The sequence below is a fragment of the Bos javanicus genome, chromosome 7 (genome assembly GCF_032452875.1).
Source record: "Bos javanicus breed banteng chromosome 7, ARS-OSU_banteng_1.0, whole genome shotgun sequence".
In the NCBI taxonomy this organism is placed as follows: domain Eukaryota; kingdom Metazoa; phylum Chordata; class Mammalia; order Artiodactyla; family Bovidae; genus Bos; species Bos javanicus.
This window is the reverse complement of record NC_083874.1, coordinates 34,764,898-35,918,330: the sequence shown is the minus strand read 5'-3', so window position 1 is coordinate 35,918,330 and position 1,153,433 is coordinate 34,764,898. Positions and strand designations below refer to the sequence as shown.

Here is a 1,153,433-nt window from a genome sequence, read left to right as displayed (position 1 = left end):
AGCTAGATACCCTTATTGTAAGATTTATTGTACTCTTTGGCAAAGGATATTGGATCACAAGCCAACAAGAATGTTAAAGGCAGCTAAAAGAAACATCATAATTATGCACTGTCTTGTGGTGAGGTGGGTTAAAGCAAGGGACAGTTTTATATTGTGAAGGAAAGTATGCAAACAGTTATAAAGACAGGTCATGACACAGGCTCATTCACATTTAAACAGGCCAGAAATAAAAGAATCAGGTTATTTCTGAAAGTTGTTGCGAGAACGAGGCTTCTCGTTTTATGAAATCAATACTTTGTCATTTCTGTACTACATCTTGATTTGTAATTCATACAATGTTATGAAATGTTATAAATCTCAAGGAAGAAAAAGGGCTCAAAGCTTAAGGAGTTCATGCAAGAGAAACTGAAGTTAGAGAAATTGATGACTATCCCAGATATAACACTTGTTTCCTCTCTTTTGCCTATTGAGTCTAACTTTAACCTAAAAAGCCTTGATATCTGTCAAAAGATATCACTGGAGGGAGGTCAAGGCAGATTTTTTTTCTCAGTCATTAAAGGTCTAGCATCCAAGATTGTCAATATATGAAACTGAGAAAAGTTTATATTTTTGAAGACTTAGTTTAATAATATAAATAGATATATCATTTTAAAACTTGTTGGAATTTTCTGTTTTGAACATTGTATTTCAGTTTATGGCCTACATGCTGAGCATAGAGGTATCATGAAGAAGACAGGAATGAGATATAATAGTTTCATTTAATAGATTAAATATTATATGATATTTTAATCTTAAATAAAAACTGCTTGACAAAGCTCCTAGAAATGATGTTAATCTCTGTGCTCTAGTATATAAAAGTATCATACAGTTATTCTTTAGGATACAAAAAGGTCATTTATTCTTTTCTTGGTGCCTCATTCCAAATTCTTGGTCTATACTTGATCTGTTTATTGTTGCTATATAATAATTAGGATCCTTAGTTTTTAGAAGAACAGGATTTGTTGTTGTTCAGTCACTAAATTGTGCCCAACTCTTTACAACCCCATGGACTACTGCATGCCAGGCCTCCCTGTCCCTGACTATCTCCCAGAGTTTTCCCAAGTTCATGTCCATTAAATCAGTTATGCCATCCAACCATCTCATCCTCTATTGCCCTCTTCTCTTCCTGCCTCAGTCTTTCCCAGTATCGGGGGCTTTTCCAATGAGTAAGCTGTTCACATCAGGTAGCCAAAGTATTGGAGCTTCAGCTTCAGCATCAGTCTTTCTGATGAGTATTCAGGCTTGGTTTCTTTTAAGATTGACTGGTTTGATCTCCTTGCAATCCAAGGGACTCTCAAGAGTCTTCTTCAGAAGAATAGGATAGTATCCTATATTTTTATCTTTCATACTGTTTAGAAGAATTTAGGCACATGTTAGGGGTCATGATAAATACATATAAAATAGTATAGCACAGCATAGTATGAAATAGAGTAGAAGAGAATGTTTTATGTATTGCTCAGTGAAATCTGTGTGTATAAAATAGAAAAATAGATGACCTTGCATTATTTTTGTAACAAAAAGAAATAAAAGGAAGAGAAACAATGTAAATACAGGTTAAAATATGGATGACAGGTCCTGATCAGTTTAGCACAAACCTTACATTGGCGACTAAATTTGACTCTCTTGGGAAGATGATAGATACTTTCCATTATCGAGGCCTGTCTTTATTCACCCTTTCATGTTTCGTTAGCATACCATAACAGATCTCCTCATCCAATAGGAGAAATACTACACTCCACAACATTCTCTGTTATAGAATCAACCAAGCCGCAGTATATTACGTAAGTATGTTCCAGCCATCTACCCACCCTGCTGTCTGCCACCCTGGCTTAGAAGAAATCCTGGCCACTAACAATAGATTGTTAGCTCTATTCAATGAGCAAATAGTATGGTTCTTTTGTGTTAGAGCCAGAGCTCATGGGAGCATGTTTTCTTTCACTCACTTGTGTTCATTGACATCATGATAGCAACATGATCACAAAAATAGACTACATACTTACACCATGGGAATTGGCACATACTATGAATCCAGCCCCTTTTTTTTTCTGATGGCATTTGTTAAAAATTTCCTAGAGTGCCACTGGTTTTTTTTTGTTTTGTTTTGTTTTTTTCTCTCTTTTCTTAAAGAGTATCTGTTTTAACCTAGCTTTCTCATTTCTTTTTTTTTTTTTTAACTATTGGCTTTTTAACTACAGCTGATCCTTGAACAACACAGATTTGAACTGTATGGGTTCACTTACACTTAGACTTTTTTTTTCAGTAATAAATACTATACTAATATATGATCCATGTTGATTGACATCACGGATAAACAGCCACACATAAGGACAAATCTGAAATACAGAGGGCTGACTGCATGTTATCTGTGGATTTTAAACAGTGCAGATGGCCAGTGCTGCTGTTCCCCAAGTTGTTTATAATCTAAGAACTGTAATTGAACATAATATCAGACAAGTCTATCAAAGTAGAAATTGATATATTTATTTTGAAAAAAAAGTCTTAGTTTCTAGTCATTTGTAGTAACTATAAGCAAAAGGAAAAACTGCTTTTTAATATTAGAAGTATATCTTTTGATCATTGTTCCTGTACCCAATGTCTGATGAACCTTAAAACCTCTGATAATTGAAAATTTAGAAGACATCCTTTCATATCTGGATCTGTTGGGGACTGAATTTTTCTATTATTGCCAATTTGCTACTTTATACTTTTGAAGTTTTCAGCAAACAGTGGCGGGTTGCAAAATATCATTGATCATCTTCTAGAATGAAAGTATTAACAAAAAACAAAAATATTATTGTTAAGTTATAACAGGTGTAATTAACTGTTTATGCTCTCTGACTATATTTAAATGGTATTTTTCTCCTTTACTTTTTTCTTGTAGGCCTAAAAATTATATAGCATTTTCTGTCTCATCTTTAATATAAATAGAACGATGAAATAAGTCTGGAATTCACACGGGATGCTTTCCATTTGTTCCATTACATATGTCAGAGAACATATAATTTATACTTTTCTCCTTAAGTCAGACAGCATTAGTTTTCTTTGAACATCTGGCTGGCATCTGGGAGATCTACTCCATGCACTATTAATCAGACTATCATTGTGAATTTTGGGTAATGATCTATGTGAGTAGAATATATTTATATGTGGTAAAGTTCACTTTATTGATTCACTACTACTCGGCATCCTGAAATGCTTTGGTTTTCAACACAATTTAAATACATTGCCAAAGGTTTATTTATTTAGTAAATTTGCTCAGCTTTCCATCCAAAGTGCTACATAGTAACAGCAGCTATCAGATCAGATCAGTCAAAGTACTGGAGTTTCAACTTTAGCATCATTCCTTCCAAAGAAATCCCAGGGCTGATCTCCTTCAGAATGGACTGGTTGGATCTCCTTGCAGTCCAAGGGACTCTCAAGAGTCTTCTCCAACACCACAGTTCAAAAGCATCAATTGTTCGGCGCTCAGCCTTCTTCACAGTCCAACTCTCATATCCATACATGACCACAGGAAAAACCATAGCCTTGACTAGACAAACCTTTGTTGGCAAAGGAATGACTCTGCTTTTGAATATGCTCTCTAGGTTGGTCATAACTTTCCTTCCAAGGAGTAAGCGTCTTTTAATTTCATGGCTGCAGTCACCATCTGTAGTGATTTTGGAGCCCAGAAAAATAAAGTCTGACACTGTTTCCACTGTTTCCCCATCTATTTCCCATGAAGTGATGGGACCAGATGCCATGATCTTCGTTTTCTGAATGTTGAGCTTTAAGCCAACTTTTTCACTCTGCACTTTCACTTTCATCAAGGGGCTTTTTAGTTCCTCTTCACTTTCTGCCGTAAGGGTGGTATCAGCTAGGCAAGATCCAAAAGGCACTTTGTCTTCCTTCTTCTGTTATTTTCACTGAGCACTTTTCTAAGAGCTAACCTAAGTATCCAGCAGCAGACTGGTTTAAGAGCAATGCACTCTTCTTTTTTTCCCCTTCCAAACTCTCCTGTCCAAATCTTGACATTTTAACTCATGTGTTTTGCCAACAGTCTTTTCACCCCACCCTCTTCCTTCCTGTATCTGTCTGTGTCTCCTATCATTAGGAACTCCAGTCTCTAATGATGAAAAGTAAAAACATAAGCATTAAATCACTTTTTAATGTATTGATATATCTTTTCATTTTTTTTTTCCTCTATTGAACTCATCACTCAGCTTTATTTTACTATTCTACTATCCCTCACAGTTTAGCAAATCCTAGACATATCATTTTATATCATTGCTTTTGTAAATATCTTAGTAAGTAGCTCTAACTGTAAGAACTTAAAATAACCATAATTCATGATCGCACTGAAGGAAATTAACAGTAACTCCTTACTATCTTATAAGACAGTCCAGGTTCAATTTTCCCTAATTGTCTCAAAAATTACTTTTCACACTGGTTTATTTAGATCAGGATCCAAACAAGGTCTACACAAGGAATTTAGCTGCTAAATCTCTTAAGCCTTTTTTAATCTGTAACCGTTACTCTTATTCCTCCTTTTTTTTAAATGCATTTTTGAAAAAATTTTAATTGGAGGCTAATTACTTTACAATATTGTGGTTTTTGAAATACATTTACATGAATCAGCCATGTGTGTACATGTGTTCCTCATCCTGTAATGCAGCTTTGCTTTCTCGCTTATGTGAAATATTTGCTTTTTTGTTGTTCTTCTAGAAGTTTCTCCTACTCTTATCTGAGTTTAAAGCCTGTATTATTCTGGGCTATAAACAAAAATAAATAGCCCAGGCTAATGGATGGACTGATGTTGAAGCTGAAACTCCAATACTTTGGCCACCTGATGCAGAGAGCTGACTCATTTGAAAATACCCTGATGCTGGAAAAGATTGAGAGCAGGAGGAGAAGGGGATGACAGAGGATGAGAGGGTTGGATGGCATCACCGACTCAATGGACATGGGTTTGGGTGGACACTGGGAGTTGGTGATGGACAGGGAGGCCTGGCATGCTGCAGTTCATGGGGTCACAAAGAGTCGGACATGACTGAGCAACTGAACTGAACTGAATACAGACTTTAAATTCAGGGACAGGGAAATGGCAACCCACTCCAGTATTCTTGCCTGGAGAATTTCATGGACAGAAGAGCCTGGCGGGCTACAGTCCATGGGGTTGCAAAGAGTCAAACATGATTGAGCACACACACTGTCAAGCTTACTACCTCAATTTAAGAAGGAAGAACGAAAGGAGATAAAAGAAAAATATGTAAAATGTGAATCAAAATTAACACAGCGCTAATAGCTTTTGGTGTTTAGATTGTTTTTAAAGTTTCCTTTAAACCCAAACTCCCAATTTTAAAAGTGAGTTCCATATTCAACACTTTCACCTTTTTTTCTTTTTCTTTTTCTTTTCTTTTCTTTTTTTTTTTGCCTCTTTATTTTTTAATTGAAGGATAATTGCTTTACAGAATTTTGTGGTTTTCTGTCATACATCAACAAGAATCAGCCATAGGTACACCCATGTCCCCTCCCTCCTGAACCTCCCTCCCATCTCCCTCTCCATCCCACCCTAGATTCTAGATTGTCACAGAGCTTTGTTTGAGTTCCCTGAGTCATATAGCAAATTCCCATTGGCTATCTATTTTACATATGGTATTGTAAATTTCCATGTTACTCTTGCCATACATCTCATCCTCTCCCTCCTCCCCTTCCCCGTGTCCATAGATCTGCTCTCTATGTCTGTTTCTCCATTTGCATTGCCCTGCAAATAAATTCATCAGAACCATTTTTCTAGATTCCATATATATGCGTCAGTATATGATATTTATATTTCTCTTTCTGACTTACTTCACTCTGTATAATAGGCTCTAGGTTCATCCATCTCACTAGAACTAACTCAAATTAATGTGTTTTTATGGCCGAGTAATATTCCATTGTATATATATATACCACAGCTTATCCATTCATCTGTTAATGGACATGTAGGTTGCTTCCCTGTTCTAGCTATTGTAAATAGTGTTGCAATGAACATTGTGGTACATGTGTCTTTTTTCAGTTTTGGTTGCCTCAGGGTATTGGCCTAGGAGTGGGATTGCTGGGTCATATGGTGGTTTTATTCCTAGCTTTTTAAAGAATTTCCATACCATCTTCCATAGTGGCTGTATCAATTTACATTCCCACCAGCAATGCAAGAATAACCCTTCTACTCTTGATTCCTACTGCTCTTGTGCTTTTGGGGATGTCCCTCTGTTCCTTAGTCATTAATCCTCTAAAAGTAGGGACTATGTTTAAATCAATGTTTAAAGAACATTATACCAAATAGACTTGATGATGTGTAATGAAAATAATCAAATGCTAAGTAACTTTACTGTCTTTTTCCTTGGCTTATGGTAATGAATGCTTAGCACACTGAGAGGCAGGAGGAAAGAATACTCTGAAGTTTTGTTTCCTTATGACATATCTCTAACAGTGGGACATTAATATGTCTGTAACTCTGAAATACTGATTCTGAAGGTAGAATTACAACTATGAAGGCAACAGGAGTGCCTCTTGAACATATTTCTAGACAAATTACCTCTGATAACCTGGAATCACTAGTGATCATGGCTCTCTTTTCATCAGATTTTTCTTTTTTTTGAGATACCAGAAATCGATGATTGATTCTTGATTGCCTGGGAAATAGGATGGAGACTAACCCTGGTTTTTAAACAGCGGTGTATCCTTTTAAAAATTTCTATGAAAATATGAAATCTGATCCATGTCTCTAGTTCCCATCCCAGTTTCCTAATGACTTTTCCCTGTGATGATTATGTGCTGTGAATGTCTGATTGAGGTCTTCCCCAGATGTGGCTGCATGAGTCACTGATTAAGGAATTCCTTTATAGATGTTTGGAGAGTGTATTGGGAGCTGGTGTAATGGAAGGTGTTTAGTTGTATGTGGCCTCAGTAAATCAGAGACTGCTATTTCCCATACAGGAAGCCTAATGAGCCAATGGTGACTGCAAACTAAAAAGCCAACAGGGTGTTGATCATCCCACACACAGCTATTAGGAAGAAGGCACACCAGCAGTAGATTATGCTGAGTAGGGCAACAGAACAGTCTATCTTACCATTTCCCTCCATTGCCCTAAAATCAAGTTTGGCATTTAAGAGGTCACAAAGCAGTTCTGTATCTGACTGTTGTCACATATTCAAAGCATTTAGACAGCTCTTATTTTATAAGCAGAAATAAGACATTTCATGTAAAGGATGTATCTAGCAGATAACAACCTGGAAAGGCCTCTAGACAGAGGAGAACAGAGCAAAGGCACAAAGAAGGAAACCTCTCATTTCCTCCATATTCTCACAGAAACCTCCTAAATCCCTTAGTAGCTACTTTCTGCTGCTTATGTGGGTCATGATAATGATGGGAGTGCTGTGAGGGTTAGTGGTTTAATTTTGTATTCCTCTTAGTATTTTGTATTTTGTATAGTATTTTGTAATACTAAGATGAGGTGCATCTTCTGTGTACAAATGCCCTTAGGAACACAGACACATAATCCTTCTCTCTTATATGGTTGTTCTGGAAGTTTTCACTTCTGGTATGAGAATACTAAGAGGAACTACTGAAATAGGAAAAGCAATGTGAAATTTAGGGGGAATTTCTTCTTGCTATATGCCAATGGCCTGAAACTCCAATACTCTTAGGGAGAGAGTGTTCCTGCTGATTGAACTGACTAAATTCATAAGCAAACTGTTGAGTGGGAGATCAGAGCAGACCCAAATAGGAGAGACAAAAGCTTAGCTCTGGTGATAATGTACTGCATGATTTTTAGAACAGAGAGTGAGATGTAAAAGTGAGGAGAAATACAAATATTTGAGGGGAAATGAAACCATTTCATTAAAAAAAAGCTGGGTTGAGCCCACATCGCTCATGCACGCTCTCTCTCTCTCTCCCCATCTCACTCTCAAGCCCAATAAGGGAGTGTTAGTCACATTTTTATACTTTCTCTCCCTGTCAAGAATCAAAACCATGGCTCTGAAAGAGACCTCGATGTCAAGATACTAGAAAAAAATGCAGAAATGATTCTTTTGCCAAATTGTGCATTCTTGTTCCAGGGTCACTAGTCCACTTAGAAATTCCCCATGAGAGCCATGGATTTGAAACTCAGTTTGTGGGAGCAAAGAAGTCTACCTTTCTTGATCCTCACTGTTCTGAGCTTATGGACAGTCATGAACTTTTCATTTTATGTGATATCATGGGTGAGAGAACTGCACATCTGCTTGGCTCACAATAAACTATGTAAAAAAAGTCTAAATATGTAACAGATGCACCAGAGGATTACATTCTGGGAGGAATTCACTTATACATTCAGACAATTCACACGTTCCTCCACAGTCACAATCCTATCCTGACAGTCATTATGGTGTAGATTGGGAAAGCTGGCATGTGTGTTCCTTGTGGAAATGAATACAATAGATTTTCCACATACTTGTTAGATATGCTCAGTAAAGCATACTGCACATGCATTTAAAATATGAGACAGTTTTATACATTTTATTGGAAATATAACCTAGTCAAATATTTCAAATGACAACAGTGGGCAGGTAGCATTCCATTTGCAAATCTTTCTAGAACATATCAGGGTCACCAAACCTGATGAAAAAAGTCAGAATGCTTTTGAAACCTACTTCCTCAAGGAAACTTCCCTCAACTAATTAAGGAGTGATATGTAATTTTGACAGTAACCTTTTTATACATTAAAAAAAAAATGTATAGCTCCATATGTAAAGTTCAAGACCCCTGCAATCAATGATGCTGAATCACAGTCATGGTTACTTTTGTGGGTTAATGCATGAGAAGGGCTACGAGAGAGACCTCTGGGGCTGGTAATCATCTTTATTGCAATCTAGGTGGTAGGTAGTTACATGAACACGCTTACTTTGTGACAGTACATTCAGCTGTACACGTAATATATATGCATTTCCCTGTTGTGTGGCATGCTTCAATAACACATTATTTAATACAATAATAATTGTGTGATTGCTTAAGAGAGTTCATAGGAAGGGTGCATCAGGGTAACTGGATTCCTGTGTTGTATTGTATCTGGCTTGAACTAACTTGTGAGAACCAGCAGCTAATTTTCAGGAATTTTGTGAGCTGGCTTTCAAACTCAGCTATTGTTTTTTGTTTGTTTGTTTGTTTAGCCACGCTATGTGGCTTGTGAGACCTTTGTTCCCCAACTAGGGATTGATCCTGGGCCACTGTAAAAACTAAAACCTAAATAAAGTATATTAAAATAAACATGATAATTACTCAAAATATATAGCTTGGTAATTATTTTACTATTATCTGTTCTCAAGCTTATTTCTATCTTTTGTAATTCTGCAGTGAAAATATTATATAATATTGTATTCCTAAGACTTTTGTTCAGTGACCTCAGATTATTATCTTGAACTGGCCATGGTATGAATATTTATACCACAAAGTCAGTAAACACTGTAAATCAAGACTTTCTTTACCCTGAAGGGCCAATCTTTATATATTTATAGCACAGAACTCCTAAATCCAGTTTCAACAATGATATTAAGGGTTAGATATTCATAATACATGTGGTTTACAAAGGACTAACTAATATCAGAATATAAAAAATCCCTACAGGAGTGTGAGAGTTAAAGAGAGGTTTGAAGATGGTGGAAGGGGCCTCACAGAGTATAGGTACCTCTCTCTAGAAGTTGGAAAAGGCAAAGAAACATTTCTTCCTGAAGCCTCCAGAAGGTTCACGGCCCTGCCAACACGTTGATTATAGCCCAGTGATAACCATTTTGTTCTTCTGACTTTCAAAATGAATTCAAGCCCTGAACCTTTGGAGTGGGAGCACCACCTCCAAGACCCTAGACTACCAGAGATCTAACCAGAGGGAGTATCAAAAAGTGAGAACTCAATCAAAATAAACCACTTGAATATAAAACCTGGCTTACCCAATGACCAGTAGCACCCTGTGCAGGACCCCTCATCTAAACAACAAACAAAGCAAACATACAAACCCAGTTATCAGGAGACAGGATTACCTACTCACTCAGCCTTGCCCATCAGAGGAAAAGCAAACAAAAACTCAGCACAAATCTAACCAGATATGAAGCTTACAAAAACCACTGAACTGACTTTAGGAGGGCAGAAATCAAAAGGAAGAAAGAATTCCACCTTGAAGACTGGGAAAAGGAGACCTCAAACACAAGTTAAAAAAAAATAATGAAAAAGTAGAGAAATACTACACAAATAAAGGAACAAATTAGAAACACACAAGTTGAAACAAATGAAGAGGAAATAGGCAAACTACCTAAAAAAGAATTCAGAATAATATACCAAAGGTGATCAAAACCTTAATGAGAAAATGCAAGAATCAATTAACAAAGACTTAGAAGAATTAAAGAATAAACATACAGAGAGAAACAACACAATACTGCAATTAAAAATACTCTGGAAGGAATCAATAACAGAATATCTGAAGCAGAAGAACCAATAAGTGAGCTAGAAGATAAATGGTGGAAATAACTGCTGAAGAGCAGAATAAAGTAGAAAAAATGAAAAGAACTGAGGATTGTCTCAGAGACCTCTGGGACAATATCAAAAGCACCAACATTCGAATTACAGGGGTCCCAGAAGAAGAAGAGAAAAAGAAAATGTATGAGAAAAATTTTAAAGAGATTATAGTTGAAAATTTCCCCAACATGGAAAAGGAAATAGTCATGTGGCACAAAGAGCCCCATACAGGGTAAACCCAATGAGAAACATGCCAAAACACACACTAATTAAATTAACAAATAGTAATCACAAAGAAAGAATATTAAAAGCAGCAAGAGAGAAGAAACAAGTAACATACAAAGGAAACCCCATACATTTAACAGCTGGCCTTTCAGCAGAAACTCTGAAGGTCAAAAGGGAATGGCAGGATATATTTAAAGTAATTAAAGGGAAAAATCTACAACCAAAACTATTATACCCAGCAAGGATCTCATTCAAAATTGACGGAGAAATAAAAAGCTTTTTAGATAAGCAAAAATTAAGAGAATTCAGTAGCACCAAACCAGCTTTACAACAAATGTTAAAGGGGCTTATATAGTCAAGAAACACAAGAGAAGGAAAAAGATCTACAAAATCAACTCCAAACAATTAAGACAATGGCAATAAGGACATACATATATCAATAATTATTGTAAATGTATTAAATGCTCCAGCTAAAAGACACAGACTGGCTGAATGGATATAAAAGCAAGACCCATATATGCTGTCTACAAAAAATCCACTTCAGACCTAAAGACACATATAGACTGAAAGTGAGAGGATGAAAAATATATCCCATGCAAATGGGAAGCAAAAGAAAGCTGGAGTAGCAATCCTCATATCAGACAAACAGACCTTAAAATAAAGAAGATTACAAGGGATAAGGAAGGACACTACAGAATGACCAGGAGATCAGTCCTAGAGGAAGACGTAACAAATGTAAATATCTATGCACCCAACATAGGAGCACCTCAATACATAAGACAAACACTAACAGACATAAAAGGAGAAATTGACAGTAACACCATAATAATAGGAGATGTTAACATCCCACTCACACCAATGGACAGATCATCAAAACAAAAAATTAATAAGGAACCACAAGTCTTAAACAATATATTAGATGAGGTGATCTCATTGATATCTTCAGGACATTCCATCCAAATGCGGAAGAATACACCTTCTTCTCAAGTGCACATGGAACATTCTCCAGGATAGACCACATCTTGGGTCATGAATCAAACCTCAGTAAATTTAAGAAAATTGAAATTGTATCCAGGATCTTCTCTGACCACAACACCATGAGACTAGATATCAATTTCAAGGAAAAAAAAAAAACTATAAGAAATATAGACACATGGAGATTAAACAATATGTTTCTAAATAATCAACAGGTTACTGAAGAAATCCAAAGGAAAATAAAAAAAATTCTAGAAACAAATGACAATGAAAACATGATAACTCGGAACCTATGGGATGTGGCAAAAGCAGTTCTAAAAGGGAAGTTTATAGCAATACAATCCTATCTCAAGAAACAAGAAAAACATCAAATAGACAACCTAACTTTACACCTAAAACAACTGGAAAAAGAAGAAGAAGAACAACAAAAACCCAAAAACCCAGAATTCGTAGAAGGAAAAAAATCATAAAGATCCAAGCAGAAATAAATGAAAAAGAAATGAAAGCAACAATAGTAAAAATTAATACAACTAAAAGCTGGTCCTCAGAAAGATAAACAAAATTGGCAAACCTTTTTCCAGACTCTTCAAGAGAAAAAGAGAGAAGAATCAAATCAACAAAATTAGAAATGAAAAAGGAGAGGTTACAACAGACAATGGAGAAATACAAAGGATTATAAGAGACTATTATGAACAACTATATGGCAATAAAATGGATAACCTGGAAGAAATGGGCAGATTCTTAGAAAAATTAATCTTCAAAGATGGAACCAGGAAGAAATAGAAATTATGAACAACTCAATTACAAGCCCTGAAATTGAAGCTGTGGTCAAAAATTTCCCAAAAAACAGAAGCCCAGGACCAGATGGCTTAACAGGAGAAATCTATCAAACAATTAGAGAAGAGCTAATGCCTATCCATCTAAAACTCTTTCAAAAAATTGCAGAGGAAAGAACACTTCCAAATTCATTCTACAAGGCCACCATCACCCTGATACCAAAACCAGACAAAGACAACACAAAAAAAGAAAAACTACAGGCCAATATCACTGATGAAGATAGACACAAAAATCGTCAACAAAATTTTAGTAAACATAATTCAGCAACAGATCACAAAGCTCATACACCATGATCAAGTTGGGTTTATTCCACGGGTGCAAGGATTCTTCAATATATGAAAATCAGTCGATGTGAAACACCATATTAACAAATTGAAAGATAAAAACCATATGATAATTGCAATAGATGCAGAAAAAGCCTTTGGAAAAAATTCAGCATCCATTTATTATTAAAACTCTTCAAAAATGGACATGGAAGGAACCTACCTCAACATAGCAAAAGGCAGATAAGATAAACCTACAGTACACATCATTCTCATTGGTGAAAAACTGAAAGCATTCCCACTAAGATCAGGAACAAGACAAGGGTGTCCACTTTCACCACTATTATTCAACATAGTTCTGGAAGTCCTAGCTTCAGCAATCAGAGAAGAAAAAGAAATAAAAGGAATCCAGATTGGAAAAGAAGAAATAAAGCTCTCATTGTTTGCAGATGAGATGATTCTGCACATAGAGTACCCTAAAGATAGTATCAGGAAAATACCAGAGCTAATCAGTGAATTTAGAAAAGTTGCAGGATACAAAATCAATACACAGAAATCACTTGCATTTCTATATACTAACAATGAAAATTCAGAAAGAGAAATTAAGGAATCAATCCCATTCACCATTGCAGCAAAAGGATTAAATATCTAGGAATACACTTACCTAAGGAGACAAAAGAATTGTACACAAAAAATTCTAAGACACTAATGAAAGAAATGAAATATGACATAAACAGATGGAGAGATATTCCATATTCTTGGGTAGGAAGAATCAATATTGTGAAAATGACTACACCAAACACAATCTACAGATTCAATGCAACCCCTATCAAATTACTAATGACATTTTTCACAGAACTAGAACAAACAACTTCACGATTCACATGGGACACGAAAGACCCCGAATAGCCAAAGCAGTCTGAGAAAGAATGGAGCTGGAGGAATCAACATTTCTAACTTCAGATTATACTACAGAGCTACAGTCATCAAGACAGTATGGCACTGGCACAAAAACAGAAATATAAACCAATGGAACAAGATAGAAAGCCCAGAAATAAACCCATCTACCTATGGGTACTTTACTTCTGACAAAGGAGGCAAGACTATACAACGGGGCAAAGACAGCCTCTTTAATAAATGATGCTTGGAAAACTGGACAGCTACATGTAAAAGAATGAAATTAGAACACTTCCTAACATCATACACAAAGATAAACTCAAAGTGGTTTAAACACCTACATGTAAGACCAGAAACTATAAAACTCTTAGAGGAAAGCATAGGCAGAACACTTGATGACATAAATCAAAGCAAAATCCTCTATGACCCACCTCCTAGAGTAATGGAAACAAAAACAAAAGTAAGCAATTGGGACCTGATTAAACTTAAAAGCTTTTGCACAGCAAAGGAAACACTAAGCAAGGTGAAAAGACAGCCCTCAGAATGGGAGAAAATAATAGCCAATGAAACAACTGACAAAGGATTAATTTCCAAAATATATGAGCAGCTAATACAATTCAATACCAGAAAAACAAACAACCCAAATTAAAAAGTGGAGAAAAGACCTAAACAGACATTTCTCCAAATAAGACATACAGATGGCCAACAAACACATGAAAAGATGCTCAACATTGCTCATTATTCAGTTCAGTCACTCAGTCATGTCCGACTCTTAGCAACCCCATAGACTGCAGCATACTAGGCCTCCCTGTCCATCACCAACTCCTGGAGTTTACTCAAACTCATGTGCATTGAGTTGGTGATGCCATCCAACCAACTCATCCTCTGTTGTCCCCTTCTCCTCCCGCTTTCAATCTTTCCTAGCATCAGGGTCTTTTCAAATGAGTCAGTTCTTTGCATCAGGTGGCGAAAGTATTGGAATTTCATCTTCAATATCAGTCCTTCCAATGAATATTCAGGACTGATTTCCTTTAGGATGGACTGGTTTGATTTCCTTGCAGTCCAACGGACTCTCAAGAGTCTTCTCCCATACCACAGTTCAAAACCATCAGTTCTTCAGTGCTCAGCTTTCTTTATAATCCAACTCTCACATCCATACAAGACTACTGGAAAAGCCATAGCTTTGACTAGATGGACCTTTATTGGCAAATCATGTCTCTGCTTTTTACTATGCAGTCTAGGTTGGCCATAGCTTTTCTTCCAAGGAGCAAGTGTCTTTTAATTTCATGACTGCAGTCACCATCTGCAGTGATTTTGGAGCCCCCCAATATAAAGTCTGCCACTGTTTCCCCATCTATTTGCCATGAAGTGATGGGAACAGATGCCGTGATTTTAGTTTCTGAATGTTGAGCTTTAAGCCAGCTTTTCACTCTCTTCTTTCACTTTATTCAAGAGGCTCTTTAGTTCTTCTTCACTTTCTGTCATAAGGGTGGTGTCATCTGCATATCTGAGGTTATTAATATTTCTCTCGGCAATCTTGATTCCAGCTTGTGCTTCTTACAGCCCAGCGTTTCTCATGATGTACTCTGCATATAAGTTAAATAAGCAGGATGACAATATACAACCTTGAGAAATGCAAATTAAAACTACAATGAGATATCACCTCACACTAGTCAGAATGGCTATCGTCAAAATTCTACAAACAATAAATGCTGGAGAGGGTGTGGACATAAGGGAACACTCGTGCACTGTTGGTGGGAATGTAAATTGATATAGCCCCTATGGAAGATGATATGGAGATTCCCTAAAAAACTAGGAATAAAGCTACCATGTGACCCAGCAATCCCACTCCTAGGCATATTCCCTGATGAAACCAAAAGTGAAAAAATACACATATCCCATTTTTCATTGCAACACTATTTACAATAGCTAGAACATGGAAGCAACCTAGATGTCCATCAACAGATGAATGGATATAGAAGTTGTGGTACATATACACAATGGAATATTACTCATCCATAAAAAGGAACACCTTTGAGTCAGTTCTGATGAGATGGTTGAACCTAGAATTTATTATACAGAGTGGAGTAAGTCAGAAAGAGAAAGAGAAAGATAAATACTGTATTCTAACACATATATACAGAATCTAGAAAAATGTTACTGAATAGTTTACTTACAGGGCAGCAGTGGAGAAACAGGCATAGAGAATAGACTTGTGGACATGGGAGAGGGGAGGAGAGGGTGGAATGTATGGAAAGAGTAACATGAAAACTTAATTACCATATGTAAAATAGATAGCCAATGGGAATTTGTATAAGTATACCTATGGTTGATCCATGTTGAGGTTTGACAGAAAACCAAAATTCTATAAAGCAATTATTCTTCAATAAAAAATAAACAAATTAAAAAATCCTTACAAATAAATAGGGAAAAATAGAAAATGAGATAATTAGGAAAATAGATGATTTGAACATTATAAAAGGGGGTTTGTGTGAACATATGAAATGTATTCTCCTTCAGTAGCCATTAGAAATGTGAATTAAATTAATGACTTACAAATATAAATCCATCAGAGGAGCTAAAATGGATGAATCCAAATGTCAGTGAGGATGCAGAACATTTGGAACTTTTAAAATCTGCTAGGAGAAACAAAAGTTTGTACCAACATTTTGAAAAACTATGTGGCAGTATTTAATGAAACTGAGCATATGGGGAGGGAGATGGGAGGGAAGTTCAAAAGGGAGGGGATATATGTATACCTATGGCTGATTCATGTTGAGGTTTGACAGAAAAGAGCAAAATTCTGTAAAGTAATTATACTTCAATAAAAAATTAATTTAAAAAAATTGAGCATATGAATACCCTACATATTACCTTCCTAAGTATATATTGAACCAAACTGCTTACATATATTCATCTCAGGATGGTCACAGAGCTAGTCATAGTAATCAGAAACTGAAAAACACAACAAATATCCATTAACAGTAGAAAGGAGTAAAATATAATTGCATATTACATAACAATGAAAAAGGTTGAACCATAACTACATACTAATCATAGATGCATCTTCCAAAAATAAAGTTGAGCAAAAGCAGCTTGGCACATAAGTGTACACAGAAGACCATTACAATTACAGTAAATTAGTGTAAGTCACTTTAAATTGGTGTAAATTAAATTAGGGTAAGAAGTTAGAGGGCATGATTTTTGTTGTTCAGTAACTCAACTTGTGTCTGATTCTGTGACCCCATGGACTGCAGCATGCCAGGCCTCTGTCCATCACCAACTTCCAGAGTCCACCCAAACCCACGTCTGTTGAGTTGGTGATGCCATCCAACCATGTCATCCTCTGTCATCCCCTTCCCCTCCTGCCCTCAATCTTTCCCAGCATCAGGGTCTTTTCAAATGAGTCAGCTCTTCACATCAGGTGGCCAAAGTACTGTTCAGCTTCAGCATGAGTCCTTCCAAAGAACACCCAGGACTGATTTCCTTTAGGATGGACTAGTTGGATCTCCTTGCAGTTCAAGGGACACTTAAGAGTTTTCTCCAACACCACAGTTCAAAAGCATCAATTCTTTGGCACTCAGCTTTCTTTATAGTCCAACTCTCACATCCATACATGACCACTGGACAAACCAGTCTTGACTAGACGGACATTTGTTGGCAAAGTAATGTCTCTGCTTTTTAATATGCTGTTTAGGTTGGTCATAACTTTCCTTCCAAGGAGTAAGCATCTTTTTATTTAATAACTGCAATCACTGTCTGCAGTGATTTTGGAGCCCAGAAAAATAAAGTCAGCCATTGTTTCCACTGTTTCCCCATCTATTTACCATGAAGTGATGGGACTGGATGCCATGATCTTAGTTTTCTGAATGTTGAGATTTAAGCCAACTTTTTCACTCTCCTCTTTCACTTTCATCAAGAGGCTCTTTAGTTCTTCACTTTCTGCCATAAGGGTGATGTCATCTGCATATCTGAGGTTATTGATATTTCTCCCAGCAATCTTGATTCCAGCTTGTTTCCTCCAGGCAGCATTTTCATGATGTACTCTGCATGTAAGTGAAATAAGCAGGGTGACAATATACAGCCTTGGTGCACTCCTTTTCCTATTTGAAACCAGTCTGTTGTTCCATGTCCAGTTCTAACTGTTGCTTCCTGACCTGCATACAGGTTTCTAAAACAGACCCCACCCCACTCCTCAAGGTGTGTGACTTTTTCTGGCTCAAGCCTGCAAACTGTGTGTGAGCACTGGTCCCTGTGTTTCATTATTAGAATGCAAAGGATTAACTATACTAGTTGGCATAATGATATAGCTGAATGCTTGCAAAGATTTCATAATAAATAAGGTTGTGTTTATAAAGAGGAAAATAATAACCAGAGTATTTTGACTGTTTTTAATATTTAACATTGCAATATGAGAACCACATAAGGGCATGACTATGTGAATGATTGTTGCAGACTAATAACATGTGACTTAAGTGATACTGGTAACTTTATTACCATAACCAGCAATATCTTGAGTGAAAAGATTTTTTAAATGGCAGGTAGCTCTTGGGAAATCTCTCAACAGAACAAATTTTAATCTTCTGTTTGAATTATCCAGAATGTGCATTTATGGAAAATTCAATATATATTTAAAAAAATCTTTCTGTTTATATGCAAAGCAGAGTTAGGTTTGAGTTTTGTAAAAATTATTAATAGATTGTTTTTTCTATGGTAATCTCTAGGGAAACTTTCAAATCACAGAATACACAAGTCATTTCTTTATTCTGTAAGATTGTCTTAATATTGCAGGCTGTCTAGACACTATCCTAGAACATCACCCATTAACTAAAATACCAACAATGACTCGTGATTCTCAAACATTTTGACAACCTAAACACATTTCCAAATTTCTAAAAACCTGTAGAATAATTAGCAATAGGGTTATTAAAATTCTCTTTAAAATGGAATGAACATGGATACTTGAGTTAGAGAGATCTGGTTTTAATCCCTTATCCTATTCCTCATTGCTTGTGTGGACTTGATAATGTTAACTCATGGTCTTCTTTTTCTCTTTGGCAAAAGATAAATAATTTTGCAACCTTGTTTTTAGGATTGATGCAGCTACTGGGCACAAAATAGTTGCTCAACAGAAGTTATTTTATTTATCTTTATCTTCTCTTCCTGTTTGTTTCTTTATATTGCTATAGTTACCCATTCCAGCCTCTTTATTTCCTCAAAGACTTTACCAAGGGAGGGTTTCCTTGGTGGCTCAGATGGTAAAGAATTTGCCTGTAATACAGAAGACTCAGGTTTGATCCCTGAGTTAGAAAGATCCCCTGGAGAAGTATACCATTCTAGTATACTTGCCTAGAGAATCCCACGGACAGAGGAGCCTGGTTGGCTACTGTCCATGGGGTTGCAATGAGTCAGACACACATAAATCAAACTGGACTACAATCCAGTGTAGGGGACTTTGGCAACCACATGGAAAAATATGAAAGGATGAAACTGATGATATTTAATTTTTTAAAAGCAGATAGTTGAAGGAGTCAATTTGGTCACTACAATAAGTATATTTTAACTCTTTCTTTAGTTCTTAAAAATTTTAAGTAAACTAAAACTTCACCTATGTTAATCTAAATTTTACACTGTACTTGAATCAAAGGTCCAGACCATGTAAATATCATTTCTTCACAAGACATAGATGATACCAATACAGCAAAAAATTTCAAATTAACAATCCCAAGAAAAATGGCTGAGATATATAGCCACACATAACCTGCAGTGGTTACATTAAGCTGCTTTAAAGTGTGTGTAAATGGTGAAATAGGAAAGGGGCATTTAAGCCAATTTTCTTTTGCTAACAATTTACAGATTTCAAAGGGAAAAATCACAAGTATTGTTGTTGTTCAGTTGCTAAGTTGTGTCCAATTCTTTTGACCCTACAAACTGCAGCATGCCAGACTTCCCTGTCCTTCACTATCTCCCAGAATTTGCTCAAACTCATGTCCATTGATTCAGTGATGCCATCCAGCCATCTCATTTCCTTTAGGATTGACTGGTTTGATCTCCTTGCTGTTTTGGCCACAGCAATCAGAGCAGAAAAAGAAATGAAAGGAATCCAAATTGGAAAAGTAGAAGTAAAACTCTCACTGTTTGCAGATGACATGATCCTCTACATAGAAAACCCTAAAGACTGCACCAGAAAATTACTAGAACTAATCAATGAATATAGTTAAGTTGCAGGATATAAAATCAACACACAGAAATCCCTTGCATTCCTATACACTAATAATGAGAAAATAGAAAGAGAAATTAAGGAAACAATTCCATTCACCATTGCAACGAAAAGTATAAAATATTTAGGAATATATCTACCTAAAGAAACTAAAGACCTATATATAGAAAACTATAAAACACTGGTGAAAGAAATCAAAGAGGACACTAATAGATGGAGAAATATACCATGTTCATGGATTGGAAGAATTAATATGGTGAAAATGAGTATACTACCCAAAGCAATTTATAGATTCAATGCAATCCCTATCAAGCTACCAACGGTATTCTTCACAGAGCTAGAACAAATAATTTCACAATTTATATGGAAATACAAGGGACTCTCAAGAGTCTTCTTCAGCACCACAATTCCAAAGTATCAATTCTTGGGCACTCGGCCTAATTTATGGCCCAATTCTTTACTGGGAAAACCATAACTTTGACTATATGGATCTTTGTAGGCAAAGTGATGTTTCTGCTTTTCAATATGCTGTACGGTCTCTAGGTTGGTCATAGCTTTCCTTCCAAGCAGCAAGCTTCTTGTAATTTCATGGCTGCAGTCACTGACCACGTGATTTTGGAGCCCCCCAAAATAAAATCTGTCGCTGATTCCAATATACACATTCTAATAGAATTTACATTACCAAATCAGTAATCTGACACTGATTCATAAGTATAATAATGACAGATTTTCCCCCAGTAGTTGATTAGGCAATTCTGATTGCTTACCTAAAATTTACTTCAGATTGTTCTTAGTAAGTTTTTCCATATTCTCAAGTGGTAAAAATGTCTTTTATTTCCAGTAGTTGGGATAGATATGTATGTCTTTAACATGGATGTCTGCATGCATTAGAAAGTTAGAAGAATGTGAGTATAATGTACTTACCCAAAAGTTACCATCAAACACAACATCTGTTGCCATAGGTATCAGCAGTATATACATCAAAAATTTTACTTCATCTGTTTCCTCCATCACTTTTAACTTCAGCAAGGTGCTCTATCAATAAGTATATTCCTAGAATCAAAATATAACAAATATATGAAATATATGTGGATACATATATATATGTATATATATATGTCTGGTGGTGGTTTAGTCACTAAGTCATGTCTGACTCTTGCAACCCCATGGACTATAGCCTGCCAGGCTCCTCTGTCCGTGGGATTCTCCAGGCAAGAATACTGGAGTGGGTTGCCATTTCCTTCTCCAGGGCATCTTCCTTATCTAGGAATTGAACCTGGGTCTCCTGCATTGCAGGGAGATTCTTTACCGACTGAGCTATGAGGGAAGATCCATATATATGTCTAGGTGTGTGTATATATGTGTGTGTGTGCACTAAATGCAACCGAGCTTCAAAAGATATTACATTTCTAAGGACAATGATATTAGTACAATCAAAATAATCTTTAAACATTTATATATTGAATACATTTAACATATTGTTTCTCAGTAACTCACATGCTCTCAATTTTGTCTCGTGTTGTAATAAAATCCTACCTTTATAATTAAGCAGCAGGCTTGATGCATTTATGGCTTGTTTTGTGTGACATACACAAATCAGTGTTTAAATCATGTTCAATATATAAGAGATATTCATACAATGAAAGGTATTACAAACTAAGTCTTACTGGAGACACAACAGATTTATGCTCTCTACAAATAAATTTTAAAAAGATAAGTAAAATTTTTATAGGAAAAAAAAGTATTATTTAAAAGATATAAAAATATGTCCTAAATTAAAGAAAAGCCATAGTATTTTCATTGGTGAGAAAATTCACCAGCTTGAAGTTATCATTATTCCAGTCAAAGCTCCAGCAAGTGTTTATAGAAGTTGACAAATTGATGATAGAACTTTACATAGAAGTATAAATGTAAAAAAATAGCCAAGAATATATTAAAAACAAACAAGGGAGAATTGATTTCCAGATATCAACTCTTTTTATAAAGCTGGATAATTAAAGTTGTGACATACTGAAAGAGAAAAGATGAATGGATCAGTGGTACAGAGAATTCAAAAATGTATACTTGTGTATCATGAAATCATGGAATAAAGCGGTGGTGGTTGACAGTTCTTTTCTTTTGTAACTTGACACATGTTGTGTACATCCTTCTGGGATTCGTGGTTTCAGATGAGAATTCTGTCATCCAAATTATCAATCTTCTATAAGCAATGCAAAGTGTTTTGGTTTTGTTTTGTTTTCTATTTTAGCAAAAGCAGAATGAGTTGATTAGATGAATTTCTCAGTTTGAATAGTTTTCAGAAGCATAGTATTTACATGAAAAGAAAATCTACTGTGGAACGATATACACATTCTAATAGAATTTACATGATACTTTTAAAATAGTCTAATAAATTGACTGTACTTATCTGTGGGCCCAAAATTATCAAAACAGTATAGAAGTTTTCATACCTAATTTTTGTTGTGCATGCCTCTCAAGGGGTGAGAGAGAATGGCACAGAGGAAAGGAGAAAAAACAGTGACATTATCTCTCACAATGCATTTCTTCTCTAAAATCAGATTTTGTGAAAATATAATGAGATATTCTTTTAGTCTGCACATAACACACATGAGTTTTTTTAGATAACTTTTTTTAATGTCTAAAAAGTAGAAGCTGCCATTAGTAAGAACCCTCATTTCAAACTGTTCTACTGGTGGTAATTTTGATAATATAATAAAAATTTTGAATTTAATACCACATATAAAATCTGCTAGAGAGAAATTGGAGAGGTTCACTGGATATATTTAGGAAAGTTGTGGTGCCAACAATGCAGGAGCTGGGACATGGACCCAATTACAGGTCACTTTATTGGTTAAAATATGGAGATTCTGACCGAGGGCTGTAATTAGGCTTAGCTCTCCCTGAACTATAATTCTGTCTTAGGTGTCTCGAGGAGGTACGCCTAGAATCAAATGGGGAAATCTAATATAGTAAGTCATTTTTTCTCTTACTATAAATTACGGAATTGACCTTCAAATATGTTATTTCTCCACATAAAGTATAGTAGGTGGTATTCTCTAAAAATTATATTCTGTGAAGCAATAAATTATAGGGCTCCTAAAACTACTACCCATCATAATTTTTTAAAACATAAAACTCTCTTCACTAATGCAACTGTAGTTACCCAAAGTTAAGATATATATTTAGGTGTTGAAAAATTTATCTGAATGCCTCTATGCCAGACTATAGCATTCATAGACCTTTGGGAAAGTGTTGACATTTTGATTTAGGCATATAAAAGTTTCTCTTTATTAGGTATTTCTAATAAAGTAAAGGGAAAAAAAATAACTTCCTGGAAGATAAAGTTACATTTTTGAGGATTCTAGTTGTAAATCTCAACAACGTTTACCTTGTAAATCTATGATGCATATGAAATTTCATTTGTCAAGTGGGGAAGGCTTTAATACCCTCACAGCAAATGTATGATGGTCTGTATAGATCAGATAGAAAGTTTGGTTTTGTAAAGGAATCCTTCCTCTTAACCTGTCATATTAACTGAATGTCAGGGACTTCTGAGTTCCCAGCTAAGCTTTTTCATGTTTTATCAGAAAAATCAGAGAAAGATACTGCAAGGGAAAGAAACATTCCGTATAAGGTGATGCTAGTGGTTGATGGTTTAGTCGCTAAGGGATGGACGCTGCAGGTTAACTGGTAGTAGGGAGACAGGATTCAAGGCCAGTGAAGTAGACCTGGGGATGAGCCTGAATAATCAGTGACATTGGATAAGGAAGGAAGAGAGTGAGAGAGTTTCTACAGGAGTTGGAGATTGTTGATTATATTAGTTTTCTATTGATACTGTAACAAATTACCACACACTTAGTGAATTAACGTACACTTACTATCTTATGGTTCTGGAGATCAAAGCCTGGAAGAATTTTACTGGGCTGAACACAAAGTGACAGAGGGCTCTGTTTTGTTTTGTTTTTCTCTGGAGACTCTAAGGGAGCATCTATTTTCTGCTTTCTCCAGTTTCTAGAGGACTCCTGCATCCATTGGTCCATGACCCCTTCCTCCATCATCAAAGCCAGCTACATAGCATCTTCAAAATCCTCTCTGACCTCCGCTTTATGACTCACTTCTGCTATTTAAAGACCCTTTGAGTACACTGCACCCACCAGGATAAACCACAATAATCTTACCTCAAAAAATTTTGCATAAATCACATCTTCAAGCTCTTTATTGCTGTGCATGGTAACAGTTTCACAGGTTCCAAAGATTAGGATGTGAACACTTTGGGGGGCCATTATTCTGTGCCCCACAATGATGCATTTTAGACTGATGTTCACATATTTGTCATGGAAGTATGGATAATTTGTGATGCTGTTCTCTGACACAAAGAATAAAAGGAAAGAATATTGATGGAAGAGCAAATTAGCCTATTCGTGGACTCAAATTTTGAATTTGAGATAACTCAATGTGGGACATCATATGGTTAACCTGTAGAGAATTGACCATATGTATTAAAAGAAGAGGGAATTAGAAGAGGGAATCTGGCCAAATACATTGATTTCAGAGCCATCACTATTTAAATGGATGGTTGCAATGCTCCTTCAGGCCATTAAGGAGTAACTGATTCTGAACCACTTCTCCTTCTGTAAACAGCTGTAAAACATGGCAATAAAGAAGGCAGTGGTTGGAGGGCATTGGGCAAATATTGAAAAAGTATTTGAATTTTGCCATTTAATAAAATGGAGAAGGCAATGGCAACTCACGGTGGTACTCTTGCCTGGAAAATCCCATGGACGAAGGGGCCTGGTGGGCTGCAGTCCATGGAGTCACTAGGAGTCGGACACGACTGAGCGACTTCACTTTCACTTTTCACTTTCATGCATTGGAGAAGGCAATGGCAACCCACTCCAGTGTTCTTGCCTGGAGAATCCCAGGGACAAGGGAGCCTGGTGGGCTGCTGTCTCCGGGGTTGCACAGAGTCGAACACGACTGAAGCGACTTAGCAGCAGCAGCATTTAATAAAATGCATTAATTTTGATATATAAGCAAGTTAGTGAGCACTTAGTAAGGTGAACAGAAAGAAAAGCACATTTTTTAAAAATTTTATTTTATTTAACTTTACAATATTGTATTGGGTTTGCCATATATCAAAATGAATCTGCCACAGGTATACATGTGTTCCCCATCCTGAACCCTCCTCCCTCCTCCCTCCTCGTACCATCCCTCTGGGTCATCCCAGTGCACCAGCCCCAAGAATCCAGTATCGTGCATCGAACGAAAAGCACATCTAGATACAACTCAGAATGGTGTGAAGAACTATTGTTAAAGCTTTTGCATCTGTTATGTATTTTTATCCTGACAAAACATAGGGATTCAAATCAGAGAGAATACCTATTATTTACTTTGAAAGCTTCTTAGGATAGGTTCCCCATACCCCAACTCCACATGAAGTGGTACACTGAGGGCAGATATCACCTGTACGTATGGAGGTGTCCATGACACAAGATAGGAGCTTAAAGATACAAATTTGAGGCTTATATGTTTGACACAACAGCTAATTCTCTTCTTTCTGGAAAGGCAGAATGAACTCACAAGAGTTAAGCAATTCCTGCTAGTGGAGAAGTGGGGAAGCTTCCTAGGTTCAATACACTTTGGAATGCAAACAAATGGCTAAAGGGGATGTAAGCATGTGAATGTCTCCGGAGACCTCTCTTACTTAGAAATAGCTGCCAAGGATTGTTTGCCTTTCACGGATCCTTTAACCCAGGTTGCCAGTAGATTTTTCTTCTGAAAGCCCTGATCATGTCAAAATATGAAAGGACCATTTGTTTCCCAAAAAGTTTATACCAATACATTTAATAAATAAATCAAAATTGGCAAATTTCTTAAGAATTACATTTAAAATTTACACACACAAATAAAAATTTGAATAGGCCTATGTGAAGTGAAAGTTGCTCAGTCGTGTCCAACTCTTTGCGACCCCATGGACTGTCCATGGAATTCTCCAGCTTAGAACAGTGGAGTGGGTAGCCTTTCCCTTCTCCAGGGGATTTTCCCAACCCAGGGATCAAACCCAGGTCTCCCCCATTGCAGGTGGATTCTTTACCAGCTGAGCCACCAGGGAAGCCAAAGAATACTGGAGTGGATAGCTTATCCCTTCTCCAGAAGAATAAGCCTATACTTAAATTTATAGTCATAATCGTTTTTACAGATTAATGGTTTAAGTGATGTATTCTTCTAGCATTTAAGATATATATGCCCTTACATAAACTCAGAATAAAGGACAAGAAACAATTTCTGAATTTTTCACTGGTATAACCTAACACCAAAACAAGGTAAAGAGATGATAAAAAACAAAAGTTATAGGTAAATATCTTTTTGAATATAGATATAAAAGCCTCCTGAAAATATCAGCAAATTTAAATAAGGACCATATGAAAAGAAAAAAGAAATGAAAACTATTACAAGTAAGCATGTATCCCAAATACAATTCAAAAATCAATCAGTGAAATTTATATAAAACAAAGATACAATTCATGTTATCATCTTAATAGATGCAGGAAAAAAACAACTTGGTAAAATTCACATCCATTTATGATGAGAAGACTCACAGTTAGAAGAGAACTTTCTAAACTTGATAAAAGATATTATTGTTATTCAGTCCCTAAGTTGCATGCTAGGCTTCCCTGTCCTTCACTATCTCCCAGAGTTTGCTCAGACTCATGTCCACTGAGTTGATGATGCCATCCATCCATCTGTTGCATCCTCTGTCACCCCTTCTCCTCCTGCCTTCAATATTTCCCAGCATCATGGTCTTTTCCAATGAGTCCACTCTTCACATCAGGTGGCCAAAGTATTTGAGCTTCAGCATCAGTCCTTCCAATGAATATTCAGGGTTGATTTTCTTTAAGCTTGACTGGTTTTATCTCCTTGCACTCCAAATTGATTCTCAAGAGTCTTCTTCAGCTCCACAGTTCGAAAGCATCCGTTCTTTGGCACTCAGCCTTCTTTATAGTTCAACTCACATATCTGTACATGACTACTGGAAAAACCATAGCTTTGACTATATGGACCTTTGTTGTCAAAGTGATGCCTTTGCTTTTCAATTCCCTGTCTAGATTTGTCATAGCTTTTCTTCCAAAGGAACAAGCATCTTTTACTTTCATGGCTGCAATCACTGTCTGCAGTGATTCTGGAGCCCAGGAAAATAAAATCTGTCACTGTTTCCACTCCCCCCCAGCCCATCTATTTGCTGTGATGTGATGGGACTGAATGCTATGATCTTAGTTTTTTGAATATTTTTTAAAGACAGCTTTTTCTCTCTTCTCTTTCACGTTCATCAAGAAGCTGTTTAGTTTCTCTTTGCTTTCTGCCATTAGGGTGGTATCATCTGCATATCTGAGGTTGTTGATATTTCTCCTTGCAATTTTGATAAAAGATGTGTGTGTGTGTGTGTGTGTGTGTGTGTGTGTATACATCTTTCATTATGCTTAATGGTGAAATGTTAAGAACTTTCTCCCTAAAACTTGGAATAAGACAATGCTCACTTTTACCATTTGGTTTTAATATTGTTCTTGCAGTAACATTTTTATTTCTAAATCTGGAATTATTTCCTCATTGCACCTGGAACCAATTGCCACAAATTTATCTGCTTAAAATAATAAAATATTATCTTCTACAGATTTGAAAGTCTGAAATCTAAAATCAAGGTGTCATAGGGCTGTATTGTTTTCTGGATACTTCAGAGGCTCTTTAGTCTTTTTCCATTTTCTAAGGACTGCCTGTATTCCTTAGCTTATGGTTCTTTCTTCCATTTTAAGACTGCATCACTTCCACCTCTGCTTCTGTCCCTGTATATTCTTTTCCTATCCTTGTTCCTTCCAGTTCCCTATTATGAAGACTCTTGTTTTTTGTATTGGGCCCCCTGGATAATCCAGGATGATCTACACATCTCAAAATCTTTACTTATATTTAGAATATCATTTACCGTGTAGATAATATATTTGCAGGTCACAGGAATTAGAATTTAAACATCTTGGCAAGGGGAGCCATCATCCATCCAAGCACAATAAACAACATATATGACAATCCTATATCTAGTATTATGCTATGGAAAAATATTGAACATTTTTACCCTAAAATTGGGAATAAGGTAAAGATGTCCAGCTGACTCTCCCAAAGTGATGAGACATACACCTTAGGTGGAAACTCAGGTATCAGGTAGAATTCATGGTATTTTTGTGACCCAACTACAGAAGTCACTGAGTCACTGCTTCTGTGTTCTATTGCTTATGCCAGCCCTAGATTAAAGGGGAGAAACTCTCTCTTAACAGGAGGAGTAGTAAAATTTTGTGGCTGTCTTTAATCTATCACACTGTCCTCTCTCCTCAAGTTGATAGTATTAGCACAGTTTCAACCAAAATCACAGAAAGATTTTTGGGTTTTTTTTTGGTAGAAATCATAAGATTGATTTTAAAGCTTCAGTTAGAAGTGCAAAGAACTTAGAATAGCCAGATAGATTTGAAAAATAAAAACATATTTGGAGGACACACACACGCTTTATTTCAGTACTTAAATGAAAACTACATTTCAAGGCAATATAATATTGGTATAAATACAGAGAATCAAAATATGAGCTCACATATATATGGCCAGTTGATTTTCAAAAGGGTACTACCATGCTGGAGGGAAATGGTGTTCTAACAACTAGTGCTATGAAAACTAGATTGTTTTATTATTTTTTTGAGTTTTTGAAAATGTACTTAGCAGAGATGATTTCAGGAGGTTTTTAAAAAATTAATTATTATAAGAGTACAGTTGATTTACAATGTTGTATTAGTTTCTGTTCTAAAGCAAAGTACATTAGTTATACATGTATCTACTCTTTTAAGAATCTTTTCCCATATAGATCACTACAGAGTATTGTGTAGAGTTCCCTGTGCTGTACATTAGGTTATTACTAGTTATCTACTTTATGTATGCTGCTGCTGCTGCTAAGTCGCTTCAGTCATGTCCAACTCTGTGCGACCCCATAGACGGCAGCTCTCCAGGCTCCCCCATCCCTGTGGATTCTCCAGGCAAGAACACTGGAGTGGGTTGCCATTTCCTTCTCCAATGCATGAAAGTGGAAAGTGAAAAGTGAAAGTGAAGTCGCTCAGTCGTGTCGGACTCCATAGGACCCCATGGACTGCAGCCCACCAGGCCCCTCTGTCCATGGGATTTTCCAGGCAAGAGTACTGGAGTGGGGTGCCATTGCCTTCTCCGACTTTATGTATAGTAGTGAGTATATGTGAATCCCAGTTTCCCAATTTATCCCCCACCTCCCACCCCCTTGATAACCATAAGTTGATTTTTTGTTTTGTTTTGTAAATGAGTTAGTTTATAAAACTAGATATTTTTTTGAAAAAAAAAAAAAAGAACGATGAAATCACTTGAAATGAAACATAAGACATTTATCATGAATCTAAATTGAATTCAATAAGTATAAAGCTTCTAGAAGGAAATATAGAAGATAGCTTCACAACCTAGAGACAGATAGAGATTGTTGGTATGACACAAAAAGCATTAAACTTAAAAGAAAAAGTGGTAAGTGTGACTCATCAAAACTTAAGATTTTTACTACCAAAAGACTTTAAGAAAATGAAATGTAAGCCATGTACAGCAAGACAATATTTGTAAGGCATGTTTTGACAAATTATCTATTTCTAGAATTCAATCAGTAATAATAAGAAAAATAACACAATCAAAATCAACTGGTGCAATATTTGATTTGACATTTCATAAAAAATGACTTATAAATGGCCAATAAATACATGAAATTATCTCCAGCACAATGTTCAGTTGGGATATGCAAATTAAAACTACATTGAGAACCTACTTCACAGACATTAAAATAGTAAAATTTAAAAAATATCAGTGAGGCCATTAATGAGTAACTGCTAGAGGAGATTTAAAATGTAAACACTTAGGGAAACTTTTTGGTTGTTTCTTATAAATATATAGTTACCATTTGATGCAGTGATTCCCCTCATAGGAACTTACCCCCAAAGAAATATCAACTTATATCCACCAAAAGACTTGTATATAAATGTACACAACATTTTATTAATAATTAAAATATTAGAAATAGCTGAACAGTCTTGTGGACACAGCAGGGGAAGAAGGAGGTGAGAAGAACTGAGAAGAGTATCATTGAAACATATACATTATCACATGTGAAATAGACAGCTAGTGGAAAGTTACTATAAACATAGGGAGCTCAGCCAGATGTTCTGTGATTACTTAGAGGGATAGGATTGGGAAGGGGTTTTGGGAGGGGGAGGTTCAAGAAGGAAGTAATATATGTATGCTGCTGCTGCTGCTAAGTCGCTTCAGTTGTGTCCGACTCTGTGCGACCCCATAGATGGCAGCCCACCAGGCTCCCCATCCCTGGAATTCTCCAGTCAAGAACAGTGGAGTGGGTTGCCATTTCCTTCTCCAATACATGAAAGTGAAAAGTGAAAGTGAAGTCACTCATTCATGTCTGACTCTTTGCCACCCCATGGACTGCAGCCTACCAGGCTCCTCCGTCCATGGGATATTCCAGGCAAGAGTACTGGAGTGGGTTGCCATTGCCTTCTCCTATGGCTGATTCACATTGTTGTAAGGCAAAACCAATGCAACATTGTAAAGTGTTTATCCTCCAATCAAAAATAAATTAAAAACAGCAACAATAAAAAAGGCATAGATGAGATGTCCATCAACATGAGAATGAATAAACTGTGTATATTCTTACAATTAACCTATAGATATAATACTGAGTGAATCAAAAAAAGAATGCCGAATAAAAATATGCCTTACACAAAAGGTACTCACTATATTATTTCATTTATGCAAAGTGTTAGAATAGATAAGATGAATTAAATTAGTGTTGGTTTCTGGAAATGGGTGGAGGCTAAGAATGACTTGATAGGGCTTGAGGGAAATGCTTAGGGCTATAGAAATGTTCTATAATAAAAGGGGTTTGGGTTGCACAGATTTATGCATCTATAAAAACTCAGGAAATGAATATTTATTTTCATATACCTCATTGTATGTAAATTTTATTTGAAAAACTCTTTATGAATACTAAACTCTCATTAATGATGTACAGGCTGAAATATTTGGGGAAAAGTAAACTGATATCTGCAATATACTTTGATGTCTGCAGTTTACTTTGTTTAGAAAAAAGGGATGATACATGAATAAATATGTCGCAAAATAAGTATAATAAAATGTTAATAGTAGAATGTAGGTGGTGTGTGTATGAGAATTCACTGCCCAATTCTTTCAACGAGGGTGTATATTTGAAATTTTTCACAATAAAATTAGACAAAAAATATACAAAGGGTACTCTAAATGCACATTGCTTGCATGTCAAAATATTATATGTTTGATAGAATTCATTCCTTTTTGCAACATATTCTGCAGCCATTCAGTGAACCTCCCTGAGAAAAGAGGATTTATTCCCAACCTGTTATATCCACATGTGGCTTTTTGACTCATAAGTATAAGTGTGAATATCTTTCTTAAGCTGGTGGCTTGAAAACCATAACATGATTTGCCTTTTGTTTTTGTCCTTCTGCTGTAAACCTAGAGATCATAGACTTCTCCGTGAGCCTGACACTTGTTTGATGATGTGGGGCAGAGCTGTCATTTGTCCAAAATGTGCATACATGAGAGAAGACAAAAAAACATATTCCTTTGGAGCCCCCGAGATGCTATTTGTTGTCACATCATCATCTAGTATAGTATATTCTGCTGTTTGACAAGAGGAGGGATTAGGAAATAGAAGACTGATAAATAGTAGATGGGTAGGTATGTTGATAGGTAGGTAAGTAGGTATATAGGTAGATTTAATGTTCTTTCACATTAAGTAACTAGAAGATTTTAGGGAAATGTTTAAGTATCCATGAAACATTAGCTTTGAAGTTCTCATGTCCCATCAGACAGCCAACATTAATAACATGAGAGAGTATCTTAGAGTTTAAATCTGCTACTCCTGAGTAAGCCAAGAGTAGTCAAAATATCTTCAGGAGTACAGTGCACTTTGAGTGGAGAGCATGCCTTTATCTCTTCATCTCTACAACACATAGCCACTCATGTGTTGCAGATATTCTTTAAGAAACTATGTTTGGTTTGATGATTATGTTAGCAGTTATATTAAAGGATGGGAGCTGGGGGTGCTAAATTTCTCTGATGCTAAATCAAACTACAAACAAAATGGAAACCAGTTAGAGTAAACAGGACAATTTATCACATAAGAATGCCTTACTCTATGCCAAAAGTCCTTCCCTAAATCTATATTGTTTTAACTTTGATCTCTTGCCATTGAATTCTTTGGCAAATTTCATGTTTTCACCATGAATAGCATACCATGAATATTGTCTGACCCAATAATATTTGCATTCATCCGGTCTTTTAGGGCGGCATGTTTATATCCTCCAATATGATGACCTTCAAAGAGAGAGAAAGAGGAAAAAGAGAAAATTTCTAAACTATATAGCACTCCTAATTCTAAAATCATAATTTCAGGGAGCATCTGGCATATTAAAAAGTTCAAACAAACGATACTGCAATACTGTATTACAAGGATTTTCTTCAACAATGATATTCATCCTTTTCACTTTAACAACATAACAGTTTCATTTCAGGCCTTGGCACTTGTGAGAAGATAAAAATCCAGAATGACAAGATTGAGAAAAAGAAGACAAACTGGTCAGAGGGAAAATGAAGAATCACAGGGTGTAAAGAAACAATATATATGCAGATGTGAGGTGATGAGAAGCCTTAAAAATGAAAATACGGACACAAAATAAAGTGCAGGGACAAATTTCCTTAAAAGCTGAATTCTGTACAATTTGGGTGACAGTCATATTATGGCAATACACAAAATAGTAATTATTTATAGTACTTTTATTAACCTTTTCCTAGATCCAATATTTGGTAGATGCCAATTTCATGGTATTCAAGCAGATTCAAAATACTGATTCAGCTTCAAAGGTAACAGATTCCTATATTGGAAAAAGAAAGAGTCATTCTAGTAAATGATTATCATAAGTAGGAAGTTATATAAAGAAAAATGACTTGAGCTATTTAAATGCATAAAAATATGAGGATGAAATATACAGTAATTTTCTGGTTCATGTTTCTAGGTTGCTAGCTTCAAAAAATTTGTAAGGCAAGTACATGTACAGTCTTTACAGTTGAAGTGTGAGAGTAGATAATCTTTGTCAGGTCAGCTGGGTCACAGAGCAAGACAAGCCATAATAGTCTACTAATGTTGGTAGATGCAAATTGCAGTGTGCTTTTTATAACTTCAGCTCTTATTATTTAAATTGTTACAAGACAAGCAGCCAGTTTTTCTCTATTGGGTCTTTGTCATAGTTCTCTTTATTTTGTTCCTCTTAAACTCATTCTTAGCTCTAGAATGTAGTGTTTCTGTCATTATCCTTGTCCACTTTTTCCATCACTTCTCATTATTATGGATTGGCACTAAAACAAAAACAACCAAAGCATATTACTTCTTGTCTACTGACTTGCACATATATGTGCTTCGATCTGAGTGTGTTTATATGTGAAGGAAACATGGAAGACGGTATCAAGAAAGAATGAGGTTATAAAGAAAATATCATGAAGACTTTGACAATTTTAATTAATACTTGGCGAGATAGTTATTAACAATGAAACAAGACAAAGAACAAACAATCACAAGAGAAAAAACTTAATGGTCTCACTTCTTCTTAGAGATATTGGATCACTAGTCATATTAAAATAACTCTTGGAAATGTTGGGTTACACTTTAGGAGGAGAACAATTATGGCTATGCAACACATGTAGAAAAGAGACTCCAAGAAAATATATTGAAATAAACATAGCACATTCTACCTATAGCTTTGTAGTAGAGGTGAGAATAATATGACCATGGCAGTTGCTAAAGGATGAATAAAGATGAGTGAACATTGAAATAGGATTCATATACAATAATGGGAGATTTGAGAAAGGATATTCTATTTGCTTCTGTTTAAAAAAAGGAGGGAGTTCAAATAAGTGGGAAGTTGAATCAAATTAAGTGTTGCCTAAGAGAAGGAAATGAAAAAACTCTCGGAAAAGAGATTGATTGAGCGAGTTTAGTGGATGAGTCTAGGGAACATTTATAAGTTCTCATTCTGATTGGATTTGAAGAGGAGAAAATCAGTGAAATGGTTAGAGGAAATAGTTGATTATTGGTCCATTCTGTGTAATCATGTAGTAGCCTGGCCTTAGGATGACCTTCCGAAGCTTGGAGAACCCTGAGATCAAAATTGTACCAGGGGGAGCTATAAAAGTTAGGAGAGAAAATTAGGCTTCACTAGTCTTAAGCTTCAGCATGAGAGTCAATTCTAGCAATTTTCAATAACTGTCATTCATAGAAAAACAGTCTTGGTGATAGAGCTCTGTTGAAGGTCAGCAAAAGAGAAGCAGGCATAAGATCTGGAAAAAAAGCAGAATCTGAGATGAGATGAAATGACTGATATTTCAGGGACACACTATAAAGAGGATTTGTTGTTGTTTTCTTTTTTAAACAAGGAAGGAATCTATTATTCTCAAAACCTTCAGGGAGAGGAAGTCAGATAAAGCAGGGCCTAATCATTCATGCAGGCAGGGCAGGAGGAAGTTGCTGATATAAATGAATGGTAATTGGATTGCTGCAAAGACTAAGATGATCATTTTTAGATTCAGCCAGGTCCACACCCCACTTTTAGTTACTTTAGTGATTTGTGTATGATCTAGTAAAAGATCTTCATTCTGAATTGTTCATTTTATTTTGCATAAACAATACTTTTTTCCCCAAGAGTATCTGCTTTGCTGAGAGTCACTAGTCGCTATAGGGGAAAGGAAAATACTGGTGTGGCTGGAGTTGAAGACTAACATTTTAATATAACACTCCATCCCATATTTATTCTCTCATTGTTGAAAAACAACACATCTCTCTCTCTCTCTTTTTTTTTTTTTAAATATCTAGACACAGAAACAAGAAAGTAAAATGACATCACTGGATATATATATGTCCTGGGTCAGTGATTAGCCATAGCAGTGAGCTTGAGGAACTGAGATATATCATAAAACTCATTTAAAATGACTATGTTCAAACTATGGATTAAGATATATAAGTCCTCAGGTTCCCATATAACGAGGCTGACAAAATTGTCAAAAATGCTCCGTCTTGAGCAGAGTGTCCGGCTGCACTATTCTAGGTTGTATAACTTACATTCTCTATTTTGTTGTAGACCATCGAGATCTGAAATGTGTATGATTACCATAATTCTAAAAATTATGTAATTAGAGTTCTGTAATTATTCAAAGCAAAGCAGGTAAATATACACACACTGATATATACCTATGAGTGTGTACATATATGTGTGTATATATGTGTGTGTGTGTGTGTACATATATGTATATACTCATGCATACATACATATGGAAAGTTTTAGAATTTTATAAAATGTGCATATAGAACATATATGTGGTATTCATAAATTCTTTAGATCTTCAAGTAACCTTATTAAAAATACTCACTTTTAAAGATAGACCTTTTTTAAAGTCGTTGGTATTAAAAGATGTGTCTCTTTTGCTTTTTAACTTGTGGGTCATGTTAATAATTAAACAGAGTCACTTGGTGTATAAAAAGTGGCAGTAGGGGATGAAGAGGAATAAATGTTGAGAGAAAAGAGAGGCAGAGATGAGGCAGAGGTGAATATAGATAAGAGTCAGAAATAAGCCAGAAAACAAGCAGGAAATGCAAAGTAAGGAATTTTAAGTTAACCTTTTTGGTTCAGAAGATTGTGTCTCCACAACATAATGCAGAGAAATCAATTTTTATTCTGTTTTGAAACCAGGATGTGACAGGTGGCTGAACTCCACCCTCTACTAAATCCCAAGGTTCAATTATGGATTGAATTCCTGTCATTCTTTATATTTTTTGTTTACTTTTCACAAGAACTAAAATGAATCAATGGCGAGGCAAGGAGAAGGAGTGAGGTAGAGAATGGAGAAGAGGAAATATTATATTGACTATAGACTACTTCACACAGATTTCTTACTGTTTTAAAAGTGCTTGTCCTCCAGTGTGAGTTCCTGTGTTCATTGTAATGAAGTTTCTTAGAGATAGCAAGCTGGGACTCCCACAGGAAGGAAGGTTGTTATTCTAAGCTCATCCCTGTCATGTACTGACTTGTGTATATTAAGTCCATTTTGAGGCAGACTCTGGGTTCAGAGATCTTGAAGGTCATGAAGCAGATTTCGAAAATAGGGTGTGGTGCATTTTTTGGATATTAACTTCTGACCTGGCTAAGAACTGTTTCTGATCCTCAGAACAACTGTCAAGGGGTTAGAGTTTTCTAATAAGCTGGTTACTGGCACAATAAATAAATGCATTTCCAAGGTAAATATGTCTGTCTCTCTCCAAGTGTATAAGATATTGCTGAAAAATTTGTGTATGCTTTCATTCCCTGCCTGCAATGCGGGAGACCCAGGTTCAATCCTTGGGTTGAGAATATTCCCTGGAAAAGGAAATGGCAACCCACTTCAGTATTCTTGCCTGGAAAATTCCATGGACAGAGAAGCCTGTTGGGTTACAATCCATGGGGTCACAAAGAGTTAGACATGGCTCAATGACTAATACCTTCACTTTTTCACTTTCATCTACATTGGCCCTTAAAATACAGAAATCTCTCAGTTCATCTTTGCCAAAAGAGGCTACTGATTGATAATTTTGGTACATATTTTATTTCCCTCAGGCAACCCTTTGAAAACTTTGGTGTGAAATGATGGCAGAACAGTTTTGTAGTTGTTTATTTCTGAGTTTACTCTAAAGATACGCAGGCCTGGCTGAAAGGCAGACACTCACATCCATAGAAGCAAGCCATCCAAATAGATTTTAAAATTATAGTTGTTTTTTTTTTTTTCTTTAAGCTTAAAAACCTCTTAGAAGAGTTCATGTTCAAAAACATGGTAGAGCTCAGTTTTCAGATAAAAAGGCATGTAAAAATTCCTTTGTGTTCTTTGCATTATCAAACATTACAAGTTTTGTACTCACCGTGTAGACAGGTGATCAAGCAAATGCAGAGCAGGAGTTGATTTCTTCAAGTCAGAGAAAAGTTGAGGGAATTTGTGGGCCCTGGTGGCTCAGACAGTAAAGCGTCTGCCTGCAATGCAGGAGACCCGGGTTCGATTCCTGGGTCAGGAAGATCCCCTGGAGAAGGAAATGGCAATCTACTTCAGCACTCTTGCCTGGAAAATCCCATGGACAGAGGAGCCTGATAGGCTACAGTCCATGGGGTTGCAAAGAGTTGTACATGACTGAGCGACTTCAGTTCAGTTCAGTTTGTGGGCCTAGTTTGGTGTGGAATTTTATATGTTCTGTGGTGACCACTTTCAACTTAACTTTCTTTTAGAACCTTTAGAAAAATCATTAAAAGTGGTTGTCTCATCTCTTCAGTGTTCGAACACGTCCCCCTGCCCTTTTGGCTCAAAATGGAAAATCTGAATCATTGAATCATATTTACATTGATAGACAATTCTTCATTTGCTGAGATAGACTTCATTTGTCAAGATGGGCAACTGAAGCCTTCTTCAATCTTGCCATCCTTATCATTCCTCACAAGTTCAACCACACTGAGGTTCACAAGGTCAATACATTTTAAAAGAAAACAATTGTTTCCCATAGTTACTTTTATGAAGCTCCTTCTAACTCCTATCTGGCCTGAGGTCAAGTGAGGGTCAGTTCAATTCAGTTCAGTTTCTCAGTTGTGTGGAAAATCCCATGGATAGCGGAGCCTGGTGGGCTGCAGTCCATGGGGTTGCTAAGAGTCAGACACGACTGAGCGACTTCACTTTCACTTTTCACTTCCATGCATTGGAGAAGGAAATGGCAACCCTCTCCAGTGTTCTTGCCTAGAGAATCCCAGGGACGGGGGAGCCTGGTGGGCTTCCATCTATGGGGTCACACAGAGTTGGACAGGACTGAAGCGACTTAGCAGCAGCAGCCGCAGTGGACTCTTTGGGACCCCATGAACTGCAGCATGCCAAGCTTCCCTGTCCATCACCCATTTCTGGAGCTTGCTCAAACTCATGTCCATCGAGTCAGTGATACCTTCCAACCATCTTATCCTCTGTTATCCCCTTCTCCTCCTGCCTTCAATCTTTCACAACATCAGAGTCTTTTCAAATGAGTCAGTTCTTCGCCTTAGGTGGCCAAAGTATTAGAGTTTCAGCTTCAGCATCAGTCCTCCAATGAATATGCAGGACTGATTTCCTTTAGGATTCACTGGTTTGATCTCCTCCAAGGAACTCTCAAGAGTCTTCTCTAACACCACAGTTCAAAAGCATCAATTCTTTGACGCTCAGCTTTCTTTATAATCCAACTCTCACATCCATAATTGACTACTGGAAAAGTGAGGGTTGTAGATACAATTAGCTGCTGACATTCAAAATTCCATATAGGAAAAGAACTCTGTGTACCGTGAGGCAAGACTATTCTACTGCTCCTTTCTACTTCTCAGCAACAATAGTAATACTAACATAGGTACCATATCACACAATGTCTATCAGTACCATAGGACTATACCTGACATTAGCGTTTGCAGATTTGTTACAAAACTTTATACTCAGTAAATAATTTTTGAACAAATGAATAAAATCTTAAAATACCTTACTGAGTGATATTTGAATTGTTCTGTAATCTCTTTAAGAAATATAGTATTAAGGTCCCTGTTTTACAGATGAGACAAGTGACACCCACATAATTTATATGACTGACTTAATTCCATATGGCTTAGTAAATGATAGAGGTGGAACCAAAATCAGTTCTGTATCCTTCTCCTGTACTGATTTCTTTGGCCCATGGTGTGTGGTAAATTAATTTTCAGTTGCCAGTTATTTCAAATCAAGTCTTCCCCTGAAGAATTAAAGTAGTCACCCTTATTTAGGCTGAGGATATTACACCACTTTACCTGTGTCCTTTGTTTGATTGTCCTTCCTCCCTATTTAAGCTTACCCAGTCCTCTGGGAATGTCCAGGCTTTGTCAGACAAATATTCTTGTGGGCTGGAAGAGAAGTCCACAATTATCCAGGTCAGAGTGCAAGGTGGTGAGTGTATTCACTTTATCTGCCCATATTTTAAGAAAGAAACTTCAAGGTGAAAGGTCAGATACATTTTCATTCTAACCATGCTAATGAGATTAACTTCCTGTTTTATGTCAGAGACAATGCAAATAATCTACTCAAAAAGAAATGTTAAGTCTCTGCCTCCCCTTTTGAGAAATGCTTTTGTTTATTTCCACAACCAAGTTTATGGAGCATGTAGTGTGTGATTAGAACATGTGAAGTTCTACTTGTATAAGGGTGAACAGACATGCCATCATGGATTTTCTACAGATAGATTTGGATTTGGATGGAGAGGAGAGCTTTGCATGCTTAAAATGATGATGCTCTCAGAGCCAGCCATGCATCATAGTACTGGCCTTGTTGCTTCTCAAAATCACAGTGCCTTAGGCTTTGTTTTTTGTTCCATCTTCTTGGATGGAATAGGTTGTATCCTCTTACAGAAAAATGAAAGGGAAAAAATGTTTTATTAGTCACCAGTAAAGAGGAGAAGTGCAAAAGCAAGATCCAACTTCTGTGCTACTGTGGAGTTTGCACCTTCCCAGATAGCTCCTGAGGCCCTCTGATTAGATCCCTAATCATTTGTGTTGATATGCTGGGTTACAGTTGCAGCCGCAGTAAGAGACTGGCCTGGAGGCTACATGCTGGATGACCCAGCACATTTTGGTCTCTTATATTGGAGGTTAGGAATTAATGTTCAGAAACTATTGTTCTTCAGTCATTAAGTCATGTTCAATTCTTTTTGTGATCCCAGGGACTATAGTCCACCAGGCTCCTCTGGATTTCCCAGGCAAGAATGCCAGAGTAGGTTGCCATTTCCTTCTCCACAGAGATCTGCCCAGTCAAGGGATCAAACCTGCATCTCTTACATGGGCAGGTGGATTCTTTACCACCAAGCCACCAGGGGAGTCCTCAGAATCCATGAGTGAGTGAAGTCACTCAGTTGTGTCCTACTCTTTGCAACCCCATGGACTGTAGCCTACCACGTTCCTCCATCCATGGGATTTTCCAGGCAACAGTACTGGAGTGGGTTGCCATTTCCTTCTCCAGAGGATCTACCTAACCCAGGGATACAACCCAGGTCTCCCTCATTATAGGCAGACGCTTTACCATCTGAGCCACCAGGGGAAGTCAGAATCCGTGACAGTCCTTAATCAAAAGTGGGATTCATAAGGCCCCAGTTTGAGGAAGAGGAGAAATGCTAGAAATGGCAAGCCAGCTGGCCTTGATTCTTCATAACACTAGCAACGATGGGCTGATGCTTCTGAAACTCACAGCTATCTCCCTGGAAAGAGGTAGGAAATTCTAGCTCTTCCTGTTGCTGTTGTGTGCCACAAGGATCCCCTCACACCAATATTGCTAGCGCATACTGACACTGAAATAACAAAGGAAATTCCTTAATTGGGTGAACCAAAACTTAGCTTTATTAAAATTCCAAGAGACTGATTATCATGGAAGATTAACAGATGACTGCTCATGCTGTTACTTTGAGCTCTAGGGTTTGATAGCTAAAGGCATACACTTTCAGATTGTAGATTACTATTTCTCTGCTCTATTCCTTCATGTCAGAGTATGGTGCTGCAGAGCAGCAATTTCAGTCCTATATGATTAACACAAAAGTGAATCTTTACTCACCCTCATCAGCTTAAGAATGTTTAGGTGTTTTTAAGAGTGAGTCCTGTGGGTAATTCTAGCTTTTTATGGATGACAGATCACATTTTAGGGTGAGTGATCTTTAGACATGTCTTCAACAAACACGTCTCATTACATCCTTCAAAAGGAAAAAACTAGATTTGAGTCACTAAGTCATGTTTGACTCTGATGCAATCCTATGGACTGTAGCACACCAGGTTCCTCTGTCCATGGGATTTCCTAGACAAGGATGCTGGTGTGGGTTGCCATTTCCTTCTACAGGGGAATCTTCCGGACCCAGGGATCAAACCAGCATCTCTTGTATTGGCGGGCAGATTTTTTAACACTAAGCCACCAGGGAAGCCTGAAAATCACCTGCAGATAGTCATAAAAAGGATAATATATTTGATGGTAGGCTGATAAACTGTATCTCTGAGCAGAAAAACACTCTAAAATGTCCAAGTTGCCAATTTTTGTAGTTTCATACTTCTTTCATATCAGTTTAACAATGGCTCCCAAAATTTCTGAATATTGAACAACTGGCTCTTGCAAGCCATTATCAGCTGGCTCCAGCAGAGGATTTATAACTGCCTATTTACCATGTGGGAAAAAAAAATTCACCTTGATATAACCTAGTGTACTGTTTTGGATCAATTGAAAATAATTACAGAGAGATCAGTTCTCTTTCACCATTAGAATGGAGATGGTGGAAGAAATGGACACTTCTGTTTAGGTCACCAGATCACTAAGGCATATTCCAAGGATTTGCTTACTCTGGACTGGGATACATTGTGCTGAGCTTATGGACTAGAGAGGTGTCAAAGTCAAATGCACAGATTGCAAACCTAAATCAAATTGCCCAGAAAGGAACCTGAGGAACTGATGATAAGAGAAAAAACTCATTTTTATATTTATTTTCATTTTTTCTACACTAACCAACAATTGCCCTTATCTATCATATATTCTTTTAGGGAATGTAGAAATCTATACAGAAGTACACAAAAGAAAAAAAAAAACTCATAAGACAACTAGAAAGAGCAATATATGCAATAAAGAAAATTAAATGAGCTAATAAAATTGAATGACATAGTTGGGGCTTAAATAAGGAATTCAGAGAAGATCATTCTGAAAAAGCAACGTTCGAACCAAGATCTGAGTGATAAGAAGGAGCCAGTAAAGATTCAGAGTCAGCCATCAGGAAGAAGGGACAAAAAGTATAAAGTACTCTAATCCAGGAAAATAGTCAGTAAACTCAAAGGACAGTTATATATCACTGGAGTTTGCTGAATGAACATGGAAAATATTCTTAAGGGATGCTGCTGCTGCTGCTGCTGCTAAGTCGCTTCCGTCGTGTCCGACTCTGTGCGACCCCATAGATGGCAGCCTACCAGGCTTCCCCATCCCTGGGATTCTCCAGGCAAGAACACTGGAGTGGATTGCCATTTCCTTCTCCAATGCATGAAAGTGAAAACTGAAAGTGAAGTCACTCAGTCATGTCCGACTCTAGCAACCTCATGGACTGCAGCCTACCAGGCTCCTCCGTCCATGGGATTTTCTAGGCAAAAGTACTGGAGTGGGGTGCCATTGCCTTCTCTGCTTAAGGGATGAGGCCAGTGAAATATGAATTATGTCATATGGGGTCTTGTATGCCATAAAAGGACTTAGTCTCTTATTCTAATTTTAATGAGAAGTCTTTGGAGGATTTATAGCAATGAGTGACTCTTGATTTGTATGTATTTTTTAAGATCACCCATTTTGTTACAAGGATGTGTGGGGATCAGAGAATAAAGGAGTAGATGGGCATGACCCAGAGGCAGATACCTATGATTGTTTATCACACAATCCTAGCACAGATATGCAGATAGACAGAGCTTGTAGAAGGAAAAATAAGATACAAAGACTTGACTTTAAAAGAAGCTGACAAATTTTAAAAAATAAAATAAACATAGAACAGATATAAAAGTAGGGAAAATAAAGAATTTTATCAGCCTCAGTAAAAAAAAATAATAATAAATAAAAGGAGCTGACAGTTTTGGTATTGAAGGAACATAGAATCACAAATTTCTATTGGTTTAACTGAATGGCATACTGCAGTCCAACTTTTGAAATCAAATGTTTAAATGGAATGGAGCCTACCTCAACTTTTATATTGATAGTTGCTTCTGCTAATGATTGGTTTAGTCAGCAAAATGCTAGCAGAAAAATGAGACTTGGAAACTTTTTAGCAAATAATGGCTGTGGTACAAACAATAAAATTCAGTGAATATCTCTTCCTCAAAGAAATAAATTAAGGAGGACCAATTCATTTTCCATTCAATTGGATAAAAATAAGGCCCTTCATGTGATGACTTGAATTCTGTATCTCATGTGTGCAGACAACATATTTCATGAATTAACCATGGATTTAGAAGGTAATAGACAACCAAAGTATTTCTTCTATTGTGTTTATTTATGGATTCTGTTTCAGTAATTATCCCAGAAATGGACCAAACCAGTTTTAATGAACCTAAAGATAAAACTTTATTGATTATGCCAAAGCCTTTGACTGTGTGGATTACAATAAACTGTGGAAAATTCTGAAAGAGATGGGAATACCAGGCCACCTGACCTGACTCTTGAGAAACCTGTATGCAGGTCAGGAAGTAACAGTTAGAACTGGACATGGAATAACAGACTGGTTCCAAATAGGAAAAGGAGTACATCAAGGCTGTATATTGTCACCGTGCTTATTTAACTTCTATGCAGAGTACATCATGAGAAATGCTTGGCTGGATGAAGCACAAGCTGGAATCAGGATTGCTGGGAGAAATATCAATAACCTCAGATATGCAGATGATACCACCCTTACGGAAGAAAGTGAAAAAGAACTAAAGAGCCTCTTGATGAAAGTGAAAGAGGAGAGTGAAAAAGTTGGCTTAAAGATCAACATTCAGAAAACTAAGATCATGGCATCCAGCCCCATCTCTTCATGGCAAATAGATAGGGAAACAGTGGAAACAGTGGCTGACTTTATTTGGGGGGGGGTTCCAAAATGACTGCAGGTGGTGATTGCAGCCATGACAGTTACTCCTTGGAAGAAAAGTTATGACCAACTTAGATAACTTATTAAAAAGCAGAGACATTATTTTGTCAACAAAGTTCCGTTTAGTCAAGGCTATGGTTTTTCCAGTAGTCATGTATGGATGTGAGAGTTGGACTGTAAAAAAAAGCTGAGTGCCAAAGAATTGATGCTTTTGCACTGTGGTGTTGGAGAAGACTCTTGAGGGTCCCTTGGACTGCAAGGAGATCCAACCAGTCCATTCTAAAGGAGATCAGTCCTGAGTGTTCATTGGAAGGACTGATGTTGAAGCTGAAACTCCAATACTTTGGCCACCTGATGCGAAGAGCTGACTCATTGGAAAGGACCCTGATGCTGGGAAAGATAGAGGACTGGAGGTGAAGGGGATGACAGAGGATGAGATGGTTGGATGGCATCAACGACTCAATGGACATGAGTTTGGGTAAACTCCGGGAGTTGCTGATGGACAGGGAAGCCTGGTGTCTGTGGTCCATGGGATCACAATGAGTCAGACATGACTGAGCAAATGAACTAAAAGATAAAACCTTTGAGTTTCATTTTTCTATAAAATTTTAAAATGATTAGGAATTAATTCTTTTCAATTACAGATAAATAAAATTCTGGATTGAATTTTGAGTCACATACTGTGGCTATTCATTCACTAAGTCATGTCCAAATCTTTGTGGCCCATGGACTGCAGCATGCCAGGCTTTGTTGTCCTTTACTGTCTCCCAGAGTTTCCTCAAACTTATGTCCATCGAATTGGTGATGCCATCCAATGATCTCATCCTGTGTCACTGCCTTCTCCTCCTGATCTCAGTCTTTCCCAGCATCAGGGTCTTTTCTAATGAGTCAGTCCTTCTCATCAGGTGGTCAAAATATTAGAAGTTCAGCTTCAGCATCAGTCATTCTGATGAATATTCAGGGTTGATTTCCTTTAAAATTGACTGGTTTGATCTCTTTGCAGTCCAAGGGACTTCAAGAGTCTTCTCCAGCTCCACAATTTGAAAGCATCAGTTGGTCAGTGTTCAGCTTTCTTTATGGTCCAAATCTTGCATTCATACATGACTAATGGAAAAACCGTACCTTTGACTAGACAGACCTTTGTGGGCAAACTTATGTCTCTGCTTTTTAGTATGCTGTCTATGCTTGTCATAACTTTCCTTCCAAGGAGCAAACATCTTTTTAATTTTATGGCTGCAGTCACCATGATTTTAGAGCCCAAGAAAATGAAGTCTATCACTGTCTCCATTCCCCACCACCCCCATCTATTTGCCATGAAGGAATAGGACCAGATACATTGATCTTTGTTTTTGAATTTTGAGTTTTAAGCCAGGTTTTTCACTCTCTTCTTTCATGTTCATCAAGAGGCTTTTCAGTTCCTCTTTGCTTTCTGCCATAAGGGTGGTGTCATCTGTATATCTGAGGTTATTGATACTTTTCCCAGCAATCTTGATTACTGCTTGTGCTTCATCCAGCCCAGCAGTTTGCATGATGTATTCTGCATATAAGTTAAATAAGCAGGGTGACAATATACAGTCCTGACGTACTCTTTTCCCAATTTGGAACCAGTCTGTCGCTCCATGTTCAGTTCTAACTGTTGCTTCTTCACCTACATACAGATTTCTCATGAGGCAGGTAAGGTGGTCTGGTATTTCCATCTCTTTTAAGAATTTTCCACAGTTTGTTGTGATCCACACAGTCAAAGACTTTAAAATTAATTTTTGTTATTTACCATTAAGAGATATACTTGCAAATTTTGTTTGTTGTGATGTTGCAATTATGTTGTTGTAATGATAACATAATACTGACAAAATACACAGATACAATAGCTATCATCTTGTCATATTTGAAGTATTTCTCTTTACACGTTTCTTATGCATGAGATGGGCTTCCCAGGTGGTACTAATGGTAAAGAACCTGCCTGCCAATGCAGGAGACAGAAAAGATGCAGGTTCAATCTCTGAGTCGGGAAGATACCCTGGAGAAGGAAATGGTGATCCACTCCAGTATTCTTGCTTGGAAAATCCCATGGACAGAGGAGTCTGGCAGGCTGTAGTTCATGAGATTGCAAAGAGTTGGACACTACTAAAGCAGCTCTATGCTCGAACCTGTAATGCTGAAGAAGCTGAAGTTGAAAGGTTCTATGAAGACCTACAAGACCTTTTAGAACTAACACCCAAAAAAGATGTCCTTTTCATTATAGGGGACTGGAATGCAAAAGTAGGAAGTCAAGAAACACCTGGAATAACAGGCAAATTTGGCCTTGGAATACTGAATGAAGCAGGGCAAAGACGAATAGAGTTTTGCCAAGAAAATGCACTGGTCATAACAAACACCCTCTTCCAACAACACAAGAGAAGACTCTATACATGGACATCACCAGATGGTCAACATGGAAATAAGATTGATTATATTCTTTGCAGCCAAAGATGGGCAAGCTCTATACAGTCAGCAAAAAGAGACCAGGAGCTAACTGTGGCTCAGATCATGAACTCCTTATTGCCAAATTCAGACTTACATTGAAGAAAGTAGGGAAAACCACTAGACCATTCAGGTATGACCTAAATCAAATCCCTTATGATTATACAGTGGAAGTGAGAAATAGATTTAAGGGCCTAGATCTGATAGATAGAGTGCCTGATGAACTATGGAATGAGGTTTGTGACATTGTACCCTGAGACAGGGATCAAGACCATCCCCATGGAAAAGAAATGCAAAAAAGCAAAATGGCTGTCTGGGGAAGCCTTACAAATAGCTGTGAAAAGAAGAGAAGTGAAAAACAAAGGAGAAAAGGAAAGATATAAACATCTGAATACAGAGTTCCAAAGAATAGAAAGAAGAGATAAGAAAGCCTTCCTCAGTGATCAATGCAAAGAAATCAAGGAAAATCATAGAATGGGAAAGACTAGGGATCTCTTCAAGAAAATCAGAGATACCAAAGGAACATTTCATGCAAAGATGGGCTCGATAAAGGACAGAAATGGGATGGACCTAACAGAAGCAGAAGATATTAAGAAGAGATGGCAAGAATACACAGAAGAACTGTACAAAAAAGATCTTCACAACCCAGATAATCACGATGGTGTGATCACTGACCTAGAGCCAGACATCCTGGAATGTGAAGTCAAGTGGGCCTCAGAAAGCATCACTATGAACAAAGCTAGTGGAGGTGATGGAATTCCAGTTGAGCTATTACAAATCCTGAAAGATGATGCTGTGAAAGTACTGCACTCAATATGCCAGCAAATTTGGAAAACTCAGCAGTGGCCACAGGACTGGAAAAGGTCAGTTTTCATTCCAATCCCAAAGAAAGGTAATGCCAAAGAATGCTCAAACTACCATACAATTGCACTCATCTCACACGCTAGTAAAGTAATGCTCAAAATCCTCCAAGCCAGGCTTCAGCAATATGTGAACCGTGAACTTCCTGATGTTCAAGCTAGTTTTAGAAAAGGCAGAGGAACCAGAGATCAAATTGCCAACATGCGCTGGATCATGGAAAAAGCAAGAGAGTTCCAGAAAAGCATCTATTTCTGCTTTATTGACTATGCCAAAGCCTTGGACTCTGTGGATCACAATAAACTGTGGAAAATTCTGAAAGAGATGGGAAAACCAGACCACCTGATCTGCCTCTTGAGAAATTTGTATGCAGGTTAGGAAGCAACAGTTAGAACTGGACATGGAACAACAGACTGGTTCCAAATAGGAAAAGGTGTATGTCAAGGCTGTATATTGTCACCCTGCTTATTTAACTTCTATGCAGAGTACATCATGAGAAACGCTGGACTGGAAGAAACACAAGCTGGAATCAAGATTGCCAGGAGAAATATCAATAACCTCAGATATGCAGATCACACCACCCTTATGGCAGAAAGTGAGGAGGAACTCAAAAGCATCTTGATGAAAGTGAAAGAGGAGAGTGAAAAAATTGGCTTAAAGCTCAACATTCAGAAAACGAAGATCATGGCATCCGGTCCCATCACTTCATGGGAAATAGATGGGGAAATAGTGGAAACACTGTCAGACTTTATTTTTATGGGCTCCAAAATCACTACAGATGGTGACTGCAGCCATGAAATTAAAAGACGCTTACTCCTTGGAAGGAAAGTTATGACCAACCTAGATAGCATGTTGAAAAGCAGAGACATTCCTTTGCCAACAAAGATTCGTCTAGTCAAGGCTATGGTTTTTCCTGAGGTCATGTATGGATGTGAGAGTTGGACTGTGCAGAAAGCTGAATGCCGAAGAATTGATGCTTTTGAACTGTGGTGTTGGAGAAGACTCTTGAGAGTCCCTTGGACTGCAAGGAGATCCAACCAGTCCATTCTGAAGGAGATTAGCCCTGGTATCTCTTTGGAAGGAATGATGCTAAAGCTGAAACTCCAGTACTTTGGCCACCTCATGCAAAGAGTTGACTCATTGGAAAAGACTCTGATGCTGGGAGGGATTGGGGGCTGGAGGAGAAGGGGACGACAGAGGATGAGATGGCTGGATGGCATCACTGACTCTGGTGAGTCTGAGTGAACTCCGGGAGTTGTTGATGGACAGGGAGGCCTGGCATGCTGTGATTCATGGGGTCGCAAAGAGTCGGACACGACTGAGCGACTGATCTGATCTGATCTCTGAAAGCAGCTGAGTACAGAAATCAGATACATGGTAACCGTCTTTGCAAGTAAGTTTATTGCATTCAATTCTGACCTACTACCAAAGACCAAAGGCACAATTGTTATAAATATTTATTTATTCTTTTCATTACCCTTATAATTAACATTCACTATTTAGCTATTGATGGTACATATAAGGACATATATGAAGCACACATATCCATTATACGCAGTCACTTTTCTGAATATTAAACGTCCTACAACAAATCTTGCATATAACACTTTGTTTACATCATCATTTTTTAGGTTAAATATTGGTACAAATAGAGCGGAAGATTCATAACACAGTAATACCGATCACTTATATTATTTGACTGAGAAAATAGTAACAGCACTCTGATAAGGTAGAATTTGAAAGGGTGAGCTAGAGGGAGAAGAGGAAGAAAAGATCAAAAACAAGTATGAGAAGAGAAGAGGAAGAGGAAGGGAAAGAAATAAAGAAAACAGCAGAAAAGAAAGTAGAAGGGCATTGGAGACTGCTATCCTTGGTTCATTGTTTGAATCTGGAAAGTGACATTTCACTTTCCCCATCATGAGATTAAGACTGGGTAGTGCCTTTCCCACCATACTGACAATCATCATCAAAACTTCGTTTAGAATACACACTGAGGAAACCAGAAGGGAAAGAGACACGTGTACCCCAATGTTCATCGCAGCACTGTTTATAATAGCCAGGACATGGAAGCAACCTAGATGTCCATCAGCAGATGAATGGATAAGAAAGCTGTGGTACATATACACAATGGAGTATTACTCAGCCATTAAAAAGAATACATTTGAATCAGTTCTAATAAGGTGGATGAAACTGGACCCTATTATACAGAGTGAAGTAAGCCAGAAAGAAAAACACCAATACAGTATACTAACGCATATATTTGGAATTTAGAATGATGGTAACGATAACCCTGTATGTGAGACAGCAAAAGAGACACTGATGTATAGAACAGTCTTTTGGACTCTGTGGGAGAGGGAGAGGGTGGGATGATTTGGGAGAATGGCATTGAAATACGTATAATATCATATATGAAACGAGTCACCAGTCCAGGTTCGATGCACGATACTGGATGCTTGGGGCTAGTGCACTGAGACGACCCAGAGGGATGGTATGGGGAGGGAGGAGGGTGCAGGGTTCAGGATGGGGAACACATGTATACCTGTGGCGGATTTATTTCGATATTTATCAAAACCAATACAATATTGTAAAGTTTAAAAAAAAAAAAAGAATATTGTTCTTTCCCATAAAGTCTAACAGGTCACTTTTCACATTCCAGCTACAGAAATAATTATTTTAAATCAAATGTAATGAGGGAGATTTATATTATTGAACTGGCCAAAAAGTTTGTTTGGGTTTTTGTGTAAGATATTGTGGGAAAAAAAAAAAAAATTGAATGAATCTTTTGGTCAACCCGATACTTGGGATTATAAGATGCTCTTCTTTTTATGAGAAACAGACTTATTCAGGTTGTTCCAATAGAAAGTTTACAGTAAGAACACATCAGAATTACACAGTTCAAGCCTTTGAGAAGGCTGGTGAAAGACAAACACTTGTGCCTCTGAGAAAGAGCAGGAGCTTCAGGAGAACTGTACCTCAAGATAGATTCCAAGTATCCTTGGAAGTTTTGCCGAAGGGATTAGTGTGTCAGCTTCTCAGCAGCAGAAAGTCATCGCTCTGCATCTTTTCCTGTCATTGTGAACTGGCTTATACTGTTTGCTGTTCCTTTTAAGCCAGGTAATCCATTTCTTTTGAACTTAATCACCATCTTCCTTATTTGGTATTTTGCCATTATATCACAGTGAAGGCCGCTGGCAGACCTATACATGAATTTCTTTTTGAGCTGTGTGATACATTTGTCCAACTGTGGTCAGGGGCCTGGGTCAAAAGTAGCAACAGATTCCCTTCCAAGTGAATCATGGGAACAGCTTCCATTCTGATGTTTGGCTTCTACAATCACTGAATATTTGAGAGGTGCCCCTGATTACATATCTGAAAGCCTCACCTTTCAGAATCTTATTATTCAAATAGGACATTTAATGGACATAAAACAGGAAAGGATCAAAAGGAGACAATGCCTGTATAAAGTTTTCAGGACACTGCCTTCATATTAGAAAGTGAAATATCTCTTTAAATAAGCAAGTCCTGCATTTCTGAAAGCAGCACGTTCATTTAGTCATTCAACCATTTATTTGTTTAATACATACTGATTTCCTACTATATTTCATGAACAAAACAAATAATGTCCCAGCCTCTACTCCCCATTCTCTAGTTTCAGTGAGTCTTAAATTAAATGATATACAATCAAACAAAATAAATGACAATGGAACTACAAATAATTTTATATTTGAGATTAAAAGGCGATGTCAGTTTTCTGAAACTGTATGGGAGAAACCACATCAGAGATTTTGCTTAAGGAGGTATCTCTGATGAGATGCTGATTGAGCTGAAACCTGAAAACGGAAAGAACCAGCCAAAAGTTATGTCATTCAACTTCAGTGTCGAATTTTTGCATTGCCTTATAGTGATGAAGATCAATAGGACAAACAGGTTTTTTAATACCAACTTTTGATCCAGTTCATTTAGTTCTTAGCCCTAAAATGAGTCCAATGGTAAATATATGTGGGGTGTTTTCTTCATGCAGTTTTTTAGTACCACAGAGGTACTTTTATAATAAACTATTCATTGGTTTGCTTGAAATGTTTTGGTAATTTGGGAATGAGAAGGGAAATTGCCACCTGGAAGAGAATATTTTCAAGAATGAAAGGACAGCACACACCATGAAATTATAGTAACAGCAGCTGAACACTGATCCATCTGGAAACTTTAAACAGTGCATCTGGCCATTTGCAGGTAATAACTTGCCACATTTGACAGAAAAGTTCATAAATATTTCTTAGTACCAAACATGACACCTGTGAGCTCAGAGTCAACACTTATAAATCCAGAGGCCATATTGACTGGCTGTCCTGAAGTCAACATAAAGTTAGCTAATCTTTCAAATGGGAAACTACCATAAACATACAAGTCACAAGTTTGGTAAATAAAAGTAAACTGTCTGATGGGAGGATGCTGTTGGATTTTAGATGTGAATCTTTGACAACATGACCATAGATCCCTCTTTTCCTGAGTCTCTCCTGATTTACGCCATTTGCCCAGTTGTGTTATTAAAGGTGTCTTCTTTCACTCTCAAAGAAGAGAGTGCTGTGTCCTTGTCCTTAGATGAAAGATAAATTACATCATCTCCTTAGTTTTAACACACCTAGGTCCCAGAGGACAAAAAGACTTAAGTGAGAAAGAACAGAAGAACTGAAACCTCCAATTATTAAAAGAACCAGATAATGAAACAGACATTAGCTTTGCTGAATCCATTACTGCCTTAGAGTCCCCTACCATGTTATGATACAGTCTGAAAAAATAGGGTTGGCTCTCAGGAAAGCAGACCAGCATTCTGATAAATGATTGATGGGCCAATTTCATTGACATATAGATCAATAGACAATAAATATTTAGATAGATAGATGTACACACACACACACACACACAAAACATATGTATGATCGACTAAACCCTGTGCTCACCTAATTGCATCTCCTCTGACATTCTTTCTGTGAAATAATGCTGAGCTACTAGCACTTTCTAGCTTCCCAGTGATGTAATTCTTTTATGTCAGTCAGTAAATAAATTTATCCATACTCTAAAAACTCAGCAAAAAAAAAATCTTTCATAGAAAATTTCAACTCAAGCCTACTTTTTAAAGATCAAGAATGACTATATAGAGTATAGAAATTCAAATTTCTTGCTAAAATAAATTAACAATATGATGAATTCAGGTAGATATGATTCTTATCACATCCTCAATAATTTGAAACATTGTATTTTTAAAAAAGACTTTTGAACTAATTGAACTTCATTATTATCTCTTTTGCACAAATGATTAAATTTTATTGCAATGAGCATGTTTCTTCCCATCAGAAACTAGTTTCTCTTCTCCTTTTTAATGGACCATCTTTTCTAAGTACTAAACTTCATATTTTATCTCAACTCATTCAATCCTTCCCTGGTAGCTCAGCTGGTAAAGAATCTGCCTGCAATGCAGGAGACCCCAGGTTGATTCCTGGGTTATGAAGATACCTTGAAGAAGTGATAGGCTACCCACTCCAGTATTCTTGGGCTTCCCTGGTGGCTCAGATGGTAAAGGGTAAAGAATCTGCCTGCAGAGCAGGAGACTTGGGTTCCATTCCTAGGTTGGGAAGATCCCCTGGAAGAGGGCATAGCAACACACTCCAGTATTCTTGCCTGGAGAATCCCCATGAATAGAGGAGCCTGGCAGGCTACAGTCCATGGGGTCGCAAAGAGTCGGACACAATTGAGTGACCAGCACAACACAACAACAACAACTCATTCAATGCTAGGAACTAGCATTTTCTACACAATGAAAAATTAAGTCATTTAAATCTTTGGATTTGCTGAGCAGACCAAACTGAATTAAACCAACAAAAGTAGGGATAGTTAGGGAGTGTACATACTACTATATTTAAAATGGATAACCAATAAGGACCTATTGGATAGCACAGAGAAATCTCAATATTATGTAACAACCTAAATGGGAAAATAATTTGAAAAAGAATAGATACACATGTGTGTGTGTGTATATATAAATATATATATACACATAACTGTATCACTTGCCTGTATACCTGACTAACACAATATTGTTCATCAACTGTACTCCAGTATGAAATAAAAAGTTAAAAAAATTAAAACAAGAGCTGGAAAACTTTCACTCTACAAGGTCATATTTAAAAAAACAAAGCAGGGTAGATATATTCAATCATACTTTCCCTGAAGCAACCTATGCACTTGCCCATGAAATCAGATCATGGTTGAGACTGTGAAGGAAGTTGGAGAAGTTTCAGTTCAGTACAGTTGCGGCTGACTCTTTGTGACCCCATGGACTGCATCACACCATGCTTCCCTGTCCTTCACCAACTCACGGAGCTTGCTCAAACACATGTCCATTGAGTCAGTGATGCCATCCAACCATCTCATCCTCTGTCATCCTCTTCTCCTCCTGTCTTCAGTCTTTCCCAGCATCAGGGTCTTTTCCAATGAGTCAGTTCTTCAGCTCAGGTGGCCAAAGTATTGGAGTTTCAGCTTCAGCATGAGTCCTTCCAATGAACACCCAGGACTGATCTCCTTTAGGATGGACTGGTTGGATCTCCTTGCAGTCCAAGGGACTCTTAAGAGTCTTCTCCAACACCACAGTTCAAAAGCATCAATTCTTGAGCACTCAGCTTTCTTTATAATTCAACTTTCACATCCATACATGGCTACTGAAAAAAACATAGCTTTGATTAGATGGACCTTTTTTTGTGAAAGTAATGTCTCTGCTTTTTAATATGCTGTCTAGGTTAGTCATAGCTTTCCTTCCAAGGAACAAGCATCTTTTAATTTCATGGCTGCAGTCACCATCTACAGTGATTTTGGAGTCCCCCCAAATAAAGTCTGTCATTGTTTTCATTGTTTCCCCATCTATTTGCAATGAAGTGATGGGACCAGATGCCATAATCTTAGTTTTCTGAATGTTGAGTTTTAAACCTACTTTTTCATTCTCCTCTTTCACTTTCATCAAGAGGCTCTATAGTTCTTAGCTTTCTGTCATAAGGGTGGTATCATCTGTATATCTGAGGTTATTTATAATTCTCCTGGCAATCTAAATTCCAGCTTGTGCTTCATCCAGTCTAGCGTTTTGCATGGTGTACTCTGCATATAAATTAAGTAAACAGGGTGACAGTATACAGCCTTGATGTACTTCTTTCCCAATTTGGAACCAGTCTGTTCTTCCATGTCCAATTCTGTCTGTTGCTTCTTGACCTGCATATAGATTTCTCAGTAGGTAGGTAAGGGGGTCTGTTGTTTCTATCTCTTTTAAGAATTTTCCACAGTTTTTTGTGATCCACACAGCTAAAGGCTTTGGTATATTCAATAAAGCAGAAGTAGATGCTTTTCTGGAATTCTCCTGCTTTTTTGATGATCCAAAAAATGATAGCAAGTTGATCTCCAGTTCCTCTGCCTTTTCTAAATCCAGCTTGAACATCTAGAAGTTCATTGTTCACATACTTTGAAGCCTGGCTTGGAGAATTTTGAGAATTACTTGCTAGCATGTGAGATGAGTGCAATTGTGCAGTAGCTTGAGCATTCTTTGTCATTGCCTTTCTTTGGGATTGGAATGAAAAGTGACCTTTTCTAGTCCTGTGGCCACTGCTGCATTTTCCAAATTTGCAGCACTTTAATAGCATCATCTTTTAGGATTTGAAATATGGAGAAGTTTAAAAACAATCTATAAGGAAGCTGAACTAGAATGTTTACAGGTATATAGTGCTTCTTAAACAGTGGCTCAATGCCATATAACCTTTATGTATATGCGTCTTGGCTATAATCCACCCAGGCTGTACAAGAAGGGAAGATGAATACAAATGATTAATTATCCTCTTGTCCCAATTAAAAATACTTGCTAATTAAGATGTCCTATTTCATTCTCATCTCCAAGACATTCATGTAATACTTGAATTTCACAAATTCTTTTATAAAAAAGAATTGCCTCCATTCATACAAAATTGAGCAATATATTAAGACACATAATTAAAATTAAGATATAGGGTATTTGCAAGGTTTAAATGGCTATCCTTCAAAAGAGAATCATAAATAAGGACTTAATTAGTGTACTTGAAAACATTGTTTTGCTTTTAGACACTACTTCCATTTATACTTATATCTTTTTAAGATCGTGTTTATCTCTGTATGTATCCTATGTAACTATGATGCTTTTATTGATGATGTGATTTGGATATGTTTTCATTCATCCAGTCTTACTGCATAGTGCTGCTTGAAGGTACCTTGAAGAAAGAATGAGCTAAGGAAACACTCAAAAGCCTTGAGGAGGTTGATGAAACTCTTAATCTTGCCTTGATTGGTGGCAATTCAAAGCAGTAGCTGTTTACTGTAATTTGAGAAATCTGTCCCCAGGCACAGGATCCCTTCACTCCTGTGTCTCCAGAGAATACCAGATCTGGGGATTACACCAGCCTGATGAACAGATGCCTCAGTCATGACCAGTGTGGTCAGGGGACCTCTGGTCAGTCTGACTCGAATATGTGTTCTCTCTCACCAGGGAACCTTTTGGCTCATTTTGATGACTCTGTGTTGCAAACCTTTCCTTTTTTTTTTTTTTTTCATTTTTCTCCTTTTGTCTTTCTTACACTCAGGAAGGATGAAGTTTCCCATTTCCAGGGAGATCAGGAAAGGGGGTTTAATGGTACCAATGTACCTAATTTTTTGTTGATGCAGTGAAGAGGATATTTATTCTCTCTGGATAATATTTTGCAATTGTGTAATGTGGAGTCCTAAGTATCTGCAAACCCTCACTTTCAGAGACTATATTCCTATCTTGTACAACTTCATTTGTCTGTTTTTTGATTTCCTATACCTTCTTATTGCCAAGCAATCAGCCCTAAAATATCAGCAGATATTATAGCAAATGTTCGCTTTGAGACACCAGCTAGTATAATTAATTTGAACTTGATGCACTTTTCTCCCGAGGAGAGAAGAGGGGTCCCAGATGAATCAAGCTACTTGTGAATTAAAATGCCTACTTTAATTTTGTATAATATTAGATATTTTATTTCACAATGTCAGTAAGTAAAAGATGTGAAATCATAGTAACCAATATAATTCTGAGTTAGTAAAAAAGTACCTTTGGCATTACCTCTTTACCCTATCACTTCCCCTCCAAGATTTGGTGGTTCTATGACTCATCTTGCTCCTCAACGGACCATCTTGCCAGAATTCCCCTGATATGCCAACTAAAATTACACTTCCCAGGCATTCCCACATATCTGAATGGAGAAAATGTGGATGATGTGGAAAATACATGAGTCAGGTTTAGTTTTTATCTCTTTTCTGCTACTTCTGGGACATCAAGCATGTTGTTTGGGGTCTTTTAGTATTAATTTTCTTATATGTAAGGGAGAAGACCAGCAACTATCTTTTAAATTTGTTGTGAAAGTTAAGTGAGATACAAATTTAAATCAGTTTTGTGTCTGGGACACACTCTGTGCTCAATATATAATTAGCTTTTCTATTTTTTCTACTCTGCTATTGAACACATCTAAAATAATAAATATGTGTTTATTCCATTGTACTGATGGCTTAAGTAGGTCCTTAATGCTTTGATTTTATTTTCTGGTAAACACAAGAATTAAAACTAAAACATCACAGAAGCTGAAATCTATTCATAGTTTTATAATTTCTAGACAGAATCTAGTTTTACTTCATTATTTTTATTATAATACTTGAATGTTTATAATTTTAAAGTATATATATATTATTTTAAAATTATTGCTTTCAGTAGTTATTCATGTTTTCACAGTTGTTGAATTTATAGTTGCATAATATTCTCATTAGCTGTCCTAAAACCCTGAATACTTCCTAAGTTTACCATGATAAATAATTTTGCTATAAACAGCTTGTTACATATATTTTTGTTTTTCAATAATTCTAAGAAGCAAAATCACTGAATCAGTCTGGATAACCACTATCTTCTAAGTGGCTCTTAATAGCAGTTTGTGAAAGAACAGTGAGTTTTAGAGTCAACAGCTCTGTCTTTATTCAAAGGAATGGTATTAATATTGGATTTCATTTAAAAGTGACTTCCTAATGGTGCACCTTTAGGAAATAGTTGAAGCAGTAAACATCTTTGACTCCTTGGATCTTTCACCAAAGTATATGATTATCTGTCTTACTCATGACCTTCCAAGTATGTATTACAGTAGAAACCTGGGATCACTCTACAAATAAGGATCTCTGTGTCTAGTGAAATATATTTACCAAAAATGGATCTCTGGTACAGTTAATGTTTTCACACATATAATCAACAATACTTATCTAGGAAACACGAAATTATGAAGAATTTCACAAGTAATTTTCCAGGTATAGGAAGTTTGTATTTATATGCACATTTACTCATTTATTAATCATTTTTCTATTTTTGTTCCCATTTTGATTATTCATAACATCTTCACTTTTATGTAAAACGTATGGCATATTCCTAATGCCAGTTTTTTGTTCACAATTTCAGAATTCAGAAGGTTCTTTCTGGAAGTAATAAACTGTCAATTTAGTGCATATTTCATTTCCTTGGTATGGCTTTCTGCGTTCATCCCTGTTAGGATATGTTTGACTTAATCTCTCTTGATTTATGCCACTTTCTTTTTCCTTCTCTGCACAGCCCGCTCACCTTCCAATCTTTCCCATTCATTTGAGAATATGAAGGTTTGATATAGGTGAATCGGCCTCCCTGAAGACAAGAAGTTTGACACAGATTGCAGAAACTTTCCTATAAAGTTGTATATCAGATAGAGAGCTGTTAAAAGAAATAGTTGCCTAAAGCATTTCATTTCATATTACCTGGAGAGGGAGGTTTTGTCAGAAGCCATCACACTGAATAGGTGAAAATGCGTTGCCCAGATATCCACCAACAACACATTGTGGACATTATTGCCATGAATAATTGAAATTGTTTCCCACAGAGTTTACATTATTAGCATCTGTTTGAGCAGCATGATAATAATGTCAGAGGGAAAAACACTCACTCTGAATATTTAATAATAATATTTTGCATTTTTATGATGTGTTATATTTTAGAAGTGAAGTTTAATGAATCATAATGAATAAGTGAATTCCACAGGAGATCCTTTGGAAGCAAGTCAAGCTCACTATGCCCATTTCACAGTTTAAAAAACAGAGTACCTGAGAGATTCAGGGATTTGTTCAGTGTATGTCCCTGAGCTGACATGAGAAGGAAATAACAAAAAATTGCTGAACCTTTTATTGAGCTCTGCAGTCAGAAGTTATTTTACTTATTCTGTTAAGAAAGGGGAAATTAAGGTAAAAATGTAATATATGGTGTTTTTAAATGAAATTTAAATCTCAGAATAGGACTGAAAATAGCTTTTTACTCAAAATGGTAAATGAAGCAAAGGAGGATGGCTTCTTGATCCTTGAAAACTCTTCAACACTGAAGATGTCCATAAGTAGGTATTAGGCATTTAAGAGAGCCATAGAGTAATGACAGTTTTTAGGTGAATTGCCCTGAAGATTCAGGTCATGAGTATTCTGTCAAGAAGCTTTCTGTTATTACAAACTAATGTGTGGGCTTGCTGAGATACATGCAATCAAGTATCATCCTAAGGGCCTTTTCGTCTTCATACTGATTTCCAATAATTTTGTAACTTGACATGAGAAATTCTGTACCAAAGATTCTGTACAAAGTAACCAGACATGTATGTGCATGGTAAGGCACTTCAGTTGTGCCTGACTCTTGGTGACCCTATAGACTGTAGCCCACCAGGCTCCTCTGTGCATGGGATTCTCCAGGCAAGAATATACTGGAGTGGGTTGCCATGCCCTCCTCCAGGGCATCTTCCCAACCCAGGGTCAACCTGAGCCTCTTATGTCTCCTGCATTGGCAGGCAGTTGCTTTACCACTAGTGCCCCCTGGGAAGATTAATCAGACACATTCAAGGTAATTAAAAACAACTCCTAATTTCTAAAAAGTAACCAAGTGAGAAAGACCATTTCTCAAATATTTTCAGTTTATCACTTCTAATCAATAAAAAGCATCTCAAGAAAAAGATTTCTGACATTGTTAAACATAACACAGTTGGCGGTTGAGAAGGGTTGTGGGATTAAAAGCACAGACTGCCATGCGGTCAGACATTTGCTTTTTAATTTTTGAATCCCTCAAAATTTACCTAAATCTCAGTTGGTAAAGAATCCGCCTTAAATGCTGGAGACCCCGGTTCGATTCCTGGGTTGGGAAGTTCCGCTGGAGAAGGGATAGGCTACCCAGTCCAGTATTCTTGGTCTTCCTTTGTGGCTCAGCTGGTAAAGAATCTGCCTGGAGAATTCCATAGCATCTCTAAGAGTCGTACATGACTGAGCAGCTTTTACTGACTAACGATAGTTTGTTGTTGTCTGGAAGCCTTACCAATAACATAAGTAGTCAGCTAACACATATTTTCTATGTTATATATATTATATACTATACTCTTACAATAAAATAAGCCAGAGAAAGTGTTAGGAAAATCCTAAGAGAAAAGCTCTTATAGTTCTGTACTGTAATTAATGACACCATAATTTTATTTTGTCTCTTTACAAGATGAATTCTCTTTCAGTACCTATATCAGTAGAATCTTATACAATAAAAAGCAATAGATACTATATGTATTACACTCGACATGAAAAAAGAAATTAAAAAATAAATTTATATTTATTTGTAGTTATAAAAATAAATGCATTTAAAACAAAGAATCAGCCATGTGGTTAGTTTATGGTAGCCTATTATAATTCATTTAATTACTTCATGGTAACTTAGCTTATACATGTATATATCACAACATTTTTATCACATACAGTGTTACTGTCATTGTAATTATTATAATGTTGTCTGAGGAGGCCTTACAAATAGCTGAGAAAAGATGAGAAGCTAAAGGCAAAGGAGAAAAGGAAAGATATACCCATTTGAATGCAGAGTTCCAAAGAATAGCAACGAGAGAAAAGAAAGCCTTCCTCAGTGATCAATGCAAAGAAATAGAGGAAAACAATAGAATGGGAAAGACTAGAGATCTCTTCAAGAAAAGTAGAGATACCAAGGGAACATTTCATGCAAGAATGGGCACAATAAAGGACAGAAATGGTATGGAACTAACAGAAGCAGAAGATATTAAGGAGAAGTGGCAAGAATACACAGGAGAACTATACAAAAAAGATGTTCTTGACCCAGATAACCACGATGGTGTGATCATTCACCTGGAGCCAGACATCCTGGAATGCAAAGTCAAGTGGGCCTTTGGAAGCACCATCACAAACAAAGGTAGTGGAGGTGATGTAATTCCAGTTGAGCTATTTAAAATCCTAAAAGATGATGCTTTTAAAGTGCTGTACTCAACATGCCAGGAAAGTTGGAAAATACAGTAGTGGCCACCGGACTTGAAAAGGTCAGTTTTCATGTCAATCTCAAAGAAAGGGAATGCCAAAGATGTTTAAACCACCACACAATTGCACTCCTCTCACATGCTAGCAAAGTAATGTTTAAAGATCTCCAAGGCAGACTTGAACAGTACATGAACTGTGAACTTCCAGATGTTCAAGCTGGATTTAGAAAAGGCAGAGGAACCAGAGATCAGATTGCCAACATTCATTGGATTATCAAAAAAGCAAGAGAGTTCCAGAAAAACATCTACTTCTGCTTTATTGACTATGCCAAAGTCTTTGACTGTGTGGATCACAACAAACTGGGGAAAATTCTTAGAGATGGGAGCATCAGACCACCTGACCTGCCTCCTGAGAAATCTGTATGCAGGTCAGGCAGCAACCCGTTAGAACTAGACATGGAACAACAGACTGGTTCCAAATTGCGAAAGGAGTACAACAAGGCTGTATATTGTCACCCTGCTTATTTAATTTATATGCAGAGTACATCATGTGGAATGCCGGGCTGGATGAAGTATAAGCTGGAATCAAGATTGCTGGAAGAAATATCAATAAACTCAGATATGCAGCTGATATCACCCTCATGGCAGAAAATGAAGAACTAAAGAATTATTGATGAAAGTGAAAGAGGAGAATAAAAAAGCTGGCTTAAAACCCAACATTCAGAAAACTAAGATCATGGCATCTGGTCCCATCACTTCATGGGAAATAGATGGGGAAACAATGGAAACAGTGAGAGACTTTATTTTTTGAGGGTCCAAAATCACAGCAGATGGTGACTACAGAAATGAATTTAAAAGATGTTTGCTCCTTGGAAGAAAAGCTGTGACCAACCTAGACAGCATATTAAAAAGCAGAGACATTATTTTGCTGACAGAGATCTTTCTGGTCAAGGTTATGGTTTTTCTAGTAGCCATGTATAGACGTGAGAATTGGACTATAAAGCAAGCTGAGCACTGAAGAATTAATGCTTTTGAACTGTGGTGTTGGAGAAGACTCTTGAGAGTCCCTTGGACTGCAAGAAGATCCAACCAGTCCATCCTAAATGAAATCATTCCTGGATATTCATCGGAAGGACTGATGCTGAAGCTGAAAGTCTAATACTTTGGCCACTTGATGTGAAGAACCGATTCGTTTGAAAAGATCCTGATGCTGGGAAAGACTGAAAGCAGATGGAGAAGGGGATGACAGAGGATGAGATGGTTGGATGGCATCACTAACTCGATGGACACGGGTTTGAGTAAGCCCCAGGAGTTGGTGATGGACAGGGAAGCCTGGCATGCTGCAGTCCATGGGATCTCAAAGAGTTGGACACGACTCAGTGACTGACCTGACTGACTGGTTACAATCATATTCATATACAGTATTGGAAACAATATTATGTTTTTTACACCTCTTCCCCTTTGGTGATAAGCTGATGGGCATTTTCTCCGATTACAAGAGAGAGACATGTTATATAGTAATATAACTATTTGAAAACAAAGATGTAAAACAGTGAGAAAACTAACATATCATTGATTTTATGTTACGCATCAGTCACCTTATATATGCATGAGAAGACTAGTATTTGCTTACATATATTTTATACATTCATGACATACTTATTCAGCCTGAGTTTTTTCATACTTTCACAATTTTTCTAATTTATTTATTGAAAAACTGTTCAAGGATCAGTTACATGTGTGTGTATATTTATTTATTTATTGTTTAGTTTTATTTTTTGTCATAGAAAGTCCATAGACAAAAAGTCCACTGTAACATTCTTCCAACACTGTAAACAAACTATATTTGCATAAATGAATGTATGTGAAGGCAAAAAATGTATATATGTTTATTAACATATACTTGTATAAAATTTTATTTTAAACAGCACTTTAAAATATCAGTCATTCAGTGCTTAGGGTATTGTTTAAGATTATCTGATTGTAAGCAGAGATATAAGATATATTGTTTAAAACTCCATCAATATGAACTAAACGGAATGTAAAAATAAGGATCCTAAAGTTTCTAGTTAACCTTGGCATATTTCACGATTTGTCTCAGAATTTCTACAGTAACTTTTGACAAATGTCAGAGTCAAAGCAAGAAGATGTTTTAAATTACGATAGAATTTTGAAAAAATGGGGGTTGTTGCTTAATCCCTTAATTTATAAGTTCTGTTTTGGGGTCCAGAGTGATTCTTTTCACTTATTCAGTGTCCCAGAACTGAGATTAAGTCAGAGTCCTGATCACTTAATTTTTAGTTGGCTTTTTTTTTTTCCCCTTCTTCTTTCTTCATCTTGCCTCTTTCTAGGAAAGGGCAGTGAATTGAGAGTTGCCTTGTACATATACACAATGGAGTATTACTCAGCCATTAAAAAGAATACATTTGAATCAGTTCCAATGAGGTGGATGAAACTGGACCCTATTATACAGAGTGAAGTAAGCCAGGAAAAAAAACACCAATACAGTATACTAACACACATATATGGAATTTAGAATGATGGTAACGATAACCCTGTATGCGAGACAGCAAAAGAGACACAGATGTATAGAACAGTCTTTTGGACTCTGTGGGAGAGGGAGAGGGTGGGATGATTTGGGAGAATGGCACTGAAACATGTATAATATCATATATGAAATGAGTTGCCAGTCCAGGTTCGATGGATGATACAGGATGCTTGGGGCTGGTGCACTGGGATGACCCAGAGGGATGGTACAGGGAGGGAGGTGGGAGGGGGGTTCAGGATGGGGAACACGTGTATACCCATGGCGGATTCATGTTGATGTATGGCAAAACCAATAAAATATTGTAAAGTAATTAGCCTCCAATTAAAATAAATAAATTTAGATTAAAACATAATAAAGTATTTTTTAAAGCTCAAAAAAATTTCATATTTCACAATTAGATGTTACAGCATTAAAATACCCCTTACTTAAAATATAAACCTCATAGCAATAGAAGCTAATTTTCTGTCATTCTCCGTCTATCCTCAACCCTCAAATTTTGAGTGTTCTCTGTTGATTACATAAGAAAATTCCATCCTTCAGTATAATGTGTAAGACATAATCTTATTTATCTGTGGATAAATATTTACCTTGACTTTATTTCTCTTGCTTCTCATGGCCTACCTGTGTTCTGGCCAAACTGAATTATTTATTTGGAATTTCTTTTCTATTCTTCCTGACTTCCCTGATTTTGTTCATGGTCTTCTCATTGCACAACATTCTATTTATTCTCTTTCTACATAGCCTGAATCTTGTCAACAGCAAAGGTAATCTTAAATTCTGATTCTTCCGTGAAGTCTTCTTTGAACCTCAGAACTCCAAGTGAGCTCTCTCTTCTCTGAACTTCCTGAGGTTTCTATCTAGAGCAAATCCAATTTTTAAAATTAATTTATTTTAATTGGAGGCTAATTACTTTACAATATTGTAGTGGTTTTTGCCATACATTGACATGAACCAGCCATAGGTGTTCACATCCAGTCTGCCAGACTATATAAACTCTGAAGGTTAGATTTCTGGCTGATTGATATTTGTCTTGTCATTAGCACACTCAAAGTAAAAAGCTTTCTTTTTGTTCATTCATTTATTTGATCACCATTCAGCAAATGTTGCTTTAGGACCCTTCAAGTGCTACTCACTGCCCTAATACTAAGTAGGTACTCAACAGCTTTTTTTTTTTTTGCATAGTTAAGAATGAGCTAAAAAGTGTCAGTTTGAAAGGACCTAGAGGCTGAGTAAGAAGGCTACCTGACAGAGATAAAATAGACTCTTGTTATTAAATTTCCATGAAGATTAGTACTGTTGTTGAATAAATCCTCTCTAAGGTGCTATAATGGCAATTTCTAGCAGATGTAGCAGTTGTAGCTAGGGAAAAAAATATATATATATGTGCTGCAGATTTTCTTCTTCTCTGTATTTGATATCCCATGATTTACCTAGCTTTTGTGGTTCAGAATTAACTTGAAAGTTACCATTTATCTAAGTTCTGAGGGGCTGATTTCTGCTCCCTCTGTGTACTTATCTCTTCTATATGTAAACTGGCTTCCTTTGAAGTTAATACGAATTCATATGTGGGAGAGATAAAACTATTAACAATCATTTCTTAAAACTCCTATCAGACACATACAAAAATACTTGAGGACTTAAGGAAATCTTTCTGCAAGACTAAAACAAGCAAAAGAGTAATTTCCAAGAATATAAGTCAGAAAAAATCACCTCAAGATTTTTAAGGCAGAATGTAAATAAATATATCTATTTATTTAAGCGCCAGTAATTAATTTTAAATGTATTGAAGTATAACACATGGATGTCTCTATGATAAGTGTCCCTACATATGCAAATTTTGCCTCATGTAAAATATAAAAGATATTTGATGAGATTTTCTAAGAAATATCTTCTCTAACATTAATTTTTTGCTTTGGAAAGACAGAAGTATGCCTGAAATTTAATACTTGATACGTCTCAAAACCTCTTTACAGGTTGGTAAGAATTCTTTATGGTACATATCTTATTAGCAAACCAGAACCCAAAATGTGAATTGTTAGGAAAAAAGATAATCTCTCACTAGTCAATTATTTTCTGGAGGGGAGAAGAACCTAGGGAATTGTACATCAGTCATGAAAATTAAAAAGGAATTACAAATATTATCTTAGTTACACAATTGTTGTCAGCTTAGATATAAACAAAACCCACACTATTTTTTTTTTAAATGAAGTGTTTGTTCTTATCCATTCCTTTCTATGAGCAGAATCATGTTAATTGAAGTTACAGTTTTCCAGGTAGAAGCTGGGCTATTGATTGTTTCTCTCCAGAGAGTTGATTGCAAGCCTTGACCATTGGCTTAAATTGTTCAGCCCTCTGGGGAATCAATATTATATGTATACATTTACATATATATACAACCTATACATATATAGGTTGTAAATAAGTTCATCATGAAATTTTCCTGTCTTTTAAGTTTTTTGCAATAGTAAGTTTAGCATTCAAATTCATTTCTGAAAACACAAAACTTGTACTTCTTAAAACTGAGTAAACTTGGTTATATTTTTCCTTGGAGATTTATTTTTCTTCTGCATATTACTCTAGTGTTAATATTTTGGTCCTTTATTCCGATATAGGTGAGACCAAAGGACCACAATATATGATTTTCACTTTTTTCTTCTGTATCAATCAATTTCTTAGCCTGTTTTCTTTTTTACCTACTAGATTGTGGTATTTTACTCCAGCATTTCCAAGTCTACTTGTAATCACTATGAACTATCTCACCCTACAACCAAGTATTTAAATGATTCCACTTACTTCAATTTAAACTGTATTTTCCATTAATTCTTATTTTTTATCTTGGAATTCATTATTATCCAAAAATTTGCAAGCCTGATTTGTAAACATTAACTAATCACATTCTTTATTTTCTTGATCAGTTTCACTATTTTAAAAAGTCATGCATGCAAATTATATTAATTTCTTTAGTGTCAGAGACAGTTATGTTTTCTAAAATATACCCTGGAATAAAATGAGAAAATTGAAAAAGAAAAATTCTTATTTACCTTTTTTTTAACCATACATTCTTTAAATACTTTTTTTTTTTTTTTTGATATACTATCAAGATCCAAACAGAGAAAGTAAGCCTCAACTACTCATTATTGATACAGCTCTACAGTTGCCATTTTAGTGTAGTGGAATCTTGAAAAGAAAGCTAATATGAGTAGTCCTCCACAAATTTGAAAGTAAAAATAATCATGAAAGATAGTGGTAGAATTCTGTTGAAAGGAGAAATAGAGATACAATTCTTTTTGAAATTAAATTATTTAAAAATCTCATAAGTCCAATGAAATATAAAAATATTTATCATGTTAATTAAACAAATTGTAATGTACCTATAAAAATACATAATTCATTAGTGTGTATATTGATAAATACTTACAAAGTGAATGCAAGCATTAAACCATCACCCAGGTAAAAAAATAGAGCAATGACAGTCCCCAGAAAACTTTTTGTATTATCAAAATATGGCAACCCCCCCCCAAAGTTTACCATGTGCTGTGCTAAGTCACTTCAGTTGTGTCTGAGTCTTTGTGACCCCCGTGGACTGTACCATGCCAGCCTCCTTTCCAAGAGATTCTCCAGGCGAGAATACTGGAGTGGGTTACCATTTCCCTCTCCAAATTTACCATATTGTGATTTTAATGATAATTTGATTAGTTTGGTGATTTTGAAACTTATATGGTTTTATTTTTTTTCACTCAGTATCATGTTTTTGATTCATCCACGTTGATGCCTATAAAAATAGTTAATTCTCATTGACATATATATATGAGATATATATATATATATATATATATATATATGTGTGTGTGTGTATATATATATATATATATATATATAGAGAGAGAGAGAGAGACTATTTTTTAGAACCTTTTTTTGGTTACACAGCAAAATTGAGAGAAAGAGATTTCTCATATACCCTCTGCCTCCACACATGCATAGTGTTCCCTATTATTGACATCTTCCACCAGAGTGGTGTAATTGTTTCAATTGGTGAACATACACTAACAAATTGTAATCATCCAAGGTCCATAGTATGCATTAGGGTTCCCTCTTGGTGTTGTAAATTCTTTGGCTTTGGAGAAATGTATAATTGCTTGTATTCATACTTGTAGAATCATGTAGAGTAGTTTCAATGTCTTAAAAAATGGTGATAATTTAAATTTATACAGCTACTATGGAGAACAGCATGGAGATTCCTTTTAAAAAGTAGAAATAGAACTATTATATGACCCAGCAATCCCACTACTGGCCATATACCCTGCTGCTGCTGCTGCTAAGTTGCTTCAGTCATGTCCAACTCTGTGCGACCCCATAGATGGCAGCCAACCCAGCATCCCATCCCTGGGATTCTCCAGGCAAGAACACTGGAGTGTGTTGCCATTTCCTTCTCCAGTGCATGAAGGTGAAAAGTCAAAGTCAAGTCTCTCAGTCGTGTCTGACTCTCTGCAACCCCATGGACTGCAGCCCACCAGGCTCCTCCATCCATGGGATTTTCCAGGCAAGAATACTGGAGTGGGGTGCCATTGCCTTCTCAGAGAACCATAATTCAAAAAAGCACATGTACCCCAGTGTTCATTGCAGAGCTATGTACAATAGTCAGAACATGGAAGCAACCTAGATTTCCATTATCAGATGAATTGATAATGTTGTGGTACATATATACAATGGAATATTACCCATAAACAGGAAGAAAATTGAGTCAGTTGCAGTGAGGTGGATGGCCCTAGAGTCTGTCATACAGGGTGAGGTAAGTCAGAAGGAGAAAAACAATTATCGTATAGTAACACACACACACACACATATGGATTCTGCATAAATGGTACTGATGAAACTAATTGCAGGGCAGAAATAGAGATGCAGATGTAGAGAATGTACTTGTGGACACACTGGAGGAAGGAGAGTGTGGGACGAAATGAAAGAGTAGCATTGACTTATAGACACTACCATGTGTAAAATAGCTAGCTAGCTAGTGGGAAGCTGCTGTATAGCATAGGGAGCTCAGTTCAGTTTGTACTGACCTAGAGTGGTAGGATGGAGGTGGTGGTGGGAGGGAGGCACAACAGAGAGGGGATACATGTCGCCTATAACTGATTCACATTGTTGTACAGCAGAAACCAACACAATATTTTAAAGCAATTATCCTACAATTAAAAACTTAAAAAAAAATCCCCAGTGTTCTACCTGTCTTCATACCAAAATTTTAGAAATGGTAAGTGAAAGTCGCTCAGTCGAGTCCAACTCTTTGCAACCCCATGGACTGTCCATGGAATTCTCCCGGCCAGAATACTGAAGTGGATAGCCTTTCCCTTCTCCAGGGTATCTTCCTAACCCAGAAATCGAATCCAGGTCTCCCACACTGCAAATGGATTCTTTACCAACTAAGCCACAAGGGAAACCCAAGAATACTGGAATGGGTCACCTGTCCTTTCTCCAGGGGATCTTCCCGACCCAGGAATCGAACAGGGGTCTCCTGCATGGCAGGTGAATTCTTTACCAACTGAGCTATAAGGCGAGTCTGATGTAAACAAAAGGATGTTTATTTGGGGTTTGATAGGACAGCAGCCTGGGAGGCACAGATTCAAGAAGCACTTGAATTGTCATCTATTGAACTATGAAATGGGAGAGGCCTGTAAAGGCAAATACAGCAAGGTTACAGTTGGTTACATGAGCTATTTGCCAAGAATTATGATTGGAACTTGCAAGAAGCAAGGGTGTTCAGTAAGTATTGATTGGATTCTGAAATGGTTACACAATTACAGAGGTAGTCCTTGAAGCCATAATGTAGCTTGCAGGTGTTATTCTGAATAGGGCTGGTAGTATCCTTGGATCTGGTCCAGTTCAAAGAAGGTTCAAGTTTTCAGTGGTGCAGAGACAGTTCTGAGACCAGAAACTAAATGGACATCCAACCGCAATTTTGTATGCCTGAACTGTGATTGCTTCATTGTTATTTCAGTTTGTCATCACCTCCCTCCTTCCTAACCACAGGCTGTCACTCAGCCTTTCACTGATTGCACATATTTGCCTTTCAGAATGTCATACAGGTGGAATCATACAGTATGTAGCCTTTTAAGATTATCTTCTTTCACTTAATCATACACATTTAAGTTTCCTTTATGTATTTTCATGGCTTGGTATCTCATTTCTAATTATAACAGAAAAATATTCACTTTTCTAGGTGAACTACAGTTTATTTATCTATTCACCTACTGAAAAACATTTTGGTTGCTTCCAATTTTCAGCAGTTAATGATAAAAGCAGTTGTAAACATCCATTTTTAAACATGCAAATTTTTGTGTGGACATCAGTTTCAGTTCCTCCGGATAAATCCAAAGAACATGATTGCTCGATTGTATGATACATGTTATAGGACACATAGTATCTTTTCATATGGCTGTTTGCCGTATTAACTTCATCTTTGGAGGAAATGTTAAGGTCTTTGACTCATTTTTTTTTTTTTAATCAAGTCATTTGTTTTCTTACTCTTGAGCTTTAAGAATTTCTGTATATTTTGGGTAACAGTCCTTTATCATATGTATATTTTTCAAATAGTTTTTCTCAGTCCATGGCTTGTCTTTTTATTCTCTTAGCAGTATCTTTCATAGAGGAGAAATGTTTAATTTTAAAGTCAAAGTTATTAATTATTTCTCTAATGGATTGTGCTTTTGGTGTTGTATCAAAAACGTAATGACCAAAATCAAAGTCATCTCATTTTCTTTTAAGTTATTTTCTAGAAGTTTTAGAATTTTACATTTTTTATTTAGGTCTGTGTTCTGTTTTGAGTTAATTTTTTTGAAGGGTATAAGGACTATGTTTAGATGTTTTGCATGTAAGTATCTAGTTGTTCCAGTGTTGTCTGTTGAAGAGACTCACTTTGTGCCATTGTATCACTTTTTTTTTGGTCAAAAATTGGTTGTCTGTATTTATGCAGGTCTATTTCTGGCCATTGATTTTTTTTTTTTTTTCCTGCCATTGATCTATTTGACTATTCTCTTGTTAGTACCACAATGTCTCAATTACTGTAGCTGTATAATGTCTTGAAGTTGGATTGTATTAATTCTCCAAATGTGTTCTTCCCTTTCAATGTTGTGTTGACTATTTTGAGGATTTTGATTCTTATGTAAACTTTTGAATCAGTTCATCAATATCTACAAAATAACTTCCTGGAATTTTGGTTGAGATTGTATTGAAGATCAACTTGGGAAGAACTGACATCTTGCCAATACTGAATCCTTTTATCTATGAATGTAGAATCCTATTTATTTAGTTCTTCATTGATACCTTTTATCAGAGTTTTGCAGTTTTTCCTCATGGATCTTGTTCACATTTTTAGACTTATACCTAAGTATTTCATTTTGGGGTGTGGTATTATAAATGACATTGTTTTTAACTTTAAAGGTCACTTGTTCCTTGCTGGTATATAAGGAAGTAATTGCTTTTTGTGTATGTTAACTTTGTTTCCTGCTGCATTGCTATGATTGTTTATTAATTCCAAGAGTTTTGTCAACTCTTTCAGATTTTCAACATATTGTATATAATCATGTCATCTGTGAACAAAGACAGTTTTATCTATTCCTTCTCAACCATTACATTTTTTATTTCCTTTTCTTGACTTGATGAATTACCTAGGATTTTGAGTATGATGTTGAAAGGGAATGGTGAAGGAGGGTATCTTTTTCTTTTTCCTCATCTGATAGAGAAAATTCATAGTTCTTCACCATTAATTATTGTGTTAGCTGTAGTTTTTTCATAAATATTTTTTATCAAGTTGAGTAAACTTCCCTCTAATACTAGTTTGATGAGAATTTTTATCATGAATGTGTATTTGATTTTGTCAGATACTTTTCCTATATGTCTTGATTAGATCATGTGGTATTTCTTCCTTAGTCTGTTGAAGTAATAATTGAAAGTTGAACCAGCCTTGCATTCGTAGAATAAATCCCTCTATGTCATGATATATAATTTTTTTTTAATATATCTTATTTTGTTGAGGATTTTTGTATCTGTGTTCATGAGAGAGATCAGTCTGTGGTTTTCTTTTCTTGTAATGTGTATGGTTTTGGTTGTCGGATGATACTGTCTTCATAGAATGCAGTAGAAAGTATGCCCTCTTCTAACTTCCAAAAGAGACTATAAATAATTGGTATAAATTCTTCCTTAAATGTTTGGTATAATTCGCCAGTCAATCTGTATGGGTTTGGTGCTTTCTGTTTTGAAATGCTATTAATTAATTATTCAATTTATTTCATAGATATAGGCCTATTTAGCTTGTATGTTTCTTGTGAGTTTTAGCAGATTGTGTCATTCAGAAAATTTGGCCATTTCATCTAAATTATCAAATCTGTGTACATACAATTGTCAATAGTATTCCTCAGTTATCCTTTTAATCATTCATAGAATCTATAGAGATTGTCCCTCTTTCATTTCTGATACTGTTGTATCAGAATTTGTATCCTCTCTTGTGTTTTCCTAGTTAGCCTGCTTAGAGGTTTTCATTAATTTAAATTTTATTTTTTTCAGAAAACCCATTTTGGGTTTTGTTGATTTTCTCTGTTAATTTCCTCTTTTTGATTCATTGATTTCTATTCTACTTTTGATTACTTATTTTATTTTATCTACTTTGGATTTATTAGCTCTTGCTTGTCTAGTTTCCTAAGGTGAGCTTAGATTTTTGACTTTGGATCTTACATTCTAGTATATACTTTCAGTGCTATAAATTTCCATCTAAGTATTGCTTTCCTGCTTCTGAGACATTTCAATAAGTTGTGTTTTTTTATCATTTAGTTCAAAGCATTTTAAAATTCCTCTCGCAATGTCTTCTTTGACTTATGAGTTACTTAGAAATGCATTGTTTAATCTATGCATTTTAGAGTTTTGCATCCATCTTTCTGTTATTGATGCCTAATTTAATTCATCGTCTCAGACCAGATTGTGATCTGAGAGCAGACATTGTGTGATTTCTATTCTTTGTTGTGTCTTATGGCCAGAATGTGCGGTCTATCTTGGTGAATATTCCACATGAGCTTTGGATAAATGTGTCTTTGGTAATGCTGGAAGTAGTTTCAGTGTCCTTTTTGTCCAGGTGATTGGTGGTATTGTTGAGGCCAACTATGTCTTTACTAATTTACTGCCTGCTGCTGCTGCTAAGTCACTTCAGTTGTGTCTGACTCTGTGCGATCCTATAGACAGCAGCCCACCAGGCTCCCCCGTCCCTGGGATTCTCTAGGCAAGAACATTGGAGTGGGTTGCCATTTCCTTCTCCAATGCATGAAAGTGAAAAGTGAAAGTGAAGTCACCCAGTAGTGTCCAACTCTTAGCAACCCCATGGACTGCAGCGTACCAGGCTCCTCCGTCCATGGGATTTTCCAGGCGAGAGTACTGGAGTGGGGTGCCGTTGCCATCATCATGGCTCCTCATAAATTGATAAAACACTGACGTTCCTGTAATTTTAGATCATAAACTCTTAAAGCAACATTTTAATAGATTCTAGTTATATTACAATTATATGAGCACACACACATATTGCCTTATTTCTCTTGGCCTGTAGTATTTAAAAATAGGTATGCCAACAACAAGCCTTCACTCCAGGGATAGTTCAGAAAGATTGCCTGGACATTGGAACTGTCAGGAAAGTCACTGCCTACTCTAAGCAAAAGTTTAAATTCTACTCACATGACACATGTACCACTCCAGGTAGGTGCAGATCAATCCAGTTGCATCTGAGCCACTGGAGAGCTAGTTCCAATCAGATCAGATCAGATCAGTCGCTCAGTCGTGTCCGACTCTTTACGACCCCATGAATTGCAGCACGCCAGGCCTCCCTGTCCATCACCAACTCCCAGAGTTCACTGAGACTCACGTCCATCGAGTCAGTGATGCCATCAAGCCATCTCATCCTCTGCCGTCCCCTTCTCCTCTTGCCCCCAATCCCTCCCAGCATAAGAGTCTTTTCCAATGAGTCCACTGATCTCCAGTAGCATATTGGGCACCTACTGACCTGGGGAGTTTCTCTTTCAGTGTCCTATCATTTTGCCTTTTCATACTGTTCATGGGGTTCCCAAGGCAAGAATACTGAAGTGCTTTGCCATTCCCTTCTCCAGTGGACCACATTCTGTCAGATCTCTCCACCATGACCCGCCCATCTTGGGTTGCCCCACGGGCATGGCTTAGTTTCATTGAGTTAGACAAGGCTGTGGTCCTAGTGTGGTTAGATTGACTAGTTTTCTGTGAGTGTGGTTTCAGTGTGTTTGCCCTCTGATGCCCTCTTGCAACACCTACCGTCTTACTTGGGTTACTCTTACCTTGGGTGTGGGGTATCTCTTCACAGCTGCTCCAGCAAAGCGCAGCCATTTCTCCTTACCTTGGACGAGGGGTATCTCCTCACCACCGCCCTTCCTGACCTTCAACGTGGGATAGCTCCTCTAGGCCCTCCTGCGCCCACGCAGCCAAATGGTAACAATTCCTAACTTCCCCTCTCCCATGTTGTAAATTGGTTCCTCCTAAACCAGGAAGGAATTTCAGAGACATTTCTGAGGTCTTTTCTGCCTGAAAGATGAGTTCATAGTAAGGGCAGCTGTTCTTTTGCTATGTGTGTTATAGAGAGCAAGCAGCTATTATTTGTTCTCCATTTTGTAATTAAATACTAAGAAAAAGATATCTAGAAATACTGATGTCCTTTTCCAGCCATGCTCTGTAATATTCAGAGGACTGTGCTATTTTATTCAAAAAGCAGAAGAGAAAAGAAGAAGCAGCCACCAGCTACTGTCCCTAAACTAATATCAGGCTACTTTACCTCAAGGTTGGTTTTAGGCTCCAGCACCTCTCATGGGTCAGGCACTAGGCAGGACCCCCCAAACCAGAAGCTGAATAAGACATAGTTCTATTTTGAGAGGCAGACTATCTACCAATGGCCTTCTTCAAGGATTCTATTTCTGGCACGGTATGGCTTTGAAACTTTAGTATGCTTTAAATGTTCAAAGATAAGTTTATGCTGTTTTTGATAGAACAAGATGGAATATTCTTGCATGTGTCTAATGTCAAATAGTTTGAGGTCTCTCTACCTGAAAATGTGTTTGGGCTTTTTTAAAAAAAAGGAACAGAGGAATGACTCCTCAGCATATTTTCTGGAAAACATATAAAATACAGTGTAAAAACTGATAGCCTCTGAGGCTAAATCCCTCATATATAGCAAGATTTGTCCCTATCAATCATGAAGATGCCATAATAAATCTATCTGTACTTTATAAATGACCATTGAGTCAGATAAGATGGAAAGAGAATTTTCATGCCAAGAATCTTCTTTATCTTTTATGTAGGAAGGAACCCAGGGCCTTGGTTTTTTGTTGTTGTTTGTTTAAATTATTTCATTGTCACAAAATAGTTGTATATTTATTGTAAAATTTCAACAACTCAACTATGCAAAATAGAAGTGGAAAGATTCTATTTTTCCTCAATTCAATGCTTAATATAGTAAAATCTATCTCATTAAAAAGAGTGATCCATTTGTAGGCAGCCGACAGGATTCCTAAATATAATTATTCCTGGGAAAGACTCAGAATGTCCAAAAAAGAGTAACAAGAAGGTTGAGGATACAAGAAAGCATAGGGACCCACCAAAGGAACTGTTGATTTACCTGAAGTAAAGAGAGACTTGCCTTGGAAAATGGTTTCTTCTTTTCAGCTTGTTGTAAGTTGGCAAACAGAAATCAAGGTAGACTTGTGGGAGGCGGCATAGGGCCAGATTACAGAGGATAACACTTCCACCCTTTCAGTTTCCTGACAGTTGGTGCTGCCCAGTTAAGAGACAGGCTGCCCCCTGAGATAAATAGAGCTGTCCACACAGGATGCACCTAAGAACCAGGTGGCTTTAACAAGAGCACTGCAGTAGGGCTTCCCATAGTAGTGGGAGATTGGTTCAGGGGACTTTTATTTGGGAGTGCATTTCTGTTTGATCTCCTTGGCTCTGCTCTCTATCTTTCACTCTCATTTCAAACATCTAAGTTCAGGCAGATAGATTCCCAATAAAGCCAAGAGAAATAAGTAGTTGTTTTCTGATAGATGGCCAAGAGAATGGTAAGAATTATTGTCAACACTTTATAAAGGAAGCCTTAACCCTCTTGATGTGAGAGCCCCAGGCACTCTATCCTCCCAGAACAGATAAATACTAGAGACACAGATGTGAGACTTCTTTTTGCTTTGGTTAAGAGAATTCACATCTTTTAGTATGCAGGGCCTAGCACCACTGTGCTCAGCTTAGAGCAGACACATTTTATTGCATCTATACTGCAGGGCAGTATCTAATTTCTCCCAGAAAAATTCACTGGACCTTGAATGTAAAACAGCAAATGTATATGAAGTGCTATTTATACCTCATATTACCTAAGTATTAAAAAATAATCAAAGCATATGAAATGCTGTTATATTCACTGATTACCTTTCCTTCCTCCTCCATTTCTACTTTCAGTTAAAGAGTTTCAAAAAGAAAAAGAAAAATAGCAGAACAGTATGAGGAGACAGATGGCTCAGCTGATGACAAAATTCATTTGACTTTTCCCATACTGAGAGATGGAGAGCTTGATTAATAGTTGGTCAGCCAGTGAGACAATATGAAAAGAAAAGCTACTTGGCAAAATATTTCTTAAACGAATACACCTTATAATTGCTTCCTTTAAATGTTCCTTGTGGAATCACCATTTTATATCAGTTCTCTTCAATATGTCTGGTTGAACCACTTCAAACCAATACAAAGATGTGCTTAGCACTACGTCTGGAACATGAGCCATTTTAAATATCTACTGATTAGGTAAAAAAAAAAAAAATGCAATTGCAAACTTAATGTCTTGCCCCAGATGGTATTATAATCTATTACAATTACCAAAGAGAAAAAGGATCAAAGAAAGTCTGCCTGTACAGATTATTCTTAGAATATGAGAACCTCAGAGTTGGAAAGAGCTGGAAACTTCTTTTGGCCAATCACCATGTTTTTCTTACAAGTGAAATTAATGAGGCTCAGAGGAATGAAGTGATTTTGCTGAGGCCACACAGCTTTCACATAAAATTTAAAAGCTAAACCCTTAGTATTATAGTCTTCTAGTTTAATATGCACTATCCTTTACTAAGTATATAGTCAGTATCTCATAAATGTTAAGATGATTGCTTCTTTTATTTTTAACATTGGAGGAGACATTCAAGGTTAAACTACATGTGTCTGTGTTGTAGATTTATGTGGAATTGGAAATAGTACATCTCCAAGTAAATTTATGTGAATGACATTATTTAAATATCTTAAAAAGAACATAATATCCTTATAAAAGCCTGGGGATATATTATGATATGTGTTAATTTTAACGATGTATTCTAAATACTGGTCTATCAGGGGAGAGAACTTTTAAGTCAATGATTCACTTGGGACCATTGGCCAGATTGTTGGTGACCCTGAGTTTTGTGAACCCAATTGTAATATGATGGGAAAGAGTGGTCAGTAAGGGCAAGGACTGTAGAGCAGGTGCTCCTTTGAGTTAAAACTTTTCCAGGGAAATAAATTACAAGGAAAAAAAATTACAGCAATTTTAAATTCAACATGAAAATTAATGCTCAAAGGGTTATGGCTGTGGTGGTTATTAAACAATGATATATTATGTAGATGATTTTCTAGGATGTCTTCTCTCTATTATTATTCTTTGAACACACTGGAGTATTTATAAAACTTTATACATGCTCTAACTCTTATTTCCTTGAGACTATGACTGTGGACACGCATGCATGCACAAACCCTCTCTCACAGTGTCTTAGACTGTAGCTGTATAATGTCAAGTAATAGCATTTGACACATGTATACTGCAAATCAATATATGTGGCATTTTTTTCCTTTGTGCATTTTGTATAACGTAGAGCTTCATGTATATGATATGTCAAATCGTGCTTTCTGTGTTATATCAGCTGAATAAGGAAAAGGCTGAGGTAATATAATTAGATTGTTTGTAAAGATTACTTTTGTCGCCACTTAAAAATATGTGTCTTATATTTTGAATTGAAAGTTATTTGTAAAATTGGATAAACAAATAATTACATTCCCAGAGGTCCATTTTAAAGACATTTTTACATTGTTCTAGTTTATTCTATATGAGAAAGTGCTGTTCATGTTTATAGTCCCGATTCTCTGAAAAAATACCCTCAACATATATTTTCCTTAATGTGTGTTGAATATTTGTGTGAATCAAAAATAGACATACCCCCAATAACTCACGGAATGGTATGCTTTAGATTTGTATATTTCATGGTATGTAAAGTTCAGTTCAATTCAGTTCAGTCACTCAGTCGTGTCCAACTCTTTGTTACCCCATGAATCGCAGCATGCCAGGCTTCCCTGTCCATCACCAACTCCCAGAGTTTACCCAAACTCATGTCCATCGAGTCAGTGATGCCATCCAGCCATCTCATCCTCTGTTGTCCCCTTCTCCTCCTGCCCCCAATCCCTCCCAGCATCAGGGTCTTTTCCAGTGAGTCAATTCTTCACATGAGGTCGCCACAGTATTGGAATTTCAGCTTCAGCATCAGTCTTTCCAGTGAACACCCAGAACTAATCTCCTTTAGAATGGACTGGTTGGATCTCCTTGTTACCTCCCCGCCCAAAAAATTCACATATAGTTATTGAACTCTGGTTGATGTTATGCATGCTAAAGCATTTAGAGGCAAAGTGTACATGTGTACAACTTGATTTCTGCAAGTTATTTTGAAATGCATCAAAATAAAGATAGATGTAGGTTTCCCTGGTGGCCCAGTGGTACAGAATCCACCTGCCAATGCAGGAGACTGTGGTTCAATCCCTGGGTCAGGAAGATCCCCTGGAGAAGGAAATGACAACCTACTCTACTGTTCTTGCCTGGAGAACCCCTTGGACAGAGGAGTCTGATGGGCTATAGTCCAAGGGGTCTCAAAAGACTTGGACATGACTCACTGAACTACACAAAGATAGATATAAATATAGATAATTGCAAAGACAGATATGTGATAAAGCAAATATAGTAAATTATTAATTATAGAATCTATGAGGTCAATATATGTGTGTTTACTGCACCATTCTTTCAATATTTTTGTGTATTTGAAATCTTTGTTGAAAAATTATTGGAAAAGCTTAAATATGCACAAATTGTGGCTACTAATTGAGATATTCCTTCAGATATCTCCAATCTCACCGATAATTTTACAATTTCAATAAAAGCAATCAAATCAAGTTTTATTAGAAGTAACTTGCGACACAAAATTTTTTTATTTTAATCATTCAGTTCAGTTGAGTCGCTCAGTTGTGTCCAACTCTTTGTGACCCTGTGGACTTAAACTTACAGCAAAATATTATTTTGGGCTAAATAGTAATAATAATAATCTCTGAAAATGTACTTATTTAGTTGATAAACATAAAGCAGTCCCACCCTCAAGTAAGTTTTACCTGGCTCATAGAATTTTTTCTTTATGATATTAAAATGTCCTCATTTCCCCCAAAGACCTTTTGGTTAAATATTTCATCACTGAAATAGTCCTTAAGAGTCTTGTATCTCAGAGAATGAAAGTCAATATAATGCCCCATTAAGTCTATATAAATAATAGATCTGTATTATCATTCAATTATAAATGACTTAATTTCATCTATGATTATTACTCTGGAAAATGTAGAGGTAGACAGAGTTCACTTGTTTTATTTCATATTTAATAAATTTCAGAAATGTAATAATCTTAGAATCACTAGCTCTATATACACAAGCATTGTATTATTTGTATCAATACAATATGGGTAAATAATCTTTGGCTCTAATACAGTAACAGATTTATTCTTAGCCACAATTGAAACCATCCAGTCCATCTCTGTTCACCAATTATTTCCTATAATGTAATTGTAATATTTGAAGGACCATCTTCATTTCAAATTGTTCTATTTAGTGTATTCAGCAAAGCACAGTATCAGGTGGTAATTACTGCCAAGTATAGTTCTCATGAATATTTAAATTATTTTATGATAGTTTTGTTAGAGAATGTGATATTTTCTTCAAGTTAAATAGTGAGATACACAGGAAGGGAGAATATATCTTGGCAATAGTAAAGCCCACTAAAATCTTTCAGAGTCCATACTTAATAGAAAACTGTTCTTTAAAAAGTTTTATTTTTTTTTTCTCTTGGTAAATCAATGATTAGTTTACAACAGACGGCAGCAAATGTGTCTAATGCATGAACTACATGCTAGGAACTATCTGTGTTTCATGTATTAACTCATTCTATTCCCACAATCTATTAGGTACTTGTTATTTCCATTTTACATATAAAGAAGCTGAGGCACAGAATGATTAAGTAACTTGGCCAATGTAATGACTAGTAAGAGGTCTAGCTAAAAATCATAACCTCTTGACATCCATGCTTGTAATGTCTTCCTAAAGGTCTTATCAGAAAACATGAATAAATAAACAGCAATCAGATCTCACAAAAGCAATTTCATAATTTCATTAATATCTTAGTGGTAGTATATTTTGACATATGTGTGTATACACACACACACACATAATATATATTATTTTCAGATTCTTTTCCATTAAAGGCTATTACAAGATATTGAATATAGTTCTCTGTGCCATGCAGTAGGTCTTTATTGTTTACTTTGTATAAACTATAAAAACATCTATTTCTGCTTTATTGACTATGCCAAAGCCTTTGACTGTGTGGATCACAATAAACTGTGGAAAATTCTCAAAGAGATGGGAATACCAGAGCACCTGATCTGCCTCTTGAGAAATTTGTATGCAGGTCAGGAAGTAACAGTTAGAACTGGACATGGAACAACAGACTGGTTCCAAATAGGAAAAGGAGTAGGTCAAGGCTGTATATTGTCACCCTGTTTATTTAACTTATATGCAGAGTACATCATGAGAAACATTGGACTGGAAGAAACACAAGCTGGAATTAACATTGCCGGGAGAAACATCAATAACCTCAGATATGCAGATAACACCACCCTTATGACAGAAAGTGAAGAGGAACTCAAAAGCCTCTTGATGAAAGTGAAAGTGGAGAGTGAAAAAATTGGCTTAAAGCTCAACATTCAGAAAACGAAGATCATGGCATCCGGTCCCACCACTTCATGGGAAGTAGATGGGGAAACAGTGGAAACAGTGTCAGACTTTATTTTTCTGGGCTCCAAAATCACTACAGATGGTGACTGCAGCCATGAAATTAAAAGACACTTACTCCTTGGAAGGAAAGTTATGACCAACCTAGATAGCATATTCAAAAGCAGAGACATTCCTTTGCCAACAAAGGTTCGTCTAGTCAAGGCTATGGTTTTTCCTGTGGTCATGTATGGATGTGAGAGTTGGACTGTGAAGAAGGCTGAGCGCCGAAGAATTGGTGCTTTTGAACTGTGGTGTTGGGGAAGACCCTTGAGAGTCCCTTGGACTGCAAGGAGATCCAACCAGTCCATTCTGAAGATCAGCCCTGGGATCTCTGGAAGAAATGATGCTAAAGCTGAAACTCCAGCACTTTGGCCACCTCATGCAAAGAATTGACTCATTGGAAAAGACTCTGATGCTGGGAGGGATTGGGGGCTGGAGGAGAAGGGGACGACAGAGAATGAGATGGCTGGATGGCATCACTGACTCGATGGATGTGAGTCTGAGTGAACTCCGGGAGTTGGTGATGGACAGGGAGGCCTGGCGTGCTGCGATTCATGGGGTCGCAAAGAGTCGGACATGACTGAACAACTGATCTGATGTGATCTGAGTGTGTATCTTTTAATCCCAAATTTCCAATATACCCCTCCCCACCTTTCCCCTTTGGTAATTTATTTGTTTTGTATGGTAATTTGTATGGTAATTTGTTTTCTACATCTGTGACTCTATTTCTGTTTTGTAAATAAGTTCATTTGTATCATTATTTTTAGCTTCTACACATAAGTGATATCATGTGGTACTTGTCTTTCTCTGTTTGACCTACTTCGCTTAGTGTGATGATCCTTAGGTCCATCCATGTTGCTAACATGGCATTATTTAATTATTTTTAATGGTTAAGTAGTATGCCGGTGTGTGTGTGTGTGTGTGTGTGTGTGTGTGTGTGTGTGCATGTGCACACAGCATCTTCTTTATCCATTCATCTGTCGGTGGACATTCAGGTCCACTTCCATGTCCTGGCTATTGTAAATAGCATAGCTTTGAACATTGGGGTGCATATATCTTTTCAAATTAGAGATTTCATCTTTTCCAGATATGTGTACCACAGCGAGATTGCTGGGTCATATGGTAACTCTATTTTTAGTCTTTTAAGAAACTTTCAACTGTTTAGTTTTTTAAGAAACCTCCATAGTGGCTGCACCAATCTACATTCCAACCAGCAGTGTAGGAAGGTTCCCTCTTTCCACACCCTCTCTAGCATTTATTATTGGTAGACTTTTTGATGATGGCCATTTTGACCAGTGTGAGGTGGTATCTCACTGTAGTTTTGATTTGCATTTCTTTGATATTCAGCCATGTTGAGCATCTTTTCATGTGCCTGCATGTGCTGTGAAGAAATGTCTTTAACAAGTGGTGCTGGGAAAACTGGTCAACCACTTGTAAAAGAATAAAACTAGAACACTTTCTAACACCATACACTAAAATAAACTCAAAATGGATTAAAGATCTCAACGTAAGACCAGAAACTATAAAACTCCTAGAGGAGAACATAGGCAAAACACTCTCCGACATACATCACAGCAGGATCCTCTATGACCCACCTCCCAGAATATTGGAAATAAAAGCAAAAATAAACAAATGGGACCTAATTAAACTTAAAAGCTTCTGCACAACAAATGAAACTATTAGCAAGGTGAAAAGGCAGCCTGCAGAATGGGAGAAAATAATAGCAAATGAAGCAACTGACAAACAACTAATCTCAAAAATATACAAGCAACTCCTACAGCTCAATTCCAGAAAAATAAATGACCCAATCAAAAAATGGTCCAAAGAACTAAATAGACATTTCTCCAAAGAAGACATACAGATGGCTAACAAACACATGAAAAGATGCTCAACATCATTCATTATCAGAGAAATGCAAATCAAAACCACTATGAGGTACCATTTCACGCCAGTCAGAATGGCTGCAATCCAAAAGTCTACAAGGAATAAATGCTGGAGAGGGTGTGGAGAAAAGGGAACTCTCTTACACTGTTGGTGGGAATGCAAACTAGGACAGCCACTATGGAGAACAGTGTGGAGATTCCTTAAAAAACTGGAAACAGAACTGCCTTATGAGCCAGCAATCCCACTGCTGGGCATACACACTGAGGAAACCAGAAGGGAAAGAGACACGTGTACCCCAATGTTCATCGCAGCACTGTTTATAATAGCCAGGACATGGAAGCAACCTAGATGCCCATCAGCAGATGAATGGATAAGAAAGCTGTGGTACATATACACAATGGAGTATTACTCAGCCATTAAAAAGAATACATTTGAATCAGTTCTAATGAGATGGATGAAACTGGAACCCATTATAAAGAGTGAAGTAAGCCAGAAAGAAGAACACCAATACAGTATACTAATGCATATATATGGAATTTAGAAAGATGGTAACAATAACCCTGTGTACGAGACAGCAAAAGAGACACTGATGTATGGAACAGTCTTATGGACTCTGTGGGAGAGGGAGAGGGTGGGGAGATTTGGGATAAAGGCATTGAAACATGTATAATATCATGTATGAAATGAGTTGCCAGTCCAGGTTCGATGCACGATACTGGATGCTTGGGGCTGGTGCACTGGGACGACCCAGAGGGAAGGTATGGGGAGGGAGGAGGGAGGAGGGTTCAGGATGGGGAACACAGGTATACCTGTGGCGGATTCATTTCGATATTTGGCAAAACTAATACAATATTATAAAGTTTAAAAATAAAATAATAAAAAAAGAAATGTTTTTATTTTATTCTTTTGCTTACTGCTCTTCAGTTTTCCCAGGACCACTTATTGGTGAAATGCTTTCCTATTTTATATTCTTACCTCCTTTGTCCTCCTTACATATTTGGCCATAAGTTTATGGAGTTATTTTGTGGCTCTCTATTCTATTCCATTGATATTAATGTTTGTTTTTATGCTGGCAACATGCTATTTTTATTAGTGTAGATTTGTGTTACAGTCTGAAATCAGGAAGTTTGATTCCTTCAGCAATTTTTTTTTCCCTCAAGATTTTGTTTGGCTATTTAGGATGTTTTGTGTTTCTATACAATGTTTAAAATTATTTGGTTTTGTTCTGTGAAAAATCCCCAGGGTATTTTGGTAGTGATTGCATTGAATTTGTAGTTTACCTTGGATAGTATGATCGTTTCAACAAATTGATTCTTCCAATCCAAGAACATGGTATATCTTTCCATCTCTTTAGTCCATTTACATATAAGGTAATTGTATGTGTTTATTGCCACTGGTTTAAAATAAATTCCTGCTGCTGCTGCTAAGTCACTTCAGTCCTGTCTGACTCTGTGCGACCCCATAGATGGCAGCCCACCAGGCTCCCCCATCCCTGGGATTCTCCAGGCAAGAACACTGGAGTGCGTTGCCATTTCCTTCTCCAATGCATGAAAGTGAAAAGTGAAAGTGAAGTCGCTCAGTTGTGTCTGACTCTCCGCGACCCCATGGACTACAGCCCACCAGGCTCCTCCATCCATGGGATTTTCCAGGCAAGAATACTGGAGTGCTGTGGTTCTTATTACTAAATTAGATAGCTGCATGATTTTCATAAATTTATACAAAATATTTTTAAAACTCATGTTTTAATAAATTCAGCTAAATTTGTACTCTATATAAAGACACCATTATCAGTAATTTTACTGACTCCAGGACAAAGAGCATAGTGTCTACTTTTGAAGAGATTTATAGTCTAGAGAGGGAGAAGATACATGAATCAAGAACTCTAGGAGTTAAATATATATTGTGAGCTCAGAACATAGAAGCAATTGCTCACAATAATGAGTGAAAATGAGTGAATGACCAAGGAAAAGGACACAATTTCATCACATAAATTGTAAATTATAAATAATAAATGAAAACAGACATTTAAATGTTTCACAGTGTGATTCTCAATACACTGCGACAGTCAGAAAGAGTGAGTGAAAGTTGCTCAGTCATGTGCAACTCTTTGGAACCCCATGGAGTATACAGTCCATGGAATTCTCCAGGCCAGAATACTGGAGTGGGTAGCCTTTCCCTTCTCCATTGGATTTTCCCAGCTCAGGGACTGAACCCAGGTCTCCCACATTGCAGGCAGATTCTTTACCAGTTGAGCCACAAGGGAAGCCCAAGAATACTAGAGCGGGTAGCCTATCCTTGCTCCAGTGGATCTTCCTGACCCACAAAAGGCAGGGAGAAAGAGTTAAGTGAAACACTGATAATATTCAGTAACATCTACCAATTACATAGAGAATTACATAGATACTTGGTATAAAGTGAGCTCTTGGATATCCACTTACCACGGGAGGATTTCAGAAGAGCAAACTAATTTGCAGTATCTTGAATCATGTTGGATGAAAAGTTCAGTTCAGTTCAGTTCAGTCACTTAGTCATTTCCTACTCTTTGAGATCCCATGGGCTGCAGCTGGCCAGGCTTCCCTGTCCATCACCAACTCCCGGAGCTTGCTCAAACTCATGTCAATCAAGCCAGTGATGCCATCCAACCATCTCATCCTCTATCTTCCCCTTCTCATTCTGCCTTCAATCTTTCCCAGCATCAGGGTCTTTTCAAATAAGTCAACTCTTCACATCCGGTGGCCAAAGTATTGGAGTTTCAGCCTCAGCATCAGTCCTTCCAGTGAATATCCAGGACTGATTTCCTTTAGGATGGACTGGTTGGATCTCCTTGCAGTCCAAGGGACTCTCAAGAGTCTTCTCCAACACCACAGTTCAAAAGCATCAATCTTTGGTGCTCATCTTTCTTTATAGTCCAACTCTCACAACCATACATGACTACAGGAAAGACCATAGCTTTGACCAGATGGACCTTTGTTGGCAAAGTAATGTCTCTGCTTTTTAATATGATTTCTTGGTTGGTCATAGTTTTTCTTCCAAAGAACAAGCATCTTTTAATTTCATGGCTGCAGTGACCATCTGCAGTGATTTTAGAGCCCATGCTAGTTCCAAAGGCTTTCACTGTTTCCATTGTTTCCCCATCTATTTGCCATGAAGTGATAGGACCAGATGCCATGATTTTAGTTTTCTGAATGCTGAGTTTTAAGCTAAATTTTTGACTCTCCTCTTTCACTTTCATCAAGAGGTTCTTTAGTTCTTCTACACTTTCTTCTGTAAGGGTGGTGTCATCTGCATATCTGAGGTTATTGGTATTTCTCCCAGCAAACAGGCTTCCCTGGTGGCTCAGACGGTAAAGCGTCTGCCTGCAATGCGTGAGACCTGGGTTCAATCCCTGGGTCAGAAAGATGCCCTGGAGAAGGAAATGGCAACCCACTCCAGTATTCTTGCCTGGAGAATTCCATGGACAGAGAAGCTTGGTACAGGCTACAGCCCATTGGTTGCAAATAGTTGGAAATGACTGAGAGACTTCAATCTTGATTCCAGCTTGTGCTTCATCCAGCCTGGCATTTTCCTTGATGTACTCTGCGTATAAGTTAAATAAGCAGGGTGACAATATACAGTCTTGACATACTCCCTTCCCTATTTGGAACCAGTCTGTTGTTCCATGTCTAGTTCTAACTGTTGCTTCTTGACCTGCATACAGATTTCTCAGCAGGCAGATCTGGTGATCTGTTGTTCCCATCTCCTGAAGAATTTTCCACAATTTATTGTGATTCACACAGTCAAAGGCTTTGGCATAGTCAATAGAGCAGAAGTAGATGTTTTTCTGGAACTCTCTTGATTTTTTCTCTGATCCAACAGATGTTGGCATTTGATCTCTGTTTCCTCTGCCTTTTCTAAATCCAGCTTAAACATCTGGAAGTTCATGGTTCACGCAGTGTTGAAGCTTGGCTTGGTGAATTTTGAGCATTACTTTGCTAGCATATGAGATGAGTGTGATTGTGCAGTAGTTTGAACATGCTTTGGTATTGCCTTTCTTTGGGATTGGAATGATAACTGACTTTTTCCAGTCCTGTGGCTACTGCTGAGTTTTCCAAATTTGCTGGCATATTAAATGCAGCACTTTAATAGTATCATCTTTTAGGATTTGAAATAGCTCAACTGGAGTTCCATCACCTCTACTAGCTTTGTTCATAGTGATGCTTCCAAAGGCCCACTTGACCTCTCATTCTAGGATGTCTAGCCCTAGGTGAGTGGTCACACCATTGTGGTTATCTGGGTCATGAAGATCTGTTTTGTATAGTTCTCCTCTGTACTCTTGCCACCTCTTAATATCTTCTGCCTCTATTAGGTCCATACCATTTTTGTCCTTTATTGTGTCCATCTTTCCATGAAATGTCCTCTTGGTATCTCTAATTTTCTTGAAGTGATCTCTAGTGTTTCCCATTCTATTGTTTTCTTCTATTTCTTTGCATTGATCACTGAGGAAGGCTTTCTTATCTCTCCTTGCTATTCTTTGGAACTCTCCATTCAAATGGGTATATCTTTTCTGTTCTCCTTTGCCTTTAGCTTCTATTATGTCTCAGCTATTTGTAAGGCCTCCTTAGACAACCATGTTGCCTTTTCTGCATTTCTTTTCCTTAGGGATAGTCTTTATCACTGCCCTCTGTACAAGGTCACAAACCTCTGTCCATAGTTCTTCGGGGATTCTATCTATCAGATCTAATGCCTTGAATCTGTTTATTATTTCCAATGTATAATTGTAAAGGATTTGATTTAGGTCTTTCCTGAATAATCTAGTGCTTTTCCCTACTTTTTTCAATTTAAGTCTGAATTTTTCAATAAGGAGTTCAAAATTCCTTATTGGGGAAGGGAATGGCAAATCACTTCAGTATTCTTGCCTTGAGAATCCCATGAACAGTATGAAAAGGCAAAAAGATAGGACACTGAAAGATGAACTCCCCAAGTCGGTAGGTGCCCAGTATGCTGCTGGATAAAAATGGAGAAATAACTCCAGAAAGAATGAAGATACAGAGCCAAAACAAATACAGTGCCCAGTTGTGGATGTGACTGGTGATGGAAGTAAAGTCCGATGTTGTAAACAGCAATATTGCATAGGAACCTGGAATGTCAGGTCCATGAATCAAGGCAAATTGGAAGTGGTCAAATAGGACATGGCAAGAGTAAACATCAACATTTTAGGAATCAGTGAACTGAAATGGACTGGAATGGGTGAATTTAACGCAGATGACCATTGTATCTACTACTCTCGGCAAGAATCCCTTAGAAGAAATGGAATAGCCCTCATAGTAAACAAAAGCATCTGAAATGTGGTTCTTGGGTGCAGTCTCAAAAAGACAGAATGATCTTTGTTTGTTTCCTAGGCAAACTGTTCAGTATCATAGTAATCCAAGTCTATGCCCCAACCAATAATGCTGAAGAAGCTGAAGTTGAACAGTTCTATGAAGACCTACAAGACCTTCCAGAACTAACACCCAAAAAAGATATCCTTTTCATCATAGGGGACTGGCATGCAAAAGTAGGAAGTCAAGAGATACCTGGAGTAGCAGGCAAATTTGGCCTTGGAATACAGAATTAAGCAGGGCAAAGGCTAACAGAGTTTTGCCAAGAGAATGCACTTGTCATAGCAAACACCCTCTTTTAACAATACAAGAGAAGATTCTACACATGGACATCGCCAGATGATCAATACCCAAATCAGACTGATTATATTCTTTGCAGCCAAAGATGGAGAAGCTCCGTTCAGTCAGCAAAAATAAGACCAGGAACTTACTGTGGCATGAACCCCTTATTGCCAAATTCAGACTTAAATAGAAGAAACTAGGGAAAACCACTAGACAGTCAAGATGAAGAGTTAAAATTAGAGAAAGAAGATTCTTCCCTGTGGGGATCAAGTTGTCTCAGGTGGCAGAGACTAAGATTAGAAAGCATGGTTCAGGACTCCAGCAACAGAGGACTGGAGCAGCAGCTCCAGTGCAGGACTTGAGCACCAGCCAAGCTCTTCTCTTCAACAACCCTTTATTATCTTACAACTTCAAAAAAGTTGACAGAATAAATAAAGGCTGTAGTGGAGGAAAGAGAAGTTTTAAAATGCAGAAAACGGGGCTGAAGAGTGTTGAACTGTATTATGTTAGACATTAAGAAGGTCTGGACATATCTGTTCATATATTATCAAAGAGATTAAAAAGCATAATATGGCAGTTGTGTTAAGCATACAAGCAAACAGATAATAAGAACAACAGAAAAGAACAAAATTCAAAAGTTAAAAAAAAAGTGAAAACAAACCAAAGAAAATTTAACACAAGGAGTGAAAAAAAAAACAAAAAACAAAAACTTCCTGTTCAGTATTCCTATGTACTTTACTCTTCAGAATATCTTAGTAAGAACATGAATTAAATAAGCCAAAAGTGGAAAATGAGATGATTAAACCATAGTCTGATCTGCTTAGTTAAGGAAAAAAAAAACTAATAAGCAAAATAGATTCATTATAGGACTAAAGGGTGAAAATGGAAGCCAGTTAGGAGAAGAATAAATACTATTGAAAATCAAGTTACTAACATAGTGAAAGGCTTCAATAAATCACAAGCAGAGAAAATATATCAGAGAGTTTAGTGATAGAGGGAAGATGATTGATATGGAAACAGTCAAAGATGATCCTAAATAAGGATAATTATGACCTTATTTGAAAAAAGGTAATTCATTATAATGAAATAGCAGATGATTTTCCTGTAATGAAGGATGGACTAAATATATATTTCAAAGGACCACACTTAATTGCAGGAATAATGATGCCGCAGTGGATGTCAAGCCATAGCCTGGTTAAGTTATTGAACATAAAAGATATAAACAATGAATTTTTAGAGGTATAAAGAGAGAAGAGTCAGTTACCTTCAGGCTGGCATCTGCAATATTCAGTTCCATAACACAGGAAAGCAATGTGTGTGAAGTGCTGAGGGAAAAACCTAAAATAAGCCTGAAATATCATGTTCAGCCAAGTTGTCATCCTGGCCACATACAGGCATTGGTTCATGGTCTATTAGGAACCAGGCCCCACAGCAGGAGGTGAGTACTGGGCGATACTGAAACCCTTCCTTGCCGCCACCCACCCCCCACCCCAGCCATCTTTCATGAAACTGATCCTTGGTGCCAAAAAGTTTGGAGACTGTTATGGTTAAGAACAGGGATTCCCTGGTGGCTCAGACGCGTAAAGTGTCTGCCCTTAATGTGGAAGACCCTGGTTCGATCCCCGGGTCAGGAAGATCCCCTGGAGAAGGAAATGGCAACCCACTCCAGTACTCTTGCCTAGAAAATTCCATGGACGGAGGAGCCTAGTGGGCTATAGTCCATGGGGTCGCAAAGAGTCGGACATGACTGAGCGACTTCACTTGCTTATGGTTAAGTACAACAAACATCATAAAACATAAATCTCAGCTGATTGCTATCTTCTTCTTAGTTGTTTGTCTGAGAGCCCATCAGACCCAAATACCTTACTGTGAAAAGAAGCTTTTGTCATTCCCATTGTCATGGAGATAGGAAACTAGCAATTAGGAATGCCAGAAAATTGTAGTTTTTAAAAATGTGATTTTTTTTTTTTCCATCAGCAGAATCAGAATCACCTAGTAACCAGAGCAAGATTTTGCATACCACCCAGACCTATTGAATCATAAACTTTGGGCATGGGACCCAGGAGTCTAGCTTTTAATGTGTTTTCCAGGTAATCCTGATATTCACCAAATTTTGAGAACCACAGTGCTAGTGTGGGGAGGTACTGATACTCATGGATCAAAGTCCATAGAGCAGTCTAGAGTGTGGAGGAATAGTATTTCTGCAGTGCCCCTCAGGCTAGGGGGCCAAATATAACACACATGGACTCTGGTGCCAAGGTTATGTGCTGAGTTCTGCATGCATTTCTCAAATACTGATTGAGTTGCTACTTGTGCATATGAAAAACTAAATGGGTAGAATGAAATTGGCCATCATAAAAAGTTTGTCATGGCTGGTTATGTCCAATGGTTTCATGAAAAGCAACTTAAAAAAAAAAAAAACTATATGAATTTGGAAATAGAAAATGTGTGTGTGTAGAAAAAATCACAAGCAAATGGCAAGCAAACACAGAACTGCACGGAAATGTCTGTGTGCACAGTAGCAGCTGCCTTTAAATGAGCTGACTTCCCAAAAGAAGCCCTTGTTACAGGTATGTAGCATGTAGGGGCTGGTCTCCAACATCAGAGACGCTCTTTCCTAGGAGACACAAAAGACAAGTACTCCATGTGTAGAAAGGAAATATTACTTTAATTTTCACGTTATCCTTTTAACATGTATTCTTTGAATTATAAAATATACACTAGTATATGAAGGCATAGATAAATATACATAAAAATAAAACCTTCAGAGGCTGTAAATGTGCAGATATTTCCTGAAGACATGTATGGATCATGAAATCTAGCCAACAGTAAAATGAATAAAAACAGTATTATTGAAACCATTTAAATAAAGAGCTAAGACCAAGGAACTGTGTTAGTTATGGTTACAAAACAGAAAGTGTTATTATCCTTGAGAAAGGAAATATTTACCATACAACCAACACACTTTGGAATGTGAGAAGAATCATGGTTGCTGTATTGCACAATTCCAAGGGGAGTCATTGCTGTAAAATGTGAATGGTATTCTCTGTAATTAAACAACACAGAAGCCCCAGGAAGAAGTGGGAGAACTCAGTCCCTTATCGGATTTCTTATCAGGAAGTCAACTGATAATATTTAAAATGGAAATATAAAATTGAAAGTAGGTCATAATTCTATACTCAGCAAGTTTGTATTCTTCTTTCAAATATTTCATTTTTATATACTACTATCTCTTGTATAGAAATAATTGAAGTGTATTTAAATTTGTTTAGTTTTTCATTGTTTCCTTTATCTACTGAATTCAAGTAAAAAGAAATTAATATTTCACTTAAGAATAGCATGCATTGTAAAATCCCTCTTTTAGATACATATTTATCTGTGAATACTTTCTTGTGTTCATTCTTATTTTGCTGGAATTTCTAATAATGAGCATTTACCAGAAAAGTTATTATTAGTTAAGAAAAAAAAAAAAAGCTAAGAATGTCCTTTTTAAGCACTGTGACCTGTTCTTCTCATGGCTCATGTTCTCACTTTTACAATGAAAGCATTTAGTTTTATTTTGCCAGTCAATGAATACTTTGTTATAGCGCCATGAAGTTAATCCTGTGCTCAGTTGTAAATACTAAATCTTGTTCTCAACACCTTCTCCCCAACATAAATTTTACAGAATTTCATATAACAAAAACAAAATGAGCAGTGAAAATAATCATTATAGTCTTCATTTGAATGGACCTCATTGAAGGAACAGGTTTTATGTATGCTCATATATTAAAACTTCTCCATCAGTCAGACTAATGAAGCAACACACACACACACATTCACACACACACACAAACATACAAATGCACACATATACTTTTATGACTGTGCTGATATTTTTGAAAAATATTATAAAATAAGAATATATGAATAAAATAAATTTGAGTACTTATGAGTGAAAAATGAAATGGTACTATAGTGAGTTTTAATTATCAGTTCTTAGTATATGCCACATCCCTTTGGGGAAAAGACCTTATCTCAGTGTATACATAGTATATAAACAAGATTGATTAAAAGCATGTGTACTGATGTGATGGCAGAAGTGCCACACTGAAATGGTTGTGTAGAAAAACAAGATAACCTAAATGTATCACAGTGGAACATGGAGATCTTTAGCTGTGCAGCCTAATGTGCCTAGCCAACACTTTCAATGGGACTTTTAAATTGTTTTTTCAAATTTAGAAATTAATAGTCATTGTAAAAATATTAAAGGAGAAAACAACTCAGTGAAAGAAGAAAAATAAATATAAATTTAATTATGTATCAATTATAAATTTGGCCAAAGAAGTGAAAACTTGAAGAAATTTAAATGTACTAAACATTTAATATGTGATACAGTCTTTTACTTGATCTGTTTTCATCTTTAAACAACTGTGTGTGTATAACCTTCTTTTTCAAGTTCAGTAAACTGAGACTCAGAGAGATGGCAGGATCTCAGGACAGGTTATGGAAAGAGCTGAAAGTCCAGCACTATCTTGGCATTTTCTAAAGCCCACCTTAAAACCTCTATGCTAATGGTCCTCAACCCTGGCTGCAAATTAAATTCTCATGAGAGGATTTTTAGAAGTTTTAATGGTCATAGCACACAAAGAAAGATTTATTTAGTCTGGAGTGTGGTTCAACTGTTGGAAAAAACCTCTTCTAGGATGTCTAATAGCATGTAGCCAGGTAAGGAGAGGGTCCTATACCCAGCTCCCTCACTCTTCCATGAAAAGTATCCCTCAGACCCCATCCCTTTGCCTGAGATCCAGATTATAAGTGGTTTGCCCTTGTTTAGTATTTTCAGTATTTCCCCGACAAATCTTAGTACAAGACATGGGATCATAAGAGAATATACTGAATTCCTGCTAACATACATCCTGACAGTTCTTATTCTAAACATACTTCCAGCATCAGAATACAGCTTTACCTCAGTCCTACTCCACATATTTTGAGGTAGGGAAGAGCTGCTAAAACAACAGTTACCAGATCGGCATTTTACTGAGATTTTTATGAAGTTCCAGGTTTGCTTTTATTCACATTATCAAAAACTAGATTAATTCAGTTGGAAAGGTTTTCACTCATACAAAAATCAGAATGAATAGAATGAAGGGAAACATCTGCTACAGACTGAAACAGCTTGTGGGTTGATTTTTGCCAGTAAAGCCAAACCTGCGGTTAATCAGCTCTGCCCTCACCAACAGATGTCACTGCAGACAAGAGGAATTAACTGGCTAGATTATCATGCTGTGGGCAGTGCATTCAGATCAAGGTGCTAATGTTTAGCAATGCAAAAACAAATGTTATTTTTCTTCTTCCTAGTACACCTACACACATATACTTGTGTATGAGTGATATATATATATATATATGAAATATATATATATATATATATTTGTGTATGTGTATTTGTGTATACACATATGTGGTGTATGGTTACAATTACAAACACAAAATTTTACTTACTATCTTTTATTTGCCAGTATTCTCCACTTCCCATTCTTTCCCCTTGAATTTTTTCTGAAGAGCCTAACTTTGGTATAAAAGAATGGTGGAATGTAAAATGGTGTTCATGTAATTGACAACTTGGATATATTTAGTATTGAATCTGTGTTTTGGTTTTTGATTTTTATACTGATGATTATTAGTGATGTGAATTTTTGTAGGTGAACAGATTTTACTGTCTCAAAACTATTAGTACTATAAGTGGTAAAGAACCCACCTGGCAATGCAGGAGACAGAAGTGATGCAAGTTTGATCCCTGTGTCAGGAAGATCCCCTGGAGGAGGGCATGGCAACCCACTCCAGTATGCTTGCCTGGAAAATCCCATGGACAGAGGAACCTGGAGCATTACAGTCCTTAGGGCTGTAAAGAGTCAGACACAACTGAAGCGACTTTAGCACACATTTCACCTTTGAAATTGTTATTTCACATACTTTTGAGCTTTCTGTTATGAATTGGTGAATAGAACTTTGTGCAGTACTACACTGAAAACTTGAAGTGAGGAATTTGTGAATATTTTTCATATGCCCACCCATACTATGCTTATTATTTACATTCATATACCTGTTATAGAATAAGACATACTATCTACTGCAGAGCCTATTGTGGTGTTTCAAACTTAACATTTTGGATTTGGCTTCTTAACAAAATTTACCAGTAGACTGGAGACAGCCAAATTTAATTGCCTTTGAAACAGAAGGAAACAAATATGCTTGATGCACTAGAGCAGAGAAAGTCTCAGACTTTTATGAGTTGATCCTTCTGTATGCTTCTCATTTGGATTCCTTCTGGAAATCATCTATATGCTATGCTTAGTCACTCAATCATGTGTGACTCTTTGCAAATCCATGGACTGTAGCCTGCCAGGCTTCTCAGTCCATGGGGATTCTCCAGGCAAGAATACTGGAGTGGGTTGCCATTCCCTTCTCCAGGGGATCTTCCCAATCCAGGAATCGAACCCAGGTCTCATGCATTGCAGGCAGATTCTTTACCATCTGAGCCACCAGGGAATCATCTAAATGGCAGCAAATCCAATCCGGTTCTTTCTTTGAAAATGGGTGCACATCTCAAGTGAGAATGAAATAAATTATTTCAGGAAATTCAGCACAACATGTTTACATGAAATTTTCTGTAGACAGGGAACTCATAAACCTGAAAGCCTAATTTTGAAACTTCCAGAAAAGCCGGATCCTGGAATGCAAGATTTAGACAGAGGAAAGCTGGGGAAAAAAATGAGAGGGTACAGGAAAAAGTGCCAGCTTGCATGGAAACTCACCACCAATTGGAGATGGGTCTGCATGGAGACTTGTGAAGCACACATCCTTAGTTAGTTCAGGGAGTCATGAGTGGGGAAAAGAAGAAACAGAAAAAAAGAGAGAACAAAGAATGAGACTTGAAGGAAAGAAAAGGAAATGAAGATCAGTTTGGTTTGACAGCACAAGCTAAGCCTAGCCTATGATATGAGCTAGTTGGTGCCTGGCAGTTCCGAAAGAGAATAGGAAATATCCTATGGACTGAAAACAGGGGGGCCTACAGAGCCAGGGTACTCATAGCTCAGGGAAACATCTACCTGGAAGGAGAGGTGACTGCTTTGCTTCCTGCCAGCACTGAGGCTTGTTCCATGAGGGTTTCAGCCTGGGAAAACCATGAAGGTCCATGAATATGAATCATATCCAGAAAATGTTGTTTCTTTATCTCTCAAGATGTGAAATAATTATTTATAGAAAAAATGATTTTCTTGGAATTCACGCTCTTTGGTTTTCCAACTGAAATGAACTATTTAGAAGTACTTCTCAAAGCCTTCAGATTTTACTGGAATCCATTTAATATTGAACAAGCATGTCTTTGGTCTATTGGGTTCCTTATATATTATTTTTCAGCAAAACTAATAACATAAACTATCTTGTTGCGGTTTTTGTAGTGCCCATAGGGTTCTATCCCTGAGTTGGGAAGATCCCTGAGAGAAGGAAATGGCAATCCATTCCAGTACTCTTGTCTGGAAAATCCCATGGACGGAGGAGCCTGGTAGGCTACAGTCCATGGGGTTGCAGAGAGTCAGACACGACTAAGTGGATTCAATTTAGGAAACAATAATGAACCAGAGCTAACACTTTACACATCCATTAAAAAGCAACAGAACAGCATTCAAAAATGTGTTCCTTTTAGTAAGTGGAAAAGTACTTTGTACCAAAGTATTTGTCAGTATACAAAACCCACAAATCACCATGCACATGCCACCATATGTGAGGTAGAATCAAGAGCTATTTTTCCATCTCAACAGGGATATTCAGCTTTGCTTCCATAACTTTCTTAAGAAAAGGAAACATTGAATAATGTTCATTTACCTCAGAAAGATTACTGTGACAGAAAACCTGAAGTAGATGATTCTGAAAGAAATGCTACACTGATAGTTATTGGAGATCATCATCATCATTAAAGGGCTGTTACTAGGCTAATGCAGTCTCCAATTGTATCTTTCATTCAATGAAGAGAACTCATCATTATGTTATAAATCAGGCATTTTAATACTTAGCTTCAGGGCATAGTAGTGTTTTCTTAACAAAGAAAATACACTTTTGGAACTACAGATGTATTCTGATGCCTTAGAAGCATAAGTGTCTATACATGCAAACACACCAATATACATACAGACAATTGACTAGAGGAATGAAAATTCTAAACTCACAGATCAATTTCAGATCATCTTTTACTGCTGTTTAGTGTAGTCTAATAATTTTCAAATTGTCTTACTACTTTTAAAGGAGAAACGAATCAGTAAATACACAGAAAATTGGTGTTTCAGTACTATGGTGAATGTCAAGATACTGGGAATATGAATGAATAAAGTAAAAAGCAATTATTGATTTATAGTACATCTGTGCAAAACTGGGAGAAAGAGCATTATATTTCAATGGGATGAGCTAAGAAATTATTGATCTGTATAAATCTCAATATATTTGGAGCCTAGAAAGTGCACTGTATGCAAGAAAAGGTCAAAACCCTTAAACAAATGAATGGATGAGTAAAATGCCATAGTATCATGTAATAAAACAATGAATATCAGTAATGAGATAAGCATAAATATACATTAAAGCAAGTTAGGCAGTTGTATCCTCTCCTTTTCAGTTCACTCCTTCCTACCCTGTGCCTGATGGTATAGTATATCAGTTCAGTTCAGTCCCTCAGTCATGTCCGACTCTTTGCGACCCCATGAATCGCAGCACGCCAGGCCTCCCTGTCCATCACCAACTCCCGGAGTTCACTCAAACTCACGTCCATCGAGTCAGTGATACCATTCAGCCATCTCATCCTCTGTCGTCCCCTTCTCCTCTTGCCCCCAATCCCTCCCAGCATCAGAGTCTTTTCCAGTGAGTCAACTCTTTGCATGAGGTGGCCAAAGTGCTGGAGTTTCAGCTTTAGCATCATTCCTTCCAAAGAACGCCCAGGGCTGATCTCCTTTAGATTGGACTGGTTGGATCTCCTTGCAGTCCAAGGGACTCTCAAGAGTCTTCTCCAACACCACAATTCAAAAGCATCAATTCTTCGGCGTTCAGCTTTCTTCACAGTCCAACTCTCACATCCATACATGACCAGTGGAAAAACCATAGCCTTGACTAGACGGACCTTTGTTGGCAAAGTAATATCTCTGCTTTTGAATATGCTATCTAGGTTGGTCATAACTTTCCTTCCAAGGAATAAGCGTCTTTTAATTTCATGGCTGCAGTCACCATCTGTAGTGATTTTGGAGCCCCCCCAAATAGAGTCAGCCACTGTTTCCACTGTTTCCCCATCTATTTGCAATGAAGTGATGGGACCAGATGCCATGATCTTCATTTTCTGAATGTTGAGCTTTAAGCCAACTTTTTCACTCTCCTCTTTCACTCTTATCAAGAAGGTTTTTAGTTCTTCTTCACTTTGTGCCATAAGGGTGGTGTCCTCTGCATATCTGAGGTTATTGATATTTCTCCCAGAAATCTTGATTCCAAATTATGCTTCTTCCAGCCCAGCATTTCTCATGATGTACTCTGCATAGAAGTTGAATAAGCAGGGTGACAATATACAGCCTTGATGTACTCCTTTTCCTATTTGGAACCAGTCTGTTGTTCCATGTCCGGTTCTAACTGTTGCTTCCTGAGCTGCATATAGGTTTCTCAAGAGGCAGGTCAGGTGGTCTGGTATTCCCATCTCTTTCAGAATTTTATAGTATATAAAAGATGGCTATTTAATTTTGACATCTTAGAGAGAGAACCATCAGTGGCATAGATATCGAAATTGGGAGGAAAAATAAAACAAGCAAAAATAATGAACCTTGGCATTTCTAGACCTGGTGTGGGTCCCGTTCTTCTCCTTCCTAACTGTATGAACCTGGGCAAGTCACTTACGTTCTCTCTCACATGGAGATAAGGGTATTTAACTGAATTGTTGAAATAAATAAAAATATCCATATGTGGGTGTATTTGCTGTGCCAAGGTCCTTGCAAATGTTGCATGATATTACCTAGGTTTAAGGTATACATTGTTTACTCTTAAAACCAACTTTTAGGGTGTAAATTTAAATTCTCTAAAAATGATTCCTGATCTATTTTAGTTCTTTTGTTATTTTGTAGATCTTCAGCTCTTCACTTGTACTGAATGAGTTCCATACTTGAATTTTCATAAGAGACAGTATAGAAACAGAAGCTGTGAACTTAAACTGCATGTGTTCTAACCCTGGCTCAGCCTAACTCCAAACTTTTTGACTCTGGATGGATTACATACTTTATCTAAGTACAGGTTTTTCAACTATAAAATACAGTTAATAACTGATATGGTTATTGTAAACATTTAGATATTCAATGAGGATTTGGGACCATGTCACACATGTGTATTCAGTAAATACTATTATTAGTATTAGTGGTTTCTGAAGATTCCCACAGAAAACTCACAAAGCTCATAGAATACCAACTATACAGCCAGATTAGCTATAGAAGGTTCAAGAAACAGTGCATTCTCAGACACAATGGGGGACTGAGGCAATTCCTTCAGCTTCCATATAATCAAAATCATATTTTTAACTGCTGTCATGGGTGGGAACTTGATAAAACTGTTTTGCCCAGAAATCTTTATAAGGGCATTATTTGGTTTCATAAGTGCAGTAGAAATGCAATTACCTGGGTCCAATTTAAAATAAATTTAAATTTCACTTTAAAACATTTTACCTGAAGCCCAGGCCATTCTCCATATATATATTTCTTAATTCTTCATTTTGTAAAGAAGATTTATTTATTCATGGTTGTGGCAGGTCTTGGTTGCTGCATGCAGACTTTGTCTAGTTGCAGCAAGTACAGGCTACTCTTGAGTGTGGCTCACGGGCTCTAGAGCACTGGCCCAGGAGTTATGTCACATTGACTTTAGTTGTCCCAGAGCATGTGGGATCATCCCAGGCCAGGGACCAAGCCTGAATCCCCTGCATTGGCAGGCAGATTCTTCATGACTGAGCCACCAGGAAACCCTTCCAAATATGTTTTTAAAATCACACAAGGGATTGTGTCACAAAGTTAGGTTTGAAAATAACTGATACATAGTGTGGGCTTCCCTAGTGGCTCAGTTGGTAAAGAATCTGTCTGCAAGGAGAGGATATATAGTACCTAAAACGTATAGGTTATGGTAAGTGATAGGAGACACAAATATATCCATACTCAATCTATTTGTTCAGGAAGCATAGGAGAAAAAAAGGTATAAAAAACAAAATAATAGCAGTCTTAGTAATATTACTGTTATTAAGAGCCATGCATACAATTCTATAAAAACTCTATGTAGGATACAACTAATTCATTTCAGAATCAGAAGAGGAAACTTTAAATACCTTGTGAATGTTAAATAATAGAGAACAATTGGGAAAGCAGATTGTGTTAAAGGGAGGATCTTCTAAACATGGGAAATGTGTCTGTAACGTATGAACACAGACAATCTGAAGACCTATTCAAGCAAAATCAAGTACTGTACAAAGGAGCTATATTCAATATCCTGTGATAAACCATAATGGAAATGAATATAAAAATGATTGTCTATATGTATATAACTGATTTACTTAGCTGTACAGCAGAGATTGGTGCAATATTGTAAATCAACTATGCTTCAATAAATAAAATTAAATTAAAAAATAAAGTGCATGAGAGAGGAGTTATCTGTGTGTGTAACAGACAATAGGTTTTAGACAGGTGAGTCACACAGTCATTGAGAAAACTATCTACAGAGTGGAGAATAAATTCAACTGAGAAAAGAATAGAGTAGATGAGTATTTAAGGAGCTGTTAAAACAACCTGCATAAGATCTGATTAAGAACTGACCTAAGATGCTAACATTCATCAGTAAGAACCATGAGTCCTAATTATTTAGGTATATCCTGTTTAGCAGACTTGGAGTTCCCTAGTGGCTAGATGCTAAAGAATATGCCTGCAATGTAGGACACCCAGGTTTGATCCTTGAGTCAGGAAGATCTGGACAAGGGAATGGCAACCCACTCCACTATTATTGCCTGGAGAATCCGATGGACAGAGGAACCTGGTGGGCTACTGTCCATGGGATCGCAAAGAGTTAGACATGACTAAGTGACTAAGTATGCATTTAACAACCAACTGGCCATATGATAGCAACACAATGGTTATTAGATAAAAGAAAGGGTAGAAAATACAGGAAGCATGGAAGAATGATTGTTGACTTATCTGGTGTAGGATCTGCCTGTTTTGTGTAAAGTCTACTGTCTTGATTGAAATGTAGACTTAAAAAAAGGGAAGTTCATTACTTTGTAATCTGCTGTAGGTTATTGGTGAAACAGCCAGGTTCAGTACTTGTTCAATCAATAGATACATTATGGATGAGTCCTTATGTTTTCCACAGTGAAGTTGTCACAGTAGTTTTTATCAATTCTCTCTTACTTAGTTTCTGCAGCTAATCTATATCAGCCAATACTGGTTTGATTTAAAGAGAGCTGATAGATAACACACCAATGGCTTTCACAAATGAAAATAAAAACGGAAGGCCACAACTTTGTCCTTGACTGGTAATGTTTGTTTTTGTTTTTTGTTTTTTTGTAAGAAAATAGAGGAAACTTAAATATATAACTCTGGATTAGCTCTTTTTTATTCTTTGCTCTTTTTCTGAGTTACATTTAAGTAAGCTAGAAAAAATTCACATAGGCACTTTCTCTGCATGTAGAAATCATAGATTTTTATATCTTTGCATCCATTTCTCTTTGATTTAATATGAATGTCCATGAAATTCAAGTGATGATCAATTCAGATATATTTATTATGAAAACAAATCTCCCTTAGTTAATGCTTATGTATGAATCTAGTTCTAATAGCTAATTTTATAAATTTAGTAGGAAGTTCAGAATATTTTTAATTTAAGTACTTCCTTTGCAGATCATGGATAATATCTTAAAAGGCCACATAAAATATCTGAACATAAATATGCCTCAACCAGAATATTAGAAAAGTCATATTTTATCTTGAATAGATTTACCATATTTTAAAATGTTGTGCAGCTTTGACCACTATTTAAACAAAACTAGTCAGACTATTGAAAAAAATCAAGAGCTATTATCATTATTATTTATCATAATCATAACTCATCATACAGTATTTTTTCACACCAAATTTTCATGGGTGTATAAGCAGTGCTGATCACCAGACAAAAATTTCTGTTTAAGATTTACTAATAGGAATAACTGAATATTAAGTGTGAGAATGTGTGGTGGCAAATATGTAAAAATGTATTCAATGTGGGTTTTCTGGTATGTCTTGGATAAGAAGATCTTAACCTTCAGGAGTTTTATGCTAATTCTTCTCAAATGTCACAATATGTACTTCTTAATACAATCACATCAAGCAGGTGTTTAAAACATGCAAAAAAACTCATACAGTTGGCAAATAGGGATACATAGATGCATGTGACATAATCCCTGGACGTGGAAAAGCTTCCTGATATTCTGGTATTTTGCATATATTTATGAATATATGGATCATCTTTCAGTAGTTGACACTTAACAGTATTTTAATTTTCTGTTTTAAATTGTGATGTAAAAACATAATCATGACTGAACAGAACTAAATCTAGATAACTCTAATCTGGAAGCTCGGGTTTATGAACTCTGTGAAAATGACTCACTGTTGGTTATCTAACATAATCTAAAACTACATCTCTATTATAAAGGCAGTTCCTGAAGATGTCTACACTTTGTATGCTAAAAATCTTCATTATATGGAGAATTAAGATGCATCTTCTCCATCAAAGCTAAAACTTTTCTACCATACTTGGGGTAGAGTTGATATGAAGAAAAGAATAGAAAAAGATGCACAAATGTCAGCTAAATAAGGGATGTCATTGAAAAATATTACATAGGAATGGAAGCTATAAATTTTGCATAGGAGGAATTACTGCAGTGAGCATGGGCAGCAGCGATCAACATGTCAGCAAATAATAAGCTCATGTTTGAGCAGCCCTTGTATATGATGATGCTATTGATCCTCCATCAGCCTGGCAGGTAACAGAGCTGTACGGGCTGCAGGGGATGATGGATCTGAGCTGGTCTGCCTGGACTTCATTATGAACAACAGTTTGCAGTTAAGAAACAGATTTTTCTTTCTAATTGAATCTACCTCACCTGAACTGGCCTGTCCCAAAGGACTGAACTTACAGGCCCTGATTTGTATGAATATACCTCTGCTGATCAGTGGCAACGTGATACAAAGTATGCTCACAGTTTTAGGTAGTATGTGTGTGTCTGTGCACTCAGTCGCATCAGACTCTTTGTGACCCCATGGACTGTAGCCCACCAGGGTCCTCTGTCTGTGGGATTTCTCAGGAAAGAATAGTGGAGTGGGTTGCTGTTTCCTACTCTAAGAGATCTTCCCCACCCAGGGATCAAATCGGTATCCCCTGCATCTCTTGCATTGGCAGGCGGATTCTTTACCACTGTGCCACTTGGGAAGTCCCTTTGGGTAGTATATACTAACTAAATTACAACTTATATTGGTGAAACCATTTGTTATTCAAAGGCAAAGCATTCAGTTGTGTTGATGGAACAGTGATCATTCAGACAACTTCAAAAGTGGTAAGTCACTCAGCCCCTTGCTCTCCTCACCTTGTGCAGGCTAACCATGTATATGTGCCCTGGGAATACTGACTGCCATTTTATTTAAAGGTTTGCATTTTTAATGTGGTTATGTAAAGCTTTCTGGAGAAGGCAATGGCAACCCACTCCAGTACTCTTGCCTGGAAAATCCCATGGATGGAGGAGCCTGGTAGGCTGCAGTCCATGGGGTCGCTAAGAGTCAGACATGACTGGGCGACTTCACTTTCACTTTTCACTTTCATGCATTGGAGGAGGAAATGGCAACCCACTCCAGTGTTCTTGCCTGGAGAATCCCAGGGACGGTGGGGCCTGGTGGGCTGCCGTCTATGGGGTCGCACAGAGTCGGACACGACTGAAGCGACTTAGCAGCAGCAGCAGCAGCAGCAGCAGCATGTAAAGCTTTCAGATGATGGAGTTGTGTAGACTTGGTTCTGAATCCCAATGTCATAATGTGTTCTCTTGAGCAAATTAGTAAAATCCTCTAGGCATGAGTTTTAATCATCAGTGAAATAAAAATATTAATAAAGAGTATCAATAAAACTAGAATACAATATTGTTGTGAGGATTAACTGATAATCTGAGTCAGAGTTGGCACCAGGAAGTTTCAGTTCGTGTATTCATACATCTAACAGTATGAATTGAATGGCTACTCTTTTTTAAGGCCTGAATCAGGAGCAGGGTTATTATGGTGAACAGTACAGATAGTCATTGGTATCTCCCAAAGCTTACATTATTGTTTCCTTCACCCAGGCTCTCCAGATTTTGTCTTTTCTACCCTTCAGGGTTTTTTTTTTTTTTTTTTAAATATATTTAAGTGTAGTTGACTTAGAATATATATATAAATTTCAGGCAAACAACAGTTATTCAATATTTTCATTGAGCGTATTCCACTTAAAATTATTGTGAAATATTGGCTATAGTTCCTGTACTGAACAATATAAACTTGTAGATTATTTACTTCATACCCTAGTAGTTTGTATCTCTTATCCCCTACCCCTATCTTGCTTCTTTCGTCTACCTCACCCCTGGTAACCACTAAGTTGTTTTCTATATCTTACAGTATTTTGTTTTGTTATATTCTTTTTTTCTTCTCTTTCTATTTTTTAGATTCCACATATAGGTGATTATATAGAGATTTGTCTTTCTCTAGCCACACTAAGCATAATAACCTCTATGCGCATTCATGTTTTTATACATGGCAGAATTTTTTTCTTTTTGTGCCTGAGTAAGATTCCATATTGTGTGTGTGTGTGTGTGTGTCTGTAGGTGTGTGTGTGTGCATGTATGCATCACATCTTCTTTATCCATTCAGTTGTTTAAAGACATTTAGTTTGCTTTTATATAATGGCTATTGTAAATGGTGTTGCTATGAACATTAGGGTGCATGCATCTTTTTGAATTAGTGTTTTTGTTTTCTTCAGCTATATACCACAGAGTGGAAATGCCAAATTATATGTAGTTCTATTTTTAGTTTTGAGGAATATTCAACTGTTCTTCCATAGTGCCTGCACTAATTTCTTTTCCTATTAACAGTGTTCAAGGGTTCACCTTTTTCTACATTCTTGCCAGTATTTTCTATTTTTGTTCTTTTTGGATAATGGCTGTTCTGCCCAGTATGAGGTGATATCTCATTGTGGTTTTGATTTACATTTCTCTAATGATTGGAGATGAGCATCTTTCTATGTGCTTGTTGGCCATATATATGTTTTGTTCTGAAAAATGTCAATTTAGGTAATCTGCTCAGTTTTAATCAAGTTTTTTTAAATGTATTGATTTGCATGAGCCGTTTATATATTTTAGATATTAACCCCTTATTGGTCATATCATTGCCAAATATTTGCTCCCATTCCATAGGTTGTCTTTTCATTTTATTGATGGTTTCCTCTCCTGTGCAAAAGCTTTTACATTTTATTAGGTTCCAGTTGTTTGTTTTGTTTCCTTTTCCTAAAGAAACAGATTCCCCCCAAATAGTGTTTCAGTATATATCAAAGAGTGTTTTGCTATTTTCTCTGTTAAGAGTTTTATGGTTTCCAGTCTTACACTTTAGTCTTTAATCCACTATATTTTTGTATATGGTGTGAGGAAATATTCTGATTCTGTATTATTTTACATGTAGCTGTCCAGCAACCACTTACAGAAGAGACTATCTTTTCTCCATTGTACATTCCTGCTTCCTTTACTATAGATTAAACATATGTGATTTTATTTCTGAGCTATTTTGTTCCATTGATCTATGTCTGTTTTTGTTCCAGTACCAGACTGTGTTTTGATTACTGTATCTTTGTGGTATAGTCTGAAGTCAGGAAGCCTGAAACTTCCAGTTTTGTTCTTTTTTCTCAAGATTGCTTTGGCTAGTTGGTATCTTTTGTGGTTTAATATAAACTTCAGGATCATTTGTTTTAGTTCTATCTGATAAGGATTGCATTAAATCTGTAGATTTCTTTGGTAGTATGGACATTTTAACAATATTAATTCTTCAAAGCCATGAACATGGCATGTCTTTCTATATCTTTGTATCCTCTTCAATTTTCTTCATCAGTGAATTAGAGATTTTAAAATGTAGGTCTTTCACCTGTTTGGTTAAATTTACTCCTATGTATTTTGCTCTTTTTAAAGAAATTTTTGTGCAATTTTAAATGTCATTGTTTTCTTCCTTTCTCTTTCTTATAGATCATTATTAGTATATGGATAAGCAGCAGGTTTATGTATGATAATCTTGTATGCTGAAACTTTCAGTTCAGTTCAGTTCAGTTCAGTCACTCAGCCCGGTCCAACTTTTTGCCATGGCCTGCAGCAAAACAGTCTTCCCTAACCATAACCAACTCCCAGAGCTTGGTCAGATTCATGTCCATACAGAAGGTGATGCCATACAACCATCTCACCCTCTGTCATCCCCTTGTTCTGCCTTCAATCTTTCCCAGCATCAGGGTCCTTTCCAATGAGTCAGTTCTTCACATCAGGTGGCCAAAGTATTGGAGTTTCAGCTTTACCATCAGTCCTTCCAATCAATATTCAGGACTGATTTCCTTTAGGATGGACTGGTTGGATATCCTTGCAGTCCAAGGGACTCTCAAGAGTCTTCTTCAACACCACAGTTGAAAAGTATCAATTCTACGGTGCTCATCTCTCCTTATAGTCCAACTCTCACATCCATACATGACCACTGGAAAAACCATAGCCTTGACTAGAAAGATCTTTGTCTGCAAAGTAATGTCTCTACTTTTTAATGTGCTGTCTAGGTTGGTCATAACTTTTCTTCCAAGGAGCAAACATCTTTTACTTTCATGGCTGCAGTCTCCATCTGCAGTGATTTTAGAGCCCAAGAAAATAAAGTCTGTCACTGTTTCCACTGTTTCCCCACCTATTTGCCATGAAGTGATGGGACCAGATGCATGACCTTAGTTTTCTGAATGTTGAGTTTTAAGCCAGCTTTTTCACTCTCCTCTTTTACTTTCTTTTTTTTTTTTTTTACATCTATAAAGTTCACTGTATTAAATTAAAAAAAAAAAGGCTTTATGGCTCCAAATTGATTTCATGCCCCACTCTTGGATTGCCAGACTTCCTATTATCAAACACCATGCTAGGTGGACTGTGGTGCTGGCTCACTGGTAGTTTGCACAAGCTCACAGGTCCCCGTGCGTTGCTTTTTTTTTTTTTTCAAATTTTAGTCTTTTATGTTTATAAAGAACACTTTTTTCAAACATGAGTTCCACAACTTTGAAATCTATAAAGTCTAACTCAAGAAGGGTATATTCCATTTGTCCAAATGGCCTCAGTTATTATTTTTCATGCTGACATCTTACACAACCATGGTACATTTTTCAAAACTATGAAATAAACTTTAGTGCATTACTCAAGAGGCACTTCACTTTCTCTTCACTTTCTGCCATAGGGTGGTGTCATTTGCATATCTGAGGTTATCGATATTTCTCCCAGCAATCTTGATTCCAGCTTGTGATTAATCCAGCGTGGCATTTCACATAATGTACTCTGCATACAAATTAAATAAGCAGGGTGACAATATACAGCCTTGACGTACTCCTTTCCCAATTTGGAACCAGTCTATTGTTCCATGTCTGGCTCTGTTATTTCTTGATCTGCATACAGATTTCTCTTGAGGCAGATAAGGTGGTCTGGTATTCCCATCTGTTGAATAATATTCCACAGTTTGTTGTGATCCAAACAGTCAAAGGCTTTGGGATAGTCAATAAAGCAGAAGTCGACGTTTTTCTGGAATTCTGTTGCTTTTTCTATGATCCAGTGAATGTTGACAATTTGATCATTTGATTTCTGGTCCTGAAACTTTACTGAAGTCATTTATTAGTTCTCATCATTTTTTTTTTTATTATTTTTTGGTGGAAACCTAAGGGTTTTGTACATAAAGTATCAGGTCATCTATAAATAGTGATGGTTTTATTTATTTCCTTACAGTTTGGTTGCATTTTATTCCTTTTTTTTTTTTGTCTGATTGCTATAGGTAGGACTACCAATGCTATGTTAATTAGAGGTGAAGAGTATGAACATCCTTCTCTTTTTCCTGAGAGGTAAGGTTAGAGAGTTCCCTTGTGGCTCAGATGGTAAAGAATCTGCCTGCAACACGGGAGTCCTTGGTTCATTCCCTGGTTTGGAAAGATCCCCTGGAGAAGGGAATGGCTACCCACTCCAGTATTTTGGCCTGGAGAATTCCATAGACTGTATTGGCCACAGGGTTGCAAAGAGTTGGACACCACCAAATTTTCACTTTGACTTTCAAGGTTAGAGACAGCCAGATGTGAGTTAGGGCTGTCCTAGGCTCAGTGGCCGATACCACTGGATTAGGGGCAGGGGTTGGTCCCTGGGCTCTGGAGGAAACTCTGAGTTTCTGGTCTGAACTGGTTCTCTTCCCTCTAAGTGTGTGATCTCTCCTCTGGCACCTTCACCCCAGAGGACAGCAATGCTAAAATAAAAGGTGCTAGAGTGGCACCCAGTATGGGCTGGGGTATGTGTTTTGGCAGTCTTGGCATGGCACCCCAGACTGCTCCCAGTCCTCTGCCTCCACAAGTGTGTCTAAGGGATGCTCTTGCACTGTTCAGTGTAGTGCTGGATCAAGCCTGCTCTGTCCCCATAGTTGCTCACGCTCCATGTCAATGCTGGCCTTCCCATTAGTGGCGGGGGGTGGGTGAGGGTCTCTGCCACAGAGCAGGATATGCCAGAGCTGTCCCTCACTGTGGATTGGGACAGATGCTGGGAAAGTCACAGGAAACTAGCAAGAGTCCTAGGCTGCCTCAGATTTTTCTCTGCCTTGTTTCAGCACGTGCATGCTCTTCACGAGTGCAGTTCCAGTTTCTCACATTGCCCCTGCGAATCCCACTGGTCTTCAGAGCAGTCAATGGGGACTTACCCAGTAGCAGACCCTATAGCTCTGGCCTGTGATTTCAACATCTCACTCCCCAGGGATTGCACTCAGTCTATGCAATCCTCTCTTTTGTGTGCCCTCATAGGAGTGCCTATCCCTACCTGATCTCTTCCCTTCTCTTCCTGTCTGATTCCTTGTATATCATTCTTACAGCCTTGGTTGTATAACAGTCTTTCTGTCAGATGCCAGTTTGTTTTCAGCAAGAGTTGCTCCAGATATAGATATATTTTTTTGATATGTTCGTGAGGGAAGGTCAGCTCAATGTCCTCCTATTCCCCCATCTTCATCTCCTCTTTGTGTCGATCTTCTATATGACAGCATAGAAGAAACTGTTCAGAAATATTTCCCCCAAAATACAACTCAATAAATTAATATAAAATGAATTAAGAAAATATTTCCTCTAGGGAATATTTTTTGGTACAGAATTTTTGTCACCCATAACTTAATGCCTGGATGTATTTTCTTAAGCATATTTTTTTTTTCAATTTTGACAACAGTCCAGTAACATGGCATTTGTGAATTTCATGAAAGACAAGTTAATATAAAATAATTATGAAAAGAGGAAAACCATTGAGAAATGCTAGCTAGAATGTGACACATGATACCTTTTTCTCTTTGTCTTGAAAATGTTAGTGTATTAAGTGTTATTCTCACTCTGGTGATGTGAGAACTGAAGAATCAAATGAAAAATTTTGCATGTACTTACTGTATATCAGACACCATTCTAGATGCTTTTAAATATTCTCTCTGTTAATGCTCATGCTGCTGCTGCTAAGTCACTTCAGTTGTGTCCGACTCTGTGCGACCCCATAGATGGCAGCCCACCAGGCTCCCCTGTCCCTGGGATTCTCCAGGCAAGAACACTGGAGTGGGTTGCCATCTCCTCCAATGCATGAAAGTGAAAAGTGAAAGTGAAGTCGCTCAGTTGTGTCCGACTTTTAGCAACCCCGTGGACTGCAGCCTACCAGGCTCCTCCTTCCATGGGATTTTCCAGGCAAAAGTACTGGAGTGGGGTGCCATTGCCTTCTCCGATTAGTGCTCATAGCAACTCTGTAAATCAGACATTAGTAACTTGACGTGTTCATAGATAAGAGATGAGGCACAAAGTTCAGGTGACTTCTTTCAGTCACAGATCTAGTAAGTGATGGAGCCAGAATTCATACGCAGGCTGTGGGACTTTCAGAAGCCATGTTGTTCTCTGTTAGTGAAGCATTAAAATAAACAGTAATGAAGTAATGCAATCAGCTACTGTATTCCATAATCTAAATACACATGCCTTTAATAATCTAATCTAAATCTATGCCTTTCAACACAGTGATACTTAGAAATGAAATTGGACAAGGGTTGTCATTCTTGACTTCAAGTTATCTAGGGAGATTTGACAACATCTTTCCCATTCTTTGTAGAGTCTTCTTTAAAATTCCTGATTTGAACTTTTTCTTTATATTATCTTTGGGAATTTTATTTTTTTCATACTAACTGTTGCCTTCTATTCCATGATATATTAGCTTCCTATGGCTGCTATACAAAATTACCACACACTTGGTGGCTTAAAACCACACATCTTTATTATCTTACAGTTTGGAGGGTCAGAATCATTTTAATATCATTTTAACTGGGCTAAGCATTCTAGCATCGCCTGTGCTGCATCCCTTCTGGAGGGTCACCAGGTATAATCCCTTTCCTTGTGTTTTCCATCTTGTCCAGCTGCCAGCATTCCTTGACTCATGGCTTTATTTTTCATTTTCAAAGCCAGCAGTGCAGCATATTCCCATTTTTCTCTCTGACTCTAGCCTTCCTGTTTCCCTCTCACAATGACCCATGTGAATATAATATTTTGGCCCACTGCTATAATTCAGGATCATCTATCCATTTCAAGATCCTAAGGTTTACTCATATCTGGAAAGTCTCTTCGGCTATATAGAGTGACTTATCACAGGTTATAGAGATAAAGAAGTTGACATCATAGGACCACTCAGCCCACCAGACCAAATGTTCCTGAGTTGTTTGACCTATTATTTGTTTGATCTGTGACATGACTGTTGTTTTCTGACACAAAGCTTGCTGAATGCAAAGTGGGCTTAGTTACTCCAGTAACTTCATTTCCAGTCACTGCTTCTTCAGGTCATTCTATTGACTTTAGCCTCCTTGGTAACTAAGACCCTTCTGGTTGGAAACAACAGGGTTTATAGTAATATATACATATATATATATATATGCTGCTGCTAAGTCACTTCAGTCGTGTCCGACTTTGTGCGACCCCATAGACGGCGGCCCACCAGGCTCCCCTGTCCCTGGGATTCTCCAGGCAAGAACACTGGAGTGGGTTGCCACTTCCTTCTCCGATGCATGAAAGGGAAAAGTGAAAGTGAAGTCGCTCAGTCATGTCCGACTCTTCACGACCCCATGGTCTGCAGCCTACCAGGCTCCTCTGTCCATGGGATTTTCCAGGCAAGAGTACTGGAGTGGGGTGCCATTGCCTTCTCCGATATATATATATATATATATATATATATATATATATATATATATAAAATATATATTTTATATTATATATATTTATATTTTATATATTTATATAATATATATTTATATATATTATATATAAATATATATATATTTTTTACTCTGTTGAAGAGAATATTCATTATAAAACCTTTCATTAGTCTCTTTACCAGCTTTACATAGAGTGATAAACCTGACACATTATTCAATTCATTATATCTGAGAGTTGTAGTTTCTCTAAGTCTTGACACCCCAGCTACAGAATTTGATTTATTTATGAAACCTAAACTTGGTTCTTTAGAATTCCCATGATATGCTTGTTATCAGATGAAATAACAACTCAAGATGACCTTTTGAGCTGGATGCTGTTGTATGCCAAAAGTCTTATAAATATTATCTGATTTAATCATCCAAACAGTTTTCTGAATAATATAAATTCTAGCATCTCCTGTGCCCCTACTTCCTAACACTTTTATCACTGTTTTCCTGAGTAGCAATGTCATAATCCTTACAAAATCATGTACTGTATCTTTTTTCACAACTATTTCCAAAATGTGGTTGACTCTTATTGCTTGAGTTCACTTTAATGTATGAGCACATCCTGAGTCAGATACAAACAAAGATACAATTGGTCTAAAATTTTCTCATAAACTTATGTGCCTGTTTCCAGAATATAAAGTATAAGTGAAGGCCTGGCTGCCTTAATAGCAATGCCTTCCATCTTGCTTCTTTCTGTTGAATGCTGCTATCTGGCCTTTGCCATGACAGGACTCGATTATTCCCCATACCAGCTAGCCCAATTCCATAGCAGCATCTCCTTTGAGCAAGTATGTGTAAAGAGAAACAGCTACCCCTCTACAGGAGCTTATTTCTTACTTCTTTAGTGAAGGGAGAGTTTCTCTGTGGAACAATCAGGTGGTGGAGTTGCCAATCAAATATCTTAAATTCATTTCAATATCCCCATCTACTTGAGTCTTCTGAACTTTATATCAATTCTTTTTCAAGTTCCAGTATCTTCTCCTTATTTACCTGAGGCCGTTGAGGAAACTTCCTGGGTCCTCCCAGTAGTGTATTAATGTTGCAGAAAGATTCTAGGATGCCCCCCAAATACCCTTGCTTCTTGGTCCTCTTGCTCTTGTGTAATCCCTTCCACTTCCACTGGGCAGAAACCGATTTGTTTCTACCCAGTAGATTATGCCTAAGGTGATAGAATACCATTTCTGTTATCATGTTAGTTAACATCATAGCACATTCTCCTAGGATACACTGTCTCTCCCTTGTTGACTGAAAGTGAGCAACTATACTGTGAGCTGCCCTATTGAGAGGCAATAATCAAGTAAAGTAAGGTGACAGACATGCTGGCTAATAGCCAACTGAGAACGGAGGCCCTCAGTCCAGTAGACCATAGGGAGTGAATTCTACCAACAATGGAATATGCTTGGGCGAGGACCCTTCTTCACTCTGAACTTCAGATTAAACTGCAGCCCAAGTTAATACCTTGAATGTAACCTTGTGAGACTCAGAAGCAAAGAGAAGCCCAGACTCCTAAACTGCAGAAACGAGGATTTTAAGAGTGTACCATTATATCCGTTAGGTTGACGGGAATCTGCTACATAGCAATGGTTGATTAACAATAGTTCCTTGCCAAAACACAACATCCTGTGTCCAGAATAGGGCTTCTATGTTAATGAATTCTCCCCTATCCATACTTATATTCCATACTTCCCCAGTCCAATGCCTTCAAGACCCACTCTGCTGGTTTCTGTCAGTACCAACAAGCCAAATATTACAGTTGTTTGTGGATGAATGCTATTTTCTCTCAGAGCAGAAGAGGCATTTGGTGCTTGATTTGAGCTGTAGTTTTTGGCCTGTAATCTGAGAGGGAATGTAGGAAGCATGTTGAAGAGACCAGGCTTCATTTTTGCATGGCCCCTTCCTCAGGTGAGGTCTTTGTAGTGTCTCTAGGCATTAGGAGGCTGCTTGCTTATAAACATGCAAAAGGACCTGCTTTTACTAGTCCAGATTGTATGGGAAAGTCTGGGGTATAAAAATATCAGGTATATCTAGTCAAATATCAAGGTCCCACCATCATCCTGTATGTGCAATCCCATATCCTATCTCATTTGATGTTCTATTGTACTACCTTTATGTGTAAATCTTGAGGCCTCCTCCATTTCACAGAATGCTTTGAGTTGACAGTTTTTATTTCCTTAAGGCTGTTAAAGCACTAGGCAAAATCCTTATCACTGACCCTGTAATGCCCAAGAGTTACAACAGCTGAATAGGCTAATGCTTCACTATCACCCATGCCTCATCCCGACCTGCCTGTCAATAATCCTGAATCTGCAGGATGTCACGGATTAACTACCTGCCTTGCATCAACAGTGGGGTTCTTAGCAATACCTCACTTGTGAATGATCTGGTTCCAGAATATCATTCCATGTTTGTTTTCTACCTTATTTGACACTTTTCTGGTATCAAGTGTTTCAGCCGGAGTTCCCCCTAAAAAGAACGGGAGGAAAGGGTCTTATATAAAGCAATTTATTATGACCAGTGATCCCACAGAATGGAGGCCTTGCAGAGGCTGAAACTGAGTCAGTCACTGGTGTGGTGTACTAGGATGGTTCCTCTGGGACTTCCTATGAGGCTCCTTAGAAAGTATTTCAGAAACCGTTCAGCTGAAGGATAAAAGAGAGTGAATCTTTCTATCAGCTTTCATTATTAATCAGTTGAAGGTAAACCCATAGAGTGTTACCATTTCCACATTTGTGAGTTGCCCACCTAACCTTTGAATGCCCAGCAGGCCCAGAGGTATTCCACCTCGTGGAGTTAGGAATCATGTGATAAAGGAAGTAAAAGTGATTCAGATCATGCTTGAGATGAGGTGCTTTCAGGGTGAAGCCAGGAATAAGATCTTTGGGTCAAAATGCTTCCATTTCAGAACTTTCTTGGCATCATTCCATTGCGTTTAGTGTCCTACTTGACTGTTGAGAAAGGAGAGTGTAGCCTAGTGTTTCAAGCCTCTATGTAACGCATTTTAGTATATAGATAATTCAAGGAGTCTCTGTCTTTCAATTTTAAATTTCACTACCTTTCCTGGAAGGTAATGAGCCATATTCATTTGCAATTTCTATTCTTTCTCTGTTTTAATTTTTTAAATCAAGCTGAGTTGTTTCTAGAGTTTTGATATTCTCCACTCTAGCCAACAAATTATCATGAAATTAAATTGTCCTCCTTATTTACCATCTACTCTCATTGCTGTAATGTTGTAAGATCATCTGCATCCATAGTAATTATATCAAGCTTTTATTTATGTCACTTTATGGTTTAGAGCCATGTCCATTTCCTAATTGGATTGTTTATTTTACTGTTGAGTTTTGAAAATACTTTGTATATTCTAGATAATCGTCCTTTGCCAGGCATGTGGTTTATAAGTATTTTGTCCTCATTATTAACTCTTTGTCCTTTTGATAGGTTCTTTTGAAGAGCAAAACATTTTTGTTGAAGTCCAGTTGATGGATTTTTCCCTTTTATGAACCATCTTAAGTTGATTTATAATTGTAGTTTTTAAATAAGCTGATATGTTTACAGATGAATTTCTATAATAGAAGATAATAAACATATAAGCGAGAGGGGACTATAGATGGATGAGCCACAGGGAAGAAAGTGAGTTCAGATCCAGAACATGGTTAGAGAGATTGACCACTGGCAGGTGAAATACAATAGGTGAAGAAGTCAGTATTAAGGAAGATACATTGATATTAATTGCAGGAAGAGACAAGCTGAGAGAATTGCAGCCTTATCACCATTGTTTTCTTTGAATTAAAATCTTTGATCTGGATGTGAAAAAGGCAAAAATGGGCACTTTTAAGTATAATACTGGCTTGAACTAAGAGAAATATGCAAGAGTCCTGCTTGTGAGCACTTGAGAGGCACAGACACTCTCCCTGAGGTCAGGGCTAGGCTTCTCAAAATTATCAGCAGACCTATTTTATTAGATTACTTTAGGAAATAAAACTAATGAGTTTACATATTTTAAAAGAGTCTTGAACTTGTCTATTCCTCCCAGCCCTTAATACTGCTTTGTCTTAAATCTTATACTGGAGTTGGAGACTCGTACTTCAGGCCATGGATATTTTGTGGCTCCACTGACTGGCAGTAATTGGGAACTTCTACTTTAGCTATTCTCTTTTCTTGACACTGCTGTGAACTGAAGTAAGCTTTCACTTAGCCAATTCATAAGGAAAGTGAAGTTTAGGTATCTTATTCAGACCCTGTTAGTTCTGACTGGCTACAAACACTATACTCTTTCTAATATTTCCATCCTACCAGCTGTTGTCCATAGAAGGCATTGCTATTTTCCTGGTTATTTTAAGAGAGTGCATTTGTGTTTAACAATTCAAGCTGTCATGCATGTATTTTTGTCACCAAATTTGTTCACTATCAATAGAACTTATAGGCTTTATTATAAAATAGGATACACATATTAACTGCGTGGACAAAGCAAATGTCCACATTCTTTGTTATATCCAAACTGTTGTGAAAATAGCAAAGTGGCAGATGGGGACTATTATAGACCTTATGATTGAAGAATGAATCAGGAAAGCATTTGTCAAAAGCCCATAGTGTTTGATGGGAAGGAGATTAACTGACAAAAACATATATGCAATATTACTCTGTAGCTTTGAAGAATGTCCTTTTTTCTAAAGCAATGAGTATGAATCCTAAAGATATCAAACATATTTCAGGATGTTACTCTTCTGAGTTACGTTTACAAAATATTTTTTGAAATATAAGAGGTCATTTATTTGTTGTAAATGCATCAAATGTTCCTACAAGTAACAACTAAGCATTGCTTGGCTATTTAGATAAATTCAAGGCAAGAATGTGAAGTATATTTCCAACTTCCAGTGGACAGTATCAGAAGTTTTAGTGTCTAGTATATGACCAAATTTAACTCTGAGAAATTCTTAAAATTTAAGGGTGGGCAAATTATATAAAAAAGACTGAAAGAGTTCCTGTTGCAAGTTAGAATTTGAATTGAATAAAATTTTAGCATTAATATCATTCCTTACATGCTTAACAGTACAGGGATTTTTTATGCTTAAAAACATACAGTGATGTTTGTATTTTAAGACACATGGAAAAGTACTTTAATTCTTTATACAGTTTCTAATCTAGATGTTCCTTATTATGTACTTTTATCTTCCTTGGAGATGTATGAGCAAAGATGTGTACCCATCAGGAGAAATGTCCTGATGTTACCTAGACAACTGTGATTGTTTATCATTGTGAATCAGAGGTTTCTACCCCATTATTAGTAGTCAGTGATAGAGAAATTTATTATCTTGGAAAGAGACATTTTATTTTTTAATAAAAGGTACTCAACCATACAATGATGAATTCAGCAAATACTCTGTGTTAAGCTGAAGAGAGTGTGTATCTATGTTATGTACATATGTGTATGTATTTATATATATATGTGTGTGTATATATGTGTATATATATATATATATATATATAGAGAGAGAGAGAGAGAGAGAGAGAGAGAGAGAGAGAGAGGAAGACAGAGAGAGAGAAAGAGAGAGAGAGAAAGAGAGAGAGAGCTTCCCTGGTAGCTCAGTAGTAAAGAATCTGCCTGCAATGCCAGAGATCCAGGTTTGATCCCTGGGTCAGAAAGATCCCCTGGAGAAGGAAATGGAAACCCACTCTAGTATTCTTGTCTGGAGAATTCCATGGGCAGAGGAGTCTGGTGGGCTACAGTCCATGGGGTCTCAAAGAGTTGGACATGACTGAGTGATTAACACTTTCACTTTCATACATATATAATATACAGTATACGAAAAGTACTTTGACAAGAATGGGAATTTTTTTTGAGCCATAGAATTTTGAGGAGCCTAAGTGACTTATCTTTAGAAAAACAGGTTATTATTTTCAGGATCTGAAAAAGATGGAAAAAGTAAAGTACAACAAATATGAAATGGGAACAGTATAACATAGGTACGTCTAAGACATGAGCAAAGACTCCACGGGTACTTCATGGACTCTTGTGTGCTCACATGTGTCTCTGAAACAAGTCCATTTTTTTTTTGTTTGTTTCATAAATGCAATCCAGGAAACCAGCAGATGGTAGAAGGACCAACACCCAAAATCACCTCATATTCCCCCATTATTTCTCTGTAGTTTATAAGCTGGCTTCACAGGACATAATAAAAAATAAAGCACTGTAATAAAAAATAATCCAAGGAAGACTATGAACTGGCAACACTCATTAATGGAAATCATACTCATTTGAAAATATGTATTAACATAAATTCAGATTAACAATTTTAGTTGAGAAAATCTAAATTGTAAGGCCTTATTGGAAAGTGAGATTTATGGCATGGGTTCTACATTTAAAAAATGGTAAATGAATGATTGATACATTTATCCAGCTCCTCTTGTCATGTTCATTTTTTAATTCATCATGTTTTCTCTATTTTTTTTTTTTTTTGCCACTGCATCTACCATCTTGTCTATTATGGTCTCCCTGCACCCTTTCTTTTATTTTTCATCCATTTATTTACTTTTCAAAACCCATTCAAATGGGTTAATTTTTAAGTAATTTAAAAATTACTTCAAAAATAATACCATCACCCTCATATCTACTTGGAGCTCATTATGTAAGTCAAAATCTCCAGCATTGTCTTTGATTCCTCATTCTCTCTTATGTTCCGTATTCAGCTGATTAGCAACTCATGACATGTATGCCTCCTAAATTTATCTCACATTTGTCCATTTCTCTCCGTCTGCACTGCCAACATATAAAGCTAAGCTCATCCATGTGATGACCTCCAGCAATAGTCTTCTACTCCTACTCTTGTTTCCCTCCAATCTGTTTTTCACAAGAGTCAGAGTAATCCTAAAAATAATGAACTAGCTCACATTAGCACTTTTTAAAACTCAGTGTGTGCTTCCCTCTATATTTCTGATAACATTAAATTCCTGTTCATGACATTCAAGATCTTGATCATCTGGTTTCTTCTGGTATCTTTCAGTTCAGTTCAGTTGCTCAGTCATGTCTGGCTCTTTGCGACCCTGTGAACTGAAGCACACTAGGCTTCCCTGTCCTTAACCAACTCCTGAAGCTTGCTCAAACTCACGTCCATCAAGTTGGTGATGTCACCCAACAGTCTCATCCTCTGTTGTCCCCTTCTCCTCCTGCCTTCAATTTTTCCCAGAATCAGGGTCTTTTCCAATGAGTCAGTTCTTTGCATCAGGTGACCAAAGTACTAGAGCTTCAGCTTCAGTATCAATCATTCCATTGAAAATTCAGGCCTGACTTCCTTTAGGATTGAGTGGTTTGATCTCCTTGCAGTCCAAGGGACTCTCAAGAGCCTTCTCCAACACCACAGTTCAAAAACATCAAGTCTTCAGTGCTCAGCCTTCTTTATGGTCCAACTCTCACATCCATACATGACCACTGGAAAAACTATAGCCTTGACCAGACAGACATGTTTTTCTGGAATTATCTTGCCTTTTTCTATTATCCAATGGATGTTGGCCATTTGATCTCTTGTTCCTCTGCCTTTTCTAAATCCAACTTGAACATCTGGAAGTTCTCGGTTCATGTACTATTGAAGCCTTGCTTGGAGAATTTTGAGCATTACTCTGCTAACATTTGAAATCAGTGCAATTGTACTGTAGTTTTAACAGTCTTTGGCATTGCCTTTCTTTGGGATTGTAATGAATCCTAAATCTGGCATCTCTAACAGATCTTATTTCATTTTCTTCTACTTCTATACATCAGGCACACATGCATCATTTTATTTCTATAGCTTATAAAGTTTCTAGAGGGAGGAGGCCTTGTTTAATTTCTGTCTTTATTTCCCACTGGGTTAAGGAAACTATCTTAAACCCTGGAGATAAAGATATAGTGTATACTGAGTGAATGAATGGCTGTTCCTAAGTCAGGGAAAACAGATGTTTGAACTTGAACCCTCTTTGACTATATTCTCTGTTGAGAACTAAAATTTGTACATAATAAAAACTGAGACTTATCTCAGAATACTGTCCAAAATAGTGTAGAAATAAAAGATGAGAAAACTTAGATAATAGTATAGATCCTGAATTTTTAACATCAGTATAATAGGAGTTTTAGAAGAAAATAGAGAATTTAAAAGAGAAAGAAATACAGCAATAAAATAGAGAAAGTGAGCTCTCAGATTTGAAGAAAAATAGAAGTCTTCAAACTGAGAGACTCACCAAAAGTCGTATAGGATGACTGTAGAAAGACAGGGTGAGTTACACCATCATGAAATTTTAGAAACCTGAGGATAAACAGAAAAATCCTAAATGCATTCACATAGGAAAAACACACAAGTAATCAAAATTTAAATCCAGATTTGTCCAAAAGATGGAACGCAGTATTTTAAATCAGAATTTTTGATAGCAATATTGATTTCAATAAAACATTGAAACATTATTGTCAAATTTCTGCTGAATAATGTTTTGAACCAGAATTGATATACTTGACCATATTATATTTCTGTGGAAAGACAAAAAAAAAAATTTAGACAAGCAATGGTTTGGTTTTACCCCCCTCAGTCTCTGAAAAATATGGCTGAGGATGTATTTCAGTAATGGTAGAAAAAAACCCAAGATACAGAAATGTGATTTAACAAACACAAGAAAACTAACTAAAATAATAAAACTTCTGTTTACTTCTAATTAATTTTTGATGCCTAAGGTAAAAAGGAAAAAAAGAAATAAAAGGCTCAGTTAATTTTAACATGAAATGGGGAGGGAGTTTCTTGTTTTGTTTTAGAAATAAAGTTAGGGGATATATCATAAGGTAAGAAATTATTTAAAATATTTGACTATCTTGAAATGCTTTAGATAGTGAAATATTGTGTGAATCTTTTTAATAATGAGATTGCATTTATTTATAATATGAGTAATTTTTAAAAAATCAATTATTTTGGAACTATAGAAAATATGAACTGGTGACAAGCAAAAAGACTACATGATCAGATAACATGGAGACATAGGGTGTGATCCTTCAACTTTCCAGAAAAATTATACCCAGTGAAATAATGCAAAGGTATCCAAGACATGAAGCTGTATTTTCTTAACCTTTGTTTTCATTATATTTAAACCTGATAGGCAGGAAGTAAAGGAGGGTGTGAGAATCACCTAGTACTTTAAGTAGGACTAGATGAATAATCCATGTATGACTTTATTAAAAACCCAGTTAAGCAAAATGCATAAAAAAGAAAAAAATAGCTAAGGTCTCAAAGAACTTCATATTAAACTTTCACCACTTGTGCTGAATCTTCCCAGTATTAGTTTTGAAGTATATTTAGTAAACATTGTATCATTGTGTTTCATAAATCATCCTCTCTGGTTGCATGGATTTTTTTTAAGATAAGGTAAAGAACACAAAATAGAATCAGCTTAAAGAAATTAGAATTTTGCAAAGCTCTTGAGGCCAAAAAAATTGATGGAGGATTTAACTTTTCATATTAATGATTCTACTGATCATCATGATATGAACTGATGAAGCAAAATTTTTCCCTTTGAAATGCAAATGATGATAAGAGCTTTAAAGTGTATAGCAATATGCTATTATGTCTCAATATGCAGTAAGACAAATTTGCTTTGGACCTTAGAATGCATTTATGAGAGAAGGAATGTGAAAACCAGCATGTTTTTCCATATTGTAGCATTTTGGGTGTATCCTACTTAATTCACAAAGATTTTCCAGTACTTTGAGTTTCCTTTGAAATGGGATTTCATAATGACAATTTATTTTAGATTTAATTATGTCCTAGATTCTCTATTTCTTTTTGAAAATGTTCCCTAAGGACCTACTGTGTGAGGTATTCTTTGCAGCTGCAGTAAGAAATATAAGCGTAGATAAATAATCTTCCTCTAAACTTAAATAGAAAACCAACCAACCAAATAAAAGCTTCCAACTTGAGGTAGGGTGAATATTATATTTTTGCTCCCTCCCTGTAGGATATGTTATTTCACAGAGAGACACATAGAATTCGAAACAGTCATTTCCTAGGCAGACCAACAATCTGCTCACTATAGTTTTAGTTTGAAACTCATCACTGAATGTTTGTGAAAATTATTGTGCTGTTGTTCAGTCAGTCATGGCTTACTCTTTGTGACCCCATGGACTGCAACACACCAGGCTTCCCTGTCCCTCTTCTTCCCTGTCCTTCACTATCTCCCATAGTTTGCTCAAACTCATGTCTATTAGGTCAGTGATACCACCCAACCATCTCATCCTCTATCACTCCCTTCTCCCTCAATCTTGCCAGCATCAAGGTCTTTCCCAATGAGTCGGCTCTTCACATCATTGTGAAAATACCTGTAATCTGATAGTCTGTGATTCATGTGTGCGTGCGTGGTAAGTCACTTCAGTCACGTCCCACTCTTTGCGACCCCATGGACTGTAGCCGGCCAAGCTCCTCTGTCCATGGGATTCTCCAGGCTAGAATACTGGAGTGCGTTGCCATTCCCTTCTCGAGGGAATTTTCCTGACCCAAGGACTGAACCCATGTCTCTTACATCTCCTGCATTGGCAGGCAGGTTCTTTACCACTAATGCCACCTATGATATATACAGGGAATCTTAACAAGAATTTAAAATAAGACATGGAGAAATGAAGTATCAAACCAAGAAATCATGAAAGAAGTTTCCAAGAATAATTAGATGCCTTTGGCCATCTTTTTTTAACTAGACAGAACAATTTAGTCGGTACTCAAACCTCCTGCATTTATTAATTTATCTGATATGTGAGCAAAATCTTGAGGGTGCCGTTAAAACAATCCTTGGCTGTATCCTTCTTCTGGATGGTCCTCCATAAGTGAATCTCAGTGTCCCATTCCACTGTCTCCCACTACACAGATTGAGGAGGTTAGGAATGGGATTTGACCCAAATTAGACTAAGATGGAGAAACTCTATACTGGGAGCTGACTGTGGCTTAGACCATGAACTCCTTGTTGCAAAATTCAGACTTACATTGAAGAAAGTATGGAAAAGCACTAGACCATTCAAGTATGACCTGAATCAAATCCCTTACAACTATACAGGAGAGGTGACAAATAGATTCCAAGGACTAGATCTGATAGACAGAGTGTCTGAAGAACTGTGGATGGAGGTTCAGGACACTGTACAGGAGGCAGGGATCGAGACCATCTCCAAGAAAAAGAATGAAAAAGGCAAAATGGTTGTCCTAGGAGGCCTTACAAATAGCTGAGAAAAGAAGAGAAGTGAAAGGCAAAGGAGAAAAGGAAAGATATACCATTTGAATGCAGAGTTCCAAAGAATAGCAAGGAGAGATAAGAAAGACTTCCTCAATAATCAATGCAAAGAAATAGAGGAAAATAATTGAATGGGAAAGACTAGAGATCTCTTCCAGAAAATTAGGGATACCAAAGGAACATTTCATGCAAAGATGGGTACCATAAAGGACAGAAACGGTATGGACCTAACAGAAGCAGAAGATACTAAGAACAGGGGGCAAGAATACACAGAAAAACTATACAAAAAAAAGATCTTCATGACCCAGATAATCACGATGGTGTGATCACTCATCTAGAGCCAGACATCCTGATGCGAAGTCAAGTGGGTCTTAGGAAGCATTACTATGAACAAAGCTAGTGGAGGTGATGGAATTCCTGTTGAGGTATTTCAAATCTTACAAGATGATGCTGTGAAAGTGCTGCACTCAATATGCCAGCAAATTTGGAAAACTGCAGTGGCCACCGGACTGGAAAAGGTCAGCTTTCATTCCAATCCGAAAAAAGGCAATGCCAGAGAATGTTCAAACTACTGCACAATTGCACACATCTCACACACTAGCAAATTAATGCTCAAAATTCTCCAAGCCAGGCTTCAACAGTACATAAGCCATGAACTTCTGGATGTTCAAGCTGGATTTAGAAAAGGCAGAGGAATGAGAGATCAAATTGCCAACATTCGTTGGATCATTGAAAAAGCAAGAGAGTTTCAGAAAAACATCCACTTCTGCTTTATTAACTACACCAAAGCCTTTGACTGTTTGCACTGTGCTGGAATAAGCACAAGCTGGAATCAAGACTGCTGGGAGAAATATCAATAACCTCAGATATGCAGATGATACCACTTTTATGGCAGAAAGCAAAGAAGAACTAAAGAGCCTCTTGATGAAAGTGAAAGAGGAGAGTGAAAAAGTTGGCTTAAAATTCAACATTCAGAAAACTGAGATCATGGCATCTGGTCCCATCACTTCATGGCAAATAGATGGGGAAACAATGGAAACAGTGACCGACTTTATTTTCTGGGGCTCCAAAATCACTGCAGATGGTGATTGCATCCATGAAATTAAAAGACGCTTGGTCCTTGGAAGAAAAGCTATGACCAAGCTAGACAGCATATTAAAAAGAACAGACATTACTGTCCCCACAAAGGTCCATCTAGTCAAGGTTATGTTTTTTCTAGTAGTCATATATGGATGGGAGAGTTAGACTATAAAGAAAGCTGAGTGCCAAAGAATTGATGCTTTTGAACTGTGGTGTTGGAGAAGACTCTTGAGTGTCCCTTGGACTACAAGGAGATGAAACCAGTCCATCCTAAAGGAAATCAGTCCTGAATATTCATTGGAAGGACTTATGATGAAACTGAAACTCCAATACTTTGGCCACCTGATGCAAAAACTGACTCAATGGAAAAGACCCTGATGCTGTGAAAGGTTGAAGGCAGGAAGAGAAGGGCATGACAGAAGATAAGATGGTTTGATTGCATCACCGACTCAATGAACATGAGTTTGAGCAAGCTTCAGGAGTTGATGTTGTACAGGGAAGCCTGGTGTGCTGCAGTCCATGGAGCTGCAAAGAGTTGGACATGACTGAGCAACTGAACTGAAATCAACTGATTTGAGACTAAGGAACTATCACATGGCTCAGGGAATGAGCTCTTCTATTCCTTTACACTCAGTAATAACTGGTTGAACTAATCAGATCATATCTTTCTTGGGGACTTTAAATGTGAAATATACAAGGTACTGAATTTAGTAAAATAGCATGTAGAGAGAATGCAATAAGCACAAGCCTTGAGAAATCAAGTATCACAATAAAGGAGAGAGTAAAATGTAGATTCACTAGGGAGATGGTGGCAGGCACAAAAGAAGGAATAGCTGAGTAACCACGTGCATTAAAAACTAAGGAATGAAGTGTCAGGAGATTCTCTTGGGGATTAAGTAGCTGCCGTTGAAGTTAGAGAGTTTACTCTCATATGTTCTAAATGCTGTGAGGGCCTCTTGCGAGACTGTTGATAGTCCCCACAGTCTTCCCTACTCCCTGTAAAATCTTGTAGTGTCTCCCCAAGATACAGCTTTACTAACTAAGGAAGCCTGAAAATCCTCTGTCCCTAACTACACAAAGGATTTTTCCCATGTAACATAGCTGGCCTGGAACAAGATAGGGAGAACTGACCCTATGGATTTCCACAGTCAAGTCACTCCAGGTCTCTTTTCTCTGCCAAATATGATAATTGAAGGATTTAGGGAGAGTTGCTTCACAGAGGGAATATTTTTATTAATAGAACCAAAGATATAACATTGGCACCAATAGCTCACATGTCATGTTTTCTACAGCATCATCCTATTAGCACTACCCTAGTGAAATGATGGGCTTCCCTAGTGGCTCAGACGGTAAAGCGTCTGCAGCCATGGGCACTACCATTCATGGTAGATGATGGTCATACTTCCATTCAAAGTTACTTTCTAGATCAATGTTGTATATAAAATCATATATACAACATCATAAATGATGTATATAAAATCAACCTATATGAAATGTTAAGGAACTAATAAAACAAATGTTTCCCACCAAGAAATAATGTTTTCCTTGGAAAAAAATGCTTGAAAAGCCATCCTTCGTGGTCTGCTTTACGCTTTGTTTCAAATTTCCCAGATGAAGCAATTCTGGTTTGTTTTTAATGAATCTATGTATTTTCTTATCTTTCACATTACTTAATACATCTCAAAAAAATCTCTTAGCATCTTTATGTACCAAGAAAATAAAAACACCTAACAGGTGAAATTTCATTCACTCAGGTCATTTCATTCTGAAACGATGCTGATTATTATTACCTGAAAAAGAGGGACAGAGACAATGCAGGAAATGCTGACCTAAAATTATGTAATAATTTGTCCATTCTCAACAGTAGTTTTGAAATAATTAGTAAGGAAATGTATTATCAGCTGGGAGAACATAAAGTGTACATTAAAAGCATGTTATAAAAGCAGGTCTTAGGACTTCTTTCAGATTAGGAAATTTTAAAACATGCTACATTACAAAATACATCAAAGTAGAAAGTTCAGTTCAGTTGCTCAGTCACGTCTGACACTTTGTGACCCCATGGACTACAGCATGCCAGCTTCCCTGTCCATCACCAACTCCCGGAGCCTACTCAAACTCATGTCCATAGAGCTGGTGATGCCATCCAACCATCTCATCCTCTGTCATCCCCTTCTCCTCCCACCTTCAAACGTTCCCAGCAACAGGGTCTTTTCCAATGAGTCAGTTCTTCGCATCAGGTGGCCAAAGTTTCAGTTTCAGCATCAGTTCTTCCAATGAATATTCAGGACTGATTTCCTTTAGGATTGACTGGTTTCATGCCCTTGTAGTCCAAGGGACTCTCAAGAGTTTTCTCCAACACCACAGTTCAAAGCATCAATCCTTTGGTACTCAGCTTTCTTTATAGTCCACAGTTCAAAGCATCAATTCTTTGGCACTCAGCTTTCTTTATAGTCCAACTCTCCCATCCATACATGACTACTGGAAAAATCATAGCTTTGACTAGATGGACCTTTGTTGGCAAAGTAGTGTCTGTTCTTTTTAATAAGCTGTCTAGCTTGGTCATAGCTTTTCTTCCGAGGAGCAAGCGTCTTTTAATTTCATGCCTGCAGTCAGAATCTACAGTGATTTTGAAGCACAAAAAATAATGTCCCTCACCTTTTCTATTGTTTCCAAAGTAGCAAAGTCATGATTATTTTAATGGATGCCAACAATTATTGATAATCATCGATGACAATATTTCTAGGAAAAAGGATTATAATAGTTATTTTTAAATGACACTAAATGTAAATCATAAGTAAAGAAAGCTTCCATATATGCTATATAAGAAAGCATTTTATAACTATGCTATAGTGGAAAATGTTATAATGGCACAGAAGAGAAAAATAAATTATAGAGTAAAGGTTACAGACGTAGATCCAAATGTATATGCAGTTATATATGACAAGTGTGCATGCTCAGTCACTAAGACATGTCTGACTCTTTGCAACCCCATGGACTTTAGCCCACCAGGCTCCTCTGTCCATGGGATTTTCAAGGCAAGAATACTAGAGTGGTTTGCCATTTCCTTCTCCAGGTAATCTTCCCAGTCCAGGGATCGAACCCCCATATCCTGTATCTCCTACATTGGCAGGCATATACTTTACCAGTGAGCCATCTGGAAAGCCTATTATGTATGACACAGATGTCACTAAAATAATTTAGATAATGATGGTAGTGGCATGATTTGTTATCCATATGGAAACCTCTGGACTCACACATTGATTAACTTGTAATAATGCATTGTAGATGGATTGGATCAAAATATAAAAATAAATGTAAATAAAAATGATTTAAAGCATATGTTTTGAGGAATGCTTTTTAAGAGAACATTCAGAAGACATAAAGCATAATATATGCATTCATTTGTTTTTTATTTATTCATCATTTAATTGAAGGATAATTGCTTTATAAAATTTTGCTGTTTCCTGCCAAATATCAGCATGAATCAACCATAGGTATATGCCCCTCCCTCTTGAAACTCCCTTCTATTTCCCTCCCTGATCCACCCCTCTGGGATGTTACAGAGTCCCTGTTTGAGTTCCCTGAGTCATAGAAGCAAATTCCCATTGGCTATCTATTTTGCATATGGTAGTGTAAGTTTCCATGTTACTCCGTCCATACATCTCACCTTAGCCTTCCTCCCTCCCCACCTGCGATGTTCCTAGTCTGTTCTCTGTTTCTCCATTGCTGCCCTACAAGTAAATTCATCAGTACCATCTTTCTAGATTCCATATATATGTGTTAGTCTGTGATATTTCTCTTTCTCTTTCTTATTTACTTCACTCTGTGACTAATAAGCTCTAGATTCATCCACTTCATTAGAACTGACTCAAATACATTCCTTTTTATGGCTGAGTAGTATTCCATTGTATATATGCACCACAGCTTCTTATCCATTCATCTGTCAATGGACATTTCGTTTGTGTCCATGTTCTAGCTATTGTAAATAGTGCTGCAGTGAATATTGGGGTACATATGTCTTTTTAAATTTTGATTTCCTCAGCATTTATGACTAGTAGTGAGTTGGCTGGGTCATTTGGTTTTATTCATAGTTTTTCAAGGAATTTCCATATCATTTTCCATAGCGGCTGTATCGATTTACATTCCCACCAACAGTGCAAGAGCATTCCCTTTTCTCCACACCATGTCCAGCATTTATTGTTTGTAGACTTTTTGATGATGGCCATTCTGACTGGTGTGAAGTGATATCTCATTTGTAGTTTTGATTTGCATTTCTCTAATAATGAGCCATGTTGAGCATCTTTTCATGTGTTTGTTAGCCATCTGTATGTCTTCTTTGGAGAAATGTCTGTTTAGATCTTTTCCCCACTTTTTAATCGGGTTGTTTGTTTTTCTGGTATAAGCTGTTTGTATATTTTAGAAATTAATCTTTTGTCAGTGTTTCATTTGTTTTTTAAAATAATTTTATTTACTTATTTTTGGCTGTACTGGGTCTTCATTGCTTTATGCAGACTGCCAGGCTCCTCAGTCCATGGAATTCTCTAGGCAAGAATACTAGAGTAGACTGCCATTCCCTTCTCCAGGGTGTCTTCCCAACCCAGGGATCGAACCTGGGTCTCTCACCTTGTAGGCAGATACTTTACCGTTTGAGCCACAAGAGAAGCCTGTTGCTGTGCAACCTTTCCTCTAGTTGCAACAAGCAGGGGCTACTCTCTAGTTGTGGAGCACAGGCTCTAGGGTGCGCCGACTTCAGTAGTTGATGCTCCAGTCTCTATACCAAAGGCTCAATAGTTATGCCTCATGAGCTTAGTTACTCTGCAGTGTGTGGGATCTTCCTGGATCAGGGATCAAACCCATGTCGCCTGCATTGGCAGGTGAATTTTTTTTTTTTTTCTTTTAGCCACTGAGCCACTAGGGAAGCCAAAACAAATAGAGTAATTTCAGTTAGTGGTGCCTGCTGAAAAAGATAGCAACGTTGGACTGTATTATAGGATAAGAATGGAATGAGCTGCTACTTTAGATAATATGGCCAGAGAAACCTCTCTATGGAGATGGCATTTGAGCATGAACCTAAGTAGTAAGGGAAAACCATAGAACATTCTATAAAAGGGCATTCCAGAAAGAGAAAATAAGGCTAAAGTCTCTGCAAATGCAATAAGCATGACATGTTAAATAACTGAAAGCCACCTAACATGCTAAGCAAGAATGTAGTGAGTGAGGAGGAAATTTGGTAAAAGAGCCAGGAGAGGTAGCCAAGGGTGACATCATTTAGGTTCTAATAGGTCTGGTAAGTGATTTGAATTTTATTTGAAGTGCAGTGGGAAGCTATCAGAATTGGTAGTCTAAATAAATTGTTCTAATTTTTATTTTAAAATGTTATTATATTACTCTGTTGTTTATAGGATGCATGCTGCTGCTAAGTCGCTTCAGTCGTGTACGACTCTGTGCGACCCCATAGACAGCAGCCCATCAGGCTCCCCCATCCCTGGGATTCTCCAGGCAAGAACACTGGAGTGGGTTGCCATTTCCTTCTCCAATGCATTTAAGTGAAAACTGAAAGTGAAGTCGTTCAGTTGTGTCTGACTCTTAGCGGCCCCATGGACTGCAGCCTACCAGGCTCCTCCGTCCATGGGATTTTCCAGGCAAGAGTACTGGACTAGGGTGCCACTGCCTTCTCCATGGTATGAGACAAAAATGGATAAAGGGAAGAAAATTTTATCGAATATTACACTAATAAGTAATAGCTGATGGTGCTTCAGGCCAAAAGAGTAATAACAGATACTGAGAGAAGAAGATAGACACAGGACATATTTTAGAGTTAGATTACCAGAATTGGCTGAAAGACTCAAGAGAGCCTTAAGGATGAAGGAAAAAGGAAAGAAAAATAATGCCTAGGTATTTTGGCTTGAGCAACTGAGTGACTAAGGATGCCTATAATCTACTGAGATGGGGAGGAATATAAGACTGGCAAGAATGGCAGCATATATTGCAGAATTCTCTTCTGGATATGCTATTTTCAAATGGTATTTGATCTCCACGTGAAGATGTTTAGCAAGCAGTAACATATAGTGGTCTGGAACTCAAGGTGGAGGTCAGGGCTAGAGACACTTGTGAAACATCTGCATAAAAATAACTAGAGCCACAAGACTAGATGAATTCACTAAGGAAGAATGCACAGATACAGAGGAGGTCATAGGATAAACGTCCTGAAAAAAAATTAAAGTGTGCATAGAAAACATGGAAATATTGAGGGCTGAAGGTTAACCGGAAAAATATGCTCAGTGTAATCAAGCCAAGGGTTAATATGTCCAATTTTTGAAGAGCTATTACAAATCAAAAAAGAAAAAAATTAACAGGCCAAAAACAAATGGATAAAGAATAAAAATGGATATTTCATAGAAGAGAAAAATAAAACTGGCCAGTAAATGCATGAACAGATGGTCAGCCTCACGAGCAATTAGGGAAATACAAGTTATAAAAATTGATAGCATTTTTATAATTCATAAGATATGAAAATTAAGGAGTATATTAAGTTCCTCACTGGTAAAGATTTCTTGAAATGGGTACTCATAGATTGCTACTGTGAAAATGAATTTTTATAAAATTTTGAAAAATAAAATTGGCCTCATCTAGAAATTAAATGTACATATACCCCAGCTTAGCAATTTTTAATTTTGAGAATCTGTTTTAAGTATTTAAGGACATGTTCATCAAGATACTGATTATATATTTTTATAGATTATATATTTTTTTAGATTGGAAAAATAAATTGAATGTTCATATAAGGGAGCAAAATATAGTATACTCCTACTGTGGAATAATATGCTCTTATACATTATGCATAGAGATATTCAAGAAATCTATTTTTGTAAAAAGAAATTGGAGTCTGTATATATGTGTGTGCTATATATATACACACACACATGTATGAGCATATAAATTTTGCTAAAAATACTGTCATCAAATAGTCACATTTATTTTAATCTGAAAAGTCTGGGGTTATAGGTAGGTAGGGTTATTTTATTTTTTATCTCATATTTTATATTTCTTAAAAATTTTCTATTGAAATATAGCTGTTTTACAATAATATATTAATGTATGCAAAATTATGGTTCAATTTTATAGACTGTACATCAAAGTTATTAAACAATAGTAGATCTATCTCTCTGTGCTATGCAATGTATTTTTGTTGCTTGTCCATTTTATACATAGCAGTTGGTATCTCTCAGTCTCCTACCCTTAACTTATCCCTCCCCCTTCCTTCTCCCTCTAGTAATAGCTGGTTTGTTTTTTATATCTTTGAGTCTATTCCTTTTTTGTTTTATTTACAAGTTTATTTTATTTTTAAGAATCCACATATAAGTGATATCATACAATAAATCTCTGACCTATTTCACTGAACATAATATTCTGTAGCTCCATCCAAATTGCAGCAAATGGCAGATTTTCATCTTTCATGACCAAGTAACATTCTATTGTCTGTGTGTGTGAATATATTGTATCTTCTTTATCCATTTGTCTGTTGATGGCCACTTGGGTTGCTTCCACGTCTTGGCTACTGTAAATTGTGCTGCTGTAAAAATTTGGGTTCATATATCTTTTCGAAATAGTGTTTGTTATTTGGCAATATATCCAGAAGTGGAATTGGTGGATCATTTGGTAGGTGTGATTTTAAGTTTTTGAAGAACCTCCTTACTGTTTTCCATAGTGGCTGTACCCACTGACATTTCCTTCAACAGTACACAAGGATCATCTTTTCTCCACATCCTCTCCAACATTTATTGTTTTTAGTATTTTTGATGATAGGCATCGTAACAGATGTGAGGGGATATCTCATAGTAGTTTTGATTTGCATTTCTCTGATGGTTAGAGATGATGAGCATCCTGCCACATGCCTGTTGGCCATCTGTATACCTTCTTTGGAAAAATGTCTACTCAGGTTTTCTGCTCCATTTTTAATTGGGTTGTTTGTTTTTTTGATATTGAATTGTCTGAGCTGTTTGTGTATCTTGAATATTAACCACTGTTGGTCATATAATTTAACAAGTGCATTTTCACAGCTGTTTGACATTCAGAAAATAGTCTTGATACTTGTGTGTAACCATAATGTGCACCTTCTGTTTAACTGTCTTGAGCATTGTTGAGGCACAAGAAAGGGTGCTAGGAAAGAGGGGGATAGAAGCGCTTTGAGTCTTTATAAGAATAGTCTGTTCACCAGCAGAATAGTTCATCTTTGTGAACACATGGGCCCTGTGAGAAAACTCTAGGCTGAACACTAGTATTTTAAAGTGCAATCTGTCCTAAAAGGAATGTGAAACAAATCTTGTAAAGAGTTAGGGCACTTGCTGCATAGACCCATGGGCCATCCTAATGGTAGTAACTTACAATGACATCAGATACTAATGAATTCTAATCAATCAGTCTATCAATGAATTCTTCCCAGACTTCAAAAGAACAATTCAACACAAATATCAGGCTCACTGCAAATATATTTAAATTTTTGAAAGTTTTATACAACTTATGGAGAAGAAATGTTTCCCAATTAAATGAGATACATATCAGAATAATAATAAGTAAGAGAGCTGATAATAATGACTAGTACATATTCAGAGAAAAAGATTAAAATGTGTTTTAATATTCCATTATACTAATAGAGTATTGAGAATGCTGGGGAAAATATAGCCATTAAAAATAAAAACCATATGCATTTCTAGGAAGAGTAATGGCATATGTATATTTGTTTAAATAGCAAATGTGACTGTTCATAGTGCTTTTAAAATAGAAGATATAATTATGGGCCTAGAGTCATAGCTATGCTTACCTGTCTGGAAATGTGCCTAGGAGGAGAGAGATGTATTTCCTTCCATTCATTTGGTCATTTGCAATTCCTTTAGTTCAGATCAGTTTAGTCGCTTAGTCGTGTCCAACTCTTTGTGACCCCATGAATCGCAGCACGCCACGCCTTCTTGTCCATCACCAACTCCCGGAGTTCACTCGGACTCACGTCCATCGAGACAGTGATGCCATCCAACCATCTCATCCTCTGTCGTCCCCTTCTCCTCCTGCCCCCAATCCCTCCCAGCATCAGAGTCTTTTCCAACGAGTCAACTCTTTGCATGAGGTGGCCAAAGTACTGGAGTTTCAGCTTTAGCATCATTCCTTCCAAAGAAATCCCAGGGCTGATCTCCTTCAGAATGGACTGGTTGGATCTCCTTGCAGTCCAAGGGACTCTCAAGAGTATTCTCCAACACCACAGTTCAAAAGCATCAATTCTTCGGCACTCAGCCTTCTTCACAGTCCAACTCTCACATCCATACATGACCACAGGAAAAACCATAGCCTTGACTAGATGAACCTTTGTTGGCAAAGTAATGTCTCTGCTTTTGAATATGCTATCTAGGTTGGTCATAACTTTCCTTCGAAGGAGTAAGCATCTTTAAATTTCATGGCTGCAGTCACCATCTGCAGTGATTTTGGAGCCCAGAAAAATAAAGTCTGACACTGTTTCCACTGTTTCCCCATCTATTTCCCATGAAGTGATGGGACCGGATGCCATGATCTTCGTTTTCTGAATGTTGAGCTTTAAGCCAACTGTTTCACTCTCCTCTTTCACTTTCATCAAGAGGCTTTTGAGTTCCTCTTCACTTTCTGCCATAAGGGTGGTGTCATCTGCATATCTGAGGTTATTGATATTTCTCCCGGCAATCTTGATTCCAGCTTGTGTTTCTTCTAGCCCAGCGATTCTCATGATGCAATTCCTTAGTTTGATACAAAGAATGTTTTACTACTCTCTACAGTGTTTGTAAACTGTGCAGAGGGAAAAAACGTGCTTAAGGAAATTTGGGGGTCATGTAATTGCATTTGATCTGGAAAAATGAAGGGGCAAAAAAAAAATAGAATGGAATAAAAAGAAATAGCATGGACTTCAGGATGGGGAACACATGTATAATTTTTTTTTAATTAAAATTGAATAAAAATTAAAAAAACAAAAAAAAACAAAAACAAAAAATAAAATCAGAGGGGAATTCTTGCCATGATATTTAGTGCTCTTCACCTTTAGAAGTAAAAGCAAAGAACTGAATTCATTGGAAATTTCTTTCCTTCTGTTCAAGGGAACCAGGCCACTGTCAGGAATCATCACTGTCAAAACATCACAGGATTAAACAGATTGGATACATTTGTTATTATAACAAAAGAGTTACTTTATAAACATTTTCCACCTCACACTGTCTTGTGTTTGAATTCTGGCGCTGCCATTTTGATGGCTCTGCCATTTCCTAGCTGTGTGACCCCAGGCGAGTTGTTGCATCACTCCTTCCCTCGTGAATTTGTCTCCAAAGATGGATAGTGATGCAACACCTAATTCGGATGAGAGATGACATACCTGGAATGTTATAATTTTAATAATAGGAATAGCTAACAGCAAGAGCAATGAAGTTACTGGGTATCTTTTACTGCTCTAAGTGCTTTATACTTATTGAATACGTTTATCTCCCAACCTAATGGTGTAAGTACTTATAAATTATTATTATGAAGTATTATTATCCTCATTTCAAAAATGATGCAATGTTCTCTCAAGTAGACATAGTAAAGTTATGCAGTTAACATGTAGTTAACAGAAGCCAGAATGCCAACCTAAGCACTATGACTCCAAATGTATTCATCTTTACAATTATCATTATGAAAAAGACCTCCAAAAAAAAAAGGATCTCCTCCTCTCTACATTGCTAATGTCTATGTGCATGTGGTATGAATTAAGCCCCAAATATCCCAAGTAAAGACGAGGAGCTGCCCATTCATAGTTTGCAAATATTGTCCAGAGTTTACATGTTATTATTAATCAATGCCTGTTTTTCTTTATTCATTCGTCCATGGCCAGTCTTTCATCTCCACAAGGACACAATAGCTTTCTTACAGCCACAGGTATTCCAAACTTCTTGTTTTGTTTTGTTGTTGTTGTTGTTTTTGCTAATATTGTGGGTAATAAAGAACTGACATATTCCATTTGTACTCCCTCTCTAATCATATAGTAAACAATCAATGCATATTGACTTATTGACTTGAACTTTGATTATATAGTAAATAATCAATCCATAGATATTGACCTCATTCTTAATAATGGTCATACTTTTCCAATCTGCCAAGTTGATTGGCATGCATTTCAGATGAGGTCAGCTTTCAGAAGCTTAGATGTCATTTACAAATCCCCACAGGCTATTTTTTGCCGCATGATTTTCCATGTTCCTGCAAATGTCTGTTTGCAATAGGAAAACTCAGCTCATGAGTTGAATACTGGCAAAGTATCACTTTAGTTAGAGAGTTCAGAGACCCACTGCACAACAGTTCACATAAGCACTGGGCTTATAAATAATCTTCACCCTGGCACAAATACAATCAGAAGGGATCCAAGGTAAATGGTGTTAAAATCTGGGAAAACACGGGCAGATGGACAGTTTGCACCAAATAGTCTCCTGGGCACAGACACAAGCACACACATGCACAAAAACTACGCGAATTGTTGAAAGAAAGTGCAAGTCTGTTCAAGTTGTAATTTTATAAGCTGATGAAGACCCAGACAAGAGAGGGTACATTGCACTGGGATTTTGAAGGTCCAGTTTGGCACTGCGTAATCATTTTTCTCTGCCTACTTTTAAAAACTGTCCATTTGCTACGGATATTCAACCTCTGCATGCCCTTGCTTCTCTGAGTTAAAATCTGTTGTTTTCTGACACAGTAAAGCAGGAATCTTGGAGTTTAGAGTACTGGAGTGAACTCCTTGCTAAATTGTCGCTTGTCTAGAAGGCAGCTATGCAGGCAAAGTGCTGACAGGTCAATTACTGTGAGGAGAGAAACTTCTGGGGAATGCACCAAATCTGCCTACCATGGAGCACATGCCTTAATCAAATGTATTCCAGTTCCTGTCTCCACAGTGGGGCTGATGTGGGGCCTGATTGGGTGTAATGATTTGACATATTGTTAGTGTAATTAAGCCCCCACACCTTAAAAGTCAATATAGCATCTCGAAGGTAGGCTTGTGCTCCTGCCAAAGGCCTCTCTTCACCTAATGCCTCTGTCCGTTTCTAACAATTGCTTGCAATTCATACACTCATTCCTTTATTCACCAAAGTTGTATTGAGAGTCAGCTCTGCACCAGGCATAATGCTAAGAACTAGGGATATAAGTGAAGAGAAAAAAGTGTTACTGCTGTTTTAGAGCTTATTTGTTTAATCTCTAAGTCATGTCTGACTCTTTATGACCATCTGGACGGTAGCCCATCAGGCTCCTCTGTCTATAGAATTCTCCAGGCAAGAATACTGGAGTGGGTTGCCGTTTCCTTCTCTGGGGGATCTTCTGGACCCCAGAATCAAACTCACATCTCCAGGGCTTATATTCAGTGTTAATAAAATACAATAAATATGTTAAATACATAAATTAGGTAATTTCAGTTGGTGATAGTTAATACAAAGAATAAAAACAGTGCTTTGAAATTAATTACTGTAATTCAGGCTATTTATGATTGGGTGGTTAGGAGGGTCTCCTCTGGGCAATTCACTTCTAATTTGAGATCAGAAAGTCAAGAAGAAGCCATGTATGTGATAATCTGTACAGAGGGGTATAGTTTGGATAGAATTAATAACCAGTGTAAATATCCCAAATAAGAAGTAAGACTGTCAAACTGGGCATGTTCAGGGAACAACGGCAAGGATGAATGGTGACGTGATGACTGGAACAGGAAGAATGGGGAAGTATAAGAGATGAACTCGAAAGGCATAGCCAGATCATGCTATTATCAGACATTGAGATTTTAGTCTAAGATGAAAAGCCACTAGAGATTTTTGAGCAAATGAATGATGACAATATAGTATATGTTTTGAAAAGATCATTTTTATAAACTAGATAGGGAATAGAATTTAAGAAGCAGAAATATTAAATAAAAGGCATACTTTTAGGTGAAAGATGATGGTGATTTGAAATGAAAACAAGAGATTTCCCTTCCAGAACTTACAGAATGAATTGTAACATATCCTCTCACAGATAATAGTTATAAACACTGGCAACATATTTTAAAATAAACACATACATACAGGTACTAGAGAATAATCAGAGAGTAACTTTCTATGAGCAAAGTAAAAACAGGATGAGAGTTGACTCTCTCTCTCTTCTGGAAAGAGAGGAGTCACTAGGTGAAGGAAAGCCCCAAATCTATCTATGAATTCTGATCAAATATTTGACTGATTATGGGGCCCAGAGAAAAGTAACAGAAGGCTGAATGAACCAAGACAAAATTTCACCAGCTGCTCATCTCAGAGAAGAGAGAACTTGGGGTTTGAATCCAATTTGATCCACTAGCTCTAGAATAAAACTGAATCATCTTCAGAGCAAAGTAAGAAAAATCCAGAATTTCTATAATGTGTCTTCCAAAATGTGTAGTGTAAAATGAAAAGAAGCCAGGCATAAAATGAAATAGAAAAAAAATGTGACCTGTTACCACCAACTTTTCTTGAACCATAGTCAAGAGGGGAAAAAAAAAATCAATTGAAACTAGCCTGGGGTGACATAAACATCTGAATTGTCAGACAAAGATTTTAAAGCAGTCATTCTAAATATGTTCAAGGGCTCAAAAGAATAGTTGTAGTAAATAATGAAACTTAGTAAGGAATTAAAATTGTATGTTAAAAACCTCAACCAAATAGAAATTTTAAAACGTAAAAGGTCAATGCTATAATAAAAAATCACCATATACACATGGAGTCAGATTGGAAATGGCAAAAATAAAAGTTAGTGAAACTGAAGATACATAAAATTATTGAATGTGAGAAGAGCAAAGAAAAATGATTAACCCATAAAACAATATAAAGTTGTCATACATGTGTATACTTTGAGTTTTAAATGGAAAGGAGGATGAAGCAGGAAAAATATGTAAAAATTAATTGTTGAAAATATTACAGATTCGGTGAAAAACATAATTTTATTAATTAAAAAGCTCTGTGGCCTCTATTTATTGTGAAGCTTTATGTTATAGATTTTTAAAAGTTAGTTAATTCAAGCAGGATAAAATGTAAAGAGAGTCATAGCCAGCCAGATCAAATTCAAGTAACTGAGAACTGGTGATAAAGAAACCAAATTTCATGGAAGGGAAAAACAGTAAAAATTCTGATCAGACTTGAGAGGCAAAAAGACAATATAATTGCATGTTTAAAGTGCCAAAAAGGAAAATCAGCCCAGAATTCTCTATTCAGCAAAAAATATCCTTCAAGAAGAAAAACAAACTAAAGATATTTTCAATAGATGACAACTGGCATAATCTGTCATTTGCAGACCTACAAAAAATGCTAAAGTGGTGAAGCTTTAGAATTCTACCAGATGCAAACTGAGAAGTGAAAAACTCTAGAAATGATAAATACTGGTGAAAGTAAAAGAGGATAGAATTTTCTTCTGTTAATTTCTTTAAAAATTAAATGACGTTTAAAATCAAAGCCTATAACAAGATATTGTAGAATTTGGTGAAGAATCCATCTGGCTATGCTGGAGACCTAGGAAATGTAGATTTGATCCCTGGGTTAGGAAGAGATGCAGAAAGAGGACATGGTAACCCACTCTAGTACTCTTGCCTAGAGAATCCCATGGACAGAGGAGCCTGGCAGGCTACAGTCCATAGGGTTGCAAAGAGTTGGACATGACTTGAGTGATGACACATGAATGTGATATATGACAGCAATAGCACTGTGTGAGGTACAATTCAGTTCAGTTTAGTTGCTCAGCCATGTCTGACTCTTTGCAACCCCATGGACTGCAGCATGCCAGGCCTCTCTGTCCATCACCAGTTCCTGGAGTTAACTCAAACACATGTTCATTGTGTTGGTGATGCCATCCAACCATCTCATCCTCTGTCATCCCCTTCTCCAAAAGAGCAAGGAAACAACATGTTAATAAGTAAGTTAAAATTGAAATTCTAACATAATATTCTAATAATCTAAGATGACAGAACAGAAAGGACACAGGAATAGCAAACAGGTGACAAAGACAGAAAATAGCAAAATGCCCAAATCAATTAATATCAATAATTTTTATCAAACACCAACAGAGTAAACATAGGAAAACAAGATGAGAAATATATCAGTGCCAAATGATGAACTTTGATATGAAGACACAGATAGCTTGAAGCAACATTACAGTTTAAAAATTTTGTCTTGCAAACAGCATGATAAAGTCATACTGCTTATATTATTATCAGGCAAAATAGATTTCAAAATAATTATTAGAAGAGATAATAATACAATGTGATTAAGAAAAAGTGCAATTCTAAAGAAAGACTCAAAGATCGTTGAAAGCACATGAACCTAAAAACAGGTCTAGGAAATGTAAGAAACAGAAATTGGAAGAACTAAAGGGGAAAAAAGACAAAAGTTGGAGATCTTAACATCCCGGATCAGTATTTGGAAGAAAATTAGACAGAAAGGTTAATAAAGATATAGAAGCCTTGCAAAAACTTTAAAATCCACCTTGACATTACCCCATCGCATTTCTGTATTAGTTCATGCAACACAGCAGGATAAAGTCTTTTCAAATAGACACGGACTGTTGGTCAAAAATGGACTGTATAATAAGCTATAAAGTACAAATGACTGAAGACCTTCACAATGCAATCTCTGATAGCAAGAGAAATCAGAAATCAATAGCAATAAGATATGATGAAAAGCTACCGGTATTTGAATACTGAGCATCACACATCTAAATAACTCATGAATCAAAGGAAAAAACACAAGGAAATTTAGAAAACATTTAAAAGTTATTTGAACCCATCATATCAAAATGTGTGAGACACACTTAAAGCAACATTTATAGTAAAATGTATAGAATTAGAAAAGAAGAAAAATCTACTTTTTTTTTTTCTTCTTCTCCTTTAACTTGGGGAAGGGGGAGTAAAGACATGTTCACTCTGCATCTGTGTTGAGGTAAAACATTTCCTTGGTCCTGGGTAGAAGAAAAATTAACTTGGTGGCAAAAACTAGACTGTATACTTCATAGAGATTTCTTCCATTTCCATGATTCTAAACCTATAAATATTTCCAGGAATCTGTTGGGATCTGATTTACTCAGCCTTCATATCAAAAGTTCTTGAAATCCCACCCCACTTGATTTGGTTGTCGTCAAGTTCCTGAGCCAGAAATTAAGGCAAGAATGTTTACCAGTTTCATCGTTCTAACAATCAAGTTTAGAATTCAGCATTATCATCAGTGGGCACAGTGCATGCTGGGCCAGAATGTTTCCTTGAATATCCAGATAATCTCCAAGCCACTCTATTCTACGTTGCCCTTAAAGATGAAATAGCCCTAGGATTGTACCTATCCTGTTTTTGTTTTTGTTTTCCCCTTATTAGAATGGAGGCCCTAAATCCAGTCCACTGCCTGTAGCAATTTGTCTTTAAATTGCGTCATGTCCTCCTTAAAGGTAGGGAGGTTAGAGCAAAAAGATGAAATTGTTGTTGGAAATGTATAGGAACATTGTGCACAGACTGTGCTTTGTGTCATGTTGGGATATATAGATCTATTCTGTTTTCTCTTTACTTGGCAGTCCTATAAATATCTATTGTATACTTTAATAGTATTCACAGAGTTATACCTGGCAGCCACATAGGGAAATTGTTACCATCTATTAACTGACAAGTAGGAACATTTTTTCTTTCTCACTATGCAGAGGAACTTTGAGCTTTCCTTCATGAACTTTTTTTCCTGGAAGAACTCTCTTGATTATTCAAGACATTCCAACCACTTTATGCAAGGTCAGGGACCCATGGTGAGAGCCCTAGCCTATTAACATGTAGGAACCTGTATATATTCCAGACTCTAATTCTTGTAGGCTCACAATGGGCTCTTAACTGATTTTTTTTTTTTTTTTACAGAACTTTACTTTCTTTAAATGAGATCTAGGTTGTATGGCATCTCTTCTGGGTTCTGCTGAGATGTAAAAGTGCTCAAGTACATGCTAGCTGTCATGATTACAGATACAATTTAATATCATTAGTCTCACTTCACAAAATTTCTCCCATCAAAGAACCAATTTCTGTGAAGAAATAGAGAAATATATTTACATTTACCCTCTTCGCAGCTCACTGCATGTTTTAAGTGTCAACCACACCATCCCCAAACTATTTTGGTAAGATATGTAGTGACAGCAAAGTCAGAGCTAAAGATTTTCCTTATTAAAAATTGCTGATTGCTTTTCCTTTCAGTGCAAAAATGTGCACCTTAGACACAAAGCCTGGCAATTCAAATGTAATTAAAACACATCCATTACCTCCCAAGAATCCAGTGACACACAAAACTAGTCTAAATGGGCAAACAGACCCCGAAAGAAGCCTCTCGAACACCAATGGGAAGTAATTTCCTGTAATTACTTGATAGTGATCAGGGCCAAGAAAATTTCATGAAATAGCTTCTCTTTCCATGATCAATAGGGTAATCTACCTTGATACATTAAAAATAGCTGGTAATCGGTAAAAACAACCCTTGACAGATGAGATAGGCAGTTTATACTTTGAAAGTGTTTGTTGTGTCATGTTAAAATTATTTTTTTCTATTCAGCTTCAAAAATCTTCTTCAAAGTGTGACACCAGCCACCACATGTCAATCTTAAGATCCCTTTATACCTAACTCTACATTGCAAGTACTGTTGGAGTTGTGGCTTTTTTGCCTGTTGCCATAGGTTCCCAGGACCTTTGGGTCTCAGAGGTTGCTTTACAGCTTGTGTCTGGAAATATGGCTTTTCCTTATTTTATTCACCCCCTCACTTGGCTATGATGTGGAAAAAGGCTTGCAGTGTGACCAGATTTATTATAGGGTGAAATATACAAAGCTGGTGGCTGTTGATTAAAAAACAAAACAAAACAAAACTTTGTTAAAGTCCCATATTGGGAGTGAAGTTAGAGGTAGAAAGCTAGTGATCAGAGGAGTCTACAGAATTTTTTTTCCAGATTTTTTTCCCATTTAAGTTTTTACAGAATATTGAGTAGAGTTACCTGTGCTATATAGGAGGTCCCTATTATCTGCTATATATATATATATATATATATATATATATATATATATATATATATATGCATATATTATTCCCAACTTACCCATTCCCCCCCACAGCTTTTCCCTTTGATAACCATAGTTTGTTTTCAAAGTCTGTGAGTCTATTTCTGTTTTGTAAGTAATTTCATTTGTATCATTTTTTTAGATTCCACATATAAGTGATATTGTATGATATTTTTCTTTGACTTACTTCACTTACTATGATAATCTCTAGGTTTATCCATGTTGCCAAATGTGGCATTATTTTATCCTTTTTTATGGCTAATAATATTGTGTTGTATATATGTACCATATTTTCTTTATCCATTCCTCTGTTGATGGACATTTATGTTGCTTCCATGTCCTGGCTATTGTGAATAGGGCTGCAATGAATGCTGGAGTGCCTCTGTCTTTTTGAATTATGGTGTTGTCTGGATATATACCCAGGAATGGGATTGTTAGATCTATAATAGCTCTATTTTTAGATTTTTAAGGAACCTCCATACTCTTCTGCATAGTGGCTACACCAATTAACATTCCCACCAATAGTGGAGGAGGGTTCCATTTTCTCCACATCCTCTCCAGCATTTATTGTTTGTAGACTTTGATGATGGCCATTCTGAAACGTGTGAGGTGATAACCTCATTGTAATTTTGAGTTGCATTTCTCTAATAATTAGTGATATGAATATCTTTTCAGGTGCTTTTTGGCAATCTGCAGCATGTCTCCTTTAGGGCTTCCCAGGTGGCTCAGTGGTAAAAAATCCACCAGCCAATGCCAGAGGCTCAGGAGACATGGGTTCATTCCCTGGGTCGAGAGGATCCCCTGGAGGAGGAAATGGCAACCCACTTTAGTATTCTTGCCTGGAAAATCCCATGGATTGAGGAGCTTGGTGGAATACTATCCATGAGGTTACAGAGTCAGACACAACTTAGTGACTGAGCACACACATGTATCCTTTGGAGAAATGTCTATTTAGATTCCATTTGTTTATTTTTGTTTTCATTACTCTAGGAGGTAAATCAAAAAAAGATATTTTGTGATTTATGTCAAAAAGAGTTTCTGCCTATATTTTCCTCCAAGAGTTTTAAAGTATTTGGTCTTATATTTAGGTCTTTAATCCATTTTGAGTTTATTGTTGTGTATGATGTTAATCTATTGTTGCAGATGGGGCTTCCCTCATAGCTCAGTTAGTAAAGAATCCACCTGCAATGCAGGAGACCCCAGTTTGATTCCTGGGTCAGAAAGATCCACTGGAGAAGGGAGAGGCTACCCACTCCAGTATTCTGGCCTGGAGAATTCCATGGACTGTATAGTCCCAGGGGATCGCAAAGAATCAGACGAGTCTGAGTGACTTTCACTTTCACAAGGGTTTCCCAGGTGGCCTAGTGGTAAAGAATCTGCCTGCCAATGCAGGAGATAGCAAGAGACATGACTTTGATCCCTGGGTTGGGAAGAACCCTAGAGGAGGAAATGGCAACCCACTCCAGTATTCTTGCCTGGGAGATCCTATGGACAGAGGAGCCTGGTGGGCTATAGCCCATAGGGTCACAAAGAGTTAGAAACAGCTGATCAACTGAACATGAACACATGGCATTAGAAGATGTTCTAGTTTCATTCTTTAACGTATAGCTGAACAATATCCCAGCACTACTTATTGAAGAGACCATCTTTTTTGCCATTGTATAGTCTTGTATCCTTTGTTGTAAATAAATTGACCACTGGTGTGTGGCTTTATCTCTGAGCTTTCTGTCTTGTTCCGTCAATCAATATTTCTGTTTTTGCCTATCGTGTACTGTCTTGATGACTGTAGCTTTGTAGTATAGTCTGAAATCAGGGAGCCTAATTCCTCCAGCTCTGTTTTTCTGTCTCAAGATCTCTTTGGCTATTTGGGGTCTTTTTTGTTTCCATACCCATTTTATACCTTTCTTATAGGAAGGTGAAACAGAAAAATACTGAGGTTGCTAACAACAATGGCTATGAAGCCAAAATACATTCACCATTCAAACCCAATTTAAAAGTGCCTGCTTTATGATTCTATGTATTCTCCCGCTACCTGCTTACTTTTCTAGAATATGAATGATACTTTCTTGAGCAGAGCTCCCAGAGAGAGACTTTTCTCTCTCCTATATTTGGTAAACTCTTCTTGATTCATCAGCAGAGAGCCTCAGGGAGCCATAGCAAGTGGGATTTAGAACTGTGTTATAAGCAGAGAGATTAGAATCCTGGGTTCAGTAGATCTGTTTCCCACCAGTGATAGGCTCATTCATCTTTCTACTGCTGGAGGACATAGTGCTATCTTTTCCACACTGATAATAAAACATACTTAAAGAGTGTGCTTGGCATATAGAAAGTGTCTAATAATTAAATAATGGTTCTCCTTATAATAATGAGACTAATCTTAGAGGATATGTCTATAAAACGTTTCCCAACTACTCCCAGGTGAAGCCTTTGTCTCAAATCTGCCCCTTTGTCCATCATATGAGCACACAAAAATAATATACACAGTGTGAGACATGACATATACTTGCTGCTTCCCCAGGATAAAATTGTAAACCCCTGAAAAGGGAACTTCAAACTTGGCAGCATGAAGTTACCTATTTTAACCTGTTTCTGACCACTTAACATATTAATTTGTATAAAAAGTTACCTGCAAGCCAACATTTATTACACAATATATCAAAAACCCAGGTTTTGGTGTTGTTAGACCTTAACATAGTGACATCATCAAGACGCTCTGGGTGCTTTCCACTTAGTAGAAGGGCCAATGAAAATATAGGGACATGCAAAGGAAAGTGAGCTTGTCAGCGTTATAGGATTTCTTCAGGAAGGGAAGTCACTGAGGCTGAAGCAGAAATAGGTGTCTTTACCCAAAGAAAAAAAAAAACAAAAACAAAAACAAAACTAGACAAGCTCTGAGATGGGCCTGTCAGGATGCATTGGGAAAATAGCTCTTTCTTTTCCTTCTAGGTTTATTGAACTATAATTTACAATCAAAAATTTTATGTATGTAAGGTATACAATGACATATATATTTTTAAATATAAATATATATGTATGTAAATATGACTTACATCTTAAATACATACAACTTTTGTTTGTAAATTATATGTATACAGTGAAATTGTTACCATGAACAAGTTAATTAACATATCTATCACCTCACATTGTTATCATATTTTTTGTTTGTAGTGAGAATACTTGAGAACTGCTCTCTTAGGAAGTGTCAAGTATCAGATATGGTATTATTAACTGTAGTCACCATGCTGTACATTAAAAATCTTGAAATCACTCTTCTTCCACAAATAAAACTTTGTGCCCTTTGACCAACATTTCTGCCTTTCCCTACCCTCTTGTCCCTGGCAACCACCATTCTGCTGTCTGCTTTTATGAATTTGATTTTTTTAAGATTTCACATATTGGTGAGATTACGCCCTTTCTAAAGGAAGCAGCCTGTTTGTCGTGATGGACAAACTTGAAGTGTGCTGATATCACTGCCTATAAAGAAAGAAAGAAGCAGGTATATGGAGACTAGAAGTATTAAGGCAAAGGGTGACAACCAGAGAAATAGAATGTGTAGGGAAATTGGAAAGGACCACAGAACTGGCTACAGAGGACAGCAAGTTTTACCCATTAAAATTATGACCAGTGCCTCCTCTTGTGAGTTTCATTGCCCTTTTATATATTTTCTTTCCACTAGTTTTCCTTCATCAACATAACTTCAAATCAATATGATTATTTTTCTTCTTTTACCTCACTACTGAACAGACTTTCCCTTGTGGTATCATTTCCTGCTGCTGAAAAATGGCAACACACTTACACACAGACCCATTTTTATATGATTTGACAATAACATTGCTTCCAATTTCTCCAATACTGCTATCTTAGCATCTGTAAGCATTTGGCATTGTCATTCTCATAAAAAGCACACTTCGCATCCTTCTAAATTATGCAGAGGTTATTGAGGTATAATAATGCTACATCTGCTTTGATTCTAATAAATTCCAAGCTAACAGTGTTAAATCCAAAATGTCTTTCTTCAGTAGTCCGTGCCATGTCTAGAGGAAACACTCATTGTTTTTGGTTCTCTTTACTACTTCCCAGATCCCCTCACAACCAAGTGGGTTTGAATGAAAAGAAAAGATGAAAGAACACTGTTCAGTAAGAGAGACAAGAGGCTGGGCTAGCAAGATATGGAAATGGGAAGTTGGCAGAGGGAACGATGACAGCTTGAGCTGAACATTTTCAGAATGTTTCCATGTTATATATATATACTTTTTCAGGACCTTGCATTTATAGTACCTAAGATAATTTTTGCTCCATGCCAGTGTTTCTAGTGACGACTATTCAATGATCTCCACTGGTCCACTCCATAAAGCATGAACTACCTTCTTCCTACGAGTACTTACAGGACATTTTAGATTAGGAAGCAGTTCCTATAAAGTCAAGCAATGTGATTTTTCGTAGGACTTTGACTTTTTATTTTTAATGTCAGATATGTTTTTTATAATTTGCCTTCATCTTTCCTTAGAACTTTATTTTGGGCACCTAAACCTTAGGAACTCATTGGAAAAGACTCTGATGCTGGGAGGGATTGGGGGCAAGAGGAGAAGGGGACGACAGAGGATGAGATGGCTGGATGGCATCACTGACTCGATGGATGTCAGTCTCAGTGAACTCCGGGAGTTGGTGATGGACAGGGAGGCCTGGCGTGCTGCGATTCATGGGGTCGCAAAGAGTCGGACATGACTGAGTGACTGATCCGATCTGATCTGATCTGAAACCTTAGGAGAATTATATGAGGGATAAATAATCCTTAGAAAAAGAAATGAGCTATCATGAAACTGAAACTGAGGATATAAGTATTTTCTGGCCAGCTTTGCTACATTAACTTAAAAATATATAAATTTCAGGACATATCACATTGCTTTGCTAAGTCTCAGCCAGAATGAAATAATTGGGATTGAACCAGATGAAAAGTAGCCCTTTTGTATTTGTGGTCTAGTAATTGCCACATTCTTTAATCTCTACAATAACATCCTGAGAGGTAGATTTTAGCAAATAAAGAAACTGAGGCTGAAACAGGCTGAGTGGTATGCTTAAGTTCACTCAAGACTAAAGAGTGGAGCAAGGATTTTCAGTGTGTTCTCTGGCTCTGGAAACCCTGGTAGTTTTACTAGACTGTGGTTATCAGCCCTTAGATGGGAGAGGAGGTAGCTAGCCAGCCCTAATATTCTATCAGTATATTCAGGTGAAGATTCTTGTCTCCCAAAAGAGCAATTCAGAAGCTTTAAAAATAAACATTTATTGAATGTTTGTTTTATACCAGTTGAAGGAACCATAGATAAAAATATATCTATTTTTTAAAGGATAGAGAAAGGTAACATTTTGTGGCATTTGAGGAACATAAGAGCATCTATTACAAAGACAAAAATAAATGTAAAGGTAATTACAATGCAATATGTTGATAATGATGTTATAAGGGCCCTTGCCATTCTATATTATGGTAACTGGCATTAAAAGCAACTTGAAGAAAAGAGATCCTCTCTTGCTCAAATATTGCATTTTCTATAGAACCTAGTGTCTGAATAAGCATTCCTCATATTGTTGAAGGAAAGTCCAGTTGTTGAAATAGCTGTTATGTAATTGTATCAACCATACTTCGAAGACATAAAATTGTTTAATTTTCAAAATGTTTAGATATTTAAAGTGAGTTAAAGTAAGAATTTCTGTGGGAAAAGACATACATGTGATGTACAAACTTTGCAGAGCTTCAAGAGTCGGACACCCGAAGCCATGGGAGCCAGTTTGTTTATTTTATATTTGGTAAAGGGCCTGGGAGTTTTGGAGGAAGTGGAAAAGGGCCTGTGAGGTAGGAGCCAGGTGATAGGCAATTCAGGAAAAGGTAGAAAAGAAGGATATTTTGTTTATGATTAATAAGAATTAATAGACTCTTAAGAGATAGAAATAGCAACTGTGAATAAGGAAGGTTAGGAATTCAAAACCTATGAAAACTTGAAAATAACTTTTTACTGATAGCCAAAAATATTCCCTGCAAAGGAGTCCTTGTGTTAAACTAAGTTGTTTAAAACAATTCATCCTTTGAGTGGAAGAGGATGAGGCTGTCAGGTCGCATTGAGAGGATTCTTGTATAAGTTGTTTAGCTAGAAGCAGGTGCCTGAGAATATCACAGAAAGAGATGCTATTTCTGCAAGGGATAATAGCAATATTTTATTGAAGTGCTACTCAAACCATTTATATTAAAGGACTATTTCTTAAAATTTCTAATTCATCATGTGAAAGTGAAAGCAGTCACTAATTCATCATAGAACAATGTAAAATTCAATAAAAGCCGAAAAAGTGAGATTAAAAAGACATATGAAACACAGGCTTAATTTTCTCCTCCTAATGGTGAAAATTAGGTATCTGATCACACATAGGCACAAGGGAGTCTGGGAAATATAATCACTGACTGGATAGCCACCTCCCAATAGTAACTCTGTTACAGAAGAGGAAACATGAGCTTTGGTGGACAGCCAGTTCACTCTGCCTTGCCTCTTCAAAAGCTGATCCCTGTCTTGGTTTCAGTCCATCTATTGTTATAAGAGTAATGACAACAATTATCAGAATGGCAGGAAAAAAGTCAATGTTTATTGAGTATATCCTACATACCAAGCTTAAAGCTAAGTATATTTTAGTCATGATTTTATTTTAAATAAATGAATACATTGGCATTTCAGTTTTTAGTAAGGAATTATCAAAAGTATTTGGGTCCAGTTGCCTCTATGTGAGGTAATAAAAGGGATTTCTGGAATTTTATGGCTAAAGGCTGGATTTTAGAAGAAAACCACTCATGAAAAAGCATGTATATATTCTTCTCTTGTTTAATGGCTTCCCACTGTGAATTTATCAATAGGGAAACAGGATTTTAAACATATGCCAAAGGTTGTAGAGGGAGATTCTCTGACTTGTATAGTATTGGGGATTGATGAGAGAATGAGTTAAAGCAGTGTTATTTTTCTTTCCATGTTGGCTGGGAAATTTATAAGACAATGAGAAGTCTCTCCTCATATGTTTTGACATACTTTCTCTATGATCATTTATCAACATCCCAGGCTGGATAAGGCATAAGGAAAATTTCCATAGTTAACACATCAAAAAGTCATTTGATCTGACTGGAAAAATAATATCACATGGTTTCCAAGGAGAATTTTAAAACATCTTCCCAAACATTGCCATTTTCCCATTCCTTCTTAAAAAAATATTTTAACTTGGGGTATTCTTAATTTGACAACAAAAAAGAAAACAAAAGTGTCTGGAATGAAATAGAAACTGGAAAAAGAAAATAAAATGAGTGAACTTATTTTTTTCCTGTATAGTCTTACTGTTCTGACCTTAATGTGGAGGGGAAAGTCCAGAGCTGTATTTTAGCTGCATTGATGTGCCAACGAAATCATTTAAAGAGGCATTCTGCTTCTCTGTTGTTCCATTTTAATGAAAAATCCAGATAATCTACAAAATCATGATTTACCATGAGACCATCAAAGATTAAAGGTCATAGGACACTCCACTCCAAGATCCAAATTAAATAAGTTGACATCAGGGCATTGCTGAAGTGTGATTCCCTGAAGTTAAATACAGCAACAATGACAACAAAAACCCCACAAGCTGTTTAATTATTTATCTGATCAATTTACTGACTTAGAGGCAATATTAAGCAATCTAACACAAGAATAATTGGAGCATTAAAGGGATGAGAGAAAGAAAACCAGGCAGAATGAATGTTTAAAGAGATTTGGGCAGATAATTTTTGTATGAATTCAAATAACACTTTACACAACATTCTGTATTCTTACACCTAGGCATACCTAAGAGAAATCAAAAAGTATTCCCACCCACAGATAAATACGTGAATGTTTATGACAGCTTTATTCACAGCATCCACAAACTAGAAACAACCAAAATGCCGATTGGTTGATAAATGGATATGCAAATTGTGTTTATCCATATAGTAGAATTACTCTCAGCAATAAAAAAGAGCAAACTATTGATACATGCAGCAAAATGTTTGAATCTCAAAAGCATTATGCTGAGTTAAAGAAACTAGCTACAAAAGCCTACATGATTCCATTCACATGACATTCTGGAAAAGACAATGCTAGAGAGCCAGTGTACCATCGCATCACTGGCTACCGGAGACTGAGTGGGACGAGGGGATTGTCTACAGAGGGTTCTAAGGAAACTTCTAGGAATGATGGAGATATTCTAAATCTTCCTGGTGGTGGCAGAAACATGGCTATTCAAATCTGGTTGAACTGGATGCTAAAAAGAGATCAATTTTATTAGAATTAAATGATACTTCAGTAAACTTGATTTAAATAATTTGGGAGACATTAAGGAATGAATGGAAGTCTCTGATGGAAATATTTTGATAGAATAAGGTCTCCCCAGCACAAATCTTCTAAAATTGTGAGGGATTCTTTCAGCTTAATTAAGAGAACTTCCTGGATGCATCAGTTCACTGACATTTTTGAAAATAGGCAAAGCAGGATGTCAGCTACAACTCCAAAGTATAGTTTTTGAAGAGCTGTCAATGAATAAGAAGTAATAAGGTAACAGACATGTAGGAAGAACCTCTGCAGTTTGATAACACATCTTACCTACCATCAGTTCAGTTCAGTTCAGTCGCTCAGTCGTGTCCGACTCTTTGCAACCTCATGAATTGCAGCACTCCAGGCCTCCCTGTCCATCACCAACTCCCAGAGTTTACCCACACTCATGTCCATCAAGTCAGTGATGCCATCCAGCCATCTCATCCTCTGTCATCCCCTTCTCCTCCTGCCCCCAATACCTCCCAGCATCAAAGTCTTTTCCAATGAGTCAACTCTTCACATGAGGTGGCCAAAGTACTGGTCTTTAAAATAATTGTGAGACCTTTATTTTTTTACATGGTCCCCTAGGAATTTTTTGAAAGACATAATCTTTTAGGTTATATTGTCACTTCAATGGGTTATGAAGAAAATATAAAGTTAAAGCTGGGGGGAAGTGGATTACTTTACTTCTTAAAACATGTTTTTGGGTAACAGCTCTTAAAAGAAGAGTTGTACATTTCTACCTAGAATTTCACTTTATAAATCTAAAATAAGGAAAAAATAAATAAGATTAAAAATATGTGAAATACATATAGCATTACTTAATGAGCAGAAAAGTTTTGAAATATCTTAATTTCATTATAATGTACAAAGAGAAATTATTATGAAAATTGTGAATAACATCAACGATTTATGTTGCTCTGTTTGAAATTATTAAGAAAGCTGTGCATTAACATGCAGATGCTTAATGTTAGTATATTTAGTACATATTCAGAAGAACACAAAGTTAGACATAAAATGTGATTATATCAAAAACAATCAAAAATACAGTCACAAAAATATGAAGATACTTTTAAATAAAATAATGTTGATTGTTCCAGAACTGATAATTAGTTAATGGATGTGTCCTTTCTTTTATTTCATTTTTTCATGTTACTAATTAATGGTAGGCCTTTCCAGATGGCTCACTGGTAAAGAATCTACGGGCCAATGCAGGAGACAATCGTTCCATCCCTGGGTCGGGAAAATCTGGAGAAGGAAATGGCAACCCACTCCAGTATTCTTGTCTGGGAAATCCCGTGGACAGGGGAGCCTGGCAGGCTAAAATCCTTGGAGTTGCAAGGAGCTGGACGTGACTTAGCAATTACAACAGCAGTGATTAATGTTAATTTTGTAAGAATTTTACAAATTGTGCAGTTCAAAGAGAAAGATCCCTAAGTTGACTTTAATTGGTGAGCTTTTGTTCTTGTGGTTTTTCCTCTGTTGCAGGCTGTGGTAATGCATATTAGATAATCATCAGTTGTTTGAGGCTCTCCAAGAAAGGCATAATGCTTGACTATTCATAGGGAGGCAATGGTTTAAGAAAAAAGGCAAGAGATAATGAGATAATTTGTATTGAGTACAGCAAAAGCAGTCATCATTATATAATAGACTGAAAAAATGTATCTTGATGACTAAATGCCTAAAAGTGTAAAGCATGTGCATAAACATAATCTAATCTAATGTGTAGACAACAGATCCTGTAGATAATCTTACCATTCCCAGATAATTCTTGTGACTAAAATAGAAATTTAGCAACATAACCAGAATCTAAGCTTAAACTCTATGGGGTTAAAAAATAACCCAGGGTTCAAATTAATTCCACAGTGTAAATACTGTAAGCTTACTACTCAAATAAGACTTTCTTAGATTATCTATGTGATCTATCAAAATAGAGCTCTGCAGATCTGCTCTGATTGATAGCTGTGGTTAAGCCTACAGTTGGCTCGTAGGTAGTCATTGTTTTGCCTTTTCCTTTCCTAAGGACCAAAGCCTTATTCTAAAAGAGCATGCTTTTTAATTTGTTGGATTTGTTCACTCATTCTCCACACTGTAATATTTAGTTCCTGAGAAAACTGCCATCTTCTAGATACACTCTCTTCTCTCAGCCAGTAAAGCATCCGCCTGCAATGCAGGAGACCAGTGTTCAATCCCTGGGTCAGGAAGATCCCCTGGAGAAGGAAATGGCAACCCACTCCAGTGTTCTTGCCTGGAGAATTCCGTGGACAGAGGACCATGGTGGACTATAGTCCATGGGGTCCAAAGAGTTGGACACAACTGAGCAACTAACACATACTTCTCTCAGCCACGTGAAGCCTGAACACCTGAATAGTGTTAAGATACAACTTGTGGTCCATTCTGTTGAACGTGGCCTTTCGTTTGGGACTGGGCACATGTAAGCCAATCACAGATTTTCTCTGTTGTATTTTGAATAAGTTAAAAATAGAAGCTCATTTTCCTCATGAGGTAAAGCTGATAAGATGAGAACCTTGGAGCTGCCTGTGGCTGTCTGTGTTCTGGAGGAGTGGAAAAGTTGGCCTGCTGAAGCCAACTAGCAGACAAGGGCCAGGGAGCACTCACAGGACCTTCCTTTCCCTAGTTATAGTTCTTTCTCATATCTGCTCCACCTGATCTTGCTCAGATTGAATCCATGGGTCAGTCACCTCTTTCACTTGGCCTCAGCATATTAACTTTGATTAATGTTACCAGATATCACAATCCCCATCTTAGCTCATGCAGAAATAGTCATACTTACCTATGACTAGGATGTAATAATATGAATGAAGCAAGGAGTGAAGAAAGTCAAATGGACAATGAATAAGTAGGAAAATGAAATAATATATTCAATGGGGTAACAATAAAAATGGTAGAATAAGAAAGAATGAGTGAGCCTGAAGAATAATAATACTAATTGTAAAATGAAAAGCAGAACTGGTTATAGTTTACTGAGAACTTATTACGTTCCAGACACTGAACCATGGCTTGGACATGTCTGGATACCTTTGTATATTATTACCTTAGTGAAGTTTTTAGTAATCCTGAGGTGAGAATCACTATTTTCATTTCACACATAGGGAGTCTAGGAGAGGTGCCTGCAACTATCTTCAGACCATCTAATAAATGCGGAGTCCAAATTTGAACTAAGATCCATCTGATTCCCAGTCTAGGAGGATGAGATGGTTAGATGGTATCACCAACCCAATGGACATGAGTTTGAGCAAACTCCAGGAGATTGTGAAGGACAGAGAAGCCTGGCATGCTGCAGTCGATGGGGTCACAAAGAGTTGGACACTCATTAGTGAGTGAACAGCAACAACATTTTTCCCTAGTGGCTCAGTAAAGAATCTGCTTGCAATGTGGGAGACCTAGGTTCGATCCCTGGGTTGGGAAGATCCCCTGGAGAAGGGAATGGCTACCCACTCCATTATTCTTGCCTGGAGAATCCCATGGACAAAGGAGCCTGGCGGGCCACAGTCCATGGGGTCGCAAAGAGTTGAACAAGACTGAGGAACTCACACTTCCACTTTCACACCAGACAAAGCAGATTAGTTTTGTTCTGTAGGCAGTAGAGGATGACTAATTTTATTTGCATGTGTGCATGTATATTTTTAAGATAGAACCCTCCTTTGTAAAAACTTTTATTTTTATAAGATGAATTTTCACAGTGATGTGCAGAAATTCATTAGAGAACGGCCAGATATATGTTATGAAGCCATTCAGGAAACTTAAGCAATGGTCTCTCTGTGAGATGATATTGGAAATTGTTTATGATAAATAAGATTGTAGTTCTGTAAGTGTTAGAAACCTTCCCACACTTCTAAAAATATTGGGCCAGATCTTGTATGTATGGTTCACTCTTCCCCAGGAAATATATATGATATGTCTGATTGTGAAGGTAAATGTATCAGATACTTACCTGATCAGCCCTTGCAGCAGCAAAATCATCTTTTCCTCATAGAACACTAAGCAAAAGAGGCAAAGGCTCCGGAACAGATTCAGTGATGCTGTGCTCCCAGATTGGAATTACATGTCATCACTGAGTTGATTGACAGTGCTGCTTCTCCCCATCCCCCAGTTCTCCCAGTAATCAGAAAAACTCTTCTTTGTGCAGACTACATCTCATCACTCCTCATTTCTTTCCACTTGCTTGTATTTTGAAGTCATCAGAAGACACGGAATTGATTAATACTTTATCATAGTGCTGGTGAAGATAACACCCTTTACTCTCTGATTTTTCCACATTTTCCCCCAAAGGAGTGTAATACAAAGACAGAGCAAAGAGAAGTTCAACTTTGAATCTTTAGCCAAGAGCTATGCCTGAAGAAATTATGTAATTTTCAACATATACTTATTAAATGTATAGCATATGTTTATATGCTATATAAACATATATATAGCATGTAGTAGGCATTGTGTTTAATTTTAGGGCACCCAGGGATCCTCAACCTCATTGAGCTTTCAGGTAGGTTAAGGGCAAGTCCAGTATACATGAGGTTAGTTGATGGATTAAGACAAAGGATAGTTTTATGCAATAAATTAAGAATGCAATGTTTTATTCAGACCCCATGAATTAAAGCCAGGATGGAGTCTCAGATGGGGCTTCCCTGATGGCTAACTAAGAACTTGGGGGGAATAATTATCATGGAAAGGTGGTCAGAGTCCACCCTGCCTCTGTGTGACACTTCTTCATTTATAGTGATGACTTTGCTTCTCTGTGGGCCATTCATAAATCAGCAGCGCATCAGATGGCCTCCCCAGTTCTGGGGATCCTCTCCGAATTAAGGGCATGGTAATATTTCTGTTCTCCAGCTCCAAGGAGGCAAAATACAGCCTCATCTGAATTTAAAGGAAGAAGCTTTACCTAGGAAAGGAAAGAGGATGAACTCAGTGAGGGGCTGACATCATGCTAGAGTATTCAAAGCAACTGATATTGATGCAGCTTTTGAATTCAATATATTAATACCTTTATTCACAGTAAAGAGTCTATGGCTCTCATAGTCAAACCTTGTGTACGGGTATAGAAATGTTCCTACTGACACCAGGGGTGTTAGTAGAATTTATTTACATTAGGGATCTAGGGATGGCAGTCTGCTTTTGAATGGAATAAAAGGGAGTGTTTCAAGAAAAATTGTTTAACACTTTATAAGTTTTTGAAAAAAATGATTGCTCATATTAAAAAATGGGAAGATGGTTCTGGAGCTGAGGAGGGTGTTTTGACCCTAATGGGGTCAGTGCCACAGCACTCCATGCTTTCTTCTCCAGCCACTTCTTGTTCCTCTCACTTAGTAATGTTATTGGCTACTTTAGGATGTCTTGCAAAGTCTGGATCCATTGTAGCTTTATTTTTCAGTCAGTTTTCAATGATTTTGTCTACCCAACAGCAAACAAACATTCTTAAATTTTCACAAAAATAACAGAGTCGGTCAACTGTGACACTAGATAATCATAGCCCAGAGCTACATTCAAAATAAGCAACCATATAAAAACTAAATATGCAATTTAATCCCTTGTAAAATTCAAAGCAAGTCATAGCAACTATTTCATAACTTATCTATAAATCTGTTAGTGGGAATTGTAAATATTCAAAAATGGCATTTTATCTGTATAAATGAATTTTAGTAAATTAATTTGGCATCTCTACAATAAACTCTGTACACTTTGAAAATTGCTTCTAAAATTATCAACAAATAAATTGTCATTTAGGCAATGAAAAGAGCTAATTTTACTGAGTACATACTGTAGACAAACTTTTAATGATAGCTCATATTTGCTGGGGACCTCACTGGGGGCTCAGTGGTAAAGATCTCGCCTGCAAATGCAAAAGACATAAGAGACATGGGTTTGATCCTTGGGTTAGGAAAATCCCATGGAGGAAGGCATGGTAACCCACTCAAGTATTCTTGCCTGAAGAATCCCATGGACAAAAGAACCTGGTGAGCTACAGTCCATGGAGTCACAGAGTCGGACACAACTGAGCAACTTACACTTTCACTTTTCAGCTTTTACATATCCTAAAAGCAAGGCAGTTTATAGCAACCCAATAACAACCCAACTAATTATTTTCCCTTTTATTAATCATCATATTTCTTTCTTCATCTATAGATGAATTCATGGGATATTTTACTTTCCTTCCTTAACAAGCAGAGTTGGTCTGAAGTATTTCTTCTGGCTGACAATGAGAATTTGGTGATGCCTTATTTGTATCCTAAAGATAAGCAGTTGGTCTTGTTCATGCCAACTGAGCAACCTTCTCCTCATTAATTACAGCTTTACCATCAGTTTCCTCAGAGTGAGAAAGGTGGGGCATAAGAAGTTAATACTAAGTTGACACATAGGACTTTTCAAAAGTTTCTCTTTAATGACTGTTCAGAGTTCCAACTTTATGACAGTTGTGATTCTAAAAGAACCGGCACAAAGTGACAGTAATCCTTTTCAGAAAAAAAAAATAATAATGAGGGTTTGCTAATTTTTGGAGAAAGTCCTACAATGTATGAAAATGCTAAATTCTGGTAAGGGATCACATCTGATCTCCAGTTGACTATATAAGACAGGCAGAGCTTGTTCAGATGCAGAGAATCTTGGCAGCTACTGCAGCCAAACCATGCAAGTGGCCACTAAGCTTCCATCTCCTAGTGACTGATTTTTACACAGATTTTTGCTTAAATATAGCATCATGAATGCACAGCTGCAGAGGATATGCAAAACAGCCGAAACTGTACACACTGCATTCTGTGAGGGGTTCTTTTTCTTTCTTTTTATGTCTGGGGCGTTGTTTCAAACAATCATGTGAATGCTGTCTTTGGCAACCGGCCATTTTTCTCACACTTTCATAAAGAAATTGGAATGGCAGTACCTGGGTGCTATTCACAGAGAGGCATACAATACAAAACAGCTGCTCTTCTGTTGAAATCATTATTGAGTGTTGGGCTGAGATACAAGTGGGCAATGCTTTGAGGACCATTGATGAAAAATGACAAAGTGGGTTTTCACAGAAACAATCGGAGCTTCCTCTTGCACTTTTGCACAGGAGCTGCAGGTGGGGAGCTCAGGAAGAAACTTACTTACATGTCACCTGGGTTTGCTGTCACATTGATTTGGCACAAAATAGAACAACCATGTCCTTGTTAAGGAGGATATTCTACAGTGACTTTGCAGAGTTTATGGTTCCTGAGGGATCTAGTGTATGGGATGTGTATGATTGGAAACAGGGAAATCAGAATTTCTGAAGATTCATGGATCAGAGTAAATGCTTGCTTTCCCAAAGATAAAAGTTATTAACTACAATCACTTGGAGACAGTTTTTCTGTGTGCATGTGTACACATGTGTGTATGTGTGACTCATGCCATTCTGTCTTTTATCAGTGGCATAGTTAGCAAATATTTTGGTAAACTTTCATTACACACCATCTCTGTATATTAGGCAGTGAACTAGAAAAGGAGCTACAAAAAGGATGAAGCGTGGCCATGCCTGCCATATGGAATTAGTTTTGAATGAGGGAGACAGAATTTCACGTGGTGATGTGAACAAGTTATGAGAAGTATGAACACAGTTTATTCTTCCTTTTAAGCTCCCCAAGTACCCACATTGCTCAGGAGATAGAAGAATAAAACAGCTTCAGAGGAAAATAGCATTTGAGCTGTTTCTTAAACAATAAGCAGGTTACCAAGTTGAGCAGATTGAGTAGATGGAGAAGTGAGTTTGGAATTTGGGGCGAGTGCTTTGAGGTCAATAATACCACTGGCAAACGTGAGGACAAAACTGCTAAGAATGTTATTGGAGAATAGCAGGTTTGGAGAGAGTATGAAGCCTAGAGAGATGAGATTTGAGAAGGGATTGCCAGCATATTTTGTGTATTAGTACTTAGAGGTTTGGACTTAACTACTGTTGAATAGCATGACCCTGTGTGTTCCTATGTAATAATTCCCTAAATCAATTGCTGTTTTAGAAAAGTTTTAGTGAGAATGCATTGGTAAAACTGTGACATATGTCTCTATCTTAGAGATTCATAATGCTTATTAGGAAATAAAAGGCTTGAAGGAGACTTACAATAAATAAGGCAGTTTAACTAGGCAAAAGGGAGCCAATCAAAATATTTAAAGGGAGGAAGTATGCTAATATGGTTAATATTTAGGACCAAGTTCTACCAGCATTGTGGAAAATGAACTAAAGGCATGAAGCCTTGAAGAAGGGAGTGGTATTAAAGAATTCATAGGACAGTGATGAGACTGAGAGAAAAAAAGTGACAACAGGAATGGAAAGAGTTGGAAATATTTCCCAGGAAATATAGGATCTGCTCAATGAGAACAAAGTGACGAGAAGTGAAGTCGTTCAGTCGTGTCCGACTCTTTGCGACCCCATGGACTGGAGCCTACCAGGCTCCTCTGTCCATGATATTTCCCAGGCAAGAATACTGCTGCTGCTGCTGCTAAGTCACTTCAGTCGTGTCTGACTCTGCATGACCTCATAGACAGCAGCCCACCAGGCTCCCCTGTCCCTGGGATTCTCCAGGCCAGAACACTGGAGTGGGTTGCCATTTCCTTCTCCAGGCAAGAATACTGGATGAACATAAATACAATATCATGTTTTCCCTTGAACCACAATAAGTTTATGGAAGCAGTGTGCTGCCAGAATGTTTATGGTAAAATGAGTTCCCATGAATTGAGTATCTCCATATTTCACATTGGGCTTGATATTTTTAAAAATCTTCTATCATTTTTTCTTCAACAACAACCTCAGAGATTCTGTGATTATAGCATTGGGCTCAGGAACACACACTGGGGAAAAACTTGTGAGTGAAATGTACAGATGGTGGCAAATTTCTATCCAGTAAGACCCCCTACCCTGCTTGGGGAAAAGGGTCTTTTAACCCTTATGTGGCCATGCTTTAAAGACTAGAAAGTCTTCTAATAGCAATGGGGAAAAATAAATGTTAGAAAACAGTCTGTAGTCAAATGTTTAGAATGCTGCCCAAGTCTGTTCTGCATGTCTACATCTCTATTGCTGCCCTTCAAATAAGTTCATCAGTATAATTTTCTGTAATAGACTTTCTATAATAGATTCCATATATACACACACACACACACACTATATGTTTTTCTCTTTCTGACTTACTTCACTCTGTATAACAGGCTCTAGGTTCATCCAGTTCAGCTCAGCTTATTCACATGCATTCCTTTTTATGGTTGAGTAATACTCCATTGTGTATTTGTACCACGACTTCTTTATCATTCACCCGTTAATGGACATCTAGGTTGCTTCCATGTCCTGACTATTGTAAATAGTACTGTAATGAACATTGAGATACATGTGTCTTTTAGAACTGTGGTTTTCTTGGAGCATATGCAGAGCCCTAAATTCATTCATTCTAGAACTAATCATCAAGTAAGTTATAGTCTAGTTCCTTGGACTTCGGTGACAGAATGCAGTCAGAGATGAGTAGTCATGTGCAGTGACTAGAGCTGGCGTAGGGAGAGAATTAAGCAATAAACACAAGAGGCAGACAGAGGCCACCTGGGGATACCTAGGACAAAGAATATCCATTTCTGGAAGAAAAGAAAGTATTTGAAGGAAGAGCACATGCTAAGTAGCAAGCTGAGGAAGAGCAGACACAAAGAACATAGTAAGAAAGAAATGTCAAGGACACTCTTATTCATATACTTATTCCTTGATATGCACTAGGCGTCTTTGAGGTGCCAGGCTCTGTGGGTGAACTGAAATATATGAAACATAAAATATATGGATGAAAATGCTGATCTAATATTTCCTACTGAGACTCTGCTGTAAAGGCTTAAAATATAGCCTATCCTTCTCACCAAGGGATCCTCTTCGATACCACACATGAAGGGCTCTTGAAAAGAGAGTGAGGATCCAAGTGTACTGTATTTGAGTGTTGCCACAATTCCAGAATATGATGGAGATCAGATTGCCCTATAGTTTAGGGCAATGGTTGAAACCACGTCTCCTGGATTGGTAGGCAGATTCTTTACCACTGAGCTACCAGGGAAGCCCCAACACAGACAATTTTTAAATTTTTATTTATTTTTCTAATTTTTATTTTATATTGGAGTATCACTGATTAACAATGTTTTAGTTTCAGGTGTACAGCAAGTTCATTCAGGTATGCATGTACATATGTCCAATCTTTAAAAAGAAATTCCCATTTAGGTTATTACAGAGTATTAAACAGAGTTTCCTGTGCTATATAATAGGTCCTTGTTTACTGTCAATTTCAAATATAGCAGTGTGTGCATAGCCATCCCAAACCACAACCACTGTCCCTGGTGACCATAAATTCTTTCTCTAAGTCTGTGAGTCTGCTTCTGTTTTGTAAAGAAATTCAGTTGTATCACCTTTTTAGGTTCTGCATATAAGTGATATCATATGACACTGTCTTTCTCAGACTTACTACACTAAGTATAATAATCTCCAGATCCACCATGTTGCAGCAAATGACATCGTTTTATTCTTTTTAATGGCAGAATAATATTGCATTGTGGGTAGGTACTGCATCCTCTTTATCCTTTCCTCTGTCATGGACATTTAGGTTTCTTCCATGTCCTGGCTATCATAAATAGTGCTGCAATGAATGTTGGAGTACATGTATCTTTTGAAATTATGATTTTCTCAGATATATGCCCAGGAGTGGCATTTCTGGCCACATATAGTATTTACATTATATGAGGTGGATGAAACTGGAGCCTATTATACAGAGTGAAGTAAGCCAGAAAGAAAAACACCAATACAGTATACTAACGCATATATATGGAATTTAGAAGGATGGTAACGACAACCCTGTATGCGAGACAGCAAAAGAGACACAGATGTATAGAACAGTCTTTTGGACTCTGTGGGAGAGGGAGAGAGTGGGATGATTTGGGAGAATGGCATTAAAACATGTATAATATCATAAGAAACGAATCACCAGTCCAGATTTGATGCAGGATACAGGAAGCTTGGGGCTGGTGCACTGGGATGACCCAGAGGGATGGTATGGGGAGGGAGGTGGGAGGGGGTTCAGGATGAGGAACACGTGTACACCCGTGGTGGATGCATGTTGATATATGGCAAAACCAATACAATATTGTAAAGTAAAAAAAAATAATAATAATTAAAAAAATAAAATAATCACTAAAAAAAAAGAATCTCCATAATGTTTTCCATAGTGGCTGCACCAGTTTACTTACATTCCTGCCAACAGTGTAGGAGGGTCCCTTTTCATCACATCCTCTCCAGTATTTATTGTTTGTAGATTTTTTGGTGAGGGCCATTCTAACTAGTGTGAGGTGATACCTTATTGTCATTTTGATTTGCTTTTCTCTAATAATTAGCAATGTTGAGCATCATTTCATTTGTTCTTGGTCCTCTGTATGTCTTCTTTGGAGAAATGTCTATTTAGGTCTTCCGCCCATTTTTTAATTGGGTTGTTTGTTTTTTTAGATATTGAGCCACATGAGATATGTGTAAATTTTGGAGATTAATGCCTTGTCATTCACATTGTTTGCAAATATTTTCTCCCATTTTGTGATTTGTCTTTTCTTTTTGTTTATGACTACTTTGCTGTGCAAAAGCTTTTAACTTTAATTAGGTCCCATTTGTTTATTTTTGTTTTTATTTCCATTTCTTTTTTGAGATGGATCAAAAAAGATACTGCGGCCATTTGTGTCAAAGAGTGTTCTGACTAAATTTTCCTCTAAGAGTTTTATAGTCTCCAGTCTTATATTTAGGTCTTTAATTCATTTAAGTCATTAATTCATTTTGAGTTTATTTTAAAACCTTAATGGACTGGCTCCTGTTATCCTGGAATCACTTATCATTCCCTTTGAGATCTGGAGTAGCATCTTCTGAAGTCTGCTTCTTTGTAAGGGTAAATACAGAAAGATATGGAAAGTGGAAGTGAATGGTCATTAACCTCTGGATTTGGTCATAGCCATGTGAATGTAGACAGATAGGAGACTCCTAGGTGTTTCCTGGAGAATTCCTGTTATTTCTTGATGACAAAATGTTAAAAAAATAATATTCTGCAACATATTCATTAAAGATAATGGTCTTAAAAACAGTTATCTCTAAAGAGTTGCTTATAAAATGGCTACACAGATGGCAAAACTATATTCTGTAAATTGAATTTAGGACATAATTTCTGTGGAAGGATTAACACAGAGATGAAAGTCAATGAATTTATGAGAACATATAGACAATGTTTCTTTCTCAGATTCCAACAGAGATCTAGTGAAGAAGATGAGCTCTGTAGTATGTACTTTTTTGATAGCAGGCCAATATACCCAATTCTGACAGAAATTAAGACAATTCTAGCCAAAGATAAGGAGCCTTTCCATGTTTACAATATAATGAAATAACTGATTGTAGTTTAAGGGGCCATTCATACTATTTATCCTAAAGGCCAGGAAGATATAAGCCAGGTGTTTATGCAGATGGGAGAGGTGGGGGAAGAAGAATGGAAATAATCAGAGGAGAAGCACCAAAGACAAACTTATTCTCTTCTTAATAGTGCAGAGTGGGCTGACCTAAACACCATTGTGATAACACGGTCACCAAGGGAAAAGACCTACCACTTCCCTATCACATCTAGGTCGACACCGTTAACTGATTTAAATGAACCCAACTCTAAAAGAGATGAAGTATTTCTACTCATGATGAATATATTGAAGGATTTATAATCACAAAATTTGAAAATAAGGATCATTTTAACATGGGCATATGTAAAAAAAGCAGGAAATAGATTTGTCACCCATTGTGAACTGTTTTCCTTGGGGCCATGGCATTAATGTCTTTGAACTGATTAATGATGATCTTCATGACAATCTTATATTTTAAAAATGTCAAAGTAGAATCAAGAGACTAACTGTCTTATTTGAGAGGCTCATTCATGGTAACATTTTATAACCTAAAGTTGAAATAGCTAACAAGCCCCTAATTGCAAGCTATGTGTATTTAAAGGCCATGCCAAAACACTAAACTTATGTTTAATGACAAATAAATATATGAAAACTTTCATACCTGGGTGTTCATGAAAAAAAGAAAACCCTCTTGTAGGACCTTGTCAGAGAAAATATATTTTATTCACATGTAGAAGATTTCTACGGCCATAGAACTGAATCAGAATTTTGAGTAATTCCAAAACACAAGTATTTTGTCCTCTTCTTTTCCATTTTCTACTCCACCTATGAATCAATTTATGTCAAAGCTTCAGAAAGATTTTAAATCACCCCCAAATCCCTAAATGCCCCATCTGAATTGACATCAGTGTTAGACATAGCACCTGATGTGAATTTTATCTAGCCTAGGATTTTCCCATAAATCTTATGTTTCCTTCAGTCACATTAGCCAAAGGAAAGTTGGCCCAGGTTCTTCTCTTCCCAACCACTAAAAGATAACATGAGTTTTAATACCATGAGATGTGTACCTTACCTCTTCTTTCTACCATGTAAGTCCTTGGCTCTTTCTTTCAAGGGTAAATCCTGAAGGATTTTGGGAGTTAATTGTCACAGCATTTACCAGTCTAATCACAATGATAAAGAGGGAGTGTTTGGCTTTTACAGTTTTCTAAAGTGCTTATACTGAAAGCATGAAATATTGTTTCATGAATGCCAAAGAGCAGATACTTGTTCTTTATACTTGATTCAAATGAGGTCTTTTGAGATCTAGTGCTTATTTTGAAAGATTAATGTAGGCTATAATCAATACAGTCAAACTTTAGTACTTTAGTGCATTTGAAACTGAAAGTCCAGAAGAGAAAAAGAATAATTGGATATTTAAAAATATAGAGTAGGTAATAATGCTTTTCGACAGTCATCGTGCTGATCACCAACTAAATGAATTGATAAAAAATAGGCCATTTTACTTGAAGTTTCAGATGATTCTCAGTTCCTATGAGACATATTGGCACACGGTGTACCCCCTCTACAGATAATGGGTAGCTGATGTGTTTACAGTTACCTATAAAGTGTAATCCCATGCACATATCTTATGTTTTTATTGTTGTGTTTTGCTGTCTCTATGATTGCCATCAACCTTTATGACTGTAGTAAAAACAATAGGTTACAATACAGAGGTGGACAGTGATCAGGAAACAGTAACAGCCAAGTTATAAATATACCAAACTTCAGACTTTTGACCAAAATGTTTATTAATTTAGAAATCTTATTTCACCAACATGTTACATAGAGACTGGATGGATGTATTAAACGAGAGAGATCTCCATCCACATGGCAAACACAAGTACATATTTTTAAAAATTAATTTTTATTGAAGTATATTTGCCTTACAATATTGTACTAGTTTCTACTGCATAGGTTCCCTGGTGACTTAGATGGTAAAGAATCTGCCTGCAATGCAGGAGACCTGGGTTCAATCGCTGGGTCAGTAAGATACCCTGGAGAAGGGAATGGCAACTCACTTCAGTATTCTTGACTGCTCTATCCCATGGACAGGAGCCTGGAAGGCTACAGTTCATGGGCTCGCAAAGAGTGGGACACCACTGAATAACTAACACTTACACTGTATGGCAAATTAAATCAGCTATACATTTGCATATACCCCCTCTTTTTTGTATTTCCTTTAAGTGTATCTTGAGTTTTTATACTCAAGGGTCTTGTATACTCTTGAGTCTTTGAGAAAGCTAAGACAGCAGCGCAGATCAGAGAAAGGGTCGCTGTTTGGAGCCTGGGATTGCAGCTTTGAACATGATTCAGTGTATACGTGATCTTGGGCAAGTTGTTCTTCATTAAGCATGTGTCTACATCTGTAAAATGAGACTATTAACATCTAAACTTTGATGACAGCTTGTAAGTATTCAGATAGGTGAAGAATAAAAAGCACCTGGCTTAATAAATGGTAGTTGATTAAAGTATTATAATTTTTCTATGAAAGTATTTTCTATGAAAATATAATTTTCTGTGAAACTTTTTCTAAATTTTAAGGAGAAAAATCTATTCTCTCCCTAACCTCATACATTCACTTCCCCCTACCTCTGACAAAAAGTTATCATATTAGAGGCAAAACTAGTGGCTCTCATAGGAATGGGTAGATTTATGCTTACTCCTGTGCTCTGTGTTAGAGTCTCTTATTTAGGACCCTAGCTGGTCATCCTCTAAAAACAGGAAATTCTCAGTGACAAATAAATTAGTCTAGTCCTCCACCGAGAGCAGCAAATTCCCTGCTTGAAAGATTTCCTTGGCTTCTAACAAAAATATGCATGCTGCTAGTTTCTTTCCACAGCACTCCCCCTACCCAAGAGAATATTTATCATCTTTAAAACTAAGTTGCTGTGAGTTGCTGTGTCCATCCTTCCAGCCTTGGAGAACACTCCAAAACTACTCGCAGATGCAGGGGTACACCACAGGCTTTTAACTAGCATTTTTAAGGCCACAAGTCAAGATCTAGATCTAGTTGCTATCAGGCAGTCTAAACAATTCCACATCAATATGCCCACCCTTTTGCTTCAATAATTATGTGAGATTTTCTTCATCTTAGCAATAACGGGGTTTTGCCAGGCTCTTGGCCCCAAACCATTCTTGTGTCATATCTCATATGTCAAATGACATTTCATCGTTCAATTTTTAATAAGACAATTGCAGAATGCAATTCAAGTATATTTTCCTGAACTGTTCCATAGCACTTATGTCTTACCCAGGCTTCTAGATAATTCTTCTCTTTCTCTCCACTTTTTAAAAATAGTTAAAACATTTTGGGGTTTATTTCCACTTTTATGTATACTCCGTATTTAAAATGTTCACAGGATATAAGCTTTAAAAACATTTTTAAATCATTTATCAGCTCAGTAATTGCATAGAACCTGAAATGCTCTAACACTTTGTGGTTCTATGTAACCCAAATTTAACTACAGGATTTCTTTTATTGAAAGAAGTTGTACATGTTTAGAGTTGATGTGGGTCTGCTACCCTGATCTAATAAGACCTTTCCAGTAGGAAAGTCATTGGAGTTTTGATTGACATAAGTTTCTAATAAGGCATCCTGGAAGGAATATTAATATTTAAAATAGCCCTGATTTCTGTGTTCAGGAAATTCCATCTGTGGCAATTAGCTGGGAATGATTGCACATATATTGGAATCACCCTGAATTGGCTTTCTCAATCACAAAATGACTACATGGGCCAACTTCAATTGGCTTTAACATTTTCCTATTAATATAAGTATAGGGGTTAAAAATGGTATGACCTATTTGTTCTTTAATGTCTTCAGTTGAACATAAAACCTTAATAATTTCTAGTGAAAAGCCTTTCAGTGTTATATAGCCAAGCAAATAAATAGCTCTGGGACCTTGGGAATTGACTTAAAACCATCATTATGTTTTAAGTAAAACCTACTTTTGCTATTGTCTTTAAAATTAACCAATCACTCCTTTATATTTTACCGAAGGTAAATGGTTTAAAATTATTCATTTTTCCCAATTAGCTTTAAAACACTTCAGTAACTATAAAAATCTTACTGTCAACCATAAAATATATATTTTGTAAAATGATTTCTTCCTCATCAATTCATAAAACATTTAAAATTTAGTGTTTCATCTAGTTTCAACAAATGAAATGAAATGTATGGAGAAGCAGGAAAGAACTACATATTGAAATTTCCAGAAAGGAAAACATACATCATTTTCTTCTGACCCAGTAAATGCAGTGCTCTGACAATGACTTAAGAAAACAATATTTTATAAGAGTGGGTGGGGAAGAGGGTTTGCAGTTGTTGGATTTAGAGTCAGGAAGTCATATATATGAATTATGTGTGTGTGTGTGTGTGTGTGTGTGTGTGTGTGTATAGAGGGGGCAGGGGAGGGAGAATGTTTGTCCTTATGGAGAATAATTATATATTTATTCACTAAGCTTTACATCTGTTACATGATCAGAGTTGCCATTAGTGAAGCAAGGAATGACCATGGAGCTGTGTTTACCATCTTGGGATGCAGCAGTTCAGTCATGAAACTAATTCTAGGTGACGCAAAGTATAACAAAACGGGCATGGATGAGCTATGAAGTTCAGAACACAGCATCAACAATTCAGAATAATTATAGAGGCTATCACCACACATATCTGACTTCAGATCTCTAGGTCTAACCTATTAAGAAAGGCCTATTCTGATTCTCAGTCTCACAAAAGCACAGTACGTTACCAACTATTTGACTTTAATGCATCTCTGTGCTCTTACATATAGGCAGCTTTTTAAGTAATGTTAATTGAGAAATACTAAATGACGCACTGTTGTTCTATCTTCAATAACAGTGTTTACTAACATTTGTTTCTAGTTGTTTCTGAGACTATACTGAAGTTTACATGTATTATTTTATCCACTATTCACTTATTTTTTTTAAAAATCTTGGAGTTAAGAGAGAGTTTGTAAGAGTAAGACCATATAAGTAGTTTGAAATGGTAGAGATAGAGAAAAAAAGCAAAATGCTTTTTAGAAAGAAAATGTTCATTTTTAAAAATTTATTTATTTTTTAACTGAAGGATAATTGTTTAACAGAATTTTGTTGTTTTCTGTCAAACCTCGACATGAATCAGCCATAGGTATACACATATCCCCTCCCTTTTGAACTTCCCTCCCATCTCCCTCCCCATCCCACCCCTCCAGGTTGATACAGAGCCCCTGTTTGAGTTTCCTGAGTCACACAGCAAATTCCCATTGGCTATCTACTTCATATACAGTAATGTAAGTTTCCATGTTACTCTTTCCATACATATCACCCTCTTCTCCCCTCTCCCCATGTCCATAAGTCTATTCTCTATGTCCATTTCTCCACTGCTACCCTGTAAATAAACTCTTCAGTACCATTTTTCTAGATTTTGTATATATGAGTTAGAAAACAGTATTTATCTCTTTTTGACTCACTTCACTCTGTATAATAGGTTCTTCTGCTGCTGCTGCTGCGTCGCTTCAGTCGTGTCCGACTCTGTGCGACCCCATAGACGGCAGCCAACCCGGCATCCCGTCCCTGGGATTCTCCAGGCAAGAACACTGGAGTGGGTTGCCATTTCCTTCTCCAATGCATGAAAGTGAAAAGCGAAAGTGAAGTTGCTCAGTCGTGTCCGACTCTTTGCCACCCCATGGACTGCAGCCTACCAGGCTCCTCCGTCCATGGGATTTTCTAGGCAAAAGTACTGGAGTGGGGTTCCATTGCCTTCTCGGATAATAGGTTCTAGGTTCATCCAACTCATTAGAACAGACTCACAAGCATTCCTTTTTATGGCTGAGTAATATTCCATTGTATATGTACCACAATTTCTTTACTCATTCATCTATCAATGGATATCTAGGTTGCTTCCATGTTCTAGCGATTGTAAATAATGCTGCAGTGAACAATGGGATACACATGTCTTTTTCAATTTTTGTTTCCTCAGGGTATAAGCCTAGGAGTGGGATTGCTGGATCATGTGGTGGTTTTATTCCTAGTTTTTAAGTAATCTCCATACCATCTTCCATAGTGGCTGTATCAATTTACATTCCCACCACAGTGAAAGAGCATTCTCTTTTTTCCATACCCTCTCCAGCATTTACTATTTGTAAACCTTTTGACGATGGCCATTCTGACTGGTGTGAGATGATATCTCATTGTAGTTTTGATTTACATTTCCCTAATAATGAGTGATATTGAGCATTGTTTTATGTGTTTGTTTTTGGAGAAATGACTGTTTAGGTCTTTTCTCCACTTTTTGATTGGGCTGTTTGGTATTGAGTTGTACGAGTTGTTTTTATATTTTGGAAATTGATCCTTTGTCAGTTGTTTCATTTGTTATTATTTTCTCCCATTCTGAGGGTTGTCTTTTTACCTTGCTTATGGTTGCCTTTGCTGTGCAAAAGCTTTTAAGTTTAACCAGGTCCCACTTCTTAGTTTTTGTTTTTATTTCCATTACTGTAGGAGGTGGTCATAGAGGATCTTGCTTTGATTTATGTCATTGAGTGTTCTGCCTGTTGTTCTCCCCTAAGAGTTTTATAGTTTCTGGTCTTGCATTTAGGTCTTTAATCCACTTTGAGTTTATATTTGTGTACAGTGTTAGGAAGTGTTCTAATTTCATTCTATTTCATATAGCTGCACAGTTTACCCAGAACTGTTTGTTGAAGAGGCTGTCTTTGCCCCATTGTATATTCTTGCCTCCTTTGTCAAAAATAAGTTACCCATAGGTGCATGGGTTTATCTCTGGGTTTTCTATCTTGTTCCATTGGTCTATGTCTCTGTTTTTGTGCCAGTACCATACTGTCTTGATGACTGTAACTTTGTAATATAATCTGAAGTCAGGAAGGTTGATTCCTCCAGCTCCATTCTTCTTTCTGACTGCTTTAGCTATTCAGGGTCTTTGTGTTTCCATATGAATTGTGAAATTTTTTGTTCTAGTTCTGTGAAAAATGCCATTGGTAATTTGATAGGGATAGCATGGAATCTGTAGACTGTTTGATAGTATAGTCACTTTCATAATATTGATTCATCCTACCCAGGAACATGGAATATCTCTCCATAAGTTTATGTCATCTTTGATTTCTTTCATTAGTGTCTTATAATTTTATGTGTACAGTTCTTTTGTCTCCTTAGGTAAGTTTATTCCTAGATATCTAACTCTTTTTGTTGCAGTGGTGAATGGGATTGATTCCTTAATTTCTCTTTCTGATTTTTCATTGTTAGTATGTAGAAATGCAAGTGATTTCTGTGTATTGATTTTGTATCCTGCAACTTTGCTAAATTCAGTGATTAGCTTTAGTAATTTTCTGATACTATCTTTAGGGTTTTCTATGTATAATATCATGTCATTGGCAAACAGTGAGAGTTTTACTTCTTCTTTTCCAGTCTAAATTCCTTTTATTTCTTTTTCTTCTCTGATTCCTGTAGGACTACCAGAACCATCATGAATAATAGTGGTGAAAGTGGGCACCTTGTCTTGTTCCTGATATTAGGGGAAATGCTTTCAGTTTTTCACCATGGAGAATAATGTTTGCTGTAGGCTTATTATAAATGGCCTTTACTATGTTAAGGTATATTCCTTCTATGCCCATTTTTTAAAGAGTTTTAATCATAAATGGGTGCTGAATTTTGTCAAAGGCATTTTCTGCATCTATTGAGATTATCATATTGTTTTTATCTTACAATTTGTTACATGGTGTATCACATTGATTGATTTGCCTATATTGAAGAATCCTTTCATCCCTGGAATAAACCCAACTTGATTATGGTGTATGAGCTTTTTGATGTATTGTTGAATTCTGTTTGCTAAAATTTTCTTGAGAATTTTTGCATCTATGTTCATCAGTGATATTGGCCTGTAGTTTTCTTTTTTATTTTGCCTTTGTTTGGTTTTGGTATCAGGGTAATAGTGGCTTTGTAGAATGAGTTTGGAAGTGTTCCTTTTTCTGTAATTTTTTAAAAAGAGTTTTAGAATTATAGGCATTAGATCTTTGAATGTTTGACAGAATTCTCCTGTGAAGTCATCTGGTCCTGGGCTTTTGTTTTTTAGGAGATTTTTGATCACAGCTTCAATTTTAGTTCCTGTAATTGGATTGTTCATAATTTATATTTCTCCCTGGTTCAATCTTTGAAGCTTGAACTTGTCTAAGAATCTGTCCATTTCTTCCAAGTTATCCATTTTATTGCCACATAGTTGTTCATAATAGTCTCTTATAATGCTTTTTATTTCCGCATTGTCTGTTGTAACCTGTCCTTTTTCATTTCTAATTTTGTTGATTTGATTCTTCTCTTTTTTTCTTGATGAGTCTGGCTAAAGGCTTGTCGATTTTGTTTATCTTCTCAAAGAACCAGCTTTTAGTTTTATTAATCTTTACTATTTTTTCTCTTTCTTTTTCATTTATTTCTGCTCTGATCTTTATGATCTCTTTCTTTCTAATTTTCTGTTGTTGTTGTTCTTTTTCTAGTTTTTTTTTTTTTTTAGGGTTAGGTTGTCTATTTGATGTTTTTCTTGTGTATTGAGGTAGAATTGTATTGCTATACACTTCCCTCTTAGAACTGCTTTTGCTGCATCCCATAGGTATTGAGTTGTCATGTTTTCATTGTCATTTGTTTCTAGAATTTTTTTTGATTTCCCTTTTGATTTCTTCAGTAACTTGTTGGTTATTTAGAAACATATTGTTTAATCTCCATTTTTTTTTTCTTGTAATTGATATCTAGTCTCATAGCATTGTGTTCGGAGTAGATACTTGATACGATTTCAATTTTCCTAAATTTACTGACGTTTGATTTGTGACCCAAGATGTGGTCTATCCTGGAGAATGTTCCATGTGCACTTCAAAAGAAGGTCTATTCTTCTGCTTGGATGGAATGTCCTGGAGATATCAATGAGATCCATCTCATCTAATGTATCCTTTAAGACTTGTGTTTTCTTATTAATTTTCTGTTTTGATGATCTGTCAATTGGTGTGAGTGTGGTGTTAAAGTCTCCTACTATTATTGTGTTACTGTCAATTTCTCCTTTTATGTCTGTTAGTTTTTATCTTATTTATTGAGGTACTCCTATGTTGGATGCATAGATATTTACAATTGTTATGTCTTCCTCTTGGATTTATCCCTTGATCATTGTTTAGTGCCCTTCCTTATCTCTTATAATCTTCTTTAAGGTCTATTTTTTTCTGATATGAAGATTGTTACTTCAGCTTTCTTTTGCTTCCCATTTGCGTGGAATATATTTTTCCATCCTCTCATTTTCAGTCTATATGTGTCTTGAGGTCTGAAGTGGGTTTCTTGTAGACAGCATATATATGGGTCTTGTTTTTGTATCCACTCAGCCAGTTGGTATCTTTTGATTGAAGCATTTAATCCATTTACATTTACAGTAATTATTTATATATATATATGTTCCTATTGCCATTTTCTTAATTGTTTGGGGTTGATTTTGTAGACCTTTTTCTTCTCTTGTATTTCTTGACTATATATAAGTCCCTTTAACATTTGTTGTAAAGCTGGTTTAGTGGTATTGAATTCTCTTAACTTTTGCTTGTCTGAAAAGCTTTTTATTTCTCTATCAATTTTGAATGAGATCCTTGCCATGTATAGTAATCTTGGTTGTAGATTTTTCCTTTCCAATACTTTAAATATATCCTGCCATTCCCTTTTGGCCTGCAGAGTTTCTGCTGAAAGACCAGCTGTTAAACATATGAGGTTTCCCTTGTATGTTACTTGTTGCTTTTCCCTTACTTCTTTTAATATTCTTTCTTTGTATTTATTCTTTGTTAATTTGATTAGTATGTGTCTTGGCATGTTCCTCCTTGCGTTTACCCTGTATGGGACTCTTTATGTCTCTTGGACTTGATTGACTATTTCCTTTTCCATGTTGGGGAAATTTTCAACTATAATCTCTTAAAAATTTTTCTCATACATTTACTTTTTATCTTCTTCTTCTGGGACCCCTGTAATTCGAATGTTTTTGCTTTTGATATTGTCCCAGAGGTCTCTGAGATTATCCTCAGTTATTTTCATTCTTTTTACTTTATTCTGCTCTTCAAAGGTTATTTCTACCATTTTATATTCAAGCTCACTGATTCGTTCTTCTGCCTCAGATATTCTGCTATTTATTCCTATTAGAGTATTTTTAATTTCAGTAATTGTTTTGTTTGTCTCTGTATGTTTATTCTTTAATTCTTCTAGGTCTTTGTTAATTGATTCTTGCATTTTCTCCATTTTGTTTTCAAGGTTTTGATCATCTTTACTATCATCATTCTGAATTGTTTTTCAGGTAGTTTACCTATTTCCTCTTCATTTATTTGGACTTCTGTGTTTCTAGTTTGTTCCTTCATTTGTGTAGTATTTCTCTGCCTTTTCATTGTTTTTTTTTTTTTTTTTTTAACTTATTGTGTTTGAGGTCTCCTTTTCCCAGTCTTCAAGGTTGAATTCTTTTTTCCTTTTGATTTCTGTCTTCCTAAGGTTGGTCCAGGGTGAGATTTGTGCTGAGCTTTTTTGTTTGTTTGTTTGTTTGTTTGTATGCTTGTTTTTCCTCTGATGGGCAAGGCTGAGTGAGATGATAATCCTGTTTGCTGATGACTGGGTGTGTGTTTTTGTTTTGTTTGTTGTTTAGATGAGGTGTCCTGCACAGGATGCTACTGGTGCTTGGGTGATGCTGGGTCTTGTATTCAAGTGGTTTCCTTTGTGTAAGTGCTCACTGTTTGATACTCCCTAGGATAAGTTCTGGAAAAGGCGATGGCACCCCACTCCAGTACTCTTGCCTGGAAAATCCCATGGACGGAGGAGCCCTGTAGGCTGCAGTCCATGGGGTCGCTCAGAGTCGGACAGGACTGAGCGACTTCACTTTCACTTTTCACCTTCATGCATTGGAGAAGGAAATGGCAACCCACTCCAGTATTCTTGCCTGGAGAATCCCAGGGACAGTGGGGCCTGGTGGGCTGCCGTCTATGGGGTCGCACAGAGTCGGACATGACTGAAGCGACTTAGCAGCAGGATAAGTTCTCTGGTAGTCTAGGGTCTTGGAATCAGAGCTCCCATTCCAAAGGCTCAGGGCTTGATCTCTCCCTAGGATGCCCTCCAACACTGTGCTGGTCTCTGGATCTGCTGTGGGCGCAGCTCAGATTCTAATCTGGTCCTACTCCTGTGTGTTCTTGCTTCCAATGTCTATAGTTATCAGAACTAGTGCGTTTTCTTTTGTGGGAGCTCTCAACATCCTTTTATATATCCTATAGACACAGAATATGCCTAGTTGATTGTGTGGATTTAATCTGCAGCTTGTGCAGCTGGTGGGAAGATTTTGGGTCTTCTTCCTTAGCCACACTGCCCCTGGGTTTCAATTGTGGTTTTATTTCCATTTCTGCATGTGGGTCATCCACTCGGGTTTGCTCCTGAGGCTGCTCTGGAGGACTTGGGTCTGCCCCAGTGAGGGCTAGGTGTGGAAATGGTGCAGCTGTTTAGGTTGCAGGGGTTCTGGCAGCACCAAGTTCTCAAGGGGAGTTGGTGGCTAGGGCAGCAGGAAATATTGTGCTCTAGAAGCATATGGAAACCAGTATTGGCCAATGTGCTCCAGTATTCTTGCCTGGAGAACCCCCCTGACAGAGAAGTCTGGCAGGCCACAGTCCACAGGGTCACAAACTTGGACACGACCTAAGCGATGATGTGTATATAGACTCAAGACTTTGGCTGTGGCAGCTCTGCCCCAGTGAGGGTTGAGTGTTAAGGTGGTACAGCTGCTTGGCTTGCTGGGACCCTAGAGGCTCCAAGTGTACAGGGACACGGACTGCGTCTGCTGCAGGAGTTATGGCCCTACCAGAGTCTTTTTTTGAGCCTCTTGTAGCTAGCAATCAGAAGGCCTCTTTGGCCAGTCTTTCTCTGTAGCTCTTCCTGTTCGGGCACTTAGATGGCTCCCTTACCAGGGTTCATTCTTTGTTGTTTGGCTCACCAGCACATAGAGGGCCCCCCCTGGGTGGGGTCCTACTCTGTAGATCAGTGCATCAGGCACTTAAAGAGGCACCCTGCGTGGGGTCATACTCTGTAGTTCAGTGCACCAGGTGTTTGATGGGCCAGCCTCTCTAATGTTCAGCGGCCGATGCTGGTGTGTGGGGGCAGAGAGGCTATGGTGATGGCTCCACCCCTATGTGTGACTCAGCAGTATCACCTTGCTTCTGTGGCTGCCTGGCTTTCCTCCACTGGCATTTCCCACCACAATCTCCTCCCTCACACCCCCTCCATCCATCTCTCCACAGTCAACAGCAGCCCTTGCCCTGGGATTGCTCCACAGTCCCTAAATTCCAACTCCCAGTCACTGTACCTTCTGGTGACCTGCATCCCTCTCTGGGGTATGTATGGCTGCAGCAAGGACTGTCTGATTCTCATTCCATTTAGGCTGCCAGAGATCAGCTGCTTCACTCTCAGCCTTAAATGTTTCTCCTCTGACTCAGACAATTGCCCCACTGTGAGAATCAGACCCCAGCTTCAGTTCCCTCACCCACTGAGGGCAGGTCCAGTCCTACTAACACTCCTGTTTTTCCCCCTAGGTCCTTCATCCTACCGAGTTTTGTGTGGTTCTATAAATTCTTTTCCTTTGGCCAGGTACTCCTGTCTGCTCTCAGCTGGTGTTCTGCATGCACTTCTGTGTCTGAAGGTGTATCCCTGATGTAACTGTGGAGAGAGAGGTACTCCACATCCACCTACTCCTCCACCATCTTGCTCTCTGAAAATGTTCATTTTTAATTGGTGTATTTAGATAAGAAAGGTGAACTTTCTCACTTGCCCAACAGTCTGAGAAGTGTTTCTGAGAGTCTGTAAGTACTGCTTACTTCCACACACAGAACACTGTAACCTAGATTTTTATCCAGACTGGAAGATCTAATGATGGAGGTGCTTTAATGAAATAGAGATATGAGGAAAAACAAAAGAGTCAAGTCCCACAAAAGCTCTGAAGCCTGGGGTGCAACTGAAGGCAAGTTGATCAAGAAATTCCCCAAGGCAGGGAACAGGGAGTAATTTTTTCAGGACAGTGATATCTGATAGTCTATTATAATCTAGTCTGTGTGTTGAGATATGGTCCTCTCTGCTAACTCTAACTTTGAGTAAAATCTATTACATACTTTTCCTTCCAGTGGCATTTCTGTAAAATGAATAGAGTGTAACAGATGGAATTTTTAAAATGATCCCTCAGTGATGCCCCAGCTTAATCTGTAGAACCTGCTTACACGTCTGGATATCACCCCTGTTCTTACGTTATATCATCTAGTGCCCTTGAGATGGGGAGATTATCCAGGTCAGTCTGATCTAATCACATGAGTCTATAAAAGAAGGGAGCTTCCTCTGGCTCATAGCAAAAAAGAAAGTCAGAGAAACATGGAACCTTAGAAGGACTTGCACCATTGTTTGTTTGAAGATGAATGGGGTGAAGTGAGATGGGTTGTGATGGCCCTCAGGAATTGAATGAGGCCCACGGCTAACCTCCAGCCAGGAAACTGGGACCTTCCTCCTATAGCCACAAAGCACTGAATTCTGCCAACATGAATGAACTTTTAAAGTGGATTCTTTCCTGGAGATCAAGGCCAGTGCCATGATTTTAGCCTTGAGCGTAAAACACAACCTAGCTCATGCAAGTATGCACATTTGTGAGCTAATAAATGGTACTGTGTTAAGCCACCAAGGTTGTGGTAATGTGGTACAAAGAAATAGAAAACTAACAGGACTCATAATAATGATGGGCGGAAAAAAATGGACATAGAAAAATAATCATAAGACAGAATGTAAAAGAGGAATAGAATAGAGAAGAGATGGAGAGAGAGAGGGTCAAGCTGCATTAGAAGGGTTCAAGGTTTCCCACAGTGGAATGATGCTTATCCATTTTATTTAACTATTAAATGAGTATGAGCATCTGACTAGTGTTCAGATTTGAGGGAATAGCCTGTGCCTGTGGGAAAGCATATAAAATTATAGACTCCGTTTTATGAGAGTATTGGAAAGTACAGAATTTTCGTGACCTGAGGCATGAAGGAAAGTAGAAATTCCCTAGCTGGGGTACATAAATAAAACTGTGTTTGTCCTGCCTCAAAGCAATCTTTTTTTTTTTTTTTTAAACTTGGGAAATTGTGGAATTTGTAAGAGTAAAAACTCTAAACCATAGTTTGCAATCTTGTATTCCAGAGATATGAAATATCTTTAAGATGGTATCAAGTACAGTATCAAGAAAACCTACATGTAAAAGTATGCTCTTGAGTATAATGGGATTACACCTGCAATTGGATAACATTTAGACCACAATATCAAAGTTCAGAATATCAAAATATCTATATGTGCTTTGTGAAGATTTCCTGTTAAACATGGAAAACTCATCACACATATCCACTGCTAATCCCATGAGAATCTCTACTAAAATGTCAGTTAAAGGATTTTGAAAAGTAAAAACCTGAAAGTTTTTTTTTTTTTTTCCCCCAAAAAGAATATAGGTGAGAAAGATACAGCAACACAGTGTTGGAAAGCAGACAACATTTAGATGGATAATTATTAAATTATGGGTGGTACTAAGGATCAGAGAAAACTTTAAGCCATCAGTGGGGGAGGCCAGCCTTAAGGCACATTCATGATATAGAGCCCTGGAAAAGCTCCAGATTGAAGGCACCAGGTACAGCTGGATAGCAGGGCAACAAGCGATGGTGAAAACAGTTTACTGTTGAAATGCCTCTGAGACTATATCCCATACTCTGTAGAGTTTCCTACTCCACCTCCCTTCACAGCCAAGGAGTGGAGATTTACCTTCTGGGGATTAGGAGAGACACTATAATCCTAAGAACACAAGTCACAGATGAGGATGGGATATCATATTGAAAACAGAAGGATTTATTAGAAAACCATATTAAGCGGCCATGTTTCATCCCTTTTTTTCACTAGATGTAATGCTGGAATTTGAATGTATAGCCCAAAGCAGGAGATTCAATGAAAACTGAATGGCCTGAAAACAATGGGACTGAAAACAATGGCCTGTTGACTATTTATAATGAAGTCTTTTTTCAACACAGAGACAACTTTCATGTTGTATTGTCTATATCTGCTTCTGTACTATCATGACAGAATGCAATAGTTACAGCAATGAGTATCTAACTGATCAAGTATAAAGTATTTGCTCTCTGGCCTTTTACATAAAAAGTTTGCTAATCTCTGAATTAAAGACATTTTAAGGAAACTGCCTGGGACAAGAGACAAAATCTATAGATGACAGCCGTTAGAGCTTTCAAATGAAATGAAATAGCTAAACAAGTTTATTCTACAATAAAACCACCAGTGGACAAAGCCAACTATGCAATTTGTAAAGATTTGTATGGAATTTGTAAAGATCTGTGTAGTGCTTCACTTACCATTAAAGAAACACACAAGGATTACAAGATATTTAAATAAGATTTTAATGTGAAATACAAAGATTAGGAAAAAGAGAAAAGGAAGAAATCAGAAAAGAGAGAGACATTGAAGATAGCAGAGGAAAACTACACCCCTCCAAAAAAGGAAAAAAAAAAAAAAAGGTAATAGTTTTAGGAAACAAACTATACTCATTAAACAGGAACAGGAGCTATACAAAACGGGTACTAAGATACGAAAAGTTTACTTGAAAATGAATACACAAAACAATACAACAACAACGAAGACCTGAAGAAATTCTAGAAGATAAAATTTATAAAAATCTAAGAACAACAAAGAAAGAAAATATCAAATAACTAATTCTAGAAGATAACTAAAAAAAGAAACACTATTTTTTCCAGATTGAGAGGAAAAACTGAGTGCTTACCGAAATATAAAAGAAAAAAAAACTCCATATTTTGCCTAGCACTCTGATACGATAGCCAATTAAACAGCAAGTCTCAGCTTTCCCAACTGAGCAAGTTTATATAACACAATTTGGAAGAAGCACTAAAATTAGGTCAATATGACCATTTTCTGTTGTAGTCATCTGATTATAGATGTTATCTGTTGCAAGCTCATATTCTTTTTCAAAATAGTTGCTTCACAACTACTCCAGTTACTCATCAATCCACATACTTTAGAATGTTCAATGATAGTGCTGTCTCTCTGAGGCATTCTGGCAGTTGCTTGGTCCCAGGTCTAAAGTTTCCAAAACTGATCCAGAGAAGTCCATTTGCCAAAAAATTAATTCCATGGGAATTATCTCAAAAGATCTATGACAAAATGAATATGAAAACTGATACTTTTCTTCTTTTGTATGCTACAAAGTTAATATTCAAAGCATAATGTTTAGTTAATTTTTAGGGGTCATATTTTACTAGACTTACCTACAATAATGGAGACCTTCTCAAAACCAAATTGGAAGTATGGGTTGTTTTTATAAGAGCTCATTTCTTGGTTCTTAAAAGGTAATCAATCAGAATTTTAAAATTCAATTCAATTGAAAACATGAATTGGATTTATATCTTTAAAAACAATAAGAAATAAAAGAAAATGGGTTCACATTATTTCCACCTCAGTTATGGCTTAAAACTTATTAGAAATATCTCCCCACTTAGTCTTTTGGACTTTGCAAATGCTGCCACTTGAACATGCTTAAAATTAATCCATAAGTATCTTTTCATATCAGCTCATAGTCTTTTGTCTTAACATAGTCTCTATGACTTCACAGGCAAAAAAAAAAAAAAAACAATAAGAAATTTGAGACTAAATCTTGACATCTTTTATTATAAACCTTTCATTATATCTATTCACTCTCAAGTCCTGCTCCATGACAGTATCTCTTCTGTCCATTTCTTCCTCTCTAATGCTATAGTTATGATTTCAGCTCGGCTGTAGCCACTTTATTACTAAGCTAGTACATTAGGAACCTGAGAGGTCTCTGTGTTTTGAGTCTCTAATCTGGTAAGTCTTACAAGGTAATTGTATTTTTATTTTATTTTATTTTATTTTTAAACTTTACATAATTGTATTAGTTTTGCCAAATATCAAAATGAATCCATCACAGGTATACATGTGCTCCCCATCCTGAACCCTCCTCCCTCCTCCCTCCCCATACCATCCCTCTGGGTCGTCCCAGTGCACTAGCCCCAAGCATCCAGTATCATGCATTGAACCTGGACTGGCATCTCGTTTCATACATGATATTTTACATGTTTCAATGCCATTCTCCCAAATCTTCCCACCCTCTCCCTCTCCCACAGAGTCCATAAGACTGTTCTATACATCAGTATCTCTTTTGCTGTCTCGTACACAGGGTCATTGTTATCATCTTTCTAAATTCCATATATATGCGTTAGTATACTGTATTGGTGTTTTTCTTTCTGGCTTACTTCACTCTGTATAATAGGCTCCAGTTTCATCCACCTCATTAGAACTGATTCAAATGTATTCTTTTTAATGGCTGAGTAATACTCCATTGTATATATGTACCACAGCTTTCTTATCCATTCATCTGCTGATGGACATCTAGGTTGCTTCCATGTCCTGGCTATTATAAACAGTGCTGCGATGAACATTGGGGTACACGTGTCTCTTTCCCTTCTGGTTTCCTCAGTGTGTATGCCCAGCAGTGGGATTGCTGGCTCATAAGGCAGTTCTATTTTCAGTTTTTTAAGGAATCTCCACACTGTTCTCCATAGTGGCTGTACTAGTTTGCATTCCCACCAACAGTGTAAGAGGGTTCCCTTTTCTCCACACCCTCTCCAACATTTATTATTTGTAGACTTTTGGATCGCAGCCATTCTGACTGGTGTGAAATGGTACCTCATAGTGGTCTTGATTTGCATTTCTCTGATAATGAGTGATGTGGAGCATCTTTTCATGTGTTAGCCATCTGTATGTCTTCTTTTTGGTAATTGTATTGAGTCACTCCTTTCTTGAAAACTTTTTGTCAGTTTCTAGGGCTTTTGCAAAAGTTCCAAGATCATTATTATGGTATTCAGTTCAGTTCAGTCACTCAGTCGTGTCCAACTCTCTGCGACCCCATGAACCACAGCATGCCAGGCCTCCCTGTCCATCACCAACTTCCAGAGGTTACTCAAACTCACATCCCTCGTGTCAGTGATGCCATCCTACCATATCTCATCCTCTGCCATCCGCTTCTCCTCCTGCCCTCAATCCTTCCCAGCATCAGGGTCTTTTCAAATGAGTCACCTCTTCACATCAGGTGGACAAAGTATTGGAGTTTCAGCTTCAACATCAGTACTTCCAATGAACACCCAGGACTGATCTCCTTTAGGATGGACTAGCTGGATCTCCTTGCAGTCCAAGGGACTCACAAGAGTCTTCTCCAACACCACAGTTCAAAGGTATCAATTCTTCTGCACTCAGCTTTCTTTATAGTCTAAATCTCACATCCTTACATGACCACTAGAAAAACCATAGCTTTGAATAGATGGACCTTTGTTGACAAAATAATGTCTCTGCTTTTTAATATGCTGTCTAGGTTGGTCATAACTTTCCTTCCAAGGAGTAAGCATCTTTTAATTTCATGGCTGCAATCACAATCTGCATTGATTTTGGAACCCCCCAAAATAAAGTCAGCCACTGTTTCAACTGTTTCCCCACCTATTTGCCATGAAGTGATGGGACCAGATGCTATGATCTTAGTTTTCTGAATGTTGAGCTTTAAGCCAAATTTTTCATTCTCCTCTTTCACTTTCATCAAGGGGCTCTTTAGTTCATCTTCACTTTCTGCCATAAGGGTGGTGTCATCTGCATATCTGAGGTTATTGATATTTCTCCCAGCAGTCTTGATTCCAGCTTGTACTTCATCCAGCCCAGCATTTCTCATGATGTACTCTGCATATAAGTTAGATAAGCAGGGTGACAATATACAGCCTTGATGTACTCCTTTTCCTATTTGGAACCAGTCTGTTGTTCCATGTCCAGTTCTAACTGTTGCTTCCTGACCTGCATACAGGTGTCTCCAGAGGCAGGTCAGATGGTCTGGTATTCCTATCCCTTTCAGAATTTTCCACAGTTTATTGTGATCCACACAGTCAAAGGCTTTGGCATAGTCAATAAAGCAGAAATAGATGGGTTTTTTTTGGAACTCTCTTGCTTTTTCAATGATTCAGCGGATGTTTGCAATTTGATCTCTGGTTCCTCATTAACCATATAATCTGCCATCAGTATTTGATTCTGGCTCAAACACAAACATGCACGCACGCGCACGCGCACACACACACACACACACACGCACACACACACACACACGCACAGTTTAGACCTCTTAATGTTAATTGACCTTTCTTTACTTTCTCCCGTATCGCTTTCTCTCCTAGAGAACTGTTTTTTCTCCATTTTCTTACATTTAGCCATCTTATCAAAGCAGTGATATAGCGTTGAGATTGAAGGTTGATTGTATGCAGCTCAAATATGGGCTTTAGGTATATTTTAAAAATTGATTGTATGTATATATGTACACACATAAACATGTGTGTTTATATAAATATTATAATCAGTTTGTATATTATATATAATTTTACAAATTACATATAACTATACATCATGTTTATGTATATATAATTTTTCAAAATTTGGAAGGATAGAGATTGTACCAAAAAGTCCAGATTTGTGGCTACTTGAGAAATCAGATGACTTTGCCACTTAGGGATTCTAACACATGGTTGCTGCTAAGTTGCTTCAGTCATGTCTGACTCTGTGCAACCCCATAGACAGCAGCCCACCAGGCTCCGCCGTCCCTGGGATTCTCCAGGCAAGAACACTGGAGTGGGTTGAGATTTCCTTCTCCAAATACATGGTTATGATTAACCAAAACTAAGGAAAGGTTTTTCCCTTTAAACAGAGCACACACTTTCCCTTTTGCCCTAGTCTCTACCACTCCCCTTCTTCTTATAAATGGCTCCCCAATTTGTTCCTTTATGTCACTCTCCTGTCACCCACAAACCTTTATGCTGGTAACCCCTGCTTCATGTGTGCATGCTACATGCTACGTTGCTTCAGTTATGTCTGACTCTTTGTGACCCCGTAGACTATAGCCCGCCAGGCTCCTCTGTCCATGGGAAACCTCCTAGCAAGAATACTGGAGTGGGTCATCATGCCCTCCTCCAGGGGATCTTCACAAACCAGGGATTGAACCTGTGTCTCTTATGTTTCTTGCATTGGCAGCTGGGTTCCTTACCACTGACGCCACCTGGAAAGCCTGGTTGATATGTACTCCTACTTCAAAACATCTCTGATCATGTCATTCATTTGAGATTGCTACTTTCTCTGCATTTCTGTAGATTAAAAAAATACTTCTCTTGCATCCTTTATAGTAACAACAAAACAAAGAAATAAATTCAGTCTATTAATACAACCCAAATCAACATTGGAAGTATTTCTCCACTAATGGCTCTTAAACTCTTTGAGAGTCAAATGAAGTCTCACTTGATATTTTTCCTTCCAAAGAAGTTAGCACAAAGCATGAGTATTTAACAATTGTTTTATCAAGAGAGTGAATGAGTAAATAGTTTCCCTAAAATACATTTTAAGTAAATTTCAGTACATTTCCATCAAAATGACAAATACATAAATATAGCTCAAAGGAGATTGACATGTAAATAATCATTTGGAATGGAATTGTCACTTATGAATATAATTGAATTTTTGTATTTTGCTTTTTGTAGCTAAATAAATTGCAAAATAAATTTGGTATTCTTCAAATTCTGGTAGTTTCATTTGCACATGTGTTTCCCTCATATTTCCTGCTATTATCTTAATAGAATTCTTGTTTGGACCCTCACAGATCTAGCCATATGGAAACCAGTTGTTATTTGATGTACTTTGTATCATTACTTCAGTGTCTCAAGACACTTTTGTATTCAGAGTGCAAAACCCAGCTCTCATTAGTGGTAGAGTGATTTGTTCAAGGACAGAGAGTCATTGAATCTCACAGAATCAGCCTATTAAACCCAGATTACTTAGAAGATCGTAAATCTGGGGGCATTGCTCTTCTTTTAAGCTGGATAAAACAGAGTTTAGTCTCATGGGCTTGTGGTCTCTGATTTGTTTGAGTGGTTTAAGCATCTGGCTCCAAAGAATTAGAAAGAACGGACTAATATTCAATAAATCGATGGGCTAAAATGTAGCTATTCAAACCATAAAAACTATTTAATGGATTACTTGAGAAGTGACAACATAACTCTTGATAGATTAGAAGCTCAACATTCTTCTTCATCATTTGATCCAGGAGAAGAGAAGCAGTCTTTCTAATCCTTACAGTTGTACCTTCATTTCACCTTCTAAATACTCTTGCTTTCGTTTAGCATTCCTCAGCTCTGGAAAAATGAATGATAAGCTCAAGAGAATTAAGTGAAGTTGTTGCATATTACTCTAATGGAATTGTCAGGTCTCATTAATAATAGGAATGTATCATTTACAATCAATCAGTTATTCATCGGTGGAAATAGCTAGGCTGTCTTCATTTTTTAAAAATACCATTTTAGTTAGACGGAGATTCTTACTACATGTTTTATAATTGTTTTACAAAACATTTAAAAATCACTGTCATTTTTCCTTTTTTTATAAGAGTTAATTTCTGTCATATCTATGTGATTGCAACAGAATCAGATTAAATTAAAATATTTAGTTTGGCTGATTTATTCACTACTAAGTGGTTTCTTCTTTTCCTTGAACCTTGGTAAATCAGACAGTAATGTCACAGTTTGAAGGCAGAGGAGTTTAGTATTACTCATTACATTCATGTGTGAAGAATTTAAAATGAGGCACATTGCTAACAATATGAGTATGGGCAGGCAAATATGTTAAATTAGGGGAGTGGGTAAAGTTTACTTTTTAAATCCCTTTGACTTCTGAAAATGTCTACTAAACCACCAAAATTATGATACTAATCTACTTTCCAATCCCAGTGACTTTCTAAGGATTCTGAGCCAAGAAAATATAATTTTGCTTCAATTTTCTCCATCCAGGATAGGAAAAACATACACGTTTCAAGAATGAAGTGAAAATAATTTTCTTCCAAAATGCTGAAAAATGTAAAATATAATTAGTTTTGGTATTTTGTGGCTATTGTTTACTTTACACATCACTTTAAAGATATTTAGTTACTAGTTTTATTCACTAGTTTTCTGTGTTTAAAAAATGTATGGCCTCAGTAAAATTATGCAAAACATTGTTTTTTTGTAATTTGCCGAGTTATCTGCTATTTTCAGTTAATGGACATGATTAGTAAATATCAAATTTCTTTTGTTTTATTTTAGGTATTTTTTACTGAAGTATACTATACCAATGGGAAAACACACAAACTGTAATTATACAGCTTGTTGTGTATAATTATGTGCAAAATGAGCCATCCATATAACCGGTACCTGGATCAAGCTGTACAATATGACAAGCAACCGAGTAATCCCCTTGTATCTTCTCCCAGGCACTATCTTCTGAAAGGTAACAATATCTGAATTCTAATACATTTGTTTGTTTGTTTCTGTTTCTCAAAGTACATTGTATACTTTTTCAGCTTTGGCTTTTCACCTCTCTGTTATACTTTTTAATTGACTCCTATGATTTCCTGAAGCAATAATCTGCTCATCCTAATGATGTATATAGCATTCCATCGTCCGAGCACAATATGTAGTGTCTGGTTCGCTTCTCCATAGACGCATTATAAATAGTATTGTCAGAACACGAGGAAATGTGTCTTTCTATTGGCCACGAGCTTAGGATTGAGATCATTGATCAGCTGGTTAAGTACATATTACCAAATGCTTTTCCAAGGTGATTTTTCCAATTTGTACTCCCACTCAGAGTGTACGACAATTCCAGCTGTTCTACAGTAGTGTCAGCACTTGCTATTGTCTGCTTCTTCATTTCAGCCATTCTCCTGGTGAATAGAGGTATGTGGCGATCTAACTTGTATTTTTCGAATGACTAAGCTAAGCACCTTTTCATATGTTTATTTACTATGCTGCTTGGTACTCTAGAAATTTGAACAAACACCTGTCTCTTACAGATGGATTCTTAACATTAGAGCTCAAACTGTCTTGGTCATGAGAATGAGGCTGTAGTAGTGGATCTGAAGCCTGCATGTCATGGAGAATAAAATCATTAAACAAAAGTATTCCTCCTGTCCTCCCCATTGTCATCATCTCATCCCCTGTCCTCAAACTCTTGTAAGAGTAGATTGGTTAAGGTAAAGGTGGATTGGGCAGATAGAAAAGAATAAAAGAAAAAAAAATGTCATGACATTCATAATTTTCCTATTGTGGAAAATATGTTTCACTTAAAAATTCTAATCAAACAAAAAAATAAACACTATCTGTCATTACACAGAGCCTCTGGAGTGGAGGCAGGGAAGGAGATGAGGCAGAATGCAATTCTTCCTTGCATTCTGTGGTCTATATTTAAGGAAACAAACTCTTACAGATATTAGCTAACAAAGACTGTGCTAAAGGAACTCAGATATAACATGAATATGAGTCCTTGGGAGTTCAAATAAAAAAAAAATTGCAAGGCCTTAAAACAATAAAACACCAAACCCAGAGATCAATAATGAGTAAAAATAGCAAGGGCCACACAGAAAAGGATGAGAAACTATTCTCTTGGCCACGCTAGTTTAAATGCCTTAGCAGATACTTAGCAAAGAGTCTTGAAAAATATATTACAGAAAAATTGTATAGGATTTGAAGAATACATACACACACACACACACACACACACACAACTGGAATGAATCAGATATCACAAAAAGAAAACTTGAAGTGATCGTGTTCTTTAGACAAATTATTTCTGAGCCCTTCTTTATTTCATTTATTTATTTCTGGCTGCCCTGGGTGTTCGGTACTTTGTGCAGCTTTCTCCAGTTGTGACATGTGGGGGCTACTCTCTAGCTGCGGTGCATAGGCTTCTCATTGCAGTGGCTTCTCTTGTTGTGGAGCACAGACTTGACGCAACTGGACTCCAGTAGTTGTGGTTGGGGGCCCCTAGAGGATGTGGGGTTCAGTAGTTTCAGCATGCAGGCTCAGTAGTTGTGGCTCCTGGGCTCCAGAACACAGGTTCAGTGGTTGGGGCACATGGGTTTAGTTGCTCCACGGCATATAGGATCTTCCAGACCAGGGACCAAACCTGTGTCCCCAGCAGGTGAATTCTTATCCATTGTTCCACCAGGGAAGTCCCTGCTGCTGCTGCTAAGTCACTTCAGTCATGTCCGACTCTGTGCGATCCCTTAGACGGCTGCCCACAAGGCTCCGCCGTCCCTGGGATTCTCCAGGCAAGAACACTGGAGTGGGTTGCCATTTCCTTCTCAAATGCTTGCAAGTGAAAAGTGAAAGCGAAGTTGCTCAGTCCTGTCAAACTCTTCGTGACCCCATTGACCGCAGTCTACCAGGCTCCTCCATCCATGGGGTTTTCCAGGCAAGAGCACTGGAGTGGGTTGTCATTGCCCCTGAGCTCTGATTAAATACACAGGTAAGCTCAAATGGCCTAAGTGAAGACTTATCCAAGGTGGAGTAAATTAAGAAAGAAGGAAAGGGAAAAGAGATAATTGGGCAGGTGATTTGGAAAGTGAAGGGGACAGAACTAATAAGCCAGCATGTGTTGAACATGATGTGGTTCAGAACTAGAGTGGAAGCACCTATTTGGAAGGAAGCATACAAGCCAGGGAAATCAAATAGGCAGCAATGATCCCACTCAGCAAATGCTGCATGGAGGCATCTGGTGCCCCATGAGGCCCCAGTGATGGCATCATGCAGATGTGGCCCCCGGGTCCCTTCTATTTCATCTTTGTCAAGAAATGTCAAGCATTTCCTATGGAGTCAGTATAAACAGATGCAAGGGGCCCATATAAACTCACCTTTCCTTTCCTTTTTCTCCTTCCCATCCTTTCCTTTCCCTCCCTTTCCCTTTTCTTTTCAAAATATGACTGTCTAAACAAAATCCGTGTCTTTTTGTCTTCTGAATGAATCTCCTGTTTGGCATTTTGACAGATGCATTATCTTTTGCCATGTCAGCCTTGCCTGTTCTCTTTGCCATGCCCTTCTCCATTCCTCTTTTAAATACATACTTCTCTCTATATATTTTATAGGGGAATCTGGATAGAAGGAAATCAGGGCTATTTTTCCCATTGGCATGAGTTTGGACATTTGTGGTTGCTGCAGTTGAGTCTGTGTCGATTATTGAATTGTATATCAGTCTCTTTTAATGTGATTTCCACATAAAACTGTCCACCCAAACATATACATTTATATATTTTATTTTATATGTAGGGAATAAAGGTCTTTCAGCTCTAAAGCAACAACTGGCAGGTTATGGTTGCTGCCTGCCTACTGAATAGTTTATTGAGAGCATAGTTAGATTAACACAAGCCTTGTCGTAACACTGTAATTTATCTTTGGAACAGGATTCATGATGTGCCTATCATTTCCCTCCTCCCACTATTAAACATATTTTCATTCTGTGAAGCTCAGTCTAGGCTTAATTCAATTAGTAACTTGGACATGACATCATACCTTTTTTTTTTTTTTTCATTTAAGAATTCTGGCTTGAGGTATAAACTTGCAGCTCCTATGAAATATTTCATGATGGTAAATTTGATAAGTCTCTCAACACATTACATAAAAGGGAAAGTTGCCATGATTGCAGTATTTGTGAGGAAGTCAGAATGGCAGGGCAGTCTGCCTGCCTTTATGAAATAGTGTAACTTCTATTCCTCCTCTCTGCCCCTGGGGACTCTGTAAACCCAATCTACCTTTAAAGATAAAAAATATAGATGGATAAAGAAAGAGTAACATTTAGGACATCAGAACAATATTGTATCAAAGGGCAGTTAGTACTTCCCAGCTTATTACCTGGGTTCCATTTTTCTCTACACTAAATAATGATCATGTTTATTTTGATCCATATAAATCACTTTTCTGTTAATAGTGTGATATTCTATAAGCATCTACCCAGAAGTTCTGCTCTCTGGGATCTTTGAGACAGGCACCTCATCTCCGCTCAACTCACTTCTCCCAAAAGAGTATAATCAAGCAGTAGCTTCTGGCCTACCATATCTGTTTAAAGACCTACAGATCAATGGACCACATCAAGGCAAAAAATCCAGGTTTCATGAATAAATTTCTCCAACCATGAAATTCAAATGGATTCATGTGGATGCCACATAGAAAGCTGGGGTATGAAGCTTCCCAAGTAGAATTGCAGGGAGCAGCTTCAGCATGGAAATAATGACCTGGCAGCAATCGCTCCCTATGAGGGGTAAGTGACAGCATCATGAAGCCAGAATCAGGACTCATTACAGGAAATTCTGAGCACTTGTCTCAGACACTACCACCCCAGGACCCCACGCTTCCTGAGGGAAGGAGTCCAAATGAATACATCTGGGACTTAATAAGCCAAACCACAGAGATTTTGTGCTGAAAAATAGAAAGCAGCAACACTGGAAGTGAGCCAAGGTTACACTAAGGCATGAGCATATCGTATAATACGGATGTCCAAGATGAAATATGGATGTGCCCATATGATGAATGGCATGTGGCCAAAACAGAAAACACACCTGCCCTTTGACATTAAGTTCCAGGCATCTACACATGGGAGACATTTCCATAAAGGCAAAAGTGCTCAAGAATGGAAAACAAAATCAATTGAGAAGTTGATTTTGATGGAAACATTAAATGAGTTAAATAGGCATAGGCTGCCTGTTACAGGCAGAAAGACAAACAGTTAAACAAGACCTTGAAGAATTTTTTCTTTATATTCCTAATATCTAGCAGAGTCCCTACACATAGCTAGTGTACAATAAATATCTGTAAATGAATGAAAAGCTTTCAAATATAGCCATTATTATATAAAAGGAGTCACTGTTCTTTACAGGAACATACAACCCCAAGTTATTTTTAGTTCCTTCTTTAGTGGGTTGATAAATAATTTAAAGAGAGCAAACTCTGTTATCTCTAAGCATGAGACAAAGCTTGTGTACTCTCGTAATGTACGGAAGGAAACTGACTTTCCTCCTGATGCTGCTTATAGCATCATCTGAGTTGTGGGACATTCCAGGCCTGTGCACAAGCCCTGACAGTTGTGCCAACATTCACAGACAGAAGCAGGAGCTTTTTAATATATTAAGATCATAGATTCTCCAGAAGAAATTGCCAACTACAAAATCTTGTACCCCCACCCACCACCCAGAACCCTATTGTACCTCATATTTGAAAGTCTAAATGAACCATAATAAATTACACTTTACAATATGTATTAGGAGTTTTGGCTTTGCTGTGACTTTGTCACGGATAACTTCAGCAATGGAATTATCCTGTAAATCTTGGCTGAGTTTTAAACAGCCAAAATGCGTTCACTATATGGCTGCAAACATTTAATGTGGCATGCATTTGATCAAAACTTTAAATCATTGCAAGAAAAGATATATGTTCCCCATATGGAAAGTTAGAAATGAAAGGGTAATGCTTATGACTCAATAATGCTGGGTTTATATCGTGGTACCTGGTAGAATTAATCTAGAATTCTAGCTCTGCAGAGAAGATCAAAGAGAAAACTGTGGAAACTGTTGCCATCCTTGATAGATCATCAGCAACTAAAATGAAAAATAACACCTTTTATCAAAAGATCAGGGTGTATGAGGACTGAGGGTTACGAAAAGGTCCATTCAGGTTTTCTTGTAATAGAGTTTGATTGGTTTCAGAATATGCATATTGTTCACAGAGCTTTGGGATATGGTGATGGTGTCTATTCTGTGACCACCTGGCTTTCTCTGGCTAGCATAAGGCAGATCCAAAATAAGAAATCAGTGGAAGAAGTTGTAAAGAAGGGCTTGGAAAATAAGCTACCAACATGTATGCATGGGCTGCCATGTCACTAGGCCACGTTTTGCTTCTAAGTAGTTGCTTAGAATCCTTCACAGTAAATGCTACTTTCCTATTATGAGTCTATCTTTTACATTTTTATTTATTTATTTATTTTTATATTTTATTTTATTTTTTCATTTTACAATATTGTATTGGTTTTGCCATATATCAAAATGAATCTGCCACAGGTATACATGTGTTCCCCATCCTGAACCCTCCTCCCTCCTCCCTCCCCATACCATCCCTCTGGGTCGTCCCAGTGCACCAGCCCCAAGCATCCAGTATCGTGCATCGAACCTGGACTGGGGACTCGTTTCATATATGATATTATACATGTTCCAATGCCATTCTCCCAAATCATCCCACCCTCTCCCTCTCCCACAGAGTCCAAAAGACTGTTCTATACATCAGTGTCTTTTTTGCTGTCTCGTATACAGGGTTATTGTTACTGTCTTTCTAAATTCCATATATATGCATTAGTATACTGTATTGGTGTTTTTCTTTCTGGCTTACTTCACTCTGTATAATAGGCTCCAGTTTCATCCACCTCATTAGAACTGATTCAAATGTATTCTTTTTAATGGCTGAGTAATACTCCATTGTGTATATGTACCACAGCTTTCTTTATCCATTCATCTGCTGATGGACATCTAGGTTGCTTCCCTGTCCTGGCTCTTATAAATAGTGCTGCAATGAACATTGGGGTACATATGTCTCTTTCCCTTCTGGTTTCCTCAGTGTGTATGCCCAGCAGTGGGATTGCTGGCTCATAAGGCAGTTCTATTTTCAGTTTTTTAAGGAATCTCCACACTGTTCTCCATAGTGGCTGTACTAGTTTGCATTCCCACCAACAGTGTAAGAGGGTTCCCTTTTCTCCACACCCTCTCCAGCATTTATTGCTTGTAGACTTTTGGATCGCAGCCATTCTGACTGGCCTGAAATGGATTAAAGATCTAAACTTAAGACCAGAAACTATAAAACTCCTAGAAGAGAACATAGGCAAAACACTCTCCAACATACATCACAGCAGGATCCTCTATGACCCACCTCCCAGAATATTGGAAATAAAAACAAAAATAAACAAATGGGACCTAATTAAACTTAAAAGCTTCTGCACAACAAAGGAAACTCTAAGCAAGGTGAAAAGACAGCCTTCAGAATGGGAGAAAATAATAGCAAATGAAGCAACTGACAAACAACTAATCTCAAAAATATACAAGCAACTCCTACAGCTCAATTCCAGAAAAATAAATGACCCAATCAAAAAATAGGCCAAAGAATTAAATAGACATTTCTCCAAAGAAGACATACAGATGGCTAACAAACACATGAAAAGATGCTCCATATCACTCATTATCAGAGAAATGCAAATCTTTTACATTTTTTACTGGAGTGTAGCTGCTTCACAATATTGTGTTAGTTTCTTCTAATAGCAAAGTGAATCAGCTATGCGTATACATACAGCCCCTCCTTTCTGAATCTCCTTCCTAGGTAGGTCACCACAGAGCACTGCGGAGGGTTCCCTGAGCTACAGAGTAGGTTCTCAGTAGTTGTGCATTTCACATATAGTATCAATAGTGTATATATTTCAACCCTAATCTCCCAATACATAACACCACCCTTCTCCCTTCCTTTGGTGTCCATACATTTTTTCTCTACATCTGTCTCTTTTTCAGTTTTGCAAAAGATCATCCATATCATTTTTTTAGATTCCACACTTATGTGTTAATATATGATATATTTTTTTCTGTTTCTGACTTACTTTAGTCTCTATGATAAGCTCTAGGTCCACCCACATCTCTACAGATGACCCAATTTAGTTCCTTTTCTATGACTGAGTAATATTTCATCACTCACACACACACACACACCCCACATCCTCTTTATCCATTCCTCCGTTGATGAACATTTAGGTTGCTATTGTTTAATCCAAATCCAAGATAAGTCATCAGATGCTTTCTTTCCAACACTGAAATCCTGCTCAATGAAAGGCAACTTTTTAAGTGTTAGGTCATCATTTAATGTGATTATTAGCTTATTGATACAATATGGCACATAAACATCCAAGAAGAACCACAGCATCAGATAGTTTAAAATTCTCACAGTAAGAGGGATGTACTGTGGGTCTACTACTGGTTCTTTAACTGCAGCTCCTTGTTCTACCCTAGGCAGGGCAGCTTTGAGCTACACCACTCTCCTATTGCTTTTCTCTTTCAGAATAGCAGTGACTACTTTGACACAAACCCTTGCTCTCTCTACAGCATATATCTAGTCGTTCACTTGTCCTTTTGCTGGATTCCAGGACACTGGATTATCCCCCCATCTCTCTGACTCCTCCTTTACCACCTCTTAGTCCTGTCCCTCATGTTTAATATCAATCACCCCTAAGATTTGCCTTCAAACCCCATTTCTTTCCTTTACTCTTTCCTTCAGCTAAAGAATCCTATGTCAGCAACCATGCATTTCACTCCTGCTTGCACGCAACCAAAAGAGCATCTTTCTGTGAATGTTCTGTCATCATCTTGAACTCGACATGCCTACAGCTAGTCATCTGCCTTCTCCTTGTATATGCTCCTATTTCTCACCATAATCCCCATTGACAGAAGCTGTTGTTCAAGTCAGACAGGCTCAAAACCTTAGCATTCTTCCTGTGGGAGGTCTGCATTATGGTGCTAAGTCTTGTAAATCATATGGAAGTAAATTACACTTCCTTGTTTCTTTTTCATGTACCCCTTTCCTTTCTATCATCAGTAATAAAAATTTTAGTTAAGAATTGTTCTTCTCTCTCTTGGAAACAATATCAGTAAGAGGACTTATTATAATTCTTTCTTTTAATCCACATTGTGTGCAAGAAGACTATCATTAAAGCCCTATTCTGGTCAGGCTGTCCCTAGTTGTATAACTCAGTTTCAAATGCTTGCTGAATAAAGTGCAGGAAACACAAGGAAGACTAAAATGACATTGGGTTGGATGACAGGAAGACTGGAGGAAGAATCAAAAGTAATAGATATCTTCCATGAATAAACTGAAGGTTTCTGAATAAATGGTAGGGTATCACCAAAGGTATCAAGGTATCATGATAAGGTCTCACTATGGTATATTAAAAATAAAAATAAAAATGTCCTTAACTAGGTCATAACTCTCCTGAACAGCTTCCTTTTCTGCTCTTTATCATTCCATAGATCTGTTTTTATAAAATGAATATACCATTCAAGTACATATTATGAAATTGAATCAATTTTATGGTTGTAGACATGAGGTTGGGAAAACAAGTGAGGAGTCTGTGGGATGATAAGACATGGAGTGCCTCTGAGAGGCTGAGAAGCTTCTGCATTGAGTCAAGTCATAAAGAATGGATGTTCTCATGCATCTCTAAATATCATCAGGTCTCTTTTGTGTCAATTACTAGCAACTACCTAGAATGGTGTGCTCAGTCACTTCAGTTGTATCTTCGTGACCTTGTGGACTGTAGCCCACAAGGCTCCTCTGTCCATGGGATTCTCCATGCAAGAATACTTGAGTGGGTTGCCATTTCCTCCTCCAGGGGATTTTTCCCAACCCAGGGATTGAACCTGTGTCTCTTATGTCTCCTGCATTGGCAGGAGCATCCTTTACCACTAGTGCCACATGGGAATCCCTACCTAGAATGTAAGGTACTACTATTAATGGTTAATAGCCCTTCCCAATCTGTATCAGTCAGCTTTATTTTTGAAGAAAGCCTTTGATGTTCCAAAAACTCTAGACCAAAAAATTACTCCTCTCTGCAAGGTCCCATCAGAGAAGGCAATGGAACCCCACTCCAGTACTCTTGCCTGGAAAATCCCATGGACGGAGGAGCCTGGTAGGCTGCAGTCCGTGGAGTCGCTAAGAGTCGGACACGACTAAGCGACTTCGCTTTATTTTTTCACTTTCATGCATTGGAGAAGGAAATGGCAACCCACTCCAGTGTTCTTGCCTGGAGAATCCCAGGGACGGGGGAGCCTGGTGGGCTGCCATCTATGGGGTTGCACAGAGTTGGACACAACTGAAGTGACTTAGCAGCAGCAGCAGAGGCAAGGTCCCATTATACCTAGCACTAAAAATCACAAATAATCCTTCAAATCCAGACAAAATGCCTTCTTTCCACAATGCCTTTCAAAACCTATAGAAACATTTTGTTCCTCTGTATTTTACAGTAATTTTTATGAACCTCTATTTAACTTCTTGTATTACGTCAGGTGTCAGTGTGACCTATATATTCTAGTGTATTCTATGTTCATCAATGGGTAGAATGGAACTCTTATGGGGAAGAGAAAGAACTACAGAATCAAAAGACTTGGGTTTGATAAACATAGCTGGCACATAGAAGCTCTGTGAAGGACTGAGGAGTGAGGCCTGCAATGTTTTTGAGGCCCACTCTGATCATCTGAAAAATAGCAATAATAATGATCTGTCCTCAAACAAGTGGTGGTGAGAACTTGGCTAATCTACCTGAAAATACTTTGCAAATGATAACATGCTCTGAAAATAATACTTGTTATGAATATTCCACACTGCACCTGACCAGTAACTTTTCACTTATGAGATACTTAATAAATACTTGTAGATTCAAATCAAATTGCATCTCAACCTTTCAAGGTGAGGAATATTTAATAAAATAAAATTTAGAAAATATGTTTTATATGCTAAAATTGTTTCCGTAGATAAATGATTTCCCAAATGAATACAGCTAATAGGAAATTGCTTAGGCAGTAGCTCAATATTTGGAATATTCTGGTTTAAGCCAAAATATATATTTATCATTTTTATTTGCAGTTTTCATGAAAATAGAACATAGGCTTGATAGTAGTGCCTTTGGCTCCAGAAGACAGAAAGAGCATGTTTATAAAAGAGAGACAAATAGAAAGTGAATGAGAAATTAATCACTGGGGAGTATGACAAAGAATATGTATCTTCAGCCTAATGAATATGATGATTGCACTTCCCTGCTTTCACATCAGTGGGACAAGTGAATATCCAGGATAACAAAGCATTGTTGTTTTGCTTTAGAGAAATGCTGATGTTGATGTAAAGCATAAATGGTTTCTGAATTCTCATCAGGCCTCAGTTCAGTTCAGTTCAGTCGCTCAGTCATGTCTGACTCTTTGCGACCCTGTGATCAGGCCTACTCATGCCTTAAGTTGTCTTTTTCTTAATTTAATTTAATTAATTTATAGCTGGCAGAGCTGGGTCTTTATTGTTGCATGGGCTTTCTCCAGTTGTAGCAAGTGGGGGCTACTCTCTATTTGCAATGCACAGGCTTCTTATCACGGTGGCATCTCTTGTTGCAGAGTACCAGCTCTAGGCCCATGGGCTCATATTTGGGTGCACAGGCTTAGTTGCCCCGTGGCATATATGCAGTCTTCCCAGACCAGGGATTGAACCTGCATTCCTACATTAGTAAGTGGATTCCCAACCATTGGACCACCAGGGAAAATCCATACTTTGAGAAGTGAGGTGGCTTTAGATACTAGATACTCCACATTTAATTTTTATGAAAGCCAGAGAATGCAGAGAGAGCTAGCAAAGGTGTGAAAGAATAGGGTAGGCAATAATAATAATGACTAGCATTTTCTGAATATTTACTATATACCAAGAAGTATTTCAATTCTTTACATCTATTTCTTTACTGAATCCGCACAACACCCTGTGAGGCAGGCGCTCTTATTGTCTTAATTTAACAAATTCAGAAGTGGAGGCAGAAATTAAATATCTTGTTGACAATTATGTAAATAGTCAGTTGGTTCCAAAGACTTTGCTCTTACCAATTGAAAACAATTCCTCTTTTTAACCCCAACATAAGAGGTAACTGAAACTGGTAGACTGTTCATGGACAGGGGTGCCAGATAATTGGGCTTCTCAGGTGCTGCTAGCGGTAAAGAAGCTGCCTGCCAATGCAGGAGACGTAGGAGACGCCAGTTCCATCCCTGGGTTGGGAAGATCCCCTGGAGGAGGGCACAGCAACTCACTCCAGTATTCTTGCTTGGAAAATCCCACGGACAGAGGAGCCTGTCAGGCTGCGGTCTGTAGGGTCACAAAGAGTCACAAAGACTGAAGTGACTTCACACACAAGCACACCAGATAATTAACCTTGACGTGCCTGTAAATAATTTGGGAGTTTGAGAAGGGAATTGAGGATCTATGTGAGTGGATGTGGAGATGAGTCTTAACAGACTTTGCATGCTAAAGAAACCAGCTTTTCTTAGGCCTCACTAGCCTCAAAATACAAATGGAGTTATGGTTCTCTGGGTATATGGAAGATGGAAAAACTGATTCAATTTCCAGATTCAGGTATAGAAGGCAAAATATTTCGTGGTTGCTATTTTATTCTAATTTCCGTGTTAGTGTCTCATTAATGCTACTCTCATGATTGTAAATCTTTTGGCTTAATCTTTACTGGTTTTGTTTTCTTCTACATTCCTATGTTGGAAGCATCAGAAGCTACAGAATAATCAAAGTAAGTATTAGGAGGAAGGGAAGGATAAACAAGGAAGCTGGAGTAAAAGTCTTATCTTACAGTGTGTGTCTGAGGTTTGTTTCCTCCTAATTTGGGGGGAGGGTCGCCCTTTCCTGTAGAAAATGTAAATGATGAAGTATACCACTCTGCCTTTTGATGACCCCAACTTCTCATAACCTTGCTCTCCATCCATGAATTTCCTCTGCTACCAGATGTGTGAAGTAGCCTCCTAACTGTGGAAATTGCTTCCAGATCCTTTCTTTGTACTGTGGAGCCAATGAATAACAATGATTTAAAGTCATGGTTCTTTAAATTTTTGTGCAATGGACCACTTCAACAGTGTAGTGGCTGCTTATGGAACCCCTTCTCAGAATGATGTTCTTAAATGCATGTTATTTAAAAATAATACTATAAAAGAAATAATTTACATTGAAATACAGTTGCTAAAATATTTTTAAAACTGCAATGTATAATATGGGCTTCCCTGGTGGCTCAGTGGTTAAAAAAAAAAAAAAAAATCCACCTTCCAATGCAGGAGATGCAGGTTCAATTCCTGGGTTGGAAGATGACCACTCCAATATTCTTACCTGGAGAATTCCTTGGATGGAGGAGCCTGGCAGTCTTTAGTCCATGGGGTCTCAAAAAGTATAGGACACAACTTTGCAACTAAACCACAGCAAGCAACATATAATATATGTGCTTTAAGCACACTAAGTAAAGTTCTGGCAGCAAATCTAATAATGAATGCAATTTCTAGGTCATAATGAAGGTAAACAATATTTTGCCATATTGGCAACAACCATAATATGGTATGAAAATACATGCAATTTCTATTGGTTACAAAGTGGCAGTTTCTGCTAATACTACTGTACATTTAGTATATATTAATAATAGAAAATAATACGAGATTTAGATAAAGGTTAGTGCAAATAAAGATGTAATATTTTTACACCTTGCTGTCCATTTGTAAAGTCTTGTGAACTCTGTAGACTCAAGGCTCAGGATACGGAATTAAGTGAAAACCTATACACTCTACTTCCAATGTTTAAACTTATAGATAACAAACTATTGAATTTTAAATATCAGGTGTTAGATGGGACAGAATTGGAAGAAACCATTGCCTTCTTCCCCTTTCTATAATCAGGCCATAAATTAGGGTACATGCTGTACATGCTGACATTCCTGAGATTCTCTTTTTTCTTATCATTTGCCATCAAAGGGGCAGTGAAATGTATAGTTGCTATTTGGGTGGGATAATCACATTGATGATTTTAATTCTTATTTATATAAGCATCCAGTTGGCTAGCTAGTCATAGGCCAATAAACTAAAGAAAGGTGACACAGGGGAAATAATTTTGGAGTAGAGATATCTGTGCATAGAATGACTTTTAAGGAGGGTCTCACAAAGTACACACATCTTGAAGAACCAGAGGGTAGCTTGATGTCCTGTACACTTAAAAGAATAGTGAATGTCACTCAAAATGGAAAACAGGCATATTGGAAAGTGAACAAGCAGTTTCTATCAATAAACTAATCCTAGGCATGGGCAATCAGTGGATAACCCAGAAATCATCTACTTCTAGACACAGAATTGTAAACTCTAAGAGCTAAAGTTTGGTTTATTTATTTTTTTTTAGTAAAAATCACCCTAAACAAAGATATCACAAATTATTTTAGTAACATTTCTAATACACAGATATACTCCTCTTGTAAAATCAACTATTATAGATATGACTAAAGTATTTATCACCATCCACAACCCAGTTCTTTCCCTCTATGTATCAATGGTGGTCCATACTTTTTCTATTACGTATATGTTTGGTTTCTGAGTTTCCCTTTATAGCATAGAAATGATATCATATATATATATATATATATATAATTTTCTTTTTTCACAACATGTAATTTAATGTCTTCCCATGTTAGCACACAGGTATTTATTCATCTTAGCCATTGCACACTTATTCCTATAATAATCCATTTGTTTTTTGCACACTTATTCCTATATAGTCCATTTGTTTTTTGGACACATTTTATTTTTAATATAATTTCTATGATAAGCAATGCAGTAGTAACATGTCTAGCAAACTTCCTTGAGCTCATGTGTTGTGTTTCTATAGCACATAAGCTGCAAGTAGACTTATTATGCCTCTGTGTGTGTGCTATAAGAGATACTGCCAAGTTCCTTTCCATAATGTAAAGACGTATACTCCCCTCAGCAGTGGATAAGAGCCCCAGCTTCCCACACCTTGCCAATATCCACCTTCATGATCGAAAAGGACACCAGGCCTTTACTTCTGTAGTCATTCACCACAGGAAGAGTTGCAGAGTAATGTTAAATTAATTCTTAGGAACTCCTGGGTCTTCAGGTCTTCTCTTTCCAGATGGACGGATTCTCTTATGTTCAGTAAATAACAGAAAAGTTAGATGTTCCTACCAATAGTAAATATAAGCCAAAATCTCAAATCTAATATCCTGATCTTTAGTTTTCAGTGTGAAAAGAGAGAGAGAAAGAGGAAGACCTTGAAAGAGAGTGATAAGAATGAATGAGGGAAACTAACATTCTTTAAAGAAGTGCAGGGAAACACCAGGCTGTGTGGTAGGCACTCTTTTTAGAGGCAGATAAAGAGCGTATACAAGGTGGTCCTTGCCCTAAAGAGACTCTTAATCTAGGGAGAGGGAACAATAAGTAATAAACATTCATGTTCAAGTATGATATGTGTTAGTATAGAGGTGCTGTGGGAATGTAAGAAAAGACACCTTACTCTCGCTAGGAATCCTGACGCCAGTATCCAATGAGGAAGGCAAAGAAGACGTGCCGGTTAAGAGAGATACCACACTTGCCTAGGCAGCTACCACCCTGAAATCCAGATATGGCATAAAAGAGGCTGTTCCTATAATCCATGCAATGAAATAGCCTTATTACTCTGACAACTTATTAGTGAGTGCTTTGGGGACTTGGATGGGATTCACCTAGGACTTGCCTTCTTATGAATTCTATACCTAAAAAGCCTTGGTTGGAGAAGGTCCTAATATCTTTGAAACATTGAGAGAGGAAAACAGTGGCTCCTAGAAAGAGTACTAAAGTGGAAAGAAAGAAAAAAAAAAAAAAAGGCAAACAAGAGTATTTGAAAGGTATTTCTTGCTTCCTTTCTTTCTTCCTTCCTTCTTTCCCCCATCCTTCCCCTCTTTCCTTCCTTCCTTTAATTTTCTTTCTTTCTTTCTTTCCATTATTATTTGGAGGGTTACTTCTTAGAAAATGCAAAATGTGTATTTAATTGCTATGGTAATGGAATGTGAGCTGAAAAAAAAGACACGAAGAGATGACAAGAGAGCAGAAGCATGGGTGTGTATGATTTCACGTCAACTAGTGTTTATGCAAAGCCTTTGCCCACTGCCAAAGCCTCTTGATATATTTGCATAATTAAAAACAGCAACATAATCAGCATGCTGGAAAAACAGCACTAACTAGATTGTGCCCCAAACTTAAACTCCTCTGAACATTTTCTAAGATATGCGTGTTGCTTGTAAATTCCATCAGTCAACAGGCTGATCAAATTATTGAGACATATCCAGTTTCCTGGAGGTCAGTGCAGTTTCTGCCATTTGAACCAGGGTAGATACAGTATTTCAGAGAGTGAAAGCTTTGGCTTGGAACATCTTTTCAAATATAAAACTTTCCTCTAGTGATCTCTAAATTCAGTAGATCTCTCAGAAAAGAAAGTGGCATCTTTGCTTGGTAGAATAATGCAATACTTTCCAATCATACTCAGAAGTACTCAGGAAGTGTGCCTTCTATTGTGTTTGTGAGACATCCATGGCTGTAGGAATTTCAAAGAACCAGCTGCTTGATAGAGAGCTGGAGTCAGCCATACCTCTGTTTTTCTCTCCCTGCACTTTGCTCTCTCAGTACCTTCTCATGGAGAGCTTGGGATTCCCTGGAAGATTCTTTCTCCTAGTTCCACCATGAGTATCTGTTAAAGTTTATTTTCATCTTAAATTCTGTTCAGTTCAGTTCAGTTGCTCAGTCGTGTCCGACTCTTTGCAACCCCATGAACCGTAGCATGCCAGGCCTCCCTGTCCATCACCAACAGCTGGAGTCCACCCAAATCCATGTCCATCGAGTTGGTGATGCCATCCAACCATCTCATCCTCTGTCATCCCCTTCTCCTCCTGCCCTCAATATTTCCCATCATCAGGGTCTTTTCAAATGAGTCACCTCTTCGCATCAGGTGGCCAAAGTACTGGAGTTTCACCTTCAACAACAGTACTTCAATGAATACCCAAGACTGATCTCCTTTAGGATGGACTGCCTGGATCTCCTTGCAGTCCAAGGGACTCTCAAGAGTCTTCTCCAACACCACAGTTCAAAAGCATCAATTCTTCAGTGCTCAGCTTTCTTTATAGTCCAACTCTCACATCCATAAATGACTACTGGAAAAACCGTAGCCTTGACTAGATGGACTTTGTTGACAAAGTAATGTCTCTGCTTTTGAATATGCTGTGTAGGTTGCTCATAACTTTCCTTCCTAGAAGTAAGTGTCTTTTAATTTCATGGCTGCAATCACCATCTGCAGTGATTTGGGAACCCCCCCCCAAATAAAGCCAGCCACTGTTTCCCTATCTATTTGCCATGAAGTGATGGGACTGGATGCTATGACCTTAGCTTTCTTAATGTTGAGCTTTAAGCCAACTTTTTCACTCTCCCCTTTAACTTTTGTCAAGAGGCTCTTTAGTTCTTCACTTTCTGCCATAAGGGTGGTATCATCTGCATATCTGAGGTTATTGGTATTTCTCCCGGCAATCTTGATTCCAGCTTGTGCTTCCTCCAGCCCAGCGTTTCTCATGATGTACTCTGCATATAAGTTAAATAAGCAGGGTGACAATATGCAGCCTTGATGTACTCCTTTTCCTATTTGGAACCAGTCTGTTGTCCCATGTCCAGTTCTAACTGTTGCTTCCTGACCTGCATACAGGTTTCTCAAGGGACAGGTCCGGTGTTCTGGTATTCCCATCTCCTTAAGAATTTTCCACAGTTTATTGTGATTCACACAGTCAAAGGCTTTGGCATAGTCAATAAAGCAGAAATAGATGTTTTTCTGGAACTCCCTTGCTTTTTCAATGACCCAGTGGATATTGGCAATTTGATCTCTGGTTCCACTGCCTTTTCTGAATCCAGCTTGAACATCTGGAAATTCACAGTTCACTTTTGCTGAAGCCTGGCTTGGAGCATTACTTTACTAGCGTGTGAGATGAGTGCAATTGTGCAGTAGTTTGAATTCTTTGGCATTGCCTTTCTTTGGGATTGGAATGAAAACTGACCATTGTGATTATCTGGGTCATGAAGATCTTTTTTGTACAGTTCTTCTGTGTATCCTTGCCACCTCTTCTTAATATCTTCTGCTTCTGTTAGGTCCCTACCATTTCTGTACTTTATTGAGCCTATCTTTGCATGAAATGTTCCCTTGGTATCTCTAATTTTCTTGAAGAGATCTCTTTTAAATTTTGTGGGCCTTACTAAAATTCAACCACAGCTCCCAGCCATGTTCAGAGTTTGAGTATCTTGGTGTTTGGTTTGTTTCATGGCTCTGCTCAAGCACAAGTGCTGGTAGAATTGATGAAATGATTGCTGATGGAGAAGAGGCAAAACAACACAGGATTTCCCATCAACTCCCACTTATGTACACTTGAGAGAAAGGTGCCCTGCTATGTTATCCTGGCTCATGCATTAGTTGAGTTGTCTGAGGCTATTATGACCTATGTGCTCTTTGTATGGGACCAGGGCTGATCTTGTGTCCATATTTGTTGTGGACACAATAAATAAGAAGACATAAATAATAAGACTTAAATCAGAAATCATATTCTCTTGCCACAAAAATGCATCATGTCACTTCCACTTTCTCTAATAGTTGTAAAACAGAATCTGGCACCTGCTGAGGCAGAGAGCAAGAATATTTAGATGCAAAATAATTAGCCTATCGAAGTCCCATCTTCATGAATTAACATGTAAAGGATCAAAATGTTTCAGCCTTAGTGGATGTGGATTGCTCATTTTTAATTAAAAACATCAATGGCCCCAGAAATATGATTAAGTGTCCAGAGGGACTTTTTCCCAGTTGCAGCCATGCAACTCAGACACATTTGTTGGTTTGGGGCTTTCAGTTTTCTTTCATTCTGCTTGCACCTCTCTGTAAAATATCCTACCTGATATGAAACCCCAAGATTGTACATCTGTGCTATAATTTGGTTCAATTACTCTTTCACCCAAGTTCAAATGGTATATGTAAAAATGGAAAAGGGCACTTCTCTTTTGCAGTTGTTCCCTAGGAAGTGATTGCGATTCCCATTCACTCCAGCTTCCATAACTTTGTTTTTTGTACCACCTTGGAGACTGTAAGATATTCATGGATAGAAATGGGAGGTCTCAAACATACAAACTTGAGCCCATTTACTGTCAAGTTCTGCTTCATCTTAGCACTTGTCCCAACTCCTCTTTTTCTCCTTTACATCATGTGTTTACAGGCCTCTACCTTCTATTAAATTTTAGAAACCTACACCATATTTTTATACATCTTTAGGTATCTAACTACTTAGCCCCTGACACAGTGTTTTATAATAAGTAATAGTTCAATAAATATTTGTTAGAGACAGAAATAGACAAGTGTTACCCAAAGTGAGATATGTAATATGATTACAGACTGTAACCAAATGAATTGCTTTATCTCAATAATAATGTAACTATTTATGCTCATTGCTAAATATCACCTCAGATGTATAACTTTCACAATGGCTTTATGACAAATTAAAAATGAGAGTAAGCATTCAAAGAACAAGTATCAACAATGTTAAATACATATTAAGATAGGATTTATATGAATATGACAAATATTGTGATACTGGTGTGTATCAGAAGCAATGATATGAGGAAACTAAGGGATATTCAATTCTCCAGTATTTATTATTATTATTAGGGAATTTTAATGGAAAAATTAAAATGCTGAAGTTGATTTTACAGTGAGGAGTAGAAGCTAGGAAACTTAAATGATGTTGGGAATTTGAGCCTGTAATGATTCTAGAACATGACTTTCTCATCTGGAGAAGCAGCTGGTTGGACTAACATGGATGGCCTCAGCTGTCCCTCTAAGCCCAAATGTAAGGGCCAAACAAGTGTATTCAGTGGAGTCCATGTGCATTTTCATGAGAAACGCTGGACTGGAAGAAACACAAGCTGGAATCAAGATTGCTGGGAGAAATATCAATAACCTCAGATATGCAGATGATACCACCCTTATGGCAGAAAGTGAAGAGGAACTAAAAGCCTCTTGATGAAAGTGAAAGTGGAGAGTGAAAAAGTTGGCTTAAAGCTCAACATTCAGAAAATGAAGATCATGGCATCCGGTCCCATCACTTCATGGGAAATAGATGGGGAAACAGTGGAAACAGTGTCAGACTTTATTTTTCTGGGCTCCAAAATCACTACAGATGGTGACTGCAGCCATGAAATTAAAAGACGCTTACTCCTTGGAAGGAAAGTTATGACCAACCTAGATAGCATATTCAAAAGCAGAGACATTACTTTGCCAACAAAGGTCCGTCTAGTCAAGACTATGGTTTTCCCTGTGGTCATGTATGGATGTGAGAGTTGGACTGTGAAGAAAGCTTAGCGCTGAAGAATTGATGCTTTTGAACTGTGGTGTTGGAGAAGACTCTTGTGGGTCCCTTGGACTGCAAGGAGATCCAACCAGTCCATTCTGAAGGAGATCAGCCCTGGGATTTCTTTGGAAGGAATGATGCTAAAGCTGAAACTGCAGTACTTTGGCCACCTCAGGCAAAGATTTGACTCATTGGAAAAGACTCTGATGCTGGGAGGGATTGCGGGCAGGAGGAGAAGGGGATGACAGAGGATGAGATGGCTGGATGGCATCACTGACTCGATGGACATGAGTCTGAGTGAACTCCGGGAGTTGGTGAGGGACAGGGAGGCCTGGTGTGCTGCGATTCATGGGGTCGCAAAGAGTCGGACACGACTGAGCGACTGATCTGATCTGATCTGATCTGACGTTCATTTTCAAGAACCATTTCTGGTTGCATTGTTGTTTCGCTTTTTCTCTAAGTAACTTCTCTCTGTTCACTCTCAATTTATACAGCATGGTTCTGCTCCAATTTGCTGCCAGCCATAGTCTGATTTGTCTCTTTATTATAGAGGCCAGAATGTGAGAACAAACTTCATTTTGACTCTGGCAAGCCAGATCTTGATATGCAGTGGCTCCCCTGGTAGTAATTCAAACATGTTTCAGTGTCCTTCCATAGTATGTGAATATAGGTGCTTTATACATATTTTTTTCACCTGTGGAAAGTAGAGTTTTAGATAATACTTTTCTCTTGGTAAATAACACATTTCATACGACCAGTTTATGCTCCCATATGTTATTCATGATGATGTCTTTCTATTAGGGACTTCCTGAGCAGTTACAGCCCTGCTTCATCAATAAACACAGATTTATATTGTTTTCATGAGCTCTAAAGTAGTAAATTTTCTCTAAACAAGGATTATGGTAAATATAATTGAATTATAGATTCAAAATACATATTTATAAAGGTCCTGTGTTCCTGGAAGCCCATGCAAAATGCAACTGATGATCACTAATAGAATATTTCCCATTAGGAACAGCCTCACCAGCCTATATTTCTGCCTGATCCTAATGGTGACACTCTCTGCTTTCCTGTATATAACTTCCAAAAAGTAAGACTTTAAAAATTAAATCTCATATATTTCTCCTTTATGTTTTAGCTCCTCCTTTGCCTTTTGCTTCAACATGCCACTCTGTGGGATCTGTTAATATGGAGGATTAGGAAAAGAGTCCCTGTTGATACATTTCAAGTCTGTTTAAACTATAAAACGAACAGACAGTTTTATTTCATTCCTTGTGTGAAGCTACACAGTCTAATATGAAATGTAATTCATATAATTACATTTATAAAAATATAGAACAGTCTAATATGAAATATAATTGCTCTAGTAATCCTTGAAACTGCCCTCTAAGGAATGGCATTTGAAGATCTCAGTGGGACATTAATTCAGTTGAAATTGTTGTATTTTTCAGGTCCGACCCTAACCTCCCAGTTTTCCTTTAGTGATATAGTATGACACTATGGAAGTATGTCCACAATCAAATTTCCTTTTCTAAGCAGATGATACAGCAAGTCTTTTTTTCTCATAGGTCAGCTGGCATGAGCTAAGCAAGATGCCTTATTAGATGAAATGTTCCAAATTACTCAGTGAATTAATACAAATCTGTTTATCTGAACCCACACCTGGTGTAAACTCTTTTCTGAGTTCATTGCTAACACTCTAAAAAGAAGGTCACATTGATGAAGAGGGAAAAAAGTCAGAAAAAGAATAAGAAATTCAGTTCTTTCAGATTAGTGGGGCATGCTTTTGTACAACCTGGCAAAACAATCAGCTAGAAACCTGATAGCCTAAAAAGGAGTGGAAGGGTCTTCCTAGGTACACAGTGACAACTAAAAAAGCATTAGGGGATCACTAGGAAATACCTCCTCGAGTATACAAAATATCACTTTCCAAATGAAGACCTAGAGACCTGCAAATCAGGTCCCCTAAACAGTCACTTTTCAGATTGCATTAATTACCTTACTTTGCTTTTCCTTTTGGCAGCCAAATCTCAGTCACAAGGATAAGACACACTAATGTGTGTGAACCAGTCATGATATTAGGCATGTGTGTGCATGATCAGTCATGTTTGATGTTTTGTGATCCCCATGGATTGTAGCCCTCTGAGCTCCTCTGTCCATGGAATTTTCCAGGCAGTGGGTTGCCATTTTCTCCCCCAGGGCATCTTCCCAACCCAGGGATTGAACCTTCATCTCTTGCCTATCTTGCATTAGTAGGCAGGTTATCAGTTGAGGCACCAGGGAAGCCCCACATTAGGCATAATCACATATATTTTCTTATTGAATCTATTCGATTATTTTATGAGTAAATAATTATCATCCGTATTTTCCAAGTGAGGCAACTGAAACTCAAGGAGACTAAATAATTTTTCCCAAGGTCATGGAACCAATAGGTAGAGAAACTGGGATTTTTATTTTTAACATAGACAGGCATGGCTCCAAGACCCATGTCCTTTGTACTTTAATATGCTTCTCAAAATGTAGGTTGAACCCTATAAAATTGCTGTTTTGAATTAGTCAGAAACAACAGAACATAGACAACTACATATGATTCACCCTAAGGAATTTGGAGTTGTTGTACTTTAATGATACATATATGACTTCATTTTATTCATGACAACAAAAGAGGGACTCTGAGTTGAAGGGACCATACAATTTCAGTTAGTAGCTTTGGGGAAATTTTGAGTATGTTTAGTAGAATGACTATATGCTTTAGACCAGAAAATAGACCAATGCTTTCCAAACTTTAATGTATACACAGTCCCCCAGGGATTCCGTTAACATGTAGAGTCTGACTCAATGTATCTGGAAGAGGACTTGCAATTCTGAATTTCTAGCAAACTCTCATATGATGTCAATGCTGATGGTCTGAGAACCATACTTTGAGAAGCAAGGGATTAGACAACTCTTCTTAAATTAACAATGAGCATCCATTCTTCGAGAATTATCTGGCACCTCTAGCAACTGTTTCTAGCCTGTTTTGTAGTCACTAAGTCATGTCCAGCTCTTTGTGACCCCACAGATTGTAGCTTGCCAGGCTCCTCCGTCTATGGGATATCCCAAGCAAGAATACTGGAGTGAGTTGCCATTTCCTTCTCCAGAGGATCTTCCCCACCTAGGGATCAAACCAGCATCTCCTGCATTGGCAGGCGGATTCTTTACCACTGAGCCACCTGAGAAGTTCCTAGCCAATAAAATCACTAAGGATAGTCTATGCTATGCCTTACTTTCCAAAGCCAAGAAATCCTTGTTTCAGAGCTAGGAACTAGGATCACTGGACTCTAAAAGAATCACCCTAGCACATGCTCTGGCTTTGCTCTTTGCTTCACTCTGCTCAGAATCTCTTCCAGGCCTGTGTAGGTAGGAAATATTTACAGAACTGTGTCCTTCATCTGAGACCAATACCACTAACTTTGTGACAAATCATTAGTTGTAAGCAGTGAAAAAGGTGAGTTTAAGAAGTTCCAATTACAGTTAAATTAGATAAGTGAACTAATTCTTTAGTAATATTGGGAAGCTATGTTATTAATTCAGTAGTAAGGGCACTGTGAATATTAAGAAAAAGTATAATTGTAATTGCTTTACACAGACTACAGATTATTACCTGTATTATTTATCTTTTGCTGAATAACAAACCACCCTAAATGTTAATGGCTTGAAATAGTCAATATTTAATATTGTTCAGAATTCTTTGGGCTGGGTCGCCCAGGGCTGAGTGGTCTCGGATGGCCTCACTCATAGCACAAGACCTTGGCTAAAAGTTTCTGTCATGACAGTGGCTGGGACCTCTCTCTTTATTGTCCCTCATCTTCAGAAGGCTATATTGGGATTCTTTGCATGGTAGTCCCAAGATTGCCAGCAGCAAAAGAGGGCGAGCCCTAGTATGCGATCCCACTGTAAACTTTTGTTTGTATCCTTTTAACATATATTCCATTGTCAAAGCAAGTCACAGCCAAACTGAAGTTCAAGGGATGGAAGTGTAGACTTGACAGCTTCCTGGGAGAGGCTCTGAAAGATCATCAGCATTTTTTTTTTTTTCAGTGTAGCATACTCTGCTTTTTGGCTACAATTAGTCAATATAGTAAGCTTCTACCCATCCCAGTGCCCTGAAAAGGCTCATCTGCAAGAAGAATTGAGTCAGTAGTTCTAGATTCAGATGAGGCTCCTTGGATGTAGTTCTTGATCCAGAAATCTGTAAATTAAAAAGACAAGTTATATGCATTATATACATCCATCATACAGTGTTGGCACACAGAGAAGTTAGCTACAATAGATACTACTGCTCAAAAGGTAGAGACCAGCATAGCAGTCATTGATTTGTACTAATTCTGAAATCCACCCTATCCTAAGAGCAGAATATGACTTCTAATTAGAGACCAATTTTGTCCTCAGGAGTACCCTGCAATCCTTGCAGTTCTATACTGCTTTGGGCTCCATCCTCTGGTTTCTTTTACTCTGCACTGTGAGATATTCTTTTTTTTTAATTTTATTTTTTAATATAAATTTATTTAATTGGCGATATTCTTTTATATGCAAAAGATCCATATTTGCAGCTGAGAGAACTTCTCACTTTGCTTCGTATGAGTAAAAAATTTAAGAGCCAAATGGCCTTTTTGTTTTCATTTTGAATTACGTCTGTGTGTTAAGCCTAAGATTGGTTTCTTGTGCATCTGATTCAGGTCCATTTCAAGCCCTGAAAGCTCTATTTTCATTTCTTTTCAGGACAAACCTCTTTCTGCTCTGGGCCAGGTGTCAAATTGGCATGGAGCAGACCTTAGATTCATGGACCTTTAATCTAGCTTAGTCTTTCAGAGGGCTTTAACAAGGGAATTTTTAGTGGCATCTTTGATTTTTGCCTTTGGCTCTCCATCTTGTGTCATGCTGAAAGTTATTTTTCCAAACTAAGGACACTGATTTGTTTTCCAACTATGCAAACACTGGCTCCTCTCCTCCAAGTTCTTCTTGCAGACTGAATAGTTCTTTCTTCAGCTCATACACAACAATGCATATCCACTGATACTTTCAACCTTCTGTTTGGAGATTTCCTTAGCCAAAATCCAAAAGTTGATTAGGTACACTTTCTGTCTTCCAAGTTATTATAGGCAATAGTTTTGCCGATTATTTTGCTGCTTTATAACATGGGTTGCTATTTTCCAGACTGTTGTAAATATTTCTGTGCCATTTTTCCAGACTTCACTAAGTGTTTCCTACCCATTGTTCTGTCTAGCTTTAACTAACAATATATTCACAGCTTTTCCAGCTTCCTCTGGGTTCCACATCTAAAGCCGCATGTCTTATATTTTGTTTGGCAATGCTGAGTTTCTAGTTATGGTTCTATCTTAGCTTTTGCTATATAGCAAGTTACCTTAAGACCTAGTAACTTTAAATAATATATATTTATATTTATTCTTTTTCAGCATTCTCTGACTTTCTGGGTAGTTCTTGTGGTTTGGCTTCTCAGCCGGATGGTTGGGAGAATGTGAATATCTGGGAGTTCTTTCCACTGACTCCTCCTCTACAGAGGGCTAGCCTGGGCTCCTGCCTGTCATAGTCCCAGGGTTCTTAGTAGCAAGAGTGGGAAAGCCCCAAGGTGATAGTATTTTTCAAAATATTGCTTGAATAACATTTGTGAATGTCAACTAACCAATTGAAATCACCTGGCCAAGCAGCAATTTTATAGGAAGAGATACAGACACCACACACTGATGGTTGGAGATGGGAAATACTATAGTTTTTTTCTAAACTGATACTCTCGTATCCAAAGAAACATCATCCTGATTTATTATAAAACCAGTCAGATGCATAAAAATCCATTTATTTAACTGGAATATGTTAGACTTGGCATTTCATGAACCACATACAAATATATGCATATTCATGTGCCTATTTAGGTAAGTGGATACAGATATACACATATATCCATACATATAACATACACACACACACACACATGTATACACACACCTATATAAAATGTAAGTGTATTCCTAAATTAGATGACTTCTTCTGAATAAAAAGCATGGAACTCATCTTTCTTTTATAAGTCCTATTACATATTTTTTCCTTCATTTTATTTTTACAACTAGAATAGTACTCTTTATATAAGTTCACTTTGTTTGGCTGAAGACCATTTAAGATAAGAGTTTATTTAGTCAAAATAATACTGTTTATTTATATATGTGATTTCATATCCATATTTTCATGCATCCTATAAGTCAAACTCTTTTTTTGCTTACATGGCTATATGATACATACCATCTTATTAAATAGTCTTTTAAGAACAAAGTTCTTATAATTGTCACAGTGTACACTTTCAGAATTTAAATTTAAATTAGGTTGAATGTTAACAAATGTAGAATTGAGTTGTTACCTTTAGTTACCTGAACTTTTTAGGGAATGTTCTTAAACATTTAAAATGTTCCAAGTAAAACAAATAATAATTTTATATAACTGGGATTTTTTTCAACCCAAGAAATTTTCAATTACTTCATTAGTAAAATAGTTTAATTCATCTTACAAAAATTAAAGTGAACATGTAATCATGAAGTTTATCCACGCTCTGTTAGAGCCTGGAATACTTGAGTATGGAGATATGTTGACAGTTTCTCTTATATAATAATGCTTTGAATAATCCAGAACTTGCTTATCTAAGTAACTATAGTTATATTAACATGATTGAAAAGTGGGTAATTAAAAGGGGGTTGTAAAATGATGTGTTATCAGACATTTCACCAAAGCCAATACATATTTTCACCAATATGCAATACATATTTGGATGTGTTTAACCAAATAATTTGGAGAATCATTGTGGAACACCAATTTACTTCAAAGAGATGCTTGGGATAAAATTATGATGAAGTCAGATGTGAATCCACCCTCCTTGCTCTTAGGGACAGATGATACAGACAAGGATAAATGGTTTTGATAAATAAAGCAGTATGGTTTTGATTAGAAGCACTGGGAGAAGAGTTCTTGCTAGCCCAGCGGCAGGAACTGTAAGCCAGGACTGAGGGACAGGAAACATAGTTACATGAAAAGCAGCTTCTAAGCTGAATCCTGGAAAACGGGTCAAAATACATCAGATGAAGACAGTGTGGAAGAAGGGCAGGAAAGAAAGGAGGTGATTCAGGTAGAGGCACAGAACATCATTTCAGTTCAGTTTCTCAGTCATGTCTGACTCTTTGCGACCCCATGAACCACAGCACGCCAGGCCTCCCTGTCCATCACCAACTCCCAGAGTCCACCCAAACCCATGTCCATTGAGTCGGTGATGCCATCCAACCATCTCATCCTCTGTTGTCCCCTTCTCCTGCCCTCAATCTTTCCCAGCATCAGGGTCTTTTCAAATGAGTCACCTCTTCGCTTCAGGTGGACAAAGTATTGAAGTTTCAGCTTCAACGTCAGTACTTCCAATGAACACCCAGGACTGATATCCTTTAGGATGGACTGGTTGGATCTCCTTGCAGTCCAAGGGACTCTCAAGAGTCTTCTCCAATGCCACCATTTAAAAGCATCAATTCTTCAGTGCTCAGCTTTCTTTATAGTCCAACTCTCACATCCATACATGACGCTGGATAAACCATAGCTTTGACTAGACGGACCTTTGTTGGCAAGTAATGTCTCTGCTTTTTAATATGCTGTCTAGGTTGGTCATAACTTTCCTTCCAAAGAGTAAGCATCTTTTAATTTCATGGCTCCAATCACCATCTGCAGTGATTTTGGAGCCCAGAAAAATAAAGTCAGCCACTGTTTCCCCATGTATTTGCCATGAAGTGATGAGACTAGATGCCATGATCTTAGTTTTCTGAATGCTGAGCTTTAAGCCAACTTTTTCACTCTCCTCTTTCACTTTCATCAAGAGGCTCTTTAGTTATTCTTCACTTTGTGCCATAAGGGTGGTGTCATCCGAATATCTGAGGTTATTGATATTTCTCCTGGCAATCTTGATTCCAGCTTGTGCTTCCTCTAGCCCAGTGTTTCTCATGATGTACTCAGCATATAAATTAAATAAGCAGAACCCAAAGGTGATAGAATGGCAACCCACTCCAGTGTTCTTGCCTGGAGAATCCCGGGGATGGCGGAGCCTGGTGGGCGGGCTGCCGTCTATGGTGTCGCACAGAGTCAGACACGACTGGAGTGACTTAGCAGCAGCAGCAACAGCAGCAGCAAAGGTGACAGAACATGGTTCTCTTGGTTCTCTCTCTCTCCCAGTCCTACCATTGGTCCAGACTTCAAACAAGATGGTTCTTCCATCTGGAATTTCTTCTCATCTCAGATCATTCCAATTTTCAAAATTCCTTTTCTCAGATCCCATATAAACCCACTTCTGCCCTAATCCTACATATCACGTCTTCAGAGAAAGAAGAGCCAATTAGGTTATTTTGCTTAGCTTCATTCCCTCATAGGACACTGTAGCTTTGTCATTGTAGTATTAATCACAGTTGATGCAAATAATTACAAGCTCTGTAGTGTCTGCTTTTTCTCAGAGATTCAAAGCTACACCGAAGCAAAGACTATACCTATTTTAATAGCCTTGCCTTATCTAGTATATTTCACAAAATAGACAGAGACTCTATCCTCTTTTTTAAATGAACGTATGAACAAATAAGAGAGCATTCAGTGTCAACTACTCTCTTACTGTTATACTTTGCATCTTGAGCACTGCTGAGCAACTGTAGTACAGGTATGGATGAAACTTCTTAAATTTATTGAATATTGGTGTTTTGTAAGGAGACTGTGATAAAAGAATGCTTTATAAGGAAATTATAAATATTGGAAATATTGATCAAGTGATATACCATACATTCTAAGGTGAAAAGGAAAGTTAGTAGAAGGAAGTAATAGAGAAAATGTACAAGGTTAATGGAACTAAAGACCTCAAACATGTCTTTAAAGGTCAGGAAAACCAAACAAAACAGAATTGGAGAATGGGTAACTGAGGGAATAATAGACATATTCCTCAGAATATGTGCCTATTAATATTTCCCTAGTAGAATGCCTTTTGGTTTTTAATTTTAAAATGTAAAAGAATATATCTTTCAATATAAAAGTTTCAAATAATGTACATAAAGGAAGGGCTTCCTTGGTGACTCAGTGGTAAAGAATTTGCTGCCAGTGCAGGGGATGCAGGTTCGCTCTCTGGTCTGGAAGGTCCTCTGGAGGAGACGGTATTCCCTATCCAGTATTCTTGCCTGGCAAATCCCTTGGATGGAGGAGCCTGGCAGGCTATAGTCCATGGGGTCAAAAAGAGTCAGACATGACTGAGCGATTTCACTTTAGTGAATTCTCCAGGCAAGAATACTGGAGTGGGTCGCCATTTCCTTCTCCAGGAGATCTTCCTGACCCAGGGATTGAACCCAGGTCTCCTGCATTGTAGGCAGACCCTTTACCATCTGAGCTATAAAGGAAAATTTTCATTTATGCCCTTTTAATTCAGTATAATGTTTACAAGCTATTAATCTTTATCTATTCCAGTTCCTATTTTCATCATCTTTGCATGCAAGTGGTGTAAAGAGTCAAATAGTTAAACAAGGCTTATTTTAAATAACAGTGCACATATCACCCTTCATTTCCTACTTTTACTAACTGGAATTTAAATAACATGCTCAGAATATATTGGTTTTCAATGTTAAACATTATATTTTGATTGCTCACTGTGGATGAGACTGTAGTTCTTTTTTACCCCTTATTCATCATCACTGTACTTGTCTGTTTTCATTCTCTCATGTTCCTTAATATTTTAATTTAGGTTAGATCAATGTCCAGTACATATATAAAGTTATATTATTATTACTCCTACTTAGGATCTCTTTTCACCATCATCCTGGGGAAATGTCTTTTGACTCTGTCCTGTCTTACGTCCTTTGTTTCTTATCTCCCAAATCTTTCTCCTTACTTGTTTTATTATCTAATTATGAGATCACAGGTGCCAATAACTTCCTGAGAAAATACCCATGAGATCATGAGAGGTTTTCTTACATGACGATATTTTATCTAGGTAAATGATGCTGTACTGGAAATAATTTGTCTCAGAATTTGAAAGGAACTGACCCCCTGTTTTCTGTTTCTGACTTTGTTGCTGAAAAGGACCCAGCCATTCTGATATCCTGCTTCCAAGGGATTTTATGCCCTCTCCCCTCCCCCACCAGCATGGAAGCCTGTAAGGTCTTCTGTCCATCTCCAGTATTCTGAAGCCTCGTGATGATGTGGCTCGGTGTGATCCATTTTAATCATGCTATAGGTAGTCAGCAAGGGCTTTCAATCTGACAATTCTTGGAAATGTTCTTAAATGATAACATGTGATTTTGTCCATTTCCTTTTCTCTCTTCATTCTTTCTGAGGACTTCTTTTTTCTATTTATTTATTTTTAAAATACAGTTGATTTACCAATTTTATTAGTTTAGATGTATAACACAGTGTTTTAAAAATTTATGTAATAAATAAAGTTTATTTAATTATAAACTTTCAACAGATAAAATTTAAAGCTATATTAAATTTAGCTGTGATGTACAATGTAAGCTTATAGCTTATTTACCTTATACATAATGGTTTGTACCTATTACTCCTCTACCCCTATCTCCCTGCTCTGCCCTCCCCTCTCTGCACTGGTAACCACTAAGTTTGTCCTTTATATCTGTAAGTCTGTTTCTATTTTGTTATGTACATCTGTTTATTTTATTTTTTAGATTACATGTATCAGTAATGTACAGTATTTGTCTTCCTCTTTCTGGTATACATGTGTATTATATATTTTCCTTCTTTTATATATATATATACACACACACACACACATACCACATCTTCTTTCTTCATTCATCTCTCAATTGGCACTTGGTTACTTTCATATCTTACTATCTAAATAATGCTGGTATGAACATTGGGGTGCATGCATCTTTTATTTTTATAGATATACACAGTATTGGGATTGCTAGATCATATGTTAGTTCTATTTCTAATTTTTGAGGAACCTCCATACTGTATTCCATAGTAGTGGCACCAATTCATATCATTACCAACAGTGGCCTCAGGTTCCCTTTTCTGCACATCCTCACCAACATTTGCTATTTGTAGTCTTTCTGATGACAGCCATTCTGAAAAATGTGAGGTGATATCTCATTGTGGTTTTGATTTGCATTTCTCTAGTTAGCAATGTTGACCATTTTTTTCTTGTGCCTGTTGGCCATTTGTATGTCTTTTCTGGAAAAATATCTATTCAAGTTTCTGCCCATTTTTTAATTAGGTTGTTTGGGATTTTTAGATATTGAGTTGTATGAGTTGTTTATGTATATTGGATATTAGCCCTTTACTGGTCAGATCATTTGCAAATATTTCCCATATTTAGTACGTTGCTTTGCATTTTGCTAATGATTTCATTCAATGTATAAAAGCTTCTATATTTAATTAGATCTCCATTTGTTTATATTTGCTTCTGTTTCCTTTGCCTGAGGAGACAGTTCCAAGAAGTATTGCTATGATTTCTGTCAAAGAGCATACTGCTTATGTTTTATTCCAAGAGTTTTATATTTTCCAGTCTTTTATATAGGACTTCTATCCATTTGAGTTCATCTTTGCATGTGATATGAGAAATTTTCTAATTTCATTCTTTTACATATCACTTTCCAGTTGTCTCAGCACTGTTTATTGAAGAGACTGTCTTCTCCCCATTATATATTCTCCTCTCCTTTTTCATAGATTAATTGATCATAATTTTATTTCTGGGCTCTCTATATGGTTTCATTCATCTTTGTGTCTGTTTTATGCCACTACAATTACTGTTTTGATTACTATAGCTCTGTATTATAGTCTGAAGTCAGAGAGTGTGATAATGCAGATATGTTTGTATCTCTCAAGATTGCTTTGGCTATTTGGAGTCTTTTGTGACTCATACAAATTTTAGGATTATTTATTCAGTTCTGTGAAAATGTCATGGATATTTTGATAGGCATTCCATTAAATCGGTGGATTTCTTTGAGTAATATGGACATTTTAACAGTATTAATTCTTATAATCAATGACTCAAGATTCCTTTCTTTTTCTTTCAGTTCAGTTCCATCGCTCAGTCGTGTCCGACTCTTTGCGACCCCTTGAATCACAGCACGCCAGGCCTCCCTGTCCATCACCAACTCCCAGAGTTCACTCAAACTCATGTCCATCGAATCAGTGATGCCATCCAGCCATCTCATCCTCTGTCATCCCCTTCTCCTCCTGCCCCCAATCCCTCCCAACATCAGGGTCTTTTCCAATGAGTCAACTCTTTGTATGACGTGGCCAAAGTATTGGAGTTTCAGCTTTAGCATCAGTCCTTCCAATGAATACTCAGGACTGATCTCCTTTAGAATGGACTTGTTGGATCTCCTTGCAGTCCAAGGGACTCTCAAGAGTCTTCTCCAACACCAAAGTTCAAAAGCATCAATTCTTCAGTGCTCAGCTTTCTTCATAGTCCAATGCTCACATCCATACATGACCACTGGAAAAACCATAGCCTTGACTAGACAGGCCTTTGTTGACAAATTAATGTCTCTGCTTTTGAATATGCTATCTAGGTTCGTCATAACTTTCCTTCCAAGGAGTAAGCGTCTCCTAATTTCACGGCTGCAGTCACCATCGGCAGTGATTTTGGAGACTAGAAAAATAGTCAGCCACTGTTTCCACTGTTTCCCCATGTATTTGCCATGAAGTGATGAAACCAGATGCCATGATCTTCGTTTTCTGAATGTTGAGCTTTAAGCCAACTTTTTCACTCTCCTCTTTCACTTTCATCAAGAGGCTCTTTAGTTCTTCACTTTCTGCCATAAGGGTGGTGTCATCTGCCTATCTGAGGTTATTGATATTTCTCCCGGCAATCTTGATTCCAGCTTGTGCTTCTTCCAGCCCAGTGTTTCTCATGATGTACTCTGCATATAAGTTAAATAAGCAGGGTGACAATATACAGCCTTGATGTGCTCCTTTTATATATTGTTAAATTCAGTTTGCTAACATTTTGTTGAGGATTTTTGTACCTTTATTCATCAAATATATTGGCCTTAATTTTTTCTTTTTATATTCTTTTCCTGATGTTGTTTTTTAAATCAGGGTAATGGTGGCCTCATAGAAAGAATTTTGGTAGTATTCCTCGTCTTCATTTTTTGAAATATTTTGAGAGGGAAATCTATTAGCTGTTCTTTATATGTTTGGTAGAATTCCCCTGTGAAGCTATCTGGTCCTGGACTTTAGTTACCTGGAATTTTTCTGAATTACAAGTTCCATTTGACCACTAGTAATCAATGGTCAAATTTCAGATTGCCTTTTTTATCTTGACTCAACCTTAGAAGATTATATGTTTTTGAAATTTATTTCTTTTAGGTTGTTCCATTCATTATTATATAAATATTCATATTTACATGACTTTTTACCTCTGTGATATCAGATGTAATTACTCAAGTACTATCTCCCCTGTTATTGTACATTCTTTATGTTTCTGGTTGAATATTTTTAACTCCTTTTAAATAATTTAAGTAGAACTGCTCCACATTCATTAATTCAATAATTTTTGCTGTGTTTGTTGGGGGGAGGTGAGCTTAATGTCCTTCTGCTTTGCCATCTTGATCTCCTCCTTTGGAATTTTTATTTAATTTTCTTATATTTTTCTCACACATTTTATAACTATGATTTTTTAATGTGTTCTTCATGGGATGTTTCTTTGACTTAGTTCTAGCATTCTGTGACTTTCTGATACCACTTTTTTTTGTTGTTGTTAATTTTTAAGAGTTCCTTTTTGGTTCTTTGAGTATTCTTTTATAATAGCAACCCATTCTTGCTTTAAGGATTCAATATCTCATTTATCAGAAGATGTTAATAATAGTTTATTAGAAGGATTATTCCCTTGACATAATTTTTCTTCACATTGTTTTGTGTGACTGTGTGTATGTTAACATATGTGTATATGTTGGTCTTATACATTTTATACTAAGGGCTTTTCTCAGATATTGTTTTTATTTTGTTCTTTGAATTTTTGTTAAGGACTTTCTTCAGATACTGAGTAATCCATAATTTTCTGCTCATACTTAAGAGCAGAATGCTGAAAGGAGTATTGGAATCTCACAGGCTTTGCTTACTAGCTTTCACTATGAAGTGCTCTGCCTGAGCACATAATTCTGTGGCTTTCTTTTTGCCAGGTCCAATTCACCAGAGAGGGAGGGTTCAATATTCTGCCAGCATTCTGCAAGCCAACTGGCAAAAGACAGTTCAGGAGCCACAGGAATTAGTATGCAAATACCAACCCCCTGTTTTTGTACAGTACTCCTACACACAACTATCTGGTTTCTCCTACCCCAGAGATTCTGCTGTTTACCTTCCCAAGGGAACAAGTCTTCAGAGTCCTGCTGAAGGAGAGGAGGGATGGCTGCTTGGCTAATGGAACAGAGAGTGGGAATTGGATTAGAGATACACAAAGTTCACCAGGGACCCTCTTGATTTCAACTGAATATTTGGATTCACAGGACTATCATAGACCACACTAGGGCCAGACTGCTCTGAGAGAGACGGGTGGGAATGACAGCTCTACAGAAGGGCAACATCAGGCATTCCTTTAAAAAAGTCTTTCCAGCAGCCCATGTGGCAATTCACGGAATCACTGAGTCCTCATTTAGATCACAGCTTAATGGCTAGGATGTGAGTTCATATCAAGAGGTGCAGGAGTCACTCTAACTAAAGATTCATGCTCCACATAAGCTGACATCTCTCATAAGAATGCTATATGCATCTGTCCCAGAGTCTTCAGAGAAGACATGCCAGTTTCAAGAGCCACCGTATTCACAAAGAGTAAAAGTTACATTCAGTCCAGATGTAGTTTATCAGGGGATTTTTTTTTTTTTTTTTGTCATAAGCAGTATTGCCTGAGAATATGATTAAATATCATTTTTATTAGTTACCAGAGCAACAGTTCGGAGAAGGCAATAGCACCCCACTCCAGTACTCTTACCTGTAAAATCCCACGGATGGAGGAGCCTGGTGGGCTGCAGTCCATGGGGTCGCTAAGAGTCGGACACGACTGAGCGGCTTCACTTTCACTTTTCACTTTCATGCATTGGAGAAGGAGATGGCAACCCCCTCCAGTGTTCTTGCCTGGAGAATCCCAGGGATGGGGGAGCCCTGTGGATTGCCGTCTATGGGGTCGCACAGAGTCGGACACGACTAAAGTGACTTAGCAGCAGCAGCAGAGCCACAGTTAAAAAGCTAAATAAAGTTCCAGTTCTTGGGCACAAAACGATGGGTTGTGTTAAGTCTTTATCCACACAATCTAACTGCTTCTTTTGCTTTCTTAAAAAATTATTATTAGTGAGACAGGAAGGAAAGAAACATGAAAAGAAATGTAGGCAAAGAGGCAGGTTAACATGATGTGGCGACAGGGGGATTTCAGTCTATTTCTATGCTCTGAAGAAAACATGCAGTAAAAATACAAACAGAGTAAGGAGGAGTGTGAGGTGTTGGATATTAGTGGCAGGAGAAAAAACTGTGAAGTAGACAGATTTGTAAAAGTATTTGGTGATGATCCCAACTCCTTCAAAAATGTTATATCCAAGATTTTTATTTATTGAAAAGTATTGATGTATTACTTAGGATAGGCTAAATGCAATAATAAATAGGTTCCAAAATATGTAACAGTCCAAACACAATAGCAGTCTATTTCATGTCTATGTAACAGTATTAGGCTGGAACATAGGATGGTGAGGTGACCTTCATCCATGGACTCAATCTGCAACAAGGCATCTCCCCTCTTCAACACCTGACTTCCAAAGTTGGCAGGTCCTCTTTCTTCTAGCCAGTATGAAAGAGTGTAAGATGAGCTTTCTTTGAGATGGGTCTAGAAACAGCATCTGTCTCTTCTGCCCAGGTGCCACTGGCTGGAACTCTGGCAAAAAACCACACTTAATTTCCAGTACGACTCAGAAATGTAGTCCAGCTGTGTGCCTGTTATTACAAGGAGAATATAGATTTTATTGAGCAGTAGTATGAAGAAAGCTAAGCGCCAAAAAATTGATGCCTTTGAACTGTAGTGTTGGAGAAGACTCTTGAGAGTCCCTTGGACTGCAAGGAGATCCAACCAGTCCATTCTGAAGGAGATCAGCCCTGGGATTTCTTTGGAAGGAATGACGCTAAAGCTGAAACTCCAGTACTTTGGCCACTTCATGCGAAGAGTTGACTCATTGGAAAAGACTCTGATGCTGGGAGGGATTGGGGGCAGGAGGAGAAGGGGATGACAGAGGATGAGATGGCTGGATGGCATCACTGACTCGATGGAAGTGAGTCTGAGTGAACTCCGGGAGTTGATGATGGACAGGGAGGCCTGGTGTGCTGCGATTCATGGGGTCGCAAAGAGTCGGACAAAACTGAGCGACTGAACTGAACTGATGGGCATTTAAATTTTGTAAATATTTCTATTAAATACATTCTATTAAATATAATATAAATGTTACTTTAGAATCCAAGGATGTGCTTCATTACTTTTCAAGAGCTTATTTGAAGAATATAAATCCTTACCAATGTCAAGTCAGTAAAATAATATTTTAAAAATAAGTAGGATTCACATCAATATTATTACATTAGGAATAAGTTTTATGTCATTAGAGCTGTGATTTACATGTGACTGTGGTTTGTGACATTGTACAGGAGACAGGGATCAAGACCATTCCCATGGAAAAGAAATGTAAAAAAGCAAAATGGCTGTCTGGGGAGGCCTTACAAATAGCTGTGAAAAGAAGACAAGTGAAAAGCAAAGGAGGAAAGGAAAGATATAAGCATCTGAATGCAAAGTCCCAAAGAATAGCAAGAAGAGATAAGAAAGCCTTCCTCAGTGATCAATGCAAAAAAATAGAGGGAAACAACAGAATGGGAAAGACTAGAGATCTCTTCAAGAAAATGAGAGATACCAAGGGAATATTTCATGCAAAGATGGGCTCGATAAAGGACAGAAATTGTATGGACCTAACAGAAGTAGAAGATATTAAGAAGAGGTGGCAAGAATACACAGAAGAACTATACAAAAAAGATCTTCACGACCCAGATAATCACGATGGTGTGATCACTGACCTAGAGCCAGACATCCTGGAATGTGAAGTCAAGTGGGCCTTAGAAAGCATCACTACAAACAAAGCTAGTGGAGGTGATAGAATTCCAGTGGAGCTATTTCAAATCCTGAAAGATGATGCTGTGAAAGTGCTGCACTCAATATGCCAGCAAATTTGGAAAACTCAGCAGTAGCCACAGGACTGGAAAATGTCAGTTTTCATTTCAATCCCAAGAAAGGCAATGCCAAAGAATGCTCAAACTACCACACAATTGCACTCATCTCACACACTAGTAAAGTAATACTCAAAATTCTCCAAGCCAGGCCTCAGCAATACGTGAATCATGAACTTCCAGATGTTCAAGCTGGTTTTAGAAAAGGCAGAGGAACCAGAGCCCAAATTGCCAACATCAGCTGGATCATGGAAAAGGCAAGAGAGTTCCAGAAAAACATCTGTTTCTGCTTTATTGACTATGCCAAAGCCTTTGACTGTGTGGATCACAATAAACTGTGGAAAATTCTGAAAGAGATGGGAATACCAGACCACCTGATCTGCCTCTTGAGAAATTTGTTTGCAGGTCAGGAAGCAACAGTTAGAACTGGACATGGAACAACAGACTGGTTCCAAATAGGAAAAGGAGTACATCAAGGCTGTATATTGGCAATAACCTCAGATATGCAGATGATACCACCCTTATGGCAGAAAGTGAAGAGGAACTAAAAAGCCTCTTGATGAAGGTTAAAGAGGAGAGTGAAAAATTTGGCTTAAAACTCAACATTCAGAAAACGAAGATCATGGCATCTGGTCCCATCACTTCATGGAAAACAGATGGGGAAACAGTGGAAACAGTGTCAGACTTTATTTTGGGGGGCTCCAAAATCACTGCAGATGGTGATCGAAGCCATGAAATTAAAAAACACTCCTTGGAAGGAAAGTTATGACCAACCTAGATAGCATATTCAAAAGCAGAGACATTACTTTGCCAACAAAGGTCCATCTAGTCAAGGCTATGGTTTTCCCAGTGGTCATGTATGGATGTGAGAGTTGGACTGTGAAGAAAGCTGAGTGCCGAAGAATTGATGCTTTTGAACTGTGGTGTTGGAGAAGACTCTTGAGAGTCCCTTGGACTGCAAGGAGATCCAACCAGTCCATTCTGAAGGAGATCAGCCCTGAGATTTCTTTGGAAGGAATGATGCTAAAGCTGAAACTCCAGTACTTTGGCCACCTCATGCGAAGAGTTGATTCATTGGAAAAGACTCTGATGCTGGGAGGGATTGGGGGCAGGAGGAGAAGGGGACGACAGAGGATGAGATGGCTGGATGGCATCACTGACTTGATGGATGTGAATCTGAGTGAACTCCGGGAGTTGGTAATAGACAGGGAGGTCTGGTGAGCTGCGATTCATGGGGTCGCAAAGGGTCGGACACAACTGAGTGACTGAACTGAACTGAACAAGTGTATATAATGTTTTGTATAAAACATACCACTTGACTTTGCAAAACTGGCCATAAGTCAATTACTTTTATCATTAGTTAAGTGTTAATGTTTACTTTTAAAGAGAAACATGCTTTATCTCTATGGCTTATTTTCAGAGGTATTTACTTGTTTTAATTCAGGTACAAGAGTATTTTATTCAATTCTACATGGCACCAAATTCTCATGTTATAGTGTGCATACCATTTTGAAGGATCACAAGAAGCCAAATGTGGAAGAATATCGAACTTACTAAAATGCTTCTGCTATTCCACTTGATGTTGACTGAAGCTCTACTTTTTTGCTATCTTGCTTTTCTTAACAGAAGACAGAAGCTTCAGGGGAACTTAACAAATATCATTTTCATTTTAAAACACACTTTATGACACTAAAATAAAATAATTTGAGTATAAATCTTTATAGTTTGTATATTAAAATCAAATGTTAAAAATGTTTATGTTTATGAATGTGAATTATTTTAATTTTATCATTAATTTTGCCAGTTTTACACATGTATGATATGCCTTTGGCTTCACTTGTGGTAATTTAAAGCACACCTATTATTTTTTTCTTTTTAATAAAATTACTTCTATAAAAAATAGAAGAAAAAAGAGCAAACTCACTCTTTGACAGCCTGTTTCCATCCATTCACATCTTTCTGTAACATTATCCTTTTGATCTAATGGACTCCAGTAAAAGATGAAAGTTTGCATGGTGCGTGAGCCAAACTTGCATTGCTGTTTTTAAGTTACAAAGGATGAAAGGAAAATGCTGCTCCTACTCTTTGATTATTTTTACATATGTGTAACTTAGAAAGTGACTGTAGAAATTGAAACTTTCCATGGGTCTGGTTTGCAAAAAGAAAGCCGCTCATGACCAATTTAGAATAAACATCCAAATTCTGAACATTTGAAAAATTACTCCAAAGCCAGTTTTGTGACATTTCAAACATTTAAACTTGCCTTCAGTGCAGACAGTCTTATCTATTGCTGGGGAAATTCACACCTGTGGCATAACTATTTCATACCTAGGCAGTGGTGTTGTCTTTGGAAATCTTTTTTTTTTTTTTTTTTTTTAACTCTTGGGTTGGGGGAATAACAGTGAACCAAAGTGACTCTCAGTTTCAACACTACTGTTTTGCACAACATATGAGTGTGTCTGTAATCCCTGCAGGAATGAGGATACAGTTACAAAGGAGAGTAAGTCTGGATATGTTATTCAGACATAATTATTACACTTAAAACAGTACATATCTGCTTAGACCCTAAAGATCACCAGGAAACATGCTTCTCACCAGAGGTTGCAACAGACAAAATGTGATATCTCTAACTTCATTTGAGGGAAGGAAAGATTTGTTTCAAGGTTACATTAGCATCCCAAGCCCTATAGTATACAAGAGCTAGTAAAATGCTTCTTCAAGTGATGCTTTTCAGAATTTAATGCTAAAATAATATTATATAATTAAATGTGACCCTAAGACTATTTTGTGAAAATTCACTCCTTTTGTTGATGATTAAAGTAAGACTAAGTGATAATATAAATTGAAGATGATGAAAATCATGTTTTAATTTAGTATAGTAGTCAAGATTGCCTGATGCAAGGCGGTATCTTGTGTGTGATGGCTTTCTGTGCTGGGTTTTTAATATTATACAATGACAAGCACAAAATCTGAACATCATTTTTCTGAAATCATGACCAGAGTGTTAAAAGAACTAGATTTCTTTTCACTTTTTTTTGTGTGTGTGTGTGTGAAATCTTCAAGCTTGTATTTATAGTGATTATATATCTCCAAAACATTGCTCCCTTAAAATTTTGATTGAGTACCAATTTCTTTGATTCTATGATAACATTTGGTTTGAACAAATGAGCATGTCAAAAAACTCTGGAGGTTCTTTATGATTCAAAATAATCTAGCAACATTATGTAAAAAAACATTTTTTTTTTCAAAATCTGCAGTGTAAAAATAAATGATCCCACTAGTGAGCATAAACATGATCAGATGGAGGGGTCAGTGAAAACACTACCATCCATCAGGATCTCCTCAGAAATCTTTGGTCATATCTACCATATTTATCCTGTCAGATAAATGTACTTCTGGCCTCTCAGGTCAACTCTTTCCCATCCATCCCACTACTTTCCTCATCATTGAGACCCTCACAATCTTTATTTAGCCTCTTTCTCTTACCTCCTAACAGTCTTGCTCCACACCATTGCCAGAATGGTTTACCTAAAATACCAATGTGACCACACCATCTCTACTCCACTTACAAACTTTTTGAGGCAGGGGGGAAATGGATAAAAGACATTATGTTATGTGTCCACAAGTTGGCCAGGACAGCTGATCCACCTTTTATTCATTTCCTCCCTGCCATACGGCCCCATCTCTGATCACCACTAATTTCCTTCTGTGCCAGCACCTAATGCCACACATAGTCATGCCTGCTTTCACTGATCTTTTTATTTTGTATGCCACACTCTCCTCCTCTTATTTCATCTGCTTTAAAAATCTCTAAATGTAGATTGTTAAATGAACATCTTTAACACATTCCTGGCATCCATAACCATCACCTAGACATAGTTTTGGCTGGGAGGAAGGTGCCTTACCTCAATACTTCTGCTATAATTTTGTGATTTCCCTAAAAGTCAAATTTACCATGCATCCTCAACCAAAAAAAAAAAGAGAGAGAGAGAGAGAATTTGAAAGAAAAGAAAATACCTGGGTTATGTCAATGCACTCCATATTTCATGCACACTCATGCATTTTTTCTGCATTGAATTATACTTACTTTTGAAATACTACCATCATGCCAGTTGTATCTCTAGAATACATTGGATTCTTGGTGGGTACAGAGAAAATACAGATCAAATATGCTGTTTAGCAATTGACTGATGGTTCCCTTAATGTGTTTGAGTGACTTGGGAGTTATTGTAAAGGTATATGGCTTCAAAATCAAGAAGAAGAAAATGGGTTTGACTATATCTTAGTCATATTTTGGAAAGACGGATTTGCATTTGGCAGATCTTTTCAGTTACACAGTATAAAAGAAGAAAATGTTTTGTTCATCCTGGCAAGAACAATATTTTCCTTTTTAGATTTATTTTAAAAATAATTTGTTGATTGAACAGTCACACAGGTAAATCATTTTCTGCAGAAGCAATGACATTCCCAGGCCAGCAGGCTTAGTTCAAAATACTAAGCCAGGCACCATCTGGAAAATCCATTTCCAAACTCTATGCCAATGGGTTGAAACCCTGGTTTGCTCAATATTTGAATATTCAATATATTTGAATGAGTAACATACTTTTCAAACAGAACTGGCAAGTCAAAAACTTTAAAATTCTGACCTTGACTTGTAGATACAATGACAAGCTTGAAGTTGACTTTATTCTTTAGTATGAAGCATCAACACCTGGCTGCATAGTAATTATGAAAGACGATGAGATTTAATTGCTAGAAAAACCACAGTGTTGTCCAGAACAAAGTCTGTGATTTAAATGTGTGTTAGATGGCCAACTCATTGGATAAGACCCTGATGCTGGGAAAGATTGAGGGCAAAAGGAGAATGCGGAGAAGAGGATGAGATGGTTAGATAGCATCACCAACTCAATGGACATGAATCTGGGCAGACTCCAGGACATAGTGAAGGGCAGGGGAACCTGATGTGCTGCAGTCGATGGAGTCACAAAAAGTTGGACATGACTTAGCGACTGAACAAGGATAATGAACAAGATGGCCTAGAAATGTGTACTTCAGTGCTCCTCATCAAAACTATACTGCTCACCTCCTCTAGACATTCTCTTGCATGAGTAGTTATTCGCTATTTGGTGTGTGATTTTCCAACTGCATCCTAAATTCTGTAAGGATAGGGAAACTAACATCTATTTGATTTCTTCTGTAGTCTCCCTCCCTTCTTTCATTTAGTTAGTGTTTATTGACTCCTGCTGTTTTCCAAACAGCAATAATGAGGGATGCAAATACAAAGAGCAATGTTCCCTATCCTTGAGATTTTAAATCTAATGAGAAAAAATAGATATGAAAACAATTTTTACAATGTACTAGGAAAAGAGGTATACTACAGGCGTATAAAGAATATTATGGGAAAAGAAAGGGAACAACCACATTGGCCTAGGAGTGATCCCAGAGATTGCTTTAGGGTTGACCTTGAAGACTGAGCAGGATTTAAATTAGGGCAAGGAGGCCAAGAACATTTCAGGTAATGGCAAAGGCCAGAAGACCCTGTGGGCAGGGTGTTCTCACATTAGTGCTTGTCCCAATTAGCTTTGGCTGGAAGACAACATATTCTCCAGAAATCTTACTGTAATTATATGATTTCCCTAAGTAACAGGAACAGAATGGAAATGTACATTCTGAGCAATAATAATACAGCAGAAGTATGTGTTCAAAGCAAGTAATTTGGAGCCAGAATGGCTGGGTCCAACCTAAACACCTAAATGCTGTCTGACTTTCAGCAAGTTATATAAGTGTTGTAAGCTTCAGTGTCCTGCCCTGTAAACTGAGGACAATATTAGTAATTACCTCATAAAGATTATTGTCCAGATTAGGTAGTTATTAAAATTTTCTTAGAAAAGTGATAGGCTTGTGAGAATTTTCCATAAATGTTAACATCAAATATTTGAATTATTCACTTTATTTAACTCTATTTCTGACCTATAATTTACATACCATATGATTCATCCATTTAAAGTATATGTCAATGATTCTAGTTAATTCAGAGGATTTTGCAACTATCAATTCAATCTAATTTTAGAATATTTTCTTCCTCTCAAATTGAATTTCATTCTGTTTTTACTCTTCTATCTCCCAGGTCTATGTAAAAAGTAATCTCATTTCTAACTCTAAAGACTTTCCTATTCTGGACATTTAATGCAAAAGTCATGATAAAAAAAAAAAAAAAAGAAGTGGTCTTTTTTGTCTAAGTTCTTTCTCTTAGTATAGTATTTTCAAGATTCATCCATATTTTGCCTATGTTCTCCTCTAGGAGTTTTATAGTTTCTGGTCTTACGTTTAGATCTTTAATCCATTTTGAGTTTATTTTTGTGTATGGTGTTAGAAAGTGCTCTAGTTTCATTCTTTTACACGTGGTTGACCAGTTTTCCCAGCACAACTTGTTAAAGAGATTGTCTTTAATCCATTGTATATTCTTGCCTCTTTTGTCAAAGATAAGGTGTCCATATGTGTGTGGATTTATCTCTGGGCTTTCTATTTTGTCCCATTGATCTATATTTCTGTCTTTGTGCCAGTACCATACTGTCTTGATGACTGTGGCTTTGTAGTAGAGCCTGAAGTCAGGCAGGTCGATTCCTCCAGTTCCAGGCTTCTTTCTCAAGATAGCTTTGGCTATTCGAGGTTTTTTGTATTTTCATACAAATTGTGAAATTATTTGTTCTAGTTCTGTGAAGAATACCATTGGTAGCTTGATAGGGATTGCATTGAATCTATAAAGCAGGATCCTCTATGACCCACCTCCCAGAATATTGGAAATAAAAGCAAAAATAAACAAATGGGACCTAATAAAACTTAAAAGCTTCTGCACAACAAAGGAAACTATAAGTAAGGTGAAAAGACAGCCTTCAGAATGGGAGAAAATAATAGCAAATGAAGCAACTGACAAACAACTAATCTCAAAAATATACAAGCAACTCCTACAGCTCAATTCCAGAAAAATAAACGACCCAATCAAAAAATGGGCCAAAGAACTAATTAGACATTTCTCCAAAGAAGACATACAGATGGCTAACAAACACGTGAAAAGATGCTCAACATCACTCATTATCAGAGAAATGCAAATCAAAACCACTATGAGGTACCATTTCACGCCAGTCAGAATGGCTGTGATCCAAAAGTCTACAAGCAATAAATGCTGGAGAGGGTGTGGAGAAAAGGGAACCCTCTTACACTGTTGGTGGGAATGCAAACTAGTTCATCCACTATGGAGAACAGCGTGGAGATTCCTTAAAAATCTAGAAATAGAACTGCCTTATGATCCAGCAATCCCACTGCTGGGCATACACACTGAGGAAACCAGAATGGAAAGAGACACGTGTACCCCAATGTTCATCGCAGCACTGTTTATAATAGCCAGGACATGGAAGCAACCTAGATGCCCATCAGCAGACGAATGGATAAGAAAGCTGTGGTACATATACACAATGGAGTATTACTCAGCCATTAAAAAGAATACATTTGAATCAGTTCTAATGAGGTGGATGAAACTGGAGCCTATTATACAGAGTGAAGTAAGCCAGAAAGAAAAACACCAATACAGTATACTAACGCATATATATGGAATTTAGAAAGGTGGTAACAATTACCCTGTATACGAGACAGCAAAAGAGACACTGATGTATAGAACAGTCTTTTGGACTCTGTGGGAGAGGGAGAGGGTGGGATGATTTGGGAGAATGACATTGAAATATGTATAATATCACATACAAAACGAGTCCCCAGTCCAGGTTCGATGCACAATACTGGATGGTTGGGGCTGGTGCACTGGGACGACCCAGAGGGATGGTATGGGGAGGGAGGAGGGTTCAGGACGGGGAACACATGTATACCTGTGGCAGATTCATTTTGATATATGGCAAAACCAATACAATATTGTAAAGTTAAATAAAACAAAAATTTTTTAAAAATGAAAAAAAAAAGATTCATCCATATTATAGCATGTATGAGTACTTTATTCCTTTTTATGGCTGAACTATCTATATTCTGGGCTTCCCTAATAGCTCAGTTGATAAAGAATCTGCCTGCAGTGTGGGAGACTCTTGTCTGATTCCTGGGTCAGGAAGAACTATGGGAGAAGGGATAGGCTACCCATTCCAGTATTTTGGGGCTTCCCTTGTGGCTCAGCTCGTAAAGAATCTACATGCAATGTGGAAGACCTGGGTTTGATTCCTGGGTTGGGAAGATCTCGTGGAGAAGGGAAAGGCTACCCACTCCAGTATTCTGGTGTCTGTCCACAAAGAGTTGTGCACAACTGAGCAAATTTGACTTTTGCTTTATCTATATTCCATTATGTGAAGGGCCATATTATATTTATATATTCATAAATTGATGGGAATTTTGGATGTTCTGTTTGTAGTAAATTATGAATAATGCTGCTGCGAACATTTGGGTACAAGGTTTTTCATGGACATATTTTTCATTTCTCTTGGCTACACGCACAGGACTGTAGTTACTAGGTCACATGTTAACATTTTGACATTTTGAAGAATTGCCAATGTGTTTTCCAAAGTAGTTGTACAATTTTCTTTACCATCAGGAATATACATGAAAGTTTCAATTCAATTATATACTCATCACTAAATGTTCATTCTATTTTTGTGAAAATTGCTGTTCATTAAAAAAAAAAATACTTTGTATTGGAGTACATAAAGCCAGTTAACAAGCAATATTGTAATAGTTTCAGGTGAACAGTGAAAGGACCTCAGCCATACATATACATGTATCTATTCTCCCCCAAACTCCCCTCCCTTCCAGCCTGCCACATAACATTGAGCAGAGTTCCATGTGCTATACAGTAGGTCCTTGTTGGTTATCCATTTTAAATATAGCAATGTGTGCATGTCCATCCCAATTTTACTGGGCTTGCATTGAAGCTATAGATAGCTTTGGGTAGTGTAGACATTTTAACAATATTAATTCTAATGATCTAAGAACATGGAATTTGTTCATTTATTTGCATCTTTTTTTTTTCCCATCATTGTCTTATGGTTGTTGGTATAGGGATCACTGATTTCCTTGGTTAATTTTATTCCTAAGTATTTTATTATTGTGATACTATTGTAAATGGGAAAGCTTTCTTTACTTTTTTTCAGAGTTTAATGTGAGAGTTATGAAATGCAAGTATTTTTTGTATGTCGATTTTGTATCATGAAGCTTTACTGAATTCATTGATGTGTTTTAATTGTTCTGGTGGAGTTTTTAAGATTTTCTATATACAAGAGCACATCATTAGCACACAGACAGTTTCACTAGTTACTTTAAGATTTGGATGACTTTTATTTCTTTTGCTTACCTGACTGCTATGGTTAGGACTTCCGGTATAATGCTAAGTGGGAGAAGTGAGAGTGGACACCCTTGTCTTGTTTCTCATCTTAAAGGGAAAACTTTCAACTTTTCACCATTGAGTATGACGTAAGCTATGGGACTGTCACATATGACCTTTATTGGGTTGAAGTATGTTCAATCTTGGAGAAGGAAATGGCAACCCACTCTAGTATTCTTGCCTGGAGAATCGCACAGACAGAGGAGCCTGGCAGCCTACAGTCCATGGTGTCGCAAGAGTCAGACACGACTTAGTGACTAAACCAGCACCACCATATTCAATCTACACCTATTAGTAAAAGTTTCTATCATAAAAGGATGTTGAATTTTGTTGATTACTTTTCTGCATCTGTTGAGATGACTTTATCATTCATTCTATTAATTTCATTCTGTTAAGCATCCTTGCAATCCAGGGATAAATCGCACATGATAATAGTATATGTACTGGTTAATTTAGTTTGCAAGCATTTTATTGAGAGATTGTGCATCTATATTCATAGAGATACTATCTTGTGGTTTTCTTATTGTGTCCTTCTTTGGCTTTAGCATCAGGGTTATACTGGCCTTGTAAAATAAGTTTGGGGGGTTCCTTCCTCTTCAAATTTTTAGAACATTTTGAGAAGAACTGACATTATTTCTCCTTTAAATATTTGGTGAAAGTGAAAGTGAAGTCGCTCAGTCGTGTCCAACCCTTTGCGACCCTGTGGACTGTAGCCCACCAGGCTCCTCCGTCCATGGGATTCTCCAGGCAAGAATACTGGAGTGGGGTGCCATTTCCTTCTCCAGGAGATCTTCCCGACCCAGGGATCGAACCTAGGTCTTCCGCATTGCAGGCCGACGTTTTAATCTCTGAGCCACCAGGGAAGCAGTAGAAATCACCTAAACCTGAGCTTTTTTTTTTTGGAGAGAGATTTTGATTACTGATTCAATCACCTTACTCATTGTGAGGCTGATCAGATTTTCTGTTTTTATGATTCACTCTTGGCAGGTTGTAATTCCTAGGAATTTATCATTTTCTTCTGAGTTGCCTAATTTATTGGCATGGACTTGTTCATAGTACTCTCTTATGATCCTTTGTAGTTCTGTGGTATAAATTATAATGTCTCTCTTCTTTCATCAGTAATTTCATTTGAGTCCTCTTTATTTCTTGCCAAGTCTAGCTGAAGCTTTGCCAATTTTATTAAAAGAAAAAAAAAAAAAAAAACCTAACGCCTAGTTTCACTGGTTTTTTCCCTATGGTTTTTCTATTCTCTGTTTTGTCTCTGCTCTGATATTTTCTATCTCCTTTCTTTCTTCTTCCAACTCTTGGTTTTGTTTGTTATTCTTTCCTAGTTTAGTAAACTTCTGGCTGCTCTAAAGTTTTGCTTGTATCATGGAGTTCTGAGCCTTCTCTAATTGCCCTCCAGTACTCTTAAGAAATAAATTTTCTATGCTCCATTTGAAATAAATTCAGATTCCATCAATTCTATGGCCTGCCTTTATTCTGGACAGAACACCAGAACTGCTGAACTGCAGCTTGGTGGGTTGGCAGGAAGCTAAATTTTTCTGAAGTGACATCCTTACTCTATGAGTGGTCATAGGGTAGGAGCGGTGACCACCTTTAGTTTCCTCAGTTTGACTCTTCTAGCCTGGATCTTCCACACTACAGGCAATCTCAGGTAGGGATCACTCCCACGACATTTGAAGTAGAACTTCTGCTCCACAGGTAAGGGTTGGATAGGGGAATGGAGATCTAGTCCTTTCGGTCATAACTCGCTGGGATAGAACTTCTGCAGCATGGGACAGGAGGGGACAAGAGACCAACAGACTGTCTTTCTGAGGGTATAATCATATTCCCAGACTGGATACTGGGAGAGAGAGAGTCCCATATTCTTAGCTCTTTTACCAGCTATATAGAACACTCAGGGTTGAGCTTCTGTAATGCAAAACTGGTGGGGCTGGGGGAGAGGATGCTCCTGGTGGTAAGGGATTAGAGCATGGCTCAGAGTCCACAGTTGTGTTTTTATGGAGATTTAGTAGATTTTCTATAATGAATGTTTCTCCATTTTCTGTTTGCCCTTAGGATAATTTCCAGAGACTTTGAATAATTGCTGGCTTGATTTGTTGTTTAAAATAATTTTCACAAGTTAAATTGTAGTTTTCTTGGGGAGGGGGTCCCCCAGTCTCCTTACTTGGCCATTCAGGAGATCTTGTCTCCTTTGATTACTTATTTTTGCCAGTGCATTTTATTTATTTATTTTTTAATCTATTATGAGAGCATTAATTAATCGCTTCTATAACCATAAATCCTGCGATTTATTTTAATAAGAAACTACATTTCCTCATGTCTGACGAAAACCTCTGTACTAAAAAAAAAAAAAAGTAGATTCATCTGTTTTGAATCTATCTTATAGGCCCCTGTTGGAAAATCAGATTTCTCACTAGAATATTTAAGAATCTAAGGAATCTAATACAGAGAAAAATGAACTCTTTAGAAACTATTGTTTCCTGGAAGTGAGGCAATGCTAAGCAAGGGCCTAGGGACAAGAACTGAACAAATTGTGTGATCTGGAAATTGGAGGTCCTAGTAGAAACACAGAGGCCGGCCATAGATGCTGGGACACACCCAGGGTCATGTGCAGAAATATCCATTTCAACAGAGGGCAGTGGAGGCGCAACGCTGCCATGCAACGTGGAACGTATATGCTTATCACTGGATACTGCCAGAACTTTTAGGCCATCCTAAGGAGGAGAGGGACAGTGAGGAGAAAACCTCTATCTGGAACAGTGAGGAGAAAACCTACACTGCCAAAATGACTGTTGGTGGTGGTGGTGTTTTTTTTGTTTGTTTGTTTTTTTAATGGAAAAAATTGCTGATTTACAATGATGTATTAGTTTTAGGTGTACAGGAAAGTGATTCAGATCACTTTAGATTCTTATCGATTATAGATTATTATGATATTGAGTACAGTTCACTGTGCTATACAGTAGATCCTTGTTGGGTATCTATTTTATATATAGTAGTGTCCATATTTTAATTGCACACTCCTAATTTATACCTTCTTCCTCCTTTCCCCTTTGAAACAGAGTTTGAAACTAAAAATTAGTGAGTTACCTTGATAATACAAGGTTAAATTTTCCCCTCTGATATAGACTGAGTATTTGTGTTTCCACAAAAGTTTATATTTAGTTAATCCTCAGTGAGATGGTATTTGGAGGAGCCTTTGGAAGGTGGTTGTCATAAAGGCAGAGCTCTCATGAATAGAACCAATGCCTTTATAAATGATACCCCAGATGGTTTCCTTGCCTCTTATCCCATGTGAGGACACAGAAAGCAGTTAGCAATAGGAAACCCAGAAGAAGGCTCTCTCTGGAACTCAATTATGTTTGTACCCTGATCTCAGACATCCCGACTCCAGAACTGAGGGAAAAAGCTCTTGTTTATAAGCCACATAGTCTGTGGTATTCCACTGTGTCAGACATCCTTCAAGCAGAGATGAATAAACCAGACTGAATCTAGTTCCGTTTTAGAAATAAAAGGAAGTTGCATATTTAAATACTTGAATTTTGTGATTAAAAATTCTTACCACCTTCATTATTATACCTTCTACTAGTTCCATGTAGGTGTCATGTGAAAAATAAGCTGAAATACAAGGTGAAAAGAAAAATCCAAGTAACATTATAATGAATATAAATCTGCTTTCATGTTTTAAAAAAGACTAATATATGGTCCTAAAATATTAAGCTTAATAGATGTCCTCACGTGTCACCACCCATGCATATGTACTTGTACGCATACATGTACACATACCACTCAATTCAAATACACCCGTAAGAAGCTGACTTTTAAACTTCTCTTACTGTCCCAGGCCAATGATCACAATGCATTAACTTTAAATGAATGAAACTGCATATAATAATTTATGAGACCCCCATTATATATTGTTTATAATACTTTGGATAGATAAACTGGACCAGATATGTCTTCTGAGTATTCTGCAAAGGAAATGTGTCCTGTAAAACACTATTACATAAGTAGACCACTTGGGAGATGTCTAAACAACGTATGAATGTACAAATACTCATGAAGCACACAGGATAATTTATAAGCTTTTATTTCTAATGCAATTGCTGAAAGTTAATGTAGAAGCCATTCATTTGAGCAAACCCTTTAGGACCATTACATGCAACAGTAAGGTGAATTCTGCCTACTATCTTCTGAAGGAAAGTTCAGTTGAAACAAACAGCATTATGCATGACCCCCAATTCATGGTGAAACAGATTTCCATAAAGACTCTGGGTTCTGTGTAATTCTCACACATTGATATTATGATTTAACGCATTTCATGTGTATCTAGCTTTGGTCACACTATCTTTCTTTTATTTTTATTTTCTTCTCTGTACTCTCCTCTCCTTTGTATGTTTTACTCCATATATGTAACAGGCAGATTCTTTACCACTAGCACTACCTGGGAAGCCCTCATACCTAAATCACCCTACCCCAATATTGTCTCTGAATTGGAAGTTTCCAAATGAGGAGGGACTAGTAAGCAATCTCTCTGCTGGGAATCTTTCTTTACCAGTCTTAGCAAATAGAAGCTTGCTTTCTTTCTTTCCTGCTATCTATGTGCAGCACAATTCTGTTCATGAAATAATAAAGGATTCTGTCATGGTTATATTGTGATACAATAATTTTGATGGCCATGAATATGCACACCATGATATAATAGTGTTCAGTAGGGTTGAAGTTAATAAAAGTGATACATAGCTACTTCACAATGGCAACAGCTACAAGATTTCTCTCTTTTCAAATGATCTCCCAACTGTGGTCCTCTTGAAGGTTTAAGGGAACTGCTCTGTAGGAATCTGTTCAGTCATTCTGACATACTCTTAGAAAAGGAGACTGGTGATGATCAAACCTGCCTGCTAGATGATAATAGCGACTTCTGCCTGTTCTCCAGAGGCCTATGACCATCAGCAGAAGCATTCGGCTTTATGAGCTATCAATATTGTGTCATCCTCTAAAGTCAAATCTCTGGAAGATAGAATCACACCTTTTTCTCTTACATAAAGTTTACTGCATGGAGAAACACTAAAAATTATTCGTACATGTCCAATGTCACATTATTAATATGAGTTTCTGAACCCAAGAGGAAAGTGTTCTGTCATTTAGCTTGAATATGTTTTCCATTGCTTTGCAAGAATTTTAAAGTTACTCAGTGGGAATTCCTTTGGGAATCATTTCATAGTTCTTGCATATTAAATGATACACATTCTAGACAAATTAAAGTTTGAAAAATATTTCTTGCATTTGTAGTTTTTATTTATTAGTATCAAGTTATTCTAAACCTAACTACTCTAAAATATGGATGACTTTAGGTATCAAGGGGCTAATGCGATCAACAAAAACTGTGGAGTCTCCTTGGCATATGTTCTAAACCTCTAGGGAGCTGTAAAGATGGGGGCTGTGATGTGCTCTTTGACTATTTTCTGTTTCATACCTTATGCACTCTGTATTGAATTTTTAGAAAAGAGATAAGTGATATGAATATCCACGCTTACTCTAATTTCAAATAAATCTCCAATATAATGAGTCATTTATTACACTGTATTGCCTCTAATAAACTTTTATCTTAATATAAAATTTTAAAAAGTACATCTAATCTTCTATTAAGATACTGTCTATTAAAACTCCTGGCTGGAGAAAGAAATGGCAACCCACTCTAATATTCTTGCCTGGGAAATGCCATGGACAGAAGAGCCTGGCGGGCTACAGTCAGTGGGGTTACAAGAGTGAGACACCACTTGGCGACTAAAACCACTATATGATTGAAGTTTTCCGAAAGTCTTTTAAAAAAAAAAAGATTCCTTTAGGAGAGAGTAATATTGTAAGTTCACAGAAAAGACTGTAGCACACTGCCAGAAAGAGTGAAGTGTTCCTGTTTGGAAGGCTGGGGCTTTCTCTTTTACCTCCCACTCCTGAATCAAGGCTGTTAAATAGGTGTTTTAAATGCCTCGTGGAGATAAATGTTTGAATTAAATTGTATACAGAAAACAAAAGATGACTCCTGGCATTGGACAACTTGAATGGTTGACAGCCTTCACTTTTGCTTGCTGAAGCTCATGTGCATATTTCTATCATAAATAAAACATTTAAACTGTTTTTGAAGAGGACAGAAAATGCAACAAATTTGGAGGCAATGGTTTCTTCATATAAAAATGTATTTTTAAAAAATCTTATTGCAGTGTAGTTGATTTACAATGTTGTATTAGTTTCAAGTGTAAAATATAATGATTAATTTGTATATATATATATATGCACACACACATGCAGTTATATATATGTATATGTATATATATACACACATATATACATATATTCATTCTTCAATTCTTTTCCCATATAGGTTACTATAGAACATTGAGCAGAGTTCCCTCTGTGTAGCTTCTTGTTGATTATCTACTTTATGTATAGTAGTATGTGTATGTCCATCCCAAGCTCCCAAACTATTCCTCCCCCAAATTTTTCCCCTTTGGTAATCACAAGTTTTCAAAATCTGTGTCTGTTTTAATTTTGCAGATAAGGTCACATATCATTTTTTTAAACTAAATTCAACATAAGAATGATATCACAAGTTATTTGTCTATGTCTGACTTACTACGCTTAGTATAATAATATCTAGGCCCATCCATGTGGCTTCAAATGGAATTATTTCATTCTTTTTTATGGCTGAGCAACACTGCATTATATATATGTACCATATTTTGGTTTTTTTTTTTAATCCATTGATCTGTTTTTGCATTTTGGCTATTATAAACACTGCTGCAGTGAACATTGGAGTGCATGTATCTTTTCAAATTAAGTTTTCCTCAAGATATATTCTGAGGAGTTGGATTGCTGGATCATATAATAGTTCTATTTTTAGGTTTTTAAGGAACCTCCATACTGTTCTCCATAGTGGCTGTACCAATTTATGTACTCATCCACAGAGTAGGAGGGGCCCCTTTTCTCCACACCCTCTCCAGCATTTATTGTTTATAGACTTTTTGATGATGGCCATTCTGATTTTAATCAATGTGAGGTGATACCTCATTGTAGCTTTGATTTGCATTTCTCTAATGGTTAGTAATACTGAGCATCTTTTCATGTGCATTTTGGCCATCTGCATGTGTTCTTCGAAGAGATGTCTATTTAGATCTGCTGCTCATTTTTGATTGGACTCTTTGGTTTTTGATATTGAACTGCATGAGTTGTTTGTACATTTTGAAGATTAACCTCTTGTTGATTCCTTCATTTGCTAATATTTTCTCCCATTGTCTGGGTTGTCTTTTCTTTTTGTTTATGGTTTTATTTGCTGTGCAAAAGCTTTTAAGTGTAATCAGATCTCCTTTTTAAATTTTTATTTTTAAATTCATTACTCTAGGAGGTGGATCCAAAAAGATATTGCTGTGATTTTTTGTTAAAGAGTACACTGACTATATTTTACTGTAAGAGCTTTATAGTGTCTAGTCTTACACTCAGACCTTTGATCCATTTTGAGTTTATCTTTGTGTATGATTTAGAGAATGTTCTAATTTCATTCTTTTATATGTAGTTATCCAGTTTTCCCAGCACTATTTAGTGAAAAGGCTGTCTTTCCTCCATTGTTTATTCTTGACTCATTTGTCATAGATCAATTGACCAAAGGTGTGTTAGTTTATTTCTGGGCTTTCTATCTGGTTCCATTGATCTATACTTCTGTTTTGTGCCAGTATCATACTGTCTTGATGGCTGTAGTCTGAAGTCTCGCAGCCTGATTCCTTCAGCTGTTTTTCTTTCTTGGGATTGCTTTGGCTATTTGGGGTCTTTTGTGCTTCTACACACATTGTAAGATTTTTATCCTATTTCTGTGAAAAATGACATGGGCAATTTGATAGAAATTGCATTGAATCTATAGATTGCCTTGGATAGTATAGTAATTTTGACAATATTGATTCTTCCAATCCAAGAATATGTTATATCATTTTCTTTGTGCTATCTTCAATTTCTTTCATCATTGTCTTATAGTCTTCAGAGTATAGGTCTTTGGCCTCCTTGTGAAAGTGTTATTTGCTCAGTCATGTCCAACTCTTTGTGACCTGGCCTATAGCCCACCAGACCCTCCATGGAATTCTCCAGGCAAGAATACTGGAGTGGGTTGTCACTCCTTTCTCCAGGGGATCTTCCCAATCCAGGGATCAAACCTGTGTCTCCTGTACTGCAGGCAGATTCTTTACCATCTGAGCCACTAGGGAAGCCCCTTTACCTCCTTAGGTACATTTATTCCAGGTATTTTATTCTTTTTGATGTGATGGTTAAGTGAGATTATTTCCTTAATTTCTCTTTCTGATCTTTCATTGTTATTATATCAGAATGAAAGATATTTTTGTGTATTTTGCAACTTTACTGAATTCATTGATATGTATAAAATGCTAAAGATGTTACCAGAAAACTAGCAGAGCTCAAAAATGCTGTATTATTAAGAGGCAGTATTAGATACTTTGGATTTCTCAGGTGGCTCAGTGGTAAAGAATCTGCCTGCAATGCAGGAGACAGAGAATTGAATCCCTGGGTTCAGAATATCCCCTGGAGAAGGAAATAACAACCCACTCCAGTACTCTTGCCTAGGAAATCCCATGGACAGAGGAACCTGGTGGACAAGATATTTTTAAAGTTTCTGTATAAATAAAAATTAAGGAGGCTGGATAAGTGAAGTATAGTTCGGTTATATAATATTGAAATGACTGATATAATGCTATTTCTATTTCAAGGAAATGCCAGATTTAGTTCATAAGATGATAAGAGATTTTGAATCAATCTGGGGACAGTTAGCCATCACCACTCAAGCCTGAATTAGTAAAGGCCAAGATGAAGGTTAAAAATGTTCTTACTGAAATTTCTTCAGAGAAGATTACTAGTATAGTAGCATCAGTGTACACACAGTCACACACACACAACATACATCATTGGAGAAGGATGCTCTTCCATCATTTAAGTCAAGAGATGTGCTTACAGGATTTCTCTTTGCAGCTTCTGAATTTCTGTGAATTCGTAGATTGATACCTAAACATTTGTTGAGATGTAAAATTAAAAGGCATGGGATGGTTAGATTAGCCTCAGTTGGTACTTTGGTGTATGGGGCTAAAGAGAGGAGACATGATGCATTGGGAAACAGCTGAACTTCCACTGACATGAGGTCAATATATGTTGTTCTGGTGGACAAGATGTCTACTTGTAGAAGGAGATGTCATGGTTTTAAGCTATGACCACAAATTTCTTTGATATCCTGTAGTCAAGAAGTAGGACATCCAGTCTCTGAATTGTGTGACTTCCGACTTTTTTGATCAAAAGGATTTGGCAGAAGTGAAGCTATATGACATCCTAGGCTAAGTTATAAGTGATAAGTGCAGCACAGCTTTCAGCTGTCTTCTGGGTTATTCCTTTTTTTTTTTTTTTTTAGCTCTGAACTCAAAACAGTTGCCCAGAGTTCAAGCCACAAGTAATAGCTACATGTGGGCATCCTTTTCAACAGCCATAGCTGGGCACATAGAAAATAGGCAGTGCCAACTGCCAGCAGGGTGTGAATGTGCCATCTTGGACATCTATCCATCCAGATGAGCCTTTAGAAGGCTACTGTCCCAGCCAGTAATAACCATAATTGCATAAAAAACCTAAGTGAAAACTGCCCAGCTGAGTCTTTCCCAAGTTACTGATCCATAAAGCAATAAGCAAGATAAAATAGTTGCTTTAGACAGATCTGTTTTGAAGTAATTTGTTATACAGCAGTAATAACTGGATCGCAAATTATCTGAAAGCTCAAAAGGGATGTTTTAAGATGGATGATGGTTTGTAGTTTTTACATTATATGGACTGGAAGAATTTTTTATTATTTAAAAAATAGAACCATTAATATATTATTTGAGGGTGTCAAGAAGAGCAACAAGCTTATCTTCGATTTCATTCTGGGTGGAAAGATATACCGCATAGAGCTGATTAAAAATGGAAGTTGTAAAAAAATAATTAAGTTGCTTCCTTCCAGCATTAAGCTGAGTCCAGTTTACTTAATAAATAAAGTTCCAATCTACATAGAACACCAGCAGCTCCATCATCACCACTATCTTTATAAAGTTGTGTGTTCCGATTAAGTTTTTCAAGGCCTCTTTCAAAATATTTATTTTGGCAGGCATAAAGGAAACATCTTTATAAGCCCTCCTTAACTCATGTTTAGTGATTATCCAATTAAAATTGAGTTGGTCATAGATGGTTCAATAAAAGACATACTTTTGAAGGAGAGAGATGTCAAATCTCAGGAAGCCTCAGAAAAGTAGAATGGAAGGAATCAAAAGAGAAAAAACACAAAAGACAATGCTTTTTTTATTTTTCTAATTTCATTTACATACTTTATCTTATACTTGAATTATCTTCTGTTTCTTTTTCCATGTCCCATCTTCTCTGAACTACAAAGGCAATGCAGTTTAGGTTTCCACTAAGACTGTCCCCACAGTGGTGGGATCTCACTAGGTATGATTCACCCCCAATATTCTCAAAGGGCTTTAGAAAACTTGAAATGAACTTCTCTTTGCTCTAAATGAACTTATAAAAAACAATGCTTTTGCTCCAGTGCCCTACCTATATGACTCAGGGTAGTCGGTTACATTCTAAGGTGGTCCCAGGGACTCATATTCTTTTCCAGTCTCCTCCATCCTGAGTGTGGATGGGCCTGTAAATGTGTTGACATCTCACACTTGTGATATGATTTGTGAAGGAAGATTATCCAATGAGCTGACTCATTGGAAAAGAACCTGATGCTGGGAAAAATTGAGAGCAGGAGGAGAAGGGGGCAACAGAGAATCAGATGGTTGGATGGCATCATCAATTCAATGGACATGAACTTGAGCAAACTCCTGGAGATAGAGAAGGACAGGAAAGCCTGGCATGCTACAATCCACGGGCTCACAAAGAGTTGGATACAACTGAGTGACTGAACAACAATTATCCTCCTTGAAAGTGAAAGTGTAGTTACTCATTCATGTCTGCCTCTTTGTCACCCTATGTGCTGTAGCTCACCAGGCTCCTCTGTCCATTGAATTCTCCAGGCAGGAATACTGGAGTGGGTTGCCATTCCCTTGTTCCTGGCCTAATCAGGTGAGCACTTGAAGAACCGAACTGACTTTGAAACTTCAAATATTGATGCTGGAGTGGAAAACAAGTAGCAAGGAATATGAGTACCCTCTTAGATCTGAAATCACCTCAGCCAACACTCAGCAAGAAAACAGGACTGTAAGCCTTATAGCCATGAGAAGCCAGTTCTCTTAACAGCCTGAGTGAGTTTGGAAGCACATTCCTTCTTGGAGCCCTGCTGGCACCTGATTTCCACTTGTAAGACCCTGAGGATCAGACCAGCTACCTCAAGTCCAGACCTGTTACCTAAGGACCATAAGCTGATAAGTGGGTATTGGATTAAACTGCTAGATATGACATACCTTGCTCACAAGTATAGAAAAGTAATATGGACAAGTAGATGATAATTTTACTGGAATGTAGTTCTAGAAACATGTGACTGTATCAACATTTTTAGCATTAGGGGTCACTTTTGTATTAGGGTTAATGAGATGAAGATAGGTTAAGTATACACCTTGTTAAAATATTTATCATGATTCTGTGGAAATTATTAGCATTGAATAAATTTATTTCTAATGACTCTCCTACTCCAAGAAACAAGTTTTATATCACTATCCTCTTACATAAAACTTGGCATATCAGCAAATAGAGCATGTCAAAGAACATGGGTTTTTTTTTTTTTTTTTTTGGCATATAGTTACTTATAGTAGTCTCTTATTATCCTTTGTATTTCTATGGTGTCCATTGTAACTTCTTTTTCATTTCTAATGTTATTGATTTGAACCCTCTCCCTTTTTTTCTTGATGAGTCTGACTAAAGGTTTTTCAATTTTGTTTGTCTTTTTAAAGAACCAGCTTTTAATTTAATTGATCGTTTCTGTTGTTTTCTTCAGCTGTTTCATTTATTGCTGCTCTGATCTTTATGATTTCTTTGCTTCTGTTACCTTTGGGTTTTGTTTATTCTTTGTCTAGTTGCTTTACCTGTAAGGTTAGGTTGTTTATTTGTGAATTCTCTTGTTTCCTGAGGTAAGATTGTGTCACTATAAACTTCCCTCTTAAAACTGCTTTTGCTGTGACCCATCGATTTTGGATCATTGTGTTTTCATTTTCCTTTGTCTCTAGGTAGTTTTCTTATTTCCTCTGATCTCTTCAGTGACCCATTGATTGTTTAGTAGCATATGGTTAGCCTCCATGTGCTTGTGTTTTTTTAAGGGTATTTTTGTAGTTGATTTCTAATCTCATAGTGTTATGGTTGCAAAAAATGCTTGAAATGATTTCTGTTTTCCTTAATTTACGATACTTTGAGGCCCAGCATGTGATCTAGCCAGGAGAATGTTCCATGTGCAAAGAATTTAAATAATAATAACCAAACTACACTGCATACTTTTTCTTTAGGGAGAACCTTTATTTCAACTTACATTCCAGTGGGACATGAGTCTCACCCCCCCTTTCCCCATTTTGTAATATTTTTCTCCCTAAATGTTATTTGCTCTTTTAGAAAGGTGTGCTATATATATGCATATCATTGTGTCCCCCTCTGGTTACATGTGACATGTACTGATACTGTTGTCCACTTTGATGCTTGTGAAATCACTCACTCGTATCCAACTCTTTGCAACCCCATGGACTATACAGTCCATGGAATTCTCCAGGTCAGAATACTGGAATGGGTAGCTTTTCTCTTCTCCAGGGAATCTTCCCAACACAGGGATCAAACCCAGGTCTCCCACACTGTAGGTGGGTTCTTTACCAGATGAGCCACCAAGGAACCCCTTACTTTGATGCTTGCCAGTCTCTAAATAGCCATTGGCTAAGTTTCCAGACTGTGGCTCAGATAATAAAATCTGTATTACAAAATTCAGGCTTAAATTGAAGAAAGTAGAGAAACCACTAGACCATACAGGTAAGATCTAAATCAAATCCTTTATGATTATACAGTGGAAGTGACAAATAGATTCAAGGGATTAAATCTGATAGACAAAGTGCCTGAAGAACTGTGGATGGAGGTTCGTGACATTGTACAGGAGACAGGAATCAAGCCCATCCCCAAGAAAAAGAAATGCAAAAAGGCAAAATGGTTGTGTAAGGAGGCATTACAAACAGCCTAGGAAAAAAAAAAAAAGAGAGAAGCCAAAGGCAAAGGAGAAAAAGAACGATATACGCATTTGAATGCAGAGTTCCAAAGGATAGCAAGGAGAGATAAGAAAGCCTTCCTCAGTGATCAATGCAAATAAATGGAGGTAAACAATAGAATGGAAAAGACTAGAGATCTCTTCAAGAAAATGAGAGATACCAAGGGAACATTTCATGCAAAGATGGGGACAAAAATGGACTGAAAGGGTATGGACCTAACAGAAGCAGAAGATATTAAGAAGAGGTGGCAAGAATACACAGAAGAACTGTACAAAAAGGATCTTCATGACCTAGATAACCACGGTGAGTGTGATCACTCACCTAGAGCCAGACATCCTGGAATGTGAAGTCAAGTGGGCCTTAGGAAGCATCACTACAAACAAAGCTAGTGGAGGTAATAGAATTCCAGCTGAACTATTTTAAACCCTAAAAGGTGATGCTGTTGAAGTGTTGCACTCAACATGTCAGCAAATTTGGAATATTCAGCAGTGGCCACAGGACTGGAAAAGGTCTGTTTTCATTCCAATCCCAAAGAAAGGCAATGCCAAAGAATGTTCAAACTACCGCACAATTGCACTCATCTCACATGCTAGCAAAGTAATGCTCAAAATTCTCCAAGCCAGGCTTCAACAGTACATGAACCGTGAACTTCCAGATATTCAAGCTGGAGTTAGAAAAGGCAGAGGAACCAGAGATCAAATTGTCAACATCTGTTGGATCATCAAAAAAGCAAGAGAGTTCATGAAAAACATCTGCTTCTGCTTTATTGTCTATGCCAAAGCCTTTGACTCTGTGGATAACAAAAAACTGTGGAAAATTTCTTCAAGAGATGGGAATACCAGACCACCTGACCTGCCTCCTGAGAAATCTGTATGCAGGTCAAGAAGCAACAGTTAGAACTGGACATGGAACAACAGACTGGTTCTAAATCAGGAAAGGAATGCATCAAAGCTGTATATTGTTACCCTGCTTGTTTAACTTGTATGCAGAGTACATCATGAGAAATGGACTGGATGAAGCACACGCTGAAATCAAGACTGCTGGGAGAAATATCAATAACCTCAGATTTGTAGATGACACCACCCTTATGGCAGAAAGTGAAGAAAAACCAAAGAGCCTCTTGATGAAAGTGAAAGAGGAGAGTGAAAAAGTTGGCTTAACACTCAACATTCAGAAAACTACGATAATGGCATCAAGTCCCATCACTTCATGGCAAATAGATGGGGAAACAATGGAAACAGTGAGAGACTTTATTTTGGGGGCTCCAAAATTACTGTGGATGGTAACTGAAGCCATGAATTTAAAAGATGCTTGCTCCTTGGAAGAAAAGCTGTGACCAACCTAGACAGCATGTTTAAAAGCAGAGACACTACTTTGCCAACAGAAGTCCATCTAGTCAAAGCTATGGATTTTCCAATGGTCATGTATGAATGTGAGATTTAGACCATAAAGAAAGCTGAGTTCCAAAGAATTGATGCTTTTGAACTTCAGTGTTGGAGAAGACTCTTGAGAGTCCCTTGGACTGCAAGGGGATTCAACTAGTCCATCCTAAAGGAAATCAGCCCTGAATATTCATTGGAAGGACTGATGCTAAAGCTAAAAATTCAATACTTTGGCCATCTGATGGGAAGAACTTACTCATTGGAAAAGACCCTGATGCTAGGAAAGATTGAAGGCAGGAGGAGAAGGGGACGACAGAGGATGAGATGATTGGATTGCATCACCAACTCTATGGACATGATTTTGAACAAGCTCTGGGAGTTGCTGATGGACAGGGAAGCCTGGCATGCTGCAGTCCATGGAGTGGCAGAGAGTTGGACATGACTGAATGACTGAACTGAATTTAGATTTCCAGAGGTGATGGTTCAGGCCCTTCAACAGCCCTTTTTGATAAGAGATTAAATAAATTTCTAGGGAACTCCTTCAGTCTTGATGAAAACACTTTCTTCTCTTCCATCATTCACTAATTTTGTCTGTGTTTTCTAGAACACAGAGTATGAAGCAAATGTTTACATGCTAACCCTTTATCAGAGAATGCACTCCCAGAGAATCAGTTGTGAGGGAGAAAGGGGAGTATGGCAGGGAAGAAGGGAGAGCAAATACATGAAGATATTTACCTAGCTAACTAGTCAAGGTAAATGCAGCTTATTGTACTGCTTCATGGAATATCTTCAGAAAGGCTATAAGAAACATTATTAGTTACACAGTAGTTTGAATATTCTGAACAGGGGTAGGAAGGAGATGCATTCACCTGCTAGATCTCTTGTACTCCATTGCCACCTGATCAACATCTGTCCCTCAGAAGCTTAACACTTGTGCTGTTTCAGAGTGTGACCATGCCCTGAAATTAACCACTGAGGAACAAAGAGCCTCTATGGGTCTATTTTTGCCAACTCTATCATGTAGGGCTTCTCTGCAGATAATGGTGGCAATAAAGGTAATGCCCTTCTGGCAAATGACCAAAAGAATGACTTAACGCTCTTTCTATAACTCTTCTGGCTAGGAAGCAAAAGGAGAGACTGAAGTTTCAGGCGGAGGACTGAGGCATGGCAAAAATGACCTGGGTGTCACATGAAATGATTCTAGAATATCTGAATGCTCATCACCTTACACATGAATACCTAGAAAAGACCATCAATACCTTTGTTTCACCTCATAGTTCACACAGTGAATAAAAGAAATACAACACTTACCACAGGATTCTTATTTTCCTATGACTCTCTTCCACTATTTAATCCAAATAAAACCTCCATCTCTCCTCAGTCTCTCAAACTTTTCCATAGTCGTCTCTAAAACTCATGGTCTGATATCATATCATTCTTAATATTCTCAATCTCTGAGTGAACCTTAACTCTATGCTTTCCAGTTTATACTGAGATTAGCTTGAAATTTATCACAGAGCTAAATGTAAATCACTGATGCAATGGACATGAATGTGGGCAAACTTCAGGAGATGGTGAGGGACAGAAAGGCCTGGTGTGTTGCAGTTCATGGGGTTGCAAAGAGGCAGACACGACTGGGTGAATGAACAGCAATAAAATGTAAAAGGTGCTACCTTAACACTTTTATAAAAGATTGGGAAAAGTATTTAGATACCTGAGTTAGAGGAACAATCATTAGATGCAAAAAAAAATGGATTTTATAAAATTATGTTTTGCTCTTTGGAAGGCACTATTAAGTGAAAGAAAAATAAGCCAAATACTAGGAGAAAAGACTTACATGTCACATATGTGACCAAGGACTCGTATTCAGCATAAAGAACTCTCAAAACTCAACAATAATAAAACAATCCAATAAAAATGGACAAACTATTTTAACAGACACTTCATCAAAGTCATACAAATGGCAAATAAGCACAAAAAAATGCTCAGTATCATTAATCATTTGGGAAATAAAATTTTATACACACAAAACTGGTATGCAAATATTTTAGCAGCTTTATTGACAATTGCTAATAACTTGAAACAATGAGAAAGTCCTTCAGCTGGCGAATGGGTAGACAAATTATGTGGTATGTCCATCCTATAGAGCAGTGAAAAGAATAGGCTCTTATTATCTGCAATAACAGACATAAATCTCAAATACATTATGGTTAGTGACAGAAGTCAGACTCAAAAGGTTACATATTCTATGACTGAGTTTATACAATGTCCAGGAAAAGGCAAATTCTCCAGTTTTATTGAGAAATAATTGACACACATCACTGTATAAGTTTAAAGTGTGCAGCATGATGATTTCATTTACATATATTGTGAAATGATTACCACAATAGGTTTAGTTAATGTCCATCATCTGGTAGAGAGAATAATAAGGGGAAAATCTCCTTGTGACAATAACTCTTAGGATCTGCTCTCTATAACAACTTCCCTATATATCATAGAGTAGTGTTTGTTACCTCTAGGCATCATGTTATGCATTATAACCCTTGTACTGATGTATCTTATAACGGGAAGTGTATTCCTCCTGACCACCTTCCTCCAATTCTCCCTCCTCGCACCCACAGCCTAATCACTTTTCTATGAGTTTGTTGGGTTTAAAAAAAAAAATAAAAAAACTTTAGACCCCCACACGTAAGTGATATCATACACTATTTGTCTTTCTCTGTCTGACTTACTTCACTTAGCATAATTAAAAAAGGCAAATCTTTCAGAGAAAAGCATAGATCAGTGTTTTCTAGACATTAAGAGTGGGGAAGTAGTTGACTAAAATTGGACAGGATGAGTAATTTGGGTGTCAAGGAACAGTTCTGCATAAGGAATGTGGAGTTGGTTTGCACAACTGCACATTTATTATAATTCATATAACTGCCCTCCTGTATTAAAACTATGTATTTGTGTCCTGTTTTTCTAAGGTTAGACCACAAATGTACTGCATAGGTTTTTCATTTACCTAGAGTTTCTATTTATTTATTATGTTTTCTTACTGGTTAAAGAAAGTTGTACTTCTGTATAATGTAATCTACTTTGTTTATGAACATAAACTTATTTTCTTGAACTTATGCATGGAAACAATCTTGAAATTCATTTTAATTTCCCATCTAGTTTAACTGTTATTTCTTGTTCAAGTCTCTTGAAACACTCTTACTTAAATTCTCATTTTCAATTTTGCTGAAGCTGAGATTTCAAAATTGATTCAAAGGAGGTAAATTGTTAAAATATACAACTATCGTCCCATGTTTTATTTGATGATTTAAGAGTGAATGGATACAAGTTTATTTCTCCTGAAATATTGAAGGCAGTGCTATATTGTATTCTGGCATCTTTTGTTAATTTAATATCTTATGAAAGATTTTATGTCTGTTATATGAAATCTGTATATTCTTTGTTCGATATATCTCTCAGAAGATTTCTTTATCTTCTTTACTCCTTGTTCCACATTTTCATTGTGATACGTCTGGATATGGATTTTTGTCACTCGTTGTGCTAGGCATTCAGTAGATGTCTTCAAGGTTATGAAACTTTTTTCAGATAGAGGAAAAAATTTTTTTAATTTTATTTTATTTTTAAACTTTACAATATTGTATTAGTTTTGCCAAATATCGAAATGAATCTGCCACAGGGATACATGTGTTCCCCATCCTGAACCCTTCTCCCTCCTCCTTCCCCATATCATCCCACTGAGTCATCCCATTGCACCAGCCCCAAGCATCCAGTATCGTGCATCGAACCTGGACTGGCGACTCGTTTCATACGTGATATTATACATGTTTCAATGCCATTCTCCCAAATCTTCCCACCCTCTCCCTCTCCCACAGAGTCCATAAGACTGTTCTATACATCAGTGTCTCTTTTGCTGTCTCGTACACAGGGTTATTGTTACCATCTTTCTAAATTCCATATATATGCATTAGTATACTGTATTGGTGTTTTTCTTTCTGGTTTACTTCACTCTGTATAATAGGCTCCAGTTGCATCCACCTCATTAGAACTGATTCAAATGTATTCTTTTTAATGGCTGAGTAATACTCCATTGTGTATTCATACCACAGCTTTCTTGTCCATTCATCTGCTGATGGGCATCTAGGTTGCTTCCATGTCCTGGCTATTATAAACAGTGCTGCAATGAACATTGGGGTACACGTGTCTCTTTCCATTCTGGTTTCTTCAGTGTGTATGCCCAGCAGTGGGATTGCTGGATCATAAGGCAGTTAGTTCTATTTCCAGATTTTTAAGGAATCTCCACACTGTTCTCCATAGTGGCTGTACTAGTTTGCATTCCCACCAACAGTGTAAGAGTGTTCCCTTTTCTCCACACCCTTTCCAGCATTTATTGCTTGTAGACTTTTGGATCACAGCCATTCTGACTGGCGTGAAATGGTACCTTATAGTGGTTTTGATTTGCATTTCTCTGATAATGAGTGATGTGGAGCATCTTTTCATGTGTTTGTTAGCCATCTGTATGTCTTCTTTGGAGAAATGTCTATTTAGTTCTTTGGCACATTTTTTGATTGGGTCATTTATTTTTCTGGAGTTGAGCTGTAGGTGTTGCTTGTATATTTTTGAGATTAGTTGTTTGTCAGTTGCTTCATTTGCTATTATTTTCTCCCATTCTGAAGGCTGCCTTTTCACCTTGCTAATAGTTTCCTTTGTTGTGCAAAAGCTTTTAATTTTAATTAGGTCCCATTTGTTTATTTTTGCTTTTATTTCCAATATTCTGGGAGGTGGGTCATAGAGGATTCTGCTGTGATGTATGCCGGAGAGTGTTTTGCCTATGTTCTCCTCTAGGAGTTTTATAGTTTCTGGTCTTACATTTAGATCTTTGATCCGTTTTGAGTTTATTTTTGTGTATGGTGTTAGAAAGTGTTCTAGTTTCATTTGTTGTATTTCTTCTCCCAGTCTCACACATACATCTTAACTTTCTCTGTGCTCCCTTTTGGGAAAGCTATTAGAAGAAGGTTACATTTCATGTTTCTTGTATTGTATCATATGTTCTAAGTTTTCTCTTAGGTTTTTCACCTCTGAAATTTTGTCGTTTGATATAAAAGATTTGCTTGAGTCTATCTTCCAGGTCTCCTATTAAACTGTTTAATTTTGGCAAACATATGTTCGATTTCCATGAATTACCTTCTTATCCTCTGATTACTCTGTTTATATAATATCTATGAAAATTTTAATATCTTTTCAAAAATTTCTAACCACAGCATTAATCAGAGATTTCCTAAATTATTCTTCTCAATTAGCTTAGATATATAGCTTGGGGCAGATTGGTTTGTCTTTAATCTCAGATCATCCTGGTTTTCTTCTCCTGTCAACAAAGAGAAATTCATTCAATGAAGGAAAATCCTCTCTTGTTGCTTATTCTGGTGAACAGGAAGTGTTGACTATCAGACTATAATTTTTTGTTATATTTTGATTGGGAAATTATATCAAGGCAACAAAACTTTGTGAAAATAAAAATAATAGCATTATATTCTTCATGTACTGTACCTGTCATTAGCATTTTACTATATTACATTTGCCCTATTTATATAGACATATTTTGAAGAAGATAATCTCTCTTTTGGGGGGAAAAATTGTTCTCATTGTGTATTTGGCTAATATTTCCTCATGATTAAGGGCTTCCCTGGTGGCTCAGCTGGTAAAGAATCCGCCTGCAATGCAGGAGACCTGGGTTTGATCCCTGGGTTGGGAAGATCCCCTGGAGAAAGGAAAGGCTACCCACTCCAGTATTCTGGCCTGGAGAATTCCACGGACTATATAGTCCATGGCATCTCAGAGTCGGACATGACGGAGTGACTTTCACTCCTCATGATAAACTAAGAATCTGCATTCTCTGCTGGAATATTGAATAGTTAAGCTGTGTCCTTCTCCGGGCATCACTTCTGGAGCCACATATAACCATCTGTCTCTTGTTAGTTGTGTTAATTGTGATCCACCTGCTCCAAGTGTTATTTGATTTTCTCACTGTATAATTAGTTTTTTCTTCTTGCAACTAATAAGCAGTCCATGGGGAGATATTGAAAGTCCATGGACATATCTTGATCATCAAAATTTTTCCTTGCTTTAGCATTCATTGATGAATTTTGCTTGATCTAATTTAGCCTGATGGTTATAAAATAATGATTATATTCTGCCTTTGTCAGGAAACCATTACTTTCTGTTGTAAGCAAAAAACCTCCATTCTACATTGTTTATTTACGTGTTTATTCATCTTGTTCATATGTGGTAAGGACATGAAATTCTATTTTTCTGTGATTATTTTACTGTTCTTAATTATTTTAATGTCCAAACTGTCCTAAACTGATTTGTTGGAGTCCCTTTAAGCTGGCTTCTATGCCCTTGTGTCATTATCTGATCATTTTGGGGGGAACTTCCCTTGCTCTGATATAGCAAAATGAGTCTTATCATCTTGTACCTACTCTGTCCCAACAATGAAATAAGCCTTTCCTCTGAAGTCTTCATTCTTTTTAGTGAGGAATAGTATTAGAGACTAAGACCTCAGCACAAGGTATGTTCACTGCTCTTAGGTATCTTTACTTCTTGGCCAACTCGGTGGACTTATCTAAAAAATACATGCATTAGTATATACATAATATTAACAGAGTAGCATATATTTATATGCACATATAGATATGCATATGCAAATACAAATGTGTACTTTAGGAAATGAGTTCATACCAATCCTTCAATTCCAATCTATAGAAATACCATTGCCCATTCTATATTCGAATGTCTCTCTTTTCACAGTGATAACCCTGGTTCCCAGCAACACAAACTGCAGCACGCCAGGCTTCCCTGTCCTTCACTGTCTCCCAGTGTTTGCTCAAACTCATGTTCACTGAGTCAGTGATGCTATACGACCATCTCACCCTCTATTGCTGCCTTATCATCTCGCCTTCAATCTTTCCCAGCATTGGGAAAATGATGTTTATTATTCTCAAAAGCCTGACAACAGGCTGTTACACATACATATATATCTATTTTTTCCAGATTCTTTATCCTTATATGTTATTATAAACTTTGGAGTATAGTTCCCTGTGCTATATAGTAAGTCCTTGTTGGTGATCTGTTTTATATATAGTAAGGTGTATATGTTAATCCCAAACTCTTAATATATGCCTCCCTTCCTTCCCTTTGGTAACCATAAGTTTATTTTCTATGTCTATGGGCCTATCAGTTCAGTTCAGTTGCTCAGTCATGTCCAACTCTTTGCGACCCCATGAACCCCAGAGTGCCAGGCCTCCCTGTCCATCACCAACTCCTGGAGTTCACTCAGACTCACATCCATCAAGTCAGTGATGCCATCCAGCCATCTCATCCTCTGGTCCCTTTCTCCTCCTGCCCCCAATCCCTCCCAGCATCAGTCTTTTCCAATGAGTCAACTCTTCGCATGAGGTGGCCAAAGTACTGGAGTTTCAGCTTTAGCATCATTCCTTCCAAAGAAATCCCAGGTCTGATCTCCTTCAGAATGGACTGGTTGGATCTCCTTGCAGTCCAAGGGACTCTCAAGTGTCTTCTCCAACACCACAGTTCAAAAGCATCAGCGCTCAGCTTTCTTCAAAGTCCAACTCTCACATCCATACATGACCACTGGAAAAACCATAGCCTTGTGCAAATATATTTTTTGCATTGTTGGTGTGATATATCTTCAAGGTCAATTTCCAAAAGCAGGGTCATTGTATCAAAAGATAAACACATATGTGGTTTTGTTAGATATTACCACATTTCCTTCAATAGGCATAGAATCCTTTGCATCCCCACCAGCGATATAGAAGCGCACCTATTTGCCGAGTGCAACAAGGCTTATTTTTGTTGAACCTGGACAGTGTGCAGGCAGTGACGCTGGGCACCATCTTTCTATCAATAGTAATGCATGTACACTTTGGGCTCTCACATTTTTTTTTTTAAATTTTAATTGGAGGCTAATTACTTTACAACATTGTGGTGATTTTTGCCATACATTCACATGAATCAGCCACAGGTGTAGTAAAGATTAGGGAGTTTGTTTTGTTTCTTAGGCTATGGTAAATTTTCACCTATGACAGTTATTCTAAGTTTTGAGAGGTCAGAGTAGAAGTAAGTGTTTCTTTTGCTGTTTTCAAATTATTCCTTCATAACCTAGTCCCAGTGTTTATAACTATGCATTTAATGATGACAATCCTAGGAAATGTTGGATTTGTAGATCAATATCATTTCATAAATCAAAAGACTTTTGCTCAGTGGAACCTAAAGAATATTTACTTAGCCTATTTATTTAGAAGTGAAAAGCAACTCAGGAATTTTCCTGTGATGAATAATGTGATACTAGCTGATATTCATGCTAATAGCAGGCTATGATAGTTTTCTTTCATATTCTTTGCTATTTTAGAATTTATTGGTAAGTTCACTCAGCTCATTTTACTCTCAAGGAAGGAAGACAATTATTTATTAATCTAGGTAGTTCTTACCATTATCACCAGTATGTTTGTGCTGGTATATTTTCTATGGAGGACAAACAACTATTGGGTATTCACAGATATCTATTGAGTGATTAAATAATTAAAGGCATCTTTTGAAATAGGAGAAAATAATTTTTAATCAAAGTCAAGATAGGTAAAGAAATTGAAGAAATTACATCTAGTTTTATCTTTTCAGCTAATTAAATTAGGGAAAAAGAAAAGTTTGCCCTAAGAACATATGTGAATTATTTATTACATTGCCACATCATGCATTTAATTTCATTTTTAAAGCAAAGCACAACAGTGATAATTTATCCTTCCTTTGTGTTTAAGCCCAAGCTACAATATTTTTAATCATGGCTTATTCAACAAGGCTACAGGCTAGCCCCTGTCTATAGTCTTCCAAGTATATTGAATGATGAACATTTTCAAATTACATGGTCTGCAGTTCTTGGTTCCACTACATTTACACCTGCTTTCAAACTCAGTGAACTGCATTTGATGAGGCTGCATTTGGTCCAAAATCTTTCTTTGGGTAAATAATTGAAACTGCTCTATCAAATCTGTTTCACTTAGGCAGTCTATAGTCACATCATTCTGTCAGCCACTGAGAAATACCTGTACTGCCCCAGACACTTAGCACTTGTGTTGAAATGCCATTTAATCTCTCTTCTAGAGCGGGGATGACATTCAACCCAACTGTTCAGTGACAGTTCAGGATGACAGGTTCCATGATGAAAAACTGAATATTCCAATGGCTGAAATCTCTGGGTATTATGAGTAAGAATACAGACATGAGGATGTTGCATAAAAAGAAATATGAAATGCTGGTGTCCAATTTCAAAAACCAGTGTCTATAAAGCTTAAAGTGAAGACTACCACCTGCCCAGGCAGTTACAGCTCTCAACTATTTGGCTCTCTCTTCCTCCAACAAAGATGGAATGAATCTTCAGAGGGTTAAAAAGTTGTGTAAACAGATACTAAGTACACGTCTTTCAACTAAATTTTTATATATTTTCACTCATCTACTTAGAAAATGATTGATGCATTTCTCTAGTCAGGCACAGAGCTATAATGGCCAGCTTGTCTTTTTGTCTTTATTCTATACTGGAAGTAGATCTCCCTCTAGGCTTTCTTCAGAAGTATACATTTACCCAAAATGAAAAAACAATGTTACCAGTTCACTAGGGGAAGTAATAACAGTGAGGACATGCTGAAGCACAGGACAGAATGTTTGTTTTGTTAAGGTGGATGTCAGGGTCCATATGAAGAAAAGTAGACCATGATCTTAGGTGAGTACAAAGTAAATGAATGAAAAATGGGTGGAAGTTGTCCAATCTTTCTTTAGAATGCACCTACCATCAATGCTAAGAACATCTCAGCAGAGCCTCTGGTGAAAATGTGAGCCACAGGTAGAAATTATTTTTCTTCAGTTTTCATTTAGATAAGGGCCTCTGAGAGGTAGTATTATCTTTAGCCATGATAAAAGCATGGAGTCTAGAAAAGCCTAGAGACATGGCTTCTAGACACGGCACAAGAGAAGAGTTGTGTACTCCTACCTACACAGAAAATGTAGGCTAAATTCTCATTGCATTGTCCTTTTTGTGATCTTAAACTAGTTTTATAAACTGTCATACATCTACTTTATGAAGTGCAAAGCATAGCAATGGATAATCTCTATGCCACAGATACTTTCAAAATGACCAAATGAGAATACATTTGTCAGCCAGAAATTGTTACATAAAGAGAAGCCACTACTGAAAGAGTGTGTTCTATCAAGGGAGACTTCTCTGCTACCTGGACTGGGTTAGTTGCTCTATTCTGTATATTCTCGTGATATACAATGCTTCTGCTTAGAGACACATAAAGATAACATGATGTGATAAGTGTTGTATAAATTTGAAGACAATGAGCTAATCTGGAGGAGAGAAAGCATCTGATTTATTTCTCTATCTCAAGTACCTTAAATAGTGTATGTAACTAAATTGGCATGCCATGAATTCATGAGTATAATACTGTATGGCCAAGCACAATTAATTTGGAATAAAATATGAGTACACTTATTTATAAAGCATAAAAAGCATCAAAATTGTTGGACATAAAGGTAAACAGAAATGGTAAGGTTATTCCGTCTTTCCCGCATCCCAATCAAAATTCATATTCTATGTCATATAACTACAAAGATAAATAATCCTTGAAGACCATGGTTTGTTACTATAGATAACACAAGAGGACCTACTAATGTAATCTGAAACAAGGGCTACTTGAGTATTTGGAAAGAACAGGTTCAGAAAAGTTCAAACATTGCTTTCTGACAAGAAAAAGAAAAGTCAAAGAGAAAAAGAAGGTGATGCATATAAAAGGAAAATACAAAAAGGTGAACCTGATTCAAGAACAGGAAAACTGATTTCACATTCCATTCATTTATTTTTATAATTTAATTTTTATTTTAGACTATAGTTGATTTACTATGTTGTGTTACTTTCAAGGGAAAAGGCGATGTCCCACTCCAGTACTCTTGCCTGGAGAATCCCAGAGACGGGGGAGCCTGGTGGGCTGTTACTTTCAAGTGTACAGAAAAGTGATTCAGATGAATCCATTTTTTCAGATTCTTTTTTCCATTAGGTTATGGTAGATTGAGGAGAAGGCAATGGCAACCCACTCCAGTACTCTTGCCTGGAAAATCCCATGGACTGAGAAGCCTGGTGGGCTGCAGTCCATGGGGTCACTAAGAGTCGGACATGACTGAGCGACTTCACTTTCTCTTTTCACTTTCATGCATTGGAGAAGGAAATGGCAACCCACTCCAATGTTCTTGCCTGGAGAATCCCAGGGATGGGGGAGCCTGGTGGGCTGCCGTCTTGGTTTGCACAGAGTCAGACACGACTGAAGTGACTTAGCAGTAGCAGCATGGTAGATTGAGTAGAGTATCCTGTGTTATACACAGTAGGCTGTTGATTCTTTTATATATAGCAGTATGTATATGTTAATCCCATATTCCAAGTTTATTCATCTTCCCACTTTTCCCTTTGATAACCAACCTAAATTTGTTTTCAAAATATGTGAGTCTGTTTCTGTTTTATATATAAGTTCTTTTCTATCATTTTTTTTAGATTACACATATGAGTGATATCATATTTGTCTTTCTCTGACTTACTTCATTTGAAATTATAATCTCTAGATCCATCCATGTTACTTCAAATGGCATTAGTTAGTTCCTTTACAACATATCTTTTTTTCCTTTTTTTATCATTCCTCTCTCAATGGACATTAGATTGCTTCCAGGTCTTGGATATTATAAGTACTACCACAATGACCATCGCACTGCCTGTGTCTTTTTGTATTATGGTTTTTGCCAGATACATGCCCAGATGTGGGATTTCTGGATCATATGGTAGCTCTATTTTTAGTTTTTTTAATGAACTTTCATAATGTTCTCCATAGTGGCTGTACCAAATGTACATACCCACCAACAGTGTAGAAGGAATGGATCCCTTTTCTTCACACCCTCTCCAACATGTATTCCTTGTGAAGTTTTTGATGGTAAATGGGAATGTTTCCATAATTTCTCTTCCTAATCTTTCATTGTCAGTGTAAAGGAATGCAAGAGATTTCTGTGTATTATTTTTGTATCCTGGAACTTTCCCAAATTCATTGATGAGTTCTTGTAGTTTTCTGGTAATATCTCTAGGATTTTCTACATATAGTATCATGTCATCTGCAAACAGTGATGGTTTTACTTCTTTTCTGATTTGGATTCATTTTATTTCTTCATCTTCCCTGACTGCCATGGCTAGGACTTCCAAAACTGTGTTGAATAAAAATGGCAAGAGTGGACATCCTTGTCTTGTTCCTGATCTTAGAGGAAATGCTTTCAATATTTCACTATTGAGTATGATATCAGCTATTTGTTTGTTATATTTGGCTTTTGTTCTATTGAGGAAGATTCCCTCTGCATCCATATTCTGGAGAGTTTTTATCGTTAATATGTCTTGATCTCCCACCAGAAGCTTTTGCTGCATCTATTGCGATGACCACATGAAATTTATTCTTCAATTTGTTGATGTGGCTTATCACACTGTTTTACAGATATTGAAAAATACTTGCATCCCTGGGATAAATCCTACTTGATCAACATTATGAGCCTTTTAATGTATAGCTGGATTTGGTTTACTAGTATTTTGTTGAGGATATTTGTATCTATGCGAATCAGTAATATTGGCCTGTAATTTTCTTTTTTTGTGGTATCTTTGTCTGGTTTTGGTATCAAGGTGATGCAGGCCTCATAGAATGAGTTGGGTAGTGTTCTTTCCTCTGCACCTGTTTGGAATAGATTTAGAAGGATAGTGTTAACTCTTCTCTAATAGTTTCATAGAAATTACTTGTAAAGACATCTGGTTCTGGACTTTTATGTTTGTCGGGAGTCTTTTAATCATAGTTTTAGTTGCAGTACTTGTGATCTTTCTGTTCATGTTTTCTATTTCTTCCCAGTTAAGTCTTGGAAGATTGTAGCTTTCTAAGAATTTGTCCATTCCTTCTAGGATGTCCATTTTGTTGGCTTATAATTGCTCAGAGTAGTCTCTTATGATCCTTTGTATTTCTGTGATGTCCACTGTAACTTCTCCTTTCTAATTATCTTATTTTGAGCCCCCTCCTGTCTTTTTCTTTATGAGTCTGGCTGAAGGTTTATCAATTATGTTTGTCTTTTCAAAGAACCAGCTTTTAGTTTCATTGATTTCTTCTATTGTTTTCTTCATTTCTATTTCACTTATTTCTGCTCTGATCTTTATGGTTTCTTTTCTTCTACTAACTTTGGGTTTTGCTTGTTCTTCCTCTAGGTTTTTTAGGTGTAAAGCTAAATGGTTTCTTGGAGATTTTTCTTGCTTTATTGTTTCTATTGCTGTAAACTCTTAGAACTGCTGTTTGAATCATGTTTTGTTTTCATTTGCCTCTACATATTTTTTATTTAATCTTTGATTTCTTTATGATTCACTTTTTGTTTAGTAACATGCAGCTTAACTTCCATGTGTTTGTGTCTTTTTATAGTTTTTTTTCTCTTGTAGTTGATTTATAATATTATAGCATTGTGATCTCTAAATTTCAAATGCATTTCCAGTATCCTGCATTTGATCTCTCTTCTCACAGTTGCTGGTTTTGATATCATATTTGTATGTGGATGATTTTCTACTTTTATTCTATGTTTGCCTTTATCAGTTAGCTTTCCTATTTGTATTTTTCTTGTTGCTCATTGTCCCTCTTCTTTCCTAGCTAGAGAAGTCCTTTTAGTATTTGTTGGAAAGTGCTTTGGTATTGATGAATTCTCTTAGCTTTTGCTTGTCTGTAAAGCTTTTGATTTCTCCATTGAATCTGAACAAGAGCCTTGCTGTGTTGTATTCTTGGTTATAAGTTCTTCTCTTTCATCATTTGAAATGCATCATGCCACTCCCTTCTGGCCTGTAAAGTTTCTGCTGGAAAAAATCAGCTGAATAGGTGACTTTGGTCCATTGGCTTATGCCAGTAGAAGGGACTGGTCCTGCCCACTTGTGGGTGGGCTGTGTCAAGGGGTGTGTTTAAAGGTGGCTGTTGGCTCAGGACAACTGTAGTCAGCCTGTCTGCTGATAGGAAGGGCTGTGTTCCCACTCTGTTGGTTGTTCAGCCTGAGATGTCCCAGTACTTGAACCTGCACTACTGCTATGGGGCTAGATCTCAGTGCCAAAATGGCGACCTCCGGGAGAACGCACTCTGATGAGTATTCCCAGGGTCTCTGCCACCAGTGTCCTTGGCTCACAGTGAGCCACCATCAACTCCCACCTCCTGAGGAGATCTCCTAAGACCCCAGGTAGGTCTGGCCAACTCTTATGGGGTCACTGCTTTGCCCTGGACCCCAGTGCACATCACAGCTGGTGTGCACCCTCCTTGAATGGAGTCTCTGTTTCCCTTATTCCTGTGGAGCTCATAAGATCAAGCCCCATGAGTCTTCAAAGCCAAATGCTCTGGGGCTTCCTCTTACTGAGGCCAGACCCCAGGCTAGGGATCCTGATGAGGGGCTCAGAATTCTCACTCCCATGGGAGAACCTCTGCAATACAATTATTTTTGAGTGTGTGGTTCACTCACCTGGAGAGTATGGGATTTGATTGTATCATGAAAGGACCCCTCCTACTGTCTCACTGTGACTTCTTTTTTGTCTTTGAGTGTAGAATATCTTTTTTGGAAGGTTTGAATCTTTATTGTTGATGTTGTTCAGCATTTAGTTGTGATTTGGGGGCTTTCATGAGAGGAAGTGAACTTAAGTATTTCTAACATTCCATCTTATCTCTGCTCCCCAAAATTTGACTTTAACAGTAGGAATATGTTTTTCTTTTCATTTATTCCCTTCCCTAAATTGTTATTGTTGTTCTTCAGTTGCTCAGTCATATCTAACTTTTTGCATCCCAGCAACATGCAAGGCTTCTCTGTCCTTCACTATCTCCTAGAGCTTATTCAAACTCATTTACATTGAGTCAGTGATGCCATCCAATAATCTCATCCTCTGTTTCCCCTTCTCCTGCCCTCAATCCTTCCCAGCTTCAGAATCTTATCCAATCAGTTGGCTCTTCACATCAGGTGGCCAAAGTATTGGAGCTTCAACATCAGAACTTCCGGTGAATATTCAGGCTTGATTTCCTTTAGGATTGACTGGTTTGATCTCCTTACTGTCCAAGGGACTCTCAAGAATCTTCCTTAGCACCTCAGTTTGAAAGCATTGATCCTTTGGTGCTCAGCCTTCTTTATGCTATTCAAGTGGTATCATCTGGATATCTGAGGCTGTTGACATTTCTCCTGGCAATCTTGATTCCAGCTTGTGCTTCATCCAGCCTGGCATTTTGCATGATGTACTCTGCATATACATTAAACAAGCAGGGTGACAACATACAGCCTTGACACACTCCTTTCCCAATTTGGAACCAGTCTGGTGTTCCATGTCCAGTTTAACCTTTTGCTTCTTGACCTGCATACAGATTTTTCAGGAGGCAGGTAAGGTGGTCTGCTATTTCCATCTCTTTAGGAATTTTCCACAATTTGTTGTGATCCACACGGTCAAAGGGGTAGTCAATGAAGCAGAAATTATTTTTCTGGTTTTCCTTTGCTTTTCTATGATCCAATGGATATTGGCAATTTGATTTCTGGTTCCTCTGCCTTTTCTAAATCCATCTTGCTTCATGTAGCATTGATGCCTAGCTTGAAGATTTTGAGCATTACCTTGCTAGTACGTGAAATGAGTGCAATTGTGCGGTAGTCTGAACTGTCTTTGGCATCGACTTTCTTTGGGATTGGGATGAAAACTGACCTTTTCTAGTCATCTGGCCACTGCTGAGTTTTCCAAGTTTGCTGGCATATTGAATGCAGTACTTTAATAGCATCATTGTTTAGAATTTAAATACTTCAGCTGGAATTCTATCACCTCCACTAGCTTTGTTAGTAGTTATGCTTCCTAGGGCCCACTTGACTGCACACTCCAGGATGTCTGGCTCTAGGTGAGTGATCACACCACTGTGGTTATCTGGGTCATGAAGATGTTTTTTGTATAGTTCTGTATATTCTTGCCACCTCTTCTTAATATCCTCTGTTTCTGTTGCTATGCTAAGTCACTTCAGTCATGTCCAACTCTGTGTGACCCCATAGACCTGGGATTCTCTAGGCAAGAACACTAGAGTGGGTTGCCATTTCCTTCTCCTAGGTCCATACTATTTCTGTCCTTTATTATACTCATCTTTGCATGAAATGTTCCCTGGGTATCTAATTTTCTTGAAGTGATTTCTATTTTTCCCTATTATTTTATTCTGTTTCTTTGCACTGTTCACATAACAAGGCTTTTATTTTTTTAATCTCTCCTTGTTATTCTCTGGAACTCTGCAGTCAGTTTGTGTATCTCTTCCATCCTCCTCTCTTATTTTCTTAGCTGTTTGTGAGGCCTCCTCAGATAACCATTTTGCCTTCTTGCATGTCTTTCTCTTTGGGATGGTTTTGGTCACTGTCTCCTGTACACCGTTACAAACCTCTGCCAATAGTTCTTCAGGCACTGTGCCTACTAGATCCAATCCCTTTAATCTATTTGTCCTTCCACTGCATAATCATAAGGGGTTTGATTTAGGTGATACATGAATGACCTAATAGTTTTCCCTACTTTCTTCAATTTGAGCCTGAATTTTGCAATAAGGAGTTCATGATCTGAACCATAGTCAGCTCCAGGTCTTATTTTTTGCTGACTGTATAGAGCGTCACCATCTTCAGCTGCAAAGAATATAATCAGTCTGTTTTCACTATTGACAATCTGGTGATGTCCATGTGTAGAGTCTTCTCTTGTGTTGATGGACGAGGGTGTTTGCTATGACCAGTGTAGTGCGTTCTCTTGTCAAAACTCTGTTAGCCTTTGCCTTGCTTCATTTTGTACTCCAAGGCCAAACTTGCCTGTTACTCCAGGTGTCTCTTAACTTTTGCATTCCAGTCCCCTATGATGAAAAGGACAGCTTTTTTGGTGTTAATTCTAGAAGGTCTTTAGGTCTTCATAGTACCAGTCAACTTCATCTTTTTTGGCATTAGTAGTTGGGTCATAGACTTGGATTACCATGATGTTGAATGGTTTGCCTTGGAAATGAACTGAGATCATTCTGTCATTTGTGAGATTGCATCCAAGTACTGCATTTCACACTCTTTTGTTGACTATGAGGGCTACTCCATTTCTTCTAAAGGATTCTTGCCCACAGTAGTAGCTATGATGGTAGATATAATATAAATTCACCCATTCCCATCCATTTTAGTTAACTGATTCCCAAAATGTCTGTTCACTCTTGCTGTCTCCTGTTTGACCACTTCCAATTTACCTTGATTCATAGACCTAAGATTCGGGGCTTATATTCAATAGTATTCTTCAGAGCATCAGACTTTACTTTGACCACCAGACACATCCATGTCTAATTTCACTTGCTCATAGAGTAGAGCATAGAGGCCTCACTCCTGGCATTTCAGACCACAGTTCATGCTCCTAACACACTCACTCCAGTCCTTTAAGTCTTCAGTGAGTGAACAGATATTTTCAGAATACCCCAGTGATCCCACAGGTGATGTTTAATTCTAGGACCTGACATGGTTCCCAATACATACCCCAAGAATACATGGATAAGGAAGAGAGCTTCTTATATTGGTACCTTGGTAACAGTGACTTATAGTTTGTGCTGTATCCACTAGTACAATCTTGAATTTGTATAACTTTAACATATTTTATCATTAGACTACATTATCAGAGCACTTATCCAGGGTTTTCTGTGGTCTCAAGGGTTCACAAGAGAAAGATGTCAACCAGGCAAATATGCTTACCAGAAAACTGACAGAAGGATGTTCAAATTTGGGAATTATTTATGATTCAAATGCAATTCTTTGATAGCTTATTTTAAAAAATGCATGATAATGTTTATATGAACTTGAATAAACTCTGAGAGATAGAGGAAGATAGGGAAGCCTGGCATACTGTAGTCCATGGGGTTGCAAAGAGTTGGCCGTGACTAAATGACTGAGCAACAACATTTATTATTTCCCCTAGGACATTATTTGGTGATTTCATTGTTTTCTCCCAACTAAAATAGACTGGATTATTCCTTACTTATATTTTATTATTTCTACCAACTTTGAGCTCAGATATAGGATTTTCACTTTTCAAATATTCATAGCATTCTTTTCATTTTATTATTTATTACTGAGCCAATTAAATACGTGTTCCTTTAATCTTTTTCCATACATAAATCTCTCCATTCTGTGTATCTTTATTTTCCTTTGGCCCATTCTCATACATTTGGCATTTCTGCTCTTAGGCTCTGACTCACCTTTGGGATTATTAGGTGCTGAAAAATGACTAGATGACCACCAATTCGGGCTAATGACCTAATCAGAGTAATGAAAAGGAAGAAATTTAAAGTACTGAGTTTTTATTTGTTTAATTAATATATTTTAGTACCTTAGTAAATGGTTGACTCATTTTATCCATCTTATTTTAAACAATTTCTGAGTTTGTTGGGAATGTCATGAACTAGGGAAAAGAAAGAACACTAAAGTGAGGCTTTGAAAACCTGAGCCTTAGAAACTCTGCAAAATATAATCTGAGGCATTATGAAATATTTTTCACTTGCTGTTATAAGGAAATAGTATTAGCACTGGAATATTTCCCTTCTGTGTAGAGCTGTTGTGAGTTCCAAAAGATACTAGTGATATATTGTTAACTAGTGATAATCTAGTAATAAGCTAGTGATAAACATGCCTTATAAATTGTTTAGTACATTAAGATTAAGATTATAAAGTAGGATTAGTCCTTCATGCTTTGTACATTGGGTTATAAAAATTGGTAACACTGCTACCTTTTCATGCCATCATTTATACTGAGTTTAACTTGGTGACCATGAATTCATATAAAACCATAAGAATCAGATGAGAAGGTATTTCATAAGTGACATCTCAAGCTATTACTAGGAAGAGAGTTGAGAAGGTTACAAATGGCCACATTAAAGTCAGGGAATGACTAAGCATTTGAAAAGAGAAGAGCGAATGTGATTATTTTATTAGAAGGAAGGTGAGAGGTCAGAGATTTAAGGGAAAAAAAAAAAAAGAAACAGGAAGCTCAGAAATGGGAAAAGAAGAGTGATGGAGTCAATTAGGTGCAGAGAGGCCGTTCCAGATGGCCAGAGGAAGAGAGGAGAGGAGTCTTCTGGGACAAGGATTCATATAGATGCAACAGAGTGTAACTGGGGCCCAAGACTCTAAATCAAAGGCACTCAGAGGGGAAGCTAACACCCCCAGAGACGTTACTCTTTACTTCATGTCCCACCCTAGTTTTAACTTTTCCTTTTAGGATATCCTTACAAACATTGCCCTAAAACTAAAACAAACAAATAACAACAACAAAACATGAAACTTACAGTTAAGTTTTAAAATCTTTCTCCACATTTGCCATATATATAGAATTCCCCATTAATTGAAATTGCTTGAATTAATAACACCAGGTTAAAATTCTTGCTCACAAACAACAGGAGAGTCTTCCAAATGAGTTGGTCCCCAGTATTCCTTCAAGAGAATCCTCCACATGTTCAGTAACTGGATCAAAAAAATCCTGCCAAGCTTAATATTTTTTAAAATTTTGTAGGAAGAAAGTTAAAAAAAAAAAGGGGGTTCTCTGAATTCATAGCATTCTCATCATTTACCTAAGAGCTCAGCTTTAAAAATTCATTCACAGTCTTTCAAATTTTTCAGTCTTTCAAATCCTGCCCCTCCTTTTCCCTGAAGCAGCAGCAGTTAATGATTTTGTCTCTTTCTGTAGGGAGACGTCACTACCCCAGCAACCTCCTTAATACTTTCAATTCAAACATGCTATGCTTATCTAATTGTTCTCCTGAATGTCTTTCTGCAAACACCAGTTCTTGAATGTCAGTAACAGGACCACATTATAATTCTTAAAAAGTACTGAGGACTCCCAACAAATTTGTATGTATGTCGGCTATCAATATTTATTCTACTGGTGGTCCTTTTACCACATTAACTCAAACTTAAAATGGCAATCCACTCCAGTACTTTTGCCTGGAAAATCGCATGGACAGAGCAGCCTAGTAGGCTACAGTCCATGGGGTCGCAAAGAGTCGGACACGACTGAGCGACTTCACTTTCACTTTCAAGTATATGAGAGATTTACCTCAGTTCCTAACAGGCTGTTGAAAAAGCAAATATACTGTTCCAGGGTGCCTAGGTTTCAGTTAGTATACATGAATGTGGAATGTGCTCAGTCATGTCCGAGTCTTTGTGACCGCATGGACTAACCCGCCAGGCTCCTCTGTCTATGAAATTCTCCAGGCAAGAATACTGGAGTGGGCTGTCATTTCCTTCTCCAGGAGATCTTCCCAATCCAGGGATCCAAAGTGGGTCTCCTGTGTTGCAGGCAGATTCTTTACCTGGTGAGGCATAGAATGCTTCTACTAGAAATTAAAGTTGAAACACCTATAAAATATTTAGTTACTAATTTATTTTAAAATAACAACACATTAATCCTATGTTAACTTTAGTTATGTTAACAAGAACATCTCATCTTACCTTTTGCAAATTTCTTTCATATATGGCTTAAGAGAAGACTACTGGAATTCGTACATCTAGAATTGCATTCAGTCTTGAGATTTGTTTGGTTAAAATTTATGTAGAGAATATAGATTAACAAGCTGTGTAATTAATTGGAGAAAAAGGTTTTTTTTCAAATAATTATAAATATTCTTTGATAGTACATCAAAACTCAACAAGTTGTAGAGTCTTAAAGGGTAGATGTAATGACCAAATATGAAAATATATTAATTGTTTATAATTTTTCCATCAAAACCCATTGATTTATCTTGCATTTTAAAGGACTTTACCATGCAGTATTTGTTTTAGCAACATGCAGTAGTATTTTGGAAAACATTAATTCATTGAATTATGCCAATCTTTGAAATGTTGACACTTTTAATTATAAAATACAAATAAATAGCATTCTTTAATTCCATTGATCTCATCAGAAATGACTTTAAGTATTAGGAATACAGTAATATCAGAGGCAAATACAAGTTTTCTAAAATTCCAATATTTCTATGAAAACACAAATATTATTTGCAACAAATACTTTAAGTTGTTTTCCTTGAAGTGACAGCCTCACTTCATTTATTTTTGCAGTACATCTGTCAAACATCCAAGTATTTATAACCATATATCTGTTATTCTTTCAAGTAAAAATTATTTTCAATGAACTAGTTCAGCTAGATATTCTAACAAAAAAGTTTTTCCTGAGACAATATTAGTTTCCATCAAAAATGCTCTATGTATACGTCTATACATCCCATTTCCCAACACAGAATATGAAAAGTCATGATTTAATAAAATTAGTAATGTGTATTATTTCACCAAGGATATTCTTAAGTGACAGTGGCTCTTTCTTTTTAACTGCAAGAATATAAAGACTAATAGTACAATTTGGTGCTCCTAACTTGATGTGGGCTAAGACACCTAGTTTTACTCATTGTTGAATTTCAAACATCAATACAAATAACAAGTCAGTGAAAAAAAGCAAATAATGTTAGTATTAACTTTTCAGACCCCCTGAATGTGTCTTAAGAACTCTAATAAGGACACAGGCCACACTTTAAGAATCATTGCCTTAAACCAGATCTATTCTATTCCTATCAAACTCCTACTTTAAAGACTTCAGTCTTCTGTCCTAATGTCAAATAAATACACTTTATACCTGATGTACAGAACTTTGACAATCTGGAGCCCCAGCAGCCTTTAGACTCAGCTAACATTCCTATTCCACATTGTACTCTCTGCTCCTAGCACCATGAGCTACTCATTAAGCATCTCACTGTGCCTTTCATCACTCTGGGCTTCTGAGCAACTGTTACCTTCTGCCTGATATCTTTCTATCTCTGTCTGAAACACTCCTCATTCTTTATAGTCTAATTCAAATGTTAGCACCCATAAGAAGTCTTTCTCTCACTCCTAGGTAGCTGACTAGAGTTAGACACTGCACCTGAGCCTCTAGAGTACTTCATTTACTCATTCAACAAAATTTTGGGAGCATCCATTCATGCCAGGCATTATTCTCAGAGCTAGGAGAACAGAGATGAACAAGACAGAGAAGAACTATAATGTAGTCTTTTAGAACTGATCTAATATAATTTAAATAATATTAAGGGAATGATTGTCAAAATATAATCGATAAAAATAAAGTCATGTGGTTTCAAATGGTGATGAAAGTGAAAGTGTTAGTCACCCCGTCATATCTGACTCTTTGTGACCCGCCAGGCTCCTCTGTCTATGGGATTCTCCAGGCAAGAACACTGGAGTGGTTTGCCATGTTCCTCCAGGGGATCTTCCCCACCCAGGGATTAAACCCAGTCCTCCTGCATTCCAGGCAGATTCTTTACCTTCTAAGCCACCAGGGAAGTCCTTCAGATGGTGATAACTGCTATGAAAAATAGGATAAAAGGATGGAGAATCACTGGGTATAAGTTAAAATATTTGTTCAGAGAAGAATTCCCTGTGGCAGTACTATTTGGCCTAAGACCTGGGGGGTTTAAAGAAGAGAGTCAGATCAAGAAAAGGGGAAAGGTTTTCTGGATAGAGGAAAGAGTAGTTGTAAGGGGGAAATGAACCTCGGGGCTAGAAAAACAGAGAGAACCCTAAACCACAGAACTGATCATGACAAAGTGGTAGATGTTGACTAGATCCATCCAAGTGAGGGCTGTGCAGGAGACAGAAGCTGCCAGAGAAAGTTCCCAGAGGGCCCACAGTACCTGCATGGATGGTAGTATAAGCCCAGATTTGGCTTCAGTGGTCTACCCAAACTGGAGAAGTCTCTGCTTTAGGGCCTAGGGGGAGCCTCCAAGCCTAGTTCTAAGGTCACACAGATGATTCCTTGAGTAACTATGTGTCCTATACTATTTTTTTTTTCTTGAACTAGCTAAATAATTGCCATTTTTTCTAAGAACCCTGACTGATACAAGAGTGCTAAATACACACACATGCATATACATTTGGGGCTTTCCTTGTGGCTCAGCTGGTAAAGAATCCGCCTGCACTGTGGGAGACCTGGGTTCAATCCCTGGGTTGGGAAGATCTCCTGGAGAAGGGAATGGCTACCCACTCCAATATTCTGGCCTGGAGAATCCATGGATTGGATAGTCCATGGGTCACAAAGAGTCGGACGCGACTGACCGACTTCCACTTTCACATATACATATATGTGTGTATGTATACACACACACACACACATATATATGATATGTAAGACGTTATGACTCACAACAATGTCAGAAGTGAAAGTGGGGTGAGAAAGCGAAAGTGAACTTGCTTTGCTGCCTTTCAGTTCATTACTTCCCCACATGAATCAGATCAGCTTAAAAACACCTTACTGAGAGCCCCCTTAGTTCTGCCGATTTAGGATAATTATTCTACATACTTGTACCCATTTTCCCCAAATGGCATTTTATCTTTATATTCTCTGCCCAACACTTACTCCACACACCCAAGGCCCCCCCTCTCTCAGTCAGGTTCTAATAGGAACGGTCTTCATCTCAGGTGGTGTGGGCACCAAGGAACATGGGAAAGCAGAAGGCCTTTACTAATATCAGAGTGGAAGGAGCAAAGAAAATAAAAGATAATAGGAGTGCAGTGAGAGCTGGATACTCAGCACCAACCAGAAACTCAGAGCTGAGGTAGGGAGGGTCAGTCTCTTGTTGGTGAAAGGATAGAGTGGACTGCATCTGGAGGGTCAAAAGAGCAGAAATCATATAACCTGGTCTTAGTCTGCTCCTATTGCCATAACCAAGTCCCACAAACTAGGTGGCTAAAACAACAGACACATTTTCTCTCAGTTCTGGAGGCTAGAAGTCCAAGGTTCTAGAGGTGTTTCATCCTTCTGAGGTGTCTCTGCTTACCTTGCAAATGGCCAGTCTTCTCACTGGATCTTCACATGTCTTCCCTCCACGTGTGCACACCGGGAGTCCTTTCACATGTCCAAATTTCCTCTTCCTATAAGGACACCAGGTCAGATCAGATTAGGGTCCATCCTAAGGCCTTCATTTTAATTGCCTCTTTAAAGACCTGTCTCCAAATACAGACACACTCTGATATATACTAGAATTAGGATTTCAACATATGAACTTTGAGTGGACATAATTTCAGCCCATGACAACCCTGTGTTACTCATGTACAACTCTTATTCATCAGTTTTCTTTCAGAATATCTATCATCCTCACTTTCCTTACCCGTCCATCGCCTACCCCCTGTACTTCTCATTCATTTTTTAAAGTAAGCAATCACTTTATTTATATATATATATATATATATATATATATATATATAAACTATCATAAAAAAAGAAGAAAATCTCACAAAATTCCACACCATGGACTTTAAGGGCATTATCCTAAGTGAAATAAGTCAGAGACTGAAAAATACTATATGGTCACATTTATATGTGGAATCTAAAAACATTAAACTCATAGAAATAGAGAAGATCAGTTGCCTGGGCCTGAGGAGTAGGCAAAACAGAAGATATTGGTTAAATGATACAAACTTCCAGATATAAGACATATAAGTTCCAAGGATCTAATTACAGCATGTAACCATGGTTAACAATATTGTATCAAGTGCTTTAAAGTTGTTATAAGAAGAGTTTTAATGATCTAACCATAACAACAGCAGCAACAAAATGGTTAATTATGGGAGGTGAAGGATTCCTTATTTTGGTAATCATTTCTGCAAGATAGGCAGGTATCACATCATTTACTCAAAGTTTACCAATTTAAATGTTAATCCATTCCCAAAATACCCTCCCAGAAGCATCCAAAACAATATTGGACCAAACATCTTGTCACCATAACCCAGACAAGTTGACATATAAAATTAAACATCATATCCATGCAACTACCCTGATTTTGGATAGAATAACCCAGTCATTTTATTTTTAAAAAGTGGCAAACTTTTAATTTTTTCGGTTTTTTAGTCATAAGATCAATGATTTATAGGACACTAACAGAGAATGCCTCAGAGTGAACCATGTAATCATTGAAGATGTCTTCAGGCAATTACAAGGAAATGTCAAGGCAAAGCTGCTGTTGAATACTAAAATCATGTTGAATTTAAAGTGAGAGTTGCTGCTACCCTGGTGAGATTCATCCTGATGCGCTGAGGTAGGATTCATTAAGATGAGTAATCCAAGGTCTACTTGTTTTATAAATCTAGCAATTAAAAATATTTAGAAACTACCAGCAGCATCTTAGCCTGAGTGATAGAGAAAAGTGCAATATGGACACTGCCCTTAAAGGGCTTACAATATAGTAAGGGGGGGAAAAAAGTAGAAATCAATATAGGGTCACATGTACACACCACATGCATTTCTGGTAAATGTTGTTTTTTGATCATTTAGAGAATGATATTTGTAATAATAGAGAGCTACTTAGCTTTTGCTCCTTTCCCTGGAGCAAAGGAAAAATAAAAATAAAAACTGGGGGATAAAGATGGATAAAATTTGAAAAACTGAAGGAAACTGGAAGATCCAAACAATATGACAAAAGTGAAAAGATTAATATAGCTTGAGGGAAAATAAACTTGATATTGATGGGACCTCCAAGTTTCACAAAATTTGCAAGTGTTACTTACAGTTTGTTTTACCTTCCATAAATTCAAAGATATAAGTGCTCAAAAATTTATGAAACTTCTTCAGATAGTTAATTATCTTTAAAATACAAAGTGAACTTTCTAGCTGTTAATAGAAAACATCACCTGTCTTGACCTCTTTACTTTCCAATAATTTACGTTACCATCAATTTCAGTTATTTCTCTTCTCTGAGCCATTCTATGCAAAGAGAAAAATAATTTATTTGGTCTTAAGAACTCCCATATATGTAATATAAAATAGACCAGAAATGTCTTTTGGATTTCCAGATTCACCCCCAAGCTAACTGACTTTCACTCATGATCAATACTTTTACAGTATGCAGCAGCAGCAGCATGAACAATACTTTTACAGTATGTACAATCAGAACATATACCACAAAAACAGAAGAAATCATACATCCCCAACAAGCAATGTCATTTAGAGTCATATTTAAGGTTGAGAGTTCTGGACCAAAATTGCCTGTGAAATGCTTAGAATTTTGTATGGAATGTGATAAATTCAATTAATTTATGGGTATTAAGCCTCTTTATTATTAAAAAAAAACATAGGCCATTTGAGGTAGCAGCAACTAAATGATAGCACTGAAATTTTAATTGAGAGTCGCTTAGATGGTAAAGAATCTGCCTGCAATGCAGGAAACACAGGTTTTATCACTAGATCAGGAAAATGCCTTGGAGAAGGGTATGGCTGTCCTCTCTGGTATTCTTGACCAGAGAATTCCATGGACAGAGGTGACTGGTGGGCTATAGAGTCCATGGGGTCACCAAGAGAAGGACATGACTGAGTGACTAACTCTTTAAGATGCAAAAGGGAACTTTTGTAAGTTTTTAAAAAGGAAGATGAGGATGAAAGATGTAGAAACTGTTTGCAATAGCATTTTTTTCTATGTTAAATTGCTGAAATTTTGCATGCATTATCAGCTTAGAAGAGATAAAATGATCTTTTGGGGGAGGAAATTCTAGAAATTTGTTTTTCCTAATTCTTATTATCCTATTAAAAAAATAGATGATTTCTTTCTGGGAAAAATATGTTCTTTTCCATGAAATGAATTTCTATCCTCACCTGTTGGTAACACTCAGTAATGACCAGTGCTCCTGTAAAAGAAACGAAACTGTTTTCAGGATCTCTATGTTTTTCACTATGTAGTAGTCGTAGCTAATCCAGGCTGTTATATTTTCAAGGGCACTGCTGCTTTGCAGGGCATAATGCTGATTTTCTTATCTTAGCAATGCCGCCTTTAGTTACTCTTGTGATCTTGATCCTCCTGAATCCTTTTTTGGTAGAGATTCCAAACAGTATTTCTTCTGTCCTGATTTTCCTCATGAGTTTAAAGCAATATTTTGACTTCGAGTGGTTCATGTGTACATAACAAAGAATCCTGGAAACTTTCTCCATAGTGTTGTTAATTTGTGTTCTTTAAAGGGAGCTTTAAAAAGCCTTTTTGTTATTTACTGAAATTGTATATCTTTTTTGCAACTAAAATAAAAAGCACCTGTCAATCATAAAAAGCACCTGTCAATCAAATTCCTTAGTACTGTTGATATGTCATATGGCATTCAATTCAATAATTTAATGATGCAAATTATATTCAAGAAGATATTTATATATTTTTACATATTAGCAACTTGCTGAACAAAGGTGAAAGTATCTTGCCATTCCTTAATATGAGTAGATATTTTCAATTAAACATATTCTAGGATTTACAGCACACAAAATGTGTCAGCCTGACATATGTTACTTTAGTTTGGTAGGAATTTTTCTACTCTATCTCTGTAAAGTTTTGTAAAAAGTCAAAAAAGGTCAAGACCTTGTTCTGTGTTTCAATAAACAGTCCTGATACATCTTACTAGATGGAGAATAACATTACAAACCTCCCTTGGGCTCCAAGATACTGCCAGTTGGACATTCTGACCTCTTTTACAAAAAGGGAAATGAAAACATTCAGCACTTTATCTATAACAGGATGCCTCTGATAGATTTAGTTATACAAGGTTATAACTGTCAATTGGAAAGGCCTCGTCTGCCTCAGTTTAAATCACCATTCTCATTTGTCTTCTATACAAAAAGAAATCTGACTTATTCAAGGACAATAGAGCAGCTTTACTATAACAAAAGGAGAAAATGGAAAAATGTACACATTTTCATCTTTAGTCGTTTTTTTAACCATGCACACTTGTGCAAATTATTCTGAACCTACTAAAGTGTGTAGGATCATGTTATGAAATGCTGAGAGGTAGATCATCAATTTGTCTCAGGAAAGTGAACAAAGGTCCTTTCAGTACTTAAGCTGAAATGTATTTTAAAATCGCAGATGGAAATTCTAAAATAGGTTAATTTGAAAAGTTATAATTATTCTACAATTAAAAGTTACTCTTGACTCCTGGGTCCAGAAGATCTTCTGGAGAAGGACATGGGAACCCACTCCAGTATTCTTGCCTGGGAAATTCCATGGGCTGAGGAGCCTGGTGGGCGACAGTCCATGAGGTCATAAAGAGTCGGATACAACTGAGCGACTGAGCACACACACACACGTTATTCTCAGGATCTAAGAAAATTTTGGCAGAAATGAAGTGCTATTTCCTTAGTTGGTGTATCTCTCATAATTTTAAAAATGCCCTTTTCCAAAATATTAAATGGTGACCTACTGAAATTATAAACTATGTATTTGATGCTAACCACAACTAATCAATAAATAGTATGCACGAGCCCAATATGAGATCATAAAGAATCTGTTTTAAAAATTATTTCATATATATATATATATATAATCATATGAATTGAGCAAGTAACAACACAAATGTATCTGCAGATGCAATGAAATGTTAACCATCACGCAGTACCGTTTAGTGTCTTAAGAGAAACTTTTCAATGTAAATATAAAAGACAGAGCTAAGATTCAGTGAAGAGCACACGAATGTGGGAAATAATGAACAAGAAGTACTTTATTGGGAATACACAGAGTGCGAGAGTGACATGGGGTCTAAGATCTGAAAGACGAGGAGGGGTATTCCAGCACCCCTATTGGGTGGGAGTGAAGCTGGAGCAGCCAGGGGTTCACATGTGGAAAGGAGAGAGCAAAATGTGTTCCAGGAACTAAATTGTGAGCACACTTAGGGGAAACTGGTGAAGAGAGAAGATGAGAAGTGAATAGATAGTAGATTACAAAGGACCTTGTAAACATCATAAATGGGTTTGGATGCTATTCTAAGCACAGTAGGGGCTCTGTGGTAGGCTTTTAAGCAGAGGATCTTCATCATCAGATTTTATCTTGAGGAACATTTCCTTGGCTCTAATGGGGTACATGATAGGAGATCAGGGTCTATCACAGAGGAATACCATACTGTAGTTAGTAGATATTAATGCAGTATTTGAAAGAAACGATAACAGCTGCAAGTAGTCAAGTGTCATTGAGAATAGAGTGAGGTGAGTAGATTCCAGAGACATAGTAATATATCAGTGTTAATAGCAGAAAAGGGAAAATCCAGAGTTAGAAACAGTCCCCAGGAATCTGTCATGGGCAACTGACTGGCAGTTCCATGTATCATTTTATTGCAGAATAAATTTCAAAAAGGAAAACCAATGTGGAGCTGCAGTAGGTATCAGAGATGATGAGTTGGACATCTTGAATAGGATGTTCCTTGGGTCATCCAAGTGATCTTGAGCTATAGGGAATGGGATAAACAGAAGATTTAGGAGAAGAATCTGGATCTGAATGAGAGATTTGAAGTTTATTCTTAAATAAGTATAATTGAAAATGGGAATGGGTGAAACCTCTCAAAGAAGTATGGGGGAAACAAGAGAATGTAATTCCAAAAAGTAGAACCCTAAGAAACATTTACATTTAAAGAGCAGACTAATAAAGAAAAGCCTGAAAGAGGACATTGTCAGAAAAGTGAGAGGAAACTTATTTTAATTATAAAAATGACCTTAGTAAACAAATAATTTTGTATTGCACATGACTGCACATGACTAATCTACATTTTAAGAGTGTCACTCTAATATGTTGAAAAAAGAATAAAAAAAAGAGCTATGCTTGGAGGCAGAAATATCAAGAAAAATGAAGCTAAGGAATTACATTCATTTATCTATTCATTCATTGATACATTCAAGAGCTTCCTATTAAGGATTCATTGTGAAGTACTGTAAAAGATGTTTTGGTAAATACAAACATAAATTAAGTACTAACTGTGACTTTTAGAAGCTCATGCACTACAGTAAGAAAGGAGACACATGCTTTAGTAAATAATTTGAGGGAGAGCAGGACATGTTTCCTAAAAAAAGCACAGAAAACATACTAAGGGAGATCAAAAAAAGAATACACAGCCCTGACACAGGGTCAGGCACAATATAAATTCTCAACATACATACTGAATCAATTTATGCCATCCAGCTGGAGGGGTTAAAAAAAGCTTTCTGTAGCAGCTGGCATTTACCATTAAAATAGGCAAATTCCTAATATTTAAATATAAGAGAAAGGATTTGGATAAATCAGTGGCAGGTACAAGAGCAGCAGCTGGAGCAGCTTAATCTAGAGTAAAGGCCTGAGATATGCATTCATTTTAAAAATACTTTGAGCATCTGTCTATAGTTTCTCAAATTACAGACTAAAGGAAAGAGCTCATTTTGTGGCAGTGGCAATTTCTGATCAAGAGCTAAAAATAACCACGATGTCCAAATACTTATAAATGCATTCATATTTAATCCTCAGAGACAACTTTGATAATCATGCCAGTTATTTCTACACATGTAAACTAAGACCTGAATGGATAAAATGTATTAGAATCTAAGTTTTTGCGGTGTCCTACAATGGCACCCCACTCTAGTACTTTTGCCTGGAAAATCCCATGGATGGAGGAGCCTGTTAGGCTGCAGTCCATGGGGTCGCTAGGAGTCAGACATGACTGAGCGACTTCATTTTCACTTTTCACTTTCATGCATTGGAGAAGGAAATGGCAACCCACTCCAGTGTTCTTGCCTGGAGAATCCCAGGGACAGGGGAGCCTGGTGGGCTTCCATCTATGGGGTTGCACAGAGTCGGACACAACTGAAGCGACTTAGCAGCAGCAGCAGCACACCTTTATTTTGGAATGTTCTGGCCATTTTCATAATGACATTCTCAATAAAGAATTTTAGACTAAACAAAATGTATAAAGCCATTAAAAGCAGATTATAATTCTTGGTCACATCAGCTGAGAATTATCCAAAAGAGCAAGCAGAGTTTGTGTGCTGAGTTCTCTCTTGTGCATGGTGAGGGCTTCAGAAGGAAATACCGAAATGGCCTAAAGTAATGGGCTTGAGCAGAGGCCGTGCATATTGAATAAACAAAACACAGTGAGGAAATTTATGTGATCTGAGATTTGAGTGATTTGGAAGCCTAATTTCTGGCCCAAGACTCACAGTTTGATCTTAAGTCAGCTGCATATTCCCTGAATAATACCAGTTTTTATTCTATTGTTATTGTTGTTGTTTAGTCTCTAAGTCATGTCTGACTCCTTGCAACCCCAAGAACAGTAGCCCACCAGGATCCTCTGTCATGGGATTTCCCAGGCAAGAATACTGGAGTAGGCTGCCATTTCCTTCTCCAGTGGATCTTCTGAACCCAAGGATCAGTATTGTAATAGCATGTGTAGGCATGAAGGAAATAATAAGGTCAGAAGACCTCTTTGGAAGACACTCTCACCAATGAAAAGATATATATCTAAATACTATCAGTTTATATTTATACTCTGCATGTAGTTCTGTGATGGGTCACTCAATTCTAACTACTCAATATTCTACAGCAAAGTATATATCCATCCATGTTATCACACCATTGGAGAAGGAAATGGCAACCCACTCCAGTGTTCTTGCCTGGAGAATCCCAGGGACAGGAGAGCCTGGTGGGCTGCTGTCTATGGGCTCGCACAGAGTGGGACACGACTGAAGTGACTTAGCATAGCATAGCATAGCATAGCATGTGTTATCACACAACTCTAAAAATACATAATTCAGCATCCAAAGAGCTACTTTGTATTTAAAATAAGTCTCTATAGGATGTTAAATATATAAATAATAGTATTTAATGTATGAAGGATGCCTGTTAAGTTACATGTCCGAATTTCAAAATTGACTAATACACATTTTTTTTAGTAAGTTATCATTTGTGTTATTTTCTTAAAACAGCACAGCAGATAGTATATTTATGTAAATTTCTAATGAACATTTTCAAATGTACTCAAACTTTTATTTGAGTGGACCTGTAATATGCTACTAACATATGCCATACATATATTTTTTATCTTGCTCAGTGTTAATATCCTAAGGGTATGTTTATTACAAGTTTCAAATATCAGCCCTCAGTATGTGTTGTAATCAGATGTAATAACCCTAATGAAAAGAGGTAGATTTCCTCTTTGGTTATTTGACAAGGAAGAAAACAAGAAGTATGTGGGGTGCCTCTTAGGCCCTCTGCTAACTCCCTTGACTACTAACTGTGCTCCATGAGTGCTTGAAGACAGAGCTTTGCAGAGGCATTGGATCTGCCAAGGTTTGACCTAATGACTGTGGAACTTATGCCAGTCTTAGCCTTCTGCATTAAGTTTAATGCCTTTGTCTAGCATGCAGATGGAGAAGGAAATGGCAACCCACTCCAGTGTTCTTGCCTGGAGAATCCCATGGACAGAGAAGCCTGGTAGGCTGCAGTCCATGGGGTTGCACAGAGTCGGACACGACTGAAGTGACGCAGCAGCAGCAGCAGCAGCATGCAGAAAGTAAAATCACTTCCAGTGCTCCAACAGAAGAGTGTCACTATGCAGGAAGTCAGAAGGATATTTTATACTTATGAGTATGCAGTGGGAATAGAGAAGAGTTAACATGGGTCTGTCTACTTTGATCATAGCTTTTCTTCCAAAGAGCAAGTGTCTCTTAATTTCATGGTTGTAGTCACATCTGCAGTGATTTTGGAGCTCCCCAAAATAAAGTGTCTCTCTGTTTCCACAGTTTCCCCATCTATTTCCCATGAAGTGATGGGACCGCTTGCCACGATATTAGTTTTCTGAATGTTGAGTTTTAAGCCAACTTTTTCACTCTCCTCTTTCACTTTCATCAAGAGGCTCTTTAGTTCTTCACTTTCTGCCATAAGGGTGGTATCATCTGCATATCTGAGGTTATTGATATTTCTCTCGGCAATCTTGATTCCAGCTTGTGCTTCATCCAGCCCGGGATTACCTATGATGTACTCTGCATAGAAGTTAATAAGCAGGGTGACAATATACAGCCTTGAGGTACTGCTTTCCCGATTTGGAACCAGTCTGTTGTTCCACGTCCAGTTCTACTGTTGCTTCCTGACCTGCATACAGATATCTCAGGAGGCAGGTAAGGTGGTCTGGTATTCCCATCTCTTAAAGAATTTTCGACAGTTTGTAGTGATCCACACAGTCAAAGACTTTGGCATAGTCAATGAAGCAGAAGTAAATGTTTTTCTGGACCTTTCTTTTTCTATGATCCAACAGATGGCAATTTGATTTCTGTTTCCTCTGCCTTTTCTAAATCCAGCTTGAACATCTGGAAGTTCACAACTCACATACTGTTGAAGCGTGGCTTGGAGGATTTTGACCATTACTGTGCTAGTGTGTGAGATGAGTGCAATTGTGTGGTAGTTTGAACTTATTTGGCATTGCTTTTCTTTGGGATTGGAATGAAAACTGACCTTTTCCAGTCCTTTCCAAATTTGCTGGCATACTGAGTGCAGCACTTTAACAGCATCATCTTCTAGGATTCGAAATAGCTCAGCTGGAATGTCATCACGTCCACTAGCTTTGTTGTAGTGATGCTTCCTAAGGCCCACTTGACTTCACATTCCAGGATGTCTGGTTCTAGGGGAATGATCATACCATTGTGTTTATCTGGGTTATGAAGATCTTTTCTGTATAGTTCTTCTGTGTATTTTTGCCACCTCTTCTTGATATCTTCTGCTTCTGTTAGGTCCACATCATTTCTATCTGTTATTGTGCCCATCTTTGCATGAAATGTTTCCTTGATATCTCTAATTTTCTTGAAAAGAGCTCTAATCTTCCCATTCTATTGTTTTCCTCTATTTCTTTGCATTTATCAAAGCTATGACCAACCTGCTGCTAAGTCGCTGCAGTCGTGTCTGACTCCATGCGACCCCATAGAGGGCAGCCTACCAGGCTCCCCGTCCCTGGGATCCTCCAGGCAAGAATACTGGAGTGGGTTGCCATTTCCTTCTCCAATGCACGAAAGTGAAAAGTGAAAGTGAAGTCGCTCAGTCGTGTCCGACTCCTAGAGATCCCATGGACTGCAGCCTACCAGGCTCCTCCATCCATGGGATTTTCCAGGCAAGAGTAATGGAGTGGGTTGCCATTGCCTTCTCCAATGACCAACCTAGACAGCATATTAAAAAGCAGAGACATTACTTTGCCAACAAAGGTCTGTCTAGACAAAGCTATGGTTTTTCCAGTAGTCATGTATGGATGTGAGAGTTGGACTGTAAAGAAAGCTAGGCACTAAAGAATTGATGCTTTTGAACTGTGGTGTTGAAGACTTTTGAGTCCCTTGGACTGCAAGGAGAATCAACCAGTCCATCCTAAGGGAAATCAGTCCCGAATATTCATTGGAAGGACTGATGCTGAAGCTGAAGCTCCAATACTTTGGCCACCTGATGTGAAGAGCTGGCTCATTTGAGAAGACCCTGATGCTGGGAAAGATTGAAGGCAGGAGGAGAAGGAGACGACAGAGGATGAGATAGTTGGATGGCATCACCGACTCGATGGACATGAGTTTGAGTAAGCTTTGAGTTGGTGATGAACAGGGATGCCTGGCATGCTGCAGTCCATGGGGTCGCAAAGTGTTGGGCACGACTGAGTGACTGAACTGAATGGAGACAAAGAAACCTATACTCCAAAAATTATGAGATACTAATAAAAGAAATCAAAGATGAAATGAAGAGATGGAGAGATATACCCATGTTCTTGTAATGGAAGAAACAAATATTTTCAAAATGACTATATTTCCAAGGCAATCTACAGATTCACTGCAACCTCTATCAAATTACCAATGGCATTTTTCACAGAACTAAAGCAAAAAAAAAAAGTTTAATTTGTTTGGGAACACAAAGACCCTGAATAGCCACAGCCATCTTGCGGGGCGGGGGGGGGGGCGGCAGGGTGGCGGAGAAATGTGCTGGAGGAATCAGGCTCCCAGATTTCAGACTATACTACAAATCTACAATAATCAAGATAGTATGGTACTTGCACAAAAACAAATATAATCAATGGAACAGAATAAAAAACCCAGAAGTAAACTCACCCACCTATGGTCAGTTAATCTATGACAAAGAGGGCAAGACTATACAATCAAGAAAAGACAGTCTCTTCAATGTGGTGCTGGGAAAACAGCTCAACTACTTGCAAAGAATCAAACTAGAATATTCTCTAAAACCATACACAAAAATAAACTCAAAATGTATCATAGGCCTGAATGTAATGCTGGATACTATAAAACTCTTAGAGGAAAGCATAGACAGAGTGCTCTTTGATGTAAATCACAGGAATCTCCTTTAGGACCCACCTCCTAAAGTAATGAAAGTAAAAACAAAAATAAATGAGACCTAGTTAAATGCAAAAGCTTTTACATAGCAAAGGAAACCATAAACAAAACAAAGTGACTCTGTTTTTAATGTATGTGTGCTTCTGTGTATCATCTAGGCATGCATATCATATAAATTCTTATATGTACAAGTTATCAGCAAGAAAATAGAAGTCATATTTATGAAAAGACATATGGGAAAATTGACCACACCGATTTTCCTCAATATCCCTTACTATCTGAACGAACACAAGAAAAGTTTTCAGGAAGCAAATCTAGGGTCTTTCCCAAAGCATCTGTAGCTTTCTAAGAAATGGGTCCATATACTCCAACAAAATAACTCTGTCTACCATTGCCTCATGACCTCCTGAGTTTAGAAAGTACATTTTGCATCCTCATAACAGCCAGATCATAGATCATGGGCAACCTGAGACCTTTTAGGGTTCTGTCAACAGGCTGTTGATAAGAAAATCACCAGTACTTAGACAAGAACCTCATCACACTGGCGAATTCTGTGTCCATTGATTACCCTCAGGTAACAAAAGGGACTAGATCACATCAGACCATCATGAAACTATTTGTAAATTCAGATAATTAGACGAGAAAAAATGTTTCTTTCATCTCTTTTGATTTCTTTCCACCCTACTTCCTGGCATGAAATGTCTACCATAAATAGCACAAATGGATTCTAAGAGAAACATTCTAAAAAGCCTAAGTGAGCTGAATCTGGGGTAGAGTATATAATTTGATTGGATACCTTAGTGAAAAACAAGCAGTACTTTCCTAAATTGGATTATGGATGTTCCAAATGAATTTAGTAAATTTTCTGTGGGTTTGTATATGTTGTGCTAAAAGAAAATAGATTAAGTTCATTTTAGTGACATGAGCCAAAAGTTCAGAAGCTATGCTGCCTTCTGAAAGTGAATTCACATACAACCATTCAATGCATCTTTAGTAAAGGATCAAAAATGAGACTCTTTAGGATATTAAAACCCATGCAATCAATGATAAAGTTAGAGTGACATGAAATTTTGTAGTAAAAATAGTTTGAGACTACTTAAATAATCCTGCTAGTCCATGCCAGGAAATACATGTTTCCTTTGTAGCATGCTCACCCTTAATTATTTCATGAATATCTCCTATGTTAGACTGGAATTTTATGAAGGTGGGAAACAGGTTTCACTTACTATATAACCCTAGCATCTAGTAGGATATCTGGCCTGTGGAAGTCAGGCTCTTGATAAATATGTCCCCTCATCTTGGTCCCATAATTTTCACTTACCCTTCCCTCCTACCTCCAAATGTTTGCTGTTTCTTCATTATTGAATGGTCTTCCAGGGGCGCCAGAATCACACCCACCAGGTGCTGCCCTGTAGCAACCATGCTCTTAGCCAGATTTACGGTTTCCCCCTATCTTCTATTTTTTACCATTTTTGATACCAAATTCAGGCAAACTCTGCCACTCTAATCTTTTGATTCTACTTTTCACTTCAAATCAGGAAGTATGATCTTTTTTTAGTGTGAAATCTGTGGTACTGAATGAATGGAGAATGAGTTTATAAATTCCAGTTTATGCTATTCTCTTCCTGTACTGTAATACGTATTTACTATTTTCCTGCAATGATGTTCACTCCACCTAGTTGTAGGCATCCCACTTTAATGCACCCATCTCTAACCACATTCTCATACATGTGAGATGTCAGCAGCGTTTCCTGAGAGTTGTAGGACTTGCTCTGATTACACAAAAAGGAACAGAATTACTCCTATCACTCAAGCAATAATATTACAAGTAAGAACATACCTAAACTCAACAAGATCCTCAAAAGAACTACAAATTGAAGTCACTAAGAGCTCTAAGTGCAGGAAGCTTACTCAAACAGTAAGATGGGCTAATAAGCCTTCATCCACCTTTCAACGTAAAGGTTAACTATGTTTAGTTTTCCTGAATATAAAGTACTAATGTTGTAAATTTAGAAATTTGCTGGTATGAGAGAGAGTGTAAAGGATTTTGTGCATTCTGATAATCACTGTTATTCATATCGCCCTTCCCTCACCAAAAATAATTTAAACTACCATATGGAATACTTTTTTACATTTTTCTGAAAAGCAGGAGTAACAGAAAAAGATAAAAAGAAATTTCTAAGATGAAACTAAAATGGAAGCAGAAACACCAGATGTAAGCAAGGATTAAAGCTGTTTTTAACCTGGATGACATTCACTCATCCTAGACCACTTGAACTTTTATTTTGAAAGCCTTGTAGGCAAAAGAAGTAAAAATTAAACTCAGTGCCTATTAACAGTAACATCTAATAAAGGAAACTTAATACAGTAAGCTAGAATTCCAAAAGGCTAAATCCTAGTGCTATGACACTAGAAATAAATAGTCAACATGACGTGTTAAACCTTAAACTTCAATTTAGTTGCTCTTGAATATGTAAATGTGCATAACAATGAACAGGAAGTAGCTTTAAAGGCCCTGAAGTACATTCATGGGAGAACCTAAGGTGCATCAGGAGTACAGAGAGTACAGGAGTGACGTGGGGTCCGAGATCTGAAAGATGAGGAGGTGGTGGTCCAGAACGCCACGGGATGGGGTGGGAGTGGAGCCTGGAGGAGGCAGGGGTTCACATGTGGAAAGGAAAGAGCAGGGTAAGTCCCAGGAGCTCAGAGATGTGCATTTCCTAATGTATTTGATTGGATACATGTATTTTTTTCAAAAGCCTTTCTAATATATTTTTATTTATGCAAACTTTCCATGTTAGCAATGATTCGGTGGGATTCAGTGAAATAAATTAAGTTTCTTAGATTTTAATTAGAGTTAAAATAGACTTACTGGACACTTACAGACCATGTCTTTATAAGTGTCTCAACATATTACACATTTAAAAAATATCTTCGTGTTAAAATGAACTTCATTGGAATAGTATGATTGTTTAGACCAAAATAAATATACATTATGCCAGCTATTCACCAAATAAATATTTTCCCAGCATGAGAGTTAGACTAACAATTATCTTCTAAATGAGAAAATATGCCTACTACCAAGTGGGACTTCCCCTTAAACTACTAACCCTGACCCCGGCTTCTTCCCATGTGTAAACAAATACTGCAGAGTTATTTAAACTCCATACAGCCTGACCAATGGGTACAAATCCACAAGAATAATTCTTCAATTCTCATTTCTAAAATTAGCTATACTTTGGCTACTCTTTCCTTCTAAGCCTAACTGAACTTTGATTGGTCCCTGTATGTTAAAGCCTCATAAAATGGTTTCTTCTCCCTGCTTAAGTTAGAATGCTCTGAAGAAAACTTTGCATGCCTGGCAATTTTGCATAAGGAATTATTTTAACAATGCTTTGGTTGAGTTTCTTTCACACATTACAGTGAAAAAGTCAGTCTTATGACCAAACACAAGTCTATGCTATGCTATGCTAAGTCACTTCAGTCGTGTCCGACTCTGTGCGACCCCATAGATGGCAGCCACCAGGCTCCCCTGTCCCTGGGATTCTCCAGGCAAGAACACTGGAGTGGGTTGCCATCTCCTTCTCCAATGCATGAAAGTGAAAAGTGAAAGCAAAGTCGCTCAGTCGTGTCTGACTCTTAGCGACCCCATAGATTGCAGCCTACCAGGCTCCTCCATCCATGGGATTTTCCAGGCAAAAGTACTGGAGTGGGGTGCCATTGCCTTCTCTGAATACAAGTCTAGGGACCTGGAAATATATTCAGTCTTGATAGGATGAACTGCAACATTTCATGGAAAGGGGCTTGAACGGAGGGGATGTTGAAGAATCAGTGATAAGTTCCAGTTTTCTGTACAGAATGTTAGGGGTTTAGAATTCATCACTCCATCTTAACAACAACTAAAAAGTTGAATAAAGTGAAAGTCAAAAACTTCTTAGATCCATAAGAGAAGTGAGGTCACAAAGCAAAGTGCTGCCCCCTGAATCAGAGAAACTGACAGGCCAATACAAAAAATCACAACCCAAACCAGAACAGAAACCTTTCTTGGAACCAGTGCTGAGGTAGGAACCTGTGAGCTGTGATTGAGACTGCTGGGGCTCAGTGTGGGCAAGCCTGAGAGGTGGAATTTCTAATAGGACTCTGTCATCAGAATCCCCAACAATGGGGTCAGGTTTAATTCCTGCAGCTCGACCAGGCTTTCACAGTGACTCTCAAGAGAGAAATCTCTTCATAAGCATTCTGTTTTTAACATCTTCCCTCAAGAGAAACTATTTAGCTAGAGTTTAACCTGCTGGGGATTTATCAGAGCCTAACTAACCTATGGGACAAGAAATACCTAACTCCAGACATTCTATCAAGGGGAGGGAAAAATTAAAAAAAAAAAAAAAAAAGGCAAAACCTGAGAAGCATGTGTGAGGTTCATAGCCCAGAGGCAAGGGCTCACTGAAAGACCTAATCATAGAACTATAAAATGCACAGCCACTCACACACACACACACACCTTATGACAATATTGTTAAAGGCCTATTTATACTACTTCTTTTTACCCAGTACATGAGGTCTAACTATGAGAAAAAAATTACAAGACACACTAAAGTAGAAAATGCAATATGAAAAGGCAAAGTAAGCCTCAGAATCAAATATAGCATAAATGTTGGAAATATCAGATGAAGAATTGAAAATAATTATGATTACTTTGGGAAGAGCTCGAAGAGATAAAGTAGACAGCCTGTAAGAATACAAAGACTATGTAAGTAGTGAGATAGAAATTCTAAGATAGAACCAAATATAAATGCTAGTGATCAAAAATCTTTAATAGAAATGAAGAATGTCTTTGATGGGCTTGTTAGTAGACTGGACACAGCATGGGATTCTCCAGGCAAGAATACTGGGGTGGGTTGCCATTTCCCTCTCCAGTGATAAAGTATGAAGTGAATGATGTGAAGTTGCTCAGTCGTGTCTGACTCTTTGTGATCCCATGGACTGTAACCCACCAGTCTCCTCTGTCCATGGAATTCTCCAGGCAAAGATACTGGAGTTGGTTGCTATCTCTTCCTTCAGGGGATCTTCCCAACCCAGGGATAAAACCCAGGTCTTCTGCATTGCAAGAAGATTCTTTTCTGTCCAAGCCACCAGGGAAGCCCCAAAGAAGAAATAAGTGAAGATAAAATAAAACCTGTTATTTTTCTTATTTTTAGTTTATGTAACAAGGAACAATGTTTGCAAAATAATAATAAACAATATATCTGATTGTGTATACTTATGTATGATATAAGTGTGTGCACACATCCCTGCTTACTTATTCTAATGTATAAAGTAAAATGAATGACAGCAGTGATATGAGGAATAAGAGGAAACATTAGGAGTATTTTACCCTTACAGGCATCCTTGACATTTTTGCCATTAATATATATTTTTTTCTTACAAACTGAAGAATTTTAGCAACTGTGCATTAAACAAGTCTATTAGCAGCATTCTTCCAATAACTTTTGCTCACTTTTTGACTGTCAGTTCAGTTCAGTCACTCAGTCGTGTCCGACTCTTTGCGACCCCATGAATCGCAGCACACCAGGCCTCCCTGTCCATCACCAACTCCCCATTTTGGTAATTCTCAAAATATAATTATATTTGTTATGGTGATCTGAGATCAGTGATCTTTAATATTAGTATTACAAGAAGATTATGATGTGCTGAAGGCTCAAATGATGGCTGGAATTTTTAGCAATAAAATATTTTAAATTAAGGTATGTACATTTTTAGACATAGTATTGCACACTTAATAGACTACAGTATAAACATCACTTTTATATACACTGAGAAACCAAAAGTTTGTGTGGCTTACTTTATTATGAGATTTGCCTTATTACAGTGGTCTGGAACTGAAACTGCTTTATCTCTGAGGTATGTCTGTATAAGGAGTTCATACTATCTATGCAGGAATACCAGGGCTTCCCTGGTGGCTCAGAGAGTGAAGCATCTGCCTGCAATGTGGGAGACCTGTGTTCAATCCCTAGGCCGGGAAGATCCCCTGGGGAAGGGAAAAGGCAACCCACTCCAGTACTCTTGCCTGGAAAATCCCATGGATGGAGAAGCCTGGTAGGCTACAGTCCATGGGGTCGCAAGGTGTCAGACATGACTGAGCGACTTCACTTTCACTTTATGCAGTGATACAGGGTGATACAAAAGTGGACTTAGATTCATTATTGCAAACTGTGGGGCAACCAGGAGAAAAGTGAAAAGGACATAATCCACATACTAAGAAATGAGAGAAAATGAAATAATATAAAATGTTCAAGTAAAACCTCAAAAGGCAGGAATAGAGTGGAAGACAAAAAAAAAAAGGAACAAAGAGTAAAAGCAACAAATAAAAAACAGTTAACAAACATGGTAGATATTAATTCAACTCTAATCACTTTGAACATGAGTAGTCTAAGTGTATCAGTTAAGACAAAGATCCTCAAAAATGGATTAAAAAGCAAGACCCAACTATACATTGTTTATAAGAAATTTACTTTAAATATAAACACACAGGTAAGTGAATGGATGATATTGATGAAAAGAAAGTGGAAGTAAACTATATGAGTTTCAGAAAGAGTAGACTTCAGAATCAGGAATGTTATCAGGAATAAATAAGAGCATTATATACTTATAAAGAGGTCAATTCTCCAAAGAGACATAACAATCCTTAGGTACATGTGCACTAACAATGGGCATCCCAATATAGTACATAGGGCAAAATTGATAGAATCACCAAGAGAAATACATGAATCCACCATCACAGTTGGAGACCTCAACCTCCTTCTATCAGAAATGGACAGATCCAGGGTGCAGAAAAATCAGTAGCAACATAGTTGAATTCAAAAACACCATCAATCCATGGGATAGGATGGACAGCTATAGATTGCAATTGGAAGTGGACATACCTGTTCAGAAAAAAGGGATCTAGCACAGACCTTAAATCCATCACAAAGGTTAACTCAAAACGAATCACAGACTTAAATGTAAAGTATACATCTCCTAGAAGATAACATAGAAAATCCAAGTGACCTTAGGCTTGACAATGACTTTTTAGATACAACACCAAAGGCATGAACCATAAAAGAGAAAGACTTAATAAACTGGACTTAAAATTTAAATTAAAATTATTATTTAATTTAAATTAAAATTTAAACTTAAAATCTTAAAATTTAAGATTTCCACTTTTTGAAAGACAATGTCAAGAGAACAAGGAACAATCCATAGACTGGTAGAAAAATACTTCCAAAACGTGGTATCCAAAATAGATAAAGAACTCTTAAAACTCAACCATAAAAAAACTGATGAATATATAGATCAATTAACAGATACCTCATCAAAAAAAAAAAGGAAAGGTGGACAATAAGCATATGAACATCATGTGTTATCAGGGAAATGTCAATTAAAGCAGCAATGAGATACCACTGCACACTTGTTAGAGTAGCGAAAAGCCACAACACTGACAGTTTCAATTTCCAGTGAGAATCTGGAGTAACAGGAATTCATTCATTGCTCATGAGAATGCTAAGTGGCACAGCCCCTGTGAAAGACAGTTTGATGATTTCTTAGAAAACTGAAAATAATACTCTTGACATTTGATCCAGTAATTGTCCTTCTTAGTATTTACCCAAAGGGGTTGAAAACTTATGTAGACAAAGAAACCTGCCCATCAATGTCTATAGCAGTTTTATTTATAATTTCTAAAACTCAGAAGCAATCAAGATATCCTTCAGTAGGTGGACAGATAAACAACCATTGTACATCCAGCAGTGGAATATCACTGACTACTAAAAAGAAATCAGCTATCAAGCCATGAAAAGACTGCAAGAAATTTAAATATGTATTACTAAGTGAAAGAAGCCAATCTGAAAAGGCTCTGTACTGAGTTATTCCAACTCCATGACATTTAGAAAAGGCAATATTATGGACACATTTTCCCCTACAGTCAGTCTTTCCCATCAGGAAGCTTCCATAAACCTCTTATCCTTCTCCATCAGAGCACAGACAGAATGAAAACCACAATCACAGAAAACTAACCAAACTGATCACATGGACTACAGCCTTGAAAAACTCAATGAAACTATGAGCCATGCTGTGTAGGGCCACCCAAATGGGCCAGTCATGGAGGAGAGTACTGACAAAATGTGGTCTACTGGAGGAGTGGAGAAGTAAATCCAGAAAGAATGAAAAGATGGAACCAAAGTGAAAACAATGTCCACTCGTGGATGTGACTGGTGATGGAAGTGAAATCCGATGCTGTAAAGAACAACATTGCATAGGAACCTGGAATGTTAGGTCCATGAATCAAGGTAAATTGGAAGTGGTCAAACAGGAGATGACAAGAGTGAACATCAACATTTTAGGAAACAGTGAAATAAAATGGACCACAGTATGCAAATTTAAATTCAGATGACCTTATATCTACTACTGTGGGCAAGAAACCCTTAGGAGAAATGGAGTAGCCCTCATACTCAACAAGAGTCTGAAATGCAGTACTTGGGTGCAATCTCAAAAATGGCAGAATGATCTCTGTCCGTTTCCAAGGCAAACCATTTAATATCACAGTAATCCAAGTTTATGCCCAACCAGTAATGCTGAAGAAGCTGATGTTGAATGGTTCCATGAAGACCTACAAGATCTTCTAGAACTAACACCAAAAAAAGATGTCCTTATCATCATAAGGGATTGGAATGGAAAAGTAGGAAGTCAAGAGATACCTGGAATAACAGGCAGATTTGGCCTCGGAGTACAAAAAGAAGCAGGGCAAAGGCTAACAGAGTTTTGCCAAGAGAATGCACTGGTCATAGCAAACACCCTCTTCCAACAACACAGGAGAAGACTCTACACATGGACATCACCAGATGGTCAACACCGAAATCAGATTGATGATATTCTTTGCAGCCAAAGACAGAGAAATTCTATACAGTCAGCAAAAACAAGACCAGGAGCTGACTGTGGCTCCAATCACAAGCATCTTATTGCAAAATTCAGACTTAAATAGAAGAAAGTAGGGAAAACCACTAGATCATTCAGATATGATATAAATCAAATCCCTTAAAATTATACAGTGGAAGTAACAAATAGATTCAAGGAATTACATATGATAGAGTGCCTGAAGAACTATGGATGGAGGTTTGTGACATTTTACAGGAGGAAGGGATCAAGACCATCCCCAAGAAAAAGAAATGCAAAAAGGCAAAATGGTTGTGTAAGGAGGCCTTACAAATAGCTGACAAAAGAGAAGCTAAAGGCAAAAAAGAAAAAGAAAGGTATACACAAATGCAGAATTCCAAAGAATAGCAAGGAAAGATAAGAAAGCCTTCCTCAATGATCAGTGCAAATAAATAGAGGAAAACAAAAGAACGGGAAAGACTAGAGACCTCTTCAAGAAAATTAGAGATACAAAGGGAACATTTCATGCAAAGATAGGCACAATAAAGGGCAGAAATGGTATGGACCTAACAGAATCAGAAGATATTAAGAAGAGGTAGGAAGAATATACAGAAGAACTAAACAAAAAAGATCTACATGACCCAGATAACCACAATGGTGTGATCACTCACCTAGAGCTAGACATCCTGGAATGTGAAGTCAAGTGGGCCTTAGGAAGCATCTCTACGAAAAAAGCTAGTGGAGGTGATGGAATTCCAGTTGAGCTATTACAAATCCTAAAAGTTGATGCTGATAAAATGCTGCATTCAATATGCCAGCAAATTTGGAATATTCAGCAGTGGCCATAGGACTGGAAAAGGTCAGTTTTCATTTTAATCCTGAAGAAAGGGAATGCCAAAAAATGCTCAAACTACCACACAATTGCACTCATCTCACACGCTAGTACAGTAATGCTCAAAATTCTCCAAGCCAGGCTTCAACAGTATGTGAACTGTGAACTTCCAGATGTTCAAGCTGGATTTAGAAAAGGCAGAAGAACCAGAGATAAAATTGCCAGCATCCTTTAGATCGTCAAAAAAGCAAGAGAGTTCCAGAAAAACATATGCATCTACTTTATTGACTATGCCAAAGCCTTTGACTGTGTGGCTCACAATAAACGGTGGAAAATTCTTCAAGAGATAGGAATACCAGACCACCTTACCTGACTCCTGAGAAATCTGCATGTAGGTCAAGAAGGAACAGTTAGAACTGGTTGTGGGACAAAAGACTGGTTCCAAATTGGAAAAGTAGTCCATCAAGGCTGTATATTGTCACCCTGCTTATTTAATTTATATGCAGAATACATCTTGCAAAATGCTGGGCTGGATGAAGCACAAGCTAGAATCAAGATTCACAGTAGAAATATCAATAACCTCAGATATGCAAATGACACCACCCTTATAGCAGACATAGAAGAAGAACTAGAGAGCCTCTTGATGAAAGTGAAAGAGGAGAGTGAAAATCTTGGCTTAAAATTCAACATTCAGAAAACTGAGATTATAGCATCTGGTCCCATTACTTCATGGCAAATAGATGGGGAAACAATGGAAACAATGAGAGACTTTATTCTCTTGGGCTCCAAAATCACTACAGATGATGACTGAAGCCATGAAATTAAAAGATGCTTGCTTCTTGGAAGAAAAGCTATGACCAATCTAGACAGCATATTAAAAAGCAGAGACATTACTTAGTCCACAAATGTCTGTCTAGTCAAAGCTACGGTTTTTCCAGTAGTCATGTATGGATGTGAGAATCAGACCATAAAGAAACCCGAATGCCGAAGAATTGATGCTTTTGAACTGTGGTGTTGGAGAAGACTCTTGAGAGTCCCTTGGACTGCAAGGAGATCAAACCTAAAGGAAATCAGTCCTGGATATTCATTGGAAGCACTGATGCTGAAGCTGAAACTCCTATACTTTGGTGACCTGATGCGATGAACTGACTCATTTGAAAAGACCCTGATGCTGGGAAAGATTGAATGCAGGAGGAGAAGGGGACGACAGAGGATGAGATGGCTGTATGGCATCACCGATTCAATGGACATGAGTTTGAGCATGATCTGGCAGTTGGTTATGGACAGGGAATCCTGGCGTACTGCAGTCCATTGGGTCGCAAAGAGTTGGACATGATTGACTGACTGAAGTGAAGTGATGGAGACATTAAAAAGATCAGTTTTGCCAGAGGAAGGTAGGAAGAACATATAAGGTACAAGGATTTGGGGGGCAGTGAAATTACACTGTATGATGCTGTAATAGTGCATACATGTCATTATAGTTTTCTCCAAACTCATAGACTGTACAATACCAAGAATGAACCCCAGTATATACCACATCATGGGTGATAACAATGACAGTAAAGGTTCATCAGTTGTAACAGATGTAACTTTCTGCTGGGGGATACTGACAATGGAGGAGGCATTTGTAGGGCAGTGTTTCCGTGGGAAATATCTGTACATTCTCCTCAATTTTGCTATGATCTTAAGACTGCTCTAAAAAATAAACTATATTAAAGACAAAATTAAATTGAACAAAATCAAGAATATAATGGTTGCTCTATGTAAACATTAGGGTTTAGGGGAAAATTTCAAAGGTATCAGATAGTTAGTGACGGTGGTTATCATTTGCTTTCTACTGATGCCCTCCTCATTTCTTTATTGTATCTACTTCCTGGATAAACACCATCTGCCCAAGGAAAAAGGAGAGTAAGCAAGAAAATGAAAGACAGAAGTAGAGGGATGGGAGAAAGTAATGGAGAAAGAGGGAGGGAGGGAGGAAAAAGAGAGGCTAAAAACATCAATGCTTTAACCAATTTTAGTTTTGGAAGACTTACTAATAAAAGTAGATAAACTTATTTACAAACAGACTCACAGACTTAGAGAACTATGGAAAAAAGTAAAAGTCTGTTGCTAATTTGGTTCCACTCTTGCAACCTCATGGACTGCAGCCCACCAGGTTCCACTGTCCATATAATTTCCCAGGCAAGAATCCTGGAGTAGATTGCCATTTCCTTCTCTATGGGATCTTCACAAGGCAGGGATCAAACCCATATCTCCTGCTTGGCAGGTAGATTCTTTACCACTGAGCTATCAGGGAAGCCCTTAATCAACTATCACAGAAGATAAACAACCAAAACAGTAGATAAACAACCCAAGCACAGGCTATTAGAAAGAAAAGTAAGTTTGGAGACTAGAGGAGCTGGTTCAATAATAGAGGACAGGAAGTGTCTACCATTTAAAATGGGTATTTTTCTTAATTGTTGACAGGTTAGTCCCACCAGACGTTTCATTATCTGGGTTCAGTATAGAAGGGAAGAGCATACTAGGCTCTAAAATGCCAATGGGCATGCAGGGCTACAAAAGTCAAATATAAGAAGTACTAGCTTTTGTTTTGAACATGACTGAGCAACTTCACTTTCACTTTTCACTTTCATGCATTGGAGAAGGAAATGGCAACCCACTCCAGTGTTCTTGCCTGGAGAATCCCAGGGACGGGGGAGCCTGGTGGGCTGGCGTCTCTGGGGTCGCACAGAGTCGGACACGACTGAAGCCACTTAGCAGCAGCAGCTTTTGTTTACCTGTAGAACTTAGGAATTTTTCGCTTTTGAGGTTAGAGCTTTCTAGCCTCATTCTCTACCTCATGCATTTAGATATATTCCCAGGGGCTTTTTTATTCTGTGAAATAGAAATCATTGCAGACATTTTTCCTAATTTATTTCAGTTTATTTTCTTTAACCTTGAACTTATTTAAGGAGTCAGCTTCTTAAAGATCCATGGAAAAAGAAGCAAAATCTTCAGAGAACAAACCTATGAGGATCTTAAAAATATTTCTATACTTTGTTTAATTGTGTTTTCATTTAAAACACATTTGAATGTCCAGGTGTTGGTAAATTTATAAATATAAATGGTTTTCAAAATAGAGAATGATTATATTGACCTCTATTTATAATTAAACACCAGACTAAATATTCTGAAAATTCCCCAGTTACCAAAGACCAAGAAAAACTGGGATACAATTATAAATACCCCTTTAAGTGCATGGAGTAGCTCCTGAAGAGTTAGGAAACATTCAGTCTTAAAACTGAAAAGGTAAATGAAGATAAGATGTTTCGTAAGCTACCCTCAGTGAAGATGGTTGGGAAAAAATTCTATCTCACTGCTAGTTTGAAAAAAGAAAACAAACAAAAAAACACCTGACTGCATGGCCTGGAATTTGGATGAGATATATGTCTCCTCTAGAAATCATAATAAAACTCTGTTCACACGATTAAAGATTCAAATATATGGCAGTAGAATGGCCCAAAGAGTCCCAGAAAAAGAGCTGAAGAGGAGTCCAAGTTTGGTAATGATCTAGAGTTCCTGGCTAAAGAGAAATAAAAATCACAGAACACTTTGAGCCTCAAAGAATTTCTTCAAATCTAAAATTGAAACTCAATTTTTGAAAACAATGAAAGTAGTCACATTGATTGAGATTGTATAGATGAAAAAAAGTCAGAAAAATTCAGACGATTGACTTACTAAATATCAAACTTTAAAAAAAAGGTAAAACCAAAAACATAACAATGTTTCAAGGATCATGAACATCATAATAATGATGATCAATAATAATACTCAGAAAAGAGCCTAGAAAGACAAAGAGATGGAAATGAAAAGAGGCTGGGCTTCCTTGGTGACTCAGTGGTGCAGAATCCACCTGTCAGTGCAAGAGGTACAGATTTGATCCCTGATTTGGAAATATCCCACATGCCACAGAGCAACTAAGCCCATGTGCCACAACTGTTGAGCCTGTGCAGGAGCTGCAACGACTGAGCCCACCTGCCACAGCTGCTGAAGCCCACGTGCCCTAGAGCCTGTGCTCCGCAATGAGAGAAACCACCATGATGAGCAGACCGTGCGCCGCGACTAGAGAAAAGCCAGCACGGCCAAAAATAAATAAATAAAACTATTTTGAATTATGTCTAAATTAGAAATCATTTCCAGAAGACACGAACAGAGAATGGGGTAGAAAAATCATGCAAAAAGAACATCTGAGAAATTCCCCCTATTTATGAAAGACATAAAGTTACAAATTCAAAGAGCATAACAAACGGGTAACACGATAAATAGTAGATCCATACTTGGATACATAATAGTGAAACAAAAGAGCACAGAGTCAAAAAGAAGACATTAAAAACAACTGAAAAGAAAAAAGCAGATTAACTAGAAAGGGATATCATTTTGTCAGACACCAGACTAATCAATGACCACACACACACACAGTGGGAAAATGTGCTCAGTTTCCTGAGAGGGCATATCCTCAACTTATAATTTGTAAAACATTTAACTATAATTCAACAATAAAGATGAGATAAAGTTTTATCCAAAAATATGTCTTTCTTAAAAAAACAAGAGCTTACCCTCAGGATTTTCTTATGATGCAATTTGTAAAAATGTCAAGAGGAAGAAAAATTATACTCTTAACAAGGTCTACAAATCAAGAAAAATTATCAAGAATGAGTTTAAATTGATAGAGATGTATAAAATAATACTAACGAAATTTACTGATTTTGGAAGTAACATTTGTGAAACAAAAACCTTGGATAATAATATCTAAGATTAAAAAAGTTGTCCAGAATGAATACAATCCTAAATCATTGAATTATTATTATTTATAAATATTATTTAAATTTAGATCTTGTTACACTTGCCTACTAATAAAAAGCAGTTAAGAAATCACAAAAAAATGCAGTGAAGAAGATAATTAGAAAATGCAAAAATAAATTGTAGAAATAAACATATCTGTAGAACAATATCTCTAAATATACTATGAGTGTATTAAAAAGATTATCCAGTAAGATTAAAAATAATTTTAACCTTAAGCTGTTAACAATACAAACATCAAAAACATAAGGTCTAAGAAAAGATGGATATATAAATAAATAAATAATCATACCAGGAGAATATGAACAAAGTAAAGCTCAGGTGGCTGTGTTAATACCAGCTTAAACAAACTTTAAGAAAAAAATGTGTTACTAATGACAATTGGACTCACTGCATTTCGATTTTTTAAATGAAATTTATTAAGAAGCCATAGTATCTCTAATCTTCTGGCATCTAATATGTAGTCTCAAAACATATGAAGAAAAAAAAACAAAAAAACAACAAAATAACTATGATAATAGAAGATTTAACATATTTCTGTCGGTAATAGATTGACAAATCAAAATTGATAGCATATAGAATGTTTAAGTAACACCACTAAAACCTTGGTCTAAGAGCATATAAACAGGCTATAGAAAAGAAATGTCACCTTTCTTTTGGTTTGTACTTGGCTTGCATATCTTTTTTCTGTACTTTTGACTTTATTGTATCCTTATATTTTATCTCTTGTAACCAGCACAAAGCTAATTTTTTTCAGAGTATAGTCTTACAGTCTCTATCTTTTAATTAGCAAGATTCTAATGTATTTTGCCTCATGGCATTTTTAGGTTTTCTAAAACACCTATTCCTTTCTTCTATTTTTCCTCTTTTCTCTTGCTTCCTGTATTTCTCCATTTCTATTTTGTCTTGGGATGGAGGGGTATGTGTTCTTTCTGTCTTTGGCATTCTTGCTTTTATTTTCTCACATCTTTTATAAAGCTACCATTCCATATTTATTCTTATAATTCAAACCTTTGAAATTTTACCATACTAATGAATTATGGAGTTCTTCTTCCAGAACAAATCAAATCATAGCCCTCTAATTTCATTACCCCTCTGGCTTACTCTTTTATACAACTTTCTGTCTCTCTGTACACTTAGTTAAATGCTCTCATGGGCTTTTCTTCTCTTTATTTATCACTGGAAGTGTTTCTCAAATGTCTACTGAGTCTTGGCTGCTGATACCTACTTAAGAGATACATGAGAGGCTCCATGTGTGTGAGCAGACCTTGCCACTAATGAGCCTTCCTACAGTATGAAAATAAAACACTTATGACCTCACACATTTCAGTATCCGCAGGTCTTTACTCTGAGATCTTTGAACTGTCAAAGAAAAACTACAATGGACAGAATAAAACAGGAAAAGAAGACTCTATTCCAGACTATTACAATAATGGGAAGAGATTGAACTCAAGTCCTGTGAAATAAAAGATGAGAGAGTTTTAAGCACAGGGTGAGCTGCTGGCAAACTACTGAAGTAAGTTGGGAGGAGGCTAGTCAATGTGATTAGACCATCTGTGTTTCCTAATGGGGGCTTCCCTGGTAGCTCAGACAGTAAAGAATCTGCCTGCAATGCAGTTTCCTAATGGGCTCCGTGGAAGTCAGATTCTGACCCTCCCACAGACATTGGGAGAGAGGAACATTATCATTTTTGATGATTACATTTCAAAGGGAGGGATCCCAGGTCCTTGAGAAAGACATTCCTGGGTTGTTGAAGATTTATATCCCAAAAGAGCAGAGAAATACTTTATAAAATTTTCTAAAGAGCAGTTAGAGTCCTGTAAAGGCACACCTCAGAGAAGCTGCAGATTTGGTTCCAGATCACTGCAGTAAGGTGAATACTGCAATAAAACAAGTCACACAAATTTGTGATTTCCTAGTACATATAAAAGATATAGTTACACTATATGGATGTCTATTGTATACTGTAGCAATAGCATTATGTCTAAAACTTCAAAGTATATACCTTGACTTAAAGATATTTTATTGGGGGCTTCCCTGGTGGCTCAGTGGTAAATAATCTGCTAGCCAATGCAGGAGACATAGGTTCAACCCTGATCCAGGAACATCCCTTATGCCACAGAGCAACTAAAACTACTAGGTGCAATTAGAGACAAGCCTACACAGCAAAAAGACCTAGCACAGCCAGAAATAAATAAATCATAAATAAAATTATTTTTAAAATACTTTACTGCTAAATTATGCTCACCATCATCTGAGCCTTCAGCTAGTTGTAATTCTTTTTGCTGGTGGAGCGTCTTACTTCCATGTTGACATGATCTGCTTGCCTGGTCAGGGTGCTGGTTACTAAAGGTTCGGGTAGTGGTGGCAATTTCTTACAATAAGGCAAAAACAAAGTGTGCGCCATCGAGTAACACGTCCCTTCACAAAAAAACTTCTCTGTAGTGTGCAATGATGTTTGAAACAATTTTACCCACAACTAGTGTCAATCTTCTCGAACTTGCCACTGCTTTATCAAATGTTTATATAATATTCTAAATATTTTGTTGTTATTTCAACAGTCTACGCAGTATCTTTACCAGCAGTAAATTCCATCTCAAGAAATCAATTTCTTTGCTCATGCATTAAAAACCAATTTGTCATATGTTTAAGTTTTGTCATGAAATTGTGACAAGCCACTAAAACTTTCTCCACACCAGCAATTAGGTTCTTTCACTTTCTGATCATTTGTGTGCTCATTACAATAGCACTTTTAACTTCATTCAAGAACTTTTCCTTTACATTCACAACTTGACTACCTGTTTGGCACAAGAGGCCTACTTTTTGGCCTGTCTTAGCTTTCAAGATGCTTTCCGCACTAAACAATCATTTCTAACTTTTGACAGGCGCAGGTGACTCTTTCTTCCACTGAACACTTAAGAGGCCAATGTTGTTGGGTTATTAACTGGCTTAATTTCCATACTACTGTATCTCAGAGAATAGTAAGGCCCAAAGAGGGGGGAGAGATGGCGTATGAATGGCTGACTGGTGATGAAGTCAGGACATACACATTTATCAATTAACCTTGTCCTGTCTTAACATGGGAGTGGTTTGTGGTGCCCCCAAACAATATTAATATCAAGGATCAGTGATCACAGATCACCATAACAAGTAGTAATGGAAAAGTTTAAAATATTGCAAGAATTACTAAAATGTGATATAGAGATACAAACTGAGAAAATACTGTTGGAAAAATAAAAAACGGTACCAATAGATTTTCTGGATACAAGGATGCCAAGAAACCTTCAATTTGTGGGGTGGGGGGAGAACTTGCAAAGCACAATAAAACAAGGTATGCCTGTAGTTAGAAAGAAGCCTAAAGTTTAGTAAAGGTAAGGAAAACATTAGGTTTTCTTGGTCAGAGTTTCAAAACAAAAGCTTACATATTTTTTACCTGGTTATCTGCTTTCTGAGAACCAACAGGTGAGGAAGCATGGAGACCTCACGGTTTATAAGCATCCTTACCCACATCATCCCTTAGAGTTAGTCCTGCTCATTATCACACCCTCCTCTGTAGGCTACAGTCAAGAAATCCTTCAGTTTAACTGCTTCAGTGAGAAGTCTGTATCTGCAGTGACGGGACGAGGGAGTATTCCGGGTGCATCCTACTGGGAGAGAGACTTCTAAATTTCACCATATTTTTCTCTCTCAGGCCTCCTCCTGATCTTAAGTGTTCCCTGAGACTCTCTGATGGCTCTAATGGGTAGACTTTCTCACCATTATCCCTTTATAGGAGTATTTTGATTTTAGCCTTCTCTGCTATTCTTAAGACAACTTCACTGTCTATCTTATATCTTTCCCAAACTAGTTGAAATCTCTTTTCCACTGCTGTCTCCTTTGTCATTCTTCTAGTCCTACTTGTACATAAGTATTTTGTGTTTGTAACTTTTTCCTTGCTTCATTTTATATTAATTAATCATGTGAGCATGAAGATAAATACCTGTAATCAACTTACTGTGCTAGACTGTAAAGTTTAAACTCTTAATTTTTAACTTTAATTCAGGTGCAATTACTTTCTAGTCTATAATATGACCACAGATGGCCAGAAGTGGGAAGAGTTTACATTGCACCCTCAATTCTTACTTGCCTGTGGAAATGTGGACTAAGTAGATAAACAGGCTGGGTAAATTCTAGCAGAATGTATCCAAAGGCTGTTTCCTTCTGCTACTGGGGACATATAAGAGGTCTGAGTACACTCTCTTCACCTTGTCATTTAAAAAACAGTCTTCTAAGTGATATTCCTTCATTATGCTTTATAGAGTATTAAAAAGATAAAACTGGACCTATATAAAGATATTATAAGAGAGGGAACCTAGAGTTTGAATTATTATTATTTTAAATTTAAAAAAAAAAAAAACCTTGAATATGTCTCAGATGGCAAATAAAACCCTGAAATTATTTCTTTAAAAAAGCTCAGAGAGGAAAAACAGGAGAGATATGACTTAATACTGAAGTTTTCCCAAGGAGCACACAGCAACTGAGATAGAAGCAGACTATTTAACAGAAATTTTTATGAGGCGACAAAGAGAGCTATTGTCACAGATCAAGTGCATTCCAGGTAAAATTAGTATAAGGTACATGCTGGCACAACAATTGAATTTCAGACATAAATTTAAAAAATCCTAATGTCTGGAGGAAAAAAAAACTGTATTACCATCACAGATCAAGCTGGCCTCAAAATTCAGCAGATTCAATAATGTTAAAATGAGAAAACAAGGTACAGAGTGATTATGTCATATGATCCCAAATAAATAAGATAAAGATTTGGAAAAAATAAGGATACTGAGAGAAATTATACCAAGATATTAGTATTACTTATCTCTGGTGACAATTTTTTTTTTAACATTCACTTTGATATTTTATAATCTTTACTACTTGAAAGATGTTCTAGAATGCTCATGTGCTACAATAATTAGGGAAAATACAATTTAAAAGCAAAGAAAAAGAAAGGGAAATATTTTTACCACTACCCTTATTCCAGGTTAAGATATGTCATGTTGTGACCCTAAAATTCTGAAGCCCTTTCCCGAATTCATTCTTTCCGAAGCTCTGGCTGTTCTTAAAGACTTAAGTCTGTGATATTTCAATCTAACATCAGATGAATTTCAAAATCTTACCATAAGCTTCTCAAAGTTCTAAAACTTTAAAAAATCTTCTTTGGCACATTTTGGAGCCATTAAAGCAAACTTTCCATTAAAACAAACAATGACAACAACAAAACTCACTATTTTTTTGAGAACCAAGAATTTCTGCAGATGCAATAATTTGTCAAGAAAGAACATCGTCAAGGGGTAAATCCCACAGTCTGCCTCAGGTCCAGTTAGAGCGGAGATAAAGGACCATCTCCTTGACACTGCTGGGTTTCTGTTTTTTGAAGGCTAGTGTAAAAATCACACAAATTATTTGATATCAATATATGGAGAAGGAAATGGCAAACCACTCCACTATTCTTGCCTGGAGAATCCTATGGAAAGAGGAGCCCAGCGAGCCCCAGTCTGTGGGGTCACAGAGAGTTGAACGCAATTGAGCAACTAACACACATGTATGACACAATTAAATTACAGATATGATAATAATGGTAGTCTTTTAAGGTAGATGTTACAGATTCACAAGTAAACATCTCATGTAAAGTGTGTGCATGCATGCTATGTTTGGCTTGCATATTTTTAAAATAAACCAGTGGCCAAAACTTTAAAATCAAGACTGTCCCTGTCAAAATTCTGCTCTTGAAACCTTCTTTTAAAAACATCCAAAAATAAAAATAAAAACATCCAGTAGCTCTGGAAATACTGGGCAGCAATTTGCCCGAGGTTATTTTGGTCGCTGCTCTCTTCTCCAGGCTTCTGAAAACCTCCCCTCCCTAGTTAGGTTAACTGACTGGCTCCAACAAGCATTTGAATTGGTGAACTGTTTCTAAAGGATGATGCTAATTCTACTTGACAGCTATAATTATTCAGCGAAAAATGGACACACGAGGAGGCTACCGGTTGTGGTTGTTTCTGTGAAAAATTATTTGCTGGCATTTGAGTCAGAAATCCTGGCTCTTGTATCATTAGGATGACTTTGGATATAGATCAGATGGCTTCAACAAAGTTAAATGAATTTCTCCTCTAAGTAAGGAGGTCTGAGTTGAAGTGGCTCCAAGGTTGGTGGATTCAAGGGACACAGCACACCTTCAGAGATCTAGAAACTTTCTCTCCTGTCATTCTCAGAGAACTTGTTCTCACTCACACTAACACCTCTCAATGATACAAAGTTAGTGCCATAGCAGTTGTATCACATGTAGAGACAAAACACAGCAGAAGAAAAACAGCAACTGCTCTTTCTTAAGAATAAAAAATCTTTCTAGAATCCCCCCTAACAGAGCTTCCTTAGTATCACACTAACCAGAACTACACCCTGTTTCTAAACCCTAAACCCAGTTCGGGCAGGGAGAGTTGGGTACTGATGGTAGGCTTAGAGACTCAAATTTGCCCCAAGCTAGAAATTGAGCTACCTTTCCTTAGCACATGGTAGGTAGCATGGGGAAAAGTGTGTGTGTGTGAAAGTCGCTCAGTCGTGACCAACTCTTTGCAACCCCATGGACTACACAGTCTATGAAATTCTCCAGGCCAGAATACTGGAGTGGGTAGCTGTTCTCTTCTCCAGGGGATCTTCCCAACCCAGGAATCGAACTCAGGTCTCCTGAACTGCAGGCAAATTCTTTACTAGCTGAGCCACAAGGGAAGCCCAAGAATACTGGAGTGGGTAGCCTATCCCTTCTCCAGCAGATCTTCCTGACCTAGGAATTGAACTTCGATCTTCTGCACTGCAGGTGGATTCTTTACCAGCTGAGCTACCAGGGGCATCAGAGTAAATCCCAGGTCAGCCGCAAGAAAGAAACAGTGAAGAGGGGCAAATGTTTTTGGATATATAACTAACAGTATCTGCTACAAATTAAGAGCAGTTCTCTAGCTTTGTAATGACCTTGGGCATATTACTTAAAGGATTTTTTGGTTTTATTGGCTGCACCATGCTGCATGTGAGATCTTAGTTCTGGACCAGGAATCAAACTAATCCCCCCTGCAGTGGAAGCTTGGTATCCTAACCACTGGACCACCAGCAAAATTCCTAACTTAAAAGTTCTTCATCTGTAAGATAGAAATAAAAATACCCATTTCATAGACTTATTACAAATAATAAACACTCTAGCATATATGAAAGTATAATATTTCATATATGTTGACTTTTTTCAAAATGCCATATAAGTTTCAGAAAATGGAAAATAGTAAAATATAGTTACAAGGATTTTAGAAATTTAAAATAAAATCAAGCTAAGTTAAAAAAACTTTTGCAAAATCCTATCTTATCTTAATCTCTGCTTAATTTTCTCAATGATGAAAAATGTCATTCAAACTTTGAAAGTAGATGATTGATGGTGTATGAGGTTTAGTTTTTTCTCTACAATTTATCTTTTATTCAAGATAAAAGTGGACATAGGACCTTATCACACAACTGAAGTTGGACTCAAAACAGTACATATCCCCTCTACTCCTCTGAGAAGAAATGAAAATACTTGGTTGTTTGATGTTCTACCAGAAAGGACACTTTGTGGCAAGGTACAATATAAAGCAGGTGCTACAACATGCTCTACCGGGCAGGATAACAAGTGATGGCTTCCCCAGAGTCATAGCAGAAGACAGATTTAATGAATCTTGCTCTCTGATGGAGAATCCACACACCAGGGCTGCAGATTAAACTCTGGCTGCTGAAGTGAGTATATTTGCATGTGTGCTCTCAAGAGAGCTTTCATCAAGTGGCAAGAGAGAATAAAACTCTGAAGTCTGCATATAATACAGCCACCACCTGATGGTCCCTATCAAGAGGATGACAAAATGAAATTAAGACCTCGGAAAACAACAGATGTAAGAATTCAAATCCCTCTGGTTTTTAGGATGTTACTATTCCTCCCTAGAGAAAAAAAAGTACAGAAACACTGCAAGGTGATCCAGCTATTATCTGGGCATTCTGGCAGGTTCAAAATGCTCTTTTCATTTAAGTGCTTGCAGAACTATGCTCTTTGGAGATCATCTATCAAAGGGTATCACTTGCAGACTCAGTTGGCCACTTGTGGCCTTAGTGATGACAGAGTACTCATATCAGGCCTTGAAAGAAAAGAGTAAAAACACCACAAAATGGCTTTGGCTTTGCTTAATCAACTGTATTTCAACAGATTTAAAGAAAAAAAAAAAAAGAAGATGGTGCCTTGGTGAGGAGATGGATGTTTTAATTCTAGCTTCTTCTCCATGTAAATGCCACATGACCATAAGGAAAGTCTTCTAATTTCTACACCTCTAACTATAAAATGGGAATACTAATATTTACACTTTTATATAATTCCTATTTCAAGTTACTTTTGTAAATTTTAAAGCTCCACATGACAATTTTTAAAAAATACTTCAGCTATATATTTTTATGAGTGACTTCTGCCAAATCTACAGAAAGAGATAAAAATGTGTGGACTAATATACTATTGTAATAAACAAGATAGTTTAAGATAGGAAAAAGATAGGGTAATTTTATATGTAAATATAAGTTCAAAAGTCTTAAAGGCAATATTGTCAATGTGATTTCAGAATGTAAAAAAATATTCATCAAGACCAATAAGAATTCATTTTAGACAAGCAAAGATGTTTTACATTAGAAAAAATGTTGTAAGGGAATCACCACATTAACAGATGAAAGGAGAAAAGTTCAGTACTCTCATTCCAATATTTACAGAACAAAAGATGTTTGATAAATCCAAAAGGCATTCATAACAATAAAAATAGTTCTAAGTAAAATAGGAATAAAAGAGAGCTTCATCACATGGAATTGTCAAGGAAGATGATGAAATGGGAATTATGTTACACTGCTGGTAAAAATGTAAATTATTGTAGAAAACAATTTATCAATATGTAGTTAGGTTTAAGATAGTCATAGCTGTAAACTAGCAACTCCTGCTTTTAGGAATTCTCCACAGAGTTGCTCTTATACGAGTACAAAAAAGAAACAAGTCCAGGAATGGTCACCTGGCATTACTTATCACAGCTGCAAAACTGGATGTAGTAAATAAACCCTGGTATGTTCATAAAACCCTTTTTAAACAGTTGACATTCATAGATTAGAAATACATGTTTTAACACATGATTGAAACATAAAATACTGAAAAGAAAAAATTAGTCATGCAAAATATATATCCAAAATAATATTGTAATTTGTTTAAAACAGTCAGCAGTATTTACAGCTTATATGTATACCTGTATGTATTTCAATTGGAAAAAGCATGAATTAGATTGACAAGAGCCACCTTCAGGTTAATGGTTGTTCTTAGAGAAAGAAAAGTGGAGGGATTGGATAAAACTTTGGCTCTATCTCAAGTTTTATTTCTTTAAAAAGATAAACACATAATTTCTAGATTTTCAAAAAAAAATTTAATGGATAAAAATTTAATTATGCATTTTTATATATTTTTGTTGTTGTTGTTCTGGCAGTTTGGACATTTAGAGGACTACTGAGGAAAATAAAAGTAAAATCAGTAGAACCACAATTAGAGAAACAGAAATCCAGAAACTGAAGGGTGTTAAATCTGACTGTTTCAACCTAAATCTTTTTTGGAGAATGTTTTGCAGTAAGATTAAAAAAAAATTGGAAGCCAGTATCTTCCTGTGATTAGAAATATCTATAACATGTTGTTTAATCATTTTAAGTTTTAATGAAAGTAATTTAACTTTACCATGAAATGAATATATGCATTTTATACCCTAGACTAGGAAATATTTAGAAAACATAATGTTCTAGAAAAGGGTGGTCACTTCACCTGTTAGAAGAGATTGAAGAGGCAAAATTAAGAACTGACTGTCCAGGAGAAATTAGCAATGTAAACACAGAATCAAACATGGCAGATCTAAAGTAGAGACTGTGGAACTGCTTCCTGATAGGAGCACGGAAGGAGAGGGAGGGTGGTACTCAGTGAGCAACAGTCCAGTTACCTTCATGATTATGAGATAATAAGATAAAGTTCTCTTTCAGAAGAAAAACAAAGATGAGAGGAGAAAGGAGAATTGTCCTAAAATAGTGTGTGGGTAGAAGGGCATAGTAATAAAAAGCAGCAAAATTCAAAGTAAGGCAGGGCTTTGAGGGGCAGGTGTGCAAAATAATATGACCATCATTAATTAAATCATGCCTCAGCCCTAGATTCTAACCCGTGTTCTAATTATTTAGTGAACTTTGGTAAAACACTTGACTTCTCTTGAATCTCAGCTTTCTCATCCGTAAATAAGGAGGATGTAACTCAATGATCTCAAGTACTTTTCTACCTTAGCATTTATGATACCATTAAATGTGAATCATTTAATCAATAGATACCATATTTATCAAGTGCCTGCAATGAGGTACTCTTTGAGTATCTTTATGTATATCCTTTTTGAACCACTTTAACAAAGTAGTTATTACCAACTTCTTGCAGAGGGCCCAAAAGGTTATTTGATAACTTGTTCAAGGTCACTGGGCTAGTTGTTGAGGGAGCTGGTATTTGAGGCTTAATCTGCATTCCAATGTCCATGAACGTTCTAGTATTCCACTGAGGCTAGAGACACTGATTAAATAGAATGACAGAGAATGCCTGAGCCAGGAGGTGGCCAGAAAAGAATAAAAATGTATAAGTTGTTAACTGAAACATACTTTCACACAGAGAGTCATTTAAGCAAAAAATATGTATTTTTTTAAATGCAAAATATCATTATGGAAATTGTTCCTTATTTATTATACTTGACTGTGAATCATGTTAATAAAAACAGCATCTAGTTGAGAGATGAGAAATTTCTCTGAAATGTGACTGGATAGAGGGGGAAGGAGAAAAAACAGGAGGGGTAGGGTAGGGAGATGCATAAACTTATATAAAATAGGAGATTTCCAGTAACCTGAAAGCAGCAGAAAGGCACTTAACAGCCTATAGGACAAAGAAGAAGAAACTTAGGGTGGGAGATGAGCTCAAAAAAGATGAATAAGGCTAACAACAAAAAATGGCACTAGTTAGAAGGTCTATATAAAATTTTGGTGGAGTCTGCTGCTGTTGCTGCTAAGTCACTTCAGTGGTGTCCGACTCTGTGCGACCCCATAGACAGCAGCCCACCAGGCTCCCCCGTCTCTGGGATTCCCCAGGCAAGAACACTGGAGTGGGTTGTCATTGGTGGAGTCTAGTTCCCTTAAATACTGAATTAATACATTAAGATATTTTGAAAACTACATTTCCCCAATCCAGTTAATTCTTTCTTGCACTAACCCACTCTCTTATTCATTAAGTGAATATTTCTTATATTTCCAGAGTAATATTGTTTCTCCACCTACTGTAATCAGTAAGGTTGAGGTAGGAGTAGGGTCAGGAAAGAGAAGAGGGAAAGAGAGAGTGATAAATCAAACCTTAGATAAGATAAAAATACTCAATTACTAACTCATCTCCTACTTTTCTTTCTACAGTATCAGTCCATTATAATGTTTGCTGAATTTATCAACATGTGAGATTTCAGAATCAACCCTCCTAATCAGCCACCCAATGCCTGGAGCCTGCTGTAACTACTTTAATGATGTTTAGTAAATACTGTCAAAGAGAGAAATGGCCTTCTTCATTTTCCTATTCTCTTGCTTATTTTACTTTCTAGTTTGTAAAAAGAATATAAATATTGAGGTTAAATTATAGAAAGGATGGATAAGGTCAATAATACTGTTCCCTAAATTTAGTGTCCCAAGAAAACATCCTTACACACACACACACACACACAAATACACACCCACACAATATTAGTTTTTATTAACAAAAAGTTTTTTTCTTTAATATAAGCCAAAAGTACTATAGTCCCAACTGTCTTAACATTTCAGTTCAAAGGTGATTTGGATAAGAACTAAGGGAAATTTTTTGTTTTTCCAAAAGCCTGATTTAGGCATGCACTCTAAAAGACTCTATTAGCCATGCTTAAGTTATTAGAGGCCTTGGTGAATCAGTTGTTTTCTGTTTCTGGATCATTTATATTGTCTGTTTATTTGTTTGATGGCTTTCATATTCTAGCTACGGGGTTCAAGTACCAACATCATACTTCTAAATTATATTTCAATCCATGCTTCATATAAACGACCTGGTATAAGGATGCAATAAAAGTGTGCTTTGTAATACTGAGGCCACTCATGCCGTTAGAGAAAGCAGTGTGTCAGCACTTTTATTGCCATTATATACCCTATTTGTTCAGAAATTATACACAGAGCCATAAAAATTTGCTTGGCTGAGAGGTATTAGCTCAGCCCACGAATAAACAATTAGATAAAAACCATAAAATGGCTAAGACAATTGATTAACAGTAAAGTTTGGGCCAACTGCATATGTGACCTGGGTTCAATGTCACTTAGAGAGCTCTTTCTGCCGTAATCAGGAAAACACTACTACACAAAGATTCTAAGACTGGAGGAAAAGTATCTCAGCACAGATACTGATGGCTGAGGCTGGCTATTTATTGAGTGGGATTCTATATTTCTTTGCTTTGTTGAGAAATGCAAGGAATTAAGGTGAGAGTAAATTTCCACTTTGATGATATTTTGGTGTATCTGGGGAAGTTTTGACCAGAGATCTGGGAAATTGCCTTTCAAATTCCTCCAAATATAAAAAGGTCCATCTTATAAATTAAGGAGTGAGTGAAAGGTTTGTAACTCTAAAGCTATGCATCCATCAGTAAGCTTTTTCTTTAAATCAATGGTTCTAATTTTATATTTAGGCCAATACAAAATAATATTATTGTTAATATCTAAGCACTACTACTGGTTTAGTTCAACTGCAACAACAAAATATCAGAATGAGTGGCTTAAACAATAGACATTTATGGTTTTGGAGATGGGAAGTCTGAGACTGGGTGCTGAGGTGGTTGGGTTCTGGTATGGGTCCTCTTCTTGGCTTGCAGATGACCTTCTTCTCTTTGTCCTTACAGGGCAGGGAGAGGGAGGGCTCTGATCTCATATCTTCTTCTTATAAGAACCCTAATCCCATAATCAGGGCTCCACTCTCATCACCTTATCTAAATGTCACAAGGGCTTCACTTCTAAATACCATCACATTCTGGGTGTTATGATTTCAACATATACAGTTGGAGGGTACACAAACATTCAGTCTATGACAGATGGTTAGGTTTTCTTTTAGGTTGATCTTTTTAAAAAACCAAATAAAAGATTACATAAGTCCATTGTTTTAGTAATCCATTGTTGTTGTTTAGTCACTAAGTCCTATCCTACTCCTTTGGACCCCATGGACTGTAGCCCACCAGGCTCCTCTACCCATGGGATTTCCCAGGCAAAAACACTGGAGTGGGTTGCCATTTCCTTCTCCTGGGGACCTTCCTGAGCCAGGCAGGTATAGAACCTGCATCTCTTGCATTGGCAGGCAGATTCTTTACCACTGAGTCACCAGGCGAGCCCCAGTGACTGACAGTGATAATGCCAGTACAGTTGAACTATTTTATTTCTCATCTGGATCCCTGAATGGTGACCCTCTATTATTCATCCTCCAACCCCCCACCCCCGCAAAAAAAAGGCATTGCAAAGTACAAATAGTAAAAATGGAAAACTACCTCATGAGATTATGTAAATACTATTATGTAAACACACGCCTTGTTATATTCTTGAAGCCACACTGTTAGTATTTTAATTTCTATTCTGTAACTTAGTAGGTATAGGATGTTAATGAAAATTCAATGAGCATCAAGTTAGGAAGAAGAGAAAGTTATTATTTGAGCCAATTGAGAAGCAGATTCTCATCCTTATCACTGGTTAAACCCCAGCAATTGCTCCACTTCCAACAGGTTGCAGAGATGAACCTAATTAACTCATAGTGAATGAGAATGCAGAGTGCCAGTAACCAAGCAAGTTCTTCGCAGAATAAAGATGGCCCCAGACAGAAATACATAACACATGTCTTGGGCATAAAAAGAGAAAAGTAGAATCAAGGCCCATGACACCTTTAATCACCTAAAGCCAAGAATCTGCTATGGAAGATGAGCTGATTAACCACCTCTCTCCATCATGGTGCCCTTAGACCTTCATCACTAATGCCTGCAAATGAGACCATCGGTTTCAAAAAAGGTCTGGATCCCTTCCATCACCTCTACTACTTCATCTTCCATCTTAGTGTCCTGGGAGATAGAAGAAGACTGCAGCTTGTGCACATCAAAAATTGCCTGTAAATACACAAGGAAGTCATATTTTAAATGGATGTGAGAGAGGGAAAAGTACAAGGTGAGCACGAGCTACCTGGGGAGCAATTGTTGCTCTCTAACACTTCCATGGAATGGTCTACATTAGGGAGACACATGAGTAATAAAAGAAAAGTGGGATCCATGTCAGAGAAAATGAGAAATGTCAACAAAGTCTACAGAACATGAGATGAAGTTAAAAGAGCTTAAGAAAAAACAGGGCTCAGATACATGGTATTCATTGGTGTTTGCTGCTGCTGCTGCCAAGTCGCTTCAGTCGTGTCCCACTCTGTGCGACCCCAGAAACGGCAGCCCACCAGACTCCCCTGTCCCTGATATTCTCCAGTCAAGAACACTGGAGTGGGTTGCCATTTCCTTCTCCAGTGCATGAAAGTGAAAAGTGAAAGTGAAGTCGCTCAGTCGTGTCTGACTCTTAGCGACCCCATGGACTGCAGCCCACCAGGCTCCTTTGTCCATAGGATTTTCCAGGCAAGAGTACTGGAGTGGGGTGCCACTGCCTTCTCCGTCATTGCTGTTTCCTATGTCTATTTCAGTCAGTACTTGCTGAAGACTCACTTGTGTTGAGTATCTACACTCACATGTCTGGTTCTTCAATTGAGATGTCTAGAAAGCCAGAAAGTTAGCCAAATTCTGTTTATCCTTTTCTCTCTTCATAAGACCTCTGCACTGGGCTATTTTGGGCTTACTCAAAATGTTGCTATCTTGTGTTGGGCTTCCTGTCTCTTGTTTGCCTAAGAGGCTTCCCTGGTGGTTCAGAGGTTAAAGCATCTGCCTGCAGTGTGGGAGACCTGGGTTTGATCCCTGGGTTGGAAAGATTCCCTGGAGAAGGAAATGCCAACCCACTCCAGTATTCTTGCCTGGAGAATCCCATGGACGGAGGAGCCTGGTGGACTATAGTCCATGGGGTTGCAAAGAGTTGGACATGACTGAGCGACTTCACTTTCACTTTCAATCTACATAACAGATGACCAAAGTAAACCCTAGTGGAGTCCTGTCCACATCTATGACAGATAAGATAGATTTAGAGGTGAGGATTCTTGTGGGACAATCAGGAGACTCATTTCAAACCAGCTGATGCCTGTAGAAAAGTTCTGTTCTCTGCACTGAACAGAAGGCCTCCTGCTCAGTAAAAGGGACCCTGCAGGGACTAGCTTTGACAAGAGCAGTCATGGCAGGCCCCAGACAGAACTCCTAACGGTTTTAGGAAACATGAAACAGAAACTCTTCATTGCAAATGCACAGTTTCCAAATCCTGCTCTCATTTTCTCCTCACTCTTCTCAAGCTGCAGTATCTTTGAAATTGCACAGTAAATGTTTCTAATCCAGATGAAAGCTGGGGGCACAATAATAGATCTACTGTAACTTAAGACAGGTGTCTTCACCAGTGCCCACATGTTTTATTTCTATTTCAACTTATATATCCTTATCAACAAGATTAATATTACTATAGTACGTAGAAGAAAAAAAAATAATGCTCAAAAAAAAGAATATGTTTCAAAGAAATCAAAGCAAACATAGCCTCTCAAATAGATGGTTCAAAACAGAAAATGAGTTTTAACATGGTTATTTGTATTTTCAACAAGATTTTGAGATACTGCATCTGTGAAACTAGAATAGCTCACTGGAAAAAGGAAAGTGATGAGGAAAACAATTTCTTCAAATATTTATTGTACACTGAGCTAGTCTATGAGGACTCTGTTGTGAATGAAGAAGGCACACTTCCTTTCCTTAAAAAGTTAGCATTTAAATGGCAAACTATTCATCTGATCCCACTTAATTAAAATGAATTATAAATGTGCACAGTACTATGGTTAACATAGGGCCCAAAAATTCTACTCCTGAGCATATACTCTAAGAAAACCAAAATTGAAAAAGACGCATGTACCCGAACGTTCATTGCAGCACTATGCACATAGCTAGGACATGGAAGCAACATAAACGTCCATCAACAGATGAATGGATAAAGAATTTATAATTCGTTATTACAAATAAATGGATTATTACTCGTCCATAAAAACAGACAAATTTGAGTCATTTCTAGTAAGGTGGATGAACCTAGAGCCTGGTATACAGAGTGAAGTCAGAAGGAGAAAACCAAATATCATATTTGTTTTTAAAATATTAGTGCATATATATGGAATCTAGAAAAATGGTACTGACGGACCTATTTGTAGGGCAGTAATAGAGGCACAGAGATAGAGGCCAGACTTGTGGACACAGCAGGGGAAGGAGACGATGGGACAAATTGAGAGAGTAGCATTGAAACATATACGTTACCATATGTAAAACAGCCACTGGGAATTTGCTGTATGACACAGGGAGCTCAAGCCGGTGCTCTGACAGTCTAGCGGGATGGGGCTTCCCTGGTGGCTCAGACAGTAAAGAACCCGCCTGCAGTGCAGGAGACCTGGGTTCGAACCCTGGGTGGGGAAGATCCCCTGGAGGAGGGCATGGCAACTCACTCCAGTATTCTTGCCTGGAGAATCCCCATGGACAGAGGAGCCTGGTGAGTGAGTTACAGCCGAAGAGTCAGACACGACTGAACGACTAAGCACAGCGCAGCACACAGAGGGGTGGCATGGGGTGGGAGGCGGCAGGAGATTCAGGAGAGAGGGGCCCTACTATACCTATGGTTGATGCATGTTGACTTATGGCAGAAACCAACACAACATTGTAAAGCAATTATCCTCCAATTAAAAACAAATTGTTTAAAATGTTAACTAATTGTAATAATGGTCACACTAATACAAATGTTAATAGGTGAAACTGTGTGTGGGGAAAGGAGGGGATGTAATCGGAAACTCTATACTTTCTGCGCAATTTTCCTAGAAACCTGAAACTGCCCTTTAGAAATCTAATTAAAAAAACAAAGAAAGAAGAAGACAACTTTCCAAAGCCCAAGAAAGGCCAGAATTTAAAGATAAAACTGTTTACCAAGTATCTGACAAGCTTACTTGGCCCTGAGTTTATGACACTGAAAGAAAGTAAAGCCAGACTGAAAAATGAGGTGTTTGGTGGTAATAAAGTCAGTTAAAGGAGAAACAGAAAAAGGGCATAGAAGGAGAGCAGGAAAAATGGTGGCAATGGATCATATAGATTACCCTCTAAAATAGGCAAAACACCAGGGGGAAAACATCCCAAGTGCCTTGCAGGAGAAAGTAGAGCCCATATCAGCTACCAGTCAGAGCTAAGTGCCATAGAAAGGCAGCATTTCCTCGGGTCTCATCTATGCGGTACAACCGGGGGCTATGCTAGCAGGCGACATAAATATAGCTGGGAACCAAACAGTAAATTAAATCTGTTGAACGAAAGCAAATTGTTAGGTTAGACAAAAATAAAATGAAGAGAGATAATACCTGGAAGGCTTGAATATATGTTATAGAAATGAGGGTTCCTACAAATGGCTTATCACGATGGGTAGACAGATCTGTTGTACGGTACAATCAGACTGGTGAAAACTGTATGCCACCTTTGGGGGCTCAAGAGTAAGCTTTTCCTGACTTCATCAAAATCTCTTTTGCTGGAGCAGAAAAATATTTTTGACTGTCCATCCTTCGTTTCATTCTGGGTTAAATCACCATTATCCTTTGGAAGTTGAGCTATGTCACTCAGTTCTAAGAATAAGACTTTTATCTATTTCTTTATCTAAGACCAAATATTTCTCAGGCCCCTGAGTACCTGCACAATATATTCTCTAGTGTTTTTCCACAATTCAAGGGACTGGAATACTCAGGGTCCTAGAACCTTTTTGCAATATATGGTCTAGATCAATAAAACAAGGCTCTTTTGAATATAAGACTTAAAAGAATGAAACTATGCAAATGCAAGGCAGTATTGGTGATGGGACTAAGTCTCGCCTTTCCATCACAAAATACTAAAAGCAGTTTGCTGCTGCTGCTGCTAAGTCGCTTCAGTCGTGTCCAACTCTATGTGACCCCATAGACGGCAGCCCACCAGGCTCCCCCGTCCCTGGGATTCTCCAGGCAAGAACACTGGAGTGGATTGCCGTTTCCTTCTCCAATGCAGGAAAATGAAAAGTAAAAGTGAAGTCGCTCAGTCATGTCTGACTCTTTAGCAACCCCATGGACTGCAGCCCACCAGGCTCCTCTGTCCATGGGATGCATGGGAAAAACTAGGAGGCTAAAATAGCAGGAAATCTGAGATGAGTGGATTCTTCTCTGTGACTCTGTGTAAAAAATCACCCTCTTAATGCATAAATGCTAACAGTCATGATAGACAATTTTTACATTACAGAGTAAGAGAGGTAGGCATAATAAGCAAATTCGTTTACCAAAAAAAAAAAAAAAATGACGACTTCAGATGTTGGCTAAGAAGTTAAACTTGGGTACACCTAGTTGTTCTTGTCTGGGGAGTCATTTCTCATCTTGAGGAAGGAGTGAAAGAATTCTAAGTATCACAGTCATCTATATTCCTGACAGGGATTCTTCATCAGTCTAATATTTCCATAAAGGCAATTTTATGGCAGGAACAGGATCTGACTAAATTGAATGGATGAATATATTTTACAATAAACCTAAAACAGGACAGAGTTCGATAAATTCCCTAACAACTTTTTTCCTGCTTATGTATTTGAGGCCACATTCAATAGACACAATATTGATTTTCACATAAATGCCAGTGATTATTCTGTGAGACAGAGGAAAAAATAAATAAATAAGAAGGATACAAGGGCATCTGTTCTGTCTCACAAAACTTTTCTTTGATGAAGCAACTCCTTTCCCAAAAGAATCATGAAGGGTTGGGGCAGAATTATCCTTGAGTTGATCTTAGCTATATAGCAATCAAGAAAGGAAGATGATGAGATATTAACTCACACCACTCAGAATGGCCATCATCAAAAATCTACAAATGATAAATGGTAGAGAGGGTGTGGAGAAAAGGGAATCCTCTTGCGCTATTGATGGGAATGTAATTGATAAAGCCACTATGGAGAACAATATGGAGGTTCCTCAAAAAACTAAAACTAGAAGCACCGCATGACCTAGCAATCCCACTCCTGGGCAAATATCCTGAGAAAAGCATAGTTCAAAAAGACCCATGCTCCCCAGTGTTCACTGCAGCGATATTTACAACAGCCAGGACATGGAAACAACCTAGATGTCCACTGATAGATGAATGGATGAAGAAGAAGTGGTATACATATACAATGGAATACTACTCAGCCATAAAAAAGGAACAAAATGGGGTCATATGCAGAGACACAGACAGACAGTGACAATGAGGGCCACAAATTTTGAAGATGAAAGCAGTTTCTACAGCTACATTAGAAGAGTGTAAGAACAAAGATAAATTCAAAATAATTGAAAGTATAACAATCCATCCTTGAATAAGCTGGCTTCTTGATACAGTAACACCTTTCCAAATGCTTTTTTTTTTTTCTTTTTTTCTTTTCAGGACCCAAGGTCAACACTTTGATTTGATTTTTAACAAATCAACACTACTGCTTTGATTTTTAATGATGTTTTTAGCCCTTGCAAGGAGCACTGTTTTTTACCTGGGTTGCCACTGCTGCAGCAAAACACTCACACAGCTTCTGTTTCTGAATAAAAGAAATAACTCACAGGAAAAAAAAAAAAGATGGTGACAGATGAAAGACACTTTGACTGTGGCATGGAATCAAACAGACTTTGAATCTCTGACACTTTACTAAACTGGGACAGTTTGCTGAATCTTAGCTCGAAAATACTAATGGATACCAATACTGGCCTCAGAAAATTGTTTCAGAGGTTATATCAAGTGACTAAAATATAGGAGGAAGTTGTCAATTTTTTTCAATGATACTGAAAGAAAGACTACTAGTCCAATAATGTTCAGAAAGTGTCCCTTGTATATATAACAGTTTAAAATATGATGAATAAGGCACACACTTCAAGTCAACTACCAGTCTTTGGCCCAATTAGCTATGAAAAAGGAGTAAGTCATCTGATGCAAAGCATGATGACCTCTAATTTTAAAAGTGTCCAGTCTAGCCACCTCATTCACTGAGGTGTCTTGGAGTAGAGCTGCCTACACTGGCTTGTGATTGATTAATCCAATCAATTCTCTCTTTCGAATTTCAATTCAACCTCCTTCCACAATTGGCCAATTGGGTTTCCCCATGACAGTATCAGATGCCTCTGCTGAGAGACTGGAGGATCAGATCACCATATCAATGCTCTTATCCTGATTTTCATATGGAGTGAAAGTGTTAGTTGCAAAGTTGTGTCCAACTCTGACCCCATGGACTTCAGCTTGCCAGGCTCTTCTGTCCACGGAATTCTCAGGCAAGAATACTGGAGTGGGTTGCCATTCCCTTCTCCAGGAGATCTTCCCGATCTGGGGATTGAACCCAAGTCTCCTGAATTGCAGGCAGATTCTTTACCATCTGAACAACATGGATTCTTTTAAGTCATGAGTAACAAAATACTCCACTGTGATGAAATGCAAATTGAAAATCCAGTGAGGTACCACCTCAGTCCACTCAAGAATGGTCATCATTAAAAGGTCTACAAAGAACAAACGCTGGAGAGGGTATGGAGAAAACGGAACCCTCCTACGTATTTGTGTGAATGTAAGTTGGTACAGCCACTATGGGGAACAGTATGAAGGTTCGTAAAAAAACTAAAAATAGAGTTGCCAAATGATCCAGCAGTCCCACACCTGGCCACATATTCAGACAAAAATCTAATTTGAAAAGATACATGCACCCCTATGTTCATAACAGCACTATTCACGATAGCCAAGACATGGAAACAACCAAAATATCCACTGACAGATGAATGGATAAAGAAAATGTGGTACATGTACAGAACAGAATACTAAGCCATAAAAAATCATGAAATAATGTTATTTGCAGCAACATGGACCTAGAGATTATCATAGTAAGTGAAGTAAGACAAACAGAGAAAGACAAATAATATATGATATCACTTGTGGAATCTAAAATACGACTCAGACTTAACTATGAAACAGAATCACAGACAGAGATAACAGATTTGTGGCTGCCAGGGATTGGGGTGTATGGGGGAGATGAATTGGGAGTTTTGGATTAACAGATGAAAACTACTTAATATAGGATGGTTAAATAATAAGGTCCAACTACTGTCTAGCATCAATTCTTCGGTGCTCAGCTTTCTTCACAGTCCAACTCTCACATCCATACATGCTGCTGCTGCTGCTGCTGCTGCTAAGTCACTTCAGTCGTGTCCGACTCTGTGTGACCCCATAGATGGCAGCCCACCAGGCTCCCCCATTCCTGGGATTCTCCAGGCCAGAACACTGGAGTGGGTTACCATTTCCTTCTCCAATTCATGAAAGTGAAAAGTGAAAGTGAAGTCGCTCAGTCATGTCCGACTCTTAGCAACCCCATGGACTGCAGCCCACCAGGCTCCTCCGTCCATGGGATTTTCCAGGCAAGAGTACTGGAATGGGTGCCATTGCCTTCTCCGCACATGACCACTGGAGAAATCATAGCCTTGACTAGACAGACCTTTGTTGGCAAAGTAATGTCTCTGCTTTTGAATATGCTATCTAGGTTGGTCATAACTTTTCTTCCAAGGAGTAAGCGTCTTTTAATTTCATAGCTGCAGTCACCATCGGCAGCGATTTTGGAGCCCCCCAAAAATAAAGTCGGACACTGTTTCCACTGTTTCCCCATCTATTTCCCATGAAGTGATGGGACCAGATGCCATGGTTTTCTAAATGTTGAGTTTTAAGCCAACTTTTTCACTCTCCTCTTTCACTTTCATCAAGAGGCTTTTGAGTTCCTCTTCACTTTCTGCCATAAGAGTGGTGTCATCTGCATATGTGAGGTTATTGATATTTCTCCCGGCAATCTTGATTACAGCTTGTGCTTCTTCCAGCCCAGCGTTTCTCATGCTGTACTCTGCATATAAGTTAAATAAGCTTATTCTTTTGAACTGTGGTGTTGGAGAAGACTCTTGAGAGTCTCTTGGACTGGAAGGAGATCCAACCAGTCCATTCTGAAGGAGATCAGCCCTAGGATTTCTTTGGAAGGAATGATGCTAAAGCTGAAACTCCAGTACTTTGGCCACCTCATGCGAAGAGTTGACTCATTGGAAAAGACTCTGATGCTGGGAGAGATTGGGGGCAGGAGGAGAAGGAGACAACAGATGGCTGGATGGCATCACTGACTCGATGGACGTGAGTCTGAGTGAACTCTGGGAGTTGGTGATGGACAGGGAGGCCTGGCATGCTGTGATTTATGGGGTCGCAAAGAGTCGGACACAACTGAGCTACTGAACTGAACTGACTGAATTGTATAGCATAAGGAATTGTATTCAATATTCTCTGATTAACCATAATGGAAAAGTTATATATGTAAAAGTGAATCACTTCACTCCCCTAGAGCCAGACGTCCTGGAGTGTGAAGTCAAGTGGGCCTTAGGAAACATTACTATGAACAAAGCTAGTGGAGGTGATAGAATTCCATCTAAGCTATTTCAGATCCTAAAAGATGATGCTGTTAAAGTGCTGCGCTCATTATGCCAGCAAATTTGGAAAACTCAGCAGTGGCCATAAAACTGGAAAAGGTCAGTTTTCATTTCAGTCCCAATGAAAGGCAATGCCAAAGAGTGTTCAAATTACCATACAATTGCACTCATTTCATATGCTAGCAAGATTATGCTCAAAATCCTTCAAGCCAGGCTTCAGCAGTATGTGAACAGTGAAATTCCAGATGTACAAGCTGGATTTAGAAAAGGCAGAGGAACCAGAGATCAAAACGCCAACATACACTGGATCATAGAATAAGCAAGGGAATTCAAAAAATAAAAAATAAAAAAATATTTCTGCTTCATTAACTACGGTAAAACCTTTGACTCTGTGAATCATTACAAACTGTGAAATATTCTTAAAGAGATGGAATACCAGACAACGTTACCTGCTGCCTGAGAAACCTGTGTGCAGGCCAAGAAGCAACGATTAGAACTGGATGTGGAACAATGGACTGGTTCAAAATTGGGAAAGAGGTACATCAAGGCTGTATATTGTCACCTTGTTTATTTAACTTATATGTAGAGTACATCATACAAAATGCTGGGCTGGATGAAGCAGAAGCTGGAATTTCCAGGAGAAATAACAACAGCCTCAGATATCCAGATGATACCACATTAATAGCAGAAAGTAAAGAGGAACTAAAGAGCCTGTTGATGAGGGTGTAAGAGGAGAGTGAAAAAACTGGCATAAAACTCAACATTCAAAATTTGAAGATCATGCATCCAGTTCTATCACTTCTTGGCAAATAGATGGTCAAAAGTGGAAACAGTGTCAGATTTCATATTCTTGGGCTCCAAAACCAATATGGATGATGACTACATCCATGAAATTAAAAGATGCTTGCTCCTTGGAAGAAAAGCTATGACCAACCTAGATGGCATATTAAATAGCAGAGACATCATCTTGCTGACAAAGGTCCATCTAGTCAAAGCTATGGTTTTTCCAGTAGTCATGTACAGATGTGAGTGTCGGACTATAAGGAATCCTGAGCGCCAAAGAATTGATGCTTTCAAACTGTGGTGCTGGAGAAGACTCTTGAGAGTCCCTTGGACAGCAAGGAGATCAAACCAGTCAATCCTAAGGGAAGTTAACCCTGACTATTCATTGGAAGGACTGATGCAAGCTGAAACTTCAATATTTTGGCCACCTGATGGGAAGAACTGACTCATTGAAAAAGACCCTGATGCTGGGAAAGACTGAAGGCAAGATGAGAAGGAGGTGACAGAGGTTGAGATGGTTGGATGGCATCTCTGACTCAACTGACATGAATTTGAGCAAACTCAGGGAGATAGTGAAGGACAGGGAACCCTGGTGTGCTGCAGGTCATGGGCTCTCAAGAAGTCAGCCATTGAACAACAACAACAAAACCAACTGTACTTAAATAAAATAAATAATAAATTTAAAAATTCCTCTATGAGACCTGTGATGCCACTGATATCATTTGCTTTCCTGAGTATGTTTATAAATAAAAAGGTCCAATGTAGATGAGAGCTAATATGAATATATCAAGTTTATACCTGAAACTGCCTAGTGTATTATTGTAGAATTCCCCAAACTCATTGACCCATAATTAAATAAGTTTAAACATTAAATACATTTAAATAAAATTAAACATTATCACTATAAGAATTATCATGGTTTTTAGAAGATGCATTATGAGAATCGAATTCTGACTTTGTTACATTAACACTAATGTAGGATCTGCTGTGTTGGATGGTTCAACAAAAGACCACAAGGGAAACTGACATGGAGAAGATTATTATTCATGAGTCTTAGCGGAAGTAAATGTCTTCAGGGGCCACATAGGGAGGTCAAGGGAGATTGCAGACAGAGAGAATGATGGGACCTGGGGCTCATGTCTTTATTAAATTCCAGCAGGGAGGTATTATGGGTTTCCTGGGCTAAGGCCAGATTGATCAAATAAAAAAGACCGGGGTTCTGATAACCTCCAAAGAAGACTTATAATGGGTGCACAAGGAGAAGGTCCCAGAAAGCAGGGGAGATTGTCACTGATAGAGACTGCTGGGAAAGTTATTCCAGGAACTTACATGTGCTTGTGACTCTGTAGGCTGTCATATAGAACCTGAAATCTCAGGAGGAGTTAGTGTCTGTTCAAGGCCTCTGGCCACACAAAATAGCTGTTGAAGCACCAATAACATGGAGTAGTTAACTAGACTCTTGACAATGGGTTTCCATTAGGTGAACTGCATGTACAGTGTTTTACCACATAAGTGACTACAGAATCCTTCCGTGTAACATATTGCCATATTAATTTCTTGTATCACCCATTTCTTGAAGCACTATATTTGAACACCTGCCCTGCTACATTAATTATAAGACCATGAAACCGTACGAACCAGAGGAAACTCTGCTAATTTATGACTAAAGAAGGTAATTAAAATAAAGTCATAAAAATCTTCATCTGGGATTAAACAAGAAGCTTCCTTTGGATTTTGCTGCTTTGGGTAAATCTATTGTGTTTGAAAAAAAATGTTCTCATTTGGGGTGTTTAAGTGGCAATAGAAATCATCACGTAACTTGCCCATTGTGATGACTAATCAATGAATGCATTGATAAAAAACAGATGCAAAGTCAGAACTCGGTGGTCTGTGAATGCTATGGAATGTCCCTAAAGGTATGCAGTTTTATTTCAGGTGGCAGGAAAGTGGCGCTCAGCACTGGGCACTGACTGGCTAAACATTCCTTTGGTTTTGTCTTGTTTAATGAATAGTTACGAATGGCCCTGATAAATATATCAAAACATTGGAATATGTATGTATATATTTATACGTAAATTTGTATATTGTCATATGTGTATATGTGTGTGTACATTTATATGCTTATATATATATATATATATATATATATATAGAGTTTACATTGCAATTGTATTATGCACAAGAAAACTGCTACTAAAGAGTTTCGAAATACTAATTTTCTTAAATAGGTAAATATATCTTATACTTTTTTACACTTGAATCATTTGCTTAGGTACTCTCCCCGTGCTTTTTGGACAAATAGAAAAGTCAGTTGAATTATTCTAAGTTAATAAGTATCCAATAAGTCCAGGACTGCCTTAGGCCCTGAAAGCAACAGCAAGAACTGCTGTTAAAATGGGCAACTTTAAATTACGTAATATGGACACATACTTTTCAGCTATACCTGAATACTTTAAAATAGAATTGTCATTTGTCTTTTCACGTGCAGGTTTTTGATTCTCCAAAGAACTGACAATATGACTCAGGATAAATGATATATACCTGTAAATGACAATTTTCAGGATATTCCAGTAATAAAACAGGGTAGACTCCTTTAAAAAATGCATGAAAAAATAACTCTTCCATTAAATGGAAACAAATGCTGCTATTTCTTTAGAGGATTACAACTCTCTGGTTCTCTAACTTTACCCATGTTAGAATCTGTCAAAATATTTATGCACAGATACAGGCTTAGGTAAAGAAGATTAACTGCCCTGTAGGTTAAAAGAATTCTCCAGGTTAAAAGTTTCATCATAAAAATCCTGAACACATTTTTAAGAAACTTAAAGAACTTTTATACTGCTGGCTTAACATATAGTAAATAAAATTTTACCTCCAGTCAAAACATATTTCTTATAAAAGAAGTTGTGAAAAAAAGTGAATTTTTTTTCAAATTGATATAAAACAGAAGTTGTTGCAAAAATCGAATCTATTCTAATTTGTGTGCATTTTCTGTAAATGAAAAGATATGTCTATTGCTCTAACTTAGCCAGAAAAGTTTAAAAAAAGAAAAATAGCGTGCATTCTATGTCTTTATGAAATAAAATTTCTAAGGGAGTGATTGATTAAAAATTGTCTAAATCAAAGTCTGTGTTGACTTTGTAAAAAAAAAGAAAGAAAAAAAGATAGTGGTTGCAAACACATAATGCACAAGATAATTAAGGCAATGATTTCATGTAGGTTATTGAAATAGGGAGAATATCTACTAATGAGGAACATACCAAAGAGAAAGGAGAACAATTGTGTTTTTTTTTTTTAAAAAGCGGCAAGTCATAAGGAAGGGAGGGGGTGGCTATTACTTTGGAATATCAAGAGCAAAATAGTTCTTTGAGGTTCAAAGTTTCTCAGAACACAAAATGGTTGGGAAGATCTCAGAAAAAAGAGACAGAGGGATTTCTTGACTGTTACTGATTTCTGGGAATATATGGATCAACATTCAAAAAATGAAGATCATAGCATCTGGTTCCATCACTTCATGGCAAATAGATGGCGAAACAATGGAAACAGGGACAGACTTTACTTTCTTGGGCTCCAAAATCACTACAGATGGTGACTGTAGCCATGAAATTAAAAGATTCTTGCTCCTTGGAAGAAAGGCTATGGCCAACCTAGACAGCATATTAAAAAGCAGAGACATTACTTTGCTGACAAAGGTTCATCTAGTCAAAGCTATAGTTTTTCCAGTAGTCATGTATGGGTGTGAGAATTGAACTATAAAGAAAGCTGAGTGACAAAGAATTGATGCTTTTAAATAGTGGTGTTGGAGAAGACTCTTGAGAGTCCTTGGACGGTAAGGAGACCCAACCAGTCAATCCTAAAGGATATCAGTCCTGAATATTCATCGGAAGGACTGATGCTGAAGCTCCAATATGTTGGCCACCTGATTCAAAGAAATGGCTCATTGGAAAATACCCTGATGCTGGGAAAGGTTGAAGGCAAGAGGAGACGGGGACAACAGAGGATGAGATGGTTGGATAGCACCACCAATTCAATGGACATGAGTTTGAGCAAGCTCCTGGAGTTGGTGATGGACAGTGAAGTCTGGTGTGCTGCAATCCATGGGGTCACAAAGAGTTGGACATGACTGAGCGACTGACTGAATTTAACTGATGGGTCAAGTAGATGACCCACAAACTACAGAACAGTTATACCAAAGAAACTCTCCCACTGTTAAAAAAAAGTTCTAGGACCCACAACAGATTTCCCAACCTGGGGATCCAGCAAAGAGACTGAGAACCCCCAGGGAATTTGACTTTGGAGGCCTGTGGGATTTGATTACAGAACTTTCAGAGCATTGGGGAAACACATTCTCAGAGGGCACAAACAAAACCTTGTGTGCATCAGAAGCCAGGAGAAAGGGGCAGTGTCCTCACAAGAGACGGAACCAGACTTGCCTATGAGTGTCCAGGAGTCTCTGGCAGAAGCATGGTTGACAGCGGCCTGCTGCTGGGTCAGGGGCACTGAATACAACAGTTCCAGCCAAAGTCCTTTAGAAGGAGGTCACCATTACCATCATTACCCCTACCATAGTTTGACCTCAGGCTAAACAAAAGGGAGGGAACACAGCCCTGCCCATCAACAGACAATTGGATTAAAGATTTACTGAGCATTGTCCTTTGCAAGCAAGCCCATTTCATTGGGCTTTGCTGGTGGCTCAGAGGTAAAGCATCTGCCTGCAATGAGGGAGACCTGGGTTAGATCCCTGGGTCGGGAAGATTCCCCTGGAGAAGGAAATGGCAACCCACTCCAGTACTCTTGCTTGGAAAATCCCATGGATGGAGAAGCATGGTAGGCTATAGTCAATGGGGTTGCAAAGAATGGAACAGGACTGAGCAACTTCACTAAGCATTGCCCTGCCCATCAGAACAAGACCTAAATTCCCCTACAGTCAGTCACTCCCATCAAGGAGCTTTCACAGGCCTCTATCCTTATGTATCAGAGGGAAGACAGAATGGAAACCACAATCACAGAATACTACCCAAACTGATCACATGGATCATAGCCTTGACTAATTAAATGAAACTATGAGCCATGCTGTGTAGGTCCACCCAAGATGATGGGGCATGGTGGAGAGTTCTGACAAAACATGGTCCACCGGAGAATGGAAGGGCAAATCACTTCAGTATTCTTGCCTTGAGACTCCATGAACAGCATGAAAAGGCCAAAAGATAGGACACTGAAAGTTGAACTCCCAGGTTGGTAGGTGCCCAATATGCTACTGGAGAAGAGTTGAGAAAGAATGAAGAGACGGAGCCAAAGTGAAAACAAAGCCTAGTGGTAGATGTGACTGGTGATGGAAGTAAAGTCAGATGCTGTAAAGAGCAATACTGCATAGGAACCTGGAATGTTAGGTCCATGAATCAAGGCAAATTGGAAGTGGTCAAACAGGAGATGGCAATCATAAACATTTTTGGAATCAGTGAAATAAAATGGACTGTAATCAGTGATTTTAACTCAGATAACCATTATATCTACCACTGTGGGCTGGAATCCATTAGAAGAAATGGAGTAGCCATCATAGTCAACAAAAGAGGCCAAAATGAGCAATCTCAAAAATGACAGAATGATCTCTGTTTGTTTCCAAGGCAAACCATTCAATATCACAGTAATCCAAGTCTATGTCCAACCAGTAATGCTGAAGAAGCTGAAGTTGAATGGTTCTATGAAGACCTACAGGACCTTCTAGAGCTAACACCCAAAAAAGATGGCCTGTTCATCACAGGAGACTGGAATACAAAAGTAGGAAGTCAAGAGATACCTGGAGTAACAGCTAAATTTGACCTTGGAGTACAGAATGAAGCAGGGCAAAGACTAATAGAGTTTTGCCAAGAGAACGCACTGATCATAGCAAACACCCTGTTCCAACATCACAAGAGAAGATTCTACACATGGACATCACCAGATGGTCAATATCAAAATCAGATTGATTGTATTCTTTGCAGCCAAAGATGGAGAGGCTCTACACAATCAGGAAAAACAAAACTGGGAGCTGACTGTGGCTCAGATCATGAACTTCTTCTTGCCAAATTCAGATGTAAATTAAAGAAAGTAGGGAAAACCACTATAATTCAGGTATGACCTAAATCAAATCTCTTAATGATTATACATTGGAAGTAACAAATAAATTCAAGGAATTAGATATAATAGACAGAATACCTGAATAACTATGGATGGAGGTTTGTGACATTTTACAGGAGGGAGTGATCAAAACCATCTCCAAGAAAAAGAAACGCAAAAAGGCAAAATGGTTGTCTGAGGCCTTACAAACAGCTGACAAAAGAGGAGAAGCTAAAGGCAAAAGAGAAAAGGAAAGATATACCCATTTGAATGCAGAAATTCAAAGAACAAGGAGAGATAAGGAAACCTTCCTCAGTGATCAATGCAAATAAATACAGGAAAAAAAAAAAAATAGAATGGGAAAGATGAGAGATCTCTTCAAGAAAATTAGAGATACTAAGGGAACATTTCATGCAAAGATGGGCACAATAAAGGACAGAAACAGTATGGACCCAACAGAAGCAGAAGATATTAAGAAGATGTGGCAAGAATACACAGTAGTGCTATACAAAAAAGATCTAAACGACCCAGATAATCACGATGGTGTGATCACTCACCTAGAGCCAGACATCCTGGAATGTGAAGTCAAGTGGGCCTTAGGAAGCATCACTATGAACAAAGCTAGTGCCGTTAATGGAATTTCAGTTCAGCTATTTCAAATCCTAAAATGATGCTGTGAAAGTGCTGCACTCAATATGCCAGCAAATTTGGAATATTCAGCAGTGGCCACAGGACAGGAAAAGGTCAGTTTTCATTCTAATGCCAAAGAAAGGTAGTGCCAAAGAATGTTCAAACTACCACACAGTTGTACTTATCTCACACACTAGCAAAGTAATACTCAAAATTCTCCAAGCCAGCCTTCAACAGTATGTAAACAGAGAAATTCCAGACATTCAAGCTGGATTTAGGAAAGGAAGAGCAACCAGAGATCAAATTGTCTATATCTGTTGGATCATAGAAAAAGCAAGAGAGTTCCAGAAAAACATCAACTTCTGCTTTATTGACTATTCCAAAGCCTTTGACTGTGTGGATCACAATAAACTGTGGAAAATTCCTAAAGTGATGGGATTACTAGACCACCTAACCTGCCTCCTGAGGCAGTCAAGAAGCAACAGTTAGAATTGGACATGGAACAACAGACTGGTTCCAAATTGGGAAAGGTGTATGTCAGGGTTGTATATTGTCACCCTGCTTATTTAATTTCTGTAGAGAGTACATCATACAAAATGCCAGGTTGGATGAAGCACAAGCTGGAATCAAGACTGCTAGGAGAAATATCAGCAACCTCAGATATGCAGATGACACCACTCTTATGGCAGACATAGAAGAAGAACTAAAGAGCCTCTTCATGAAAGTGAAAGAGGAGAGTGGAAAAGTTGGCTTAAAACTCAACATTCAGAAAACTATGATCATGGTATCTGGTCCTATCACTTCATGGCAAATAGATGGGGAAACAGTGGAAACAGTGACAGACTTTATTTTCTTGGGCTTCATAATCACTACAGATGGCGACTGCAGCCATGAAATTAAAAGACACTTGCTCCTTGGAAGAAAAGCTATGACCAACCTAGACAGCATATTAAAAAGCAGAGATATTACTTTGCCAACAAAGGTCCATCTAGTCAAAGCTATGGTTTTTCCAGTAGTCATGTGTGGATGTGAGAGTTGGCTATAAAAAAAGTTGAGCACTGAAGAATTAATGCTTTTAAACTGTGGTGTTGGAGAAGACTCTTGAGAGTCCCTTGGACTGCAAGGAGATCCAACCAGTCAAATCTAAAAGAAATCAGTCCTGAATATTCATTGGAAGGAGTGATGCTGAAGCTGAAACTCCAATACTTTTGCCACCTGATGTGAAGAATTGACTCATTGGAAAAGACCCTGATGCTGAGGAAAAATTGAAGGCAGGAAGAGAAGGGCGTGACAGAGGATGAGATGGTCGGATAGCATCACCGAGTCTATGGACGTGAGTTTGAGTAGCTCTGGGATTTGGTGATGGACATGAAGGCCTGGCGTGCTGCAGTGCATGGGATCAGAAAGAGTTGGACACGACTGAGTGACTGACCCTAAGTGACTAGCCTGTTATACTGAAAAATTCAGTCTGAATGTGGAAAAGTGAAAAGTTATTTTCTCACCTTCCTCAATATCCTCAAACTTCTACCCAAAATGAGTAGAAATTTTCTAATTTTTGTCACATCATGAATAAAATAAAATTAGTAATTTTGATTTTTAATGAAATGGAAAAATTCACGAGATTTTTTAATGAACTCTTGAATTGGGCTGCTGGACATGGGAGAAGTGATAGGGGACAGAGGAACAGGACTGAGTCCTGTGACTTGCATGGATCTCATGTGGGAAGCCAGAAAACTGATGGGCAGCAGTACAGTATTTCACCAATCTTTCCCTGTAAATGTGATTCAAGATTTCTGAAAAATTTTTAACTTCATGGCAACATGGAAGATGCCATGATTTTGCCACTGCCACAAGACCTGACTGCCCCAGGCTTCATCCCTCCTAGAAAGTGGATACTTCTGATTATCTCAGGAGTTTAGAGATATCATATGTAGGGGAGCTAGACTCACACAGCCTGGGATATTAGACATGAAATTAGAGCCACCTTTGTGATGGCCTCTAGTATCAACATCATCTGGACTCCTGGCTATCTTTCCTAGAAAACTCTCCAAAAAATCCTGTTCTGAGACCCTGTCTGACACCACTGCTCCCCACCCCCGCCTCTCTCTTTCTAAGTTATTTCCACCAGAATATTGAGAAGAAACACACTATGAATTCTGGAAGGTTATGGTGGGTAACATTTGGCAGGGGTAGCAACCTATTTACCTTCATGCAAGAGTACAACCACTTACACAATTCTTTGTTCTCTGCCTCCATTCATTAGAAGGTAAGCACAAAGAAGACAGAAATTCTTATTTCCATTTGCTGTGCAGAGAAGAGATGAAATATAGGAGGTACCTAACTGTTGTATATTAGTCACTCAGTCGCGTCCAACTCTTTGCAACCCCAGGGACTGTAGCCCACCAGGATTTTCCAGACATCAATACTGGAGTGGGTTGCCATTTCCTTCTCCAGGGATCTTCCTGATCCTGGGATCAAACCTGGTTCTCCCACATTGCAAGCAGACTCTTTACCATCTTAACTATTAGTTGAATGAAATCAGTAACAGAAATCTAAGACTAATGTTGTTGAATCAACATGGTAATTATTATGCAAACTCTCATCTCACCCAAGTGCAAACTCTACAATTTCATCCCTTCCAAACTGAGTGAAGAAAATGGTATTTGAAGATGAATAAAAGCTACATATCCCACCAAACAGCAATTCTAGTAAAATAATACTGTGTGTGTTAGTTGCTCAGTCATGTCTGCCTCTTTGCAACCCCATGAACTGAGCCCTCCAGGCTTCTCTGTCCATGGGATTCTCCAGGCGAGAATACTAGAGTGGGTAGCCATTTCCTTTTCCAGGGAATCTTCCTGATCCAGGGATTGAATCCTGATCTCCCACATTGCAGGCAGATTCTTTACCATCTGAGCCACCAGGGAAGCCCTATTATCTTAGTTCTTTGATAATCTGTATTGTCATTCTATATGCTTTAAATTTCTACAGAAAATATTCTAAGGAAAAAAAGTATTCAAAATATTCAAATAGCTTTCTAAAAGAACATTTTCACTGTATAATTCAGAATTATCTCCACAAAGTCTCACATGGAAATATCTTTAGAAAATTATGTTTAAAAATTTGGCTTCCTCTAAAGAACTAATGAGCTTTTCCTTGTCCAAATGTGATGGCGACTTATTCAATTATATAATCCTTTTTGCTTTGGCTTCTAGGGAGCTCAAAGGCAAATTTGAACACTCATAGTATTGATGAAAATGTTAGTGTGTGTATGTGTATATATACATATATATATATATATGTTTTAAGGTAACATATGAGAAATTGCTATCATTTACTACATATCTTTTGTCAGGCATGGTGCTAAGATAAGAAAAATAGACTTTTAAAATTATTTTGTATCCTGAATGAAAAGTTTCAGGCTGAATAGAAAAGAGTATTCTTACTACAGATAAGAAAAAGAGAAGTTGGATGACTTTCCCATGTTCAAATGGCAGTAAATAAGGAAGCTACTATTTAAACTCAGATCTGGGTAGTAGCCCCTATACTGCATTCTCATCCCGTATTTTACCTTATTTTCTTGCTCATTTTACTTTTACTTATATTTTGCATTTTCTGGTCCTATTTATATTTTTCTTTAATCACAATTTTATTTTATTTATTTTTCTTTAAGATGCCTGCAGTCCTCTCTAAAATAAAGTAGGGAGTAAAGAAATATATAAACAATATTAAAACAACAACAAAAATAGTCCTTAATTAACTAACCAATGAACAGCTAAGAACTTTGTACACTTCATCTTGCCGTCTGTTGTGGCTAAATTGTGTCCCCCAAAATGATGTGTTGAAGGCCTCACTCCAGTACCTCAGGATGTGACCTTATTTAGAAATGAGGTCATAGCAGATGTGATGAGTTAAGATAGGTCATTCTGGAGTAAAGCAAGTTCCTATCCAATATGGCTCCTGTCCTTAGAAGAGACACAGAGGCAGACGTGCACAGAAAGAAGACAGGTCAAGGGCCACAGAGCGAGACTGTGTGTGACAGAAAGGACACATGTTGATACAGGCAGAGATTGGAGTGATGATAACTCAGCTGGTAAAGAGTCTGCCAGCAATGCAGGAGCCCCTGGTTTGACTCATGGTTCAGGAAGATCCCCTGGAGAGGGGATAGGCTACCCACTCCAGTATTCTTGGGCTTCCCTGGTGACTCAGACTGTAAAGAATCCACGTGCAATGTGGGAGTCTTGGGTTCCATCCCTGGGTTGGGAAGATTCCCTGGAGAAGGGCATGGCAACCCACTCTAGTATTCTTGCCTAGAGAATTCGCATGGACAGAGGAGCCTGGCGGGTTACAGTCCATGCGGTTGCAAAGGGCTGGACACAACATCGACTAAGCACAGTGCAGCACATCTTAAAGGTAAGGAATGACTAAGATTGCTAGCGACAACAAAAGCTGAGAGAAAGGCCTGGAATGGATCTTCCTCTAGAGCTTTCAGAGAGCTGAGCCCTGCCAAGATCCTGATTTTGGACTTTCAGATTTCAGAGCTGGAGAAAATAAATATCCACTGTTTTAAACACCCCAGTTTGCGATATTTTGTCATGACAACCCTAGGAAACTAATACACTTCTCCAAAATGCTGCTAGAAGGCAGATCAAATCCCAGATACTACAAAGAAGACCAACTAAAGTCACTGTGGTAGCAGTTAGGAAAACTGGGGCTGTATTTATACATAATTGTTAGCTTTCCTGGCGGACACTTGGAGATATTGAATGAGTGACCCACTCCAGTATTCTTGCCTGGAGAATCCCATGGACAGAGGAACCTGGTGGGCTACAGTCCATAGGATCACAAAGAGTCAGACATGACTGAAGCTACTTAGCATGCACGCAAAGCAGAGAGAGAGAGAAAAAAAAAATTACATGTGGAGTTAAAGTGGAAAACTACCTCATTAAGCCATGATTGTTGAGAGAAGTTGAGTGGCTCCAGTATTAGTTATTATGCAGATGGGGTGCAAATATGAGGGCACAGTTCTCATGAATATCAGCTTGGCTCATTACAGAATCCAACTCTTTTGCAGTTTACTGAGTTTTAAAGGAAATTTTTGATATTGTTCAATTAAGTAGCATTTGAATGGAACGGTGGAACTGATCGCTTCAATTTACCTTAAAATCAATGGGCCTTTGTTTTCCTGACACAGCCTGTGAATCACACTTTTTAAAAAATATTGTATTTTTTTTGATAATTTTTTTATGTGAACCATTTCTAAAGTCCTCAATGAATTTATTACAATATTGCTTCTGTTTTATTTTTTGGCTAGGAGGCATGTGGGATCTTAGCTCCCTGAGCAAGGATTCAACCTGTACCTATTGCATTGGAAGATGAAGTTTTAACCACTGGACCACCAGGGAAGTCTGCACTCTTGCCTTTTTAACCTTTATCTTCATTCAACCTGTTTTAAGAGACAGTGTTCAAGATCACAAAAATTTATTATTAATAGTCTTTCAGAATAATTAAATGGAGCAATTTTAATGAATTGGAAAAATAAGGAAATCTCCAAAAGTTAATCTTTCTACTCATTAGATTCTGACTTTACAACACAGAAGTATTCTGTAAACATGTGAGAAAAAAAAAAAAAAATATGGCATCTAGGCCCAGATCATCAAGCAGTCAGAAGGCAAAGGCAGTGAACAATAAGCTTATCTCTAGCCAAATGAACATGTTATTACTTAGCTTAACTTCTGAATATTTCATCAGTGCTTCACTGAGACAGAAATGACACTTTTTTTTTTTTTTTAAATAAAGTAACTGTGCATGCATGGTAGTGGTTATTGAGTCAGAAAATCTGTTCTAAGGAGGGTATAAATAAAGGTTATGAGAAGGAAGTTGCAACACTTTTATTGCAGGAGGCTTAGATTCCAAAGAGCCAGACATCTGATAAATGCACAGCCTCGGTTTTATAAGATTGAAGTTTGCAGTGAAGTTAGATCCCATCTCTTCAGAATGCTTCATTAAATCCTACTATCGGGGCTTGTTCATTACAGAACAATCTTCAGCCCTCACAGGAGGCAAAGGGAGAAAAAAGTGCTCTCACTTCTTTCAGGTAACAATATTATTACTATTTTTTTTATGTCTACTTGAAAGTGAAAAGTGAAAGTGTAGTCACTCAGTCGTGTCCAACTCTTTGCGATCCTGTGGACTGTAGCCTGCCAGGCTCCTCCATCCATGGGATTTTCCAGGCAAGAATACTGGAATGGGTTGCCATTTCTTTCTCCAAGGGGTCTTCCAGACCCAGGGATCAAACTCGTGCCTTCAGAATTGCGGGCAGGCTCTTAACCATCTGAGTCAGTGGGAATCCCTATGTCTTCTTGATCAGTAACAAATCTGTTTTGTAAAATTGCTTTTCTTTTTAAGATACAGGTAAATTTTATCCCAAATATCCAATTTACCAAAATTCACTAAGTTTAAATTAGTTATCTTAAAGATCTAGGGGGAAATTAATTTGTCGGGGTTTGTTTGCTTGTTTACAAGGAGAAAGAAGTTTCACATTTCTTAATATTTGCTGTTAGTCCATCAGGAGTTAACGCCATTGTTATATCTGATCCATATGTTGTCAGCTGCCTCCTTTACTACTATTTATAGATTAAGTGATATAAATTTTTTGGTTACTCATGTAGCTGCTAATTTTCTGAATAGATCTTCCTTTTAGAGATTTCATTTGTCTTACTAGTTCTATTTAAGTATCCCTCACTGACTTAAAGGAATATTTAATTCTCACCCATCCAAATAGTGAGAGAAAATAAGCTAATCTTGCATTAGAATGACAGGAATAAGAATGACCCTTTTGCCCAACCAAGAAAATGGAGGCATACAGAGAGATGTTCACTTTTGAACTCTCTTCTCAAAACTCATCTACCAAAAGACTTTATAAGCTAGAACCCTATTAATTCTGATTTATTTAAGCAGTCACAATGGCCTAACACTACAAAATCATGTAAAGATGCAATACCTAGTGATTATGGCACATTTAGGATTTTTTTTAATATCTGCTTATAGTTGAATGGTGAACTCTGAAGACTAGAATAATTTTCACTGTTTATTTGTAGCTTTCCACAAGGTCAAGTACTGAATCATAGCAAGGCATTGATGTACATTACCAACATTCATTTTTCATATTTTTCATATTGTATTTTTCTTAACATTGCCAATGTAATATCAGTGTTATGTATATGTGTATGTTAGACATACACAGCTTAGAGCAGAGTGTATGTACATACAATATATGTGTATGTTAGACATACACAACTAAGAGTACAGTGAAGACCAGATTAACTTTCAAATCTATCCCATACTATTCCTCTTTTGAAAATCCATTTTGCTAAGATTAATCAAGGCATTAACTGCCATGTTTACCAGGTAAAACAACACTCACACTGATCCTTTCATCTGGCATACTTGAGCTCTTTCTACCAAAATACATATTTTTAATATTAGACAGCTTTTCTTGCTCAGCTATACTTGTACTGTTCTGAGAAACAAGCCTTCACTTATTGTGTATAGTTAACAGTGATATATCCTTTAAAATGTTGAAGCATTTTATGATCGTCCTTCTTCATTTAATAATTGTAGATCATATGATATTATACTTTTTTATATATTCATCATCTGTAGTTCTAATTGTCAATTTTCTAAAAGAAGATTATTTCTCCCCTCTTCCCATAGACCAGTAACTATTTTGGGAAAGACTAGAGGGCTTCCCAGGTGGTGCTAGTGGTACAGAACCTGCTTGCCAATGCAGGTAGATACAAGAGACATGGGTTTGATCCCTGGGTCAGGAAGATCCCATGGAGAAGGGCATAGCAACTCACTCCAGTATTCTCACCTGGAGAATCTCATGGACAGAGAAGCCTGACAGGCTATACTCCAAAGAGTCAGACACAACTGAAGCGACTTAGCACTAGCACAGAGAAACAAAATTAAAAAACAAATATACCTCTGATTTGTATAGCATTTTTTTAAAAAATTAATGACCAGAATTCATCTGGAGTAAAATCCCATGGACAGAAGAACCTGGCAAGCTGTAATCCATGGGGGTCACAAAGAGCTGGACATGACTGAGTGACTAAGCACATATGCAATATCATAGTGGGTAGTTCATAGAAATTTATTTTGTGAAAACTCACTAAAATACATTTTGCAAATAAAATTCAAATGAATCCCCTTCTCTCCATTTAAAAAGTTTGCTTTTTATTGCATCAATTTTTTAAAAGCGCCTCATATTCCATATTCTATGGCATCTGTGGAAAAAATAATACTATATAAACTGTATCATAGTATCATTTTTTAAAGTACCAATTTTGTAACAATATACATTCCCATGAGTATTTTTAACTAAAATTTAGTAAAATATGTATAATGAATAGTAATTCAGTTTACATATGGAATACAAATGAGAATTGAATTTTTTCTTTTCATGAATCTAATTAAGTATAATTGGATCTGCGAAATAGAAGTTTTAGATGCTGCAAATACGGCTGCTGCGTGTACAGAGCTGAGCCAATTGTGAAAGCTAGATAGAAATTAATGAGTTTCTGTAAGTCCTAGAGACTTTCATATGCCAACAATTAAAGCGTTGGGGGAAGCCCATAAACAAACTTTGTTCTTAACACTCAGTAGCCTATCAAACACTCTTTTTTCAGTCAGTTATTTGATTCCTAGAATTAGACCTACTGGCATCTATCTTGTTTCATTGAATTAAATAGAACTCTTTCTCAAAGTGTAAGGGAAGTTTGAAAATTTGCTCTGAGATTCTCAGTGGATTATGGGGGAAAGGTGAGCTATCTGTTTTCTTCCAAAATATGTTGGAACTCATCTTGTGTCCAGAACTTCAAATACTGAGCCTATAAAATAAATAAGACAAGGCACACTCTTCTTCCTAGTAATTGAAGACAGAAATTTAGCTCTGTTAAAAAGCAAGTGTGGGACTTCCCTAGTGGTTCAGCAGTTAAGAGTCTTCCTGCCAATGCAGGGGACATGGGTTCGATCCCTGATCTGGGCAATTAAGCCCCCATGTGCCACAACTACTGAAGCCAACATGCCCTGGAGCCTGTGCAGCACAACTGGAGAGCTGACCCCACTCACCACAACTAGCGAAAGCCTGCATAGAGCATCAAAGAACCAGTGCAGCCATAACAAATAAATAAGTGTTTAAACTTTTTCAAGCATGTAAATCTTTTAACTGAAAAATAAATCAGATAACCATGGCTTTGTAGATATGCACACACACACTATGCTTTTTATAAAAATTATGTATACTTTATATATTCTTTTGACAAGTCCTCAGACAGACATTATTACCACATTTTACTGATGAGAAAAACATTCAGAGAGTATGTAACTTTATCAAAGTCATTCTGCTAATATATGGAAAAACAAAGATTGGAGTCCATGTATGGATCACAATAAACTGTGGAAAATTCTGAAAGAGATGGGAATACCAGACCACCTGAGCTGCCTCTTGAGAAACCTATATGCAGGTCAGGAAGCAAGAGTTAGAACTGGACATGGAACAACAGACTGGTTCCAAATAGGAAAAAGAGTACATCAAGGCTGTATATTGTCACCCTGCTTATTTAACTTATATGCAGAGTACATCATGAGAAACGCTGGGCTGGAAGAAGCACAAGTTGGAATCAAGATTGCCGGGAGAAATATCAATAACCTCAGATATGCAGATGACACCACCCTATGGCAGAAAGTGAAGAGGAACTAAAGAACCTCTTGATGAAAGTGAAAGAGGAGAGTGAAAAAGTTGACTTAAAGCTCGACATTCAGAAAACGAAGATCATGGCATCTGGTCCCATCACTTCATGGCAAATAGATGAGGAAACAGTGGAAACAGTGTCAGACTTTATTTTGGGGGGCTCCAAAATCACTGAAGATGGTGATTGCAGCCATGAAATTAAAAGATCCATATTCCTTGGAAGGAAAGTTATGACCAACCTAGACAGAATATTCAAAAGCAGAGACTTTACTTTGCCAACAAAGGTCCGTCTAGTCAAGGCTATGGTTTTTCCAGTGGTCATGTATGGACGTGAGAGTTAGACTGTGAAGAAGGCTGAGCACCGAAGAATTGATGCTTTTGAACTGTGGTGTTGGAGAAGACTCTTGAGAGTCCCTTGGACTGCAAGGAGATCCAACCAGTCCATTCTAAAGGAGATCAGTCCTGGGTGTTCTTTGGAAGGAATGATGCTAAAGCTGAAACTCCAGTACTTTGGCCCCCTCATGTGAAGAGTTGACTCATTGGAAAAGACTCTGATGCTGGGAGGGATTGGGGGCAGGAGGAGAAGGGGATGACAGAGGATAAGATGGCTGGATGGCATCACCAACTCGATGGATGTGAGTTTGAGTGAACTCCGGGAGTTGGTGATGGACAGGGAGGCCTGGCGTGCTGCGATTCATGGGGTCACAAAGAGTCGGACACAACTGAGTGACTGAACTGAACTGATGTCTATTTCAAAGTCCACCCTTTTGCCTCTACACCATGTTCTCTTCCACAATTAACTAAAAAATGTGAATAATCAACGTTAGTCAGTTTTGTTACTATTAGAATATCAAGCAGTTTGTCTTTTTTCTGATAAATTGATTGCATATAGTTTTTGAAATGTACTGTTTACACAATATGGCTTAAAATTTACTGTGGAAATAAATGAAGACCACCCAAAAGAGAACAAACAGAGTATTTATTCAGAACATGTATAAAGAGCATAGAGTAGGAGTAAGCCAACATCTCTTGCATTTGGAGGATACTCCATTGTCAAGTTCGTATCTAATTTATATGCCGAATATATCATGTGAAATACCGGGCTGGATGAAGCACAAACTGGAATCAAGATTGCAGGGAGAAGTATCAGTAACCTCAGATATGCAAATGACACCATTATGTCAGAAAGTGAAGAGGAACTAAAAAGCCTCTTGATGAGGGTACAAGAGAAGAGCAAAAATGCTGTCTTAAAACTCAACATTCAAAAAATTAAGATTATGGCATCTGGTCTCATCATTTCATAGCAAATAGAAGGGGAAAAAGTGGAAACAGTGACAGATTTTATTTTCTTGGGCTCTAAAATCATTGTAGAGAGTTACTGGAGCCATGAAATTAAAAGACACTTGTTCCTTGGAAGGAAAGCTATCACAGTCCTAGACAGTGTATAAAAAGCAGAGGCATCACTTGGCCAACAAAGGTCCTTATAGTCAAAGCTACCATTTTTCCAGTAGTCATGTAGAGATGTGAGAGTTAGACCATAAAGAAGACTGTAAGTAAGTAAGGGAAGTCGCTCAGTTGTGTCCAACTCTTTGTGACCCCATGGACTGTAGCCCACCGGACTCCTCCATCCATGGGATTTTCCAGGCGAGAGTACTGGAGTGGGTTGCCATTTCTTTCTCCAGGGGATCTTCCCCACCCAGGAATTGAACCCAGGTCTCCTGCATCATAGGCAGACGCTTTACCATCTGAGCCACCAGGGAAGTCTGAGTGCCAAAGAATTTATGCTTTCAAATTGTGGTGTTGGAGATTATTGAGAGTCCCTTGGACTGCAAAGTGATCAAACCAGTGAATCCTAAAGGAAATCACCCCTGAATATTCATTGGAAGGACTGATGCTGAAACTAAAGCTCCAATACTTTGGCCACCTGATGTGAAGAGCAGACTCATCGGAAAACACCCTGATGCTGGGAAAAATTGAAGGCAATAGGATAGGGGGCAGAAGATGAAATGGTTAGATAGCATCATGGACTCAATGGACAAGAATTTGACATCACTTCAGGAGATAGTAGAAGACAGAGGAGCCTGTCGTGCTATAGTCCATGGGGTTGCAAAGAGTTGGACATGACTTAGTGACTGAACAACAATAACCAAGCCAGGAAGGGTTGAAGATAAGCTGGAGACTGGCTAACTAGAGTAGGGCATCTTTGTGATTGGTTTGTGAAGTGAGTTTGGCTTTTCCTCTTTGCTTGAGTTGAAGTTGGGAACAAAACATGAGGGAAAGTGGCATTCACTCATCATGTCCTAACCATTCTGCAGAGATGGTTGTTTGATTCCCTGGTCAATTACTGAAGACACCGTGAATCAGAAATCTATTGTCATATGTCGTCTCACTATGGTCTATTTGTATATTCAGACTCAGTACTGATTATTTAATAGAATTATTTCTTAGAATTCAAAACAAAGTACTTAGGCTATGATTAGCTGTATAAATCCAATAATATGCACAACAGGATGTATTTCTTGCTATATTTTTTCCCATTTACATTCCCATGCTTATGGCAATCTTTCTGAATTCTCCTGTCTTTGCAAATTTCCAACTCCTAGTCCTTTGTCATCATAATTTAATGGATTTCTGAATTTCCTATTTTTCTGAGGTGCAATTAGAGACCATCCAGAGGTTCCTACTACTTTCCCTCCCCACCTTCCTGCCTATGCAGCCACACATTCCGTGTTCTCTCCTGTTACTTTCAATCAGTTGTCCATGCTGACATCTGAGGCCAATCCTGAGACTCATGCCCCTGAATTTCATTCCCTCTCACCTACTCAAGGATATCTCTTCAACAGCCCTACCCCTTCCTCTCAGCGTGCATTTTCCATCTCTGCTGTATCATGTCTATTAGCATACTAACATGCTCTAATTTCTCCCATCTGAGGACACCCTATCTTAGACCTTCTATTACACTTCAGCAGCCCCACTTTTAAGATCCTCATTATAGCAAAATTGCATAAAGAACATTTTTTTCCTGCATTCTATATCTTACCATTCACATTTTCATGAAACCACATCTATTTGATTTTTACCAATGAGTGCTCATTTCCTGAGGTTACATGGTTAAAAGGCCACTTGTGTCTTTGATATACACATCAATGAAATGGTATAGACATTCTTAGTTCTTTCAGAATGTAAGCAGAAAAAAAAATTTTAATCAGATGTATTAAAAATTAGATTGATTATGAACCTTCTTCTCTCCAGTTATTGGTTGTTTTTTATTCCAGTGTACACATAGGGCCTAAAATTATATATCAAGTGGAAGATGTTGAACAGGTTGGAAATTTCTGATATTCTAGGAGAGTCTGGAGTTCAATTTTTTAAATGTACTTTCTCTAAAATATGAGAAACATTTCCAACAAGTTTTCTAGGTGGAAAGCACTAGAGCATGACAAAACCCCCAAAAGCATAGAGATGGTAACAATTTATTATATTCCCTGGGGCTTGACATCTTATTATGATTCATTTTCCATGTAAATGGACTTTAAAAAGATTAAACTCTGGATGATAATTGTTATTCATTCAAACATCATGAGAATTTTGTTCTTTAAATTCCATAATCATACTATCCCAAAGAGATTTATAGCTTTTTTGTCTTACATTTGAAATAACTCAAACTTCCTTCATTTAAAAGTGGATTCAGGGGATAGGTGATAAGCAGAACTCTGTACATAAAGGTTAAAAAAGCTACTTCTACTTCTTCTTGGCTCAGGAAATATTGGGGCTTTCATAGGAGTACAGTTTTTAAATTAACAGATCTATTAATTACAGCAATTTTAAGTTTGCAGAAAAAAATGATTGGAAAATGCACATAGTTTTCATATACCTCCTTCTTGACCCCAGTAGAGTTCCTCTATTAGTTACATGGTATATTTGTGTGCTAATTGATTGATGAAAGTACATAAACACATTATATTTAATGTCTGTAGTTTACATTAGGGTTCACTCTCTGTTGTGGACTTTTTCTATGGGTTTTAACAAATATAAAATGTTACTTCGGAGAAGGCAACAGCACCCCACTCCAGTACTCTTGCCTGGAAAATTCCATGGACGGAGGAGCCTGGTAGGCTGCAGTCCATGGGGTCGCTAAGAGTCAGACACAACTGAGCGACTTCCCTTTCACTTTTCACTTTCATGCATTGGAGAAGGAAATGGCAACCCACTCCAGTGTTCTTGCCTGGAGAATCCCAGGGACGGGGGAGCCTGGTGGGCTGCTGTCTATGGGGTCGCACAGAGTTGGACACGACTGAAGCGACTTCACTTTCACTTTTCACCTTCATGCATTGGAGAAGGAAATGGCAACCCACTCCAATGTTCTTGCCTGGAGAATCCCAGGGACTGGGGAGCCACCTATATCTTTACAATATCATACAAAAGAGTTTGTTGTCCTAAAAATTCCCAGTTCTCTATCTATTCACTGTCTATCCCTCCTTTCCACTGAAACCCTGGCTACCACTGATTCTTTTACTGAATTTTTCCACAATGTCATATTTGGAATCATATAGTATGTGGTCTTTTCAGATCAGTTTCTTTTGAATCAGTTCTAATGAGGTGGATGAAACTGGAGCCTATTATACAGAGTGAAGTAAGCCAGAAGGAAAAACACCAATACAGTATACTAACGCATATATATGGAATTTAGAAAGATGATAACAATAACCCTGTGTACGAGACAGCAAAAGAGACACTGATGTATGGAACAGTCTTATGGACTCTGTGGGAGAGGGAGAGGGTGGGAAGATTTGGGAGAATGGCATTGAAACATGTAAAATATCATGTATGAAACAAGATGCCAGTCCAGGTTCAATGCACAATACTGGATGCTTGGGGCTAGTGCACTGGGACGACCCAGAGGGATGGTATGGGGAGGGAGGAAGGAGGAGGGTTCAGGATGGGGAGCACATGTATACCTGTGATGGATTCATTTTGATATTTGGCAAAACTAATACAATTATGTAAAGTTTAAAAATAAAATAAAATTAAAAAAAAACAGATCAGTTTCTTTGATTTAGCAATATGCCTTTAAAGTTCCTCAATGTCTTTTTTTAATGAAAGTATAGTTGATTTCTCTTGATGGGTGGGGCTGTGTTCCCTTCCTGTTGTTTGACCTGACTAATTTGAAAAGACCCTGACGCGGGGAAAAATTAAAAGCAGGAGAAGAATTGGATGACAGAGGATGAAATGGTTGGGTGGCATTACTGACTCGATGGACATGAGTTTTGGTAAGCTCTGGGACTTGGTGATGGACAGGGAAGCCTGGCGTACTGCAGTGCATGGGGTTGCTAAGAGTCAGACATGACTGAGCAACTGAACTGAACTGATAATTGATTTACAATATTATAATAGTTTTGGGGTGTAACATAGTGATTGACTCTTTTTATAGATTATACTCCATTAAATTACAGATAATAGTTATAATTCCCTATGTTATATATCATTTTTGCTTATCTCATTTATACATAATAGTTATTATCTCTTAATCCCATACCCCTATTTTTTGCCCCTTCCCTGCCCCCTTTGATAACCACTACTTTACTTTCTGTATCTGTGAGTCAGTTTCTATTTTGCATACATATTCCCTTGTATTATTTTTTAGAGTCCATATATAACCAATATCATATGATATTTGCATTTCTCTGTCTGGCTTATTTCACTTAGTATGATAATGTCTAGGTTCATCCATGTTGCTACAAATGTCATTTCATTCTTTTTTATGGATGTGTAATATTCCATTGTATATATATATGTGTGTGTGTGTGCTTAGATAAATATATATACACACCACATCTTCTTTACCCATGTATCTGTCGATGGCCATTTAAGTTGCTTTCATGTCCTGGCAATTGTAAACAGTGCTGCAATGAACATTGTGATACATGTACCTTTCTGAATTATAGTTTTCTTCAGATATATGCCCAGAAGTGGGATTTCAGGATGATAGGCCAACTCTATTTTTCACTTTTTGAGGAATCTCCATAGTGTTGTTCATAATGGTTACACAAATTTACACTCCCACCAACAGTATACAAGGGTTCCCTTTTCTCTGCATCCCCTCCAATATGTGCTATTTGTGGACTTTTTGACAATAACCATCTGACAGGTGTGAAGTGATTTGATTTGCATTTCTCTAACAATTAGCACTGTTGAGCATCATTTCATGTGCCTGTTGGCCATCTGTAAGTCTTCTTTGGAAAAATGTCTATTTAGGTGTTCTGCCCATTTATTATTTTTTTTGATGTTTTATTAAACTGAGTTGTATGTAAAGTTCTGCCATGTTTTTTCATTGTTTAACATCTCATTTCTTTTTATTGCTATATAATATTCCATAGTCTGGATGCATAATAGTTTGTTTATCCATTCATTTAGTGAAGGACATCTCACTGGCTTCCAAGTTTTGGCAGTTGTAAATAAATCTACTATAAACATTCATGTGCAGGGTTTTGTGTGGACATATGTTTTCAAATCATTTAGGTAAATGCCAAGGAGCATGGTTGTTGGATCATAAGGCAAGAGAATATTTCATTTGCAAGAAACTGCCAAACTGTCTTCCAAAGTGGCTGTACCATTTTGCATTCCCACCAGCAATAGATGAAGGTTTCTATTGCTCTGCATCCTTGCCAGCATTTGGTGTTATTGATGTTTTGAATTTTAGCCATTCTACTAATGTGTAGTAGTATCTCATTGTTGTTTTAATTTGCAATTCCCTAATGACATATGATACTGAACATCTTTTCATATGCTTATTTGCCATCTGTATATCTTCTTTGTTGAAGAACACATTTTTAATGAATACTCACTGTTTACTACTCACTGCATTATATGCCAGGAACATTTGTTAATATTTCACAGAGGAAAATAGATACTGAATTTACTGCATAGTTGTTGCTTCAAAAAAAAAAAAAAGTCAATTTACTTTCTGAGGGAAGTGGCAGTTTACCCAATGGCAGAAGCTATCTTTTTCATGGAAAATTCACCACAGAGACACTGTTTCCATAAGAACAGGACATAATACATAAAATCCTATGTTCTTTTGCCTTCTAAAATTGTTTATCACACTCAGAAAAGTGTGCATATGCTACATAATTGTTAGAAGCTGGTATATCCAACACAGGTATATCATATGATACACAAATTTCATTTTTGGAAAATACCTAACAAAGAACATACATATGTACATGAAAGGCATGTAAAATAATGTTTATAACAGCATTAGTAATAATGTTAATAATCACCCCAAACTGAGAACATGTGAAGTCTCTTACCAGGAGATTATATAAATAATTTCTGATACATGTGTTCACATGGTGAAATACGAAAAAAATGAAAGTCAGTGAACAAATTATTGCTAAAGCAGCAGCCTGAATGACTCTCACAAACATAATGTTAAAATATAAAGCCAAATTATATACCTTGATTTATGGATAAATGGATTTCAAAAACAGAAACAGGTCTAGTGCTGGAAGTCAGAATAGTGGTTTCTTTGGTACTGGCAGACCTGTGGGGGACTGGGCACGAGCCTGGGTTGAGGCATGGGAGGGGCTTGAGTGGTAAGAATAATGTGCTATTATAGGGAACAGTTCATAGGGAACTGTTTACAAGATGATGTTCACTTTGTTAAAAATCTTTGGGCTCTACACTGTGATTTTGGGCATTTCTAAAAATTTATATCTCAATAAAATGTTTACTTCAAAAAACAGAAGTAAGTTTTCCATCTGTGGTCCTTTTACTTTGTTTAATGAAAAATCTGCACGTTAAATAAAAATAAACCTACCTGTGTAGCTTTTACTTGTTAATAAAATGCTGAAAAAGGAGTAAAGCCTTAATCTAGATTTATTCGTATGCCATTCTACCTGAAAAAAAATTGAAACTAAATGTGGAAAATATACAAGCATAAACACATGTATTTGCATTCTACATAATTTTATATGTATGTTAAATCTTAACTATTTTAATCTCTACTTAATCAACTTTTACATTCATTTAATCATCCTTTTGGATCCTAATATACCTATACAAACACTCTCCCTTTTCCCTTTCTCTCTCTCTCTCACACACACACACTTTGTTATTAGTTTGTGACCAAGTCCCAGTGATATCAAGGTTGTATAAATATGCAATCTGCATCATGGGGAGAATATTATAGAGAAAGATTTCTTAAGGATATAATTATGTGTTTCTTTGTCTTAGTCACATTCTGAAAAGTGAATGACTAACCATATTGAAATCAATTAAAGATGCTGGGTTAGATAGTGTACAAATACATAAAATGTGGTTATATAATTCTCCAGCAATGATTTCTTATACAGCATCTTCAGTTTGGGGATCAATAGATATAAGTCACTTCACATTTTGGTACCACTGAAATCTGAATATGTTTTCCTTTTGTAAATATTTTAAGGAATAATTAACACAATTTTAATATTCTTTTTATTTTACCAGCACACTGATACCTTCATTTATAAATACCACTCTCTTCCCTTCAGCTATTATCTAGTTCCTTCTTAAGTTCCTTATATAATTAAACTAATAAAGAATGTATTTCTGACCTTCTAAAGCTGGGATAGCAGTTCTGGAGGCAAACTTTTTTATTTTTTAAAGAGGAAAAAGCAGAAGGCAGGTAGAAACCTGGATAAGAAGGTAAGATCTAAGACCAGTAGGTGTTAGTTTGAATGTTTTGTCAAAGAACCAAGTTGTGCTTAGTTATTATACTTTGTCAAGAACTAGGTTGAATGAAATTGGAATGAATAGGTTGATAATGAGTTCACTCACTCAGTTGTGTCCAACACTTTGCAAATCCCTGGACTGCAGCATGCCAGGCTTTCCTGTGCCTGTCATCCACTCCCTGAGCTTGCTCAAACTCGTCCACTGAGTCAGTAATATCATCCAACCATCTCATCCTTTATCATTCCTTTCTCCTCTTGCCTTCAATCTTTCCCAGCATCAGGGACTTTTCCAATGTGTCAGTTCTTTACATCAGGTGGCCAGAGTATTGGAGTTTCAGCTTCAGCATCAGTCCTTGCAATGAATGTTCAGGACTGATTTCCTTTAGGATGGACTGGTTGGACCTCCTTGCAGTCCAAGGGACTCTCAAGAGTCTTTTCCAACACCACAGTTCAAAAGCATCAATTCTTTGATGATCATCTTTCTTTATAGTAAAAATCTCACATTCATACATGACTACTAGAAAAACCATAGCATTGACTAGACAGACCTTTTTCAGCAAAGTAATTCTCTGCTTTTCAATATGCTGTCTAAGTTGGTCATAGCTTTTCTTCCAAGGGACAAGTGTCTTTTAATTTTATGCCTGCAGTCACCATCTGAAGTGATTTTGGAGCCAAGAAAATAAAGTCTGACACTGTTTCCATTGTTTCCCCATCTATTTGCCATGAAGTGATGAGACCAGATGCCATGGTCTTCATTTTTTGAATGTTGAGTTTTAAGCCAGCTTTTTCACTCACTTCTTTCATTTTCATCGAGAGTCAATTTCTGCCATAAGGGTAGTTTCATTTGCATATCTGAGGCTATTGATACGTCTCCTGGCAATCTTGATTCTGGCTTGTGCTTCATCCAGTCCAGTACTTCGCATGATATACTCTGCATTGAAGTTAAATAAGCAGGGTGACATTATACAGTCTTGACTTTTTTCTCAATTTGGAACCAGTTAGTTGTTCCATGTCCATTTCTGTTGCTTCTTGACCTACAACAGGTCTCAGGAGGTGGTCTGGCATTCCCATCTCTTTAAGAATTGTCTACAGTTTGTGGTGATCCACATACTAAAAAGGCTTTGGTGTAGTCAATAAAGCAGAAATAGATGTTTTTCTGGAACTCTCTTGCTTTTTCAATGATTCAACAGATGTCAGCAATTTGATCTCTGGTTCTTCTGTCTTTTCTAAATCAAGATCAAAGGTCTGGAAGTTCTCAGTTCACGTATTGTTGAAGCCTGGCTTGGAGAATTTTGACCATTACTTTGCTAGCATGTGAGATGAGTGCAATTTTGTGGTAGTTCAAACATTCTTTGGCATTGCCTTTCTTTGGGATTGAAATGAAAACTGACCTTTTTCAGTCCTGTGGCCACTGCTGAGTTTTCCAAATTTGCTAGCATATTGAGTGCAGCACTTTCACAGCATCATCTTCTGGGATTTGAAATAGCTCAACTGGAAATCCATCACTTCCACTAGCTTTGTTGATAGTGATGCTTCCTAAGGCCCACTTGACTTCACACTCCAGGACGTCTGGATCTAGGTGAGTGATCACACTCTCATAGTTATCTGGGTTATGAAAATCTTTTTTGTATAGTTGTTCTGTGTATTCTTGCCACCTCGTCTTAATATCTTCTGCTTCTGTTTGGTCCGTACTGTTTCTGTCTTTTATGTCCATTGTTGCATGAAATATTCCCTTTGTATCTCTAATTTTCTTGAAAAGACCTCTAGTCTTTCCCATTTTATTGTTTTCTCTATTTCTTTGCACTGATCCCTGAGGAAGGCTTTCTTATCTCTCCTTGCTCTTCTTTGGAACTCTGTATTCAAATGGATATATCTTTCCTTTTCTCTTTTGCCTTTCACTTCTCTTCTTTTCTCAGCTATTTGTATGGTCTCCTCAGACAACCATTTTGCCTTTTTGCTTTTCTGTTTCTTGGGGATGGTTTTGATCATGGCCTCCTGTACAATGTCACAACCCTCTGTCCATAGTTCTTCAGGCACTCTATTAGATCTAATCCCTTGAATCTACTTATCATTTCTACTGTATAATCATAAGGGATTTGATTTAGATCATACCTGAATGATCTAGTGGTTTTCCCTACTTTCTTCAATTTAAGTCTGAATTTGGCAATAAGAAGTTCATAATCTGAGCCTCAGTCAGCTCCTGGTCTTGTTTTTGCTGACTGTATAGAGCTTCTCCATCATTGGCTGCAAATTAGATAATCTGATTTCAGTATTGACCATCTGGTGATGTCCCTCTTGAGAGTCTTCTCTTGTATTATTGGAAGAGGCTGTTTGCTATGACTATTATGTTCTCTTGGCAAAACTGTCTTAACCTTTGCCCTGCTTCATTTTACTTCAAGGCTAAATTTGCCTGTTACTCCAGGTGTCTCTTGACTTCCTACTTTTGCATTACTGTCCCCTATGATGAAAAGGTCATCTTTTTTAGATGTTAGTTTTAGGTCTTGTAGGTCTCCATGGAACCATTCAATTTCATTTCTTCAGCATTACTGGTTGGGGCCTAGACTTGGATTACTGTGATATTGAATGGTTTGCCTTGGAAATGAACAGTGATCATTCTGTCATTTTTGAGATTGCATCCAAATACTGCTTTCTGCCTCTTTTGTTGACAATGAGGGCTACTCCATTTCTTCTAAGGGATTCTTGCCCACAGTAGTAAATATAATGGGCATCTGAATTAAATCCACCTATTCCAGTCCCTTTTAGTTCACTGCTTCTAAAATGTCAATGTTCACTCTTGCCATCTCCTGTTTGACCACTTCCATTTTACTTTGATTCATGGACCTAACATTGCAGGTTCTATGCTCTTTACAGCATTGGACTTTAATTCTGTCACCAGTCATATCCACAAATGGGCATTGTTTTCGCTTTAGCTCTGTCTCTTCATTATTTCTGGTGTTATTTCTCCACTTATCTCCAGTTGCAGTGGGCACCCACTGACCTGGAGATTTCATCTTTCAGTGCCCTATCTTTTTGCCTTTTCCTACTGTTCATGGCACTAGACTACTGAAGTGGTTTGCCATTCCCATGTCCAGTGGACCACGTTTTGTCAGAATTCTCCACCATGACCTGTGTGTCTTAGGTGGCCCTACATGGCAATGCTCATAGTTTCATTGAGTTAGACAAGGCTGTGGTCCATGTGATCAGTTTGATTAGTTTTCTGTGATTGTGGTTTTCATTCTGTCAGCCCTCTGAGGGATAAGGACAGAGGTTGATGGAAGATTTCTGAAAGGAAGGATTGACTGTGGAGGAAACTGGGTCTTGTTATGATGGGCAGGGCCATGCTCAGTAAATCTTTAATCTAGTTTTCCATTGATGGTGGGGCTGTGTTCCCTCCCTGCTTTTTGACCTGAGACCAAACTAGATGGGCGTAATGAAGGTAATAGTGATCTCCTTCAAAAGGTCTCAGGCCCACACTGCTGCACTACGTGCCTCCTACCCTGAAGCAGGCCATCACTGACCCATGCCTCCTCCGGAGACTCCTGGATACTCACAGGCAAGCCTGGGTCTGTCTCTTGTGGGGTCACTGCTCCTTTCTCCTGGGTCCTGGTGCACACAAGATTTTGTTCTTGCCCTCCAAGAGTCTGTTTCCCCAGTTCTGTGTAAGTTCTGTAATCAAATCCCACTGGCTTCCAAATTCAAATTCTCTGGGGGTTCTCAGTCCCTTTGACAGATCCCCAAGTTGGGAATCTGGGGGTCCCAGGTGGTGCTAGTGGTAAAAAAAAAAAAAAAAAAAAAAATCTGCCTGCCAACACAGGAGGCACTGGACATGCTGGTTTGATCCCTTGGTCAGGAAGATTCCCTGAAGTAGGAAATGGCACCCCACTTCAGTACTCTTGCCTAGAAAATCCCATGGGCAGAGGAGCCTGGTGGTCTACAATCCTTGGAGCCACAAAAAGTTGGACACAACTGAGCATAAGATCTAAAAAATCATGTTAGATTTGCTCAAGTAACAAACAGAAACACATTCAGTTATATTAATATGGGCTTCCCTTGGGACTCAGCTGCTGAAGGATCTACCTGCACTGTGGGAGACCTGAGTTTGATCCCTGGGTTGGGAAGATCCCCTGGAGAAAGGATAGGCTACCTACTTCAATATTCTGGCCTATAGAATTCCATGATATAGTCCATGGGGTTGCAAAGTGTCAGGCACGACTGAGTGACTTTCACTTGCAGGTCACTAATAGTAGCAGGAAAAAAAAAAGAATTTTTGTTGTGGTGGTTAACCTGAATTAGTCATAAGGTATCCCCCGATCAAGTGATTATTCAAAAATTTTCTAAAAGTAAGGGAGGGCTTCAAGTTACTTTTCCAAGGAAGGATATTGACCAACTGGATCATTCTGTTTCCAGATGTGCTCAGATTAGCATTTCGCCAGCAATATTAGTGATGCACCAAAAAAGATTGATAATTATTAATGGAATGAGCGATGGTCTGTAATACAAACACTGGGAACAAACATAGTTCTCATTTCAAAGCAAAAGTCTTTCAAATGTTTTATTATTGAATTTTAAAAATAGTATTAATAAGATTTAAATTATAGTCATGATATTTTAAATATATTGAATATAAAAACCAAAAGCTCAAAAACATGTGTAATCAAGTCACACCATATACTTATTCAATTCTAAGAGCCATTTCTTAAAACAAGAAAGTAGGAAATATTTTTAAAAATTTCTCCTGTGTATAATTTAAATTGAAGCCCCGACTTTCTAAATTCACTAAATATGGCAATCTGATGTGCACATTTTCTTTGTGCATTGAATCTACTGTTTTCAAGGCTTTTAGAAATGCATGGTTACCCACTAAACCAGCTTCAATAAGTGATTCCCCAGAGCTTTGCTTAGCATTAGGATATTCCAAATCTTCCTAAAACAGGCAAGCAGGCATCCATGCATCTCATGTGTGCACAGAGACAGACACATATTTCTGCATAGCTGTGTATTTTTAAAAGATGCAACAGTATGGATGTGTAGGACACTTACTACAGACTATTAATTAGATCCCAAGTAGGAATATCATCATTCTTATTAAACAACAATATTTTGATGTTTAAATGAGGGGTGGCACCCAAATTTTACCATGTGTTGAGGCAGTTTGTAAACATTTTCACATGCAGGGTGTCATTTAACAATTCTAGGAGGTTGCTACTATTTTTTACAGAAAGGAAGTTGTAGTATAGCAATGTTCAGTGCCATCTAAAGGTACACAGCTGATAAAGCCCTTTGCTGTTGTTGTTTTAGTTGCTCAGACAAATCTGACTCTTTGCTACTCCAGTGGACTGTAGCCTGCCAGGCTCCTCTGTCCACGGGAAGAATATGGAATTGGTTGCCATTTCCTTCTCCAAAAGCCCTCTTTTACATACAGGTTTCAGTTCAGTTCAGTCCAGGTGCTCATTCAGGTCCGACTCTTTGTGACCCCATGGATTGTAGCATGCCAGGCTTCCCTGGCCATCATCAACCCCCAGAACTTGTTCAAACTAATGTACATCGAGTGGGTGACACCATCCAACCATCTCATCCTGTGTCATCCCCGTCTCCTCCTTTCTTCAATCTTTCCCAGCATCAGGGTCTTTTCCAATGAGTCAATTTTTCACATCAGGTTGCGAAAGTATTGGAGCTTCAGCTTTAGCATTAGTCCTTCCAATGAATATTAAGGACTGATATCCTTTAGGATTGACTGGTTTGATCTCCTTGTAGTGCAAGGGACGCTCAAGTCTTCTCCAACACCATAGTTCAAAAGCATTGATTCTTTGGTACTCAGCTTTCTTATGGTTCAACTCTGAATCCATATATGATTACTGAAAAATCATAGCTCTGACTAAACAGAACTTTGTCAGCGAAGTAATTCTCTGCTTTTTAATATACTGTCTAGATGGATCATAGCTTTTCTTCAAAGGAGCAAGGGTTTTTTAATTTCATGGCTGCAGTCACCATCTGCAGTGATTTTGGAGACAAGAAAATAAAGTGTCTCACTGCTTCCATTGTCTTTCCATCTATTTACAATGAAGTGATGACACCAGACGCCATGATCTTCCTTTTTTGAATGTTGAGTTTTAAGCCAGCTTTTTCACTCCTCTTTATTTTCATCAAGAGGCTCTTTAGTTCCTCTTCATTTTCTGCCATAATGGTGGTTTCATTTGCATATCTGAGGTTATTGATACTTCTTCCTGCAATCTTGATTCCAGCTTGTGCTTCATCCAGCCCAGCATTTTGCATGATGTATTCTGCATTGAAGTTAAATAAGCAGGGTGACAATACACACTCTTGAAGTACCCTTTTCCCAATTTGGAACCAGTCTGTTGTTCCATGTCCAGTTCTAACTGTTGCTTCTTGACCTACAACAGGTTTCTCAGGAGGCAGGTAAGGTGGTCTGATAATGCCATCTCTTTAAGAATTGTCTACAGTTTGTTGTGATCCACACAGTCAAAGGCTTTGGTATACTCAATAAAGTAGAAGTAGATGTTTTTTCTGGAACTCTCTTGCTTTTTTGATGATCCCACAGATATTGGCAATTTGATCTCTGGTTCCTCTGCCTTTTCTAAATCCAACTTGAACATCTGGAAGTTCAGAGTTCATATACTGTTGAAGTCTGGCTTGGAGAATTTTGAGCATTACTTTGCTAGCATATGAGATGAGTGCAATTGTGTGGCAGTTTGAACATCCTTTGGCATTACCATTCTTTGGGATTGGAATGAAAGCTGACCTTTTCCAGTCCTGTGGCCCCTGCTGAGTTTTCCAAATTTGCTAGCATATTGAGTGCAGCACGTTCACCACATCATATTTTAGGTTTTGAAATAGCTCAACTGGAATTCCATCACCTCCACTAGCTTTGTTCTAGTGACGTTTCCTAAGGCTCACTTGACTTTTCACTCCAGCATAGCTGGCTCTAGGTGTGATCATACCATCATTGTTATCTGGGTCATTAAGACCTTTTTGGCATAGTTCTGTGTATTCTTGCTAGCTCTTCTTAATATTTTCTGCTTTTGTTAGGGCCATACTATTTCTGCCCAATACTGTGCCCATCTTTGCATGAAATGTTCCCTTGGTATCTCTAATTTTCTTGAAGAGCTTCTAATCTTTCCCATTCTGTTGTTTTCCTCTATTTCTCTGCATTGATCACTGAGGAAACTTCCTTATTTCTCCTTGCTATTATTTGGAAATCTGCATTCAGATGGGTATATCTTTCTTTTTCTCCTTTGCCTTTAGCTTCTCTTCCTTTCTCAGCTATTTGTAAGGTAACCCTCAGACAACCATGTTCCCTTTTTGCATTTCTTTTTTTTTGGGAGGATAGTCTTGATCACTTCCTCCTGTATAATGCCATGAACCTCCATCGATAGTTTTTCAGATATTCTATCAGATCTAATCCCTTGATCAGTTTCTCACTTCCATTGTTTAATCGTAAGGGATTTTATTTAGGTCACACTTGAATGGTCTTGTGGTCTTCCCTACTATCTTCAATTTACATCTGAATTTGGCAATGAGTTCATTATCTGAGCCACAGTCAGCTCCTGGTCTTGTTTTGCTGACTGTATAGAGCTTCTCCATCTTCAGCTGCAAAGAATATAATCAGTCTGATTTTGGTTTTGACCATCTGGTGATGTCCATGTGTAGAGTCATCTCTTGGGTTGTTGAAAGAGGGTGTTTGATATGACTTACAGGTTATTTAATAAATGTTTGTGAAATAAATAATGACATAAAAAAGAAGAAGGAGAGGGAGAGAAGGGAAGGAGGGAAAGAAGAAAGGAAAGAAGGGGAAGAAATACAGGGGAGACACTGGCAAAAAGAGAGAGAGAAAAGAGTGGGGGAAGAAGGAGGGCGCATGTACACTTGAACTGCAGATCTGCTCACAGTGTTAAAAGAATAGCTTCCTTAAGCACTTAGTACCTACTTAAAGTTTTTCATAGCAATTCAATATTCTGTCAAATTCCATTAAAGTGGCACTTTATTTTGTTCCGCTTTCATTTGATTTTCTTTTATCTCAATGGTGCAAATACTCTGACACATTTTATATTCTCAGCTTCTCTACTTGCATGTTTTGCTTAAGCTAGATACCTAAAAAAAGTACTGAAGAATATGTCAGGAAGGCCAACCTGAGAAACTCATTTTGAGAAGAGCACTAGGGTAGGACTGAATCAAGTTATGCCACGGGAAGTGAAAGAGTCAAATATCCCTATAAGCACAACAGATCAAGTGCTTATGATCCATCAATCTAAATGTATTGAAAACAGAAAAATGCCAGGTTGAATCTATATATATAGAAGATAGACTTTGTATAAAAGTCTGCTTCATATACAACCAAATATGTTATCCAGTTGAAAAAATTAGGCTCAACAAAACACCAGAAAATACACTGAAAGAAACAATTTGTTCAAGCAAGTGAACAGACTGGATGATATATGAGGTCCCAGATCCTTCATCTCTGACATCTGTTTTATTAGTCATTTCACTTTTTTTCTGGTAGCTCAAGAAAATGAATATAGTAATCATTCTGTCCCTTATTTTAACAACGTAATTCACAGAGGAAAACTTACAACTAAGGACTTAGAAGGAAATACACTTTCAATTTTTTTGAGGAAAAACTATGTTTCTTCTCCTTCAATTTTCTTCTTTTGCACTTTTATATTTTTCACAAATGATCCAAGAAAAGGACAAAGGAAGTCACTCAGATTTGCATTTTGAATGAATGAAGTAATTGGAGGAAATTTAGTTAGGATGATTAGTAAAATTACACTAAGGGATTTAGACTGCTTGCAACCTAACATACTATTTGCATATTAACATAATAGTATCTCTAAGACTTGTTTAGTTACTAAGTCCTGTCCTCCTCTTTTGTCACACTATGGACTGTAGCCCACCAGGCTCCTCTTGCCATGGAATTTCACAGGCAAGAATACTGGAGTGGGTTGCCATTTCCTCCTCCAGGGGATCCTCCCAACCAAGGGATCAAACCCACATCTCCTGCATTGCAGGTGAATTCTTTACCTCTGAGTCACCAGGACGGACCATCTCTTAGGCTAGAGCGGTATTTTTCAAACTTCAGCATATGGCAGAATCACCTGGAAGGCTTGTATAAACACAAATTCTTGGGATACACCCTTAAAATTTCTGACTGAGTGAGGCTAAGGTGGGGTCCCAAAATTTGCATTTCCAGCAGTTTTCCAAGTGATGCTAATGTTGATGATTTCATTAAGATTTTGATAACCACTAAGCCAGAAGTTCCTTGAGAGCAGAAACTACATCTTATTCTATGGAAATAAAAGATTTTCTACTGAAAGAGATTCCTTAATGCTGACAGAATAGCTAGATCCATTTTCAAGAATCCTGAGCAGAAAGACATCATCTTTAGTCCAAAACTGAACATTACATTTTTTATCAACTTGTATTAAAATAAACATTAAAGTCAACTTTGGGTGGATAAGTAAACTACATATATTAGTATATAAAAAGTAAGAACAAGTCTACCCTATTGGCAGGGAGATGGTGCTTGGGAAGGAGTAGGTTGTGGTTTGTGAGTTAACAACTATATGATAAATCCATAGAATGAAATTTCATTTTTCACTGAATATTTATGAAGAAAGTACACTACCTTATTAAGAAGAAACATAAAGTTAAGGAAAAGGATTTAAAAATAAATTTGATAGGTAAAAGAAAAATAAGTGGGACAGTTCCAAGAAGGAAAATTGTGATAGTGAGAAAATAATAAATTAAATGTAAACTACTGGTTGGAATGCAGAACATGTTGGATTATTTAACATGAGTTGGTTAAGAAAATAACATATGCATTGTGTAGTTATCTGACCATCAGCATGCCTAAGGTTCTCACTATGAATATAATTAAATAATTAGGCAATAAATTGTTAAACCTGACCCTGTCCACATGCATTAGTCTCCAGAATTCCAGGCTCCATGCGCTTGCTTCATTGCAAGGACCGATCCAATCCTTTGGCCACCTGGTGCAAAGAGCCAACTCATTGGAAAAGACCCGGATGCTGGGAAAGATTGAGAGCAGGAGGAGAAAGGGGTGGCAGAGGATGAGACAGTTGGATGGCATCACTGACTCAATGAACGTGAGTTTGAGCAAACCTCAGGAGTTAACGAATGACAAGGAAGTCTGATATACTGCAGTCTATGGGGTTGCAAAGAGCTGGACGTGACTTAGCAACTAAACAGCAAATGTGCTTGCTTATTCAATAAGAAAAAAAGTGGAAGATAACATCCTTGTAAATGTATTTAAGAAAGAGAAGCAAAGGTACATCAACTATGAAACTTTATGGTACAAAAAGTCATTGTACTAAAAATGCAAAACAAATAAAATAAAACAAAAATAGAGTCAGATACAGAGAACAAGCTGATGTTCACCAAAAAGGAGGGTGGTAGGGAGAAGAAAGAAATAAGTAAAGGTAATTAAGACAAATAAGGCACAGAGATATAATGTACACATAGGTAATACAGTCAACAATATTGTAACAACTTTGTATGGTGACAGATGGTAGTGGTCTTATTGTGGTGATCATTACATAATATATAAAAATACCAAATCACTATACTGGACACCTAAAATTAATATAATGTTGTATGCTAATTATAACTCAATAAAAATAACACTATCTATAAAACACATCAAAAATAAATCACTCATACATTCGCTAACTAATTACAAAAAGGGAAGCAGGACAACTACTTGAAGAGAAATGTCTCTTTTCAGTCAGAAAGTGTCCTATGCCTGAGAAAAGCTGGGAAATGAAAGAGCTTGAGATCTGTATGAGCATAGATTTAATGGGTCTTCTTTCCCGAGATATTTGCCAATTCTGAGTGTAGTGTTCACTATAGAATAGACTATCAATGAATACAATATTTCATATGGGAATCTGATGAAATATTATAATGCTACATCCTCTAAGAAACTTCCTCTTGAAAATATTTAACCTGAATATAATCAATTATTTACAACTAATTTTTGATTTACACAAAATCCAAGGTATAAAGGAACAAACTCAATAGCATCAGAGGAAACAATCTGAGAATTCTACAAGGCACAACATTATAAAAGACATCTGGCAGAATTTTGTGAAAAGCCCAAAATAGTCATGGTGCTGTGTGCTAAGTCACTTCAGTAGTGTCCAGCTCTTTGTGACCTCATGGAGTGTAGCCCTCCAGGTTCCTCTGTCCATGGGATTCTCCAGGCAAGAATACTAGAGTGGGTTGCCATTCCCTTCTCAAGAGGATCTTCCTGACCCAGGGATCAAACCCAGGTCTCCTGCATTGCAGGCAGATTCTCTACTGTCTGAACTACCACAGAAAGTCATTAAAAGAAATAAAATGAAAAGAAACAAGAAAAATAATTAAATATAGCATGATAACCTCAATTTGATCTCATCTTATCCTTAATTTGATCTTATCCAGAGGTTTTGCATGAAATGGAATATGTGGTATTAGATGGTAATATTGGTAGGGGTAATAAAGGTATTGGGTAGCATTTACTTAGTTTCCACCAAAATGTGAGTCTATCCCTGGCTCTCTATTTTCTTCCATCAATTTGTATATTCCTATACCAGTTCTATTTTTTAAATACTGTTTTAAGTATTATAATTATCAGAGTGACAAAAATCTAAAAACCCAGAAGTGGCAAATGAATTGGAAGATCTCATAAAGTACTGGCAGGAATATAGATTGATACAATCACTTTAACGAACAATTTGATATTAGCATGTATGAGATTGTTTCTTTTTATAGCTGAGGAAAGTATTTATTCTGTAGTATAAATATGCCACAGTGTGTTAATGGATTTACTTTTGGATGTTTATTTGGCTCATTTCCAACTTTTAGCTATTATGAATAAATTAACTCTGAGAAAATACATACATATATACATAAAGGTATTTGGTGATATTTAGCATAAAGTTTTATTTATTAGTAATATCTTACTGAAGTACATAGAGATGAAAACCATGATTTTTAAAATTTTCTATAAAATCACTTCTGCAAAAAAAATTGATGAAGCAGACATGCCAAATATTAACAGTTGCTAAATCAAGCAATGAGTGTATTGGTATTCATTATATAATTCTCTTTTTCTCAATGTTTGAAACTTTTATAATAAAAGGTAAAGAAAAAAATATTGGTCAAGTGGGAAGTGTTTTTTTCTAACCATAATCAATTCATGAACTGACATATACATCCAAACAGAAGTCTCAACAATCCTGGTGTAGGGAACTATAAACACTTTCTCCAAATCATATCACCTTGATACATTAATTTCATTTTTCAGATTCATTCTAAGATGGTATTTTGTGCAGCCATTATCCTCCATCTCAATAAAGTCTTACAAGAAAGAATAAAGTGAAAAAGGAAGTAACAAAGAAATGAGGATAAGAAGAGAAGAAAGAAGGAAGGAATAGAGTGAGGAAGGAAGGGAGGAAGGAAAGAATATTTGATTGGATGTAGCTAAAATTTCCCATCGTTAAAATCTCTTCATGGGGAATGCATTTTTGAATTGCCCATCTAAGAGACATGAATATGTATCTGTTGGATTCTGTAGTCCCCTGTGTATTAAGGGTTGGCTGACAAGTTGTTAACTCCCATTCTTGCAAGCTCATGAATAGCTGCCTAGGTAACTGTGGGTGTTACAGCTTTGGCAATATGGGGGTCCAGAAAATGTGAGGCAGAAATCAAGACAGATCCCAGTTCAGTGAGTGTAATGAAACTGACCTGAACCTGGAAATTGAGATCACTAATGGAACAACAGAGCAGAACCCATAAAGAGAATAGAGGTATTGAGTCATCTTTCCAGTTGTGGCAAAGAACTGAAGAAAGGGGGACAGATCCTAAAATAAATCAGGTACACCATTAACAAGTAGGACAAATGGTCTTTGGGGAAAGGTGAATAAATAGGACCAGGTGAACTGAACATATGCAAATTTCCTGGAAAGAAGATGAATGAAGCTCTTTCTCATGGCATTCTCACTACTTTCTTGTTCTTGTGAGGGTGTCTCTCTTCTTCAGCCTTCTAATAAAAGATCTTCATTCTGATTCTCCTATTCCTGTGGCACCAAAGGGTGAGGCTTTATAAAGAAAAGATATTCTATCTGACAAGGCCATTAACTGATGCACACAGAGTCTTTAGTAGTGAGGGTTCTAGATTCGCTGATATTGCATATTTCCTTTGTGTATTGTCATCAGAAGAGCATGTCATCTCAGCCCTTCTAACTGGTGTGTGTGCATGTGTTAGTCACTCAGTAGTGTCTGACTCTAGGCGACCCCATGGACTGTAGCCTTCCAGGCTCCTCTGTCCATGGAATTCTCCAGGCAAGAATACTAAAGTGGATTGCCATTCCCGTCTCCAGAAGATCTTTCCATCCCAGGGATCGGACCGGGGTCTCCTGCATTGCAGGCAGATTCTTTATCATCTGAGCCACCAGGGAAGCCCTTTTAACTGGTCTCTTCCATCATTTTGTGTTCTCTTTATTGGCATCCAGACTTCAGATCCATTATCCCTCATTTAATTTCATACTGTGGGCCCAAGGGCTCCTGCTAATCCTGTCATTTTGCTTGCCCATCATGAATGGTGTTGTTTCTAAGCTTTTGCTCTTTGGAGCCAGATGTCCAGGGACAGAAATAAGACTCCTTTCAATTTGCTTATACTATCTTAATTCATGATAGTGACACCTTCTAATTGCAATCTGAATAGGTTAACAACCGAGGTGCATCAACCATTTTGGCAGTCATGGCCTAAAGTACTTCCTAAGAAAAATATGTCAAAGAGTTTCATTCCCCCATTTACATTCCTGAAAAATATTTCCAACTAATAGACAAATCGAATCATGTTTGATTTGCTTTTTTACATCCTTCCCCTTCAAATCTTTACTTCAAGGTTAAAAAGTATTTCTATAATTTGGAAAAAACAGAATAGGATGTATAAACTCCCAATAAGTTGCTGATGAAATCATGTCCCCCACACCCTATATGCATTTTATTCAGCAAATAAAAAGTGAATTTGTAAATTGAGTTCACTGAAGCTTAAACCAGATTTAAACTTGAAAAGCTCATACCATTTGGTTTTGCTTATAAATAGTGCCTGACACTTCCCAAATTCAATTAGCTTCAATTCTTGCAAAGTCATATTCTAAGCAAAACTTGAGTCTGTAAGCCTATTTTAAAATGGCCTCAGTATATTTTAGTGTGTGAGGTTTTAATTTTGCTTTGTGTTTTAAATTGTTATTGCATTTAAGGAAGTAGATCAGTTCATTTTTTAAAATCACAAATATAGCATTATTGGAAATTTGGGAGACTGGAGATTTTTGTTTGATCCTTTTCAGCTTTTGCACTCTTTAATGACTTCATTTCAGTGCTGAAATCAGGGAAACTATGGTTAACTTTTTCTTGCCTTATACAAGTTAGAAGTGTCTGGTCAAGTAGGCCTTACTTGTTATCTGACAACTGCTTTTATGGAGAGATGGTCTCATTTATTTTTTTTCCTCTTAAAGACTCACAACAGGTGTTTAGAATAAATATAGTAAGCAAACGTCATATCAACTAAAATCCAGGTCAAGAGCTATTCCTTGTTTGTGAAATGTTACTTTTTAAATATCTTTTTCCAAAATAAATCTTAGTCTCTATGAGAGATACTGATTATAAGAAAAATAAAAAGGAAAGCAAAAAAAAAAAAGAAAAGAACTAAAAATCTTCTATCTTTTGTATAGCTGTACAGTAGAACATAAGATAGGTAAAGAGTAGAACATTTAGAAAAGAGAGATAGGCATGAAAATAAAATAGGCAAAAAATTCTATAATGTCAAAACTCAAAGATAACTTGTTAATGATTTTATATTCTCAGTAATTCTTTCTTATTTATGCAAATGAGATTTAAAAATATGAAAATTACTTAAAATGTGCCCAGCAGTGATAGTGGTTGTCATTGCTGTTATGGCTATACTTGGTCCACTCCATATTGGGTTAGTCATTCATATATTCATTCAGCACAGATCTTTTCAGTATCCACTATGCTTCTACTATTCTTGGAAAGAGGAAAAAGCAGTAGAGAAGGCAGGAAAAGCTATCTTTCTGGTGTTTATGTTCCAGTGGAAGGAGGCATATTAGGGTGTGTGTGTGTGTGTGTGTGTGTGTGTGTGTGTGTGTGTGGTATGGGTGTGTAGCTGACAGACCATTAGATAAGTGCTACATGCTATGAAGAGATAAGTGCTATGAAGCAGTTCGAGAGAATATAGAAGCGATAATAGATGATAGGGAGGGGTTGCAATTGGAAATAAGTTGGTCAGGGAAGCCTTGCTATCAAAGGTATTTTGAAAAGACTTCAAGAAGGTAAGGGAGAAAAATTACACAGAAATTTAGGGGCAGAGTATACAGGAAGTGAGTGCCACTCATGTTTGGAAGAAAGTCAGTGGCAGGAACGGCATAGGTAAGGAAGAAAAGTATAGGAGATGGGGTGGAGTGTAATAAGGTAGGGTTTTAAAGGCCACTAAGGCATTTGGATTTTGACGATGGTATTAAATGGTTTGCCATTCCAGAGTTTTGAGCAGAAGAGTGGCATGCTCTGGTTTAAAATGTCCAGTGACCATCTTGAATACTGTGTTGAGAACAGAATGAATATGTGGGACATGGTGAGGAAGGTTGCAGGAGAAACAAGGGAATGAGTAAGGAAGCTGTTACAATAATCCAGGTGAGAGAAATGATGGGCTGAACCAGGGTGATAACAGCACAGATAGTAGAAATGCATTAGGACATATATCAGAAAAAGTTAATCAAGAATGACTCCAAGGCTTTGGGAGGAAGAAATTGCCACAGATGTCAAGTTTAAAGTGAAAGTTGTTCAGTTTATTTGACTCTTTGTGACCCCGTGGAATATACAGTCCATGGAATTCTCCAGGCCAGAATACTACAATGGGTAGCCTTTCCCTTCTCCAGGGGATCTTCCCAACCCAAAGATCAAACCCAGGTGTCCCGTATTGCAGGCAGGTTCTTTACCAGCTAAGGGGTCTATTATACACCTAGATGTAAATACTTAATAGAAAGTTAAATGGGCGAGTTTGGAGTTCAGTGGAGTCTTCAGAGTAGAGATGTACAACTGATAAGAATTAAATGAAAATCAACTGGGTGAATATAGTAGAAAAAAAAAAAGGACTAAGGGCTGATCACTAGCAAACTACAATCTGGAGATTGTATATGTGAGGAAAAATCTTCAAAGAAGACAAAAAAAAAAAAAATCAGTGAGTGAGTTAAGAGTGAAACTATAGTTGGTGACCTAGAAGCCAAGAGAATGCAGTGCTCCATATAGAAAGTACTAATGAATTGTTTTAATGCCACAAAAAGGTCAAGTAAAGTGAGATCTGATGTTAGGCAACTGGATTTAGCAACCTTGTGGTCATTGATAGGGTGACCATATGTCAAAGTTGCCTGAGGCAGTCTCCCTTTATGCCTCAGTATAATAATCATTTCTGCTCCCTTTCACCCTCAAAGATGTCCAGACTTGGATACATGTGATGTGGTCAACCAAGCTACTGACAGCCTTATAAAAGTTGTTTTAAGGAATGGTGTGGCAAAAATATAATTAGAATGGTATCAAATAATAACAGAAAGTAGGAATTAGAAAAAATGGGGCAGACTTCCTTTAGAAGGGTTTTGCTATCAAGTAGAGCAGAGAAACTGGCTGGTGGCTGGAAGGGACTGTGAGATCAATGGAGGATTATTTCACAGATGGTAGAAGTGATAGTATTTTTTGCTAAGCTGATAGGAATGATCTGGTAGAGATGGGGAAAGTACAGTGAAGAAAAGAAAGGAGAAATGCTGGAGTAACAGGTAAGAGGGGCTGTATCTGGTGCACAAGTGGAGTGGTTGGCCTCAAATAGGAACACAGAACATTAACCCATATCATCAAGAAGAAAATCAAAATATACAGATGCCAGTAGGCAGAGATGATGTGGTGGACACTAGTCAAAGATCTATTCTGGTTAAGCTTTTTTCAACTTTCTCTTCTTGAGCCATGGGTGAGCCTGAGCAAGGTATGGTAAATGCTTGAGAAGACAGGATATAAACATGAAGCTACCAATCCAGGATAGCAGAGAGACACTGACTAGGGAAATCGGGAAAGGATACTACACAGTAGTAAAATTCTTTTAAGACCATGATTTAAAATAAAACCATATTAGCATTGTTTTGTAGGTTTTGCTTTTGTAGAATGTTGTAGTTGGATTTAACAAGAATTGGATACCTGCTAAACAGATACAATGAAAGGGAAGTGGGAAAGTTGCAGGCAGGAAAGTGATTATAATGAAGAGTTACAGATTTTAAGCCATGCAAGCAAAGAACTCAATGGATAAACTGCAACTGTATTTCGTGTGGTCACAAATTTGATGAAATGAGGAAAAAAATAAATGAGCTTAAAAAATTAGAGCTATCAGGCAGAGAGTAAGGTGATTAAAATTAACAATATCAAAAGCTGTATCACAGGTTATGTACTGTCTAGACTATGACCATAGGAAAGGAGGAGCACTGGAGTGAACCAGGAGATAAAATCTTCAAAGTCTGAGATACTGTGACCAGAGGGTTGGTAGATGATTGAGGTGTTCTTGGATTGTATGGTCTGGTGATATGCTATTCAAAACTGAAGGTTTTTTGCAAGAAAAGAGGGAAGATAGTCTGAAAATGGTATTGAGGAACAAGAAGGATATATGTTCTAATTAAAGTCCAAGAGGATGATGGATGTGGGAGGAAAAGAAAGAACCACTGTGTGAGAGGACATCAGGGGAAGAGTTAACTTAGGAAAAGATGGCTTTTTTATTAGAACAAGAAGAGAGGAAAACATTGAGATCACAGAGGAGTTGGCTAATGATTGATGTTTGCTCTTAATGTGCACAGTAGAAGAACTGAAAGAACTGAAAAAAAAGGAGGGAGGGAGATGAAGATCAGAAAAAAAGGACGTTCAGAGCTTTAAACAGATTAGAATGCAGAATACAATGAAATACCTAGAAATTTTGAGTATCTTGCAACCATTGACATAAAGAAGAACTGTATAAAAAAGATCTTAATGACCTGGATAACCATGATGGCGTGGTCACTCACCCAAAGCCAGACATTCTGGAGTGTGAAATCAAGTGGGCCTTAGGAAGCACTGCTCCTGATATAGTGGAGGTGATGGAATTCCAGCTGAGCTATTTAACTCTTAAACGATGATGCTATTAAAGTGCTATATTCACTATGTCAGCAAATTTGGAAAACCCAGCAGTGGCCACAAGACTGGAAAAGGTCAGTCTTCAGTCCAATTCCCAAGAAGGGCAGTACTAAAGAATGCTCAAACTACCAGACAATTACACTCATCTCATCTCCTAGTAAGGTTATGCTCAAAATTCTTCAAGTTAGATTTCAGCAGTTATGTGAGTTGAGAATTTCTAGCCATTCAAGTTGGGTTTAGAAAAGACAGAGGAACTAGAGATCAAATTACCAACATTTGCTGGATCATAAAAAAAGCAAGAGAATTTCAGAAAAAACATCTACCTCTGTTTCATTGACTACACTAAAGCCCTTGACTGTGTGGATCATAACAAACTGTGGACAACTCTTAAAGAGGTGGGAATACCAGACCATCTTACCTGTCTCCTGAGAAACCTGTATACAGGTCAAGAATAAACAGTTAGAACCCTGTATGGAACAACTGGCCAGTTCAGGATTGAGAAAGGAGTATGACAAAGCTATTTATTGCCACTCTGTTTATTTAACTTATACGCAGAGCACATCATGCAAAATGAGAACTGGATGAGTTACAAGGTGGAATCAAGATCGCTGGGAGAAATAACAGCAACCTCAGATATGCAGGCTTTAACGGTGTGGATCACAACAAATTGCAGAAAATTCTTAAAGAGATGGGAGTACCAGAACACCCAACCTGCCCCCTGAGAAATCTGTATGCAGGTCAAAAAGCAACAGTTAGAACTGGATATGGAACAACAGACTGGTTCCAAATCAGGAAAGGAGTACGTCAAGGCTGTATGTTGTCACCCTGCTTATTTAACTTATATGCAGAGTACATCATGCGAAATGCCTGGCTGGATGAAGGACAAGTTGGAATCAAGACTGCCAGGAGAAATATCAATAACCCCAAATATGCAGATGGCACCACCATTATGGCAGAAAGTGAAGAAGAACTAAAGAGCCTCTTGATGAAAATGAAAGAGGAGAGTGAAAAAATTGGCTTAAAACTCAACATTCAGAAAACTAAGATCATGGCATCCAGCCCCATCACCTCATAGCAAATAGTTGGGGAAACAATGACAGACATTATATTTTTGGGCTCCAAAATCACTGTAGATGGTGACTGTAGCCATGAAATTAAAAGACACTTGCTCCTTGGAAGAAAAGTTATGACGAACCTAGACAGCATATTGAAAAGCAGAGACATTACTTTTCAACAAAGGTCCATCTAGTCAAGGTTATAGTTTTTCCAGTAGTCATGTATGATGTGAGAGTTGGACTGTAAAGAAAGTTGAGCACTGAAGAATTGATGCTTTTCAACTGTGGTGTTGGAAAAGACTCTTGAGAGTCCTTGGACTGCAAGGAGATCCAACCTGTCAATCCTAAAAGAAATCAGTCCTGAATACTCATTAGAAAGACTGATGCTGAAGTTGCAATACTTTGGCCACCTGATGCAAAGAACTGACTCATTGGAAAAGACCCTGATGCTGGGAAAGATTGAAGGCAGGAGGAGATGGAGAGGACAGAGGATGAGATGGTTGAATGGCATCACCAACTCAATGAACATGAGTTTGAGCAAGCTCTGGGAGTCAGTGATGGACAGGGAAGACTGGTGTGCTGCAGTGCATGGGGTCACAGAGTCAGGCATGACTAAGCAACTGAACTGACTGACCACTTTAATGGCAGAAAGCAAAGAGGAACTAAAGAGCCTCTTAATGAGGGTGAAAGAGGATAGTGAAAAAGGCAGCTTAAATCTCAATACTAAAAAAACTAGGATCATGGCATCTAGTCCCATAACTTCATGGTAAATAGAAGAGGAAAAGTTGGAAGCAATGATAGATTTCCTCTCCTTGGTCTCTAAAATCACTACATATCATAACTGCAGCTGGGAAATTAGAAGACAATTGCTTTTTGGCAGGAAAGCTACAACAAACCTATACAGTGTATTAAAAATAAAAGACATCAATTTGCTGACAAACATTTGTATAGTCAAGGCTATGGTCTTTCCAGTAGTCATGTACAGATGTGACAATTGGACCATAAAGAAGGCAGAGTACCAAAGAATTGATGCTTTTGAAATGTGCTGGAGAAGAGTTGAGAGTCCCTTGGACAGCAAAGGGATCAAACCAGTCAGTCCTAAAGGAAATCAACCCTAAATACTCATTGGAAGGACTGATGCTGAAGCTGAAGTTCCAATATTTTGGCCACATGATCCTAACAGTCAACTCATTGGACAAGCCCATGATGCTGGAAAGATTGCGGGCAGGAGGAGAAGGATATGACAGAGGATGAGATGGTTGGATGGCATCACCAATTCAATGTACATGAAGTTGGGCAAACTCTGGAAGGTAAGAGACAGGGAAGCCTAGCATGCCACAGTCCATGGGGTCACAGAGTCGGACATGGCTTGGTGACTGAACAACATGGACATATTATTTCTTTGGTTTTATTTTCCTATTTTTTAATATAATTTTTATACAACTAGAATAAACAAGTGGAATCATGGAAGAAATAATTAAAGATGTCCCTAGGAATTAAACTTTTGGAGTAAGAGGCTAAACATGCTGTTTCTCAACAGAAAACATGCAGGAAGTTTTGACCAGTATCCCTGGACTTCCTTGGTAGCTCAGCTGGTAAAGAATCTGCCTGCAATGCAGGAGACCCTGGTTCAATTCCTAGGTTGGGAAGAACTTCTGGAGAAGGGATAGGCTACCCATTCCAGTATTTGGCTTCCCTGGAGGTTCAGCTGGTAAAGAATCTGTCTGCAATGCAGAAGACCTATGTTCGATCCTTGGGTTGGGAAGATCCCCTGGAGAAGGCAATGGCTACCCATTCCAGTATTCTGGCCTGGAGAAGTCCATGGACTGTATTGTGCGTGGGGTGGCACAGTCAGACACTACTGACCGACTTTCACTTTCACTTTCCATACTAGAAGGGACTTTGTTTAAGAGGCCTTAAAGTTACTTATTTGCCTGGACTTTCAATTTACAGCTCATAAAAAACAAGGATAAATGAATCTAACTGCCTTTTAAGATTGTTGTGATGATGTAAAGTATATAGCAAATGTTAACTATTATTTTTATCACTATTTTAGCAGGACCAAATACATGTCCCTGGGATGACTAGAAAAACTATTAAAAAGGAGAAGAACATTCAAAGTTACTTTATTATTTTAAATATTCAATTTTTTGAATTTGTTCTATTAAAAAGTCTTGACAAAAATGCATGGCCTTGTTAGACAAAAGCTTAATTGGCTAAGGAATCAGGGTGCTCTCAAAACAATACCTTCAGAAAGAAGCTCAGCTAAGATATCAATTGTATTAACTCATAGAACAAGTTGCTTCTAGGATTATCCAAGCATATTTCTGGTACAAGTCAGTGTAAATTATAAAGGAAATAATTTCTCCTCTGCCCTCCATTAAAAGTATGCTGGGGATGTGCCCCAGAAAATGGCTGTCATACATCATAGCTGGCTGTAATCTAAGTTATATCTAAGGTAAGTGGTTCTGAAAGGAGATAAAATTAAAATTCATAAAGCTTTTCACAAAAGGCATCAAGTTGGTAATTGCAGTTATTAGTTCATATCCAAAATTTTTATGTGGACTTTTGTAACTCTATTCTAGCTACATATTTGAAAGTACAATAGCCCTCATTTCCATATTGTAGCTTTTGTTTCCATTGTTTCATGTTTATGCACACTTGAGAAGTAAATACTTTCGGTCAACACATGGACAAGATGCACTCAGATAATGATGTAATGTCAGCCATCTCATCACTATGATCAATATAAATTGGAACCTATGAAAAAATCACTGTGCTTGATTAAATATTGGCATTAATATTTTAGTGATAGAAATTTCAAAATGTCCTTTCTCTCCTTGAGTTCATTAAGCCCTCAGAGAAGCTTTACAGACTCATTATCTCATTCCATGTTGGGATTTTCATCTGTGAATCTTGAAGAGTAAAAATGAGATTTAATGACTTTTGAGGTCATGGTACTTTTCACACCTACAATATTATACAAAAGATCTACTTCATTGACTTTATTTTGACCTGCTATTTGACCCTGAACTTGCAAAAGTTAAATGCCAGAGTCTTTTCTTTTTTAATTGAAGTATGATACAAATAAAAAAACTGCACTGATCATTAAGAGATAGTTCAATGTATTATCACAATTAAGCATATCTGTGAAAGCCCACCCAGTTCCAGAAATAGAATGTACCAACACCTCAGAACATCATTTCTCTAAATATAAAAGAATCCTTTTTTTTTCTTCTTCTCTTTCTCATTTTTATTTTTAATTTATTTTTATAAATATAAAGGTTACATTTACAGTTATTACAAAATATTGGCTAAATTCACCATGTTGTACAGTACATCCTTGTAGAATATCTTACACACAATAGTTCTTACCTCCCACTCCCTGACCCCAATATTCTTCCTCCCTTCATTTGTGAATGATATGACTGGTAAGGGATTAATATCACTTCCATTATTTTTAATATAAATTAAACTACAACCTTCATATCCACTGAATCTGTATACATACTCATACACCCCAGAGAAAAACATCTTGAAATCTTTGAATTAGAGGAACTAATTATTTACATTTTCCATAAAATTCTAAACCCTAGCCTAAAGTATTATTCAATTGATTTAATTTTTTAGGATGTATAAAATTCTCCATCACTGGGATTCATTCAAATAGATTTATCTCTACATTATTAAGCAGTGTTTCCTTGAGTTTATAATTGTCTATAACTTCCAGTAAATAATCCTAATATAATATTTTATAACAACACAATCATTTAATTTACATTTCAAAAGCAGATTTTTAAACTTTTTTTTTTTTTAGTTTTAATTTAAAAACACTAGTTCTTAGGTGATTGGAGAAGGAAATGGCAACCCACTCCAGTGTTCTTGCCTGGAGAATCCCAGGGACAGGGGAGCCTGGTGGGCTGCCGTCTATGGGGCTGCACAGAGTCGGACAGGACTGAAGCAACTTAGCAGCAGCAGTAGCAGTTCTTAGATGAGGGTCAGTCGAGTTCTTTGAAAGATCATGGGTGGAGTTTGTTTTCCTCCCACCTGAATGCTGATTTGCCTCATTTACCTTCTCAAATATATTACTTCATGAATACTTAATCTTAAATATAAAAATACTTGATATTATACATTAATTTTTAAGTCCCCAATTAATGAGTGATAATTTTAGTTAAAGTTCATCTGTCTTCAACATAGGTTCACAGAAGTAAGAGTTTGTTCATGTGATTAAAAACTGTATTTGACTTATGCAAATAACTTTTTAATTATTTTTTAAATTTAAGAAATTTCTAAGTGAAAAAGTTTTCAGATGCATCAAAAACTCCACTCCTTATCATTTTCCCCTTTCTACTAATTGGTAACCCTACCCCTAATGTTCTCTAAATTATCCCTATGTATTTCTATGTTTTTTTTTTCAACAGATGTTTATACTCATCAGTAAGATACTGACTATATCATACTATATGTATCCTTTTACAACTTGATTTTTTATTTAGTATATATTTGGCAATTATTTTATGTGACAAATTTATTTTTGTATCTTTGTATTTAATTTGTATTTTAGTAAATAAATCATAGTTCCTCCATTCCCTTTTTAGGAAATGAAGTTTTTTCATTTCTTTGTTGATATAATAGTGCTCTAAAGACCATCTTTATATCCATTTCCTTGTACATATGAAAGTTTATGTGGGGCAGAATTCAAAAGTGCTGTCTCTAACTTTATTCAGAATTCCAAATTATTTTCCAGAGTAGTTACATTAATTTTACTTAAAATAACAATATGCAACAATTCTCCTTTCTTAAAACCTTATCAGTAGTTAGAATTTTCTAATATTGTGTTATCAACTTGAGGACTGAGAAATCTATAGTTCCAAAGCACTGAACAGAGTAGTCAAGAAACTTGAAGGTCCAAAAAAAAAAAAAAAAGAAAGAAAACTTCTGCATGCCTTGGGCTTCCCTGGTTCAGATGGTAAAGAATCAGCCTGCAATGCAGGAAACCTGGGTTTAATCCCTGGGTTGGGAAGATTCCCTGGAGAAGGTAATGTCACTAGTATTCTTGCCAAGAGAATTTCATGGACAGAGGATCCTGGCAGGCTACTGTCCAGAGGGTCACAAAGAGTTGGACATGATTTAAGCAACTTACCGCAACACATATTGTCTCTTATAAAGAGAGTCACAAATATCGGATGACAGTCATCCGTATTTGGGCCCCAACTTAATTATTTACTGAATATTTGAGTCTTTTTCCACCTTTTATCCCTTCCTTTAGGGGTTTCCCTGGTGGCTCAGAGGATAAAGCGTCTGCCTGCAATGCAGGAGACCCAGGTTCGATCCCTCAGTTGGGAAGATCCCCTGGAGAAGGAAATAGCAACCCACTCCAGTATTCTTGCCTGGAGAATCCCATGGACAGAGGAGCCTGGCAGGCTACAGTCCACGGGGTTGCAAAGAGTCGGATAGGATTGAGTAAATTCACTTTCACTTTCTTTCTTTTTTTTTTTAAATTTTTTTAAATTTTATTTTATTTTTTAACTTTACAATATTGTATTGGTTTTGCCATATATCAAAATGAATCCGCCACAGGTATACATGTGTTCCCCATCCTGAACCCTCCTCCCTCCTCCCTCCTCCCTCCCCCCTCCCTATACCATCCCTCTGAGTCATCCCATTGCACCAGCCCCAAGCATCCAGTATCGTGCATAGAACCTGGACTGGCGACTCGTTTCATATACGATATTATACATATTTCAATGCCATTCTCCCAAATCATCCCACCCTCTCCCTCTCCCACAGAGTCCAAAAGACTGTTCTATACATCAATGTCTCTTTTGCTGTCTCCTATACAGGGTTATTGTTACCATCTTTCTAAATTCCATATATATGCGTTAGTATACTGTATTGGTGTTTTTCTTTCTGGCTTACTTCACTCTGTATAATAGGCTCCAGTTCCATCCACCTCATTAGAACGGATTCAAATGTATTCTTTTTAATGGCTGAGTAATACTCCATTGTGTATATGTACCACAGCTTTCTTATCCATTCATCTGCTGATGGGCATCTAGGTTGCTTCCATGTCCTGGCTAATATAAACAGTGCTGCAATGAACATTGGGGTACACGTGTCTCTTTCCCTTCTGGTTTCCTCAGTGTGTATGCCCAGCAGTGGGATTGCTGGCTCATAAGGCAGTTCTATTTCCAGTTTTTTAAGGAATCTCCAGACTGTTCTCCATAGTGGCTGTACTAGTTTGCATTCCCATCAACAGTGTAAGAGGGTTCCCTTTTCTCCACACCCTCTCCAGCATTTATTGCTTGTAGACTTTTGGATGGCAGCCATTCTGACTGGCATGAAATGGTACCTCATAGTGGTTTTGATTTGCATTTCTCTGATAATGAGTGATGTGGAGCATCTTTTCATGTGTTTGTTAGCCATCTGTATGTCTTCTTTGGAGAAATGTCTATTTAGTTCTTTGGCCCATTTTTTGATTGGGTCATTTATTTTTCTGGAATTGAGCTGTAGGAGTTGCTTGTATATTTTGGAGATTAGTTGTTTGTCAGTTGCTTCATTTGCTATTATTTTCTCCCATTCTGAAGGCTGTCTTTTCACCTTGCTTAGGGTTTCCTTTGTTGTGCAGAAGCTTTTAAGTTTAATTAGGTCCCATTTGTTTATTTTTGCTTTATTTTCCAATATTCTGGGAGGTGGGTCATAGAGGATCCTGCTGTGATGTATGTCGGAGATTGTTTTGCCTATGTTCTCCTCTAGGAGTTTTATAGTATCTGGTCTTAGGTTGAGATCTTTAATCCATTTTGAGTTTATTTTTGTGTATGGTGTTAGAAAGTGGTCTAGTTTCATTCTTTTATAAGTGGTTGACCAGTTTCCCAGCACCACTTGTTAAAGAGATTGTCTTTAATCCATTGTATATTCTTGCCTCCTTTGTCAAAGATAAGGTGTCCATTTCTTTCTTTAGGTACTGTGACAAAGATATCCAACCTCTTACCTAATTATTTCACCTATATGCTGCATCCCAATTATTTCCTTCTTTTTCCTCAAGGACTTCCTATCATGATTCACATGTCCTCTTCCTAGTTCTTTTCCTTTCTCCCCTTTCAAGGGCCGTTTCATCAGCATTTCATCTAGGCTCAAAACTTTTCTTTATTACTACTCCATGTTTCCCACCATTGCCCTAACACCCTTCACCTTTACTGCTGAGTTCTTTAAGAGTAGACTCCTTTTTAATATCCATTCACTGCTGGCTCATCTGCTTACTGATGTGTGCCAGCAGACTCCAGAGTAAAGGGTTTCTCCAGGCCTTTTCTTGATTAGATTCTACTTGATACACTTCCATTCCTATTTCACTAAAATTTATGTAGCATTTGACACTACTGCTTTACCACTCTATTAAATAAATTATCATCTACTGGTTTACTTCTGATAATACATTAAATAGTTTATTTTAGAAAGTTTCATACAGAAAGTTGTTTTATGATCACCTTTAATACAACCATGCAGAAGTGCCTACATTTAGTGTGTGTATGCAAGACTCTTTTTTTGCTTTCAGCTTTGTTTACTGTAATTATCCATAATATGTAATGATGTGCACTGCTTTTTCACTCAATATTTTGAAATTTTTATTAAGTCAAATTTGAATTTTTACTTTAAAAGGTAACATTGCTTAATGTTATGTCAGCATGTATAATAACAACTCTTGTTTTTCCAACATAATTATCTTACTAATTGTAAATACTACTATAATTAATATACATATTAAGTAAATCCTTGTGAACATCCCTCATTATTAATAGGACTCATATCTGGCAATAAAATAATGAGGTAAAGGTTTTCAAAACATTTAATCATTTTTAATTTCACTATGTAAATTTTAGAAAATATAAAAATATACAAAGATTTTTTTAAATATATCTAGTTGAAAGATCTTTTTGAATGCACATATCATTTATAAAGATATTCAAATTACTTCCATACATGCTAATTTCATTGCAAATATTTTGTGTAAAGAATGAAAAAATATTGATAATTTCATACCATAGTAAATATTCTGCAAGATAACATTTTTTTAACTTAGCAAGTACTTTTCTCTCATACATTCACTATTAGACTAGTCCTGCTCCAATCATAGAATGCTTTACTAGTATGTTTTAAATTTTGGCATTGTATTTCCTATTAAAACCCTTTTTCAAAATATTAGCTATTCTAATAGGTGAAGTATGTAAACATCAAGTGAAAAGTGAGGTCGCTCAGTCATGTCCGACTCTTTGTGACCCCATGGACTAGAAGTCCATGGAATACTCCAGGCCAGAATACTGGAGTGGGTAGTCTTTCCCTTCTCCAGTAAATAAAGTAATAGAGCAAAATTATTTTTTTTGTTTTTAATTTAACTTACCAAAATGATTTCAAATTCAATGGAAAATGATTTATGGCCTTATGATACTAAGTATTAAAATTTGATAAATACTTCATTTCTTTTTAATTCAACAATTTTCAGTTTTTGACATATTTATTCAGCAATACATGAACTGTAAAATTCCAGATGTTCAACCTTGTTTTAGAAAAGGCAGAAGAACCAGAGATCAAATTGCCAACATCTGCTGGATCATTGAAAAAGCAAGAGAGTTCCAGAAAAACACCTGCTGCTGCTAAGTCACTTCAGTCGTGTCCGACTCTGTGCAATCCCATAGACGGCAGCCCACCAGGCTCCCCCCTCCCTGGGATTCTCCAGGCAAGAACACTGGAGTGGGTTGCCATTTCCTTCTCCAATGCATGAAAGTGAAAAGCGAAAGTGAAGTCTCTCAGTCGTGTCCGACTCTCAGCAATCCCATGGACTGCAGCCTACCAGGCTCATCCGTCCATGGGATTTTCCAGGCAAGAGTACTGGAGTGGGGTGCCATTGCCTTCCCCTAGAAAAACACCTATTTGTGCTTTATTGACTATGCCAAAGCCTTTGTGTGGATCACAATAAACTGTGGAAAATTCTGAAAGAGATGGGAATACCAGACCACCTGACTTGCCTCTTGAGAAACCTATATGCAGGTCAGGAAGCAACAGTTAGAACTGGACATGGAACAACAGACTGGTTCCAAATAGGAAAAGGAGTACGTCAAGGCTGTATGTTGTCACCCTGCTTATTTAACTTGTATGCAGAGTACATCAGGAGAAACTCTGGGCTAGAAGAAGCACAAGCTGGAATCAAGATTGCTGGGAGAAATATCAGTAACCTCAGATATGCAGATGACACCACCCTTATGGCAGAAAGTGAAGAGGAACTAAAGAGCCTCTTGATGAAAGTGAAAGTGAAGAGTGAAAAAGTTGGCTTAAAGCTCAACATTCAGAAAACGAAGATCATAGCATCCGGTCCCATCACTTCATGGGAAATAGATGAGGAAACAGAGGAAACAGTGTCAGACTTTATTTTGGGGGGCTCCAAAATCACTGCAGATGGTGACTGCAACCATGAAATTAAAAGACGATTACGCCTTGGAAGCAAAGTTATGACCAACCTAGATAGCATATTGAAAAGCAGAGACATTACTTTGCCAACAAAGGTCTGTCTATTCAAGGCTATGGTTTTTCCAGTAGTCATGTATGGATGTGAGAGTTGAACTATAAAGAAAACTGAGCACCAAAGAACTGATGCTTTTGAGCTGTGGTGTTGGAGAAGACTCTTGAGAGTCCCTTGGACTGCAAGGAGATCCAACCAGTCCATTCTAAAGGAGATCAGTCCTGGGTGTTCATTGGTAGGACTGATGTTGAAGCTGAAACTTCAATACTTTGGCCATCAGATTTGAAGAGGTGACTGATTTGAAAAGACCCTGATGCTGGGAAAGATTGATGGCAGGAGGAGAAGGGGATGACAGAGGATGAGTTGGTTGGATGGCATCACTAACTCAATGGACATGGGTTTGGGTGGACTCTGGGAGTTGGTGATGGGCAGGGAGACCTGGCGTGCTGCAGTTCATGGGGTCGCAAAGAGTCGGACACGACTGAGTGACTGAACTGAACTGAATTGATTTTGGTATCATTTATCTCTTTTGAAATGCAAATAATTTAATTCTGCTAAAGTATGAATGGAAATTTTATTTTCAGTAATTTTCCAGAAGGTTGTTACTATTTTAACTAAGTCTAAAATATCTGTATTTAATTTGGCTTTCTATGCTAGACATTAAGTCCTTAAGTGGTTAATTGTTAATTATATATATATATTTGAAATAATGTTTTTTCTCATCTTCTACAACTTGTATATCTCTGTTACTGCTTCGAGACTTATTACTGTTTTTAATAACTTCTAAAAAATATTAAATAATAATATACATAGCAGATGTACTTGGCTTATTACTGATATTAATGGAAATGACAGTTTTGGATCATTGTATGATAGAGACAGAATATTGGGATAAATTCATTAAAGAATACGCATAATTCCAAAATTATTAAGACTTTGTAAAGAAAGAAAAATAATTCATGTCTTTCAAATATTCATTAATATAGTCATGGTAGTAATATAACTAATAACTAATCTATATTAAAATACTATTAAACTATCTTTGGTTTAATAGATGAAAACTTACATTCTGTATTTCCAGATATTGAAAAACAATAGTAGATTTCAACATATTCATTTTTCAATAATCCCTTCAAAAACAGTACAAAAAAAGAAGAAAAACACTACACAAAAATCATGTCCTCAGCCTAACTGAATATTAAAACACATAAACATCAAAATATTAAAAAGGCAAAAATATATGACACTGAAAGATGAACCCCCTAGGTCAGTAGATGTCCAGTATGCTACTCAAAAAGAGTGAAAAAATAACTTCAGAAGGAATGAAGAGGCTGAACCAAAGCAGAAAGGAAGCTGAGTTGTGGATGTGTCTTATGATAAAAGTAAAGTCTGATAGTGTAAAGAAAATTATTGCATAGGGACGTGGAATGTTAGTTCCATGAACCAAGATAAATTGAAAATGTTCAAATAGGAGATGGCAAGAGTGAACATCAACATTTTAGCAATCTGTGAACTAAAATGGATGGGAAGAGGCACACTTAATTCAGATGACTATTAAATCTACTACTGTGGGCAATAATCCCTTAGAAGAAATGGAGTAGCCTTGATAATCAACAAGAGAGTCCAACATACAGTACTTGAGTACAACCTCAAAAACAACAGAAGGATCTCGGTTTGTTTCCAAGCAAACAATTCAATATCACTGTAATCCAAGCCTACACCCCTACCACTAATGCTGAAGAAGCTGAAGTTGAATAGTTCCATGAAGACCTACCAGACCTTCTAGAACTAACACTAAAAAAAGATGTCCTTTCCATCATAAAGGACTGGAAGGCATAAGTAGGAAGTCGATAGATACCTAGAGTAACAGGCAAGTTTGGCCTTGGATTACAAAATGAAACAGGGCAAAGGCTAACAGAGTTTTTTGCCAAGAGAATGCATGGGTCATAGAACATGGTCTTCCAACAAACAAGAGATGACTCTACACATGGATATCATAAGATGATCAATACCGAAATAAGATTGATTGTATTCTTTGCAGCCGAAGATGGAGAAGCTCTACGCAGTCAGCAAAAACACGGTCAGGAGCTGACTGTGGCTCAGATCATGAACCCATTGCAAAAATGAGACTTAAATTGAAGAAAGCAGGGAAAACCACTGGGTCATTCAGATATGACCTAAATCAAATCCCTTATGATTATACAGTGGAAGTGACAAAACAGATTCAAGGGATTAGACCTGATAGAACCTGAAGAATGATGGACCTGGAAGTTTGTAACACTGTACAGGAGGTGGTGATCAAAACCATCCCCAAGAAAAAGAAATGCAAAAACACAAAATGATTGTCTGAGGAGGCCTTACAAAAGCTGAGAAAGGAATAGAAGTAAAAGGCAAAGGAGAAAAAGAAAGATATAACCATCTGAATGCAGAGTTCCAAAGAATAGCAAGGAGAGATAAGAATGCCTCCCTAAGTGAATAATGCAAAGAAACAGAGGAAAACAATAGAATGGGAAAGACTAGCGATATCTTCAAGAAAACTAGAGATACCAAGGGAATATATCATGCAAACATAGGCACAGTAAATGATAGAAACAGTATGGACCTAACAAAAGCAGAAGATACTAGGAAGAGATGGCAAGAATACACAGAAGTACTTTAAAAAACAGGTCTTAATGATTCAGATAACCACAATGGCGTGATCACTCACCTAGAGCCAGACATCCTGGAGGGTGAAGTCAAGTGGGTCTTAGGAAGCATTACTTAGAACAAAGCTACTGGGGGTGATGGAATTCCAGCTGAACTATTTCAAATCCTAAAAGACAATGCTGTTAAAGTGCTGCAATCAATATGCCAGCAAATTTGGAAAACTCACCATTTGCCACAAGATTGGAAAAGGTCAAATTTCACTCCAGTCCCAAAAAAGGTCAATGCCAAAGAATGTTCAAACTACCACAAAATTTCACTCATTTCACATACTAGCAAAGTAATGCCCCAAATTCTCCAAGCAAGGCTTCAACAGCACATGAACTGAAAACTTCCAGATGTTCAAGATGTATCTAGAAAAGGTAGAGGAACCAGAGATCAAATTGCCAACATCTGATGGATCATAGAAAAATCACGGGAATTCCAGAAAAACAACTTCTGCTTCATTGAATACACTAATGCCTTTGACTGTGTGAATTAAAACAAACTGTGGAAAATTCTTAAAGCAGTGGTAAATCCAGACCACATTACCTGGCTCCTGAGAAACCTGCATGCAAGTCAAGATGCAACAGAACCGGACATGGAACAGAGTGGTTCCAAATTGGTTAAGGAGTGTGTCAGGCTGTATATTGTCATCCTGCTTATTTAACTTATATGCAGATTACTTCATGTGAAATTCCAGGCTGGATGAAGCACAAGCTGGTCTAAAGATTGCAGAGAGAGAAATATCAACTACCTCAGATATGCAGATGATCCCACCCTTATGGCAGAAAGTGAAGAGGAACTAAAGAGCTTCTTGATGAATGTGAAAGTAGAGAGTAAAAAATCTGGCTTAAAACTCAAAAAACTAAGATCATGGCATCTGGTTCCATCACTTCATGGCAAAATAGATGGAAAAAAATTGGAAACAATGACAGACTATTTTCCTGGACTCCAAAATCACTGCGGATGGTGACTTCAGCCAAGAAATTAATACACTTGCTCCTTGGGAGAAAAGCTATGGCCAACCTAGACAGTGTATTAAAAAGCAGAGACATTACTCTTCCAACAAAGCTCTGAATAGTCAAAGCTATGGTTTTTCCAGTAGTCATGTATGGATGTGTGATTTGGACCATAAAGAAAGATGAGTGCTGAAGAATTGATTCTTTTGAACTTTGGTGCTGGAGAAAACTCTTAAGAGTCCCTTGGTCTACATGAAGATTAAACCCATCAATCCTAAAGGAAATCAACCCTGAATATTCACTGGACCAACTTATAGTGAAGCTCCAATACTTTGGCCCCGTGATGCAAAGAGCTGACTCATTGCAAATGACCCTGATTCTGCGAAAGATTGAAGGCAGGAGAAGAAGGGGACAGATGATTGGATGGCATCACTGATTCAGTGGGCATGAGTTTGACCTAGCTCCAGGAGTTAGTGAAGGACAGGGATCCTGGCCTACTGCAGTCTATGGGGTTACAAAGAGTTGTACATCACTGAGCGACTGAACAACACAACAAAAAACAACAAAATACACATAACTAAGAAGAGAAAAATCCTCCATACATACTAAAGCATGATCTTACATATTGCTGCTCCACCTTGTGTCTGCCCATAAGCCTTCGTAGAAAGCAAAAGCAGATTCTAACATATACATCCTACTATATACAATAGATAATCAACAAGGACCCACCATATAGAAAAAGGATTTATATTTAATACCCTGCAATAAGCTTTATGGGAAGACTGAGAAAGAACTAACATATGTATATGGATAACTGAATCATTTGGCTATACTCTTGAAATTAGCACATCAACTATAATATAAAATAAAAATTAAAATCAAAAGCTGATTCTTTGAGAGGAAATAAGTTTATAAATCCCTTATCAGATTAACCATGAAAGAAAAGATGTATATTAATAATATAAGAATTGAAAGAGGTGACATCACTATAAGTTCTATTCATCCTCAATGTGGAATAGGGGAGAAAAATATGAATTGTGGAAAACTAAGGAGAATCCTATGGGGTTGCACTAAAATTGGAGCTATCAGTAGGAGGTCATAGTTAAATTTCTCAGCTCTGTCCCTGGAAAGGCCCTAGAAGCAATGACATCCAAATATCAGTGAGCCACATAGCACCCAGATTTTGGCTTCAAAATAACTATTTCAAAGGATATTGCAGCATTTCATAATTACTGACAAACAGACTTCAGTAAAAAAAAAAAAAATGCAACTGAGACAAACCTGATTAATGGAACACATTACTTGGACAAGTTCATTAAGCAGAGAAAGTAACTTGTATAGTTTTCAGTGATCCCTTCTACCTTCAAAGTTCTTAGTACTACATTCCCAACTAAGACCACTGGGTCTCTGACTTAGAGGGAAAAAAAATTTTTTTTCTTAAAAATGTCCACAACCACCTCTCATGATTCATTTCAGTTTAGTTGCTCAGCCATGTCCGACTGTGACCTCACGGAGTTCGGCATGCCAGGCCTCCCTGTCCATCACCAACTCCCTGAGTTTACTCAAATTCATGCCCATTGAGTCGGTGATGCCATCTAACCATCTCATCCTCTGTCAACCCCTTCTCCTCCCACCTTCAATCTTTCCTACCATTAGGGTCGTCTCAAATGAGTCAGTTCTTTGCATCAGGTGGCCAAAGTATTGGAGTTTCAGCTTCAGCATCAGTCCTTCCAATGAATGTTCAGGACTGATTTCCTTTAGGATGGACTGGTTGGATCTCCTTACAGTCCAAGAGACTCTCAAGAGTCTTCTCCAACACTACAGATCAAAAGCATCAATTCATCAGCACTCAGCTTTCTTTATAATCCAATTCTCAAACCCATACATGACTACCAGAAAAACCATAGCTTTTACTACACAACCTTTGTTGGCAAAGTAATATCTCTGCTTTTTAATATGCTATCTAGGTTGGTCATAACTTTTCTAGGAGCAAGCATCTTTTTTCATTTCATGGCTGTAGTCACCATCTGCAGTGATTTTTGCATCCCCTCCCAAATAAATAAATAAATAAACTCTGTCACTGTTTCCACTGTTTACCCATCTATTTTCCATGAAGTGATGGGACCATATGCCATGATCCTAGTTTTCTGAATGTTGAGCTTTAAGCCAACTTTTTCACTCTCCTCTTTCACTTTCATCAAGAGCCTCTTTAGTTCTTCTTCATTTTCTGCTATAAGTGTGGTGTCACCTACGTATCCAAGGTTACTGATATTTCTCCAAGCAATCTTGATTCCAGTTTGTGCTTCATCCTGTCCAGCATTTCTCATGATGAACTCTACATGTAAGTTAAATAAGCAGGGTGACAATATACAGCCTTGATATGCTTCTTTCCTGATTTGGAACTAGTCTGCTGTTCCATGCTCAGTTCTAACTGCTGCATCTTGACCTGAATACAGATTTCTCAGAAGGCAGGTCAGGTGGTTTGTTGCTCCCACCCCTTTAAGAATTTTCCAGAGTTTGCGGTGATCCACACAGTCAAAGGCTTTAGCATAGTCAATAAATCGGAAGTAGATGTTATTCTGGTTCTCTCATTTTTTTGATGATCCAATGGATATTAGCAATTTTATGTCTGGTTCCTCTGCCTTTTCTAAATCCAGCTTGAACATCTGGAAGTTCATGGTTCGTGTACTGTTGAAGACTGGCTTGGAGAATTTTGAGCATTATTTTGCTAGCGTGTTAGATAAGTGCAGTTGTGTGGTAGTTTGAGCATTCTTTGGCATTGCCTTTCTTTGGGATTGGAATGAAAACTGAACTTTTCCAGTCCTGTGGCCCCTGCTGAGTTTTCCAAATTTGCTGGCATATTGAGTGCAGCACTTTCACAGCGTCATCTTTTAGGATTTGAATAGATCAACCGGAATTCCAACACATGAACTAGCTTTGCTCATAGTGATGCTTCCTAAGGCCCACTTGACTTCGCATTCCAGGATGTCTGGCTCTAAGTGAGAGATCACACCATCATGGTTATCTGGGTCATTAAGATCTTTTTTGTATAGTTCTTCTGTATATTCTTGCCACCTCTTCTTAAAATCTTTTGCTTCTGTTAGGTCCATACCATTTCTGTCCTTTATTGTGCCCCTCTTTGCATGAACAGTTCCCTTGGTATCTCTCATTTTCTTGAAGAGATTTCTAGTCTTTCCCATTATATTGTTTTCCTCTATTTCTTCACATTGATCACTGAGGAAGGTTTCTTATCTCTTCTTGCTTTTCTTTGGAACTCTGTATTCAAATCCGTATATTTTTAGTTTTCTCCTTTGCCTTTTCCTTCTCTTCTTTTCACACCTATTTGTAAGACCTCCTCAGACAACCATTTGCATTTTTGCATTTCTTTTTCTTCTGGATCTTCTTGATCACTGCATCCTGTATAATGTCACGAACTTCCATCCATAGGTCTTCAGGCACTCTGTCTATCAGATCTAATCCCTTGAATCTATTTGTCACTTCCACTGTATAATTGTAAGGGATTTGATATAGAGCATACCTGAACGGTCCAATGGCTTTCCCCACTTTCTTCAATTTAAGTCTGAATTTGGCAATAAGGAGTTCACGGTCTGAGCCACAGTCAGCTCCTGGTCTTGTTTTTGCTGACTCTATAGAGCTTTTCCATCTTTGGCTAAAAAGAATATAATCAATCTGATTTCGGTATTGACTATCTGGTGATGTCCATGTGTAGTGTCTTCTCTTGTGTTGTTGAAAGAGGTTGTTTACTATGACCAGTGTGTTCTTTTGGCAAAACTCTATTAGCCTTTGCCCTGCTTCGTTCTGTACTCCAAGGCCAATTTGCCTATTACTCAGGTGCTTCTTGACTTCCTACTTTTGCATTCCAGTCCCCTATAATGAAAATGACATCTTTTTTGGATGTTAGTTCTAGAAAGTCTTATAGGTCTTCATAGAACCATTCAACTTCAGCTTCTTCAGCATTACTGGTTGGGGCATACGCTTGGATTACCGAGATATTGAATGGTTTGCCTTGGAAACAAACAGAGATCATTCTGTCATTTTTGAGATTGCATCCAAGTACTGCATTTCAGACTCTTTTATTGACTATGATGGCTACTCCACTTCCTCTAAGGGATTCTTGCCCACAGTAGTAGATATAATGGACATCTCAGTTAAATTCACCCATTCCAGTCCAGTTTTGTTCACTGATTCCTAAAATGTCGACGTTCACTCTTGCCATCTCCTGTTTGACCACTTTCAATTTGCCTTGATTCATAGACCTACCATTTCAGGTTCCTATGCAATATTGCTCTTTACAGGACTGGACTTTACTTCCATCACCAGTCACATTCACAACTGGGTGTTTTTGCTTTGGCTCCATCTCTTCATTCTTCCTGGAGTTATTTCTCCACTGATCTCCAGTTGCATATTGGGCACCTACTGACCTGGGGAGCTCATCTTTCAGTGTCCTATCATTTGCCTTTTCATCCTGTTCATGGGGTTCTCAACGCAAGAATACTGAAGTGGTTTGCCATTCCCTTCTCCAGTGGCCTTTCATGATTAAGTCTGCACAATGGGGCTGGAAGTTATAATTCAGACACAAGACTGAAAAAAGACCACAGCATTCTGTAATTTCTGAGTGAGAGTCACATTTTCTCTTTTTTTAAAACAAATATTAATCTTATCCATTTACTCTGTTCATGGTGCTAATCTTATGTATATGTCAGTTTGCCCTTAGATTTATCACTACTATTTATCTTAATCTGTTCCCAGGAGGCAAGAGACATGTTGTTAAATTGATGTATCCACTATTCTGCACAAAAGATAATTTAATGAATTTTGCCTTAATGATAATTAGAGTTTTAAAAAACAGTACTAAATGGGAAGTTTACAGATTTGCCTCCTCTTACTTCTGATGGTCATTGCATTGATTGTGATGAACAGATGGTATGTGGAGAATTGTAAGCTATTTCCCACAGAGATGATGTTCCTTCTCAGGTTTCCTCAGCCTCAAGTATCATGCAACCTTATGGCTTTTTCCTAATGATACATTGTGCCAAGCATTCCATGCAATTCTATTAGCTTTTAAAAATCTTATCACCAACACATCACAGTGATCTCAAACAAAATGTTAAAAGCCTAATTGTCATATAAAATTACAATGAGCATGTGTCAAAATTTTGTTTGACTCACTAATGATGGGCCAGCAGGATGACAAAAGTGGTTCAAGAGATAATGCAAAAAGACATATAATAATGGAAAAAATTTTGCAAAAATGGTTTAGATTTTTTTAAATGATTCTAAAAATCATAATCTTGGAACATATCTTCTTTATAAGACAGAAATCAATAAATGAGTATTGTACCAAAATAGCTTGAATATTATCTGTTTTCTCCAAGTTAATCTCTAACGTTAAAGAATCTGGGTCCTGATTAATCCTAAACAGAAAGTCAAATAAGTCACATTCCCTTAGAAAGTCAGATGACCTAGTTTGACAGGTAACACTTTAATATGACCTTGAAAGAACACAAAATCATTTGAGCCTTATTTCCAGGTTTTAATTAAGTTACTTTAACAAAAGAGTAAGTTTATTTTTAATGTTAAATACAACATATATAAAATACAACAAAATACTTCTCTAAGTTCTCATAAAATCAAATTACTTTTTCTTTTTTGGGCCACACCATGCCTTAACCACTGGATTGCCAGGGAATTTCCTCAAATTACTTTTTAATAGTTGAATTTTGCAAACTATATTTCTAACCTTTATAACCATAGGTCATGGACATGGGAAGTATAGAATAAAAAGGTGTAATTTTCCAGTTTAAAATACACACATAAAATACACATGTGTATATATGTACATACAAACATACTCATACATAAGCAAACATATACTGATGTGAATATAAGTTTCCACATTGGGGCATTATTTTATAATCTTAATCTGGTCAAGGAAGTAAAACAGTAAAAGCAAAGCTGATAAAAATATCTGATGTCATTGATGTTGGTTTGGCAGTGCAATATATAATGTGTGTGCATGGGTGTGTGTGTGTGTATATATCATTGTTGTTCAGTCATTGTGATCCTATGGACTGCAGCACTGTCTCCTAGAGCTTGTTCAAACTCACGTCCATATGGTTGGTGATACCACCCAACTATCACTTCCTCTATCATCCCTTTCTCCTCCTTCCTTCAATCTTTCCCAGCATCAGGGGCTTTTCTAATGAGTTGGCTCTTCACATCAGGTGGCCAAAGAATTGGAGCTTCAGTTTCAGCAGCATCAGTCCTTCCAATGAATATCAGGACTGGTTTCCTTTAATATTGACTGGTTTGATCTCCTTACAGTCCAAGGGACTCTCAAGAGTCTTCTCCAACACCACAGTTCAAAAGCATCAGTTTTTCAGCGCTCAGCCTTCTTTATGGTCCAACTCTCACATCCATATTTGACTACTGGAAAAAACCATAGCTTTGACTAGATGAACTTTTGCCAGCAAAATAATGTCTCTGCTTTTTAATATGCTGCCTAAGGTGGTCATAGCTTTTCTTCCAAAGAGCGAGCATCTTTTTTTATTTCATGGCTGCAGTCTCCATCTGCAGTGATTTTGGAGCTCAAGAAAATAAAGTCTGTCACTGTTTCTATTGTTCCCCCATCTATTTTCCATGAAGTGATGAGACCAGATGCCATGATCTTCATTTTTTGAATGCTGAGTTTTAAGTCAGCTTTTTCACTCTCCTCTTTCACCTTCTTCAAGAAGCTCTCTAGTTCTTCTTTGCTTTCTGCCATAAGGGTGGTATCATCTGCATATCTGAGGCTATTGATATTTCTCCTGGCAATCTTGATTTCAGCATGTGCTTCATCCAGTCTGGCATTTCACGTGATGTACTCTGCATATAAGTTAAATAAGCAGGGTAACAATATACAGCCTTGATGTACTCCTTTCCTAGTTTTGAACCAGTCCATTGTTCCATGTCCGGTTCTAACTGTTGCTTCTTGACCTGCATACAGGTTTCTCAGGAGGCAGGTCAGGTGGTCTGGTATTCCCATATCTTTAAGAATTTTCCACATTTGCTATGATCCACACAGTCAAAGGCTTTAGTGTAGTCAGTGAAGCAGAAGTAGATGTTCTGGAATTCTCTCACTTTTTTTTGTGATCCAAATGTTGGCAATTTAATCTCTGGTCCTCTGCCTTTTCTAAATCCAGCTTGAACATCTGAAAGTTTTCAGTTCACATACTGTTGAAGCCTAGCTTGGAGAATTTTGAGCATTACTTTGCTAGCCTGTGAAATGAGTGCAATTGTGCGGTACTTTGAACATTCTTTGGGATTGCCTTTCTCTGGGATTGGAATGAAAACTGACCTTTACCAGTCCTGTGGCCCCTGCTGAGTTTTCCAAATTTGCTGGAATATTAAGTGCTGCACTTTCACAGCATCATCTTTCAGAATTTGAAATAGCTTAGCTGGAATTCTATCACCTTCTCTAGCTTTGTTCAGGTGAAGCTTCCTAAGGCCCACTAGACTTCACACTCCAGAATGTCTGGCTCTAGGTGAGTGATCACACCACCATGGTTATCTGGGTCATTAAGTTCTCTTTTTTATAGTGTGTGTATATGTGCTCAGTCATATCTGACTGTTTGCTTCCTCATAGACTGTAGCCTGCAACGCTCCCTTGTGGGATTATCACATTTAGAATACTGGGGTGGCTTGCCATTCCCTCCTCCACTGGATCTTCCTGACCTACAAATCTAACCTGCGTGCCTTATGTCTCATGCACTGGCAGATGGATTCTTCACCATTTCACTATCTGGGAAGTCTCAGATGTGATATATTATTTACACCTATTTGATGAGTGTTCAGGTCTCACTAGATGGTTCCCAATTTCTTATCCTCAGGAGATTTATTGAAAAATTATAATTTATACTTGGTCCACAGGTTTAGAAAATTCTAGAAATTTGCTTTTGCATTTCAAATCTCTATAGCTGAACTACTTAATATTCATGTTATTTTTAATACAAAGAAAATTTTCAAATTGCTCTTGCTGTTTCAGAAATATCCCCACACTACTTTCCTAATATTATCTGTAGCTACATTCTGTTTTCCTGAACACATTTGAATGTACATGTTTTTCCTCAAAGATCTAAATTCATTTGTTATGATAGTCGCTTCATGTATGGGTCACTGGCATGATTTGGGTCATTTATTTCCTTGATAGCTTAGATTTATGTTTGCATTTATTTGAAAAGAGAACACATGATTGGAGAAGTGTTACAAGGAGGAATATGTTAAATGTTTAGTTTAGGAAACTAATCTTAAGTGAGTTCCATTCAATTACTGTCATAATAAATCACTTTCTGCTTTCTGAAACTGATCAAAACTAAATGGTGCAGGTATTGAGTAATTTCAGGTTTCAGAATTTCAAAGCATTGGAAATGATGGCCTGCTTTTCTGTTTAGTCAAGTGATATGACGGAGAAGGCAACGGCAACCCACTCCAGTACTCTTGCCTGGAGAATCCCACAGACAGAGGAGCCTGGTAGGCTGCAGTCCATGGGGGCACTAAGAGTTGGGCACGACTGAGTGACTTCACTTTCACTTTTCACTTTCATGCATTGGAGAAGGAAATGGCAACCTGCTCCAGTGTTCTTGACTGGAGAATCCCAGGGATGGGGAAGCCTGATGGGCTGCCGTCTATGGGGTCTCACAGAGTCAGACACGACTGAAGCGACTTAGCAGCAGCAGCAGCAGCAACAGCAAGTGATATGAAAATGCATGAATATCCACAAGATATATTTAATACATGAATAAAAAATATTTTTAAATCCTTAAGTTATTTTCACTACCTCTTAGAAAACTAGGAAACTTTAAGTTACCTTGTTTGCTAATCAGATTTTTAGAAAAAAGACCTCTCTCAGTTCTTAATTTTTTTGTTAGCTAAGCACCATTTGATTCTCATTTTGCAACCTAACAAAACTATTTACAATAAGACATTTTTAAATGCACAGTGTCTGTACAGACTTTCTAATACAACAGTACTCATCTGCAGAGTCTTCAAAATCACATCTACTCTCTTTTCAGCAACTGAGCTATTACTGTCTGATATTATACACAACAGTGCATATGCAGTGAACTATGTGCATCGAAGAACATTTACAAAACTGAAATCTACCTTAAGACACAAAGCATTCATTATTTAAAAAGTCAGAAATAATACACATCACTGCTGAATCCACCTATTAGCAAAACCTGACATTAATGCTAGATTGGGAAGTTTTTAATTCAATCACTTGAAAACATAAACATATAAAATGCTAGAGGTAGGTTACTCAATATATAAGCCAGTAACCTCCATGTGACCATTTAAATTTAAATCAATTAAAATTAAATAGCATTAAAATTGTGTTCTTAAGTCATGCTGTTCACATCTAAAGTATGCAATAGCCACATATATCTAGTAGTTATAATACTGTATAGAAAGCTGATATGAATTATGCAAATACAGAGCATTTCATCATTGCTGAATGTTTTATTACACAGCGCTGGGCTACAGTAGCCAGTATACACTTCTCTATTAGACTGGCTGTAATAATGTGCAGACTAGTTTTTATTCTGATTTTATCTACATCAACTGAATGTTTGAATGAACCATAATCTATGTTTATAAGATATCTATATTCATTTTTATCAGTTGAGTAGAAAAAGCATTACTACTTTTTTGCATACTTTTTTCCTGGCAAGAACTGAAAATGATACATTAAAATTTACTACTAATTGGGTTCCTGTTAATTTACACTTTCATGTTTAACAATCTTTCCTTAAATGTTATATTGCCAATTTATTTACTGCTTAGAAGTTGAGAGCTATAATATTTTCTGATTGACTTATAACTTTCATTAATCAAAAATTCATCCTTGCCCTATTCCTCTTTTAAAAAATTCCAAAATGACTATAATGCTCTTTTTGGTTGAGGACAGTGATATATAGCAAAAAAAAAAGGAAAACAATGTTTTATTTTCTTTTATTTCCTACCGTGACTTGCATATAATCTAGTTTTTAATTCTCCTAGTGTATGGGGGGAGGCAGAATGTATGCTTAATACTCTAAGGAACAGTGCAAGCCTGATTTCTTCCTGCTTCCAGGGTTTAAACTAAAATGTATGATTCATTATTTCCCAAACGTATACTGAGTTTCCTATTTGCATTTTTGAGGTTGTATCCTTTCCAGGATTCCCATTACACTCCATTCCACCTTTAAAATTACTGCAGATCTTACCATTCCTAATATTCATTGGGATAAATTATCCATTGGGAAAATTAGGGATACCAAGGGAACATTTCATGAAAAGATGGGCTCGAAAAAGGACAGAAATGGTATGGATCTAATTGAAGCAGAAGATATTAAGAAGAGGTGGCAAGAATACACAGAAGAAATGTACAAAAAAGACCTTCACAACCCAGATAATCACAATGGTGTGATCACTCACCTAGAGCCAGACATCCTGGAATGTGAAGTCAAGTGGGCCTTAGAAAGCATCACTACCAACAAAGCTAGTGGAGGTGATGGAATTCCAGTTGAGCTATTTCAAATCCTGAAAGATGATGCTGTGAAAATGCTACACTCAATATGCCAGCACATTTGGAAAACTCAGCAGTGGCCACAGGATGGGAAAAGGTCAGTTTTCATTCCAATCCCAAAGAAAGGCAATGCCAAAGAATCCTCAAACTACTGCACAATTGCTCTCATCTCACACGCTAGTAAAGTAATGCTCAAAATTCTCCAAGCCAGGCTTCAGCAATACATGAACCATGAACTTCCTGATGTTCAAGCTGGTTTTAGAAAAGGCAGAGGAACCAGAGATCAAACTGCCAACATCCGTGGATCATCAAAAAAGCAAGAGAGTTCCAGAAAAACATCTATTTCTGCTTTATTGACTATGACAAAGCCTTTGACTGTGTGGATCACAATAATCTGTGAAAAATTCTGAAAGAGATGGAAATACCAGACCACCCGATCAACCTCTTGAGAAACCTATAAGCAGATCAGGAAGCAACAGGTAGAACTGGACATGGAAAAACTGACTGGTTCCAAACAGGAAAAGGAGTACATCAAGGCTGTATATTGTCACCCTGCTTATTTAACTTATATGCAGAGTACATCATGAGAAATGCTGGGCTGGAAGAAGCACAAGCTGGAATCAAGATTGCCAGGAGAAATATCAATAACCTCAAATATGCAGATGACACCACTCTTATGGCAGAAAATGAAGAGGAACTAAAGAGCCTCTTGATGAAAGTAAAGAGGAGAGTGAAAACATTGGCTTAAAGCTCAACATTCAGAAAATGAAGATCGTGGCATTTGGTCCCATCACTTCATGGCAAATAGATGGGGAAACAGTGGAAACAGTGTCAGACTTTATTTTTTGGGGGGCTCCAAAATCACTGCAGGTGGTGATTGCAGCCATTAAATTAAAAGACACTTACTACTTGGAAGGAAAGTTATGACCAACCTAGATAGTATATTGAAAAGCAGAGATATTACTTTGCCAACAAATGTCCATCTAGTCAAGGCTATGGGTTTTCCAGTGGTCATGTATGGATGTGAGAGTTGGACTGTGAAGAAAGCTGAGTGCTGAAGAATTGATGCTTTTGAACTGTAGTGTTGGAGAAGACTCTTGAGAGTCCCTTGGACTACAAGGAGATCCAATCAGTCCATCCTAAAGGAGATCAGCCCTGGGTGTTCATTGGAAGGACTGATGCTGAAGCTGAAACTCCAATACTTTGGCCACCTCATGCGGAATTGACTCATTGGAAAAGAGTCTGATGCTGGGAGGGATTGGGGGCAGGAGGAGAAGGGGATGACAGAGGATGAAATGGCTGGATGGCTTCACCGACTCGATGGACATGAGTTTGAGTGAACTTCGGGAGTTGGTGATGGACAGGGAGGCCTGGCGTGCTGTGATTCATGGGGTCGCAAAGAGTTGGACACAACTGAGTGACTGAACCGAACTGAATATCCATTGAGTCATTTTTATTCCTATAATTCATTTATTTATTCTCCCACCCCATTAACTTTCTGAGAGTGTGTTCTATGTATATGTTGCTGCTGCTGCTGCTAAGTCGCTTCAGTCGTGTCCGACTCTGTGCGACCTCATAGACAGCAGCGCACTAGGCTCCTCTGTCCCCGGGATTCTCCAGGCAAGAACACTGGAGTAGGTTGCCATTTCCTTCTCCAATGCATGAAAGTGAAAAGTGAAAGTGAAGTTGCTCAGTCATGTCTGACTCTTCGCAACCCCATGGACTGCAGCCTACCAGGCTCCTCTGTCCATGGGATTTTCCAGGCAAGAGTACTGGAGTGGGGTGCCATTGCCTTCTCCAAAGTATATGTTAGGTGCTTAATATATATTAGGCAGATTTAATTGGCTCATCAAAGTGTCAATTAACAATGAAATATGACTGTTATCTTTGAAAATAGGAAACTTGAAGACACTAGATTACTAACATTTTTTACTTAACAAAAACTTAGAAAATGAACACTGGGAATAAGACAGTAATTTTCACACCTGTGAAAGTAAAAGTCACTCAGACGTGTCCGACTGTTTGCAAACCCATGGATTATACACTCCATGGAATTCAACAGGCCAAAATACTGGACTGGGTAGCTTTTCCCTTGTCTAGGGGATCTTCCTAACCCAGGGATTGAACCCAGGTCTCCTGCATTGCAGGCAGATTCTTCACCAGCTGAGCCACAAAGGAAGCCCAATTAACCCTAAATTAAAGAATGTTTTTCTCTTTTACCATATTTGCTCCAGATCGTTCCTTTTTAAATAAATCATACATATTCTATTGGATTACCTTTCAAACCTTCCCCAGTCTCATTTCCCCTCAAGGAACAACCACCCTGACATTGTATGCCTCTTTATTTATGCTTCAGTTTTCACAGTAGTATGTTTTTAAAGTTAACTATTATGACAAACTCTTTCAGAGGTGATTTATCCATGTGTACATTCAATCATTTATGTTAATATTTGTCAAGATTTTAGTTCTAAACGAATGACTTTGCTTACCATTTTGAACCATGAAACAACAAAGAATATTTCTTAAGTAGATAATTATTTTTGCTATATTTTGCTTCTGAACTCTTGTACGATTATGTTAAAGAGGAAAATTGCATGCCTTTGTGAGAGGTTTTTTTTTTTTTTTAATTCCTTTTCTCTGGTTCCACAGATAAATAAATACTGTCTGCCAATTTTACTTTCATGATAATTGATCCAAATTATCTAGTCCAAAGCTCTTTGAAAAATGAAAACTGCAGTCACTCCTTAGAAATGCAATTAATTAGAAGTCCAGGTCTAACTGGACCTGGACTATGCCCTTGAAAGATGCACAGAGTGTTCCTTTAGAAACCTCATGACTAAATCAGTGTTTTAAGAGGGCAATTACCGGGGATCTTTTAATGGCAGAACACTGTGGTAGGTGTTGGGAATAAAATGAGACAATGGAAATTCTGGTGAACAATACATGACCTTGTGTAATTAAATCTAGAAAAGTCTTCTGCAAACTATAAATCCTATTGGATTTGTGAATAAAAAAAGATCAATGAGACCTGAAGTAACTGAAGAATATGTAATGAGAGTGAGTTGAAGAGTGAATAGGGCTTGCATATGTTATAGCAAGAAGTGCATTCCTGGCAATGGAATGCCCTAACTCCCGTGGTTGGTGATATTGGAGAAAAGTGCAAATAGGTATGGATTAAAATAAAATGCGGGATATAATGGAATCCAACACAAACTCTAATTGGTCTTTAAAAGTCCTTAACTTTTATGATTTCTTTCTGGTTACAACCTTGATTAACCAATAATGATAAGCTCTTAACACATCTGTATCTTTCTCTCTCACTTCTTAAAAAAGAGGCTTACGAAAGTATAGGGCTATTGTAATGTCAGGTGATAGAATTAAGTTGAATCCAAACTTTAGGTGAAAATAATCTTTACGGGTGGGTTTCCTTACAATCATTCCACCAGATGTGTTAGAGGAACATTCACAAATGTATTAGGAAGAGAAATGAGGCGTAGAGAAATAAAGTAGATCAGCCATCAGCGCTTCTGGGACAGACTGGAAGAGAATCCTAAGGTTGAAAGAAACAGTCGGAGATCATCAACTGTCATTCTCATTGGACTGCCAACTGTGTTATTCAGTGCCCTCCGGAGGAGGAATTTCTGTGTCCTTTTTCACTGACCTCTCAAAAGTTTACAAGTCTATTTTAGTTACCTCTCCTAGAACTGCTCCTGCCTGACTGCAGCCCACTTGGAGTGAATATCTCTCCAACAAATGTGTTTTCTAGTATTTTAATTGCTTGCACATAAAGCACAGTACTTGCCAGTTTTATTCATTTCCAATGTAAATTTTAAAACCATGTCCACTACAAAGTTAGGAAGGATTTTTATTTTTTGGCCACATCAGGTGGCATGTGCGATCTTAGTTCCCCAACCAGGATTCCGCTGCAGGTGCCCCCTGCAGTGGAAGTTCAGAGTCTTAACTGCTGGATCACCAGGGGAGTCCTTAGGAGGTCTTTTTTGGACTTTAATACATGAAATAAGGTATAACTAAGTTACCACACACAAAATTTGAATTTACGTGACTTATGTTACATATTTTATTTCTCTTCAGTATAGTGTGTTCATGTGACTAGCATGCTCTATGCTGAAAAGCAATTGAGTTGATAAGAAAAATACATGTCATCCCAGTAGGAGTCACAGAACGTCATCCTATTCCTCTACTTCAGATTTCTATACCACCTCACTTGTAACACTAAAATGTGTGTTTCAGGTCCTGGGGTTGGGGAGTGGTAGTAAAGTATGATACCACTATAACAGGTTTCAGAAGCTTTCAGGCCAAACTTCACAAAATGGAAAAACAAACATTTTTTCCAACATGATTTCCAACTTCTCTTCAAATTTTAAGTATAATGGCAGAATGACATTGTTATAGGTTGCCGAACTCAATAATTTGATGAGAGATCTATGAAAGGAAACTCTTCTAGAGTCACCTTCTAAAAATGACTTTTTTTAAAATGAGTAGGAAATAACCTAAAATTTCCTTCCCTAGGTTTTCCTCTAATAAGCATAAATTTAATGTCACTGAAATATTTAATGGGGAAAAGAAATAGGTCACTTTATAATTAGATGCATACATTTTGATAACCACTGGTTAACACTATTTTGTTCAAAGACCAGCTAGATGCCAGTTTCTTTCGCTTTCAAAGGTACATCACTCGAGCAATTCCCCACTCTCTTGTGTTCATATTTTCCCTTGATCCTGGATCACTGCACAGAAAAACTCCAGCTACCAGCTACTTCAGGGTTTGCTTCAGTTGCAGAAAGCTGCCTTACCCAACCAAGCACATGCCCCTCCCAGTGGGCATGCATCCAATGACTGATTGTACCAGGTTATTAATATCCAGATATTTAAGCCCAATGAAAACACCCTTGACACCCCAATTATGTTCTTAGCACTCCATAGAACTGTCCAATCCTTTTTAGAACCTGCATCAAAATGCAAGTGCATCATGGTTCAAGTTCATCCTCTACTCCATTTTGCTTTCTTATTCTCCCTCCACAGGGGTGGATCTCTAATGTATATCCAGGATGCTGAGGTCCATATCAGTGTCTGCTCATGTACAATGCCACACTGGGAAGTTCTTGTCAAAGTCAGAATTCGGCCATCAGGCTGCTAAGTCTAATGACCAACTTTCAGTTCTTATCCACTTAGACTAGTAATTGGCTTTTGGCCTCTTCTCATGCCCTAAATTCTTCAGTCTATTCACATATAACAACCAGAGCAATCCCTTACAAAATATAAGAAAACTCATCTCTCTCCTCTGCTCAAGACTCTCCAATGTTTGCCTGCTCCATCTTTATAGCAGTTTTTCCCATTCTCACCAGTGTTCAACAAAGTAACTCCTTCACTCCAACCCTTTGATTTCATCCCCTGCTACTGTTCCTCTTGTTCATTTTGCTTCAGTCACATTAGTCTTAACATTGTTCCTTGATCCACTGTATCATGATGCCAGTCATACTCCAGTCTATTGGTATATCCTAAATACAAAGCTAGTGGAGGTGATGGAACTCCAGTTGAGCTGTTTCAAATCCTTAAAAGATGATACTGTGAAAGTGCTGCACTCAATATGCCAGCAAATTTGGAAAACTCAGCAGTAGCCACAGGACTGGAAAAGGTCAGTTTTCCTTCCAATCCCAAAGAAAGGCAATGCCAAAGAATGCTCAAACTACCACACAATTGCACTCATCTCACACACTAGTAAAATAATGCTCAAAATTCTCCAAGCCAGGCTTCAACAGTATGTGAACCATGAACTTCCAGATGTTCAAGCTGGTTTTAGAAAAGGCAGAGGAACAAGAGATCAAATTTCCAACATCTGTTGAATAATCGAAAAAGCAAGAGAGTTCCAGAAAAACATCTATTTCTTCTTTATTGACAATGCCAAAGCTTTTGACTCAGTGGATCATAACAAACTGTGGAAAATTCTTCAAGAGATGGGAATACCAGACCACTTGACCTGCCTCCTGAGAAATCTGTATGCAGGTCAAGAAGCAACAGTCAGAAATGGACATGGAACAACAGACTGGTTCCAAATAGGAAAAGGAGTACGTCCAGGCTGTATATTGTCACGCCGCTTATTCAACGTATATGCAGAGTACATCATGAGAAATGCTGAGCTGGATGAGGCACAAAATGGAATCAAATTGCTGGGAGAAATATCAATAACCTCAGATATTCAGATGACACCACCCTTATGGCAGAAAGTGAAGAGGAACTAAAAAGCCTCTTGATGAAAGTGAAAGAGGAGAGTGAAAAAGTTGGCTTAAAGCTCAACATTCAGAAAATGAAGATCATGGCATCTGGTCCCATCACTTCATGGGAAATAGATGGGGAAACAGTGGAAACGGTGTCAGACTTTATTTTTCTGGGCTCCAAAATCACTACAGATGGTGATTGCAGCCATGAAATTAAGAGACAGTTACTCCTTGGAAGAAAACCTATGACCAACCTAGACAGCATATTAAAAAGCAGAGACATTACTTTGTAAACAAAGGTCTGTCTAGTCAAGACTATGGTTTTTCCAGTAGTCATGTATGGATGTGAGAGTTGGACTGTAAAGAAAGCTGAGCACCGAAGAATTGATGCTTTTGAACTGTGGTGTTGGAGAAGACTCTTGAGAGTCCCTTGGACTGCAAGGAGGTCAAACCAGTCCATTCTAAGGAGATCAGTCCTGAGTGTTCATTGGAAGGACTGATGCTGAAGCTGAAAAATACTTTGGCCACCTGATGTGAAGAACTGACTCATTTGAAAAGACCCTGATGCTGGGAAAGATTGAATGCAGGAGGAGAAGGGGACGACAGAGAATGAGATGGTGGAATGCCATCACTGACTCAATGGACATGAGTTTGAGTAAACTCTGGGAGCTGGTGATGGACAGGGAAGCCTGGCATGCTGCAGCCCATGGGGTTGCAAAGAGTCGGACATGACTGAGTGACTGAACTGAACTGAAATATGACTAGCCCCCTCATTTTCTCCCATATTCTAACCGTGCCTTTGTAGAGTGATTTCATCTAGCTACATTTATTATACCATCCCTTCCTACCCTCCTTGCTTTTCTATTTCTTGTACCTTTATTTTTCCACAGCATTTTTTTTACCATCTGACTCATAAAGTGTTGATTTGTTGTTTGTCTCTTCCCATTAAAAAGTAAGTTCCATAAAGCAAAAGGACTTGTTTGTTCACTATAGTAATCATAGGATGCAAATAATTCAATAAATTCTACAAATTTAACAAATAATCATAGAATGACTGAATTAATGAATGAATCAACTTCTGAGAACTCAATGCATCTTCTTGAGAATGATAATAGAGCTACAGTGGGTATAAAATATATTGTAGTCTATTATTTTATAATATGCTGTGAATCCACAGCAATCTCATACACTTATGAGGTGAATATATCTAAAACACTCACCTATTGTTTGACATCCTTTCTGAGTAAATGCCTTTCCAAAACTGTGGCAATTGAAAGAATTACCAAACATCCTTTGGTTTGGGAACAGTTCTAAGTTCCAGGGCTGTTCTGAATGCTGTCATTATATATGGAAATGACAGTAAAGTTTTATCTAGATTTCTATTTTAAGAAAAGGTTAGGAGGTTCAGTTACTACAAAAATGACTCTGGTACATATTAGTTTGCAAGGAAGCTAGACTAGGATAAGATGTTCTCAAAATACAATAGAGTTTAAAAATTCTTTTTGAATTAAATAAGCAAAGACGTTATGCCAGGATAAATGCCACTAAATCAAGAATGCTAAGTAGTATTTAATCAGCCAGATTCTGTGGCTAATGGACTGACCTGGTCAAGGCCTCTAAGGATCCAGACTTACTTGCCAATCTGCATTACCTTATCTAAATATAGGGTGTGGACGTCGTTAATAATGAAAAGACATCTTGACTACATTGACCTCGTGCAGCAAGGTAGTTTGGTTATAGTTGTCTCCGAGGATACAAAGAAAAGAAAAAAGAAGAAACAAAGTTGGGATTCCTGGTTAAATGATGATCATGCTGGCAGAAAAATGAACATCTGGCTACATCTGCCAATTTTTCATAAGAAAAGCATCTACACTTGGGGTATGTACCTGCATTATGAATACATGATTTCTTTTTTATGCAAATGTAGAGGGGGGAATATAAAATTTTTCATTAGAATAAAGCTGTAAGAATAATTTATTTGAAGAAAAATACATAAAAGTCGTTATGGTTGGGACAATCTGTTTTCAAATATAAAGAGGGACCAATTTTTTTTTAAATTTCAATAGACAAGTATTTCCAATTGACAAATGTAAAAGTTTTTACATTTTATATTAAAAACTACATGGAGAAATATACAGTTTAAAACACCCCAAGTTTATAGTTAAGTACTAACAGTATATTCATAATCATATATTTAATTTTGCCTTTAACTTTAAGAAAACATTTTAAATTTTTAAAATTAAAGGCTTCAACATTAATCAGAGCAGTAGTCTCCAAAAGTGCTCAATGTCCTAACTATAAAAGTAGAGATAAGTGGAATTTTAAAATGATTGTTTATAGAAAGGATTGTTCACTGAAGCTTATAGGTAATTTTATAGAATTGAGTTATTAATAATATTTATAATATTAAAATATTCATAGCTAACATTTATTAAGTGCTGCGTGCCAGCTAGTATTTTAAGCTTTTTCCATGTATTTCTCTCTTATTTTCACTCCTCGGGTGTGAATTACTATTTTGATAACCATTTACAGATGAGAAAACTGAGACTGAAAATTCAAACACTCTGGGTAAGGAGACAGAACTGATAGGTGATGGGGCCAAAATCCTGGCCCATGTACTCTAACCTCAAAGCCCATGTTTTCGATTCTACAGTGTTAACACAAAGTACTAGCTTGGGGAATAAAAGGTTGAAGTAAAGAGCTCCAGCTCTAAGTCTGTCTTGTTGGTGCCAGTAAAGGCAGTTGTAAATCGCAAACTCCAGGCAATCTTCAGGTCATTTTCTCTCCCCAGTGGCAAATAAACAGCTTGACTAGTAGTTTTGACAGGGCACATCAGTTGATTTGGCATCGGCAGGCAAAGTCATTGTCTAGGTACCATATACTATAGGGAGGTTCTTGGCCAGAGCCTCCGTCAGCATTGTTTCACGACGCTGTGAATCATGGACTCCCAGCGGAGGTTCAAGCCACAGCAGAGTACATCAGCCCCAGTCTTCACAGCTCAGCGGGTTTCAGGGAAATTTAGAGGACGTACCATGCCCTCTACATCATCTTATTGCCACCTCAACAGATTTACTCTGAGGCAATGACTTTAGGAGTTTGGCTACACAAAGAACATTTTCAAACCCTAGGAGAGTTAAATAGGTTAGTGGTAATAAAGCTTTGCAAAATGAAGTTCACATGCATTTTTGTTACAAATTAGGTGTGATAGCAAATGTTATAGAATGGTTGGGTGTCAAAGACTAGATGTCCAAAAACTATTATACCTGTCTGCCACACACACACATATACACCATCAAACTTTTTTAGCCTCTACATTCCACATTTAGAAGGTTCATCTTTTATTTTGAATTTAACTATCAGCTCTAGGTGAATAACTCTCAAACAACATCTAAGTTTACAAAATTAGTTGGCCTGAGCAACTTGGCATCTTTCAAAGGTCCCTTGGGATACAGTTAAAGGGAGAAACTTGATGTAGAATTTTTATGATGTTCAGAACTTCAGTAAATAGCATCTTGTGCCAGTCCATCTGGATCTCAAAGTTGAGAGACCAGGTTTACTGTCCACGTTGACCTAATCCAGAAGTTAAATTGATTGAATATACAAATCTGAGTCAGAGATCACCAGATGGCAAGGAAACTAGGTCAGGGGGATCCTAAGAAGGACAAGTGAGGGAAGTAACAGTCTAAAGAAAGGGATATAAAGACAGGCGGGATCATAATAATGCTAATGAACAATCCTATGGGTTTTATGCCTCAAAGGAGCATTAGTTACATATCGTGTAACAAGTTACCCCTCTTGCCTGGAGAATCCCATGGACACAGGAGCATGGTAGGCTACAGTCCGTGGGGTTGCAGAGTCAGACACAACTGAGCGACTTCACTTTCACTTTTCACTTTCATGCATTGGAGAAGGAAATGGCAACCCACTGCAGTGTTCTTGCCTGGAGAATCCCAGGGACGGGGGAGCCTGGTGGGCTGCTGTCTATGGGGGTCACACAGAGTTGGACATGACTGAGGTGATTTAGCAGCAGCAAGTTACCCCAGAATTTAGCACCTTACACTAAGTATTGATTATCTCATAGTTTCTGTGGGTCAGGAGTCAGGGCACAATGCAGCTGGTGCCTCTGGTTCAAGGTCCTCAGACAGGCTGTCAGCGGGGCTACTGCCCTCATCTCAAGACTTGCCTGGGGCTGAAGGATCTGATTCCAAACCCACTCTCTTGAGCCTCTACATCAGCCTCACAACATGCAGCTGGCCTCCTGCAGGGTGATTGTCTAAGGGAACGGGAGAGAGAACAGAACACACTGGAGCCCTATGTTCTCTCTGTAACCTAATCTCAGAAGAGAAGTCCCATTACTTTGTCACATTCTGTTCAACAGAATCAAGTCATGAGGTTCAGCTGACACTGAGAACGGAGATATGAGTGAAGTGCAATTGGCAGCTACTTTAGAAGATATCTAGCAAAAAGGATAACAGAAAACCTAGAATAAGTATTATCTAGCCAGAAGAAGCCTAGCTTCATTTAGATTTTATCTAAATACATGTCTTTACATTCCAATGTGCATTAAAGGCATCTGGAGAGCATATTAAATCCTTAGCCTTTAGGTCTCATCACTATAAAGCTCAATTCAAGAGGCCAAAGCTGGGGTGAGGTGGACCCATAGTTTTTTCACTCCCTCTAGAGATTACAACCGGAGAAGGCAATGACAACCCACTGCAGTACTCTTGCCTGGAAAATCCCATGGATGGAGGAGCCTGGTAGGCTGCAGTCCATGAGGTGGCTAGGAGTCGGACACGACTGAACGACTTCACTTTCACTTTTCACTTTCATGCATTGGAGAAGGAAATGGCAACCCACTCCAGTGTTCTTGCCTGGAGAATCCCAGGGCCGGGGGAGCCTGGTGGGCTGCCGGCTATGGGGTCGCAGAGTCGGACATGACTGAAGCGACTTAGCAGCAGCAGCAGCAGAGATTACAACATAAATGATGTGCAGACCATGATTTGAGGGAACAATGATCCAGGTAAACATTTTTTTTTTCTTCATGACCTTAGCATTGAATTAATTATAGTCCCCACTCCCAAAACATACACACACACTGAAATGCTTTTAAAAATAAGAATACTAGACTTTAAAATAAGTATAAACAAATGTAACAAAATTCCATTTTTTACTTACAAAGCAATATCAAAGCTCTTTTTGAAATGTCACCTGAAAATGTTTACCCCCTCTTTCGGGTGGAGTTCTGGATTTGTTGCTTCCTATAATTAGTTTGCCTATTGAGTCATTTCTAGGGACTTCGAATGTCATTTAGTGGAAAGAGTGGGCTGATGTTTCTAGGGACTGAATTTTCATGCTATCAAGTACTATATGTGTGGACTGTTTCAAATTGTCCAAATTCGGTTTTTTCATTTTAAAGGTGTGGGTAACAGCATGTATATTGGTTGAGAATTCAAAGGGCTAGCAAATAGAAATGAACCCATTAGTGCAAAGGAGGTACCCAATTTGCACCATTCAAAAATAAATCTTGAACTCAATAAATGTTAACTGTTGTCATGATAACTGCAGTAGATGCTTTGTGATTATAGATGGTTATAGTGAATTTTCCCATTTGGATAAGGCAAGATCATCACTGTTATGTGTTATTTTGTTTGCATATTGTTTTATATACTCTACTATTCAGCTTTAAAATTTTTGAAAGCCTTCTTTCATGTGAATTTACCTGATTATCAAAGTCATGAACTAATTGGTATCTCTTGAATCTCTTCCTTTTATATAAAACTAATAACTCAGCAGGTTTTCACTGACCTTTGATGATGTGTCTATTTTTTTACATTTGTTAGTATGGGATTTGGAGTTTGGCATGTGTGTCTGTGTTGTTACTTCCTGTGTTTTAAATTATTTTGCCTCTATATGGCTATATGTCGTAATAATTGTCATGGCTACATGGGCAATTGTATGTTTAAATGACTTCAGAGATCATCTCCATCCCATTAAACAAAACATTCACTATTCTTGAGCTTTACTTAACTAAAATGTCACTGTAAAATGTGTGTGTGTGTGTGTGTGTGTGTGTGTGTGTGTGTGTGTGTAGAGAGAGAGACATATATATATTTCAGTAGCATGTTGATAATGTTTTTAATTCTTTGTTTCTGCTATAAAATGTTGCATTCAGAAAGATAATTTCAGTATATATTTTACAAATTGTAAAATTTTCTCTTGAAACTTTGCCGTTATTGCTCCATTATTGTTCCACATTTATTGCTAAAGAGTAAAACTCTGAATTCATTCTGACTTCTCTTATTTGGTAAGGAAACCATATTTTTAGCACAGATGCTTGTAAAAATTTGTTTTCAATCTCTGTAATTGTTTTGCCAGAATGTGTCTAGACTCATTGACCTCTCTTCAGATATACTTACATTGTTATAAGCCATTTTAATATGCTATTACTGATTCTTTTTCTTTGTTGTAAAGCAGGGTTCATAAATTCCAATAACTCCAGTGTCTAGGCAAGTAATGTAAACATTAAAATGTATCCTGAGAGAAAATACAGGCCCTACCTAAAGGGAGCAGTTGCTACTCAAACTTAAGAAATGGTTGCCATTTGGAAATGGGGTCTAAGTGTACCCAAACAGTCTAATTTTTCAAGAGAAGGTATGAAATCACACTGTCTACATGTTGGATTAAATCTGTTTCTCTTTGAGTGACATTGCACAAGCCAAGTAAAATATACCTGCTGGTCTTATTTGCTTATAAACTATCATTTGACAACATTTAGGTAATTATCATCAATTAATCTTGCCCCTTGGATGCTCCAACTCTGTCTCATCCTGTTGTGACCCTCCCTTCCTGCCAATGTTGAATTTCTTCTTATGGTTGAAGACCAGCCCAAGGTCATCCTGTTCCAACAGTACTATCTGCCCCCATCTTTGTGAAGCCAAGTCTGGCATCTTGGGACTTCTCATTTTGTCTATCAGCCATCCCACGTCCAAGGTCAGGGGCAGCGGCTGAGAGTACCAGACTGCAAGAGCGCAGGACCGGCCAAGAGGAGCTACCCGCGTCCGAGGTAAGGGGGGTCGGCCGAGAGGAGATACCCAGCGTCGGAGGTCAGGGGTGGCGACAAGAGAAGTTACCCTGCGTCCGAGGTCAGGGGCGGCGACGAGAGGAGTTATGCCATGCCTGAGGTCAGGGGCGGCGGCCTGGAGGAGATACCCCATGCCCCCACACCCCCACGCCCGAGGCCAAGGGCGGCGGCCGGGAGGACCAACCCCATGTCCAAGGAGCCCTGGCTACGCAGGCGCAGGATGGCCTAGAGGAGCTATCCCACGTTGAAGATCAGGAAGGGCAGTGGTGAGAAGATACCCCTCATCCAAGGTAAGGAGCAATGGCTGTGCTTTGCTGGAGCAGCTGTGAAGAGATACCCCAGGCCCAAGGTAAGAGAAACCCAAGTAAGATGGTAGGTGTTGCAAGAGGGCATCAGAGGGCAAACACACTGAAACCATACTCACAGAAAACTAGTCAATCTAATCACACTAGGACCATAGCCTTGTCTAACTCAATGAAACGAAGCCATGCCCATGGGGCAACCCAAGATGGGCAGGTATTGGTGGAGAGATCTGACAGAATGTGGTCCACTGGAGAAGGGAATGGCAAACCACTTCAGTATTCTTGCCTTGAGAACCCCATGAACAGTATGAAAAGGCAAAATGATAGGATACTGAAAGAGAAACTCCCCAGGTCAGTAGGTGCCCAATATGCTACTGGAGATCAGTGGAGAAATAACTCCAGAAAGAATGAAGGAATGGAGCCAAAGGAAAAGAATACCCAGCTGTGGATGTGACTGGTGATAGAAGCAAGGTCCGATGCTGTAAAAAGCAATATTGCATAGGAACCTGGAATGTCAGGTCCATGAGTCAAGACAAATTGGAAGTGGTCAAATAGGAGATGGCAAGAGTGAATGTCAACATTCTATGAATCAGCAAACTGAAATGGACTGGAATGGGTGAATTTAACTCAGATGACCATTATATCTACTACTGCGGGCAGGAATCCCTCAGAAGAAATGGAGTGGCCATCATGGTCAACAAAAGAGTCCGAAATGCAGTACTTGGATGCAATCTCAAAAATGACAGAATGATCTCTGTTTCCAAGGCAAACCATTCAATATCACGGTAATCCAAGTCTATGCCCCAATTAGTAACGCTGAAGAAGCTGAAGTTGAATGGTTCTTTTAAGACCTCCAAGAACTTTTAGAACTAACACCCAAAAATGATGTCCTTTTCCTTATAGGGGACTGGAATGCAAAAGTAGGAAGTCAAGAAACACCTGGAGTAACAGGCAAATTTGGCCTTGGAATACGGAATGAAGCAGAGCAAAGACTAATAGAGTTTTGCCAAGAAAATACACTGGTCATAACAAACACCCTCTTCCAACAACACAAGAGAACACTCTATACATGGACATCACCAGATGGTCAACACCGAAATCAGATTGATTATATTCTTTGCAGCCAAAGATGGAAAAGCTCTACACAGTCAGCAAAAACAAGACCAGGAGCTGATTGTGGCTCAGACCATGAACTCCTTATTGCCAAATTCAGACTTAAATTGAAGAAAGTAGGGAAAACCACTAGACCATTCAGGTATGACGTAAATCAAATCCCTTATGATTATACAGTGGAAGTGAGAAATAGATTTAAGGGCCTAGATCTGATAGATAGAGTGCCTGATGAACTGTGGAATGAGGTTCGTGACATTGTACAGGAGACAGGGATCAAGACCATCACCATGGAAAAGAAATGCAAAAAAGCAAAATGACTGTCTGGGGAGGCCTTAAAAATCTTGTGAAAAGAAGAGAAGTGAAAAGCAAAGGAGAAAAGGAAAGATATAAGCGTCTGAATGCAGAGTTCCAAAGAATAGCAAGAAGAGATAAGAAAGCCTTCTTCAGCGATCAATGCAAAGAAACAGAGGAAAACAACAGAATGGGAAAGACTAGGGATCTCTTCAAGAAAATCAGAGATACCAAAGGAATATTTCATGCAAAGATGAGCGTGATAAAGGACAGAAATGGTATGGACCTAACAGAAGCAGAAGATATTAAGAAGAGATGGCAAGAATACACAGAAGAACTATAAAAAAAAAAGATCTTCACGACCCAGATAATCACGATGGTGTGATCACTCACCTAGAGCCAGACATCCTGGAATGTGAAGTCAAGTGGGCCTTAGAAAGCATCACTACGAACAAAGCTAGTGGAGGTGATGGAATTCCAGTTGAGCTATTCCAAATCCTGAAAGATGATGCTGTGAAAGTGCTGCACTCAATATGCCAGCACATTTGGAAAACTCAGCAGTGGCCACAGGACGGGAAAAGGTCAGTTTTCATTCCAATCCCGAAGAAAGGCAATGCCAAAGAATGCTCAAACTATCGCACAATTGCACTCATCTCACACGCTAGTACAGTAATGCTCAAAATTCTCCAACCCAGGCTTCAGCAATATGTGAACCATGAACTTCCTGATGTTCAAGCTGGTTTTAGAAAAGGCAGAGGAACCAGAGATTAAATTGCCAACATCCGCTGGATCATGGAAAAAGCAAGAGAGTTCCAGAAAAACATCTATTTCTGCTTTATTGACTATGCCAAAGCCTTTGACTGTGTGGATTACAATAAACTGTGGAAAGTTCTGAAAGAGATGGGCATACCCGACCACCTGATCTACCTCTTGAGAAATCTGTATGCAGGTCAGGAAGCAACAGTTAGAACTCGACATGGAACAATAGACTGGCTCCAAATAGGAAAAGGAGTTCATCAAGGCTGTATATTATCACCCTGTTTATTTAACTTATATGCAGAGTACATCATGAGAAATGCTGGACTGGAAGAAACACAAACTGGAATCAAGATTGCCAGGAGAAATATCAATAACCTCAGATATGCAGATGACACCACCCTTATGGCAGAAAGTGAAGAGGAACTCAAAAGCCTCTTCAAGAAAGTGAAAGTGGAGAGTGAAAAAGTTGGCTTAAAGCTCAACATTCAGAAAACGAAGATCACGGCATCCTGTCCCATCACTTCATGGGAAATAGATGGGGAAACAGTGGAAAAAGTGTCAGACTTTATTTTTCTGGGCTCCAAAATCACTACAGATGGTGGCTGCAGCCATGAAATTAAAAGATGCTTACTCCTTGGAAGGAAAGTTATGACCAACCTAGAGAGCATATTCAAAAGCAGAGACATTAGTTTGCCAACAAAGGTTCATCTAGTCAAGGCTATGGTTTTGCCAGTATTCATGTGTGGATGTGAGAGTTGGACTATAAAGAAAGCTGAGCGCCGAAGAATTGATGCCTTTGAACTGTTGGACTGCAAGGAGATCCAACCAGTCCATTCTGAAGGAGATCAGCCCTGGGATTTCTTTGGAAGGAATGATGCTAAAGCTGAAACTCCAGTGCTTTGGCCACCTCATGTGAAGAGTTGACTCATCGGAAAAGACTCTGATGCTGGGAGGGATTGGGGGCAGGAGGAGAAGGGGACGACACAGGATGAGATGGTGACGACAGAGGATGAGATGGCTGGATGGCATCACTGACTCAATGGATGTGAGTCTGAGTGAACTCCGGGAGTTGGTGTTGGACAGGGAGGCCTGGCGTGCTGCAATTCATGGGGTCGCAAAGAGTTGGACATGACTGAGTGACTGATCTGATCTGAATCTTTCCTTAATTCAACCATTTAGCAAGTATTATCTGAGTGACTATATTATACAGTCATGATCTAGGAGCAAGGTATATAGTTGTTTCTTTTGTAGTAAATACTACTGATTTAAACTTTTTTCCCTTGTAATTTTTCTGAACTTCTTAAGAAAAGTTTTAGGTTGGATGCCATTTTCTGCACTTTGCATTTTCATTTCCTTTCTTAGTTTTATGTCTTTTATTTCTATTTTAAAGTTTATCATCCACACCAAGAATTCATTTTCTGCAATGTCAGATCCCTTCTTTGTCTTCTACGATAAGTTGAATTATACTCCAATTTTAGTCTCCTTGAAATTCTTCTTTATTTTGCACATTCCTTTTCAAATTTCTTTTTTTTCTTTTTTTGCTTCTGCTTAGTATAGACCATATAATCATGGATTATACCAAAAATCACGTTTGAAATACTCTTCCTAAGAATATTTAAGATTATATTTTCTATCTTTTGTACTATAGTATCTGTTTGTAGGTTCCATGTTGGTTAGTTTTTTTTAAAAAAAAAACAAACAACTTATTCTTTCTTTTATTTGAAGGAGAAAAACTCTCTTGATGCAGTGATTGCTCACAGAGAGGTGGACCTTAGAACTATGCTCAGATCTTAGATCTATACTCTTATTCTGATGAAAAGCTTCACTTAGATTTAAGAAGTAGAATAGCTTTTTATGAATGGTACCCAGCAAAATGCTCATGTCCCGTATAAATGTGATTCTGTGGTTGTAATCACTGAGAACAGGATGACAAAAGAAGAGCCATCTGGAGCTCACATTGCTACTGAGTTTCCTCCAGGTTCCAATCCTCCTATATCACTGAATGTATAGACTCTATAGTTACATAATTTTTATGATAAAATGTGCTTCCACTAACCTCCTTACCCTTCTTCTTTCCAGCAAACTCCATTTCCTGTCTTGATTAGTTGTTCTGAATAGAATAAGAAAGATGAAGTACAAAGATGAGTAACATCTTCTCAGCACTACTATTATGCCGGCATGTATAAACCCTCAGTATATGATCAGAATCCATCAGATCAAATTTTAGTTTTTCAATTTTTTTAATCAGGTCTAAATATTTGTGAGAATTAACATTTAATAACTTTTATTCTTGCTTAAATTTTTCCTGGTATCAGAGAGAAATTTTACTCATTTTGCAAAACACGAAATACATATTCAGTCTTGCTATTACCAAATCCATCCATTGAGCCCTTTATATGCATGCTACATTATGGAACTTTTGTGCTTAATTTTTCTATATATTCATATAGTTTATTATTAGTCATTTTAGAGATTATTAATCATTTTGGAGTTTATTTTATCATTAATCTTCATTATGCATCACTTATCACCACTGATGTTTGAAACAGGAATAGAGAAAATAGGATAGAATAGTCCAGAAGGATGATATATTTCCTTCCTTAGTTTTCTTATTATATTATCTAAAGTTTTATACCACCTTTCAAGAAGGTATAAAAGAAGACTGAAGACACTCATTATATTTTGTTTTTTACTTATATTGGGTACAAATAAGAATTCAGAATTTTTATATTTCTACCCAAATCACCAAAGGAAGAAAACTGACAGAAGGAGATGTCTCACAAGTCTGAGAGCAGAACTCTAGACTTTAATAATGAGAGCGACATTGTTCCTAGAAGTGAAATCTGAGATGAATTTTATTAAAACTAAAGAAGTTCTGAGTGAAAAATGTCTTTGTGAGAACATAAAGAAAAAACATATTACCAACCAGTTAGTCATAAAACAAGTAGGACCTTAACCTAACCATCCACGTACTATTTCACAGCAAGAACCTAGATGATCCCATTTTGCTAAAATATATGTGACAATATTCTTTCACCTTTTATCTGGTTGTATACCATAGTTCTTTGATACCAAAAATGTTGCCATGTTTACATTAACAAATCTAGATATTTTTATTATCTCCTTATTCTTACTGCTGTAAATTTTCATAAAATGACAAAAATTTATAACAACCTAAAAAGATTTATTGGACCCAGATGGTAAGTGCATTAAACCATATTCCTGGTTTCCTAAAGGCTTAGTAACTATTATATGCTGCCAAGTGTTTATAGTTAAAGTATATTTGATGGCTCTCTTTGGTTATGGTTGTCATAATTCTCTTCATCATCAACCTAATCATTTAAGCCATGAATGGGCCCCTGATAATTTATCTTAATTAAACTATACCTTCACTATAATGGCAAGAGGTACTCTGCTCATCTTTACTTAAGGCAACATTCCCTCTTTACCTCCATGCATGCATCGGTGGGAAAATAGGAAACAGGAAAGTCTACAGGGAAAACTGCTGAGTGTCATTTTAAATTAGAAGTCTGTACATTTGTTCGTTTTAAAATATAGGAAAAAACCAGAGAAAATGAAAGAAATCTAGATACAAAAATGACAAAGGAAAATAAAACAAAACCAGAAATAAAAAGAATAATTAATGGAGAAAATGAGAAAGCCAGTTCAGACAAAAAGATATACAGAGTTGGAAGGACCTTTCAAAAGAGTGAGAGATTATCCAGTTCAAACATTGTAACACTAAGGCACTTATCAGCCACATATTTACTCAGCATCGCATCTAATTGTGCCAAGAACTGTACTAAGAACATAAAGATAGAATACTATATTCTAAGGATTTATAGTGCAATGGGCACAATTAACAAATAAACAACCTTCACCTGTCCCCAATTCCACAGAACGTCTTCTGTTTCCTATGTAATTCCATCTTAACTGACACATTCAGGTGGACTAAAAGTTCTACTGCCAACACGAATGGAGTTGCCAGATGAGATGAGCAGACAATAAATAAAAGTACAATAGAAGTCAAAAGTGGAAAAGTAGAATTCTACCATTTACCAAGAAAATAGCATATTACATCATCTTTCACCCCCTAAGAAACCCCACTAAACACTTTACAGTTCCATTTAGAAATAAATGTGAAATATAAAAGAAGACAGAGAAAGAAGGAATTAATCATTGTTGGTGGAAATCTTGGGGGGATTAATCAAAGTAGGTTTCACACAACAGGTGACAAAATAATTGTCTTGTTAAAGTAAGAACCTTGGGTGTATGAGAAAGAAAGGACATTTTAAAGACAGAAAAGAAATGCACAGGGCATGGAACAACAGACTGGTTCCAAATGGGAAAAGGAGTACGTCAAGGCTGTATATTGTCACCCTGCTTATTCAACGTATATGCAGAGTACATCATGAGAAACCCTGGGCTGGAAGAAGCACAAGCTGGAATCAAGATTGCTGGGAGAAATATCAATAACCTCAGATATGCAGATGACACCACCCTTATGGCAGAAAGTGAAGAGGAACTAAAAAGCCTCTTGATGAAAGTGAAAGAGGAGAGTGAAAATGTTGGCTTAAAGCTCAACATTCAGAAAACTAAGATCATGGCATCTGGTCCCCTCACTTCATGGGAAATAGATGGGGAAACAGTGGAAACAGTGTCAGACTTTATTTTTGGGGGGCTCCAAAATCACTGCACAATAAACTGTGGAAAATTCTGAAAGAGATGGGAATACCAGACCACCTGACCTGCCTCTTGAGAAATTGGTATGCAGGTCAGGAAGCAACAGTTAGAACTGGACATGGAACAACAGACTGGTTCCAAATAGGAAAAGGAGTTCGTCAAGGCCGTATATTGTCACCCTGCTTATTTAACTTATATGCAGAGTACATCATGAGAAATGCTGGGCTGGAAGAAGCACAAGCTGGAATCAAGATTGCCAGGAGAAATATCAATAACCTCAGATATGCAGATGACACCACCCTTATGGCAGAAAGTGAAGAGGAACTCAAAAGCCTCTTGATGAAGGTGAAAGAGGAGACTGAAAAAGTTGGCTTAAAACTGAATATTCAGAAAACGAAGATCATGGCATCTGGTCCCATCACTTCATGGGAAATAGATTGGGAAACAGTGGATACAGTGTCAGACTTTATTTTTTGGGCTCCAAAATCACTGCAGATGGTGACTGCAGCCATGAAATTAAAAGATGCTTACTCCTTGGAAGGAAAGTTATGACCAACCTAGATAGCATATTCAAAAGCAGAGACATTACTTTGCCAACAAAGGTTCGTCTAGTCGAGGCTATGGTTTTTCCAGTGGTCACGTATGGATGTGAGAGTTGGACTGTGAAGAAAGCTGAGCGCTGAAGAATTGATGCCTTTGAACTGTGGTGTTGGAGAAGACTCTTGAGAGTCCCTTGGACTGCAAGGAGATCCAACCAGTCCATTCTGAAGGAGATCTACGCTGGGATTTCTTTGGAAGGAATGATGCTAAAGTTGAAACTCCAGTACTTTGCCCATGTCATGCAAAGAGCTGACTCATTGGAAAAGAGTCTGATGCTGGGAGGGATTGGGAGCAGGAGAATGGGACGACAGAGGATGAGATGGCTGGATGGCATCACTGACTCGATGGATGTGAGTCTGAGTGAACTCCAGGAGTTGGTGATGGACAGGGAGACCTGGCATGCTGTGATTCTTGGGGTCGCAAATTCAGACATGACTGAGCAACTGAACTGAACTGAAAATCACTGCAGATGGTGATTGCAGCCATGAAATTAAAAGACGCTTAATCCTTGGAAGGAAAGTTATGACCAACCTAGATAGCATATTGAGAAGCAGAGACATTACTTTGCCAACAAAGGTCTGTCTATCAAGGCTATGGTTTTTCCAGTAGTCATGTATGGATGTGAGACTTGGACTGTGAAGAAAGCTGAAGGCCAAAGAACTGATGCTTTTGAACTGTGTTGTTGGAGAAGACTCTTGAGAGTCCCTTGGACTGCAAGGAGATCCAACCAGTCCATTCTGAAGGAGATCAGTCCTGGGTGTCTTTTGGAAGGAATGGTGCTAAAGCTGAAACTCCAGTACTTTGGCCACCTCATGCGAAGTGTTGACTCATTGGAAAAGTCTCTGATGCTGGGAAGGATTGGGGGCAGGAGGAGAAGAGGACTACAGAGGATGAGATGGCTGGATGGCATCACCGACTAGATGGGCATGAGTGTAAGTGAACTCCAGGAGTTGGTGATGGACATGGAGGCCTGGCATGCTGTGATTCATGGGGTCACAAAGAGTCGGACATGACTGAGCGACTGAACTAAACTGGGAGGAAAGAAAGCTGTTGTATTTAGGAAACAGAAAGTCACCAAGAATCTAAGTATACACACAAGATATAAAATTTTGATGGCAGAAAACACTGCCAAGAAACCAGCCATACTAGCCAGTGTCCAGACTGGGATCTATACATCACTCAGAAGGCAATAAGAAGCTATTTAAGCAAGAAGTGCCAATCCGCAAATATGTGTGTAAAGAATAAATATTGTCAAAATGACCATACTACCCAAGGCAATCTACAGATTCAATGCAATCCCTATCAAATTACCAATGGCATATTTCACAGTACTAGAACAAAAAAATCTATATATCTATGGAGACACAAAAGAGCCTGATAGTCAAAGAAATCTTGAGAAAGAAAAACAGAGCTGAAGGAATCGGGCTCCGTGACTTTAGACTATACTACAAAGCTAGTCATCAAAACAGTATTGTTGGCACAAAAATAGAAATATAGATCAATGGGACAGGATAGAAAACCCAGAAATAAATCATGTGTCTATGGTCAATTAATCTATGAAAAAGGAGGTAAGACTACACAATACTGAAAGAAAGTGTCTTCAAGAAATGGTGCTGGGAAAAACTGAACAGCTACATGTAAGAAAATAAAACTAGATCATTCTTTAACACTGTACAGAAAAATAAGCTTAAAATGTGACCTAAATGTAAGACCAGACACTATAAAACTCCTAGAGGAAAACATAGGCAGAATATTCTCTGACATAAATCACAGTAACATCTTTTTTGATCTGTCTCCCTGAATAATGGAAAAAAAAAATGGGACCTACTTAAACTCAAAAGCTTTTGCACAGCAAAGGAAACAATAAATGAAACAAAAAACAACCTACATATTGGGAGAAATTATTTGCAAGTGATGTGATCGACAAGGGATTAGTCTCCAAAATTTACAGAAAGTTCATCATGCTTAACAGAATCAAAACAAACAACTCAATCAACAAATAACAGAAGACTTAAATGGACATTTCTCCAAAGAAGACATATAGATGGCCAAGAGGCACATGAAAACATGTTCAACATCATAAATTATTAGAGAAATATAAATCAAAACTACAATGAGATATCACCTCACAGCAGCCAGAAAGACTATCATCAAAAAATCCACAAACAATAAATGCTGTAGTGGGTGTGGAGAGAAGACAGCCCTTCTACACCATTGGTGGGAATGTAAATTGGTATAGCCACTATGGAGAACAGTGGATGTTCCTCAAAAAACTAAAAATAGAGCTACCATGAGAGTGAAAGGGAAAGAAAGTGTTAGTTGCTCAATCATGTCCAACTCTTTATAACCTCATGGACAATAGCTTACCAGGCTCTTCTGTCCATAGAATGCTCTAGGCAAGAATACTGGAGTAGGTAGCCATTCCTTTCTCCAACGGATCTTTCCAACCCAAGGATTGAACTTGTGTCTCCTACATTATAGATGGATTCTTTACCATCTGAGCCACCAGGAAAGGACACTGCAGTCCCACTCCTGGGCATATATCTGGAGAAAAACATGATCCAAAGTGATACATGCACCCCAGTGTTCATTGCTTAACTATTTACAATAGCCAAGGTACAGAAACAACTTCAATGTCCATTGGCAGAGAATGGGTAAAGAAGAAGTGGTACATATATACAATGGAACATTACTCAGCCATTAAAAAGAATGAAATAATGCCATTTGTAGCAACATGGATGGATCTAGAGATTGTCATAATGAGTCAAGTAAGCCAGACAGAGTAGGAGAAATATATGATATCTCTTATATGTGTAATCTAAAAAGAAATGATACAAATGAATTTACAAAACAGAAAGAGACTCAGAGACTTAGAGAACAAACATGGTTGCCAGAGGGATGGGACAGTTAGCAAGTTTGCAATGGACAGGTATACACTGCTTTATTTAAAATAGATAACCAACAAGGACCCACTGTACAGCATATGGAACTCTGCTCAATGTTATGTGGCAGCCTGGAAGGGAGGGGAGTTTGGAGGAGAATGGGTATATGTAGATGTATGGCTAAGTTCCTTTGCTGTCCACCTGAAACTATCACAACATTGTTAATCATCTATGCCCCAATACAAAATAAATGGCTTAAAATTAAAAAAAAAAATTAATGCAAAAGTGTAATTTATATTTTCTCTCCATTTTTATAAATGATAAAATTGAGTGATGTATAAAAATGATAAATGATAAAATTTAAAGTATAATTTTAAAATTGATTTTATTATATCCTGGATTCTGTTTTTGCTAATAACAAAAGAAGTGAGAGTACAAGGTAAATAAACTTAACCTGGCCAATGAAAAACAACTTGGTTAATTCTGGTTTAAGATAGAGTTTTTTAGCTTTACTTTTTCTATCAGTTCAAAGCTCAGGTTCAAAACCAAATCTGCTTCCCCTTCTGAAAGCATTTTCCTCCCTTTCCTCTTGCTTAAAATGTCCCAGGCACAGAGAGAAGAAGAAAGAGCTCATCTCCTCTTAAAGAAGTAGGAAGAAGGCTCTCTGGTTCATATGCAATGTGTATTTGTGGGAATTGATGAAGGCATTGTTTCTTAAATGTCTTGATCTGAGGATCCCCTTCACATTAAAAACTATTGAGAAATCCATACAAACTAGTGAATATAACAAAAAGGAAACAGATTCACGAATATAAAGAACAAAGTAGTGGGTACCAGTGGGGAGTGGGACAGGATGGCAGAGGGGCAATACTGGGGTAGCAGAGTAAGAGGTACAAACTATTATGTATAAGACAAGCTACAATGATATGTAACTATAAATGGAATATAACCTTTAAAATTGTGAATCACTATACTGCATATCTATAACTGATATAATATTGTACACTATACTTCAATTAAAAAAAGGAAACCTAAAAAAATGTGTTTATGTGGGTTGCATTGCTTTTATGATTATGTGGGTCATTGATAATCACCATATTAGAAATCAAAACAGAAAAATGTTAAATGCACATTAATTTTAAATTAACACTAAAAATTCATTATATTAACATAAAAATATTCTTATGAAAAGTAAAATTTTCCAAAAAGTAGTGGTAAGAATGGCATTCCTTTACATTTTACAAATCTCTTTAATGTCTGGCTAACTAACTTAATAGAAGATACTTGGATTTTCATAAGTATTTCACTCAATCTGCTGAGATATGTTCTTTTAGTTGAAATATTTGAAGAAAATCCTGCCTCATATACATATTTTATGAGAAAAAGAAGGAGTATTGTAATGGTCTTTTCATATGATTTTGGGTATTCTTTGATATACTATAACAAAACCCAATTCAATGGGTGAGAACATATTAAAAGCAAATAATAGCTAAGTAGTCGGAAACCATATCAATAATTTTGGGGTTTTTTTTTGTTCTCAAGTTTACCTTGTAATTTGAATAGCTCTTCTAGTCATGCATGATTTCCCAACATCTCTTGGAAAATATTGGTTGAATAATTTATGCACATCTTCCATTTGGTTGACACATTTCATCACACAGAGTCAAAACTAAAATCCATTAGTAATACCACTGATGTCATGAGCAATGTCTCTCTAGCTTAAGGTAACAAATAAAAGTTTTCCAAATGTATTAGTTTGCTATTGTTGCCATAATTACCACTAGTTTATGACCTAACAGTTGTGTTGTTCGGGAGTCCCAGTTCTGCAGACCATACTTTGATAACTGCTAAGCTCCAAAGCCTACATCTTTTGAGAAACTATATGTTTGGCTGTGGTAAAAATTAACCCTGAAATCTAAGTGATTTAATATACAAATGACTACTTCTCACTCATAAAATGCCCACTCCTGGGTTAGGAGATTCACCCGGAGAATTCTTCTCCATGTAGGATGAAGTGTTCTTGGCCTGTCATTCAGTTATCTATTGTACTATTGTCCTGTCTCTCATGGCTCTGTGGACTAACTGGGCTCTGTTGGAGGGTTATAACTTGAGGTTCCTTACATAGGAACATCTGAAATCAACTGAGGTTACAGATATGTCTAAGAGAGCAGCTGGGTTAGGCATCCGATCTGGCTCTCTCATATCACTGGATGCACCTGGCAGGTCAGCTGAGGCTGTTGACCTGAACACCTGCATGAAGCTTTCTCTTGTAGTCTGAGCTTCTCAAAACAATGAGTTTAGAGATTCTCAAAGGGTGTGTCCCAAGAGCATGTATTTCAAGAGACAGGAAGAAAAGTGTGCCTGCCCCAGAAGGCCTGGGTATGAAAACTGGCACGTTATTTCCATTACGTTATGTTGGTCAGAGCATTCACGGAACCTGATCTAATATAAGGGGAGGGTGATAATAATCCCCACTGCATGATGGGAGGAATATAAGAAAATTTTGGTTGTTTGTATTCTATTATTGCTTGGCTGAATCTCAAGAAGCAATCATGTCCACCACACTGTCCTGTGGACACCCTCTGGGAGATAGTCTCTCTAATCTGGTCCCTGGTACTCAAATGGTAAATTTGTCTATCAGAGCATCAAAAGTGTATCAGCTTTTGAAGTTCATGGTCCCTTACAGATTCCACTATTATGAAGCTATGAAACCCCTTCATCTCAAACACCAGGCTTCTTCTTAACTACCTGTCCTTTCAGTAGCTTGCTGCGTGCTTCCAGGGCATTAGGATATTGTAAATCTCCTATAAGCCATCAGCAACTAAGTATGCCAGAAGAGATACTCAGGCCATGTCAACCACCACTTTCTGCCAAAGTTGCTCTACAACATTTAATAATTTGGGGATAAGGTACCTCTTTAATGAGCTATAATTTGGGGGGATATACATTGGGAGTCCATGACAATTTCCAGTCTTCTGAAATCTTTTCCTTGATATTTCTTACCCCATCCTTGTAATTTGACTTAAGACCTTGGAAAAAATGCAAGAGCTCTAATGTCCACTTGCATTTCTCTCAGTTTCTTTTTCTTTGGCTTCACCTCTCAGATCCAGAAGGTCTTTCTACTTCCCTTTTCTTGTCTTTTAGGACTATCCCTTAAATCCATTCCTCTGTTCTATAGCTATTGTAAAAATGCTCATTTCCTTAGAACTAGTTCTTGCTTTTTTCCTCAATCAAATCTGAGTTGCAAGAATATTTTCACTATGATAAAATTCATCATTGCCCTGTTTGTTGTCGTAGGCAAGCTACAGGGCTGTGCTTAGTTGCTCAGTTGTGTCCAGGTCTTTGCTACCCCATGGACTGTAGCCTGCCAGGTTCCTCTGTGCATAGGGATTCTCCAGGCAAGAATACTAGAGTGGGTTGCCATGCCCTTCTCCAGGGGATCTTCTCAGTCCAGAGATGGAATCCAGGTCTCCTGCATTGCAGGCAGATTCTTAACTGTCTGAGCTACCAAGGAAGTCAAGCTAAAGTATGCAAGCCCAATTCAGTCCTTGGGCCAAACTGAGTCTGTTTTTGAATGGTCCATGTACTAAGAACAGACTTTACATTTCACAGATGTTTCTAGAGCTATTATATATAGAATGAATAAACAACAAGATCCTACCGTGTAGCACAGGAAACTATATTCAATATCCTATGATAAACCATAATGGAAAATAATATGAAAAATAGTATGTATATATAACTCAATCACTTTGCTATGCAACAGAAATTAACCCGATAGTGTAAATCAACTATACTTCAATACAGTTTAATAAATAAATAAAAGAAGTTGCTAAAGAACAAACAAATTACCAAAGAACCCAAAGTCAAAGAAGAATATGAGACAAAAATGATATTTGGCTTAATGAGTCTTCTACAGATAAAGTTTGCCAACCCTTGTTCTATTTGGTATCTTCTCTCCATGAATGACTTAGTTTGAATGCTTGGAAAGGCACAGTAAAGCTTGGTAACTGTTTAACACTTTTTAAAAATCCCCATTTCAAAGATGAAAAGATCTGTTTCAAATATCTGACATATACTGAGTCTTCAATAAATGTTAATTTCCTTTCTAGACCTCTTATTCTCAATAAGGATGATGAGAAAGAATAAAAGTATGTAATTTAACCCAAAAAGATCAAAACATTGATATTTTAGGTGCTTAAAAGTCATTTGCTTAAGTGAAACTGAAATGCTTAAAAGGAATCTCAGAGGGAAGAGAACGTGGTAATTTCTTTTCTTTTTTTTTTTTTTTTTTTTACGTACAAGCTGAGCTTCTAATAGTACTAGGGAGTCACTTGTAAATATGGAAGTAATTTGAAAAAACAGTTGGGTTTTGAGTAGATAAACATGCTTCACATTTGGGAAAATATGTGACAATTGGAACTACCAGAGTATAAGAGTCAATTTATTAAAAAGGAAATCAGAAATGAGGAAATCCAAATACTGGAGACCAGAAGCAAGTTAAGAGTTTTAAGAGATAGAAAGGAGAAATCAGAGAAAAATCAGTCAGAAAGGCAGCAATACAATCAAGAACAAGTTTTGTTGGGTACCAAAGTAATCATTAATAAGGAAAGTAATATCCTAAGAAGATAAGCAATTTCCCCAAGACTTTCCAGCTAGATAATCACAGGGTCATTCTTCCAAATATCAAATCTAGCACTACTAAATCCTGACACATCCCTCCCTCACAATTTCCATTAGTTTCCTGTTTGCTATTGTTAACAAAATTAAGTGTGTGTATTTCTCTTACAATTCTAGAGACAAGGGGTCTGAAATGGGTCACACTCAGCTAAAATCAACATTTCAGTAGGGTTGGCTCATTTCTGGACGTTTTAGAGTAGGACCTATTCCTTTGCCTTTTCCAGCTTTTAGAAACTGCCTACATTCATTGGCTTGTGGCCTCTTTTCACTTACAAAGCCAGGAGAGGCCCCTCAAGTCTGTCTTACATGACATCACTCGGATATGGAAACTTCTGCTTTTTTCTTCCAAAACTTAAGGACACTTGTGAGCACACTGGGCCAACCTAGATTATCCAAAATAATCTGCATAATTTAAGGTCAGCTGACTAGCAGCCTACATTCCATCTGCAACCTTAATTCCCCTTTGCCATATAACCTAACACATTCACAGGTCTCATAACAGGTATATAAATTTGAGGGCCATTATTTTCCCCACTGTACCACTCCATTTCAAATGCTTCCCATCTTTTAGTCATTCCATCTCAAAATCTGGGAGCCACTTTTGTTTCAATTCTACTATCATCAGTTGTTAATGGCAAGGCTCCTTTTATTCATTTATTCATCATTTAACAAGTACATACAGAGTGACTTTAGGGTCAAAGTATTATTTGTGACTTTAAAAAAGGAATAAGGTAAAATGCTTGTCTTCATGGACCTAAAATATGCTGAGTCAATCTGATATGCTTTTTTCCTTCCTTTGCCTTCATGTCTGGACTAAAATCCAGACATGGATTTCTGTTCTTTCTGTTTTCTCCTTTATATCCTTTTCTTTTAATTTTGCACACATCCAGTTGTTATATTTATCTGAATGTTCAACTCAGTATCACTTTTTTTATGTACTTGCCCCTTTACTTCAACATTTACAGTGTTCTGTACCATCTGCCCACTGTTCAAAAGCTGTCTTGTCAGAGAAAGAGCTTACAGGTTTTTCCATCTCCTGTGCTGCTTATTCTTGTATATGAACCCAAAGATATCTTCTTTCACTTTTTTTATAAACAGATACTTCTCCCAGATACTTCCTGATTCACAGTGCTTCTTCCTTGTTCAGAGTCTGTACAGAAGCTTCTCTTAACTTATCAAGCTTTTCAACACCCAATCTAAAAAGCCCATATTTTATTATCAGAACCTCTCTGCCTATGAATTCCATGACTGGTATGGAGTCACCTTCTACTGCAGATAATCCATCTCCACACTTTCCAATCCTTTCATGCTCATTCCACCATTGAAGACTTATGTTTCTGTTCCCATTCCTGCCTGGAGTAGCTTCTCACTTCTCTGCCTTGTCCCAATCATCTTTGTATCTCATGCCCAGGATTCTTCTGAAAACCCTCCCCCTTCAATATTTTCTGCCTAAAGATCATGTAGTTTTCACTGTTTCAGCTTCCATTTCATAGAATTGATTGTCATTATCACTAGCATATTATAAGATACCAGCCAGTTAGAAAACAAACCATAAATTTTAAAATAGCTGGTCAGAGATTAAGAACAGGGACCAAAAATATGTTTGGATATTATGAATATATAACAAATACATGTCACAACTTGGTCTCAGAGAACATGCAAGAATTAGAATCAATAAACATGTTCTTTGAAAACTAACACTACTCTCCATTATGTAGTCCTCTAACTATTAAGCATTTGTAACTTTAGACATATCAACCATATATTTGCTTTTTCCAAAGTAATTCATGCCTCTTACATATATTCAACTAAACTTGAAGTATTATACAAGTTGCTACTGCTAAGTCACTTCAGTCGTGTCTGACTCTGTGCGACCCCATAGACAGCAGCCCACCAGGCTCCCCTGTCCCTGGGATTCTCCAGGCAAGAACACTGGAGTGAGTTGCCATTTCCTTCTCCAATGCGTGAAAGTGAAAGTGAAGTAGCTCAGTTGTGTCTGACTTTTAGCGACCCCATGGACTGCAGCCTACCAGGCTCCTCTGCCCATGGGATTTCCCAAGCAAGAGTACTGAAGTGGGAAGTTGGGCACATATTAATTGCCAATCACATATTCAATTTAGTATTATAGAATTGAACATTTTCTTTATAGTTTATAACTTTAGTATCTCACAGTAGAACAATTTTTTAAAATAATGCAAAATTCATACTTGAGCCAAATCATGGCCAAGCCATTTTGTGTCCAAAAACAATTTTTACTGATGAATCAACTCCCAGCCAAAGTCAATTTACATCCCAAACCACTTTTTATTGATGAGACATTTAAAAACTGCAACAGAAAATTTGCCACCTTAGGAGAACAAAACAGGCACAAATAAATACTGAGGAAATGAATTAATCAAGCCAAAGCATAAGCTGACAAGAAAGGCTGAAAGAAGTATCAACTCCAAGAACTGAAGTGTACAGAACAAGTGGCTCATTTTGTCTTCCTATGGCTATGTTGCCCAGTTCTACTCAATGACATCATGTTTAATTTCTTAAAAAAGATAATCATCATCATCTCTGCTTAATTCTCAGAATCAACTAAATGGACACTTCTAATCCTGACATCTTAGACCACTGATAGCCTTCCTGAATCCTCCTCTTAAAGAAAAGTCACAAACAGATTCATCTAAAAGAGGGAGATATAGAACAAGATGTTTTCTCAGAGACTGTACCTTGTGGCCATCCTTTTACTTCACCCAGGTATTGACAATGGTATTTCAAAAGCTCTTGAGGGCTCGATCTGGAATAATGCAATCTTTCTACAGAAAAACAATCTTATATCCCAACATGTGAGCAGATTAAAAAAAAAAAAAGGTCATAGTACCTCATCGTGCACAGAGTTGCTGAGTTATTGCGGAGGTGATGAGACATTGCTGTAAGCAACAACAGGTTTCTCAGCCTGAGATCTGAAACAAAACAAAACAGTCAAAAGGAGTTGTTGTACATGTATCCACTCTTCTGGTGTTCAGAAGCCGTCTATGGAGCACACAGCTAAGGGGCACCAGCAAGCATATCAGCTTTCAGAGGATGAGACTCCTTTAACTCTCCATAGCACAGAAAATTACTGAACATATACATGAATCCTGTGCAAGACAAAAAGGGAAATCATATGTATTGTATAAACATAATTTTCTTGTAGAAATACATTGTATATCATAAATCATATTATTTGAGATGTACTAAAATGAAATACAAAGAAAGATAAAGTGTTTCCATTGTAAATGATTTTCTAACTATAAGAATTGGGAAGTATGTTGATAAATCACTTTGGAAATACTTTCATATTTCTGCATATTATGGGGCATTTCATTTGAAGATGTCAAATTTTCATAACCAGTAGCCAGATTGTTATACAGACATTTTCTCTAGGGCACCTTTCCAGAACTCTCCTTTAATTCTTTTCCAAAATAAAAACCCTCAAAACTCAAAAGGACTTAGAGAAAAAAAAGGAAGGAAGGAAGGAAGGAAGATAGTCTTTGAGGATATGTATTTAAAATTGGTTGGCTTATTTGCATGTAATAATATATTTTGACACATGACAAACATCATCAACCAGCCTCTCTTGAAATTCCTTTGCATGTAAAGCATTAAGTTTACGTGAGTAGTTTCTAGCATTACCTAACAAAATCAAGCAGCAATAGGGAATGTGAGGTTTGATTGACACTGATTACCAGAAAATGTAGGAAAGAGGAAACTATTATCTAGGAACCACCTGAAATGAATATTTGTGCATTAACTTTTTTGCGTATTGTACATTAACTCCAAAAGTTATTGTTTTGTCACTAAGTTGTACCCCACTCTTTTGCAACCCCTTTGACTATAGCCCACCAGGCTCCTGTGTCCATGGGATTTCCAGACAAGAATACTGGAGTGGGTTGCCATTTCTCTCTCCAGGGGATCTTCCTAACCAACTCCAAAAGTGCTTATTCCAAATGTCTGCATTATGTGAGAACCATGAGAGTTTGGAAGTGATTAACCTGAAATCACCTGAAATGATTCTTCTTGGGCCACAAGTAATGCTAACATTTCCATTTTAGTGTTTAAGATAAACTGTCTTGCTTCCCTGGTTTCAAGCCAAGGGCCCACAGTGCTGTATTTGCTTGTCCCCACATGTGAACTGAGGGCTTCCCAGGCGATGCTAGTTGTAAAAAATCCACCTGCCAATGTAGAAGCACAAGAAATGTGGGTTCAATCCCTGGGTTGGGAAGACTCCCTGGAGGAGGGCATGGCAACCCACTCCAGTATTCTTGCCTGGAAAATCCTATGGACAGAGGAGCCTGGTGGCTTACTCCATAGGGTTGCAAAGAATCAGATAGAACTGAAGCAACTTAGCATACAGCATCCGCGTACATATGTGAATTATGGTAATGTCTAAGATAAGAATGAAAAAGAGGATCTAAGAGGTTAAAGAGTGGTGATATACTAATCTAAGGAATAAAATGTTAGCTAGAAGGCTTGTCTGGCTATCTCTAACTCCCAGGAGGAGTTAAAGGGTAAGAAAGAAGCTTGTTTTCACAGTTACACTTGGAAGACAACTTGGATAGGTGATCTTAAAGTGTTGGTGAACTTTGTTTCATTCTTTTTGTTCTCTACATGTCATTATTAGAGAAAACTCTGAAAAGGAAACAGACAATGAACTTGAAAATGTGTTCATTCCTAAATAGCTACTGTATGGGAAGGAGAAGATTTTATATCATTTGGTTTCAGACTGTAAAAGAAGGATAGTTATGAGAAGAAAGAGCTGCAGTTTTTCTACAGCAATGGTTTAGAGAAACAGGTCAATTCCTTTGGTAGGCAACAAAAAGATCTAATAAGTACTCAGGAAGCCATCCCTAAGCCCAGAAGTGATTCTTGAGATGTATTTTCAGGAAGAATCTTAGCTAAATCCAGACATATCTTAACATAGCTTGAAAATGAGGAAAGATGTTTGCCCACCATTCTCTCGGCAAGAGACAACAGTCCATAAGAGGTGATCAGATTAGTGAAAACCAACTCTGTCAGAGTCAGACTTTTAAAATACTGAATTCAAGGCCTCAACTTAAATCATAACCTCTGGGGAAGAGATTTCATAATCTCTGTCTTTTAAAAACTCTTTAGTGATCTTGGTAATCAGCTATTAACACTTTAGAAACTACTACTTTCTAGTAACTCTTACTTAGAGTAGTGTGACTTTTTTGGAAGAGTTTGAAAAGAACTGACTTGATTCAAAGGATTCTTCTTTGAATGTTTTGTACAATTCAGTAGTGATGCCATCCAGTCCCGGGGTTTCCTTCATTTGTAGGAAGGTTTTTGAATACTGATACAATCTCCATACTAGTTGTGGATCTGTTTGCTTGCCCTCTTTCTTTATGATTTAATTTTATCATATTATACATTTCTAGGAATGTATTCATTTGTTCTGGGATTTCCAAATTGTTGGCATACAATCTCTTATAATCATTTTAATTTCTGTGTCATCAGTTGGAATGTCTCTTCTTTCACTGGATTTTATTTAACCTCTTCTCTTTGTTAGTCCGTCTAGCTCAAGTTCTGTTAATTTTGTTTATCTTTTCAAAACACCAACTCGGTTTCAATTATTTTTTTCTTTTGTTTTTCTATCTTATTTATTTGTCCTCTTGTCTTTTTTTTTTCCTGTCCTTCTTGTAAATTTGGGTGTGACTTGTTTTTCTAGCTCCTTGAGGTATAAAAGTTAAGGTGTTTGAGATAGTCCCTCTTTTATAATCTACTTCTTTATTTAACTTCTATATGTTTTGACATCTGTATCTACAAATACACCTAGGATTACAGTAGTTATGAAAAATGAAACTGATAAAAGTGATATAAAGTTTATATATTAAAAATCTAGCACAATATCTATTATAAAGCAAACAATAAATGAATTACTTATTATTTCATGAAAAACATTACATATGATCAAAGTCTATCTTTACTGAACTATAATGGCATATTATATACACACTGTCAATGAGAAGTACTCTTTGAACCGTGACAATTAGAATACAATTCACAAACTTTAAATAGACACTAATCAAATAAACCCCATTAAATAACATTGGAGGGCATTTTTAGGTGTCTTGAAATTTGCAAGAATACTTTCTTTATTGACATTCTATTTGCCATATAAAAACTTTCACACCCCCATGCATTCTCATATGCATTTAGATGTTGGGCTTAAAATGAATGTTGACTTGGCTCATCTAAGACATAACTGAAGCATGAAAGAGCTATAACTAATTAAAGAATAAATCATGTAAATATATAGATCATAAATTTTCATTTTGTTTCAGAATTACTTATAAGTAGCACCAACTAAAGAAGTTTTTAATAGAACAAATAAATGTCATATGTTAGATACATATTTATGCTACTGTGTAAGAGAGCATAATATATCCAGATGGTACATAATGATCATATATGGTAAGAGAAAAAATTTTTTCATTGAAGCTGGAGATGTACATATGCTCAGTATACTTCATAGAGTATTAAAAATCAGTAGAGAATTTATTGATTATTGAGGGAAAATATAGTGAGATTCTCATTTAACATAACACATAATTTCCAAATGAATAAGAGTTATAAATAAACAGAAGAAACAAAGAGACAAAATAAAACAAAAAAACCCATAAATTATAGGGATAATATATAAATAATTAACCCTATGAACTCAAACTTTTAATGAACTTGATGGTATAATGACTGAATTTACAAATAAAATGTATTGGTAAAACTAACAAAAGACAATTCATGTAATAGGGAACCATTTGAAATATATCTCTCTACCCTGGCTAATATTTTCAATATGCAAACAGTTTCTACAAATCTGTAACAAAAAAATCTTATTATATTTTATTAGACAATATCAGAAATCATTCTAGTGATCTATTGCCTTCAACTGTAAAATGGGGATTATAGGGGTATCTCATAATTTAAAAGGTTGTTGTGAGGATCAAGTCAATCAATAAATGTTAAACACTCAGAATATTCCCTGGTATCTATTAAGTGTTAGAAAAAAAATCTTGTCAATAGATTCACACAAAAAACCCACAGAAGTCAAAGTATTGGTAAATGTTTAACTATAGTACTAAAAAAAATATTGTAACTCAAATAATATAAAATGATTGTGCCGTGAAATTCATATTTTAAAATAACAATGTTTAATATAATAAAATTACTATGTAGCAGATATTCTCAACCATTTTTTGTTTGAAATAAATACAGTCATTCTGAAAAGCAATTTGATAATATATATCAACAACTTTTTAAACATATTTAAACATAATAGGCAAGAAAATCTTTATTTTAAAATGCAGATAAGCTACAGCCCAAGTTATTTCATAATTACTCTTATCTATAATATGGAATTATTTAGATTCCTAATAATAGAAAAAATGTTACCTATTGGAAAATTATCACTTATATAATGGAGAGCATGCTTTTGTTATTGTGATATTAAGGAACACCTTTAGGACATGAGAAAATATCATTATTTACATTTATATACTTTTCTCCATTCATTCAACAACCTTTATTATACTTATTGAGTATTTATAATGTGATAGAAATTATATTTAGCTAAAAGACAACACTAAAAATGTTAACAGATCTTATTTTTAATACATAAAAAATATATAAAAATTTAATATTTTCCACTTTTTTTGTATTTCCTACTTTCTATAGTGAGGAGAAATTAATTCTAAAACTTTTTTTAAACATTTATAACTAGCACAGTATCATTCTATAAGGATATTAAAAGCAAAATTTAAGCTTAGAGAAATCTGAGTCAGAATATGGCTCTATGCATTGTTTATGAGATCAGCTACTCAATTTGTAAATCAATAAGTGAAAGCTGAGTTGTTTTGAGCTTTTCCTTGGGCTTTGCTATTGCACTGGAGTGTAACTAGAATTGTTTAAAAACATTGATTTAAACCCTGAGCTCTAAGAGTAAACAAAAAATCAGTGAGAAGATATATTTTAACTTGCCACCACACATTCTGAACTATACAAACCTAAAAAAATGTAAATAAACATACAGATTTGTCTTCTAAAGATCAGATTACACCCACAAAACAGCCATCATTTGTTGACTCTCACTGAAAATGAAAATGAATTAATACATTCTTACTTGGTTGAAACTGGGTTTAAATTATCACAGTGTCCTAGTATGTCCTGTCAATGGACAAGCAACCTCCAGAAACAGACTGACTTTAGTTTGAAAAGAGAAACAAGACAAAAAGAAAAATTTAATGTGACACGTGCTGCTATTATTCACAAAATGTAGTTAAGAACTGTCTCATAGAGAAAAACAGAAGGATGTGGTTCAAAAAGGATATTTAATCAAAATAAATGGTGCTCCAAACTTAGCAGGTGGGATTCTTAAGAGATGTTGTGTCAAAGTTCAAATGATTTTGGTCTCATTTTATATGTGGTACAGCTTGGGGTTTGCCCAGCGTGTCACAGAAAAGCAGTCTATGAATAAAGGGAACCTAGCCCTCTGCCATTTATCAGAGTGACTTGAACTGCAAACTGATATTTTTCAATGATGGTTTAAAAAAGGAATTTGAAGGGCACCTCTGCAAAGTCCACAGCCAGTGAAAGCAAGCAGAGTGAAAGGAACTCTGGGAAGCAGAAAATGTGAAAGATCCTACATTCAAACAGGGTGTAGGTATCAGAGATAGGTATCAGAGAAGATTTTGATCTATGGGAATGGCATTTTAGAATGAATATTTTGAGTGGAATGAAAAAAAAATGGACTGGAGTGATCAATAAAGGAGTCAGAGGGACAGGGTAAGAAATATCAGGTGATGACTGCCTAAGCTAGGGCTGGAACACTGTAAGTGGAAAGTAGTGGACAGTTGGGTGAGTTAAAGAGCATGGGAAAAGCAGCCCTTAGTGACTGACTGAACTTGGGAGATGTAACAGAGAGCGAAGAATCAAACTTGATTCCTGGTTTTTCTTTGACAAATGAAAATGTTGTCACTCACTGAAACTGGTAACATAAAAGATAGGACAGTTTGGTCAGAAGTGGAAAAGAGAAAAATGCCAGTTCAATAAGGGAAAGGTGGACATATCCAGTAGGAAAGTAGTTATAAATGTTTGGAACTCAACAGAGAGTTCTGACCCACAGAGCAATTTTTTTTTTTTTTTTTGGCCACAGGTATAAAGAGGACCATCTAGAAAGAGAAAAGAATATGATAGGAATAAAAAATTGAAGGAGGAGCAGTCACAGAAATAAGAGAAAACATGGTGATAGCAATGCCACAGAGGTCAAAGAAATAGTATTTTAAGAAGGAAGAAATGGTTATCAATGTTAACTACTATGCAGAAGATTATACTGGAACTAAAGAATCCTTTAGGCTCAGAGTATAAACGGCCATTGGTGACTCATTGGGAGTTATATCAGTGAAACAGTGACAGAAATAAGAGAGATAAATCAAGAGCAGAAATTACTCTTTTAAAAATGTTTATAATAAAAACTATGAAACTAGGCTGAGGGAGGAATCAGTTTACTTAAAATAAGGTAAAGATTTGAACATGTCATTAGATGGAGAAGTTGGACATGGAGGAAGTCATAATTCACAGAGAATCTACAAGAGCTAAGATTCAGGGTACAAGTTTAGAGATGAATCCTATTAATTTAGTAAGAGTGTTATCATTATAGTAATTTATACATGTAACTGCATTCTTCAAAGGGATTCCCTGGTGGCTCAGATGGTGAAGAGTCTTCAAAGATGTCTCACATCTTATAGAAATACATGAAGCAATATAGCAGATTGATCAAGATGGCAGAGTCAGGGCTTCCCTGGTGGCTCAGTGCTAAAGAATCTGCCTGCCAATGCAGGAGACACAGGTTCAATCCCTGATCCAAGAAGATTCCAAATGCCTTGAAGCAACCTAAGCCCATGCATCACAATTACTGAGTGAGCCTATGATCTAGATCCCAGGAACCACAACTACTGAAGCCCATGCACTCTAAAGCCTGTGCTCCACAACAAGACAAGCCGCTGAAATGAGAAGCCTGTGCATTGCAACTATAGAAAAGCTGGCGCAGCAATGAAGACCCAGCATAGCCAAAAAATAAACAAATTAGAAAAAAAAAAAGATGGCAGAGTAAGAGAATATGGAACTCACTTCCCCACATGAATGAATCAAAAATGTATCTACAGGTGCAACAATTCTCACTGAAAACTAACTGAAAACTGGCAGTAGAGCTTCTGTACAACCAAAGCTATAAGAAAGATACACATGTAATCAACCATGTAGGACAGGAAGAAAAGCAATCAAGCTCGGACTTGTACCCTAGTAGGGGACCCAGAAAATAAGGGAGAATACATGGGCACAGCCACTGATGTATGCTGAGAGTCCTTGATGGTGCCCACAGCCCCTCAGTGTAGCCCCACAACCAGGCATGGGTGGCACAGGTGGGAGGCAGTGATCAGCTGTGAGGGACAAAGGGGACTTGCCCCCGAGGCTGAGTCTGAGTGGAATGAGGAAAACCAACCGCAGTCATCTACACAGGTAGCTCATTGAAGACTACTTAGACCTCTGTCTGGAGCCAACACAGGCCAATAGCCGCACACAAGCCCCAATTACAAAGACATATGAAAACCCTTTTAAGACTGCAATAGAGGCAGAAAGAATTAGGCAAAATGAAAAGGCAGAGGAATTGGTCTCAACTTAAAAAGCAAGGGCAAACTCCTAATAAGTAAATAATGAAACAAATAAATGATCAACCAGATTAAGAGAATACATTCAAGGCAATGGTAATAAAAATATAAACTGAATGAAGGAAGACAAGAGATATGCACACTGAATATTTAACAATGAACTAGAAAACAAAAACACCCAATCTGATATGAAGAATTTAATACCTCAAATAAAAACACACTAGAAGGAATGAATAACAGACTAACTTATACAGAAGAATGCATAAGTGATCTGAAAGACAGAATAATAGAAATCATCTCATCAGGAGATTAAATTTTTTTAAAAAATGAAACCTGTATGAGACATATCAGATAAATTAAGAATACCAATATTGACAGCATTGTGAAAAGATGGTAGAGGAATAAGACAGGGAGATCTCCAGGTTCTCACAAATACATCTGCTGCTGCTGCTGCTGCTGCTGCTAAGTCACTTCAGTCGTGTCTGACTCTGTGTGACCCCATAGACAGCAGGCAGCCCACCAGGCTCCTCTGTCCCCGGGATTCTTCAGGCAAGAATACTGGAGTGGGTTGCCATTTCCTTCTCCATTGCATGCATGCTAAGTTGCTTAAGTCATGTCCAACTCTCTGTGACCCTATGGACAGCAGCCCACCAGGCTCCTCTGTCCATGGGATTCTCTTGACAAGAATACTGGAGTGGGGTTGCCCTTTCCTTCTCCACACAAATACATCTAAAACCCATCAAGATATGGAACAACTTCTACAAAGCAAACTCTAGGCGACAACAGAAGACCCCAGGCCTCCATGGGGGCAGTGTAAGTTCCTTGGAATGATATAGGAGAGAGGATAAAGACATAAAAAGGAAAAAAGACAGAGAACTTCTAGATAGGAGCTTGTGCCCCAAGGGAGGGAGTCATTAAGGAGGAAGAGTTTTCAGGCCCTGGGAAGCTCCCTCACAGGTAGGACCAAGAGGGAGCTTTAAAATCTCTGAGAGCTGGGCAAGGCGGGGACCCAGAGGGCAGAATACAAAGAAAGCTGCACTTCTCAGCTTATAAGCAGCTCACAGACCTTGGCCCTAACCAGAGAGTGGGTTCTGGGAGCCAAGAGATGTGCACACAAGCCCCATGGCACAGAGGGCAAACTCAGAGTGCCAAGGGAAGCACACACAAGTCTCCACTAAGCAGAGGGCAAGGTCAGTGGCTGAGAAAAGTACGCCACACAATCGCCTTCCCAGCAAGCCTGCAATGCAGGGCAGGACCTGGGGATGGAAGCTATGACAAACATTCCAGGGATAAGCAGGGGGCTGGCAGCAGCGAGGATGCGCAAGGTCCTCTATGATCCACTTCCTAGAGTAATGGAAATAAAAACAGCAAAAAATGGGACCTAATTAAACTTAAATGCTTTTGCACAGCAAAGAAAACTATAAACAAGGTAAAAAGGTAACCCTCAGAATGGGAGAAAATAATAGCAAATGAAACAACTGACAAAGGATTAACTTCCAAAATATACAAGCAGTTCATAACAACTCAATACCAGAAAAACAAATGACCCAATCAAAAAGTGGGGAAAAGATCTAAACAGACATTTCTCCAAAGAAGACATACAGATGGCTAATAAACATATGAAAAGATGCTCAGTATCACTCATTATTACAGAAATGCAAATCAAAACTACAATGAGGTATCACCTCATACCAGTCAAAATAGCCATCATCAAAAAGTCTACAAACAATAAATGCTGGAGAGGGTGTGGAGAAAAGGGAACGCTCTTGCACTGTTGGTGGGAATGTAAACTGATACAGCCACTGTGGAAGACAGTATGGAGAGTCCTTTAAAATACTAGGAATAAAACCACCATATGACCCAGCAATTCCACTCCTAGGCATATACCCTGAAGAAACTAAAACTGATAAAGACACATGTATCCCACTGTTCATTGCAGCACTCTTTACAATAGCCAAGAAATGGAAGCAACCTAGATGTCCATCAACAGATGAATGGATAAAGAAGCTGTGGTACATACGGAATACTACTCAGCCATAAATGAAGCACTTTGGAGTCAGTTCTAATAAGGTGGATGAACCTACAGCCTATTATACAGAGTGAAGTAAGTCAGAAACAGAAAAACAAATATCATATATTAACACATATATATGGAATCTATAAGGATATTAGTGCTCAATCTGTTCTCAGAGCAGCAATGGAGATGCAGATACACAGAACAGACTTATGGACAAGAGTGGGGGAGAAGAGGGAGCAGGTGAGATGAATGGAGAGAGTAGCATGGAGGCATATACACTGACATATGTCAATAGACAGTCAATGAGAATTTGCTCTATGACTCAGGGAAACCAAACAGGGGATCTGTAATAACCTAGAGGGGTGGCTGGGTGGGAGGTTGGAGAGAGATTCAAGAAGGAGGGGACATATGTACACCTATGGTTAATTCATTTGATATTTGACAGAAATCAAATCAATATTGTAAAGCAATCATCAATCAATTAAAAATAAATGTTAAAAAAAGAATACCAATATTTGTGTTATAGCGGCCCCAGAAGGATAAGAGAGGGAGGGAGAGAGAGAAGAGAATCAAAGATGTACTTGAGAAACATATGCCTGAAAATTTCCCAAACCTAAAGAAGGACACAGATATCCAAGTACAGGAAGCACAGAGGTTCCCAAACAAGATAAACCTAAGCAGATTCAAACCCAAATATATCATAATTAAAATGGCAACTTTAAAGATAAGGAATTCTAAAGTCAGCAAGATAAAAACAAAGAGTCACATACAAAGGAATGACCAGAAGACTATTAGCTTATTTCTCTACAGAAAAATTGCAGGCCAGAGGGACTTGTATGAGATATTCGAAGTGCTGTAGGGGAATACCTGCAAATGAGGCATTCTACCCAATAAGATTATCTTTTAGAATAAAGGAGAGACAAAGAACTTGTCAGACAAGCAAAAACTAAAAAAGTTCCTCAATACAAAAGCAACCCTAAAAGAAATGTTAACAGCTCTCATCTAAGTGGGAAAGAAGAAAGAATCAATAAGAGAGGTAGAATCCCACAAGGAAAGGCAAATATATAGTATGGGCTCAGGATTGACCATGGTTTTTTTTTTTTTTTAAGCTATAAAGATACAAAAAACAAAGAAACAAAGATATAAAAAACATAAAATTGTAAAAGCAACCATGACTACAATAAACAGTAACCATGAAGATGATATAATATGATATCAGGAACATGATGTGGGGGAGGGGAGAAAAAGGTATATCTTCTGAAATGTGTTTGAACTAAATGACTATTAGTTTCAAACAAGAAGATAAATTTATAGCCCAAACATATATGACTCCTATGGTAACCACAAATAAAAACCTACAACAGATACATGAAAACTAAAGACAGGAGCACAAGCATACTACTAAATAAAACTATTAAATAAAACTAACAAAACTTCCCAAGAGGAACATAGAAGAAATACAAAAACAATCAGAAAATAAGTAATAAAATGGTAATAAGTACATACTTGGGAGGGATTGGGGGCAGGAGGAGAAGGGGACGACAGAGGATGAGATGGCTGGATGGCATCACTGACTCGATGGACATGAGTTTGAGTGAACTCCGGGAGTTGGTGATGGACAGGGAGGCCTGGCGTGCTGCGATTCATGGGGTCGCAAAGAGTCGGACACGACTGAGCGACTGATCTGATCTGATCAATAATTACTCTAATTATCAATGGACTAAATGCTCTAATCAAAGGACATAGTGTGTGGGACTTCCCTGGTGGCCCAGTAGTTAAGAATCTGCCTTCCAAGGTAGGGACATGAGTTTGATCCCTGGTCAAGGAACTAAGATCCCACATGCCACAGGGCAACTAAGCCCCACATGAACCACAACTAATGCGCCCTGATGCCACAACGAGAGAGAAGCCCGTGCACTGCAGTGAAGAGCCTGCACACCTCAACCAACACCCAATGCAGTCAAATAAGTAAATAAATATTAACAACAACAAAAAGACCTAAATATAAGATCTGAAAGTATAAAATGCCTACTTGAGAACATAGGCAATTTAAAATGAACTGTAGCAATATATATTTTTTGATCTATCTTCAAGGCAAAAAGAAAAAAAAAAAAGCAAACTTCCAGGGCTTAAATACCCTAAATATATAAACAGCTCATATAAGTCAATATCAAAAAACAAAAACAAGCAAATCAATCAAAAAATAGGCAGAAGATCTGAATAGTCATTTTTCCATAGAAGACATACAGCTGGCCAACAGACTCATGACAAGATGTTCAAATCACTAGTCATCAGAGAAATGCAAAACAATGAGATATTACTTCACACCTGTCAAAATAGTTATCATCAAAAAATCTACAAGTAAAAAATGTTGGCAAGGATGCACAGAAAAGGGAACACTCCTACACTGTTGGTGGGAATGCAAATTGGTGCCGTTACTATGGAAAACAATATAGAGGTACCTCAGAAAACAAAACAAACAAAACATTACCATACAATTCAACGATTCTACTCTTGGGTATAGAGCCAGAAAAAAAACAACACTCTTTTGAAAACATATATGCACCCCAGTGATCGCAGCAGCATTATTTCTAAAAGTCAAGATATGGAAGCAACTGAAGTATCCATAAACAAAAGGATGGATCCATAAAAGTGAGAAGTATGCACACAAACACACACACACAATGGAATATTCAGTTCAGTCGCTCAGTCGTGTCCGACTCTTTGCGACCCCATGAATCGCAGCACGCCAGGCCTCACTGTCCATCACCAACTCCCAGAGTCCACTCAGACTCATGTCCATTGACTCAGTGATGCCTATTACTCAGCCATAAAAAGAATGAAATTCTGCCATTTGTAGAAACATCGATTGACCCAGAGAGTATTATTCTTAGTGAAATGTCAGACACAGAAGGACGAATGTTATATGGTATCAGTTATATGTTGAATCTAAAATATAAAATAAATGAATGCATATAGCAAGACAAAACAGACTCATTCATACAGAAAACAAGCTACTGTTTACCAGTGAGGAGAAAGAAGTGTATAGGGGCAAAATAGGAGTATGAGACTTTACAAAATACTAACTACTAGGTATAATATAAATAAGAAGCAAAGATATATTGTATAGCGCAGGGAATTATAGCCATTATCTTGTAATTGCTTTTAATGGAACATAATCTCTAAAAAACACTTAAACCTTTCTGTTGTACACCTGAAACTAATGGATTATAAATCAACTATGCTTAAATAAAAAAGAAAACACACAAAGAAAAAAAATACTACAATTACTAATAACATAGTTAAAGCCCTTTCAATTCTTGTAAGAAGTTTTCCTCTCTACATTCTCTGCGATCATGAGTGAAGGTGCTGTCAGCAGTCTTCTTTACCCTGATGAGAATTTCAGAAAGCCAAAAAAAGGGATGTATATCCAGAGAGTGAATGGCAACAGATGAATTAGAGACCTAACATGCTTGGCAATCAAGTTCTAGAAAGAGATTCTAAGCTATCAATTAGGAACACTGATCTAGAGAAAACAGCTGGTGAGTATTTTATTGGGGGAAATGTACTTTCAGACCAATAAAAGCAATAGAAATTGTGAAGTAAGAGAAAATATCAGTTTGCTGATACATTTCCTTGTGGATCATTCCAATTATCTACCATTTGCTTTAACAATGTCCCCAAACCTCGTGGCTTAATAAAATGATAATGCTAAATTATTTGAGTCAAAAATTCTGCAAGGTGGGCAAGGCTCCAACAGAGACAGTTCATCTCGGCTCCATATGAAATCCGCTGGCACCCCACTCCAGCACTCTTGCCTGGAAAATCCCATGGACAGAGGAGCCTGGTGGGCTACAGTCCATGAGGTCGCAAAGAGTGGGACACAACTGAGTGAGTTCACTTTCACTTTTCACTTTCATGCATTGGAGAAGGAAATGGCAACCCACTCCAGTGTTCTTGCCTGGAGAATCCCAGGGATGGTGGAGCCTGGTGGGCTGCCATCTATGGGGTCACACAGAGTCGGACACGACTGATGTGACTTAGCAGCAGTAGGGCAGCTGGATCAGGGTAGAGGGACAGCTTCAAAGATAGCACTTTCCTACTGGCTGTTAATGTAAATTCATCTAGAATGGATAAAGAAGTTGTGGTACACTTATAAAATAGAAAATTACTCAGCCATAAAAAGGAATGAATTTGAGTCAACTGAACTGAGGGGGAGGAAGCTCCACCTGTTATGCAGAGCCTCTTATACAGAGTGAAGTCAGAAAAACAAAACAAATATTGTATATTAATGCATATATATGGGATCTAGAAAAATGGTCCTGATGAACCTATTTCCAAGGCAGGTATAGAGAGGCAGATGTAGAAAATGAACTTGTGGACACAGGGAGAGGAGAGGGTGGGATCAATTGAGAGAGTAGTATTAAAGTATATACATTACCAGATGTAAAATAGATAGCTAGTGGGAAGTCGCTGTGTAACACAGGGAGCTCATCCATATGCTTTGTGAAGACCTAGAGGGGTGGGTTGAGAGGGAGTGGTGGAAGGGATGCTCAAGAAGGAGGGGATATACATACATACATACACACACATATACACACACTCATGGCTAAATTATTTTGTAGGGTAGCAACCAACACAACATTGTAAAGAAATTATCCTACAATTAAAAAAAAAACAACTCATCTAGAACTGTGATCTGGGACCTCAGCTCCTCTCTACAGGAGCCTGTCCAATGGCATTGCTTTGCTATCGTCACACCTGGGTTCCAAAAGTGACTGTCTGAGAGATACCAAGTAGACATTCGCCACATCTAGAGCCTAAGTTTGAAAACTGACACAAAATCCTTTAGTGATATTTTATTGGCCAACACAGTCACAGGGTCTCCTCATACTTAAGGAGAAGAAACACAGACCTCCGTTTCTCGATAAGCACAGTGTCAAGGAGTGGACGACCCTCTTTAATCTACTCCTGTACATGTCTTTTTAATTTCTCTAACAGTAGGAGATAGGGAGGGTTTCCATTCCTCTTCCTTTTAGGAAGCTATCATGTCATCTTGAGCAATGCTTTTAGTGAAAATATTAATTTAAGATCATATATATGTTTGCCTTTCAAATGGATGTGGGGGTGGGGAGTATTTTCAAACACATGTACCAAAGGATCATTTAGGAGGCACAGGTTTCTGAAGAACTCTGCCAGATGTGCAGTCTAATGACTATTTTCCCCAGGAAATCCCGATGAGTCTAGAGCCCCTCTGTGTGCACATCTGGCTTCATTTGCAGCTTCTTGGTCCCATCTCCAGAATAATTGTTAATTTTAGTGATACTGCCCTTAGAGTTGAGGTCTATTAAGGCCAGCCAATTACATTAGCTTGCTAATTGTATTCGAATATTTAACCAAGTAGAGCCTCTTGGTGTGTTGACAGATAGATTGTACTCCATAAATAAAAGTGTTTATTCAAAGTGGCAAATGTGCTTCCAGATTTTCCTAGGAGATGGCAGTTAGGTATGACCCTCTGCCATTAGTTTTTAGGATTCACATTCTGCATTTTCTAAACGCTTTCAGAGTCTCAACACAGGAAACAATAATTCTTTGTCAAGTATTTCTTTAGCAGAATCAGCAAATCCACCTCCTCCCAATGACAGAAGGATGTGGATCCTGGTCATGTTTTATCATCTTGCTCTAATGCACAGAGTCCAAATCTCTAAAATGTGAGTTGTTGGTTTTAAACTTTGGTCCCTGAGACTTGTCATTCTAAACTGGTGCCAGGGACTATTTTCCTATCAGCAAAACAGGGAAAACCATATTTGCAAATTCTTCAAGATCTCCCAAGTCAATCTGTTATAAAAATGAAAACTATTATTATGACAGGACTTAGCCCATAATTTATTTGTTGTGCCACAGTAATCTCCTTATTTATTCTGATTGAAGGCAATCACAAGCCTGCTCAACACTCAGAGTGAGTGGCAGAAAGCCAGCTGCAGTCTGAACACAGAACAGAAATCATAGGCACTCGGGCGATTTCAGAGTAAATGCCTGAGTGTGCAAGGTGACACATGGTGCTGACCTTGAGTGTGCAGACAAATTCAATACTTGTACTAGAATCTAAAAACTGAGACTTCATCCTACCCCCAAAGAAAGGAGTTTAACTTCATCTACTGTAATAAGCAGAGGTCAGTTAAAGCTATCAAAAATGATATGGGTTATAAAAATGCATAAGGTAAAGGAACTTTTTTTTTTCTGGCTCTTGACATGTTTTCCTCCCTTACCTACACTTCATCGCCCAAAACAAGAGACCTCACTGAGCCCTGAATAAAGGTCTTCAACTGCGATAAAGCTGGGATACCAATGAATGCTTCTTGTTAATTGTTTCCAATGTCATTATATCTAAACCAGTCTGAAATTCATATTCACATATTTGCTTTGATCTTTGTTTAATTCAAAACATCAAATTCAATGGCTTAAACTTTGTGAACTATCTCCTGTTATTTTAAGATAACCTCTAAGGACATATGTACATATTTGGAGACCAAAATAACTCTAATGGATAGAAGCTATTGAAAAAGTGACCCAATAAAACATTAAGCTAATTATGACTTGGCATGAAGCTGAATTTAGGGCAACTGAAGAGAAAACAAATATCAGTGGTTTAATGGATGGGGGAGCTTACATGTTTGAAGCAAGGTCCTGGAGCAATACCCCACAGTGCACAGCAGAGGGTAGGCAGGACATGGCAGCTGTCTTGGCTGGGGTGAGGGCGAGATTGCCAGTTACAGGGGGAATAGATATCAGGTGGGCTCACCAGTTACCAGGGAAACCAGCAAAGGGGCATGCCTCTTACTGCCCTTTTGATTGAAACAATCTCCAGCTGGGGCCTGGAGCAAGTATGTAGTAAGATCAGTCATGTGAAGAGCATGTACATGAAGCAGGCCTTGGTCAAGCAGATGTACAGAGAGCAAGAGAACAGTCACCTTGAGTGGCCTGACCATACAGGACCCACCCTAGTTGAGAAAATATTTTGAAGCACATCTTTCTGCTGATTTATCTTTCTATGAGCCTACCCAATTAGGAGTCACCTGTGATCCTCACCATAAATGCTAAAAAAAAGGCATCTGATGATTAACTTTCCACCCTGCTTTTGACACACACTATACATAGATGCATATTTATTCTTTTCTTCCCTATCTCCATCAATTTACTGAAAATGTATTTTTAAAGTAGAAATTACTAAAGTAGGCGATGCTGGCTGTCCTACTAGTTCTTCCACATTGTTGTTTAATTACTAAGGCATGTCCTACTCTTTGTGACTCTATAAACTGTAGCCCATCAGGCTCTTCTGCCCACAGGATTTCCCAGGCAAGAATACTGGAGTGGGTTGCCATTTCCTTCTCCAGGGGATCTTCCTGACCCACGGATTGAACCTGCATCTCCTGCATTGGCAGGTAGATTCTTTACTGCTGAGCCACCACGGAAACCCAGTGTTCTCTATATCCTTGCTGGTGCAATTACAGACTTCAGTCAAAAAGCTTCACCAACTGCCATGGAGGTTAGGAAACGTAGTATCCTATGTAGCTAAAAGCATAGGAAGGAAGTGAAATAAATTTGAATGATTGAGCAGTCTTCATCACAAAGTGAAAGTCACTCAGTCCTGTCTGACTCTTTGCCACCTCATGAACTATACAGTCCATGGAATTCTCCAGGCCAGAATACTGGAGTGGGTGGTGGTTCCCTTCTCCAAGGGATCTTCCCAACCCAGGAATCGAACCCGGGTTTCCTGCACTGCAGGTGGATTCTTTGCCAGGTGAGCCACAAGGGAAGCCCTTCATCACAAAAGCCTATATAATAAACTTTAGTGTATTATGATAACAAAAGTATATATTTCAAGATCACTAAGACCCAAGTCTTCTCTAAAATCTAAATTTTTCTCCCTTTCAGAGTAATTTTTTTTTTTAAAATAGCTCTGCACCTAATGCCTTTATTTGTTCCCACCTGCAACATACCTCATTCTAAGTAAAATCACTCTTATCCTGACCATCAACCAGCTGCAGCTATTTCAGTGATTGAGTCATTTAATCCCAGACCATCATTTGCCTTGGTCCAGGGCTTAGAAGAACCTTGTGGTATCTCTGCTTGCTATTGTGTTTTCAGCTCACTCTCTAGGCTCTGTAGCTGAGAATCAACTCCTTAACTCTGTAACTGAACACAGCTAACAGGCGATCTCAGTGGCTTCTATTCTGCACCCTCCTATCCTCTGGGTGACCACTGCTTGAATCTTTGCACCAATGCCACTACTTTTGACTTAATAAGGTAGAGTGCTCAGAGCATAATCCTTGATTCCTGACTCCCTCCACCCAAATGTCTGAACTTTAGGAGCACCTTTCCGCTAACTGTTGTCATTACTATACATCTTTGGGAAGTGATCTCACTATCTAAATGCTCCTCCATGTCACCCATAATCAGGAGAGAGCAGGCATCCTGAGAAACAGAACCCAAAGTGTTCTGGATGAGTTTACAGTGTTGATGCTAAGGAAAGTACTAATTAAGCAAATCTGCTGCTGCTAAGTCACTTCAGTCGTGTCCGACTGTGTGACGCCATAGACGGCAGCCCACCAGGTGCCCCCGTCCCTGGGATTCTCCAGGCAAGAACACTGGAGCGGGTTGCCATTTCCTTCTCCAATGCACAAAAGTGAAAAGTGAAAGGGAAGTCACTCAGTCGTGTCTGACTCTTAGCGACCCCATGGACTGCAGCCTGCCAGGCTCCTCCATCCATGGGATTTTCCAGGCAAGAGTACTGGAGTGGGGTACCATTGCCTTCTCTGATCCAACTCATAAGCACAGTTAAATGGAACCAGATCCAAAAACAGATTTCCTGGGGCTATAGAGAATTAAGAAAGGTTCTCAAATTCAAGATAAAAGAAACAGAAAGTCATTTGATAGGACAGTGACAATAATAAATACCTCAGAGACTGTTAAACTTGCACCAAGATTTTCAGTTGTCAGGACTTATTTTCTACATCTGTATTAAGGAAAAAAATTAAAATGCACTTATTTTCAGTCTCCCCATGATCACCTTCCTTGATTATATAACCAATTTACTCTTGAATTTCAACTTGTTGAAATAATACCTAAAAGCAGTTTTCTCAAACGTCTGCCCCAGGTATATTATATCCAGTCCCTTTTCTTACAGGATAATGACTTTGTTAATAAGTATTGAGGTTTTTATGCTCTCCCTTTTCCTGACCATTCAGAATCTCAATACATTTTTACTGAGACTCAGTTTTACCAGTTCTTTTTAAGTTGTAATCTTATTTTTAATTAAATAGCATCAACAGACTTTTCTGTTCTCTTTCCTCAATCTTCACCACCACAGCGATTATGACGACAGAGACTAAATAGGCAGTTTCCCAGGAACAAAGAGAGAAAGGCAAGGTTTCCTTTCACACAAACCCTCTGTCTGATGTGGGAGCAAATGGGACAGGGGAGGCAGAGCTTTGCCATGTGAAGACCCAGGGCTGCTTTGCAAAACCCTCTCTGTTCTTAATTGCTTTCTGTGAGGGTTGTCTTTCTGTGACAGTATACAAATCCCAGCTTATGCTTGAGGTGTGCCGCGTCTGTGCACTCTTAGAAGAGCACCCCCACACACCCGTGTGTGACCTTCGCCCATACTCAGTCTTAGGCTCTGGTAGTACAACCCTTGGGGATCTCGCAGGAGCCTTAGGAACCTGGGGTACACGGAAGAGAAACAGAACACTGTAGGACCCTGGGTCCCCCTGACCTAATTTCAAAATCAAATAGTTTCTCTTTAAATATGCAGGGATAATTATTTATCAAAATTAAATTCTTAGAAGCCAAGAAATACAAGCACGTGTCAATACAGTTTTTGATTTCTACTTATTGCTCTTTTAATGCCAAAGGTCTCTTTTTTTTACTGAAGATAGTTAAATTTCCACTTGCAGGATCTTGATATTTCATTTAGGAGGCAAAGAAAATCAAACAAAACCACTACCAGAACCGCTATTTGTGCTTAGAACAGCATAGATCCAGTTCCAAATAAGAGCTTCAGAAGAAGAGTAGCTAAACTGCTTTCTCCAAGAAGGCTGGGAATTGTCACGATTTGGACAAGAGGATGATCTCTGGGAAAGGCATGAAATTAATGAGACTCCAGGAAATCTGAAGTTTGCTCCTCTCACTGGATGCTTAGGAGAATGTAGCAGAAAAGAAATGGGGAGTTGTAAGCTTTCCCTGGAGAGCCTCAACAATCCTGAGGGAACATGATAATCCCTACAATTTCTGTAGCCACACTTGTATGATAAATGCCCTATGATGGCTGTTCGTTGAAAGACAAATAAAGGCTAATAGATGAGCAACAAACATCAATACCAAACATTCAAGATACTCACCTTCCCTTGATCAGAAAACACACTGCAGTAAAGAACAAAAATAAAGAAAAATTGGTGCAGGAAATACGCGATTGTCATTTCACTGATGTGGAAATAGAGCCAGAGTTATTTTCTTTGTATAATAACACAGAGTTGTTAATGGAACCAAGAATAGTTAAACTACCATGTGGTATCCATTAGTGTTAGTTATTTAATCTTATTTTTAAAAAAGCATTGATAATCAAACCTAAATAGCATATAGTGAACCTTTATACTCTAAAAAGTTTTCAAATTCCATGAGATAAGTTTCCAAGTACACTTTCCATCATCTGGTCTGTTACTAATTCAAAATAGTGTTTTACTATATACTTTTACAGCTTCCTGGGTGGCTCAGTGGTAAAGAATCCACCTGCCAATGCAGTAGATGCGGATTTGATCCCTGGGTTGGGAAGATCCCCTGGAGAAGGAAATGGCAACTCACTAGAGTATTCTTGCCTGGGAAATCCACGGACAGAGGAGCCTGGCGGGCTACAGTCTTGGGGTTGCAAGACTCTGAGTGACTGAGCACACACACATACCCTTACATTCAGATAATAAACTGGCAAAAACAGTATCATATTGAAAAATAGTAGAATATACAGTCTAAATTGGTTTAAATACATCACAAATTTGTATACTCAAATGAGATAATTCAGAAAATTTTGGGTGAGCCGTCTGAAACTCTTTTCAAATATAAGGTCTCATTAGCTGGTATACTGCCCATTTTTCTTTAGCTTCTGATAGTTTTAGTGAAGTAAAGAAAATTCTCATGGTATTTCTACTTGAAGGAGCTGGTATTAACTGAAAACTTTATTTTCTATTTTTGTCAGAGTGGTAAGCACAAATATATGACAATGTCTAACTTATTTTGAAACAAGACTCCCTCCTGTCCTCTGCCATCAGCTTAAAGGAAAATGGATTTTTATTTAATTGCTTAAGACATGCTATCTATTTCTGAAATTAGCAGAAAGATCCAGTCTCAGAATTCATTTAAATCATGTTTCACTGCCACAGAAAAGAACAGAACTCAGTATTATGGCTTTTCTTAAACATGGAAAGTCTCTGGATAAAACTGTCAGGCTTTACTGTGCTCAGCTTCACTATTAAATCCTTATAACTCTGTATGCAAATACAATGCTTATAAGGGATCTTCATCTGATATTGTAATTTTAAAATAACCTAATTAAAGGTTCTCTGAGTTCATTTTTCCTCTCTTTATTGTCATTCACATTATTATGTTAATATTATCTATTTATTAGAACATCTTTCATCTAAGGTTAATAAAGAGCTTGACAACCACGAATTGGCACAAAGCTACGATAGACTGATAGGTGTTAAGACAAAAAATAATGTAGAGGTTAAGTTCCCCTACTCAAGGACAATCCATGAGACAGTGTCTGTGCTTCATCCAAAAGTTTAACCCTTTGTAAATGAAGAACCCAAGTGACACTATTCAGACAAAATTCTTGCAAGGCTGAACTTCGGAGTATGAGAAGATTCTGAAAAGGCAACGTGACAAGCACTTAAGCTTGACTACCTCTTAAGTGCAGCTAATGGATGGCCCTCATAAGTGCATATTTGGGTGATAGTTATTGATGTATACACTGGGCTGATCATTCCAGTCTTGGGAGGAAAGAAATTAGGAAAAAGCCCACATGGTCTAAGTTTGCTCAATCCATAGGCATCCCATTTTTTCTTCTAGTATTTCTAGTATGTGTTTGACATCAAAGAAAGATGCATATGAGAGAACCACCTAGTATCCCTCTATAATTTCCTTTAACTGAATCTAACACACATATCTGCTTCAATTATGAAATAAGTGTAAGTCACATTGAAGACATAATTATTTTATGCATGTATTTAAGATGCAGTCTCCACTAGCTTTGACAACAGACTGGTTCCAAATAGGAAAAGGAGTACGTCAAGGCTGTATATTGTCACCTTGCTTATTTAACTTATATGCAGAGTACATCATGAGAAACGGTGGGCTGGAAGAAGCACAAGCTGGAATCAAGATTGCCGGGAGAAATATCAATAACCTCAGACATGCAGATGACACCACCCTTATGGCAGAAAGTGAAGAGGAATTCAAAAGCCTCTTGATGAAAGTGAAAGAGGAGAGTGAAAACATTGGCTTAAAGTTCAACATTCAGAAAACGAAGTTCATGGCATCCGGTCCCATCACTTCATGGCAAATAGATGGGGAAACAGTGGAAACAGTATCAGACTTTATTTTTCTGGACTCCAAAATAACTGCAGATGGTGACTGCAGCCATGAAATTAGGAGACGCTTACTCCTTGGAAGGAAAGTTATGACCAACCTAGATAGCATATTCAAAAGCAGAGACATTACTTTGCCAACAAAGGTCCGTCTAGTCAAGGCTATGGTTTTTCCAGTAGTCATGTATGGATGCGAGAGTTGGACTGTGAATAAAGCTGAGCACCAAAAAATTGATGCTTTTGAACTGTGGTGTTGGAAAACAGTCTTGAGAGTCCCTTGGACTGCACGAAGATCCAATCAGTCCATTCTAAAGGAGATCAGGTACACATGTGTTCCCCATCCTGAACGCTCCTCCCACCTCCCTCCTCCCTCCCCGAACCATCCCTCTGTATACATGTGGCAGATTCATGTTTATATATGGCAAAACCAATACAATATTGTAAAGTTAAAAAATAAAATTAAATTTTAAAAAATAAATAAAGGAGATCAGTCCTGGGTGTTCTTTGGAAGGAATGATGCTAAAGTTTTAGCCATCTTATGTGAAGAGTTGACTCATTGGAAAACTCTGATGCTGGGAAGGATTGAGGGCAGGAGAAGGGGATGACAGAGGATGAGATGGCTGGATGGCATCACTGACTCAATGGACATGAGTCTGAGTGAACTCCGGGAGCTGGTGATGGACAGGGAGGCCTGGCGTGCTGCAATTGATGGGGTCGCAGAGTCAGACACGACTGAGCGACTGAAATGAACTGACTGAAGATGCAGTAGCAGAATGTCAATAAATAGATTAGTGGTTGAATAAGTTTATAGTTCATTGACATTTGGATTGTTCGGAAATACTTGAAAACATTACGCAGTTCTAAGTCCGTGGACATGAGGAATTCTAATATGTACTTTCCCCAATCAGTCCATTCTAAAGGAGATGAGTCCTGGGTGTTCTTTGGAAGGAATGATGCTAAAGCTGAAACTCCAATACTTTGGCCACCTCATGAGAGGAGTTGACTCATAGGAAAAGACTCTGATGCTGGGAGGGATTGCAGGCAGGAGGAGAAGGGGACAACAGAGGATGAGATGGCTGGATGTCATCACCGACTCGATGGACGTGAGTTTGAGTGGACTCCGGGAGTTGTTGATGGACAGGGAAGCCTGGCGTGCTGCAATTCATGGGGTCGCAAAGAGTCGGACACGACTGAGCGACTGAACTGAACTGAATATGTATTTTCATATTTTAAATTGCAGAACATTATGCCATGATCTTACTGATTGCAGAAAACATCTCTGCTATACATGAGTGCATGCTTGTATGATTAATAAAAATTAAGGATACAAGCTCAAGTGATTGTTTGCTTCTACAGAGGGAAGTGGAACTGGCAAGCAAAGGAATTTCAGCTTTTGCTATCTGTATATGTATTATTCTAATGCTTAGGAATTGTGCATGCACTTATGTTTCATTTGGACAATTTATATAACTTGAAAAGGTACCATACCGTAGTGATTAAGAATACAGGCTCTGGAGCCACATTGCCTGTGTTCAAACCCAGATTAACACTCTCTGTATGGCCTTGTGTAATGTACTCTGTGTGTCTGTTTATCTGTATATAAATGGTGAATAACAATGACTCACACCTTACAGAGAGTTACAAGTGGAATTAAACAAATGAATATAAGCTATTTGTTTATAGTCATCCTTAACAAAAAGAAAGGATTTAAAAACATTTACTATTATTATCTTCATATTAGATGATTTTGAGGATGATGATGATAATAACAAATAGAGGATCAGAGAAGAATCTTGTATGAATAAGGAAGGAATGTAATTAAATGGAAAAAGATGATGTGGGTGGCATCAGCCTTAAACCATGGCAACATTTAATCTCAAAAGACGCTTGAGAATTAGGAACTTTGAGGAAAAAAGTGTGCTCCAAGGACTATATAACATGATAGGGTGTCACACAATTATTAGGAAAACAAATAGTAATTCTGAAATAATCAAGCAGATACAGTCCTGGTGTTCTTTGGAAGGAATGATGCTGAAACATTACTTATTACTTGTTAAAGTCTGTCTAGGATACAGAACAGTACAGAGATTAAAATAGCAAGTACCACATTTTTAACAGTTCCATTCTATGTCAAATCTTCATGTTTTATCTATTCTCCTCACTTCTCCCCCATCTCTTACAAATACAGCTGAAGTTATTTCCTCTTGAACTCTCCCATTCCACTCTCTCTCTGCTCATGTCTAAGTGTGAATGCTTGTCTGAATTTGATGTTTATATTTCCCATGAATGCTCCAGGAACTTATTTAGAAATGTTTTATTAAATAATATAATAAACTTCTGCATGTTTTAAACTATATATAAAAAGAAACTAAAAATGGGATTTTTCTTGCTTCAGTTTCAATGAAGGCCTTAATGTGATAGATACTCAATACAACAGTTAGGATGTATCCCAAAAGGCACATTTTTCAATGTAGGTTTTCAAAAAGTAAGTGTATTATTTTGGGGTCCTTCTTAGATACTCTTAGATTAAGAAAATAAAAATTCAACAGATTAGAGAAGAAAAAATAAATTTTTGAAAAGATTCTTTGGAGAGAATTACTTCCATAATATAATCTGCCTTCCAGTGGGAGGGGATGCTGCTTCCTTTAGCATGACCTTAGAAAGAAGAGGCTTTGAAAGAACCATTTGGGAGAGTCAGAGATGTTACCCTTGAGTCTGAAATTTCATTTGACTCTGAGCTGACGCATACCTGATGAATCTAAAGATGGGATGCATCAGAGAAGAGAGAAAAGAGGGCATTGTCTAAGGAGTAATAACCCACTGACAGGTGAGGAAGTTGAGGTTAACACTTTCCCTGGACAAGAATGTCAAGAGTGTGAAGGGTCTGAGACTTTAGCCTACTTTTGAGCTAACAAGGCATGCTGCCCAAATTTCCAGTAAACTAATAGGAGAAACAAGAGTCCTGAGTCAGAGACAAAAGCTAATTTACTAGTCACAGAAATAGTAATAGCCAGAGAATCAGCATTTGAACTACTTGCCCAAGCCCCAGCACCCACAGGGTGACACAAGAGAACTAAGACACACTTTCACAGGCATTGGGCTGGATCACAAGAGAGGAACCCTGAGCTTAAAGAACAGAGGGCTTTATGTGTTCTTTATACAGGCAGTACTCTGTATGATATTTACCCCAGGGGCAGATATTATTTGTATTATACTGAACAACAAACCAATCCCTCTTTGCCCTGGAGTTAGAAATTCTCTGTTTTCCAAGAGTGCTCCCTATACAAACATTCTTGAAAAGGTAGTCTGGAACAAAGACAGATGGTGCCTAGGCTCAAAAGACACACAGGAACACAACAGACTCTTGGAGAACTGTCTCCCAACACAGATATGAAATACTGAGAGACAGATGCACCCTTGAGCCAGCTTACATCCAGCAGAGGGAGGACAGTCTGGCAGGGGTGGGTGATGAACCCTGGAAAACCAGATGCTGAGGATGGAAGCCACTAGCAAAAGGGAAGGCATAATCTTATCCACAGGCATTGCAGTCTGAGAGACCCAGCAAAGGAGGAATTATAACGTATCTAAGATACCAGGAAAAATATGGTATTTAAATTAAGAATGAGTTGATCAGAGTTGAGATTGAACATATTCAGTTGGAAGAGAATATGCAGTCAAAAATGGGAATCAAGGTGTGGTTTGGGGAACAGAAAGGAATCCAATGTTACTGAAAGGAAATTCAAGAATTATTTTGATGAACATTTTAAATTCTCATTTCTCAAAATACTATATCCTTGTTCCTCTCTCTGGTCATGTATTGGATTGGCCAAAAAGTTTGAATTTTCTGTATGACATTACAGAAAAACCTGAACAAACTTTTGGCCAAGCCAATAAAATGAAGTCACTCAGTCGTGTCCAACTCTTTGTGACCCCATGGACTGTAGCCCACCAGGCTCCTCTGTCCATGGGATTTTCCAGGCAATAGAACTTGAGTGGATTGCCATTTCCTTCTCCAGGGGATCTTCTCAACCCAGGGATTGAACCCGGGTCTCCCGCATTGTAGACAGATGCTTTACCGTCTGAGCCACCAGGGAAGTTTGGGCAGCAGTCTTCCAGGTGACTCAGTGGTGAAGAACCCACCTGCAGTGCAGGAGACATAAGAGATTTAGGTTCGGTCTCTGGGTTGGGAAGTTTACCTGGAGGAGGGCATGCCAACCCACTCCAGTGTTCTTGCCTGGAGAATCCCATGGACAGAGGAGCTTGGTGGGCTGCCGTCTATGGGGTTGCACAGAGTCAGACACGACTGAAGCAACTTAGCACATAATGCACACACACACTGAGCAGCAATGCTGCTTTCAACTGGTCATATACGAGGGAGGAGGAATAGGGTCTGTAAAGAACTGAGCTGAATACAATTCACACTACAAAGATATTTAATATTTCCATTGGCTAAAAGAAAATGGAATAGAAACCTACTTGGATTTTCAAAGACTGAACACGACACCAACAACCATAAGGAATTTGAAAGCAAAGTCTTTGTAACAGCCAGGTAAAATATAGATTGTCTTTATTATTGCTTTATGTTCTAGAAGAATTTAATTTTTTTTTTTTAGCTTTCTGTCCCTTTTTTTGTAACTATACAAATGCAACTTATTTTTGTGAATGATAATAGATTCTGATCTAAAGTAACATGTTTTACTTTGACATTTACAAACACACAGCTGTGGGAACAGATAAATCTGGCACAATGTTTATTTTCTAAGTGTGTGAAAGGAAATGGGACACTTCTGCTTCATAGAACTCATATAGCATTATAAATCTAAACAATATTATAAAGCTGTCCCTGAAATGGAAAAAAGTGATAGCATAATTTGACATGTCCTTTATATCATGTAACATTATGTTGTCTTAGTGTCTCATGCAACATGATATAGAGCCATTTAGAATCAGGTAACACTGAATTGCATTTACTCCAATTCACACATTTGGAAAATGAGAAAAGGATGCCTAATATATGCATAACATTCAAAACTACCCTTAAAAATTCAGATGAAGAATGAAATTATTGAGCTCCAATCATGTAGTCCAAGAAAGACTTGGATTATCATATATGCCTCTAGAATACAACTATTAGATATTTCCAGTGATAAACCACTCCTGGAATACTTTACAAATCTCCTGAGGATTAAACAGCCATCTACTCTCTCCGTTACACTTTTCATTCTTTCTGCACCCAATTTCCATCTTTTCTAATTAGATAGTTTCTCCTACACTCACAGCTACCATGACCTAAAAAATGATAAATATTAAGTGAGGAACGCATTCATTAGATGAACAGATTATTCAACAACAGCACAAAATAGGATTAAAACAATTTGAGGGGGTAATTAAAATATAGTTTCTCTCTGAGATCAGTTGTTCTTAGTGGAAGATCAGAGTGGAAGGTAATTTTACTTCTGGGGGACAAATGGCAATTTGGAAACATTTTTGAACATCATGATTTTAGGTGGGGTTTACTACTGAAATCTAGTGGATCTTGATTGAAAGGAATAGGCTTCATATAAGAGATATGAGTTTCAGTTTTGTCCAGGGACTTTACAGAGGTCTATAGCCGAGGAATATATATATATATATATGACTATGTAGCAAAGGAATTGCAGAAAAACATCTACTTCTGCTTCACTGACTACCTCTTTGACTGTGTGGCTCACAACAAACTTGGAAAATTCTTAAAGAGGTGGAAATATCAGATCACCTTATCTGTCTCCTGAGACACTGGCATGCACGTCAAGAAGCAACAGTTAGAACCAGATGTGAAACAATGAAATGGTTCAAAATTGGGAAAGGGGTACTTCAAGGCTAAATATTGTCACCATGCTTATTTAATTTTTTATATGAAGAGTACATTCAGAAAACTAAGAACATGGCATGTGGTCCCATCACTTCATGGCAAATAGATGGGAAACAATGCAAACAGTGAGAGAGTTAATTTTTTTTTAGGCTCCAAAATCACTGCAGATGGTGACTACAGCCGTGAAATTAAAAGAAGCTTGCTCCTTGGAAGAAAAGCTATGACCAACCTAGAAAGCTTATTAAAAAGCACAGACATTACTTGACCCACAAAAGTCTGTCTAATCAAAGCTATGGTTTTTCCAGTAGTCATGTATGGATGTGGGAATTGGACTACAAAGAAAGTTGAGTGCCAAAGAATTGATGCTTTTGAACTGTGGTGTTGGCGAAGACTCTTGATCTTTGGACTGCAAGGAGATCCAACCAGTCAATCCTAAAGGAAATCACTCCTGAATATTCTTCGGAAGGACTAGTGCTGAAGCTGAAGCTCCAATACTTTGACCACCTGATGCAAAGAGCTGAGTCATTGGAAAAGACCCTGAGAAAGATTGAAGGCAGGGGGAGAAGGAGATGACAGAGGACGAGATGGTTGGATGGCATCACTGATTCGATGAACATGAGTTTGAGCAAGTTCTGGGAGATGGTGAAGGACTGGGAGGCCTAGCATGTTGCAGTCCATGGGGTCACAAAGAGCTGGACAGAACTTAGTGACTAAACAACAACAACAGCCTAGGAAACAGCCTCCCAGAACATCTGAAAGACCTCTTCTGAATAGACAGAGGGAGAAACCAGAATATATATGATTTTGGGCTAAGGAATACATGCACTAAAGCTTATATCTTGGTGGAAGATTACTGCTAGTCTAAAAGAACATATATCTCAAGCTTTTGATATTAGTGCCTTCCTCTGTATGAGAAGATCCCAAACCTTGGTTCCTTAAAATTCTTTCTGAGATATACATCTAACATCTAAGGCAACTGTTTTTCCCAAAGCCCAGAGTTACACATTCTGTTTTTTGATTCTGAATTCCTTTCATGCTGCATTGTTGGTCAATGAGTGCAAAGGCTAATGATTTAAACCATGCAGAAGTGAATAGTGGGCAATAGTCTTTGGTTTACAGGATTAAAGCCCAGGAATGATGCTTAATATCCTGCAATGGATAGGGCACCCCCCACAACAAAGAATCATCCAACCCCAAATGTCAGTCATATTGAGGTAGAGAAGACCTGCCCAAAAGACACTTCAGCCCACATCACTCCCATCTGGTCTTCTCCATGTCTTTACTCACAGCAAACTTTTGCCTCCTTTAATAGAATTTTTCTTGCAAAGCACTAGTTATCCACGCACCAACTAATTTAAATCAACTCTTCTAACGCCTATAACTTGTTATTACTTATTATCTTCAGTTTAATGGAATGCAAGGCACTGATGTCCTCTCTACCTTCTAACTATATAATATGAGTCTGTGGTCTGTGGAAACTCACCTATTTCTAGAATATTCCTTGAACAACAACAACAAAATCTCTGGGAAAGTGATGACATCTGTGGCTGCCCATTCTCTGGGTCTCAAAATGCCCTTTCCTCCTGAGGATGCTATCAAAAATCTTTTGGCTTGCTAGTTAGTTAAACCATCAGGCAAATTTTGTGATATATCTTGTGGAGTCAAATCACCCTCATCTCAACCAAAGTGTGCTTAAAGGATTGAAATAATCAGGAAGTCAATAGTGGGACATTTGTATTCAAGGATTTTCATCAGTATTTATTCTGGAAAGAAATACAATAGTTAATTTACTTGGATTTCACCTGAAATCCAAGTGATTTTTTTTTTTAATTCCTGCATCTGTCTGGATGCTTCAACTGGATTGTTATAGCTGTCATTATCCTGATCTAGTGAACACTCTGCTGTGCAGCCGGGATCCCCCTTCAGAATTCATAGGTTTGTTCCCTCAGCTGCTGGGAGTGCTGTCATTTAAGTTCTGTCCTGAACTTGAGGATAGTCACCTTGGCCAAGGTCACGCCCTTTCCCCTGAGCATCCTGTATATAGTGACTGATCAAGCATACAAGGACCTAACCCCAAATCCGTATATCTTAGGTGGGCATCCAAGGTATCAGACTCCTCATGGGGAAGGATGTAACTTTGGTATTACTGCCTGGGAGCCCACTTTCTTCCTCTGCATCATCCAGCTTCCTTCGCTTCCTGGGACATTGCCTAGTAAACTTTCTGCTAAATTTCATTTCAGAATCTCAGAGAACTGACCCGCAGCCCCAGATTTATTAGATCACCTTGTTTTTATACTGTAACAAGCATATATTTTGTACAACAATAATGCCTATTATATATAAAAATAGGTAAGGCTCATGACAGTGAAGATGAAATTGGGATTTAGACCTTCATTGTTAAGTAAAATGTGTTCAACCCAAATGAGTGCTTTCTTTTCCTTCTACGTGCCAAGGATTTCAATAGAGGGCTATATTTATTCCACTTCCTAACATGCATCAGTGTGCTGATGATTATTTGCTTGTTGAGTACAAATGTAGAAGGGTGCAATTTTGCTAACAGTTCTTTCTCTCCTTTCCTTCCTTTTTTTTTTTTTTTGACAGAGCCTGGATTGATGGACTAACTAATTTATGGGACCCGCTGTGAGAGATAAGCCTCAGTTTGATTATCAGGACTGTCTGAGGTGGAAAACTGAAATCACTGTGTATTCAATTAGTTATCAAATCTTGACACACCAGGTGCAGGGGTCACTCCACAAAGTGGTTGCTGTGGAGTAAGAAAACATTCAGAAAAGGAGTTTAGAAAAACTTGGCACTGTTGAGCCACTTCGTGATAGATTACCTGAAATGGCCCGTGTTCAACATCAGAACGGGGCTGCTTTGACAGTAGGTAAGAGGATAAATCAATGCATTTGGCAGTGCTGTAAACAAATCAATATAAAAAAGGAAGAAAAATTGGGCTTTCAAGAAAGGGTCAGATGCACTCTCTGGATTTAGATAAAACAGGCTGGATATCATGAGGCCCTCACATTTAGGGATAGAACAGGCCAGGGCAAAATAAGAAATAAGGCCACACCATGTCCTGGCCTTGTCATTTGTGACTTTGCTGATTAAAAATTAGCAGATGGAAGGAGGAAATACACATAAAAATTCAGCCTTTTTCATAAACGTTGATCATGGGAAGGAATTCCCTAGGTCCTTGGTTTATGATTAGAAGAATGAATTAACCTCACCAGCCAACATACATCTAGCTTACTCTGTGGACATGCCCACAAGTCAGGGAAACTGTATTATATAATGTGAATCTCTCCAGCTGTTTCACCTGCCTTGTTTCACCCTCTGCCAGATGAAAAGGTAGGCGATGGGGAGGGTGGGGAGAAGAGAGCAAAGACAGGTACTGCTGAGTCTCCCTTCCCATTCATTCACCCGCTTCAAGGAAAAGAGGTGAAAATTAAACAAGTCACTGGGTGATATTAGTTTCTCTTGTGTTCTCTGCAAAGAAAGCTACCACTCTGCAAGCCTGGCCACTATTGGAGCTCCATCAACTCTTTGATGGGTTTTGAGGGCCTTGTCAGAAAAGCTTGTCGTTATCAAGAATCTTCTCCTCTGACCTTACCCTCTTTGTTTACATGCTGTTACAGATCTTCTCCTCTTCCTTCATTCTCCTATATCAAGAATGAGTAATTTTATCTGAGCCAGTCTCCTCAAAAGTCACTAATCCTTCCTGGGAAATCTTTAGATCTCATCCACACAGAATCATGGCATGACCATCCTCACATTCTTCCCCAGAACAGTAGTTATCCTTGGCATTAATTACCGTGAAGGAAAAGAAAGATGCATAAAAATATCACTTCTGGCTTCTAATAATTATCCTGTCTTTCAGTGATGTAAATATTTACCCATATTTTCAAAGTTTTCCCTCTCTGACCACAGTGCTCAGAAATACACCTGTTGCACAATATTCCTGTTTCTGTACAATTTTTTTTTTCCATTCTCCTTGAACCAAAATCACCAAGTGGCAGAATTTAGCAGAAAGTTTACTAGGGAATGTCCCAGGAAGTGAAGGAAGCTGGCAGTAATACCAAAGTTACATCCTTCCCCACAAGGAACAGAATTTGTCACCCCAAAATATGTCACTTTGGCATCAGGATTATCCTGAGCTAAAGGCAATCAAAACCCAGCAAATTCAGGAAAAGCTCTTTACTGTGCCTTCAACTGCCTACATTTACTTTGGAAAGGGGGCCTGTACCAGGAAGAGAACCACTACCAGAGACACCTTTTGAGCTCAGAAACTTACCTGCATAACAGAGAAACCTTTGTTTTCTAAACATCCCCTCTGCCCACCTGGGAATGTACTTTCTCTCCTTTGTATTTCCAGAGCCCCACCCTTCTTTTAGCTCATGATGTTATGTAAGCTTTAATTATCTGGCTGCCTTTGGAGTCTTCATACTTTTATGGCACACCTGTATGTAAGTAATTTTGTTTTTTTCTCCAGTTAATCTCTTGTGTCAATTTAATTATTAGACCAGCCAAAAAACTTAGAAAGGAATAAGGGAAATTTGTTCCACCCTTACAATTTCTCCTCACATAACTTAGATAGTACTGTGAACAGTAACAACATAAAGGACAAAGAGCCTTACCATCATCCAATTGCACAAGGGCAATGTTGCAGCCCACTGAGTGTGCACCCCAAGAGGGAGAGGAATTCAGGATGAAAACCAGGGTGAGACACTCTGTGCTTTGTTGAAGCATGCCTTTAGACAGTTAGATGCATATCCCGGGAAGAATTTCAGTGACCACAGATTCTTCTATCTTCCTATACTTAAGAAAGCACTAAAATCATTAGCTTGAGATATCTATTCTTTGAGATTAGCAGTAAACTTTCACCAAAATGTGTGCCTGACTACACGTATTTCCTAGCCAAATATATATGTGTATATATATATATATACATACATACATACACTGGTTCTTCCCCCACCTCTTCATAGAAGTTCCTCAGAGCTGTCTTTTCAGGCAATAGTCCCAGGTAAGACTCTGAATAAAACTTAAATTCACAATTCTTATGCTGCATATCTTTCTGCAAGTCAATAATACCCTGCTCCCCCAATTCATATACGTATTCACTTCTTTTTTGTGTCAGACAAATCTGGTAAAGTGTCTTGACATTTGACTTCAGATCTAAGGCAAAAGGTTTCACGGTCTGCAACCTCAAATTACTTCCAGACTTTTTGAGATGCTGTTCTCTGTAAAAGTTCATACACTTAAGTGCATGAGTTTTACAGAGCACATATTACTTCTTCAAACTGGTTTCTTAAATTTGTGTGTGTGTGTACCTCATTTGAAATGCACATTTTGTAAGACTTTTGAAGTCACACATATAAGGTAGAACACATGAATGCAGCTATCATATTTATGGTAGGTGTGTGTGCTCAGTCATGCCTGACTCTTTGCAACCCCATCGACTGTAGCCCGCCAAGCTCCTCTGTCCATGGGGATTCTCCAGGCAAGAATAGTGGACTGGGTTGCCATTTCCTTCCCCAGGGGATCTTCCCAACCCAGGGACCGAACCCACATCTCTTGCATCTCCTGCATTGGCAGGCAGAATTTTTTTTTCTCTCTGCCACCTGGGAAGCCCATCATATTTATTAGTATAAGAAAAAATGAAATAATGACAAATTGGTGACAGATTGAATTCTGACCAGAAAAAGAAATAATACAAACTTTGAACCTAGCTTGGCTTTCAGACAGGATGACCAATTTTATTTTTCCCAGGATTGTCCTTGTTTTAAAGCTAAGAAATCTCACAGTCTGAGAACCCCTCAGTTCTGGGCCATTACTCACTTTATTTCCAAAAGAGATCACAAAACATCAAAAACAATTTATAGCAGAAACTCTTAATCATCTACCTTGAGAGAAACAGCATAAAAACATCAATATGGTGGATAAAACAGACAAACCATTTGAGGACTACAGTAATAAAATATGCTGCATACTTTGATTATTCAGAAATGTTTACATTGACCAACTGTCTCAGACTTCAAGTTGGAAATCATTGATTGTGTAACATGTGTTTATGATTGGATACTGTTTCAATCAGCAGCATGTATATGCATAGTCAAGAAAAAGGCAAAGAAAGCATTTTTAAAAATTCAAAAAAATTAAGCAGTTATGATTCTAAACAGTTGCATGGACGCAAAATGAACATGATATTTGGGGCAGCAGTGAGACCAATAATGATTTAAAAATAGAAATAGCACTTAGTTCAAAAATGAGACCTGTGTAATAATGTGCAGGCTAAATGAACAATTGTAATCCTAAATTAAATCTTAGAAATAGAATACCTTAAACATTTCTGAATTTAATGTAACCATGGCCTACTAGCAGGACTTAGAGATTCAGTGGTAAATAATCTGCCTGCAATGCAGGAGATGTGAGTTCAATCTCTGGGTCAGGAAGATTCCTGGGAGGAAGGCAAGGCAATCCACTCTGGCATTCTTGTCTAGAGGATCCCATAGACAAAGGAGCCTGGAGAGCTGCAGTCCCTGGGGTCACTAAGAGTCTGAGGACATGACTGAAATGACTGGGCACACAAAGGTCTGCCAGAATTTCTAGAATGAAATTCTCTGTCTGAAGAAAAGATGTAAAATGTCTGTGGTTCCAGGTGAGAGGGAGCAAAATCTACAACCCAAATACGCCTCTTTGGCATACTGATTATTTTGAGCTGATTATTTTTAAGAAACAGCAAATGAAGGTGAAGCTATGTAAACTAAGTAGGAGTTACCCTTTTCAGGAGATATTTGTATTTATAAAGAAAATCTCCATTTATAAGAGTGTCTTCCTCTTTGTGCTAGTAAGAGAATGTTGACTATGAATCTGTAGAAACTCATCAATGCGTCAGGCAATGATTTACATCCCCATAACAACCTTACTCTGTTTACTGTGCTTTTCCTGGTAACCTCCCATGACTGACTCCCCAATCCCAACATCTTCTTTTGTCTTTAACTTAAGATGATATTTAAGGTGGTAAACCATTTCAGGGTTTCCCCGATGGTGCAGATGGTAAAGACTCTCTCTACAATGCAGGAGACCTGGCTTCAATCCCAGGGTTGGGAGGATCCCCTGAGAAGGAAATGGCAACCCACTCCAGTATTATTGCCTGAGAAATCCATGGACAGAGGAACCTGGTGGCCTATAGTCCATGGGGTCACAAAGAGTCAGACATGACTGAGTGAACAAAGTCTTGGACTATTTCAGGGAGTTTCTCAGTTTTCCTGTGTATCTCCCATGTATCCAGAAACTATACATGTTATTAAACCTCTATTTGTTTTTCTCTTACTATTTTGGGGGAGAGGTAGGATCTCAGTTAAGAACCTAAAATGATACGTAGAGGAAAAATTACTTTTCTTCCCCCACACAGGCATACAGTGGGACATTAAGGATGCATCCCAAAGATCTATATCTAGATGCAGTAGAATATAATTTAGATAGGATTTGAAGGAAGATTAGACCCAGTGTTCCACAGCAGCTGAAACTGAGTCCCCCTAAAACTGAGTTCCCCTACCAAGTTTATGATGAACTTCTCCATCCAAAACTTATTTCCTTTCTTATCCTACCCTTGTTCCCCTCAGTATTGAGGAGTATTAAAGGAAAGGGGAACGTGAAACGGCGCAGGACCCTATGGGGCCTTCCTGGGTACAAAAGCCCCTCTGGTCTCTCATTGCTCTTTGTAGGAAAGGCTTTAGTTTCCTAGGCCTTCCCTGAGTTCCCAAGAGCAGACTCAAGCAGTTACTAATTAGGGAAATGAAGAAATGCAAAAACAAAGGAAAAGCAATCAAGAAACTATAGTTTAGCAATCAAACAAAGTCCTAGTTACTACTCAAGGCGTGTCTGATGCATATTTTTGAGTTGTTCTGCAGAAAATAACCACCCCATCCAGGTTAAGGATAGTGACCACATGCTGACCACAAGCATGCAGACCCTAGACTGGTTGAAACCAGAAGGATGACGATTGAGATTCCTGAAGTCACCCTGTTACCTCACTTGGCAGTGAGAATGAATTCACAATCAGAATGAATTCCATGACCGAAACCCTCACCCCAAGTGCTATCTTTTAAACTCTTTCCTAAATGCTATCAGGGAGTTCCAGTCTTCTGAACAAGAGTTGCCCTTTGTTCCTGGCTTGTTGTCCTGCAAATAAACACCATACTTTCCCGCACAACAACCAGGTGTCAAAATTGGAACAAGCAGACCCAGGGTTTCATTTCAGTAACACAGTTTTGGGTGAATGCCTAAGGAAAGTTACTCAGGAATACACTAAGCTCACGAAGATATCAAAGAGAACTGCTCTAGCTACTCAACAATGTCCATCAACCTTCTTATGTTTCCACAGTTTGATCTCCTAAGTGAAATATTTCATATGCTTTCCAGTTTTCTCAATACGATATCCAGTGGCCTTGGCCTGCAGCAGCTTGGAGTGGGACTTGGGGTCCTAGCTGGAGGCTGAGGCCAGGCTGTGGTGGGGAAAGCACCAGATCCTAACTACTGGACCAGTGGTCAGTGACAAGGGCCCTGGCTCTTCGGCTTTGCAGAAAAGAATATCCCCAAGGACAGAAAGTAGTGAAGCAAGTAAAGTGTTTATTAAGAGGAAAGAGAGTACAGTACGTGTGAATAGACACATGGGCAGACTCAGAGGGAGAGTCCCTGAGTTGGGCCCGTGTGGCGGTTTAAATCGCTTAGATAGGGCATTTCTTCCAGTTTTCCTTTGGCCAATCATTTTGATTTGCCTGGTTCACAGTCCATATTTGGTACATCTCAGAACCCTTCCATGTTTGCACACACAGCCAAGATAGATCCTACCACAAGCGTCTGGGTAGAGCATCCCTTAACATCACTCTTCCTTTGGCCTGCAAGGAGCCCTTTTTGTGCTGGTATGGTCGAGGATGTCTCCTGACTTCAGGAACAAAAAATATGTGGTCTGGGCAGGGCTCAGCCTCCTCACCTTAATTATCCTGCTGTTAATTATCCTGCTGTTCCTGTCTTGAAGTTTTGGTTAATAGGGAATGAATCTCCAATTACTTTACCCTGGACCCATCTGCCTCCTACCTCAAAACTTCCTACCAATCTTTGATATTCACCTTAAAAAATTATTTTTGCTTTATTTTTCCCAGATAAAGTTAATGCATTCTGTAAATTTTCAGTCACCTAATTAACAAATTGTCCTGCATTCACACCCATGCTTCCTCATTCTCTCTTCTTACAATGAAGTTTACTCCTTTCTAAGACAAATTGCTCTACAAAATCTGGAGAATTCATCACCACCCAACCTCCCAAGGAACTCACACTACTCCATTTCCCTCTCACACCTACTTCCCCTACCTTTAGCATTTTATTTTTATTTAATTGCACCTCTTTTCTTTTTTATTTTCTTGATCAGCACTCCCCCCAAATTTTCTACTGTAAAAGCTTTTTTTTTCAAAAAAGAATTAGCTTTCTTTTCTTCTGATCTCCTTTCATATATTCTTGCTTTCAACCATATTCTCTTTAAATCTTTATTTTCTTCTTCTTCTACCATCTTTTATTTTCTGTTTCTTTTTTAATTACTTGAAATGTACTCTTTGCTCACTATTCTAATATAAATCTATATTTTATGCTAATATAAATCTGTATTTTATTCTAATACAAACCTATTAGATTATATTTTCACAGCAAAGCTTTATCTGCATCTCACAAAATTTTATATATAATATTTATTTTTAATTGAAATAGTTTTCTAATTTTTTAAGATTTCTTTTTTAATGTGCTTGACCATGGCTAGGCAGCCACCCCAATATTCTTGTGTGGAAAATTATATGGACAAAGGAGCCTGGTCAGCTATAGTCCATGGGGTCACAAGGAGTCAGACACAGCTGAGCACACACACACACATTTTCACGGCATTTGCTTTGAAAAATGGTCAGCATGGACTATTAATGAGAACATATCTGAACTTAGAGGAAAATGAGTAGTGTGGGTTCTCTAAATCTGAACATCCTTCATTGATTCATTTCGGAAGGCAAAATAATCCCCCTCTCAAGATGTTCATGTCCTAATTCCAGAATCAGAGAATATATTACATAACAGGGCAAAAGATACTTGGTACATGCTATTAAATTAAGGACAATAAGATAAAGGGAGTAGTCTGGATTACCCATAGCAATCCTGTGATTACAGTAGCCAATATAATTGCACAAACTCTTAAAACAGAGAACTTTCAAGCTGTGGTCAGAAATAGAGATATGATATGTGACAAAGGAAGAAGGATCAAAGAGATGCAATGCTACCGGCTTCAGAGATGCAGAAGAGGGGACACAAGCCAAGGAAAGTTGGCAGACTCGAGAAACTGGGAAGGGTGAAGAGACAGATTTCCCCTAGAACTTTCTGAAAGAAATACAGCTCTGAAGAGTCCTTGATGTTTGCTCAGCAAGACCCTTGTCTTCCTTGAACGCTTCTGCCACAGGAAAACAAAATTCTGTAGTTTTAAGTCACCAAGTTTGTAGTGCAACAGCAGTATCAATAGAAAATGAATATGTTTATCTTATTTTTGTGTTTTCCATATAATTTACCACTTCTTTCTTGAACTCTCCTCATGATTTATGACTCCATGCTCCTCTGTTTCCTTCCTTTGTTGGGGTAGACTTTCTTCACTATGTTTTGAAAATGGTTCTTTGTTTACATATACAATTAATGTTGATATAACTCTGGTAATTTTTCCCTATCCTAGTAAATTTCCCAACTAACTTTTTGCCTTGGTTATATCATCTATGGGCTTCCCTGGTGGCTCAGCTGGTAAAGAATCCACGTGGAATGCAGGAGACCTGGGTTCGATCCCTGGGTTGGGGAAGATCCCCTGGAGAAGGAAACAGCCACCCGCTCCAGTATTCCGGCCTGAAGGATTCCATGGACTGTATAGTCCATGGGCTCGCAGAGTCAGACACGACTGAGCAACTTTTACTTTCACTTTTTTTCCATATCCTCTATGTCAGTGCTTCTCATTCGGGGCAATTTTGACCTCCAGGGGACAACTGACAATGTCTGGAGTCTGTTTTCACAGATTGAGGATCTGTGACACCTAGAGAGAAAAGGCCAGGGATGCTGCACAGCATGTAAATGCATAGAATATTACCCCACAATAAAGAATCATTGTGTACAGAATGTTAAGGCTGAGAAATCCTAATCTAGTCAACTACTCTATATCTAAAAATTGAAATAATAATATCCTCTCCAATTTGCTAAAATTTTCACTATTAAAATAAATGGCAATATCATTTTGCCAGTTTCCCAAAATGGTATTTGGGGTATCATTTGTATCTCTTTTAAATTCTATCATTTCACAAATCCTATGACTTTCCTTCTCTGAAACTCCATGTAAACTTAGATTTTTAAGAGACTTCTCAGGGGAAAATTCTCATTTTTTGGTGGAATAAATACTTTTAAGGATCTTATTCTAGCTTATCTCTTCAGCCTTTATGTCTTATCATTTCATCTCTTATAGGCACAGAATAACTATTAGCACTATCAACTTAGTAATATCCTCAATAAATCTTATATCTAACAAGAGATTTAGAATAAACTGTCAGATCCCTAGCATCAAAGACTTACTCAAATGTAAAAAGAAAGCTAGCATTTGGGGTATATTAGGATACTATGAGAGAATTTAGTGGAAAATAAGAATGGATAGTAATCTTCTTGCTGTCCTGGAACTGGACCCAATAGAAGTCAGCACCCTGTTCTTCTTCCATCTTATCAAAGGAGAACTACCTGGTTAACAGCATCTGTTTGTATAACCTGCTCTTCTTGTCTTCATCACTGTAACAGGAAGGAAAGAATTAGAATGAGAGTGAAAGGCAGTCAGGAGAATCGAGTGTGCTTCACCTCAGTGGACTTTAGATGCCTACCACTTCCCACTCTACCAAGAAAGGGGATAGGATTGGAAAAGGGTGATGGAGTTAGACTTCATATATTAAGAAACTGGGTAATGGAGAGGCTTCTGAAGGACATTCCAAAAAATTTACACATGTGCTCCAATTTACACATGTACTCCAATTTACACATGTGCTCCAATTTACACATGTGAGATTTTGGATTCAGACACCTCAGAACAACAGCACACTTCCATGCTCGGTTTCAGGGAAAATACTTTGTTTCTTTCCTCTGATGCATCCTTCCTACTCCAGTACCAGAAAAAGAAGAAAGAGGATGGAAAGAATGGTCCATTCCCCAGTTCCCTCCAAGCCAAGGTCAAGACGGAGTGAAGAAGATGGGATCAGAGGTTTAAAATGGGCCTACTTGTGCTTTTAAATAAACAAAACTGACAGGAAAATTGCATGATGGTTTAGTGATGATAAAGGATGATTTGATATGCATAAATACATACTATTTGAAAGAGAGATGAGATAAAAATAATTCTATTTCAAGTTTAATATCACTTCAAGTTCAGATTGTTTAATAGATGATTTAATTTACAATTCTGATATTTAAAATATCTAGAAAAATCACCCTAGAGTACAGTTGGGGGAAAATGTCTATAAGAATATTCATTCATGAAAAAATATCTGAGGTAGCTAACTTTTACTTTAATCTTTATATTTTTATTCTGCTGTTAAAGAATATTATACAGAGATAAAAAAAAAGAGTATTAATCTCATTATTCAAAGAACCCCTGTTGACATTAAAATGTATATTGCATGTAAATGGTCAGAAAATACTTACAAAAGTCTTTGATATGAAATGCTAATATCCTTTATTTAATTCCTAGATCCAGTTTCCTCTATGTATTTCCTTAAAAGTAAGGATATTTTTACAAATATATTTTTCTGATAGAGTGTATATATTGGCATATATATAGTATTTACTTACTTATTTTTATCAAAAGGATACCATATAACTATGTCAAAACATGTAGATTTTACTTCATTCCATTTAACATGTGATAAATACAATTAAAATTTTTAACCACTTCCTAGCTAATATTCTAGCTTTTTACTATTATAAATAATGCTGCAAGGCATATCCTAGTGTACATTTTGGCTTCTTTCATGAAATAAGAGTTTCTGCTTGCCAACTTATGTGCCAACACCAAATATCATTAAGATTTTTAAATAGTTGCCATATTATGGATTAAAGTATTATCTGTTATTTTGCCTTACATTTATTTAATTATAAGTGAGACTGAGTTTCTAATATATTTATTAATATCTTTAGTTTTTATTCAATGAAATAATCATGCATATAACTCATATATTATTTTCTATAAGGTTTTTTTTTTTTTTGTATTTTTCTCATTAACTTGTATGGGATCTGTAAATCAAGTAAATTTGCTTTTTGCCTGAAATTTGCAATACACTCATATTTCACTATGTATTATGTATCTTTTAATATTTTCTTGGTTATTTTTATCATATAAAAGCAGTAAAATTACCCTAATCTTTCTTTTTATAGACTCTCAGTTTCCTCTGTTGTTCAGAATAGCCTGTGTGTGTGTGTGTGTGTGTGTATCAGAGAAGGCAATAGCACTCCACTCCAGTACTCTTGCCTGGAAAATCCCATGGACGGAGGAGCCTGGTAGGCTGCAGTCCATGAGGTCACTAAGAGTCAGACACAACTGAGCGACTTCACTTTCACTTTTCACTTTCATGCATTGGAGAAGGAAATGGCAACCCACCCCCATGTTCTTGCCTGGAGAATCCCAGGGAAGGGGGAGCCTGGTGGGCTTCCATCTATGGGGTCGCACAGAGTCGGACACGACTGACACAACTTAGCAGCAGCAGTGTGTGTGTGTGTGTGTGTATGTTTGTGTGTGTGCGTGTGCGTGCTAAGTCTCTTCAGTCATGTCCAACTATTTGTGACCCTATAGACCATAACCCATCAGGCTCCTCTGTTCATGGAATTCTCCAGGCAGGAATACTGGTGTAAATAGCCTACCTTATTCCAGTAAATAAATTCATTCTTACCTTCTTCTAACAAGTTTATAAATTAAATCTTTACAATTAAAGCTTTACTGCATCTGAAATGTATTTGGGTATATTAAGAAAGACATATATAAAATGAGGTAGCTGGTCATTTCTCTATCCTATGTATAGAATAATCCTCATATTTCCCCACTTATATGAAATGCAACTTGCTCACATAAAGTATATTCATATTTACTGTCAGGAACAAGACATCAATCCCCATTGTGTCCCCACTGTAGTTTACCCTTTCTAGAAGATCATGATGGAACTTGACAAGATACAGAAATAAGAAATATAAAACTCATACAGGAGTATAAAAAATGTTCACTTTCTCTCAGATAATTTGACTGCAATACTAGAAATTTCCCTCATAAAATCAACTGAAAAACTATTCAAAACATAAGAATTTAGTAACTGGCATGGTGATAACATTAGTAGTAGTTTTTCAATTGCCTCATTCTCTAAAGTATTGTATTAGTTACCATTGAGTGATCTTTTCTTTTCTTTTTTTATTTTATTCATGGCATGAACTTTAACTGGCCATGATATACTGACATATTATACTTCTGCATCATTTAATTCAATTTGCTAATACAGGCATTTCTTTATCTGAATGAATTCTGAAAAGTCATTGAATATTAAATTTTGAATAACAGGAGTCTTTGTTCTATTATTTTAAATGTGAAAAATATTTTGTTCCAAATCTATTTCAAAATCTCAACCACTTTTCCCCAAATACTACTTATATATCCTAAGTACTTCCATAACTTACTGAGAATTCCTTCACTGTGTAATACATTTAAAACACTGATTATCCAATTATTCAATAATTAAACACACAAAGGCATATATATGTGGGAGATAAAAATTCTGTTTAGAATACAATAATACAACTTTAGATACAAATTATGTTTTGAGTTGATAAGGAAAAAATAAAACCTTTGATATGTAACAAAAATTTACCTGAATTTATTGCTAGAAAAAGCAGGAAAACTTTAATACAACACAGAAGGGTTAGACCTTGTATGATGAGGTTTTCAGGGAAAGAAACTAGTAGGATTTTTTTTTTTTTTTTAGTGAATATCTCCTAAGCAAACTTAAATCATATTAGGTCTGGAATATCACTTGTTTGACTGGTTGAATCCAAATGGTCCAGTTCAATCATGCATAGTAAACAGACACAGTTTCATGCCTAGGCCACTTCTCTGCTCTTTGACTATCAGGACTTCCCTGATAGCTCAGTTGGTAAAGAATCTGCCTGTAATTCAGGAGGATTCGATTCCCAGTTTGGGAAGATCCACTGGAGAAAGAAAAGGCTACCCAGTCCAGTATTCCTGGGCTTCGCTCGTGGTTCACCTGGTAAAGAATCCACCTGCAGTGCAGGAGACCTGGGTTCTATCCCTGGGTTGGGAAGATCCCCTGGAGAGGAAAAAGGCTACCCACTCAAGTATTCTAACCCGGAGAATTCCATGATATCTATAGTCCATGGAGTCACAAAGAGTTAGACACGACTGAGCGACGTTCACTAAGAAGAGCACTTCTATTGCTTTTTTCTGATTGCTCATTACTTTCTATTCTGAAATACTCATACTTCTAGGCTAGGCTTCTGTACAATTGTCATTTGAGACTTCTATACTATAATACATCCCATAGAAGTCACCTTCTATCCTGTCATACATTCCATAGTATAAGTGAAAACTAAAATATTGTAATAAGAATACATAAAACATTGAATTAATAGATCAAATTCAGTTGGATTCATCATAGGCTCTGGTGTCCTAGGGGCTTCTTTTTTCCTCATCCTTATCCTCTTGGATTTTCCTTCCATTATGTGTGCATTTAAAAAATAATAATAATAACTCCTGATTTTTAAAGCTCAGCTAGGTAAAATAGGCAAGGGTGATTGGAACCAAAGGTGAGTCTCCCCATCACTGATGCTCTAAGGTGAGCCTGTGCTGCTGTCTTAAAGCAAGAGCCTTCTTGAGCTTTCAGAGCAGGAGGCCACAGGAGAGGATATTTCAGAGGACAAATGAGATCTAGCAGCTAACCATATGATAGTTCTGATGGAATTACTCATCACATTCATAGAGAGAAACTGAGCAAGACAGCAGAGTAAAAGATTTGAATTTGCCTCTACCATGAACAAGTCAAAAATATGTCTACATATAGAACAATTCTCACTGAAAAAACTGGAAAATAGCAGAAAGACTCCCATACAACCAAGAGGTAAAAAATATAAAAAATGAAAACAGCTTAAAGGATCTCAGCAAAATACACATTTTTTTCAAGTGCACATGTAATGGTCTCCAAGATTGATCACACACTAGGACACAGTATAAGTCTCACCAAAATTTTTTTTAACTTATTATTTTATATTGGATATAGCTGATTAAAAATATTGTGATAATTTCAGGTGAATAGCAAAAGGACTCAGCCAAACGTATACATGTATTCATTCTTCCTCAAACTCCCCTCCTTTCCAGGCTACCACATAACATTGGGCAGAGTTTAATGTGTTATACAGTAGATCCTTGTTGGTTATCCATTTCAAATATACCATTGTGTACATGTCCACCCCAAATTCCCTAACCATCCCTACTCCCTATCTTTCCCCATAGCAACCATAAGATTTTCTCCTAAATTTGTGAAGCCTCACCAAATTTAAGAGGATGGATATTATGTTAATTTTTTTCTCTGACCACAAAGGTATGCAACTAAAAAATCAACCACAGAAAGAAAAATGGGAAAAGAACAAACACATAAAGACTAAACAACATGCTACTGGAAACTCAATGAGTCAATGAAGAAATCAAAAGGAACTCAGAAATACTTGATAAAAATGAAAGCAGAAACACATCACTCCAAAATCTATGGAATTCAGCAAAAGCAGTTCTAAGGAGAAAGCTTATAGTGGTAAAGGCCGTCCCCATGAAATAAGAAAAATAAACAACCCAATCTACAACCAAGAAAGGAAGCAATAAACATCAGAGAATGAATGCAACAGAGAACAAAATAAAAACAAGAAAAGATCAATGAAACCTAGAGTTGTTTTAATTTTAAAAGATAAACAAAATTGATAAACTTTTAGCCAGATTCATCAAGAAGAAAAAAAAGAGAGGCCTCAAACAAAATAAGAAATGAAAAGAGAAAAATAATGGATACCACAAAGGTTGAAAAAACATTCATAAGAGAATACTGCAAGCAGACGTATGCCAATAAGTTATAGAACTTAGAAGAAATGGACAGATCTCAAGATACATAAAATCTCATGAGACTGAAGCATGAAGAAGCAGACAATTTAAACTAACCAATCACTACCCATGAATTTTAAGAAAATAAGAAATAAAATAATATTTAAAATAAAGTAAAACTCCCAGCAAACAAAAGTCCAAGACAAGATGGCTTCAGGACAATTTTACCAAACATATTAAGAAGAGCTAATAATTAGTCTTTTCAAACTATTAAAAAAAAAATGAGACTGCAACACTCCCAGATTTATTCTACAAACCCACTATTCAGTTCAGTTCAGTCGCTCAGTTGTGTCCAACTCTTGCAACCCCATGAATCGCAGCACACCAGGCCTCCCTGTCCATCACCAGCTCCTGGAGTTCACTCAGACTCACGTCCATGGAGTCAGTGATGCTATCCAGCCATCTCATCCTCTGTTACCCTGATACAAAAACCAGACAAAGGCACTACATTCAAAGAAAATTACAGGCCAATATCTTTCATGAATACAGATATAAACATTCTCAACAAAATGTTAGCAAACTGAATTCAACAACATATAAAAAAGAATCAAGTGGGATTTATTCTAAGGACCTTTAGATAGTTCAATATTCACAAATCAACCATGTGGTCCATCACACTAACAAAATCAAGAGTAAAAGCCATATTATCTTCTCAAAAAATGCCAAAAAGTCATTTGGCAAAATTCAAAATCCATAAAGTCTCTCATTAAAGTAGGTTTAGAGGGTACATGTCTCAACATAGAAAAGGCTGTGTATAACAAACCCACAGCTAACATTATCATCATGATGAATAACAGAAAGCCTTTCCTCCAAAATGAGGAATAAGACAAGTATGTTTACTTTCTCTAGTTCTATTTAAGATACTATTGAGAATTCTAGCCATAGAAATCAGACAAGAAAAAGAAATAAAAATCTTCCATTGGAAGGGAAAAGTAAAAATGTCACTATTTGCCGATGACATGATACTTCATATAAAAAACTCTGAAATCCTCACCAAAAATTATTAGAACTAATAAATCCAGTACAGTTAGTTGTAAGATATAAGATTGATATACAGAAATCTGTTGCTTTTCTACATACTAATAATAAACTATCTGAAAAAAAGCAAAAAAAAAAAAAATCCCATTTAAAATCACATCAAACAAGGTAAACATCTAAGAATAAACTCAACCAAGGAGGTAAAATTATGCTCTGAAAATTATAAAACAATAACAAAGGAAACTGAAGATGGTACAAAGAAATAGAAAGATATTCCATGCTCTTGGTTGAAAGAATTAAAGTTGTTAAAATAGCCATAATACCCAAAGCAATCTATAGATTTAATGCAATCCCTATCAAAATGCCAGTGAAATTTTCCATGGAACTAAAAGAAATAATTGTGCAGATCAATGGATTTTTTTCAAACTAAACATATTCAAGAATCAATGTCCTGGAAGCAATTTAGATGTCCATCAACAGACGAATGGATAAAGAAGTTGTGGCATATATATATACAGTGGAATATTACTCAGTCATAAAAGGAAGGCATGTGAGTCAGTTGAGCTGAGGTGGATGGACCTAGAGCCAGTTGCACAGAGTGAAGTAAGTCAGAAAAACAAATATCATATACTAATGCATATATGTGGAATCTAGTAAGACAGTACTGATGAATCTATTTGCAGGGCAGACATAGTGATGCAGATGTAGAGAATGGACTTGTGTACACAGTAGGGGAAGGAGAGTTGGATGAACTGAGAGATTAGCATTGACATGTATACATTACCATACGTAAAATAGATAGCTAGTGGGAAGCTGCTAAATAACACTTAGTGCCCAGCCTGTCACTCTGTGATGACCTAGAGGAGTAGGATGAGAGGGTAGGAGGTAGATTCAAGAGGGAGGGGAATTTTGGCTGATTCATGTTGTTGGTTTCTATTATGCAGAAACCAACATGACATTGCAAAGCAATTATCTTATAATTTAAAAAAAAATTAAAAGGTTCAATGTCCAAGCCTAGACACAAATTTGCCCACATGCTAAGACCAAGAAACTGACACATGTGCACTCCCCTTTCCACATGGAAGTACTTCTTGTCATTGTCCTCTTCCGTCACTAAACTTACAAGGGAAAGCTCTATTCAGACTTAGTAACTGAAATGAATTCTGCTTATTTTATCATGAATTTTTGCCAAAACAATCATCTAAACAAAAATAAAAGAAGCTAATTATATGGAGATCTTGCATAAGAGCATTTCTGGCAAAGACTAAGCTCCTGATTGGTTTGGCTGAACTGATTTGAAATAGTAAAGTGAGGTAGGTAGGCATCAGGCCATGTAACACTTTATGGGCCAAGCAAAGATTGTAGGATGTATTCTAAATGCAAAATTTTCTGCTCTGATCTTCATTTTAAGGGGAACTTTTCCTCTGGTTCATTCTATTTGTCTCCATATTGAATGCAGGGGCCAGATAATGAGATTTTTCATGATATATCCCTTAAACTTTTTTTCCCAACTTGTGAATGTGAAAGTTATAGTCATGTCCGACTCTTTGTAACCCCAATGGATTATACAGTCCATGGAATTCTCCAGGCCAGAATACTGGAGTGGGTAGCCTTTCCCTTCTCCAGGGAATCTTCCCAACTCAGGGATAGAACCCAGGTCTCCCACTTTGTAGGAGGATTCTTTACCATCTGAGCCACCTGGGAAGCCCAACTTGTGCATAGGAAGGGAATTGGAGCTGATTAAGCAATAAAGTTATTTAAAACCTTCTCTTTTATTTTTGACTATGTCTTTTCAAAATATATAACAATGCATTCTCTTTTATCATTTTTTAATTTTTATTTATTTGATTTTCTTTTGTAGGCTTTGAGGGACAGAGATAGTGTTCTTTTATCATATCCCCCTTTACCTCTGAAGATATTAACTGCTTTTTCACTAAAAAGCAAAGATGTGAAACACAACCATTTAAATCATTATTGTCTACCTGTGACTTTTTCAACTGATCAGTTTCAAAGCAAAAACTGTATCTGGATGCATTTTTCTAAACATAAGACACTCCGGTGCTCTGTGACAACCTGGAGGAATAGGGTGGGGAGGGAAAGGAGAGGGGTTTCAGGATGAGAGGGGACACATATGCCTATGGCTGAGTCACATTGATGTATGGCAAAAAAAAAAAAAAAAATCACACTATTATAAAATAATCACCCTCCAATTAAAATTAATAAAATTTTTAAAAGCCTTGTGAGTTACAGCTAAAATAGACAAGAAGTGATTTTCTAGCCAATAAATATAGAAGTATGCCAAAACAGTTGAGGTTAACTAGGTAATTTATTCATCCATGTTTTGTAAATGAGTTAAGGAGAAGAAAAGCCATGAGATAATAAAAATGGATGCATAAAAACATACAAAGGAACTTCAGGGGAGAAGGAGAAGTTCTGTCAAATGTCTTTTTTTGTTTATTGTTTGTGTGTTTATATAACCTAGTAGTTCAGCTGGTAAAGAATCTACCTGCAATGGAAGAGACCCCAGTTCAATTCCTGGCTTGGGAAGTTCCCCTGGAGAAAGAATAGGCTACCCACTCCAGTATTCTTGGGCTTCCCTAGTGGCTTAGATGGTAAAGAATCTGTTGGCAATACAGGAGACCTGGGTTTGATCTCTGGGTTGGGAAGATCCCCCGGAGGAAGGCATGGCAACCCACTCCAGTATTCTTGCCTGGAGAATCTCCAGAGACAGAGGAGCCTAGCGGGCTATAGTCCATGGGGTCACAAACAGTCGGACACAACTGAAGCAATGAAGCACAGCACAGCACAAGGAGAGAGAGAGTTCACAGTTTTCAACACAATGCTCAATTCTGGTATTTTGTGCAACACTTAACAGAGCAAAAGTTAACAAGAGGGTGTGTGTGTGTGGTGTGTGCATAAGGCAGGATGGTTTTGGGAGACAAAACAATGTGAAACTCAATCTCTGTATTTTTCTCTCAAGCTAGTAGTTCTAATAATTCACAGGAGAAAAGTCAAGAGAGAGCTTCTCAGGCGGCTCAGTGGTCAAGAATATACCTGCCAATGCAGGAGGCACAGGTTTGATTGCTGAGTCAGGAAGATCCTCTGGAGAAGGAAATGCAACCCACTCCAGTGTCCTTTCTTGGAAAATCCCATGGACAAAGGAGCCTGGTGAGCTACAGTCCATAGGGTCACAGAGTCAGACATGACTGAGCCCATGAGCACAGAGAGCTGTACAACTTGATTCATTTGCTTTTCAATAACAAAATATAAAAGCATCTGTCAACATTATATAAGATGCTGAAAATATATCCCTGATCTCGGGTTTCTTTTCCCCAGTTCTTGAACTCTCCTCAGTCTTGAATCATATTTCCGTCTCTCACTCTCATCTAGGCTTAGAGAGATAGTCAGAGATGGGTAAACTAGATTATGTCACAAGTTGTGCATGAAAACATAAAAATGACTTTTTCTGTCAACCAAAATGGCATAACTGAGACTAGATTTACCCTCTCACTTGATACAACTGAAAAGCCAGACAAAAATATGAAACAATAGTGTTCAGACATTGGAAAGCACAGAAAACAAACAAGATCAGCCTCACAGTAACCTCAGTGTACTGCCTGGAATGATTAAAAATCATATCTACAACGACAAAAATAGAAACCTAAAAAGAACATCGTCGTCTCCTTGCACAGAGTACGCTGAATTAGAAGTACAGGGAAGCTGAGTCAGCTTGAAGTGGCAAGGTAGAGCACAGGAAAGATAGGGCTACACAGACACACAACTCTGGGGATCTCCAGAGGTCCCCTCCTGCATCAGCTGAGAGTTAGTCACCAGGATGTGTCATCAGACCAGCTGGCTCTGAAACACACACACTCTTGAAGTACATTTGCCCTGCCTCTCCACAGAAAGACCACAGGGAGAGGGGAGAATTTCTTTCATCTGCATTTAGATCTTTTAGTCCCTTTTTTTATTTTCCTATTTAGTTAGCATTATTATGAATGTTCAGAGATTTCCTGGTAGTTCAGACAGTAAAGAATCCACCTGCAGTGCAGGAGAACCGGGTTTGATCTCTGGGTCGGGAAGATTCCCCTGGAGAAGGAAATGACTACCCACTCCAGTATTCTCGCCTAAAGAATCCCAAGGAGAGAGGAGCCTGGTGGGCTACGTCCATGAGGTCAAAAAGAGTCGGACACAACTGAGCGACTAAGCACACACACATTAAATGTCTCCTTTATTATTAGTTCATATTTAATTTTGCTATTTTTTAGAAGATACCTCTAAACCAGTAGCCACCTGAGTCTTTAGACACATGAAAATCAGATCTAATCTTTTCATCACTTTGGCACAGACAATAGAATATAAATATAATATATGGGCAGACTTGTCCAAACAAAGCCAGTTGTTTTTCTCATTTAGTTAAATAGTATCTTTAAGTAAAGCAGTAAAAAAAAAAAAATAGCATTTGTGTATTACTGTTTTTTTTTATAAAGCGTTTACTCCATATGTTTACTGTTCAGCATTTCTTATAAATAATGAGTAAAGGGAGAAGGTTTTTTTTTTTTTTCATATTAAGGGCAATTTAATGGAATAAACATAGGAAAAAAATCATAGAAAAAAAAAGGTCAACTGAAAATTCTAACAACTGGTTTCCAGTAAAATTTTACCAATTTATGTCACCTAGGTAAGCCATGATGTCTTGTTTCAATTTTCTCATTTGTAAAAATAAGACACTTAGAATAATCTCCAAGATGTTCCAGCTTCATAATCTCATGAGCTTTAAGCTATCAAACATTGTTGCTAAGACAAATCTAACTGGTGTGAACTCTGGGTTTCCAGTATTCAAATACATTCACCGAATGGTTTATTCATTTTAAAATTCTTATAATTTTGTTTTATTTCTTTTAGATAATTTATTCATGTGTGATTATAACAAGAGCAACAACAAAATGTCTGCAACTTCTTCAAACTCAAACACTAAGATAAAGAAAAAATAAAGTGAAAAAGTTTAGGCCATTTTACAAACTTATCATTTATTTTTTGTCTTTTTCTCAACTTCTGAGTTGTCTGATTTTCTGAAAACCACATCAGTCAATTCTGTAAACAGAGAAAGAAAAACTTTTATTATGATTAGATAGTCATGCTTTCCCCAGGAGGTAATCTCAAAAGAATCTACTCTTGTGGAATTTTAAGTTCAAAGAAATCTGGATAATTTTTCTGATAAACATCTTCTATGTTTCATGTTTTAATCATGATGCAGCTTTTATGTTTTAGTAATTATTCAGAAAGTGTGTAATGACAGAATCATAGGTTTGCATAATCTAGAGATAAATAAAAGGTTCCACAGATAAACCTATTCACCTCCCATCAGGAAAATATTCAAATTTGTTCTGCCAATTTAAAATGTATACAGGCATCCAGGTTTGCTTCATAAACTCTTCCATCCAATTCAACCCATGAAGCTTCCAGAAGAAGTTTACAGCACTCCTTAGCATTAACAGTCCATTCACTGTGCAGTTATCTGCATGTGAATAATAATGTAATCTCTTGTACTCTATCCCATTATATCTGGCTTTTCCTCTTTAAGTACTTTGAATCTGAGTCAAAATCAGAAAGCCATGAGATTTTCATGTGTAATAGAAATGTCTGTGCAATAAAAAACACATATCTAAGTTTGAGAAATATTTTTAGGAAAGTGTTTTGCTTTGCTGTGTTTTAAAATTTGGTGTTAAGAGATTCCTACTATTGGTAACCTACTCCAGTACTCTTGCTTGGAAAATCCCATGGATGGAGGAGCCTGGTAGGCTACAGCCCACAGGGTCGCAAAGAGTCAGACACGACTGAGAGACTTAACTTTCACTGTATTCTCCAGGTTTCCCAGGTGGTGCTAGTGGTAAGAACCACTTGCCAAAGCAGGAGATTTGAATTCAACTCTGAATATTCATTTGAAGGACGGATGCTAAAACTGAAGTTCCAGGACTTTGGCAACTTGTTATGAAGAGCCAACTCACTGGAAAAGACCCTGATGCCTGAAAAGATTGAGGGCAGGAGGAAAAGGGGGAGACAGTGGATGACATGATTGGATGGCATCATTGACTCAATGGACATGAGTTTGAGCAAACTCTGGGAGATAGTGAAGGACATGAAAGCCTGGTGTGGTGTGTTGCAGTCTATGGGGTCACAAAGAATCAGACATGACTGAGTGACTGAACAACACTATATTCTCCTAATTTCTCTAGATTTTATTATTCCATTAGTTAACCATTTTCTCCTTGAAACTCCTTCCCATTTACAATTTGCTTCCTAAAATACCAACTCAAGATGGTGTACATGGAACAAGTAGATGAACAAGTCTGTGTCTGGGGAATCACTCTTTTCATCCATTTGTATTTAGAATGCAAACCTCTCTTCAGGACAAACATACTGACCTCATGTGGGAACTTAACGCCTTTCTACTCCCCTCTGTTGGCATGCCTGCTCTTGCCATCATCGCTGAGACAAAGCCAGCAGGACTCAGTTTTAGACCTGAGGTTGGAAGGAGTCCCTGCTAACTTCCAGTACTGACATTCTGAGGGATACTCTTGACGAAACCGGTGCCATACATGGTAAATAGGTACTCAGTTTAACCTACATAAATCCAGCGAATAGTGTGTCTTAGAAATAGTAATGTAAGGTAAATGACACTACCACTTAATGGGTAAGAATATGAATTTTGACGTTTGACAGGCTTGGTTTCAAATAAGGACTCTGCCACTTCCTGAATGCTGCTGCTGCTGCTGCTGCTAAGTCGCTTCAGTCGTGTCCGACTCTGTATGACCCCATAGTCGGCTAGTGGCACACTAAATATCTGTAAGTCTTGGTTCTTCATTTATAAATTGAATATAACATTTGCATCTACTTCATTGGGCACTTGGGAAGGATAAATGAGATAATGTACATATAGCATTTATTGTAGAATAATATTTAGCATAAGTTCTCAGTAAATGGTCACTCATTATTATTATTAAACAGGTATGTTGTAGAATATGTTAGGTAAGAGATCATGTTCCCAGTAGGGAATAGGACACAGAGCCTGATACATAGTATGTGTGCCATAAATATAAATTTATATTAACTATATTCTAATTACTATTTCTTCAATTATTATTATGGAAAATCCATTCCCTATTGCAAAAAAACAAAACTACAAACAAGACTTGGATGTCTAGTTTCTGAGCAAGTTGTAGACTATTTGTGCTGTTTTTACATGTTTTCTTAATATTTTAACAAACTATCAGTATATGCATATATCCTGTCAATCACACACAGGATTTTTAAGTTTGAATAAGTGGCACAGAGAATATAAATTAGATGTTCCATTTTAGTAAGGCACAATAGAATTAAAAGATAAGAAATTAAGAATAGATAAAAAGAAATACTTCTCTGCATAAAGCTGAGTTAACCCATGGAACTAGTTCCCAAAGGAAATTATTGAAGCAAATAGTTTAGTATGATTCCAAAAAGGATTAGGAGTAATGAAGCAACATTTTGAAAGTGGCTTGCAAATTTATGCCTGCAGATTTTCAAGGGAAAATGAGATTTGCCCATGAAGTGTGCACTCTGGCATGCAGAGAAACCAGAGGTGAAAAATTATGGGTCTATCTCGAAAGCTAAAAGTTGATTTTGCTTTTGTAAATAGATTTCAATTAGTAAAATATTCCAAATTTGGTACTGCAAACAGACTAAGACATTTATAGACAGAAATAGAAAACTGTCATCAGTCTGTAATCAAAGACAGAGAATTTTCAAATACACATAATGCATTCTAACCTATTTTGGGAAGAATGATTTTAAAAATGGCAAGCAAATAAATGATGACTACATACTGAACCCAAAGGAGTATTCTACTCAGAGCAGAGGCAGCCCCATGCCCAGTATTTTCTATAAGACGAGAGGCTCCACAATGATTCCTGATGTTCCTGACTATGGTAGTAACAATGGCATTTGGGAAGGGCATTACATGATATACTCAGCATAAATGTTCTTATTAATCTCTACAGCCTTAAGAGCAGATGTTAGTCCTTTTTTACATTATTTTTTAAACAATTGAACAAGCTGAAATTGAAACTAAAATTATCTAACCTCACATTCAATTCAGTTCAGTCGCTCAGTCGTGTTAGACTTTTTGCGATCCCATGGACTTCAGAACACCAGGCTCCCTGTCCATCAACAACTCACAGAGTTTACTCAAAATCATGTCCATTGAGTCAGTAATGCCATCCAAACATCTCATCCTTTGCCATCCCTTCTCCTCCCGCCTTCAATTTTTTCCAGCATCAGGGTCTTTTCAGATGAGTCAGTTCTTTGCATCAGGTGGCCAAAGTATTGGAGTTTCAGCTTCAATGAATATTTAGGACTGATTTCCTTTAGGAGACACTGGTTGGATCTCCCTGCTGTCCAAGGGATGCTCAAGAGTCTTCTTCAACACCACAGTTCAAAAGCGTCAATTCTTCAGCACTCAGCTTTCTTTATAATCCAACTTCCACATCCATACATGACTACTGGAAAAACCACAGCATTGACTAGATGGACCTTTGTTGACAAAGTAATGTCTCTGCTTTTTAATATGCTATCTAGGTTGGGCATAGTCTTCTTCCAAAGAGCAAGCATCTTTTAATTTCACAGCTGCAATCACCATCTGCAGTGATTTTTGGAGGCCCAAAATATAAAGTCTGTCACTGTTTCCACTGTTTCCCCATCTATTTGCCATGAAGTGATGGGACTGGATGCCATGATCTTAGTTTTCTGAATGTTGAGTTTTAAGCCAACTTTTTCATTCTCCTCTTTTACCCTCATCAAAAGGCTCTTTATTTCTTCTTCAATTTCTGCCATAAGGGTGGTGTCATCTGCATATCTGAGGCTATTGATATTTCTCCGGGCAATCTTGATTCCAGCTTGTGCTTCATCTAGTATAACATTTCTCATCATATACTCTGAATATAAGTAAAATAAGCAGGGTGACAGTATATAGCCATGACATACTTCTTTCCCGATTTGGAACCAGTCTATTGTTCCATGTCCAGTTCTAACTGTTGCTTCTTGACCTGCATACAGATTTCTCAGAAGGCAGGTCAGGTGGTCTGGTATTCCTGTATCTTTAAGAATTTTCCACAGTTTGTTGTGATCCACACAGTCAAAGGCTGTAGCATAGTCAATAAAACAGAAATAGATGTTATTCTGGAACTCTCTTGGTTTTCCATTGATCCAACAGATGTTGGCAATTTGATCTCTCGTTCCTCTGCCATTTCTAAATCCAGCTTGAATATCTGCAAGTTCACGGTTCACATATTGTTGAAGCCTGGCTTGGAGAATTTTGAGCATTACTTTGCTAATGTGTGAGATGAGTGCAATTGTGTGGTAGTTTGAGCATTCTTTGGCATTGCCTTTCTTTGGGATTGGAATGAAAACTGACCTTTTCCTGTCCTGTGGCCACTGCTGAGTTTGCCAAATGTGCTGGCATATTGAGTGTAACACTTTCACAGCATTATCTTTTAGGATTTGAAATAGCTCAGCTGGAATTCCATTACCTCCACTAGCTTTGTTTGTAGTGATGCTTCCTAAGCATCCCACTTGATGCTTCCCACTGATTTTGCATTCCAGAATGTCTGGCTGTAGGTGAGTGATCACACCATAATGGTTATCTGGGTCATGAAGATCTTTTTCATATAGTTCTGTGTATTGTTGCCACCTCTTCTTAATATCTTCTGATTCGTTAAGGTCCATACTGTTTCTGTCCTTTATTATGCCCATCTTTGCATGAAAAATTCCCATGGTGTCTCTAATTTTCTTAAAGAGATCTCTAGTCTTTCCCATTCTATTGTTTTCTAGTGCAGCACTGGAACGACTGTGAGGAGATACCCCACGTCCAAGGGCAAAGGTGAAGCCCCAGAAGGATGGTAGGAGGGGCAAAATCGAGTTTAGAATCAAACCCAATACCCCCAGAGAAACTCAGAGGGCCCAAGCATACCTTGTGCACACCAGGACACAGAGACCTCACAGACACTGAGACAGAACTGTGTTTGGGTGCCTCCTGAGGTTAGACTTCCCTGGTGGCTCAGATGGTAAAGCGTCTGCCTACAATGTTGGAGACCCGGGTTCAATCCCTGGGTTGGAAAGATCTCCTGGAGAAGGAAATGGCAACCCATTCCAGTATTCTTGCCTGGAAAATCCCATGGACAGAGGAGCCTGGTAGGCTACAGTCCATGGGGTCGCAACGAGTCGGACACGACTGAGCCTCTTCACTTTCACCTTCCTTGAGGAGGTACCTGTCAGCAGTGGACTGCTGTGGGGGCAGGGGCTCTGGGTGCAGTAGACCTGGGCATGGCATAAGCTCTTTGGAGGTGGTTGCCATTAACCCACCATAGAGCCACCAGAACTTACATAGGACTGGGAAACAGACTCTGGGAGAGCACAAAAAGAACCTTGTGTGCACCAGGACACAGGAGAAAGGAGCAGTGACCCCACAGGAGACTGACCCAGACTTGCCCATGAGGGTCCAGGAGTCTCCAGTGGAGGTGTGTGTTGGTGCTGGCCTGCTGCAGGGCTGGGGCACTGAGTGTACCAGTGCCTGCATGAGACCTTTTGAAGGAGGTCACCATTATCTTCATCACCTCTAGCACAGTTTGGCCTAACAAATAACAGGGAGGGAACATCGTCCCACCCTTCAACAGAAAATTGGATTAGAGATTTACTGAGCATGGCCCTGCCCATAAGAACAAGACCCAGTTCCCCCTCAGTCAGTTTCTCCCTTCAGGAAGCATCCATAAGCCTCTTATCCTTCTCCATCAGAGGGCAGACAGACTGGAAACCACAATCACAGAAAACTAACCAATCTGATCATATGGACCATAGCCTTGTGTAACTCAATGAAACTATGAGCCATGCCATATAGGGCCACCCAAGACAGACTGGTCATGGTGAAGAGTTCTGACAAAATGTGTTCGACTGGAGAAGGGAATGGCAAACTACTTCAGTATTCTTGCCTTGAGAACTCCATGCACAGCATAAAAAGGCAAAAAGATAGGACACTGAACTTCCCAGGTCGGTAGGTGTCCAATATGCTACTGGAGATCAGTGGAGAAATAGCTCCAGAAAGAATGACAAGATGGAACCTCATGTAAGTAGCAGAACAAAGCCAGAATAAAACTAAGAGGTCTGACCTCAGATGATGATTTATTTTATGATCTTGAGACCATATATGAGCAATCTTCAAAGGAGGTTATCCTTTGGTTAATTTTATTGTTGATTACTTCCTTTTACATTATTTCTGAGAGAGTATGTGTCCTGTAGCAGATTATAAATTAAGTAATATACAAACTTTCTATATATATGTGTTCTCAAAAAACTCGTATAATCTATGTAGCTAAACATAAGACTGCTTTGTAGTAAAGGAACCTCAACCACATGAGCACATCACCTCCTTTTTTTTTTTTTTGGTCAGTATATAATTTTACATTTCTTAGGACTGACATGATAGTAAAGGTCAAGAAACGACTTGAAAATGTGGACGTTATGAATTTTGGCCCTTAGTTGTTATTAATTTTTAGTTATCTTAGTTGTCATTAATTTTTCAGAAGGAAAATAAAATATTCTTTGCCAAAGCTATCTCCTTTGCCACATCATTGTGACATTTTCATCTACAAAAGGAAATTAAATGGAAAATTAATTTAGTGACTATGGTAGTATCTGCTTTTCGCTATTTGCCAGATTTTCTATGTACAGGATCTCAGATCCTCAAAACAACTTTAACCAGATGTTTTAATATCCTCATTTTGTAAATATGGAAATACTTCAAGTTAGGTAATTTACCTGCATACATACAGCCAGGGTTGTCTAGGTTGACAATCAAACCAAGTCTATGGGACTTATAAACCAAATGCTTACCAATATCCCAAGCTGCTTCTTATCTACCATTTACATTTGGTTTTCTGCCTCTAAAATGATATTGTGTATATTTTGTACAGACAGCAATAACTGTATTTAAACATAAGAACCAATAGCAACATACTAATAGCAATATATAAACTTCAGAAAACCAAATCAATATTATCATTAATATTTAATGAAATATTAGACATTGATATTATTTATATAATATTAAGCTTAACTGACACTGCAAGATGAGTTTGAGGCAAGATGTAGATGAGCTCCCAGGGCAAAGAGCTGGAGTTCATTTTCTGTATACTGTAAGACAAAAACAGCAGGACAATCAAAGGAGGAGGCTGGGCCCTGCCCAGATAGAAGAGACCACGTATATTTCTTATTCTCAGAGTCAGGAGACCTCTTCAACTACACATGCACAGAAAGGGTCCGTGGAGGTCAAAGGAGAGGGAACATCACCTCATAGTAAGTGATGTCAACCTACCCATAGGCCTCTTTGCTAGAATCCATCTTGGCTAAGAGATGCACACACACTCATGGAAGGACCCTGAGACAAATCAAATACAAACTCCAAACCAGGCAAAGCTAGATGATTGGTTAAAGGAAATCCAGAAGAAATGCTCCATAAACGTGATTTAAACTATCACAAGGGAGCAATTATCTCTGAATCTACCCATGTGTCTATCTACACATGCTGTACTCTTTTTTCCTCCTAATAAATTCTCTACTTGTTTCACTATTTTCCGTCTTTGTAGGGATTCTTTTCTGCAAAGCAAAGGGCCAGTGGTCTTGTGGCTAGGATTCAGTGTTCCCCGACTTCAATCTCTGTCTAGGAACAAGCTTCACTACTAGCTACTGCAGGCTGACACCACCCAAGATCAAGATGATATCAAATTTTTCCATTAGTCTAGCAGTATCCACAAGGCAGGTGACACATACCATGACCTTACAAAGAAGTCCAGAAATAATTAGCAATTCATATATGATTACACCAAGTTAGTTCAGGAGCAGAGCCCAAACATAAACTTGGCTACTCAGACTCAAATTCAGTGACTGAAATAACCTGCTTTATAATTCTTTTGTAAAATAGATTAATGGAACTTGAGGCAACATGAGTGAACATTTTAAATATGGGATTTAGAGCCCATAAATCTGGTTCTAGGTTTGGCTCTGTTATTTGCTAACTGTATGAATATGGAAAAATGCTTTTATTTCCAAGACTGTTTCCTCATCTGTGAAGTAGGAGTTAACAGCAACTATGAAATAGAACTGTGTTAAGACTCATTGGAAAAGACCCTGATGCTGGGAGGGATTGAGGACAGGAGGAGAAGGGGACAACAGAGGATGAGAAGGCTGGATGGCATCACCGACTCAATGCACATGAGTTTGGGTGAACTCCAGGAGTTGGCAATGGACAGGGAGGCCTGGCGTGCTGCGATTCATGGGGTTGCAAAGAGTTGGACATGACTGAGCGACTGAACTGAACTGAAGAACTAATTGCAAGACATGCCCAAATGGTTTTTGATAAGTCATCAAGATTTCATATAGTTCCTCTGACCCCGGATTTAAAACAAATCTTTTTGCTTTATAGAAACGAAATAAAAAGTCTATAATTTAGGCTAATTTTAGGTACATGATGCAAAAAAAAAAAAAAAAATGCTAGTCTTTTAATGTACTAATTGATCCTTAAATCTTATAATCTTCTTACTATATTGTTTTCAATCTGTCCTCTGACTACCATCAACTTTGACTGATTAAAATAATTTCCTTACTAGTTGTTACCATTAGAAACACAATATCTTCTGTCACAGCCGACATTCTTTTCCCCTTAGATTTGACTAAGAAGTAAGCGTCTATCTAGATTCAGAATACAGCAAAGCTGTTTTTCAGATGGTGCTCACACCACAGTTTCTACACTACATATTCACTCTGTTGTGCTGACAGAGTGGAAAATAGATTTTAATCATAGAGTTTAATAGATATGACATCGGGGTTACATGGAAATTAGATTTCTATGGTAACTAAGGGCTATTTAGTCTCAGCCTTCTGACATATCATAAAGCTACAGCCACAGATTATCCCATCTTTCCTGCTTGTGTTTTCACTAATCTTTGTCCCAGACCCACCAGTTCATCTGGGCATGCCCAGGAAGCACAATTCTTATATGTCACCTTTGTTGTGTAAAATCTTTTAGTGTTTCCCCATTTCTATTAGAAGAAAAACAGTCCAAATTCTTTGTCATTGTTATTTAGTTGATAAATTGTGCCCAACTCTTTGCAAGCCCATGGATTGCAGCACACCATGGGCACATCCTCTGCCCTCTTCTATCTCCAAGAATTAGCTCAAATTCATGTCCACTGAGTCAGTGATGCTATCTAACCATCTCATCCCCCGCTACCCCTTCTCCTTTTGCCTTCAGTCTTTCCCATCAGCAAGATCTCTTCCAAATTCTTGAGCACAGCAAACAAATTTACTTAAGACCTGGAGTTAAAATGTCCTCCTCTCCCACCATTAGCTATACAATTTATGCTGAAGCCAATATGTGAATGTCTGAGTAACCAGAACTTTCCCAGGACTTTCTCTTTGTCATCTACACTCCATCTGATATGCTCCCCTCTGTTTATATATTAAAATTCTTTCTTATCTTCTAGGTAAGTTTAAGTATCCCTTCCTTCTGGAAGATTCCCCTGAAAAACTGACTTTCACCTCAGAACACTACCAATATTTCTTTCGTAATAATTGTCTCATTGTTCCTTAGAAGTAACTAAATATGAGTAGCCCTGTATACTTTGATAGTTTATGAATTTCTTGGAAGCTGATCTTTGCTTTATCTATATATCTGCAACTTCCTCAATGCTAAATACAGTACCTGAACCCAGTAATTATTTCAGTTCAGTCGCTCAGTCCTGTCCAACTCTTTGTGACCCCATGAATTGCAGCATGCCAGGCCTCCCTGTCCATCAGCAACTCCCAGAGTTCACTCAGACTCATGTCCATCAAGTCAGTGATGCCATCCAGCCATCTCATCCTCTGTCATCCCGTTATCTTCCTGCCCCCAATCGCTCCCAGCATCAGAGTCTTTTCCAATGAGTCAACACTTCGCATGAGGTGCCCAAAGTACTGGAGTTTCAGCTTTAGTATCATTCCTTCCAAAGAAATCCCAGGGTTGATCTCCTTCAGAATGGACTGGTTGGATCTCCTTGCAGTCCAAGGGACTCTCAAGGGTCTTCTCCAACACCACAGTTAAAAAGCATCAATTCTTCGGTCCTCAGCCTTCTTCACAGCCCAACTCTCACATCCATACATGACCACAGGAAAAACCATAGCCTTGACTAGACGGACCTTTGTTGGCAAAGTAATGTCTCTGCTTTTGAATATGCTATCTAGGTTGGTCATAACTTTGCTTCCAAGGAGTAAGCATCTTTTAATTTCATGGCTGCAGTCACCATCTGCAGTGATTTTGGAGCCCAGAAAAATAAAGTCTGACACTGTTTCCACTGTTTCCCCATCTATTTCCCATCAAGTGATGGGACCAGATGCCATGATCTTCATTTTCTGAATGTTGAGCTTTAAGCCAACTTTTTCAGTCTCCTCTTTCACTTTCATCAAGAGGCTTTTGAGTTCCTCTTCACTTTCTGCCATAAGGGTGGTATCATCTGCATATCTGAGGTTATTGATATTTCTCCTGGCAATCTTGATTCCAGCTTGTGTTTCTTCCAGTCCAGCGTTTCTCATGATGTACTCTGCATAAAAGTTAAATAAGCAGGGTGACAATATAGAGCTTTGATGTACTCCTTTTCCTATTTGGAACCAGTCTGTTGTTCCATTTCCAGTTCTAACTGTTGCTTCCTGACCTGCATACAGATTTCTCAAGAGGCAGGTCAGGTTGTCTGGTATTCCCATCTCTTTCAGAATTTTCCACAGTTTATTGTGATCCACACAGTCAAAGGCTTTGGCATAGTCAATAAAGCAGAAATAAATGTTTTTCTGGAACTCTCTTGCTTTTTCCTTGATCCAGCAGATGTTGGCAATTTGGTCTCTGGTTCATCTGCCTTTTCTAAAACCAGCTTGAACATCAGGAAATTCACGGTTCACGTATTGCTGTAGCCTGGCTTGGAGAATTTTGAGCATGACTGTACTAGCGTGTGAGATGAGTGCAATTGTGCAGTAGTTTGAGTATTCTTTGCATTGCCTTTCTTTGGGATTGGAATGAAAACTGACCTTTTCCAGTCCTGTGGCCACTGCTGAGTTTTCCAAATTTGCTGGCACATTGAGTGCAACACTTTCACAGCATCATCTTTCAGGATTTGAAATAGCTCCACTGGAATTCCATCACCTCCACTAGCTTTGTTCGTAGTGATGCTTTCTAAGGCCCACTTGACTTCACATTCCAGGATGTCTGGCTCTAGGTGAGTGATCACACCATCATGATTATCTGGGTTGTGAAGATCTTTTTGTACAGTTCTTCTGTGCATTCTTGCCACCTCTTCTTAATATCTTCCGCTTCTGTTAGGTCCATACCATTTCTGTCCTTTATTGTGCCCATCTTTGCATGAAATGTTCCCTTGGTATCTCTAATTTTCTTGAAGAGATCTCTAGTCTTTCCCATTCTGTTGTTTTCCTCTATTTCTTTGCATTGAACACTGAGGAAGGCTTTCTTATCTCTTCTTGCTATTCTTTGGAACTCTGCATTCAGATACTTATATCTTTCCATTTCTCCTTTGCTTTTCACTTCTCTTCTTTTCACAGCTATTTGTAAGGCCTCCCCAGACAGCCATTTTGCTTTCTTGCATTTCTTTTTCTTGTGGATGGTCTTGATTCCTGTCTCCTGTACAATGTCACGAACCTCCATCCATAGTTCATCAGGCACTCTGTCTATCAGATCTAGTCCCTTAAATCTATTTGTTACTTCTACTTTATAGTCATAAGGGATTTGATTTAGGTCATACCTGAATGGTCTACTGGTTTTCTCCACTTTCTTCAATTACAGTCTGAATTGGGCAATAAGGAGTTCATGATCTGAGCCACAGTCAGCTCCCGGTCTTGTTTTTGCTGATTGTATAGAGCTTCTCCATCTTTGACTTTTCTGCTGCTGCTGCTAAGTCACTTCAGTCGTGTCTGACTCTGTGTGACCCCATAGACGGCAGCCCACCAGGCTCCCCCATCCCTGGGATTCTCCAGGCAAGAACACTGGAGTGGGTTGCCATTTCCTTCTCCAATGCAGGAAAGTGAAAAATGAAAGTGAAGTCGCTCAGTCGTGTCCAACCCTCAGCGACCTCATGGACTGCAGCCTTGCAGGCTCCTCCGTCCATGGGATTCTCCTAGAGGTACTCAAAATGAATCTTTGGACAATCCTTCCTGTGCCTTACTCAGCCCTCCTGACAAGAGGAACATCCCTGATGAGGATAACTGGAAATCCTCTCATTTCCATCTGTGCATGGTTGTGAGTAAGGAAGTCACTGAGTTAGAGGTCCCTCCTTGAAGGAGGCACTTCCCTGGGGTTTCTGTCTCTTCTTCTCCTCCCTACTTCCTGTGTCATGGTCAGGTCACTTCTCTGCTTCCCAAGCCCTGCTTATACCCAGCTTTCCCCTCCTTTGGAGGGAATTAAATGTCTGAAAAAGTATGTCAACATGGAAGATCGTTCCAATAGCAGTACTCAACTCCTCTTCACCAATAATAATTATGATATATTTAGATCCTAGCTCCTTCTTCTGTTCAGTATGATTTATTACCCCAAATTCTCTCCCTCTCTAGGATAAGCTTCTCATTATTGTTGTTATTACCAATACTGTATTCTCATGATAATCCTGGAAGTGAATTACTTACTAAAAAATTAGAAGGGAACACATAAAGAGAATAGAGTACACCTGAGAAACACTCATTTTTTTTTCCAGCTTTGCTGAGAGATGTATCCCATGAGAAGATGAAGTACATTTCCTAATTCTTTGATGTGACAAAGTTCTAGATAAGCCAGGCTGTTCCTGTCTAAAAATCCCTATAAGGGAAATTTATAGCCTGCCTAGTTTATCCTGAAAAGAGATTTCAGATAAACTCCTAGGCACAGAGACAGAGGAGGAGAAAGAAAATGATGGCTGGGAAAAAGATGTTAGAGGATCACAGAAAGGAATAGGGATGTTGGGTGGGAGCCACAGAGGGTCTGTAAGGCTTGAGGATGAGGTGGGGCACACAAGAAAAGAATCAAACCCTCCAGAGACCAGGAAGGGGGCATGTTGGCAACTCCACTTGGAGGGAAAGGAAATAAGTTAGAGATTTAACACTGTGGGAAAACAATATCAGAATGTAAGGTGTTGGGGGAAAAAAAAAAAAATGGGTATCAAGAGACCTAAACCTTAGACTCTGCTTTGATGTTCATGACTTTCATCTGTGTCTAGATCATCATTTTAAAATCTTTAAACTTAGGAGATAGACATGATTGTTTTTCAGGTTTCCTCCAGCTCTGATATTCAACAATTCTATGAAGAAGGAAGTTGTTTCTTTAAAATCCAAGTTGTTACCTTTGACAACACAGTGAAAGAGAGCCTTTGAATCTAAATAATCTGCTCAGGTGAAATAACAGTGCGAGCAAAAAGGATACCAATGTGGCTCCTAAAATTCTCTTTCCCTGTGACAAACAATGGCTGTAGTGAACTCAGGTCATCTATGTAAGTTGGGAAGTGGTCACAAAAAGAGAAGGGCCCAAGAGCTTCTTCAAGCCAAAAAAAAAGAATTCTAAGATATGGTTTTATGAAGTAATGTACACATTTCCTTAAAGGAAAGACTGTCCATGTAAAGGGTATCTAGTCTTCTATTTAAAGGACAGCAAGAAAAAGACGAGGGGGCTGGAGGTGCCATAATCATTAATTAACATGACAGTATCAGTGAACGTTTATCTGAGCTCTTAAAGTAACTGTGAATCATGGAAAAGTAGTCAGTGGCCAGAGACAGCCACCTTGCTTCTGAGGTGAGTTTTTACCTCTCTCAGAAGTCTCAAAGTTTGCAAAAACTTTCGCCAGATCATGCTAGATAAACAAAAACTCTTCCACTCTCACTTCAGTTTCTCCTAGAATTGTTAAGAGCTGGAGTCTGTTTCCATTTTTTCTAAGGTGACAAGAGTCTTCAATGAATATCAAGAGAGGCCTGTTCAGAAGTTCTGCCAGGAATATTTACAGGCAGAGTAGTTTGCCCCTTTAAAAAGGGGAGAGAAGAAAGAGAAAGAGAGTTTCTTTGAACAGCCCAAGAAACTTTTGATTTGGCAGATCCCTGCTTTCTACATACCAATAGGTTTATCTTTAGAATCCCAAGTGAAGCTATTCTTAAATTTGAAAGTGTTCAGGTTTAGTAGGCTGAGACTTTTTCCTTCTGATGCTCAGAGCAAGGAGATGACACTTGTACATTAGGTCCATGCTAAAATGCAAATTTTTACTTGGTGTCTAATTCTGGCACATTCCATTTGATTTTGCAAAACTCACACACACACACCACAAAGTACTGCATATCTGTATCCTTTCTGAACATGAGCTTCTAAGTGTCCCTGATTAAAAAACATTTAGTTGTTACTTGCTTATACATGAATTATGAAGCTACACATTGTAACTTCGTAGTAATTTAGTTAGTTACAGGGGTAGGGAAGGAAAAAAAAAAAAAATCTTCAGCCTGGATTAGCTACTCAGCTTGGTTACAGAGATCCATGGTGTGCCATCCATAGTGAGCATCAAGCGGGGATCAGGGAGCTATTTCTACTCCCTTTTGAATGCACTCCTTATCAGAAGTCCCTTTTCTACAATTTATGTAAAAACAGACAGTTATTTAAGTTGATTAAGGGTAGGATATTTTTTATGCCTATTATTTCTGAGCTCATTGCCAACTTTCACAAACATGCTCATTTACCAGAGATAATTATGTGTGATTTTCTCCTTTAATGAAAGATAAATAATTTGGCAGTCTTGCCTCACATATTTTTTTCTATTTCAATACAATTCCCTGTTTGGTGGGATGTCCTTTATTCTTGTTCTAGTTAGTGTGTACAATGAGTTTTCTTTAAATCAATTGTGCTGCTTTTCTGTGAGGCACTGCTGTTCATACCAGGTTTATAAAAGACCATTAGAAGCTGATATTACATTAGTTTCTGCTCATAATGATGCAGCTCTTTGTTTACAACTTACATAATTCTCTATAAGGGCAAAGCTTCATCAAACTGGGACAATAGGAATAAAAAGTACATTTCTAGGAATCTAAATAGAATGAACAAGCTTTGACTGGCTCTAGTTTTCATTATATTTCTTTGCATTAATGCAGAAGCCATGTTCCCTGGCCTCAATTCTGAAAAGCAATGATTTGTTGTTTTATTGTATGAGCTGGTGTTTAATATTTTCAAGGTAAGATCCATATAGGAAAAATTTGGAAATATATGGCTCCAATTTACTTGATAGTCCCAATAATAAACTCCCTGTTAAATCTGAATCTGGACTAGATTATCCAAACTAAAGAAATATCTGCTTTTAGTCTCACTAGAAAGAGATTGGACTAAAATACAAAAATAACTCCAAACTCTAATCCATTTCTTTCTGTCCAAAATAACTTCCTGTGAGAGAAATATTGTGTGTGAGCCCAATTTATTATGATGGCCACTAGCCTCACATGGCTACTGAACACATGAAATAAAGTTAGTGTTACCAAACAACTGAATTTTAAATATTATTTTTATTTAAATACATTTAAATAGCCATGTGTGCCCAGTGACTACTGTATTATACAGCATAGCTTTATACTCAACAGTAGAGTAGGAGAAAGTCTACCAGCTTACTCAAATTCAAGGGGTAGTGTTAGGATTTATCCTTGGAGCATCACTCCTAAATTTGTGTAGGCACAGTCTGCAGCCTTACATGATACTCTGTGGAGGAGTTACATAATTAAATGGAAAGCGGAGGATGTCTCATTTTCCTCCTCCATCAAGAAACAAGAACCAAATTAATTTGGCAGACAGCTAACACCTAGGGAAATATTTAAACCCTCACACCCAACTCCACTATGAAACCCAAATTATGTTTGGAACTCTTCACTATGACTACACCTCCTTCTTAAACCACCTCCTCCTTTAAGTATGTGTATTTAAATCACACTTTGACTACAGTTTGGTTACTAAGAGTAGGGTGTGAGATAAGAGTGCTTCCCCAACAATCTGTTCTGTGTCAAAGAGATTTTTAAAATGCAACCATACTCGTACCCAACTTCATAATCAAATCTCTACTTGGAGGCTTAACAGGCACGTCTGAATGCATACCCTGACATGGTAAAATGCTCAAAATATGATATGATAAGATACTTAATTTCTCTTCAAACCCATTCTTTTCCCAATCTTTTCCATCTCAGCATATGCCATCACCATTCACCTAGCTGCAGAGACCCAGAACAAGGTTAGTTTTGCTTTCCATCCTCTCTCCACCTACATTCTCCACCTAATCCATCAGCAAATATTGTTGGCTGTACCTTGAATACCTGTGTAGTCTCTGATCCTCTTCCACAAACTACCATCCTCTCTTGGCTGATTTATAGCCACAGCCATCCCACCCTTTGTGTCAATCCTTTTATGCTCCCCTGCTCTTTATAACCCCTCAACCGTAACCCATGATGGGAAGACACTAATAAACAAACCAGGTAAGACCTTGATATGCAACCCCTGACTATCTTATCTCAACTTATATCCTACCAAAGCGCCTCTTGCATAGCCTTCCTGCCATTCTTCGAACACAATAAGCTCACATCTTCCTTAAAGACTTTCACTTACTCTTCAAAGACTAGACTGTTCTTCCCCCCATCTCCCTACTGCTTACATCCTAATTTTTGTTTTCCTGATCACCTTAACTTATCATTTTGTATACATGGACATCACCAGATGTTCAAGACTGAAATCAGATTGATTATATTCTTTGCAGCAAAGATGGAGAAGCTCTACACAGTCAGCAAAAACAAGACCAGGAGCTGACTGTGGCTCAGACCATGAAATCCTTATTGCCAAATTCAGACTGAAATTGAAGAAAGTAGGGAAAACCACTAGACCATTCAGGTATGACCTAAATCAAATCCCTTATGATTATACAGTGGAAGTGAGAAATAGATTTAAGGGCCTAGATCTGATAGATAGAGTGCCTGACGAACTATGGAATGAGGTTCGTGACATTGTACAGGAGACAGGGATCAAGACCATCCCCATGGAAAAGAAATGCAAAAAAGCAAAATGGCTGTCTGGGGAAGCCTTACAAATAGCTGTGAAAAGAAGAGAAGCAAAAGCAAAGGAGAAAAGGAAAGATATAAGTATCTGAATGCAGAGTTCCAAAGAATAGCAAGAAGAGATAAGAAAGCCTTCCTCAGCGATCAATGCAAAGAAATAGAGGAAAACAACAGAATGGTAAAGACTAGCAATCTCTTCAAGAAAATCAGAGATACCAAAGGAACATTTCATGCAAAGATGGGCTCAATAAAGGACAGAAATGGTATGGATCTAACAGAAGAGGAAGATATTAAGAAGAGATGGCAAGAATACACAGAAGAACTGTACAAAAAAGATCTTCACGACCCAGATAATCACGATGGTGTGATCACTCACCTAGAGCCAGACATCCTGGAATGTGAAGTCAAGTGGGCCTTAGAAAGCATCACTATGAACAAAGCTAGTGGAGGTGATGGAATTCCAGTTGAGCTATTCCAAATCCTGAAAGATGATGGTGTGAAAGTGCTGCACTCAATATGCCAGCACATTTGGAAAACTCAGCAGTGGCCACAGGACTGGAAAAGGTCAGTTTTCATTCCAATCCCAAAGAAAGACAATGCCAAAGAATGCTCAAACTACCACACAATTGCACTCATCTCACACACTAGTAAAATAATGCTCAAAATTCTTCAAGCCAGGCTTCAGCAATATGTGAACCGTGAACTTCCAGATGTTCAAGCAGGTTTTAGAAAAGGCAGATGAACCAGAGACCAAATTGCCAACATCTGCTGGATCAAGGAAAAAGCAAGAGAGTTCCAGAAAAACATCTATTTCTGCTTTATTGACTATGCCAAAGCCTTTGACTGTGTGGATCACAATAAACTGTGGAAAATTCTGAAAGAGATGGGAATACCAGACCACCTGACCTGCCTCTTGAGAAATTTGTATGCAGGTCAGGAAGCAACAGTTAGAACTGGACATGGAACAACAGACTGGTTCCAAATAGGAAAAGGAGTTCATCAAGGCTGTATATTGTCACCCTGCTTATTTAACTTATATGCAGAGTACATCATGAAAAACACTGGACTGGAAGAAACACAAACTGGAATCAAGATTGCCAGGAGAAATATCAATAACCTCAGATATGCAGATCACACCACCCTTATGGCAGAAAGTGAAGAGGAACTAAAAAGCCTCTTGATGAAAGTGAAAATGGAGAGTGAAAAAGTTGGCTTAAAGTTCAACATTCAGAAAACGAAGATCATGGCATCTGGTCCCCTCACTTCACGGGAAATAGATGGGGAAACAGTGGAAACAGTGTCAGACTTTATTTTTCTGGGCTCCAAAATCACTACAGATGGTGACTGCAGCCATGAAATTAAAAGACGCTTACTCCTTGGAAGGAAAGTTATGACCAACCTAGATAGCATATTCAAAAACAGAGACATTACTTTGCCAACAAAGGTTCGTCTAGTCAAGGCTATGGTTTTTCCTGTGGTCATGTATGGATGTGAGAGTTGGACTGTGAAGAAGGCTGAGCGCCAAAGAATTGATGCTTTTGAATTGTGGTGTTGGAGAAGACTCTTGAGAGTCCCTTGGACTGCAAGGAGATCCAGCTAGTCCATCCTAAAGGAGATCATCAGTCCTAGATATTCACTGGAAGGACTGATGCTGAAGCTGAAGCTCCAGTACTTTGGGCACCTCATGCGAAGAGTTGCCTCAATGGAAAAGATTCTGACACTGGGAGAGATTGGGGACAAGAGGAGAAGGGGAGGACAGAGGATGAGATGGCTGGATGGCATCACTGACTCGATGCACATGAGTTTGAGTGAACTCCGGTAGTTGGTGATGGACAGGGAGGCCTAGTGTGCTGCGATTCATGGGGTCGCAAGAGTCGGACACGACTGAGCGACTGATCTGATCTCATCTGAATCTTCCTTCCTTAATCTTCCTCTTAATAATCTTCATATTATTATGTGAAATTATATCCTTTCATTATTTGTCTTTCTGTTTTTTCCCCCTCTGGTTTCTTCTGGCTTTTCCTATGAGAATGCATGTTCCCATAAAGATTTTATATGTGTCACATAAAGAATTCATCTCATCTCAGCGCATAGAACAATACTCAGCATTAAAGTGGTCAAATATCTATTGACTAGAGTAACAGAGGAGAAGGCAATGGCACCCCACTCCAGTACTCTTGCCTGGAAAACCCCATGGACGGAGGAACCTGGTAGGCTGCAGTCCATGGGGTCCTGAATAGTCGGACACGACTGAGCGACTTCACTTTCACTTTTCACTTTCATGCATTGGAGAAGGAAATGGCAACCCACTCCAGTGTTCTTGCCTGGAAAATCCCAGGGACGGGGGAGCCTGGTGGGCTGCTGTCCATGGGGTCGCACCGAGTCGGACACGACTGAAGTGACTTAGCAGCAGCAGCAGAGTAACAGAATTTGATTAATCACTCATCCTAACACACACACAATAAAACAGATATTACACAGACACACATGCTATTTAAACACACACACACTCACACTCCTTAAAAATTTAAGAGCTGTCTCCTTGTTTTTGTGGAAAAAAAAAAGAAAAGAAAAGCCCTTAACATGGGTAACGAGGGTTTACACAGTATAACTTCCACCTGTGTCTCCAGCATCATCTCAAACCATGCTGAGCCTCAGCCTCTTCATTTCAGCCACACCAAACTTTTGTTTGTCCCGTGTATTCGGCATGTCCCCTCACTAAAAGACCTCTGACATACCCTCTGCTTGGAAGGCCTCTCTCTTTCCTTTCATTCAAGTTAATTCCCCCCAATCATTCATGTAGTAGAACAAGACCACTTTGCACATAGAAACATTTCCTGAACTCCTTAATTAGGTCAAATCTTCCTCCGTAAGCTTGAGACTCCAATGAATAAACAGATAAATGAATGTCAATCCCGTCCTTATGACTCTTGAGCCTCTGAGGACATGTAAGTATTGAAACTTTATCATTACTTGCTGCTTACGGTATTCCAAGTCACTGAAGCTCATACGTAATTACACATTAGTCATATTCCCCCAGCCGCAAGGGCTGTAGGCAGGGAGATGGAACGGATCAGCAGGCGCTGCATGCTGTCCATCACCATAATGGTGACAGAGATAAAGCTGACACTGCAGAAGTTACCAGAGCTTCTATTTACTTACTGATATTCACTGTGTTCCCCCAGGAGAGCAAGTAACATCATTTACTTCAGATAAGGTAGGTTTGACAATGTGCTGAACGTTAAAAGGAAAAGAGCCTGGATAAAATGAAAACAACACCGTGTCCTGGTAAGGGGAAGAGATGGATGGGCTATATATAAATGTGAGTTCACTAAACATCAGGAAACAGCAGTTACAACAAGGATTGGTGTGGTGTGCAGTCTGTCATTTTCATGTATATTTTCTAAATATCATTTACAAAGAAGTTGCAAGTGAAAAGGTTATCGGGAAAAATATTTTTAAAGGCATATACTGAATTGTGAGAATTTGGGAGATTAACTGGAGCATCAATTAGTTAAGTAGATGTTTATTCATTCATTCAAAAAGGAGAAAAGCATGTCAACTTAAGAAACTGTCAGATCCTTGAGCAACTAACTGGCAGCTCATTGAACAAAATCCTCCAGGTACAATACTTACGCTGGTTCCATGTCTGAGTGGGATTCCTTTTTTCTTGGAGAAATTTTGGGATGAGGAACAAAAGAAAGACTATTCATAAGATGAGTGCACTAGAACTCTGCTGTACATAGGACCCTGTATATTTAAGGGGAAAATCTGTGTGTCATCAAGTAAAAGGGAGCTCATAGCCAGAGTGTCGTCACATAGCATAATAAGGCCAAGGGTTACATTAGATGCCAACTCTATCTTGGATCTCTCCTGATATCCTTAATTAACTATAATTAAATCCATCTCATACTCATAAAAGATTCATTTCTACTTCTGTCATTTTTTCCTAAAATGACAGGCCCCTTGTCTACTCTCCAGCCAGATGGCTACCTGTCCACTCAGCTACATCTCACTCAAACCTAGTTGTATCCTTCTCATAAGCAACCATGGCTCATCAGGCTATTGACACTGACATTCCCTGAGCATCCTCTGGATTGTCTACTTTTGGTCAGCTCGAGCTCTCAGACAGAACCAAACAATAACACTATTTAAGCTTCCTGGCATGAAAAAGTAACATAATTGTGTTCTATGAAATGCAAGAGGGTACATAGATTAGATGTGTTTTGACCATCAGCAAGCTTATACTGGATTATAAAACAGTAAACTAAGCTTAGTTTTACAGGTTCTAGGTTTTATATTTCTGTATGGATATTTCAAGGAACATAAGCTCAATTTTCAAAACAATTTCAGTTCTAATACAAAAAAAGTCTAAACTTATGTGATAAATATGTATTGTATAAGCACAACTTTAGGAACATGGGTTTAACTGTTCAGGAGATGGTCTCTGATCTCCACGGTTTTATACTTTAGTGATCAGTACAAAGATGTGTATGTACAATCAGGCTGCAAAGTAGGAAGTGCTCTTAAAGGCAAATTCAGGGATTACAGAAGTAAATTATAGTCCCTAGGCTCTGCCTTGAACAATCACAAAAGATTCCTTAAAGCAGTGATGTTTCAGCTGAGATCTGAACTGCCTTTGAGTTGTTCAGGTCCCAGGTAGGGTAGCTAGAGGGGAAGCAGCAAGAAAAGATCTCTTCAGAGAGAATGCTACATCATCCTGCATCAGAAGCATCAAACTTTAACCACATTCTGAAATAATGGGGATCACTAGGACTAAAAAATAGTCAATTAAAGAGTCTCAAAATTGTCATTTTCACATGGGATAAGAGAAAAACATACACACCACCCTTCCACTGATGAAACTATTTCATAGGTGGGGTTTGTAGTAAGTTGAGGTCAAATTTGACAAAAGATTGTATTTAAATTGCCTTCTGAGTAATGACAACAGAGATGGAAAGATAGTAATATAAATTATATTTAATAGGGAGAAATTGGAAACCAACTCTTCAACAAGGCCTTAAAAACACAAAATTTTTATCACAGGAAAGGCAATGGTTTTCCTCCAGACTCAAATAATTTAGTAAGTGAAATAACGTCTACATCAAAGATAATTGAGGCCAATGAAGATAAATATGCCAATGTTTTATATTCTTTCTCCTCACCACATGTAAATACTTCTTAAACCAACATTTATTTCTTGCAAGATCTTTGGCTACATACAAAGATTTTTAATTGGAAAAATAAAGTCATTTTTCCAAAAGAAAGATCAGATCAGAGAAAAATAATGATTTCTAATGCCAGCTGACAACTTTTATGACAAAGGAAGACACAGGGACTAAATGAGAGCATGAAATAAAGTGGCTCACTTGGAAGAGAGAGGAATTCCAAAGTTCCTCAGGTGAGCTCATACTTCGACTTTCCTACATAATGCTTGTACATGGCCCAGTGGGCAAGCTGGGGGTGAGCATGGGGGTGCATCTTTGGCTCAGGAAAGATCAGGAGCAAACATATGGGAGGGATGAAAAGCAACTGTTAGGAACTAAAGATAGTTTGCTGTGGTTGGGCTAGTTTACATTGGTTGGACTAGTTTACACTGAGGGAATGGATGTGAGGCTGGGTGAGTAAAGAGCAGAAAGATCAGGAAGACAGGGAAAGGCTTACTTGGCATTTTTGGAGTTCGGGCTTTATCTTAGAATCAGTGTCTTGCCATTAAGGGATTTTTGAAAACTTAAAGCAGCACACCCAGAACTACAGTTTTGAGGATCACTTCGTTGTAATGGAAGAATTTAAACTGGATCATCCAGAGGGCAAACAGAAGTAGGGGTTCAGGTTTCCAATTTTATAAGTTAGATGATTTTAATAGCTTTCTACAGTGATCACAGTTGGGATGGAATGGATACTACGAATCTGAGAGGTATTTAGAAGATAAAATTAACACAAATTGGACAAAACTCTCACCCCAAATTCAGTAGTCACTCATGCTCTGACAAGTATAAATATATTCATGAGGAAAATGGAATAATGTCTTTGAAATAATAACTGTGCTGTCAGTTTATATGGATACTATAAACCAAAAATTACCACTAACTTAAATGGCCACTAATTATATGGAATTTCTTCTCTTTCAGGAACTGATAGGCGATAAAAGTGTTTACACAGACATACACAAATTTCAGAAAAAGAGATATGTGTCAGGGTGGGATGGAAATTAAATCTTTTAGACTATTCAAATAAAAGGTTTTAGAAAACACTTTCCCATTTACTATTTAGTGAGTAATCATTAAAAAAAAATACTCAGTTATATCAGAAAAAAGACCTTGAAAAATAGAAATTATTACAGGCAAAGAAAATTGTTTAAAATAAATGAGGGTTTACTGAACAAAATCTGCTTAATAATTTTGGCTGGAGGCTCTAGACAATATGTAGCAATAGAAGCAGGTACCTTAACATTTCTGCCAGGCAAAAAGAAACAATTCAGCAAGCAACCTTGAACTGATATCCAGCTAAATAAACATACAGCAAGAAACACCCGCTGTGCAAGTGCTTTTTATATAGCTAAACCAAGCTGGGTGGCTTTAGAGTTAGAGAAGGAAGTGCTAAATATGTAACAGCCTGGGGCCTCACTGGACCAAATAATAGTTATTTTTGAGTGGGTCAAGCAAGAGTCAATAAAAAAGAAAGTAGGATTGAATGTGGGGTTCAGAACAGGCTAATAATGCCCTTCTGGGATAAACTTGGGTTTCAGATAGTCAGAGCCAAATACCAGCTCTGGAAGTATAAGTTGAATAGCTAGAAAACTGATAAACTCAAATCAGAATCATCCTTAACACAGATTCTCTAAATCAATGTTTTATCAACATGGTTAGAAGAAACACTTGCAATGGAATCATAGGTTAGCTTATTAAATGCAGCCCTGGGCACCACTGCTGACCTACCAAATCAGAATTTCTAAGTGAGAAGCCTGGGAATTAAATTATTTATCAAACTTACCAATGAGTATGCCTTCGAAGGTATGAAAACTAGTTTTGGTTGGTATATTACTTTTGTTTTATTTTCAGATATCATAGTTCATATAAAAGTATAGGGATAGATAGATCATAGATAAAGAAAGATACACACCTACAGATAGACAATTAGACATAGCCAATTCTCATTTTTTTTTTCTTTTGCAGCAAGCAAGAGCACAACTGCTTAAAAGTGAAAGTGCTTGTCCTTTATTCCCTCATTTGTGTCCTACTTTCTGTGACTCCATGGATTGTGGCCTGCCAGGTTCCTCTGTCCATGGAATTCTCTAGACAAGAATATTGGAGTGAAATGCCATTCCCTTCTCCAGGGTATCTCCCCAACCCAAGGATTGAACCCAGATCTCCCACATTGCAGATAGATTCTTTACCATCTCAGCCACTAGGGAAGTCCCAACTGGTTAACCAGCATCATATTAAAAACAGAGACTGTTTAGAAAGTGGGTTCTTTTGAGATAGAACAAATATATATGCACCAATTAGATAATATTTTTTTTCTCTTTTTTTAATTTTTTATTTTATTTTTAGACTTTACATAATTGTATTAGTTTTGCCAAATATCAAAATGAATCCACCACAGGTATAAAGGTACTTTATAATCAAGTACTGAATGGTGTGGGGCAGAACATGTTCACCAAAGTGAAACAAAAGATGAAGAGGTCCTTTTTCTTTCTACTCTTTGGCTTACCTGCATTCATTCAAGTAATTAAGGTTTCAGTACAATAGCCTATCATAGTAACTTACTATTAATTGAACTGCCTTTGATAATAGTGAAAGTGAAAGTTGCTCAGTTGTGCCCAACTCTTCGCAACACCATGGACTATATAGTCCATGGAATTCTCCAGGCCAGAACACTGGAGTGGGGCAGCCTTTCCTTTCTCCAGGGGATCTTCCCAACCCAGGGATCAAACCCAGGCCTCCCCCATTGCAGGTGAATAATAGATTTACATTTATTTACCTCTTATTTACTAATGGCTTCCCTCATGGCTCAGATGGTAAAGAATCCACCTGCAATGCAGGAGACCTGGGTTCAATCCCTGAGTTGGGAAAATCCCCTGGAAGAGGGCATGGCTACCCACTCCAGTATTCTTGCCTGGAAAATCCCCATGGACAGAGGAGCGTGGCGGGTTATAGTCCATGGTGTCGCAAAAGAGTCGGACACAACTGAGCCACTAAGCACAGCACAATAACCTATCATAGTAACATTATTATTTAATAAACTTTAATAAAACATTTTGAAGGACTTTAGGGAGTATCATTTCTGAATTTCTTTGAAAGATGAAATTTTTTTTGTTTTTCTGGTGGCAGAAAAGCAAAATAATAAGTATACACTTAATAGATTATGTGTAAACAATACCTTCAAGGGCATATAGTTTTTCTCCCTTACACATCCATGAAAAAGCCGAAGTCTAAACACTTTGGAGAAAAACTCTAGACACTTCACTTTCTGCTTTTTCAATGGGTTTCTAGTGAAGGGAGAGGACAAATGGGGTCAGGTTTGTGGGGTGATGGCAGTTGTCAATTAAACACTATAAAATTTTATAGGCCTATGAATATATGTGTATATTGAGAATCCTGAAACCATGAATTCACCTAATTATTATGAAATCCATTTCTACAGACCATGAATCTAAGGTAAAATTGAACTGGAAGGTTATGAAAACTACAAAGGAAGTTTGTAAAGACAGATATAATTTACCAACCGACTCTAATTTAGATCAGCAAATTATTCTCTCCTGATGGACACGGCTGAGAGTAAAATGAATGAAACCTGTCGTATTGCCTGCTATCTCTTCCACAGAGAGTCATTATAAGCTTGGGCAAGTAGGTATGTGACAATTTTCAGTGCCATTATCAACAATATTTGTTTAGTTAATGCTCTTGGTAAATAATTTTTGACTCTGATTCTTATGAGAGTGCTGAGAAATGACAAATTACAAACTTCAAATGTCCTGAATTTTTTTTTTACAAACTAAAAATGTCCTAAAAAAAAAAAGAATAAATGATCACATTCATCTCTTAAACATGACAGTCACTTCTAGATTCTAAATTCCAACCTGCCAGTCAGTTCCACTCCTAGCAGAAAGACACAGAGGGGTGGCGAGGAAAAGATTCAGCTTGCGGCTTTACTCAATCCAATTTGGAAATGACCCAGCCTTGTGCCCAATTGACCTTGCCAAATTTCATCTTTATCCAACACAGAATCTAGGACAGACTCATTTTCCCCCCATGGCTGACCAGAAGCTACAAAATGACTGAAGCAGTTGACCTCAGGATATGATGCTATAAGTAGCAAGTCATCTCCAAGTTGGGGCCCTAGAAGAGCCATTCAGTATATTATTATTCCCTTAAAGATTCGTTATGCTGAAAGTTTAATAACAAAAAAAAAAATTCTAAATTATATCTGTCTTAGAAAAGACACTTTGACTCATACTGCCTTCACCAATTTAGGGAATAATCTCCACTTATTTAAAAAAACAAAAATTGAAGTACTTTCCACAGAATACTTTTAGTTACCACTGATAAATTCATCTCCAAATGGATTATAAGAAAAAACACTCATCCAGTGATTCCTGAGCAGACCATTCATCTTCCACGTCCATCATCAAATTTCTCACTGGGACGACCCAGAGGGAGGGTATGGGGAGGGAGGAGGCAGGAGGGTTCAGGATGGGGAACACAGGTATACCTGTGGTGGATTCATTTCAATATTTGGCAAAACTAATACAATATTGTAAAGTTTAAAAATAAAATAAAATTAAAAAAAATACTGAAGGGTTACAAATTAAGTGGGAAGATCTTTAAAAAGAATGTATTTGTAAAGGTCTGCATGAAAGACAGATTGCATTCCTCATATACTACAATATTATTGGCTAAAATGGTCTGTTTCGTTTTATGTCCTGCAAAGTGACGTGTGGTTTTAGGAAAAATTGTAAAAATTAGTGCTAAAATAATTAGGTAGGTCTTAAACTAAGCATCATTCCTCTACCAAGGACATAAAAAGTCCTGATCAATTGGAAAAATACATATCAAAACTCTGGGCTTGCTCAAGCTAATTTTCATCACAGCCATAATCCTGTTTATCACAGGATACAGACTTCATGGGAATACCAGACCACCTGACCTGCCTCTTGAGAAACCTATATGCAGGTCAGGAAGCAACAGGTAGAACTGGACATGGAACAACAGACTGGTTCCAAATAGGAAAAGGAGTACGTCAAGGCTGTATATTGTCACCCTGCTTATTTAAGTTATATGCAGAGTACATCATGAGAAACGCTGGGCTGGAAGAAGCACAAGCTGGAATCAAGATTGTCAGGAGAAATATCAATGACCTCGGATATGCAGATGACACCAGTCTTATGGCAGAAAGTGAAGAAGAACTAAAGAGCCTCTTGATGAAAGCGAAAGAGGGAGTGAAAAATTGGCTTAAAGCTCAACATTCAAAAAACGAAGATCATGGCATCTGGTCCCATCACTTCATGGCAAATACATGGAGAAACAGTGGAAACAGTGTCAGACTTTATTTTTCTGGGCTCCAAAATCACTGCAGATGGTGATTGCAGCCACGAAATTAAAAGACGCTTACTCCTTGGAAGGAAAGTTATGACTAACCTAGACAGCATATTAAAAAACAGAGATATCACTTTGTCAACAAAGGTGCATCTAGTCAAGGATATGGTTTTTCCTGTGGTCATGTATGGATGTGAGAGTTGGACTATAAAGAAAGCTGAGCACTGAAGAATTGATGCTTTTGAAATGTGGTGTTGGAGAAGACTCTTGAGAGTCCCTTGGACTGCAAGGAGATCCAACCAGTCGATCCTAAAGGAAATCAGTCCTGAATATTCATTGGAAGGACTGATGTTGAAGCTGAAACTCCAATACTTTGGCCACCTGATGCGAAGAGCTGACTCATTTGAAAAGACCCTGATGCTGGGAAAGATTGAGGGCAGGAAGAGAAGGGGACGACAGAGGATGAGATGGTTGGATGGCATCACCAACTCAATGGACATGGGTTTGGGAGGATTCTGGGAGTTGGTGATGGACAGGGAGGCCTGGCGTGTTGTGGTTCATGGGGTCACAAAGAGTCGGACACGACTGAGTGACTGAACTGAACAGACTTGACATTACTTCAGGGTTTTCCTAGAGGCTGAAATACACATTAAACACTTCTTTTTCTTCCTTTCTTATTCCAGCAGACCTCCATACACTTACGGAATGTTTTATGGATCACGGGCAAGCTGGGGGAAAAGACATTGATGTATTTTTGCATTACTGTGGAAAATACATATCAGGTAAGTATATCATGTGTCACTCAGTTTCCAGAAAAAAAAAAAATATATATATATATATATATAGTTGGATTTCATTCCTTTCATCCTTGGGAAGTTTCCTGAGTGGCTCAAATGGTAAAGAATTTGCCTGCAATGTGGGAGACCTGGGTTCAATCGCTGGGTCAGAAAGATCCCCTGGAAGAGGGAATGGCAACCAACTCCAGTATTCTAGTCTGGAGAATTCCATGGACTGAGAAGCCTGGCAGGCTACAGTCCATGGGGTCTCAAAGAGTCAGACACGACTGAGCAAATAAAGCATAATCACAACCCTCCTTGGTGCATGTGTTCAGTCAAGTGCATGTTTTACCCCTTCAAATATTCAAGTATCTTCTTCCAATAACATCCCAAGTCTTTTTATTTTTACATTCCAGGATGTAGTGCCATCAGCTTGTAAGGATTAGGTTGATTCAGTAGTTGTGTTAGTTTTGATTACTCTTCTCCATATTTTTAAGTGGTCTGCAACAGAGATCAGTAACATTCAAATTCAGATCTTAATAAGATCATCCAAGTTTGAGGGAGATATTTAGGCTCACATCTGTGCCAAAGTCATAGCTGAAATGGAGATCATTTCATAGCTATTTATAACAGACATTTCATCATTTGGTTTAATGACTAAGATGTGACATGGTTGTTGTTGTTCAGTTGCTAAATCGTGTCCAACTCTTTGTGACCCCATGGACCTCAGCACACCAGGTTTCCCTGTTCTTCACTATCTCCCAGAGTATGCTCATACTCACGCCCATTGAGTCAGTGATCCCATCCAACCATCTCATCCTCTTACCTCCTTCTCTTTTTGCCCTCAATCTTTCCCAGCATCAGGGTCTTTTCCAATGAGTCAGGTCTTTTCCAATGAGTCGGCTCTTTGCATCAGGTGACCACAGTATTGGAGCTTCAGCATCAGTCCTTCCAATGAATATTCAGGATTGACGTCCTTTAGAGTTAACTGGTTTGACCTCCTTGCAGTTCAAGGGACTTTCAGGAGTCTTGTCTAGCACCACAATTCAAAAGCATCAATCCTTTGGTACTCAGCCCTCTGAATGGTCCAACTCTCACATCCATACATGGAACGTATGGAAAAACCATAACTTTGACTGTATGGACCTTTGTCAGCAAAGTAAGGTCTCTTTTTTAATATGCTGTCTAGGTTTGTCACAGCTTTTCATCCAAAGGGCAAGCATCTTTTAATTTTGGGGCTGCAGTCAGGGTCCACAGTGCTTTTGGAGGCCAGGAAAATAAAATCTGCCACTGTTTCAACTTTTTCTCCTTCTATTTACCATAAAGTAATGGGACCAGATGCCATGATCTTAGGTTTGTGAATGTTGAGTTTTAAGCCAACTTTTTCACTCTCCTCTTTCACCCTCATCAAGAGACTCTTTAGTTCCACTTTGTTTTCTGCCATTCAGTTCAGTTCAGTTCAATCGCTCAGTCGTGTCCGACTCTTTGCAACCCCATAGACTGCAGCACACCAATCTCCCTATCCATTGCCAGTTCCTGGAGTTTACTCAAACTCATGTCCATTGAGTCAGTGATGCCATCCAGCCATCTCACCCTCTGTCATCCTCTTCTCCTCCTGCCTTCAATCTTTCGCAGCATCAAGGTCTTTTCAAATGAGTCAGTTCTTCGCATCAGATGGCCAAAGAATTGGAGTTTCAGCTTCAGCATCAGTCCTTCCAATAAATATTCAGGACTGATTTATTTTAGGATGGACTGGTTTGATCTCTTTGCAGTCCAAGGGACTCTCAAGATTCTTTTCCAACACCACAGTTGAAAAGCATCAATTCTGCCATTAGAGTGGTGCCATCTGCATATCTAAGGTTGCTTATATTTCTCCTGGCAATCTTGATTCCAACTTGTGAGTCACCAGCACACCATTTCTTATGATGTACTCTGCATATACATTAAATAAGAAGGGTGACAATATACAGTCTTGATGTACTCCTTTCCCAATTTTAAAACAGTCCATGGTTCCATGTCCAGTTCTGTTACTTCTCAACCTGCATACAGGTTTCTCAGGAGGAAAACAATGTGGTCTCTTTATTCCCATCTCTTTAAGAATTTTCTAGTTTGTTCTGATCCACACAGTCAAATGCTTTAGGTAGTCAATGAAGCAGAAATAGATGTTTTTCTGGAATCCTTTTGCTTTTTCTATAACCCAACAGATGTTGGCAATTTGATTTCTGGTTCCTCTGGCTTTTCTAAATCCAACTGTGACATGGAAGTGCTGGTTCATGTAATAGTGAAGCCTCGCTTGAAGGATTTTGAGCATTAACTTGCTAGCATGGGAAATGATCACAATCAAAGAAAGCTAGCCAAAATGATCACATGGATCACAGTCTTATGTAACTCAATGAAGCCATGAGCCATGCCATGCAGGGCCACCCAAGATGAACAAGTCATGGTGGATAGTTCTGACAAAATATGGTCCATTGGAGAAAGGAATGGCAAACTAGTATTCTTGCTTGGAGAACCCCATGAACAAGAGGTATAAGGCAAAGGAGAAAGGGAAAGATATACCCATCTGAATGCAAAGTTCCAAAGAATAGCAAGGAGAGATAAGAAAGCTTTCTTAAGTGGACAAAACAAAGAAATATAGGGAAACAATAGAATGGGAAAGACTAGAGAACTCTTCAAGAAAATTGGAGATACCAAGGGACCAATTCATGCAAAGATGGGCTCAATAAAGGACAGAAAAGACAAGGATCTAACAGAAGCAGAAGAGATTAAGAAGAGATGACAAGAATACACAGAAGAACTGTACCAAAAAAAGGTCTTAATGACCCAGATAACCACGATGGTGTGGTCACTCACCTAAAGCCAGACATCCTGAAGTGTGACATTAAGTCAGCCTTAGGAAGCATTACTATGAACAAAGCTAGTGGAAATGATGGAATTCCAACTGAACTATCTCAAATCCTAAAAGATGATTCTGTGAAAGTGTTGCATTCAATATGCCAGCAAATTTGGAAAACTCAGCAGTGGCCTGGAAAAGGTCAATTTTTATTCTAATCCCCAAAAAGGCAATGTTAAAGAATGTTCAAACTACCGCACAAGAAGTTATGTAGCATTTTGAAAATTTGGTTATTTTAACATGAGTATGAAGAGTGCTATTCTTTAAAAATTTAAGACAATCAATACAGGCTTAGCTATGCCTGTTAAACACATAGTCTATTAGCTTAATTATCAAATGCACATGCTTGAGCAGTCTTTTAGGCAGTGTAGGTATCTTTCTTGCCATGAATGTTCTAGTAGTTCTGTGTAGTAGTTTAGCAACATTTTAGAAGTAAATTGCTTTTTGCTAATGAAATCATACATAAATTCCCAGTACATATATAATTAATTGAACTGCCATACTATTAGGATAAATTTATTTCATAAATATAAGCTTAGAAAGTTATTGATTAAATTAATAAAAGTAATGATGCTTTTATTTTTAAAAATTTTGTGTGAGGGTTGCAAGTCCAACTTGGCTTCTACAGTATTTATTTCTGTCATGTATGTGAACTATATAATATTTTAAAAGCCTATTTACTTTCTAATTATTTACAAAGATTAGCTATTATTAAACTACTCATCATGACAATTGAATACATTCTTCATGTATATACAAACAGAAAGAAAACTCACAAAATGAATTAATCTGGTAGACTTATGCTAAAGATTTTGTGGCATTCAACATTTGATTATATATTTATTATAATTTTTAAACTATTTAATTGGAAATTATTTTAGACTTATATAAAAGTTTCAAAAATAGTAAGAAAGTTTCTCTGTATCTCTCACCCACCTTGGGCTAAAGTTACCATATTTTACAACTATCAGCAATTATTGAAAATAGGAAATTAACATACCATTATAGTACTATTAATATAGCATTATAATGCCATTAATTAAACTAAAATTCTTTCAAAATTTCAAGTTATTTTCATAAATGTCTTTTTCCCATTCTCAGAACCAGTCTAGGATTCCAAATTGCATTCGTTATTCATAATCTAAGATGGTCACTTCCTCAGTATTTCTCTTGTCTTCTATAATCTCAGCACTTTTTAAAAATGCTGAAAATTGTTTTGTAGACTATTCATCATTTTCTTTGATAATTTCTCATTATTAGAATGAAGTTATAGAAACAGATTTGCCTTTGTGTCAACTCTCATCATTTACAGTTTTAGCTATATCTTGATTATTTCATCAATTTGGGGGAATTCTTGTCATATTTTCCCTTCAATTCTGCTTCTGTCCTTTATTCTCTCTATATAAATCCCTTTATTCATACATTAGACTTTTGTAAGCTTCCCTGGTGGTTCAGATGGTAAAGAATCTACCTGCAATACAGGAGACCAGGGTTCAACCCGGGGTTGTGTAGATCCCCTGGGGAAACCCCTCCCCCCCACCCCACTACAGTATCCTTGGGGCTTCCCTGAGGTCTCAGAAGGTAAAGAATCTGCCTGCAGTGCAGGATACTTGGGTCAGTCCCTAGGTTGGGAAGATCTCTTGTGAAGGGAATGGCTACCCCGAGTTCCTCATGGCTTTTGTGCTCTTTTCTATATTTTCAATCAATTTTTTTTCTCTCATGCTCTAATTTATTTTCTACAGACCTAGATTTACAAGTTTTTTGACTCTCTTTAGCTTTAATTTTTATTTTTTTTTTTTTACAGATTCTAGTTCCATTTTTTCCATGTCTATCTATAGCTAATACATTAATCACAGCTGTTTTGAAACCCATACTCTCATGGTATCGATACCTGGATTAGCTGTTGGTCTATTTCTTGGCTTTTGGTTATTTGACGATTAATCTTGAAATCCCTGGTAGTTTACTAAATGTTGGCTGTTTATTGTAAAAATGTTTTGAAACTCTATGTGTTGTTACAGATCTCTAGAGAAAGCACTCTACTTCTGCAGACGGAGAGAATATAGGCAGATCTAGGTGAGGACACATTCAGACATTATGAAGGTTAATCTATCTAAGATTTGCCATTAAATCAACTGTAATAAATCACTAGGGATTTCAACTGAAAGCCTTAGGCATTTACCCTGACCCTTCTTACTAAATGAAGCCTTACAAAGCTTAAAGTTAACTTTTTGTTTGTTTGTCTCTACAGCACTGTGAGACTTCATAAATCTCTGGTTACCATACTAGTTTTAACTGACTTTTTTTAGTTCCTTGTGTCTCATCCCATGCATATACATATCTTCTCTCCAGAATCTTGTTCCGTTAACTGCTGCTTCCATAGACAACTTGAAAAACATTTTGTTTGAATATTTCTTTTTCTCTTTAGCCCAGTGACATTGCATATGCTCCCAGCCACTGCTTTTTCCTCAGCATTTCTTCCTAACACTGCTACTGCTACTGCTGCTAAGTTGCTTCAGTCATGTCCGACTCTGTGCGACTCAATGGATGGCAGCCCGCCAGGCTCCCCAGAATCCCCCTGGGATTCTCCAGGCAAGAACACTGGAGTGGGTTGCCATTGCCTTCTCCAATGCATAAAACTGAAAAGTGAAAGTGAAGTCGCTCAGTCGTGTCCGACTCTTCAGGACCCCATGGACTGCAGCCCACCAGGCTCCTCCATCCATGGGATTTTCCAGGCTGGAAATCCCAGTGGAGTGGGGTGCCATTGCCTTCTCCATTCCTAACACTAGTAACTGGCAAATGCCTTAAGCTGAAAAACAGGGATAAGGGTAAACCTCTATGCATCTTCTTTCTCTCCAGGATCTTGGCCTTTGTGATATATTCAAATTTGCTGCACATTCAATTATTTCTTATAAAGTGTTAACTACTATGTCATAGTTAGAAGATGAAGTCTTGTTATAGTCAATTTACTCAAGTGCATGTCTAATGCAAGTACAACGTGCCTGCTCCCTGAAGAGAGCACTGTGGTCTCTTTGCAGTGGTCCACACTACTGTCTTGAAGGAGAGGGCCAGATCCCATCCCCCACTCAAAGTTTCCTACCTACACACCCACCAGCTCTCTCCACAAGTCTTCCTCATAGAAGTCTCCACCTCTTCTCGCTCTTAAAACATTTATATCCTTGATATTGGTATTAGATTCTACTCACTCTCAATCAATGCAGTTTAATCTCCAATTAACTGGGGCTTCCCTTGTGGCTCAGCAATAAACAATCTGCCTGCAATGCAGGAGACGTGGGTTTGATCACTGGGTCAGGAAGGTCCTTTGGAAAAGGAAATGGCTTCCCACTCCAGGATTCTTTGCCTGGGAAATCCCATGGACAGAGGAGCCGGGTGGGCTACAGTCCATGATTTTGCAAAAGAGTCAGACACAACTGAGCAACTGAACCACAACAGCCATCATCCAGCTAATGTGGAATGTTGCACCTCGAACCAAAATCAAGTACAACCAAGTCCTTGAAAATATCACATTCATTTAAAATACATATTAAGGGTGTATTAACTCAATGGGCCAATCTGATCATACGGACCACAGCCTTAGCTAACTCAACGAAACTAAGCCATGCCATGTGGGGCCACCCAATATGGAAGGGGCATGGTGGAGAGATCTGACAGAATGTGGTCCACTGGAGAAGGGAATGGCAAACCACTTCAGTATTCTTGCCTTGAGAACCCCATGAACAGTATGAAAAGGCAAAATGATAGGATACTGAAAGAGGAACTCCCCAGGTCGGTAATTGCTCAATATGCTACTGGAGATCAGTGGAGAAATAACTCCAGAAAGAGTGAAGGGATGGAGCCAAAGCAAAAACAATACCCAGCTGTGGTTGTGACTGGTGATAGAAGCAAGGTCTGATGCTGTAAAGAGCAATATTGCATAGGAACCTGGAATGTTAGGTCCGTGAATCAAGGCAAATTGGAAGTGGTCAAACAGGAGATGGCAAGAGTGAACATCAACAGTCTAGGAATCAGCGAACTGAAATGGACTGGAATGGGTGAATTTAACTCAGATGACCATTATATCTACTACTGAGGGCAGGAGTCCCATAGAAGAAATGGAGTATCCATCATGGTCAACAAGAGTCCGAAATGCAGTACTTGGATGCAATCTCAAAAACGACAGAATGATCTCTGTTCATTTCCAAGGCAACCCATTCAGTATCAAGGTAATCCAAGCCTATGCCCCAACCAGTAATGCTGAAGAAGCTGAAGTTGAAAGGTTTTATGAAGACCTACAAGACCTTTTAGAACTAACACCCAAAAAAGATATCTTTTCATTATAGGGGACTGCAATGCAAAACAGAGAAGGCGATGGCATCCCACTCCAGTATTCCTGGAAAATCCCATGGGCGGAGAAGCCTGGTAGGCTGCAATCCATAGGGTTGTGAAGAGTCGGACACGACTTAGCGACATCATTTTCACTTTTCACTTTCATGCACTGGAGAAGGAAATGGCAACCCACTCCAGTGTTCTTGCCTGGAGAATCCCAGGGATGGGGGAGCCTGGTGGGTTGCCGTCTATGGGGTCGCACAGAAGCGACTTAGCATCAACAGCAGCAGCAGCAGCAGCAATGCAAAATTAGGAAGTCAAGAAACACCTGGTATAACAGGCAAATTTGGCCTTGGAGTACAGAATAAAGCAGGACAAAGGCTGATAGAGTTTTGCCAGGAGAACACATTGGTCATAGCAAACACCCTCTTCCAAGAACACAAGAGAAGACTCTACATATGGACATCACCAGATAGTTAACACCAAAATCAGATTGATTATATTCTTTGCAGCTGAAGATGGAGAAGCTCTATACAGTCAGCAAAAATAAGACTGGGAGCTGACTGTGGCTCAGATCATGAACTCCTTATTGACAAAATCAAACTTAAATTGAAGAAAGCAGGGAAAACCACTAGACCATTCAGGCATGACCTAAATCAAATCCCTTAGGATTATACAGTGGAAATGAGAAATAGATTTAAGGGACCAGATCTGATAGAGTGCCTGATGAACGATGGACTGAGGTTCGTGACACTGTACAGGAGACAGGGATCAAGACCATCCCCATGGAAAATAAATGCAAGAAAACAAAATGGCTGTCTGAGAACGCCTTAGGAATAGCTGTGAAAAGAAGAGAAGCAAAAAGCAAAGGAGAAAAGGAAAGATATAAGCATCTGAATGCAGAATTCCAAAGAATAGCCAGGAGAGAAAAGAAAGGCTTCATCAGCGATCAATGCAAAGAAATAGAGGAAAACAACAGAATGGGAAAGACTAGAGATCTCTTCAAGAAAATGAGAGATACCAAGGGAACACTTCATGCAAAGATGGGCTCGATAAAGGACAGAAATGGTATGGACCTAACAGAAGCATAAGATATTAAGAAGAGGTGGCGAGAATCCACAAAACTGTACAAAAAAAGATCTTCATGACCCAGATAATCACGATGGTGTGATCACTCACCTAGAGCCAGACATCCTGGAATGTGAAGTCAAGTGGGCCTTAGGAAGCATCACTATGAACAAAGCTAGTGGAGGTGATGGAATTCCAGTTGAGCTATTTCAAATCCTGAAAGATGATGCTGTGAAAGTGCTGCACTCAATATGCCAGCAAATTTGGAAAACTCAGCAGTGGCCACAAGACTGGAAAAGGTCAGTTTTCATTCCAGTCCTAAAGAAAGGCGATGCCAAAGAATGCTCAAACTACCGCACAATTGCGCTGTCTCACATGCTACTAAACTGATGATTAAAATTCTCCAAGCCAGGCTTCAGCAATACATGAACCGTGAACTTCTAGATGTTCAAGCTGGTTTTACAAAAGCCAGAGGAACCAGAAATCAAATTGCCAACATCCTCTGGATCATAGAAAAAGCAAGAGAGTTCCAGAAAAACATCTATTTCTGTTTTACTGACTATGTCAAAGCCTTTGACTGTGTGGATCACAATAAATTCTGGAAAATTCTTCAAGAGATGGGAATACCAGACCACCTGACCTGCCTCTTGAGAAACCTGTATGCAGGTCAGGAAGCAACAGTCAGAACTGGACATGGAACAACAGACTGGTTCCAAATAGGAAAAGGAGTACGTCAAGGCTGTATATTGTCACCCTATTTATTTAACTTATAGGCAGAGTATTTCATGAGAAACACTGGGCTGGAGGAAGCACAAGCTGGAATCAAGATTGCTGGGAGAAATATCAATAACCTCAGATATGCAGATGATACCACCTTTATGGCAGAAAGTGAGGAGGAACTAAAAAACCTCTAGATGAAAGTGAAAGAGGAGAGTGAAAAAGTTGGCTTAAAGCTCAACATTCAGAAAACGAAGATCACGGCATCCGGTCCCATCACTTCATGGGGAATACATGGGGAAACAGTAGAGAGTGGCTGACTTTCTTTTTCTGGGATCTAAAATCACTGCAGATGGTGACTGAAGCCTTGAAATTAAAAGATGCTTACTCCTTGGAAGGAAAGTTATGACCAACCTACAGAGAAGGCAATGGCACCCCACTCCAGCATTCTTGCCTGGAAAATCCCACGGACGGAGGCAGTCCATGGGGTCGCTGAGAGTCGGGCACAACTGAGCGACTTCACTTTTACTTTTCACTTTCATGCATTGGAGAAGGAAATGGCAACCCACTCCAGTGTTCTTGCCTGGAGAATCCCAGGGATGGGGGAGCCTGGTGGGCTGCCGTCTAAGGGGTTGCGTGGATGGGGGAGCCTGGTGGGCTGCAGTCTATGGGGTCACACAGAGTCAGACATGACTGCCGTGACTTAGCAGCAGCAGCAACAGCAGCTATATAACATCCGGCTAAAGACTAGCAGGGGGGTACTCTTTCTGCCCCCTTCTGATGTCTATGTCAGAAGCTTTCTCTGTCTCTTTTATACTTTAATAAAACTTGATTACACACACACAAAAAAAAAAGAAGGAAAAAAAATAAAATAAAATAAAAGACGCTTACTCCTTGGAAGGAAAGTTATGACCAACCTAGACAGCATATTAAAAACCAGAGACATTACTTTGCCAACAAAGGTCCATCTGGTCAAGAGTATGGTTTTTCCAGTAGTCATATACAGATGTGAGAGTTGGACTATAAAGAAAGCTGAGCGCCAAAGAATTGATGCTTTTGAAATGTGGTGTTGGAGAAGACTCATGAGAGTCCCTTGAACTGCAAGGAGATCCAACCAGTCCATCCTAAAGGAGATCAGTCCTGGGTGTTTATTGGAAGGACTGATGCTAAAGCTGAAACTCCAATACTTTGGCCACCTTATGGGAAGAGTTGACTCATTGGAAAAGTCTCTGATGCTGGGAGGGATTGGGGGTAGGAGGAGAAGGGGACAACAGAGGATGAGATGCTGGATGGCATCACTGACTCGATGGACATGAGTTTGGGTAAACTCTGGGAGATGGTGATGGACAGGGAGGCTTGGCGTGCTGTGGTTCATGGGGTCGCAAAGAGTTGGACACAACTGAGCGACTAAACTGAACTGAACTCAATGAGAGGAATTCTTTCACGAAGTATATGTACATCAAGTCATCACATTGTATATGTTAAATATTCTACAGTTTTGAATTGGACACCAATAAAACGTGATAAATATCCATCAAATATTTGATTTCATATTATTCAGAAAGGTAATGAATATGTCTTTATCTTAAAATCTAAACCAGCATGTACTTTCACCTTAACGTCTCTCTTCCTCAAGCCAGATACAAAAGCAAATATCAAATGGAAAATTTTTTTCATGGAGTTATCATTAATTTGGAGAAGGCAATGGCACCCCACTCCAGTACTCTTGCCTGGAAAATCCTATGGACAGAGGAGCCTGGTAGGCTGCAGTCCATGGGGTCGCTGAGAATCGGACACAACTGAGCGACTTCACTTTACTTTTCACTTTCATGCATTGAAGAAGGAAATGGCAACCCACTCCAGTGTTCTTGCCTGTAGAATCCCGGGGATGGGGGAGCCTGGTGGGCTGCCATCTATGGGGTGGCACAGAGTCGGACACGACTGAAGCAACTTAGCAGCATCATTAATTTGCATACTGGTCATAAGTTACATATTCACATCAAGAAATGGAGTATTTCCTGCCATATCAGTAAACAAAGGATGTCACAGTCTTCAGCCATTGCAATCACCACTGAGGTGCATACAAAAGAATAATTTCAGTGAGCCAAGACTCTGGCATCTTCCCATATATAGAAAACCCCTAAATTCCTTAATTTGTGAAATCTGTTTTTCTTTAAGAATAATCTTTTGATATTCCTACTACTTGTCCTTTGTTTCAAAATTCCTACATATCCTGGCTACTCTCCAGCCACATCCTTGGAACAGTTTTATTAGGGTTTGTTGACATGCTGCCTCCCAGATTTTAAGTCCTAAAACATCCCACCGAATAAAATGTAACTCTCTACTTCTAAGGTGGAATATTTTTAAGTCAACAACATCAAATCAAACATTAAAATTCCTTTTCAATGCCCTTAGCTTAGTAAACCGTCTTTAACTTTATACTTTGATTTTAGTTTTCCACCAAGTTAAATCATTCTCATAGTCTCATATGTTTATCTTTCTTTCCCATCATTTTTATCTGACTGCCTAAAGCTCAAATTCAAATGTTCATGGATCCACAGTGAATTCTTACGTTACATTCGTATTTTCTTATTCACTGCAATAGTTTTCATAATCAATAGCAAAGTTACAAAAGCCTTCAAGATTAAATAAAGTTTTCCCGTAATCTGATTGTGTGGAGAAATATCCTCATATTTTCTGAAATGTTTGAAATCTAACTTCCTTCATATCATCCACTACCCAAAGATACAAAATAAGACGCTAAAAATAATTTGTTATGTTACATTCTTTTACAAGATTTTCTGAATTAACAAATTATATTTTATTCAACAGATATTTACTTTTGGCCACTTCAGTTTCATGATATACTAAATTTATATTATTTGACATATTACAAAATATTCTGAAAAATATTTAATATGTTGTATAAGACTCAATTGAAATTCATACTAATTTCAATATTCTCAGAATAAGAAAATATTTGTTGATATGTATAAGGGACCAAGCACAAATTAGGTATTTTAACAACTTTCCAATATAATGACCTATATTGGGGCATAGTCTTTGCCAGCATATTCATTATTATAATTTAACTTATTATATTTATTTTCGGCTGTACCACATGCTTTGTAGGATCTTATTGCCCCAAGCAGTGAGTGCTCAAAGCCAGGCCCCCTTCATAGGAAGTGCAGGCCCTTAACCACTGGACCACCACAGCATTCCCATAATTTAACCTTTAAATTGTGCAGAAAATTGAAGGAGAATCTTTCCCAAATTTAATTTATCCCTGAGTAACTTTCTTTAGCCTTAGAAAAGAGGTATTGATAAAGACTATTTTTAAATGAATATTATCCTTATGTGTAAATATTACTGCTTGGTTTAGTCAGTTCACTTAATACATTAACGATAATAAATAAGCTTGATATCTCATGCATAACTAATTGATCTACTTCCAGATCCTTATGTGGATATGGCCATATGTCATGTCCTTGCAAACTATTTGTCACAACCATCATCACTGTAAGTATAATGGCCTTATCATGCATCTCACACATCAGAGAAGTTACTTGTAAAGAAGTTACTTGTAACCATTAGACATATTTTATCTGTGATGGACAATTTATTTTTGGCATATATAGAAAGTCACTGTAGCTTTTCCAACTGTCAAGAAACTGGAACTATTCAAGAACTGTAAGCCTAATTCCTCTTTGTGGTTAATGACACTAGGTCCAAAGGGGGGAATGAAACATAAGGCTTCAGAACCAAGGAGGAACATTTAAAGGTCTCATCTAATGGGAGATCTCAGTGGGATTTCAAGTATTGTGTAATGTGGAAGGTCATAGACGAAAACATCATAATAACTCTTTCTGTCTAGAAAATAGTCTTCTGCATAATAACTCACCAAACCAGCACATTAAACAACAACAACAAAAAATTCTTGTTAATTTCACAAGTTCAACATACTACTTCTGTCTAATTGGATATCCAAATATTTGGTCATGGAAAACAAATATGATATGGGCTGATATCCAGAGAAATCTCACGACCTTTATTTAGTGAATTCGCCCAGTTGTTTGTTTTAAAATTTGAATGATCCCTAAGGAAGCCAAATTGACAGCTTAAAATGGTGTTATTTTTCTTTCCTGAGTTTAATTTCTGCTTAAGTGCTATGAATCATCTAGAAGAAAAGGAACAGAAAAAGGCACAGACTTGGGAAAATTAAGTAACCATCATCTGAAGACAATGAATACACACACACACACACACATATACAGGTAGAGCCATACAACAACTCATTAACACTATTAAATCGTAGAGCTCTCCCTAGAGAAAAATAGTGTTTAATTAACCAAAACCACAATAATTCAAAATTCCATTTACATTATTGATCCTAGCACATCTTTGCTACCTTGAAATAGTAAAGCACTAAAAACTAATAAATTATTATTATATTATAAAAATATAATAATGAGCAAAGATTGACTATAATAACAAAGTGGATTCTCCATAAAGAAATTTACTATGTTTAGTTCAATGAAGAAATAGTGGTTTCTTGTGTGTGGCCGATGCTATCTACTGATTTATTCACTAATGTCTTTAAAAATGCTTAGTGACAGTATGGTACTGACACAAAGACAGAAATATAGATCAATGGAACAAAATAGAAAGCCCAGAGATAAATCCACACACTGATGGACTCTTTATCTTTGACAAAGGAGGCAAGAATATACAATGGATTAAAGACAATCTCTTTAACAAGTGGTGCTGGGAAAACTGGTCAACCACTTGTAAAAGAATGAAACTAGAACACTTTCTAACACCATACACAAAAATAAACTCAAAATGGATTAAAGATCTAAACCTAAGACCAGAAACTATAAAACTCCTAGAGGAGAATATAGGCAAAACATTCTCCAACATACATCACAGCAGGATCCTCTATGACCCACCTCCCAGAATATTGGAAATAAAAGCAAAAATAAACAAATGGGACCTAATTAAACTTAAAAGCCTTTGCACAACAAAGGAAACTATAAGTAAGGTGAAAAGACAGCCTTCTGAGTGGGAGAAAATAATAGCAAATGAAGCAACTGACAAAGAATTAATCTCAAAAATATACAGGAAGATCATGCAGCTCAATACCAGAAAAATAAATGACCCAATCAAAAAATGGGCCAAAGAACTAAATAGACATTTCTCCAAAGAAAACATACAGATGGCTAACAAACACATGAAGAGATGCTCAACATCACTCATTATCAGAGAAATGCAAATCAAAACCACAATGAGGTACCATTTCACACCAGTCAGAATGGCTGCGATCAAAAAGTCTACAAACATAAATGCTGGAGAGGGTGTGGAACAAAGGGAACCCTCTTACACTGTTGGTGGGAATGCAAACTAGTTCAGCCCATATGGAGAACAGTGTGGAGATTCCTTGAAAAACTGGAAATAGAACTGCCATACGACCCAGCAATCCCACTGCTGGACATACACACTGAGGAAACCAGAATTGAAAGAGACATGTGTACCCCAATGTTCATCGCAGCACTTGTTTACAATAGCTATGACATGGAAACAACCTAGATGTCCTTCGGCAGATGAATGGATAAGAAAGCTATGGTACATATACACAATGGAGTATTACTCAGCCATTAAAAAGAATGCATTTGAATCAATTCTAATGAGGTGGATGAAACTGGAGCCTATTATACAGAATGAAGTAACTCAGAAAGAAAAACACCAATACAGTATATTAATGCATATGTATGGAATTTCTAAAGATGGTAACGATGACCCTATATGCGAGACAGCAAAAGAGACACAGAGATAAAGAACAGACTTTTTGGACTCTGTGGGAGAAGGCAAGGGTGGGATGATTTGAAAGAATAGCATTGAAACATGCATATTACCATATGTGAAATAGATCGCCAGTCCAGGTTTGATGCATGAGACAGGGCACTCAGGGCCGGTGCACTGGGATGACCCTGAGGGATGGGATTGGAGGGGGGAGGGGGAGGCATTTAGGATGGGGGACACATGTACATCCATGGCTGATTCGTGTCAATGTGTGGAAAAAGCCACTACAATATTGCAAAGTAATTAGCCTCCAATTAAAATAAATAAACATATTTTTTTAAACCTTCAAAAAATGCTTAGTGAGCTTACATTATGTGACTTGCAATTATGTCACCTGAATTTAGAAGCTAAACCAAGCTAAAATCATCTTCAATGATTAGAGGCGGTCTCTCCATGTTTATGCCAAAGAATGCTCAAACTACGGCACAACTGCACTCATCTCACACACTAGTAAAGTAATGTTCAAAATTCTCCAAGCCAGGCTTCAGCAATACATGAACCGTGAACTTCCAATGTTCAAGCTGGTTTTAGAATAGGCAGAAGAAACAGAGATCAAATTGCCAATATCCGTTGGATCATCAAAAAAACAAGAGAGTTCCAGAAAAACATCTATTTATGTTTTATTGACTATGTCAAAGCCTTTGACTGTGTGGATCACAATAAACTGTGGAAAATTCTGAAGGAGATGGGAATACAAGACCACCTGACATGTCTCTTGAGAAACCTGTATGCAGGTCAGGATGCAAGAGTTAGAACTGGACATGGAACAACAGACTGGTTCTAAACAGGAAAAAGAGTACATCAAGGCTGTATATTGTCACCCTGCTTATTTAACTTCTATGAAGAATACATCATGAGAAACGCTGGGCTGGAGGAAGCACAAGCTGGAATCAAGATTGTCAGGAGAAATATCAATAACCTCAGATATGCAGATGACATCACCCTTACGGCAGAAAGTGAAGAAGAACTAAAAAGCCTCTTGATGAAATTGAAAGAAGAGAATGAAACAGTTGGCTTAAAGCTCAACATTCAGAAAACTAAGACCATGGCATCCGGTCCCATCACTTCATGGCAAATACATGGGGAAACAGTAGAAAGAGTGGCTGACTTTATTTTTGGGGGGCTCCAAAATCATTGCAGATGGTGATTGCAGCCATGAAATTAAAAGATGCTTACTCCTTGGAAGGAAAGTTATGACCAACCTAGATAGCATATTAAAAAGCAGAAACATTACTTTGTCAACAAAGGTCCATCTAGTCAAGGCTATGGTTTTTCCAGTGGTCATGTATGGATGTGAGAGTTGGACTATAAAGAAAGCTGAGCACCGAAGTATTGATGCTTTTGAACTGTGGTGTTGAAGAAGACTTTTTAGAGTCCCTTGAACTGCAAGGAGATCCAACCAGTCCATCCTAAAGGAGATCAGTCCTGAATATTCATTGGAAGGACTGATGTTGAAGCTGAAACTCCAGTACTTTGGCCACCTGATGTGAAGAGCTGACTCATTTGAAAAGACCCTGATGTTGGGAAAGATTGAGGGCAGGAGGAGAAGGGGATGACAGAGGATGAGATAGTTGAATGGCATCACCGACTCAATGGATATGGGTTTGGGTAGACTCCAGCAGTTGGTGATGGTTAGGGAGGCTTGGTGTGCTGCAGTTCATGAGGTTGCAAAGAGTCGGACACAACTGAGTGACTGAACTGAACTGAACTCCATGTTTATCAGAGGATATACATTTTCACTAGTCATCTCCTCTTTCCCGAGCTCTTCCTTGTAGCTGAGATGTCATAATTTGGTATAGAAAGAGTAGATATTTTACAAGACGGGAGAATATTTTAAAATGTGGAAAGCTATCAAAATCCTTAGTTTAAAAGTTACATCTTCTAAAATGCATTGTACTTCATCATATTTATGTTTGTTCTCTTCTAACTATGGCTTTGTTAATTGCTTCCTTTCAGTATATCAGCTGTCATGAACCAGTGCTTTATGTATTAAATCAGGTAAGTTCAGTTCACCTCCCTATATAAATTCTCCTCACTCTATGTTCATAGAAACAACACCTCTAATATGTACACTTCCCTCAATATCTGACCTTTACGTAAAAATGAGAGTTAAGAAGGTAAACTTACTCTGTAGCAACACTGATAGAATTCTTTAAAGTGGAAATGTTAGTTGCTCAGTCGTGTCTGGCTCTTTGTGACCCCACAGACTGTGGTCTGCCAGGCTCCTCTGTTCATGAAATTCTCAGGCAAGAATACCGGAATGAGTTGCCGTTCCCTTTCCCAGGGGACCTTCCCAACCCAGGGATTGAACCCGGGGCTCCCATGTCATATAATTCTTAGACTGAGTTTTGTCTTGATTAACAGTAAGTACCATAGAGCTGATTAGCTTTCTCTGGTTAAAAATGTAAAGCTGACCTAAAAAGACTCTAAACAAAGGACTCTTTCAGGAGTCTGGATGTCAATACCAAAGTTCTGAAAGACTTCTAAGATTAAATAATTTTTTTCCCCAGAATCTCATGGTGAGGAGAAATAGCTTCATCTTTTCTTAAATGTTTGAAATCTTACTTCTTTTATATCATCTCCTACTGAAAGATGCAAAACAAGATACAAAAACTTATCTGTTATCTTACATTCATTTACACTACTTTCTGAATTGACAAATTATAGTTAACTCAAAAAATATTCCTTTTGCTCATTTCAGTTTCAAAATATATTAAACTTACATTTGATACATTACAAAAATATACATGCAGATAAATGGAATCCTTCATGCTCACCTTAACAACATTTTAGCTGCCTCTGTGTTTCTACCCAGACAACATCCTCCATTTCCCCATAAGATATAGAAAATATAGGACAATAAAGATAACATTTATGTCATATATGTGGCACCAAGAATTGTTGCTGAACACTGCACCACGTTGTACTCCAACTTACAACTGTGAAGTATTTCTAAAGTAAAGTCACACAACAGTTAAATTCTAAGACATTCGTTACCTAGTTGCTGTTTAAGAGTTCAAAGCAAAAGAGATAAGCATCACTGTTCCTGTTACACCTGGTAAGTCTTTCTGACATTTTAATTACCTGAGTACTGGTTCATGGAGAAAGAGGTACCAGAAAGAGTTTCATGTAATTGTGTTCTTATGGTGGCAGCAATGAAACAAACCCAGGCTCTCTCCTGGGAGATCCAGACACAGTGTTTTGAAAATAGTCCTAATAGGGTGGCAGTGAATCTCCAACCTCCTGTCTAACCATGTCTTTTCCTTTACTTGGTCACACTTCTCTACTGCCAATTCCCCTTATTTCTTTCCAGTATTTGAGCACCCGATCTTTCCTGGATCTCAGCTGGATATCAATGAATCCCTAATAACCAAGATGTTAGTCAATAATCACTTCTACTTAACCCTCCTGTGGTTATGTACATACCCAAAGAGGGGAGATAATGCTGACAGTCTAAAAAGGAGTAAAGTATAGGATGGACATTTTGAAAAAGTCATGCCTTTCTCTCCTCAATGGCTTCTCATATGTGACTTCCAATGTCAGTTGCTCTTATCAAATAGTAGACAGCAAAAACACAAACTAGAGTATCTTTCTGTGCTAGGAAAACAGCTGTTTGTTGATGCCTGATTGACGGGGCAGGTGATCCAAACATATGACCAAGCAATGCTACAGGGGAGCTAGAAGAAAGTAGCAAGACTCCTTTTACCAGAGCAGCATGGTGTATTGTTCCAGTTATTGAGTGGCAGCTTCGAGTAGGGATTTTCATAATTTTTTTTTACATCATATCGTTAGATATACCTCATTTTATTTCTCATTAAGGAACATCATTATCCTAGAGATAATGAATATAATTAAATATTTTAATTAGTATTTTTAAAATATACCCCAATGCCGCATAGCAACTTAACAACTACAACAAAATAAACAATAATAATAAAAACAACAAGAAAAATTCTCCAGTGGGATATTTGGGATCAGAAATTCTACCCAAAGTCCAGAAGACCCAATGCTTTTAAAAATTGAAAAATGATAAAAAATAGAAATAGGCAACTTTACAACTCCAAATAGAACTAGAAGATAAGTTGAGGTGAATACTCAAACAATGGGTAGGTCAGAGTTTATTGCCTTAAGCATCAGATCTTTATAACAAAGTGAGGACTGTGAGACATGCTCTCAAGGGGTTAATGGAGCATGATAAGGACTCTTTTCCCATAGATTTTCCTTGTGCTGTTATCTGTAAAATTCTATGACACTAGACAAACCAAATGCCCTTTCTGATCCTCAGCTTCCTTGGTAAAAAGGAGATGACAAAATCTACCTGATAAATTTACCAGATAAATTATTGGCTTATTCACTGTAAACATAATTGAGTGCCTTAAATGCCTTTTCTGTAGATAAAATATATGGGCTTATTTCAGTAAATATAATAAAGTGTAACAAAGGAAATTCTACCAGTTCTTAAAAAAAACTTTGTCTTTTTCTTCCATAATATTTTAAAAATATTTTTTGGCATCATAATCCCAAATCCTGGTTTATTTATGAGGTATCATGCCGTGAGAGGTACCTGAATTTTAGAGCTAGGAACCCCAGAAGTCTGAATGCCAGCTTTTCCATGAAATTGAAAAAAACTTGCTTAAACTCTGTGAACCTCAATTTCTTTTTTCAGAGAATGGGGATAATATTAGCTACCTCATCTACTTCATAGGCTCATTTAATGAGATAATGGTTGTAAAATGCCTAACACAGAGCTTAGTGTATAATTCATCAACAAACGTTAGTTCATTCCCATTCTACACCAAAATCTAGTGAAGTCAAGACAAGGGAACCATTAGGCAAATCCATCCGTCACCTAAGAATCATACTCAGCACTTCAGTGCTTTGAAAGGTGCCAGCAAGGCATGAGTGTGTGCATGTTTCCATGTACATTTCTTTAAGACCCAGTGAGTGGAAGCCTCTTCAGAGGCCATGACAAAGAACATGTCCTGGGAGGTGGATGGCTTCTGAAGGACTCCAGAGAAAAACTGAGGCAGACCGCCAATCACTCTGCATATCTACTGTCACCTACTTCATATCTCTGTCACCAACTGAAAAGGGGCCACCATTCATGTTAGAATCTGCCAGCCTTTAACCTGTGTAGTCTCCAAACAGCAGGCATCTTCATCCCTCACCTTAGAGCATCTGTGCTAAGGTGGCACGCTGAGATTTTGCAAGCTCTGAACCAAAAGGATTATTTTTCAGCTGGATATGGCTCAGAGAATCTAAGGAGAGTGCAAGGTAATAAAATCAAGACTCTGCCAACAAAATTACCCCCTTATTCCCTGCATTAAGATAGTTCTGCTTTACTCTGCAGGATATAAAGAGGATTTGTTGAATAAATCCTATTATTTATTACAGGTGCCATTTACAACAGAAATAGTTTCTACCTGCCTGCTTAGGAAAATGGGCAAATTACTAGATCATTGCTTATGGTCACAGAAACATAAGTCTCCTAGCTGGCAGTGAACTCCATGCTGCAGATTAAAGGATTCAAGATGATGGAGACTTAGAAGGTGATGGAGCAAAGAACAGCAACTTCATACTTTCTAGCATTTATTCTAAAAGTCACAGGAATATGGTAGACTTCTAGAGACAGCAGTAAGAGCTATGAATATAGAAATACAGGTTTTCAGGTATATCCACACAGAAATTTAACCCTGAGAGGAGGCAAAGATTTGACCACAATCCACAGACAGGTTACATTTCCTGCTTTCATAAAAACATTGTTGGAAATAAGAGTAAATAAATATAGTCCTTTCAAATAAACACATTCTATCTTTCATCTTCATCCATCCAAGCTCCAAGTGAAATGTAATGCTTGGATACATTTAAGTTCCTTGACAGTTTAATGCATTTGCTATGTTGGTAAAGGAAAAATTACATACTGTAATGCATTAAAGCAAGAGAGACCTCTATCCACTGCCATCTTTGAAAGTTTATATCTATAATTTTTCCTTTCTAAAGCTGTGATTGTTCCAACCCATCATGTTAGGTTAAAAATAAAATAATTACTTTTTAAAAAATTACACAAACATTTTTAATATTTTTTTGAAGAATAATAGCCTTTAGTTGGTTACTAAAATTTGATCATTATTTGGCCAACCTTGTCTTCTAGTGTAACTTCTCTTTAATTAGAGGCTGTAAAATCTACAGATATCAATATTTTTGAATGGCTATTGATCCTAGAAAGTCAACCATACAGTTAAGCATTCCTACTACTACTACTAAGTCGTTTCAGTCGTGTCCGACTCTGTGCGACCCCATAGATGGCAGCCCACCAGGCTCCCCCATCCCTGGGATTCTCCAGGCAAGAACACTGGAGTGCATTGCCATTTCCTTCTCCAATGCATGAAAGTGAAAAGTGAAAGGAAGTCGCTCAGTCGTGTCCAACTCTTTGTGACCCCATGGACTGCAGCCTACCAGGCTCCTCCATCCATGGGATTTTCCAGGCAAGAGTACTGGAGTGGGGTGCCATTGCCTTCTCCATAAGCATTCCTAGTCTCCTACAAAGCTGGGAAAGACACACACTTACAAGATACTAGGCTGTTGCCTAAGGAGTTGGAAACTGGCTTCTGGTCCTGCCATCTCTGATGAGCGTTTGACTTCAAAACAAGTGACTTAACTCCATAAAGCCTAGTACACATATCTGCTTCCCATATGAGATTGTAGGCCATTAAGGGGGTATTTTTTTAAAAAAGAAAAAAAAAAACACATTATCTTTCTGGGTACAAAATATTACAAGTTTTACAATATTAAATATTATAGAAATACATTTAGAGACAGTTAAATTTCCATTATCCTATCTTATAGAGATAATTCCCCTCAATAGTTTTAATATTTCTCTTAGTGCATTTATATTACTATTATTTTTATTCGGATAATATGACTGTTTAAACAAAAATGTAACCATGATATACATATTGCCCAACAACTCTTATTTTACTTTGTAAGCCTACCTTCATAGTATGGAATTATTTCATTATGAATAACAAACTACAAGTTTCTTACATCATGTGTATTTAATAACTCCTCAACTGAGGGGTATTTGGGTTAATTCTCATTTACTATTAAACATGATATAATTAAAATTCAGTTCTCTCTTTACACATGCACACACACACACACATACACACACATTTCACCATCAAAGAAACATCCAGAAATGGCAGTGGCAATGTAGAATAAAATAAATATGCATTTCAAATAATTCTGCCCAGTCATCCTGCAAAAATGTACCAAGTTTCAGCCTCATCAACAGAGTTGGAGAATGTGTATGTCTTGAACTTCTTTACTTTCTTGTATTTCCTGAAAAACGTGTTATACTTCTTGGCATGTAACCAGCATGTGATACTTGCCTGAAGGGGTGAATAAAAGCATTGATGTTGAATAATCAAATCATTTATCCACACAGTTATCAACATATATAGGCACATAGGTAGGTGCATGTATCTTTATAAATGTCATATTATACACCTCAGATTCAACAAGCGTCCCAAATAGATCTATTTAGAAGATTTGAGATATGAAAATCCCCATGCTTCAATACAGTGTGATTGTTTAGTTCAATATAATTTGTAGCTTCTGAGCAGAGGGGACTTAGTCATGCAATGCTTTTTGGCATTTTCCATGATATACACTTGCATTTTAAAGTCTTGAAATCAATGTAGCATCTCTATAATAACTTTCTTTAGGAGCACTCAACTACACCAAAAATAGATTTATTATGTCTTTTATACTTTGAAATGTAAGCTTTCACTTCAAACTAATGAACTAGTTTCTCTGATCACAAAGTACTCCCTGAAAGCAAGTTCTGTTTAGAAGCTGCTTAACTCTTAGGAGGCAAGAGGTTATAAATGTTTACATTATTATTTGGGGGAAGCAGTAACCTGGGCTTTGAGAGAACTGAACCAAGTTGATATTGTGACCAATACTAGGGTCCCTTCATTTATGCAAGAGATACTTTTTGTTAAGCAGTGATTAACAATAAGACCAAAAAAAGGTGTTAAATTATATTTTAATTTCCCAGAAAAAAATAGACCACTAGACAGGAGACCTACTTAAGACAATGTAGAATAGAGTTTACAGAACAATAGACATTTTTAGTAAATAACATTTTTATTACTCTGGTTTTTGGATCTATAATTCCATCTAAAGAGTTCTTAATTGGCATGTATGAATAGTGTCAAATTCAGAACTTAAGTTCAGTACTCAATGAGAATAGTATAGTGGTGTCAAAGTTGTGAGTTCATTTGAACTAATGGGGCAAGAAGAGGAAAGATTCAGAAACCAACAGCCAAAATCACACTGAAACAAGAGATCAAGGCAAAGAAGTGGCTTAAATGCTAGTAAATATTCTGGAGGCGGAGGTCATGAAGACTCAGAGTCAAGAAAGGTAAGTGGCAGAAATGAGGCAGATGGATGGGAAAAGAACTAACATGTATTGATTTCTCAAGATATACCAGGCACAATGACACCATCATTTCAGACAGCTCTTATTTCTCTTAATCCTCCCAAATGCCTCGGACAGTCATTTATACTGTTCTTTATAGAAAAGGGGAGAACTTAAGTGGCTTTGCAAGGGTTACCCAGTGATAAAAGTCAAGGTTAAAGCAACAAAGAGTGTTCTTTGAACTACTCCCATGTTACAGCCCAGTGTGAAGCCCCAAGTCAGAACAATCTATTTTATGAGAGAGAGAAAGCCTGTCTCTGAAGTAAGTATCTGAACCTCTTTCAATGGGAATAGGAAGCAATAACTGATTTTCTAATATAAGATTAAGTTTTAGTCTAGTAGTTTCTGTAAGTATCAATCCTGGTCCATTTCCTTAAATGTTGTCTGGTTTCTATTAAAAACTTAAGTTTCTCAACCCAATTATTATCTCAAGTCAGAGTCTTCAGGGGTTGGGAGGCTAGGAATCAGAGATGTAACAAATATTCCAGGTAGCTTTTAAATACAGTGATGTTTTAGAAACACTGATGCAAAGGCTCACAAGTTGTGGATGCTTGACACCTAGCATATCCAGACAAACCTGGTATTTAAAATTCAGAGGAAATCCATCCAATTTTACAGTTTCTGAGTATGATTGAAAATGATAATGCAGTGAGGAAAACAAAATGGTTTCCATCTTTAACTGATGAATCAGTTAATAGCAGAAGAAAAACAGAATACATGTTGCAAATCAATTTCAACAAATGTCAAATAACAAAATTACTAGACACTAATAACAGAAGTATCAGTTGAATTAAAGCAAATTAAAGGTATCAAAATGACAAACTACCCAATCCTGATATCACTGATGAGTTTTCAGACCTCTGAGGAAAGATGCGATAGCAATAGTTGAAGAGTGTTTTCTAAAGCAGTTCTTCACATGTTTCAGACACATGTGAATAAGGGCTCTGATAACTCAAGTTCTACCTTCAGTTTAATTATCAACTCATTTCTTTGCTTGAACTTGGTAGATGCTACATAGGAAGGTCAAGGAGGCCAAGGATCAAAAATACATAAGAGCTGGGAACTTTCCATAAAAAATTTTCTAATGGGCAAAGTGAGATTTTTTTCTACACCACTTTTAGCAGGTACAATGGACTCTATTAAAATTCAGGCTCTACTACAAAGCCACAGTCATCAAGACAGTATGGTATTGCCCAAAGACAGAAATATAGATCAATGGAACAAAATTGAAAACCCAGAGATAAATCCATGCACCTAAGGACACCTTATCTTTGACAAAGGAGGCAAGAATATACAATGGATTAAAGACAATCTCTTTAACAAGTGGTGCTGGGAAACTGGTCAACCACTTGTAAAAGAATGAAACTAGAACACTTTATAACACCATACACAAAAATAAACTCAAAATGGATTAAAGATCTAAACCTAAGACCAGAAACTATAAAACTCCTAGAGGAGAACATAGGCAAAACACTCTCCGACATACACCACAGCAGGATCCTCTATGACCCACCTCCCAGAATATTGGAAATAAAAGCCAAAATAAACAAATGTGGGACCTAATTAAACCTAAAACCTTCTGCACAACAAAGGAAACTATAAGCAAGGTGAAAAGACAGCCTTCAGAATGGGAGAAAATAATAGCAAATGAAGCAACTGACAAACAACTAATCTCAAAAATATACAAGCAACTCCTACAGCTCAATTCCAGAAAAATAAATGACCCAATCAAAAAATGGGCCAAAGAACTAAATAGACATTTCTCCAAAGAAGACATACAGATGGCTAACAAACACATGAAAAGATGCTCAACATCACTCATTATCAGAGAAATGCAAATCAAAACCACCATGAGGTACCATTTCACACCAGTCAGAATGGCTGCCATCCAAAAGTCTACAAGCAATAAATGCTGGAGAGTGTGTGGAGAAAAGGGAACCCTCTTACACTGTTGGTGGGAATGCAAACTAGTACAACCACTATGGAGAACAGTGTGGAGATTCCTTAAAAGACTGGAAATAGAACTGCCTTATGATCCAGCAATCCCACTGCTGGGCATACACACTGAGGAAACCAGAAGGGAAAGAGACACGTGTACCCCAGTGTTCATCGCAGCACTGTTTATAATAGCCAGGACATGGAAGCAATCTAGATGTCCATCAGCAGATGAATGGATAAGAAAGCTGTGGTACATAAACACAATGGAGTATTAGTCAGCCATTAAAAAGAATACATTTGAATCAGTTCTAATGAGGTGGATGAAACTGGAGCCTATTATACAGAGTGAAGTAAGCCAGAAAGAAAAACACCAATACAGTATACTAACGCATATATATGGAATTTAGAAAGATGGTAACGATAACCCTGTATACAAGACAGCAAAAGAGAAACTGATGTATAGAACAGTCTTTGGACTCTGTGGGAGAGGGAGAGGGTGGGATGATTTGGGAGAATGACATTGAATCATGTATAATATCATATATGAAACGAGTCGCCAGTCCAGGTTCGATGCAGGATACAGGAAGCTTGGGGCTGGTGCACTGGGATGACCCAGAGGGATGGTATGGGGACGGAGGAGGGTGGGGGGTTCAGGATGGGGAATACGTGTATACCTGTGGCAGATTCATGTTGATATATGGCAAGATCAATACAATATTGTAAAGTTAAAAAATAAAATAAAATATATAAAGAAAATAATAATCAAGAAGAAAAACTGTTATTAGGAAAGAAATTTCATTTTCTTTATTCTACATGCCTTTCAGAAACATTTGTGTTTGTGTGTGTTTTTCTTTTTTTGCATTTCAAGTACCATCTATGCCCACAATGATTTCCTGATTCATTCACTTAGAATAATTACATCTTTCAGGCATAATATTCAAGTATAAAGATATTTTTAACCCATGAACAAGTTACATAGTCATTCAGATAAATAGAGTTAAATTTGCTGCAGAATCTATGTTCCTAGTCCTGTTCAAATTATTTATATGATTCATCTAATTTAACTCTCATAACAATTCTGTGAGATATAATGATTATGATATTCTCATTTTCCAAATAAGAAAATAAAGGTCCACAAATAACAGCAAAATTGCCCAAGTTATGGAGATATCAAATATTAATAATAAGTTCAAGATTCGCTCTCAGGTAATCTGGCTTTAAATTGCATATCTTAAGCATCGTGCTACACTAATGGTAACAATAACAGCATGCACAGATATCCGATATCCACATTAGCAAACAAACGTCTCCTTCAGGGTGCACTTCATTATTAAATAATTAATACTAAGTTTTATACAATTTCATGTAGTAAATGAATTCAGTAAGTAACTTTTGAAGTAAAGCACAGACTCCATCTTGATTCTATCTAGCTCATCTTCTAACAACTTTATTTATAATGAGGATCAACATTTATACTGAGGAAGCTGAATCTCTGAGAGATTATCACGTTTATTTTAAAATTGAAAAAGAATAGGAATGGTTTCAGTATAATTAATATGTAGCTAGTTGTTAGATAAAGTATTTAATTCTTTCGACACTGACAATTCACATATGGTTTTAGAATAATAAAGACTGGGTTTCAATCTGAACTTATTCAGTTACTATTGATATGCTCTTGGCCAAGTAACTTTACTAGTCTAAGCTTTACTCTTATAATTCTATAAATTAACTTGGTAAACTAATTATTATACAAAATAATAATCAACAGGCTATATCAGAATACATATGGGTACTGGCTAAAATTACTTTTTAGAATTTAGCCCAAAATATGATAAATCAAGGGCTCCCCTTTTGGTTCAGATGGTAAAGAATCTGCTGCCATGTGGGAGACCTGGGTTCGATCCCTGGGTTGCAAAGATTCCCTGGAGGAGGGCATGGCAACCCACTCCAGTATTCTTGCCTGGAGAATCCCCATAGACAGAGGAGCCTGATGGGCTATAGTCCACAGGGTCACAGAGTCGGACACAACTGAGCAACTAACACTTTCTATGCTAAAACAAATTCTTGGATGGTGGGGCTCATCAATCAAACAAGCTCTCGAGGTGAACCTTTGAGAACAAGTAAGTATTGGACTTGATGACTTAAAAATTTCTAAGGCACACTTTCCCAATTAAGTTCAAGATAAATTAGAGCTTCTTTCCGCCTCACCTATTTTAAAGAAAATAAAGATCAAAGAGCTAATAATTTAATTATATAAAAATATAATTGGCAGTAATAAAGTTTCTATTATTGTAAAATCATACAGAAAGAAAATACTTTACAAAGCTATTTGATCTTTTCCCTTTAATTAAGACTAGTTTCATCAGGATTGACATGTCACGTTTGGAGAGGGTTTCTTTCCATCACGCTGTTTATCCAAAAATGTAATAGATTTCAAAAATGATCATGAGCAGATGTCCAGATAGTTACAATCCCATTAAAACATTAATTTCTGCTATCACTAGCTTGAGGGAATATTGCTTGAAAATTGCTCTATGTAAAAAGTAATTTATACTTACCTATAATTCATCCACCACAGTTAAATGTGAACTTAAAACACTAGAGCACCATAAGGTTTCCAGGTGGTGCCTTCATCAATTACAAGGATAAAATTCTAAGATTCTCTCTTGCCTCATAAAAGTAATTCCTTCACTGTTTTTAACTCTAACAATATGGGAGAAGTTATAATATTTGGTAACAAGTCAGAATGGAGTGCATTTCCATATATCGTGTCAAAATAAATTTCCTAATAAAAAGTCTTAAGATAATTAATACTAAATAAATAAATAGTACTCAACAAATATTTACTGAAATAATGCATTAGTCAACAAATTTATAATGTTTAAATAGGCCTGAAAGAACAGTAACGAAAAACTCAGATAATTCAATTTTTTAAATGAGCAAATGAGTTAAACAGGTACTTCTTCCAAGAAGATATACAAGCAGCCAATGAGCACATGAAAAAGATGTGCAACATCAATAATCGCTGGGCTGATGTAAAGCATAACCACAATGCAATACCATCTCACAATGAACAGAATGGCCATCATCAGAAAAACACAAACAAAAAACAGAACCAGAAAATAAGAAGTACTTCAAGATACGGAGACAGCAGAATCTTTATATATTGCTGGTGGAAATGTGAAATGGTGCAGCTGTCAAGGAAAGCAGTATATGGGTTCCTCAAAACTTAAAAACAGAATTACAATACAATCTAGCAATTCCACTTCTGGGCATATACTCAGAAATAATTGAAGTCAAGGTCTTGAAAAGATGCTTGTATTCCTATGTTCCCAGCAGCATTATTTGCAATAGTCAATGCATAAGAAACCCAAGTGCCCATCAACAGATGAATGGATAAACAAAATGCAGTATATATATAAAGTGGAATATTATTTAACTTTGAAAAAAGAAGGCAATTCTGACACATGCTACAACCTGGATGAAGTTGAAGAATATTATGCCCAGTGAAATAAGTCAGTCATAAAAGGACAATATAAAATTCCACTTATATGAAATACCTCAAGTAGTCAAAATTCAAACAGAAAAATAAAACAGTGATTCTTTGGTGCTGGCACTGGGTGGGGGCAATGAGGAGTTATTGGTTAAGAGGTACACAGTTTTAGTTTTGCTAAATAAAAAGAGTTCTGTAGATGTACGGTGGTGGTGAAAAGACAACAGTGAATGTCTAAGTGAATGTGCTTATCTGCATACTTAAAAATTCTGAACCCTGAAGTTCAAGTTTCAAGTAAAGAAGATGCCGTACTTAAAAAAAAAAAAAAAAACTGTTGTAAACTCCTTGAGCATAGGAGCTGCATGTTACTATTTGTATTCCAAGTGGCTAAAACCAGACCCAGAATGCAGTTTCTTAACAAATGGCAATTTAACTGATCTACAAAATAAGCATTTTTTTTTAAGTTCCTTGCCTCTTTTTTTTTCTAATTTATATTTATTTATTTAGTTGTGGCATGTGAGATCTTAACTTCTCAACCAGAGATTGAACCCAGGCCCCCTGATTTGGGAGTGCAGAGTCTTAGCCACTGGACCATGAGGGAAGTCCCCAAAAGAAGCATTTTTAATCAAAATAATTTTTTTCTTTTCTTTTAGGTAGGGAGAAGGAGTGGAATTTGTATTTCATGAGCTCTATGAGTTAAACTTTAACATACAATTTTAATGAAATGCTAAAGAAATTGGATTTTATGGGCCAAATGCAGAGAAAACAAAGTTATGTATATATAAGCTATAAATATAATTATATCTTTATATAAATTCCTATACATATATAGGAATAAACACTCAGGAAAAATTTCTAGTTCCCAGATAGTAGAACAAATAAAAGAAGTCTGGAAACATAAGACAGAATGGTAAGACATATGCGCAATACAAATTTTTCAATTGGAATGGAAAACTGATGACAAATTTTACATCTATTCCTCTGATAATTGAAGTAATAATATGGGGGTTAATTGTAATCTGACTAGGAGGACTTAGAAAAGGATCGTTCATAAAATTCTCACTGAAGAAGTCAAGGAAACTGGCTTTTCTGAAGACTATAAAGTTTTACAAAATAATTTTACCACAGAGAAGCAAAGTCTAACCTAAGTTATAAAAAGTATTACTTGATGTGAGCAATTTGTGGTGTTGAAAAATACTACAATACAAAATACTACGTTATTAATGAATATGAAATTCTAAAATTGTAATTCTAATTAGTTACATATAATTAAATCTATATTTTTTTACAAAAGAATTGAATGAAAATAAAGTTTGAAAAGTGTAAATACTTAAGCTTTAGTTTGCCGTTTCATAATATTACTGGATACTCCTCCTTAGTGTATGGAAACACATGTTCTTATATTTAAGTATGCATGCTAAGTTGCTTCAGTCGTGTCTGACTCTTTGCAACTCTGTGGACTGTAGCCTGCCAGGTTCCTGTGTCCATGGGATTTTTCAGACAAGAATACTGGATGGGTTGCCATTTCCTACTCTAGGGGATCTTCCCAACCTAGGGATTGAAATGGAATCTCTTATGTCTCCTGCATTGGCAGGCAGGTTCTTTACTACTAACGCCACCTGGGAAACACATGTTTAATATACATATCGGATTCATAAATAGATTATCAGAGTGGGGGAAAACAAACTGCTTTATATTTTTAAAACAGCTTTTCATGAATTAAAGGCTATGAAAAACCTGAAATGCACAAGGTTTTATAAACACACAGAGATTAAAGAGGTTGCTCTATGTTCTCTCTGTATTTTCCAAAGCATGCTGCTTTTTGTCTGAAGGACCCTCATACAAAGCTCATTGGAGGAAAAAACCCTTCTAAAGCTTGTTGAGTCTCTGAACTGAAATTACATCTTTTTTTTTTTTTTATAATTCAAAAAGATAAATTTACTGGAGCCCAAAACAGTTAAACAATTAAAAACTGATGCTTTTCTGAGATGCCAAGTTAATGTCAGACAGCAGTGAAGCTAGAGGAGCAGGTCTAAACACTGCCCCTAGTCCTCTGGTCCATGCTCTCCCTTTGTACCTTGGGATCTGAGCTCTCCAGGCTGCATTCTCATGTTTCCCCACCAGGGCTACAGACTGAGTGTGGCATATGGCAGGCCCTGGCAGGAACCTTGAAGCAGGAGGAAGGGAGAAGGTAATTACCCCTTGCCTCTCTACCTGATCTGCCTCTTGAGAAATTTGTATGCAGGTCAGGAAGCAACAGTTAGAACTGGACATGGAACAACAGACTGGTTCCAAATAGGAAAAGGAGTACCTATTTGTATATTGTATATTGTCACCCTGTTTATTTAACTTATATGCAGAGTACATCATGAGAAACACTGGGCTGGAAGAAGCACAAGCTGGAATCAAGATTGCCAGGAGAAATATCAATAACCTCAGATATGCAGATGACACCACCCTTATGGCAGAAAGTGAAGAGGAACTAAGGAGCTTCTTGATGAAGGTGAAAGTGGAAAGTGAAAAAGTTGGCTTAAAGCTCAACATTCAGAAAATGAAGATCATGGCATCCGGTCCCATCACTTCATGGGAAATAGATGGGGAAACAGTGGAAACAGTGTCAGACTTTATTTTTCTGGGCTCCAAAATCACTGCAGATGATGACTGCAGCCATGAAATTAAAAGATGCTTACTCCTTGGAAGGAAAGTTATGACCAACCTAGATAGCATATTGAAAAGCAGAGACATTACTTTGCCAACAATGGTTCGTCTAGTCAAGGCTATGGTTTTTCCTGTGGTCATGTATGGATGTGAGAGTTGGACTGTGAAGAAAGCTGATCCCCGAAAAATTGATGCTTTTGAACTGTGGTGTTGGAGAAGACTCTTGAGAGTCCCTTGGACTGCAGGGAGATTCAACCAATCCATTCTGAAGGAGATCAGCCCTGGGATTTCTTTGGAAGGAATGATGCTGAAGCTGAAGCTCCAATACTTTGGCCACCTCATGCGAGGAGCTGACACATTGGAAAAGACTCTGGTGCTGGGAGGGATTGGGGGCAAGAGGAGAAGGGGACAACAGAGGATGAGATGGCTGGATGGCATCACTGACTCGATGGACATGAGTTTGAGTGAACTCCGGGAGTTGGTGATGGACAGAGAGGCCTGGCGTGCTGTGATTCATGGGGTCACAAAGAGTTAGACACGACTGAGCGACTGATCTGATCTGATTGATCTCTACCTTGGGAAAGTTATTTTGTTACTCTCTTTTCCCTTATCTGACTTCATTTTTTCCTTCTTTCATATAGCACCTGTGATTATCTGTAATTGTATTATAGGTTCAGTCAGTTCAGTCACTCAGTCATGTTCAAATCTTTGTGACCCCATGCACCACAGCACACCAGGCCTCCCTGTCCATCACCACTTCTTTGAGTTTACCCAAACTCATGTCCATTGAGTCGGTGATACCATCTAATCATCTCATCCTCTGTGGTCCACTTCTCCTCCTGCCCTCAATCTTTCCCAGCATCAGGGTCTTTTCCAATGAGTCAGCTATTTGCATCAGGTGGCCAAAGTACTGGAGTTTCAGCTCCAACATCAGTCCTTCCAATTAACACCCCGGACTGATCTCCTTTAGGATGGACTGGTTGGATCTCCTTGCAGTCCAAGGGATTCTCAAGAGTCTTCTCCAACACCACAATTCAAAAGCATCAATTCTTCAGTGCTCAGCCTTCTTCACAGTCCAACTCTCACATCCATACATGACCACAGGAAAAACCATAGCCTTGACTAGATGAACCTTTGTTGGCAAAGTAATGTCTCTGTTTTTCAATATGCTGTCTGGATTGGTCATAACTTTCCTTCCAAGTAGTAAGCGTCTTTTCATTTCAAGGCTGCAGTCATCATCTGCAGTGGTTTTGGAGCCCCAAAAAATAAAGTCTGACACTGTTTCCACTGTTTCCCCATCTATTTCCCATGAAGTGATGGGACCAGATGCCATGATCTTCATTTTCTGAATGTTGAGCTTTAAGCCAACTTTTTCACTCTCCTCTTTCACCTTCATCAAGAGGCTCTTTAGTTCCTCTTCACTTTCTGCCATAAGGGTGGTGTGATCTGCATATCTGAGGTTATTGATATTTCTCCTGGCAATCTTGATTCCAGCTTGTGCTTCCTACAGCCCAGTATTTCTCATAATGTACTGTGCATTTAAGTCAAATAAGCAGGGTGACAATATACAGTCTTGACATACTCTTTGGAATGAGTCTGTTGTTCCATGTTCAGTTCTAACTGTTGCTTCCTGATCTGCATATAGATTTCTCAAGAGGCAGGTCTGGTCATCTGATATTTCCATCTCTTTCAGAATTCTCCAAGGTTTATTGTGATCTACTCAGTCAAAGGCTTTGGCATAATCAATAAAGCATAAATATATGTTTTTCTGGAAATCTCTTGTTTTTTCCATGACCCAGTGGATGTTGGCAATTTGATATCTGTTTCCTCTGCTTTTTCTAAAACCAGCTTGAACATCTGGAAGTTCACAGTTCACATATTGCTGAAGCCTGGCTTGTAGAATTTTGAGTATTACTTTACTAGCGTGTGAGATGAGTGCAATTGTGTGGTAGTTTGAGCATTCTTTGGCATTGCCTTTCTTAGGGATTGGAATGAAAACTGACCTTTTGCAGTCCTGTGGCCACTGCTGAGTTTGCCAAATTTGCTGGTGTATTGAGTCCAGCACTTTGGTAGCATTATCTCTTAGGATTTGAAATAGTTCAACTGAATTCCATCACCTCCACTAGCTTTGTTCGTAGTGATGGAAACGAACATTTGTTTGTCTTGGAAACGAACAGGATCATTCTGTTGTTTTTAACATTATCCGAGTACTGCATTTTATTGTACTGCATCCAAGTACTGCATATTATAGGTAATAATATCAATGAGACTTTTTCTGTTGCTTGCAAATTTTCACTAAAGCCAAAAGGGTGAGAACAAAACACAATAAGCAAACAGATTTCTGAAAGAGAAGGTACTAAAAATATCCATGCAGTACTTACTAACCAACAGCAAGATCAGTCCAGGGACCACCACCCCACCCAAGCTACTTAAGACTAAAGATTTGAGGCAGAATTCTTTGAAGGGAAATGATAAAAGTAAGGAGTAATTATATTTTTATCCTCCTCCATTCAGATAAAACCTAGGAGTGGTATTTCCACCTGTCAGAGAAGCAGGCAAAGATGGAGAATGCAAAGAGAGAGATAAGCATTTCCCTCAGGCTGGAGCTCAGGAAGCTACCGAACTCAAAGGTTCAGCCCCAGAGGACCCACCACACGGTGAGGAATGAGAAGAGTTCTTAGAAGAACATGGCTTGTATCACCAAGATTCTAGAGGGAGATGTGAACCCAAAGACGGATGCCTGCTTCTCACCTTGAGAAGGCCTGGTGTTGCCTAGAGCATCACATGTGCCTCTTTTCTTCTAAACCTCATTCTGCTGATGTAGTCATGAAAGTCACCCAGTAGGAGTAAGGAAGGCATACAGAAAGAGTGAAAGACAAAAAAACAAGCCCCTTGATTAAACATCTTTTTTGTGTGTGTGGCTGATATCTTGTTTTATCTGAAATTAACTTTGTTTGCCCTAGTTGAAAGTGAAAAAGTAAAAGTGTCAGTCGCTCAGTTGTATCGGACTCTTTGCAACACCATGGACTGTAGCCCACCAGGCTTCTCTGGCCTTGGAATTCTCCAGGCAAGAATACTGGAGTGGGTAGCTATTCCCTTCTGCAGGGGATCTTTCTGATCCAGGGATCGAACCCATGTCTCCTGGATTCTTTACTGTCTGAACCACAAGGGAAGCCTGTTTGCCCTGGTTAATGGTAACTAACTGATAATTACATTATATTATGAACTTTTTCAGTTAATTGCTACAGTGTAGAAAATATGGCAAGTCAGTTTCAGACACAGGAGTCAAATGTGTTTTAACCCACTAAGAGGAGTTTTTAAATACTCACAGCATAATATAATGCCAAGATTATTAAAAACCATTTCTTTGGTAAGGCATCTATTAACTAATTAACTGAGAACCAATTCTGCAAAGTACGACTCAGTAGTAGTGGTTCTCTCTTACTAGAATGCTGCTGCTAAGTCACTTCAGTTATGTCCAACTCTGTGTGACCCCGGCAGCCCACCAGGCTCCCCGTCCCTGGGATTCTCCAGGCAAGAACACTGGAGTGGGTTGCTAGACTAGGAGCATCTTAAATGTCAGTTGTTAGAAAAATTGAGCCACCATATTCAGACCATCCAATAAACCAGGTAGAGAAATATTTTTTAAGTTAATGAGTCTGTATCCTTAGTAAATGTTTGCAATATTGGTCCAGAACCTGGACTGGCTTCTGTGCCATGCATTTTCAGCTTCTAAAACTCAGCTTTGTACAACGTCAAGTCTAAGTTTGTTGCTGTTCAGTCACCCAGTCGTGTCCAGCTCTCTGCAACCCCATGGACTGTAGCATGCCAGGCCTCCCTGTCCCTCACCATCTAACGAAGCTTGACCGAGTTCATGTCCACTGCATCAGTGATGCCACTGAGCCCACTCATCCTCTACACCCTCTTTTCCTTATGATCTGTGAAGGAGATTTCCTTCACAGATCACTGCCTTCTTGTGACAAAGGGGCTTGTGTAACTCAATGAAATTATGAGTCCACCTTGTAGGGCCACCCAAGACCAACAGGTCATAGTGGAGAGTTCTGACAAAACACGATACACTGGAGAAGGGAATGGCAAACCACTTCAGTATGTTTGTGGTGAGAATCTCATGAACTGTATAAAAAGACAAATCTCGGTAAATAAATAAAGGATTAAATAAGCACTTAAGAAGGATCCAAATAAAATTCCATACCAATAAGAAAGCAAATTACACATTGCGTTCATGCTTTTTTTTGAAATTCTATTTATCTCTAATGCTTATAATAATTGACTAAAATGTAGAAATTTCAGTGAATCATGAGTTTTGCCTAGAGCATCATAGAAGTTTTATTCCCTACTCCTCACCCCCACTCTCACATGTATACACATATACTGAATCAGCTGCCTTTTTTTCTTTTCTTTTTTTGAATGACCATTTAATGGAATAACTAGATATTCTGGTTTCACATCATCCCAGCCAAGTGTGCAGTAACTAAAAAGATGATTTCAAATGGTATTTACATTTAACAACATGCACCAACTTCGCCATATGTTTTCTACCCTTGTCAACTTGTTTATGTGGCGTTTAATCTGCAGAAAACAGCTTTGTTCCTCATGGCTGGAGTCACAAATGGTGAAAACAAACAGAAGGAAAGGTAAAAGCAAACTGCTCACTGAATTCACCTGTGCGCAAGGCAGACTCTCTTACTGAGACTCCAGTGTGATAATTCTAGGAGAACTCACAACACAAAGGGACACACTCAGCACAGGGCTGTTCACAATTCCTTCTCCTGAATTCTTAACATCGGGGGGTATCCAAACTCACGTGGCCACTGATTGGGCAAGTTTCTGCACCGGGTATGCATAAGAGTACCTGCCACATGTGGGTATGATTTTGTTCCCCAGAAAGATTCTCCCCTCAAAAAATATCAGTAGTAGTTACCTTCATGAGAGGGACCAGCAAGCTGGAAATTGACATTTTACTCTGCTTTATAACTATCCATGGAGAAGGCAATGGCACCCCACTCCAGGACTCTTGCCTGGCAAATCCCATGGATGGAGAAACCTGGTAGGCTGCAGTCCATGGGGTCGCTAAGAGTAGGACACAACTGAGCGACTTCCCTTTCACTTTTCACTTTCATGCATTGGAGAAGGAAATGGCAACCCACTCCAGTGTTCTTGCCTGGAGAATCCCAGGGACGAGAGAGCCTGGTGGACTGCCGTCAATGAGGTCGCACAGAGTCGGACACAACTGAAGTGACTTAGCAGCAGCAGAACTATCCATATTGATGCTATTTTTTTTTTTCTTTTCAGGTTCTACAATTAACATTAAAATCTAATCAATATACCAGGTTGTCATGGTTTCATCAGATGATAATTTCTGCTTCTACATTTGCAACAAGTGTTAATGTCTCAGTCATGTCTGACTCTTTGCAACCTCATGAACTGTAGAACCCGCCAGGCTCCTCTCTCCATGGAATTCTTCAGGCAAGAATACTAGAGTAGTTTGCCATGCCTTCTTCATATTTGCAACTAGATTTGTGACTTGACTGTCCTATATGAGTAGGATCTTTATATTGAGAAAGAGACTCAAAATGTATGGAACAAACACAAGCATTATTTGTAATCATGTTCCATCATCCAGCATGGGAGAGAGGGACGACAGTCAGTTAAAACAAGAAGTTATGTTTTCACCACCTCCAGTCAGAATTTTGGTGAGAAAGAATGAGGACCATTATGAGTTCCTGTCCAGCCAGTAGATAAATTCTCCTTCTTTGGTTGGCTACAGAAAACACAGTACAATAACATTAACTGAATGTCTGTCTTGTTGCCATAGCCTGTCCAAAGAAACAGCCACTGAACACTTAAAGGACCGTGTGACTGTCACACTATCAGTAAGACTGAACAAGAAAGCATTGAGCTGCTTAGGTTTGGGCTCCCCACTTAAAATTATGTCATCTAACCTTTTTTAAATGTTCAAATAAGGCATTAATACTCTTACATATCAAAAATAACATTCAAACATATTATGACTTATAACTGGAGTATAAAGACAGTTTATAACAGGCAACTATATTCCTAAGACATGGCAGCTTAGTATCTGGTCACCAAAGAAAGAAAATTTCATTACCAGGGGATAATTGCTTCAAGAGTTTCTCAGCCTAGGAGAATATTATCCTAGCATTTCACAGTTTCAAAATCTTCTTTAATGTGTCTTGGGTTGGTTTCCTGAGAAATAGACTCTGATACTGCTATTTGCATGCAGGAGTTTTGTTGGGAGGTGATGTAGTGAGTCATTTAATCTATTTGTAGGACATATATTTTTAACCTTAAAAATGCATTCCAATATGCATTGTGCATGTAAGTGCATGCCAAGTTGCATCCAACTCTTTGCAACACTATGAACTGCAGCCCACCGGGTCCTCTGTCCATGGGATTCTCCAGGCAAGAATACTGGAATGGGTTGCCATACTCTCTTCCAGGGTATCTTCCCAACCAGGGATCAAAGCCCTGTCTCTTGCATCGCCTGCCTTGGCAGGCAGGTTCTTTACACCAGCGCCACCTGGAAAGCCCATACAGGATACCTAGAATGGTCAAATTCAAAAGTGTCGGAAAGTACATTGGGAGATGCCAGGGGCCAGGATGTGGGTGGTGGTGGTGGGGAAGGGGAATGGGGAATTAGCGTTTATGGGGACAGAGTTTCAGTTTAGGAAGGTGAAAAATTTGGGAGATGGGTGATGGTGAGAATTGCACAACAATGCGGATATACTTAGTGTCACTGAACTGTACAGTTACATATGGTTAAAATAGTATGTTTTGTATTAGGTGACTTTTGAAAGTGGAAGTGAAAGTGGCTCAATCATGTCCGACTCTTTGCGACCACATGGACTATACAGTCTATGGACTTCTCCTGGCTAGAATACTGGAGTGGGTAGCCTTTCCCTTCTCCAGGGGATTTTCCCAACCCAAGGATCAAACCCAGGTCTCCCACACTGTGGGCAGATTCTTTATGAGCTGAGCCACAAGGGAAGCCCAAGAATACTGGAGTGGGTCGCCTATCCCTTTTCCAGATCTTCCTGACCCAGGAATTGAACCAGGGTCTCATGAATTGCAGGTAGATTCATTACCAACTGAGCTATCAGGGAAGACCCAGGTATCTTTTACCCCAATTTAAAAACAAAAATTAAAATTAAAAAAGAGAGCAAAACAAGGCTGAACAGAGGAAGAAATTGAAACATGACTGGATTTACAAGTGAGGCCTCAGTCAGTTCTCCAGGCTGGGGAACTAGTGTAGCCTTTAAGAATTGTCTCAAACAGTCAGCACTTAATACCTTTCTATTAATCAGCCAGGGACTTTCCTGGTGGTCCAGTGGTTAAGAATCTACCTTGCAATGCAAGGGATGCAGGTTCGATCCCTGGGTCAGGAAGATCCCCTGGAGAAGGGCATGGCAAACCACTCCAGTATTCTTGCCTGGAGAATCCCATGGACAGAGGACCCTGGAAGGCCACAGTTCATGGGGTTACAAAAGAGTCAGACACAACTTACCAACTAAACAAAAAATCAAACAGTCATAAGGGTATAATTTTGGGACAGGCATCTCTCCGACAGAGGACAAGCATTGAGGAGAACTCAGCTGTAAGCAGTCTACAGACAACAAACCTCCCTCCCTCACAGCTGAGGAAATGAGTGTCTTGGTCAGGAAAAATGCATGAGGCAGCACTTCACAGCACCCAGTAGACAGGATGTCTTGACTAGTGGGAAGCATACTGCCTGTGATAAATATCTCTGTCTCTCTGATATTGTCATCTCTCAAATTAGACTGTGATGAATATATATATATTATAAAGAATAGTTAAAATCCCATGAATTTTATCTTTTGGGAATACTTGGACCTAAAGGGCCATGTTTATTAATGACAGACAAGATGACTGCCCCCATAATATGGAGAGGAAATAATGTATTGATGAGGAAGAATACAACATTTGCTATATTGTCTTCAGTGAATTAACTGGCATGAAAACTTTCACATTAATTGAATAAAGTTGACAGCAATAAAAGTATTATTTAACAGTGATGAATGTTACAATGAACTGTGTTATACAGTCCTGGGAACTTGGATAAGTTCTATCATAAAAGCCTGCTCTCCAGGGGAAGTCATCTGTTCTCAATAATAATGGTTAGCAGTGGGTATCAGAACTCTGAGGACAACTCTCCAAGCCGCTATGACCACAGGCAATATAAATATATGAAATATGACATTGGGGATATTACCTGTACATCATAAGCAACAGTATTTAGTCATTCACTAAGTGAACTTCCTGCAGTGTATCAGGCAATATATGTGTGTGTGCTCAGTTGCTCAGTCCTGTCCAATTCTTTGTGAACCCATGGAATGTACTAGGCCAGCCTCCTCTGTCCATGGGTTTCTCCAGACAAGAATACTGGAGTGGGCTGTCATGCCCTCCTCCAAAGTATCTTCCAGACCCAGGGATTGAACCTATGTCCCTTATGTCTCTTGAACTGGCAGCAATTTTTTACCACTGGACCACCCGGGAAGCCCAGCAGGCAATACACGGATGCCTAAAACAAGATCTTATGGTAAAGTTAACGAGTTCAAAATTGTGTATATATACATAGATATTGTGTGTGTATACAGACATACACAATATTTATTTGATTCTAAGGATTTTTGATGCAAAAAAGTTTAAGATCTAGAGTTACAAAGATAAATATCATGGTCCCTGCCTATGGGTTCACTATCTCAGTGAAGATACTGCTACTGAGGTGTGCTTGGTCAACACATGCTCTGAGAATGGAACACAAGTCCATAAGAAGGCAAAAGGACCAGGAGTTTTAGTTTGTAATTTAAAGACACGAATCCTAGGCTTTTCAGTCCCTGCATGAACATGGACAGCCTCTTAATCTTACCGAGTTTCAGACCATTTGTGAGAAATAGGAAGACAAGTGTCTGCCTCATAGGACAGACTTCAGTATGTGCCCAGTTCTGTATGGTGCCCGGTATAGAGTGCAACACACTAGATATTAGCTAGTCTTAGTAGTTATTGAGGTTTTTCCGGTCTCCTCCCTGCCTCTATCAACACTCATTTTTAACATGCAACAAGTTCTCAGGAATAAAAGTAGGGTGAAGTGAAAAGAAGTCACTCAGTTGTGTTTGACTCTTTGTGACCTCATGGACAATACAGTCCATGGAATTCTACAGGTCAGAATACTGGAGTGGGTAGCCTATCTGTCTTCCCAACCCAGGAATTGAACCGGGGTCTCTTGCATTGCAGGTGGACTCTTTACCAACTGAGATATCAGGGAAGCCCAAAAGTAGAGTGAATAAGGGCAAAAGAAACAAGAAAACCATCCAGGTCTCAGAGGGCAAGAGTACAAGACCTGCACCCATACTAATATTATTTCTCACACAAAATATGTCATAATACCTTCTAAGTTATGTAAAGCCTAACATGGACTAAAATCAGTGTGTGTGTGTGTGTGTGTGTGTGTGTGTGTGTGTGTTAAGTTGCTTCAGTCGTGTCTGATTCTTTGTGACCCTACGGACTGTAGTCCGCCAGGCTCCTCTATGTCTATGGGATTCCCCAGGCAAGAATACTGGAGTGGATTGCCATGCCCTCCTCCAGGGAATCTTCCTGACCCAGGGATCGAATTTGAATCTCTTATGTCTCTTGCACTGGCAGGCAGGTTCTTTACCACTAGCACCACCTGGGAAGCCCAAAATCAATATAGTGTACTGATATAAAACATAATACATATTATAATTAGAGCCCTCTGGTTGTCAAGGGGTATCAATTGGTGGTTAGAGGAAGCTAAGAGAAAAAGACTATTTTATTACTAGATCAATACTAAAGTCAACCATAAGTCAGATAGTGAACAAAATTGAAAATATAATGAGTAGGTCATAACAGCAGTCTCTTCATTGATATAAGCCTTTAAAATGGAGGCATTGTCCCTTTAAAGAAGAGACAGCGCTAAAGTCTTCCTGTCCTCTTATGAAATGTACAAAGATATACTAAATGGATTCTTCCAGTATGCAAAATCTATTACTTCTAAATATTAAATCACTGCCAATTCAACAATGTTTATTTTGAATGCTAAGAGCATACCATAGCCTATTTGCAATAGTTTAAGTCAGCTTTTCAGAATCTTAAATTATTTCATGTCCATGTTCTGCCCAGTGGGATTGGTGTGGGAGAAAAGTAGAAAATGACTGTACTTGGGGAGGACAAGGAAAGGGAAAGGAAGAAAATTCTTAAAGTTTCATGTGTCCTTGGAGGGGCTGATTTCAATCATGCATGGTAGTCTGTCCAGTACTGAATCCATTAGGACTCTTGATTGCCAGCAACAGGAACTAAATCTGATGGATTTAAACAGAATAAAAAATTGAACTATGTACAAATAAATATAAATATTTTATATTTATACATCTATTCAGGGTAACTCACAGACTCAGAATGGCTAAGGAAACATGAATACATGCAGCTAGAACCCTATGAAAAATCATACCGTAGGATCAGTGTGGTGAGAACACCCCTGCAGCTACCTCTGGGCTCTAGACACAGACCCGGCCCAATACCACCCCTTGAACAGGATGCTGTGGCTGCTTCCACATGACCATGCTTGGAAGCTGGAGGTGGATTTGACATCTCAATGTTCAGAATAAACTGTCTCCTGCTTTTGCCTTTTTGTACAATTAGCTTCAGATTCAGATTCTGATGGGTGAAATCTGCCTAAAGTATTGAAGATCTGCACTCTCCAGCTTATAGATGGGAGGTGGGCTCTGCTTCCTAACGTGACATATGGCAGAGAGTTTAGCAAATGAAGGAAGCAATTGAGAGACTAGAAAGTGAAAGAAGATGATTTTCTTTCAAAGATTTCTTTCAAAGATTTCCTCTCGAAGGCCCAAGGAGAAGTACCAGTTGCCAAAAGCCTTCCCTCCCATGACTTCAAAGTTATTTTTTTTTTCTATCTCTTCAGCTGTTAGAATATTTCTAAGTCTTACGTAGATCATTTTGATAACTAGTGTGTTTATGAAATTATCTACAGGTTTTAGACAGTTTGGTTTCTTTAAATTTAAATGCCTTGTTGAAGGTTACACACCCAATGGTGAAGAGGAATCAGATTTAAGGCACAGATACTGGCTTCCCTGAATTTAATGCTAAAGACATTATGTCCTCTTTGTGTTTTCTAAGGATAACAATTCATTATTCATTTAAATTGAATTGTTCTAGTGAACAACATGAAAATTATCTTACTTCAGCTATTCACAGCAAACTAAAAAAGCCAAGTGGGACTTCTATTGAATATTATAAGGGACAGATTCCAATAAAGCCCTTATCTCTTGATAACATTCACTAGTAACTCAATTCAGAAATTACCTAACAAAGTTCAGCTGTGAGGCAAGGCATTCAAATGAATTGCTCAAGCATGACCAAAAAGACTTGTGCCAAAAACTGATTCATGACTCTTCAGGGCCTCTCTGAGTAATTTTCTTTGCCTATCACTATGATATATATATATGTTGGGGGGGGGGTGATATATGCTATCTGATGTGAAAGCCCCAAAGAGTGGATGAGGACCTAACACCTGGTACATCTGTAGTGTTGTAGCCACAACAGGCAGAGGGGTCAAAGGAACCAGGTCAAAGAAATGGTCCTTTGCTTTTTCAGGCTGTGGTCTGTTTTGGAATTTTCTTACCGTTGTCTGCTTTTGTCTTAGAGGATATTTTGCTAGTGTAGGGAGATTAATTCCTAAATTTTAGAAAAAAAAATGTTTCTTCTAAATTTTCATGACTAGCTTTTATTTACCCTTCATACATGAAAATGTGTGTATATGTGGAAGGCAGGCTGCCTTCTGTATGCAAAAGAGTCCTTCACAGAGTTCAACCATCTCACCAGGAAGATGGCATTGGGGTTAAAAGCAAGAGATTCCTACAACTAATGGGTGCCATTTTTTCCACATGTGTGTGTATCTCCTTTGTGAACCTAAGCTGTGTGTCTAGGAAAAAGAAGCAGGGATCAGACAGCATGGAATTAAGGAAATCCAGACTCGGAATGTAGCGTGCTTGTGTGCTAAGTTGCTTAGGTCATGTCTGACTCTGTGACCCTATGGACCATAGCAGCCTACCCTCTAAATCCAGTTTCATTTGCTACAGAAACTATACAACAATTCAGGAGACAAAGAGGGCAACTCTCTGCCCTGACTTTTCCTGTAATGTAGATCAACTGAAAATTTAACAAGCTATCCAATAAGCAGGCTGACCTAGGCAGATCATTTAAACACTCACAGGTAGCCCTAAGGATACCGATTTCAGTTCTAAAAAGTGGCTTCCTAACAACAAAAGCTCCTCAACAATGGAGTTGTGAGCCCCTGACCCCAAAGGCATTCTAGCAGAGAAAGGATGGCAGTAGGTTCCGCATCCTACACAAGGCCCTCAGTTAATGGATTAATGATGGATAGCAGTCAGTGGTCTGCAAAATGCCTTCTAACCTCAAGGCCCAGTGATTCTAAAAGCCAGCTATAAGAAACAGAGTTGCAATCACACCAAACAGCTGCCAGATGAAACAGATAATGAAGACAAACATCGATGGCAGGGTGGAGCCTGAAGAGCAAACTCTCAGAATCAATACCTCAGTTACTGAATGATGGGTGGCCAAGATACTTGCCAGGGAGTTGCTGGCCTCTCCCAGGCAGGTCAACCTCTCTGACTTTTATATATGTCTATTTGGCAGCTGTCTTAATGTAACTACTGCAGTACTTCATTTGTAACTCTTTGATTTAACTTGAACAACAACAAAAATGTATCATATCTGTATAAATTTACCTCTTCTGCTAAGAAATTTTACAAAGGAGCACTGTATTCCTAATTATCCTTATAAATAGCTGCTGCTGTTAAGTCACTTCAGTCGTGTCGGACTCTGTGCAACCCCAGAGATGGCAGCCCAGCAGGCTGCCCTGTCCATGGGATTCTCCAGGCAAGAACACTGGAGTGGGTTGCCATTTCCTTCTCCAATGCATGAAAGTGAAAAGTGAAAGTGAAGTAGCTCAGTCGTGTCCGACTCTTAGTGACCCCATGGACTGCAGCCTACCAGGCTCCTCTGTCCATGGGATTTTCCAGACAAGAGAACTGGAGTAGGGTGCCATTGCCTTCTCCTTATAAATAGCAGTACCATCTAATGAGCTCAATGCAACACTGCAAGCTTTTAGGGATGGCTTGAGAGGGAGATGTTTAGAAAATAGGATTTATTTCAGTATCTAAGCTCTTACAAACATTGAAATATGTGAGGATCATCTTTTTAAGTAAAAAAAAAATTAAAATTCCTGTCAATTTACTTCCTTCTGCTTTCACTGGTTGTCCGTTTTTTTGTGTGTGTGCCTATATGATTTACCTTTTTTTGTTTTTGATACTGAGTTTGGTAGAAAAGAAGGACTAATGGGTATTATGGGCTCAGAGGGAATTTTATCACCCTGGGCATCCAGTAATAAAACTTTTTTTTTTTCCCTAGCAACCATTTCTTTCCTAAGTAATAGTCAGAAATGAGACATAACTAAAAGGAGGCCACCCATTTTGCCTTCAAACTCTTCCAAAATAGCTCTGATTGCTCCTCCAAACCCAAGCACTTCCTTGGAGTAGGAGTTGCTTTCGACTTGCTTTGATGCAACATTCAAAATCATTCCAAGTTTCATCTGTGAGTCTGAATTTTTAATCTACTGTTAATGCTTCAAATATTTTTTTTCATTCATTAGGCAACATTTTCAAACCACATTTCCCTGTAATTTTTACCTCATTTAACATTATTACTTGAAATTATTCTGGGATGTGGCTAGTTGCAAGAATTTTCCATAAAATGATGTTTTATTGCTCTGCTCAGTTAAGGACACAGGTGATCTTAACAAAGGGAATGCAGATTATAAGCAACATGAAGTATGGAGTCAAGCATATGTGAGAATAAACATATTCATAATGTATAAAAATTCCAACATCATATTCTCCATTGTTAACAGAAATAAAAACTGTGCAAATATTATTCTCATAAGCAGATTACAAAAGACAATCTGTTCCCTCTACCTTCTTCTCTGCAAGACCACTCAGTTCCATTTAGCTGTTGGAAACCCCATGAACACCTTGCGGGATGTTCATACAAAGTACCTGAAATTGCCTAATTCTTTGTCACGTACACCTGTTTCAATTCTGTATTTGAACTTGAAACTGCTTCACCAGGAGTTAAGGAAGAACTAGGAGAAATAAGATAGCCTAAGTCATGTCAAGCTAATTTAATATAATTGGAAGGTAGGCATTAGCCCTAGGATCCAGGGATAGCTATAATTGGAAATAATTCAAAAATTTGAAATAAGAGAGAGAGAAGGATTTAGACACAGTTCAGCTGAATCATTTTAGCCTGAAATGTTGGCATTTGTAATAACTGAAGAGAAATAGGTTAGGGATTGGGGGAGGGTGGGTGGAGAAGAGCACTTTCTTTGTAGTCATACACACAGCCAGTAAGAATCAGCTCTCTGCGCTCTCTTAGACAGTGAGCTCTGATTAACTGGGATATCTCTTTGCACCTTCCTTGAGGGACCCACAGAGGCACTGCGGAATGTACTTTCATTACTCACCCTTTTCTTCTGCACAAGCTCCTCTGTCAGTCACACATGGATCTTCTCACTGACTGCCTATCTCTCTGGCATCACAGTTAACTTCCATTTTGTCCCAACTTCAGATCACTGCGTAGTCGGTACCTTTTAATTCTTCTCTGACTCAAGTCTACATGCATTTGTTGGAAGATTAAATGAAAAAATGAATGTAAATGACTGATCCCAGCACCAGGAGTGAGGGACTAGGAAAAGCTAGCTTTAATCAGCAGTACCAGCGCTCTTCTTATTCCTTCTGCCTTGAAAATACTCCTTATACTAGCGAAAATATTCCTTATATTATTGAAAATATTAATGTTACTTCCATTCATTAAGATACATAGATACTAGAGTTCAACTTACTTATTTACTAATAAATTTTCTGGGACAGCTGAACCTCATGGGAGAAGTGGGAGGAAATGACGTACAGTATGTTGTTTCGTTGCTAAGTCATGACTGACTCTTATGTGACCCCCATGGGCCCACTAGGCTTTTCTGTCCATGGAATTTCCTAGGCAAGTACTGGAGTGAGTTGCCATTTCCTTCTCCAGGGGATCTCACCCACTCAGGCATTGAACCCGCATCTCCTGCATTTCAGGCAGATTTTTTACCACTGAACCACAAAGGAAGCCCAACATATAGTGAACCTTGGAAAAAGTACCAAAATATTTTCCATAAAATTAATTGGAAAATAAAATTGAGAGACATTTTACAGAAGGCGGTGTCACTTTATGATAGTAAAGCATCTCTTTTGCAAAAACAGCCTCACTTTTACCGTTTTTAAAATATTTTCTTTTTGATTTATTTCTCATATTCGCTTAATAGTCTTAAACCAATCATTTGCATCAGCAACTCTTGTTACCACAGCCTTCTGTAAGAACTAACAGGCTAATCTTTAATAAATCTAGAGAAAAGAATGGAATTCTGGACAAATCCACAAAGGAATTAAAGGGAAAATTTCCTAGAGTATTATCAAATGTATTTGAGACTTGAAATTTTAAGTGTGGTCCATTTTATGCACTATCCTTCAAGTTTGCCTTTAGCGAGGCTACTGTCACCAAAGCTTTAGTAGTGGGCAATTCCAGACAAGTTTGCAAATCTGCTGAGGTTTATCTTTGGCACATGTGTCTTCCAGTTTAATTGTCTCTTCTCTTTGTGGTCACTTCTCACTCCTAAGTATAGTAACTCAGTCGAATAGTCATTTTTGGCAGTATCAGATCAGATCCGTCACTCAGTCGTGTCCGACTCTTTGCGACCCCATGAATCGCAGCACACCAGGCCTCCCTGTCCATCACCAACTCCCAGAGTTCACTCAGACTCATGTCCATCGAGTCAGTGATGCCATCCAGCCATCTCATCCTCTGTTGTCCCCTTCTCCTCCTGCCCCCAATCCCTCCCAGCATTAGAGTCTTTTCCAATGAGTCAACTCTTCGCATGAGGTGGCCAAAGTACTGGAGTTTCAGCTTTAGCATCATTCCTTTCAAAGAAATCCCAGGGCTGATCTCCTTCAGAACGGATTGGTTGGATCTCCCTGCAGTCCAAGGGACTCTCAAGAGTCTTCTCTTTACATTAGAATTTTAAGCCAGCAAACTAGTTTTCTGAATATTTCAAATTCAAACTCTCCAAAATAGAGGCTCAGATTGGTTTTGATAATGCCTATTACAAGCTGTACAGACTTCTAACATCAGGTCCCAACTTGTCAATTCACTGGACAATGCAATAGACGTCCACCTTGGGTCATATGCTGTCTTTGACCCAATAAGCTGTGAAACAGGAGAGTGAAGATCTTAATGACTTCAGAGTGAAGAAGGTTAGGGATTTTATTTCATTACAAAGATGAAGGATGGTATCTCTGTAGCAGCTTCATTAATGCTTGTCAAGACTTAAAGACAATCAAGATGTCCTTCAGTAGGTGAATGGATAAAAATAAACAAAAAACTGGTATCACCACATGATAGAATAGGAAGGGGTACTCAGGGATGAAAAATGAGCTATTAAGCCACCGAAAGTAATGGAGAAAACAAATGAATATTGCTAAGGGACAAAAGCCTATTTAAAAAAGGCTACATAACTGTGTAAGTCCAACTATATGACATTATGGAAAAGAAAACAATGAAGACAGTAAAAAGATGAGTGTTTGCCAGGGGCTCATATAGATAAAGGATGAACAAATCGAGCACAGTGGATTTTTGGAGCAGCAAGACAATTATTCTGTATGATTCTGTAATACATAGTGGATTATATGTCATTATCAGTCAGTTAAGTTCAGTCGCTCAGTCGTGTCCCACTCTTTTCGACCCCATGAATCGCAGCACGCCAGGCCTCCCTGTCCATCACCAACTCCCAGAGATCACTCAGACTCACGTCCATCGAGTCAGTGATGCCATCCAGCCATCTCATCCTCTGTCGTCCTCTTCTCCTCCTGCCCGCAATCCCTCCCAGCATCAGAGTCTTTTCCAATGAGTCAACTCTGCATGAGGTGACCAAAGTACTGGAGTTTCAGCTTTAGCATCATTCCTTCCAAAGAAATCCCAGGGTTGATCTCCTTCAGAATGGACTTGTTGGATCTCCTTGCAGTCCAAGGGACTCTCAAGAGTCTTCTTCAACACCACAGTTCAAAAGCATCAATTCTTCAGCCCTCAGCTTCCTTCACAGTCCAACTCTCACATCCATACATGACCACTGGAAAAACCATAGCCTTGACTAAACGGACCTCTGTTGGCAAAGTAATGTCTCTGCTTTTGAATACGCTATCTAGGTTGGTCATAACTTTCCTTCCAAGGAGTAAGCATCTTTCAATTTCATGGCTGCAATCACCATCTGCAGTGATTTTGGAGCCCCAAAAAATAAAGTCTGACACTGTTTCCACTGTTTCCCCATCTATTTCCCATGAAGTAATGGGACCAGATGCCATGATCTTCATCTTCTGAACATTGAGCTTTAAGCCAACTTTTTCACTCTCCTCTTTCACTTTCATCAAGAGGCTTTTTAGTTCTTCTTCACTTTCTGCCATAAGGGTGGTATCATCTGCATATCTGAGGTTATTGATATTTCTCCCAGCAATCTTGATTCCAGCTTGTGCTTCTTCCAGCCCAGCGTTTCTCATGATGTACTCTGCATATAAGTTAAATAAGCAGGGTGACAATATACAGCCTTGACGTACTCCTTTTCCTATTTGGAACCAGTCTGTTGTTCCATGTCCAGTTCTACCTGTTGCTTCCTGACCTGCTTATAGGTTTCTCAAGAGGCAGGTCAGGTGGTCTGGTATGCCCATCTCTTTCAGAATTTTCCAGAATTTATTGTGATCCACACAGTCAAAGGCTTTGGCATAGTCAATAAAGCAGAAGTAGATGTTTTTCTGGAACTCTCTTCCTTTTTCGATGATCCAGTGGATGTTGGCAATTTGATCTCTGGTTCCTCTGTCTTTTCTAAAACCAGCTTGAACATCTGGAAGTTCACGGTTCACGTATTGCTGAAGCCTGGCTTGGAGAATTTTGAGCATTACTTTACTAGCGTGTGAGACGAATACAATTACATTAGTTCAAATCCATAGAATATACAACACAGAGAGTGAAGTCTAATGTAAACTATGGACTTTTGTTAGTAATCATGAATCAGTATAGGCTCAACAATTGTAAAAAAAAAAAAAAATTGTACCACATAAGTGCAAGATGTTAATATTAAGAGAAATTCTGGCAGGGGAAAACTAGGAGGCATATGAGAACTCTCCCTGCCTTCTGATCAATTCTCTAACTGCTCTAAAAAATAAAATCTATTAATTAGAATAAAAAAATTAAGGCAGGAGACAGAAATAAGTCCACAGTGACCAGAAGGGAAATATAAAAGACAAGACAAAAGTCTGTAAAAAATTCCTTTAAAACACTACTTTTTTCTATAGGTCCCAGTTTCTTAATAAAAAGTACTGAGTTACGCAACCAATGTGAGTTGTTTTTTTATTTTAAACAATACGTGTAAAGCCAATCACATTTCATCATTCCCCTGCTAGCAGATAAAAGTCTGAAATAATATCTAACCATCCAGCAACTTTAAACCAAGAATCTAGCAATAAGCAGAACTGCTGAAACATTAAAATGTCTCAGGTTTCTTTTTTTTTTTTTCAGTTAAAAAAATAGGTTGCTTTTTATCTGAAAATGTAATGGAGTACATAATCAAGCATAATTTCCTAAAAGGAAAATAATGAAATGGCATATATTAATCCTAGAGAAGCTATAAAATATCTTTAGTTGGTCAAGACTTGAAAAAGGCACTGCTTGTGAAAAGAGAAAAATAAGTCTTTAAGTAAAAAAACACAGAAGAAAAACACCACCAGAAAGTAGCAACACTCAGATTTATTTATTTTTTTATTTTATTTTTAAACTTTACAATATTGTATTAGTTTTGCCAAATAGCGAAATGAATCCGCCACAAAACACTCAGATTTAAATGCAGTCTCCTGTCTCACAGTTTGGATCTCTTTTCACCACATCACAAGTGGAAATTAAGGCTGGAAGGATGGTACAAACCTATGAAAAGTAAATACAAATAGACGAGTCTTAATTACAGAGAAAATAGCATTTTGAACAAGGTTTTCATAAGGAGAGGTCAGGATAGACTGGAGAACAGAAGTCAACCTTGACAAGTACCTACTTGATACTTTTATTTAAAATTAGAACTTGAAATAAAAAGAGGCCACATTAAAAAAAAAGATTTTGAAATATATACCAGTGTTTTTCATCCATGAAGAGATCTGGGAGTTCATGAAAGTCGGCAATTACTATTTGTCTGAGACTTGAAGAAAGTACTCTAGAGCTTATGTAAGAAGTGCCTTTTGAAATGAAGTTGAGTCAAGAGAAGTAATAACTTGCAGGATACAAGAAGTCCTCAAAAGACATATTAAGAAAAATCTTTTGTAACAGAACATAAAAGAGACTTTCTTAGCCAACAGATAGGACAAATAATATTTAGAGAAAGGAAGAAAAGAACAGGATTATTTCCCATCATTTTATTACATAAAGGATATAATATCATGTAGTCTAGCCAAATAAAAAATGTAGTTCCAGAGAATATCTACATAGAAGGGTCTGAGGATTGACAAGATGTTGGAGTGGGGGTGTGGTGGGTATGACTATGCTTTATACAGGATGATATAAGAAGAAAAAAATGATTATCCATGCGAAATAGTGATCTTTCAATTATTTTGAGACAGTCATTAAAAATTGATACTAAAGTTAACTGGCTTTATTCAGTTCAGTCGCTCAGTCATGTCTGACTCTGCGACCCCAAGGACTGCAACAAGGCAGGCTTCCCTGTCCTTCACCAACTCCTGGAGCTTGCTCAAATTCATGTCCACTGAGTCAGTGATGCCATCCAACCGTCTCATCCTTTGTCACCCCCTTCTCCTCCAGCCTTCAATCTTTCCCAGCATCAGGGTCTTTTCAAGGAGTCGGTTCTTCACATCAAGTGGCCAAAGTATTGGAGTTTCAGCTTCAGCATCAGTCCTTCAAAAGAATATTTAGCACTGATTTCCTTTAGGATGCACTGATTGGATCTCCTTGCAGTCCAAGTGACTCTCAAGAGTCTTCTCCAACACCACAGTTCAGAAGCATCAATTCTTCAGGGCTCAGCTTTCTTTATACTCCAAATCTCACATCTATATATGACTACTGGAAAAACCACAGCTTTGATTAGACAGACATTTATTGTCAAAGTACCGTCTCTCCTTTTTAATATGCTGTTTAGGTTGGTCAACTGGCTTCATTACTGACTGACAAAAACAATTATGGATAAGACTAAAGCAGACTTTCAGCTTCCATTTAGTTCATGGTAAAGTAGAAAAGTATTCAATATCACAGTAATCCAAGTCTATGCCCCAACTGGTAATACTGAAGATGCTGAAGTTGAATGATTCTATGAAGACCTACAAGACTCCTAGAAATAACACCCCAAAAAGATGTTCTTTTCATTATAGGGGACTGGAATGCAAAAGTAGGAAGTCAAGGGATACCTGGAATAACAGGCAAATTTGGCCTTGGAGTACAAAATGAAGCAGGGCAAAGGCTAACAGAGTTTTGCCAAGAGAACACACTGGTCATAGCAAACACCCTCTTCCAACAACACAAGAGAAGACTCTACACATGGACATCACCAGATGGTCAATATCGAAACCAGAATGATTATATTATTTGCAGCCAAAGATGGAGAAGCTCTATATAGTCGGCAAAAAAAAAGACCAGGAGCTGACTGTGGCTCAGATCATGAACTTCTTACTGCAAAATTCAGACTTAATTGATGAAACTAGGGAAAACCACTAAGCCATTCAGGTATGACCTAAATCAAATCCCTTATGATGATACAGTGGAAGAGACAAATAGATTCAAGGGATTAGATCTGATAGACAGAATACCTAAAGAACTATGGATGGAGGTTTGTGACATTGTACATGAGGTAGGGATCAAGATCATCCCCAAGAAAAGAAATGTAAAAAGGCAAAATGGTTGCCTGAGGAGGCCTTACAAATACCTGAGAAAAGAAGAGAAGTGAAAAGCAAAGGAGAAAAGGAAAGATATACCTATTTTAATGCAGAGTTCCAAAGAATAGCAAGGAGAGATAAGAAAGCCTTCCTCAGTGATCAGTGCAAAGAAATACAGGAAAACAATAGAATGGGAAAGACTAGAGATCTCTTCAAGAAAATTAGAGACAGAAAGGAAACATTTCATGCAAAGATGGGCACAATAAAGGAAAGAAATGGTATAGACCTAACAGAAGCATATGATAAGAAGTGGCAAGAATACACAGAAGAACTATACAAAAAAGATCTTCATGACCCAGATAATCATGATGGTATTATCACTCACCTAGAACCAGACATCTTGCAATGTGAAGTCAAGTGGGCCTTAAGAAGCATTGCTATGAACAAAGCTGGTGGAGGTGATGGAAGTCCAGTTGAGCTATTTTAAATCCTAAAAGATGATGCTGTGAAAGTGCTGTACTCAATATGCCAGCAAATTTGAAAATTCAGCAGTGGCCACAGGACTGGAAAAGGTCCATTTTCATTCTAAACCCTAAGAAAGGCAAGCCAAAGAATGCTCAAACTATTACACAGTTGCACTTATCTACACTAGTAAAGTAACATTCAAAATTCTCCAAGCCAGGCTTCAATAGTACATGAACTGTGAACTTTCAGATGTTCAAGTCGGATTTAGAAAAGGCAGAGGAACCAGAGATCAAATTGCTAGCATGTGTTGGATCATCAAAAAAGCAAGAGAGTCCCAGAAAAACATCTATTTCTGCTTTACTAACTATGCTAAAGCCTTTGACTGTGTGGATCACAGCAAACTGTGGAAAATTCTTAGAGATGGGAATACCAGACCACCTGACTCCCAAGAAATCTGTATGCAGGTCAAGAAGCAACAGTTAAAACTGGACATGGAACAACAGACTGGTTCCAAAGAGGAAAAGGTGTATGTCAAGGCTGTATATTGTCACCCTGCTTATATAACTTATATGCAGAGTCCATCAAGCAAAATGCCAGACTGGATAAAGCACAAGCTGGAATCAAGATTGCTCAGAGAAATATCAATAACCTCAGATATGCAGATGACACCACCCCTATGGCAGAAAGCAAAGAGGAACTAAAGAGCCTCTTGATGAAAGTGAAAGTGGAGAGTGAAAAAGTTGGCTTAAAGCTCAACGTTCAGAAAACGAAGATCATGGCATCTGGTCCCACCACTTCGTGGCAAATAGATGGGGAAGCAACGGAAACAGTGAGGGACTTTTTTGGGGGGCTCCAAAATCACTGCAGATGGTGACTGCAGCCACGAAATTAAAAGACACTTGCTCCTTTGAAGAAAAGCTATGATGAACCTAGACAGCATACTAAAAAGCACAGACATTGCTTTGCTGACAAAGGTCCATCTAGTCAAAGCTATGGTTTTTCCAGTAGTCATGTGTGCATGTGAGAGCTGGACTATAAAGAAAGCTGAGCACAGAAGAATTGATGCTTTTGAACTGTGGTGTTAGAAAAGACTCTTGAGAGTCCCTTGGACTGCAAGGAGATCCAACCAGTTAAAACTCAAGGAAATACGAAAAAAACACAAGAACAACAAACCTTGGGTCAGAAAAGATGCCTCTTGGTGATGCTGCCTGGAGCAGAAAAGCAAACACATTTGTGGAGAAGGCATGAAACCTGGCCTGGAACTCTCTTCCTTCAGGAGCAAAACCCTTGAGCAACTGGGGCAAGGGCATCAAAAAATTGTCACCCAGAAGATAACTGTGAAGAGTCACTGTGGCTGGGGCAAGGGCACAGGTTTTAAAACCTCTGTCTCTGGAGAGAGGCAGATGACTACCCAGGACCTAGACTGTTTGGGAGGGGCAGGGTCACTGAGAAAGTTCCACTCCCAAGGCCAGGGGACAGAGAGGCTGTCTAAGACTATGGATGGAGAAGAACAAAGAATAGCACTCCCTCTCTTCCACAACAGCCTCTGAAGGGTAGGGAAGCAAAGTCTTCTTTCTCAGGTGACTTTCTATTGGTCAAGATGGATTTAGAATTTTGTTTTAAATTCTCTTGTGATCCCACAGCACATTCTCTTGAATATTCATGATATGGCCTCATCACTGATGTGGAAAGTGATCTAAGTTTTAAACACAATCTAGTCATTGGACATTAACAACTTGGTGACTAATGAGTGCATTACCTATTCCACTGCTATACAAAAGTAAGCAAATTCCAAATCAAACAAAATAAAATAAAAAACAAAATGAAATAACATGATAGGTCTGCTTATTTAGTTATACATTGAAACTTACACTAAAAAGAGAGTTTCTCAAATAGGAGCAAGGACAGCTTAGTTGAATACATGTATAATGTGCCAAGGTGACTATTTTGAAAGTCAGCTTCTATTTGGACATACATGTCACGCCATTCTCATCACTGTGTTATTGAAACTTCATCCATTTCAACTACTGAATGTAAACAGTTTGGAGGAGGGTTTTGTTAGCTTTGCTGTTAACAAAAGTAACCACCTCTGACTACCTCAGCTAGGGATCAGCCCTAACTCCTAGATCCCTCCACTGTACTTGTTCACTGCCAGTGATGCCCATTTTGCATCTGTGTTCAGTCTCTGCCCAATTACCCAGGCTAGTGGAGGAGAGCAGTGGCGCAAATCATCTCAGATAGCAGCTGACCATAAAACATTTCCTTTTTGTTTGTTTGTTTTGGAATACATGAAAAACTTTGCAAAGAATATACCTTCATATTTACAGCTGAGTTAGGCTAGCATCAGAGAGAGAAAGAGAGAGAGTGTGAGTGTGTGAGTGAGTGTGTGTGTGTGTGTGTGTGTGTGTTCTTACAGGCACTCCTGAGCAGTAGGAAGTCATCCAAGAGCAAGGAGGGCAGTGAAGCACAGCTGGTTCAGTGGGTAAGAGTCGGTCAGTAGGAAAACTCTCCAAGAATATCTAAAAATGAGAGTTGCTTTATGTAGTTTTAAAAACTTTGTTTTTATTGCCACTGATATACTGCCTACTTTACATTTTCCTATTTGTACATCATATACTTTAGCCAAACTGGAGTACTATCTTTTTTTTTTTATTCATGAACTTATTCATTTGTTTATTTAATACAAATATATTGAGCACCATCTGTCAATAATTACTCTAGGCACTGAACAGAATAATAATAAATATTATTATTTAAAAGTGATAAATACACCTTAATCTTGCTCTGATATACTTCTTTGCTAAAATAATTCCTTATGCCTGAAATTCCCTCCTTTCTGCTCTGGACTCTGAGGCGTCTCCCTTACTTTTAAACACTGATTATTTCCACTTGGGTATCACTTGGTTCAAGAGATGGGGCTCCTCTCTGAGGTCTAGGAGTCAAACATTTGATCCCAGCAGGCACCCTGAGGGAATCCCAGGCCTTCGGCAAGGAATCCCAGGACACATGTCCTGGTCTGCTATGCACTCTGAGGAATGACATCTGGAGCGTGGAAACTGCTACAAAGGCTCAACCACCACAAGAGAGACTGATTACCTGCAGCCAACACTGATCCGTGAAAAGCAAGACTAAAATGAGGAGGTTACTTTGAGACTTTGATCAAGCATTTGTTTCAGTGCTTTTTAATGACATGAGCAAATTATCTTGTTTTATTATTTAAATCACTTTAAGAAAGGTTTTCTGTCACTTGCAAATAATGATGTTATAATTGAAAAATACTCACTGCCCTGTAAGATACTACTGATACTTCAAGAGCCATCATAAAAGTTTTCCTGATCCCTGAAACAGAACCCAGTATACTTCTTGTGAAAGGCACTCGTGGCCCCACAAACAAAAACTGGAATATGCGCTCCTCCAGTAGCACAGCATTTGCTGCAGCCTTGACTTGAATCAGGGGCCTTCCGCGGTAGCTCAGTAGTGAAGAATCCACCTGCAATGCAGGAGACACATGAGACTCGGGCTCAGTCCCTGGGTGGGGAAGATCCCCTGGAGAAGGGCATGGCAACCCCCTCCAGTATTCTTGCCTGGAGAATGCCATGGACAGAAGAGTTTGGTGGGCTACAGTCCTTGGGGTTGCAAAGAGTCAGACACAACAGAAGCGACTTTAGCATAACATGACTTGAATCAAGGTGAGATGTAGTTTTTCTCCACTGAGCTTTCCTGACACTTCACATGAACCTCTCTTATTAGGCATTGCATTCTACTTTGTTTTAAGATTATTTCTCTGTTTATATTCTTCCTCCTTCTACACTGTAGTCCTTTAATTGAATTGTCCCTGCTGAATTTCATTTGTTTTCTTTTCCAGCTTGCCTCAGTACTTTTAAATTTTAATGCCAATGTCTGTGCCACCAGACTCTCCGCTCAACATAATGTCATTAGAGAAACAGAATAGCTCATTGTCTGTGTCATAATCCAAGATCAATACTTATATAGAGGGTAGAGTAAAACTCTCACTAAATTACACCTCAGAGTTAGCTATTTAAATATTTCATTTTCACTTTAGGTTTCCTGCAACTGAATCAAAACAGAGAAGCATGATCAAAGTTATTCATATTCCTGAAATCAGAGAACCTGAGTTTAAGGGCCAAATCCATTACCTACTAGCTATGTGGGTTTTAGCCAGACACTTCTCTGAGCCTCACGTTACCCAAAGAAATGGAGACTGTACTTGATTACTCATTTATTTTGTAAACTATAAACATCTTCCAACTTGAATGCCTTCACCTTTATACTCAACAATATTTGTTGAACTTCTAAGTGCCTAGTCAATGTGAAAGCCATCAGGGATACAAAATAAATGCTGTCAATTACTCCATTTTGGGAAAATAGCAATTGAAGGAAAATTAAAATTCAGAGAGTGGCAACTTGGAAAAATTTCTACATTGGTGATGACATGGACTGCTAGCTATTCACACATTAAAAAAAAAATCTATTTCTTATTATGGTACACATAGCAATACCACATTTCCAAACCTCACTTGCAGGTAGGTGTGACCATAAGACTGAGTAATAAGATATGGAAGCATAAGTGGAAAAGGTACATACCATTTCCAAGTCCAGTAAAGTAAGAAGTGGATATAGATTCTCTAGCAATAGTCCTAAACTGTTAACTGAAAATAACAGTGAATCCCCAGGGGATGGTGGCACCAGGCATAAGTTAGTGAAATCCTGAATAGCTGACTCATTTCATGTAAGAAAGGCATTCCCTATTCCAGGACATCTGGCTTAAATCATTAGGTAATGGAAAAACAAATCTCTGCTGTGTTTCAACCATTAAATATTTGTTGTCATTTTATTACTTAAGACTAACTTGCCTTAATCACTATCCTAGGACACTGATCTTTGGTTTTGTTGAATGGCTACCCACTCCAATATTCTTGCCTTGAAGAGGAGCCTGGTAGGCTACGGTAGGCTACAGTCCATGGGGTCACAAAGAGTTAGACATGACTGAGCAATTAACACTCCTTGATTGGCAGTTCCTTCTCATTCTTGCTTCCCTGGTGGCTCAGATGGTAAAGAATCTGCCTGCAATGTAGGAGACCAGGGTTTGATCCCTGGGTTGGGAAGATCCCCAGAGAAGGAAATGGCAACCCACTCCAGTATTATTGCCTGGAGAATCCCATGGACAGAGGAGCCCAAGGGTCACAGTCCATGGGACGCAAAGTCAGACTCCACTGAGAGACTAACACTTTCTCAGTCTTTTCTCTGGTTCCTTCAAATCTTTAATCTTTAGATTCCAAAATGTCTCTTGTCTGTAAACATTCTCTATTTATGACTTCTTCCTTGGTGATTACAGGATTTTGGCTTTCACTCTGAGTTAAGAAAGGAAGCCATCCAATTGTATGGATTTAACTACCATCTCCATGATAGTCATTCTTAAATGTTTCTCTCTAGCAAAGACCTTTCCCTGAAGTCCAGACTCAATTATCCAACTGTGTAGTGACATTCCTACTTGGGTAACTCATGGTCATCTCAAACTTAGCATGCCCCAAACTGACCTCCTTATACTCTTTCCCAATCCCACCCCGTGTCTTTCCATGTCAATTGCTTATGCCAAATCCTCATACTCAACATCTCAACTCTCAGCTGTATTATTTAAATATATGGAGAATTTAACTACCTTTTCATCACCTTCATCACCACAACCCTAAACAAGCCAATATCACCTCACATTAGATTATTACAGTAGCCTAAGTAGTCTCCTAGCTTTGATCTTTGCCCTTTTACTGTGTACTCTCAATTTAACAGTGCAAGCCATTCTTTGCTTTCCACTTAAAATGTTTCCTTGGCTTCCTGTTCCAAAGTCATACAGTGGTCTCCATGTCCCTATAGTTGGGTCTTTTACTATATTTTTAATCTCATTTTCTACTCTTCTGCCCTTATTAACTATTCCAGCTTTCCTTGTTTTCTGTCACTCCTCAAGCACTCCAGGTCTCCTTATCCTTCAAGGTCATTGCAATTACTTTCCTTTGTGCCTGATCTGGTTTTCCCCCAAGATGACATGCTTCATTACTTTCTTTAGGCCTTTACTCAAAAGTCACCTCTTTATCCTATCTAAAATTGTAACCCCAAAGAGTTCTTATCACTCTTCTCTAATTAATCCTTTTGGGTACTTCTGACTAGCCATCATTTTATGTATTTTATGTATTACTTTATTGCCTATCTCTGCTATTCGAATATGGGTTCTAAGAGGTGGATTTTTGCTTGTTCTATTAACTTTTGCATCATCAGAACATAGTTTAATGTCTGATACATAAGAATAGTTCAAAGGATATTTGCTGTGAATAAATAACTGATGGTGATGCTTGCTCCTTGGAAGGATAGCTATGACAAACCTAGACAGCATATTAAAAAGCAGACATATCACTTTGCCAACAAAGGCCCATATAGCCAAAGCTATGGTTTTTCCAGGAGTCATGTACCGGATGTGAGAGTTGGACCATAAAGAAGGCTGAGCACTGAAGAACTGATGCTTTTGAACTGTGGTGCTGAATAAGACTCTTGAGAGTCCCCTGGACTGCAAGGAGATCAAACCAGTCAATCCTAAAGAAAATCAGTCCTGAACATTCATTGAAAATACTGATACTTAAGTTGAAGCTCCAGTACTTTGGATGCATGATGCAGAGAGCTGACTCATCGGAAAAAACCCTGATTCTGGGAAAGATTTAGGGCATGAGGAGAAGGGGCCAACAGAGGGCAAGATGTTTAGCTGGCATCATAGACTCAATGGACATGAGTTTGAGCAAACTCTGGGAGATAGTGAAGGATAGGGAAGCCTAGTGTGCTACAGTCCAAGGGGTCACAAAGAGTAGGATATGACCTTGCAACTGAAAAACAACAAGAGATTGAGATACAGAAATAAATTCAGAAAAGATTGGGATGATGCTGACACGTGAATTTTTTCAGAGTTCCTTAATAACCTACTTCCTTTCTCCCTGGTGTTCCACCTGAGGAGGAAACGTGATTTCTTGACTGACCACCAAGAACTTAAATGATCCAGTCTGAAAGTTAGTTCCTCGGAGTGTGAATACTGAGCAATAGAATATGGGAAACTATGGAGAGAATCAGGTGTTTAAATTCCTCCTCTGTTCTCTCTTCTGTAGAGCACTTCAAGGCATGACTTCAACTTGCAACATAATCAGAGAAGTTCTGCAGGCCCAGGAAACACACTATGAAGGATTTGCTATCCCCCTTTCTAGTCTGTTGCAAAGAAGGTATCAACCTAACAATGCCTCTCATCACTTGGTTTACATATTTCCTTACCTTGTGCTCCTTTAGTCCTCATCCTCACCATCCTGGACTTGCATTTCTCAAATAAAGTGCTAATACTTTAGTCCTTGTGTCAGGATCTGCTCTCTATAGCACATAAATTCTAATGTTTTAAGTTGGATTTTGGGTGAATTTGGTGTTATTCAGTCCCTAGGTCATGTCTGAGTCTTTGCGACACTATGAACTACAGCACACCATGCTGCCCTATCTCCCAGGGATCACTCAAACTCATGTCTATTGAATTGGTGATGCCAGCTGACCACCTCATCCTTTGTCACTATCTTCTCCACCTGCCCTCAATCTTTCTGACCATCAGGGTTGGGTGAATAGTGTTGGGCTTAGGAAGAGGGTTAATAAAATCCATATTGATAAGATTCTGCATCAAGAGTGATAAAAACTGCAAATAAATAGTCTGCTCTGGAATTCAAAGAAGAATGTTTGAATGAGAGGTACAGATCTAGAAAACATGGGCATAAAGTTTGTGGTAGACCCTTGCGTGCTATGGACTGAACGTATGTGTACCCACAAAATACATATATTAGAAACCTAATGCCCAGTGTGATGGACTTGGCATGTGGGGCCTTTGGGGGGTAGGTAGGTCAGGAGGCTCTGTCCTCATTCATGGGATTAGTGCCTCTATTACAGAAATCTGGAGGGGCTCCCTGCCCCACTCCACCATAAGAGGATACAGTGAAAAGTTTTCAGTCCAGAAGAAAAAATGCTGGCCTGCTGTCACCTTGAACTCAGACTTCCAGCCTCCTGAACTGTGAGAAATAAATTTCTGTTGTTTATAAACCACCTAGTTTATGGAATTCTGTTACAGTAAAGCAAGCAGATTAAGACAGGATAAGAAGAGACACTGTCTATGGCACATGAATTTGTAAGAACTGTGTAGATATCAGAGAGGAATTACTCAAAATATAGAATAAAAATAAAAGAATGGTTCAATAGAAGAGGAGAGAGTTGCAAGAAGGACAAAGTGTACAATAGTGTCAGATGTGTTTGAGATGTCAAATACAGAAACAAGTATAAAATGACAGATTTTGCAATTAGTCTGTTGTGGTTGATATTGTTGGGTGCTCTTTTCACGGAATGGAAGTGTCAGAAAGCAAACTGTAGTAGGTTAAGCAGTGTCAGAGAAGTTGCAAAGTAGAAATTATACATTCCTCTTATAAGAAACATTATTTGGAAAGGAAAGAAGTCACTGGCACTTTCACCTTAGAGAAAAATTTCACTGCCAGCATGCTTTTCTGAATGACATAAAGCAGCAGCGGCATTAAAAAATCATGCAAAGGTTATTAGAGATAGCATCCTTCTATAGCTATTGCTAGCATTAAACCCAGTGATTTTGTTAGCTAGAAGAAATTACAAATCACATATAAGCATTACACTGAGGTTATTGGATATGTTGATACTGTTGCAACAAAGTAATATGGAATTAGTGATTCTCTTTATACCAAAAAATAATGCTAATCCTGGAAGATATTATTTCTACAAGGTACCACAAAAAATTCTATAAAACTACTTCCATTGTCACAGAACAAATCAGTCATTTCTGACCGAGCTACAATAAATATTTATAGGTAATGATAGAGAAGAGGGGATATCATTAAATTCCCAAACCATACAAATCTGTTCAATAACAAATTTAAATCCAGCAGTAGCCATAACCATAAATATACAGTTTATAAAGGCTCCATACTTAAAGTCTGATATGCAAAAAATTTATTCAGGGTGATTAAAAATTTTAAGCTGTTACTAGAAACAGAAGCAGAAGATATTAAGACGAGGTGGCAAGAATACACAGAAGAACTGTACAAAAAAGAGCTTCATGACCCAGATAATCACGATGGTGTGATCACTCACCTAGAGCCAGACATCCTGGAATGTGAAGTCAAGTGGGCCTTAGAAAGCATTACTATGAACAAAGCTTGTGGAGGTGATGAAATTCCAGTTGAGCTATTTCAAATCCTGAAAGATGATGCTGTGAAAGTGCTGCACTCAATATGCCAGCAAATTTGGAAACTCAGCAGTGGCCACAGGACAGGAAAAGGTCAGTTTTCATTCCAATCCCAAAGAAAGGCAATGCCAAAGAATGCTCAAACTACTGCACAATTGCACTCATCTCACACACTAGTAAAGTTATGCTCAAAATTCTCCAAGCCAGGCTTCAGCAATATGTAAACTGTGAACTTCCAGATGTTCAGGCTGGCTTTAGAAAAAGCAGAGGAACCAGAGATTAAATTGCCAACATCCGCTGGATCATCAAAAAAGCAAGAGAGTTCCAGAAAAACATCTACTTCTGCTTTATTGACTATGCCAAAGCCTTTGACTGTGTGGGTCACAATAAACTGTGGAAAATTCTGAAAGAGATGGGCATACCAGACCACCTGACCTGTCTCTTGAGAAACTTATATGCAGATCAGGAAGCAACACTTAGAACTGGACATGGAACAGCAGACTGGTTCCAAATAGGAAAAGGAGTATGTCAAGGCTGTATACTGTTACCCTGCTTATTTAACGTCTATGCAGAGTACATCACGAGAAACGCTGGGCTGGAAGAAGCACAAGCTGGAATCAAATTGGGAGAAATACCAACAACCTCAGATATGCAGATGACACCACCCTTATGGCAGAAAGTGAAGAGGAACTAAAAAGCCTTGATGAAACTGAAAGAGGAGAGTGAAAAAATTGGCTTAAAGCTCAACATTCAGAAAAGTAAGTCCCATCTGGTCCCATCACTTGATGGGAAATAGATGGGGAAACAGTGGAAACAGTGTCAGACTTTATTTTGGGGGGCTCCAAAATCACTGCAGATGGTGACTGCAGCCATGAAATTAAAAGACACTAACTCCTTGGAAGGAAAGTTATGACCAACCTAGACAGCATATTCAAAATCAAAGACATTACTTTGTCAACAAAGGTCCATCTAGTCAAGGCTACGGTTTTTTCTGTGGTCATATATGGATGTGAGAGTTGGACTGTGAAGGAAGCTGAGGGCCGAAGAATTGATGCTTTTGAACTGTGGTGTTGGAGAAGACTCTTGAGTGTCCCTTGGACTGCAAGGAGATCCAACCAGTCCATCCTAAAGGAGATCAGTCCTGGGTGTTCATTGGAAGGACTGATGCTAAAGCTGAAACTCCAACACTTTGGCCACCTCATGTGGAGAGTTGACTCATTGGAAAAGACCCTGATGCTGGGAGGGATTGGAGGCAGGAAGAGAAGGGGACAACAGAGGATGAGATGGCTGGATGGCATCACCGACTCGATGGACATGAGTTTGAGTAGACTCCGGGAGTTGGTGATGGACAGGAAGGCCTGGTGTGCTGTGATTCATGGGGTCAGAAAGAGTCAGACATGACTGAGCGGCTGAACTGAGCTGAGAAACACTCTAAATCAAGAAAGTGATGACTCTGATGCTGCTTAGTAAAAGAAGTATGGTAACATAGGACTTGTGCTGAAGATGAAGCTCCAATACTTTCACCACCTGATGCAAAGAACTGACTCGTTAGAAAATACCCTTATGCTGGGCAAGATTGAAGGCAGGAAGAGAAGGGGTGACAGAGGATGAGATGGTTGGATGGTATCACCAGCTTGATGGACATGAGTTTGAGCAAGCTCTAAGAATTGGTGATGCACAGGAAAGCCTGGCATGCTGCAGTCCACAGGACTGCAAAATGTCTGACACAACTGAGCAACTGGGCTGAACTGAATATAGAATCAAGACTATTAGGTAATGACCTGAAAAAAAAAAATGATAATCAAAAAACAGCATCTGGATAAATTGAAGACAAAGACTCTTTAGCCATACATGGATTGCTTTCACCAATAAGAAGATTGGAATTCATATTTAAGCCACATTACTTATTATTTGGTGGGTATGTTAATAGAGATGTAGGTCTCCAGGCATTTCCCTTAATAAAAATAGTGCAAGCTCTCATCATACTCCATAGGAAATCCAACTTTGGATTTCCCTCTCCACATATTTCCAGGAATCCTCATGGAATTTACTCAACATGCATAAACACAAGAAGGTGTAGCTTGTCCTTTCCACCACTGGTCTTCCTGAAGACACCTATTAAGAGATTCTCTGTCAATCGTGTCTTGACCTCATACACCGGTCATCCCAGACTGCCATCATTCCTTCTGTATCATTTTACCCAAATTTAGACACAGATGTCTCCCTAAACTTCGATCAGTCTAGATTTAAAGTAAGACTTGATTGAGAAGTTTAATAAAACTTCCCTGACACTTCAAGATAAAAGGAGGAAATTGAACCTCAGTAAGGAAAATTGGAATTATGATCAGAATTCACAGGTCAAGATACTTCCTTAATATCTTACTTCTGAACCCCTCGTTTATTAAACCCTATAGGGGTCACTAACAGACAAATCTGGGGCTATGACTCAATGAGCCTCCTCACCTTGAAGTCTAGACCTTCAACCACACTGAGGCCCTCACAGAAGAAAGTTATTTGTTTCTAAAAACAGATTGTTTATAGATGCAACACAAACACCTTTTTACATCTTCATTTTCTTGAAATTGCCAATGCCTCTGGTTTAATTAGCGTAATGGAAAAGTCCATTAAGCTGTTTTTCCTAAAATAAAGGAATTCTGCCCTCAAAGGTGAACTCAGCTACGTCTTTGCTCTCATCATTATTATTTTTTTAATGGGGGCAAGGAAGTTCAGTCTCAGCTAGAGCAGACATTATAGCACTATGAAATTTATTTCTTAATTATTTTTCAAACATCAGAACTCAATGTATCAGATATGTGGCAATGGAGGACAGGGACTCTTGAGATGGGGAATAAATGAGATATAGGCAACAAAACAAAGGCAGCAGCTTACTACCTGGAAAAACTTCTGGGTTGCAATGCCGACAGAGCGGACACAAGTAGATGCCACTGGTTTCCCTGAATTAGAAAACATAACTGAGAGCTCAGGAACTCAAGGTGACCAGAGTTCACAAGGCAGAGTGCCAGTCTCACTCTAGACACCGTATTTTGGAACATAAGCTTCTGTATAAACATCCAAGCATCTACTTCCGGTTTTATCCCTGTGGGAATTGTCCCCTCAAAATTATCTTTTAGGCAAGCCAAACTACTCGCAGTTCTCTGAGCATTACTTTTTCTCTGTCTTCCCAGTGAGAATTTTTCACACTGCCCACTGCTGGATACCTTGTGTTCACAAGCGAGTATTTACTCAATGGCCAAATCTCGACTTAAACAGTAATACTTCAAAGAAGTCTCCTCTAATATCCTACATCCACCCACTCCTAAAATGCAAAATACCATTCCTCTGAACTCCACTATAGCTGTGGTACATTAGTTACTGTTTCCCCACAAAACATTAAAGTCCAAATTCCAAGTGCCCAGGTGATCCCAATATAATCACGAGAGTCTGAAAAGTCCCATGGACGGAGGAGCCTGGTAGGTTGCAGTCCATGGGGTCACTAGGAGTCGGACACGACTGAGCGACTTCACTTTCACTTTTCACTTTCATGCATTGGAGAAGGAAATGGCAACCCACTCCAGTGTTCTTGCCTGGAGAATCCCAGGGATGGGGGAGCCATCTATGGGGTCGCACAGAATCCGACACGACTGACGCGACTTAGCAGCAGCAGGATGGTCAGAGTCAGAAAAAGTAATGCGATGATAGAAGCAGGAAGACAGAGAGTGAAACTGGAAGATGCCATGCTGCTGGCTTTAAAGATGGAGAGTAGAGCTACAAGCAAAGGAATGCAGGCAGATTTTAGAAGCTAGAAAAGTCAAGGAAATGGACTTTCCCAATGATCTACATAAAGAATGCACTCTGTCAGTGTTTTTATTTTAGGACTTTAATATGGATTTTAGAACCATAAGAGAATAAATTTAGAATAAACTTTAACTCAGTTAGGTCACTGAGTTTGTGTGTTTTTTTTTTTTTTTAGCAGTAATAGGAAACAGATGAAATAGCCTATGGTCATTTCTCTTACAATGTTTAGAATGCATTATCACTGCATATCTTTGTTTATACGTATGTCTTTTCTAATGAAATATAAACTTTCTAAAAAATTCTATTGAAGTATAGTTCATGTACAATGTTGTATTAATATCTGCTGTACAGCAAAGTAATGTAGTTATACATATATATTTTTTTCACATTCTTTACATTATGGTTTATCACAGGATATTGAATATAATTCCAGTAGGACCCTGTTGTTTATCTGTCCTATATATAATAATTTGCATCTGCTAATCCCAAACTCCAAACCTCCCTTCCCTTATGACCTTTACCCCTGGCAACTACAAATCTGTTCTCAAAGTCTGTGAGACTCTTTCTGTTTTGTAGATGTGTTCATTTGTGTCATATTTTAGATTTCACATTAAAATGAGTGTATTTTAGGGTATTTGCCATTCTCCTTCTGACCCACTTTTCTTAGTCTGATAATCTCTAGGTCCGCCCATGTTGCTGAAATGGCATTATTTCATTTTTCATGACTGAGTAGTATCCCACAGTATGTATAAGTGTGTGTGCATATATATATAAAGAGAGAGTCACATCTTCATTATCCATTCATCTATTGATGGAAAGTTGGGTTGTTTCCATATCTTCGCTATTGTAAATAGTGCTGCTATGAATATAAGGGTGCATATATCTTTTCTAATTATACTTTTGTCTGGTATAGACTCAGCAGTGAGATTGCCGGATCATATGGCAACTCTTAGATTTTTGAGAAACTTTCATACCATTTTCCCTAGTGGCTGCACCAATTTACAGTCCCACCAACAGTGTAAGAGGCTTCCCTTCTCTCCACATCCTCTTTAGCATGTATTATTTATAGACATTTTAATGATAGTCATTCTGATTTGTGTGAAGTGGTACTTCATTGTAGTTCTGATTTGCATTTTTCTAATATTAGTGATGTTGAGCATCTTTTCATGTGCCTATTGGCCATCTGTATGTCTGTTTAGTTTTTCTGTTCATTTTTCAATTGGATTTTTAAAATTATTGAATTGTATAAGCTGTATCTATATTTTGGAAATTAAGCCTTTGTCTATCATATCATTTGCAAACATTTTCTCCCAGTGCAAAGATTGTCTTTGCATTTTGTTTATGGTTTCCCTTGTTGTACAAAAACTTCTAAGTCTGGTTAGGTCCCATTTCTTTATTTTTACTTTTATTTCTATTGCCTTCAGAGACTAACCTAACAACACATCAGTACTGTTTATGTCAGAGAATGTTTTGCCTATGTTTTCTTCTAGGAGTTCTATGGTGTCACATCTTAAATTTAAATCTTTAAGCCATTTTGAGTTTATTTTTGCCTGATGTAAGGAAGTGTTCTGTGTTCTAACTACATCGATTTACATGTGGCTGTCCAAATTCCAAACATTAATTACTGACGAGACTGTCTTTTCCCCATTGTAAGATGTAAAATCAGTTTTTGGAGTATCATTCCAGGGCAGCCCTAAATGAAGAAATGTTATAGAATCACAGAAATATGTATTTTTGAAGAATTTTTTTTTAATCTATAGAAAACAGGTGTGTGTTAGTCACTCAGTAATGTCTGACTTTTGTGCAACCCCATGGACTGTAGCCCACCAGACCCCTCTGTCCATGGAATTCTCCAGGCAAGAATACAGGAGTGGGGTGCCATTACCTTTTCCAGGATATCTTTCTAACCCAGGGATTGAACCCAGGTCTCCTGCATTACAGGCAGATTCTTTACTGTCTGAGTCACCAGGGAAGCTAATGAGAGGTGAACAGGATAGGAAACAGGTGAGAGGCTGTAAATCCATGCTGATCCCAGCCTGAGCAAATACTTCATGCCTGAGAAAAGAAATCTAAGCACTGGATTGTGAGCTGAACTGGGCAGCCTCCTACTGCTGTCTGTCTGTAGATGGATACTTTTCTCACACATCCTTACTACCCAAGCCTAGCCATCACTCCCTGCCTGTGAGCCACTCACCCTGCCCCAACTGTGGTAGCTGCCACCAGTGACCTATTAGTTAGTTCTGTTGTTCAGTCATGTCCGACTTTTGCGACCCCATGGACTGTAGCACACCAGGCTTCCCTGTCCATCACCAACTTCCAGAGTCCACCCAAACCCATGTCCATCGAGTCAGTGATGCCATCCAACTATCTCATTCTCTGTTGTCCCCTTCTCGTCCTGCCTTCAATATTTCCCAGCATCAGGGTCTTTTCCAATGAGTCAGTTCTTTGCATCAGGTAGCAAAAGTATTGGAGCTTCAGCTTCAGCATCAGTCCTTCCAATGATATTCAGGACTGACTTCCTTTAGGACTGACTGGTTGGATCTCCTTGCAGTCCAAGGAACTCTCAAGAGTCTTCAGAAAACATCAATTCTTTGGCACTCAGCTTTCTTTCTCACACCCATACATGACTACTGGAAAAACCATAGCTTTAACTAGACAGACCTTTCTTGGCCTCTGCTTTTTAATATGCTGTCTAGGTTTGTCATAGCTTTTAGGAGAAACAATGGAAACAGTGACAGATTTTATTTTCTTGGGATCCAAAATCACAGATGGTGACTGCAGCCGTGAAAAATAAAAGACACTTGCTCCTTGAAAGAAATGCTATGACCATTTAATTTGTCTGTCATCAGAGAGAAGAGAAAAGGCTGATGCTAAACAAGAAATGCTAGGAGAGAGAAATCGTTGAGGTTGTTTGCCTGTGACCATCAGCAAATGAGACTTTGTTCCCCTTCCAGGGTCTTACTTTGGAATATAGTGGCTCTATAGTGTCACTGCCAAGAAAGGAGAGTATGACACCCTTATATTTTTCTAGCTTCAAAATCACTAGGAAAGCTGAAGTTGTAAATAAAAAATCAGATTTAAATTTTATTCAGCTCATCACTCCCCTTATTGAAGGCGTTAGCAGAGATGACTTTCCAGTCAACTCAGTTTGGATCTGTAAGTGCATTTTCTATGGAAATATAATCTTTACAGTCAGGTTCAAGATGTGATAGCAAGATTCTAGCCACAATGTCTGTAATGGGTTGAATATATCTTTACTGGTTGATCTATGAATCTCACCATCATTTAAAACATTTTGATGGTACATGACTTTGGGTCTCAAACGGACTACTGAAATATCATACTGCATCTAGCTCAAACAGAGTCTTAATTTCTAAGTAACTAAACACACATCATGCCAAGTAAACAACTTTGGAAAAAGCATATGTTTTTCATTCATCAGAGGCTCAAAATTTGAGCAGAATAATATTTAAATCTGATTTTTAATTTACAACTTCAACTTCCCTAGTGATTTTGAAGCTAGAAAAACATAGGGGTCTCATACTCTCCTTTCCTGGCAGTGACACTAAAGAGCTACCATATTAGTAGACCCTGAAAAGGGAACAAAGTCTCATTTGCTGATGGTCACAGGCAAACAACTTCAACGATTTCTCTCTCCTAGCATCTCCTGTTTAACATCAACCTTTTATCTCCTCTCTGATGCCAGACAAACTAAATGATTAGGGCTACCACTTGCTATTGAACATCCAAAGAGATTAAATTTCAAATATTCACAAGAGATTGATATTGCTGGAAGAAAAACTGGAGCCAATAAATTGCTAGATTGAGTTTATGGCTCCATATGTAATGTCATCTAAAAGAGTATGCGACAGTTTGCAAAACAAGCAGGCTCCAGGCAGCATAAGCATTTGGCTCAGGCATTTTAACAAGAACGCCAAAACTGGGTTCTTGCATCGGCAGTGCCTCCAACCCTCTCATGATTCTATCACTATTTGGGTGTCTCTCTTATTGTGTTCTAGCTAGTAAACTCACAGCAAAGTGACCCAGCTTAATAGACTCATTCAGCAGTTCACGGCTCAAGAAAACCCCAAATGAAATTACATGACATTTGGAGTAAACATTACAGATTCACTTAGGCAAAATAAATCAGTCTGATATTTCAAGACTCCCAGTAGTTCTAATTCAATGGGAAAAAGAAAACAGAAGGAGCCTGCCATCTCTGTTTCTCATCAGATTATGTACAGGTAGTTGGCATGAGTCACAAAGAAGGCAATGGCAGCCCACTCCAGTACTCTTGCCTGGAAAATCCCACGGACAGAGGAGCCTGGTAGGCTGCAGTCCATGGGGTCGCTAGGAGTCGGACACGACTGAGCGACTTCACTTTCACTTTTCATTTTCATGCATTGGGGAAGGAAATGGCAACCCACTCCAGTGTTCTTGCCTGGAGAATCCCAGGGATGGGGGAGCCTGGTGGGCTGCCGTCTATGGGGTCGCACAGAGTCGGACACCACTGAAGCAACTTAGCAGCAGCAGCAGTTGGCATGAGTCAAGTCACTCCCTTTTTTAAGAAGCTGTTAATCATCAAAAAGAGAGAGAGAGATGGTAGTATTTTGAGTACTTTTCCACAACAATTACCTTTTCATTTGTAATTTCAGAAACTAGTTTTTTCTCTCCATTGTACAGGTGAAAATGTTTTCCTAACTCTGAGACATAGTCACAGTGAGAAGCAAAACTTATGTTCTAGTAATGTAATCCACTTATAGTATAGGTAACAGATCTGTTCTAGATATAGATATACTGTCAATAATTAAAGCAAACAAAAATATCATTCAGGCTGACTTTGCTTGGGATTTGTGCTAAAGTATTCTAGGCTTTTATGGTCATAGAGAAATCACTACACTGTTTATACGAATAGATTTTTAGTCACTGATCATATTAAATAAATAATTTCCTAACTTTTCAGAATAGAAACAACTTCAGCAGGACAAAACCCCTTTTCTTTGTCAAGGATACTACCTCACATAGAACAGTGTATGCATTGCTCCTGGTAGCCTCTCCAGGCCCTTCTCTCAGGCCTTGGGAAAGAAAGCTTTGGGCAGGATGTAGCAGAGAAGAGACCAGGAGCTGGAGAAAAACCACCCTCCTTCTTGAGGCTTTGTCTGTTTCTTCTTTGCCCTCTGTCACGTGAGTACATAACTGACAGCAGGTAGCATTCCACTGAAAATGTTCGACAAGACTGGAGTTAGTGGTAGTAACATAATTAATTCTACCCAAGGTTCTAAAGCCATACAGTTATTCAGGGCACAAAGGCAATTCAAATGTTTTCCTTTTCCTCTTCATTAGTCATACTATCTCATCTTTCAGCGTATTAATTCATCTCGTTAAATTATAAATAACATATGCTTATTTTGGTGTATTTTAGAAAAGGCACTGAACTAAGCAAAACTGATCTGTCCACTTTTTTTTGGAAGGAATCTCTGTGTCCATTTAGACTTAATCTTGTCCTTTTTTCCATTCATATTCCTTCTTCCCTCCTTTCCTTCCTTCTTTTCACAAACATACCCCAAAGGTATCTTTACTCTTACTTCCTATGTCTAACATTTAAATTCTTATATAGTTAGACTGGGTCAAAATAGAAGTAGTATGTAAATATTCTGAGAATCGGAGAGCTAATTAAATGTATGTCAAAGAAAATAATCTTGTAAAAAAGGAAAGTACCATATCCTTTATGGAGCTCTAGCTTCAGAATTGTTTTAGACATCTAATACTTTCAGCTCATAAATTATCATAATACCAAAACAAGCCTGAATTAAATTAATTCTTACTGTTCTATGAATATCTTACTTTCAGAACTGAAACTTACTTAATATTTTTGTTTATAGTAAGATTTTGTATTTTTCCTAATATCATTATTTTTAAAATATTAGTGCTTATGACATTCTAATCTATAGGAAAATTTAATCTCAACTATATTTATGATAAAACTATATTTTTGGAGAAATATATCCTCTTTTCATATTCTCCTACTCTGTGTCATCAATTGTATGGAACCTGTGGAGGCAAGCCCTAAACATTTTCTCAGCCCGTCTAGATAGAAATGTGAGAACTTCTTTCCATATATTCATATTCATATGCCCTATACATACTTTCTGGTATATTTATAATAAAACTGGATAAAGTTTCTAATTCTGCCTTCATTTCCCTCTAAATCTTGATGAATGGATATAACACTTGCACCCTAAAAAACATGAACTGAGTTATAACCTAGCAATATCACCTGCATTTTGTACACAGCAATGAAAAATGTCAGAATTCAGCTGTAGTGCTAAGTCTGCTAACCTGTTAGGTTAGTGTTAAGAAAGGCATTTTCCATCCCAAGGCCTGAGTCTCCTGATGTATTAAATAAGAAAATTTTAAAAGCTAGTTTCTACATATACTTTCAACTCACAGATTTTAAGCCTTTTCTTTGTTTTATTGTGTACTGTGGTTTCATTTTAAAAATCAATGTTATTAAAGTATGAAGCAAAAGTTGCTCAGTTGTGTCTGACTCTTTGCAACCCCATGGACTATATGGTCCATGGAATTCTCCAGGCCAGAATACTGCAGTGGGTACTTTTCCTTCTCCAAGGGATCTTCCCAACCCAGGGATTGAACCAGGTCTCCCGCATTGCAGGCAGATTCTTTATCAGCTGAGCCACCAGGGAACACTTTACAAATGCAAAAGTACTGATTTTAAAATGTATCATTCATGAATTTGACTGATAGATATATAGATATATATAACTAATGTTTCATAATATATCATATATATATATATAACTAATGTTTCAAACAGAAGAAATTTCCAGCTTCTCAGAAAGTGCCCTCAGGGCCTTTTCTGGTGACTACTAAGCCTTCCGTGTGGCTGCCGGCAATCATTCACTGATAGCCCCTCTGACTGTTCTAGAAGAACATGCATATGTAGTCATTCAGGATGGCTTCTTTTGTCTGAATTATACTCAGTATAATCTATTTGAGAAGTGTGCATATTCTTATGAGTATCAGCAGATTATTTTTTATTGATGAATTACATTCTTTTTTGTGTATTTACTATATTTTATTTAACCAATTGTCTGCTACTCTGAATATCTGTATACAAGTTTTTGTGTGGACATATGTTTTCATTTCTGTTGGTCCTTTATCTAGGAGCAGAATTGCTGGAACTCATTATAATTCTAGGTTTAATCATTTGATAAACTGCCCGACTGCTTTCCAAAGTGACTATCACATGATACTTTCCAGTTTATGAGGGTTTTAATTTTTCTATCCCCTTGTCAAAATATGTTATTGTCTTTTTTGAATTGATATCTCATTGTGGTTTTGATTTGCAATCCTCTTATGTCTAATGATACTGATATATTCATGTACTTACTGCCATTTTTATATATTCTTTGGGAAAATATATACTCATGTTATTTGTCCATTTTTAGTTGTGTTATTTCTTTTTATTTTTGAGCTACAGGAATTATCTACATCCTTAACAGATATGTTATTTGCAAACTATTCTCCTATTCTGTGAGTTGTATTTCACTTTCTGGATGGTGTCCTCTGAGTCACCAGAATTTTTCATTTTGATGATGATCAATTTATTTTTTATTTATAAATATGAGCTTTTGTTGTCATATCTAAGAAAGCATTACATCATACAAGACTATGAATATTTATGTTTATATTTTATTATAAGACTCTTAGAGGGTTTATCTCATATTTAGGTCTTTGATCCATTGTGAATTCATTTTGGTATATGGTGTGAGGTAGGGGCCCACTTAATTCTTTTGTCTATGGATGTGCAATTGTCCCAGCGCTCTTTATTGAAAATACCATTCTTTCTCTGTTGAACTGCCTTGGTATCCTTGTTAAAATCCTTTGATTGTAAATGTGAGGATTTATTTTTGGACACTCAATTCTGTTCCACAGCTCTACATGGCGTATGCTATAACATACTATATTGATTGCTGCACTCTTATAATAAGTTATTAACCTTATATCTTATGAATTTGCTAAATATATTTACTAGTTCTAATGATTTTGGTAGGACTTTTTTGGATTGTATATAGATATAAATATGGATATAATGTCATCAACAAATAAACAGTTTTTCTTCCTCCTTTTAAACTGGATACTTTTATTTATTTTCATTGCCTGGTTGGAATCTCCATTACAGTTTTAGTTAGATATAATAAGAATAAATACTCCTGTCTTATTCTCAAATTTACAGGGAGAAACATTCATTCTTTTACCATTAACTATGATGCTAAGCATAAGAGTCTATAAATGTCCTTTTATAGTCTCTTCTTTATTTGTTGAAAACTTTTATCAAAAATTGATGTTAAATGTTATCAAAATAAGTCTATTTGTTTTAAACAAATATAATGTTTTGCTTTCTGTGAACTAGGCACTGCTATAAAATGCTTTACAAATAGTATCTCATTTAATCCTCTACCAATTCTAGTAACTTGAACTAGGTTTGAACAAATAATGAACTACTATTGTCCCCATTCACAGATAAAGAAATAGGCATAGAGAGTTTAAGTAACTTGCCCAAAATGACCATTATGTCATGCTGCTCATTTTCCAAGTGTTCCTTGCAAACGGTACAGCCTAAATAAGCACAGCCAAGATTAGTTTTCTCTAACAGTGAGTAAGCAGTTGTGTAAACCGTGCACGAATTGCCAACCACTCAATACATTAAACAAGATAGTGCATGGATAGGGATAAAACAGGTGATAAAGATTCCGATAGATTTCAATAAAGTCATTTGACAATCTGTTTTCCTCATGCTTGCTTAGCACAATTCCAAGTACTAAGTCTTGTAATATACTTCTCCATTCTTACTGAAACATACGGGCTATATTAAAAATTTCAGAAACTATTTGCTCAGAGAAACAGTTTATATGAATAAATGATTATATTCCTCAAAAAAGCATACACACACACACAAAGCCTCTGTAACTCATGGTGATGTTTTAGTGATGCATTCAAGATTGGCCTTCCAGTCAACCTGTTTGACATTAAAATTCATCTCCTCCTCTGGCAAACTGGACACTCTTGGACAAATTATTTAACTTTCTGTTCTACTTGTTTCTTCATCTATACAATTGGGATAACAGCACTACCTATGGTAAGAGCATTAAAGTGAATGCTGAATGGTAAATTGCATCTGTGGTACCTGAAACATTGCTTAGTATGTTCAATTAGTGTCAGTTTTACTTTCACTCATAAATTGTACTAAATCAGTGAAACCTATCATAATTTCTTACACTGTTTCTATAGGAAAATCAAATCTGAGTTCCAAATTGGGACACCAGGACCACATTTAAACCGAAACAGAGGAAATGTCATGGCAAATGTTTGGGGCCAAAGTAGAAGCTTTGTGTTATCATGTTGATTTTATTGCTCTATATAATATTGAGATAGTATTTGTAAATCATTTATTATTGAAACTCCTACAACGGAAATGTTAAAAAATATTCACAAGAGGTTCCCATTGAGTTACAATATACTCTGAATTCTCTACTGGTAATATCCTGTATCTATATATTCTTGAAATTGAGCTCTATCAGTTTGATATGATTCATGAATGCATTCCATGTTTGTACTATAAAACCAAGAGGGAAATAATGCCTTCACTTGAAAAAGAATCCTTAGAGATCTGGCTTCGTTATGGGATGTTCTTCTCACTCACATTTTTTTTGTTTGTTTTATTTATATTTCAGTTTCTAGCAGCTACAAAACTGTATTCAAAATATCCAAAGTGTTAAATCTTCTACAAAGACCAGCTGTCTGCCCAACTGCAAGTTTTTAAAATTAAGCTTTCTAGATTGGAGGGCCAAAAAGGAGAAAAGAAGAAAAAATAGAGGGTAGAATAGGTCGATTAAGTACATATGAAAGTCAAAGCCCTCGTTTCTATTATAAGAAAACAGCTAAATAGATCAAAATCTTACGAGATATGAATCTAAAAATGCTTCCATATGTTATTTTTTCTCTAATTAGAGTGATGGACAAACCAAGAATGTCAACAACTTCGTATGTTAGTCCAGCTATACTTTTCCAAATAAACCCCAAATTATGTGCTAACAAATGTTATTCCTGCCAAAATGATAATTTTTACCATAAAAATGCCATGAAGAATAGAGTGAAATTTTTATAGCAGAAAAATTTAGAGCAACGAAGTGGGGATATGATTGATTCTCATTCAGTATAGCTGGGATAAATATTAAATCTTAGTAATCAGTTTTCTAATAGAAATCTCATTTCAACCTTAATTATATCTATCCTCTTGGTACCATGACGATAAAAATTCAAGGAGAAAAATATTTAAGAATAAGTTGTCATTCATGAAAGAGTTTCAGTCCCTTTGGAATGGATCATGATTCAATGTGACCAGCACAATTATTTCTTGCTAGCAAAAGGATCACTTTATTGGGTGAAACACCTTAGGCTTCTCCCCATCTCATCTACACCTTATTAAGAAAATCCTAAATAATTTTTTTTTCTTTTTGCCTGCTCTTACTATGGTAACTAATAATACTGATACACTAAAGCATAGTGTCTTGAGTTTGCTATAGGCTCTACCTTTAGAAAATAGTAGCATTTTAGGAAACACATTTAAGAAGGGTGGCTTTGTGTATAAATAAAGAAATATATTTGTTTTGGTTCAAAATATGTATATGTGATATATCTGTGTGTATGTATGTGTATAGGACATGTGTGTGTTATATATATGTATACACACACACATATATATAGACAGAGACTTCCCTGGTGGCTCATAAGATAAAGAGTCTGCCTGCAGGCAGTGCGGGAGACCTGGGCTCAATTCTTGGGTCAGGAAGATCCCCTGTAAAAGGAAATGGCAACCCACTCCAGAATTCTTGCCTGGAAAAACCCATGGACAGAGGAGCCTGACAGGCTTCAATTCATGGGGTTGCAGAGTCAGACATGACTGAGCAACTAACACTGGGAAAGAGACAGAGAAACTGATTTTGTAAACAAACATTTTGGCATATGATTAAATATTCAAATGCTTTATGGTCATTTCCAAACAACAAATTCCAAATGTGTGGAAGAGAGTTACTTGCTGTCATAAATTCAGTGAGGAAGATTTTTTGGGGGGTTACCTACTTTCAGAGGAGAATGATATTATCCAGATGTGGCCCTGGTATTACTGACATCTGCTAAAAGACTGGGTCACTATCAGCTGAAAGACCCACACATGTGTTAATCAGGAACACACTTGCCGACTTTGGGCAGTGGAAATATTTTAGTTTATATATGGCCTGTATCACTTGAAATGCCTGGCAACTTCAATTATTTCTCCTCTCTGCCCTCTATTCAGCCCAGCTTCCTCACCTGAAGGGTCTTGTTTTATGGGTACCCAACCCCACACAATCAAGTCAGTAAGTCCTGCTGATGCCTCTGACTCAGGGAGGTAAACAAGCAAGTTATGTTTATCCTGGCTCCTCAACTCCTCAGAATGGAGCACCTAAAAGCAAGCAATACTCTTTCTTGCAAACTCTTTTTAGTGTTATCTGAAATGTCTCCCTCCATGACAGGACTAACGATTGGCATGGAAGAGTGAATGCGAGAAATCCCCTTTTGCCAAATCGGTGAAGGTGAGGAGAAACAAAGGAATTAAAAGCTATTCAGAGGACAAGAACCTCCATCCTGCCATATGTACAGTCAGAACCTAATCACTCACCTTGGTGGCTCAGCTGGTAAAGAATCTGCTTTCTATGCAAGAGACTCAAGTTCAATCCCTGGGTCAGGAAGACCCCTTGGAGAAAGAAATCGCAACCCACTACTGTATTCTTGCCTGGAGAATTCCATAAACAGAGAAGCTTGGCAGGCTACAGTCCAGGGGGTTGCAAAGAGTTGGACATGACTGAGCGAGTAAACCACCAACCACTCACCAATAATCAATGGAAACAGAGGAACCAGAAGTTGTTCAGAGCAACCCTTTATGGTAGGAAATAATGTTTCCAATATTTTTTTTCTCTCAGTGAAGCTTAAGAATATGTTCCAAGCTACCCACCATAATTTTGTTTTGGTTGGCTATTGTAAATCTAATGTTTCTTATGAACTAAATAGTCAGAATCTCCAAAATAAATACAAAAGATATTGTTAAATATCAAGTGTGAACTTTTCATCAGAGTGGGAAATTATTTTAAAAGAAACTATGCATGAATAGTATGAAAGGTACAAGTGATAGTCATTTAGTCATGTCCGACTCTTTGCAATGCCATGGACTATGGCCCACCAGGCTCCTCTGTTCATGGAATTCTCTAGGCAAGAATACTAGAGCTGCCATTCCCTCCTTCTGGGGAGCTTCCCAATCCAGGGATCGAATCTGGGTCTCCTACATTGCAGGCAGATTCTTTACCATCTGAGCGACCAGGGAAGTCCCTTATAAATAGTACAGAACACTATATTTATAAATATATACAATTTATACCTGATTTGAAGACATTTAATTGCATAATAAAAATGACCATCTCTTCGATAATTCTTATTTCTTATACTATACAACAAACTCACTCTATCTCTGCTGCTGCTGCTGTTAAGTCACTTCAGTTGTGTCCAACTTTGTGCGACCCCATAGACGGCAGCCCACCAGGCTCCCCTATCCCTGGGATTCTCCAGGCAAGAACACTGAAGTGGGTTGCCATTTCCTTCTCCAATGCATGAAAGTGAAAAGTGAAAGTGAAGTCGTGCACTCATGTCCAACCCTTAGCAATCCCATGGACTCCAGCCTACCAGGCTCCTCCGTCCATGGGATTTTTCAGGCAAGAGTGGGGTGCCATTCAGGAGTGGGGTGCCATTGCCTTCTCCAATCTCTGCATATCAACACTATCCTATATCCAAGTATGTATGTATGTATGTATGCTGCTGCTACTGCTGCTAAGTCGCTTCAGTCGTGTCCAACTCTGTGCGAACCCATAGACGGCAGCCCACCAGGCTCCCCTGTCCCTGGGATTCTCCAGGCAAGAACACTGGAGTGGGTTGCCATTTCCTTCTCCAATGCATGAAAGTGAAAAGTGAAAGTGAAGTCGCTCAGTCGTGCCCGACTCTTAGCAACCCCATGGACTGCAGCCTACCAGGCTCCTCCGTCCGTGGGATTTTCCAGGCAAGAGTACTGGAGTGGGGTGCCATTGCCTTCTCCGTATGTATGTTTATATATGTGTATATATATATACACATATATACACACACACACTCTCTTTTTTGAATAATTATATTGTCTAATCTTTTTCCTATTGACTTTGCTAATTACACATAACCCTCATATGATTGATCAATGTTTTGAAGGTATGGTAGGTGTCTTATACAATGCTTTAGGGATTCAGGACAGCTTCCTAGCAGAAGCCATTAAAAGTAGTTTTCATCTATAAATTTCCCTTGAGTTTACTTAGTAAGTGCTGGGTCTCTCTGATGTGCAACATCTCATGGGCAGAATCTATTTGCTTTTCTAATTTTCATATTTTTGCCAGGTTTAGCAGGGATAATGTTATCTCTCCACTTCAAGACCTCTTAATACAAAATTAATTGCAATCTTTTCTTTCTCAATGAAGCATAAAGACTTTCTAAAGAAAGCAGTTGTTGCTTGCTAGTTTAACCATACATTTTGAACATAAAAGCCTTTTTTTTAAACTACCAAGATCATATGTGATACAAAGAAAAATTTGCTGGTTTTTGAAAACTGTTTTTAAATCTAGATTAAACCATAGGACTTCTTTGAGGGTTCCTCCATCCTGGGATTTTCCAGGAAAGAGTATTGGAGTGGGTTGCCATTTCCTTCTCCAGGGGAATCTTCCTGACCCAGGGATGGAACCCAGGTCTCCCATATTGTAGGCAGATGCTTTTACCATCTGAGCCAACAGGGAAGTCCATTGAGGGTTTAGACTTAGAGAAGACAATGAGGAAAGATGCTTAGATGGTACAAATAAGCTAAAGAATAATAGAAAAGGATCTAGCAATCAGTGAGTCACTTTTTAATTAAAAATTCATGAGATCCTGTGCAAGCAGTAAAGTACAGAAAGCTAATATTTGTTCATAAAACCATCTCAATGAAAGTTGAATGCAGAATATTAAACTATTAGACTACTTATAAGACAGAGCAAAGGAGTTCATTTAATTCCCTAATAAATGGAAATAGAAAAATATACTCTGAAAGGGAATAATATGCAGTCAACGCCTTACAAAAGATACATTGGCCATTGAGATGCAGGATGATTTATATTAGGATAATAGGCTTTTTGTTTGTAGATCTTACATTTGTAAAGATATGATTTCTTACTTTTTGCCCACTAAATTCCCCCCAGACTTCAAGCCCAGCTAGTCTTTCTTATTACCTTGAATATAGATCCTTTCCTTTTAATTCCATAGGCATCAACCTAATGTAAATATTGTCACCTCACACCTGAATTCTGATTGTGGCCTCTTAACTGACCTGTTTTTTTTTTTTTTTTTTGGCTCCATCTACCTTTTTCTACCTACCTCCAGAGTAAAACCTTTACAGTAATGCATCTTCCCTTTTATCAAACCTTTTCATATTTCTCTGAATCCTACCAAGTCAAGAAAATGTGGCTTAGTGCTAAAGGTCCTCACTGAACTGATCTCAGCTGACCATGCCTCCACTTCTCCTCCACGCTGTGACAGAGCTGGGCTGCCTGTCAAGACCTGCACACACCCTGTGTTCCCAGCCTGCCTGTTCACTCTGTAATTCCCTTAGCATGAAAGGCTCTTTTAATCTCCTTCTACCTATCTTTGTTCTATTCATATCTTGCAGCCTTCTCAAATTAGATGTCACCTCCATAGACTATATTTTTGCAGTTGAAAATTATTTCCATCTTTTAATCCACAAGCCTTGCTCTGGCATAAGTGAAATTTATCAAGTGTAACTGACCACGGGCTTAAGGTTTGCCTAACCCTGGCACTTTTCATGCTTTATGTCCTCTACTGCTTCTAGATATCCAAAGTATCAAGCCCAAGTCTGTCCCATAGCAGTAACACACTGAATCATTGTTGCTTGAATGGTTCATGCAAAATCTTAGTGGTAACGTAATAATGGGAGAAGGAAATGGCACCCCACTCCAGTACTCTTGCCTGGCAAATCCCATGGGTGGAGGAGCCTGGTAGGTTGCAGTCCATGGGGTTGCTAGGAGTCGGACACGACTGAGCGACTTCACTTTCACTTTTCACTTTCATGGGTTGGAGAAGGAAATGGAAACCCACTCCAGTGTTCTTGCCTGGAGAATCCCAGGGACGGGGGAGCCTGGTGGGCTGCCGTCTCTGGGGTCGCACAGAGTCGCACACGACTGAAGCGACTTAGCAGCAGCAGCAGCAACATAATAATGAATAATGTACCCTGTAATCATAGTTGGTGAGCTTACAAGATAATTACCAAAAAGTATACTACCTATCCTCCACTTGCTACTTTTTGAGAAATCTAACAAATTTGTGCATATCAAGTGCTTACCACACAATTCCTAGTAATAGTAAATGCCCAAAATGTTACTGTTGTTATAAGTATTAGTAATTATATTAGTAGTACTTGTCACAGTATTGTTGTGTGTAAAGGTTTATGTCTGTCTTAATCTGCTTTGCATATGCTCCTACTCAGTGAATTTAAAATGTGTTTATACAAAAACAGAGTAAAGAGAAAGATATTGAGTGTTACATATTACAATTAGCGCTCAAATTAAACACAAATTACAAGTCCATTTTTCAGTTCAAAAGTGAGTTCCCTTTTTACCACCTTTCCTAAAGTGAGATGTAATGTCTAACAAATCTGTAGCAATCTGATGACTAAAAGTGAAAAGTCGTCACTGCCCTGTGAAATCCCCACACTTCTTACTTTCCCACTTCTAAGATAGAGCCTTGTCCTAGTCTTTATTTTCTTGTTTCAAATTTACCCAAAGCAAGAATTTTCCTCACCCAAATTACAGTCACTCTTTGGCAGATAGATTGGTTGTACACAAAGTTCAAAATTTCATGATTAAAAATTCTATAGTTTCTGAAAAGAGAAAGATTTTTCTCTGAAAGTTAACTGCTGTAAATTATAGGAGGAGGAGCTGGGGGAGACAAATATGCCAACGCTCCAGGAACAGACTAAAATTAGAGGCAAGCAAGCTAATGGACAATGATGAACCAGCTTTCCTCGCATGCCATCCTGACTGAAAGAAATTAAGAGGGACTAGCGAAGTGACCGCTTTCTAGTCTAAAGTTAGGAAGTTCATGATCTTCCCTGTTTGAATACAGCTTGGCTCTTCCATGGATTATGGTAAAATGTTATATTATCAATACTTCAGTTAGTTCGTGTTTTCTAATACTCGGATCAGCTCACTTTCCAAAGAAATAGATTGCCCTAGGAAAAATCTGGATAGAGCAAAGCCACTTCAGAAGTATGTAACTGCTTAACAAGAAGCAAAAGCCTTCAGTTAAGGGCATTAATAACACAAGGAATTTGCATCTAAAAATTCTATCTAAAAAATATTGGTTGATAGAGAATGGGTGATATTTACCTAGATCAGCTTTAGTTGCCCTTAAATGTTTATTTTCGCTATGATTAATCTTATAGCTTTGAAAAATGATACTGTCTTAGGTGAGTGGGCAACTGGTTAGGGGGACATTTCATTCAAGGACTACAGATAACTATGAGTAATAATAACAACCTGTGTACCAAAGAACACAGTTTAAATGACAATATCACATATCCATTTGAGGAAAGATTTTTTTGGGTGCTTTTTGTGTGATGCATTGGAGAAATTAGGAAGCATATTTTATTGTCTAAAAATGTTAAGTTGCATCATTTCTAGCATTACAGATCAGCTTCTTAGTAAACAATCTCCAAACACTCTGCAGTTCATAGTCTAGGAGTACAAAGTTGAATATATCATTAGGATAATTTACCCAACTTAAAGGTTTCAGAGTGTGACCATCTGGAGCCAAACTATATTCTCAGTTGGAAATCCAGTTTCTCTTTCTTATTGAAAACACTTCTCTGTCTTCAAGAAAAGCAGGTTGTTTCATATAACGGGTTCAAGGTTAAATTTTCAATGAAAAAAAAATTAGAAATATTTCTGAGAAGAATTTAACCTTTTATTTGAAAGAGGTAATTATGAAGCAATTTCCCAAGGATACTGAAAAGCTGATTTTGTTCTCTTCTGTTCTTTTTCTTAAAAAAAAAAAAAAAAAAAAAAACCTAAAAGGATATCTGTACATCTATACACGCATGTACCAACAAAAGTATAGGTTACAGACTGAGGAATAGTAAGCCAGATCAAATACAGTGGTGATATGGCAGAAGGTAAAGAACAACTTTTCTAATTTTTATGTAAGGCAACTTCATCCTAAATATAAAGTAGTAGTAGAAAACAAAATGCTTTGGGAAATCAAGACTGAGCTAGCCTTATGAATTTGTCATGTGATCTTAGAAATTCATACAACTACTGGATACTACATCAACAAAGCACCAAATCAGGAGGGAGAAGACAATTAAGAAAATTGTGTTTTTAGGCATTTGTATGTGAAAGCACTCATCAGGTGTTACAAACAGCCCCCCTCCATGTTAAACATTTTTTCTACCCTCAAGGAATTTATAACCTGATGAAAGGGAATAACATGTTCAAAACTAACATTAATATAAACAAAATAAAACAAATACATAAATAAGTTGTGAAACTGTATTTTAAATATAACAATGCTAAGGAGTTTTAGTCATCAGATTGGAAATTTTTTTTTTAAGTTTGATCATATCACGAGTTAAGGAGAATGAGAGAAAATATATTTGTGCAACAAGAATTATATGAAAAGCAGTTCCTTGTAGCTACTCCAAAGAGAAAATTGGCAGATTCTATTAAAATTTTTAGAATAAACACTTTTTGTGATCCAGAAATTACACATTTTGGTTTGTCTTCTAAAGCAACACTTATCCATGGGCTTAAGGCAACATGAACAGAGATATTCATCGCAATATTCTCTTTAAACAAAACAGAAAATAAAACCAGCTTTATGGCAGATGCAATTTATCCCACCAGGAGTAGCAATCAACTGTTAACTTTGCTAGTACAGACTTATTTTATTTTGCCTCTTGCGTAATCCTTTGGACAATAGTTGGGCTAATATCAAGTGAAGCTCTCTTGTTCAGTCTCTTTTGACCTTTACTTTTGAGCAGAGTGACAAGAACTCAAGAAAAATAAATTGGGACTCATTGGCTCTCAAAGTATCCTTTCTGACAAGACAAATGCTCCCGCTGCCTCAACTCTTAGAGATGTGCAGACTCTGCTCTTTTTGGATTTGAAAATTTGCCAATAAACTATTAGACTAAATTGTCATGTTTCAAATGCTGCCCAAATAGGATTGCAATCTTAGGTGAAATATTTCAGATATAAGATTTATATGGAAAAAAGCAATAGTTTTTCTGTAAACCAGCAAGATAAAATGTACATGGGTCCCATTCTTAAAGAAACTGACAAAATTGCCTATAATTAAAACTAACAATTATATGAAAAAATTAGAAAAGTTAAAATTATAAAAATTAAACACAAGATATAAACTAGCACTTAATTAACCAGAATGTCACACTGTATTTTTTTTTTTAATGGAGAGACAAAACACATTAAAAAGCCCTTTATAAAAGAATGAACAATACTAAGGTAATCCCACTTAAAAGTTCAGTGAAGTTTAACTTAACAAGTTAAGCTTATTTTAAACATATGTGTGGGAAACGTGTGATAGAAGAGCTAAAAATCTTTTTAATCTGTACAATTTCAGGGTACATGAAATGTAGGATATCGATACATGCAAAATTCATGAAATTTTAAGAGTTTTTTTTTTTTTATAAAATGTCTAAATATACTAAAGGAAAATAATGAAAAGTCAACAAGCATACTTGTCTATTCAGAGAAATTAATTTTATGATTCCTGCAGTACTGCAACTTAGTGAAGTAAAGAATCTCATTAAAGGCTTGGGAAAATCTGCAGAAAACAAAACCACATGTCTTTTATAAACCATGCCCCCAAATAAACTGCAAGTATGTTAGAGTAGCAGAATATAAATTTAAAACCACAATACATTTTTTAAAAAATAGACAGCATTTTTACGATCTTGATTAGAAAGCATCTTTGTACATAAGACCAAAAAAAGCAAACAAGTAAACAATAAAAACAAACCCCCCCAAACCCAGAAATCATAACATTTTTCTATGTAAAAACTTTAAAATTATTTCAAATAAAGTATGCATCATAAAGTAAAGAAAGACAAATCTTTAAATACAGGGTAGAAACAGACTGTGGAGGAGATGGACTGTCAAGCTAAGTAGAGTAAATTTTCATCTGTGAGCAACCAGAAAGCATAAAAGTGTTTTGATAAGAAGACTAGAGTGATCAAAGATGTCTTTTAACAACAGAATTTGTTCAGCCACATAAAGGATGAATTAGAGTCACAGCAGCAGGCCAGGTGGGAGGAGAATGCTGTGTACACAGCTGTTCGATTTGGAGTCAAAAAGATCAATTATGAAGTAGTAACAAGGCAAGACACAGCAAGGGCCACTGTGATGACTACGGGAAGGTGAGAATCGTATGTGAGAATTTAAGACAGGTCCAAGAACTAATATTTCTTGAATATGTGTGTTTATTCAAGATTTTAATTTGCCCAAGGGGACACAAAAATATATTGCTAAGTCTAATCTCTCCAATGCCAAACCTATATATTTCAAGTGAAGTGAAGTGAAAGTTTTAGTCACTCAGCCATGTCTGACTATTTGCAGCCCCATGGACTGTAGTTTTCCAGGCTCCTCTGTCCACAGAATTCTCCAAGCAAGAATACTGGAGTGGGTGGCCATTTCCAACTCCAGGGGATCTTCCCAACCTAGGGAACAAACTTGGGTCTCCTGGATCGCAGGCACATTCTTTACCGATGGAGCTCCCAGGGAAGCTCTAAATACCTCATAAATAACCTACCCTTAAGCTAGATGTGATGATCCATGGTCCAATCAAAAAATCCGTTCAGTTCAGTCATGTCCAACTTTTTGCCATTCCATGGATTGTAGCACACCAGGCCTCCCTGTCCATCACCAACTCCTGGACTTTACTCAAACTCATGTCCACTGAGTTAGTGATGCCATCCAACCATCTCAGCCTCTATCGTCCCCTTCTCCGCCCTCCTTCAATCTTTCCCAGCATCAGAATCTTTTCAACTGAGTCAGTTCTTTGCATCAGGTAGCCAAAGTATTGGAGTTTCAGCTTCGGCATCAGTCATTCCAATGAATATTCAGGACTGATCTCCTTTAGGATGGACTGGTTGGATCTCCTTGCAGTCCAAGGGACTCTCAAGAGTCTTCTCCAAGATTACAGTTCAAAAGCATCAATTCTTCAGTGCTCAGTTTTCTTTATAGTCCAACTCTCACATGCATACATGACTGCTGGAAAAACCATAGCTTTGACTAGACAGACCTTTGTTGGCAAAGTAATGTCTCTGCTTTTTAATATGCTGTCTAGGTTGATACTAGCTTTCCTTCCAAGGAGCAAGCATCTTTTAAATTCTTGGCTGCAGTCACCATCTGCAGTGATTCTGGAGCCCAAGAAAATAAAATCTGTCACTTTCCATTGTTTCTCCATCTATTTGCCATGAAGTGATGACACCAGATGCCATGATCTTCTTTTTCTGAATGTTGAGTTTTAAGCCAGCTTTTTCACTCTCCTCTTTCTCTTTCTTCAAGAGGCTGTTTAGTTCTTTACATTCTGCCATAAGGGTGGTATCATCTGCATATCTGAGGTTATTGATATTTCTCCCAGCAATCTTGATTCCAGCTGGTGCTTCAACCAGCCTGGCATTTCACATGTTTTCTGCATATACGTTAAAGAAGCAGGGTGACAATATGCAGCCTTGACTTACTCCTTTCCCAATCTGGAGCCAGTCTGTTGTTCCAAGTTCAGTTCTAACTGTTGCTTCTTGACCTGCATACAGATTTTTCAGGAGGTGGGTCAGGTGGTCTGGTATTCCCATCTCTTTCAGAATTTTCCACAGTTTGTTGTGATCCACACAGTCAAAGGCTTTAGCATAGTAAATGAAGCAGAAGTAGATGTTTTTCTCGAACTCTTTGCTTTTTTGATGATCCAACGGATGTTGGCAATTTGATCTCTGGTTCCCCTGCCTTTTCTAAATCCAGTTTAAAAATCAAAAAATATCAGGGTTGAAACATAAGACAGAAGTATATGTAAATGGGGTAAGTGCAGGAAGGGGTTAACTCAGCAGGCTGAGTTTTTCAAACTCAATACCTTTCCCCTGAACTCAAAAAAAAAAGGGGGGAGGGGGCTTGTATTCATGATTGGCCCTTCACCAACTTCTAAGAAATAACCTTGGAGTATTCTGACCAATACAAGTATTGTTTTATATCTGAAGTCTTGGGCCATGAATTAGCAGTTTAATCAGATAGTTTATGCTAACCATGTGATGTATGATGAGGACCTACTTTTACTCTGAGGGGTTGGAGTCTGAGTACCTGATGTTAGAAACATCACTGTTGGATGAAGGAAACCAGTCCCCAGACAACTCCACTGGGAGGGAACATATGGAAGACTATGCCTTGTTTCTCCTCTGCCTTTTCCCTTTGCTGATTTTACACTGTAACTTTTGATAAAATAAACTTTAACCATGAGTATAACATCTTTGTTGATTCCTGTGAGTCTTCTCAGCAAATTTTGGAGACTATGGAAGTCTGACACAGCAGTTGCTCTAGGAAGGACTACTCTCTGATACATATGAATAATTTTTCTTCTAGGATGGCTAGTGAAGGAATCTGAGAGAGACAAAAACAAGAGTACAATGTTTTAGAAAACAGGGAAGATGGAAAGAAGAAAGGAGGGAAAGGAGGTGGGGTGCAGAGAAGGAAGGAATAAAAGAAGAAAAGGAGATTTCAAAGTAAATAAAGAATGAAATTATAGCTTCCCAGGTGGTCAAGTGGTTAAGAATCTGCCTGCCAATGCAGGGGACATGGGTTAGATCTCTGGTCAGCAAGATCCCATGTGCCCTGGAGCAATTAAGCCTGTGTGCCACAGCTACTGAGCCCATGCAACCAAGACCCTGTGCTTTGCAACAAGAGAACCCACTGCAATGAGAAGCCCGCACCACGACAAAGAGTAGCCCCCGCTTGCCTGAGCTAGAGAAAAGCCTGCACACAGCAATGAAGACAGCATAGCCAAAAATAAATCAACTTTTTAAAAAAGAATGAAATATAAAAAAACCAGTGATAACTTCATGAAGAAAGCAGTCAGTACAATGAAGAAATCTAATTATAAAAGGGTTCAAGAGTCAGCAGGACATGACGAAACAGGCTTTACATGTAGACTACTCAAGCAACCTGGTGGGATAAAGGAAAAAGACCAGAGTTTGACTCAGTCATAGAGGTAAGGTTTATTTGCTTTTAATAGGATGCTAATAAGACATATAAATTCAATCACAAGACCTGGATTCAATTTCTGCTCTGCCATTTATTTTCTCTATGATTAATACTTGTCATACAATTTCTCTGGACCCCAGTTATCTCATCTGTAATCAAAGGGGCTAATCCTATTATATTTGCTTTCCAATACGGTTATTGCGAAGGTCAAATGATAAGTTCTTTTGTGAAAATGTTTGGGAGAAATCTAAAATACTCAACACTTTTAATGATTATTTTTACCTCCATTTTATGTGTATACATAAAATATAATTAGGCAAAATGTTAAAAAGAACCTAAACCACCTTATTCTCTCTGGTTTTAATTAATGGATATACAATCAGTGCTTGAAGTAATCTACAAAAAAGTATCAGTATGGAGTATAGTTCTTTACTATTGCTTATAAATTACTAGAGTTACTGAAGAAGCATCAAGTTGTTGAAGTTTTCCATCTCTCACTATTATATTAATAGACAGGGAACAATTACAATTTAGACTGGAAATGATCCACAAATTTCATCCTCCTTTGTGTGGGGAGCTATTATTTAACCATCTAGTAAGAACACTAAATACCAGATAAGAAGATTAATTCTAGATCATTATTGTATAAGAAACTGAAAAGATTGTAATTTGATTTGCCTTCTTCATCAATGTATTCTTCAATAAAATTTGAACCACAACATTAAAAATAATTGTTTTGTGAAATACTCAAATACATACTATAAGTTTAAATATAATTTTTCCTGGAAACAAAGCAGTTAAACTAGCTTATAGCTGAGTGTTATTTTTTAAAGACAATTTCTCTTCTCCTAACTGTGATAGATGCCATTTCTGAAATGCTGTGATCCCATCAACATGAATTTTATTGCCTCCTGAACTACAGAAGAGAATACTGGAATCGACAGAATGGGGATTATAGAAATCTGGATCCACTGTGTGAACTAAAGGAGGAAAAACAGTCTCAACACTCAAAAGGTGGTTATTCAGAAGCAGCTTCATAAAACAAGTTGGCTGATTTCAAACTAGCCTTATTTAAGGAGAGCCATTAACACTTCTTGGAAAAGGGAATGGCTACCCTTTATTAAAATTAAAATTAAGTGATGCCTGCTCCTTGGAAGAAAAGCTATGACCAACATGCTATGCTATGCTATGTACAGCATATTAAAAAGCAGAGACATTACTTTGCCAACAAAGGTCCATCTAGTCAAAGCTATGGTTTTTCCAGTAGTCATATATGGATGTGAGAGTTGGACTATAAAGAAAGCTGAGTGCTGAAGAATTGATGCTTTTGAACTGTGGTGTTGGAGAAGACTCCTGAGAGTCCCTTGGACTGCAAGGAGATCAAACCAGTCAATCCTAAAGGAATATTCATTAGAAGGACTGATGCTGAAGCTGAAGCTCCAGTGCTTTGGCCACCAGATTCGAAGAACTGATTCATGGGGAAAGACCCTGATGCTGGGAAAGACTGAAGGCAAGAGGAGAAGGGGACGACAGAGGATGAGATGGTTGGATGGCATCATCAACTTGATGGATATGAGTTTGAGCATTCTCTGGGAGTTGGTGATGGACAATGAGGCCTGGCGCACTGCAGTCCATGGGGTGGCAAAGAGTCAGACATGACGGAGTGACTGAACTGACCTGAATCCACTGCAGTTTTCTTGCCTGGAAAATTCCATGGACAGAGGAGCCTGGTGGGCTACAGTCCATGGGGTTGCAAAGAGTCTGACATGACTAATTAACTAAGCATGCATGCCTCTTTAGGTAGCAGTGTAACAATAAAAATGTCATGCTCCTGAAATATCTCAAATTTGCCATGATATTTCTAATATTTCTAATAAAAAATAGTGATAAAGTGAGCCTGCCAAGACGTACATGGAGAAAAATTAGTAAACAAGATAATGTGCAGAGACCCACAGTGAAGCACTATGTCATAAATCATGCTGCTATGCTCTTTCTCTGCACATTTTCATATAGTCTTAAAGTGAAGTAGACCTCCAGAATACCTGAATAGAGGTTTTTCCAAATAAGACATACAGATGGCCAAAAGGTACGTGAAAAGATGCCTACCATCACTAACCAGGATAATGCAAATCAAAACCTTAATGAAACATCAGCACACACCCATCAGAATGGCCATCATAAAAACATCACAAATAAAAAATGGTGATGAGGATGTAGAGAAAAGGAAACCCTCACATACTGTTAGTGGGAATGTAAATTGACAGAGCCGCTATCAAAAACAATATGGAACATGCTTAAAAGACAACTACAACTTGATAATTCCACTCCTAGACATATGTATTAATAAAAGGAAAATACTAATTTGAAAAGATGAATGCACCCCCGTGTTCATAGAAGAATTATTTATAGTAGCCAAGATATAGAGCAACCTGTGTCCATCAGCAAATAAGTGAACAAAGAAGATGTGGTATATACACATATATACACAATGGAATATTACTGAGCCATAAAAAAGAAAAAACATTGCCATTTGCAATGATATGGATGTACCTGGAGGGCACTATGCTTAGTGAAATGTCAGACAGAAAGACAAATACTGTACATCATCACTTACATGTAGAATCTAAAAAATAAAACCAAAAAATGAATATAACAAAACAGACTCATAAATGGAGAATAAACTTGCTTACCAGTGTGTAAGGGAAGGGTGGAAGGGCAAGGCATGGTTAGGGAATTAAAACATACAGACTACTATATATAAAACAAATAAGCTACAAAGATATACAGTACAAGGAATATAGTGAATATTTGACCACAACTCTAAAAAGAATAGAATCTATAAATTATTGAATCATCTTATTATACACGTAAAACTATCACAATATTATAGTTCAGTTCATTTCAGTCACTCTGCTGCTGCCAAGTTGCTTTAGTCGTGTCCAACTCTGTGCGACCCCACGGACTGCAGCCTACCAGGCTTCTCTGTCCATGGGATTCTCCAGGCAAGAACACTGGAGTGGGTAACCATTTCCTTCTCCAATGCATGAAAGTGGAAAGTGAAAGTGAAGTTACTCAGTCGTGTCTGACTCTTAGCGACCCCATGGACTGCAGCCCACCAGGCTCCTCCATCCATGGGATTTTCCGGGCAACAGTACTGGAGCGGGGTGCCATTGCCTTCTCCCTTCAGTCACTCAGTCATGTTCAGTTTTTTGCAACCCCATGGACTGCAGCACACCAGGCCTCCCTGTCCATCACCAACTCTTGGAGTTTACTCAAACTCATGCCCATCAAGTCGGTGATGCCATGCAAACATCTCATCCTCTGTTGTCCCCATCTCCTCCCACCTTCAATATTTCCCAGCATCAAGGTCTTTTCAAATAAGTCAGTTCTTTGTATCAGGTGGCCAAAGTATTGGAGTTTCAGCTTCAGCATCAGTCCTTCAAATGAATATTCAGGACTAATTTCCTTTAGAATGAACTGGTTGGATCTCCTTGCTGTCCAAGGGACTCTCAAGAGTCTTCACATCACAGTTCAAAAGCATCAATTCTTTGGCAGTCAGCTTTCTTTATTGGAGAAGGAAATGGTAACCACTCCAATACCCTTGCCTGGAAAATCCCATGGATGGAGGAGCCTGGTGGGCTGCAGTCTATGGGGTGGCTAAGAGTCGGACACGACTGAGTGACTTCACTTTCACTTTCCACTTTCATGCATTGGAGAAAGAAATGGCAACCCACTCCAGTATTCTTGCCTGGAGAATCCCAGGGACAGAGGAGCCTGGTGGGCTGCCAACTATGGGGTTGCACAGAGTCAGACATGACTGAAGTGACTTAGAACAGCAGCTTTCTTTATAGTCCAGTTCTCACACACATTCCATACATGACTACTGGAAAAACCATAGCTTTGCCTGAATGGACCTTTGTTGGCAAAGTAATTTTTAATATGCTGTCTAGGTTGGTCATAACTTTTCTTCCAAGGAGCAAATGTCTTTTAATTTCATGGCTGCAGATACCATCTGCAGTGATTTGGGAGCACCCCCCCCCCAAAATAAAGTCTGTCACTGTTTCCACTGTTTTCCCATCTTTTTGCCATGAAGTGATGACACCAGATGCCATGATCTTAGTTTTCTAAATGTTGAGTTTTAAGCCAACTTTTTCACTCTCCTCTTTCACTTTCATCAAGAAGCTCTTTAGTTCTTCTTCACTTTCTGCCATAAGGGTGGTGTTATCTGCATATCTGAGGTTATTGATATTTCTCCCAGCAATCTTTATCCAAGCTTTTGCTTCATCCAATGCAGCATTTCTCATGATGTACTCTGCATATAAGTTAAATAAACAGGGTGACAATATACAGCCTTGACGCACTCCTTTCCCTATCTAGAACCAGTCTGTTGTTCCATGTCCAGTTCTAACTGTTGCTTCTTGAACTGCATACAGATTTCTCAGGAGGCAGCTAAGGTTGTTTAACAATTTAAGAATTCTTAAATTCTTAAATTTAAGAATTTATTTAATTCTATTTAAGAATTTTCTTAAGTTATATTTAAGAATTTAATTCTTAAATTCTATTTAAGAATTTTCCACAGTTTGTTGTGATCCACACAGTCAAAAGCTTTGGCATAGTCAATAAAGCCGAAGTGGATGTTTTCCTGGAACTCTCTTGCTTTTTTGATGATCCAAGAGATGTTGGCAATTTGATCCCTAGTTCCTCTGCCTTTTCTAAATCCAGCTTGAATATCTGGAAGTTCACAGTTCACATACTGTTGAAGCCTGGCTTGGAGAATTTTGAGCATTACTTTTCTAGTGTGTGTGATGAGTACAATTGTGCGGTAGTTTGAGCATTCTTTGGCATTGCCTTTCTTTGGGATTGGAATGAAAATGGACCTTTTCCAGTCCTGTGGCCACTGCTGAGTTTTCCAAATTTCCTGGCATTATAAATCTACTATACTTCAATTTAAAAAAAAAAAAGTTGAGTACCTCTCTAAAGGATCAGTATTAGAGACAAAGCCATAGTACCAAAAAGCAGTGCTGCTAACATCTCTGGTTTCAAGAACAAATTATAGCTCTAGAGTAAAGGCATATTCAAAACATTTATTTTTATTCTCTCTCACAGCTGCAACAAATGGTTTCTCTCTGAGGAAATTATTACTGAGAGCGTTTTTAAATCTCTTAGATCCTAAGAGATGTGTACTGTAAAATATCTGAATAGGACACCCATCTTTTTAAAATATATGGACATTGGCTTGCTTAACATTAACAACCAGTTGTTCAAAAACTGGTATGCAGGTTAATTTTTGCCAGAGCTTAAGTGTCTGGTTCACAGATTTGGCCTTCAGAATCATGTGGTGCTTCACTTCAGAAATTGCTTTTATTTATAAAAGACTAAAGATAGTCTGGCAGCCAGAAATAATTGTTTTAATAAAATTTCAAGTGTATATTCATGGTATCTTCCCACAGAAAGACAGAATTAGTCAATTCAAACTGAATCTCCGTCCAATGATCCTTTAGGAAAGTGGAGTCTCAAAAAACTAGACTTTAAAATTCTGTTGGAATTTTGGCATAAACCAAATGCAGACTATAAACACAAGTCATCTGCCAATAGTATTTTACTGCTTTTAGAGAACTGCTAGCATGTTGAATGAACAATTATTACACTGATGACAAGTAACAAGTGCTTTCTTGCAATTTTAAAACTCGTGCATCTAGTTTAAAGCTATCTGTTCCTTGCTCCCTTCTTCCCTCCCTCTGACTCTCAACCCTTCCTACCCAACCCTTCCTTCCTAGCTTTCTTCCTTCCTTCCTTGCTTCTTTGCTTTCAGATAGGAATATAGAAGTATATCAACAAAGAATATTTTCTGTAAGGAAGAAATGGGAGATTACCAATAAAGTTGCTAACTGATACCAGCTAATCTACTGGTGTGGTTAAGTAACTATTGAGTAATTGGTTTTTTGGTTTCATATTAGGCCAAACAGATGGGAGGGCTTGTCAACTAAACACATATTTGGATTACCTTTTAAAGGCATGAATTTATTTAAATTTTATTTGTAAATAGTCTCCATGATTCTAATCAACTAATGTCTAAACCATGCTTTCAAAACTTTAGGGCACTTATTTATTTCTGACAAGATACTCAATAAATCTCTAAATATGGCCTCTCGGTTTATGAATATCTCTATGTTCTTGTCAAAACAAAACCTAAATTACTGTGTGCATAAGGAGGCGAATAGCAACAGGAGTACACAGAGATGATTGGATTTAGAAATGTGTAATTATTTTCTTGCTTCCCCCCTCTTCTCTAACCAGAACCAATATGCTAAAAAGTATATTGTTTGTTTTTTATTTTCCAATTAAATTAGAAGAGCTTTCTGCTCCTCAGAACCACTGCTTTCTATAAGATATGAAAATGGGATGCCCAATCATTTTATTCAAGCACTGGGAAACCTATTACTGATGAAGTCTAATGTTAAAAGCCAATGATCGCAGTATGTCTTGGACAGAATTCTGCCCAATTATCACTGACTCCAGGAAATCCTTGGTATTTTTTTTTTTTTTTTTTTCTTAACTGTACTGCCATTAGTGCCTAAAATGAGGGAACTATGAAATTCTTTTGGTCACAACTGACATAATGAAGTGTTTCAGCAAATGTGTGGAGGATCAATAGATTCCCTCCAGAATCTGCTATGACCTTTCTTACTAATTAAGTTGTTGCCCAGGAGCCACTGGCCAGACATGGGTTACATTTCCCAGCTGACCTTGCAGCTAGGCATAGCCACGTGACTAGTTTTCAACATGGGAATGGTGCAGAATTAGTTCCTACCACTTCTAGGCCGAAACGTTTAAAAGGTGGTTGTGCCTCCTCAGCATATTTCCCCCTCTTTGCCTGGAATGTTCATGAGAAGAGGGACCTTGAAAGATGACCGACTGAAGATGGCAAAGCCACTCTCAGCCTGGGCCTCTGAATGACTGAGGAGAGCAGTGCCACCTGTCACATCACAACAGATGATCACAGGAAAGAGAAATAAACTTTGGGTCACTGAATTATTCAGGTCTTTTCGTTATAGCAACTAGCACTGCATCCATGAAAACGTCAAGGAAGTGGATTGTTTACAAGAAACCATCAACAGTGACAATACAAAATGCTGGTGCAGATGTGGAATCACAGGGATTCTTGTTCAGTGCTGGTGGGAATGCAACCTTGTGCAGCCACTCTGGAAGCCCTTTTGGCAGTTTCTAACAAGACTAAACATATTCTTATCCTATGGTGCAGCAATAGCTCTTTTTTCTATTTACCCAAATGAGTGAAACTTAAGTGAAGTGAAGTCACTCAGTCATGTCTGACTCCTAGCGACCCCATGGACTGCAGCCCACCAGGCTCCTCCGTCCATGGGATTTTCCAGGCAAGAGTACTGGAGTGGGGTGCCATTGCCTTAGATCCACACAAAAAATAGCAGCCTTATTCATAAATGTCAAAACTTAGACGCAACTAAGATACCCTTCAATATTTCTGTAAATAAACTGTGGTATATCTATAGAATATAGTATTATCCAGTGATAAAAAGAAGTGAGCTATCATGGTATAAGAAAACATAGAAGAACTTTAAGTGCATGTCAGTAAGTGAAGGAAACCACTATAAAAAGGCTACATACTGTAGATTCTAACAATATAACATTTTGGAAAAAGTAAAACCATAGAGACAGTTAAAAATCAGTGATTGCCAGGGGTTATAGGGAAGGAAGGGTTGAATATGTGGACAATAGGGAAAGTTTAGGCCAGTGAAACTGGCCTGTATGATACTGTATGGTAGATACATATCATTATACATCATCAAATGGGCTTCCCTTGTGGCTCAGTTGGAAAATAATCCACCTGCAATTTGGGAGACCTGGGTTCAATACCTGGGTTCAATACGTGGGTTGGAAAGATCCCCTGGAGAAGGAAAGGCTATCCACTCCAATTCTGGCCTGGAGAATTTCATGGACTGTATAGCCCATGCAAAGAGTCAGACATGACTGAGAGACTTTCACTTTACTTTATACATTCAAAAGCCAGAAAATATTCAATGCAAACAAGTACTTAAACCATGAACTTTAGTTAATAATAATGGAACAGTATTAGCTCTTTATTTTTACCAAATGTATGTTATTAATACATGATGTAAAGACAATGGGGAAAAATGTGGGAGAGAGGGGAATGAATATATGGTGGAATTCCCTGAAGGGGAACATATGGGGGAATTCCCTGAAGACCCAAGGTTAGAACTTTGTGCTTTTATTGCCATAGGCCCAGGTTCAGTCCCTGGTCAGGTAACTAAAATCCCAAAAGCTAGGGTATGTGGTCCAAAAAGAAAAGAAAAGAAAAGAAAAAAAAATTATATATATATATGAACTCTTTGTACTCTTTGTTCAGTTTTCCATAAACCTAAAACTGCTCTAAAATATCTTATTAATTTAAAAAAATCTGTTTTTTTCCATCATTAATACATCTATACTCACACATACACACACATGTATACACAACAGGACTTGCTGAGGAAATGAAGAAGAACATACAAAGGAAACTTAAATTGACATTTTAAAAAGTGATGAAACTGGAACAGGGAAACAAAAAGAGAGGAACTGAAGTGTCAATGAGAGAACAGTGAGAGTAGGGAACACATTTATGCTTAGGCACAAAAGAAGATTTAGAGCAAAATGTTCTTGGTTTTCATCTCATCCTCACTGTTTATTGTCTGCTCATTTGCCAGTGGGAAACTCAAAAGTGGTACTAGATTTCTAAACTCAAAAGATCACTAGATTTCTCATGATGTTTTCAACTATAATCACTTAGGCCCTATACCTACAGCCTAAACCACACACAAAAGCAATTTTACCAAAGTAGTATCTAAACAATATCATTTGACTGGTCATTTGTTGCTACAAGCACTTTCACTTGTTTATATACTTTATATTTCTATTTTAAAGATAAGGAGCTACAGCTAACAACTTGCCTAAAGTTATGCCTTGAGTTCAGAGCTTGCATTTGAGCCCTAGTGACTTATCCAACATGCAAGCTTTCCGCCTAGATTCCTGGCATTCATCTGTTGCCAACAGTAACCACTGAGCTTCTGAGAAAGACCCTTGGTTAGTAATTCAGTTTCTATTTTATATATAGAATCCCCTATTAACCCTAAGTTTAACCTCACCAACCCCTCTGTGGAGAAGCTGGAGTCAAGATTGCTGGGAGAAATATCAATAACCTCTGATATGCAGATGACACCACGCTTATGGCAGAAAGCGAAGAGGAACTAAAGAAACTCTTGATGAAGGTGAAAGAGAAGAGTGAACAAGCTAGCTTAAAACTCAACATTCAAAAACGAAGATCATATCATCTGGTCTCTCACTTCATGGGGCACAGATGGGTAAAAATTGAGACTATTTTCTTGGGCTCCAAAATCATTGCTGACAGTGACCGCAGCCACAAAATTAACAAATACTTGCTCCTTGGAAGAAAAGCTATGACCAACCTAGACAGAATATTAAAAAGCAGAGACATCACCTTGCTGACAAAGGTCTGTATAGTCAAAGCTATGGTTTTTCCAGTAGTCATGTATGGATATGAGCGTTGGGCCACAAAGAAAGCTGAGGGCAAAAGAGTTGATGCTTTCAAACTGTGGCATTGGAGAAGACTCTTGAGAGTCCCTTGGACAGCAAGGAGATCAAACCAGTCAATCCTAAAGGAAATCAACCCTGAATATTCATTAGAAGGACTAATGCTGAAGCTAAGCTCCAATACTTTGGCCACCTGATGTGAAGAGACGACTCATTGGAGAAGACCCTGATGCTGGAAAAGACTGAAGGCAAAAGAGAAGAGGGCATCAGAGAATGAGATGGTTAGAAAGCACCACTGAATCAGTACATGAATTTGAGCAAACCCCAGGAGATGGTGAAGGACAGGGCCAAAAGACCATTTGCTTAGATCCACAGCAATGAAGCCCGTGTGACTTCTTGTATTTGAATGACAAGTTCATCAGAAGTAAGCAGAGCCTCTGAGTCAGCAACAGTTGCTTAAATCAAGCCTTAATAACTTGTACAATTCTCTTTTGAAATCACTTCAATTGATGGTCCCTCCCACCCCACTAGACCTATGTCACATGTTCCAGTATTTCTTATAGTCATCACTATGCTAGTTATTGTACCTGAATGTGAATACCTTGGAATCCATTGTAAGATATGATAGCCAAGAATCAGAAATCATCACTTTCCCAAACTACGGCTTTTTATGGGGTTAAACTGCAAGTCAAAGATTGTTTGAGCTACACTGAGGAACTCCTAATGAGGCTCTGAATAAAACATACATGCTTATGGAAGACAAGTGAGGCATGTTTATTTCTTGAAATTAACCAGTCAAAGAATAAAGTAAATTTTGTTAGCTCTCCCAGATTTTTAAATGCGTATACAATCTATTGATTCCATGGGTTGCTTTCGGGCTATTTAAAGTCCTAGGGTTGGTTCTGGATGACTTGTGTGGTCTGATTTTTGTTTTGAGGTTTATAGTTTTCTGTTTGGTTAGTTTAAAACTTTTACAGATGGATTTTTTTAGCTTTTGAAAAAATAATTACTCTACTTTTTTTTAGATGATCAGAGAGCATGGAGCATACAGGGTTCCCCCTACTCTGCCCCAATGTGGCTCAGCAAAAATATTGCTTGAGAAGATTTCAAGACTTATATAGGATATATACAGTTTGCTGAAAATGTTTTTCAGCAAAATAACTTAAGGAAATAAAAAATATCATGAATTCCCAAAATCATAGAAACTTACAGTTATTTTGCTGCAGCCTCAGTGTCTCAAAAGAACCCAAGACAATGGGGGGAAAAAAAAGCTGAGTAAAACATCCTATAAGAGGAGTTCAATAAAGGGTGTGTGTGTGCTAAGGCACTTCAGTTGTGTCCGACTTTTTGTGATCCTGTGGACCACAGCCTGCCAGGCTCTTCTGTCTATGGGATTCTTCAAACAAGAATACTGGAGTGGGTTGCCATGCCCTCCTCTAGGGGATCTTCCTGATAAAGGATACCTAGATTGTGGTCAAGGATCTAACACCCGTAATTTGGGTTATTTTCAATGGTTTCAATCACAAAAACAGTTTGACAACACTGGAGATTCATAGGAGTAAGTGTTATTGCTCCCTAAGTGCACTGATCATATTCACTGATGGTATTAATTCAACCATTCTGAATGTGCACTGATTCACTTCAATATGTTAGCACTCTATGAGTTCCTAACCAGCAGGATCTATAGAGAATTAGACAATATGGGTACAAAATAATGTCCAGCAAACTAGTGCCTATGGGAATACAGAAGTATAGTCCTGGTTTAATGAAAAAAAAAAAAAACAGAGTAAACAGCATCTGAAACTTCAGCAAATCACTTACCTGGTGTAAAATTTCTTCCAGGACAGAAGGAAAATCAAGGGAAAATCAACTTCAGAGTCTATGTTGTGTGTTCTGAGAGTCAGTTTCCCGTGTGAGGCTGGAGAGTTCCACCCACACCAACAATCAATTCTCAGACACCAGCAGGATGTCTATTCTGTCCTACCTACCTAGAGATAGCATCAGATTCCACAGGTTAAGGGCTCAGTCTTAACAAGACTCCCCCACGTAGCACTTTAGACACAAGTTCTGAGCACTAGGTGTTAACCTGTGCTTCTATCCTATGGTCTATAGAATGGAGGTTCCAATGACCCTCTCCTACTCAAGATACCAATTCCAAGACTAAGTTGTTAACCTGTACTTCTGAGCAACTGGCTATAAATCAGAGGCTCTCAAGATCTTCTTGAGTTTGCTTAATTTACTAGAGTGCCTCACAGAATGCAGAGAAACATTTTACTAGATTACCAATTTATTATAAAGGATAAAACCCAGGAACAGCCAGATGGAAGAGACACACAGGGTATGGTACAGGAAAAAATCTCAGAGCTTCCAAATTCACTCTCTACTCCTCACTCACCAACACAGAAGCTCTCCAAATTGTCCTTGTGGGGTTTTATGAAGGGTTCATTACAAAGATCATGATTGATTACATCCTTGGCCATTGGTTATTTCTTTGTCCTGGGGGTGGGGGAGTGCCCTCTCCCCTCCCCAAAAGTCAGGGGGTGGGACTGAAAGTTGCAACCCTCTATCACCTGGTTGACTCATTTGCAAACTGCTTCCATTCTTTGGTGCTTTCCCAAAGTGGCCTCTTTAACACAATAACAGATACTTCAATCACTCTCAACCCTTAGGAAATTACAGGGATTTTGTGAGTCATTGTGCCTGCATGCACCCATGCATGCATGTTGCTCAGACCTGTAGGACTCTTTGTGACCTTATGGACTGTAGCCCGCCAGGCTCCTCTGTCCATGGGGATTCTCCAGGCAAGAATATTGGAGTGGGTTGCCATGCCCTTCTCCATCAGCAACTGTGAATGACGAACAAATATATGAGAAATACATTTTGTTCATCTGAATGACCAAATAAATATTTCTACCTGGTAGTCCAATGGATAAGATTCTGCTCTCAATGCAGGGACCTAGGTTCAATCCCTGGTCAGGGAACTAGATCCCACATGCCACAACTAAGAGTTTGCATCTGGCACAGCCAAATAAATAAAAATAAATATTTAAAAGAAATATTTCTTATAAATCACGATACTGCAGATATATGATATATGCACATATTATTCTACACTGGATCAAGAAAAGGTAACTGGAGCTAACTTTTAAGAAACCATTATGCTGCTGATGACGTATCTGTTAGATTGTGTTTAGTTATCTGCAAGCCATGCCCAAAGAGTGGGGTACAACTGAGCGACTGAACAAGCCATGCCCATTACACGCGAAAGTGAGCTCTTAGCTTTTGACCTGTATAGATAAATTACTTCCTTATTTCTCAGCACTATCTCTAAAGACACAGGGATTTAAAATCCAGAAATGGGAAGTTGGGGTTTTTGGTTTCATTTGTAGGCACAACTCATCATATGACTTCAGTGAGCCAATTAACAATACTTCAGAGACAAGGGTCATTTAAGATAATACAGTAATATACGCCATAGAGGGCTGTGGCATATATTACATGTGGAGAGCTGGACAATTAAAAAGGCTGAGCACCGAAGAATTGACGCCTTTCAACTGAAGTGCCTGGTGTGCACCACAGAACAGGAAAGCCTGGTGTGCTGCAGTCCATGGGGATGCAAAGAATGGGATACAACTGAGCAACTGAACTGACTGAACTGTGGTGCTGAGTCAGACACGACTGAGCAACTGAATAAGAACATAATATGCTATAGAGCCAAAGCAAGCTAAAGAGAAACACCATATGTCAGCTCACTTACCTTCTTACATGAGTTACTTCATTCAAGCACTTCAGAACCCACAGGGCACTCAGGATTATGGTTCATAAATGATAGTTCAGGAAACATGTGAAGGCCCTAAAAATATCTGAAAGGGCCATTTGAAGTAAATGTCCACACTAAATAAAGGAAACACTTAAGTTCTCAGGGAAGAGTACAAACTTATTTCTCGTTTGAAAAATGAAAATTATTGATTTACATATGATTACTATTTCCAAGTTGAGCTCCAAAGTAATAAATATTATCTCATGATTTTTTTTCCAGAATTTTCAGGGGAAGAATAAATTTTTTATTTATTCTTGTTCACACAGGCAAAGAGGGCACATAATGTATAAACAACGACTCTTTCTTTAGTATTTGTGGGTTTTCTGGTTTTGCTTATTAATCACCATCGTTTCCACTCACAATTTGAAATACCCACACCTTGAAGAATCATCGAGGCATAATTTCCAGTTCAGTTCACAGATATTCTAATGAAGTGCACTAAACATAACATAATTTCTGAATAAACTGTAGGAAATGTGCACTGCAGCACTGCAGAAATAGCAAAGACCCATGTTGCTGATTCTTTGCTTCGCTGCCTTCAAGGCAAGTCATCTACCAAAGTAATGAGGCAGAAGAGAGAAAATTTAATATTAATTTTGTGAGGCCCATTCAAACCTTTTTCCTCCCAAGAAAATGTTTCTGTGGTTTTACTTAAACTAATATCACCTCTTCAGAGAGATCACTCTTTGGGTTTGCGTTTGTGAAACTAGACTACCGAAGTTGAAAAAAATGTCGCACTGTCTAACATGAACCTTAGCCTAGAGCAAAACAACAAAGCCTCTATTTGGTAAAGCTGAACTGCCTTTATGAAATGCGGCAGTTGATTTCTTTTTCAACAATTGATTTTTATTATATTCCATAGTCAGGCCTCTAAGTGAATTTAAAGATTATCTGCAGTATGTGTTCTTAGAAGAAAAACGATTCACTTAAAAAGGTGGTTTTGGAACTGTTTCTGTAAATGTGTCTCACCATTTAATATTATCAGTAAAAAGAAATCCTTGGGCATTTGCAGTGTTGATCAGAGCAAAAAAATGGATAACGTCAAAACTGATTTTCATAGCAACATAAATATACTAATTGCAATAGGAAATATGAAGTTAGAATTAATTGTAATATTAGAACATAGAATAGAAAAGAATATTTTTCTCTTGTAACTGTGTTTGTGCTCTTGACTCTTCCATTCTTTGTCAACTGCTTCTTACGTCACACTTAATTTCCCCCTTTTTATCCTTGTGTGGAACTTTCTTGTGTGTGAGCAGGAGGAATAGCTGTGATACTCTAAAAATATCCCATTTCCTACTCTAATATACCAATTTTACATCCTGTCTGCTACAGCTTAAGACCAGACAAGGCCTTTAATGAATTGTTTCTTTTTCAGAACTCACCATGGGCTATGCTGACACTTCAGAAAACAGCTCTGATACATTAGTGGGTCCTTAACTCTGAACTCAAAAAGCTTATTTCTAAACTGAAAATGACCTACCAGCCTGGGGACTTGTGGTCCTTTATAGGACGCCGAGAGGTTGTCTAGGCTTATGCTGGAGCCTATGCAATTCTGGGACCTCTCTTACCTGTCACTCATTATTTTCTAGGAAAAAGTGATTGAGAATAAAATTAGTTTAAAAAAGAATCCTGTTATCAATTTAATAGTGTAAAAGTGTTATTATTCCTGTCCTCTACCACCATCCAACATAGTGCCATTTCCTAAGTTACTATAGTTCATTAGCTGAAAAAAAGCAGGTCTGCTGGTATAAATGTTTTTTAGATAAGTTCACCGTTCTCAAAGAACAAATGAAAAGGGCAAAGCATGACAATTTCTCATTTTATAATGGGAAATTTATTCAAGACCTTCCCCCCCATTTATCACTGAAGACACATTACAATTAAATGCCTTCATTTGCACATAAGTAGCCTACAAACTCTTTTTTTTAAACCCCTCAGGTATTTACAGTGTGTTTCTCTCTAGCTATTTTAAGTTTCATTTTTACTCTCTTCACCTATTAAGCAGTCTGACTCAGAACCTGGATTAAGAACAGCAGTGAACAACAAAAGGGCTGTTGCAGAATGATTTTCAGTGTCTTGCACAGGTAATCAAAACCAAAATAAGAAAACAGGTATAAAAGAAAATGCACGTATTTCTACTCTCTGTTATCAATATGCTGATTAATGGAATAATCATTTTTATGACAATGTTGACAGAAAATAGGAAACTAAAAATTATGGAAAAATTTATTTCTAAACATTCTATTACATCTTTGGTAGAAAGTGACATATTTATTTTTCGTAAAACTGAAAAATCGTATCACCTAAATAGTTTAGAAGCCAAGGTACGCACTCTTCATTACATTATATGCCTTCTCCTTTCATTTATTAATATATAGATGTGGTTGGTTTTGCTCTTGGAATTAAGAAGCAGTCGCCATGGTATTTTTAATCATGTTAATAAGCAGTATCTTTGTAGTTGCCCCTTAGAGGTCTAGAACAGAAATGTACTTTACATTTTTTAGTATAAATATTTCAATTTTACCACTCAGTTTCCCAAGTTGAATTATGAATTACCAATCCTTGTATAATACTATAAAGATGTAGGCTGAGAATTTGAAAATGTGGGTTCTGATACAGGTCTCACTGACTTTGAAAAGGACTAATAACTACCCTGAGTTCTCATATTCTGCAAAGTTCTTTAAAAATATAAGTATTGTTATTACTATATCTTTATGTATAAAGTGAAAGTATCGTGTTAAATGATTTCTGATGATATTATTTGATAAATGATATTTATATGTCAAAAACTATGACTATTTACTCAAATATAAATAGTACTGATTTCTATTATTTCAATTAATTTCAAACAGCATGCACAAGAACAATTACTTATACAAATAACTAGACAATATATTCCATATCACAGAGAATATGCTGAATATTAATATTAATTAATTAATTAATATTAATATTAATATTCAGCATAGGTGCAGAATCTGATTTCAATTTCTCCTTGACTTTAAGAAGATGAAGGTCATTTATATAGGTCATTTGAAAGGTAATTTTCCTAGATTTTCAATAAAGTCATGAGTTTTACTGTTTGAACTCTAGGTCAACTCTCTAATAAGTTGAAAAATTAATTTTCAAAAAAATTCTTTAAATTCTTAAATTTATAAAGTTAAGTTTTTTATGTTGGATTTTCCCTGTATTTCTTAATTAAATCTTTACCATTTGATTACTGCTTTACAAACTTTTGAAAACTATAAAATCCTTTTTAAAACAAACTCAAGTTATATAAAAGAATAGTAATGAGAAATGTGTGTGAAACACCATAAACCTCCAGGCAAACTTATTTTCCCCAGAAATGTTTCTAAAGTTCATGAATATATATGGAGTCAGTGATAAAGTGAAGACAGAGGATTTTTGTAGAGAAAGATCTTTCACAGTGCTTTTCCTGTATTCTCCCTCTTCATGGAAGATTCAAGGGAGATATACCTTACACACCTTCACATTAAGGTAAAGCAGGAAACCTTCAGGGGAATGATTTTGAGATCTTGGCCTTGTGAATTCTGAAATGTTGAGGGCTACAGGAATTAACATCTGACCATCATTTATAAAAACTAAAGCAGCTAAGAATTTGCATCTGACAAGACACTGGAGAGTCTCTTGGACTGCAAGGAGATCAAACCAGTCAATCTTAAATGAAGTCAACCCTAAATACTCAATGGAAGGACTGATACTGAAGTTGAAGCCCCAATACTTTGGCCACCTGATGCAAAGAGCTGATTCATTGGAGAACATTCTCATGCTGGGGAAGATTGAAGGCAGGAGAAGAAGGGGACCACAGAGGATGAGAACGTTGGATGGCATCATGGACTAACGGACATGGTTTGAGCAAACTCTGGGAGATGGTAAAGGACAGAGAAACCTGGCATGCTGTAGCCCTTGGGGTCCCAAAGGGTCAGACATGACTTGGCAACAGAAGAGTCGGACACAACTTCATGCCTGAACAACAACTCGAACAAGAAGATCAAGAGAACAAGACAAGAGCTAACTAGTGCCTGCAGAGACAAAGACAGAAGTATATGGTCCATGTTGGGATCAATCTTCTGTTGCATTGGGACTAATTCTGAGTTAGTTCAAGATGGGTACATGAGTTTCCCATGGAGGAGATGAGGCCATACAGCAGAAGACCTGAGCAGGAACAACCTAGGTGCTTATCACCAAATAATAAGACTTAAGAAATTAATGCAAAGATAACACAGGGAATAGATCTAAGTACATTGTCAGCCAGCCAGTCAAGAGCCCTGCGAAAAAACAATGAAGGAGCTATAAGAATACTCCAGGAGAGAAAGATTCAAGTTTAATTTTCAAGACCAAGAACTTCAGCTCTAATCTTTTTTGAAATGAAAATCAGTGGTTTCATCAGTATCTTAAATTTTACATTCTAAAAATTGAATGGAATCACTGTTTCCAACTTAAGATAGTTTCAGGACTTAGCTGTCTGTGGTCTATGCTAAGTCACTTCAGTCGTGTCCGACTCTGTGCGACCCCATAGATGGCAGCCCAACAGGCTCCCCCGTAGAACAGCATAAAAGTGTGGTTGTCCAGTAGCTAAAACTCCATGCTCCTAATGCAGTGGTTCCAGGTTTGATCCGTGGTCAGGGAACTAGATCCCACATGCCAGAGCTAAGAGTTCACATGCTGCAACTAAAGATCCCACAGATCATAGCTAAGACCCAGCATAAATAAATAAATAAGTATTGTTTAAAATTATGAGATCAGCTAGCATTGCTTTCTGGAGCAAGGAAAGAAGATTTTCCCACTGAACCAAACTCAAAGACATTATTAAGATAGAAATAAAATTGTATTTAATTATTCATTAACTGTGCTTGTCCAGGGACCTGCCTACTATCTCAATCCCACTGTGCTCAATATACTTCCAAAGAAACTCTTAATTTCACCAAAAATGATTTGAAAGCCATGCTGTGCACCATCACTATAGGAAACAATATTCTAAATATTCAGAGTTAATCAAATGGACTCTTACCTAAGGACTCAATATATAAAATATCACTGGTACAAAATTTTAAAATTAAGGTATACAATCAATAGTTAAATTTAAATTTTCAATTATAGACTCAAACAGAATTTTTAGATACTGTGAAAATTTGGAGTTGGGAAACTTTCTCCTGACTTAAAAAGTGGGTATATGAGGATAAATATGAATTTATGGGAAAATATGGTAAAAATACGAATTTGTGGGAAAAAAGGATATACTATACACAAATACAAGTGTAACAAGTAGACTTCAAAGCAGAAATAAAACAAAATCAAAACAAGATCATTTAAGATATAGAGTAACTTGTAGGCTTTAACTAATGGAACTGTCTTTCTTATTCACAACTGTGATATATTTAATCCCAATTTAATAAGATTAGCTAACCTCCAAACTAGCAGTTAAGGGCATTTTGAGAAACACAAAATAATTTATATATCTTCTATATATAGTACTTCCTTCAAACAAGTTCAGGTTTAAGAAAACTTTGTTTTTCTAAAATATTTTAAAGAACACAATTAGGAAGTAACCAATGGAAATCAGTGAGAAATGAAGATTTGTTAAACAGTGTTTAATTGTTGTGCGTTAGTTTCTCAGTTGTGTCTGACTCTTTGTGAACCCATGGACTATAGCCCAATAGGCTTCTCTGTCCATGGGATTCTCTAGGTAAGAATACTGAAGTGGGTTGTCATTCCTTTCTCCAGGGGATCTTCCTGACCCAGGAAGATTGAACCCAGGTCTCCTGCATTGGAGGCAGATTCTTTACCTTCTGAGCCACCAGGGAAGTGTTTAATTGCATATATATATTTCAATCCATGTTCCAAGCTTTAGTTACATAGATTGTCTCTAATTGTATTTATAATGAGAAATTAAACCAATGACACATGAGTGGACTATGCACCTGATTTCACATTTAAAAAGAGATGACCAATATAGCTTAATTGAATTCAAACAATAAAAAAGTTTTTGATGTTTTACAAAAACAACAAAGATGTTTCTTTGTGTAAAATAATGTGTTGCATATGAAATCAAATTATTGAGACTCATGGCAAACCACTTCAGCATTCTTGTCTTGAGAACCCCATGAACAGTATGAAAAGGCAAAAAGATGAAAGATGAACCACCAAAGTCAGGAAGTGTCCAATATGCTACTGGAGAAGAGTGGAGAATAGCTCCAGAAAGAAGGAAAAGACTGAGGCAAAGTTGAAACGACACCCAGCTGTGGATGTGTCTGGTGGTGAAAGTAAAGTAAGATGCTAAGAAGAACAATATTGCATAGGAACTTGGAATTAAAAAAAAAAAAACAAAAACTTGGAATCAAAGCAAGTTGGGAGTGGTCAAACAGGAGATGGCAAAAGTAAACATCGACATTTTAGGAATCAGTGAACTAAAATGGATGGGAATGGGCAAATTTAATCCAGATGTCCATTATATCTACAACTGAAGGCAAGTATCCCTTAGAAGAAGTGGAGTAGCCCTCATAGTCAATAGAAGATTCCAAAATGCAGTACTTGGGTGCAATATCAAAAACGACAGAATGACCTCAGTTCATTTTCAAGGGAAACCATTCAAAATCACAGTAATCCAAGTCTATGCCCCAACCACTAATACTGAAGAAGCTGAAGTTGATTGGTTCTTTGAAGACCTACAAGACCTTCTTGAACTAGCAACAGCAAAAAAACATGTCCTTTTCATCATAGGGGATTGGAATACAAAAATAGGAAGTCAAGAGATACCTGGAGTAATAGGCAAGTTTGACTTTAGAATTCAAAATGAAGCAGGGGAAAGGCTAACAGAGGTTTGCCAAGAGAATGCATGGGTCACAGCAAGCACCCTCTTCCAACAACAGAAGAGAGGACTCTACACATGGACATCACCAGATGGCCAATACTGAAATCAGGTTGATTATATTCTTTGCAGCCAAAGATGGAGAAGCTCTATACCATCAGCAAAAACAAGACCAGGAGCTGAGTCTGGTTCAGGTCATGAACTCCTTATTGAAAAGTTCAGACTTAAATTGAAGAGAGTAGGGAAAACCAGTAGACCATTCAGGTATGACCTAAATCAAATCCCTTATGATTATACAGTGGAAGTGACAAATAGATTCAAAGGATTAGATCTGATAGACAGTGCCTGAATAACTATGGATGGAGGTTAATGACATTGTACAGGAGGCAGTGACAAGATCATCCCCAAGAAAAAGAAATGCAAGAAAGGCAAAATGTCTGAGGAGGCCTCGCAAATAGCTGAGAAAAGAAGGGAAGCTAAAGGCAAAGGAGAAAAGGAAAAATATATCCATTTGAATGCAGAGTTCCAAAGACTGCCAGGAGAGCAAACCAGTTAATTCAAAAGGAAATCAACCCTAAATATTCACTGGAAGAACTGATGCTGAAGCTGAAGCGCCAATACTTTGGCCACTTGATGTAAAGAGCCTACTCATTGGAAAAGACCCTGATGCTGAGAAAGACTGAATACAGGAGAAGAAAAGGACAACAGAGGATGAGATGGTTGGATGACCTCACTGATTCAGTGGACATGAGTTTGAGTAAACTCCAGGAGATTGTGAAGAACAAGGAAGGCTAGAATGCTGCAGTCCATGTGGTCACAAAGAGTCAGACATGACTGACCGAATGAACAACAACAAATCTTTTCTATTTAAATGCAATTTTGAAACAAAGACAAAGAGACAAAAGGAAAAAGAATCAAGAGAATAAAACCAAAAAATAAATCTCAATCAAGTAATTTTGTGATTTACTGAAAAAGAAATTAATTAAAAGCATGATTCATCATTTAGGGCTTTGATTAACAAGATACAATTAAGAAAAGATTAAGTTTCAAAAGTCTACAATTAAAGAAATAAGTGACAGTTGCTTAATCATGTCCAACTCTGCAACCCTACGGACTGTAGCCCTCCCGGCTCCTCTGTGCATGAAATTCTCCAGGCAAGAATGAGTGGAGTGAGTAGCCATTCATTTCTCCAGAGTTCTTCCTGACCTGGGGCTCTAGCCTGCATTGCAGGCAGATTCTTTACCATCTGAGCCACCAGGGAAGAAATGGAGGTCAGAGTTACACTGATTACTTATGCTTATATCACTCTTATCTAGTGTCTAAGCTCAATAGAAATGAAGTCAAGACCAGAATCTGTTAAAATGTTAACAACTGCAGAGATGTTACTTAAAACAGTTAACAAAATTAATTTAGCTAATTTACTAGATAAACCGCTGCAAGAAACACACACAGATACACACACACGTGTGCACACACACACACAAAGATGTGCAAATACTTGCAGACACACACAAAGAGGCACACACAAGAGATAACTGTCCTGAAATGATGGCTGTATTTGCTTAGGAATGGGACTTCATCCGTACTCAGATAGCTCAGCAGGAACCCTTAACTTCTCCATTTAATCTTGCCTTGTATTTAATTCCATATTTTTTGAAGAAAGCAATATTAATGTAGTTGTAATTCATTTACACTTAAATAATAATCAAAATGTTGTTTTAAATATTCTTCTAGAAATGGAAGAAACTGACAAAATTCTCTCTCTCCTTTTTCCCCGTTGTGACTGTGCTTTGAATCTCAAATGATATATACTTCGAGGTCTAAACTGAGCTGTAAGGCAGTTCAAGCAGTGCATCTATTTTCTAGGGCATTATTGCTGTTAAAGGATTTATTCTCTATTAGGTTAGCTGAGGATAAAGCACACTTTAAAAATGTTGAAACAGATATGGAGACTATAGATTCCATGGCTTACCGAAGATTCTGCAATCTAGCTGGTAAATCACATGCATTTTAAATTGGTAAAATATTTGGGTACGATACTCAGTGATGAGCTTGGGGCCCCTGTGGAGACACTGTAATCTACTGATCCACACTGAGTTGGTATTTGCAAGGGATCTTTTTTCTCCCTTTTAAAATATGTTAATTTTCTAAACCCAAAGAGCCCTGAATCCAAACACTAAGTACATAAAAATAATGATTCTGTTTACAACTTTTAGTCATAAATTTCTAAATAAAATTCAAATGCATCTGTTTTCGAAAGCATATAAAGGTATTTCCATTATTTTATGCTTATTAAGTTGTAATAGCAAGCATCAAATGCTACAGGGAAGTAGCAGAACTGACTGTGTCAAGCCATTAAAGTCATTATTGTTAGCAGAAAACATGTTTAAGACAAATTTTCTTGCCATAGACTTAATCCATCTTTCAGAATGTGTGAACTCTGAGGTCACAGAGCGGTACCCTGAACACCAAATTCATTCTCAGACATGATATTTGTGGCCTCCATGGTGAGAAAATGTTTTATTGGTTGCTGACATTTAAAAATTAGGAGATTTTGCACAAAGACTTTAGATTTCTAAGATTTTTGAAAAACTGGGGATGTCTGGTAATATGTGGGTTGCCATTAAGTAATAAAACAATAGGCAGCAGAAGTTGAGCTGTGGTTCCTCTTTTATAAGGTAATTTACACTCTACTACACACAGTCACAACCATCCCCTATTTTCTTGCAATGTTGAAGGTGCACATTAGCTACTGTTTATAACAAGTGTTTGGTATTGTCTCATTTATCTTAAAACCTTCTCACAATATTCATTTATTTTATTGCCTGTGTTGTGTGTTAGTCACTCAGTCGTGTCCAACTATTTGTGATCACATGGACTATAGCCTACCAGGCTCCTCTGTCCATGGGATTTCCAGGCAAAACTGGAGTGGGTTGCCATTTCCTTCTCCAGTGGATCTTTCCCACCCAGGGATCAAACCCAGGTCTCCAGCATTGCAGGCAGATTCATTATGCCTGAGCCACCAGGGAAGCCTACTCCCTAATAAAGGGTACTTAAGACCTCTTTTATCTATTCAATCTCTTCCCATGAAATCCACATGACCTTTTCTATATGGCCACTTCATATTTCACTACTAGGTCAAAACATCTTTAATATTGCTGCTGCTGCTGCTAAGTCACTTAAGTCGTGTTCAACTATGTGCGACCCCATAGACGGCAGCCCACCAGGCTCCCCTGTCCCTGGGATTCTCCAGGCAAGAACACTGGAGTGGGTTGCCATTTCCTTCTCCAATGTATGCAAGTGAAAAGTGAAAGTGAAGTCGTTCAGTCGTGTCTGACTCTTAGCGACCCCGTGGACTGCAGCCCACCAGGCTCCTCCATCCATGGGATTTTCCAGGCAAGAGTACTGGAGTGGAGTGTCATTGCCTTCTCCATCTTTAATATTAGGTGACCTCAATTATCATCTATCTTATAATATGTATTTTCTTTCTCCCCTAATAAACTGCAAACACTAGAAGAAGGATTATGCCTTGTCAGGTATTTGATTTCCCAGCTTTCAAAGTATGTCCAAGATATACTGGATCCTTGATAAATGTTTTGATAATACTGTTACTGGTGGTGCTGTTAATGTTACAACTCAAATTCTGCTCCAGTTATCACCTCTAACAATTTCCCCAGAGTCTTATGTGCATGGGTGCTAAGTCACTTTAGTTGTGTCTGACTCTTTGTGACCCCATAGACTGTAGCCTGCCAGGCCCCTCTGTCCATGGGCTTCTCCAGGCAAGAATACTGGAGTGAGTTGCCATTTCCTTCTCCAGAGGATCTTCCTGACCCAGGGATTGTACCCACCTCTCTTATGTCTCCTGCATAAGCAGGTGGGTTGTTTACCACTAGCGCCACCTGGGAAGCCCCTCAGAGTCTTGAGGTGATATGAAAGTTAATATTATCTAGAAATATGTGGATTTTAGGAAATGGACAAAAGGGGTGGGATAATGCTCATTTGAGAATAAAAAATACATATATACTTACCCAATGCAAAGCATTATACTGTTGAAAATAATGAGACTATTTCAAAAGTCTAAAATAAAACTGACATTCCATGATTTTAATTATTTATACACTAAATTTCCCATCATGTCATGTTCAGAGTTACTGGCACCGAACTTGTCCTTCACTCTAAAGAGCAACTCATAACATATATGAGGCAAATGTCTTAAGATGTGAAACAATAGGCAACAAAGGTTTGTGATACTTAAGATAAAGAAAAGATACAAAGTAGATTGCCATACACATTCTGGATCTCTGCCAGGGAGCACTTCCTGTCATACAGCAGGGAGGTAGAACTCAAACAGACCATCAATTTACTGAACTGAGAAAGCAGAAATCAGAGGTCATGATCTTGGTTCAGGGCAGGTGGTAAACCAACCAGGAGGTCATGGATTGAGAGATCAGTAGAAGAGCTGAGATAATAAACTTCCCACAGCTTTGTCTGATCAATAAATTGCACACGAGTGTGGGAAAGTCAGGCAGCCCAACAAAAATGAAAGCCAGGGGAAACTTGAGAACTTAAAAACTTTCAGCATGTTCCTCATACATAGCAGACAGGAAAAACATTGCAGCCTTAAGATGTCTGAGCATGTATAACCTCTGCCCAAGTCAGTAGCTGAGCACTCCATCACACAGATACAGGGGATATCTTTAGGAAGGCAGAGAAAGAATTGAGCGGAGATATCAGTGGTTATACACTGCTATAGGAAGATGAATTCTGCCATTTAAGTTGAGGCAAGCTAAGGAAACAAACAAAACCCCAAAACTTTGCAAAAATTAAAAGAAGAATCCAGAGTTGCTCCAACATACTATTGACAGTGTTGTTTTTCAATCAAAAATCAATAAATGTGACCTATACCCATACTCAAGAAACAAAATAGAAAATGATCTATCCTCTGCTTCTTCAGCTCAGTGAAACCATTTTGCATGTTTCAAAACTGCTGATCTAAATAAAGGACATGTTATCACTATGACATCAAATAGAGGTTATCAACAGAAAAATTTAAACTACACAAAGAACCACATGATAATTCAAGAGATTAAAAGTTAAATACCTGAAGGGAAGGTTTCACTAGATGGGCCCGAAGGCAGATTTGAGACAGCAAAACTAAGAAACAGTAGATCCAAATAGAAGTCACCAAAACTATCCAGTCCCAAACTAATAAATCTTGAATACAGCAAGAAAAATAATCACCACACATCACATAGAGAACAACAATAATGATGGTCAAATTCTAATCAGAAACACTGTAGACAAAAAAGAAAACTATCACCTACGAATTATATATCTGATGAAACTATCCTTTAATGAAAGTGAAAGCATTGCTGTAAATCTCCATACACACACACACATATATATATATTTACACATATATATATTTACTCATATATATATACACACACATATACATACACCCATATATATGTTCTTGTGTATATATATTTCCTTTCATTGATGCATTTTTTATAATCATTTGACTGTTTAATGCCAAATTACAACTTTGTATTGTTGTGTTCATAGTACAGATAATGGAGACATTGTCATAAACTATATTTTCAATAACTAATTCTTTTAATAAAGTTTTTTCAGTAGATACAATATTTCAATAAATGGTGCTGAAACAACAGATATTCAAGTGCAAAAGAACAAAATTAAACAGAATTCGATCTTAACTTTAGGACACAATCAAAAATTTCCTAAAAATGGATCACAGACGCCTAATACAAAACTTGCAGAAGAAACATAGTAGAAAATGTGTGACTTGGTTAGTAAACAAAAAGCAGGTATTATCTTGACAACAAAAATCTGAACCATTTATACAGACCAAAAGAACTGGACAAAATGATTGGGAAATAAATCAATAAAGTAATATGTCACCAGATAGAGAAAGATGAGCAAGGGAAACCTAGATAAGTTTCTCTAAACTTTCTGAGATAATTATCTTTGTCACAGCCATCTAATGCCCATGTAGTCTAAAGTACTCATGGCATTAGCACAATTTCTATTACCATAATGTTTATTTTTGAAAGATTACTGGAAAAGATGATGGATTTGGTTCCAAAAGCAAAGCAAAATTTTGGCATTATTATATATACCAGTTTTACCAACTGATGCTAAATGGTAATCTGAATAAAACATATTTGAATCATTATAAAAAGGTATTAGTGTCTTTAATATGTAAAGAACTCAATAAAATCAATGAGGAAAAAATAGCAACCCCAATAAAGACAAGAAAAATGATGATGCACAAACCCCCATAGGAAACAAAAAAGTTGTGCTTAGAAAAGATATTCATCTCTAGAGTAACCAGCATTAAAATTAAAATATAATTGCATGACATTTAGTTGGTTAATAATTACATATATTGACATTATCCACCTTTTATTAAAGAATTGCATTTAAATTGGCATTATGTTTGTCAGGATTCCGGCAGGAAAAAGTATACTAAAACTGAGTAATCAAAGGGAGTTTAAATTAAGAGAACATTTATAAAAGTATGAGCAGAGCTTTCAAACAGTAACAAAGAAAATCATCCCTACAATGGGAATAGTGGAAGCGACTGCCACATCTAGGCTGGCAAGAGCAAGGGAAAAGAGCAGTTGCCAATATCCCCTGGAATGAGGGAGGTCTATGCGACTCAGGGCAACTGGTAGGAGCTATGGCCTTTATCCTACAGCCACTAGCAACCCAGCAGGAAGAAAGAGAAGAGAATAAATCCATGACCTCGCTTTCCTCCTTCCTGCTGATCTCCAGCTGGTGCTTACTTTGCTTGAACTCAGCAAGAGGCCAGAGAGGAATGGAGATTTCCAGGTCAGACTCCCAGGACACAAAGTCTTGTGGAGCACAGTGGAGAGGAGGTACAGAGAAACAAACACCAGATAACCTGCCCAGACACACTCTAGCAAGGAGGTGTGGCAGGAGGCAGGGGGGACCACTGCTGTAATTTTTAAAATCTTTCACAAGGTTACTTGATGTTCTATTAAGAGCCTCAAAAATATTATTTATTTGGCCTAGGATTTCTATTTCTAGAAATTTATCTTAAGGAAAGAATGTACACAACAATCTCTGCATAATTATGCTTATTGCAGAATGATCATATAAGTTTGAAATAACTTTTCAAAAATAAGTGAAAAATTATATGACCGAATATAATTAAATATCATTCATGTTCTATCGAAACTATCTAATGAGTTGGAAAATTGTTTACAAAAAGTATTCAATTTAAGATGCAGAAAGCAAAATTACCTATATAGTGAGTTGGGAAGACCCCTTGAGAATAGAACGGCAACCCGCTCCAGCATGCTTGTCTGGAGAATCCCATGGACAGAGGAGCCTGGCAGGCTATGTTCCATAGGGTTGCAAACAGTCAGACACGACTGAAGTGGCTGAGCACGCAGGCACGCACATGTGAGTACCCTGTGGACAGAAGCTTTGATTTACTACCATGTATTTTCTTCTATATATTTACTTCTAGCTATTTTCAGCATCTAGAATAACACCTGGCATACAGCATAAGCTATAGGCAAATATATATACATCAGGCAAAATTACAGAACACATTTCCAAAAATTAACAGTGCCTCTTTGTGGATGGCAGATTTAAGGGTGATGTTTGTTACTTTCACATTTAAATTTTCCTATTTTATGATAAGAAAAAAATCCTTTTTAAATAAAGATCTTTTATAATTTTTTGAAGCATCATTATAGAAACCCTGTACAAGCTTCTTTTTTTAATTTTTTATTATTATTTTACTTATTTTTTAATTTACTTTACAATATTGTATTGGTTTTGCCATACATCAACATGCATCCACCACGGGTGTACACGTGTTCCCCATCCTGAACCCCCCTCCCACCTCCCTCCCCATACCATCCCTCTGGGTCATCCCAGTGCACCAGCCCCAAGCTTCCTATATCCTCCATCGAACCTGGACTGGCGATTCGTTTCTTATATGATATTATACATGTTTTAATGCCATTCTCTTAAATCATACCCCCCCGCAACAGAATCCAAAAGACTGTTCTATGTATCTGTGTCTCTTTTGATGTCTCACATATAGGGTTGTTGTTACCATCTTTCTAAATTCCATATATATGCATTAGTATACTGTATTGGTGTTTTTCTTTCTGGCTTACTTCACTCTGTATAATAGGCTCCAGTTTCATCCACCTCATTAGAACTGATTCAAATGTATTCTTAGTAATGGCTGAGTAATACTCCATTGTGTATATGTACCACAGCTTTCTTATCCATTCATCTGATGATGGACATCTAAGTTGCTTCCATGTCCTGGCTCTTATAAATAGTGCTGCGATGAACATTGGGGTACACATGTCTCTTTCAATTCTGGTTTCCTCAGTGTGTATGCCCAGCAGTGGGATTGCTGGGTCGTATGGCAGTTCTATTTCCAGTTTTTTAAGGAATCTCCACACTGTTCTCCATAATGGCTGTACTAGTTTGCATTCCCACCAACAGTGTAAGAGGGTTCCCTTTTCTCCACACCCTCTCCAGCATTTATTGCTTGTAGACTTTTGGATCACAGCCATTCTGACTGGCATGAAATGGTACCTCATTGTGGTTTTGATTTGCATTTCTCTGATAATGAGTGATGTTGAGCATCTTTTCATGTGTTTGTTAGCCATCCGTATGTCTTCTTTAGAGAAATGTCTATTTAGTTCTTTGGCCCATTTTTTGATTGGGTCATTTATTTTTTTGGAATTGAACTGCAGGAGTTGCTTGTATATTTTTGAGATTAGTTGTTTGTCAGTTGCTTCATTTGCTATTATTTTCTCCCATTCTGAAAAGCTTCTAGGATCCTTATCCCGCTGAGGTCACTCCATCATCGTTGGAAATCCCCTAGCGAAGTTCAGCACAAAGATTAAAATCTCAGGGAAAAAGAAAAAAAAACTGAAAATCCACTCCATCCTTCCACCAGCACTGGAAGCAGCAGCAGGATTTTCACTCATCTGGTAATTCTCCTTTCACATTTCCTGAGGCTGTACTGAGTTACCTTCTGTGGTGATAGGAGTCTTAGACTTGAATCTCTTTTCTGTAAAATGTTTAAAATATTTCACGAAGAAGGGAGTGAACTACCTTTGAGAGAATTTAGAGTGTAATGGAACCATTAGGAGTATTTTCCAGGATAAAGATTAAGAACTCTAAGCATCATAAAACCAAGCTCAACTTCTTTCTATAACAGATTTGGAAAATGAAGCTCATTGCATTAAGCATTTGCTCTATTCTCATGGAACGCATATACAAGAAGTTTGGTCTGCTGAGTCCTTGTTTAGAATATTGCTATTTTGGGTATGTGAAAACTGATTTCAACAAAAGAGTTCAAGCTCCAGCTATGCCAGTCTAATTGAAATAAAGGTTTACTTAGTATTAGGAAACCTTAGTTGAATCCCCCTTTCAGAATGAATTTGCTCTATGCATACATTATAATTCAAATAAATAGACATATATTTTTATATTACCAGTTTCAAAATGTTCTTGGGAGCTTTTGATTTCCTTGAAGGATTTAAAAGTTCAAGAGAGAGGTATATAAATCTAGGTCAAACCAGGGGACAGAAACCACTCAGTGATTTAAACAGGGTAAGTTTCATACAACAAATTATTAAACCATGATTATAGAGTAATTCTAAGATGGAAGGAGAATGCTAAATGGCACTGCATTGCTGAGAGTATCCAAGGACGGGAAACTTGGAAAAGAGGTCTCCTCTCCAAGGCTGAGTATCAAACCTCACTGGAGAAGGCACGGCTGCAGCCCACTGGATGCTAGAGAATTACACTGCCATGTCCAGCTCAGAGCTTGACCAAAGTCAATAAGTGAACAGGAAACAAGCCTGCAGGACAACTTGAGTGGCAACTGGTGGAGAATATACTGCTGATGATCAGTGACCAGCTGCTGAACCCACAAAGAAATTTTTCTTCCTACAACATCTGTCCAACAGCCTCTGTGGAGAAAACGTAACATTGTGTACACGTTAAAGCACAATTTTAAGAAATTCCATCCATTAGTGCAGAGTGGGTTTTAAAGGGCAATTTTAGGCTGAGGCAATAAACTGATAAGTAGGGAAGGAGGCCTAAGTCAGGCTCCAGGCCTTATCCTCATTTCCTCCAGGGCAGTTCTGCTATTACATGATTAATAAATAGTGGTTCCCTGTAACAGTAATTTGAAAGCCAAAAAATACTGAAAGACATTACAGTGGAAAAGATATAGTGGCATAAACCTTTTAATTTTAGATTTAAAGAAAACCATTAACAAAATAAAGATGAAAATGGTATTAGCAAATTCTTATTACAGAGCAGCCCAGACTAGAGGAGGAAAGAGGGCTGCAAGAAGGGGCTACAGAAAACAAAACAAAATGCAATAGTAATGATTTGCCCTTACCCTTTTGAAGAAAGAAAAGTATTAGCATGGAACAAGTGAGTTAAGTATTTTAATTAAGTTGATAATTCCACTGAAATCAAGAAACTGGAAAAGAAGGAATTATTTTTGAAGTTATATAGGAAGGAAAATAATCAAATTGCCTGGTCCTTGGTTAAGTAATGAGAGGTATTTATATAGTCATAGTAAACACTGATTGTGAGAAAATTTGTGCTACAATTCCATCAAATTATTGGAGCAAGATAAAAAGAGAGGGATTACAAAATAAACCCTACTGAATCAGACCAAAGATTTACTACATAATGCCAAAAAAAAACCAGAAATCAAGAGTTGTGTAATATTTTCCTCTGTCTTAGAAATATGGGAAGCAAATACCAAATGCTATAAGAAATGGCCCAAGGGTGAAAATATTTTGGGGAGTGGAACAGAGATTCAAGGGGGAGTGAAGGTTTTTACTATAATTGTTTTAGCTTTTGAATTTTTAAATTATGCACAGGTTTTAATTTGATGAGAACAGGCCATATCTTAAATGTACATGATTTCTACATTGTAAAATTCATATGGAAAACATTGGAGAAAATATTCTAAAATAAGAACAGTGATTGCTATTCAACATGTTTGTTAACTCTGCCTTTATATTTTTAATATTTCAAAATTATCTAAAGTGAGTATGATCAGAAAAATCAGTATCATGGAGAGACGAAGCAAAGGGTTAAGCAAAGTCATTAGATTTATGATAACAGAAAATAAAAAATATAAGTGAAAATGAATGCAGAAATATCATACCATCAGATAAGCAATATTTATTAAGTGACCATTGTAAGTCATCAGTCAACGCTATGATTTTTCCAGTAGTCATGTATAGATGTGAGAGTTGGATCATAAAGAAGGCTGAGTGCCAAAGAATTGATGCTTTCGAATTGCGGTGCTGGAGAAAACTCTTGAGAGTTCCTTGGATTGCAAGATCAAACCAGTGAATCCTAAAAGAAATTAACCCTGCATATTCACTGGAAGGACTGATGCTGAAGTTCAATGCTTTGCCACCTAATGCGAAGAGCCAACTCGCTGGAAGACCCTGATGCTGGGAAAGATTGAAGGCAGGAGGAGAAGGGGGCAACAAAGGATGAGATAGTTGGATGGATTCATCAACTCAATGGCATTAGTTTGAGCAGACTCCAGGAGATACTGAAGGACAGGGAAGGCTGGCATGCTGCAGTTCATGGAGTCACAAAGAGTCAGACATAACTGAGCAACTAAACAAGAACAATTTTATCGTGCATTGAACCTGGACTGGCGACTCGTTTGATACATATTATACATGTTTCAATGCCATTCTCCCAAATCTCCCCACCCTCTCCCTCTCCCACAGAGTCCAAAAGACTGATCTATACATCAGTGTCTCTTTTGCTGTCTCGTACACAGGGTTATTGTTACCATCTTTCTAAATTCCATATATATGTGTTAGTATACTGTATTGGTGTTTTTCTTTCTGGCTTACTTCACTCTGTATAATAGGCTCCAGTTTCATCCATCTCATTAGAACTGATTCAAATGTATTCTTTTTAATGGCTGAGTAATACTCCATTGTGTATATGTACCACAGCTTTCTTATCCATTCATCTGCTGATGGGCATCTAGGTTGCTTCCATGTCCTGGGGAGGCTATGGGGAGGGAGGAGGGAGGAGGGTTCAGGATGGGGAACACAGGTATACCTGTGGCGGATTCATTTCGATATTTGGCAAAACTAATACAATATTGTAAAGTTTAAAACTAAAATAAAATTTAAAAAAAAGAAAAAAAAAGGAATTCAAAAACAAAACAAAAAAACAATTTTAAATCTAGCACTAGAGGTAATAAATAAACAACAAATGATAAAGCAGTGCCCATTCCCTTGAGGCACTTAAAATTAAATGGAAGAAAAAGTAAATGGAGGAAATAAAGGTTAAATATTAGATTATATTTTAATGACAATTTTTAAATGATAAAATAACAATTAAAAATCTTTTTTTGACAGGAAGTTTAAAGATCTGTTACTCAAAAATCAGTTGAAATGAGGGAATGACTTCCTCTCTTATTCTTGCTTCTACCAAAGATAATTAGTTGTAAATACTTCTCACATAAAATTATGAACATTACTGTAAACTCCCTAAGTGTATTATTCAATTTACAAAATTGCACAGGACTTTTCCCTAAAGATTCATCTTGTGTATTCTGAGGACATCTGCTTATCCTAATACGAGTGGTAATGACGATCTTCTTTTATAACATTTACACTTGCCTGAATTGGTTTCAAATATCAAGTCAAATATCAAGTCACTTTCATGTCTGCCTTTAGTTCAGATGTGAATTAACCAACATGGTAATTAAGCTGAAATGTCAGAGTCTCCTCCTTGCATGGACCCCTTCTAGCAATACATTCTATATGTTTTTGTAGGATTTGCAAACACAAGGCACCTTAACCAAAATTAGGTAAGATTGTTGTCACTTTCTGTTCCAGTTTACTCTCCAACATACTTCTACTCATGTCGGATCACATTTGGAGTGGCTATGAAGTAGTTGAGCTGGGAACAATTGAGTCTGATTTAATTATATCTGCGCATATGGATCACAGTCATGTCCAAGTATATATGTTAGCATTTCCTAGCCACTGTGATATAGGTATGACTTCCAGGAAATTCTCACAACCTACAATAGGATCTCCCTCATTGTTGAGACCAAAGATGCAAAGCAGAATTTTTATGGAGCAATTAATATGTCCTACTGAGATTAGCACCAAAAGAATGAGGATAATGAGGGGAAAATGTTTCAAATACATAGCAATAGAGCACAAAGAGCTAGCTTGTGGAAAGTTCGTTCATTCTTATATCTCATTTAAAAAAAAGAACTTTTGATAAAGCTTTTCCCCCAATATTTGACAGTAATAGTATTTACCTGACATTACAGTAAGTTATGAAGTTGCAAGAAAATTTTTGAGTTATCAATAATGTAAAAAAAAAATCAAAAATAATCAAAAATTCTCTCTCTATGCTCTATAGAAAACATTATTAAATCACACTCATATGAAATCACAATCATACAAAATGACAATCAAATTGAAAGCCAAAAATAAATAGGAAAGAAATGCTATAAAGTTGTATTAGGCATTTAATTAATTAAAATATAATTTTTCTGGGTTTTATAATTTTACTGATATTGGGTGGCTTTTTAAAATTTGCAGTTTATTAAAATGTATTTTCTCATCTTAAATCAATGTTCACTTTTGCAGCTAATTTTTTATTTGACTTGATTTTCCTCTAAATTTTCCCAATTTGTGTACAATTGAGGCCTCATAAAACTGAGGCTCCCTGGGTGTTTTGTTTTTTTTTTAATCATTATTTCAAAGCACTTATAATACCATGTTATGCAATTCCTATTAAACGAGCTTTATATATTGACCCAGCATTTAGATCACTTTCTCATAACAATATGCCTATTTTTCCCTTTGCTCCCCATGTGCAATAAGTTCAGATTTCAGATGATGCAGGAAAAAAAATTCCAAAAAATACAATAAAAATTGAGGTGAAATGTCATAGTAAATATTTATAACAGCAATGGTGAGAAAATATTCTGTACATAAAGCCATTGGAAGCTGTTCACTGTTTCATTCCTTTTCCCTATTTCCACCCATGTTATCCTTCAGGAGGTAGCTGGCTCATTCAAAGATGGAAAAGTGTCACTGGCCCCTACATAAGAACTACTAAGCAAACATAAAACAAACAAAAAACAAAATCCTAGAGAAAGAACAGAAGAAAAGAACACACACAAAAAGTAGAGGAACGCTCTAAAGCATAGGAAGAAGTATCTTAGAAAATAGACAATGACTTTAAAGAAATAGATTATCATCTCAGTTGATATCACAAAATTTTTTTCCTTAGGGAAAAGGAAATGAAACAAATATTCAAAGAAGAGATTTCAATATATAAAAGAAATTAAAACTGGCTACTAGAAATTAGAAAAGAAATGGAAAAGAAAAACAAATATATTGCACAGGGTTATCCTCTATTGCAGAGATTAAAAATGAACATGACTGAAGATGTAAACACACAGTATTGATACATGGCCTTGAGGAAATTAGAAACAGAAGGAAAAAACACAGACAAAAAGACAAAGAAAGACAGAGATAAAGGCAACGATAAGGGAACAAGTATCCAGTAAGCACACTTCTTGTCCCTAGTCACAAAGAAATAAATGTGGCATATCAGGTCCTTCCTGCCAAAAATTGCCAAAAAATACACAAGAAAACAGATCTTCAGGAAGGTGTTGAAGTTGCAAGATGAATAAAAAATCATATAGGATCTGCAGCAGGAAAAATGTCATACACAATAGGTGGAAGCTGAGGTGGCCTCAACTCTCTTTACAACCCTAGCCAAGACCAGAGACAAACAGAAGTAAACACTTCTTTGCTTAGTGTTGTCACCCAAATGTGCCATTTGGAATTATTGGTCACTATCTTGGGACCCAGACAGAGACAAGAGGACAACTCAACATCCACACAGTGGCAAAAGCTGAAGACGTTTTCAGTCAACTCTAGATCCATCCAGCACATCTGAGTGATAACCCTTTCTAACTATGTAAGCCACTGTGATTTCATTCCTTGACTAATTGTTGAAAGTTTACTACCTAATGCAAAGATGATATAAATATTATAAAAAAAATCAACCATGGAAAAATAGTAATGTGAGTAACAGAAATCAGAGTAAGGGTGAAGATGAAGAAGGTTGGATAAAGTATACTAACTTCCTTATCATTCATATGTAAAATTCAATAAATATACTCTAAATGTGAAGCAGTATAATAATTACACTCTCAGAAAAAAAGTTTTTTTTTTCCTTTTCCTAATCTCCTAAAGGAAATCAGTGCTGAATATTCCTTGGAAGGACTGATGCTGAAGCTGAAACTCCAATACTTTGGCCACCTGATGCGAAAAACTGACTCATTGGAAAAGACCCTGATGCTGGGAAAGATTGAAGGCAGGAGAATAAGGGGACGACAGAGGATGAGATGGTTGGATGGCATCACCAACTCTATGGACATGAGTTCAAGTAAGCTCTGGGAGTTGGTAATGGACAGGGAAGCCTGGCGTGCTACAGTCTAAGGGGTCTCAAAGAGTCGGACACAACTGAGCGACTGAACTTACTGAATCTTACAGGAATCTTTCAAAACCTAATATTTTTTATACTGAAGGAATTTACTGTTTTCTCAAAATATTAGCAATGTTTGTTTCATTTCAATGCTTTACTTTGATAAATTTAGATAAAACTAATATAATTTAAAAGAAAATAATACATCGTATAAGCTAATATTTTAAATATTTCCATGCTTCTTGCCTTGAGTCTTCAATACAGAAATATCTGAATTTTAGGATACCAAATATTAATATTAGTTACTCCTGGATGGTGAAAATTTGTGGTAGAATCTACCCTTTTATTTTTCTGCTTTTAAAAATCTACCCTTTATTTTCCAAAAAATACAAATTAAATAAAACAATAAAATAGATACAAAACAAATGCAATTTGTTTTTACAAAACAATAAAGTCATTAGTCACAAAAATGAGCACCTATTTTGAACACTTACTTTACACCATTATGCCACAGACACAAATTACAAGCAATAAGATAATATTTTGCTTCACATTTCATAATTATACAAAACTTTAACAGTTACAAAAATACATGCCAACAAAATTTTAAACTTATTATTGAAAAAATATGAATGAGAGATACAGATATTAGAATTTAATCTTCCAGATCAAAATTTATATTATATATTGCTTTTAGTTTATATTTTTAAAATCCACTTTTCAAGGCAAAAATATTTCACATTGGGCTGCCTTATGAAAGTATAAATATCAAAGAACTATTTTAAATGTTTTTAGAAAGAGAGTAAATCATATTTGGATAATAAAGGAGTATTCCTAAAAGGGTGACAGAAAGCTTCCTACATGCAACAGGGCTTCTTGTGTTTTTCCACATTTGTTAATGCTCATCTGGTTACTATTTAGCCTTCAGGAATCACCTTGGGCATCATCTTGTTATAGTCTTTGAAATCCCCGCGTTAGTCCAAGTGACAGTATTACAGTGACACCCTGTCTACATCTAAATTAACTCCATTATATTGAAATTATCTGTTAGGCTACGTTCTGAAATTTGGCCTCCAAGCCAGCAGTGTCAGCATCACCTGTGGACTTGTCAGAAATGTGTGTTTTCAGACTTCACCCTAAACACACTAATTCAGGAATTCCACGGGTGGGGCCCAACATCTGCTAATAACAAACTCTCCGTGTGATTCTGATACATGCTAGCTTGGGAGTACTCACTGGTCTACTGTTTTCCCCAGTAAAAGGTAAGCTCTGTATGGACATGGCCTTTTCTCATTCATTGTTGTATTCCTGAATCCTAGCCTCACGCCAGGCACACAGCACATGGTCCTTGAAGGTTCTAAGAAAAACAGAGCCTACACATAATGAAAATAACAGCTAACATTTAAATGTCATTATTGTGCTTCCCCAGTGGCTCAGCGATAAAGAATCCACCAGCAATGCAGGTGATGCAGGAGACCCACGTTTAATTCCTGGTTTGGAAAGATCCCCTGGAGGAGGCTATGGCAACCCACTTCATTACTCTTGTCTAGAGAATCCCACGGACAGAGGAGCCTGGTGTCTACAATCCATGCTGGCACAAAGAGTCAGACACGACCGAAGTGACTAAGCACACACAAGCATCGTATTTCATGCACACATGCCATGTTTCAGGCATTCTATTAAGCATCTTACATGTATTTACCCACTTAATTCTCCCAGTATTCTGATGGGGAAGATACTATTTAGTGTCCCCATTATTACACGTTAAGAAATGAAGCACAGAAAGTTTAGGAAACTTGTCAAGGATACACAATTAGCAAATTGCAGAGACACTATAGAATTTCAGTCAGTTCTTATTCAGAGCCCTGCTACTAATCATGAAATTATATAGACTCACAATTTGTGGAAATATCTAAAATAATTACTTTAGATAATTTTTCCTCTTCTGGTATTTGTAAGTGTCTGGGTTCTTTGTGCTCTTTATTGGTAAATATATATGTGACATTTTGGCCCCAGAAAGATTATTTATATGCACACTTCCATTGATAATAGATGACCTCTTAAAATCACTTACCACTGAACTTCCCTCAACAACCATTGAATGGGCATGGATTTGCTCAGAGTCATTTTAGATCCCTATCTGAACAATTTTCTAATAAAGACTCAGTTCTATTTTCTGATTACTAAAACCCCTTTTTGAGCTTGAGGCTCCCACTCAAATCCTACAGATGCTGAGAATTTGTTGAAAGATATGGAATTGGTGATTAATTAGTGTGTGATGAATTAGAACTCAGATTGACAGTGTGACAAAACAAACTCACCCATCATCAGATCCTTTAGTGGTTACGGCTCAGATAAAATATATATGAGTGTTTTTATCAATTGCTTTAATTGAAAGTTAAGCTGTTAGTTATAATTTTTAGCAATATTTAAGAAAAGAAGACCACAAATTATAAAAAGCATAAGATGGCTACTTTCATAATGTCAGCTCATCTTTAGGTATACATGACTATAACAGATAATTTTGCTGTGGTTAAGTTAGGACAAGATGTGCTCAGGTTGCTTAAGAGCTGTGGTTTGCTCATTTCTACTGAATTTTACTTGGGACCATGCCTAATGCTCAGGCTCTACATGGACTGCAATTTCTACATGTAAAATTACGTTAATTTATTTTCATTTTGAAAAAAAAAATGCCATTACCTTCCCCATTTCTTAAAATGACAAAATCCCAACAGATTCAACTGTTCACAATCGATTGCTAGAACCATCTTACAGCAAAACTAAGATTTAGTTGAATAATTCAAATTACCATAAGGCTAATTATCATTTTTATCTTCATTATGTGAGCTGACTATAGCACTTCTTAATTCCATCATTCCTTGGTGCTCTGGCAAAACAGCTAGCTGCCAGGTGTTATGACTCTGGCTCCTGGAATTCTGCCTGATCTCCATTTTGTATGGTAACACTGCAGCCAGGAAACAGATTAGATTATGCTGAACTGAGCTATGGAAATCCTGCTCAGTCCAGTCTTCTTATAACAAAGCTGCCTGACAGCATTAAAATTGAGGCTTAGTTAGAAGTAAAGTTTGATTCCATCACATTATGAGGTACTGGCCATGTGTAGAAATTAGTCATGTGAAGAAGGGAGTAGGAAAAGGAATTTGAGATATGCCACTTGTCAACAATATATGGAAAGAAGCAAGTGGTCAAAGGAGACATAAAGATTGCTATTTTCCTTGAACTGGTATATCTTTTGCTGCATATTTAAGGAGGATAAAACTCTCTCAAGACTTGTTCACTGTGAAAGGAAGGATGGTAGAAATACACACACACACACACAAACAAAAAACAGGAATCTCTGATTGATTTCTCTGGCAACATATGGCAATACTCTATGCATGAAGAGAAGTCGCTCTATTCTGATTTCTTGACAGCTTTACTCTCTGGTTCATGGATCAGCTGTCAAAGGGTATGGAGCCAGAAACAGAGACTGTGCACTGAATCACTCAAAGAATGAGTATATCACAGTCAGCATCTGCTAATTATATGCTGAATTTCCTACTGGCCTTCTCATTACTCTGAAGGGAAATTAGCCCTTAGAGAAAACTCTTTGGATACTGTCTACAGTTCACAGACAGATGACAAATACACCTAGATTAGGCAGATTGGCTGAAACTGAAGATGGATTGATCACATGTTGAGCTGGTTGCTTTGGGTGAAAACAGTCAAGACATTCATTGAGTAAAAGCAGAAAAATTTCAAATTCCAAAGAGTTTATCCCATATTTACCTAGAACTTAATTAGTGGTTTCTTTTCCTTAAAAATGTTTCAGATAGTCCAATAGGTAGAATTCTAAGATTCCCCAGACCCTGATTTGCATATCTTATATAATACCCTTCCCTGGCATAACTTAGGATATCACATGACTGATTAGGTTATTAATCAAACTAGAGATCATCCTGTGTTGTTGTTCAGTCACTACATCTTATCTGACTCTGAAACCCCATGGACTATAGTCAGCCAGGTTTCTCTGTCCTCCACTATCTAACAGAGTTCACTCAAATTCATGTTCCTTCAGTCAGTGATACTTCCAACCATCTCAACCTCTGCCCCCACTTCTCCTTTTGCCTTATCCTGTGTAGACCTGACCTAATCAGCCGAGTCCTTTAAAAGAGAAGGGCTGGCCTTGAAGATACAGCCTCCATGAGCTCTACATCTGCAAAGAAGTGAATTCCAACAACTACATAAATTTCCAAAAGATTGTCCAACCCTTGACAAGATCCCAGGCTTGCCTAACACCTTGACTGCAATCTGAGGAGCACGTGAGCAGAGGACCCAACTGACCTTGCCCAAACTTCTTCTTTTTTTTTTTTTTATTTTTATTTTATTTTTAAACTTTACAATATTGTATTAGTTTTGCCAAATATCGAATGAATCTGCCACAGGTATACCTGTGTTCCCCATCCTGAACCCTCCTCCCTCCTCCCTCCCCATACCCTCCCTCTAGGTCGTCCCAGTGCACCAGCCCCAAGCATCCAGTATCGTGCATCGAACCTGGACTGGCGACTCACTTCATACATGATATTATACATGTTTCAATGCCATTCTCCCAAATCTCCCCACCCTCTCCCTTTCCCACAGAGTCCATAAGACTGATCTATACATCAGTGTCTCTTTTGCTGTCTCGTACACAGGGTTATTGTTACCATCTTTCTAAATTCCATATATATGCGTTACTATACTGTATTGGTGTTTTTCTTTCTGCCTTACTTCACTCTGTATAATAGGCTCCAGTTTCATCCACCTCATTAGAACTGATTCAAATGTATTCATTTTAATGGCTGCGTAATACTCCATTGTGTATATGTACCACAGCTTTCTTATCCATTCATCTGCTGATGGACATCTAGGTTGCTTCCATGTCCTGGCTATTATAAACAGTGCTGTGATGAACATTGGGGTACACGTGTCTCTTTCCCTTCTGGTTTCCTCAGTGTGTATGCCCAGCAGTGGGATTGCTGGATCATAAGGCAGTTCTATTTCCAGTTTTTTAAGGAATCTCCACACTGTTCTCCGTAGTGGCTGTACTAGTTTGCATTCCCACCAACAGTGTAAGAGAATTCCCTTTTTTCCACACCCTCTCCAGCATTTATTGCTTGTAGACTTTTGGATCGCAGCCATTCTGACTGGCGTGAAATGGTACCTCATAGTGGTTTTGATTTGCATTTCTCTGATAATGAGTGATGTTGAGCATCTTTTCATGTGTTTGTTAGCCATCTGTATGTCTTCTTTGGAGAAATGCCTATTTAGTTCTTTGGCCCATTTTTTGATTGGGTCATTTATTTTTCTGGAGTTGAGCTGTAGGAGTTGCTTGTTTATTTCTAATCCAATAATCCAAACTTCTAATCCACAAAAATGATGGGGTAGTATATATGTATTGTTTTACATTACTAAGTTTATAGTAGCTTGTTACACAGGAAGAGAAAATTAACAGATCTGATATTCAAAACTGAGCTTTTTAAAGCCTTTTTATCTGGAACATGTTTCTTTATATGTGATGTTCTCCACTTCATCAATAGTATTCTCTAGTATATTTCCCTGACTGAATCTGAACTGAATCTTATTTCTAATCCTCATTCAGTTCCATCTGTCACAGATATCACTATAAAACCCTGACTTTTCAGAACTATTGTGAAACCTCACATATTTCAATCCCTCTGGATTAATTTTCATCTTTTTCTGTAAAATTTTTGCTACATTCTGAGGGAAAATTGGTAAAGATAGTTGTTTTTCCTTTCAATTGATTTCAATCAGCTTTTTGTCTTCCTAATTACTGAGGAAAAACAAAAGTTTTTTTTTTTAATTACATCTTGTTATAATTTAGTTACCTTATTTCACTTTAGAAAAATTATTTAGAAAATATGGTTTTGATGTTTAAAGACAGTCAAAGGAGATTCAAAAGCCATTCAGCAATGAACCTTGGATCTAAACATCTTCACTCTCCCCAGCATCTCACATAGTGCCTCCACTTTAATAAAAACCACATAAATACTCACTGTATGAATGACTAGAAATAAGAAACTTTGATGTGTACAAAATGTCAATTGCCATTTATCTTTTCAGCATAATAGATGAATAATGTATATCACACTTTGGATTCCACAATTCTATACTGAGAAATAACACACAAAGAAAATTCACAATGAATTGAATAGCTGACGGATGGAATAAAGATCTCTTTATGATGGAAACATAGGTCATTATTTTTAAGGTCTGCATGTTCTCAAGAATATATCTAGATAAAAATTTCATAACATACAGGGGGATCTCCCGACTTAGTTTGAAAATCTTTCTTTGGAAGCCTTAACAAAAAACTGATGTTAATTAACTACTAATACATACTGCATGAGCTTTCTCTTATAATGCTTCTATAATACTCTAAGTTTGCTCTCTGGAACCTGTTATTTTTGTTGTTTAGTTGCTAAGACATATCCGACTATTTTGCAAGTAGCCCGCCAGCTTTCTCCGTCCATGGAATTTTCCAGGCAATACTGGAATGGGTTGCCATTTCCTTCTTCAGGAATCTTCCCAATCCAGGGATCAAACCTACATCTGCTGCATTAGCAAGTAGATTCTTTATCACTGAGTCACCAGGGAAGACCCAGTAGAACCTGTACCATGCTACAAAGTGGAGAAGATAGGAAGGAAGGAGGGTTATCCTCATGGAGGAAAGCTTTTCAGAATGTTTCCAAGATATGTTTTATGAAGTGTCATAAAATTCAAAATAACTCTGTTGGTACTAGAGGATTGTGGGTGGTGGACTACCATCACCACAGACAGAACATGAGGTTTAATCATGTAGAGATGTAGCATGGAAATCTCTACCCTTGCTCATACTGTTTAGAACTTTTGCTCAAAGATCTCTAGTTTCTCTAGACTTGCCACAGTTTCAGACATCCACCTAGCTGTGGAAATGAATCCTCCAGGAGCCCTCCCCTGCTCCTACCTTGTTCATTCTGCTCAGTGAATTTTCTGAGAATAAAGGATCTACATATAGTGCTATCATGCATACCTTAGCTTTCCCTGCAAAGAACTTCTAAAAAGTCACTGGATCCCTCCTGCTGTTTCTCTATTTAAGAGGCTTGGAGATGTCTTGGCATCCATGCTATGGGGTTGTGTCTAGTCTAAGATGACTCCCATCTGGTTGACATTCTTTTTTTTTTTTTAATTTTATTTTTAAACTTTATATAATTGTATTAGTTTTGCCAAATATCAAAATGAATCCGCCACAGGTATACATGTGTTCCCCATCCTAGACCCTCCTCCCTCCTCCCTCCCCATACCATCCCTCTGGGTCGTCCCAGTGCACTAGCCCCAAGCATCCAGTATCATGCATCGAACCTGGACTGGCATCTCGTTTCTTACATGATATTTTACGTGTTTCAATGTCATTCTCCCAAATCTTCCCACCCTCTCCTTCTCCCACAGAGTCCATAAGACTGTTCTATACATCAGTGTCTCTTTTGCTGTCTCGTACACAGGGTTATTGTTACCATCTTTCTAAATTCCATATATATGCATTAATATACTGTATTGGTGTTTTTCCTTCTGGCTTACTTCACTCTGTATAATAAGCTCCAGTTTCATCCACCTCATTAGAACTGATTCAAATGTATTCTTTTTAATGGCTGAGTAATACTCCATTGTGTATATGTACCACAGCTTTCTTATCCATTCATCTGCTGATGGGCATCTAGGTTGCTTCCATGTCCTGGCTATTATAAACAGTGCTGCGATGAACATTGGGGTACACGTGTCTCTTTCCCTTCTGGTTTCCTCAGTGTGTATGCCCAGCAGTGGGATTGCTGGATCATAAGGCAGTTCTATTTCCAGTTTTTTAAGGAATCTCCACACTGTTCTCCATAGTGGCTGTACTAGTTTGCATTCCCACCAACAGTGTAAGAGGGTTCCCTTTTCTCCACACCGTCTCCAGCATTTATTATTTGTAGACTTTTGGATCACAGCCATTCTGACTGGCGTGAAATGGTACCTCATAGTGGTTTTGATTTGCATTTCTCTGATAATGAGTGATGTTGAGCATCTTTTCATGTGTTTGTTAGCCATCTGTATGTCTTCTTTGGAGAAATGTCTATTTAGTTCTTTGGCCCATTTGGTTGACATTCATAAGAACCTTCTGAGAGTAGAAAAAGGCTATCACCAAACATGTCTTGTGCTGAACCAATAACACAGAACTGAAAGCATCAGTGACATGATTTTCAACAGGTACAGAAGTAGGAACTATACAACATGCAATCTACAGCTTTTTTTTTTTTAACAACTACAGAATATTTGATGTACTACATTAAATCCGACACAAAAACACTGAAACACGTAACACTGATCTTCTCTTGTGTGATGCGAATGGCAAATGTGGTCACTTTTGAAGCAATATCATTTCATGACCACAGAAAACAACTCACTGTCCCTCAATCATCAGGAGAGAGGGCATGAAGTGCAACCAAGGAGAACAGTTCTGGGAACTGAAAGCTGTGAAGTTCAAGTGCCTTCTGCCTACTATGAAAACAAAAATCTCAGCCACAGAAAATCATTGTATTTAACTAAGTCCAACTGTAGCTAAATAGGACAAATAGTGAATCATCTGGAGACTTAAAAAAAGAAAAAAAAAAAAAAGATTCCTTAGGCCCTGTCCAAGTGTTATTGAAATACACTCTCTGGGGATGTAGTCTAAGAATCTTTATTTTTGGAAAGCTAACTCAATTGATTCTTTGTATCATGATCCAGCTTCAGAAGCCAAATCTAGTGGATACTGTGGTTTGTTGCTCAAATTCTCCTCTCAGGAAGACTTAATCACCCTCAAGTTCCCACCTCCGTGCATGCAGCAGGCATTCAATGACTGGCTGGTGTGACAGGTCAAAGACCTCAAACACATACTTTGGTTCAGGATAATGCTAAAGAAACAAAAGCTGCAGAGTCTCCTCTGACCGTGAATGCCTCTCTCAGTCCCTCAGAGGGGTTATTTCAGGAACAACAAGAAAATTCCTGTAAGCAACTTTTCATCTCAGAATAAGTCACTCCAGGCACCTAGGCAAGGAGTGTTGGTTCTTAAGTGTTCCTTGAATATGGACCCTCAACTAGGCAGTAACTGACAGTGAAGCAAAATGAGAAAGACGTAAGCACTAGGGGTCCCAAGCACCATGAGTTAGAATATGAGCAATGCAGGAACTCAACACAGCATTCAGGCAGAGGATGGCACAAGGGGAAGAGTCAGAGGCTCAGTGGGGTGAGGAAGACATGAGGAGGTTGGTCTGAACAGGATGTCTGAAGTTGGAAGGGATTTAGCTTGGAGCTGTGGGAGGTCAGCCCAGCATGGACAAATGAAGCTGGGGAAGAGTAAGAAGAAATCCCTCCAGGGCTAATGCAGCAATTCAAGTCCAGTAATGCTTTTAGAAACCCAGTGAGGAGGGTTTTTGTATAAGGGGTGATACAACAGAAGCTTGGACTCGGGAATCAGCCAAAGTGAGTTAGGTAGGGTGTCTACCTGGGTATTGTTGAAAGGAGGCAGGAAATTAGTTATATAGAGAGGGGTTGATCAAATAAGCAAATGCACTGAGTATATGAGTATATACTCTCTAAAGCTAATGCTAATGCTAAGTCGCTTCAGTCGTGTCCGACTCTGGGCGACCCCATAGACAGCAGCCCACCAGGCTCTCCCGTCCCTGGGATTCTCCAGGCAAGAACACCGGAGGGGGTTGCCATTTCCTTCTCCAATGCAGGAAAGTGAAAAGTGAAAGTGAAGTCGCTCAGTCGTGTCTGACTCCTAGCGACCCCATGGACCACAGCCCACCGGGCTCCTCCATCCATGGGATTTTCCAGGCAAGAGTACTGGAGTGGGGTGCCATATACTCTCTATATAAATATAATTATATAGTGATATAATGGTTATGATATTATGCATGTGTGCTCAGTCATGTCCAACTGTCTGCAACCCTTTTGGACTATGGCCCACCAGGTTCCTCTAGCCATGGAATTTTCCAGGCAAGAATATTGGAGTGGGTTGCCATTTCCTGCTCCAGGAGATCTTTCCAACTCAGGGACTGAACCCTCATTTCTTGAGTCTCCTGCATTGGCAGGCAGATTCTGTACTAATGTACCACTTGGGGAGCCTGAGTATGCATCTGTGTTATAATATATATTTATAATTTTATATATATTTTAGAGTATATAGAAATATATATTTATATACTTAATATATATTTATAATATATGTCATTGCAATTTTATATTTATATATAAATACATATTAAATGTTTAAATGTATACATTTCCACACACATTCTCTAGCCCTGTTTAGTGAGAGGGCCTGATAGTGACACCCCAATAGCAATGTGATACCCCAATAGCAATGTGTATACTTAACACCCACACACATTTTTGCTCCTAAATTTAATTCTCCACATAAAAGAACCAGAACAACTTAGAGAAATGACTAATTCCAGGACTGACACAGAGCATGTACAACAGATAAATGTGGAACACCTTTTGGAGACAAAATAAGGAAGGACTCAAGATGATGAGATGTATACTGCTGCTGCTGCTAAGTTGCGTCAGTCGTGTCCGACTCTGTGCGGCCCCACAGACGGCAGCCCACCAGGCTCCCCCATCCCTGGGATTCTCCAGGCAAGAACACTGGAGTGGGTTGCCATTTCCTTCTCCAGATGAAATGTATAGAGCAAAAAAATCAGCTTGAAGGGGCTCCACTAGCAAAATCTGGAAGAAATTGAGCATCAGCATGAGTAGCAGTGACAACAAATTAAAACCAATGAATAAAATATGAATTCATGAGTATATAGTGATATTCATTAATTACTTAAAAGTTTAAAGTGGGATATGTATTTAGAGCAAAAGTATCTCCTAATGAAATACTTATTAACACCAAAGAATAAAAGAGTAGTTTTATAATGGAGATCCTTTTAAGGATTCAAATAATTCAACTAGCAATGGGACAAATCAAATTTGTTATGATAATGAATAATAGCATCACTCTGACATTTATTCCAAATTACACTGTAGAACCCAAATCCAATGAGGAAGAAACATCCAATAAACCCAAACTGAGAAGCATCCTACAAAATAAATTGCCTATAATCTTCAAAAATATCAATATCAAGAAAGTCAAGGAAAGAACTATTCCAGACTAGAGAAAACTGAAGAAAATATGACAGCAAAATGCAGTGTATCATTCTGTATTGAATACTTTTGCTGTAAGGGCCTAATTAATGGTACAATTCATAAAATTTGTATAGAGTCTGAAGATTAGATGGTAGTAATGTTTCATTGCTATTTTTCTGATTGTGATGGTTGTATTGAGCTTAAATAGGATAATATGCTTATTTGTAAAACAATACACAAAATATTTGGCAGTGATGAGATGATCTATTGGTGGCATGTTTCCAGAAGTTTCAAGGAAAAAGTTATTTCTATTGTTCTTGAATTTTCTTTCAAAATCTTTATAGAAAAGTACATTTAAATATAATGAGATTTACTACCTTCCACACTGCACACAGTGAAGACCCAGTTGCTAGCGGTAAGGGATATACTGGTAACTCCTGGCATGCTACAATCATGAAAGTGTTAAGTGTTCACGGAAGTTGAGTTACAATAGTCTGTCAGTTAAAGGTGGATGAACATACTATATCAGGCATTCAAAAGATTCAGAAGCAATCATTGCAAGTATATTGGAACTGGATGACTGTTGTTGAAGACTAGGATTGCACTTAATAAAAAGGAAGGCTAAGGGTGATTATCAACTTGAGCATTAGTGTGAAAATTAGAGACACCAGTAAAGTATTACAATATGATGAGGGCTATGTCAACTTTCCCAACTTAAGCAATAATATAGTACAAGTGGTTTTGAACTATCTGGATATCTCACAGAATATCACATAGGTCTACTATGTAATAGGAACATACACACCATTTGAAAAACAGTTATGGCATGATACTGGGCCTGGACAGAGAATCTAAAGGTTGAGCCTAAGATCAGGAGCAGTACTATATTAGATGCACTAAGAATAAGGTGATGGGCCAGCATGAAGAATGGTGGAAGAAAAAGTTCCAACACTTATTGTGGATAGGCCAGTAAAATATGTATATGCAAGTCTCAAAATGACTGATAGTAAAGTGTAGCTCAATTCAGGAAAACACTGGTGGAGAAAAATCCTCCAATGGGCAGTAATAAGCATAGTAATGAACTTGGACTACTGGGCAGCAGGGAATGGCTTAGGTAGAAGGCCAGCGTCCTGAGAAGAAAAGATCAGAATATTAGAAACAAAGATTTTGGGGAAAGACCACGTCCATGCACCTATGGGGCAGTGCGTGAATGGTGAAGATTATTGTGTCACATGTTAAACACTATAGACGAGTGATTCAACCATTCGCCATCTGTCAGCTTCTGCCATTGGCCACCCCAGTGCTTGCACAATGGACTTGTGAATACAATAGCCATGGTGGCAGGGTGGAGGCTCTTCATGGGCTCAACTGCCTATACTCCTCATCAGGGCTCATATAGTATCCACTGCTACTGAATATCAACCTTTCAGCAATAGAGACTAACTCTGAGTTGCAGATATAACACCATTCTTTCATGAATACAACTAGGCACCTGGTGGCACGTTGACTACATTGGACTCCCTCTACTCCAAGATGGGTATCTATTAATATTTCTGGGGTTGAGCTATATAATGGCTATGTTTTGCCTTAGCCAGAAATACTACCCAAGATCTTACAGAGTTTTTAATCCACCTCCATGGCATCTAACCTTAAATCAAAGGATCTCTATCATAAGAGTACAATAGTAGTACCATGACCATGAGGCCCACTCCTGCCATCATATACTGTAGCACCCAAAGGTGCCATAAGAGCAATGGCAAGAGCAAGGGAACAGCAACTTCAAAGTATGTCTGAAGCACCAACATAGAGAAAACACACTGCAAAGATGAGACAACAATCTGCATGATGCGATATACTTCTTAAATCTAAAACTATTACAAGGAGCTGTGTCTTTGGTAGATAGAATGATATTGGCTCCAGATGAAGGGTTGAAAGTAGCAATGGCCCACTTGCCATAACTCCAAGTTACCCACTAGAATTCTTTGTGTTTTTTTTTTCAGTTTTAGGCTCTATGGATTTAGAGTTCCTTGTTCCCAGGGGAAATACTTCAAACAGGGGGCACAATAAGTAGTCCATTAAATTTTAAGCTATGACTGCCACCTCTTCTTGCCAAGAGACCAGAAGATAAGGAAATGATGACCACTTTAGAAGGACATGAGGCTACTGTTACCCAATGGAGACATCAGTTTGAATTTGGTAAGTCCACAAGCACAACAGCAGATTCTCAGATCTCTAAGAGACCAGAATCTGTAATACTCTACTATTAAAGCCATGAAGTCCAGTGGAGGTATTGCGATGGGAAGAAATTAGAATGAAGGGAGATGATGTGTGTCAGTTGCAGGCCTGAGACTGGCTACATCATCAAAGTCATAGTTCATCTATTAATCTTACTTCCCTGAGATTTTCCAGGGAAAGAGAACAACTAGACTCCTGGAGGAACTTTTCAAGATTAAGTTGACTTACTTTGTGAAGCAAGCAGGAAACAGTGGTATAAGATTAAGTATAGTGGATACTAGGTGGGCCACCCTGGACCCCTTTTGGGCCCAGGCACTCATCTGTCCCTTCACCTAAGCAGCCCATATTCATTGGTGGATGTAAGAGCTAGGGCATTTTGCTTAAATCTAGGATAACTCCTGAAAAACCACCTCAACTTCATAACTGCCCTCGGGGTTGGCTTAGACCTCTGTTGTGTTTACATGGTGGTTCAACTTCTCCTCTGACATTCTTTCTGTCCTTTTTTCCACACAGGTACTGTTTCTGAAAACTCTTTCCAATAAACTTGCTGCATATAAACTCTGATATCATATTGTTTCTTGGAAAACCTGATCTAAAAGACCACTAGATAGGAAGCACCTAATTTGGATCTATTGAGAAGGGGAATAAGTACTTGAAAAACTTGGGTTCCATCTTGTATCATGCCTTGAATGCCTGTGTGCTAAGTCACTTCAGTTGTATCTGACTCTTTGTGACCCTAGGGACTGTAGCCCTCCAGGCTTCTCTGTCCATAGGGTTCTCCATTCTCTCTCCATGGAGTGTATTGCCATGCCCTCCTCCAGGAGATCTTCCCGACCCAGGGATTGAACCTGTGTCTTCTGCATTGCAGGTGGATTCTTTACCACTGAGCCACTGGGGAAGCCCAGTATCATGCCTTAGAGTCTTGTAAAACAAAACACAAATAATTACAATGAGAGGGAAAGGAGTCAAGAGTCAAAACAAGAGTGAATAAAGGAGAAGCAGCTATGTGTATGGGACACCCAATATGTCCCCTACTATAGATGCTTTACACCTTTAGTCAGATTGTATTCTCAACAAGCACACAGAGAAATTATCATCCCAATTTCATGGTGGAGGAACTAAGAGTTAGAGAATTTTAATAACATATAGAACTAGTAGCATCCATACTACCTAGACCCCAAACTGACTGATTTATTCTTTCTAGAACTTCTTCCTCCACTTTTAAGAATATGCGTTAAAGGAGACAAAGTTGAGAAGAGTGGCAAAGCCATATCAGGTTCCAAGCAATTGATAATAGATGGCTCAAGGGTCAGAATATAACAGTTAGTAAATAAGATGTATTCAATAGTTCTTCTATGCCAAGAACTATTCAAAGATACTTACATGGACTTTTTTTTACTTATTCCTTAGGACTCCGGCCAAAATAGTGGTAGTATTATTAACTAACCCCTTTTTACCAATGAGAGTGCTGATTTACTTGAAGGAGTTAAACATCTTTTTTTTTTTTTTTTTTTTACTTTACAATATTGTATTGGTTTTGTCATACATCGACATGTATCCGCCACGGGTGTACATGTGTTCCCCATCCTGAACCCCCTCCCACCTCCCTCCCCATACCATCCCTCTGGGTCATCCCAGTGCACCAGCCCCAAGCTTCCTGTATCCTGCATCGAACCTGGACTGGCAATTCATTTCTTATATGATATTATACATGTTTTCATGCCGTTCTCCCTAATCATCCCCTCCCCCTCTCCCACAGAGTCCAAAAGACTGTTCTATACAAGCAACTCCTGCAGCTCAATTCCAGAAAAATAAACGACCCAATCAAAAAATGGGCCAAAGAACTAAACAGACATTTCTCCAAAGAAGACATACAGATGGCTAACAAACACATGAAAAGATGCTCAACATCACTCATTATCAGAGAAATGCAAATCAAAACCACAATGAGATAACATTTCACGCCAGTCAGAGTGGCTGTGATCCAAAAGTCTACAAGCAATAATTGCTGGAGAGGGTGTGGAGAAAAAGGAACCCTCTTACAATGTTGGTGGGAATGCAAACTAGGACAGCCACTATGGAGAACAATGTGGAGATTCCTTAAAAAACTGGAAATAGAACTTCCATATGACCTAGCAATCCCACTGCTGGGCATACACACTGAGGAAACCAGAAGGGAAAGAGACAATGTTCATCACAGCACTGTTTATAATAGCCAGGACATGGAAACAACCTAGATGTCCATCAGCAGATGAATGGATAAGAAAGCTGTGGTACATATACACAATGGAGTATTACTCAGCCATTAAAAAGAATACATTTGAATCAGTTCTAATGAGGTGGATGAAACTGGAGCCTATTATACAGAATGAAGTAACTCAGAAAGAAAAACACCAATACAGTATACTAACGCATATATATGGAATTTAGAAAGATTGTAACAATAAACCTGTATGCGAGACAGCAAAAGGGACACAGATGTATAGAACAGTCTTTTGGAGTTAAACATCTTATTCAGGCTGACACACATAGTGTAGTCTGTTGGTTCCCAAACTTTATCAAGGAGGACAATCTGGAAAACTTGCTAAGACACAGAATATATGTTTCTACTCCAAGAGTTAATCATTTAGAAGATCTAGAGTGTGGGGTGTAAGCATTTGCCATTTTTACAAATTCCCACATTATGCTGATGGCGTTGGTCCAGAAACCACATTTCAGAATCACTGGGATAGTCAAGGACAAGCTTCAAAGTCAATCTCAGGCATCCTAACTACAGAGCCCACAAATTCTGTGCAAAATATACATTTCTAGCAGAATTAACCCTAGGTTAAGGATGAGAGCCATTATACCAGCCTGACCCACTTCATGGTGCTAAGCAACCCATTTTGTATTTCGATGTCTTTATAAAATAATAACAAACCTTCTGCCAAACATATGAAATACTTGACACTTACCATTTTTCCTAATATAAATTTTCATAAGAGGTGCAACCAATAAGGAAATAGCAATTATTGTACTTAGTAAGAGATTCAGAGACTTAAGCACTTTCCAGAGGAAGCAGGTGACACACTAACTGCCCTTAAGAACAAAGGAAACTGCTGGGTATCAGGCGGGAAAGAAGAGAAGGACTAGAAGGCGGAAGAGATGAGGAAAGAGAAAGTTATCAGTAAATAATTTACTTACTGTAATTTCCCCTTAATGTGGCCTTACAAGGGGCAGTGGTTTTCTGCGCATTTTTTAGAATTAGACCAGAGATGGATGAGTCGAGGTCCTGCTCTAGGAGTCCTTATAGTCACTTAAATCCCGTTGCCTGACTCTACAGAGGATGGGTAAAATGTACACCTCAAGTGGCATGCAGTGTTTTGAGAAAGACATGGCTTACACTCATGTAACCATTAGAAGATAGTACTGACCAAGCACTTGCACGTGTGGCATGATTCAAAGTCAAAGTGTTAGTTGCTCAGTCATCCTTGACTCTGTGCGACCTCATGGACTGTAACCTGCCAGGCTCCTCTGTCCATGGAATTCTCCAGGCAAGAATACTGGAATGGGTTGCCATTCCCTTCTGTAGGAATCTTCCTAACCCAGGGATCAAACCCCAGTCTCTTGCACTGCAGGCAGATTCTTTACCATCTGAGCTAGCAGTGAAGCCTGATTAGTGTTAGTATAAGTCACAAATAATAGAGTAGGAAGACTTCAAGGTGGAAGCATCAGCACTAAACCCTGGGCTTCACAAAGCCCAAGACAACAGGATTCAACAAAGGAAATGATGGAAATCATGCCCAGGCAAGTCCTCCAAAACAGAAAAAGTCTTAGTGCTCTGTAACACCTTGGATAAAACCTGTTCTTGTGGCCCAGAAACCTGATTTTTTTTTAGCTTTCTTCAAATTTTTACTTTTTTAAAATTGAAAATAGAGTTCACTTGCAATATTATATTAGCCTCAGGTGTAAAATATTGTGATTCAATCTTTTTATAGATTATACTCCAGTTAAAATTATTATTAAAAATTGGCTATTAGTAGCATATTCATTCAGTTCAGTTGCTCAGTCGTGTCTGACCCTCTGCGACCCCATGAATCACAGCACGCCAGGCCTCCCTGTCCATCACCAACTCCCGGAGTTCACTCAAACTCATGTCCATCGAGTTGGTGATGCCATCCAGTCATCTCATCTTCTGTCATCCCCTTCTCCTCCTGCCCCCAATCCCTCCCAGCATCAGAGTCTTTTCCAATGAGTCAATTCTTTGCCTGAGGTGGCCAAAGAATTGGAGTTTCAGCTTTAGCATCAGTCCTTCCAATGAAATACAACTATATATAAATGACTGAATTAATTTTTAAAAGAAGCGGCACTATGTGTTTTACAACATATCTGAGAATACTTTCAAATGTTTTGCTCATCTTTCTATCACTTGAGAAGGGTGCTGCTGCTTCTGCTGCTGCTGCCGCTGAGTCGCTTCAGTCGTGTCTGACTCTGTGTGACCCACAGACGACAGCCCACCAGGCTCCCCCGTCCCTGGGATTCTCCAGGCAAAAACACTGGAGTGGGTTGCCATTTATTTCTCCAATGCATGAAAGTGAAAAGTGAAAGTGAAGTCACTTCAGTCATGTTCGACTCTGTGCGACTTCATAGACGGCAGCCCACCAGCCTCCTCCAGCCATGGGATTTTCCAATAAAAAGTACTGGAGTGGGGTGCCATTGCCTTCTCCGTGAGAAGGGTGAGTCACATGTAATTAAAAAGAAATTATATCCACTGCTTTTCAAGTGAGATGACTTTGGACTCTTTTTTCCCAAAATACTTAAATATTATAGCATTCCTGCTGTTTCAACATAATTTTCTTCCTCTTAAAATTAATGCATTTTTTAATTAGGATACAGTTGATGTACAGTATTATATAAATTACAGGTATATACCAGACTACCTGACCTGCCTCTTGAGAAAACTATATGCAGGACAGGAAGCAACAGGTAGAACTGGACATGGAACAACAGACTGGTTCCAAATAGGAAAAGGAGTACATCAAGGCTGTATATTGTCACCCTGCTTATTTAACTTCTATGCAGAGTACATCATGAGAAACACTGGGCTGGAAGAAACACAAGCCAGAATCAAGATTGCCGGGAGAAATATCAATAACCTCAGATATGCAGATGACATTACCCTTATGGCAGAAAGTGAAGAAGAACTAAAAAGCCTCTTGATGAAAGTGAAAGAGGAGAGTGAAAAAGTTGGCTTAAAGCTCAACATTCAGAAAACGAAGATCATGGCATCTGGCCCCATCACTTCATGGGAAATAGATGGGGAAACAGTGGAAACAGTGTCAGACTTTATTTTTCTGGGCTCCAAAATCACTACAGATGGTGACTGCAGCCATGAAGTTAAAAGACGCTTACTCCTTGGAAGGAAAGTTATGACCAACCTAGCATATTCAAAAGCAGAGACATTACTTTGCCAACAAAGGTTTGTCTAGTCAAGGCTATGGTTTTCCAGTTTTCATGTATAGAAGTGAGAGTTGGACTGTGAAGAAAGTTGAGCACGGAAGAATTGATATTTTTGAACTGTGGTCTTGGAGAAGACTCTTGAGAGTCCCTTGGACTGCAAGGAGATCCAACCAGTCCATCCTAAAGGAGATCAGTCCTGGGTGTTCATTGGAAGGACTGATGCTGAAGCTGAAACTCCAATACATTGGCCACCTCATGCAAAGAGTTGACTCATTGGAAAAGACTCTGATGCTGGGAGGGATTGGGGGCAGGAGGAGAAGGGGACGACAGAGGATGAGATGGCTGGATGGCATCACTGACTTGGTGGACATGAGTTTGAGTGAACTCCGGGAGTTGGTGATGGACAGGGAGGCCTGGCGTGCTGCGATTCATGGGGTCGCAAAGAGTCGGACACGACTGAGCGACTGAACTGAACTGAATAGTGATTCACAATTTTTAAGCATTATATTTCATTTATTGTTACTATAAACTTTATATGCCTTGTGTTGTACAATATATCCCTGGACTTTATTAACTTTATACATAATAATTAGTACCTCTTAGTTCCTGTCCTTTTTTGTCCCTCTCCCCTTACCTCTCCCCACTGGTGAACAATTGGTTCATTCTCTGTTTCTGTGGGTCTGTTTACTTTTTGTTACATTCGCAAGTTTAATTTTTTCACATATAAGAGATATTGTACATTATTTGTCTTTCTCTGTCTGACTTATTTCACTTAGTATATTTATCCAGCACAGCACTTAGGACTAGTTACCTTGTTCAGGGAAATAACAATATCTTGGAAATAATGCAAAAAGAGTTACATAATTTCTTTAAATGTTTTACTACAGTATTTTATAATAAGACTTCCTGAGGGTCATCTGATTTTCTCATGGGATATAATTTTGTTTTACTATTCACAGTTGATTAAAGCTCATACGTCTTATAACCCTGTAAAGTCAGAGATTGATTTGTGGAAAATGAACCAGGTGTGACTTTTTTTTTCCCCCATTTGATAGAGAAGGTATCCAAAGGTTACAGCTTATTGCCTTGTAGGACATTAATGAGATTTTTTTTATCAGACCAAGCCATCTCAATCCAAATTTCTTTTTCCATTGACCTTATAAATCTGAATTTCTCATATCCTCATTGAATCACCTTTGTCATCTTGTATTAATGAACTGAATAAAATTTTGAAATGCGCTAACTACTTGTATGAGTTATTTTTTTAACAATTTGTGAATCGCACATTTTCTTATATAATGGATGGTTGATGTTCAAATCTTTTATCTAGATTTTTTTTTTAATCTCACTTTAAACTTGGTTAGGAGGCAGTGGTTTGAATAGAAGCAGAAATGAATACAGACAGTAAGGTCGGTATCATAGGTATCAGGCAGCAAGACTTACATTTCGTGCTACCTTATCCAGAGCTTTGGAAATAACTGAGTATTAATGAGTATAATTATATAAATTTAAGAAGTCTTTTGACTCATTGGAAAAGACTCTGATGCTGGGAGGGATTGGAGGCAGGAGGAGAAGGGGACGACAGAGGATGAGATGGCTGGATGGCATCACTTACTCGATGGACGTGAGTCTGGGTGAACTCCAGGAGTTGGTGATGGACAGGGAGGCCTGGTGTGCTGCGATTCATGGGGTCGCAAAGAGTCAGACATGACTGAGCGACTGAACTAACTGACTGAAGAAGTCTTAGCTCAGTTAAATCAACTAAATTTTCTCCCTTGGAACAGACCTATTCTCTCTCTTATCATGGAATTGTGGATATTTGTGACTAGATTAAAATGGCATTGAAACACGTATAATATCATATGTGAAATGAATGGCCAGTCCAGGTTCAATGCATAATACAGGATGCTCAGGGCTGGTGCACTGGGATGATCCAGAGGGATGGTATGGGGAGGGAGGTGGGAGGGGGGTTCAGGATGGGGAACACATGTACACCTGTGGCAGATTCATGCTGATGTATGGCAAAACCAATACAATATTGTAAAGTATTTAATTAGCCTTCAATTAAAATAAATAAATTTGTATTTAAAAAAAGAAAAAAACTCTGATTGATAGTGGAACAAAAGAGGAATAAGACATAGTCCATGCTCTTGTAGACTTTTCAGTTCCATTCATTGATTTATTTAGTATATATTTATTGAGTGTTTTCTAATATCCATTCTTGCTTGATATAAGCAGTAAACTTTTTTTTTCCTTTTACTAAGCATACTTTTCAGAAAAGTAGAAATGAGAAACAAAAATGGATGCATAAAAAGCTAGGTGTTGATATGTGCCATGAAGAAAAATTAAGGGGAATAAAGTAAGAATGTTATGGAGGCTGTTATTTCATATGCGGTTGGAGTATGTATGTGTTGGAGATGGTTTCTCTGAGGAATTTACATTTGAGCCAGGGATAGAATGAAGTGAGGGGATACTGTTAATTTATATTAGTCCAAAACACATGATGTTATAAATATTCATTGTTTATCTTTCAAAAACATTTTGAGAGAATATTAAAATATGTAAACCCCTGCCAAGTGATGAATGAGAAATAATCAACCTAAGATAGAATTTCTATTACAGCATTGTCTACAAATTGACACTAGAAGTTAAAAACAAAATGAATTTTATTTTCCTTAACCATATAAATACATAACTAAACAGCAAAGGATAATAGAATTTCTATTTTCCTGGTCAGAATCTCTTGGATTCCTAGCATCAAAGTCAAAATAATTACCTTTCCTTATTTTCCTTTAATTCCTGCAAATCATGTCAAATTTATCTTGCTTATCATGAGAATAGGATTCCAAAACCATAGCTTCACACTGGAATTACCTGGGGAATTTCAAAAACATGTATGTTTCCTAGATTCCAAAAGCCCAAATCTGATGTGATTGGCCTGGGGGCGTATCTTGAGCATCAGGATTTTGATAGCTCTCAAAGGACACTAATGTGATGTCAAAGATAAATAGCATCCTGAAAACCATGACTTCATCCGGCAGTTCCCCTCTCTGTCCACCCCCCCACACATCCACCCCCAGAGTTACTGTCTTTCAACTTGTTGACAGAAAAGATATAACTTGTTCATCCCATTCATATCTTCTAACTCAGTTGTCCTTCTCATTGGCAGATACCATTTCATTCTTTATCTGTGGAGCCATTTTTTTTTGTTGTTTTTACCTTAGAGCTCACTGTTTTCCTCCTTTAATTGAACAAATCACTGTCTAGAACTTTCCAAAATTAGAGTGGCAAAGGATATTGCAATAATTTTTCAGTTAATTATATCAGTGCTGAATAAGTCTGGTTCTAAAAAAAAAGGTGGGGGGGAGACAAATAACAACTTGCACAGAAGTTTTAGTGTATGCATTTCTTACACCAGTGGTTGTTACCATGTGGTTGGTCAGTATCTTGAGGAGGAGATTGAATCGAGTCACCGGTATTTTCCAAAGCTCCCAAGTGATTCTAATATGCAGTCATGTTGGAAGACTACTCTCTGATATATCAGAAAATGTCAACAATTGTATCACATTTTTAAAGACTAGGTATAAATTATAATCCAAATATACTGCTAGTGAAATATGGTGGAAGTTAGAGCAGAATTATATAAAGTAATATTTGCCTGTTTATTGGAATCTCCTGGGACAGTGGCTGAAAATGTCAGTTCACTGGGTCCTCTCCTGATTTGGGTCAGATTTAGTAGGTCTGAAGGAAGAACCAGGAATCTACATTCTAACACATAATCCAGCTGATTCATATGATTATACATGTATAGAAAATACAAGGTACAGAACTCCAAAAAAGACATAAGATTCAAAGAAGACTCAAATATAGTGTTAAGATCATGGGCACATGTCAGAATTCTCATGTGTACAGCACACTGGAAGTCTTTTTTTTTTTTTTTTTGATTTGGGTGTCAGAGTCTGAGGGAGAAAAGAAGTATGGGGAGGTGGAATTTCAGAGGAGAGACTGACATGGGGTGAGGAATCAGGCTTACATGATATCAGAGTTAACTGAAAAAAAAAAAAGAGAGAGAGAGAAAATCTGGTAAGGATTTGGTGATCTGCTTTATAATGGCTGTAACTTTTATTTAGTACCTTACCAGGTACCTCACTTCACCCTCCGCTATGTATATAGAAATAAACCTCTGCTTTGGGATTTTGACAGAAAAAAAAAATCTGATTGAAAGAATCTTATGAAATTAATATGATTTACTATAACATATAAGAGGAGGCAAGAATATACAATAGAGAAAAGCACCACACTTCAGTAAGTGGTGCTGGGAAAACTGGACAGCTACATGTAAAAGAATGAAATCAGAGTGTTCTCTAACACCACACATAAAAAATAAATTCAAAATGGAAATCTTGACACTCTCGTGGATCATAGAAAAATATGTAGTGGATTATAGAACACTTCTTAGAGGTACAGGTATTTGGATAATATCATAGAACTCATCTCACCAGGCTGGCAGAGAGCAGTCAGCAGCGTGTAAAGGAGGTTGTGCTGAATGATGCAGGTGACAATGGGACTCAGCTCTCCTTGACCCTGTCCCCATTCTATGGAGAATCACTATGGGGAGCCTGTCCTCACCCTCTGCTGCTTTATGCTAAACACTCTTTCTCACTTTGTGTTTAGTGCCAGGAGGAGTACCTAAGTACAGCGTCCTTGACTTTTATTAACTATATATAGGTTAGGTGAATCACTTTCTTTTGGACATGGATGAAGGAAAGTGAAAGTGAAGTCACTTAGTAGTGTCGGACTCTTTGTGCCCCATGGACTGTAGCCCACTAGGCTCCTCTGTTCATGGGATTTTCCACGCAAGAGTACTGGAGTGGGTTACCACTTCCTTCTCTAGGGAAAGTTCCTATGCAGGGATTGAACCCGTGTCTCCCACATGCAAGTAGACTCTCAATCACCTGAGCCACAAGGGAAACTTTGATGACACGGACGAGAGATGGACATGGATGGACATGGAGGAGAGATGTAAAAATAGGTGCTGCTTAAGGTCATTCGGGCTTCCCTGGTGGCTCAGTGGTAAAGAATCCACCTGCCAATGCAGGAGACACAAGTTTGATCCCTGGGTGCGGAAGGTTCCCTGGAGAAGGAAATGGCAGCCCACTCCAGTATTCTTGCCTGGAAAACCCCATGGAAGGAGAATCCTGGCTGGCTACAGTCCACAGGATTGCAAAGATACGACCTAACAAGTAAACAACAACAGCAACTACAAGATCATGCCATGGTTCAGCAAAATACAACCCTTTTTGTAAAGAAAATTTTATTGGAACACAGCATACCGATTATTTATATAATATTTGTGGCTGCATTGGCACTGCAATGTCAGAGTTGCATAGCTCTGACACAGGCTGACTAGTCTTAAAATCTAAAAGTATTTACTATGTAGCAGAACAATTTTCCTAGCCCCCGTGTCACATTGCCCCCATGAAAGTGCCTGGGATCATGTTACCTCAGCATAAAGCACAGTAATGGGACAGTGCAAGGCTGAGCCCTGAACACTGTAGCTGCCTGAAGCTATTTCTACTCTTGGTCTTCTCCATTTGAAACTATAAATGGTATTTTTTGTTTTGCTTTTGTTTGGCTTCACTTTGCTTTTACTTAAGCCATTGGAGTTGAGTTTATCCCTCCCCCCAAATAGTTCTAATTCCAGGTATTAAAATTAAAAATATAAGCAGAGGAGATAAAAAATAACAGCTGAAATCAATGTGAAGTGAAAGTGTTAGTCACTCAGTTTTGCCCAACTCTTTGAGACCCCATGGACTGTAGCCCACCAGGCTCCTCTAGCCATGAAATTTTCCAGGCAAGAATAGTTCACAAGCACGGAAATTGAAACTGTAATCAAAAATCTTCCAGCAAACAAAAGCTCAGGTCCAGATGGCTTCACAGCTGAATTCTACCAAAAATTTAGAGAAGAGCTAACACCTATCCTGCTCAAACTCTTCCAGAAAATTGCAGAGGAAGGTAAACTTCCAAACTCATTCTATGAGGCCACCATCACCCTAATACCAAAACCTGACAAAGATCCCACAAAAAAAGAAAACTACAGGCCAATATCACTGATGAACATAGATGCAAAAATCCTTAACAAAATTCTAGCAACCAGAATCCAGCAACACATTAAAAAGATCATACACCATGACCAAGTGGGCTTTATACCAGGGATGCAAGGATTCTTCAATATCTGCAAATCAATCAATGTAATACACCACATTAACAAATTGAAAAATAAAAACCATATGATTATCTCAATAGACGCAGAGAAAGCCTTTGACAAAATTCAACACCCATTTATGATAAAAACTCTCCAGAAAGCAGGAATAGAAGGAACATACCTCAACATAATAAAAGCTATATATGACAAACCCACAGCAAACATTATCCTCAATGGTGAAAAATTGAAAGCATTTCCTCTAAAGTCAGGAACAAGACAAGGGTGCCCACTTTCACCATTACTATTCAACATAGGTTTGGAAGTTTTGGCCACAGCAATCAGAGCAGAAAAAGAAATAAAAGGAATCCAAATTGGAAAAGAAGAAGTAAAACTCTCAGTATTTGCAGATGACATGATCCTCTACATAGAAAACCTTAAAGACTCCACCAGAAAATTACTAGAACTAATCAATGACTATAGTAAAGTTGCAGGATATAAAATCAACACACAGAAGTCCCTTGCATTCCTATACACTAATAATGAGAAAACAGAAAGAGAAATTAAGGAAACAATTCCATTCACCATTGCAACGGAAAGAATAAAATACTTAGGAATATATCTACCTAAAGAAACTAAAGACCTATATATAGAAAACTATAAAACACTGGTGAAAGAAATCAAAGAGGACACTAATAGATGGAGAAATATACCATGTTTATGGATTGGAAGAATCAATATAGTGAAAATGAGTATACTACCCAAAGCAATCTATAGATTCAATGCAATCCCTATCAAGCTACCAACAGTATTCTTCACAGAGCTAGAACAAATAATTTCACAATTTGTATGGAAATACAAAAAATCTCGAATAGCCAAAGTGAGCTTGAGAAAGAAGAATGGAACTGGAGGAATCAACCTACCTGACTTCAGGCTCTACTACAAAGCCACAGTTATCAAGACAGTATGGTACTGGCACAAAGACAGAAATATAGATCAATGGAACAAAATAGAAAGCCCAGAGATAAATCCATGCACATATGGACACCTTATCTTTGACAAAGGAGGCAAGAATACACAATGGATTAAAGACAATCTCTTTAACAAGTGGTGCTGGGAAAACTGGTCAACCACTTGTAAAAGAATGAAACTAGAACACTTTCTAACACCATACACAAAAATAAACTCAAAATGGATTAAAGATCTCAACGTAAGACCAGAAACTATACAACTCCTAGAGGAGAACATAGGCAAAACACTCTCTGACATACATCACAGCAGGATCCTCTATGACCCACCTCCCAGAATATCAGAAATAAAAGCAAAAATAAACAAATGGGACCTAATTAACCTTAAAAGCTTCTGCACATCAAAGGAAACTATCAGCAAGGTGAAAAGACAGCCTTCAGAATGGGAGAAAATAATAGCAAATGAAGCAACTGACAAACAACTAATCTCAAAAATATACAAGCAACTCCTCCAGCTCAACTCCAGAAAAATAAATGACCCAATCATAAAATGGGCCAAAGAACTAAATAGACATTTCTCCAAAGAAGACATACAGATGGCTAACAAACACATGAAAAGATGCTCAACATCACTCATTATCAGAGAAATGCAAATCAAGACCACTATGAGGTACCATTTCACACCAGTCAGAATGGCTGTGATCCAAAAGTCTACAAGCAATAAATGTTGGAGAGGGTGTGGAGGAAAGGGAACCCTCTTACACTGTTGGTGGGAATGCAAACTAGTACAGCCACTATGGAGAACAGTGTGGAGATTCCTTAAAAAACTGGAAATGGAACTGCCTTATGATCCAGCAATCCCACTCCTGGGCATACACACTGAGGAAACCAGAAGGGAAAGAGACACGTGTACCCCCAATGTTCATCACAGCACTGTTTATAATAGCCAGGACATGGAAGCAACCTAGATGCCCATCAGCAGATGAATGGATAAGAAAGCTGTGGTACATATACACAATGGAGTATTACTCAGCCATTAAAAAGAATACATTTGAATCAGTTCTAATGAGGTAGATGAAACTGGAGCTTATTATACAGAGTGAAGTAAGCCAGAAGGAAAAACACCAATACAGTATACTAACGCATATATATGGAATTTAGAAAGATGATAACAATAACCCTGTGTACGAGACAGCAAAAGTGACACTGATGTATGGAACAGTCTTATGGACTCTGTGGGAGAAGGAGAGGGTGGGAAGATTTGGGAGAATGGCATTGAAACATGTAAAATATCATGTATGAAACGAGATGCCAGTCCAGGTTCAATGCACGATACTGGATGCTTGGGGCTAGTGCACTGGGACGACCCAGAGGGATGGTATGGGGAGGGAGGAGGGAGGAGGGTTCAGGATGGGGAGCACATGTATACCTGTGATGGATTCATTTTGATATTTAGCAAAACTAATACAATTATGTAAAGTTTAAAAAAAAAAAAAAAAGAATAGTGGTGTGGGTTGCCGTTTCCTTCACCAAAGGATCTTTCTGACCCAGGAATCCTGCATTGCAGGCAGATTATTTACTAGCTGAGCCACCAGGGAAGCCCTGAAATCAGTAAGTATTTCAATATCTGACCAACTTTGAGTGAGAAATGAAATTATTTTTGCAGCAAACATAAAGACTCCTCAATAAAAGTAGTAGTAAATGCTCATAGAATCAATTGAAGACAGTCAAAACAAGGATGATTCCAATCAAGACCAAGACAGACGATATGCCAGCCATTTGGCTAAGCTCAGGTTGTCACCAAGAGCTTAGAGAGTTTGAATTAATGGTTCATGCATATATCATACACTAGATAACAGTGTTTCATGTTTTGCATTTTTAGACTGACACTAGCTGCTAGTTGAAATTGACAAAGCTATTACAGTTTACCTCTTTTGTTAGTCTAATTCAGAAATGTCTTATGTTCACTCCTTACTTTCTAGCACAGGATCTGGCTTACGGTAGATTCTCAATAAAAAGAACAAATGAGCCTGAACTAGACAATCCAACATTTTTATTTTAGGATGTAGATCCACATAGCATATATTAAGAACTTAAATACTTATTCCTCTCAGAGTGCATCCTTATCTGAGATAGTCCCTAGTATCTGTACTCTTTTCCAAGTGGATAAATCTCCTGAAAATATCCTGTCTGTCTAATAAATTCTTAATTTTAATGACCTAAGGTGACCAGTGGGCTTTCCTGGTGGCTCAGACAGTAAAGAATCTGCCTGCAATGCAGGAGACCCGGGTTTGATCCCTGGGTCAGGAGGTCCCCTGGAGAAGGGCTTGGCAACCCACTCCAGTATTCTTGCCTGGAAAACCCCATGGACAGAGGAGCCTGGCAAGCCACAGTCCATGTGGTCACAAAAAGTCAGACAGAATGAGCAACTAACATTTTCACTTTCAAGCTGACCAATGAGTTGGACACAACTGAGCACACGCACATGATTACTGAGTCTCCTTATTCCTGACATTTGATAATGTTTGTAGGTGACTATTGCAGACACCTAACTTTAAAGATGGAGAAGGTAATGGCACCCCACTCCAGTACTCTTGCCTGGAAAATCCCATGGATGGAGGAGCCTGGTGGGCTGCAGTCCATGGGGTCACTAAGAGTCGGACACGACTGAGTGACTTCACTTTCACTTTTCATTTACAGGCATTGGAGAAGGAAATGGCAACACACTCCAATGTTCTTGCCTGGAGAATCCCAGGGATGGGGGAGCCTGGTGGGCTGCCATCTATGGGGTCGCACAGAGTAGGACATGACTGAAGCGACTTAGCAGCAGCAGTAGCAGCAACCTTAAAGAAATAAAATATACATGAGACCTGGAAGATAGAGTTAATTTTCTGTTAATTAGCAGTATTCTCTTGAAGGATAAGCTCATCTTGGATTTGTTGGGAGGGTTAAGCCATGTTGTGTGAAGCAATAATGCCCCCTATTAACTGGTCAAAAATATAGTGAGCCCTTGTCTATGCAAAGATTTTTCTGTGTTTCAAGCTTCAACTGTAATATATATATATATATATATATCTGTGAGTCTGGTGGTTAATCCTTTTGTTTCCATTAGGATAAAACTTGTTTTATGTAATCCCTCTTCAAGTACTTAATTGAGAACAAGAAGCCTAGGTTAAGATTAGTTCTAACAGTCTGAGATTCATTTTACTGATAACAAAGGGTAATATAGAACTGCTCTGTTTAACATAAATCTCACTTGAAGATTGGAGAAGAAGATTGCTAGTTAATCTTCCAAAATTCCAAATAAGGCTTGAATTAATTAACTGAAGCATCTACATTTTACTGAAGTTCTTCTTATTAAGAAACTCCTTCTTAACTCACCATGCATCTGGCTTACACCTTGTTCTCTACCAATAGCAATCAAAGGTAAATCCCTAAAGGAGGATGCAAGTCCATATTAGTTATCTATTGCTGTATAATACTTTACAATTCAGCGGCTCGAAACAACAGTATTCATTATGTCACAGCATGTCAAGAATCCAAGCACAGCTTAGCTGGGTCCTCTGGTTCTGATCTCTCACCAGGCCACCATCAAGGAGCTAACAGAGCTGCTGTAATTTTCAGGTTCAGTTGAGAGAAGATCCATTTCTATGCTTGCTCACCTTGTTCCAAGATTTAGTTCTCTATGGGCTGTTGGACTAAGGGGCTCAATCCCCCATCATATACAAACCCGAGGACTCTCTCCTTGGTTCCTTGCCATGAGAATCTCTCCAAAGGGCAGCTCACAACATGACAGCTGATTTCATCAGAATGAGCAAGTGAACAGGCAAGAGAGAGGGAGAAAGTGCTAGCAAGGGACCTCCCTGGTGGTCCAGTGGCTAAGACTCCATGCTCCCAGTGCAGGGGGTCAGTGTTCGATCTCTGGTCAGGAACTAGATCCCGCATGCTGCAGCTAAGAGTTAATTTGCCATAAACTAGATCCCACATGCCACGACTAAAAGATCCCACCTGTTGCAATGAAGATTGAAGATTCCACATGTGGCTAAGACCTGGTGCTGCTAAATAAATAATTTTTTTTAAGTGCTAGCAAGATGAAGTCATAGTCTTCTACAACTTCATGTCAGGAGTAATATTCCATCACTTTTGTAATATTCTATTCATTCAGCAAGTTACCAAGTCCAGTCCACACTTAGGTTGAGAAGATTACACAGGGTATGTATATGTATGTGTGTATATATATATATGGAAGGAGGGGAGATCATTGGCAGCTCTCATTTCTTTAAAAAATATTTATTTTAAAATTGTTAAAGATAAATAGGAAGATGCTCCAAAATTACAGAGATGCTGTATACCCTTTAACCAATTCCCCATCCCCCAATGGTAAGATTTTGCAACACTATCATGCAATCACAAAACTAGGAAACCGATATTGTTAGCAATCCACTAACCCCATTTAATCAGTTTTATGTACTTTCATTTGTGTTCATATAATTCTATGCAATCTTATCAAAAGTGCAAGTTTGTGTAAGTACCACCATATTTACAGTATTAACTGTAAGGACATTTTGTATTTTTGTCCTCTTGTAAATGCAGTCACCCTCCTCCCTATCTCTAACAAAAGACAGTCACTAATCTGTTCTCAACATCTATGTTTTTTCATGTTGAAAATAGTACATAAATTGAATGATATAGTATGTGGCCTATTGGCACCGAGATCTTTCACACAGCATAATATCTTTTAGATTGAGCCAAGATGTTTATGTATTAACAGTCTGTTCCCATCTATTGTTGAGTATGGGCTTCCCAGGTATCTCAGAATGATTCTCTGGTAAAGAATCTGCCTGCAATACAGGAGACCTGGGTTCAATCCCTGAGTTGGGAAGCTCCTCTGGAGAAGGGAACGGCTACCCACTTCATAATTCCATGGACAGAGGAACTTGACAGGCTTCGGTCCATGGGGTCAGAAGGAGCCATACACAACTGAGAGACTAAACTATTTTTATTACCACTTGGTTGAGTATGGAGGAACTATCTTAGATGTCTGATTACCACATCGTTTTTATGACTGAAGTTGCCAAAGGGGGTTGATATCTTAAGGGAAATAACACTGAGTAGTAGGAGTTAATTTGGTAGACTGACAGGAGTTGTTGAATGTTGTAAAAAGACTTGCACCATGCTTATCAAAGGGAAGCTACTTCACACTTACTCCTCACAAATCTGTCCAACCCTACTCTTCCATGTTCATCTGCAGTTACTTACTCCCAGAGAAAATGCTCCTTACAGAGACATTATCCTCATTCACAGAGGAAATGTGAACAATCAAATGAGACTTCTAAATCACTGACTCTCAAAAGGAAACTGTGTGATTGTATTTTTGCTCATTCTTTCATTTTTATTCTGATTTCAGAGGAAGAGATATTCCTGTTTTAGAGTAATTCCTTGATGATATATCTTTCTTTTCTACTCAAGTCTTTACTTCCCGTTTCTTTCTTTCCCTGTACTCTCACAACAAGGCCCTCTGATGACTTCAGTCAGGCCTTATCAAGTGCCCAGGTTTCTCTGGTGTTCTTTCCTTGTATCCTTTAGACCACACCTCGTTGCTCTTCAGGTAACTATTCACCTCCTTCACCCCGGTGCACTTGAATGTGGCTACTATTTGCATCAAGGCACTAGTCCAGCTTTTCTCAAGGTAGTGTGCTTATAGCTAAATTCAATTGCCTCTTTTCAGGCTTTAGCTTAACCAGCTTTCTTTATAATTTATTTATTTATTTTGATATCAGTTTAATTTTATTTTATTTTTAAACTTTACATAATTGTATTAGTTTTGCCAAATATCAAAATGAATCCGCCACAGGTATACATGTGTTCCCCATCCTGAACCCTCCTCCCTCCTCCCTCCCCATACCATCCCTCTGGGTCGTCCCAGTGCTCTAGCCCCAAGCATCCAGTATCGTGCGGCATCTCGTTTCATACATGATATTTAGAACTTTTGACTGTCCCAACTTTCTAGAGATACTCTCCTCCTCTCATTTCCATCAGTTCAGTTCAATTGCTCAGTCGTGTCCAACTCTTTGCCACTCCATGGATTGCAGCATGCCAGGCTTCCCTGTCAACAACCAACTCCCAGAGCTTTCTCAAAACCATGTCCACCATTGGTGATGCCATCCAACCATCTCTTCCTCTGTCATCCCCTTCTCCTCCTGCCTTCAATCTTTCCCAGCATCAGGGTCTTTTCCAAAGAGTCAGTTCTCCGCATCAGGTAGCCGAAGTATTGGAGCTTCAGCTTCAACATCAGTCCCTCCAATGAATATTCAGGACTGATTTCCTTTAGGATGGACTGGTTGGATCTCCTTGCAGTCCAAGGGACTCTCGAGAGTCTTCTCCAACACCACAGTTTAAAAGCATCAATTCTTCGGCACTCAGCTTTCTTTATAGTCCAACTCTCACATCCATATATGACTACTGAAAAAACCATACCTTTGACTAAGATGGACCTTTGTCGGCAAAGTAATGTTTCTACATTTTAATATGCTGTCTAGGTTTGTCATAGCTTTTCTTCCAAGGAAAATACCCATAATACCACTCTTTTATGTTGCTGTGCTACCTGACTGTCCACTCCTTCTCCATCTCCTTTGCAGAGGAATAGATCTGTCCTTGAATGCTTCCCTTCTGATTTCTAGGTAAGGCACTTATAAAAAGAAGTACTTTTTATAAGTACTTCTACACTGTTGGTGGGAATGCAAACTAGTACAGCCACTATGGAGAACAGTGTGGAGATTCCTTAAAAAACTGGAAATAGAACTGCCTTATGATCCAGCAATCCCACTGCTGGGCATACACACTGAGGAAACCAGAAGGGAAAGAGACACGTGTACCCCAATGTTCATCGCAGCACTGTTTATAATAGCCAGGACATGGAAGCAACCTAGGTGTCCATCAGCAGATGAATGGATAAGAAAGCTGTGGTACATATACACAATGGAGTATTACTCAGCCATTAAAAAGAATACATTTGAATCAGTTCTAATGAGGTGGATGAAACTGGAGCCTATTATACAGAGTGAAGTAAGCCAGAAGGAAAAACACCAATACAGTATACTAACGCATATATATGGAATTTAGAAAGATGGTAACAATAACCCAGTGTACGAGACAGCAAAAGAGACACTGATGTATAGATCAGTCTTATGGACTCTGTGGGAGGGGGAGAGGGTGGGAAGATTTGGGAGAATGACATTTAAACATGTAAAGTATCATGTAAGAAACGAGTTGCCAGTCCAGGTTCGATACACGATACTGGATGCTTGGGGCTGGTGCACTGGGACGACCCAGAGGGATAGTATGGGGAGGAAGAAGGGAGGAGGGTTCAGGATGGGGAACACATGTATACCTGTGGCGGATTCATTTTGATATTTGGCAAAACTAATACAATTATGTAAAGTTTAAAAATAAAATATAATTAAAAAATAAAATAAAAATAAATAAGTAAATAAAAATAAGATTTTTTAAACTTTCCTGATTTTAATTACCATCTCTATGTGAACAACTCCTAAAGTTTTATCTTCACAAATTTCTCTTTCCTAAGCCTCATGTTCCTATCTAACTATGCAAGAAAAATTCATTTGGTAACTTAAATTCAATTTCAAACTGAACTCCTCATCACCCTCAACCAAATCTACAGCTCCTAAAAGTTTCTTCCTTTCTATGAGTAGAACTCCTTCCATTCTGCTAGCTGGGTCAGAATCCTGAATAAACCCTCCTCATCCACCCAATCAACCATAAAGTTTCAATCAACAGAAAGAAAAGATTAGGTGCTAGCATAATCTTTACCCAGTACATTACAGTCCTGTGCTCCATATTTAACCTTCAAATTGAATGAAAATAAAATATAGAAAAAGTGGCCTTAAAAAAAATCAAGATGGTGTTTATTGTAGGCAGAATAATGGCCTTTCCAAAGATATTCATTTTCTAATTTTCAGAACCTATGACTATGTAACATTATATGGCATGGGAGAAATATCACTTTGGATACTATTAAGGTTGCAAATTAGATGGTCATAAAATAGGAAAATTATCTTGATTTATTTGGGCAGGCCCAATATAATTACAAGGGTTCTTAAAAGTGGATGTGGTAAGAAAAAGAACAATCAGTTTCAGAGCACTCATATAGAATAAAAACTACACTAGCTATTGCTGACCTTGAAAATGGAAGTGAGCTATGGATTAAGGAGTGAGGACACATTTTAGAAGATGGACAAGGCAAGAAAATGGATTCTTTTCTTAAAAATGAAAGGAACACAGGCCTGCCAGCACCTGGATTTTATTTATTTATTTATTTTTATTTTTAAACTTTACAATATTGTATTAGTTTTGCCAAATATCGAAATGAATCTGCCACAGGTATACATGTGTTCCCCATCCTGAACCCTCCTCCCTTCTTCCTCCCCATACTATCCCTCTGGGTTGTCCCAGTGCACCAGCCCCAAGCATCCAGTATCTTGCATAGAACCTGGACTGGTGACTCGTTTCATACACGATATTAAACATGTTTCAATGCCATTCTCCCAAATCTTTCCACCCTCTCCCTCTCCAACAGAGTCCATAAGACTGATCTATACATCAGTGTCTCTTTTGCTGTCTCGTACACAGGGTTATTGTTACCATCTTTCTAAATTCCATATATATGCATTAGTATACTATATTGGTGTTTTTCTTTCTGGCTTACTTCACTCTGTATAATAGGCTCTAGTTTCATCCACCTCATTAGAACTGATTCAAATGTATTCTTTTTAATGGCTGAGTAATACTCCATTGTGTATATGTACCACAGCTTTCTTATCCATTCATCTGCTGATGGACACCTAGGTTGCTTCCATGTCCTGGCTATTATAAACAGTGCTGCGATGAACATTGGGGTACACATGTCTCTTTCCCTTCTGGTTTCCTCGGTGTGTACACCCCGCAGTGGGATTGCTGGATCATAAGGCAGTTCTATTTCCAGTTTTTTAAGGAATCTCCACACTGTTCTCCATAGTGGCTGTACTAGTTTGCATTCCCACCAACAGTGTAAGAGAGTTCCCTTTTCTCCACACCCTCTCCAGCATTTTGGATCGCAACCATTCTGACTGGTGTGAAATGGTACCTCATAGTGGTTTTGATTTGCATTTCTCTGATAATGAGTGATGTTGAGCATCTTTTCATGTGTTTGTTAGCCATCTGTATGTCTTCTTTGGAGAAATGTCTATTTAGTTCTTTGGCCCATTTTTTGATTGGATCATTTATTTTTCTGGAGTTGAGCTGGAGGAGTTGCTTGTATATTTTTGAGATTAGTTGTTTGTCAGTTGCTTCATTTGCTATTATTTTCTCCCATTCTGAAGGCTGCCTTTTCACTTTGCTAATAGTTTCCTTTGATGTGCAGAAGCTTTTAAGGTTAATTAGGTCCCATTTGTTTATTTTTGCTTTTATTTCCAATATTCTGGGAGGGGGGTCATAGAGGATTCTGCTGTGATGTATGTCAGAGAGTGTTTTGCCTATGTTCTCCTCTAGGAGTTTTATAGTTTCTGGTCTTACATTTAGATCTTTAATCTGTTTTGAGTTTATTTTTGTGTATGGTGTTAGAAAGTGTTCTAGTTTCATTCTTTTACAAGTGGTTGACCAGTTTTCCCAGCACCACTTGTTAAAGAGATTGTCTTTAATCCATTGTATATTCTTGCCTCCTTTGTCAAAGATAAGGTGTCCATATATGCGTGGATTTATCTCTGGGCTTTCTATTTTGTTCCATTGATCTATATTTCTGTCTTTGTGCCAGTACCATACTGTCTTGATAACTGTGGCTTTGTAGTAGAGCCTGAAGTCAAGTAGGTTGATTCCTCCATTTCCATTCTTCTTTCTCAAGAGCACCTGGATTTTAAACTGCTGAAATATTTTTCAGCTTTCTGATCTCTAGAATTATAAAACACTAAATTTTCTTTGCTTTTATCCACTACGTTTGTGGTAATTTTTTACAGTGGCAATAGGATGCCTATATAGCTCATCGTATTAAAGTAACTTTTCATTTTTTCTATTAGACTAAAGCAGAGATCAACTGTTATTAAAATCAGAAATGACAGTGCAAATATTACCACTAATACTGCAGAAATAAAAACATTATAAGAGAGTACTCTGAACAATTTTAATCCAACAAATTGGATGACCTAAATAAAATTTAAAAATTCCCAGAAACACAAAAACACACTAAGACTTATCTGAACAGACTGTGACTAATAAGAAATTTGAATCTGTGATTAAAAATCTCCCAACAAACAAAAGCCACGGACCAGATGGCTTCACTGGTGAATTTGACCAAACATTTAAAGAAGAACACCATTCCTTCTAAATTTTTTTCAAAAAACTGAAGAGTAAACACTTCCTAACTCATTTTTTGAGGTTGCATTAAATGGCACCCCACTCCAGTATTCTTGCCTGGAGAATCCCATGGACAGAGGAGCCTTGCAGGGTACAGTCCATGGGCTCAGAAAGAGTCAGACATGACTGAGAGACTTGACATTCGTTCATTCGTTACCCTGATACCAAAGCCAGACCAGGATACTATAAGAAAAGAAATTCACAGACCAATAAATCTTATAAAGATCTGATGCAAAAATCCTCAGCAAAACACAGAGGTACCTCATTTCACCGCACTTCACCTTACTGCACTTCACTGATGATATGTTTTTACAAATTGAAGGTATGTGGTAACCCTGCATGGAGCAATTCTATGGGCATCAATTTTCCAACAGCATTTTCTCACTTTGCATTTCTGTGTCACACTGTGGTGACTCTCACAATATTTCAAACTTTTTCATTTTTCATCAAACATCTCATTTATTTCATTTGTTCATTTATTACATTTGTTCTGTGCATATTTATTAAATATGTTCACAGATATTTGTCCTAATATCTGTAATCAATGATCTCTACTACTACAAAAAGATTACAATTCACTGAAGGCTCAGATCATGGTTAGCATGTTTTAGTAGTAAGTTATTTTTAAATTAAGACATATACCTTTTTAAGACACAATTCTAGTGCACACTTAATAGACTACAGTATTGTAAACATAACTGGTACATGCACTGGGAAGCCAAAAATTTTGTGTGTCTCACTTTATTATAATATTTGCTTTTTATTGCGGTGGTCTGGAACAGAACTTGTTATATGTTCAAGGTATGCCTTACTAACAACCAAATTCAGCAGCATATTAATGAATCATGTGAAACCTATCACAAGCTTATTTTCTCTTAAGACTGGTATTTAACACTGTACTTCAAGTACCAGCTGGTAACAAAGATAAGGAAAGGATATAAAAGGTATACAAATAGGGAAGGAAATCAAACTATATTTGTTTCCAGAGGACATTAGTGTCTAAGCCACTCCTCAAGTTGACTTACCAAAACCCTCCAGAAACCAATAAACTAGGATGAAAGCCAATTATTTTTGTATCATTTTATATTTGTTGATGTTGTTTTAGTCGCTAAGGCATGTCTAACTCTATTGTGACCACCTGGACTGTAGCCTGCCAGGCTCCTCTTTCCATGAGGATTCCAAGGCAAGAATACTGAAGTGGGTTGCCATTTCCTTCTCTAGGGGATCTTCCCAACTCAGGAATCGAAACCATCTCTTATTCTCTTAATCGACCTGCATTGTCAGGTCGACTCTTTACCACTGTGTCACCTGGGAAGCCCCATCCTTATATACACCAGCAGTGAAAAACTAGACCTTGAAAAATTCTTAAAAACTGATTATTTACAATAGTACCCCCTAAAAGAAATACTCGTGTATAAGTCAAACTAATTTGTACAGAATCTTTATACATGAAAATACCAAAACCCTAACAAAAGAAATCAAAAATCTAAATACCACAATAAAGATTGCCTAGGAATCCAGGTTAAGGAGTCACATTCAATAAAGGAGACAAGACCTCAATAGGATGCTAAATATTTCTCAAAGGATCTCAAGGATGCTTGATCTGTCTCTTTATTCTTCTACCACTTCTTTCAGTCACCACCTTTCTCACAACCTTCTTCAGTTAACATCATTTCATATCTCTAATAAAACTATTAAGACATAATTTGAAATGATTAGCAGTGTCAATTTGTATGTGTGTGAATATGCATTCCAGTGTGATGTGTCTATAAACAGTTATTTTAATTGGGGAGAATAGTGCATTTGATATATGTTTTTTTCTGTAATATCAAGCCTACATTGTGATAACTTTCTTGTTTTTAATGTATATACAGTAACTATCAATGTCATATTACAGAACTCTGCTTCTGTTACACCTGTCCCATCAATGAGATTTAACCATAATCAATGTCCTTCAAGTATACCATGAGATAAATAACTTATTAAATCAATGCCAACAGTATACAAAAGTGGTCTTCTCCTACTTTTCTTAAATTGGCTCCAAGCAATTTTCAAAAGCTATAAAGAAAGCAAAAATAAAGTGGTAAAAACTACCATAATTGACACAGTATATGACAGTGATTAAATATAAGCTATGCTCTCACTTTGCACATGATGAAAGATATTGTTCACTCTTTTAAGAAAGGGAGTGCAACAAATCTGATCATGGTACTAGACAACATAATGCATGATATCTACTTCTTCCTACAGTCAATAAGCAAAGTTCAGAAAGATGTGAATTACTGATTCAAAAAAAATAAAATAAAACAGCCCAGAGACTTTCAGGGACATAGAGTGAAACAGGATCTGTCTACTATTACAAAAGTCAAAGGGTACTACTAGGAGATGAACTGCAAAACTGGATATTTTGTACAGCTTTAGTCTTAAATTTGTTCATATCTAGTACTATTTTGAAATGAAGCACCAATTTTCATGGAGCAAGATAAATGCTACTGGCTAGGTTGTCTTCACTAGTTTAGAACTCCCCCCCAAAAGGCCAGAAAATCAGAAAAGTGCAAGTGTGAATTAGACAAATAAAAGTATTTTTCATATCTAATAAATTTCCAAATAGCACATATACCCTGAAAATATTGTGGCCCTGGCTCACATACAGAAGCTATATACTTGTTAAGGACTGACTGAAAATTGCACAGAGTGCTTTATTGGCTTTATGTCACGCTTTGAATGGTGGCAAATAATGAACTCCCTTGATGGAAAGAAGCCACTTGTATTCAAGTGCCAGTTATGCACTTTTCTAATCAATTGCGTCATTCTTTACATTGCCTTCTCTCAAAACAAAGGAGTTTGGAGCTGGGAAAAGGTTAAAGTGATGTTCTCCAATGTCCAAATTATAAAACAGCATGTTTTAGTAGAGTAATTACATCCACATGTGCTAAAGATGTTATCTAATGTGTAATAACGGTAGCATTTACTTGTCAACACTAAATGTAATTCCAAGTTTCGGTATAAATCCTGAAATAGTTCAGTATCATATAACTTCAATCTAATACAGGGCCTAATAGTTGGCATTAGCCATGCACATTTCCATATCCCCATAGAGACTAAAGAATAATCACTTTTATATGTAAATACATTTAGTGTAACTACTCTAGAGACCACAGTAGCTGCTAAGGTTATTAATGAGGCTACACTTAATTTGACGCTCACCCAAATGATTCTCCAGGAAAATTCAAGAGCCTGAACATAATCTGAGCTCAGATGCCACACTTGCTATATTTGATAAACCAGGATAGAACTAGTAAAATTGTTTTGCATGTTAAAACGATGACTACATTTCTGGTTAGGATGTGAAATAAGCAAGTCTCCTCTCCTCCCAAGGTCAGTTAGTATTTTGTTCTGAATATACTGTCACCCTGCTTATTTAACTTATATGCAGAGCACATCATGAGAAACGCTGGGCTGGAAGAAGAACAAGCCAGAATCAAGACTGCCAGGAGAAATATCAATAACCGCAGATATGCAGATGACACCACCCTTATGGCAGAAAGTGAAGAGGAACTAAAAAGCCTCTTGATGAAAGTGAAAGAGGAGAGTGAAAGAGTTGGTGTAAAGCTCAACATTCAGAAAATGAAGATCATGGCATCCTGTCCCATCACTTCATGGGAAATAGATGGGGAAATAGTGTCAGACTTTATTTTTTTGGGCTCCAAAATCACTGCAGATGGTGACTGCAACCATGAAATTAAAAGACGTTTACTCCTTGGAAGCAAAGTTATGACCAACCTAGATAGCATATTCAAAAGCAGAGACATTACTTTGCCAACAAAGGTACGTCTAGTCAAGGCTATGGTTTTTCCAGTGATCATGCATGGATGTGAGAGTTGGACGGTGAAGAAGGCTGATGAAAGATGAGAAAATTAAGAGCTTCTAGTGGAAGATTCTTCCTGAGCAGCAGGGCCGATCACTTCCTAAATCGTCTCTTCCTAGCCCAAATATAGGAACTTCTTTCTCATTATGAATTTGGCTCAGGAATATCCAACCATGCACCCATCCCTGCACCATACTAATTCAATAATATGAAATACCAAATGCAGTTCTTACACTGTGAGGTGGTTGTGTTTGTGTGTTGGGTGTTGTGATTTAATTTGATTCGTAAAATTAGGACTGTATTTCTCTGTGTTTAGCATCACACACTTGAGTTTTTAAGCTAGTAAGGAGTTTTAGCTTTATCATTAATTTATTTTCAGTAAAGAAAAGTGAAAGTCACTCAGTCTTGTCCGATTCTTTGCGATCCCATTGACTATCCAGTCCATGGAATTCTCTAAGCCAGAATACTGGAGTGGGTAGCCTTTCCCTTTTCCAGGGGATCTTCCCAACCCAAGGATCGAAACCAGCAGAGAACAGAGAAGTAAACACTTACTATCACTCAGGTTAATCATCCGTTCATTCATGAATGCTTGATGATTCCTTCCAGGCCCTACACCAACCTGCAGAGAAAATTTACCCACTTCTTCATTTAAATAAGAAATGCAACACATGAAGCATGTTGTAATTTTAAGAGCCTTTAAAATTGTAGAATGAAAGAAATATTTTAATTCAAATCCTATTAAATGATTCTGTTATCCCCTCGATTGACATCCCTACTCAGACATGGATTTTCTTTTTCTTCTATAAACTTTTAACTTGCATAGTATTTAGTCTCCTGCTTCTGCCCTTTGTATTTATCCTGGGAACTTAGGTCTCCACCCTGTAACACAGTGTAATTAAAATACACCACAGCATCTTCCCCCAGACATACATGTTCAGTTACTCAGTCCTGTTCAACTCTTTCAACCCCATGGTCTGTAGCCCACCAGCCTCCTCTGTTCATGGGCTTTTCCATTCAAGAATATTGGAGTAGGTTGCCATTTCCTCCTCTAAGCAATCTTCCTGACCCAGGGATTGAACTTGCGACTATTGCATTTCCTGCATTGTCAGGCTGGTTCTTTATCACTGAGCCACTTGGGAAGCCCCCTTCCCCAAACACATACATCCAAATTTGTCACAATGATGTCCAAAACAATTTAAGACCCATCCTTCTCTGAGGACACTTTAGTAGTCCCCTTTAATTCACATGACCTTTAGTTTCTTATCTCTGAATACAACCTCTGCACACTCAGACATTTCAAAACACATCTTGTCAAAATTCTTCAGTATTCTACTTAAGAATATTTGTGAATAAAATTTCCTCTCTATCTTTGTACACAGTAGTTGGTGTCTTCCAAACATGAACTGAGATGAAAGGAATTTCACCATGTTACTCTGCCCCCTTTTCCTTGATAGCCTCAAGTCTATTGATTTTTTTGCACATTTCATTTTCTTAAGAACATATTACTTAACTCAGAAGAAAACCCTGCTCTCTACTTTCACCAACGTCCATTGTTTGCTGACCTTCAAATGTAAAGTGAAATTCTTTATGTTTCCCATGTATAGATCATCTTCTGTAGGTGATCTGTACGTCTGAACAGTCTAAAATAAAGCACCAAAACAGGGAGATGGATGCAGAGCTTCTCTCATGTACCTTAAATTCTGCCTTTTGTGAGATTCTAGGAAAAATCAGGCATCAGGCACCTTATTTATCAAACTGTTCTGTATGAAAGCTTCACGCTACAAAATACAGATACTTTGGGGGCTCAATCATGACACAGAAGTGGTCTTAGGATTAATTTTTATAACATCTGGGATATTCTCCAAACTTTTCAGCATAAGAAAAACATATCCTACTGAAATGCTATTAATGATTAAGCAGTTAGGCATTTAAAATGTCATTTTTGTGTGCGTTCATTAACCAATATCCTTTTATCACTTTAAAAAATGAGTGTCCCTAATCCTCAATTTGGAGTTAAATTTGATTACTAACTGACATTTTCAATGACTTCTAATTAAAAATAGAGATATTGAAATCCAACCTGGCATTTTATTCCCATGTTAGCCAGTAATTAGGATATTCATGATTTAGTTTGGTTTCTCTTTTGTTCTTCATCAAAACATATGCTGCCGTTTATTAAACCTGATTTAGAGTGATGCAGCTTTTACAATTTTGCATCATTTGATCACTATCAGTAATGAAATGTACTGTAATTCAAACCAGGAGTTAGCCATTAATCTTTAAAACAATGATCAGTGACATTTAATAAAATATATTATGTGAAGACCATGGTTTAATTCTGCTACCAATATTCTCCATCACATCTGTTCTCCTCTGTACTTTCTCTTATAAAATAAACAAGAGAATTACTACTCTTTGGGGCTGATGTTTGGTCGAAGAAGATTGGTAGTGTAATTGCGAGTCTGCTATTATAAGTCATGTTCTAGTAATTTAATACAAAAGAGTTAAGCAATTTCAGTTACATATTCCCATTATGCAACTCTCAGTGATAAGGAATTTTCTTCATGAGCAGAACACCTCATGTCATTGGACTCAATTTTTTTTTCTTTCTTCACTTTGTGTCATATAGTCAAGGCTAAATTAATCATATTTCTCCCAAAGTTGGCCTTACTTCTTGACTTATCAATTTCTTTAAATATGAGTACTTTTCTCCAAGTTACTCAGGCTTGGTCAACCCAATGTTTCTTGACCTCTTTCTTTTCTTAACTCACTATACTCAATCATTCTAATGCTCAGGTGTCTTTTATACTCATTTCTTTCTGTTTTTTCCTTTTGTATTATATATACATATGTGTGTGTATTTTACTTTCACTTCCTTATACTTTAAGCTTGAATTTAGGTTTAATAATTATAAACTAATGCAACTGAAGAAGATTTGAGTAATATTAACTGACATGTGTATATATGTGTATATATATATGTATATATATATAACATTAATAAAAAAGGAACAAAGGCAGTATCATGGAAGAATTTATGATTTCAGGTAACATTTTTTTTTTCAGCAGGCATCAGTTCAGTTCAGTCACTTAGTTGTGTCCGACTCTGCCACCCCACAGACTGCAGCACACCAGGCTCCCTGTCTGTCACCAACTCCCAGAGTTTACTCAGCCTCATGTCCATTAAGTTGGTGACGCCATCCAACCATCTTATCCTCTGTTGTCCTCTTCTCCCACCCTCAATCTTTCCCAGCATCAAGGTCTTTTCAAATGAGTCAGCTCTTTGCATCAGGTGGTCAAAGTATTGGAGTTTCAGCATCAGTCCTTCCAATGAATATTCAGGATTCATTTCCTTTAGGATGGACTGGTTGGATCTCCTTGCTGTCCAAGGGACTATCAAGAGTTCTCCAACACCACAGTTCAAAAGCATCAATTCTTTGACACTCAGCTTTCTTTATAGTCCACCTCTCACATCCATATATGACTACTGGAAAAACCATAGCCTTGACTAAATGGACCCTTGTTGACAAAGTAATGTCTCTGATTTTTAATATGCTATCCATATTGGTCATAACTTTTTTTCCGAGAATATGTATAGGAGAAATGAAACAAACTAGATAAAAGTAAAAGATCATCCTATAGTCCAACTGTTTTTAAACATGGCTGCTCCTTAGAAACACATCGGGAGCTCTGGAGAAAAAAAGCAGCAATACATAGGCATTTGTATTTTTCAAAGAATTCCAAGATAATTCTGATACACATCTGGGTTTTAAAAAGTGATTAGATGTTTTCCTATTAAATGGTAGTTTTGGTGATATGACTTCCCTGGTGGCTCAGATGGTAAAGCGTCTGCCTACAATGCAGGAGACCCGAGTTCAATCCCTGGGTTGGGAAAATCTCCTGGAGAAGGAAATGGCAACCCACTCCAGTATTCTTGCCTGGAAAATCCCATGGATGGAGGAGCCTGGTGGTCCAAGGGGTCGCAAAGAGTCAGGACACGACTGAGTGACTTCACTTTACTTTCACTTTGGTGATATCGAATCCTATTAGTTTTCTGTTGAGCAATCATGATACAACAGTATTAAGTGAGCAATAGTTACATAATTACAGTAGTAAAAGATGTCTACATTTCCTAATATTTTGATCCAATTAGTCACTCCATTCATTTGGACAATTCTAATTACACCCCACCTATCTCTGCACTTCTAAACTCTCTGCCTGCAATTCAAACTATTCACAAACTGTACATTCATCTTCTTACTATAAAGTTTACATCACTCCCCTGCTATTTTCAAGTCCTCACAAATTTCTCATTGCTTAAAAATAAAACTCAAATTTATTAACCTAGTACTCAAAATCCTACACAATCTGAACCCAACTTCTTCATACTGTTCAAGATGCAAGTCATAATGAATTTTTATTAAGCATATCCTTACTTTGTTTCTGTTTTTGTATTTTGCCATCCCCCGACTATGCCAAAGCCTCTGACTGTGTGGATCACAATAAACTGTGGAAAATTCTGAAAGAGATGGGAATTCCAGACCACCTGACCTGTCTCTTAAGAAACCTGTATGCAGGTCAGGAAGCAACAGTTAGAACTGGACATGGAACAACAGACTGGTTCCAAATAGGAGAAGGAGTATGTCAAGGCTGTATATTGTCACCCTACTTATTTAACTTATATGCAAAGTACCTCTTGAGAAACCCTGGGCTGGAAGAAACACAAGCTGGAATCAAGATTGCCAGGAGATATCAATAATCTCAGATATGCAGATGACACCACCCTTATGATGGAAAGTGAAGAAGAAATAAAGAGCCTCTTGATGAAAGTGGAAGAGGAGAGTGAAAAAGTTGGCTTAAAGCTCAACATTCAGAAAACAAAGATCATGGCATCTGGTCCCATCACTTCATGGGAAGTAGATGGGGAAACAGTGGAAACAGTGTCAGACTTTATCTTTTTTTGGCTCCAAAATCACTGCAGATGCTGATTGCAGCCATGAAATTAAAAGACATTTACTCTTTGGAAGGAAAGTTATGACCAACCTAGACAGCATATTAAAAAGCAGAGACATTACTTTGTCAGCAAAGGTCCATTTAGTCAAAGCTATGGTTTTTCCAGTGGTCATGTATGGATGTGAGAGTTGGACTATAAAGAAAGCTGATTACCGAAAAATTGATGCTTTTGAACTGTGGTGTTGGAGAAGACTCTTGAGAATCCCTTGGACTACAAGGAGATTCAACCAGTACATCCTAAAGCAATCAGTCCTGGGTGTTCATTGGAAGGACTGATGTTGAATCTGTAACTCCAATACTTTGGCCACCTGATGTGAAGGGCTGACTCATTTGAAAAGACCCTGATGCTGGGAAAGATTGAGGGCAGGAGGAGAAGGGGACAACAGAGGATGAGATGGTTGGATGGCATAACCAACTCAATGGACATGAGTTTGGGTAGAATCCGGGAGTTGGTGATGGACAGGGAGGCCTTGGGTGCTATGGTTCATGGGGTCACAAAGAGTTGGACATGACTGAATGACTGAACTGAACTGATACATTTACACACATTTATATACAGTTTCCATGGTGGCTTAGATGGTAAAGAATCTTCCTGCAATGCAGGAGACCCAGTTTGATCTCTGGGTTGGAAACATTCCCCTCGAGAAGGAAATGGCCACCCACTCCAGCATTTTTGCCTGGAGAAATCCACAGACAAAGGAGCCTGGAAGGCTACAGTCCATGGGGTCACAAAGCATCACAATTGAATGACTTTCACTTTCACACATTTATCACTCTCTGTGCTTTTTTTTTTTATTATTAAATAGAATCTATTCTTCAAGTTTTGTTGTTTAGATCCTCCTTTCTCATATGACCATATGCTCTGGAAGAGATCTCTCCCTTAAAATTTTTTAAAAAACTTTATGTTGCATTACTTATGAGACATTACGGCTTTATTTCCAGTCTTTCAAGCTAGATTTATAACCTCCCAAAGCTACTGACACCCTCACATTCTTTTCTATCTAATACAGAGGACTGCATATGGGAAATAGTTAAAGCAGTATGGAGATGACATGGATGAAATAATTGTTTACATGTAAGAGAGGGGTCAGCAAACTGGGCTGTGGGCTAAATATGGTCTCCTACCAGTTTTTCTAAGTTAATTTTTGGAGGACACAGCCATGCTTAGTTGCTTATGTGTGCTTAGGCTACTTCTGTACTACAAGAGAGTTAAGTACCTGCAGCAGAGACGCTATGGCCCACAAAGCCTGAAACATTTTAGGCTTTATGGGAAATGCCTTAATTGAAAAAAAGTTTTCTGGTCTGTAATATAATACACTGAAAGAAAGTAGGAACACATAATATTTGTTTGGGTTCCTGAAGATATTCCACAAGGAATGTCCAGTCTGATCCTGTTTCCATTCTGTCCCTGCCTTTGCTTTATTGCCAGGATGCCGATCAGTTCTACAAGTAAGACTATTCTTGGATAAATCATCTGAAATTGAGTTTTTGTAAACTGCATCTTAGGAGCATACCTCTTTGAAGATACTTACACTGGGACACCTTAGAGAAGCTTCTGCTGCTGCTGCTGCTAAGTCGCTTCAGTCATGTCCGACTCTTTGCGACCCCATAGACGGCGGCCCACCAGGCTCCGCCGTCCCTGGGATTCTCCAGGCAAGAATACTGGAGTGGGTTGCCATTTCCTTCTCCAATGCGTGAAAGTGAAAAGTGAAAGGGAAGTCGCTCAGTCATGTTCAACTCTTAGTGACCCCATGGACTGCAGCCTACCAGGCTCCTCCACCCATGGGATTTTCTAGGCAAGAGTACTGGAGTGGGGTGCCATTGCCTTCTCCAATGCATGAAAGTGAAAAGTGACAGTGAAGTCACTCAGTCGTGTACAACTCTTAGCGACCCCATGGACACCAGGCTCCTCCATCCATGGGATTTTCCAGGCAAGAGTACTGGAGTGGGGTGCTATTGCCTTCTCCGCATGGAAATAGTACAGCATAGCAAAAACACACCAGGTTTCTAGCTGGCAGAGCAGGGTTTGAATCTCACCTCCACAAGCTGAGTGAATGTAGTGAACTTATTTAATGGCCTTAAGACAAAACTCAGTGTTTGTAAAATATGGAATCTGATATACTTGTTGAGAGAGTTGCTACAAGAGTTATGTGGGGTAGCTGTGTTAGTCTACCTGGTGTATACCCAGTTCAGGCTCTGCCTTCTGGGAACTAGCTAGCCCTGTGTGCTAAACGTAGAGGTGCTCACTAGACCCAGCTAGATCTGTAAGAGGGGCCTCATTCTCCTGGTAAATTTCCAGGGTGGGGCATTTGTCCCAAAGTCAGGACAGTTACTGCTGGGACAAATGTCTCTTTGCCTATCAGATCATGAAACTGGAAGAGAACAAAAATGGAAATGCTGGTTAAAAATGTCCCAACAAGTACAGAGACTGTGTGTAGCAGGAAAGAACAAAGCTAATATAACTGACAGTTAAAAAGAGATTGAGCTTCCACAGTTCTCATCCCTTGATCACTAGGGCTGTCCTGGAATTGTTCCAATCAACTATTTTACTGTTAAGGCTGTATTCTATATATAATACAAACACGCTTACCAAAGGGAAAAAAATAAGTGCACAAAAAAATGCTAATTGCCTTATTCTACTTCCAGGCACCTGTGAATAATAGGGTAAATAGTATACGGTCCTTCATTTATCAAAATGCCTCTGGTTTAGCCTCTTCACATTTTAGACAGCAGGAACCTTGTTTCTCTTATTTATTTCAAACACCTAGAGCAGTGCTCGACATGTTAGTAGGCAAACAATAAATATTTGCCAAATAAATAAGGTTTTGGTTATATAACTATAGTATTGATGTAATGAGGAGCATAATAGACATATAAGGATATCTAAGAAAATCAAGAGAAACTTACCTAACAAGGTTTTTGCAAGCATTATGAAGTGTACATAAGCACACAGCAGGATACTAATGAAATTGTTCTTAATATAGCAAGTATTAGTTGCCCCACAATATTCCAAGAGCAAGAAAGGCCAATGATCTCCATTTTTCTAAAGTAAAGAAAATCTGGCTTTAACAGCCTATAAATCAAGATCGTCACAAAGCCCGAACTCAGGCATTACCTGAGCTCCTTTCAGTCTCCATCAGATCACACAGTGTGAATTCCTGGACTGAGGATATCCTGGAAAACTCAGAGAGGAGGACCCTGGCTTCAGGCCGCAGTGTTCCTGCATTACTCAGGTCCTGTGATACACTGCATCTCTTGGATTCTCGTCCATCACCATCTCCCAGACCCCATCCCTCTGAGTTGTTGCCACAGTGCCCACTCAGCAATCCCTTTCAAGTTATGGGCATGGCGCCCAAGGTCACATTATTTAATTGCCAGGTCTTCCAAACACCTACTCAGCAGTCACCCATCTACAAAAGACACAGCATCTGGCCAGAGTTCTAATCTGTACCACCTGAATAATCCTAGAAATGGCCCTTTCCCCATTCTGACACTCACCTCCATAGGAGAACACACTTTTTTAATTGAATATATCACCCTTTTTCCTTCTATGACTTGGGTAACATGGTGACTCATTTCCCAGGTATAGTTTAGTCCAACTTTCAGAAACAGCCTGCTAGCCCTACTTAGAACACAAAGCCATGCTCCGTAAGGGAGGAAGAATTTCCTTTCTTTTTTTCATTGTGATTCCACTGGTAATCAAACAAGAAATACATCCTCAGTCAAAATGTTCTGGTATTTTTTCGTTTGTGAAAAGTTGTTCTTTTACATTCATGGGGTCATTCTCATCATTATAATAATGATGATAATGATGATGAGGATGATGATGAATGAACTAAGAAAAGATGAACATAAGTGAAGATTCACTCATTTTTTAGCTATATATTCAGAAGAAAATTTCTATTGTGATGCTTTTTCCCCAGGAGAAATATTGTTCTAAGGGATTATAATTGTCAGTTTGAGTTTAGTAGAACAAGAACATTTCTCTTGCTATTTCAAAAACTTGAGACCAAAGTGCTCATGCTCTCTTCAGGCATAGGTAAGCATCATTAGAATAAAAAGTCACAAATAGAAGGGAAGAAGGCTTGACTTCATCACAATAAAGGAGGCATGAACAAAAAGCATTATATATATATACACACACACACACACAGAATCTGTATGCTTCTTGTTCATTCCAAATCCAACACAGTTGCAGGCTTTCAGGTGTCATCCCAGCTTTACTACTTTTTAGCTGAAAGCATCTTTACCTGGAGGCTCAACTGCCAAGCCACCACCAGTCCAACTATTTTTCATGTCAGCAGGTGTTAAGCAATTACTGACACATTCATAGGCATCCCTTCTTCTCAGTCCTAACTCTTCACTGAGTTTCAATAGCATTAGATGAACTAGATACACGATGCAAGAATTAGCATGCATTGAAAGAGACTACTGCCTTTTGGGTCATAATTTATTAGAATCATAAGAGGCATTGACATCAACAGATTTAATGCTGACTTCAAGAGAAACACATTTCAGAGAAAGAGCTTTTTTCCTTTCTTAGGAAAAAAGGTAGGCAGAGGTAATTCCCCAGAGTAAGAAACATTGGCAACTGACTCAATATTTTAAGTGTAGGTAATTCATTGATAACATCGCAGGTTCCCTATCTGTGGGCTAAGAAAGTGAGTTTAAAATAGAAAAAAGAGCTCTGTGTTCAGGTATATGGAAAGTCCCAAACCAGTCCATAGATTTTAAGCTAAATCTTTAACTCATTAGCTATTTCTCCATAGCAATGAAACAAGAATCTAATCCACAAAGTTATATACCTTCTCTAAAATTACCGTGGACTTAAAATAGCAGTGGTCTTACCTACTATCCTAATGTACTATTTCCTCATTTTATTCTAGTTAGAAATTCATGATGTGTGATTAATCCTAAATTAGTTTCTGTTCTTTTCATTATACATATCACAAAATGAACCAGAGATTTAAGTATGATTTGTACTTTATAAAGAATAACAGTTGTTATTGTTTTTCTATCATTTGATTGGTCAGGGAGGGGAAAAATGGAATCACTGCCCAATTCTCATACATAAAAACTTTAGAAAGTTTTATATTTCACTAAATATTCTAGCTGTTAAATCTCTCCATCTTGTTATTGTCTCAGAAGTGGCAATGAAGCAAAGAAAACATAGAATTATTCCATCATCTGGACAAGATTTAATAGAAATGTAAAATGATGCACAAGTGGCTAATTTTACCAAAACTTGTAAGACAGCTTTAAAAATAAAAAACATTTATTTGCAAAAATCATACTCAAATTATCTAGCATGCTCGATGATGATCATAGTAATATACGTTTGGGGAATAATTCCTTAAGGATGGCTGATTGTAAAGTATATAAGCCTAGCAATTTTATCATTTTCATCTCTGATATGCAAGAGAAAGTGAATCATTAACAAACACCCTGCTATGTAACTTAAAGTTTTATATGCACTCTTTTATACAACATGAAAATATGCCTATAAATCACACAATGACAAAATAAAATTTTAAAAATCTACTTTATCCAGTCACATACCTGTCTCAGGTTCTAACTGGAGATGTTTACTCCTTGGTAAATGCACCTTTATGAAAATGTTAGTTTGAAGCACTGGCAATAAAATATGTATTTACTTTGGCCAATAATAGCAGAAGACTTGCTTGCCTAACATTTCCATAAACTATGGCCAGTTGCTAAACATTGGCTAGCACTTTTACAACTACAGAGAGAAGGGCATAAACATTTGCAAGATATTTCTTTTATAAGTATCATTTGTCATATGGATTTGACTCGAAAGATTATGAATGCACTTGTAGACATTTTAAAAATAGCTTGCCTGTCATTACAAACACAGTCTTTCCTTTTAATATAACTTTAACTGAATAAGGTGTGTGTGTGTGTGTGTGCATATTAGTATGAATGTACATGTAAAATAAATGTGTGGTCATAAAGATTCAAATAGGTTCATTAAAGCAGGCTTTAATTTAATCAAGAGTATATTTGTTGAGGTCTTTTTAAGAAATTAAATTGTTCTAGCTTCTGTTCCAGAATTCGAACTTAGTATACCTAATAACATATATGACTGGGATCCTTTATTTACAGACTGATTTGTAACTTTTTAAAAAATTATAGTTGATTCACATTATTATGTTAGTCTCAGTTGTACAACATAATGATTCAACATTTTTAGATTAAAGCTATTATAAAATATTGGTGATACTCCCTGTGTGGTAAAATACATCCTTATAGCTTGTTTATTTTGTACTAGTAGTTTGTAGCTATTAATTCCCTATCCCTATGTTGTTTCTTCAACCTCCTCTATCCCCACAGGTTAATTTGTTCTCTCTGTGAGTCTCTTTCTATATTGTTACATTCCTTTATTTTCTTTTTTAGATCCCACATATCAGTGGTAAATAGAGTATTTTTCTTTTTCTGTCTATTTCATGAAGCATAATACCCTCCACTCAGGTTGTTGCAAATAAGCAAAATTTCATTCCTTTTTATGGCTAAATAATATGATCTGAAGCCCAGTTTCCTGGATGGGATGAAGAAACCCACCAGACAGAAATGGAAGCAAAATGTCTCCCTACCTTTGAAGTTTCAGTCTCCTGTGCTCCCTCTGTCAGTAATTCCCATGCATTTAAAACAGTTCTGTCAAAGAGAGTACAGCCTGACTTGGTCCTATCTCTATGCCTTGACTATAAGCGTGGCCTTCAGCTACTGAGAAACTGAAGCACAGTAGTTAATCTAAAATTCCCTTCCTCTGTTGCTATACTTGTATCAAAGTAACATTTCACCCACAGAAGTAGCAACTATTCAGTTTTAGTTCAGTGAAACTACTCTTTTAGTTCTAAAGTACAACTTTAGTTCAGTGAAACAGCTGTTCAGTGAAAATCACTTTGGCAAACTGACCTATGCACTCAGGATCAAAGTTCTTTAATTAACTTCCTTTAGCTATGCTCACTGGTTGAAAGAGGCAGTGGGACTAAACAGATTCTTTTAGAACCAGCTACAGCATAAGAACAGTTAGAACTGGACATGGAACAACACACTGGTTCCAAATCCAGAAAGGAATATGTGAAGGCTGTATGTTTTCACCCTGCTTATTTAACTTGTATGCAGAGTACATCATGCAAAATGCCAGGCTGGATGAAGCACAAGCTGGAATCAAGATTACAGGGAGAAATATCAATAACCTCAGATACACAGAAAACACCACTCTTAAGTCAGAAAGTGAAGAAGAAGAACTAAAGAGCTTCTTGATGAAAGTGAAAGAGGAGAGTGAAAAAGCTGGCTTGAAACTCAACATTCAAAAAACTAAGATCATAGTATCCAGTTATATCACTTCAAGGCAAATAGATGGGGAAACAGTGGAAACAGTGACAGGCTTTATTCTGGGGGGCTCCAAAATCACTGCAGATGGTGACTGCAGCTATGAAATTAAAAGATGCTTGCTCCTTGGAAGAAAAGCTAGGACCAACCTACACAGCATATTAAAAGTCAGAGACATTGCCAACAAAGGTCCATCTAGTCAAAGCTATGGTTTTTCCAATAGTTATATATGGATGTGAGAGTTGGACTACAAAGAAAGCTGAGAGTCGAAGAACTGATGGTGTTCTTTTTGAAGTTTTGAACTGTGGTGTCAGAAGAGACTCTTGAGAATCCCTTGGACTGCAAGGAGATTAAACCAGTCAATCCTAAAAGAAATCAGTCCTGAATATTCATTGAAAGGACTCATGCTGAAGCTGAAACTTCAATACTTTGGCCACCTGATGCAATGAACTGACTCACTGGAAAAGACCCTGATGCTGGGAAAGACTGAAGGCAGGAGAAGGGGATGACAGAGGAAGAGATGGTTGGATGGCATCAATGACTCCATGCACATGAGTTTGAGCAAGCTCTGGGAGTTAGTGATGGAAAGGGAAGCCTGGCATACTGCAGTCCATGGGGTCACAAAGAATCAGACACGAATGAGTGGCTGAACTGAACTGATATCATAAGAGGCATGTACACCCACCCAGAGTTCTCATTTTAGATCCATCATTCCTGAAGTTAAAACAAAAGTACAATAAAACATTAATAAAATTTATATTCACAGTGTTAGCAGAAAATTTAAATAAATTGACTAATTCAAAAGGATAAATAAATCCCAAGTGTAAACTGGTAAAGAAGCACATTTCTGTTCAGTAAAATAAATAAATAAATAAAACTTCATTAAAACAAAACTGCTGTTTCTTAAAAGTACTTATTTTATGCATCCCTAGTGTGAAATAATTTATTTAAGTAGGTAGTGGAGAATCTGTTTTGAAATGTGTTTTTTTTTTTTTCCAGTATTCAGGGCAGTGTATTTTATTTATTTGAAACAAGGGAATTTAGGCATTAAAGTGATATAAAATGTCACAGGATGTTTACAATACAGTATTCATTTTCCTTAAATTCAATTATTGCAAGATAGATGGAATTGGTACTGAAAATATGATTGTATATTTCTTTCCCAGTAATCCATAATCACCTAAGGACCTCTTCTCATAGAAAAGTAATCATGAAGTATAACCTACGAAACACTACATTCATCAGAGTTTTGTTTGCTTTGCTTTCCATGTATGACATTTCAGATTTGGCTTTCTGTTACACTGTTTCATCTGGTAATCCTTGAATAAGAGTTGATTCATATACTGAACCAGAGGTATCTTTAGAGTTTTCAAGTCTCAGGCAGAAGCCCTCCACTATCTAACCCAAGAAACGATAGTACTGAGAACGAACTGGTGTAGAAAATTCCCTCCAAAGAGTCTTAGTATCTCAGAAGCCAGCACAAAACAAAACTTAGAGATGATGCCAGAATGGTAACCAAACAAGGTATTTAGAACTTTGGATGATAAAGTGTCCCCTAGTTAGAAGTTTATTCATTCATATATTCATTAGTAATATTAAAAATATTTGTTGAATACCTGCTATATGTTGGGTACTGTTTTAGAAGCTGGGGATAAAAGAAAGAATGAGATATAGTGTTTGCCTTTAAAGAGTAAGCAGTTTATGTTCTATCACTCAGGACTGTCCGACACTTTGTGACCCCATGGACAGTTTCCCTCCAGGTTCCTCTGTCCATGGAATTCTCCAGGAAAGAATACTGGAGTGTGTAGCCATTCCCTTCTCGGAGGATCTTCCCAACCTAGGGATCAAACCCAGGTCTCTTGCATTGCAGAGCCACAAGGGAAGCCCCATACAGTTTAGTAAGGGTTACACACAAATGAGCAGTCAGTTATAACCCAACAAAGGTTAAGGGAGCAGACACAACACAGTTTAGCAGGTAAAGGACAGAGTACTGGAGAGTTACCTCAGAAAAGCTGCTGAAGTGATAACATGAGATCATATAGTTTGGTATCAAAATGGATTTAGACATGGACAACAGGCACATGAAAAGATTTTGTTCAACCATGCTAATTATTACAGAAATGAAAATCAAAACTAAAATGAGGTATCACGTCACACTTGTCAGAGTGGTCATCATCAGTAAGTCTACAAATAACAAATGCTGGCAAGGATGTGGAGAAAAAGGAACCCTCCAAATGGTGGATGGGAATGTAAATTGGTGCAGCCACTAGGGAGAATAGTATGAGGTTCCTTAAAAAACAAAAACAGTTACCATATGATCCAGCAATTCTACTCCTGGATACATATCCAGAAAAGATGAAGACTCTAACGTGAAAAGGTATGTGCACCCCAGTGTTCACAGCAGCACTATTATAATAGCCAAGACATGGAAGCAATCTAAATGTCCATGAACAGATGAACGCGTAAGGAAAATGTGGCATATATGTGTGTATACACGCATATGTATATGTTTACACATATTTTTTGCACATACATATACACAATGGAATATTATCCAGTCATAAAAAAGAATGAAATAATGCCATTTGCAGCAACATGGATGGGCCTAGAGATTATCATATCATGTGAAGTTAGGCAAAGAAAAATATCACATGATATCACTTATAAAGTGAAAGTGAAGTCGCTCAGCCATGTCCGACTCTGTGACCCCATGGACTGTAGCCTACAAGGCTTCTCCATCCATGGGATTTTCCAGGCAAGAGTACTGGAGTAGGTTGCCATTGCCTTCTCCAGGGGATCTTCCTGACCCAGGGATCGAACCCAGGTCTTCCACATTGCAGGCAGACACTTTACCCTCTGAGCCACCAGGGAAATCACTTATATGTGGAATAGAAAAACACACACACACACACACACGAACAAATTTATGTAACAGATTCACAAACCTAGAAAATAAATTTATGAAAGGGTAGGTGAGAAAGAGAAATCGGGAATTAACAGATACATGATACTATATATAAAAGAAACAGTAAAAATTGACTATATAGCACAGGAAACTATATTCAATACCTTGAAATAACCTATTATGGAAAAGAATCTGAAAAAAAAAATTCTCATTATCTTTCCAGTTGAGGAGATTCATTTGTCTCATGTTTCCTTCCCCATGTAAACACGTTTATACTTTTTATCGCCTTTAAATAGAAATACTGAAATGCTCTTAAATTCCATTTCTTCTCTACTTCCCAACTTACAACATTTGGATCTCTTGTCTTGAATATCCTAACAACATCCTTTCTAATTATCCTGCCCATATTGCCTCCTCACTCCAGTGAGTTCTCCATACCACTCAACTGTAATCTAAAAATGAAAATTTGGTCACCTGATTTTCCTGCTTTAAAATTTTTTCTAGTACCTCAAAAAGCTATAAGAATATGATCAACACTAGGAGCTTTATACATAATGTCCTTACTTCAGCTAAAATTACTCAATATCCATCTATCCACCCATCTATTTATCCATCTACCCATATATTTATCTGCCCTCTACTTCAAAAGCACGGATTTAAGTTTCCAGTCTCCGTGAGGCACTGACACTATACAGATATGAAGTTCCATCTTGAAAGTGTGTCTGATTCTGTGACCTCACGTTATTTCTTTAGCTTGATCTCTCACCACTTCCCACAGCTTCCACTGACCTTCAGTTCAGTTCAGTTCAGTTCAGTTCAGTTGCTTAATCGTGTCCGACTCTTTGCGACCCCATGAATCACAGCACGCCAGGCCTCCCTGTCCATCACCAACTCCCAGAGTTCACTCAAACTTACGTCCATAGAGTCAGTGATGCCATCTAGCCATCTCATGCTCTGTCGTTCCCTTCTCCTCCTGCCCCAAATCCCTCCCAGCATCACAGTCTTTTCCAATGAGTCAACTCTTCGCATGAGGTGGCCCAAGTATTGGAGTTTCAGCTTTAGCATCAGTCTTTCCAATGAACACCCAGGACTGATCTCCTTTAGGATGGACTGGTTGGATCTCCTTGCAGTCCAAGGGACTCTCAAGAGTCTTCTTCAACATCACAGTTCAAAAGCATCAATTCTTCTGTGCTCAACTTTCTTTATAGTCCAACTCTCATATCCATACATGACCACTGGAAAAACCATAGCCTTCACTAGACGGACCTTTGTTGGCAAAGTAATATCTCTGCTTTTCAATATGCTATCTAGGTTGGTCATAACTTTCCTTCCAAGGAGTAAGCGTCTTTTACTTTCATGGCTGCAGTCACCATCTGCAATGATTTTGGAGCCCAAAAAAATAAAGCCTGACACTGTTTCCCCATCTATTTCCCATGAAGTGATGGGACCAGATGCCATGATCATCGTTTTCTGAATGTTGAGCTTTAAGCCAACTTTTTCACTAGCCTCTCATTTTCATCAAGAGGCCACTGACCTTACTCACACACAAATATCCACATCCTATGTTCCAGCTATAGCAGCTTTTTTCACTGTCCCCAAATACTCACAACTCCTTGATGATTCCACATTTTCTCATATGTGGTTTCATCTCCTGGGATATCTGTATCCATTGTTACCCCCTATTAATACCTTAAAATTCTAGATTATATATAACTTCTAAAAATCCAGCTCATATTTGCCCCTTTATGAGTTGGATTTTGTTGTTTTTAGCAACATTTTACTGATTTAAAAACTGAGACCCACAAATCAAAGACCGGTCCAAAGTTGCACAGCTAATAGAAAACAGGGCCAGAGTTTGAGCTCAGCTTCTCCGATTTCAGTGCTCCATCTCACACAATCTTTCCCAACCCAAACCTTACACTCTTAGGTCTGAATCATTTGTTTGAGGTTCTCAAGAATTTATATTTTTCCCAAGCCTCAGAGGGTGTATTGATGAGTGTCTCTAGAAGATTTTCAGTCTACTAGAAAAATCAAGTTTCAAAGGGATGAACAGTGGGTTCATACCAAAAGACCTGTGTTCTGTCTCCATCTCTGGTAATAACTCTCCACAAAAGTGTGAGCATGCTTCCTCTCTGCATCCTTTTCTTCATCCATAAAAAGTGCCTGGTATAACTATGTCATAACTCAGCCAGACCCAATTACTTGAAGTTTTGTATAGACTTCTTCTCACTTCTTAGTCCTTTGCTCAAGTTATTCACCTGTATCCATAATACCCCATCTTGGCCACTGCCCTCCTTCTTCTGACAAGTTCTTACTTCCGCTTCTCACCACAGTCTAGCACAAGACTCAGAACAAAGAACAGTTTCTGTGAGTATATGTCAGACGAATGAGTTAATGACCCCAAAGATTTCATGTGGAGCTTCATATTTATTCTGTGAAAAAATACAAATGCACCTTCTGACTTTTCCTTCAAATATACTGATGAGGAAAGAGGTGAAAAGAGTCCCTTATGAAAATAAACAGGGATGAAGGGGATGGAGATCTCATCTGTGCAAACCATATCTAATAGAAAATCCTAAATTTTAAAGGGGAGCATAACTTTCTAGATAAATATTTACAGCTAGAAAATATGAAGTCCAATTTTATTACAACTGCATCCTGCGGATTAGTGAAAGGTTTTGAATTCCTTCTTCAGTTTACCTTGTAGAAAACATCAGGAAGTTTTCACATATCTATAAATAGAATTCTCTGAGGAGAAAGGGGCTTTAGGAAAGATATGACTATATTTTACAAGCCAGCAGAAACTGCTTAAGGAAAATTCATTAAAATTTCCTTCTAATTTCTTTGAGTTTTTACTATGAAAGCAATTAACTTTACCTCAGAAATCTCTCAGTGATTTTTCTAATTCCACTTAACATTTCCATCCTTAGTGGGAGCTATCTAGGGCAATGCTATATGCTAGTTTTAGCATTGATGGAAATGTTTTGTATCTGCACAATCAGTGTTTTGGTTATTAAGCACTTGAAATACAGCTTGTATGACTGAGAAGCCATATGTTTAAATAATGTAATTTTAATGAATTGAAATTGATGTATATATAACCACAGGTGGATAATGACTATCACACTGAACAGCACAGATCTAGTATATATGGTCTATTTCTCTAAATTTCTAAATCTGTGGTTAGATGCTATCTTTGGGTATGATTTTCCCAACTGATAAGGAAGCAAGAGACCTTGAAATAACAGGCAGTGTGTTTTGCATTTATCATACTCTAGAAGACCTATTTATTTTATTTTTACTTCATCTCATTCCAAAAATAATTAGAGGTTACCCTATTCAAATACATGATTTTGACCTTGCAACAGATAATACAATGGAAACATACAAACTTGCCATCAAGTTGCTTATTAATTCAAAAACTTATTAATTCAAAAACTGTATATTAAATTATTTCTAATGTAACAGAATATTAAATACATATATAACTTACAACTATTAACTGTAAAATGACAAAGGTTTAAATTTACATGGCAAATGGCAAATTGGCCAGGCCGAGAGAACTAAGATGGACTGGAATGAGTGAATTTAACTCAGATGACCATTATATCTACTACTGTGCAGGAATCCCTTAGAAGAAATGGAGTAGCCATCATGGTCAACAGAGTCTGAGATGCAGTACTTGGATGCAATCTCAAAAACGACAGAATGATCTCTGTTCCTTTCCAAGGCAAACCATTCAATATCACAGTAATCCAAGTCTATGCCCTGACCAGTAATGCTGAAGAAGCTGAAGTTGAATGGTTCTATGAAGACCTACAAGACCTTTTAGAACTAACACCCAAAAAAGATGTCCTTTTCATTACAGGAGACTGGAATGCAAAAGTGGGAAGTCAAGAAACACCTGGAGTAACAGGCAAATTTGGCCTTGGAATACAGAATGAAGCAGGACAAAGTCTAATAGAGTTCTGCCAAGAGAACACACTGGTCATAGCAAACACCCTCTTCCAACAACACGAGAAGACTCTACACATGGACATCACCTGATAGTCAATACCAAAATCAGATTGATGATATTCTTTGCAGCCAAAGATGGAGAAGCTCTATATTGTCAGCAAAAACAAGACCGGGAGCTGACTGCAGCTCAGATCATGAAATCCTTATTGCCAAATTCAGACTTAAATTGAAGAAAGTGGGGAAATCCACTTGACCATTCAGTTATGACCTAAATCACATTCCTTTTGACTATACAGTGGAAGTGAGAAATAGATTTAAGGGACTAGATCTGATACACAGACTGCCTGATGAACTATGGATGGAGGTTCATGACACTTTACAGGAGATAGGAATCAAGACCATCCCCAAGAAAAAGAAATGCAAAAAAAAAAAAAAAAAGCAAAATGGCTGTCTGAGGAGGACTCACAAATAGCTGAGAAAAGAAGAGAAGTGAAAAGTAAAGGAGAAAAGAAAAGATAGACCCATTTGAATGCAGAGTTCCAAAGAATAACAAGGAAAGATAATAAAGCCTTCCTCATGATCAATGCAAAGAAATAGAAGAAAACAACAGAATGGGAAAGACTAAGGATCTCTTCAAGAAAATCAGAGATACCAAGGGAACATTTCATGCAAAGATGGGCTCGATAAAGGACAGAAATAGTATGGACCTAACAGAAGCAGAAGATATTAAGAAGAGGTGGCAAGAATACACAGAACAACTGTACAAAAAAGATCTTCACAATCAAGATGGTGTGATCACTCACATTCACCTAGAGCGAGACATCCTGGAACGTGAAGTCAAGTGGGCCTTAAGAAGCATCACTATGAACAAAGCTAGTGAGGTGATGGAATTCCAGTTGAGCTATTTCAAATCTGAAAGATGATGCTGTGAAAGTGCTGCGCTCAATATGTCAGCAAATTTGGGAAACTCAGCAGTGGCCACAGGACTGGAAGTCAGTTTTCATTCCAATCCCAAAGAAAGACAATGCCAAAGAATGCTCAAACTACCGCACAGTTGCTCTCATCTCACACGCTAGTAAAGTAATGTTCAAAATTCTCCAAGCCAGGCTTCAGCAATATGTGAACCATGAACTTCCAGAAGTTCAAGCTGGTTTTAGAAAAGGCAGAGGAACCAGAGATCAAATTGCCAACATCCACTGGATCATAGAAAAAGCAAGAGAGTTCCAGAAAAACATCTATTTCTGCTTTATTGACTATGCCAAAGCCTTTGACTGTGTGGATCACAATAAACTGTGCAAAATTCTGAAAGAGATGGGAATACCAGACCACCTGACCTGCCTCTTGAGCAACCTATATGCAGGTCAGGAAGCAACAGTTAGAACTGGACATGGAACCACAGACTGGTTCCAAATAGGAAAAGGAGTCAAGGCAGTATATTGTCACCCTGCTTATTTAACTTCTATGCAGAGTACATCATGAGAAACGCTGAGCTGGAAGAAGCACAAGCTGGAATCAAGATTGCCAGGAGAAATATCAATAACCTCAGATATGCAGATGACACCACCCTTACGGCAGAAAGTGAAGAAGAACTGAAGAGCCTCTTGATGAAAGTGAAAGTGGAGAGTGAAAAAGTTGGCTTAAAGCTTAAAACATTCAGAAAACAAAGATCATGGCATCCAATCCCATCACTTCATGGCAAATAGATGGGGAAACAGTGGAAACAGTGTCAGACTTTATTTCTCTGGGCTCCAAAACCACTGCAGATGGTGACTGCAGCCATGAAATTAAAAGACGTTTACTCCTTGGAAGAAAAATTATGATCAACCTTGACAGCATATTAAAAAGCAGAGACATTACTTTGTCTAGTCAAAGGCTATGGTTTTTCCAGTAGTCATGTATGGATGTGAGAGTTGGACTATAAAGAAAGCTGAGTGCCAAAAAATTGATGCTTTTGAACTGTGGTGTTGGAGAAGACTCTTCAGAGTCCTTTGCACTGCAAGGAGATCCAACCAGTCCATCCTAATGGAAATCAGTCCTGAATATTCATTGGAAGAACTGATGCTGAAGCTGAAACACCAATACTTTGGCCACCTGATGTGAAGGGCTGACTCACTTGAAAAGACCCTGATCCTAGGAAAGATTGAGGGCAGGAGGAGAAGGGGACAACAGAGGATGAGATGGTTGGATGGCATCACCTACAATGGACATGGGTTTTGATAGACTCCAGGAGTTGGTGATGGTCAGGGATGCCTGGCACGCTGCAGTTCATTGGGTCGCAAAGAGTCAGACATGACTGAGTTACTGAACTGGAACTGGAAGAGAAATATGAAGCATAAGATAGATTTATTTTAATCAAGTAAAGATGAGAGGTAAAATAATTTCAGACAGAGGAAACAACATGTGGAAATTAACTGTGATTGGCTGGACAATATTAAGTATAAGGAAATGAAGCAGCTCGCTATAGTTATTAGGATCCAAACAACAAGGCGCCTTGTGGTTCATTTTAAGGAGTCATCTTCCCTCAACACTGAGGGTATCAAAAACCCATTTAGAAGATGTCAATGTTGAAAAGATCACTTTGATTACTGGGATTGCAGAGTCCAGTGTCAGACTTATGCTGATAGGCAAACTAGTCAGAAGGCTATTTCAGAAGTTTAGTAAAGTTCTGATAAATACCTTGAACTAGACTGTTGGGGTGGGTATGAAGAAAAGTGGATGATTCTGACAATGCTTCAGAGATGGCTATACAAAGGGCAGGACAAAAAAGATAAGAATTAGGATGACTTCTAATAGTTTGGCTGAGAAATTGTGTGAATGGTAGCATTATTTAATAAAAAAGGACCATAATCTTGTTTTCTTTCATCATAGGATATGGGTAGAAATAATGAGTAAATTGTTGAAGTCCCCAGCATGAGATTTCTAGGAGGTAGATGAATGTATTCATCTCATACTCAGAAAGGAGAACAGAGAGATAATAAACTGTAAATAAATTGTATATGGGTAGAAGTTAAGGCTGTGGGAATGGACCACATTGAATATACAGGAGGAAGTGAAGACTGTCTCCAGCCATGTGAAAATCTATACTTAATGCAAGTTAGAAGCTGAGTCTGCAGAACATCTAGAGAAGTCATTAGAAGTTAAAAGAAAACCCAAGATGCTACTACATCACAGAAGCAATTGAAGGAAACTGTATACATTTCCTACCTCATAAATAATATGTGAGGTGGTTTAAAAGTACATTTAAAGAAACAGGATAAAGTTAAACTAGGCCAGAAGTACATAAGGGTGGGGCATTTTTCATTTTATACAGTGCTTTCCAGTTGCTAAATACAGACAAAAAATTTGGTTCTAAGGTGCTTTGTCTCCTATTGCATTCTGGAATGTGGGAAATGGGGACTAAATGGTATCTGTCTGACAGTGTTGGTGGGAAGAATAAAGAATCTAATGCCCATTACACATGCGCAGTCTCAGCAACTGGTCCAGGTCACCATGGCTATGAGAAGCTGTGATGCTGGAACCAAGGTCATGGTGCTAGAAGATATGTTGTCTCAAGGACCGCAATGAAATATTTTGATTGTGTGCTGTCTTTGAGAAAAGTCAGCCTATTGTGCTTATGTTGTATTTCCAGTGCCTGAAACACTGCCTGACACTGAGTAGCCTCAGTGATGCTATTTAATTCCTTCTCCTCAAGTACTGCTTTGGATTTGTTTTTAAATGATTTAAAAATCCATGCTCAGAAATTACAAAAAGAGATGGCAATGATGCATGAGCTAACAACTTATTCTCAGTATAGGTGTAAAAGTTTACTCATAAATAAGTGTGCTTTTCTAAATTACAGTCCGTTGATGACAATGAAGCATAGCGAATTAGATGAGCATTTCACAGTCACTAATTAGCTCTTCCTCAGGGATCATGTACAGGGAGGTGACGTTTTTCTACCAGTGAAAAATCCTAAAAACTACCGTATGTCATTTCCTGAAGGTAGACAATTAAATAATCACCCGATTAACCTAGAATTGTGTTTTTAATTAATGGCCCAAACTTATGTTCATATTACCAACTTTTCTAGGTAAGAAGAGCTAAGATACTCACTAGTATCTGAATATCTACTTATTCTGCTTCCATTTCTTTCTTCCAGTGAAAAATAAGCAGCTTTAATAAAAAGTAGCCTGTGGTCATCATTCCTGCCTCCTCACCTGGCATATCTGGACTTCAGATCTCTGTGGGAGTTAATTAATCAGAAAGCAGCGCCCACTGACTTCTGTACTTCTGTTGTATTAATAAAATACGAAAGTAGCCAGTGTAAGCTACCATAAGCTGATACATGCATTCAATGAGCACTGATTAAATATTCAACACAGTATTGAGTAGAAAATAACCTGAAACTAGAAACTAAAAACACATATTAATATCATCACTTACTAGTTACACTATTTTAAGCAATTTGTAAGTACTATGAAATTTAATTGTAAGAAACAGCAAATCTAAAAGCTATATACTGATGGGTAAAGAACTGAGTGACTTGGTGGTGGTGGTTTAGTTACTCAGCGTATCTGACGCTTTGCCCCCTGACAGACTGTAGCCCACCAGACAGCTCTGTCCAAGGAATTTCCCAGGCAAGAATACTGGAGTGAGTTACCATTTCCTTCTTAAGGGAATCCTCCCAATCCAGGGATCGAACGTACATCTCTTGCATTGGCAGGGGGAATCTTTACCACCGAGTCATCTGGGAAGCCCCAGCTGAGTAACTTGCTTGGGGTTAAATCTTAGTAAGTGGTGGAACCACAAAGCACCCCAAGAATTTTGACCCCATGAACCTCACTTTTAACCACTGCTTCATCAGAGCAAGAGTATTCAGCCATATTTAACCCTGAAAGTAATGCTTCACCTCTTACTGCTATATAATACAGAGTTCCAGGCCAGAAAATGTTTACAACACTTTGGATAGGCTTTAAAACATTGTATTATTTCTCTGTCCCTTCTAAGATATACAATATTGAGTATTTTCCAAATCATTTAAGACAGGTTTTTTGTTTGTTTATTTGCTTGCTTTTCAAAGGTTTCAAATCTTCAAAGTAAGAACTGTTTTTTCTTTTATACTTAGCTCTGAATTTGAATTCAAATTACAAAAACAATGACAAGTATCTACCTCCACCTATGGCCTACACTAGATCTCATATGCGAATCTTCCAGCATTTGGGAGGAAAAAGGGCTGTCTTTTACTTATTTTAAATTTAATAATGTATTTCTTTGGTCCACATACAATGAATGATCTTTGGGGTAAAAAAGTTTCAAGCATCAATTGTAATTTAATTTTTTATACTTGATATCTTGTACAGTCACCATAGCATGACTTTATCTATTATGAGGTAGTTAACAGCACTGAAAATTATATACCACACTATGAATTCTGCTTGAATTACAATATATTTTTACATTAATTAAATATAAGGATAGCATATAGTCTCTGTAGCTGTGTCCTCTCCAGCCCTGAAGCCATCAGCAAAAGATGTTTTATAAATGCAATAGCTAACATGATTTGTGCAATATTTACCACTTTTATGTAGTCGGTAAAATATTCTTTGCAAGACCAATTTGATTTTAAACTATATTCATTCATGTCCTAATGAGACACTCTGAATAGAATATGAGAACTCTTCAGCATTTGTGGAAATATAAAACTAAAGATAACTAAAGCCTAAGAGTACTGGAAACACTAGAAGGCGTTTATAAATTTAGAAGTAACAGAAGTTTCTCACCTAAACTAATAAACATTCCAAGAACTGTGTATTACAATCCCATGAGGATTCTGTTTTTTTGAGGATAATTCTCTTGAGGAATATGTGATCCAAACATAAAGTCAAAAAAGATCTTGGTAAAAACCCACTTAATAAAATAAGCACAGATTACCTTTTAAGAGCACTTTTTCTAAAAGACTTCAATTATTCAGTAAGTATGCTTTAAACCATGAGTTTTTTCCATTATACCATGGATTGGCTTGAGAGGGATTCATAAAGTGCTGAAACAGAATAACTTAACATGTATGCATATGCATACCTGGAAAGAAATATTGCATGCTTTTGTAATGTTTCTGTTCTGCTGAAGCAAATACTCCCCTATAACTGTTATTACCTTATTCCCAACAATGGTAATCATATATATATATATATATATATATATATATATATATATATATATTGCTTTTTATGTTGTTACTGATATTAAGACTGGATTGTTTAAAAACAGAAAGCTAGATTTAAGGAAAACTCAATTTACTATATTCATCTATCTCAGTTACCAGCAAAGGAAGAAATGTCATGCTGTATCCTCAGCTAGTGTTGACTGATAAATGCAATTTACAGTACAAATAAGACACTTTGACACTCTCTTAGACAGTTTTCCAGTGCCACTCTTCATTCTTCTTCTCCTTCTGCATGACCTTTATTTTACCTTCAGTCCCACCATTGTGATCCCAGACACCTATCAACCAATCTATTGCTTAAATATGACCCGTCTTACATAAAAATGTTTGATGACACTGATCATGGAATTTCATGTTCCTTGCCAGTGTAGCTATTTGCACAAAACGGTATTTCTAAACAGTGTTTATCCAAAGTATAGAATGTAAGCCAGAAAGAAAAACACCAATACAGTATACTAATGCATATATATGGAATTTAAAAAGATGGTAACGATAACCCTATATGTGAGACAGCAAAAGAGACACAGACGTATAGAACAGTCTTTTGGACTCTGTGGGAGAGGGAGAGGGTGGGATGATTTGGGAGAATGGCATTGAAACATGTATAATATCATATAAGAAACGAATCGCCAGTCCAGGTTCGATGCAAGATACAGGATGCTTGGGGCTGGTGCACTGGGATGACCCAGAGGGATGGTACCAGGAGGGAGGAGGGAGGAGAGTTCAGGATGGGGAACACGTGTATACCCATGGCGGATTCATGTTGATGTATGTCAAAACCAATACAATATTGTAAAGTAATTAGCCTCCAATTAAAATAAATAAATTTAAATTAAAAAAAAAGTATCAGTTCAGTTCAGTCGCTCAGTCGTGTCTGACTCTTTGCGACCCCATGAACTGCAGCACGCCAGGCCTCCCTGTCCATCACCAACTCCCGGAGTCCACCCAAATCATGTCCATCAAGTCGGTGATGCCATCCAACCATCTCATTCTCTGTTGTCCCCTTCTCCTCCTGCCCCCAATCCCTCCCAGCATCAGGGCCTTTTCAAATAAGTCAGCCCTTTGCGTGAGGTGGCCAAAGTATTGGAGTTTCAGCTTCAACTTCAGTCCTTCTAATGAACACCCAGGACTGATCTCCTTTAGGATGGACTGGTTGGATCTCCTTGCAGTCCAAGGGACTCTCAAGAGTCTTCTCCAACACCACAGTTCAAAAGCATCAATTCTTTGGCACTCAGCTTTCTTTATAGTCCAACTCTCACATCCATACATGACCACTGGAAAAACCATAGCTTTGACAAGACAGACCTTTGTTGGCAAAGTAATGTCTCTGCTTTTTAATATGCTGTCTATGTTGGTCATAATTTTCCTTCCAAGGAGTAAGCAATACTCATGATAAATGATCCTAGGTTTTATAAAAACTAGTATTTTTACTTTTTAAAGTAAGTTACCAGTCATTTTTGTTAAAATATATCTATGACATGACCTTGTATGTATGTATGTATGTGTTAGTTTCTGCTATACAGCCAAGGGAATCAGTTTTACATACATCTACTCTTCAAGTTTCCATTCCCATATAGGTCATTACTGAGTGGTGAGTAGAGTTCCTGGTGATACATAGGAGGCCCTCATTAGTTATCTATTTTATATTATACAGCAGTGTATATATGTCAATCCTGGTACCAAAACTTACTACAATGCTGTAATAATCAAGACAGCAGGGTACTGACATACAAATAGATATACAGATAAATGGAATTGAGGATCAGAAAAAAAAACTCATGTATTTATGTCAATTAAATTGTAACAATGTTGCCAGGAATATTCAATGGAGGAAAAAACTAGTCTTTTAAGAAATGACACTGGGATGATTAGATATGCCCACACAAAGCCTAAATTTGGACCCCTACCTCACACTCTATGCAAAAATAAAAGCGAAATTAATCATAAACATAAAAGTAAAATCTAAAGCTGTAAAACTCTCAGAAGAACACATAGCAGAAATCTTCTTGACCTTGGGTTAGGCAATGGTTTCTCAGAAACAAGACCAAAAGCATAAATGATTTTTTTTTTAAGTTAAATTGGGTTTATCTCTGGGTTCAATTATCCTCCAATTAAAAAATTGTTGGAGGTTGGGAGGAGTGTTTATCATAACATTACACATTATGGTTAAAAAATAGAAACAATCTGAGTGGCCAAGAACTGAGGATTTGATTTTAAGACATCATATTTTATATGGGGCTTACCTGGTGGCTCAGACGGTAAAGAATTTGCCTGCAATGTGGGAGACCTGGGTTCAATCCCTGGATCAGGAAGATCCCCTGGATAAGGGCATGGCAACCCACTCCAGTATTCTTGCTTAGAGAATCCCCATGGACAGATGATTTGGTTTTACAACATCATAATTTATATAATCATTAAAAGTGATGTTGCAGGAAAAAAGAAAGATAAATTGGATTGCATCAAAATTTTAAATTTCTACATTAAAAAAACAAAAAATGTCAAAAGAAAAACTAACGAAGTGTGATATTTGCAAATTATATATCTGATAAGGAACTTTTATCCAGAATATATGAAAAACACTAACAATTAAATAATAAAACAAGAAATATTATTCAAGAATCAGCAAAATATTTGATTAAACACTTCACCAAAGATGATAATAGAATGACTAATAAGCAAGTGCAAAGATGCACAATATTAACATTCACCAGGAAAATATGCATCAAAATCAACAAAATTCACAATCCACAACAAATCAGAACCATTTTCCATCTATTATAATGGCCATAAACACAAAGACAGACAGTAACAAGTATTTTTGAGGATGTAGAGAAAGCAAAACTTTTGTGTACTGCTGGTGGGACTGTAAAATGGTACAGCCAGATGCTTTGGAAAAGAGTTTGGCAGTTTATCAAAATGTTAAAAATAGATTCCCCATGTGACTTAGCAATTCCAATCCTAGGCATCTATCCAAGAGAAATAAAAATATGTGACCACAGATTGATTTGTACACAAATGTCCATAGTAGCATTATTCATAATGGTAGAAATGTGGAAACAACCCAAATGTCCATCAGCTAGTGAATAGATAAATGAAACGTGGCATATCTAAAAATGTTAAAACATTCAGCAATAAAAAAGAATGAAGTATTGGTACATGCTACAACATAGACTTATCTCAAGGAAACGAAAGAAGCCTCACACAAAAGACCACATATTACATGATATCATCAATGTGAAATGCCCATAAAAGGCAAAAGTGTAGAAAAGGCAAAATTTGTAGAAAAGCAGATTAGTAGCAATATAGAGTGACCACTATTGGACAATCTTTCTTTATGGGATGAATGAACTTCACTAAAATTAATTGTGATGGTTATGTAACTCTGTAAAGATATCAAAAAACACTGAATTTTATATCTGAAACAGCCAAATTCCATGTATATAAATTAAATCTTAAAGCTGTTAAAAATATTTGGAGACTCTTCCTAGCAAATGTTGTGGTAACACAAGTGGTAACATTTTTGGTATTGTTAGTTTCAGGCTGTTTTCTGTGTGCTGTGGGATAAAAAAATTAAGTAATTATGTGCTATGCTGTGCTTAGTTATTCAGTCGTATCCAACTCTCTGCGACCCCATGGACTGTAGCCCACCAGGCTCCTCTGTCCATAGAATTATCTAGGCAAGAACACTAGAGTGGGTTGCCATGCCCTCCTCCAGGGGATCTTCCCAACCTAGGGATCGAACCCAGGTCTCCCGCATTGCAGGCAGCTTCTTTATTGTCTGAGCCATCAGGGAAGCCCAAGTAATTATAATTCTATCATCCTTTGTGCCATTGAGAGCAAGAATATCAGAGTGGAAAAGATGATAGAAATAGAATATAAGAGACTTCAGATAAAAACATGTAGTCCTAAATATGGTTAGAATGATCAATTCCTGAAGTATCAATTTATAAAGCATATCACAAGCATATAATTGTACATATAAATATATATAAATATAGATTGAAATACAGACTAATTTATTGTAAGCTAATCCAATGAAGAGGCCTAGATATAACGAGCAACTGATCATCAGTGGGCATCCACAGTAACTAGATTGTATTCTTGAAGTAGCAATTTAAAAGTTAATTAAAAAATGAAAAGCATTCTAAAGAAATGGCAGATTACAGATGTGGGGCAGGAAGTATACAAGTTGACTCTAAAACATCTTAGTCCAGATAGTGAAGACACACTCAAAGACTACCAGGTCCTATCCAAAAGACTCAAGAGACAAAGTGAAGAGGTCTCATGTGACCAAAGATGGAGATTTTTGAGCTTCAAAATAGTAATGACAAAGTTTAAATTATTAATAAATTTTTAAAAAAAAATCAATCCCTTTAAAGAACTATAGTGAATTCATTATCTTTAAAAATGGTATTTATCCTGGTTCAGACGGTAAAGCGTCTGCCTACAATGCGGGAGACCTGGCTTCAATCCCTGGGTCGGGAAGATCTCCTGGAGAAAGGAATGACAACCCACTCCAGGATTTTTGCCACCACCTCCCCCCGCCCACCAAAAAAAAAAAAAAAAAAAAAATCGGCTCAAGGAAAATCTTCCCTGGTGGCTCAGATGGAAAAGCGTCTGTCTACAATGTGAGAGACCTGGGTTCGATCCCTGGGTTGGGAAGATTCCCTGGAGAAGGAAATGGCAACCCACTCCAGTACTTCTTGCCTTGAAAATCCCATGGACAGAGGAGCTTGGTGCAGGCTACTATCCATGGGGTCGCAAAGAGTCGGGCACGACTGAGCGACTTCACTTCACTTCATACATATTCAACACTGGATAACCAATTAACAGATTAGAAAAAGAATTCCTTCATAGAAGTATTCCTACTAGTAAATGAGAAACTGAAAGATTTGCAATCCCCATTTAATAAGTGGATCTAGATAATAAATAGCAACAACTGTGATGTCACAAAAAGACAGCCAAATATTAAGTTCCTCCTGATGGAAGAACAGAACACCACCTCTGCATTTGCTAAAAGCATAGAATCTGAGTTGGAAAATGCCTCTAGATCCAAGTGTCCATGTGTAGACCACACAGAAATGTGTTGAACGGCATCATTAATATTCAATCAGCTAAATCCAGACCAGCCACCTCTACAGGTAGAACATCCTTTGTTCTTCAACAGATAACTCAAAGGAAAAAAAAAAAAATATATATATATATATGAATGGAAAAGGAACTTCTGGATTAAAAGAGAGTTAAAAATATAACCAGTTTTCCAAATTGGCAAGACTAACCTCTGCTGTATAAGGATACACATTTGAGTGATAGAACTATATAACCATATAAAGAAGTGACTACCATAGCACTCAGAATAACAGCTACTTTTAGATTTATAACGAGCACCATATCATGGAGGAACATCTGTGGTGGCTGGCAAAAATTTGTTTCCATTTAGGTGCTGATCACAAGTGTTTATGTATTATTATCTCATTAAGGTGTATATTATATTATTTGTTTCTATTTTTGTTTTCCAGTGAGAAGGGAAATATAGTTCTTAAAGAGAGAACATTTGTGCTTCCAACACAATGGAGAAAATGAAGGTAAATAAAGTATAGTCAAGATGGAAAAAATGTTTAATAGCAAGAAAATTGTAGAAAAGAAAGCATGAGCACAATGGAAGATGAGGCCATTAGTAATAGTACTTTCAAAATCACTGCAATTACTCCAGCTTACCACACCTCACAAACTTTAGAGTTAAATTTTCACATTAATCTTAGCTTCCAAAATTCTCACTCTATCTCAGAGTTTTCCAAACTTTGAAATCTTTTGATTATGTGTTTCCGTTTTCACCAGAATTCACCAGACATCTTTTGTTTGATTGGTTGTGTCTATGCATTTTACATTTCTGAGATTTATAGTGAAAGTTAATGTTAGAGAAATTTCTCTGGACTTGTTATAAATTAGTTTTTTCCCCTATGAGTGCATCTTTGAAGCACTATTACTCATTACTTCATCTCTGAGAAAAAGTTACTCGTCCTTACTTAATGCCATTTCTAATTTATGTTGTATGTCTTTAAGTAACTTTTAGAAGTTTGTGTGTGTATTAGTTTGGTTTTATCATTTTGACAAATTGATAGAAGATTTTTGAACAGATATTTTGGGTTTTCTCTTCTCAATGGCATCAGAAAACTTGAGTTTTATAAGGCTATAAATTTTTTCTTTCTCAATTATATTTAGTCTATGAAGTTTTTTAGAACTGAAATTAATAATTGTTTTAAATATCCCAGATAAGTTAAAGTCTCCATAAAACAAAAATATTTTACATTGCTAGAGAATTAGATCAAGTAAAATAAACAATTTGTGTTTAAACATAAATCTATGTCTTAAATATTTTAGAAAATACATCTTATGACTTCTATGTCATATGGTTATTGGAAGTGGATTTTAGTCTGAGACTCAATACTAACTGTGGGAAATCATAGGGTGCCTTACTTCTCATCTTCCCTGCTCTTTACTGATGTGGCCACTGAATTTCTGAAGTAAATTATTGCCTCACTTCCATGCATTGGAGAAGGAAATGGCAACCCACTCCAGTATTGTTGCCTGGAGAATCCCAGGGACAGAGGAGCCTGGTGGGCTGCCGTCTATGGGGTCGCATAGTCAGACACAACTGACGTGACTTAGCAGCAGCAGCAGCAAACATAAGTAAAAGTTGGCATCCTTCAAAAATTCTGCTTGCAAATTTCAGCAGTTGAAAATTGCTTTGCCTATGTTATCTACACTGTTTCAAAAACCACTTTTATGCTTATCATTGACATTTCTCTCCTTTCCCCTATATTCCTTAAAGAACTTTTAAATTGGATTTTTAAGCACCCATGTGCTCCTCCTTCAAAAACTTATAACTTTCATAGCTTCTACAGCCTTTATCAATTTAGTTGACACCTCTTTCCTAATTCTCATCACTTCAACTACCGAAGTAATTTTGTATTTTACTATGATCATCTGATGTTCTTTTGGAACACTTAAATTTCTAGAAAAAAAATACAAATTCTTATTTTCTCCCTTAGATTTCCCACAAATGGATATGCATCCACATATGCAGCCTTATGTGGATGCATATCCTCATTGCATATTCTTATAGCTTGATTAACTACTATGAATTTTCCAAGCCATTTATTAATAATCACATACAGCTATTAGTGTTATAAGAGAGTCCTAACTACAGCAATTTTTTCCCTTAATTTAGTGGTTTATTTTCTCATGTAAAACCAAAGTATATGTATTCCAATCCTGGTATGTCAGCTCTACAAAGTCATTAAGGCATTAAGCTCCTATTATTTATCCTTTCTATCACTATCTTAGGCACATGTCCTCTGCTCTCAGCATCACAGGATGGCTGCTGGATTTCCAGCCATCACATCCATTTCCTAGGAAGTGAAGGGACACAACAAACGGTTCTCTCAGCCAAGTCTGAGCTCTGTAAGAGTTATTTTGATAACCACATTCAATTGCTTTCAATTATAGCTCATTAATCACTCTTCAAGGCAACTGAGGTGAAAAACTATAATCTTCCACCTAACACACTGCTGTTCCAAATGAAATCAAAGCTCTATTACTGCATTTTGGAGGGCAGTTTATGCCCAAATGGGCAGCTCTATTTCCAAAGTACCAGTTTATTAACAGATTCACACAAATCTGATGTCTACATTTTCAAAAGCCAAATTCTTTTTACTAGTCTTAATTGTTATTGCATTATACTGCAATTAATATGATCTAATATAGATCATAGTTACTTTATAAACCTTTACTTAAAGTTTATAATTTGAGTTTGTCACCTAAGTATTTGTTATGTATTCTCTTTGTTATCAAAACAGTGTCATCTATGAGTTTTAGCAAACTGGATGGAGAAATTTCCAGTCACTTACCTCTCTTTCTTATCACCACAGGAACACACACAGACACGCACACACACATTCTCTACTATATGCATGAATCTAGCTAGTGAGTTTCAAATATGCTTAGGGAGATGCAAATTGAGAAAAAGTAAATAGTTTAGAGAAACTAATATCAAATTGGCATTTGAGAACGCTATTTTAAATATATCATCAGTTTAACTCAATTTTTGCAAGAAAATTATTTTCCATATCTAGAGTGTCCAGGGAATTTTGTAGTACTTTTCCAAAACAGAAAGTCCTTTTTTTTAATTCACCTAAAATAGATTTATAACAAATATTTTAAGCTTGGAATTTTAGATTGAAAACAAAAATAAAAAATACATTAAACTAATATTTTATCAATATTGAACAAAATTTAGATTATAATGGCAATTATGTATTTATTTAAAAAACAAATATTATGGATGTAATGTCCTTCCATATATATATTTGTCCAAGAACATTTATGAATGCATGCGTAATGAACAACTTTCACATAATATATGAATTTCACAGCATAGCTATAAAGAACATTACTTTTGCAACAAGTATGTGGAAATTTCATAAATTTTCTTTAAGACTTCTTAAATATAACATATTATATATATTATATATTATATAATACACTATATATATATATATGAAAAACATTTTAAAAAGAACAGAAAAAACTAAGATTTTTAAGAGATATGAGCCATATCCCAGACTTGCCAAATGTTAAAATTTTGCTGTAATTGCTTCAGCTATATTTTCAATGAATAAAACATGACAGATAAAATCAAAATCTTCCTTGGTTTGTATACATTTAATATGTATGGATCCACAAAATATATAATATCATGTCAGTGTTCTTTTTACATCTTTACATAAATGTTTAATATTGTTTTTATAATTCTATAACTGACTTTACAATCAACATTATTTCTGAGATCTACTCTTACTAATACTTCAGTTTAGTTCATTTATTTTTAACACTTACATAGCATTGCATTACAGGAATATTCCACAATTTGTTTACTGGTATGTTTTCTGATGTTGAAATAAACATCCTTTACATAAGTTTTTCTTAAGGTACATGTTCAGATCTAGTAATGCTAATTATTTACTGTCATAAAATATTTACATCTTAGTTTTGAAATTGCCAAATTTCTCAGATGGCTAGTTTATAGTCCTACCATGAGTATAAGATAATTCTGATCTTCCAGTATAATCACCAAGTCTTGGTGATCGCATGTGAGCTTGCCTTTTTCATTTCACATCATATTTCCAATTTGTATTCATAGGTTAAGGAGCTTGTTTCTGTTGCCTATTATTTCTGATGTTTCTTAAAGGTAATGCATCTTGTTTCCCTATGTACCTGATTAACATAGACTATGTACTCTACATTGCATTTGAAAATGGTATTTGCTGAAATAATATGATACAGGACTACAGCTTCATCTTCTAGTCTATGCTTTTATTTCTTTCTGCCCTATACTTGGAGGTAATACTAATTCAGAGCCACATTATTGGTGTGAAATTCCCTGAACAGCCATGTAATAAGAAACCAGACTTCAAGTTTCTCTGAATCATGGTAAACATACAGTTAAGATTCATGTGGACTGTGTAGACATTTGGGATTCCAGCTCAAAGTTAATGGTGGCCAGATAGTAACAAGGCAACGGAGGCATGCAGAGTACGAAACTTAAGACAGCCTTCACTCCTAGGGGTACAAATGCAGACAGAACCCTTAAAAGACTGTAGGATTCAGAAATAACTAACCTCTGAAAGACACCAAAGTGTAGTCTATGTTGGAAAATGTATTATCAATATTCTTATCATTATGTTTTGAGGCATTTACAAGTTTAGTAATTTGTAATGTTTTACTGTCATATGTCAAGTTCTGTAAACTATTTCAATCCATTTTCAATCATCTTATTTTCTTCCACTAATCTGATTTTTTCTTTGACCCCTGGGAAAACACCATACTTTTTAACATATCATTCATTATCTTATGCGTGGCTTGTTTGCAAAATTGATCCCAAAATACTCTTGGCTCTATACCATTCCTTATGTTTAAACATTCCTCCAGAAAAACTGTTGGAATCACATTGAAACTGTACACTAATCTGCTGGATTTGACAGCTTTTCAAAGTTGAGTCCCTCTATTCATGAATTTGGTATTTCTTTCCATTTATTCAGATCTATTTTTTCTGTTTTTCACAATGTTTTTGAGGTCTTAGTGTATAGTAAATTGTATATATGTAAAGCATACAAAAATATGAGATTTAAACATAAATATATATGAAAATACATGAAACCATCATCACATCCAAAGCAATGAACATTTTCTTCATCACCAAAATATTCTTCCAGTCATTTTGTAAAACATCTTTCTCTTCAAATCCACCTACAGGCAAACATGGATCTGTCTTCTAGCTCTATAGATTAGATTTTATTTTCTAGGATTTTATATAAATGAAAACAATCACTGTGTGCCCCTTTTTGTCATGCCTCTCTTATTCAGCATAATGATTTTGAGATCCTCCCACATTATTGCATTTATCAAAAATGTATCCCTTAATATTGATGAAAGTACTCCACTTTATGGCTGTAGTATGCTTTTTTTTTAATCCACTCATCTTGGAGCTTGCTCAAACTCCTGCCTATTGAGTAAATGATGACATCCACCCATCTCATTCTCTGTTGCCCCCTTTTCCTCTTACCCTCAATCTTTGTCAGCATCAGGGTCTTTTCCAATGACTTGATTCTTTGCATAGGTGGCTGAAGTATTGGAGTTTCAGCTTTAGCATCAGTCCTCCCAATGAATGTTCCTTTAGGACTGACTGATTTGATCTCTCCAAAGGACTCTCAAGAGTCTTCTCCAACACCGCAGTTCAAAAGCATCAATTCTTTGGCCCTCGGCTTTCTTTATTTTCCAATTCTCACACCCATACATGACTACTGGAAAAACCATAACTTTGACTAGATGGACCTTTGTTGGCAAAGTAATGTCTCTGGTTTGGTTTGGTTTTTTTTTTTTTTTTCCACTTTACAATGTTGTATTGGTTTTGCCATACATCAACATGCATCTGCCATGGCTGTACACGTGTGTCTCTGCTTTTTAAAATGCTGTCTAAGTTGGTCATTGCTTTTCTTTGAAGAAGCAAGCGTCTTTTAATTTCATGGCTGCAGTCACTGTCCACAGTGATTTTGGAGCCCAGGAAAATAAAGTCTCTCACTGTTTCCATTTTCCCACCATCTTTTTGTGATTGAACTGGATGCCATGATCTTAGTTTTTTGAATGTTGAGTTTAAAACCAGATTTTTCACTCTCCTCTCTCACCATCATCAAGAGGCTTTTTAGTTTCTCTTCTCTTTCTGCCATTAGGGTGGTACCATCTGCATATCTGAGGTTATTGATATTTCTCCTGGCAATCTTGATTCCAGCTTGTGTTTCTTCCAGTCCAGCGTTTCTCATGATGTACTCTGCATATAAGTTAAATAAGAAGGGTGACAATATACAGCCTTGATGTACTCCTTTCCCAGTTTTGAAATTGTGTTGTTCCGTGTCTGACTCTAACTGTTGCTTCTTGAACTGCATACAGGTTACTCAAGAGGCAGTTAAGGTGGTCTGGTATTCCCATCTCCACAGTTTGTTGTGACCCACACAAAGTCTTTAGCTTAGTCAATGAAACAGAAGTAGATTTTTTTTTTTTTTATGGTTCTTTTAACATCTAGGGGTTTGAAGTGAGCTCCTTTAATTCTCTGCTATAGATAATTTTACTTTATATTTTGCTGTTGTTGTTGTTAGTCTGACTAGAAGTTTACCAATTTGATTGACTCAACAGAAGAAATTTTAGGTTTCACTGGTTACTTTATTTGCTTTTTGTTTTCAAATTCATTGATTTTGTTTTATCTTTATTTTTTCTTCCTACAGTTTTTGTTGAGTTTAATATGTTCTACCTCTCTAGTTTTTTTAAAGTATAAGATTATATGACTAATTTGAGATGTTTGTTCATTTTTAAAAATTCTAATTTATTATTTATTTATTCTACTTCAATTATTATTCACCAGTCCAACTCTAACAAATCTTCCCGTTTAAATGGTTTGAGTATGACTAAGGAGGTACTTGAACAGCTTTTTTATTTGATTCATTTCCTCTTTATTGCAATATGTTCAATTAACTTTACAATAGATCTGCATTTAATTTAAAATGCTTAGGCCATATGTTACATTGACTCGATGGGCCACTGGAGTTGGTATTGACAAATGCCAAGGAATATTGGTGTCCCTATTTTAAGAGTGGATTCTTCAGTAAGTTTTGAAAGCCAAGTTTTCCTTAATAAGTTAAATGTTCTATTTCCCTATATGTATTTTATAGATTTTTCCAGGAAAAATGTATTATGATAAAATGAAATTCTACAGTAACATGCATGAACTAAGCCTGAGATGAATGTGTTTATAAATAGCCAGTGCAGGGTGAATACCCCTGACTGGTTTCCTAGAAGGTTATTTAACATCCTTCAGCTTCAGAATATATGTAGAGGATTGACTGGGCCATTTTGAAAAACTTGCCAGCTTTCATTATAAAGCCCTATGAATGTACCTAAAACTTACATGATTTTTTATTACATATTTACCTTCGATAGAGAGCAAGGATTAATAAATGTTTACCCTCAGCTAACTGATCTGCTTCTCTCTTGACCAATCTCTTCCTATGTGTACAGTTGCAAATAGCTTGTATTATTTTTCCAGAAATTTCACACACACTGCATAATATGGTTTACTCTTAAGTCATAAGTATTAAATGAATATACAAGGAGAAAAGATGTTTAAGTAATAATGATAAAAAAAAACAGCACAAATAGATAGCAGTAAACACTGTGTTTAGCACATGATGATAATTATCTTATTTAGCCCTCATAATAAGCTTGCAGATAAATTCTATTGGCATTGTATAAATGAGAATGTAGAGGGATCTCAAGAAACTTGGCAAAACTAGCAAGAAGCAGGGCAGAGATTTCTTTTTGCTCTAAGTCAAAGTGCTTTCTGTTTTTCTTTGACATTTATAAAATCCTAAGGCACACGCTCACTTTTAGTTTTTCAGGGCAAATAAATAAAAAGAAACTTCCATATAAATTTGGAGCTTAGAACAGTGTGGTGTTAATCTACTGCTTTCTCAAAATCAGATTCTAAGAATATGTAAACTGAAGCTGTGCAATGCCATTGGGCTTTTATATTAAGGGGATATTCGCAGAATACGAAGTATCAGAAAAATTTAAGCATGTTGACCTGATTCACAAACTTTTTAATCTCTTCATGTATTGCTGGTGTGGGTGAAACACTCAAAAGAAAGAGAAAACAGAATAAAGCAGTGCAGAGAGCCTAAAAGGAATGAAATAGAGCAGAGAAGACAAAGGCAGCAAATGGCAGTCCTCATCAAATTTTTATGCTTTCCTTTCCTTTCTCATTTTTTTTCAGTTCTTCACCTTTGGTAACTGTAATATATTATACTATCTTCATTCAAATCACTTCATAAATTAAATCTTTCCCTCACATCTCCCACCAGACATTTTAGGATTAACATTTTGTCTGAGTGCTACTCCAGGATAAAGACAATGAGGGGTGGTGGGAGAGCAAGACAAAGAAAAAAGAGAAAACCTTTACAACTTTAAGACAGGTCCACTTATTTATCCAATGTTTTACATTTTTCTTTTGATTGGACAAGCACAGAATATCTCTAGCCAGCACCTCACAGCCTGTCAACACTCTAATACTTCATAATTTATAAAACAGCTTTCTTCCCCCAAAAGCTCAATATACTTTACAGATATCTCATTGATGCTCATAATATTCCTTCAGGGAACTTAGGCAACAAGAATTATTATGTGTTTTACTAGGTAGGGGGAAAGGCTGAAACAACAAGAATCCATTATCACTAGTGAGTTACAGAGAACCAGAAACTTCAAATTTAATGCTATTACCTCCCTGACTGCACAAGCTATGAAGAGAGATGAAAATGACTAAGTCCTGGCACTCAGGAGATTAGAATTTTATAGGCAAAAAAAGTAGGTTAACACATAGCTAGCTGTCAAATGCCTTCCTTGGGTCTCCATTAGAATGCCTGGTAGCCAACTTCAACTGAACATGATGTCCAAAAAAAAAAAAAAAAAAAATCCTTGCCTTTCCCCTAAAACCACTTCTTTTTCTACTGCTCTCACCTCAGAAGGCAATGATCCACCTAGTTGATCAAGCTACCATAGTGGTGGTCATCCATTATTTTTCCTCTTCTCCCTCATCCCTCATCTCTAAGTTCTATTGGCTCTACTTCCAAGACTGATTCTAAGCATATGCAAGTCTACCCTCCTCTTTGATACAACTCTATTGCCATCACCCATTCTAATGTCTGGTGATCTGACAAAATTAGAAAATGTTCCACATCTACTACTGCAGTGCCCTGGTGTTATCAGGATGAGTGGCAGTATCATCATCCAGAAGACTGTATAGTTCTCTCCCTTCTCCCTTTCTGATGCATCTTCACCAAAATCCACTCTTAACAAAACACAAAGAGTAATAATTTGAAAATTTTAATGGTAACTTTTATCCATTATACATATAAGTGATTGAAATAAATCAAGTAAAAATTTCCAATTTACATTAGAAAAGAAATCCCTTAGTTCATAGTCACAGCATGCTTCTCAGAGATAATCACTTTCAATTCATTTGGTATTTATCTTGTGTGGGTGTATCTATAAAACATGTTATATTGATATAGTATACTACTTCTTGATTTTTCATTTTGCAACATTATCTATTCTCTTCCATCTATAGAAGATGAGGATTTGGCTCTCTTACCACTTCCTCCCAGAAACCACCTATTCACTTCCTACACCTTCATCCTTATGACATATTTTTATTGAAATTTTGATTATGTAGCTATGCAATATTTACATTATTCTGATGCATAAATGCTACTGATAGCTAAGCCATGCATGTTTCATTATTCTAGACACTATAAATTTAACCCCCATTGTCTACCAGCTATGAGATTTTTCTTAAAAACATTCAAACACATTACACAGTCTCTCAATTTCATCTCACTCTCTTACAGAGATTTCTACTGGTATCCACTCAAAATTCAATCCAGATTGGTTAAACTTAAAACCTGATACACAGGTATCACTCTGGCATCCCTGTCAACCGTCATCCTGAAAATTCTATTTGCTGCTCTTTAGAGCCTGTGCTCCGTTTTATGGAGCCCATGCTTCCTCTTTCTTGCTTTCCTCCTTATTTTGTGGAGTACACCCTCTAATATAATGTCTTTCTGAGAAAGAATAAGAGGTAGAAACTTAAAACATCCTGCATATTTCAAAATTTCTTTACCTATTACTCTTAATTGATAATTTAGCAAAGTATAATATTCTAAACTAGAATATATATCATTTCCCTCTGTATTTTAACAGCACTGCTTCATCATCTTTTCACTTTCAGTATTGCTGCCAAAAAGTCTAAAGCCACTGTGATACTGAAAATTTGCATGAAACTTTATTATTTTAATCCTGGGATATCTGTCTGAAACGTTCTGACATTTCCATCTATTAAGCTGGTTACATGGTGAGTCCTTTAAGTTTGGCAATTCATAACATTTAGTTCTGGAAAATGTAATTCCTCGACACATTCTACTCCCATTTTCTCCATTTTTTTCTTTCTAGAATGCCTATTATTTGGATGATGGACCTGCTAATTAGATGGGCAGCCCTCTGATTTTCTTGTCTTTTTTCTCCTGTTTTCTGTCCTTTTAATTTTTTGTTCTATCCTCTGGGAGGATTCCTCAATTTGATCATCTAATCCTTTCAATTGACATTCTGTTCTGATATCATAGTTTAATGTTTTAAGACCTCTACATTCTTGTATTTAATTGAATATAAATTAGATTTCTTAAGGTTTTTTTTTTTACTTTTTGCATAGTCTCAGGCTCCACAAATCCACTGTCCTTAAGCTCTGCAGTGATCTTTTAAAAATCTTAAATAATGTTCTTTTCTTGTGAAGGCTTCTAATATCACCCTCCTTCACTTTTAATAAAGCCTGCATTTTCATACCATGGGCCAGAAGTTGGAAGGTAGTTTGACCCTTGGTTATCTTTCCAAATTCACCGCATTATCATAGCTAATAGAAATTCAAATATCTGTTGATTAAATGACCATAGTTAGTAAGTTAGTCTCTCAGTTGTGTCTGACTCTTTGCAAGTCCACAGACTGTAGCTCACCAGGCTCCTCTGTCCATGGAATTCTCCAGGTAAGAATACTGGAGTGGGTTACCATGTTCTTCTCCAGAGGATCTTCCCAACCCAGGAATCAAACCCAAATCTCTTGCATTGCAGGCATTCTTTACCATTGGAGCTACCTGGGAAGTCCTAAATGATCATGGCAAAATTCAAATATAAATTTATGTAACCTTGAATCCATGCCTTGTCCATTCACCATACTTTTTTCTTCTTTTTGCTAGTGTAGACTTTCACTCTATTTCCCACTCCAAAACATTCTAACTACCTCTGCAAGCTGGTTTTCCTAAAATGTGGCCTAATCATATATTTTTGCTCTAAAGTCATTCTGACTTCTCTATGATAAAGAAAAGTACAGTATCCGTCTAGTAGTCAAGGCTCTCAACCAAACTCTCCAGTTTTACCCATTGAAGTGGTTAGTAGTTGAAATTCATAGAAGAATCACCTTATCTGTTATTCAGTCAGTAAATGGACCCAATCACTGCACCATCTGCATCCAAGTAGACTAAGCAAGATAGACCTGTATTGAAAAGGTTATTTTCTAATGTTAAGATGTAGAGTGTCTGTTCATTCAAAAATTTAGTGTAGAAGAATATTTGCTTAAAAGAGCACCAGAATCTCCTTGAAGAGAGGGAAAGTGCAAGCAAAGAAGGAGGTGGGGTGCTGGCAGTGCTGGGATATTTAAAGCTGAGTTTGGAAATAAGACTGCAGGATGAGACAAAAGGGAATTGGGTTGGAAAAAGTTTAACCCAGAAACAGATTCAGTGTAGGACTGGTGGTTACATGAGAGTCCTATTTTAGTGACAAGTAGGAAATTAAATAGCATATTCAAAAGCAGAGACATTACTTTGCCAACAAAGGTCCGTCTAGTCAAGGCTATGGTTTTTCCTGTGGTCATGTATGGATGTGAGAGTGGGACTGTGAAGAAAACTGAGCACAGAAGAATTGATGCTTTTGAACTGTGGTGTTGGAGAAGACTCATGAGAGTCCCTTGGACTGCAAGGAGATCCAACCAGTCCATTCTGAAGGAGATCAGCCCTGGGATTTCTTTGGAAGGAATGATGCTAAAGCTGAAACTCCAGTACTTTGGCCACCTCATGCGAAGAGTTGACTCATTGGAAAAGACTGTGATGCTGGGAGGGATTGGGGGCAGGAGGAGAAGGGGACGACAGAGGATGAGATGGCTGGATGGCATCACCGACTCGATGGACATGAGTCTGGGTGAACTCCGGGAGTTGGTGATGGACAGGGAGGCCTGGCGTGCTGCAATTCATGGGGTTGCACGGAGTCAGACACGACTGAGTGATTGATCTGATCTGATCTGAGGAAATTGAAAAACAAACAAACAAAACAAAACACGAAGAAGAAAGGACTATACAGAAGGACACAACTCACCTATCCATTCTTTTTCCTATTCTTTGAAAGTTCTTGAATTCACCAGGACCACCCTTGTACAGATCACTATTAATTCTCATGGGCACTGCTGAAACGGCCTAATTGATCTCTACACATCCAGTCTCGTCTAGATCTAATCCATTCTTTACACAGCATTCAGAGTGATCTTTAAATTTGTATCGGACCATCTCACTCTCCTGATGAAATTCTTTAACTTCCTCCAGTTGCTCTTGGAACAAGCCCAGAATCTTTACTTGGACTAGGAGACCCTGTATCTTTTAGCCCTGGACTGAGTCTATGGTATTTTTATATATTATTCTTCCCCCTGCATCTCTCTAGTCTGAAAATTCTAGTGCTAAATTCACCTTTCAGAACACAGCTTACCTGTCACCTCCAGAGGGGAACCTTCCCTGACCTAAAGATTACAGTAAACCATCATCGTATTTTCCCAAGGTACCTTACACTTTTCCTTAGTAGCACACATCACTCCTGTAAGTTTTTATTTGATATCTACCATCCCCTGGGTTTTAAGATACATAAAATAGGGTGCTTAGACTCATAGCTGGTCTAATAATTATTGTAATAATAACAATAGCTAATCTTTGAACATGTAATGTGTGCCAACTGCTCCATGCTTTATCAGCCTTAATTTATTCCTTACATGACTTAGTGACACAATAGCAACAACAACAATTTTAGGTTTAAGAAAACTGAGATGCAGAGATACACATACAGAGTAATCACAGGAAAGCTTCAAAGCTCATGAGGCAGTAAAGAGCAGTGATTCTAGAGTCAGGTTACTAGGCTTAAATTCCAGCTCTGGCACCAGCTATATAATCTTAGTTATGGGGCTGGGACATACATATTACACATAGAGTGCAACCACTGAACTGCTGTGCAGGAAATCTGAGCTCTTTTAAATGAGTTGAGTGTGTCACAGCATCTGGAGTCAATACTCTAAACAAAGCAATGCTTACCAGTGCTAAAGTGAGAGGGAATATAATTTAGGTATTTGAGCACCCCATGGGCTTAAGATGTTTCCTTCTTCACATACTCCCCAGGTTTCAGATAATCAGCATTTGAATAGAATTTTCAAAGGAGCATGTCTACAAAATCATCTTCCTGACTTTGTTTTTCCAAATCATTTCCTTTATAGAAGAAAACATGCATAATTCTAATTTAGTATGATAAAACTGAGAATGAAAGTCAGTGATGCCATGGCTATTTTCCCAATGTAAATGATAATGCACACTTATATGGGCAGCTCTACCCTGGTTCCAGCTGTGAAACTACAGTAGCTAGAACCTTGGCATACCCGTCAGTCCTTCAGTATGCCTAGTGACTACACTAGTTCTGAAATACCTGACAAGTAGAACAGCCCTTGTCTAGAACCTCAAGAGAGCTTATTATCTGCTCCGTTAGCATCATACCCACTCAAAGTAAAAAGACTTCTAAGGGCTTTTTAGACTTGCTCTTCAATTTCTTTTACCCTCTGTATGTTATTATTTTCCTATTTTGATAAGTGTTCACTGGAGACTTATACTCTTCTTAGGTAAAAATATGTAGTTATATCCATATGTGTATAGAAGCAAATTAGCCATAAATTCCAATAGAATAGCATGAGTCTACACTAGATTCTGCTTATTGATTAAGTGATTGATCATAGGAAGGACTAATTCAAAGGTATCAGCATTAACTCTATATACTCGTTTGCAATGATGAACTAACTGTAGGTAAAACAACTGCAGCTTTCTATTTCAATGCACAGTTGGTAAAGTCAACAAACAGTAAATGCTGTAGTGCATGTGGAGAAAAGGGAACCCTCCTACACTCTTGATGGGACTGTAAATTGGTGCAACCACTATGGAGAACAGTATGGATGTTCCTTAAAGCACTAAACAAAGAAGTACTACATGATCCAGAAATCCTATTCCTGGACATATATCTGAAGAAGACCATAATTTGAAAAGATACATGCAACATAATGTACACTGAAGCACTATTTACAATAGCAAGACATTGTAAGCAGCAACCTAAATATCCAGTAACAGAAATGGATAAAGAAGATGTGGTACATATATGCAATGGAATGTTACTCAGCCATAAAAAGAAAAAAAATAATGTCATCTGCAGCAACATGGATGGACCTAGAGATTGTCATACATGACTATCTATATGACAGATAACCATAAAGGACCTCCTGGATAGCACAGGGAACTCTACTCAATATTCTGTGACAACCAATATGAGAAAAGAATCTGAAAAAGAATGAACACATGCCTATATAAAACTGAATCAATTTTCTGTACCCCTAAAACTAACAAAATACTGTAAAATAACTACAATCCAATAAAAATTTTTTTTTTAATATAGCAGAAGAAAATGGCAATTGAATGCAGTTTCATTTTTCTCTACTAATGATACCAGTTTATCTTCCTTTACTAGCTTTAATAGCTGCTAGAGTAAGAAATGCCTTGGTTCTGTGAAAATCTACCTGAGACCAGTCTTGGAACCCATGGCATAGAATGTTAAAGCCTGAACGTTGGGGAAAATTATGCACTATAAGATCTGTGTATGCCAGGGAATATTTGAGATCAGTCTTCTGCTAATATGTTTTAATATGCCCATATTCCTCACCTACAGCATACCAAATAGTGCTGGAAGATTGCTATTCTTCTTCAATACACAAAGCTAAAAGGCTGTAATGTCATCCACAAGTCAAAAAGGGGGCTGAAAACTTAGAGTTCCACACTCAGCCAATATATCACTCACCTATCTAGGAAAAAGGAAATTACTGTGGATATTCCAGAACCTAAGGTAAACAAGAAAGGATTCTAATCAGACAACAAAGTAATAAAAAATAGAGACCATACCATAGATACAAATGCAGAAGTCAGGGAATAATTGTAAGCAATGGTCCTTGAGATATACATGTATCTGTCAAGTGTGTGTTTATACACGGTATATAACATAGTTTGTATATATAGGGCATCTGTTCAGTGACTCAGTCGTGTCTGAATCTTTGTGAACCCATGGACTACAACAAGCCAAGCCTCCCTGTCCATCACCAACTCCTGGAGTTTACTCAAACTCATGTCCATTGAGTCACTGATGCCATCCAACCATCTCATCCTCTGTCATCCCCTTCTCCTCCTGCCTTCAATCTTTCCCCGCATCAGGGTCTTTTCAAGAGTCAGCTCTTTGCATCAGGTGGCCAAAGTATTGGAGTTTCAGCTTCAACATCAGTCCTTCCAATGAATATTCTGGACTGATTTCCTTTAGGATTGACTTGTTGGATCAGGGACTATCAAGAGTCTTCTCCAACACCACAGTTCAAAAGCATCAATTCTTCAGTTCTCAGCTTTCTTTATAGTCCAACTCTCACATCCATACATGACTACTGGAAAAAATACAGGCTTGACTAGACGGACATTTGTTGGCAAAGTAATGTCTCTGCTTTTTAATAAGCTGTCTAGGTTGGTCATTACTTTTCTTTCAAGGAGTAAGAGTCTTTTAATTTCATGGCTACAGTCACCATCTGCAGTGATTTTAGAGCCCCCCAAAAAATAAAGTCTGACACTGTTCCCACTGTTTCCCCATCTATTTCCCATGAAGTGATGGGACCAGATGCCATGATCTTATTTTTCTGAATGTTGAGCTTTAATCCAACTTCTTCACTCTCCTCTTTCACTTTCACTAAGAGGCTCTTTAGTTCTTCTTCACTTTCTGCCATAAGGGTGGTGTCATCTGCATATCTGAGGTTATTGATATTTCTCCCAGCAATCTTGATTCCAGCTTGTGTTTCATCCAGCCCAGTGTTTCTCATGACGTACTCTGCATATAAGTTAAATAAGCAGGGTGACAATATACAGCCTTGACATACTCCTTTTCCTATTTGGAACCAGTCTGTTGTTCCGTGTCTAACTCTACTGATGCTTCTTGACCTGCATACAGATTTTTCAGGAGGTAGGTCAGGTGGTCTGGTATTCCCATATCTTTAGGAATTTTCCACAGTTTATTGTGATTCACACAGTCAAAGGCTTTGGTATAGTCAATAAAGCAGAAGTAGATTTTTTTGCTGGAACTGTTGCTTTTTTGATGATCCAGCGGATGTTGGCGATTTGATCTCTGGTTCCTCTGCCTTTTCTAAATCCAGCTTGAACATCTGTAAGTTCACAGTTCACATACTGTTGAAGCCTGGCTTGGAGAATTTTGAGTATTACTTTGCTAGTGTGTGAGATGAGGGCAACTGTCTAATAGTTTGAGCATTCTTTGGCATTGCCTTTCTTTGGGATTGGTATCTACACTGACCTTTTCCAGTCCTGTGGCCACTGCTGAGTTTTCCAAATTTGCTGGCATATTGAGTGCAGTATCATCTTGGAGGATTTGAAATTTGCTCAACTGGAATCCCATCACTTCCACTAGATTTGTTCATAGTTATGCTTCCTAAGACCCACCTGATTTCACATTCCATATATATAGGGCATATATTATATACCTATGTGTCTGTATGTGGATATATACATATAACTTCCTGGTGGCTTAGATGGTAAAGAATCTGCCTGAAATGCAAGAGTACCAGGTTCGATCCCTGGGTCGGGAAGATCCTCTGGAGAAGGGAATGGCTACCCACTCCAATATTCTTGCCTTGACAATTCCATGGACAGAGGAACCTGGAGGGCTACAGTCCATGAATCACAAAGAGTCAGACACAACTGATTGAGTAACACTTTCACTTTTTGATTTTCATATATATATTTATAAGATATATACATTTATATAAGTTATCCTTCTCTGAAAGCTTATTTGTAAAGAATCCACTGGCAGTTCAGGAAACCCCAGTTCCATTCCTGGGTCAGGAAGATCCACTGGGGAAGGGATAGGCTACCCAGTCCAGTATTCTTGGGCTTTCCTTGTGGCTCAGCTGGTAAAGAATCTGACTGCAGTGTGAGAGACCTGGGTTCAATCTCTAGGTTGGGAAGATCCCTGGAGAAGGGAAAAGCTACCCACTCTAGTATTCTGGCCTGGAGAATTCCATGGACTGTATAGTCCCTGGGGACACAAAGAGACACGACTGAGTGACTTTCACTTTCATCTAAATTTGAATGTATCTTGTATGAAGAACACATAAATTTTTAACAGTCATAGTATAGGGAATATCTGCATCAGTTTTAGAATATCTCCATCACACTTCTCTTAAATTGATCATTGGTCTGTTTATCTGGGTTCCTCTTACTTTATTGTCATACAAACAAATCAACTGCTATCTCCACAAATTGTACATTTTCCAAACGCTCTTATTAAAATGCAAATACTGAGAAAAGTGTTCTATAGCATGCAGTTGTTCACTGTCCATGCCAAATCAAGAAATGACTTGCTAAGGATTTGAGATGTGTGCTACAGATCATGCAGTAGTGGTATGTGATACTAAAATCAAGTGTGAACATTTCTTTTTCCTCTAAAATCCATTCCACACACACATAGACCTTGAATGTTAATATACCTACCTCTGAAACCCAATTGAGAATCATAATCTAGTTAGCAATCATTACAGATAAAATATTGATACATTATTCCTCACACCTGTCAAAATGGAAAAAAACAAAAGTTGCACCTAACTGGTTTGTGAGATGACATTACAGTGCCCGAAGGGAATTTTACACAAGAAAGGTAAATGAATTTTGCTCACCGAGAAAGGAGAGTACCTGGGAAAAGACACTGTTATGGGGTGGAAGGTGCCGACAGCCACTGCACAAACTGTGAGTTCAATTCTATGTTATAGCTAAATGAACTAGAGGAAGCAAGTCAGAAGCAAGGCATTAACGATAAGGCAAAAGCTGCAAGGAAACACTGAAAACTCATCTGCTATTTGTCCTTACCTTAAACCAACACTGACAGTTAAATCTCAGCAGTATGCGAAGCCCAATCAAGGCTGTGGGAATTTAACTTGTGAACTTTTTTAAAAAACTGATTCCCTCTCTAAGTGGAAGTCCCATTTCTTCTAGAAGAGTAAAAGATAATCTTGCTAATTAAGGTTGGGGCTTCCCTGGTGGCTCAAAGGGAAAGAATCTGCCTGCCAATGCAAGAGACAAGGGTTTGACCCCTGGGTAGAGAGGATCTCTGATAAGGAAATGGCAACCCACTGTAGTATTCTTGCCTGGGAGATCACATGGACAGAGGAGCCTGGAGGGCTACAGTCTGTAGGGTCGCAGAGAGTCAGACACAACTGAGAAAGTAAACAACAACTAAATTAAGGCTGACTTTGAACCCTTGAAAGTAAACTCAGGTTGTTCACATTTCATTTCCTCTCTCTGTGTAGGATCCATTTAGAGTGTATGGAGCTCAGGACCTAGAGGAAGAGATCTCCTTGACAACTGTGAGAAAAGACCTCTTAGTTCTTCTTCATCTCTTCCCAAGAGACTTTTTCCAATGCCTTCCTCTTGTTCCAACTTTCCCTTCCCTCCTGAATTCAGGGGATCTTCATCTCTTCTGAAAGGAAAGGTGGTTCTGCTTGACTGTATAATCTTTCTGTCTTACACCTAGATGACAGTTTTATGGCATAAAAGTAAAAGATTTGATATCTTTTTTCTCTGGTTATACAGCCTTAAGTTTCCCTAAAACAAAGGATTGCTCATGTGCAACATCTGAAATGAGGAAAGGTCAAGGGATAAAAATGAAATGTGAATCAAGAAAACAGACACCTCAAGTAATCCATAGAATATTACACCATTATTTAGCCACATTCTACATCCTACCTTAAATATTTGCATCATGGACAAAGAAACTGATTCACTTTTTTTATACTTTTCATCTCAATGCCCCATCTCCCACTGCCTCCCTTCAGAGACAGTGGGAAAAGGGTCTTTATCCAAATTCCATTATTTCTGAAAAAGCAGTCTCCACACACAAACTAGTACATAGCAGTATGGGTGTTAGGTCTACCAGATGGATTTCAATCGTGAATAAGCTAGGATTCTGGCTAAGATGCACCCTTTCCTCTAATCATGCCATTCCAGGGGATGATACATATAGGAATATGATTAATCCACTGGAATAGACAAGTACAGTAAGTTATGTTGTCGTTACATAAAACCACACTCTATGTAATGTATTCTTTGCACTTTTCATTTTAAACGTTCAAATATATTTTTAAATAAAACTTGATGAACTTTTATCACTTAATCTCCTGAGGCAGTCATAGTCATAGCATTTAGAAACTGGAAAAATTAAGGTAGGAAAATTAAATGATATCTAAAGAACAGAATTGAAAGTAAAATTTAAAACCAATGACTAATAATACCTTGGGAACATTTGTATTGAATTATTTGGCTATTCTTGGGGAATGAGATGGAGAAATTCCAAATAAGTCTGCATAATGACCATATTCAATGTGAAGCATTTTTTTTTCTTTTTCAGCTTGTAAAATGCCTGCAAATAAAGAAATGTGGGTGATTTTATATAAATAGATACAAATAAATAGATTTTGAACAAACATCATGAACTTCCACAATGCTGTTATTTCTCTATTATGTTTTCTTTTGACTTACTCAATTGGTATTAAATCAGTCAATAATATATTACTTAAATGCCTACTCAGAAAATACTATTATGACTTTTGAAAAAAACTCTTTTTTTAAGAACCAGTTTCTTTACATAACAATATGGTGCCATTTTAATACAGGCATTTTTTTCCGATAAAAGTGACAAAAATTAAGTCAGATTGTAACCACTTGCTAAATGAGACACAATTACCATCTGCATAGGCAATTTTACTTCTTTTATGCAGGACTCTGGGCCTCAAACTCTCTGAAGCAGAAATATATATAACTAAAACTTGAAAGAACTCCATAAAGGAAATTACTCAATGTCTTGCTGAAGAGTATTTTTGCCAAGTTTAATCGGCGAACCCAAACCCATCAACAATTCAACCTCCATGGAAATAGTAAAACCACTGTTTATAGAAACTCGCTGCCATCTGGTAGCACTCTGCATGTTGATTTATATGAATGACCTTCTGGACTCGGGACTTTCTGACTCAGTTCTACATATATATATATATATATATATATATATATATATATGCATACGGGATACTCTTTTATTTTCCAGACTTTTCAAGATTTACCCTCTGATTGTATCTCACAAAATTATAAATGAGTACATAGCTGGACAGAGCAAGCATGGACCTGATAGTAAAGCTTTCACTTTAATGTCACTTTTCTGACATATGCTTAAAATTTATTAAACTTAAATAAGCTTAGAATCCACATTTTTTTTCAATAGCTAGCTTCTGTGAAACCTATTAAGTACCAGCATTTTGGTGAAGACAAACATTCAAGACATGATTGTTGCTCTCAAAAAGCAAGAAGCAGATGAAAATAACTATACCAAATCAAAATATGCCTTTAAAACACTGGAAAAATCAATGAAGTACTATAAGAGAACAGTTAGAGAAAAAGAGAAGGTGCAATTAATTTGCTCAGTTGGTGAGGGGTAAAATTGAATTGGCTCTTGAAGACCAGGTAAGATTTCAAAAACAAAGGTGGTGAATGTGCCCACTGGCCTAACGAAATCTGAGCTAATGGACAAAGAATGCAAAATGAAAGATATACTCTGAAAGTATCAAGTAGTCCAGTGAAGGTCAGAGAAGATTTGTAATTATTTTGCCTAAACCTTAAACATCTGCCTGGTGACTCAGAGGGTAAATTGTCTGCGTGCAATGAGGGAGACCTGGGTTCAATCCCTGCATTGGGAAGATACCCTGGAGAAGGAAATGGCAACCCACTCTGGTACTCTTGCCTGGAAAGTCCTATGGATGGAGAAACCTGGTAGGCTACAGTCCATGGGGTCGCAAAGAGTCGGACACGACTGATCGACTTCACTTTCACTTTCAAACGTTAAACAGTTTTCATACAATAGTTAATAGTCAGCTGTGCCAAATTTCAAATTCTGGAAACAATCCTGTAAACCATTTTGTGGAATGCCATGGTGATGGGGTTGCTGGAAATTTCTACCCATGTCCTATTTATGACTCTCCTGCCTAGCATTTCTTCTCATCTGTTATAAATAATTTCATGATTTCTATTTTGTTTCTTTAGATAGCACTCATACTTCAGCATAAATTGCTTAAATACCATGGTCACAAATTTTTATCCTTTTAAAACTTTAAGAAAAAAAAAAAAGCAATTGAAACCAAATGAACACATTTATAGTATTCATCCCACCAGGAACTACTAAAAAACCACCAATATTTTGTAACAAACCACCAATATTTTGGAGTTCCTAGTAACTTCTGCCTTGATTCCTAAGCTTTGGATCATAACAGAAGTTAAATGCTATATGCTATGAATGATTCTGTAGGCCTGTTGTGACAACATTTCGAGCCTGAATATTCCTGACAAGAAAACATAGCATATTATTTGTGTTAAAATCTCTATCTAAACGGACAATAATAGTAAACTAACAAGTCATATTAAAAATGTCACACTGATTTAACAATCATAAATTAAGATAGTAACAATATTTCCAGTTTGCATATGTAATGTTACAAGATGTTAAAATGGAACTTAAGCTCTCTCAATTTCAACCAAAACCCCAATAGCCAAGAACAATATAAAAGATGCCAAGTACACCATATTATACAGGAGGGAATCAGTCTTTTTCTGAAAAGAACTAAACAGAAAATATTTCAGACTTTGCAGCTCAGAATACTTTAATCAGTCAATCGTACCATCATACAGAGAAAGAAGCCATAGGTAACATACAAATGAACATGCATGGCTGTGTTGCAATGAAACCTCCACAGATATTTGGATCTATCATTTTACATATCACAAAATGCTATTCTTTTTCTCATTTTCCTCTTCAACCTTTTAAAAGTACAAAAATCATTCTGAGGGCATGAGTCACAGAAAAATAGGTAGCAAACTATATCTGGCCAGTAGGTTGAAGTTTGCCAACCTCTGTTCTATAATGAGGTGCTAGACCTCTTATGTGCAACATGCTAAGAGAACATAAAATAAATTTTAGCAGTGTTTGTGACCTCCCACTTCCAAAATATACAAGCGTTAGAAGTTCGACAGTGAAAATTTATGAAAATAAATGTATACATACATACATAGAGTTGTCCTCCTTATCCAACAGGAATATGTTCCAAGACCCCTAGAAAATCTTTAAACTGTAGATAATACTGAATCCTATAGAGACCTTCCTATGCATACACACCTATGATAACTAATTTATAAATTAAACACTGTAATATATATTAATAATATAGTAAAGTAGTGTATTATAGTAAAATTTTGTGAATATGGTCTCTGTCTCTCTCAAAATATCCTACTCTACAAATTTAACACCTCTTCCATCTTCACTAAGTGCTTATCATGAGCTGTGGCTGTAACTGTAACTTTTATAGTTTAAGGATGCCAGGAGATGCCAGCAAAAGTAATGATTTTTTCCTGTTCTTTACAATGTTATCGATAGAAGATTTACTCTTACTGGAGATCTTAGCAAACTCAGCATACAGTTTTCTTCTTTTTCCTTATAAAGTCAAGAACTTGCACTTTTTTTACCTAGGATTTCTGCTTACGCCCTATAGGCTCCATCTTGTTCTCAGAACTGTAACTGGCCAACTTCTTAAGGTAACATAGCATTTTTCATTTGTACTTTTCTAATCCTTCAGAATTTTCATGGAAATGACTGAAATAAAAAAATTATGTTATGTACAGAGGCTGCCACCTTAGTTGCCCTTTGAGTTCATATTAATATAGCATGCTCCTCTTGAGTTTGGTAGTACACATTGATTATTTCAGAAGCAATTTCAATGTTTTCTAAGTCAAAGTGATAAAAGAATCTAATGAATTTCTCAAAATCAGCCCATTTTTCAAAGGTGACTGTACTATCAAATATTTATTTTTCTGAACTTTACAGATAGGAATGATTCATTCCAATGAAGCATTACTGATGGAAGAAAATATGTAGCATTTTCAAGATATTCTTTTGACAATGTTTTCAATGTATTAAATTTACAGTAAATAAAATGTAAATTTGGTAACAAGTTGTGATTGGCACAACTGTACTGGCAATCATATTTTTTTATATTTTGAGAAATTATATAAATTCAGGCATTCTTACCATTTCTGAAATGCAAGGTTTTGTATGAGGGATCATTTTACAACACACCCTTCAAGGAAAACTAAGTTGATCGACTATCCAAATTCACAAGTAGGATTTATTTTCCCACCTGCTACCCTGTATTGAATATAATGCACACTTGCTATACCTAGGTAAGATGAATATAAAAGTAATCTTTTAAACCAAAGTAAAAGGAAGACACTATTAATTATTACGTCAGAGACAACCTATGTAAACAGATGACTTTGCTGGACAAAGTGTGGTCACCTTGGCTATAACTGACAGACCATAAGTAAGTTTCCCAAATGTCTTTTAAAACAACTCACAATCTGTAATTAGGGTATTCATAAATAATAACTTCAGAGTTCGGCCAAAAAAAAAAAAAAAAAACCTTTTTCTTATATATGAACTTCCAAATAATAGAACTGTGGACTTCATATTCCATCTCGCCATAGGTGTAAAATTTTGCCCTGACAGGAGTTTAGTTTTGTGTTGGTTCACATTCTCCATATTCAAACTCAGAGCTCCAAACAAGTAGCAAGAACCTCATGATGTGGGTTACTGCTGCTTTTTAATTTCCATAATGGATGTCGGTAAATATCAAGGAGATGGGAGGAAACATATGCATTTTAGGCAGAGGTAGGAGGGCTATGCTGCTTCTGAAGCCTTTTTCATTTTACTAGATGATTTGGGATTTGGGAAATTAAACATTTCAAAGATTAAAAAAGACCTGGGAAAATGATTTAATAATCATTACAATAATTCCCACAATCTACTGCACAGCAAGATGTAGGTCTCATTAAATTGAGGCACAGATGAGTGAGCTGGAAAGACGTGGCTGAGCACCCAGCACAAAGGTGACTCGCTGAAGTTACAAGCACACAGAATAAAAGCACTTTTCATCAGTTCCAAATGAGCAACAACACTGAGACAAATTCCTTGCATTGAAATTGTGTCTAATTAGTTAATGGATATGTTAGAGGCCAACCAACTTTACCAATTTGTTGATATAAATGGTTTTCCATTTCCTCCCTCATTGAAGCCCTTTCTTTATTACTCACAAACTTTTCAAATTGCACTCAAGGCTCAAGGCAGTTTGAACTCAGCAGGAAATCGCCTTCCAAACAGACTCCTAGATCTATATCTCAAAAGAGAAACTCAGGGTTCTGTAAACTAGGTGACTGGGAGCTCCAGGCCTACAAAAGCCAGGGATCTGAGCATTTCAACCTGCAGTTTCTCCTCAGCGCTAGTGGTTTCCTAACCTCTCGCTCTTTTCTCCTCACCGCCTCTGTAAATTTTCGTACTAAATTTTTAAAAATGCTAGTATGCTTCACCATTCTTTTCAGATGACCCCGCTCAGCAGCTTCTCCCAGTTCCCAAAATGGTTGTTCCAACCCTTCATTCATCTCCTCAAGCCTACCACGTTGGAAAACTCTACTTCCTCCTATGAAGAAATGGAGGCCCCCAATTTTTCCTCCTGCATCTACACAAGTCACTGTCTTCACCCACAAACCTTCTTCTTGCTAGTGCTGTCTACACTGCAACATCAACCATTTTGCCTCTGTGCAGACGCATACCCTCTGAGACTTACTCACGGTTACTTTTCCATCTCTTGTATGCTTTCTTTCTCTGCCAGGGCTTCCTCATCTCACATCCCCACAACCTGTAAGCATGTGCAAGCTTCTTCCACCATTTTTTTTTAAGTTAAAGAAGCATATCAACTGAATAACCAAAATCTTTCTTACTATTGTTGACATTCTCGTTCTCTTGCTTTCTTCCTCATAATAATAAAACTACATTTTTGTACCCACCCTTCAGGTCCCTAAAGTTGCATCTCTTGAATTTTAAAATTTCTCTTGTCTAAATCTCTATTATGCTACCCTGGTGGCTCAGATTGTAAAGAATCTGCCTGCAATGTGTGAGACCTGGATTAGGAAGATCCCCTGGAGAAGGGCATGGAAGCCCACTCCAGTATTCTTGCCTGAAGAATCCCCATGGACAGAGGAGCCTGGCAGGCTACTGTTCATGGGGTTGCAAAGATTCAGACACAACTGAGTGGCTAAACACAGCTCAGCAACCTCACTCTTAAATCAACAGCTTTGCTGATGGAAGAGAAGGAAAAGAGAAAGTCAAGTATTTGACTCTAATACCAGCCACCCTGCCTACTATAGACATGGTGAGTTGCTGTCCTGAAACTGTACCCAATTTTCTCTACCACTGCTTCTTTGGGTTGAGAAAGGAAGGGGATGATTCTATCCTCCCTTCAGTACCTTAATGGTAAACATGAGACTGAGCAAGTCAGCTTTCACTTTGTCTCCTGTTAGAATCCAAGTATTCAAGTCTGTATTGACTTCTGTTCACTTGGTGATGATGGTAGTCTCACCTATCACATTTAGGTGAGCTCTGGGCATGACAACGTAATGTAAAAGCATTCCCTGATCTGAGTACCCTATTGAGAACTTTAGAATCTTCCAGTGAAGTGCAAGTCACTCAGTCGTGTCCGACTGGAAGTCTCCAGGCCAGAATACAGAATACTAGCCTTTCCCTTCTCCAGGGGATCTTCTCAACCCAGGAATTGAATCCAGGCCTCCTGCACTGCATGCAGATACTTTACCAGCTGAGCCACAAGGGAAGTCCAAGAATACTGGAGTGGGTAGCCTATCCCTTCTCCAGCAAATCTTCCCGACCTAGGCAGGGAATCGGGGTCTCCTGCATTGCAGGAGGATTCTTCATCAACTGAGCTCTCGTCTTCCAGGATTGATTTAAAATTGTGAGCAAGCCTTTGTTTCACTTTTCTTTATTTAGATAACAAGAAACCAGGGAAAGGGCAGAATAGAAGGAACATAAAAGAGCAAAATCATGAGATAAAGACTGAGGCAAAGTACGAATGTAAGGGTGGGGGTATGGAGAACCTTTTCAAGAGGGAGATGAAAATAACTACTTCCTAACATTTTGAAAATATTTCAAAACAATCTTAGAACATTCTGAGAAGAAGCTGTAGTGATAGCATTAGCCCTCATACTCACTAACTGAATTACCACTGTGTTAATAAACCAGTTAGTGGGACTCTGCTCTCATATTAAATCCAGCTATTCTCAATTATTATGAACACAGGGAAGTCTTATTAAGAGACAGATAGGAATTTGAAGGAAACCATTGGAAATATGATAATCTGGTAACAGTGACTGCCTTAAAGCTCTTTAATTCATACTTCCTTGTAGTTGTCCATGCTTCTAAAATACAATTGGAAAACTGATCAGGTCAAGTCCTGAGAAATTTCTCCTAAGGCTTGGAGGTCATCAATTGGTGTGCGTTATGATGGAGCAAGTGGGGAAAATATAAAAATTAAAAAGCCAATGTCTACCTATAATGAAAATTTGAGCATAGCATGAGTTTGAATTGCTGAAGTCAACACCTCTCAGAAAGAGGTATTAACATTATTGTCCTCACAGCCCAACAGAAGAGATATTCAGTGGTCTGCAAATCAGCACTCAACCTGTGTGATTATGTACAAATGAAGCAAATCTGATTCTTATTTTGACTTAAGGGAAATAAAAATGTAAAAAAAAAAATTAAAATGAACACAAGTACAAGAAACTGTGATGCTGACTGACACATAATTGAATAGCATCGTCAATCTCATGCACAAAGATACTAAATGTAAGAGAATTTGAATATCTTACTAGATTGATACAGCTGTTACGAATATGGCCATAAAAAATTAAAAAAAGAATATGGCCATGGACTACCTTTGATGTTGAGGAGAGCTACTTACAGTACTTCCAAGACATATCAGGAGGAGGAAAAGGAGAAATTTAAGCACAGAGATGCTAGCTTCCATTTCACATTGTATTATATATGTGAATATCTTCATTGATGAGCACTGCTTGGTTTTAAAATAATAAGCTTATATAGTCTAAGCTAAATCCTTCTGACAGATCATTTTATCTGAATTTTGTAAATTAAGCTAAAGTTTAAATGTTGGGATACCATATATAAATTTCCAGAGCATGGGCTTCTTCTGAAATACGTACAGGACTGGAGCAAATCATAACTTGGAGTTAAACAGTGACTTTGCTATGACTGCAGGTCTTCACTTGATTCCCACCTGACCAGTCTCTGTAGGATTAGAGTTCGTTGCATTTTTTTCATCTTTGTCTGCTATGTTAAGCATTTCATGAACTCTTTAATTGTACTTAGTGTTGCACTTTTTTTTTTTAGGCTACAGATGTTTTTACATTTACACAGAAAACCATGATGTGCTGTGCTTAGTTGCTCAGTCATGTCCAACTCTTTGCGACTCTATGGACTGTAGCACACCAGGATTCTCTGTCCATGGGGATTCTCCAGGCAAGAACACTGGAGTAGGTTGCGATGCCCTCCTCCAGGGGATCTTCCCAACCCAGGGATCAAACACTCAGGCCTCCCACATTGTAGGTGGATTCTTTACTGTCTGAGCCACCAGGAAGCCCAATACTGGAGTGGGTAGCCTATCCCTTTTCCGGGGGATCTTCCTGACCCAGGAATTGAACCAGGGTATCCTGCATTGCAGCTTTACTAGCTGAGCTCCTAGGGAAGCTTGAGAAACACAATAAAATAATATAAACAGAAGAGAAATAGCCACCTATTCCTAACTTTGCAAGGAATACTTATTCAAGGAGTAACTAGGCAGGAGATGAAGCAGAAATATTGGTAAGATCTAATATGGAAGTTTTCCTTGATTCTACTGACTGACTGAATGGTAAGACACATCACATGATTACAGCGGGTAGAGCTCCCAAGAGCACTGTCTCTAAACCTAGCAGAGAACACAGCACTCAAGGGCTTCACCAGCCCTCTGAACCATCAGTGCAAAGTCTCCATTATTTTAAAAGATAAAAATCCTTCAGATTTTACAGCATGCTCAACACCCCCAGAAAAAAAATACTCCTCCAGAAACTTTGAGTTCAGAAGTATGTACTAATTTTCAAGTGAAATGATTTTGCAAACACAATTATGAGCTTCAAGTCTTTGGGGAGCAAGATGAGAAAAAAATAGAGAAAAACTGGTAGGATAATTTCAGTTTATGTCTACATGTGTTTTTTTGGTTTGTTTATAGAGATGTGGAACTAAAATGGTAAATTAAATTAGGAAAATGTAAAACAGATTTTTGAAGATCATTTTATAGCAAAGGTATTTATTTTTCTAAGAAGAAAAAACATAAGCAATTAATATCAATTGCATGCTAGATATTCTTGAAAAATCAAATTAAATCTTGGGATTTAAATTTTCTGCTTAGTATCATATGAGTGAATTATTGATATCACCTAGCAACGGCATTGCCTTTTATCTTTCTCAGAAATGGTCATTGCAAAATATCAGTTTATAGTAATATATATATATATATATATATATATATATAAAATAAATATCATCATAGTAAAGGAAATTAATGATTTGAACTTATTCATTAAGGTTTACTAAATTGGGGCCACTACAAGCATTCATTTTTCTAAATTGATAACCTTGTTATTTCTCTCAGTAAAAGAATTTGAATTACACACACATGTATAGAGACATATTTATATTATTAATACTGGAATCATAGAAGTTCATGCTCAATATCTGTACACACTGACAACTCCAATAAGGTGAAAGTTTTCAAATTATTTAAAGTAATGGATACTTTTTAAGAACAGCAGCATAAATTAAAATCCTTTCCCTTGAATTGACTAGTTTTTGTTTCTAGTTAATAATTTTAGATATGAAATGTCTTTATGCTTAATACCTATATAGACATACACACACAAACCAGGGAAACAATCAGAGTTCTGAAAGTAATATTAAAGCAATCATACCACAAGCATTCACAGAAAGACACTGACTTGATGGGGACAAGGTTTATCTTTAAGGAGCAATACACTGGAACAGGTTTAACCACAGATCTGTCATACAACAGAAAAACTTTAAAATTTCATAAGTGAGAGAAACTAAAAAGTGGGTCAGTTGTCAGTAATGTATTAATTTTTCAACACAGGAATTTAATTCTCTTACACTCTTTTTTCAGGTTTCCTTTGAAGTTAACAGCAACCAAAATGGAGTAAGTTTGAATATAGAATCAGCATATTGCAATTGTTAATGCAGAGGATTTGGAGTACAAAGGAAATTAATGAGTCCTTTAAACTAACACAATTTTATGTTTTGCTTTGAACATGCAGTCGCATTGAAAGGCAACGTTCGTGCTAAACTAGTAAAAACAAGAAAGACAGAGCAAGTAGCAGGGTTTCTGTAGTTCAAAGAAATTCCACGGGGAGCCTGCTTCAAACCACAAAATCCCTATTCCTCATTACCCTGTCTGGTAGCAAGAACTATTATTTGTGGGGGGTGGGGGGGTGGGAAGAAGAGGTGCACACTGATGCAGGCTAAGAAGGAAGATAACTTTCTTTTAAAAGAATATCACAGTTTTGACATACGGACATATTTCATCTACCAGTGAATTATTCAAAGTAGCAGTAGTACTTTCACACTTTTTCATCCCTATTTCCAGTAGTGCCTGCTTCACTATTGACACCCTGGTTGGTAACTAATAAATTTATATTAGGTTTCAATTATATACTGAACATACCAACCGCTGGCTGTTCAATAATGAGTACACCTCTCTGCATAAAATTATTGCTTTTGAGTGAGTCAACATACTCTGTCATATTACAACTCCTTTTGATTTGGGGGCCAATAGAGAAGGAAATGGCAACCCACTCCAATACTCCTGCCTGGAAAATCCCACGGACAGAGGAGCCTGGTAGGCTATAGTCCATGGGGTCGCAAAGAGTCGGACACGACTGAGCGACTTCACTATATGTGACAAAGACTCAATATTAATATACGTTGTCCCTATCCTCAGGATCCCTTCTTGTTGCACACTAAGAAATGGTTCCAGGTTGATATTCTGCAGTCTGTTTACTTTTATAAAAAGTATACCTCCCCATGAAGCATCTTCTTTTGGACTTCCCCGGTGGCTCAGATGGTAAAGCATCTGTCTACAATGCGGGATACCCAGGTTCGATCCCTGGGTTAGGAAGATCCCTGGAGAAGAAAATGGCAGCCCACTCCAGTACTATTGCCTGGAAAATCCCATGGATGGAGTAGCATGGTAGGCTACAGTCCATGGGGTCGCAAAGAGTCAGACACGACTGAGCAACTCCACTTTCTTTCTTTATGAAGTATCTTCTTTTAGCCAGACACGCAAACTCGCCCAATATATTGCTAATTCCAATAGTGTTGAGCTCATTTATTGGGACATGCTGGTTTATTGTTTTATGCTTAGTTCAGGAAAGTCTCCATCAGGATTCATTTTGAAATGTAAATAAACCAGGAAGAATGGGAAACTGGAAAAACATTCAGCTTTCCCTTGTTCCATGTTCATTTCTTGCACTGATTTAAATTAGTGATAAGCTATTTCTACATATTTGTATTTTTAGATACAAGATATCTAATTTATATATCTTATATATATATATATGATATATAATTTCTAGATATTTTATCACATTAAATCAAACAACACATTTTTTAATTAAGTATTTGGCTTTGTTTATGGTATACCCAAAACAGTACAGTGAATCTCAACCCTGTACGGTAGAATCCTCTAGAGAAATTAATAATAATGCCTAGGTTCCATCCCCAGAGATGCTGATTTACTTGGTACAAAGTTGAGAGTTGGACTATAAGAAAAGCTAAGCGCAGAAGAATTGATGCTTTTGAACTGTGGTGTTGGAGAAGACTCTTGAGAGTCCCTTGGACTGCAAGGAGATCCAACCAGTCCATCCTAAGGGAGATCAGTCCTGGGTGTTCATTGGAAGGACTGATGTTGAAGCTGAAACTCCAATACTTTGGCCACCTGATGCGAAGAGCTGACTCATTTGAAAAGACCCTGATGCTGGGAAAGATTGAGGGCAGGAGGAGAAGGGGACGACAGAGGATGAGATGGTTGGATGGCATCACCGACTCAATGGACATGGGTTTGGGTGGACCCTGGGAGTTGGTGATGGACAGGAAGGACAGGCATGCTGAGGTTCATGAGGTCGCAGAGTCAGACACGACTGAGCAACTGAACTGAACTGAACTGAATTTCCATGTACCAAAGTGTTTTAAAAGCACCCAAATTCACAGAAGCTACAGTTAGTTTTAACATCCACTGTGAAAAGGGGGGTAACTTACTTATAGTTTGTGTAGCTGAGTAATCACAACTTTTATAATAATAGAAACAGGAACTATTAAGTGGCTACAATAAGCCAGAATGAATACCTTATCCTCATTCTTGCAATAAATTCTCTTACCACTGCTGTTCAACAAGAAGGCAAGTTGTTGCTGGAAACTCATTGCCCACACACCAGAGAGCATGCTAGGTCAAAGCTGAGTGGATAATCTTCTGAGCCTCAGGTTTACAGCAGGTAGATATGATATCTAGACATTAAGTGACAGCTATAGAATCATTTGCACTGTCACCCAGATATACCCAGTATTCAACCATCCCTTATTATAAGTCACAACAGCATTTTTTTCTTCCCAGGATTTCTTACTTTAATGTTCCCTTTTATCTGAAAGTAGAGTAGAAAGTGAGATTCAAAGATATTTTAGGTTTCCTTTAGTGATCATTTCCAAAGAACAAATCTACTTTCTTGTATTTCAGAAACCTGTTTACTTCCATACAACTTTCAAGTACTTCACCTGGGAAAGTCAGAGATTCAGGATATGTCAGTGTTGACATATTCCACCCATATTCCCTCCCCTGAAAAAAGAGTGATTCTGCATATACAGCTGCCTCAAAGACATGGAGGTCATCACAGTCAGAGTCTAATGTAGTATTCAGTTCACATGATTCATGAATTCATACTAAGCCCCTCAGTTTCTCCTTAAAGCCTCAGTGATAGGAAACTCACTCGCTAGCTTATGCTAAGATAGTAGAGCTACAAAGAATGCTAACTATTAAACAGTTCTTAATTTGTTTTGAGGAGAAATACACCTAGCTTAATTAGAACCACTAGTCCATCAGCAGATGAATGGATAAGAAAGCTGTGGTACATATACACAATGGAGTATTACTCAGCCATTAAAAAGAATACATTTGAATCAGTTCTAATGAGGTGGATGAAACTGGAGCCCATTATACAGAGTGAAGTAAGACAGAAAGAAAAACACCAATACAGTATATATATGGAATAATGCATATATATGGAATTTAGAAAGATGGTAACGATAACCCTGTATGCGAGACAGCAAAAGAGACACAGATGTATAGAACAGTCTTTTGGACTCTGTGGGAGAGGGAGGGGGGGATGATTTGGGAGAACGGCATTGAAACATGTATAATATTATATAAGAAATGAATTGCCAGTCCAGGTTCAATGCAGGATACAGGAAGCTTGGGGCTGATGCACTGGGATGACCCAGAGGGATGGTATGGGGAGGGAGGAGGGAGGGGGGTTCAGGATTGGGAACACATGTACACCCGTGGCGTATTCATGTTGATGTATGGTAAAAAACAGTACAATATTGTAAAGTAATTAGCCTCTAATTAAAATAAATAAAATTTTTTAAAAGAACCACTAGTCCTCATACTTCCTCCTAAGAGCCACCCAGAATAAATCCTATTTTCAATAATACTTGAAGAAGATATCATATTCCATTACTGAGTCTTTACTTCGTGGGCTTGAGTGAAGTCTTTTCCACACGTCCTCATTACTGTCTTTAGACACCTAACAACTGCATCACTCTCCTTCAGTATCCCTCCCTGTGTCATCACCCCTTCTGAAGTGCAGCGCCCAGAACGAATACAAAGCGGGGTGTGCTCTGATGAAGACAGAGTCTCATGGGGACCATACTTTAGAGGAGGCATCTATTAAAAGAGTTTTCTTTTTCCCATAAGTTTCTATTTAAACACTTCCCACAATCTATCTAAATAGCAGGTTTCCCTTTTTATTCCTTCTTCTTTCTTATCTTTCTTTCTTCCTTCTGCATCCAAGTTCCTATAAAAACTGTTTATGATTTTCTCCCAGACTGTTTTCTCAGTTGGTATTTCTTGCCTTGGTGGCAACAGAAGGTAACTTGCAAAAACTTGAAGGTTCTTTTCGGCCATAGCAACTTGGTCAAATTCGTCTACACTGCCTTAAAATGGAGGAAAATCAGATGTCTATATTGGAAGATACTATTTTTCTCCAAACTTTAATTATAATTTATTGTAAGAATGTATCTGCAAATGAGTCCTGTGTTAAAATACTGCATATACAGATCACAACTTTTCTATTATTCTTTCAAATATCACTCAATAAATATAATATTGCTTAGTGCAAAAATCCATTTCTGTTGTTTCTAAATTCTCAAATTAATTGTTGGATTTAGAGCCACCTACATGCTGATTGGAAAAAGAGATTTTTTTCCTACACTTTGATTGAATACTCTCATCAGAAATGAAATGGGTATTGGTCTCTGAGGAGGAAATTCTGGAATCATATCAGACTGATTTATCTTCCCTGGTGCTTAGATTGTAAGGAGCTAAATGCATCACAGTATTAGAATGAAATGAATTATGCAGAGTCTTTGACAGGCAGCATGTGTAATTTCCTCTTGAAAAACTCTTCAAATTATTCTGTTCCACCTTTGATTACGTGCTAGTTATGCTGAAAATAAGTAACCCCTCAAATGTTTTAAAACACACATACATATGGATTGCATAAAATTAATATTTTTACCTTTACAAAAATCATTCCAGGAGCATATTTGCCAGTAAAATATATTTAAGGCCATTTCAGCACTTCCACTAAACTCCATTTTCAGAGGTTTATAATGTGGTCATAAAAATTCATTCCAGGCTAAAATTCAGCACCAAAGAAAATGTGCTTTACATTTTGTAGATAACCATTTCCTCTTCTTTCATTTCTCATGACTGATTTGGGGGGGAAAAAAAGTTTCCACTGAGTGTTTTTCCAAAGTTGAGACATTAGCCAAACTGGAAGGAATCAAAATCACAACTGACATGCTAGTCATTTTTTCATTTATTGCAAACTTTCCCCGATCCTTCTCTCTCCTTTTTTCATCCTGTTTCCAAAACACACAGGGTCAAGAATCTTTCACATGAACCTGTACGTTTAAAGAGCATACATCAAAGGCTGCCTGGTACCGTGCTTCAGGAAAGTTGGTATGGGCAATGTCTAGCTCCAATGGGTGTTAAAAGGACAAAGGTGCTTTCACCAAGATTCAATCTAAACCTTGTTAACATCCAGTCTCTACTTCATGTGTAGCAAAGAAACACATGAAGGGTCACAGTTAGACAGTTGTAAGTGTTTCTTGTTCAAAGAAGAATGAAATCATTTTCCCAGGCTTCTGTAGCTCATGCACTGAAGCATGACAAAAACCTTGAAATCCATGAGGTAAAGATGATTGTCAGCAGGGGAGGGAATGCCCATCTAAACCCACACCATTTTTGGAATGCAGAAGCAAATGGACCAACTCTTTCTCTAAAAGGTCACCTAGTTCATCTGCCCCTAAAAGTAAAATTAAAGATCTGAATCTGAACTCTTTTCTGCCTCATCACTGGTTTCATTCTTGTCTTTAAGCAATAAAAAATTTTGCTCTGTTTTTGTTTTAACTAGTCACACCCTTCCCAACCACAATCCTTGGGAGGATCTCTCTGAGTATACTTGGGAGATATTGTTAAGGCATTTTCACCCTTTTTAATAATGTATCCAAAATGTGTAATTTTTAAAACTGCAGTATAATCTCACATCATTCTTACAACAGCTCTGTGAGGGTGATTTTCCCAGGGTGTGTCTGATATTAGAGAGAGAAAGGAAGAAGAGAAGTTTAGGTGTCTATCAAGGCAGGGGGACTTAAGGTGGGAAGTCTGCTCCCTCTTCTTTCCATTGGAGGAGGACTGGACAGCCTCTGGCTTCATGCAATATCAGTCCCCAAATATGAAGCAATGTACCCATGCTGATAACACATTCAACCTCAAGAGTCAGAGCTAGAAGCCAACCCACAGGATTAAAAAGCCTGATAAAATAGATCCAGATATGGAGCAGAGAAGAAAAAAAAGAAAGAAAGAAAGATCAGGAACTCAGGATTTTTTCTCAGTGTTTACCATGCCCAGAAAAGACTGGTAAAAAGAGGTCAAATCTATTATAAATGATACAATATTGAAATATTTATTGAAGAAAGTATAGATATTATTTTCACATCAGTAACAATTAGATTTAATCCATATTTAGCATAGCTGGAGATATCATGCTCCTTGACTTCAGACTATACTACAAAGCTACAGTAATCAAAAATAATACCATACTAGCACAAATACTGACAATAGATTGATGGAACAGAACAGAGAGCTTAGAAATAAACTCACACAAGTATGGTTAATTAATCTACAAGGAGGAGACAAGAATATACAATGGTGAAAAGACATTCTCTTCAATAGTGATGGGGAAAGCTGGGCAACCACATGTAAAAAATAAAATTAGAATATTTTCTACAACCATATACAAAAATAAGCTCAAATGTATCAAAGATTTAAACATAAGACTGGAAACCATAAAACTTCTAAAATAAAAGTTAGGCAGAATGCTCTATGACACAAATCTTAGCAATATTTTTTGGCTCTGTCTCCTAAGGCAAAGGAAACAGAAGCAAACAGAAACAAATGGGACCTAATTCAACTCAGAAACTTTTTGAGACAATAAAAATACAACCTACTAAATGAGAGAAAATATTTTTAAATTATATGACTCAAAATGGGTTATTATCTAAAATATATAAACAGCTCATAAAATTCAATGTCAAGAAACAAAAAACTCAATTAAAAAATGGGCAGAAGACCTATATAGACATTTTTTCCAAAGAAGACATACAGATGATTAACAGGCACATGAAAAGATGCTAAACATCATGAATCATCTGATAAATGCAATTCAAAACACAATGAGATATCACCTCACATCAGTCAGAGTGACTGTCACCAAAAAGACCACAAATAAGAAGTGTCAGTAAGAATGTGGAGAAAAGGGAACCCTTGTACATTGTCAGTAGGAATGTAAATTGGTGCAACCACTGTGGAAAACAGCATGAAAACTCCTCAAAAACTAAACTAAATATACAACTTTTACATGATCCAGTTAATCCTATCCTGGGTCCATAAGACTGTCTATACATCAGTGTCTCTTTTGCTGTCTCGTATGCAGGGTTATTGTTACCATCTTTCTAAATTCCATATATATGCGTTAGTATACTGTATTGGTGTTTTTCTTTCTGGCTTACTTCACTCTGTATAATAGGCTCCAGTTTCATCCACCTCATTAGAACGGATTCAAATGTATTCTTTTTAATGGCTGAGTAATACTCCATTGTGTATATGTACCACAGCTTTCTTGGGAGATGGAGAGGGTTGGAAGATTTGGGAGAATGGCATTGAAACATGTATAATATCATGTATGAAACAAGTCGCCAGTCCAGGTTCGATGCACAATGCTGGATGCTTGGGGCTGGTGCACTGGGACAACCCAGAGGGATGGTATGGAGAGGGAGGAGGGAGAAGGGTTCAGGATGGGGAACACATGTATACCTGTGGTGGATTCATTTCGATATTTGGCAAAACCAATACAATATTGTAAAGTTTAAAAATAAAATAAAATTTAAGAAAAGTAAATAAATAAAAAAAAAAATATGGAAAAAAAATAAAAAATAAAAAGATAAAAAAAAATCCTATCCTGGGGATATATCTGAAGCAAATGAAAACATTAATTCAAAAAGATACACACACCTCAATGTTCAAGGCAGCATTATTTACAATAGCCAAGATATGGAAGCAACCCATATGACAATCAACTGATAAATGTATAAAGACATGGTATTTATATACACAGGGCTTCCCTGTTGGCTCAAATGGTAAAGAATCTGCCTGCAATGCAGACCTGGCTTCTATCACTGGGTTGGGAAGATCCCCTGAAGAAGGGAATGGCTACCCACACCAGTATTCTGGCCTGGAGAATTCCATGGACAGAGGAGCCTGGCAGGCTACAGTCCATGTGGTCCCAAAGGGTCTCACACGACTGCAATGCGGGAGACCTGGATTTGATCCCTTTATATACATAGAACATTACTGATTCACAATAATGACTGCAATTTTGCCATTTTTACAACGATGGACCTGGAGTGTATTAAGCTCAGTGAAAAAGTCAGACAGAGAAAGATATACACTATATGTTATCACTCATATATGGAATCTAAAGAATAAGGCTAATGAATTTAATAAAACAGAAGCAGACTCACAGATAAAGAGAACAAATTTGTGGTTACCTGTGGGGAGAGGGAAATAGGGAAGGAAGAGACTGTAATAAGGGGTTAAAAGGTACAAACTCTTCTGTACAAAATAAATGACAAAGATATATTGTACAGCAAAGGGAATAGAACAAATATTTTATAATAAAATACCTTTAAATTCCAAAAAAGGTCTAAATAGTCTATTCCAGTAGTCATGTAATGATGTGAGGGTTGGATAATAAAGAAGACTGAGTGTTAAATAACTGATGCTTTTGAACTATGGTGTTGGAGAAGACTCTTGAGAGTCCCTTGGACTGCAAGGAGATCAATCAGTCAGTTCTAAAGGAAATCAGTCCTGAATATTCATTGGAAGGACTGATGCTGAAGCTGAGGCTCCAGTACTTTGGCCACCTGATGTGAAGATCTAACTCATAAGAAAAGACCCTAGTGATGGGAAAGATTGAAGACAGGAGGAGAAGGGGATGACAGAGGATGAGACGGTTGGATGGCATCACCAACTCAATGGACATGAGTTTGAGCAAACTCCACGAGATGGTAAAGGACAGAGAAACCTAGTATGCTGCAGTCCATGGGGCCACAGAGTTGGACAGGACTGAGCAATTGAACAAATGGAGTATTATCTATAAGAAAATCAATAAGAATATATGTTGCAACTTGAAACTAAGATAACATTCAGTTCAGTTCAGTTGCTCAGTCATGTCCAACTCTTAGAGATCCCATGAACCGCAGCACACCAGGCCTCCCTATCCATCACCACTCCTGGAGTCCACCCAAACCAATGTCCATCGAGTCATTGATGCCACCCAACCATCTCATCCTCTGTCGTCCCCTTCTCCTCCTGCCCTCAATCTTTCCCAGCATCAGGGTCTTTTCCAATGAGTCAGCTCTTTGCATGAGGTGGCCAAAGTATTGGAGTTTCAGCTTCAGCATCAGTCCTTCCAATGAACACCCAGGACTGATCTCCTTTAGGATGGACTGGTTGGATCTCTTTGCAGTCCAAGGGACTCTCAAGAGTCTTCTCCAACACCACAGTTCAAAAGCATCAATTCTTCAGTGCTCAGCTTTCTTTACAGTCCAACTCTCACATCCATACATGACTACTGGAAAAACCATATTAGTATAATAATATACTTCAATAAAGAAAAAATAAAAATAAGTAAATAAATAAGTAAAGATATAGATGAAATTCAACAAGGCACATTTGTGTTTGTCTTCTCAGAACTAATTAAAACTAGGCTTCAAATGACAGACTGCTTAGGCAACCATCTCAGGTTTATAACCAGTTTGGAAACCCTGATAATTTTTTTTCTTATTGTTAGTGTTTCTACATATTGCCAGTTAATGTCCTGCTCATAGGGAACAAATACACTTGAAAAATTTATCTTCTTTGTTGAAACTGGTAGGAAGAACACATTCAAAAGGAAAAATAAGAACAGATGCATCTGCTTTTATTACTGCTTAATGTTTTTCTCCCCTTAAAATGCCCATTTTTATGTAAACAACTTTGCTTTTCAGTTACCTTTATACTATACAATGACACTATTAATTTTCAAATGTCTTTCCCTCTTTCCGTAGGCAGCAAACCCCTGGGTGCCACTTTTAGCCATGTACCATATGAGAATATTAATTTAAATAATTATCAGAAATTGATTTTCATGATCTCTGCAGAGTAGAAAACAGACAGAAAAACCCCTGATACACTGCAGATTTAAGGGAGAGTGACAGTATTTGTGCCATTTTATCCCTGTCCCTGTGTTATCCTGTTTATTATTGCTGTGTCACAGTTCATATACGAGGGAATAACATGTACAAGGAATATCGTCTTTTCCTCATCCCCAAAAGAATACGTGAAATGTTTGTATCCATATGTCTTACTAATTAAAAAAATAAGAATTCTTGCATAGTTACACTTTATTGAATACTGTTCACTTTCATCACATGAAAATGCTTGTCTGACAAGTATTCCTTGTGGACATTAATGGTGGTTCAGTTCAGTTCAGTTCAGTTCAGTCACTCAGTCGTGTCCAACTCTTTGCAACCCCATGAATCACAGCATGCCAGGCCTCCCTGTCCATCACCAATTCCCGGAGTTCACCCAGACTCACGTCCATCGAGTCAGTGATGCCATCCAGCCATCTCATCCTCTGTTGTCCCCTTCTCCTCCTGCCCCCAATCTCTCCCAGCATCAGAGTCTTTTCCAATGAGTCAACTCTTCACATGAGGTGGCCAAAGTACTGGAGTTTCAGCTTTAGCATCATTCCTTCCAAAGAAATCCCAGGGCTCATCTCCTTCAGAATGGACTGGTTGGATCTCCTTGCAGTCCAAGGGACTCTCAAGAGTCTTCTCCAACACCACAGTTCAAAAGCATCAATTCTTCAGCGCTCAGTTTTCTTCACAGTCCAACTCTCACATCCATACATGACCACTGGAAAAACCATAGCCTTGACTAGACAGACCTTTGTTGGCAAAGTAATGTCTCTGCTTTTGAATATGCTATCTAGGTTAGTCATAACTTTCCTTCCAAGGAGTAAGTGTCTTTTAATTTCATGGCTGCAATCACCATCTGCAGTGATTTTGGAGCCCAGAAAAATAAAGTCTGACACTGTTTCCACTGTTTCCCCATCTATTTCCCATGAAGTGATGGGGCCAGATGCCATGACCTTCGTTTTCTGAATGTTGAGCTTTAAGCCAACTTTTTCACTCTCCTCTTTCACTTTCATCAAGAGGCTTTTTAGTTCCTCTTCACTTTCTGCCATAAGGGTGGTGTCATCTGCATATCTGAGGTTATTGATATTTCTCCCGGCAATCTTGATTCTAGCCTGTGCTTTTTCCAGTCCAGTGTTTCCAGTTATAAGAAAAACTTATAACTCTGCGTATAAGTTAAATAAGCAGGGTGACAGTATACAGCCTTGACATACTCCGTTTCCTATTTGGAACCAGTCTGTTGTTCCATGTCCAGTTCTGACTGTTGCTTCCTGACCTGCATACAAATTTCTCAAGAGGCAGGTCAGGTGGTATGGTATTCCCATCTCTTTCAGAATTTTCCACAGTTTATTGTGATCCACACAGGCAAAGGCTTTGGCATAGTCAATAAAGCAGAAATAGATATTTTTCTGGAACTCTCTTGCTTTTTCCATGATCCAGCAGATGTTGGCAATTTGATCTCTGGTTCCTCTGCCTTTTCTAAAACCAACTTGAACACCTGGAAGTTCATGGTTCACATATTGCTGAAGCCTGGCTTGGAGAATTTTGAGCATTACTTTACTAGTATGTGAGATGAGTGCAATTGTGCAGTAGTTTGAGCATTCTTTGGCATTGCCTTTCTTTGGGATTGGAATGAAAACTGACCTTTTTCAGTCCTATGGCCACTGCTGAGTTTTCCAAATTTGCTGGCATATTGAGTGCAGCACTTTCACAGCATCATCTTTCATTAATGGTGGTACCACAGGCTAACAGTTAATTTCTCAGTAACTTTTTTGCTGTCTTTCAGACTGATCATTTTTCCCAATAAGTCCTGTGGGTTGTAGAGAGATTTTGTTCAAATCATCAAGCAAACATATAAGAAACATCTGTTGAATATGTTAACAACTATTATGTAACTTCCTAATTTCTGTTAGATAATTCGATAGTTATTTTCTACGTCTTAACTATTTAGATAATACAGTGACATATAAAGCCACATAGTAAAGGCTTGGCAAAGTAACTCCTTGGCAGGGAATATCAGGAGCTCTCAAAATCTGCCTTTGTTGACTTGGTAAGCTTTGTATCCCACTGCTGCTCCATTTGAAGGTGAATTTCCATCCAATTAACATTACTTAGTTTATACAATATTTTATATTGATGTATTCTTCTCTGATCAGACCATGAGCAAGCCACAGAAAAAACTGGAAAGAATTGTGCAATCAAACTGCAGGAAGATAAATAGTCAAGACAGATTCTTTGTTTTGTTTTGTAAAGGCATTCAAACTTTGACCAAAAAGAATGCAACTAGGTTTCTGAAAGCTTTTGCTATGCCAAGGAGAACCTCATATATCACCATAAATATGAACAGAGAGCAGGAGAAAAGAGAAGGGGTCACAGTTATCCATAAACCTTTAAACAAACACATCTACGTTGCTACAGGTGGTGCAGCACATAACATTAAACACATAATATTAAGTCATAGACTTGCTGAATGCTGCTGCTCAATGCTTAAAATAAAAACTGAAGATTTATATTATACCCGCTTCTTGTCCTGCCACCTAGCTAACTTCAGGTTTTCAACCTGGGCCAAAGAAAATCACTTTTCAAGTGACCAACAGGGATAATTCTTCATTTCACATTTTCTAGTGGCTAAAAGATTCTAAGGTGGGGGGGGGGGTTGGCAAAAACTTTAAGTTCTTTTATTTGTTCAAAATTTGACCACACTGTTCCACCCAAACCATAAATAAATCTGTATCTGTGACTATGTGCAGTTATTTGTAGTCTTTCATTCGGTTAACATGTCTCCATATATACATATATCTGGTATAGATCTTATTAGATAATCTTTATTAGTGATGACAACTATTAGATAGTAATCAACTAATTAGAAAATAGAACTTCAAGTTTATTGATGCAAATTCTAATAATATTAATGTCTGTCCCAGAAAGATGAAATTACAAATAACTGTTTTGTTTATTTCAGGAAATTTCAGGCAACCTATTTACCTGAGCCACTCCAGTAGGCCTCATCAGAGTAATAGTCCCTTTGCAGACAACAGATTGTTCAGCTGGGTTTATCAAGCAACAGTTTCATTTTCAAGGTTTATTTTAAAGCTCTCTCCTGGCTGTGTCCACGAGTCCTAAACTATTACATCTAAAAATCTGCACAATTGCAATCAGGATCTGTCCATTCCACTTCATACAGAAACACCTTTCTTGAACTACCTTAGACATTATACATGATACCACCTTCAATTGCTCTCTCTTGTTTGAGGAAGAGGCTGTTTTGATGACCCTGTGGAGACCTAAGAGAAAACAGTCTAACAGCTAAAAGGGGTATGTTCTGCTCTTCCACGGGTTTTAATAATAAAATTAAAACAATCATAATCTTTTACTTTTTATGTCAACTGACAACTGGGTTTAAAGGAATCTCATTTTGCCTCCTAATTATATGGTTTCCTCTCTCAACATATTATGGTTAATTTAAACAACTCACTTATGCATGATTAAAAAACAGTCAGCTAATTAATATGGACAAGTTAGTTGATGTCTGTAGAAACAGGCAATAAGTTTTTCAAGTTAATATTAATTTATAGTTGTCATTAGGAGAGAATAAATGTATCTAAAAGAAAATTACTAAAGTGAAAATTTTAATATTGAATATAAGGATTTATTTTACTATCAATTGCTCTTACTAGAATTTGAAAAATATTTTAAGTGGTTAACTTAAAAGATAACTAGCATCCTTTGTGTATGCCTTTTTAAAGTTAGTATGACATTAATTATGATCCTAAAGATTATCCCAATCTGTTTATCTAGAATTAGAAAGAGAAGACTTTGTGAATTTTTTAAAATTTCTTTTTCCCAGAGGCTCTGTTCAAAAGTCAGTCTTGCTTTGGTAGGAGAATATCACTGAGTCTTTTATGTTTCACATTTCCAAATGAATTCCTATTAGATTTCCTATTAAGAAATCTCTGAAGGCAGTTGACAGATTTCCACTGGAATTAAATGGAATTAAAATTTTTTATATATTGCAAAGTATGCAGTAATTAAGCATGAGAAGGAAAAAGATAAACTAATATTATTGATAAAATATTCTTGATTGCTTTAAAATATTTTTCCCACACTACTGTATGCTTATCTGCACTATTTTGCCAGATTTCAGAAAATGGTTAACAGAGCTATGTAAAGGAGATGCAATAAAGAGAACCTATTTCATTGTTTTAACAGTCAGGTCCAAATAATCAAAGGGATGCAAAAGGAAGAAAAATAAATCACATTGAAAACATATTTTAGCCTTAGTTGTGTACATTATTATAGAGATTAAAAATTTCATCCACTGATACGGAGTAGACAGAGGATATTTTAGGCAGTATCCTTAATTTTTTTCAAATCTGAGGATAGGGCAGGAGAGGGTCTGACATGCCTTTCTATCCTTCACAAAACCTGACAATAATAATAAATGTTTCTGAATAAATATTTGTCAATTATCATGGAGCTTTGATATACTCCAGTCTTGTATTTTATAATTCCAGGAAAAATAATGATTTTTACCACTCAGAAGATGGTGCAAAAAAAAAATTAATATATAACTCAATACAGTCCTTAGCCATGTAATACAGTCACAAAAGATCTAGGCTGAAAGCTGCCTCCTGAGCTTTTGTCTCTATTAACTGCCCCCTTGAGTAAAGTTTACCTCTTCAACCTACAGTTTTCTAACTTATCAAATAAGATTGGCTGAAAGAGAATCTTTCAGCTCACTGTTTCTGTAATGGCGTTTGGCTCTTAACAGCTCTAGTGAAAATCAGGCTGTTTCACGGTAAACTGCTGTCAAAAGTGACAGTTAGGGAGTGGTGTTATTACTTGCACTTCAAGTGATTTTAAGTACTTTTTAAATTAAGTAAGATTCTCAAGGCTCTCCTAGTAACCAAACACAATATAAATGGCTTAGTTCCTGTAGGGGAAAAAAAAAAAAATCATGTTCAAAATTACAACCTAAAATCTATCAACATATTTTATTCTCTTGCAGTTATATATTTTCCCACGTAGTTCTTTGTCAATAGGATATATAGCTAAACAAGTGAAAAATCATAGTCATTTCCTTAAGATCAGTGACGCAATCAATCAAAACTTCATCCTACTTGTTGGATTCTACTAAGAAGCTGTCTTTTCTTTCTCTCTTTCTTTATTGAAGTATAGTTGATTTACAATGTTATGTTAGTTTCAAATGTGTTGTTGTTGTTTAGTCTCCAAGTTGTGTCCAAATTTTGCAATGCCATGGACTATAGCCCACCAATGTTCTCTGTCCATGGGGTCTCTCAGGCAAGAATACTGGGGTGAGTTGCCATTTCCTGTTCCTGGGGATCTTCCTGACCCAGGGATCAAACCCATATCTCTGTCATTGGCAGGCAGATTCTTTACCACTGAGCTACCAGGGAAGCACAATTTCAGGTACACATTATAGTGATTCAGGTTTGAGGTTTTATAGGTCATTCCAAGATACTGGGTATAAGTCTGCATTTTATGTGGTGGTGGTGGTTTAGTCACTAAGTTGCGTCCAATCCCTGTGATCCGTGGACTATACCCAACAAGGTTCCTCTGTCCGTGAGATTTCCCAGGAAGAATACTGGTGTGGATTGCCATTTAGTTTTTATCTGTTAATCCAATATTCCTAATCTGGACCTCCCCACTCTCATACCCTGTCTCCTTCCTCTTTGGTAACCAGAAATTCTAAACTACCTTTTCTTAAATGAACAATTATTTTCACATCATAGAGGTTTAACAAGCTAAATTTACAAAATTAATATTATTTAGTTAGTAGGAAAACAACAGAACAGGAAAGATTGGAGATCTCATCAAGAAAATTAGAGATACCAAGGGAACATTTCATACAAAGATGGGCAGGATAAAGGACAAAAACAGTTAAGGGCCTAACAGAAGCAGAAGACATTAAATGAGGTGGCAAGAATGCACAGAAGAACTTTAAGAAAGGTCTTAATGACCTGGATAAACACAATGGTGAGCTCACTCATTTAGAACCAGACATACTGGAGTGTGATGTTAAGCAGGCCTTAGGAAGCATTACTATGGACAAAGTTAGTGGAGGTGGCATAATTCCAGCTGAGCTATTTAAAAACCTAAAAGATGGTACTGTTAAAGTGCTGCACTCAGTAAGTCAGCAAATTTTGAAATCTCAGCAGTGGCCACAGGTCAGTGACTTCAGAAAGTCAGGTTTCATTCCGATCCCAAAGAAAGACAGTGCCAAAGAATGTTCAAACAACTATATGGTTGTGCTTATTTTACACGCTAGCAAGGTTATGCTTCAAATCCTTCAAGCTAGGCCTCAGCAGTATGTGAACTGAGAACTTCCAGATGTACAAGCTGGGTTTAGAAAAGGCAGAAGAACCAGAGCTCAAATTGCCTGCATTTGTTGGATCATGGAGAAAGGAAGAGAATTCCAGGAGAAAAAAAAAAAAAATCTACTTCTACTTTATTGACTATGCTAAAGCCTTTGACTGCGTGTATGCATGCATGCTCAGTTGGGTCTGACTCTTTGCAACCCTTTGGACTGTAGCCCGCCAGGCTCCTCTGTTCATGAAATTTTCTAGGCAAGTAAACTTTGTGGATCACAACAAACTGTGGAAAATTTTAGAGATGGGAATACCAGACCATCTTACCTGTCTCCTAAGAAACTTCTATGCAGGTCAAAAAACAACAGTTAGAACCAGACATGGAACAATGGACTGGTTCAAATTTGGGAACGGAATATGACGAGGCTGTATATTGTCACCCTGCTTATTTAACTTGTATGTAAAGTACAACATGCAGAATGCCAGGCTAGATGTATCAGAAGCTGGAATCAAGATTTTCAGGAGAAATGTCAGGAATGTCAGATATGCAGATGATACCACTCTAATGGCAGAAAGTGAAGAGGAACTAAAGAGCCTCTTGAAGGTGAAAGAAGAGCATGAAAAAGCTGCCTTGAAATTCAATATTAGAAACAAACAAAAAAAAACACCTAGGATCATGGCAGCCAGTCCCACCCATCACTTCATGGCAAACAAAAGGAAAAAGTAGAAACAGTGACAGATTTTAATTCTTTGGGCTCCAAAATCCCTGCAGACAGTGACTGCAGCCAGGAAATTAAAAGACGCTTGTCCTTGGAAGGAAAGCTATGAGAAACCTAGACAGTGTATTAAAATACAGACATCACTTGGTTGACGAATGTCCATATAGTCAAAGCTATGGTTTTTCCAGCCATCAGGTATGGATGCGGGAGTTGGACCATAAAGAAAGCTGGGTGCTGAAGCTGGGTGCTTGATGACGCTTTCAAACTGTGGTGCTGGAGAGGACTCTTGAAGTTCCTTGGGCTGCAAAGAGATCAAATCAGTCCATCCTAAAGGAAATTAACCCTGAATATTCACTGGAAGGACTGATGCTGAAGTGCCAATACTTTTGCCACATGACACGAAGAGCTGACTCATTGGAAAAGACCTTGATGTTGGGAAAGATAGAAGGCAAGAGGAGGAAGGGGCAGCAGAGGATAAGATAGACAGCACGACAGATTCAGTGGACACAAATTTGAGCAAACTCTGGGAAATAGATAGTGAAGGACAGGGGAATCTGGAGTGCTATAGTCCATGAGATCACAAAGAGTCAGACATGTTTAGTGACTGAACAACACAACAGTTAGTATTTTGACTATTTTTGGAGAAAATGGGGAAAAAATCATTGTACTTTTATGAGCTTTTTGTTTGATTTAGTTAAGAAAAGAGGATTAGTCTTGAGTCCAGGACACTGTAATCAAGTAGAAAACGTGCAATTTCATCTAAATTTTAATTCACAAAGTCTTCTCTAGATTTAAACATTTTATGATAAAATGTTTATTTAAAAAAAAAACTTTTCAATGTATTAATGTATGCATTTTACCATAAGAAACTAATCTGGTCAAAGCCTGTGGTGTTGGAGAAGACTTTTGAGAGTTCCTTGGACTGCAAGGAGATACAATCTGTCCATCCTAAAGGAGATCAGTCCTGAGTGTTCATTGGAAGGACTGATGTTGAAACTGAAACTCCAATACTTTGGCCTCCTGATTCGAAGAGCTGACTCATTTGAAAGACACTGATGCTGGGAAAGATTGAGGGCAGGAGGAGAAGGGATGACAGAGGATGAGATGGTTGGATGGCATCACTGACTTGATGGACATGGGTCTGGGTGGACTCCAGGAGTTGGTGATGGACGGGGGAGGCCTGGCATGCTATGGTTCATGGGGTTGCAAAGAGTCAGACATGACTGGGCGACAACTGAACTTAATCATTTAAATTTAAAAAAGAAAATATTTATTTTTCTTTTAATAAAATATACTGTCAAAATGGAAATGTGAGGTTAGGATGAGTTTTCCATCCATGTACTTAATTCAAAAGATATTGAATACCTCTACAGGCTAGGTGCTGATGTGGTCTGAATCAGAAGAAAATACAAATCATGTATTTTTGCATGAATTAAATTGCTTAGCAACTTATCATTAAGAAGGTATGATATGCTGACATTACAATGAGCCTTTGGTCATGTTGACTTGGAGAGCAGAAGGAAAGACCTACAGACATTTTAAACTGATTTTAAACTAAAAACTAACAAACAAGTACATTCTTGAAGATACAGACGCATCTTCAAGGTGTGAGATAGTGACCTGTGGCTCTAAATAAGAGATAAAATGAAATCTTAGTAAAACCAGACTGCTACAAAATTCACAAGACCCCCCATTGAGGAAGATAGGAATAGAAAATGTTCTGGGACTTGGATTTTAGAAAAGTTTGCCAAATCTTGAGCAATGTCCTAGGGCTGAACTATACCAGCTTGTCAGTTGGTAGTGGTGAGCAGGTGATGACTGAAGGGTGCCAGCCCTAAGGGATGCACTTCAAGAAGACAGAACAAGAAAGGCACTGGGATCCCAAGCATCCTAGAAAGCGCTACTCAGCCACAGAAATGGCAGTGCTGAGCTTTCAAAATATGAGCCAGCTGTTTTCAATGCTTTGGGCAAGCTGCCCGTCAGCTTCCATTACTGAGGTCAATGCACAGAGATGGTAGATAGTGACAGAGATGATGCCTGCCAAGGAACCCTAATGGCTGAATAAGATTTCTCTCTAGCACATGCACCAAGGAAGCCTTTTATATTAAAACATCCTAGGGAACTCTTTTCACAAATACCAAAGCTTTCATTCTTTCAGTTTCCAACCACATAGGGCTCATGTTTCTTCATTCATGAAGGAATTCTGTTTCAGTATTTTAAAGATAACAAATTCACCTTAAAACCAAGGGGCTCACTTTAAGGTGAAATAAAACTATTTGTTTCAATCATACTATAAAATGTCACCCTCAGTTGTTCTTCCTTTCTTTATAGCAATGTTCTTTAGCTGGAATGTGAGTTAGATATAGATTTACATAGACACTGAGATGAATTAAGTGAAAATATATTACAAATCTAAATTTAATATCCACTATGCATCTATTTTGGAGAAGGAAATGGCACCCCACTCCAGTACTCTTGCCTGGAATATCCCATGGATGGTAGAGCCTAGAAGGCTGCAGTCCATGGGGTTGCTGAGGGTCGGACACGACTGAGCGACTTCACTTTCACTTTTCACCTTCCTGCGTCGGAGAAGGAAATGGAAACCCACTCCAGTGTTCTTGCCTGGAAAATCCCAGGGACAGCGGAGCCTGGTAGTTTGCCATCTATGGGGTCGCACAGAGTCGGACATGACTGAAGCGATTTAGCAGCAGCAGCAGCATGCATCTATTTGAGATTGCATCCAAGTACTGCATTTTGGACTCTTTGTTGACCATGATGGCTACTCCATTTCTTCTAAGGGATTCCTGCCCTTAGTAGTAGATATAATTGTCATCTGAGTTAATTCACCCATTCTAGTCCATTTTAGTTTGCTGATTCCTAGAATGTCAATGTTTACTCTTGCCATCTCCTGTTTGACCACTTCCAATTTGCTTTGATTCATGGACCTAACATTCCAGGTTCCTATGCAATATTGCTCTTTACAGCATCAGACCTTGCTTCTATCACCAGTCACATCCACAACTGTGTATTATTTTTGCTTTGGCTCCATCCCTTCATTCTTTCTGGAGTTATTTCTCCACTGATCTCCAGTAGTATATTGGGCACCTACTGACCTGGGGAGTTCCTCTTTCAGTATCCTATCATTTTGCCTGTTCATACTGTTCATGGGGATCTCAAGGCGAAAATACTGAAGTGGCTTTGCCTGTTCATACTGTTCATGGGGATCTCAAGGCAAGAATACTGAAGTGGTTTGCTATTCCCTTCTCCAGTGGACCACATTCTGTCTGACCTCTCCACCATGACCCATTCATCTTGGGTGGCCCCACACAGCATGGCTTAGTTTCATTGAGTTAGACAAGGCTGTGGTCCATATTATCAGATTGGTTAGTTTTCTGTGACTATGGTTTCAGTGTGTCTGCCAACTGATGCCCTCTAGCAACACCTACATCTTCAAGAGATGGAAATACCAGACCACCTGACCTGCCTCTTGAGAAACCTATATGCAGGTCAGGAAGCAACAGATAGAACTGGACATGGAACAACAGACTGGTTCCAAATAGGAAAAGGAGTACGTCAAGGCTGTATATTGTCTCCCTCCTTATTTAACTTATATACAGAGTATATCATGAGAAATGTTGGGCTGGAAGAAGCACAAGCTGGAATCAAGATTGCTGGGAGAAATATCAATAACCTCAGATATGCAGATGACACCACCCCTATGGCAGAAAGCAAAGAGGAACTAAAGAGCCTCTTGATGAAAGTGAAAGAGGAGAGTGAAAATGTTGGCTTAAAGCTCAACTTTCAGAAAACTAAGATCATGGCATCTGGTCCCATCACTTCATGGGAAATAGATGGGGAAACAATGGAAACAGTGTCAGACTTTATTTTTCTGGGCTCCAAAATCACTGCAGATGGTGATTGCAACCATGAAATTAAAAGACGCTTACTCCTTGGAAGGAAAGTTATGACCAACCTAGATAGCATATTCAAAAGCAGAGACATTACTTTGCCAACAAAGGTCTGTCTAGTCAAGGCTATGGTTTTTCCAGTGGTCATGTATGGATGTGAGAGTTGGACTGTGAAGAAAGCTGAGCGCTGAAGAATTGATTCTTTTGAACTGTGGTGTTGGAGAAGACTCTTGAGAGTCCCTTGGACTGCAAGGAGATCCAACCAGTCCATTCTGAAGGAGATTAGTCCTAGGTGTTCATTGGAAGGACTGATGCTAAAGCTGAAACTCCAGTACTTTGGCCACCTCATGTGAAGTCCTGACTCATTGGAAAAGACTCTGATGCTGGGAGAGATTGGGGGCAGTAGGAGAAGGGGATGACAGAGGATGAGATGGCTGGATGGCATCACCAACTCGATGGACGTGAGTCTGGGTGAACTCCGGGAGTTGGTGATGGACAGGGAGGCCTGGTGTGCTGCGATTCATGGGCTCACAAAGAGCCGGACACGACTGAGTGACTGAACTGAACTGAACTGAACTGATACATGTGTGCATGCTAAGTAACTTCAGTCATATCTGATTCTTTGCAACCCCATAGACTGTAGCCTGCCAGACTTCTCTGTCCTTGAGATTTCCTAGACAAGAATACTGGAGTGGGTTGCCATTTCCTCCTTCAAGGGATCTTCCTGGACGGAAGGACTGCACCCATGCGTATGCGGTTTCTGCATTGCAGGATGATTTCTTTTACCGCTGAGTCAATGGGAAATATTATGGAAATAAGAACATTTTGGGGAGTAATGTCCAAGTGAGAATGTGACCTGTTTAAGTTCTTTCAGAAGTTATTTTTCATTTAATTTTGTTATGCTTGAAGACATTTACAATTATTGACTAAAAGTTTTAAACCTGGAGGGAATTTACCTGTAATTTAGAACATGACTTTCTTTTCATGACTCATCTCTTTTCTGTTGCATTATCTAGAAAAGTTGAAAATTTGGCCCGCCTTCCACTGTGTTAAACATAGGTAGATGTTATAGTGTCAGGTAAAGAGTTAAAGTAGACAGTTTTGAGTATCAGCAAGGACAGCTGCTCTAAGAGAAAAAATACTCAGAACATCTAAAATGCCAATAAAACGGGTTTGATTATCAAGAACAAGTTTAAAAAATTAGACTGCAAATTTGACACATTCATAGTATTAAAATAAACTTAATAATACTGGCTTCTTATTTAATATTTAGTTGCATCTTTGTTTAGAAGCAAGAAATGGCAGGGACACTACAAGGCTCTTAATGTGAAATTAGAGACATAGGATATTATTTCCCAGAAAACTGTATGGACTGGGAAGGCAATCAACTTCCACCAGTGCTGGGTTTCCAGATTCAGTCCTTTCATGACATTTCATTGTAACTACCTCCAGTGTCAGCTGGTAAGAGAACATTTAGCTGGCAAATTTTTATTCCTCTTGGTATGTCTTCAGGGAAAGTTTTATTTATACTCCAAAAAGGTTTACTTTTTTTTTTTTTTGTAAAAGGCAAGAAGAGTATTTTTCAAAGTAAATAGTAATGGAGATGGTTATCTATTGCTGAAGTTGGCTGATTCTGGGGATTACTATGGATGACAAAGATCATGATCCAACAGGATTTGTATCTTATCTATGTCAGATAAATATAACTGAAATGACTATTATATGGTAGAATTTTGCTCCAAAGCAGAAACTCAATACTCAAGGACCCAAAGTGTCAGAGTAAAATGGTAGATGAAGGAAGAAAAAAAAGAATAACCTCAAGCTCAATTCCCATTAATCAATATATTATTAGTTCCTCTTAACAGAGCTGTCTACATGCTAGAAATCTCTCTCAGGAAAAGGTTCCTTTCTGAAACATCAATATATCTCTTGAAATGTGTTCATGAAGAAAGCTAAGAAAGTACAAGTTTTTTCCTTGTGAGTAAAGGAAATTGAAGGGGTGTCCTTTATAAGCTACTTTGGAAGGTTTCCGATGAAACTAAGAAAGCAGATTAACTGGCCATAGGACCCCTCATAAAATATTCAAGTATTTTTCTCAGGAAATATTCAAATAAATAGTAGCTGATAAAATCCCCAGAAACAAAAACGGTCCACTTTAAACAATGTGCCCAAGTCCCCGTTAGGGGTAGGATAGCCATGGACACTGACTGTTCCTTCTCTAGGGACTGATTCAAAAGTTCATTTTTTGTCTAACCCTCGACGCCAGATCTAAAGGGCACTAACCAAACATGACCCCTAAGTGTTTCTTATGCAGGGAAATGTAACCCTGATAGTCACCTTTGCTGCCTTAATGCAGGATCACCACTGCCCGATAAAAGGCTGCTGTGTCTCAAGTCCTTGCAATTTCTCTTCCAAATCAGCATGTCTGCTTCTGTCATGCTCTGAGTCTGGGCCACGTCTGCTTCCTCTTGTTGTCATTAACTCTTCTCATCCTATCATCATTTAGAAACTACAACAGAATTTAAAGACTGGAATAGTATAGGAGCACAGTGTTCAGAATTCATGGAAAAAAGCTAACTGCTGAGTGTTCTGTTTCTTATTTAGGTCAGTGCTTCTCAAATTACCTTTTGTGAAGACCCAGTTTATTCATCTTTTAAAACTTTCTGATCTGTTGCTGTCTGAAACTTTTAAGAATTACAATATTAATGAATCACTTAGAAGTTAAACTAATCACCTAACCTGCAAAATAAAGGGTATTTTTTAAAATATTAGATTCAACAAACATAAAATACTTCTAACTGTGATTTTGCAAAAGATTTCAAAAGCCTTACTTCCCATTGCTTTGCTGCTTTCTTCTCTAGCTGTAGCAAATACTTTACAAACTTGCCCCATCTGTGAACAACACTTGGTGTAGAACTGAATCAGATAATTCAATATTCAGTACAGAAAAGTCTATATCAGTCCAGCTTTTTTGGTTTTAAATGAAATGACTGTTTGATTCAAGGGAATTCAAGCAGAATTGATCACATCTTCCTTTCCTTCAGGTTTAGATCTGAAAACCCCAAGCTGTTAGCACACAAGCTTAAGTACTCCATCCTGCCACTCTTTTGGGAAGCACGGGAATTAGGGAAGTTTCTTGCAGGGTCTATAAGAAATACTAAAATAAAAAAATCACAGGATATTTCTCCAAATCTATGACAAAGTTCAACTAGCAAGAATTATGATTTCATAAATCCATGAAAAAAAAAGAGAAATAACACAGGCAATTTTCAAATCAAGAACAAAGTGACACTAAAAAGTAACATGATGAGGTGAAATTCAAGGGTTTGATTTAAGAGAAAAAGAATAAAATCTGGGGTAAATTTATAATCCATTAAAGTTAGTAAAAAGAATAGCATTTGGGGAAAAATCCCTATCAGTTATGTTAAGTATATATAGGAATGTTATTTTAAAGGAAATAGATGAAAATGAGAGGAGATGAAAGATGTAGAGAAAAAGAAATGCAGATTCAAGCTAGGATTTCCAGATTTTCCTGAGGAAACAATAAAACAGAGGCTTATAGATCCAAAGGGCCCACTAAGTTTAAGGAAACTTTCCGAGTATGCAGTCAGTAAATATTGGATTAATGGGTGAATGACTGGCAATAGAAAGACAATTTTTCCAGTGACATAGTTTAATCAAGTTCAAGCAGTCATGGAGCTACTCTCTAGAAACTCTCTATTGAATTAAGATAAAATCAAAGCTGTAACATTCTAGTAATGTGTGTGAGGTACCCCCTTGTTCCTTCACCACAAGTTAGCGGTGGGAGGATGCCTATGGAAAAGGAATGTGCAAACACACGGCTCAACAGGAATGGCCTCCAGGACATCAAAGTACAAAGCGCCCATTAAACTGCCTTTTTGGTTTGCTTAACCTTTTTGTTACTTCCAATAGCTATGGCCAGTGCCTGGGTCACTAGAGAAAGGTCTAGAATTTCTTTAAGGAGCAGCTTAAGTGCAGACATACGGGCATTTTTAGATTAGTTGGTAGTAACTTGTGGCGGAAGGACTTATGGAGGCTTTTTGTAGGCACACCTTTACCTCCTCCACTGCTGTTCTTTGGCACTGTCACTGGAAGAACGAGTCATATTCTGAAACATCTTCATTATGTGGGACACCCTTCCTGACATTTGCACATTCGGGCCCCAATGTCTCCACAAAGTTTACATGGTTCCTATTTATCACTACAGGTTATCTTTCTGAACACTAACCTGTTCGACTATACTTCAAATCATTTATATTTGTGATGGCATTCAATTAGTACGGAACATTACTCTAGGTAGGACTTCTTTTTATAAAAGGCATATAATACAAGATAATAGTAAAAACAAAGGGGAAAAAAGGCTTGCTTATAGAAAGTCATTATATGGACATTTTGGGGAAAGTGTATGTGTGAATCTGAATCACCCACAGAATGTGGCACTGTTCCCTGGGACCATGAGCATGTATACCTGAAAGAGCCTGCTGCTGCTGCTGCTAACTTGCTTTAGTCGTGTCCAACCCTGTGTGACCCCATAGTCAACAGCCCACCAGGCTCCCCGTCCCTGGGATTCTCCAGGCAAGAACACTGGAGTGGGTTGCCATTTCCTTCTCCAATGCATGAAAGTGAAAAGTGAAAGTGAAGTTGCTCAGTCGTGTCTGACTCCCAGCGACCCCATGGACTGCAGCTTACCAGGCTCCTCCGTCCATGGGATTTTCCAGGCAAGAGTACTGGAGTGGGGTGCCATTGCCTTCTCCTAAATAAAGGTAAATGTGGCCTGACATTGGTGTTTCCTCCTAGAAGGTACCCGGCTCATGACATTTACTTAGTCATTGCTCCTCTTGGCCCCACAGACCTTCCATTGTAGGTATAAAAGAAAAGAAAGAGGATAGTGGAGGTCTAAATGGAAGCAAGAAAGTTTGTAGGATGAAAGCAGGTACAAAATTAGGACATGATTAGGAAAAATAAGTATTCTAACTATATTTCATTTGGACTGCTGGGAGACAAAACAAAATAAATGATACAGAAATGTATAGGGGAAGTGGCATATTGTACAGGCCACATTCAGTGTCAGACCAAGGAGTCTGACACAGATACCACAGATGTTTCTCAGTAAAGAATCAGTGGACCAAAGTGAATTTAAGTAAAGAAATTTCTAGAAATATATTACCCTTTACATAAGACTACTTATGTTGAAAAAGGAAAGAGGTGAAATATTCAGAAGGATTTTTTAAGTAAGAATAAATAATGATGAAATGAAATTCCTTAAAGAGAAAAATGTATATAAGCATGTATCTTACTCCCATCAACAATTACAGGAGTGGGGTGGCCCAAGTTTTAGTAGTATCTAATAAAATCCTTTGATAAATAGCCTAAGAATGAGATCTTTGAGGAAAAAGCTAAATAAATCTAGTTATTGCATTCTAAATGCTAAATATGACTAAAGGCCAAAGCTAAAATATCTTGTATAAATAGAATTACGAAAGTCTCAATGAGACGTTGCATAAGCTAGATCAAACTTCTTTGGCAAAAACTAGACATTTTAAAAAATACTAAATGAATGAAAATGTCAAGATTAATAGTTGCAGGAAAAAAGTGCAAGACAAAGAGATAAATAGAAGAGGAACTAAAAAATGAGCCAAGACAGATCCACACAAATGGAAGAATTTGCCCATCTGACAAGCAGTGCTGGCAGAAGACAGAATGTTTAAAGTACATGAAAAGAGAGTCTTTGTCTTGGTATTTAATTGAAATTAATTAAATCATGTTGGAATAAAAGCAAGAGAAAATGATAGATGCACATTATCTAAAGTTCGCTAGTACCTAGAAGAAAAGAAAGTTAACACTGCGTAAAGCACAAATGGAAAAGTTCAAGGCCATTCATTCTCTGAGCCAAAGCTGACTTTAAAACCCTTTCTAAGATCACTCCAACGACAAGAGCAACTCATTGTATTTAACTGTACTATGTGAGGACTCATTCTCTTCTGAAGGGCATAATATATCCAAGTTGGTGTCTCACACATTACCTTAAAAGGGGAAGAGAAGGTGACCCATGCTGCTGCTGCTGCTGCTAAGTCGCTTCAGTCGTGTCCGACTTTGTGTGACCCCATAGACGGCAGCCCACCAGGCTCCCCCGTCCCTGGGATTCTCCAGCCAAGAATACTGGAGTGGGTTGCCATTTCCTTCTCCAATGCATGAAAGGGAAAAGTGAACGTGAAGTCAATCAGTCGTGTCCAGCTCCTAGCGATCCCATGGACTGCAGCCTACCAGGCTCCTCCATCCATGGGATTTTCCAGGCAAGAGTACTGGAGTGGGGTGCCATTGCCTTCTCCAAGGTGACCCATAGACAGGATCAAATTCCAAAGAAAAAACTTCAGTAAACAACAGGAAGTCCTTTAGGTGTTACACTGACCAGCACCAAAAAATTGTCTGAGTCCCCAACCAGTCCAGCTATTTTACAGCAAAGACAAATTTTTGCCATTTTTGTTGCTGCTCTTAAACATGCTACATACACAATAGACCCCAAAAAATTAACATACCAAAATGATTGGAAACACATTTGACCAACAAAATCAAAGACCATTTATTTGTAATCTAACCAATCATTTCATGATTATCTTGTAAACTAAATAATGATGTTTAGTTAAGATTCTTTCATTAAACAATGGAAAATACTAAATATATTGAGGAAAACTGTGAAAATAAACCATTTGTGTCTTCAGACTGAAACAAAGAAATGAATATAAAGAGCTGTGTATAAAATTTAGAAAAGGAGATGAAAAAGGCAAACATTAAAATGTCAGGAATTTAATATAACAGTCTAAAATTTAAGAGTACTTAAAAGAGTATGATAATAAGATAAATGAAGAACGAAGACAGTAAGAGGAAGATGTTAATGATCACAATTTCAAATATAGAAAGAGGAGATTTTAAAGGGTAAACATATTTAAATAGCCGTCTTTTAGTTACTGGGCTTCCCAGATTGTGCAGCTGTAAAGAATCCACCTGCCAATGCGGGAGATACGGGTTTGATCCCTGGGTGGGGACAATTCCCTGGAGTATGAAATGGCAACCCATTCCAGTATTCTTATGCAGAAAACTTCATGAACAGAGGAGCCTGCAGGCTACAGTCTACGAGATCGCAGAGAGTCAGACTCAGCTGAGCAACAGAGCACACACGTTTTTATTTACTACCTCTCAACTCTGACCTGTAATTCAGACACTCTGAGAAAATTAAATTACTCCATGCTGAAGCCAGAAGTTAAGACTATATCTCTAGTAGAAAGCAAAATTTAATGACTGAAAAATAATGAGTGAGATGCAACAGCAGCAATCAAGTAGTCCATAACTTGCATAGAGAGCACAGAAAGAGAAAGTTTAGTTTTCAGCAAAGCAGAAGAAAAACTGCATCAAAGATAGTAGGCAAGACGAGAAACATGAATAGAATAAATAGGGTAGGTCCACATTTCTGTGGGTAGAGGTCAAAGAATTAAGAGAAAAATAAACATGGTCTCAAATTAATAACCCTCAAGAAAACCAAGTATATTTAAAAATTTACAAGCATTTTCACATCAAGATCTAGAAGAAGTTTCATAAATCAAAAAGTCAAACTAAAAGGATACAATACATGTGAGAAAAAAAGATAAACCTACTGGATGTTAAAACCAATAAATACCATGTTACTCAGTCTTAAACTTTTACTGATGTAGAAATATGAATTGTAAGCCTTTGGAGAAAAATGTCTTCTTGTATTTTAATAAACAACTTTCATATTTCCCTGTAGATGATTCATTTATAAAAAAGCTAAAATGCAACCAAGCAATATTTTATAATAGATAAACAAAATAAAATTATCTGATGAAATCCAACTCTGTAGACCATAAATGTCTTTAATAAAAGACATTTATGCTATGGCTGGGGCTTCCCAGATGGCACAGTGGTAAAGAATCTGCCTGCCAATGCAGGAGACATAAGAGATGCTGGTTCAATCCCTGGGTCAGGAAGATCCCTTGGAGGAGGAAATGACAACCCACTTCAGTATTCTTGCCTAGAGAATCCCATGGACAGAGGAACCTGGAAGGATACAATCCGTGGAGTTGCAAAGAGTCAGATACAACCGAATCAACTTAGCATGCATACATAAGGGGCTTCAGTTCAGTTCAATTCAGTCGCTCAGTCGTGTCCGACTCTTTGCGACCCCATGAATTGCAGCACGCCAGGCCTCCCTATCCATCACCATCTTGCAGAGTTCACTCAAACTCACATCCATCGAGTCAGTGATGCCATCCAGCCATCTCATCCTCTGTCATCCCCTTCTCCTTCCCTCAATCCCTCTCAGCATCAGAGTCTTTTCCAATGAGTCAACTCTTCGCATGAGGTGGCCAAAGTACTGGAGTTTCAGCTTTAGCATCATTCCTTCCAAAGAAATCCCAGGGCTGATCTCCTTTCGAATGGACTGGCTGGATCTCCTTGCAGTCCAAGGGACTCTCAAGAGTCTTCTCCAACACCACAGTTCAAAAGCATCAATTCTTTGGCGCTCAGCCTTCTTCACAGTCCAACTCTCACATCCATACATGACCACTGGAAAAACCATAGCCTTGACTAGACAGACCTTTGTTGGCAAAATAATGTCTCTGCTTTTGAATATGCTATCTAGGTTGGTCATAACTTTCCTTCCAAGGAGTAAGCATCTTTTAATTTCATGGCTGCAATCACCATCTGCAGTGGAGGCAGGCATCTGGGTATTTGAAATTCCTTGCAGTTTCATACACGCCTTGTAGTAGTTGGTTTCCTGTGATCATTTTAACCACTACTAATTCAGCCATCCTAAATCCTCAGTCAACTTTAATATTCAGTAGAATATTGATGCCCATAGGATATTACTTCTGTGCAACAACAATTGTTAGGGAATCATATATTCCTTGGCTTCCCTCATAGCTCAGTTGGTAAAGAATCCACTTGCAATGCAAGAGATCCCGGTTCAATCCTGGGTTGGGAAGATCCGCTGGAGAAGGGATAGGCTACCCACTTCAGTGGGCTTCCCTGGCTCAGCTGGTAAAGAATCTGCCTGCAATGTGGGAGACCTGGGTTTGAACCCTGGGTTGGGAAGATCCCCTGGAAAAGGAAGAGGCTACCCACTGCAGTGTTCTGGCCTGGAGAATTCCATGGACTACATAGTCCATGGAGTGGCAAAGAGTCGGACACAACTGAGTGACTTTCACTTTCAGATATGTTCATACATTCCTCACTTCTACGTAAGCTTGGACTGAACTTCAGCACCAGCATACTGCCACATGGCGCAGGCCAAACCCGTTCTCTCAACTATGAGAAGGCAGTGAGAAGCTCCAGGGACCAAATACCTCCAAAGGACTGATATCCAATCAACTCAAGGCATCTGACACTTGGAACTAGAGTTCAACTGAGAATCTTGGAGAATGCTAATGCTAAGTAACATGGTGATTACAGAATAATTCCCTTATGAAAATCCCATTTGGAGCCCACCAGGCTTCTCCGTCCATTAAAACATTATTCTAATTAAAGTTTATCATTTCATTCTATCCATAAACATGATACAATAAGAAATAATTCATAAAAAGAACACAATAGGGAGAATAGCTATACTGTAACTTTCAGTGACTCTTCAGGAATCACGGGATAGTTTAAAATTATTATGCATGACTAAAATTTTTCATATATCACTTGTGTTCTTTTAATAATAAAAATGAATCCTTAATACATGAAACTTAGAAATATATAGAAAAGTAAAAAAAGAAGAAAACCCCTGACGATTTTACCATCCAGAGAGAACTAGTGCTACTGCTAAGTCACTTTAGTCGTGTCCGACTCTGTGGGACCCCATAGACGGCAGCCCACCAGGCTCCCCGTCCCTGGGATTCTCCAGCAAGAACGCTGGAGTGGGTTGCCATTTCCTTCTCCAATGCATGAAAGGGAAAAGTGAAAGTGAAGTCGCTCAGTCATGTCCGACTCTTCTCGACCCCATGGACTGCAGCCTACCAGGCTCCTCCGTCCATGGGATTTTCCAGGCAAGAGTACTGGAGTGGGGTGCCATTGCCTTCTCCGACATCACCAGTTAAAAGTGAAATTTAGAGTTTTCATTCTGTAATTATACTATGTTCATGTTCCAAACATTATCAATTATGGAAATAATGTGTTTGGTTTTCTTCTTCATTACCCCAGTCATTCACATTGGTTCAAGGCAGATAGAGAATTTAGGGGTGGTAGAACTTAGTGGATAAAGCAAAGCATAAACTTTGGCATCAGACAGACTGGAGTCATTCTAGATCTGCCACTAACTCAGGGTATACTCTGAATATACCCTGTTTATACAGAGTACATCAGTTAAGTCTCACTGTCCTCAACTTTAAAACAAATGTGATAACCGTACATTTTAAGACAGGTTTATTGTTTAAAAGAGATAATGTATCTGGAAAGTGCTGCAAGGCTTGAGCTTGAAGCACATGTCTAGGAGTCTAGGAACAGATTGGGTAGACAAGAAGAAACAGCGTGGCCTAATTCCTTGGTTCCACTGGGGACCCACTACCTGTTCTTTTTTTTTTTTTTTTTGGCTTGGGAACTCCCCCCACAACACAGACTATCATAGTCATAAGTGAATAAAACTCTTCAAATTCTGAGCTTTCAAGTCTCAACCTCTAGCAGCCCACCTGTGCTCTCAGAGAAGATCAGAACCATCCAGCACTCTGCTCAGCATTCAGTACATGCCATTGCTTAAATCCCATCCCTGAAAGCTAACTTAAAAAAAAAAAAAAAAAATTTGAAATTAGACGTCAGTGTCTGTGCACACAGTAAAACAAATTCCTCTCTTGCTCTGCTGCTTTCCAAAGCTCATCTGGGACTAGAGCTCAAACTGAATTCCAACTTCACACCCAGACTAGGCCTTCAGCTTGAAAGGACAAGGTGAGAATTTGGTCCATTAAACATTATGGAGTAAGTCAAGTAGCCAAGAGTCGTACTCCAAGCAAATCCAGAATGGTTTCAGATTTTTTTCAACAAAGACCTCTTCGGTTTGATTCCAACCCAGGCCCCTGAGCTGCATGAGTTCACACTGTTACATTAGGCAGGCAAACACCAGGCTACACAGACAGAACCTTACTGCTTCCTTTTAGGGCTCAGTGGCGCCTATTCTCACATTACAATGGCTAACCTTGGATTAAAGAACACTTGGATAATAACAGCATAAACTTTTCACAGCTCACTTAAAACTTTGTAAAGGCTGGGTTTTTTTATAGAGGAGAGTGCATTAATATATAAAACAAGCATGTTGTTTAGTTTAACCATTTGGCCATGTGTGTTTTCCAGGGTCACTATTTCAGGAATATATAGGCAATCTCAATGTTTTTTTAATAAAGTGAGAGAATGCAAAACTTTACAGTTCACTTGAAGAAAGCCGTAGGACCTGCATACCATGTATTAAAAACAATTATTATGCTGTTGCCAGACAGTATGGGGTATATTACCAGAGCTCCTATCATTAGGCATGCCTCAGAATAGCTCTTAAAGAATCCAGATGGTGGCTTTCAACTTCATCTCCATGGTGTCCCCTAGGAAGTATGTGTTATAATCAGTCTCCTTCTGCCTTCAGAGTTTTGTAGAGCAGACCCAACAGATCACGGGGTTTCCTGCTGTTACTGGTGGACTGTAACTGTACTGGCCATTATTCTAAACAGCCACCAAAACGCCATGTGCGAGAGAACCCACCTGATCCACAAAAGCAAATTTGTAGCCCACGAGCAAAAACTGCTAGAGGAATTTCTCACAGAAGGCAGATATCTCTCTTTTTTCTTTTTAATTATGCTTTTTGTTGCAATTCCACAGAAAATAAATGTGAAGGAAATGAATTTAGGATTTGGTTTTTCATAAAAATGATTTCCAATCAGGTTTTATTACCAACAAAGAAGTACTCAAGTGGGAAAGAATTATAAGATGAACAGATCAGACTCAGGTTACCTTCAGGGATAGAATTAAGCTGGGAACTTCTCTTGCTTATCTAAAAAACAGATTCTCTAAAGAAGCATAACTTTCTAAGTGGAATCACAATAGCACAATGGTTTCAGCTTGGAAATCATGATGAAATCATCTTTTTATTTTGCTGTGAAGTTTTGTGATAACTGTTCACACACTTTGTACTGAGTTAAAACTATATGACTTTGCAGTTTGCACAGTTCTAACACTGGCTTCTCTCATAATTTAATTGGAGGTACTCATCATACATGTGTGTTAACATATATATAGTATGTTTCATTAGATTTTAAAAAATATGATATTGTTAAATTAGCAGTATCAGAATTTTAAATGAATATGCCCTTTGACTCCTAAATTCATTTATAATAATTCATACCATAAGTGTTCTTTTACTTGTACGCAAAGCTATGTTTAAGCTAATTGAAATATTTTTATTTGTAAAAAAAAAAAAGAAATTATAAATTGGGAACTAGTAAAATTATTAGGGAGACCACAAATAAATTAGGTGTGTATATACTAATTTGGACTCCCAGATACAAGTTTTAAATAAATATGGAATTAACAATAGTATATATAGTATATACCTAGTACTATTTCCTACTTGTTTCATCTGTAAATATACTCACATCCATTTTGGCTGTGAATTAATTTTTACTATTTTTGCACTTTTATTTATATGGAATCCAAAAAGAGATGAGAAATGAATACATGTACTCAAGTCTTCCATCAGGAGGTGAAATCAGTTAATTTAATTGTGTTTTCATAATATTAATTTTTTATAATTTGATTACATTCCCATTTAAAGCATGAAAAAAGATGAGGTTTTTTTGATATGTTATATGTAAGATTTTGTTTGCTATTAACAAATTACATGATGATTCAGCATTAAATCATGATGCATTGTTAGCACTCTGATCTCACAGGCAAGTGATTGGCCTTTTCTCTCTTTTCCAGGACAGGGTAATTTAAATTAGGTCTTTTACCACATATATTTTTGAAATTTATCTTTATTAATTTTTTAACATGGTAAAGTTATCACATTCTTGGTTGGGACAACCGTAAGATATATGTATTAATAACATTTCAGCACATCCCAAAGGTTTTTGTTAATAACGTAATGGAAAGAATTTAAAATATATTACAAAAAAGGGAGAATCCATGACGGCTGTGTATAATTTCCTTTTAAAATATTATATTTTCCATTAATATTTAACTAGCTACAGAGCAATTTTAGGGTTGCAGAAAAATAAAATATAATGTATAGAGAGTTCTTATATACTTCCCAACCTTCACACACACACACACACATGCACACACACAGACACCAGCTTTCCCCATGTCAACATCTTGTATAAGTACGATACTTCTGCTAGAATTAATGAGCCAATACAGTCTATTATTATTAAGTAAAGCCCATAGTTTACAGTAAGACCCCTACACATGAATCTTCAAGTTGCAAACTTTCAAAGATATAAATAAGTTCACATATCCAAACATGTAAGTTAGTTCATATGTCAGGTATACATTGTCATATGCATGCATCCTTTACAATTTGTTGTGTTTTGTGTACTTTACAGTTCTGTATAGAGTACAGTAGTACAGGATATTTATTTCAAGACCAAAATGTCCAGAAGAAAGCATAAAAGCAGCAGAATATAGCCAATTGTGTTAGCTGGGTATCTTGGCTAACTTTGTTGGACTTACAAACATGCTCTCAGAATGAAACTCATTTGTATGTAGGAGACTTACTGTACATAATGTAAGCTTTGCAAATGTATAAAATGTATCCACCATTACTTTTCAACAAGTCTATTCATTTTTTAACTTGCTATAGCTATCTACTCAGCATTAACCTCATAGCAAAAGATTGAAGCATTTAGGCATTAAAGTCTTTTTTTTCTTTCACTTTCTGTTTGAAGTGCCCAGTGCCCTTTTACAACTACAGGCTTTGTAGTCATAAATTACAACAATTCTGATTCATACACAGGTAGAAATACATGGATCATAGCATCCCAATATGTCTCTTTCCTCAGGAGAGTCTGCAGTAGAAACCCTGTCTAGAGAGTTGACCATTTAAACCCAAAGGCATGACTTGCTTATCATGTACTTATAGATATATGAATTTGAAGGTGGCTGGGCCCTTGGAGATAGATTTACAAGGTATAGCATATTGTCAATGAGTTCACTCTAACTGTAAACAATTTACGGCTATTGATTATTTTAAAATAGGCTTTAAAAACATCTAGAATAACTTTTCTATCAATAGAGATTTATCTGGACTCTAGTTGAATTTTCATTCACCAATGTCTATTTAGGAAGTTGATCCATTGTTTCCACTGTGTGACCTTGGAAGGTTAATGTCTTCTTTAACCATTTACTATCCAATCGTATTTGAATTTTGTGTTAAAAAATAGGATAAGTTATAAATTCAAATTATGTGGCATGAAGTCTATTCTACATGTCCATCAAATTGAGCAAACAAATTTGTTTTGGGAAGAAAAGAGGGCAAAGAACAAATGTATTCCTTTCCCCAAAATTACATAATTACCTAGAATGATATGAAAGTCATCCCACAATAATATTGGAAAAATTTCATTCCTAAAGTGATTTAAATGTATCATTAATAAAACAAACAGAACAAAAAAAAAAAAATTAAACTTTGACCTGAGTTCTATTCTAATCACCAAATAGAGGCAAAATATAGCATACAATAGTACACAGACGTAAGACCCAAATAAAACTTAAATCTCAATTCAGAACCTACAATTTAAATGAAATTATGCTTTATAATATAAGTCATAGTATGTATCAGCTAAAATATAATCAAGAAGATGTACCACCTTTGGCATTAAAATTCAATGCGATAGTCTATCAAAGCAAGTTTCTGATTTTTTAAGGATGTTAAGGAAAAAAACTAGTTTTTATCTGGTTAACCAAAGAGTGGGAATCATTGTAATGGAGAATTGGGCTAGCTGGCTCATCTTTATAATCCGACATTTACACAGGTCTTTATATTTTCAAAATGCTCTACAACCATTTTTCCTAGTTCCGTAGATATAACCTGGAGAAGTAAATTAATTGTTCAATTCACATTTTACAAATGAGCACAAAGAAGCAAAGTGAGATTAAGCAAATCAGATGCAAAGCCAAGATAAGAAATTCTTGCCCTGGCAGGCTTCATCCACAGCTTTTCTGTGCCTCAAGGAATCCTAAATCTTTCTATTTGAAAATTTCTGAAGAGAACTAAGCTGTCAAACGCACACTCACAATCAAGACTCCTCATCATTCTAGCCCAGGTGGCCCAATTATAGATTTAACCTGAAGTAAGTTCTGATCTATTGGTAAAATAATATGGCAAGTCATGGTTACTACAGTCTTAATCTCTTACTTTAAAACAGTCTTTAACAGACTAACATGCCTTTAACCATGAGTAAACTATCTTTTCAGCTCTGCTCATTCTTTTTCTGCTCTTATTAGAACAGTACTGCCACTGTGCAGGTTCCACTTGCAACACCCCAGGAAGTTCTGTGAATCTGCCTCAATATTACAGGGAAGAAAGGAGAACCATAAAAACAGCACATAAATGTGGGGAAATAATAGGGTCATTGTCTGGCATTTGATTGAGTAATTTGATCAGAGGGCAGAATTCACATGACTTAGCCCAAGTGGGCCTGTATACTTTCCTTTCTTTCATTTCTTGGGTTCAGTCCACCCCATCACCTACCACCCCCTGCCCACAATGAATTTATACACAGAGCCACCTTACATGGCCTCAGTGTTCTCCCCGTGGATAACATAAAGCTGAAAAAAGCCATTTCCTCTTAGGAGGTAAAGATGCCACTTAAAGGATTAAATGCTCTTTTTATACAGTTCATCTGGATGATAAATTGAATTTTTCAGTTTTGAAAAGATTTCTAAAGGAATTCAGATGTTTGAAGTAGAATATGACTTTTTTTAGGAGCTTCTGTTGGGCGAATATAACCATTTATTAAGGGATAATTTGCTGCAATGTAGCATTTGATCCATGATCTGGATCAAACCCCAAACCTACAAAATTAACTTTGTCAATTTGAGGATTAGACTTCTTGAAATAATATGTATGATTAAAAACTTGAAAACAAATTAATTAAAAGAACAAATTCAATTTCTTGAACCTGTCATAAATTTTGCTATTTTTGGTGAATGGCATTTTAAGAGCCCAGAGAGTTAACAAGGCCTAATGGTGGCAAAAGTAGATGAAATTATTTTTAAAAAATGAATTTATCATCTTTAGAAGCACCCAAGGCAATGGCACCCCACTCCAGTACTCTTGCCTGGAAGATCCCATGGACGGAGAAGCCTGGTAGGCTGCAGTCCATGGGATCGCTAGAGTCGAACACGACTGAGCGACTTCACTTTCACTTTTCACTTTCATGCATTGGAGAAGGAAATGGCAACCCACTCCAGTGTTCTTGCCTGGAGAATCCCAGGGACGGGGGAGCCTGGTGGGCTGCCATCTATGGGGTCGCACAGAGTCGGACACGACTGAAGCAACTTAGCAGCAGCAGTACTTTTCAAAATAAAATAAATCTACTTAAAATGTATTTTATATTCTTCAAATGCCACTAAACAAAGCAATAAAGTTACAAGTCAACATTGGTGAGTACTATGCATATGTTACAGTTTCTTCTATTTCCTTCTTAGAAAATAAATAATAAAGTAGGAATTTATTGCTTAAATTATATATTGACTTCCAAGTTAGAAACTCAAAGTACAAAAAAAGATGTGATCACGCATAAAATTTGGAAAAAAAAACATTATTTTCATATTTATTAAGCTTTTATATATATTATTTCTAGAAAAAAATCAATCACAAATACTATACTGACACCATAGGTATCTATGCATATTTGTAAACCCAAGTTTTATATATATGTGAAAGTTACTAAATGTCACTCTAAAAAAAGCAGATAGCCCTAATTAAGTGTAAACATGGACGCTGTTCTGAACAAGAGTCCCAGACATCAAAACTAGACTTTCACTCAGTCTGCATCTGTTTGTTAATTCAAACTTAGCATTCTAGTTTAAGAATTATTTCTTAACCATTTGTACTGACAGTTCGAAAATCAAACTTTTTAAATGAGAATAATCATTATGATGTCTAATGTTTCCAAGTTTGTTATTCATGTCTTAGGGATCACATAAATTTTGTTTTATAATTCAGTTCTCCCTCCATTAAAATAAATTAAAACAATGCCTTTCAGAACTATGTGTACATCTCCTTGCTCACTAAACTGACTGAATAAAAACTATTCTTTTCCATCTATTCCTGTCATTTTGACATTAATAAGCTATCCGTGACTTGTGTTTGAGTGGTAGAATTGTGTTCAGAAGTGGAGTGACATTCAGTTCCCTGAGTCAGGTAATGGAGCCTATATTTTATGGAGGCATGCCTCTGATTTTACTAGCCTTTTCTAAGTACGTTAACAGCATAAGCTATATTTTTGAAAGCATCTATAAATTATAAAAATGGTACAGATGTAACATTGTATGCCTATAATTATATGCCTAAATGCCCTAAGAACATGCTGGTATACCCCAACCCTGTAAAAAACCAAAAGAATGCCCTTGAAATTCATTTTAATTCCTTCAAATTGACCTGTACTACATGTCAGGAATGAAAATCAATGGTTATTTATATTATATCCACAAAGCACTATACAGTTACAAGGCCAATATAAAATGATTATCAGTTTGTCATTTTCTCCCTTTTTTATTTTACGTCATTTGAAATCACTTACATAATAAATCAAAGAAATAAGAGTAAATGTATAAATGTTCGGGATTAAATGTTCCTAACTTTTAACAAGGGTACATAGAAACTGATGTATTTACAAGTGAATTCTACCACAAATTCTACCAGGTCTCTTTGCCAGTCCTTTTCCCCACACTCCAGCCCAAAGAAGGTGAGCTCTAGTTATAGATCCCATCTGCCATGCAAATCATGTCTTCAGATAGGGAATGAAATCCCTTACACTCTTTTAATTTCTTCCAGAGTATTCCTTGCTATACCCAGCTCTTACGCAAGCTCATAAGCTCTAAATTACATTGCTTGTATTGCTAATGATGGGCATTGTTCATTTTGAAACATCCTCTTTGCTTCCATTTTTAATGATATAATAAAAATAAAGACATTCAAGATGTAAAAGTCCATAACCCTGGAAAGACAGCACTGAAAGAGACCTCAGAAATCACTAAGCCTAGAGTGGTATTTCTCATTCATTTCTTTAGTATCACTCCCCAAGAAGAGTTTTTAGGCATTGTCTTCCACATTGCCCCCAATTTCAACATTATAGATCTCTTTATATCTGTGTACATATTCTATGTATATCTGCACTTTATACATAAAGAGAGGAGGAAATCTTTCCCCTTAACAACAATTTTTTATCCCCTTTGGGCAAAATCACCTTTGAGTTGAATATATTTTTCAGTTAAAGAAATATGAGCCAAAAAGAGCCAGTAAAATGATAGCGTATCCTGTCAAAATTATCTTAGTAAACTTACAGTGAGGCAAAAGCTGGAGTTTCCACCTTTGACCATCATTAGTATAATATTGAGATACATTACCTCTGGAAGAGATCTGAGGGAAGAAATAACACTACTTTTAATTATGTGTCCCTATCTAATATATTCCCTTATTTTTCTTTCATTGATTATATGGATACTCTTCCCTTTTGTCATGCTGGTAATATTAAAAGAACACATGACTTCTTTCTCAAATCTTTTATGACTTCTTTTTCTCGTTTAATTTTTCTCTGTTTATCACAATAGCACCTTTTCATAGCATCTTTCATCAACAGAAAATCAGCTTAAAGATACATAAATATTCATAGTATGCAAGAACATACACACACGTATATAATTCATACATAACTACATGCACATATACCATTTTAAGGTGAAGAAAGGCCACACACGGTGACATTCTATACTGCTAAAGACCAGAGGACACTGTAATGTATAACAGATTGTAGACATTGTTCATGATGACATTTAAACATTTCAGTTTCACACCTAATCATGACAAATTTCTGACTAATGCCATTCTTTTCAGTGCAGCTTATGGAACTAAACCACTTAATATTACAACAACTGACAACTTAATAGTGAATAGTTCAGAAGCCTAATCAATAAAAATAGATCCTAGACCAGGGCAAAAGGCAATGGAGTAAGATTCAGAAGAAGGTGGCTGACTCAGCTCCCTTCAAATAAATCAAATGAATCACTCAAAACTCTATGGAAATAATAGCTAAGAAGAACCTCAGAAATTCTGATTAGGCAGAAGTGTTTTTATGTGATGTGTGTGGGTCTTTGTTGTTCACTAAAAGGACAAGTTTGGCAGGGCTTAAATTTCATGGTTAAAGTGGTATAGCTTGTGTCAGAGAGGTTTTTTGTGGGTTTATGAAAAGAATATGGAGCTCAAAGACAGCATTCTGGTGCTTGCCCCAGCTCCTTCCTTTCTGATTCTCTTTCTCTGGGAAAGTTTCTTAACTTTCTGAGTCTGGGTCCCTCTTGTTTTAGGCATAAGCTATTTGTGAGGTTAAATGAAATAATGACCATGACTTATACACGAGGCTTCCAGTTGTTCACAAAAATAAGGCAGTCCTATTTCTCATTATTGATATCCTATAGTAACTGCTACTTAGTGTTTCCTAATCCAAAAGTCAATCAAGTAAGATTTTGTTTTGCATTTACTTTCAACAGGACAATATTAAACTATGAACAAAAGATGATTTTGAGAACATCATCATATCCCTCAATGTCTTAATGACAGATAATGAAAGATACAGGCATTGAGTAATGAGTTCTATAAAAAGGACTCTTAGAATTAGTTTTTCTTACTCCTCAGCATAGATCATCAGGCTTTACCCTCTACATCCAGGACATCTTGCTATGAAAGTGTGCCACATGGTTCTAAACACTGAAGCACAGCAAAGTGATAGTAATGGGGTTAAAGTTTGGGCAGAGGAGATTGCATAGGGGAGGATAGAGACTTAGTATAACTCTCATTTCAAAAAAAAGAAAAAGGAACTTTTATACAACTTGGCATGTGCTCATGTTGGTACTGGAGAAGGCAATGGCACCCCACTCCAGTACTCTTGCCTGGAAAATCCCATGGATGGAGGAGCCTGGTAGGCTGCAGTCCATGGGGTCGCTAAGAGTCAGACACGACTGAGAAACTTCACTTTCACTTTTAACTTTCATGCATTGGAGAAGCAAATGGCAACCCACTCCAGTGTTCTTGCCTGGAGAACCCCAGGGACGGAGGAGCCTGGTGGGCTGCTGTCTATGGGGTTGCACAGAGTTGGACATGACTGAAGCGATGCAGCAGCAGCAGCATGTTGGTATATCTTTAAGTTCTAGGAAGAATTAGGTGCCAGTTATTCTCATTTCCCTAGTTCCCCAAAGGTGAATGTATAACAGATAAGTATACCAATTTGAAGTTCTGATAAAGAGGTACAGCATGCATGCCATCTTCTCAGTAAGGCTGATACTCTTGTGGCCAGAATGGCCAGGACAGGAGAGATGAGTATCCCTTTTAAAGGTTCTTAGTGCTTACATCATGTTGCACCATGTCTTAAAAGTCCTTTGAGGGTGTATCCTCTATCACCACTACCCTGCCAGATTGGAATCTCCTGGAAATTAGGGATCATGTTAGGCAATGGCAACCCACTCCAGTATTCTTGCCTGGGAAATCCCATGGATGGAGAAGTCTGGCAGACTATAGTCCATGGAGTCACAGAGTTGGACATGAGTGAGCAACCTCACTTTTTTTTTTTTTTAACATTTTATTCATTTTCTATCCTGATAATGACAGAAATGACTGCAGTACATGCTACACATTCAGTGAATGTTTGTTAATTTAAAATGAACACAGAGAAACCACAAACATGTTAATATTTTCATGCTTTTTTTTACATTGATAGTTTGTGATCATACAACATTCTATGTTAACAGTGTATCCTTTAAAATTCCATACACACAGGTCTAAAATATAGTCTACAAAATAAAGGGAACAGCTATAATCTTATGAAATAAAACTCTAACGAGAAGAAAAAGTAAATTATTAGAAAGCCCTATTTGAATTTATTATAGTAAATTCCAGTTCTAATCTATATTTGCCTTTTGTTTATAATGCTATTGGCTCTTCTGAGCAATTTGTTTTAAAGCATGTTTCTGAAGGTTAAATTAGACTTAAAAGTAAATTTCTACCTTTTACCTTTACAAACTACACCCCTGCTCCTTGAGGAGTCAAGAGAGTTTCTGATGAAGATTTCAACACAATTATTATATCATGTGGCATGTCTTTTCACTGACCAAGACTCTCTACCTCATCCAAGTTAGGTTGAACGTTAATTTTGCTTTTAGTCATTAATTTGTTACTTTCTCAATTGTTCTACATTCTTAATTGCTAGCAGGCAAAAGACTTCTGTATAACCAAGCATGTTTGACTCTGAGAAGCTAGAAGTTAGAGGGGCCTGTCTCTATGCATATGCTCTTGTCTTCTCTAGTCAAAAGCTTCTGATCAATAGACTTAAGAGCTATTTCTAGCGACCTAGCATGGAACTGAAAATTGAACGTTCTTTCGGCCAAGACTGCCCAACAGTAATTCATGAACTGTATACAGTCTGTTGAGTTGTCCCATGCTTCAGCAGTTTACAGGGAGTACAGATTATTAGAATTGAGTTGGGCTTGATATTTGCTCACGCCTCTGTTACGGTTTGTGGCTACTGATTTTTTAGAAGGCACAGATACTGTGCCTATCCACCCAAAGGATGGTTTAGGCATATGGTTGGGCTCTATGAAGAAATGGTCTTAACTGCTGAAGCCAATTTGTTTTTTGTAACATTGGTGTTACCCAGGATAGTTTTACTTGGTAAATGGTAAACAGTGATGTTGGTGGTGTTATGCGCTCATGTTAGTGTGTATTAGAATTATGTGACCAGCACATCAGACCCATGGTTTCTTATATGTCACTGCTCAAGAGGAGGCTAATAATACTACTTAGAATTGAAAAAACTATGTCTGTGATGCAAGCATAATCATTTTTTTGGAAACATTATACCAAACTTGATTCCTTAAAGACAGAAAGCAGATTAAGTCATGCATATTGAGAAGTTTTATCATTTTAACCTGTCTTTTCACTTTCTGATATAACAAAGCTAAGTATCAGGATATTCAGCTCGAGATCAAGATAAATACATATGAGATTTTTCAGAAATAAAAGTTTCAGGGTGTTAATTCAGCTCCAGTCACTTGTGGATTTAGATTCAATGAAGGTCAAATTGTTTCTCCTAAAACATAACTGCTGCTGCAGCTGCTTCTGCTAAGTCGCTTCAGTCGTGTCCGACTCTGTGCGACCCCATAGACGGCAGGCCACCAGGCTCCCCCGTCCCCGGGATTCTCCAGGCAAAAACACTGGAGTGGGTTGTCATTTCCTTCTCCAATGCATGAAAGTGAAAAGTGAAAGTGAAGTCGCTCAGTCGTGTCTGACTCTTAGCGACCCCACAGACTACAGCCTACCAGGCTCCTCCGTCCATGGGATTTTCATAAACACAATTATTTTTGTGAATGCTAAGTCACTTCATCATGCCCGATTCTTTGTGACCCTACAAACCATAGCCTGCCAGGCTCCTCTGTCCATGGGATTCCCCGAGAATGCTGGAATGGTTTCCCATGCCCTTCTCCAGGGGATCTTCTCCACCCAGAGATTGAACCCCCATCTCTTAGGTCTCCTGAATTGGCAGGTGGGTTCTTTACCACTAGCACCACCCAGGACACCCAGTTAACCTATATACAGTTATTAATTTTGTTTCCAGGCATTCACAGCATAAAGAAGTACAATAGTCATAGTCCAGTTTACCAAAAATATAAATATATTTCCAGGAGACATTTTTCTAAATCTGACTAGAAGTGGATATGTTGCTGAAAAAGTAACTATATTTTAATTTCACTTCTGACATTGTTTCACAAGGAAATGAGGACAAGGCCTCATTGCCCTATTTTTGTTCTTTGCTCTCGAATAAAGCCAATCTCCATTCCATGAAGCATAAAGCTCATCATGGTCTAGCCTCTGCCTGTGTTCTAACTTCATCCTTCTCCATCTCCCTCTTAATTCACTTCAACCCAGACATCAGAGATTTCTGCAATTCTGGGCTAAAAAACTCTTTCCCAAGGACCTTTTCCCATACTATTCCCTCTGCCAGGAACACTTTTCCTCTAACCCTTTGCACATCATTCTCTTCTCAAGGTATCAGCTAAAATTCATTCTCTCAAAAGAGCATTCACTACTAAGCTATTCAAGAGAAATCTTCTCTCTGCTCTTTTCTTCATTTCCTTCCTAAGAAATAGGTATTTGCTATGGCTCAGGGAGTAAAGAATCCACCTGCAATGCAAGAAATGTGGGTTCAATCCCTGGGTTGGAAACATCCCCTGAAAAAGGAAATGGCAACCCACTCCAGTACTCTTGCCTGGAGAATCCTTGGACAGAGGAGCCTGGTGGGCTACAGTCCATGGGGTCGCAGAGTCCAATACGACTGAGGGACAACACACAGACACATCTTTTCTTTAGTTACTTTGTGTTTGTGTGTGGATGTGAGTGAATGTGTGTGTGTGTGTGTGTGTGTGTAGCTCTCTTTGCCTTGAATTAAATCCATTAGGCTATATCAATTTACATTCCCAGCAGCAGTGCAAGAGGGTTCCCTTTTCTCCACATCCTCTCAAGCTTTTCTTTGTAGATTTTTTGAGGATGGACATTCAGACAGGTGTGAGGTGATACCTCATTGGAGTTTTGATTTGCATTTCTGTAATAATGAGCTGGGCTTCCCAGATGGCTCAGAGGTAGAGAATCTACCTGCCAGAGCAGGAAATGCTAGAGATGCAGGTTCCATTCCTGGCTCAGAAAGATCCCCTGGAGGAGGAAATGGTCACCCACTCCAGTATTGCCTGGAGAATCCCATGGGCAGGGGAGCCTGGTGGGCTACAGTCCACAGGCTTGCAAAGAGCTGGACCTAACTGACCTCTCACACACACAATCATGAGTTGTATTGAGCATTTTTTCATGTATCTGTTGGCCATCTGTGCATCTTCTTTGGAGAAATGTCTGTTTAAGTCTTCTGCCTATTTTTTGATTGGGTTATTTCTCTGATATTGAGCTGCATGTGCTGCTTGTATATTTTGGAAGTACTTTAACTAGATATTGCAAAATTTCTTTCATTAAGATTGTGTCATTTTAAATCCCCACCAGCAATGATGTGAATGACTGATTCCCCACAGACTCAGTGTGAAAATGTATTAACATGTATTTTAATTCTGTCAATATGGAATGGCAAGAAAATATGTTTCACTATAGTCTGTATACATGTTATGAGTGAGCTTGAACATACTGTCAAATGTTTAAGAGCCATTTTTACACATTTTAGTGAATGTGTCATTGATGTTCTGCTTTTCCTAAAAATAAAATGAACCTTCTATTGTGGAAACATTAAAAAATAAAGCCATTAGGACACAAATTTACTATTGTTTTGTTCATCATTTTTTTCTGCTTAATAGCATACCCAATGTTTGCACACAGTAGGTCCCTATGAAATATTTTTGAAAGGTTTAATGAGTACTTGTCTTACTGGTAATTTCTTCCAATTTTGAATGTTTCAATCATCCTATCAAAGTTCTTGAATAAATTCTGTTTTCAATACAATATTAAAAACATAAAATAGGACAAATTATGCTTTGCTCCTTTTAAAATTAGTCATTCAAAACTAAACCTGAAGTATGACTCTCAACATTCAGGTTCAGCACCTTAGCTTTGTATTTGGAAAGTATGATGAATCTCGCACTTGAACAAAAGCTCATACCAATTTAAAACACTAAACTCCAGGGTGTCAGGAACCATCCTCACTTTATAGTCTTAGCAATGCAGTTTTTCTTACTGCAATGTTTTGTTGATTAATTATCCAGCTAGTAACTAGCCACTATTTTCTTCAGTTTTCTTTGTTGAAATCTATTTTTCTCTTTGACATTCAGGTTTTTCTATTTTCATGGTGTCATTTTCCCATCTATCATTTTCTCTTTTATTTTCCTAAAGAAATGAGTCACCTGAACATATCTTTGATGCCTCATCTTCCGGCACAGGTGAAGGAAAATGTGTAACATCTCAGCTGTTTGTTGAATTCATATTTTTCAGTTCCAATTATGTTCTCTGAATTACAAGTTATATGTTTTTAAATGAAAATGTTTTCTTTTTTCACAAAGCCATATCATTCCAACTTTCCTGTTGTATAAATGAATTGTTTAATCAATTCAACAAACATCTGTTCAACACTGGCAAGATGGCTGACACTGTCCTAGGCTCTAGGAAACAGCCAAGAACAAAATATTAAGTCCACGTTTTCATGGACTTCCAGCTGGTCAGGAACCTTCTAGTTAGAACATGCGTTAATGTACACAACATGCAAACACATCTACACACCTTTCCTGCATAGGCCTGCTAAAATATATGGATCCTATACAGGGGAAAGGAGAGAATGTATACTGAGAGTTAATTATTAGTACTTGTTACATTATTACTGTTTATTTTATGAACTAAATCCAGGAAATAAATTATAAAATTTTCCTAATAATTAAGAATATACTATGTAGTCTCTGGCATCCAGGAACATATTATCCAGTTAGAAAAATAAAACATAGGATAATTGAACTAATAACATGACTGGATTTCTAATCATGGTATGTGTGCTCGTGTGTGCTCAGCTGCCCAGTTATGTCTGACACTTTGCAACTCTGTGGACAGTAGCCCGCGAGGCTCCTCTGTCCATGGGATTCTCCAGGCAAGAATACTAGAGTGAATTGCCATTTCCTCCTCCAGGGCATCTTCCTGACCTCCATCTCCTGTGGCTCCTGCATCGGCATGCAGATTCTATACCACTGAGCTACCCAAGGAAGCCTTAATCATGGTGTAATCGCCTTCAAAGCAGGATTTCCTCACCTCTTTCTCCAACTTCAATTCTAACTACTATGAGCACTTTATGCTTTAAGCATTGACACTTTTCTGGAAAAATGCAATGTCCTTGTCTGGAAAATGCCATGTCCTTTCACCATACCATGCCTTTGCAGATGCTGTATCAAGTTTTTGGCTTTGTATTCTTACCTGCAAACCTTTTCTTGATCCCTCAAGGCCAAAGTATAGTGACAATACTTACCTAAGACCCTGGTTCACAGAGGTACTCAATAAATGGTGTTGAATGAACTAGTGAATATAGAAACATGTGAAGTTACTGTGAATGCTCAGTCAATGATGCAAATACACAAATCCTCAAGGTTCGAAATAAGAAAGCATGCTCAAGATAAGCATTCAGAAAGGAAAGGAACTATTCTTAAAAAGTGTGAAAACAACTTTGTATGTCAGAGAATGAGAAACTACTTTATAGATACAACAGAAACGTGATTTAGAAGCATATGATAACACATTTATTTTCTTCATTCTTGATATTTATATTTTACCTAATGCTCATGATGAAATTTACTCTTGCCTGGAAAACCCCATGGACAGAGGAGCCTGGTGGGCTGCAGTCCATGGGGTCGCTAAGAGTTGGACACGACTGAGGGACTTCCCTTTCACTTTTCACTTTCATGCATTGGAGAAGGAAATGGCAATCCACTCCAGTGTTCTTGCCTGTAGAATCCCAGGGACAGGGGAGCCTGGTGGGCTGCCATCTATGGGGTCGCACAGAGTTGGACACGACTGAAGCGACTTGTAGCAGCAGCAGCAGCATGATGAAATTACAAGAACAACTTTCCCTTTGCACTGAAATTTCATGTAAGCTATCTATCAATCAATAAACTCATTATTGAATAGAGATATATTAATACATTTTGTTACCTGAATGTTATTGACTGGAGGTGTTTCAGTATCCACTTTCATAAAAAATCATAGGCTACAGGTGTTAGTGTCTGCAAAAATCCCCCAGGTTAATAATGTGTTAAGAAAATGAGCTGGTACATTAAGTTTGTGACCTTTGTTTCCTTCTTGAAGAAAAGCATTCCTTTCCCTCACAGCTAAGTGAATTTTCCAAATTAAAGTCTCTTGATAGATGTCAACAGGTTCACTTCCAACTCATTATTTTTAAACCCTTCCTGGTTATATCTATAAAGCAAAACTAAAGAATAAACTTAAATATTTAAGATTTATCAATGCAGCCCATTTTGAATATACTGCCCTCAATATACCATGTACCTAAAGTATTAATAATTACTTATTACAGAAACAACTATGTGAATAATATATAATAGAAATAAAGTCACAAAGTTATTTCAATCTTCTCAAGGTAAGTGAAGACAAATTGTTTTTTTTGGATTGGGTAGATGCACACTATTCTTTCCCTATGAGCAGAATGCATTTTCTGTCTGTAACAAACATTCTCTGCTTAGAGTTAAAATTTTTCTGTATACTTCACTAATGTGAAAAACTCCAGTTCAAGCCAGAGTTTTCTTGCTTTATTAATGATACCTAATTTGAGCCTTAGAATTGCCTCCAAATCTGTAACTCCATTTCTGCATGACTCTGAACTTGTTAGTAGAGATGCTTCATTCTATACAATGTGAGGAGAAGTATGGAGGCTAGTCATGACCTCTGGAGTCTGCTCATGCAACTCCAGAATTCTGTGGTTCTCTGAGTGGTTTTATAATCTCCTCTAGTCACCCAGGAAAGGATTTTCTTCTCTTTGGAATTTCTCCCAGGCTTGACAGAGAGTGAATCTCCCAGCCTTGAATTTGTTACCTGAAGTTCAGGTCAATATGTTGTTAAATGATTATTTTCCAAAAATAGGTAATGTCATGGCTCATACAAATATAATATGAATACTTAATGAATATTTTATTTAACTTATTCATTAATGGGGGATTCAGTAAGATATTACTATCAATAAAATGGTGACCTCACTTATATAGGTCAATCAAAATTCTGAAGCATATTAATAAAAATACACAAGACTGTCCTTCTATGGGATAATAAACAATTGCATTTCATCAGATGAAGCTGACTTACATTTCTATGGACAAGAGTTATCTGCATAATTATTAATTTTCCACAAATATTGTAAAAATCACTGAAAGGCAGTGAAAAGTGGAGATAAGACAGCAAGAAGCATAAGATAGGAGACTGAGTATTCTTTGAGGATTTTTCCACAACTTTTCCATACAGAGATCCTCCAACTTAAATAGAAAATCACATCTCTTTTCTTATTATAAGTTATTCAATCACCTTGCAAATATTAAGACATATGTTAAGACATATATTTATTATCAAAATAGATATGTGCAGAAATTTCAAATTTGAGAGATGATAGAATCATCATTGTATATAAAATGCCTCTTTTCAGATTGATTTTAGAAACAGAATCTTTTGTTCAAGCAAAATGTAAATCACTTGAAAATAGAGCTCCCCTGGTTAAAGTTTGGGATTTGGAGAGTTTTTAAAGTATATAAATAGCCAAAAGGTGGAAACAATCCAAATGATCATCAGTAGATGAATGGATAAGCAAAACTGTGGCATACACATATAATGGAATATTATTCAGTCATAAAAAGGAATGAAATTCTGATACATTCACAATCTTGAAAATGTTTTCCTAAGTGAAATAAGTCAGACATAAAAGGGCAAATATTATATTACTCTACTTATATGCGGTATCCAGAACAGAAAAACTCATAGAGATAGAAGAGACAATAGTCAGTACTAGGGACAGAGGGGATGAGATAAATGGGGAGTTATTACTTAAAGAATACAGTGTTTCTGTCCAGGATGATAAAAAAAAAATGTTCTGGAAATGGATAATGGTGCTTGTTGCACAACATTTTGAAAATATTAATATCAATGAATTATACAATTAAAAATAGTTAAAATGTTAAATTTTATGCATATTTTACTATAGTAAAAATACCAAAAAAATCTGATTTATATTAATAATAAGGAGTGCACAAAAGGTACCTCATCATAAACAGTTTATTTTACTTACTACTACTAAGTCTAACATAGTTCTCACTGTCAGTTAGTTACAAACCTAAGCCTCTACTTGTATCCAGATTTTCTAGTTCCTAACCTAGTTATTCTTAATGAGATCCTATATAGATCTTAAAGTTTTTATTTCAGATCTCAAGGACTTCTAAGATAATAATAAAAGATCCATCATGCTGCTGCTGCTGCTAAGTTGCTTCAGTCGTGTCCGACTCTGTGTGACCCCATAGACGGCAGCCCACCAGGCTCCCCCATCCCTGGGATTCTCCAGGCAAGAACACTGGAGTGGGTTGCCATTTCCTTCTCCAATGCATGAAAGTGAAAAGTGAAAGTGAAGTCGCTCAGTCATGTCCAACTCTTAGTGACCCCATGGACTGCAGCCTACCAGACTCCTCCATCCATGATATCTACGCAATATTAAGACTTACTATATAGACATAGCAACCAAAATAGTATATTTCTGACAAAGGGATTGAAAAGGAACCAATAGGAGAAACAAGAAATAGTCCCCACACAAATGTGCCTAACTCATTTTCTACAGAAGTGGAATAGCCATTTGATAGAGAATAATCTTACCAAATGCTGCTGAAACAATTGCATATCCATAGGTAAAAATACAAATATTGACCTAAACCTCACAGTTTATTCAAGAATTAACTCAAAATGGATTACAGACTTAAAACACACAACATTTAGGGAAAATATAGAGAAAAGCCTCAAGTCTAGTGTTAGACAAGGAGTTCTTAGACTTATAACCAAAATCATAATCCATAAAAAGAAAATTTGATAAATTGGATTTCACCATTTTCATTTTGAAAGTTCACATAAAGAGGATGAAGAGATAAATTATAGACTGGGAAAAAAGTTTACAGATGTTCAACAAAAGAGTAGTATTATGATTATAGAGGGAAACTTCAAAACTTCATAGTAGGAAAACAATCCGGTAACAAAATGGGCTAAAGATATGAGTTATTTCAATGAGAAGATACACAGGTTGCCAACAAGCTATGAAGAGATGTTCCACTTCATAGTCATCAGGGAAATGCAAGATGAAAACCACTGTACTACATACCCATTAAAACAGCTAACATGAAGAAACAAACAGTGACCATTCAAATTCTGGCAAGACTGAAGAGAAGCTGGATCTCTCACACGTAGGTGATCCAAAAGTAAGATTCTAGAAATAGTCTGAGGGACAGTTTACCCGTTTCTTTTCAAATTAACAGACAATTATCATATGACCTAGTAATTACCCTCTTGGGCATTTATCCTTCAGAAATGAAAACTTATACTCATATAAAAGGTTGTATGCGAATGCTCATAGCAGCTCTGTTTGTAATAGTCAAGAATGGGAATCAGTCCAGGTGCCATTCAATAGGTGGTTAAGCAAACGGCGGCATATCCAAACCATGAGATACCACGAAGCAGTAAAAGGAAAGAACACACAGCAACTGAAATGAACCTCAAGGGCATTATACTTAGTGAAAAAGGTCAGCCTCAAGAAGTTACACATGGTATGATTACATTTATATGACATTTTGGAAACGACAAAATCCTAGAAATGAAAATTAAAAAAGTAGGGGGAGTCAGTTCAGTTCAGTCGCTCGGTTGTGTCCGAATCTTTGCGACCCCATGAATCGCAGCACACCAGGCCTCCCTGTCTATCACCAACTCCCGGAGTTCACTCAGACTCACGTCCATCGAGTCGGTGATGCCATCCAGCCATCTCATCCTCTGTCGTCCCCTTCTCCTCCTGCCTCCAATCCTTCCCAGCATCAGAGTCTTTTCCAATGAGTCAACTCTTAGGTTTGGTTATAAACACAAGTGCAACACGAGGTATCCTTGTGGTAGTAAATACACACATCTACACATGTGAGAAAATCACATAGAATTAAATCCACAGCCACACAAGTACCACTGGGGAAATTTGAGTTTTCTGGGTAGATTATATCAATCTCAGTACTGTGTGAAATTATTTTATAGTTCAAAAAATATTACCATTGGAGGGACCTGAGTATAGTGTGTGACAACCGTGCATTTTTTCTTAAAACTGCATATAAATCTACAATTACTTCAACAAAAAAATTCAGTTAAAACATAAGTCTACAAAAAGAACATTCCAAAACAAGAAAAGTATCTAGGAAGTTACAAAAATGATATCATATATAAAACAAAAAACCAATCCAGAAGCTGAAGTAAAATATGGGGCAAAAAGTAAAGGAGTTAACCATTCTGGCCAGAAGGTTGATATCCGAATATCATGAGTCTAGAAAGAGTTAACAAAGAAAATACAGAAAGGAAAGCATTAAACAAATACCACATAAAAAATTACCAGGATTGAAAACTTCAAAATAATTCAAAGTAATTGTGATGTATAAATGCACAGAACAATGTGTAAAAAATACCAGCAGCAAGGCACACCATGCTGATTTTCAGAAATACTAAGAATCAAGTCAGGATTCTACAACAGTTTATAGTGAGACAAATTAGGTCACATATAAGAGACTGGAGACCAAAACACTGTAATTCTCACTCAGAAGTTAAAAATAGGTAATGCTACAAAATTCCAAGAGGAAATATCTTATGGTCTAAATTCTACACCTAGTTAGACTATCAATCAAATATAAAAGTAAAATAAAGGCATTTTCAGGCATTTGAGGTAGCAAAAGTTTAACTTGTGGTGCAAACTTTTTTTTTTTTTTTTAAGGAAGCTACTGGAGAATGTGCTGCACTGAAACAGGGCAATAAGCAAGTGGAAGTCACAGGAACCAGGAAATAGGAGCAATCACCAAAAGAAAGAAAAAAAAAAAGGTGAAGGAAATCCCCAGGATGCTTAGTACATAAAAAAGAAAGATTCCTGTCCAGGTCATAGCAGGAGAATGATTCTGTAAATGTCCCTCTAAGACAAAAGTTTAATTGATGCACTTGACCCACCTGGTGAAAAGCTTAGTGTTCTAACAGAGTTCAGAGATTAATTAGTGATAAGGAGAGATAGAGAAGTGACTCAGTGGTGTCTGACTCTTTGTGACTCCATGGACTGTAGACTAGCAGGCTCCTCCGTCCATGGGATTTTCCAGACAAAAGTACTGCAGTGGGTTGCCATTTCCTTCTCCAGAGCAACTTCCCAACGCAGGGATCAAACCCAGATCTCTTCCACATTGCAGGCAGACTCTTTACCATCTGAGCCACCCAGGGTTCAATCCCTGGGTCGGGAAGATCCCCTGGAGAAGGAAATGGCAACCCACTCCAGTACTCTTGCCTGGAGAATTCCATGGACAGAGGAGCCTGGTGGGCTACAGTCCATAGGGTCGCAAAGAGTCAGACACCACTGAGTGACTAACACACACACGAGGAGAGATAAGTGTAAGCCAATGATGATAAGACACTTAGTACATTCTGATCAGTACAAGACTGAGTTTCAAACAAAATAGACAGCGTAACTTATACATGATCATCATAATGCAATCCTTGTATAGTCATTTAACAAGACAAACGAGAGGCAATCATACTGGTAGGTCTGATGGATGCAAAGTGTGAGATAGTCAGAGCATGTGTGGGAGGGTGGGGGCAGTGTTGGGGACTGGTCACAGTAAAAATGTCAAAGCCTCATCTTTCATATTTAGAAATCAGTAGAAAATAGTTGCAACTGAAATCTTTTTTCAATAGCAGTATTGAAAAAATATTTTATATTTTTAATATAAATATATTTATATTTATATAAATATATTTTAATACTTTAAATATGTATGTAAATAAAACAATAGCTACAAGTGTTGAAAATGAAGCCACTGAGCATAGCAATTTGGAGTGGGAAAGGGTGGAGCACAGACTATCTTTATTTTCAGTTCTTTAGCATCATCTCAATTCTTAACCATTCCTATGTCTTACTTTAATAACAGAACTTTAAAAATAAACAAAATGTAAATAATTTTTAAAGTTTACAAAAAAGCAGAAAGATTAGAATGGTTACTATAATCCTGCAACCCAGAGGGCACCACTGCTAAAATTGGGATCTATTTTCTAAAATTATGGTATAAAGTTAGAAAAAAGAAATAGCTGATTCAAACAAACACAAAACATTCAATTATAGGATCTAAAATCTTCCTTCGGAAAACAGTCATAATCTTCAAGCATTCTTTTGAAACCACTAACATTACAATTGACATTGCAATTGACACTTGGGAAATCTTGGCAGGAATTGAATAGCTTGGAAAGGAATAACCCACATCTGTGCCTGCCTGGATGTATCCAAATTTGACCATTAAACATGAGAAAAACAGAGCACTAACTAATTGAGAATGATAATCAACAATCTACCTTAGAGTCACTTTTGTGAAAGTTAATTCAGTTTGATTAAACCTCCAAACCATCAGTGTTAAGCTTGAAGCAATATTTCACATGCCTGCTATTTCTAATAGGTTACATTATGACTTATGCTTTTAAGTCCTTTAAATTAAAACATGTTGCATATATCTTATAGCCAGTTACTTTTATTATATCTTTAAAATGTTCCAACTTACTGCAAGATTACTATGCCCTAACTGAGAATTTACAGATGTTCAAACTGGATTTAGAAAAGGCAGACTGTATGGATCACAACAAACTGTAGAAAATTATTAAAGAGATAGGAATACCAGACCATCTTACCTGCCTCCTAGAAATCTGCATGCAGGTAAAGAAGCAACAGTTAGAACTGGACATGGAACAACAGACTTGTTCAAACTCGGGAAAGGCGTACAGCAAGGCTGTATACTGTCACCTTGTTTATTTAGCTTATATGCAGAGTACATCCCATGAAATGCCAGGCTGGATGAATCACAGCTGGAAATCAAGATTGCAGTGAGAAATATCAATAACCTCAAATACCCAGATGACACCACCCTTATGGCACAAAGCAAAGAGGAACTAAAGAGTCTCTTGACGAAAGTGAAAGAGGAGAGTGAAAAAGCTGGCTTAAAACTCAACATTCAGAAACAAAGATCATGGCATCTGATCCCATCACTTCATCAAATAGATGGGGAAGCAATGGAAACAGGGACAGACTTTATTTTCTTGGGCTTCAAAATCACTGCAGATGGTGACTGCAGCCATGAAATTAAAAGATGCTTGCTCCTTGGAAGAAAAACTATGATCAACCTAAACAGCATATTAAAAAGCAGAAACATTATTTTGCCAACAAAGGTCCATCTAGTTAAAGCTATGGTTTTTCCAATAGTCATGTATGGATGTGAGATTTGGACCGTAAAGAAGGCTGAGCACTGAAGAACTAATGCTTTTTAATTGTGGTAGTGGAGGAGACTCTTGTGAGTCCCTTGGGCTGCAAGGAGATCAAACCAGGCAATTGTAAAGGAAACCAGTCCTGAATATTCGTTGTAAGGACTGATGCTGAAACTCTAATACTTTGGCCACCTGATGTGAAGCAGTGACTCATTGGATAAGACTCTGATGCTGGGAAAAATTGAAGGCAGGAGGAGAAAGGGAGGATAGTGGATGAGAAGGTTGGATGGCATCACCAACTCAATGGACATGAGCTTGAGCAAGCTCTGGGATGTAGTGAGGGACAGGGAAGCCTGGCATGCTGCAGCCCATGGGGTTCCAAAGAGCTGGAATCAACTATGCGACAGAACTGAACTAAATACCCAGTCTACACAAACAAGTCTTACAATAGAAATCTCATCTTATTTCACAAGTCATTTGTTAAGATATTGGTTACACTTCTGTTCAGATGATTTAAATTACAGTTAAAATGCTCCATTCTTTTCCCTTTAACAGAATTTTGTCACTTCCTTGCCATTAGTAAAAGAATAACCTATGTCTGCTAGCCTCAAGTTTAAGATGTTAATTTCCATACTTAATTTTAACATCAAGGACACTGCAATGTAGAAACTGTTTTATCCCTCTCTACCAGTGCAGATATTTGATTTAGAAAGGGAAATTTTATTGAGGATTTGGGGGCTTTGGGTCCAAATGTTTAGAAACATTTCCCATAGTCTTAAAAGTTAAGATATGATTTTAACATTACAAGCTCAACAAAATGCCAAAAAATCAGCCTGCCAACATTTTTCTACTTGTTAGATTTGCATTTGATTGCCTCCTGGGGATACTGTATAAATTTCCATAATTTATGCAAACAATGCTAAACAAATCACACAACAAAAACTGTATTAATGATAAAATAAATTATATTGAACACTGGTACTTAGCACCAAATTTTTATTACCAGATATACAAATGTACAGTTAAAATATACATTAACATTTGCTATTAGAAATATACTCTCATTCCAGAAGTTGAATCCTTAAATAAGGTGAAACAGGGATTGTGAAGTAGGTAAGTTTATCTACCCACAAACTAATCCACCTACCAAAGTCTTGATTTATAAATTTTACCTGGAAGAACATTAATCAGAACAGAAGAAATTTATCACCATGTACATATTCTATTTATGAATTTCTATATTGTCATATTTTGATCACATTTGAACACATATGATTTTACCCAATTTGAATGGTATAGGTGTCACATTTGAATGTTGTGAGCTGGGAATATGTTATATTGATAACTTTGGGGAATTTGTAACACACAGGGGGTCATATAATGACTCTATCCTTCTGGACACTTGCTATTGTGCTATTTTTTATTGCCTACATAGCCCACAAAAATATAAAGCTTAGTAGATATTTCCCTGGCCAAAAGTACAGAATGGTACTTACTACAAGGCTGCAGCAAATACGATTTTCATACAAGGGCTGGTCACAGTTTCAGCCCACAGGTAGACAACATCACAGAGGCTTTTCCAAACACTTAACAAATACAGTCAGAAATATGCTACCAGGTCTTATGTTGCTTTTTTTGTTCATTCTAGGAGAAAAAATAAACTAGCTTAAAACTTGAAAAGGTTCATTTTCATCCTAATCCCAAAGAAAGGAAATGCCAAAGAATGTTCAAACTATCACACGATTGGGTTCATTTCATAGGCTAGCAAGGTACGCTCAAAATCCTTCAAGCTAGGCTACAAAAGTACATGAGCTGAGAACTTTCAGATGTACAAGAAGGACAGAGGAACCACAGATCAAATTGCTAACATCCACTGAATCATAGAAAAAGCAAGGGAATTCCAGAAAAACATCTTCTTCACTGACTGTGCTAAAAGCCTTGACTATGGATCACAACAAACTGCAGAAAATTCTTAAAGAGATGGGATTACCAGACCAAATTACCTATCTCCTAAGAAACCTATATGCAGGTCAAGAAGCAGCAGTTAGAACCAGACATGGAACAACACATGGATTCAGAATTGGGAAAGGAGTATGACAAGGCTGTATATTGTCACCTGCTTATTTAATTTCTATGCAGAGTATATCATGCGAAATGCTGGGCTGGATGAATCACAAGCTGGAAATCAAGATTGCCAGGAAAATATAAACAACCTCAGACATGCAGATAATTCCACTCTAATGGCAAAAAGCAAAAAGGAACTAAAGAACCTCTTGATGACGGTGAAAGAGGAGAGTGAAAAAGTTGGCTTAAACTCAACATTCAAAAAACAAAGATCACGGCATCTGGTGTCATCTCTTCATGGCAAATAGATAGGGAAAAAGTGGAAACGTTGGCAGATTTTATTTTCCTGGGCTCCAAAAAAATCACTGTGGATGGTAATTGCAGCCCTGAATTAAGAGACACTTGCTTCTTATAGAAGAAAAGCTAGGATAAACCTAGACAGCGTATTCAAAAGCAGACATCACTTTGCTGACAAAGGTCCATCTAGTCAAAGCTATGGTCTTTCCAGTAGTCATGCATGGATGTGAGATTTGGACCATAAAGAAGGCTGAGCCCTGAAGAATTGATGCTTTTGAACTGTGGTACTGGCCAAGACTCTTGAGTCCCTTGGACAGCAAGGAGATCAAACCAGTCAATCCTAAAGGAAATCAACTCTTAATATTCACTGGAAGGACTGATGCTGAAGTTGAAGCTCCAGTACTTTGGTCACCTGATGCAGAGTTGACTCATGAAAAGACCCTGATGCTGGGAAAGATTGAGGGCAGGAGGAGAAAAGGGCAGAGGATAAGATCGTTGGATGGCATCACCAATTCAATGGACGTGAGTTTGAGCAAGCCCTGGGATGTAGTGAGGGACAGAGAAGCCTGGTGTGCTGCAGTTTGTTGAGCTACAAAGAGTCAGACATGACTTAGAGACTGAAAAAGGAACAAGCTTAAGATTCCTGCTTTCATACCCATAACTGTCTCTCTTCTTGACTCCAGACCAGTATAGCCAGCAGCTGATTTAACACATACCTGAACATCAATGTACCCTAAAATTTAATTCATGAGTTTTCCCATCCCATACTGGCCCTCTCCCTGTGTCCACTCTCTTATTAAATGACAGTCTCTGAAGTGGAAACCTGACAGGCATAGTGATTTCTCCATTTTCCAAAACACGCACATCAACTTAAATCCATCCACTAAACCATCTTCTCACTCATTAACCAAGCCCAGGTTACCACTCAGTTTCATGTGGAAAATTATAATACATTAATAGTCCCTTGTTGCTTGAAAACCCTATAGTTTCTCATTGTTCCTAATAATATGGCTAAAACACAAGTAAAACCTGTTGATGAAAAAATTAATCAACAGTGCATCTAAGAAAGAATTGGAAAATTTCATAAGAGCCAATCTGAGGATTATAACCGGCAGGTTAGGTGTCACAAAGCCCCGAGGAATGTTCCATCCACTAAAAGTCAAAGAATAGTAATATAAGTTTTTGAGACATAGGGTTATACATCAAAGTAACATACTGACAATTTACATAGTCCAACATAATGAGTAGTGGATCATCCTGACCCTTAAACAGTTGAGAAAGGAGTGTTTTTCCTAGGAGTTACCTTGCTGGCTCCAGGAAGAAACTGCGTTTAGTTTTGTGGGTTTTTTTTTTTTTTTTTTTTTTTTTTCTTCTAGGGCTCTAGTTAATGTATAATGCAGATATACAAATGCACATTTAAAGGGATAGGGGAAGTGGCCCAAATGGGCAAAGAATTTTACGTTAAAAATAGTCTTGTCCTGCCTTAAAAATAAGTTTGACTGATCAAAACTAATAACCTTTGTGTCATCTAGCCCCTACCTACCTCTCTAGCCTCACTCTGTACCTTTCTAACTTTTCTGTTTCAGGTATAGGATCCTTCTTTCTGTTACTGTATTATGCTGACGCTTTCCATGTGCTCTTTGCCCCAAATATTCTCCTGAAACTTTACTCTCTTTCTCTCCCTTAACTTGTAAGACGTATATACTCCTAAGTGCCCACCGAACCAAACACTTTCCATCAGACAAGACATGCCTCCTATGATCATACTCTTCCTTCTCAGAGACTCTACTTAGTTGAAGTTTTGAATTTGATTGTTTAAGGTGTCTGTCTTCTTATTTCTTTTCTATAAAGGACTTGGGAGGAAACACATTAGGCTTCGCTGGGCAAAGGGTCTTTCTTTGAGCCACTCAACTGTGCCCTTGGTAGAAAGCATCCCTAAATAATAAGTAAACAAGGAGGTGCGGTTCTGTTTCAGAAGCTTTTGGCCATAGTTTGCTCACCCTTTCACTACATAGTCTAAATGCCATGGAATTGCTGGGCATGTTTGTTTTATGCATTGCTATATTTCAGCACTCTCAGTTCTCACAATACCTACAGTGGTATTGGAAGGTGAAACTATATTTTCAATTTTGAAGGTACAACTATATTTTCAATTATGAATCTAATATGCAAGACAAAAATGAAAAAAGAAATTGTTTGACAAAGGAGGTTTCTTTTAAAGGATCTCATGGTTATTTAGACTTGCTCTTGATATGCCTGATAGTCTCAATAAAATTCAAAGCACAAAAGGTTAAGTAATCAGTGAGGATACCTATACTTGTCCAGATGGTCCCTTAGAGGGAATAGAAAGTTTACAGAAAAATGGGAACTAAAGGAACTATATTTCAATACTCTATGTTCATCTAGCAGGAAAATTGACTCAAGCAACTAGAGAAATCATTTTTTAAACTATTGGGCTGAACACAGAGACAGTAATTGTGAAAAGAAGAGCTACAATGAAGAATCATAAAGACATTCACTCCAAAGGATGACCAGAAACTTCAGTAGCAGCCATTAGGCACTTAAGCTTCACTTTAAAAGTTTTGCTTTGTTTTCCCAGAAAAGAGTAGCTTCTGGACTTCTGGTCAAGACGATGAATTGAGCAAGCACAGATATATGCATCTCTTCTCAATTAAAGCTGTTAGAGAAAAATATACAACCAAGCTTAAAGGTAAAGGAGGAAAATATGCATGTATCAAAAACCCGCAAGAACTAAAGCTATGTGAAACATGGAGAAGGGAAAGAGATACATACCCTAGGGGCCGACATTTTAAGCCAATCTTGATAGACATTAGTTTCAGAAGATCTTATTTGTAAAATCAGGGAAATAGCATTTGGCTCCCTGTAAAAACCTGGGGACTAGGAAATGGTTATTACTTAAGTGAATGGTGACTTGAAATGTTCTTTTCAGCTGTCAAGTTCTAGAAGCTTGAAATGTTCATGGACACATGTGGGAAAAGGGAATGCCCTCCCCATATGGAGTGAGAACCGTAAGCATGTGTAGTGACCAATGTGTGAGGGGCAGAAGTGGTGGGAGTGGCAGCAGGTTGGGGGTGTGTAAGTTCACTCCATCCTTCAGCTATAGAATTCTTGAATGAGAAACAAACCTAAATATTGGTTCAGATCTGATGAAACCTACAGGATCACTTGAAAAGGGAATGAGGAAATTCACCAGACTATACCTATGGAAGAAAATTACACATTAACAACACAAAATAGAGTCCATAAAATCAATAGACTAGGAAATTTACAATCAAAGAACTAGACTACAGAACAATCTAAAATGGAATTTTAAAATGGGTGGGTTTTAATTTTTTTAATTTCTATTGGGGTATAGTTGATTTGCAATATCATGCTAGTTTCAGATACACACACACACAGACAGATGTATATGTGAGTATGTATACACGTATATCATGGAACATTACTCAGTCATAAAAAGGAGTGACTTGATGGCATTTGCAGCTATCTGGATGGACCTAAAGATTGCCTACTAAGTGAAGTAAGCCAGACAGAGAAAAGACAAATATCATATGACTGCTCTTATATGTGGGTTCTAAAAAACTGGTGCAATATAAGTAGATGTCAAGGGAGCAAAATTAGAATCCATAAAAAGAGAACTTATGTTGGGGGCGGAACTCATGTGCACCCGTGGCTGATTCATATCAATGTATGGAAAAACCACCACAATGTTGTGAGGTAATTACCCTCCAATTAAAATAAATTAATTAATTTTTAAAAAGGGAAAAGAGAAAATTTATGAAAGGCAGGTACAAAAAATTCGATGAAAAATAATATGCAAAATATACTCATTTAAATAGAACTGTAGAGATGTTGAAGAATTACTATAATGAAATAACAAATCCAAAGTCTCTTTACAGAGTACCAGAAAGCTAAAAATAGATTTACAGTATGAAAAAGTAGGTAAGAAAAACAGTCAGAAGAAATTCCAGAAGGAAATAGTAGAATGGGAGAAAAATATAATTATAGAATAAGGGTGTTTAATAATTGAAAATATCATTCTTCAGACTAAAAGTGCTTCTTGAATCCCAAGCATGATTTTTTTATACATGGACTTAGACATAAAAATTATTAGCAAAAATGTTCTTAACATTTTTCACATGGGGGGAAAAAGGCAATATGAAGAAACAGATGACTGAGGATTAGGCCTGTCAAAATGAACATTGGCCTATTCAAAATGGATAGCAGATTAATCATCAAAACCAGAAATGAGATGACAATAAAGTAATAATACTGTCAAAGTGTCAAGGAAGTCCATATATATCAGACTAAAATCCCAACAAACAAGCATGGAAATAAAATGATGACATTTTCAGACATAAGATATCCTAAAGAATTTCTACACACTAATGTGTCCTGAAGGGATTACTTCAAGAATGATAAAAATTACTTCACAAATGGAGGGCTGAGGAAGAAGTTTAAGAATATAAAATAAAATCTACCAGACATGTAAGGAAGGACTGATACAAATTCTCTATAATCTCTTCTAGACAACGAGCAGAAGACTGCTTCCTAACTAAATCTCTGATACCAGCATGACCCTGATTCCAAAAACAGACAAATGTATTACAAGAAAACTACAAACCAATATATTTCATAAACAGAAATGCAAAAGTCCTCAACAAAGCATTACCAAATTAAATAAAATCACGGAAAACAAATTATATATCATGCCCAAGTAGGATTTATTTCAGATATGTAAAGCCAGCTCAACTTTCAAAGATCAATTAACATACCCATCCCATCAATTGGCTAAAGATGAAAACTCATGTAATCATACCCATAGACTCATAAAAAGCACTGGAGAAAATTTAATATCTATTCGTGATAAAAACTACTGCTAAACTAGAAGCTGAGGAGAATTTTCCCAACTTGATAAAGAACACCTACAAAAAAATGAGAGCTAATGCTATATTTAATGTTGAGCAACTAGATACTTTCTTTCTAAAATCAGGAACAAGGGATTTTCTTGAAAGTCCAGTGGTTAAGATTCCATGCTTTCACTGCAGAGGGAATGGGTTCAACCCCTCATTGGGGAACTAAGATCCCACGTGCTATGCTGCATGGCCAAAAAATAATAAATGTAAAAAATAAAATCAGGAACAAAACAAGGATATCCCTTGATATTGTTCTTGTTCAATATTGTGCTATAATTCAATAGAGAAAAGATGATACTTTCAATAAATAAAAGTTTTTTAAAAATAAACAAACTTTAAATCTAGATTTTAAATTTAAAATAAAGGGTTGGGACAATCCCCTGGAGGAGGACATGGCAACCCACTCCAGGGGAGCCTGGCGGGCTACGGTCCATGGGGTCACAAAGAGTCCGACACGACTGAGCAACTAAGCACGCAGCACAGACATTAATGAGAGCTCAGGTGGAAAGAGTTTAAAATTTTAAAAGCATATGCCCTATGGAAAATAATAATCAAATGGATTACAGTAAAATAATATACTTTACAACATCAAAGTTCACTATAAGCAAGGTGAAAATACAAGTGACTGATAAAAGACAGTATTACAACATGTGTAACAGCCAAAGGATTAGGCATCCAAGTTTTTAGTTGAGAGCTGACACATTTAGGATTTCTGGTGACATTTGCAATCTGATTTATATCACATGCTGTCTGAAGCTAGCAGAGCATCAGCTGAGCCAGACTCCTCAACAGATCAAGCAATGCATGGTATCCTCTAGAAGGTAACACAGACATTTGTAATTGCTGTGAGACTCACCTGTGGACAAAGTCATATTTCTCCCTAAAGTTGGCCCAAGGCCACTGGGAGGAAGGAATCTCTAGAAGAGAGATGGAGGTGGCTATGTTAGTTGGCCCCATATTCATCACTGATGTGACTCATGACACCAACAATAATGTTGGCTGAATGGAATCAGCTTCAGCTTCAATTTGAGCTGAAAAGAAGGAGCCAGAAACTATTCCTGTTGGCCTTCAGAGTCAACCATAATTATTGCTGCTTTCTCTAAAGAATTAATCTGAAGAAACCTATTTGAAATAATTTTATCACTATTCTAATAAATTGATGTACTTTAAAAAAAAGGAAAACTGAAGCCCCATTCTTATCAGTAAGTAGCAACTCTTTTCTTCTAGTTTCTTAAGCCAAAATCATTAAGACTTATCATTAACTCCTCTAGACTCTAGACATTGTAAAGTACACCTACAAATCAACAATGAGAAAAATATAGTCGTTCAAAAAAGAGATGAGAAGTAGAAATCATAACAGCCAATTAATTATGAAGCCATCCAACCTCACTAACTATTGAAGAAATTAATTATTAACACAACGATATTTCACTTATTTCATTTACTATTTCATCACTATTTCAGTGAATGGTAAAAAGTTCTATGTCTGATAATGCCAAGGATTTGGAAAATTTGGGGGAAAAAATGGTTCTCTCAGATATAGCTAGTAGAATACAGTCACTTAGAGGACACTCTGGCACTCAGCAGTGAATTTAAGTATCTATTACACAGCTCAATGCCACAATTACATATCTGAGTGCACACCTAGTAGAACTCTTACACACATATGCAGAGAGACACACACAAAGAAGTGTTTCTCCTTAACAGCAAAATCAAGGTGTACAAGTAGTACTAAGTGTATACAAGTAGTAACAAGTGTGTATAAGTAGAGAAATGGAAAAAGTCATTAGTATGGCAGGACATCATCTCAGCATGAAATGTTACAAAGCAGAGAAAACATAGATATATGTCAAAACATAACACTGCAAGATATAAAATGATCTATCTATATATCATCTTTTAATATGTTGCAGTTAAAAAATACAGCAGAAACAATACTCTTGTATTCTTTGTGAATGCATTCCTCTATATATGTAAAATGAAATGAAATGATACATACTAAATGTGTGGTATTGGTTGCCTCTGGGATAGGGAAAAGAACAATAGAAATTTAGGTGCTGGTAAAAGAATAGTCGTATCTGTAATAGCTGTAACATATAATAATCTCTTTAGATTAAAAAAAATCTAGAGGTGGATATGTAGAAATGTTCACCATTAACTCTACGTGTTTGATATATTGTTTGTAATTCTTTGTGCATTATATTCTTTAAAAAATAAAAATAGTGTCTACTCTATATAACATTTACTTTGGCTTTTGTATTCATTGAGCCTTATGAAATGTGTCCTTGACTATTATAGAGTTTTCCTTCTCTTCTAATGCATGTGTATTTTTATGTGTACTCATTTCCCTATAGATGACAGATGTAAAAACAACACAAAGTGAATACTGAGGTGAATATAAAGCACAATAAAGTAGATATTAAGATAGGTTAATTCGTAATAATTTACTGGTTTGAATCAGGCAGGTGAGAGAAGTGGGGTGGTGAGGAGAAACCTAATCAACGATACATCTATATACTGGGACACACCAGGGCAGTTTCTTCCCCTGATCATGATGTTTGCAAGGACAGCAGCATTTTCTACTGTGCTTTTAGTCTCAGAATCAGAGAAATTATTGAAGAGAGTGAATTCAATAACTGCAGGAAACGGTTGTGCTCTGCTTCTCTTTCACCCATTCAGGGTCTATTTATGTGCTGAGTGCTATTCTGCAGGGATGGGCCCAGAAACCACAGATGGGAGATGACTCAGGAGAGTGGGCTGGGCAAGAATGACCACATTTAAAGTATGTGCTCAATCAGATCCCACTGTTCTCTCTGGCTGGAAGAGTAAACAAGCTTCTCGAGGACTTAGCCAGTTGTCCATGAAGCAGGTTATCCTCATTAATGTTTTCTGTGTCAGTATAAAGGACCAAACTTCAGCTGAAAATCAGTAGAATTTGTTTGCCAATCTGACATTACTTGTTATGCAAACTCAAATCTCCCTGGGTTCAGTTTTTTTCTTTATAATGACAATGAGATCAGTAAATACTCGGTCCACAACCTGTTCTCAAAATGACAACAAGAGTTTTTCATTTTGTTTCTTTTATTAATATACTATGAAAGGAGGACACCATTTTCTAGATCATTGACAACAGATAGACGATAGCTGACAGATGTGTGTATATACATGCATGTATGTACACATATGTGTGTGATTGAATGTGTATGTATATAACTCTCTTGTAAACTGGATGTAACAATGCATGATGTATTTCTATAGTGATTGTTACGACAACAAAATTAAGTAATAGTTAAAATGCTAGGGAACTGTATTGAAATAATACTTTTGGCTTGATTTTCTAGCATAAAAATTGATCTGGAGTAATGTTCACTAACTGGAAATATTTTTAAAACATGACTATCAATCTTTCAGTTAAAAAAATAAGCATCTTCACTTTATTCATTTACATGTTTTTCTTACCAATAACTTCAGATAATTTTCTTTTCCATTTGACTTCTGCTTTTTCACATGGCTACAGAAAGTTTCATAATTCTTATGCCTCTCCAAATTTCCCTTCCTTCCTTTCCCCCTCCACCTTAATTTTTCTCCCCTCATTTACCACTATGTAGGCTTAGCTACAGGAGATATTGGGAATACTGCTCCTCCAGCTTATTTCCTGGAATAAAAATGACAGTATTCTGAACTCCTGAAACAAGATGTAATTCTTGGTTAAAATCCATTATAAAAAATATGAAAAAGTTTACTTCGGATACCTATCTAGCTTTCCTTTATGTAACCCTACTTTCTTTCCCTTTCTTTCTATTACAACACTACTCTCAGGAATAGGTCTGATAAGTTCACTACATATACACATATATAAAGAGGATAAATGCATACATTTACTGCAAGGGTTGATTGATCTCTCGCTAATATTCAGCCATTAGTGCAGTTCAATTGCTCAGTCGAGTCCGACTCTTTGCGACTCCATGGACTGCAGCACTCCAGGCTTCCCTGTCCATCACCAGCTCATATTCATCCATAGTAGTAACTTAAAAATAATTCTGAGCTTGTATTCATGCTCTTTAGGATTTTAAGTCGTGAGTTACGGTGACTTCTTCATGGACACTGGCTGAATTCATCCTCTCCCACTCGTTGTCTGCACACTTTCAAGGTAGTAATAAATGCTGTTAGATCCCTACTATTGGAAAAGACCCTGATGCTGGGAAAGACTGAAGGCAGGAGGAGAAGGGGACGATAGAGGATGAGATGGTTGGATGGCATCACCGACTCGAGGGACATGAGTTTGAGCAAGATCCAGGAGTTGACAATGGATCGGGAAGCCTGGCGTCCTGCAGTCCATGGGGTCGCAAAGAGTCAGACACGACTGAGCGATTGAACTGAACTGATATACCTACTAGCTGATAGAGAAGATATTTGAAAAGAAAGAACTTTCTTAGGTTCTCCTGTTTTTCTGGTTTTTTGTGTTTTTTTTTTTTTTTAATTCTGTCTTCTCAGCCAAACAAAGCTTTCCAAAAGTAAATAAACTTTTTTATTTCCATAAGATTAAATCACTAATTTAGTAAATATTCTTCCTAGTATCTTTCTGTAAAAATAAAGATAGAAATCTCATAACTTATAAGCCCAAAGTCCTTTAATTCTTTACTGTCCTCCAAATAAAGAAGTTGACAGGCCACTTAACCATCATTCAGTTTATATGTCAGTATTGGCATCTTTGACATTGTTTGTTGTATAAATAGCTCCAGGAAAACACTGCTTTTAGTCTGATATACACTATTCAAATGTTTCATATCATAATTATCTGAGCCAATAGACGGAAGAGACTTTTAAGCAAAAATATCACGGCATAACACATATCACATAAGTTGTTTTTAAGATACAATCATATCTCAGATTGCCTAACTGGAAAACCATGAGGTTACAGCGTTTATTAGAGTAAATGTCTCTGTTCAATGAGGCATCCCCTGACTCACATGTCTCAAAGAACACTCAGGCAACCCTTAATATCCATCCTTCCTGGCATGTTTTACTTCCTAACACAAATCAGTATCTCCCTAAACCTTCCACTATTTAACAAATTATACTACATTCACTTATATTATGAATTGCCTATTTTGTGAAAATATAAACTTGCATGACTAGAACCGTGCTTTGTCTACTCTTGTAGCCACAGCACTTAGAACATCAACTATCATAATAGGCTTATGATAAGTTTTATTAAATGAGTTCCATCAACATCGTTAAAACATTAAGAGCCTGGCTTTTAGCAAAGAAGCCTTGGTTCTTTCTGTTTCTCTTTATTATCAGGATTGTGGCAAAAACAAGGGAGTAATCAAGGCTGATTCATCTGGGATAAGCCCCAGATATTTCTTTTTCTTCTTGGTCTTTCCTCTTCTATCAGGTGAGAGCCTGGACCCTGAGTCCTGGCTTAACAGACCTGGGCAGCTGACAGCTCCAGAATGTATTTGTCCTCAAGTGTTCCATATTAAAAGACAAATATGTCTTTTAATCTCACATTTTGACAAGTTCAGGTATATTCTGGACTATATTTGTGCCCTGCAATGAGGGTTGATATTTAGATGTTATTTTGGGGAAAAAAAAAAAAACCTGGTCATTATATATATATATATACATATATACACACACACACTATTTGTGCTTTGCTAAGTCGCTTCAGTCATGTCTGACTCTTTGCAACACTATGGACTGTAGCCTACCAGGTTCCTCTGTCCATGGGATTCTCCAGGCAAGAATACTGGTATGGGTTGTTGAGCCGTCCTCCAGGTGATCTTCCTAACCCAGGGATCGAACCCGCATCTCTTATGTCTCCTGCATTGGCAGGCAGGTTCTTTACTAGTGCCACCTAAGCCAAACTAAATATGGCAATAGAAGTCTTAATAAAAGTCCAGCTTAAATGCTGAAGTTCTCTCTGGCATTTAGAATTAAAGCCTAGGAAAGATAATTTATAAATAGTTTAGGGTTATAAGTATAAAAATATAGAACAAGAGGACCAGAGATAGCTTTTCTTGATATAAACTTGGGTCAGGAAAATCCCTCCAAATGATTATATAAGGCCATCAATCAAATGACTGGTGGCTCAACTGAATTAAAATTTTAAACTTCTGAAGAGTAGGATATATAATGAATGCATCATTAGAAACACGGGTAAAATATATCAATGAATGTCTCAAAAAATATACAATGACTAATGGACAATAAAATGTTTAATCTAATAATTGAATACATTAAATTAGAACAGCAATGAACTATCTTTTCAATATTTACACATCTAATAAATAATGATAAATTTCAATGTTGACTTTGATATAAAAAGGCACTCTCATAAACTCTTCTTGCCAGACTAAATTAGTATTAGTGTTTCTGGAAGACATTATGTAAATATGTATCCAAATTAAAATATGTATATTGTCCTCTGTGTGCGTGCGTGCACACACACAGTTGTGTCCTACTCTTTGTGACCCTGTGGAATGTAGCCCACCAAGCACTTCTGTTCATAGAATTTTCTAGACAAGCATACTGGAGGGGTTATCATTTCCTCCTCCAGGGGATCTTCCCAACACAGGGACAGCACCTGTGTCTCTTGCCTCTCCTGCATTGCCAGATGGGTTCTTTACCAGCTGAGCCACCAGGGAAGGCCTGTATATTGTCCTAATTTAATCTAAAAAGAAATCATGAGAAGAACAAGAATAAGAATGTTCACTGCAATAGCATTTACATGAAAAATGTGTGTAGCAACTTTTCAATAGCAAGACTGAGTGGGTTAAAATTAATTTAGTGCTTTTATATAGCAACTTTCCAACAGCATTAAGTGGGTGGGTTAAAAATTAATTTAGTACTTTTAAATCGGGTATCATCGCAGGCAATATAATGAATAAAAAATGGACATAGGAAGATGCTCATGGTGTTAAGGAAACTATCAGTTAATAGTTTAACACATGTAGATATGTTTATAGGTGAATTAAAATGTGTTGGTAAGATATTTGCAAATATATAACAGAGGAGGATTCTATAGGGCCTCCTCCTAACAGACGCCTCTGCCATGTCCTCCACCATCCTCTTGTCTGTAGAAAAACGTTGGACAAAGAACAAATTTAACCAAAGAAGTGAGAAAATGCAAAAGCAAAGGAAAGCTGTCAATCAAGGCAAAATAATACTAGTTTAGCCAATAAACAAAGTCAAGGACCTTTAGCTCCTCCTCAAGAACTACAACTGAAGCGACTTAGCAGCAGCAGCAAGAACTATAGATAAGATTCTGAGCCATGTCCTTGAAATTGTTTTACAGATACTGAAACCCCCACCCGGTGAAAGAAGTTAACCACGTAATGATCGGACTGGAGCCATGATATAAGCTGTTGCATCTTATACAGTTCCAAGAACTGACCTCAAGGAAATGAGAACCAACCAACCCTGGAGTGGAAGATTAACTGTGCCTGAGACAACCAAGATGACACTGATCAGATCAACACATGACCAATTTCAAGATGATTATCAGAGCTAACTGTGATACTCTGAACGTAATTCCCCTCTCTCATGTATATGCTCCTGAAGCTACTTTTTAATAGCTCTTGGCCCCTGATTGGCTGCCGGGCATTTGTTCTGTGGGACGTGAGTCCATCTTCTCCCCAGGACTGTGGCTTCCTCAGTAAAGCTACCTTTTCAGTTACTCAACACTTGTAATACTTGTCTATCAGTTTTGGATTCTTGAGTGATGAGCAGCCAAACCTGAGTTGGGTGACAAATATACCAAATGGTTGTCTCTCAGTAAAAAGCAATGGTTGTCTCTCAGTAAAAAGATCAGTGGTTGCCAGGGATTAGAGGGAGAAAGGGATAAATAAGTGGAGCAGAAAGGATTTTCAGGGCAATGAATTTACTCTGCATGATACTGTAATGGTGAATATATATCGTTAAACCTTTGTCAAAACCCAAATAATGAACAACACCAAGCATGAACTCTAATGTAAACTCTGGACTTTGGGTGATAATGTGTCAATGTAAGTTCATCAATTGTAAGAAATGTACCTTTATGATGGGGTAATGTTGATATTGTGGAGGAGGATATGTTATGTGTACAGGTAGAGATATATGGGATGGAAAAAGCAATGGCAACCCACTCCAGTGTTCTTGCCTGGAGAATCCCAGGGATGGGGACGCCTGGTGGGCTGCCATCTATGGGGTCGCACAGAGTCGGACACGACTGAAGCAACTTAGCAGCAGCAGCAGCAGAGATATATGGGAAGTCCCCATACCCTCTCTCAATTTTGAATCTAAAACTGCTCTATGAAAATAAATTCTATTAATAATAATGGTTGTCTTTGAGGAGCAAAGTTACGGGAATTGGGAGAGAATTTAATTTTCCATGTCAAATACTTTTGGTAGGACAGAACTTTTCTATTAGACATTTATATTTTCAGATTTGAAAAGATATCTCCATTTTGAAAATATCAGCAGGAGAGGATAAAAGGCAAGTGACCTGATTGAGAAACCAAATCCAGGACAAATTGAAAGCTGGCCTGCTCATGTATTTCTTAACACTATTCTTATTTCATGCATGCCACCTAAATATCAGAATATACTTCCCCTATATATCCTCCTATTAATATCTAGCAACCATTTGTTTTCTAAGTTTCCTGAATTTCACCCCCCCCCTTTTTTTTGGCACTAGATTTCATTCCCTCCCCCTCCCTCTCTCCAGCCAGGAGCTAAATAATGATTCAGACTGGAATGAACAGAGCCCTACCTCAGGAGAGCAAAGACAGGGGGCACATCCCGAATGTCCATAAACAGGTGTTGCTAACCCTACTGCACTTTGGAAGAACTGGGCTAGGAGGAATTCCTGGGCTTGTCAGCAGTCTCTGATTGTCCACTTACAGTTAGACTAGATTCCCTGGGAAAATGAGGTCAGATAGTCTCCAGAAGGTAAATCCTAATAAATCCCAAATACAAATGGAATATATCTTATATTATCCAGTGCGTACAAAAATTGGGCTATATCTTTTGATAGCGTCTTTTATTTCCTAGAGATATATTTTTTCCATTCATGGTATATTCATAATCCTTCCTTCTATACTATAATGCTATAGTTCAGGTTTTCTTGCAAAAAATTATAGCCCAAAAGTTGTTTGAGAATGTATTTCTATTTTTTTTAACTTCAGATAAACAATCCTTTGAAAATAAATAAAAAAACTTCCCACTTTTGTTTCAGTGTTCACTCTTCTTTAGTAGAGAAGCTCGACACAAACCCTCCAGTCAGACATGTCATAGAAATACAATGTGAAATGAGTCTTGTGAAATCTGGCTACTGTTAAGAGATTATAAAGGATCACCATACAGTCCATTTCTTTAAAGTGGTGAACTATAATCTGGGGACAGAAAATAAACTTCACAGTGAATATGTCTGTACAAAACATATATAAGTATAATTATATACCTGAGGATTAATGGCAATGTGGACAGGGACTGCCCCACTTTAATTTTCAACTTCTGCATTTTCATAGATACCAACCAAATTATATTGAGTGTACTCCATACACACACACACACAAAGTAGATCAATCTGCCCACTTCCTAGAGATGGCATTAGCATTAGTATCTGTAATTTCACAATCTTCAGTATCTTCAGAATATTCACAGTGCTTGGCTTAATCTTAAGATGTTTCACAAGCATTATTTGCCCTATCCTTTGCAATTCTTGGTAAAACAAACGACATGCTGAGAAGACATAAAGTTCTGTAAGAGGAGGCTTACAATATCAACAGCAAAGGAAGAAAACTGGTTAAAAAAATAAGAACAACAACCTTCCATGCATATGGGATAAATCATTCAGTAGTGAGAGTGACGGACTCCTAAGGACAGCAAGTAAATCTTAGAACATGTACAGGCACCATGCCTGTGCCACAGGTAATGGCAATAATGCCACAATCTCCCAATCTATTTTCTTCTGTATTTTATTCTACCTTCCATTCTCATTCTAAACATAGCAACACTGATTCCAACACAAGTACATGTAACTTCCCTATTCAAAATCTTCCCATGTCTTCTTTCTAAGATCTACTCACCTGTCCCCCCGGCCCCAGCTGCCCCATCTGGCACTTTTTGCCCCATCTGGCACTTGGCTTTCTCTTAATCAAGCTCCTTCACCATACTGGTGTCCTTACCATTCCAAGAACTCACTGAGCACACTCCCACCTCCATGTGTCTGCAGAGGAGGTTTCCTTTCCTTGGAATGATTTTGTGCCACGTACACACATGGCTTGTCCCCTTACTAACTTCAAGGTTTTTTTCTCTGATATCATCTTTTCAAAGGGGCCTTGACATTCAATCAAAACTGTAATACTCCTTTCTTTCCCCCATCTCAGAGTTGTCCTCTGTCCCTTCTTGCTTTAGTTGTCTCACTGTGCTGACCAGCTCATGGTCAACTCTATACATTTACTCATCCATTTAGTTTCCCTCCCTTCCTCTGAAAGCAATTTGCCTGAGGGTGAAATATTGTCTGTTTTTATAATCCTGGATCCTTAGCACACAGTAAGAAGATACTCTTATAAATATTTGTTAAAGGGACAAATACTTGTTGACTGAGTTAATTAACGAAGAATGAAGGATGGGCTAGCAATAAAGGAACATGATTTGTGAACTGGATTTTATGATTAGAGCTAGAACATGAAGGTCCATTTGATGCCTATGAGCTTAATGTCAACTTAAGAGAAGGCTAGGGCTTTAAGACAGAACCAGCCACATGGTGAAGATGAAAGAATGGCAAAATCATCTGGGGGTTTTCACAAACTTCATAGATTTTCAGAGCAGACAAAACTACTCTCTATTACATATTTTTAAAGTCCAATAAAATATAGTGGCTCAAGAATAACAACATCTGAAAATAAGCTTGGAAAGATTCAGTTGGAAATTTTCTATTATCAGTTGCCACTGATGATATAATCTACATCCAATCTACCAACAAATCCAATGACTTCTTACAATTTCACCACCATCCCACCTGTCCGATTCACTACCATCTCCAGCTGAGATGTACACCGGCCTCCTAAGTAAAGTCTCTGCTAGAATGAGAACACTTAGGATCCAACACTTGGACTTAGGGCTCACCACCCCTAGAAGGACCTGCATGATGCAGAGCCTGCCTACACCTCTGACTTCACTTCTTATCCTTTTCCTCTCCTTCAAGGCCATTCAACACACCAAATACACACATGCCTTCAGTTATTTGCACCTGTGGTTTCCTTTCTCTGGAACATCAATCCGTCAGATTTACACACGGGTCACATCCTCACTTTATTCATTACCTCATTCATGTTTTTGTTCAAATATCACCTCCTCAGAGAAATCTTTCCTGACCAACAAATGTAGAGCTATAGGCCTTGTCATTTTCTAGGTCCATTCATATTTTATGTTTATTTATAGCTCTTTTCATTTCCTAATATTAAAGATCTATCTCTTTAGATATTTTATAGCTGTGTTTCCCAATGGCCTTGACAGTACCAAGTTCAGAGTAGGTGCTCAAAAAATATTTATTAAAGGGATGAGTACTGAATGTAATGCATGGAGAGCAGCAAGGTGAAGGTCATTTTCATCACTATTCATAGGAAGAAATGGACTTTAAAAATGGATTTTAGTTTTTCCAAGCCCAATATGGTCATAATTAGGAGACTTTCACATTTTTGAGTTCATGATGACTTCCTGCTCTACAGGAAAACATTCAGAACCACTGTAAAAATTTCTGGAGTTCTGAATACTGCATGATTACTAAAGGTTCAAATGGGAACGTATCTTACTTTTCCCTCAGTCCCCGCTCGGTCTAAGTAAAACTGACTCAACACAAGGAAACGAGACAAGGCAAAAAACTTCAAATTCCACATTAAACAGTCTCTCCTCATCTGTATTTAAAAACCTTGTTTGTGACCTAAATCTTATCAGTGCGTTTTTAGAAAAACATGCATTTATGAAAAGACATAAATTTTCAGGAGGAAATCAGGCATTTAAATTCCCAAATCTGCTTATAGGAAGCAGTCTCTAGTTTTATATAAGTTTCAGAAATGTTCCTCTAATCTCCTACTGTATTATGATTTCTTATATTTAAGGTAATAAAAAGAGAATTAAGTTGCATGTTTTCCATACTAATTTGGGTTACTTAAAAAAAAGGGGCCAGAGAAATAGAAAACTATACATACCTAATGTGTGTTCCTTCTTAACTTGCTATTTTCCTATATTCTAACTTTTACAATAATAAAATAAATCTGTGTATTCTTTCTCCTAAATCTGAATAAAAAGTTCTCTGCAAGTACTTAAGGAAACTTCTGTGACTATAAAATGTCAAGATCTCATAAAGCATGTTTCCAAAGGAGAGAAAGGAATTTCTGAATATGTTCAAACTAAGGTAGAATTTAAAACACCCAGATTTCACAATCCTTATGCAACCTCTCTAGTCAGTGGGTGCTGCTGCTATTTTATGTGTCAAATAGAATTTCTAATAGATTTTTCCCACTGGAAAAGGAAACCAAAGACATCATTGTATATCAGGTAGCTGGCCCAAGAAACACTTTTATGGACTTTAGCTGATAAATAGCTACATTGTAAATGATCTCCATGTTCAATTTGCATAAAATTATTGATGATTCTTTCATGAATACTTTTAAAAATAAATTGCAATGCATCATTTTTGTTAAATCACAAACTCATGTCTGATTCTTTTGCAACACTATGGATTGTAGCCCACCAGGCTCTTCCATCCATTGGATTCTGCAGACAAGAATACTGGAGTGGGTTACCATTTCCTTCTCCAGGAGGTCTTCTTGACCCAAGAATTGAACCTGCATCTTCTACATTGGCAGGCAAGTTCTTTACCACTGAGCCACCTGGGAAGCCCTGGATATTAAAACATTTTCCATTCCAGCTCTTTTTCTGCTTTTAACCAAATATTCTTAGTGTACTGCCAAAATAACAACTCTTAGTATACCGTCACCATTCAATTTTTACAATTATCACTTCCTGTAAACAAGAATGCAAACAACATAAAATCCATAAGGCAAATATTCACACATCTGTCTTGACCACGGCAGGATATTCTTGGAAAAATGAAACTTTGAAGGACCACACTTTGACTCTCAATTAAATTGATATGTAGGCTCACATTGCCTATCTGTGGAGCCCAGAGGGCTCTAGAACATCATTTGCAAATGTATTTTCCAAATTTTCATAGGCACTTACTCTTGAGGCCCAGCTGTAAGGCATCAAGACTACATTGTTGATTGAACAGACACGGCTTCTGCACTCAAAGATACCAGGCCATCACTGCATGACTTCTCATTACAATAACGTGGAGACATGCGTGCATATACACACACAAGCGCATGTGCACACACACACACACGTCTATGCAGGTGCTATTTTTTTTATCATTTTCAAAGAAAAGAATTGGGCAGTTTCAAAGTCACTGCTTACTGCTTATAAAGCACAGGTCATGAATGTTTCATTGATACATCTCAGATGTTATCTTTTATGAATGAAGGGTTTCAATGCAACTTGATTGTGACAATTGTCTGCCTACAGGAACTCAGAAGAAAAAAGAAAACTATTTTAAGTGGGCGTTTCCTGCATGAATAAAAGGATTATGATGATGCATTGTCAATTTCAAAACTGCAGTTTTTAAAAAACCATGACCACAACCACATCATTGAAAATACCATCATCCATCAGTCATGTACTCTTCCTACACCATGGAACTTGGCATGAAATTAATTTTGGTGACATCTATATTTCTGATTAATTTTTTCAATGCAGAAAATGCACAATCATGACATTTAAAGAAATGAACATTGATGCATATTGCCTCAACTTAGAGAAATGAATAAGAGCAAAGTTCGTCATTTACAAAATATACACAAAACAGGGTTTGTATGATGGGTTTACAAATGCATTTAATTTTTTATTGAGATACATTCACAACCCCTGTTTACATTCATGAAAATTACTCAAGGGTACTGAGAAAGAGTAGGCCTTTGTGTATACTCATACATTGAAGCAGTAGATCTGCATACTCTTCAAGAAAACCATTTGTTTGTTCTAGTGTTAAACTGAGTTAAAATCACTGGCACACATTGCATGAGGTAGAGAGGAAACCATGGTTGACAGGAAAAAGAAGATTCAAGGCATTAAGTAGCTCAAGATACTCTTCCATAAACTGTGTGTTTTCCTTTATCACCCAGAGCAGGAACTAGTTTCTTAATTACCTTTTCTTAAATGAGAATTATCGTGTCACTAAGTGGAGAGAGGGATGACCACAGGATAGTCTCAGTGGCTCTTTCCTGATTGTCTGACAAGAAACTGCAGCAGGAGAGATTGCCCATGGCCTCAACTTCCCACAGGATCTCCAGGAGCTGAAAGCAGTCATCTGCAAGGCCCCGGTCTTGGCTTGCAAGACTATTCTCATGCCTACAAAACCCTCTATTTTGTGCCCAGCCTATCAAGAAAGGGAGTATAACAGGAGCTGGATGCATCCTGCACATAGACCCAAATGCTCCTCTCAGTAAGACTATCAGGTCCTGTGAGCTTCAGGCATCCCTGACTCCTCTACTAATGACTCCAAGCGGAATCATGGGACACTGGCCCAACCCTCCACCAACACAACCTACCTCGGAATCTTTTTCCAGAGAACGGTAAATTTTTCTTGGTATTTTACAAGTTTATTAGATAACAGTTTGTCTGTAAACAGAAAATAACTTTCAGAGGAAAAACATAAGTATACCTAACTTGAGTATTCTCTATCCTAGGAAATCAGAGGCTCTGTCATCTGTGTATTTTTAATCAAGACCTAGGATGCTAGCAAAAGGCACAGTGAGAAGAGAGACTGGGGTTACTGAGAGAAAGCATAAAATTAAAAACTTGAATCTTTGTCATCACTATGATTTGCCTCAGAGAAGGCAATGGCACCCCACTCCAGTACTCTTGCCTGGAAAATTCCATGGGCGGAGGAGCCTGGAAGGCTGCAGTCCATGGGGTCACGAAGAGTTGGACACAACTGAGCAACTTCCCTTTCACTTTTCACTTTCATGCATTGGAGAAAGAAATGGCAACCCACTCCAGTGTTCTTGCCTGGAGAATCCCAGGGACGAGGGAGCCTGGTGGGCTGCCGTCTCTGGGGTCGCACAGAGTTGGACATGACTGAAGCGACTTAGCAGCAGCAGCAGCAGCAGCAGCAGCAGCAGCAGGATTTGCCTATTGAGGTTTTTAGCATCTTTCGGTGATACAAGTAGAAACAAAAGAATTGAATGTCAGGCAAGGTGTTGCAGAAGTTTGTAGTGTTATCTACAAATACTTCTGAGATAAACACAACTACTTCAGGCAAATACGTCTGAACACTTGGAAAAAAATGCCTCCCATCCCATATTCAAAACTGAGATGAAATGTCAATCAGGCTTTCAGGTTTTCTACTTACTCAAAAGTGAAACAAGCAGCTGATCTTTAAGCAGAATTCAGCTGAGCAGGATTTGACACTGATGTTTGAGCCACATGTTTGGGGACACCAAAATCACAGCTCTCATCTAAAGAAATTCATTATATTCATTTATTTCAGTGTGTCCATTTGGACAAATGACTGATGATCCTTCAGCTGCTGTTTTACATCACAGCATTTCACAGTAGAGTATGATGGCAGTTTACATCTTTTTTTTTTTTTCTCTCCTTAGGAAGTTTCTTTTTTTTATTTTATTTTTAAACTTTACATAATTGTATTAGTTTTGCCAAATATCAAAATGAATCCGCCACAGGTATACATGTGTTCCCCATCCTGAACCGTCCTCCCTCCTCCCTCCCCATACCATCCCTCTGGGTCGTCCCAGTGCACCAGCCCCAAGCATCCAGTATCGTGCATTGAACCTGGACTGGCAACTCGTTTCATACATGATATTATACATGTTTCAATGCCATTCTCCCAAATCATCCCACCCTCTCCCTCTCCAACAGAGTCCATAAGACTGACCTATACATCAGTGTCTCTTTTGCTGTCTCGTGCACAGGGTTATTGTTACCATCTTTCTAAATTCCATATATATGCGTTACTATACTGTATTGGTGTTTTTCCTTCTGGCTTACTTCACTCTGTATAATAGGCTCCAGTTTCATCCACCTCATTAGAACTGATTCAAATGTATTCTTTTTAATGGCTGAGTAATACTCCATTGTGTATATGTACCACAGCTTTCTTTATCCATTCATCTGCTGATGGACATCTAGGTTGCTTCCATGTCCTGGCTATTATAAACAGTGCTGCGATGAACATTGGGGTACACGTGTCTCTTTCCCTTCTGGTTTTCTCAGTGTGTATGCCCAGCAGTGGGATTGCTGGATCATAAGGCAGTTCTATTTCCAGCTTTTTGATGGAGTTTTCTACTAAGAGTACCTACCGTGATTCTGCAATTCACAAGAAGTTTGGAGAAAAGGTGTCGCTACGTTCAAAGGCAGAGTGAAACTTTGATGGAACTATGTGAGAACTTGCCAATACTTCATAATTTGTTATCCTAATAGCTACAAAATTAAGTCTTAGCAGCTAAATGGCCGTATGATGTTTCTCGCCCTTGGATTGTCTCCCTTCTGCACTGCACACTGAAAACAGGGCAAAGTCTGTACTGAAGGCATTTTGGACTGATGATGGCTGCTTTGGGGTTCCAATTGCTGTGGTGATGTATACTGATCCCCAACCCTCTCAGATAGTTATGACTATTCTACTGTCCACTTTAATTAACACATTATTGACCAGAGATGTATTATGGCCATAAGCATTAATTTCTGGAAAAATTCCCCAGTCAGTAATATGTTAAGAGATAGGACAGGAATTACTATTAGGAAGGGTATGTGCTAAGAAAACATTTCCTTTTGTTTCCAGCATCTCAGCAGTATTATAATTTGCTGCAGTTTCCAGTTTCCTTAGACCATAAGCAGAGAAACATGGCAGATCTTCACATCTGGGTGCATTTGAACCCTGAAAAGATTACTATGTAGCAAAGTACTTAAGAATCTGAAGAAGTTCATAAAGCTAAGGGACTTCTGCACACATCCAAACAGATAATGGCACTGTAGTTTATTTCATCTGCCAACATCATGTATTAAAACTAGAAAGACTGTGGTCTTCAAGAGTCAGACCCAACTAGGTAGGTAAACTCACTCTGCTAAGGGTTAAGTGACCTTGGTTTACCCAAATGTAGTTTTCTCACTTGTAAAATGTAAGCAAGTGTATTGCCTTCATGAAGTGTTTTTTATTTTTTGGTTTTTTTTTTAAATATGAGAGATACGGATTCTGGCACTGCTGCTGCTGCTGCTGCTGCTAAGTCACTTCAATCGTGTCCGACTCTATGCAACCCCATAGACAGCAGCCCACCAGGCTCCCCCACTCCAGGCAAGAACACTGGAGTGGGTTGCCATTTCCTCCTCCAATGCATGAAAGTGAAAAGTGAAAGTGAAGTCGCTCAGTCGTGTCCGACTCGTAGCAACCCCATGGACTGCAGCCCACCAGGTTCATCTGTCCATGGGATTTTTCCAGGCAAGAGTACTGGAGTGGGGTGCCATTGCCTTCTCCTCTGGCACTAGAGTAAGTGAAATAATTCTATTTGATAAGTAAATGCAGACCCATTGATGCTTAGTGAGAGATTGTTTATGATGGAGCCAGAGCAATGTCCCAGATCCTCTATATGGGGTATATAGTCCTCTCTGTATATACATCAACAGAATTACTGCTACTTTTAGCAATGTGTGTGTATGCGTATTTAATTCAGATGACCAGGGGTTGGGGCCACTTCTACTTAGCCAAGACAGCTCATCCCCGCACCACTTCCTCCTTTCTCTGAATATTTTAGGCTCCCTTTTCCTCATCAGGAAACCTGAGCTTGGCTAGGAACACTGACGTTTGATCCTGTTGTGAAACATTGGTGCTTTTCTTGCTTGGACATCTCCACAGTGGGAAACCCTCCTTCTCTGTTGTACTTAATCAGTATCACCATATTAACAACATTTCTTACAGCAAAAGGCAGATAGAATCATGTCTAATGATTAAGAGAATTTGTTCATTCTATTTACTGTCAGTTGTCAATGATACAGAAGTAAATAATACAATCAAGGTCTTCACTCACATGAGCTCAAATTCCAGAGAGGGGAAGAAAACATAAGTAAGACATAAACAACTAATTTGGGTAATTTGGGGCAAGACACCTGGCTTCTGTGAGCCTTGGTTTCCTCATTCTCAGAACCTGGGGATTCTTTTTTTATAAGATCCATCATTAGCTGGAAAAATTTAATATTAATATACAATATCAAAATTTTCACTACAGGTACATCAAAGAGCTACATGTAAAAGGAAAATGATAAAACTTTTAAAATAAATCTAGGAGAATATTTTATAACCTTACACTTCAGGAGATCTTCTTAAATAACAGTAGATATTTATAGGTATAAAAATAAAATGTAGATATGTTTCCATGAAGAAAAACTACATAGCCATAGACCCCATAAGCAAAGTCAAAAGATAAAGAGAAAAACACTTTAAACAACCTGTAATATTGCAAATTTTTAAAAAAGAGCTCTAAAATGTATAAACTACACACTATGAAAAGGGACAAATGCTATGAAAAGATATTTTACATATGAGAAAATACTGAAGAATCACAATTTCATTAGTAGTTAGAAAAATACGGAAATTATAAAGATAAGAAAGTGCCAAAATTTTGTCCAAAAATTTGATAAGATCTTTAAAGACTGACAGCATTTAGCACTGATAAGAGCTTAGGAAAATATTTTCTCTCAGACACTGTTGGTAAGTTTAGAAATTATGATAAATTTTTGGAAAAAGTAATCTGGAAACATCTATTAAACTACAAAACTGCCTAACTTTTGCCCCCCAAATCTGACTCTGGGAATGTATCCAACTGAAATGCAAGTATAAGTTCTTTAAGATAGGTAGATGGATGGATGGATAAACAGATAGACAGATTTATAGTAGCATTATAAGTAATGGGGAAAAACTAGAGGCAGCCCGGTTTATACAGAAATATTTTAATCAATTAGGTTATATCCATTTAATGAAATCCTCTATGAGTTCTGAAAAAGGATTAGACAGATTTGTATGCATTAACTAGGAAAAAAGAGTACACTAATATTGAAAAAGTTAATAGTATATATTATTTGATCATGATATTTTAAAACTGTATGTATAAATGAATTTTATACTTTTATATGCAAAGAATACAATAGTGAAAATTTTGAGATTTGTACAAGTCAGACCCTAAGGAATTCCCTTTCAGAAATAGGTTTAAAGAACAAAATAACAATATACCTGCTTACAGCAGGCATTCTTGTATTGTTTGGATATTTGCTATATAAGTGTATAAGACTTTGGAAGTCAATTTTTAAAAAATGCATACATAATGTGGTAAGGACTTGAGCAGATATATATGCAGAGACTAATGGAGCACAAGAGGAGCTATCCACCTTTCTGAAGAAGTCAGAAAATTTCTCATTCCAAAGGCAGCCTGTGAGCTGAATTTTGGGAAAACTACATGAATGTAACTTTCAATGGTTTATAATTTTGGAGATACATTATACAGACCCAAATCTCTCATTAGTCAGTTCAGTTCAGTCACTCAGTCATGTCCAACTCTTTGTGACCTCATGAAATGCAGCACGCCAGGCTTCCCTGTCCATCACCAACTCCCAGAGCTTGCTCAAACTTATGTCCATTGAGTCAGTGATGCCATCCAACCATCTCATCCTCTGTCATTCCCTTCTTCTCCTGCCTTCAATCTTTCCCAGTATCAGGATCTTTTCCAATTTTGATTTTACCTTCAAAGTATTTCTAAAATCTAAATATCTCTAAATATCTAAATATCTCTACAACATACACTCTTCTGCACTCAAGTAACTTTTAAGCCTATATACAATACAGGCTTATTGTATTGTATAAGACAATACACACATATCGTCACACACACATTCAAATTTAATCAAAATACAAACAATTTAAATTAAAACAGTATATCACACATCCAATTTAGATTGAAAAAAAAAAACATGATCATCAACATCAAAAAGTCTGAACATAACAGTATTTGATGAAGAGATGAGAAAACAAGACACTTTCAAATCCTGTGGGTGGGAGCATAAATCGATACAAACTATGGAGAGCTGTTTGGCAAAACCTGGGGAATTTAAGATTTGATACCACTTTCAATTTCTAGAAATGTATCCCACAAATATACTTACATAGGTACACAAATGTACATGTTCAAAAATGTTCATGGAAGAAATCTTCATATTAGCAAACGGTTAGAAATAATGTAAATATCTATCACTGTAAGTTGAATGTTAAATCCATAACAGAATACTATATAATCTAAAAAGAGTAAGGCAGGATTATCTACTGATGTACTACATAAAAAACAAAGTAGAGTGTATTAGTCTAATTTTAAAATATACATATGTATGTCTATATTCATCTATTTCTATATACATATCTACATATAAACATGTATACATATACACTTTTATATACACAGACTCTCTCCCTGAATAGATTCATAACAACCTATTCATTACTTAAACAACTTCAGTAGCTTCTCACTTCTTCAGAGGAAAAAAAAAAAAAAAAAGCAAATTCTTTACTACATTTTGCATGTTCTCCCATGTCTTGCTAACTAATAAGTATCAAATTAAGACACTACTCAGCAATCAGGCTTCCCTGGTGGCTCAGTTGGTAAAGAATCCACCTGCAGTGCAGGAGACCAAGGTTTAATTCCAGCATTGGGAAGATACTCTGGAGAAGGAAATGGCAAACCACTACAGTATTCTTACCTGGAGAATCCCATGGACAAAGGAGCCTGGCAGGCTACAGTCCATGGGGTCACAAAGAGTCAGATATGACTGAGTGACTAACACTCACTTTACTCTCAGGACTCTCAGAGTCCTCAAAAGAGAGTCAGCAGCCATGAAATTAAAAGACGCTTACTCCTTGGAAGGAGAGTTATGACCAACCTACATAGCATATTCAAAAGCAGAGACATTACTTTGCTAACAAAGGTCCGTCTAGTCAAGGCTATGGTTTTTTGATTGGTCATGTATGGATGTGAGAGTTTGACTGTGAAGAAGGCTGAGCGCTGAAGAATTGATGCTTTTGAACTGTGGTGTTGGAGAAGACTCTTGAGAGTCCCTTGGACTGCAAGGAGATCCAACCAGTCCATTCTGAAGGAGATCAGCCCTGGGTGTTCTTTGGAAGTACTGATGCTAAAGCTGAAATTCCAGTACTTTGGCCACCTCATGCAAAGAGTTGACTCATTGGAAAAGATTCTGATGCTGGGAGGGATTAGGGGCAGGAGGAGAAGGGGACGACAGAGGATGAGATGGCTGGATGGCATCACTGACTCGATGGACGTGAGTCTGAGTGAACTCCTGGAGTTGGTGATGGACAGGGAGGCCTGGTGTGCTGCGATTCATGGGATTGCAAAGAGTTGGACATGAGTGAGGGACTGAACTGAATTGATAGTAAGGAGCTAGACTCAGATGTACTTTGTTTGGATTCTAGCTTTAGCCAGATCCTTTGGGGAGCAAAAGGGCCAGAGGCTGACTGTGGACTGCCCTGGTATGAGGGAATTTGCTTGTTGGGTGGGGTGGCTTTCATTTAATTAAGGTGAATCTCTGGGTAAGAGGAGCTGTGAGCAACCAACGTTTATAGCAACTAAGGGACCAATAAGCTGGCCTGGTAGAGGAAATCTAGATGGGCAGAATATCACCCATGTGGATGCAAAATTAATCAGTCTATCTAGGAAAGAAATAGATACTATTTCTTAGCTAGATACTATCTATGCAATGTGGTTACACTAACAAATGCTCCTTACTCTTATGAAATGTGCATTCTAGTGGCCAGTGAAGATAATAAGCATATTCATTTTAGACAGCTATACATAGTAATAAGAAAACTAAATAGACATTATGATAGTAATTATTGGCTGTTTAGTGTTAGTCGCTCAGTTGTGTCCAACCTCATGGACTGTAGCCCACCAGGCTCCCCTATGTATGGGATTTTCCAAACAAGAATACTAGAGTGGGTTGCCATTCCCTTTCTCCAGGGGATCTTCCTGTCCCAGGGATCAAACCTGGGTGTCCTGAATTGCAGGCAGATTCTTTAACTCTGAGCTACCAGGGAAGCTCTGAGAGTAAAGGAACGGGAAATTTAGGAAAGGTTCATTTGAGAAGATGAACAAAGGTTCATTTGTTCACTTGAGAAACAAACTGTAGATATCCCTGAACCCTCTGCTTCTGTGAAAGTAGACTAGCTCTCACCTACTGTTAGAAGATGCAGTCCTGTGCCCTCAATCCCACGCTTGCGTGAAGATGAAAATACCTCAAATAAAGCAAGGTTTTTCCAAGACAAGGCATGCCCTGAAGGATTTGTCCCTCTATCTCCCGGGTCATCACATCCATAAACAGAGTCAAGTCACAACATGGCCCATATCTGAAATGCTGGGCGTACCAAAAGAGAGATTGTATGTTGAAAGACCTGTAGGACCTAACCTGTACCTAGCAACAGGAACCAGGAGAGCGTCCCCAGGAGTGGATCTTGAGGATGCTATGTAAAAAGTGAAGTACTATAAAGCTAGATAGAAGAGTTTATCAATTAGGGATACTTTTCCATCACACTGAAATTAACACCTGGCAAAACTAGCGCTGTTAGCATACCACCCTCTCAGTTTCTTACGGGGCCATTTCCCCTTTTATCAACTTATTTCTCCTAAGCAAGTCATTCTGATCAAATGAATAAATGAATCGTGGCCTAAGGCCCCTGTCAATGGTGGGCCACTGGAAACCACATGGAACCACGGAACACGCAGATGAACGCTCCCTCAGGAAATTTCCTTATGCAGAGGGTAATACAAATTAAATAATCCTTGATAATCCGATTTAAAAACAGACGTTTCTACACAGCAAACTCCTCCTCAATCATAGTCTAGCTCAGTTATCTCCTTTTCATGGTCCTTATTCTCAACCACTGAAGAAAAATTGTTCTTTCATTTTGGTTCCTCCAGCACTTTATTCTAACTTATGTTACACCACTTAAAATACATTATATAGTTATAGATGATGTCTAACCATCTTTATATTCCCAGCATTTAACATAGTGGTTGGTACATAGAAAGTGTCCAATACTTACTTTTTTTCTTTTCTTTTTTTTAATATAAATTTATTTATTTTAATTGGAGGTTAATTACTTTACAATATTGTATTGGTTTTGCCATACATCAAATATTAAATTTAAATAATATGCCCTCATGTTATCAATAATAACAAAGTTAACATGTGTCAAGAATTAATAGGTAGGTTTGGTTCTTGTTTTGTTAAATTTTCCCCTACCCTCAACTCTGGTTTTTGCATTAATACTTTATTAGAGTTACAAGAGTTTTTAATTCATGAAAGTGGATTAACTGATAGAGTTTGATCAACCATGCTGGCAGCCTTGTCTGAAACAGGAAAAAATATATTTTATGTATTTTACCTTTTTTATAATTTATTATAAAATTTTCAAGCATTAACAAAGTAAAGAGAAAATTATAAAGACTATCCTCCTTCAACAATTACCAATTTGTAGCCAGTCCTATTTCACATATTTTTCCACTTACCCCGCTACATAGTTATTTTGAAGAAAATTGCAGATGTCATATTATGTCACCCAAAAATACTTCCATATATACCTCTAAATATTAAGGACTCTTTATAAAAATTATTTTAAAAAACAGAATTCAGCTTAGTAAGTTTTGAAGATCTTATTGGCTTTCTTCAGTAAAACATGAATCAGGCAGGATTTAATCTAGCAGATAGAAAGGAACTCCTAGGAATGGTACAAAATGAAAGACTTTTACGGGCAGAAAGTAGCAGGAACAAGGAAGTATACTAGGCTTAAAAGCGGAGTGGTTATGGAAAGACTGCTTTCCTTCAGAGGATGGTGGGGTCGGTCAGAACAATTACCTAACTAGCACTGATCATGTGATTCCCAACCTATGACCACATTTGGAGAGAGCCAAAAGTATAATTAAGCCTCAGTTTGGTAACACAGGATCTGGCACAAGCCGCCCCATTTGGTGCCTGTTGTTTTGTTTTTAATAAACATAACCACAATATGATCATCATTTCTAAAAACTTACCTTGATATATTCTTAATATTATCAAACATTCAGTCAGTGTTCAATTTCGGAGGGTACTTTTAAGCATTTCAATTATATCATGGACAGAAGGCGCTAAACATCTGCTCATTTTGCACAGGCTAGAGTGAGAATGTTCATTGTAGCAAGGATGTAGCTTCATGCATTCAAGTAATTCTGCAGTGGCGTTATTCACAATAAGGAGTTAAACATCATTTTCACTATCAGAAAGAGAGGAACAAGAGTAGAAGAGATTCTTCAAGGTCCATCTCAGCTGGGCTTTCCAGGGAGTCCCAGAGAGATGGTATTCCACCTTCTCTCCCCACTGATGATCACAGTCAAGGGCTAATTATAATACAGGAACATGTGGCAGTTACATATTTTTGTGCTAAACATCCAATTTCATCTCTTTATTATGTAATTACTGATTGATTACTGGAAACTAAAGCTAACAAAGAAGTGCTAAGGCTCTCTTCCCCATAGGAGTACAGTAATAACTCTGAATTATGCAGTATTTTAGAAAATGTATTAAAAAATATCCTATTTGCAATTTAAATACTCAACAGTTCTCACATTTCTATTGCATGATGGAGTAACAATCGTTTTTACAGTGAGACCACCACAGAACAAGGAATTAACACAAATGTCTTACCTTTTCAGATTCTTCCTCATACACTGCTTTGGAGGTGAGAATGCTGGATCTGCTACTCCCCTACCTAAAGTCATATTTTAAGGAAAGTAAAGCCATTCAACTAACCATGATTAACTATATGCCTCCCTAATAGCAAACAGTTTTCTGAATATTCTACTCTTGAGCCTTTTGTCTTTGCATCAGATGGACTCAGCTTAAAACTTACATAAGGATAATGGCTTTCCAAGTGAGAAAATTAAACAAGCAGAAATACAAATAATATCTTGTAGTGGTGAGAAAAAAGAGCCAAAACTGTAATCTCTTCTGCTCTTTGCTACTTACCAGTTTTGCGATGTAACCAAGTCTCCCCTCTGGATCTGATTCCTTGCCTGTAGAACAATTGCAGGCAATGAATTAGGTCATCTTTAAGAACTATTGCAATTAAGGACTATTTCAATTTAGTTCTACTTAGATTTTGATTCTTTTATCCCTAATTCTTTATTTCTTATTTTCTTTGTTATGAAATAGATATTTTATAACATCTGTTATCAAAAGATATTTCATTAGAAAAGCTGTTAGAATATCATCTTAAACCATACTCTGTTCAGTCGCTCAGTTGAGTCTGACTCTCTGCAACCCCATGGACCACAGTATGCCAGGCCTCCCTGTCCATCACCAACTCCCGGAGTCCACCCAAACCCATGTCCTTTGAGTCGATGATGCCACCCAACCATCTCATCCTCTGTCATCCCCTTCTCCTCCTGCCCTCAATCTTTCCTGGCATCAGAGTCTTTTCCAATGAGTCAGCTCTTTGCATCAGGTGGCCAAAGTATTGGAGTTTCAGCTTCAGCATCAGTCCTTCCAATGAACACCCAGGACTGATCTCCTTTAGAATGACCTGGTTGGATCTCCTTGCAGTCCAAGGGATTTTCAAGAGTCTTTTCCAACACCACAGTTCAAAAGCATCCACCATAATCAAGCATAAACCATACTCAAGACTAGCCAAAAAAGGAGGATCAGGTTGACCATTCATTGGACTAGAACCATAATTTATTCTTCTAATTTGCACATTTGAATAACATTTTTTCATAAAGAATCTTGTTTATTGTCACTTGTCAAGTGATACATAGTACAAAGATTCATTGATATAAGTTCTAGATAGGTAATAGAAAAAAATTATTATTGATGCCAAACTTTTTAAACTGATCTATACATGTTCATCTCACATAGCAAACTAAGGATTCATAGATTTCCTGCTACACAGAACAATTTTCATATGAAACTTTCCTCTGGAACCAAGTAATGATTTTTTTTGTGGATATTTTGCTTATATATTTTTCATATGGAAAATACATTTTAATAAGAAGAAATACAACCCATCCCACAAATATGAGTCATTGAATAAAACATAGCCACACGGACTTTGAATTATGATTGCAAAACAAATACAACAGCAAATGGGCTTAAAGGAAAGCTTATACCCACTTAGGTGGGAGGAAAAGGGAAAAGCAGGATGGGGAAAAATTCTTCAGAGAAAACCATGCTTGAGCTCTATCTTGGCAAATGAATAAAAAAATAAAAATTAAAGATAAGAAGATATTTCAAGGAAAATAAGTGAGCAGAGGGAAGAGAGAAAATAAGAAACATTGTCCTAGGTGTTTTCAATGTTCTTGTTTAATATTCACAGCAATCTGAATATGATAATTATAATTTTATAGATGTGGAAACTGAGGTTCGGAGAGATTAATTAACTTACCCAAGGTTACACACCTAATAAATAGCAGAGTCAGTCTTCATATCTAATTAAATGACTTCAGAGTACACTGTACTGGGATATTCATTTATTGAAACACCATTTGTTGAGCACTCACTGTGTATCAGAGAACAGATTAAAACCAGTGATACAAAGATACAGCCCCTATTTGTAAGGAGCTTTTTGTGCTCTTAGAAACAGAAAACCTCAAAGCTGATCTGCAATAATCTCACCAGCCACTTGCTTCCTGCTCTCCTCAATACCCTACAGGGGACCCTGAGTTCATCCTCATTATGACCAAACTATGGGTCCCTGTTCTGCACTAATCTGCTTTGAGATAAGGATTTTTTTGGTACAAATAGAAATTAGCACAGGGTTGCCTAAAAAAACAGCTAAGAGATGCTTCTGTCTTAAAGGAGTTGCCACCATCCCTAGAAAAAGTCCCTAGAGAAACTCAAGTGTCTTACTCCTCCAGTTTCCTTCATAGACTCTGAGCACCTTGAATATATATTCAGGAGCAGCAACGCCTAGCCTGGAGCAAAAGCACCCAGGAAAAAGATGGATCCCCTCTGTCCCTTACTTGATAAAGCTCTAGGAGTTCAAAGTGAAGTAATATCTCCTCATGTTGTGCTGTGCTCAGTCACTCAGTTGTGTCCAGCTCTTTCCGACCCCATGGACTGTAGCCCACCAGGCTCCTCATTCCATGGGGATTCTCCAGGCAAGAAAACTGGAGTGGGTTGCCAGGCCTTCCTCCAGGGGATCTTCCCAACTCAGGGATCGAAGGTTTCCCACATTGCAAGCAGATTCTTTACTGTATGAGCCACCAGGGAAGCCCAAGAATACTGGAATGGGTAGCCTATCCTGTCTCCAGGGGAACTTTCCAATCAAGGAATTGAACCTGGGTCTCCTGCATTGCAAGTCAATTCTTTCCCAGCTGAGCTACCAAGGAAACCCTAATATCTCCTCATAGCTTTCTTCTATTGACATTCTCTTTGACCCTAACAATTCTTTTCTCCCCACTCTTTATTTTCATGCTTCTTGATATACTAACAGATAAAGTAAACATCCTCATTCTTAAGAATCCTAACTAGAAACATCACTGTGTTTCCTAGTATTGCAAAATTTACCCACTTCCTCCAATCTCAAAGTGTGTTGAGCCTAGTGTGTGCCCAGTCTCTCTGTCTTGAGCACTTCCTGGGACCTAATAGAACAAGGCTTGTCAATAGGCTTTGAACATTGAGTAGAAGGGATGTCCAGATCTCAAGGGCTTGTGATATAATATGGAAGTGTTTCCAGTTCTAGATGACCATTAGAAGCGATAATTTCTGCGGAGCCCTGCTCTGAGGTGCAATTGTCAACCAGATAGAAAACCTAACTGTCCATTATTATCTTTAACTGGATTTGGGGAATCCAAATCCAAAAGAGATGCCTTGGCCAGAGATGGAAAAGACCACCAAGACTGAGTATTTAATAAAAGATACATACACACACACTTAAATCTGTTTGGCAAATACCTTACTTCCATGCTTTCATCTTTCAGCTTTTAAGGAAATGGGAGAGACCTTCAATATTGCTTTTAGGATAGAATTGTGAATGTGAGGAGGGGTTGGAGTGGGAATGGAGATGGTCTACAGCCTAAAACATGAACTCATTTTAATTTGCCTTTTCATTCCTTAGATGAAGCTTAGGTCACTTCAAAAAATTTCTATATATACCTGTTTCTCCTTGATTTTCTATTAATATATATTGGAGGAGCTTGGTACATTTGATTGCTAGAGTTGCACTAGTAACCTATGAAAAATCAAAGTCAAAATCACCTTAGCAACTGCTTAAAAATGAACTGAACTTTATTAACTGTAAATGTTGCCAAGCTATGTTTATTTGCCTTCTAACTTTTAATATATCCCAAATGACAAATTAAAGGCTATTAAACCCTGACTTGTTTTGAATATCTCTTGGAAGTCTATTCTTTTATCAAAATAAAATGGGACCCAACAGTTCAAAGACATAAAGTTTGCTTTATCGCAAGCAAACATAACTAAAATATTAGAAATTAGGAAGTAACAATTTTCTGGAAAAGCTTAATATTTTCTTACCAGCCAGCACACTTGCTTTGCAAAACCTTTCAACTGAACAATGGTTTGTATTATCCTCAGCCTTCATTTTTCCTCCAGATCCTCTTTTGTAGGCATTTCCTAGCTTTCTCAACTCTGCTTGACAGTTTTGTTATTTCAGGCTGATTTTCTGCAATTTTACTTCTCTGCTGTCTGGATGATTTTATTATTTGCCATATTCTCTCTTTCATATTGGGGTTTATTCTGGTTTTGGCTTGCTGGGGTTTTGGCAGGCTACTGCTATAAAATACAAGAGGTTTGGAAGCTATGCAGATGGCAAATGTAGTGTTGTGTGCTTTCATTCATGATGGGCTTCCGTCTCTTTATAACAGGCAGGAAAACTGCCAACTCTTATTTCCTGTGCCCACTTCTGACATATTTAAGCAAGACTGCAGTAGTGACTTGCAGGACTGTAGGCTTTTTAGTTTGGGTAGGCTATCCTTGGTGCTTGGAATTTAAAAAGAAAGTTTCTGCTGATACTCAGCATTAATCTTCTTACATGTGTTTTCTGTTTCAGTATGTATTTAATGAATCTGTTTAACTTTGAAGTAAATATCTTCTTCCTTTTAAAAGGGTTAAATGATTACCTAACATTTTCTTTTGGTTTTTACTGTTTGTTTGTTTTTCCCTAAGCCAGTACACATGATAACAATTACACTTACTTCCCAAAGAACATCTTGCCAAGTATTACTGTTAAAATAATAAGACCTGCTCTTTCAATTGAAGTTTAATGACCTTGTTTCCAGAAATGGCACCTTGAAAAGAAGCATCACTTCAGTAGGCAGATTCAAGAGCATAAATTTGTAAACAATATTTCTTTTCAGAAAAAGGAGAACAACTTTGCTGCACCATGGAGCAGATATTTAGGATAAAGAGTGTTCAAAGTACAATCCTCATAGCAGTAGTGAAATATTGTTTGGCATTGTTAAGGAAGGTACATATTCTTGCCATGGAACTACTGCAGTGTGAGAAGTGGAAATAATAAAGTTATGCCAATGCCTCAGTATCCCTTAACTGGTTTTTATTTTTCCCTGCAGGAACATGCATTAGGGAAAACATAATTTTAATAATTTCTGTTCAATCTAAGTCCTGCACAAAAATATATAAACACTAGAATGAAAAACAGACCTTCACAAATTGAGCTTCATATTCTCTGGCATACTACATCGTGTTTATTGATTTATGGGCTCCACTAGAAAAAAGGCACACAACTTTGCTCCTGGTCACACATAAATAATACGACAAATAATCAGCTGGTCTGATTCTACTTATGCCCTCACTCAACAGGAATCTGAATTCAGTGGGAATTCTGAATGAATAATTAATGGTGTCCTAACCATGGAACACAAAAGCAAGGAATCCAGATGTCCTGGGAGACTTCCAATACCTCACCCAGAACTTGGGCAATATAATTCTCCATCACAAAGACTCTATTTGTAGCTAGACATCTGCTTTCCTGGTCTTGTCTACAAAACGGTAACACTGTTCTCCCCACTGTTTATATGTCAAACAAATAATATCCGCACCTACTCCCAGATTCCCCATGAATGGCAAGGTACCACTCTCATATGAGAACCACTGCACACAATGCTGCTTGGGATGTTCTTCTAACCTAGGTCCCTAAAGTTACAAAGATAGTTCTGTTACATATTAAGGAGCCCAACCACAAGGCTTGCACTAGCTTCAGGTAGATTGTTTTTCTTTTCTATGAATAGACATTTTGCATTACTATTCAGTTTATTTAATTTGATCAAAATAATAAAGAGGATCATGCAGATAGATATAAACATAAGGTGCTTGGGGCTGGTGCACTGGGACGACCCAGAGGGATGGTATGGGGAGGGAGGAGAGTTCAGGATGGGGAACACATGTATACCTGTGGCGGATTCATTTTGATATATGGCAAAACCAATACAATATTGTAAAGTTAAAAAATAAAATTAAATTAAAAAAAAAGAAAAGAAAACAATTTCATCAGGATCTAACGCATTTTAATGAGTAGATAATTTGTGTCTACTTGTATTTAATTGTACATTCAGTTAAATTGAATTAAGGTATGAGGGCTAAAGTTTACCTGACCCTAAGACCATCTATATGTAAATATGAATATATGCTGCTGCTGGGGCTGCTAAATCCCTTCAGTCGTGTCGGACTCTGTGTGATCCCATAGATGGCAGCCCACCAGGCTCCGCCATCCCTGGGATTCTCCAGGCAAGAACACTGGAGTGGGTTGCCATTTCCTTCTCCAATGCATGAAAGTGAAAAGTGAAACTGAAGTCACTCAGTTGTGTCTGACCCTCAGCGACCCCATGGACTGCAGCCTTCCAGGCTCCTCCATCCATGGGATTTTCTAGGCAAGAGTACTGGAGTCAGGTGCCATTGCCTTCTCCGATGAATATATGACTAAAGGTCTAATTTCACTATGGGGTACTATGAAGAAAGCTGAGCGCCAAAGAATTGATGCTTTTGAACTGTGGTGTTGGAGAAGACTCTTGAGAGTCCCATGGACTGCAAGGAGATCCAACCAGTCCATTATAAAGGAGATCAGTCCTGGGATTTCTTTGGAAGGAATGATGCTAAAGCTGAAACTCCAATACTTTGGCCACCTCATGCAGAGAGTTGACTCATTGGAAAAGACTGTGATGCTGGGAGGGATTGGGGGCAGGAGGAGAAGGGGACGACAGAGGATGAGATGGCTGGATGGCATCACCGACTTGATGGTCAAGAGTTTGGGTGAACTCTGGCAGTTGGTGATGGACAGGGAGGCCTGGCGTGCTGCAATTCATGGGATCGCAAAGAGTCGGACATGACTGAGCAACTGAACTGAACTGATATATACTACACAGGATATTCAAATGGAAATATTATCAGCCTCACTTAAATTTTTCTGATAACTAGGGTAGAAAAAAATCATTTATGAAGTAATAAAGGATAGATTTCTTGAATATTTTTCAATAGAAACTTACCTGCTATGACAGACATTTATTGACTTCATATCAATCAATGTGAGTATTTCAAGTTAGGAAGTCAATATATATATATCTAAGGAAGTGTGGCTATAATAACATGCTTTACTAAATGCTTTACTTAAAAATATCATATTTCCTAAAATACACAGAAATAGACTTAAGGACAGGAAAATACATTCCATGTTTTTGGATATGAAAACACAGTGTTATAAAAATTATAACCTTCTCTAATTTACTTCATAAATTTAATACAACCTCAAGAAAATATCATAAGAATCATTTCTAAAGCTATACTAGTTCATTTTAAATGTGTATGGAAAAATAACCAAAGGATAGCCAGAGAAATCCTAAAAAGTTGGGGGGGGGTAGTACTTCTTCCAGACATTAAAATATGTTGTAAAGCTTCTATAACTAAATTATATGGTATTGGCACATGAATGACCAGACTTAATAGTGGAACACAGTAGAAAGTCCAGAAACAAATCCTCGTCCACAGGGAAGCTCAACCTTAATAAATACAGGATCTCAAATCAGAGCTCAGAAAATTGTATGCTCATATGGAATAGTGCATACTTGGTTCATTGCTCACATTATACATTGTGATAAATTTCGAATGCATCAGAAACTGAAATGTGAAAAAAAAAAAAAGTGACCAGATATGTACTAGAATAAAATGGGTAAATTTCTTTATAATAAAGACTGGAGAATATTTTCCTAATTATGATCAATGAATAGAATCAATAAAGAGAAGAGACTAGTAAATTTCTGTACATTGACAAAACAGTGTCTGCATAGCAAACACAAACATCATAAGATTAGAAGACAGAGTCCAAACTAGAAAATAAAATACCAGTAACATATCAAAGATAACAGTTTAATACCTTAGAAAATGCAAAGAACATTAAATGTTTGAGAAGAATAAACACAAAAAGCCTCCTTGAGAACTAAAAAAAAAAATTTTAATGAAACAAAAAAAGAAAGACAAAGTATATATAAATGTGCGACGGAGAGGCCTGGTAGGCTGCAGTCTATGGGGTCGCTAAGAGTCGGGCACGACTGAGCGACTTCACTTTCACTTTTCACTTTCATGCATTGGAGAAGGAAATGGCAACCCACTCCAGTGTTCTTGCCTGGAGAGTCCCAGGGACAGGGAAGCCTCGTGGGCTGCCGTCTATGGGGTCGCACAGAGTCGGACACGACTGAAGCAACTTAGCAGCAGCAGCAGCATCCTCATTCAAATACAAAATGCAAAACTATTCTCAGACATGATTTCTCAACAATTTAAGTGGCAAACATCTAAAATTTTGGCAACATACTCTGTGGTTAAGGAACCAGTACTCTTATACACTGGGAATGCAAAACGAGACAACCCAAGGGAATTTGATGTCTAGCAAAATATATATAATTACCCTTATCTCAGCAATCTACTAGGAAATTTCTTTAAAATACACTGACAGTAATACAAAATGTCACATACAAAGATCATTCATTGTAATGATATTTTTATTAAGAAAATACCGGTGGGGGGATCAATGCCTATATACAGGAGACTGCTTAAATAAACATGAATTGAGCACTGTTTAGCTGTCAAAATGAATGAGGACAACCTCACTCTACTGTTAAACAATGATCACCAAGATAAGTTGTTAGGTGAAATAAACTAATGTGTTGAACACCTTTTATAGTATATTTGTGTTAAAAAAAACAGGGGATACAGGAGTTTCTTTGTATAGGTACAAACACATGCACACATGTGAGTGAATGCACATTTATATATATGTATATGTCAGTTCTGTTCAGTCACTCAGCCATGTCTGACTCTTTGTGACCCCATGGAATGTAGCACGCCAGGTTTCCCTGTCCATCACCAATTCCTGGAGCTTGCTCAAACTCATGTCCATTGAGTCGGTGATGCCATCCAACCATCTCCTCCTCTGCTGTCCCCTTCTCCTCCTGCCTGCAATTTTTCCCAGCCTCAAGTCTTTTCCAATGAGTCAGCTCTTCACATCAGGTGGCCAAAGTATTGGAGTTTCAGCTTCAGCATCAGTCCTTCCAGTGAATATTCAGGACTGATTTCCTGGAGGATAGACTGGCTGGATGTCCTTGCAGTCCAAGGGACTGTCAAGAGTCTTCTCCAACATCACAGTTGGAAAGCATCAATTCTTCTGTGCTCAGCATTCTTTATAGTCCAACTGTCACATCCGTACATGACTACAGGAAAGACCATAGCTTTGACTAGACAGACCTTTGTCAGTAAAGTAACCAAAAACTAATTTTTAAATTTAACTTTTAATTAGTTTGACAGAAAAATAATCAAACTGATCACATGGACCACAGCCTTGTCTAACTCAATGAAATTCTGAGCTATGCCATATAGGGCCACCCAAGATGGATGGGTCATGGTGGAGAGTTTTGACAAAACGTGGGCCACTAGAAAAGGGAATGGCAAACCACTTCAGTATTTTTGCCTTGAGAAACCCATGGACAGAATATGTATGTACATGTGTATATATAGATACATATAGCATATGTCGGAGAAGGCAATGGCACCCCACTTCAGTACACTTGCCTGGAAAATCCCATGGACAGAGGAGCCTGGTAGGCTGCAGTCCATGGGGTCGGCTGAGGGTTGGACACGACTGAGTGACTTCCCTTTCACTTTTCACTTTCATGCATTGGAGAAGGAAATGGCAACCCACTCCAGTGTTCTTGCCTGGAGAATCTCAGGGATGGGGGAGTCTGGTGGGCTGCCGTCTATGGGGTCGCACAGAGTGGGACACGACTGAAGTGACTCAGCAGCAGCATAGCATGTGTATGTGTATGTGTATATATCCACACACACACATATATATACACTAAGTCTTTGCATACATACATATTATTTAAAAAACAGAAAAATATACTAAAACTTGTTACATATAAGAGGAGCAAGAATAAGGAGAAAGTTATACTGCCATTTTGAGTTTTTACTTTGGAGCACTGCAAATATTTTACATAAATAATAAACCAAACTAAAGTTAAAAAATGAAAAAGTACCTCTTTATTTTGAAAAGAAATTGAAGCAAATGAATTTAGCTATGTTAAGTTGGTAGAACAACCATATAAAGAAATTGTGTTGAGAGATTAAAAATAAAATGCTTTCACTATACAGTCCTTGTGGGTTATATTCTAAGGACACAAAGAATGAAAAAGAAATCTTCAATTATACTCAGTGGTCTTATTATTTGTAGAAAAGACAGCATGTTATTTTGAAACTATTATGAGCATATTGTGGATTAAAAGGACCATGTAATTATGTTAATGCCACTAGGAAGCAAAATTTTCAAACTAAAGGAGGAGGAGGAGTATAAAAATCAAAGTTAAGTACCCTAATATCTGCAATTTGAACTACTACTATTTCTGTGAACTCATGAAATAATTTTTGTAGCGCAGTACCCCCTTATCCACAGAGGCTATGCTTCCACGACCTATCAGAGGAGGCCTGAAACTCTAAACATACTAAACATACTATGTTTTTCCTATATTCAGCAGTAGAGGTGTGGAGTCACATTAGATTACTGGATCACCAGGGATTTCCCTAGATGGACCCTTCACAGGAAATATGGGGAATGAATTAAAAAAGATAAATTAGTAAATCATGCCACAAAGGAAGGCCAAATTCAGAATGTAAAAAATTTGTCCAAATCTAGTTCATTTTTCAACAAATAAATGGCAAAGAGGAAAAAAAATAGAGAAAAATTGCCACAAAGAATAGAACTTTACAACAACTGAGGAAGTGTGATGCACGGACTTTGTTTAAATTTTGTTTTTAAAAAATAGTAAAAAGACATGTTTTAAGTAATTAGGTAAATTGAACATGGACTAGTTATTAGATATTAATATTATTAGTTATGGTAATGAAAAACTCATCAGCCATCAGTAATAATATTCTAAAGAATTTATGGAGTCTGGAATTTGTTTTTAAATAATTTAGAAAAAATTGGGAAAACAGATGACACAACATTGCAAAATGTTGATAATTGTTGGGGCTGGAGGATGTGTAAGTTTATTAAGCTATTTTTTACTTTTGTCTGAACATTATCATAATAAACTTTTTTAGAAGTCTACTGACTGGCAATTTCTAGCTTATGTAACTACTAGTCACTATCCCCTTACAAGCACTGCAGGAACTATCCCCCAGCATGAGATTCAGATTATATAAATTTCTATTGCTTGTTTTTAAAAACTCATATTGGTTTTTAGATCAGGCCTGGTGCATTTGCAGGCAATTTTCAATATGTTCTATGTCTCATACTTTCTTAGTCCATTAAGTAATATTATCCAGAAATCTTTTATATTTTTTATAGTGAAAAATGAAACAAAATCTGAATAGTCCCTTGTTTCTATTTAATGTTTTACCCCAACAATTCCCAAGCTACAGATCCTGAACCTCTGGCAGACCAGATCACAGAGAAAACCATGAGACCTTGAAACAAACACTGTGTAGCCTAATTTCATACATATAAGTTGTATTATATATAAAGTTCACTGAAATGCCTTTATGATTGATAAAATACAATTTCAATTAATGAACATTTAAACTGTGACTCATTTTATGTTTTGATAGATTGTAGACATTTTTTTTTACATTATCAAACAATGCCCTAATTCTTGACAATACTGAGGCTCTCTGACTACTCGGTTCTGAGATTCCATAGTGTTTAATTGTCCCCCATTTTAGGAACAGCAGCGATTTTTTGTTTTTGAGGAGAGTGATTTCCAAAGGGTCTTTATTGAAAAGATTCCCTAAGGATTCATCTTAAGTGGTCCCTCATTTTCCCTGAAACTGAATCCTCCCTATAAAATGCCAATAGGTTGAAAAAGTCTGCTCCGGTCTATGTAAGTAGGATATCAGAGGTGGAGCTTCCTAGAATTGCACAACATAATTACTAAGCACTGGAACTTTTGTCCCTAAGGTTACAAGATGCAAAAATACTATCCTTTTTAAACCACATAGAGTACAAAACTGTGCCCTCTTATGGTATAAACTGAGTATGTACTGGATTTTACCTAAATCTGACCTCCAGGGTAAGTGACTATAGGATGTCAGAGGAACAGGACTGAGAGAAGGAAATATGCTAGATCCAAGTGACTCCACATACTGGTGATTGGTTGCATATTAATGACGGTCGTGTATTTATTAGACTATATGAAACCCTGATTAGTTTTTCTGGATACTTAACTGTCTGGTAAATGCCTGCAATAAATTGTTTATACTGTTCTTAAGAACAAGATAACTCCAATTTGAGTTTCTTTTTTCCTTTGATGCGCTCTTCCAAATGTTTTCCCCTTATTAAAATGAGAATTATCAGGTGTAGTTTTAAGTATGTGATGGTATAATGCTTTACCAAATAAAATGCTAGATTCTTATTCTTGGTCCTTCTTTTATGAAATATTAAATCAAATGCCATGTATGGGTTACTGTGTACATAAGGAGGCTATGATTCACTGCAGAGCTTCCTCTCTCCATAGACAAGATAATGTTGTAGAAAACCTGGACCTAAAGCCTTAACATGCCAATGGCACCATTGCTATCAGAATGAAATGCAGAAAAATATTTAAGGAAGATAAAGAGATAAGTCTATCACTATTACAAAGAAACCTGAAATTAGAATATTGGGACTATCACAGTTCAGTTCAGTTCAGTCGCTCAGTTGTGTCCGACTCTTTGCGACCCCATGAATCGCAGCACGCCAGGTCCGACTCCCGGAGTTCACCCAGACTCACATCCATCGAGTCAGTGATGCCATCCAACCATCTCATCCTCTGTCATCCCCTTCTCCTCCTGCCCCCAATCCCTCCCAGCATCACAGTCTTTTCCAATGAGTCAACTCTTCACATGAGGTGGCCAAAGTACTGGAGTTTCCGCTTCAGCATCATTCCTTCCAAAGAAATCCCAGGGCAGATCTCCTTCAGAATGGACTGGTTGGATCTCCTTGCAGTCCAAGGGACTCTCAAGAGTATTCTCCAACACCACAGTTCAAAAGCATCAACTCTTCGGCACTCAGCCTTCTTCACAGTCCAACTCTCACATCCATACATGACCACAGGAAAAACCATAGCCTTGCCTAGACGGACCTTTGTTGGCAAAGTAATGTCTCTGCTTTTGAATATGCTATCTAGGTTGGACATAACTTTCCTTCCAAGGAGTAAGCGTCTTTTAATTTCATGGCTGCAGTCACCATCTGCAGTGATTCTGGAGCCCAGAAAAATAAAGTCTGACACTGTTTCCACTGTTTCCCCATCTATTTCCCATGAAGTGATGGGACCAGATGCCATGATCTTCGTTCACTGTTTTGCTTAAACAAGTCTTTGCCTAGGTCTCTATGCATGCTTGTTTTCTGTTTTTAAGATAGTTAAAGAAATTCATTACTAGAAGATATTTCTATGTATGAAAGTCTTCAGCTGCCAAGAACCAATTATTCTATCCTTAATTTTGTCTTTAGCCAAATAAATTTTAATATTTAATATTCAAAGCTAAATTAGTTTAAGATCAGAGATGGAAGAGAAATTCATTTTTCTAGAGACATGGCAGATGACAGACTCAGCACCATTTCCATTGATTCTACATGTAATGACCAGACCTCTGGGTCACTTTGATAAATCTGATAACTATAAATTCAGAGGTAAAATGAAGAGTGAAAAAAGGAGTACATGAACCCAAGATTAAAGTGACTACCTAAGAGACTAGTTAAAGTAGATTAGTTCCCCTGTAAGAGTCATTGATGACATTTCAAAGAACAAACAGGCCAATATGGAATAATAGAAAGCAAGAAAGTGCTGTCTGATACAGGTAACACTTAGGATAGGTTTTATTATAGTGTTGCTTTTGTCTCAGAAGCAGAAATTCTCTGCTCATACCCATTTGTGCCGTAATTGACTAAAACAATGAATTGCTTTCCATAGAAGCCCAGTTTGGTTTCTTCACTGGTAAAGTAGAAAATTGAAAAGAGAACTCCCCTTGACTATAAAACTAACAGAACTTGTTTTCTGAAGCATAAGACTATACCTTCGTTGAAGTTAAAGTACTATGGCAAGTCTAAAACTATAGAATAAAAACTAATTCTGATGTTAGAAGTAAAACTGTCCTATGAAAATCACTACTTTTGTCATTAAGTCATTCAGAATTTCTGGTTAAAAAACTAATTTTATTAACCCTTTTTCTTATAATTCAAAGATAAAACATCACCTTTCTGATTATACCAGACAGTGAGTGTGTAACTAACAGGACTTATACAGAAGAGCCACTGGGTAAACACCTATGAATTGATTAGTTGATGCACTGAAACTTCCATTCACACTGCAAAAACTGCACTTCAGTTTTTGTGTGTGGGGGCACTCAGTCATGTCCGACTCTTTGCAACCCCATGGACTGTAGCCCACCAGGCTCCTCTGTCCGTGGAATTCGCCAGGCAAGAACACTGGACTGGGTTGCCACTTCCTAATCCAGAGGATCTTCCCAACTCAGGACTGAACCCACGTATTTTGTGTCTCCTGCACGGGGAGGTGGATTCTTTACCACTGCACCACTAGGGAAGCCCCGGTCTTTCTCTGGCTTGCTATCTGTAATGTGTTTCCTGTATACTTTACTCATCTCAGCTAGGAAGACAGATGTGTAAGCATGCTAACAAATAAAATTATTGTTCCAGGATCTTTGCATCAATATGGAAAATCTCATAAAAAGCATGCTGGAGTTCGAGCCCCTTCAACATGTCTTGATGAAACTGTGTATATATTAGGAATGGTCTAGAGAAGAGCACTGGTAATGCTCCAATTATGTTCAACCACACTTATCTCTTTACTAGTTTTCTGCCAAGGCCAATCTTTCCTTCTTTAAAATGTATGCATTACTGAAAAGCACCCTTTACCTGCAATAACATTTAAATGAAAAGACACAGGCAAGGTAAGCATAAAAACATATACTAAAAAATGGATATGCCATTTTGCTCACGATGCACACACAGAGGACCACAGGGATTAAGCAAGTCATAAAGATAAATAAAATGCCATGATTCAGTTGTAAGAAACACAGAAGAGCAAGAGCCACTAAAGGAGATAAACGGCCCTCGACCTCAGCTAGGGAAAATCACTAGGGAGTGGTGGGAATTATAGCCATCCCCTCAGACTGACTTCCCTGGTGGATCAGACAGTAAAGCGTCTGCCTACAATGCAGGAGACCAAGGTTCAATCCCTGGGTTGGGAAGATCCTCTGGAGAAGGAAATGGCAACCCACTCCAGTACATTGCCTGGAAAATCCCATGGATGTAGGAGCATGGTAGGCTACAGTCCATGGGGTCGCAAAGAGTCAGACATGACTGAGCAACTTCACTCACTCACTCCTCAGACTATAAGCCCTGTGCACAGAGGCAGTCATGGCATGGCTCTAGCTCTGTAAGAATGTTCTATAAAGAGAAGACAGAACCGATTCACATAGAAAACAAACATATAGTTACCAAAAAGGAAAGATGGGGGGAGATAAATTAGGAGATTAGGATGAACATATACACACTATTATATATAAAACAGATAATAATCAAGGACCCAATGTATAGCACGGGGAACTCCATTAATATTCTGTAATAATCTATTTGAGAAAAGAATCTGGGAAAGAATGCATATATTAATGTGTGTAACTGAATCGCATTGCTGTACACCTGAAAATAACACATTGCAAACCAGCTATACTCCAATATAAAAAAATTACATAATTTTTAAAAATATATACTAAATTAAAATTTTTAAGCAAATAAAACAGAAAGTTGTATTTTGTTTGAAATATCTCAAGTTTTAAATATTATAACCAATTCAAACAAAGTTTAGGTCATCATGACAGTGAAACAAAAACTTTACGGGGATGGGGGCCTTTAGGTCTTCTGAAATGTTTTGCATTTTAGATACTGGTTTCTGAGAAATATGAAGAGTAAACTATGGCTCTATCTTAACTATCTAATTAGTAAAATAGTTTTATATTAAAAGACGTATTTCAAATAGTTCCTGATAGAGCTATTATTGAAATTTTAAAGGTAATTCCAACAAACACCGGGCTATCCAAGTTGCCATTTGCCTAGTGTCAATGTTGCCTTGTTTTGGACTCCTTTCTACACTAGTCAATGTCTACTTTCCCCCCATTTCTTCTATATCCATTTGTGACTGTACTTTGTTCATTTAACAAAAGATTCTTTGTGAGCTCAGGAGTATGGAGACTGGCTCATATCAGAACCTAATACGCCCCCCAAATGAACATAAATGTAGTCCCTTCAGTTCAGTTCAGTCGCTCAGTCGTGTCCGACTCTTTGCGACCCCATGATTTGCAGCACGCCAGGCCTCCCTGTTCATCACCAACTCCCGGAGTTCACCCAAACGCATGTTAAAGCACAGTAACTCTAATATCTGTGAGTAAAAATGTTTATTTACTTAAATAAAGGATAAACCACTTTATTTCCATGACTACTTCTTTACTTGTCACCCATTTAGTTTAATCTTTCAACGCACTTAAAGTTGTAGCATCAAATTCAAGTCACCAAATAAAGAACTATAAAGTGCCCAGAAAACAAAACAAAACAAAAGTTCTAAGGAATACTTTTAAAATCAAATATTCTACAAAATATTGCATCATTCATAATTATATCAACTATGACTGAGGAGAAGCAGAGAAATCATATAACTTGAGAGAAAATCTTGGTATTATTTTACTTTATGAAAACCCACCAAGTTTAAATGTATGGTGGTCATAGACCAATACACACAGCAACCATTACGTGAGTATCTCCATGATATTGGTGCTGTGCCGCCGTCATATCATTTCATTTCACTGTGAAAGGAAGCTATTAGTATCTCAATTATACTCCTTAGGAAAACCAAGTTTTAGGTGTAAATAATCACTATACATCACTCAACTAACAAGTGGCAAGTATATCCTGTGGCAGGTATATTCTAGCCAGAACACAAATCCAAGCGCAGAAAATTTGGAGGACGTGGAGGGACTTGAGGAGTTATCTGATCCAATGCCCCTAATTTATATTTGAAAAAAAACGGAAGTCCACCGAATCAACTCACGGACCAATTCAAGATCTCAGAAGTAAAAAGTCATTTTTCCCTCGCTTCGAGTGAGTGACAAACACGAGTCATCTTTGCCAGCTTTAGCAACCATTGTTTGCCATTTCAATACCTAAGATGATGCAACCCCCGTGGCCATGCCTTTACCGTTTGGAAAAGTGGACTGGGTCAGTCTGTTACTTGTGTGTTGTGCTAGTGTGCTTAGCTGTGTCTGACTCCTTGCAACCCCATGGACTGTAGCCTGCCACATTCTTCTGTCCATGAAACTTCCCAGGCAAGAATACAGGAGTGGGTTGCCATTTCCTTCTCCACCATTATTTATAAGCAATCACAATTAAATAACCAAGCATAAACAAAGTTTTGATAAATGTGAAAAATAGTTCTTTTATTTTTCTCCCCAGTCATTCCTCAGTTTATTCAGAGCCTACCTCTGCCGACCTTAAAGAAAAACTACTCTCTGACCTCAGTCCCCACCTCTGTGCTCCTATATGGTGCCTCAGAGTTTCACTGCCCAGGTGGTCTCAGCCCTTTTTCCCCATGGCTGTTGCCCTCATTTGCCATTAAGGCATGGTTTTTGCCCAGTGGAACAGGTAGGAGTTGGAGCTATTCCAGAATCTCTAGACAGATGTTATTTAGAAGCAATAATCTGTTAAGTGATAGTGAGATGGGAGGTGGAGTCTAGTAGACACATTAAACTTCATTTATGAAGAGGAACTAAAAAGCCTCTTGATGAAGGTGAAAGAAGAGGGTGAAAAAGTTGACTTAAAAACTGTACATTCAGAAAATGAAGATCATGCCATCTGGTCCCATCACTTCATGGGAGATAGATGGGGAAACAGTGGAAACAGTGTCAGACTTCATTTTTTTGGGCTCCAAAATCACTGCAGATGGTGACTGCAGCCATGAAATTAAAAGACACTTACTCCTTGGAAGGAAAGTTATGACCAACCTAGAGAGCATATTGAAAAGCAGAGACATTACTTTGCTAACAAAGGTCCGTCTAGTCAAGGCTATGGTTTTTCCTGTGGTCATGTATGGATGTGAGAGTTGGACTGTGAAGAAGGCTGAGCACCGAAGAATTGATGCTTTTGAACTGTGGTGTTGGAGAAGACTCTTGAGAGTCCCTTGGACTGCAAGGAGATCCAACCAGTCCATTCTGAAGGAGATCAGCCCTGGGATTTCTTTGCAAGGAATGATGCTAAAGCTGAAACTCCAGTACTTTGGCCACCTCATGTGAAGAGTTGACTCATTGGAAAAGACTGTGATGCTGGGAGGGATTGGGGGCAGGAGGAGAAGGGGACGACAGAGGATGAGATGGCTGGATGGCATCACTGACTCGATGGACGTGAGTCTGGGTGAACTCCAGGAGTCGGTGATGGACAGGGAGGCCTGGCATGCTGCAATTCATGGGGTCACAAAGAGTCGGACACGACTGAGCGACTGAACTGAACTGATGAAAGAATTTTAATAACAAACAGGGTTTCCTTGCTTGTTTCTTGTGATTTATTGTGGCTTTGGGAGTGGGGTCTGATAGGCATGACAGGGTTAGGATTACTAAAACGCTCATGTGCTTTCCTTAGGTGAGGATGATCTACTTTTCAGGTCTCACCTATATGTGGAAGAAATGAAGAAAAATGATCCTGTCAGACCTAACCTCAAAATGAAAGAGCTACTACAGAAACTCATCTTTCTCTGGCTAATACTGTCTATCACTTTCAGTAAGACTCTGGTATATTTTAGCATATTAGATTATTTTTTCTTCTTTCTAGCTAAATTTCCTTGTATTATCCTATCTTCCTGTGGACTGTGGCCCCACTGAAGAGGTGGAAAGGGGTCTTGTGCCAAGGATTAAGTGGAGAGAAAAACATGAGTCTTATCACAACAGAAACAGATGCAAAGTCATCAACCATACTATAGTCCACAATATGGGGGAAATACCACAGACCCATTGCTCCCTGAATGTTTTTCTCTTGTCAATGGTAATAGGAGTCAATCTGCTGATAAACTGCCAAGTTGCTGTGGGCTTATGTAGGCTAGGGAGGGTGGGGAGGGGGAGGGAGAATCTAAAGGATTGTCTCCTGGAAATGTTTTTACTGTCCTGAGAGGTGGGATAATATCTAGCTCTATTTAGAAAACTGAGCTCTTCTGACGATCTTAACAAATTTATACCCCAATCTCTCACCTCTTCCTCTCCGGTGTATTTCATAGGTAGCTTTGCTAACTGCCTGCACAACTACAAATAGAATCTGTCACTCTAGAAATAGGGTTGTCCTTTTATAGGCAGATTGATGGACTGGGTGCCAAGACTTAAGAACAGTAGCATGACTGGGGCAGACACCGTCCCCCATAAATCCAATATTGACAAATATCCTACCCAACCCAGATGATTTTGTTTGTCAAGTTCCCTTTATTAAGGCATAACTGCGAAGCATAGGACACAGAAAATCATTGACAATTTTTGGAAATGAGCTATTGAGCCCATTATTTAAAGAGGAAAATGTTAATGAACAATTGAGTATTATAAATTATCGTAAGAATCTCTTAATTGCATCTCTCAACCTCCAAAATATGCCAATAATTCTTACGTAGCTAATAAACATAGATCAACCTGCATTTACAGATTCTTAAACTTGAGACTTTTTATTTGTAGCTTCTGTTTTATTTCTCAGTTCATTGGTGAAAAACTGACTTAGTAATGTTGAATCAAACACAAGCTAGGCATAAATAAACAAGCTACAAGCTAGGACCTCATGAAAATAATCATTGCTCTATTCATGTCAGAGAACAAAGAAAATCCCTAACTTAGCAATGTCCATTTTAAATATGCTCAGTTTGAACTCTCTTTGAACACACCACTTGTGTTTGGGCAGCTGTCACCTTTCAGAAGTTCATACTCACCTTGCACCCTTCCTGTTCTCATGGGCAGGCTAAGCTGAACATGCTTTTAAACAACATTCTCCTTGAACTTCTGTAAAACTGTGCTGACTGATGTCAGGAGCGATGAAATCCTAGAATGTGAGATCCTGTGGCTGAATGTATCCAGAAGAAAAAATACTAAAAAAAAGCCTTCTCCTCCTGACACTAGGAATAACATTTCAGTAGGAACACAAATAATTTTTTTCATTAGAAGAAACACGTGAATCCCTAACAAGTCCTTAAATAAAGAGCAGAAACTCCCCATTCAGGCTTCTACCACAAAAACTTTGACCCCAGAATTATTGATGGAAACACAGCTTCACCAAAGGTTTTGACTGGTGTGTGCACCATTATTGTATTACATCTCCTATGAGTTCCAAACTTCATAGATCCATCTTTCTGTTAATATTCTCCCTGGATGTCTAAAAAGTGTCACTGTCTTAATATGGCCAAATCATTTTGTCCTAACATGCTCCCCTTGTCTTCCCTATCATTTTCTGTCATATATGACCTTCCCATCCACCAGTTGTTCAAACAAACCCAGAAGTCAGACTTGATTTCCCATTTAATCTCACCTGTGTCCACTCCAGTAGCAGGTACAAAATATACCAAACCCTTTCGTTCAATTTCTCTTTTTATTAGTAACACCCTAGAATAGTCTACCATCCTCTCTTGCCAGGATGTTCTAGTTGGTTTCACCTAGAGGCCCTAAACTATTTTCCACACAGAAGCCACAGTGCTATTTATAACATTAGATTTTGTTACTACTCTGCTCCAATTCCTTAAATCGTTTCCCATTGCATTCCCAACTACTCTTCACCCTCTGTGCTTTGGTTTTCTCATTTGTAAAATGAGACTAGTAATGATACTACCTCATTCAACAGCTAAGAAGATGAAATGACATATATATAAAGTTGCCTCTACAGGGTTTGGCAGATAGAAAGTGTCATATAGAGTTGAGTGGTTGTTGTTTACAACTAAAATACCAACCCCTTAAGTCCAACACTCCCCCACCTCATCCCTTACAGTTGTCTCATCCCTCCCCATGTCTGGTCTCCTTTGTCTTTCTCAAACACACTAGCTTCATTTCCTTCTTAAGGCCCCCGACTTTCTCTCCTTCCTATAAGATTCAGCCCCCAACCCTCTCTGAACTGGTTCCTTTTAACCGACCAATTCTCAGATTCTGTGCCACCTCTTCATGAGACTTCTCCTGACCACCTGGAGTAAACTAGCACTCCTTCTAGAGATGCTATGATATCACTTTGTTTTATTCCCTTCATAGCACTTTTTAATCTCCAAGGTTCTTGTTTATGTATCATCTCCACCTTTGTGTAAGTCTATGACAGAAGGACACATCGCTAGTACTTGCTATCTGACTTTGGGCAAGTATTTACCCTCTTTGTATCACAATTCTTCATGTCTAAACAAAGTTAATGAATACCTCCATCTTAGCATTATGAGACTTGAAGCAGTTAATTCATGTTAAGCGCTTCAGAGATCAGATCAGTAGCTCAGTCGTGTCCGACTCTTTGCGACCCCATGAATCGCAGCACGCCAGGCCTCCCTGTCCATCACCAACTCCTGGAGTTCACTCAGACTCATGTCCATCAAGTCAGTGATACCATCCAGTCATCTCATCCTCTGTCGTCCCCTTCTCCTCCCGCCCCCAATCCCTCCCAACATCAGAGTCTTTTCCAATGAGTCAACTCTTCACATGAGGTGGCCAAAGTACTGGAGTTTCAGCTTTAGCATCATTCCTTGCAAAGAAATCCCAGGGCTGATCTCCTTCAGAATGGACTGGTTGGATCTCCTTGCAGTCCAAGGGACTCTCAAGAGTCTTCTCCAACACCACAGTTCAAAAGCATCAATTCTTCGGTGCTCAGCCTTCTTCACAGTCCAACTCTCACATCCATACATGACCACAGGAAAAACCATAGCCTTGACTAGATGAACCTTTGTTAAACACTTACTAATGCCTAATAGGTAGTCATCACACATAGCATTCTTCTTTAAAAGAAAAGCTAACTAAAATGCATTGTATAAAGCACACTTACATCTGAGGAGAGCACTCAGAAACAGAGATTAATGGAGCATCGACCTGGTACTTGGAGAAAGATGTTCTGAGAGCACCTTCACATGTTGGGAAAGAAAGAGGATGAGACCAATCTGCCAGAAGCCTAAGAATCTCCAAGTCCAAAGAGTGAATTATGATTTTAATCCAGTAAGACACAAAGGCTTTTGTCTTGGAAGTAAATTGAAAAGACCTTTTTGTCCTCTTTCCTTGAAGCCTGGCCCAGGTGTACTCCATGGCTAGAGAAATATGGCAAGGTCTCTGGTTGATGTTAGTGACCTTGATACAAAAATTCCAAGCTAAGCTCCAAAGGTCTCTCAAGGTTGCCTTGTGGTCTGGAGATAACCTACTACAGCTACTTTTACTTAGTAACTATTTCATCCATACCCAATTGGACTAGTCTAAACCTATGGAAGTTGGGGGGCTTCCATAGTGGAGGGCTCTTCATGGCATATCCAACCTGCTGGCCAGGAACCATTCTTGGATGAACAACCACTCAGACTTTGAGCTATCTCATTCCTCCTGATAATTTTCTGATCCTAAGTCAATAAATCTTATCACAGTGCACAGAGCATGTCGTTAGTTGTGTGGGACATTATACAGGTGCACAAAACCCAAGAAAAATTTACCACTTTTCAATATGGAGCTTTTGACACAACTAGTTAATCCATTTATGCCTGAGATACAGCCAACAAACTGCAATATATAGAAGTTGTTCATTCTAGCAAAAGCCTGGGATTACTTTGTGATTTTTTTTTTAAATTACAGAAATAATAATTACTAAATTTGCATCTTGGTTACTCTCAATCTGTCCATGGTATAAATTAAATTTGCCCTTTGACTTGTGTCTAAATGAAAGAGCAAATTTTAGTGAGGAGCAGCTCTGTATTCAGAGGTAAACACATTCATCTTCGCATTAGTTCTGATGAAATCTATCCACAGGCAGGTTATATGCCAGGACACTGATATATGCCACGAGGATGCACTGCTATGAACTCTATCTCAGCAAAGTCCTCCAGATGGAAAATAAATTGGAAAGCTTCCTCCAGAGAAAATGAGCTAACAGGAAAGATTTGAGTCTCTGAGTTTAGGAGCTTTGCCTAGAGTTAGTTCCTCTTGGGGAAATTCAGTGAATGTGTTCCTAGCAATTCTAGGAAGTCTTGAGATCTTTTAAGACAAACATTATGGTCTTATGTAAATTCAAGTAAACTTTCTTTGGGAATATAGCCCGGGGAAGTAAACTTGCAAATAAGTTTGAAAGAGTTCATTGCAACTTGACTATTAAAAGAAAAATATATGCATATTTACTCTTCCTTGCTTTAGATGAAATCTAACTGGGAGTACAGGAGACATGTAAAATAAAGTGAAGAAAAAACTGGAAATTGTCTTCAAGTTTTAGAAATACATAAAAGTAGCAACATCATGAAGGATGTTCTCAGAGACATAAAGAAGGATGTGTTAGAACAATATTTACACCCTCCAAGTAGGATCCAGAGACATGGCCTAAATCAACAGTTACCCATGAGCAAGGAATCCACAAGCATGTCATTCTAAACGAGTGATTCCTAAATGTGTCAAAGCTAAATTCAAGCAAATGACAGTCTTTTAGCAGGAGCATGCCATTTCCCCTAGTTTTTCATTAGGCTGATAACAAACACTACTTCATATATCCTCTCATGTGCTATCTGACTCACACAGACTCACATTAGGAGACCACAAACCAATTATCTCTATTTCCATTCGGCAAGGTAATAAAATGTCTTTATCCTCAGAAATAACTTAACAATAGCATCAGCATCAATGACATTTTTCATATTGACTGCAGCATAAATTCAGGGCATTATTAACAAGGCATAAACAGAGATTTAAAATAGCAAAAAAAAAACCCTTTCAATAAAAATATATTAAAGGAGAAAGATGTTGCAGACATACTTTTTCTATATTTTTATTGCTAAATATAACTACAAATCCTGCACATTGTATATAACACAAATATAAGAAGAGTCTGAAACTGGAGAAAGTAGACAGTTTATGCATCTCAGGGCCCTGAAATCAACACAATGGTGTGCTCCCCAGTTTGTTTTTTTCTATTTTTGCCCCATATATACCAGGCTAGGCTTCCCCAGTGGCTCTGCAGTAAAGAATCTGCCTGCAATGCAGGAGCCACAGGAGACATGGGTTCAATCCCTGGGTTGGGAAGGTCTCCTGGAGGAGGAAATGGCAACCTACTCCAGTATGCTTGCCTGTAGAATCCCCATGGACAGAGGAGCCTGGTGGGCCACAGTCCATAGGGTCACAAAGAGTCAGACATGACCGAAGCGACTTAGAATATACCAAGCTAGGAGTTGAAGAAGCCATTAAGCCAGAAATGCCACAAAGCACAGACAAGCAAAAGTCTGCCCTCTCTAGGCAAACAATTAGGAAAAAGATAGCTTAGCAAGATAGAAAAATTTAGACAATAGCCACTATTACCCAGCCAAGTAGCACAGAAAGAGCTGTGGTACAACATCATGCATGCCAGCCAAGGCTGAGTGAAATGCTTAGACTTCCATCATGTGCAAGTTATAATGAGGCATCACAATGGCCTGATGGATTGTGATAAATGAGGAAAACGAGGAAGTAGCTGGAACTTTCATCACCAATGGAAGAGAACTAGTCCTTCCCCAAGAGTGCTATTGTCAATGGAGATCATATGTGGATTCTAGACTTCCATCCAATCTGGCAATAATGAGGAGCATCCCCTGTCCAATCCTTGATTGTCAACAGAGTGCTACTGGACATTATTCCATGTATAGAACAGTCTTATGGACTCTGTGGGAGAGGGAGAGGGTGGGAAGATTTGGGAGAATGGCATTGAAACATGTAAAATATCATGTATGAAACGAGATGCCAGTCCAGGTTCGATGCACGATACTGGATGCTTGGGGCTAGTGCACTGGGACGACCCAGAGGGATGGTATGGGGAGGGAGGAGGGTTCAGGATGGGGAACACATGTATGCCTGTGGCGGATTCATTTTGATATTTGGCAAAACTAATACAATTATGTAAAGTTTAAAAATAAAATAAAATTTAAAAAAAAAGAAAAGAATATCATACATCATACACCATCAACAAACATACATCATCTCAGGTATAGTGAGAAAGGAAGCCAGTTAAAACAGAAGAGTTTGATAAACTGAGGTACGCATACTGCTAAAGTGTGCAACTTTCAACCAAAAATCATTCCTTGTACCAAGAATCAGGAAGATCACAGATTTAACAATAAAAGACAATCAACAGATTGCCAACACTGAGCAGACGAGATGTTGGAATTATCTGACAAAGATGTTAAAATTGTCATGAGAGAGAAAAAAAAAAACTTCAAAGAGCAATTATCATCACACAATTAATGTGGTTGTAGTTCCTTCTTCATATCTTTAGTTGCAGAAGATCTTTCCTGGTAGATGGCTGTTCTACAAATAGTTGCTATTTTGTTGTGCCCATGAAAGCAGCAAGGCTCAAAGAAATAGAAAGTATCAGCAAAAAACTAATTTCCTGAAAACTTCTCAAATTTAGCAAGAGACATAAGCCTACAGATTCAATAAACTTAGTGAAGGATAGGATAATGCAAGGAAACCCATTCTATGACACATCGTAAGAGAACTTGGGAAAATTAAAGAGAAAACATTTTAAAAGCAGGAAGAGACAATGACACCTTAGCTATAAGAAAAAAATCTATTTGAATGACACCAACTTTCTCATTAAAAATTATAGATGTCGAAAGGCAGAGGCACAATAGTACCCTTGTGCTGAAGGATCAACTTGAATATTTACCCAGCAAAAACATTCTTCAGGAATAAAGGGGAAATCGAGACGTTTTTAAATGGAAAGATCAACAAATGTGGTGGAGTAGAAAGACCCTGAGCTCACCTCCTTTCAGGGGCACAACAAAATTAACAACTATTTATAGAACAACCATCTACCAGAAAAGATCTGCAACTAAAGATATGAAGAAGGAACCACATGAGACAATAGGAGGGCAGAGTCATAATAGAGTCAAGCCCCATATTCCCAAGTGTGTGAACCACAAACAGGAGAATAACTGCAACTGCATAATTTCCCAAGACTGAATCAAGAAGAAACAAAAAATATAAACAGACCAATTACTAGTAATGAAACTAAGTCAATAACATAAAAATACCCAGCAACAAAATGTGAGGACCAGAGAGCTTCACACAATTCTACTAAACATGTAGAGATGATTTAAGACCTAGCCTTCTCAAACTATTCAAAAAAATTGCAGAGGAAGGAACACTTCCGAATTTATTCTATGAGGCCAACATTGCTCACATACAAAAAAAAAGAAAAAGAAAGAAATCACAAATAAAGAGATTACAGGCCAATGAACATAGATGCAAAATTTCCCAATAAAATAACAGCAAATGGAATTCATATTAAAAGAATGATACTCCATAATCAAATGGTATGTAATTCAGGGAAACAGGGATGGTTCATTATTTACAAATCAAACATTGTGAAACACCATATTAATAAAAAATAGAAACAACAATTGTCTTGACAGATGCAGAAACAGCTTTTGACAAAGTTCACCATCCATGTATAATAAAAACTCTAAAAAAGTGGGTGTAGAGAAAACACGATTCAATATAAAACAAAGGCCAAGACAAACCTAGAGCCAACATCATCCTCGATGGTAAAAAGCTGCAAACATTTCCTCTAAGATCAGGAACAAGACAAGGACCACCTCTCTTGCCACTTTTTTTTCAACATGGTTTTGGAATTCCTAGCCACAGCAATCAGACAAGATATAAAAGAAATCTAAACTGGAGAGAAAGAAGTAAAACTGTCACTGTTGGGATATGACATGATACTATAAAAGTTATCAAGATGCCACAGAAAAACTACTATTGCTCATCAATGAACTCAGTAAAGTTTTAGGAAACAATATTAATATACAGAGATCTATCTCATTTCCATACACTAACAATGAACTATCTGAAAGAGGAATTAAGGAAACAATCCAATTTATAGCTATATCAAACAGAATAAAGTATCTAGGAATAAACCTATCTAAAGGGTGAAAACCTATACTCAGAAAACTTTAAGACATTGACAAAAGAAACTGGAGATGACACAAAAAAATAGCAAGAAATAGCAAAGAAATAGCAAGCTATACTATTATTGCTATAAATAGCAAACTATACTATGTATTGCAAGAATTAATATTGTTAAAGTGACAATACTACCCAAGGCCATCTACAGATTTAATATAATTCCTATCAAAATACCCAGATACTTTTCACATAACTAGAACAAATAATTGTAAAATTTGTGTGGAAAACACAAAAGACACAAATACCAAAAGTAATCTTGAGAAAGAACTTGAGGTTAAAATATTCCCTGACTTCAGACTACACTACAAAGCTACAGTAATCAAAATCATATGTTACTGGTGCAAAACAAACTCATAGATCAATGGAACAGAATACAGAATCCAAAAATAAACCCACAGGTTTGTGGTCAATCTATAAAGGACACAAGACTATACAATGAAGAAAAGACAGTCTCTCCAGTAAATGGTGCTGGGCAAGCTGGACAGCTACATGTAGAAGAATCAAATCAGAAATTCACTCACACCATATATAAAAATAAACTCAAAATGGATTAACAACCTAATAGTAAGACCAGAAACCATAAAAATCCTAGAATAAAACAGAGGTGGAACACTCTTTGACATAAATCATAGCAATATTTTTTAGAACTGTCTCCTAAGGCAAAGGAAACAGGAAAAAGAAATGGGGCCTAACACTTAAATCTTTTGCACAGCAAAGGAAGTCATTGGATGAAAGACAATCTATGGAATAAGAAAAAATATCTTCCAATTATAAAACTATAACTATTCAAATTTATAAAAAGTTCAACCCAACAAACAATGCAATTTAAAAATGGGCAGAAAATCGAAGAGACATTTTTCCAAATCAGACATAAAAATGGCCAACAGGCACATGAACAGATGCTCAACATCATTAATCACAGAAATGGAAATCAAAACCATAGTAAGATATCACCTCACATCTGTCAGAATGACTCTCATCAAAAAGACCACAGATACAAATGTTGGAGAGGATGTGGCTAACGGGGAACCTTTGTATACTGTTGGTGGGAATGTAAACTGGTGCAGACACTATGGACAATAGTATGGAGGGTTCTCAGAAAGCTAAAAAAAGAACTACCATATGACACAGCAATTACACTCCTGGATATATATGTATATATGTAGTTCTAAATATAGATTGATGAATCATCTAAAACAATTATAAATGGAGGAGTTTAAATGACAAAAAGGTAAAGTTTCCATAGGTCACTCAAAATTATGAGAACAATGGTAAGCTTATAAGTCTTATACATGAAGATACAGCCTACCAAAACTTGTGGAGCAAAGGTAAAGCAGTGCTGGGAGGAAAATCTATAGCATTAAATAGAACCTAGAAAAAGAAGAGAAAAATAACCCCAAAGCAAGCAAATGGAAGGAAATAATAAATCTTTTTTTTTTACATTTTTTTTAATTTTTTAAAATTTTATTTTATTTTTAAACTTTACAATATTGTATTAGTTTTGCCAAATATCGAAATGAATCCACTACAGGTATACATGTGTTCCCCATCCTGAACCCTCCTCCCTCCCTATACCATCCCTCTGGGTCGTCCCAGTGCACCGGCCCCAAGCATCCAGTATCGTGCATCGAACCTGGACTGGCGACTCATTTCATACATGATATTATACATGTTTCAATGCCATTCTCCCAAATCATCCCACCCTCTCCCTCTCCCAAAGAGTCATATCTTAAAGTGGAAATTAATGAAATAGAAAGCAATTAGGAGGAAAATAATAGGGAGAGGAATCAATAAAACAGACTTGGTTCTTTGAAAAGATTAAGAAAATTCAGTAATATCTTATAAGAATAAAAACAGAAGACCCAAATTCGTAATATCAAGGGTGACACAGTGGATATCAGTACAGACTGCACAACCATCAAAAGAATAAGGGAACACTGGAAACAAAGGGCCAACTCCAAAACAGGGATGCATTGAAAAATGTCAAGGTCTTTTTATCATCCTTCGCTCTGCAAAACCTCATTTTTTTTCTCTCTGAAGGAGAAATCATTGAGGCCTGAATTTTCTTATCCTCTGTTCCTATAACCAAACATAAGTCTCTTGAGTCTAACAACAAATTCATTCCATTCAATTTGGTTCAGATATTTGGTCCAATTTGGTCCAATCCACTAAGACCAGACACATGAGCCTCTACTACACATATAGCTGCAAGAGCCCACTGTGATGAATGATGGGCATCATCAGGCTAGGTAGCATTTGAAGATTTCTATATACCCTTACTGGTAAGAGAAGCAAAAAAAAAAAAATGTAATATTAGAACTTTGTTGCTCACCTCTTTTGAATGCCCTTCATATCTTTGCAGATAATACCCATTCCTCAACCCCACCAAATCCCATCTCTTCAGTGAATTCCCATCTGCATATGCAAGTCTTCATTGAGCTCAGCTTCTTAAAATTCTCACAGCACCAAAGCAGCGCACCAAGAGATTTAGGATGTGATAATGTATCACCACGTATAGCTCACCATTATTTTATATCTATTAGTGTTGGCTCATAAATCATGTCTAATACTTATAAATGTCCATCTGCAGTGGGTGCTTTTCTACACACTCATTAGCACAATAGGTGCTCAATGAATTCTTATTTAATGAATAATCACTGACAAATTTCAGTAGTCTTTTCCACAATGGGATCTGCTGCTGCTGCTAAGTCACTTCAGTCATGCCCAACTCTGTGCGACCCCATAGACGGCAGCCCACCAGGCTCCCCCATCCCTGGGATTCTCCAGGCAAGAACACTGGAGTGGGTTGCCATTTCCTTCTCTGATGCATCAAAGTGAAAAATGAAAGTGAAGTCGCTCAGTTGTGTCTGACTCTTAGCGACCCCATGGACTGCAGCCTACCAGGCTCCTCCATCCATGGGATTTTCCAGGCAAGAGTACTGAAGTGGGTTGCCATTGCCTTCTCTCAATGGGATCTAGGAAGCTGTATATGTTTAAAGTAATAGAAAAATATGAAATACTTTGATCTAGATAAAAATATTTAAGAAATGAATTGGTGTTTTACATACTGAGGTATAAAAGCAAAAATACCAGAAACTTAGAGTTATTTACCACTACTACTGAATTATTTCTCACAGAATGCATGGGTGGGGGGAAAAAGTAACTCACTTGCTTTTCTGGCAAGAGAATTAAAGTACAGGGGTGCTGAGGGAATGAATGACTTGTGGTTGAATGGAAAGTCAGCTCTGAAGCTGAGGCTCAATATTATGCAGGTATTATTATTCATTTATTCATTCTTTATTGACTGTGTGCTAGGTGCTATGAAAAATACCAAGAAATAAAAGTCCCATTTTCAAAGAACTCACACGTCAGTGAAGGAGACAAGACATATAAATAAGTTCAGAGATAAAACAATATAATATTACCTTGAAGTGATTTATCTGTAAAGTTTTCAATTCCATTACCCATTATGCTATTCTTAAGCATCAAACCGATATTCTTATAGATCCCTCCCTTAATTATTTTTAGTATATTTAGTATTTTTTGTTATTGAAAACCTCTATGCCATGACAAATTTTCTCCCAGTCTATCATCCATTTCCTTTTATTTCTTGTCCTGTCTGTACCCAATATTAAAAGTTTCATCACTCAAGATTATCCCTAATTCTCTTGTTTTCTATTTCACCCCATTTATCCATTCAGTTCAATCAATCAACAAATGCATATGGAGAACTTAGTTGATTCAGGCACTATCCCAGGTGCTAGGGGTAGAACAGCAAATCAAAATCACTTGTCCCAGAGCTTTTGTGACTGAGAATCAAACCATCCCCTCAGCTTCTTGTACATTCTGACTTAACTCCACTACAAGAAAATAAACTACAATAGGATGTATTGATGCAATTAGAAATGAATGATCTTCTATCTCACCCAATCTTTAAACAGGACTAATAAGCTCTTTGTGAATAGCCCTTTGTCTTTTAAACCAAACGTTTCCCTTTCTCAAATATTCTACCCCCTCATCCCCCACCCTTGGCGAGTGGCCTTTTCTCTTTCTTCGCTAAGAAAAAGCAAGCTTATCTTGTGAGGACTTCCTCAGCTCCTGCTTCTTTCCCCTGCATCCACCATTCCTCTTGGTGTCTGTTGCTATTCCCCTTGCATCACAAACCCCTCCACTGTTTCATGCCTTGCCCACTCATATTTCCCGAAAGATGCTGCCCCAGTAACTAACTGTCATTCTTTCTTGTTCCTCAACCTCTTTCTTCTTTGCCTGTAAACATGCTTCAGTCTCTTCTATCTAGAAAAATATGAATAAAATTCCTCTTCTGACTTCTTCTTCTAGTTACTATTCTGTATCTTCCTGCCCTTAAAAACAGTAAATTGGGTGAACCCTCAATGAGGAGAGGTCTTCCTGGGTGGCTTAGGCAGTAAAGAATCTGCCTGCAATGCAGGAGACTCGAGTTCAATCCCTGGGTCAGAAAGATCCTTTGGAGAAGGGAACGGCTACCCACTGCAGTATCCTTGCCTGGAGAATTCCATGGGCAGACGAGCCTGGAGGGCTACAGTCCATGGGGTCACAAAGAGTCAGGCACAACTGAGCAACTAACACTTTCACTTTCACTTCTCAATGAGGAGAAACTTTAAAATGACCAAGAGCCTAGGAGGTCTAACGAAAGAAAGATCCTGAGATCAGAAAAGCTCTTTGTGAAGACTCTCTCTCAGTTCAGTTCAGTCGCTCAGTCATGTCCGACTCTTTGCAGCCCCATGAATTGCAGCACGCCAGGCCTCCCTGTCCATCACCAACTCCCGGAGTTCACCCAAACCCACGTCATTGGGCACCTACGTCCAGGGCCAGGGGCGGCGGCCGGGAGGAGCTACCCCACATCCAAGGAGCGGTGGCTGCATGGGTGCAGTTGAAGGTCAGGAGGGGTGGCGGTGAGGAGATACCCCTCGTCCAAGGTAAGGAGCAGCGGCTGCACTTTGCTGGAGCAGCCGTGAAGAGATACCCCACGCCCGAGGTAAGAGAAACCCAAGTAAGACGGTAGGTGTTGCAAGAGAGCATCAGAGGGCAGACACACTGAAACCATAATCACAGGAAACTAGTCAATCTAATCATACTAGGACCACAGCCTTCTCTAACTCAGTGAAACTAAGCCATGCCCGGGGGCTACCCAAGGTGGGTGGGTCATGATGGAGAGGTCTGACAGAATGTGGTCCACTGGAGAAGTGAATGGCAAACCACTTCAGTATTCTTACCTAGAGAACCCCATGAACAGTATGAAAAGACTCTTTCTACATGGGTGTAATATTTATAGATGGTAATATGAGCTCAGTGATTTGTATGCAGTTTTATGTTGCACTGTTTGTTGTGAGAAAAACCTTGGTGCCATCCTCTGAATCTGATAAGTTGTCTGTGCTGAATAAATATAGAGGCAGCATTTCAGGACCATTTGCCATAGCTTGAAAGCCCACCAGGAAGCATAGCTGGTGAGCCTGATGAAAGGCATAGCTCAAGGAAGCACAAAAGTTGGGAGTGGGGAAGACTCGTGCCTTTCAAAACAGGATGAAACTTATGAGCAGCCTCTAGATCATAATGATATATGTCTATTGAGTGAGCAGGGCAGAACTGGCTGGTCCTACATCCCCTCCTTTCTTAATCTGTCCTCTCTTCAGAAGAAAGAGCTTTCTCCCTGGGGTCACCTTGCTTTGGGTTCCCAGCCAGCTCTGCTTCTACTCTGACTGTGTAAGCATCATAATTCCCCAGCCTTTCAATGCCAGGAGAATGTAGAATGTGGAATTATCTCCTCGAGAAACAACAGAATCCCCTCTACAAAAAAATAAAAATAAAAGATAACAAATCAGTATTTGATTTTGACAATATCTACAAGATCCAGAGAAGCAATGACTATAAAAAGTTCTAACCCTTTTTTCCACCAACCGCAATATCATTTCCATTATTTCTCCAGGCTCCCATTCAGAATTCAAAGCAATTTATCTGAAGTTCAGACACTGTCACTGTGATTTAGTTTCAGTTTTATGGCAACTGCAGGTCTCTAATAAGTATGCTCCTTTCATTGATTTTGTTCCCCTTCAGCTGCTGCTGTAAATGTAATTGAAATTTTTTGTTTTTTTCTCCTGACCTTTTTTTTTTTTTAACTGACAAGAGAGCAATCAGTGCAGTGTCCTATGAGTTTCATACACTTCATTGATAAGAAATAGTTTCTTCTGGAAACAGACATTCCCTATCATTTCCCTTTAACTAATTATATGTCCCTGTGGCTCAGCTGGTAAAAAAATCTCCCTGCAATGTGGAAGACCTGGGTTCGATCCCTGGGTTGGGAAGATCCCCTGGAGAAGGGAAAGGTTACCCACTCCAGTATTCTGGCCAGGAGAATTCCATGGACTCTATAGTCTGTGGAGTCACAGAGAGTCGGACACAACTGAGCAACTTTCACTTTTACTTTCAATTATATGTTAGAAGTCCAAGTTTTACACCCCCACCCCCCAATTCCTTTATGTTTTAGAGCATCAGTTAATCTCAAGAGTTAGAGGATCTTTTTAAAAATTTTGGGGGGAAAGGTGTAAAGTGAAATACATATAGTAAGCTGACTTTTAAGCAGTATTTTTAATTTGTTTAAGTCATTTTTCAGTGCTGGGATTTTTCTCTGTTGATGGACTAATCCATTCATAGAAGGCTGGCCTACTTCCTCTCCAGAAGTTAATTTGAGACCTCAGAAGGCAAAGGAACCTCATATGGTTCTCAGGCAAACACAAGCACTTCCCAAGGAGAAAGTACTTATCCTTGACATGGAGACCCACAGTCTTGTCTGTCATGAGCCAAAACCCAGATAACTCCTGTTTCTCATGCATAATTCCTGGAAACACAGACTAAAAGTGACAGATTGAAGGGCTAGCCACATTTCCCTCTTTCCTTCTTTTTCCTGAACTTTCCACCCTGATTTTAAATGCCATTTTCAATATGCATTACATTCTCATATGTATTTGGTTATTTTTTGGATACTACTCATCTATTTAGTTTAATTCTGTACTTTTAGAATATATTTCGGAGAAGGCAATGGCAACCCACTCCAGTATTCTTGCCTGGAAAATCCCATGGATGGAGGAGCCTGGTAGGCTGCAGTCTATGGGGTCGAGAAGAGTCAGAAAGACTGAGCGACTTCACTTTCACGCACTGGAGAAGGAAATGGCAACCCACTCCCGTGTTCTTGCCTGGAGAATCCCAGGGACAGAGGAACCTGGTGGGCTGCCGTCTATGGGGTCACACAGAGTCGGACACAACTGAAGCGACTTAGCAGCAGCAGCAGAATATATTTTAGAATCAGGTAAAATTTTGTCTGATTTAAAAGTATTTGGGGTTTAATTACACTGAGTTCTCCAATCAAATTTTGTGAAAATGTTATAAGATGCTATAAAGCTTTCCTGTAGTATTTTTAAATTAAAAGCACTGAATTCATCTCTGTAAGTAACAATAAGCCATTTTGGCATTTACTTATTTCATGTAACTGTTTTTAATACTGTATTTCATCAGATCTAGTACATCATTAGCTAGATACCATTTATAATTAAGAGAAATCACTGCTAATTATAATAAGATAGCACAATCATTATATAAATTTTAATTTTAAAGATGACATAATTTGAAAATGCACTGTAAAAATCAATAAAATAAAATAATTCTTATCTTCATGGTAATCTAATTTCAAAAGACTTATTGATACCAAGACTTCCCATCAGTAATTTTGTTATGTGTTTAGTGGCTTGTTTTATTTAGATCTGGAGAAGGAAATGGCAACTCACTCCAGTATTATTACTTGGAAAATTCCATGGACAGAGGAGCCTAATTTAGATTGGACTATTAGTGAACCTAAATTGAAGAACCAAAGACACAGAAATATGAGCAAAATCTGACTGCCCAGCTCAGTGGATTATCACAAACCCAGCACACCCATAATATTAAGCACCCAAACCAAAGATCAGAATATTAGCAGTGTCCAGAAACTCCTCTTGTGCCTACTAGTTGCCATTTCCTTCCCAAGGAAATTCGTATGCTGACTTGGAACAGTAGACAGTGTCCATTCATTTTGCCACTTTTTGACCTTTGTAAAAATGCAACTGTGGAGCACGCACAGTTATGCACTGTGGACTCACTGGCGTCTGGTTTTGTTTGCTCACCATCCTATTGTGAGATTCACGCCTTTAGTTGGAGGTAAATATAGGGCTCCATTCTACTTGCCATGTGGTATTCCACTGTATAAGCATAACACATTGATCCATTCCATTGTTACTGGGCATGTGGGTAATTTCCAATTTCACATATTTCATTTTTACCTTAAGTACCACCTTTCCTTGAAAATGATTATTCCAGAAATAAACAAATGATCACCTCATGGTATATAAAGGAAATGAAGCACACAATATTTTAACAGAGATGAATTAATTTCATTCTGAAGGTTTTCCTAATATATAGCAATGATTTTGCTATACAGAATCATTTTGGTGCATTTTTGAAACATGTATTTTCTAAGATCAAGAAGAGAGTACAAGTAAAGCTACAGATTAGTCTGGGGTTAAAGCCATAAATTGAGGAGGCTTTGTTTCTAAAATATTGCCTGAAATCAGATTTCTCAGTGTAGAAGCTATGTGCTATACCCTTGGTTGTTTTTCTTTGCTTAGTTTCTCTTTTTTATTTTTCCCCATTGTCTCCTTTGCTGCTAAGTCACTATAGTCGTGTCCAACTCTGTGCGACCCCATAGACGGAAGCCCACCAGGCTCCCCGTCCCCGGGATTCTCCAGGCAAGAACACTGGAGAGGGTTGCCATTTCCTTCTCCAATGCGTGAAAGTGAAAAGTGAAAGTGAAGTCATGTCCAACTCTTCGAGACCCCAGTGGACTGCAGCCTACCAGGCTCCTCTGCCCACGGGATTTTCCAGGCAGGAGTACTGGAGTGGGTTGCCATTGCCTTCTCCATTGTCTCCTTTACTTTCCCAATAATACTGTCACTTGGAAAGTGTTCTCAAGTTGCTTAATCCAGCAATGAAATGCTCCCATAATTCAACAATCTCTATCTGAAAAGACATGGTTTGACAGATTAAGAAATAGCAATGATTGCATTTTAATACTAATTAAAATGTCCAACTCTCTGTGACTCCATGGACTATACAGTCCATGGAATTCTCCAGGCCAGAATACTGGAGTGGGTAGTGGTTCCCTTCTCAAGAGGATCTTTCCTGACCCAGGAATCAAACCCAGGGTCTCCTGCATTGCAGGCGGGTTCTTTACCAACTGAGCTACCAGGGAAGCCCTTTACTAATACTTAAATATATTTATAATCTCACAAACAATGAAGAATAAACCACTGGAGTTTACCAAATTATAAAACTAATATAAAAAATCAGTGTAAATGCTACTTAACTAAATTCTCTGATCTGTGTTTTCTAACTAGGGACCCACAAGACACTGTTTCTAAATAAATAGGAAATGTGAGAGAAGGTGAATTCTTCAAAAGTCATCCTCCAAACATGATCTCCATCTTAGGTAGTCCCCTGTGTCCTCCAGGAAGATAAGGGTCTCAACCAGCCTGCCTTCAGGGCCTCGGGCATGGATGCTTAGGGGAGTGGAGGCCATGTGGGACTATGGAGCAAGCACAAGATTTGGAGTCAGCAGGAATCAGTGTGGACAAGCGATCTACTTCTCTTAAGTTTCAGTTTTCTCATCAAGAAAATGGGAATAAATCATCCTTACCTCACAGGAATGTGATGAACACTAAATCAAAGGATACAGAGATAGCATCATAACTGTGTGCATGGTTTTCATTTCCTTAGCCAACAATAAGTAAAGTCTTCTACTTCCCATTTGATAAGTAGGTTTGAAACTCTTTACCAGCTTAACCCTTTTGTCAAATTAAATTTTACATAAGCTACAGACAATTAAACTAGTTAAAAGAAGAGCCCAGTTTGAATCCAGTTGTACCTAGATGGTTCCTCCATGAGTCATAAGGAAAAAAAGGCCATCTTATTTGCCACTGAGCATGATACTCTTCATCCACATCAGAAAAGCTGTGAATCTTAATTTTTAACAAAATTCTTTTGAGGAAGAAATTTCGCAAGCTAATTTGTTAGCTGAATTCCAGTATCTGCTACCCATTATAGGCAAGAGCTGCATTTTAAAGTTGCATCCAAATGACTGTTAGTTTTGAAAAGAAGCCCCTTTCCTCTCCCTTTGAAGGGAAATAGAAAACAGGTATTCACCAGCATATGTATATAAATTATTGCAAGCTTGTTTTGTTTTCTATCACCTTTAAACTCTTATCCTGAGATTCAATAATCAGAGCTCCTTTAGATTGTCTTTAAAAATCAATTTATTCAATGCTTTGTCATTTTCATCACTTTTGAGATATTTCACATCTCTGTACCTCACTTCATAGTCTCTAAACTTAGGAGAAATACTTTTCTCCAAAGAGAGAAACAGCAAATAAAAAAATAAAAATAAAAAAAACGGCAGCCAAACATCTACAATCCATACTGAATTAGATATAGAAGTGGAGGAGGGGATGAAAGCTAATGAGATAGAGAGAGAGATGTGATCTAAAATCTGTCCCTAGACACAAACACTTAATTTGTTAGCCTTGACAGCCCATTTGTACTATGTCACACCAATAAAGTTATAAAAATTGAAGCTGAAATTAATCTATTTCCCCTCAGCTCTGAGTCTGTCCCTTTCTAATCATGTATAAATGGTACTTTGATTCAGAGCTCCTGTTATTCGCATTGTCAGTATCCTAGAAAACACACTGCTTACAACAAATATGTTACAAAGAGTTTTGCAGGGTCAAACTGAGCCAATCGCTAAGAATGAGATTAATTAAAGGTGGAAAGAGACTGCATATATTGAGTACCTCCTGAGTTTCAGGCCATAGCTTAGACTTGTTATCTTATTTAACACACACACACACCAGAGCTCCATTTTGAATAAGTGAACTGGGCTCAGAATTGTAACGCTCTAAGCCCTATGTCACACAGCTATTAATAGGTTTAACTAGAAAACAAGTTACAAGTCAGATCGATTCTAAAGTCCATGATTGGGAGTGGGGCGGGAACTGTAGGAACAAGAAAGATCATACTCGTATTTAAGAATGATTTTCAGTTGATTTTCTTCTCAGACCTCGCCAAGGGCTATCCCAACGGAAATATTTAAGCCGCACACTCCTACAATGCAGCGTCCTCTTCACAGAAGCATGATGAACTGCAGAGTGTCATGTATGTCTGGGACTCGCCTACTCCCACCCCTGACAACCAGTTCTGAAACTACAGCATTCCCTGGGCATGCTGTACAAGGAAAGCCTGTTTTCAGAACAGAAGGCCCTGCAGTAAGCTAATAACTACTGTCAGCAAGTAGGTAAGAGCTTTAAGCAGCTCCTTGTCCTCATGCCCTGGCATCCAGATGCCACCTGTGGGCAGCCTAGGACAAGTCACTCCCCCTCATGGAGAGATGGGGTCCATGGTTACTCTGATGTGCTCCTCATCAAAGGCTGATATCATCCACTTAATGTGACTTCTGTCTTGGTAATCAGATTTCATATCTATGATATTAATAAAATGCCAAGTATCACAAATGGGATGAAGTCAGGTAATGTTCTTTTTAATTCAAAAGACTTCCTACACATCTGTACTTTACAATTATTTGTCTAAAACAAATTGACTCAGTTAATTTCCTGAGCTAAAGTAGTACATAAATTAAATTAGAATCTCAATGATTAAGGAATAATGACATGAGTGGTATGGGTTTAACCATTCTATTGACTCAAAACAGGTCTTTTCCTTGGGAAATAGTTAATAGATAAAACTATGACTAAGACACAGATAATAATTAATGCATCAGGTCAGAGGTTAAGTCACTTTTAGCCCCATTATGAGCATTTCCTGGCTATTACTTTGATTTTGACCTTGTTAACATAGATGTCAGAGGGCACAAGATGTACTCTGAACCTATTTAAAATACGGTTCCTCAAGCCTAAATGGCCCTTTACCAGGAAACAGATGAAAAGCAGTAAGTTTAATAGTCTGACGACTCCAGCTGGTATTCCTCAGAAGAGAAGCTGATAGGGTTTCCATCTGCATTTTTTTAAGTCAGAATTGCTATAGTTTGAATATTTGTGTCCCCCCAAAATTCTTTTTTTCCCCCCCAAAATTCTTGTGTTCAAATTCAAACCCCTAAGATGATGGTATTAGGTGGTGGGGTCTCCGTGATGAATGAATGAGAATAAATGATATGAATGCTCTTCAGACATCCCCAAAGAGCTCACAAGCCCCTTCCACCTTGTGAGGATGCAAGGAGAAGTCAGCTACACTGCAGAGGGGCCCTATCTGATCATCCTGATCTGGGATTTCCAGACTTCAGAACTATAAGAGATAAAATTTATTGTTTACAAACTATCCAGTCTATGGTACTTTGTTACGGCAGCCTGAATGGACTTGGATACGTCATTGATTTAAACTATCTTAGATTGAGCTGAAAGAAAAGGGACAGTGTAAGGTTGCTTTCAGTGGTAGCACAAGCTTAACTTTAAGTGGGAAAAGAGCCTTTAACTTAACAAAATGATGTGAAGGCATCTCAAGAAGCAGTAGTGGCAGTGTTACAAAGAGGACAAATAAAGCATTAAATTAAACAATGTGTCTTGGACGAGAAAATCCTAAAGATTAAAGTGTTACCAAGGGCCCAGAAGAGAGACAGTGTTCAGGCAGCCCAGAGTCTTCATACGTTCCCATACGTTCCCTCGTACATCCTCATACGGATTGAGCAGGAGTGCTGAGAACACTGGAAATGTGAGGACAGCATCTCAAGAGAAAATGAGGACAATTTTCTTCCCAAATGAACCTGATGAACTGACTCTGTCAATAATCTAAAAAAAATTTTAAAGATCAATAACTATCATTTATGTGGCTCTTTGTAAGTGAACACACACATACCCCTCCTCACTGTGAAGTTAGTATAACTACCATCCCCATTTAACAGATGAGGAACCCAACGTGTGGTTCATTTAATTCATTTGCCCAAGGTAACCCAGTTAGAAAGAACTGGAATTATTGACTTCAGCCCTGGTCCTCTGATACAAAATACCACGTGTCTTCATTTTCAGCACATTATTCTTAATTCTTCGTGTGGTGAAGATAAGAGAAGAAAGCAGGCTTGCTTTTTCTGCCTCACCCCTGCTAAGAGGTAAGGAGTCTTCTGCTGGGCCAGATTCAAGATGTTTTAAATCCCAGAAATAGGGATAGAGGAAAGGAAACCTTTAGATTCAGAGGCTAAGGTAATCTACACAAGTAAAAGCAGCTGTGGGGAACCAGAAAGAGAGAGAGGGGGGTTCAACTGTAGGAGGAAAATAGGAAGGCAACATGGAATCTTTCGAAAAGATAACCAGGAATTTAAGAATGTTAGGAATTAAGAGAAGCACCTTTAGAAATTTTAAGAAACTGTGTTGAGCGTTCGTGTTTCTCATTGTTATTGCTGCTATAGTTTTAAACAGGTTTGATTAATTAACTGATCTAGATATCTCATTTTCCCGTACTAGATTGCTGTTAGTTGACTCCATGCTAAGATTAGACTACATGAATTCTATGTAGTAGAATAGAATACATTTATATGTATAAGTAGTGATGGTAAAGTATAAAAGTCAATTCTGGACAATTTTACATATATATAGCTAAACTAAAGTTGTGAAAATATATAGCAAACAAAATTTTCCAGTCTTTTTTTCACTAATACACTCTGCTGCTGCTGCTGCTGCTGCTGCTGTTAAGTCGCTTCAGTCGTGTCCGACTCTGTACGACCCCATAGATGGCAGCCCACTAGGCTCCTCTGTCCCTGGAATTCTCCAGGCAAGAATACTGGAGTGGGTTGCCATTTCCTTCTCCAATGCATAAAAGTGAAAAGTCAAAGTGAAGTCGCTCAGTCGTGCCCAACTCTTAGCAACCCCATGGACTGGAGCCTACCAGGCTCCTCCGCCCATGGGATTTTCCAGGCAAGAGTACTGGAGTGGGGTGCCATTGCCTTCTCCATAATACACTCTACCCTCAGTCAAAAATGAATAACTTTCACTCCTTGAAAGCACTCCAGACTTTTCTAGCTTTATATCTTTGCCCCACATCCTTTCATAAAAGGCTTCCTGTGCTTTCTCAGACAGGCATCGTGCATCTCATTCTGTAGATTTCTTTTGAACAATAACTCCCTCATTCATTCCTGTGTTCATATAAAAAGAAATTTGTTGCTTTGTAGGGGTTTTGTAAAGTAAGAAATGAAGAACTTAAGAGTTTACTACCTATTTAGAGGAATGTTGTAAGAAATTGGAGTGTAGGGAAGAGCCAAACCTATTTTCAATGAAACCTATGTCAGAATGGAAATCTGAAGACCCTTTGGATATGTAAACTTTCTGTAGGTGTTTTGATCACTTCCACTAAGTACAAGGCAGCTGGAAAGATGATGCAAAGGCTCATTAGAGGATTGTCAAAGCAAAATCATTCCTGGCTTTCGCCACTTGGAAATCAAGCAGAGGAACTGGGAAGATTGCCCAGCAGTCTGCAAGGAGACGTTTCTACCATGAGGCCATGAAATAGAATTTAACATTATAAACTTAATTGTAGTCCTCATTTCTCTGTCTCCTCCTAACCTTGGACATTAAAGGAACTGATATTATCAGTGAATGCAGTGAGTCAAGTGCCTAATAACATTCAAGCAATTGAATGATGTATCCTAGGCACTTACTTTGCACCAGGCGAAGAGTTGAGTTAGTCAGGTCAGCAGGTTGGAAAGGTACTCTAAAAAAGAAAAGTGTGAATGGTGTAATCACCCACCAGCCAACAACAGGAAGGTGCTCTCTTGCTCCCTCAACGAGTTCAGTGAAACTCTGCATAGTGTCATGCCAGCCCCTGGGGTTCATTTTCTTTGGGTCTACTACATTAGATTCTATAGATTTTTAAGCTACAAGGATATCAGTGATAATATTATTCCTATCATGCTTTGAAGCCACCTATTTGATCCTAGAAGGAACGGGGATCAAACAGTTCAAATCCACACAAAATGAGTGCTCTAAACATAAACGAACACACTAGCAATATGGGTACTGAATCTGGAATTTCTTCAAGAATGAATAAGCAATCTGGTGAAGGAAAACCGAAACTTTAAGTACACTCGGTTTCTGGAAAGACAGTATGAATCTTGGACAGCTGTATTCAAGACTATGTTTTTAGCATGGTTAACTATTTTTACTTCAATTAAGATGTGGCTGCCATTTTATTGGTTTTAGTTCAGTTCCATCACTCAGTTGTATCCGATTCTTTGTGACCCCTTGGACTGCATCAGGCCAGGGTTCCCTGTCCATCACCAACTCCTGGAGATGGCTCAAACTCTTTATCTATTGAGTCAGTTATGCCATCCTACCATCTCATCCTCCATCATCCCCTTCTCCTCCTGCCTTCAATCTTTACCAGCATCAGGGTCTTTTCAAATGAGTCAGCTCTTCACATCAGGTGGCCAAAGTATTAGTTTCAGCTTCAGCATCAGTCTTTCCAATGAATATTCAGGATTGATTTCCTTTAGGATGGACTGGTTGGATCTCCTTGCAGTCCAAGGGACTCTCAAGAGTCTTCTCCACCACCAGAGTTCAAAAACATCAATTCTTCAGTGCTCAGCTTTCTTTACAGTCCAACTCTCATATCCATTCATGATTACTGGAAAAACCATAGCTTTGACTAGACAGACTTTTGTTGGCAAAGTAATGTATCTGCTTTTTAATATGCTGTCTAGATTGGTCATAGCTTTTCTTCCAAGGAGCAAGCATCTTTTAATTTCATGGCTGCAGTCACCATCTGCAGTGATACTAGAGCTCAATTTATTGGTATATTAAGAGCTTAAAGTCATTGTCTAATTTAGAAAAGCTACAGAAATATTACAGGTGTTATTTTTCTTGTTACCCTTGGTGATTAATATCTTTTCTCCACCCCAGCAGCCCAGGGCTCACAGAAAAACTAACTTAGGTGATCAGTGTCTTCTCTTTTCCCTGCCTATACTCTAAAAGACTGAAAGCTAAGGCAGGTAAAAGGCAAAGCAATGCATTAGCTAAAATTTATTCCTCAAGATTTAAACAAGTATTATAGTTTTCACCAGCAAATGTTCTCTGTAACTAGGAATCTAGACATTTGAAAAAACAGAATAAAATACGACCACATAAAAATGCCCCTATTTTAAACTGTTACAAGTAATTTAGAATTATTTGGGTCTGTAATTTTTATGCTTCTGTATGTGTAGGAAAGAGAAAAAAAAAAAAGTCGTATTTCAAAAAGTCACTCCAAAAAAAAAAAGTTTAAGAAAAAAAATCAGTATTATTTCTGCATGGTAGGGTACTATGATATGTCTACATATTTACAAGGGGCATTTATAATGTTTAAATCAGGGGGGAAAGTTATAGTAAGCCTTTTTAAAATATATATATATATATATATTGTACTTCTATAAAAGATGCAGATTTTGTCTTTTTTGCGACAGTGCCAATAAAGTAGAGCTAAAATTTTACTTAATTCCAGAAAAGTAAATGTTCCTTTTGAATTTAATAACCAGCATTTATGACAGGATCTACTTGAAGGATAAAAAATACAGCTCAATTTTGCCTTTGAGAAACAAAGTAGGTTTTCTCCACAGACAAAGTGAGTGTAATAAAAGCCAAATGTTTTAACAGATGAGTAGAGTGTTCACGATAAAAAAAAAATAAAAAAATTAGAAAAACAAGAACCCAAAATCATCTTTTAAATAAGTAGTTTCAGAATCATATGGTGTTTGTAATAGACAGTTAAAGAGGTTTTACTCAAATACAACTTAACACATGAATCTTTTCCAGTGAAAATAAACTGTCTAGGATCATAGATATGACATATTTAATTATTTTCTGGCAACTCAATTATGCAATGATCTCTGATCCTTGAAATGATAACATAGATAAATACTCTATACAATGATGCCACACTAGTTTAAATTTCAGAGAGTCTTCAGAGCTTTAAATCAAGGCTAATGTACTTTGAAGATGAAATGATTCCAATTAGCCTTGGTACCCGCAGGTCTCCAAATTCATCACAAGAAAAACACAACTTCAATAAATTTCAAGAAATATTTACTTTGCTAATTGCCAACATGTTTCAAATTTTCTAACTTGGAGACACAAAGTCCAAAAGAACGACTTTGCTGGCCTTCACTAAGATATAACTATGCCAACAGGATTCACATTGATGGCATCAAAGCATTTATTCCACGTTCTTACCAGACTTGTTGCACAAAGAATGTCCCATTTAGTCAGTACAGATATAATTTTTAAAATAAAAATTTCATATAAAACAAATCTAAGACAAGAATACCCCTAAAGTCATCCCCTTTGCTGAGTTCCTAATTTCAAAGGCAAAAGTCAAATTTCAATAAGATCTGATCAGAAAAAGACGAAGTGAAAAAGCTAACAGTTTCTTCTGTCACATGTTGAGCACAATCTCAGTGAAGGCTATGGGATCACATGATTAGGTTTCAGAAGTAGCACATGTGGAAGAAGGTTGGTAGGGAAATAAGTTAGGGCACAACGGTAGGAATAGTCTCTCAAAAAACTTAAATAGCAAGCATTTTATATATATTATCTTATTTAACTTTCCCAACAGCTTTATGAAGTAAATGCCATTTTCTTTTCTATTATTGCATCTTTATGGATGAAAAATCTGCATCAGAGAACAAGTGATGAGATCGGGTCAGGTGATATGCTAAGTAACTAGTACAGCACAATTTAAACCCATTATCTGTCTAATGCCAAAGTCAAAGCTCTTAATTTATCAATAACTCTACCTTTCAAGATACTTTACAAAGGATCACTATTTTTCTGTTAAAAAAATTTTTTAAAAGGACTTTAGAGATCGTATTTTCCTAGGGCACTGACATTAACTATGAAACCTGAATCTCTGAGATTGCTGGTCCCTGCCTCAGTGCCTAGCAGAATGAAGAAAGGAATCAGGGTTTAATTTGTATCAAATTACACTATCAGGTGCAAAGTGATGGAGAAACAACTTTGTCCATGAGCCCAGGTAGCTGCTAAAACTGCTGGAACCAGTGCTAAATATTTAGCTTGTTACCTACCTGTTTTATAAATGAGGAGAGAGTAAGTGCCTCACTCAATGTCACCCAGATAGTTCATCATAAAACTGTTAGGAGAGCCACTGATCGATATCATCCACCTGGCAGGGCATCCACAGTAACCATTTGCATGATTACTTTTCAACAGGAAGTCCTGATAAGAAGCACAGAACTAACAAGCCACCACCAATGGGAAAGAATCTAGGAAAGGTCAAAAGAAGATGTCAATCCATATGTCCCATTGACCTCCCCAAATCCTTCTTGTTGGAATCCATCTTGGCTGAGTGATGTGTGTGTCACCAGGACAGACCCTGAGTCAGAATGACTGGCCAGAGACAACCTAGAAACTAATCCCTTAACCATGAAACCTGAGACTGGGCAACATGGGAGAGCAGTCCTCCTGGGTTCCCTTACCCTCCTGCTCTCCGCCCAGGCACTCCTTTCCAGTAAAGGCTCCTGCTTTGTCAGCATGCGGGTCTCCTTGGACAATTCATTTCTGAGTGCTATATAAGAGCCCATTCTCAGGCCCTGGAAAGGGTCCCCCTTCTCACAGCATTACTAGGACCAGCATCCAGGTCTCCTTTCTCCCATGCCACTGTCTCTCCAATATCTGCTTTCATCTGCCTTCAATCCCAAAGTTCAGAAGCCACAAACTCCATCTGGCTGTACTGTACATTCTTTGAGCCCCACAGTGTTTATAAACAGTGACCCAATATTTTAAAGATACTTCACATAACAATATATATTTACAGCTTCTCCTGAAGAAGAAGAGGAGGAGATCTGGCAACTGGATCAAGCATTTCTATGTACCAACTATGTGCAAGAAAATGGGCATGAAGGCTATGATTCACAGCCATGGTGTCGCTTGGTTACTGCCCCTGAAGTGTCTGATCCTCCCCTGTTAGCCCCACTGGTAGTATTTTTATTGGGTATTGACCATAAATACTGTGGTAGTCATTCATACTTTCCATCAACTTTTTTCAGTTTGCTTCTCAGGGACATTGCAGCATTGTATTTCCTACACTCTGGAGGTTATATATGGCCATGAATTAACCTTGGCCAAGGAAATGTGAGTATGGATTATGTGTGGCACCCTTGGGAAGAAACTTTAATACCAGGACACAACGACTCACTCCTTTTTTTCTCTTGGCCACACTGAAGAACTATTTGCTCTATGAGCCTGGATCTAGGAGTAAGGACTATCCAAAGCAAAACCCATATGGGGCCTCAACAGATAGCGAACCTGAGCAAGAAATAAACCTGTTGTCTTCAACTGTTGAGAGAGAGTTTGGGATCCATCTGTTTCAGCACATAATCTAGCCCGTCTGGGTTATCTCCACCATGTTAAGGGTGGCAGATAATGTCACCTTTACAAAGCCAGCCCCCTGCTGCCTATGGAATGTGCTGACTCACCTTTATGGTTCCGGACAAGTGGCCATTTTCTTTAAAGATAAAAAAATAAATAAAGGAAGGAAGGGAGAGAAAAGAAAATGACATGGAGGAGGAAAAGGAAGAAGGGGGAGTGGATAAAGGCAAAAGGCAGTGGCTGTTGGTGACATTGCAGGGTCCTTAACAGATAATTCTTTCATGTTTTACTTGCAACTGTTACTGGAATCTTCATGGAGATTATAGTATAATATAACCAAAGTCACCCATCCCAGTGTAAGTTGCCATCACACAAGTGTTAGAACATTAGACTAGGAGAAACAACTGAGTCCATCCTCTTATTTTACAGAAAATTTCCAGTGCTATCAAATAGCACTTTCTATAAAGATGGAAATGTTACTCTGCATTGTTAAATATAGTAGCCATTAGTTTCAGTTAATTAATGAACATGTGTGGTTAATGCAACAGAAAAACTGATTATTTTAATGAATATAAATTTAAATACTCACATGTGAATAATAGCTACTGTTTTGAAAAACTGTGTAAACTTGTATTGTCCACAGGAATAAGATTAATCAGTACCAAGGTCAAGATTTAAACATAGTTAGAGTGAAGTAAGCCAGAAAGAAAAACACCAATACAGTATACTAACACATATATATGGAATTTAGAAAGATGGTAACAATAACCCTGTATACGAGACAGCAAAAGAGACACTGATGTATAGAACAGTCTTATGGACTCTGTGGGAGAGGGAGAGGGTGGGAAGATTTGGGAGAATGGCATTGAAACATGTATAATATCATGTATGAAACAAGTCGCCAGTCCAGGTTCGATGCACGATACTGGATGCTTGGGGCTGGTGCACTGGGACGACCCAGAGGGATGGTATGGGGAGGGAGGAGGGAGGAAGGTTCAGGATGGGGAACACATGTATACCTGTGGCGGATTCATTTCGATATTTGGCAAAACCAATACAAGATTGTAAAGTTTAAAAATAAAAAAAAATAAAAAATAATAATAAAAAAGAATTAATAAACATAGTTCCCTAAATCTTTTAGAGGATTTCCCAAATTCCTTAAATATATGGATCAAATTGGCCCTCGTCCTAATGCAAATATGAAGTCACAGCCGTTTTCCTGTTACTACTGCTTCATACATGGACTCTTCTAGACCTGTAAACTAGCATCCCAAAGTAGCTTACTATTCTGATATTTTCTCTTCAGTCATTAGATCACATGGTTCTAACCATGTCTGCTCCTGACTATATGGGACCTGATCTTTAAACACTGACTTTCTTTATCCCACTGTAAGCCTCAGGCAGAAACTTGGTGGGTGACTTGTGTCAAGTATCATGATTTCAGGAATTCTCTAAAATGCCTATATAACCTGCCTTGTATCAACATGGGTTCTAAATATTTTTTTCATCTTCTCATTATAACTTTGATAAAATGATAAACAAGAGACAAAACATTTCCCGACCCAGGGATTGAACCCTGGTCTCCCGCATTGGAGGCAGACGCTTTAACCTCTGAGCCACCAGGGAAGCCCATATAAAAGATAATAACGGAATTAAATGAATGCCAGTGTATTAAAGAGTGATAGCCGATTTGGTCTTGTCATATGACATTGATAATAAAAGAGACAGAATGTGGTCCTAGGGTTACCATCAGTAGCAAAATTTACTCATAACTGAGCACTTCTAACGTGCATAAGCTCTTTACATGTATTTAGTTGCAATATCTCTAAGAGATAGATTCTGTCTATATCTCTATTTTAATAGACTTTAAAGATCACATATCCAGTAAATGATGAAGCTGCATTCAAAAAATCAGGCAGTGAATCTATGCTCTAATTTCCTGGGTAAAATAGACAACATAAAAATTATAAAAAACTAAGAACCAGAAGAATGGATTTCCATCCTGGATCTGCCAGGAATTCACAAAATTGAGCAAGAAACTCAACTCTAAGTTCATTTCTAATAAAAATTTCTTAGAAGTTGTTCTACATGTTCTCTAAACTGGCTGGAATACTAAATACTATGGATTTCAGTCCAAGCTAAGGTCTTCTTTAGACCTAAGGCATGTTTCTTATTGTGCATGTCTTGGTCTGTAATGTTATCTGTAAAACAGTACTAATATTGCCATTTTACAGATCAATTGTAAGGATTAAATTAAATAAGCCACTAAAATGCCTGGCATGGTGCCTACCACTATAAAAGCCTAGAAATTATAGTTTTCCTTCTCCCTTTCAGCAATAATGTCCCAATATTCTAAGTGAAGCTGTCTTCATAAACCATCCCTTACCTTTCAGCAAACACTAATTAATTGCAAACACTGTGGGTGATTCATTTATGATCAAGACATGGTATACAATGACTAGCCTTTATCTGTGCTTTTGTTGTAAGAAAATCACACCAATGCATAAATCATAAGGGATATTCTTTATCTAAAAAGGAAAGAAAACTTTTTGCTGAACAGCAATGAGGTCTTAATAAACTAGAAGTGTAACACCTGTCAGGTAAAACAGCAATGAAACAAATCAAGGCAGTAGATCATCAAAAGTTACATATTATTTCCAAACATTAAAACACTTAGGGGCCATGATATACTTAAGAAATTAAATAAAGTAGGAAGTAACATTGGAGAAGGCAATGGCACCCCATCCAGTACTCTTGCCTGGAAAATCCCATGGACGGAGGAGCCTGGTAGGCTGCAGTCCATGGGGTCGCAAAGTTGGACACGTCTGAAGTGACTTATTAGCAGCAGCAGCAGCAGCAGGAAGTAACATCAGCATCATGGTGACCCAAGATATTCCCTTTGTCTCTCCCCTTCAAATGTGCAACCAGTAAAACATTCATAACGTAAAGATTCCTCTGCTCAGTATATCAGGGTGCTGTGCATTCCACACATCTGTATATCTAAAAGTGGGTGAACTGGAACACACATTAAGAGGTAGAACTGGGAAAGCAACATACAGGGTGCCTGTAATCCTAGCCCCCTGGCAGTAACACATTAATTGATTCATGCATGTTGAACCATCCTTGTGATCCCAGAATAAAACCAAATGGATCAAAGTGTGTGACCCATTTTATACATTATTGGTTCAGTTTGGTAACATTTTTGTTGAGGATTTTTACATCAATATTCAAATACATTGGTCTGTAATTCTTTTTTTTTTTTTTTTTTAAGTGTGTTTGTCTGGTTTTCATTATCAGGTAAAGGTGCCTCATGGAATCAATTTGGGAGGATCCAATCCTCTTCAATTTTTTGAAACAGTTTGAAAGGATAGGCATTAACTCTTCTTTATATGTTTGGTAGAATCCCCCAGGCAAACTAGTCCTGGGCTTTTGCTTGCTGCGAGTATTTTTTTAAATTACAAATTCAACTTCACTTCTGGTGGGACCTGTAACCTCATCCCTCCAGCTTCAGAGGAGCCAATGAGTGATCCTAGTTCCCCTCTCAACCTCTCACTCCCCACCTAGGCAGCCCAGATGTATGTCCACTGTCCCAGCAACAGCAGTAATACCTGCAGCATCAAGTCACCAGCTATCCCAGAGAAACGAACAGCAGCAAGCGCACTAGATTACACCTCTAGTACAGGCAGCAGAGGGTGGAAACTGTGAATGTGCAAATGTAGCCAGAGGCAACTCAGGTAAGAGAAATCAAAAATTGGTGCTATAGTGCCACCTACTGAAAATTAAAAAAAAAATTCGAAATACTAACGTTAAGTTGTTTAAAAGGTGTTCACTACTTCAAATGAACCGGCTAAAGAACAATCAATCACCATGAAAAGTGTCACAAAAAGAAAATGATAGTTTTGCAGAAACCCTAGCTTAAGTCATGGGATATCGCAATCTGAGAAAGAAGTCAAATAGTTATCATGAAGAAATTTGGCAAGCTTCAAGAAAACTCAAATGCAGTTCACTGAGCTTAGGAATAAAACTAATGAACAGAAGGAATATTTCACCAAAGAAATCGAAACTCTAAAAAAGAACCAAATGAACATAATTCAGGAGTGGAAGAATTCAGCAAATGAGATGAAGACCTCATTAGGAAGTTTTGGAAATAGAGCAGAACTTATGGAAGAGAGAATTATCAAGCTTGAAGATAGAATTCTAGAAATAATATGGGCAGAAGAAAAGAAAAAAACTAATAGCCAAAAAAAGAAATTTTATGATAACTATCTAACTCCATTAGGAACTATCTGACTCATAAGGATAATGGATATGCCTGAAGGAGAAAAGAAGGAGAAGGGAGAAGAGTTTATTTAAAGAAACAATAGCTGTGAATTTTCCAAACTGGGGAAATAATTGGATACACAAGATCAGGAAGCTAAGAGAATGTCTAATTACTTCAATGGAAAAGACCTTCTCCAAGATACATTATATTAAAACTGTCAAAAGTCAGTGACAAAGAATTTTAAAGGTATCCAGGAGATGAAAAAAAGACAGTAACCCACAAAGGGTTCTCATCAGGCTATCAGAAGACTTCTCAGCAAAAACTCAACAGACCAGGAGATGGTGGAAATGACATTCAAAATTTTGAAAGATTAAAAACATTCATCCAAGAATACTCCGTCAAGAAAAGTTATCATGCAGATATGAAGGATGAAATAAAGGCTTTCCCAGACAAACAAACATGAAGGGACTTTATCACCAATAGACCTGCCTTACAATAAATGCTGAAATGAAAAGCTAAAACACACAGAACTTTGAGAAGGTGATGACTAGAATTAGAAAATTGCAACTCTATATCAGAATAGGTTGTGAAACACTCAATTATAGCATAAAGTTTAAAGGGAACAAAAAGCAGGGAAAATAACTATGGATACTTGGTAACAAAATCACAACATAAAAAGCAGTAATTGGAAACAAAAGCAGAAAGGGAAAAGGAAAAGGATGAACCTATATGGGTAAAAGAAGATAAGATACTATCAGCAGAAAAAAGGACTATTTTATCTAACAGACATTTATACACATCTCACAGTAACTATGAAAGAAAAATCTAGAGCAGGGGCATGAAATATGAGAAAAAGAAGGATTTTTTTTTTAATCACAGAAATCCAAACTAAGCAGACAGAAACACAGGGGGGAAAAGAAACAATAAAGATATAAAGCAACCACAAAACAAAAAATGGCAGTGCTAACACCTCATTTATCAATAATCACCCTAAGTGCAAATGAAACTAATTCAGCAAAAGACACACAGTGGCTGACTGGATTAAAAAAATAAGACCCAAATATATTTTGCCTCCAGAAGATTCACCTGATTTCTAAAGACAAACATAGATTCAAAGTACAGGGATGGAAAATGATACTTGAAGCAAAAGGCAGCCAAAAGAATGCCAGAGTAGCTGTACTCCTACCAGAAAAAATATACTCTAAGCCAAAAAATATAACAAGAGAAAAAGATGAATAGTATATAATGATAAAGGGAACAATTCAGCAAGAAGATATGGTTACTAACACATACGGACCTAACATAGGAGTACCTAAATATATAAAGCAATTATGAACGGACGTGAAAAAGATAAACTAGAACTACCATGCTGCTAAGTCACTTCAGTCGTGTCCGACTCTATGCGACCCCATAGACGGCAGCCCACTAGGCTCCCCCGCCCCTGGGATTCTCCAGGCAGGAACACTGGAGTGGCTTGCCATTTCTAGTTATTCCACTTCTGGATATTTATTCAAAGAATATGAGAACAGTGATTCAAAAAGATATGATAATGCTATATTATCTACCATAATACATGGCAGCATTATTTACTATAGCCAAGATACAGAAACAACCTGAGTGCTCATTGATGGATGAGTAGATAAGGATGTTGTATATATGCACAGTGGAATACTACTCACACAGGAAAAAATAAAACCTTCTTGTCATTTGCAACAACAGAGGTGAATCTAAAGAGTGTGTTGCTAAGTGAAGTAAGTCAGATGGAAAAAGACAAATACCACATGATTTCACTCATATGTGAAATATTTTAAAAATAAATAGCAAAATAAAAGAACAAATTGAACCAAACAAAAACAAACACATAGATACAGAGACCAGAGTAGTGGTTACCAGAAAGGAAGAAGATTGAGAACAAGCTGAAATGGGAAAAAGGGGTCAATTAAAAAGGGGAAATAAAACTGTTGGCAGTGTACACATGATAATACACACAAGAGGAGAAATATAGTGCTGTACACATGAAAATTATTTAGTGTTATAAACTAATGTTACCTCAATTTAAAACAAAAAAATAGAAAAATGTAAAAATATATGATAACTCAATAGATGAATTTCAAATCAAAAAGAAAAGGGGATTTTTACATGAATGGTATTGAGACAGCTAGGTCATAATTTATTAAAATATCTAGATATCCATATATGTACAATATATCTGTAAAAAATAAATTACTAAAAGAAAACATTGGTAAATATAATTTTCAAAAAAGGAGATTTCTAGGAGGGAATATAACCTAAAAATACAGTACAAAAAAATAAATAATGTTGACTACACAAAATTTTTCTTAAAAGCATAACCAATCTGATCAAAATTTGAGATTTTATAAAACTTAGCAAATTGATTCTAAAATGATTATAAGCATGCAAAAGTCCTGAAACAGCTAAACAATTTTTAAAGAGAATAGGAAAGTCGAAGACCTTATCCTATAAAAGAGAAAAGAATATTGACCCTTGTCTGAAAACATATGTAAAATGTTAACCTGAAATGGATCATAGAACCATTTGCCAACAGCATAGTGATGTCTATCCCTCCAAGCTTGTACAGATGATACCTATTAAGTTCCACTGGTGCTCCATGTCTGAGGCATCAGAGAACCCCCTAAGAAGTGAAAATTATCAGTACACAAACTGCCCAGAAGCTGGAGTAAGAAATGAAATTAATAAGATTCAAAGTGGTACATAAAGGGCATCTAATTCCTCATTTGATTCTCATAGCAAACGTCTGATTATATACTTTTATCATATCCATCTTACAAGGGCATCAAGGAGATACACATAACCCAGGCTACATGACTATTGACTAGCAGAGCCAAGATTGGAAGGAAGGTCAATTTGACTAGGGGCTTCCCTGGTAGCTCAGCTGGTAAAGAATCCACCTGCAATGTAAGAGATGCTGGTTTGATTTCTGGGTCAGGAAGATCCTCTGGAGAAGGGATAGGCTACCCACTCCAGTATTCCTGGGTTTCCCTGGTTGCTCAGAAGGTAAAGAATCTGCCTGCAATGCCAGAGACCTCGGTTCAATCCCCAGGTTGGGAAGATCTCCTGGAGGAGGGCATGGCTACCACTCTACTATTCTTGCATGGAGAATCCCCATGGACAGAGAAGCCTGGTGGGCTACAGTCCTTGGGGTCACAAAGAGTTGGACACGACTGAGCAACTAAGCATAGCAACTTGACTGTGTTCTCTTTAACCACCACACTATACGATCTTTCCTGCACTATTGGGTTTTCAAATGGATAAAGGCAATAACTTAATGTGTCAGTCTGTGAAAGAGCTTTCCTTGACAACAAAAACATTTGCCATCTTTTCTCAAAACCAAAAGAAATGACTGCTACTGCTGCTGCTAAGTCGCTTCAGTCATGTCTGACTCTGTGCGACCCCATAGACAGCAGCCCACCTAGGCTCCTCTGTCCCTGGGATTCTCCAGGCAAGAACACTGGAGTGGGTTGCCATTTCCTTCTCCAATGCATGAAAGTGAAAAGTGAAAGTGAAGTCGCTCAGTCGTGTCCGACTCTTAGTGACTCCATGGACTGCAGCCTACCAGGCTCCTCCATCCATTGGATTTGCCAGGCAAGAGCACTGGAGTGGGGTGCCATTGCCTTCTCCGAAAGAAATGACTAATCCCACTCTATTCTTGGCAGGTTATCTGACTGCTGACAAGCAGAGTATCTAAACTGCTGGGTACTGTGTTCACCCTCTTACCACTAGCCTAACCAGTGGTCACAGGCAGATCTTCTGCTCTAATTCTGAGAAAAACATACATCTTTTCTCACTTTTTGTTCTGCTTGTGTCTCATTTGAGGAATATTAAAAGGGCAATTTTGAACTAGAACCCGAAGCCTTAATGGCTGCTAATGGGCTTGATGGATCCAATAAAAAGAGCAAAACAAGGAGTTATTCAATTCCAGGTTTCAAAAAGTATTGGATACAAGTAACTTTGTTACTTTTGGTAAGAGTTCTATAAAATACTTGATTACTATTGACGAATAGACTGCAACCCAGTGTGTGTCTTTGTCATTTCTTTCACAGATTCAGCAGGAGACAATGGTCTCACTGCTTTCTCATCACCAAATAATAAAGCAGTATGATCAGACACTCAAGAGAGCCTGCAAAGTCTCATGGTTGGTCGAAATCCTCCTATGAGTGTTACCCAAAAAGGTTTAAGAATTCTCTTCTGCAAATAGAGACTTCCTAAAATATTTGGCTATTAGAATAGCACAAGAAAGCAGCAAAGGAAGATATCATTATGCAGCCTTTACATATCCTTTCTTCCAGAATGGAATGGTTGGACTTCTGAGAACCCAGTGGATGAGTGAAATGACAACAGGCAGCCTTGTGTGCAGAGATAATGCAATGGAAAAGATGTGGCCAGTTGATCAGGGAGGGTCAGCAGCCCCTGAATTCTCTGTACCCTTGAAGCGTGCCGCTGCTCTGGCCTAGCACTAGATTCAACTTTCCTCTTTCTTATCCTGTCTCAAAAAGCATTCTGCAATTTCTGGAGTGACTGATGCTATACAGAAGAGCACCTGTGGCCTAATCTGGTCCAGAAACCCATAGAAACAGAGAGGTACCCTTGTAATGGTTGCCACTGACCTTGGTGTCTCCCTTAAGAAGCTACGTACTTTAAGTATTAGGATTTCAGATGAAATTACAGATCACCTAGCGCAGCATTTCTCAAATGTCCTCTCTTTGTAATTTATGCCATATCTGTATCCCCTTAGTACTCTTATTTACTGGACAGTTTAATTTCTTACTTATTTTCACTTAGCAGTGATATTCACAAGGTTATATGCTTTATAGACTAATTATATTTATTGTAATATACACTGAAATAAATGAATAAGTATATTGCACATAGTGCTAAGACCATCTAATCACTGTATATATTTGTCAACTTTGTAAAAACAAATTTCCTTAAATATCTCTTCTTAGATGAAAAAATAAATAAGCAGCTTTTCCAGTGCTGCCAATATGGTGCTTCACATGGCTGTGACAACTCACACTCAATTCTCTTGATGTGCAGGCCATTTCCTTTGCATCATGCTGACTCAATAGCATGAAAGAGAACACGACAAATGATGCAAATTTAAACACGTATTCACTTCTTGGCTCCATGTGGTGATGAAGAGTCTATATAGGTGTCTAACCAAAAAGAGAGTCTATATAGGTGTCAAAACAACTCTACTAGCCCCCACACCCTGCAAAAAAAAAAAAAAAAAGAGATTCTTCCTCCTCTAAGCATAATGATTTTAGCAGATATATTTCTATTCTCCTAGGTTTTTGTCCTTCATCTTCACGCTCAGTGTCATCATTCACTCTCTGTCACGGCAAGTGACCTCTTCAAAAGTTGGAGCAAAAGCCAACATGGTGTACTTGGCCTGCAAATAACCATTGCTATACCTAGTATTTATGAAGTGCTTCACAATTTTTTAAAAGCACTTTCCCAATCTTTGCAATATTTAATCCTCACAATACCCCTGTATGGTACATCCTTTAGCTATCCAAGGCTTTTCCTGGACTTCATGCTGTGATCAAAATAGATGGGTGGATGAGGGGTGAGTGGGAGAGAGGTCCAAGAAAGAGGGAATGTATGTATATATATAGCTGGTTCACATTGTTGTACAGGAGAAAGCAACACAGTATTATAAAGCAACTATACCCCAATTAAAAAAACAATGTCCTCATCCATATTTGTACTAGTAAGGAGGAGGAGAAAAAAGTTCAAAATTTACTAAAGAGTGAACATAAAACATCATAATATATCCCCCACCCCCTTGACCACTCATTTGTATTGCAAACATGAACGATGTAGTACATTCATGCTGCACTAAAAAATGAATCCTCCTTCAATAAAATGTTGCATTTTATCCATTATCTTAAATGATGGGCTTGTGAAAGCTGTCAGTGAAGTTGGTTGAACATTCCAGCCTTCAATGAACAGAATAAAAAGTGACATCCCCTCTATTAGAATTAATTTCTTTGCCATAGAAGAACATGCAATATCCATCTCCCTAATGGTTCTAAAGTCCTTGTAATAATGGATGACACAGTGAAAGTAAATAAACAGTGTTCCCAGGAGGGGACTGAATTTTTTAAGCTAAAGTCAGAATAGCTCTGGAGAATAATTCCTAAACACATACCAGAGAGACAGACAATATTAGTAGCCAAAGGCACCATGTTCAGTAATCTGCTAATTTTTAATGCTATTATCCCAGGATATGGGATCCAAAAAGTTAATATGTACAGGCCACACACTTACTCAAGCTCCACTGGGTGGGCTTGAGTAAATCTCTCTTTAAGAAGACATTTAAAAGATCACCCATTTTTAGAGGTTGCTGCTGCTGCTGCTGCTAAGTCGCTTCAGTCATGTCCGACTCTGTGCAACCCCATAGACGGCAGCCCACCAGGCTCCGCTGTCCCTGGGATTCTCCAGGCAAGAACACTGGAGTGGGTTGCCATTTCCTTCTCCAATGCATGAAAATGAAAAATGAAAGTGAAGTCACTCAGTCATGTCTGACTGTTCCTGACCCCATGGACTGCAGCCTACCAGGCTCCTCTGTCCATGGGATTTTCCAGACAAGAGTACTGGAGTGGGTTGGCATTGCCTTCTCCGTTAGAGGTTACTAGTAAATTTCAACTGAAAGGTATCATGTGAAAGCTTAATGACCTTAAAGGTTAATGAACCTCTCTAACCTTAATCACATAGTTTACTCACCTTACCAGAACTATCAATCACCTATTAATATGTCCTATGACCATACTGTTTGTGGGAAAAGTTCTATAGGTTTCAAGTGGTTACAGAAGAATATCCAGTAAGTTCTTTGCCTCCGTTACATGAGTTCAACTATACAAATGTCAACTCTGGTCTCCAACCACCTCTCTTCACTCCCATATCCAGCACTTTATTGGCTTCTTTTCCCAAATGCTTGAGTTATGGTGCCCACCCATTTCAAGATTATCCTAGGTAAAATACAGAAAACAAAACCTTCTGAGAAATGACACTTTCCAAACTACAAACTGATAATTTAACATACATGACAAAAGAATGTGTTGATATTCAGTTCAGTTCAGTCACTCGGTCATGTCCGACTCTTTGTGACCCCATGAATCACAGCACGCCAGGCCTCCCTGTCCATCACCTACTCCCGGAGTTCACCCAAACTTATGTCCATCAAGTCAGTGATGCCATCCAACCATCTCATCCTCTGTCGTTCCCTTCTCCTCCTGCCCCTAATCCCTCCCAGCATCAGAGTCTTTTCCAATGAGTCAACTCTTCACATGAGATGGCCAAAGTATTGGAGTTTCAGCTTCAGCATCAGTCCTTCCAATGAACACCCAGGACTGATCTCCTTTAGAATGGACTGGTTGGATCTCCTTGTAGTCCAAGGGACTCTCAAGAGTCTTCTCCAACACCACAGTTCAAAAGCATCAATTCTTCGGAGCTCAGCCTTCTTCACAGTCCAACTCTCACATCCATACATGACCACTGGAAAAACCATAGCCTTGACTAGACAGACCTTTGTTGGCAAAGTAATATCCCTGCTTTTGAATATGCTATCTAGGTTGGTCATAACTTTCCTTCCAAGGAGTAAGTATCTTTTAATTTAATGGCTGCAATCACCATCTGTAGTGATTTTGGAGCCCCCAAAAATAAAGTCTGACACTGTTTCCCCATCTATTTCCCATGAAGTGATGGGACCAGATGCCATGCTCTTAGTTTTCTGAATGTTGAGCTTTAAGCCAACTTTATCACTCTCCTCTTTCACTTTCATCAAGAAGCTTTTTAGCTCCTCTTCACTTTCTGCCATAAGGGTGGTGTCATCTGCATATCTGAGGTTACCGATATATCTCCTGGCAATCTTGACTCCAGCTTGTGCTTCTTCCAACCCAGCATTTCTCATGATGTACTCTGCATAGAAGTTAAATAGCAGGGTGACAATATACAGCCTTGACATATTCCTTTTCCTATTTGGAACCAGTCTTGTTCCATGTCCAGTTCTACCTGTTGTTTCCTGACCTGCATAATAGATTTCTCAAGAGGCAGGTCAGGTGGTCTGGTATTCCCATCTCTTTCAGAGTTTTCCACATTTTATTGTGATCCACACAATAAATATGTGTTGATATTACTATATATAAAGAGATCTTCATATCAATATAAATGAAGCAAATATCTTTAAGAAAGACATTAGCAGATGATGGGCTTTCCTGATGGTTCAGATGGTAAGAATCTGCCTGCAGTACAGGAGACCTGGGTTCAATCTGTGGGTCAGGAAGATCCCCTGGAGGAGGGAATGGCTACCCAATCCAGTATTCTTGCCTGGAGAATTCCATGGACAGAAGAGCCTGGCAGACTATAGCCCATGCAGTCGCAAAGAGTCAGATATGACAGAGTGACTAACAGTTCACTTTTACTGAGCAGATGACAGAAGCAGACAGCACACCAAATAAGGTGTGTGCACTGCTGATAAGCATGTGAAAATCATTCAACATATTAAATAATCAATGTGAAAATTTTACAGTGAAATAGCACTGACTGCCTATTAACTGGTCAGTATTTTTTTTAAAAAGATAAGAATTCTGAATGTTGGCTACAGCACAGGGACACAAATTCTCATGATACATTTGTGAGAATGAAAATTGGTATGACCTCTAATGGAAGGCAACTTGGCAATATATATAAGAATCATTTAAATGAGCTATTAGAAAACTTCTACTCTTCCTAAAATCATCCTAAAGAAGCAATTGAGATTGCACAAAAATTTCTATAGTTATTCACATTACAATGTTATTTATTATGCTATAAAATTAGAAACAATCTAAATGTATATAATTGGTTAAATAAGTTATATCAAAATAGAATGTGATAAAAAACAAAAATGGTAGTGCAGAAATACTCATTAACATCTAAAATGTAAAAATGGAAGGAAAATAAGAATTTAAAATATATAAATTATATCATATATATTTTTGATAGTCTGTAATAGTTTTCAATTAGTACTTTTCCCACAGATTCCAAATTTCTATAATAAACATATGCAGTTTTCATAATTAGTTTCAAGGCATTTGTAGCATATTACAGGAGCAGCATCAAATCCCCAGACACACATACATTATTTAATCAATTATATAGTATCTTAGCTGTTTTTAAAATGCTATATCATAGGGATGCTAAACCAAATTAATGCACTCTTGTGTTAGATGGCCAGAATTGTACTCATTCCATTCCTCTGAATGGTCTAAGCTGATGAGTACTGTAATGTAGATAGAAAGTAAGTCCACATATGGGGCTTCCCTGATGGCTTAGATGGTAAGGAATCTGTCTGCAAGGCAGGACACTGGGGTTCTATATCTGGGTCAGGAAGATCCCCTGGAGAAGGAATGACTACCCACTCCAGTATTCTTGTCTGGAGAACCCCATGGACAGAGGAGCCTGGCAGGCTGCAGTCCATGGGGTTGCAGAGTCAGACATGACTGAGCGACTAACACAAGCCCACATATACTAACCTGACACTCCAAAGGTGACTCCCCAAAGCTAGCTGTCCTTTCAAGTTTGCTATGTATGTTTTCAACAGTGACAGAGTATGAGAATAATCTGTATGGAATATTCTGACACTTAAGGGATTTGAGTATCTTCACAAGCGGATCAATAGGTCACTGGGCAAAACTGAGGCCTGAAACCAAGGAAACAATATATTAAGGAATCAGCTAGTTTTCAAACACTGTATTCTTTCATCTCATCTTGTCCTGATCTTGGTTTTGAGTTTGAGATAGGATGTTTTTCAGTGACAAAGATTTGAGGCAGGTATACTGGATGCAGATGTCCTTTCGAGGCAGAATGAGTTGTTCTGCATCTATAACCTATGGTTTAAATATCAGATGCCACTCCAGTCTTTTATTAAGGGCCTATATAATTTACCGTAGTGATTCAGATGTCAAGGACTTAATGGATGAGTACTGGGAGACCCTGTACTCAATTTCCTTGCGCCATTTCTCCATTAAAACCATGCACTGGGTAGTTTTCTAAAGGGCCTGAGAGAATTGGACAATTCATTGAATTTTCTCTGCTGCATTAAAATAGCAGTCCATTGGGTTCCATTTATATTTCATTGCGGAGATCAATACAGTACTCCATTCAATGCAGAAGAAGTTTAAAGTCATCTTTGCTTTGCACGAGACTTTGAGTCAGAGGTCAGTTTAAATTTTATTTCCAAGTCTATAGAGATTTCTTCAGGATCATCTAGTCTTGGGGCACTGATCAAAACTATGCCACAGAAAGAAAGGAAAAGAGAAGTCTGCTATGGTCCTACTGTCCTTTCTGGAAAGGCAAATACATTTTATAAGATTGAAATTAAAAAAAAAAAAATTGTCTTGTTCTTCAAAACAACTAAATTTACAAACTTCCACATGTGATGACTATGTTAAAGAGAGTTGGAGATATCATTCAGTTCAGTTCAGTTCAGTCATTCAGTCGTGTCCGACTCTTTGCGACCCCATGAATTGCAGCACGCCAGGCCTCCTGGTCCATCACCAACTCCCGGCGTTCACTCAGACTCACGTCCATCAAGTCAGTGATGCCATCCAGCCATCTCATCCTCTGTTGTCCCCTTCTCCTCCTGCCCCCAATCCCTCCCAGCATCACAGTCTTTTCCAATGAGTCAACTCTTCGCATGAGGTGGCCAAAGTACTAGAGTTTCAGCTTTAGCATCATTCCTTCCAAAGAAATCCCAGGGCTGATCTCCTTCAGAATGGACTGGTCGGATCTCCTTGCAGTCCAAGGGACTCTCAAGAGTCTTCTCCAACACCACAGTTCAAAAGCATCAAATCTTCAGCACTCAGCTTTCTTCACAGTCCAACTCTCACATCCATACATGACCACTGGAAAAACCATAGCCTCGACTAGACAGACCTTTGTTGGCAAAGTAATGTCTCTGCTTTTCAATATGCTATCTAGGTTGGTCTTAATTTTTCTTCCAAGGAGTAAGATATCATTAAAGTTCAATAAATGCCTATAATATTAGTAGGACTCTTTTTGAGCTTGAAGCCGATTAGGCAACTGAATTTGTTTGGGCCCAAGAATGCCAATTTCACTTGTCCAGAATAACTGGTCACACCTTGAAGAATGGATGGCACATTCATTCTTTAGTGTGGTTGTAAACAGTGGCCAAATATAAATGCTGAAATCTGTGTCTATTTAAAGTAACATTCTTGATCATTTATACTCACTAAACATGTCTCATCATTCCTCTTCAATACTAGTCTGCTTTAGAAAATAAGACAAAATGAGAAGAAAATTGAGGCCTGAAACCAAGGAAACAATGTCGTAGGGAATCAGCTAGTTTTCAAACACTGTATTCTTTCATTTCAGCTAGTCCTGATCTTGGTTTTGACTTTGAGATAGGATGGTTTTCAATGACAAAGATTTGAAGCAGGTATACTTGAGAAACAAGAAACCCCCAAATACACATATACTATGCTATCAATTTTATATTTTGCCTTCAGGCAGCAGCTCTCAATAGCCCATCTTTATTTCAGGGGAAATAGCCAAACCCAATTTCACAGGTAAAACAAAGTCAGTTTTCACCACAAATGTACCTATTTATAAACAGGATGTCCAACCTTGAAATAGAAAGTGCTTTATTCTTACACAAAAGGTCAGAGACATCTGGCCTCAATATTGTTTCAAGTTCTGTTGGCTATAAAACATTTTCTCTCTTTGAGAACTTAAATGTTGAAGTACAAGTTAGGAAAATTGCCAATCTTGTCCTGGTTAACTGAGTTGAAATTTATTCCTAATATTTGTTCTCTTATAATTTAATAGCAGTCTAACAATATCCAACTTCCTTTTAGCATTTTGTATCAAAGTATAATAAAAAGATATGGTAAAGGGGCTTTTAGCAGGAGATAAAAACTTTATGAGCATGAAGTCTCTAGTTAAATGCTTGTGGATGCTTATTTAGCTGTTTTTCTTCATTACATATGAATTATAGCTCTTTAAATGCTGATTTGGAAATCAGGAAGGTTTAGTTTTACTCTACTGCTTTATATCCACAGGCAACATAAATCTATTTAAAAGCTGATTTAAGAAAGTAACTTGGGGAAGTGAATTGCTGGTGATTTGATCCCTTGAATGCTGCATGCTACATAATCAGAATCAGGTTGTACTGAGTACCAAAAATGTTTATTTGAATGTGATTGAAAAAGACAATTATTTCTTAAAAGGCATAAAATGGGTAGTGGTGGAGTTCAGGGCCTCTTGGCAACACTAAACACATGTGAAGTATTTAGAACTCAAGCAATGCCCCCATCAAAGACACATCGGGTAAGTAGAAAGCCTAATATGAGAATCTACCTGAAAGCAGTTTTTTTTTTTTTTTAAATATTACTAGGTTATTATCTCCTTTATAGGAAAATATTGATAGCTAGTAAAATTACAACCACAAATGCAAAAATACATTTGTATTATAATCTTAATACTGAAAGCAAATAATTGTTGTTGTTAATAAGCTTTAAACTAATAGTTTAAAGTAGAGCAAGGTTTTATTATCATACACCATACTTAGCAATGTGGTATCCTAACTCAACATGCCACTATTTTTAAATCTTCCACAATTCAAAGCAAAGCAATGAGGTACAGACATCACTTTATTTTGGACTACCCTACAATAACATATTATCCAAAGTGACATCAAGAATTGACGGAACTGGAATGTATGCTGTGGTACTGACAGTGTTGTTTTAATAGTTTTCTCACTCTAAGTGAAGTGACACAAACTGATTTACTTCCCATTTGCCTGCAAAAGAAAAATTGACTTTTCATGCACAGTGTACTAACAAGCAATCTCTCTTCCCATTCTTTCACTACAAGCTGAATAAACACATGAAAACAAAAGAGAGATTTAAAATTTTTTTTTTCACTGCAGGATGATCAGAGTCCAGTAAATTCTTTCTTTTGCTTAACAGTCGTATGTCCAGTTATGGATCTTATGAGACACTGTCAACTTCAACTATTTAGAACAAGAACACTATGACAGCAATTTCTGACAGCTTTTCTTCTGGCTTATACATAAATCACCTTTGCCAACACACAATAGCATATGTAGATGTCAGGTATCTTTTTGGAAATAAGCAAAAGATAGAGGAGGTACATTTTCAGAACCTTTCATTTGTTACTAGTATGAAAGAGTCAAGTCACTCACCATTAAATCAATTCTATTTTGCCTCTTTTTTTTTTTATTTCTTTGACAAGGAAGGGGAAATTGTATCACACAGTTGTTCAAAGAACCAAACTCTTAAGGAATGGCTAACTGTTCATAATTCAAACTGAAAAAAAGATATTCTCAAGACAAATATGCAAATTTATGAGTCCAATTTGTAACTGGAAATCATGGTAATCTTCTAGTTAAAGTAATGTTTGTTTATAACCTGCTGAATAGGGAGCCATTCAATTGGTGGGTATGATAGTTGCAGAAGTTTTTTCACTAAAAAAATAAAATAAAATTCTCCTTTCTTTTCAATCTAAATCACTCAGCTCATGTTTCAGAATTCAGACTGGTTTGCACGTCAAAATTAGATTCATTGTACTGGCTAAATTACTTCTAAGTTTAAGATAAAGAATGGAGAAACCAAGTTTGAAGGAACAGAAGATAGACATGAAAAGAAATGGGCCACAAGCCTCTACTTTATAAATTACTGAAAAAGAACTACTACTTAATAAATACAATTATTATTATTACTAGATACTGATAAGATGACAATTACCCGGGTTAACTGAATAACTGGTTCTTTGACTGAACAAGCCATTCCCCAAATCCTCCCAGCCATTAGGGGTTTTATGGAGAACCAAAGGAAAAGAAGGGATGGGTAGTTTAGCGAAGGTTATGCCACTCATACTTAAGGATGTTCTTCACAAACTGGAGTCATTTGGTTGACTCTCTTAACAGTAGTGAGATAGTTTTCACAAGTTCCTCACAGGTAGGGCCAATATATTGTTGAGGAAGAGGGAAGGGAACAGAGGCAGAGACATAGGGCAATCTTAGGTCACTCATTTAAGGCACTATTCTACATTAGGAAAATATTGTTTTTCCTTTCAGATAACTGGCCCACCTTCCTTCAAATAAAAAGAGATGTCTTCTGAATCAGTTCCATTCTATCTACTGAATTCTGTCTCATCATTGCTAAATTAGACTGAACCGAACTGATATATAGACTATGTGTATATCATAAATAATAAAATACATCCTACTTCTTTCTTGGGAGTTAGCCGAGGCCAGAAAAAAAGAAGCAATAAGGTGGAAATCAGCATAGAATGAGAAAATATCCAGGCCCATGTTGCGGAGGACAGTGAATCAAGTGTAATGTTGAATTTCACTTCTTTCTCCAAATTTCTGCATTCCTTCCATGAAAAATGCTGACAATAGAGTGTTAAGATTAGTTGGGGAACCAGAACATTGTTAAGGACAGGACCTAGATTGGAAATGGTAAATACTTAGCCAATCCATATCAGCACTTTCATATTTCGTGGTATCTTTGAATCATTTTGGTAAAAAAAAGTTCACTAGACCTACTACATGTATTTCCTGTTGCAGCTTCCTGGTCACATTAATGCATTGCACATTATGAGAGTAAATTGCAAAGAAACAAATATTGTATAGCAAAAACTCTGCTTTTCTCATTACTGTACTTACAGCTTTGATTTTTAAAACTGATTCAAAGTGCCCTTGATTTAACCATCAACTTTAATGAACACCTACAATAGACTATGTAAAGTCAAGTCCCTTGTTGAGAATAAACAAACATAGCATTTAATGTGGATCAGTTCAGTCGCTCAGTCGTGTCCAACTCTTTGTGACCCCATGAATTGCAGCACACCAGGCCTCCCTGTCCATCACCAACTCACAGAGTTCATTCAAATTCACGTCCATTGAGTCGGTGATGCCATCCAACCATCTCATCCTCTGTCGTCCCCTTCTCCTCCTGCCCCCAATCCCTCCCAGAATCAGTCTTTTCCAATGAGTCAACTCTTTGCATGAGGTGGCCGAAGTACTGGAGTTTCAGCTTTAGCATCATTCCTTCCAAAGAACACCCAGGACTGATCTCCTTGAAGCCCAACGGACTCTCAAGAGTCTTCTCCAACACCACAGTTCAAAAACATCAATTCCTCAGCGCTCAGCTTTCTTCGGATAGTGCACTACAAAAAGATAACTTAGACCCAGATCCTATCAAAGATATATAAAGTGTAAAACAGTATACTTAGTCAACAAAATTGTCAATTTCTATATCATGAGAACAGGTTAAGTCAAGTCTTGTAAAAGAATATTAGTAGTGATTTATAATAATTTAGGGAAGGGATTCATTTGATTGGAGGAACAGTAAATCTAGAGTTCAAAGACTTCTTCACGAAGAAAATATTTGAAAAAGGAGAAAATGATGAGCTGATGAAGAGACAGAAGATAAGAGGCCTTAAAAATGATCCATGAAAGCAGGATGCTATGCTTTGTATGGCAGTCATTAGGCCCATTGATTGAACACTGCAGTGACTGTTCAGGAAAAGGCAGGAGGGAATGGGCTTGAATGAGAAGGTTTAGAAAAGCCACTGCAAGGAATGTGGTGGGAAGACAATGTAAATGAATGGTCAATCCACTAAGCACTGGTTTTATAATTGTGCCTCATACCGACAGTTCTTTTCAGTAACTGATCAATTACTCAGTGCTCTACAATTACCCATTCAGCCCTGGTGATTGATTTGGTTTACATATCAACTGAAGTACCATTCAGAATTCGTGCATAAGTCATTTCTCAGTTAACTCGCCACTCTTCAGTAAGGATTCTCGGATTCCAGATATCAAGTTAAAAATTAACATTTGTTCTGCCTGTGACAAATTTTAATTCTTAAGAAAACACTGAATTATATGGTGTATAACAGTTGAAAGAAGGGAGGCTGCCTGACAAGGTTTCATAGGTAATAAGTCATACAGTTAAAAATGGAACTCAGTCTATATTCTCCAAGTCCAGAATAAGCAGCAATATTTCTCCTAAGTAAACACAGAAGCTGATGATGACTATGAGCCATTTATTTAAAATATATTTTAAAAAAAGGAATGAGCCCCTTTAGGAAAACTCATGTAATAATTCATGATGAAAAATCCTTCCCTGCTGAGGACCTGTAGGAGTCAGATTGGCAAGGGTCCTGGTTCTGCCTTAGACTTGAGCATTTCTCTTGGGCCACTGTAGTTCAGACTTCAATTCCTTGACCTAATTGAGGTGAAACCGAAATGACTTCTGTGATGAAGCCACGGTGGGATGGCTGGCTCTGGGGAAATGTGAATTTTCCTAACCTCTTCTTAATTCTTAGTTGATGAATCCAACTGAAATACAAAGAAACAAATACAATACCTAATAGAAAAGTCCCACTCTCCCCAACCCAACTCACTGCTAGTCTCAAGTTTGTTTCATTAGGATTATGAAGAAAAATGAAACCTCTTGGAGCCTAATGCAAAATTGTGTGCCAGACTTGTTTATCCCTTTGTAGTTATATCAGGCATTGCTCAAAGGAAGCGAGCAAAACAGCATTTTGGAGTTTATGAGGAAAATCATTCTCCAATTTTCTCAGAATTCAAATGAAAGCTGTGGTTTGAAGCCACTGAAACAGAATTAAATGTGAAGTTTAGAAGGGATTAATTTCATAAATTTCTTAAGTTGTTGATGGAACCATCTGGCAGTTTGAGAGATAACCATTAAAGTCAATACAAGAAAATTTCTTTTTGTAAGATTATAATGACTGAATATTATAACAGCAGGAGAATAAAAACTAATGCATATTTTATCACTGAAAACAAATGCTCTGGACTTTAAAGTCATGGGGGATTTCTGCTCACTTCTAAAGGAAAGCAACGAATGTGTGATGCACACCTTCAAATGCCACAGAGGTGCCCTCTCCTCTGATCTTTTTGGAGGGCTGCAAAAGAATTTCCACCTGCACTTTTCTAAGGAGAAAGTGTACCCCCCAAAATTTAGGTGATATTCAATGTACTACAAAGTATAAACTGTACACGTGACATTTTCACTAAGCCACTGTGTGTCACACAATTGCACTGCTTTCTTTATCAAACGATACCATTTATCAGGTAGCTACAGGTGAGGATCAGGGATTTCATCATAATTACCCACTTAGGTGTTTCTGGGCAATCTGAAAGTCAGTGATTTTCCAAGTGTTTTCATACGAGCTCTCCCATTAGTTTCTCAATCCAGTCCTGACTAAACTTCATTATCATTACTATTTTATGGAAAGGAATATGTTTCATTTCAAGGCAATTTGACTCACAGACAAAAGCAATGGTCCTTAAATTGGATATTCATTAAAATCCCCTGAAAACCAAGGACACCTGCAGATATTGGGGAAAAAATATTTCCTTTAGGTTGAGGCCCATTTATCTGTATGGTAATCAAGTCCCCAGATGTTTCTGGTACCTCTTAAAATCTTCTAAATGTACTAAAATAGGGTGGTCTTAACACAGAATGGTCAGGCAGCCTACCCAAACCATAATGCTTGGGAATGAATTCCAGCTCTAGCAAATGTGCAATATGTAACCTCACCTGAGCTATTTAATCTCTTCACAGATCAGTTTTCTCACCTGCAAAATGGAGTAGTTAATAATAACTATCTCATAAAATTCTTGTGAGGGCAAATGAATTCATACATTCTGAGAAGAGCATCTGGGGCTTCTAAATGCCCCATAAAAAATAGCAGTTGTTCATCCCATATTTCATGTAAGGAAGCAAAATTAAAGGGCTTTGTGATGCTGCCAGAGTATAGCAGCCACTACACGCTTTCCAGCCCTCTTTAAGAACAGAACACCTTCCACAGATGTCCACCAGGACTCAAGCAATACCTGAACTACAAGGCAGGAATAGGATTTTTAATTACCTTAGTTATGCACAGAGGGCCAAAATTTCCCCTGCTACTGTGGATAACCCCAACCATTCTTCTGCTTGTGCAGTTCACTGTATACCTTCATCTCAGTTTTTCTTCAAGTGCCTAGTCTAACATCCCAGCCAGTTTCCTCCACAGCTCATTCACAACACAACTCTAGCAAGCAATGTCAATATTTTCTTTACACAGCTATCGCGAGTGATTTAAAATAGCAATATAACATATGGCTCGTATCCTAGGTATTTCTCTATCACAACCTCTATAAAACGTACAAACAGTGATACCTGGAACAAGTTTTAGGCAGCCTTGCCCAAGAAACCAGAGCTCACATGGGTTAAACTATTTGACCAAAGTCGCACCACCAGTAGAAATACCCCTGAAACTCCTGAATCCTGCCTTGGAGGGCAAGTAGAGATCATAGCCCACTCCAGGTTGGTCAATGGTGGTCATTTTCATAAGCAAGGGAACTTACTTCTTTGTGCAGCCAAAAGCTAAGGAGATCTCTGAACCAGCGACTAAACCAGGGTCCTCTTGCTTGACATCTCGCAAGCCAAAACACTGAGATGCAGAGGTTTGCAGCAAAGACAGGGTTCATTCGCAAAACAGGCAAGGGAAGATTGGGAGAACAAATCTTGACCCAACCTCCCTGAAGGCAAGGTGTTTATAGGCTAAAGAGGAGAGAAGCAGTGCGGTATGAGGCCCTCAGGAAAGGGGAAAGGTGACTTGAGAAAAGTGCAGTCACTGTCTTTCCGCGCAGGTTTAACTAGGCTCCAGGCATCCGCACGTTCTGAGGGGGTTTGCAGCCGTCCAAAATCAAAAGGGCATGGAAGACTTTCACGCATGCCCAGTTGAAGGGTTTGTGGTCCTATTTAGTCTAAGCCTGCTCAGCTGAAACTAGCCACAGCTGACTCCAAGTTCTTGGAAAATAACTCAGGCAAACACATTATTGTTCAAGTGACATGCTGCCTGGAAGGCATGCAAGTCTTAAGACAACCTTGATTAGTGAAGGCAGGTGAAATGGTTTAACCCATGCTTTAAAACCTACTTGCCAGAATCTTTGCAGTTTATATGGGGCCTTACCTGGGTTCGTTCTCATATACCATTCAGATGGCCTCAACAACATGTTGTTCTTTCAAGTCTGCATCCTTGAAATGGCTGCGAGCATGGGGATAGCAGAACAGACAGTCCAAGGACAGAGGAAGGGATCCAGCTCTCTGGTCAACGGCTTCCATGTCCTCTGCACGACCTCTTTCAACAAACTTATATGGTGTACTTCTCCCAGTCCAGCACCGACCCCCTCAGCTGTTCAGAGAACTACTCTAATGCTCTACCAAGTTTCACCCACGCTCTGTACATCTCCTCCTCCTCACTTCCACCTCTGCTCTGCACAACACTGCTTTGGCCAACACAGTTCTGTAGCCTTGGTATTTCATATGAAATTAGATGACAAGTTTGTGATTGGTTCTAACAGTCTCTTCAAATTACTTTCTCTCCACCTTTCCAAACTCACCATCACTCCACAGCATTTTTCAGATTCCTGAAATCTCCAAACTGCACTTTTTTGTCTCTCCTCTTCCTGCGTTATCTGTCTGGAACTACTGCCCACACTGAAACGAGACACAGCTGACTCCAAGTTCTTGGAGTCACTGACCTTTGGTCTGCAGTGCTACTATTCTTCAAGACATTTCTAAGAACTTAACAATTATCTATGGAGACAAAAGGTAGGGTCTCTATATTCCTTTTGGCATTGAATTATGAGTTTATTTTGAATAATAAATAAATGAATCATTCATTTTGGTTTTCTATAAATTTTTCTTAATAAAAACCAAGAAATGACTTTGGGCTGTTTTAAACAAATGATATCTTGGACATTCCAGAGTTGTTGACTGGCATGGGGAAAATTCTGTACTACTCACAGAATGTGGTTGCTGAAAGTCACTATATTTATTTATCCACAATTGAGTTACTCAGTTATATATTTAGCAAACATCTATTGAGGGCCTCTGTATGTCAGGCAGTGTCCTCAATGCTGGGGTACCATCCTCAACCATAGACATGTACTCTGCTCACACAGAGTATACATTCTTGTTAGAGAAACCTAAAAACAAAGAGGAAACAATAAATAAAAATGTAATTTCTGTTACCTGTAAGGGAAATGGAGAAAATAAAAGTATTATAATGGTGAACAAGATATGCAAATTTAAAATCAGTAGAATAGAACAAGATATGCTAATTTAAAGGCATATCTAAGAAAGAGAAGTTTGAGGTGAGATTTGAATTATGAAGAATCACCAAAGCAAAGAACTTTTGAGGGGTATTCAGTGGGGAGGTAGCTTACTTCAGGAATAGGAAAAACAAGACTGAGGCAGAAACAAGTTTGAATTCTTGGAGAAAAATATAGGGGGCCAAGGTATCTAGATGAGCAGGGCTCAGAGTTGTATAAGATGAAGTCAGAGAAATCAGAAGGAGGCAGACTCTGCAGGGCCTTAGGGCTAAGATAGCAATTTAAAATTCTATGGTTTACAGTGACTATGATCAGGCAGATTTAAAAACTGAAAAAGAATAGCAGGTCTTCTATGTATGTGGGGAAAGGACCACAGACATGAGAGTGCAAACAGAGGAGGCTACTGCAATAGTTTACGAAGAAATTAGCATTCATTGTGAACAAACCACATTTTCTCTACAGGACCAATTAACAAAGCAAAACAAAACTAGAGCGTGGTTTGCAGGAGCAGATGTTGCTATGGCTTCCACTTGCTCTGCCCATTACTTAAGTGTGAGGACACTATCCAAGAGCTCTTACAAAGCCCTCATCCTTTCCACCAATTTTTCTGAATCTTTTCAAGGAGAAACAACAATTGGATTAGCTCAACCAATGTGCACTCCTAAGTGGCATCAATTCCCTGTGTGCAAATCAGCCCATCCTTGAACAGGGCACCCTCCTTGTACTTTGTCATGTCAGTGGCCTAAGTACACCTGCTCCACTGTTTGCACAAAGTACTCATTTCAGGAAGGCGAGAGTCATTACAGTGCCTTCTCTGTGCGGGGAGCTCTGTGAGTGACATCTGAGAAATGGAGTAATGAGCAAAGCCCCTCGTGAGTGCTGAGGTTTTGCAGCTGTGCCCATTCAATAATGGGTTTGAGGTAAAAGTGTTTCTTAGAGAATTTCTTTGGAAAAAAAAAAAAGCTTTCTCTCCCGGCAGCAATGACCTATTTCTGAACTGTCATCAACTTATCAACATTTTAGCTAAATGAGAGTACCAACTTGTAAGTATTAATTAATACCTACATTTAGGGTAAATATATCAACTTATCAGCATTCTGTGGTAAATATGATGAGAGCTAAAAGTGATATTATGTAAAATTTAGGGTTCTCTTTTGCCTACTTACTATTACTTACTACTTAGTAGCCAGAACACAATTAGCATTATTTTATTCACAGAATTCTAGAAGTGGACAGCATGATATGAAAATTTGGCTATAGTAAGAGTCATGTTTAAAACCTGCAATGCAGTGAAGCAATACTCTAAAGTTCTAAAGAAGATGATGGAAAAATTAAAACCAAAGTTTGTACCAAAAATCATGCTGCCTGCTTAGTTCAAATCAAGGCAAATTAGATGTTTGTGAAAGAGACTAAATGGCACGAAAAAACATGAAGGCAGAAAAAGTTACTTAAATATTCATATAGGATCTTTAAATTACTTATTTTCCAGCTTAAGAGATTCATTTATATCTGAAGGCAAAAAAAATTAAGTAATAAGATAATTGTTTGCAATTGAGAATAAACTATTACATATTTCTTAACATGAAGTAAAGCAGTCTTTACCAAATATGGAGAAAATTCAATATCAAAGGAACTTTAAAATGTCATGTGAATATGGAAAATTTTGTTGTATTATACTCATTCACTCATCTTTACAGTAAAAGTTTGAACAAATCACATTAGTAGAACTAGTTAGGCATCAGTAGCTGAATACAGGTAAATAATTGTTTTGTTTACTATTTGCCAGAGAATATAGACAGAAAAACTAACTAGAAGCAAGGGACTCTCAGAAACATATTTATGAATATACTTCTGGTAGGTTTAAATATATCCTCAAGAATATAAATTAGAAAAATTTTCAAGATACAGTGAAAAAAACAATATTGATTTGAAACAGCTGTTATACTGGTAGCTGCATTAACAATCTCTCTCATGAGTTATTCATTCACTGATTCTGTTTCATTATATCATGGAGGCCTGGTTCAAGGGATCTCTGGGGGCCTGGCATAGTCCTGGAGATTGAGAACACAAAAAAGGAGATGAGAAATTTCCCATCAAGGATCTTTCTGTTCATGATAGTTTTCCTTAACATATGCACATACACACACACACACACACACACACACACACACACACAAAATCTGTAATTACTTTCGTAGTGCTTTCAAAATGTCCAAAAACCAGCCACAGACTGATTTACATTTGTATTCTGGTTTAAGAAATAAAAAATTTGAGGAAAAGATGAAATGCCACCATCCACACAATGTTACATTCCAATGCTCAATAACGTACTCCACTGATCTTTGAAGGATAGTGGTGTTTGAGTGAGGCTAGAGTTTCAAACAAACACCACAAGCCCAACCTTGTTTGTCTATTGATTACTGCTGCTGCTGCTGCTAAGTCACTTCAGTCGTGTCCGACTCTGTGTGGCCCCGTAGACGGCAGCCCACCAGGCTTCCCCGTCCCTGGGATTTTCCAGGCACGAGTACTGGAGTGGGGTGCCATTGCCTTCTCCACTATTGATTACAGGAAGGAATAAATACCATCAGGCAAAGAAATCATCCTCCCAGCCTGAGACCCTGAGGGCCCACAGAGCTGTCCAGAATACTGACTTTCCCTGGGTCAACTTGATGCCTAAGCTACTAAACTTACACGCATCTATAGTTTTAAAGCCAGCTAGTCGCTCATGAACTCCTTATTGCCAAATTCAGACTGAAATTGAAGAAAGTAGGAAAAACCACTAGACCATTCAGGTATGACCAATATCAAATCCCTTATGATTATACAGTGGAAGTGAGAAATAGATGTAAGGGACTAGATCTGATAGATAGAGTGCCTGATGAACTATGGAATGAGGTTCGTGACATTGTACAGGAGACAGGGATCAAGACCATCCCCATCGAAAAGAAATGCAAAAAAGCAAAATGGCTGTCTGGGGAGGCCTTACAAATAGCTGTGAAAAGAAGAGAAGGGAAAAGCAAAGGAGAAAAGGAAAGATATAAGCATCTGAATGCAGAGCTCCAAAGAATAGCAAGGAGAGATAAGAAAGCCTTCCTCAGTGATCAATGCAAAGAAATAGAGGAAAACAACAGAATGGGAAAGACTAGAGATCTCTTCAAGAAAATTAGAGATACCAAGGGAACATTTCATGCAAACATGGGCTCAATAAAGGACAGAAATGGTATGGACCTAACAGAAGCAGAAGATATTAAGAAGAGGTGGCAAGAATACACAGAAGAACTGTATAAAAAAGATCTTCACGACCAAGATAATCACGATGGTGTGATCATTCACCTAGAGCCAGACATCCTGGAATGTGAAGTTAAGTGGGCCTTAGAAAGCATCACTAAGAAAAAAGCTAGTGGAGGTGATGGAATTCCAGTTGAACTATTTCAAATCCTAAAAGATGATGCTGTGAAAGTGTTGCACCCAATATGCCAGCAAATTTGGAAAACTCAGCAGTGGCCACAGGGCTGGAAAAGGTCAGTTTTCATTCCAATCTCAAAGAAAGGCAATGCCAAAGAATGCTCAAACTACAGCACAATTGCACTCATCTCACACGCTAGTAAAGTAATGCTCAAAATTCTCCAAGCCAGGCTTCAGCAATACATGAACCATGAACTTCCAGATGTTCAGGCTGATTTTAGAAAAGGCAGAGGAACCAGAGATCAAATTGCCAACATCCACTGGATCATGGAAAAAGCAAGAGAGTTCCAGAAAAAACATCTATTTCTGCTTTATTGACTATGCCAAAGCCTTTGACTGTGTGGATCACAATAAACTGTGGAAAATTCTGAAAGGGACAGGAATACCAGACCACCTGACCTGCCTCTTGAGAAACCTATATGCAGGTCAGGAAGCAACAGTTAGAATTAGACATGGAACAACAGACTGGTTCAAAATAGGAAAAGGAGTACATCAAGGCTATATATTGTCACCCCGCTTATTTAACTTATATGCAGAGTACATCATGAGAAGCACTGGGCTGGAAGAAGCACAAGCTGGAATCAAGATTGCGGGGAGAAATATCAATAACCTCAGATATGCAGATGACACCACCCTTATGGCAGAAAGTGAAGAGGAACTCAAAAGCCTCTTGATGAAAGTGAAAGAGGAGAGTGAAAAGTTGGCTTAAAGCTCAACATTCAGAAAACAAAGATCATGGCGTCTGGTCCCATCACTTCATGGGAAATAGATGGGGAAACAGTGGAAACAGTGTCAGACTTTTTTTGGGGGGGACTCCAAAATCATTGAAGATGGTGATCACAGCCATGAAATTAAAAGATGCTTACTCCTTGGAAAGAAAGTTATGACCAAACTAGATAGCATATTCAAAAGCAGGGATATTACTTTGCCAATAAAGGTCTGTCTAGTCAAGGCTATGGTTTTTCCAGTACTCATGTATGGATGTGAGAGTTGGACTGTGAAGAAAGCTGAGCACCAGAGAATTGATGCTTTTGAACTGTGGTGTTGGAGAAGACTCTTGAGAGTCCCTTGGACTGCAAGGAGATCCAGCCAGTACATTCTAAAGGAGATCAGTCCTGAGTGTTCTTTGAAAGGAATGATGCTAAAGCTGAAACTCCAGTACTTGGGCCACCTCATGCCAAGTGTTGACTCGTTGGAAAAGACTCTGATGCTGGGAGGGATTGGGGGCAGGAGGAGAAGGGGACGACAGAGGATGAGATGGCAGGATGGGATCACCGACTCGATGGACACGAGTCTGAGTGAACTCCGGGAGTTGATGATGGACAGGGAGGCCTGGTGTGCTGCAATTCATGTGCTCGCAAAGAGTCGGACACAACTGAGCGACTGAACTGAACTGAACTGAGTTGCTCCCAAACTAAGCTTGAAAGAAAAAGAAAATGTGAAAGTGTTCATCATTCAGTTATGTCTGACTCTTTGCTACCCCATGGACTATTGCCCTCCAGGTTCCTCTGTCCATGAATTCTCCAGGCAAGAATACTGGAGTGGGTAGCCATTCCCTCTTCCAGAGGATCTTCTTGACCCAGGGATCAAACCTAGGTCTCCTGCATTGCAGGCAGATTCTTCACTGTCTGAGCCACCAGGGGAGCCCCAAACTAAGCTTTTACAACCATAAGTGTCTCAGGGCACTTTTGGTCTCATTGTAAAATATGATCATCTTTCTAAAATGAACTATCCCATGATGTGGGTGTGCTGGAGTGTGATGGCATTATCTCTGCCCTCCTTTTCAACTGTTGTAAAGTTTAAACTGTAGTTGTATAGTGTGTGTCTGTGTGTGTGTGTGTGTGTGCTTGGCACATTTTTTAAAAATTTTTATTCATTTATGTTTCAAGTGTTTATTGAATTTGTTACAATATTGCTTCTATTTCTCATTTTGGTTTTTTGGCCGTGAGGCAAATGGGATCTTAGCTCCCAGACCAGGGATCAAACCTGCATCCCTGCACTGAAAGATGAAGTCCTAACCACAGGATGGCCAGGGAAGTCCCAGGCACATTTTCTTTTTAATTAAGGAAATTAATCACAATTACCAACTTCTAAATCCATCATGAGTTTTTATTTCCACCTTTAAACAATACAGAAAATAATTCTCTAGACTATCACTGATGCTAGATTCTTTAGTACATATATTCCTGTTTTAGTCTGTTCAGGCTGCCATCAAAAAACACTATAGACTAGATGGCTTACAAACAAAAAAAGCTTAATTCAATCAGTTCTAGGGGCTGCAAGTCCAAGGTCAAGGTACCAAGAAGGTCAGGTGAGGACCTTCTTCTGAGTTGTACACTTCTCATTGTAATTTTTACATGGAGAGGTCTTTGGTATCTCTTTTACATGATAGCTAATCCCAATCATGGGGGCTCCATCCTCATGACATAAGTACCTCTCAAAGTTCTCACCTATTAATACCGTAAACTTTGGGGGCTAAGATTTCAACATATGAATTTTGGAGGTAGAGAGAGACATAGCACTCTCTCATATCTCCCAAGCATACAGACTTATTAATTTATAGTATAATTGACAAAATTTCAGTTTATTTCTGATTTTAAAATATCTCTATAAATTAACAATAGACATATAACCAGATAACATAAAAGTGAAAAGTATTCTTCAGCAAATAATTAACTTCAAAAGAGATAGCCACAAGCACAAGCATTATGTTAACAATTGTTGAAATTGCTAGCTAATGCAACAGAACAAGAAAGCAAAATATGAATAAAACATTTAAAATCAAAAAGAATGATAAAATATCATTATTTATAAATATTATGATACTATTTTTGGACACAGAAGGTACAACAGGAAAAAAAATCAATAGGACAATTCAATAGGCAGTCTGTTACTAAAATTACGTACATAAAAATCAACCACTTGGATGTGTGTATATAATAATCAATTAGGAGATATACTGAAAACTGGATCATATTAACAAAACTACACAAGGATTAAGTTAAACAGTGAATTATAAAGCCTATTAAATATGAATAAAGCTAGAAAAATATACTGAAAAACAGATAAAGCCTGACAATTCAGGACTATTTTGTGATTCTGAATAGCAAAACTAATCTCCATATTGTAGAAATATAAATTCCCCAAATAATCTACAGCTTTAATGTAATTTCAGTAAAACTTTTAACAGTATTTAATTTGATGAAGTTTCCCTTAAATAAAATGTAATGAATTAGTAAACTCCTTAGAAAACTAAATAAGGAAGAAATTGCCCTACCAGATATTAAGATCAGATCAGATCAGTTGCTCAGTTGTGTCCGACTCTTTGCCTACTAGCTTATATATAGCAAGCTCAGTTAATAGATTTTTTAAATCACCATATGTGAAATATCACATAGATTAAAGAGTTAAACTGAAAGTGAGAAAACATAAAGAAAGTAGAAGGAAATAACAGTAATAATATTATTATAATTATCTTATTATAATAATATTATATAGTATTATAATAATAGTATTATACTAGTATAATTATTATATACTATATTATATATAGTATATGTTATTATATATTATATTGTATATATTATCATAATATATAATTATATATGTATATTTATATATTATACAAATTATATGAATATATTTATGTATTATATAAATTATATATATATTCATATTATAACATATATAAATATATATAATTATATATTATACCTTGTAATATATAATTAATATATATTATAGTATATATATAATTATTATACTATTATAATAATAGTAAAGTGAAAGTAAAGTTGCTCAGTCATGTCTGACTGTTTGCAATCCCATGGACTGTAGTCTACCAGGCTCCTCTGTCCATGCGATTTTCCAGGCAAGAATACTGGAGTGAGTTGCCATTTCCTTCCCTAGGAGATCTTCCTGACCCAGGGACTGAACCTGGGTCTCCTGAATTGTAGGCAGACACTTTACCATCTGAGCCACCAATAATAGTAAAAGAAAATGTCAATAAATATATATCCAATCTTAGAAAGCAGAAAGATTTTCTAAATCAACTTACAAAGTTAAAATTTACACAAGGTCATTAATAATTTTGATGACATAATTTCAAATTTGTCATCATACAGCATGCTGCTGCTGCTGCTAAGTCATTTTAGTCATGTCTGACTCTGTGTGACCCCATAGACGGCAGCCCACCAGGCTCCGCCGTCCCTGGGATTCTCCAGGCAAGAACACTGGAGTGGGTTGCCATTTCCTTCTCCAATGCATGAAAGTGAAAAGTCAAAGTGAAGTCACTCAGTCACGTCCAACTCCTAGCGACCCCATGGACTGCAGCTTTCCAGGCTCCTCCATCCATGGGATTTTCCAGGCAAGAGTACTGGAGTGGGGTGCCATTGCCTTCTCCATCATACAGCATAAACAATATTAAATAATAGAAGCCAAACAGAAAATGTGTCTTCCAAATATGTGGTAGACAAAATTAATATTCTCAACTAAAAAAAATAATAAACATCCTAGTAACAAAGTGATAGTGAAAACAAAAAATTTTAGAAAAGAAGAAAAACAGAAAATTAGCACACTGGAAGACTGCAGTACTAACAGAACTCACAAATACACATTAAAATGAGACACAACTTTATTAACTCATTTAACAGCTATTTATCAGGCTATTTATTAGTATATGCCAGGAGTTTTTTAAGTCAATAGTTCTCAAAGTGTGGCCCCTGAACCAGCCATGTTAATATCTATTTTGAACTTGATATAATGCAAATTCTTGGATCCTACAACATACTTTTGAATCAGAAACTCTGGTAGCAGGGTCCAGCGATGTGCGATCCAATAAAGTCCCCAGGTGATTCTGTTTCACACTAAAATATGAGACCCTCTGGTTTAGGTAATAAAACTGACAAACCTCTCTTTCCCTGAGGAACGGGTAAAGCAGACAATAAATAAGAAACAAAATAAGTAAATGATATATTTTGATCAGAGTAATGGAAAAAGCACAGGAGGAGAAGGAGATTGAGAGTGTCAGTCAAGAACCAACTTACAATTTAAAATAGGGTGGGTTTTCCCTGATGATCCAGTAGCTAAGAATCAGCCTTGCAATGCAGAGGACACAGGTTCAATCCCTGGTCGAGAAGATTCCACATGCCACAGAGCAACTAAGCTTGTGTGCCACAACTACCAAGTCTGCACTCTGGAGCCTGAGAACCACGACAGAAGTCAGCGTGCCCTAGAGCAAGTGCTCCGCAACAAGAGAAGCCACTGCAGTGAGGAGCCTGCACACCATGACTACAGAAAGCCCTCACTCAGCAACAAAGACCCAGCACGGACACAAATACATAATAAATGTTTCTGAAAAATAAAATGCAATAAAATAGGGTGCACAGGACAGATGTCATTGAGAAAGTAGCTTCTGAGTCCGTGATTTGATAACGATGAGGGATCTAGCCACTTAAGTCTCTGGAAAAAGGAACATTCCAGACAGACGTACAACTAGTGCAAAGGCTATGGTTTAGTGAAATAAGAAAGTGATGAACAGTAGAACTGAAGAAAGTAATGAACAGTAGAGTGAGAAAGGAGAAGAGAAATGCGGATCAGATCAGAAAGATCATGATTCATAGGCCAACCAACCTAGAACCTTACAACTAATTGAAAGGCCGGCTTTACCTTCAGTGAAGTTCAGTTGCTCAGTCGTGTCCAACTCTTCGCGACCCCATGGACTGCGGCATGCCAGGCTTCCCTGTACATCACCAACCCATAGAGCTTGCTCAAACTTACGTCCATAGAATCAGTGATGCCATCCAACCATCTCATCCTCTGTTGTCGCCTTTTCCTCCTGCCTTCAATCTTTCCAGAATCAGGGCCTTTTCCAATGAGTCAATTCTCCGAATCTTGTGGCCAAAGTATTGAAGCTTCAAATTCAGCATCAGTCCTTCTAATGAATATTCAGGACTGATTTCCTTGAAGTCCAAGGGACTCTCAAAAGTCTTCTCGAACATTACAGTTCAAAAGCATCAATTCTTCAGCACTCAGTTTTCTTTATGGTCCAACTCTCACATCCATACATGACTACTGGCAAAACAATAGCTTTGACTAGACAGACCTTTGTTGGCAAAGTAACATCTCTGCTTTTTAATTTTTTTTTTAATACGTTGTCTAGATTGGTCATAGCTTTCTTCCCAAGGAACAAGTGTCTTTTAATTTCATGGCTGCAGTTACCATCTGCAGTGATTGTGGAGCCCAAGAAAATAAAATCTGTCACTGTTTCCATTGCTTCTCCATCTATTTGCCATGAAGTAATGGGACCGGATGCCATGATCTTACTTAATTTTTTGAATGTTGAGTTTTAAGCCAACTTTTTTAGTCTCCTCTTTCACTGTCATCAAGAGGCTCTTCAGTTCCTCTTCACTTTCTGCCATAAGGGTGGTGTCATCTGCATATCTGAGGTCATTGATATTTCTCCCAGCAATCTTGGTTCCAGCTTATACTTCATCCAGCCCACCATTTCACATGATGTATTCTGCATATAAGTTAAAAAAAAAAGCAGGGTGACAATATACAGCCTTGACACTCCTTTCCCGATTTGGAACCAGTCTGTTGTTCCATGTCCAGTTCTAACTGTTGCTTCTTGACCTGCATACAGATTTCTCATGAGGCAGGTAAAGTGGTCTGGTATTCTCATCTCTTGAAGAATTTTCTACAATTTGTTGTGAACCACACAGTCAGAGGCTTTTACATAGTCAATAAAGCAGAAGTAGATGTTTTTCCGGAACTCTTTTGCTTTTTCTCTGATCCAACAGATGTTAACAATTTGATCTCTGGTTCCTCTTTTCTGAATACAGCTTTACCTTCAGGAATACCAAATTACACTTTAGGTTTGTGAACATAAGTGGCAGAACTTGTCCTATATTCCTAAAAATCCCTCTGGTTCAGATCAGATCAGATCAGTCACTCAGTCATGTCCAACTCTTTACGACGCCATGAATCGCAGCACACCAGGCCTCCCTGTCCATCACCAACTCCCGGAGTTCACCGAGACTCACGTCCATCGAGTCAGTGCTGCCATCCAGCCGTCTCATCTTCTGTCGTCCCCTTCTCCTCCTGCCCCCAATCCCTCCCAGCATCACAGTCTTTTCCAATGAGTCAACTCTTCGCATGAGGTGGCCAAAGTACTGGAGTTTCAGCTTTAGCATCATTCCTTCCAAAGAAATCCCAGGGCTGATCTCCTTCAGAATGGACTGGTTGGATCTCCTTGCAGTCCAAGGGACTCTCAAGAGTCTTCTCCAACACCATAGTTCAAAAGCATCAATTCTTCGGTGCTCAGCCTTCTTCACAGTCCAACTCTCACATCCATACATGACCACAGGAAAAACCATCCCTCTGGTTACTATGTTGCAAATAGACTATAGGGGTTGGACAGTGTAAAAGTGGGCAACCAAACACATTTGCTCTATTGGAAATGTCTAGAGGCTTTTACTCCTGGTCATTATTTGCAGAGAAAGTGATCCTTATTTGGTTTTTTTCTCTAGTTGTTTTTTAATATTAGTATCAGATATTCTTAAATTGCAAAGGAAAAACAGACTGCAACCAGCAAAGGAGACGAACAAAAGGTAAAGAAGGTTTATCAAGGCGTAATGATCCATTGTGTCAAATGCTTCTAGTAAGTCAGATAAGAGAGGACTGAGAATTAACTGCAGGGCTTTTCCGTGTATGGTCTCTGCGATATTACAAAAGCAATTTTTAGGAAATGACAGAAATGAGAAACTGAGTAGAATGAACTGAAGGGAGAAGGGGAGGAGCAGAATTGTAGACCATGTGTATAGACAGCCTGCTTAAGGAATTTTGCTATAAAGGGGAGCAAAGAAATTGAACGTTAACTGATGGAGAAAATTGAGTGAGTAAAGAGGGTTTTTTTTAATGTTGGCAAAAATTACAAATTAGTATATGCATAGAAATGATCCCATAGAGAGGGGAAATTTATGATGTAGGACAGGGGGTGAATTGTTGGTGCAATGTTCTTAAGCAGATGAGATGGGATAAGTTTTGTGCACAAATTTAAGGAACATGCCTTACAAAGCAACTCACATTGTTCTTACATTGAAAAGTAAGATGGCATAGCAGGGTGCTGGGAAGCTGTGACATATCTTTTATGACTACTTCAATTTTCTTAGAAAAATGGGAAGCAAGGAGATCATCTAGAAGTGGGTAGAACTGGGAGGTGTGAGGACAGAAAAGATGGTATTAAACAGTGAGGGAGTGTGAGAAAAGTGCTGTATCCAGGCATGAGCCTTTGAAGTTTGTGGTCACTGAGAAGGGCAGCAGAGTTGTAATTTCTGAGTTTACTAAAATCACATTCATCTAAGCAGGTGCAGGTACAGAGTGAGAGACAGTGATCCTTGTTTGTTTTTCTCTAGTTGTTTTTATGTAAAACATAAAAATTTTGTTAAATATGTTTTAACATATTACATGTTAACATAAAACATAAAATTTACATGAAAAGATCACTTTCTCTGCAAAGAGTGGATTGTCCTTTTGCCAAATGAGTCTGATAAAGTAAGATCGAAGGGACTCAGGAATGTTTACAAAAGGATGATTATAATGATTGACTGTGAAATTTACATGAAAGGAAGGATGGGGAGAGAAATCCAAGTACATAAATATAAGCTATAGAAACAAAATTCTGACTCTCTATTTTTATGAGATAGCATTTGAGAACAAACATTTACTCATTTTGTTTCCAACACAGAACTAATACTGTATTATTCCTATATTATAACCTTCACAGGATCCATTTGGAAATGCCACTCTTGGTTTATGATATGCATTTATTTCCACTGAAACTCCTCCATGAAAAAGAAGCAATTGAAGAGGTGAACTTACAAGTGTTACAATAAAAGAACTGCTACTTTTAAAAACATTCCCACTCAATTTCTGGAAGGTACTATATTTTCCTTCTCTTCATTTAGAATGAAGTAATATTTACCAATGTTTTCTCCCTAGAAGTAACTTTGTACATTTCTTTGTCATGCTCCCAATCTCTCTCTCTCTCTCTTTTTTTTTAACTACAAAGTTGTTAATAGAATTTTCAATAACTTTTTTTCCTTCATTGCACACTGAGATCACAGGAAAAAGGTCCCATCATATAAATACACCTCATAGTGTCTAATCTTGTCTGTTCTCAGAGTTACCAAGATCACAGGCTCTAGTTACACATAATATGGCTGCAGCTCACGTGCACTCACCTGTGGAGTAAAAGCAGCTTATCTCCCCAAGGGGATATCTAACTCAGATTAACGGGGCCATGTTCACATGATGCCAATGTGTTATCAGAATTATCTTATCATGGGACTTAGAAAACATTTTAATGCATTATATTTCAGAAAGTTATGATCTTCATGTCAGACAGGTAGACAGACAAATGAGAATTTCTTGCATTCTAGAATTGCATTTCAGTCCTTTTGAAGTTTTGATGTTGGCTTCTTTTTCTCTTTCCTTCTAAACAATCCTTTATGCCCATATGTGTTTACAGCACAAATCTATTTGTGTGTAATGTCTCCCTCTGCTCTACTATAAAACTGCATATGTTAGATGACAATGCCCATGTGCAGGAAAGATTTTTTGTGAACTGGACTAGAACTGAAATGAACATTCATGCTGAGTCCATGATGGGAAAAGATCCTCATTGTTTAATAGGAAACAATCAGCTCTAGATTGCATTTTATCTTTTTTAACCTAGAAAATCTGAATAAAAGGAAAAATGGTTTGGTCCTGGAGCCTGTTCAAAGGGAAAACAAAAGAATTGTTTAGTTCTTTTATAATCATGGATGTTACTTAGTACTCACATGTTACTAAGAATAAGCATACCTAAAATAAATAAGATCAAAACATTACAAAGTCAACTAAGGTTTTAAAAAGATCAACCTGAACTCTCTTTCTTCAACTTAAGGGAAGATGGGTCTCTGATGACAAGGCTGAGACCTGGGATGGGGAGTGCATTTAGCAAAACAAGCACCATGATGAACATTCTTCACACTGTTATTACACTGCTGATCAGCCTGGAAGCTAATTTCAAGTGTAAAATGCAGGTTTGGGATTTATGCCTTGTATAAAACATAATCAACTTTCATTATTTCTGTGAGTCATAGCATTTTAATCTTTTCTAATTAGATATAATTACTATTCTTTCTCACAGCAGGATAGCAGAGAAGCATAAAAAATATGAGGTGCCACATCAGAAGGGGGGAAATGACAAAAAGGAAAAATTCAGGCATCATTAGTCAATAAGAGAGCTTTTTGTTCTCAAACGACTCTGACCATTCCCTTGGTAGGAAAAATGGACACTGACAAAGCATGGTAAGTAATTATAATCTTTTTTATAATATTCTTTTGTAACAAGTGGATCAAGGTCCAAGGACAAAAGTAATTTCCATGTGGAGAACAAAATTTTAATGTCAGAGTTTATGCATTTTAATTAGGGCAATTTAGCTGATCAGAATAAATTGTCTTTTAAATATTATGGCATGTACTTTTCTATCTCATAGTGTTTCATTCTTTATATTTTTCAGTTCAGTTCAGTTGCTCAGTTGTGTCCAACTCTTTGCGACCCCATGGGCTGCAGCACACCAGGCCTCCCTGTCCAACCACCGATTCCCGGAGTTTACTCAAACTCATGTCCATTAAATTGGTGATGCCATCCAACCGTCTCATCCTCTGTCATCCCCTTCTCCTCCCGCCTTCAATCTTTCCCAGCATCAGGGTCTTTTCAAATGAGTCAGTTCTTTACATCAGGTGGCCAAAGTATTGGAGTTTCAGCTTCAGCATCAGTCCTTCCAAGGAATATTCAGGACTGATTTCCTTTAGGATGCACTGGTTTGGTCTCCTTGCAGTCCAAGGGACTCTCAAGAGTCTTCCCCAACACCACAGTTTCTATTTTTACCTTCTGGTAAAAGTATGAAAGTGTTAGTCGCTCAGTCGTGTCCAACTCTTTGCAAGTCTGTCAATGAAATTCTCCAGGCAAGAATACTGCAGTGGGTTGCCATTCCATTTTTCAGGGGATCTTCTCAACCCAGGAATCACACCCAGGTCTCCTGCATTGCAGGAAGATTCTTTTACCAACTGAGCTACCAGGGAAGCTTGGTAAACTGTAGCCATATTTTAAATAGAAATCAAATAAGATATCTTCAAAATCTAAAAGGATGGAAGATGCATGGTTCTAACTTAATGTCGAGAACTGTTTCCAAAAAGAGCTATCACAGAAGCAGAAATGTACATGGAAGATCCAGGTAGCCTTATTCTCCATTTAGGAAAAATTTTAATGAAAATTATTTATTGACATAGAGAAATTATTTACATGTTTTACTAGCTTGTAAGTTCTTCTGTGAACACTTTTTACCCCATGTAGATCCTGAAAAATTAGTTGTTAAATAGACAGCTGGTGAAATTAAGTTCAAACAACAGAAATTTAACAAGTTATTTTACAATTATACAGTCTATCTGTCATACAGATCATTCAAGTCTTTGGGGGAAAACAATCTGTTTTTGAGATCTGGAATGACTACTTAAGCTGTCTACATTGATCAAAGTAACTGGTTAAGTGTTAATTTTAATTTTCCTCTTCATTTTATATTGTACAGATATTCTAAAAGTCAGTAAACCAAAATAGTGTTTTACTAATTAAAATGATAAAGATTCACCTTTTAAATGATAAGTTTTATGTTACTTCAATCTGTAACACATGAAATGGGAAATCTTACAAAAATATATTAGTCAACATAAGGAAATAACCCCAAGTCATTATTGAATTTCCAAATTTATGGCTGCCAAACTCAGATAAATCCTGGAAAAGCAATGTAGATTCCTATTTTACTAAAGTTTTCCTAATTGGCAATTCATAACTTCCAGCTGCTCTGAACAAAAACCTATCACCCATTGAAATGTTGACATTTTTCTCCCTCATTAAAATCTTCTTCAATATTCTGTGTGAAAATATTGTCCAATTAGCTGTCGAACAATACTTTGTTCATTTATTATTCCTGAAGATATACAAGGAAATGATAAATTATTAGGACACCAAATATAATTTGTGGCATCAAAATAAGCCTGTGTTTACCTGCATATTTAGACAATATTGGACTCAATATCATACTGGGCAGGAAAAGAGTTTTATCCCATGGAGTTCATTACATTTTGTATCTTAAAATGTAACTGGGCTATAGTTTCAGTGTTTCCATGAATTCACCGTTATTCTTTCTAATATATTTTCATAATTACTAATTCATTTTAAGGATTTTCTATGACAAAGTTCAGAAATTTTTGTCCTAAATCCTAGGATAAACTTTTTATGGGTTAGATAAAGATAACTTCAATTGGTCAACATTTTTATAATGATGATCCATGGTTGTATCTTTTGTGCATCCACTGTGTGGACCTCAGCTATGTAGAATCACTGCATAGATTTTCACAGAAAATATGATCACTAATTAATTTTTATATTTATTGATCTATGCCGTACAATTTAACAGAGAATTTCGAAATAGGAATTACATAATGAGAGTCTTCCTCATTCAACCCGAATCTGTTTTTCTCTATTAAAAACAAATATTTCATCATATATCAAAATTAGTAGAATCAACTTTATAAATGAGTGGTATTTTATAAGCAATGTCTGCTTTCAGTTGCCATAAATCTACAGCCCATAGCATAACATATATGATATTAATACAAAGGTGAAATATGTCCACAATATTTAAGGTTTGTAGACAGTAAATTTTTGTTGTTGTTGTTCCTGAGGCATGAAATACTGCAACTATTATAATGCCTTAGAAAAAATCAACCCATAGCATATTTCATAATTACACAGTATGCTTAGGGCAGTTATAAATATTCCCCACAGGCTTGGAGACTGTTCTACACTTATTCATTTCTTTGCTCATGTTTTAATAGCAACACAAACAAGAGTAATTTTTGTTGTCATACATAATTGTCAGTTTTATTTTTTTCCACCATTTTCTTGGAGGTCCTTTATCCAATCCTCTTTGGGAGGAATTAATAAAGGTTTCTAAAGACTCTAAAAAATGTAACATAGATAATTATACAACAAACAGTAATATTTAAGTATGAATTGCTGAATTTTGGTTGTCTCTCCTTAAGTTTTCCACAGTTTATTGTGATCCACACAGTCAAAGGCTTTGGCATAGCCAATAAAGCAGAAATAGATGTTTTTCTGGAACTCTCTTCCTTTTTCCATGATCCAGCGGATGTTGGCAATTTGGTCTCTGGTTCCTCTGCCTTTTCTAAAACCAGCTTGAATATCTGAAAGTTCACGGTTCACGTATTGCTGAAGCCTGGCTTGGAGAATTTTGAGCATTACTTTACTAGCGTGTGAGATGAGTGCAATTGTGCGGTAGTTTGAGCATTCTTTGGCATTGCCTTTCTGTGGAAAATTCTGAAAGAGATGGGGATACCAGACTACCTGACCTGCCTCTTGAGAAACCTGTATGCAGGTCAGGAAGCAACAGTTAGAACTGGACTTGGAACTACAGACTGGTTCCAAATAGGAAAAGGAGTACGTCAAGGCTGTATATTGTCACCCTGCTTATTTAACTTCTATGCAGAGTACATCATGAGAAACGCTGGGCTGGAAGAAGCACAAGCTGGAATCAAGATTGCCAGGAGAAATATCAATAACCTCAGATATGCAGATGACACCACCCTTATGGCAGAAAGTGAAGAGGAACTCAAAAGCCTCTTGATGAAAGTGAAAGAGGAGAGTGAAACAGTTGGCTTAAAGCTCAACATTCAGAAAACTAAGATCATGGCATCTGGTCCCATCACTTCATGGCAAATAGATGGGGAAACAGTGGAAACACTGGCTGACTTTATTTTTGGGGCTCCCAAATCACTGCAGATGATGACTGCAGCCATGAAATTAAAAGACGCTTACTCCTTGGAAGGAAAGTTATGACCAACCTAGATAGCATATTCAAAAGCAGGGATATTACTTTGCCAACAAAGGTCTGTCTAGTCAAGGCTATGGTTTTTCCTGTTGTCATGTATGGATGTGAGAGTTGGACTGTGAAGAAAGCTGAGTGCCGAAGAATTGATGCTTTTGAACAGTGGTGTTGGAGAAGACTCTTGAGAGTCCCTTGGACTGCAAGGAGATCCAACCAGTCCATTCTAAAGGAGATCAGTCCTGGGTGTTCTTTGGAAGGACTGATGCTAAAGCTGAAACTCCAATACTTTGGCCACCTCATGCGAAGAGTTGACTCATTGGAAAAGACTCTGATGCTGGGAGGGATTGGGGGCAGGAGGAGAAGGGGACGACAGAGGATGAAATGGCTGCATGGCATCACCGACTCGATGAACATGAGTTTGAGTGAACTCTGGGAGTTGGTGATGGACAGGGAGGCCTGGTGTGCTGCAATTCATGGGGTCACAAAGAGTCAGACATGACTGAGCAACTGAACTGAACTGAACTGAACTGAGCTCCTTAAGTTTTATTTCTACTAATAAATTCAAATAAACTACAAAGACTGTTCCCCTCAGCATCTTTTTCAAGGTATGTACAGGGACATTATCATATTTCTTAGAACAGCATAATGCAGACATTATAACATGGACGTTTCAAAATCAATTTTTACTGAATCTTTTAGATAAAATTAATCTACTTTAGGCAGAATATCTGTACTTACTCTACTCTAAAGCTAACCAGCATACGTGTAACTCTATATGGGCATATTGGGATATTGAATGATGGGGTGACTTTATGTATGGCTCTAGAAAACCATTCTTTATAAACTTTTAGACCCAGATCACTTCACACACATTTCCATTATATATGTTTTATGTTCTAAAGTCATAAGTGTCAATGCAAAGAGCTGACTCATTGGAAAAGACTCTGATGCTGGGAGGGATTGGAGGCAGGAGGAGAAGGGGACGACAGAGGATGAGATGGCTGGATGGCATCACTGACTCGATGGACGTGAGTCTTGGTGAACTCCAGGAGTTGGTGTTGGACAGGGAGGCCTGGCGTGCTGCGATTCATGGGGTTGCAAAGAATCGGACACGACTGAGCGACTGATCTGATCTGAGTGCCTACTAGCTATAATGCACTTACTTGCTATTTAACCTACATATAATCTGCCTTCCTCTTTCCACTGATCTATATTGCAATACAATGGGATGTAGAGCTTATTAAACTAAACAGTACAATAGATTGTTCCAAAAAGCAAAACCCTGAGAATTCATAAAGAAACTCTCTCACTAGGCATCTCTTTGTTATCAACCTGGGAGCCTCAACCCACTGTGAAGGCTAACCAGAGTCCAGAGAGTTACACTTTTGTTTCAGGTAGCCATGTTCTCAGAGGCCCTCCCCATTTGACAAACATCTCATCTGGAATCTTCAAAAATGTTACAGCTTTATTGAGGTATAACTGACATATACAAAACTGCACATATTTAAAGACTATAACTGGATTAGTTTTGACATATGTACACATTGGTGAGAGCATCACCACAGTTAAGACAAGAAACATAACTCTTATCGCCACAGTCCTTTTTGTTTCCTTTTGTTATGCATCTCTTCTCCCCTTGCATAACTTCCCCTCCTCCCAGGAAACCACTGATTTCTTTTATGTCATATAGATTAATCTTCATTCTCTAATATTTTATATCAATGGAATCATATAAATTTTGATTGCCCATTTTTGTAGGGAGGCAGGCATCTGACTTCTTCCATGCAACATAATTATTTTGAGACTCATTTAGGTTGTTATGTATGTTAAATGGTTTCCCAGGTGACTTAGTAAAGGATCTACCTGCAATGCAGGAGACCTGGGTTAGATCCCTGGGTCAGGAAAATCCCCTGGAGAAGGGAATGACTATCCACTCCAGCATTCTTGCCTGGAGAATCCCTTGAACAGAAGAACCTGGTAGGCTACAGTCCATGGGGTTGAAAAGAGTGGGATGCTATGTTAAAAGTTTACTCTTTTTTCTCGTTGATCAGTATTCCTTTATATGTATATATCACAAAGCATTTATCTATTCATCTCTTAGTAGATATCTGAGTTATTTTCAATTTTTAGCTACTACAAATAAAGCTGCCCTGAACAGTTATGTAAGTCTTTGTGTTGACAAAAGCCTTAATTTCTTTCAGATAATGCTTAGGAGCAAACTATCTGGCTCATTTGGCAGGTGTATATTTTCCTTTGGAAGAAACTGTTTTCCAAACAATTTGGCCAACTGCTTTCCAAAACGGTTTACCATTTTACTTTCCCACCATGGTGTATGAGGGTTCCAGTTCTTCTAAGTCCTTGCCTACTCTTGAAATAATTGGTGTTTTAGTGTTAGTGACTCTAGAGGCTTTGTGTGAGTAGCTATTTGTAGTTTTAATTTACATTTCTATAAAGGACTACTAACAGAGAATTTTGTAAAATGTCAATATGATATCCATGTATTTTCTTTTGTAAAGTGTCTGTTCAAATCTTTTGGCCTCTATTAAATTGGGCTGTTATCTAATTAATATTAAATTATATAATATTTAGCTTTTTGTATAGTCTAAATAGAAGTCCTTTGTCAACTATATATTTTGAAAATATTTCTCCCAGTCAATGACTTGTATTTTCATTTCCATAGCAATATCTTTTGAAGAGTAAAGTCTCTAATTTATGAAGTATTTATCACTTCTTTTTTCTATGAAATGCTGTTTAATCACTTTTGGTTCATGCACTTGGTAACCACTTTAACATATCTTGGCTAAGCCCAAGCCATTCCAGCTTTCTGTTGATTACACATACACTAGAAAACTTGAAGTAATCTGAGAGCTTGTAGTTCTTATTTTTTCTGTTTTTCTCTATGTTTAAGTTTGGTTAGTATGTATTATTGGAGAAGGCAGTGGCACCCCACTCCAGTACTCTTGCCTGGCAAATCCCATTGACGGAGGAGCCTGGTAGGCTGGAGTCCATGGGGTTGCAAAGAGTCGGACACGACTTAGCGACTTCCCTTTCACTTTTCACTTTCATGCATTGGAGAAGGAAATGACAACCCACTCCAGTGTTCTTGCCTGGAGAATCCCAGGGACGGGGGAGCCTGGTGGGCTGCCGTCTATGGGGTCACACAGAGTCGGACACGACTGAAGCGACTTAGCAACAGTAGCAGCAGCAATATGTATTATTACATCCTCTGATTTACTTATATTTTCTTCTGCAATATTTAATCTGCAATTAACCTTCTATTAATATTGCATGTTTTATTTTTCACCTCAGACATTGTATTCTTTTATCTCTAAAAGTCTGAGAGGGACCTTTTTCATATCTTTCATATATCTCCCTAATATGCCCATTCTGGCCTCTACCTTCTTGAGTATATGGAATCTATAGTACTTCATAACTCAATTTTCTTGTCTATAATTCTACCATCTGTGTCGTTTTTGTTTCTTTCTATTGATTAATTTTCTCCTCATTACAGATTGCATTTTCTTGCTGTTTTGCATGACTAGTACTTTTAGATGAGGTGCCAGACTTTTCAAATTTTACTTTGAGTGTTGGATATATGTATATTCCTTTAAATATTCTTGAGCTTTGTTTTTAAGTGAAGTTAAACTATTGTTAAACAGTTTAATCCTATCAAGGGCATATTTCAAGCTTTGTTTGTTGGGACCAGAGCAGCTTCTTAGTCTAGGTCCAGCTTGGCCCCACTACCAAGCATTCTTCTGAATCCTCTGTCTGATGTCCCATGCTTTACAAGCTTTCTTCATTCGCGTCTGGAAAAACATGAATTCTTCCTGGCCCTCTGCAAGTTATGTGGATTGTTTTATCTGTCCTTACTAGCAGTTCTCTCCTGGGCTTCAAATGGTTTCTTTAGATTCATGGACTTGATCGGTATCAGCTGAAGACTTGAGAGGCCCTGAGTAGATCTCTGGAGCTTGCTCTCTTTGCATCTCTCTCTTTTATTTATTTATTTTGGTGCAGCAATCCCCTCTCTAAAATTCTGCCATGCAAATTGTAGTCTTTTTGACTTAAAGAAATTTTGAAGTCTGCCACTCCAACTCAGGGAGACTACTGTACTTCACCTGTTTTCCTTGTCCTGTGCTGTGGCATGAAAACTCTCTCCAGGCAGTAACCCATGACAATCACTGGTACTTGTCTTGTTTGTCTCCTCTCTTTTAGGGATTAAGATCTTGTGCTTAGGGATCAGTATCCTATGCTATCTCTGCAATCCGTGGTTTGACTTATTCTCTCTTGATTTGGTCATTTAAGATGGATGGGCAAATCCAGTCTGTTGTTTCACTATGGACATAAACAGAATTCTCATACTTTTAATTTAAGCTAAAAAGCACTTTGTTATTTACTTGCCTTCATACGACAGGTTGGCAGAGATGCTGAAGGACAAAAGAAAAGCTCCTTGGACTTAGAAGTTGTTGGGATTTCCAGAGAGGGTCAAGTCTGCAGCTATCTCATTACAAACGATCTTAACTCAGTGACTTTGGAGTGATTCTCATCAGTGTGTCATTGCCCTTTCAGCCTAGAGGCCGTCCAGCTCTAATTTCTTGGCGTTCTTTATCTTCCTGTAGGAAATAAAGCTGTAGGAAGTTCCTGATACTGGATTTAATATATGCAGTGCCTTGGCTCTACACAGCATGCTATCTTCCAGATTTGGGCAGTACTCAAGCTATCCTCCTGCACCTTCATTTCTGAGAGTAGCTTTGCATGCCCTGAATGAAGTTCATCACCAATCCCGGTTTTTCCTGCTTTAGGAGGCACCAGTCATCCTTTCTCTTCCCCCAATCAGTATACAGAAGCCGTGAGTCTTGTTTGCTAAGGCCATGTTGCTATGCTGTCATTGTTTAGTCGCTAAATTCAACTCTTTGCAAGCCCATCAACTGTAGCCCACCAGGCTCCTCTGTCCATGGATTTCCCAGGCAAGAATACTGGAGTGGGTTGCCATTTCCTTCTCCAGGGGATCCTCCTGACCCAGGGAGAGAACTTGTATCTCCTGTACTAGCAGGTGGTTTCTTTACTACTGAACCACCAGAGAAGCTCTATAGTTTACCTCATAGTTAGGGAAAAGTACAAGTGGAGGCCTGTTTGCCTCTTTATCACTCAGCAAACCAAAGGCTCATGTTGTTGTGGCACATGCAGATTTATTTCTTTCATTACCATCATATTTATCAAATACTCTTAAAATAATACAAGGTAGTTGTCCAAAATTCAAAGAAATATAAAACTGAACATTAAAAGCATCCTCAGAGACACAGTAACATTTCTCAGTTATCATTTTATAGACTTCCTGTCTTACAGTTGAATATACAGGGCTTTAAATATATATGTGTGTGTGTGTTGTGTGCACACATTTGCACAAATATATATTATTAATTCTTTTCAAGAAACTTCAAGGTTCTTTAAACACAAGCTCTAACACTGTTTTGTGACTATTTAAATAACTGCATAATATAACATTCATTGATGGGCATATCAATAATACATCTATACATTCCACAACAGTGAAATATTTCAGTTGTCAAAAAATTTTTAGTATCATCTCATTAAGCCAAATTAAAATTTAAATGTCAAATTAAATTGGATAGAATCTTCTACACAAGTGTATTAATGTTAATACTCCATACTCCTTGCAGAGGTGAGAGGATTGGCAAGTGTGTGGAGGTGTGTGTGCACACACACTACGTGTGGCACAGTGACCAGGTCACTGCTACATGACTCAGTGTGCACCCCAGGAGTTGTAGGCAACCAGTCTCTACACAGCTGGCATAAGTTGTAGAGTATAAAAGGACTCACTCACAAAAATATCTCCCCTTGATTGGTCTGTTAGAAATTTCTAATTTTCCTGTCACTCTTTAAAGACCTTCTAAAGGTGCTGTGCATTTCAACTAGCCTAAAATTGACATTCACTTGATAAGAGTACCATTATCAGAGATTTGCCTATCAAATTAATCCATTATCACACATCACCATTTTAAAAAGACACAGTTCTAAGGGACTGACACTTATGATAGACAAACTTTGATTGCCAGCAGAAGGGTTGAAGCACATGGTGGTGATGATGAAATGTTAGGGGCAGGTATATGGTGGGAGGGGTGCGTTTCAGTCTGACCATCTGTAAGAAGTTCTAAGGATACATATCAAAGTAGCCACAACATATCCACAACCATGTCAAAGGGCTGTCCAAGGCCATGTGTCATATGTGGCTGCAGCTCTATAGACATTATAAAAACATATTGAAAGAGAGCTGGCCACGAGAAGAATTAGAATAGATAGGATCAGGGATTGTAGGGTTTTTCCTTTTCTGGAGTTTCCTAGTGCATATATCCTCAGAGAAGGCAATTGGCACCCCACTCCAGTACTCTTGCCTGGAAGTTCCCATGGGCAGAGGAACCTGGTGGGCTGCAGTCCATGGGGTCGCTAAGAGTTGGACACGACTGAGTGACTTCACTTTCACTTTTCACTTTCATGCATTGGAGAAGGAAATGGCAACCCACTCCAGTGTTCTTGCCTGGAGAATCCCAGGGACGAGGGAGCCTGGTGGGCTGCCGTCTATGGGGTCGCACAGAGTCGGACATGACTGAAGCGACTTAGCAGCAGCAGTGCATATATCCTAGCACTGAAAATTAAACTGTTAAGAGCATGGAAGCAACTTAAATGTCCACTGATGGAGGAATGGATAAATAAGATGTGGTACACATATGCAGTATTATTACTGAGTCATAATTATTCAAAAAATAATGAAATAATACCATTTGCACCAACATGAATGGACCTAGAAGTTGTCATACCAAGTGAAGCAAGTCAGACAAAGAAAGACAAATATCATATGATATCATATGATATGTGGAATCTAAAAGAATGATACATATTAACCTATTTACAAAACAGAAAGAGAGTCACAGACATAGAAAAAAAATTATGGTTACCAAAGGGGGAGTGGGGAGGTATAAACTGAGATATTGGAATTTTCATACACACACTACTATATATAAAATAGAGAAGTAATACGAACCTGCTGTGTACAGTACAGACAGCTCCACTTAATACTTTGTAATGACTATTTTGCCAGACATTTGGAAAACTCAGCAGTAACAACAGGACTGGAAAAGGTCAGTTTTCATTCCAATCCCAAAGAAAGGCAATGCCAAAGAATGCTCACTACCACACGATTACACTCAATTTCACATGCTAGTAAAGTAATGCTCAAAGTTCTCCAAGCCAGGCTTCAACAGTACATGAACCATGAACTTCCAGATGTTCAAGCTGGATTTAGAAAAGGCAGAGGAACCATAGATCAAATTGCCAACATCCATTGGATCAGAGAAAAAGCAAGAGAGTTCCAGAAAAACATCTACTTATGCCTTACTATGCCAAAGCCTTTGACTGTGTGGATCACAGCAAACTTTGGAAAATTCTGAAAGATATGGGAATACCAGACCACCTGACCTTCCTCCTGGAGAAATCTGTATGCAGGTCAAGAAGCAACAGTGAGAACTGGACATGGAACAACAGACTGGTTACAAATCAGGAAAGGAGTATGTCCTGGCTGTATATTGTCACCCTGCTTATTTAACTTCTATGCAGAGCACATCATGAGAAATGCTAGACTGGATGAAGCACAAGCTAGAATCAAGGTTGCTGGGAGAAATGTTAAGGAGCTCAGATATGCAGATGACACCACCCTTATGGCAGAAAGTGAAGAAAAACTAAAGAGCCTCAATGAAAGTGAAAGAGGAGAGTGAAAAAGTTGGCTTAAAACTCAAAATTCATAAAACAAAGATCATGGCATCTGGTCCCATAACTTCATGGCAAATAGATGGGGAAACAGTGGAAACAGTGACAGACTTTATTTTTCGGGACTCCAAAATTACTGCAGATGGTGACTATAGCCATGAAATTAAAAGATGCTTCCTCCTTGGAAGAAAAGTTATGACCAACCTAGACAGCATATTAAAAACCAGAGACATTACTTTGCCAACAAAGGTCCGTGTAGTCAAAGCTATGTTTTTTCCAGTAGTCATGTATGGATGTGAGAGTTGCACTATAAAGAAAGCTGAGTGCCAAAGAATTGATGCTTTTGAACTGTGGTGTTGGAGAAGACTCTTGAGTCCCTTGGACTGCAAGGAGATCCAACCAGTCCATCCTAAAGGAAATCAATCCTGAATATTTATTGGAGAGACTGATACTGAAGCTGAAACTCTAATACTTTGGCCACTTGAAGCGAAGAACTGACTCATTGGAAAAGGTCCTGATGCTGGGAAAGATTGAAGGCAGGAGGAGAAGGGGACGACAAAGGATGATATGGTTGGATGACATCACGACTCAATGGACATAAGTCTGAATAAATTCCAAGAGTTGGTGATGGACAGAGAAGCCTGGCATGTTGCAGTCGATGGGGTCACAAAGAGTCAGACATGACTGAGTGACTGATATGGGAAAAGAATCTTAAAAAAGAGTGGATATACGTATATGCAAAAGTGATTCACTCACTTTGCTGTACATCTGAAAATAACACAACTTTGTAAATCAACTATACTCCAACAACAATTAATTTATAGGAATTAATTTAGAAAATATAGAAAACAAAGTTAAACTGTTGATTGTTCTCAGTAGCCACAGAACCAAGCAAATTTTCAAGTGGTGTCAGAACACACCAGAAAATATGTGACTAGGTGTGAAAGGCAAATTTTCATTTTAAATTCAGAGAGGGAACATTCCAGTGATTGTTTGTGTATTTCAATATGAGCTCTATTGTAACATAAGCAAAGAATAGTAAAAATTTGTAACACAACCTCATAGATCCTTTCATAAATGATTATCAGACAGTTTTGTAGTCATGAATACACAAAGAAATGGTTCAATACATGAATAGGTTCTTTTCGATATAGAGAAGACAATAATAAGAGGCAGGGGTCAAATGTTGATATACCCACAGTCACTCTGTTCATTCCATCAGCAATTTATTCAGAGCAGCAAATTGTAGAGAGAACAATTTTCTTACCACTGCAGATTTTCCTCTTTTCCCCTAAATTCTTCTCACAAAACTATTGAGTAGTTCTTGCTTGGCTGTTAAATTGCCAATTACACACACAAAATTGACCAAGACTGGTCAATTTAACTGACGTTATATTTAATTTTGAAAAGAGAGACCAAATCATCTAGTTATTTTGACCCCTTGTAGGTAAGAGCGTTAGTTAACTAGTCCATTTCTTGCAAGCAATGAACAAAAAAACAAAAAGGGAACGGGAATAAAACAGAATTGTGCTTTAGCCTGCCATCTTAAGACATAAACTTTGTAGTAAATATTTTTGGTACCATAAAAAGTGGTTAAACTCTTGGCTAGAAGTAATCTTGTTGAATTAATTAATAACTGTAAGATAGAGGCCAAGCAAACATACTATGAAATCAGAATGGTTAAATTTACTGGCTTCATCCCTCACCAGCTATGACTTTGACAAGTCACTTATGTTCTCTATGCCTTGGTTTTCTGATTACTAAAGTGTAGAAAATTCATAAATACCAGACCACTGTACGTGCTTCCAACAAAACCTTTATGCAGATAAAGAAGCAACAGTTAGAACCAGACATGGGACAACAGACGGGTTCCAAATTGGGAAAGGTATATGTCAAGGCTGTATATTGTTACCCTGCTTTTTTTTAACTTAATCAGAGTACATCGTGTGAAATGCAGGGCTGGATGAAGCACAAGCGGGAATCAAGATTTCTGAGAGAAATATCAATAATCTCAGGTATGCATGTGACACCACCCTTATGGCAGAAAGCAAAGAGGAACTAAAGAGCCCCTTGATAAAAGTGAAAGAGGAGAGTAAAACAGTTGGCTTAAAACACAACATTCAAAAAACGAAGATCATGGCATCCGGTCCCATCACTTCATGGCAAATAGATGGGGAAACAATGAAAACAGTGACAGATTTTTTTTTCCTTGGGCTCTAAAATCACTGCAGATGGTGACTGCAGCCATGAAATTAAAAGACGCTTGCTCCTTGGAAAAAAAGCTATGACAAATATAGACAGCATATTATAAAGCACAGACATTACTTTGCTGACAAAGGTCTGTCTAGTCAAAGCCCTGGTTTTTTCCAGTAGTCTAGTATGGATGTGAGAGTTCAACCATAAAGAAGGCTAAGTGCCGAAGAATTGATGCTTTTGAACTGAAGTGCTGGAGAAGACTCTAGAGAGTCCCTTGGACTGCAAGGAAATCAAACCAATCAATCCTAAAGGAAATCAATCCTGAATAGTCATTGCAAGGACTGATGCTAAAGCTGAAGCTCCAATACTGTGGCCACATGATGCAAAGAGTCAATTCATTAGAAAAGTCCCTGATGCTGGGAGAAGATTGAAGGCAGGAAGAGAAGGGGATGACAGAGGACTAGATGTTTGGATGGCCTCACTGACTCAATGGACATGAATTTGAGTAAGCTCCAGGAAATGGTGAAGGACAGAGAAGCCTGGCGTGCTGCAGTCCACGGGGTCACAAAGAGTCGGACTCGACTGAGTGACTGAGCAACAACAAAATGAGATGATGGTAGAATCTCCCTTACAAGATTTCTCTGAGATTAATTAACATGTAAAAGCTAATAGAAATGTCAGACGCATGGAAAGAACTTTATAAATGTTCAGTTCAGTTCAGTCACTCAGTTGTGTTATTTTTATCATTAATATCATCAGCTATTATTTTATCATTAATATCATCATAGTATACTGAGTACTTATAAAACCTGCCACTTTAAGGAGAATGAAAGTAACACAACATATGGTCTCTCTTCCCGGAGACCTTCAGTCTCATGAGAGGTAAAAACCCCCACTGAGGAAATGGTGACACAGCAAAGGAGCTATAGTTCAATAAAAGCTGTAAGAGGGTCAGGATTAGCTTGGGCCTACTCTGCTCTAATATAAAATAGCTTGGGCCTCCTCTACTCTAATCAGGGCTTCCCTGATAGCTCAGTTGGTAAAGAATCCACCTGCAGTGCAGGAGACCCCAGTTCAATTCATGGGTCAGAATGATCTGCTGGAGAAGGGATAGGCTACCTACTCCAATATTCGTGGGCTTCCCTTGTGGCTCAGCTGGTAAAGAATCTGCCTGAAATGTGGAAGGTCTGGGTTAGATCCCTGGATTGGGAAGATCCCCTGGAGAAGGAGATGGCTACCCAAACCAGTATTCTGGTCTGGAGAATTCCATGGACTGTATAGTCTACGGGGTCACAAAGAGTCAGACACGACTGAGTGACTTTCACATTATCTCTGCTTTAATAGGGTTCTTGGAAGAACAGGCATACAGTGAAGACCTTGAAGAATCAGGAGAATTTCAAAAGTTGTTTCAGGGTCACCCTGGACATGAGGTCCACAGATGTATTTTGTTTGGCTTACTCAGCATTTTAAAACATTTTAATTAGTTTCCAAGATATCATGTCCACTCTGCTTCACCCATTCTAATTACCTGCCTGGTGCCTATCACTATTTGAGTTTGCAGCCTCTAGTCTATGGACTTAATTCCCATTCTCATTGTCACTGGTAACTATAAGCTTTGGTAAACATATTAGAATGATTTATTTTCTTCATATAATGTCACAAATTCTGTTCCATGCATACTAACAAGGGCTTGTAAAAGTTCTGTTTTTAAAGAATAATGTTTCTTCTTAGAAACTGATTTCTAGCCTGTCCAGTGTGGCCTGGATTCAAAGAATAATTTTAAAAAGCATTATGGTTTCTTCTACTCTGATATCTCTATTGTTCCCTTTTTATTGTACTATCATATTAGAACTTGACGAACTATATTTCACAGGTAGAGAAAGAATAGTCCATTGCAATGTACTGGGAGAAGTAACACAAATCATTGTGAAAATTGGCAACTAAACAAAACCTTCTTGAGACTACCTCCTAATTTGACCTTGGTTTGAATTGGGAGGATAGGATCAGAGAAGCACAGGAGTTTTATGTTTATATTCTATTCTCATCAACCCCCACCTCCACTTACTCTTTTAGAGAAGAAGGCACTGCAGGCCCTAACAGATTTGAGATGGCCAAATACACAACACCTCACACTGAGCAGATGACATCGGCACTTTGTCACACACTCACAGCCTGCAGGGAGGATACCACCTGCAGTGCAGGGTCACACAGGGCGCCACTCTAGAGCACAGTGAATCAACAAGGCCTGTGGGAAATAGGCTTTGTAGTGGCAGGAGGCTGAAGTGACCCTGGTTCCCACAGGGGGACGGGTCTTGCTCCTCTGGCAAGGAAGGGAAGGGAACTCTATTAGGTTGAAGTCCAAATGGGTTGCAACTGGTCGAGGTGACAGGGGAACTAGCTGGATGGGAGCCTTTCTCATCAGGGAGGGGCAGACCTGATGTGGCATTGGAGGGTATATGAGGCTCAAAGGTGTCAGGGCAGTGCATGGAGTCGTAGTAGTGTTAGTCCCTATAGTTGTGTCCGACTCTTTTCGATCCCACGGACTGTAGCTCACCAGGCTCCTCTGTCCATGGGATTCTCCAGGCCAAGAATACTGGAGTGGGTAGCCATTCCCTTCTCCGGGGGATCTTCCCCACCCAGGGACTGAACCTTGGTCTCCTGCATTGGAAGGCTGATTCTTCACCACCAGCACCACCTGGGAAGGTGGTAGTGCATGGAAGTTCAGGCCTTTCAATGCATGTGAGCAGTTGTTTTGTTTTGTTTTGTTTTACTGTTTATCCAGATACTGATAAATAGCATGGAACACTGTAAATTTCTAATGAATGGTTTTCATGTACAAACTCTATCTCTTTTAACATTAAGGTATTAGATTTTTAAATACACTTTTTGGTGAAGTATTATCACATGCAGTTCATCTCCCATTTGAAAATCTGTACTGTGAATGTATGTACCCTTTTTATAACTCTGTATCATGACAACTCAGACCATGTCTCTCCAAGCCAGGAATTTTCTTTTCAGTAAATTCCCAAAAGGCCCTATTTGATAAATGCAAAGACACAGGTTCTTTGGCTCAAACCCCACTTTTCTTTATTATTTTATGGTTCTTCATACTATTTTCTTCAACATCATCATGGTTTCACAGCTTCAAAATTGACATTCATGATCTACAGGAGTTGAGTCACACTTACATTGTATCTTTCTCAGAGTTGGACACCCTCTATAGAGAGGTAGCCAGGTGTCCACAAAATCAACCCAAGGGGAAACTTCAAAGGGATCTTCAGAAGGGGTAGAGGATAAAATGCTTCTCTACATTATAAACTACTTCCCTGAAGTCCTGAGAACCTGAGGATGCTTCTTGGATAGATTTTGTCCTTCTTAAGGTGAATTATGTAATTGAGATCTCTTAAAATTTGAATTAACAAGTTTTCTGGAAAAGGTACTTCAGAAAAACAAAGATAATATTGTTACAAAGAACAAATCTGATGTCAGAAAGATGCTGCATGATTAAAAAGTGAATAATTTAGAATTGTGGTTATATATTCTCTTAACTTTTCACTTGATGACAGAATTTCTTCTGTCCTGTATTTGCCTCAGCCTTGAGTACTTCAAACATACACTTGCATGATACACTATATATTTCCTCAAAATGCATTTTTATCTGAGATATCAAAAGTAAGTAACTGATTTCTCAAGAACTTTTTTTACAAATTTTCATAAAATTTTTGACTGACATCTCAAAACTATTATTTTGCTTTCACACTTTATAGAAAAATAAACAGTAACAGGTAGTTGTTTTTTTTTTAAGTGGCTTGAATAGCATTAAGCATCACAATAAAAATAACTATGCCTTCTGATCTACAAGGCAACAGTTTAGATATCCTATTCTTTCAGAAACAATCTTTGCCTAAATGTTGTATTTTAGAACATATTTTCTTAGAAGATCCGATTGTCACAAATAATAAGTATGCTGATCCTTGAAGACAAATTCTTTCTCAGATACCTGTCTCATTTCTCTACAGGAACCAGAGTGTATTCACTGTAGGGCCAGTGCAAAAGCCCTTCTTTAAATGATTCACTTACAATTTTTGAACATAAATTTAACATCAAGAAAAGGATTTCCTAATACAGCACCTACACTGATTGCAGATGAGACTAAAGGCAGACAAATAACCTAATGGAGGACTTTTTTTTTTTTTTTTCTGATGATGATGCAAGCTTACCTACACATCCATCATAATTTTTCCTAAGATGTTTTTTTATCAACTAAAGGAACCTGAAATATGTTTCTCCTGAATTAAAGATTTTTGTGAAGAAGAGTTTCTACACTATGCTCTAATATATCTGGAAAAAATCATTTATTATTCTGTTAGAAGTATTAGCCTCAATGAAAAGAATGTATCTTCTTTAATCACATAAACACCAAAAGATCTCTTAATTAACCTCCTGTCAAAAGCAGTCAATGGACTTTTTAAATTTCTATATTAGACGTTCTTCCTCTAAGAAGGAAGAACACTCATTTATTCTCCATTTACACTCAACACTATTTTATTGACCATTACAAAATAAATAGGTTCTCTGAATGGTATATCAGATTTTCCAGGAACTGTATTCTACTGTTGAACTGAAAACTAGATGACAAAAGTCTTCTGTACCAGTATTGGTAAGTACATAACTCATATTTTCCCATTTTTATATATCCAAACAGTGAAAATGTTCTGGATTTTATTTCTTTATGCTTTTGTCTTAGGAGCTCAGAACAAATGAATAAAGTGAATACATTTCACAAATGTGTGCACTACAATATGTGCCTCCAGTCTGCCTCAGGCTAACAATATCTATAGTGGTAAGCTGATAATATACCCTAAATTATAGATATTGAAAAGTAATTAATGTTTTCACTTTCTGAAAGCATACATGAGCCAACAAGCACTATACTGTATCATAATTATGAAATAAATATGTTCCTATCATTTCTAATTAAATTAATATCTTGAAATCGCAAATTTTAAAATACACATACTGGTTTTTATAAGAATGATAAATAATGGAGATTGGCCTTAAAGGCATTAAAATATGCTATGAGTGCAGTCATTAAGAGTGTGATACTAATATCCCTTGTGGTTTAGCTGGTGAATCCACCTGCAATACAGGAGACCTGGATTTGATCCAGGGTTTGAACCTGGGTTCATCCTCCACAGGGTTGGGAAGATCCCCTGAAGAAGGGAAAGGCTACTCGCTCAGGTATTCTGGCCTGGAGAATTCCAAGGACTGTATAGTTTATGGGGTTGCAAAAAGTTGGACACAACTTCACTAATATCCTAAAGGAAATCAGTACTGAATATTCATTGGAAGGACTGATACTGAAGCTGAAGCTCCAGTACTTTGGCCACCTGATGCAAAGAACTGACGCATTGGAAAAGATCCTGATGTTGGGAAAAATCGAAGGCAGGAGGAGAAGGGGATGTCAGAGGACGAGATGGTTGGATTACATCACCGACTCGATGGACATGAGTTTGAGCAAGCTCCAGGAGTTAGTGATGGACAGGGAAACTTGGCATGCTGCACTCCATGGGGTCGCAAAGAGCTGGACACAACTGAGTGACTGAACTGAACTGAACTGAACTAATACAAGTATAGACCATTACATCAATGGAAGAAAATTAGGAAAATACATAAAATTAGTGAAGCATTACAAGTTGATAGAATGCTGGAAGATAATTTCAACAAATATTCTTTTATAGTAACCTTTTAGGGATATGGGCTTCTCTTGTGGGTCAGCTAGTAAAGAATCTGCCTGCAATGTGGGAGACCTGGGTTCGATCCCTGGGTTGGGAAGATCCCCTAGAGAAGGGAAAAGCTACCCAGTCCAGAATTCTGGCCTGGATTATTTTATGGACTCTATAGTTCATGGGGTTGCAAAGAGTCGGACACAACTGAAAGACTTTCACTTTCACTTTTAGGGCTATATGAAAGAAAAGAATCCATTTAATTCTTCAGAATGAACTTTATACCAAAAAATACAGGTGGATTAAAAATTTAGCATTGGACTTCCCTGGTGGCTCAGTGGTAAAGAATCTGCCAATTAAGGAGACATGTGTTCAATCCCTGATATGGGAAGACCCCACATGCTGCAGAGCAATTAATGTGCTACTGCTATTGAGCCTGCGCTTTAGAGTCCAGGAACCGCAACTACTGAGCCGCATGCTGCAGTTAGTGAGGCTCTCGTGTCCCAGCGCTCATGCTCTGCAACAAGAGAAATCACTGCAGTGAGAAGCCAACCCACCACATCTAGGGTTGCACAATAAGCCCCTGCTCACACAACTAGAGAAAACCCCACGTAGCAACAATGACCCTTCATAGCCAAAAATAAATAAAATCTGTACTTTAAAAATTTAGTATTAAAAGCTAACAAATTAGAAGAAAATGTGAAAAAATATCTAATCACAGGGTGGAATAACCTATCTAAGCACTTGTGAAAGGCAGAATCCTCAAAGAAAAGGGTAAATGAAAATTCAAAAAGCTGCCACAAACATAGAAAAGGTTATTACCTAAATAATATATTTGAAAATTTAGTCTTCCTTTTCCATTCTAATGGCATTCATTATCTGTACCAACTTTTCTCCTAAGGTAAATTTTAGAATGTATTAAAAAATATACTTAAAGAGCGTTGGACAGCTGCTCAGATAGCAAAGAACTATCAGGCCAAATTTTGGGAGGAAGTGCAAACTCAGAGGGATAGGCAAAATTCTGAGAACCAAAACAGCTTTTGCCCTGAAGGTATTTGCATAAATCTTCCAATTTGTGCTGAACTTAAGAAAACTCATCAAGTTCCAGGGGCAGAAATAATGACCCAGAATCTGCCCAAGGTGGTGCCCGAGGTCTGGATAACCAGTCTGCCTTAGGCTGGGACCCCCAAAGGCCAGGACACTGGATAAAATGCTCCTTGTATTTTTCAGGAGAATAAAGATATAGATTCACCTTAGATTTTCATGTTAAGAACCTGTGCTGTAAATTTAGGATAACTGCTAAAATGATAAAAACTGAGTATGTAACATCTAGACTAGTAAGAAAAAAGTGAATGAATAATCAATCTATAAGCAGGAAAACAACGAAAGAGAAAAAGATATATATGTATGCATAATTGAAGAACACAAAATAAAATGCTAAACTCCAAATACATCAGTAATTATAGTCAATATAAACTGCCTAAAACTTCCAGTTAAATAACAAAATTAATAAACTGGATGAAAAAATAGGTGTGCCTGTGTAAATAATCATAAAATGTTCAATTGACCAGGAAGATATGTTATAAATGTTGCTTATTCTTAACAACAGAACCTCAAGATATATGAAATTAAATTGACAGACCTACAAAGAGAAACAGAAAAATCCATAATCATAGTGGGGAATTTAACACATAATTCTCAGTAACTCATAGGGAAGAGAAGGGAAAAGGATATAAAAGGAACAAAGATAACAAACATAATTACCTACTACATATATATATAGATAGATGTATATATATATATATATATATATATACACACACACACACATACATAAACTTGCAAAATAAACATTAGTTGCAATGTAATTAATATATGACAAAAGCAGATGTGAAACAGTTTTTTAAATTGATAATTGAAAATATTGTTATAAACCAATATTCAGCAAATTCCAAAGGACTAAAATCACACAGATAGCCAAAAATCTCTTGGAAATTAAGAAAACTATTCATAAGTAAGTCATAAGTAAAAACTAAAACAGTAAAAAGAAAATAATTTGAATTGAATTTGGGGATGAAATAAAGTTTGAAAATTAATGAGCTAAATATTTATCTCAAGAAGGTAAATCCTTAAAGACTATAACAAAAGATAATAAACAAACAGAAAACAAATTAAAAATAAGAGGGAACAGCAAAGAAAGTTTAGTTAGTTAAAAATAATTATAAGCAAACATTTAAGGGAGTGATTATGACAAAAGACACAAATAAACCAATATTTGGAATAAAAAAGAGATTTTCATCCTTGATACTACAGATACTAAAATGATGTGGGATATTTTTAGCTGATAATAATAAATTTTGAATTTTAAGTAAAATGGAAAATTTTGTTTAAAAAGATAGCTTACCAAAATGAGAGAGGATAAAGAAGGGAAGAAAGATTCTGAATTATCCTATAACCATTAAGGAAATGGAATCAGTAATTTAAAAAAATAAGGCCCTTCTACAAACAAACCTTTAGTCTCACGTGGCTTTCCTGAACATTTTCCAAAGTTAATAGATAAAAAAATGTCCTGCCTCCATGGGAATACCTGTGGCGGATTCATTTCGATATTGGGCAAAACTAATACAATATTGTAAAGTTTAAAAATAAAATTAAATTAAAAAAAAAAGAAAACAAAAAATGAAGGAATAATCTGAGCTCATTTTACAAGACTATCGTAACTTTGAAATCAAAATCCAATAAAGAAAAAAATGAGAAAGTACTTATCATCTTCACTTATGAACAGACATGTAACGAACCTTGAAAACAAAAAATAAATAAAATTCAACAATATAGAAAAAATTTAATATTATATGTCATAACCAAGCTGATGATGTGTCAGGAAGACAAGGTGTTTAAATATTAGAAAATCAATGAATAGTTATTTGATTAAATGGAAAATTATGTTATTTCAATAGATGTGATAAAAATGATAAAATTCAAAATTATGATGAATGTGCTATTAAAAAGAATAAAAAATCTCATCAAACTAAGCATAGAATCAATTCTTTCATCTAAATATAACTAACTGTTTTTTAACTATATATCATACTTAATAATGAAATAGTAAAAATATTTCTCATGTATAAGATGAGGATCTCATACTTGAGGTTCTATCCCATTTGGCAATGGAATAAAAAGGAATAAAAAGTATGTGACTAGATAAAAGGAAGAACAGCCTCATTATTTTTGGATGATGTGATTGTATATATAGGATTTTCAAAATACACACACAAATTTTTTATATAATAGAAGAGTTTATGGAAATTGCTAGATTCAAAGTAAGTTTAAAAAAATTGATTTTATTTATATATAGTTAATATAAAAGAAATGTAAAGAGATAACATTTATAACAGTACAAAATATATATTTAGCAATAAATACAACAAAACACATACAAAACCTCTGCAAGAAAACTTATAAAAGTTTACTGAGAAACATTAAAGATGGTCTTAATAAATTATGAGAGGTACCATATTTATGGATTGAAAGACTCACTATTTTAAAGATTTGCATCCCTTTCAAATCAAGTTATCGCTTGGATTTACTCCAAACCAAATCTCAGCCGATTTTTATTGTGATTGTCATATTACTGATCTTAACAAGTTAAGTTTTAAAATGTATATAAAAGTGCAATGTGAAAAAGAACAAGATGGAAATCTCTATGATACCAAATACCTAGATTTATTTTAAAGCCAAACCATTTGAGACAATGGCATTAGCACAAGAATAGAGACACAGAGAAGTAGAACTGAAACAGACTCACATACACGGACTCCATACACAACGGAGGAAGTGCTGCAGATCAGTAGGAAAGAATAGACTTTCCAATAAAATTCTGATTCCTTATCATGGTCTACAATTTATGTCCAGCTACTCCTTTAAAGTAATTTCCTACAGTCACCCATGCCTCTCACTCTCTACCCGCTCTGCCGTCTTCCTCACAATTGCTCAAATGGTGGCTCAGACTGTAAACAAACTTCCTGAAATGTAGGAGACCAGGGTTCAATCCCTAGGTCAGGAAAATCCCTTTGAGAAGGAAATGGCAACCCACTCCAGTATTCTTGCCTGGAGAATCCCATGGACAGAGGAGCCTGGCAGGCTACAGTCCATGGGGTGTCACAAAGGGTCAGACACAACTGAACGGCTAACATTTTTGCTTTCAGCAGACATATGCCTACCTCAAAGCCACTGACCAGTTAGTCCTTCTGCATGGCATGCTTTGCCCCCGGATTCACTGCATTTATATCCATTCCCTGCATTTATATTTTGTTGAAATATCATCTTTTCAGAGTGGTTTTTCTTGACCTGTCTTTCAAAAATAGGCATCTCCAATATATTTTCTCTCATTACCTTGCTTCATTTTTCTATGTCATCTACACTCTCTAGATGAGATGAAGGACTTTTTTTTTCAACCCCTCTGTGTCCCTAGCTCCTGCTTAATTACTGAGACACAGTGTTTTCTCATAAATACATGCTGGATATATGAATAAAATATACTTTAAAAGTTCTCCCTTACTGGTATTCAAAGAAAACACTTCAAAGAAGATAACTGTATTTCTTCTCTTAAGTAACAAAGACTTTGAAATTTAAATATTCAACATCATTAAGCAAGGAAAGAGATAGGTCCTCTTGTAAACAATGTAGGAAGACCCCTGGTATGAAAAATGTCAGATAAATTAAGAGACTTTACAATAAATTTCTGTCTTAATATTCTATATCTAGCAATTAGAACCAAAAAAAATTTTTTAAGACGTAGTTGTTACATGAACAATGTATCTTTCATAGCATTAATGATAAAAGCATATAATAAATTAAAAATAATATAAACATCAACAAACAAGATAATAGCTAAGTAAATTTTATATAGTCAAAGAATGCAATATAATGCAACATTCCAAATGATGTACTAATAATTTAAGTGTTGTGAAAAAACATAGGATAATAACAAGTGAAAAGGATGGATTTTAAAGTCATTTGCATAGTAGAATATCAAGTAAAGAGCAAAGGTATGCATAGAAAAACAGAGGAAATAAATATATCAAAATGTTAATAGTAATTATATATGCTATGAGTGATCTAATTTCAATATAATTTTCTGTGTTTTCCTTGGGGGAAAAAGTTGAATAAAATCCTTTATCAGAGCGTTTTATTCAGTGTTACATCTTTTGTTTTTTACCAGTATTTTTTTCACAAATTGGTCAAGCTCATGTCAGTTGTCTTATTAGTGCTCAGTGCTCTGTATTAGTGGTATTATGCCCGTCACATTTCCTTGTCAGACCACCTGACACTCTTTAAGCAATTCATTTTGACAAGAAATTCTTTTCTGATCCTATTTTGCCTTGACATGCTTCAACCTGGATATCTTTCCTTACTATCTTACAGCTGTACACACTTTCTTCTCTAAAGCAATTGTAATTCCAAAGATATGCCTCTGACTGCATTTCCACTATCAAGTATGATTTCATCCCTCCTTCCCTGCCACCTGCTACTATCTACCTCCTCCATCACCCCCTGCTGTCCCTGCTGGCAGCTTGTCCAGCATCTCCTGGTGTTGCAGCTTCCCCTTATGAGGGGCTGCCTTCACTCTTCTCAGAGGACACATCTTATTTGCTCAGCTTATACTCAGGGTAGCAGAGGAGACCAGGGGTGGGTATAGACTCAGGGCATCCACGCAGTGGACTGTTTCACAGCCAGGACTTCAGGAGAACCCAAAAGGAGACTAAGCATGTGTGTATTTGCTCTAACAACTCTGGAGTCTACTTCCATAGACTCACAGGAGCCTGTGAACTCTGAAAATTCCAGAAACTTTTAAATCCCATTGACTTTCTACTTACTTCATTGGTCTACAGAGGAATCCAGAGGCAAAAGTTATACCCATCCTCCAAGTCAGTGTTAGAAAGGAGAGAGACCCCACAGATCGGACTCACCAACTAGAGGCAATGGAATTTTGGTAAAGTAAGGAAGAGTCTGTTTTCTATTTCACAGGGTAAGGTGGTCATGTTTTCCCAGTGCATAACATTATACACTCACAAAGCTTCTTTTTGCAAAACTCCATGATGTGCTTCATCTGTGTACCTGATATGAGTCAGTTTGGAAGCCTGGCTGAAGCAGTACAACATGGCAATTTTGTATTTCTTATGCCTTCTTCCGGATTTCTCTTTTGCTTTGCCCATCCATTTATTTTCTTCTTGAGTAACTGAGGGCACAGCAAACTCTTCAACAAACTGTGCTAAGGAAGCACAAGTTATGTCTCTCCCATTTTTACCAACGTGTTGTTCTGTCACGAACCCTTCATGGAAGATCTCTACTTGCTACTAAGATCTATACTTAATAGAAAGCAAGATGTGGAATAATTTCTCTATGGTTCTATATCAGTGCCTTTGCTTTCTCAATAACTAATAATTATGGAATGTACTATAATTGGATATTTTAACCTTGCCTTAACCTAACTATGTCACATTCCATTGCCAAATGTATCTCAAGATCATCTACCCAGAGTAGAAATTAATAAGGCCACAATCAGGAGTACTGTGTATCCAAAGACAAGTTTTGGCCAATATAAATATAATACAAGCAAACTATAAATATTTTCCAAGTTGAAAATACTCTTATCACTCCTTCCTTTATCAGTACTCCAGGGGCTAAGACACTGAGCAGAGTAAGTCAAGTATGTCTGGAAGATAAACTATTAATCATATTTTCAAACCATATACAAAATTAAAATTGATGATGGCTCTTTTTTCCTGTTTTAAACAGGCCAATTTACTTTAATTCATGTGGTAATTCTCAAAGCATAGATCATTTGGATATGGTTTCAAACATAGAAACATGCCCAAGTAAACTTTAGGATTTCATCTCCTGATCCCTTTAACATTCCCATCCCTATTGAGAAGGGAAATAGGTCTATCAAAAGAGTTTTATTGTCTATAAATCAATAATAACTATTAGCAAACTCACTCACTCATGTCACATTGCCAAATTTATTTCTAAACACATTTCAACATATTCTCATACAGTCTTTAGTGCTTGTCAGTAGGTGATAACGTATACGGCTTTCACAAATTCATGAAAATTGCACAGTTGTTAAATTTTAGAGTAAGAGCTTAACACTAAGAAAAATTTTTTAGAGTAAGGGATAAGGATTTTATATGCTAAAAATGACCTTTCACTTCATAATGGGATTAAGATTAGGGCTCCGTAGTCACACTTTGTAGGTCAGGTTTGAAGAGTGAGAGAAAACCAAAGGACCAAGGGGAATGACGTCATTTCTGCATGGTTTGAAGGACCCAAAGACCAAGACTAAGAGTCCAAATATAAACCTAATGAGAACCTAATGAGAAAAAAGTAGGAGCGTAGAGGAGATCAGAAGGTGGTGATACAAGTACCCAAGGCCCTACTTTCAATCCCCTCAGCAGCCTGCTATGATACTAACGACCAGGAAGAAGCTACACAAAAATTCCTGCCCCTTTGGAAATGCTCCCCGTTTGTAGTGCTAATGGGAGATCTGGGATCTGAGATGAAGAAACATGGTCCTTTGATGGACTGGAGCTTTTCCCCAAGGCCCAGTAGGAGGCCCAAGAAAAGCAGGATACATGCAGCCCGTGTTCACTGCAGCACCATTTACAACAGCCGAGACAGGGAAACAACTTAAATGCCCATTGATAAAGGGACAGATAAAGAAGAGGTGGTGTATACATACAATGGAATATTACCCAGTCATAAAAAGTAATGAAATAATGCTATTTGCAGCAAAATGCATGGACCTAGAGATTATCATAGGTGAATAAGTAAAGGAAGTCAGAGAAACACAAATATCCTATAACATTACTTATATGTGGAATCTGAAACAATGATATGAATGAACTTAAATACAAAATGGAAATAGACCCACAAATACAGCAAACAAAGTTATGGTTACCAAAGGAGAAAGGCGGGAGAGGGAGGGATAAATTTGGAGTTTGGGATTAATATATACATATTTATATATATTTACACTATTATATATGGTAAACAAAGTCCTATTGTATAGTACAGGGAATTCTACTAAATATTGTATAATAACCTATAAGGGAAAAGAATCAGAAAAAGTGTGTGTGTGTGTGTGTGTGTATATGTGTATATATATATATATATATATATATATATATATATATATATGCCATTCCCTTCTTCAGGGGATCTTCCTGACCAGGGATTGAACATAGGTCCCTGCATTGCAGGCAGATTTTTTCCCATCTGAGCCACCAGGAAAGCCATAGATAGATAGATAGACAGATATCCAAATCATTTTGCTAGATACCTGAAACTAACACCATATTTTAAATCACATTTACATGATCATTGTTGTTTGATAAAAATAAATAAATAAAAGTAAAATGAAGGCACTTCTGGGCAGCCAACTCACACTGCACTCAGCTCGCTACATTTTCTGTAGGAGATGACTGCCCTCCAGGCTAAGATTTCTCTCATAGCCTGCCACATTTACTCTCTAGAAGGTAAAAGTGACATTTTCAACAACTTTTCCCATTTTAAAAAAAAATCATTATGCTTTTATGGAATTGCATTGTTTCCCTGTGAAGCAAAGTCACTTCTAAACCAAACTGGACAAACCACAGTTGACGTAAACATATGTTTTTCAAGCAATTTTATTCCATTATCTAAGAATTTAGCACCATTCTGCGGTCCTAAGTGGCATCAGAGTACAGTTTTACTGCAGAACTGTCAAAATATAATACAGTCTACAATAAAAGCTAATAGGTAAATAAAGTAACAAAACCAACTTCCTTTTCAAAGGGCCACTGCAACAATATTTTAACATGTACTTTTGATGCAAGATACTAATATCTTTCTAAATACATTTATTTGCAGTTTATATATCTTGTTTCTAGGCCAGGACATTATTTGGGATATAGTTGTGGTTTTTGTTAACAGCATCATCAAACTAATAAATAAAAGGAGAAATCTAGGCAGTTGGGAAGGAGCTGAAATAGAATTATATGCACAACAAATTTTAGTGATTTTTCAGGAATATACTTAAGTATTTTCAAACAACTCCAGATTACTGCAAGAGACTATTATCAATTTCTTTATAATATGGGAGTGACTTTCAAGATGGAGATTTTTCTCTCTCTTTTTTTTTTTTGTTGTTGTCTACTGTAAATATATATCTTTTAATTTTACTCCCTGTTTCTTGATCCAGCTTCTGAAACAGCATAATCAACTATTTATTTTTCCTTGGGTTGTTTTCTGTTTGTAAATCTTTCAACTCAGTGTATTTCTTGAGATGATTGTATGTATCTCTTGGTTTGTTCAAGGCACACAGCTGAATTCATTTTATACATGAAGCAAACAAATAAAACATGGCATGGAGTCTACTTACTTTTAAAAGGTGACATTCCATCTTGGTTCAACAAAATAAAAATAATTCTTTTTTTAAAGAATAGTTTCTCTCTGTATATTAGATTTGGGACATGCATACACATAATAAGAAGAAAACAGAAAATAATAGCAATGAAAATATGAACTTCTAGAATACTTTATAATGTTGATGGAAGCCTTTTTTTCCCCCATATATACCCACATAAGAAAATCTTTGAACTCATAGGGCTTCTCTTATAAGCCATCAGTGGGAATTATATGACCTCTATGTAGTTAAAGGGGTACCTATTAAGATCCAGATCAACTTGCTGTCCTCATATTTGTTCCACTGCAATGATACTCTTAAAAATTTCTGAGTTGACAGCTATTGCTTAGACAATTTTTTAATCATTTTGATAGTCACAGTTTCTGTCATTAGTAGGGCAAACTGACAAATTATCAATGACATATTTACACTAGCAATGGCATCCCCTGGAAGCCAAGATGCTGGAAAACATACATGAGTAGCAATGTGTATAGAAAGTACTAGCTCACCATCTGTTTGTTTGGGTTGAGAGCTGGAGAGAGCTCTTTTGTTTGAACAAGGCAGGGTTGATATTGTGACTGTTTCAGCGAAATTCATGAAATGAAACTTCCAGTTGCTTGTCAATTGAATATTTTCCCCATGGAAGGCTATGTTGTGTCCCAACAAGAGGCAAGAGAATCCTGTTAATATGGCAGTTCTTATCCTTCCTGCAGAAGAGTAGGCCTAAGTCACCAGTACAATTATGTGTATTTTCCCAAATGTCCATTCCTTGAAAGCTATGAATGTCTCTAAACATATCAACTATGCATACGAACCACATAAACTTTGTATTCTTATATATGTTTATTCTCTCCTTAAAGTCATTTCTCAACGGTAATAACTTTACTAATATTCAGACAAATTTTCATCAGAAGAATATGGAATACTGCAAGTAGACTACTTAATTGCTTCATGTACAGGCCTTTAGCTATTCCAGTATGAAGTCTGATACATCACATCAGAATAACATGGACAATATTTCCCATTTACAGTGGGAGTATATATGGTGTTATTAATATAAACATGTGTAAGAATTTCTGGGTTTGAATCTCAGCTATGACACTATTTGTGTGTTCCTGGGCAAATAACCTCTGTGCTATAGTTTTATAATCTGTAGGGTGATTATATTAATAAAGCCACTGACAGTGCGTTTTGAGGATTAAATGAAGACACACACATAAAGAGAGTCCTCTATTATAGCTTTAACAGTTAGAGTATGCACTGTAGACTAAATTGTGCTACCCACACATACAACAAAGTCATATGTTGAAGTCTTGACCCCTAATGTGATGGTATTTGGAGATGGGGCTTTGGGAGATAATTAAGCTTAGATGAGGCCCTCAAGATGAGATTAATACCCTTATAAGAATAAACAAAAGAGTGTTTGCTCTCACATTATGTCTCTCTGGCTGTCTTTCTCCCTCTCTCTCCTCTATATAAAGTCACAGCAAAAACATGAACCTCTTCAAAACAGAAAGATAGTCTTCACCAGGAAACCAAATTACCTTGGAGCCTTGGTCTTAGCCTTCCCAGCCTCCAAAACAATGAGGAATAGATTCCTGTTGTTGAAGACAGTCAGTCAATGTAAGGCAGCCCAAAATGACTAATATGGTAGGGAAGGGCTCAAACAAAACGCCAATTCCCAAAATGAACTTTCAAAAGCCTGATTTTGCCATTGCATTGTCATGTACTTGTGAACTTGATGAAAGCTGGTGTTTGGCAAGAGAGAATGTACATACAGATAAGGTGACAGTAATGACACAGCCTCTGGGGCTGCTTGTCTTTATGGCCTTAACACCATTTCCAAGAGTAAATATTTCCATCAAAGTTTGACAAATGTAATAGGTTTTAGAAAGTGCATTTTCAAAAAATTAATAGTATACATGCTGTGTGAAAACATTATGTTCAGAGGTATGTTTTCACAAGTTTCTAATAGAATATCTTAAAGAAATAATCCTAAAATGAAGTCATAACGTTTCACAATGTGTGATTCTGGTGACAATGCATGGGAAATAGATTTATAACTGAAGGATATGAAAAGGAATAAAAAAAAACTATAGTCAGTGCTTCTGTTCCATTAATTTTTAAAAATTAGTTTAATTATATGCATTCCCAAAGTACAATGGGGAATCAGTTACAATGGGGAATCAAATCTTTATGAAGAATTGAGAGGGAGGAAAAATACTCAAACAACATAAGTAACATACCAGAGAGGAAAAACTAGCTTCTAATCCCACCAGCTTTCATTCAGAAGACCTGGTGAAAATTAATCTACTTCTATATATTGAATTTGAGAGGAAATGTAACCATCACAGGGTAACAATTTGAAGCTGATCTTTCCCTGAATTCACTGACCTAACGCCCAATTATTTGATTACTATAATTTGGATTATTGTGATTTTTACTGATAGCCATTTGACTTTGATTTGGCTGCTAGCATAATCTTCAAGAAGCCTGGGCCTGATTTCTTCATACTTACAGGGGGAAAGTGGAAAAAGCAAATAATTACTCTTAGCTAAGCTATGTTTTAATGTACATACAAACACTATAGAACTAAGAGGACGAGATATCCATTACGTGTGGATTTTGAGACTATCATACTCCCACATACATGCAAACAAATGCACTTTGCTTAATCCCTAAGAGGCTTAATATACAGAACATAATATGGAAACGAATGCATCCTGGGACAGAGAAGACAGAGGGGCTCAGCACGTGTGATTCTGAAATCTTCAAAGCCAGGATTCTTCTTTATGCTTCCCTTCAATGCTGATCAGCTTCCTCAACTAGAATAAAGTATTTTGTAGTTCACTGAGCCACAAGTAGATGCAGGCAGCTTCTACAGTTTCCATTACTCATGCAATATTGCTATGGAGTTATCTTAAATTTATCATAACCTGTAATTTGTTATCCAAATCAAGTTAGTACTTAGATATACTCCAACTGATGAACTTACAGAACTCCTCAGAGCTCTCCAGTGGAGCCAAGGTAGAAATAAGCAGCATTTACTCAGCACCTCCCATGTACCAAGCATTATATACAGTGCTGGGGACAAAAGGAACACGATGTGGCCCTTTTTCACAAATGATTCACAGGACACGGTGTACAGACAGAAATGTTAGCTAGCAATATCCTTCCTTAAATGTTAACCGCCAAGTATGTGGTTAAGAAAACTAATGCATAGGAATTCCCACCTGTGAACGGTTGCATAAGTCAGGAGATTACATGAAGAAATTTAACTATCAGTCAGAATAGCCATTATTAAAAGTCTAAAAATAATCAATGCTGGAGAGGATGTGGAGAAAAGGGAACCTTCCTACACTGCTGGTAGCAATATAAGTAGGTACATGGAGAACAGCATAGAGGTTCCTTTAAAAATAGGTATTTCTCCTTCTCTATTTGACTTACTTCACTCAGCATGAAACTCTCTATGTCCATTCATGCTGCTGCTGCTAAGTTGCTTCAGTCGTGTCCGACTCTGTGCGACCCCATAGACGGCAGCCCACGAGGCTTCCCTGTCCCTGGGACTCTCCAGGCAAGAACACTGGAGTGGGTTGCCATTTCCTTCTCCAATGCATGAAAGTGAAAAGTGAAAGTGAAGCCGCTCAGTCGTGTCTGACTCTTAGCGACCCCATGGACTGCAGCCCACCAGGGTCCTCCGTCCATGGGATTTTCCAGGCAAGAGTACTGGAGTGGGGTGCCATTTGGCATTATTTCATACACCCCTTTATACGTGGAATCTAAAAATACAAAACAGAAACAGACTCACAGCCTTTGAGAATGAGATTAGAGTTGCTGGGGAAAAGGAAGAGGGAAGGGACAGTTAGAGAGTTTGGGAACAATGTGTAGAGACTACTATTTTATAATTGATAACCAACAAGGACCTACTATATAGCACATGGAACTCTGTTCAATGTTTTGTGGGTGGAATTCTGTTCAATGTTATGTGCCAGCTTGGATGGGAGGGGAGTTTGGAGGAAAATGGATATATGTATATATATTGCTGAGTCCCTTTACTGTTCACCTGAGACTATCACAACACTGTTTGTTAATTGGCTACACCCCAATACAAAATAAAAAGTTTTTTTTTTTGAATCGCCAGTATTGGTGAGGAGGTAGGCAAATTGGTATCCTTGTGCACTACTGATGGGATTATAAATTGGTTCAGCTATTAGGGGAAAATCTCTAGGTTCCTCAAAAAATAAAAAATAGAATAGCCATCAGTTAAGTTCAGTTCATTTCACTTCAGTAGCTCAGTCGTGTCCAACTCTTTGCGACCCCACGAACTGCAGCACATCAGGCCTCCCTGTCCATCACCAACTGCCGGAGTTCACCAAAACCCATGTCCATTGAGTCAGTGGAATGGCCATATTATCCATCATTTGTACTTTTAGGTATAGATCCAAAAGAATTGAAAGCAGGGTATTGAGCAGATATTTATTTGCACACCCGTATTCATAGCAGCACTCTTCACAATAATTGCTCAAAGATGGAAGCAACCCAAATGTTCGTTGACTGATGAATGGATAAAAAATTGTGGTACATACATTCAGTGGAATATTTTTCAGGCTTAAAAAGGAAGGAAATTCTGACATGGATGAACTTTGGGGAATTGCTAAGTGAAATGAGCCAGTCACAAAAAGAAAAGTACTTTCGGATTACTCTGTATTATATGGAGTATCTAAGATGGTACATGTAAACTTGTCTACAAAACAGAAATAGACTCAGAGACATAGTAAACAAACTTATGGTTACCAAAGGGGAAAAATAGGGAGGGATAAATTAGGAGTTCAAGATTAACATATACATACTACTGTGTAAAAAATAAACAAGGACCTACTGTATAATACAGGGAACTATATCCAATTTCTAGGAATAGTTTACAATGGAAAAAAAAATCTGAAAAAGAAAAGATAGATATAACTGATTTATTTTGCTATTCACCTGAAACTAAGGCAATAATATAAATCAACTATATTTCAATCAAAAGAAAAGAATGTAACTTGATCTTAAAGCAGGTGCCAAAAGATCCAAAAATACAATTAAGCAGTTTCCCAGTCTATGATACGTCTCCAAGTTTGTGGATGAGAGAAGTATACATCCCTGAAGAGGATAATAGTCCAACAGGAGTAAGAAAAAGTCTAGTGCATTTGAAGCATTCATTCATTTCACAGAGGTTGCTTATAAATTACTAGGATTAGTAGTTTGCCTGGTCATTTGCTTATTTCTACCTCTGTAAAGGTCAAGAATGAGAATCAGGTACAAACACTGGGAGCCAAATGTGCATGTGCCATCTTTCATATGTAAAAATAAAGCCATAGACAAAATACTTGGAGTTTTTCCAAGTGGTGACAAATACTCCGCATGCATTTAGTTCTACTCTTACCCATATCTCTCTGTGACCAGGTAAACATTTGAGAAGTAATCACTGGATAAGAGCACAAGCTTTGGAGTGAGAGCTCTGATCTTACTTTCTAGGTTGGTTGCTTACTAGAATGGGACCTTCGCATAAATTTGTCCTCCAGTGGCCCATGTTTGCTGACTAGTAAAGGGTAAACACCAGCTAAAAGGGAAGTTGTGAGTATTCAATTAAAGAAGGCATGTGAAGCACCTGATATTTAGTAGGTTCCGACAAGCAACATATCCACTGTTCTTGCAAGAAAGCCTGACAGCTGGCTCCAGCCATGGAAACACATCAACAAACGATGAATGTCACCCACCCCCCCGCTCCCTTGCTGCCTCCAGAACTGATCGATGGCCTCATTACCACCAGCTGAGCTAACTGGCTAAAAAGCATGGAAAACAGGACTCGTGGAAGGCAAATCACCACATGACAAAAGAAACCTCAAAAAAGAAGTGGCAAAATTGGATAGTAGGGGTCAGGGAGAAAAACAGAGCCCCAGCTCCCCACAGTGGAGACTGAACTGTAGGTGACTTTGCTGAAAACATTCATTCATAAGCATATTTTAGTCCATATTTTAGTCCCTTATCCACCTACAGCTTCACTTCCATATTTCAGCATTGTAATACTTCCAACCTTCCTCCTTCCTCATTAAGGAGGATGCATTGAAGAGGCCACATGGAGAGATTTACACTGCCATGTCTGTCAGGAGGAATTCTAGCACAGTGATTTACTTTAACATCAAACTCCAAAGTAGGCCCAGAAATCCTTCATTATCATTTAATATGAATCTATTTCATTAACTAATTTAAAATCATGCATAATTCATCACATGCATTGTTCATTTATTGTTTAGCATGTATTTCCCTAGATGTGGTGTCTATATTACCTTAGCCTCATTATTTTTCCTGCATAAAATGATTGAGATATACAACATTTCTTTATTATTAGAAATAAGATGGCTCTTTATTCATCAAATTGGGTCACTGATGTCCCTATGTAACATATTTCCTGACTTTTATTTTCAATATCCTTGCCTATACATTCTCATTTTATCCTTCTAATAATCATGGTTTTTATCAACCTGATTGTATTATTTTATTTACTTGTTTTAAAAGCAAGGAATCTGTGACCTCGACTGAGAAATTTGCTCAAGTAAAATGTGATAATTTTAAAACCAGAATTCAAATCTCCTGTCTTCTAATTCAAATTGCAACTGATAAGATAGTTATTCACCGTTCCCAAAAGAAAGGGACATGCTCCTACTACACAGAGGCCATCACAGAAGCACCAGTCAGGCAGGAGGCAGAAGGAGCAAGTGGAAAATGCAGGCAAGAGCCCTTCCTGTGGCTTCTAAGGGAAGGAATGGGTGAGGCAGGAAAAGCAGCTTAGAATTGGTACCCTGAAAAATTTCAGTGGACTCTGGGGCATAAGGATTGTCCCTAGCTGTCTGATACTTTGTCACGGGATGATTAAGGCAGGGAAAGAGTGGCTCTGAATATATGCCCAAGGGAGGGGGTGATGGAGGTGTGAGTTCTGGACTGATGAGTTTGCACATATGAAAGGCACCCTTGCAAGTGAGTCACTTACTATCTCAAGTTATTGGCTAGCCCTGGGAGGAGCAGCCTCTCCAGGATCAATAAGGCCCTGGATGTCATAGCATCAGAAACAGAGGATTAACACAAAGACCTGGTCATTCATACATGCCAGACACAGTGCTAAATTCTCAACATGCATTGTCTTACAAATACTTCCTAACAACCCTACAAAGTAAATTCTTCATCATTACCATTAGCATCGTCATCCTTATTTTACAGATGGGGGACCCGAGATTTAGAGACAACAGGAACTTGGCCTGAATCACAGCCAGTAAGTGGGGGGATAAGAATGTGACCCTCTCCACCCTAGCAACAGGGCTTATGCTTTTAACCACTGCATCACAGAATCTATTCAGAAAACTCAGGAAATATTATTGATGACTTTAATTTTTACATAATGTTTCCCTTAGCCCCCAATTCATATCCAGGTTAACATGCTCCTGAGCCAACTGATTAGATCGGTTTGTGTTCAGATAACATGGTTGAGAATCCACTGTGTAATTGGGAATAGAGATGGGAGTTAAGAATAAACTGAGAAATCTGAGCAAAGTCTCTTGACTTAGGACCTTTTACAGGCAAACTTCAAAGTAAGTCTTTTGCCACCTATTCTTTTATTATAAATCTCTGTCTCTTTTCAAACTCACCTGGAGTTTTGTCTCCAATGCAGTCTGCATAGACCTGTCACTGAATAGCCAAGAGAAAGAGCATAATCTCTAAATCTCAAAGATTAGGTATGAGCTCACAAGGATATTGGAAGGATAAGCAAGCTTAAAATATTATAGTATAGAGCTTAGAAAAACAAACAGGTATTTAAATTCTGTGGTTAATAATGTAATCTGAGCAAGGCCAATGAGAGATTCACCTGATTCAGGGATCTCGCAGGAGGTAAAAATTTCCTAAAGATGCCCCTTCCACCACAAGAATCAGTTCAGTCACATCCCACTGTCACCAAGACTGGCTGACAAAGCCTTTGGTTTCTCTGGATAACACAGTTGTTAAATTGTGCCAATTCCACTATGAAAGAAAATCAATGACTCTCTATATTACCAGTAGGAGCATCCACTTCTACATCCACACCGTAGCCAACCTCCACAAACACACATTGCCATCGCCCTGTGGGGTCATGAGGGACATCTTAAGAAGATAAGAAATCACTCTAAATTGCAGGATCTTATTAAATGCACTGAACTCAGAAAAAAAGAGGTTCCAGCTCTAAGGAGTATGTCTTCCCCTCATTCCAGTTTAGTTCCTGATTCCCTCTTGATTCACAGGCCTCCACTATTGAACTGACAGTTCATAATAAATAGAGGGACTTTATGAGTAGAGGGACCATTACTTTATTATCTAAACAGAGACACTTTTTGAAGGAGCAAGGGATCAGTATTAATCTTTACACAGGAACGACGAGCATAACCAGGTTCTCTTTCAGATAAAGGGGAATGTGTGGGCACCTGATTTGTAGGACAGAGAGGAGCCAGTTCTTCATGACCCTCATGTGGCTTTTGAGATGCAGGTGTTCACTTATCATCTGTGAGCCCTCATACACCAGATAGTCAGTGTCTTAAAGCCACTTAGGTGGCTTTGTGCTTAGGTTATTCTATAAGGGTTCTCCCTTATGCCTAAGGAAAGTGAATTTCAACTTTTATACAGCCTTCTTTGAGAAATTTTGGCAGTATTAAATAACAGCTTCCCAGTCTAAATTTGCCCTAATAGCAAAATGTGTCTCCAGAACATTCTAGGATACCTAAGAACTCAAGATATCACTGAGAATATGGAATGTTACAGAGCCAAGAGAAGGTGTTATCTACAAAATTAAGAGAAAATGTCTTGCCTTATATATCACTTGAGCTCAAATGTGATTGAAAGAAAATAAGTGAGGCGCTATTACAACCACTGGCTACAGAAGGGCTTCACACTTGAGAGGGAAAAGGGGACCAAGAGTCAATATCTTAAAGCAAAGGTACAGGCTCGTTCCTTCTTTAATTACATGTGCAATATTACTTCAGGAAATGCTGATTATCTATGGATACTGATACATACCCTCATGAAGTAGAAAATCTGGTAGGAAACTATAAAATGTATGCATTCACAAAGAAGAACTTGGTGAGTTCTTCCAAAGAGGCAAAAATAAACAAGGAAGAGGTCTCAAAGGAAGAAAATGCCTGGGCTGGTGCAAGGTGATTATAATACTGAAGGAATGAGAGAGCGTCCTGGAAGAGGCAGAATGTGAAACCTCCTTTGAAAAGTGGAAAAGATTTAGACAATCAAACGGAGAGAATAAGCATTCTGAGCACAGAGAATGCTGTAAGCAAAGGAAGGAAGTGAAATGTTCCTCATCCTTGGAGTGCAAGACTGGAAAGGTAGGTCAGGGGCCAGAATGTGACAGGATCATCAAGTGAAGTAGCTTCTAATGCAAGACTTGCTTTACAACAATTGCAGGAGAATGATCCAGTTATAATCTCTGAAAATTTGCCATGATGGTAGTGATTATTCATGAGAATTAGCGTACTTTTGGGAAATAGAATATTGATGGAGGTATTTGTACTCTCAGATCCAAAGGTAAAATCCCCCAAGTCAGTCCCAGCTGTGGGTAACCTAGATAAAAAATGAAACTGTAAATTTTGTTTTAATCTAAAAGCAAAAATAGCAAAAGTGAGGCTGCAAAATAGCAAAGGCTTTCTTTGGATATTTGCACATTAAAGCCTTATACAGTAAGGTATAGCTATTTCTGAATATCATAAAAATTTTAAAGATGCTTTAAAATGCTTTTGAGTTTCATGAAATTGAAAAATAGCCTTTCTTCAGAACAACATGGTAGAATAATTAGGACATTAACTCAAGATTCCTACAGAATATGTCTTACAAACTCTTTACTAATAGTAGTAGCTAACAGTTAAGTAGTCCTTGTTATATAATCAATATGATATCAAACGTTTCACATGTATTCGTGGAAGCAACCTTTTGTTCAAATGAAATTTTAGGCCCAGTCAAAATAATAATAACAGTCCCTGTCTTATTAGGACTCCTTAGATAGTCCTGAAGAAGCCTCGAGGATCTGCTGGACTCTGAGGGAACAGTTTTTAAACCACTGCCACAGACTTTGCACAGAGGTGGACATCATGAATCCAGCGCCAGAGAATGCTTGCATCGGTCAGTTCAGTCACACACTCATGTCCGACTCTTTGCAACCACATGGACAGTAGCAGGCCAGGCTTCCCAGTCCATCACCAACTCCCAGAGCTTACTCAAACTCATTCCATAGAGTCGGTGATGCCATCCCACCACATCATCCTCTTCCATTCCCTTCTCCTCCTGCCTTCAATCTATCCCAGCGTCAGGGTCTCTTCCAATGAGTTGTTCTTCACATAAAGTGGCCAAAGAATTGGAGTTTCAGCTTCAACATCAGTCCTTCCAATGAATATTCAGGACTGATTTCATTTAGGATGGAATGGTTGGATCTCTTTGCAGTCCAAGAGACTCTCAAGAGTCTTCTCCAATGCCACAGTTCAAAAGCATCAATTCTTCAGCGCTCAGTTTTCTTTATAGTCCAACTCTCACATCCATACATGACTACTGGAAAAACCATAGCTTTGACTAGATGGACCTTTGTTGGCAAGGTAATGTCTCTGGTTTTTAATATGCTGCCTAGGTTAGTCATAGCTTTTCTTCCAAGGAGCAAGTGTCTTTTAATTTCATGACTGTAGTCACCATCTGCAGTGATTGTGGAGCCCAAGAAAATAAAATCTGTCACTGTTTTCCGTCGCTTTCCCATCTATTTGCCATGAAATAATGGGACCAGATGTCATGATCTTAGTTTTTTGAATGTTGAGTTTTAAGCTAACTTTTTCACTCTCCTCTTTGACTTTTATCAAGAGGCTCTTTAGTTCCTCTTCACTTTCTGCCATAAGGGTGGTATCATCTGCATATCCGAGCTCCTTGATATTTCTCCCAGCAATCTTGATTCCAGCTTGCACTTCATCCAGCCCAGCATTTCTCATGATGTACTCTGCATATAAGTTAAATAAGCACGGTGACAATATACAGCCTTGACGTACTCCTTTCCCGATTTGGAAGCAGTCTGTCATTCCATGTCCAGTTCTAACTATTGCTTCTTGACGTGCATCCAGATTTCTCAGGAGGCAAGTCAAGTGATCTGGTATTCCCATCTCTTTAAGAATTTTCCACAGTTTGTTGTGATCCACATAGTCAATGGCTTCCACCAGTAATAATATGAAAAACCTCTTTGACTACAGTTGTAGGGTTGATTCCATGGCTGCACTGAAGTGTCCATATATATAAAAGGAGTGTGCTAGGCTAGATCATATTTTCACCTGTTGTTATAGAATTCTTCCATGACAGAATTAGAGATGATCTAGCCATATTATTACTGGCTCTCAATTCCACCAAACTTCTGATAGACTATTAAGATTTTTCCCTGTCCCATAAAAAAATGTTATTTTGGTCCATTCTTTAATATTGTGATTTATTGGTATTGAAGTTTATATCTCTATATGTGTATATATATATATATGTATATGTATAACATATATTGTGTATACATATTATATGGGCTGTCCAGGTGGCACTAGCGGTAAAGAACCCACCTGCCAATCCAGGAGACATAAGACACATGGTTCAATCCCTGGTTTGGGAAGATCCCGTGGAGGAGGACACAGTAACTCACTCCAGTATTCTTGCCTGGAGAATCCCATGGACAGAGGAGCATGGTGTGCTACTGTCCATTGGGTCACACAGAATCAGACAGAACTGAAATGACTTAGCATGTATTCATGCATACATATTATAAATATATATAATCAATAGATTTATATTACATATATTGTATATATATACATATATATGTGTTTATATGTGTGTGTGTGTGTTTAAGAGGAAAGAGAATAGGTGTGGTTTAACCCTAAATTAACTCAGAGAATTGAGAAGACAAATAAGCGGTTCCAATCATTAAATGTACATTATGGAAAGAAGCCAGCTTCCTGTTTTTAAGAAAGGCATGGTTCATCATTCAAGAATGACATCGAGTCAATTTCTTTTTTTTTTTTTTCCTAATTTTATTTTATTTTTAAACTTTACATAATTGTATTAGTTTTGCCAAATATCAAAATGAATCCGCCACAGGTATACATGTGTTCCCCATCCTAGACCCTCCTCCCTCCTCCCTCCCCATACTATCCCTCTGGGTCGTCCCAGTGCACTAGCCCCAAGCATCCAGTATCGTGCATCGAACCTGGACTGGCAACTCGTTTCTTACATGATATTTTACATGTTTCAATGCCATTCTCCCAAATCTTCCCACCCTCTCCCTCTCCCACAGAGTCCAGAAGACCGTTCTATACATCAGTGTCTCTTTTGCTGTCTCGTACACCGGGTTATTGTTACCATCTTTCTAAATTCCATATGTATGCATTAGTATACTGTATTTATGTTTTTCCTTCTGGCTTACTTCACTCTGTATAATAGGCTCCAGTTTCATCCACCTCATTAGAACTGATTCAAATGTATTCTTTTTAATGGCTGAGTAATACTCCATTGTGTATATGTACCACAGCTTTCTTATCCATTCATCTGCTGATGGACATCTAGGTTGCTTCCATGTCCTGGCTATTGTAAACAGTGCTGCGATGAACATTGGGGTACACGTGTCTCTTTCCCTTCTGGTTTCCTCAGTGTGTATGCCCAGCAGTGGGATTGCTGGATCATAAGGCAGTTCTATTTCCAGTTTTTTAAGGAATCTCCACACTGTTCTCCATAGTGGCTGTACTAGTTTGCATTCCCACCAACAGTGTAAGAGGGTTCCCTTTTCTCCACACCCTCTCCAGCATTTATTATTTGTAGACTTTTGGATGGCAGCCATTCTGACTGGTGTGAAATGGTACCTCATAGTGGTTTTGATTTGCATTTCTCTGATAATGAGTGATGTTGAGCATCTTTTCATGTGTTTGTTAGCCATCTGTATGTCTTCTTTGGAGAAATGTCTATTTAGTTCTTTGGCCCATTTTTTGATTGGGTCGTTTATTTTTCTGGAGTTGAGCTGTAGGAGTTGCTTGTATATTTTTGAGATTAGTTGTTTGTCAGTTGTTTCATTTGCTTTTCTCATGTAGGTAATAACAGCAGACACTGGGCAAGGCCTCAAACTTAAAGAATATTGAACCGATCCATTAAAATTTATAGTCTTATTCCTAGAGCAAATAGAAACCTCCAGAGGTTTTTCTTGGCTTCGCCTCAAATTCTAATTATACCTCATAAAGGGATTTCTTAATTCAAGAATAGGTTCTCTGAACTTAAGAATAAAAAAATAAAAAGATAAACTAAGTGTTCATGTGTGAATATCCCAGAATGGTCGTAGGCAGGGCTAGGAAGGGGAAATTTTCTTGTACTAAGACCTTTACAGCACAGCATTGTCTAAGTGATCAGCTGTATTCTTTGGCTTAGGGCTGCCATAAAAAATACCAGATTACTGGCCTGAGAGGGAAGCCTGGCATGCTACAGTCCATGGGGTTGCAAAGAGTCCAATGCAACTGAGCTACTGAACAACAAGTGGCCTGAATGACAGAAATTTATTTTCTCATGGTTTGGAGACTGGAAATCTGAGATGAAGGTGTTGATAAGTCTGGTTTCTCTTGAGACGTATCTCCTTGGCTTGCAGATGGTCACCTTCTTCCTGTGCCCTCACATGGCCTTTCCTCTCGGCATACATATTTCTGTGGTCTTTCCCTCTTCTAATAAGGACACTAGTCCTACTGAATTAGGGCCCACCTATGTGACCTCATTTCCTCTTAATTACTCCTTTAAAGGCACTATGTCCACAGTCACATTCTGCTATATTGAAGGTTAGTATATCAACATATGAATTTTGGGAGAACACAATTCAATACATAGGATCAGAACAAGACAAAAGAGAAGGAAAAATCAGAGGGACCAGAATAGTGATCTTGATGTACAGTTTGCTGATACATAAGATCCCTCTCCTGAATCCACAGAATTTGTATTGCATTCATACATGGGTCAAATTGCCATAGAACTGCAGCAAAAGTATCATTTCCTCCCCTCACCACATGTTAATATATCTGTACACCACCAGCATACTGGGACAAAGTGCAGACTTTGTGCAGACTTTGTCCCAGTGGGGTATGGAGGCTAGGAGGCACTAGCATACCCCACTGGGACAAAGTCTGCACTTTGTCCCAGTGGGGTACGGAGGCTAGGAGGCACTGAGAGTTAGCACTTGCAGAACTGTGAGTCAGCACCCCCTTCAATGCTGCATCTTGGACATCGCTCTTGGTCCATCTTAGTCTTGGCCCACAGGACATCCCATCGTTAGGACAATAGCCCCAGGAAGAGCTGAAGCTGAGAAGTCGCATAGCTTCTATTTCAAATTTCAGGTCAGTTTCATGTTCACTTCCCTGGTGGCTCAGATGGTAAAGCGTCTGTCTACAACGTGAGAGACCTAGGTTCAATCCCTGGGTTGGCAAGATTCCCTGGAGAATGAAATGGCAACCCACTCCAGTACTCTTGCCTTGAAAATCCCATGGACAGAGGAGCTTGGTGCAGGCTACTATCCATGGGGTCGCAAAGAGTCGGGCACGAATGAGCGACTTCACTCATGTTCACTTCAGGGAAGTGGGGATCCACCAGGATAATTTCCTATTGTAAGATTCAGATAGCAGTTGGAAGAGGAAGTAATAAAGATGGTTGAACAGACTGATGGGCATAAAGCTACTTGGAACATATATTTTGTCTAAAATATGTAGAGAATATGTTAAAATCTATCTGCTATTTTAAAGGAAAGAAATGAGTGGGACTTCCCTTTTGGCTCAGTTGGTAAAGAATCTGCCTGCAATGCAGGATTTTGATCTCTGGGTTGGGAAGATCCCCTGAAGGAAATGAGTAAATGGCAACCACTCCAGTATTCTTGCCTGGGAAATTCCATGGCCAGAGAAGCCTGGCAGGCTACAGTGCATGGTGTCACAAGAGTGAGTCAGACATGGTTTAATTTAACAACTAAACCAATGATTAGTTTTTAAAAAGTGTGCAACAATTATGGCCAAAGAAACACTAGTCCCCCTTTATCCATGATTTCACCATCCATGGTCTCAGTTACCTATGGTCAACTTCAGTCTGAAATATTACATGGAAAATTCCAGAAATAAACAATTCATAACTTTAAAGTTTCACACTGTTTTGAGTAGAGTGATGACATCTCAAGCCGACTGGCTCTCTCTCACCACGACATGAATTATCCCTTTGTTTGGGGTATTCTTGCTCCTTAGTAACTGATTAGCCCTCTCAGTTATCAAATGGACTATTGACATATCATAGTGCATATATTCAAGTAACTCTTTATTTAATAATGGCTCTCTTTTAAGTGCAAGAGTAGTGATGTTGGCAATTTGAATATACCAAAGAGAAGCTGTAAGTACTTCCTTTAAGTGAAAGGTGAAAGTTCTTTTTTTTTTTTTTTTTGATGCCCATAATTAATTTTATTAATTTTTATAGTATACACACATTTAATATATTTTTTCAAGAGCAATCATACTTTATTAGCTGTAATATTTTTGTAAATTTAAGCCATGATATTCTTAAAAGCAAAAATTAAAATACAGCAAATGAAGGTATATGAGACCCAGAGACATCACATCACAGATACGAATGAATATATACAACTTGACAGTTATAAACTTGACAACAGCCTGGTTGTTGGCCAATGTCTGGCTCAGGTTTCTCTTTTCCCTAACATATCATGGATATTCATTTTGTCTGCAGAGTAACTTTTATTACTCTTCTTGCTGCTGATGCTGTTGCTAAGTCGCTTTAGTTGTGTCCGACTCTGTGCAACCCCATGGAGAGTTCTTGATTTAATAAGCAAAGAGAAAAAATCATTTTTTGAGGTTGCTGAGATCTACAGTAAGAATGAATATTCTATCCATGAAATTATGAAAAAGAAGTTTGTGCCAGTTTTCCTATCACACCTCAAACTGTAAGTTATTGCAACAGTGCATGATAAGTACTTAGTTAAGTTAGAAAAGACATTAAATTTGTAGAATAAGATTTTGTAAGAGAGAGAAAGAGAGACCACGTTCACATAACTTTTATTATAGTATATTATAACAATTGTTCTATTGTATTATTAATTGTTGCTAATATCTTACTGTATCTAATTTATAAATTAAACTTTATCACTTGAAAACATGTACAGGAAAAAACATGGTATACACAGAGTAATTTGTTGTTGTTGTTTAGTCACTAAGTGTTGTCTGATTATTTTGTGACCCCATGGACTGTAACCCACAAGTCTCCTCTGTCCATGGCATTTCCCAGACAAGAATACTATAGCGGGTAGCCATTCCCTTCTCCAGGGGATCTTCCTGACTCAGGTATCAAACCTGTGCCCCTTGCATTGGCTGGGAGATTCTTTATCACTGAGCCACCAGGGAAGCCTAATACAGGGTAATATTCAAGGTTTTAGGAAAAAATATGGTATATATAGGGGACTTTTCACCATGACGCATTCATCTTGGTGTAGGGCTACCCAACACAGATGGGTCATGGTGGAGAGTTCTGACAAAATGTGGCCCATTGGATAAGGGAATGCCAAACCACTTCAGTATTCTTGCCTGGAGAACCCAAAAGAGAGGACACTGAAAGATGAACTCTCCGGGTTGGTAGGTACCCAATATGCTACTGGATATCAGTGGAGAAGTAACTCCAGAAAGAATGAAGAGACAGAGCCAAAGCAAAAACAATACCCAGTTGTGGATGCGACTCGTGATGAAAATAAAGTCTGATGCTATAAAGAGCAATATTGCATAGCAACCTGGAATGTTAGGTCCATAAATCAAGGCAAATTGGAAGTGATCAAACAGGAGATGGCAAGAGTAAACAGTGACATTTTAGGAATCTGAGAACTGAAATGGACTAGAATAGGTGAATTTAACTCAGATGACCATTATATCTACTACTGTGGGTGGGCAAGAATCCCTTAGAAGACATGGAGAAGGCTTCATAGTCAACAAAAGAGTCTGAAATGCAGTACTTGGATGCAATCTCAAAAACGACAAATGATCTCTGTTTGTTTCCAGGCAAGCCATTCAATATCACAGTAATCCAAGACTATGCACCGACCAGTAATGCTGAAGAAGCTGAAGCTGAATGGTTCTATGAAGACCTACAAGACCTTCTAAAGCTAATCCAAAGAAGATGTCCTTTTCATTATAGGGGACTGGAATGCAAAAGTAGGAATTCAAGAAATACCTGGAATAACAGGCAAATTCGACCTTGGAGTATAGAATGAAGCAGGGCAAAAGTTAATAGAGTTTTGCCAAGAGAATGCACTGGTCCTAGCAAACACCCTCTTCCAACAACACAAGAGAAGACTCTACACATGGACATCACCAGATGGTTGACACTGAAATCAGATTGATTATATTCTTTGCAGCCAAAGATGGAGAAGCTCCACACAGTAAGCAAAAACAAGACTAGGACCTGACTGTAGCTCAGATCATGAACCCCTTATTGCCAAATTCATACTGAAATTGAAGAAAGTGGAGAAAACCACTAGGCCATTGAAGTATGACCTAAATCAAATCCCTTATGATTATACAGTGGAAGTGACAAATAGATTCAAGGGATTAGATCTGATAGAAAGAGCGCCTGAAGAACTAGGCATGGAGGTTTGTGATATTGTACAGGAGGCTGTGATCAAGACCATCCCCAAGAAAAAGAAATGCAAACCGGAAAAATGGTTGTCTGAGGAGGCTTTACAAATAGCTGAGAAAAGAAGAGAAGTAAAAGGCAAAGGAGAAAAGGAGAGACATATCCATTTAAACTGAGAGTTCGAAAGAATAGCAAGGAGAGATAAGAAAGCCTTCCTGGGTGATCAATGCAAAGAAAACAATAGAATGGGAAAGACTAGAGATCTCTTCAAGAAAATTAGAAATACCAAGGGAAAATTTCATGCAAAGATGGGCACAATAAAGGAGAGAAATGGTATGGACGGACCTAACACAAGCAGAAGATATTAATAAGAGGTGGCAAGAATACACAGAAGATCTATACAAAAAAGATCTTAATGACCCAGATAACCATGGTGGTGTGATCACTCACCCAGAACCAGATATCCTGGAATGTGAAGTCAAGTGGCCCTTAGGAAGCATTACTATGAACAAAGCTTGGGGAGGTGATGGAATTCCAGTTGAGCTATTTCAAATCCTAAAAGATGATGCTGTGAAAGTGCTGCACTCAATATGCCAGCAAATTTGGAAAACTCAGCAATGGCCACAGGACTGGAAAAGGTCAGTTTTCATTCCAATCCCAAAGAAAGGCAATTCCAAAGAATGTTCAAACTACCGCACAATTGCACTCATCTCACATGCTAGCAAAGTAATGCTTAAAATTCTCCAAGCCAGGCTTCAACAGTATGTGAACCCTGAAATTCCAGATGTTGAAGCTGGATTTAGAAAAGGCAGAGGAACCAGAGATCAAACTAGCAACATCCATTGGATCATCAAAAAAGCAAGAGAGTTCCAGAAAAAAACATGTACTTCTACTTTATTGAATATGCCAAAGCCTTTGACTGTGTGGATCACAACAAACTGTGGGAAATTCTTAAAGAGATGGGAATACCAGACCACCTGACTTGCCTCCTGTGAAATCTGGATGCAGGTCAAGAAGCAACAGTTAAAACTGGACATGGAACATCAGACTGGTTCCAAATAGGGCAAGGAGTATATTGTCAACCTGCTTTTTTAACTTATATGCAGAGTACATCATGAGAAAGGCTAGACTGGATGAAGCACAAGCTGGAATCAAGATTGCTGGGAGAAATATCAGAAACCTCAGATATGCAGTTGACACCACCCTTAGGACAGAAAGCGAAGAACTAAAGAACCTCTTCATGAAAGTGAAAGCAGAGAGTGAAAAAATTGGCTTAAAACTCAACATTCAGAAAACTCAGATCATGGCATCTGGTCCCATCACTTCACGGCAAATAGATGGGAAAACAGGGAAACAATGACAGACTTTATTTTGGGGAACTCCAAAATTACTGCAGATGGTGACCACCACCATGAAACTAAAAGATGCTTCCTCCTTGGAAGAAAAGTTATGACCAACCTAGACAGCATATTAAAAAGCAGACACATTATTTTGCCAACAAAGGTCTGTCTAGTCAAAGCTATTTTGACTGGAAAAACAAAGTTTTTCCAGTAGTCATGTATGGATGTGAGAGTTGGACTATAAAGAAAGTCGAGTGCCGAAGAATTGATGCTTTTGAACTTTGGCGATGGAGAAGACTCTTGAGAGGCCCTTGGACTGCAAGGAGATCTGACCAGTCTATCCTAAAGGAAATCAGTCCTAATTATTCATTGGAAGGACTGATGCTGAAGCTGAAACTCCAATACTTTGGCAACCTGATTGGAAGAATGGATTCATTTGAAAAGACCCTGATGCTGGGAAAGATTGAAGGCTAAAGGAGAAGGGGATGACAGAGGATGAGACGGTTGGATGGCATCACTGACTCAATGGACATGAGTTTGAGTAAGCTCCAGGAATTGGTTATGGACAGGGAAGCCTGGCATGCTGTAGTCCATGGAGTCACAAACCGTCTGACACGACTATGTAGCTGAACTGAACTTAACTAAACTGATATAGGTGACTATGGGAAAGATGGGGCTTCCTCTGTGGCTCAGCAGTAAAGAAACCCACTGAATGCAGAAGCCACAAATTCGATCCCTGGGTTGGGAAAATCCCTGGAGGATGGAATGGCAACCCACTCCAGTGTTCTTGTCTAGCAAATCCCATGGATAGAAGAGCCTAGCAGGCTACAGTCCATAGGGTTACAAAGACAGACAGGACTGAAGCAATTTAGCATGCAAGCATGGGAAAGATTGAAGGCAAAAGGAGAAGAGGGTGACAAAGGATGAGATGGTTAGATGGCATCACTGATTCAATGGACATGAACTTGGGCAAACTCTGTGAGATGGTGAGAGACAGGGAGGCCTAGAATGCTGCAGTCCATTTAGTCGCAGAGTTGGACATGACTTGGCAACTGAATGCAACATCAACAACATGCACGGTTTCAGGCACCAAGTGGGGAACTTGAAATGTACACCCTGAGAATAAGGGGGGACCATGCACTGATGGCAAAGATGTTCCTTGATTCATGGCAAAGTGGCAAGGTCATACAGCAATGGACCACGACCCCCTACTGTCCTCAGCAGAGGGCAGAAGACATGTGATATTATCTTGAAATCACTTAGCCTCAGAATTTTAAGGTAGTTTCACTTTCACTGAGCAGATACCAGATTCCAACTTGATTTGAAAGCTGATTTTCTAGCATATTAGTGCAAAAACCACTGAATATCCTGCACTTGGAAACTTTTTAATCAGTGGGGCACGATTCAGATGTTTTTGGTGGTTCATTCAGGTGTCAAGCCCCACTAAGAGCCAATAGTTGCAACTGTTTTGCTTGTCTCCTCCAGGTCTCTGCCAGATGGAAGTTTATAGCACAGAATAGCACATAATTGGAAACCTCTTTAGCTTTACAAGTCTACTAACTACAGTTCTCCTCGCCAGACACCTGGTTTGATTGGAGGATATTTCACTAACGTAATTAAACTCTTCTAAAGTAGTCTTTAATTATGATATAAAGGTTGACAAAATTAGATTATTTAGCCTGCAGAGGAAAAAGGCTGAAAAGTGACTTAGTAACTGTGTTAAATATATAAAGGATTTCTCATTAAAGCTATTAGCTAAATGAAGGATTATCATACGAAATCAGTTATACTATAGATGCAATGATGGGAGAGAAGGCAGAAATGGATTTTAGGAGAAAAATTAAGGTTGGTTAATAAGAGAATCTTTTGAAATCTTATGAAGTTAAATACTATACTATATTTGGGAACTGTTAACAAGGACAGTTGTTTTATGGAACCACAATCTCTTAATAGTCTTTAAAACTTCATGGATCATTATCTGTCTGAAATGATATTTTTCCTCAAATCTTATAAGTTTCTCCCTTGCAAAGCTCTTAATTTTGCTCGTATCAAAATGTGCTAAAATGTGCTAAGCTCCATTAGACCATAGCACAGTGTTCTATATATAACATATACTCTGCGAATGTTTATTGAATGACAAAGAGTAAACTCTAAAAGAGTAGGTCAGTAATCAAATTTGACTGAATTCATTCTACTGTGGAGTAACAGTAACTAGATTCAATGTTTCAGTTAAAAGTACACTAAGAAGTGTGTACTTCAAGAATAGACCATGTATTAATGGACAAGAATAAAAGCACTATTGCCAAAAGGGACATTATAAAGTCCTATGAACACATCTGCTTGACTACATCTCCAAATAGCCCACAACACATTGCCAAGCCATACCTCACTTCACTAGGTATATCTTTCTGGCAGCAAGGGATTAATACTCCTCAACCTTGAGGCTCCAGCTTTGATTGTATTTGGTATCTCATAGACAGAACACAGGGCTTCCCCAGTGACTCAGTAGTAAAGAATCTGCCTGTAATGCACGAGCACGGGAGATGTGGGTTTGATCCCTGGGTTGGGAAGATCCCATGGAGGAGAACATGTTAACCCACTCCAGTGTTCTTGCCTGGAGAATCCCATGAACAGAGGAGCCTGGCAGGCTACAGTCCATAGGATTGCAAAGAGTTGGACACGACCAAAGTGACTTAGCATGCATGCATATAGACTCAGCACAAGTATTTTGCCTCAGAAAAATGAAAAACCAAGGCACTTCTGAGATCACAAATAGGAGAAAATTAGTGAATGTTTCATCAGGGCTTAGTAGCTGGGGAAACTAGCTCCTGGTTGATATTTCTATTTCAGATTTACCTAACAGAAGCAGTAGGTATTAAGAAGAGATGGCAGCAATAACAGAGAACTGAACAAAAAAGATCTTCATGACCAAGATAATCATGATGGTATGATCATTCACCTAGAGCCAGACATCCTGGAATGTGAAGTCAGGTGGGCCTTAGAAAGCATCACTACGAACAAAGCTAGTGCAGGTGACGGAATTCCAGTTGAGCTATTTCAAATCCTGAAAGATGATGCTGTGAAAGTGCTGCACTCAATATGCCAGCAAATTTGGAAAACTCAGCAGTGGCCCCAGGACTGGAAAAGGTCAGTTTTCATTCCAATCCCAAAGAAAGGCAATGCTAAAGAATGCTCAAATTACCGCACAATTGCACTCATCTCACACATTAGTAATGCGCAAAATTCCCCACCCAGGCTTCAGCAATACATGAACCGTGAACTTCCCGATGTTCAAGCTGGATTTAGAAAAGGCAATGGAACCAGAGATCAAATTGCCAACATCTGCTGGATCATGGATAAAGCAAGAGAGTTCCAGAAAAACATCTATTTCTACTTTATTGACTATGCCAAAGCCTTTAACTGTGCAGTCCACAATAAACTGTGGAGAATTCTGAAAGAGATGGGAATACCAGACCACCTGACTTGCCTCTTGAGAAACCTATATGCAGGTCAGGAAGCAACAGGTAGAACTGGACATGGAACAACAGACTGGTTCCAAATAGGAAAAGGAGTACGTCAAGGCTGTATATTGTCACCCTGCTTATTTAACTTCTATGCAGAGTACATCATGAGAAACGCTGGACTGGAAGAAGCACAAGCTGGAATCAAGATTGCCAGGAGAAATACCAATAACCTCAGATATGCAGGTGACACCACCCTTATGGCAGAAAGTGAAGAGGAACCAAAAAGCCTCTTGATGAAAGTGAAAGAGGAGAATGAAACAGTTGGCTTAAAGCTCAACATTCAGAAAATGAAGATCATGGCATCTGGTCCCATCTCTTCATGGGAAATAGAAGGGGAAAGAGTGGAAACAGTGTCAGACTTTATCTTTTTGGGCTCCAAAATCACTGCAGATGGTGACTGCAGCCATGAAATTAAAAGACGCTTACTCCTTGGAAGAAAAGTTATGACCAACCTAGATACCATATTGAAAAGCAGAAACATTACTTTGCCAACAAAGGTCCATCTAGTCAAGGCTATGGTTTTTCCAGTAGTCATGTATGGATTTAAGAGTTGGACTATGAAGAAAGCTGAGCGCCAAAGAATTGATATTTTGAACCATGGCGTTGGAGAATACTCTTGAGAGTCCCTTGGACTGCAAGGAGATCCAACCAGTCCATTCTGAAGGAGATCAGCCCTGGGATTTCTTTGGAAGGACTGATGCTAAAGCTAAAACTCCAGTACTTTGGCCACCTCATGCAAAAAGTTGACTCATTGGAAAAGACTCTGATGCTGGGAGGGGTTGGGGGGAGGAGGAAAAGGGGATGACAGAGGATGAGATGGCTGGATGGCATCACTGACTCGATGGACGTGAGTCTGAGTGAACTCCGGGAGTTGGCGATGGACAGGGAGGTCTGGTGTGCTGCGATTCATGGGGTGACCAAAATATTGGAGCTTCAGCTTCAGCATCAGTCCTTCCAATGAGTATTCAGCTTTGTTTTCCTATAAGATTGACTGCTTTAATCTCCCTGCTGTCCAAGAGACTTTAAGGAGTCTTCTCCAGCACCACAGATCAAAGGCATCAATTCTTTGGCACTCTGCCTTTTTTACTGTCCTGCTCTCACAACTGTATGTGACCTTTGTTGGCAAAGTGATATCTCTGCTTTTCAACACACTGTCTAGGTTTGTGATAAGCTCTCTTGCCAAGAAGCAATCATTTTCTGATTTCATGGCTGCAGTCACTATCCACAGTGATTTTAGAGACCAAGAAGAAGAAATCTGTCAATGTTTCCACCTTTTCCCCTTCTATTTGCCATGAAGTGATGGGGCCGAGTCAACTAATTTCTTGACCCTCTACTTCCTTGCATGTCAGTTTCCACCAGCAGCCTATAGCGTGGCAGGAAAATGGAAAAATAGCTTCGAGTTGCTCAGAACAAAGAGATAAATTTAAGGACATGTAGAAAAATAGTAGATACTTCTTATCAGTTACTGCAGTATATGTTATTTTTAACCTCTAAAATAGTTTTTCACTACTCCTGTTCTTCCCATTTATAAGTCAAACTGTGTCTATTCCACTTTATTCTTTGGAGATTTCTAGTCCTGGTTTATTAACTCTGCAATTTAAAATGTGGATCAGGCGTAAGTTACAAAGTTTTTCAACTAATTATCCTCTTCATAGCTTTAGAATTCAGCTCACTTACTCTCATTTTATTTTCTTTCCCCGACTCCAGCTTTGCTGAGGTATAATTGACAATTAAAAATGTTGTATATTGAAGGTGTTTAACTTGATGATTTATTATATGTATGCATTGTGAAGTAATCAACACAATCAAGCTAATTAACGTATCTATGGCCTCACATATTTATCATTCTCTTTTTATTGTCATGGTGATAAGAATATCTATCCTGTAAACAAACATCAGGCATACAATATATTATTGCTAACTATAGCCACACTATTGTATAGGAGATCTCCAGAACTTAGTTTCTTCAAGGTAGTCTGTATCAAAATCCCAAATTTTTATAGAAAAAAAAAAATTCTAAAATCCATATACAACGATAAAAGACCCTAAAGAGCCAAAGCAAACTTGAGAAAGAAGAGCAAAGATGGAGGCATCAACCACCTGATTTCACAAACCAAAAGAGCACAGTACAAGCACAAAAGCAGACACACACACACACACACACACACACACACATATCTTTATACAATGGAACATAATACAAACCCCAGAAATAAACCCATACATCTACAGCCAACTAATCTTTGAAACGGGTGCCAAGAACACATAATGGAGAAAGGATGGTACAAATTTTCAGTTACAAAATAAATGAGGTACAAATTTTCAGTTACATACTGTAGTCCATGAAGACTGGCCAATTCACATTCCCATCAACAGTGCACAAGGATTCCCTTATCTCCACATCCTTGCTGAAACTTGTCATTTCTGGTTTTTTATTTTTTTTTAATAATGATCATTCAGATATGCATGAGTTGACATCTTCTTGTGGTTTTGATTTACACTTTTCTGATCGTTAGTGATACTGAGCAACTTTTTATGTGCCTACTGACCATTTATATGTCTTTGGAAAATGTCTATCAGTTCTTCCGCCCATATTTAAATCGAGCTTTTTTTCTTTTGATGTGTTGTATGAGTTTTTTGGAATACTCTATAAATATCAAATAGGTGTCTCTGGCATAATGTGTCATTTAAGGCCACTGTTTCCTTACTGATTTCCTGTTTGAATGATCTGTCCACTGATATAAGTAGGGTGTTAAGTTCCCTATTGTATTACTGTAAATTTCTCCCTTCATGTTTGTTAATATTTGCTTTACATATGTAGGTGCTCCTATGTTGGGGACATACATATTTACATTGGTTGTATCTTCTTTGATTGATCCCTTGATTATTATATAATATCCTTCTTTATTTCTTATCGTAACCTTTGTTCTAAAGCCTATTTAGTCTGTCTAATGTATGTATTACTACTCCAGCTTTTTTTGTTTCAATTTACATGGAATATCTTCTCTATAACCTCACTTTTAGTCTGTGAGTGTCTTTGGATTAGAAGTGAGACTCTTGTAGGCAGCATATTTATGCGTCTTATTTTTGGATCCATTCAGCCACTCCATGTCTTTTGATTAAAGCATTTCCTGCATTTACAGCTAAAGAAATTGAAAGGCATGTACTTCTTGTCATTTTGTTAATTGTTTGGGGAATGTTTTTGTAGCTCTTTTTTGTTCCTTTATGTTTCTATTGTCCTCATCCCTTGTGATTTCATGACTGTCTTTAACGTTACACTTGGATTCCTTTCTTTTTTTGTGTGTACCTATTATAAATGTTTGGTTTGTGGTTACCATGAGGTAATTAGATACTCACATACATACATAATCAAGTTGCTGATCTCTTAATTTCAAATACCTTTTAATAACCGTGCATTTTTCCTGGCCCCTGCCACAAATTTACAGTTCCAAATTGTGAAAGGAGTACATACGCCAAGGCTGTATATTGTCACTCTGCTTATTTAACATATATGCAGAGTACATCATGTGAAATGCCATGTTGGGTGAAGCACAAGCTGGAATCAAGATTGCCAGGAGAAATATCGATAACCTCAGATATGCAGATGACACCATCCTTATTGCAGAAAGCAAAGAGGAATGAAAGAGCCTCTTGATGAAAGTGAAAGTGGAGAGTGAAAAGCTGGCTTAAAACTCAACACTCAAAAAATGAAGATCATGGCATCTGACCCCATCACTTCATGGAAAATAGATGGGGAAACAATAGAAACAGTGACAAACTTGATTTTCTTGGGCTCCAAAATTACTACAAATAGTGACTCCAGCCATGAAATTAAAAGATGCTTGCTCCTTGAAAGAAAAGCTATTAACAACCTAGACAGCATATTAAAAAGCAGACATTACTTTGCCAACAAAGGTCCATCTAGTCAAAGCTATTGTTTTTCCAGTGGTCATGTATGGATGTGAGAGTTGGACCGTACAGAAAGCTGAGCGCTGAAGAATTGATGCTTTTGAACTGTGGTGTTGGAGAAGACTGTTGAGAGTCCTTTGGACTGCAAGGAGTTCAAACCAGTCAATCCTAAAGGAAATCAGTCCTGAATATTCCTTGGAAGGCTTGATGTTGAAGATCTTATACTTTGGCTGCCTGATGCAAATAACTGAATCATTGTAAAAGACCCTGATTCTAGGAAACATTGAAGGCAGGAGGAGAAGGGGACAACAGAGGATGAGATGTTTGGATGGCATCACCAAGTTGATGGACATGAGTTTGAGCAATTCCAATAAGTTGGTGATGGTAAGGGAAGCCTGACATGCTATAGGCCACGGGGACACAATAAATCAGACATGACTGAGTGAACTGAACTCCATATTTACTCTTCTGACATCATATTTTGCATCTTTTTGATTTGTGTATCCCTTAACTAATTATGTGAATATAGATTATTTATTACTTTAAACTTTGTCATTTAACCTTGTCTTTAACCTTCCTACTAGTTTTACAAATAGTTTTAAAGGCATTTACAAATACCTTTACAGTGTATTTGCCTTTACCAATGAGGTTTGTTTCTTTTGTAAATTTCTGTTTTCTAGTTGTGACCTTTTAGGTGGCTTTTTATTTCCAATTATATGCTAATTATTGAGGTAGTAAATCTAAATCATAATATTTTAAGGTTAAAGCCAATTTGAAAGACAATATTATCATAATTTATTTAAACTTCTTTGGAGTGGATTAAATTTTATTTTCAGTCAATACTGTAAATTTATATCTAATTCCACAGATATTTATTGAGTACCTACCATTCTATGTCAGGGACTAGGTAAATGAAATGGAAGAAAATAATGTACTTCTTAATTTCCAGTAGAATATGTAGAAATCAAGCAAAAAATTAAATAGACAAGTGTACATAATGATAAATGGAAATAACTGCTTTAAAGGAAAAAAAACGTCAGTTCAGTTCAGTTGCTCAGTCATGTCTGACTTTTTGCAACCCGTGGACTATATAGCACACCAGGCCCCCCTGTCCATCACAAACTCCTGGAGTTTACCCAAATTCATGTCCATTGAGTCAGTGATGCCATCAAAACATCTCATCCTCTGTCATCCCCTTCCTCTCCTGCCTTCAATCTTTCCCAACATCAGGGTCTTTTCTAATGAGTCAGCTCTTCTCATCAAGTGGCCAAAGTATTGGGAGTTTGAGCTTCAACATCAGTTCTTCCAATGAACACTCAGGACTGATCTCCTTTAGGACAGACTGGTTGGATCTCCTTGCAGTCCAAGGGGCTCTCAAAAGTCTTCTCCAACACCACAGTTCAAAAGCACCAATTCTTCAGCATTCAGCTTTCTGTATAGTCCAGCTCTCACATCCACACATGACTACTGGAAAAACCATAGCCTTGACTAGACGGACCTTTGTTAGCAAAACTGCTTTAAAGAAAAAAAAAGATAGTAAGTTCCTAATAGTCCCAATATTGATGATTCTCTAGAAGAACTCACAGTTAAAGTTTATTACAGAGAAAGAACACAAGAAAATCAGCAAAGGGAAAAGGCAGATGGGGCAAAATTTAGGAGAACCCAGATGCAAGCTTCCAGGAGTTCCCTCTTTAGTATAGTTGCATGGGGATGCACTTAACTCTTGCAGCTATAGTGTGAGCCAACACATTTGAAGCACTGCCAACCAGGAAAACTCACTGAGCTTTGACATTCAGGGTTTTAATTGAGATTACACATAGATGTGTAATTCCTGCATGACTACCCTCAACTACTCAGATTTTAGCCCCCATGGCAAAAGCAATAATTTATCATCAATCATATTGTTAAGATAAACTATCTAATCAAAATGGCACTGTGTAAGTCTAAGGCCTCAAACATACAAAAATTCCCTATTAGACAGAGTATCCCCAAAGGTCTAGTATTTATCTTTTATGAGATAGTCCTACAACAGACCTTTCTTTGGAATATGCAGGATTTTAGCACCTTGGCTTGCTGAATTCACCCTTCATGGCACACTATGGAAGAGAATAACAGGGTATATCTAGTTTAAATTGGCCCTTCAGGGATCTCCTCAATGAAGATACAGCATTTAATCTGAGACTTGAAGAACAAGCAGGTAAAAAGTAGTGGCAGAAGTGTTTCAACCAGGGGGAGCATCAAATTTGAAAGTTCTCAGATGGGAGAGAGGTTTGCCCCTTTGGAAAACTAAATTAAGGCCAGTGTATTTGAAAGAGCAATGAATCAAAGGAGAGAATGGCTCAAAATAAACACAGAACACTAGATAGGGACCAGATTGTACAGAACCTTAAAAAACTATCTTAAGGATATTATACTTTATGTTTATTTCAAATACAGGAGAAAATCAATGGGGCTTTATATTAAAAACAAACAAACAAAAAAAACACTATCCTCCTTTCCTGGCTGCTTCATACCAAATGAATTGGAAGGAATTAAGAGCAAGATGGAGGGACCAGTTACAAAATTAATGAAATCATCTTAATGAGTGTGATGTGGCTTGGATTAGCGGTATGGTGAAGATGTAGATAAATAGGTGGATTCAAATGTATATTGAGGCTAGGAGAGTCCAGGATAATTCCCATGTTTCTGGCTTGGACAGTTGAATCAAAAGAATTTATATTTATGTAAGCAAGGACCCTAGGAGGAGGACCAGATACATAGGAGAAATATCAAGAGCTTAATATATGTTGAATAATTTTGTAACACATCCCCCACACACAATAGCAAAAAGGTTAGAAATAAAGGTAGAAATTTCATCCAAGACACTGCTTCATCAAGTACCTATTAAACAGCATAGTTTTCCCCCTTTATATTCCCCACTCAGCAATCCTGGTCAAAGGGACTTGATAACCATCTTGTTTAAGTATGTTGGCAGAGAAAACTAGCATGCAAGCCCTGGTAATGTACTCATTCCCCTTCCATTGAGAAAAGTTGATTATTTGGCAGGGGGGGGGGTGGGCAGGGTGGGGAAGGCATAAAACTCACTTATCTTAATAATTCAAGGTAAACTCACAGTAAGTCTAAGAGTCTTAATGTATAGAGATTTCTAGGTTGTGGTCCACCACCTGTATAAATATACAAGTATAAATCTTAGGGTCAGGCCAATTAAGTACATAATAAACTGCTTTCAAGAAAGCAGTCACAAAGACCTATAGGCTTAAAATCCAGAATTAAAGCAATAAATCACAGAGGAACAACGGCAGATAACAAATAAAGAGGTCTTGATGACATTTCCCGTCTTTCATCATATATAATTTCTAACACCTTTATTCTTATCTTTTTTTCGACTGATATTTTTAACTTTTATGCATTTATAGAGTAACTAAAATACAATAAAATATATTTTCCTTAAATTCTAACCAAGATAAAAACCTAAGGATAGCAAAATTAAGCATAACTTTAAAAAGGAGGAGCCTACAATAGTTAACTTGACTTACAATCAAAGTTCTCAATATATGGCTAATGCCTGAGAAATGCAGATATTTCCTTTGATTATCTTAGCAATTCAAGTAAGACATTTTAAGATTAAGTGATACAGATCTTAACTTGTAGTTAAGCTGCATGTCACCCACGCTGTACTACTTTATTAATTTAGATAATCCTTACAATGTGTCATCTAGAACACATCATCATCATCATTCCTCAATGTGTTGTCCCTTAAGTCAATGATTCAGAAATAGCATTTAGCATATTACTTTATTGCTACAGACCCTTTAGAATTGGAGAATGTAGTGAGCTTTTATGTTTTATATTGCTTTTTCCAAACTAAAAATTGATATGAAAATTGCATAATTTAAGTCACATGGAAAGTTGTATTAGTGAACAATCTTAAGGGAAGCAAACTACAGAACTTTCATCAATATAGAACACTGGAGTCATAGAAAGTAACTTTGTTTTGCATTTAGAATCTGTTGCTCCATTTGTTTAAAATAGAAGATGCTGTGATGCCCTCTTAAAGCACGACTCACATCATTTGAGTGCACGAGAGATGCTATTCCATTCCAACGCGTCTCTACCAAAGGTCAAGTCTGCTCCAATAACTTTTTCGATGGCCAATATAGAGCTTTCCTTCAAAGCTCTGGGTCACTTGTGTGATCTACACTGATATGTGTCGACATGTATATATGGGCTAGCCACTTAGAAACGTGTATCTTTGTAAACTTTAAAGATCAATTTTGAAAGAGATACATGTACCCCAGTGTTCATCGCAGCACTGTTTAAAATAGCCAGGACATGGAAGTAACTTAGATGTCCATCATCAGATGAATGGATAAGAAAGCTGTGGTACATATGCACAATGGAGTATTACTCAGCCATTAAAAAGAATGCATTTGAGTCAGTTCTAATGAGGTGGATGAAACTGGAGCCGATTATACAGAGTGAAGTAAGCCAGAAAGAAAAACACCAATATAGTATACTAACGCGTATATATGGAATTTAGAAAGATGGTAACAATAACCCTGTATACGAGACAGCAAAAGAGACACTGATGTATAGAACAGTCTTTTGGACTCTGTGGGAGAGGGAGAGGGTGGGATGATTTGGGAGAATGGCATTGAAACATGTATAATATCATATATGAAACGAGTTGCCAGTCCAGGTTCGATGCACGATACTGGATGCTTGGGGCTGGTGCACTGGGATGACCCAGAGGGAGGGTATGGGGAGGGAGGTGGGAGGAGGGTTCAGGATGGGGAACACATATACATGTGAAACCTGTGGCGGATTCATTTTGATATATGGCAAAACCAATACAATATTGTAAAGTTAAAAAATAAAATAAAATAAAAATTAAAAAATAAGAATAAAATAAAAATAAAAGGAAACAAAAAAGAAGAAATATTCATAATCATATTTTTCTAATACCCAAATTGTTTTTATTTACTTATGTCTATTCCATAGCACTGATGTAATCACAGTAAAGAGATAATTTGTATTAAATAACACTGTATAATAAATGCATTTCCATATTGCTAAATAAATTTTAATCATTAAAAAAAAAGATCAATGGACTATAATTAACCATAAATTAGTTAGCTGTTGAACTGCTTTAGCAGGTGCAAATTTTAATTTTCAAAAACAGGAGTTTAAAAATAAACAGGCAAGGAAAGAAAGGCCAGCTTCTGGAATGAGAGGCTACACTTCATTGAGCCAGAGTCACACTTACTTCTCTGATAATAGCTATGACTTAATTCTGTGTTTTCAGCAAGTTGCATGTTAGGTTATGCTACAGAAGCCAGGATATTCATAAGCTTGTCAGAGATGATGGAAGAAATATAGAAAAGAAGATGGACATTTAGTGATTGATATTCTGGATCATCAGATATTTCAAAGCTCTCTTTGCTCTTAATTTTTAAACAGTCTTCAAGCTATTAATAAGGAAATATATGAACATGTGAATGGATATAGACCCAAGTGTGTGTGCTATGTATGCATGCTCAGTCATCAGTAGTGTTCAACTCTTTGCCACCCCTTGGACTGTAGCTTACCAGACTCATCTGTCCATGTAATTTTCCAGGCAAGAATACTGGAATGGGTTGTCATTTTCTTCCTCAGGGGATCTTCTCAACCCAGGGATTGAACCTGCATCTCCTGCATCGGCAGGTGGATTCTTTACCACTCTGCTCCAGAATATGGGAAGCCCCCCTCCCCATACTGTATGTATGAGTACATTTAACAATTCAACCTATAACATGGGACCTAACTAAACTTAAAAGCTTTTGCAGAGCAAAGGAAACCATAAGCAAAACGAAAAGACAGCCAAAAAATGGGAGAAAATATTTGTAAATGATGTCACTGACAAGGACTTAATTTCCAAAATATACAAACAGTTCATATAACTCAAAAACAAAAAAGCAAACAATGCAATCAAAAAATGGGCAGGTGATCTAAGTAGATATTTCTCAAAAGAAGACCTACAGATAGCCCAGAGGTACATGAAAAGATACTCATCACCACTAGTTATTAAAGGATTGCAAATCAAAATTAAAATGAGATACCATCTCACACTGGTCAGAATGGCCATCATTAGAAAGCATCAGTCCATACAGTGAATATTCAGGCTTGATTTCCTTTAGGATTGACTGCTTTTATCTCCTTGCTGTCCAAGGGACTCTTAAGAATTTTCTCCAACACCACAGGGTAGGAATAGTTCTCTTTAATTTTCTATAAACAGCTCTAAGAACAGTTTAGCGCCCAAAGCAGGCTTGCTGCATGCTGATGACAACGTTTCTTTTGTTATATGTTTCCTTTCTTATTCAGAAAATTCTTTCACTTAAAAAAGTAGATCTACAACCTTTGCGATATTGGATTCAGACCCTGCAGGGACCTCATTGTAACTCCTCTCCAAGGATCCCAGGTTTTTGTTTCCAGGAAACACGCTGGAAGCCAAAAGACAGAGTCTGTTTGAATCAACTTGAAGGGAGCTTCTCACATGTTGAGCTCACATATGGTTAACTGAAAGCAGGGAGAAACCAAGAAACACACCCTGCTTGTTTCTGAAGTGTTTAGGTAATTTTGTTTGTGCTGCCATATGGCACCACACCCCTCTGCCCATATTTCAAATCTTTCTCTTTTGTTTCCTTTAGGGTAAGCATAGTTATAAAAAGAAGAGGAAAAGTAGAGTTTGTAGGTTTAATTATCATCATATGTTGAGGACCCAAGACATCCATACCCCCTTTCCCATATTTTATCACATGGACTCACTTGGCATGCCTCTTTTTATTGTTGCATCAAATCAATGCTGGTGAGGCTCAGACCGAGAATACGACCTCATCCAGACAGGAAGTGTGTAATCTTGGGATGATTCCCAGATGTGGGGATTCAAATTGGCAGCTGAACACACACTATGATTCATTTAAAATAGCATTTTACATTTAAAAAGGAGGAAGAGACTTGTGCAATTATTAGAGATCTAACATTTAAGCATTTCAGATAGTGCCTGGTAATTTGGATAATGGAACTTAATGGGGTGAAAATCAAAGTCTTGAGAATTTAATGAAATGGATCTGTTTAGGACTCAAAGTGATACCAAACATTTTAAACCACACATAAAAACATTATCTTCCAAATACTAGGACAGTTACACTATTAAACAAATAAATATAACCTTCAAAATCTTGTTTCCTTTCTCGTTAAATGTCAATTGCTTTGAGAAAAAAAAACCAATGTGCAGAGTTAAAAGACTATCTTATTCCTGATGGGATCATTTTTTAGGCATAAAATACTTTATCTCCAAGATCACCCCTCCCAAAATTATGAAAAACTTCTGATCTAAGCAATGGTTTTCAATACAAGCCATACTCTATGTCCCAGCCAGTTAGAAAGAGGCAGTTGTCCTTCGCTTATCTCCTTGCTGTCAAGAGCGCCTCCGGAGGCTAGACAGCAGTCTTTTTCTTCCTCTATGCCTTGCCAAGGAGTTTAAACAGACCTGTGATGGAACCAGAACCTGAGAGTACGCAAAATCTAGCACCTCAAAATCTGGATGAAAGCCAAACTCAAGCTACCATAATAGCAACACTCGGGAGTAACGGATTTGCCATTTCCAAAGTTTTTCACCAAACCTAGACTTTTCTCAATGTTAGGTTAGTTAGAATGGTTTTAAGCTAAAAATCATGGACAACCTGTGTGCATAGAAGCAAGGCTGTCAACTTCTATTTACATTTCAACATCTCTGCCAGTTTAAGATATAGACTGGCAATTTTCAAATTGGAAAGCACTGAATAATGGCATAGTTAATATTAATAGAACCGTTGCACTCCCACAAATCATTTGCATATTCAAATGAACTCTCCCTCTCTGGGCTATTTTTGCATTGATATTATTATAAACTTTAGATCTCTATTTTAACTTCTGAAAGCAATTTACCTCATCAGTTTGATATCAAAGACAAAACTGGAAAACCTCATTTAAATATAATTTTTAATCTTTTATTTCTTTCAAGGTTTCAAACTTTTCCTTTTAACAGGCGTCCTACCACCACATCACTCAACTTTTGAGCAATTGCTCAGGTACTACTCTCACCTATATATACCCCCAACCACTCAAGTCTCATAAAATTTAGAGATTTCTTCACAAGAAATAAAGTGGAATAAGAAAGTCAGATGGTGGACTAGATTACCAAAATGACAATACCAGCTCAAGACAATGTATTTAACACACTTCCTTTGGAATCCACTAAGCAAGGAGAGGTTGCATGTATTTGTCAAATGCAGTGTTTGATAGCATTTCAGAATGAAATTACAGTGAAGGAAAAGAATTCATGCTCACTACTAAAACAAAGCTCTGAATCTGGGCTGGATCTTCTTCAGACTACATGATGATTCCTTCAATATGTTGACACCCTTGCATATGGTCTGAAATCCCTATTGAGAGACACAGTCTAAAGACAGAGGAAAATTTGATCTATAAAATTTGTAAGCTCATTGAATAGTAGAGTTGACCTTTAACTTTTAAATGAGGAACAAAAGTAGGGAAAAAAATTAAGTTTATATGATCTATATGGCTCTTTAGATTTCTTACTCATTTACATTAAAGGTCATTCTTCTTCTATATTTAATTTAAAGGAATGCCATTTTCACTAAAGAATTCAAAACACTTGTGATATAGGAACACACTGTCCCATCTTTGAATAAAATCTGTTTCAAAACAGAACTTAAGGATTTTTCAATTTGAATGGATTATTTAAATGATTTAATTAGGATTTCAGATTTTGAGACTTGTAAGATAGATGATTTATTACCAGCAAACACAACAATGAATTCTCTGATACAGACAGAAAGAGAGTCAGAGATTGATAGAACTTTCTTGTCTAAGATTTGCAGTTAGCTCTAAATATCTCTTCAGATCCTTTCACATCATCCCTTTGTGCTACATAACTTGCATTTGTAAGACAGCGTACAGGATTTGTAAATTTAGTCTGGTCTCATACGGTCAAGGGACTAAGCTACAAATGAAGTAAGATCTAGGTTTGAATGTAGGCTTCACTACTTATTTTTTAACTTTATAGATGTTACTTCACATTTTGAGGTTCAGATTCTTGCCTTGCAAAATAGTCATAAGGCAAAGCTCTCCTGAGATAATTCATGAAAACAAAATACCTTAGGCAATGATTGGCATATAATATTAATAGATAATTGATTGATAACATTTAATTGTGCCCTCCTGGGTGACCAGTTCAAAGAAAAATTAAATCTTTAACCTCTTTTCTCTGGTATTTTATCCCAACCAAATTAAGTCATGACCCAGTATTCATATTGCCCATGTTCTCTGTAATAGGATCTGGGATTAAACAAAATAATGTATCTAAGCAGCTCTGAGACCTCTTTTAACACACTCTTCACTGTGAGTTCAATACAATAGTCACCCAAGGGCCTAAAAATGATAGAAAGGGCTTCCCTAAGTAGACAACTGAGACCACAGATATAAGACTAACCAAACATATTCTGCTAAGCACTTTATTAAAATTAACTTTCATAATCCTCTCAACAACCCTATAAGCTAAGTATTATTATTCCCATTTTCCAGATAAAGAAATAGAAAATAAATCAAATGATTGACCTGTTCTAGATAACAGTTATCATAATACACTATGACTATTATATTAATATATACTACTCTTTGATAGGAATTGAAGTATAACAGGGGATACTTGCTTCTAAGTCAACCCTTAAATAAGGAGTGATAAGAAACCCTTTTTAAGTTAACAATGCAAAGAAATAGAGGAAAACTATACAATAGGAAAAACTAGAGATCTCTTCAAGATAATTAGAGATACTAAGGGAACATTTTATGCAAAGATAGGCACAGTAAAAGACAGAAATGGTATAGCCTAATAGAATAGATATTAAGAAGAGGTGAAAAGAATGCACAGAAGAACTATACAAAAAAAGATCTTAATGACCCGATCATCACGATGGTGTAGTTACTCACCTAGAGCCAGACATCCTTGACTGTGAAGGCAAGTGGGCCTTAGAAAGCATCACTACAGAGTTAGTGGAGGTGATGGAATTCCAGCTGAGTTATTTTAAATTCTAAAAGATGATGCTGTTAAACTGCTTCATCCAATATGCCAGCAAATTTGGAAAACTCAGCAGTGGCCACAGGACTGGAAAAGGTCAGTTTTGATTCCAATCCCAAAGAAGGGCATTGCCAAAGAATGTTTAAACGCCACACAACTGCACTCGTTTCACATGCTAGCAAAGTAATGCTCAAAATTCTCCAAGATAGGCTTCAACAGTATGTGAACCAAGAATTTCCAGATATACAAGCTGGATTTAGAAAAGGTAGAGGAACCAGAGACCAAAATGTCAACATCCGTTGGATCATAGAAAAAACTAGAGAATTCAAAAAAACATCTACTTCTGCTTCACTGACTACACTAAAGCCCTTGACTGTGTTCAGTTCTGTTCAGTTCAGTTGCTCAGTCATGTCCGACTCTTTGTGACCCCATGAATTGCAGCACGCCAGGCCTTCCTGTCCATCACCAACTCCCGGAGTTCACTCAAACTCACGTCCATCGAGTCAGTGATGCCATCCAGCCTCTCATCCTCTGTCGTCCCCTTCTCCTCCCACCCCCAATCCGTCCCAGCATCAGAGTATTTTCCAATGAGTCAGGTCTTCGCATGAGGTGGCCAAAGTACTGGAGTTTCAGCTTTAGCATCATTCCTTACAAAGAAATCCTACGGCTGATCTCCTTCAGAATGGACTGGTTGGATCTCCTTGCAGTCCAAGGGACTCTCAAGAGTCTTCTTCAACACCATAGTTCAAAAGCATCAATTCTTCAGTGTTCAGCTTTCTTTGCAGTCCAACTCTCACATCCATACATGACCACTGGAAAAACCATAGCCTTGACTAGACGGACCTTGGTTGGCAAAGTAATGTCTCTGCTTTTGAATATGCTATCTAGGTTGGTCATAACTTTCCTTCCAAGGAGTAAGCGTCTTTTAATTTCATGGCTGCAGGCACCATCTGCAGTGATTTTGGAGCCCAAAAAATAAAGTCTGACACTGTTTCCACTGTTTCCCTATCTATTTCCCATGAAGTGATGGGACCAGATGCCATGATCTTCATTGTCTGAATGTTGAGCTTTAAGCCAACTTTTTCACTCTTCTCTTTCACCTTCATCAAGAGGCTTTTTAGTTCCTCTTCACTTTCTGCCATAAGGGTGGTGACATCTGCATATCTGAGGTTATTGATATTTCTCCCCGCAATCTTGATTCCAGCTTGTGCTTCTTCCAGCCCAGCGTTTCTCATGATGTACTCTGGAAATTCCTAAAGAGACGGGAATACCAGACCACCTGACTTGCCTCCTGAAAAATCTGTATGCAGGTCAAGAAGCATCAGTAGAACTGGACATGGAACAACAACTGGTTCCAAATTGGGAAAGGAGTATGTCAAGGCTGTATATTGTCATCCTGCTGAGTTAACCCCTATGCAGAGTACATTATGTGAAATGCTGAGCTGGATGAAGCACAAGCTGGAATTAAGATTGCAGGGAGAAATATGAATAACCTTAGATATGCAGATGATACCACCCTTATGGCAGAAAGTGAAGAGGAACTAAAGAGCCTCTTGATGACAGTGAAAGAGGAGAGTGAAAAAGCTGGCTTAAAACAACATTCAAAAAACTAAGATCATGGCGCATGGTCCCATCACTTCATGGCAAATAGATGGGGAAACAATGGAAATAGTGACAGATTTTATATTCTTGGGCTCCAAAATCACTGTAAACAGTGACTGTAGCCATGAAATTAAGAAAACCAATGACAAACCTAGACAGCATATTAAAGAGCAAAGATATTACTTTGCCTACAAAGGTACCATATAGTAAAAGCTATGGTTTTTCCAGTAGTCATTTATGGATGTGAGAGCTGGACAATAAATAAGGCTGAGTGCTGAAGAATTGATGCCTTAGAACTGTGGTGCTGGAGAAGACTCAAGTCCCTTGTACAGCAAGGAGATCAAATCAGTCAATCCTAAAGGAAATCAACTCTGAATATTCATTGGAAGGGCTGATGAAGAAGCTGAAGCTCCAATACTTTGGCCACCTGATGGGAAGAGCTAACACATTGGCAAAGACCCTGACTTTGGGAAAGATTGAAGGCAGGACGAGAAGGGGATGACAGAGGATGAGATGATTGGATGGCATCACCAACTCAATGGGCATGAGTTAGAGCAAACACTGGGCCTGGAGTGCTGCAATCCATTAGGTCTCAGAGTGAGGCACGACTGGGCGACTGAACAACAACAAAGGCAACCCTAAATTTGTTAAATTCCACAGCCTAATAAAATTAATTTTGCCAAAATTAAAAGAAACAGATAACCTCAGTTTCCATGGGAAGAAACTCCTCAATACCACAAGATGTTCAATAATGACATAAATCAATTCAAACAGCTCTTATTTCTTTTGATAGGGGAGGTAAGGCAGGATTCGATGTGTGTATATGTTTATTTTTGTAGTTTGTTGAGCTACTACTTATGTGAAGGCTGTGGTAAAAATTGCCCGCCAGGAATTCAGAGATTCCCTTTGTCTTCAAACTGCCTTAAATCTAATAAATACGACTTTTCGAATCAAGCCAGACTTTTATGCATCATGATGTCTGTTTGGGAAAATTTTTTAATTACCCAGATAATACAACTCATAAGCAAAAGTACATCTAAACCCTATTATTTTCTCTCAATTATCTGTGTAACCTAACTGCGCTTGTTTTTTAATTTAACATCATGATAGCATGTGGTTAAATCTGACAAAAATTGAACTATCATTGGCAAGCTTTTATGAAGACATCTCCTTAGCTTTAAAATATATCATGGTTTCTATCTTTATTTTCAGATTATTTTTAACTTCTGAAAGTATCTTCATTAAACCCAGAAGATTGTATTCCATTGTGGCTAAACTGAGTCAGTATATCTTCTTTGTTATCTTGAAATCAGATTATGCAGGATACTGATCCAAAACAGGAGATGACTGTAATTCTTCTAGAAAGACTGATTGCCCAGCAGGACTTGGGGAAAAAATAATCACCATCCCAATTACAGCTGCATAAATATACTTCACATGCTGTCTTGTATGTTTAGCAATTCAAGACAAATGGTAAAACATGGCCCAGAAGAAATACTCTTTTTCTGTTGATAATATTTAGCCAGGATCTGCACTTGCAGGCTATTACGAATATGCCATCTCTCCTGCTGTATCTCTAAACATCTGAGGGGGAAAAAAGACTTGTGCTATACAGTATAAATTAAATCTACTTCAGGAATCAAGTGATTTTTCACTTTTAAGTACCCATGAGACAAGGTGTGCTAGGATCAGAGTTAGAGTTTAAGGAGAAGCCCACAATTCACATGAATGATCAAGTGAACATGTTCTCAAAATGATGTTTTACTAACTGTACAGCCATCTCTACTATTCTTACTGAACCCACAGATTATCAATCAAAAATCCATTACTAGTTGATTGAACTATCAATATCAACTGTCAAAACAGATTGATTAATACAGAAAAACCAATGATTATCGGTTAAGAGGTCACATATCCTGAAATAAGCATTAGAGAAATTTCAAGAGGGAACTAGGATATTAGAAATAAGGAAAGGCAACACTTTTGATCATTTTTACATAGCTCCCATACCCTGAAACTGATATCTCCCAGGCTTGCTCTCCAATTTGATTTTCAAGGTCTGCCAAGGCTAGTCAGTAAGATTTATTAGATTTTTTGTGCTAAAATGAACACAGATGAAGTGTTAAAAATGGAACAGGGATGATGTAAAAGCTGCTTTGAACTTTCTGTGTCATCCACATGCACTGTTTGGTCAATCATCAAGTGGATACTGAATATCCACATGTTACACAGCAAAATATTCAGCTAAAGTGTGATTGACTCATTGTTCGGGTGACACATAATACTGTTTTCTTGGGCTCCAAAATCACTGTGGATGGTGACTGCAGCCATGAAATTAAAAGACACTTGCTCCTTGCAAGAAAAGCTATGGCAAACCTAGACAGCATATTAAAAAGCAGAGACATTGCTTTGCTGACAAAGGTTCATACAGTCAAAGCTATGGTTTTTCCAGTAGTCATGGATGGATGTGAGAGTTGGGCCATAAAGAAGCTGAGTGCCTAAGAATTGTTGCTTTCGAACTGTGGTGCTGGAGAAGACTCTTGGGAGTCCCTTGGACTGCAAGGAGATCAAACCAGTCAATCCTAAAGGAAATCAATCCTGAATATTCATTCCAAATACTGATGCTGAAGTTGAAGCTCCAATAATTTGGCCACCTGATGTGAAGAGCTGACTCACTGGAAAAGACCCTGCTGCTGGGAAAGATTAAAGGCAGGAGAAGGGGATGACAGGACAAGATGGTTGAGTGGCATCCTGAGTCAATGGACATGAGTTTTAGCAAGCTCTGGGAGATGGTGAAGGACAGGGAAGCCTGGAGTGCTGCAGTCCATGGGGTCGCAAAGAGTCAGACACGACTGAGTGACTGAATAGCATCATACACATCAAAGGATGTGTAAGTTTTTCTGCTGGAAAAGATGTGATATCTTTGAGGGGGAAATCATACATGATTGCAGTGGTATATTTGGGAGTAAGGAAAGCCCATCAATATCAAGCTGGCTGATTTGCTGGACGCAAATGGCTCTCAAATAACCTCCTCCACCCTAAGTATACTCAAGTCTAAGAGTGAGTGTGGACTTGAATTTGAGAGCTTGAGGAGTATCCCAGGGAGCTGGCAATGGTCAACAAGTAAAGGAAACCACCTGGTAGGAGACCGAAAGCCCCCTTCTGTCACTCCACAGAATATGCCGCCCTTTCCTCACAAATTAGAAAAGTGCATGTTCCACCTTCAGAGCTCTAATGGCACCCCAATCCAGTACTCCTGCCTGGAGAATCCCATGGACGGAGGAGCCTGGTGGGCTGCCATCTATGGGGTCGCACAGAGTCGGCCACGACTGAAGCAACTTAGCAGCAGAAGCAGCAGCAGCAGCAGCTTATCATTTATACAAAAAGAAATACTTGATCACATCATCTTATTTACTTAGTACAATAGGAGACAGATAATAATTAGATAAAAAATGGCATTATATGTGGTTAGAGGATATTCAATGAGGATTCGTGTAAATATAACAAAAATTGATTCATGTCAGCCAGCTTATGTGGAAGAATTTGTCTTAAATTTGTCTTAAATCCAGTATTAAAAACACAAAACTGCAATAAAGTCTTTAAAAATACATGAAAAAGCCTTCTGATCAAAGTTTAAATGCTCTATAGGAATGGGACCTACCATTTCTGCTCATTGGATTTTAATTAGGTCCAAAAGTCCTATCACATATAAGAGTAAGAGAACCAAGCTATAAGGGAGTTTCCTATCTATATAACTCTCGGCCTATACCTGCACTTTTACAAGGAAGCAACAGTGGCTCAGCAGTCACATCCTAAAGCATCACAAACCATTTTCACCATACTTCTGATTCAGTAGGGAGTGTTGGGAAACTTCTGATGAGAGGAGGAACTCGCCCGGTTCTCGCAGTTTGGCTATATCCTGCATAATCCCCAACCTGCTACTGCTAAACCAAGTTTCTTCCACCTTTCCAACATGATACACTTTCACATGCATTGGCTCCACCATCTCACAGATCCTACCTCCATGCTTAATCCATTACAGTTTTCTCCATCTCCAAATCAACATATTCTTGGACATCTCTTGCTTTCCAATATACTCACTAATCTCTGAGGTTTTTCTCTATAGCTTTCCTTATCCTCTTCTAATCTCAGTGTCATCTGAACTGTAAACACCTATAAGTGGTGTCCAAAGTCACTGCAGATGGTGACTGCCGCCATGAAACTAAAAGACACTTGCTCCTTGGAAGAAAAGCTATGACCAACCTAGACAGCATATTAAAAAGCAAAGCATTACTTTGCTGGCAAAGATCCATCTAGTAAAAGCTATGGTTTTTTCAGTAGTCATGTATGGATGTAAGAGTTGAACTATAAAGAAAGCTGAGTATGAAGATTTGATGCTTTTAAACTGTGGTGTTAGAGAAGACTCTTGAGATTCCCTTGGACTGCAAGGAGGTCAAACCAGTCAATCCTAAAGGAAATCAATCCTGAATATTCATTGGAAGGACTGATGCTGAAGCTGAAGCTCCAAAACTTTTGCCACCTGATGTGAATAGCCGACTCATTAGAAAAGACCCTGATGCTGGGAAAGACTGAAGGCAGGAAGAGAAGATTGAAGGCAGAGGATGGTGCCATAGTTGGATGGCATCACCAACTCAATGGGCATGAATCTGAGCAGCCTCTGGGAGATGGTGAAGGTCAGGGAGGCCTGGTCTGCTGCAGTACATGGCGTCACAAAGAGCTGGACATGGCTGAGTGACTGAACAACAGCAAGTGGTATTCATCTTTGCTATCAGATGTTTCTCACGGGTATTCTGTCCTTGGGTTTCCCACAGTAAATGGAGTTTGGGTGGTTTAGCTAGTTTCGCTATCTGACAATTGTTCTTGAAGTCTCTGAACTTGAAGATGTCAAGAGAAACAAGCAGGTGTGTACAAGGGGAGGGGAGGGGCTTCCTCCCAGGTTTACAGAAGACATATCTGACTTTGACAAAAGATGGGCCTACAGACAGAGCCATGCATTTAGAATGCATCAGCTCTTTGTAGTGACTTAATTTAGGAAATTAATTGGCTGAAGGTAAGAAAAGTGGGAATCAAAGTGACTAAGGGGCTATTTTGATTGAAGAATCTTATAGATTCTTTTAACAGTGAAAAGCTTTCACATATAAATCTCTCTGTATAAACCCTAGTCACACAACCTCAATCTCTCCAGCATTTAAATGGGACATACTCCATATTCTTCCTGAAAATAGGCAGGTATTTACCAAAAAATAAACACTTAAGCTCTTTCTCCCTCACTCAGTTTTATTTTCACTAATCTAACACCACACCCAGACACACACATGCACAGCATGTTTCTCAAGATAGTCATTTCAGTGTTAACACGAGCATTTCCACATAAAGCAGATAAAGGCAAATGGGGAGGATGTTCATTCTTCGGGTCCCCCTTCTTGATCTTGCCCACTTTAGAATTCACTCCTTACTTAGAGTATCTGGATTGAAAAACAGCGCTGCAATTTGTTATAGGTTTTCTCCCAGGCCACCTCTGCATTTCACGACATCAATTTCTGTTCTGATTATGGAGTTTGTCCAAGAGAGTATATTTAAACCAGATTTAAAGAACACAGTTGGGAATTCCCTGGTGATCCAGGGGTTGGGAATCTGCCTGCCAATGCAGGGAATACTGGTTCAATCCCTGGTCAGAGAAGATCCCATATGCCGCAGAGCAAATAGGCCTGTGTGTCACAACTACAGAGCCTGTGCTCTAGACTCCGTGAGTCACACCTAATAAGCCCATGTGCTGCAGCTACTGAAGCCCGAGTGCCCCAGGGCCCGTGCTCTACCGCAAGAGAAGCCACCACAGTGACAAGCTTGCCCACCACAATGAAGACCCAACAGAGCCAAACATTTTCTAGAAGATCACAGTTTACTAATGAAACATCTCCTACCTTCTCTAGATAGGAAAAAAAAAAAATGAGTTTCTGAAAGTCTAGGTTGCATTAGCATGCAAAAAAAAGATGCAGAAGATCTGTGCAGCTTCCTAGCATTGTCCACACTGTTCTGCTTCTTCACCATTCTGACTTGTCTAAAGAAAGAGCTACTGGTATCTTTTGTTCTGTTTTATTTCTCTTCTGTACAAACTCTCTGGAAAATGCCAATGAGAGACACCAATCTCAATTTCATTTCTTTCATAAAATTTTCAATTATACCAAATTCCATAACTTGCTTTTACCCATTTCACTCATGCAGAGAAAAACCAATTTTTCTTTTGACCCACTACTAAAGTTAAATGTACATAGTAAGTGAATTTAAAAAAAATTAAAAATTTTATTCACAGGTTACTTCAGAACCTCATGAGCTTAGCCATTAAATCTTGATAGATTCTGGTTCCACTATATCCACATTTGTGTGTTCCTTAGGATTTAATTTCAGTTAATAAATCAGGTTTCCACTCAGTCATTGAGAAGCCTCTGACAATACCATCAACTCTGTCTTCCTGAACAATTCAGCCCTTGATTTCAGCAGAGTGAAATAAAACATCATTTGTTCTGTACCAAAGGTGTTCAAACATATTTTTAACCAAAATAAAAACAGATAATATGACAGAAATAACATGTTATGGTCACAGTCCAATATTCTGTCCTTGTGTTCTGGTCCACCTATTTTTCTAAAATTACAGCAACTTAACAAACACTATTATAACACTGTCAAGGTAAAAAACAATGAAATAAAGACTGAGCACAAAAAATGAAATAATGACAGAATGTTCCTAAGACTGATTTTCACTACAGTTCTCCAAGCCTTAGTTAATGTGAATTTTCTTAAGTTAATATTTATTTCCATGTTCTAATACTAGCCAGGATAATCAGACAACAAATTAAATAATATCTGTCCTATAAACTGGGCTTCCCTGGTGGCTCAGATGGTAAAGGGTTTGCCTGCAATGTGGGAGACCTGGGTTCGATCCCTGTGCCGGGAAGATCCCCTGGAAAAGGAAATGGCAACCCACTCCAGTACTCTTGCTTGGAAAATTCCATGGACAGAGGAGCCTATAAACAAGAGCCTGGCCATACCAAATATCCACATAGACATAGAAAACTAGCTTATGGTTAGCAAAGGGGAAAGAGAAGTTTAGGATTAAAATATACATACTGCTGCTGCTGCTGCTGCTGCTAAGTCGCTTCAGTTGTGTCCAACTCTGTGCAACCCCATAGACAGCAGCTCACAAGGCTCCCCCATCCCTGGGATTCTCCAGGCAAGAACACTGGAGTGGGTTGCCATTTCCTTCTCCAATGCATGAAAGTGAAAAGTGAAAGTGAAGTCGCTCAGTTGTGTCCAACTCTTAGTGACCCCATGGATAAGCAGCCTACCAGGCTCCTCCGTCCATGGGATTTTCCAGGCAAGAGTACTGGAGTGGGGTGCCATTGCCTTCTCAAAATATACACACTACTGTATATGAAATAGATAATCAACAAGAGCCTATTGTATAGCACAGGAAACTCTACCCAATATCTTGTAATTATCTACAATGGAAAATAACCTAAAAAAGAATATAACTGAATCACTTTGCTGTACACCTGAAACTAACACAACATTGTAAGTCAAATATACATCAATAAAAAAAAAACAATATATTATATGTATAGTTTCTGGAATGAATGTATAAAAAGGAAAAAATTACAATTCATATATTAAAATGTCACATTTGCAAATAATTTACCAGAAGACTGTCATACCTGAATTTCACTACACAGAGAACTCTCTCAGACTGTCTTAAAATCAAAGACAAAAATAAATTATAAATACCAAAGTAATATAAAATAAAGTAAAATTACAATTCTATTTGAAAGAGATTAATTGTGAATTAAATGCCAAATTACTCAGTTCAGTTCAGTCGTACAGTCATGTCTGACTCTTTTGACCCCATGGACTGAAGCATGCCAGGCTTCCCTGTCCATCACCACTCTGGGAGCCCACTCAAACTCATGTCTATCACATCGGTGATGCCATCCAACTATCTCATCTTCTGTCGTCCCCTTCTCCTCCCTCCTTCAATCTTTCCCAGCATCAAGATCTTTTCAAATAAGTCAGTTCTTCGCATCAGGTGGCCAAAGTATTGGAATTCCAGCTTCAGCATCAGTCCTTCCAAAGATTATTCAGGATTGATTTCCTTTAGGAGTGACTGATTGGATCTCCTTGCAGTCCAAGGGCCTCTCTAGAGTCTTCTCCAACCAACACCACAGTTCAAAAGCATCATTTCTTCGGCGCTCAGCTTTCTTTATAGTCCAACTCTCACATCCCTACATGACTATTGGAAAAACCATAGCTTTGACTAGACAGACCTTTTTTGGCAAAGTAATGACTCTGCTTTTTAGTATGCTGTCTAGGTCAGTCACAGCTTTTTTTCCAAGAAGCAAGCGTCTTTTAATATCATGACTGCAGTCACCATTTGCAGTGATTTTGGAGCCCCCAAAATTAAAGTCTGTCCACTGTTTCCATTGTCTCCCCATCTATCCGCCATGAAGTGATGGAACCAGATGCCACGATCTTAGTTTTCTGAATGTTGAGTTTTAAGCCAACTTTTTCACTCTCCTCTTTCACTTTCATCAAGAGGCTCTTTAGTTCTTCCTTGCTTTCTGCCATAAGGGTGGTGTCATCTGCGTATCTGAGGTTATTGATATTTCTCTCAGGAATCTTGATTACAGCTTGTGCTTCATCCAGCCTGGCATTTCTCATGATGTACTCTGCATAGAAGTAAAATAAGGAGGGTAACAATATACAGCCTTGATGTACTCCTTTCTCAATTTGGAACCAGTCTGTTGTTCAATGTCTAGTTCTACCTATTGCTTCTTGACCTCCATATATATTTCTCAGGAGCCAGATCAGGTGGTCTGGTATACCTATCTCTAAGAATTTTCCACAGTTTACTGTTATCCACACAGTCAAAGGCCTTGGTGTAGTCAATAAAGCAAAAGTTGATGTTTTTCTGGAATTTTCTTACTTTTTTGATGATCCAGTGGATGTTGGCAATTTGATCACTGGTTTCTCTGCCTTTGCTAAATCCAGCTTGAACATGTGGAAGTTCACAGTTCATGTACTGTTGAAGACTGGCTTGGAGAATTTTGAGCATTACTTTGCTAGCATGTGAGGTGACTGCAATTGTGTAGTAGTTTGAACATTGTTTGGCATTGCCTTTCTTTGGGATTGGAGCAAAAACTGATCTTTTCCAGTCCTGTGGCCACTGCTGAGTTTTCCAGATTTGCTGGCCTATTGAGTGCAGTACTTTCACAGCATCATCTTTTAGGATTTGCAATAGCTCAACTAGAATTCCATCACCTCTTCTAGCTTTTTTCTTGTGATGCTTCCTAAGGCCCACTTGACTTCACATTTCCGGATGTCTGGCTCTAGGTGAGTGATCACACCATCATGGTTACATGGGTCATGAAGATCTTCTTTGTATAGTTCTTCTGTGTATTCTTGCCATCTCTTCTTAATATCTTTTGCTTCTGTTAGGTCCACACCATTTCTGTCCTTTGAATTTAACTCAGATGACCATTATATCTACTACGGTGGGCAGGAATCCCTTAGAAGAATGGAGTAGCTATCATAGTCAACAAAAGAGTCCAAAATGCAGTACCTGGATACAATCTTAAAAATGACAGAATGATCTCTGTTCATTTCCAAGGCAAACCATTCAACATCACAGTAATCCAAGTCTATGCCCCAATCAGTAATATTGAAGAAGTTGAAGTTGAACAGTTCTATGAAGACCTACAAGACCTTCTAGAACTCATACCCAAAAAACATGTCCTCATCATTATAGGGGACTGGAATACAAAAGTGGGAAGTCAAGAGCTACCTGGAGTAACAGACAAATTTGGCCTTGGAGTACAAAACAAAGTAGGTCAAAGGCTAACAGAGTTTTGCCAAGAGAACACACTGGTCATAGCAAACACGCTCTTCCAACAACACAAGAGAAGATTCCACACATGGACATCACCAGACTGTCAAATAAGATTAATTATAGTCTTTTCAGCCAAAGACAGAGAACCTCTACACAGTCAGCAGAAACAAGACCAGGAGCTGACTGTGGCTCAGATCATGAACTCCTTAATGCCAAATTCAGACTTAAATTGAAGAAAGTAGGGGAAATACTGCAGAAGGCAACAGCACCCCACTCCAGTACTCTTGCCTGGAAAATCCCATGGACAGGAGAATCTGGTAGGCTGCAGTCCATGGGGTCGCTAGGAGTCAGACGTGACTGAGTGACTTCACTTTCACTTTCCACTTTCATGCACTGGAGAAGGCAATGGCAACCCACTCCAGTGTTCTTGCCTGGAGAATCCCAGGGACGGGGGAGCCTGGTTGGCTGCCGTCTCTGGGGTCTCACAGAGTTGGACACGACTGAAATGACTTAGCAGCAGCAGGGAAAACCACTAGACCATTCAGGTATGAGCTAAATCAAATCCATTTATGATTATACAGTGGAAGTAAGAAATAGATTCAAGAAATTAGATCTGATAGAGTGCCTGAAGAACTATGGATGGAGTTTTGTGACTTTGTACAGGAGTTAGTGATCAAGACCATCCCCAAGAAAAAGAAAGGCAAAAAGGCAAAACAGTTGTCTGAGAAGGCCTTACAAATAGCTGAGAAAAGAAAGAGAAGTGAAAGGCAAAGGACAAAAGGAAAGATAAACCCATTTGAATGCAGAGTTCCAAATAGCGAGTTGAAATAAAAAAGCCTTCCTCAGTGATCAATGCAAAGAAATAGAGGAAAACAATAGAATGGGAAAGACTAGAGATCTCTTCAAGAAAATTAGAGGTATCAGGGGAACATTTCATGCAAAGATGAGCAAAATTACTAGCACTTTTGAAATAATTGAAATAAATTTTATCATCTGGTATGTACAGTAAGGTTACTTACCTCAAAACAAAACAAACAAGTATGAAAGGAGAAATTAATAATAACAATAATAGTGGGAGACTTTAATACCCCACTCACACCTATGGATAGATCAACTAAACAGAAAATTAACAAGGAAACACAAATTTTAAACGATACAATAGACCAGTTAGACCTAATTGATATCTATAGGATATTTCATCCCAAAACAATGAATTTCACCTTTTTCTCAAGCGCACATGGAACCTTCTCCAGGATAGATCACATCCTGGGCCATAAATCTAGCCTTGGTAAATTCAAAAAAATAGAAATCATTCCAAGCATCCTTTCTGACCACAATGCAGTAAGATTAGATCTCAATTACAGGAGAAAAACTATTAAAAATTCCAACATATGGAGGCTGAACAACACGCTGCTGAATAACCAACAAATCACAGAAGAAATCAAAAAAGAAATCAAAATTTGCATAGAAACGAATGAAAATGAAAACACAACAACCCAAAGCCTGTGGGACACTGTAAAAGCAGTCCTAAGGGGAAAGTTCATAGCAATACAGGCATACCTCAAGAAACAAGAAAAAAGTCAAATAAATAACCTAACTCTACACCTAAAGCAACTAGAAAAGGAAGAAATGAAGAACCCCAGGGTTACTAGAAGGAAAGAAATCTTAAAAATTAGGGCAGAAATAAATGCAAAAGAAACAAAAGAGACCATAGCAAAAATCAACAAAGCCAAAAACTGGTTCTTTGAAAGGATAAATAAAATTGACAAACCATTAGCCAGACTCATCAAGAAACAAAGGGAGAAAAATCAAATCAATAAAATTAGAAATGAAAATGGAGAGATCACAACAGACAACACAGAAATACAAAGGATCATAAGAGACTACTATCAACAATTATATGCCAATAAAATGGCCAACGTGGAAGAAATGGACAAATTCTTAGAAAAGTACAACTTTCTAAAACTGGACCAGGAAGAAATAGAAAATCTTAACAGACCCATCACAAGTACGGAAATTGAAATTGTAATCAAAAATCTTCCAGCAAACAAAAGCCCAGGTCCAGACAGCTTCACAGCTGAATTCTACCAAAAATTTAGAGAAGAGCTAACACCTATCCTACTCAAACTCTTCCAGAAAATTGCAGAGGAAGGTAAACTTCCAAACTCATTCTATGAGGCCACCATCACCCTAATACCAAAACCTGACAAAGATGCCACAAAAAGAGAAAACTACAGGCCAATATCACTGATGAATACAGATGCAAAAATCCTTAACAAAATTCTAGCACTCAGAATTCAACAACACATTAAAAAGATCATACACCATGACCAAGTGGACTTTATCCCAGAGATGCAAGGATTCTTCAATATCCACAAATCAATCAATGTAATACACCACATTAACAAATTGAAAAATAAAAACCATATGATTATCTCAATAGATGCAGAGAAAGCCTTTGACAAAATTCAACATCCATTTATGATAAAAACTCTCCAGAAAGCAGGAATAGAAGGAACATACCTCAACATAATAAAAGCTATATATGACAAAACCACAGCAAACATTATCCTCAATGGTGAAAAATTGAAAGCATTTCCTCTAAAGTCAGGAATAAGACAAGGTGCCCACTTTCACCATTACTATTCAACATAGTTTTGGAAGTTTTGGCCACAGCAATCGGAGCAGAAAAAGAAATAAAAGGAATCCAAATTGGAAAAGAAGAAGTAAAACTCTCACTATTTGCAGATGACATGATCCTCTACATAGAAAACCCTAAAGACTCCACCAGAAAATTACTAGAACTAATCAATGATTATAGTAAAGTTGCAGGATATAAAATCAACACACAGAAATCCCTTGCATTCCTATACACTAATAATGAGAAAACAGAAAGAAATTAAGGAAACAATTCCATTCACCATTGCAATGGAAAGAATAAAATACCTAGGAATATATCTACCTAAAGAAACTAAAGACCTATATATAGAAAACTATAAAACACTGGTGAAAGAAATCAAAGAGGACACTAATAGATGGAGAAATATACCATGTTCATGGATTGGAAGAATCAATATAGTGAAAATGAGTATACTACCCAAAGCAATCTATAGATTCAATGCAATCCCTATCAAGCTACCAACAGTATTCTTCACAGAGCTAGAACAAATAATTTCACAATTTGTATGGAAATACAAAAAACCTCGAATAGCCAAAGCTATCTTGAGAAAGAAGAATGGGACTGGAGGAATCAACCTACCTGACTTCAGGCTCTACTACAAAGCCACAGTTATCAAGACAGTATGGTACTGGCACAAAGACAGAAATATAGATCAATGGAACAAAATAGAAAGCCCAGAGATAAATCCACGCACCTATGGACACCTTATCTTTGACAAAGGAGGCAAGAATACACAATGGATTAAAGACAATCTCTTTAACAAGTGGTGCTGGGAAATCTGGTCAACCACTTGTAAAAGAATGAAACTAGAACACTTTCTAACACCATACACAAAAATAAACTCAAAATGGATTAAAGATCTAAACATAAGACCAGAAACTATAAAACTCCTAGAGGAGAACATAGGCAAAACACTCTCTGACATACATCACAGCAGGATCCTCTATGACCCACCTCCCAGAATATTGGAAATAAAAGCAAAAATAAACAAATGGGACCTAATTAAACTTAAAAGCTTCTGCACATCAAAGGAAACTATTAGCAAGGTGAAAAGACAGTCTTCAGAATGGGAGAAAATAATAGCAAATGAAGCAACTGACAAACAACTAATCTCAAAAATATACAAGCAACTCCTACAGCTCAACTCCAAAAAAATAAATGACCCAATCAAAAAATGGGCCAAAGAACTAAATAGACATTTCTCCAAAGAAGACATACAGATGGCTAACAAACACATGAAAAGATGCTCAACATCACTCATTATCAGAGAAATGCAAATCAAAACCACTATGAGATACCATTTCACACCTGTCAGAATGGCTGCGATCCAAAAGTCTACAAGCAATAAATGCTGGAGAGGGTGTGGAGAAAAGGGAACCCTCTTACACTGTTGGTGGGAATGCAAACTAGTACAGCCACTATGGAGAACAGTGTGGAGATTCCTTAAAAAACTGGAAATAGAACTGCCTTATGATCCAGCAATCCCACTGCTGGGCATACACACTGAGGAAACCAGAAGGGAAAGAGACATGTGTACCTCAATGTTCATCACAGCACTGTTTATAATAGCCAGGACATGGAAGCAACCTAGATGTCATTCAGCAGGTGAATGGATAAGAAAGCAGTGGTACATATACACAATGGAGTATTACTCAGCCATTAAAAAGAATACATTTGAATCAGTTCTAATGAGGTGGATGAAACTGGAGCCTATTATACAGACTGAAGTAAGCCAGAAAGAAAAACACCAATACAGTATACTAATGCATATATATGGAATTTAGAAAGATGGTAACAATAACCCTGTGTACGAGACAGCAAAGGAGACACTGATGTATAGAACAGTCTTACTCTGTGGGAGAGGGAGAGGGTGGGAAGATTTGGGAGAATGGCATTGAAACATGTAAAATATCATGTACGAAACGAGTTGCCAGTCCAGGTTCGATGCATGATACTGGATGCTTGGGGCTAGCGTGCTGGGACGACCCAGAGGGATGGTATGGGGAGGGAGGAGGGAGGAGGGTTCAGGATGGGGAACACATGTATACCTGTGGTGGATTCATTTTGATATTTGGCAAAACTAATACAATTATGTAAAGTTTAAAAATAAAATAGTAGTTGGGAAAAAACAAACAAACAAACAAAAAAATCTAGGAAATAGGAATGAGACTGTCCTAATGAGAGTTCATCTTGCTGTTTAAAACAAACTTGTAACAAAAAAAATCAAAACAAATTCAGATATAAATTTATCTAAGGAAGCAAAATAAAGCCAGTAAGACTCAGTTGTCACCTGCTTTGACACTTAAAGAAAGAGTTTCTCCTTTTGAGAGAATTTATCAAGATGTAAGGAGTTCGTCAAGGCTGTATATTGTCACCCTGCTTATTTAACTTCTATGCAGAGTACATCATGAGAAACACTGGACTGGATGAAACACAAGCTGGAATCAAGATTGCCGGGAGAAATATCAATAACCTCAGATATGCAGATGACACCACCCTTATGGCAGAAAGTGAAGAGGAACTAAAGAGCCTCTTGATGAAAGTGAAAGTGGAGAGTGAAAAAGTTGGCTTAAAGCTCAACATTCAGAAAACGAAGATCATGGCATCCGGTCCCATCTGAGTGAACTCTGGGAGTTGGTGATGGACAGGGAGGCCTGGCGTGCTGCAATTCATGGGGTCGCAAAGAGTCGGACACGACTGAGTGACTGATCTGATCTGATGTGATGTTTACAGTGATTATTCTCACATTCATGTTCAAAAAAAAAAATGGGGGAAATGAGCAAATTATAGGACAATTCCTGTTGTAATACACACCCACTAGACACCCCCTGGAAAAGTCTTTCTTCTGAATCCATGTACACCACTTCCTGCTGATTACACTGATATGCCCACAGGGAAAGAGAAAGTGAGAACATCACAGATGATAAAATTCTCATGCCTGTGTAGTACTAAGTTAACAAAGTTGAAATTTGAATCTCATATGGTATTAACTCTATTTCCTAACTATATGTCTTCAGAAAGCAGGAATATTTGGACTTACTTATCATTAAAACTGCTATTACCTTGGCAAAGTCTGAGACATGGCATATTCTCAGTAAATATTTTCTGTCCTAGAGAATTTTAAGAATGTGCAATCCAAACTCCTTCATAATAACTTAGTCCATGGTAGTGCTATTTGCTTAATATACTTAATATTTTGCTTAATATTTTCTCTTAATATATAAAAGAATATCTGGTTTAAATTATCAGTTGTGAGATAAGGCAATAAAATGAGTTCAATGTAGAGAAAAGAGTCTTGAAGGGCAGACAAAATCATATTTTAGGATCCATAGGGTTAAGTACCAGATAATGAAAAATGGAAAACTGATAATATAATGGGTGCAAACACCTAAATATTGTCGTGACATTGAAAAAGCCTATGCTAGTATTTACTGAATGTGTTACAGAACTGGTGGACAAAAATGACTTGAGAAGTGCTATGCATCTAAACTACACCAATGGTTTTGAGTGACCATAAGTATTTCTCCAAATGGAGTGAGAGTCGATAGGAATTCCTAGCTCCAAATTGGCTTATTTCTCCAACATTTGAAATAAAGATTAGTGATTTTAGAAATTTACAAGGAAATAAATTTTAACTTTAACCCTAAAAAAGTTTATATTAAAATTTAACACTTATCCCTCCTATAATGGGGCTTCCCAAGTAGCTCAGCTGGTAAAGAATCCACCTGCAATGTGGGAGACCTGGGTTCCATCCCTAGGTTGGGAAGATCACCTGGAGAAGGGAACAGCTACCCACTCCAGTATTCTGGCCTGAAGAATTCCATGGAATATATAGTCCATGGGGTCTCAGAGTCGCAACTGAGACACTTTCACTTTGGGCTTCCCAGGCGGCACTAGTGGTAAAGAACCCTCCTGCCAATGCAGGAGACGTAAGAGATTCGGGTTTAATCCCTGGGTTGAGAGGATCCCCTGGAGGAGGGCATGGAAACCCACTCTAGTATTCTTGCCTGGGAAATCCCATGGACAGAGAAGCCTGGTGGGCTACAGCCCATAGGGTTACAGAGAGCTGGACACAGCTGAGCAACTGAACATGCACGTATGGCATTAGAAGATGTTCTAGTTTCATTCTTTTACGTGTAGCTGAACAATTTCCCCAGTATAAGTGTAACAGTTAGTAAAAGACAGTTATGCTCTGGCTGGGGCTTCCCAGGTAACACAGTGGTAAAGAATCTGCCTGTCAATGCAGGAGACATAAGAGATGCTGGTTTAATCCCTAGGTCAGGAAGATCCCCTGGAGAAGGAAATGGCAACCTATTCCAGTATTCTTGCCTGGAGAATCCCATGGACAGAGGAACCTGGTGGGCTACAGTCCCTGGGGTCCCAAAGAGTGGACACAACTAAAGCAACTTAGGACAGCACACAAGCCTCCAAAAAAAGAAGGAAAAAATAAGACCGTTTGTACCTGTAATCTAAAGTGTCTTATGTAAAGCAAAACACAAAATATACTGGTTATAATTCCAGTATATTTGAATGAGTCTCATGAAAACAGCTATGCAAATTATAATTGAGAAAACTAAAGAATACATAATGAATCTAAAAAATAGAGTTTCAGTTCTAATAAAATGTCAATCAATAGTAAAACTGTTGGATCCTTTGGTCAAGATCAACCCTGAAAGAATTAGAGATTGAAAAAACACACATATAAACACCCTGAAATCTCCAGAATAATAAAATTTATGTTGAACTATTATTTATGTGTGTGAGTACAGAAGGCTTAGGGCAGGGGTTAGAGAGGGGAGGAGTGGCATTGATCTGAGATTAGGGGTGGGAAGTCCACTGATAGAGAAGTGCTAGAACTCATGTTTTCAAAGAAAATAGTCATTTTATGGCCATATAACGGCTATTATTCTTCCTACCAAGACAAAACCGATTTCCTGACATTCCTCCGTTACCTTCATGGTGGTACTCTATTCCCCTGCTGCTGCTGCTGCTGCTAAGTCACTTCAGTTGTGTCCGACTCTGTGCGACCCCATAGATGGCAGCCCACCAGGCTCCCCTGTCCCTGGGATTCTCCAGGCAAGAACACTGGAGTGGGTTGCCATTTCCTTCTCCAATGCATGAAAGTGAAAAGTGAAAGTGAAGTCGCTCAGTCGTGTCCGACCCTTAGCGACCCCGTGGACTGCAGCCTACCAGGGATTTTCATGGGATTTTCATTTTCCATGGGATTTTCCAGGCAAGAGTACTGGAGTGGGGTGCCACTGCCTTCTCTGACTCTAATTCCCCTAGTTATTTATATTTGTAGAGTTATTCCTTTAGAAGAAAATCTATGTTCCCAGAAACTTAGCTCAATCAAATTGACCAAATACTCTCAGTACTTCCTCTTTCTGTATTCAGTTTTTCATTTACTTCTATTTAATTCTCCCTCATGCGAAGAGTTGACTCATTGGAAAAGACCCTGATGCTGGGAGGGATTGGGGGCAGGAGGAGAAGTGGACGACAGAGAATGAGATGGCTGGATGGCATCGCCGACTTGATGGACATGAGTTTGGGTAAACTCCAGGAGTTGGTGATGGACAGGGAGGCCTGGCGTGCTTATATTCATGGGGTTGCAAAGAGTCAGACATGACTGAGCGACTGAACTGAACTGAACTGAATTCTCCCTTATCTCAATGCATATTCATACTCTTTAGCAAAATTAGTTCTAGCTTATATTTTCTTCCACTGTGTGTGTGTGCTCAGTCACTTCAGTCATATCAAACTGTTTGCAACCCTTATGATCATTACTTGTGCTCAAATACTAATTATTGGTTCTTTATAAAATATGAACTCCAAAAATGCATATTTGAATTGCATGTTTGTAAATATATGTGTATATATCTTCTACAGCATAATGGCAAAAATCTATTACAGGAGTAATGACAGGACCTATTCAGAAGCTTTGTACACAAACTCTCCATTACTCACATTAATGTGAGAGGCAGATGCAGATGTCAAAATAATGAAATATATAAGTAATCAAGTACAGTTGCTGAGCAATTCTCTTAAAAAGCATTTTAAAACATTATGCTATTCATTGTTTTGTCTCTGGCTTCTCTTTTTCCAATAGTGTACATACTCAGAGGTAAAAATTAAATATATACACCAAAGACTTAAAACATGTAAAACAATTTTTAAAGAGGTTAGGAAAGTGCTTAATTTGATGCATCAAACTCTTCAGGCTTGATATGACTCAAAGTGCTTGAGATACATCTAAAAACCAACGAAATGACAAGTGAATGAAGCAAAAACTATTATAATGAAAATTATTTTAAACCATGAAAAAACAAATTTGACATTACACTTCTATTTGATTAAAGTCTTCAAACTACAAACCAACTAGGTGACAAGTGAATCTATCCCGTCATGCGGAGCTATTCAAAAATCTCCTCATGATTTCCCCTGAAAAACTCCAGACAGATATTTACCAAAGTCCAGAGAAGTCTTCATGTTGATGTATGGCAAAACCAATACAATATTGTAATTAGCCTCTAATTAAAATAAATAAATTTAAATTAAAAAACAAAAAGTCCAGAGAAGTCTGTACTCAGAATAAAAAAATCTCAAAGTAGTAAAAGTTACTATGCCTTCTTCTACAACATACTTTCTTCTTGAATAAAACCTATAATTTAATTTCAAGGGTTCAGCTTTTCTCTGTTGCTTAAGGAAAGTGGGTAAAGGTGCTGTTGAAAGGAAAGTCTTGAGAGTCATTACACATCCACCCGTAGCCTCATTAAGTAGCAACACATCTAATGCCTTCACTGGCTTGTCACCCCAGAGGTTTTCTTGTCTCACATACATTTTCACGCAGCCGAACTGCCATCTCAGTGCACTGCACCAAAGGCACTGCTAGTTTCTACCATGTTTTCAACATCCAACATTGTAATTCACAACCAGGTTTACCACTCATCCTGGCTTCCATGCCAGGCTTTCAAACCCTCACCAAGACACCACGAGTCTCTTCCCACCCAACAAGCACACTTTGAATAATAACTGAGCAAATTAAGGTATTTTTTTTTTCTATTTGAGTCTTAAGATGATTTAAAAACATATAAAACCATAATCAAATTCATGAATAGTAGTTCTATAGTTAAGCTTTCAAAACTCAGCTGATTTAAATGTATCTAAAGGATCCCTGTTTCTTCTAGTACATAAAACCCTTCCCAACTTTACCCCTAGCTCTATGTGCAGACCTGTTTCCAGTCACTACTTACACATGTAAACTTTTCATGCAAACCCTAACACACTCATGACTGTCACTTTATGACTGTGTGCCTTGATCCCTGTCATTCTCTCTGCTGGTGAATCCTTATCCCTCTGTTTTCTTACTTGGCAAACTTGTACTCATTTTAAGACCCAGCTCAAAATTCATCCCAATCTACAACTTTGGCCAAATGTCCAGCCAACTTTTAGTCAGGAAAAAAAAAAATCCTCTTTTAGTCAGAAAAAAAAATCTCAGATATTCCCTTACAAATCTTTACAAACAGTTCTGTTACAGCACTAGGCATGCTGTATTCTATTCTAGTTTTGTGTATTGATCTTACTAGAATCTTCACATTTAACATTTTAATGGACATTTGTCATTTGGGGGCTGCTTGGCATCCAAACACCTTTCCTCTTTGGGGTAGGGTTGTCAGAATTGGCAAAAACAAACACAGGAAACATAACTAAACCACCACATACCAAAAAATAACTGCCATTTATTCCATAATTTAGTCTTATTTTAAATCTTGGTATACATTAATTTAAAAAATAAAATCATGCTATTTCCATTTTTAAGCAATAAGTTTAAATTTCAAGATTCAAACATATCACTAAGATCCATCATTTGAAGAAGCAATTGAAATTATCGGTGTGATCAATATCAACAAGAAATAATTTATATCATCTTCATTTCATTTATATATCATCATTTATATCATCTTCATTTCAAAAACCTGTTTCCCATTGACACCCAGAATACTCCAGTGAAAAACCAATCCTATAGAGGCTGTCCATTTCTTCTCCAACACACTGAAAAGAAATATGAACACTGATAATAATGTCACCATATACATAGTTTTCACTATTTAATATTATTGAATGAAGAGAAAGAAAAGGTGTCCAATCGGACATTATCTGTGGATAAAGCTATTTGTTCTATGGTGTTCAAGGCAATCTTCTACCTAGCCATGAATGCAATTCCTTCCTATACAAATGACAAACTCTGCCATACCAATCTCAGAACACTTTTAGTACTCTGCAGCATAGCTTAAATATTTAATCATTTATTAATACAATTTAAAAAAATCTTTCTGTGGCATTATATTTAATGATGACCAAAACAGAGTCACTGAGTACTTTCCACTCAAAAACTCACTGTGTATTTACCAGATGTGTATTCTTGTTCAGCCCATCACTGGTGGGTAAGTGTTGAAATTGCTTTGTATTTAGTAAGTACATGATAATAAGAACCTTTCTAAATCACATACCCTTGTGTTAAGCAACATCCAATAGTGTTATTTGATTTTAAAATTATAAATTTTCAAATTTCATTCTCAACATGAATTATCCACGCATTTCATTTCAGTTGCACAGTCATGTCTGACTCTGTGATCCCACAGACTGCAGCACACCAGGCTTCCCTGTCCATCATCAATTCACAGAGCTTGCTCAAACTCACATCCATCGAATAGGTGACGCCATCCAACCATCTCATCCTCTGTAATCCCCTTGTCCTCCTGCCTTCAGTCTTTTCCAACATCAGGGTCTTTTCCAATGAGTCAGTTCTTCGCATCAGGTGGCCAAAGTATTGGAGCTTCAGCTTCAGCTGAACATTCATTGAAGGACTGTGAATATTCAATGAATGAATATTCAGAGTTGATTTCTTTTAGGATTGACTGTTTGGAACTCCTTGTAGTCCAAGGGACTCTCAAGGGTCTTCTCCAACACCACAGTTCAAAAGCATCAATTCTTCAGCACTCAGCTTTCTTTATAGTCCAACTGTCACATCCATACATGACTACTGGAAAAACCATAGCTTTGACTAGATGGACCTTTGTTGGTCAAGTAATGTCTCTGCTTTTTAATAAGCTTTCTAGGTTGGTCATAGCTTTTCTTCCAAGGAGCAAACATCTTTTTATTTCATGGCTGCAGTCACCATCTGCAGTGATCTTGGAGCCCAAGAAAATAGTCTGTCCCTGTTTCCAGTGTTACCCCATCTATTTGTCATTAAAAGATGGGACTGAATGCCATGATCTTCATTTTTTGCATGTTGAGTTTTAAGTCAGCTTTTTCACTCTCCTCTTTCACTGTCATCAAGAGGCTCTTTAGTTCTTCTCTTTCTGCCATAAGGGTGGTGTCATCTGCTTATCTGAGGTTATTGATATTTCTCCCAGCAATCTTGATTCCAGTTTGTGCTTCAACCAGCCTGGCATTTCACATGATATACTCTGCATATAAATTAAATAGGCAGGTGACAATATACAGCCTTGACATACTCCTTTCCCAATTTGGAACCAGTCCATTGTTCCATGTCCAGTTCTAACTGTTGCTTCTTTGACCTACATACAGATTTCTCAGGAGGCAGGTAAGGTGATATGATATTTCTATCTCTTTAAGAATTTTCCACAGTTTGTGATCCACATAGTCAAAGGCTTTGGCTTAGTCAATAAAATAGAAGTAGATGTTTTTCTGGAACTTTCTTGCCTTTTCTATGATCTAACAGATGTTGGCAATTTGATCTCTGGTTTCTCTGCATTTTCTAAATCCAGCTTATACTGGTTTATAATCTTACCCCCAATATTAGGACTCAAGCCTTTTTTTTTTAGGTAGGGAGAACAATACAGTAACAACAACAACAAAAAATCTCACAGTAGAGGTTCATTAAAATTTTTAAAATAGCCTACCATATGATCCAGCAATTCCACTCCTGGGTATATATGCAGAAAAGAAACTAATTCAAAAATATATACCCAACCTAATATTCATAGCAACACTATTTACAATAACCAAGACATGAAAGTAACCAGGTGCTTGTCAACATATGACTGGATTAAAAAGAAATGATACACACACACACAGACACACACATACATACACTATGTGTTACAGTGGATTATTACTCAGCCTTAAAAAAAGAATGAAATACTGTCATTTCCAGCAATGTGAATGGACCTAGAGAATATTAAGCTTGGTAAAATGTCAGACAGAGTAAGACAAATACTATTATATGATCTCATATTCCACATATAAATGTAGAATCTAAAAAAATAATACAAATGAGTGTAAACACACAACAGAAACAGACTCATAGAAAACAAACCTGTGGTTACCAAAAGGGAGAAAGAAGGAGGAGGGACAAATTAGGGGTATGGAATTAACAAAGTATTATATATAAAACTGAGAAGCAACAAGGCTTTACTGTGTAACACAGGGTATTATGCCCAGTATCCTGTAATAATCTGTAATAGGAAAACAATCTGCAAAATACTGAATCAGTACATTACACATCTGGAACTAGCACAATATTGTAAAGCAACTACACTTCAATTAAAGTATTGCACAGTAAATTTACTATCTTCTTCAACTGAATAACGAGTTAATAATTTCTTATGTAAACTTTTGTTAAGCTCCCCCAAACTTGGAGTTTCAGGTTTCCAGTTTCATCAATTTCCTTTTGCTTCCTTTTCTTGCTTCCAAAATTGTGATCATTGTGCTCTGACACCTTGGAGACCTCAGCAGTTCTCTGAATAAACATAATTTTAGTTTTATTCTTGTCCTAGAAGAATCTGGTTTGACTGATTTACCAATACTTTGAAGACAGGATCACGATAATTTGGCATCTTGTCAATATTTGATAGAATTATAGAAATAAGTATGTTGCAGATCCTATAAAATCACATTCCCACATATCCATCTAAATGTTCATTGTATTTGGTTGACCAAAAAGTTTGTTCAGGTTTTTCCATCTCATCTTATGGAAAAAAACATGAAAGAACATTTCAGCCAAACCTATATCTGTTACCTGCAATTTCTTCTTTTGGCTGTATATGTGAACTTACTGCATTTGATTAATTTTTTGAGAACATATAGATGTATTTCTATATCCACATGATTTTGAGAGGATATATTTACTTATAATTTTATTATGGCTTTTATGCTTTTGTAAAACATTTTAATCAATTTTTCATGAATTGGAGCTCAAATGCACAACTGTAAAAATAAAACCTGAACTCAACTTTAAGCAATAAGTAAATGATGTACAAATACTTAACCCCAAGATGAACTGATCAATTTATGTGCACGTAGCACATTATGAGGCTGTTAAAAAAAAATACTGAAATTTCTGAAAATCTAATAATTAACCTTCTATTCAAAAACAGTGGAATATATATAAACAAAATTATGCCTTTTTTGAATTTATTTCTAATTGGAGGATAATTATTTTACATTATTGTGCCTGGATTCTGCCATACAACAATGTGAATCAGCCATAAGTATAAATATATATATATATATATATATATATATCCTCTTCCTCTTAAATTTCTCCACCACTATCCCCACTCCATCCTATCCCTCTAAGTTGTCAGAGCACTGGGTGGAGCTCCCTGTATTATACAGAAACTTTCCATTAGCTATCTCTTTTACATGTGGTAACGTATATGTTCCAATGCTACTCTCAATTCATCCCACTCTTTCCTTACCCACTATGTCCAAAGTCTGTTCTCTATGTCTGCATCTCTATTCCTGCCCTGAAAATAGGGTCATCAGTATCATTTTTCTAGATTCCATATATATATACATATATATATGTTAATACATGAAATCTGTTTTTCTCTTTCTTACTTCACTCTGTATGCTGTGCTGTGTTTAGCCACTCAGTGCTGTCTGACTCTTTGTGACCCCATGGACTATAGCCAGCCAGACTCCTCTGTTCATGGGGATTCTCCAGGCAAGAATACTGTGGGTTGCCATGCCTTCCTCCAGAGGATCTTTCCAACCCAGGGATTGAACCCACTTCTCTCACACTATAGGTGGAATACCTGGGTTCTTAACCACCTGAGCCACCAGGGAAGCCCATGAATACTCAAGTGGGTAACCTATCTCTTTTCCAGGGGATCTTTCTGACCCAGGGATCAAACTGGCATTTCTGGCATTGCAGGCAGATTCTTTACCAACTGAGCAACCAGGGAAGTCCCCATTCTGTATAACGGGCCCTAAATTCATCCACCTCACTAGAACTGACTCAAAAGTGTTCCTTTTTATTGCTAAGTAAAATTATATATACACACATCTTCCTTATCCACTCATCTGTTGACAGACATCCAGGTTGCTTTCATGTCCCAGTTATTGTAAATAGTGCTGCTATGAACATTGGGGTACTTGTGTCTTTTCAGTTATGGTTTCCTCAAGGTATATGCTTAGTAGTGGGATTTCTGGGTCATATGGTAGTTTTATTCCTAGTTTTTAAGGAATCTCCACACTGTTCTCCATAGTGGCTGCATCAATTTACATTTCTACCAACAGTGCAAGAGGGTTCCCTTTTCTCCACAATCTCTCCAGCATTACTTATTTATAGATTTTTTTTATTATGGCCATTCTGATTCATGTGAGGTGATACCTCATTGTAGTTTTGATTTGAATTTCTCTAATAATGAGTCATGTGTTTGTTGGCCATCTAAATATCTTCTTTGAAGAAATGTCTGTTTAGGTCTTCCTTCCACTTTTGATTGAGTTGTTTTTCTGATATTTAGCTACATAAGTTGCTTATATATTTTGGAGACTAATCCTTTGTCAGTTGTTCCATTTGGAATAATTTCTCCCATCCTAAGGGTTGTCTTTTCATCTTGCTTATAGCCTTCTGTGCAAAAGTTTTTAATTTTAATTAGGCCCCACTTGTTTATTTTTATTTCCATTACTCTAGGAGGTGGGTAAAAAAGGATATTGCTGTGATTTATGTCAAAAATTGTTTTCCTACATTTTCATCCAAGAGTTTTATAGTTTCTGGCCTTACATTTAGGTCTTTCATCCATTCTGAGTTTATTTTTGTGTTTAGTGTTAGGAAGTGTTTTAATTTCATTCTTTTACACATAGCGTCCAGTTTTCCCAGCACCATTTATTGAAGAGGCTATCTTTTCTCCATTCACCAAGAACATAAAATTCTTGTCTAATTTGTCAAAGATAAGGTCCCCATATGTTCATGTGTTTATCTCTTGGTATTCTATATTGTTCCATTTTTATATACTTCTGTTTTTGTGCCATAACCATGCTGTCTTGATAATTGTAGCTTTGTGATATAGTCTGAAGTCTTCCAGCTCCATTTTTCTTTCTCAAGATTGCTTTGGCTATTTGGGGCCTTTCGTGTTTTCATACCAATTGTGATTTTTTTGTTTGTTTGTTTGTTTGTTTCAGTTCTGTGGAAAATGCCATTGGTAATTTTATACAGATTGCTTTGAATTTCTAGGTTGCTTGGGATAGTACTGTCATTCGTCATTTTCACAATCTTGATTCTTCCAATCCAAGAACATGATATATCTCTACATTTGTTGTGTCATCTTTCTCTCACCACTGTCTTATGGTTTGCTGTATTTAGGTCTTTTGTCTCCTTAGGTAGGTTTATACCTGGGTATTTTATTTTTTCTGTTACAATGCTGAATGGAATTACTTCCCTAATTTCTCTTTATGATTGTTCTTGTTAGTGTATAGGAATGCCAGGGATTTCTGTATATTAATTCTATATCCTGCAACCTTACTAAATTCATTGATTAGCTCTAGTCATTTTCCAGTGGCATCTTTAGGGCTTTCTGTGTATAGTATCATGTCATCTGCAAACAGTGAGAGTTTTACTTCTTTTTTTCTTATCTGGATTCCATTTCTTTTTCTTCTCTGATTGCTGTGGCTAGGACTTCCAAAACTATACTGAATAGTAATGGCAAGAGTGACACCTTTGTTATTCCTGATCTGAGAGGATATGCTTTCAGCTTTTCACCATTGAGAACAATGTTTACTGTCGCTCACAATATATGGCCTTTATTATGCTGAGGTATGTTCCTTCTGTGCCCATTTTCTGGACAGGTTTTATCATAAATGGGTATTAAATTTTGTCAAAACCTTTCTCTGCATCGAAATTATCATATGATCTGTATCTTTCAATTTGTTTATATGGTATATCACATTGATTGATTTGGGTATATTGAAGAATACTTGCATCCCTGTAATAAACTCCACTTGATCATGGTGTATGATTCTTTTAATGTGCTGGATTCTGTGTCCTAGTATTTTATTTCAGGATTTTGGGTCTTTAATTTTTTCTCTTTTCAAATAAGTTGACAGGCCAAAAAATATCACTAGGTATTCAAGAACTGCATGTTGATACACTTTGTTCCATACAGTAATACACATTACCAAAAAAGTGTTCCATAGTCAAATCTCTTTGGAAAATTCTGGGCTAAACAAAGTCTATCAGGTTTCTTTTCTGAAACTGTCCAAGAGCAAAAAATTAATTTGTGGTATTGCCTAAGCTTATTTTAGCACAAAGTCTTTCTTCCCTTCTTAGTGAAGTTTCCTTTGGAACACAGTTTTGGAAACAAATGTTTTATTTTGTTCCTTCAAACTCAGCTGGAGTTAAACAACTAGTGGTTCCAATGAATCTAAGATTTATATCTCCATGAAACAGTTCACAACCTGGGTAGGTGTGTCAATTAACTCTTTTTTGGAGTCCTCAGCTGAAAGAATGATGAAGCACCAAACAATTGATGTTTTTGAACTATGGTGTTGGAGAAGACTCTTGAGAGTCCCTTGGACTGCAAGGAGATCCAACCAGTCCATCCTAAAGGAGATCAGGCCTGGGTATTCATTGGAAGGACTGATGTTGAAGCTGAAACTCCAATACTTTGGCCACCTGATGCGGAGAGTTGACTCATTTGAAAAGACTCTGATGCTGGGAAAGATTGAGGGCAAGAGGAGAAGGGGATGACAGAGGATGAGATGGCTGGATGGCATCACTGACTCAATGGACATGAGTCTGGGTGATCTCCAGGAGGTGGTGATGGACAGGGGGGCCTTGCATGCTGCGATTCATGGGGTCGCAAAGAGTCGGACACGACTGAGAGACTGAACTGAACAGCTGAAAGATACTATCCATCAGTAACTCTTGAGTTACAGCTCTATGTGCTTCTCACATCTTTAGAATTTTGCATACTCCAGTTTTCTGAATCTTCCAGTAAAGGTATAGCTTAATTTTCTAGGCTCTCAGGTCTTTACATAGCTCCCAAAGCAGTGAGTTTACTTTCCTTGCTCTGCTTTATTACATTCATCCACTTACCAGTTACTTCATCCTAGCACTGATAGTACTTCAGCATCATAGAATTTTTGTATTCCTGTCTCCCTTTTTGGACTATATCTTCCACTTTATCTACTCAGATTCAATGCTTTCACAGCAAGTCATAGTATAAAAAGAAAAAGAAATCAATACTTTAAAGTCAAAGTGGATTTCTTCATCACAATGAATTCTGGTCCTGAGGAGACAGGCTCACATAGTGCAAAGGTAAGGTCATTCTGGGTTCAAATCCCAAAATTATTAGCTGGTGAACTTTATATAAATTTCTTACCCTTATTGAACATCAGTGTTCTCATATGTGAAATAGATATAATACCTAAATATAGCTTTGTGGTATAGGATATACTGAAAAAAATACAAAGTACATAATAATTGTTAATTACCCTCATCTGTTTCCTTAGGGCAATAAGTATTTGTGGAATTCAAAGTACTTCAACCTCATTCACCTCCTCCACCAAAAGAGAAGTTTAAACCAAATGATGTTAAAAGCCCTCAGATTTCTAGCACTCTGTGATTGTGAGCTTAAGGAATGTTCCTTTCGCCTCATCCGACAGCATGCAGCCACACGCCATTGCATGTAAGTGGGAGCCGCAGAAAGGTAAACACAGCATCTCGGAGGTCATCAGAGCAATTTCCTGGGTGCTCTTCCTTGGTGTCTCATGCTGAATTGTAGCCTTCTGTGGGCTTCTTTAAAAATTCCCCTTATAAATAGTCACAGAAATAGTTCACTTGAACTTCTTATTTCTCCTGGGTCACAAATGCTTCCCTGAAACCCAGGGATTTCCAGAGGTTGTATTAAAAACTCACATATTCAAGTAATGAATTTTGATCACTAGTTCCTGTGAATACTGATCAAAAATATTTGGGTCACTAGCCTTATAGATAATGACTGGATCTTCCATTTCTAACCAAGGGAGTTTCAAGAGTCTTCTTCAGTGGGATAAGCCTATATCATTCTATTTTAAGAATGAAAGTTTTATGTGTAAATCACTGAAATAAAACTGACTTCATTAGAGTTGTTGATGTGTATTTTCTTTTTTTTTTTTTTTGAAGCTCTTCCAATGGAATGGATAAATATAAATCTAACAGTGCTTTTATTGCTACACTTCTCTCTGAAATCATTGCCCAAAATGACAACTCTTTAGTGTAAAGTAACTGCAATGTTCTCTAATAACCCATATGATAGCTATTGTCTGTTCAATGCTGCCTTGAAAATTACATGGAAAATTAAGCCAATCCAACTAGCAAAGATATATTAATATAACCATTATACGTCTGACAAACTCACTCAAGCTAAAAATAATTAGCATTAAATCAATAAATTCAGGCTATTTACATAATTGTCCCAATCTTTTAGAAGTCTGCTTTGCCACTCCCTGTTCACTTTTTTTTCCACTAACATATTATAGCTAATTGGTTTTTAATTAACTTGCAAGTAAGTGATGCTTCTAAAAAAGATTGGAAACTACTCATTATTAATTATATCTAACATTTTTACACAAGTTCCATGTTTATATTGACTTGCACCATCTCATTAGGATCTTTTGATAACCATTCCTGATTTATAAATCAAAGAAGGCAGGGTTCAAAGAGACTGGACCATTTGTTCAATATCTCCCAGCTAATAAAAGATAGGACTGAGATAAAAACCCTGGGTCATCTGATTCCAATGTCTATTTTAGACACTGTCTCTCAATTAAAATGAAATGCATAGTATAAAAGTCCCTACTTCATGGAGTCTAGCTCCTCAAAATTGAGTTAATTTTACAGGGTATTAATGAAATTAGGTGACCATGAGAAATCTTGAGGCCTCTTGCCCTCTACACCTCCACACTACCAAATGCACTAATTCAATATCCTTAGCTATCTTTTTGACCTCTTGTCTTTCTGTAAAAAGCATGGATCTTCATACGGCCAGAGGCACAGGGTATGAGGGAAAAATCTTTGCAACAGGTACCTTTTTCATACCTTTTTCTATATGATTTTTGACATGCTTGCAGATTTCTAAGATGAGACCAATCTCCCTACTGCAACAGTCTGATCAAAGTCTCTGCTTGTCTATGTCTTATAAAGATTGTGACAACACTGACACTTTTAAGACTGCGATGTGTCAGGAAAAAAGAGGGAAGCTATTTGGAAAGTTAACTCTCCCACAGAATGACTTCTAGATTTCCACGGTGTACACAGGACAATGGCTCAACCAGAGAACACAGGCCTTTGCATATGCTCTTTGAATGGCCTAAGGCACAGGGCAATTTCAGCTATGTCTAAAGTTTGGAGTGTGGCACAAATCAAGGTTCCTCTCTATTTTTTTTTTTTTTAGTCACTGATATGTGACAAATGATGAGATTTTCAGCATGAAATTTGCTATTGAGGTTTCCATCTTTCTTTATGATTTCTTATCAGGCCTTGCTATCCTTCAAGCCATAAATAAAAATGCAACTTTCATCTGCATTCAAACTGAGGTGGAAATATAAAAATTAAACATTTTCATTTTTTCCTGAGTATCAGTCACTCTCTGTGAGCTCGAAAACAGCAAGACAGACTTTCTGCTGCCTCTTCTCCAGAATGATTTCTCGGAAAGGCCATAAGAAAAGACTGACTTGTTATTAGCATATCTACAACACATATAATTTATAACTCTACCTACATATTCAGCATTGAAATGGAGTTCCCATGAGGCCTAAAAAAAAAGGAAGAAAAAAAGAAAGACAAAGAGGTTTCCTAACTGTAGCAGCTACAAACCAACAGCTAAAATAAAATACACCTGCACACTCTCAACATATTAATAACTTCTTAATTTCCATTAGAATCTGGAGGGTCCAATCATTGAAAAATAAAGGCTCAGTAAGAACAAAGTTATAGAAATATCTGTTTAGGTCACTAGGGCCCAGATGCCAGTGCTGAGTCAGTCCTCGAGGAGCTGGGGCCGAGGGTGGCCTGAACTTCCGGGAGTCACAGGCTCCTCGAGTTCAGAGCTGGGGATGTGGATGTACAGCGTGCGCCACCGGTGCCCAAGCACCCCTGCAAAGGAGTCCAGGCCTGGGAGCAGGGGACACCGAGGGTTGCACTAACGTCAGTGAGCCAAGATGCTCAGGTGTGACTGACACTTGTGACTTCACCCTTTGAAGCCTCAATTTTATCATCTGTAGAATGGACATAATGGAAGCTACCTCACAGGACTGTTGAGAGGATGAAATGAGACAATGCTTGTAGATCTCTTTGCAGGAGGGAGCCCTTTAGGCAGGACCTGGCAGGCAGAGCACCCCTGTGTCACTCAGGACCACAGGTGGCATGAAGACCCCAGTGGAGCTGGCCATCAGCCAGATGCAGGCCCTCCACATTCAGCACCGCTGCGCGGGCAGCTACCAGATCAAGGTTAGGCCGTCACATGTGGAAGAGACTTTGTTTGGCAGCCCTGCAGGCACCCGGCCCATACCACCAGACTTAGACACATCCTGGAGCAAGAAGGCCAACAGAACCAGAGGAGTGGGGACAGGGTGTCACAGGCATCAGGGCCAAGGGGAGCTGTGAATACACCTCCTCCAGTGGCAGCACCCCAACCCTCACACCAAGGAAGAACAAATACAGACTGATCAGGCAGACCCCTTCTTACTGCGATGAGTCTCTCTTCGGCTCATGACCAGAGAGCACCAGCTGGGAGGCCAAGTGGATGGTGAGGGGAGACACTGCAAAGCTCCATGCCCTCTTCTGGACAACCCCAGTTATCCCTAGGGGCAGCCATTCACCCTACCCCAAGGAGCCTCCAGTGTGAGCCGTTCACCCAGCTGGTCCCTCCAAGACAGAGTGCAGGGTGGTAGCCAGCTCCTGGAGGCTGTCTGTGAATGGGTTAGACACCCCTCGCCCTCTGAGGCAGGAGCATTCCCACTCCCTCACCCATCTTAATGTCCCTGGCACAGGTCACCACCCGCCAGTATCCCCTGCACAAATGGGCCTCAAGATCCCAGGCCTGCCCCTTCAGGGATCACCCGCCAGAGACCCCTGGCGACTCCCAGCACTCCTTCAGTCAGTGTTCCAGTGCCAGCTATGCCCCCCACCCCCACAGGGTGGAGCCACCCAGCAAGCAAAGCGCCCTTGGAAATGAGTTTCTTGGTCCTTTCTGTACATTTTCTGTGACCCCATGGGGTCACAACCAGGGGCAGAATTTCAGAGGATGGAGCTGGTAGGCGAGCCTTGGGGAAGATCACCAGGCATTTATGGAGCACTGCTGAAGACAGAGAGCAAGGGTGGGCAGTGCCCCCCTCTGACCATCTCCAGTTGCTCCCCACTTTTCACACTGATAAGGATTGGAGGATCAACCCTCCACATCCCTATTGCCAGTCCTGTCATAGCTACATGGTGTATCAGTGCCAACCCAGAGGGAGTCCCCCAGGAAGGTCCTCCCACCTCCTCCATCAACACTGTCTTACCTCCAAGTGTGAATAAATGGTATGATTGCCAACCTGGAGGGTTCCTCCTCCCTCCTTTAAAGCCAAGCTCCTGCCCAGGATAAGTTTCCAGCTGAGTCTGAAGGCCTCAGGAATTTTCCCAGGCACCATGTGCAGACCAGTGGGGTACACAAGAATCTGGGTGATACGTGGATGGACGTTTAAAAAGTGTAAAAGTCATGTATTTATTTTCATATATTAAATATATCAGTAGCTCATCAAAACAAACAAAAAAGAAATATCATAATACAACTATGATGCATTAAATATATTTAATGCATCATAGTTGATCCAAAGGAAAAACAGACCAAAGTAAGACATGCTTTTATATATTAATTAAACCCCAATCAATTTCCATTTAAGAAAACATTTCTTCCCTGGTCAAGACGTCACTACCGCATTGTGTGTGCATGTGTGTGTGTGTGTGTGTGTGTGTATATATATATATATGTATATATACATTTATTTATATAGTGTGTGCTTATGTATGTGGATGAAGTTGTTAGATTTTCTTCTTTGGAATTTAATTTTAGAAAAAATAATCATATCCCGTTGGGTAGTTAAATGAATCAACCTGTCTAAACCTTTTTTTTTTTTTTTTAACACGAACTATATCTACATTCCAGCATCTTGAAACTGTAGTAAAAATATATACCAAAAAATTAAATTAATCCCCGATGTGCTCTAAAGGTTGCTGTTATTAACATACACGTGAACTGAAAGCTTCAAGGATAGCACGTCTGTCAAAGAAAAGAGACAGACTTTGAGGAGGGGAGGCAAGGACTTCCAGCTTCAGCAGATACAAACTACAGATGGGAAATAGATTGTTAGCAAAATAAGTTATTTCCCACCCTCCTTCAATTTTTCACAATCTGTGTGGCAAAGATTTCACTCCTGACACCGTCAACATACCCTTAGCATCTGTAGTCATTTACTGTGACCTAGTGGGTAAAGCAGCCTTCTCCAAATAACCAAACGCCAGATTCTGCATAACGCCAGATTCTGCAAAACACCTTCTGCTTCCCCAAGTGTACAATGGAATTAGAAAAACAAAATTGGTTCAAATGCTGCATGGATTTAACAAGGTGGTGACACAGAGCAAACGTTTATGAAGTCGCTTCTTATTTTCAAACTTCTGGCTCAATTTACACCAAAACAAATTCGAAACTGCTCCTCCAGGAAAACATCTCACAAATGCTATTCCTCCCTGGAGTTCCCCATGTGCACACAAACACACCCACACACATCCTTTGCCTTCTCTCTGCCCCCCACCTTCCCTTTACAAACAAAGCATTCTCATCAATTTGTTATTGTTGTTTTCCTATCCAAAGCAGAGACTAGGAAAGTAAGTCCATTCTCTAGGAGAAAAAAATAGAGTCAATGGACAAACACTTGAAAACAGCCTGAAACCTCGGAGAGGCTTAGCTTATTTAAAAAAACAAAAACAAAAACAAGGGTCTGTGTTTTGAACCCAGCCTATTTATGAGTGGACCATTCTGAGTAATATGACACATTGGAACTTGATAGAGCGTCACAAGTATCATGCCTGGAAGTTAGTGTCTCTAGACTCAACTGGAAAACGGCCTTTATGAATGTGTCCTTTGAAGAATGTTGTACAGACCAGAAACAATCCCTATAGAATGAGGCAAAATCAAAATCAGATACAAAGAAATAACCCAACACCAGGGCCTAAAGGGAAGGCCTAATACTCTCATGATCATAAGAAGCCCTCTGATAAAAAGGTCACCTGACATCAGTCAACTGTCGATTTGGAGGACCTGTTAGAGACCATTTGGTAGCTCCTCTTGTTTGTTACGGAGAAGGCAATGGCACCCCACTCCAGTACTCTTGCCTGGAAAATCCCATGGATGGAGGAGTCTGGAAGGCTGCAGTCCATGGGGTCGCTAAGAGTCAGACACAACTGAGAGACTTGACTTTCACTTTTCACTTTCATGCATTGGAGAAGGAAATGGCAACCCACTCTAGTGTTCTTGCCTGGAGAATCCCAGGGACGGGGGAGCCTGGTGGGCTGCCGTCTATGGGGTCGCACAGAGTCGGACACGACTAAAGTGACTTAGCAGTAGCAGCAGCAGCTTGTTTGTTAATGCTGAGGAATTTCAGAGTTAATCTTCTTCAGGAATAAATAGGAAATATGTGGCCGCACCACCCCAGGAAGGAAGTTTCCGGTCTCAAACGTTCTGTCCTTTACTGTGCTGTACCGCACAATCTGCACTGCACTGAACTGAACTGAACCGCACGATCGCAGGGCAGCCTGACCGGCTAGCTGCAGTGTGAGCTTCCTGAGGATGGCGCCAGTAAAAATTGAAAAATTCAGGATAGAACTGACAGTGTGGTTTGCACAAAACAATCACGCAACTAAATTATATTGAGAAGGATAATGATTCCAGGCAAAATGATTTCCTGAAGAAGTCAAGGATCCAAAGACGTGAGAATGGTGGTATACTTCTGTCCGAAAATGAAATCAACAGCCTACAGGCCATGAAAATGGATCTTTCTTTCAGCTACTCCCCTTTACTTTTCTCACCCGTGCTTGATTAAGAAGACCTCTTAGGGCTTCAACATGTGAGGAAAGGAGATGGAAATGCTACTCACCCAAGTGCCCTGCACAAGGTAACCTTGTGAGAAGAAGGAATTTGAGAATAACTAAAATTGAAGAATACTCCACTTGCCATTAACACAGCTGATCTGAACAGAAACATGTTTCGTGAATAGTCCGTTCCCTGAGAAGTGACTGGATATACATGACTGTCACTATTAACTGAACTAGTCACATAGTAGAGAGCCTTAGAAAAACAAAGACATCCCCCCTGCTACACTCCACCAAGCAGCCACATGTTGTCCCACTGCAGACAGACTGTCACTTCCAGAGCACAAGCTGTCACAGGATGGAAAAGTTATCTGAGTGCCTGACAGTCAGACAGCCTGTTTGGGGGAAAGGGCACGGGGTCAAAGCCCTTGCCTAGAGGTCAAATATTTTTCTGTTAGAATAACAATCCTCACTGAACTGTCAGTGTTCTCAATATATTTTCTTTAGTTCAAGTTTTCTCAGTAAGTGGTTAGCCATTTCTGGAACTAAAAAGGAGATTCAGTTTCCTAAGAAGATTCTTCTTCCATCAACAATGTTTTCTTTTTCAGTGAAGAGTTGTAGATGATATTCTTGATGGGAAGTAAAAAAGCCTGCCTGGTAACCAAGTCCCAAGACGGAATTAAGAATGCCAAAATTTGGTTGGACTGAGAAAGACAAATATCATTATCATTTATATATGTGATCTAAAAAAATGATACAAATAAATTTGTTTATGAAACAGAAATAAACTCATGGACGTAGAAAACAAATTTATAGTTACGAGAGGGGAAAGGAGGTCCTGGGATAAATTAGGAATCTGGGATTAACATATATACACTACTATATTTAAAATAAATAAACAACAGGGACCTATAGCACAGGAACTAAATTTAGTATCATGTAATAACTGATAATAGAAAAGAATTTTAAATATTTTGTAATAATATGTAACAGAAAAGAAGATATGTGTGTGTTGGTGCTCATTTTATGTGCTTTATTTGCATTTCTGGATCAAAGCTCAGAAAAACAACACTTTGTTTTAGCCACAGAAAGATAAATACTTTATGAATCACCAAAAAAGTGAGTAAAATAAGATCTACCAAATGAAATTATTCTTTTTTTATATCAACACTACTTTTAGTTTATTTATTTTAATAGATTAAGCTAAAACTGGAGAAATAAAAGTTAAAGCTTGGAAAATTTACAAAAGTATCTGATTCAAACAAACAAAAAGTTAAATTAAATAGACTTCACTTTATTTATTTCTTGTCCCTGATGAAGGCACTTCCACTCTCATTAACCTGTATTTAAGAGGGAAAGGGAATATTTATCATGATTTTAATAATACTATTATTTACATAAATTAGAATAGATTGGCTTGGCAATTCAGGGTTCATAGCAAAGACCCATTCCCATTATAAAAGTCAATATTATTACAGAGAATACCATTATAAACCAAGTCAACATCATTTCTCAGTTTTATATATATTAATGTAATATCCCCAATAGGATCTGAACACTTTTTTTTCAGCCTTCACTGTGATAGGATTATAGCATTTTGTTTGGTGTAACAATTTTTTTTAATATCTAGTAGGTCTAAAACATTGTACTAATTATTGGGGATGAGTTTAAGTGGATTATCCCTCCCAGTGTTTGATGGCTATCAAAGAATCAGCCTGTACAGGACAAGGACAGACAAAAGGCAGGACAGGAACAAAGCAGGTGAGCAAGCGGAAGGAAGTGCACTGAATATAGCATTTCCCAGCAGCAATAAGGTGTCTGGGCTGCTTTCACATTCTGTATAACACATCTATCAATAAAGAAGTCTGATCCAGTTTCGAGCTGCAGAACTGACCAGGTTGGGTAGCCATGCTGCTAGGATAAGGCTTAGGGGCCTCTGTCCAACCCCTGGCCTACAACCCTGTCTCCAGGACAGATTTAGCATGGAGGAGAGGGGTGATTTTTTTGTTCTTCCTTATGGGCCTTAAATGAACAAAAATGAATTAATTACAATCTTTGCATGGCCCTCCTTTCTGTATTTATTTATCTGATTTTGTTCACAATGCCTTTATATCCCATTTTGGGGTCAATTTGACATTTAGAAATGATAAAGTTCTTAGTTTTAAATAAAATGCCTGAAAAAAATCAGTGTCCAATAGGAGCAGTACTAACCAGAACTAGAATGCTGCTGCTGCTGCTAAGTCACTTCAGTTGTGTCCGACTCTGTGTGACCCCATAGATGGCAGCCCACCAGGTTCCCCGTCCCTGGAATTCTCCAGGCAAGAACACTGGAGTGGGTTGCCATTTCCTTCTCCAATGCATGAAAGTGAAAAGTGAAAGTGAAGTCGCTCAGTCGTGTCTGACTCCTAGCGACCCCATGGACTGCAGCCTACCAGGCTCCTCCGTCCATGGGATTTTCCAGGCAAAAGTACTGGAGTGGGTTGTCATTGCCTTCTCCGAGAACTAGAATAGGGTTGCCAAATTCAGTAAATAAAAATATAGGGCACCCTGCTATATAATAAACTTTTTTTAAGTATAAACATGTAGTATTTGGTACATACTTGTGTTTTAAAGGCCTTCCTTGGTGGCTCAGATGGTAAAGAATCTGCCTGCAGCAGGAGACTGAAGCTCAATCCCCAAAATATTCACTATTTACCTGAAATTCATATGTAACTAGGTGTCTAATATTGTTTCAACAATGCCAATTTACATCCTCAGAAAGTCCAAAACTCCTTGTGGCTCAGCTGGTAAAGAATCCGCTTGTAATGCAGGAGACCTGGGTTCAATCCCTGGGTTGGGAAGGTCCCCTAGAGAAGGGAAAGGCTACCCACTCCAGTACTCTGGCCTGGAAAATTTCATGAACTATACAGTCCATGGGGTCGCAAAGAGTTGGACATGACCAAAGGACTTTCACTACTACTATTAGCAAAACAGGAAGATATTATTGACCTCTCATTGCTTCTCATTGATTTTATGTATAAAACATGAAAGAATTACTTTCTATTACATTCAACCTAATTGGGTCAAATATGGCATACTTCAAGAGTATCTAAAGCACAAAAGAGAATTGGAAATTTTGACAAAGTTGAATATTTTCCATGTTTAAACACTTGTCTACATAGCTAAACATTTAATTATTACAATAGTTCAAAATCAGTGCTGAAACTACTTTACCATTCTATTAATCACATCTACAGCATCTTGCTTTGAGATTCAAAACATGCTCAAATTTGGCTTGGGAAATTCTTAAGATTTTGAAATTCTTAAGATTTGCTAAATTTGAAATGGACACACACACATATATGAAACAACTCCCTGGTCTATACAGCCAAGCTTATTCAGAAGTAATTTAATCCTGTCCTCCTAAAAGTCAGATCAAATCATTGGTTCTGAGACTTGTATCCCCAAAATCACCTTAGGGAAATAATGGAGATTAATAAATATAGATACTCTTGCTATTATGTCAGAAAAGATAAGACCTCAACAACTAAATAGAACCCCTTGCCATTTGTAAGAAAGGAAAAGAGAGAAAACAAAAATCTATGAAAAGAAAAACATTTCTGTATGAGGTGGAAAGTTCTGGGGAAAAAAAAATTCTTATGTACAACATTCTGATACCAAGAGACTCTTATTATGGATAACATCTCATCTCTAAGTAAGGTAGCCCCATATCTTGCCTGATTTACTACCTAAAACAAAGCTAAAAACGAACAAATGGCATAGTCCAGATCTCCAAATGTCAGGATGACAAATGTTATTTCTCTGTTTCAGAGGACAAATCATTGATGCAGAGAATAACAAAATTTCAAAAGCACTCTGGCATGGTACCCTGAAAAGAAAATAAAGTAGAACAGTAAATCCTATCTTGAAGTAAGAGCCTGTATCACAGCACCAACCTGAGACACAAAGTGAGGCTGGGGGCACTCAGAAAGTGGAGAAAAGAGTCTTTCTTTGTAGCAGCTAAATCTCAGATATGGACTTCATGCCTTATGGGTGAAGGGTAAGTTAGAGAGGTGGAGTTTTAGTTAAGATGTAGAATTTTCTAGAACAAAGCCATTCCTTCCCCAGTATAAACCACTACTTCATAGTTATGAGAATTTTAACCTCTGGAAAGACATTTAACTTCCTTTTACTTCCGTTTCTTAATCTATAAATAAGGGTGATGATAATATTCTTTATTTCATAATAAAGTTGACACAAGGATTAAATGAATTAATATTCATAAGGTATTTAGAATTGTAGCTGCACACAGAACTCACTAAAAAGTGTTTGCCATTTTAAAAAAGTCTTAGACTTTTAAAGGAATCTCAAGAAGTCAGGATACCAGTTCAGTTCAGTCACTCAGTCGTGTCCGACTCTGCGACCCCATGCATCGCAGCACACCAGGCCTCCCTGTCCATCACCAACTCGCAGAGTTCATTCAAACTCACGTCCATCGAGTCGGTGATGCCATCCAGCCATCTCATCCTCTGTCATCCCCTTCTCCTCCTACCCACAATCCCTCCCAGCATCAGTCTTTTTCCAATGAGTCAACTCTTCGCATGAGGTGGCCAAAGTACTGGAGTTTCCGCTTTAGCATCATTCCTTCCAAAGAAATCAGGAGGCCAAGCTATTTACAATTAAAAAAAAAAAAAATCTTCATATGAGCTAACTGTGTGGTATAACATTCCACAGAGCATTCACATATATTACCTTGTTTAATTCTTCCTGCCATATTTTTTTTTTTTAATTTAGGTATCAATCATAAAGGAAATCATCCCTAAATATTCATTGGAAAGACTGATGCTGAAGCTGAAGTGCCAATACTTTGGCCACCTCATGCAAAGAGCCAACTAATTGGAAAAGACCCTGATGCTGGGAAAGATTGAGGGCAGGAGGAGAAGGGAGCAACAGAAGACGCAATGTCTGGATGCCATCACTGACTCAATGGACATGAGTTTGAGCAAACTCAGGGAGGTGGTGAAGGACAGGGAAGCCTGGCACACTGCAGTTCATGGGGTCATGAAGAGTCAGACACAATCAGGGACTGAACAACAATGACAAATAGTTGATTTACAATGTTTCAGGTGTGCAGAAAGTGATTCAATTATATATATCTACTTTATATTAATATAATAGTGGGTATATGTTCATCACAAGCTTCTAATTTATCCCTCCCCTCCATTTGCCCTTTGGTAACCATAAGTTTGTTTTCTATGTCTGTGAGTCTATTTTGTAAATAAGTTCATTTGTAATAATTTTTTAGATCCCAAATACAAGTATTTTATGTCATGATATCTGTCTGTCTCTGTCTGAGTTACTTTACTTAGAGTATGAGAATCTCTAGGTCCATCCATGTTGCTGCAAATAGCATGAGTTCATTCTTTTTTATAGCTGAGAAATTTCATTTCATTCAATACTTTTATAAAAAAGTATTTCATTCTTTTTTATAGCTGAGTAACTCCATTGAGTACATGTGTCACATCTTCTTTATCCATTCATCTGTGGATGGACATTTGGGTTGCTTCCATGTCTTGGCTATTGTGAATAGGCTATATATTACTGATTTCATTTTATTAAGAAGTAAAGAAGCCTTCTCAAGATCATGTGACCAATGCATGCCCTCTATGAATAATAGCAGCAAGTTGAGTCTTTTTTTCAACTTTTATTCATCTTTGAATTCACTTTTAATTTGGTGGTTTATCCGGGTTCCATACTCTTGCTTGACCCACTTCTTTCTCCTCTTTATTTCTCCAGACATTGCAGGAAGCAGTGTCAGGATAAGGAAAAGGAGACAAAATATAAATTCAAACATACCAAGTTTTAGCATCTGATTTTGGCAGAGTCACAAGACCATAACCAAAGTGGGCATTTTTCTAAATTACTTTAAGCAGCATAAATAGTTCATCTTCTTTTCTGTCAGTCATCTTTTCATACCCAGCATAATTACTAGGTTTTCTCCTACAAATATCACTTTTTAAAATAATTTATGCAACTGTGTATAGCTCAACTATGAGTTTAAGGAAAATTTTGATAAATGCAAGAACTTAATGTTAATTTATATATCCCCCAATGATTAGTTTAGTGTAAATAGTTTGAGGTTCTCTGTTGCATCTTAAATGATCAAATATGATAATGTCTACATGTAACTGGCTAAAAGGTCACTTCAGGACAAATAGTCTAGGCAGAGCCTAAGAAAAATGTCAGCGAAGGCCCCAACAATCCAAAGAATTTCATTATGAGGAGTAAGTGAGCGAAAAGCCTGGGTAGTTTATTTTCATAAACATGAAGCTAGCATTTGTTCATTTATAAATAATAATGAATCCCAAATATGCCCCAAGCACTATACTAAGCATGACATACTCTGTGAAAATAAATAAATAAAGACACAGCCCTGCTCCACAAGAGTGTATAGTAACAGCATTAGATTTAGTCCAGGCAGGGGACATGTTTCTGTACAAGTGAGGGTTGTGCTGAGCTATGAAAGGAGATTGTGCAAAAAAACGAAAGGAATAATATTCAAAGAAGCTGTGGCAGAAGGGATGGAAAGTAGCTGGAGCAGAAGAAGCAAGTGGAAGCAGTCCTGGCCTAGGAAGTCACACTCGTGACTTCTTTTTTTAATTCCAAGAGCACTGGGGGACTTAAGCAAGAGCAGGAAGTTGGGATGGGCTAGGATGACACTGTCAGCCTTTGGAAAGTCTGTTCCAGCAACTGTGCAGCTAGACCAGAAAGAAGGAAATTGCAGTGGAGTGAGAGGTGGTGACAACTTGGAGTAGAAGGGGTGAAATGGAGGGGAGAGGTTATTTATAAGAAGTAAAACTGAAAGGAATAGATGATGAATTGGATATGGACTTATTTTATAATGTGTATCTTGCACTAAGAGGAGAGCATAGCAACCCACTCCAGCATTATTGCCTAGAGAACCCCATGGACAAAGGAGCTTGGCAGGCCACAGTTCATAGAGTCACAAAGAGTCGGATACAACTGAAGCAACTTAGCATGCACATCTTGCACTAAAATCGTTGCCTGGCACATAAAAGCACTTCATACCTATTTGTGGAGTACATGTTGAATGAGTTTATAAAAGGAGAAAAATGAGGTGTCAAGGATGACTCCTAAGAGTCTAGATGGCATATCTTAGATAAGTGATGATGTTTATGCAGAACTAGAATCCCGGAGAAGACCAGGTTCTGGGTAAGAGTGTATCGGTTTATTTTTAATCTCACTGTTTCTGAGATGGCTGTAACTTATCCACAAGAAATGCCAAGAAATGCAAGGAGAGAGGTAATCTGAAGCCGAGAGAAGAGGTCTTACCTACAGATATAAATAAATGTGTGAGTCATTTACTTGGAGGAAGAGATTGAAGCTATAAGTATAAATGCTATTGCTAAGGGACAGACCAGAGAGTAAGATGGTGAGCAGATGCAGGACCAAGCTTAAAGAAGCTCTACAACCATAGAGAAACATCACGGAGAAGGAGTTGGAAGAAAACTCAGACAAACACAAGAGCAGGTACAAATAGTATCATGGAAAGCAAGCTAAGAGATCGTTTCAAGAAGGCAAGGACCAACAATATCGAATACAATTCAAAAGTTACATATGATAAAAACCGAAAAACATCCTTAGCAATGAAAATACTCTCAGTGACTTCTGAAAGAGCTATTTCAGAGAAGTGATGGGACCAGAGTCACATTAAATTGGATAACTGTTTAAGTGTTAAGTGAGGAAAAGGAGACATTATATATAGTCTGGTGGAAAAGAAAAATAGCATGGTGGCTACATGGGAATTAGGGAGGGGTCAAGGGATTGGATATAGACCAAAGAGAAGCATTTAGCTAACATGAAGAGGCTGCCTACATAACAGAGATAAGAGATAATCAAATGTGAAGGTATCCTGACGAAAGTCAACTCTGAGTAATGACAGTGTTAGAAATGCTCTCAGCAGGAGTTTTTAGCATATTTGGGATATCAAAATATAGGGTGGACAGAATGATCAAGAAGGCAATAGAAAATAGCCCAAAACAACCTATCCTGGGGAAAAACTTGCATCATACATTTTGTAAGATCTAAACAGAAACATTGTTTGAAGTTGTCTAAAATTGTTCTATTAAGGGAGGAAAACAGTTTAAATTTATTGTCCACTTCCATATGCTTTTCATATGCTGCTACTGCTGCTGCTGCTAAGCCACTTCAGTCATGTCCGACTCTGTGCGACCCCAGAGAAGGCAGCCCACCAGGCTCCCCCGTCCCTGGAATTCTCCAGGCAAGAACACTGGAGTGGGTTGCCATTTCCTTCTCCAATGTTGGGGAAGAGTAAAAATGAATGAGAATAACTATTAAAGACTGGATCCATGCATATATCCAACACTCCAAATATAGGGGGATTGAGTGATCTGGAGTTGGGGGATACTGTGCCTTTGGATAAATTTATTTAATCTCGGTACTCTTTACACCACACCAATCATCCTGCCTCTCATTAAAATACATATCAATATTTGAAAAAACTATCTGTAATTTCTAAAGCAAGGGCTGTACATGACTGCTTTGGGGGGAAACAGTGAGACAGACACCAGAAGAGATATTCTAGTCAAACGAGAATAAACAGACACCATCACTGCTCACCTATTTCCCTTGATAGGCTGGATGAATGGACTGATGCATGGACAAATGCATCAGTAGAGAACAGATGGCTTCATGTTAAGACTTTCTGTACTTGTACTAGAACTTGACATCTCTATAATGGTAAGATGGATTGCACAGAAAGTAATTCAGCCTTTCAAGGGGCTTAACCCCCTGCAGGCCACCCACTCACTTCCAGGTGGGGACTAAGTGTACCAGAGCCTTTCTCATCAGGGCAGTCATTGATGTATCATCCACATGAGTGAATGATCTGAATTATTTGGTTGTTCCTCCTATGCCCATACGTTGACGGTAAAATTAAGGTTTAATTTTAGAGACAAGAAAAAATGCTCTTATATGTTACAGGCTGGTTTAACAAATATTCCTGTATTGGGAGACTGAGCGTGCGGACTCCGTGGACTATGACTCTGGACACAAGTACATGAAGGAGGACTTGCCTTTATACTTGCCCCTTATCTATCTTCATCATCAGGATATCCTGAAGAGGAGTGGCTTGGCCAGGGCAGGATTTGGGCATTGCAGAATACCTTGGGCTAATACCAATGAGTTACAGTTTATCACATTAAAAACCAAGCATTTGCAAAGATTTGAAATTAGAGTTTTAAATATTCTGATGATAAAAGGGAAGTGAAATATGTTCAAGCCCCAGAAATTGAGTGTCAGCAGAATAAGGGGACAGACTTAGAATTATTGTCCCCTTCAATGAATCAGTTCAAAGGAAAGAAGCTGTAAACTAAAAGTTCCTTGATCATGAAAAATGTAACTGCTATATAATATACCTCAAAACTTACTGCTCTGTCTCTTGCCCTTTGAACTAATTGCAAGAAAATCAAGGGCAGCAGGGCCGGGGTTGATTTTGAAGTCATTCTGTGGTAATTTAAAGTAATTGGGAATTTTTTTACGACGATTGCTATAAAGAAGAATATATAGCTTTGCTATTCCTTGCGACAGTTCTTTGAATTACACCTCCAGAATAAGAAGTATGAGACATGCTGATAATTTATAGCAATATACCCATTCCACCAACAAGGGCTGGCATTACAAATGAGCAAAGGGAAAAAAAAGACTCTGAGCAAAATGTGCAGTGCCCATGAGTGCTCTTATCCAGTCAGGCCTCATTCCTACCCAAGAGCACGTCCACACAATTCTAAAGCAGTCCTTCAAAGCAAGTCTGCATCTTGGAGCCAAATGGCAACTCATCTGGAATCCTGAGTGCTAAGTGAAATGCTTTAAAGCATGCAAGAAATCTTAATTAGTAAAGAATTGGGGGGGGGGGGAAGTGTTCTATTAATAATTAGGGAAAATCGAAGCATAATTACAAATGCTCTGAGCGCCTGTCTCTGAGATGCTTGCTGGGGGTAGAGATTGTGAATTGCTGCCTTCTTAGCTCAAATTGCATTTGATCTCAGGAAGGGCTCTTCAGAGGAAAAGCATATAAAGATGTTTTCAGTATCTCCTCTGCCCTTCAGTGTCCCTGTTGTGTGGGCCCTGTCATAATTAGATGCTGGCTTTTAGTGGGGTGCTTTGAGTGTTCAATTAGGTCTCCTTTCTTCCTTGCAGTCCTGTTTTAATATGAATGAACACAAAACCAATTATCTTTCAGAAGTAGGTTTTTGAATTGCACTGACAGTCTTCCTACATGTTTGACAACCATCACCATGAGATACTGCCCTTAATTCAGATGTAGGGGAGGGACAAAAACTAATGGCCCAAGTTTCTTTTTGAATTCAATGAAAATCATAATGGTTCTCCCTCTCTAAACAGTGACAGACCAAAGCCCTGATATTCCAAGGATGTTCCACAGGCCAGCAGTAGCGTTACCTGTTCAGTTCAGCTCAGTCGCTCAGTCATGTCTGACTGCGATCCAATGGACTGCAGCACTCCAGGCTTCCCTGAGACAGGCGTTTAGTGACAAATAGATTCAAGGGATTAGATCTGATGGACAGACTGTCTGAAGAACTATGGATGGAAGTTTGTGACATTGTACAGGAGGCAGGGATCAAGACAATCCTCAAGAAAAAGAAATGCAAAAAGGCAAAATGGTTGTCTGAGGAGGCCTTACAAATAACTGAGAAAAGAAAAGATGCAAAAGGCAAAGGAGAAAAGGAAAGATATACCCATTTGAATGCAGAGTTCCAAAGAATACCAAGGAGAGATAAGAAAGCCTTCCTCAGTGATCAATGCAAAGAAATAGAGGAAAACAATAGAATGGGAAAGACTAGAGATCTCTTCAAGAAAATCAGAGATACCAAGGGAACATTTCATGCAAAGATGGGCACAATAAAGGACAGAAATGATATGGACCTAACAGAAGCAGAAGATGTTAGGAAGAGGTGGCAAGAATACACAGAAGATCTATACAAAAAAGATCTTCATGACCTAGATAATCACAATGGTGTGATCACTCACCTACAGCCAGACATCTTGGAATGTGAAGTCAAGTGGGCCTTAGGAAGCATCACTATGAACAAAGCTAGTGGAGGTGATGAAGTTCTAGTGGAGCTCTTTCAAATCCTACAGGATGATGCTGTGAAATTGCTGCACTTAATATGCCAGCAAATTTGGAAAACTCAGCAGTGGCCACAGGACTGGAAAAGGTCAATTTTCATTCCAATCTCAAAGAAAGGCAATGCCAAAGGATGCTCAAACTACTGCACAATTGCACTCATCTTGCACACTAGCAAAGCAATACCTGAAAGCTCTTTAAAAATCAGAATCTGGGGCCCCATCTCGGACCTCCTAAATGAAAATCTGCACTTGGATGCTGGGTGATTTGGATGCACATTAAGGCTTGAGAAAGACTGATCCAAAGTCATCAAAATATTTGTGGTAATACACAATATTTAGGGAAAAAATCATCCTCATTAAGAGAAATTAAAAAAAAAAAAAAAAGCAGTGTCCTTACTTTGTCTCCTCACCAACATGATGAACATTAAGTAGAGTTTTAGCAACTTTTAAAGAAATAAATCAGAATATAGTTGGTGTAACGGACACCTGTGAGACCCACCAGGACTTCTGATTCTCTCTTATTTTCATTACACAGCTGCTGCGCTGCTGCTAAGTCGCTTGAGTCGTGTCTGACTTTATGCGACCCCATAGACGGCAGCCCACCAGGCTTTCCCGTCCCTGGGATTCTCCATGCAAGAACACTGGAGTGGGTTGCCATTTCCTTCTCCGATGCAAGAAAGTGAAAAGTGAAAGTGAAGTCACTCAGTCATGTCCGACTCTAGCGACCCCATGGACTGCAGCCTACCAGGCTCCTCCATCCATGGAGTTTTCCAGGCAAAAGTACTGGAGTGGGGTGCCATTGCCTTCTCCATTCATTATACAGAAGGAATGCCTATCCTTGCCCCTTTAAACTTGGGCCTGGTCGCAAAGAGTCGGACACGACTGAGCAACTGATCCGATCTGATCTGGCTGGGTGACTTGCTTTGGCCAATAAAATGTGAGTGGAAAAGTGTAAGCAGCTTTTGGCAGGAAAAATCTTTTGCCTTTTGCTGGAAAGAGCTCTTTGCAGGAGGCACCTCTTTGTCTTGTCACTAACCTTAAACCAGGCACCCCTATGCTCTATTTTTCTCTGGCTCAAGCACACCTTTCAAATCTTTTAATCATATGACACCTTGGCTAACTCGTCAGTCCTTTCTATATATCTAAGAAGTAGAAATGAAGAATAAGTAATGAACAGATGACCAGATCTCCTCCTTAGCTTGTACGTCCCTCATCTCCAGAACAAACTGTGTGACAAAACAGTGTGGACGAGATAACATCTAGAGGAAGATCACAAGAAGTCACCAGCCTGCGTGCAGTGGAGGATGGTGTCTGACCACCAGCCCGCCCCGCCCCCATCTCAAGGATTAACTGAGATTCCTTCCCTTCTTCCCCTTAAAATCCTCAAGGCCAAGAGGAATCTAGGGATGCTGAGTCCACCTTTTGCCCAGATTGCCAGCATTCTGATTAAAGGCAACCTTCCTGTCTACCGCTGGTGAGTATTGGTTTTGCAAGCAGCAAGCCTTGATTCAGTAACAAAAGGACACCCACTGCTTCTATGTGAAGGCATGGAGGAGCTGCCGCACCGTTCTCCATGCTTTCTCTTTCACTGCCTGAGTGTTTGTGGAAGCACACTTTGACGTGGAGGTGCTGTTAGATAAAAGAAAGTGGAGAAACAGAAAGAGGGAATGGTGTCATTTTGTTGTCTCCTCATGAAAATAGTGAACATAAAGTATAGAGTTTTAGCAATATTCAAAGAAATAAGGTTGACTGTAACTCCTCCAACACACGGAAGGCAGTAGCTCTCAGAGAGATGCCTTGACCTTCAGCAGATTTTATGTGAGTAAAAAATAAGCCTCTGAGATGTTTGGGTTTTATTATCGTAGCTTAACTTCGTCTCTTCTGATGGAATTGGCAACATACAAAAGAAATGAGGTAGAGAAGAGCAATCACTGCCCACTAGCAATGGAGAGTTAAAAATTTAGAGGCATAGTCCAGCCCCCACTCAAAGCCATCCATGTCACTGTAATGCCAGTGTAATTGGGAAATGCCTTACAACCTTCAAATCTGGCAGAGAACAGCTGCATGATGCAATATAATATCTTGAGTTCAATCCTATAGAAGTGAGACGATAATCCATTGTTTGTTTAGATGAGAATGCAGAGACTCTAATATAATTCTGAACTTCTTCTTTTCCCTAAAAATACCCAAATTATGCGATTTGGTACTCATTGCAAATTTTACCCATCCATTTATGACATGGTTAAAAGCATCCACAGGTTTTGAATCAAGTGAGGATAACACTGGAGATGATTCATTTCCTTTAGAACATGACAAACCTAGACAGCATATTAAAAAGCAGAGATATCTCTTTGCCAACAAAGGTCCATCTAGTCAAAGCTATGGTCTTTCCAGTTGTCATGTATGGATGTGAGAGTCAGACCATAAAGAAGGCTCAGTGCTGAAGAATTGACGCTTTTGAATTGGAGTGTTGGAGAAGACTGTTGAGAGTCCCTTGAAACTGAAAGGAGAACAAACCAGCCAATCTTATAAGAAAACAATCCTGAATATTCATTTAAAGGACTGATGCTGAAGCTCAAACTCCAATACTTTGGCTACCTGAGGTGAAAAGCTGACTCATTAGAAAAAACCCTGATGCTAGGAAAGATTGAAGCCTGGAGGAGAAGAGGACAACAGAGGATGAGATGGTTGGCATCACTAATTCAATGGATATGAGTTTGAGCAAGCTCTGTGAGATGGTAAAGAACAGGGAAGCCTGGTATGCTGCAGTCCATGGGGTCACAAAAAGTCAGACATGACTGAGTGACTGAGCAACAATAGAACATGAACATGCCTGGATAACAGGAGTCCAACAATACTGGTTTCATTGATTATTCTTTATCCATCTCTCATTGACTTTTAACAGAGACAGAAGTTAACCTGCAGCATCCTCTCATTTTTTCAAAGCACTAAATGACCGTGCCACGATTAGTGATATCAGAATGTTTCTGATGGTGTCACAGGAATCTCTCTGGGCTCAGATGATCTAATCTAGAGAACTCTGGAATCAAGCTCAAGAACACCACTGTATGTATATTTGCAAAATGTCTACTGACATTATGCAGGAGAAATTTTTAAGCACTGTGCAAAATGCTGTATTTGAATTCATTGCTTATTGTTTGTAGCCAAAGGACACCATATTACAATTAAAACACCTAGGCAGTAAAGGAAAGAAACTATCAGGCTCCATCAGGCAATTGCCTGCTCCATCAGGCAATGCCATTTGATGAAGAAATGTTGATATAGGAAAGAGAAATACAAGAAGATAAAGCAAGTGTCAGTAGTTATTAAAGAAATTTATATCATCAACTTGAGTAGGTTTGAACATAAAATATGTCATGCTTATCCACAACAAACCATAATGAGAACTTTAAGGCAAAGGACATGATTATTTCATCCAAGTCTTGAGTTCAAATTTTCCCTGATCAATACAACAGAAAAAGATTAGACACAAATCAAGGATTTTGTTTTAGGCATGATAATGATAGTGCAATTATATTTTTAAAGAGAAGAACTTATCTTTTAAAGGTATGTTAAAATATTTCACAATGAAATAGTTATGGAGCCTAAGCTTTGCTTCATCATAATCTGCATGGAAGTGGGATGAAGTGAGTGGCTATATAGATAAAACAAGACTGGCTAATTCCAATGATTGCTGAGGCTGTGTGATGTGTATATCACATTCATTACATCCTCCTCTCCACTTCTGGGAATATTTGAAAATTTGCATAAGAAACAGTTTAAAAAAAAGTTTAAGCAAACAAACCAAGGCCTGTGAGTTAACAGCTTGCCGTGCCAAGGCCTTGACACAAATTGCAGCAAAGGGAAAATAGTGCTTACAAGAGAGCCAGTCTCCTTGTTACTTTACCTGCCTGCCCCCCACACAGCATTGTTATTAATTAAATTTAATCAATTACAATAATTTGCATTTGATAGCTGGACATTTCTGGGACATTTCAAAGGAATACCCACTGATGGGGGAAAAAGGAAGAGTTTTTCTAATAAGCATTTAAAGCTTGTTTCTCTGAGCTGCCTTACCCCATGTACCCTCTCCTGTTCCCTTCTCCTGTGGTTGAGAACCACACTGGCTCTCAACTTAGGCATGTCTTTTATTGATTTTTTACATTCCAGATGAGTCACCTTCTTTAAATTCAATCGGCATGTATTATAAGTTTAATTTTCTAAACTTTCTTATACTTACCCAAATTTCCTCAGGCTCCCAAAGTGAATTAGGTATACTTCAAATTTCTTCTTAATCATGCTTCTCTTTGAAAAAGAGAGAAAAATTTCATGGCTCTATGGAAGATTTGTTTTCCTCTCTCTCACAAGAATTTACAGAATAGCTAATGGTAGTGGTGGGGAGAGGGATGTTGTTCTTTATTTTTTTTTTTTTTTTTCATTTTTTAAATTTTATTTTATTTTTAAACTTTACATAATTGTATTAGTTTTGCCAAATATCAAAATGAATCCACCACAGGTATACATGTGTTCCCCATCCTGAGGATGTTGTTCTTTAAAACATCATAAACCTGCAATATTCAGAAGACTGTGAAAGAGTTGACAGACTAGAATCTGAAAGAAATCTATAGCAAGGGAGAATAGTAACCTGATGCTTTCTCTTCTTGTAATATTTTCTAAAAAGAATAGAATGGGAAAATAATTTGGACACATAAATATTAATAATCAAGTAAATCAGTGTAGGAATTAACAAGAACCAATCAGGTTGGTGACTTCCATTAGGTAATATTTATAGTTAAGTACCTAGTGGTAAAGAACCTGTCTCTCAGTTCAGGAGATGCAGGAGACATGGGTTCAATCCCTGGGTCAGGAAGATCTCCTGGAGGAGGTGATGGCAACCCACTCCATTATTCTTGCTTGAAAAATCCCATGGACAGAGGAGCCTGGTGGGCTACAGTCCAAAGGGTTGCAGAGAGTTGGACACAATTGAAGTGACTTAGCATGCATGCATCACTTAAAGTAATTAATTTATATAGAGAAAGAGTCGTCAAGAAAGGAATTCCCTCACTTACAATGTTGGTCTGAAATATTTCCTAACCATCTAAACATCCTCTGCACAAATCCTCTGATCCATCAAGCAGTATAAGCATTTCAGAAAAGTCTTTGGCAATACCTGCTAAACCTGAAAACATGGATATCTTCATTACCAAGCAATTCTACTAAGTATACATCCAACAGAAATGAATACATTTCTTCACCAAACACATGTACTAGAATGTTACAGCAACACTTTCATAATAACTTTAAGCTGGAAACCACCCAAATGGCCCTAATCAGTAAAACAGTAAATCAATAAATGGCCCTAATCAGTAAAAAAAATAAATTGTGGAATATTCAAACAGCCTCAAGACAGAAACTGATGGAAATCATCAGTCATACAGTTATCAATTTCACTGTTTTCAGAAAACATTGTTGAGAAGCTGGTACAACTCTCAAGACAGACAAAAATACCTCATTTTTCCTTACTTATTATCATAACACTTATTTTGTCATTGTAGGAGTCAAAGTGAACATGTCTTTAGTATGTTAATTCTTAAACACATATATTACAGAACTTTTAAGGCCATTCTATTAATAGTTTAAGACAGCCAACTTTCTTCATTGAAATTAGTTTTTTCTTACATCCCCGCTGAACCAGAGTAAAAAGTTCTTAGAGACATAAACCCATACATAAGGAGAGAGTGAAGAAGAGAAGAAAACAATAAAATACTGGATGCTACAAGGGAGATGGCCATGTAATAACTGATTCAGTAGATGGAAGAAAGCTAAATTCCCTAATAATAGAGAAAATTTTGAAATAACCTTATTTATGCCACAGAATTCTTGCAAGCTCAGGATCTAGAAGCATTTGATACCTCTAGAACTGGGGAAAAATTAGGGAAATGGGTCTGTAATTCTTAAAACTGTGGGAAAACTCCAAACCAATAATTAGATCCTCTAATCTACATTGCTGGGCAACTTCCATTCCCTGATCTTAGCAGAAATTTTTAAATTTAACATTTGAGGCACTCTGGCTAGAAGATGCTATGTACAGTTGAAAGCATCTGCAATTTAACTGAATGTATATTCATCACCAATTCTGAAAGCAAAAACTGCAACTTTACTTCTAGAATTCCAGTAAAGATATGTTTGTATTTTGGGTAAGAGAATGCAAAATTCTCTTCTAGAGAATCAGTCCAGCACAAGAATAAATACTGAAAGACAACATCATTCAAAATCTCCCCCACAAAGAACCCACCCAAGCCACCCAACATAAACAATAATATCAACAAGCCTCACATATAGGGGAGTATTTTCATTATTAGAGATAGTTCCAGTTGATCAGAAAATCCTCTAACCTAGAAGTTAGAGTACATAAACTCAACTTTGAGGAAAGAGAGACTATGACAGGAAAGGGAAATCTTAAATAACCATTTTCATTAGTATTCTCAAAGAGATGAAAGAAGATACTATAATGCAAACTGGATGCTTTAAAAAAAAAAAAAAAGTGTTTCTAGGGAATAAAAAAGAGTTCATGAAAGATAAAAGACATGAGAGCAGAAAAGAAAAACCCAGTAGAAGCATTAATCGGTTAAGAAGAGGAGACTTCCAGAAAGTAGAGCAAAAGATCCAAAGATAGAAAATAGCTATGAAAAGATAAGAGAATCAGGAATAATTGTTGCTCTGATACAGCCAAATAATAGGTTTTCCAAAAAGAGAGAACAAAAAAAAACTTGGAAAGGGAAAGAAATTACCAAAAAAATGACTCAACCTGAATTGCCAGATTGAAATGGGCCACTGAGTGTTCAGAACATTGGATCAAAAAACACTTGTATCAAGCTGTAACTTGGCTTTTAAGAACATTGATGGCAAAGAGAAAATTACACATGTTTCTGCAGAGTGAAGTAGAATGGGGAAGACTGCACCATATAGACAGTGTAAGGAATCAAATGACTTTGGTCTAGACTCTCCATAGCAACCCTGAAAATAAGACAATGAAGAAATAAAATCAAAATTCAGAAGGATATTGATTTCCAAAATAGAATTCTATACCCAGCCAAATTATCAATCATTACGGAGATAAGATAAAAACATAAAGGCATTCATACTTGTCTTAAAAATATATATTCCTCCCACCCTTTCTAAAAAATCCACTAGGGGATGTGTGCTAACAAAACAAGAAAGCATTAACAAAAAAACAGACAGACATTTGTATCAGGAAACAGGAGACCTAACCCAGTAGACAGGCAGAGAGAGCAAAAGGAATACTCAAGACAGGGAAGAGAGATCCCAGGGTGTCAGTCATGCACAGAGTCACATGCCAACCTGTCCAGGCTAGAGGAGCACCACTCCAGAGACAGATAGATATCCAAGGGTTCTAGTTCAATTTGCCTGATGACATAACACCCATAAGGCTGGCACTGATGACCTCTATCCCCTATTTGTCTTGATTATGCACTGGAGAAGCTCCTGCTTTCCTCCAAATGTGTTGCACCTCAAAGCAGGCAAGTTCACTCATTTTTCTGAGAGAAATGTTCTGTCTTTGGATAAACCTGAAACTTGTGAAATAGGCTACAGTAACCTTAAAAGAAGAAAACAGCAGTCTATTCCCTCTGACTACCTATTGGCTATTCAATATTAGTCCTGCTAGATACCCTTTTTGGAGAAAGCAATGGCACCCCACTCCAGTACTCTTGCCTGGAAAATCCCATGGATGGAGGAGCCTGATAGGCTGCAGTCCATGGGGTTGCTAAGAGTTGAGCATGACTGAGCACCTTCACTTTCACTTTTCACTTTCATGCACTGGAGAAGGAAATGGCAACCCACTCCAGTGTTCTTGCCTGGAGAATCCCAGGGACGGGGGAGCCTGGTGGGCTGCCGTCTATGGGGTCACACAGAGTCGGACACGACTGAAGCGACTTAGCAGCAGATACCCTTTTATGTGTGTGAGTCCTATTTTCCCCAGGACTCAATCAGAAGCTATATACTGACTTTTCTGAGAAAGGACTCTTGGAAACCATAAAGCTGCCTGAAGTCAGTGAATCAGGAACTGTTGATTTCTTCTCCTGGAGCCTTCATCTAAAGGCAATAAATTTGTGTGGGCTACTCAGCTTTTCCAGACCAAGCAATATATCATTTAGATAAAAATACACAGAAAGTAAATCATCTCTTAAAAGAAGGAAATGAGTCAGGCAAAGATAGACAGTGGTTACCTGGAAAATAGGAGATAGGATGAGACTGGATGCCTTTGAAGAGGGACATATCTGTAGCTCGGATGGGTAAACAATCTTTTTGTAAATTCATGCATTTTTAATTTTATCTAATGGTATATATACGTGTATATATATATATATATATATATGTTGTTGTTGTTCAGTTGCTGAGTCCTACCTGACTTCTTTGCAACCCCACGGACTGTAGCCCACCAGGCTCCTCTGTCCATGGAATTCTCTAGGCAAGAATACTGGAGTTGGGTGACATTCCCTTCTCCAGGGGATCTTCCCGACCCAGGGATCAAACTTGCATCTCCTGCATTGTCAGGTGGATTCCTTACCACTGAGCCACCAGGGAAACCTGTATATATGTATACAAGTGTGTATTATACTTTTATGGTTAAATTTTACAATAAAAAATTAAATCACAGAGTAAAAATAATTTATAATACAGTCTCACAGATATAATCCCTTTCATCACAATAGTGTTTCCATGTGTGCTTGTGTGCACTTTGTGTGATCTTTTCAATTCTTTTGGCTTTATTTTGTTATTTTTTTCACTTAACAACACACTCCAGACTTCTCAAGACAAAATACATCCATCTCTTTTAAAGCAGTATATGAATGTGCTATAATTTATTCCAGTATTCTCAGTAGGCAACTTTCCATCTTGAAAATTTCCCCCTCTTGAAATGGAAATAAGTATATCTTTCCTTTTCTCTTTGCTCAAAAATACAGTAAAAACTGAAAAGAAAAGATTATAAAGCATTGAGAACTCAATGGAAGGTAAGAACAGTGGAGATGGCTCTGTTCCGCTCATTGAGCGAGATGACTGTTAGCATTAGTTTGCTTTTTTTAATTGTGATTTTATGTCCATACTTTTTTGGGGGGTTAAAGTGTTATGTTTATTATTGGGATTATACAACCTCAACAACTAATGTTCTTAAAAGAGAAATCTGTTATAATATTTACTTTATTTGTAATTATTGTTTGGGTATTTGGTACTCAAATGATACAAAATGCATAGAGAAGCTTAAACTCTCCCTGTCACCATCACCACCACTATGCTTTCTATTCCCACTGCCACCCACTCTCAAGGTAATGAGTAATAATAGTTTGGTATATATCCTTCTATACAGTTTTTGATGGAATTTTCTCTTTTAAAGAAGAGAAACTATTCACAGGACAAATTGTTCCACACAGCCTCTCTCGAGGCTTCTTAGCATCAGAAATAATAAGAAGCCTGATGTTCAGCTGGCACAACTGCAGAAACAAAGGGACTGGATAACCATCTTGTTCTTAGAAGTGCTTGAGATTCTTCGCTTTTCCCTTTATATATCCATCTACTGAAATCACTATGCAACTATGCCATTTTCTATTAACAGATCCACAGGGCCCAATTTCTTTGACAGGGACCATTTGAATCCATTCAGGAAATGTTTTACTCCCTTAAACCAACTCAGACTCCAGAACCCTGGGAACCAAGTTTCTTCCCAGCCTATATAGAAAAGATGGCAACTGCCAGCGACCCCCACGCCTAGGCTGGCTTCAAATCAAACAGTCTCTTCAGTAACCCAGATACCTTTAATTGACCATCAGGGCCTTTTACAAAGCAAAGCATTCACAGGAAGACATCGCTTGCTCTTTATGCCAAAGCAGCACAATGTCCTTCTTGAGTGTTTATTAAACTGGCACTGAGAAAACCCTTGAAGCCCCCAGATCATGTCCATAACCCCAGTTCAAACCTCTTCTCACCCCAGATCCTCTCTTGTTCCCACCATACTCTTCCCTTGATCCTTCCTGAAGTTAATAAAGGGGTTAATACCTTATAAGAAATAAAGAATCAAAACAGACCTGAAAATCTTGCCAAATGGCCAGAGAATTAAGCTGGATCTAAGATTCCCAAAAATTGATTAGGATCACTCATGCAGTGGTCAGAATAAATTCATACACCTTTTTTTTCTCTTTATAGATCAAATGGAAAAATGCAAACATCACTCAGAGGATGGGGGTGAGGGGCAGAATTTTTAAAGTTACTTCCTAAATCCTAATTCATCCACTGTTTGGAAACTTTGTATAATAAGCAGGATTAGCCACAAAGCATCCCTTCTCTGGAATCTGGTGAACAAAAACCTAAACATTTTTAGCCAAGAACATAAAATTTCGAAAATATGTTTCCTTAAAACTAAGTGCAATTAACAACTTTAAAGATATTCACCCATTTAATAATCAAAATTGGAAAAACAAAGGCATATATCATGCTTCATTCATTTGTCACTGTTTTCATACCATGCCATTTTCTTTTCTATTACTGCCATACTCAGATTGTGTTTTCCCAGTATTTTATCATGATGTCTATGAATAAATTATTAATTATTTGTATTGCTGCCTCAGATTTACTGAAGTCACCACAGTAATATTCTCTGGTACTATGTGAAATATGAAGCTAGTAACAAATAATCAAGTAAGAAAGGAGTTTAAATATCCTTCTTTTCTGTAGAAGTCCCTCTATTTCAGGGTGTTATTTTCACTGATCCATAGAACACAGCTTAGCCATCAGGCAATGAAAGTGAAACCACTATATCGTCTATTGGTAGCTAGCTATTCTTAATTTTATTTTCAAAGTGGGAATTTGAGGTTTCCATTTTACCTCTTCAAGAAATACATCAAAAATAGATCTTCTGTAGGGAAAAAAGTATAAGACATTTCTCAAAATAAGATCTATTTGAATTATAATAATACCAAATCTATTTGAATTATATTACAGTCCTCTGGTGGGAGATGAAAAAGGTTTTCCCTTCTATATCTATGAGCTCTCTGAGATCAAGGATCATATTTCAGTCACTGACAGTACCCAGCACAGTTCTTGGCACATAGTAAGCAAGTAATAACTGTGTGATAAATGAATAAAATTAAATAAAGGGATGAATTAACATTAATGTGTAAACAATATAACCTTCACATATTGCACTCAAAAATGAATAGATTTCTGATAAGACATGAGTATCTTAGCCAATATAATATTTTATGAATCTCTAGTTTATTAATAATTCATTCTTTAATTGCTTTATTACAAAAAGGGGCTTCCCTGGTGCCTCAGCTGGTAAAAAAAAAAAAATCCACCTGCAATGAGAGAGACCTGAGTTCGATCCCTGGGTTGGGAAGATACCCTGGAGAAGGGGAAGGCTACCTACTCCAGTATTCTGGCCTGGAGAATTCACAGTCCATGGGGTCTCAAAGAGTCGGACAAAACTGAGCGACTTTTGCTTATTACAAAAAGACTAAATGTTTTCTGTAGCTTCCACTGCCTTCTATACAGCATGAAATAATTTATATCCATATGGAAATACTCTCTATATTTTCCTTTTGCACTTTTTTGACTGAAAGGGGGAATTCAGAAAATGTTGGCAACCCGCCTCAATATCAGAGAGTAATAGTAAGGGGAAAGCTAGCCCCTACCTGCCAGATGGTTATCAGAGACTAGGAAGAACAGAGAGATCCCAATGTATCTGGTGGTGAACAAACCAGTTTCACTGTATTCAAAGACATTTTTGGCTGACAAATAACCTTTATGTGCATGCGTGTGTGTGTGTGTGTGTCACACACAGTCAGATTAATGGTGAGTCAGGAGGCAAGTAAATGCATGATATGGTAACATTATACACTAAGTGGGCTTCCCTGGTGGCTCAGATGCTGAAAAATCTCCTGCAATGCAGGAGACCCAGGTTTGATCCCTGAGTAGGGAAGATCCCCTGGAGAAGGGAATGGCTACCCACTCCAGTACTCTTGCCTACAGAATTCCATGAATAGAGGAGCCTGGTTCATTCCATGGGGTTGCAAAGAGTCAGACATGACTGAGAAACTAACACACATACATACAAACATTTTCCCATTTGAAATAATCTCAATGAAAAATGGAAATTTATTCTCAAATAGTGTTGCATTTTCAGTCAAGAAATAAGTATATATATATAATTATTTAATAGAATTATTCAACAAGTTAATAGAGGTCAAATTGAACAATGATCACTGTGCCTGGATGGAGAAATAATAACTGCTCTTATGAAATAGAAGGTCCTGGCTGTTTTTTTCCTTCTCTCTTAAGGAAGTTTATAATTATCTTTGCTGTTATTCTGTTTATAAACTATAAAGTAGAGAGAAAAGAGCAATACAGAAAGACAAAGGGCTAGAACATCACCAATTATTTTCAGTTATGCCACATGAGATAAAACTCAAACACTTCAGATGTCCTAAGCATAGAATAGTAGTTAGAAAGCAAAAATTTTCAGGGACAATCAGTGCCAAAAATTGAAGTAATTTAGAATTTCCACAAGTTCTACATGAAGTTAAAATAGAGAGAAGACGGGGGTAAAAAATCAGAAAGTATAAAGAGAAAAAATTTAAAGGGAGGAGAGATGAAAGGGAGAAAGATAAGCAACAAAATATCATATTTATGTCATGAAAAAAAGGAAGAAAAATAAATGAATGGCCCAAGTTCAGTCTGAAGGATGTTTCTTCCCACAAATCTCAGCATGTTCTAAATAGAAATGTTTGTTATTGTTTGTCTTTTCTAAGACATAAGGGAGATCACTGTATAAAATAAAAATCATTCTGCCTTACCTGCATTCTCATAAAAGTTTTATAAAGCAAAAATACATTAAAAGTACTTTAGAAAAAAATTACAAACTATTACAATTAAGATGAAAATACATTAAAATATGCCTCTACACATAATTACACACAGTATATACATTACATAACAAAAACACATCACACTGAAGCAGTCATACTCCATCCATCATATGTCCAGTAGTTTCAAGAATATGTAATTAACCGTCTTACAACACACAAAAAAAAACCAGTGGCAATTATTTCAAGCATAGAATTTTTTATGAGTTATTGGAGAAGTATTTTACCAATTAGCATAAAATAATAAATAATAATTCAAAAATTATATTGAAGTGTTCTGAATTAGAACAAATTCTAACAAGTTGGCAATAGTCTGCTTTTGCAATCTGCTTTTCATCTCTCTAAAAAATAAACTGCTCCTGCATAAACAATATTTCAGTAACTGACAGAGCTGGCAGCTAGGCTCAAGACAGCAGGGATATTAGCAACCATGACTGATAGCAAAATTGGGGATTGCAGAGAGAGGAGAAAGTATACATTCAAATTTAAGGAGTAGCTGTTGTATTTCGGATTCCTTTAAAAAAATGTGACATGACATATTGAGGTCACCATTGATTAAAAAGATGTATCTACAAGGAAGGCTTTCACCTACTCTGAAATCTTCAGGGAAACCCCTTGGAGACATGCTGGCCTACCCCTTCCTGCTACAGGCACACAATGGGTACCTATGGCTAAATTCCTCTAACCTGGCTTCACCTACTGGGTGGTGTGGCCAATTAGTGAAGGGATTTGAAGACACAGTCCTACTGAATGTAATGCCAGTATGAAACCTCAAACCTACCAGCATAGAGCTCAAAGAACAAGTCCTAAAACCTTGATGTAAAACCCCTCATTCAATTTTAAGTTTTATTCATCAATCTCTTCTCAACTATATTTACCAGTATAACCTTCTGAATATCATCTTTCAGTTAACTCCATAACAAAACCTATTCTGAAAATACAAGAGATATATATTTCATTTCCTAAGCTGCTTTCTCAACACATTTTTCTCAGAAATTTTATTATATACCTTGTCTTGAAAAAGAGATGGTCTACTTATTAAATGGAAGTGTGAAAAACAATATATTTTCCCAGTCTCCCAAAGGAAATCACTCCTCCATACAAATTTGTAGAAATTTCAATTATTTATTATCTAACTTAAAAGGGTGTGTTCAAATTCAGTATGTGTAGCAGAGACTACTAGCTGTCCCTCAATACCCAGCCTTCCCTCCTTCCCCTACTAATAACCCTTGATTTTAACTGGGAATATGATACAGAGTTAGGGCTTCCCTATGGCTCAGTGAGTAAAGAAATTGCCTGCGATGCAGGAGATTCAGGAAACATGGGTTCAATCCCAGATCAGGAAGATCCCTTGGAGAAGGAAATAGCAACCTATTCCAGTATTCTTGCCTGAAAAATCACATGGACAGAGGAGCCTGGCGGGTTATAGTCCAAAGGGTCACAAACAGCCAAACACAACTGAGCAACTAAGCACACACGTGATACCCAGTTACACATTCTCAGTGGCCATCACAGTTAAGCATGCCCTTGTAAGTGCATTCCGCCTTTCAGGATGGAAAGTGACAAGTACAACTCTGAGAAGCTGGCATCTTCTTCCTTTCAACCTCTCCCTACTTTTCATTCCTTTACAAAGAACAATCAATTCACATAGGGTGATTGTATATATTATATCACTGGTTTCCCAAGACATTCTTATTTGCTCCTGTTCCAGGATTTTTTTGGTCACCCTGATCTGAGACCATTAGATGGAAATTGAATTAAGGGTGGCTGAGTTACAAAACAGAAAGAGTATTGCTAGTTGGCCTTTGTTAGAGCAGCTAAAAAGGGAAGCGATATAAAATAAACAGAAAAAAGTCAGAAATCCTTGTTCAGTTTCAGAATAAGACACAGTTGTTCCCTTCTATTGAGATGTTTAGCACAAACAATTTTAACCAAGATAGGTTTTTGTTTTTTTTTTTTAATGTTTGGACACTTAAAAAGAAGGGGAAAAAAGCCAGTGGTTAAAGGTGGTCCCACAAAAAAACAGTAGTTTTTGTCTGAAGAAAGCCAAGAAATCTTCTTGGATAAGATAGCATTTAATCTGGTCTTTACATAATAAATATGAATAGGTTTTCAAAAGGCAGCAAAATGATTTTAGATAAGGAGATTAGCAGGAGCAAAGATATAAAGGTAGCAATATGAGTGACATTTCCAAGAAATGACTTGGTGTACTATCAGGTAGGTAGGATGTAGGAAAAGCTGAAACAAGTGTTATAACTGGGATTCAATTTCAGATAAATATGAATGCTATTCTGAGAGGTTTGGAGTTCATTCTGCAGGAAGTGTGAAGCCAATAAAGGTTTCTCTAAACCTTCCCTAGAAATGGCAAAATGAATTCAATATATATAAATTCAAATATTTTCAAAAATATACTACAGTGTTCATATCATGCAACTGGTTAATGAAGGGAAATAATTAATGATATGTGGAGAGGTGTTTTCTAAATAACTAATACTTGTCTCAATCTTCATTTTCTGTTATGTCTTGGCCTTTGCTTACCCCCACCCCCCTTTTCAGTCAGCTAGATTATTCTTTGCTTCTAAATTTCAAAAGCCAAGACCTTGGGAAATTCAAACTTGAGGAAGAAAAATAAATAGATTTGGGGGGAAAAAGCAGGAAGAGAAGTCAGTCTAGAGCCTTCCTTTACCAAACTACAAACACACCAAGATCCTAGTAGGTCTAGGAGAAGAGAAAGAAAGAATAGTCTTCTTTAGAACCAAGATGCTGATTGGTCCCTGAGAAATGGATTCTGTGAGAGCTCAGGGTAGAAGGGCCAGTTGCCCCTTTCCTAAGTAGAAGAAAATAGGAAACCCTCAGATAAGAAACCAAATAAAAAAGAAAAGACCAGAAAAAGTTGGCCAAATTCTCTATGCAGCATCAGTCAGTGAGCACATCCAGTTCAGCAAAACTTGCAGCTTCACATGAAGTGAGTAAGAGAAAGGAAAAAATACAGCAGAGAGGAAGATGAAAAACTTCACAAAGACACATCACAACCATTGGGTCCTTAAGACCTGAGGGAAGTGAGGGTGGAAACGCAGACTTCTAACAGATCAATACATGGAGGAGAGTGCAGCCCTGCAGGGGTGGAGGGGGGAGGTTTAGGAAGGTTCCATAACCTCTGGGAGCAGGTATGTCTTGTTATTGCCTCACTTTTATCACCTAGGAAACACTCTACCCATTCCCATCAAAACAATATCAGATTGATTGTGAACACTATTTTTATCTTTGGAAATGTAACATTTTAAACCCTGAGTATGTAAAAAGAATCAAAACTGAAAGTAAAACGCATAGATTTCAAATGTTTTACATTTGCTGCTGCTGCTAAGTCGCTTCAGTCGTGTCCGACTCTGTGCGATCCCGTAGACGGCAGCCCACCAGGCTCCGCTGTCCCTGGGATTCTCCAGGCAAGAACACTAGAGTGGGTTGCCATTTCCTTCTCCAATGTATGAAAGTGAAAAGTGAAAGTGAAGTCGCTCAGTCGTGCCTGACTCTTAGCAACCCCATGGAATGCAGCCTACCAGGCTCCTCTGTCCATGGGATTTTCCAGGCAAGTGTACTGGAATGGGGTGCCAAATAAAAATTAGTAGGCAATGAAATCTCCCCCCCCCCCCGAGGGCTAAAGATTTTTAAGCACCTATTCTCAGTAAGTGACATATAAAGTAAACATACTTACATCAAAATTAAAATCTAGTTTCTAGTTATTTTATTTTAAATAATATACTTTTCCCTCTTAATAAGCCACGTGATTTACTTTTAGTGAATTTATGAACATGCTTTTAAATAAAATAAGAGGTACTGCACAAACAGGCAAGAAGATACTTCCTCTGTATTAATTAGGGCTATTTTGTAATGCACTTAAAGTTTATTCTACTAATGTTCCCTACAAATAACATCAAAAATAGATATTTTACTTTTATAATGAGAGTTCATCATGAAATTGCACCATGAATTCTTGGGAAGAAAAAAAAAAACATGTTAAAATGTGCTTCAAAATAGAAGGATAAAAATCACAACAGCTGATTCATTTGCAAGGAAACATTCAATGTGAATGATTGTCCCCAGAAATTTAAAAAAAGAAATTCATTTTCAAGTTCTTTCTCCAGTCAGAAAATTTATGAGAAAAAAAAGAACTATTTATAAGAGAACTTCATACAAAATTTGTGAACACTTGGGATGCTGAGAGATTAGAATTAGGGTGAACCATATGAAAGCCCAAGTATTTGACCATATTTGACCCACACAAATGGAAACTTCATATGACTTGCCTAATAATTACCTTCTGAAACACAAAACCAGAAAAAAAAATAATTTAAAAACAGAATTTCATATTTCAAATGTCCCTGATAATGATATTAACCTAAAAGATTTCTTCCTGAATAATTGAGGCAGGACAAATGATTAAGAAAAAAAGATTCACATAAAGTCTTGTGCCAGAACTATCCAGATCTTCAAGATAAGCTACTTGAGGGAAGAAGCTTGCATATTTAAGATATAAATTTAAAAGATAAGCTTTGTGTAATCACATTTTAGGGAACTCAACATGTTCCTTAGGGATAAGATGTCAGAATTCCTCCAAATCATAATGTATGATTCTCCCCCAAAATGTGGGTCTGGCCTCTTGGGCTAAACTAAGAGAGGAAAAAGAATTAAGTTCATTAGATGTCATCTTAATAAAAGAAAAAGCTTCTTAGGAGGAAAAAAAAAATGATTCTGGGAAGAAAAAAAAAATAGAAAATGCAAACCAAACCATCCTAACCCTTCTTTCCCAGAACCTTATAGAGTCAATCTTTTCTCACTCATTTTTAAGAGCAAAGATCAGAAGGAACGGACAGCATTGGGAAAGGATATTATACAATTAATCTCCTTTAAATTCTCCTGCTTCATTATCTTTTCAAAAATTCCAGCAAAATTTGGAGGAGTCCATCAAGCACTGGGGCTCCATCTATCTTCCCCAGCTTTGTAGTATTGGGCAGCATAAGAGAAGTGGACTTTCCTGATCTCCGAGCATGAGGGTTTATGGACTTTCAAGCTGATATCTATCAGATGACTGATTTGTTTGTCAGTCTTGTGATAAGTAAATATTCAAAGGTTCAAGATGTTCTGCTCTTAAAACACTGAAACAATTAGTGCAAATGCTGTAAAATCTTAAGAAACGAGTTATTCTGAATCTATTTGGAATTAGCAAATGTTCCTTAGAGCTGGGAGATACACTTCCTCCTACATTAGTATTTGATGGGACCCTTTTAAAAATGCATTCTGTACTTCCCTGCCTTCCTAAATTATTAAATCATGCTGTAGATGGTGAAGGTTTTACAAAGCACTGTGGATGGTAGATGAGCTTGAACTGGGATCAGATCACACTAGCTGTGTAATTATGGGAACATTACTTAGCAGCTCAGAGTCACAGTTCCTATCTCTAGGCATCCATCTCTTTGCTGAGAAGCAAAAAATGTGGTAGTGTATCCAAAGTGAAAATCAGCGCCAACAACGTAAATTCTCAGTAAATGTTAGTTACTTTCATTCCTTATTTCCCCTAACCCAAACAGTAACATGTCTACCCTTTCCCCATCACAACTTGAAGCACAACTTAGAGATCAACTGTTGTTAAAGTGCTAGAGATACAAGGGGCTTTTTCCATCCACTCCCACTTTCTCCTCCTGCCCAGATTATCCTCTATTACTTTTGGCTTTTTAATTCATTGCTTTAGCATCTCTAGTTGGGATGTTAATTATCTGGCACCAACCTACTACTTTCTCAAACACATTTATGCCAGATAAACGATGTGGGTGGAAAAACAAAATTAAAAGAAAAATCCTGTCTCAAATTGGCTGAAGCAACTGGGACCTATATTCTCTCACATGACAGTAAGTTGAGAAGTAAAGGAGACTTCAGAACTGTCTGGTTTACCAAGACCCATTTTCTCTCCCTTTTCTGCCATATCTATGATCTGCTTCTCCCCAAAGACTATCTTACCTCAGTCACAAGAAGGCTGTTAGAAGCAGTGGGATTGCAGGCTTCTCTGGCACACCCAAAAGGAGAGAGGTGGGGGACACTCTTTCCTAGGCATGAAATGAAAGAACAATATTTCAGTACCACTAAGGTAGAGTTTTTCAAGTAGTCATGTATGGATGTGAGAGTTGGACAATAAAGAAAGCTGAGCACCGAAGAATTGATGCTTTTGAACTGTGGTGTTGGAGAAGACTCTTGAGAATCCCTTAGACTTGCAAGGAGATGCAACCAGTCTATCCTAAAGGAAAACAGTCCTGAAAATTCATTGGAAGGACTGATGCTAAAGCTGAAACTCCAATACTTTGGCCACCTGATGTGAAGAACTAACTCATTGGAAAAGACCCTGATGCTGGGAAGGATTGAGGGCAGGAGGAGAAAGGGACAACAGAGGATGAGGAGTTTGGATGGAATCACCGACTCAATGAACCTGAGTTTGAGTAAACTCTGGGAGTTGGTGATGGACAGGGAGGCCTGGCGTGCTGCAGTCCATGGGATTGCAAAGAGTCGGACACGACTGAGCAACTGAACTGAACTGAACTGAAGCTAGGTCACACTAATACCCTTTATTAGTGAAAGTCATCTGGGGAAATGCACAGACAGCTTAAGTTAGATTATTGAAAAGACGTCACAACTAAAATAGAATTACCATGATTGAATAAAAGTACTTAATATCTATTCTTGAAGTGTGACATGGAGTAAGGCTGGTCTCAATTTTCTCCTGTGTCACAAGAGCTAGCTTGGAAAGGGCAGATACCTAATACATGTTAATACCTGTGGTTTTACTGGACTGTGGTTATGTTAGACCAGCACCAAGAACCCACTGTGCTCCTGTTATACCAATCACTCATCATGCTGACCAGTTAACCTGACTCAGCCTCAAAACCTTCTCCACACCATGTATTAGGAAAGAATAATCCTGTTAAGACATTAAACAGGTAATGTCTTCTTATGATAAATGTGTTTTTACATGTAAGTCAGTTTGCCAATTGGGAAAGGAGTATGTTAAGAATGTATATTGTCACTATTTAACTTACATGCAGAATACATCATGTGAAATACTGGGCTGGATGGAGCACAAGCTGGAATCAAGATTGCTGGGAGAAATATCAATAACCTCAGATATGCAGAAGACAGAACCCTTATGGCAGAAAGTGAAGGGGAACTAAAGAGCCTCTTGATGAAAGTGAAAGAGGAGAGTGAAAAAGCTGACTTAAAACTCTGGTCCCAACACTTCAAGGCAAACAGATGTGGAAACAATGGAAACAGTGACAGACTTTATTTTCTTGGGCTCCAAAATCACTGCAGACAGTGACTGCTGCTGCTGCTAAGTCGCTTCAGTCGTGTCCAACTCTGTTTGACCCCATAGACGGCAGCCCACCAGGCTCCCCGTCCCTGGGATTCTCCAGGCAAGAAAGCATATTAAAAAGCAGAGACATTACTTTGCTGACAAAGGTTCATCTAGTCAAAGCTGTGATTTTTCCAGTAGTCATATATGGATGTGAGAGTTGGACTATAAAGAAAGCTGAGCGCTGAAGAATTGATGCTTTTGAACTGTGGTGCTAGAGAAGACTCTTGAGAGTCCCTTGGACTGAAAGGAGATCCAATCAGTCCATCCTAAAGGAAATCAGCCCTGAATATTCATTGGAAAGACTGATGCGGAAGCTGCAACTCCAATACTTTGGCCACCTGATGAGAAGAACTGACTCATCAGAAAAGACCTTGATGCTGGGAAAGATTGAAGGCAGGAGGAGAAGGGGATGACAGAGGATAAGATGGTTGGATAGCATCACTGACTCGATGGACATGAGCTTGAGCAAACTCTGAGAGTTGGTGATGGACAGGGAGGCCTAGCATGCTGCAGTCCATGGGTTGCAAAGAGGAACATGACTGAATGACTGAACTGAACAGTTTGCACAACTCCTGATACCCACTGACTCAAGGACATGAGTCCTCCATAGAAACAGCTGAACCCAGCCTAGAACTTAGAAATCATTACTCAGCTTTGTATTTCCACTTAGACTATTGTTGATAAAATAGCCAGCCTTTGTTGAGAAAGGAAAGTACATCCCCAAAGTTTCACTCCATGCATCAAAAGCAAGGAAGTCTGAGCACAAAGTTTCACTGAAAGTCACAGTGCAGGGAGCAGGGAGCAGAAAAAATGGGCAATACCTTCACAGGTGAGTAAAATGTCTTTCTAGGATTGGGGAGAGAAGAGAAAGAGAAAACAGGTAAAGATCAAAGTGCTTGTTTGGCGTCCCATATCTACTCCCACATCCTAGGTTGAAAAATTCAGAATGGTAATGTCAAAAACGATCAGAAAATTCTTGCCCAAGCAGAGGGCCCCTATCTTACTTTCCAAAGAAAAGTTTATTAAAAATATTGTGCCTTAAGAAAGGCTCACAACAAAACAGAATGGCAACAACAAAGTAGAAATTGCAGGATGACATAGTTAAGCAGAGAGAGGCATATCCCCACACACTCCAAGGAGGATGAAGAGGATAGATGAAGATCCTGGCTGTGAGCTCACCAGCAGACTGGCAGTAGGGAGGGTGGGAAGGAAGAGAAGCCACTCAGTGAAGGACACAGTGACCCTGTAGCAGAAGACCACAGGGCAGACTGCACAAGCCAGCAATAAAATGAGAGCCACAGGCCAGCCTCAGTGACAACAGCAGCATTCCGTTTCTCAAGCCCCACCACTACCCTCCAGAACGGTCTAATCCAGTCCACCGGAGTGGGGAGCAATGGGCAATGGAGGTGGCAGACCTGATGGCTAGCAGCAGAGGTGACCAGTGAAGATTTCAATACATCACAAAAGCCACGCTGTTAAGCAGAAACGGCAAGGGACTGTCCTCTGTATGTTTACCTTGCCCCTGTGCTCTAGAGATCACTACATGGTGGGACACGCCTACAACTCCAGCCCATCCACTCTTTCCCAGGGTCACCAAGTTTTACCACACTGGTCTCCTTTGTTTTTCTTGACTTACTGCGAAATGAAATGTTCTTCCCTTGCCTCTTTGTGTGGCTGGCTTCTTCCATTATCCAGATCTCAGTTTGCTATCGTTATTGTTGCTGCTTGTTTTGTTTTTGTACAGATGTATTTCAAACCAAGCCACCATGCTTTCTGCTGAAATCTTAAAGGAATTCCCATAAACCTTTAGGGAGAAGAAATAAAAAACATCCAATATCATCACTACTATTTCATATTTTCTAAAACTACAAGCTATAAGATATAATACACAAATATTGGCAAAATTTAGGCATAATTATGATACACACTTGATATAATCACATACTTGGAATATCCAAGAAAATTGAAAAACTACTAGAAGTGATAAGAAAATTAAGTAGTTGGCAACAGAACAAAAGCATTCATACATACAAGTAGTAATCACATTGAAAATACAGTGGGAGTTTTTAGATAAGGTTACAGATTGAATACACACCACTAATTTTGCTTTGCCCTGAACCTCATCAAAACCATAGTACAGGGAATTTTTTAAGGGCATAAGCTCACAGGGATAGGGAACAACAGGGAGAAAACAGCAGTAGAAATATGAAAGCTGTACCACAGGGAGAAAACAGATAACCCACTCAAGAAGGCCAAATCTCAAAACACTGGGGAAACACTGAGAATTTACCCAATTCATACAATAGATTCCTCAAAAGGTAAATGAAAGTACAGGACAGTCTACTTTTGGTCATATCTCTGCTGGATTTCCATATCTGGTTTTTTAATAACAGTTATACTGATATACAATTTACACACCATAATATTCATCAGGCCAAATCATACAATTCATGTTTCTTTAGCATATTCAGAGTTGTACAACCATCACCATAATCTAATTTCAGAACATTTTTGTAACTGCAGGTCTCAGTTCAAATGGGCCCTCCTTACAGACATTCTTCCCAATGCCCTTTAATAGATCGACACCCCACTTCCTGCTTCTTTTCTGCGGCACTAATAACGATCAGTAGATATTTTACAGAGGTGTTGGCTTACTTCTTTACTTTCTCACTAGGGTAATCTCCGTAAAGAAAGGAGTTTGTCTCTCTTGACATTTTTGTAGTCCAGCTGGTAGCACAGCCCAGGGCCCAGCACATAGTAAGTGGTCACTAAAAACAGTTGCTGAATGGATGAACTGGGAAGATACAATTACGATTGGCCAGAAGGTTTGTTTAGATTCTCCTACAACATCTTAATGAAAAAATTCGAATGAACTTTTGGCCAACCTAACATATGAGCTGAGCTCTGTATCTGATGCAGAACTAGCCATGAAAAGCAACAGCGTGTGGCACTGAGGGGGAACACAAGCAGGAGAGTTGAAAGATAAGTCACTGCAATGGGACTGGGAAGACTTCTTAGGTTCTTGGACAATTAGAGAGAGTGAGTGGTATGAGACAGTCCCACTGACAAGAGTGGATGATTTTACACATTTAATTGAAAAAATAAAACAACATGACAGGCAGTTTGCGCTGTACACACTACTATGTATAAGACAGATACCCAACAAGGACCTACGGTATAACACAGGGAATTCTGCTCAATATTCTATAGAGGAGAAGGGGACGACAGAGGATGAGATGGTTGTATAGCAATGCCAATTCGACGGACATGAGTTTGAGTAAGCTCCAGGAGTTGGTGATGGACAGGGAAGCCTGGTGTGCTATAGCCCATGGGGTCACAAAGAGTCAGAGATGACTGAGTGACTGGAATGAACTGAACTGAACTGAACCAGAAAGAGAATCTGAAAACTAGGATACATTTGTATGCATAACTGAATCACTTGACTGTACACCTGAAATTAACACAACATTGTTAATCAACTATGCTCCAATGTAAAATAAAAAAAAAAAATTTATTAAAAAAAGTAAAGTCATCTTGAAGATAAAAAAGAACAAAAAAATACGATCTATATGCAACTCATGTTGACAAATCACTCATATGGCTTATACTATTAATACATTAAAATATACAAAGTAAATATCCTTTTGATGCGTCTACCATCTGATATTGTTAATGAGATGCTGCGTACAGATAGTGCAAAGGTCTGGAATTAGAACTCGTTGTCCCATTCTTCACTACTAGCTATGTGACTTTGAGCAAGTTACTTAACTGCTTTGTGCTTTGACTTGTAAATTTATAATAGACATATTAATAGTTCTTACATGATAAGAGCTGTTGTATTAAGTAGAAATGATCCAAAATGTACTTATCACATACTGGGTGCCTTATAAAATTTATGCAATAGCCATAGAAGCAGCAGCAGTGGTTGTTATAGTGGAGGTACTAGTGGTGGTATAAACAGTAGTAGGTAGCAGTGAAATCAGAGAAGGCGATGGCAGCCCACTCCAGTACTCTTGCCTGGAAAATCCCATGGACGGAGGATCTTGGAAGGCTGCAGTCCATGGGGTCGCTGAGGGTCGGACACAACTGAGCGACTTCCCTTTCACTTTCACTTTCATGCATTGGAGAATGAAATGGCAACCCACTCCAGTGTTCTTGCCTGGAGAATCCCAGGGACAGGGGAGCCTGGTGGGCTGCCGTCTGTGGGGTCGCACAGAGTTGGACACGACTGAAGTGACTTAGCAGCAGCAGCAGCAGCAGCAGCAGCAGTGAAATGATAGAAGTGCAGCCCATCATGCTGTTTTATGTGGCCAGAGAGTCAGCTTTAGTTCAGTGTCAAGTGGTGTCAAATACAAAGTACTAAATTAATATTGAACTGACTTCTGCTCACAATGTTTCCTATCATAGTGCAAGATGATTTGACACAATTGATTTTTCTTCAAGAACTGAGTGAATCAGCAGATTTGTAGTCCCTGTGGTTGGCAAACTGACTCCAAGTAAATCATTCTCAACTTTGGCCCAGAGAGAGTTTCAGGACAGCTGTGTTCCTGAGTCCATAAATGTGTGTGCCAGAGATGGCATGCATGAAACTGTGATTCTGTGTGTTGCAAGAACGCAAGAACATCATACTTTTAGAAGCTAAGTGGGAAATGAATGGACAATCCTAAAAAAAATTAGCCTTGGTATTCAGAGATTAAGGAACTCATTTCTTTAGAAGAGACAGCCACTGGTTTCCTTTATAGACAATATTGTCAATGCTTTTTCTTCAAAGACAAATAAGAGAAGCCCTCATTTTAGTTTCTTAGTTAATTTCACAATTGATCTGTCCAGTGGAGTCCACATATATTATCCTTCACATACATTATCTAAGGAAACTGGAAAGCAGATCTACCTTAACAAGTGGATTTATCTTAAAATCTGCATCAATATCAGCTGCTAATCAGGGCAAGCCTCCAAAAAAGGTCCAAAAAAGCAGTGAACAAGACCAGTTATTTAATTATCCAAAGGGAATAGAGAGAAAGTTCTCTAAAAGAAGAGACTTTCAGCATAAACAAGGGAAGTGAGCTGCCTTCAAATTAAAAGTGAACGTGTTATTTTTTAAAATGCCTAGAGGGTTATTTTCTGTCTGCAAAATCTAGTGACTATTCTGCAGAATGATAAGTAGAATAAAGTGAAACACCCGAGAGAAGCATAGGCCAGCATCATACAGGCTCTGCTCTAAAGAGACAGGTATTCAGTGGTAAAGTAATGATAAATAACACTTAAAATAATTTGCCTGATTCTTCCATTTCTCAGTTCAGTTCAGTTCAGTCGCTCAGTCGTGTCCAACTCTTTGCGATGCCATGAATCGCAGCACGCCAGGCCTCCCTGTCCATCACCAGCTCCCGGAGTTCACTCAGACTCACGTCCATCAAGTCAGTGATGCCATCCAGCCATCTCATCCTCTGTCGTCCCCTTCTCCTCCTGCCCCCAATCCCTCCCAACATCAGAGTCTTTTCCAATAAGTCAACTCTTCGCATGAGGTGGTCAAAGTACTGGAGTTTCAGCTTTAGCATCATTCCTTCCAAAGAAATCCCAGGGCTGATCTCCTTCAGAATGAACTGGTTGGATCTCCTTGCAGTCCAAGGGACTCTCAAGAGTCTTCTCCAACACCACAGTTCAAAAGCACCAATTCTTCGGCACTCAGCCTTCTTCACAGGCCAACTCTCACATCCATACATGACCACAGGAAAAACCATAGCCTTGCTAGACGGACCTCTGTTGGCAAAGTGATGTCTCTGCTTTTGAATATGCTATCTAGTTTGGACATAACTTTCCTTCCAAGGAGTAAGCGTCTTTTAATTTCATGGCTGCAGTCACCATCTGCAGTGATTTTGGAGCCCCAAAAAATAAAGTCTGACACTGTTTCCACTGTTTCCCCATCTATTTCCCATGAAGTGATGGGACCGGATGCCATGATCTTTGTTTTCTGAATGTTGAACTTTAAGCCAACTTTTTCACTCTCCACTTTCAATGTCGAATTATTTATGGGAACTCAGTTCCTTTAATCTAAATGCATTCACTCATACATGAAAGTATGCATTCACATCTTTGTGGCAATATGATAAGAGTGAAAATTGACCTGACAATTCTAGGAGACAAGAACTCTTAAAAGAGTTAATAGGCTGTGCCAGAGGCACCTGGAGGCAAATGTAAAAGACAGAAAGCAAAGGCAAAATGTCTTTAGGAAGCAATGCAGCAAGAAGGACCTGGAGACTGGATTTGGGACGTGAAGCTGAGGAATGTGCCAAGAGTTTGCAGGCACACTTGCACGCTTCAGCTCCACTTTCACTTATAAGAGGGAGTAGAGAACTTCTCTGGGTTTGTGGTAGGGTTTAACATTTAGGATAAGATGGTATGGCACTGGGAAAGGAAGAGTGTTCAAGAGCAAGGTTCTACAACCTGAGAGCCAGGGTTTTCAGGGTTTCAGGGTTTCAGGGTTTTCAGTCTCTACCACTTAGTAACTGTGACATTGTGTCAGTTTCAATTTGCTAATCCCTTAAATGGAATAATGATTAAACCTACATTATAGAGCTGAAATAATTACTAAATAATTCATGTGGAGCACTAAGTCCATGGCTCATATAAGTTTGAGTATGAATTGTTGGTAATATTATTATTATTCAAGCCATGTTTATTGAGCACCTCTTACGTACAGTCATCATTCTCTATTCTAGGTACTGCGGATATAGAAGTGAAAAAGAAATATAGAAAAATAAATACATTCAAGAAGTGTTAGGTGCTATGAAAGAAAAACAAAGGTTAGGCTCATGGAGTGAGCCAGGGATAGTGGTAAGAGACACAGACGAGATTGGAAAGGAGAACAGGTGCTAAATCATGATAAGAACTTTGGACAATATTTTATTCATTGGAATACTGATAATGAGGGGGAAATATGATCCAATTAATGACCTAAAAACCATTTTGGCTACTAGAGAAATAGATTGTAGGGAGTAAAGAGTGGAAACAGGAAATCTGATTGGTAAGTATTGAAATTACTCAGAAGAGAGATTGTAGTAGGCTGGAATGGGGTCAGCTAAGAGTGGATACGGTCAGAGTGATAGGATTCAGGATACCTTTTTTGTTCCAGGTTATCTTTTGCTAGTAGACCTGGAAATTTTTGTCAGTAGATTGAATGTGAAGTGTAACAGAATGGGAATAAGCAAGGATGACTCCAAACAAAAGAGTGTGTTATGTGGCCATATAACGAGATGAGACTGACTGAGGAAGGAAAAGGATTGGTAGTAGAAATCAAGAGTTGAGTTTGAGACATAATAATTTGTGTCATAATAATTTGTGATACTTCAGTTCAGTTCAGTCGCTCAGTCATGTCCGACTCTTTGCGACCCCATGAATCGCAGCACTCCAGGCCTCCCTGTCCATCACCAACTCCCGGAGCTCACCCAAACTCATGTCCATCGAGTCGGTGATGCCATCCAGCCATCTCATCTTCTGTCGTCCCCTTCTCCTCCTGCCCCCAATCCCTCCAAGCACCAGAGACTTTTCCAATAAGTCAACTCTTCACATGAGGTGGCTAAAGTATTCGAGTTTCCGCTTTAGCATCATTCCTTCCAAAGAAATCCCAGGGCTGATCTCCTTCAGAATGAACTGGTTGGATCTCCTTGCAGTCCAAGGGACTCTCAAGAGTCTTCTCCAACACCATAGTTCAAAAGCATCAATTCTTCGGCGCTCAGCTTTCTTCACAATCCAACTCTCACATCCATACATGACCACAGGAAAAACCATAGCCTTGACTAGACGGACCTTTGCTGGCAAAGTAACGTCTCTGCTTTTGAATATGCTATCTAGGTTGGTCATAACTTTCCTTCCAAGGAGTAAGCGTCTTTTAATTCCATGGCTGCAGTCACCATCTGCAGTGATTTTGGAGCCCCAAAAAATAAAGTCTGACACTGTTTCCACTGTTTCCCCATCTATTTCCCATGAAGTATTGGGACCGGATGCCATGATCTTCGTTTTCTGAATGTAGAGCTTTAAGCCAACTTTTTCGCTCTCCTCTTTCACTTTCATCAAGAGGCTTTTTAGTTCCTCTTCACTTTCTGCCATAAGGGTGGTGTCATCTGTATATCTGAGGTTATTGATATTTCTCCCGGCAGCCTTGATTCCAGCTTGTGTTTCTTCCAGCCCAGCATTTCTCATGATGTACTCTGCACAGAAGTTAAATAAGCAGGGTGACAATATACAGCCTTGACGTACTCCTTTTCCTATTTGGAACCAGTCTGTTGTTCCATGTCCAGTTCTAACTGATGCTTCCTGACCTGCATATAGGTTTCTCAGGAGCAGGTCAGGTGGTCTGGTATTCCCATCTCTTGCAGAATTCTCCACAGTTTATTGTGGACTGCACAGTCAAAGGCTTTGGCATAGTCAATAAAGCAGAAATAGATGTTTTTCTAGAACTCTCTTGCTTTTTCCATGATCCAGCAGATGTTGGCAATTTGATCTCTGGTTCCTCTGCCTTTTCTAAAACCAGCTTGAACATGTGGAAGTTCATGATTCACATATTGCTGAAGGCTGGCTTGGATAATTTTGAGCATTTCTTTACTATGTGAGATTAGTGCAATTATGCGGTAGTTTGAGCATTCTTTGGCATTGCCTATCTTTGGGATTGGAATGAAAACTGACCTTTTCCAGTCCTGGGGCCACTGCTGAGTTTTCCAAATTTGCTGGCATATTGAGTGCAGCACTTTCACAGCATCATCTTTCAGGATTTGAAATAGCTCAACTGGAATTCCATCACCTCCACTAGCTTTGTTCATAGTGATGCTTTCTAAGGCCCACTTGACTTCACATTCCAGGATGTCTGGCTCTAGGTCAGTGATCACACCATCATGATTATCTTGGTCATGAAGATCTTTTTTGTACAGTTCTGTGTATTCTTGCCATCTCTTCTTAATATCTTCTGCTTCTGTTAGGTCCATACCATTTCTGTCCTTTATTGATACTTAGCAGAGATCTAAACAGAATAAAAATAGGTAGCCAAAAATATGAGTTCAGGGTAGAGGTAAGGACCAGAGATATAAATAAAGGAGTCATGAGCATTGAATGCCATACAAAGCCATGGAGTGACTGACATCACCTTTGGAGTATAGTTGGAGAGAATGGAAGGCTGAGGATCACACCCTGGGGCATTTCAACATTTAGATGTCAGGAAGAGAGAAGCAGTGAGAGGAGAGGCCAGTGAGGTGGCCAGTGCTTCCAAGCATGTGGTCTAACTGTGAATCGTAGTTCTCAGAATGTGTGGTTCCCTGAAGTGGAAGGGGGTGTTTCCAAAAGAAGGAAGTAAACAACTGTATCAAAACTGCCAAGAGGGTAAGATAAAGACTGAGAATGGCCGATGGGTTTGACAAGGTAGAGGTGGGTAAGGACTTTACAAGAGCTGCTTAAATTGAGTCTTGGTGATGAGGCCAGTTGGAGCAGACAGTGGAGACCAGCTGAGTCTAGCTCCTTCATGAAGTTTTGTTCTCAACAGAAGCAGGAAAGTCACCAAAAACTTTCAGAGGAATATGAAGACAGGTGAAAACTTTTCAAATAATGGAGCTATGATGGTATATTATATGCTTATGGAAATGATCTTATAAATGGAGAGCATGTGCAAGAGAGAGATTGTAATGAAAACCTTGCAATCCAAGCCAAATAGGAAAGTGAGGCAGTGGGGTGAGTGGATGGGAGGTCCTGTAAGGAGAATTATTGAAGTGGGAATTTTATATAAAGAGGGCTCCTGAACTAAGAAATGGAAATCAGAGAGCAGAATGGCTATAATTATGACTATTTCTAACAGTAATGTATCAGTGTTTTTCTGTTGCCTCTGCAGCATCCATTTACCCCTTCTAATAACCAAAGAAGTCTTGATAAATGAATTCATCCTGTTATGGATTAAATTATGGACACACACACAGAGTCCTAACCTCTGGTACCTGAGAGTGTAACTTTTTTATTAGGAAACAGAGCCTTTGTGGATAGAATCAAGTAAGATGAGATCATTCAGGTAAGCTCAAAGGTCAGGAAGATCCCTTGGAGAAGGAAATGGCAACCCACTCCAGTATTCTTGCCTTGAAAATCCCATGGACAGAAGGAGCCAGGTGGGCTACAGTCCATGGAGTCACAGAGTCAGATTAGCAACTAAACAACTTAGCAACTAAACAACAACAAATCTAATATAACAGGTATCTTTAATAAAAGAGGGAAATTTGGACATAAACACATGAAGAAGAATTCCATGTAGCAACAGAGACAGAGATAAGAGTTGTGCAGCTGCAAACCAAGGTATGCCAAGGACTGTTGGCAGAAACCAGATGTCAAGAGAAAGGCATGCTACAAATTCTCCCCTAGAGCCTTCAAGAAATCGTTGTCCTACCAACACCTTGATTTTGAACTTCTTGCCTACAAAACTGTAAGAGAATAAATTTATATTAAGTCACACACTTTGTGGCACTTTGTTACAACAGCTCAAGCAAACTGATGGAATCTACCCCTAAGTCAAGGAAATCAGCTAAGTCTATCTCCCTGGCCATGTGACTGCTTCAGGGATAAACATGTGACTCAACAAGAGCCCCAAAGGGCTTCAGGAGATACTTGCTAGGCTTCAGGAAAAGAAAAGCTCCTTCTTTTCCTGAGCTGCTGCCAAAACTCCCTTCCTGTCAGATGTGGAGAAGAATGTTTTAACCTAGAAACTGCTGGCCAACATCTTAAAACTCTAAGGGAGAACTGCTCACACTGGTGCCCGTATCAAGGAATCAAAGCAGAGATATTGAGAAAAAGGAACTCTCACCAAACCAAACTTGGGTCCGTTCACCCTCTCACAGTAAAGCCAATCTACTGACACCAGGTTGTGAGGAAGGAAAAACAGCATTACTGCAGGGCACAAGCAAGGAGTCTAGGTAGCTTGTTTTTAAAAGGCCCCAACTCTCTGCTGGCTTGCAGGGAAAGGTTTTTGAAGACAGGGTGTTGCAGGGTGTGTGATCAGCTCATGGACATTCTTCTGATTGATTGGTGGTAAGGTTATTGGGAGTCAACATCATCAACTTTCTGGTAATACTGGTCTGGGGTCTATGTGGTTGTGGGCAATATACAATTAACTTCTTCTACTTGGCAAGGGTTTCAATATCTGCAACACAGCTCAAAGGACATAGCTAAGAATATTACCTTTAGACCTCCAGGGGTAACTCAAGATCCTTGATTTTGTTTAATGGCTAACTATCATTATTTTGACTTGCTTAGCTGTTTTGCTCTGCTTCTGCATTTTCTCACTTCTCTGATTACATTTATTCTTTGGAACTTGAAGACGGTTTAGGAGGCTAGCGTTTTCCTACAAGCAAGAGGGAAGCAGAGGACATGGGGGAGTCTGTCCTAGGAAAGCTTCACAGGGTCTTGTTTGGTTACAAAAATTTTTCTGCCCAGAATCAAAACAAACTTTACCTAGAAGTTTCATTTACATGAACCAATGCCTCCTTTGTATTATTTAAGTTATTGAGTTGATTTTTAGGGAAGAAACCATTTATTTATTTATTTATTTTGGTTTTCATTTTTTTTATTTCTTTAACTGTATTATTTCTATAACATTTATAGAATATAGAAGGAAAAATTCCAGTGGAGTTTTATAGAGAGTTTCAGAGAAATTCTAAGAAAATTAACAGTCTATTTTGTTAAAGAGATGGTTTTATAATTAAAATGTATGACCATATAGTGAAGTGAAGTCACTCAGTCATGTCCAACTCTTTGCGACCCCATGGACTGTAGCCCACCAGGCTCCTCCATCCATGGGATTCTCCGGGCAAGAATACTGAAGTGGGTTGCCATTTCCTTCTCCAGGGGATCTTCCTGACCCAGGGATCAAACTGAGGTCTCCTGCATTGCAGGCAGACACTTTAACCTCTGAGCCACCAGGGAAGCCCCATATGACTGTATAGCACCTTGCATTAAGGAAGTTCAAAGCATTTGCCAGTGTATTTAACAACTGAATATTAGCAAATAAAATGGCAAACATAGTAATGAAGCTTTGGATTTCATATAGATAATTAATTTGTCTTTTCCATCTATCAAGAGTAGAAACTTACAAAGCAACTCCTAACAGGGGATAGAGGTGGTGAATGGAGTGATCGAACCATTTATTCATTTTGTGTTCATTTATTCAATCAGCAAAAATGTTTTGAGTGCCTGCTATGCTTTGAGCATCGTGTTAGGTTTCATGATCATGATCAGAGAATACTCAATGTTTGGGGAAGCAACCATTTAGATCTTTACTTGGTCTCACTGGTCTTTTAAACACTCCATCAGACAACCTAAACCATATTGAACAAGATGGACTTAATATACCCCTCAGTTCAGTTCAGTTCAGTCTCGTTGCTCAGTCGTGTCCAACTCTTTGCAACCCCATGAATCACAGCACGCCAGGCCTCCCTGTCCATCACCAACTCTCGGAGTTCACTCAAACTCATGTCCATCGAGTCAGTGATGACATCCAGCCATCTCATCCTCTGTCATTCCCTTCTGCTCTTGCCCCCAATCCCTCCCAGCATCAGGGTCTTTTCCAATGAGTCAACTCTTCACATGAGGTGGCCAAAGTATTGGAGTTTCAGCTTCAGCATCAATCCTTCCAATGAACACCCAGGACTGATCTCCTTTAGGATGGACTGGTTGGATCTCCTTGCAGTCCAAGGGACTCACAAGAGTCTTCTCCAACACCACAGTTCAAAAGAATCAATTCTTCAGCGCTCAGCTTTCTTCACAGTCCAACTCTCACATCCATACATGACCACTGGAAAAACCATAGCCTTGACTAGACGGACCTTTGTTGGCAAAGTAATATCTCTGCTTTTCAATATGCTATCTAGGTTGGTCATAACTTTCCTTCCAAGAAGTAAGCGTCTTTTAATTTCATGGCTGCTATCACCATCTGCAGTGATTTTGGAGCCCAAAAATATAAAGTCTGACACTCCTCTCGGCTGCTGCCCTGACCTCGGACGTGGGAACATACTCCTCAGGTTTACTAAAAGGATAGGTTAAAAGGGCTTCTGTGGTGGCTCAGAGGATAAAGAATCTGCCTGCAATTCGGGAGACCCAGGTTTGATCCCTAAGTTGGGAAGATCCCATGGAGAAGGGAATGGCTACCCACTCCAGTATTCTTTCCTGGAAAATTCCATGGACTGAGGAGCCTGGCAGGCTATAGTCCATGGGATTGCAAAGAGTCGGACATAATTGATCAACTAACTCATTTTTACTAAACGTTAGACAGGCTTCCTCCTGACTTTAGGTCCCTGAACTCTCTTTACTTAGAACATTTACTTTAGAAAACTTTCTATCATAAATTATTTCTCTGTCCCTTTGAATAAATCTTTCTAAAAGCTTCTTGCCCTTATTACAACCCAAGAATGTCTTTCTCAAGGGCCTGAAAGCTATCCCTTTGAAACATAATCATCAAGGAGACAGTATGCCTATCTCCCAGTCTTTGTGGAAGTACAGGAACTTAACTTCAATAAGCACCAATCAGCAAACACATGTGGCCTTAGCACATTGACCCGCCTCTGCCCTGATGTCTCCCAGGAATTACCACCGGTTCATCTCAGCACTTAAAATATTCCTGCCTTTCTTTCCAGGAGACCTGAGTTCAATCTGTCTACCCTATTATGTACATGCGTGCTTAGTCACTTCAGTCGTGTCTGACTCTCTGTGACCCCATGGACCATGGCCTGCCAGGCTCCTCTGTCCATGGGACTCTCCAGGCAAGAATACTGGAGTGAGTTGCCATTTCCTTCTCCATCCTATTGCAATGGTCTTAAATAAAGTCTCTCTGGCCTGTCTAGCGACATCCAGCACATTTTTTCTTTGATATCTCAGGATTTCCTCCACTTTACATCCTGCTTTAGTCACTACAAAAAATAATCAAAACATTCAAAATAAAATGCTTTGCTAGTGTACTCTAAGTCTGACATTTTCTTGACTAGCTTTGTTTTCATGAGACGAGCAGCTTCACTCCTTCACCCACAGAAGGGGCCCAGCGTTCCCAGAACGAGGACGCCAACAGCACTTTCCCACTGCACTTTGTTTGGATCTATTCCAGTTCATTTTATGCACTAAATTTCCTTTTTCTGGCTTCCTTCATGCCTTTTTCTCTTTACCCCGAAGCTTCCTCTCTCTCCCACAGCTAGGTTTTTCTTCCAAGTCAGACCACCTGAAGGCCTTTTCCTTGTTTATGGGAGGATAATCAGCTACATCCTCTCACACTGAGTGGGCAGGCTACTTCAAACAGGAAATGTCTTTGAAATGGCTGGCAGAGGCAGCCCGATTTAATTGTTCGGAAAGCACACCAGGGGCCAAACACTGTCGCCTATTTCATTCTGAAATATTTCTCTTGAGTGGACACAAGGCTGTAGGTAAAATTCTCAACTGAAAAATCTTCTTTTCTTTTTGTTTTGGTTTTATAGTACTAACATTTAAACAGCAAATGGTAAAAATTAGAAATTAGTCTTTCAATTAAAATTTTGCTCTGGTAACACTAGTAAGTCCTACCATTTAGTAAGAATGTTGCAAAGAGATAATATAATTAGCCTTTTAATTTTCTTGCTTACCCAGGTCACATCTTCCCCCACCTGACTAATTATCTGAGTGTTCTGTTCCTATCTGCATGTGTGCAGGCTCAGTCACTCAGTAGTGTCCAACTCTTTGCAACCCCATGGACTGTAACCCACCAGGCTCCTCTGTCCATGGGATTCACCAGGCAAGAAAACTGGAATGGGTTGTCACTTACTCCTCCAGGGGATCTTCCTGACCTAGGGATCAACCTGGGTCTCCTGCATTGACAGGTAGATTCTTTACCACTGAGCCACCAGGAAAGTCCCTGTTTTGTCTAGACTCCCCTTATTCCAGGCTCAGAATTTTTGAATTTCCTTGAAAGAATCATCAGAAGAAAAAGAATATAGGGCAGATCCTCCTCCTCAGATCTTAAGAGCCTCATGCTGGGTTGTGGGTAGAATCTGATGCTTTCTCAGTCTCTCCTTGGAGGAGAACTGCAGCAGACAGCTCAGCATCCGGTGCCTCTCATCTCATTGTCCCAATGCTGGGAGAGCTCAACCCCACTACTAACATTAATGAGGGAGCCATTATTGAGTCTTATGAATGACAGTAACACAATCAAGTTGTTGGTAGCAGATTTGGCTGTATCGTGGAGACTGCCAAGAGGGAGCCAGGAATAGATAAGGAAAATTAACTACTGGAGTGAGTTCTATCCAGATATGGGATAAAGATTGTCATATAAGGACACCCAGGTTTCATGTTGGTACATCAGGGTAAAAAGTAATAGTTGACATTCATTGATATTTTCTACTTGTCTAACACCATTCTCAGCCTTCTACATGTAGCCTTATTAACAAATTTTGAGGTATGTACAACTGATATTCATATTATACAAATTAAGAAATGGGAACATAGAAGATAAATAGTTTGCTATAAATCACAGAGCCAGTAAGTGTTGGAACCAGGATTTGGTTTGCCCATACTGTTTCAGAGTCAATGCTTCTAATTTCTATGACATTCACTGAAGGCAGTGTTTAAAACATAAGATGTTTACCTGAGTTCAGAGTAGGCTGAGCTTCAGGTGCTTTGGAGACAGCCTAGGAAAAAAGTTGCAAAAATCATTAACATAAAGAGTACTCAAACTCAGGGGTAAGGATCAGATAAAAAGTAGAGATTTGAGTCATTAGCATGTAGACAGCAATTGAAAACAAAGGGTAAATATAATTGATTGCCCAAGGAGAGGGCAGAAACAGAGGAGCAAAACTCCAATATTGAGTCCTGAGGAACACCAGTATTTAAGGGGAAGTTAGATGAGGAGGGACAGAGGAGCCTGGTGGGCTGCCGTTTATGGGGTCACACAGAGTCAGACACAACTGAAGTGACTTGGCAGCAGCAGTAGACAAGGAGGAGTTTAAAAAGGAGGTAAAAGAAGTTTTCCAAGAAGTAGGAAGAAAATCAGGATAGTGTGATGTCAGGAAAAACAAGAGAAAATAGTGGTCGTTGATGGCAAATACTGTTGGAAGAAAGGCAGGAATTTCAAAGTGTCTAGTGTTTTCACATAAGAGAACTAATCTTGTGTAACAGTTGGTAAGGATGAAGCCAACACAGAAGATAGAAGAAGATAAAGGAGAGAGGAGATGAGCAATGGACCAGGCCCATTGCAATCTATTGTAAATCCTGTGTAAAGGCTGGTAAGCATTTTCCTAGACTTGCCAGAATATTGTGAATATTATTTTTTTGATATAACCCAAAGTGGACAAGTGGTGGTTTCTCAAAGACTGGTTACAGTGAAGAATCTGAAATCATATTAGTGCCCTTTTCAAATCCTGTTACATTAAAATCCATTGATTTATCTTGCATCTAGTTCTATTAGATTATGTAAGAACAGGAATAAATTTAACTAAGTGGTTATACTTGGACCAACACTGTCCAATTTGATTATGAAATAGGAGACACTGGCAAAGAGATACAAACAAGATATCCGTCAATCATAGAGCACAAATAAGAGACTTAGAACAAAGTAAATGGTTTGGAATGAGGGTGACAGGTAGAGGAAGAGAGAGGACCTCATTGTAAGAAGTGGGGGACTTCCCTGGTGGTCCAGTCATTGAGAATATACCTTTGAATGCAGGGGACGCATGTTCGATCACTGGTTGGGAACTAAGATCCCACATGCCACAGGGTGATTAAGCCCATGTGCTGCAACTAGAGAAACTCACGTGCCGCAACTAAAGAGCCCCCACACAGCAACCGCTGAGGCCATGCACCACAATGAAGACCCAGTGTAGCCAAAACTTAAAAAAAAAAAACAAAACCCAAGCTGGGAAATAAGCTTAGGGCCGTGTATTGGTTGAATTGTGTGCCTCCAAAAGATATGTTAAAGTCCTAAACCTGGTATCTGTGAATGTGACCTTATTTGGAAACAGATTCTTTGCAGGGAGAATCAAGTTAAGTACAATGGACCCCTAAACCACTGTAACCGGTGTCCATATAAAAAAGGGGAAGATGCCACATGAACAGAAAGACACACAGGGAGAATACCAAGTGACAACAGTCAGAAATAGAAAGACACACAGGGAGAATACCACATGACAACAGTTAGAAAGGAGAGTGGTGAAGCTGCAATCCAAGGGATGCCAAGGCTAAACGCTACCACCAGAAGCCAGGAGAGGCAAGGAAGGATTCTACCCTGAGTCCCAGAGGATCATGGCCCTGTTAAGTCCTCAATTTCTCATCTCCAGCCTCCAGAACTGGGAGTGTTAAGCCCCCAGATTGGGCTTCTTTGTTATGGCGACTCTGGGAAGCTAATACAGAAGGAGTAGTACAATGTGGCCTGTTTCTAATTACTTATTCCTCCTTTCCACAAGAGGAATCCTACATCAACATCAGCATGCATTGTCATGTGACTTTAAGCACCTTTTATGGCAATAAATATACCTCCTTGCTTCACTGGAGTTGAGCCTGACCTCTGCTTTGGCCAGCAGAAGTAAAACTTGCCACATTGGAGCAGAAGATTTAAGAACCACCAGGCATTTCTGTTGGCCCTATTGCTCCTTGCCTTGTGCCAATAGTATGGTAGAGCCCAGGAACGGATTGTGCCTTTAGCCTGAGGCTCTTTCTTTTCCCTCTATGTCAGAGATACAGGCAATCCACATGGCATATCAACATGGTTGAAACCTATAGAGAATTGGAGTCATTTGTCACTGCAATGGAATTTTAAAGTATCTAGAGCCTCAAAAATATCAGATAATTTAATTCATCTTCTCAGACCTAGTGTTTTTAACATCAGATTGTCATAATAATCATTAAATGATTCCATGAGAGCTAGTTAAATATTGGCATATAATGTCTTTTCATGGTGTTCTAACACTGTACTGCTTACTGCAAGTAAATTACCTCAGTTTCTTCACTGTGAAACATTTCTCCAATACAAACCTAGCTTAGTTTTATTAAACTTATCAGTTACCTACAGATAGATGTTATATTCTGATTCTATTTTTTACACAGATGGAGTCCTGACATTGTTATCTCCTTCAGCAGTGAGTGGGGCATGTTTCACACAGAGGTCAAATCTAAAAGTATGAAACCAGGGGACAGCTGTGTTTCAGCCAAATTTCCTCACTTCTTAGAACCTAGTTTCTCAGCTTTTTAACAGGGAACGTATTACTATTTAATATTTGAGGAGAGGTACTCAGCATTTTTAATGTATATTTCAAGTTTAATCCTAATAAGCTAAGACAGTAAGTAGTTTGGAAATTGCCATAGAATGAATATTGTGTCCTCCCAATATACATAAGTTGAAACCTCTTCCACAGTGTGATGTTATTTGGAAGTAGGGTCTTCAGGAGGTGATTAGGGCAAAGCCCTGGTGAATGGGATTGTTGTTTTGTCCCTAAGTCATGTCTAACTCTTTGGTGACCCCATGGACTGTAGGGCGCCAGGCTCCTCTTGTCCATGGGATTGCCCAAACAAGAATACTGGAGTGGGTTGCCATTTCCTTCTCCAGGGGATCTTCCTGACCCAGGGATCAAACTTGCATTGGCAGGCAGATTCTTTACCACTGAGCCACCAGGGAAGCCATGAATGGGATTCAGTTCAGTTCAGTCACTCAGTCATGTCCGACTCTTTGCAACCCCATGAATTGCAGCACACCAGGCCTCCCTGTCCATCACTAACTCCCAGAGTTTACTCAAACTCATGCCCATCGAGTTGGTGATGCCATCCAGCCATCTCATCCTCTGTCGTCCCCTTCTCCTCCTGCCCCCAATCCCTCCCAGCATCAGAGTCTTTTCCAATGAGTCAGCTCTTCGCATGAGGTGGCCAAAGTACTGGAGTTTCAGCTTTAGCATCATTCCTTCCAAAGAAATCCCAGGGCTGATCTCCTTCAGAATGGACTGGTTGGATCTCCTTGCAGTCCAAAGGACTCTCAAGAGTCTTCTCCAACACCACAGTTCAAAAGCATCAATTCTTCGGCGCTCAGCTTTCTTCACAGTCCAACTCTCACATCCATACATGACCACTGGAAAAACGATAGCCTTGACTAGACGGACCTTTGTTGGCAAAGTAATATCTCTGCTTTTTAATATGCTATCTAGATTGGTCATAACTTTCCTTCCAAGGAATAAGCGTCTTTTAATTTAGTGCCTTACAAAAGAGACTCTTCGTCCGTCAGTGAGCTCCCTCTGCTTACCCTTTCTGCCATGTAAGATTACAGCAAAAGCATAGCCATCTATGAGCCAGGAAGCAATGTCTCATTGGACACCAAATCTACTGGCATCTTGATCTTGGACTTCCAGCCTACAGAACTGTGTGAAATGAACTTTTGTTATTAAAGCCACTCAGTCTTTGGTATTTCTGTCTTGGAAGACCAAATGGACTGAGATATAAATAAAGTTTATCTGTTCATGTGAAGAAGGATCATAGGATGCTATATATGACTTCAACATTCAACAAATATTTATTGATAATGTACCATGTAACAGGCATTCTTTTAAGTGCTGGAGACATAGCTATTAACAAAGCAAACATTACTTATAAAGCTCACATTACTAAATGATTTTATTTAATGTCTATTTTGTCCTGAGGTCTTGAATACAGATTCCAGTTGTTAATTTGTACTGCTAGTCTTTAAAAAGTACATATACACTATCTCTTCTAATGTAATTATAAGGCTCCCATATTGCCTGATTTTTCAACAGTATAATAACCATAACTGGTATCAATACCCATTTAGAATTACATTAGCAGCAATGATTTTACAGTCCCTAAATGGATATAATCAACAAAGGAAAAATATTTACTAAACATTAGTTAGTCTGGAGACATAGAGGATACCTTAATATTCATATAATGACAGACTTTACTTACAGACAATTTGAAAGAAATGCCACTCTCTTTATTCAAACGGTACAATAGTGCTATTAAAACAAGACATTTGTCTTCGAATGTGCCTTCTTTATCACTACTAACGCACAGGCTCATTAGTTCCAACACTGTGAATAGGTTTTCACTAACCCATTCCATTTAGTTAGTACACCAGATAATATATAAGAGCACACTTCGTACTGCAGCTAATAGTAGCTAATGGTTCTTAAAAAGAGAGAGTAATTGCTTACACTTTGATGGCTACACAGAAGAAAAAATACATATACATACACACACATTATATAAACATATAATACATATTTTAATATATATGCATTTAAAGTCATTGAAAAATGTCAAAACACAGCTCTCTTACAAGAAGCAAAGGCCATAATCATCCTCTAGAAATGAAGGACAGTCACAGATTAGGATAAATCATTGCCACACACAAAGAGCAAACATGTCCAAAGAAGTTTTATCCTTTTTCTGCCTCAATCACAATAAATATCCCCTGGCATTAGCTGGCCTGGGGATCATTTCATACTTCTTAATGAAGTGTTCAACTCCAAATATTTAAGCAATATGCTATGACATTTCCTTGTAATGTAGGCTGATATTCTGTCAATTTACTTTAAATATGAAATTGAATCAATATTGAAATCATATTCCTAACAGAAAAGGAAGGTATGTTTCTTGCTGTGGTAGTGTTCATTTTACACTTTAAAGGATTTAAGCTAACTCCTCTGCTAAATTCACTAACTCCTTAAATCTAGTCTCAATCTGCATCTATAGGCAGTTACAGAAATCACCAGGATATATTGGCAACAGAGAATTCTCACATTCAGTGAACCTCAACTAAGTAGCAGCTGTATGCCAGGATACCAAGTCTTGGCATTAAGACTCCACCCAGGCCTCAAGCTGCTGATGACTTTAGCAGAAAAAAAAAAAAAAAAAAAAAAAACAGATAAGGGGGCTTGTGAAGAACTAGGAAATAGTTTGGCTGTCAAAGAATTAGGCTTTGAAATCAACAGAGGGCCACATATTTGAACAATTTCCTGTAGTACCACATGAATATTGAAGCAACAGGTAAGTTATCAGATCAGAAATATGTAAAATCCTCTTAAAATGGTCCAAAGGCTCCTAGGCTTTAAATATATGATTGATTTAAGATACAGTGAGAGAATCAAAATCTTACATGAATGTCTGGAATTAGACCGCTAACATTAAATTAATGGTTCTAACAAATCAATGTCTGAAGCATTTCAGGAACAGACTGATTTTGAGTGTACCACCTACTGTCCCAGAACAGGTTCATATAGGCCTCATTGAATTTGGATTAGGTATAAACATATGTGGCTCAACTAGTGGCTCTACTAGTAAAGAATCTGCCTGCTATGCAGCAGACCTGGGTTTGATTCCTGGGTTGGGAAGAGCCACTGGAGAAGAGAATGGCTACCCATTCCAGTATTCTGGCCTGGAGAATTTCATGGATTGTATAGTCTATGGGGTCGCAAAGAGTTGGACAAAACTGAGTGACTTACATTTCACTTCCATTCATTAACACAGGTAAAGCTACAACACCTAGGATGGAAGAAGGACAAAGGATGCTTGTGCTCACAGAATAAGAGAGAAAGACAGAAAATTCAGAAGCAAATGCTTTCTGTCTTGTACTTTGAGGAACCATGAGATTTCAGAGTTTGGGGCTCTATCTCTCAGTCAAAAATGTTATGTGGTTGTTTATTTTGGAAAAGAACTCATAGAAATAGATTATTACTGACAAGGACTGATCTTTATTTTCACCAAAAGGTATAATCGAGAACTTTCACATTCAAGAAATCTCTACTAAGTAGTAACCTATTGAATCAGAAGTAGAACCAATTTCTATTTGGCTGGTTTTGGTAAGAGTCACATGTGGAAATCCAAAACTATTTAGACAAATTCATACCTTGCAAACCTGGCCAGTTGTCTAGCTAACTTGCCTATGGTTTAGCTCTGCCTATAGGGAGAAGAAACAAATTGGCCAGGCAGTTGCAATAATTTGATCTGCATGATAACCAGATTTCTCATTTTCAATAAATATGTCAATATTCCAGCTTTTAGATTAGTCTTGTGAGTTTCTCAGCATGAAGCCACAGCATCCCCACATCTAGCTATTCTGAGACTCTGATGAAACAAAGGTCTTGGTCCTGTAGAGCCAACTCTAGTCTAGGATAAAATTATCAATCAGATGAGTCCTGGTAATAGCCTGCTTTGAATAACATGACTCCTCAAACTCTGACCATAGCGAATTGGACCAAGGTTTGCTGTCCAAACTCTAGCAGGCTGTAAATAGCTTTGTCTCATGAAGTGGGTGAAAAAATACAGGGTCTGTTAGGGGTTTTTTTTTTTTTTTTTTTTTAAGGAAATATAGACATAACTTGAAGGAGTCAGTGGATATATGGACAGATAACACTGGAGGAATACAAAGATTCCAGAGGCAACAGAGATAACAAGACAGCAGAATTCATAATTTGAATCCATAACGTAAAGAGGAGAGCAGAGAGATCATTGGCAGAGAGAGTTGCTAAGGCCCCCTGACACTGGAGAGGATGCCTGTAGCTGTGGTGTCCTGCACAGCTCCCAGGTCTCCTCAGGGCCTGTCTGCAGTAGTGGAAACAGTTCCTTGCCTCATTTACTTCTGCATCTCCCAGAAACACCCACTAAACAAGATTGCTAATAATGTTTTATTCCTTGCAACACGGAAGAGTCTAACATAATTTTTTTTAAGAAATATTAAAATATAGAGCTCCTCACACAAACAGCTTTTTGATTTCCACAAGGCTATTTTTAAAAGATGGTAAAACGGTTTCCTATGTTCCTGAGTTAATGTATTATTAAAAGAAACCCTTTCTTGAATGAAAAATTCTTCAGTATTTTCTTAGCTGAGCCAATAAACATATTTTTTACAAATATATGATTGAATAAATCAAAATGTTCAGAAGTATTTCTCATAAATAGAAAATCATTACTTGTTAGATGTTCTGAAAACAGAAAAATAATCCAACTGAATCATTTTCTAGTCTATGACATAGAAGATACTTGATAGTGTTGCTGTTGATTCAATACAGTTTATATCGTTTCTCAGGTTCAATAATTTGATACAAGTATAATCATTAGGCTCAATTTATTCCTATCCTTACATAAAACTTCTATTCTCATTTCTGTCACCAATTGAATCTGTCTCCAATTGAAGAAATACATATTCCTTTAAACATTAAATAAAAGCCTAATCTGTACATGCTGCACTAACCACTAGCCTCAACCCAAAATATAGGAAGAGAAGTCCCTCCAGTTAAAATAAAATTCATGTTTTTTAAACAAAACTTAACCACAGCGAAGAAAATTGGCTGAATAGGTACTAACTTTAGAGACTATACTACATAGTAACATAGACTGTCTATGAAAGTATTTTTTTCAAATTGGTGAAGCTCCGTGGCAATTCAGGTTATGTATGATGAAACAGGAAACTGATAGAAAGAGGAAATGTGGACTAGAGTTCAACTGGAAAAACTTCCCAGTGAATATGAGTGTTGAGTTGGGCTTGGCCTAAAGGCAGAATTAGAATGGCAGAGCAGAGGAGAGACCATCTCAGGCCACATGAAGTGGGGTCAGGAAAAGGCTTTACCCAAGTACAGGGGTCAGGATGAAGGGAAAAGGGAAACAACACAAGCCAGGAGGTGGGATTCATTGGTGAAACATCTAGCACATAATGCAGAAGTGCCTGAACCAGTAAGAACTGTGTATCTTAAGGAGGAAATCATCCTAATATAATTGGTTTCAGGAGGAGAGAGACTTTCAGGAGGAGAGATATTGCCAGCAGCAGGACCTACTAGGAGATAACTGAAAAAAATCTAAGTTCAACATGACAGTTATCAGACTACAGTCAGTTGGAATATTACTGTTCAGTGGCTGAGTCATGTCCAACTCTTTGCAATCCCATGGACTGCAACATGCAAGGCTTCCCTGTCCTTCACTCCCAGAGTTTGCTCAAACTCATGTCCATTGAATCGGTGATGCCATCCAACAATCTCATTCTCTATATCTCCCTTCTCTTCCTGCCCTCAAACTTTCCCAGCATCAGGGTCTTTTCCAATGAGTTGGCTCTTTGCATCAGATGGAATATGGCAAAGGGCAAATTGAACAGACACATAAGTGACTGGGTATTAATGGAATATGAGAGAGACGGGGGAAAAATTGAAGATAAAGATTAACCAGCCTCTTAGACCTATGTCATAAGTGTTTGGAAGTGAGGGTGGAAAGTGAGGGAGATGAAATGTTGGGGTGAGGATATTATAATTTTGAAATCATCAGAAAGTTATCCTGGGGGCACTGGACAGAAGAGAGAACAGTGTGTCTGTCGTTTGTCCTTCCTACCCAGCAATCACATGAATTCAGAGTCATTTTGAGATGCTCACTGACTGGCTATATACAAGCAAGTACCTGCATTATTTGGTAATTTAGTAAGGCACAAGCTCTCATCTATATAACCAATAAGCAGCATATAGAACAGGTCTAGAAAATATCAGAAAAGTCATGTGCCAAAGCATGGTAAGTACATGTATTAATAAGAGAAGCGTGGACACAGGCATCCCCTCAAATAACTAAGGGGACGTGACTCAAATAACAACAATGAATTTCTAAAGACGTTAGAACAGTGTGCTCAAAACATTACCCCAACCCTCCTTAAAGAAACTTTGACTAGCACTTACCATTATTTTTGGCAGTTAGTTTCTCTGAGCCAGATTTCCCAGTCAATCTCCATAGTGCTTGTCCCAGGTTCTCCCATCTTCTCCAGCATCTACTTGGCCTCATGCTCTGACACCCCCTTAGTCTTTGAAACTGGGATCACTGTGTTCCCCCGTGTTTGGTCTTGTCCCAGACTCTGAATCTGGTGCTATCTTAAAAGTAGGTAGAATTTAAAGAGTTCTATACTGATCCTTTTGTGGCTCAGCACTATAGCTCAACTGTACTGCTCATATTGTTTTGACATCATACACAGAGGATAGTTCAATAAGAGGATATTTGCCTTTTTCTGTGGGACCAGTCACCCAAGCCAGGTCACTTAGTCTGAGGTTTTGTCCTCTCCTCCCCTTTGAAATTCTTCAGAGTTCTAAGTTCTGCTCTGACCACAGATTAGTATATCTGAGTCTCCAGTTATTTGTGTGGTGTTCTGGTAAGCTTGTCAATCCCAAATATGCCATCCATACAGATAGATGGGTAAAACAGTTCGCTTTGTGAAGGTACTACTCAAACAGGACTGCCCTAACTTTCAGTGAAAGAAAGTGAAAGTGAAGTCACTCAGTCATGTCCAACTCTTTGCAACCCTGTGGACTGTAGCCCCCCAGGCTCCTCCGTCCATGGGATTCTCCAGGCAAGAACAGTGGAGTGGGTTGCCATTTCCTTTTCCAGGGGATCTTCCAGACCCAGGGATCGAACCCTGGTCTTCCGCATTGCAGGCAGACGCTTTAATCTCTGAGCCACCAGGGAAGCCCTAACTTTCAGTAGCATCATCTAAATTAAACTTGATTTAATCTAGAATCAAAACTACTTGAGTCAGAAAGCAGTATGACTTAATAAAATCCATACTCACATCATGGAAGGACTATATAAATTTATAACTGTATTTTGGTAGAATTAAAAGTATAAACACAAATCTTCAAATATCTGAAGAACTGGTTTCTTTTTATAATTCAGTGTACCCTACCCTAAATGATTTAAGTTTAACTAATCCTCAGAAATCTTCTTTTGATTAAGTAAATCAAATCTGAATGTTTTTCACCATGAAAAACATCATTCTAAAAAATCTATTTATAAGTTTGGTGCCTTGGATATTATGGCCACTTTCTTTAAAAAAAAGTTTCTCTTTTTAATCAGCAAAAATAATATCCAGCAAAGAAAACCTACCCATCAAAAGTAAACAAATCTGGCTCAGTTTTGTTTCAACTCCTATATCAAAGCCAGAGTAGAGACATTATGTATTTGGGTAATCTGTACTCAAATAAGGGCTGAGTTATAATTTAGGGAGGTTTTACCTTTAGTCTAGCTTCAATTTTGTTCTGTTTTGTTTTTATGTTTGTTGTGAGGGGGCCATGGTATTTAAAATTGCCCAAGTGGTTCTGGGCTTACCCCTTCTTTGCCAAGGAGCCTGAGAATAAGATCAGGGAAAATGCAAGGCAATAGAAATAAAACAAAAATAAACAAATGAGGCCTAGTCAAACTTACAAGCTTTTGCACAGCAAAGGAAATCATAAACAAAATGAAAAAACATATGGAATAGGAGAAAATATTTGCAAATGATGCAACCAACAAGAGCTTAATCTCCAAAATATACAAGCAGCTCATACAACTCAACAACAACAATAACAAAAACCCAAACAACCCACTTGAAAAATGGTCAGAAGACCTAAATAGACATTTATCCAAAGAAGAAATACAGATAGCCAAAAGACTCATGAAAAGATGCTCAACATCACTGTCAGAGAAATGCAAATCATAACTACAATGAGGTATCACTTCACACCAGTCAGAATGGCTTTAAAAAGTCTACAAATAACAAATGTGGAGAGGGTGTGGAGAAAATACAACACTCTTACACTGTTCAGTTCAGTTCAGTCACTCAGTCGTGTCTGACTCTTTGAGACCGCACAGTCTGCAACATGCCAGGCTTCCCTGTCCATCATCAATTCCCAGAGCCTGCTCAAACTCATGTCCATTGAGTCAGTGATGCCATCCAACCATATTATCCTCTGTCATCCCCTTCTCCTCCTGCCTTCAGTCTTTCCCAGCATCAGGGTCTTTTCTAATATGTCAGTTCTTCAAATCAGGTGGCCAAAGTATTGGAGTTTCAGCTTCAGCATCAGTCTTTCCAGTGAATACTCAGGACTGATTTCCTTTAGGATGGACTGGTTGGATCTCCTTGCTGTCCAAGGGACACTCAAGAGTCTTCTCCAACACCACAGTTCAAAAGCATCAATTCTTTGGCACTCAGCTTTCTTTATAGTCCAACTTTCACATCCAAACATGACCATTGGAAAAACCATAGCTTTGACTAGATGGACCTTTGTTGGCAAAGTACTATTGGTGAGTTATAAATTGGTGCAGCCACTATGGAGAAGACTATGGAGGTTCCTTACAAAACTAAAAATAGAGTTGCCATATGATCCAGGAATCCTACTCCTGGGCATACACCCAGACAAAAGTATAATTCAAAAAGATACATGTACCCCTATGTTCATAGCAGCACTATTTACAGCAGCCATAACATGGAAACAACCTAAATGTCCATCCACAGATGAATAGATACAAAAGATATAGCATATATATGTGATTGAATATTAATCATCCATAAAAAAGAAAGAAATAATGCCATTTGTAGCAACATGAATTGACCTAGAGAAGGAAATCAAAGAAAGACAAATATCATATGATATCACTTATATATGGAATAGAATCTAAAATATTACACAAATGAATATATCTACAAGACAAAAACAAACTCACAGATATAAAGAGCAGACTTGTTGCCAAGGGGGAGGCTGGGTAAGGGAATGGAAGATTGGGCATTTGGGATTAGCAGGGATGAACTACTATACGTAGAATGGGTAAACAACAAAACTATACTGTGTAGCACAGGGAAGTCTATTCAATATTCTGTGACAAACCATAATGGAAAAGAATATGAAAAAGAATATATATTATGTATAACTGGGTCACTTTGCTGTACAGAAGACATTAACACAACATTATTAATCTACAATACTTCAATAAAATAAAATAAAATAAAAAAGACCAGGGAAAGTGGCTTTGCTGCCCCTACTCAAGGAAGGTGCCTGATTGCCTATGAACCTTTCCAGCTAATAGTCTTCACTGACTGGCAGGCTGAGGGGAGCACTCAAGGGAGCACTAAGCCTTTCTTACCCAAGGCGCAGCCAGCTGATGTGGACTGTGCCCATCTCCAGCACTGCCACGCATCCTACCCTACTGAAGCTACACTGATGAGAGGTATACGTGCTTCTTTCACTGAGGAATCAGACAAGCGTCTCAAAGCAAACCAGAAAAAGAAGCCTTGGAACTGGGGCTCTATTTCTAGCCCATTTCCTCAGAGAAACCCAAGGAAATTCCAAGAAGTGAGAATTTAGGCCTTGGGCAGTTGCCACACATAGATACTCCCTTCTGACTAATTCTCTCATCATCCCAACTCTCCCATGGCATATCCTCTCAGCCTATCTGGAAGCCACTGTCTCTTAGCCAGCATTCCACCTCCCTCCTCCAAAGAGCCCCTCCCTCAACCATTTAAGCAAGGCTAACCCTCTATTCCAATTGGTTTCTGAAAATTCCAATAGTTTCTGTTTCAACTCAAGTTCATGAAGTTTTTATCTTGCCAATAGCTCCCGCAGGCTTCAAAAGGATGGATGAGCTCGGAGCTGTAATTGTGTAACAGTATAGAGCTTGATTTTGGTTGGCTCTCCAGAAGTGAAATGAGAGGTTGAATATAAAAACATATCGTGAGCAGCTCAGATACAAAAAGAGAATTATGACCCACCATCTGCAGCAACCACCGACACATGGTCTACAGCAACCAGCCCTGGAAGCCAGACTTGCAAGAGGTCAGATCACCAGCTCCAGCCACCAATCCAAGAAACCAAACAGCAACTCCTGCAACAATTAGCCCAAATAGCCACAATCTGATTAACAACTGATGTATCCCTTAATTTTTGTCCCCCTTCTACCTTGGGACCAACCACAAAAAGCCAAACATGTAACCCAAACCAATCACATAGGCTGCCCTGCTTCTAGTCAGCCCACCCAAGTTTCCCCAGGCCAACAATCTCAATTCAGGGGATATTGGGTATATTTGAAGCTTTCTTTTTCATCACTGTAAAGTTTTCCCACTCCTCTGCCTACCTTTGACTTTCTGCCAAAACGGAAGAGATGGTAGCTGACTTCCATAAGCTCTGAATAAATAGGCTTTGCTTGTTCCCATTTGGTTGGTCTTCATTTATTTCCACAGAAGCCTGGTGCTAAGTTCCTCCCTGACTAAAGGCAAGCACATCTCATCACAGCAGGAATTAATTCATTATTAGTTAATCAATTAATTAATTATCCTAGGGAGGCTCAGTCCACTATTCTCACATGAAGGAAACATGTTTCTCACATTAGATGCTTTTAAAGCTACCTCTTGAGAACCTTGAGAAATAACTGACATTATTTGCTAAAGAAACATTGACTCCTACTTGTTCCTGCTTTTACCACCAGGAGCCCATACATTAGCTGAGAATGGCTCTGTCTGAGTCAACCAGGATAGATGTGCAATCTTCCAATAGATTATTTATGATATTAGTTGGGGGAGGGTCATTTTGTTCCATCTCACTACATTTAATTTGCTTTTCCCCAATTTGAAAGCAAAAGATTTTTTGAAAGTCATACAAACCAACATAACAAAGGACATGCTGTATAAGATACTGCCTTTAGAAAGAGCCCAAGGAGAAGAAAAATCTGAAAGAAAAGTCTTTACCTAAAAGAAAATCTCACACACAGAGATTGTTTTATCAGTTATTTCCATTATCATGAAACGGGAGTAATGGGGACATGATTCAAGTATTTTAAGGGTTTCTTTAAATTGTTGAAACCATGTGGCAAACCAGAAAATAAAAGACCAAAACATTTATAAGGGAATGTTTTTTATATTTATTGATTTAAATAGAGATGTGTAAATCTTTAATTTATTTAAATTATATGTAGAGGTAGAAGCCTCAGATTGAGCATAAATTTTACAACCACTGTGATACAGTATTTGGAAAACAGAAGAGCCTACAGATTATGTATTTGCATGAGAAATTGAAGAAGTTTCCAAAGACCAAACAAACAAAAATATTCTGAAAGAGGAAATTATATCAGGCTTGACCCAATAGCACCATCCCAGTCACCAAAAGGGAGGAGCAACAGGGTTAGATTTGCTGTGCATAGAACTGACTGGCAAATGAATACTAAATGAGCTTTTTATTCTCATAAATCCCCAAAACTTTAAGTACTAGTACACCAGGAGGACAGAGACCACTTCATCATGGCCCTGCGTGGGGAGGGTTCTTCACTCTGAGTGCCGCCAGCGCAGGGCAGGAAGCAACCAAGAGGCATGGTCTTCCCCACTGGCAGCAGCAGCAGCACAACCACAGCAGTCAGGTTCCCCAGTGACCCTGCACTAAGCATTAGAGCAGCGGAAGACACTCTGTTTACAGATGACTGGAAACGACATCCTTGGCTAATCAGCATCAGCTCCATCATCAATGCTCGACACCCATGGAAGGGATAAGCAGAGCTTCCCAGAGAGCAGAGGCCATGGAGGAGGACTGGTCATACTATTCGCACTACACAGAGAAACATGTGAGAAAGAAGCATAGAAATAAATGCAGAAATTTTTGAGTGGGGCTAGAGTCCCCAAATAAGAGGGAAAGATGAGAAGCAGAAGAATGTTATTTATCATCATTCATATGATTCCATTTTTCTTCAGAATGATGTGTGGTTTGCAGAAACACTAGTTTACAGGTATATAATTTTCTTTTCAGAAATGCTATTCTGAAAATTTTTAAATGATGTGTTTTCTATTTCTCTCATTCCATTCATCATCACTTTGAAACATGATTTCTCTGCCATCATGACCCCAAAGAAAATGCCTTCAGACTGGACGAGGACATAAAGGAAAAAACCTCTATTTTTCTGAAAAGCAGAGGAGAGAGAGTTAAGGACGATGAGGCAGGTAGGCACAGATGTCCTACTTCCAGGTCCAGGTAAAAACCCTGAAGGACAGTAGTGGCGGTGAGATGGGGAGAACACAAGGACTTCCAGGCAGCAGTTGGCCTCCTCAGGGATGGCCCAGGAAAACCTGCCCACTTCTAGGAGTAGCCTGACATGTGACCCAGCGCCACATCCAGAGTGCGCAGGAGTACACTGGCTAATGGAGAGGGCGTGGCAGATGAGCCTGAGGTTCTGCTCTGGGTTTTCCACTGCCTTTGCATGGCTTCAGGGACTTGTGGAGGCCTGCATGTCTGCTAGGGAGCAGGCAGAGATGCAGAGGCACTAAAAGAACTGCCAAGAAAAGGGCCAGAGTCACAGACTTCAGTGGTGATAGCACACATTTCCAAGAGTCCAGGGGTCAGATGCACCTCAGTGCTCACCAGGCCGATCAGAACAGAGGAAATGCAGCGGATGCTTGGCAGAAAATGAGCCTCTCCACCCTGACAGCACAAGAAGGCATTAAGGCCCTCCTTACATAAGGCAAGATGCCATTTCAGAAGGTACAGAGCAAGAGAAAAGCTGCAAACCAAGCATTTACCTGAGAGAATGCCAGGCAAGAGAGATGATTAAGGAGTCAGAGGAATTATTTTGCAACTTCAGAATTCTTTCCTACCAGTCCCCCACCACACCCCACTGAGAAACCTAAGAGAGAAGCCTCACGAGGAAATTATATCCATTGCAGAAAAGACAAAAGTTCCATCTTACTTTCACATCCCAGTTAACCCCATATATGTCTATGCTATAATAGGATTCCCTCAAAATGTTTCAGTATTTTAAAATATGTCTTCAGTCATAGAGTTTATGAGAGGAAATGCAATTGACATGGAGCGAGGAAAAGAAAGCTCATGAGACAAATGGCCAAAGACTGTTTGGGAAAATTTCCTGTTTGGTAGAGAATAGCCAAGGGACTTTGATAGGAGGTCGAAGGTGAGGGCACAGAGAACACTGGAGAGAACTCCACACCGAGGTGGGTGATCACACAGCACAGGACAGCTTGTCAAAGAGAGGATTCATGATGGGCATGAAGAATACACTGGGACAGCAGGAGGTGTCGGCGTTAATTATGACACATCTGTAACTGATGGAGATACCGGCATTTTCAAAATGTGTTTCCAAAGTTTGATGAATCGACACCTTTACCTTCAAATGACAGCGAGGAAAATGGTAAGGCATTTTTTTCTGTATGCCGCATGCTAAACTTTAAAATTCAGTATTATTCCAGAATCATATTTTATTGATTCCTATGGAGTTTAAGGTAAATGAGTTGTCTAAAAAACAGAAACATGACAGAAATATCATTCTAACTTATTACAGATAGTGTATGGAGTTATTTACAATAAAGAAGGTGTGTGTTTCCAGGAAGAGCCTGGAATTTTGTCAATGCAATTTTTCACAATACTGCACTAGCTTTGATGTAGAAGAGTGGAATTACAAAGATGTTGTCTCTGGAGGGGCACACAGAGATCTGGAAGAGCTCTCCAAAATATCTCCTAAAAATATACCTAATCTCCAAACGTCACACCATTATCTACATTACTCTTAAATAGTAAGGTTCTTAAAATTTTTAGTTTAAATCTACACTGGGTTCATTCCTTGCTAGAAAGCAATTCTAAGCACTCCTGATAAAGTGGGGAACAGACCCCTGGAACGGGAGTTTACACGAGAAGCTCTCAAAGGGAGAGTGAGTCAGGCAAACACCACTAAGCCAGAGACAAACCCCAATCAAGGCAGACAACTGAGGATCCTGTGTACACACTAGGTCACTTGGTTTTCTCCTTCACCCTAAGTAGGGAGGAAGTAGAAATAAAAGCGAAAGATCTGTCCTGCTAAAGACCATTAAAGCAGAACTCGATAGAAACCATCTGATTGGAACAATAATTACACAAAGAGAGAAAAGCATTCTCCCTGACACAGGAACTGGAATCATTAGAAATCTGGAGAAGACAGAGCACGCTTAGCCCCTGAAAAGCCCCAGTGCCTTAGCAGAAGCAGAACACCATGGCCCTGGCAGAAGTGGCAGTGATCTGCAGGTGGGGCCTCAGTGCCGGATAGGGGAGACAGTGATGCGGGGAGTAAGAGCTATCCAACAGGGGGCATGAGCAAAGGCGTCGGGACCAGAGACGCCACATGACCACTGTCTGGCCTTGATCATGATCACAGCTGAAACATCTCAAGGACTTCCAGATATAACCACTTTGGGGAGGGAAAAGAAATTTGCAGAAGACAGAGCTCCTGAATGAGCAGACAGACACAAAAGATACACAGCACGGGTTATTACTGTTAACACCACCCTGAATGTAGGATTAGGTGAGTCTAGCTGGATAACACAAATTACATAGATGTCCAAGGTAAGTTTCCCCACAATCATCCTCAGACTTCCAGGAATTCATAACCTGGGGCCAAGGACCTTGGAACAATGCATTTTTAAAAATAAAACCATAATTTTTCAAAATTCTATGTATGTATCTTTATGGATATTTTTCTAACAAAAATATTCATAACTTCTGTCTGCTTCTCAAAGGGCTATATGACATTCCCCACCCCCCAAACTGAGAACCTGGAGTCTTTCTTGCTGTATCACATTTCCTAGGATGCAGCAGAGATGGGAAAGGCCTCTTTACTGTCCACTTTGAGAGCTTTGGAGTGGACAGAAAATAGCTTTCAAAGCTCTGTGATTAAGGGTACCTTTGACCTTCAGGATCTTTGCCCCTGCAATGTCAGAAACTCCCATCCAAGTGATGGTGTCATGCTTTCTTTCCTCCATCCTACAGACTTGGAGCACACAGCTGAGCCATCCAAGAGCCCCTGTACTGGGCTGACTCTACTCAAAAGATTCTCATAAGATCCAGGGTGACAGTGCAAGTTGCAAAAATATAGCCCATTTGCACATCATTTATAAACCTTTCATAAGAATTTCCCCCCAACAGCCCACTGAAAATTGTAAAAGCCAGAGCTGAGTGAAGACTGTAAAATCAGGCTCTGTATATTTAGCAACAAGCACTGTCTGGATAGAGAGATAAGATATTGGACCTGCTCTGGTGGACATTCTTTATAGGCAAGGAGACAAAAATGTAATTTTTTAGTTTTATGGTCACAGCAGCTTTAGCTGATAGCAGAGAAGAATCACATTTTCTTGTTGAGATCTGTAGACATTTTATATATGTCTTGGAACTAAAAAGAAAATAAAAAAAGCCTAAAGTCACGATTAAACATCAGAAGATTAACAGACATTTTTCTCTTTTTAGTGACTACATTCCAGCACTGTTAAGCTGGGACATTGTAATGACAAATCCAATCAAATATGAAAAAGTTGCCAGTCTATAAACTTAGTCCAGCACCACCGACCTTGTAGGTAATTCAGTTCTGGTCAGATAATTGCCAGGAGAACAAATTATAAATATAGGCCATTGCTACTATAAGCAAAATCCACTGCAAAAGCAGTTAGTTCTGAAATAAATTGCCTATGGAAGCTACCAGATCCCCAAGGTCTTTCCATTGTATTCAATAGTTAAGATTCTAACATGAGCAGTAAATCAAAAATTCTAGTTTCCAGGGATTTTTTCCTAAGAACTTTAAAAAGTGTCTTAAAATGTATTTTACTATGCATATTAAAGCCTAAAATAGAATTGGTCACTTCAAAAATTATTTCCCTGTGATCTATAGCATTGAGATAATCCAGCAAATTATGGTGACATATAAGGACATATTTATACTAAAAACGGAATTTTTCAAAGGACATTTCTTCTGATAAATTTGTCTTTTAGTGACAATAATTACTTATTTCAGAGATACTTAACCACTAATGGTGGGATAATCTCAAGATACAACTGCACATTTTTAGAAATTTAAGCCAAAATTAATCAATCTATCTAATTTAACTAAGGGGAGAAGAAATATTCTCTCAAGACCACACTTTCTTATGAGCCTATAAGTTTAAGGTGGCAGTATAATTGGAAAGAAATTTATTAAAGGGCCGGAAATTACCCTCAAATTAAAACATTTACAGCCTAAAGCTGTAATTAGAGCAAAGGTGAAGGCAAGAGATTCACAAAGAAATCTTGGCTGCTCCTGACTGCTCCTTGGATGCCATCTTTGCTAATTCATTATCTTGTTTCCATGGTTAATTACGGGGGCTCCCCAAGGTGTGATAATTACTTTTCTGCTTCTTTTTCCCTTTCCTCTATTTTATTCATTAACTTTCATGACTTGAACAATTCACATAGAAATTGAGCTAACATTGATAGATGCCCCAGATTGTAAAGCACCATGCTAGGCACTTTTAGAGTTAATTGTAAGCCTACGTGAAATGCCTAATTCCTCTGATTATTCCTTTCCACCAAACAGTTCCATGTGACTTCCTTAGCTCTATCAAGAGGAAGACAATGGGAAGTCAAGAGGCAGGGGTCTATTATTGATGAGGGCAAGTTATTAGATCTCTCCCAGTCTCACTCAGTAAAAAAAAGATGTTGAACTAGATCAAAAGTTGTAAAACTGATCCATTGGCAAATCCAGCCCTCAGATATATTTGTTTGGCCTGCACCATTATTTATAATCTGAAAGGGTATATAAAAATCTGGATTTCTATCTTCTCTTGAAAAAGTAGAAGACCTAAGCCTGATTTCTTTGACGGCAATAACTGGCTGCAGTCAGGCGGTAGCTGCCCCTTTAGATTATCCCCTACAATTTGCAAAATCCCTTGTTGTGTTACAAGTGTTCCCCTTTACTTGTTTACTTTATATGACTTGCCTGTCAACCAGATGGTTAACCTCAACACTAAAGTGCACTGGTTTTACTTCTAAATATTACTCATTGTTGACTTTATTTCAGGCTTTCTTCCCACCCTGAAAATACCTCCAGTACCATAAGTATACATTTGAAACCTACCACAAATTTTTCAGAGTTATTATAAATAAATTCATATCTTTTATTGTGGGCAACCCATCCCTTTGTAAAATCTGTTTGACCACTTTTGTCATATCTAAACTCCCAATACTTTAAAATATCTTTACATTCTTCCCTACTTTACTCATAACCCCTTCTAAGAAATGACAGTTTCCATCTCCTTATACCCAGTTCATTACACTCAAGGCCAATATTCTTATTAAGACTCTTTCTTACCAATTCCTAAATTGAAAATAAAAACAACCATAATCCTTAACACTCTATAAAGTTTCTAATAACTTAGTGCATCTCCTAACAAGCAACCACAGGTTTCAAGGATTTTTGTAGCAGAATGCAAGTTGCTATCCTAGAGCCATTCTCTCCTCTTTCCTTAGTTACCTGGGATGGCAATGCAAACAGTTAAAAGACCACAATGCATAGAAACTCTTAGAGCAAAGTATGGCCATGTGATTAAGCTCTGCCCAATGAGACAAGCAGAAGTCCTACATGGAAATTCTGGGGAAACTGCTTAAAACCAACTTCACTGGAAGAAAAGTTCCCCCTTTTGCCTCTTTTCCTACTTCTAGACTGCAAAACAGATTTGATGACCAGAGTTTCAGAAGCCATTTTGGACCAAGAGGTAATACTTCTGAGAATGAAAGCTATGACCCCAGATGAGAAGAATGATAGGAGCTTGGGTTCCTGATGACCATAAAGCATTGTACTAGTGTTACTGTGTCACATTAACATACTAATGTTTGTTTAATATTATTAAGTCTAATATTATTTAATTAATAATGTTTAATATTATTAAGTCTAATCTTTCTGATTAGCAGCTGAATCTAATTCTAAAAATCAAAGGTGGACTACCTTCTCCAGCTAACTGATTTTCCTAGTAATCCCTTATATTTTCTCTACTTAAATCATGATGACACTTCTTTTTTCAAAACTGTTCATATTTCAGCTCTTCTATGAAGACTATCCAATTTGAGAGTATCAAGCCCTTGTCATCCCTCTTATCCCAGAACTCTCTTTGTCCCTCATATTTCAAGTTTCTTTCCTAGCTATTTCCTCAGCACTGAGGTCAAAATGTTTTACATAAATGGATCAGAATCAAAGAATAGGGAGACCCTCATAGAAAGGTGGAGAAGGAAATGGCAACCCACTCCAGTGTTCTTGCCTGGAGAATCCCATGGACGGAGAAGCCTGGTAGGCTGCAGTCCACAGGGTCGCACAGAGTCGGACACTACTGAAGTGTCTTAGCAGCAGCAGCAGGAGAAAGGAAGAGAAGAAGAGTTGGAATCAATCTGGGAAAGAAAGGGCCAAGAAAGGAGAAAACATCAGTTGTTTCCCAATTAGCTGTGGAGCATTTGGTCTGGTTTTCACTCATGAAGTGTCTGCTTCCCCTCAGCACAGAGTGAGTCATAAAAAAAAAAAAAAGAAGAAGACTTTGGGGAAAGCTCCAATTAAGAAGGTATACTATGAAAGGGTTAGTCACTCAGTCACTCTTTGCAACCCTATGGACTGTAGCCCACAAGTCTTCTCCGTCCATGGGATTCTCCAGGCAATAATACTGGAGTAGGTGGCCGTTCCCTTCTCCAGGGGATCTTCCCAACCCAGGGATCAAATGCCAGGTCTCCTGTATTGCAGGCAGATTGCTTACCATCTGAGCCACCAGGGGTAAAAGAGGTACTGAATACCACAAGTGAAAGTTAATTACTATTGCTAAATGGCTGAAGGTTGGCCCTGAGCTTGAAACACAGATTGGGCTTCAACACAACACCCAGAACCAACCACCATTCTCACACAGTCCATAGTCTATAGGAGAAGATCCTAGGCATATTACTGATCTCAAAATGTGTTATCTGAACCCCACTTCTCAGGTCATCTTTAATTTCTCAGAAAACCACAAGATGCATGGTAGTAGGAATACTGGGCTCTATTACCTCTAACTACCTCTTCACTTTCCCTGCCATTCTGATCCCATTATAGTAAAATCTATTACAGAAAACTCTTTCATCATCTCTTCCCTTTATGAGCAGTTATCTTGTTACTTGCCAGCCAAGCAGAATGTCACAAAGATCACAATCAGAGAAAATAAAATGATATAACAATATCCACGATAGAAAAAGAAAAACTAATGGGCAACTGACCTTAATATATTTGTGCACCCAGGGGTCAGATATGTGAAATTCCTTGAAGCCTCCCCACTTTTAAAGTTATTGAAGAGATCACTTATTTGTTGAATCATTAAGCTTTCCTAAAATACTCAAGGGGAAAAGCACAGTTATTATATATCTTAGAACTTCATCCAGACTATAAAAAAGCATCAGGATTGAACATGAAACATAAGGATGTTCCAACAGGGTATGAACCCAGCACAGAAAACATGAAGGTGGGTGAAGTCAACCAAATACCCAGGCAACAGGTAATATCAAGAAGGATGTGTTACCAAGTAGCCAAGTCCAAGCACTAGAGTGAAATGCTCAGTTACTTTTCTTTTTTAATTCAAGATACTGAAAATCCAAGACAAACTTGTTAAAACAAAGCAGAGAAGAAATTGACTCAGATTAGGGTTAAGACATAGATGGTTCAGATATCTACACATAACAGAATCACTTTGCTGCATACAAGAAACTAATACAGTGTTGTAAACCAACTATACTTCAATAAAATAAGAGTAATAAAGACATGGATTCTTGGAAGGAGTCAAATGAATCCTTGTTGTGAATTCAAATTCACAAGATGCTCTGCCTCTGTCACCTCTACTCAGCCCTCCTCTTCTCTGTGTATAGTAGCTACATTTTTGAACACAGTCACCTTCAAAGGCCCATACATGGTTGCTGCAGCTCCATACCACACAATTCCTTACAACTTAGCTTGCAAGAACTAAAGCCTATGTTTCTTGATAGAATCTACAAAAGAGCTTTTATTCTCACTCTGATGGAACCTGCATGAGTCACATGCCTAGCCTTAAACCCATGTAAAGGGCTAGCAAATATGAATGACTTAAGACAAGGTTATGCCACAGAAACTGTGAAGTAATAAATATGTGTTGTTTGAAGTCAGAAAAAAAAACTGGGTCATCTATGCCACCTCTGTGACTGGGGAAGGCATGGCTTCTAGAGCAATTTGGGATGTGGTTACCAAAGAAGGCATAATGGATAAATGATAGCTATAAATACTCACTGCACAAGCATGTTGGACTCTGATTCTGGAAGTATGCATATGTAAGAAACAAAGATAGGGGCACCGAGAAAAAAACAGTAGAGAAGAATCATTTTATCAAAATTGTTAATCCTAGTTATTATAAAAGGTGCACAGGTCAATAGAAAAGTAACAGAAAGCAGAAATCTGGGTAAAACTCCCTAACTCCCACAGGCTAAGGTCAAGATTTGTCTTAGATCCTGGTCAGAGTATGGCTGTCTCACATCATTCATGGCAACAGAAACACCTCGGAGGCAGCTGCTGCTACTGCTGCTAAGTCGCTTTAGTCATGTCCAACTCTGTGCGATCCTATAGACGGCAGCCCCCCAGGCTCCCCCATCCCTGGGATTCTCCAGGCAAGAACACTGGAGTGGGTTGCGATTTCCTTCTCCAATGCATGAAACTGAAAAGTGAAAGTGAAGTCGCTCAGTCATGTCCCACTCTTAGCGACCCCATGGACTGCAGCCCACCAGGCTCCTCCATCCATGGGATTTTCCAGGCAAGAGTACTGGAGTGGGTTGCCATTGCCTGACATTGTTCTGCTGAAGAACGAAAGGGGGCTTGAGCTGGATCCAGAGTAAGAAAGATTAGCTTCACCTAATTCACTTAAACTCATGGTCTTTGCATTTCCTTGGCAATGATGAGGATGAGAAGAAAGTGCCTAGCTGCTTAGTTTTCATGACCCACGGAACAGTCCTTCTGAAGAAATCAATGGTTGCATCTAAGGTCCTGAAATTGTCAAAACTATGCAAACTTGGCCCAAACTGCAAAAAAGTGACTAAAGAAATTAGGCCAAGTGGCTAGAAAAGCAACTGAAGGCCTTGATTTGGATTCTGAACTTGTTTCTTATCTCAACTCCTATCAAAAGATGCAATTCAAAAGCCTGAGAGAGAAGGGCACTCAGTGAAAGCCCTTGTGTGTCAGCTGGGGGCTGCCTAATAGATGATGACAGCCTGACGCCTCTCCTGGAGAGCATCGTGACAGGTCTGGATACTTGAAATCATCAGCTGCCAGAGGCGAGGTTCCGAGCAGCTATTGCCAGGCACGGACAAAATGGAGACTCACGTGAGCAGGCAGCCTGCAAAACCCCAAGAGCAGCAACTGAATGGGGAAGGAAAGCGGGGTGTTGTGTCCTGATCCTGATTGCTACACAAAGCTAAAATCTAGCATAAGCAAGCACATACCTACTACCAGTGCAGCTTGAAAGGGAAATTGTTTTCCGGGGCTCTTCTAACTGCACTTCTGTCCTTGCTGGGTCAGACATTCCCACTCTCCCTCCATCAAGCCAGGTCCTTGTTATGCCAGGTCACTGCTGACTGTACTTCTCCCACAGTTCTACATGGAAGGTCTGAATTCCATCCTAATACAGAAATTTTCAATTTAATATTCTCATTCTAAAAAGTTTGGTTTTAGATCCCAAGATTGGTTTGAGAAATAGAATGCTGCTGCTAAGTCGCTTCAGTCATGTCTGACTCTGTGCGACCCTACGGACAGCAGCCCACCAGGCCCCTCTGTCCACAGGATTCTCTAGGCAAGAATACTGGAGTGAGTTGCCATTCCCTTCTCCATAAGATCTATTGGACTGAATACAAATATGACTGAGAAAGTCCACCTCCTTTAGCTTTCTTAAAAATCTACCTTATTTTGTCTTTCTCCATGTCCCCCATGAAACTGGATAGCTATGCTTGCAAAGAATGTCATGAAGTTACAGAGTTTTTATTTTTCCTCCAAAAGGAAAGTATCACTTCCCAGCTATCTCATATAAGATGAAACACATGAGGTGATTTTTATTCCTAACTCTACTGAAAATACATTTAATCTAGGTACTGACTTTGCTGTACATTCATATCTATAATTAGTAATATCAGTACATGTTTTTTTCTACCTTTTTTTTTTTTACTCTTTCTTAACCTTTCAGAGGAAAAAAAATTAGCATAACATATTTGAAAGAAAAGTCAACTTTTTTGACTTAGATTAAGACACTGTTGTGCCCATTAATAAAGAAAACCATATATCAATTAAGATCTTTAAGTAGATAATATAGTCCAAAAATGCTACTTTAATGAGAGGTTGATGGCCTTTTACCCAGAAGACTTAAAACAAGACAAACACAAATTGGCCTGGGAGCACAGTCCTTTAAAAATGAAACAGTAAAGTTCACAAAACAATAGTACTTGTTACAATGTGGTAGAGAGGGAAGAAAGGATAGGGATCAGAATAGTAGATTTCACTATCTGAAGATCATAGTCCTAGAGGAGTCCTCAGGTCCTTGTTGATCTCACCGTGTCTTCAAGTATTAGACACAATTCCCTTTGCAGAAAACAGGGAAAGAGAATAAAGGCCTCTTTGAAAAGCAGTGATAAAGAGGTCCCTGGAGGATTTCTGAGCTCTTGAAACAATCTTCATGGCAACAGCTTGACTCTGTTTCCTGCTACAGTGAAGGTTGCTGGAATATGAATTAGGGGCAAAGCTTTGGGGCTATTTGCAAGTTCATGTTAAAATTTGATTTCCCAAACTCAGGAATACAGTTGATTCAGAATTAAATCTAAGCAACACTTTAACATTGCCCTACAAAGAACCTCAGCACATTAAATAAGCACCAACTAACTTTGCTCTTATAAGCGGTCTTAGGGGGAAAACTTGGGGAGGATTCCATCATTCTCATGTTAAAGACCCAGAAATGTCTGCGGAAAACTGTATCTCACCAATGGTCATAATATCTCACAATGTCATAAAAAACTATGTATGGAAATTGCTTCTCAGGTCAATATACAACCATCCATATTACACCTCTTCACATTTATTTTTAAATTGTAATAAATCTAGTTACTATTTACTAGTCATAAATCTATTTACTATTATAACATCTCTTTCCCATGCCAAATCATTGCATGTCTTTCTTCAACAAGAGTACATACTCTAAAACAAATAAAAAACCAATAAGCCCTAAATATAGACAATGGGGAGGGGGAATGTATAAAACAGAAAATGACTAAAATCGGCACCTTGTATAAAATATGTAACATAGATACTTATTACCTGTATCTGTCTTAGAGCACTTTGGATATATGTGTTCACAATCTCTTATTTCCTCAGTTTCCATCAACTGTAACATTAACTAAACATTTTTGAAGATCAAATACTAAATCGTAATCCCTTTATTCTTCTGTATGAAAATGAGTTTGATTTTCTTATTTAACAAGTTTAAGATTGATGGTATTAAGTTCAAATGGTTCATCTGTACTTCCCATTTAATTAAGTTTGTTGGGTTATTGAAATTCTTTATTGAATTAGTGACTGAAAGTTAAATAGCTTCTCTTGCATGTCACCTGGAAGTTGGTGATAGGGGCATGTATACAGTGATAGTCCTTTATGGCATGAATTGTTCCCATAAGCACTTTCTAGCTTGGGAAAAAATAAAAATAAAGGAAGCTTTATCTCAAAGAGTGGTAGTTTCCACTATATAACCTTACTACCTACAATTTGACAGTGATCAGCATTCGTGTTCTGCTCCAGTGCTGTGCCACGCTATGATATTTTCAAAGGCATTTACATAACACACAGTGCTGCCAGCACCCGTAACGTAGCTGAGCACCCATGAGATGGGCTGACACTTTCTGTGCACAGGCAAGTATCTACGTGTACATGAAACCCATCCTAAATTTCCATCCTCTTATTGTTGGTTATCTGGTTTCTTTTGTTATTAATCTAATAGAATGTCTCCATTTCAGAAACTATGCTCTAAAGTAGACCTAAAAGGAGCTCATGTTATGCGCAAAGGACAGTGCTTTGTTAATGGACTGTTGCCCATAGATACCCTTTATAGAAAGCCTCCTTTTTGACAGTTGTGATAAACAGAATTTCTAAAATGAACTCTTAAAAAGTACTTTGCCCTAGTCCCCAGAAACTGTGGCACTAAGATATCACACACACGTATATGTTGTGTAACATGACAAAAAGGACATTGTAGATGGAATTATGTCTCCTGGCCTGCTGACCTTAACAGGGGGAGATTACCCTGGACTGTCTGATTAGCCCACTGTGGTCACATGCATCCTTAAAAACAGAAGATGTATTCTGGCTGGTGGCTAAAGAGCAAGTATAGGGGAAGTATGACAGATTCAAAGCAGGAGAAGGATTCAATGTACCACTGCTGCTTAAAGATGGAGGGGGCCACAAGGAAAGAAAGGAGTAAAGAGTGGACCCTGACTGATAACCAGTAAGAGAATGAGGATCTCAGTCCCAAAACAGCAAAAAATCACCTGCTTCTGCCAAGAAAAGAATGAGCTTAGAAAGGGATGTTCCCCCAGAGCTTCTAGGCAAAAGTCTAGCCATAGAAGACAAACTAGAAGAAAGGGACAGCCTCTTAGAGGGCTATAATCTCCCAAAATTGAACCAGAAAGAAATAAGAAATATGAACAAACAAATTATCAGTAATTAAACTGAATCAGTACTTTAGAAACTCCCAGCAAACAAAAGTACAGAACCAGATGGCTACACAGGTAAATTATATCAAACATTTAGAGATGAGTTAACACTTACTCTTCTGTAACTATTCAAAAAAAATTGCAGAGGAAGGAATACTTCCAAACCCATTTTATGAGGCCAGCATCACCCTGATACCAAAACCAAAGATATCACACACAAAAAAGAAAATTACAGACCAGTATCACTAACAAACACAGACACAAAAATCTTCAAAAAAATACCAGCAAATAGAGTTCAAAAATACATTAAAAGGATATTACATCATGGTCAAGTGGGATTTACTCCTGTGATCCAAGGATTTTTCAGTATCTCCAAATCTATCAATGTGACACACCACATTGACAAGAATGAAATTGTTAGAAGAATAAAACCCATAAAATCACATCAATAGATGCAGAAAAAAAGCTTTTGATAACATTCAACATCCACTCATGATAAAAGCTGTCATCAAATTTGGTATAGAGGGAACACATGTACTCAGTTACTTCAGTCATGTCTGACTCTTTATGACCCTATGGACTGTAGCCCACCAGGCTCCTCTGTCCATGGGATTCTCCAGGCAAGAACACTGGAATGGATTGCCATTTCCTTCCCCAGGGGCTCTTCCCAATCCAATGATCAAACCCATCAAGGGAACATGTCCCAATATAATAATGGCCATTTATAACAAATCCACAGCTAACATCATACACAATGGTGAAAATGTGAAAGTATTTCTTCTAAGATGAGACGATGGAGAACCATGTCCAATGAGTGTGAAGAGGCAGAATGATCCAGGTGACCTTGGAAGTGACCTGTGGCCTGCTAGAGGTAGAGATAACAATGTAATCACTGGAGCTGTGGAGGCAGGTTTTCAGGGTTTAGCTATCTGCACACATGATTAAGATTTTGTAGAATTTCACTTTTCAGGAGAGAAGTTCCTAAAGACTAGATCTTGAAAATCTGAAATTTTAAGTGGATGTTATTGTTAAAAAATAATTGTTCCTAGTTCAGAGCTTGAATCAAAAATCCTCAATATCATACCAAAATGACTCCCAGCCAGCCATGTTGGAGCCTGTGGAGGCCTGCTGGGAATAGGATTTCTAAATCAACAAACAGGTCTGGAAGCCTGTGGTCCAAGGCCGTTTTTTTCTGGCTCTACTGGGGGTGTTTTGAACTAGAGGTATGAATCAGTTCTAATGAGGTGGATGAAACTGGAGCCTATTATACAGAGTGAAGTAAGACAGAAAGAAAAACACCAATACAGTATACTAACGCATATATTTGGAATTTAGAAAGATGGTAACAATAACCCTGTATACGAGACAGCAAAAGAGACACTGATGTACAGAACAGTCTTTTGGACTCTGTGGGAGAGGGAGAGGGTGGGATGATTTGGGAGAATGGCATTGAAATATGTATAATATCATATATGAAACGAGTCGCCAGTCCAGGTTCATTGCACGATACTGGATGCTTGGGGCTGGTGCACTGGGACGACCCAGAGGGATGGTATGGGGAGGGAGGAGGGAGGAGGGTTCAGGATGGGGAACACGTGTATACCTGTGGCAGATTCATTTTGATATATGGCAAAACCAATACAATATTGTAAAGTTAAATAAAATAAAATTTAAAAAAATATTAGCTTCAGTATAAAAAAAAAAATCCAACAAATGAAAAATACAGTCGTTAAGAAAAATGGTTCTATACAGACATAGTGTTCATTCTTAATGAAGAGAACAAACTACAATATTTAAAATGATTTATTCTCAGAAATCTCACAGAAAGATCTGGATTACAAAAGAAACACAAAATTCTCAATCAAATCATTACTCAAATTTCTGGACTCAAATAGATGTTTGTGTACCAATGTTCAAAGCAGCATTATTAACAATAGTCAGAAGGTGGAATTTCATTGACAGATGAATGAATAAACAAAATGTGGTCTATATAAAATATTGCTTTTGGACTGTCACAATTTTTTAAATTAAAATCTTACTATAAAAATCATTAATTTTATGAATTCAGTTGATTCCTTCTATAGAGGAATCACAGTACTAGTAGCAAGCAGTATCAATAAAAATACAATAAGCTAATAAAAAAAATTAAAGGTGTTTATGCTCGAGATAAAGCTGAATTCTATGTAGTCAGGAGGTGTGATTATGTGCACAAAGCAAAGAATAACACAATAATTCCTGTTGGAAAACCAAAAAAAAAAAAAAAAAAAAACAGACTAGTTAGTCTGGGGAAATGTAACTTGCATTGATGGAAGCCGTGGTATGGTTCATGCCACACTCGGAAGCAGTCTTCCTGCTCAGTCCACTGGACACAGAATCTAAGTGATGCTATACCCTTCAAGGTAAACTTACTGAAAAGTAAACAAATAAAAGTATGGACTTGTTCTCTTGTTAAAGATAAAAAAGATCACCCCAAAATGCTTTTGTTTAAAGTGATTATTTCGGTGAACTCAGCCTACATAAAATTGAACATATCCTAAGTCATGCCAGGATTTTCCTTCTATCTCAATGATATCTAGAGACTTGGTTTAGTAGTATCTCCTTCTTTCACCCAATTTCACCCCCCAAAAAAAAATATTCCCTGTGCCAGAAGGATATACATTTAGCATCGATGAAATGACAACTGTTAGGGGCCAAGACATTTTATTAGGTACTGAAGATGATCAAAGATGAATAAGATAGAACACTCTTTTCTTAAGGAGATTCAAGAGATGGAGTAGTACAGAAGACCCAAAGCAAGGAAACATTAAATTACTAAGCTGTTAAAGATCTTGAGAAGATACGTAGAAATTGGAACCTAGAAGGCAAACAGCTTCCTGAAGTTAAAAGTGGCAGAGTACATAGAATGGTAAACTCTGCCAGAGCCCTCATAAGAGATGCTGTGCATTTGTTTAGTTTTTGGCTCACCTTTAAAACAGACTTCTATATATAGAAATGGTAGAGAAGTGTGATGAATAGCCTTAATAAATGAAAAACACAGGTGAGAAAAATACTGTTAAAATTTCATCTGTACACATCTTAGTCTAAGCAAAAGGAAAAATCAATCAGAAGATACTGGATCTGTGTTTTCCTAATACTGTTATTTCTATAGCTAAGCCAGCATCCTAAGAACTGGGGTTTGTTTTTCTTACTTGTGTTATTAATTTGTTAGTGTAAATTTACACATGTCAACACATATTTATAGCAGTGGAACAACCCACCATAAATATTATAGACTTTAAGGACACATAATAAAGAAATTGAAACACTTAAATTGCTTTAACACTTGCTAATATAATTCAGCTTCATTTATATGAGAATATAAATAGCCAGATTCCTGTTAGAAAAATTATTTTAGTAATCATCCTGATTTTTCCTCCTGACTTTTCTTAAAATGTTATTTTTAATTCTAAAGTTATTTTCATCTATGATTCACTGCTTCTAATACCAACTAATGAGGATGGTAATTTTGTCCACATGGGAAAGTAAAAGTGAAGTTGTTCAGTCGTGTACGACTCTTTGCGACCCCATGGACTGTAGCCTACCAGGCTCCTCCCTCCATGGGGTTTTCCAGGCAAGAATACTGGAGTGGGTTGCCATTTCCTTATCCAGGAGATCTTCGCAACCCAGGGGTTGAACCCAGGTCTCCTGCATTGTAGGCAAATGCTTTACTGTCTGAGCCACCAGGGAAGTCCATCCACAAGCGGACATTGCAGAAAGAAGGGCAAAGTTTTACTTCCTGTCTGGGGGCAGTTCAGATGCTAAAGAATTCTCATGCTTTGTAGTTATCTTCAGTCCAATTCATTATTTTATAACAAATGCAGCTCTTAGCACTGCTGCTTCAGCTAAGTCGCTTCAGTCGCGTCCGACTCTGTGTGACCCATAGACAGCAGCCCCCCAGGCTCCCCAGTCCCTGGAATTCTCCAGGCAAGAACACTGGAATGGATTGCCATTTCCTTCTCCAGTGCATGAAAGTGAAAAGTGAAAGTGAAGTCGCTCAGTCGTGTCCAACTCTTCACGACCCCATGGACTGCAGCCTACCCGGCTCCTCCGTCCATGGGATTTTCCAGGCAAGAGTACTGGAGTGGGGTGCCATCACCTTCTCCGTCTTAGCACTGCAGGTGTAAAATATAGGGAATCCACATGTGTGGGACTGTACTATAAAGGCTAACAGAGTATGAGATGACCCCTGCCCACAATAAGCATTCCAGGAAGTCCACAGAAGAAAGTTAGACTTCCTGAGTCTCCAGGACTTTGCTTCCAGCCACACCACTCCTCACTAGTCCCGCTCCTCATCATCTCCTGCCAGGATCACTGCAATACTCTGCCCTCCTGTCTACTATTCAAATACCTTTCAAATAATTGCCCTACCACGTATGTATACCAAAGACATTCTATGTGGGATTATACCACACCCCTGCTTAAAATCTTTCTACGGCACAAGAAACACTGAGTAAAATTCAAACTAATGAAACCCATGTCCTGTCCCCTGTTTTCCTTTCCCTCTAGCCTGTTCTTTGGATGTCCCATTGTCCTGCCCTCTTGATGCATGATCCATCGAGACTGAGCTCTGCAGCACACCTGTGGTCCCCAGCCCATGGGCTTCTTATTGCTGGGAAGTTTTCCCCTTTGAGCCTCTCTCAGTTCCCCTTCCCCTGAATCAAGTCTTCCTGGTTCCTGACAAATACCTGCTCATCCAAAGAACTAAAGGGTCATTCCTCTACAAAATCTTTTCTGTTTCCACAGACTGTTACCCCAGTGTCCACACGTAGATGCAAGAGATCATCGTTTCATCCTTTGTGTCTCTTCAGTATTTTCTGTAGACTTCCATCACACTCCCTATAACGGGTTACAAAATATGTGTCTCTTCATATCTGCAAACCCTGCGAAACAGTAATGAGGTAGAAGCTATGTCTTCTTTGTGTTTCTAGGAACCGCCTTCAAGGACACTCAACCATTGCTGGTAGTAGAAAACCCACACACGAAACAACTGCAAACACCAAGAAACAGTACCCAAGACAGTGCTAAGGGATGTATACCTTGCTCGAAGCACTTGGAAAGTCCTGAGAAGTCACACAGCATAGGAGAATGAGTTTTACAGTCAGACAGACCTGAATTCGCATCTTGACTGTCCTACCTCCTAGTTATGTGACTGTGGATATGTCAGTTCATTTCCTTATGCCAAACCTGATAATAGTACCTATTTCACAGAGGCCTTGTGTGGAAATCAGATGAGAGAGGTGAGGATCCAACACAGAAGTTGCTAAGAAAATATCCATTCTTGTCGCTTTTCCCTGAGAAAGGAGAGTGATTACATACAAGTGCTAAATGACTCAAGCACAGCTTCTTAGAGGAGGTGAAATTTAACCTTGACCTTTAAGCAAGGATTTGGACAAGTACATATTGATAGAAAATTAGGCAAAGGCAGATGATCTGCTTAAAACTCTTCCCAGATTCAGCCTTTGGATGCTCTATCATTCCCACAATTCAACCCCTCATAGCAATATGAGAGCAATTATACATGAACATAATCCAGCTTCAAAACCCAAGAATATTGCAAATTAGAAAGAAGACATAAAATCACTGTAATATATTTAATAGGGACTAGTTCTTTAGTGGAGGAATGTTTCCAAAAAATGATGTTGAAGGGTATTGAGCTGCTCACTCATTTGCACAGAAGCATCATACTAGCAAACAACAGAGCTGGCACAACAACATCAACCAGCGTTTAAACAAACACAGGGAAGGTAATAATCTCCATGTGTGCATGGCTCGAGTGTTAACAGAGCAGTCTAAAGCAATCTCATTTACTTTTATGGTTAAGCGTTCAGGAAACATCTTTTACTTTTTTAACATCTGAATGTTTTCATGGCTGAAGGGATGCCAGTATAGCCTGGAAAACAATTTACAATGATGTGTAAAGTAGTTACATCTTCCAACATAAGTCTGCTTGTTCAATTATTCCACCTATATTAATAGCTCTTAGTGTCTTGTGATGTGTAATAGTCTTGATCCAATCACCCACTTCAATGGGAAGATACCGAGTGCTACCCAAATGGAAGGGTCCAGTTTGAAGTTGATTAGAAACTCAAGCCTTTGTCCCAAGCGCTTCCTGTCGTTAGCTTGTTGTCATTGAGAAAGGGCGCTGTCTCAGACTGCAGGCTGGCCTGCCATCAGTCTCAGGCTAGCTCATTTCATTTCAGATCTGCAGCTAGGTGTGTGTTATCAAAAAACCCAAAGCTACTGATTTATTTCTACCTCTGTTGAGATAAGCGTAACGATCTGTAATTTGGTTTGACAAAAAAAAAAAATCTGGATGGCAGGAAAAGGTTTAAAGAAAGGGATAAAGACACAAAAGGCAATTTTCACAGTACCTTGAACATAGGAAGAATTTAAGAAATTTAAAGAGATTTACAAAGAATGGAAATTTTTGAAAATCCAAAGAACAGAAAGTGAAAGAATGAAGTGTTTGCTTTTGATACCATTCCTCTTGGGTTTTCTCATGTGTAGTTGAATGCAATAGACTCTGAACTGGGCTCCTTGCTCCTGAAAAATCTAATCTATGCACAGTATCTACCATAATTCTTTCTAAATGTTAAGTCAGATCCTATCACTTCTCTGATAAAAATTCTCTAATGGTGTCTAACCTCACTCAGAACAAAGTCTAGACTACACAGACCACCCACATGCCTCTCCTGAACTTTCCAGCTTCATACCTACCACCCTCCCTGGCTTACTCCAATCCAGAGGCTCTCTTAGCTCACAAAACACTAAACCAGCTCCCACCTCGGGTCTCACACATGCTGTTCTCTTCCCCACCCTACCTCCTTGAAAACTCTCTTCATTCAGGTCTCAGCTCAGATGTTATCTATTCAAATGTCACCTTCCCTGACCACCTCATCAAATACAGAAGCTTGAGTGCTATTTACTTCTTGCCCTATTTCATTGATCTTTTTAGTGTTTATCATTTATGTACATTAGATTATTTGTCTAGTTGTTTATCTGCTTACGTCTTGCCTGTTAGACTGATATCTACAAGATGGGGGATGCTGTAGTGCAGAGCCTGGAATACCAGGTGCCATATAATAGATAATAAATGTTGCAAGAGGGAAGGAGAGGGGGAGGATGAGAGGAAGGATTCCTTGTCCAACTCACATGTTTGTATCTTTGCTCCCCAAATAACTGGACACGAGACTGTTTGTACAGCAACTACTTATGTCTCTTGACCCGTTTTCCATATACCTTAACACCAAGAAAAAATCATAGGCTTTGGGAGTAAAGAGATGAAAATTTAAACCTCATCTCCATTACCAAGTAACTTTTTGACTTTGAACAAGTTTTTTAAACTCTCTATGGAATTTTACAGTTAACAAAACTTTAGACACTCATGAGCACTGGGCTAGGTATTTGGGATACCTCAGAAAAATTATTGAGAGAGTGAAATTAGCTAACTTCCATTAAAACTAACTTGGCAGAAAATGCATAATTGATGAATATTAGATCTCTGTCCCCTACACCCTACACCCCATTCTCTCAGCAGCTTTACATGGTATTATGCTCAATAACTGCACCTCGGACAAGCAAAAGAACTGTGAGTTTTTCACAGCTGTGAGTCCATGAGAACCAAGAGTGAGCAAACAAAACACCTGAGATGAAAATACTCACTTTTCACTGAGGTGAAAGTCCAAAGCAGGTACATGGTAATTCAGGGAACCAGGTACATGGTAATTCAGAACCCCTGCACCCAAGCGAAAGGAGATGATATGACCCACATCATTTTAGCTCCTTTCCACTGGGAGAACTAGTCAGGCCACTTGTGGAGTCGAGTGAGCCAAGGGGTCTGTGGCCAGGTAAGCAACCCTGTGTCACATGGAAAGGACAGTGTTAATTGTCAGTGAACACCCAGTCATCTTCACCACACCCCACCATCTCAATCAACAATGGAACAATAAGTGGCTATGAGAATATGCTGTAGATTATTTGACATAGCCACAAGCAAGAATCCTATTTTTAATTTGCTGCCACTGCGATATGTTCTTTTGAAGTACACAAATCATAACAAGTGAATGTACACTTGCCCCCTAGGATAGCGGATTCTTATCCATCAGGGAGTATGAGATTACCAGGATGCATGCTTAAAAAATAAATGTAGATTCCCAGGAACCACACCCAGAGATATTTTTACAAGTGAATTTGTTGCTTCAGGCCCAGAGACTACACTTTTGTGAAACACAAGGCATAAAACCACAGCTACTTCATGACTGGTGATTACACAATGGCTGCTTAATGTTAGATTGGAGACTGCCCCTCACAAAACCCCAGCAGAGGGGGTTTTCCTGCTCCTTGGAAATCTACATGGTTTCAGATTTTCCCCATTCAAGCAACACCCACTCCCACAAAGAACTTGTTTTGCTAACCAGGTTCTATTTTTTGGTCTCCTTGGCAATGCGGAAAAACAACTTGGCCTTTTACAGAGACTCAGCTGACTTCAAAAATGCCAGGAGTTGCCTCGCAAGGACAAAGGAGACAAAGATGGATGGGGCAGATCTAAGACCCAGAAAAAGTAATGTGTGTATTTAATAACTTTAATTTTACCTACAACACTGCAGCTTTCTCCAGAGCAGGGAGAAACTAGGGTAGGCAGCCTGGGCCTCGCTCAAGCCACGAAACAGTTGTTACTCATTAACCTTGTAGAACATGACATCTGATTCTTCCCTAACACAGGTAACAAATCACTTCTGATATCAGGTGGTTGCCCCAGAAGCCTTCACACTATTTTAAGCCTAGTGCTATGCCCCAGAAATCATTCTGAATGTTATCAATGGTGATCCCAAGGAATTCAAAAACAGTCAAAGAAAGTAATTCAAAATGCTTTCCACTTTGGTTGTCTTGAAAAGATCTTTTTATGAGAAAAACAGAAAAATAAGATTTAGAATGCTTGACTTCTTGCTGATTGTCAGGTTTTACAATTGCTTGTTGAAATTGATAGGATAAAAGAAAGAGATATCTGAGCACCTGAATGTGAGCTGGGGGACAGTGGAGACAAAAGTGAAACTGATGAAATCGATCAGACCTGTGGCAGGGCCCAGCACCTGCAGGGAAGCAGAGAGTCATGGGCTAAACACATGAAAATGCCCCCACCTACTTGAAGGTCTCCTCAGGCACAACACTTTAGATAAGGTGTCTTGAGAGCACTGCAGGGTAACCCAGCAAGACATACACACCCTCCTTATAGCCCTGGGAAAACTCCCATTTGCAGGGGGAATCAAAATTATTGTCCATGAGCTTCAAAACTGCCCTGCCCCTCACCCCCGTCCAGGCTCACAAGGATCATTCCTCCCAGCCGCCTGTAGCTCTGACCAGACAACCATCCCACCATGTTGCTTTCCTGTGCTCTGTCTCCTGCATACCTGATCTACTGATGTCACCAGTCTCCCTTCTTCTCTCACAGTAATCTCCACGTCTTTATCCACTAGGCATGAGGGGGTTCCCTGCCTGTTATGGTCACTCCATCCTCCAGATCACTGACTACAGAGTTCACCTTGCCTCCTTCGTGTCCTTTGCACTCCTTCATGCATGGCATAGACAACCTGGACAGGATCTCCCAAACTCCACTTTCATTTTCCAAGTTATCCCAGATTTGGGCATTGCTCCTATTCCCCTAGACATGTTCCTGTCCATGCCCTCTGCCACCAGTTCCTCTCCACTCTATTCTACCAATCAAACTATGCCCAGATGACTTGGAAAACTGGTAACCCTTAACATCCAATTGTATAGAATCTACGGTGTTAATGAGTGCATTAATGTTCCCAATTTCTTCCCTCTCCTTGATCCAGTTCCCTTCCTTTTGACTCAGCTTGGTCATGAGGCTTGTTTGGCCAATAACACACTCAAGTAAAAAGCCCTTTCATAATTGGTCTGGATTGCTCTCACTCTTCAACAAGTGACACAAGACCCATCATAGGCTGGCCTAATGGATGATAGACATGCAAATCGCTGTGGCCCAGGTCATCCCAGCAGAAGTTATCTTAGATCAATCAAAAGCCCAACACTATTATACAGAGTGAAGTAAGCCAGAAAGAAAAACACCAATACAGTATACTAACGCATATATATGGAATTTAGAAAGATGGTAACAATAACCCAGTGTACGAGACAGCAAAAGAGACACTGATGTATAGATCAGTCTTATGGACTCTGTGGGAGAGGGAAAGGGTGGGATGATTTGGGAGAATGGCATTGAAACATGTATAATATCATGTATGAAACGAGTCACCAGTCCAGGTTTGATGCACAATACTGGATGCTTGGGGCTGGTGCACTGGGACCAGTGCGTTGTAATTGTTGTAATACGCCAAGCGCGACGCTTCGCCCGCAATGCGCTCGAAGATGTCGTTGACAAATGAGTTCATCCAGAGGGAGGGTATGGGGAGGGAGAAGGGAGGAGGGTTCAGGATGGGGAACACAGGTATACCTGTGGCGGATTCATTTCGATATTTGGCAAAACTAATACAATATTGTAAAGTTTAAAAATAAAATTAAAAAAAAAAAAAAAAGCCCAACATTAGACATAGGAATGAGCATAGCTGAGGCCAAAATAACTCAACCAAACCCAGACTATCTTATCAACCTTCAGACTAAATAAATGCTTACTGTTTTAAGCCTCTGATACGTGGGCTGGTTTGTTATGAGGCATTATTGTTGCAACAGACAGCCAATATGGCCATACACAACACAAGCCATTTCAGAGAATATCTAGCACCTTCTTTGTCAGAATTGAAACTTCCCCTTTGTGTCACAACCATCTGTGGAATTTGCATATTCCTGGGGTAGCAGATAAAGTAGGTCAGATCTTTTCATACAGAAAACCATGACTTCACACTGGATGAAAGGAGAAGACTGCTGGTAATTTAGGAGATGGTCAGGGACAGGGAGACCTGGCATACTGTGGTCCTTGGGGTTGCAAAGAGTCACACACTTGGTGACTAAACAAATGAAACCGGTAAGTCAGTGGTGAGTAGGTTCCCTCACAGCCAGCTGGAACTGGTGACAGAGGGTATTTGCTTCAGTAACAGTTGAGGTTTCACAGTCTAGATTCTCAGAACAGGGGAAGGAACACTAAAATGTGCATCTGGAACTTTCCCTTATACTGACCCACCGCTTCCCAAATGGTCTAGTTCTTGCAGGATTTGTTTGTTTTGTGTCTCATATCTGTGTGCATGTGGGGAGGGGGAGTATCCAAGGGAGAATGTGGGAGCCATAGGAGAAGTCTTCGGGATACAGTGAAGGGATTTTGTGAGGATTTTGGAGAAGGGAAGAAACTAATTAGTACTTTGAAGTATCCCATACTATTTGTGCTTTCTCTTTCCAACTTGAATATGAATTCTTGAGAGCAGGTTCCCAATCCAATACTCTCTTGAAGTGGCAGTAGAAACAATGGAAATAAAACTATATTGCAAATCATGAACTCTGTGATTAGAGAAGTGACTTAATCTCTGTCTTCTGGTATTAGATAGAAATCATGATGTTGTGTTATATAATCAAAAATGATAGATAAGGCAGATAAGTGATAGATGGATAGAATAGCTAAATCAGCTGAATGTAACCTCCTTGCTCTAAGTCACAGCTTGTGTTACCCCAGACTGTAATTCTCTATTATACTACTACTTTTTTCTTCTTCATAGTGTTTTATCATCTAAAATTATTTTATACATTTATTCACATGTTTATTTTATCCCAGTAAATAAATTTGAGTTGAGTTCTCCCAACTCAAATATAAGCTCCACAATGGTAAGGTCTCCATGAGAGGAGGGACCCTATGAGGGTTTACTTCTTTACTACTGCATCTCCAGGTTTTAGAAGCTGTTATGTATGTGATAGTTACTCAAAAAATAATAATTGGAAAGACGGAGGGAAGGAGGAAGGAAGAAAGAAAAAAAGGAGGGAGAAGATGAATAAATGCATGGATACTTTATCTTTAGGACTACCTGACTCATATCAAGACCATAAAATAATCAATTTAGCCCTTCTGCACATATTTCCCTGTCTGCATAATAAAAGACTTGAGTAACATGATTTTTATGGATGCTTTTTAAATTCTATGATAATTAGCAGACTACCTTTCTGGCTGCAAGTTCTCCTCCAAGAAAGCATAATCTCTACCAGACATACTCTCAGAATTAAATAGTTACAGGAAAGCACCAGGGCTGCCCTGGTGGTTCAGCTGGTAAAGAATCCGCCTGTGATGCGGGAGACCTGGGTTCAATCCCTGGATTGGGAAGATCTCCTGGAGAAGGGAATGGCTACCCAGTTCAGTATTTTGGTCTGGAGAGTTCCACAGACTGTATAGTCCATGGGGTTGAAAGAGTCAGACATGACTGAGCAACTTGGACTTTCACTTTCACATGAATATGTTGAAAAGCCCTAGTTCAATCTTCAAGGCACTATGGTTGTATGTTTAAGTTTGCTGCAGACAAGTCAGCTGAAATTGCAAAATCCTGATTTAAAAATATCCCTCTGCCAACATTAATCTTGAATATGAGAATCACATGCCTCTGGACAGAGCCTAAAGAAACATTCTATATATCCAGAGGCCTCAACTCCCACAAGGCAGGCCCTGCTATGAGCTCCAGCCATAACTGTAGTAGTACAAAATGCTCCATGGTCTATAGAATGATCATATTGCTTTGAATTTTTCTGTAGGTTTCCTTAGAATAAAGCACAAATGAAGACCCAAATTGAAATTAGTGAAAAGTTCCCAATCTCTTGATTCATTTTCATCTCAGTAGTTGTTTTAGTCTGGGCTCTTTTGTCTGTAAGTTACAGGAAACCTCCCAGCAAGGTTCTTTTAAAGAGGACATTTGTATAATGGTGCAATGTTATCTCAGGGCAGAGATACACCTGAACCCAATAGGGGTAAAACTGTTGACTAAGAGCCAGCCAGAACATGGCTAACGTGTTGTTGGTCTTTCAGACACTCCTCTGCTCTGTCCATCAGCCTCAGATTCTTCTTCCTTTGTTATTGTTCAGTCACTCACTTGTGTCTAACTCTTTGCCACCCCATGGACTGCAGTACGCCAGGCTTCTCTGTCCTTCACCACTTCCCAGAGCTGTTCAAACTCATGTCCATTGAGTCTGTCCATCAACCTCAGACTCCTCTTCCTACAGATCTGATTTTTACCTTCACCATATCTGCAGCCACCATCCAGCCCCCAAGTTTACACTATCTGAGTTCAAGCCACATGCAGAGGTTGAGAAAAACCTCTCCATTCCAAACTCGTGGAAAAGAGACTCTGTTGGCCCAGATTGGGCCAAGAGACTTCTTTTGTTCAAATTAACTCTGATCTAGTGAGCAATCCTACGGTGCAAACATGATTGTGAATGATTCATCTGAGAGTCAAAGGGGGCAGGCCACGGAAAAATAAGGTCAGTGTTAAGACACTCCATAGGGAGGTTAACATAACATACCAAAAAGGACTCTATGAAAAAGGAGGCTCTGGTCATTAAAGGCTAAGAGATTGCCATAATTAGGACTATTCCCAACAGAGATTATGGGAACAAAGGCAGCTATACCACTAATATATACACAAATGTATTACCTTACAATTTTGTATATCAAGTCCAATATGGATCTTAATGTGCTAAAATTACGGTGTCAGCAGGGATTTGTTTCCTCTGGAGACTCTCAGAGAGAAGATATTTTCTTTCCTTTTCCATCTTCTAAGGGCTCCCCATATCCCTTGGCTCATAGCTCCCTCCTCTTTCTTCAGAGTCAGCAAGGTTGCATCTCCCTGATCATCTTCCACTACCACATCTCTTTCTCTGACCACAGTTGGAGAGTCTCTGATTTTTAAGACCCATGTGATTAGACTGGGCCCACTCAGGCAGTTCAGGATAATTTCCCATCTCAAGGACTTGATATTAATCCCATCTGCCAATTTCCTTTTCCCATCTAAGGTAACATATTCACCAATTTAAGGGATCATGATGTGGACACATTTAGGGAATCATTATTCTGTCTATCACAGACGGATTTTTGAAATTAAAAGATAGTTACAGTTCTCTTTTTCAAGCATTTTTTTCTCATTTGCCTAAATCTCAATTATTTTTCAACTTTTCAGCAGTCATTTCATAATGGAAATACATAATCCATTGATATGAAAATGTGAAGTTTTCAGCCTTACCTACAAAGGCCATATCAAAATTTGATTTGATTATTATCCAATGTCTGCAATCACCAGTTCTATTTTAAAAAAAGCAGAAGTAACACATTTTGAAACTCACCTAATTCTCAAACATGCTAAATTTCTCATTTCACTTAATTTTACTATGAATAAAACAATAATAAATAAGTTGTCCAAAGGTCAAACAAACAATAAGAGTGGAGCCAAGATTCAAATTCAAATCCCTGTCCAACGCCAGGGGTCCTATTCTTTCCTTTATATCAGACAGTCATTAAAGAATAAAACCTCATCCTTAGATGGACTTATAATGTGTGCTTTCCCATAATCAGAAATAATAACCACTCCATTAAGCATATTAATCATTCCATTAATAAGCAAATACTCTAGCAGTGTTGGACCTGGAGACTTCAGGTTGACTTCTGAGCAGAGCCTCAGTGAGTGGGGCTGAGAAGATTCTGAGGATGGCAAGCACCTTGCAAATAACTGCTTTTATTACTTGTTTATCATGCTTTAGGCTTTCTTTCTAATCCATTCCAATTACTTAGAAATAGACATGGATATGGGGAAGTGAAAGAAAAACAAGTGTGCCTCAATATCTTTATCCTTAAAATGGACAAAACCAAAGGCATTTAAGTAACCCCAAATGAATGTTGGGAGATTGTATTAGTTAATACATGCAAAGCACTTAGAACAGTGCCTAGCATACAGGAAGCATCATCATCCTTACCACCATCATCACCAGCATCACTATTACAACCATCATCCATGTCATTATCATCATCATCATCATCATCATCTTCATCAAAATTTCAGTCTTAAGGTTATCTTCAGATTTTAGTCAAAATTAGAGTAAAAAGAACTGAAAGAACTCCAGAGTATGAGCTAGATAAAACACCTCCTTGTATTTCTGATCTTCTTTGGTATCAAATATAGATATTTGTTAAACAATGACCACTTTCTTACTGGATTTTAGTTACTATGTTTTAATTACAGGCTTTCATGCCTTCATGCTATTTCTTTCGCTTAGTATTCCAAGAAAGTCTGAATCCCAGGATATCCATTTTAAGTTTATATGTGCTTAATTTCTTTTAAAATAAAATGGCATCTTAGAAGCTTCTCTGTATGGTCCAGTGGTTAAGAACTTGCCTAACAGTGAAGGCGACATTGGCTCTATCCTTGGTCTGGGAAAATCCCACGTGTGTAGAGCAGCTAAGCCTATGCATCCTAGCTACTGAGCCCACAAGCTGCAGCTACTGAAGGCTGTGCACCTAGAGCCTGCGCTCTGCAATAAGAGAAGCCACCGCAATGAGAAGCCCACACACCACAATGAACCCCCACTCCTCGTAACTAGAGAAAAGCCTACATAAAGCAATGAAGATCTGGCACAGCAAATAACAATAATAATAAATAAATCTTTAAAAACTAAGGTCAAATGACATCTTAAGCTTCATTTCTGGGAACATCTTAGGTACAGTTCGGCCTTCTTTGTAAGCAGGTAATACAAAACATGTCATGCCACTTAAACTGTCATCCAAACTATTTTCTTTTAACAAAAGTTGATTTGCTGCTGCTGCTGCTGCTGCTAAGTCACTTCAGTCGCGTCTGACTCTGTGCAACCCCATAGGTGGCAGCCCACCAGGCTCCCCTGTCCCTGGGATTCTCCAGGCAAGAACACTGGAGTGGGTTGCCATTTCCTTCTCCCATGCATGAAAGTGAAGTCACTCAGTCGTGTCCAACTCTTAGCAACCCCATGGACTGCAACCTACCAGGCTCCTCCATCCATGGGATTTTCCAGGCAAGAGCACTGGCATGGTTTGCCATTGCCTTCTCCGGTTGATTCACTATTTTCACTGAAAACATGTTTGAATATCTGCTTGTCCCATCTCTTCCAGACACTCTTTACTGCTTTAACTTCTATCCCAAATGTTCTCTTTGAACATTTTGTTTGTGCTTTTATTTTATGCCCCTCATTGTCTCCCACTGTCTCCAATTCTTCCTAGTATTTTTTTGGACACTTAGGGCCAACTGTTCCCCTGCTTCTCTGCTTGAGTTCTCCATCTCTCCCCTCAGTGGAGCTCCCCCTGCTGCTCTCAGAAACTTCCTGAGTCTCTCCTCCTCCCTCCTGCAGGTTTCCCTCTCCTTCACGCTGACTCCCTCTGCTCCTTCTTATTCCATTTGCCACTTTCCTCACTTCTCCTTGATCTGTAAACAGGAAGAGATTTGCTAGAGCTGCTCATCAACCTTCTTCTTGTCAGCACACATTTCTTTGCTTCAACAGAGTTGCAGCAATTTCAACCTTCTTTTTCCACCAGCGCCTCATAATTTTCATCCTGCTGTGCCACTTCCCACTTTCTCCTCTGCAAGGCTCCAACATCAGCATATGGTCTCACTTCCCCTCCATTTCCATCTCTTTATCTCTGTTCCTTCTCTAAGAGCTCCCCAATGCCTCTCCCAACCTAAAGTCTGCAAAAAAAAAAAAAAAAATACTATCTTCTAGGCTTATAATGTAATTCATTTCCTCGTGGCTTGCTACATGAGCAAAGTACTTCTTAAAATGTATGCAACTTGAGAAAAGAGACCGAAAGTCAGGTGTTGACTATGGAAACATGGGAGGCTAACATTCAGAGCTAGGAGGATACATGATGTAATAAACAGTGCATGGAGGTTCAGGCTGAAACTCAGTACTTAAGACTGATTCTACTTCTAACTCTTTATTTAAATAAAATGATTTATTTACACTCTCTGGCCTAAGGAGATTTCCAAAACATGATAGTCAAATTGCTATCCATTGTTCCAATCATCTTTGCTGCATAGCAAACTACTCTAAATTCAGTAACATAAAACAGCAACCATACTACCATGCTTATGGGTTCTGTGGGTCAAGAACTGGAAAGAACACAGTGGGATAGCTCTTCTCTACTCCATAATATCTGGGCCTTCCACAAGGAGACCGAAATGGCTGGAGCTAGAACACTGGAGAATGGAAGATCCACTTTCAAGACGACATCTTCATTTACAAGTTTGGCTGCCTCTCCATGTGGCTTGGACTTACAACAATGGCCTCAGGAAAGTTGAATTTCTTATAGGAGACAGGGAACTCCAAAAGGTGATGATCCTGATCAACCAGGGAGAAGGTGCACGATATCATGTGACCTAACCTTGGAAGTCATAGTGTCCCTTCCACTGTATTCTACTGAGTGAAGTGGTTCCCAGCTTGCTTAAATTCAAAGGAGGATTGGACCTTACCTCTGGGTGAGGGAAGTAGTAACTTCATACTGTAGAAGAACATGGTGGTTGAGAGTTATTATGGTGACCATCCTGGAAATACAACATGACACATCCATACATTCCCTTCTAGCTCTAAAAATCTAAAAACTTTAAGTTTTATTTAGACCCTCAGTGGATGTTCAATTAAAATTTACCTTCTGCTTCCAGAAGGCAAACTGAAAAACATGGAATATAGTTTTTATATATATATATATACAACACAAGAAGACAAAGTAAAACCATTCTTTAAGCATCAAGGTGTGTGACACAGTCTGAAGACTCATAAATTGTTAATGGGAATTCTAACAAGGGAGATGTTGTTGAAAGGTAGAGGGGTCTCAGACAGCATCTTAGAGTGAACCTAAATTTAATGATGGGCTCGATAAAGGACAGAAATGGTATGGACCTAACAGAAGCAGAAGATATTAAGAAGAAATGCACAAAAAAGATCTTCATGACCCAAATAATCATGATGGTATGATCACTCACCTAGAGCCACACATCCTGGAATGTGAAGTCAAGTGGGCCTTAGAAAGCATCACTACGAACAAAGCTAGTGGAGGTGATGGAATTCCAGTTGACCTATTTCAAATCCTGAAAAATGATTGTGTGAAAGTGCCACACTCAATATACCAGCACATTTGGAAAACTCAGCAGTGGCCACAGGACTGGAAAAGGTCAGTTTTCATTCCAATCTCAAAGAAAGGCAATGCCAAAGAATGCTCAAACTACCGCACAATTGCACTCATCTCACACTCTAGTAAAGTAATGCTCAAAATTCTCCAAGCCAGGCTTCAGCAATATGTGAACCATGAACTTCCAGATGTTCAAGCTGGTTTTAGAAAAGGCAGAGGAACCAAAAACCAAATTGCCAACATCCTCTGGATCATCGAAAAAGCGAGAGTTCCAGAAAAACATCTATTTCTGCTTTATTGACTATGCCAAAGCCTTTGACTGTGGGGATCACAATAAACTGTGGAAAATTCTGAAAGAGATGGGAATACCAGACCACCTGACCTGCCTCTTGAGAAACCTATATGCAGGTCAGGAAGCAACAGTTAGAACTGGACATGGAACAACAGACTGGTTCCCAATATGAAAAGGAGTACGTCAAGGCTGTCACCCTGCTTATTTAACTTCTATGCAGAGTACATCATGAGAAACGCTGGGCTGGAAGAAGCACAAGCTGGAATAAAGATTGCTAGGAGAAATATCAATAATCTCAGATATGCAGATGACACCACCCTTATGGCAGAAAGTGAAGAGGAACTAAAAAGCCTCTTGATGAAAGTGAAAGAGGAGAGTGAAAAAGTTGGCTTAAAGCTCAACATTCTGAAAACTAGATCATGGCATCTGGTCCCATCACTTCATGGGATATAGATGGGGAAACAGTGGAAACAGTGTCAGACTTTATTTTGGGGGGGCTCCAAAATCACTGCAGATTGCCGGGAGCTGGTATAAGGACCTCCACCCATGGCAAAGGTCATGAGGAAGGAGGCTCAACGTAACGCAAAGGCAGGATTGAACCTCAGGAGTCCCCCTGGAAATTCTCGAGCATCTACCCCCAAAATAGAGTCTGCCTACTTTACTACTTTGTGGTCTCCCCTACACCTCTGACTTTAAGGGGGGCTGTCCCCCACCACCTCTTTCGGAGAAGGAGTTAACTTAGAGCTCCAGTTAATAATAATTCCTGGGCGTGATAGGAGTGTCTTAACCTACAAACTCCTCTGAAGGTTCTCTAGCCTGCCTGACAGGCTTGTCCGGCCACATGTGATTGCTCACAGCCTCCCAACCGTAAGAGGCACGAGATGCTTTAAACCTTCTAAAAACAGGTTTTTTAGAGAAATTAGAAAACTATTAGCATAAGTATAGTGGGCTGATAAGAAATTGTATTGGTGAAGGGTTTTTCATTTGTTGAGCCAATGTTTACTGCTAAGTCTCCACATCTCCTGCCCTTATACACATTAATGAATATATAGAAGAAATAAGTATTAACCTTTGATATTAATCACGTTAGACCTTAGGCTAAGCAAATTCTTTCCTTAATTAAAACCCACTACACCCTCACCCTATAGGAATGTAACTTTATCTGGCACCTTCAGAAGGTGGCATCTGTTTCAAAAATAATCACCCCTGGAGAAATAAGTATTCTGGTTGACTGACTGCTGTCACAAGGAGAGGGTCATAAATTGTCAGCAGGCCCCCCTGGCCAGAAGATGATGTAACACCCCTAAGACCTCTGTATACATTTGTATGAAGCACCTGACTTTAATAAAAGTCAGGACTGCTGACCCCGTGTGACTTTTGTATAACATCTCAGTGTATAAAAACAGACCCTGGAAAAATAAAAAATGGATCAGTTCCTCGAAAGACTGGTCTCCTCATGTCGTTCTTTCTCTGACCTTCTAGCTGAATCATCTGGAACATGGAGGCTCGTCGAGCCTACTAATTATGCCTGGGCTTCTAAGATCTGACCAGGGAGGCCTTAGTGTCTCCTCTCCTTCGGGAGAACGGGAGGATGCCTACGGCCTACATAGGTGACATAAATTCCTTGCCTTGGAATTGTACTAGCTTTCCACGTAAACCAAGTTATTCAGCCTCTTTTCTCCACTGAATTTTCCTACTGAGCTATCCTCATTCTATTACTCTTTATATCTCTAATTAATATTTAATTAAAGCTATCGTATCCTGATCACCGAAGCCGTCTCTCCTTGGAATTTCCCTGGATCCACCGGGGCTGGACCCAAGCAGCAGATGGTGACTGCAGCCATGAAATTAAAAGACACTTACTCCTTGGAAGAAAATTATGACCATCCTAGATAGCATATTGAAAAGCAGAGACATTACTTTGCCAACAAAAGTCCGTCTAGTCGAGGCTATGGCTTTTCCTGTGGTGATGTATGGATGTGAGAGTTGGACTGTGAAGAAAGCTAAGCCCTGAAGAATTGATGCTTTTGAACTGTGGTGTTGGAGAAGACTCTTGAGAGTCCCTTGGACTGCAAGGAGATCCAACCAGTCCATTCTGAAGGAGATCAACCCTGGGATTTCTTTGGAAGGAATGATACTAAAGCTGAAACTCCAGTACTTTGGCCACCTCATGCGAAGAGTTGACTCATTGGAAAAGACTCTAATGTTGGGAGGGTTTGGGGGCAGGAGGAAAAGGGGACGACAGAGGATGAGATGGCTGGATGGCATCACTGACTAGATGGACATGAGTTTGAGTGAACTCTGGGAGATGGTGATGGACAGGGAGGCCTGGCATGCTGCAATTCATGGGGTCACAAAGAGTCGGACACGACTGAGCGACTGAACTGAACTGAACTGAATTACTCACATTACCTCATTTAACCCTTATAATAATCCTGAACAACAAATATCACACTTCCTATTTTATAGATCATGAAGTTGAGCCTCATAGAGGTTAAAGAAACTTCCCCAAGGTTCCATGGCCAGTTATCCCAGTCTCAATGACACACTAGAAGATGGAGCACTAGATTGAACTGGATTTGAAGGTGGACTCCCCATATAGGATTTTCTATGACTGAATGCAACATAGTCAATTCTTAGCTTTGGGACAATACAAATAAAGAGAAAATGTGGGAAGAACCAGGATAAATAAGAGGGGCAGTGGCAGGGGTTGGAGGTCAGGGGACATTGCTTGAGCTACTCAAAGAGAGTTGCTCCTGGGTTGCAGCAAATCCTCAGTTCTATCCACTGCAACAATGTCCATGTGTAACAGTGAAGTTACCTTAGTTAATCAGAGAAAGAGGACATTTATATATCCTGGCATTTGCCAGTCTCTATGAAGCCTCCCAAATATAGACTATTCTGCCTAATCTTGTTGATCACTTATGTCAATTGAGTATAAAGACCTGGTTCCTGGCTATTGTCATGCAAACTAGCATGACCCTTTAGCATTTCATGTTTACAAAATATTTGCCAATAATTTAGCAATACTAAATACACAAAGAGAAGTGTGTTTACATTCACAAAGAGAAGCGGCTAACAACCAGTATGATTTTCACTTGCCAAATGAAGACATTGGGCATTAAAGATGGGCATTAAAGCTAAAAGTTCAAGGTTTTCATTAAATCCCTGGAGCCACACAAACTCCCCCATCATTCCACTTTTTTAATCATTTAAAATGTTGAGCACTCATGCGATTCTTTAAAATTTTATAACACCATGCATTTTTGCCTTTGGTTTTAATTCTGTCATATTTTTAAGATTTCTGCAGTTAGAGATCAAGAATCCGAATTCTGGGGGGAGGAGCTAAGATGGCAGAGGAGTAGGACGGGGAGAACACTTTCTCCCCACAAATTTATCAAAAGAACATTTAAACGCCGAGTAAATTCCACAAAACAACTTCTGAATGCCGGCAGAGGACATCAGGCACCCAGAAAAGCAACCCAAGTCTTCGAAAGGAGGTATGAAAAAATATAAAAGACAAAAAAAGAGACAAAAGAGAGAGGGACGGAGTTCCATCCTGGGAAGTGAGTCTTAAAAAGAAAGAAGTTTCCAAAAACCAGGAAACCTTCTCACTGCCAAATCTGTGCGGAGCCTTGGAAGCACAGAGGGCAACATAACAGGGAGGAAAAATAAATAAACAATTAAAACCTGCAGATTGTGAGCCCTACGGTAACTCCCCCAGTGGAGAAGCAGCGCAGACGCCTGCACACACCATTAGCAAGCGGGGGCTGGGCAGGGAGGCATAGCTCGGGCTGCATCGCTTAGAGTAAGGATCTGGCCTGAACCCCGAGCGCTATCTGAGCAAAATAATTTGGGCTAGCAAACCAGACTGCGGGATATCTACTACGCAAAAAGCCAGCCCTAACCTAAGACACCGCCAGGCCCGCGCACAGAACAAAGGACTGAACAGAGATAGCAGGCTGCAGACCATCCCCCTCCGGTGACAGGCAGCCAGAGCCAGAAGGGGACAATCGCAGCCCCAGAGAAACATTATTTATAAAACTGTAAGCAGGCTTCTTTGCTAACTAAGACTTCTTGGGGGTCTGGACGGTCAACATCCACCTGAGAAGATGCGCCGGTTGTACACCTAGATAACTGAGCAGGGGAGAGGGGATAAGTCGCAGCAATCGCACTCGCCGAACACCTCATCACCGAGCTGCTCGGACCTGGGAAGGGCACAAAACCAGGCCCAACCGAGTCTGCGCCTCTGAGGACTACCCGAGCGCCTGAACCTGAGCAGCTTGGACCTGGGAGGTGCAAGCAGCCCAGGGCCGGCCACGGATGGTTCCCGGCGGAGCAACCTAGAGCCTGAGCAGTGTGGGCAGGGAGGCTACACGCACAGTGAGCGGGGGCAGACCCAGTGTGGCTGAGGCACTGCAAGCACACGCCAGTGTTATTTGTTTGCAGCTTCCCTCCCTCCCCACAGCGTGACTGAACAAGTGAGCCTAAAAATAAAAAAAAAAATAGTGTCCTCCACCGTCCCCTTTGTGTCAGGGCAGAAACCAGACACTGAAGAGACCAGCAAACAGAAGAAGTTATAACAGAGGGAAACGCCTCGGAGATTAAAACCCTGTGGTTACTACAGACTACATAGGAAGGGGCCTATAGATCTTGAGAAATATAAGTCGGACCAAGGAACTAGCCAAAAATGAACTGAACCCACAATATCGACACCAAAACCGGAGAAAGTCCTAGATATATTTTTACGATCATTCTTTCTTTCTTTTTTTTTTAATTTTTTAAAAAATTTTATGTCCTCTATTTTTCCTTTAATTTTCACTTTTATAACCTACTATTACTTTGCAAAAAAAAAAAAGAGACCCTTTTTTTAAAGCAAACTTCATATATATATATATTTTTATAATTTTTTTGACCTTTTTTTTTTTCCTCTTTTCTTTAACATTGTATTTTTGAAATTCCAAACTCTACTCTAGACTTTTAATTTTACCTTTTTGGTATTTGTTATCAATTTGGTACCAATATATATTTTTTTAATATAATTTTTGTGACTTTTTTTTTCTCTCTTTCTTTCTCTTCTTCTTTTATATAACATTGTATACCTGAAATTCCAAACTCAACTCTAGATTTTTAATTTATGCTTTTTGGTATTTGTTATCAATTTTGTACCTATATTTTCTTTATAATTTTTGTGACTTTGTTTGTTTTTGTTTGTTTGTTTTTTCCTCTCTTTCTTTTCCTTCTTTTCCTTAACATTATATTTTTGAAATTCCAAACTCTACTCTAGATTTTTAATTTTTGCTTTTATGTGTTTGTTACCAATTTTGTACCTTTAAGAACCCAATCTTCAGTACCCATTTTTCACTAGGGAGCGAGATTACTGGCTTGACTGCTCTCTCTCCCTTTGGACTCTCCTTTTTCTCCACCAGGTCGCCTGTGTCTCCTCCCTAACCCCTCTCTACTCTACCCAACTCTGTGAATTTCTGTGTGTTCCAGACGGTGGAGAACACTTAGGGAACTGATTACTGGCTGGATCTGTCTCCCTCCTTTTCATTCCCTCCTTTTATCCTCCTGGCCACCTCTGCCTCTTTCCTCCTTCTTCTCTTCTCTGTATAACTCCATGAACATCTCTGAATGGTCCAGTTGTGGAGTACACATAAGGAAGTGATTACTGGCTAGCCCACTCTCTCCTCTACTGATTCCACCTCATCTCATCCGGGTCACCTCTAACTCCCTCCTCCCTCTTCTCTCCTCCATGTAATGCTGTGAACCTCTCTGGGTGACCCTCACGGCGGAGAAACTTTTCATCTTTAACGTAGATATTTTATCAATGGTGCTGTATAGAAGGAGAAGTTTTGAAACTACTGTAAAAATAAGACTGATAACTGGAAGCAGGAGGCTTAAGTCCAAACCCTGACTCCAGGGAACTCCTGACTCCAGGGAACATTAATTGACAGGAGCTCATCAAACGCCTCCATACCTACACTGAAACAAAGCACCACACAAGGGGCACTAAGTTCCAGGGCAAGACATACCAAACAAATTCTCCAGCAACAAAGGAACACAGCCCTGAGCTCCAAGATACAGGCTGCCCAAAGTCACCCCAAAACCATAGACATCTCATAACTCATTACTGGACACTTCATTGCACTCCAGAGAGAAGAAATACAGCTCCACCCACCAGAACATGGACACAAGCTTCCCTAACCAAGAAACCTTGACAAGCCACCTGTATAAACCCACACACAGTGAGGAAACGCCACAATAAAGAGAACTCCACAAACTGCCAGAATACAGAAAGGACACCCCAAACCCAGCAATTTAAACAAGATGAAGAGACAGAGGAATATCCAGCAGATAAAGGAACAGGAAAAATGCCCACCAAACCAAACAAAAGAGGAAGAGATAGGGAATCTACCTGATAAAGAATTCCAAATAATGATAGTGAAATTGATCCAAAATCTTGAAATCAAAATGGAATCACAGATAAATAGCCTGGAGACAAGGATTGAGAAGATGCAAGAAAGGTTTAACAAGGACCTAGAAGCAATAAAAAAGAGTCAATATATAATTAATAATACAATAAATGAAATTAAAAACACTCTGGAGGCAACAAATAGTAGAATAACAGAGGCGGAAGATAGGATTAGTGATATGAAGATAGAATGGTAGAAATAAATGAATCAGAGAGGAAAAAAGAAAAACGAATTAAAAGAAATGAGGACAATCTCAGAGACCTCCAGGACAATATTAAACACTACAACATTCGAATCATAGGGGTCCCAGAAGAAGAAGACAAAAAGAAAGACCATGAGAAAATACTTGAGGAGATAATGGTTGAAAACTTCCCTAAAATGGGGAAGGAAATAATCACTCAAGTCCAAGAAACCCAGAGAGTCCCAAACAGGATGAACCCAAGGCGAAACACCCCAAGACATATTAATCAAATTAACAAAGATTAAACACAAAGAACAAATATTAAAAGCAGCAAGGGAAAAACAACAAATAACACACAAGGGAATTCCCATAAGGATAACAGCTGATCTTTCAATAGAAACTCTTCAAGCCAGGAGGGAATGGCAAGACATACTTAAAGTGATGAAAGAAAATAACCTACAGCCCAGATTATTGTACCCAGCAAGGATCTCATTCAAATACGAAGGAGAAATCAAAAGCTTCTCAGACAAGCCAAAGCTGAGAGAATTCTGCACCACCAAACCAGCTCTCCAACAAATACTAAAGGATATTCTCTAGACAGGAAACACAAAAACGGTGTATAAACTCTAACCCAAAACAATAAAGTAAATGGCAACAGGATCATACTTATCAGTAATTACCTTAAACGTAAATGGGTTGAATGCCCCAACCAAAAGACAAAGACTGGCTGAATGGATACAAAAACAAGACCCCTACATATGCTGTCTAGAAGAGACCCACCTCAAAACAGGGGACACATACAGACTGAAAGTGAAGGGCTGGAAAAAGATTTTCCATGCAAATAGGGACCAAAAGAAAGCAGGAGTAGCAATACTCACATCAGATAAAATAGACTTTAAAACAAAGGCTGTGAAAAGAGACAAAGACGGTCACTACATAATGATCAAAGGATCAATCCAAGAAGAAGATATAACAATTATAAATATATATGCACCCAACACAGGAGCACCGCAATATGTAAGACAAATGCTAACAAGTATGAAAGGAGAAATTAACAATAACACAATAATAGTGGGAGACTTTAATACCCCACTCACACCTATGGATAGATCAACTAAACAGAAAATTAACAAGGAAACACAAACTTTAAATGATACAATAGACCAGTTAGACCTAATTGATATCTATAGGACATTTCACCCCAAAACAATGAATTTCACCTTTTTCTCAAGCGCACATGGAACCTTCTCCAGGATAGATCACATCCTGGGCCATAAATCTAGCCTTGGTAAATTCAAAAAAACAGAAATCATTCCAAGCATCTTTTCTGACCACAGTGCAGTAATATTAGATCTCAATTACAGAAGAAAAACTATTAAAAATTCCAACATATGGAGGCTGAACAACACGCTGCTGAATAACCAACAAATCACAGAAGAAATCAAAAAAGAAATCAAAATTTGCATAGAAACGAATGAAAATGAAAACACAACAACCCAAAACCTGTGGGACACTGTAAAAGCAGTCCTAAGGGGAAAGTTCATAGCAATACAGGCATACCTCAAGAAACAAGAAAAAAGTCAAATAAATAACCTAACTCTACACCTAGAGCAACTAGAAAAGGAAGAAATGAAGAACCCCAGGGTTAGTAGAGGGAAAGAAATCTTAAAAATTAGGGCAGAAATAAATGCAAAAGAAAAGAGACCATAGCAAAAATCAACAAAGCCAAAAGCTGGTTCTTTGAAAGGATAAATAAAATTGACAAACCATTAGCCAGACTCATCAAGAAACAAAGGGAGAAAAATCAAATCAATAAAATTAGAAATGAAAATGGAGAGATCACAACAGACAACACAGAAATACAAAGGATCATAAGAGACTACTATCAACAATTATATGCCAATAAAATGGACAACGTGGAAGAAATGGACAAATTCTTAGAAAAGTACAACTTTCCAAAACTGGACCAGGAAGAAATAGAAAATCTTAACAGACCCATCACAAGCACGGAAATTGAAACTGTAATCAAAAATCTTCCAGCAAACAAAAGCCCAGGTCCAGACGGCTTCACAGCTGAATTCTACCAAAAATTTAGAGAAGAGCTAACACCTATCCTGCTCAAACTCTTCCAGAAAATTGCAGAGGAAGGTAAGCTTCCAAACTCATTCTATGAGGCCACCATCACCCTAATACCAAAACCTGACAAAGATGCCACAAAAAAAGAAAACTACAGGCCAATATCACTGATGAACATAGATGCAAAAATCCTTAACAAAATTCTAGCAATCAGAATCCAACAACACATTAAAAAGATCATACACCATGACCAAGTGGGCTTTATCCCAGGGATGCAAGGATTCTTCAATATCTGCAAATCAATCAATGTAATACACCACATTAACAAATTGAAAAATAAAAACCATATGATTATCTCAATAGATGCAGAAAAAGCCTTTGACAAAATTCAACACCCATTTATGATAAAAACTCTCCAGAAAGCAGGAATAGAAGGAACATACCTCAACATAATAAAAGCTATATATGACAAAACCACAGCAAACATTATCCTCAATGGTGAAAAATTGAAAGCATTTCCTCTAAAGTCAGGAACAAGACAAGGGTGCCCACTTTCACCATTACTATTCAACATAGTTTTGGAAGTTTTTGCCACAGCAATCAGAACAGAAAAAGAAATAAAAGGAATCCAAATTGGAAAAGAAGAAGTAAAACTCTCACTATTTGCAGATGACATGATCCTCTACATAGAAAACCCTAAAGACTCCACCAGAAAATTATTAGAACTAATCAATGAATATAGTAAAGTTGCAGGATATAAAATCAACACACAGAAATCCCTTGCATTCCTATACACTAATAATGAGAAAACAGAAAGAGAAATTAAGGAAACAATTCCATTCACCATTGCAATGGAAAGAATAAAATACTTAGGAATATATCTACCTAAAGAAACTAAAGACCTATATATAGAAAACTATAAAACACTGGTGAAAGAAATCAAAGAGGACACTAATAGATGGAGAAATATACCATGTTCATGGATTGGAAGAATCAATATAGTGAAAATGGGTATACTACCCAAAGCAATTTATAGATTCAATGCAATCCCTATCAAGCTACCAACGGTATTCTTCACAGAGCTAGAACAAATAATTTCACAATTTGTATGGAAATACAAAAAACCTCGATTAGCCAAAGCTATCTTGAGAAAGAAGAATGGAACTGGAGGAATCAACCTGCCTGACTTCAGGTTCTACTATGAAGCCACAGTCATCAAGACAGTATGGTACTGGCACAAAGACAGAAATATAGATCAATGGAACAAAATAGAAAGCCCAGAGATAAATCCACGCACCTATGGACACCTTATCTTTGACAAAGGAGGCAAGAATATACAATGGATTAAAGACAATCTCTTTAACAAGTGGTGCTGGGAAAACTGGTCAACCACTTGTAAAAGAATGAAACTAGAACACTTTCTAACACCATACACAAAAATAAACTCAAAATGGATTAAAGATCTCAACGTAAGACCAGAAACTATAAAACTCCTAGAGGAGAACATAGGCAAAACACTCTCCAACATACATCACAGCAGGATCCTCTATGACCCACCTCCCAGAATATTGGAAATAAAAGCAAAAATAAACAAATGGGACCTAATTAAACTTAAAAGCTTCTGCTCAACAAAGGAAACTATTAGCAAGGTGAAAAGACAGCCTTCAGAATGGGAGAAAATAATAGCAAATGAAGCAATTGACAAACAACTAATCTCAAAAATATACAAGCAACTCCTACACCTCAATTCCAGAAAAATAAATGACCCAATCAAAAAATGGGCCAAAGAACTAAATAGACATTTCTCCAAAGAAGACATACAGATGGCTAACAAACACATGAAAAGATGCTCAACATCACTCACTATCAGAGAAATGCAAATCAAAACCACTATGAGGTATCATTTCACACCAGTCAGAATGGCTGCGATCCAAAAGTCTACAAGCAATAAATGCTGGAGAGGGTGTGGAGAAAAGGGAACGCTCTTACACTGTTGGTGGGAATGCAAACTAGTACAGCCACTATGGAGAACAGTGTGGAGATTCCTTAAAAAACTGGGAATAGAACTGCCTTATGATCCAGCAATCCCAATGCTGGACATGCACACTAAGGAAACCAGAAGGGAAAGAGACACGTGTACCCCATGGAAGCAGCCTAGATGTCCATCAGCAGATGAATGGATAAGAAAGCCATGGTACATATACACAATGGAGTATTACTCAGCCTTTAAAAAGAGTACATTTGAATCAGTTCTAATGAGGTGGATGAAACTGGAGCCTATTATACAGAGTGAAGTAAGACAGAAAGAAAAACACCAATACAGTATACTAACACATATATATGGAATTTAGAAAGATGGTAACAATATCCCTGTGTACGAGACAGCAAAAGAGACACTGATGTATAGAACAGTCTTATGGACTCTGTGGGAGAGGGAGAGGGAGGGAAGATTTGGGAGAATGGCATTGAAACATGTATACTATCATGTATGAAACGAGTCGCCAGTCCAGGTTCGATGCACGATACTGGATGCTTGGGGCTGGTGCACTGGGACAACCCAGAGGGAGGGTATAGGGAGGGAGGAGGGACAAGGGTTCAGGATGGGTAACACATGTATACCTGTGGTGGATTCATTTCGATATTTGGCAAAACCAACAGAATATTGTACAGTTTAAAAATAAAATAAAATTAAAAAAAAAAAAAAAAGGAATCCGAATTCTATTGGGATAGAAGTGAGGAGAACTAAGACCAAGGCATGAGCCCATTCTTCCTTCATGTGTCAACTCCATTCAGCATGTATTTTTCACTGTCTTATGATGCAGGCCCACTAATTTGTTAGATAGCAAACAATCCAAGGAGGAGAAAAAGGATGGAGGAAAGTACTGTGGCCTGTAGGATGTTTAATTGCTATCCAGTCTCTGCTTTATAATCAAGAAATGTTCCCCCACCCCACCCAAATGCCCATGAATTTAAAAACTAGTTGACTAGACAATGGTATATCCATTCAGTGAAATACACAGTAAAAAGGAACAGAAAAGACTGATATATATACTCCTACAAGACATCTCCAAGACATATTGTTAAGTAAGCAAAAGCAAAGTAAAAAACTGTGCACAGTAGACCACACTTATGTGACAAGAAGAGGTGGAAACAAATATATGTACACTATCTTCCTCATATTTTTAACAATAAATATTGGAAGAAAAAATAATAAAATTGGTTATAGGGCATGGGGAAAATCCCTGACCATAGAAATGGGCACCAGAAGCTTAGGCAGGAAATAGGAGGGCTCTTTAAGAGAGCAGAAGTCCCTGGCAGAAAGTCAACAAACATCATTTCAGATCTTTCTGTTGCTCCAGAAAGCTCTTCTCCACTAATGATTCAACTCCAGTCCTGAATGGCTCTACAGTAGTTCTGGGTATGGTTTCAGTTGCTGGGACCAAGTTGTGAGACCCTTTGACAGCTGCCATGCCTCTGGGCTGGTCTGTCTGGCTCAGCTGGTGTCCATTCCTCCCCTGTCTGCAATATGCTTGTACCTTCTTAGGTATAGGAGGAACACATTACAGCCCAAAACATATAAGTAACCGCTGATCAGCTACAAGCTACTTAACACATAGACTAAAGGCAGTACCTCATTTCTCTTAGATCTACAAGGAATCAACCAGATTTGCTAAAAAGATCCCAGCCTCAACTGTACTTACTGATTCAGGACATAGACCTGTGGCCTTAACAATTATAAAACAGGAACCACTAGCTTTTATCAAGCACATACGAAATCCTAGTCACTCTACTAAGAGTTTCAAATACTTATCTCACTGATTCCTCACAATAACCCTAACAAGTACCTACCAAACCCTCCTATATTACCAATAAGAAAAAGTAAGGCCTCAAAAGGAATAGAATGTCACTCATGAGTGACAGAGTAATATTTGAAACCCAGATATCTTAAAACCAGGCTCATTTTTGAAATCTCTGTTTCTATTTTATAAACAAGTTCATTTGTATCATTTATTAAAATTAGATTCCACACATGAGTGACACCATATGATATTTATCTTTCTCTGACTTTTCACTTAGTATGATAATCTCTAGGTCTAAGGGATAAACTAGGAGTTTGAGATTAACATATATGCTATTATACATAGACCATATAACCAACAAGCATCTACTATATAGCACAGGGAACTCTACTAATATTCTGTAATAACTTATATGGAAAAAGAATTTCATAAAGAATAAATATATGTATAACTGAACCACATTGCTATATACCTGAAATAAACATGACATTGCAAATAAACTATTCTCCAATAAAATTTAAAATAAATGTGCTTGTATCAGTCTGTAGTCCTCTGTTCAGACAAGGGCTTCCTAATCCAGATAAAAGCATCACTGATTGAGGTGTTATATTGAAGCCAACAGAATAATGCCCATGGTCTCGGCTCTCTAGGTCAAGCTATTGTCAAGAGAAAATATCCATACCAACAGGAATAAGTAAATAATTGCACTAGACATAATGCTACCAAACTATCAGTCAGACCCTCAACATCCCAGAAAGTTACAAGACATTTCCAAAAATCCTCAAATTCATCAGTTCCTTTTTTAGCCTGCAGTCTTCCTTACCAAATATGACTACTTATGGCTTCATACCTGATCAGAGTACAGACAGACTGAGCAGCAGATGGAGCATGCTCAATCACGAAGTGACCCACTCTGTACACATTTTCAAAAAGATTGAAGTCCCTCAGCACAATCATCAATCCCCAGTGGACCAGGGACAACCTCAGATTTAAAATACTTAGACTTATAAATGATAATCCAGGAATTACCAAGGTTTAGTGAGTAGTTTTAAGGCCAAAATGAGAGAGGTAAATAATTAATGAAGGTATTGTCAAGTCCCCCTTCCAAATGACTTGCCCACTCTCTCACCTCCTTGCAAAACTCTTGATATTTACACCTATGTGTGAGGCTGAATTATATCCCCTAGAGATCCTCTTTGCCTTACTTTCAGCCTTCAGGACTCTTCATCAAAGGGGCTATGAGCTCCATCAAACCACACAGAGAGCATCTTAAACGTTTCACCAACACTGGGCAGAAGGATATCAGTTACTGTCAATTACAGATGCTTTCTGTCATAATGGGCTAGATTTTCTAAAGAGTCTCAACTGCAAAGTTCCCAAATGCCATGCACAAACCTGGTAATGGTCCATGCAAATTGCATACTTAAGGGTCTGTGTGAATTTCATTCCAGGGACTGCCTTTGAAAATTTAGCCTCATAACTCTAAAGCATTTGTAGCATCATAATCTGTCATCATTAGCAACAATGCTTGACTTAGTGCTCAACATTCTTATTAACCATGCAATTATGAATGCAGACAATGTTTAATCACTTTTACAAAAATACAGCTGTGTTGTTGGAGAGCTGTCACTTACTGCTCATTAATGATTGATTTTTTAAACCATCTAGATTGTTTTCATGAGAACAGGGGATTAACTATACGGAATTTATTATTGGTCATTAAGGGATATTAAAATGGAAAACCTTTACAAGATGTATCCTGTCTTGCTGCATTCGAATGCCTGAGACTCTCCTGCCAATGTGGGGAGGGAAACAAGAGATCACTCTTCCAGATCTCTGGCAAGGAGATCCAGTTGAGGAGAGGTGGAGTGAAGAGAGAAATTAAGAAAAAAAATCTATTTTTGCTGTAATAAAACACTGTTTACATTTTATAACAGCAATAATTTACCCCAAATAATCACTTCAGCTATTGTTCAGCTTGTTTTAGGGCTAACTGAACTGTGGCTACCAATCTATTCAGTGCAGATTGCTAATAATGGGCTATTTTGAAAACTTATAGCTGTTGCTCCATACCTCCCATATACTAGAAAACACTAATTCCCTTCCCACATTGCACACTTAATTAAAGATGAGTCAGGGCATTGTTTTATGGTCAAACTGTCCTTCTACCTTGGATTCAGAGAGCTGGGTTTTGTGCCATCAAATATCTCTTAAACATATTGTGATAAAATGCACTTTACCATTGCCTATCCACAAAGATAATAAGTTTCGAAACCTGTTAACACATTGGAAAGATCAGATTGCTCAACGTCATGCCCTTCCTGGGTTTTCAGTTCTGATGCTTACATGCCCACACCCAGGGCTCTATCTCCTCACTTGCTTAGCAGCTGCCAGGATCCTGGAAGACCTGACCTGAGGAAGAAGGTTTTTAATAAATCACAACTCCTCTCTCCTGTCCTGGCTCACCTTACTCCAGGTCTTCTCTGAAACTTCTATCTTCATATTTTTCAATATTTTGAGTTTTCTTCTGACAGCAAGTGTACTATGTATTGCTTTGGAAAATACAGAAAAGCACAGAGAAGAAATTTAAAGCTATCTGTAGTTCCCACATCCAGAAATAACTGCTTCTGGTAGACATTTGCTTCCAATATTTTTCCTATGAGCATTTTTTATATCTGCTGGTCTTTGGGTGAGTTACTTTTCTTTTCTGTGTCCAGTTTCCTTTATTACAAAATAGGGAAATAATAACACCTACCTCATAGTGTGTTTATGAGAATTAAATGAATTAATATTTGGAAAACACATGGAAGAATGTGCAATAAAACATAGCTACCTACATTTTAGCTATGATAATTCTATAAACTGTTGAGGGAGAAATATTATAAAGGAAAGAAAGATGCTCTAGTTAACTAGTAGCCATTTTAAAAAATTATTTATTCATGGCTGTGCTGGATCCTTGTGCCACAGGGGCTTTTCTCTAGCTGTGGTGAGTGAGGGCTTCTCCCTAGTTGTGGTGTGCAGGCTTACTGGATGGCTTCTGCATGGGCTCAATAGTTGCAGCACAAGGGCTGAATAGTTGCAGCTCCTGGGCTCTAGAGCACAGGTTCAATAGTTGTGGCATACAGGCTCAGTTGCTCTGCGGCATGTCGGATCCTCCTGGACCAGGGACTGAACCCATATCTCCTGCATTCGCAGGCAGATTCTTTACCACTAAGTCATCGGGGAAGCCTCAGTAACCACTTTTCAAAGGTTAAATTCCTGGTGATGCTGATGCTGCAGGCCCAGGGAACCACACTTGGAAAAACACTACATTCTATTATATGAGAAAAATCAACCACAAATGAGAAAAAAAAAAAAAAAACACCAACAAGCCATGGAAGTAAAAGTAAATATATTTGGCCTAGAAAGCTTTACCCTGGGAGAAGATTTTGGAGGGGTTTAAGAGGTATGTTGTGCTGAAAGAATGACACTGTGGGTGGAAATGATGACTCCCATTAGGTAAAAGAGCTGTAGGGATTGACAGGTGAATTATCATTTACTTCTCCAGTTGACTTTGGTCCAAGTCATTGCCAGAGAGAAAATCTCTTAGTTACATACCCACATTAATAAGCCCAGGTATTCTAGCATCATGCTTGGAAGGAATCACCACAAATTGGAAACCCAGGCCTTGAGAAAGCAGCTCCTCAAATACCTGTGCCTGGTCAGCGTCCAGAGCAAGAGAGACAGTCTGCTGATCTCCTTGACTTTGCCATCACCCTGAAGTAACCAGGGGATGAAGAAAAAGAGTCAAGGGAATATCTGTGCAATTTAGAGAGGATCATATTATTGCTATTGTGTTTTATCCAGCTTTTTCTCTACATGATATGAGCATTTTCCCACTGTATTTAAAAAACTTTAATCCACGTTATAACATTTCATCATATGGATAGGCCATAATTGCTAACTATCCCCTTCTGTCAGGGGCTTTTACTTCTTTAATTTTCTCTATTATAAATAATTCTTTGGTTATTTTTAGTCATTCTTCATCTTGTATATCCTTTACAAATATTATCAAAAATTCTCTGATTTGGAAGTCTGTATCTTAAAAACTAACACAGCACTCAAGTTTGGTAATTATATTAGAAACTCTAGAGTCATCACGATCAGTTTTCTAATGCCTATTATCCAACAAGATTAAAAAGTGTCAGACTTCCTTTATTGGAAATATAATTTCCTGTCACATGACACTTTAAAGCATTTGTTTCAAAGATTTGCAGGTGCCAAAAGTAACTCTTAAAAAAATGATTTGTTCATTTCCACAGTGTTTGGGGCTTCCCTTGTGGCTCAGCTGGTAAAGAATCCACCTGCAATGTGGGAGACCTGGGTTCGATCCCTGGGTTGGGAAGATCCCTTGGAGAAAGGAAAGGCTACCCACTCCAGAACTCTGGCCCAGAGAATTCCATGGACTATACAGTCCATGGGTCACAAAGAGTCAGACATGACCAAGAGACTTTCACTTTCACAGTGAATTTTGGTTGTGAAGATACTGATGTGTTGCTTTGTCAGACTGTTCTGGTACCTAATTAGTAAAAGGATAAAACAAATATTTTGACTCAGTGAATGACAATCTTGAAACATCTATTTATTAACATAAGTAGAAGTCACACAATATTGATTGAATCTCATAGTAAAGGAAGAGAAATAACTAAAAATTTCATTTCCTTGAGTAATATACATTGCTGTAGTCAATTTGACTTTCATACTTTTTACTGTTGTCAAGTTAGACATAAATAAGTTATAGTTAGGCCATTAGGTTAAAACAGAACATAAGTATTAACACACTCAACCATCATATTGAGGCCATCTACAATGAAACTGTCAGTTCCAGCTCTTTCTTCACAAGAGCTCCTAGACTGCTACATCATGGGTGATTTCTCCCATGATAAAAGGATCTCCTCTAATTATGCAATGTTAGAACAGAGCCATAATGTGCCAATGAGCAGTTCTCAACCCTTGCTGAATTATCTGGGGAACTTTTAAAGACTACCAATGCCCGGGTCTCATCCCTGGATAGAGTCACCAGGGGTGGGGCCCAGGCATTGGTTCTTCATACAAGATCCTCTCTTGATTCTAACATACCCCCACAGTTGAAAAGCACAACTTTAGAAGATGTAGATAACCAGGATAACACAACTTAAGGCACCCCATGCCTTCAAAAGGACAGTTATCTCAAAATCTCCTCCAGGAATTATTTTGCTACATAAAGACAAATTCCTTGAGGCATTGACTAGCTCTGTCAGGACTAGAAGTAATATATCTCTCCAGAGACCACAAATAAATCTTGTCAAGTTGCAAAACTATACAATAATATGAGAAAGAGTAAAAAAAAAAAAAGAAAAAACAAATTGTAATAATTTATGGGCAATCCTGGCACCAACATATTATTGCAATAAACTGTAAATATGGTACCAGTTATTTGGGATTTTCAACAGTTTTATTGTAGCTACTAAAGTGGAAATGGACACACTTGCACTCAAATTAATAGTACCCTTAAGTGGCAAGAAAATCTCTTCTCTGCTAATTGGGACTCATTATCTCCAAGGATTTCTGTGATGCAAACTGTACATTATTCTCAGAAAGCCACGACCCCTGAAGCCTACCAGCTTATCCCACTGAGTCAAATAAACTGGAAATCACAATCTGTTCAACTCTATATGAAGATGTAGAAGTTTGGTCTTAAGAGTGAGTGACTTATCATCTAATTTACTTTATTACTTCCATCTCTCTCTTTCTCTCTTCTCCCTTTATCTATTCATATATATTCAATAACAATACAAGGTGAGCAGTTAGCAGAAACAAATGCTGTTAGGTGAGACTAGATTATCATGCAGGGTCTTTGAATTAAATAGACATTTGACTCTTAAAGAAATGTCTTTTGGTCTCATTTTTCTCAATTGTAAGCCATAAATAAGAGTAAGTAATTTCTACAATCCCTTCAATTTGAAAACAAAATTTTTGTGAAAGCTCTTTCACTTCCTTAGAAATGGACTTTGTTAAGTATAGAAGTATGGGAACCTCAGTCAGTCAGCCAGGTCAGTCACTCAGTCTGTCCGACTTTGTGACCCCATGGACTGCAGCACGCCAGGCCTCCTGGTCCATCACCAACTCCTGGAGCCCACTCAAACTCATGTCCATCGCGTTAGTGATGCCATCCAACTACATCATCCTCTGTCATCCCCTTCTCCTCCCGCCTTCAATCTTTCCCAACATCAGGGTCTTTTCAAATGATTCAGTTCTTTGCATCAGGTGGCCAAAGTATTAGAGTTTCAGCTTCAACATCAGTCCTTCCAATGAATATTCAGAACTGATTTCCTTTAGGATGGACTGGTTGGATTTCCTTGCTGTCCAAGGGACTCTCAAGAGTCTTCTCCAACACCGCAGTTCAACAGTATCAATTTTTCAGCACTCAGCTTTCTTTATAGTCCAACTCTTACATCCATACATGACTACTGGAAAAATCATAGCTTTGACTAGATGGACCTTTGTTGGCAAAGTAATGTCTCTGCTTTTTAATAAGCTGTCCTTTTTCCAAGGAGCAAGTATCTTTTAATTTCATTGCTGCAGTCACTATCTGCAGTGATTTTGGAGCCCCCCAAAAAATAAAGTCTGTCACTGTTTCCACTGTTTCCCCATCTATTTGCCATGAAGTGATGGGACCAGATGCAATGGTCTTAGTTTTCTTAATGTTGAGCTTAAAGCCAACTTTTCCTCTTTCAACTCTCCTCTTTCATTGTCATCAAGAGGCTATTTAGTTATTCTTCACTTTCTACCATAAGGGTGGTGTCATCTGCATATCTGAGGTTATTGATATTTTTCTGGGCAATCTTGATTCCACCTTGTGCTTCATCCAGCCCAGCGTTTCGCATGATGTACTCTGCATATAAGTTAAATAAGCAGGGTGACATATATAGCCCTGATGTACTCCTTTTCCTATTTGGAACCAGTCTGTTGTTCCAGGTCCAGTTCTATCTGTTGCTTCTTGACTTGCATACAGATTTTTCAGGAGGCAGGTCAGGTGGTCTGGTATTCCCAACTGTTGAAGAATTTTCCACAGTTTGTTGCAAGCCACATAGTCAAAGGTTTGGCATAGTCAGTAAAGCAGAAGTAAATGTTTTTCTGGAACTCTTGCTTTTTCGATGATCCAACAGATGTTGGCAATTTGATCTCTGGTACCTCTGCCTTTTCTAAATCCAGCTTAAACATCTTGAAGTTCATAGTTCACATACTGTTGAACCTAGCTTGGAGAATTTTGAGCATTACTTTTCTAATGTGAGAGATGAGTGCAACTGTGCAGTAGTTTGAGCATTCTTTGCCATTGCCTTTCTTTGGGATTGGAATGAAAACGGACCTTTTCCAGTCCTGTGGCCACTTCTGAGTTTTCCAAATTTGCTGGCATATTGAGTGCAGCACTTTCACAGCATCATCCTTTAGGATTTGAAAGAGCTCCACTGGAACTACACCACCTCCATTAGCTTTGTTCATAGTGATGCTTTCTAAGGCCCACTTGACTTTGCATTCCAGGATGTCTGGCTCTAGGTGAGTGATCACTCCATCATGATTATCTGGGTTGTGAAGATCTTTTTTGTATATAGGTACCTGATAGACCTAAAGTTACAAGAAACCCATACACCTGCAGCCTACTAATCTATGACAAGGGAGGCAAGAGTATACAGAGCAGAAAAGACAGTATCTTTAACAAGTCGTGCTGGGAAAACTAGACAGCCACATGTAAAACAATGAGATTACAACATTCTCTCACACCATATACAAAAATAAACTCCAAATGGTTTAAAGACCTAAATGCGAAACTATAAAACTCCTAGAAGAGAACACAGGTGAAACATTCTCTGATATAAACGGTAGCAGTATTTGAGAGTTTGGGATTAAGAGATACAAACTACTATAAATAAAATGGATAAGCAACAAGGATATACTGTATAGTACAGAAAAATACACCTGTTATCTCATAATAACCTATAATGGAGTCTCATCCAGAAAATCCCGCAGCACTATGCATGCGTGCTCAGCCACTAAGTGTGTGTGAGCCTTTGTGACCCCACAGACTCCAACCCACCAGGCTCCTCTGCCCATGGTGTTTCCCACACACTAATACTGGACTGGGTTGCCATTTCCTCTTCTAGGGGATCTTTCTGACCCAGGGATTGAATCCACATCACCCGCATTGACCTGCAGCTTCGTCACCACTGAGTCACCAGGGAAGCCCACTCAACCACACTGTACGTCTAAAACTAATATAATACCATAAATAAACTACACTTCATTAAAAACATGGAACAAGTAACGATATTAACACAACCCAAGGTTTGCACAACCATGAATCCAAAGGCCACAGGCCTTCAGTTGTACCTGGGAAATGATGTAACAGTGTAAATGCAGGGAACACAAATACGATTTAACCTAGAGAACTGCGGTTTTGCAAACAGATTATTCAGTAACAGACATTTAACGTGGGCTCTAATCTTTTGGGGAATATTTTTCTTCAAACTTGTTTCTATTTTGGGACTTCCCTGGTGGTGCAGTGCCCAATGTAGGGTGCAGGGCCATTGGGTGAATTCCCAATGCAGGGGACCCAGATTTGATCCTTGGTCGAGAAACTAGATCCCACATGCCCCAACTAAAGATCCTCATGCCACAACTAAAAAAGATCCCACATGCTGCAAAGAAGATGGAAGATCCTGTGTGCCACAAGTAAGACCCAGAGCAGCCAAATAACCACAATTTGTTAATTTCTTTAAAAAAAAACTTTCTATTTACACTTATTCAGAAACTGACTAATTTGGAAATTTCACTCAGGGCCACGTCAGATCACAAATTAGATACTTCTGGAAACTGTATTAATATTTCAAAGCATTAATATCAGAAAAGCCTATATATTACATCAAATCTACTCATGAAGATTTTCAAGGGTGATCAAGACTCACCTCCAAACACAATCAATCAATGGATAAAGGCAAGAAGTCATTTCCTTCTATAAAATTAAGCTTCCTTTTTTTTAAAGGACCGAAGCCGGACATTGTCAAATGAACAAATAAGATCAATAATGGTCCATCCATAAAGAGTAACTCTGGTGATTTTAAGATCATAGAAAGCATTTTTTAAAAAGATACACACAAAGCTTTGAAAGGAATATTTAAGCCATGTCTGCAAAGCCTTCAAATAACAGAATCATAATGGAAACAATGATAGACCTTTAATGATAGAAACATTAGCAGGCTCTGTAACAATATTGTAATTCATTTCTAAATAACAATATTGATAAGATGGGCCTTTCAAAATCACCCAGGACACCTCTTTAACAGCTAATTAAAACTAGCAAGTAAAGGCAGCTCTTTTATCATTCAGAATATTGTAGCTCTGATCATCCCACAGTGAATGATTTTACTTCAGTAATAACCCTGATCTAACATTCAGTCAGCAATTACCACATCAGACTTTATCTACTGGTAACAACTGGTTCAGAAGATATTGCCTTGAATGCATTAATTTCATCATGCTAATAAAGTTCCCTGTTATAAAATGCAAAAACATATTAACCTGTCTAACGCAATAGAAGAAACAGATATATCTTTCTTGTAAAATGATGATACCCCAGCATTTCATTTCTATTTCAAAACTTAAGTGGGTAAAGTATATTAGAGGAACAGAAAGTAACAGGCTATAATCTGCAGTGAACACAATAACATAACTAAGCGCCAACAAATTTTCCTGTGAGTAATTGCACTTATTGTAATTTACACACATTCTATTACCTTGGTATTTGCATAACAATGCACAACTATTCATTTGCAAACACTGAACACTGTAACAGAGGAAGCATACGCATCTTGTCTTTTCCACAGAATTCAGAGAGGCCACTGCTGACTCCCATTAACTCCCTTGGAGCACCTAGCAAGCATGGACTGATGGAAACATTTAATAAAGATGTAGATGTGACTAATGATGACAAGCTAGTATCCCGAGGGCACAGTCCCTGGCACAGAGTAAGCCATCTGTGAAGATGTGAGGAATGAAGCAGGGAGGAGCTCTATGGTCTTGCTCAAAATGTAATAAGCATTTTGTCTGTGGTTCCAGGATCTTGTCTGGGATACCCTTTTCCCTTCCACCCTCTTCTTCCCCTCTGATCTCTCCAAGTACCATCCCCATCGTCAAGTGAGCAATCCAACGAAGAGGTGCCTCCCTTTCCCTTAATTTGTACTCTCATCCACCTTCACCACCTTTCTTGTCCTATATTTACGATGCAACACATTACCACTACCCACACTACACTCAGCATTTGTCTCGCTCTATTTCTTTCTCACAACCCCAGGTTCCCCACTGACTTGTTCTCCTTTCAGGATTTTAAACTTGAGGATGTTACGACTGTTAAAATCCCAGTGGAAAAAAAAAATGAATCGAGTGATTAAAACTAACACATGTGACATTTTGCTTTCCCATCTCCGAGGACTCATTCCCAATCATCAACTTTTTATTAAAGCTATGCCTTGTCTTTCTATAGGAGATGGTTTCACTGCTGGTGCTGCCAATGCCAATCATCCTACTGGAATGGAAAAAAAAAAAAAAAAAAGCTGTTACACAAACCCAAAACAAACACACTGCCACCTTCCATAGTCAAAACAGAGTGGTCACACACCCCACCATGGGGCGCAGCTGAATGCATCAGTCCACAAAGAGCTTTAGCCCTGTCCTGGGGTACCCTGGTCAAAGGAGAGCATTGTATGGGCTACAGACCTTCCTGTTTAGCACCTGGAGGTTTATCCACACAGTCTAGGCAGGAGGACTAAACTCTCTGGGGAAATGTGGCATTCTAACATATGATAGAGTATGGGCTGGAGGCCCAGAAAACAGGCACAGGAATATGGAGGATTTATAGACTGAAAACGTGCACACAGACAGCAGCACCGAGTCTGCTCAGGAAACACATGTGCTGCGGCCGCACTGTGGGAGGTCGTGGTAGGGCCCCCAGAGCTCGGCAGGAACTCTAGCGAGGACCCAGTGTGAATGTGTACAGATCAGAGCTGTAAATCTGGCAACAAACATTTCTCAGTGGTCTTACAAATATTGTGAAAACACAGGCTCTGGCTGTGATGTTAGGAAAGAAGGAGGCCATTTGGAAAGTTAACTTTCACACGGAATGGTTTCTAGACTTCCAAGGTGTACACGGGGCAAGCCAGAGCTGGCCTTCCCCCAGGCCCCAAAGAGACAAACATGTCTACAAGGCATAACTTCTGGATAGAGCTGTGCCTCTGAAGGGGAACACACTAACTTGAAGAGTTCCTTGTTCAGTCCAAAATGTTAACAAAGACATATCATGAAAATTTATAGTGAAATCTTTAAAAAAGATTATCGAGCCAAAATTTTACTATTTCATTAAATTGTATATTCTGTATTAACCACAGGGCTAAATTCAGAAAGCAACAAGTGGGCTAAAAGGAAAAGAAAGAGGTAGAGGTGGAGGAGCCCAGATGACAACTCGGCAATTCAGTTTCAAAAAACTTTCCTTAGTCGGCCCCACACGAACTTAGCCTGTGCTCTGGGCTTTCATAGCACTTTTGTTCTGAAATCTATTTCCAGAGTTTATGACTTCCAAGGTTTTATGGTCCTTCCCAAGAAAGCTTTCTTCACCTATTAATACACATTATGGTTCCTCTTGAATAGTGGTTCTTATGAAAGTCAAGTAATTTTTATGTGATAAACATGTAGCTTGGATGGAAACTTTTCAGTGGATTTGGGTAAGACTTTTGGTTTGTGTTTTTGGAGTGTGTGTGTGTGCATGTGTGTGTATGTGATGAATCGTGAGCAGATTCTAACAGTTCTCCCTATCTGTTTTACTTAGGCTAAAGAAAGAGGGCAAAGGAGGAGATAAAAATATTCAAACTGCAATTTTCATTTCAAACAGAATTATCTATACTGCTTGTCTTGTGGTTTTTTTAACACATTATTGGTCTGAAATTAGAGCTCATGAACACTTCATTTGCCTAAACTTAATCCTACAGACATAAGTGAAAAACGGTAACAACAACAACAACAGAAACCTCTCAGGCCAACTGTTCTGTAAATAAAATGGCCAATCATTTTACTTCCCAGTATTTCTCTTTTCTGGTCCATTTCTCTAATTCACCATCTAACAACACACCCGCCAATATCACAAAGGAATTTTGACAACCCAAGGAAGCAAATGCTCTCACTCTGGCTTTACTGGTAAGAGGATGATTGTCAACTCATGTAACCTCCAGGACTCAGCCAGGAAGAATGACCAAATTCTTAGAGGTTGTCCCTGTTTCCCAGAAGAGCATTGGAGTTCATATTTTTGTGTTTTGTTGTTTACATTCGGCCAAACAGCAGCTCATAGACACAAGTGTTACTACCTTCCCAAATCTGCCAATTTCCAAATAAACACCCTTACCTTTAAATGCTCAGTCACTAGCTATAGATTAACAGTGACACCTTTTTAAACAGGGTAGGTTCAACTTGAGGTAAGTACAGTAAGCAAATGCCTTATCAACTAAGAATTGTTTTTACTGCTTTGCTATGCTTCCTGAGTCATTTCAGTCAGGTTCTCAAAACTATATGCCTCCCAAGGACGATCTCATACCTTAACAAACATACATATATGTATACACACACACACATATACAATGGAAGGAGTGAAAGTCACTCAGTCATGCCCGACTCTTTGTGACCCTATGGACTATACAGTCCATGGAATTCTCCAGGCCATAATACTGGAGTGGGTAGCCTTTCCCTTCTCCAAGGGATCTTCCCAACCCAGGGACCAAACCCAGGTCTCCCACATTGCAGGTGGATTCTTTACCAGCTGAAGCCTCAAGAATACTGGAGTGGATAGCCTATCCCTTCTCCAGCAGATCTTCCCAACCCAGGAATCAAACCAGAATCTCCTGCATTGCAGGCAGATTCTTTACCAACCGAGCTATCAGAAAAGTGCACTTAGAGGGAATGGTAATAATAAAGGCAAATTTTCCTCAAGTTCTTATAATGTACCAGGTACTCCACTAAGCAATTTTTCATATATGTAGTCTCATTTAACTCTCGAAACACCTCAGAGGTGGGTACTATTCTTGTTACTGCTATATTACAAAGAGTAAAAGAAGGTATAGGGTAGCATCACAGAAGGAGTTAGAGATTGCAACTCACATCCTCTGACTCCAGGCTTTTAACTGCTATGGACTAGGGCATAGAAATAGAAGTATCACCTTAGCTTTGACTCAAAAGAAAAAAATCATAAGTATGCACAGGTATATCATAAATATGATATGCATATTTAGACCACACATTTTAAACTCCCCCAATTTTTCTACCTCTGCAGTATAATACGCACATAATTTGTGAATTAAAATTTAATCGAGCACACTACTATGAACAAATTACAAAATACTCAACACTTACATCAACTCAGGCTCCATTCCATTATCAAGAGAGAAGCTGTTTATGCATTCTTATTCTGGCAATTAAGGACAAGTATATTTCCTAAAGTGAAGGTTATTTTGACTTTGATAAGTATATTGCTCACTGTCTGATCACAAAGGGCCAGAGCCTGGAGATGAATAACACAATACTTTGTCCTTCACTTCAGGCATGATGCTGGACCTCCCTGGCTGTAAATTTACCAATATTTGATGGCCCCAGTGTCAGCGGCAAAATGATGCATAATAAACACAATACATTATGTGCCACTTCTTGATTTGGTGCCAAGTCAGGGAAGCAAACAGTCTGCTTCTGAATGGGTTTTCTGAGATAATACACAGTACGTCCTGGAGAAAGCTGAACAAAAGAACTGAAGCTTGTTTTTCATCCCTCTGTTTCCAAACTAGCCTTTGAAATTGACAGTCTGGAGTGATGTGAACCCTGGTACTGCCATCACCGGGCTGATATCAGGAAAAGCAGAATACACAGGCTTTTATCTGGCCAGGAAAAAGGAAGCAGCTTATTTTGAACAGGAAGGAAAAACGATATTTGATGAAAGCCAGAGAAACAAGCTGCCTAAGTCTTTTTACAAAGAAGCGACAAAATAATGCTTTGTGAAATAATATGCAGACCTAAAAATAATGTTTCAATAGCATTTTTTAATTGTTCCATTTTATCCAGAATGGTTTTTCCAAAGTTGAAAATCTTTCTTTAGAGCAAAAAGGAGAAAACACTATTTGAAGGCCTGCATCTATGAAAAAGTATTCCTTCACCACTAAGGAAATGAAAACCATGACAGGAAGTATACACACAGCTTCACGTTCCTCTTCCTGCATCCAGATCAGGGACCTCAGGAGTCACTGGGTCCAACCCTGACATTTCATAGATGACAGACTTAAAACTGGTAAGTCACATGCCCAAGGTTATGCTTGGAATTGTGTTCTTTTTATTCCCTGAATAGCAAGCAAATGGCAAATGGAAAGAGCAAAAGAGAACTTGTTACAATTTACCCAAAGATTTCCTATAAGAAAAATGGTGATAATAATGGTTCCTAAATTCACTTATCTAGAAATGCATATTATCAGAAATCCAAGAAACATATGAACAACATTTCCTAAGGCAAGAATCATTTTTTAAAACTCAGATATTCTGCCCGGTATACTTGCTTTATCAGTATCAGTTTAGGGTTGCCAGCTCAGTTGTCTTTTTCCAAAAAGGATAGTAAAAAAGTCCAGGAGTTCTCCTCAGGCAGGATAAACAAAGCCAAACATTTGAAAACCTCTTTCATGTGGGTCTCATGTCAAGTTTACAAGTGTAAAAGCACTTATACACCAGTCAACTAAATTCTTACTGGCAATAGGTAGAGCCTGTACCAGGGAAATGTAATTTTCCAGCTTCTCTGTACTCTATCACCTCATCCCACTAGCTAAAAAAAATTGCCCTATATGATTCTACAAAAAAACAGGAATAAACCCCTGGGTTGTTTGCCCTCTCCCTACCTCATCATCCTAGAACTTGGCCACATGTTCAAGTTCCAGGCGGCATTCATCTAGCCCTGGAGACGTGTTTTTCAGTTCACAGGATGGTCCACCCAAGGCCACTCTTTATGTGGAAGGTTCCTTGAAAGATGGGATAGACTTTATACATGCCAGAGGCTACACATCTTCCCTTCACTCTTAGACCCTGATCCAGGAAACATTATGCTGCTGCTAAGTTGCTTCAGTCGTGTCCGACTTTGTGCGACCCCATAGATGGCAGCCCACCAGGCTCCCCTGTCCCTGGGATTCTCAGGAAACATTATGGCGGCATTCAAAATGGTGAAAAGACTCCTGACACTCAAGTTTCTCTCACCCCACCCTCCTATCATCATAACTTTTCCACAAAACATTAAACATCAACATTAACTAACTTAAAGTTCAGAAGGGTTAATTTTTTCCTCAAGGACAGGCTCATTTTGACCTACTATCCAGGAACTGCCCATGACTTTTTACTTCAATAGGATGATCCCAATGACTATCTTTACAAGTGTTATATTCATGCAGTATTTTGCAATACTGAAGAGAGTGTCAATGGTCAGATTGTCCTCCAGCCCCTATTTCCCTTATCTTCTATAGAAGCCTAACTGCCATGAGGACTTACACTTACTTGGGAGTGTGGTAACTGAGACAAATCAAATTTGTTCTTCTCTTTTCCCCACCCTTCTTGATCTTTGTTGCATGCAGATAAAGTGGTGTGGAAAGAATATCAAAGAAACAGTGATACTCATTGCCAATAATCCAGGGTGTCTGTATGGACACAGAGGGAGGCATCCCTTCCCCATTTTCTTTAATGTTGGTGGGTGTGTGCGCACCATGTCATGTGTATATAAACCTTGGATCTTTGTAAGCACCAGCAGCTGGAGAATATCTCTCTCTCCAAACAGCATCAATAACATGAAGACCCTTCAAAGCAGGGCCAGAGCTCCCCCTGATACACATGATTCTCATACACATGACTAATAAAAAAACACAAAATACTATTTTGCTGCTCACCTCATTTGAGTCACCCATTATATATTAGGACCCAATTATGTATACAGTACTGGTTAGAACCTATGGACACTTAATGAACAAGGGCTAACCCTGCCCTTGTAGAACTTAATCTAGAGGATTTAGCTAGTATATCTTTCATGGCCTCCTCAATTAAGAAATTAACTGTTTAAATAAGAATGTGCCTATTGTAGGGCTTATGACCCAGTAAAGGGAGCATAAGGCTGGTATGGTGGTTGCCTATCCATTTCAGAGGGACATGTGTTCCCCACGCATGTGTGGGAGTCCCTGGGTGGCAGCTAGCTGTGGGAGTGAGAGGTCATGAACGAGGAGGAGGGTGTATGTATTTGACCCCAATAAAGCTCTGTAGCCAGGAAAAGTAAAGAATGTGCCTAGCTACCAAAGATAGGAACTTAACTTCCTTCATTTTTATATGACTTTAATGACTAGCAATTAAAATATTCCTGCACACAGTAGGTGCTCAAGAAAATATTGGTTGCTAAGTGCATGTTGAAAGTCAAGGCTATTCCCCAAAGCAATGTCCCCTTTTCTTTATGCTACACAGCACATGAAGGGAGACTGACAAGAAGAAATGTTTCTTTAGTGATTCTCAAGAAAGGCAAAGTTGTCAACATTTTCTCTTGTCAAGGATGTTCTATAACAAAAACTAGAGAGCAGCTTCCACAATGCCGAACTAAATGTGAAGATAATGGTCAGGAGGGCTCTGGGAGCTACCTGCATTCCCACTCTGAACACACTCTTAACAGGAACACATCTGCCAGGAGAACAGAGCAAACCTCATTTTGCTAGGAGACAACACACAGCTGCAGAGTTCAGCACTCCACTTAATCCCACAGATAAATTCACAAGTCCTCCTAAACATACCACTCTCCTGGGGATACAGACTCTACAGTGTCTGTTGTTTCATGTATCACAAATAATTCATATCTTTCCTTTCTCCCTCCTTCTCTCCTTCTCTCTCTCCCCTTCCTTCTCATTCTCTCTCTCTTATACACACACACACACACACACACACACACACACACACACTCACACAGAATATATACACAACCTTCTATCTTTAAAAGGCTACTTTTGAGTCTCCTTTAAACTCTCCACACAGGACACAGGAGGTCACCACACAGCCTGTTTCTTCACACAAGTGTACTACTATTTTTTCCTCAAAGAGGAATTGCTCCTGTCACTGCTCCTTCCCAGAAGTCTTCCCAAGCCTTTTTTTTTTTTTTTAAGTGCATGAGGTATGCTTTTAATTGGGCATTTCATTAGAGAAGAATGAGGCATAAAGGAAAACAAAATGAGCCGTAGTCATTTGTTTTGAGGAGATCATGCTAGTCATCAGCATCTGAACCCTGCTGAAGCACAGTTTCAATTTCCCCTCTCAACTGTGGGTAAAGCGATGTTGACAACACATATTTCTCTCTGTCAAAACATTTCACTTACTCGGCAATCTGTAGACAGTTTGAGAGTCATATCACCAATGAGCAGTGCCATAGTGCTCTTCCCATTATTTTAAAATCATAATGGCACATGCTTCAAGAGAGAGGCACAGCACAGGCCGAGATCCAAATTGAAAAGAAAAACACTAAGAGTCGGCAAGCAGTGAGGGCGCTGTAAATACTGGGCCTCCTCACTGAGCCACAGAGAAAAATGGCTGCCGGCGCCCCATTTCATCAGGAGAGCCTGGTCCCATTGTCCTCGGAGTTCAGCCTCTTGGGGAGGGGTCACGGAGGGAATTCTGGGAGTTTTGTGCTCAGTTGCAGTAACGGGCTTTGACTCACGTTTGAGAAAGGGGATTCATACCACTAGACCTAATTAAATGATGTTTTGGGTCTGGGAGAGGGGGAGGAAAACTAAAGTGATCTCTGACTAAAGAATTGTATTCAAGTTCCAGTGAAAGACTGTACTGCTGTGTGTCCCGGATACACAAAAGGCAATAACAAGGTGCTGAAACTAGACATATTCTGACAAAACTGCTTATGGCTCCCACAGAAAGACGATGACTGTGGTGCAATCTCCTCAAAATGGCTCATTTTCAGTGCGGAGTATTCAAAAGAGATAATGTTCAAAGAAATGGAAATGTGCTGCCTAGATAACAGCCTTGGGCTGCAAGACAGATACGGCAAGGCCTCAAGGACACAGCTTTGGCAGAAAACAAATAATGAAGCAATCCTGGAGCATTTACTGTCCAGGCCAGGGAGTACTGACCAGTCGCGAGGTTCAGATTCATGGCTATGATTATTAAAGCTCATGGGAGAAATACACTCCACAAGTGTCAAATATAGCCAATAACGTGCCCTATGAGCAGTGGGCAGGCTCACCAATGGGCAGCCACGTTTGTTCCCCTGCTCTCAGGGGAGAAGGCACTTGACCAATTATTGCCAGTTGGCTGGGGTTAGTGAAACTGCACAGACTCCTACTATCCACCTCCATTCTATCTTTCAATTCAATGTATCTTACTGAGTTTTGCTAAACTTATTTTTGAAAGTGAAAGTTGCTCAGTCAATTCTGACTCTTTGCAACCCCTGGAGTATATGTCCATGGAATTCTCCAGACCATTATACTGGAGTGGGTAGCCTATCCCTTTTCCAGTGAATCTTCCCAACCTAGGAATCGAACCGGAGTCTCCTGCATTGCAGGCAGATTCTTTATCAGCTGAGCTACCAGGGATAAAAATAAGCTTATTTTTATATATCTATAAAAATAGGTCAACCAGGTTGTGTATTGATCTAACAGTAGTAAGTACTTTTGCTATAATCACTAATATTCATCTGGCCGGGTTTCACAGGAAGTGTGCAATTTTAAGCATCTATAAAATCCCTTGGTTTGTCAAGTTTGTACCAGCTGTTATCACTTTAATAGAGATCACTGCATAATTTCAAAATATCTTATTCTTTCTAAAATTATCCTGATGCTCAAAACTGTCTGGAACTCGGAAGTGTGCTTCCTGCTTCTATCTCTAATCTGGATGGGTTAATTAATTTCCTCATCCTGATGTTAAGCTGTGCTTCAAGCCAGGCATCAGTATTTCCTTTCCACCATGTTCCTACAGACACAAATAGGTATGGCTAAGGGGATAACTTTATATTGTTCTTTTGTATTCTCTAGTGAACAGGAGGAACTGGAGGAAACTTCTTGGTGGGGTAGCAGGTGGCAGCCACTCAAAGTCCACTCATATGGTTGAAGGGAGAACCATAAAAAGGGATACAACAAGTATATAAAAAGTAATCAATAAATATTTCATAAGGGAATTTATTTCCTTACCTTTCTCAAAAAGCACATACCTGCCTCTACAACCCTAAGAAGTCTTTTAATTCTTATTTTGCAAGTAATACTGGTGGAAACTCACCTTTAATATTGTCCAAGTTGCCCAGTCAAAACCACTTTGTCATGAGACAGTGCCAAGGTCAAAGTGTTCACAGTCACAGCCTTCCGTTCCTTTGCTTCTCAGAGCTGAAGACCCAAGTTTTAGGAGACTAAGTCAGACTGGCAATGAAAAGATCTAAATTCTCTAGAGGGAATCCTGTTTATATCACCGTGGAGTGCCCTAGATGTCCAAGAGAGGCAGACAATATGACTATCACAGAGAAGTAAGTAATGGAGGGTGCCCACGTGTGCAGCATCATCGGACTGGATCCCCCAGGGTGGGGACACTTTTTTACTTCTGTTTGTCCTGGACCTTGTCTAGAACAAAACAAACTGTCTCTGGAACATGTGTTCTATTAGTCTCTGGTTTACTCTGACTCTGGTTTAAAATATTTAAATCAAATGGTAGAAGAGGGACTTCCGTGATGGCCTAGTGGTTAAGACTCCACACTTCTGACCCAGATTCAATCTCTGGTCAGAGAAGTAAGATCCCACACGATGCCTGGTGCTGGGGGAAAAAAGTAGGAGAAAAGGTGCAAGTGACAACAAGAGATGGAGACGGGGTGGGTCAAGGAAACAGTAGACAGGTTTGGGCCTTGAAATGCAAATGGTTCATTTATAGCAAATTAAGACCTCAGCCTATACCAATGAACTTACTAAAAGTCAAATTTTTGTCATAGAGACATACAATTGCAGACAAGTAAATAGGCTTATACTAACCTATACTGGGCTCCCAGTTTAAAGGTCACTGAGTACTTCAGACTTGCCTCTGACTGGCTGACTCTCCTTTTAGTCTATCTGGATAATGTCTGATAACACCTGCATTTCTCTTCCTTACAGAACACTTTGCACTCAGCCCCAGTGAGTAGCCACTGCTAGCATTTCCTCACCATATTGATTTGCCAAGTTGATACCATTTGGCTGTTTACCACAATCATGGAGAGGACACTTGTAGTTTGAGCAGAATCTCTGATGCCTGGACATCTATCAGTTTAGTTCAGTTCAGTCATTCAGTCGTGTTCAACTCTTTGGGAGCCCAAGGACTGCAGCATGCCAGGCTTCTCCATCCATCACCAACTCCCAGAGCTTGCTCAGACTCATGTCCATCGAGTCAGTGATGCCATCCAACCATCTCACCCTTTGTCGTCCCCTTCTCCTCCTTCCTTCAATCTTTCTCATCATCAGGGTCTTTTCCAATGAGTCAGTTCTTCTCATCATGTAGCCAAAGTATTGGAGCTTCAGCATCAGTCCTTCCAATGGATATTCAGGACTGATTTCCCTTAGATTTAACTGGTTTGATCTCCCTGCAGTCCAAAGGACTCTCAGGAGTCTTCTCCAACACCACAGTTCAAAAGTGTAAATTCTTTGGCACTTGGCTTTCTTTATACTCCAACTCTCACATCCATACATGACTACTGGAAAAACCATAGCTTTAACTAGATGGATCTTTGTTGGCAAAGTAATGTCTCTGCTTTTTAATAGGCTGTCTAGGTTGGTCATAGCATTTCTTCCAAGGAGCAAGTGTCTTTTAATTTCATGGCTAAGTAACCATCTGCAGTGTTTGTGGAGCCCAGGAAAATAGTCTCTCACTGTTTCATTATTTCCCCATCTACTTGACACGAAGTGATGGGACTGGATGCCATGATCTTAGCTTTCTGAACGTTGAGTTTTTAAGCCAGCTTTTACACTCTTTTCTTTCACTTTTATCAAGAGGTTCTTTAGTTTCTCTTCACTTTCTGCCATAAAGGTGGTATCATCTGCATATCTGAGGTTACTGATATTTTTCCCAGGAATCTAGATTCCAGCTTGTGCTTCAGCTAGCCTGGCATTTCACATGATGTACTCTGCATACAAGTTAAATAAGCAGGGTGACGTATACAGCCTTGATGTACTCCTTTCCCAAGTTGGAATCAGTGCATTGTCCCATGTATGGTTCTAACTGTTGCTTCCTGACCTTCATACAGATTTCTCAGGAAGCAGGTCAGGTGGTCTGGTATTCCTATCAGTTTAAGAATTTCCCACAGTTTGTTGTGATTCACATAGTCAAAGGCTTTGCCATAGTCAATAAAGCAGAAGTAGGTGTTTTTCTGGAACTCTCTTGCTTTTTTGATGATCCAACGGTTGTTGGCAATTTGATCTCTGGTTCCACTGCCTTTTCTAAATCCAGCTTGAACATCTGGAAGTTCATGGTTCATATACTACTGAAGACTAGCTTGGACAATTTTGAGCATTACTTTGCTAGCATGTGAAATGAATACAATTGTGTGGTAGTTTGAGCATTCTTTGGCATTGCCTTTCTTTGGGATTGGAATTAAAACTGACCTTTTCCGTCCTGTGACCACTGCTGGAGTTTTCCAAATTTGCTGGCATATTGAGTGCAGCACTTTAACAGCATCATCTTTTAGGATTTGAAATAGCTCAACTGGAATTCCATCACCTCCACTAGCTTTGTTCATAGTGATGCTTCCTAAGGCCCACTTGACTTCATATTCTAGGATGTCTGGCTCTAGGTGAGTGGTCACACCATTGTGTTTATCTGGATCATTAAGATCTTTTTGTATAGTTCTGTGAACATCTATATACCAGTGTATGTTTATGGACCAAGGAATCAACAAATGGCCAATGGCAAACACTTCCCACATTAGGGTAACATGCTTGTTTTTTCTCCTTGCCCTCATAGTCATCTAAACCTAGGTAAAGCCCTCTGCACATCAAAGGCATATTTTTCTGTGTAGTGACAGACAGACCCAATAAAATCCTCCTTCCAAGATGTCTGAATGTTGGAAACCAAGAACCACAGAGAAGCAGAAGCAGCAATGAGACAGTGAAAACCACCAGTAAAGAGAAGCCCCAAAGTAGGGAATATTAGAAATGAGAGATAGCAGTCAACAGCCTCAGAAGCAGAGTCACAGTGAATACAGCAGAGAGCAGGGACCAAAAGGCAAGACTCCTGAGCAAAGAGTGTACTCCTCTGCTTCTGTTGTGCCTGAACACGGTTCCGTTCCTCTTTGAGACCTCCTGAGGGGTAACTAAGGTGGTTTTTCCTTCTCCCTACTCCTTACATCCTAACAAACTCAGGGACCTCCCAATTCATTGTAGGAACACCATGACCACTGCCCAGAGAACAGGGAAACTCTTTGGGGATTACTTCAAAGCCTGAAAAAGTCCTCCTTGAATGCCCATAAAGTGAAGTAAAATATTTTACCTCTGATGAATGAAAAGTGTGAGTTTTGAAAACTTGGAAAAAGTTATTCAGAGTCAAATTTGTGGAAGAAGGTAGGGAATCTAACTGAAGCCTCTTTATAAATAATATCAATATATAAATATAGAGACATCTGATTCTAAAGACATGATTCTTTAAAGGACCAAACAGTAAATATTTAGGCTTTGAAGGCCATATGGAATCTGTCAAAACTACTCAACTCTGCCACTGTAGCATGAAAGTAGCCATTGACAGCACATAAACGAATAAACATTGCTGTGTTCCAATAAAAATGTTATTTATGAATGCTGAAATTTGAATTTCATACGTTTCATGTGTCACAATATATTATTCTTGTTTTGATTGTTTCAACCATTTAAAAATGTAAAGACCATTCTTAGGTCTGGGGCCATGCCAAACAGGCAGCAGGCTGGATTTAACCAGCAGGCCATACTTTGCTGACCACTGTTCTACAGAAATGAAACTGACAATGATTGCACGTGTGTGTGTGTGTGCATGTGTACATGTGCAAATGTGTTAAGATGCCTCCAAAGACAATTTCAAAGTAGTTCTTAAATGTTTAGCAAGATTGATCCCATTGAAAAAAGACAATACAGTCCCAAGGTGATTACACTGAAGTGAAAGATTATTACAGTATACAACCTCCTTGGGGGCAGAGACTACATCTTATGCATTTTAGTTTCCCTCACTTGCCTTATGAATAGTACACATTCAATTTATTTTTAGTCAATTGAATGAGTTTTAATGAGTTTGTTAAAAGCCATCTCATTACATGACAGCCATCTCTTGAATACTAACCAATGATTCAAAGATTCTTGAACAATTTAGATCAATATTCCTTTAACAGAGTATTAAAATATCCATCATTAGCATTTGATTTGTTCACTAGCAATTTCAATCCGAAAAACTGTAACCTATTTTTTTAAAACATCCTCTTAAAATGACTGGGAAACCAAAATCATTCTTTTCCATTCCTTACCATGCTATCAAAATTCTATTTGGCAATAGAAATACACTATTCAGACTTCAAGCATCCAGTCAACTATATAGCCCAGACTTAAGATGGAGTCAAAAGTTAAACTGGTTTTCAACTCAACAATATTCTTTCTTTAAATTTTTAGGGTAATCCTCATTAAAATCAGAACTACAGATAACCTCAGAAATCATATACAGCATCCCAGTGTCCAACATCTGAAACACAAAAGGGAAGGAGAGTTTTGTGGGCTTTTTCTTTTTTTAATTTTTCAGGAATTTCACTTTTATCCTCAACTCAGGCAAGGCACACCTAGAACATTCTCTACAAAACATTCTGGAAGAACAGGACTCAAATGTGGAGTGCTCTCGCTGCGTCTCCCTCTGTCACGCTCCTTCCTTTGTCCTCCCACTGCCCGCAAACCCACATGTGCACACACACTTGAACGTACGTCTTCTTCCCAGAAGACAACCCTATTATGAAAGTTCCTCAGAAAATTTCTTCAAATCCAATTTTCCTTCCCCAAAGCCCAATTTCAAGAGACCAGCCCCTAGGAATGGCCAGGATTGTCATGATGCCTTAAAACAGAAACAAGAGTAAGCTTCTCCCACAGATGCCCCCTCACTGAGCCACACACAGCACAGGGACGGGGGGTGGGGGCAGTTTTACATGAGGAGGGCCAGCCTTAGCGAGACACTCAGTGTCAAGTTACACACAAACTAAAGACTAGAAATAGTGCCATGGCCAGCATCCCACAGAGCTGCCAGACTGCCACCCCAGACCACCATGACACACCAGGAACCTCAAGAAACACACCAGCATGGGACATTTAAGTGTGCTCCAGGACAAATGATCAGCCAGCTTTACCACATCAGGGAGAGCCAGGAGCCGGTTTATAGTGACTGAATCTTACTGTAGTCAAGTCTCCACACAGCGGCCTGAGTAATCTCTTCGAAACAGCCACTCTCCTTGTCAAAATCCCCTAATGCTTTCCATTATCCACAGGATTACAAGACAAATTTGTCAGCAGGGTGAGCTAGACTCTTCTCCATGCCTTTGCACAATCACTCTTAGACCTGTATCAGTGGGCTCCCTGGCCTCCTGCTTCTGGTTATATTGGCCAGTGGGAGGCACCTATGGGAACTCTGAAACAAGGAGGGCAGTGAAGACATGGCTTTCCCCCAGCTTTTTCTTGGCTGGGTCACTGTGATCTGGTTGCATCCCTCCAGAGTCAGGAGCTGCCCTCTCCCCTTGCTAACCTCCTTTACCAGCCCCAGCATACTGCACTAACCTTGTTGCTTTTCCGATGCCTGGCCCACATCAAAACTCTCTCCACATAACTCAACTAAATTATGCTTTTCATTTCCTGCCAGAACTCTGGCTGATCCATGTGGCCTACAATGCCCTAAATGACCTCACCTTTGACCTCCACTCCAGCTTCATGTTGTTAAACTCATCCTTACTCACTTGCCCCCGACCACTCAGGGCTTCTCTCTGGTCCTTAAATACTCCAAGCCTGTCCCTATCTCTGGACCCTTGTCTTTGCCTCAACTGTCCCCCCCTTCTCACTACCACCACATGGCTGGGAGCCTTCCCATCTTTCAAGACTGGTTCAAACATTCCGCACTCAGGCCTACCCTTACCACCAACCCTGTCAATCTCTAGAGCATCATGCACAAAGCACTGTCTAAAATGTCCTGTTTACTTGTTTGCATTTAGTTTCTGTCTCTCTCCTCCTGCTCTCCCAGACAGCAAGAGCCTTGCCTATCTTATTTATCCCTTTAAACCCTGATCCCAGAACCATCCTGATACATAAACTTGATGATGCAAAATCATTTGCTGTTGAATTAGTAAATAACATCTAATATGTTCAATCTCACGTCTAATAGATTCCATGAGAGAAGTGGAATATAACCACAGAGAGGCCAAGTAGAAGAACATAATTAAACCTATCCTGGAAACTTTAGTCTTTCAAGAGTAGCAGATTATTATTTTAATTGCTGATGATTTTTTTTTCAGTCAATGAACGCCAGTCATTGGGAAAACAACAGCAAGCAGGATAGAGCTCATAGAAACTTAGGAAAAGAGAGAATTGAATCAAGAATCAGAATACAACAACTCCCCTTGGGAAGTACAGAGTGATACAGAACACATAACACACCTCATCTCACCCAGAGAGGGTCATGGAGAATCAAAATGCAGAGACACAGACTGAACTGAGCCAGCTTGAATGGATACTCTTGGTGGGCAGAGTGGTGGAGGAAACCAAAGATCTGAAGACAAATCCCCTACCATATGCAGTAAGACAGGCTTTAATCATTGCCACCCAGGCACATACCAACCAGTCCTCACCTGGGTCTTCCACATCTGAGACTGCCTATTTATGAGGACAGAATCTCTTTTCTGTATCACCTCCTCTTTCTCATTCATGTATTATCTCCAACTCTTATCTCTCTTTTAGAACAGGAGTCAGGTTTTATCTCTCTTGCCACATGCCAGAAAACCCAGCACAAGAAAAGAGGCAAAAAATAGTCTTCCTTATCCACCTCCACCCAAAATCATGTTTGAAAATAACAAAAGGTACATTAAACAGAGCCAATTATACACACAGCCTTGATATTTTATCTAGGAGTAATCGGTTGCATCTGATTATATAATTCTTTTAAGAATTAATAGTACTACTATAATATTGTATTGAAATACCCAATACATAGAAACAAGTTCAGGATCTTTTTTTTTTACTCTGAAAGAAAGTATTTTAGCTCTCTGTCTTTGAATCTGCATGCAGTTTTGGTCATTTATTGCCAGTTATAGGCAGGAAAGCAAAGGTGCTGAAACCCTGGTGTGTTTTCAGACGCCAAAGCCAGATCCCGCTGGTCAGACCACCTCAGCCATCAAGGCTTGTTTGTGACATCACAAGGCCTGACTCACAGTAGGGTTAAAATCACCCACAGATCCACACCGACTGGCCATCAACAGAAACGAAGCCAGAAAACTGCAGGATTGTAGCTCATGTGGGCCTCCTTCCACCATTTTTAAGTGAAGCAGCTGAAGACTTGTCAGGCTAAATGACTTGCCGGGGTCACACAAGCTTGAGTGGCAGAAGAGCAACCAGAGTTACTAGGTTAACCTAGAGACTCTTTTGAGAGACTAGCTCAGTTATTTGGTCACTGGAAAGCTCTGCTGAGCTGGGAAAACAATCTCTCATCACTCATTGCTTTCCTCTAAAATCTACAGCTACATGCCTGAGGTAAATTGGCTTAACAGAGCCTCTTCAGGCATGGTTGTCACCTTGTCTGAATAGCATGAGGTGATTCTCAGACTAAAAAAACAAATGAGGAGTTTCTGGCTCAGTGCTAAGGAAAGCCGAAACCCATTCAACCCTCTGCTTTTCAGCCTTGCTGGTGTATCCTTTTAACCATGATTGCTTCAACAAGCATTGCTGAACTGCATTAAGTCAGGATCAATCCAGCGCACAGTTCTGAGCCTACAAATGTATGTTTCAGTGGATTTCAGACATGACTCACTAAATCAATCTTTCTTCCTCAAAAAAGTACAGCTAGAAAACAGAGGAGTCAGTCTTTTCCTGAGACACACAGACCAGCTGAGCCAAAAACTGATCCTCCTTTTCTAAAGACCACCTTCTCAATTCTACCCTGTACTGTGCCTTCAATATTTCAGCAAGAGCCCTTGTAACCACAGTGGAAAAGGAAATTCATCTTCCACCCCATCTGTGGCTTTGAAAATGACCCTTGCCTCTCCCCCAATTCTTCCTGCAGTCCTTACTGCATCTGAAGAACACTTTGGGCAATGACTGGAAGAGAGATTTGAGAGAAAGGAGAGGAAAATGGAGTTAGAGTAGAAAGAGAGACAGAAGTAATGTTTACAAAATTTAGCCTTGAAAACGCTAATGGAATCAGAGGCAAAGCACTCCAAGGCCTTGAGACTGCATTCCACTAAACTAGGAAGAAAGCGGCCAGATGTGGGTGAGGGAGTCAGGTCAGGATACCCTGCATTACGGGCTGCTCTACTCTAACAAGGGGAGGGGTGCACCCTTGTTAAGCTGGAGCACCCTTACAGTGCATAGAAGTCTCACCTTTCCTAAGACTGTCTAAGCGTATTTTAAAAGATTACGTAAGGACTTCCCTGGTGGTGCAGTGAATAAGAATCCTCCTGCCAATGTAGGGGACACGAGTTCAGTCCCCGGTCTGGGAAGATCCTACATGCCACAGAGCAACTAAGCCTGCAAGAGAAGCCATCACAATGAAAAGCCGGCAACTACAACGAAGAGTAGACCCTACTCGCCACAACTAGGGAAAGCCCACATGCAGCAACAAAGACCCAGCACAGACAGATTACGTAGGTCTCTATCTAAAGTAACCCGATTACGTAGGTCTCTATCTAAAGAAACCCAGCTACTGTGCATTGGAATACCAGAAATTGGACAGGAACAGCTGTAGCTGTTTAATGAAACTAGCCACGCGACATAGGGTACAAGCAGAAAACAACTGAATCTTTCATTTACTACCTATTCAAAGCTCATCCACAGACTCATTCTTCCCTGCCTATTGGATGAAATCTCTGGCAGATCCCTTCATTTTTTTTTCAGTTTGTTTTAGGCACAAGAACAGTTTTATTTGGGAAATGATTGCCCAGTAGAATATGAAAATCAAAATCCCAAGCTCTTCTTTAATTTAGAGTCCCTTTCCTTCTCTAGCACATTACTGTTTTAAGGCCTAGAAACCAGGGGTGGGGCAGAGCAGGCCAGTTGGGCTGCCTCTCTTTTCCCCAGCTTTGTTCTTCTAGTCCGCCTCTCAGCCATAGTCAAGGTGTTTGATCCTGCAGGACTGGGCCCAAGGGAGGAAGGCAGTAGGGGAAAGGACAATCCTAGCATGGCTGGTTTTGTGTGTGTGTGTGTGAGTGTGTGTGTGTGTGTGTGTGTGTGTGTGTGTTTGATCTGACATTGGGCAAATATTGACCCAGCTCTTTATAAGTTGAGGCCCTGGAGGGTAATATGGAGACCCTCTTCTGGTGACCTCTCACCCAGGTTCCCTGTACATGGATGACACTCCCTCATCAGGCCGGTTTCAACCCTTTCAACTCCCAGACCCCTAGAAGATTCCCTGAATAGACTCCACTATACTGTCACATCCATGTGGGCTTCCTAAACTGAGCCCAGGTCAGCTCCCCTCCACCACCGTCATTAGACAGCCACACACCCCACGGAAAGCACAGGCTATTTTTTTGGTTCTGATGTTGAAGAAGGGAGAAATGGCTTCCATGCAGTTTTGTATGTATGTCATGACAGCCAGGCACACAGCTCCAGCCACATACTCAGAAATGAATCAGTCATCACAAATGTCCCTTATGCCCCTGCAAATTCCACAGAAGAGTTAAAAATCCTGTAAATGGACATCTTGAAGCCCCTCTCTCCTGCTTGAGGTGAAGACAGCATGGGTCATGGGAAAGTGAGTCACAGCTCTCCGACAAGCTTTCTCCTGAAACATTCTGTCCTTTTTCACCACCCCCCGCTTAGGTATCCTCCAGATAAAACTATAGAACTTATTTGGGTCAACTTCTTATGCCAGTCCTGCACAAGAGACCTGACGCTCACTTTGAGATATGGGTTCTACAGTTTTGTTCTCTGATTTTAAGACCTCAGCAAAAGTGAGAGAAAAAAATGTCCCACTCTGACAACCGATTACACAGTCATGGTACTGCCCTGATGTCAAATGGATCTCTTCTTGAGCCCAGGTGGAGCAGAAAGGAGAAACCTTATATAACCAATCCCTTCTACTTACCTATGAGAGTTCTTGCTTTTGAAAGGGTTCCAGGACTTTTAGTTTAGACTGTACCATTACAGATGTCACAGGAAGCTTCGGGTACCTAATGGGATCTAATGGAATTTGCCCACTGTTTTATCACCTTTAATTGCTAAGGACCAGAGCTGTAAACAAAGGCACAAACCAACCCATGTTCGCAGTGCAGAGAACTGCCAATAGATATGGCCTGTCCAATGTCACACTCTCTCACCTTTCTCTCTTTCTTCTTCTCTCTCTCTGTGTCTGTCTGTCTGTCTCTCTCTCTCACACACACACACATGCACAGAAACTGCCAAAACAACTTACCACAAACTTGGTACCTTCAAACACACACATGTATTCTCTAACAGTTAGGAGGTCAGAAGCCAGTATCATCTTCACTGGGCCAAAGTCAAAATGCAGGCAAAGCTGCACTCCTTCCTGAGGCAGGGGAGACTCTGCTTCCCCACCTTGTCTACCTTTGGGAGCTGCTGTCATTGAATTATGGTAGCTTCTTCTATCTTAAAGCCTAGAAAAATGATCTTACTTCAGTCATCAGACCACCTCTATTTCCAGTCAAAGCTCCCTGTGTTCCCCCTTAAATGGACATTTGTGATTACATTTAGGTCCCATGTGGATAATCCAGGTAGTCTCCACATCTCGGGATCCTTCAGCACATCTTCAGAACCCCTTTCCCCATATAAGGGCTATAAGGATTCACGTTCAAGCTGCTGAGATTAGGACCTGGTTATCTGTGGGGGCATTGTTCAGTCTTCCAAAGGAGTAATACTGTTCATGGAAAGAGAGCCTCCTCTTCCTCGTACTTGCCCCAGAGCCAAGTAAGAGAGCCCTCCATAAAATCAGGTGTCATAGAAGATACTGTTAACTGTCTCACCCCTCAACCAAGCCCAAGCTACTGCTCTTCCACTTGTTCAACTATAAAGGTTACAAAACTGAACACTCACTATGCCAGCTCCCTTTGTAGCTAGAGATAGTCATGTGGCAGAGTGCCAGGCAGGAAAACCCAAGTGAAAATCTCATGAAAGCATCCTTCCCTTTATTGCCGGCCTTGAAGGTAGAATATGATAGCCAAGACTACAGACGCCACCTAGGAGGGAAAGCTCAGGAGACTAGCAGAGGTGTTGGCCCTGACATGTCTGAGTCGATAAACTAATTCCAACCACTAAGTACACCGGACAGGAAGTGACTAAGTGAGAGCACAGACTCGGGGGTGAGGCTGATAGGGACAGACCCCAATCCCATTTCTCAACAGTTAAGTGACCTTTTACAAATCACTCTGTACTTTATCACTCTCGTCTGTCATCGTGAAGATTATAAATGAGATAATGCAAATGCCAGTACACCACAAGCACTTGCCAAGCGTCAGTGGTGGTATTATTTTAACCTCACCCTATTCAAACACTGTACCGATTCCTTATTCAGAAGGGAATTTACAATTAATATCATCTTCTGTCAAAACACATGGTCCAGAAACTTGAGTCCTATGGGCCTGACCATGGACAAAGGCAGCCAAAGAGCACATGCAATCACAGGGGTCCTGCTGCCAGCAGCTGACCTGGGGGGACAGTAAGGTTTTCCGCCTGCAGCAGAGCAATGATACTGTTCTGCTGCCCACCCAACCATATGCATAGAACAGCACTGAGACCTCCTGTGCCACCCAGAACACAGTCGGGGCCCATGAAAACCCTCTTTTGTTTTTCCCCAACCACAAACATACACTCACAGGAATGGGGTGAGAAAGTTCCCAGGAGGCAAGTCCAGTGCTTAATTTTCTTCTATTGCTCAGCATCTTGTTCAACTCAGGACCTGAATGCTCTTACTATATATTATCCAATAATTAGGACCAGAAAAATACAAGCAAGATGACTAGGTACTAAGGGTTATTAGAAGAAAGGTGTCATTCAGATGCTCTTCCTGCTACTCATGGATTACCAAAGCAGGACCACAAGGATTCAAGGACTTAATTGCAAAGATAGAATGGGCACCAAGGGAAGGTAAGTGAAAAATCGAATTTTGGCCATTACCATGACATCTCATTTCTGGCCCCTTTTGGAAAGATTTACCTGCAACTCTCTAGGACTATTTCCTCCCCTGAAATCCCGAACTGAGGCACAGTGGAAAAGTCAGTAAGCATCACAAAGAGTCCATGGGTTGGAGGTAAAATATAAACCCTGGGCATTGACCTGCAATGGGTGGGCTCCATTGAAGTTGGACAGTTGAAGGGATCAGGGGTCAAGAAGGGAAGAATGAGCAGAGGCTACAGTGGGGAAACGCATGACAAGGGGACTACCTAGAAAAGATGGCCTGGCTGGAAGAAAGAAAGCATTTTGATGTCAGGGGAAATAATCTTGGACAGATAGGGAGAGCCAGCTGAAAATAAGCAGTAAATTATAATATTATTTTTTTCACAGAAGACAGTCTGACATTCTGGGCATTTTTCATCTGGTCCTTGGAACGGCTGACATTTTGCTATGAGACCAAAAAGATGGCCAGAACTGGTGTGACTTCCTGAGTGCCGTGGGGAAGTTCCCAAGACTCCAGACCAATACATCGGATTTCCAGGGACAGCAGAGCATGACTACTTAGCCCTGGGTCCAGAGAAATCTGAAACTATCTCACAACCATCCTCAGGAATGACATGACCCAAACACTCTTGGTTTTAAATATTGCAAAACCTTCCCTTTCCTATGAAGAGTTAATTGGGCATACACTCACTTCATCTGACCCCTGGTGCTTGGAAGGCAAGAGTGCTTCAGGTGGGGAAATAAAGATGCTCCTAATAGGAAGTGCCTGTGGAGGAATGGCCTGGACGGGGCCTCATGTGATTTATCTTCAGTAATAGATTCTAGAAGAGACACTATGGTGAGAATGAATTACATCGTAGGTAATGTTTTGCTTCAGAGGACGCTTTGCCTCATTTTCCTGCTGCTTATACATGCTGCAAATGAGAAAGTACCCAGCTGACAACTTTCCCCCTGATTTATAGGGAAGGTCATTTAATCCCAAGTAAGAATTTTGCTCACCCATCTTCACTACTCCCTCCCCCGCTCTCTTCATGTTTTTTCAGTGTACCTTGAGATTCTCATCTGTACCTATGGCAGGAGTAACAGAAAGGTTCTAATAAATATTGCTCAAAGTGATTTGTTGGCATGAACATGCAAAATTTTGAGGGGAATAATTCAGGTCATATATGTACAACTCCTGATTACTTTGAATATAAATATGATGACACTATATATTTGTCATGCATACAGCTAGACTATTCATGGAATTAAATAGTAAATGTATTTGTATCAGTGATATTTTCATGTAGTATTTATGGCCTTGCCAAAAAAGAGCCTGGATTCTGCAAAGTACAACCATACTAGGGGAATATAACCCATTTTCCCTTGCTTGTTAACTTCAGAATTTTAAACTACTTTCATTTAATTTTGGTTCAAGTTTAAAACCTGCATAAAATTATTAAATATAATTACTACATTTTTCAAGTATATCCCTTTAAATGTAAATAATGACCTACTTTTCCTTTCAAGTTTTAATGACATCATTTGCAATTACCAGAGACCCCCAAGGATAGAAAATAACAGAGTCTCAAGACAATTATCTTCCTTAGAGGCAGAATCCAAAAGAAAAAAACCACCACCAGAGATATCAGAAAATAAATGAACAGAAACAAAGATATTTCCATCTCCTCAATAAAGGTGTATCATCAGAAAGCCAGAGCATAAATAAAACCAGAGGAAAAACCCTTGCACTTGCCCTCAAAAAATTTTGCTGAAGTGTCCAGAACTGCACCGCTCTATAACAGTTTCTATATTAAAATAGTATATCACACCTGCCAAAAGACCAAGGTGAAAGCGGAAGGTCACTGGAGATCTTTGCTGTTGTGTAATTGTTTGCCTGGTAGCAGAGTTATCAAGAAATGGGTCCTGCAACTGAGACCTGGCAGAAGAGGTCTGGCAATGTAGACTAGCATGGGTACCTGTCAGGTCACAAGGAGGGACACCAGACCAGCTTAGGAAACTGGAAAACCGCAGGTTAAACCAAGTTTGCCATTGAACCTCACTAAAGCCCCAGATTGTCTGCAGCTCAACCCAATGCTATTATTATTCCTCTTCAAGTTCTAAAGGCTTTTTTTTCAATGCAAATGGCTATTCTCAAAATTAAATTGAGTTCATTTTGAAAGCTGAATTTCATGACACACTGCATTCCAAGACAATACTTCACCCCATACAAATGTGTTCCTTCTCCTGTGTTCCCTTGATCCAATTCCATCAAAACAGTTCAGCTGTGCAATTCTATTAAGACCATTATTTGTCTTACATTTGACATATCCACTTGACTTGTATATTAGCTAATCTGGGGGGAAGAAACCTTCCCTGAAGGCATTACTGCCTGCTATAATAAATTGTTTCAGATTTCTCTTTGATATCTGCTCTGATATTGTATTCATTTGGACCTCAGAATATCTTGTGATTTCTGGAGTCATTTTACCCTTCATAATAATGCAGTTGCTTTGTATCAGAACAAATCTCTATAGATTTCTAAAAATAAGTTCACTTTTGCATTCACTGAGTTATGCTAATTCCCTAGCACCTGAGAATTTTGGTTGTTCTACAAGAAATGGTCATCTATCATGTTTAACTTTCTTTTCAGATATTTTCCATGTTAAAAATATGAGTCTACTTTCCCAGCCATGGCAGAATCATCACTTTGCTTCAGGTACCTAATTGCCATAGTGAGCATCTTCAGACTGCAGAGTAGACCACAACATGTTCTGGCATCCCCTTTTCCCGAGTGTGAGCCTGAAAGTAGGGTGATACTTTGTTGAAATACACCCTTGCCACATTCCTCATACTGGATGACAGTGGTCTTCAAAGCAAGGTATGGCTACTCCTGCTGCTGCTGCTGCTGCTAAGTCACTTCAGTCGTGTCCGACTCTGTGCAACCCCATAGATGGCAGCCCACCACGATCCCCGTCCCTGGGATTCTCCAGGCAAGAACACTGGAGTGGGTTGCCATTTCCTTCTCCAATGCGTGAAAGTGAAAAGTGAAAGTGAAGTTGCTCAGTCGTGTCCAACTCTTCACGACCCTATGGACTGCAACCTATCAGGCTCCTCCATTCATGGGATTTTCCAGGAAAGAGTACTGGAATGGGGTGCCATCACCTTCTCTGATGGCTACTCCTGAGGGTACCACAAAGACATTCTAAGGAGTGTGAGGCTGATGAGTAGATCCTCAACTCCTCTGTGTACATTCCTAATACTCTTCTCAAGACAGACAGTTCTGAAGGTCATACTGGTCCTCACCCCTTTCACAATATACCTTTTGCTACTTAACAAAAGAGAAATATCCTTGGCAAACCTTACTTTGGCATAACAAAGGAACAGGATGAATGTTCTTTTAAGCCAGCCGTTTTAACAACCTTCCCAATCCACTTTTATCATGGGATGCATTCCCAATAAAATTCTACTTTTGTGCATAATAACTGATCATATTTTATAGTTAATGCATGTTGTTTGGTCTACAATTGCTGTTGTTTAATCACCAAGTCGTGTCCGACTCTTTGCACCCCATGGACTGCAGCACGCCAAGCCTCCCTGTCCCTTACCATCTCCCTGAGTTTGCCCAAGTTCATGTCCATGGACCTATTATTTTAGACCATACTGTTACAGATAGGCTATAAATATCACCACACACACACACCACCCAGTGGGGTCAAATTTCCCAGCTCCTATGACTGTGAGGAGGGCAGATACCTAAATAAAAGCCAGTCAACTGAAATTAAACGGTGAAAAGAAACAGGTAAATTAAGCAAATTGGTTCTTCACTGAATGTCTTTTAGCAAATTAACCTAATAATAATCTAAAATAAATATATTCAGACTTTAGAGCCACAGGTCTATCAGTCAGTTCAGTCACTCAGTCGTGTCCGACTCTTTGTAACCCCATGGACTGCAGCACATCAGGCTTCTTTGTCCATCAGCAACTCCTGGAGCTTGCTCATACTAATGTCTATCGAGTCAGTGATACCATCAAACCATCTCATTCTCTGTCATCCCCTTTTCCTCCTTACTTCAATTTTTCCCAGCATCAGAGTTCTAATGAGTCAGTTTTTCACATCAGGTAGCCAAAGTATTCTAGCTTCAGCATCAGTCCTTTCAATAAACATTCAGGACTGATCTCTAGGATTGACTGGTTTGATCTCCTTGCAGTTCAAGGGACTCTCAAGAGTCTTCTCCAAAACCATGGTTCAAAAGCATCAATTCTTAGGTGCTCAGCTTTCTTTGTGGTCCAACTCTCACATCCATACATGACCACTGGAAAAACCATAGCTTTGACTAGACAGACCTTTGTTGACAAAATAATTCTCTGCTTTTTAATATGCTGCCTAGGTTGGTCATAGCTTTTCTTGCAAGGAGCACGTGTCTTTTAATTTCATGGCTGGAGTCACCATCTGCAGTGATTTTGGAGCCAAGAAAATAAAGTCTGACACTGTTTCCATTGTTTCCCAATCTACTTTCCATGAAGTGATGGGACCAGATGCCATGATCTTAGTTTTTTGAATGTTGAGTTTTAAGTCAACTTTTTCACTTTCTTCTTTCACTTTCATCAAAAGGCTCTTTAGTACCTCTTCGCTTTCTGCCATAAGGGTGATGTCATCTGCATATCTGAGGTTTTTTATATTTCTCCCAGCAATCTTGATTCTAGCTTGTATTTCATCCAGCCCAGCATTTCACATGATGTACTGTGCATATAAGTTAAATAAGCAGGGTGACAATATACAGCCTTGATGTACTCCTTTCCCAATTTGAAACCAGTGTGTTGTTCCGTGTTTGGTTCTAACTATTGCTTCATGACCTGCATACATATTTCTCAAGAGGCAGGTCAGGTGGTCTGGTAGTCCCATCTCTTTCAGAATGTTCCAGTTTGTTGTGATCCACAGTCAAAGGTTTGGGCATAGTCAATAAAGCAGAAGTATGTTTTTCTGGAATTCTCTTCCTTTTTCTATGATCCAGTGGATGTTGGTAACTTGATCTCTGGTTCCTCTGCCTTCTCTAAATCCAGCTTGAACATCCGGAAGTTCACGCTTCACTGATTGCTGAAGCCTGGCTTGGAGAATTTTGAGCATTACTTTACTAGCATGTGAGATGAGTGCAATTGTGTGGTAGTTTGAGCATTCTTTAGCATTGCTTTTCTTTGGGATTGGAATGAATACTGATCTTATCCAGTCCTGTGGCCACTGCTGAGTTTTCGAAAATTGCTGGCCACAAGAGTATAGGAAATTTTTAAAGTTAAATTTATAGAGTTATTTCTGTCCTAGAGAAATATGATGAGGTTGAAGACTTTCAAACATAACAATATATTACATTAGATTACATTTCAGTATAGGAAGTGAAATAGAAATCTGATCACTAGGACAAGAAGAAATGATGTAATATTTTCTATTAAAAAAGAGTTTCTTCATACATTTTTGAACAAGATGATAGTGAGAATCAAATTATTATGGAATTTATATTTGTTGGATACATTTAAAAGAGCCATCTGAAAGTTTTGTTTTTAAGATGTCAACATTTACCAAATACTGAAAATTATATCCTTTGGAATATTTGAATATAGAATGAAAAATTTTAAGTGACAACTTAAAAATGTGAAAGGTAGTAAGTATGTAATCTGCAGAGTATTGTCACATACTATCTAGTATCTGAGAGACAGAGACAGAGAGATGGAGACAAAGTGAAAAAGAGCTTACAAGCTTCCATTCCTGCAAGGTGAGTGAAAGGTCATCTCTGACATCCACCAAGAGGCTGAAATATTGTGGCCTGTTAGTCTAGAAAGATTAAATAATCTTATAGTGGTATTTTTGTGTCAAATAATCCAATATAAATAAAACTTGAAAAAAGCTATCTAGTCAAATTCCACTTATTACATTCAAGTCAGTAGATCCAAAGTAACACAATTCACGGTTGGCTTAGACCCCTGTGGTTCTGACAACAGCCATGAGGGTTCCGTACTAAAAGAACAGTGAACAGGCCAGAGAAGAGTGAAAACCAACTAAGACCCCAAAACTACAAAGGAGAAATGTGACTAGGAACTTGTGCACATTAGGTTATCAAAAGATGTCAAGAGACAATATTTGCTACTGAGCAGGGATAAATCTGACAGCCTGGCTTCCTTTATTTCTGGACATCTCAGCTTAGCTGTCTGACCCCCTTGGTGGAAGCCTGAGCATGTTAATTCATGTAAACTGGGCCAGTCCTAGGGGTTTATTCCTCCCTCTCCCACACTCTGACTCATTTGGGTCAGCATGCCATCCTTATCCCTTCTCTTTCTCCCTGGGGATAATCTGGCCAGTCTGGTGTGCTGGCATCAGGAAGAATAAGACATCTTGCCCATAAGAATTCTCTGCCTGCATTGGCCTCCACTGAGATGTAATTCACCTCATCCTGGACTGCATATTCCATGCATCCAGGATGAAGTCTGCAATCCTGCATGGTCTCGGATGGCCAGGCCCTGCTATCTGAGTCCTTCTCAGTCTAAGGCAGAACCAGGCAAACTTGTGTCATCTAACACCAGGAACATCAAACATGGCCTGGATTCATCAGGACTTACACTTCACGTAGGGATTGTTTTAAACATTCTTTTAACTTCTGCAAATCAATGCTGTAACACCTATAAGATGGCTACTAACTATTCCCAAATAAACCATGGCTCCCCCCAAAACATGTGGAAACTTTGAAAAGTATAAAAGTGTTCATCACTCAGTCACGTCTGACTCTCTGCAACCCCATGGATTGTAGCCCACCAGGCTTCTCTGTCCCTGGAATTTTCCAGGTAAGAATACTGGAGTGGGTTGCCATTCGCCTCTCCAGGGGATCTTCCCAATCCAAGGATCTAACCTGGGTCTCCTGCATTGCAGGTAGATTCTTTACCATCTGAGCCAGCCCCAAATAATGTATTTTAGCAATCACAGTGAACAGGAATTTCATGAGGGCCACTTTCAAATGTAGGTGGCCAATCTTAAGACAGCCTCCCCCGTCCTCCCCATTCCTTCCCATGGAAGCCACAGTTCTGCTCCCTCTCTCTACCTCAAGAAGGACCTCAGTGCTTCCCCTGAGTGTCCCTGTGTGGTGTGATATGTTCTCTCCAGGGAACAACAAAATCACAAAATTCTCCTTTTTTTTTTATGATCTGCAACTGGCCTCACCCTACCTCACCCAAGGAAATATGGTTAAAACAGAGATGGGGTCAGGTTTCCCAGGTCCCATGGCTGTAAGGAGAGTAGACACCTAAAGAAAATGGAGGTTCCATAAGGAAAGACATGGTGTGGGACAAAGGAAGTTAGGTGAGGAATTGGCAAACAGTGTCCAGTTCAAGAAGCAGGGAACTAAGGCAGAGACAAGTTTCACATTCCTTAAATGCTGTTAGGAAGACAAAAGAAAAGCCTGTCGACTAAAATTAAATAGTGAAGAGAAACAGGTAAATTAAGCAAATTGGCTGTTCACTGAATTGTCTTCTGGCAAATTAACCTAGAATGGACATAATTGGTAATAAAGAAGGAATGGAATTTAATGAAGGTTTAGTAATTGTCCCTGGGGGATGACCTAACAATTGCAAACATTGGATGTCATTGTAAACAAGCCTTTTAAAGATCACTTTTAAAGGAATACAGTGAGTGGTTAGAGTGTGGCAATCATAAATACATACTCATGGGACAAACAAAAATAAAAACTGTTCTAATGTTACACAAATGGATTCCAGTGGCTTGGGATAAATTTCCAGTGACAGCATCATGCATGATTCAAAAAGTGCTGTATCTCAAACAACTTAGATAAAAGCGAAGGTGACAAGCCTCACAGAACTGCATTAGAGAATTCAAAGAGTAGCTTTACTGATGATGGAGACACGATGTCAAAGATGAATGTGAAGAGCATGGAAAAAAAAAAAGAAAAAAGCATGTCTCTGAATTCACATTATTTTATATAATATGATTTTAAACATGTAGCACATGGAAATTAAATATAATAACTAGATCATTGACTGTTTCATATATATCTCTTAAAGTTTACTGATTCATGTTTGAAAAAAAAAAATTGAATCTTCTCACTGAGAAAAGAGAGAATTGGAATCACTTGACAGGTGGATGTTTACAGCAAGAGGTACATAGGAAAGGGCCACAGTCTTAAAAGCTTGTATAACAGAGCATATGATGTGACCCTGAAAGCCAGGAAGACTGCGCTGGAGAAACACTGTTTAAGCTGCTGTCAAGATAAAGGGGGAGGAAGGGGAGGAAGGGTGTTCCAGATCAAGTCACACACAGGTACAGAATCTCCAGGGCTGAAAAAAATGCTGAAACACTGAAAAACACACTGTAGTTGATCAGAGGGAATAAAGGAAAGTGTAGAGGAAGATGTGGCTGGAGAGTCAAAAGGGATCCAATGCACAGCCAGGCAGGGATGCTAATCACTTTGTTCCATCTAAGAGTGAAATGAAGCCAAATAAAGAGGCAGCTACTGCAGTAATCCAAACAAGAGATGTTGGCATCTCCACAGGCAATGGCCAGATCCCAGGTCACAGAGACCCGTGCAGACCATGGCAAGATTTCAGGGATTTTGGGTTTGGTTTGGTTTGGTTTTTTGTTTTGTTTTGCTAAAGTACAATGGAAAAATTTGTAAATACAAGAGCAAAATGATCTTTTAAGATATTTCTACAATAACCATCTAGTTGCTGAAATGAATAGTGAAATAGCAAGAATTTTAAAAAGGAGGACAATTGGGTGGTAATTATCCTGATCCTATATTACAGATGAGAGCTTGGTCACGGTGGTAGCAGTGGCAATGAAAACAAGTAAACACATTGACAAAAGTGGGGGAGTTTCAGAGATGTCTGCTAGGCTTCTGTATTACCAGGATGCTGGTTTATTTCACTGTGATGGAGAACACTGAGGAAGAACCAGCTTTGAGGTGGAGAAAAGCACCGGACTGGACACAGCATAAATGAGGCAGAGTGACACCTGTGCACATTTTTCTTTCACAACATCATGTTCATGCCACGGATATTTCAGGCATGGAAACATTCATGTTCCACTTGTTATATAAACAAAGGAAAGTTCTAGGATACACTGTAGAATCACCCAATTTGCTCCATGGGATACAAAATTTGGAATGATGGCCATTTGACCTGCTTTGGAAAAAAGGAGGTATGTACAGTACCTGGAAGGAAGCTCCAGGGTTGCCACCACGTGGTTGATCAGAGAGGACCTCCTTAAACTCCTAATGACCTAAAATATCTTTTTTCAGAAAGGAGAAGTCTGGTTTTAATATAGAAATCTGGTATAAAAGAAGGAAGTTTTCGTGTTTGTCACCCATTCTGATGGCTTTCCATTAAGTCCAATATTCCTATTCCATTCAGAATATTGTAAGAAGGGTGCTGGGGATAAATGGAGAATGCCTTTGTCTACGACGCTGGGGCCACAGGCAGGCAGTCAGCACTGACACCAGGGACCAGTACCTACTCAGAACCCCAGGCTATATAAATAATACAGGTGCTGAGCAGACAAATCCCAATATGGAGAAACACATGGATTTGGGTAAATGCCCTTTCTGTGGGAGAAGGAAGAGACAAAGTAGATCTCTGACATACTCAGCAAACAGGGAGTTAAGTTTTCTGGGCCATCTTCCCTAATGTGTGGGTAGTGTGAGAGTCGGCGAGGTCACCATGGATACATCTGGCTGCATCTGCCTGAGTTATTTGTATTGAACAGATTGCTACAGGGTGTTTTTTTCTGGTCTCATTATGTGTGTGTAATGCCAATTAAATAACAGGAATGAAAATTAAAAAGGAAAATATCTGCCCCTGCTGGGTATAATCTCATTAGTGCAAAGTCAAATGATTAGTCCTAAAAAGGGCTCCAAAAGGCAGCAAAGACAGCGTTAAAGTTGCAAGTATCTTTTGCATCACAATGAGAAAATGAATCAGAATTGTTCATTCTGTTGAAAACACCAGAGCCATGCCTATAATAAGACCCGTCGTGTTACGGGTTGAGTACCATTGTATCTTTACCTAAATGAACAGCAGGAAATTACCATGATACATCCCAAACTTCAAATTTATAGCATAAAATGACTGCGCCCAGCATTTTAAGGAGAGGTGACATATTTCCCTGAGTTGACTGTGAAAACTGATAGGTGCTTACTTTATAGTACTTGATGACTTACATAATATTCAAGCATCAGACTTTTTTCTAATTAACCAAGCCAACCAGCTATAAATTTTCCAGCAGCACTGGGTGGCTCTCAGAGAAAAATTCAGAATGGGAGGGTCTGTCCTTCTTAAGCCCCAGAGTGCACTTAAAATGAAGGGCCTGAGCAGCTGGAAAGGATACCAGCAGGCAGCTGGTCTCCAGCTAAGCCTCAGGAGGAACACCCAATTTTCCCTTTTTCAGAAAGTTTGAGAAATATCAGTGACAGCTGTTATGAAGCAAGATGATTCAAAAGGAAGATTTGGTATGATGGGCTATATAAAAAAATGGCCTAGCCCAGAGAAGTCTCCTCAGGACACAAGGGCAGGTAGCTTCACTTTTAAAGTTTTCACACCTTAATCCCTTTTACCTTCGCTCTGAAAAGCAGAGAAAAGAGGAATCATGACAATATTTCAGATGGAAAATTGAGGCACAGTACAGACCCCAGCCAAAATGATCCCCTGTAGTAATTGCCCCCACTGAGCTCACCAGTCCAAGGAAACCAGGCACACACACATGCAAACATTCATCTAGAAAAAATTCCACCTGGGATAAAGCATGGACACCATGCTCTGACAGGGTCGTGAAAAACGACTTTGTATACCCAGGATACAGAAAATTAGACGCCTTCCTAGCCCCTGACCTGTGAAAAGTAATCTTTACAATTGAATAACCTTTTACAGAGATCCAGAGTTAGGCCTCAGTGCACCTCTGAATTTTCTGTAATTATTATGCAAAATTTTGTGTTATGTTAAATTCATAAGGAAAACTTTCATCAGACTGTCCACCTCTGAAAACTGTGAAGGGTAAAGAATCCTGATTTCTACAGATGAAGGGATTCTACACTTACTTTGGAGAAGCTAAGGAGAACACGTGAACTGTCTACCTTAGCATAGAATTAGAACTAATAAAGAGAGAGGGCCCTGTGTGAGACATCAAGGTGTTCCACCAAAGCTGGAACGTCATCAGCTCTTCAAAGCAATGGTTCACTCTCAAGGGGAGGTGATGCTCTGCAAAGAGAGGATCACAGTATTTTGGACTTAGGTAGATGTAGGTTTACCAAGATTAACCTGTGATTTTGGCTGAGGTATTTCACATCTCTGAAGTCCAGTTTATTCCTCTTTTAAATGAAATAATAAAAATAGGGGAAAAAATGAAAATAACCAGTCCCATTGCTTAGCATTGTTTCAAGGATTCAGTGACATAACATAGGTTAAATTCCTGGCAAATAGAAGATCCTTGGTAAAAGTTGTTTCACTTACCCCTCTCCTGTTTCAGAGTCTTGAGAAAAGATAATAAAAAAAAAAAAGAAAGGAAAGAAGGGAGAGAGGAAAGGGAAACGGGGAGAAGGAGGAAGTGGGTAAAGCAGGAAGAAGGAAGGAGAGAAAGAAAATTTTTGACTTGCCCCTGGCCTGGAAAAATTATAAGGAATTGGAAGAAGAGGGGCACAATGAGGCCTGACAAGAGATTTGAGAAAAAACAGAGAGACTTCACAGAATCAACCAAGCAGTGGACAGAGGTCCAGACACCCTTGGACCAGCCCTAGCAGATAGGAACCTGGACAGCAACCTTGGGATGCCTGGTCCAGGACTATTTCCACGATTCCTCACTCATTCCTGCTCACACACATCTTATTGCTTTGTGCTTGCACTCTGCCCCTCTCCATTTAATTATAAGGCTAAAAACAGTTTGCAATTAAATGAGTAGATCTATTAGCTCTAAACAACAAGAGGTAATGTACCTGTATAACATAATAGCCGTATCACGAGCCAAAATGAATGAGTCAGCAAAGAGGTTTTTAGCACCAGTAAATCATGCCATGTGGAATGATCAATGCACAGTGACCGAAGTACTGTGAGGCGAGAACTCCATGCTGGGAGACCGGCGTGTACCCTTCTTCCTCATCACAACTGGGAGGCCAGCAGGAATCTAGTAGAGTACTTTCCAACAAATCCTACTCCCTGTGACCTGGATTCCTTAGGATGGTTCTGCATTTAAATCACATAGTGTGATAGTTCCCTTGAATCCTTGCCAAAGCAGTGGAAGTGAGAAGATCCTTGACATTGGGCCTCACAACAGCTGAAAGCCAAGAGGCTGAACCTGAGAGGGTGTGATAATGAGAAAATGTCATCTTGACCAGAGGCAAGAGATGATACAGAACATGACCAAGAGCTCTAGACCCATTGCTTCTAAAGAGGGTAAGCACTGAGACTCAGGCCAAGAGCGTGTCTTCACACACTCTTTGGGTATATTTACTTTCCTTTGTCAAGATAACTAACACACAATAAGGTAACTTATAAAGTTTTTTTTATTTATTTATTTTTAATCAAAGGATAATTGCTTTACAATATTGCATTGGTTTCTACCAAATATCAACACAAATAAGCCACAGGTTTACCCATGCCTGCTCCCTCCCACTCAAACATCCATAAAGCTTTTTTAAAAAATAAAATAAAGATACAGTTCTCCATTTCCTTCCTCTTTCCATATTTTGAAGGTGATTTGTTCTAATCTGCACATGTACATGGACTTGTAGTTCATCTTCACATCTCATTAAATATTTCTTACTGAAAACAATTAAATGGCCCATCGGTAGGATAATAGATAAGTTGGGTTTTATACATAAAATGTATAAATACTCATACATACATATATATGTGTGTATATATATATATATATACACACACATATAAGAATCTATATATACTTGCTATATACATAAGACATATGGGCTTCCCTGGTGGCTCAGATGGTAAAGAATCTGCCTGTAATGCAAGAGACCTGGGTTCAATCTCTGGATCTGGAAGATCCCCTGGAGGAGGAAATGGCAACCCACTCCAGTATTCTTGCCTGGAGAATCCCATGGACAGAGGAGCCTGGTGGGCTACAGTCCACAAGGTCATAAAGAATTGGACACGACTGAGTGACTAACACACACACACACACACACGTCTGTATACATATATGTATATATTTATTCAGAGCAACAGCAACCATCACAAGAAAACTAATAGTTAAGGTGCCTAAACTTATTAGAAACACATAAAAGTTACTCTCATTCTTTCCTAAATATATATTGATCATTACCTCTCCCAGCTCATACAAATGCATGGATACATGCCTATCCTAGAATTAAAGTGACCTCAAGATAGCCAAAATGAGTAATGCTGTTTATTCCTCTGGTGACTATCAGAGAATGAAGACCATAGGGAAACAGAGCCTGATAAGGTTTGGATGAACTAGAGAAGCAGGAGTCTGAAAGCACTGGACTCACCAAGACCTGGGATGGAGACACAGGGCAGAATGGCGGGCAGGATCTGAACCCCCCGTCTCCTCTTGACTGGTGTAAAGCCGACAGAAACCACAAACCAAGGGGGAAAGGATGGAGAACAGCCCTATTTTCTGTTGTTCAGCCGCTCAGTCATGTCCAACTCTTTGAAACCCCATGGACTACAGCCCACCAGGCTCCTCTGTCCTTCACTACCTCCCAGAGTTTGCTCGAATTCATGTCTGCTGAGTTGGTGATGCTATCTAACCATCTCTTCCTCTGCTGCCCCCTTCTCTGGCTCCACACAAAATAACGCAGCCTAGGCACTGTGTTTTATCCCCCTTTCTCAGGCTGCCCAGTCTTGGTACTCTGACATACTTGGATATTTTCTACCAAGTAAAACAGAGATATGCATCATCTTAAGTTTTGTTTTGCTTTGTTTTGTTTTCAACACAATACTCAGGAAGTTCCTGCTGAATCTATTCTGGTGCCTGACACAGGGGGAATTTGACATGTAATGCTTTCTGATTTGGAAATAAATACTCTGAAGGTAAATGAATACTTTCTCCCTTACACATAGAAGGTGCTAAGGAAATACTGACATCCTGGTGTGATGGGAGTTAGCTCTTGTATTAGAACCCTCTGACAGTTCAGTTCAATGACCCTCTACACTGAGCCAAAGAGGATCCTTGAGACCCTGTGTTAGATTTTTCAACGGAAATTCCACCCTCAGCAAACCCACCACAGATCTGCCTCCAACAAGAAAATGACTGTGACACATTTGTTCAGCCAAGTGGTAACAGAGAACAATGAGGTCTCTGTATGCAACTGTGAAACGACCCTCCAGGAAATGCCAGAGCAGCTGGAGGACTTAGACCTCTAATCAACACTTTGAATCCTTCTTGGTAATAGGGAATAACTTACATACAAAGTAAATTAAGGGAAATTTATCCAATGTGTAGCATTTGGGGAAGAAGCAGAGGTCTTGGGAATGAGCCTACAGCTTCATGTAAGGAACCATAGTCATTCCACTGATACTAAAAATGTTTCTTGGTTATCAAGTCAAACAGCCACTGATAGACATGAAATTTGGTGGCCCATATACCAGCAAATGGAATGGCTAGGGTTTGAGATAATGAAAATCTCAACACAAGTACTTTTTGAGCATTTACTCTAAAGTGCGAATACTCAGGACTATTTCCAAAAAGTTAAATATATACCAGATATACTACTTTAGTTACTGCTGACTTACTTAATTCTCACAACTTCATGCGGTGGACCTTTCAAGGCACAGAGAGGTTAAATAACTTGGCCAAGATCATCCAGCTAGTAAGTGTCAGGGCCAACATTCAAAGCCGATCCAGCAGTTTGATTCCAGAGGTTTGCTTTTATCTACTATCCTATTTTGGGGTCATTTAGTAATACCAAACTTGCATTTAGATCCTATTTGGCATGCTGTTTATTCCTCTCAAGTAATTCTTTCAGAGGATAAACTGTGAGTAACTTGAAAGGAACTGCTTTTTAAAAAAGTCCTGTTTATTCTTCCCAGGAGCACCATCTTTTAGAAGAGGAACATTGGAAATAACCACACTTCAGACACCTGAAGCAATCAGGCCTCAGAATGTAATACTATTAAACAATCTCAAGTTGGGTTAGTACTCAAACATTTGAGTGTTGCATTACCAGAAACATTAGCCTCTGTATAACCTCCTTTAGAACAATATGAACATTTTTCTCCTGGAAGTATAATATATCACGTTTAACGTGTATCAAACATAGCCCCATTTTATCCTACATTCCTTTCATCTGCAACAATGATCTTGAAATAGAAAATGCATGTGCTCACTAGGGAACTGCAGAAAATTAATCCCCAGCAAATTTTGTCAATGACTGTCACTCACTTTCTCCCTCAAAGGATGGTTCTGTTGTTGCCCAGACACATCGTTAGGCATTGCTGTGAAAGGAGATAGACAGCACATTCCTATTTTGCAGGACTTGAGTCTAAAGGGAAATCAGTCTTGCTTAGTATTGTCATAGTTGTATAATTGCCCTTAAAATCCAACTGTGAGTCATGTTCCTACATGTAGTTACATGCGACCCACGTCTTTTCTGAGCTGAACACACGAATACCCTCTCCTCTGGCTTGTTGAGCTGCTCACAGGCACTGTCATTTTTCCCACTTCAGTTCATTTGCTTCACAGACAGCACTGTCTTTGATCAGACTCACTCACTGCTAGATAGATTCCCCTTGAAGGCAGGAAACCTGCAGTTTATTTCGTGTATCTCAAGATGCTGATGTGTAATTACTGTATAGTCAATAGCTAATGAATGAATGAGTAAATTATACCAACCATGGGTCCATAACCTATCATTTCTTTCTAAAAGTCCGTGACAATGCTGCAAATCTGTTATGCTGTAATGCATCCCTATATTTTTCTTATCCAGTGATATCCTGCTAGACATAATACGAGGGGCACAATGTGCCTCATTTCAGCCTATTGTGTGACAGTTGCTTAAAATATCACCCAGGAGCAAACAAGAGAAGATAGTCATCTAATCTGGTTATATAATTTTTTTTATAATGATTACCCTAACCCAGTTATTCGAGCTCTGGCCTCCAAAATGTGAGTTCAACTTCCATTCAAGTTAAAATCCCCTGAATTGACCAGGCAAGAACAGAACATCACAAGGGAACTAAATCCTCAGCATTGACTGACAGTCTTGGCTACCAACCTGAGAAAATCAACTCTGACGGCAAAGGCTTCAAGGCACCCATGAGAGAGCCTGGGAGGCAGATGGGACACTGCAGGAGGGAGAGGCAATCTAAAGGAGGGGCACTTGGCACACAAGGAACAGATGGACCTGGATGCTCTCCACCTTCCCTGTTTGTTCAGGCGAGTGCACAGAATTTTGTCATCTCATCAGTACGCCCGAGCTCCTGACCATCACAGAGGGTATATTAAACTGTTTAGCTTCTTTGCTAAAAATAATGGATTGCACTCAATAACAGGCACCAGAAAATGGCAGGGGTTTTGATTTAATATAAAAGAACTGTTGTCATGGCTGTCACCCAATTATTAATTGGTTATCTACAAAGAAAGCCCAGAATTACCATCATTCCCCAAACACCTATTATGGCATAACTACAAACCCAAATACAAATTTGGTCAGTAAAATTTGCCTAAATACAAAATACACACATGGAGAGCTGATTTTCTAATTTTTTTCTAAAACTCACCATTATGTTCATTTTCTGGGAGACTAGATTTCATACATGCAATAAATTATTGAGAAGCACTCTTTACCATTCTCAGAATTCAGGATGAAATGAAAGCAAAAAATTACTGACTATGAACTTTTGTTTCAAGCCCTATTCCACCCAACAAAAGTAGTAGGAAATACAAAGGGACACGGTTTGATATTATGCCATCACCAGTTTTTGATATCAGGCAGGCCTCAAAAAAATCCATCTGGACATGACCAAAATACTTGCCAACAACATGCACACCATTTGGAGGCTCTGATACAAGTGTATCGGCCTTAGTGAGTAGGGAAAGCGCCATTCAGTCAGAGAGCCTCCTTTTCCTACTCTCGTGTCTGTAGCAATACAGGGAAAATCACCTGAGATAAGAACCGCATCTGCGTCTGGACTCTTCAGGATGGATCCATAGAGGAACATTGACCCCACTTTGCGACCAAGAGTGGCAGTAACTCACCTAACAATACTGCCAGCCAGAGGAAAGCTTAACACTTAATTACCAGGCTGGCTTCTGAACCTAAGGGGGATCTTAATAGACAGAACTAATTAAAATCAATACTCATACGGTAATTGTGACAGGAACAAAAGGCTCAAGATAAATTTTTAAATGGAGGAAAATGAACAATCTCATTTCTTCATGCCAACCTTGCTGTCTGGCTCATCAGGAAATGCAGGGTAACAGGCAGTCTTTCTGGGAAGACCTAAGCAAATGATAGGAAAGAAAGCATACACAAGAAGCCCACCAAAATGATTTCCTAAGCCTTGGTTAGTGTGATCTGGTCAGTAAAACAACATTTGCAAAGATAGGGCCATTCTAACCTTAAGTGTTTTAATGACGGAAGTAGGAAAATTTGACTTTTCTTCTAGTTGTGTGTGACCTTGGGAAATTTAATTTAATTTCTCTGGGCCCCAGTTTTTTCATCTATAAAATAAGAGGTGGCGGGGGGGACAGTTGACCTCTGAGATTCCTTCAGTTGTGTGATTCTGGAATACTATATTTCAGAGATGCAGATGGAGTCTAGAACATACGTTCAAGGCCACAGATGCAAAAAAAAAAAAAAAAAAGTCCATCTTTTTTTTAAAAAATAATGTCTCTTGTTCTGATTCTCCTTGAGAACAGTGAAAGAGTAGCACATGGTGGTCTTTATTAATAGCTCCCCCTGCTTCATACTAATGTGTGACCTTCAAGAAAAACGTGGAGTTTGGTTTTATTTCAAAACTATCTTTTGTAAAGTTATAAATGGAATCTTGGGGCTCCCCCAGTGGCTCAGTGGTAAAGAATCTGCCTGCCAATGCACGAGATGCAGTTTCAATTCCTGAGTCGGAAAGATCTCCTGGAGAAGGAAATGGCAACCCACTCAACTTTTCTCACCTGGGAAATCCCACGGACTGAGGAGCCTGGTGGGCTACAGTCCATGGGGTCTGTAAAGAGTCAGATGCAACTTAGTGACAAAACAACAATAGAAACAGAATTTTTAAATCGGGGCCCCAAACTTGATGTTAACAATGTATTCTGGTTTCTCTCCATACCTTTATAGCACTACTCACTGTAGGACAGATTCTGGTAAAAGACACATCTTCCTAATGCAGCAAAATTGTTCTAGCACACGATTCCAGTGTAGGTGAAATAACATTTCAGTTCTTTTCCTTTTCCGTTTAATAATATATACTAATGCCAGACAAGGACAGTTCTACATGACCATATAACAGGATGATAAGAAATGAATTTGGCACATACTAGATGTGAGTGGCAGAAGAGAAAGAAATATTTTTATTGCACTATGTGTCTTTTAATTGTTAATTTTTTATTGGTCTACACATTCAGGTACAACATTTGGTTTGGTTTAGTCGCTAAGTTGTATCTGACTCTTGTGACCCCATGGACTATAGCCCACCAGGCTCCTCTCTCCACAGGATTTTCCAGGCAAAAATATTGGAATGGGTTGCCATTTCCTTCTCCAGGGAATCTTCTGGACTGAAGAATCAAACCTGGGTCTCCTGCATTGCAGGTGGATTCCTGCAGCGCAGGCTGATTCTTTACCAAACTGACTGAGCTGCGAGAGAAGCCCGAAAACATTTAGATAACTAAAAGAAACAGTGAAAACTCTGAGTATCTACTGTATAGCACAGGGAACTATACTAAATATTTTGGAATAACCTATGAGGGAAGAGAATATGAAAAAGAATATACATATATATCACTGAATTGCTGTTCTGTACACCTGAAACAAAAAAGACAGTATAGATCAACAATACTTCAATCAAAAAAAAAAAAAAGAAACACAGTGAAAAGTTAAGTTTCCTACCCTCTCCTGGCCCCAAATATGCAGGCACTGGATATGTCCCCAGGGGCAGTCACTGTCATTAACTTCTTACATGGCCTTCCAGAGATACAAATGATGAGTGTATATATAGGACTCCTTTTTTTAAGCACACTGGCAGACAGGTTCTTTACCATAGGGTCACCTAGGAAGCCCCTTAAGGACATATATTAGCATATTTTACCATTGCTTTGTATCTTCTTCAATTTTTTTTCTGGCTGTGTTGGGTCATCCATCACTGCTGCACAGGATTTTTTCTAGTTGCAGAAAAAGGGGGCTACTCTCTAGTTGCGGTATGCAGGTATGCAGGCTCCTCATTACAGTAGCTTCTTTTGTGATGGCTTCTCTTGTTGCCGAACACAGGCTTTAAGCCATGCAGGCTTCAGTAGTCTGGCACATGGGCTCAGTAGATGCGGCTCCCAGGCTCTAGAGCACAGGCTCAACAGTTGCAGTGCACAGGCTTAGTGCTCCACGGCATGTGGGATCTTCCTGGATGGGGGAACTTCCTTTTTCCTTATCTAGTATCATTGTTGGAGATTTCTAAATGAGTTGGGGAACTTATCCTCAATAAGGACTTAGCAGCATTCTCTGTCCATTTCCACTCAAAAGTC

At 38.0% G+C, this 1,153,433-nt stretch overlaps 1 long non-coding RNA gene, 1 other non-coding gene and 1 pseudogene across 7 annotated transcripts; 1 reads left to right on the top strand and 2 right to left on the bottom strand.

The window, feature by feature from the left end:
• Positions 1-205,862: 205,862 nt before the first annotated feature.
• LOC133251040 (uncharacterized) lies at positions 205,863-1,117,079 on the bottom strand. Of its 6 annotated transcripts, none has more exons than XR_009737496.1 (10): positions 1,115,787-1,117,079; positions 1,079,078-1,079,272; positions 1,043,722-1,043,764; positions 1,029,739-1,029,906; positions 1,026,719-1,026,804; positions 810,274-810,320; positions 613,845-614,015; positions 417,754-417,835; positions 268,636-268,729; positions 205,863-207,639 (listed from the first exon to the last, which is right to left on the bottom strand). It is a non-coding gene; the product is annotated as an uncharacterized LOC133251040 (long non-coding RNA). The 6 variants fall into 6 exon arrangements; XR_009737497.1 differs by lacking the exon at positions 1,115,787-1,117,079 and adding an exon at positions 1,080,428-1,081,230; XR_009737498.1 differs by lacking the exon at positions 1,043,722-1,043,764.
• On the bottom strand, positions 336,218-336,289 carry TRNAH-AUG (transfer RNA histidin (anticodon AUG)). Its single transcript has one exon. It is a non-coding gene; the product is annotated as a tRNA-His (tRNA).
• Positions 992,771-993,711, top strand: LOC133251039 (RBPJ-interacting and tubulin-associated protein 1-like; annotated as a pseudogene).
• Positions 1,117,080-1,153,433: the final 36,354 nt, after the last annotated feature.